Below are 1153433 nucleotides of genomic sequence, written 5' to 3' on the forward strand. Positions count from 1 at the left end.
CAAGTCATTTTAGGCACATTTTTGAACACTCCTTACCCACATTTCAGTTACCCACATTTCACTGAGCTCAATGGGAGCTATCTGCTAGAAAATTCTTGAAAATTCACTTTTCTACACATAGAATATCTCTTAAACTCATGTCCTTCATCCATTGTGAAATTGGTCCAATGCTTTCTTTCTTGGAAGATAAGAAAATAGAAGTATTTCTGGATAGGAAGTTGTTTTGTCCAATGGCTTTTTTTGCGTAACCTGTGGTTCCGCATGAGTTTCTATTCATCCATTAAGTCCTTGATGACAGGGTGTTAATTTTTCACTGTACATTTGCTTTTGGAGCAGAAAGTTACAAGGTGGTTGTTGTATTTCCTTGGGACTTTGACTCATATTTGATGCTGTCACTGAAGAGTGATTTTAGAAGAAGCTACATGATAAGAGGTACTATCTTTCAGCTGATATGTTAAATTGAGGTCGCTTCTGTCAATGGCCCTCTTAAAAATCACCTCTGTGTCTTGTCAGACATTCCATTTCCCAGTGAAATTAATTCTAAAAATCAAGGACTGTGTCTGAGATATTACAAAGCCCGTAATAGTGGCTCTGTTTGCCCCATCATCTTTGGCACTACTGGTATTTCACTTACTATTTTTGTCAGGACTTATATTAGAAAACTCAATTTTCCTCTGTTCTGTATCACAAAGCAGCATATGTCACCCTAACTCTACTGAGCAGAGTAAGATTACTACATGGAATCTTATATCATCCTGTGATATATATGTACACACAAGATTACTCAGAAAATAACTTGTCACTTTTGTAGACGCTTCATGGTTGCTGGAAAGAACACTCCATGCTGAAGGTCACATGTGTATATACACTGATTTAACAGCTCTGTTCACCCTTTGTAGAACAGTGCTGCTAGCAGAATGACAAGAGACCAGTAAAGCTTCATACTTCCAAAGAAAACTTTCTGAACCCCTCTGTTTAAAGGGCTGAAGTTCATTATACTGGAAATAAAACTTATTCACTACATTGTTTTGTAAAAGTAAAAGCACTTTCAACTCCATTTCACCTTGGACTCTATTATAATTGACTCCAAATATGTGACAAATGTTGCTGTACAGAATACCTTATTGATTTCAGCATTAGATTTGACTTTCAGAGTGTTAATTAATTGATTTGAATAATGTTGGGGATTTTTTTTTTAAATTATTGATAAACAGTTTGGGTAGTTCAGTGTCTCTTTTACCTGAGATGTTATAAAGCACGGCTTCTTTCAGATTCCTTGTGGAGTGAAATCTTACAACCCATTCACAAGAACAGGACTTTGGAAAGCTGGTTGTGGTGCATCTCTCTCCTCCATACTTTGTTTACTGTCCAAAGGCAAGAAGACCTTCCTTCTGTTGGTCTCAGGAAAAGCCACGTTGATTTTGCCATATTGAAACCTATTGAAATGTGAGATTTACTATTAGTGTCCTGTGCCTCTGAGCTGTCTCCCAAAAGTCTTTCTCTTGGTGTTCTGACTTACTGTGTGTCTAGAACTAAAGTTGGTTTTGCCTATGTGATGCTGGTTGTCTTAAAACATTATACAAAACCACTCAGTTTCTTTTACTTCTGTGGAATGTATTGGATAAGAAGCAAAACCATTTGACATTCTTATTTTGTCCACAAAAATTATGTTCTGAGTGATTTATTTGACCTCTAACAGACCCACACTCAGTTTCTTTCACAAGGTTCTGATCTGGCTTTGTGTTAATTGATTTTGTTCATGGTTCCAGCGATATCTTACAACAGAAGAATGTTAAATGTGGCCCAGCATTGTTGTGTTCTTTGTAGGCCATGGAAGACACCTGAAACACTAAGCTCTAAAATCATTAGTTATAGATATAGGCAAAGGTGGAAGTCACTCACTGTCAAATTTCTCTCCCTGTCCTATTTCCTAAAGAAAGAAATTATAAAGCAGTGTAACATTTATGAAGTCTAGTGACAATGCTTATTTTTATATATAAATTAGACAGTACTTGTTGCATTTTGGAAATGCAATGGAAAAATTTCAGTGAGCAAAGTTTCTGACTTGTTTAATAAAAATGGAGGTCTCTTTCTGAATTATGTAACAACAACAACAAAATCCAGAAACATCATTGTGTTCACTGTCAGTATCTCTGTGTGGAATTACTTCTTGATTTTTAAATGGCAGCAGAGTCTCTTAGAACTTTTACAACAAGCAAGCTGGAACCTAAATTAATATTCTACCTCTTTCATATAAATTTTAGCAATTATATAAAATAAATAGATAGACACCTTCTGATATTTATTCAAGTCCTGAATGTTGAATTGAAATGCAGAACTTCCTAGTTATGTCAAATGCTGTCATGAAGAGTTCACTTGAAAGCAATTCAGCCATTACAGAGGAGTGTATGGCTTAGTCAGCTTATTTTTCTTTCATTTTACTTGAGTTGTAATGTGAAATTGCTTTAAAAGCTTTGTTTCTTTTTAAAATGTTTTGTGGGCTTTTTTTCTCCACAGAAATTTTAGTTGTCATATTTAATTTAGGAGTCTTTCCTTAATGAAATTTGTATTTATAAAAATTGACAAAATGCTGTGTTTATTCTCGGGTCAGATATAGCATAGACAAGAATGTAGTGCTGTGGCTAGCTGGGCATGGTAATTTGGGTCAAGCTGCAGTTTTGGGCACCACAATATAGAAAGGTGTTAGGTAGTGAGGAAAAGAGGGCCATGAGATGCTATGGGGGGAAGCAGTGTGAGGAGTGGCTGGGGGTAGTTGGTCTGTTCAGCCTCAGAGGACACTGAGGGAAGACCTCAGTGCAGTTACAGCTTCCTCCTGAGGGGAAGCAGAGGGGCAGGTACCAATCTCTTCACTTTTGTGACCAGTGACAGGAGTCGAGGAAATGGCCTGAAGCTGAGTCAGGAGAGGTTTAGGCTGGGTATCAGGAAAAGGTTCTTTACCCAGACAGTGGTTGGGCACTGAACAGCTCCCCAGGGAAGGGGTCACAGCACCAGCCTGACAGAGCTCAAGAAGCATTTGGACAATGCTCTCAGGCTCATGGTGTGACTCTTGGGGATGTCCTGTGTAAGGCCAGGAGTTGCACTCAGTGATCCCTGTCAATCCCTTCCAACTCAGCATATTCTATGATTCTATAAATTAAAGTCATCCCTACAGCCCTTGGTAATAGCAGCGCTGTGTCCGGTGCTCTGCGTTGTGCAGGTGCTCTCAAAGCATCTCCTGGAAAAGTCAGCTGAGACATCCAGCTTTGCGTTGAAGGAAAGGAAGAACATCTGCTTGTTTCTTCTACTTGCAGAGGTTTGGGGGCAGCAGGCTGTGGTGAGGGATAGGAACAACCCTCTGTAAATAATTGATAACTGAGACATTCTTCTGCAACCATGCATGTGAACCATTACCTGAACTTCCATTTCACTTGTTCAGTGGAACTTCAGGTCTTACTTTGAAGTAGAAGAACAACTTCCAGCATTACAGATGTGCTCATTTTGTTCTGCAACTTTCCAGCATGGCTTGTGATGCAAATTGCCAACACCAGTGTAATAGGAATGAAAAGCATTTTTGCTGTGAATTAATAATACTGAACACTTCTGCTTCATTTTAAATAGCTGAAAATTATGTAGAGCTATGAGCTATATGTACACAGCCTGATTTTCTATAGCAGACATAATTTTGTTTGTTTTTAAGGCAGTATTTACAAGTAATTATTGTTCTACTTTTTGAAATGTTAGCTTCTGCATAAGAACTGCGCTACCCACTTTTTTGTTTTTAATTGTAGCATAATGTTTTCTGCCAAAACCTGCAATTTTGGTTTGAGCTAAAAGGGCATAGTTGAACTCCTGTTTGAGTCTGTGCTGAGCTTGTGTAAATGCTGAAGAAGTGTGGGTAGGCCTGCTACCCAGAAGGTGGGTAAAGGGACAGACACACTCTTCAGCTGGAGGTTGGCACAGCTCTTGGAGAACATTCGATTGCTAAGTGTGTGGTGTGGTGCAAAATCAGGCACTGTAGCCCCAGCCAAGACAGGCATGGTTTAAGTTAAGCTTTGACCTTGTCCTGGGGAAATGAGTACTCACATATTCTCACTTTCCTGCTCTAATGCAAAGGGAGTAATTTCAGCCAAGCAATGACAACATGCAGCTCTAGGGCAGTGACACTGCCTAAGGCAATGTTAGGGCAGTAACTGCTCCAGACAGTTGCTAAAAATCTAGTTTTCATTTGTTAGTTTTAAATACAAAAAATATACACGTTACCATAAAAATATACATGTAAACTCCTAGAAACTCAAAGAAGCGGATGTAAACTACACAGGTGCTAACCAGATTAGATGTAGCACAAGAATGCCATAATATTCATGCATAATACTTCAAAATAGTATTCATTAATCCCATTCAAGTCACAAAGAGATTTGTGGGGAAGAAAAGGTACTATATTACAAAGATTAAGCCCCACTGTCTAAATCACCTTGAACATTGAAAAGCATAAATGTCATGGAAAGTCAATAATATTTGGCTCCTGGGTGAACCATGTTATTTTGAATGTCATGCTCTGTACTAAATTGTGACTCATTTTGTGTATGTTACTGTTTGGTGGTGTTTTTTTGTTTTGTTTTTTTTTTTTTTTTTTTTTTTTTTTTAAATTATCTACATTAGGCAATTGTGAATTAGCCTGTGAAAGGAACAGTCACTTCCTGGCCATCCATTTCTGATTTTTTGATTCTTGAGTATTGATACCCCTACAAAGGGTCTAAGAAGAATAAACTAAAGATGACTGAAATGCCTAGTAAAGATCTGTAGCAAAGAAACCAAAGTATCAAATGCTGTGTGAATTCTCAGACAGAAGTGTGATGTAGAGAGGCAGATACACTCACAGCTCTTAAGTGTAGTTTGGGTGTGAAAGAGGGTTTCTGCATGTACTTCAAATTTTCCAGAAAAATATTTCACTGAAGTTGTATTTATGCTAAAATAAACATCTTTAATTTATTGAGGTGAAAACTGTAGTGTTTTCCAGTTGTTTCTCTCTGTAAACTGTGCTTAAGTGTCCTCCATGTAACACAGATGGTTTTGATTGTCAAATAGTTGTTAACTTTGAATTCCATGTTGTTTTCTAGAGGAAGGTTGTTTTTTCTGGCTCTCTCAGAACAACTTCAGATTGAATATATGCTGGTCTCTAGGCTTACTTCATATTAGTCATGTACTCAGTGGCTTATCAAGTGGCAATCAATGGCTTAGACTAACACATACTGAAAGCAGTAGGAGGTATTCTGTTGTTTAATAGGAGCTGGACTTCTGAAAGAAAAAAAATCATCCTCTGAGATGAAATTCGAGTTTCCTTTGTGCAATTTTAAGTATATTTCCTGACTTTTTTTATGAACCTGAGAGAGATTTTAGAGAAGCTTCTTTAAGTCTACAAGAGAAGTTGAATAAGTAGAAATACCTTGTCTTGTTTCTGTTCTAGCCAGATAAATGCTTCATTATAGTGTCCTCCTATATGACACCATTGAAAAGATCTGGCAGTTAATAGCTCTGTTTCGATAATTGTGTGCTTTGGCTTCAAATAGCATTCCATGTGGAAAATCTGCACAGCAGGTGTCTGCTCAGGATATTCAGAATTCTTCCTTCCTCTGCTGCCACATCAGACACAGGAAACATCGTAAGGATTTTGTAGTTCCACTGGGCTGTTTTCCATTTTAAGTGCGTCTATTTTGCATTCAATCAATTGTTCCTCAGCTTTATTAAATTAATGAGGTTCTACAAAAATGCAAGCAGGGGCACTGTGTGAACCACAGGCTTGGTAGCATCTCTCAGTCCTTGAAGAAGTTGTGGAGGAAGTCATGTTGAAAGCTACTTCCCAGCTATTTGAAGAGCAGGAAGATAACTGAGAACAGCCCTGATTTACCAGGTTAAATGATGCCTGACCAATTGATTGCTTTCTGGAAGGAAATGAATGCTCTGTTGCAAAGGAATAGCTGTGAATGTTGTTTACCTTGACAAGGCTTCTGATGTGATCTCCCACACAATCTTTGGGGCTAAGTTGGTGAGACCTGAATTGGGTAGTTTTGAAAAATTGGACTATTTGCTCAAAGAGGCTGCTGTATGGTTTGGACTAAAACTGGCAGGTTATCTTCCTCAGCAATCAGTATTGGGGCTGATTCTGTTCAACATCTTCAAAGGTTTATAGAATTACAGAATCATTTAGTTTGGGAAAGACTTGTAAGATCATCATATCCCACAATTAAACCAGCACTGCCAAGTCCACCACTGAACCATGTTCCTAAGCACCACTTCTACATGTCTTTGAATACTTCTAGGGATGGTGACTTAACCCCTTCCCCAGGGCAGCCTGTTCTAATACATCAGCCTAAAGGTGCAATGTGCACCCTCAGCAAGTTCATGAATAATGCAAAATTGTGTGTGTGGAAGGAGAGCAGTTGGTATGTTAGACTGGGGCAGAGCTTCCATACAGAGTGACCTCAACAAATGGTAGGAATGGGCTGGTAGATTCCTCATAATGTTCCCAATACAAAGGCAGTGTTCTGCCAGGACAAATTAGTGCAGGCTGGGGGCCACCTGTCTAGAAAGTGATGCTGCAGAGAGACCTGGGGGTGTCCCAGTAGGCAGTGGGGTGATCATGAGTCAGCAGGAACATGCTCAGGGCAATGAAAGCCAATTGCATACTGGGCACCCTTGTCAAGTCTGTAGCCAGCAGGTCACGTTGTTATTCCCCTCTGCTCATTACTTATAATACCCCATGTAGAGAACTATGTTCAATTTAGACCTCCTGGGCAAGAGAGAGAGAGGAATAAACTGGAGCAGTCCAGCAGGGAGTAAGATGGTTAGAGAGCTGCAGCATAGGAAAATAGGGGTAGCACAAGGAAAAGTTGGGAGCACTGTGGTTGTTTATGCTGGACAAATTAAGATTAAGGGAGGATCTAACTGCAGTCTTCCACTACCTCTAGGAGAGATAGAGAGAGAATAGAATTAGGAATGCACAGAAGAAGGGCCAGGTGTAATGGATACAAGTTTCTGCATAGGAATTCAAAGGCATTAGTCAAATTTTGTAGATATGATGTAGTTTTAATTTGCAGGGAGTGGACAGTATTTAAGTACTGGAATAGATTATCTGGAGAGGTTGTGGAGTCCCCATCCTTGCAGATACTGTAATTTGTTAAGTCCTTGGGCAACTCAGTTTCACTTTGGAATTCACCATGTTTTGAGGAAGAGGTTGGTCTTCAGAGGTCTTTTTCAAACTGACTATTCCATAATTATCCCATTCTATAGCAAGTCTTTACCTCTGGACATGACATCCTCCTGAAATGCAGGACAGGTAAAATGGAGATGGGAAAGAAGTATGAGGTTTTTAAATTATTCTGTGCACTTTCACAGAAGATATTTTAAATCTTAGGCTAGTCCTTGAGTCATCTTTCCTCCTGATTTCTACGGATGTATCTATCCTTAGAAGTGTCACAGAGCTCAGGTTGTGCCTGAATAACAGCATGGTCTCACATGGAAGTCTGAGCTGGCTTTGGACTTGACCATACTTCTGCCTTGATAATGTATAAAAGTCGCTGGTTTGTTTTCCTCTGCCATTCTTTCCCTATTTAGGCTGCAAACCTTTTGGCTCAGGAAGTGAATTTTAACTAGCTGTTTAGCATACAGCACACCAGGGCCTCATATTGGGTAAGCCTCTAAGTAAAACAGCATCCGAAAGTGAACAATACTGTAAAAATGCAAAATGTTATAGCTGGAATTTCTGTCTGACTACATTGGTTGTTTAACACTGAGAGAAAATGAAAGTCCTTACTGTTGTATTGCTCCCAGAGAGAGACTTAAATTAACTTGTATTATAAATGGAAGTGCTAGCAATGGTGACTGGAAACTGGGATTGAATTAGAGTAATGTGGAGTAGAGAGGCTGGAGAGCCTTGTTACAGTTAATGGGGCAAGACAGGGGAGAAGAATCTATATTTGCTCATAAGACTCTGCTTGTATTTTGGCTCCCTTCCCTTCCCTCCTCCCAAAATAAAAATAAAACCACAGGGCTCTATTTGAGACTGAAATCCTAGTGTTACTTGGTGGAAGATTTTCTGTGCCTTCTGTAGTGTTAATTCCTGAAGAGTACTGTAAACCTTTGACTTCCAATTAATGTTGATGTAAAGTGCTCACAGGATTTATGAGCCATAATTAAGAAAAATAACTGATGTGGACTGTTGCTATAGTCTGTTGAGATACTTTTGCAGCCAACTTTGCTGCCACTAGAATTGTTTCTGGCAAAGTACTGCAGCTTCCTTTGCTTCCTTTTCCAAAACAAGGAAATGGCTGATCATGTTTCCCTGCAGCTTCTTACAAAGGCAGCTGGAGCAACTGTTGAAAGGAAGAGTTCAGAAACCAGTGAACAGTTCTAGTTGTGTTGCCAACCATGAGGCTATAGCAGAGCAACCATAATGCCCACTCCATGGGCAGGTGAACTCGTGGGAGGGCTGTTTTTACTTTCTTCTGATCTGTGCAACTGTGAGTACCATCAGGACATGATGGGGTGCTTCAGCAGTGTTAAATGCCTGAAGAGCCTGTCTTGGGTCCTGCACACAATACTTGCCTCAGCAATATCTGACCATTGGGTAAGGGAAGTGTGAACTGTTTGCTGATTTTTTTACTTTCCCAAACTGAAAGCTGACATCTGAGACAGCTCAGGATGGGCTGAAACTTTTAAAAGTATTAGTTCCCAGCAATTCTTTTTCAGAATTCACCCTTCTCATTAAAAAACCAACAAGGATTCTTACCTACTGAGAGTATAAGCTATGATTTAAATTACTCTGGAGATGATATTTCTAAAAAAATACTATTTTTGGGTTTATATTAACTTATCCTTTGCTCAGTTTTGCTCTGATAGAACTCCTATGAACATACAACAGGTATGTTGAAACTCGGAAAGCTTTACATTTTATTTTGTTACTCCCCCTGCTTGTCTCATATTCCTTATGAAGTTACAGGATGTGATCTCTAAGTTTTATATAAATGTGATCTATAAGTGATGTGTTATTATATGCAACTAATATGGTAATGTTGGTCTTACATGGGACTTGATGACAGGAGATATGGGTTTTTTCAGCTTTGTTATCTTTGGGGCCTCCAGAAGTTCACTGGATTTTGGTGTCTCATTGTACCTATCCACCTAAGTGGGCCCTGTCAAGTGCAACAGAGACTCAGTATTTATGGTGAACTTGTAATGGACTGTTGTGTGAAAGTTAATTATATGATTTTGTAAGTCTCAACCCAAAATTTAGAGCTCACCTGGGCGGCACATGTCTGGTGCAAGCATTGCTTCTTCTCAGCTCTGTTGTTTGGAGGCTGGCTTAAAGTGTGTGCAAGGGAGGAGAGCCAGCAATGATGCCTGAAGTCTATAAAGAGTCTGCACAGTGCAGCTTGTGTCTTTATGTGCAGCCTCATTGTTGTCCATAGTTATAGTGGTTGTGTGATGGTCAGTATCAGAGTAGAGCTTCAGAAGAGGAATTTACATCCTTCTGAAATTAATTGGCTAGAATTGAGTATCTTGACTAAATATGTAGGTGAGGAAAGGTCTCTTCCAATAGCAAATTTTCTGACATAAAATTCTTGATCTGTGATAATCCTGGGAAAAGATGATTTATGGTGTAATCCTGCACACAAAATAGATTAATAGATGGCCAGCAGAAACATGATGACTATGTCAAAGATTACAGTCCTATTAGATTAAAGCTTTTTTTGGATGGTTTATTTTGTTGTAGATTATGATAACTGTTGTGCTTGGTGACACCTGACAAGTAGCTGAGTAAAGAGAGACCATTCTAAAGCATAATCTATATTCTTTAATTTTTTGTCGAAACACATTTGTGATCATAGACTTGATTGTTTTGTTTTCTGAAAAGGAATTATCTTTGCACATAATTCTGTAAAATTCTGTTTGACTTCTATTACTTCTATATTTTTATATGATTAAGAGAGGGAGATAAAGTGATAAAAGAGCCAGAAAAACCTGTTGAACTGTACTGATCTCAAACTGTGTGCTGGAGTCACAGGTCCATTTGACTGCAGTATGAAGAATTCTGATTCCTGAATACATTTTCTTTGGTCTGATGATTTTTAAATAAGTCTTTAAAATTTCTATATTTTTAAGGATTTAGTAATTTTCTTTAAATTATGTAGGGCTAATGTATTGACTTGTAGCATAGAGAAGGCTGAATAAAATTTTTTCCTTAGGCTTATGGTTCTGATACCTAGAAGCCTGTCCTTCCAGCTGATTAAAATTTGCAATGATAAAAATTTGATTTGAGAATGGATACTAGCCTTAGTGTCCTTTACATACTCACACTCTACAAGGATAACATCTGACTCCTGTTTTTTGCAAGTGATCTAATTAATTTCAGTGGAACGTGTCACAAAAATCAAGAATTTTTATGGGTTTGGGGACTTTTAAATTGATTCCAAATTAGACAGTTAGATGAATTCTGTTCTAAGTTTTGACATTAAAAGGCATAGCTCTGTGCTGCTAACTAGCTGCTGTGTTTCACTCCATTGTTTGTGATTCCTCTGTCTCCCTTTAATTATTTGATTAACTGGGAGGTAATACTGGTGTCTGTCAAGGGCTTTGAAATCCACATATGAATGGTGGTGTAAAATTGAAAAGCCATTCTTTGTAAATGCCATAAAAACAGGCATTGCTTTGGATGTGGCCTTTGGAGTTATCATCAGTCATTCCCTTATCATTACTTGGTTTTATGAAAAATAAATAAAACAATGGGGTATGACTGTGCTCATTAAAAACATATTTTATTATTAGGCATCTTGTGAAGAACATACTGTAATATCAATTTTTGGCATCAGCAGTTTGGGAAAAGGGAGCATCAAGGTGCATGAAAACCAATATGCACCAATGGTATAGTCATTGATTTTCATAGGACTGTGGGAGTCAAAAATGGAAGTTGATATTGCAGTGATGACCTGGGTAATTGACCATTTAAGTGATTCAGGAGTAGTCCTGTAGGTAAGGGAAGTGATGCCCTTCTTTGCTGCCTGTTCCATATTAATGAGTTTTGTACTTAGTCTTTTCTGCTTGTTTCATTCAGAGTGGAGCTCTAAGTACCTTATCTTGTCTTGAGAGTACTTGGCACCTTGCAGGATCAGGAACTGTGCTTGCTGAAGCTTGCTGCATTTAATTCAATTGTATCATTTTATTCACTGTTACTCACTCCATCTGTCCCAAAGGGAACATAGAGAAAGGAAAAGAGAAAGGAAAGAGTGCCAGTAGACTATGATAGCAGAAAGAAGGAACTAATTTTAAACTGCTTTGAAACATTTTTTTCTGTAAGCAATGTTGTCCTCCCAAGTGACAAAGTGCTTAATATAGAGGAGAACTGCAATAAACTTTGGTTTCCTTCCAACAGCACAACATAGTGTATTGATAACACCTGCTTATAAGCACTGTCTAAAATGTTTTTTTTAGCCTAGGGAAATAAAATTGTCAAGTGGATAGGATGCAAAAAAACACAGAAATCCATGTTATGGTCATAAGTTACAGTCAGGATCATACAGAGGGTCAATAAAAGACTTCAGAGATAGTTAAGTAAAAGGAAAATCAGCCATTACAATCCAGTAGGTTGTTTATGATCATTGCCTTTAACTAGAGATTAAATCTTCTAATGATATTGTCAGCCTTAGTATGTAAATCTCATATATAGAAATCTATACCATCTTTATCACATTATGCTCATTTAACCTTTAAAAATATTTCTAAGTGGAACTTTATTGTAAGTGCAGCACATATTTTGTGTTATTGGTTTCCACCCTGCAGCATGCTGCTTGTTGTGCAGATCAATATTGTCTTGTGAGCAATACTGTGTATTCCCTCATCTACCTATATGTAAAAAGAGGATTTTTTTTTTTTTTTTTAGATTAGTATCCCTTTGCTCCTGTGGAACTGTGCAAATGTATTTAGTTACACAAACAAATATTGAAATGGCTTCCAAGAGATCAGTTCAGGAAATGTCAGAACGGATGTTACCTGTTCCAAAACAGGAACACGCAGCCTCGATGTGAAGGGCTCCCATCTCACAGTGGCTGAAATTAGGAGTTAAGCCACTGTGTGGTGTTGTACATGAAGCAGTGTTTCTTCTCTTCTTCCTATGCCTTGACATGTATGTGTCAGGACCAGCCTGATGGCCTGGGTGAAAGGAAGATCCAGGCTCCAGTGTGTCATTGGTGGTTCTCTGTCAGCCCAGATTGAAGCAGAAGAGTATTTTTGAAGCAGATCTCCCAGTTGATAACACTTACTATGCATTTCTTTCCATCATAGAGTAGTTGCAGTTTGCATGACCTAAATTGCTTTCAGAGGGAACTAAACCAGAAGATTTGCTGTGGGTATGTACCAAATTATCATTATCCCTCATGATGATGACTGAAACCATGAATTGTCCTCAGCACCTTGAAGTTCTCTAGTACGAATCGAACACACACTGTGAAAAACCTTCTGGACATTTGGCACTTTGTGCTGCAGCCAGCAAGCACCTCCTGTGTGCTCAGTTGGTCAGAGCATGGTGCTAAGAATGCCAGGGTTGTGGGATTGTGAATGACCCTGTGTGGGTCATTCATATGAGAGAGGGACTCGAAGATCCTTGTGGGGCCCTTCCAACTCAGACAATTCTGTGATAAAGTCTGACATGAAAGGTATGCTTGATGTTTGACTGCTGTTGATCACCTTGACATTTGCTCCATTTTTTTTTCTTTTCTGGGACTACTCCTTCTTCAATATTGCTTTTCTTTTTTTTTTTCCTTTATAAGCATTTTCTTGTCTTGCAGTCTCTCTTTGCTGAACCTTGGTCTCTTACACCATATCTCTCCTTTTTCCCAGCTTATTATTTTGGTCCACTCATGTCTTGCTGCTTCAGACTCCCAGAAGGTCCAACAAGGTACATGCTGAGGCCCCAGCAATATGGTTATTTTTATACCTTACATTGCATGAAAATGTGTTTCTTCTTTCTTGACCTGTAGAATAATGAAAAATCAATTCTAATAAGTTATTTATCAAGCTGGCTTGTAATGATAAAGTAGAACAGAAACCAAGTAATTTTAAATTATTTTAAAAATTTAGGCTAAAACTATTTTCTTTTGAAAATACATCTTAAAAAAACCATATGTAAAACATGAGTATATAATAAGTTATGTTTTTAGTAAAATATACCTCTAGTTACTTTTCAGTTATTTTTATTCCATAGAGGCTTATTATATTGCCAATATTTTCAGTTGTCAAACCACTGCAGTCACTAAGTGTTTTAAACCATTGGTTGCTGAGGCTAGAATACAGGTTTAGTTTAGAGGTGGTTTTTTTTTGTTTTTGTTTTGACTTTGTTTGTTTGTTTTGGTGTTTTTGTTTTTGTTTGTTTGGGGTTTTTTTACAAATACAAAAATTCTGCCTTATTTTGGACTTTTCAAATAGTTCAGTTCAATAATTATTTAACATCAAGCTGAGAACTTGACCTGTGCTGAAAGAGCAGATAAAGTTGGTTTTCTCTCAAACTGTTGATAGGATGATCAGATCTACTAATTAAACACTTGGTGACAATGGGAATAAGAGAAAATCAGATTAGTTTGCTAATTTTAGATTAGGAAAGCCTTCCCTATCAATTAGGAAGTTTTGCAGAGAAAATATTAGTTGACATTTTTCTTCAGGTATACAGCAGACTGAAGATTTTTATTTTTCATAAAATAGCTTCAAATGCTGTGTTACACATTTGGGATGAATCAGAATTTATAATCCTAATTAATTTTGACAGAAGTTACAAAGAGGCAGACATTTAACAAACAAGATAGATGCTATTCACAGGAGTCTGACTCTTAAGACCCCAAAGAGTCCAAACAATTGTGTATTACTCAAATAAGTTCTTAATTTATTTTTGTCAGTAAAGAGAAAATAACAATGCATACCAACAATGAAAATTAACTAAGTAAAGAATACAATTGCAAAACAAAAGCAATGATTATTTAAGGTTTTCTACATGGTAATTCAAATTATCATTAAATCTGTGGCATTCAGCATAACTGCAAATTGTCAGTAGTTCAAAGGCAACAGCATAGCTTTCTTTACTTTTCAGACAGTCTCACTATTCAAAGATAGAAATTTCTGTGACAAGATGGGAAACAGGAGAAAGATTCAGTGGCAGTGGCCTGATGATTACGTTTCCAGTAATTCCTTAGTGGCACAAGGAATTACTCAGCAGTTAAAGCTGAATTGAAATGTTCTTCCCTATATTGAAATGCTAAGTTACTCTGCAGAAATCCCATCCCCTGCAGCTTTGTGTTCAGTTGCATGGTGTTTGACCAGCCTGTGACTATGGATGGTCTCTTGCTTTTTTTTGGTATTTCTTTCTTCTTACTCCTGGTAACACCTTCACTGTATTTTTAACTGTAAGTACATAAAATAAACTGACCACTGTAAGGAAATTGAGCCAACAAAAGCAGCTCACCTTTGGGTATGAACAACAATGAAGAAACAACAACAAAAGCCCTCAGGAGATCATTAATTTGGACTGAAAATGCTGAGCTGTGTTTTTAATTGAAGCAGTTTTAAATTTTGTGCTGTTACTTCAGATTGTTTCACAATGGATTTAAATGGTTTGTGATGAATAAAATATTGATTGGTAGTTTTGGATGACAGATGCTTCTAAATCTGAACAAACATAACTAATATGAAATTCAAATTCTGATCAAACAAAAAATTAATAGGAATCTATTATTTTCTTGCTTTTAATAAGCACAGATGTCTTGCCAGTGGCTCAGGCACTTTCAAGCATCACTGCATCACTTTTTGTGGGCTCAGACATGAAGGTATAGAGCTCTTTCTATGTATGTGCCTTGCATGCAGAATCAAACTGATGGATATTCAAGCATAACTGATGTTGTCTTTCTTGAATGGAGACTGTGGTCCTCATGTAAAAATCCTGAAACCCTGTGCTTTTCAGGTACAGTATGTATTTAGTAATTTAGGACCAGAAGGGTCCTGCCTCATCAGTGAAACCTGTCCTGGTCTTGCAGGCAGTTTGAACATAGAATCCCATTAACAGGCTGATGCAGTTCTGGGCCTCTTACTGACTGACAATGGTTAAAAAAAGATAAAATTGCTGATATTTGTTTTATCTTCTGCCAGGTTGCTGAAGATAACCAATGCCCTAGTCTAAATGAACTATCACTTTAGTCAACAATGAAGTGTATGAACACAAGAATTGCCATGTATGTCAAAATATGTCTCTAGTCTGGTATCCCAGGTGTGACAATGGCCTGTTGCACAGTGAGATTTGAGGAACCCTTTTCTAAAATCACACAGTGACCTTCCTCTGGGAGAGGCATTTTTGTAAGGGCTGTCAGTGAGAAATCCACCCAAATACGAAGTTAAATTTTTTTTTTTTTTGCTCCTGCTATAAAAAATGGTGTGTTCATCCTGTTTATATAAACATTTAGGATTTGCTTTTAATACCTGATGGTGATGAATTTCAGAGGTTAACTGACAAATTTTTGTATTTAAAATCCTTCTGCCATTTACCTTCACTACTTCCCTGAGTGAAGGTATACCAAACCTTGGCTGACAGTGGCTATACCATTGATTATATATGTCCATCATATGTCTTTTCTTGTTGAGATCTTGCTGAAGCATTTATTTTCAAAGATAATAGAGGAAAGGAAGATTCTCAGAACTAAATGCACTATTTCAGCTGAAGACATACTAATAACTAAAATAATGCTAAAATATATTTTTTACATCAATCCATTACAAAAAATAATCTGAGAATCTCAAGAAATCATGTTTTCCCCTCCTTCTCCCATAATCCTACGCATTGTTTGCCTTTTTATTTGCAGTTGTGTGTTGATCAGAAGCTTTTGTATTCAATCTGTTTACAGTAGTGCTCCTGTCTCTTTCCTGAAAGCTTCTAATTAATTTAGAATTTATCTGTGCATAATTAATTCAGACAGGATTAATATATAGTGAACCGTGTCTGGATTAAAACCCTCACGTGTTGGATTGCTGAGTGGACTGGTAAAAGCACGCAATGCCTTTCAGTTCTAAGGCATTTTATATGGTAATGAAAAAAAAAGTTTCACCAATGGGAACAAAAGTTGTGGTCATATCTTCTTGGCAAGTTTTTCATAATTGATATGTTTTTTGGAAATCTTCACCAAGAGTCCAAGGCTGGCATGAACCAGAGCCTGTGCAGGTGTCTTTGAGTGGTGGGCTGGGAGTGAGGAAGCTGACACTGATGCTTGCTCTGCATTCTTGATTCTCAGAAGGCCCTGGGGAAGGGCAGAGAAGTATTTTATTTTTTTTTTTGTCAGCCAGGGACTTAAAGATATTTCTGTCCTTCCCAAAGAGATGTCCTGATGGTGTTTTCATAGAAATTGTAGAATCCTAGAATGGTTTGTGTTGGAAGGAATGGTAAAGATCATCTCTTTCTGACCCATGGGCAGGGACTCCTTCCACTAGACTGAGTTGCTCAGAGCCTCATCCTCCCTGGTTGCCTTGAACATTTTCAGGGGTGGGGTGTTCTCTGGGCAACCTGCACCAGTGTCTCACCACCATCACAGTAAAGACTTCTTTCCTAATACCTAATCTAAACTTTATCTCTTTCTGCTCAAGGCCATTTCTCCTGCCCTTGTCAAAAGTACTTCTCCAGCTCTGTTAAAAGCCCCCCTTGGGTACTGGAAGGTGCTGTAAGGTCTCCTTGGAACCTTATCTTCTCCAGGCTGAACAACCCCAACTTTCTCAGCCTGTCTTCACAGCAGAGGTGCTCCAGCCCTCTGAACATCTTCATTGCCCTCCTCTGGATAGGCTCCAGTAGGTCCAGGGATGCTCCTTGGATCAATGAGTCAGACAAAAATGTTATGTCATTCCTTTAACAACCTGAGCAAACTCAGCTAAAGATGGGCTGGTGACTGCAGCCATGGCCAAAGGATCCAGCAGGGATATTACATCCTGATTAGGAAGCAACAGTGCCTGAGAATTGTAGCTTCATTAGCTGCAATTAGCATGAATAAGCAACATGCTGAGATATGTTCAGGATGAGAAATATCTGAAGAAAATTACATCCCTTTTCCTCAAAACTTAAAATGGGCATAAAAATGTATGCCTGTGCAGGAGCAATACAGTGTATAGTCTATTACCTGGTTGAGTCCTGATGTGCATATAGATAGGAAAATCTCATTTCATGGCAAGAATGTACACAGTGTGTTCAAAGAGTGAAAGGATACAATACACTGGGTACACAAATTAACAATGTATGAGTAGTTACATGTCATTTTACAGTGATACAGAGAGTAGATATGCAGTAGATTGATATATCTGGTATATGCACATTTATATTAGATACAGGGATAAAATTAAAAAATATTTTTGCCTAGTAGTATACATCTGACATCTTATTAATTGCACACATTTTATCTAAACAGCTGGATGATGTGATGGAAAAAAAGAATTTATTGTTTCCAGAACTTTCAAGTGCACAGCAATTAAAAAATCTGAGAGTTTATGATATACTCTCTGTGGTTATAAAAGAATCTTCACCTAATGCATGAGTCAACATGTCATGACAGGTCTTACCACAGATCCTCAATTGTTACTTACAAATTCAGCATTCATCCCCAGTGTTCCCTCCTTGTAGGGAGGGAAGTGGGTCCATGCAAGGCTCACCTGAGATGCACTGGAACAACATGGCTCTGTCTTGTACTGAGTTGTTCTGTACTCTGGCCCTGATCACCACTATCAATGTCTGTCTTACTTGGAGGAGCTGCAGAGGACCAGGGCTCTTCTCTGTTTAATGCTGCACAAGGTTGAGAGCAAAGTGTCTGGCTTCTACAGTCTAAGGTTGAAGTGGAGAAACATAAAAACATCCAAAAGAAATGACCATTCCACATGTAGAGGATGCATGTGCATGTATCCAGGTGCACATTTTTGCTAGAGTAAGTAAAAAAACCAACCATTTAGCTTAATTACGTGTTAGCTCACTTCATCTAGGCATCTTGGCAGAGGTGGATAATGATAAAAATCTCTGTATCAGGTAAATAAATTCTAAAGTGCTAAACCACTGATACTGAAAGAGACCTGCTGAGGTTAGGAGTGTCATTCCCTTGTCCCAGTCTTTAGGTTTGAGTCCACAGAGGGACCTGGCTAAACTGGTAGTCCTCATACAGCACAAACTGGGATTTGTTCTTTCAGTGCTCGTAACATCAGGTACCCCGTTCAACTTCTGTAGTATTTTCATAATTAATTATTTACATATTAATTATGTAAAGCACAGGTGCCCAAACTGGTAATTTTTCATGACACTGAAAGACTGATTTACTATACTGAATAAGCAAAATCCAGCCCTCTTTCTGTTTTTCTCCTCCTCACATTGTTTCTGTAGCTGATGCATTATCAGCCAGCTAGTACAGTTTTGTTTGTCTTGTTTTTTGCCAGTTTGTCTTCAGATTAGGTCACAGCACAGCAAATGCTGCAGCTACAGTTTCTAGTGAGATATTTTAAAATTCTAATGCAGTCTTGCTGCTGCTCAATATGTCTGCAAACTGTCAGATTGTTCATAGCCTTCACATCACTCAGTGGTCCTCTGCGTAAAGACATGTTGCAGCCCTTGAGCAGCTTTCTTGCTTTCAGACTACTCATTTCTGCTGATAAACATTCTGCATAGAACTCAGAATTCACCAGCATTTTTAGAAGAAGAAAATAAAAATATTGTGGGAAATTTATTTTTATATCTATTTTGTTTATTACATCCTCTTTTGTGATTATAAATTACAGAATCTACTATTCCTTATATCAAGGAATGGGTATTTTAATAAGGGTCCACCTGCAGTTCATGGTAAAACTCTTTTAATTTTAAATGCATTTTCAGGTGGGTTTTTTTGTTTGGTTGGGTTTTGTTGGTTTGTTTGGTTTTGGTTTTGTGGGTTTTTGTTTGCTTGTTTGTTTGGTTGGTTGGTTGGTTTGTTTTTGTGGAACATGAATTATTTATTACTTTTGTCTTCTCCTTATGGAGTGTGAAGATCTCAAGATCTTATGGAGCTGTATTTCCACAGTGTACCTCCAACAAAGCTGCTTTTGATTTCAGTAGGTGTCATTACAACAAGAATTGTCCCTCTGATTTTAAAAATGCTGAAAATAATTTGCTTTTATTCAGAGATTTGAAAGTGAGAATTCAAGAGAATGCTACAAATTGACCTAAGAAGAATGCCAGTACCAGATGCAGTCATAATGTGAAAGAAGGGGTGCTGCTGGATGCATCTGACCAGTATGATGTGCTCCTCCTGGTCCACTGCTTTCTTGGCACCCACAGTATCTTCATGAAGTGTAGGGACAGAGAATGGAGTGAAGCACCATGCCCTGACTTTCCTCCACAGCCACTCTCACAACAGCAAGAAGATCCTTCCTTTAGGGTCAGATTCTGACATATTAGAAATAATCATTCCACCCCTGCTCCTTTCTGTTTTATTTCTTGCAGCTATTTCTACTCTATTTTTCTAGACAATGCTGTGTTCTTGCAGATGGATGTTCCACTTGTGATTTTAGTTTCCTTTGTCCTTTGAGCAGCATCAATAAGTATTTTGAGTTATTAAGTGACAATAAATAATAACAGCCTCTTGGCTAGGGAAAGACACAGCCAGTGTCTTAAGCATAGTTATGCTTAAGTCACCAGAATTTGAAAGGGAGTAGAAGTATAATATTCCTGCATGTTCCTGCATGTTTTCATGTTCCTGCTTGAGAACAGATTGACTGGTGAGGGAGATGTAACCTTTTGTGTTGGAATAGATTTGATTCAAATGTGTTCAGGCATCAGTGTCAATCCATCTTGAGTTTTCTTACGGCTAGTAGTTGTTGAAGTACATATTTTAAATCAGGGGATCTCACTAAAACATGGTTTATTTTGATTGTAGTTTATAACTGGAAGTCTTTGTCTGAGAAAAACTGGATTTTCTAACACTTTTTCTGCAATTGCTTAAACTAGACAACCTTTTGAATATACAAGAAATAATTGTTGAAATTGTAAATGTTCTCAATGTCCTTAAAAACTATTGAAAAAAAATTTCTAATTTATTTATTTATTTATTTGTAAAGGAGAGTTTCTACTGCAAGAAGCCGAAGGCAGATATCTCAGCCTCCCTAAGAATCCTTATCACCTCCCACGTATTTTAAGAGCATACTTTTAGATATAACACTCAGATCCTTATGTTAGATCCATTTTTCAGACTCACAGAAATCAGATACATCATGATGCTTTCAGAATGTAAATATTTAATACAGACTTTTTGCAGGAGATGGAACCATATTGATCCCGTGTTCCTAATCTTTACAACTTTGTCATTTGTCTGACTGAAATTTCTGGGGTTTGATGTGCTCTTTCCATTTCTGCTGAACTACTTGACAAAACCCCAACCATTAGGACTTTATTGTAATTCAGCTTCTCAGCTTTATTGGAACAATGTGTTTTGATTCATTATTGAAATAGGCTGCACTTCATAAATAAACTGTAAGCTGAGAGTCCAAGTGTGAATGAAAAATTCTGAATTTTATACTCAGAAGGTGTAATTGAAACAACAAAGCAGATATTTTTCGGAAGGAGTACTTATTAAACAGAGTAAAATCAAAGCTTCCAACACTACTTCTATGTTGAGATTGTAAGTTAGGATAATAAAAGTTTTACTAAAGGGAATTAATTAAATGAAGTTATATGCAGACTATAAGTAACAGAACATTCACTATGACTGTGATGAGAGGGTGCTTGATTTTAGTAGTATCTGCTCTCTTTTTATGAAATTAATTATATATGTTTTCCATGGCTTAGAGCTAGAATTTTAATAAGTAGCAACTACACCTTAATTCTATTCAGATTGATATTAATTATATGATAGAGACCATAATTTATGGTATTATCTGTTGGTGACAAGGCCCAATCAACCTGGAATAGACTTTGCACCTTATTGTAATGCAAAGGGGCAAGTAGGTGCCATGTAATGTTTTAGGGGAATAGGTAATATAGAGAAGATTGATATGAGCAAAAACTCTAACACTGAAGTTGTCATCTTGCATGAGGCTAAAACTGAATGTTTAGAAACCTAATAGTTTGCAGCTCCTTTTTCCTGGTGAACATTAATAGAATTTTACCATTGCTGTGCATTAGGAAGAGTTCGATAAATTTTAACCTAAATTGCTGCTGAAAATGTCTAGTAACTAATAATAATCTATCCAGCAGATACAGATTTCTTTGTACAGTTCTGTTTTTGCCATTATATCTTTAATCCTATTTGTCCAGAGCACATACTCCAGTCTACCCTCACAATTTCTGAGACATTAAATTATGTCATTTTCCTAAATTCCTCTGTCAGTAGATGATGATTTCTTACAATTCAGCAATCTTCCACCACTTCCTTCACTGAAATAACACATTCCTTAAGAGGGAGACTTCAAGCTTGGTGCTTTTGCAAGTTTCTTGGGCCACAGATGTTCACATGGCTGATTTACTTATTATCTTGCAAAAGTCAATTAAAGGTCATGACATTAATACCATTTGGACAAGATTCTGGTAGTTGTCTGGCTAGTTTGACAATGCCATCATGTCAGCCATTGAATTTCACATGCCTTTGTTGTTATTTAGTTACTATTGCTTTGTATCTGAGTGTACAAAGGGAGAGAAAGGTGTGCTTGCTGTGCTCTCTTTTATAGTTTAGCTACTTTGCATTTTAAAAGTTAAACTGATGACACAAACAAAGCAGAGAGATATAAATAGAACACTTTCTCTAAATATCTAGTAACAGATGGTTGGAGAAAAATAAAGGAAACGGGGCAAATACTGGATAATCTTTCCCTGGTGCCATCCAGCCTTTCTGTAAATTGCAACTCATGGACTTTCAGACGTGGCTGGATGTTCCATCTGTATCATGATTCTCAAATGCCTTAATGTGCCATTACGTGTCTCTACTCTCTCTTTATACTTCTGCTTCTACAGCATCTCATGTGGAGTGTAATTATACTAAGAAGTGTTCCTTTTAAAATGTTTTAGCCCTTTTGCATGCCAAATTCATGAGCTACTTTCTCCCTACCAATTATTTCATAGAATTATATTGTACTCCTCTTTAGTCATGCTTCAGCCAAGCTCAAGAATCTGACTAGACTCTTCATATACATACCAGTGTTGCTCATACTTTCAATCATCCTTGCACCTTCCCTTTTTCAGGTTCTGTTACACCCTTTGTGAAATGCAAGATCAGCACTGCACACAGAATTTCACAGAATCATAGAATGGTTTGGGTTGGAAAGGACTTTATCCACCACCCCCTGCCATGAGCAGGGACACCTTTCACTAGAACAGGTTGATCAGAGCCCCACCCAACCTGGCCTTGAACACTGCCAAGGATGGGGAATCCACAATTTCTCTGGGAAAGTATAAACACAACACTGATAGCTGTGTTTGCATCTAAGCTCAATTTATTTTTTTAAAAAATGTGCCCGTACTAGGGGAAAATAATGTTTTCATATCTTGTCATGACATTTACAAGGTCTTTACAGGGCATTTACCTTACAATCAGCTGTGCAGTTCATCCAGCAAGATGAGAATTTACCCTTTTAATCTCATCCAATGCACCCTTTCCTACTTTTAAGGATTTTCAGAACACCGAAGTGGTGAAATTCTCTTCCCTGGATACAATGGGTTCTATAGGAGATACTTCTTTGATCTGTACTTTCTTTAGCCCTTTCACTTCTGAGTTCCACAGCTGCCTCTGGCTGCTTCTTTGGTGTCACTGCTGCTCCCTAGGTTGTGTATGCAAAAGTCCTCCCCAGATTATACATGCCAGTACCTGCCATGTATATGCCATATTCTGGTCTATGCAGTATGTGTGTATATATATATATATATATATATATAGATATAAACTACAATTGAGATGATATTTTCTTCTGCCTTAGACACATCTTCAAGTGAAGATGTCAAAAACCCCCAGGTCTCTGCAGCTACAGTAATAAACATACTAAATAAATTGCTAAATACACATTAAGGTTAATAACAAGCACTTCCTATCATAGTATTGGATTCATGGTTTTATGCACAGGAAGTCTTTTGTACTCATGACATGAAAAAAAGTTATTATTGATAGTTGCAACATCTGCTTAAAAAAACTACAAAATATTCCATGACTAACAAACTTGTACCTAAGATATATTTTTCTCCTCGTAATCTTAGACCTGTATGTACAACATGTAAGGAGTTTTGAGAATAATAAATGAAAGTTGCTGTAGAAATAATACAAGAGTGGTTAAGAATGACTTTTAAATGGTTCGGTGAAGTAGATACTGGAAAAGCAATCTAAATTCTATCAGACAAGGTAATGGAGGGTAAAGAAGCTGGCAAGTAGAGTGACTGGAAAACTAAATGATAATATAAGCCTAAAGCATAGAAGAGCTTTGAAAATCTGTATGCAAATGGTCCAGGAGACCAAGGAATACAAGAAGGACTGTAGCTTTAAAGGAGTTAAAGGAGTACCTGGTTGAAAAGGGGTAGAGAAAAAGTTGAGCCAAAGGTATTGCTCAGTACTTGTGCTCTTTTGGGGGCTAAATTCACATTTGTGGTGTTCTGGTTTAAAATAAAGCCCATGCACATGTAAAATATAGCTGGTAATGGCCATCTGGTGAACCTCTTGGCTCTGAACCAGGGTCAGCTGTACCTCAGCCATTCTCTAGAAATCCTTGTTCTACTCATGCTTTAAAAAGCGCACAGGGATCTGCAGCCACCAGAGGCATTCTCTTCCAAGTGCTGGCAATTCACCTTATGGAATGTTTCCTGATACCTCACCTTAACATTGCTTTCTGCATTTCAGACCCTTTACTTCCAGCCATCTCCTGAGCTGATGAGAATGAGATCTTGCTGCCCTATTAGCTTGAATCTCAAACTTCAGTTCTCTGCTCCCCAAATCATCCCTAATGTCTGTGTGATATGCTTGGGCTGTAGTCTGGAGAGATCAGATCACCTCTGGAGACAGGGAACATGTGTCATCAACAAAACAGGAGATGCTGCATTTCTTTCTAGTGTAGTTTACACAGAAATACTTGCATATTGACCTGATAGCTACATGTAGTTACTTCTTTAGCTGGATATCTAGTACCCAATTACAAATGATTGCACCATATTAATCCTGGAAGAAATGCCTGGCTTTAAAAGGAGAATGCTTCTTAGAGAAATCCATGGGAATACAACCTGGGGGGGAAACATTCATGGCTGGTGAATTCTAATTTGAAAATTTTTCATCAAAAGTGTTGTGACAATAGAGTGATTACTGATATTTTTTTGAGAAATGCATACTAAAAACAGCAGAGAGACAAATTTAGTTCTCATATGAAACAATTGCTGAGAAAGGTGTTCCCAGTGCTTTTCTAGAACTAGACAAGTATTCCCAGGTTTCTTTAGCAATAAAAAGTGCTCTGATCAGAAGGCTCAGCACCACAGTCCAGCCACATGACAAGGTATCCTGAGTGAGTGAATCAGTGTATCACATGCCTATCACAGGAGGGTCCTGTGGGAGTTTCAGAGCTTTGGTGTGTATTGATGGCCTTGCTGCTGTTGAATATAGTAAAATAACAGATGCTATGTTGAAATTTTGTGTAAGGAGAGGACTATTTTTAAGTATCTTATCCAGCATGGCTCCTTGAGGATTTGGAAAGAAGGATGTTCAGACAACATGCCAGATGAATGCCCTTTTTGGATTGGTCAGTCCTACAGCTGCATTCAGTCTATAACCAAGCCTATATTCAACACATATGCTGTTTGGCACAATTAGCTCTGTTGACTTCAAAAGGGGTAAGAATTTGATGTAATTTTCTCTGGTTTTAGCCAGTTGGGTAGTGCCACATATTATTTAGTTTTGATTAGCTTTGTGAATGCACAGAGCTAGTACATGTTAAACACTAAAATTAATCATACAGCAGTGCCAGTTACCAACTCTCAGCATTCTGATGAGAAGAGCAGCCAGAAGTGCAGGTGTGCAGATGAGGAATGTTGTAGCATTAGGAGCCAAACCTTTCTGCCTCTTACACCTGCACATGTTTGGAAAATAAATAGAGCCAATGAAAGCTCTTCTAAAATAATATTGTCCAGGGATTCCCTACCCAAACCCTTGTGACTCACATATATTAAAGAAGCAGATGCTATTCTGAGAAGTGTAAAGCATGTTATTGCACAGAAGGTGATGTGATCTACTTATGCTCATCAGAACAGCAGGAGGTATTTGATTACCTGCAGAGTCTGGCCCTGACTCAGTAGACTGGTGTATTGTTATCTAAAAAGCCTCCTCTTGCTCCCTATTAAACCAATGACAGTGTTCTCATCTTGTTATCATTAGTGGGTCAACTCTTGGCAATATTCGATTGGCAAGATGAGATTTTATTCACATTCATGATCTTTCAACTCAAATCTTTGCAAATATCTTCTTTCTTGTTTATTTGTTTTAAGAGAGACACGTAAACTTTCCACCTGTCTTCTGTCTTTTTTTTTTATCGTTTTGTAGGTTCATTTATTTAACACTCAGAATTAGAGGGTCAAACTAACTACAGAAGTAAGGGGTGTATTCATTGATTCAGTGATAAATGCCTCCTTCACAATCTGCATGGCAATATCTGGTTTTTGTAAGAAAACTTACTCTGAAAACTGTTGCTCAACTTTTGAAAATGTTGATTCAGAATGTTTTAGAAATTGGCTCAAGGGAGTTTGTGGAAACAATAAATCCCATGGGATAATATTCTCTGAAAGTTGCACAGGCCCTCATGAAAGTTCTGCTGCTGAAAAGCAAGGTCCTCTTGTAATACAGGAAGCACAGATGCCTAATATGTATCTTCTGGAAGTCTGGAGGAGGTAAGAAGATAAAGAACGGTACAGAACATTCATAATCAGTAAACCTTTTATGAGGAAAAGTCAGATCCTGACTTGCCACTCCAGGAAGCTCCCTAAGGAAAAAACAAACATGGATGTGAATCTCTGCCTGGTGTCCAGTGAGATGTCTCAGGGAGGAGTTGGTACAGTCTCTGCTGGAGTTTCAGCTGGCTAAGTCAGCATAAGCCCAGCAGCCTGGGTCACAGCTAGAGCCAGCACACCTGAGCTTAAGCAGAGCTGGTTGGGTTGTCTCTTTCAACCCCATGTGTAAGTCTAGTTTAATGAGTCTAGGTTAATTACAAGATGACAATGATGGGGAATACTGGCAGGATTCTTTAATAAAAAAATAAACCCATGAAGAGAAAGAGTTAAACTTTTAGGAGAGATTGTAAGGATATCTAACTAACTGGAAATAATGGAACCTAGTGGAAAAAGAAGTTAGGGAACATATCTTACTTGCATTGTGGCTCTAATGGAAACTTTCTTGCAACATTTTCTTCCACTTGAGCTTATGTAAGGCTTACATCCACCTGAAAAAGATCCCTGTGTGTTTGGTTTGCATGTCAGTAAGGCTATCTAAGGGTTAACCCCAACATTTATAGTAGGAGAAGCAGGAAGTGGATGGCTGTAGCTGTTAAGACATTATTTAAGTTGATGTTTATGTCAGAGGGGGTAAACTTCTGAATGGCCAGAGGCTGCTTTTATTCTCTGGTAGGTGTTTGGTGGCCAGAAGGAGCAGCAGTATTTCTGTTGCATTGCATGACCTGTCCTAGATTAGCATCTTCTGCAGAACCCATACACTGAAATATCCTTTAATTTGGCTAGTCTGTTGACCTGATGGCATACTTGGGATCCAGGTGTCTCTAAGGTGTCATCCCTCTGGGACCTAAAAACCTTAGATGACTAAGTGGCCTCTCCCTTTGACTGTGCTGCAAATGGGTTTCCAACCTGGCTTAGGGGTCACAGCATGAATAAGGCTAATAAGGTAAATAAATAAGGTAAATAAAAGGTCCAGATGACCAATATGACAGCTTACATTGAGGCATCAGTAGTATGGGAAATACAACCATGAAGTGAATCCTTCTCTGAAATGGTAATGCTTAGTGGATGCAATGGGCATGAAGTGAATAGTCGCACCATTTTAACCCTTTTAAAAAACTCATTGAAATGTTTTATTTCAAGGCATGCAAAGGAAGATTCCTAGTGAAATCAGTGGATCCATTTGCGTGACTTAAGTTAAATCAGTTAAATATCTGTTGAAGGTCTCTGCTGATTTGTGAGCCTTGGTAAGGATCTTCCTTTGCTGGTGTTTTTTTTTTTTTTTTTTTATTTTAATTTTTTTTCAAATTGCAAAATCAATAATGTATTCAATATATTCTCCATAATTTATAACCTAACAGTGACAAGCACTGTATCAAATGCTGCTGTGGTGACTGATTAAACTAATGAAGTCCAGGAGCCATATGCCATACTCCACAGCTGGATGAAGAATTAGACTGGTTTTGGAGATGGAAGGATACTTGGGCATGCACCTGATTCACAGTAATACTCATATCCCTAGGGATAACTACTAATACAGCTGAGGTGGAAAAACTAGGAAATTAGGGTGCTTTGAAAATGAAGTGGTAGAAATAAACTAGAGATGTGAAAAATTTTGTAGCAAGATATCTGCAACTGAATCTCTTCACCAATATTTTCTGCTGAAAACAGAAACCCCATGAGAAGTCTTTTTTTTTTTTTTTTAATTTTTTTCTCCCAGATCAGAAGATTTGTATCCTTTCATGCAGTTCTATGCAGGCTGAAACTACAAGAGCTGGAACTATTGCTGGAAAATTGCAGGAACAATGATTTATTCCTGTATCAAAAACTGAACACGGGAAAACATATAAACACTGCACTATAGGCACAAAGGGTGATTATTTTTGCCACATAAAACAGTTTTAAAATTCATGGGGAAAAGTAATTTTTGACAGTATGGTGTAGGTGGTTTAAGTCTTATAAAAATAGCTATGGATGGTTTATTTGCTTTTCAGACTGCTATTTTTACTCTGCCATTCAGGTATTTTTAATGGCTTTTCTTGAATAAGACTTACAGTAGTTAAGTTTATAGATGGATAAATTTATATGATTACAGCAGACTGAAACTGCAGAATCTTTACAATAGCAGAAACAAATCTGTGGGCTTACTGTATTTTTCTTGAGCAAGTTGTCTTTGAAGAAAAGATATGATCATTCTGTTTGATTGGTTTTTTTTTTAACACTATTTTAAGTATTTTGGTGGATAAATGTGCTACTTCTCTGGCTAGACTCTGAATCATATATGAAATTAGAGTGAGGTGTGGGACTTCAGCTGTAGTGTTGTCACTAAAATCAATATGAAAGTCATTCTCTGTTTCTTTGTCAATTTTTACAGTTTGGGTGATGCAAATTCAGATTTCAAATACTCTTTCATGAGCCCTAGGCAGATTTGTTTTGTTAGGTGTTTCAAATGTAATTTTCCTCAGATTATGTGTTCTGTCTTTTATAGTTCAGGGATACAGAATTATCAACCGAAGATGGAAAAAAAGAATTCTAGTTTAAGTTCCTTTTTCATAAAAATTACTTCTCAAGGCGAGGCTGGATGTGCTTTGAGCAATCTGATCTAGTGGAAGGTTCCCTGCCCATGGCATCTAGTCAAAACTAGATGATCTTTAAGATCCCTTCCAACCCAAAGCTTTCTATCATTCTGTGATTCTAAGTTTCATTTCAAAAGCAGAAGGAATCATCTCAAGTCCAGTAATGTGATAAACATCAAATGCTTTTGCAAGTTTAGTCAGGCAGAAGATGGTGAGAACATCATGCTAGACCCTTCTGCCACAGCACTGTGAAAGAAAAACTAAAATGTTGAAAAATCATGAGGATGTCTTAAATAATGTAAAATTAAAATTAATTTTCAATCCTTCTTTCTTTGTTTTCCAGTATCCTGAGTGTAGAGAATTAATTTATTCTGTGTTTTCAGTCTTTCTTTAAAGACATGAGGACTGTCACACTTGCTAAAGCCAGCACTGAGACTTTTATGTAATCTCCTGATCTTACAGCTGGAGCTCTATGAAAAATATTGTGACTCTATAAGCTGTTGTATAAACTTTATGTATTAGAATCACTGGATGGTTTGGGTTGGAAGGGACCTTAAACATCATCCAGTTCCACCCCCTTTCATGGGCAGGGAACCTTCCACCACGTTACTCAGAGCCCCATTTAGGCTGGTCTTGAACACTTCTAGGGATGGAGAGTCCACCGCCCCTCTGGGCAAGTGAATTGTTTCCTATGGACACACATTTGCTCTTCCTTGCCTCTCACATGGTGCTTATTGCCAGGTTCAAAGTGAACAATGTACCAGGCATATGGAAAAAACACAGATGTTTGCCAGACTTCCCTGTTCTTGATAATTCTGAAGAAAACTGAAACAGCCACTAATGCCAAATTTCTAAATGCAAATTCATTTTCTAATGCATATGGGCTCATAGCTCCAATTGATCTTCCTAGAAATTAGGAACCAAGAGCATTGAAAATGTCTACCTGCATTTTTAGACATTCAGACTCTTTCAAGATTCTGGATGAAGGAAACTTCACAGTAGGCCACAAATGTTTGGGACTGGAGAGAAAATATTACATAGAAAACAAAAAAGATAGAGAAATACTTTACCTTTTCATCTTTTGTGTTTATATGAGGTACCAATGGTAGGATTTATAGAGGGCTGTTCAAAAGAGTATGATATTTATGTACCAGTTTGTTTTTTCTCAGGTTAATTGGGTCATCCTGTATTCACAGGACAATGACAAAAGGTACCTTTTCTTTGGGAAAAGTAGTATAGTGTCTTGATATAAGTAACTTGGCTTGGTGCATAAAATAAGATTTTTAAGATGTTAAAAATATGGCAGGGTTTTGTTTAACTGGCTCAAACGCAGAGCAAGAGGGACTTTAAGGAAATGAATTCTTAAGTGGAGAAATGGAATCGATAAGGGGTGCCTTGGAAAGTGTGAAGTGCTTTGTATTTCTCCAGTTCGTGATTCCAAAGCCCTCCAGCCTTTTACTTACATAAAACATCTCCCTCCAGCTGTTTTGCTTTTCAAAAACAATAGTTTGTAGGAGAGGAATTGGCACCAGTTGTCTATTATGTTTCTATTACTTTAGTTTTCACGATTACTCATACGGCTTTTTTTTTTTGAAAATGATCTCCAAAATGTGTGGCAGTCAGGTTCCCTGGCATCTGATAGTACACATTTTTCACAGTGCTACGTTATTTCAGTAACTTCCTTTTTTGGGGAAAGACTTATCTCTATCTATTCACTGAGACCATGCAAATTTTTACAGCAAGCAAACAAGGAAAAAAAAGGAGATGAAAAAGAATAAGCCAGCTCAGACCAAAAAAAAGTACCACCTAAACAAAATTCATGTACAGTTCTGTTAATTATTTAAAGAAGACACTCCTGAAGGTTGTTACTTTAAGTAAATCTAGTTCACAGCTTAAAAATAGTGTGGTTTTCTATGATGTTTTAGCTGAATATGTCTTCTGCAGAAAACCCTCTCATTTTTCTTGGTTTGGCTTTGAACCAGCCAGTGCTGTATCTGCAGACCTCAGCCATGAGACAAAATTTAGTACACTCCCTGGAAAACTCAGAGCAAAAGCCTTCCCCATCCCTTGGAATAGGCACGCAAGACCACACAGTTAGGTCCCAGTCCCACACCCACTTAAACTTGCATGCTTGCAGTAGAAAGGATTTGCTCTATGGTCAAAACATCTTAACCATAAACTGGAGCCTACTCACATCTGCATTCCTTGCTAAGCTCTTTCCATGAAGAGTTCAATGGGACTGAGGTAGCTGTAAACATGTCATACTGATTTCCCACTAAACATCTACCAGATGGGAACATCTCCTTCTAGAAAAATGGTGCCTTTATGTGGTCTCCAAATCTTACAGCTGGAGCTCTGGATACTTTGCAAAAGACTAAAACTGATTTAGAATGGTTTGGCTTTAGGTGAGCTTAATATTTATTTTTCTCACACCATTTTCTCAGAAATGCAGCTGTATTAGCAAACTGTTTAATAAAATGACACTGATAAAAGTACTGTTAAGAGTAGATCAGGATTTAAGTTGTTGGTAGGACATTACCATGATATTTGAAATAAAAGGAACTTAATAGACAAATATGAAGATGAATCTAAACCTAAGGATTACATCCTTCACATCACATTGCGATTATCTAAATACCCAAATATTTCTCAGCTTTCCATATTTTGCCAAATAGGGTCCATGAAATTTTAGGGCAGAAAACACATGAGTGAAAGCTATTCTGGGAAAAGCAAGTTCCCACAGTCTAGCTGGCCACATAAACCAAAAATATTTTGCTCTCTTGTGAGCTCTTAAGGTGTAGACAACTCCCATGTTTTCAGAACTCTGCTCATTAATTGTTGATGAGAAATTATGAAGGTTGCAGACAGATAATCTTACAATAGCCACCACAACATAACACCTCACCTTTTCTGTTTCAGACTAAGCCACTTTGTGGCATAGCAAATATGTACAGGTTAACTAGGTTTTTTCTTTTGATTGATGGAAGATAAAACCTAAGGACATCAAGACAGCTTGTATTAATTGTCAGCCTGTTTTCTCAGTGACAGTGATTGTACAACTTGTTTTCTCTTTTATTTTATGAGCTAGAACTAAACAAGATTATAATGTATATTTACCTACTCACTAGTAAAAGTGCTGAGCTGCTCAATTACTTTGAATGAATCAGTGACTGCCTACTTACAGGCTACTGGCCAAGGGGTGGTTGTGTCAGTTTTTTCTGTGTACATGCTGTTTGCTAACTTGATACTGGTAAAATTGGAAGCTATTTAGTTTTTCCTTAAATCACTTAAAGCTCTTCCAAATTTTTTCTCCTAAGTGCATGCCAGCTAGTACACCCATACCTGGAGAGAGCTCTCTGTAATAATCAGAGATAATACACTATACTGAAATCCACTCTTTTATATTGTTCAAATTTGAACAGGATAATTGAACATGTACTTTGTAGCTTAGTCAGTTCTTCATAGAACAAAGGCAGTTACTCACTTTTTTTTACTTCACAACTTCCCACAGCAGTAGAGGTTTTTTTTTTTCTTTGTGGCAAGGAATGCTACCTATTAATTAAGCTTTCTTCTGTGGGCATCTGGACTGGCTGCTGACAGCAATGTATCAATTGCTGAATTGATAATAATGAGAATAAAACAACCTGACACCTGCTTTGTTTTTTATTCTGTCAACTACTGAGCACTACTGAACAACTACTGAGATAAGTGTTAAGACACATAGATTTGCTGACTAAAGAAAGATTTTTTTTGGTAGTTGCAGTATACAAATAAAAATTATTTTCGAACCTCAGAGGCATAGCTTAATAAAAGCTCTGCTGTTTGGCATAAGGGTATGGCATTAGATATAATAATTTTCATTAAGAAAAGAGGAAAGCATTTGGGTTTTGTTAATTGAGTAATGAGGAAATAAAGCTTTGCTGTTTATTAAGTTGTTATCTAATGATATGGTCAGGGTGAATCATAAGATGTTTTGGAGTTGGGCATTTTGATGAATGTGTGAGATTAAGTTGCTTTCATGCACGAGATTTTGTCAAAAAACCTGCAGGTCCCAGTGCTTTTAGTGACGTGATCAACATAAACACAATGTAACTGGAAATTGTTTTGTATCTAATGAATAGAATAAGGTATCCTAAATGCATCTTGATACATTAATTTAATTCAATCTTTAAAAGAGGAGTACCTTTAAAAGTGGAGAACAATATTCGAGGAGCATGCTTAAGTGGGTAATTCTTCTGAGATTTTCTACCATATTGTACATCTGCAGTCATCTTGATTTATCAAGCTAAGGCAGCTGTGAGGATGAGACATGTAACAAATTGTTATCAATATTTTTATTTGCAAACAAAAGGAGTATTAGTATTGCATCTTGGTTTCTGCCTGAGCAGAATTTGAAGCTTTCTGTAATATTTCCAGTATTCGATCAGAAATTGATGTGGTAAAAATAAAGTGGGTTAACTGAAGCCTTTTAATCTAATATGACAGTCAGTAAAAATGTAAGAAAATGTTATTAGCATAGCACTAATAATTTTGCCATTAACAGGAAGAAACTTGCCTTGGATTTTTGAGCCATTTCTATTTTGGGACTAGAGGAGCTTATAGGTTTGTGATACTCAGTAATTTATCTTTTTGTCTGCCCCTGTGTATTTGCTGAGCCAGAGTTTAGAAGAGACATAAAAGATTGCAGACATTTAGGGAAGCCTCTTTGTTTTAGGAATTCTTAAACTAAATCTAAACCATCCTCTTGGCAACTCTTAAGAAGCTCCAGTTAAAGAAGATTTGAAACCGGGAGAGCTCCTCACTTATCAGGGTTGGTCTCTTACATTGCTTAGCTTGCTTGGGTTTCTAGACAAAAGGATATTTGCATGTCTGTCAGTTAGCTTCCTTCCTTTATTAGCAACCTTGATGCTAACAAACCCATAAAAATCAGTAGCACTTCTCTTGTGTTTGCATTTCACCTAGAATAGTCACAGCAGAATAAGAAGTAATTAAGTATTCTGTTCATGCTTTGGACTAGAAGTGTGTTGTTTTGATTGTCCTTTGCATAACCAAACATTATGGATGGAAGCTGGATCAACCTTTGTTTCTCTTTTTGTACAGTACCTACCTAAGACAATTGGGCTCTGACCTGTGACGCAGTCACCTGACTTTGGACAAAATAAAGACATCATTATATCTCTTAGGTGACTTAGCTACAGGACTTTGAATACATTAATGGGAGTTATATAATGAAGCTTCTTTTCCCGTTTTGCAAATCTTAGCATTTTCATCCAATCTGCTCCTTACTGGTATTTTGAAACTCTACTGTCATTAAGTGTGCACCACAGTGAAATAATACCATATCGGTATTGTTTCTACAGCATCCCTTGTCTAGAGATACATTTTATTATTGTGAATTACTGATATATTTAATATGAAGTATTTATTAGATTGCAGTATTCAGAAAGTATGTATTAATCTGGTTGGTATAAACCCAGCTTCAACAGCCATTGATGAAGCCAGGCAAAAGTGTTTCACTAAGTGACAGAGACAAGAGATGATGCAAAGACTTCATTGTGTTGCCCACAGATCTGTCTTGGTTATGATAATCTCTAAGGAAAGGAAAATGGAGAAGTTACTTTTGGTTCCATTAAATCCTTGACCTCTTAAAAGCCTGCTACTAAGGGATTCAATTAGTGACAAGTATAGTTGTAGGTTGAGTGATGCATCCCCATGTATTCAAGTCTCACAATTCATACATAAGAATTAAATCAATTTCTCTCAGCTTTAGCATTCTTTAGGTAAAATATTTAATTGACTTGCCTAAGAATAAAAGGCTTGATTAGTCCTTTTCAGTCAGTGATTCATTGGGCTGTGGTATTGTCCATCCACCTTGGTCAGAGTCTTCTGAGCCCTTAAGACAATTTCAACTAAATTGGCAAACTGGGGGTGATTGCAAAAATAAATGGCAAGATTTGTGACTGGACAGACAAGGAGAACTTTATTGATGGGTTTGCTAGGTTCCTGTGAAAATCATGGAAAAGATATTCTGACAGTGGGGAAAGACTTGAGCAGAACTTGCAGTTGACCATAAGGTGCAAGGCTGGAAGAAACCAGGCTTCATTAGTTCTGCAACAACTGCTTGGTTTTCTTTTCCTTTTTTAGTCTCATTATTGGAAGTGTCAGTAACTGACAGATACAGAGAGCTTGACTTTTAGGAATGTGGATGTTACCATCTCTTTGCTGCTGCTCTTGGGAGCCCAACCTGTCAAACACAGTGGTTAATGCAAAATGGATGAGCATGACAAAATCCAGCCACATTTATTCAGATGAAATATTAGGTTTTGCATGCCAGTTTTAACATGTAGGGACTTGGGCCCTTCCATCTCTTCTGAATACTTTTAGGTTATTCTACAAACTGTTGGTAATATCCACAGTTATACAGGAGACAGGCCATGATGTAAGAATCAAAATTATTGTATTCCTAATAATGGGGAAATGACCCCTTCATGGTGGTTGATACACTTGTGGTTGGTCAATGTTTTCTTAATAATTCTGCATTGCATTCTTTCTCTTGTTCCTCTTTGTCCAGAGGTGCAAAAGATGGAAGGTGACTGAGTAGGGACCTGTTATTCCAACAGGAATCACTTTCTGCTGGTGTGTCTTCTGTGAACTGTTGAATCTGCCCAACTTCTGTGTCCCTAAAGAACATGCCCAAACAGCAGTGATTCAAGCAAGTGTTGGACTACAGCTGTCATTGAGACCAGTTTACAAGAGTCAAGAGGGTTTTGTCTGGAAAATTAACTTTCTGCTCGCTTAAACCCAGGTGGTTTTTGCTTTACAAGGGTAATGTTTCAGAGGGATAAGATCCTATGGGAAAACTAAATAGGTGCAAAGTCAGTCTTGTCTCATGCTCCTGTTTCACCTTCCTTAGCTCCCTGTAGCTTCTCCTAGGCCTTCTGAGCTTTTGATATTGTCTCCAGAATCAAGATATGAGACCAAAAATTAACTAATTAACTTTCTCTTTACACAAGATGTACTTCAGAAATAAATTTAATCCATGGCCCTTCAGGAGTCCCAGAGGCAGCTACTGGATAAGGGGCAGTATCTTCTTTTGGTTCAGACACTGTGTGGGAGGAACAAGGGGTAAGGCTGGAAGTTGTTTTGAGATTGTGGGGCTGTGCTTGGAACTCTGAAAGAGGATTTTATTGGGAGCTGAAGAAAAAGCACATGTGATTTTTAAAAAAATACTGTTTTAACTTTTATTCTGCATTTCTTTTGAAATGGAGAGTCATCCTGAATTTGAAACTGCCTTTTAGTTCGAGCTCTTAGAGTAATAACAGGGCAGGTTACCATAGGTCTCCTAGCACTGAAGGTATGCAGCTAATACACAGTCATATAGCTTGCTGAAAGTAGTTTTTACACAAATTTGGTATAATCAGGTCACTTTAGGTCACTGTGGTAGTCATCACAGGCCTGTAAATGGTACAGTTAAACCAGTGGATACTATTTTTTCTATTAATCTTCCTAGAAAAGCCTTTGTAATCCTAATTTTCTAGGCCATTAGGGTAAAGGCAGATTACAGCTAAAGCTGGTTTATTAACTTTACTCACCTTGGGTTTAGCCAGCCCAGATCTCCTTTGTTGGGTGCCTCTACCTGGAGTCATTAGTTTTGTCGATGGTCTTCCAAACTTGTTTTTTTACATTTAGGCCTGAGTATCCTTATCTTACTGTGAAGTTAGATTGAGCTTCAGAGTTGGCCCTCAACTGAGCAGCAGGTTGCACCAGGACTTTTCCAGAGGTCCCTGCCAACCTCAGTTATTCTGGGTTTTTAACTTGTGCCCTCTTCACAGCATGTGAAGCAAACTGCTTCACAAGTCCCAATTTATTCACAGTTACACAGCACACTGCAGTGAAGCAGCAAGAGCACCCAAACTGTGGTGGCTGAATCTTCTTCCGCCACTTCACCTGTCAGTTGAGTGATGCCACCCTGCACAGGTCCAATCATTGTCCCTCCTGGCTGTGCCCATGCCAGGAGAGCATTTCTTGGGGCTGCCATGGAACAATCCCAAATTGCAAGGCAAATGTCCCCACAGTGGGCAACAACGGATTAGCAGCTGGCTCTGGACCAGCCTGGTGCCTCCTACGAGCTGAGGACCAGAAGAATGGACAGGATCCTTTTCCCCGTGGAAGCGCTTGTCTTAATGATAGAAATCGTATTTTTGCACTGGCTTGATTTGCTCCTCAGCTCTCAGCTTCTGACCACAGACCTCCTCTGACTCTTTCACTGCAGCCTCCCGGGATGGACGGCCAAGCCAAGGCCATCCATCCCTCGTGTCCAGAGAGGCAGCGGTGGCTGCTCGCCCTCCGCGCCCCTCGGGCTGCAGCGCACCCGCGCCGAGCGTCTGCGTGAATCTTGCTGGGGCGCTCCCGGGAAGCCTCTCCCTGGAGCTTTTGGTGAAAGTTCACAAGCAGCGGGGCTCCGCCGCCGCCGAGAGACCCGTCCCGGCCGCGGCTCCCGCGGGGCGCGAGTGCCCGTGTCCGTGAGTGCCGGAGTCCGCCCGGCGTTTCGGCGCGGACCAGCAGATGGCGGCGCCGCCCCGGCTGGGCGCGCAGCCCCGCGCACGGCGCTGCCGCTGAGCCCCGCTCCGGTTACAGCCCTCCCCCGCCCCCGCCCTCCGCCGCGGTGTCTCCCTCCCTCCCCGCCACCTCCCCGCCTGTCACTACCACGCCGGAGAGCCACCATGGCGCACGGCGGGCCACGCGTGTCCGCCGCTGCCGCTCCGCGCGGGGCTGCCCGGCTGCCGCCGCCGCCGCTGCTGCTGCTGCTGCTGCTGCTGCCGCCGCTACTGGGCGCCGCCGCCGCGCCGCGCTGCGCGGAGCCCTGCGGCCGCCCGCGCCCCGTAGCCCTGACCCGCGGGGCGCGCAGCCCGCCGGAGCCGCGGCGCGGCGGCGGGGCGGCGGCGGAGAACAGCCGCTCCAGGAGAGCATCCTTGGCGGCCGGCCGGGAGCAGGTCTCCCTCATCAGCACCTCCTTCGTGCTGAAAGGGGACGCGTCTCACAACCAGGCGATGGTGCACTGGACGGGCGAGAACAGCAGCGTGAGTACAAGGGACAGTGCGGGCGGGGTTTGGGGTCCTTGCCCTTGCCGTTGCTTTGCTCTTCCAACTTGCGGGGAGCAACCTGCGCTCCGCCGGCCTCAGTGCGGCCGGACCGCGCTGCTCCCGCCTCCCGCTGGCCGGCCCGGGGCGGGGGAGTCCCCGCGGGCAGCGCTCGGGGTGGTGCGGACGGTGAGGTGCCGCCGGGAGGCGAAGCGCCGCCGTGGTCGGGCCGACCCCGCGTACCCCTCGCCACTTCCCCAGAAGTTTGGAAAGTTTGCGAGCGCGCATCTTGCAGAGGCGCCGGGTGCGCGGTGTGCGCCGCGCTGCGAGGAGGAGGAGGAGGAGGAGGAGGAGGAGGAGGGCGGTTTAGCTCCGGACCGGCGAGGCGGTGTCCGTGTGCGGTCGGCGTGCCCCCGGGTCTGTGCCGGGGTATCCGGGTAAAGGAGACGCACGGACGAACTGCGGTGGGGGGATTATCTCCTCCAGCTCCGCATGAAGTCCCAGATTAAATTGTCGAGGCTTAATCGATTCACCGCGATTCAGTCATCCCCATGTAATCTCCCCCGCGCCGCGCTCTGCCTCCTCAAGCGCCGGGGAAAGAAAAACCCGAAACAAACGGAAAATGAAATAAAACGTATCTCTGGGCTAGAGGTGATGCGAGCAGCAGGAGTTAGAGAGCGGGACGGCCCCGCCGGGCGCCGCAGGTGCGTAGGGACGTCCCGCAAAGGTCCGGAATAGCAGCAGCTCTCCAAGGGGGCTTTTACAGCCACATCGGTGCATAAAAACCTTGCGCTGGGACCAGTGATACTGCATTAGAGCATTAGTGTTCACAACTTTTCACAGTTAAAGCTATGTGTCTTGCCTTTATTATCTGTTTTAGACAGCAACTCTTACGGTGGATGCCACTAATATTTTTCAAACTAATTTTCAGTTTCAGCTAGTCTTCACTTCTTTATGTATTAATCCATTAATGGTTGTGCATTCGCACGGGCGGTTTCAGGGATTTGCAGCTTCTAATTTATTCTTCATTGAAACATTATATCATAACAGTGAGTGTCACGGGTAAATATTACATAGCACCTTGCACTGTCTGTGTAAGTTCATAGTCAGGAAAATATCGTTGTGAAAGCTTAAGATGAACTTTCTCCTGGAGGATTTTAGTGTTTCTGGAAAACTCACGAGCATTTTAACTACATTCAGCTAAGTTCTGACTCTGCTTGAACTTTGTGAATTTAGTATAAAGTTTACTTAAACTTGGCTCAGTTCAGAGTGTGTGCGTTATACTTCCCACAAGTGTGTGAGTTATCATCCTTTCTCTAGGACCTGAAGTTCTGGGTTTTTGCCTGTTTTGCTAGGGAGCCAGCCAGGATGTGGAGCTGCTAAGACTCCACTGATGAGGATGCAGTGATTCCCTGGAGCATGCTGAGCGCTTATGTTAATGCTCTTGTATAATCGGGTGTCAGAGTTGAAGTCAGCATCATAAAGCTCGACACTTTCAAAGGCATTTTTTGATTTGCTCAGGAAGGAAGTGTAAGATGATGGTCATTTTCTGTGAAAAGAAAATGTTGCAAATCAGCAGCATCAGCTATTCTGATTCTGTCCTTCCTCCATTTCTCTGCTATTAGACGGCTGCCGCTTTTTGTGGACAGTGCTTGCAGGCTGTTAGGACAGCTTCCTTGAAGAATTCAGTATTAAAAAGTTGGCATAAGTTCATTTTTTGACATAGAAGGCAAGTAACAGCTTTCATGCAAAGCATTCTGCACTCTAAAATGAATATAGTAGAACCTTGCTAATCCGCAGTTATGACTAGCGGTCTCGCCTCGCCTCTCTGCAAAGATTTAATAACAGATGCTGCAGTGAGGGCTTGTATTGCTAAAATGTTATTATTTTTTCACAGTAAGCTACAGCTCCCTTACTAGAATACTACCACATAGTCTCTTCAAAAGCAAAGATAAATGGCAACTGTCAGAAGAAATGAAAGTGGTTACAGTCTTCGCTGCAACTTAGCTCTTTTTTTGTTTGCTTAGTTGCTATCTACTAATTCAGTATTGCAGAAGGACACACTCATCATGAATGCCTGCAGACGGTCTGTACATTATTTATACATTCAATAAAGAATACTTTTGCAAAGTTCGTTACAAAGTATGATGCTTGCTCTGCCTGCCATCAGCTGATTACTGTCAAGCAAGATAGTGTTTGAACAAGTGACTTGTTAATGAAAGACTTTGCTGCCTTAAACCCAAATGAAAGCAGCCAGTCTTTGCACTGGATGTTTTACAATATGACTGTCAGCATTTTTTTTAGCTTCCTTTCTTGTTAGTTAGCTTTGTTTTATTGCATGCTTCCAGAAGAAGGGCTGATTTTAACAAAGGCTTCCAGAAAAAAATGATTTGTAGAGACAGTTCATAGAATACTTTTTCTTTATTATTATTTCTTTTTTAAGGAGTGGAAGAAATATATTAAGCTCAAAGGAAACAGGATGGCCTCCAGAGGATTGGAGAGAATTTTGCTGCATGTCTATATGTTATATTCAAACAATTGAAAATAAGCACCTGATCCCAAACATATTTAAAGTAGTCTTGAATGTCTATTTCTTTAAGTAGATATGTATGAATTTATTTATATTACTCTGGGTTGTTTGCAGGTAGGAACACTATGATCCAGTGCTTCTCAAACCTGCCACCTTATCCTGTGTTCTTAAATCTGTGGCAAGGCTTTCCTTGTCTTGGAAGCACAGGCTTGATTCTCGAAGCTCTGTTCTGTCCCAGGTGCATTGCAGCGATGGGAAGGGCTGTCATTCCTGCAGTGGGGCTTTGGATCAGGTCCTTTGAACCTCAGGAAGCACTCAGCAATCTGAAAGAGTCACCACACACATTTGGCACCTCACTGGAGGTACTCAGCACTTTGTAAACCAAGGAGCTAAACTAGTTTCTTTACCCTTTACAGCTGTGGATGAAAATTTGACAGTGATGAGGTCCAGATGACCACATATCCTCTTAAACACCTGACCTAGTAAAATAAATGAAGAAGAAATATGCAATAGGATTATTCCTTTGAGCTCCATGATGAAGAGATAAATAACTGTAAAAGCAGAGGGGCAGCTGCATCACTCAGGGATGTTCACCTGCACGAACAGTTTATTGAAAGTGCTGCCATGGAGTACTTGTGTGTGGATCAAGGGCAAATGCATAAATGTGAGAGGGGCAGAGGTTAGGTTGGTGTGCACATGGAGTTTTAAAAAAATAATTTGCATTGTGTAAATCATCCTGTGCTACAGTACTAGGAACATAAAATTTTTGGTTGCATGAGATTTCTTGAGAGAAACTAGGGAGGCTATAAATTAAATTGATCCTCTCTCTTCCTTCTTTTCTGTACTGTAGAAGTCTAATGTTTACTTATTATCCTCTTGTAATGCTGTTAGTTTGGTGAGTTAGAGAAATTGTGGCTTTGATGGTAAAGCAGAGGATGTTGTTGCATGGATTGTAAAGTGGGCTTGAATCACTGGGAAGATCAGGGTACAATTCCTTGCTTTGTCAAGAGAGAGTTGTACCAGGAGATAGGCAAATTGCTTCTGCCTTTGTGTCCTCGTTACTTTATTTTGTAGTCTAATAATTATTTACAAATCCTATGAACAAGAAGCATGTCCCCAACCTTTCTTTGCAGCGGGATGTAAAGTCAAAACCATCACTGATGATGTAGGTCTTGCAAAGCCAGTACTTGTCACAGCAAGAATGTATCTGGTTAGTGAATTCCTGCAATTAGTATTTCTGCTCTCCGTCCCCTCTGCCCACAGAAAGCTGTTGTGTGGTCTTACTTTCAAACAAAGGCTCATGCAAGTGGAACTAATTTTCCTGCCAGTCTTAAAATATCATAAACCGAAGACATGGCAGGTGGGTGGTGCAACAGACCATTTACTGTGGGAAGGGCAAGTAATTGCCATCCATGTAACTGATAAATATCACAGAAAATTGGGACATATACAGGTAGCATGCTAAAACAATAGACCTTAGTGTGTTAAGCTAAATATGCATGTGCTCAGATTTGCTAATAATATGCAAGCCTTTCTGATTTGGGGGAAAAGTAGTCAACTTATGACAGCTTTTAAAAATCCTACTTTTCCTTTGAAGAGACCTTAATCATCCCAGGAGCTTTTTTTTTTTTTTGGTGCTAGATAAGCAACTTTGTTTGCAAAACTATATTCTTTTTGACTCTCTTGAAGAATTCCCATTCTGAATTCATACTAGCCAATTTAAAAAAAAAAAAAAAAAATCAAAGCCAAAGCAGAAATAGGGGGAGAATGAGACTTGTATTTACAATTGATTTTGATTCAGGGGCTGCTCTTCATGCTGTGTGCAGACTGCTAAAGTAGTGCGAGCAGGACTTTGGCCAGCTGCTTCCAAGTCTGCAGTTTCATGGTGCTGGTATTTAATTTTTTTGTTTGTTGTCAAAATATTAGGTCCATGCAGGCATTTATTTGTCCAGTAACTTGATGTCATGATCCCCCATAAACATATTTGTTATGGAAAATAAATATAAATATGCACATAAATTTTTTTGAGTCCTAAAATACAGTGGCTTACCAAAAAGAAAGATTTATTCCATGTCTACAGATATTGCTACCCACAAAAACTTTAGCTGATACGGACTTGTTTATATTTGATATACAGATACTTTGTTTAATTTAGAAACTTACTCTTTCTGATACAGTTTCAAAATTATGATTTGTGGAGGCAAGTGATCTCTACATGTATTCTTCTGGCAAATATTTTATTTAATTGGTTTTCTGTTTTGTTCAGTTGCAATCAGTTGTGAGGAAAACTATAAAAAGCATTGAGTTCAACGTTACTGTAGCAGGACCTGTAATAGTAAATGTAGTTATCTATGCAAACATGGGCTAAAGTCCATTTCTGGTAAGGTTCGGGTGGTGTTTCTGCAGAGCAGTCAGACTACATTTTATGAAACAAAAGGGAGCATGAGGTCAAAAATCCTGACAGCTCAGACCTTTGATAAATGGCAGATATATTGCAAAGTGAAAAGTAGATTTCCCATAGGGAGGGTTTTTCTTAAAATTCCTGGAGATGATAGTGTGATTATAAAAACAAACAGAAACCAAACCCAATAATCATATTTGAATGGAACAGCAGAATCCCACATGGAAAGCAGAAAGATTTTAATCTGATTGAAGTAACTCAGGAGTTTAAAGTTTCTTTTTCCTTTTTCTTTTTTATTGGTATAAAGTTTCTGGCTTACTTCATCTATTTGCTTCTACCAGCCTCTGTTTTCCCTCTTTTACCAGGCTTACATCTGGCTGTAAGTCATATTGCTGCCTGCTGAGCTCTATCCACATGTCAGCAAATTTCAACTGCTGAAGGAAAGATAGCACCTCTTCTCATCCCCTAAGTAGACACTTAAAATTGATATAAACTTTGATTAGTTAATGTGTATTTCAAACATGCTTCCAAGTCCTCCTTCATGAACCTGCAGCCATACCTGGTTTTACCTGGTTTGCTGGTTTGACTGGCATTACCTGGCTTGCTTAGGAACAAGCTGTTATAGCAAAACTACTGTGCTGACACTGGGACAGGCTCAGTTTAAATCTAAGAGGGAAAATTGGCAATGTACATTCTAGAGAGAGACCAGATTGAAATCCTCCCTCTGATACTGCTGATGTATTACACGTGCATGATAAACAAAGCAATCATAAGGGATGTGTTTAGGCTGGGGATAGCAGTTCACATATCCCTGTGGGAACATAATGAGTTCTTCCCAAGCTGATGGTCTTAGAAATCTACTGATATACATCTCTGGAGAAAGAATTGAGGACATCCCTTTTGACTTTATTAAAATTCAATAAGAGTAGAAGATCCTTTTTTAAAGAATGGAAAGGGGAAATTATGAGCTTTTCATAAAAACAGTAATATTTCTGCTAAAATGGCAAGCTCTGTAAGGTATGGACCACCTTATGAATTTAAAACATGAAACTGCCCAGGTTACAGAAGCTTTTATGCCATGTCCTTTGTTTGTCCAAATATAATATTTTATGGTTGTGTCAGTTAAGACCAAAGGTTGTTCACATAAAGGAGAGAGAATCGGCAGTACAATCAAGTACTTCTGTTGTTCTGAAAACTCAACTTCATTTATGCAAAAGCAGAAAGTATAGGTTGAAACTATTCTGCAGTATATGACTTCTTGCTGTACCTCAGAATGAAACTTGATAACCTGCAACATCTTCAGAATTTTTATTCTCAAAGTCTCACATTCCGTACCAAACATTCCCATCCTCAACCCCCTGTCCCAGTAATAATAATTTAAAACTCCAACAAATCACCAATGACAAAACCACTTTTAAAGAAATAATGTGTAGGATCCTTTGCTATGCTTTACTTCTTTGGGAAGGAGGAAATTCTCCACTGCAAGAGTGGTGAGACACTGTAAAGAGTTGCCTGGTGAAGCTGTGGATGTTCTACTCCTGGAGCTGTCCAAAGCCTGGATGGATGGGGCTTTGAGATACCTGATCTAGGGGAAGGTTTCCTGCCTCTGACAGGGGGGTTGGAACGAGATGAACTTTATGGTCCCTTCCAGACAAAACCATTCTGATTCTATGATTCAGCCATTAAGTCTAAGCTTGGACTTCTGCAGTAGGAAGGAGATGGGGATGGTCTCTGGATTGACTCCTGACAATGTTAACAGACATGCTTGAGAAAGCTGGGTACATCTGCTGGACTTGCTGACTTTAGTGTGATGAGTAGAGAAGTGCTGGGCTAATGAATCCTGCTGGGTGTCACCAGCCCTGGGTGAGGCTGTTGTGGAAAGAGGAGAGATGCTGAGGTGCTGCTGCCTGGCAGGACTGAGAGCCCTGGCAGAGCTGGTGATGCTCTGTGCAGCCCCATCACCACTTCTGTGAGCTCTAAGCAAGAATTGAGGTGCAGTTGATGCCTGGGGGAAATTTAAGGCTTGGCCAGACACAGAGCATGAGGTTCCAACAGCTGTTGGATTAAATTGAAGCTGAGTAGAAGTGCTAAAGAACTTCTGCCAGTTACCTCACCAGTATCTTCTGAAATACCACTTCCTTAAATAGGTGATTTTGCAGTTTCCTACCTGCAAGGTGAGAATAATAGTACTTCTCCATCTCTTAGGATGGCTTTTGCCTTAAAATCAGCTTTGCACTTTGATATTAAAGTAATGGTTATAACCATAACACTTAAAAGAGGCAGGACTATCACATCTATGATTTCTTTGTTCCTTTGGCAGTAAAGCCCTGGAATTAGAGAAGAAAGGACTCTCACAAGTCATGCAAACTTGTCTGCTTGTTCTGATGTTTGTTTTGATCAGGGCTCCTTTTAATGTGTAGTCCAGTTTAATTTAAATGCCTAGACTCTGGCACTTCAAGATCATTGAACAGTCTTAAGATTCTGTGACTAAAAACAGTATCAGTGAAACTTAACCTGTATTTAATATGATTTTTCTGCCTTTGTTTGGCAGTTTATTCAAACAACTATGTTTCTTTCTCAGTCTTCATACTTTTTCTGCTCTTGTAGACTAATAATAGACTCTGTAGACTCTGAATAATATTTTTTTTACCTTTTAAGTTTTCTTTTGTAGCTCACTTTTGCTAGCTCTTTAATTGCACCATCTGGATAGGACAGTACCTAGATATAATAGTACCTATTGTGTATCTGACAGGCACATTTTTAGAAATGTACTTGCACACAGAGATTATTGTTAATTTCTGGCATCCTTCTAATCATCGTCACGATTAAAAGAAAATCACAGAACAGTAAATAGTTTTATGTTTGTTTTTTTTTTTTTTAAGGGAAGTCATAAAAACACTTAATTTGTTCATTAGCAAAAAAAGCTGTTTTTTGTGGTTTTGGTGCAATAACATTATTAAATATTTATTCTAGTAGATGAACTAGATGTATTTAATTTTTTTTCCCCATTCACTTTATGAACTTTGTTTCTTTGTCACTGGAGGCATGGTAAAGCTGCATGAGTGTTGCAGCATTGTATTTGGGAGCACCAACCCCTGTGATGTGTCCTTGCTCCTGTGGAGCAGTAGGCCCCATGTTTACTGGCCAGTGTGTTAAGTTTTAGCAGATGGCAAGCTACACTCTGTGAAAACACCTTTTTTTTTTATCATAGTAACTGTCTGTGGTCTGATCCCTGGACTGAAAGTGCCCTGGGAAAGAGCAATCTTCCCCCTGCATCTGTATGACCAATATGTGTACTGGTGTTCTGCTCTGAGTTGGTAACATTTAGGTGCTGTGTAATGCCAATAAAATGCCAATAAATACTGATGATGATGATGATGATGATTGAGAATCGAGCTGTTCCACCTGTAAATTTTACCAATGTGTAGCTTGGCCTCCTTAATTGAGCTATGGTGGAGAAATGTTGCTTTTGTCAGGTGGTGAAGAAGAGCCTGTTTATGATTAATGCATTCCCATGCTTCCCTCCACCAACAATTGTCACTGCAAGACAGGTGCCCAAGGGAATGGAGCTGGAGGCTGAGAGGAGTATGCTGGAATCACTCTTTGAGCTTTCAGCACTGTTTCACAGTGGTAAATGTGACTGATTCTGAAGAAATTGTTGTTTCTTCATTGAAAACACAATTGTATCAGTGGTAGTAGGTTGCCATAAAATCCTCAAGGGGTACAATAAGGTATTTTTCCTGTGTTTGCTCGCAGAAAGATACCTTGTAACTTGGTCTTTTCAGAGGATTGGAACTATTTGTGAAGTCTGACACATCTAAATCTGCAGCAGCACTCATTAAGTCTTGCCATTTATGGAGAGCAGAATACACTTCTCTCAGCTCTTGTTTCATGCTCCCAGCAATTGTTTTGGGTGTTCAGCCAAAGGAGGCAACAGTGTTAACATAGGTAGAAATAAGAGTATAACCCTGAGGGAACTCGTGAGCCCCTTTAGTATGGGCAGCTCTATTCTATGCATGGCTTTTGAAGGGCTCCATGGATGAGATATAAAACCAGAAATAAGCCAAACAAAAGCAGCATGGGCCAGGAACAGGTGGATTAGTGGATTTCCTTCTCAGTGCAGAGATCTTTACTTCCATTACCACCACCAGTGGATGGGGGTCCAAATGGATGTCATGCACATATGCAGTGCTCTAACAATCAGCCTGGTACAGAGCTCATGAGGTGAATTCTGGGAAGATTTGTGGCAGCAAATGCCTGGAGATTCCCACAGACCTGGCTGGTGATGCTAGAGCACATTGGACTGCTGGAGCAGTTGGATGTCATAGAAAGACTGATGCTCTCATGCCCACATCACCTCAACCTGCAGTGATTTTCCCAGTGGAAAAGGAAGTCAAAATCAGATTATTAGGATCTGCAATGCATGTGTGTGTTTGTAGTTACAAGCTCTAATCTGGATGATTTTTAACTAAAGAAACCCCAGTATCCTACTCCATGGCAGGTTGGAATCAGTAAACTTCTATCTGTAAGTTCCCAGCTAGTTTTGAGAGGGTTCCCTCTGTGCTCTTTCTGAGCACTTTGTGGGGCCCTGTTGAGAGCAGTGAGGGTTCACATTAGATGTGGCTGCCATGCACTGCTCTGCACATGTGCTAAGTGAACTCCATTCCTTCTGGGCCTCTCTCATTTCACTCTTGTAAGCTGCACTGATTTAATTGCTGTGCATAGGGCTTTGGAATCTTCAGTATTGTTGTATTTTATGAAGTCAGAGCATAGAAAAAGCTTTCTTCTCCCAAGCACAGATGCCTCCTTAGAGGCAGTAGGACTTCATCAAAGTTGCAGCTTTTGATGTAAAAGGCCATTTCTTATTTTGCTAATTTATTTGGCTTTTAATCAGTGGTTTCCTGTGTTTCCCTGCCTGTTACCCAACCACAAAATGGCTAGTATGTGGAAAGGTCTCAGCTGCCTTGAGAGCAGTCTTGAAACATGTTCTTTGCCCTGAGTGAGAAGTACAAGCTGAACAGAAAGTATGCAAAACATTTATGCTGAGAGCTGTGTCCTGAGCACCAGTGACAGATTACAGGGGACTGACAGTGAACTCTCTGGTTGCCCTGAAATGTATTGGTGCTTGGGGTAGAAAATGGGGAAGCTGTTACTATTAGTGGTTCTGATTACATGCAAGAGAGAAGAGGATGTGTGGATAGAGCAAAAGTGTCCATATTTTTTGAGCAAGCAGCCCACTATCAATGTACTAAACTTCTCTCAGGTCACAGATACTATTATTTAACACTGACTAAAACCACTGTAAAGAAGAGGAGCAAAAAAAATGTTGCATCTTAGCTGAACAGCATTTTTGTAGCTCTGTAAAACCTACTTTCTGATTCACTGATTAAGTTGTTGGTTCCTGTCAGCTTCTGTGAAGTAAGATGCAGAACACATTCCCTGCATATAGGCTGAATCAGGCACCTTTGCAAAATTCTAGGATGTATCTCAGTGAACACGTTTTCAGTTCATAATGAAATACGTATGTTCATCTTCCTGCAGCATCTCTCAAGGGCTACTGGGCAGAGCAATGAGGGCTACTACCAAGATCTTCTTTTCCTTCCTTCCTTCCTTCCTTCCTTCCTTCCTTCCTTCCTTCCTTCCTTCCTTCCTTCCTTCCTTCCTTCCTTCCTTCCTTCCTTCCTTCCTTCCTTCCTTCCTTCCTTCCTTCCTTCCTTCCTTCCTTCCTTCTCTTCCTTCCTTCCTTCCTTCCTTCCTCTCTCTCTTCCTCTCTTCCTCTCTTCCTTCCTTCTCTTCCTTCTCTTCCTTCCTTCTCTTCCTTCTCTTCCCTCCCTCTCTTCCGACTGCTTTAAACCACATGGTTTTTTTATAAAGTGGGCTTCATCTAGAAGGCTTTGAGCCTTTTAATAATCTCATTGCTCCTGGAAAACCCTATGAGAGAATTTTTAAAATTTATTATATAAGCACCTTGTGCCCTCTGTTCCATTTCTTGATTTAAAAACCCTTGGTAGGGAGATGACTGATATCAGATTATCCATATGAGAACTGGGTTGTTAGCTGGTAAATTATCAATATAATTTTTTTTTTGTGGTTTAGTTAACTGCAGAAAGGCACTTCTAATACTGACATGAACTGCTACAACATAAGAATTGAATAAAAGACAAGTTTCTTCGTCAGTGGGGGGACTTGGTTTAGTTTGATCAGTCTGCAAGCACATAGGAATGTTCAGGGTGCTTTTGTGTGTGTTACTGAGGCAGCAAGAGATGCTTTATGAACACTGGAGCTGCATGAAAAGAAGTGCCTCCACTTCCTGTTTTAGTCAATGTCCATCTATTCGGAGGGATTACATCTTAGCTCTAATGTTCCTAACTGTGAAGAGACCGTTCCTGAAGATGGGAATGTAAAGCTACAGAAGGATGTAATTTTTATCTTGTTTGCAGAAACTGCCAGCAAGTCTAGTTATTGCATTGCTGTACTTTGTGAAGTACATCAAGGCTTCCCTGAGGGAGCAGAGCTCAGCCCAGTGTGATGTTTCACAGGGGTCGGTGGCTCAGAAGTTGAACCCATTGAGATGAGAGCACTGAAATTCCCATTTAGGCATAGACTGTGCCAGGGAATAATATAAAGAGTTCATAGTCTTTGATCCACAGTCTGTTTTATGTGGATGGTTTGCACAAAATGGGCAAGCTTTTTATTTTTTGTAGCCACTAAATAGATTTGTATTTATTAAGTGAACCTGATTGTCACAGTCACTATCAGTGAGTCAGAAACTTTGCTCCCATTCAGGCAAGTTCTGCAGCTGTCCATTGTTACTGTTACTTCCTCATCTGCTTTTTATTTTTTTTTTATGTCTCATTCCTCCTTCCTCCTTCCTTTGTCTCTGTATGTCCCCTTTGTTATTCTCCCTTCATTCCCTTCTCAGTATTAAATCACCTTTCTCACCCCTGAGGGCCTGAATAGCATCACCTTCCCCATTCCATCTGAAAAAAAAAAGATCTTGAAGGATATGGTTATTTATGATACTGACATGTCATCAGTTTGGGAGTTGTCTTTCCCATGAAAATTGATGTTCACACTTGGTCACATGTGTGTAGAACTGGACACACTGCATGGCATTGCTTAAGGAAATCTTGTGTTCATGGCAGGACCTGTAGCTCTAGAGCATAGCAATAGCAGATGTTTAAAAAACAATGTTTCCCAAAACACATCATCTTACTTGAAACTGGCCCAGGAGTGGTATATTTCACCTAATGCCCCAAACTGAAAGCTGTGAAGAGATCCCTTAAACTTACCTAGGGTTAGTTTTGGACTGGGGACATACTATGAAGTACACTGCTTCTGTGTTAAGCTTCCAGGTGAGTTTAAATAATCATAATTAGAAAAGAAATACTCAAAATTCTATTTCCAGTTCTGTGATCTGCACATGCCATCTAATAAGAATTTGAAATGACTTGGTTGATCATCCAGGAGTAATTGAAAAATAATCATAATCTATTCAGTGTTAGATTTAATATATAAAAGAGGTACTGTGAGCAAAACACAGCTTCTGAAATGTCAGTTGCTGTGGATTTTATTGTCTGGGTTAAGTTTAAATATTGGTGCATGTCATTCTCATACTTGGGTGATGTCATTCTGAGGTGGGACTTTGCCAAGTATGCCTCATTATTATTTTTTGCAGCTGATAGGCAATGAACTCTTTTTCCTTTAAATGAAATTAAATATTTACAAGCTGTTACTTATTGCAGGAATTTAAATGAATGAAGCTTCTTTTGAAAACAAACACAATCTGAGGAAAGCAGGGACAGCAAATGAGTTTGAAGCTGTCACAGGAGGCAACTTTGAATCTCATATATCCAAGCTGTCACTTCATCAGAGCCCTCAAAACATGGGAGTCAAAAGCAGAAACATGTAAGGTCTTGGTTTCTGGCATAGCTTATTTCTCTGATGCAAGTGCACTTGCTGAGTAGTCACTGAAGTTCATGGACTGAAAGAAGATGAACAGATTTAGAGGGCTTTTATCTAACAAGAAATTGATACTGTCTTATGGGAATGACTTCTAAGAAGAACATGAGAATGTCTGCACTAGGCTAGACCTGTGGATATTTAGGGAGGAGCATCAGACTCAGATGAAAATTTTGTGATCCTTCACCAGACAGCTTTTCTGGCCAACAGCACTGTGTGGCTCAGAGGTAACTGTAAAAGCTTCTCAAGCTTTTACAAGGTGCAAGAAGCACCTTGTTTGTAAACATGAAATGAGAGGGAAGATGAGCTCATGTACTTGATAGTACTGGATTTCTATTATCCTTTCCATAAACATAAATGAGTTAAAATTTTGGGGTATATTCTCTGAGTAATTTAGATTTTGTGGATTTGTCTTTACATTTTAGAATTTTAAAACCATTTATTGATTCTCATTGATTTAAATAGTATTTAAATTCAGAAAAATTATATGAAGTAACAAGTAGCTCTATCAACACAATGTACAAATGATGTGATTTTTTTCTATTGTAAGTTTCTCACCAATTTGGGTACTTTAAAGAGTGTTATTTATCTTGAGTGAATGTTGTTTCTGGAAAGAAAGATGCATGGCAAAAGCAGTTTTAGATGTCTTTCTGTTTCTATGGAATATATTAAAGAGTCCTTTTAGATCTGTGGATGATGGTGCTGTCATATGCAAAAAAGTACAAAGTATCCCAAATGTTTTCCTTGGTTATTTGAAGTTGAATAAATGTTCATTAAATGGACAACCTCTTCTAAGCCAGGATTAATTTTAAATTCAAGCCATTATTCCTTTGGTAAATAACCAATACTTTGTAAGTTCTTATCAACAAGTGAGTCTCATTTTTAATTTATGGAAGCTTACCTGAGAGTATTCAAGTGTCTCACCCTTTCCATGTATGAAAATATGCCTTTGATGTCTCAGCATTTGATTTTAAAATAGCTGATCTTCTGGTATGCTGTATAATAAAGTTGTTTTGATACATACAAGAAATTCTGCTTGTTTGTTCCAAGTTTGCATGGCACAGTTAAGCTAGGTTTTTGTTCTGTAAGAATTGCTGATTCTTTTGAAATGGAAATCAATCCTTTTCTCTTAAGTTGCTTAAAAGGTTTATTAAACAGGCATGATCAAGTTTCTTAGATTTTTAGAAGTGCTGAAGGTGAATTTTGAAAATTTTGCTCATTATTATTTACAAATAGCTCATCATTTTTAGAGATTACTAGTGCTCTCTTTCAATTTTAAAAATTGTTTTGAAGGACATAGTAAAAACATTCAATTATAGTGTTCTATCTATAGACTCTCTGGGAACCCGGGCTGTGATTGTATTTCTCATCTATGCATGAAGCATCACCATTTCATTGACTTAAAATTTCATCCATTATGGAACAATCCTTAGCTTTAATTTGTCTTACAGGTAATGGAATGTTAGCAGTAATGGGAAGAAAGAGGTGCAAGAGCCCACAAAATGGACAAAAGTAAACAGAAACAAGTAATAACCCAAGAATTGTATTTTAATTGTTGAATTCCACACTGTTCTTTCTTACTGTTTTTCCTCTTCATTTTATTTTCTCTAAAAGTCTATATTATTGCATTTACCTAGAAGAAACAAACCTCTTAGCATGAGATGAGGGTTGCTGGTTTTTGCTTTTCTTTGTCTTCTTACTCTCTCTTCCTCCCATACCTTCCTTTCTATGGATTGGTTAATTTAATCTTTCTAGCTGCTGCATGTTCAGCATCACTAGGGTCAGCGTGTTACATATGGAAGACACATCAGCTGAAGGAAACTAATATCCCAATCAACTTACTACCAGTGCAGATAGAGGGAAACCAGCTGGCATCAGTGAATTGATTTCTGCATCAATCTCCTTGCTCAGGCAATCAATTCAGCAGAGAGAAACGAGACCTGAGTCCTCATCACTTCCCTGCAGCAGAAGGCTCCCTGTAGTGGAGTTTCATTGTCCTGGGCTCTCTGCTGCACTCACTGAGCTGTGAGAGCAGGGGTTCTCCATATGGTGTCACTGAGCCCAAAGGCTGTGCAAGGCCACAGCAGCTTCAGTGTGTTTTGGGTCAGATCCTTGGGCTAATGCTGCAACCACAGTAGTCACCCTGTTAGTTAACAGCTATTTAATCTCCCAAGGCATTAGGTGGCTCTCATCTCTCTTTGCTAACAGCATGAGGCTCATCCTGACAACAAAAGCAGCACCACTTCTATTTGTAATTTTTTGTAGTTTCTGAATCACATGCTAATAATTCTGAGGAATGACACAGAAGTAGGCATCATTATTATATCTACATGAGGAAAAAATGCTTTTCTTCTTTCACTTTTTTTTTTTTTTTTTGGTTGAAGGAACAGTGATGCAGCAAACCAAGTCTGTTCAGTAGTAAAAATTTTCAGGGCAGTATAGTGTGTAACTTAGGTAATTGCTTAAATAGTCAAGTTAAAGAGAAAATAATTAGAAGGCTAATTTGGATTCATCCTTCCCTATTACCACTTAAAGATGTTGACTATAGAGTTCTGTTACTGCTTCATTTAGCTTGACTATTGCAGTGAACTAACTCCTTGCATATCAGGATGTCCTTTTTCAGAGGTGAGGTGTTGCAGGATCAGAGCATGTGGCACTTGTGGCATTCTTGGTACCACAGGATTGGGAGCAAATAGGCTGACATTGGTTTACACAGTGGAACAGACTTGCTCTGCTTTGGTCCCAAAGGTGTCATTGATTCTATTTGCAGTACATGGTCAAATATTTGTCCATGGTATCAGAGAGGTTAACAAAAGGTTGTTGTGGGGCCGTGTTTGTCACAAATAGTGACAATAGGACAGTATAATGTCAGCATGTCGTGGTGCAAATGTCATCATTTTGGGATGTGACAAATTGTCCCCAAGGACAGACTCTTTAAGAGATCCTAACAGATGTTGGAAAAATGAGTAAGTTTAGATTGATTTTATTTGTGTCATATTCAGGAACAATCAGAAGTTTAGAAAGCAAAGCTTGCAGCAATTTGTATCACTTTTCATTCTTGAAGGGTCTTTGCTAATGTCACAAACTTTGGTCATTATATACATGATGCTTCCTTAGCAGGCAAATTTGTTGATCCATCATGCTTCAAGGCAGCTCCAGAGATGACAATTTTTCAGTAATAAATATGGACTGTTCTCCATTTATAGCAGACTGGATTTTCCTATTTTAACCACAAAATAGTAAGAGAATTTGGACAGTTTCTAATCTGTCAAAATTTAAGTGCAACAGGAAGTAAGATAATTTTGTTTGTATTTGTTCTGTCCTTCATTCAAACCTTGTTAGAGGCAACTGTGAAGCATACTAAGCAGTGCTGCTTATAATTTATCTTCAAGGCAAATTCAGCTGGGATGGCTATGCTGTGTTAACACAACTAAACCCAACCACATGTAATATTTGATATTGCAGTATATTCCTGGGCCCCTCCTGTGTATGCCTGACACATCCTGTGAGAAACTGGAGGAGAAAATGTTCAGTAGTTTCCAGAAGACGTTTTAAATAAAATTAACACATACAACTTGCACTGAAATCAGGGCCTTTGAGAATGCTGATTGGGTTTCTTAAATATGAAGGAGATAATTCTGGTGAGAATGGAAGGCTGCAGCTTTTTCTGTGGAAATAGTAGATTTCCTCTTGTGTAGAAATAGACCAGGTAGAAAATTTGTTTGTCCAAGCAAAAAACAATTGAATCATACATTTGCTCTTTAGGTGAGGTATTTCTGGATTTAGTTATGAAATGTAGTCTTAGACAGGCCTAGTCATTCTTTAGGGTGGTGGCAGCATGCAAGGTCGATTCTGTCAAACCTGGGTCAGAAAATCAACATGTAACAGCACTAGCAGGCTGTGTCTTGGCTCCTCTTGCTGAACAATTTGTGCTCATTCTAAACTGGACTTCAGATCTTGTATGAAACTACCTCCCCATGGGTCCTTGTATGAAACTACCTTCCCATGGGTCCTGGTTCCATCTTGGAGGGGGCACGGCTGGGATACAGAGGTTATTCTATACCACCTCTTGTCATTGCTGGGGTGGGGAAAAAGGGAATCCCTTCTGGGGAGGAGAGATTCCTTCTGTTCAAGAAACATAGTGGAGGGATCCATCTGATATTGTCTATTATTGAGAGTTTTTATGTGTGAATAATTTATTTTCTTGTACCTTTTGTTACTAATATAGTTGCTGTTATTGTTATTTTTTTTTTTCTCATTGCTATTTCCAGAAAATTGTTCTTACCTCAATGTCTGCCTCCATTTGGAGGGGGAAGGGGAGGGGCATGTGGTTTTAGAGGAGTACTGAAGTGGAGAATACCATTCCTAAACCACAACAGCCTTATTTGGCAACAAAAAGGATTGTCATGCTTTCACCTCAGCTGGCAACCAGCCCCCACACAGCCCTCAATCACTCACCCACCAGTGGGACTGGGGGAGAGTTGGAAGGGTAAAAGCTAAAAAAGTCGTGGGTTGAAGATAAAGACAGTTTTATAGGGAAAGCAAGATCCACACACCCACACAAAGAAAACAAAAAAATTAGTCCCCTGCTTCCCATGTGCAGGCAGGTGTTCAGCCATCTCCAGGACAGCAGGACCTACCATGGTAACAGTGACTTGCGAAGACAAATGCCACCACTCCTAATATCCCGCCCCTTCCTCCTTCTTCACCTCATTTTATATACTGAGCATGATGTCACATCGTTTGGAATATCCCATTAGTCAGTTTGGGTCACCTGTCCTGGCTGTGTCTCCTCCCAGCCTCCCATTCACCTCCAACTTCCCACCCAGAGTGGAGGGTGAAGAAGCAGAGAAGACCTTGGCTCTGTGTAAGCTCTGCTCAGCAATAACCAAAACATCTCTATGTTATCAACCCTGTGTTCAGCACAAATCCACAACACAGCCCCACACCTGCCACTGGGAAGAAAATGACCCCAGCCAAAACCAGCACACGCTAGATATGAAAGATCTATTGAAATTTGTGCTTTCCAAGTCTGCATATTCTCAACTTTCTTTTCACACAGAAACACGTTTTATGTTAAATACTTACTCTGCCTATGTAGTTCGTCGATTTAAAGTTTGACCTGCTGTTCTTTGAAAACACAGATTGATGTAAGTAAGACATAGTATATTCTCTTAATTGAGGCTAGGATGGGCAGTCCTTGGACAACTCCTCCCCAGGAGCTGGGGAAGCCTGTCCACTCATGTTGGCTTTAACTTTGATGCTATTGTCAAGAGAACTGTGCTCCTGTGAACTTTCTTGCTGTACTTGGCCAGTACTGAGCTAATTCTCTGAGATTACACCTGGCTGTAACTTCCTGTTGAGGAAGAGAAATTGAATAAAGAAAAAACATAGTGTTTGATGGATATGAACAGTGTTGAACAAACTTTAAACAGCTTTCTAATCAAGATATTTGGACATTGGGCTCTTTTTTCAAGCTATTTGGTCCAGAGCTGATGCACGGCCAATCTTTCTCCTCAGTAAGGTCCTAAAGTAGGAAATTTTTGCTCTGATTGCCAACAGTGTAAGCCTTTGTTTCTGTAGTTTCTGTCTCAAAACCAGACTTGAGGTGAGTTGTGATTCCTCTACAGAGGACTGCCTGGTTGCACTTTGATGTGTTCCTGCAGAAATGGCAAACAAAGTGGGTCCAGTTGTTTTTGAATCTCTTGGGCTTAAGAACCAGTTTTGGTTTGCAGGGCTGCCAGAGGCTTTCTGTTCAACCTTGAGCAGGTAACTTGACTCTTTCTATATCTAAATGTCAAATGTGGAGTCTTGTTCCGCCTTTTTGTTATAAGGGCAACATCAAAGATCATTAAGTTTTTGGATATTTTGGAAATTTATCATGTTTCCATAGGTAAATAGAAGGGAAATAGTGGCAATCTACACAGGGAAGTTATTTTTCTGATGTTAGTCTGATATAAGGGAATCTCATTTTACAGTCCCTTATCCAGAGCTTTTATGTGACTTTACATCCTCCATGGTATTGCTTTTTAAATGCTGTACTGTACAAACAGTAGAGCATTGTGAATGGTTTTTCATTTTCATATATTTTTAACATCTTATACTTGCATTAGTGAAAAATCCTTCTTATTAAGCCACTTTTAATGTTGATACATATTATTTTCTCTCATAATAACATATATTGTAAAAATTCTTGGGAAATTTGGACTTCCCTTATTAAGGAAAGGTTAGGTATTTTAAAAATTATTTTTCTCAGCTATATGTTTTTTTAAATTTTAGCTTGGTAACAGTTATAAATTTATTAGAATCTTTGCATACATAATAACTAGAAATGTGTCTGGCATTAGTTCTGTAAAAACAATCTGGATGTTCTCTGATCTGGATCTCCAGAGTCATAAAATATATATGGCACTTTATTAAGTTTTATAATGCTCATTACTTCACTGTTGTACCTGTTGGGTAGAAAATCACTGAAGCGAATGAAGAGTATTGCTCTTTGAGCAGCAGAAATATTGGAAGTGCTTTCACATGGCCCCTTCTAGAGATGAGTTTCACTGCAGGGTTCAGCAAAGAAATAATTAGTATTTAAACTGTTGGTGAAAGAATATGACTTCTTCTCACAAAGAAGAATTACAGATCAGTGAAGTGCTGCAGAAGTTTTATTTGAGCTAAAATAATTGCCACATGAGATCTTCAAGTTACAATGAGGGATATCTGTGGTCTAGGAGAGTGAGCTTATAACTTATTATAGTAGGACCTTGTTTTAATTCCTGAATCTTTCACATGGCTATCATTGCAATTTGGGGTAATGCTTTTGTTCCCGTTCCACTTCCTAGAGCTTTATTAGTCATGTAATCTGTGTGTCTTTAATATTAACTGGTCCTTCGTATTTAGTTACTTTCAGGGTCAACTGCTGAGATGCTTAGACAAAAAATTTAACCTTCATGATTTGTAATCCTTGTAACTCTATTCTGGAAGGCCTGAGGGGTCTACATGTGTAGTACAACATTGACCATTGTACTTTAGCAATGAGGTTAAATATTTAGATAATGCTAGCCAACCTTCTGCCTATAGCTATAGCCTTCATAAACTTCAATAATTGTCTTGACAGCTTTTATTTTTGAAAGGGATTTTAATTTATGTTCTGTGGTAGATGTATTTATTTAATGAGGATTGCATTAGCATTGCTAATGGTCATAATACATTTAGTTTCAAAAGATACTTGCTTTGAAATTTACTGCAAAATAGTGTAAGTGCAACCATTTTCATGGGAGTTTCTGGGAGAAAGTCATGTTGGTAATTTAATTTTAGAATATGTCATTGTAGCATTCCACTTTCATTACTGAAGAGCCAGTTATTTGTTCTCAGGAGAGCTGTATAGGGCATGAAACAGCCCTGAGAGCATGGTGGTGCAAAGCCATCAGAGAAGATAAAGTTTGTGGAGGGTGTATAATCCCAGTGCAGTTCTGTGTGATGAGAGCTTGCACTCTAGGTCTTGGACGTAAGCAGTTCCTGAGTGTCAAACATGGCATGCTGGTCCCATTTATGTGAGTAGCTGAGGTTCACTTCTCTGTTGGTGGGTTTAAATGCTTTGCAGTATGTTGAGTTTGCATTTTCCCTCTTAAAACAAACCCTTCAAACCCAAGGTTATTTTTAAGTGTGCTGGTGTTTGGTGCAGCTCTACAGCCGCTGTGCTGACACACCTAAGATAGATCTGACACAGGCAAGGGGCAGAGAAAATGTGGCCAAAGCAGTGTGGGAACATGAATGTTGGGAGAGTAGCTTCACTGCTGAATCAGTGTGTTGTGAAGCAGATTCCTTGATGTACAGTTTGCTACCTGTTTGTCTGGGTAGCAGTGCTGCGTTTAGCAGCTACAGGGTATTTCCAGACTTATACAAACACTCCCAGCTGGTTCCAATGTAGTTGTTTGTGGAGAACTGAATTGGAGAGAATTTATTGTGATAACAAGAACCTGGACTGCTGAGTTAGACTATTTGCTTTAATGTCTGATTTAAATCTGCTTTGCTTCAGTTTGCTTCTTTCCCTATCCACTCCATATGGAGAAAAGTTTATTTCCTGTCTGTTTTCATCAAGCTGTAATATCTCTGAAAGCCTTTATTAGACTTCTTCTGTGTACGGTGTTCTTTAGATTTAATACCCTCAACTTTTTCATCCTTTCCTTGTGGCTTGCTTGGTGCTGCTTTTCTGGACTGCTCATCATTTTTACAGTGCTCTTCCAGGCTCTTTCCAGTTAATCAGCATTAGTCCTGTGATGCTCTGGCAGGAACACACTCTTCCAACTGTGGTCTTTTAGGTAGCTTTGTTCATTTTATTGGTAAACTCCATATTTAATTCTTTTTCTTGCTGAATAAAATAATGTATAAGGAAATGAATCTTTCAGAAAAATAGGACTTTTTGTATTTCTGTGGCTTTTACTTCTCATGGTAGCTCTGCTTTGAATTAGTGCATCTACTTCAAGTTTTGCATAGTGTCATTGGGTTTTGCATGCTGTTGCCTGGATGTTCTTTCTTTCTGACATATGGGCACACAGCATATGTCCTCCCACATCTCCTTTCATATCTACCTCACTTTACTTTTACTGCTGGGCAGTCTCCTGGTCTCCTGTAATCTGTTTTTTGGTTTGGTTTTTTTTTTTTGGGTTTTTTTTTTTCTTTATTTCTTCTATTTAGTCTTCGGGCACTGCTGGAATTTTCTTTCTATCCCCCTCTACATCTTTAATTTTTCAACCTACATGAGTTTCGTAATACATATCTGGATTATAGACTTTTTTTTGGTAAATTTTGTATAAGCAATGTACACAAGTAAAAACAAGCTCTGTTAAAATTAGAAGCTCTGTGTGCATGCAGATATACTTATTTATGTCTCACTTGAATTACTTTGTAGATTAACCTCTGCTTTATTTTCTTCACAGAAAATCATTGAAATGTTTACAAATAATGACCTCTGTTGCTTTGGTTGAATGTTCCCTTTTCTCTGTCACTTTTCCCATGTGGCCAGTGTGAAATCTGTGCTTCTCAAACAGTACCTTGTGCATCCCTTAGATCTTGGTTTTGCAGTAGGGCATATAGATGCTATGGTAAAGCAGGTAATAATATTCAGCAGATGTTAATGCATTAAACATAGGAGTTCAGAGGCAGGATTCTCACTTTTACTATTATTACTGCACAGCTTTTAAGTGTCCCTGCATCTTCCTAGGCAGATATCTGGAATTTATTGAGTGAAGTAAATTCCTTCTGGGTGTTTACAAGAAAAAGTGACAAATGTGATTTGATAACACTGATGATTGGAAAATTCCCTTTCTGCTGATGAATTCAAAACATCTTCTGAGAGCAATATGAAATTGTTACCAAGACCAGACACAGAATTAAAGTAAAACCAAACGTTGGTTGAACCCTCATAGCAGCAGAATTTCTTGCAGAGACATTCAGAGAACAGAAGGAAAAAAAACCCCAGAATATTAAACTTTACATCTATAAGAAATAAACTGATTTTTCAGATAAATAGAAGTGCATAACTTGCTGAACAGAACAAAGAAGCAGCATTGCTAGTGCTTCTACCAAGCCATTGCTACTGACAGGGCAAAGAAATTGTTGAGGAAAGTCTATTGAAGTGAAACATGGGACAGCAGTGAGGAAAGTGTGTCTGCTCTGCTCGCAGGAGTGCTGTGGGAATTTCACACAACATTAGGTGAAGTTTCTGGTGCAGTTCATGTGTAGCAAAATGCCTCACTGTCTTGCATGTTCTACATTGGAAACTGAGGATGTTTCACAGGCTGCTACTGGCATCAGTTTAGGTACAAGATGACTGAAAACTGCAGGGCTTGCCATGAATTGTGAGGAAACTGAAATGCTGAAGGCATAGAACTGTGTGTTTCCCAAATATTTTTTCAGAGGTCAGTGCAGCTTTATCAGCAGTTGTGTATGCTGTCCTGGGGGACCTGTGTTGTGAAGAAGCTGTTTGAGTTGTAATATGAGAATTACCTCTGGTAGGGTCCAAGACTTCATTAGCTAAGGACAGTACAAAGCCAGAGTGCTAAAGGAAGGCTTAGCATCCCAGAAGCAAGAGGTCTTGGATCTTCAAAAGATATTGTAAAAGACTTGGCATTAGGTAGTTTCACTGAATATTAAATATTAAATATTAAATGCTCTGTATTTGACATTTTTACTGCTTGGACTGTTTTTTAATGCAGTCAGGAAGTTTTTGGAGCTCATGGTGTTCTTGTTGTAGGAAGAAACAAAGGTGAAATTTGTACATGCCTAACAGAGGCTCTGAAAATAATTTGGGACCTGGAAACAAGGAGCAAAGAAGATTGGGCCAGTGAGAGTTCCTATTGCAATTTAAAGTCTGCTGCCTCTCTTGGGAGTCAGGAAGTTTAGCTCTGAGAAGGAGTGTGGGCTCATGTTGGATGGGTGGGTGCATTTAGAGATGTGGGAGTTTTGTGATGGGGAGTAGTGATACTGTTGTCTTCAGACTCAGTTTCCCACTTTGGGTCTACTACAGCCGGGTAGGATTTTTCAACCCTGAAATCAGTCTCTTTTGATTTGGATAATCTACATTTTATTTTGATCTTGATGCTCTTAATCTCTCCAGATAAAACTTCAGGGAAAAAGCAGTTTCTTATCATGCATTTCTGTGGCACAAAGTGCAGAGGAATCCTAAATTTGACCAAGTTTTGAAGTTTTATAATGTGGAAAGTGGAGTTCACCAAAAGCAGAGTCAATGCCCATTATTTTGCCTGCAGAACTGTAGCAGATCTTTAGAAAAAGTTTACAGAGGGAGCATTGGCTCCACTTGTCTAATAATCTATGCTTCAGTAGTTTGTGATCCCACATATGTTCTGCTTCAGGCTACATAATTAGTGTTGCCAGTGGTTATCTCTTTCTGTGTAATAACTCCTATCTGTCCTGGGCTGCAGGATGAAAAGCTTCTGTTGCTTCTAAGGGTTGCTGTGCATCCTCATGCCACTGTATATACAGTATGTAATCAGTAATAGTCTCTCTGGATTTTCTTGCTCTTCCTTTTCTGTGCCAGTGAGCATCTTTCAGGCTTTGAGAGAGAGACAGTGAGTGGGTGATACGTTTCACTGGGGAATGAGGACTGCTAAGAGCAGGTCATACCATGGTATTTTGTTAACTTGGGCAGACAAGACTTCCTTTCACCAGGGACCACATTTTAAACCTCTAGGGTGAGAAAAAATGCCTGTGACTTTGCTTTCTGAGTGAGAGACATGTCACACAGGGCCATGCAGCATGTAGAGCTTTACAGGAATATTTAGCCATTTTTCTGTATCAGCACACATGAGATCAGCCTTTAGAGTTTCTGGTAGTGATGGCAGCTTGTGTAAAGATGGAACTCTCTGTGTCTGGACAGCACCAGTGGCTTGGAGTGGGCACAGGTTTAACTCTATGCTCCCAGTTTTCTTGGGAGAAATGCCACAGCATCCAGTTATGGGAGAAATGGAGAAATGTCACAGCATCCAGTTATGACTAAGGAGTAGAGAATAAAAGTAGGGAGCAGGAGACCATTGCCACAATTTCTAATTGTAAATACTGCTTCAGTTAGTCATTACTCTGTACTGAATCTAAGTCAATAAGGAATAAGCAATGAGGAATAGGCAGAAGTTATGAGTGAGATGTACAGCGTAACTGAGTTCCAAAATGTTTACAGAATCACACTTTGATTCTTAAACAATTGCTTAAACAGATAGTTTATTGATAGAAGGACACTTCTTGCATTTGAAAATGATTTACAGTTTATACAGTAATTGAAGTGGCAGTCACTTCATCACACTTAAGTTTATTGATTCCATTAGTACATTGACCTTCTTTCTGCTGAATCACCAGTTTGAATGTCTGTGCTGTGTGGGATAAATGAAAAGATGTCATTTTTCCTAACTATGCAGGATCCAGTTTTCTGCAATAAATAAGGAAATGGAAACAAGGAAACCAGTGGAAAATTAAACATTACAGGAGAAACAATGTTTTGAATCTCTCTAATATTTGATGAATTTTTTTTTTGAAGTAACTTTGTATCTATCACAGGATGTGTTTTTGCAGGTCAGTCATGGGTGCTGAGTTAGCTTACTCTGTTACAGTGGCCAGCATCTGTATTCTGGCAGCTCAAATACACAGAATTCCAGAAGAATATGAAAACTATCATATGAATGGAGAACAAGGCCAGTTGGAAAATTATTTCTGTGTGATTCCACTTTGTATATTCTACATGTTAAATAACAGTTTCCATACTTTTATTTTTCCCCAGAAAGATTGCTCATAGTTGGGTGACACTCAAAGCTGCAAAAATAAAATTGGAGAGCATTGGCACATGTGAGCTGGAATACAGAAATCACAGAAAGATAGAAATTGCAAAAAGACAGAAATCCTTCTTTGCTTATGTTCTGCTGGGGCAGCAGCTCCCTCCTCCTCTGGCCTCTTTAAGAGCAAGCTGCCTTCTGCACTCTTGTTCAATCTTATCTCTCCTTTGGGAAGATAGTGGTTTTCTGCACCAAACTGCCTGTAAGAGCAGGAATTGCTACCTTGCCAGAAGCAGGGGATTCTTTGTCAGTCCTCCTTGGGCTCCTGGCCTTGTTCAGCTTCTGGCAGTTCCCTGGGACAGAGTGCTGTGAAAGCTGCTGCTGCTCTGCCATGACACTAAGTGCCCATCCAGCCCCAGCACAGCACTAAGGAGGGAACATTTTGGCTTGTGCTGTGTGTCCCTTAGATTTGATAGGTTTTCTCTTTCTCCCCTTAATCACTGATGAAAGTCAGCCAGACTGAAAGGACATGTTTTGCTCTTTGTAGCTGGGAAACAGAACAAAACAAGGTAAAGATTTGGCCCTTGGGATAACTGAAATGAGAATAACCCATCATTCTGTGTCTGTTGGAAGGATAGGTAATATTTTTACCATTGATAGTATATGCTGGGCTAATGGATTTAAAGCTTCAAAAGCTCCTGTAGGATATTATGGCCATTTAATAATGCAATTTTGAAAAATAAAAGACTTTGATTACAACCAAGTCTCCATATAACACTGTCAAGCTAATGTTCAATGTCTCTTAGTGCTGCTTAGTTATGGTAGAAGAGATATTTAGCAAAGTCATCTTAGGAGCACAGTATTTTTAACAGTATGGTTTGTGCCTGGGTTACCACAAAGTGGGTTTTGACATCATTCCAAGAGCACCTTTTCATTGGACTTGGCCCAGGCATGCTGTGCTTTCACTGGAATAAGCCTGGAAAAGCTAAAGGGGAGAAAAAGAAATTGGGAGCTGTCATGCTCTTTCCAAAATTTTTTTTCAAGCAGATTTGTTTTCATCCTATTGTATCCTATTGCAAGAGAGAAACTTTTGGATGCAGAGTCTGATTCAAAGGGATCACATATTCTTGCCTTTATTAAATTGTGATGTGAGTTGAGCCATATGGCACAGAAGTGGAAAAGGGAGACTGTGAAGGGTTTTCTCCAGGGATCCAACTTTTTTCTGACTGCAGTAGATTTATTGCCATTTTATGGTGCAGGCATGCTCAGGTGCTGTGCTGAGAAGTGCAATACAGGAATCTGAACTGAACTGAATTAATTTCTTCTGTATGACAACAAAGTCTCTGGCCATATTTTGAGGTTGGCTATATTAGTGTTGTTGCTCAGAAGTTTACAAGCTTTCTAACAGCCAAGTGGAAAGGGCATTTCTCATTATTGTACTGATGCATGAGACATTAAATGCTTGATGTTGTGTTCACAAATGAGTGTACAGATTTTTGGCAAAACCTTAGAGTCAGATTCAGTCATGCAGATTAAGGTCATATTGCAGTATCTCCAAGGGGGTTATATACACCCAGGTTGAACCACTGGGTCTTTCATGTGAAATAAGGAGTTGGTTTTTGGTAAATGATACCACTGACATAATATTTTATCAGACCTTTCTTTCTTTTTTTTTTTAATCCATTTGAATAAACAAGAAAACAGGATCTAATTTAATTTCTCTTCCTGCTCCCTGTAAAAATCTGTTTTACTCACAAATTAGAATTTCTGAAAATTTTATCAAGCAAATACTTTCCATCTGACAAGGCTGAAACTACAAAGTTGCCAGGAAACCAAAAATCTCGTGAGATGTTAATTAGAGAAGATGGTCTGGCTTTTGCTTTAGCCATCTAACTCCATTTTTCTATTTTTGCATCATTTCTAAAGCTCAATAACTATTTTCGATTCAGTAGCCAGCTGATTGTCTTTTCTTTAATATTGCATAGCATGAATGAAAAAAGAATTTATTTGCAAAAGTATAATGCAATAGTTGTCTGTGCTGCCTATGAAAATGCGATATATTTTTCAGATTTTATGTGGCCTGTGCTTAAATGAGAAAAGGTGGATTAGTAACCAAAAGAGTGGCCAAGAACATATAAACTGCGAGAAAACTTTTCATAGGCTCATTGTTTTCCTTTTATTAGAATGATGATGAGGAACCAATATGAATACTTAGAATACAGAAAGGTTGTGCTTCCCACCTTCTGATTTAAGGAGATGCATGAGAATGAAATCAAAGCAGATATGCCTGTAATTTACTGTGTTGTGTGCATTCAGCAAACTTGCTCTTTGACAAGTATCCAGCTCTGTTCAGTGCCAGCTACTTCCTCACCAAGTAATAGATGAGGCTGGAAGGAGCTGCTCAGCATATTCTGGTTGAGTTTTGCTGCCGGGTAAAGAGGTTTAAGGGGGCCAGATGCAGAATAAGCAAGATGAGGCAGGATGCTATAGGAGCATGGATGCTGCTTCAGCTCCTTATTGTAGGCTTTACTTATACTTTTTTTTCTTGAAGGATCATTGGTTGAAGTGCATAATAGGTGATATTAAAGCAGTGGATTTATTGTCTACAGTTGTTTTGTGTATACTTGTGTCAAATGAAGTGATCTACCATCTCCCTGGCTAAGGATTGCAGGACTTTTGAGAACAGGTGATTTTTTAGATAGATCTATCTTGTCTTTGTTGCTAGCCTGAATATTAGTTACCTTTTCTTGACATTTAGTTTGCACTGTAGCAGCCTCTCACCTTGTAAAATTTATAAACAATTGCTTTCAAAAATCCCGAACAACAAATTAAGAAGAAAATATGAATTTAAACTGAAGCTTCTTAAGTTCTGGTATCACAAGGACTGACCACATTAATTGATCCACAGTGTTGGATGTATTAGGACTGCATCTTCTTCAAAGAAAATTAAACCAGATATTAGGGATGAGTTTTTACCATCCTGTGGAAATACTGCAGGATAGTGTGAGTTTAGACTATGCCATAAAGTGTATCCATTTTTCCTGGAAGTATTTATATGTAATTTTTTGAGAATTTTGGTTAGAAGCTTGACTTTATTGGAATCCTTTAAGTCACAGTAATAGAGATTGCTTTGTGTTTGATGATGGATGTCATAGTCTTGGATCAACAGGAGCCAGATCAAAGTGACCAATCCTGGGATCTTGAGCTTCTGCTTTGACTCTGTAAAGTGAGAGCAGCAATGGTTCCTTATGTACATATAGTTACCCTGAAAATTAATTTATTAACCACCAGCTGCTGCTGGTGGTGGTGTGGGTATTGAGTATAATTGCATACACATTATATCTATGGAATACACAGTAATATTTTTGAGGTTTTCTAAAGTTTGGTACATTGTAGTACACTGAGATGAGGTCAAAAGTGGAATCAGAAGTTCTTGTTTTCCTTGAAGACTACTCAGTTGTTGTGACTCTTCTTTGGAACCTGAGATTCTGTTCTTTCCAATCATGGTCCGAGTTAAAACAAAAGCAAAATAATGTTTTGCATTGTCTTCCAATAGGCATTGGACATGCATTGGATATGTGCATGTGCCTTGATTATGTTATAAAATCATGTAATAGCAATAGCTCTGGTTTGTGTTAGAGAGCTGAGTCCTGCAGTGTGCTGGACGCTCTTGCCAGTTCTCACTGTCCTTGCCTTGGAGTGTTCAGTATGCCCCTTAGGACTGTGTAACCAAGCAGAAACACAATGCATCCACAGTATTTATGTTTTCATTCTACTGTTTTTCTTTCTCTCTTAACTGTTTTCTTTGTCAGGCTTTGGGCTCTGAATATTCTCAGTTCCATGGATTGTTAACAAAGTTTTCCACTACCTGTCTAGTTTGTATTCCCTAATGGGAACCCTCTATGTAAGAGTAGAAACCTTCAATCTGCGAAGATCTGGTGAGCCAAGAAGACTTTTTTCAGCCAAATGAATTTTTAACGGTGTATTGATTCAGTGTTTAGCTGCTTACATGTCAGAGTGTATGAAAGTCACCCTTTGTCCCATCACTAATGCATTTCCTTTGAGCAGTCACTCTTTGTGCATCGTTTTGGTTTTCATTTTTTAAATTCAGGACTTTGAAATGCTCTGGTGCTGCTTTGTTACCTTTTCTTGAGTAAGAGTGGATGTGTTGGCAGCCAGGGAATTGGTGAGGAGCTGGGAGTGCGGACTTTGGCATGCTGGTGCTGGTTGTCTGCTGATCTGTTACTGCTGCTCCTTCCCAGAGTGTCTAAGCATCCCAGCCAAGGAGCTGAACACCTTTGTTTTGTGTGTTCAATACACATAGCACAAAATGGCCTTGGAGAACACTTTACAAATTTGTATGAATAAAATTAAATCTCTAAAATTCATGCTCCAGGTATTTAGATGAACTTGGCTGTTGATTTGTTTCCAGAAGGGATATTCTGCTTTTTTCACTCTTACAAAGACCAAGGGCCTATCTCTTCCAGTAACAAAAAGAAGATAACAAAACCAAGTGTTTTAGAAGTGATTAATTATAATGATATATTTACAGCTATTTAATTATTTCAAATATTTAAGATTTTTGGATACCCATTGTGAGTGTTTTTTTTAAAGGATCATTTGAAAGGACTGAGAACACAATACTTTCTGAAAATCAGATCTGCTTAAGGTTTCCTAAAGTGGAGATGAGTGCAAGTCAGTTCACCAGTCATTTTTGAAAATCTGCATCTCTCTAATATTGAGGAGCCTAATGAAGGTTCCTGTTTGGAAACAATGATGCCTTTTTTTTTTCCTTGCTTCATTTAATCACTCTGTGCAGGGAACTAAAGAGATGTACTTCATCATATTCTTGTCAGAGTTAATACTTTTGAAAGATTCTGAATGCTTCCCAAATTACAACTCTCAAGTATTACTTTACAAATTGTTGTGGCCCCTGGTGGACACATACTTTGCCTATCTGTATCTCCCTAAAATGAGCATGATGGTATTATTTGGTATTAATATTTTTTTCCTGTGGAGAATGGAAACCAGTTGACGGAGATAGGGAATTTTCATGAGCTCCCCCTTTTCAGGTTTTGAAGCTTAAGGGTTCCCTGTGCCACACTGCTAGCCCCTTAAGCTGAAATTTTAAGCTATTTCCATCTCTTGTTTTGATGCCTGCTTTGTAAAATATTCCTATTAACATCACATTTGTGTCCTGCATTATATCTGGTGCTGCTGTGTAGCTGAGAGATGCAGGCATTTCAACCCAGAGTGAGTTTGTGGCTTGTATTCATATTCAAATTTTGGTATCATCGATCTATGAAATTATTCATCAGATTCCTGTGTGAATGCTTTTAATGGTTTAATATGTTCAGCTGATAACAAACTGCATGCTCAAACCTAATGTTGCTCTTTTTAGACTTGATTAGACTCTATCCTTGATTGTGATTTAATGGCTGTTCACAAGCTTGTTCGCTCTTGCTGTTGCATATTAAGTACCAAAGTATCCAGCCAGGTCTGCCAAAGTCTTTCAAGAGACCATGGTTTCTCAAGGAGATGAAAAGCCCTAAGTAGGCTAACGTTTTGATTCAGGATTTGGATTGTTCTTGATCACCAAAGATTTTGTCCATAAATCCCTCTGGAAATGTTTGAAGTGTTCAAAGACTTGTCTCAGTGCTTAATTTTACTCTCCTAAAATGCTATCTAAACAATCAAACAAAATCCTTTTAAAAGCAATTAGTACAAGCAATAGCAGTCAAAACAATTCCAAATACAAGTTTTATTCACTTCCTTTTCCCAAATGCCTATCTGAGCTATTGTGCCAGAAAAAGCAGTGTATGATTAGAAGTCAGCTCCTTCTCATATGCTTTGTGGATCATCTCTAACATCTCATAGTTGTGTATCATGGATACTTGCATGGCCCTGGTTACCAGAATCTTTACCTTTTAGCAACTCAGATGTTTGATGTACTGACCTGGTGCCCCTCTGGCACTCTACAAGCACCATATCCTATTAATATGCATGGAATCGGCCTAACACTGGCCCTGGGAAGAATACATGTCTTTTTAGATCAGCTGGGTGTGGTACTATAAGGCATCTGAAATTTCACTAAATACTTATTTTAATTCCAGTTTAAATGCCTGGAACTCTTCTGGCTCCATCTATGCACAGTTAGCTCACATCTGGCTGCACACCTGTGCCTGGAAAAGATACCAAGCCACCAGCCTTTCATTAGGCAGAGATATGTACTTAGAAATTAAATACAAAGTTTTGTACATGAAGGAATGATTTTGCAGTAATAAGTAATGTGGTAAATACCAGTTATAATGGAAAAGCCATAGGAAAGATGCAATTTCAAACCCTTGTGAGGTGCTATTGACTTTTGAGATTAATCTTACGTGGAGGCAAGTTCTTCTATCCTTCTTTAAAATGCTTCCAAAGAGTAAAACCTTCAGCATTCCTGTTCCCATCCAAGTGGCTCTTTTCTGCTTGTATTCAATCCCATGCCTTCGTCACTGCCTACTGAAGGTCTTTCATTTTTCTGTGGGGAAATAATCACCAGCTGAAGTGGATCAAGAATTACTTTTACATGGATCATACTCAGCAACAAGTTTAATTACAGTTGAAGTGGCAGATATTCCCCTTGTGACACATCCTCCCTTTATTGGCACCAGAAGGAACATTTAGCAGTGGAGGAACTTCTAACTTCCAGGAGAATATTGTGCATTTCTGCTGCTCAGACCAAGTAGCTCTTAGAGCTGCCCATTTCAGCTTCCTTTCAGGAGAGGAGCAATATATATCTTGTATTTTATTGTGTACCCAGCACAAGGATGGGATATGGAATTTTGAAATCAGCAAAATATTCTTCATACTTTAATTACATGATAGTATTTTATTAATGCAGCAACTCTGAATTTTGCTAAGATGTAGTGTAGACATTTACATTTTTTATTTTTCAAATCCCAGATATGTCAGGAACATGGTTTTGTTCCTACTTAATAATCCACTAAATGCAAATATTTGATCTCTTTAAACAAGCTAAATATTTTTCACTTGAGCTTGATGAAGCTGATTAAGAAATATCTGCAATAAGTTGTTTTAGTTCCAGTGTAAACTATTGCTTTAATAAAATAAATTACCACCTCATGGGAGTGTAAAGAGAAACAGTGGAACATACTGAGAGCAAGGTATTCAGAAGGCACTTTGTAGTGGCTTGACTCTGCTCTGTGAATTTTATCCTTCACTTCAAACAGAGGAAGGTGAGGGAAGTACCCAGTGTCCATCTTGCACAGAGTATGCATAAACATTTTTCTTCTGTGTTCTTTCTAAAATGTTTGTTCAGCATTGCTATGAAATCCTAGTTGTCTTGCTAAAATTAAAAGTCTTCTGCCAAAGGCAAGGACAGGTTAAACTAAGTGAGCTGAAAAACATCTGTTAAACTCACTGGCAGTACTTTATTGTCTGTGTCTTGTTAGCTTTTTGTTGGATTTGGCTCAGTTCCTTGAGAAACAATCCCATCTCTTGAAGAAATAAACCTCATGTTACCACCTTAAAATAATATGAAAAGTACTTGATTCTTCTTGCTAAATTCCTCCCATCTTGTCTTTTTAAAGCTGTGTTGTTTGACCTTTTTAATGTCAGATTCTTTCAGTACTGAACCCGATACCTGTAGTATTTTACGTTGCTATGCCCTAAAAACTCAAGCATATCATAGAGCTTGCCAGAAGCCATTCTAGCAAAACACTACCAGATCATGAAATATTTTTAATTAACATGCACATACTTATGAGAAATAGGCAGTATTGAAGACTGTTCAGCCAAACTAAGCATTGTGCTGTTGTTTTTATCCACAGATCTTTCCTCCTTTCCCTGAATCTCTGTTGAATGATGGCATTAAACTGCAGGTCCTTCAGAGGGTGATGGCTTTGGGTAGTTTGCCATGGGGATGGGCCCCACCCTGCTTTCTGGAGCCTGGGAAATATTAGACCGTGCTAGGGAAACAATGTGGATCCAATTTGGAGTCTGAGAAGCGGGGATGTTCTGTGGCATATCAGAAATTCACAGCTTTTAACTCACTTTCTCAGGCCTGCTCTTGCCAGCGTCCTTGAGAGCACGGCGATCCAACCTGACCCACAGCAGCACGACCTCAGCTAAACACCCTGGAGTGGGGGTGGGCAGAGCTATGCTCTTCCCTTTGAGTTTTCCGTGGTTTGGCAATAGATGGAGCCTAGCTCGGTGTGGGTGCTGATTCTCACATGCATACTGTGCGTTCCGGAAGGGAAGGCACCAGGGCTTCCCTCATGCTCCAGGTGGCTCTGGCCTCCTGGACAGCAGGACAGGCTTGTCAGGCAGCAGCACTTCACAAGCTTAGGAACCAGCAGCTGTTCACAGCCACCTCCTTTGTAGAGAACCCAGATTGCAGGTTTATTAGTTTTTGTTAATGTCCTTCTGGATGGTGATGAAATACAGAGTGAAAAATAAACTAAATGGTAACTGCACTTTCTTTTCTTTTGGATTCTGGTGTTGGATGCATCCTGTAATGTCATTTGCACACCGTAGAAGTGTGGGGTGAATAAAGTGTCCACTGAAAGGTCATTGCTGGAGAAACTGGATGCAATTGCCTCTGGGAACTGGATGTATTCATTTCAGGACCCTGCTTTATTAAGCTTCCATAGAGAAGGCAAAAGAGCTTTCTGTGCATGATTCTTTTCATACAGATTGTGAACACCTCTCTTCAGGTCTGTCTGTTCTTTAGTTCTGTGCTAGCTCACAGATAACAGCATTTGCACGCTGAGAAGGCTTTGGTTAGGCAGAGGCCTAAATGAGGTCCTCTGGTTCCATGTCCAGTCCTTAAGCCTGACTGTCTTAGCAGACTTAAATAAATCAGTTAGGCCAACATTTTTTGAATGTTGATATCTGAAGTTAGACATCCAAATTTGTAGTTAAGCATAAAGTAGGACTGCTCTGATTTTTATAGATGCTAACTCCCACTGTGTCTTTATGTGTTATATTGTGTGGGGGTTTGCAGCATTACTGAAAAACTAAATGAGGATTTAGGAGTGTAACATAAGTCAGCCAAGTTTGAGAATGTCAGCCTTGACGTTCACACTGGAATTTTTTGCTCCTCTGTTCAGCTAACCCAAAAGGCTTACCTTGCTGAAGAGGAATGCAGAAAGACTAATGGACAGTGTGTTTTGATCAATGAGTAACTGATATTTTCTAGTTTATAAATAAAGACAGTATTATTACAATATAAGGAGGGAGATTTCTTCAAACCTGTTGCCCAAACATAATGCAGTTGTCATGTGCAAATGTAGCAATCTAATACATTTCTGAATATCAAGACTGTGCTGTTAAACACAGCCTGGTTTGATCCACCCTCTACCAAAGCAGATGAACTGCAGTTTCTTAATGAGTAGTTAGACAGCTTCTTAGAGACATGTGCAATGTCATACTGATGAGATAAAGGCTTCTTTGTGGTACTCTGGATTCATGAGTATGCTGGCTTGATGGGCTGGAGCAGAATGTTGGAGCATTTGATTGAAAAAAACCATAATTTCCACTGTTTTGGTAAAGTTTTGGGGCCACATTCCAATCTCATTTTCTTGACAAACCTCTGGCATAGAGAACAGAAGAGCTTACAGCTACACTGGGATCTAAATTCCTTTTCATCACATGGGGACCAAAGTGTAGAACTCTCCTTTTAAATTCTTCTGGTCAGGGTTTACAGTGGCAAGGCCATGTTAATTTTGCTGTATATTAATATAAAGGGGGTGAGTTCTGTGGCACACTTTAAAGTACTAGATCTGATGGTAACATGTAAAGTTGTACCTTTCAGCTTGTTGTAGTTATGCTCCAGAGTGTGCATCTTAAAATAGAAGTTCCCAGTGAATATAGTATTGTTTGCAGGCAGAAATGTCCAATTCTAGCATCCCTCTCCCTTCCGTTTCGTGAGGGCTGTCACAACTCTGCCCCTTTTGGGGGCAGACCACAGTCTGATGCCAGTTTGTGTGGAACATGTATCAAAGCCTACTTTTGTCCTGCTGAATTCAATGGGAATTTTGTCTTTAGATGTAGTGGCAGCCTGACTGGATTTCTTCTGTTATAATTTATTCTTTAGGGAGTTTATGTCCAAAAGTACTGACTGCCTCTTGCTGTCAGTGACTTAAACATGAGCTGACTGCTCACTACTCTTGGAAGGTGTGGTTCTTCACTGCAGAAGATTCCAGTTTAAACAGACAGACATAATTGCTCAGAAACAAATTTTTTCTCTGCTTTGATGCAGAGGTGTGACAGTGCTTTTCCTGTAGCTGGGTAAACCCTGAAAGTTTTGTCTATTTTGACTATCATGGTACAATTTTTCCTTTAATGGGTGGAGAACAAAAACAGAGACAGTATCATTCTGATTGCCAGAAAAACATTCTTCAAGAAAATGGTCTTATCACATACTTGATCAATCTTTTAAAATCCAGCTGTTGAGCAGAATCAGCACAGACAATTTTGTTTTTCATAGTTTTAAATAATGTACCAGAAAGGACTTTGACTGGTTAGAAATGCACTGTCTGTGTTGTTTTTTCATTCTGAAGCGATGGAGCTGCTTTGCTCCAATTTGGATTCAAGTGTCTTGTGCAGCACAGGGCTGTGTGCAGTACACAACTGCTGGAATTGTTTCTTTTTTTAACTTAAGTGATTGGCAGCCACTTGGATGAGTCACAATTATGAGCCTAATTTTAGCTGGTATGTATGTGTTGGGAGAAGCTACTGGAGACAGTTGCATCTGAAGGGTTGAGAGGGGTGAAGTCAATTAATTTTGGGGCTTCTTAGAAATCAGCTTTTGTGTCTGAATTCTGTTTCTTCTCTTTTGGTTCTGTACAGTCATATTATATGACCTTTCTGGTGGAATACACCTAATTCCTTCACCTTCTAAGAATTTATCAGAAGGAGACAATTTAGAGTGACAACATCAATACTTTGATTGATGTTTGTTTGGTATGTGTTTGACTTGTGTTTGTGTTTTGAACATAATGAAGTGCAGGGTTTAAGCTGCCTGTAGTGTCCTATTTATTAATTTGTCCATATGCAGCCTCTGCTGGTTTCCTCCAGCTGACCTGGGAAATAGCATCCAGGCAGGTGTATGGAGTTTGAGAGGAGTTTAGTATATGCAGTCAGAGCCCTTCAGTCATGAGGGCTGCATTTTCTGGCTGCCAGCACTTAAACACTGTTTAACAGCTGCCGCTGTTAGTTTAAGGCAGTTCTGTTGAATTCTGCATTTTGCTCTTTTGGTCCACCTGTATCAAAGTAATGCAACTTCTGGTAGGACCTGGTTCCTATTGTGGCAGTCTGTCAGGAAAGCAATGTGCACAGTGATCCCTGCCTTTAAATGCTGTGTATGTAAGAAAAAAAAGGTGTGTGCTTTTCATGGCACCTTGCTGTTTCCTAATGCATTAGTCCTGTTTACTGTGAGGCAAAGGTGTCAGACTGGGTTGTGCAAGGAGATGGAAGCCAAGTTGTCATTTAGTGCCTGTTCTGAAAGCATTAGCAGTACCCAGGTCCCTCCTCTGCTTTGTGTTCTGCTCAGCCTCTGTGTGTGCCTAGGTAGTAAACTACCATATGTTGTTTATAGAGAATGCAGAGGCAGTGTATTGTTCTCCACTTAATCAGGGGGTTCCTAATCGGGAAATTGCCCAGAGAACTAATAAAGCCAAATGCACTCAATAACTACTGTTTAAGAGACACAGTAATTCTGCTTAGCAGGAACATCCTCAGGTGATTTACAGGTACCTGGCCATGTCCCATTTTTAACTTGAATGTGGCCTCATTTCTCCTGGGAGAGCTTTTAACGTTTGTCTGAGTTATGATGCAGGGAGTTGTACAAACAAGTTGTCTCACTGACTGATCAGTATTGAAACTCTATCTTTTCTAGACCAGGTGAGCAGAGTGTCCTCACAGTTGGTTCTGTGGCTGGGCAGCAAGCTGGGCTCTTGCCCTGGGCAGAGACACTTCTTTCATTGCTCTGGGGAGTCTCAGGCTGTGGGCTGCTGGTAGTGATGTGATGGTCCTGCTTCAGCTTTACTGATGCTGAGCATAAACATGTCCTGACCCGGGACACGTGTTCCTGATTTGTGCTGCTTCTTGTATAGTCGTGGCAAACTATTTGTTCAGCTGTGCAGCAGCTAAATCTGCAGCACAGCTAAATCTGCATACTGATCTGGCTGAAAAATAACTTACAGAAAGGGGGGAGGAGAGAAGAGAGGTGTCTCATCCAAATGGTTTTCTTGCCTGGTTCACAATGTGGCTACACAAACAGCTGTACAAGCACAAAGAAGGGAGTGGTGGGAATAAGTGGGTGAGGTCAGGGAGAAAGGAGGCTATTTAAGCCAGTACTGCTGCCAAAACATTACTTGCCAAATTACTTTTCAGCTCCTCTGTTTTCTTGAACATTTCCTCACATCTGTTCTGTCACAGTAAACTCTTGTGGATGTTACTGCTTCTGCATAATAACAGCTGTACTGGTTCAGACAAAGACTTCATCTAACCCAATATCCTGTCTCCAACAGTGGCCACAGTAAGTAGACCCAGGGGCAAGAAGGGGACAAGCCTGTCTGATGTTTCCATGAATGTTCTCTCAGCTTCAGATATTTAGCTCAGGGGATTTCTTGAACCTGATATGGTTCATTTACAGTAACTGTCAGTGGATCTCTTATGTACCTGCCCAATTCATGTTGACCACCATGTAAAGTCATGGTTTTTATGACATCTTTTGGAAGGGAGTCCCACAGGTTTCCTGCTTGGAAGTGTAACCATGAAGTTCATAGGCAGGACAGACCTATAGTTTTTATTAATATGTCTTAGAAATAATGTTGATTCACCTGTGCAACAGAAAAACTATTTGAGAAAAGACTTCCCTGAAAAATTGGAAGAATCATGGGGTTGGTAGCACCTGCTTACTCCTGCTCAGTGATGGTGAAATGTTTTGGTTGTCTCAGTCCAGTATGGGAAAGAGAGATGTGAAAAGAAGCTAAAGATGCTTTCCATAAGCTAGTGAAGGGTAATTAAGTTCTCGGTGTGCTAAGCCAAGATGACTGAAAAGGAGAATCAGGATGTGCATTACTGCTCTCTTCTGCTCTGAGATGAATGAGTTGAGTTTATATCTAAAAACACACCAGTCAGTGGAAAAACATACAGCCAGCATCAATTCTGTGAGCAAATGAAATGTTTTAACATTTTGATGCTTGTCTAATTCCATTTAGAATCATAATAGATTATGAAGTGGATAACTCTGAATGCCATCATTCTCTGTGTACATCTGTGCTTTGTGACCAAGTCAGTGAATTGCAGTGCTGCTTGGGAAGGGTGGAACCACTGAGAGAAGACTGAGATGACAAACTTGGGCAAATTTTAAATTTTTTTGGGGATGTGTTTGCTGGAGATTGTAATTCTTCCTAGAACATGCATACTCATTTACCAGGATGAGAAGGAAAATTATCCATCTTTTTTCCCCTGGTGTTCATCGTGTTTCTCACAGTGACCAGGCCAGGGATGCAGTCCTGGTTGCTGCAATGCTGCCTAAGCCACCTGAGTTGCTTTGTCAGTGATGAACACAGGGACAAAGAATGAAATTTCCTGGTATCTATTTGCACAGTAAGATCTTTCTATGAATGGAATGTACATTCCTTTCTCCTGTCCCCTTGGGATGTGATTCCCCCTCTGTAAGGTGTTCACCATTTATGTAAATGATTGTGATTGCCAAACTAATCAAACCAAGGACAAAAGCTATCACAAGCACTCATCTAGCATCTAGCTCCCACATTAGCTTCTACTTCATTAAAATATATATGACCCAATTCAAGAGCTAATTTGGACAAAACCATTAGGCTTCTGTCCTCATCACTGGTAGAAGTCTGAGGTTCATTTTCACACATGAGTGAGCAGTTGCAGCTTTAAGATGCATGAAGGTTATTGCTGTGTATGTGATGCACATGAAAGGGAGAGGGAAAGCAGCAGACAGTGGTCATACTCTTTATATCTGTGACTGCGTCATTTTAAAAGGTCTTATTTGTGCTCCACCTGTGGAATTCTAGACAGGATATAAAAATATATGGCCAAGTTAAACACAGGAAAGGAAAATCAAGCCTCTGAGAAGGGAGAGTGATAAGATGATCATATTGCATTGTGATTGTTGCGTACCTAATACAAAAATTGGTTGTGATCTCAGTGGAGTCCCTGGTGGAAGATGGGTGGTTGGATCTCCAGAGGTGTTTGGACCAGGTACAGAGAATCTCTACAGACTCTGCAAAGTTGTTTGGTTTGGTTTGGATTTTTAGTTGTGTTGGTTTTTTTTGGTTTGTTTTTTTTTCATATTAGGTAGCTGTTTTAAATGCCTGCACTTAAGCCCTTAGCAGAGAGAGGTTGTGAAAGTACCTTGAAAGTCCACAGATTCAGAATCTCATGATATTTTTTAATCCAGCAAATCCAAGTAATTTATCCCCATAATATCCTAGTCTTGGGAAGGATGCCGTGCCTAGATTGCGTCACTAATATCTGCCGGCATGTGTGGCTGGCAGGGGTTGCTTTCCTGGAGCCACTATCTGGGGTATCAAATTGCTCTCCAGACTGATGGATGAGTCACCAGAATCTCTGTTTTGTTTGTGGGTTTTATCAGAGCTCATCAGGTAGCCGTCAGTATGATTGACTAACTCTGTGCCAAGTGTCAGGCAAAAGGAGCTGAAGTGAAGTAACACAAGTGACAGCTGAAGAATAAGCAACAATCTGTCTCTTCAAATGAGTTGTTCTGTTGGCAATTTGACAAATTGTACGGTGTAACTGAAAGTTCTAGTTAATGTGTTGCATTACTTTATTTCAAAATATTCTGTTATGAATTGCTTACATTTAAATTCTGGCAGATAGAATGCTTAATGAAATCAGTACAAATACAGTAGAACTGACATGAAAATACTGAGACAGTGCATGACTTCTGAGATTTATTCCCAAATATACTTGCAAAGTCCTGCTTCAGCATTTTTAAAAATAATTTGACAATTTTGTCTTCTACCAAATAAAATGTTATGGGATAGTTCTCGAATATAAATGGACAAGAGGGAGAAAGGGTGGGATTAGAAACAATTTGTTTCCCTATAGAAAACCTCCTGCAAACTTTGCTCAGCAGATTTATTTGGGTGCCACACAACTGTTTGATCTAATTTATTTCCCCTGCATGGGTAATTAATGTTTTTTCCCATTCTTAAAAAATCTGACTTCCTTTTTTTAATTTAGTTTCATCAGAATTACTCTGATTCCATGATATTAGGTTGAAATTTTAATGGGACATGTGACTATGGAGTATCTTGTGAAATCCAGTTTTGTTGTACAAATATGTCAGGAAGGTTAAAAGAATTTTATCCCAAACCTTTGTTTTTCCTGTCTGGTAATGCTTTGGGAAAGCTCACAGCTCTTGTGAATGTCAGTGATCACCCATAGTTTTTTTTTGAAATTACTCTCATTGTATAAGAAAGTGTGAATCATGGTGGATTGAGCACTAGCTGTGTTATGACCATGTTTTAAGGTCTTATAATTTATTTCTCACAGACTGTCCAGTCTGTGTTGTTTTTACATGGCCAGCTTGTAAAAACCTTTACTGGAAAAATTTAAGTGTGATTTTAAACAATTCCAGATTTACTGATATATGTCTCTATGGGGATATCTGTATTCTACAGTGCTTTTTTTTTTAATTCCTTTTTTTTTTCCTTGACTGACAAACCAAATTTGTGACTAAATTGAAATAATCCCCTCTGATTCCAGAGGAAGCATCCCCACATGAAGAGCTGCTTGCAAGAAATCAAGTGGTCGTATATTAAAAACTTGCTGTGAAAGGATTTTATATGTCTTTGTTTTATTTTGTATTGGAAAGGACTGGGAGTGTACTTTGTCAGCTACCATGCTCGGCTGAGAGTGCTGAGTCTATCACTTGAACATTGAAAATGTTCATTAAATTGCTGATACTCCATTTTGGGCTAAGATTGTTTGGAGGTTTGCATCAGTTTGCAGTATCTAGGTGCTTTAGGTTGCCTGTCATTCTTGTTAGTTGTATACAGTGTGAAACACACTGCTGCTCTTGGCAGGTTGCAGCTTAGGCACCATTTGCATGGCAGCAGATTTCTGGTTTGTCTTCCTCACTGCTACCTGCTCATGCTGTGCTGAAGAGTTACCCAGGAGTCTCCGCAAGAGCAAGAGCAGACAGCAGGAACAGGTTTTCATAACTATCACTTCTTATATGGGACCTTGCAGACAGCAGAGGTATTTTTTTGCACACAGAATTGCCTGAGTTATAATCTTCCTCCTGATACTGCATGGTTGCAGGGAAGAAGCACAGAGTGCAGTTATCATCATTATGTTGGGGTTTGGGACTAATGCAGAAGACAAGGGAAATCTACTTCCTAGTTCCCCTGCTGAAAGCAAGGCAGCATCTTCTCTGTGTCAGTCTGGTGGGACTGGTACTCTCCCTGCTGATGCAAAGGCTCTTCCTGATGTTTTGGTATGGTTTAAGCACAATTGGTATCAAAATGTGTGACTCTCTTCTAGTGTAGTGAGATGATAAGTTTCTTCCTCAAAATGTGTGATACTGGAGTTCAGATAGTGGCTAGGTGGTCATGGCCTAGCGTGGATGAGAAGGAGGAGTAACCTTTTAAATAGAAGATTACCAACAAGTTATTGCAGAGAATATAACCACTACTTGCCCTGAAGATATTCATCTCTTCTCTAATAGCTGAATTTGCAATGACATTTTAATGCCTGTGGAAACTAGAGTCACAGGAACCTTTTCTTTCAGATACCAGCTTTGTACCTCAGCCTTTCAAAGGCAGAAGCTGGTGCAGTGTGTGCTGGAAGCAGCCAGGCTGAGCTAAGTCTGACAGCCCCTGCTGCAGCTGCAGCCAGGATGGTCAGTGTCTGCCTGACTGTTGGCCTTCACTGCATCCTCTGCCTTGGGACTACCTGCTCTGCTGCTGGGGAGGCAATTTCAGAGAGGGGAGGAAGAAAACGGAGAGCTCTAAAACTTCCCTCTCCCCTAGTCAGCCTGTTTCTGTGCAGGGCTCTCCTCTGATAAGAGGATTGGTTTTTTGGAGGACATGTACCTGCCAGCATCATTCCAGAAGGACATGACAATGCTTTTGAGATCCATCACAGAGAGCTGTAGGTTGAATCTCTTGGCAAGAGTTTAAAAAAGAAAAAAAAGACAATTGTACTAACCCATGCTTCTCTATCCCACTTTAAAAGAACTTGGATGTTGGCATTTTCTCTTCCATTTTCATGAGGTTGAACACTAACCCAGAGGTGATGATGGTAATGATTGATGGGTTTACCTTTGTTATGGAGTGAGTGTTGTATTATCCTTTTGTTCCATGACTTATGATTAAAAGTAAAACTGCTGACAGTTCTGAGAATGCAGGGGAGGTTTGGCTAACATACATATCAAAATTTTAAAAAATTAGCCTGAAATAAAATTGCATTCTTTATTAGTGAAAATATTTCTTTCAGCCTAGATTTCCAGGGCTGATAATAAAATTATGTTATCTAAATTTAAACAACTATATTTAAAATATTTTATTACTTTGTTGGCTGCCTTTTTTATTATATATCCACAACTTTTGAAACAGAGGTCATCTTCTTAAAGAATCCCACCATTGCCTTAGTTTGAAAATTAGCTTCTTGAAATATCAGTTGTACATTTCTTGCATTTAATAAATTAATATATTGAAGAAGCTAGAAATTGATAATTCAGTAACTGTGAACCAAACATCCTAGTATGTCAGATGAAGCATCAAGAAAAATCTATTTCAGCAGCATTTCTTAGCAGTGAACTAGCTGCTTAGGAACAAAGGAGAGCACACATATGCAAACCCCTCTCTCTAAATGTTTTCAGATATGACGTGACTGAAACACAAATGTCCTGTGCAGTACATCTCTGTATAATCATAGGATTTGTTGTGTGTGAAATGCAATTTGCATTTCACTCCTGGAAGAAGGTTATATACATTTGTTTGTATTATGTATGTCTGAGTGAGAGATATGGATCCCACTAGTAAGAATCACATTGTAAAATCTACATGCAGAGAAGAGAATGTGTATTTAAACACTAAAACTATGCTGAGTACTGGCAACAGTCCAGAATCAAAACTGTTATGGTTTGTATGTGTCTGCCTGTTTCCTTCTTCTTAAAGATTCTTAAGTCTTTGCTTGAGAGCAGGCTCCTCCAGATAGTTCATAGAGAGTGCTGCCAAACACTTCTCATATAGAGGCCACACAAAGCAAAACAAGCCTTACTATGAACTGCATGAGAATGAAAATATATGTTTATTTTGAGGTGTGGACAATAGAATATAATGACAATAGAATATAATGACCTTTAGCTTTCTGTTGTTCCATTTGGATTTTAAGCATGCAAGCACCAGGCCATTGCTTGCCATTGTAAATGTCTACAAAATAATGATTGTGCTGGGCAGTAGTGAAATTATTGCACTTTTGTTGGCATATTTCTTTAATAATCTGCAATTTGGATTTGCAATTTGGATTCTCCAGGCCAGGTTTTGTGTTCTTCTAGGTAAGTCTCAGACCTCTGATCTTTGGCAAATGTTGACTGTGATTTGTGTAGTGTGCTGAGATTAAGGTCATGCCAGTGCTCTTTTTCTAGTGGCTTCAGTAGAGTTCCTTCCCATTTACATCTGAATGACTAAGATCAGAGTCAGGTAATTGGTGTTTGGAGCCTTATTTTTTTTTCTTTCTGTATGAAAATCCATCTAATGATATTCATCTGCTTGATGAGTTTTGAGGAAACCAAATTAAATATTACTTTGTGCTATTGAAGTCTTTCCTATATTTGGTAAGTTTTATTTTGAAAATAAAATCATGCAAGCTAATTTTAATGCATTTTGCAAAACTCTGCTTGTGATCTATGGTTTGTGTTACTCGTATATTCTATTCTAGCCTGAGATATCCCAGATAGTCCTGGGAGATGTTATTAAAGTAGAAAAATCTCTTTTCCTCTTTCTGTGAATCTGTAAAAACTATTACCACCACCACAAATCTACACAGATGAAGGAAGCAAAGCAAGTTAAACTTCAGACAGATTATTGTCCCTCTTCAGCCAAATATTTCAGCATGCATTTGACTACAGACATGGCTTTAATCCATTTTTAGTCAACAAGTCACTTCAGCACATGACTAAGTCCCACTGCCTTCCCATGAGAGGTGAGCGTGGGTGTGTGTTCCTTGCTGGCTTGGAATCTCTTCCAGTGTAACTGCAGGAGTCTGATGGTGTCGTGTGTGTGACATTTGTGCCATGGCAGTTAGGTGTGAGGCCACAGACTAAGTGTGAATCATCAACATCACCACAGCAACACAGTTCTGAATACTCAAAACCTTCTCTCTTGTGAGACACAATCTCTTGCTACAAGGCCTTGGGAGAGTGTTAAGGTGATTTTTATTGGAGCAAGCTGAGCAGGAGGCTTGCATGTGTTGAAGTTCAGCCACCAACCCTGCTTTGCTTTGCACAGGACATCTCAGTAACTTCAAGTTCTGTAGTTGCCTTCTGGACACTGCCCCAGCACTCTCAAGCACTTGTGTAAACTGGGGTCATCCCCATGCTGATCATGCAAGGAGGAGAGCACTGGAGGCCCTGCTGCTCCCTGTATTGCTTCTGCCTGCAATCCAGAAAGGATCAGATTTGGTTAAACTCACAAACAGTTGTGTATCAGCAGAAAGTGCATCTAACTGCACCACGTAGGGCCATACATGAAATTGAATTATTTAATATTCCAGATTGTCAACTGGTGAGATGCAGTGCCTGAATTAATTACAACGATGTAAACATGCCAAGGGGAGGACCCATCCTTCTTCCATTTGGGGAGTTTGCTCACTGAAGCAGACATCTGAAGTGTTGTTTTGGGCTTTTTTTTTAAATAGAAGCATAAATTGATTATTTTGAGAGAATGCAAATGTTCAGAATGAACCATGTTTTTACCTGTTTTGGGATTTGAATGATTGTTCCAGAAACTGAGGCTGGTATCACTTCTAGTCTCCAGCAGGATTTGCAGTTTTGTAGAATGAATCTGATGTTGTCCTGCTCTCACAAGCAGGGGTACAAATGTTTCTGTGAGGACTTAAAGAGAAAAGATACTTTTTCAACCTTTCCATCTGTTTTTTAACTTGATGCTTTAAAATTATTTAAAAACCATGATGAGTGAAATGTTTTAGAAGGATTTTTGGCTTCAGTATGCTTGATATGAATGAAGGAACTTGAGGCTGAATTTAAAGCAAGAGTCAGAAGAGTGGTTACGATGAGGTGACCATCATGGGAGTCCTTTTTTGCCCCTATAGTATTTATTTTTATAAAAAAGCTCTTGATGGTGGCAAAGAAGAGACTCACGCCTGCTTGTGAGCAGAAAGGCATTGCAGGCATAGCAATGTTGGGTACCCATTTGAAGAGCTGGCCGATATTTCATTTGTTGTGATAGTTTGAGGTTTTTTTTCTCTTCCTGAAAAACAGCAGGAGGCAGAGAATATTAAAAACTATAGTGAAAAGACAGAATTATAGAATTGTAAAATGGTTTGGGTTGGAAGAGATTTTAAAGACCATCTCTTGTTACAACTCTCCTCCTACAGACACGTACACCTTCCACTAGACCAGATTGCCCAAAGCACCATCCAGCCTGGCAGTACTTGTATAGTGTGTTAAGCACATATTAGCTCTGAGCTTTAGTTCTGGGAACTCTTAAGGTTTGCTTACTGACTATATTTATAGTTGATATTTTGAATTTTTAAGTTCTACACTGGATGTGTTACACTGTGTGATGCTCATTATGATGAAATATTTGTAAAATCTGCTACCTATCATACTTAGTTTTTATCAGTTAAAGAAAAAGATAGCACTAGTTCCTGAGAACACTTTGTTTTGTGTTAATGGATGAGATAAAAAGGGTAGAAAAGTGTGTATGGTATGAGTCTGTTAACACATGAATGCACAGGAGATTTTGGAAACATGTAAGAGGACATTTTCCCCAGGTAATATGTACTCTCTAGATTGTTGCATTGCAAAGCAGGTGATGTGTTAAGTGTACAGCTCAAGAGACACACTTGCAGTGTAGTTTTTGATCCCTTGAACTGGTCACAACCCTCATGACTTCTCAGTCTTGAAGAAAAAGGTTACTTTTTTTTATCCTGAATTTACCATTACATATGTAGTTCAGCAATATTTAAATACTACATAAACTTGCACAGCTTTCATTTCTCTTTTGATGCACAGATTATAGTAATTTTTGGAGACAGAATAGTCCTTTCCAATCACAATATAAGAGCTGCTGATTAGTTCACATTATTTCCTGAAATGTTTACATTTCTAGGTATATTCCTGGAGGGGAGGCAAATGTAACATAACATTATGGTTTTCTTTTCCATCCATGTGATTAATTTTTTTCTCATGATCTGGATCAACCTAAGATTTATCTGTTTCAATTTATCAGGTCATAATGGCCTTCTCTCCAGATGTAATATATTGAGCTCAACAGACAGCAGCCTTTTAACATTTCTGTCTTTTAAATTGCTATTTATGTGGAGAAGATGAGTCAGTGGAATCAGCTGGAATCACATTTTCCCAAGTCTTCAGAATAGAAGACACAGAGGGAAAATAAACTTCTGAGTGCCTTCTGGGTCTAACTGGCAGAGGTGGATTATTCTCTGCCTGCACTAATATATCATAAGTTATTATTTGTGATCCACAAGCTAATAAATTGTACTGTGTGCTAGCAGGGAGTGTAAAATATGACCTCGAGAATTTGATATCCTTTTGTATTGGGGGCCAGATAAGACATGGATTCTTTATTTACCATGAAGATTCAGAAATAGTTTCATATTTAGTGGCAGCTATTGATTTACAAGGATTTGGAAAAAGGAGTTCTTTTGCTCATGCGTGAAGTCACAGCAAACAAAATTTTCAAATCCCAGACATGTCTAAAGGCATATCCCTAAATCAGCATAAATTGTTAGTCTTTGGATTTCTTGTATTGCTCTGTCTTTCCTGGAGAGGAATCAGAGTTGATGGACTTTAGCTCCCCCTTGTACATGGAAAGGCACTCAGACATGTCACTCCTGCATCAGCCTGGCCCATGAAAACCTCCCAACCCCAAATCTGGGATGTGTAGCCCATCTCATAGATGAGATTTCATCACTCCCTCTTAAATAACCAAGTGACCTAATCTGTATCACTGCTAAGCACTCATACCTTCTAATAACTTTATTTAAAGTTTCATGGTGTTCATCATTTGGAAACAAGTTACTTTGATAATTTTTTTCCAGCTTTAGGATGAAGTTTTCAGTATTCCAGTCTTTATTTTAATGATTTAATCATAGGCTTCAGTGCTGTTTTCTGGACTAGTCTTTTAGGTGCATCATCTCTTTGGCTGCTCTTATCTTCACTCCTTCCTTCTCCTGTCCCTCTCATCTGCAATCCCCTGAGCAGTTACAGCTGCTGTTCTTGCACTGCTCTGGGTCAGCTGTCATGGATTCTGCCGAGGGAACACAAAACCATCATTCCTTTCCACCAGGATATTATCCATTCTCTCATCCACAGCTGCCTCGAAGAGCAGGGATGATCTGAGCAGCCGTGTGTGGGTGCAGTTAAAGTGTCTGTCAGTGTTTGCCAGAGTTCTGGCAGCTCCAGGCTATTGTGGCTCTGCCCGTGTTCAGAGGTTGAGGAATTGCAGTAATGCTCATTTTGCAGCTTCACAATGCAGCAATGTCTTTGCTGGATGCTTCTGTTCATGACCAGTTGATTGCTTGCATGCCAACAGTGCTTCTGATACTCTGGAGATTTCTGCTTGCAAGGACACCTTTCCATAGACAACATCATCCATTCAGTCTTTTAAGGCAGAGAGCACAGGCTTTTTATATGTAAATTTGTTAATGAGGAATTTATATTGTACAAGTAATAGTGCAGTGATTCATTGAAGCAGATTTTATTTGGTTTTTGTATGTACTAATGTTATTTATTGTCTTTTTGTCTTTTTATACATTCATATGCAAGGTGACAAAGTAAGTTGAAAAAATGAATTTATATAAAGTATTAATTGTTTGAGCAAGTAATTTAGAGGACTAACTCATTCCCAAAAAAGGAATATTTGAAATACATTAAAGAAATTCTGTGCAAACTTTGCAAAACAAACTGTTGAATGTCTTTCAGTGAGTGTTAATGTTTTCTCCAGCTTTGCTCAACTCATTGAAAGGATCTGCTTTGTGATGTACCTGAACTATATATACCTCACTGGGAATTTAATCCAATTGTAAGAGACATTTGTATTTATTAGGTAGCCTGGTGTGTTCTTAGAAAGAAAACTTCAAGATGTTTGAGAAGGATTTGTTATGTAGTGAGTGAGTACATGATTTGTATACTGCAGAAGGGGGAGAACTGATTTACCTTGTGATGTCTTGCCTATAAAAAAACTTGCAATACGTTAACAAACTTGGGATATTGTTGCTACACATACTGGAGGAAAGCCAAGCTACTCCTATTTGGATTCAAGTCTAGTAAGTAATTTTTGATTATTTCAATTAAAATATTCAGTTCATGTAATTACATAATGCTTTGATAACACAGAGGCTTGTCCTGCGCACCTGCAATGTCAACTTCACATAATAGCTACTATTTGGGAGGAACATAATAGCAAGAAGTAGAATAAAAAAAAAACCAAAAAACTTGTTGGTTTCATCTCTTGGTTACACCAGGAGTTTTACAGCATTCTTGTTCTCTAATACATGTTTCATGTATTCTGCCAACACCCTCAAATAAACATAACATTTTTGAAGAATAAATGATCAATTTCTACTTAAATAGCTCTTCAGGACATCTATTGTCTGGTTCCATACTGGGGTTCTGGCTGAACTTAATGCAAGGCTGTAGCTGTTCCCCACAGCAATTCAGGACAGTGGTTTCTGGCATTTGGGATGTGGTACCATCCAAATGCAAAGGCATATGGCTAAAAATGAAACAATATTTGTAAAACTAGTTTCAGAGCATAAGCATGAGTTCTCTTATTTCTTTTTTGTTCATAAACATGGAGGTCTCTCAGTGATGCCTGTTGATTCAGAATAACCCTATTCTTCAATGGACAGAATTCTGTAATTACCATAATGCCCCTGCTGGGTTTGCTGACAGGGCTGGTGTGTCTGGAAGGGCTGTGCCTGGAATTGCAGCTGCTTCTGTCTTGGGCAAAGAAGAAAGGAATTGTATTTCTTAGTGGAGATAGTGCATGGCTGTTCTTTAAAGGGGGAATTTTTTAGTGAGTCATAGATATTAATGTAGATACAAGCTTCTGATAGAGTACTACCCAATCAGACAGCCAGGCTTTTGCTTTCCAAGCTTAAGAGACTTGCATTGTTGGACTGTAAATATAAAGCTGTAATCAATAGGCTGATCAGTTTTCTGCAAGCAAAGACAGCAATAGTGTATGCAATAATCACTTTGTGTATATGTACCTTGTTGAAATGATTAGAAAAATGACGGCATCAGCCTTTTTATTGCAGCTGCTGGATTAGTTAGGGCTTTGGTTTGCAGTATTATCTCAGAGATAGCAAGGAGATAAAGCAGCTGTTAGGGAAGCTTTGCTTGTTTCCATTTACAAGGAGCTTGCACCTGTACTTGTTTGTTTTCCAGTGTGTGGGAAAAAATGCTGAGAGCATAAAGCCACTAAGTGGCCAGAAATGATACTAGTCCATTACAATTTTCATGGTTCATATTTTTTACTGTGCTATGCATAATTAATCCAAGCCACCCATGGAAACACACATAAACCACGTGCCTCCCCTATAATAGAGTATGGAAATACTACTGTTCCCTTAGTCTCTTGTGAGTGATGTATTCTTCCTGATTATGTAGCCTTCTTCCATGTTTAACAGTCCTTCCTTAAATGTGATCCCAGCTCAGCAGGATCCTCTCTAGAAGTACAGCTTTGTGTGTAGGAGAAGCTGCTGAGTCAGGCTGTGATTTCTGTTTCATCTTCCCAGGTGCATAGATTTCTACTGCTTATTGATCAAAGGCAGTAGAAATAATTATACCCATGCCAGGACTAAGACATACAGATATCATGCAACCCTTCCTTTCTTTGGTTGTATATGATTTGAAAGGTAGACTTTAAAGTTTGTTTGGTTTTCAGGTGGGTGGGGTTTTTTCAGAATTGCTGCTTAAATCCTCCTGGGCTTTGAAGTACACAGTTTGATTTTCAAAGCACTGAAAACGGAGTCACCTGACATCAGACACTAAATACTTTCAAAGATCTATAGATGAAGACTTAGAAACCCAATTTAGTTTCCACTGAGGTATGAGTCTTAATATGTTTATTAAGCTTTATTAAAAAAAAAAAAAGACTCTCAGTATTCATTCCCATCAAGGCTCTTATTTCTCCGCATTCATGAGGATTCAAACATGCTTTTTTCCTCTTGTGGGGATGATTTTTATCAATGGTTTACCTAGAGAAAGGTTTCCCCAAAATAAAGTTTATGTTTGGAGTTAAATATCAGTCTTTGGCAAATTTCTTTTGACAGGGACTTTAATATTTGGCATCCAGCCATTGAAAATACTTGGTCCTTGCTGCTTCTCTGAAAGCTGCATTGTTTCTCAAGAGCAGAGCTATCCTGCAAGACTATGGAAAATGAGGGGATTGTAGAGGCAGCCTGGTTAAAGGATTTGCAAATTTAAGACAAGGCTTTAAAATATTTTTGAAATTAAAAAGAAGCATTCATGTACTGCAGAGATGTGTTTGTGTAGGTTCCTATTTGCCATGTGTGTATCATCACAGTCATCTGCCTTGTCCCAAACATAGACAGATAGAACTGTATCAGATCTGTACAGAAACAATAGGCCACTGTTAAATCTGCTTCAATAAAAATGTCCTGCTGTTGATAATATTAATTAAAACTAGGAGGCTTCCTTTAACATTACAACACTCTGAGGAAGAAAGGTGATTTTAAAAATAGCTTGAACCTAACCTTTCATAGCTCAGCACCAAGATCCTAAGCTGTATTAGGCTTAACAGGGCAAATACATGGTCTGAAAAATTGTTGTGTTCCTTGTTGATGGCTGCTTTCTCCATTGCTTGCAACTTTTAAGTGATCCACAACTGCTCCATGTAAAAATCAATACAGTAATCCTGTCTGCAGGTCCCAAGGTGTTACAGCAGTGACAATTATGCTTTGACAATAGACTCCTTGTGTGTGTGGTATGGCTTCATTACAGTGAATAACTTTAAATATACTGCCAGGTTTCTGATGCTACTCTGATCAGGGCTGAGCTGAGGTGGAGATCTTAAATCAGGACAGCTCTATCGAAGCAGTCCAAGCAAAGGGGTATTAATGGTGGCAGCTAGCGTGGTATTGAAAATCCATTTGCTTGGTGCAGCACCTATTGCTTGGTGCAGCACCTATTGCTTGGTGCAGCAGAGATGTCACAAAAGTTTGTCTTCAAATGAGTGGGGGCATTATGATTTGTTTAAGGCGGCCAGGAGAGATGGTTAAAGAAAATTACGCACCCTGCATTTCAGGGGAACAGGAAGATTTCATATTACTTTGTGCTGCCTTTGTTGCTTTTTTAAAATTGTAGACATTTGCAAAGATTACTTTAATGTGTACATAGCTATAGAGAAACTTGTAGTTTATGCAAAGAAGGAGTCTAACTTGCACATTTATCTGAGATACGGAAGATTTTTAAAGCCATTAAGGAAATAAAAACATAATGATAGAAATACGCCCATATGGACATGAAATTATTGTATTTGGTCTTCTGTTTACAGCCTTTGGAGTTGTAGTGTTTTGCTGTCTTTAATATAAAGATGTGGCCACTGACTCAGGTGGTCAGAGTTGGAAGTTACTTAAATCAGAATTCAGTATTGCCTGTTGAGACTTCCAGTTGTAGGGGACTGTACTTTCATCGATCAGATCAAGATGGATGGCTGCAAAATTGGATCTTCAGCCTCACTGAGCCACACTGGAGTGTGAAGGATGCAGGCAGAGGAATTATGCTCTGACTTGGCCATACAGCTCCAGCTGTAGCCCAAGGGCTGCTGCTGCTGTTCCAGCAGTGTCTCTTTTGGCCAAACTGCCCCACCCTTGAGGAATTGAAGATAAAGGAATGTGTGTTCTAGTATTAAAAAAAAAAAAAAGTGTTTCTAGCTGTCAGTAGAGTGTGTGTAGCAGGCCTTTTCTGCTCTAACTTCAGGTTCACATGGGAATTAAAAAGGTCAATCTCTTGTAAAGTAACTGACAAGACAAAGTTAAGTTGCTCAAACAGATATCCCTCTGTTTCTCTGAAGCATAATCTGTCAATCAGTTCTCACCCTCTTTCTTTGCTGTCATGAGATGATGGAAAATTAATTGTGTGTCTGAACATCAAACTTCTAAGTGCATCTATGTGCTCCTCTACAAAAATGTGTTTCAAATGGCTTGGCAATTATAATTCTAGTGAACAATGTCCTTCGCTCTTCACCTGTGATCGTTTTGAGTCTTTAGGCAATCATGAAGAAGAATTTAACCTGGTTTTAAAAATAATTTAAAATTTTTAGAAACTGATGATTATTAACAGAGAAAGATGACTCCTAAGTGGTCTTATCTGCAGAAAATGCAACCATCTCCCTAAGAACTGAAATCTCTTTGTTGCACGGATTTCTCTAGCAAGCTGTCCTTATCAATGGGGAGGAATTTTCCATGGAATTGATTCCCTTGACAGTGTGGCAGCAGTGCTTAAAATAAGTCAAAATACAGTATTTCTGACCATTTTTGAAAGGGCAGCAGGCTCCTGTGAGTTTGTGTGCCTAGCTGCAGCAAATGGGGGTCTTGGCTGCCTGTGCATTTGCTGTAGGATTGACCTGCAGAGCCACATGAAAGGGTACAGATGTAGTATCATGGGAAAGTGAGCCTTAAAAATCCCATTCTTTATTGCTTAAACTGATTAGAAAGACCAGCACCTTTTGCAGGGCATTTGTAAATCCTAGTTCTGTTAAGATAAATATCTAGGTCAGAAGCTAGAGGTGCCATCACCTGTTATTTCAAAGGTATGGTATGTTTGAAAACTCTTTAATAAAGTTGGATTGCTATAAGGAATATAGTGGGTTTCTAAAGGCCTCATTGAATTTAACCTGTAAAACTCGACTTCCAGCAGGTTAGCTGAGGATTGTCAGCTGATGCTTTCATCTTGGCTTAGCCAGACATGAAAATTTTGAGAAAAAGCAAAGAAAAAATTCAGTGTTCTCTTTATCCTATTCACATGCTTTTGGAGCTCTTCTCATTTAGTTCACTTCCTTCATTATGTTGCAAAATCGAGCTTACCTGTCTGTCATTGAGCAGTGCAGGGCACGTGGCCCTGTGTCCCCATTCTGCTGCTGGTGGGCGTAGCAGTGAGCACCGTGCTGACAGGCTGTGGCTGCTGGCACTGGGGACACCCAGCAGAGCAGGAGCTGCCAGCACAGCCAGGAGTTGTGTTCACTCCATGGGGCTGAGCCTGGATGCAGCAGCTCTGCCTGGGTTGTGCAGAAACAGGACACCCAGTGTGTGCTGGTTAGGGCAGAGAATCTGTTATTCTGTCATTATATGAAATGAGCATCTTTGTCCTCCAGGACTTTTTGGGACTGTATGTACTTTGCTGGTGACATTCCTTTTTTTTTTTATGTTATGAAGTGGTACTTGTTACTTTGGAAGTCAATTTAGAGAATCAGCTGACTGTGACCTCTGCAGAAGATGCATCCTGCTGATATCAAAACACATGAATTCTTGTTTAGATTTTTTTTTTTCTCTGACTTCAAGAAAAGAAGATTTTTAAGAGCATCTAGTTACTTAAGTATTCAGACAGAGGCCTCATGAAATTTTAAAAACAAACCTGTTCTTAGCCTGCAGTTACTGCAGGTGCTTAAATGCCTTTAAAATTTGCCCCTGGCTTCTCTACTCTAAATATTGCTTGAGTAAAATGAAAATAGAACCAGGATTAGTTCACTAATAGAAAGTGTGTGGCAGGTGTGCAGAGTGTTGAGGATAAAAACTAACTTTCAAGATATCAAGGAATCCAAGATATCCAAGAAATGTGAAATTCTCACAATGTGAGAATAAAACCAAAACGAAACAACAGGTCTGACATGGTGCAGGTAGTAGAAAGAAGAGGTTTTTTCACATACACTCTTAAGAAACAACACCCCCTTAATGGCAGAACTCTGGGGTCCTTCTTTTCAGAAAGCAGACTGACAGTGTTTGTAGGTTAAGTGAAATGAATTAGAGAATGAGTAATTGTGTTTGCATGTAACTTTGTTAGGATAATATCCTGTCCATCAGACCTGTCATATCAGACATATTTAATCTTTGTGAGGCATGGAATGTTATATTGTGTTTGACACCTTCCAAAGGAAGAAGGACGAGAGCCTGTAATTGGAATGCTGCCATTGGATAATAATGAGGAGCACTTCTCATCTTCAAAGGGCTTTCAGTCTCCCTAGCTAATCCACACGTCTGCTGAGTTGGGAAGGTAAGTTTGATCCCTGTTTTACACATGGGGAAGATAAGATGGAAGGAGTCACTGTATTAGAACTTGAAGTGCCTAGGTGCTAGTCATCCTGTGTAATATCAAAATTAATTTTATTTGTGAACTCAAATGAAGTAAATGTGTTATTTAGATTTGGATTACGTGGACTACATTGATCATCCTGACATTTGACCTTTGAAATATAAAGCTGGTCTCAGCTGTACCAATGTAACAAGTGTTCTCTAGTATTCATATTACTGTTGAGTTCAACAATCTTTACAAGCAAAATGTGCAGACTTTCTGAATGTTTGCACTTGAAAGTGAAGATCTCTCTCTGAAAGCCTTCTGGATATAAAATCTGTTTTGTAATTCTGGAATTTCAGACTCTGAAAATTGTGAGAGGTTTGCCCATTGCACAGGCAAACCTTTCACTAGAGTGGGGAGCTTCCTGAGCAATTTTAGTTGTTGGATTGATAAGGCAGTTTGAGTTTATAGGTTATTCAAATGGTAAAACAAACTCAGTTGCTGAAATGGAATCTTCTCCCAAAAAAGATTCCTTTTGGTGTTAAACCACTAGTGGTTTAAAAGCCACATTTTCTTTTTAATTCTTTCCCTTACATGTAGAGTTACTTATGGTTCCTTAAAATGGAAAATGTTTTGAATTAATTTTGCCCACTACAGTTCATGCTTTGTATTACAATTTTTTTACATAAAAAAGAGGTGGATCAGTTATCACACATATTATTTTCCTGTGGCACATTCTGTTGTCCGAACAGCTAGTGAGCATGAAATAAACATTAGAGATATTTACAGAAAGTTATCATGAAAAATAAATACTTGACTATTTTCTCCTCCTCATTTTTAATTTAGTAAAACCTCCCTAATTTTATTGTACAGATAAGCCATAAACAAAAATGTTATTGTCCCTTACTGGACCCGAGTGGATTAACTTAATGTAGCTGGTGACCAGACATGGAAATATTCTGACTGATGACACTAGTAATTCCTACCTACCTGGAGAATGCTTCACATATACAAAACCCACAAGCAAAATTTGCAACATTGAAAAACCTCATTAGTAAAACCCAAACCACTGCCTTTTCCTTTTTGTGATCATCTTCCTTCTTCATGTAACCATCTCTTTTATTTTCTTTACCTTATTTCTGCAGAAATTCCTACATGCACTTGTTAGTTCCCAAATAAAGGAAAACATTTTAGTCTTTACCTGAGTTCTATTGGCTGAAATGACAGCAGTGTTAAAAATCAATGTTTAGAAACTGGATCATTACTGAGGTTTCCCCTTGAACACTTCATAGACACAGAAAACTCAGGAAAACAGCCTGAGTACACTGCATTGTGATTGATTTCAAGTACATCTGATGGAGTATAATTATCTACCCATTCATTTCTCTTCATTCTCCTCTCTACATGCTTCCTCTTTTGGGATCAGATAATCAGTAGCAATAATGAAAAGGAGTAAAAATAAAAAACCCAAAAACCAACCCCAAAACCAAACCAAACCAAACCAAAAAACCCAACGCAACCTCCCCCCCGCCCCCCCCCCCCCCCCAAAATCCTCATAATCCTCATAGAACCAGTGCCCATAAGGTTTGGCTCCAAAACTAAATAGCAGTAGCTTTATATTTAATTTTTTAATTCCCCTATTCCACTATAATATCATCAGAATCTCTGGGAAAGCCCTGACTCCACTTTAGGTTAACTTAATAAAAATGCACACTTGGGTTTATATTAATGGTTATGCTGTTAGTGGCATTGAGAGTAAATTTTCAAGCATGTCAACATCACCATCAACACCTTCTCCCTCTTAATTTCTTTTGTAATGTGGCAAGAAAATCAGTACTTTGAGAGTTTAGGATCCTGACATTTCTGGGTGGGTGCTTGTTTGTTTGTTTTGTTTTCTTGTGGTTTTTTTTCCCTTAATTTTTTCATTTATGAAAACATTTTTGGCACTCAAAATGGAATCTCCAGTTCCAAGTCAGAATGTATGAATCTTTGAACAGAGCATTAATTGTGGAATATGCTCTGATACCTACTCAATATAAAACCAGATTATTGAATTGATATTAGTAAATTTCCTTCAATAGGAGTCCAAATTAAAAGAAATTGAGACTTTTCTCATATTCTTAAGCTTGTAAATTTACATAATCACAAATTCTACTAGGCACTCTTTATATGAGAAGAAATTGTTCTTTTATGATTACCTACCATGGGCCACAAATCTGTTTAAAAAATCACGCCCGGCTTAGAATGTTATTCTAGAAATTATTTATGGGTTGGTAATCTTGCTTTCAGGCACAAGCAAATATTTTAAGGCAAAGTTTTGGTTTTCTAAAAAATATATTATAATACTGTCATCTTACTTATGTATAGGTACAACATACCTGAAAATTGCTGTTGCTGCACTGAAAGAATCTGTTGTCATGAATGCAGGAAATTTTGGTTCCTCATGTACTCCTTGCTGTAACTGCTCTCATACCATTGAGAATATTGTTTGGGCACTGGGATTTCTTGACATTTTTTGCTCTAATGTTGGATGTTACTTTTGAGCTCTCTTTAGTTCTAAATTGCTCTCTCAAATAATGCTGTTGTTGGTACATTCTTGGGTTCTATAGTTGCAACTTGTCAATATTTTAAGTATTAAGTTTACCAGTGAAAAACTGTCTTTCTTTTTTTTTATTCCAGACCCATAAACTCAATTTTGAAATGTGAGAATTAAGTTATGTTCCTTCTTTTTCTCTGTGTGTGCTTAAATCTATTTCCAGTAAGAGATAAGCTGCTTGTGGCAGGAGGTTCATTGACTGTTATCAGAAAAGAAAAATCTACTTTTTTTAGATTATGCCTTCAGTGATCTCACTCACTGAAGGTGATGGAACTGTGCAGTGAGAGCAAGGTTATGAGGAATGAAAGTAGTAATATTTTGTTTTGTTTAAGTGTCTTGCAAGGAGCAGATACTGTGGAAAAGAAGGTGTCATTCTATTTTGAAGCTCTTCAGAACAAAACAGTACTTTCAAGTATCTGAAGAGTCACATCTGCTGTCATTTTTACAGGGAGATCATTGTACACTTTCTAGCTGTTCAAATGGTTTCTCCTTTAGCACTAAATTTTGGGGGTACCTAAATCCTTCCCTTCTTTCCTCTTTACTTTTCACCTAGTTAGTAATGAACTGCATTGATGTTTCCTCCTCTCTTCTGCAGCTCATAGGTTTTGCTTCCTTTGCAATTTGATTGTAGGTAAGGTCCTCCAGCACTGAGGACATTTTGATACCCTCTGTGAGATCTCTCCAGTTTAAAACACCTTTTAAATAATACAACAGATAGAAGTGCTGGTTGGGCATCCAGAACTGTGTTAATACAGCCTGTTAAGAAGTGGCTTAAATGTTTTCAGCTGTGTTAATACCTTGATACAGGTAAATTTGACCAGTAAAATATTTGCAAATATTTTCTTGTTCTGAATTACACAAACCTTTCCACATTTTCTTCCTATTGTTTTTTTACTTCCTTTAGGGATTGCTATTTACTTTTGCCATTTTGGATGGATTGTTATATCTGTTTATAAAAAGCATAAGATAAATTTATGGTAGAGAAGGGCCTATCCACATTGAGACCTTCAGAGATAGTGAAGTTTTAGAGAAAACAGCAATGAAATGTTTTCTGAAGAGAATTATAATTGCATTAATTAATTACTTAATTATATCAATTTTAGAATACAAGCTGACATTGTGTGTCTTTCATTGTCTCAAAATGTGTTTTCATTTCAATTAAGCAAGATAGCATAAGGCATAACTCCTCTCCAGTTGAAAATAAAGGAAAACATTTGAGTCTGCTCAAAAATGTGTAGATTGTGTGTTTGATATCTGCCTTCTTCTTGTATTCCCTTGCTTCTTGTATTTCAGGGAAGTTCAGATGTATTGGTATAGTCCATGAAAAATGTTCAGCAAGGAAAATCTGTGGAATTTGACTCTGAGTTGAAGATAAAATTCCACACACAATTCTATTCCTATATTTAATGAGATTCCAGCCTATTTTTTATTTTATTTTATCATTATTAGTAAATAAATTATTAAAGTATAGAGGATTAAATTGCCTTGCTTTAGCTTATTAAAAAAGAGAAAACAACAAACCACAAACCAAAAAATTCACTGTATGTCAGAAATAAACCTGGCATTGGAGAAGAGACTTTGAGGTGTGGTTCACAAAGTTGAAATTTTGGGCCATGATAAACCCCTTTAGTTACATATTTATAATCAAACAGCCAGTTGAATTCTTGGGAGAAAGATTCTTATAACAAATGCAACAGCTGATGTTGCATGGTGTGATTAATTCACAGGTTTGTTCCAATTGCATATTAAAACACAGGAACAAACACTTCTGATTTCATCTGTTTCCAAGCACAAAATTACACACTGTTCCTCATTAATAACATTCTTTTCAAAATGTTAAAAATAGTACAAGGATGAAGACAAAGCCTGGACTATCTCTAGTAATGATATCCTGGAGCATTAGAAATTCTACAAACTTCTGATCTTGATGTGAAAGTAGTGAGCAAATGAAAACTGTCTGTGTGCCAAGAAGGCAGTGACGTCTTCCTGAATACTCTTCTGTACTTTTTTGTTTTGGTGGATTTGGATCTATACCATGGTGGTTTAACTCTTGTCCAACATAATACATTAGTTTCTAATTACCCTGCTTTTCAAAGCAATACAGTTCTCCAGGCTGCTTTTAGAGGTGATGGTTAACATAGATAATTATATAGATATAATAATAATAACATAGATCATTATATTAACATAGATTATGAATCACAATAGTTGTTTGTTACTGGATATACACAAGCTGTACTGTTCATAGAGAGGTAAGCCTACCTTGTGCCTATGAAACTTGAGAGACTGAGACTTATTTCTTTATCTTCCACAAATTTCCTGTGCTATTATGGGCAAGTTTTTAGCCTCATAAAAGTACCTGGGTCCTATCATTTACTTCTTCTACTGCTTACTTTCCCTCTTACCTTTTTTTTTTTTCCTTATTTTTTAGTTGTAAATACCTTAATAGTCCTTTATATGGACAGTATGAGTGTTAGAAAGTATCTCTGTTCCAATATTTTTAATGGTCTGGCCATTAGAAGACCTTCTACCAAAGTAAGAGGTGCCTGTTTCATTGTAGGACCAGAATCTACTGGATAAGTGTTTTCTCCTTTGTATTAATAAATAGAATTTTGAGTAACTGAGAGTTGTGAATGACAGTAAATGCAAGTACATGCATAACTGAATTCAGAATTAACTCCTTTGCCTGGAAGCTTTGCATTTTCCTTGTTGCTTTCAGTTATTTAAACTTCTCAAATGAAACTTGTTCTGTGACACTTCTGAAAAGAGGAAGAGGAATTGGTTTGAACAAAAGTCTGTGCCATTGGGATGGAGTGCTCTCCTCAGAGTCCTTGAGAAAATGGTTTTGGGAAATCTACCTTTTGATAGAGCCAAGAAGAAACCATAGAGGGGCTATAACAACAACGATAATATCAGAAGCAAACAGAAGGACATTTTTGGAAAGTAATACAGGAGGACTGAAGAGCAAGATACTGGAGCAGCCTGTCAGAACAATCATTCTCTTGCTGCCATTATGATGGTATGTACTAGACAGAGAGGTGAAAGACTAAAACTGAGTCACCTCAGTTTTAGAGACAAAAAGGTGCAAATCTCTCTGGCAGGGACATCATAGCTGATATTTATAAATTGATGCTTTCAGCTCTGAATACTGCAGAGCTGTCAGGGCAGTTGGCTGGCTGAGACTACCAAGACAGATCTTTGTAGGGGAAATATATGTGGTTCTTATAGATGGGAAAGTGCTACTAAGAAAAATGCCTTCAAAAATGTAGCATCCCTGCTACAAAGCCACTATGATTGTCACTAGTTTTAGATTGCTCAAAATTCCTGGATTTCCTCTTCAGTTCCTTTTTCAGTGCTTTGTTTTTTCCCTTTTTCTAGCCAGGCTGTTTACATTTCATTGCTGTGTCTGGCTTGTAGGCTATTTAGTCTCTATAAAAGACCTGTAGTAGAAAAAGGTCTAATAATGTGAGATGCTCAGTTCTTGTTAGTGCAGCTGCCAGTGGTGCTAAGGGAATTCTGCATGGGTGGCTGTAGGTGTGAATTGAAAAAAATGGGGAGGTGTTGAAGAAATTGAAGGTGTTGTGAATGGGAATGGAAAAATTGGATTGTTGAACATTTCTTGTCCTGCAGCAAAAAACAATTATTGATGAAAGATTTACTCTGCAAAAAATCTGTTTTGAGCTTTGTGCACACGAGTGTTTCCATTTGATGTGCAGATTTAAATGTTGTGGAGAATGCAGTCTCTTTTAGAAAGTATCCACTGATGATAATGGCACTAATCTGGAATTTGTTTCTATTTCCTGTGAGTTTGGCAGAACTGGCTAGAAAAGCACTGAGCATCCTTTGCTATTCTCACAATGAAGAGGGCTGATCTTTCACACTGTGCTTTGGGTTCCTCCAACTCTGCCGAATAGATTATCTGTTGCTTTTTCAGGAAGAAGTTACAATAATTGTATTGATTGTCTTTCATTTGACTCTTGACTGAGAGGAATAAAAAGCTTCACGATTATTGATTTAGTTTGCACTCAAGTATGTTACTTTTGTTTTCACTTCCCACAGGACCTAATCCCAAGGCCATTTATGCAGTTGTGTAAGGCCTTAATGCAGTAGAGGCAATGCAGCTTGAATCAGCAGACATCCTGTGTGCCTGTCTCCTTGCTCAGGCATTTATAGCATCTCAAAATATACCTAAAATTGATTAAGAGAAGTTGAAACAGATGGATTTGTTTATTCTTTTTATGAACTTGTCTTTTCTCTTATGCACCCAAATGACTTCTAGGTAGATCTTTGTTTTATCTACCTACCAGAGGGGCAGGAACTCAGGGCTAGAGATTTTCAAGTGCCAAGTCTACCCTGATCTTATTGCTCCTAAAATGTGTATCTGTCATTGTAGAAATGGTCAGTGCATTGTGCTTTGGAACACACACTAGAAGGACTTGGGCAATGTTTTCACAGTCAGCACTGAAATTTTAGTGTTTAAATATTATTTTCTGCTCCTTACACCCAATTCTGCATCCTCAAACAAAGCAGAGCTCAGAAAATACTGATCCCAATAATTCTGTAGGAAAAGCAGTTGAACTCCATGCAAGCTAGAAAGGAGATGCCCAGCTCAGAGGCTGGAATTGAGAATCATTTTTTCAGTCTCTCAGTGCTTCAGTGTTTGTCCAAAATTGTCTCGTGTAAATGTTTTGAATTTTATGCTTAGTACTGATTTCTCCAATTCTCTTATTTGGAAAAATCATTAACACATCTTCTTTATCTGGCAGCTTATGCACTGTGCCTATATAAATGTAGTGCCAGTATGTGCTTTACTAAAATCACACAATCCTGTAATGATGCAAATTTGACTCAGGCTTCTTGGACACCTTTCTTCCATCACTTTCAAGCTTTTTCACAGGAGTTACATTGGTGCTATACCCCTCTGCCACTTCATTTTCTTAATGTTGCAAGTAAGATTTTCCTAAACACTAGGAAATCCTTTAGGGCAAAAGGTGTGTGTGTTCAAAATTGTTTTATTATATTAATTCAGATTCCACTCCAATCTGAAATACTGCCTTATGCACATCAAAATTTTAGGAAGACGATTAAACATATTTAAACCCAAGTCAGATATGGTCACATGAACAAAATCCTTTCTCCCAGGATGGTTGGTACCTAATAACAGAGTCAGGTTTTCTAGTCTTAGTTTTCACTTAGTGTATGTCCTTGGCAAGTCTTTTCTGTCTTGTCTTCATTTAAAGAGAAGGAGGCAGAGATCCATTGTACAATCCTTTGTCATCTTTTGATGAAAAATGCCATTCTATTTCCAACTTTTTGTTGTTTTTGTTACCATTCAAGTGTAGTTGTTAGTATTGTGTTTCCTTGAGAACATTAAACCCTCTCTAACCTGTGCTTTTTTCCTCCAAAAAATTGTGTGTATTTACCTTACGTCCATGAACCTCCTGGTATTTTGGAAAGCTTGGAGGATAGCATGTTCTCTGTTTTACAGATATAACCATGAGGAATCTGTAAGGAACAAGATTCTTTTTGGATAATACACATCTTGCTCAGTGGTTATGTTCCTGTCTCCCAGCAGCTTTAATCGCTGGACAACTTTGCTACCCTTTGTAAGAGAGAGAGGGAGAGGAAAAAGCCCATCTGCTGCTTGTGGTTGCTAGGGAGTCACATGCTGCCCTCAGGTTAGATTGAGCCACTTTCTCTCACATTTGTCTTGGTTTGGACCACTGTTCTGTACCAAGCTGAAGTTAATTTAGCTCTTGGTTTTTAACTCCCCTGCCCAGTAGGATGGCAGCTGGACAATTCAGGGTGGGCTGCATGAATTTAAATTTATAAAATCTTAATACACACATGCAGAAAGGGAGAGCAAGTGTAGATTTTGTGAAGTGTTGCTCTTCTACTTTGCTTGTTGACTGAGGTATGCAGTGTGGATGAGAAAGAAAACTGCTTTTACTGAAGAATTCTCTCACCCGAGACACTGGCAGAATACTGAGGTTTATAGAAATCTGTTCATTATGGCTCTGTGGGGAATTTCCAAATGTATTAGCATTTTTAGGTCCTCTTATCAGCACTTCAAAGATAAAGTGGCGTGAGATGAACGGTTCTCCCTTTGTGTGCTGGGTTTTACATACACAGTGCACCCAAAATAGGTAGGAAAATCTAAAAGGGATTTATAAGCAGATGTTAAAAAATGCAGTGAATGATTTTTTTGGAGGGTTTTTAATTATGATTTGTCAGAAGGCTTCTCATAGGAGCATAACCACAAGGCACATATTCACTGATGATTTATTTAAAGAAAAAAAGAAGAGAAGGAAGGGCAAGCTGGGTAGTGTTTTTGTGAGGTACTGCTGTTGGGGGCTCTGTGTGTCTCCATAATGTTTATCTCCCTGCTCACTGTCGTCATGGAAGCTCAGAACCAACTGGAAGATCCTGCTCTGCATGGGACTGGATTACTGACCCTAACACATGGAAAATTGAATGTATTAAGAAGCAGCCGCATTTTCAACCCAAAGGACTTCACAAGGAATTTGAAACAAAAGGCCAGAGACCTCTGAGGAGATTTTCATCCCAGGGGGGAGTCTCATTTTTAAAAAAAACAAATTAGCATCACCATAGAGAAGCAGCTTCCAACGACCAAAAATTAGAATACAAAATGAAAGATTTTTTCATTCTCCGAGGTGTCACTTTCTATCTTTTTTTGCCAGCTGAAGGAGCTCTCTTGTCTTAAATGTAGCTGAGGTGAGCTAAGCTCTGACCTCAATGCAGTCAGTTGCACTCATATTGGAAGTGGGAAAACTAGTGACATCAGAATGTCTTGCCAATCCATGGGTGAAAGATAAAAGAGACTCATTCTTTTATAGAGAATGTTAACAACATTCTGTTAACAACAGCACTCTCTTTATTTGTCTGTATATAAACTCACTAAGGTCCAGGAAAGAAGAAATCTACAGGAATTAATCTAGCAGGGACTGTTAGGTGGGTATTTTCCCTCCTTATCCTCCTTGTGGCAAATATCACAAATGCCTAATAAAAGACAGAATTCTGAAAAGATCTGTGAAAGAGAGCTCCTGAGCTGCAAAAGCTTGGCTTGCATGTACTACCAAGTGGAAAATGTGGATATCCTTCAGAACAGGGATAGCCAGGAGCTTTGGGAAAAGGGCTTAAAGTTTGCCTTTGGAAGTGCAAAGGATGGAATTGCCAGATGTAAGGCATAGGCAATGACCACGTGTCTCCTGAATTGCAGTTTGCTGCTCAGCTGCACAGATTTGTGTTGCAACAACTTTCTGTTGAGGTGCACGGAGAGGTTAATGGCAGATTTGTGTCTGTGTGTGTGAAATGGAGGGCACAGCACAAACCTGAGGGGCTTGTTTTGCCATTTTGCCCCCTGAGGCAGTGGCAGGATAGCTTCTGCCAAGGAATTCTGTGGGGACTGTGTATTGAATTAATGCAAAATGTGTTTCACCTCCCTTTTTCCATGACAGATGCTGTCCCCTGAGTTGATGGTATATGTTTTGAACTCCTCTAAGGAGCTGTTTTAGCCTTGTCATAAATGGTAGATATTTATAAGCGAACAAGCTTATACTGACGAGTATTTTCACCTTCGGCCTGGCTCTCTAAATGTAATAATACTGTGCAGATTTTTCCCTGAAGGGTGCTTGTGTAGCCTGTCACTTTAGAGGATGTGCATTAAGCCTGAAACAACACAAAGAATAAGCAGATTTTAATGATAGCTGTTGTCATATGAGATTTTGCAAGTGAAGCATGAATTTTTGGTGCAACCAAATCAAGACCAGACCCAGCAGTAGTCACTGTTTTCTGATTCTTTGCTGTAGAAAAATACTGAAAATATCTACAGCTCTTGGTTTTTTTATGCAAAACACTTTATAATTATTAAACAACTAGTTCTCACAAAGTACACACTCAAAGCCAAATTTGTCAGAAGGCCTCCTCAACTCTCAGATTGTTTCTTAGTTTCTGTCATCCCAGAGTTACTCATGCAGTGCTCTGTGTTGATTTGGTTTTGATGGGATAGTACTGTAGTATAGTAATAAAATAGATAACTGCAAAATTTACTTTAAAATATCATGTGCTACAGCATCCTTCAGTATACTTGTGTACAAGTCTATATGTGGGCATGTGTCTCTGTACAATTCACAGTGAACTGACACAGCAGTTTCACCACCAAAAGCTGTGGGTTTAGACACTCTGTAGGACATACTGAAATCTTTTATTGTAAAGGTGGCAGCAAAATATCCTGTTTTGGCTCTGTACACAGAACACTTAAAGGTCACAGTTGTCAGAAATAGCAACTTTATTTTTGCAACATAAGTGAAGTGTTTTGTACTGGTTTAGGCATTTTACTCTGAGTGAGTTTTGGTGTTTCTAAAGTGACTTTGCACTGTTCAAATTCAGTGAGTGTTGGGTGACACACTGCACCCAATGGGGGCTCAGGCAGAGCAGCACCAAACACTCTGGTGTGATTTTGATAAAGAAAGATGCTGAATCACTGTCTACTCTGAAGAAATCTCTTCCAGCAGCACAGTTAAGATAAAAGGAGAGTAGCTTCTCAACTGTGATACTTAGCATTTATTAGTATGAGCATGTAGTAATGGTAGGAAGTGGGATAACCAAACATTGCACAGGGTAACATTGGATGGAGTAAAGGTAAATCATGGTAGGGGAAAAAAAGGAACAGAGATCTTTTCTCCAGTGCCAAAGGTATATGGGAACATGGCAGGGGGGAGGGGGTGAGAAAGGATACAACCCCCCCCAAAAAAAACCCAAACCAAATCCAGAAACCAACAAACAAATAAAAAAAAAAAAAAAAAACCAAGAAAGCAGCATAACTCAAAACACCAAACCCACACTATGATTAATATGGCAAAAAAGCAGAGATGCTGGCATGCTTGTGTGTGAATGAGGAGAAGCCAGTGGTGACAAATGGACCCACGACAGCCCCCAAAACAGTTGCAGCTGATTAGAAGCATGACAGACGAGCAACTGTCATGCCAATGAAATATTACAGACTGGAAATGAACTTACAGCTGGTTGGGGTGACACCCCTGGTACTTCACTTTTATCACTACAGCTCCAGGCTCCTACTCTTTACCCAGTCAATGAGTCTATCTCCCTGCATGCATCCCATTTAATTAAGTTCACTTTAAATCAAAATGGGGCTCAATTCCAGCAAATATGTGTTTTCTTAGGTGGTGAGGTGTGGAGTAGACTCTAACTGTTCTCCTGGAGCACAGCTGAGATTGGGTAGGTTATCACTGGTACAAGAGTGCTGCTGATCAGGTAATAGCTGGGAAGGTTTGGAGACCACTAGCTGTCAAAAAAGTCTGCTATCACTCTACTTTCTGCTCTTCATTTATCTCGTCCTTCTTTCCCATGCTCCTTTTCCTCTAGCACTGCACAGAAATCTTGTTAATATTTTGTTCAGCTACCAGCTAGCAGAATGAGGTTGCAAATAAGGGAAATACTTCTGAAGTAGCTGTATCCTTAAAAATATATGCCTATATACTTCAAATGCTGAGCTTTGGTATAACATGTGTAAAATATATTTGCAGATCATTTAGTTCAAGCCATGGTGTGAAAGGTAAGTCTAATTGACTGCTGGGAAATAAGAAGTGTAGCCTCTCATTTTCTGCCTTCAGTGCTGAGCTATTCATGGAATCTGCAACTTTTTAAAAATTTTTTTAGTCTCTATTATTTTCCATTATTCTCTAGATTTAGCAGCTTCTAAATCCAAAGGAATACTCTGGATTTAAAATATTGCCTCCAGGAACAGAAAATCTGTTTTCCTGTAGGATGGATGTTTTGCTCTTGAGTCTATTAATTATGGCCTTTTCTTTCAACAGGAATAATTGTGTTATTAATAGTCTTTTCATGAACAGAAGAAAGGCCTCTTTGGAAGGAGAATGCTTTTGCTTCACAAAAGGTTTCTGATAGCCTTAAGGTGGATTTATCTGGTAGAGCCTTGCCTAACCTTCATATTAAACAGACAGAAACAGTTTAGGGAATTTGGGGATGTGAAGCAAATTAGAAAATAAATTAAAAGCATTATAGCTCAATAGTATAAATTAATGCAGCTGCTGTAAGCTTCATCCTGAGAGAGTTGTCAATATCTGCAAAGCTCCTGCTATGGGGAAGAAAATTAATGTGTATTTTAACATTTGTGTTTTGCCCCACAAGAAGCAATTTGAAAGAGTCCCCTGTAGCTTTGATGGTTTTCCTTATCTTAACTCTTTCCACACCAGTGCCCTGGGTATCCCAGGGGACTGCAGAGGGAAGGGGCTGATAGCCCATCCCAGGCAAAGCATGTTGAGAGTAAAAGCTGTGCAAAACAGCTGCTGATGGCAACACTGATGCTCAGGCTTCCCTCTGCAGATGCTTCTCTGTGCAGGTTGTGGCAGGCTTAGTCCAGCAATTTCCCCATCTTGCAAATCATTATTTGTCGAGTCTGATGATTCTGCAGAGTAAAAATCTCTTCTGTTCTGCTAAGGTTTTATCAGTGCTGGTAGGAGAAGGGCACTAACCTCCCTCCCCCTCCTGCATCCCAGCCCTCTGCAGTGCCATTCTCTAGCAACTCTTTGTGTCTGCTCTTCCCAACAGAGATTTTACTGTTGTGGTTTTCCTCCCCACCTTCTGGGGACACCGGGTGGAGGCTCTGCCAAGAGATCAGAGAGGGCAGTGGTGTGCCTTTTTTTACTTACAGGACAGAATGAGGAGTGCTGGTCATCCTAAGCCTGCATAAGACAAACCTCAAAGCAGAAAAGAGCAATATAGCAGGAATTCTCTCTTCAGCATGGATGGAGTCATTCAGAGTGCTTACCTGAGAATTGAGGAGAATAGAAAATACATGCTCAATTGCTGATTGTAAAGATGATTTGTGTGGTGTTTATTTGGTCTGGTCCTCTTAATATGAACCGAAACTGAAAACTGGCTGTATTTATACTCTTGTACTGGGCATTCTTAGTCAGATCTGGTCCATAGTGCTCCAAGAGCTGTGCAAACACATAGTGGTAAATGAGAAATTATGTTTCAATCAAAATAAGATGTTTCAAAACTCGTGAAGGGATGGAAAGTTGAGATGACAGCCATGATGTGGCCCCATGGTTGGCTAGGCAAAAATCAGTCCCTAAGGGTAAACAGAAGGAGGTAGTGCCTGGCCACAGTTAACTGCTAACCTCTAAGAGAAATAGATTTGACAGAGGAACCTTTTGAGGTGGTGCTGAGACAGCATTTCTAGGGCTGGATGTGCCAGACTGGTAGGTGACAGGACAAAAGGCTATTTGAGGTTGCTGTTACTGGTGTGTTCAAGCATACTGGAGTGAGACAAGGTGTGGAAATGTAGGCAGTGCAAAAGCTTTCTGCAGAGGCCAAGGAAGATGTCCTTGAATGAAAGCCAGTGGAGGGAGTTCAGTGGTAAGAATGATGTGTCAGAGCTTTATGATGGTCCTCATGGGGATGAGCTCAGTGCCATGAAAATGTTGAGTTTGCATGCTGGGTGCATGCTCCTCCTCTGTGATGAGAAGGAGAAGGCAGTCTGTGGCAAAATATGTCAGTAACAGATCTGGAGAAAATTTCATACATTTATCTCATTTGCTGATATCTGTGAGGAGATATCCTAGAGACACCACATTCCATGGTTGCAGATAACATAGAAGATGTTTTTCTGAATTTTAGCTTGCAGAGACTTTTTAGGGGTTTTTGTGTCCCTTAATTTTTAACAAAAAAGAATGACTTTTGTCTTTAATACATGCTGCTAGTCTTTGAGTTCTAGTCCTAGCACTGTGAAATAGATTATATTCTGGTGAAACATGACTTGCTTCCAGAGCAAACAAGGAAATTCATATCTTGAAAATCCGACCTTTGCTTAATTTATTCCTACTTCTCTCTGTGTTTCTCCTGTAATTTTCTTTTTATTTAAACCACGAGAAAGTGTGAATATTGGCTTTGTCTTTCTGCCTTCTTGGAGGCACTCAGTGAACTTTAGATGACTTGTAACTTTCTGTGTAAGGAGAAGGATGTGCAAGGAAGACAAGGAATTGCACATATGTGGAGAAAGATGAAATAGAGTATTTGGAACAATGTTGGACTGAAAAATTCATGTTAAATGAAAGCTCACCTAGGCATAACTTTGCATCTGGTATGCAGCCTAAACTTCTTGCTGCCTCTACCCTAAACTAGAGAAATGCTGTCTGGGCAATTTGTGTGAGCTCCAAACAGTATGAATGGAGTAAGGAAGCCTCACACGTGACAGCAGGTGGTAATATCTTTATCCTGCTGCACCTGAAACCCTGACATTCCCCCTGTAATGCTTCTGAAAATGCAGGTCAATTAATAGGAGTAGAGTTCTCATTTTTGATCCTGTATTTAATTCCCTGAAGCTATTATTGCCTTGAAGGAGTGGGGAAAAAGTGGAGAAGATAATTATACTTGACCTTGTGCTATGGACTTGTGCAAACTCCTGGATTAGCAATGAACACTGTCAAAGCTAGGTTAGGAAGCAGTGGGGAATATTACTCTTTGTAAAGCTTGTTGCTGAGTATGCAAGTGACCAAAATTGAAATGGAGAGGACAAGAGGGAAGCAGAAAACAAATATTGAGGCCAACTCTGAAAGTGCAGTGCTGTCAGGAGTTAATGCCTTTTTCTTTCTTGCTGTCCGAACATCAGTGATAATCAGACAAAACAGTACTTACGTAGAGAAACAATTAAGTTGGGCCTGCACAACCCAAGTGATTAAAAAAAATAGGAATTACACTACAGGAATGTGTTAGAACAGAACCTGTGATGGCTAAGCAGCAGCTGTGCATCAAATAGATGGAGCAGAGAACTGATTCTTATCACCTCTGCTTTTCTTTACCACGTACCACTGCACTTTCTCTCACATTATCCTACTATTAGCATTACCAGCTTCTATTCTGGTAAGGATTGCAATGTCTTGAATAAGCCTTTTTTGGGAACCACCTGGCCTCAGATGTCAAAGAACAGCTGTAGATAGAGCTGGCTTCTAATGTAGCTAAAGTTCACATCTCTCTGTAAAATAAAACAGAGCAGTGCCGACATTGATGCTGACATAGCAACACTGAGCCTTGGGGAGTTCCACTTCTTTTGGTTTTCTTTGCCTTCAGCCTCTTCCTCCACAAAGGATTCCCAGCCAAATCCTGTTCACCTTGCTTGTGTGAAAATAGTTTTTGTTATCAGTAGAATTATTCACTTGCATTTTTAGACCATACAACCTGTGCACTCAATGTAGACATTGTTTATCAAATAAGGATGAAAGGAAAAGAAGGTGATATGAAACCCTGCATAGATTTAAAAATTTTGCTATGATTTATATTTTGCTAAATACTTTTTTTTGTTTGTCTGTGTACTTGTGGCACATGCAATCCAAAATCAAAAGCAGTTCAGCAAATTGAAACACACCAGAAAACACTTCAAAGAGTTGGGCTGGATTCTGTTCTCGTTTCTTGTAGTGTAAATCTGGTGCGATGTGGACATCTTAGAGATTTATACAGCTGTCACAAACTGTACCCAACCTAGGAAATGAAAGTGATTATTGTTTTCAAGACTGGACTGTGTGCAGGAGGGAGAATTTGAGAACTTGACATGATTTATGAAAATGTAGTAATTTTCTGAATTCCTAGGACTTAGCAGTAGCATTACAGCTCAGCTGGAGCTTAATGTGAAGTTAGAAAATTTCAAAGGCAGCGTTAACAGCCAGACTGCTTCCAAGAGTGGGCACGTGGTTGTTGCATTCCCTGTGCATGGCTCCACGGAAAGGAGAGCAGTGCCATGACCCTTTCCTTTCTTTCCTGCCCCTGGGGCTTGGCACAGTGAGTGATGCTGATCTGACCCAACCCACTGCAGAAGGATGCAGAGCAGAACATAAAAAGATATGTTGTCTCCATATCCTCTCCTGCTTGCTTTTGAGAATCAAATAGAATCTGGAAATGACCTGTCTTGCTGCTCATCCCTTTCTACTTCCATTTCAGTAAGTAAAAGTACCTGTGACTGCTGTGTACTGTGGAGCAAGCAGAATTGTATTTGTGTTATTGCTTTAATAATGGGCTCTGCTGTCAAAACAGAGCAAATGGGGACTGAGCAAAGAGAGAGGAAAGTAATCCCCTGTTTATACCAAATCATTTTCCATAGCCCTCTCTGAAAGGAACAAAGAGAGAGTAAAGTCAAGGGAAGAGGGTGCTGCAAAAACATGTTTTGATTACTTTATGAAGTATCTGTTAACATTTGTCTTTAAAATTCACTAAGCTTCATTGATTAACACTGCACTTAACATGGGCATTTTCCTCCAGTGCAGCTAGATTTTCCTATCCCTGACCTCTTTCCTTTGTTTGTTCTTTTATTTTTCAAGTGAATTTTTGATAACAAATGGCAAAACAAAATGTGATTCACTGTTTTAAGTGCTCTCTACTTTTCTGTAGTCTTTGGCCATTGAAGTAATTGCTTGTAGAAAACAAGTACATTCATGTTATGAAAATCACTCCCTGTAAGTATAGTGCACATCCAAACTCATATCCTTAGCCTGATCAGATATATTTTTTAGATAAAGTGCCCTTGCATATAGTCTCACATTTAACAAAGTGTCTTGACCAATAAATATTCCAGTGAACATTAAATGGAATAGGTATTGGGCTGGATGAGTTTAAATATTTTGTACTTCCTCCGTGGAGTCCCTGAAAGTTAATCCAAACCCTGCTTCCCTTGGGCTGCCAAGTAATGAGGAACAGAAAAAATGGGAAAAAAAAAGAAGAAAAAATCTTCAGCAAACTGCAGGGTAAAAGGCTATTACAGGATGAATTAAGTACTAAAAGGAGAGGTTAAAAACACTGCCCAGCCATACTGTAGGTTTATACCAGGATTACTTAATGAAAGCACACTGAGAGGAGCATGTATGGAAGTGTCATGTAAATGTAAATTATGTTATTATCATCCTACATCTGAAGACATAACAGTGCTTCAGATTAACGTTTATATACAAGATATATTTTGATTAAGTACTGCATAGGTGAATTATCTGAATTCAGGGGGCTTGGGTGATGTGCTGTAACTCCTGGGCCAGATGCAGAGCTGAGATTAACTTTGAGTAACCTCAGAGCAGGGGACTGTGGTGTCCGGTGGATCTGAGAGCAGAGCTGGGATTGGAGTTTCCATACATTAAATATCCATCAGGATAAAATTGCAGATCCCACACCATGTTCTGGTCAGTTAAGACTGAAAATAATCTTCAACTGTTGGGGATTTTTTTCATTCTTTTCTGTTTCAGTTGTTCTGGCATCTCTATGGGGACTTTTTTTACTGTGAGATCTCTCTGTGTGTCTGTGGTGCTGTGGTTAGGCAGCAGTCAGTGTTCAAGATGTATTCATGAGCTACTTGGTGCTGAGAAGCCAGGTTTCACACTTGTTCACTCTTTCAAAAAGAAACAGGTTGTGATTCTGAATTACCTTCTGTAGGCTTTTATCTTCTGGAGACTTTGTCATCCATGAATTTATTTAGAATTGACTTCGTTCCCCAGGCCATAATTCGCTTTGTGAGTGACTGTCCAGGAGTCCTGCATGAAGGCAAGGGAAGGATAGGTACTGCCTTAGCTATTTCATGTTCTTTTGCTGGTATCTAACCAATGACTTTCTGGGTTTGGGCTTTCTGGAACTGAGTCTCATTTTTCTTTGCACCATGGTTCTTCAGAAGATTCAAACTCACCACAGGTGTTGTTAACCAGTAAATCAGCTGAGCCATGGTGACTTCCTGTGAGTGTGTGTTCATGAGGCTCATCCCTTAACTGTGCCCTGACTGCTCACAGAGATCTCCTGTGAGATGGCAGTGATTTGACTGGCTGCACTAGCTTGCTATCTGCTCTCCTTGTTTTTCACTGGTGTTTTAGTAATCCTAAATCAGAAAAATGATTGAAGTTTTCATTCATGCTAGTCTTTAAGAAAGCTTATTTTTTATTCATCTTAAAATTCAGTTTACTGTCTTTTCCCCCCCCTCTTCTTTTAAATCAGGATGTGTATTACTTGATAATTTGTATTCTTGGGCAACAAAGGCCAGCCAGTGCCTCATTGCATGTTGTGCCCTCTGGTTTGAATAGTAACAGCACATTTTCATGCTGAGTTTAGATGAATTGGCTCCTGCCTCTGTGTGCTGGGTAATGTCCTTTCATATTCTTGGCATTGGTAATGAATAGGATTTTGAACACTGCTGTAGATGTTAAGGCTTATTGTAGGAAAAATGCTCACAAAAACTCTAAGCTTCTAATAAGTGCCAAATGCCAAAAAGGGTATCAGAATTATGGTACTAATTCAGTTGCTATTGGTTGCTTACTTGATCTGTAATTGCCTGTACATGCACTTAAACTCATTTGCTCATAGGTGATTTCACTTTACAGTTCTCAGGGTTTTTTTCCTGTCCTTTTGTCCATACATAAGAGAACTTTGTCAATCTGTTTGCTAATAGGTATGCATTCATTTTAAAAATCTCAAATATCTTCTTGAACCTTGGTAGTATTCTGGAATCTTAATTATAAGAAGTTTGACCTGGTTTTTATTGGAAAAAAAAATAGCACTTTTACTGATACCATGGTTTGCTATAGGGTGAAAAAACCCCATCAAGACCTATAACCAAAAAGCTGATAAACTCCCAAAACCCCAAGACCCTACTAAAATGTCTTTTGCCTGAAGATGGTCAGAGTATTTGCCACTGTGTGATTTATTGTTTGGAAGACCAGAAACTGTGAAAACTGTCCACTTCTTATTTAACAGAGTGTATTTCTGAATAGTAACAAAAATTATAAACAACTAACAAACAACAAATTGTCATTTTTGAGGAATTACTATGATTTTAAAATCCTATTTGATTTTACAGCAGAGTAATACTATTGAAAAGCTGGATTTAACACAGACAGTAAAGAAGGATTCTGGATGTTGAGGGTTTTTTTATTTTTATTGTGAGTTTGGGTTTTATTCCCAAGAGAGATGTTTATTTCAGCTGTGGATTTAATCCTTCCTTCAAAGAGAACTGGAGAATAAAGTGAGTGCCAGAGCAGCACTGTGGGTTCCTACTGTACTTTTGTTCTTTGCTACTGCACTGCTAAACAAGTTTCTGTTAATGTGGTGGTGCAGGTGAAAATGCAGGAACTTCATTAATGGTCCTGCTGATGAAGTGTGGGCCAGAATAAAATCCAGTTCCTCCTCTGTTCAGAGTTAGATTTGCAGGATGAGCAGGGCCAGAAAGCAGCATGCCCTGCTCATGTTATTCCACTGAACAGATTTCCCTGAGACTCTACAGGGGCAGTAGAGTAAAACAAAAATAGCAATAAAAATGTGAAATCTTTATGCAGTCACATTTCTGAGTAAAACCAAACATCTGAGACCTTCCAAGTGAGACTTTGCAGGCAAATTACAATGGGTCATCTGTACTGGAGCCAAAATACACTGAGGAAAACGACTGGAGAATGACACATTAACAAGGAAAAGGTAAGGAAATGAACACATCGTTTTCCCTTGCAGTCTGTGTAATTCAGCAAAGTGTCAGAGAAGGGGCTCAGACTCTGACACAGTCATCTGTGCCTGATTTGGTACCTCCTTAACTCTAGCATGCATAAAATGGATGGTCTTGTGGTCAACAACCTCTCTAGGTCTTAGGAGTAAATCTGAATGAATAATAATGATTCTTCCAATTTCCTAGTTAGAATGAATTTTAAAAAGTGGTAACCAAATTAAATGTTTTAAACCAGTTTAAAGCCATTGATTTTTTTTTCTTCCTGCCAATTGTTCCCCAGCTCTCATGTGAGAGTAAATTCAGAGCTATATATGTACTGTTGCAATGGATAGTTTTAAAAGACAGGCAGTGAAAAGAAAGTCCTGTCCAATTAAAGAAGTAGAACGCTCATTGATGAATTACAGTAGATGCTAAAGGAAAACTTGGTTTTGTTCTGCTTTTCATGATCTCTCTGGTAGAGCTGTTTCCTAAACAATATTTTGCATAAACCAATTTAACTCATGTTAAAGAGTGCCTCAACATGTTTTTCAAGGGACATGAAGAAATAAAACCTTTTTCAACAATTGGAGTGCATCTAACAATTCACTGTTCCTAAGTATCACAATACAGAGGAAAATGAAAAATAGAAAATCACAGTCAGGTGAAGATGGTAACAACAGAAATTCTTTAAAAACCAGTGCTTCTGGTCTCTTGGTAATGCAATCAGTATATTCTCTAAAAGATTTAAGCCAGTAAGAGTTTCTTTAAATAGTAGAGTAGATTTGAAATTCCCTTTTATACCTGGGTAGAGCAACATTAAATCAAGAGGCAGCATCATCAAACTTGCTTTGACTGATGAAAGAAAAGGGGTATTGGTTTTTTTTTTTTCTCCAAGAGATCTTGCTAGCTGAAAGTCATTTGTGACAAAAATCAGATTTTGTATCCCTATTAGCTCCCTAGGGAGATCTGTGCAGTTCTAACCAGTGCTTTGCTTTTCTCCCTAAAAATCACCAAAATCTTTACTGTTTTTCACTCAGTCATGTATACTTTGCTTATTTCCCAGGGCACACTTCAGATGATGCATAAAACTGAGGTCATGAGCACTGGTGGTAATTAAAGATCCGTGGTATGTATGTTCTAGGTTGTTAACTTGGGTATCTGGGCAAAATTCCAGCTTGGGTAATTATGTGCTGTCTCACTGACTTCTGTCATCAGCTACCACTGATGGCAAAGTATTGCATTCAAGTCCTGTCCTACAGGAGTGTGTGATGTTATTGTGTGTTGGTGTATGAGATCCTCAACATGAGCTGGCCATGTGCTCTCACAGCCCAGAAAGTCAAAGTTGTCCTGGGCTGCATCCAAGGCAGTGTGGGCAGCAGGGCCAGGGAGGGGATTCTGCCCCTCTGCTCTGCTCTCCTGAGACCCCACCTGCAGGGCTCCCTCCAGCTCTGGGGCCTCCAGCGCAGGAAGAACATGGACCTGCTGGAGCAACTCCAAAGGAAGCCACGAGAAGGCTGGAGCATCTCTGCTGTGAAGACAGGCTGAGAGTGTTGGGTTGTTCAGCCTAGAGAAGAGAAGCAAGTCTCCAGGAAGACTTTCCAGTACCTAAAGGGGGCTACAAGAGAGGTATAGAAGGACTTTTGACATGGGCGTGTAGTGACAGGACAAGGGCAAATGGCTTTTAGCTGGAAGAGGGCAGGTTTAGGTTAGATATTAGGAGGAAATTCTTTACAGTGAAGGTGATGAGACACTGGAGCAGGTTGCTCAGAGAAATTGTTGAAGCCACATCCCTGAGAGTGTTCAGGGCCAGGCTGGATGGGGCTTTGAGCAACCTGCTTTGCACTGGAAGTTGTCCCTGCCCATGACAGGGGAGCTGGAGCTAGATGACCTTGAAGGTCCCTTCCAGCCAAAAATATTCTATGATTTTGTGGTTCTATAGGTTGCTCAGTCTCCTGGGCATGTGTTCTAGGAACAAACTTACTCTTTGAAAAATCACTAATGACTTTATATGTCTGTCTTGTTGCCTCATAAAAACATCCTCATCACTTACTAAAAGACAAGTCTTTCAGTATTCCTTGTGAAATTGAGCGTGTGAAATCATCTGTTATTTTGGAAAAAATAAGCTTTCATCAGAAATTCAACAATTTCGGAGCAGGTTTTGTTGACTCCTTTTTCCCCCAAATATTTCCTGCTCTCCCCACAGTAACATTGAATTTATGAGAATACATGTATCTTAGTGTCAGAGAAGAGTCAAGGAGAACTGCAGTTCATGCTATCTTTATGGAAAAGAAGTCAGTTAGTAGAAGAGAATTCTTATTGCTATTGTCTTAATGTATTTGTATATTCATAAATATTGACATTATGTTCCACTATCCTATCTGTATGTTAGTTGAAAGCTTTTGAATATCTAAATCATTAAAGCTGTAATAGATTCTAGTTCAAGGAAAATAATGCCACTTTTTATTCCATCAGATGCTTTGTGAGAACTGTATTTTTTTTTGTTCATGCTCTGCTGGCAATTACTGCTAAGTAGCAAATTCCTGAAGATATTGGAGGTGCAGTTCTAACAGCATCTTATGCTGCTTAGAACAGAGGGCTAAATATAGCTCTGGTCATTTTTATTTTTAAATTTGAGTTTTATCATAAGAATACACTTCAGTTAAGTATCCCAAGGGACTACTGTGATGAAGTTAATATAGCAGAGATTTTATGTTGTAACATCACCTGCAGCAAACTGTGCTGTAACCAAAAACATTCTGCCATTATGGAAATAACCTCCTCAGGAATCTTTTTTTCTTTTTTTTAATTTTTTTAATAACAGGAATGGAACTCCATAATGAAAATTTCAAAAAAAATCAGAGGCTAGATATTAGTGGGATTATATATATATATATATATATATATATATATATATATATATATATATATATATATGTATGTATATATATATATGTATGTATATGTGTGTATATGTGTATATATATATATATATATATATATATATATATGTATGTGTAAAATACCTCAGAGAATAGGATACCCACAGACAGCCTCACCATCTGTAAGTCTGTTGCTGGGACTGTTGACTGCTTACACAGACTTTCCTTTCTGGTCTTGGAGACAATCATAGCAGTTAGTGTCATGGATTCTGAGATGTCAAAAAAAGCAGATTTTTTTTTTCCTTTTTTCCCCTTTTTTCTGCTTCATTTTTTCCTGTTAAAGAGGAGATAAAAATGGAGAGGATACAATATGTCATCAGATATGATTGGAAACTCTCTTTCCTATTGAGGTGCGACTAGCAGCAGTTCAGGAGAATTCTTGATCCTTTGCTTATGTTCTATAAAGAACATAAAAATATCATTAGATATTAGTATAAACTTTCCATGAAAGCCATTGTAGTTAAGCACTACAACAGTTGTCCAGACATGTTGTGGGATCCTCACTGTTTCACTTGGTACAACCCACGACAGCCTGTTCTGACTTGGTAGTTGACCCTGCTTTCATCAGGGCATTGGATTGTATGACCCCCAGAAATCCTTTCCTTTATATTTTAGGATTCTAAATATGCATCTGGATGTTTGGTTGTTACTTTAGTACTTGTTTTTCCACTGGCTTCACTAAATTATAACTAAAAGATCTGTCCATGTGGCATTATAGCAGGTGGAGATGTTAATTTTAACTTCAGTTGGAATTAGTACATGTTCCAAGTCTCGGTAGTCCTGTTCTATTGCCCATTAAATCAGACCTTATGACTCTTACTCATTTCTCTAATTTCTCTAATCCATTTATATATGTGACATCTATAATAGTGTGTGGGAGGCAGTTCCACAGTATTACTGTATGAAAGAAACATTATTTTGTAGCCTTAAAGTTTAGCTGCTGTTTTATTTGCATTCTTTCCCATTGGCTTCCCTCTGAGGCTTGATACAAGTTTGTCAGGCCATTTATATGAAGCAGAAACAGTAAGAAAAACATCTTGAATAAAAAAGCTTAGTACATAGCACTGGATTGGGAACTGTCAACCATGACAGAAGATGAAAGTGTTGAAATTTAAATAAGCATCCCGGGCAGTGTATTTCTACCTCATCCTCAACACTAATTTGCTGAGGCTGTGATGTCAAGACATTCTGCAGACAGAAGTTTCAGCCTTTGCTCAGAGGAGAATTGGTGTGCAATGGATTATTTCTCAGAACTCACTGACTAGCAGTGAGGGCTTGGCTGGTTGATGAACATCCTTCCATCCAGCTGAGGAGCAGCCTGCTAGTCTTGTTGCTTCTGAGAGAAGTCAGATTTGAGCTTGTGACCTGGAGGTGAAAAGCTCTGTATCCCATTAGCTTTTCTCTGGGGTATGTTCAGTCTTTCCATTTTTAAGTGTTTAAGGTTTGCTGGATTTTCTCTGATGGCTGCATTTGGCAGCAGTGAACCGTTGATAAGAAGTGAGATCAGACCTGTTCCCCTGAGGTTTCCTCCCTCACCCTCTCGACTTGTAGCTCAACAGTTTGGATACTGAAGAAATCAGTTATTTACCTACATAAATGTATAGTAGTTGAGCAGGAAAATGTCCTCACATCTCTCTAAGAGTCTTTAGCTCCAAATCATGCAAGACACTGCTTGAAATGGCTGGAAATATGCATGACTGCAGCAAGACAAAAATGGTAATGGCTTTGTAACCAAGTCAAGCTGGGTGTTGGAACCTTCTCAAACTTGCCTGTAAGGCGATTTGCTGGGGGGAATGGGATCCATCATGTGTGTACCTACTTCCCAGACTGCTCTTTAAAGCACTAAGCCAATGGCAGGACCTCCCTGGGAGATGGGAGAATGTGGCATCTCTGTGTCTATGCAAGAGACAATTGAAACAAATAAAAATGTTGGCCATAATAAGAAAATATGGACTGTACCATGAGCCTAATTGTTTATTCCTGGAGGGTTTATAGTAGAGGGAATTATTTTGGACATTTCTGTCTTGAATGAATTGTGAAAGTGAGTCATCCTACTTGAAAGAACATAAGATAAAAAATGAACAGTGATATGGATACTTTTTAAACAAACCTGGTTAAATTTTTCTCAGGTGCTTCTCAGTACAGCCATATTCAGCAGCCTGTTATAAAGAAACCAAGGAAGATGTCTCGTGCTATGTATGGAGAATCGATTTGAGCACATAACCTGGAATGTGGGAATCTGCCACTACAGCTGATATACCACCACTGAAGCTGGGTGACATTCCTTGTGGAGCCTGACAGAAGGCTTCAGTGCAATGCAGCTCTGCCAGCTGTCTCTCTTCCGTGGAGTGTAGCACAGCCCATTTAGATTCAATTTTGTTTTTATTCTTTGATGAGTGTTTAATAACCATTTCCAAATCTCTGCACAGTTGGGAAGTGACGTTGTCAACAACAGGTGCAGTCAGCTGAAACTATGTGGTAATGCTTGTTGTAACAGCCCTGGGAAGATGTAAAGCAGAAAAGTTTTACTTCCATCAGAGCAGAGTTAGCTAAATGGAATTGAGTTATCCCAGGATAAAATAACTACCCTCTTCCTTTGTCTCACTTTCCATCATGAGAAGAATGGGATGGGATTTTTTGTTAGGGATAAAAATTCATATATTGTCATCCCAGCTTTGAGATCAGCTTGCTGGATGACATTTGAAAAATCACATGGACAAAATTTCGACTTTATTTTTCTACAGCCAGGTGCTTATATAAGCCACCTAGTTTCTTAATGCAAACCCACAACTCTGCTTTTCATTCTGGACACCCAACATTCCCAGCAGTTGCTATTTCTGTAATTAACTGTATGTTCATACAGACGTTCGTGACTGAATGTTTCAGCTTTATGTTTGCTGTAGGAACTCTCTGGGTTTCCAGGAAAATTAGTGGAACTTAGTGGAACATAGAAGCATGCAGTATCTTCTGAAATCTTTTATTTCTTAGGTTTTTTTTCCTGGTTAAATTTCAGACAATGATTCATACATCCTTGCATTGTTTTGTGGCTTTTAATCAATTAGAGTTGGGTCCTGCAAGATCCTGAACATCGTTGGCTCTGATGGATATTAATAGCTGATCATGAAGATCACCTGGTGCAAGAAGGAACCTTAATATTTGCAATTGCTCTGAGATCTTTGCTTTGAGATGCTTTTCAAGTGTTCAGGCTTATTAAGCTGTATCCTAATGGTAGGAAGACACTTCTCTGTCAGTGGGGATGAGCTGTTTGTGGCAGTGTTCTTTTATTCACTATATGTTTTACTGCATTTTCTTTGATCTTTTCCACTGACTGTTTCATATAAATGTTTTGGCGAACTCTGTGAGTGCTCAAAAGCCTTCTTTCTTGCAACACTCCACTCTTCTGTTTTCTTTTTCAGATACTCCACCTTTTTGCTTTGCTTCTTCAATGCAGCAAAACAGCAGGCACAGAAATCTCTGTCCTTCAAAGCAAAAGGATTACAGGGGTTAGATGTTGCAAAAGTGTGTATGGAATGAATGATTTCCATTAGAAAATCAGTTTGTTGACTAAGGGAAAGTAGCTGGGAAGAAAGGGAAGAAAAAGATTTAATTGAAATTATTGTTCCCTATTAAGTCTTTGTTAGTGTGAACGGCTGATGTCTGTGGGAACTCTCTAAACTCCTTGCCCTAACCATGAATCCCCTCTTCATTGCATTAACTCCCTGTTTGCCAGTAGAGGGGTTGCCTCAGTAGATGGCAGTCTCTTTCCTCAGTCAGCACAGAGGCTGTGAGCTGGAGCTGCAGGGCACTCCCCTCTTTGGGAGAAGACACAAAGGCCACACCCCGGTGACTGGGCTCAGTCAGGACTGTGCACAGATTCCATGGAAATATGTGTGTTCCACCCCAGTGGCCTATAGCTCCCATTAATTGTATCTCATCTTTCCAAGTGAACAGCTGCTCTTTTTTATTGCACCATAAAGTTTGGAAGCAACAGGGACAGGAGATCCAAGCTCTGTCTCACTAACAGTAGCTTTGCATGGCTGTTGAGCTTTGGAGCTGCTGTTCATTCACACAGAGGAAATGGAAGGTGTGTCAATCCCAAACACATTTAGCAATGTGCTTGTCCAAAATGATGAGAAAAAGCCCAAGGATGAAAGTAATATGAGTGAAACCCTAAGGACAAATGATGTATGAGGAGGTGTACTGCTCCGAAGCAAAGCTTCTCACACAGAGACAGATTGGAAGAGAAACTATTTTTTATTTCACTCACATTATGATAGTTGCAGCAAAAATGGCACCGTTTTTAGTATATCAGAAAAAATAATTTACTTTGTAATTGTTAGTAATACTTAATTAAATGTTAATATTTTATTAAAATATTTTAGGAAGAAATGAAATCTGATATGCATTCCTTGGTAAAATATTAAAAACTTTCAGTACTAAATTAAGGAATTATTTTAAAAAAGTCATTCATGAGAGTTAAAAAGAATATAAAATATACCTTGAAGTTGAGAAATTTTGGCTTCTGGGAGAGATTCGCCATGATTTTACTTAAATCCAAGAGAAATTCCTGTGACTTTAGACTATGCTTTTGGTTTTCTTTATGTTGGCTTTACAAGGCAACTCAGCTTCCAGTCCCAGACACCATCATACAATTGCAGAAACCCAATCCTGGAGTTTCCAGTTGAGAGTCAAATAGTAGGATAGATTTGTAGATAAAAACTCTGGTGGTTGTTTGGTGGTGGTTTTGTTTTTTTGTTTTGTTTTTTTTTTAAACTTTTTTTCTCATCAACAAGTACAATGTCCAGAGCACCAACGTGTCTGTGAGACAGCAAACCCATTACTAATTGGGCAGCTGCCTTTTACATCAGTTGGAGTCTGTTAGACCTCTCCAGCTTTCAGTCCCATGCACTGTGAGCTGCAGCAGTCAGGCTTGGAGGGCACAAATACATAAATGATCCTTGTCTCTCTTCCATTAGTACAGAAGGACATACAGGCCTGAATGGATTAGTTACACTCCAAAATGTCCTGGCTTATTATAATTTTTGCCCTTTGAGCTTGAAAAATAATTTAAAAACGTTACCAACTAAACAATCCTTCTAATTTTGGAGCCTCTGAATACATTTTAGTTAATTATTTTGCACCCTGCATTTTGACATACTGTATGCTGTCATAGTGTTACTACAACACCTGCTTCAAATTCTTCTCTCTCCTACCTGTCAGTGCATCACTTCATGCTCCACTAAGTGGTGGGAATAGCAAACCCATCTGTTCATTACTCATGTAGCCATTGTGTGACATATGAATGAAACATCTCATGTCTGAAAGAGTCATTGTCAACAGAGTCCAGCTGCTCTGGCTGTGTTCTGCTCAGAGTTTAGAGTCCAGTTGCTTCCTGCAGTTGTGCTTAGTCTCAGCTCAGTACTATGCAAGCAAATGTCTAATCTGTTACTTAAAATCCTCTGTTTATTCACCTTCTCCCCCTTGAAGTGTACTTTGGGGCTGAGATCCTTGCTAGGAAATTAACTGTGGCATGAGGTCATCCTTTGATTTTATCCTTGTAGGCACCGATAAGTGAATAATGTATGTGTGTATGCTTACAAATGAGGGAAAGAGATGAACTTGTTATGTGCTACAGGAAGTTAATGAATGTTTTAAAAAGCCTGTTTTTCCTCCCACAGTATCTTTACTGAAATAAATTCCATTTGCATCAAAAGTTTTCTTGACCAGCTCTAGAGTTCCATTTCCATCAAAGCTATTTGTACCATTCAGTGGTTTGGCAGAAGGAATTGTTCCTTGGGAAGCCATCATTGTCAGTGCTACAGATCAGATGGCAATGGCTTCTAAAATAGCAGGTTAATATCCCTGTCTGACAGGATTAAATGCCTAACAGTGATTCTTGCTTTTACAGCTATCAGGGTAAGTGATGCCATATGCAATGATAAAGATGTGACATTGTTCAGCTTGTCTTTTGGAGAAAGATTAAATGACATGCTTAAATCCTTTGTGGCCTCACAGTCTGCAGTGCAACAGAAAAGCTAAACTGTGTGTGAGGAACAATGGCTAAGTTACCTACCTAGAACTTTTTTTCACTTACAAGTTGCAGGAATAAGGAACAGCCCACACTACTGTCATTTGTGACTTAACAAAGTGAAAATTGTAAAATCTGTCTCTGGTGCAAAGTTCTCCACACTCCTCATGAAGGCACTCCTCTCTTTGGGGTGGAAAAATGTGGATGACAGTGCCTTCAGTAAAACCTGAGCCTGCATCATCCCTCTAGACCTTAGGGTGGGACTCTGCTTTTAAATTTAAATATCTGAATAGAGTGGTCTATCTGTGAAGGAAGCAGTAGGCAAAAATTCTTTTACCAAGTCAGTAAAGATCTCATTGTAGCAGTGTAAAGTTATTCAGCCTGTGAAGTAACACAGTCTAGGGCTGTTCAGCATTCTGTGCTGGTTGCTGACATCAGATTTAAAAGCAGGTTTGGAGTGGTAGTTTGGTCTGCTTCTATAGTTTTTTGTTTCTAGCATAGAATTAATCATTCATAATAAAATATTGCAGAAGATAGTGTTGGGAAAGAGAAATCTCAAGTGCCAAAATTGTCATCAAAACTCCAAGGTCAGGATTAGCTGTACAGTATATTTGGAGAAAGCCTTGGAAGGGTAGACCACTGCTGGTGGGTGCTTGGGAGCCTTACCCACCATGGTGATAGTCCCATTGATGTGGATTCTGTTGCAGGTGTTTGAGGAGCTTCTCTTCATGCTTAAATTTTTCTCCAGTATGTGGGTAGGAAGAAATTACTTTAACTTTGGTGTCTTTTGGTTATTAGTCTGTAGTTCCTTAGTGTTCTTTTGAGAATCACGTATTATTTCACATATACAAATGACATCATTAACCAAATATATTAGGAATTGGAGATTTTTTTGATTCAGTTTTAATATAAGATTATGTGTTTCTTTTAAAATGAGAAGTAACTGTCTGGCATAAACCTTCTTTATCAAGAGCAGAACCTGTGATTCTTCAGTCTCTCTGTTGTCTGGCTTTAAGAGATCCCCTAATGGTAAATTAACCCTTATATAATCAGGCAGCTAACAATTTTCAGCAGGATAAAATATAGCCTGCAGGATTGCATTATGTACAGTTTCCAGCCTTGTAGGACATGAGCACTTTTGGGTCAGCCCTAATGCTAAAAAACGACTCAAAGTTCAGAAAGCTGGAAACCTGATGGTGTTTGCTTTGCTTAATAAAGCAAACTGTAAGTCAAACATTTAATCACAGCACTCTGGTAACAGGGGCCCTGTTTTAATACAGCTCTTTTATTGGCCTCTTTGTACTTCAGGAATAATAAAAGGCGATCCTGATGGATAAGGTGTTTTCAGTGCAAGTCTCATGTGGAACTTTTATTTCCAGACACAAGCCTTGTATAACAATATGAATCACTGATGTGAGAGCTGTTCTGATCTATGGTGGTTTTTCCAGTAGGGAAATAACCTGCTGGGTTTATTAATGTTTGTCTAATTTACATCATTAGAGTAATTTTTTAAATAGCTCTGACTGTTTGCTTTATTGTTGGCACGTGTGTAGGGAGGAAGGATGCCAGAGTGAGAGGCTGCTCATTTCTGAGTGGGGTGGGAAGCTCAGCCTCACATCCTCCTGGGTGCTCCCTGAGCAGGGAAAATCTTGGAGGCTTCAAGCTCTGAAGGCCTGCACACTCCCACAGATGTTCATGTTTCAATGTGGTTTTCCTGGTTCAACAGACATTTGTGGCATCAGGAGAAGAGCAGGGGCAGGAGAGGCAGGAGAATGGGGCTTGTGTGCTCAGCAGGAAGACAGCATAACACCCATTTGAGATTCAAGATTTTAAAGGGGAGTTGGTGACATTCCTCTTACAGGTGTTGCACATATCAGCTGGCATAGGGGGATTTTTGCAGCTCTTTGAGTGCTGGTCATTGGCAGTGCCTGCAGAGCTCAGCAGGATTGTTCTTGTACTGCTGTGTTGCAGAGGGGGCTCAGCAATGGCCCTGGGGAATGCTATGGTCTTTCTGAAAGGCTTGCCCAGCTCCCACCCTCTCCTCTCAGAGGTGGATTGCAAGAGACAGTACCATGTCTGTTACTAACACTGTTAGCAGTAATACAGTTTTTTTTTTTCCTTTTTTTGCTGAAAAAACTTTATTTGCAGCTCAGACTGAAATTCTGGGGTTTTTTTTCCATCCTTGTTTATTCTCAAAGGGAGATAAAGGAAAGAAAAGGAAATAGTATAGTTGGACTCTAGCAAACTGAGTAGTCATCTTATTCTTAGTGAAAATCTGGAATCTCTCTTTGGTTTGCTAGTTACTCTGGATTTACTGCAAAGAGATAAGAATTTGATAAAGCTGCTGTAATTTTTGTGAACTGTTTGTGCTTGGTATCTGTCTCTCTATCTACACATACATAGGCAATATGTGGACAGTTGTCTGTACTTCACTAAATTTGTACTTTATGGTTGTAGTGGCAGAACTAATTCACTTCATCATTTCTGTGACTAAATCCTCTTAACCTGAGTGGGAAAACTTGAATGAATTCTCCAGTCTGAGCTGTAATGCCTGTTGGGTTTGCCTCCAAGAAGCAGTGAGGTGTTCTGCCCCATAGTGCACCTAGCCAGGCAGGTAAAGCAGAAGCTGAGAGTTGGAAAAACCCTGATCATTTGTTTCTGAGTTCTTTTTAAGCTTCTGAGTTAAATTTAACTCTCTCACTCGTACAGTGTTATACAGATTGCTTGAAGAATTGTGTTTGAATGAGTGACTCTCTTTGTGTAAATACATTGCACAATTTAAGGTTTTGAGGTTATTTAGATTTTGGATAAAAAGGAACTCTGAAGAAGCTGTTTAATCAGGTACACTGGCTATACTTAGTTCTGTATTTGTAGACTGTAAGGAAGAAGTTATAGGCAACATATTTTCTTCTTTTTCCTGGGTAGGAAATTTTTTTCTTCACTTTGTGTGGACAGCTGCTGAGCTGCAGGTAAAAAATGTTATAGTTTATGGGACTGCCAGCTGGAGCCAATTAAAATCTAATGGACCAGAGTTAGCACTAAAATATCTTATTCTGCCCTAGCAATGTAGAGGTTTGTTCTGCTGCTTACATGTGATTTAAAAGGTTTACAGTCTTGTTAAGGAATAAATTTGCTTGCCATTTTGCAAACCAAATCATGTTTGAATTTAAAATCTGACACAGAAATATTATCATTTGGGTTCTTTAATGAGGTCATGGTTCTACTAAACATGAAGAGTTGTGATGGAGGGACTGTCCTTGCCTGACGTTCTCTCCTAAATATATGAGATGGAAGCAGAGAGCTGAAAGACTTGCTCTGGTCACACCAAGGGTCTGCTACATACCTAGGAAAAAATGTGGGTCTTAAAATAATTTGTGTTAGTTCTGACTGCCTCAAGCAAAAGAAGCCTAGGAAAAGATGAGGAGATTGAGTTACAGTGCTGGAGAGCAAAAATCATCATTATTGAGAGTAACACGGGCAAAAGGAGACATGGATCAGTTGTGCCAGAGGGACAGAACAGAGAGTTAGAGCTCAGCAAAAAGAATGGAGTTTTTGAAATAGAATTCAGTTCATTTGAACAGGAAGGAGTTGTTGCTTGTTCTTGAGAGTATGATTCAGACTAGGTTCTTTGTGCAAACCTGAATGCTTAAAAGGTATTTTTTGCCTGTTCAAAATGAAGTATTTTCAGAAATTGAATTGAAACTTTTTCACTTATTTTAGAAGGTGAGGATTTTTTTTTTTTTCAAAACATACAAAATTCACCAACAGTGTGTGAAAAATGGCTCATATTGGCAAACTTTCCATCTCAGAAACCTTTCAATTTCTTTACTTAGTGGTAGTTTACATTAATTTAATTTCATGTTTTCAGTGAGAACATTTCATCCAAGGTTTGTGTGATAAGCAGGAACTCAATTGCATGAGATTGCTTCTCCATGTTGTAAAAGATTGCTCAGGGCACAAAAGATACCCTGACAACAAGAACATTGGCAATCCTGTAGATGCATGAAAAAGGAAAGAGATTATTCTTGGGGTCTAATCCTGGAGCATGTTGTCCCATGGTTTCTACAAATAAACAGTCTGTGCATTTAAAAGAATGAGAAATCTGAATAGTAGGCATTTGAAAGTGTCCAATTTCTCTGGTTTTCTATTCATGGGACAGATCTAAGCTGCTTTTAAGCATTTAGTCACTTATTCAAGGATTCATGTATTCAAAGATTGGTCAACCGTTGCCACTTTTAATCCTGAACTAACCATTTTAAACTCAGAAATGGGTTATTCCATGCCTGTGTTTTTCTGTGCTGCAGGTGGACAAGCTGCTCTAGAGGGCAGAGAAAAGAGGATTGGGAGGAAAATAAAAGAGCATGAGAAAAAAATGAGTTTACAGACAATTGTGTGGAAAAACTTGTCTTTGGATGAAGTGCTTCAAAATGTCCAAAGAGAGTCACAAAACCTAGAGTGCATCTAGTGTAACAGTATCTACAAACAGTGCTGTTTGTCTTGCTTTTACTTGTCACAGTGTTTCACTGCTTCCTGGGTGACCACTCTGCTTATGGATGAAATACCTTCTGCTCCTGTTGGCATACAGGCAGTTTCTTGATGTCTTGATGGAATGCCAGCCTTGGATAGGTTTGCATTGAGGAGCATTTATTGTTAGACCACTGTGAGGTGAGGATGTGGAGCTCCAAGAAAACTTTCCTTAGTGGAATGAGACTGGGGCCAGGCCTAATTCAGTCTTAATTTTCACTTTTTCCATAGTTTTCCTTTTTTTGTGTACCATTTCTAGTTATTTTTGAGACAATAAGTTAATTAGAATACAAACAATTTCTTAGAGCTTTACACAGTTAAAACTAGGTGGTTTTACTCCTTATGATATGTTCAGTTCCCCTCAATACTGAAACCAAGGATTCCAGGAGAGGAGATCACACAGGTACAGTTTGGTTCTCAGGCACAGGATTGAGACACTGTCACAAAACCATTGAAAATACTCCATAGATGCTATTACTGTGCCTCTATCAAAGCCAGAGCACTTCCTTCTCTGAACTTGTCAGTGTCACTTAAAATAGACATTAGAATTTGAAGAGACATAAAACTTCATAACATTAATAACAGCTTCATAAGGTTAAAGAGAAATATATAACCTAATTGGGGACTGAATGTAGACTTTTGTGGCTGCTCTTCAGACAGGAGATTTATTAGAAACACTGTAGTGTTCTAATTCGTAACTTATCTCTTTCCCTCAGTTCACAGTAAGGTTCTCCATTCGCCTCTCTCTTGAAATTGAATCTTTTTAGGTACCATTTTTTTAGTGAACGTTGTGGAGGAAAAGGAAGAAGAAACCAATCCAAAGCAGAATATGGATGATTCATAGTAAGAACTACTGAGGCTGTAAAAAACCCTGGTAGGGATTCTGACGAGTTGGCATATCTCCTTCCACATCGATAAATTTGTCCCTGGTGAAGCTGTTTATTCCTTTGCAGTTGTATGATTTATGCTGGACCTTTTGTACTGCTTATGTGGACCTATAGCTCATCCTCAAACAGTAGAAGATGAACTCTGACTAATAGATCCCAGTGACTGTCCTACAATTTATGCAGGATCAGTGTTTTAAAAGGGTAGTGTGCATGATTTAAGTAGGATTTGAGTATATAGCCATGGTTTGTCCTTTGCTGTCAGCAAAGCCATCCTAAGTTCATTTCTTTAAAGAAGCTCCAGGCCAAATGTCAGGAAAAATTAAATCAAGCAGTGATGTAGTCCCATAGGGAAAATGTATTTCAATTGTGAGGTATTCATGGGTATAATATGTCATCCTGTAGTCTGTGACTGTTGGGTGCACTTAGAGGCAATGTGGCTTGGTAATTGCTACTTGTTAAGAAATTTGGGTATGATAAAAAATGACCTGCCAGGGAGAGAGACAGTTTTGTTAATTTTATTTATGAGACTTTCATCAAAATTGGAATGATGTGTGTATGTAGCAGAAAATCCTCTTTGTAGCAGCATCTTTTATTAAAGAACATAGTTTTTGTCTTCCAGCAAGGAGATACCATAATCTTTTAGAGCTTTGGTTTCTGCACTCTGAGAAACAATTTGGACACAAGCTCCTTATTTTGCTCAACCAACATTCTGATACGCAATTTGCCCTTCCTGAGGGCAAGTGCAAGCAAATTTTCCATCCCCCCAACAGATGTGGGATAAAGCTTGGGTTGTTGGATCAGCCTGAATCCAAACCTGGAAAGAATTAATTCTATCTTCTGTAGTTTTGTAGAAAGTTTCTTCTTTTTTCCTGGCATATTCTAAATAAACCAAGCCAGAACCTACAGTTCAGATTATTTTTGATATGGATACCTGACCCAGGAGCAAGACTGAGGAGATCATAGTTGGAGGCCTGGTGAGCTGAGATGGAGCCACAAGCTGCCATGAGACACTTCCCTGCCCGTGCAGCTGTATCAGCTTATTCCCAGCTTTTCTGGGGGCATAGGGGCTTGCAGTGGCTTTCTAGATCATCCTTAATTGCAGATAGGTAACTCTGAAATATCAGTAACCATAAGCAGTCATGTGTAGCACTGAAGGATCTATGTCATTCTTAGCCCTGTTATTTGATTACTGTGAAGCATTGCATGTGGAGCACACATATAATTTAGAATCTTTTCAGATGCAAATGCATGTTTAAATCAGAAGAAGCTGATGCACATTTGACAGCAGCATCCTTCCAGAATGAAAAGTTTTATCACCTTTTAGATCCTTACAGAACAATAGACCTAATCTCTCAGCTGGATAAAATCATTGTATTGCTTTGGTCTTTAGCAACTCTCTGACATTAATGATCTAACCCAGTATTGCTCCTATATCTGAGGAAAAGGATGATGAAGACATATTTCACAGATTTATTTTAAGGATGTGAGAAGTGGAAGAGGCCAGATTCTGCTTCAGCTTGTGTCACCCAAAGTCCAGAAGAGGTGAATTAAAGACCCAAAGTAATTTTAATCAGAGCACTTGTGTTATTCCACAGTAACACTTTCCTAGCCAGCAGCCTAAAACCAATGACAGAAAATGAATGAATCACAAGAATTTCTGAATACTTTCATTGTGCTCTAACACAATGCATGAGATGTTCTGGGTAAGGAAATAGATTGCACAGAGTTTTGAATAGGAAAAAATCCTCATGTAATTAACCCTTTCGAGTCTGCTGCAGGCAGGAAAATTAAAGATGGGCTATTATCAGACAGTTTCATCTGGCCATTGCATGTCTGGCAATCCAGTCCTTTTAGGGAACATTTTATTAGTCATGGCCTATTTAAAAAATAGGTATTTTCATATCAGACTCAGCTTTATTGCATTTTTTTTTTGTTCTTGGTTTTTTTTTGTTGTTGTTCTTTGGATTTTGGTGGGGGTTTTTTTGGTTTTGTTTTTTTTTTTTTTTTGGTGTGTGTGTGTGGATTTGTTGAATTAAAAAACCCCTCTAAAGGAAGACAAAGTTTTTGCTGCATTCTTTAGTATTCATGTGCCTTAGAAGAATCATGAATTACTTTAGTTCTCTTAGAACTAAAAGTAGTTCTCAGAACTATTTCAGGATACATTTAACCAATGCCTCTTCACTGGAAAGGAACTTGGTTCACAGATCAAAGTGCATCTTTTCCATAATAGTGAGCAAAAGATTTTAATCAAGCAGCCCATATGACCATAAGGAGATGATGTCTTTCCCTGAGGAGTCAAGGCTGATTGTGAATTCATTGAATCTTTCTAGAGTGCATTTCATTACAGTGGCTTTCCTGTGTTGTATTGCTAGAATTTGTTGTATTGCTTGAATTTAGGACTTTTTCTCAGGTTGTTTCAGTGTCCAGCCTCAGTGATGTTGTGCCACCCACAGACATCTGTTTTAACTGTTTAGATTTCTGATAAAGCTGTTACATAAGCCATCGATTATAGGATGGTTTTTGTGTTACTACATGTTTGTAGGTTAGTTTCTTATATAAACACTTTTCTAAACATTGGTACTGTCTGTTTAGACCAATACCTAATGTTCACAGCTCTTGGGTTGAGTAAGCATTCATTACCATCCTTTCTTCCCCAGGGTCTCCTTTGTTCTGTTTCATAGCAGTTTTCCTGCCTTTGATATTGCTGCTTGCAGTATTTTTCTCCTTTGTTTTGTCTCCTTTCCAGTTATTTACCCCTTCCTTCTCTGGAACCAATATTACTAATTTTTTTCTAGATTATTGATTTTCTCAACTGTTTTTCCTAGTTCCCTCTTTTTATTTTTAATTTTTAATATGTTCTCTCTTGTTTTGTTTATGGAGATGTTCTTGCCTCCATCTTAATTATCTTTCATACAGGTAGTTAAAATATACTTCCCCTTTTACCTTCATTATATTGGACATGAGATTGTGCTCACAGTAGCTGTTACCTCTTGTACAGTTGATCAGCAACACCTGCAGGTATTTCCTTCCTTTTTAGAGACTCCTTCATTGCCTAGTGACCCTGGCTGAGGCTCCTGAGAGATGGAAGCTCCCACTGGAGCTATGAGAAAAGGTTTGTTAAGAGGCAAAGAGAGAGTATTTTCTAATTGGTAAATGAAGTAATCTCTGCTGGAGAAGATGGAAGACAATGCAGTTGTTAGTAATTGTGATTCCTAACTGTTCTCCTTTGACAAAGCAATTCATGGAGATGTTGGAAAGGATGTTCTAGGGAGGAGAGCACAGCCCAGAGCCCGCCTGTGCTGCAGATGGCAGGGGGACTGAACCAGCTCCTCTCCCATCAGGGAGACTGAGCTGTCCAGGCCTGCAGCTTTCTATTTCTTTGCATTTAGCCTTTGAAAAGTGTGGTTACATTTTTCAGACTCATTTGTGGAGTTTGGTGCATAATGATAGATGTGCTTTTTTACAGAAGCCATTTGTAGCACAATGGTTGTGTTACACTGTTATTTCTAAAGACTTCAGGGATTCTTTTCGGGCCATATGACTCACAACTTTGAAGTCACTGAGCAAAGGGTCAAGCCCTTCCTCACTCAATAGATGCTTTCAGCTCCAAGTGCTACTAGTACATTCAGGGCTAGAACTCTTGTTATTGAAACAGCTGTAGCTTCCAAATGTCGTGAAGCTGCACTAACGCTTCATTTCCTGCAGTGAATCATTTTACTTATGAAAGTATAAAAGCCAGGGACATTTAGGGGAAAAAAAAAAAGACAGAAATAGAAAGAAATAAACCTTCTGTGCTCTGAAATGGAGCTGTTTTTTTCCGCCATTGGATAAGTTTGTCCTATCACAGCAGTAAAATGCAATGATATGGAATAATTATATGCTCCTAAGCCTTTCCAATTGATCTACTGTTGTGAAAATATATTCAGTAAATTCACCTAAGTGACTTTGGACAGCAAAACACAAGGACATTATGAATAAAAGAAACACTAATTTGGCTGATACAATGGAGTATTGTGACCACAGGAACATCATTGTCAACCTCTATTCTAGATTAGAGTAGGTTTGTTGTCAGAAAAATCAGTGTGTGGTTCAGAAGGTGACCTCAGTGATTGCTTGTGGGCTTCCATATTTATTCCCTCCCTCTACTTTCTGTTCTTAAAATTTCATTTTGATTGGAAAATAGAGCTCACTTATTCCTGATACTGATAGCAGGAAAATGATTTTATTAATTAAGTAATCAATTAAATCAAGAATTTATTTATGCTTTTGGCAATTTTTCTGGGTGAGGAAACAGGAAAAATAAAGCCTAGATTTCTTCTCCTGATTGGCTTTCTGATACTGCTCATATTTAAAGTATAATTTAGTTTAAAAAATACTCATATTTAAGGGAGGAGATAAAAAGAAGAACGTACCATTATTAGTGATTTGCATCTATCAGCAACTGCATTTTGAAGAAGCACTGTATTAGCACTGTGAACAATGAAAACAGAAAAATGCTATGTCATAGATAAGAAGGATACTCATTACTATTCTCCTGTTTTCCTGGAAGTATTCATCTTCTGCATTTGTCAGCCATACTTTAAAATATGAGGTAAAAATTGTTTAAATGTTTGTCAAATGGGGATGTAGGAGTTAGGAAACGCTGTAATGAGAAGTTATTTCAATACATGAGATAATATATATGCTTTGTAATATACACAGTTTGATATTATTAAGACATTACTGCAGAATTAACAGATTTCAAAGGACACTATGTAACAGCCAATGAATATGATATATTGCAAATAAGGTCATCTTGTTATACAGCTAGAGGTAATAAATTTATAGTGCTCATGATTGTTTTTCTGTATACATTTATCCTTCAGTGGCATTTGAATGTTTTTCTTTGTGTCTTAAAACAGCAGAAGAACTTAGAGTCAAACATCTGAAGCAATGAAAATAGAAGGAAAATTAAGAAAAGAAAGGAGGCAAAGTGCATTTCAGAGGCTAAGTAGTAGAGGAGAATATGCCTTCAAAAATATATGTTTATATACTTTAATTTCAAGAGTATAATTTTAACAAGACACTGTAACTTGCCCAGATACAGAGCTGTTTTAACAAAGAGAAAAGCAACCCTTTCATGCTCTGAGTTTTTGTGCTATTAAAAGTTTGAAAATTTCAATAGAAAGTTTTACATTTTAAGGTTTTAATTAAGTATTTGAATTTTAAATGCCATTTTCATCTGCCTCCTACTTTTTGATTTGACTACAAGAAATGAAAGGATCTGTGAAAAGAAGGAAAAAACCCAACTACAGAAAAAAACTAAAAAAGGAGACCATAAGTTTTTTCAAAGCAAGTAACAAAATCTCCCAACCTCTCTTCCAAAATGTTGGTATTTTTCCCCCCTCTTTTTAATATGAAGAAGTCAATTTTTGTCTACAAACACCTACTTTGAAAAAGTAAAACCTGACTAGTTTTATTTGTTAAATTATTATGGTAGAAGTGAGCTCTTAGAAGGTTTTTGAATGGTGTGACAACTATAATTACCCACAGAGGGAATAATTTTTGAGAGTAGAGGGATCTTCAATCCTGTTGTCAAAGACATGGCAAGAACGTTTGGCTAGAAACCAAAGCATGACAAATTCAGGCAGAAGGTAAAAGCACAGGTTTTTAACTTGTGTGTGTGTGTGTGTGTGTGTGTGTGTGTGTGTGTGTGTGTGTTTTATCTAGATGAACTTCTGCAGAGCTAATATTTGAAGTAGCTGAAAAAGTGGGGAGATGGGAGAACAATTTTTCTTACTTTTTCTTGGCTCTGTATCACTTTGAATGCAGTGACAAGAACCAGGGTAGTGTGACAGATTTGTAGACTAGGATATGTAGTTCCCATTCACTAAATAACACAGATCATGGCTGTCCAGAGGATGAAGCAAAGTAATTTCAGGTTTGCAGTGTAAAGCAGGGAGATTGAGACAACAACATTTGACCAAGGCAGGGGACTTTTTTATGCCATGGTCAGCTGCAGTTGGCTCCAGCTGCTGCTTTGCCCAAACTTGTGCCTGGGTGATGGAGCAGGCAGAGCAACATGCTGTCTGCTGGGTTCCAAGTCTTTCCAAGGACAGGGGAAGGGCTGTTGAGTAGAGCTGAGGCTGTGACTCTGTGCCTGCCCAAGACTTGCTCTTGGGAGGAGACAGGAGACAGTTTAGTGAATTTTTTGCAATCCCAGTGGATGAGCAGGAAGCAGTATCAGGTTAACTTGCATGCTCCAAAAGAATTCATGAGTTGAATTGTGATAGATCAGAGGGTTTTGCAGGATTAGTCAGCATTAGTACTGGGCCATTAGGAGTTAAATTGTTTTCCCAGAGTCTCAGAAAGGAGTGGAACTGGAGCCAGCATTTGAAGCCAGGATTTGAAGCCAGGTCCTGTGGATGGACAATGATGCTCGGCTCTTTTTTCATGGGGTACAGAGCAGCTGGGTAGAGACATTTGTAATATATAAATTCAGAATATCTCCACAATTAAATTGTAGCATCAATCCTTCTCCAGTTGCATTTGAGACCTCTTTGGGCTAAGGAAGTAAGACGTTAGTAGGTTTTATATTTTCTAAATTGATATTGTAATCATGTTTTCACTATTTACAATTTTCCCCCTGAAACACCAACATTTGATATGCTTCCTCCATCTGTCTCTGTCCAGATTTGAATGGCTTGTGAGGTAAATTTAATCTCTCTGTTGCACCATTACATTCAACAGCTCCTCAGAATTTCCATCCTGAGCTGTGTTATGGAGGTCTTTGTAACTCATCCGTGTACTGGTGAAATTTGGACTTAAATGACTGAGATGTGAGTGGTTTCTGCCCTGTTGCTTATAGGTAATTAAAATAAATTGGTAAGGAATGTATCTTTAAGTTTGAGGAAGACCTAATGTTTAGACAGAGAATTGCTTAGGAGGTTGTCTTTTTGCTGCTTACACTTAGGTGACACCTGCCTCATTAGTGCAGATTGCAATTATTGTTAATTAGTCCATGCAAAACAAACCAAGGAGATTGCCTAATTCTTTTCTAAATCTCACCTTTTTTAAACTGGTGTTATTCCGGCTTCTGTTATAGGGTTACTGTAGATTTACACCTAATGAGTACCATGACATCCTGAATAATGCTCTCCAAGTCAAATGTGTTTCTTGTTTGGGAAAACCTGAACTCTCTAATCTTCAGTTGCACTGAGTAGTATCTCAGGTCAAACAAAGGTATAGCTCATTCCCTTGTGTACTTCAGGCACCTCTGTTTTACTCCAGGCATTTACTGCTGTAAGCACTCTATGCCCAGAGGGTGCAGATTTACACAGCTGTGTGCCCTCTTCGATGCAATTCACTTAAGCTATTTGCTGCACTGACACACAGAGGTAAAGTGTTGACCCAGGGCTTGTGGCAGCATGATGTCTGAACTCTGGCTGGCACCTTACTCAAGGTATCCTCACTTGGAATAACTTCCAACTTTTGCTATGATCGACCTTATTTGTCCATCTCATTAGTCTTTTGAAATCTAGGTATGCACAGTGTGTGCCTTAAGGACATTGAATCAGCTTTTGAAGTCACAGCTTAGCAATCCTGCCTTGTGTGTTCCGTGTGTTCCTTGGCATTATTAGTCCCTTGCTCTAACCAGCTGAGCTAGCTCACCAGGAATGAGTAGAACAGAGGTAAAGGATATGAAGACAAACAAACAACTATGGTAGTTTAAAATGTTTTGAAATCAATTGCTCCCTGCATTAGGTATAGCTGGGAGAGATCTGTGGTGTGCTGAGATGGGCAGAACCTGGACACATTGATGCAGACTGCACAGTATCTTGTACTGTGCCTGACATCCAAGAGGCAATGGAGGACCATTAGAAATTAAAATCAGAAATTAAAAGTATAAGTAAAACTCTTTATATGCTTCCATCCACAATATAGAAGGAAGACACCTAAAGGGAAATCTATTGCTTTTTACCAGAAGGATTTTAAATGAAAATAGCAGTAATGAGGAATAAACTCCAAACATTTGTTGTGCTGAAGCAGGGGCCAGCCTGTAGCATTTGTGCCATTCTGCTGCAGCCAGTGTCTGTTTCACTGCTCTGGAGGGTCCTGCAGGCTTTGGAGGTTGATTGCCAGCAGTCCCATTCTGAAACTGCATTTCTTCAGTTGCTTTGTGCTGCTTGATGTTTGCTTACAAAATAAATCTCCCACATTTAATGCTGGGTGAAATGTTGACTCATCTGAAATCATTTGAGCCAGGATTTCAAGCCAGGTCTTTCAAGCGTTTATGCTTTCTTCTGCTCTGGGAAGGACTAGGGATACTTCCAAGCCTCTGTACAAGAGCTGAAGATGAGCCCTCCCTTTCCACTCCAATTCCATGGGATGGTTATTTAGGAATAGTCCTGATATTGTCAGAAATATTTACTGTATATGCTTTTGATCTTATGGAAGCATAAATAATAATTTTTTTCCTTTTTCACTTGTCAGTCAGTTGTGTGCACATACTGTAATCCAATACTCAGAGAAGTAGGAAGTCTCCAAAGTGCTTTTGGCTTTTCAAGAATTTTAAGCATTGCAAATAAAGTAACTTTTGGCAGATGTCTAGTATGAGGGGTATGAGTAGAAAATAACAGTCATTATGTATCTACTGTCATTGTTTCTGTGTTTGTTCAGAGCTTGGCAGTAAGTAATGTTCTGGGTTTTTGGGTGGATATTTTGTTTATGGTACAGGCAAGAGTTGCAAAAGCACACTTGTTTGTTTCAAGTTTCAGAGGAGAGGTAGGAAAGGATACTTGTTGAAAAATGAGATTAAAAATGTGTATAGGCTGGGACCACAAACCTTCTTGCTTAGACTGGTGCAGCTGTTGCCTTGTGGGACTTGTAAGCACATGCACATCTCTTGGATCCATGACATTGCACTTGTGTACAAAACTGGGAAAGGGAAAGGGCTGCTGCCTTTGGTGGTGGTCTTCCAGATTTGCTGAAGTATTGATAAGTTTGTTTGCCAGGGTCCTTTTATTGAGCTCACTGAATTAATGTGCAGAATACAATGGGCTACATACTTCCTTTGTGCTTGAACTGGTCTATTTTTTGAGGGAACATAAACTAGGAGCTGAATTAAAACAACCAAACCTCTGAAGAGCTATTCAGTATCTTCAATTAAATTCAGTGGCCTGCCTTATGCTGCATATTTTTTCAGTCAAATGAGTGGCATCCTTGCACAATATTTAACAGGTAGAGCTGTGTGAAACGACATGATTCCTTAAAGCATAAAGCAGAGAAGCAGAAAACTGGTGGTGATGTATCAGTTCAGCTGTGTTCTCTCTGTACAGGCTGAGAAAGTTATTACGTGGCCTCCTGGTGAGAGAAGTTATCATTAAAATAGTTAAATTCAATATGGCTCAAATCAAAATAGAGATTTTATGCAGTAGTCACAGAGGGTCTTTGCTGCTGCTATAAGTGTTTATGACTAAATAGCTTTTTATTTTAGATGACAACAAATCCAACAGTTCGGGCCAAAAAAAAAAACCGAAATAGAAATACAAAACCTCTGGATATGGTGTATTAATATTGACCAATATCTTATATTTAAGTAACTCAATTACAGCTTGTGTGTGTATCAACAGACTGGTGCCAAAAACCCCAAAGCTGCACAAGCTTATCATGGTTTCTTACTTGGATTGTTTTCCCTGTTTATCTTGAAAGCTGACCTATTTTTGTCATCGATATCTCTGTATTACCAAAATATTTTAGATAACAAGTTCTAACTCAATTTGTGGAACTTGACTGTATTTCTTGGTTTTCTTGGTTTTGCCACTTTGTGTGAAGCTTAAACTGAAAAAATGAATTAAAGGGTATTAACTGTCCCTTAATATTAATCCTGCGTATGGATATTACTGGGGAGTCCAGTGACAGCTGTGGCTCTAGGGACTTTTGGTGGAATAGAAAATTGAAACCAAGAGATCTGTAATTTGGTTTAGCCTGAGGCAGTAAGCACTAGTATTTCTGAGGTCTGCTGGAGTGCTGCAGGAAATTGGAACTGGGCTCAGTGCAGCATTGAAGGTGATGGGTGTCATTGTCCAAATCTTTCTTGCACTCATAGGAGAGGTTTGAAAGAACCCAGAGACAAGTAAAGAACATGCCAATGGAGCAGTCATGGGAAGATGCTGCTTTCTTTCTATGCACTTTTAGCTGGTCCTATGTAATTTGTTGGTATCACTATTTTGATATGGTGGAGCCACTCATTCAACTTTATTCAGCTTTTTACAGGTATTTTATGTCCAAATGTGTGCTTTCTGTCGGTGACAAATGCAACAGTTTAGGAGCCTAAAGGAAGAGGTAGCAGGAAGTGGAGGAGTTAGGTAAAGAAAATACAAGAATTTGTCTTCAGTGCAGAAAGAAAAAACCAATAATTTCTTGATCATTGCATTTTTGTAACTGATTTGACACAGGTCATTGGTGACTGGAGCCTACTAAAGCAATGTGGTCACTTCACACAGGCAATCAATATATAAATACAAGACATGTAAGAGAGACATGGTTTTCTTGGCTCCTTGGCTGTTTTTTGCCAAGTGCAATATGTAGTGGTCTGCGAGTGCCCTCCTTGCCATTCATTCAGTGTGTGTGGATGGTGAGTGATACTGAGAGGTAAAAACAAACTGTGTAATTCCTCTCCTTACACAGTTCTTTCTCATCTATTTTTCTTTTATTAATTCTCCTTTCACTGTTATATGACATCAAGGAATGGCATTCACATTTCTGGGAGTTTGGTTAAAAAGGTTGGGAGTTAGCATGGGGAATATGCAGACAGATGTGTTTGTGGCAGATATTTCTTCTTCTGCTGGTGAGTTTGGCTCCTGAGCTTTTGTATATATCAGAAATATAAACTTGATCTGACTTTGCAAAGAGCCCCTAGCTGTTGAGCAGCTGACTTAAAACCTCAGGACAGAAGTCTTCTTGGTTTCCTATCAGCTACAACTTTGAAATGTAAATTAGGTCATATTGATTTTGTGGATTTGTGGGAATGTGTTCATACCTACATACTTCCTTCAACCTCCCTGCCCTCCCCCAAGTATTTTAGAATTCTCTTTTCTGTAATTTTCCTTTCCTTCTGTTTTGTCCAAGGCCACCAGGCCACTTCAATACATACAGGATGCTATGGAATAAAAATCTGTGTAGAGGTAACACCTGTAACTGGCAGTCAGCCCTTTGCCAGCTGTGTGGGCAGAGGTACAGACCATTTGAAGGCATTCTAGTTTGAAGAGAAAGCCAGTTTCAGAGGAAAGATTATGTTTTAGAAATAAAACTCAACTTTCAAGGACTGGGTCACAGGTTGGATACCATTTGGATTTTTCTTCACCTTATTTTTTCTAAAATATTCTAGTTTTAGGTCAAAACCATGCTTCTTGCAGAAATCCAGCAACTTCAAAGTCATTCTGCTGACAAAAGTTTCACAGCTTGGGCTGAAGTTACTGATATGATGGAAACTGCTGTGGGCTTTGAGACCTCATGGGGTGTTCTAGCCAAAATCTCTTGTCCATTAAAAATTGAAGCTAAGAGCTGAAAGCAAACCATAGGAAAGAATATGTAATGTTTTTAAAAGACTATGGTTTTAAAATTAATGTATTTAATTCTGTCTTCTCAATGTTAAAAAATGTCATGCAGCATTCAGAACAACCCATTTTACTATATCTGTAATTTGATTTTTTTTATACTGGTGGCATCTACCTGTTCCACCATCAATTAATACCTTGTCTGTTCCAGAAATGAACCAAGAAACCATTGTGATTGAAAAGATTCACAGTCTAAACATACAAGTATTAGCAGTAGACAAAAGAAGCATTAGTATCTTCTTGTGTAAATGGGGTAAATGCACTGGGAAATTCAGTAATTTGGGTTTACATAATCTGCTTCTACTCAAGACCTGGATCCCTAGTAACAGAGCCCACATTTTGCAAAATCTCTGAAGATATGAATCTGTTTTATATGACTGGGTGTGCCACTGAACAGGCCAGAATTATTTAAGAATCACGTAGAAGGTGGCCTCCCCAGTGGAAGTCTCCCTGCAATGTAATTTAACTGTGGGTCTTCTAAGCCCCATTTCACTGGAAGAGAACTGATAGAGAAGTGAAACACGTTTTCTATGGCATTCCCAAAGCCAGATATCCCAAAGAGGAGTTATAAGGCTAATGCAAGATTTTCCTTGCTTTCACAGAATTCACCTGCTCAGCTTTCACCACTGAGATATGAGCAGAATCACAGTCTTCATTACTGAATGTCACTGATTAGTTAAAAGGCAGCTATGTGAGTCTAATTTATGCTTATATGTGATCAAAGCAACTATAAAATTCCACCACTATGCTGTATTAAAAAAGAAAAAAAAATTAAAAGATGTTGTATCTGTTAGTACTGAGTTTATCCAGGTTCAGGCTTTAATGAATTTGAAGTTTGAGTCCTATCTGGCCTTTTAGTTCTATGTAGAGCTAAACCATATAATATTGTAATATAATAAATACAACATTACTTTACCTTGGGATTTTTTTTTTTTTTGTATTTATTCTTATCTGCTTGCAAAAATCAATACTTTTTTTTTCCTGTGAGGTCTGTAATTGATCTGATCAAAATGATATAAAATCTGATCTCAGATTTTTATACAGCAGCTTCTGCTTCCTAATATTTCACTGAGTTGGTTTTGAGGCAAAATAAATTTACCTTTTTGAGAGCAGTTTTCCTTTTTTGTCAATCATCTTTGACTATATAGCAGGAATTGTCTGAATGCTGTTTTTTGCACTAAATGTTTAGTTCATTTTATTTCTTATTATAAAAGCACTTTCAGTAACAGGATTGGCCTTTATTTCAACAGTACAAAAATGTTCTGTATCATTATCAAAGTAACCACCTGGAGTGCTGTAAGTAATGCACATACATGGAACAAAACTGTGTTTTGTTACAAATTTTCAAATGCAAAGTAGCTGCATGTCAATTTAAAGTAACTTTTAATTCAGTAGAATTTCTCAAGATTTATACATGGGTAATTGAGAACAAAATGCAGCTTCATGTATACATCTAATATTGGAGCAGCATTGCAGGAGAAGTAAATTTAAACTTTATTGCTGTCTAATAAATTATCTGGTAAGCACTATAATTAAACTACAAACCAGTTCATTAGTTGCAGGCGACATCACTAAATTGGGCCTAATAGAAGCTATGTAGTTGCAGAATGTGAGTGTCTGATTGTGAATATTATTGCTGTGACAGTAACAGTTAATTCAAATAATGATGGAACTTTAATGAATGAGGTTGTGTGACAGAATTAGCAAAAGCAGATTTGCTGAATAATTGGTTCTTTCTTGGTACAGTAAGTCATTGATTTCTAGTCTCTTTCTTTTCCTCCTTCCTCTTACAGTTGTTATCATCAGCCTGGTCATATGTGCACAATGTCCTGAGACCTCAGCTACAGCTGCAGCAACAGTCTGGCACCTATCAGAACAGAGCAGGCCTGGCAGAAGAAATGCCAGACCAAATCCAGCACCAAGCCTGCAGGCGTGTGGTGCCAGGGGGGCAGGTTGTGAAAGAAAGGGAGGGAAAGCTCTCAGGGGTGAGGAACAACCCCCCTGCTCTGCTCAGCCAGAGCTGGCACAACAATGGGGGTTATGCTGCAAAGCTCTTCGACCTGTTCTTCATTGTTTTAAGAAATGAAGTTGCAGCCTAATGTAGTGCTTTCCAAGTGAAAAGTGATGTGTCTGCACTGCTGATCTGATGTATTTGTTTTCTTTGTTCACTTTTCCTTGATTTGATCTGTTGCTATTTTGCTTACAGATCAAATACATTATCCTTTTCTCTTAGAGTGTGGGTACTCATCCATTTATATATACATGAGCCATGGCAGAGTGTGTGCTTGCATAGGAGCTCGAGAATGTATACATCTATACATAGCACATGCTGCAGTGTTTGCAAAGCTATAATGTCACAGTTTTCCAGCAAATGCTTTCTGGGTGTGTAGAATCCTCTAATACATAATCCTGTTTAATGCATTTTTTTAATAGTACCAGACTATGACTTGTACTGCCAGATTTAAATTGAAAGTAGTTACTGTAATAGCCATATTAAGGAAAAATGAAAAATATGAACTAAACCACTGGAGGCAGTTGGTTAAGATGTGGCTTGATAGGCAGGTGTCCAAAGATCAGATGTAGCTCTAGACTCTGTATTAGAATGAGTCAATTTTCTCGTACATTTCATCTTTTCTTAACATTTCTCAGAAAGTTTAGATTTGGAGTTATATTTAGTCCCTCAAGGGCCCTGCTTTGATTTTGTTTTCGCATGCTGCAGGCTTTGATTGGACCTGTGTGTTAAGTTGCCATCACTTGGAGGAAGTGTTACACAGACTCATCAGTACTCATCTTGCCGTGCCCTGACTCCCTGACGTGTTTGCAGCAGGCGGGTGGAATGACAGCTCCCTGCTGCTGCTGCCACTGCAGCCTGTGCACTCCTCTCACACACAGAGTCTGGGTTTTAATGCCATATAACTGTGTTTAAGTGTTCAGAAATGTGGGACATCTACTTTGCAAACTCTGACAGTGCTGAAACAAGGCTCCTAAATAATTTGTGAAAATAACATTCTCCATAGGTCTCCACACATTGGAGTGACAGGTACAGGCTGTGCAGGCACAAAGAAAGCTGTTCCTTTTCTATGTGCTCTGTGTCATATCCTCACCAATATTATATGCTCTGGAATCACAGATGATTCCACATAGATTATAGAATTCCTCTAATTTTGGGTTAACCTTTTGGCTTCTAAATTCATAGAATAATGAAATATTGACCCAACAAGGGATGTAAGTGTCCACAGAGCTGGAGGAGAGGTAGAAATGATTTAGGTAATACACACATTTTTGGTTCCTCTGGTGGTAGCATGCAAAATTTTTATTGGATTCTGGAGAATCCAATAAAAATTAATTAATTAATTAAAATTAATTAATTAATCTGCTGTCTATAGGATTCTTGCAGATGCTTTACAAATACTTTTGTACTCCAAGGGCTCTGGACTGACCTTCTGTCAAAATCCAGGAGGTGTTCTCCTGTTTTTTCTGATAAAGCAGACAGTCTTGTTTTGGTATCCTGTCAACTGGGATCAAAAGTAGCATAATGAAATTTGTGCTGCTGTATTATAATATTTAGTGATTACATTTTAAATAATTTTCAAATGGTAAACTCAGTTGCAGTTCATCACTATGGCCCCTAAAAATATAGGATTAGGTACAACAGTGTAAAAGCTCAAAACTTTGTTTAAATATTATAAAATCTGAAGACTTTCTACATCTGTAACTTTATGCTTTGATTCTGCAAAGAATTGGGCATATGCTATTTACATTGTGTGCAGACTTCTGTCATTTTTCCTTTCCATCTGAGTAAGGTTTTTAAATGACAATGATTTTTGTTTTGTAATAATTTGTAATTTACCAAAGACAATCTGACATTTACCCTTTGGCAGCATTTGGATGCTACTAGAGAGCTTCAGCTTTGACTCTGGCCATTTGTGTTGATAAAGCATCAGTTACTGTTTAAACAGGTGCTCAATAGAAAACAGTTTTCATCTACTTCCTTATGGACCTTTTTTTACCAGTGCTCACTGCAGCATCCTGTTGAGGAGTGCTGCCAGGAACCACTGCCACTGTGTTTTGATAGTCTGCATACAAGCATTATACAGGTCTTCATACCAAATTCTCTTCATGTTCCTAGTTTTGCAGCTAATAAAATAAATGAGCAGGTGTTCCCATTTCTTTTGAAGGTCATGGATTTTTCTACATTTTCTCTAAGTTTAGTCTTTTCCTTCTGGAACAATAATAGATGTAAATTCACTAATGAGAAGATACCTGAATGAGGTTGTGGTCAGGCGGGGACTGGTCCCTTCTCCCAGGCAGCAAGTGAGAGGACAAGAAGAAATGGCCTCAAATTGCACAAGGGAGGTTTAGGTTAGATACTAGGAAAAGCTTTTTTGCAAAAGGGTTGTCAAGCATTGGGACAGGGAGTTCAAAGAAGTGGTGAAATCACTATCCCTGGAGGGATTTAAAAAACATGCACAACTGGGGCTTTGGGACATAGTTTAGTGGTGTTTCAGCACCTGGATTAATTGTTGGACTTGATAATATTAAAGGTCTTTTCCAACCTAAATGATTCAGTGATTCTATGAAATCACAGAATGGCATTATATATACATGGTTATATACATGGTTATATAAAAACTTTACAGCAATCCATTAATGGTAGTTCCTGAAGGATATTTGAATTTAATTCAACATTTCCTTTCTAGATTAGCTCTTATCTCCTATATCAGTATAATGAAGGTTTACCTATAAATTGTATATAAAATAATATCATATAAAGAATAATGTATATAGTTGCTGTTTGAATCTTTGATAATTACTATCACTGGTAATCCTTAAAGATCCAAAAAGCTATATGAAACAGGTATTTTAGAGCTCTACTATCCAACATACTCTAACTATAGTCTGAAATTTACCTTATTTAGAATGAGGAAAAAGACACAGATGTGTTTAAATGGATTCATAGTCTTCCATGCACAACAGTTTATTTCTTAAAAAACAGTTACATCAGTTTAATTTGCATTTGAATGTTTACTTATGAGAATTAAACCTATCTGACTCAGATATATTTTTTAAGGGCAACTGGATGGTGTTCAATGATGCAGTTTGAAATTGCATTGTATATGGTACAGACACAACTGAGTGTGGAATGACTAATTGGAAGTTAAATTGATTTAAACCACCCCTAGGGATGCTTCATATAAGTATCCACACAGAATGGTTGGTAAGTGCTAACTTCTTAAGGGATTGTAACTCCATGACTCTCAGCAACTGCTGGTATCTTCAGGAGAAACTTAGGGCTTAGACTTGTAATCAGTTTATTAAAGCTTAATAAATGACCTTGCATCAGCTGAGGTACAAGATTGAAAGCCCAACAACATAATCTACCTTAAATCTCAGTGTAAGAGGTTTGAGCTCCATGGGATCACCTGGCTGTGGGCTGAGAGTGCATCAGAGTTGTGGGAAAGGGAATTTGAGATGATAATGAAGTGTGTTGGGATAAGTGTTTGTGTTTTTCCTGGTGCATTGAAACACCTCAGTAGATTACAGCCACCAGTATGCAAATGAAGCATCTTTAGTAAGATTCTTCCAGTGGTACTGCTCAAGGCCTGTAAATTAATTACAAAGGTTTTTATTAGAATTTTCCTTGAAGATTCCAGTAAGCTTGTGTTTAGATGTTTAAATTATATACCTTACTGTTTTTCAAAAATCTTGAGCTTCAAAATCATTGCAAGTTGCTAAAGGTTCAGCACTTTGAAAACCAAGCCATGTGTTTAGGCTTTTAATAAAATAGGTGGGCCTGGTTTGAGCACCCTCAGGATATGATCCATAGTCTATTACATTAAGAAGAAGCCTTCAGTTTATCTTAAAGATATTAACTCAAACTATAATCGATTCTGATTACTGCATATTTAAAAATGATTTATTTTAAAGACTGTCTCATTCTGCAATGGATGGATTTCTGGAGAGATATTCATGTACAGTGATCACATCTGTGTAGCTGTACAAAACAAACCAGTGACTTGACTTAGAAAGAATAGTTCAGGGACTGAAGTCTGTACAATACAGGTCAGCAGGTGAAAATGCAGACTCTGTGTAATTGGTAGTGGGTTTGTTATTCACAGGTGTAATGTTTCCTCTGAATTGTTCTAAAAGATAAAAGATGTTGAAAGCCAGTATTTTGTCTTGGATTCCTCTCTGTGAGGTGAAACAATGCTCCAAGCTCACCTGCTTCCCAGCAGTGTCAAAAAGGAGCCTGAAGTATGTTCCTTCACTAGTGCTTGATTTAAAAAAGGAAAAAAAATCAGGATGTCAAGACTGTGGGCATTGTCCCATTGACTTGAATCCAGTCATTTCAGTAATTACAACCCAAGCTGCTGTAGAGTACTGGTATTTTCCCTGTTGGATGGGTGGTAGGTCATAGGCATTAAGACCTGAGTATAGTTCTTCTTGCACAAGCATTTATCTTGCCTTACAAAGATGTGGCAATGATGCTACACCAGCTGCAGGAGCCAAACCCAACTCTTTTCTGCTGAACACCCTTCAGGTGAGCTCAGAGGGTCGTGGTTGGGCATGCTTTATTGCACCTGCTTTTCTGATAGCCCAAGGACAGCAGGCTGTCACTCTGCCATCTCTGTCCATCTGGATCTCTGGTGTCCTGACTGTCTGAGTGATTGGGGACGCAAGTAAGTACAAATCTAAAGCACGCTTTTGAGGTTTCATTAATTTAGGACAACACTCAGGTTTTCTGTTTCTTTGATTAAACTTCTTTCCAAGTTTAAGTACTATGTGTTTTTAAAATTAAGATGTATAAAATCAAGATGAAGTAGTAAGCTGGAATGATATTTTTTAGAAAATTAACCAAGTTAGAATCTTACTGTCATCTAGTACATTTTTTATTAATCTATTGAAATTTTCAAATTGGATATGATCAATTAATGAGATTGTATTTGATGCAAATTTCAATTCATTGTTACTGTAATCACAATCATGTACATTGTAATAACATCTGTACTGAGCTAGTTCAAAAGGAACTCTGCCATAAATTGCAGTGATGAGCACAGTTGGGAAGAGTCTTGGAATGAGTCAGAATTGTGTTTTTAATACTGAAAGATTTCTATGGTACTGTAGTGATCTGTAAACACTGAGGTTGAAACAGTAGCTCATTAATGAAAACCATGCTGTCTTATGAACAACAGTATAGATAACAACCTCAGACTGGATAAAGGATAGGTTTTGATTTCAGTCTTTGTTTCTTTCCAGATTTCACTTTTTTCCATTAATTATTGAGCAGAAATATTAGACTGAGAAAACTTCATTGTTTTCTTCACCTTTTCCAGAGCGGAATATAATCTCAGGAAAAGAAATCCACATAAACAATATAAGACATTTCTTATTCTGAGGTTAACAAATAAGGAAGAGTTGACAGAATATTAAAGAACTAGTAGTTTCTTATCAATCCCTTACTCAGTTTCTGTTCTCTTTTCAGATATACAAATAATTTTTACTTGAGGAGCCACCGTATGTATTTCACCTCTAGCTCACATCTTCTCTGGCCTTACTTTAGAAGACAAAAATGTGCTTGCCTTTTCTTTTTGTTGTAACCAGTTTTTCTCCTCTTTCAAGGGATATGTTTTTTATATTAGCCTTACAATCTGTAGGAGAAAGGGTCCAAGACACTACTTGAAAGTACAGGTTAAAGTGTATGTGCTGCAAATGTCATTATGACATTTTGTGACTGTTTGTTGATAGACAGTCTCTTTGTCATCCTTCTGAAAGGCTGATGGGCTTATTTGGATATTATTTGAAATTAAATTGAGGTGGGAGGAAAAACCAATGTAAGTGTTTGTACTGGAAGTGTAAAGGAACTCTTTCAGGACCCCACCTATGAATAACAGTGTCAGCAATGGAAAGAAAAATAGGACTGCTTCTGATGTGTTTCATTTCACCATTTATTGTCCTGGATTGCCAGCAGCAAACTAGAGACTGGAAGCTTCAGTGGCACTGTACGGTGCTGTGGCTCTCCTGACAAGCCTTTCCCAATGTTATCCAGGTATGAAAAAGCCTTTGAACCCTTTCATAGATGTGGCTGAGTGTGACCTTTTCTGGTAATTCTTTTCTGTGTTTGCTTACTCAGAAAGAGGGGCAACTGCCTCTTTTCTAGAAGCCAAGGTCTGACAGTGGGTAGTTTTAGTAGCTGTCTTTCATCATTCTGCTTGGAGGAAGAGGTCAGGACACTTCACAATGATGAAGACTGATGTATCACGGACAGGGTCAGAAGCAGAATTTGCTTTATTCTCCTAGAATTACATTAACTCTTAAAGAGATGGATTTTGCTCCAACTTATATTCTGTAGGCAATATCTTCACTGATTTTTGTGAAACAGTTTACAGATAAAACATCTACTGTCAAGCTGAACAGTTCATCTTAATCATTGCTTATTTAAATCTGTTTGTTCCCACCTATCATGACTTTGTGAACAGCTGTCTTGCATTTTCCTTCTTCAGAGCTTTAGTTTTCTCTTTAGTCTGCTTTAGTCACTGAGTTTCATAAAATGTTCTTCTTGTAGCCAAGTTAGGAATTATAAAATTCCACTGCATAAAGTTTCCTCCATGGCATAATGTGTCCATTTATATTGGCAAATTCAGTTGTGTGAAATACTGGCATGGAGTCTGTTCTAAATCTGTCACTGATAGGAGCTTTGTGAACAGGCTCTTACTGAATCCTCAGCAGAGAGAAGTTGGCAAGGTCAGGATCACATAGTGACCATGGTAGACCAAACGCTTGGCTGAACCTGGATTTTGCTAGGAATTGTCAAGGTTTCAGAAGATTACTGCCATATGATTGCTAAGCAGTGACCTCTCTTACTGCATCATTTTTTTCAAGTCCCTTTGAAGCCAGTGCCTTGAAGAGATGAGTCCTGTAGTGCCCATATGCAAGAGCAGGTTGAAACATTGCTGCTCCAAATACAGAACGGCTGATGTTGCTACAGCTTTCTCTACCAGTGCCATGGCTATTGAGTCCTTGTTGGTCTTTAATGTTGTCATGTTTGATAAAAGTAATTACCTCTGCTCTGATTTAATATCTTGACCCAGTTCTGACAATCTTGGAATCATCTATCACACAGGAGTTTCCCTGCTCCTTCTCTTGACAGGTTATGTGCTTTTGTTTCGGACAGAGTTGATCTCTCCTCTGTTGCAAATGCACAGCCACTTTCCAGACAGTATATCTTGTGAAAAAGATTTATTAATTCCAAAAGTCCCTTTCCTTAGTGATTCTCTTAACCAATTTGTACTAGCACCATCTTTCTTATCCATTTCCTTCTGGAAAGTTCATAAACCAGCAGTGTAGTTAAATGTGAATTGACAATGAATGCATAGAAAGGTGAGTCCATGCAGGTCCAGAGGTCCTAGTGGTGGCACAGTGTTCTTGTTGCAAAGATTTTGTTGTTGTTGAAATCCAGTAAATGAAACTTTCAAAAGGAGTGTGGCTCCTACTTAGAACAGTTTAATCTTCTGTTTCCTCTAATAGAACAATGAAAGAGTATCGAAAACTTGCTTGTTATGATCATACTCCGTTCATAATGAACTGCAGTGCAGCAAATTTTGTGGGTCCATCTGAGGTGGGAATTTTCATGACTTCTGATCATGTTTTTATTGGAGATTCTTTCCCAGGGATTCAGAAATTATTCTTAATCCCTAGGGAAATGTAGGATTACATTTTCAAAACTGTCAATATAGTCTGCTCCCATTGGTTGCAGTCAAGGGTAGTTTTACTTCTGACTTCAGTGATAGAATTATGTTCCTACTCTACATGGTTTTAACAGTCAAATTCCCTAGTTATTTTAAATTTGGATGTACTTATTCCTGACAATTGTACTTTGCTTAATAAAATTCCTTCTTGACTTGGTTCTTGACCATATCCCGTGACCAGTATAACTTTGCTAACAAGGAATTATAAACTTGTAGGTGGTTTCATCTGACCCAACTTCCCATGGTAGTGCCTTTATATTCTCACTGTTACTATTTGATAACCATTTTGTCTTCCTTGAGCAAAGACTTTTTGAAACATTTCAAGCCTTATAGAAAATTCAGTGGGAAGGGATTTGAAAAAGGTTTCTTCTTGAACATCCCATTATCCAAAGAATACATGAAGGGAATAGTTATGGTACCATGAGGCTTCATATAAGAGTAATTGATTGGAAGGTAGTATTTTAACGTAGAAATTAGTGCTCTCTAAGAGACTTTGCTGAGAATCACCTTGCACTGAATACACCATTAGGTGAGATCATCATTTAGGTGGTCACAGAAATGACAGGGAATATCTGTCTATTTCCTTGTTATTCTCTCCATCCTCTGCCATTCTTTTCCTCTTGGTCTTCCCATTCAAATTCACCATGCAGAACAGCTGCCCTGGGCCAGCTCCTGCTGAGACAGGCTGGTGGGAGAGCACAGATTTTTGTTGCTTTTCTGTGCTAAGTTGTGGGTTAGTGTTGCACATAATAAACCCTGACAAAAAAGAAAAAAAAAGAAAAAAAAATGTAAAAAGTACTAAAACTGAAACAGAGCCTGAGTGCTTTTGGGGAGGGTGAGATGGTGTTCTGGGAAAATGCAATTGCTGTGTATTGCATCTGTGCCGGCATCTGAGAGGAACGGTTATTAGAGCAGGACCCAGAGCATCACACCTGCAGTCCAGTCTCTGTGGGATCAGTAATTACATGTTAATTAACAAGTCTGGAATGAGTGAGAGTTTGCATGTCAGCAGATAATCTGTATAGTGACTAATAAACTGCAGAATGTTTTCAATTAGCAGGCTTGAAAAGGAAATCCCAGTGAGTGTTTTGCTTGGTTGGGAAAGGACGGAATGAATGCACTCTGTTGTTAGTTACCCTCCAAAGAGGAAAGTGGCAGATTTAAAAACTACATCGTAAAGATTAAGATCTGAGAACAGAAATGCTTAAATTACTTGCTACTACTGTGCATTGATGAAATCATACAGAGTAAACTTCAGTGAAATGAAATTTTTCACTTGATTAAATAAGAGCAAACATGGGAAAAGTCCATTCTTGCATAGATTCCTTCAAGCTTTAAGGTATAAAATGTATTTTTATTGCAAGTTTTTTAATGGACTGAAGTAGGGACAACTCCAGAACCTGTTCACCAGAGAAACAAATGTTGCATTCTTTCTTTGGCCCGAATTCTGGGAATCATTGACTATATTCCACCTCTCTTAGGCTTTTCATTGTGATCTCAAGGTGTTAGATTCCTTCCATTATATGTTTACATAGTAATGTAAGGAGAACTTATTTCTTGGTGACCTGGCTTTTCTGTTTTCACTTGACTTTATTTCTGTTCTGTCCATGTTTGCACTCAGAGGCAGCATTTTAAAATGTAATTTCCAAAAGTGTTGGAGCAATTTTATAATTTTTAATTTTTTTTTTCCCTAGGATGATATTACAAGAGCAGGCAATTTGGGACCCTGCTTTTTAATTAGCTACAAGTAAGGAGAGGTTATACAAGGAAGAACGATGAAAAATTTTTTTGGGTGTTACAGTTTATAGAAGTTAAGTATAAAACTTTTTCATGAAGCACCTCAAGATATATAGTACATAATTTTGAACAACTTTCTAGCACTGCTGATGGATCAGAACCATTCAAATCAACCTGAAGTCATTGTTTTTAAGTTAATTCTTGATAAGTGAGTTAGAAGATGTATATAGTCATGGCCATCATGTATTTAGAATTACTGTTATGGAGATACGCTCAAAATATGGATGCTTTTTGGCCTTGTGAATATCCAGAGCTACCTGTCTCTGGCTCTGTGTTGTGCGGATGCTTTTAATGTTTTGTGCCAGAGAGGATGCTTTTGAGAAAGGAAAGCTGATACAGATCTGCTTTGTACACTCTTCAACTGCATGGCTCATCTTCAGCTCCTCCCAAGCAGGATTGGAGCTGTGTGGAGCCCTGGCTGTGCTGAGTTACAGAAGCAGGATTACAAACTCCACTCCTGTGCTATTGCCACATCATATATCTCTGATAATGAAAGTTTTGCAGTAAGAGATTTTTTTTTTAAATCTTGGAATAAGTGCAGCTTTGATATGAATGTCAACAGTTGGAGGTTTTCTTCTTAATAATCATCAGTCTTCAGGTTGGCAGTGAACTGTTGGCCTGTCTGAAGTACAGAGCATAGAATCCCCCTTTACATCCTGCGTGGCACATCTTACCCCATTTAACCACTCAACTAGTTGCGTTCAAGGCATGAGTTGCCCTTTTTGGACCTTCTGTCAACATCAGTTTCCCTCCCTCATCCCCATGTTTCAGATTGCTGCTGCCACTTAAAGGGAAGCAAGGCAAAGGCACATGGAAAGGTGCAAGATCTTTTCACATGTTGAGATGTAGCAGTGCTGGGTCAGTTACTTGAAAAGTCCGGAAGCCGTGAGAAGTTTTCCCCAATTTCTCCTTTATGTTTTCCTGCAGATCCCTTCCTGGCTGCTACACTGAACTGATATTGGATACAAGAGATCTCAATACAATCTAAGGGATCATTTCCTTCATTAGCTTTTAATTAAATTGTATGGCTCTCTGTAGGACCTGTTAGGAAATCAAACTGGATTTGGCCAAGCCCTTTGTAAGGCAGGCACGCAGGTTTTCTGCCATTTCAGATAAACTACGATCCCTGACTTCAAGACTTTTTAGTTCTTACCGGGGCTTATCAGTGCTCACTTCCATCAAGTGCATGGTGGTAGGTTATTTGTAATCAAATTAATCTAGTTCACAGTCTTCCCCTCCTCCCTTCCTCTTTCCCCTTCCTTCCCTTCCGTATTTCTGAAGGATACCTGACCTTGCATCTCACTCACATCAGCTTGCAGATTTTTTATTTTTCTCATCATGTTAATCTGGGGTTGGTTGGAACACAAGACATGGGTTATGTTTTTCACTCTGAAGACAGCATGCATCTAGAATTATGTCCTCACATATAACTGAAGTTGCAGCTGTTGTTCCAGCCACCCCTTTTCACACTGTCAGGGAAGAGGTACTGTGAAAGATTACTAGCACTTCAAATCAGCAGTTGGTGTCTCTAACACTTGCAGACCTTCACATGTATTAATGTGACATTTGTGTTTACAAACACTGAGGTTGAAGTTTAGGTTCCTTTGGATACAAGATGTTATTATGGTCATCTTGTGTTGATCCCTTGGGTTTTCCACCAATCTGACAGTTGTCCATAACTCACTGCCCAGAATGTTTGTAAAGGGATAGCAAGTTATAGTTTTCCTCCCTTACATGATTTATTCCAGATTAAATTGATCTAATTTAATTATTTTTAAATTTAAATTTCTCTCCTAATTAGGGTACAGGTAGAAATTATGTACTTACTTGGGACTCTTCTTAGAAGTTTGCACTTTGACTGGTTATACTATACAAAATGCTTAAATAAAAATATCAGTGAAACAATAACAGCAGGACAGGACTTTTCAATTGCTATGAAATAAAACCACATGGAAGTGGAGTGGAAAAGACTTGACTTAGGTTTTCAGATGTTCAGCCAACCTCATGGAAGTCATTTAACCCTCTGTACCTGTTTGTCTCTTGTTTGCCTTCACCCATATGATTTACAGTTTCTAGAAATTCCTCTTACAAGTGTCTCTAAAATGCTCTGAGACACCTGGATGCCAAAGAACTATAAATATTAGCAACTAGTCATCCACTCTTATTGCTGTCTGAACTGGGGTCACTACCATACTTTAAAAACAGGCTTTCAAACCATGCAGTCTCAAATTAGAAGTAGTTTTAAAAAGCTGATGCTTTTCCCATGGTCTGTAAAATCAGCTAATCCCAAAGAAAAGCTGATGTCCTTAATTCATCTTGCTTTAATTTCTGCAATGTTAATGCCTCTTGTCCAGGCTGTCAGCGTGGCTCCGCAGTGAATCCGTCTGTATCCTGTTTGCAGGGGCTGCTGGAAGTGCCGTGGGATTCCTGAGCTGAGGGGCCTGGCCAAAATCCCGTCCTGCTGTCCGCTGTGGGAGAGTGCATTACCCCACCAGGCAGGGGGCCATGCTGAACCTGCTGGGTTTTTAACTAGGCATCACGAGTCAGACACTTTGCTGTTAAAAGTGCAGGGTTTGGGCTATTTAATTATTTGTTAGCCGTAAGAATCTGAGGACTCACGAACCGTCTCTTTTGAGGAATGCAGTGATTTCATCAGATAAATGTTTAAAGCAGGGCTAAGATAGCAGACAACCACAGCAGAAAAATATTTTTTCCTTTGAGATAACCTCTTAAATATATACATATTTAAAACCATTTTATCTTTTCTGTCTAAGCACCCCTTCTGTCAGCAGCAGACAGAATTAAAAAGAGAAAACCCTCAGTGGATGCCTTTCTTTTTTTTGGTGAAATGTGTCGGATGATAAGCAAAATGTAACTGGGTATTTATTCTACTTTTCATGTGCCCTGCAAACTGTGGAAGGCAGCAAGAGATAGATAGAGCAGCAACAGCCTGATAAGCCTGGCTTTTCCCTTCTTGCTGCTTGCTATTTACTTTACTTCCTATGAGGGAACACTGGGCTAGAGACCAAATGTCTTTACTCATCTGGGAGATTTTAAAGCTGCTGGGAATAGACTGGTGCAAAAAGCAACTCCTTGATTACAAGATTTGTAGGTAAATGTTACCCTTGCAATAATCATCATTTCCCCTTCATCTCCTCCACAGCACATTCTGTTCTAGCAGTCCTTAACAAACAATAATAGCAAAAATAAGCCATATTTTTTTTTACACTGGTTATTTTCTCTCTCCTTACTGAAAAGGACACATAATGGAATGAATCTGGTTTCCCATCTGTTGCTAGGTGCAATTCAAAGTGGCAGTTTTGACCTATAAAGATTTGGCTGTTTTGCGTCATGCGTACCCTAGAGACAGCCTCTCCCCTTTAATTTCTCTGTGTCTCCATTTTCCATCTGTGAAAAATCAGGATAACACCACTTTTCTACTTCACAGGGATTTTACAAGGACACATTTATTAGCAGGCACAGAGCATAGGCTTTGTATTAGACATCATGCAAAAAATCTATGTCTAAAAACTTGCTGCCACCCTCAGTCCCACAGAACCCAAATTGACTGACCTTCATTATGTGACAGAAGGTGATTTGTTGTCCTAGGCTGCATTATATATGTTCATCTTTGAATCTTGTCATTTTTAAACACATCCATTATAAGATACTTGCAAGTCATCCAGCTGAGTTTGGTCTTTCCCATTAAATAGGTGGGACATCCCATGGGTAGGAAATTAACCTATTATTAGCTTATCATTAAGTGTGTTTATATGTTGCACTTGTGGGTCCCAAATAAAGAAAAGGCCAGTGGAAACCACAAACTATTGGGCTGGAGGAGGTGTGTGTAAGATACCTATTTGGGAATGTTTCCTCAGAGCATGTATCTCCAGAGCTGTGGTTGCCTGCTATATTAGAAGGGAAGTAGTTCTTCAGTCAGCTCCATAAATCAGTAGTTCTCAGGTGCATTTTTGCAGTCACATGCAGGTCAGGTTTAAGCAGTTCAACATGCCTGTTTGAGAGAAGACATCTCCAGGGCATGTTGGTTGATCAAAGTGATATTTTAGACTTGTACTAAATTATGGACTTAGTACTGCAAGAGTTAGTTCAGGGGGTGGGTAGGGGTGTTGTGAGGAGCAGTGGCTTTACAGCAGCAATCCTTCAGTGCAGACTCAAGGTATTTCATACACCTCCTATTTCCAATGAGATTGTAGGAATGACAAAATTCAAGCTCAGCAGTGATAGTAGTTCTCTGACTGAACAGCAGACAGGGCAGCAGCTTTCCTTGTGGATGATTACAAGACATGGTCCATCAGCTAGATGGACTGTCTTGCTCATTTATGTGGGCTCTGTGCCTGCCAGCTCTTTATAACCCTTAGTAAAATCTTTGGAGTCTTACTTCCAGGTTGTGCTAAGCATGGCTGGCACATATGATGTTAGCCCCCAGTGGGGATATTGGTAGCTATTCCCAGTCTCACAGTGACAGAAAAGATGCAGGCTGTGCCAAAGTACCACATGGGAAACTGTTACAGGGTCTATTAAAGATCATTGCAGTGTTTTAAGTTTTTCACCGTATTGCATCCAATATTGCTCTATTTTTTCATAATATTATCTTTGTAACAGTAATGAAAATTGACCTTGTTTAATAAGAAACTCTTTATTAAAACTCCATTGCATTATGTGTGTTTGCATACACAGGCTTTGCAGAAGATCCAAAGTCTTCTGCAGAGAGCTCTAACAGCTTAAGAACAGGAACTGCCACTTTACCTCTCCAACTCCCCTTAACTGTATTCTTTGCAGTTATAATAAATGTAGAATTTTATCCTTTTTAGGTTTAGCTACCTTTTAAGAATCTGATTGAGAGAATTTAGAATAAACAGACAAAAGGAAACTGCAGCGGAGATTTCTTTAACCTGTGTTTGGGAACATGTTACCCTAAGTGCAAATAAGTGGTTAATTAAAATTTAGCTTAAAATGTATTCACTGTAGTTCACTAAACAAAACAGAAGCCCCTTCATGTGAACATTAATGATGTGGAAGCCAAAGTTTTGCGGTTTGGCGGTGACACAGCTTTTGAGAACTGGAAAAGAATATCAGTGAAAGATAGAGACAGGGCCTCATCCTGCAAGGCTTTACTGATTTGATGGCTCTTCTTATTTCCTTAGGGCATGTTTGCCTGTAGCACTGCATTCCAGTGGAAAGGCTCTTAATTTTGCTCAAAGGATGGGGTCAGGAGGAGGTGACATCTCCCTGCGTATAAGGGAGCAGGCAGGTCGAGCCTCCTCCTGCTCCTCCTGCTGCGGCGAGGGCCAGCGCCTCGGCAGCACCATGTGAGCTATCTCACAGCACCTCGTTAGCATGGGATGATGGCTTTATTGGAGGAGCAAGTCATAAAAAAGTTTCCTTCGGTTAAAAATGAGCAGTTTTATTTTAGTGTGATGACAGCCTCATACTGAGGATTGAATTTTTGCATTTCAGCTAGTTTTGTGTGTGTGTGCAGGCAAGGGAAGGGAGCAGTGGACACACATAGCTAAAAAGTGGGGGGTGAAATCCAAAGAAGAAAAACTAGCAGTGATTTTTGTATTTTTATTTTTTAAACTTCTGAGGTATTCATGGTCCTGTCAGCTGAATGAATTTCTCTTTGAGTAGCAAACTGCTTATGTGGAAGTCCTGGCTCTGAATCTCACTTAAAAGAGATCATTTGCAGCTATGGGTGAGATAACTACCAAGGATGAAGGTTTCAGATGTAGTTTTTTTTACTGCTAGTTGTAAAGCAAACATTTAATTGAGGTATTGTGCCGTTCTGTATCTTGTCATCATGGAGACACAGTCTACAGAAAGATTCAGTGTTACCTGCTCCAGGGAAAAAAGCTCCTGTAGGAAAATGTGTCAAAAAAACCTCCCACATAATGTAATCCCAGTGTTTAAAAATCCGTGCTCACCTTTCATGTGAACATCTCAAAGTGCTTTTCAGGTGGAGAAACTGGAACCCAAATTAATGACACAGTACTTCTGGCACCCTATTAATAGATATTTATTTCATTTTTCTTTTGCATGGTGTTACCCAGGAAGGCCAAGCCTGGTTTTTGTTAAGGGTTCACACCAGAGAAATGCCCTCACCCTGCCCTGCTCTGGAGGTCCCCAGGTGCTACTGCAGGGCAAAGAAAGCATGCCAGCAGTCATGGGCCAGGGCAAGGGCACAGCCAACAAAACCCAGGCTCCAGGGCAAGTTTACCTGGACCCTCGATGAGATTGCTCCCTAGTGTTGGTTTTCATCACTGATATGAAGTCCAAGGAAAATGGCACGGAGAAGGAGCCAAGTATTGCTGAAAACAGGGTCAGCAGGATTGTTACATTTAGGACACTACGTGCCTAGCTCACCCCAAAATACACGTGAATATCTGCTGTCTGTCACGAGCTAATATGACTGTCACTGCATAAACTCAGACATGCACCAGATTATGGAAGTTCTTCAATAGGAGGAGGAGGACAGGCCTCTCCGCCTGCCAGGGCAGCGCGGTCCGCCGGAGCCGGGACGGGACCCGGCCCGACCTCCGGGCAGCGGCTCGTGGTTCGCGCGCTGGCCGCCAGCAGAGGGCGCCGGCAGACGCCAGTCCCGATCGGCGCCTCCCCGGAGCCCGAAGGAGCCCGCGCCCATCCCAAAGAAACCCGCGCCCATCCCAAAGAAACCCTCCCCGATCCCAAAGGAGCCCGCCCCGATCCCAAAGGAGTCCGTGCCTATCGAAACTCGACGCCAGCAATGTGTTGCTTTTGCTGCCACGGTGCTTCACCCAGCAAGCGCTTAGGGCTGCTGGAGCTGCCCGCAGGCAGATTTCGTTCTCGGCACGCACTGTAGACCTCGTGCTTCAGGTCGGGAGGTCTGCATCTAACTCCACTGGCAAGCACAGCGGTAGTGCTTGGGATAGAGGATTTTCTGCTGAAATAGCAAGTAATAGATGCAGATAATGAGTTGGGATATGCATGCATCTGTATTTTGAGTATCCATATGTAATATCCGTATTTAGAGAGTGGCTGGGGAAGGGGACAAAGTGTTACAGATCTTGTACAGTTCAACCGCCTTGATTGGAGATGAACCTAACTGGAAATACTCCATTTCTGCCCTCAGTGATTAAGGTTTTAGGTGCAGCTATTCTCTATGATGCCCCTACTTGCCTGGATGGTGTGATGTACAACTTATATACAGATATACTACCTGCAAGGGAGGAACTAATTTAAAAATTATCTAATTTAAGAGGTGTTTAGTGTTGTGGGAAGATGAGTAAATAAACCGATCGATTGTATAGTCTGTAATTCTCATGTGAGATGCTGTGACCTTGGGGCTCTGGCCCATTCTCTATCATATGTATTTATCTCTCTCCTATATATTTAATATATTTTTTCATGTGATGGCTCCATTTACCTCCCATTCTTTGTAAAATAACTAACACAGTAGTACCCAGGTTATTATCATGTCATATCATACCCAGAAGCCCTGGTATTATCATGTAATGAATAACAGTAATGTCATTTCCATCTTTAAAGCCTGTCCTGACCTCATCATGTTCTTTTATAAATATCGATCTTTTAAATGGGGTTTATTGTTACTCTTCAGAAAAACTGAAAGAGGACCATCAGCTTGCCACAGAGAATGCTGAATCCTAGAGCACACAGATCAGTTATGATCATTTTGGGGTGTTTTGATGCCTTTGTATTCTTCAGGGTAAAGTGCTATATATTCTTAGTGCTGCTGACCTGATTTTAATCCTAGCTAATGTCTTGCAGCCACAGAATGGAATATATTGAGTAGAATAATGAATTCAGTCTTACAGAGTGATGCTATAAGAGCAGTTTAAAAAAGGTCAAAGATGGAATTTATTTTCTCTGTATTGTTGGAACTCCTGTGTTTGAGTGTTTAGAAACTTAATATGCCTTTCTAGCAAGTGAATAAATCAGAGAGATGCTAGAGCCTTACATTGGCAGTTCCTGAGTAGCTTCTCCTTGGAGGTAAATCAGTGAGAGGTAAAAGGTGTTGAATGTCTTCACCTCTTTGTGGCTATAGAACGACAGATCAGAGCAGGATAGAATAGAATCCATCCATGAATTTAGTCACCACAAATGGTTTTCAGTCAACACACAGTTTCTGCACATACTATAATAATAAAGAACAGGGGTGGCAGTATCAGAGGTCATAAGGAAAAGCTAAAGTGTGTTAAATGTTCATATCTATCAATCCTGTTCTTTTTAGGAGGGATGGAAAACAGCTCAAGCAATCATGATGCCTGTCCCAAATTACTCTGTGCATGCTATGGGAAGTCTCTAGGGATAGTATTTGATTCTGAACATACTATCTTTTCTCATCAGTCATCAAATTGGTTGGCATTGCATGTTGTTATCAACCTATTACCCAGTTTTTTTGTGAAACACACAGAATCTTCTCAACAAGATAAAGCTCTGGATGCAAATCTCCATGGGTCACAAGGAAAACTTCTTGAACAAAGCAAAATTCATATGCTGGTTTTCTTCTGATGATGTTCTGAGCCCTTTACATTTAATAAATGAACATAGCAGCAGTTGTAATCAAAATGAGAGTAAAGGAGTGCCTAAAGACATGAAAATATTTCATGAAACCTATTCATGAAAGTGAGGATTTTTTAGATTGCTCCTCAGAACTGTAAGATCCACTTATTTATTTACTTTATTTACTTATTGTGAGCACTTATATGTGATTCCTGTAACTTGACACGTGAAGCTTGGGCATGTGAAGGTGTTCTTACAGGAGAAAGGAAAAGGCTTCCTAGAGAATACAGTGCTGCTTCTTAAAAGGATTATTGGTGATTATAATTATTTTTTGAGAAATGGTTTCGACTCTACAGAAGTACTTAATCATTTGTGGATTTAAATAGAATGCTGATGACTGAAGATAAGTATTTTTATTATCTTGGAGACTGGAAAGACTATAGGCTTAATACTATCTGTCAGATTTCCATTGACTAAGGTGGTATAGGACAAAAAAATTTCTCAGTTTAAGGGGGAAACCACTTTGGCTTTTTGTCTAGTTCTTATGATGTTTAACTTACTAGACATACATTTGCTTTTTGTTTTGTAAATGTATATTTATCTTGTACTGTTTTTTGATCAAACTAAATAGACCTTTAGTTTTATCTGCTCTTCTCTCGAAGTTGAAGAGGAAGCTTATTTTAAAGACAGAATCTTAAAAAAAGTATCAAAATAGAAGTATCAGAAATACTTAAATTACACAAAATTTTAGAAAACCTTCGTTCTTTATTTTTTAGAGATTATGTCTTAATTCTAAAATTATGGCACTCACCCCTTCTGAATATAGACAGAGACAACATAGACACAGGGAAACACAGACAAGGAAGACAGAGAAATAATTCCATGTATTCAGTAAGTTTTTACACTGAAACATATGATTCTTCTGCTGTTCAGTTTTCTTCAGATAGTTTAGAGCATATATTAATGTTCAGTGGAGTCACGTGTATGTAAGCCCTCAACATTTGAAAACAAACTTTCTTATAATCTGTACAGAGTATTTTAAAAAGGACCAATTTTTCTTCCTTGCTGTTCAGTAGAAGTGGCTGTTTGCAACAGGACAACAGCATTTCTAGCAGAATTTGCCAGATGTGTAGTAATGCCTTTGTTTCAATTTGAGAAGGCTTTAAAAATGGCATTTCTAATTCACTATATTTTGATATTCAGTAATAATTCAAAAGATTCTGGATTAGAATTATTGCCTTTAATAAATGTATTTTAAATTCAATAGGATTAAAATGTTTTTTTTTTTTTTCTGTCTAGCTCCAAGTTGCCCATCAAGGCATATTTTTGGCTAGCCCCACATTCTTCCCCATGTAAAGTCACAGGGGTCAGCAGAGTTAATATATGCAAATGTTTTTGCCCAATGTCATTTTTGGTAATTTATGCTTAATTGCTCCACATAATTACAAAGAGTACTTTATTGGTAGTTTATGAGAAATAATCTCAATGAACCATTGCTAACACCATGGCTCCACAAATGAAACATTTCATCACAGTCTGCTAGTTCTGGTACCAATTTCTGTGTTAAATAAATGAAAGGTGACATGAGTGGTTCAGCCTGCAAAAAAGAGTAACTTCCCTCATACCACATGAAGATTTCTTGCTCCTTTCCTGCCATGAGTGTAAGGGCTTCTGTACAAGCCACTTCTGCAGTCTGAGAACCTGTTCAGTTAGGCTGGTGTATTCCTGCTTGGTATCTTGGGCTATGGATGGGTAATAATAATGGCACAGTGCTGACCACGGGTGTTATAATTGTATTGGAGAGTCTGCTGCTTACAAGTTCCATTTGTCCAGTGCCTGTTTTGCAGGGGGTTGTGTGTTTTAACCTGGGAAACAGCATCTATTATAAAAGATTAGGCTGGCTTAAATTGATACTGCAACTCAGAACACTAAGCAGAATGACGCCACTAGTATAGCAACGCTGTGAAGGATGGAGGAGGAATGATGAGGAGGACTCTGCTGATATCAGAAGGCTAATTAATTACTTTATTATACTATATTATTCTATACATCTAAAACTGAATCTGCCAAGCACTCAACCATGCATACAATTTCTCACACTGCACTGAATTTCATGACTGTCACCTGACAGTCCCAACACACACACACACACACACACACACACAGACACACATGGATGGCCCTGACAGGCCAAGGAAACAAAACACCATCACTTTGGGTAAACAATCTCCATATTGCATTCTACTTTTGTACAAACACAGGCACAGCAAATGATAAGAATTGTTTTCCTTTCTCTGAGGTTCAGAGAATGTAAATCCCAGAAATATTCTTGGGAAGAATTGTGCTTTGTTTTTCTCTGTGAAGATAAATGTGTGGCTACACACTAGCAGCTGTGGAGTAACTCATATCTATTTTGTAAGTTATTTAGATGTATTTCTAGATATAAAATAATACAGGTGTATAAATAAATCTGTCTATTAGTACATAAACTTGCAGTAGATATGTATTCTCTTTTCTTCAGCTAGTCACAATATTTTCCTTTTTTTCTCTGTATGGCATGAAGATTTCCGAGGTTTCTTTTAAGCTATTTTCTTAAATATTTTATTTCATTAGTATTATGTAAATACTAGGAATCTGGGGCAAGATTCTGGTCTGCTTTCATTTGCCAAGGTGTGGAGGAACTGCTCAGCTGAACTATTTTAGACTTGTGTGGCAAGGGAGGTCACGGTCTGGTCCCTACCAGAAAACGTGAATTGCAGTCTCCCACTTGATTCATGTGCATTGCTCTCATTATCCTTAATGGATGTTTTGGACATATATTAGGGGAATGGGCCCTATTAGGAACTGTCTAAGGACTGAAATGAAAATGATAATCACTTTCTCTTGGATGAGGTATTGTATTTATTCTATGGGATTTTAAAGGCTATTTTAGTGTTTAAATTATCTGGTGCATTGTAGAATGGTTTAGATAGGTTTTGCTTAATTGACAGTGGTGGGTATGTTTTAGGAAATTATTATACACACTGGGACTTCAATTTTGCTGTGAATTATATTATTTTTGGAGATGTAAATTGCAGTCTCTCCCAGGAGACAGAAATAATGTGCTGCTTATTTGATTTTTAGCAATAATTAAAATGATGTGTTAAATTAGGCGCAGGTATTGTCATAGAACAGGACAAATCTACTTGTGTGGGGGAGTTCAGAATCCTTGACAAAGCCATGATGTTTTTGTAGTAAAATAAACTGTGTACCTTGTGGTTTGTATCCTAGAAATTGTCCTTCTACATGTATATCATCACACAAGAAGGCCAAGTAGTCTGGCAGAGAGACAAGGCAACAGAGCTCTTTGCTGAGATGGAGGGTGGATGCACTCCAAATGGGAATTAAACTAATTGAAGTGGACTGGAGCTATTGCCTTGCCTGACACTTAGCTGACACAGAAGACTGTAATTTTGAATGCTGTTGATCCTTTAATTTTCATCCCTTGCCATTCAGATCAGACAAGGCTGTGACTGAAGCAGTAAGGGCTTCGAGGGAGGATTCACTGCCAGCTGCACAGTGCAGAGATCTGCAGGTTTCATCTTCCTTCCCAGTTCACCAGGCTTTGTGCTAGGGCTGTAGGAGGGAACAAGGTAAAAGAAAAATAATTTTGTCTCCTTGTTATTTGGATTTCATGGCTCCCTACCAGCAGCCCCAATTTAGTTAAGGTTGTTTTTCTCCCCCCAAGAGAAGAGAAATAAGGAACATTTGTTACAGCTGATGGGAAGCAAATTGAGTGCAGTGGAGTGGGTGATCTTTATTGAGAACTAGGTGGCAATGTCACATATCACCCTGTGTGCAGAACCTGCAAACATAAAGATGCTCTTTCCTTCCTAACCAGAGCAGGGGGAATCACACTAGATGGATGGAGTGAATGTGTGAGGGCTTGGAGAGTTCTTTTATGCTGTAATTGAGAAGAATCTTAGATAAACTGGTAATCTCCAAGGGACAGCAAAGAAAGTTTTATCAGCCAGTTGACAGCTTTGTTAAGAGAAAGAAAAAGACTTAAGTGTGAGTACTATCAGTGCAGAGTAAGTTGTTTCTAAAGAGGGCTATATGTGTCTGTGCACGTCCTGCAATGCTCTAAGCACAAGGTGTTCTTCTGAAACACAGGTGTGGGATTTGGAATAGCCTTCATATCATTTCCTAAATTCCAGCACAGCCAAACCTATCATATCAGGGATCTATGGAATTAAGTCTTAAATTAGTTTCTGTTGTACAGCATTGTCTGCAGATGCTCTATTTATAGTGAAATGCTTTGCAATTTAACCATGCCACTTAATGAGGTCATCCAGTGCTTTGAGACCACTTATTATTCAGATACTGCAAGGAACACTAAGAATGACTGAATTTTTTCCCTTTTTTGTCCTGGGCCTTAGCAAAGAAGGCTTTTATTTAACTTTATTACTAATCACTTATGTATTTTTAAAACATGTAAATGACAATGTGTACTTACAAGTTAGGATGTTAAAATTCAGCTGTGCTCGGAACCTACAGTCTCTGGGGTCTCACATTAAATTTCTCAGTGTTTGTGAAGTATAAGTTAGCAATGTGGTATTCAAATTTTGTTGAATTAAGGACTATTAACCTAGGCATCTCTCTAAGAAAACTCTGATTGCAACTGTCAACCAAACACAGGAAGAATGCAAAACTTGCAGTGTTGCATCAAAAGAACTGTAGAGACTCCTGTGGTCTCTACTGCTAGGAAGTACTTGATTTTTCCAAAAACAGGAATAGAAAGTGGCCAGTAATGTGTAACTGCCAAATAAATATAAATTTCAGCATTACTGAGCCTTATCATATGCAGACTGAAAAAAAGTAAGTAGTATTATGTTCAAAACATTATTTATAATGTTTATGTATTGATTGGCTATTCTCTCAACCATTGTTTTTATTGACTTTGTGTTCATTGCTGTTCATCATAGTACTTATTCCTTTTCTCATTCCTTTTCTTTTTAATACTTAAAGGCGAAAGTGTCATTTCATCTCAATAACAATAGGACTTGATGATTTTCACACTCAAAAAAATAAAAAAGCTGGAGAGGTTCCACAAATCTTCCACTTTCTCAATTCATATTTTTCTCTGTCACTTTTCCCGGCTTCCTGTGCTTTCATCTTGATGACTACTTCCTTGGCAAATCACAAAGTCTTCTTGCTGTCAGAGAAACTCCTTATTTCTTCTATCCTTTGGAGCAATTTTTTCACATCTCTCCAGCTCATCAATTCCCATTATTGACAGTCCTCTGTGCTTCACATTTTGTCTAAGAGTGTATTTTTCTCCCTTTTCTCTGTACCTTCATTTCTGTGTCATTCTGCTCTGTATTGGTATTGCAGTCATTAAGTATATATTTTCAAGGTTAAAAAAAAAAGGAAAAAAGGGTAAATTTTGTTTGAAAAACTCAAAGTAAGATGAAATTTTATAATATTTCCTTTGTTCTGTCAATTCCCGAGGCTGCTCCCTGCAAAAATGTTCTGTAAATATTCCCTATCAGTTCCCAGCTCTGTCATGCAAAGTTGCATCTTGATGTTGGTTTATCTGTGTTGCTTATGGCTGTGTAGAAAAAGAGGGCGAGCAGCATTATTTTCCTACTGTTTCTGTTGGACCAAATGAAAATCGTTCCTTCTCAAAACCTCAGGCAAATATTATGCAGCCATTTGCTGTGTGGTACATGTAAAGAAAAGTCATCAAATGAAAATATCTTGACCATGAAATATTGGTACCATTTTTCTAGAGCTGAAACTGTAGGAGAGAATCACAGAATCATTTAGTATGGAAAAGATGTCTGAGATCATAGAGTCCAGCCTTTGACTGATCTCCACCTTGTTAGCTGCATGCCATGTCCAGTTGTTTCTTGGACACCCCCAGGGACAGTGACTCCACCACCTCCCTGGACAGTCCATTCCAATGTTTAGCAATCCTTTCCATGAAGAATTTCCTCATGCTGCCCAGTCTGAACATCTCCTGGCACAGCTTGAGGCTATAACCTCTTGTCCTGTCAGTAGTTGCCTGGGAGAAGAGACCAATTCTCACCTGGCTACAGTCTCCTTTCAAGTAGTTGTAAAGAGCAAAAAGGTCTCCCCTGAGCCTCCATTTCCACCAGAATGCTTTCCAGCCACTCTGCCCCAGCCTGTAGCACTGCCTGGGGTTGTTATGACCCAAGCACAGTACCCAGCACTTGGCCTTGTTGAGCCTCCTGCCATTGACTTCAGCCCACAGATCCCTCTGCAGAGCCTTCCTGTCCTCGAGCAGATCAACATTTTTGCCCAACTTGGTGTAGTCCATAAATTTGCTGAGGGTACACTCAAATCCCCTCATCCAGTTCATCAGAGCAGGACTGGGTCCTACACTGATCTCTGGGGAACACAACCAGTGATAGGATGCTCACTGGATATTTTCCAAAAAACAAATGTAGAGCTGAAGGGAAATTTGAGCCGGAATAAATCCTGATGATGTTTTTACCATAATGAGAAGTGTTTTGTACAGTGGAACAGAAAATGGCCAAAGTAGCCAGAGACCAGGGTCTGCCCCAACCACACCTAAGCTTGCTGTGTCTGTTAGCTCCCTCATCTGTCCTAAGTGCTCTGTAAATAAGAGCATTACTTGTCTGTTGCCCCAGATGGCTTTGTGTTAAGGAGCTGTGCTGTCCTGTGGGCAGGCTGCATTTCAGACAGTCTTAGCACAGAGGAACTGTCTGGTCTTGGGAGTGATGTTTTCCTCTGCTTTTGAGTGCATCATATGTTTTTCACAACAGAATTTCTCAGTCTGAATGTGATGCCATGGCACGTGGATCAATAGTGTTCCTCTGTGGCAAGGTGTACTGAATGCCAAATGTCTTTGGCCGTCTGTTATTCTGAGACAAGTTAGCAGAGCCAAGAAGCCTGCACCACCACTTTCATTAGGGGTAATTATCCCTGAGCAGCTGGGATAGGGGCTGGAGCCTGAATGGTAATTAGCTGCCATTGCTAGGAGATGCATTTGCAGGTTTCTGTACCATTTTACTCTCTGTTTAAAGAACAGACAGGGAATTGTGATAAATCTTCAGCCCTTGCTGTTGGAGAAGAGCTGCCTGCCTACAGATCAGCTTTAATTAGGATGTTCTTTGCATGCCTATCCATGTGGTCTCACTAAAGTGAGATATTATCCTGCACTTGGATAGTTTGGGTCTTTGCAGCAGCATGAACATTTTCCTATATGTTTTCTCAACAGATTTGCTGCTGTATCAGGTTTTTTTAATTTTGTACTAAAGTGACAACTACTGCAAATCTGTTTCAGTTTTGTCAGAGGCAGAGGTAAGCATGTATGTCACCTGTGAACAGAATGAACACACTGGAAGAACCAAACACAAACATCAGTCCAATGTAAGATCGATGTGTCTCTATCCATCAGTATTTTCAAAATGTACATTTTCAACAGAAGTTTTGTGCTAGACTTAAACAGAAGAATAACTTTAGAAAAACATTTTCTTCCCCACAACTATATTTAGTATTATGTTTTGGTATCAGTAAATAGCACTGAAAGAATTTGACAAGTAATATGTCCTTCCTGCAATATCTTTTCATGATACGTGAGAATTTTTAGAGAGATGGGAAAGAATTTGTAAAGCTTTTTTCATGCAGAATAAATCTGCTCGACACTTGATGACCTCTGCTTTGTTCTTTGATAATAACAATAGTCATCCCTATCTACCAATGTTCATCTTCAAAACTTTTTACAAGTGTTAGTTAATGAACTTTTGGACACTATTTAACAAATAAAAAGAGGAGGTGCATGATGGAAAACTGAAGGAAAGATGTTAGGCAATACATACTTGTCCTGTATTGTATTATTTTTCTGTGTAGGCAACACTTCCTGTTAGACTGGAAGGAAAGAAAGCAACTGAAGGATTGTTTCTGTGCTTCACTAAGGACCCCTGAAGAATTGTGGCCGTGAGAATAAGGGCATTCAGCGTGACATTGCTAGATGCTGGGTATGGTAGGATTTGTCCTAAATGTACACTTGTGTTTTCTGGTTGCCAAATTTAATTTTCCAAGACTGGCATTTTTAGTGTACTATGCAATTGTTGATTTCTCTTAACATTGCATATGAGAATAAATAATAACAATCTCTGTTTATTACAGATTTTTCTGTATACCCTTAGAAATACCTTTTATCCTGCAACTTCAAACATTTGAGTTAAGGTTTTTCTGCTTTCTGTGGGAAATCTAAGGCCAGGTTCATTTCCTCCTCCAGTTATAGCAGAATTTCAGTATACAGTATTTATGACAGTATTGAGAATCAGTGATGCATTGCATTGGTGGGCATGGAGAGGACTTCAGCAGAGACTGAAGTATTTGAGGGGATAGACACAGGTTTGATTTTTGCTCTATGTCTTGAAGTGTGTTTTTCAGCTTTCTGAAAGCCTTTGTGGAAGTCTGCTGATCTCTGGAGGGGAGGCTGTGCTTGTCTATCTGTTAATCAGCAGCCGCAGAATTCATTGCCAGGGACATTTCTTCCTTTGATATTTTTGCTCTGCAAACCACAAAGTCCAGCAGTTCATGTTCTGCTGTAAATGTGCTTTGTTAGTGCTGGTATTACTCTGGCTGCTGCCAATTTGTATAGAAAAGGATGTGGTATGAAGGCTTGGTTATAGTGAAACCTAAAAGAGGAGAGCTCAGAGGATGAAGCAGAGACTTCCTGACTTTAAAATAATGATCCATTTATGAATAACAACATCTCTTCACATACCTTCCCTTGCAGCAAATCTTCTCCCTGCCTTCTTGCCTTTTTTTGGCTGGTCTTGGTGTCCAGAAGCTTACTGCTTGTAGGTTGTGTGAAGTTACAACTTAATAATTGAAATTTCCCTATTGTCGGCTACATATAGGCCCCCTGGTGCCTTGTTAAGTGCTCTGTTACCAGTGAATGTTCTTAATTATGTTAGGGAAGATGTTGTTCAAGTCACAAGTCATTTACTCAAGGTTTGGGCCCAGCAGGTTAAACATTTTCAAATTAATTTCAGTTGCTAAACAGAAACAACTTAGATCTCCTGAATGCTGATAACTTGCACTTTCTACTGAATTCTGTGGGAGATTACTTTCTGTATTTTAAAATCAGGCTAATTGCTGGTGATAGGCTGGTTCTAGTCTCTCACTTTAGAATATGCTGAGTATGATTTTGCTAGAGAGAGGTGTCTATAAAGTCTCTGATTTGCATATTTAGAAGGGACATTATTATGTGCCATTGAAAACAGTCACATATAAAGTTCTAGGAACAACTTCTGATCATAGATGACTAAACAGAAAGCTTTGTTGTTCTTTATCTTACCAGTTTTACATGAAGTAAAACAGTAAAGCTGTCTAAAAATTTTGATCATTCCTTTGTGCATGCAGATATGTACTATAGCAAATGCTCTAAGCATTGTAGATACTAAAGGTATTTGTAGGTGAATTTTTTTTTTAGATCATTTTATCTAAGGACAATCTGTTTTTATGGATCTTCACTTATATGTAATTTTTTTTCCCTTTTGTTGGAAGTCATAGAATCTTTCTAATTTCCTTGATGTCGTTATCATAATCAGCTTTGTCCTTTGCCCTTTTTAATTAATGAATGAAAGCCACTAGAAACTCAGACTCAGAAAAATTGGTACAGGACTGTGTGTAGCATGTAGGCCAGGGCAGACTTATATCTGGACAAAACTAGATGCTGACAAATAATAGGGGAAAGTGCTCCCCTGCCTCCCATACTCAGTTGTAAATAAATCAATAAATAATGCTAGCAAACAAGTAAACTAAAAGCCTCTGAACAGATATAGATCTTAAGCCAAGCTTAAATAATTTAGTGAATTTTTAGTAGAGAAGAGCATCACTATGTCTTGCTGACCAAGAAGGGAATGTAAGGGTGGGAGTTTGTCCTGAACACGGCCTCAGTTTATGATGGAAACGTGCAACAATTATGATTATACCTGAATGTCCATAATCATAATTTCAACACATTTTGTTAGCAAAAGCATAACTTTTATTAAATGTTGTCATGAGTTTATGTAGCAAACTTCAGCCTGGGCATATTATTATTTTTGTCCCTGGGATTGTGGATTCCTCTTGAAGTACATGCAGTTTTGGTTTTTATTCCCTGTTATGAATAAAAAGAGTTTTGTTTTTATTCCCTCTTGCTGTTGATAACCTGTTCATCTTTGGGAAAGCATATTAGCTATTTTAATCTGAGCTAGTAGTGGTCAATATCAATACTTTCTAGTGCTGTACTTCAGTTTCCATCTGTGACTTTTTAAGTATAGAACTTCTGACTTCCAGCAAAGTGATCTTAATCATAGGAAGCATTGAGCTCCCAGAAAAACTGTCGCCATAGAATTTAATATTATAAATAGCTATAATGCTATACTTGTTAAGATTACTTTGGGAAAATACCACTTCAACACACATCCACATCCACCCACAGTGAAAAAGATTATGTTTTTTTCTTTTTAGCTAGGTAAAGCCAAAAAATTACTGTCAAATACTGTTCAGGTTGTTCTGTCTGGGTTTATGAAGTAAAAGCTGTTTATATGTAAGTGAATTTATAATAAAAATTTGGATTTTCATCAGTGAGTCTTACTTTAAATATTGTACATGGAGGGCAGGGATGGGAAACATCAGACCCTGTGAAATATATAAGAAATAGAGCCCCTGACTGACCTCTCCTGCAAACAAGTGGGAGAGATGAGAGGCATCTGACAAGAAAGCTGTATGTGGATGGAGTGCTTAGTCACTGGGAGGTGGGTGGCTCTAAAAATGGGCTTGTGAGACTGGTGGTGTGTATTGAGATCATACAGGTTGTATGACAACCGGGTGTTGGTGGAAACTCAGGGGCTGCTATTGGAAGAACACATAAATAATGGGGATTTGGGCTACTTTGGACAGAAAAGCAAGTGCTTAGGAAAAAAGGGTCCTGAGTGCTTGAGGAGTGTAAGATACAGCTGGATTTGGAGGAACATGAGACTGATAAGTCAGCAGCAGGCCCTTGAGCTGATGACTGTGCTGCCACAGCCCTCCAGTCTCTGCTAGTAAGTACAAGGCAGCTGGAGGAGAGGTCTCTGCCCTTTCTCCAGAGGTGGCTGTGGCTTGAAGCTCTGGCTGTTCACTTGCTGTGTTCAGCAGGACTTGAGCTATTGGTCAGAAGTGGTCTGAAGTGTGGTGAGGACTTCTCTTCTGGTGAGTGGGCAGTACACCAGATTTCCCCAAGTGAGTGGGCCAAAGGACAGAGCTCCTGCTTCAGTACCTACAGGCACTTGGATACGTGGTTAAAATGAAAAAAATACCTCAGTAGAGCTGAAAGGAAAGGCAAAAGCTGCAGTCATTGTGGATGTAGTGGTTAAAACGCTTATGAAGGTGGAAACTGATTGCTTGATCCTTGTAATAGGGACTTCAGCCTCTTAATTTTTAACATATGGGACACTCTCCTTATTGCCCTTTCCTCTGAGAACAGAGAGATAATGTGTCTCAGTCAGGTTCTTCTGCCCTGCCATCCTCCCAGCTCAATATAGATAAGAACTTCTTTCTTTTTCCCCAGCCGCTGCTGAAATCTGTTTTATAAATAATCCCCCAAATGTTTTTCTTCCATCTGAAGTTCTGTTTGCTTCTGAGCAGCCTGCCATGATGGAGTTATTCCTGTGTGCCAGATGCCTTCCCCAGTTGTTTTGTCCCCAAGGAATTCCCACTCTTCCCTCTTGCATGGGATATGAAGTTGTGCCTCTGCCTTTCCTAAGTGACCTACATCAAAAGGGACAGAGTTGACAAGAGTTATGGTGGCTTTCTCTGCAGCATATTTGTCCAACTTGCCTGCTGATCTACACATGGTTTCCTCTTTTGCCAGTCTTTTTTTAGTCACTTCAGTGGGACAGTGTCTCCTATAATATTCGTACATTGATATCAAAGGGTTTATTGGAATTCAAGAAGCAGCAGTTGCTGCTATGTATCAGCAGTAATTAACATTCTTTAACTCCTCATCCATAACAATACAACATCAAAGACCTTGAAGATAAAGGAGCAGTAGCATCTAATGGTGCAGAGACTCTTCTCACCAGTTCATATATCTGCATTTGAAAGCAAAACTAGAAGTGCTATTATTTTTATTACTTAACAGAAATCCAAATACTTTAGCCCATCACATGTGCAGGTTTGTATATCTCCCCACTTGTATGAGGAAGAGGAAAGAGATCATGGGTAGATTGTAAAAAGCTTCTTGAAGTCTTCCATGGGTTGAGGCTCTGGGGTTATTCTGCCAGTTCTTCATATCTGATACCCCACTGCTGTGAATGAAACGTGCTGGGGAGTTACCATACTTTCCTCCCTGCATCCCCGTGTCATGGTTCATCTCCTTCCTTTCAGAGAAACCTGAGATAGTTTTTGTTGTATGAACTCCTCCATGTTTTTAATCACCAAGAACAATCTAATTATCTTCCACAGAGCAACAACACACACCTGGTGGCCATTACCTGAATAACTGGAGATATGAGATCTGTGCTGTATCTGCATGGTGCTCCCCCCAAAAAATCCTCTAATGTACTATGCAAACTCCCCTGGACTGGGGTCACCTTCCTGAGAGCACAGTCCTGCAAAACCTGCAAACAGAGGCAAAATTGTTAGCTAGAGCAGTAGTAGCTAGATCAGTAGGCTGAACTGCTATTGAACTATTCCAGGCTCAGCAGCATTGCTTTCCTTTGGTAGATATATTGATGAGCCAACACTAATTCCTCAGGCTGTTTATGTTGTCAGAAGACTTATCTAATGCTTTTTTACTCTCTTCTGGAGGCTGAGAGAATACTAAACTGCACTTTTCTTTCCAAGTTAGTATTACACTGAAAGACATGTATTCAGCTCGTTTCAGCTGCTCTCCTTGTGTTTCAATCTCCCCAGCTGTCCTTACTGATCACTTGCACTAGTTTCCCTTGCTCAGCCTTTATCTTTGTCCACCTGGCATCTAAAATTGGTGGAAACAGCAGTCTCAGCTGGAGCTTTTTAGCTTAAAAATGTGCTTCTGGGTTTACTGCAACAATATCCTGGGGGACATGGCTTGATTAGGCTACATGGAACTTCTGTGAACCACCAAAGGAAGCATTTAATCACTTAGTAAACAAGCTAAAAAGTCTGAGAATGAAAGGTGACTGCTTTGGAGGGACATTGGATGGGATCACCTTCAACATCCCCCAAAAGTAAGTTTGCTCTGTCAATGTGCTATGAAGTGATGTGGTCAGCAAGGGTGAGCTTTATTTTTAGTACAGCAGTATTAGAAATACTGTTTCCAAAGTATGTGTGTATATACAGTGAGCAGAGACTTCTCATTCCATTGCAAGTAAATTTTTTCTTGTTGCAAAGGCTGGTGATGAATTATGACTACTCCTTAATTTTTTGGATAAGTAAAGGCAAAAAGTATCCATTCATAGTTCAGGAGTTTTATCTCAGGCATGGAATTGCTTCAGGACCTTGTATCAGACCACACTGGGGTTCTGCAGCATCTCAGAATGCTCAGCCTCTCCATGTGTCTGTGTACCAGATACCAGCAGGTATCAGGACAGCATCTTGTGTAGGCTGCTCTACCAATTGCTGCTGGTTACTCTTCTGCATCAGCCACTTCTCAGTTCCTTGGCACCACTTGACTCTGCAGTTCAATCTCTGGTGTTTGTTGACTTCATATTATTGTTATATGTCAGCTGGTTGGGGACTTGCCTTGTAAATGATCTTTCTCATCTGATCCTCGTGATGCCAGTAACTAACATATGCATATGTTGCATAACACTTGCATATGGACCTTTTAGGGTTTTTTTATCCACTTCCCTAGCAGTTGTTCCTTGAATTGTTACATCTGGTGTGAAGTAGTTGCCCTGAGGCTAAGAATTAGAGCTGATATCTTTAGGAAAAACCCAGATTTGGAATCTACTTTATAGGTCTGCACACAACACAGTCTGCAGGTTTGTGCAGTGTGTTTGCGTTGCTCACAAGTACATTAGGAAGCTCCCTTAGGAATTGTTTGCAAACTGACTTTCCACAGACAATGTCTTATGTTTTACATCTGGGCACAGAACTCTGGCTGGGATGCCCTTGCCAGGCCTGGCACAGCTGGCTTCACTTCACTTGAGCTGTCTCTAAAGACAACTGGCACGAGGAAAACTGCATGAATGTATTAGCAGTGCATACAAATAGGCATTCTGAATTACTCCTCCTGTCTGCCTTCTGGCTTGCCATCCCTTTCAGTGTTTCAGAAAGCCAGTCTTAAATGCCTTCTCTCCTCCCTGGGAGAGCTGTAAGCTTGCACAGCTATCTCTAAGACTCACTGAGAAACCACAAGCAACAGGTTTTGGTATTGCTATTGAAAATCCTGACAGGTGCAATGCAGCTTTTTCCTTAGCATTTTCATATGTAGAAACAACAACTCCAAAATCTGAGAATAGAGATGCTTGCTTTGATCAATATGATCAGTAAGTTTGCTCTCATGAAAATGCTTTTGCTGCTGTTGGCAGCACTTGGGATTATTTTGAAAGAGCAGAATTTTTGGATGCAAAAATCTACAATTTCAGACATAGTTAGGATAGAACTATTTGTCATCTACTGTAATAGATAGCCTTTGACTTGTTATCCAGCTTTAACACTAAGATGCAGACCTGGAAGGTTTTTTGGCTGAGTAGGTATGGTTTTACCTGGCAAATGCAGCTGGCTTGCTGTTCTAGTTCACCCAGAAGTGATGCAGCAGATAATACTAGTTATCACAGCCAATATGGCAGGGACAAGGTAAAGAATTTCAGGATGTAAAAGAAATAAGAGGGAAGAATCATATTTTTTTTATAAAACATTTTAAAATATTTTATTAAAAAATGTGATCTCTCTATGTTGCGGAGGTGAAAATGTGATCTGTCTGTATTGCAGAGATGAAAAGGCAAAGGGCCAAATCATCTTGGTGCTCATGGTAGTACGGTTTTGTGACAGAATAACAGTATTTCCTTATTATATAGAGAGGTCACAGCCCAGCTGCATCCTTATTATACTATCTATAACCATATAGAATTGGAAATGCTGGACTTTTGGTTCGGGAATGAGCAAAATAAATAAACCAGGAAAGGCAAGGACAGAACTATGTGTGTCGGTGGTAGCTGCATCAATAGCAGTAATAACAATTGCCCAGGGCACTTGTCATGTCAGGCAGATGAGATGCATAAAGCAGTTTTGTAACAAGAGACACATCACCTTCTACACTCCTAAAAACAAACCAGCCATGGATGGAGTGTTATAGGGTAAAACTGCACCATATGCTTGTGGGTTGTACTGAACCCCAGTGCAGAAAACGAGAAAATCAGAAGAGTTTCTGCACCTCAGCAAAGGCAAAGTAGGTGTTTGGAGAGAAGGCTGATGGAGGTAACAAAATCACTGCAATATTCTGTCAGGTGCCATCATAATGTGGCTTGGTGCCCAGCCTGAATGAGCTTCCTGGCCCCATGTCCTCACACATAACTGTGGTTCCTGCTGCTTCAGGACCCAGCTTGTCTGCACAGCCTGCCAGCATCTCACTGCAGCAGTGGGCAGAGGTTGGCAGGCAGAGGCTTTCCACAGAACAATTTAGCCTTGAAAAGCTTCATCCTGCCTGCAGTAGTTCAGCTTTGGAGGGCAGAAGGTCTCTGGTTCAGGATGCATTGCCAGTGCACATGGCCTTGCACTTAGCTTAGCTTCCTGTTTGTGAGGAAAGCATCCTGCAAGCCTCATCTGTTCAGAGAAAATAAAAGCCCAAATGTGAGCATGGTTTCAGCAGTGCACATCTTGATGCAGTCCCTCTCCTCCTAAGCTCAGAAGCTGGTCCCACTTTGTGGGGTTAGCACTGGGGAAAATGTGGGCAGTAGGAATTAGCAGAGGCCCAAACCACACCAATTGCATAGAAACTCTCCCTTGATGTAGTTTGCCAACATCTTCCCTAGGGGAACTGGCTCATGTGTTGAGAAAAACACATTGTTGTCCATACCCAATGATTTACAGTCTCTTGAAATGTTCTCTCTAAAGAGATCTTTCATGCAAGCAGAGGCCAGTGACTTGAAGCTGTCACAAGCTATGGGAGCACAGGACAGAGGTCCAAAGAGCCTGCTTGTTTACAGACACAAAGGAGCTGTTCAGGATTTTTTCTTTGGTTGGTTGTTTTGGTTTTTTTTTAACTCATCACATGCTGTAGGTCCTAAATATATTTTTATTCCTTAGAACAATAGACTTCAAACATTATTTCTTAGTCTTGCATGGCCTGGAGTTCTTAGATACTTTTACAGAGTAATTAGGTAGTTAAGGCACTTTTAAAGCATGTGTAGAATTGAAAAGATTTTTGGTTTTTGCTTTTTACTTGTAAGGCTTTTATATATATGTGTGTGTGTGTGTGTGTGTATATACACACAGAGGAAGAATCACTTAAAATTTCTGATTGCATTTTATTGACATGGAACTGTAATATTTGCAAGAACTTAGGTGAAATGGGAAGCTTTGAGAGGTTTTTTGGAAGTCTGAAAAAGAGCTGCTATTATTTTTCCCTGGTTGGCTGAGCACAGTGTTTCCTGCACATGCAATGAGACCTCCTCCTCCTGTTGGTTTTATTTTAGAAACTCTGTGCACTCAGCCTCTACACAGGGAATGGAGATCTTGACTCCTTTGAATGAGAAGTATTGAAATCATACAAACAGCTCGTGCACATTGATTGCTCCTATCATCCCAATTGGCCCAGGAGAGACAGCTTTTCCTGCTGGCCTTCAGTGCTTCTCATTTCAGCTGTGAAGTAAGATGCTCTGATGGGAATATCTGTAATGCAAGTTCCTCTCAAGTTCTTATCAACAGGGATCAAGGTTATTGGCATCCACTGCCTTTGAGATAGAAAACAAATCTTATGATCTGGAACTCAAGGAAAATGTTTCTTGGTTTTTGCTTGAGAGCACTAATCCCTCTTTTTAATTGGGAGGCAAAACTTTAACAGGAGGATTTTATTAGGCTTCATGTTCCATGAAGTAAAAGAGCAATTTCTACAGCAGCAGCTTTGTATTCCAGTGGTAGGGAAAGAAATCTCTGAAATGGGCATAAAGGTTGGATAGAGATCCAGTTCAAGTGTGTTAAATATCTTTTATGAAAATGTTGCTATGTTGTTGGTTTTGTGGTTTTTTTCTTAGGTTTTTGTTATTGTTGTTTTTTTGTTTTGTTTTGACTGTACCTTTTCGGGGGGGGGGGGGGGGGGGGAAGCAATATACCTGATATGAGTTTAAGGGCTGTTTATTCCCTCTTGCTGGCTTCTTCATGTTTTTACTTAAAGCCATAGAGCTTTCATATTCTGAGTGTATCTGGAGAAACTGCTGTGCAGATTTTTTTCTTGTACAGAAGACCCATACCTCTTGAGGATTTTCATGGACAAAGAAGTTCAGTTGCTGGAAATGAAAGATAGTCATTGCAAGGACAAACCAGCGTAACTTTGTCATCTTACTGCCAAGGAGAACACTCTATTTCGGGTTGGATTAGTCTCAGTCTGCAGGTTGGAAGGGTTGACATGAACTTCTCAGAGTCCATGCTGTCAATAAGTATCTTGCTAAGGCTGGCCTTGTTTTTCCCCAATCTCCCTTCTTAATGCAGTTGTAGTGGATTCTTAACTTTAGAGCTTGCAATCTTTCTGCCAAGTTTGCTGCAAAAGTGGTGAGCTTTCAGCTGTGAAATTCTGAGTGAGGGGTACTGCAGAGACACAAAACCCTGAGGTAATTTCTCCTCATTTTTCTTCTTCGCCTGAAAAAAACGGATGGAAGTCTTATCTCATATTTCTAATGACTTGTCCAGATTCTGCATCTCCCACTACACCTTGCAATACAGAGTAAGCAGCTGGGACTGATTTTACTGTAGTAGGACATATCGGTGCTTCCAGGGAAAAGGAGAATCTTTAACTTACTTAAATTCCTCAGCAGCTCTATTCAAGTAATTCAAGACCTAGCACATCTCCTGTACATCTGATAGCTGAACCATGTGTCAGAGAAGCACAATTAAATGTAATAAAATGTAGATTTGAATCATAGTTTGGCCTGAATGTAACCCTGAAGTATGTGCCTTATAGTAATATTTACAATAGATATAAATCATTGCAATTAGTAATAAAACTAATGAGACAGAAGCAAAATAGTAACCTTATTAAAATTCTCATTTCAGTAATGGAATGTGACTCAGACATTTGAAGTAAAAATGGATGCACGCTGATTAAATTTGAAAAATATTCTTTGAATCTTTTCCTTAAAAAGATTCTTATTGCTTGATTGGTCTCTAAGCTTTGCATTTACTTATAGTGAAAATGCAGAGTTCTGTTAAAGTAAATGGAAGTCATTCCTGGAAATGTTCAAGGTCAGTTTGGATGGGGCTCTGGGCAACCTGTTGTAGTGGGAGTCGGAATGAGATGACCTTTAAGATCCCTTCCAGCCCAAACCAGCCTGTGATTCTGTGATCAGGAGAAAGAATAGCTGGAAGGTCTAATCTTGCTGGAACAACTTTGATTATCATTTATCTCTGGGGGTAGGTGTCGTGCAAGTTAGATGCCATTGCATAGCCTAAAGTCCTTAGGGATTAGGAATATTTGTGGGAATCCTAAAACTTGTGATCATGTTGTCAGATTTATTCAGACATCAGGTGTGGTAAATATGTAGTGATCAAAATACTGGGTTTTTAATTACTTATCCTATTTTTATAATCAAAACAGCACTAGAAAATGAAAGCTCCTAATTTCTTATTGCTCTTACAATTTTCTGACAACTCAGACAGTAAAAGGGCAAATCCTTCTCACCACATCTGAACCAAGAAATGTATATTTTAAAATGGATTCTGAGTACTTTCTGCAGCTTTCTATGTTCTCCTGCCAGGAATCCTGGGTTCTGATAATGATTATTATCAAGTTGCAGTCATGTTAGCCATAATGATAATAAAAGATACTTGGTGCTCTAAGAAAATACCATAAGCAAGAGAATAGAAAATTATTTCAGTGCTGTCTTGGGTTTTGCAAGCTTAACAATGTGATGTGTCTCATGGCTGCAATTTTTGCAAAAACACTTTTTCTCACAGATTCTTTCTCAGCTTTTGATTTTAGAGAGTCTCTCTGTCTTTTTTCCCCTCTTCATTTCAGACTTTCTTAATTGCTACAAAACCTAGCTCACAAAAGTCTCATCTGAATGCCTCATGCAAGACCTTCTTGGCAGTAGCTGAAATGTCTGCCCTGGTTTTGGGGGTTTTGTTTGTTTGTTTATTTTAAAGACCTTACTATATTAATTAAAGGCTTCCTTCTGTTATTATTTTAAGGGTTGCATACAAAGAAATTAATCAGCTTCTCTCTGTCAGCTGTAAACCTGTCTTTTCTCTTATTGAAAACATTTTCTGTAGCAGGAAATTCTGCTGTTGCCTGATCCTGTCAGCTGTCCACATTTGGTAAGCATGGAGAAGTACAGCTGGCAAAATTCTAGGTTAACTGGGATTTTTTAACCACTTCCTTCTACTCTTTGCTATGAAGAATCTCCATTATCCCTTGATTTTGGTGAGATTCTCTCTAGCTCCCCATTCTGGTCATTGGAGAATGGACTCCCCATTAGAGTCTTGGAGAATTTTTTTGTACAGGTTTGCACTTTCTTTGGCTGGTCAAAATTCTGAGAAGGCCTGGTGAATGCTGCTTTTTTGTGTCACATCTGGACTCAATATTTGATTTTGAGATTAGTCTTCTAGAAGAGTGCTTTGTTTTGTTCAGACCATTAGCATGCTGGAGTAATTGCTTATAGAATGAGGAAGAAGCCTGTCATCAGTCTTTGGGTGCTCCTGTCTCATTTGCCAATTGGATCCATAGATGTTTCTTATTCTCCATGTGCATTTACAAGTGGTGGCTTCCCTGGGCCTGTGAATGCAGTGAGCAAGAGCTGCTGTGCCTTTGGTGCCTTTTTCATAGCCAGTATGGAAAGGTGGCCTTGGCACTTCAGCAGAAGTTGCTGTATCTGAAAAAGGACACTTTTTTGACCAAGCAAAGACTGAGTGATTCCAAGTTATTTCTGCATATGTGAAATGAATTTCTTTTCCATGCCGCCTCAGTTCATGGGTTAGGCACTCTGGCTCTAGGGTCCTCTAGTATTGGTAAATCTGCTATATATACTCTTTATATGAGCTTGTCTAGACTTATCTTTGGGGTGGGGATCTTCTGGGCTTGGTGTTTGTGCAGCATCTTGCACTGTTGGTTTAATAAGAGACCTATTGTGCAGTATCATCATGAAAGCTAATGGTCTGGTAAAGCTCAGGAGACAGCTTAAACCAAGCTTGTACCAAACTTTAGTAGGTTCACTGTCTTCTCAGGAAATCTTTCCTTTTAAATAATTCCACTTAAATCAGGAGCAGAATGTACAGAACAGCTACAGAGGAGATGCAGCTCTCCATACTCTGTTGGTCTTTTCACCAGACTAACCATGCTGACTGTCTTGCCTGCCATTCCTATTTATTTTCACATGCTTTCAGAATGCTTTCATCCTCTCTCACAAATTGAAATTCAGTTATTTTAATTTTTTTTTTTTTTTTTTTTTTTGTCACAACACTTCTGAACATCCAGCATGTTGTTAGAGCCTCATCATTGTTTTCTTGGATGGGATTTTCATTGCTAACTGGGAATTGGACAGGAGAAATGGTATAATTTTCTTGCCTCTCTTGCTAGTGGTTTGGAAGAGAAATTTCTGACACATTGAGCACAGGACACACCTGTATATGCATCTGTCACACGAGAAGGGGCATTTTCCTTGATCCTCAGTGTGGGGAGGGTCTTTCAGTCTTTAGTGTTTGGTTTGTCAGTGCCCCAGGAAAGATGAGTCCCTTGTGGCCAACCATTCTGTTTCTACAAGGGCTGAGCTCGCTGCTGGAGCAGAGGGGGTTTGACTGATTTAGGGGCACTCCAACAGCAAAAGGGAGACCCCCTCAGTGGGTCCTCCACCTTATTTGGCTGTTGCCCACTGCTGGCAACTACTGATGCCCATGAAGGACTCACACCAACAGTTGATGGAATAACCTTTATAAATATAAAATTGTCACAGGTTAAGCTTCAAGAATTGCTGGTGATAGTATCTGAATGCAAAAGCATTTTCAAAGTAATACACAGGCAAACTCTAGTCCCCATTAAGAGTATTCTGCATCCACAGAGTAGGGTTCTTAACCAATAGATGTCCCTGTGAGGGAGAGTTCAGCCCATCAGCTGATCCCAGCAGTTATGATGGAGTCTTCCCTGACTTTTCCCCATTCTCAACTTACTTTTGTACTATTTTTTTGTTTAGGTGGAGCTCAAGTGACTCTAGTCATGCATACCTTTGTTACTGCTTGGTGTAAAGTTCTCTCACTTTGCTCCTAAGGTCAACAGTCAATAAATTCAGAGTGTATACTCAGTGTGAGGTGGTTTGTACCTTGGAGATGAGTAACTTTGGGATGGACATGTGTGTTAATATTACACTTAGGTTTTAATGAACCAAGTTCATCTGAGGAGAGCAATTTCAGCCCTGACTTGCTGGCTCAGCAGCAGGACATCTTCCCCTGGCTGACAGGCATTGTGTGATTATTTGCTACCATCGAGTTCCCCTCCCTGCAAGGATTTCAAAAGAGCCTGGCAGTGGTGCTTCTGCTCTGCTCCAGCCTGCATTCATCCTCCTTAGCAGGTGCTATGGTTGCAGGTTCTGTGTATGGGGAAGCATCGTGGCAGAGGTTTTGAGCTGCCAAATGCATTCCATCCAGGGAGCAGCAGCTGCATTTTATCCTATAATTTCTGTAGTGTTGTAACTTTTGTTAGGATGTGAATACAACTTCTCAGTTTCTTCTAATTTTACCCCAAGCCATCTTTCCATACTCTCCCACTTGAGTTCCATATAAATTTGGTCCTATTACTGCAAGCTTTTGTTGCTTGATAGCTCCTGCAAGTCATTCCCTCATGGGAAATATTTTGGCACTTTAAATTTTATTTACATCTGGATATTGTGCCTGCAGACTTACCAAAGTAAGATGCTGACTGATTAAAAGTAGTCTTTTTGTATTCCTGTTAAAGACTTCACCATCTGTGAACTGTAATCAGACTTCTTACTAATTAGATGCAACAAAACTGCATAATGCCAATTGTGAGGAAAAAATTATTAGAAATACAATGTACCATATGACTGATTTGTTTCTTTAAGTGCTTAACTGTAAATAAAATGTTCCTTTAATGTCCCAAACATCCAGTTTCCCAGGCTTTAAAAATTCCTTTCAGCCATTCATGATACTATGTTGGTTGCTATAGTGATACCAATTTCCTGTCTCAAATTATTGTACTTCAGAGGTACATGAGGCCTTTTAATCTTCTTTACCCATTTCCCCTATATCTCTCTTTGATTTTACAGATGCTCTTACTCAAGGACTGGAATTCCTATAATGCTGTTCTAATTTTTCCACTATGTGATGGAAACCAGAATAAATATATGCCTTTCCCCCATAGGACTAATGAAGATTCCTGCTGCCTTATTGGTGCCCTCACTGAATATTGCTCTATATCAAAGCCTTACAAAATTTATATTAATTCTTTTTATGGATCACTAAGCTAGGGAAGCACAGGCTCTTCACCTTGACCAAATGAAGAACAGCTGCACTCAACCAAGTGAAATTTAAACACTTAGGAAAACCAGCTTGTCAGCCATGATGCTACTGAAAACCAGTATGAGAAGTCCAGTTGGGCCAGGCTTCCATAAGGTAACTTAATGGGGGCTGAGACAGTTTGCTGTTCCTGTGATACATGTAATAGAAAGAAATCCTGAAACAGTGTTAGCTGATCAATATTCCCTTTATCTACCTATGACAAAGTTTGTGTGATGGTTGAATTTTCTGTAAGGTTTAGGGTCTTTTGGGGGGTTGTCACTGTGCTGCTCTATGTTGCTTCCCCTTCTCGGTGTACATCCCTGTGAGGGCTGCTCTGATCGGGGATGGGTGTCCATTTGACCTATTAGTCTTTTATTGCAGCATTCTTGTTGGTTATGACACCTCAGGCCCTCTAAATTTTGTTCTTCCCACGGTATGCCATGGCCACTGTAACCTTGATCACAAGTGTATGCAGAATTTGGTACATTTTGTGAGATATGGAGCCCCAAGTAGGCAGAGTTCAAAGGTGTGTATTGCTAAATGCCTTTCTGGCCAGGAATCACTTGTACAGATGAATGATGCTGTTTCTGATATAGATCACATCCTGAAAAATCTGTGGGACCGAGTAGAGACTGCTGGAGTTTCTAAGCAGCAGAAAAAAAGTCATTACTGCATAGATTCCAGATGAGATTAATGGATATCCAAATGAACAAAACCATGTGGGGAAGGTGTGCATAGAAAACATTCAGGAAAGTCAGGAAGAGATCCATGTGGCTGGGAAGCAAGTGGTGTATTTGTATTTTAGGAGGTAATACATGATAAACTGAAGGAGAAACAGGAAATGAACAAGATGGATGTGTGTGGATTCTAGGATGAATGATGATCTCCCAGAATTAAGCAGGTTGGCAATGGTGATTGTATAACTGAAGGAATGTATAATAAGCTCTTTATGAATGTCTTTCTCATTTGTATATATGCTATTCTACCCCTTTTCTTTCTAATTTAGGCTCTCTTCTGATTTTTGTCCCTTGAGTGGCTCTCAAGTGTGGTGGATTTCTGCTGTTTGTTCAGCAACATTCCTACTCTTCTGAATTCTGTCCCATGTGCATTTAGGATAATCTTGGTTTGCATTTCCCCTTGCCTGCTTGTTTAGCTTTTTCCCCTAGGCCATTAGTTCAGTTCGTTTTCTTGTGGGGAAAAAAAATTCTTTCTGTGGTAAAAGTAATTAAGTCTCCTATGCTAAAACACTCTCCTCCAGGATACTCCAGATTTATTCTATTATGATTCCCTTGAAATCCATGTTTAATGTTTTGGATTGGTTATAGGAAAAACTTGACTTCTCCCGCTCCTTTTCCTTAGGAAGGAAGTTTCTGTGGCTGAGCTGGTTGGCAGCAGGTGGGTCCCAAAACAGTACCTGCACCACACCATTAACAGTTATTTGCTGTGGCTCCAGAAGCTTAGCCTGTGGTGTTGTCTTCTTTTTATTTGTGTTACAGTTCTCGGTTAGCAGCTGCTCACATCGCTGTCTTTTTCAGCTGCCTGTGTGTGGGCATAAAATCCATACAAGGATCACTGTCCTGTGGTTGTAATAGCAGAAAATAGATGTATTTTAATATCTCAAAAGATCTTTAGATCTTTTCAAAGAGAAGTGAACTGTGATTGTGCAGGGTGAAAAGGGTCTTGTGCTTTTTAACTTCTATATGATGACACAAGGGACAACTGCATTTCTTTCTTCTTTTTCTGCTCTTTTTATTGATGCTGGGAATTCAAGGCTTGTTTGGCTCAGGGGAATCCAAAGGATTTATCTTTTCTCTCTCTTTTGTACTTGTTTGACTTTTTGCCAATGATTGGTTTAAAAGTATTTCTATTAGCTTTTTAACATTAATTGAATGATGGGGCTGTTTCTCTGCCTCAGCTGCAAGTGTGCGCTGTAACCACCTCTCCAAAACTGGAAGAATATTGTAAAACAAAGTATAAAGAGCAGGTCAACCAGGGTCTGAAAATTTGTAAGCTTTTATATTTTTCTTTCTTTTTAAGTTTGATCTGGATTAAAAATTATGTAGAGTAAGCATTTCCCTAGTTGCAGGAAAGATAGTGAGTCAGGTCCAAAGTCAAGCCAGGAGATCTAAGTAGGGTTCAGGAACATCAGAGACTGGGATGGGGAGCAGGCACAGCCATGACACAGCTCAGGGCAGGACTCTGGCAGAGCTGAAATGAAGATGGCAGGCTCTGCACTAGGAAGTGCATGGACTGGGCTCCAAGGTGAGACTGACCATGGCAAATAAAGCCTGGTGGTGGTTCTCAGGACGGACAAATACAACTTGCTGAAAGCATTTACTGGGAGAGTCTTATGGCCAAAGTCACTGTGACAAGCTAGAAGTGCCCAGTAGAGCTGAAAGGTGGATGATGCTGGCTGTGTTGAGAACGAGCATGAGAATCTCGTGCTGGCTTTAAAGTGGAGCAATTATAAGGAAACATGTAGAGGAGATAATGTCATTGCAGCATCAAGCTGGACAAAGCCACCAGGAACCTGTGATTCCAGTCCATGCTCTTTTGTAACAAGACTTCTTGTACAGTAGAGGAAGAGGGAAGAGGACAAGTACAATTCTTAGAACAGATGAAAAAGATGATAATTGCAACAGATTTACTCCGAAAATAATCAATGGACTTAGATGACACTTGCTACAAAAGCCTATCCTTCAAAAATATTTTTGTGCTTTTGATCTGTGAAAGCATCTGCAGGGGATACTCAGGTCATGTTCATATCAAAATACCTGGTTTCAGACAGAAATCTTCAGACTGTGGTAGTATCATTTTGGTAAAAGATATGGATGTAAAAAGAGATGACAGTGGAGAACCAAGGTCAAAAATCAGACTCTTAATATTATTTGACTAATATTTGGTTTCCCAAGGCATTTGTCTTTTAAGTAGAAGACTCTTGTGGTAGGGGTATTTTCTACACAATGCAATTGGCCTTCTGCCAACAGATGAGGGCTCCAGATGGATACTAATGAAAGAAATATTAATGCACTGTAGCATGTCAATTATCTTGAAAAGGTCTCCAGCAACCATTTATCACTTAAATTTCACATCTTATAGCTTGGTACCAAATTGTGTTACATGTTAGAATAGTTCTGCCAAATTTGATCCATCATTAACTTTCATTTGTTGATAATTTGAACATGAATTTTTATTTAAGTTATGCATCTTTGTCAACTTGATGGAAACATCCAGAGTTATCATGCTGTCATAGATAAGTAATGCTGTTTCCCAGCATCAGAGAAGGGACTGACATTTGACTGTATTCTGAAAGGACTTTAAGGGTATAATGTCCTGGCAAAAATCCTGAGGCCAGGGGCTTTTTGTTGTATTTGAGAGGAATGGGGTAGAGAGGGAAGGAGAGAGAAAAAAGGACACAAGGAGACAAATACTTTTATGACTTAAGTTGTTCACTCAGTTGCTGAATCATGCCCTGAAACTTATGGGTTTGGTTTTTTTTTTTTAATCTTATCAGAATGGCGGCTTTCATTGCCAGGGTTACCAGGCTACCAAGCAAGACAGAACAGTTATAAAGCAGAAAGGTAACAGCAGAGTAAACATTATTTATCTATGTGGGTTTTCTGGATTGGGTGATGTGTCTCAGGTGCAAGAAAGCCAATGAACCCATTGCAGAGGATGTGATGCAGTTACACATTTAAGCAATAAGGAATATTAACATCAGTGGTCTCTGACTTCAGATGAAGGCAACAACCCAGAGAGTCAACACAGAAACATCTCTCCCCATTACATTGGGGAAAATCCTTTGGCTGAAGGACAGTGTTGGACCTGTGCAGGATGAGATGGCTACCCTTGCCTCCTAGTGTGAGACAGCATGTGGTAGGCTGTGGACATTTGGATCTTTTTGTGTAATATTTCTGTGCAATACAGAGCACTGCAAAGTTCATCAGCTAATTTTGCCTACACCAGGCATGTCTCATCTGCTTGCCTTTCGAAAATAAAATACTGAGCAGGTTAGATTTGTGCTGTTTTATTAAAGCTCTTAAAATTCTTGGTGGCACGCAGAATTCTGGCCAAGAAAAATCTTGGAGAAGGTTACATAGTAGTTTTTAATCACTGCTTAGATTACTTCTCTAATGTGCTCAGATACTGTTTTCAGGAGTGTGGGCTCTGTTGAATAAACAGAATGGAAATCAAAGTGCCTAAGCAGCCAGCAAATAATTTAACAAGCTTTTAATTTATATCAGATGATATAAATTAAATAATATATTTATGATTTAATATATCAATGTATATTTATATACAACATCAATATATATCAGATGATATAAATTAAAATCAGCAAGAAAGGGATGACAGAGGGTTAAACAGAGCCTGTAGCTGAATGCAGCACCTTGGAAATGGAAGCAAATTTTTGGAATTAGGAATATACATGTTTGGGTTTTTTTTTCTGGAATTGCTGTGTCAGATCAGTATTGTTGCCTGTGTCTAAATGGATAATGGAAATGAATTCTTCATGCAAAGCTCAGGATTGCTGCGTGTGTTGTATTTGTGCCTGTGTATGATCTAATTTTCTCTTCTGAGAAATTGTAGCACTTTAAAGGCCTCAGGTGGCCTTTCTCATCACTTGGTGTAGTGATTAGATCCTTGCATTGTAAGTCAAGAGATCATGCTTGTAGTCATTTCTCTATTACCCAGAGTATTGGGAGGTTGGTGTAGGCCTTGGATGATATGTGTCATCCAGAATAAGCTGGGAGTGAAGTTTAAAGGCCCTTGAACCACTGTTCTAAGCCCCCAGGATTTTGGAAAGGCTAATTAGCTCAAGTTGTGAACATGAAATACCTCAGCTCTGCTTCTAGACAAAACCTATGTGAGAAGCTGCAAAAATGAGTGGTTGCTGCATCTGAGCTAATAAACCTTAGTTTAGTGTGCTCTGTGTGGAGCTGCATCCATAACCCAGGACAGTTAATTGGCAGCTTAGTCTGACTGTGGCTGGGCACAAGGGACAGAGCTGTCAGCATTTTGCACATTTGTCACGTGGACCTGGCTTTGCAGTGACCAGCAGCTGTTTGTCACTGTGTGAGTTGTTCTGGCCCCTCTGCAGCAGCCCTTGTGGGTAGGGTTGGGTTTTGCTTGAGTGTGTGAAGTCCTGGTGTGTGACAAAAACCCTTGTGTTTTGAGTGAAGTTACATTTCTCAGGCACCAGACTGAATGAAAACCTGACTGTTTTTCAGGGGGTTCTGGTGATGTCTCTTTAGGGAATTGTGGTACTTCATGGGGGAGCTCTTTTCTGCTTCCCCCAGCTTCTAAAGCCAAAGGCAGTGTTGTTAGGGCAGGCTGGGTTCAGAGGGAGCACTGCTGAGACATAGGGTCAGTTATGTGGCTGTCACAAATGCACAAATATCAGGTCCCTTCCATTACCTCGTGTTAACATCCCCTGAACACTTTATACATCTAGTTTTAATTTTTTGTTTCTTTAAAAGTACCATGATTCCTTAGTGGTACATGAAGAAAATCACTAAAGTTTGCTTGTTTTGCAGCAGGTTGAATAGTGCTCTGACAATTAGAACGCTTCTTTATCTAACAGTAGGTCAAAGATATCTGATACATTCTTTCTTAGTGTAAGAAAACTTTCAAATTTTCCTAATAGTTTGTTTTTGTCTGGTTTGTGTCTACATTATTCTAGAGTTTACAGTTTTTTAATGTATTTGTATATATGTGGTACATCTTTTTGAGTATCTTGATATTTATAGTTTATTACTTCTCGGTGTTAGTATCTCATCTGCTTAATCACCTAATCTCATTTACATAATAGCATTTAGAGTTGTGCTTCTTGTTTAGGTTTGTTGGGGAAAAAACCAAACATGGGCCATCAGAAGAATAATAACACACCAATCCTGGTAAAAATGTCCCCCCCCCCCCTGAAAAAATGTAAAAGAAGAAAAATAAGCATTGACTATGTATTACAAGTCTCTGCAATTGTAGGTATTGTCTAAAGAAGGGGATGCTCCTTTAGTTCATGTATGTCTTTGAAACAGGGAAGATTTGAGTCTGGCAGTCACAGGAGCAATTTTTAGAATTTTTTTTTCGTAGTGATGATGCATATATTTCATTTAAAGTAAGTAGGGAAGATTTTGGTGAAGCTTGTTTGCTTGCTAGCAAAAAACTGTGTGAAAAAACAAAAAATGTGAAAAACTTCATAGTAGGAGTAAGTCTTTATATTAACAAGCTGCTTAGCTCACCAGTGCATTAATGTGACTTGGTCACCCTCCTTCTTGCTGTACCATGGAAAGCATGTGGATGCAGAAACTTCTTGTTGGGGGAGAAGTCATGGGCAGTCACCTTAGCAGTGAGATGTAGGGGAATTGTTGTGAAATTGATTTTACTCAAAATACTCTGTATAAAGGAATAACTTAAATTTCAGTTGTTATAAACTTTCTGCTTGTTGCCAGTGTTAATAGATTTTGCAACGAAATTGATCCTCAGGGAAAGCAAGAGTGACAACAATCTCAGTTACACCAAACTTTTGCTTCCTTTATCCCCTGTGGAGCTTCTGCTGTCTCCCATTACACACATACATGGTTCATAGAAGTTTGTTATTGATTCAGTGTTGCTTTCCCTGCCCAGGAGGCTTTTAGAAAAAAGAAATTTAAATGTTAGGGATCTTTGTTATCAGCATATAGTACCATTGAATTGGTTTCAGGAATGAGATCCCAGACTGACAGTGTCTCTGTTTATCACGATGGTATTTGCAGGGTGCCCCAATGAAGGAAGGAAAGATGCATCTGACTCTATCTTATCAGAAGGCTAATTAATTACTCTATTATACTGTATTATTCTATACCATATTACATCTATATTACATTACATCTGAACTGAATCTGCCAAGCACTCAACTTGGCACACAACACTCTGAATCTCGTGACTGTCAGCTGACAGTCACAACACACACACACACACTCTTAGCTCTGACAGGCCAAGGAAACAAAACCCCATCATTTTGGGTAAACAGTCTCCATATTGCATTCTACTTTTGCACAACACAGGCACAGAAAATAAGATAAGAATTGTTTTTCCTTTCTCTGAGGTTCAGAGAATGTGAATCCCAGAAATATTCTTGGGAAGAATTGTGTCTTGCTTTTCTCTGGGAAGAGAAATGTGGCTTCATTCTACTGAATGGCAAATAACCTGGATGGCTCTGAAATACACCTGCATTTTGCAGCACTGTGTGGCCCAGTCAGGTCTGGTCAGAATTACACCTGTACAGCTCTGCTCAGCCAAGGATGGCTGGGGAGCAATTCACCCACATCTGGGGCTGTGCAGTGTGGATGAGCTGCTGTGAGGCTGTTTCTTTGTGCCCGTGTCCACTTTAGGTAAGAGAAATCTGACTGCTGGAGTTGCAGAGCAGTGAATGAGCTCTGACAGCCTTCACATCCTCGTGACTGAGGTTGTCTTGGTGCACAGCTGTGGGGAAGGTTTTCCTGCAGGCTCTGGGCATGGCTGTGTGTGCTCTCTTCCCTCTGGTCCTGGGCTCTGTGATCCCACAGGCAGGAAGGTGCTGGTTCTCATGCTGTTCTTCTGTCCTCCCCAGGAGACTGTTGCTTCTCCCAGGCTGGCGTGAATCAGAAATAAGAGTCCAGCTCCATGATTGTTAATCCCAGACCAGGTGCTCCTTTATCATCCAGCAGACCAAGTGTGATCTGGAGCACTGCTGTCAAATTAGCCAGGCAGCACAGCGTGAAATCCGTGCTGGCTCTGTGCCTGATGCTGGAAGACAGATGTTACCTGATCCATGGGGGTGATTGGAGTGGTGCAGGAGGATAATTCCTGAGCCAACATAAAGCTTGACAATAGCAAATTAACTTTTCAGCATTTGCTTGTCAGATTTGAACTGTCAGGCTGAGTTAATACTGAAGCAGTGCTTTGGTGTTTTTTTGGGAGCCCGAGGGGTAGCTCTGCAGTGGAGTCAACAGCCTCACTCCAATTCAACAGCTATTTATGTAAATCTGCTGGTGAAATGTTGAAAGAAAATGAGTGGTTGTGTTTCCTCAACTGCTTTGGAAACCTTACTGTGAGAGAGGCTTAAATGCAGTGAGCGCTGCAGCTCCTCCTAACCAGCAATCAGATTCTGCTCATCTTAGTTTCAGATGTAAAATGAGCAGTCTGAGCCTGGCTACCTGTGTGCTGCCTGGGTGCAATGGCACTAAATGAAACCAACTGCAGACCAAGCACAATCAGGCATAGTGCTGAATACTTTTTATTTCTTATCTCTAAGTTTTTAAGGACATTTAACTATTATTTTGGGTTCTTCCTATTTTTTTTTTTTTTTCTACAGCAGGACCAGGAGATTAAAGTAAAATGAGTTTTTCCTTTGCATTAGTAGCAACATGATTTGCTGTTTTAATGGTGATGTTTGTGGTCTAGCAGTGTGTTAGATATATAGGTTTCTCTGTGTTTCTGTGAAAGAAAGGAATGCTTTGAAATAAGTCTTTCCACCAAAAGAAAAAAATATCAGAGGTGCATAATATACCAATTTATGAGGAAAAACTCATTGTAAATTCATGCAACTTATTTGTGCAATTTTAAGAGCTGTTTAGTAGTTTACAGCTAGTTACTACTCTCACTTTGAAATCCTGATCAGCTGCCATGGAGCATTGTTTCAACAGATGATAATTTTGCAGTCTGAAGAAGAAGTTGCTGAAAAGTCTTCTTTTGATGTTCTTACTGGTGCAGATAATTTGTGTAAATTTGAAGACTTATTCTTTGCAAAATTAGTTCATTTTCCAGAATTAAACTACACCAACTATCAGAGCATTGTTTTAAGGAAATACATGGGTCTTAAAAGGTTAATAGAGGAAGGCTTCCTTTTAATGGTGCTATTTACTATTGCAAAGTTATCCTAGGGGGAGAATTCTTGCTTTAACATATCTGGCCTTGTCCTGTTGGAAACAGGCTATTGTTCACCTTTTTCTAATGTGCTTTGTAGTTACCAGATGTTACAACAGTAAAATAAATAATATTATTTAGGTTTATTTTAAAATATAGTCTATAGGTAACCTGAATGTTGTTTTAAAGATTTTATTTTCAAGCCGTTAACATTTTCTGTTTGAAGTGAAATTATTTGATTCAGCAAAAGAGATGCATCTTTAGCAAGGTATAGGGGTTTTTTTATATATTCATGTATGATCTAAGAGGACCTATTCTGATGTATCACAATGGACTGTGTAAGTGGTCACATTCATGTGACAGGAGATATTCATACAACACTGACTGAATCTGTAGAGAATGAAAACAATAAGAATCGGACCAGACAATTCTGATTTTGTGGAAAGGATTTTTTCTGAACTGCAAGTCATATCTTTCACACTGACACATTCTTGAAAGCAGAATTTCATTGGTCATGAACAGACAGCCATCCTTGTGGCATGAGAGTTAGATGCTGAAATGAAGTGTTTGGTTTTGTTGTTTTTTTTATTTATTTTTTTTTTAAATACAAGGCTATGACACCACTGATACTTACAGAAACAATATTACAGCTTATCCAATTATATGTTAGTACTATAAATAGATTTGAAATATTGGGGCCTTCCAAGGTGCTACAGGTACCTAGGAGATCAAAACAGAAATTCTTGTGTTGTACAAACCGAATTTTACTCCAGCATCAATAGAATGGCACTATTCTTTATTACAATAAAATTCAGTCACATTCAAAGAATTTACTCTTACAGGAGAATTATCAGAATTTAAAAATAAACTAATAAACCTCCACTTTTTGGAATGCATTTTTCTTTAATTCTAAATTGCAGCTGATCAATGGCATTCTCTATCCCATTGTATGAATGGAATAAAAGTTGGGCTGGAACAAGTTGCTGCTTTCTAGGTCAGCAACACAGTTGTCCTTTAGAAAATGAGTGTTAGAAAGTTGAGGCCTTTTTTGATGAATACTTGGTATGTGCCTTGCTGAATCATGGTTTCTGTGCTGGAATTACAGGCTTGGCTCCTCCTAACTGAGTCCCATTTGGGCTGTCTCAGAGTGTTGGCTGGCAGGGATTTAGATCCTGGGAATCCTGCACACTTAGAGCTTTTTTAGTTGAGGGAATGTCTTGTGCAGTAGGGAGCTGTGTGAACTTGTCCCTTCCGTGGGACAACTGATATATTAAACTTCTCTTTTTAAATAGAAGTCTGTGTTTCCATGTTTCCTAAGGTCATGATTTCTGTCCCTTTCCAGCAGCCTGCAGAGGGCGGTGGGGAAGGGTCATTTGAAGTTTATGATGAGTATTTGAGAAAGTCACCATTCAGGCTTGGAAAACATTGCTCACACAACTGAACAAGTCCATGCTTGTTGCAATGAGCTGTGGCCACTTGCTGCAGCTGCACTGTTTTTATTTTTTTTCCTTAAGTATGGGTCTTTCTGCTCTGAAAGGTTCTGAGTTCTTTTCTGTGTGTTTGTATACAGTTTAACAATAAAAAGTACTTTTGCAGTGGCTTTTTAATTTTTTTTTTCTTTTAATTAGCAGCACTGATTAAGACAGCAGTTGACAATTTGGCCATTAGCCTCCATTGTGGTTTTCACAATACACCATTATTTTCATTCTTCTTCATAGTGGGCTACTAGCCTGGAACGCTTCCAGTTCTGCTGCAGTGACAGGATGGGCTTAACAGAAAGCTCTGGGCTCAAAAAAAAAAAAGTGACTCATCTCCCCTTGCTCATCTGCTCATGTACATCTTATTAAAAATAAGTTTGTGTGATCATTTTCTTACTAATGTCAGGTAGAGATTCAGTCTTCTCTTTGCAGTCTGTTAAATTTTTCATTGAAACCAATGTGTTCAAAGGAGTTATGCTATCTTAGAGGCAAGTGAGTGCTCAGGGCAGATCCTGTCACCCACGGCAGCCCCGCTGCCCGTTCTGGCTGCTGCACCTCATTGCAGGAGAGATGTGAAAGAAATGCTTTGCAGCTACAGCCCTGGTCGCTCTGGGAAACCAGTCACCCTAGCTAAAAATAGGCTCCTCTAAGTTTGCAGCTTTGCTTGTGAATGCACAGCCAAGGGAAGCTGATTTGTGTAATAAATGATTTCCATGGACTGGGAACCAGAGCTAGTTGGGAAGAGACAGGCAGGAGAAAGAGTTGACAAAATGTAGTAGTTTTAATCCTAGCTTTGGCTGTATATGGAGTGCTTGATATTTCATCCTGTAATTTTGCTTAGCACTGTGCATTTCCTGAAGATCTCAGTCAATGTCAGAGTTTGATCCCACTGACTGCTTTACTTACATGAGAAAAAGCATTTGTCTTGGAGACTGCAAAGTTTTAGCAAATCAAGGACTGTGTGAGGAAAACAAAGAATTATTGTATCTATTCTCTGGTCATGGGGAGTTAAGTGAAGGAGACTTCCTTGAGGCTAAAAATTCACCATCAGAGGAGCTTGATCTGAATTGTCTGTGTTCAGGATGTGTGCCTCCAGAGCAGTTTCCCTCTTCTCCTTATTTCTGTTTGGCTTGGCCTCACCTCTCCCTCTGCAGAGCTCTCTGTCACCCCTCTCCTTTTCAGTTGTGCAGCTGAACTGAGCTTGCCCTGCTGCTGGGGCTGATTCCTCTGCTGTAGGGTGAAGCTGTAGGCATCAGTGTTTCATTTGGTACTGTAAATGACTCATTTTATCAGCTATGGAAGATTTTCAGCTAGCTAGTTTGTGATACAAGAAGAAAAATAAAAATGAGGGTTGGGAAGTGCAATAGATAAAGTCTTAAGTGGTCACAATTTAAACCTTAAATTGCCAATTGCATGACTGGCTAGAGAAAGGAAATGTGAGGAGAAAAAGAAGGCAGTAAACACGATGATTAAATGGATCTTACTCAGAGTAAATTATAGCATTCCCAAATGAAAGTCTTCTCCTTTACAGAGAAATCATTAAGTGTTAAACTCACACTATTATTTGCGTTTCATTGGGTAGACTTGCATGTGCAGAAATATCCATTTTAATTAGTGTTGAAAAGAAGTCTCGTGTACAGAGCACTGCCTGGTAGGTATTTTTATACTCTCTCTCCGTGAACTCATTTTATATGATGATGATTTCTTCTAATTTTTAATTAACATGTCTAAGTTAGAGTTGGGGAAAATGATCAGTGTTTCATTAACTGCCTCACACTTGGAGATCTATGCAAACTTAATTGATGTGGTTGCTACAGGGTACTTTGTCAGATGAGCCATCCTGCCACTACTTTTGTCCCCTTGCTTTTCAGTTCTGTGAATTTGAGTGAAAGGCATACTGCAACAGCATATAGTTTTACCTCCAAAGTGACAGTGTATGATGTGGTGTTATATTTCAGTGCAGTATTTCACCAAGAATATTTTGAAATATTTTGTAGACTGTGTATTGGAAGATCTGGTATATAGTGCCCCCCCTTAGCAAAGAGTGTATATAACAGTGTTTTGGAAAAGCACTGAGAGTTTTTCTTGTTCCTTCTCTGGGGAAAATTATTAGCCCAACTCTGAGCATCACAATTTAAAATAGACTTGCTCATGTATAACAAACACCCCTGAATTAATAATGTTTAATATCACAAAATATTAAAGCTTGTTGTTGTTATTTATTGATTTATTTAGCCATGTATATGAATGAGCTATAGTATCTCATTAGAAAAAAAACCATTGAAATATGTGAAGGCTGCATGGTCTGGTGGTAAAGGAGGTGTCCTTGGCTCTGGTCCCAGCTCTGCCACCAACCTGTCCAATGACTGGCACCAAATCAGAGAATCTCAGAAGGAGTAAGGTTGGATGGGACCCCAGTGGGATCATCTGATCCAACCTCAACTCAGTACAGTTATTGGCATACTAGAGAAAATAATTTTTGTGGAAGAAGAGGCTGTTATTAACCATACTCCTTAGTAAGTGAGTATGTTCCTACTTAGTACTATTCAATGGGTTTAGGTTATTGTAGCTGTAGTGTTACTGTTGCCATAATGTGATTGTATAGGAAAACAGCAAAAGCAAAGAAGAGCTGAAACCCAGTGATGTACTTTGTACTGTGAACATGAATTATGCCTAGAGACTGAGTTAGAGATTGTTAAGTCTGAGTAGCAATGCTGTCTGAACTTGCTATATCTAAGAAAACCAATACATTTTACTGTGTGCTTATCATAGTGGTAACAGCTAACTGCAGCAGCAGGGAGAAAGTTGGTAAATTATAAATTATTCAAATATTTTTTATGAAGTCATTATTAAAAGGATAGAAATTTTTTTTTCCTTACAAAGTGAGGAAAGTGGTTATTATATTAAAATATACTTGGCTTCCTGTAAAGTTTTTGACTTAGAAATTTGATCAACAGAACTCTTAAAATATTATATTCACATACTATTTTAAGGCACATGAGATTCATTTTAAGCCATCCATGTGGCATGGAATTGCAGAGTAATTGAGGTTGGGAGGAACATCTGGAGGTCATCTGGCCCACCTTCTTGCTCAAGGTAGGGCTCATATCAAAAGTGAGGTGAAGCTGTTAAGGGTCTGTCTTGTTCAGGTATAATTTGAGAACACCAAGGTTAGAGATTTGTCAGCCTCACTGGGTGACCTAGTCCCTAACTACTCTCAGGATGCAATTATTTTTCTTTTTATATCCCCATGGAATTTACCCTCCAGCTTGTGGTTTTATTTTTCTTGTTCTCAGACCCTGGAAGAGTCTGTCTCGCTCTTCTTTTTAGGTAGTGGAAGGTGCTGCCTTAGTGCTCTCTTCACTGGAAAAATGGAGCTATCTTACTTTTCCTTTTCTGACATGTGCTTCAGCTCTCTCATCATGGTCCTCTACTGGAGTTGACAACTCCAGGCTGTCAGTCTGTTGCAGCAGGATCCCAAAGAGGGACACAGTATTCTGGATTGTGTGTGTTGCTTTTGTAGGGAATTACTGAATGATAAATACCAATGAGAGGATCCCCACACCTACCTGGATGTGAGGGGACATAGTTTATATGCCAGATTTGTCATGAGAATCTGAATGCAACCAGGAAGGATGAGTTACTTAGATCTTTGCCTTTGCACATTGTATTCCATTTCTGAGGAGAAAAAACAACCAAAACAGGTAGGGAAGAAACCCAGTTTGAAAGAAGAGTGTGCTCAGTTTTAGTGCTGATATTAAGTACAAATTCTAAAGCTTCATTTTCCTGGAGACATGACGAGGAAGCAAGTTGCAGAGAGATGAGTGAGAGTGTCTTTTGGCACATTGCTCACCGGAACACTGGAGCCACTTTAGTGCTAAGCATGATGTAATGCAGGGAACAGTTTCCGTTTTAACTGTTTCCAGTTCTGCAATTAGGAATGCAATGCATTGCGTTATGAGAATAAAATTTATTTTTCCTGGTAGGCTTTTTAGTGTTGGGTAAATATGACAGTTGAAACACATGGTGTTTCCTTAAAAGCTGTGAATTCAAATGATGGCTTAGTGTTGAAAAAAGGATATTGGGTGTTTACGATCCAAGGCAGGTCTGTCAGCTACAGAAGTCAGAGCATGTTTTCCACAAGCTGGAATAGTCCATTTGGGGCAAGTGCCAGGAAAGGGAAAATCTCCCTTGAGGAAGCAGTGGGGACATAATTCACAATTTTGTGAAAACTCATTAACTTAGTTTCTAAGCATTCATTCTGAATCCAGTGCCAGTCAGTATTTCCATATTTTCAATCACCAATATGGATAGTGACATGAATTTGCTGATAAGTTTGTAGATAGCACACAAATTGCTAAAATAATGAATGTTGTTGCAAACATAATCTGAAATGGTTGATTAGATGAAATTTCAAAAATTCACTTTTATGGAGACGGATGGAGAGCTGTACATGCAAAGATATAAGGCTTTCAGGATGGAAGGCTGCTTTGGGAATTAGCAACCCTCAAGTCAATGTAAGGTTTTTGGGGGTAGCTTCCTCAATGAGTAAATCAACTGAAGTAATGGGAAAGAGAGCTCAAGAGGTTTGTTCTTGATGCTGATATTTTCCTATATATGTATTTGTGAACTGAACCTGGAAGATCTTGCTTTCATTTTTTTTCTCCTTGTCTCCAGCTGCAGACTCTTTTCTTGACAAACTTGCTTGCCCTTCTGCAGAAAATCAGTTGAATTCTGCTGGCAATTAGCCCAGGGAAGCACAGACTAGTTAGAATAATTATTGCTGGAGGTGTAGGTTTAGGTCTACAAAGCCTAAGGCTGAGCAAGAGGAGACAGATTAAAACCAGCTCTTCGGAGTCTGAGAGATGAATAATGTCTGGGCTTAGAAATTTCTGGAATTCTCAAGGAGAACCTGGTGGAGTAGTTGAAAAAATGCTGATTATTTTTGTATGTATATGCATTCATTTAGTCTCTCCTCTGCATGGCCTGATTTTATTAGGCATTCTTGCCAAGTGAGCTTTTACTTTTAAGAAAAGAAGAACAAACTGTTTTAAGTTAGTTTTCCAATAGCAGCACTATGCTGGCTTATCCCAGAATCACTGTTCCTGGAAACCTGTGGTGAGGTTCCTGTAAAGCTCTTTGTGGGCTGGCCATAAAGGGTATATCAAGAACAAGTAAGAATATAACTTGGCTTTGCCTTTGGTAGCTGCTGCTGCTCAGATCTGGTACTGTCACCTCAGAAATGTTCTCAGTTCTGGAGAATATATTCTGAAGATAAGGGGTGAGGGGTAGGAGTAGGGAGATGGCCCAAAAAAAATCATCCAGATGCTGAAAAGTAATCTTTATGAGGTGAATTGCAGGGAGGCCAGTCATTAATCTTATCCAAGAGAAAAGGTCAAAAAGCAATGTGATTACTGTGTGTAAGTACTTATTTATGGAAAATATATTTGTCAGAAGAGGTCTTTTAATCTTCTATAAAAGCACATGACATGATCCTGTAGATAAATATCAAAGGTAGATAAATTTACTCAAGGAATAAGTCATCATTACTTGCTTGGCTGCATAAATAAGTGTGGAACTCATTGCTAGAAGAAGAGGTAGGAGCAGTATATTTTTTAAAGTGTAGATAGCTGCATTTTGTGTGATGTGCTTTAAGTATGTTTCTGATTTGTATGGATTTGGGTCTGGAAGTGTAGGAGGAGAGGAGAATGGACAGAGAGGACCAGGTGATCCTTTCTAGCTTTGGATTTAGCATCTGAGATGCCTTCAGCTTACTTCTTTCACTGGAGGCTTATTTGTGTTTCTAATGGCTGCAGAACTAAAGCAACATGATAATTACCTGACACCACAGAATATCAGTCTACAGGAGGTCACAAAAGATCCCTTTTTCTCCTGCACATGTTCTCTGCTCCTGTTGCAGTTGCACCTACCCATGTCCACCCCTCAACAAACTTTTGTTCCTTCAGGGACCTGAGGACAGCCACAGCCTGGGAGGAGGCAGTGCCTGAGGTAATGCACACAAAGATCTGGATTTCTGGCTTACCACCTCTTCTTAAAGGGAGCTTTTTTAGGAAATGTGATTGTGTTTCGTGCTTTTTGAGGGCCATTTCCACTGTTCAGAATTGTTCCTGCCTCATTGCTTTGAGAGACCATCTTCTCCTTAAGCCTGAGTCAAGGCAATCTTGATTATGGGAATTTTGTCCCTGTCTTCCCATCCCATTGTAAGAGCAAAATATCAAATTAATCAGTTGGAACAAATCAGAATGATTCTGACACATAAACCTTCTGGAACAATCACCGTATCTTACACAAAATACAAACAGTTTTAGGGTAAGTTAAACTACAGGTACATCTTAGGAGCTAGAACCTACAGTTTAGAGAATCTAGAAGCTAACCTACAACATGCCTTACAGGCTCTCTGAGATGTACAGAAATCCTTCATTTTGCAGGAAAAAGGAACCACTGCCAGGAAGCAAAAATACTTTTTTTGTTCAGGAAAGCATTACCTTCCCTGCCACCCTAGTAACACTTTGTAGCCTTTATCCTCTTGGATTCATTATGAATTTAGCCTGAAAACATTTGGCTTTGTGATCATTATCTCCCATTACCTGCTATGAGGACTGTTACATTTCACTGTATTGAGCACTATTGGAATTAAGGTTATAGTTGCAGAAATATCTATTTCTACAGATTTCTAGCTCAATTCTAAGCAGGAAACATTTAGCTCCAGGCAGTTATTTAATTTTTTATTTCTGTCTTATTCCTTTGGTGTTGAAAATAAAATTTTCATAATCTTTGAAACGAAAATAAACAAACTGTCATGGAAGCTTGCCAATTCCCACCTTCCCCCTCCTTTTGTCCATCCTTCTACCTCTCTTCTAGCTGCAGTGGGATGGACCCTTTTCTCTGGTCTATCAGTGTGAAATAACCATGAGAGTCACTGCAGAGCTGAAAGGTAATTAATAATTAAAGACAGATCCAGAGAAATGTATCTATAATGCATTGATTTGTGGGGGGAGGAGTAGATAAGTTGCTTTCTTCTTTTTAAGTAAAAGAAAGAATTGGCAACTAGTCTTCATTTTGGACACAAATCCATTTTGCAAAATTCAGATTACACTTCCTTTTATCTATCCATAATGCTGTTTCTGGGCCTGGGGAGTTGTGACTGAAGTTTGCAGATCTGTCTGTCTGTCATGCACAGCCACAGACAGTTAGTATTCTGTGCTCTGAGAAAATAAAAAAAATAAAAATAAAAAGAAGGGAAGGAGGGCCAACCAGGTACCAGGATGCTAAAACCAAAACAAAAACTTGCCTGAGCTGTGATCAGAGACCCTGCATGTTTCTCTAAGGTATTTTTCTTAAGGCACTGAGGAGTAAAAAATTCTTAGGGACTGACAGATCTCCAAATAGCTTAACTCACTGAGAAAATAGGCACTGCTTTAGTTAAAATAGAAACCAAGAAACTGAATTTATGTGTTTGAGTATCTGTTTCCCTCTTCCTGGCTGATACATTTCTCTGATAGCACATTTACTGCCTGTTTATTTTATTCATGGAGGACTTGCATTATTTTCAGAAATGGGATAATTTCTACTTCTTCACTGTAGTCTCCTGACCTTTATGTTCATAAACTGGATCTCCTCTTTCTTTTGGGAAATTTTTTTTTGGATCATCATCTATTGGTAAGTTAGTTAATAAGCCCAGCTGGGTAAGAGGTGTACATATTATGCCTTCTTCCTGAGAAGTGCACTTCAGGCTGTTTGTGTTGTGATTTGGGGAAGGGATAGATAAACTAAAAAAAAAAAAAAAAAAAAAAAGAAAAAAATTCAGGTAAATTGCTGTCAATTTGTTGTCACAGAGATTAAAGGATTCTTTCACCTTCTCCAGACCAGGGAATATTGAGGGGACTTGATTACTTTCCCTGCTGATATGGAATCAATGCCCCAGAAATTGCTTAGGTGTCTGTGGGTAGTGCTCTGAGCTGGGCAGTTTGTGAACATGGGTAGAAAATTCCTGGACTGAGCTAAAATCTCCCAGCACTGAACTTTAACATTTGTAATTTCTCTCTTCACAGAGCAGTAATAAGGATACTCTCTTAATGAACTAATATGATTGTTATCCTTGCTCATTTTAAGTCTCAGAAAGCTTGACCCACTTTGCTCTGTGTTTTTCATGTATCATGCACAAACATTTTTGTTGGGGTACCATTCATACAATTGACGATTAAAAGTCAAATTTTAGCTTAAACAAACTTTAGTTTCCTTATTTTTTACACTGTGTTTCCTGAAGAAATGTCACTGGTCTTCTATTTGGAAAAAGACAATTCATGGAAGAATTGGCAGGGAAGATATAAGATTTTTTTTTGATTATTTTTTTTCCCCCCCTAAACTTGGTCAGTTTTGACATGCTTCTGTCTTCAGGAGGTGGCTGAGTAGTCTTGAACAGATGTTTTATTCATTTTACTGTGTCTACAAAATAATCTTCTGCAGCTATTTCTTGGGCTGCATTGAAAGCTTCTTTTTCTTTCTATTTACTTCTGAAAAATACAGGCCTACTGCCTTGTCTAAGAGCATGATGGGCTTGGGAGAGGTTTGAAAATAATTCCTACTGATGAAAAGCTATTTCTTCTTCCAAAGTGGGGAAATTAAAGGAATTGAATGTTGTTTTCGACATATGGGTGATGCATTTTTTCCTGTGGCCTCTAATCTTATAAAATTATTGCAAAATATAGTATTAAAAAAATAACAATGTGTGTAGTTGATCAGGGATTGACATAATAGGTCTGAGGTGATTTCCAGTAGTTACTTTTGCTTGCTTTCTCTTGTACATTGGGAGTGAACTTCAAGAAGTGTCTATTTAGAGATAGCTCTGGCAGTGTAAGTTCACACTGTTTGGTGGAAAAGCTTGCATCTTTAAGTTTAGCTCTGGGTATTCTCTTGCAGTGGTCTCATGACCATTTTAACTTGACATTTAAAGTCAGAAATTTGTGCAATTACATGCATTTAATGGAAAATACAATGTGCTTGTTTTTCCTGTGCACAGAATGTGTGAGACTTGCAAATACAGTTTCATCAAAACTGGATTCTTCTCTTCATGTAAGAGATTTCAAGATCTGATTTATTTTTCCTGTGTTTAGAATGGGCTTAATCCAGATTCTAATTGGTTCAGACTTTGGGTCAGACTCTGAGTAAATGCATGGGTATGGAAGGGGGAGGGAGGAAGCAATGAAAACATCCATTTGCTAGACAGCATTGAGCTGAAAATCTGCCATTGGTTTTGGACTGTAGCTTCTGAGCTCTGGCTATCACTGCCTTTCTGTCATGGCATCACTTACACCCCTATCTTGAGGAAAAACAATTTGCAAGAATTTAAAGGTTCCGATTTTTTTCTTTGTTTTGGGATAAGTTGATTTCCATAAGAAAAAGACTGTTGACTGGTAAACAGAGAAGACTATTCTCTTAAGTTTCAGAAATAAAATATAAATAGAGACAGACATTTGTAATTCAAATATAGAACAAACTCATTAGGAAAAATGATTGGAAAATAAATAGCAGGTCCAGAAAGATGCTCAGTATAATGGAGGACAACAGTAAATGTCATGTACACTTTATAAAAGTTTTAACTGTCTGAGAGTATAAAGTTCTATTGTAAAGAACCTTGGAATTAATTATATCATAGTCATACCTATCATTTTGAAGAAATTAAATACGTGGTTTTTTAGTAGTTGAAAAATTTAGTCTGCTGCACCTTCTGAGTTGATATATATAATTTTACAAATTTCTTCAACTCTTTCCTTTGTTTTTCTAGGAGGTAAGGGAAAAATTTTTTTTTCCATATTAAAGATGTTGCCTCTTTGGCACAGTTTCTCTTACATGTCAGGACATTGGTGTTACAGAGGCATGTAACTACTGCAGACCTCCTGGCTCCATGTGTGGGTGTGTTGTTGTTGTTGTTGTGTGTTGTGGGTAGGAGTGATGAGGGAAAGGGTCTTGGGACCCTGAAAGCTTTTGGGAGGTGTGGGAGTTGGGTCTAGGAACATCATGGATCAGAAAAGAAGATCCTTGGGGTTAGGCATATGAAATTTAGATGTGTCTATTGATCCTGCTTCTCAGTTTGTTCTCACTTTATATGATGTTTTCTGCTCTGCCTGGACTTCTCCTGCAGCTTATTTAGACAGGGGTTCATCCAATCTTTCTGAGAGGGTCAAGCTGGAAGTGTAGGTCCTAAGTATGATAAATCACTAGGAAACACAGTACTTCCAAAGAATTGTTACATCTAGATGGGCAAAACTGATCTCTAGAGGTATCTCTCTCTTTTCCTGTCCTAAAGTTGGGATAAACCAGGGCGATCTGTCTCCATTTCTCAACTGTAAAAGAAATATTATATTAAGGGGGTGCCAAAAGCCTGAAATTACCACATTTCTACAGAAAAGAGCCATGAGAAGGTGTAAGTGTAGAGGTAACTGTTCAGAAGAGTTCTAGGCATGAATTTAAAATATTTTCCTTCCACTTCTTGTGCTGCTTAACTATTGGATCTATCCTTAAATCCATGAAGACAGAAAACAGTAGTGCTCATAACATGAAGAAAGAAGTACTTAGCATATTTCTAAAATAATCCATGATCATGGGGAGAGACCAACCATGAAAAACATCAGTCTTTAAGGGGGAGAATTTCACATTAAGGGTTTGTGACTGAAACTGCTTTGCAGCTCTAGCTACAGCCAATTAAACGCTGACATGCAAAAACTGTCTCTAAAGAATCTGTTGAATACCTAAGCCTTTACTGGAGTAAAATAAAGAAATATAGATCTCATTTATCAGGGCCTACAATCTTTCCCTGCTTGTATCTACTTGATCTGAGGGTCATTTAAAATGTATTAGAGGTTTAAGATTGGAATGCGCAGCTAATTTGAAACCTGGCTCTAAGATGACTGATTATGTTATTATACTTCATAGTGGTTAAACTAAAGCACAGTGTCTGTATGACAAGAGGGATCCAAAATGATGTGGTGAAAGAGCTGTTCCTTTTCAGAGATAATGCTATATAATTCCACTTAGCTTTTTTATGTCCCCACGGCTCTTAAAGTAATGGACACCTAGGGCAGAGGCTGGGTGAGGAAACACAAAAAGCTGGCAAAAACTCAGTGCTCACAGATTGGAAATCTCCTGGTTTGGCTTCAGACTGAATGTGGAGAACTTTCCAGCACTCCCTCAGTTGCTTCCAATGTTTTCTTTGACGTATTTGGCCCCTGACCAATTTTCCCAACTGCTCCCAAGCCCTCTCTAATAGTCTCCTAACCCACTTGGATGTTCCCTCTGCTCCTTTACACCCTTTCCATTGGCACGGATATGAAGTTCTGCTGCTTCAGGAATAATGCTGAAGATAAATGTGCTTTCATCCTTCTTCTCAAAGGGGTTCATTCCCAGTATTTTACAGTAGCTGAATTCTGTTAATGCCATTTGAGGTGTTCCAAATTTATTGTGAATGGGGCCACGGGGAGCAGGCAGGCTTGGCGTTTGAGTGGGAATAGTTCCCTCTCACATTACGCTAGGGGCAGTGTGTTGGTACTTCTGAAATTAATTATTTTAGCAAGATAAGTAAGATGAAACAGTTAAAATGAAAGGCAGTCCTAGAGAGACCGACTTCCACCCAGGAAGAGTGGGTGGCATTGGGCCTTGTCTATCCCTGTGTGAAACTGCAGGGAGTATGGTCCTTGTTTGGAGAGGCACCAGGCACTCCTCACTTGAAAGGTGATCAAGCTGGGGGACTAGGGGGCTTTTGTTAAACAGTATCTGGAGTATCAGCCCAGATCTGTTTTGGGTTATTCCTGTTTTACTAGGACACACGAATGTTTTTTTTTTTCTTTCCATTTAAACCTCTTTACTTTTTTTTTTTTTTGTGTGTCATTTTCCAGCCTGATTTTGACTTTAGAATAAGCAAATTATCCCTGACCATGTAAATGCTGATTAGTACAACAGACACGGTCACATCACAAAAGGTGTGAAACAAGTTTTTTATCTGCCTCTGGTTTGTCTCTGGTCTTCTGACTGAAATATTAATCAGCATCACTCTTTCACTGTAATAGAACTGCCTCAGTCTTTAGCATGTTTGTCCTGGCAGAACTCCTTTCAGGCAGTAGTGTGCCTACGTTCCACTCTCTAGACCATGTTCCTATGTTTATCTTTCTCATTCATACAGAACAAACTCAGGCACCTACAATACCCAGTTAAAATAAATTTTAGTCCTTATTCATGATGAAGGAGGATATTAAACAGTGTGGTTCTTTGACTGATCTTCATGAAGTATCAAAGTCCCTGCTTCCATGTACAGTGGTTATAAAGCCTTTTTATGATAGACAGTTAGGTCTCATTTGAACACCATTAGCCATTTCAGAGATAATTAAATGTTATTTTGAGGTCATTGGAGGTTGATGAAACCTCTGGTAAAAATGATGCTATTTGGTACAATGATACTTAATCCTGTGGTTCTGGTGAAGACAGAGCAGCTGTGAGGGAGAGTAACCAAGATGAACACATCTGCCAAAAGCCCTGCGTCAAAGGAATGCTCTGCCCAGCTTGTGGTATCCTCCTCTTTTGCTATTTCCATATGTCTTGCATAATAATTTCATTTTTTAAATAAAAAGCATAGTTATTTTTATATGTAAATGTTTTTCTTTTTTTTAAAAAAAAGCTCTGGCCTTGAGAAAGCATTTAGTGATGCAGATTAGAAGCTCAGTTTCAATTTTCATAATTTACTATTGGGCTGTAACACTAAATGAGAGACTGGGAATATTTCACAAACTTCACTTAAAATCTCATTTTTCTTTTCTGGTAGTGAATGGCTATATAATAGTGATGATAGAGGTAAACAGCTTATTTATAACATTGCATTCCTGAAATATTTGGAAGAGACTAAAGATGCTTTACATATGCCATCTTTCGATGTTAGCTCTGCTTCCTCTTGAATTTTCATGGGAATGAAAAAGAATATTCACATAATAAGTTTGGTTCTGCAGGAAGGATTGCTAATTCAATTTAGAATACATTAGTAGGGAAGATAAGCAAAGCTAGTCTGTATTTAAAAAAGAATCACAATTAGGGGACTAGAGAGACAGGAAAAAATATCCTTGCTTCATGCTTTAGAAATTTATTCTCTTGGCATGTTTGCAAATGTGGTTTTAAGAACTTATCAAATGCTATGTTAAATATTTAAACCTAAAAATTCCTCTGGTTGTGTAGTAAAAGGCAATGACAGAAAACCGGAGATTTTTGTGTCAGAGGTGACATTGTTTGGGGCTGTTTGAAAAAGAACAGGAAGTTTAATTAAACAACTAGTTAAAATGTTAGGCAGTTTCCAAAGCTGCAGATTTGATTCTAATAATTCAGACTGAGCTCCCTCCTGTTTGCTTGAGCAAGCTCTGCATCTGCAGCATACCCAGAAATCTTGGACTTGCACCTAATGGTTCTAGAAAGGAGCAGCAATGTGAATATGCTGAAGTAGCAGCAGTCCACATTGGCTGACCAGTTCTGCATAAGCTTTGATTTTTGGGGACTGATCATCAGCAGTTACATAATAATAGTCTCTGTTCTTGTGTGGGTGGGTCAGGCAGTACCACAGAGAAACCTGTGCTTATCCAGCAGCCAGTTGCTAACAACTGCACTGGCAGGTCAGCTGCCTGAGTTGCAAATTACTGAAGATAGGAAAATATATTTGGGAAGCATCTTTATTTATATGCCTTCCCCATTCTTATATTTTTTGTAGTTTTTTTGTTTATTGCTGTTCTAGATGCATCTGTGCCATGGACTTGTGGTATAAACGGATATGGCTACTTCAGCTATATGGCTATCTACTTCTCTGTTAAATTTGATTGAAATCAGTCAGTGGATTTAGAATTAATAAGTAGGGATGAGGAGCCAAACCCATACATATAGAGTGTCATACATAAGGAGTGGCATCACAGAAACATAATTTTCTTAGGAGCTTGCATTGAAAATCTGGCATGAGCTGGTAAAGGTTGGTGGTGATGGTGTTGAAGACTTGTGTTCTTTGCTTGAGCTGTAGGCTCCTGAAGGCAGTAGGTTGTCTTTTTGTCCTGTGTTTGTACAGAGCTAACAGAGAATAATCCTGTTCTGTGCTAGACAGTGGATTAAATCTATTTGATATCTTAAAGTTACTTTTCTGTATGAATGTTTTCAGGGTCAATGTGTGAAGTACTATGTTTTAAAATGGTTTTGAATCTGGAAGCAATCACAACCACTGCTTTTAAGACTATGCACTTATTCAGCCCTTGTGGATGGAAATACCTCTTAGAGAACAGGAATTGAGTCATTATTGTGTCTTACTTTGAATTATGAATTAATTCACTGTATGGAATTATTACTAACGTTTAATACAAGTGCACTGGTATAGTCAGTGACTTCATACACAGTAAGTCCTCTCGTCTCCCAATACAATTTAGTTGGAAGAAATAGAAATCTAATTCTTTCAGTATTTCATATTAAATCATGTATTGCTTTTATGAACTTTATTACCAGAGAGGAGTAGAAGCTTATACAGTGAATTCTTAATAGCTTAAGTAATGGTTTAAATGTTTGCTTTTTTACCTTTTATCATAGTGCTGCAACAGAGTCAACCTAAATGCCCTTCTTCTGTTTAGTTTTCCTAGCATAATCAAATTATGATGTAGTTATGTTAGTCTATATAATAGCCTTGTAGTAATGTACCTTCATATTAATAATTTCCTGAATTTTATTTTTCTCTTAAGAGTCTTTGTTTTAAATAAGAGATGTGAAAATTAACTTTGCTCTTAGCATGATGATTGCAGAGCCTGCTGCTGCAAAAGTGGAAATGGCTTGAGGGATTTGAGCAGTAGGTGATTGCCTATAATTTGTTAGGGAGCTTTTTGATTATTAGGTGTCAAAAAAGTTTTGGAATTACAGGGAGTAGTAGTGAAAAATTAATAGGATGTGCCTAGAACTTCTTGATCTCCCCAAAATAGTTGTGGTGTACAGTGGAATAGTAAAATAGCTGAAAAGGTGAGTGAGGCTCTGTTCTTGAGCAAAACAGCAGTTATGTTCCAGTCATACAGGGTATTAAGTGGCTCTCATAAACACTTCTTTGGATTTCAGTGGGTTCATTCACATGAATTAAATTAAGCAGATGCTAAAAGGTATGCAGAAACTTGAATCTGTCTGAGGAGTTTATTTTCCTGTTAGCTCTGGCTGCCCAGAAGTACTTACAGCATGCTGTCACTGTCTAAAAACTTGAGAAAAGGCAAAAACTCACAATCATACTTGTAACTGTGCATTTGAAAGTATGAGATTATTGCTATTAAACTTCTAAATAGATTAAAAAAATCCTAAAACCTAAAATCACAAATTTCAGGGGTCAAATAAAACTTTATCTGTAACAATCTGCATGTAGATAGAAAAAGAGAGATCTTTGTTAAGAATCGTCCATGAAAAAAAAGCATCATGGAGGGAGCATGGGGAAAAAATAAAATAGTTTTCCAAATGTTGATGTTTATCAAAAAAGGACCTTAGCAAATCCTCCACAGAAAGATAAAATATAAGCACCAGGAAAGGTGATTGATCTAGAATTCATTCCTTTTTCCCTTCTCAGCCCTCTTAGCTGACATGGTGATGAAAAGAGAGGATTAAAATGGGCTTCTTAAAGCCAAAATTTTATTAGGAAATTATTAAAAGCACATTGTGTCTTGTAAAGTGAAGTTGTGCTCTTTTCAGCCCAGCCTTGCTGCAAATCATTTTCAGAGGAGAGCAACAGGAAAGGAAAGGGGATAAACATAGATCATTCTAACTTTCATTATTCACTGGTAATAATATCTGTGGAATTTTCCATTTGTTTTCCTGATCTGTCATTCACTGAAAACCCAGTGCACCTATGAAGACAGGTCTATATCCAGAAAGGATTTTGGATCAAACTGCTTCAACTCCTTTATTTGGAGAACAGTTTGTGACTACTGAGAATTCACACAAGCAGAAACGAAGTTATGGAAGCAGGGGAATGATGTGGGAGAATCAAAGTTCCATCTCTGCACCCCACTGTCTCTTTCCCCACCAAAAAAGGAGGGGGAGGATGAGGTAGAGAAATTTCTGAAGGCCCAACACAGAGAAATTGACTGAAGCTAGTTATTTCTTCCATGGAAAAATAACTTGTAATGCACATTGCATTTGATTCTTAGAATTCATAAGGGATTTATCTTCCATACCATGGCACATAGAGAGAAATACTGGCTTTATTGAGAGGCCTTTACCAAAGGCTTGGGTAAAGAAGCAGATAATAGAGTATCAATTTTGTGATAAAAGCTGAAAGTTTTCACTTTCTTTTTTCCCTCTCAGTATTTTTGTCCAGAAGCACCATCAGGTATTCATAGGTTCCTAAGCACACAACAGTAATCACTGTTGTCACCTCCATTGTCATACTCTGGGAGGGAACTCAAAGAATTGTGGGTGAATTTAAGTTTAAATGGTTTTAAATGGTTTCACAAGTCTCTGGAAGTCTGAATGGAGTGGAGATTTCTAGATAATCCTACAAATCCAATTTAAAGTAGAAAATCTGATAAATTTTTATTCTCCTTCATTGCCTACATTTATTTTAGCTGTAAAATAATAACAGAAAAAAGTTAAATCTGTTGTAGCTGTCCATGACTGATGGTAGTATGAGCTGGTTGAGAATCATATCCTTGATCATTGCTCAGTTGCTGCTGTGCCTCTCCCCACCACAGGCCACCCAAGCACTTTCACCAGGAGAGCCATGTGTATGAACCACTGGCTTCAATCCAGCCTGTAAAATGCTCATAATTATGAAGTCTCCTTAAGATTAAATCAGTGAAACAGGCTTCTGCTCTTAAAAATGATGGGTAGAATCCAGAGGTCCTGAAGACCTTTATGCTTTCATTGTGAAATAATTCCTTCTGTTCTTTGGATCTATCTATTAATTTAGAAAAACTGCCTTTATGGTCAGCCTGCATCCTGTTTTCAGGATTACCTGAAAAGATGCCCACAGGCTAAAGGACTGTGCTGTGAAATCTGTTAAATAGCTGGCCTCCATTATTCAAATACTAAGATGAAATCCACTGGCAAAGCTGACATGATGGTCAGCCCCTCAGCAACTTCATTCTTCTTCAGTCGTGACAGGAATCTGCTAATGTTGTTTGAGAGTTCAGAGATGGCTTCTTATGGCTTTGTTTTTCCTAAGTCATTCTCTCCACTTCCAAAGTGCAAAATAGGGTATTTAAATTTTTACATGAGTTTACCAGTCAGATTGGAAAGTAATGACATCTCTTTTTCAGAGCTCTGACTCAGTTTAAAGCAGCAATCCTGCAGCATCAAGAAGATGTTTTACTGCTTATGGCTGCCCCCCACTGCAGTTTGCAGTTACCTGAAAGCCATTCAGTTGAAGTGTGTGGAACAGCAGTGCCTTTCTGGTTTGGTGTGTGCATGCCCAGATGAACTGCAGCTAGCCAGCAGTACCATGAGCCTGGCTGTCTTTAACATTCCTGACAGGTGCTGGGTTACAAAAAAATGGCTTTTCTGGAAGGTTCCTTGTTGGTGCACCCATACAGGTTATGCTCAAAGCAGGTAAACTGAGGGTGACCCCATAGGATTTTCTCTGTGTGATTTTAATCTGTTTAATTCAGGAATGGAACACTGGGCTTAGCCTGTGGCAGGATGGCTCCAATACACTTTGCTGAAAATTTTCTGAATGTTAAAATTTCTAATTCTAGGATGTACAGGGATGAAGAAAGTTGGTTGACCAGATTCAAGATTCAGCCTCCATTTCTGCATAAATGGAAGGAAAGAAAGTATAATCTCTTGTATTTTTAGGGATTTTCTTTTTTATTTTCATGTACCAAGTATGCATTCTTGTATCTCTTGAAAAAAGAGACATCTCTTAAAAAAAGAAATTCCAGATCAGTTTTTGTGACTTCAGAGGGATTATACTTGTTTGGAGAGGCACAGTCTGAAACTTTTCCCTTAATAATTGGAGCCAATAGATGCTCCCTGTAGTGAAGTTTCTTTCTTTTTCTTCTTAACTGCAAGCACCAGAAAAAGCTGTCGTTAAGACACTGATGATACAATAAATAGCTGACCTGGTAGAACGTGCTTGGGCTGTAGCCAGGAATCTCATCCACAGATACACTCTCCTTTGGGAAATGGTTCTTTCCCTTTGCTTTGTAGGACTTGTAGTAACCTATTTTTTTTTTCTTTTTTTAAGCCAAACTTTTATTTTTATAAATAATCAAATTTTAAATAAAGGGATCTGGTAGATTGTGGCTCTTTTGAGAATAGGAGTGAATAATACTTGTGAATTATGGATTGTTTCCACTTTTGCTTATATCAATATACATCCAGGAATATTTGTTGGGAGTTTATTAGGTTTGGCTAACCCTGGGTGAGACTGGTATTATACCTCAATAAAACACTGTAAAACACTGCATTATTTCCATGTAATAACATCCTCAGTCTGTAATTCTGTTCTCTCACAATCTCCAGCATACAAGGAGTGCAGCATAAATGTATCATTGGCATATTTAATTATCTGAATAATCAAAGTGAACACCTACAGTTGCTGTTTGCTGTAGATTGCTCTGCTCTGACCACCAGATGAAGTGCCAGTTAAATAACAGCTTGCCCCAAACTGTTGGAGACTGGTGTTGACCCCACATTAAAGAAAGCCTCCAGCTGTGCAGGGGACCAGCCTGTTCTGCCTCTCTGGGCTTGCCATGGGCATGTGGCTCTAAGAGCCACTAATATGGACTGGCAGCAAATGAAAGAAACCTGTAAAAGATCCAAACATAAACCATTGTATTGAGCTTGTACACTAGTTGTGGACTGGTGCTTCACATTATTTGACCAGTGAATTTGTCACATGTTGAGATGATGGAAAATATTTCCTGCAGACTATTTTCATAGGATGAAGGTGTTTTGTGGATAAAATTTACTTGTGTGTTTTGTTGCTTGTTGCTGATGTAGATGAGTAATTTATTGAGCACAGAGCTAGTTCATGAAGGGGAAAAAGTGATTCTTCAAGAAATGAAAAGTGATAGCTATGACAGTTGCATTGCTGATCTTGTAAGGAAGACCAGAGCTCTTTTTTTCCCTGATTTTTTTAATTTGGATAATCAAAGTTAATCACCATTGTTTAACACTTTGGATTAAAAAAATAATTGTGTCTATAGAGTTGCCTCCTAAATTTAATCTAGCAACCAGGTTGGTTTTTCCTAATCCGAAAGCCATAAAGAATGCTTGAGGAATGTGATGTGGTGGTGGTATTTATGTGACAATTCCAACTCCACTACTTATGTGAAATGGGCAATCTTTCACAGTCACCAGGTTTACAGAAAACCTCAAGTGCTGAAATCACTCTTCCCAGAAAGAAGTGAAAAATCCAGGCTCAAAAGCAAAACTCTTAAGAGTCAAGAATGAGGCCAAATGCATTTCAGGTTTTCAGAAGCCTCACTTTCGTTTTTCCCAAAATCATGCGGCTCATGTCTGTTTCTGTTTCTCATGTCAGTTTACATATTTAAATCTATTTATTCTCATTTTCTTTTAGGTGATCCTGATCCTTACCAAATACTATCATACTGACATGGGGAAAGTTCTGGAGAGCTCTTTGTGGAGGTAAGTCCTCTGCTTTTTCTATAATCTTCCCTCCTGCCGTTCTTAGAAAAGATTCATCCCTTCCTCTTCCAGACTGCTGCTGGGTTGTGTTGGTAACTAATTGATGCTGATTGATGTTGTAAGATTATCCAGATTGTCTTCAGCTCCTACTCCTTCTTTTCCTTGAATGCATTTCCTGTTGTTGAATTAAAGTTTGTAATGAGTTTTAACAGTAGAAACAAAGAATGATGGAGAATATAAGGTAACCTTTTGATGCTATTTTGCAAGTTGCCATGTTTTTCCCTTTCCTAGAAATTCTGCATCAAACTTACTCAAAAAGTTTGAAATGCTTACTGTGTTGGGATGTCCTTTGGGAATTCTTGCTGCTTGAGTAGTGTACTGAGGTTAGTAAATAATCCTGCTTTGGAAGTAGTTAGGATTGTCTGGATGAAGTATACCAGCAGGGAAGGTTATATTATGTTTTATGACAACTGGGAATAAATAGTAATCCAAATAAATTTCTTAACTGATTCTCATTCTCATAATACTTGTGAATTAAGATACCAATATGCTTGTTGCCTGTGTGTGTACAGATTGCACAAAACTTTCCACAATGAATTTTTGCTAGACCCATCATATACATTTGAAAAGTGAAGTATTTCACTGTTATCAATAAATGTGATGCTGTGCCAGTATTTGCTCTGCTAGTTTTGCTGGTTATCTCTAGCAGTGGAAATAAATGACAGGATAGTTAAATTCACATGTAGCTCATAAGCTTTGGGTCTAGAAACAAATAGTTTATCTAAAACCTCATGGCTTAGGTACTTACAAACGTCATGCTGTCCCAAGAGTTTGTATGGGGGACTCGCCCTTCAGCTGTGAGTGTAAGGACCTTTACAGAGACAATCCAAGAAAAGGACTGGGTAAGGGAATAGGGAGTGGGAAAAGTCTGTTTCCAGGACATGCTGCAAAACAGCCTTGTTACTTATTTTGAAAGAGGTGGCATTGCTTTAACTGTGCGGGGTTTCTCAGTGACAGTGCTTCTGCAATAACTTGTCAGAGTAGTGTCTGAGTACCAGTGTCTGAGTACTGCTCAGTCTGGCCAGGGCTAGTGGTCCATGAAGAATAAGGGTATTCCTAGTTCTAAGAAGGAGGTATTCAGGAAAGAGAATAAAATCAAATGGAGACTGCTTAGCATTGGCTCAAGATTAGCCTTTTTAGGGCTGGGACAGTTCATTTGTAACTATCCTTTAAACTTACACAATGAAAAATTTATTGCACGTTTGTTTCTGTTTTAATTTTTGTCCAACATCTTGTGCAAATAAGACAACCAAATGACAGTTTGGATACTCCCAACTGCGTAAGCACACACTGCTTTCCTGTTACTTGTCAGTGGCCCATACAACATATGCAATGTATTTCCAGTTTTCCAATTCATACTTCAGAGTATCTGTCATAGTCTTTTAAGCATTTTCAGTTGGATTCTTCAAAATAAACTCTTTGGTCTTTTAAAATAAACAAAAAACAGGCTTCAGATAATGTTTCTTTCTTTGGAGAACATAAACACTTAAAACAAGGTCATCCAGTCCTTGCTGGCAGCTGGTGTAAAGAACTGGTGTGAACTGCATTCAAATAAAATTGATACTAGCGTGCATCATCTGGAAGTCGTGCCTTTTACTTACAAGGAACAGATGTACCAGATGCTTTGGTACTGGCACAGGTCAGGTCCTGCCCCAAGGGCTGGGCACAGATGTCTCCAGGGCTCTCTCTCAGTGGTGTCAGGCTTTGGGGATGTGCTGAGTGTCCAGGACTCCCCTTTAGTGCAGCAGGGATGGGGCCTTGGGAGACTCTCCTTGGGTATGTCTTGCAATTTCACAGGACACAGCCCAGCCAAGGTCTGGGCATCAGTGTGCCTTGGGCTGCCCACTCTGTCAAGAGCACCCTTGGGAGCTCACTCCTTGATGTGATGATGCCAGAACCTGCTGAGCCAGGGATGCAGATGGAGGCTGGGGCTTGACCAGACAGGTGGGATGGGTTCTGAGTCACCTGGTCTAGTGGAAGGTTCCCTGCCCATGGCAGTGGGGTTGGAACTAGATGGTCTTTCAGGTCCCTTCCAACCCAAACCAAACCATTCCATGATTCCGTGGTTTCTAAAACCAGGGGTGAAAAGCTGAAAGGGAGTGAGTGCTTAAGATGAGTACTTGGGCCAGGGGTTGCTACCTGGGTCTTGCATGCCTAGATGTGTTCTGGGCTCACCTCCTTCCTCCACCTCTGCCCTCTGTGACACAGTAGAGACACAGCTGTCAAACTGGAAGAGTTACAAAGTGCTTGGATCTGGAAAAGCAAATCAGACCAACTATTGCAAAAGCATCAAATAGTGCTTCTCTCTGTTGAGATGTAACTCACTATTTGTACTAAATAACTGAATGAAGCTGAGGTCCCTTTACAGTCAAGGGACTTCTGTGTTTCTCCCTGTGTAAAATGACTGGAGCTCCACCAGTTTTCACCCATGTTTGCAGATGGAACTGGGGTGTATTCACATTGGCAGCCTGCCCAGAATGCATAGTGTACATATTTTTCACCTTTTTTGTTTAATTCTCTTTTGAATTCTTCTTACATGTATCAAACAAATACGTGTAAAACAGGTGTGAAAAATGATAGAGGGGTTTATTTGTTAGCAGAGAAATGCCATTAATCTGCTTCTGTGCCTTAGTGGTAATAGACCCTCTCCAGTTATTTCCTGAAATGGCCCAATGTTTTTGTTCCTATGTTGCTTGGCTGGGTAATACCAGAAATCATATTGTCTAAGTCACTATGTGACTTAGTCACCAAATGAAAAAAAACTAGTTTTATGAACTGATCAGTTCTGACTAGGGTAAGTTATTAATGTTAATATCCCAATATCTCTTTCTGGTGAGTAAATATTAACCTACCTTGGTGTTTATCAGTTATTTTGTTACTTGAAACTGTGTCTTTCCTTTTCTAAAACATGTTTCCACTTCATCTCTTTCCTTTTCTCCCATCACTCAAAATAATTTTTTCCCCTTGTTTAGTGGAACAAAGAATAAGAAAAGATGATGTAGTGTTCCTTGTTTGTTCTTGGTGACCTTGGAGCTGCAGTCAGACTTTTAGAGTGATGGAAATGGTGGTGGAAAACACCAGTCAGAGGTACATTCCTACTTAGGGGAACTCTGTGAGAAGAAAATGTGTGGGTGGATCTTGGTGATGCAGTTTTGTACCTCTGCAGAGCGTTGCCAGTTTGTGTAGGTAACTTATGCCTGCCCACATAAGTCAGGTTACAGGCTTGGGAGACCTAAATTTGAGTTATCTTAGAATTCTTCCTTGTAGAAAAAATAGGGAAAATAGTGCTGTGCAATTAAATTATTAACAGGGTTTTTACTTGTAACAGCTGTGTCTGGTTGCACTGAAGAGGTGAAGATAAAATGCTGATGGAAGTATGCAGTTAAAAAGTACCAGACTGTGCTTCTTTAGTTAGCTATTTCTGATGCTTTCCTAATTGGCTTATTAAGTAATTGTCAAGGTATAAATTGTATAATTATTTTACTCAAAATAAGGTAGGGAAATAAATAGATATAACATTGGTTGCCTCTTGAATATAAACTAAAATAACTTTTTGAGAAGGAGCAGAGTATTGTTTTCAGGTCTACTTTTAGAGTTTCCAAACTGTGTTACATATTGAGAATACAGGTTGGTTGTCATGTTAGAGCTCATTAGCATACTGAAAAACCTGAGAATTCAAATACTAAAATTATTGCAACAAGTTGTGCATGCATAGAAGATACTTTACGTACTAGAGCTCTTTGTGTCAGAGTTCACACACATATTTATCCAGCATATTTACAGTATGAAGGAGCAGAAACCAACCAACCATTTAGGTTGAGTGTGTGTTTTCATATGCTTTATGGGCCCATTTGTGCACAAATATGTAGGTGCACATATTTTACAACCTCAGATAACTACTTGCATCTGTTGAATGCCTGCAACTTTAGATATAAACTATTTGTAAAATTTAATACTTAACTTTGAATTAGTAATCACTATAAAATTAATGATAATACTTATCTGAGTTAATTATTCCTAATAATATTGGAAAAATAGATGATTATTATTATTATTAAATTTTATCCATGGAACAACTGGGATGGTAATACTGCTGGAGGCTGTGCAGTGGTGACTCAGCACTATATGGCCATAGAATTACCTTCCAAGCCTGTGCTTAGACTGGCTCAGAGTCCTATTACTGGTAGGCATACAGCCTTCCCTTTCTTAGCTTGATCTAAGCAATGAATAATAGATGCTGCTGATGATTGCTAATAACGTTTTGATTGCATATTATCAAGCTGTAATGACAGAGTAATGCTAAAGTGGCTTGCTGTGTAATTGCCATTGTTCCCAATGGCATCACCATGTTGTTACTGCTTCACCACAGCAAAACAAACGGCATTGCTTGATGTTAACTGCACTGTTGGATCCTCTTAGCTCTGCCTGCTGAGTGCTAGGTAGCCCTAGATGTTGGTAGCCCTAGATGAATGCTAGGTAGCCCTGTTTTCAGAGATGTTGGGTTGTTTTGCCCCGTGTTATCACTAAAGAAATACTCAATGAAGAAACAGACTTCCCCACCTCCTTAAATAATTTTGGATGTCCCAGTGGAGCCTTCTGGGAGTCCTTACTCCAAAAGCAGCTTGAGGGGGAAGAAAAGTTGAGTTGCTGATGTTGAAAGTCTAGATCAGTGGTGGCAGGTAGAGGTGAGAACAGTCTAGGGAGCCTCACAGACAGCATCGTGCTTGCCAAATCCCAAGGAGCCAGGAATATCCTGGCTGTGGTGGCACAGCTTTTTCTGTCTGCCCCACAACAAGCCACCTATTCAAGGACAAGGCTCACTTGTGCAAGGCTGCTGGCTATCAGGAGTTATTGGGGCACAGTGACTGCAGGGGGCTTTGAACATTTACGGAGTGCAGGCCTACACTAAAGCAAAAATCCAGACTACAAAGAGCTGGAGATTCTTTTAAGGTGGATAGAGTGAACAGCATAAGGCTCAGGAAAGTAAAATTTCCAGATGGCTCACAGAATGTGTGAAAATGAATATGGACATTTGCTTCCAAAATCTTTGGACTTGTAGGTGAAACTCATTTCAGCTGTTTCCTGAAATTAATTTTAAAAGGAAAACAAAACCCCCCAATATACAGTTCAGTGCCCCAGTGAAATTTTTGGTATGAAGTGCTGCTTAATAAATGAGCAACTGTATTCTACAACAACTTGCACTTCCAGATGGCCTTATATTGTGGCTCTGCTTTGAAAAGTGACTTTGTAGAAATGGCCCCAAGGGATGGAGTTACTGAGTCTGTGATTTTCATATCAAATTTTCTCCTTCCAAGTTAAAAATAAAAAGAAATGGCTTTCTAATTATTAGCCCAGTGAACTCAGCTTGGGATCTAATGTCTAGCTGTGCTTCTCTAGCTAATGCATCATCATGAGTAATGCAAGTTCTGCAATCAAAATAGAGTGTTCTCAATTATACCTGTGCAGCTCTCTTGTGCTCGTATTATATCCTTATTTACACCTGTTCCACTGAGCAAAGGTTTTGGGCAGCATTGAAGAGGCAGTCTTACAATTAGAATTTTCTTTCTCTTACTGAACAACAGATTTTTTTATGCTCTCTTTGATCATATTTCCATATTCATGTAATAGTATTACAAAGACTTTCATTGTCTTTGCAGCAACTTGCATTGTATTCCGAATACTCAACTGTGTGCCATTATGAATTGAATTGTGCAGGAAAATCTTTATTTTAAATTTATTTTGGAAATATAAAATGTGCTGTAAAACCACAGTTAAAAGCTGGATATAGTGGGTTTCAGCATTTCAGCAATGTTTTATTATGGTTGTCATAAGGAAAAATATGTAGAAGGTAAAGGAAATTAAATAAACGTATCTTGACAAACCTTGGAATGTGCAAGGAATTGAAGAGATGATTATTGATGTTTTTAATGGGTAGGGGAGTTGATTCAGGAGCACAGAGGGTGCTGCTGTTGCTGTGTGTGCCCTAATGGACCCATGACCTACTCTGACTTCCTGAGCCCAGGCCCAGCACAATGGGTTGGCAGTAACTTTGTTGGTGCCTTGGTGTTGCACTCATTCTGCCATGTTTTGGCTGTAGCTTTTTTTGGCCGTTCAACAGAGGAATGAAATTTGGCTGTGGACATTTGTCACTGTTCTCTGAGTTGTGACCTGTAGACTCCTCTGAAGGAGATGTCTTCTAAAAGGCTTCCCAGTACATGGGATTTAGCTGAAGCAGGTAATTTTTGGTTTGTGTTGCCATATTAGCATTTAAAAATTATTTTGATGTCTTTGTATGTATGAAGGTCCGAACTGAAAAAAATATATCCTACAAGCAAGTAAAAGCTACCAAGTAAGTCTATCCAAATTTCTTTACTGAATATCTGTTGGTCACAGATGAGAGTGCTGTGTCACAACTACTTTTCCATGTCTTCAAAAACTTGGAATAATGATGATGATTTTCAATGTTAACATGTTTCTGCACTAGCTTGTGATCACATAGAGAATATATGACATGCAAATTAAGATCCAGTTAGAAAGCTGTGATTTATGTAGTTAGGAAAGGGCTCTTGCAGTACACTTGTGCTTATTGAAGCTGATTGCAGCATGGCTGCTGAACATGTTAAATACATCTTGGAGCATGAGAATTTTGCTGCTTTACAGGTTGATCCCCCCCCCCCCCCCCCCCGCCCAGTTAATCCTCCTTCTGGAAAATTAATTAAGTCACTGCAAGATATAACTCATAATGAGTGAGTCAATTTATTGAGAAAGAATAACCATTTATTTTAAATAGCTTAAGAATCCTTTTTTCTCTTGTTTGAGTAACTTGAGCCCAAGTAATAGAATTTCTGACTCCTTTAACTAGTGCAGCAGACTTTGTGGGAATTATACCACAGGTTCTTGTTTTAAGTAGACTCTGCTTGGCCAAGACTGATGGTAACAGAATTGATCTTTCCTTCCCAAGACCCCTGCAGGTTGGTAGCAGTAGGATGCTTAGGAAAGTTGCTTCGCTGGTGTTTCCTCAGTTTTGTCATGGTATTTTATTGAATAAGCCTCCCTACAAGAAATGATCCTCTTTCTTGCCAGCCTCAGCAGACAGTTTAAGGTGAGAAACAGGAAATGCTGTCTTTCTATGTGTTAGTCATCCATGGGGCTTGTGATTTCTTTTGCCCTCCCTCCCTGCATAAAAGAGGGAAGTTTTGCCCATGATCCACGCTTCTATGTGAGCAAACTGAGAACAGCAATCTTGGGGCTTTTATTGTGGCATGATTCCTCTGTCCTAAATTCATATGAAAAAAGTTGAGCCACCGATTTTTTCGTGATCAGAGGTGCTTGCTGGATTATCATCCATTAACTCCCACTGTCAGCAGGCTGGCACAGCAGGGAGGTGCAGGGCAGATGGAATGACACCATCTCTTTCTCTCTCTCTCTGTGTCTCTCTATATACCTATATATATATGTATCAATGTTTCCACACTGTGAAATGAAATAAATGAGAAACCACAATCAGCGCAGCTAGTTTCATTGCTCATTGCATTTTCATGATGATGAATAGGTGTAAAACCTGGGATAGGATAGTTCTTAAAATCTGAAGAGGGTGAAGTCTTGGTGTCAGGGAGCTTGTGATAAGGTACATGTGACATTCCACTCAGCAGTCAGTGATGGTGCTGTTCCACCTTCATTCCACCAGCCTATTGTGACCTTTTTTGAGAACCTGCCATTACTCTTCTTTCCTCACTTGGTCTTTTGTTTCGTGGAAATACAGGTAATTTGGAGAACTGATTGTGGGATTCCTAATAGTGCTGGGGCTGTAATACTGCATTAATACTAGGAAGGAGCTGTAATGATTATGGCTGTTTATTGTTTGTGTCCTTAAAGCTTTTGGCTTGAGCCTGAGAAGGGCAGGAGTCTATCAAAGAGCATGGACACACCATGAGGCTCACCTGAAAATACCTATATTTTCCCTATGAGGCAGCTGATGGCACAGTGCCTTTTCATAGCTGACCTTTGAAAATACCGTTTTGCATCCCCCTGTTGCATCTCTTAGAGTTGAGCACCTTGTGCACTGATGTGGTGTGTGGAATGTGAGCAGCTTCACTTGCTTCTGCAGTACATGCAGTCTGCTCCAGAGCATCCACTGTGAACTGATTGCAAATTAATTTGGTTGTTGGGACTGAATAAATGAACAGCTGCATGGTTAATTATGCAGAATGGTATAGAAAACTGTAGTGTTAATGTTTTATACCCTCATTATCTCTGCAGTGTGGAATATATTTTTCAGTGTGAAAACAACAAAGGCAATATTTCCCACATAATTTATTTATTAAGATCATCGTATTGTTAGGCAGCTTTCTCTGATTTAATTTCGTAAGAATCGGGAAAATTAAAAACTCAATACAGGCCAGTTTCTAAAATGTAAATATAATCTTACATGCTGAAGAATTTGAGAGTGGGATAGATGACAAAAATGAAATACATTTTACAGTAAGATTTAGATGTCTTGACTTTTTTTTTTTTTGGGCTTTCTGAAATACAGAATGTTAGTTGAGGGCTTTTCTCACTCTCCCTGCAGCCTCTCATTGAAAAGATGACTTATAATATGTCAATTAGTCAATTGCATCTTTGTTCCAGCTAATTTTTTTAAAATTATTTTGGGGAGGTTTATCTGTAACCCCTCCTGCTTCTGCTCCCCATATTTGTCCCTTGGTGTATTTTCCTTCTATTGCATATGGAACAGGGATAGCAAGTTACTATGTTTTAACAAATACCTATTCTTGAGCTGACCTTCAAAAAGAATATTTCACTTTCTCACTGATTTTTCTCTCCTAGTGGCCTTTTTTGGCTAGCCCTTACTCTCCCTCTGTCACAGGACTGGTTTGTCTCTTCTGGGCCTGATTGCTTCAGTCCAGACTGGAGAAGCTGCTTTTTAGATAAGGTGTGAAGTAAGTTTTGGTATTTTGGCCTAATATATCAGCTCAAAACTTGTTTTTTTGAGGCTGTTTCAGAGATGATATCCTTCTGATGGCAGGGCTTTCTCTTCCTACTTGCTTTGACAGACTGTAGATATGTCAGTGACCTGTGAATACATTTTATCCCAACTTTCTATCATAGGATCTGTAATTGTCATTTTGGGCAGGAGTGGGGCAATACTTGTTATCACCTATTTGTTGAAAAGCATCTGTGTGAGTAAAAAATTCTTTCTTTTTTTTTTTTTTTTTCCCAAATCTGGTATGTACTTTCTTGACCAAATGGATACAATTTTTCTTGAAGAGCCTGCATGCAGCTCAAATTACTCCCCTTGATAAAAAGGCATCACAGTATCAGTGAAATACAACCACCCCTGGGCAAAAGCTAAGGAAACAAGTAAAGAGACATGTGGTAAAACATTCTTAATAACAAAAACACTTAACAATTGGGTTCAGAATCATCTATGTCATTAAGCCTTTTGATAGTCTGCCTTCCAAGCTTTCCTTTCTGGCAGGAAGGGGATGTATGGTTCTGCTTTCTGTATGATTTAGAATAGTTTTCTGTAATGCTGATCTTTCCTTAGGATTGTTGGCTGTTCTGAAGACTTCAGTGTAAAATTATTTTAAATTTTACTCTCCTCCAAGAATTTGGAAACTTATCATTGTTTTATCTTAATTCTTACCATATGCTGTCCAGTCCCTTATTTTGCAATGTCTCTTTGAGATAGAATGTAGAAATCAAGTTGTGCTGTTCTGAAACACACTGACTACAGTTTGAGATTTCTCTCCCTTCACCCTACTCCTATGCAGTTTCTATGATAAATATTGATCTCTCACGTTTCATTAATTTTTCATTTTCTTCTGCCTGACAGGCAAAATTAGAAAAATAATAGTATTTTACTTTTTATCCCCATTTAAAAATATTTGAAAGCAAAATATACATGTGATGGAGTTTTGTATATATGATGATTTCAGGTGCGTAATACTTAAGCTCTTGGTGCTATTTTGGTGCAGTTTTCAGTAAAATTCAGACTTCTCAGTGCTAGTGGGGAGGATGCACCAGTAAAAGATTAAACCTCTGCACTGTGAAAGTGCAGCACATTCTGGCACAGTGTGGAAGCCTACCGTGAAAACTCCCATGCCTCTGCTTTCCATGTGGCCTCAGAGGAATATACAAATCTGTTGGTATTCCAGAGTGGAAAGCATCCAAGAATTATCTTTAAATAAAACTGAAGAAGGAAGTGAAGTTAATTATGTAAAGACCAGAAAAGTATGTTACAAATATGCTTCATGAAACACCAAGACCTATCACAGCATTACCTTAACAGGTCCAATTAGAGGAGCTCTCTTAATGTGCCCAGGTATGAGAAAAGCAGGGTTGGAGTTCCTAGATCTTCAAAGTGATAATAGGACTTAGCTTCTCAAAAGCCTTGTAAACATTTGCAAGGTACATCAAGAAATAAATATGAGTGAATATTGAAATATAAAATTATATTTGATTTCCATGCTGGTACATCCAAATGCTTGAGTTCTTATAGTTTTGGTTTGTTTTTAAATTCATGTTTGGAATAGATACACAGTGCTGTTATTATAATAAGGATCATTATTTATTTTTTTCTTTAGCATGTTTTTTAGAGCTGGGAATTAGGATGTAAGTTTTCTGATACCCAGTTGGTCACTTATACCGCTGCTTTACTGGCAAGTTTCTACTGTATTGCATCCCTGCAGAGAATGATTTAATTGCAAGGGAGCACAATGGAAATCAAGTTCAACCCCTGCTCAAAGCAGGAGTGGCTGCAGAAGGTAATCAGGTCACTCATGGCCTCATCCTGCCTAGGTCTGAAAAATGTCCATGTCAGAAATCTCACAGTTTTACTGGGCAATGCTTTGCTGCTGTCATTGTGAGGGGTTATGTCAGCTGGCATTTCCCATCTTGCAGCTTGTGCTTGCCATCTATTGCCTTTTCACTGTCTACTCTGACCCTGTCTTATTCAAAACTTCCCTTTAGAAGCTGAGTGAAATGAGATTCTCCATTAGCCTCATTTCCTAGAATGACCTAACCCAGCTCCCTCAGCCATTCTTTGTATGTCATGTGCTCCAGTACCCAGCACTTAATGACCCTCCATTGGACTGGCTTCACATTGCTGAGCTCTTTGTGAAGTGACACAGATTTTTTTATTATTATTATTTTTTATTATTATTATTGTTATTATTTTTCATTCCATTTGCAGAAGTGGGATTGTCTGTTTTCTGGAGGTTCCTTTCTGCTGCTCTCACAGTATAAAATAGACTGTATATGGTGAATTGTTTAGAATAGTTACCTTATTTATCTGAATGCAAAAATCAGTGTGAAATGCTGAAATTATTAGCAGGGGAAATTCAATTCTTTAGAAATTGCTTAGACACCCAAGTCACTTCATTACCTGTACAGAAAGATAACATTGGTCTTGTTTGCACTGAACCGCTCAGTGTAAGAACGGTGGGGTTGCCAGCATTAACTTTTTGTCCTCACTTTTGTTATGCACTATGAATTCTTGATAGGTTTTGATTTAGTTGCTGGTACATTATTTATGACATCTCTTGGCTGCAGCTGCTGTAATCCACAAACCAAAGCCAAGCCTATTATTTCTAGTAATAGAATTGTATTTTGTTGTAGAGCAACTCCCAGGTAATTAGGCAGGATGTGCTGTAATTGGTTGTAACATAGGCTCTTCTAAATAAAGCATTAGTCAGACTGAATGGCAGATTAAAGTATTTTTTTTCTTTTGATGATTTGTCTACCACAGGTAAACATTAATGTGACCACAAACTTTAGGTTTTGCCAGAAAAGGAAGGAGAATTTTTGTTTTAATGATCCTTCACTTGAAGAGTGTTCTGTCCATTGAGAATATTGAAAAGTGCAAAGCCGAATTTTTTGAGGGCTTTTGGGATGTAGGTAAATCTAAAGTCTTATTCAAAGAGTGGACTAGCAGTTTTTATTGCTATTGGATTTGGGTTTTGGACAATTTTGAATCATCTTTAGCTTGATCTATACTTTTGTATATGTATATTGTTAATTGAAAGTGCTTCAAGGGTCGATGTAGACACCTGAAATCTCTGGAGTAAATCTGCTGATTGCTTTAAAAGATGATGATAAGCGAGAAGTAATTGTAAGAGGTGCAGTTTGGTGGATTTCTTGTCTCTTGGCATCTTCCCATCACAGCTGGATTCTTTTGTGGACTATGTGATGAATTCAAGTTAGCTGGAAATAATTCAAAGAAATGGAATGAAATTCAACATTAACTTTGAAAGTCCAAATATACAGTAGCCTCCCCAGAACCTTTGAGAAGCTGATGGATTTACTTCAATTTATGTAACAAAATAGTGAAGCAATCTTTGTCATGAGAACATTCAGAACAGGGGATGGGAAACAAAAGGGAGTCAGGTTGGACTTTTTCTGTTGAAAGTTGTTCCCTTGAACATGTTGTTTTCCCATAGTGTTTTGTTAAGAGAGGAATGAAAGAACAAAGGGTCAAAACTTTTATGCGTTATGATTCTGTCTTTTTTTGAATCAATATGTTCCATTTGGCTGGATAATGGGGAATGGTGTTTATGAAAAGGCTCTAGTCTGTTCTCTTGTGGGTAGTGAAGCAAAGTGAGTGACTGTGTTGCACATTACAAAGAAAATGTTGGGATGACACTGAGGCAGAGCCTAGACCACACAGGGTTTGTTCCAGTTTTCTTTTCAAAACTCCACACTGTGTTATAAATTCACAGTTTAATTTTCCTTTGCACTCCGTCTGTAAAATTCCCATGGGAAGTAGCAGCTGTTGGTGTTGCTGTGCTCACAGTGAGCAGGATTTCCCCTTCAGCAAGTCACAGGTTGATTACTGGAAAACAGCCTCTCCAGAAGAAGTGAACTGTGTGGTCTTACCCTTGGGGCCAAGCTAACCTGCATGGCCCTCCATCTTCTGTCCTGGAAAACAAACTGTGTTTTAGGGTACAAATGCATGGGGGACATGAGATTAAAGTGGCTGAATTGGCATAAAACACTCCAGCACCTTTGGAAGCACTGGGGCTCTATTGATTTGTATGGGTTACAAGTCCTAAAATTGTTAGTTACAGGTCCTAAAATTGTAATCTACAATCTACCAATTGTAGATTCCTTAGACTGAACATCTGTGCTGTGCATTTCTTTTGTTATTTCTTCTGGAAGTAGTAATCATCTGTTCCTATTCCTTTTTCCCTCTTCTTGGTGGCCTCTGAGGAGGCATTTTTTGGATCACTGGAGTATATGTTCCACAGATGAAGTCCTGCAGCAGAAAAAGGGTTAAACTCGAGCTCAACAGCAGGAATTTTCTCATCTTGACAAATTTGTTTAGCAATTTTGTTTTTTTGCATCATAAAGAATTTTCAGCTAGGCAGAAATTGGGTGATTTTCCTCGGGGTGGGAGAAAGGCAATATTGCATATGTATATGTTAGATTAATCCGAGTGAAAACTGTAGACTGGAAAGGCCTTGGGCTTCCTCTATGCATCTGACAAAGAATGCATCAGTTTGGACCTCAAAACGGAGAGAAGTGGTGTGTTAGAACTGAGTCTGCTGATCCCCTTGTTCTCATCTCCCTGATCTATTCATTGCTCTGTCACAAGCAAGGATCTTTGTTGAGCCTCACACCTTATTACTCATTTTGTCACTTAGTGTAATGGGCAGAAGGAGGCACATTGGAGGCCAAGTGGCTTGAGTAGGTTCTTGGCTCCTGGTTTCCTTCTGCATTTGATAGGAAATGGCAAGAGTCCCAGTGCTGAACTCAGTCTCTCTCTCCCATTAAGTTAACCAGGCTTAACTCAGTCCTACCTGGACAGCTGAATGGCAGCAGGACAGTCAGCTGCAGAAAGGCAATAGTTTCTTTCAGTTTGCTCAAAACACCTCAGCTTAGCTCCATATTGGAAACAAGCAAATGGATCAGTCCCACCTCTGCTGAAAGATCTGAATATCCAAACGTAAGTGTAAGAAAACTGCCTCCAGTTGTGTGGGGCCACTGCTCAGAATTTGGTCAGTGGTAGGGTGCACATGAGGTGTGGCTTCTGATGGTCTCATTTATTCTCAAATCAGCATGTGATTCACCAAGAGTATTGGGAGACTCACCAAAGCTGTTAGCATGTGTGTTAAGCTGGTCACTGTCTTTGCTCAAGTGCTAAATAAATTAGCGAAACATTTCTATAAATGACAAGTACATCAGGGCATGTAGCAAAAGGGGGATAGAGTCATGGGAGCATTTGGAAGCTGGAGACAATGGCCTGATGTGAGGGATGCACAGCCTTCAGATGTCCAGCTTACCAAAGGGAAGTAAAGGGCTGTTTAAATCTAACATTCAGTTTACAGGAGGGCTTGCTGTTTGCTCTGTTCAGCAAGCAGAATCTGTAGCCAGCAGAATTCAGGAAAGTGATGGATATATTTATTAATTTGTTTTTTCTTGCTGGTATTCCCCATCTTAGGTGGTTTGACCAAAAACACCTTTCTGACTTGTTGCTCCTTAGCCAGATTTCTCTGTAAATTATGTTTTGGTGAGTTTCTTTAAAAAAGAAAGGGAGGTAGTAATTGCTCAGTTGGATAGGTGTGTTCATTTGCCAGTTGTTTTTCTACAGGTTGGGTGAAGGACCAAAGAGTAGTAGGCAAGTAAGATAATAAGTACATGGAAGACATTATCACAGCTCTTTTCAAAAAGCTTTATAACATTCTGACTTGACAATAATGCTTTTTAAAAAAACATTACTTAGTTTATAAATGTAATCCCATTTATAAATTAATAGTACCTAACACCAACTGTGCATTGGGAGAGTTGGTAATCCCCATCTGATTGCTCACAGCCAAGTTTTTAAAGTGGTCAAAAGCCCTGAGAGAGCCAATGATGATTTATGTTCCAGTAGGGAGCTGCTGCAGAAGGACCAGGAAACTGATGCAGCTGTGAAATATGTTCTTCTCTTGGGATGTGGGTGATTCAGACTGGAGCTTTGGCCATCAACACAATGTTCAGTTTTATCTCCTTAAATGTTTAGTGTCATAAATAGTAAGTTTTGAAACTGCAAAATGTTGTTTCTCAATTATTTTAAAGACTGTGTGAAGTCAGAAGGCATCCTTACCTTTGTGCAATAGGGAGGGAAGGAGGAAGGCATCCAGACTCCTGCCTGGGAGTTCACTGAGAGCCTGATTAACTCAACTGTCTCAGCAAAGTGTGTACAGACCAGGGCTGTGTGCCCTCTCAGAATTTTGCATTTCCTTCTGAGAGCAGAGGCAAGGCTATCATTCCTGTTTTCTTTACACCTCATCCATGTATCCTGTCACTTTGAATGGGAAAGTTTTTCCCAGTGAGCATTAATTAAAAGGAAACAAGGTAGTTCAGATTGAAAGGTTATCAGCAAAAGCTGCATGAATGAAAATGTTAAATGAGTGAATCTTTCGTGTGTCTTCTGTGTCAGTTCTGCTTAGAGAAACAATTCTGAAAAAGAGACAAAATACCCAATGCCTTAGATTGGTAGGATTTAACAATTCGAAATACTCAAATTACCCATGTACTCATTAGGAAAAGGGGTCAGTACTCAGAGGGAGAATGGATGATTTGCTGATGTATAGTTATTGAATCCTGTAAATGAGGGTTTTGTTTAGCTTTAAATGGAGATGTTATGCAATGGTGTCAGACAGCTTGGATGTGGGGCATTTCTCTCACTGAAGATTGTATGGTTTTGGTAGATTTTAATGGTCAATTTGCATGGCATCTGTACTGGATAAGCAGTCTTGTATGATTTGAAAAATTGTTCAAGTTTTGTTCTGAATTGCTCTATTAAATTTAGATGGATTGAACATTATTATGATTTAAAATAAATGGGTAGGAAAGGGAAAAATAAATTAAGATGAAATCTCAGTTGGAGAATATGGTTTTGCAAACGCCTCCTATAAATACCTTGTGCATGCAGAGGAAGCTGTTGTGGGGGTTATTGTTTTTTAGGAACTTTTTCCCTTACATATTCCCTTTGCCATTAATTTTTTCGTCCTGCTTTTTTCTATCAGATGACGAGTGAGGGAAAGTGACATTAAACTCATTGAGTATGGTAAGAGTCAGGATGATGTAGTGCAAAGCAATATTAAAGTTGTTCTCAGCTACAAATTCATCATTTTCTGCCCTGTATTCTTTGGTTTGGGATAAGAAAGTTCTTACAAGTCAGTTCTAAGCACCTTTAGAAGGAAGATTAGAAGTAAAAAGATTCTTCAAATGACATAACCTCCATTTATATCCTGGGGAAGTTATATGAAAAGGAGACTCTCTCCCTGGAAAGCTTTTGCAATGTGAGAATTGAATTTAACAGGCTAAGCTTTCTGTGATAATAATTGCACAGCTAAGGATGATGCAAATTTAATGGCTCTAATCAGATGAGGTGAAAGAAAGCAAATATTAGGTTTATGCTTTAATTTGTGATTTGCTCTACTATTGATTCTTCCATGCAAGAAGAAAGCTGAGTTGTGTGTGCTGTTCTTTTTTCTTTCCTTTTATTTTTTTTTTTCACCTTTGGAAAATATTAGTCACATTGAGTAGTCTTCATGAACATAAATTGATTCCATCTTAAAATGATACATTTTGCATGTTTTAAGTAAATATAGTTTCCTGAAAATAATTCAGAAAATGGAAATGACCATAGTTCACAACAGCACTGAGCTGGGCAGTCTTTTGTCTTTTCCAGTTGCTCATAGCAAACTGAACTGCCAGAAAGGGACAGAAGTCTGTACTGGAGTTACAGAGAACCACATAATAACTGAGGGTGGAAGGAATCTCTCAAGATCATCTGGTCCAAGGTCCTTGTAACAGCACTGTCAACCCAGGACTGTGCTTAGCTGGTTTTTGAGCAGCTTCAAGGATGGAGACTCTAAACCTGTCTGGGCCAGGAACCTGTGCCAGTGTTTGACCCTCTTCACATTCAAAGGCGTTTTTTAGGTATTTACATGGAATTTCCTGTGTCCCATCATTGCACACCACAGAAAAAAGTCTCTCAGCATCCTTAAACCTCCCCATTATGTATTTATGCATATGAATAAGGGGCCCCTGAGTATTTTCTTCTGAGCACTCCCAGCTCTCTGTCTCTCCGTGAGGGATGAAGGAGAGGTAAAGGTACTTGTAGCTCCCTGGCTCCTGCTTTTAGCCTCTCGAGAAGATTGGGGGAAATTCATTCTTGCATTAACACTCCTGCTGGCATTTTGAAAAATGTTGGAGCACCTTTTTCAAACTTCCCCCCCCACAACTACAGGTTTTGAGGAAACACCTGCTCCACTTTATCTTGTAAGGTTTAGATTTTGTGGACTCTACAGTTTCTGATCCTTGAAGAGGAGTCATTTCACTTCTTTGCTTGCCCTTGTTTCTCTTTGGTGCATTTCTTACACTTCCCTTGTGTCCTTGTTGGAGTTAAGTACAGCAGTGTTGAACATGTTAAAGGTAAAGGCACTGTGAGGGGGCTAGTACAGTGATATAGTGGTGATTTCTAAGCCTTTAGGAAAAACCTGTTCCTGTTCTAAATATTTCTGGGGTTGTGTTTTTTTGAATCACTGCTGAATGGCAGGTTGGTGTTTTCATGGTACTCTGGGTCATATAACTCAAGTACCTTCATGGTTTGTTCAAAAGCCTTCATTTTGTATGTCATGCCAGAACTTCCCTTTTTAATGACCAGTCACTCAGCATCATGAGGTTCATCTACAAACTTTCATATTTACTGTCTTGATATTTACTTGTCTTGGTTTTACTCCTTTGAATGATATAGTGCTATCAGCATACTTTTGTCACCATCTGCCTCATTTCTATAATTATGATAGGTTAAATAGGACTGATAAAGAACCTTGTGGGTCTCCTTGAGGACTTTTCTCAATAGCAAAAAATTAATCAAACCTAATGTTTCCTGATTTTAGAACAATTATTTCTCCAAATGAAGACCTCTCCTCCTATCCTCTAGCAATACAGCTTCTTGAGCACATTTTGTAGGGGATCTTTTTCAGAAAGACTTGGAGAAGACAATTTGGTTCAGTTTTAATTTTATGTATTCATTGATTCTGTCAAAAAAGTGAGGACATTAATGGGTCATGCATTCCCTTCCCAAAGTAATGTGGACTCTCACTCAGTACCTTTTATTTCTCTGTGTGTCAAATTACAGAGATGGAATGATTTTTACTATTTTACAGACTTTAATGCCCTGAAGTGCCTCTCTGAATTGCTCTTGGAGACCTTAAGAAATTGGAACCTGTATTGCAATGTTCATTTTTCTAATACAAACATTATTTTAAATGAGAAGATACTTTGCAATTAATGGCTTAGTGATTTCATCCTTGAGTTCCTTTAGAACATTTGGATGAATACCATCTGGTCTGGGCAGATGAGTAGCATTGATTTGTGTAAAATTTCTTTCACTGACACTTCAATATGAGACATTTCTTAATACAATGACAGCGAAGAGGAGCTCTGACATGAGAACCTTTCAAAGAAGCTTTGGGATGAGAAGAGATGCAAAGCATTAGTTTGCTTTCTCTGCTGTGGCTTTGTCTCTGGATGCTCTTTTCTCACCTTACTCATGTATTGGTTCCACAGATTGCTGTGGCAGACTTCACATCTTTTGGGATGTTGACAGAAGGTGTATTGTTACACTTTTGCAAGGTGTGTTTCAAAGGTTTTTGTTTTGGCCTATTGCATTATAGGGTTATCCTTCTGAGGATGTTTTTCCTCATTATCTTCAGCAGGTCAAATTCAGCTCATTAAATTTGTGTGTCTTTCTTTGAGTTATGCTTCTTTTCAATCCTGCCTTTTGTTATATTTCATCCACTCTAGGTGGTATGAACCTGCACTAAAATTCAGCCTTATGCCTTTGGAAAGATGTTTCTAAAATTTTACCTTTTGCATTCATTCCTTTAATTTTTTGGGGTCTTTTTTCTCTCTTTTTTTTTTTTTTTTTTAAACTAAGTTTCCTCCCTTTAGTGCACAACCCTTTCCTTGTAGATATTTTGGCTTCCTTACTTATGCACAGATGTTGAATCTACGTCCGTGCTGCTCACGGTTGCAGTGACTCACTGACAGCCCTGCTGAGACCCAGTGAAGAGTTGCTTCCCCTCAGAGTTTCCTGGATAGCTGCTCATGAAGCTGCTCTGAAAATTTGCTCTTGGCACGGTGCCCTGCTACAACATTTAAGCAATCTACACGGGGTCGTTGAAATCTCCCATTAGTTCTGTGTTTCCTGGTCTGGTGCTGGCTGAGTTTGTGGAGCAGATCTCCCAGCTCCCATCAGGCCAGCCCAGTGGTGATATGCTAAATGCTGCCTGCTGTGCTCCCAGCCCTCTGTGGGATCACCTTCCAGTCCATGGGGATGCCATGTTACTTCCTACACTTAACTCATTTATTAGATTTAGCTTTCAGATTTTTCTGATGGATAGTACCCTTGCTAGTTATTCTGGTTTTTTTTTTTTTTTCTGTATTCCCCCTTTGTTTCTGTAATATCTAACATTTATATGTAGAAGGACATTGTTTTATTTATCCTTTGGTATGCTTTTCTACTTCTTTCATGCTTGTTTAAATGGGAGGTTTTTTTTCATCTGACTGCTTACAATGACCTGCAGTTTCAGTTTTAACGATCTCTCTCCTGTTCTTTGTTTAACATACGGTGTTTGCCTTCCTTCTTCAAAAGTTGCATGTCAAAATATGAGTTCTTCTGTGCTTTTGAAAATTCTTTTGCTACATGTCTTTTCTTAATTTGCTTTCTCATAATGTGGCAATCGATGTTATTGACTTCAAATGTAAGTAAGAAAGTAAATGGAATTTTCAGCATTATTATTTCTGTTTAAAAAAATAGAAAGCAAGTAATGCTAAATAACATCACATATATACAATGTCTGTACTATCAATATATTTTTGGGAGTTCTTTTATTTTCCTCTTTTCCTATGACTGTGAGTTTACACACTGGAAATGCCAAAAATGAGGCAGAACTGTTTCTTTTTAGGGAAGAGGGTCATTAACTCAAAAGAATAAAAGAATTTTTGTCTTTCTCCCTCACTCCAGTGGCTTCCCTGGGAAAATTCTCATTAAAGAGTGAGGAAGCCTTTGTAAAATCTGTGGCCATGTGTTTTTTGTACATTTGTCATCTGGCTGCCTTTTTTTTTTTTTTTTTTTTTTTGGTTTTACATATTTGCTATAAAACTAAGTTGAAACTAACCAGCATGCTTTGACTTTTCTGATGAATCAAAACAGAGATAGCACACATGAATAAAACAGGCTTTGCATGTCTGCAGCAGCTTCCCACACTGCATCCACCAGGCAGCCAACACTTTCCTCTGGCTTTGCAATTAAACCTCAGTGCTTGGCTGTCATTTGCACCATTTAAAATAAAACTGCTGTTTAATGCTTCGTGGACATTACCTCCAGAACATCATTATTTGGTTTTTTTAGTGGCTAGAAACAGTTCAGTCATCTGGATTTTAGTTTCTCTCACTACTGCTTGTGCCTGTAGTAGATCCTGCCTGACAGTGATTTGAGCAGTGATGTTTGGGAGTCCCTTTTCACTGTCTGTGCCTCTTGCTTATGCCTTCCCCTTTACAGGAAAACATCTGTCATCTGTGAAGAGATCTCTCTTCATCCTCTGCCACCAGTTTTTTCAGGGTGTTTTAAAATAAAAGCAGAAATGTTAGTAACAGGAGACCAGCATGTCTAAGAAAAATGATCAAGAATTGTATTTATTAAGGTCAATTATGGATTACATTTCCTAGGAATTTCATTAGGTTTCCCCACCCTGCCAAATATGATTTCATATATTTTTAAGATAAGAACTTTAGTTTGTTTTTGCAGTAGTAAAGCTCTGCCTATGACCTTCCTGTACAACACAAGATCCTTTCCTTGGTAAGGAGCCTGTTACAAGAACAAGTCTTTATATCAGAGCTGCCCAGAGAAAAAAAGAGGAAGCCTTGTCCTCTTGTCCCTGCATTTCTTTTCTGTGGTCTATTCTATGTCTGAGAAAAAGGAGAGCGTAGTAGGAGGGGAAAACCTGTAAAAAAGAAAAAGATGTGGAAGAAACTCCTAGGGGAGTATTTCATACTTTCGCCCTTTTGCAGAAAAAACTAATGTGCAAATAAATGCTGCATAAAATGATTAATGCTTGTATTAAAAACTATTAATGATTAAACTCTTAATCATTACTTTGTCAGCCTGTGTGGGTCAACTTGAATGTTTAGGGGTATATCATTGCAGTGGAGCCTTAATCCTGGCAAGCTCAAACCTGGAGCTGTGTGCTAAGTGTAGCAGTGAGAAGGAAGCAGGCATTGAGTGACTCATAGTGCTCAAATGATGAAAATTTATGTCAGTGCTGTTTCTTTGATAAGGTGCTAAATAAAATCATTATCTTTTATTATTAGCAAAGCAGTCTTTATAAAAATAGGACTTAACCCTGTTATCCTGGACACATTTCAACTTCTACATGCACATTTTTGGACTTTGTAGAGGTATTGCTCTCAAGTAATGGGGATGTGATACTCTGTATTTGTGTGTTTAGGCATACATGTAGCCCACTGAGGAGAAATCCACTGTCCTCTCTAGCAGAGCAAGTACTGGAGAGCTCTAAACTCTAACAAGAAAAAGACATAATAAAACAGAATAAAAGCAATGGCTGGGAATTGAAGCAAAACAAATTCAAATTAGAATTCAGGAACACATTTTTAATTAGAAGCATAATTGCATACTGAAACAAACCAGTCAGAGTAAGTGATAGATTCTGCTGGGGCTGGGTGGTTTTTAGAAAGATGTGCATTGGTCAGAAGAGTTGCTGTCCTCTCTCATAGCTGTATTGAGCAAAATGTGCTGGCCAGTTTTATTCAGCAGGTCAGGCTGGAAGCTCTAATGCATGCTCCAGATTAAAACCAAGTGAATTGAAAAACTTATAGTATTGCTGTGAAGCATATGTATTTAAAACTGGAAAACAGCCAACTTAGTAAAATGTGGAGGGGAAAGTGTTTAAGGAAGGCACATATTAAATTCCTAGTTTAAATTTCTAATTTCTAGCTCTGTATTATGATTTTTTCCCCTTCTCATGGGCATGTACTTTACATTCAATTTCTTGTCAATACATGTAGGAAAACTTTACAAGTTAGGATCTATCTGGATTTTATAATGAACTTTAGTCATTGGTTTAACTGGGGGAAACTGAGATACTTTCATCTTCCAATGAAGAGGAAAAAGCAGCAATTTAAAACAGAATTTCTCTTCATTCCTGTTTTTGGCACATTTGACCCTTTTAACATGTAGACATAGGAATAATTTTCTCAGTGCTTTTTCTGTTGTGCTGTGGGGACTGTATTATTCTATTTATTATTAGTTTGTGGTTTCTATGTCAATTAGAAGTGGGGAGTGAAAAACTGGACTTTCTATCAAACTCTGTATATGTGGGAGGTATGAAGAGAAGTAGGGTTTGAACTGGCATTTTAAACTGGTTTTCAGTTCCTTCTTGTGCCACTCGCTGTTGTGCCCTGGCAGTCAGGGAATACTGGCATTCCCTGGGGAGGGAGGAGAAATCCTGCCTTGCTTTTACTTGGATATGATCAACTTTCAGCAGTTACAGGATCTCAGCCACCCCAAGCTGCTCTTCTTAGTCTCAAAGTTTGCTTTTGAGTGCATTTCCTTAAGGCTATAGAAAGACATTATATAGCTCTTACAATTGTATGCAATATCTCTGCAATAGTATGCTAGATTTTATATTTGTGATATTCTAAGAGACTAAGAAATGTAGAAGATTTTTTGGAGAGCAACTGTCTGTTTCTTTTTTCATTTTCTTTTTCTTTTTTTCCCCTGTGGTGTGCAAATTAAACAGGAAGTAAAAATACTCATTCAGCTGCTTTCTCAAATTTTAAATAGGTTTAGATATTCCCATGAAGTCATCAGCCACCTAGTTACTACAGAAAAATGTGTTCCTAAATGTAACAGGTTTCAGATTTCTGGCTGAGTTCCTCTTTGCCCCACAAACTACAGACAGCTGAAGCGAAACAGAAATAATCATTCCCTGGAAGTGCCTTTACTGTGTTTGGCAAGTGGACCACAGTTACTTAAATGCTTTTTAGGTTTGTCTCTGTATTTTTGTCAAGACTGTACACAATATTAAGGAGGTTATAAATTTTAAATTGCCCTTTTTGCTACTTTTCTTACAGTCGTGAGTAATTTGGAGTTGAGGAACTTATTAGCAAGGGCTTGAATCCATTTATTCTGCCAAGCAGAAACTATCTAAAATATTTAGCAGTGCTACTAGAAACAAAAAGGAAAACAAGGAAAATATAGATACTTAAGTTTTAATAAGCAGAATTGTAACTAACTCAATTTCCCTCTTTTCCTTGTAGTTTTATTTTTTAAAGGGAGATCTCTTCTAAATTCACCAAGTGACTGTGAGCCCCAGATATTCCCATTAACTTAAATGCCTAAATTAAGTAGGTAGTTGCCTGAGGACATATGTGTTGCTAATGGAGATGAGTATGGGTCTCCAGAGGATGATTGGGAAGATAGGGGTGCTGACCTGACCACGGCAGTTGCCTTTGTCGGCCCACTGATTTCTGTAAGGTGGATGTTAAGTGGGATGAATCTGGATCATAAGAGTCCCATTGGGAAAGATGGAGGGTTCAGCAGGTAGCAGCTCTCTCCAGTTCCCTTGGTGTGGATCTAATAAACATTTAGGGGAAAAGAGGGAACAAAAATGCAGCACAAACAATTTTGGGTAGGTGGGATTGGTGAAGTTCAGCTTGGGGCCTTGTTGAGCAAGAACCTGTAATGAAGGTGGGAGGAATGCAGTAGGAGAATGACTGAGTCACAGAATGAGGAAAACAGGAGCAGATGAAATTGATATTTTCCAAACACCATTCAGATGATGCTTGTGTCTGGTTCACTTCTGTCACTCAGTCCATTCAGACAATTCTGGAGTAGGGAAAGATTGCTGCTCTTGTGTTGTATACCCAGAGGTCTTCCTAGGTAGGTGATGATGGCCATAGCTTTAGTGGTTTGGATGGAATAGGGATGTTGCTGCCATCACTTCCTGCCTTGTTCAGTGAGTTGCTAAACTTTTCCTTCTGAGAAGTATCCAAGAGAAATGGATGCTACAGTCCTCCTCAACTAATTCCTGGCTGGCTTGGTTAAGAGATGAGCAGGGAGATTCTCTTTTCTTACGTAAAGAAACAGCTTAGTGTGGCATCTTCATTTGCTGGTTGAACAGATTGGCAGCAGGGGTATCTGGACTGATTTCAGAAAAAAAATAATTAACACATTTGAAAATAAAAGTAGGAAGGTAGCATAACATACAATTTAACCTTTATTGAAAAGTGGGATTTAATCAACAAGAGATGAAAAACTATAGCCCTCCATTGCATGACTTAAATAATATTTTATATTTTCATGGCAGGGATATAATTACATTGATTAATTGCATAAGATATTACTGTGGAATATAACTTGACTGATACAGGCATATCTGTATATTTATACTACTGAAAATATGATTAAATACACATCTTTACTTGGAGAAAGCATCATGATTGTTCTAAAATGCAACCTTCTGTAAATTAATTAATTATATAAACTGTACAGTTTGCAAACTTTGTGTTTAGTTTCTGACAATGTGATAATTTCCTTGTTATCCTTAGAGTGTAAAATGACTTAATTGCTAATTAAAATGTTAATTCCACCTGAAGAAATCAATTACCTGAGTAGTTCTAGTAAATGTGCTCTGTTCTGTACAGAGCAGAGCGAAACTTTCATTTTTAAACTGTTGGTCATTTAAGTACTCTGTTCCTGCACTTCATCATTTGGATTGTGCTTAGGGGAGGAACTTAGGAAATGTATTTTCCTTTTGTGACTTTAGTACATAAAATACTCTGAGTGGCATGCTGAGAACCTTCAGGGCAAAGGGATTTCTTCTGTGTCCCAAAAATGGAGGTGCACATTCAAGGCTTTCCTGAGGCAAACTAGAAACCTTAGGAAGGGTAGAGGTGAGCTCTATCAGCTGACAAGTTTTCCTGGCAGGGTGACTAAAACAATGTCTTAATGAAGTCCTGATCTGCAACTTTGAAATTTCATCATTAAAAGGGGCATATTTACATATTTTTAATTAGTGTGTGTATATTGCAAGTATGTTCCTGAAGTTTAACTTTTGGACCTTCAGTATAATGTTGTATTCTTGTTGTTTCCCTGCTGTTGTTTTCATCTATAGGGAAAGAAAACAAAAGAAAATAATCTCAAACAAAAAAAAAAATCCCCAACCAACTAAAAGCTCCTTCTATCTTTCCTTATTTTCTGGGAATATGATTACCTTTATATACCTTGATATTGGTCTATCCATTTATTTAAATGTGTTTTTTGGGTGTGTGTGTGCATGTGACTACATAGAGAGGCTGAGAGAGGCATGAATTCTGAGCTGTACATTTCATTGGAAAAACCAAAGTGATACAAGAGCAATTACTGTCAGCATCCTCTCATGTCTGTGTTTAGAGTCATAGTTCTGCATCTGGATATCATAGCGACTTTTTGATGGGAAAAACAGTGTGACTTAATTCTTTCTGAATTCGTTGATTTGAAAACACTGAGAGTCCTGTGGGTTTCAAATGCAAACAACATATATTAACCACACAGCTGAGGACAGAATGTAATTAAATTTTTTTTTTTTTAATAAAGAGCTAAATTAAAAATAAAACAGTTGTGCTTTAGCATTTTGGAAAACACTTGAGGTAGAGGCCAAGCTTGCTCACTAAGTAATAAAAAAATTTAAAAATTATTCTTGTAGCTATAAATTTAAAATAAACCTTGTGCTTTGCTTTATGTACCTCCTCTTCTAGAGTGGCAGAAAATATACCTAGCATTATGTCATTGCAGCATGCAACATTAATAGTTTGGTATTACTAGAAAATATTTTCTTATTACATGAAACTTTTGTGAAGTGTTTGGATTTGAAATCACTGATGCTTGGTTTTCAATGTATTGCCTTTGAGAAGATCTTCCAAAAGAAGCAGGATGTGGGAAGGAATTGGTGTAAACCTGACCAGCTATTAATTTCTTAATAAACCAGCTGTTTATCATTAGAGTTCATTTCTCCAGTCTTTGGTAGTTTGTAAAGTGTGGCTGTCAAGAATATGAATCTAGTATCAGAAGGAATTGCACTTTTCATGAAGTCTCCTACATATCATTGTCTGATATACATCCTGTTACTCCACTTGACTTTCTTTCCTTTGAGAGGAGACAGTTTTGCCTTCATAACAACTATTTTCTCTCAGCAAGCACACCTTCAATTAAGAGAATATTTATATCTTAAAAAAATCCCAAAGCAACGAAACAGCCCAAATAGAGTTTGAATAAGCATTAGCAGCTGTGCAACATTTCCATTTTGGCCTATTAGAATACGCAGTGCATTCTCTGGCACTGCAGGCAGGAGACTATAATACATAAATGAGCTTTGAAGAGCAGTAGCAGTCAACCCTTTCAAAGAGAAGTTGATTGTATATTCCCTGATAATGTACCATGACTAAGAACATCAAAACCTATTACTTGTTGCTGCCTGGACTGGTGGAAAATATTTTAGGAATGGTAAAGTCTGTGAATGATAGGTCAATGGGCCTATTAGTGGGGTTTTGTGCTAGCTCCCACTTCAGAGACACTGACTGATATTCCTTCTTCAGCCTTGCCTACAGGAAACTTAATTAAAAAATGAGAGCTTGTTGTATTGCCTCAAGATTTCAAATCCAAAAAGCAGAAAATATACTCAGAGGGATTTGAAAGGATATGCTGATATGTCTGCCACAGAAATGTCTGGGTTTGATGTCTTCTCTGAAAAGTAAAATTCATTCTTGCAATACCCCTCAGGCTTTTGAACTCTTAAGCCATTGTTCAAGATGAGATTATTTGAACAAATGACCCATATCTCTCTAGGCCCTTCCTACAGGGGTGATAACATTGGAGATTCTTTTCCTTTGTCTTGGATTTGTTTCAAGTTTATATAGAGAGCTTTGGTGGTCAAAAAGAGGTTCACTGTATTTTATATACAATATACCAGGTGCTTTTTGTAAACCCTTTTGAAGGGGAAGATCTAGCCCAAATCAGGATTGCAGCAGGAATTGCCCACTTGCATGGAATCTGATGTCACCTTGGTTGAGCAGGCCAGAGGTAGGATTCTCACCTTTATAAATAGAGATTAGAATGAAACCTGAGCTCTGAGAATGAGAAGTCACCAGAGGCTAACTGTGTTACCTGGCTAAGTTGCAGAACTGATATATATAGAGGAATGAAATTTCTGAATTTCTTTCTCTGTTCAATACCAGAAGTGCATGTACAATTCTCAAATTTCTCTTCTTATTGCTGCCTTTCCTTGGAAAGAATTGTGTCCCTGAAGAAGCATGTTTGAAACTGTCAGTGCTCCATTTCCCCAAGCCAATCTTGGGGACCTGCACCTCCTACCAGATGAGAGAGAGACTTCTCTGTCCACATGCCAGAGAGCACAGTGGAGGCAGCAGGGGCCAGCATGAAGCTGAGCTAAAGGTGTCTCCCTGGCCCAATGCAGGTGCTTTAAGGGGAGATGGCCCAGAAGTTCTACATCAGATGAATCTGAATTCCCTTTGTAGGCAGTAGAAACAGATTTGTTTGTTTGTGGTCTAGCCTCTGAGGCCTAATTACCCACAGTTTAAAGTTCACAGGGAGGGGTAAGAGAGCTGTAGAAGCAGGATCATAGAATCACAGGTGTGTTGGCTGGAAATGACTGTTGGAGGTTGTGGTGCAGCCTCCTGTGTTCTTTACACTGGGCAATTTCACCATCAGCAGCTGTGCAAACTGAGGTGAGGGATTATTGCTGATGCATCTTTGGGTTGGGTATTTACCTTATACATATGAATATGTTTTAACAATTACTTCTTTTGGTACTGTTTCTCCTTGTAATAAAGGAGAAACCTTTGTAACCCTTACAAAGTGTGTATGAGAGGGATCAAACCACTGAGGTGTACTCATATAAGTAAGAACCATTGGATGTTTGCATCCTTCCACCTTAGTGTCTTAATCTAAACCACCTTAGTGCCCTAAACAAGAATTTCACAACTTGGCTCCAAGCATTTGACTTTGAATGCAACTGGATTTTGGGAGCGGTCTTTTTTTTGGACAATGGCAAAATTTCATTAATGTTAGGCGAAGACAGGCTGGTTTTAGTTTGGCCATATAAGTGCATATATGAAGTGATGATGGAAATAATGTGGAAGGGCAAATCAGATTTGCATTTTCATGGGGCACTCCAGAATTTATTCATTTCAGACACATACATACCTTACTATTATTTTGAAGATAGATTGTAGCTGGGAACTCCATCTTACTGTGTTTCAGAAATATCTTATGGCATCTAAAGGATAAATATTTAAGAAAAACCTTGTGCTTTTGAAACATGAATCATAGTGTTGGGAAGTAAGGGCCACCTTTTCTCTTCAGAACAGGTTCAGTGAAGGTGATGGTAGGAGCTGTTTCTCAGCTCCATGCTGTGGAAGGTCCATCTTTAGCAGAGAGAGGGTGCAGCCTATTGGATCACTACTGCCTAGTGTGTCATTGACAATTAGTGCTAATTGTGTCAGTAGCTTTTGTGACTCTAACTTTTTCAAACCTTTCATATTGCGTTCCTGGATCTTGCTGTAGTATTTATTGTTACCCACAGTCTGTAAGAAGGCAATTGTAGAGCAGGTGCCAAATTAGATGGTTTAATATATTACCTTGTTAAAAAGTGATGGGTGCGACTTAGGAATACCTGTGTGAAAATAAACACATCCAGGAATAATAATTTGGTTTTCTCATTGTTAGTTGTGGGCTTTTGCACACAGGTGAGATAGACAGGTATTAACAAGCCCATCTGCTCTTCCAGCTTTTGTTCACCAACTAAAATAAGCCAATCTTATAAGCCAGTTGAGTCCATGCCTTTAAAGTTGTGCATGTCTCCATCAGCTTTTATGAGTTTTACTTCAATTTCTGTTTTATAAGGGTTCATCTGGGCATGGTGTAAGGGTTGGGTGTTTGTGGTTTTGTACTTACTGCAGTTAGGGACTAGGGCTGAGAAGTTAAAGGACAGCAAACTGAGATCCCAGACTGGGAGGTGCAGCTGTTAGTCTTCAGATTCTTATAGTTCAAGATTTTTCCTGAGTATTGGAGGGATCCCCTCATTGACAGGAGCACTCAGCTGAGTGCTCTGGCATATTGCCATTTACTAAATTTGATGTGAGTCTAATCTGCAGAGTAATACTGATTTCTCAAGTAAATGTTTTAAAGCTGCAGAATGTTCTCACACTGAAAGAAACCCCAGGGAATCATCCATTTCCTCTTTCCTGCTACAACAGAGGAGATTGTTTCTGCCTCTTTCTTTCCATGGTATTTTTTACAAGAGTATCTCTTGTCCCAAGCCATGCAGTAACCTAGGTCTCTGGCACTGCCAGTCAGAAGTGACCCAGGAACTCAGGGTACAAGTTGTAAGCAGAATGAAATATTTCCTACCCTTGGTAATACAGTACTGGATGGAAAGAAAAGTGCTTTGCTTTAGAAAGTTGAACTTCTATGCTCTATAGATTAACATGCTGTGTATTCAGAACTTTATATATTCTGGCTTTATGTCCTCTATAGAATGAAGTGCAAAATTCTTATTCCATAAAAAGTTGTTACAGTAAGAAGTGAATAGCCTGTTTAGTTCATCATTGAGAAAAGGCATCATAGAAATATAAATACCCATTGGTATAATTGGTATAATTTAAAAATTGATTAAAGAACTATAAAGCTGGTGAAGGTTTTGTTTGAACATGTTTTTCACAGAAGTTCCTGTAGTGCTTGTTCTTTCTGAGCAGTGATTTATCCAAGATGAAGAATTTACCTGAGATCCAAAAGCAATTTGTGAGCATCCTTTCTTATTCCTAAAAGTCAGCAACCTGATACCATGGCCTTAAAAATGTGGTGTTTAAGAACTGAGGCATGTTCAGAACATGAGCTTGAACCCAGAGAAGTGCTCCACTATTTTCAGGTTTGACAACCTCTAAAATTCTGGGGTTTTGCCTTGGTTAAGTCTTCTGTTCTTAGACTTGAATACTGCTTTTGTGTTGGGGCAAAAGCAAGTTAAAAGAAATTTATTACTGAAATAAGAGAAGAAAATTAAATTCTTCTGGCTGCCACAAAAGAGTTATGGACAAAGAACACACAGACAATAATTACTTTTAAAGCCTCCCTGGAAAATATAAAATCTCTTGCTATTAGTTAAACTGCCTCTAAAATCAAAGAAGTCATGTGCAGGGCCTGCACAATTTATTTGTGTGTGTCCATGTGTGATTCTTTGAAGCCTTTTCATTTCAAGTCCACATTTGCAATATTCTTTCCTTTCATTCCATTAAAGAACTTCTAATGCCTGTTTTGACACACAGAATCCAGAATTCCACTATCTGGTTTGTTTATTTTTCACTTGACTATTATGTTTTATTATAAAAATTGCATGGATATCTTGGTTAGCTAAATATATGTGTTGATTGATAAATTTACAGTGGGAGCATGTAAATTAATACAAGCATTTCTTCCTTTGCAGAGGCTTTTCTGGTTGCTTGCAGTCTATTTGTGCTTTCCTTGGTAATTCCCAGAGATGGGATTTGAGGAAGGAAATGGAGCAAATCTAGATTCAGAGTTTGCTTTTGGATCTCTTCTCTCTAGAGGATGAGAACAAATCAGTGAATTTAATTAGGCACTCAGATGTGATGAAAATTTGGATATTAATCATCAGTGGGAACCTGTGTTCCATGCTCATTAAATAGCAAATTTTGGTGAGTGCTTCCAATTCCCTTATGAGTTACCAGAATTGCATGTATACACCAAGAAATGTCAGGTCATAATGCAAATTTTCTTGGAAGCTGAGCACTGCATATTGTATTAGTTATCAATAAAATCTCAGATTCCACTTTTACTCATGTAACTTCAACATCATAAATATGTAAAATTACTTTATCATATGCAATACAGCATTCTCATAACTTTTGTTAATGGAAGTCTGGACTATTTAGAAAGACCAGTTGTTAGAGTCAACGTGAGAATTAGACTGAGAATCACATTTCAAGAGTGGGGAATAATAATTCAAGTGGCATTAGAAATAAGTGAACTCTTCTGACTTACTAGTGAAGTATATATTTTTAAAATTAATTGTATTTGCATACAAGAATAGAACATGTAGAAGTAAATACTTGGGGCCATAGATGACTTCAGGCAATTTAAATTCTGTACATCCAGAAACAGGCTTCAGTTACTGAACTGTGAATTATTTTTGCTTATCTTCTTGAATTTTTTTTCTTTAGGGCTGGTATTTTTAAGGTTTTTTTTTTTTTTTTTTTCTACTCTAGCAATGATCTAGCAATGAACTGACATCTTTTTTTGCATTGCTCTACATAAAGGAAAAATAGAGAGCCAGGATTTTTTTGGTTATTACCTGTCTGAAAAGAAAGGCCACTTAAAAGAAAAAAAAAATCTGAAGTCTCAGGATGATACTCAGATTTGTCATGAGATTTCACAGTATGAAAAAAAAGGATAGTTCCCATGGCTAGACCTGTATCTTGCCTGTTCCTAGAACAGGTTCCCTTCTCTCTCTGATGCCCTGCAGCTGGGGCCATCAAGGTGTGTTGAGTTCGGGGGTAGGTATTTCCTGTGCCAGTGGGCTCTCTTACAGCAGGGCTGTAGGAGGACACCTGCAATCCAGCTACAGCTTGTGCTCCAGCTTGCTCTACCTGCTGCCATCCTCCTTGCTGACTGTCCCACAGATGGAGACAGCACTTGTAACTTTTAGGCCACGAGGGCTCCCATGGATGGTGGCACCAAGAACTTCTGTGGGAATGCAGTGCCCAGGTGGGGGCTCTTCCACCTCGCAGGGTGTCAGAGCTTTTCATACTCAGCACAGGCAAGTGGAGCTCCCTCAAGCTGTTTTTGGTTCATGCTATAGGAAGCTGATGGAAAAATGATTCAAGAGCCCTGTGTAGCATCAGAAGGAAATAAAGCAAACAATAAAACAAGAACATGAGGGATTTTAGGGCAATCGATATAGAGCACTTAGGAGCAAAGCAAATCCTACAGTGAGTTTAAATTGCCTTCTCAAACCACTTTAAATATGGAAAAGCAGCATCTATACTAAGCCAAAGAAGGTAACTGAAGTTGTGTGACATATGAAATTATTGAGTGCTGAGCTAAAGCTGAATTTTTAGAATACAAGTATGAACTCACAAACACCTATGTTTTAAAACATGCAAAAAATCCCTAGATTGAGAAGAAGCAGACTGAGATTGAAATCATGCTGCTGGATTCCCTGAAAACTGTAAGGATCACATGGGTAGGGTTTTGCTCAGGCAGATCTGGGGCAGGATCTTGTTTTCCTTCATTCACCTGGCAAGTCTGATGTTCCAGATTGAGTACAGGGCACTTCCCCATCACAGCTGGTATCTGCATGCAAATACTACCTGCAGTCCCAAATGCAGAACCCAGAAAAATTATAAACCCCAGTATTTTTAGCTGTATTCCCGTTCACTGTAGAAGTTTAAGTCCATGTTTATAAAGGTGAATTGTTCCAAATGTTAAAAAAAGGTTAAGTTTAAACAGCATATGCCAGTTTTAATACATATTCTTTACCAGCTAATATTACTTCAAAACTTAATTTATATACATATATGTAAGTTCTTTTTCTATTCATAGAACAAAAATTGTTTAAAATTAATTTGTATTTAAAGATGAAATACTATATTTGTACTTAATTGTGTATTAGAGCATTATGTATTAATACAATGTATGTTATTAATTAAGAAAGATGCCTCAGAAGAGATTTTACTTCTCATTGTTTGTTACTGATCTTATGCAGTGGTACTTGAATATTCTTACTTCCCAATGATGAATGGGAAGAGGTGGAATGAAATAGCATTCATTCACTAGCAGCACTTTCTAATAGTTTGCATCTTTTGGCTCTTTTGATTTAAAAAACAATGCTTGTTGAAGAAATATTAGCTCTATTTTTATGTCTGTTGTGGGTGATGAGCAGCTCTCCTTCTGAGACTGGTCCGACAGTTGCAAAACTGTCTAAACATTCTTATACAAATACATTTAATATTAGATTTTATACAGTCTGACTAACAAAATCCAAATGGGAGTAGGCTATACAAGATATCCTTCTAAATCCTGTTCTCTTGTGCAGTTTCCTACTGATCGATGTAATTATTAAATGTAATTACTTGCTCAGTTTGCATTCTTTCCTAAATGCCATCTTTCTGTTTACTTGGCTTGTAGGCAGGGGAGGGCTTGGGGAGACTGTGACCTTATTTATTCCAACCTTATAATAACAAATTTTAGTTTCCTTGTGTACATCAGCAAATCTATGCTCCATGCATTAAAAGAAAATATGAAACCTCTTTTTCTCGTGGAGTTGTTTCGGTTGAGTCTAGATTTAAAAACTGAGATCATCTGCCCTGTAAACCCATTTGTCTGTAATTTACTCACTACAAAAGGCTGTTATTTTCTTGTCCTTCCTGTGCTGACTGACTGGCTTGAATTTCAAGAGTAAATGAATTTGTGTGCAATGGTTTATTCCATTCTGGCTTTAAGGCTTAATGAGACTGTAATGCATCCAGACTGAGGTTTCTGTTTGATCTCATAATAGTAGGAAATGGACAAGTAGATTGGACAAATCATTAGAGATTGCCCATGCATTTGTTCCTCCCTGCCCTGACAGAATGGCCGTTGAAGGCATGGGTTGGAGTTGGGCATGGTAAAGCCAGAAGGGCTCTATTGTCTATTTTTTGTAATGTCACTGGCAAAAAATACTCAGCTGCTTATGGAGAAGGCTGGGCATCTTTCATGTCTCCTGTAGAAGCTGAAAATGGAAAGGTCAGTGCTGTTTGAAAGAGCAGGATGATTTTATTGGGAACTTCCTCCTCCTGTGACCTGCTCTGCAGGTGTGACAGCTGAACCTAATGCCAGTCAGGGAGTTGGACACCTGCAGTTATGCCCCATGGGAATTAAAAGCCCAGAGCATTGTGATGGAACTGGTGGCAAACTTGTGTTGCAAAAGAGCTCACCTTTAGTGTAGTGACTCTGGTGCTCTCTGAATTCATTCCTGAGACTCAGTCCTTTCGTTCTCTCAGGAGTTGGAGTGAATTACCTGTTCTGAAAGAAAAGTCTGAAATGAACTTCCTTTAGGAAAATTGCAAAATTAAATTAAACTTTAAAGAAACCACGGAATGCCTTTTGAATATTTAACACAAACCTTGACTTTTTTTTCTTCCTTTCACTTGACCTGCCTTGGGACAGAATCAGATATGAGGGCTGGAAATGCAGAATGGGAGAGCAGCCCTGAGGTAGAAGTTGGGTTTTTGGATGGTGGCCCATCTTTGGAGAAAGCCAAACTGGAAAAATTGCAGAGGTGCTAAAGGCTCTGAGCCCACTAAGCTTGAAAAGCTGCTGACCTGAAAAGGTAATATGAAATATGTTGTAAAACTTCTGGATGGTGGAATAACATATGAGGTAAAACGAGAAACAATGTTGGCCTTGATCATCATCTGGATATTCTGAGGGTTTTTTGTTGGTTTGTTTTCTTGTTTTCCTTCATGTTAAATAGGACTTAAAGAATCTGCAATGTATGGGAGCTGCAAATTCTCACCATGTGTTGCTGCTAAGTATAAGGATACATGGTATGTGCAACAAGTTCTGATTATTTATTTACTTTGCAAAGCACTGGTGTGAGTTGGCTGCTTGCTTTGCTTTTCCTTCTACCTTAGTGAAGGCTGTCAGCCTGTGGCAGGAGAGATATTAAAGCCATTGCCGACAACAGCAGGATGATGGACACAGAACCTACCTGAAACAGAGGTCCTAAACAGAGGCTCCTCCCAGGAGCCTGAAGTTTCCAGCCTAACTTGCCTGCCCAGTTCACTTTCCACAGCCCCTGTCAGCAGCACTTAACTGTGGTGCTGATAAGTACTTTAAAATGTCAGGGATGTTGTCTAGACCCAAATACAGATGGTGTAGCATTAGATTTGATCTTGGGAATATACATTCTCTTAGAAACTGTTCTGATATTAAAAATAATCTTTCTTGCACCAACAATTGGCTGGCAGCTCTATAGACACTTTACAGTAACAACACAGATGACTTTATTTGCTTTTTGAAGGTTTTGCTGCCCGAGTCGATGCTCCTTCTCTGCCTTTTCCCACCTGTTTTTTTTTTTTTCCTGAAACAGGACTAGATCAAGGCCCAGTGAGTTTTAAAAGAAATCTTATGTGTTTTGAGGACAAAACAGATAAGGAAATCAGGTGTCTTTTTCTGCCATACAAACATTTGTTGGCTGAAAGAAACTGTGTGTGAGGCATATTCAAGCACTTAGAGAGAAAAGAATGGCCATGGCAGCTGGGTTGTGTTTTCTAACAATGATAAAGATAAAAACATTCTGGTGTGTTTTTGAACCTGAGAAAATTATTTACTTGAGGAAAAGAAAGGCATATTCTGGTGTAAATGAAGGAAGCCATATGCACGCTACACCTAAATTCTAGTGCAATGATTTCAGGAAGTTGAGGAGCTGGGAGTGTTCTCCTTGCTACACCTTGCTCCCCAGGGACATGTGGAGCTGGGCCTCACAGCCCAGGGAGGCTCTTGGGGATCTTAATGCCTTGTGATGTCTTTTTTTTAAACGGCTCTCAAGCTTAGGTCATCTGCTTTTCAGTAGCAAGTACTTAGCAATAGGATACCTCCTTTTGTTGAAACTTTTTGGTGTTTGAAACACCAGGGTTACTTCATGTTCAGACTGTGTTATGCCCACCTTGGTGGCATGGTGAAAATATTAGGAGATGACAAATGGATGATACAACACTGTGGACAGATGAGGGACTGCGGCTACGACTTGTGGTCATCCAGTCATAATGGAGAACATCAATAACAGATGCTGTATAATTTTTTAGTGCAAATGCAATGAAGAATATCTCCCTGTAATTTAGAGTATTCAAATCCTGTTGAGTAAGAAGATGATTCTGGAAGCCACCGAATAATTAGCTATGTGTTGTGTCTGTGACTCTTGCTCATAATGGTGGTTTATTCGTCTTAGAAACAAGGCACAAATTTTCTTTGTTGTTTCTTTTGAAAGATTACTTTGCATGTGATGGCTAAGATCTTTTTTTTTTTGCCTGGAATTTTCACTGAGGGTTTTTTTTTTGGTGTATCACAGGATTGTGTCTAGCCCTGAATAGTGAAGATTAATCAGGTAAGAACAAAATGCAGTCTTTGTGCCATGTATTCTGGAACACAGAATAGATGGGGAATCTGGTTGAGGCATAAATCCTGTTTCTAGCCCTGCTATAAGCTTCATGCATGGTGCTCTCAGAGATTTTTCTAAGAGCTTTTTCTAGGCATCTATGGGGCATCTTGGTGACAGGTTTTGTGCATTTAGGAAACATGAGGCTTCAGGGTCAATTGTGGCTCTGGGAATGTGCCTCCCTGGGTTGGGTACTCAGCTTCCTTCACAGACAGACACATCTACTGTGTTTCTCAAATCCCATGCAAAATGCACAATGCAATCCTATCTTTCTGGAGGTTTAGTCTTGGTTTCTAATTGTCATAATCTCAGTGCAATTACAATCTCAACCAGGGCTACTTGAAACCTATTTTCACGTTATATCTTGGCATGCTGACAATCACTGTGAAAACTATGGAACATACAGGCTTTACTTCACAGGGTTTCAGACCCAAAGAAATCACTAGAGAATTTAGTTCTTATTTTCTTCAGAGAAAATTATAGACTTTTTTTTTTTTTAACTCAAATATCCCTTTATTCAGATTAAAGCTCTTTTGTCTTCTGGAGATTATTCCAGAGAGCAGGAGAGATGACAAAACCTCCCAGTACCTGATACTCTTGGAATGACAGAGACTTTATTAGGTATGATTACATGAGTTCATCAGAAAAGAAAGCTCATAGCACCATTTTCCTAGTTTCAAGTTTTGATTGTGTTTAATCTTTAAAAAGTAGAATAAGCTAAATAGTCCTTTCTCTTCTGCCTTTGGAGTAGGTCTAGTTAGCTGTGTGAAGGGGAGAAGGCTTCCAAAGTGACCTCAGTGGGTGATTTTGGAAGCCCTAGAATATGGTATTTAAGTAAAATCATCTTCTTAATGGAGAAGAGAATTAAATCTGACTCTTTGCAGAGAAAGGAAACTGTGAGTGAAGGCAAGAACCTGTGAATAAAGAGAAATAAGCAGACGAAGGGTTTGGAGTCTTTTATAGTCTTTCGTCCTCTGGAAGTCAAAGCATGATTTTTCCTGTTCAGTCCAAAGTGTGCTTACTGCAGAGAATTTTTGCAGGGAAAAAAAGGAAGAGAAATATATTCTAGAAGGATGGAATAATTTTCCTTTAAAGACTTCAAGCAATGCAGAATCCCCTGGTAAAATATTTCAATTTGATTTTCCTGGCTATGAAAGTAATCAAAAGCTTCTTTCAAGGTTTAACTTGCTAATGAGATCCAGTGACTGGAAGTTAGTTATGCCATTGTCTGCATGATTAACTATTTCCATCCTGTTATCAGTTAGCTTTTCGTGTGAAAATACCTGTGTGGTGATGAAGTCAGCCTATAACCTTCTCTTTGATGATCTGAGTATGTTGCACTTCTTAAGTCTCAGATCATAAATCATGTTTTCTAGACTGGAGTAATTTTTGTGGTCCTCCTTTTAATGTTTTCCAGTATTTCCACATGTTTCTTAAATTGTGGATGTTATGCTGGTATTCTGTCTGAGGGCTCACAAATAATATAAAATGGGGGTGATTTCTGTTTGTCTAATCTTTATATAGTTATTTTTTCCCCTCAAGAATTTAATAGATGCTTTTCACTAAGAAAGTATTTCAAGAGGTTTTTCTGAAATTCTCATTCTTCTTTTCTTTAGGCTTATTTTCTTTTTTTTAAATCTCACTTCCACCGAAACTGTTCTCCAAGTTCCCGAAGTGGGTGGTTCTCATGGCAGTGACCAACTGATAACCTTCAGCCATGCAACTCTGGAAGGGTCTATTTCTTTTCTGTAATTCTGTAGGAAGCATAGGCTCTTAATTTGAAAACTTTGACAAATTTCTAAACTAAATTCCTTAAGTCGGCAAGTCAAGTACAATTCTAGACTTCCCATTCAGCACATAAAAACTTCATTCTGAATTCCCTTTGCATTGTCTTGCATTTGGCTGTATTAAAATGAATTTTGTTAGGTTCTCCATGTAGGGAGGAGACCAGCTTATTTCTCAGGCACCCCATTTTCTTTCCTAACCCTGAGAAGCTGTCTCACCTACCACTGTGAACAGAGGACATTTTATATTTTTTATAAAAATAACATCAGATAAAGAATGAATTCCTTGTCATTGCATTAGAGGAGGAGTTGTTGGTATCAAGAACATTTTGAGACCTCTGATTATACTACAGTTGAATCCAACTGAAGTACACTCTGTTAATTCCACGTCATCATTTTTTAATTGAGTTGTCATGTTGTACTAAGTCAAATGCCATGGAGAAATCAAGGGCACTATAGCATACAATTGCCTTTGTCAAGCAGACCTGTTATCTCTTCATGAGAAGACAATAGGTTTGTTTTACAAGACCAGCCTTCCATTAAACTAACTGATTGACATTAATTAGATTTTTAGCCTCTAATTCTTTGTTGATGAAATTTCAAATTAATCACTCCTTTTACTGAATGCTAAATAACTGTTCTAGAGGTCTGTGGCCCGTCTCTTTTATCCTTGTTTAAATATTAGGTCTCCTTTGGCAGTTCTTTTTCTTTGGAATGTCCCAATTTTTCAAAGGTTTGTTTAAAAATAATATTAGAAATTCAGGGAAGCTCCTCAGCATGCCCTTTTAGCACTCAGGGGTATGTGTTATCCAGGCTTTTGATTTGAACATTGTTTAATTTTAGCAGATATTGCTTAACATCCTTCTTTATCACATATGGCAGACTTCCTGTTCCATCCACAACATTGCATGAGGTGAATGCATCCTCCTGCTTCATTCTGAATACAGAACAGGGGGGAAAGTAGAACATTTCTGTCTACTTTTTGTACTTTACATCATCTTTTGCAGTTTTGCCACTCACTTCTTGCAGATCTGCTGTATCTTTCTTGGCATTATTTTTTTTCTGCTCTTTCCCTTACCTTTTTTCAGCCTTATATATCCACATGCTCACTTTTATTCTCATATGTATTTTATATGTTCTAGTTTCTTTTCTATTTTCATTGCGAATTCCATGTCACATTTTAGGCATGAAACTTTCATGGCTTGGTTTTTGTTTGAGTAATGATGACTTCTTGAGAATTTAGAAACTTTTACTTGTACAGACATCTTTGTATTTTGTTAAAACTTACACTTAATATTTTTGTTTGTTTTCAGTTTTGATGCCAACTACTGTTTTAAATTTTGGAGAAGTGATTCTTTGGGGTTTTCCAATTTCCTGTAAAATACGTGCTTTGAATTTTAAAATAGACTTTTGTTTTATGAAAACGATTTGCTCAAGGTAAGCACAGTGAAGTCATCATCATGAGTATTGCAGTCTGATGTTGAGCATATTTTTTAAAAGTGTTTCTCATTCAGATATGTGAAACAGATTGTGGGTGAAGGTTTTGAGGTTCTTATGCGTTGGTTTTGTGAATGTATGAAGTCGAATATTTGTCTTTGCAAGGACTTCCTTTACTTTTCTCAGCAGAGCTGAACAAATCAGCTGGTGCAGAGCCCATGGAAAGCTGAGCTGCTGTGCCAGCACAGAGACTCAGTGCCATTGGCAAATTTCTGCAGCCAGCATCTGCAAATATGACATACTTTTAACAATGCTCAGTGGTATTTGCACAGTAGTACAGTGAGAACCTTTCATTCAGACCCTGTGGTATGGGAGCTGTTCTGCCACGTGCTACATCTCCTGCTTGCTGTCCCTTCTGTGTTACAACTGCAGCAGTATTACTGTGACTCCTTACTCCCCCAGTGTTTGAGGAGGTGTGGGTTTGGGTTTTATTAAACTGTATTGGTTCCCTATGGCATCTTCCATGTGCTGTTCTGGCACCCACTCAAAAACACGCTTTCCTGCCCTCAAGGACACTTTCCTGCCCTCAAATGTGTTTGGTGTTTTGGCAACAAAGAGCTTTGTAACCCCACAGATTTACATGTACAGTTAGGAAAATCTGCAGGAGGAAAGCAACCCCCCAGAAGTGGTTGATGCCCAGAGTGAACCCAAGACAGGCGGTTTGGCCATCCTGGAACAGGCTTTGTTCATGATGGGCTCTGGTGGCTCTTCTCTCCATCTCCTCTACTGTTCAGTGAGCTCACGTAGGCTCAGGGTGATGCCATGGGGACTAAGGGCTGTGGGCAGGAGGTTTTCTGAGACTGATGAGGAAATCTCCTCCGACAAAGAATATCAGTTGAGATTTTTTTTTTAGGAAGCAGAGAGAAGCGTAAAAACAAGGGCTGATAGTTGAAAGTAGAGGGCACAGGGTCTCTCATGTGCACATGAAAGCTCATCTTGCAAATACTCCTGTAACTTCCCAGCAGGGTTTTTTCCAGTATCTGAGTGCACATCTTTAATATCCATTTCAATTAGACGTGTCTCATGTGTCTGTATGTTGCTGTTAGCCCCAAGAGAGGGATTGGGGTTAAAATCTAGAATTTGAAATGCAGAGACTTAAGACACTGCAGACTTGATGTCCTGAGCATAATTGCAACTTTCAGAATTGGACGTGTTTAGCACAGCATTTTTTATACATATCATGCATCTCTTCAGATTTTGAGTCTAAGTCCTGTGCTTTATTCCCTTGCTCATTAGTGCTCTGCAAATCTCAGAGCATCCTCATCTGCTTTGACTGCTGTGGTAAAGATAACTTTATTATGAATACAATTAAGAATGTTCTTTATGGTTTATTTGACCCTTTTTAATCACTTTAATCACTTTGCTGGCTGCTTTGTTTTGTAGCTGCCACTGAGTGTGTGAAGACTAAATAACCTTGTACTTCAATCACATCTTCAATGTTTGTGTCTCTAATAGAAAAGTGATTGATCAACTAACTGATAAAACCCAGCTAGGAATTCCCTAAAGTGCTTGTTGGCACCAAAGAGGTGAGGAAAAATGGAAAACCTATTTATTCTAATTAACTCAGTAAGAAACAAATTTAGAAAACAATGCCTGCATCAGTGGTGTGGAAACCTACAGATACAGGCAAAAAAGCTCTATATAGTGTTTCTCATTTTATTAAGAGTAGGTTTCTGATTTGCCAGAGAGGGTCATTTTTGCTCTATAAGTAAGGCAGAAGAAAAAAATTAAAACTAGATTCCTGGAAGCTTGAATGTAAAATGTACTCACCAGTTGTCTATGTTCTTGCAGCCCCAAGCACAGAATATGTCCTGTGCTGTTTCATTTCTTTCCTCAAGGGATATATTTGAAGTAAGCCTGACACTCAAAGTCAGTGGTAAAATTCAACACCTGAGACATGGGCGCAAAATGGAAAGGAGCTACGAGACATCAGACTGCATGATTCTAAATCTGATTGATTTTTATCTCCTTCCTTTTCTGGTAGAGTTCAGGAGAAACTTTTGCCCCTACCTCCTGTATTCTCTGTGAAAATGACAAAAGGGTTGTGTTGGACTGTAAGTGCTTTGGTGTTGGAGTGCTTGTGCGTGGATGGATAATTGAGTCACTTTCTACAACTCTTTGTGCAACTCTTAATACGTTGCATTTTTATTCCTTGGGTTAAATCTAGTCCTGTGGCTAAGCTTTTCTAAAGAAAAGCCCAAAACAAAGCATCACCACTATCACCAAGGAACATAAAACACCCTAAATCTAACAGCAGCAACAAAGAAACCCAAAACAAATCAAGCTCCTCTATCTTCAGTAATTTCTTTTCGTTGTTAGAAGTGCAAACCAGCAACTCTCCTTCTCTGGTTTTTAAAGCCTTGCTGCAAGAATAGTCATTAAAAGGTGTAAATATTTATTTCACTGAGATGCCAAAATTAAAAAAAAAAAAATCAAATTATACTTGCATGGATACCAGCTCTTTGAAGTTTAGTTAATTGTTTCATTTCCTAGATTAGGATGTGGAATAATTAACTAAATAATATGCTTGATTTTCCAACTCGGACAGCTTCCTCATGTACCTAAGCTTCGCAGTATTGCCTCTCCATCTGCCACATTTTCTGTTTTCCCTATAGCCTTTCCTGACAGGATTTAGAATGTCCTTCTCCATTTTCAGTGCAAAAGTTTATCCATGTTGCTATTTAAATCTTCAAAGCCATCAAAGTTATTCAAACATATTTCAAAATAAAATATGGAAGTAAATGCAGACCAAATCATTTTAGTTCCCTGTAAAATTTTATTTTTCATTGTGCTACAAGACTTTCCCATAAATTGCAGTAAATCCCTGACTCTTATCTTTGAATTGAGGCCTTTTTCCCATAGCAAGTGGTGCTTGCATGCAGGAAGGGGATTCTCCATGTGCAGGGCTGGGGAGGGTGGCAGTGGACACTCACAAACTGGAGTTGCCATTCACTTCTACCCTAAACAAAATTATTGTTATCCCCCTTTGGCATCTTTAGCAGATGTACTTCATAGATGTGCTTATATAACATAGATGTGCTTATATAAGGGGAACGTAGACATTTTTTTCCTAGAAATCTCTGATTTTCCTCTCCTTTATGTAGAGGGCTGCTGCTGTTACTGCCTGTACTGGATTGAGTGTCAAAGACGGTTATTCAATTTACCTGCTGCCCATCTGAAAATGCTTTAATGGCTCTCTGGTCTGCTTTGCAAATGCCTGGCTTTTGGAAAAAAAGGAGAGTTGAACTGCTTTGAGTAATCTTTACTTAAGAAAAGAGGAAAATCCTAATTAAATTTAAAAAAAAAATTACCAAACCGTTTTGAATTTTCTACAAGAAGCATTTCTATATTTTATAGCTATATTACAAGTATGAAACAGGATTAGGTTTAATACAGAGAGACTGTGATCTTATCAAAGAGTTTGCCTCATTATGCTTCTGTGTACCATGAGTCATAAATTGTCAAGTGGGTCTATTGTGTCGTGGAAGGTACAAGTTCAGTTCAGGATGCCTTAGCTCAAATTGCTGCAGACTGAATGGTTCTGGTTCAAGGGTCTGATAAGCTCCTCAAGTCTGAATGTTCTAGCTCGAGATATTTATATCCCCCGCCTGTATGAAGGTCTGGGTAGTTTGTTTGTTCTGCAAAAAGAACAGCTTGAGAGTGCTTTTCTTCTTTTCTACTTACTCTATAATGTGCTAGTGGTTTTTGGGGTTTTTTTGAATTATAATTATTTCTCTAGGTTTTTCTTACTTTGTGCACTCACAATACTGTTAAATAAGCAAGTCACACATTCATGACTTCAGTAGGGGTGGAAAAAAACATACACAAACATCAAGAAGCTGAAACTAATTGAATATCCAACTCTAATTTGACCCAAGTTGTCTCTGCAGTCAGATAATGTGTCGCTTTGTAGCATTGACTGCTTAGCATATAATTAAATCTGTAGTAATTCTAAATTAATTCTAAATCAATAGCTGTAAAAAGTTAAGATTGTCAGATACATCATACATTTGTCACAGGCTTTGAGAGCAATATAAATACTAGTCAGTTTGTGAAATGTTTATATTCTTTAAAGTTAATACTGCAGACTTAGGGCCTTTAAAATGGCATTCATTTCTTACAACTGAAAACCTCTCTGATATGAATATTTAATGTAGGAAATTTTATTTGATGTTTGGAATGCATTATGAATAGCTGATTATTTTAAGAAGAAAATTCCAAGTGATGCTCAGGTTAACCTTGAAAAGTTGGTGAGATGTGTGGAGAGTCAGGTGAATGCCAGTCCTCTGGGGGTTGTGAGATAGGAGCTCCTGCCCTGAGTTCAGAGTGTTTGCAGCTCACAGAAGACCTTTAACTCCTGGTGCAGAAAACATTGTCCATTTACACACCCAAAGAAAACTTTGGTTTTTTTGGAAAGCCCCTTGTAAGGCAGCAGTAATGGTGAAAGAGGAAAATGCTCTTCTGCATGAAAACTTTGCCTAATGGAAAACCTCATCAAATATATGTCTCCTACAGCTCAGCATTTACTGCCTTATTTGGGCATTTTGTCTAGCATTGTTTACATGTTTTCATGGAATTAAGTTTACTGAATAAAGCTGACACATTTTCTTTCTTATTAGCTTTCTGATGCTGCTTTCCCTTCTTCCTCCCTATTCCATTAATAAAAAGAAATTCATGTTCTTGGGATTCAGACCCTAAAGGATGAAGTCAGTGTCATATCCTTGCCCATTATCATTATGTATGCCCATATATAGATATAGATTTTTATTATGACTAAATCTTTCTGATGTTCCGGCATTGTCACTGAGAGCTTTTGCTTTAAAAGGAAGTAAAAGTAAAGGTGAAAATAGAAAGACAAAAGTTGGGCTTTGTCCTTTGATGTCTTACAAATAGGAAGAATGTATCTGGAAAATGACTGCCTTCTGAGGCCTCCCTCTGATACAACTAATCTTTTAAAATTGATGCTGATACTCACTTTTTTTCAAATCTGAGAATAAAACCTGTTCTTACAGTGACCTGTGATCTGCTTCTGTTTTTCTCTTCTCTTTTCTCTGCCTCCCCCCCTTCACAGAAAGTCTGCTTATAGTGAAAAAAAGGTCAACGTGCTATACACAGCTAGTTTTTGAAAAAAATGTAGTAAAAATGAACAAACTTGCTTAAAGCTGCTTTATTTCTCTGTTAATGCCATGCCAGCAACTTAGTTGCAGGTCCTTGTGTCGATGAGAGTCATGCATTATTTTTTATCTTGGGTTTATGGGTTGGAAACATATGAATGATCTACTGAATGCACACATATTATCTGTGACAAAATATCAATTGAACACAGATTAAGTGGAAATTTGTATATCTGAATTCTAGCACAATTCTGAAGCATACACAATTGTGTGCAAAAATGAGCTCCAAGTGGTGGCTGCTATTGATTTTGATTCCTTTGAGGTTTGTCTGCGTGATTTTGCAGCATTTCAGATGACAAAGTTAGTTGGTGTTTAATGTAGCTGATGAAGGGATCAGCAAGGATCATGGCAGACAGATCAAGGACTAAGCAATACAAAGCAACATGGCAACCATGCAAGGACTAAAAATACCCTCCAGCATAGTCCACAATCTGCATGAGTGTGTTGGTGAATAATTCCCTTTTACTGTATTAAATCTAAACAATCTTCTATAAGTAAGCCAAGCATTTAATGGAAAACTTTGCATTTTAAAGTGCAGACAAGGCAGAAAGATGTTTTGTATTCAACAGAATTTAACACCCCCTATTTCCCAAAAATTCTGCTCATTTAACTCTTAGGATGTCATCCCTGTTTCTATGAGAGCAGGGAGTCCTGAAGGAGGCCTGTGAGCAGTGTGAGCATGGTGGTCTTGCAAAGCAAATGTGTTGAAGCTTGTGGAGCTGTTTTCCTTTTCCCTCACAGTTATGAATGCAGTGGCCACTTGAGCCACACAGACAGACTCTGCAATTTCTTAATGGACCAGTCTAAGAGACAATACTGAGAGAACTCATGCTCTGTGGAATTGCTGTGAAGGCAGAGTACAAATGGTTGGGTAGACGTGGTTGGGTGTCAGTGGCTGGAAGTATCCCTGGGAGGGGGAGATGAAATGCTATAGGGCAGTATGTTCATTGAGGTAGGCTCCCACTTGGAGCCTTCCACAGGAAAAACAAACAAACAAAAAAACTCGAAGGAATAAAACCAAACAAACAGAAACAAAAAATGTGTGTTTTGCATAGCTCAGAAGTAGCTGCCTTTGGTAGCAGCTGTTGAAGCAAGCAAAGCCTGAGGGAGATGGGAAGATGGTGGTGATGAATTCCAGGAGGAAATTGCCTATGAGTGGAGCTGGGCATGTGAGAGCACAGTATCACCTAGGTTAGGAATAGATACTTTTACATTCCATAGCTTTGCAAAAATGGTTTTGTTTCAGGAGTACCCATGCATGCTGTCAGCTCTGCAGGGAGGCAGACTTCAGTTAGAAAATTCAGCCAGATGTTAAGTTGAACAAAGGCAGATTATGACCTTGACTTGTTTTCAGATGGATGTTTTGGCGTGTTATTTATTGTGTTATTTAGGTGAGGTTCCAGATGATTGGGAGCTGGCCAATGTGAGGCCCATTCACAAAAAGAGTGGGAAGGAGGATCCTAGTTAGGCCTGTTAGCCTGACCCCAGTACCTGGTTATGGTTATGGAACATTACTGTGCTATTCATGAGTTCTTCTTTGCTGATGAAATACTGAGGAAGATAACCTGCAAAGAGCCAGGAAGGTTGAAGTCTGCTCTATGCACATCCAGGATTACTCACTGGCATAGGAATCTGCTGCCCCTGCTATGAGCATATCTTTTGGAAAACTCTCCACCTTTTTTTATAACCTACTTTGTTATCATCCTCTTCTCTGCATGTGAATTTTGCTGTACTGCCTCAGTGAAAGCTCATCTTGCAAATCACGGTTTTCAAGAGGATTTATCTTTTCTTTAAAGACAAAGGCTTGGCTCAAACAGTTGTATCCCAAGTACTTCATTCCCAACTCTGCCAATTATTTGCTTTGATTTAAGACAAGACTCTTTATCCATTTTTTGGAAGCAGAGGTAATATTTTTCTCTAGAGAGGAGTTTAAAGTTTTTTATTGTTTAAAGATACTGTGCTAGTAGGCCCACACTATATCATAATATTTTATTCATGAGCTGGACAAAGTGAATGCAGCTTATAGTATACTGAGAGCATGAGGTATTGCTTGGGAGACAGCTTAAATTTACCAAGTGGTGAAAATCTGGTGCACAACTGAATATCTCTAGCATTTCAGAAATAGATATCTGAAATATATTGATCATCTTCCTTAAACAAGATTTCATCGTAGTTTTCTTTTATGTTGGTTTATTTTTGGTTTTGGTTTGGTTTCTTTTTATTTTTTAGTAGAAGTATGGACAGGTTCTTTACATCCTAGTGGTACATGCAAAGAACTTGGCTCCTATGGAATGGTGGTTAAATATTCTCTGAATTTTCCTGTGAGATGTCAACCGCCTTTTTTCAGGCTTTTCTCACCATTCTTAAAATATAAAAAGCCCTTTGGTTCCACCAGCCTTCACTATCCACATTTGGCTGCTTACCCGACCTGGCATGCCAAAGTCAGTTTGCTGATTTCAGCTCTTTAAGAAACTGGTGAAAGAGCTAAGCTGTATTTTTGCCTCAGAACATATAAGAGAAATAATGATTTATTGTATTTATTTCCAAGTTGAAGTACAGTGCAACAGGCTTGTTTTCATCTTGTTTTCTTCTGGTCTAAAGCACACACTAAAATGTGTGTGCGCTTGCAACGCAGAGAGAAAATTATTCCCATTAAGTGGTGTGACTGGCTACTTGCATGTGTGTAATACTGAGGAAATGCTTCTAAAATTAACTGCTTAAATGTAAAAGGAAAGCCACTGTCATGCCATAAGGTTCCTGTAGGAATCCATTCTCCCTGATCTGAAATGTGGAAAGAATGTTATTGCTCTATAACTGCTGCTGCTTCTACCTCACAGAGTGTTTCTCTTTTTTGATGAAAGCATTTTTTTGAAGATTGTGAAAATATAAAATCAGAAAGGAAGGTCACTTGCTTGTCTGGATGTTTTTAAAGGGATATTTATCCTGTGTTGCGCTGTAAATTAACTGAAACAAAGCTGTGTTATAAGTGAACAGACTTCTGTGGTAAATCAGTCAAGAAATATGTTGTTTTCTATGCATTATTCTAAATGATGTGTTCTATTCAATCCCATCGTCTCCTATTCTAGCCTGTTCTTTTTTTCTTTTTAATGATACTACATTCCTTAGATGATAAGAGTGAGTTTAAATGCAGCAAACAATGTGGTAGGAACAGTGCAAAGCTGCTGCTGGGCCAGTTGCTCTGTGCCAGCTCAGGGCTGAACTACTCTGAACTGAACAGCCTCTGTTCTCAAGTTCTCCATGAACAAAACTGAGAAATGTTTTAATTGTTGACCCTCAGAGTGAGAAAGCTCATCCATTAACTTATAATGTCTTGTACTATACTGTGTTTATTGATTCATGGGGCCAGAAGTGTGGATAATAACGAACTGATGTGCTTTAACAGCAAATTACTATAATAATCATGATTGTTTGATGGCACCCCTTCCTCTTTTCATTCTCTTCGGCAGCACTGTCTCATCTTCTATACTTTTGCTGCATAGGATCATCTGTCCTCCTTTGTAGTGTCTAATGCCAAATTTTAATTCTTCATTAGACAGTCAAAGAATTTTGTGTGCACCAGGACAAACCAGGTTTTCATAGCGATGTATCTGCAGTTCTTCTCTGGGTCAAGTTCAACAGCAAAACAAAATACCTCCTGGATACCTCATTTTAAAAGTTGTTTTATATCTTCAAAGTAGAAGAAATACTGTTTGTCTAAGAAATGAACAGCTGGTGTGGACTGTTAAACTGCCTCTCTTTTATTTACATCTTAGCTCCTGATTTTGGTCTTGGCAAATTCAGAGCTCTGCAGGGGAAACTTCATAAATGCCCAACAAATCTTCAGTAAATTAGGCTGTAAGGAACATCAAAGTAGTGTTCAATCTCATTATCTAGAAAAGGCATGGCTTGCTGCAGAATTTAATGGTGATTGTTGAATTAGATAATGGGTTTTATGCTGGTTACTATAATCTCTGGTGATGTAGGTGGATAAGCTATTATTCAACATGCAGCTTATAGAGATAGTAGATAGCTCAAACTTGGCGTGGAGAAGTGCTGAAGGTATTTGAGGGGGAGAGGGGAAAGAACCTATTGATTAGTGAATACTTATGTTTGATGCATTTAATCTTTCTTGTCATGTACATGGTATTAAATGGATCTGGCAGCTTTTACTTTGTAGGAAAAATGTTTAAAGAGAAGGATGCCCAATTCATTTAAGTATGAGGGGTCTAAACTCCCACTAACAGGATGTACAAATGCATGTGAACTAAAACCTTGAACACAAACACAACAGTGAGTGACTGCAGCTGCTGTAGGTGACTAAGCCACAGTAGAAAACTTCTGTAACTTTTTTTTTAATAATTTCTATTGTTTTGCCTCTTTACGACTGCTGATTAAACCAGGTTTTAAGGGTATTTTTTTCCTGGTGTAGACAAATGCTTCTTTGTCTGGATTTGAAGCCAAGGCATTGGAGTGTCCTTCATATCAATAATATTTTAAAAACCACAAATTTTTCTCTTCATTCCCTGACCTCTACAAGAAAAGATAAGGCAAAAAGCATCCATAGATGTGATAGGTTAAAGCAGACCTGTAAAGTAATTGAAAAGGTGATTTACTCACACTTTCAAAGAAAACATGAGTTTCTATATGTATAGTTTTAGGCAAAGTTTGATGAGTGATTTTGAAAACTGAACATTGGTGTCAGGATAAGCTAATGAAGAATTTAATTCAGACAGTAAAGAATGAATTTGAATTACCAAATTTCTGCTGATTATTCCAGCATTATACAATAGGTTTCTCTGCAGCGAAGAGAATGAAATCAGCATGTCTTGTTCAAGTATGACCATTTATTACTTCTGGTGCACATGGTTCATGTCAGGCTCTGGAAACTCTAGATGGCCATTGTGTGCCCATGGAGATGGATAATAAAGCTAAGCAGAGGTGAAATATGTTCCATCACCTGCTGGGCTCTAGTGCAATCTCACCAGCACAGTATGGATTATGTTTCTAGTGCTGTGTGTAGCATGATTATGAATTGATTTATCATGCGCCTGTGTCACTTCTTGGTTTCAATACATCACTCCAGATACAAAGATGGTCTGATATGGCTTCTGGATCAGTTTTTTTGCAGTTATTGTATTGGCTCTTGAGTTATGCAGTGTATTGGAGGTGATCTTCATTTTCCATGCATTTCTGCAAAAGAAGAGAATATTTTAGGACAGCTGCACTACCTGTTAAATTCCTTGATTGCAGATGTGAAGTAGTTTTACAGACAGCAGAGAAGGAAGTTCTACTAGTGGAAGTATTCTGATTCCTTCTTTTAAAGCTTTAGTTAACTAAAGCTGTAATTGTCTGTGCTTGGTCTCTACCCAAAAGAGTGAGGCTTTAGTTGGGGTGAGGGGGATTTTTATCTACTTTCTAAATGCAAGCCAAAATGCTTTAGTCATTACACAGAAACATTAGAAAATGTAACAATTCAATTGTGGCTTCTGTCATCATGCAGAATTAGAAAAAAATTGAAAAGGCTATATAAAAAAGGGTGAAATCTAGAATTTGGGGTTGAAAAATCCTTTCCTTGGAAGAATAATGGTATATTAATTACGTTCAGCAGTGGAAAAATGTTCACTTTTATGTTGACTCATACAGCTGGCTTTAACCTCACTTCAGTGTTCCTCATGAAATCTGGCATGTGCACGTGCTTGAATATCATTCTCTGTGAGATATTGTGAATGTTTTGTGATGTACTTACTCCTGGTCTTTTTTTTTTTATGCATATAGAGGGTGCTTTCCTTAGATCAGGGGAAGAAAAATAAAAATTAAAACTTTTCCTTGGCTGTTTGCCTGAGTACAGGGCAATGACTTACTGTGTGTCTAGTTTTCCATGTCTTCTGTTCAGGATTGTGCTCAGGTGCACTTAGAAATATTCTTCATGGCCCTATGGCAGCAGGCTTTCATTGTATAAGGGTGATCCCTGAAGATCAGGTTGGAAGGCAGGCTCTGATCATCTCAGCTCCTGCAGAGTCTAAAGAAGGGACTGTCCAGGGAGATTTGAATAACCTCTTTAGAACTAGAAAACATTAAGTCTGAAGATCACCTCTAGTATGGCAGGCTTCTGGAGCTTTTCAAAATGGCCAGAATGTAGTGGGTTTTTACAGTTAGTTCACTGAGGGCAACTACCTTCTGATTGTCTCAGTAATTTGCCTAATGGACAAAATTGAGACTAAAAATTATCCAAAAGAAGATCAAAATCAAAACATGCTTTGCATTAGCCCAGTATGTGTTTTCCTAACACAAAGCTTTGATTTTGGTGAGGTTTGGGATGTTGTTTGCTTTGATTCTGCAGTTTGAGTTCAGTTTGAGAATAGTCAATTATTGACCAAATGCTTGAGAGAATTTAGACTTAACTTAGGAAGCCAAGGGATCATAAATAATAGCAGCCTAGTTTCTTCAAGCTTTTCACAAAATTTTTCAAAAGATGTAATTGAAATCTTCATTATATTATCATTGTTCTCAAAGTAATAATTTCCATTTTTAGTACTAGCCTGCAATTTTTACACTGTAACATTATGCTCCGGGTAGTATTTGGGAAATGTTTTTAATTGGAGGAACTTGGAGCATTTCAGGAAGTATTAATAATCCCTGTTACTGCCCTCCTAAAGGAAATATTTGTAGCCCCATTTTTCATATAAAAGAAGATAAAGACATTGAGTCATTTGCCCTGGGTTACAGACCAGCCAGTGGCAGAGTGAAAGTGTAACCTCTGAGTCCTGATCTCTAAGAACTGAAATCAATCAAACACAGGCAAATGTTTTTCACTGCATGGCATTCCTTTTTATGAGCAAGGGGAATAGGTGGGGAATAGAAGGGTAGTTTTTATGGGTGCTTATGGAATTATGTACAAATGTTCTTTGACTCTTTCTCATAACTTTTTCTTGTGTTTCTTTTTGGAAGAGTAGAAATCATATTTGCAACAGTGCTAAGTAGGAATGCTTGTATTCAGTATGGTATTACAAAAACCAGGAGTACATGCAGTGCTTTTGTGAGCATTTGAATTGTAGATTAATTTTTAACTGTTCAGTTGCAATGGTATCAAGCACTACCAAACAGGGCTCACATAAGTGATATGGAAATATAGAACAATGAAATTTTTGTGTCTGTGAGGGGATTCAAATCATTAGACTGTGTAGAATAAAGCATGTTTGAACAGATATCAGCCATATGAGAATGGACACTTTTGAGTCAAGTTTATTCCGTGAATATAAACATTCTTTATTTACATAACCAAAATTATGCTACTATAGTGTTTCTTTCTGTGAGAAATTATCTGTACTTAGAGCTATAAAAATATGCAAGTTTAAATTACTGTTACAATTTTAGTAATTAACATTCTGTTGTAAATCAAGTGTATAGCTTAGTTTGATGTCTTTATATCAGTTTCTTAAATAACAGCTTATAAATTAAGCTTCATATCAGAAGAAAAGAAACTCTATATTAAAAAGGAAATAGCTATAATGAAGAGATTATGTGTCTGAAGTTTCCTTTTTCATTTAGTACAGGCCATCTTATTCTCAATTTTTACTCAAATAAAAAGATGATTACATTCTTTCCCATGGTCTGTGCTATATTAAAATAATACTGATGGCTTTTTGTATTTTAGAAGATAACCCCACTGATTGTTGGATCTTCTGCCTTCACTGTTGAAGGAAGGGAGTCTGATGCTGTAATGTTTTCTGACTAAATTGTTCACAAGTTCATGGCATTACATTTTATAGTGATATAGCAGGAAACAAAGACTATCTTACAGCCCCTGTTGAGAAAATAGCCTTCTCTTCTCTTCAGGTCCTCAGACCTGTGGTAGCATCAATCTTTTTTCTGCTGCTAGTGATTTTGGAAAAATTACTTTGCACTACTGTGAAGCTTTGTAAAAGAAAAAAATACTGATTTAAAAATAAGTGTAATAATAAAAATATACTTAGTGATGACTTTGGTCTATTTATGTAGGGTTGGGTACCTTAATGAAATGAACCTATTAAACATACCATAAGTGGTTCTGAGCTGATGAAAAATGAGTGGTTGGTATTACAATTTTCAAATCAGTATTCTGTCTGCAGTGCTGCATGAAATTTTATAGATTGAATGTATTCTGAGCAAAGCTGTCAGATCTACTTCAGGAGAAGTAATTAATGCTAGTTGCAAGGCATGCTGTTGTCATGACAAAATCCAAACATTCAATTGAACACACCTGTCCTCCTGATCACTGATCTTTGTGTATCACTTGGAGACTGTTGCACATTTGTGGCCCACATCTCAATGGCAGCTGTTTTTTAATGGGAAAAAGAACAAAACATTAAAAAAAAACCCCACCACTTTTAGAGGTATACTTGGGAAGAAAAGTCAGCTGTTTAAGAGCAACAGATAAAGACTGTGGGTAAGCAGAAGGGGAGAATGTGAAAGGGCAAATTTTTCAACAGTGCCATTATACTGTCAGGTAACCAAATTACTTTGTCTTGCTGATAAGAGAATCTGTGTGTTGATCTTCAAGCAGCAGATAGTTACTAGGGGACCAATGATGCAGTTAGTCCAGTGTATAACATCTGAGTACCAAATGATTAGAGGAAAGTGCAGAACAGGTTGAGAGGTTTCTGTGGTATCTGAACTGGCTGAGACACTGAAGAATTGGGTTCAGTAAGATTTTCAAAATGTGATGGAAAACTTGCCAGTAACTCTAGAAATTCCTATTTCTCTAAATATCATTCCATGAGCTAAATATCATTCTTCTCTACTTGATTTCTTTATGATGTGACAGAGAATTCTATGCATCAGTTGCTCAAAAAAGATTATTTTGCTTGATTAGGTTTGATTTGATACATTCTTAGTTTCATTCAGAATACCTTTGTCATGGTACTGCATTAAATAAAAGTATTATAACAGCCCTCTGTAGCATGTGCTTTCATTATACAGCATGCTTATCATGTTTCCTCAATTTTTATCTTTGTAAAATAATCTTTCAGCCTTTTAAGTCACTCTTTTTGAGGGAATACTGGTATCACTGTATATATTTCTGTGCCCAGACCCCTTTTAGATCTTTAATAAATGGATTTAGCACTTTGGATTAAGCATAAAGCAGACTTATTCAGCTAGAAATGGATTTAGACTTGTACTTTTATGTTTTGCTGAACCTTGGCCTAAAAGAATACATTGGTTAATTCAGAAGTCTTTCTTAATTAGGATGCAGACACTGGTGAATGAATATTAATTCCTTATTAGCTATTTTTGGAATAGGTTAATAAAATTACTGAGCATTTAGTGAAGGACTGTTTTTAACATTTTTACTCTTGTGCACTGCTATATAAGTTTGTGAAGATTTTTTTAGGTCCTAAATTTTCCTTTGCTCCATAATGGCTCTGCACCACATTTCAGAAACACATTTGCATTTACCGTAGAACCCAAATAACACAGTGCTAAATTTTGGCATATAAAGGGTTCACGAGAATAAATCCACCACTTATCAAAGTCTAGAAAATAAACCTGGAATGACCTTTAACTTTAATGTCATAATCATGACTTTATAGCATAGAACACCATATAGGATTTCAGGTGAAATCACTGAATTTATTTTAAAACAGTTATAGGACATCGGAACAAATCTGTTCCCTTTGATTCCAACAAGCCACATGCTGTAGCAGCTTTGTTAATCTTCCAATATATGTAAGGCACACCACAGTTTAAATCTTTGTGAGGGATAGGTACACATACACAAACAATAAAATGATTGTATGAATTAGGTGAAAAAATTTTATAACATGGATTTGTTAGGATTAGCTTCTTTCAAGTCCTGAGCTGTGGGAGTGCAGTGGGAAATGTAATATGGTTTGGCTGATGAGTCTCCTTCTCTCCCCCACCCCCTGCCCTTTTTCTTCTGTTTCCAGCCCGTAACCTGAAGCTTTCCCAAATCCACGTTCAATCCACAGGGATAAGGCTTTGGAACTCAGTTCCCTTCCAGTGAAATGTGCCTGGGCTGGGCACTGACATCTGTGGCCGTGACCTTCCTGTGAACCCTCCAGCAAGTCTATTGCTGTTTTTCTGCATTTCATACAATATACAGGGCAAAGATTCACTAATTGCATTTACTGGACTGTGCTACCTTTAAAACATTGCTTTTACAATGTCCTTTCCCCTCAATCACTGGTGGTTTTTGCCTTTTCTGCAGTATCTGGAGAGGATCAAACTGATAGTTGCAAACAAAATATGAGATTTTGAAATCTAGATATTTGGAATATTGCTCATCTTTAATGGTGAGAATAAGTATATTATTGAGAAATATTAAAGGCAGCCAGAGTGCTATTGATGTCACAGCTGGAAAATGATTATTCTATCATAAGAACATTTAATTTCCAAAAATTAAATTATGCATATTTTCCAGATTTGTAATAAAATAATTAGTGCCTGCACTTTCTCATTATTGACTGATTTATCCAATTTCTTTGTGTGAAAGGGGCTTTGTCATTGAGTGAGGAGTCATAATATAGTCAAGTTTTACACATTTTATTGTCTCGACTTCAGCTCCAAGAATTACATGTGTACTTGGGAAATGAATTCACAGTACCACAGAGGCTGGCAAGTTTCCAGATTTTAATTGCTTACCAGTGAGGCTCAGGGCAGACTGTTCTACCTAGGGTGGAAAAATGAAAAAGAAACAAACCTCAGTTGTGCTAAAGAAAATGGAAATTATCATCTTGAGAAGAGTACTCACTGATATGTGAAAAAAAGAACTTCATCAAAGTTGCATATTGAGCTCAGTGGCTGAACTAACAAAATTGGAAAGCTAAGGAAAGCTGGAGCTGTCATGGTATTTAGCTAAGTCCTGCTTTTTTTGGAACTGAAATCTTTTAGGCAGACTGAAGCACCTGATAGGAAAAAGGAACTTTAGATCAAAATGCATGGGAAATGTTTACAGGAGGGATAGGCTGAAGAGCTCAGCTGTAGCAAACCAAAGTACCCTGAGCACATCTGCTATGGAAAGGTGCTGCATGAGGAGCTCAAGTGATGAGATCCTGGTAGTGAAAGACAACACATCTGGATTCTGATCTCTGGCTCCACAAGAGGCTCCACTCAAGATGCTATTTCTGGTGTGCTCTGTCTGGAATAGGGAATAGTTTTTCACCTTTTGCCTAAAGATCTTTCTTTTTCAAAGAAGCATTTTCCATTGTATAGCTTCCTGCCATTGCTTTCATTTCTCCATCTTGTAAGTGTGCAAGCGTCATGATGCCAAAAAACTGGTGAGAATAATAGAGTGAAGGAGTGCTGAAAGGTAACTATATCTGAAGTGAAATAGTAACTGTAAGTGTAACAAAATCTTTGCAATTTACAGCCATCAAGCTGTCTAGATATTGTCTATAGGCGTTATCTATTTAATACAGCATGGGTACTTTGAGAAGGAGAATGATGTGTTTCACTTGCTGACCCTAGTGCAGCAGCTATATAAGACTGCAAAAGGGGAAAAAGAAGAAAAGAGGACACTGTTGGATAGGCTCAAGCCTGAGCTCGGGTTGGCAGATTGATTCTGATGTGAAATCAGTTTTGTGTTTGCTACAAAATGAGTAGAGAACTAGTGGAACTTTACTAGGAAGACTTTATTGTATTGTGCAGGAATAAGTGAAAAACAACATGCTTGAATTTGGATATGAGCAGCTTGGCATACTGTGGAGGAGGTGAGATGTGGTAGCCAACAGCTGTGGGCTGGATTGGTGTGGCTGTGCAGGTGTGTGTCTCTGTTCCAGTATTGATACTTGGGGTGGGGGCAGCCTGGCATCTGATTGTCTTCTAATGGGACTTTGAGTCTCAACTGCATTGCTTCTCCTGAGTTTTTTTTTCATAACTATTAATTGGCTTATACTAAAATTAGAGCAACCTTTGTGTTTTCCATTGTTCTTTCCATTGCCAGCCTGGAAAAGACAGGAATGTCAGTTTAGCTGCAGGAAATGCATTTCCATGCAGTACAACATGGACTCTAAAATATATTCACCAAACAAGAGGAAACTTACATGACTTAAGTTCTCTTTATCTGTCAACAATTACATGCTCCAATGGATCTTGTTTAATCTCAAGATACTAATAATAGGCATGCTAGGAAGAGTTCTAGTTATATTTGTCAGATCCAAAACTTTTTAAGCTTGCTATTCATTCACTAATGTTCACACTCACCAATGTTCATGCTTGTTAAATGTAGCACTCATTAAAAATATATAATCCATATTCATCATTTTAGTTATCCATCACTAAATCAGATTAATAGATCACCATGCAATTTTACATTCTTTTTACAACTTAATGGAAATGATCCATTACTCAAATATTGAGCATTGTTCATCTGCATTCTTTGTATTTTTTTTCCTCCAGTTGAGTCACCCATTAATGAGTGATAAAATGCAAAAGGTTGACAAATGAGTTTGGATATCTTCAAATTGTTTTTGCCAAGACCCCTTGTAGGGTTTGGTCAGCTTTCTGAGTCATTACTCTCTGCTTCTGGCTTCTTGTGCATCCTCAGGTGGGGTACTCCTGTTTTGGCAATGCCACTGAAAGATGGCATCTCTGAGTGGATTAATGGATTCCCTTATTATGTTTGATGACTTTTCATATTTCTCATTTTAATTCATTTTTAAAAAATGGACTCATGTCTGGGTAGCTTCTTTCCCATGACAGGAGGTCTGTTTTAATCAGAACACTTATATAAAAAGGATTTTTTAGGGTAAGTACTGCATTTTTTTTGCCAGTACTGCTATCTAAATAGATGCATCTTCGTGCTTTTTAAAATTCTGTGTTTCTGGGGTAGGCAGGATATTTTGTGCCTTTGTATTCCAGTCTGTGATTTCTAAGTACACTAAGGAGACAAAAGATAATGACATCATACTTAACTTCAATATTAATCACGACAATAACTAACTACAAGCACATCCCTCCCAGATCTGTTTCATCTGGATTTAGCTCAAGCAAAGCCTTCACTTTAAGGGATGTCTCCCTCAGGATTTCCTTACCTGTCTCTGTTATTAATTCTAATTGGTTTTGTCTTGAGCAACACTTCCAGAGGAGGTGGCTGCTGAAAACCAGTATGTAGCAGTTGGTCCTGATACTGCAGCCTCTGTCTCTCAGACCTGTCACCATGAGCCTTGTGAATAGGGTCTGAAAGCTTCTGAAAGTGTTAGCAGCTTCTCAACCACTGTCAGTGCTAAATGATGCAATTGCAGGAGAAACTCTTGGCAATATGTTCTGCTATTCTAAGCCAGCAGTCAGCTAGCAGATACACAGTGTGCCTCAGTTTCTGGACAGTTCATGTCACTCAGTACTCAGAGATGAGTGATACTAACCAGGCTTAAGAGTTGCATGAGAGTTGCTAAGGGAGAGGGGTGGAAGAGAGGTAAAGCTGGTTTTGGTCATTGCAGAAAAAGATTTCTTTCCAACACCTTTGAAAGATTGTACAGCTCATGGTGAGTTTTCTCTCTGTAATGTTTTTTATGTGTGTATATAATTCCTTTGGAGAGGGACTGACAGGTAGAACACATGAAATATTCTTTAAAAAAAGACAGTTTAGTAAATCCAGCACATCACCTTTTGTCTTCCTTTATCCCCAGTTTTGCCTCAGAGCTGCTTGTTGAGGCTGCAGTTGGTAGGAATGCTGGGCAGGTGATGCACTGGGGGGGCAGTAGGAAACATTGTTTGTTTCTGGCCTTCCCTGGCTCAGCCAGTGCCCAGGAGGGCTCCCAGAAGCAGTGTGCTGCCCTCTTGAACCTGTTCCTTGCTGGGCTGGTGGCCTTGAAAGGCTGTGCATTGAGGCAGGTCTTTCCTGAACCTGCTCTTTTCCTCCCAGTTTTCATTCTTCTTCCTTACATTGTTTTCCATGTCTGTTCTCTGCTTTTTCTCCCACGCTGCCTCCTGAGGTCTGCTGTTAAGGAGAATGGGTGCAAGCTGGGCTTGCTCTCTATGAAGTGTTTTCAGAGAAGAAACTTGTAAGAGGCTGAAAGGTGAGAATTTTTTTTCTTTTTCCCCAGTAAATACTTGGGAAAAAAAACAGATTTGGCAAGGAAATAAAACTTCAGAAGTGATACTAGAAGTAAAAGTGAAATTTTTTCACAGTGTAGGAAACATATCATGCAATGTGTGTTTTAATTACAGGAAAACAATCAAAGAAACCTGTGAAAGATGCAATTTTTGTGATTTGATGATAGCAGCTTTGTGAATTGCTGAGAGAGAAGTGTTGCCATGCTGTGAAATCATCAGATTCCCCCATGCTTGCCCTATATCTGTAAGGCAAAACAAACTCCACTTTATGTGTTTATCTAAAGCTTAATTGCTGCTGCTGTAAGCTTCTTCACCAAGCAAGTCTGGATCTAAGTTACTGATCACTCAAGAGATAAGTACTTTATTAAAATAAACAATGGTAGATCCTATATCAATACTTTAAACAATGCAAAATGTGTTCCATACACATCCTTTCCTAATCATGCATTTCACAGCAGATTTTTTGTGTACAGATCCACTGCTGCAGGTTTTTTCACATGTAGTACAACAACATTCAGTTTCACCTGTGTGTGTTTCCAGCTCAGGAAAAGTGACCAGATAAGGTGTACAGATAGATAGGGTGTGAGCTTTGTCCCACAGCTAAAACATGATCAACCAAGTTGTACTGACCTTTCTAAGTATTTGAATAGGCTTTTAGCTTATGAACATTTTCTTCTAATGTTCAGTGATTTGCTAAGATTAATATTTGCATTTCCTGTTCCTGTCTCTCTGCCTTTGTATTTCCTTCCCAAATATACTTTTCGTGTGTGTCCTCGTGTCCTTTTCTGTCTTTTTTTCCTGTCCCTTCTAACTTGAATTCCTTTGATATTTTTTTAGCATCAAATAACTTCACCTGCATCCTTACCATGATTCTAAAAAGCATTTCAGGGCAGTCCTCCAATGAGATCCCCTAATGTTAGAAATTAAACAAAGCAACAGAAAAAAGAGCCCAGCTTAATGAATCTTGCTACACTTCAGTATTTAGCCAATATGTTTTGTTGGGGCTCTGTGTGCTTTGTTCATACAGTAGACGAACTTCCTTGGAGAGCATAAAGGCTGAAAAGAACCACTGGAGAAAGCAGTTGGTTAAAGGGGTTGCTATCACATGCAAGCACAGCATGTTGGACAAAAAAACCCAAACTACTAGAAAAGATTTTTTTTTTGTGTGTGTGGTTTTTTGGTTTTGTTTTTTTTTTTTTTTTTTAGTATCGTGTAAATGGCAGTAGGGGGTCTTCAGGAGGGATGTGAGCAATGAGAAATCTGAAGATGAATCATTTGCTTAACAGAGCTTCTCATGTGTAAAAGGGGCATTGGAAGGAGGGGTGGGAAGTCATGCTGTCAGTGCCAGTGGAGGAAAGAGGCAGGGGAGCAACTTTATGAGAGATCAGGACAGTTTCATGGACTTTGTGTTTCTAGTTCAATGGAGCTCCAAACTGGAACAAAGCATTTTGGATGACAATCTGGCCTCTTCTAAAGATGAAGGGGTTGTATCCTCCTTAAATATTTAAAGAACACAGGGAGCACTTTGAAAAGACTAAAGTGTCAAACTAGGCAATTAAAAGAGAAAGGTTCTGCTGAGACCTTGTTTCTGAAGATGTAGTGATGAGGTAAAAAAAGTAGTCCAAATGCTTAGTACACAGAAGACAGCAGGCTGTAATTGCTTAAGTAAATGTGTGTTGTAAAAAAGAAAGTGTGCAATGCAAAAAAGGCTGGTGTTCCCCATTTGCTGTTGAGAACCTGAGCGCAATTGTGCCTGTTTGCAGTAGAAATCCATGCATTTGCATGGGAGTCTATAATACCCCTCTGTACTGCTGGAATTTGGAGCCTTCTGGTATCATCCATCCATGGAAGATTTCAAGGCTAGGTTGGATGGGGATTTGAGCAGCATGGTGAAGTGGAAGATGTCCCTTCCCAGGGCAGAGGGTTTGGAACTGGATGTTCTTTAAGGACCCTTCTAACTAATACCATTCTATGAATCTATCTTCCTTCTACTTGAAGTTATTTTATTCATCTTGTAGTTGGGAACTGATGGGATATCCCAAGATACAGATGGTTTTGTAGACATTTAAAAAAGAATGGATTTTTCATGACTGAAAATCTCTCCAGAGAAGTTATTTGTAAGATTTATCAATTAGCAAGAATCCCACCACCCCAATCCCTGCTGCCACCAGGAATTTAATCCTGAATTGGGGGAATCTTTGATATTGCTAGTAGTACCTGTAATGTGCTTTAGAGAAGCATAAATGGGAAAGGCCCAGGTCGTTCCATAGTGGATATTCACAACTGAAGGAATCCTAGGAAAATAATTGGCTTCAGAAGACTTTTGATTTGTGATTAATTATTCACAACACAATTTCTCCTGCCTGTCTTGATCGTATACTTTAATCTCTTCAATTTGTCTGGCTTTCATTGGTTTTATTTGTAAGTTCATTAAAATTAATCTTTCTGAAAAAGAAGTCTGACTTTGAATATAATGTTGCTTATGCAATGAATGTGGGCATTTTGCTTTGTTACATGCATATGTATTTTATGGAGCTGCATATGAAAGGGTGGTCATGTGGGCTAGATGAATGTGAAATCAGTTATCTGAGCATAATATGTTACACAGCCTCTGTTCTAGAGGATAGAGCATCTGCATGGACATGTGCCACACAGCAGCTCTGGATTCACACTGCTGTATGTTTTTTGAAAAAGATAAGAAACACCCCTACAAATGCTTTGAAATTATTTTCAAGTGGACAGCAGATGCAAGGCTTGGGGTATTGTGCTTGTATGCTGGGTTGGGTTTCTTAGTCCTCATTATGTATCTTAAGGCTGGAGTTGCACAGGCAGGTTAATGATCAGAAACTCCTCTGGTACAGAAAGGGCAGCTCCTTTCCCTCTCCTACCCCAAACAAAGGCCACCTATCCCCTGTCAAGGGCTGATATTGGTGTGGCTGCAGGGAGAGAGGGCAGGGCGTGCCCTGGCTGACAGCCTTGGGCACAGGAGGAGGTGACAGCCAGGTGTTTTTGCAGCACTTTCTGGCTCTGTCTCACTCCTCTTGCCTGGGGTTTTGCTATGAATGGGGGAGCCATGGCCTGTGGCAGGGGAGCAGGGCTAGGGACAGCCTGTGCATCTACTGAAGGCAGCAGCAAGCAGTTATAGAAAAGCAGGAGAGCAGGGTGGTTTGTCAAAGTTGACTGGAAGAGCGGAGAACAACAGCGTGGGACAGCATTAATGCTAACCAAGTTAGGTGCTCATAAAGATTGGTGTGTCATTTGCTACAGTGGTGTTTTAAGGTGTTGATTGACAGAAAAAAGTGGTGAAATAATGCTTTAGCAAATTTGATAATCTCATTCCTACATCATCTCTGGTATATTTGGCTGTAAAGTGGTGCAGGATCCCCTCTGATTTGGGTCTCTGTTTGTTTGAATTGGATGTGCTTTCTTTTGATCTCTTTAGAAGCGTTTCTGTACTCCTCAGCAGATACCTTCTTGATCAGGTAATAGCATTTCATCTGAGCTTTTTTCAAAATTATAATGATGCTCTGCTAGTTCCTATTCCAGAAGGAGTGAGTATCACTTTGCTTTAGTCTTTATGAAATTATTACTTGGATTTTGTCCTCTGTATAGTTTTAAACAGGCTTCACAGCTCAGCTGAATACAATTGAATTTACTTAGCCCTCTTTTGTGAAAGAATAATAAGCCTGAATTGATATTTCTTTATTAGCCCTGCCTAGTCTTTGCTGGTAAAAGTCACTTTGAAATGAATCCAGCCAAGGTTGCTATAGTGCTAGAGATACTCATTAGGTATTTCTGCCCATAAGACTGTTCCAGATGTGCCCCTGGGTTTTACTGCTGCTATTTGGAATGATTAGTAGCAGATGGGAGGAGTTTGGGGATTAAATCCTCAAAATAGCAGATTTCCAGTTTTGCAATTGGCCAGTTTGGACCAGAAGCCAGTGAAAATAGAGTTTAAGTGCCATTTAAATCTGAGCTGAGATTTGAGGCCTTTTCCCAAAAGTGCTGTTCATCAATTTTTGCTGATAAATATCAGTTGGAGTTTTACATGTAGAATGTAGCACATACATTCCTTCTCTTCCTGAAGTTAGTGTCAAAGTTTGTAGCACTTAGAGGCCAAGGAGGAAACCCAAACCTTAAACCCTCTAGAATTAGCCCAATATCTAATTCAGTGTTAATTCTTGGTAATTGCAAATACCACCACAATCATATGGGACCACAGATAAATCCCAAAATCTATTTAATTTAAGATTTTGATTTGATTGCTTAAATACTGACTGTATTTGGAACACTGGCAGATTATTCCTAGTATTTTTGCTCTAGCAGGAGTAGAATTATTACTTTTTCAGAGGTTTGGCTTAACTCTTAAATTTTTAGCCTCCAAAAGCTTAGCTGAGCTAAAGTTTCAGAAAAGAGACATGCAACCATCAGGTAGTGAATTAATTTGTTACAAAGTATAGTTATCAATGCCATTATCCATTAGCATATTTCAAATGTCGTGTTTTGTGAATATTTAACTTCAGTCATACTTGCTTTGACAACTGCCTTCATGGACAAACTTTTAAGTTGGTATATTCAGATTTTCATAAATTTGAGGGGTTTTAATTTTTTGGGGTTTTTTGTGGATATATATCAGACAAGGAGATTGCTTTAGAAGACTGCAGTAGCCTCTGTCTGGACAGCTGAATCTGCTTTGTGTGTGACTATGTTTGCAGCATTTCCTTCTAATGGCATATTTGAAAAAAGATAGATACTGAAAATTCTTGACTATCCAAACATTAATTTTGCTGACACTTCAGCCTTTAGATAGTGGGTGGTAGAAGAATGGTGGCTGTTACTTTTCTGGTCGATGGCTTTGTGTCCACAAACACGCTGCCTGTGAATTGCCTCTCACCATGTGTCCCAACCAATCCAACCCATATCATCTCCTTCCAAATGGGCTGAAATTGGGCAGTCAAATGGAAACTCCTATTCACAGTTTGTGATGAAAAAAACTAATGAAATGCTCCATTAATCATTTGCTTTGCCCTTCATTCGCACTGCAGTGAAGACTGAGAAGCAACATTAGCCCACCTGAAAGGCTTTGAAGATTGATCTTGAATAGGATAAGACCATCAGAGATATGATACAGGATTACTAAAGGCTTAAATAAATAACACGTCTTAATGTTGTGTTAACATAACAATCAGTCGTACATAATACTTCTAGGTATTGTATTTAAATTTCATTATTGAAATGCCTCATTGCTGGGAGTTTTGTGTGCTTGCTGAGAAACTTGGTAAGGCTGCTTGTTTTGGCTATTCTGGATTTTATTTCACTACTTGTAATGCTGTGAATGTTAATAGTGCTAAGTGAGGCAGGAATTACTGTTAATACCTGTGAAATAAAAACACTGCTGCTTTGTGAAGAGTTTCCTCAGTCAGTGTTAGCAGCACTTTCTCTTTATGCCGGATGATCCCAGGTTGAAATCCTCCTTGGACACATGGAGATCAATTCTCTCAATGCCTTTACATGGGGTCTGGTGTTTTGTGTGCGATGTTGAGCCATATCCATGCTTGAAGTGCAAATTCTGAAATTACAGGCATGATCTGTGGACACTGTAGAGGAATTTTGAGTACAGTGTAATTTTTTTTTCTCTTTTGGTATGCTTCTTTTACAACCCTTAAAATTAGGAGAGAGAACCTACGGAAACATGGATTGGTATTCAAAGGACTTTGCATTATAAGTGTCTCCATTAAGTAAATAAATGTAGGAGTCATAGCAAAGTAGTTTGTTGTTTAGCTGTATAAAACACCAGTGATTTGTGCTTATTGAATTTTAAAGCAGCACAAAAAAGTTAGAGCAAAATTTAGGAAATAGCTATGCAGTTCTTGTTCACTGTTACAAAAAGTTGAGTGATGCATACAAATAGCACTAATTAATTTTTCAGTGGGGAACCAACACTTTTTGCATACTGATTTTACCAGTGCTGGCATGGAATTGGTTACACTATTGCTGTACTGGGATCAAGTGGTGCTGCTGCAGGGGATTAAGTGTGTAGAAAGGTGTTGTGCAATCAGCACTGCTTGGGTCCATGGTCTCATTGACTGAAAGCATTACAAGAGGGAGAACGTATCATTCTGGTTTTACCAGTTACTTACTTTGAAAATGTATGAAATTGAAATGCAATTTTCTGACTTTTTACTTCAGGTAAATTAGGCCATGATCAGTCTGTAACAAATGGAAGGATTACCATGGTGCTTGAGTCAGGCTTGATGGCAAGCTCTAGGCAACACTAGTCTTTAAATGAGCTGAACTTGTTCCTTGTCAAGCAATATTTGTCAGTAGAGCAGGTTTAATTTGAGACTTTTAATAACAATAAGACTGTGGGTTTATAGAATGTTGTTTAAAGATCTGTGGAGTCTTTTTTTTTTTAGTAATGAACAAGGCCAAATATTTTTTTTTGTTTTACCATGTTGCAATATTCAAGATAATAAGCCTTTAAAAAATTTGAAAATCTGCAGATGTTAATGCTATTCCTTTACATTCAACTTTTTCACAGGCAGTGAAAAGAAACATTTGTGAAACTTCTGTACAGGAGGAAGCTGAATGGAGAGAGTAGGAACAGGGAGAGTAAATTTTGTGGAATGCTTTTACAACAGAAAAATGGTTAGAATAACAAATGAGTCATGATAGCTAAAACTTTAGGCCATGGAGGCAATGCCTCTGCATATCTGTGTGGTCTTAGCCCATTTTCTGCTTTGGACGAAGAAGCAAAGAAGGTGGAAATGCAGTTTGTGTCAGAGAGTATAAATGGTTGGTGCAGGACTTCTCATGGTCACAGTCACTTTGCACTTCCCTTTGATGTGGTTCAACACACCTTTTGTAGGGCAAAAGTACAGTCTGCAGAATTAACAGATGAGCTTCCTGCCTTGCACCAAAGAATATATTTCAGTGGCTTTTGTATTGAAAAAAATGGAACTAATTTAGAGTGGGTGGCTTTATGAATTGACCATATCATGCTCAAATCTTTGCAAAATGTCTAAATTACAGTCCATGGCTTGGCTGCAGACTCTGGGATGACTAGTCCAGACCTCAAATAACTAGAAAATTGTTTTTTTCCCCCTGCCTATGTCAGAGCCCTTTACTCTTCAAACTGTAACTCATGTTTCATAGAAAGGGCTACTTGCTGTTGGTATATACCACTGCAGACATTTGGCTCAAAGACTTGAGGATATTGAACAGTTCAACCACAGAATGCAACAACAGCACTATAAAATTTTGGGTACAAGAGAATTTTTATAAATTTCACTGTCCATTAGAGCATGGTACAGTAACAATGTTAACATTTTTACCAGTCTCTAAAGGAGCAGTGATTTCTAGCTCCCACCCTTTCTCTATGTCTTCTTTAGAAAGTTCCTTTAACCAGCTGATACAGAATGCTTTGGAATATTTTGAAAATTTCTTTTGCAATTGTCTCTGGCAACAGCAATTCCTCCTGCCAGGCAAAGGGCTTGAACATTGTCACCAAGCTAATGTATTTGGAACATTTGTGAGTACAGTGCTTCTGTAAAGCTCTGGAAGCCTCAGGGTATTTAATTTCACAGCTCCGGTGCTCTAATGCATATCTGGAGCCATTTTAATAGGGAAAGACCTTTCTCCAGCTGGAAAATTTGAGCCAATCTGAGGATTATTGAAGTGTTTCTAATGATTTTTCAGCCCTACTTACTTTGTAACAAGACACCCAACTAACAGGCTTACTGGATAATATTGGATTTCTTGTTCTGCTCTAGCAAATGTTGGGTGTGTTACATGATTAAATGACTCATTCACTCTTTACTCAGAGTGCAAACTACAAACTGCTCTGTGCTGGTGGGGCACTTCCTCCTGATGTAAATAAAGACTGGGGGAAGAGCAAGATTCAAGTCCCACCTTGAAGAGACAACAAAACATTATTGTTGCTTTTTGATTGGACTGCTTTAATATTAGAATGATACTAACAGTGTAGCACAGTTTTTATCTGAAGGAGGAAAGGGAAAGCACTCCAGAAAACCCAAACAAAAATTCATTGTCAGATGATAAGGATGGGCTAAGGTAACACTGTTGAAAGTGATATTTTGTGGTTAATGCTAGAGCCTTAATAGCGATATTGAACTTAAATTAATCTCAAGAATTCATATCAGTTTTATAAATACAATTTTATTTTCTCCCAAAGCTTTTGGTGAAGGTTATTATTACAGTCCGGTAAAGGGGTGTACCATTTGTGAGAGAGAGGCAGGTCTTGTCATTTCTCACTGTACCAGGCATGAAAGTATGCAGAGCAAAAGATTTATTACAAAAGAAGTGAATGTGGCAGGAAGCTGGTGGTTGCCCAGCTTCCCGCCCCTCCCTGATGGAGCCGTATTGGTATTTTTATGCCCCAGTACATTTTCTGATAGTAGGTTTTACACCTCCCCCACTCATGAAATCCTGCTGCTACCTGACAGGGTGTTCTATATGCTGCACAGATGAGTCTTTGTATAGAATGAATCCCTCTAATGCCTTTTGTGGCCAGCTTTTCCCCTCCTTTCACAACATGTCTTCTTTTATTGAGGATGGCTCTGATTCAGACTGTCTGATCTGTTCCTTTCAGACTTTTGTCACTTAGATTCTTCTCCCCAGTGTCTTGTGGCAGATGATTACTAAGGTTATTCTTCCTTCTTTTTTTTTTCTTTTATTTTTTTTAATTGTAACCTAAGCTTTGTAGCTTGAATTTCTCTGTGAAGTGTAGTAGAATATCTGAAATACCTGTCCCACCATGTCTCTGTATTTCTAAACCATTAACAATTTTGTTACTGCTTCTGTTCCTCTTAGCTTTAGGTATATATTATTATTAATTTTAAAAATATGTTTTAGCTTTCTTTTGGTATTGGCCATTTTTAGATTCAATCTGTGACTTCTTTTAGGTGTCTCTATCCCATTGTAAATAATCCCTTGCCAGAAGGAATTATTCTTGAAAGGTGTAATCTCACCTTTCCTGCCAGGTATAAACAAAGCATTTTCACTCCCTCGCCTCTGGGCTTTATCTTTACAACCCGTTCATCGTTTTGCTTGCCTACTTCAGATTTTCTCTTAATTTATTAATGCCCTTTTTGTAATAAGTGCCCAAACTGGCATGCAGTACTTTAAAGCACTGGTATTAAATAATTTATTTTCTATGAATAATTCAGTCCATACTCTGTAATGAACGATCCTGCCTCCACAGAAGCATCCATTGTTCATAAGCATGTGCCAAATTGTTTGTGCAAACAAATGTCAGGTGATGTGATCCTGAAGCCTTCAGCTGTTTGATTTTGGTGGTATAAGACTATTAACATAAGGTCTTGTCTTAGCACAGTCTTCCTTAATTAAATGGGGGCCCTTCATTAAAGGGCTTACATCTTAGGAGGACTTAAACCTGCTCTGAATATTGGTAGTGTTACAGGTTCAGCTCATCAGCTCAATTTTTATCAATGAAATCTATGCTCTTAGACCATCACAAATGTGAGATGAGATTTTTGTCTCCCTTTTAGATAGGTTTATTCCATGGCCCTGAGTACAGCTCTTACTGCTCACAAGTTTTCAGCACATATCTCTGTATTCCTGCTTGTGTGTCTAAACTTAGTTTACCTTCAGTGTGTTCCTACACAGCTTCAGCTAAATTGAAATAAATACATGGCTTAAGCTGGAATGAGAGCAGGTACAAACACCCTGCAGAAGTGCAATGCAGTTATGCAGTCTGGTCCTGTCCTTGTGCCTGGATTCCAAGGGTGAAATTTGTCAGTGTAGGAAAATATAATTATAGAATGTCATTCAGTTCAAAGAAACCAAGTTAGGCCTGCTAAAACACACAAATACAGGTTAATACCAGAATCCTTCATCTCTTCCAAAACTCATAATAGTAATTGTGTTCCAAGAACTAAACCAAAAGCAACATGTAACAGCATAAGCACAGTCTTTTGCAGATCATCAAGAGTAAAATTTGAAGTGGTTTCATTCATGATTATATCATTTTTTAAATCCAAGATTTAAAAGTTATGTATCTGGGACCTCATCATTTGTCAGTGAAGGATAACAATGAAAGATAACAGTGCATTACACTTTCAGTTATTAATCTGCTTGCCAGAGTCTGTAGGACTGGAGACATGGAATTTTGACAGGGACATTGAATCTTGTTACAAGAATATTCTAGGAAAGTATCACTTAAAATTATTTAACGAGCAATTTGTTATTTTGACTTCCTATTCAATAGCATAATTGCCTACACTGTAAGGGGTTGTGTCAAGACCATCATCCTCTTCTCTGCTCTGCTGTCTGCCTCAGGTTGGGGCATACAGATAATGCAGTGGCACAGATTCACAGTCATACTGGCATTCCATGTTAGTTTAGTTCTATGTTCATTTGTATTTTTTTTAATTCAGGCACTCTTAAGAGATTTAAATATTAAAATATGCATTCAAAACCGTCCCACAGCGTGTAAGATTTCTGATTTTAGACATAGAGAATCTCTAATACTATATTCTGCGGGGAAAAAGCAGCAGACTTTGGTCCTGAATGTTAGATTTCAACTAGGTAAACCACTTGTATTCCTCTATCTGCAAATTGAAGCATCACTCTGGTCTTGCTTGCTACCACTGATTTTAGGATTTCTCAACTAAGGAGCCTATCTTATCATGGATTTAAAAAGTAGTAGAAAAATTCTATCCCATCCCTCATGAACTGTTATAGGAAATGGTATTTCTTTGACTGATGGGCTGATTTTGACTTGTAATAAAAAAATGGATTGCAGCCATAAGTATGAACTCTCTATTTCCAATTCCCATAAGTGCTCTTCATTGTATATTAAGGACATGAGATCTGAAAGTAGATTTAGGAAGGAGGGCTATAATTCAGAATTAATAGAGTATCTGGAGTTATATCAAAGTATTTGATTGGCCAGTGTACAACATTACTTCTTAAGAGTTCATTTAAAACACATTGCTTCAAAATAACCATATGTCCATCACATTTAATTCCTTTTATGACAGCAATAAAGTGAGTACAAATAATTTTTTGTGGAATTGATTGTCAGCAAAGGTTAAACATCCCAAGAAGTACTTTGTGACTCAATTATTGTGCCTGAAAGAGGTGTGGATAGCTTAAAACTTTTTAAAAGTGTTGACAAGTACACAAAAGTCTGCTCTCATCTGTAAAGATGAAAAACCATATCAACAAGGGGAGGTGGGATGGAGCATAAAGAGCTATTCACGTTTGGAACAAGGAATAACTGAGAGCTGTTCTGCAAACAGTTTCTGGGAAACTTTAGGTCAGTGAAATGAAGAGCAAGCACATCAACACTGAATTTTAGCACAAAAGTCTATCTTGACTTTATCATGATTTAGCAATTAGAGATAAGCACAGAAAGTTGCACAAGAAAAAAGGAGAAGCTTTAAAGGATTCAGAGATGTCAGAAGGAAAACAGAGAGCAACATAAAAAACCCCAAAAGACTACTTTAAAGATTTGCTTTAGCATATACATGATGGCATGCAACTCCCAGCACACTAGAATTCAGCTTTTTTTTTTTAATTTTTTTGTGTTTGGTGATGATAAAAATAGTTATAGCTAACTCATAGATTTGTGAGGAGCCAAACTGGTATAAGTGACAGCAAACTGGCTATTGTACTTGTGGCAAAGTTATTTTCTATTTTTTGCCATTGGGCCCAATTCTGTAGTCCCTGTGGAGTGTAACTGATTCAGTGTCATTTGGGGAGTCTTTCAAGGGCAGTTGAACATGGACTTTCAAATGTGAAATGGAATTAACGCAAGATTTTTTCCTCTAATTAGAGATAGTATTTACCTAATACCCCATGATTATCTTTTAAAGGCCTATGGACATAAGGATTATTCTCAGAACAAGGTCTTAGAAATTTTGTACCAATTACATTAATAATGAATTGACAATAAAAAATAGTAGGAAAACACATATACCCTTTTTTTCCCCTGAAAAATAATATATTCTAAAAGCTAAGCAAATTGAATCCTCCACATTAGATGGTTGTTAAGAACCCAGCTCAGGAAAGGGGTCAGAAGAGCTTAGGCATGATCTCCATAGTTTTCAGTGTTTTTAAATTCAAAATCAAACAGACAACAAAACCCATTGAATCCTCCTGAAATTGTGTACCCTGAAGGCACTGATGGGCTTCGGTGGCCATGTCCAAGCTCTTTGGGGATCATCATAGCCTGAGCCACACCATGGGTGCAGCTGTCTCCAGCTCTGCTACCACACCAGGTACACCTGTCTGGCCATGTGCTCCATGGTCTGGACTCTGACATGAGCTTGATGTAGCTGGACCTGGCTCATCCCCAGGACATTGCCTTACCCTCTGGACTCATGGTTGGACCATCTCCAGCCTGCCCAGCTCTCCTCACTTGATGTGCTGCAATTAAACTGGTCAGTGAGGTTCTTGCCCTGGTGACCTTGGCATTTGGAGACCAGTCACCCCTTGTTCCACCTTGACAAATCAAGGATAATTCCATCTATTTTACAACAGGAAAAATTACCTGTGCATGAATTCAAACACCACAGCCCAGTGTTTCAGTAGTTGCTTTAGGTTCATTCCATCATAAATCCTGATGAGAGAGGAAAGGAGACAAAATGCACAAGTGTTATGCTCTGTTGCCTGCTTCTGAGAAACAATTTAAAAGGAATGTCCTGCATGAAAAGCCACTTTTCCTTGTCCTGGTAAAAAAACTCCCTGCTGGGAAAAGTGATGTGTGTCCTGTTGATTTTTGGAACACAAATGTGAGACCAAGGAGTGATCAACCCATCCAGGGAGAGAGAATTGGGGTTGAAGTCTTTCAGAAGATCATAGTCACAGACTTATTTTCCAATACTGAAACTGCAGTAAGTACAAAATTGTATCTGTTATGTATACATACTGCCAGGGAGACTTGAAATTTTCTCCTTACAGAGTATTTTGCCTCTACAAATTACCTGGATGGATGAAGGGAGAGCTGTTGATAATGTGTACATTGAGTTCAGCAAGGCTTTTGACACTGTCTCTTATGAAGTCCTTATAGGCAAACTCAAGAAGTGTGGGCAGGGTGACTGTACAGTGGGATGGTTTGAAAACTGGCTGAGTGGTAATCCCAAAGGGTTGTGATCAGTGGCACAGGGTCTAGATGTCCCCCAGGGTTCTCTACTGGGCCCAGTATTTTTAACTTGTTTGTCAATGCTGGAGGGGCAGATGTTTCCTCAGCAAGTTTGCTGAGGACACCAGGCTGGGAGGAGTGGCTGGTACCCCAGAGGGCTGTGCAGCCCTTCACAGGGACCTTGGTGGGCTTCAGAGATGGCTGAGAGGAACATTCTGAAATTCAACAAGGACAAATGCTGGGTCCTGCACCTGGGGATGAATAACCCCAGGCCCAGGCTGAAGGCCTGCTGGGAGGCATCTCTACCAAGAAGGTCCTCGGGTTCATGGTGGACAAGTTTTTCATGAGCCAGAAGTGCCCTTGTGGCCAAGGCAGCCAATGGAATCCTTGCTTTTACTCTTTATTCTTATATTCCTGATAAAAAACCATGTGAAATTGGACCCCCATGACACTCGCACAAGATGTGGTAAAGCTTTTCAGGGAGATGTGGCAACTCTTCCAGGCTGAATGTAGCTGCTGAACAACCTTGTGGTAGCAGCATAACTTAATCAGTATCTTCTCTCAGCTGTCTCATTGGTTCTCCATGTGTGAGAACAGTAATAGTTCTACAGCCCTAGTAATAACAATCATTGTTACTTTTCTAATGGAATTGTTTTACAGTTTGACTGGTTTTCCGTTTTTAGTCATAGCTGGGCACACCCTCATAAGCACAGTAATGCCCACCATGCAAGGGCAGGAATAAGTGGCTGGGACTGAGGAAGATCAGTTAAGCTGCTGTAGTCAGTACTGCTAGTGCAGTAGCTGACTACAGCAATTGCAGCCTAGCTCCCATAGGTTCAGCCCCTGTCACTTGTGCTTATAGAAATCTGAATCGTTGTGTACAGCTCAGGAATAATTCCTGTTGTAGACTTTGGAGTATTTGAGGTGAGTGCTTGGCATTTTTAAACTGAAATTCCTGACCTCTTTTTGGTTTACTTATGTTTAAATGACCCCCTGAGTTGACACTGACTTACTTCCTCTACCATGTGAAGACTGAGATGCGTCTGTAATTACTGGCTCACACAAATGTTTTGGAGGATCTGAGCTGTTGTAAACAATTGCATTAGATGAGCACTTTCCCAGCATGTGAAACCATGTGTAGTCACTTATCACAGCCTGCTCTCATTTCTCCACCTTGGAAGAACTGAGTTCTTGCAGATTACTGCTGCCTAACAATTCTCAGTCATCCTTTAGCTCCTTTGTCCCAGCTCCAGAGGGGCCATGATCCATAGTGTAAGATTACATTCGTATTCATGTACTGAATGTATGAAATGTGTAACCCGAAGTGAAATTGAAAAGAGGAATATGAATTTTGAAAAAGGGGAAAAAACCTTTCACAGTCATTTAATCTCTTTTGAACTTCATCATTATAAAAGACTACCTAGAAGAATATGTTTCTTTTATTAACCTGAAAACCATATTACTTGAACCTTTTATTAATAGTCATCCTTTTGCTTTCACTGGGGCTACTTAAGAGAGTGACGTGAGTCAGTGTACTGTTGGTTAAATATTGCTGTATGTAATGCTTTAAACTGTATTTCCGAGGTGTTTTCCTTTTCATCTGACTTGGGCTGTTTTCTTTTGCATCTGACTTGGGCTGCCTCATGAACATTTTTTTTTTCCTTTTTAATTAGAAATAAGCATTTAATGTGATTTTCTGAAACAGCTATGGAAGCTTGTCATGTGACTGTGACTGACCTATAAGCAGGCTTGAGACCACAGTCTGAAAGTATGAGAGTATGTAAATAACTTTCCATGTTTTGTTCAGAAACTCAAGGTGGGATTACTTATAGTAAATATCTGAATATTGTTCTATGGTTTGCTTTATGATCTAAAAAAGTTAAGAAGCAATATCTCAGATATCTTCACCAAAGAAAAAATGCATTTATAGTCTCAAGTGAGTTCAGTTTGTTTGTTAATATAGAGTTTTTCCATCACTTGCTTGCTGTCCAGCGTGGGCAGAGGCTCTATCAGCCAGAAACAATTAGCTCTTGCCATTGCTAATTCAGCATATTTGTATTTGGAGCTGGATAATGCTTCGGTTCTCCTTTCTGCAATTTCTTTTAAATGTAAAAATCGGATGGAATAAACTTATTCTAGAGATGTCTGGGCCTTAAGGGACCCAGCCAATTCTTCATTATCACATGCTCTTACATTACCCTTAATGCCAATGAAATACATCTGTCAAGGCTTATCTTTCATTCTCTTTTAAATATACAGTTACACTTCAAAACATAGCACCGAGAGTTTCTCATGAGTCTGACTGGAGTGTGATGGCTCCCTGTTGGCTCATGCAGGAGATGGTAATGGAAATCTTCACACTTTTGTCTTGGGCTTGGGCCAGGGCCTCCAGCCACAGCAGCCACGGACTGAGGCAGTGCATACTGCCCAGTGAGTTAAACAAGCACTTTAAAACTAAATAAGACTCTTTCCAAGACTTAATAAAATCTGGAATTGTTCCTAAATAAACATTAAAAAATTTGAAAGGGACATAGTCCCAAGATGTACTTTATATTTACGAGCCACAGATTTCCATATGGGCCAGAAATAGATTTTGATTAAAGAAATGGCAGCAGTTCAGCTGGTGGTGTTATGAAATACATTGGTGGCATGTAAGCAAATAAATATGATTAATAAGTGGTTTAGTTGCTACATAGTGTCCTTCAAGGCTTTAAATCAGTTATTGACAGAAATGTTTCATGCCTTCAGGATATTTTATCCTTCAGCTGGAAATGTATTTATTTGTGATCTAGTAATTAGGTATGCTGAAGTTGTCACATGTATTTTGTCATTTTGAGGGGACATAATGTATGTGTGAAGGAAAACACTTGTTATGTTGTAGTAGAGAGGTAGACAAATTCTTTAACTCTTATTTCTATAAAAATATTTTATGGGGCTTACAGCTGAAAGCCAGTCTCCATTGCTACTATGGAGTGATAGTTCCTCTGTAATAAACTTATGATGTTGTCACAGGATGAAATAGATGTGGGCACACAGTTGTGTTGTTGATATTTGATTCTGTGTTTTTTCAAAGACTCCCAGCATGAATTTCAGGCTATATTGAATTTCTTTGCAGATTGTATGAGAGTAAGTTGATTCCACATCGTACAAAAAAACCCAAAAAGCACCTTTGAAGGAGAAAAGAGAGTGACTGAATATCAAGCACAGAAAGGTTTATAGCAAACAGTAAAAGGAAGACAAGCAAGAAAAAAAAATTAAGATAGGGAGCTTGTGATAGTCACTCCATCAAACACTGGACCAGACTTGTTTCCTCCAGCGTGCCTGCTCAGTCTGTGCTGTTTCAGGCTACTGAATCCTGTACTCTGTCAAACTCCCAAGGTCTTTGGTTCATCTGTTCTTTTTTTTTTTTGGTTGCCATTCACAGTAAAGAAATCTTCTCCAGAGGACCATTGTGATAAATGAATAAAAACAGGGGCATCCATCTTAGTTATAATTATGACCTTGCAACTTTTAAGGAGTATTGGAGAGATTTCATGCCCTAAAATTCCCCAGGTGCTGGTTTTTCGTACTAACAGTGTTATAAATGAAACTGGCAATGAACTGCTCATATCAGAAGGTCAGAGAATCATCTAATACTACTCAAGTGTGGAAAAAAGTATACTCTAATGTAGATGATGTTAGCATTTTACTAGTTTATATTTGTAAACATGGCATTGGATGCCCAATATCCTCTGTGGATTATCATTTAATCTAAATATAAGGGGGAGAAAAAGTCTTCCCTCATATTTCTGTCTTTATATTAGTCATGGTTAATAGTGTCACCCAATATTGGAAGGCTGACTAGGGCTGTGCAATATTGAAAGAGACTGTATCCCTTTATGGTGCCTGGGCATGCAGAAAATTTTGCTTTAGAATTGTGTGATGCTGTATCTACAGCAGGAGGCATTTCTACAGGGAAGTTACATCCTTCTTGCTGGGCAGGAGCAGCCAAAGGGCAGCCTTAGGTCCAGCTGCATCCCCAGCACATTTCAGTGTCTCCAGTGCCTTGAGGGGTGCCTCTGAGTGGTGTTTCTGGGAGCTCCTGTTCCAGTGCATGCTCCAGCCTGTATGTATCCCTGTGCAGCCTGGCAGTCCCCTGTGGCCCTGGCACACGTGCAAGAAACCTTCCTGTGGTACCTCTTAACTGACCACTAAGTTTATTTGCCAAAAATGTAGCTGAATTTCAACAGTAGGAGAGGTTCAGGCTGTCCATATAGGAAATGGGGAAGGATGATGCAAGCCTGAGAACAGGAATAGCCTGGGCACCTCTAGTGGGGCCAGAGGCTTTAATGAAATAGGAACAACAATAACAAAAAAGGAATTGGTCCAGGCCTTGGAGTATAGAGGAAATACACAAAGGTTCAAGCTAGGCTATTGCTTTTCCTCTTTTATTTTTTTTTTTTTTTTTTTTTTTTAATTTTCATCAAGATGTCTCCTGTGGATATCCATATCCACCCCTCTCCACTTCTCTGCCTTTGTAGCTTCTCCCCAGGTGTATTGTCTCCAATAGTTCTTCTCTGTATTCTTCAGTGGAGCTGCCTCTATTATTTGAACTACTTCTGGTCAAATATATTTGTCCAGATAAGGGAATTACTTCATGCCTCAAACCCTAAAGAAGTAATAAAAAAGGAGTACTGGAGAGGGAAATCAATCTTTTCCCTTACTCATCATATCTCCTAACTCTTCTCCAAGTCATCTTTTCTTTGTTGGCATAGTCCTATATTGGACTAACTGCCAGCAAGAAAAAAAAAAAAAGGAAAGCAGGAAAAATCCCCTAAATTAAAAAATCCAAGCAGAACAACACACAAAACCTTCCTGTTACTGATAAAAGCATCTCCAAATATATGGCATGAGTCTGCCTAAACAGTGCAAATATCGGGTACTAGCGCAAGAGTGAGAAAGCAAAATGTGGTAGCAGCTGTATCTTGCACTGAAGGAACCAGAGGTCACATCACCTACCTTCCCTGCAGTCATTCCAGTAGCAGTAGGGCTGGCTTGGCTAATCTGGCAACAGTTCCTAAGTGTGCAAGGATACAAGGACAGAGAAGAGAAACTTAATAAGAAAACACATCTCTTAAATGAGCTGGGACTGCTGAAAGTAAAGGAGTTTTTTGTGAAAAAAATCTCTTATTATCTCTGCATCAGGTACAAAAATTGACCTGGAGCACTTTCTTTTAGAAACGTTTTCCACTGTTAGCATAAGCAAAGCAAACAGCACAGAAGTCGGGCTACAAATGTGCATTGGCAGTATATGCAAATGCTCTAAAAAGAGGTTTCCATTTATTTATATACACATTCCCACTGTGGTGGGAATTGAAACTAATAACATCTCAGTTGTGTAGTTGTTTTCTAGGTGAATGAAAAGCATCAAAAGTAGGAACTTGATAATATATACATGAGTGTTTCAGATGGGGCAATTTTGAATTGGTTTTAGGTCTTGTATTCTAGAAGGTGCTTTGCAAATGAAGACACTTGCTCTGTTCTCTAAAGAACTGTCATGCTAAATGAGGCTCTGTTTATTGAGATGTTGTAATTTCTGTACTAGAATATGGGGTGTTCCTTTTCCAGGTACTTGAAAGCTTTTTCTCTAGGAAAGGGTGTCCATTACTCAGGTTAGCTGTCCCATTTCCAGCAATGTTTTCTCAATCTGAGAACAAGTCTTGAATTTTCAGGACAGAAAAAAAGAAGGATTGATGCAGCTCAAGCAAGACAAGAAGGAATTAAAGCTTGGCTGCTTTGAAAGATGGATGCCTCCCAGCAGGAGCTCAGAGAAGAATTGCCTGTAAGAATAGAAACTGGGGATAGGTTGCTGGGAAACAGATTAATGAGCTGGAAGATAAATTTGAGAGGAGAAATTAAACAGCAGATAGACCCTGCTTTTGGTGTCACAAAGACTGATGTCCAGTTCCATGTAAGAGAAGAAGCTGGGAGTAAAACTGCCATGTTAGACCCTCTGGTTTCCAGACCAAAATGTTTCTGTGATCCCCTCTGTTGGTGAGGCAAGTTGGGGTCTGTTGCCCTGCACGTGTATACTCCTGCCTGCTCACAGGGGCTTCAAGAGCTGCTGTATTGCTTGGGCAGTGGCTCTGATAGAATGACATGGGAGAAAGGCCAAACTGGCCCCCAAAATTTCCAAGGGTGCTCTGTTAAATCACATTTGTGTGCATGGACCTTACTTCTCTTGAGCAGAGGAGAAACCGTAATGTTTTCTGACATGTTTTTGAGGAGGGAAAAATGCTTTCTAACTTGATTTAATAGTTTGTCTCTAAAAATGAACAAAAGACCTAAGTGATTGCCTTTGAAAACAGATTATTAAGGTGCCTGATGTGCATTCATTGGTACAGAATCAATTTATCATCATTTTACAGTCTACACATTTGCGTCTAAGGCTGAGTCAGCTTTAGATCACTAGGGACACCTTTTACTGTCACAAAAGTCCTTTGTATTTGGTAGAATAATGGTGCTTGTATGTCATTATGAACGAGCCAGTGATGGAGCTTGTAAGCGAGAAGGAACATTTTGGATATGCATGGGAGACCTGCTGCAGATTCTCAGAGAAAAGAAGAACATATCCCATTCAGAGAGACAACAGTGGAAAGAGCAGATTATGGAAATGGGTCATGCTCTGCAACAAACTGCAGTGCCTGAGGGAGTATCCAAGAAGCGTCTAAGAGCTGGAAATGTAATGACAAGGTTATGGATGAAGCAGCTCTGTTCATCCGTTGGAGCAGAAAGCAAATACATCACTTTTCCAGAGCAAGTGAAGACAGGTGCAACAGGAACTGAAGGGAATTACAAGTTACACACTGTGTAAGGCTCTCTCTCCTGTGCTAAGACCATAGTGTTGAGTCCATTTCCCACAATATAAATTGAATGGAGTTTTTGGGTAAAATCTTAAAGGTCTGGATAATGCTTTCAGTTAAAATTAGCCTCATCCTGTTAAGCTTGACACAAATTTAGCCTCATCCTGTTTAGCTTGGTAGAGTAACTTGGAGTTTTTAATGAGGCAATGAAGCAAAGTCTGGCCCCAGTGGATTTAACGCATTTGAATGCTGGAGAGTGTGAAATGATGCTCTTGTTAGAGCTTGAGAACAAGAATGTTAACAGGAAAGAGGTTGTCCCTCTAAGTTTATACAATTGCATTAAATTGCATTTTCTAAAATTTTGGTCTTTAAAGCGTGCTAAGACTAGCACAGGACTGAATTTCATAGGCAACCCATCTGAAAATAGGTTGAGATGACTGTGTACAGAATAGTCTTACTGGGTTTTGGCATAAATTAGATTACATTGATATCACTGTTTCAGTGTCTAGCCTACAGGAGGCTAGAGGTGGAAATATTATGAAAAGTCTGACAACAGTTAAGTTGTCAAGTATTTAGGCCATATGGATCCAGTAGCCAAGGAAAAACAAAACAAAGAGAGGGAAGCAACACCTGAAGTATAGCATTTTTAGACAACTTGAAATATTTTACTGCTCTATTTGCACATCTAAGTGAGAGAAGGAGGGAAAATATGGGGAGTTAATTTTATTTATTGATCCTACGTATATAAAAAAGTAATTTTAGGTTTTTGTGATGCTTTGCCACTTGTCAAAAACTGTAGATGAGCCCTGATTGTTCTCCTTGTTCTGATGGTTGATCTACACCACAATAGCAGCCAAAGCTGGGTGATGCAAAAAAAGATTGGCTTTGAAAACAGAAAGGCAAAACCATCTTTGGTATTTCAGCTCTCCCAGCCTACTTCTGGAGTACAGCAAAAGACTGAAGATAGCATCCATTTTTACAGGGATGCTTTCAGATTTCTACATTCTCATAATGTCTGCTAAGTTATGACAGTCATATGCCTGGTGAAGCATCTGGTTAATCTTTAATTCTGTAGTGAATAAATTCTCCTGCCTTTAGCACTGATGTGAAATAATGGATCTGACCTTTAATTTCAGACCCTTGTCTTGTGGGATAAAGAGAAGCATAAAGCTTTTTTCACAGCTCCAGGAGGTTCCCAGTTTAATATTGGAAGATGTATAGTAGGATCTCATGTCTCCTTATCAGTGGCCAGTTTTAGGGATTTTAGTAGAAGTATTTAGAACAATAACAAGAGTTCCCCTTTGCAGAAACTTTTGTGTATAATCCTGATAAAACTTTTCAACAGAGGCTCCTTATAAAGTGTCTCAAGGCCTATTATTAGGGAGGTACCTGTCTGAAGTCTGGTAACTGCACCACTTTTTCCAGACTATACCAAATGTAAAAGTCCAAAGAACCCTGCTGCTCTTCAACTGTTTCTGATTCTATTTTTTTTTTAAATTAATAAAATGATTAAAAAAATATTCACCTTGGATTAGATATAAATGAGAAGTTAAGAATAATGTAAATTTACAGACATAATTCAGAGTTCTGAGTTCCCAGATCTCTTATTATGAAGATTAAATTCCCCTAGTGCCATACCAGGAAGTAAGGTATTAGAAAAAACTTGAAGAATATGAGATAAATGCTCAAAGGAAGTACCACTGTACTAGGACAGTAAGAGGAAGCACTATCAAAGGATAAGAAACACAGCCTATAAACTTGCTTTTGAACCTCTAATTATCTTAACAAGCTTCCAAAAATGTGAGGCGTTAAGAAACTTTTTCAAAAACTTCAAACTGCAGAGAATTTAAATATAAACTTGTGCCTCCATTGTACTGTTAGGCAAGAAAGCTTTTAGTCCTACTAATCTGTATAGGTAGAATTTTTAAAAATTTTCTCATAATTAGTTTTTAATTTTAAAAATTAAAAAGTTTTAAAGATTTTCTCATCTGATTCAGATTTTCTCATTGCCAGTTTCACGTTTTTACTGTTGTGTAGCTTATTACCTGTTAAAAATGTAGTCATTTTCAGTAATGCTGATACTGGTAATGTAATCTCAAGTGTAGCCTAATGTACTGATAAAATATCTTCATCTCTACATCTCTGCTGTTAAGAAGTCACATTGCAGTTATGTCTCTACCTTCTAGTGTTTGTGGAGGCTTCTTTTGTTTTCTGAAATCACTATTAGGGATCAAATTAAAGAAGAACTGACAGTGCCCAACCCTGATTCTGTATTTCAAACACAGTGGTTTTGGGAAAAGACCACTTTCTTTCACTTGTGTTTTTAGCAGTAGCTTCCCTTATTTGATGTCACAAAATATACCCTTCAATTAATTATACTTGAGGTTTTTTTTAGTTGGCTAGATGTATAAAAAATATAACTACCATATATATATAAATATATATATTTCCTATTCTATTGGAGTTTGCTGTAGAAGGTGATCATAATTGCAAAAGTGTCATTGCTTTGAAGGATGCCAAAAGGTCACGTTTGTGAAAACATATAGGAGCCAACAGAGAAAGTTATCTCAAAATATTTCGTTTTCTTTTCTTCTGTTTTAAATGGCTGCTAAATAGAATTTTCAGTTTCAACTTTAGGAAAAGGTGTGAGAAGTGGAAATTTGTGAAGAAAATAAAGCCTTAGAGGATTTCTTCCCTGGAAAGCTGTTTTAGTATGTGTAATCCATGAACATGGATAGAGGTGTATGATCCTCTTTCATAATCCTCCAAAAGTCCATTAGGAATGGAAGTTTAAAGACCACAGTTATAATAATTTAGTAAGAAACATTGATATTTCCCATTATTTTGAATGTAATTTCAAAAGAATTCCTATCAGTCAGTATATTGGTAAAGCTTTGATAATTGATTAATTTTTTTTAAATTACACTTCATCTCGTTTAAGGACATTCCCATTTGTTTGACTGCCGAAACGGTGGGAGATGCAGTTCTTAAAATGCCTTGAAGTCTATAATGTATCTGTCTTTTTTAGAAGCTAAAAGAGATTTCTCATTAGTTTCAATAGGAATCAGGTTGATGTAAAAATTAGTTTGCTTTAAGGCTAATTTCCACTTTCTTTTAAGTAGCACATATCATGAGCTGAACATTTTTTTCATATCTCTCTCTCATTAAAAACCTCACATTGTTTGGAGAGAGAAGCTCTAATCATTGTGTGGTTGGAAGACAGGAATTCTGCTTTTCAGCTCTTAGAAAGAAAAATTTCTGTCTGAAGAGACTCATTTGTCACTTATGATGACATTTCAACTTTGTCACATTCAACAGTTTCAGTTAATATTGTTCATTCTATTGAATTTGTATTTCTTTTCAATAAAGGAAGGATAACTATGGGATGCATAAAAAGATGAGCTAGAACACAAAAAACTGAGAGAACAGCTCTAGAGTGTTAGGGGAGGACTGGGGTAGACATTTAGAATTTTGGGTCCTTTTAAAAATATATAAACAGGTTACTGTTTTCTGACTTTATAGTTTCTGAATGGGAAAATGATTGTTCCCTACAGGAGAACTTGCCTTAATCTAATTTGCACATGGGTTTAGAGTCACAACGCTCAAGTTTTAAATGAGTACATAAATTGAACTAAAATCATATCTGTCTTTTAAACAATGAAAATATAAATCAAATTCACTCTGCCTTGAGAGAAGAGAAAAGTCCACGAAATGTGTGTGGTCAAAAGTCTGTGCAACAGACAAGAGGCAGGGGTCAGGATTTTAAGGAATAAATGTTTATAATCCCAGATGAGAAAAGGTTTTAGAAAATAATTTCACAGTCCTTGGATTGTCACTCAGAGAAGAATTACTTTCTTATGGACATATCTTTAGTTGTAATTCAGTTAAATATGTGTATGTACACTAGTAATAATTTAACAAATTCCTTCTGTTGTGTCTCACTATGATGAAGAAAGGCTTTAATTCATCAGTAAACTCTCTGTTTTCCCACCTCCATTGGTTCTTCCAGCTGTCTGCTATAGATGCCATAAAATGATAAAAGGATTAAGGTTTTAAGCCATCTGTTGATGTAAGTCTTGCTAGAATTTGAAGTCCTAATTACACATCTCAGTGTAGCACACATTTTCAAGGCTCCCTTTATTCCATTATCAATGTCCCCCTGGTAGGATCTTTTAAGGCACAGTTTTACTCTTTTCTCCATTTGACAGATCAAGCAAGAGTTCAGTACTTTGGTTATTTGGCAACCAAATTTATATAGTATTTTCATTGACATGTCCTTACAAATAGTGGAATATTTCTCCTATCCTTTTAGTTTTAGTTGTGAAGTATATTCATTTATTTCATATTTTAGATTCATTAACAGCATTTTAGGTAATCTGTCTTTATACTAAAACATCTAAGCTTCTGAATATTTTACTGCACCCCTTTGGGATCTCAGCATGATTCACTGCAAGGTCCGTAGAGCTTGTGCAGTACAGTGTGATGGAAATGAAATGAGAGTTAAGCTTCTTACACTGCACTTTTTACAGTTGCTTTAATACACAAAATGCTCTCAGTATAACTGAATCAGGCAGCTCACAAGTGGCTGAGAACTGTAATTGTAAAATTATCCAGTCCTTCAACATGGATCTTCATTGCAACAGCTTCTGAGTGAGAAAGTGTCTGTGGAAGGACCCTGGAAAGTTTGTGAATGTGTACCATGTTCCTGTGGCTCACTGTCAACACTTAGGCACAGCTCCCACCTGACTTTCAGAATAGTGAAATATCTCATGGGTTGTGGTGATGTAGAAAGACATTGCAGGCACAGGAAGTTTCTTAACATGAAGTACTCCAAGCTATTTTTTTTTTTTTTTTCCACTCCAGCTAATGAATTAAGAAAAGTAGGAATAAGTAGGCAATATTGGCCCAAACCTGCTTTTTGGCAGAGAACTTTTGCCCTAAGATACACATTCATAATAGAAGTGAGATTGACCTGCATGAAATTCAACATCAGCTGAAATTTCTGAAGTTGAGAACATGTTGTGGGTAAAACCCAGATACAGACGAGTTTCTGGAGGACCTTTAAAAAAGAAATGGCTGATAGATTTTCCTTGCTTTACTACACCTAGTGCACCATGTAATGTCAGTTGCTATATTCTGTACCTTGGCTCCATATGACTTTTTCTTAAAACTCATAAAGTCCTAACCTGAAGCACCTGAAGTCAATCAACAGTGAATTTTCATCTCTTCTTTTAAAATCCAAGTGAAACCATTATGCTGTTAGTCACATGAAACTCTTCCCACCTTTATTAATGAACTTCAGCCAGGTTTTTGGTTTTGGAAGGCTGACTTTTTCTTACCTAAGTTGTTCTCATCTGTTCAGTATCTTTTTCTACCCTAAGGATTTGAATCAGAAGCCCCTCTTTTCATTTTCAGCTTTAGAATATAATTCATTCCAAATTAATGAAAGTGCTGTAATTAGGAAAACAGGGTTTGGGGCTGGGATTTACATTAGGTGACTGCTCCAGGTGACTGTCAAAAAAAATCCATAGGTTTTGAAATCTCTTTATTTTGTGAAGGGGAAAAAAGTTTAAAGCACACCTGCTCAACTCTTAAAGAGTAAGTCACTTCAGGACTTTCTCTAGGCTTAACACCCAAAAAGGAGGACCCCTGCATAGGGTCTGTTAATAGTAGGAGTTTAATATAACACTGACATTTCAGAAAACATGTTATAGAAAGCAATATTGGAAAAATAAATGTCTTTTTAATTTGTGCATTTTTCCAGTTTCTAGCTCAGCTGATTCTGTGCCCTATGATGTTTGTTTCTTAAGCTCCCTTTTATAGCTGGAGAATTTGTGTTCATTCATTAACAGTAACCTGGGATAGGGCTTGGTATCTGCTTTCTTGGCCTTGAGTTTGCTTTTCTTTTGAATAACTCTACTTTTTAAGGATTTGCACATAATCTGATCAATTTCAGTAGATTGCAAGATCACTAGCAAGGGCATTGGCCACATCCTCTGTCTCATAATAAATTTGGAGTTTAACAAACTCTAAGCAGCTTTTCTCTTCAAAACTTGTATTCTTTTTTCTTTGCTCAGGATGTTCTGATTTTGTCTAAGAAAGAGCAGAACAACTGCTGCTGTGATCAGGGCAAGGGTCCTGCCAGCCCAGTTTTCTTTCTCCAGGAAAGATCAGTACCTTCTGGAGAAATAGAAAAGATGTCACATTGAAAAGAATCTTTAGAATAGATTAATTTGTTGAATTTGTTCTAGCCACTGATCCAACCAATATAATTCTCCCTTAGCAAATAGTACTCTCATATGTGAAATGGACTTTTTCATGGTTTTAGCAGCCTTGCACAGTCAATAGCTGTTTTATGTGCAAGTGTAATAGGTACTTATTAATTTTCTTGCTGGACTTATATGCATTTCTGTATGAAATATAAAATTTTGATAAAAATGCAAATAGCACCTACACACTCCTCTGTTCATGGTTTTTAATTTATTAGACTAGTGTACAATAAATCTTAATCTACTCTGTGTGCTACATACAGAAAATATTCTCCAGCTGTTGAAAACAAGTGTAAATAATGTCAGAGAAAGCAGAAGCTGACATGGATTAAGTGACCTTTCTAATAAAAGGAGCAATAACTGTAAATTAAAGTTTCAATTACCCAACATACCTATGGATCAATATTTACAGATGTGTCTTATGCTGAGGCAATGAATACTGATGGAAAGGACCTGCATACAAAAAGATTTTATTTTTAAGTATCTTCCTTCAGCCTCTGGGATTTTTTTTTTTTTTTACCTGTAGCTTCTTCTATAAAATTATCTTTCTGTCCCCCAAACTAGAGTTTCTTTTCCTTATTTTCATTTCTTTGGATATGCCTTGACCTCTCTGGTTATTATCCTTCCTGCTGCCCTCCCCACTGCTCACTTTCTTTTTCCCTGGATCTCTTTGCTGGCAAAACTAATGTCATCCATTTATATGCTGCTCTCTGATGCTGTTTACATTTCTGAATTTCTCACCTTCTATTTCCTTAGCATGCTCGTCATATTCAATCATTTATTTTTGGGTTGGTTATTTTTTTTATCCAGTCTGAACTTTGATCTTTTATTTACACCTGGATGATTTTCCCCATTCAGGGGGGAAATAAACTCTCTTCTACCCTTTCTGAGAATTCATCTCCTATGTGTGATTGATTCTGATAGGTCATACAAATGATTTTAGGTCTTCTTAAAATGATTTACAGTTTAAGATAAAGTTGTCTTCAGCTCTGAGATGTCTTATGTGCCTGTCTTGTGTGTGCTTATAGCTGCCTTGGGGCAGCATTCCTGTCTTCTTTCTTTGGCATGCAGCTCTGAGCATGTTCCTGTCACTAAACAAGTCATGTTATTACTGACTAATAGTTGGGGTGTTACACTTCTCTGTTTTCTTAATTTGAACCTTTGTGGAACATGATTCCCCTTTTTAACCATTGAAAACCTACCTTACAACTTCTTTTATTCTCAGTCCAATGGAAACAAACAGGGTATTTGCTCAGCAGAAGCATCTTAGTAAAGTGTACTGTTGGCACGACTCCTAAATCTTGATTTAGAAGATTTTAAAACAGAAATTTTGAATGATTTATAAATGAAATGCAGGGACTGATGTGTTGTGTTTGCTTCAGAGATTGACTGACATGTAATCTAAAATTTCTTCACAGTGGTGTAATTACTACTTTTGACTTTAATGGGAAATTCAGGTCTCCTCTATCAATTTGATTAATAGGGTAAAACAACTTGTGACATTAAAAAGGTTAAATGTTGATAAAGATTGGAGTTTCCTAAGAAATTGAAAATATATTCTAGTTGTTGCTGAAGAGTTACAAAGTCTGGTCACTTGAAAATGTTAGCATGATTTTTAATGTTAGAACTTCAATAATACTTGTCATCTGAATATTTGCGCTTTTCTTCATTCCATAAAACTTTATGCTGAAATCTTAATCTCTGCAGGGATGAAAAACTTTGTTACATAAACTAATTGGTTTTGAAAAAAGGAAAAGAGCATAAATTGACAGATGAATAAGCAGAAATGCCACTCTTTGAAATAAACAACGTAGAAAAATTCTCCAAAAATTACATCTGCAACAAAAACATGAAAAAAAGTGTGTTGGCTTTTTAACATTTAATTTTCTTTTTGTGTAATATTTCAGTATGTGGCATTTTGAATAATTTTTACAAGTGTGGTAACACAAAATATTGTCCATTTATAATCAAGCACACTATTTTCTGTACAGGTAAAGTAAGAATGCAATTAGAGAGTGAGTAGTGGCCATATGTAATTAATTAATTTAATATTCTTTTGGTTGTGTTGTATAGTAGAACTATAATCTGAGAAAAATAGTTCTGTTAGCTGTAAAAATAATGTTGATTTCCACATGCCAAGTCAATACCTGTTAGTTAATATTTCTTGGGATACATTGACATGAGGTGCTTCTCTCTGGAGACAGAGTCCTCTCTGCCAGAGTGTGTAGGTGTGTGCAAGTGTTATGTGTGTGTGTCTGTGTGCAACTCTGGTTTTGTGTTCTCATTGGGTCATGTGGAGTTTTGGAAAAACCAAAGTTTTACCCCCATTTACAGCTGAAAAGCTGGAGAATGGAGAAATTAAACAATTTGGGACTACAGAACTATGCTCTAGTGGCAGAACTAGGACCTGCTGAACCCAAAACTTTCCTCCATAGCAGGAGGAAAAATGCTGTCATTTTTCCAGCTCTCCACTTTTAGAGGACTAATCTTGTCCATGACACACACCACAGGGTTATTAAGATTCATATCACAAAATACTTCAGCAAACCTTTTAGCAAACACCATTGTCCTCAGTTCTGCCATCTTGCCTCCCATCTCTTCAAGGACTTGATTAATCTAAGCCTCTCTTTAAAATTAGTATTCCTTACAGATTTTGTGTTTTTAATTGCCCTTGGTTTAGGGAAGATTGGCTTGTTGTTTCAGTAATCATGTAAATTCTTAATGGAAAATAAGGAGCCTCAAATGGCATAGATTATGTGTTTTATCATCCATTTTCTTCAAATAAATTGACAGTTTCAGACCCTTAAATACTTACAGCCCTACTCTCTGTTAAGACTGTGAGCAGGCCCAAAGGGATTGATGACTATTTTTGAATACTAAAATATTGCACAGAATGAAAACAGAAAATGTAACAATCCCCATACTGTTATTAAAATGTTGATGCACCAGAGACATTCAACATTGTGGCTAAAAAGGGCTTTGAGAGAAAAGGAGGATAGGAACAGCTATGAATGAAGCTTTAAAAGGAGAAAAAGCATGACCTGAAAAGAGTAGATTTAACATATGTCTTGCAGAATGAAAATTTCATCCCTCCCCTTCTCCCCATTGGTATTTTGCTCACATGTTTTTAGAAATAAGCAGTGACAAGTTATCACTTTACACTAATTAACATTTTCTCTATAGAAGACATTAAAGTTTCTGCATTCTTGAAGAAATCTAAATTGCATGGTAAAATATTAAAATGGTGTTTTTAAAATTCTGTCATTGTCTTCTGCTTGTGACAAATGAGAACCCATTTGCTTCTGTATTTTCACTCACTGGCTGTCCGTTCCCATTCCTGGCAAACTTAGAGGGCTTTCATGTGATGTTTTGAATATGGACTAGTCATATCAGCCCCTGAATCGAAAATATTTTCTAAGGTCGAAGCAAAGATGTTGCATTCATTTAAATAATTTTTTTTCTGTCTGTAAAATCACAATTCAATGTCCCCTGAAGTGGATTCTCATCTTCTTGGTCCTGTATAAGAATTTCTGAGACCACTAAGTCTAGAATCTGTACCCAGACAAAATCCATTTTTCAGAGGAGCTGTCAGTGATTTGACTGATGCCATGTGTATGTTCATTTCCACATGCTCTCTGTACTTATGTCCTGAAATACAAAAGTTTTCTTCATTATGTAGATAAAATCAGGAACAGAGATAGGTGGAAATATATTGCTTTTCTTGGTGTATATTATTCTAGTATAATGAATATTTATTTTTGAGTTCACCGTACTAGCAGCTAGTGATAAAAAAGTAAAAAATAAAGTTGAGCACAAGTATGCTTTAGCATAGCAGTGAATGAGGTTCTACTACTGTATCTCTATATCTAAATGATTTCTTCTTCCTATTTCTATTCTTGATGTTCTGCATTTTAATGTCCAGATGAACCAGTTTTATGGTTGAGAGGTTATTTTCTAAAGCAAATGATGAATGTAGCTTTACACAAGAATTTTAATGCAACAGATGCATTCACTTATAGAATAACATCAAAGACTCTTTGACAGCAAATGAAAATATATTAGTTTGTCATTAAAGGAATTTTGAATTTCTTACTAACTTAGATAAATGCAACAAAATATATTTTTGACATCTCATTATTTAAGTTGATTCCAGTGGAGTCATACATTGTTAAACATTATAAAACATAACATTAAGATCCTTGACTGGAAAATACCATACAGAACAAGCTGGAATTGATTTGATTTGTGGGGGTTTTTGCACCTTCATTTTACATGTGGTCCCCAAGAACCAGGGAATTTGAGTGTTGATTTTAAAGAGATGGTCTGTTTACAAGGATGGTAATACCAAAACTGTCTGACAGACAAGAAATAATAAGGTAAACAGAGAGCACTTTTAGCAGGAAAAAAAGAGCAGTGGGAATGACTTGCCTGTCCCAGAACCCCATTTATTCACATACTGTGTTTTTACACCTATGAATTTGACTAACTTTTATTTTACCTTCACCTATTACTGTATTCTTGAAACAGTTTTACATCTATGCTGATGATTTCAACTTGCACCTTTCCAGTCACTTCTCTGTCTACCCAGTAGTTTCATCAGAATGATCAGAGAGTAATTAGTTCTTCTTGGGGTCTCCTTGCAAAAGATGTGCAGGGTTTATTCTGAGACTAGTACAATCAAATATTTCATGCCAATTTCTGTTTGTGAAGATAAAGGGCAACAGTTTGAACTGTTCTATGTGAGTATATGAGCACACTGACAATATGTGGCTATTAATATTTCACATTTTAGCTTCTTGCTAAAGGTAAACTGAGAATAGGTCCAGCTCCAGACAATGCTGCTTGTACTCCTCATGATCAGATATTTCTAGGCTCATTTTTGTTTTAAATCACAAGAACCCAATATCTGTTCCTTAATAATTGCTGGTAATGTTATCCCCTGAAAATCTTTTCCCTTATTCATAAAAATTGGTTATGGAAGAGGTTGGTACATTCTCTCTTTCCTAGGTTGCCCATACCACTGGGCATGATTGCTTGAACAGGTTCCTGAAGATCTGGCAGATTGGTGTGTGATGGATGTTGACTCCTGGGAGCTGGCTTTCTTCAGGGACAGCTCAGGGTAATCAAAGCTTAAGACTTCAGGACCACATTGTACAAATGCATCTCTACTTTTTACTTTTGGAGAGGGGGAGCACTCCAGGACATGATGGATGGACATGATACCTGACTTCAAACTAGTCAAAGATGGATCAGAAACTTCATCTTAATCCTGATCATACTGACCAGAAGAATCCCTTTTGTCTTCCCCACATCCCTGACCTGGGGCCTTTGACAGGGCTGCTTCTTGTCCTTTATGAAGCCCTCCCTTTGTGATGCATGACCCAAATGTCATGAAGCTGATACTTACCCAGGTCCTTAGTGAGTGTTTCTGTGCTCCCATTTCTAGGGGATTTCCATTTGCTCACTGTGCCTATGGCAATGCAATGCAAACACCTGAGCCAAGCTGGCTTCCTACAGACAGGTGCATTTATTACAGGAATGAGTCAAACCTCCCACAGTGACTGATTATTTGGGGCCTTGCCCTTTTGGGGAGTGTCCCAGTCCCCTTCTTTGCCTTAGATGATAATTGACTCATTGAAAGGTTCTACTCTCATGATAGACTAGGGACTCTTTCAGAGGTGATAAAAGCAATTACTGATGGTGGCATTGATTATTTTTTTTTCCCATTAAAACCTTGAGAGATGGATAATGTGGCTAAGGAGGAGATTTGTGTGTGTAGATACATTTTTCTTTCATTAGGAATATGTGGGGGACAAATTGCAAAAGATGGTGTTGAAATGTTGTTTGATAGGATTCAGTCTTTTCAGTCCAGGCAAGACTGGATGCTGCTCCAAGTACCTTGCTGAATCTTTCCAAGATGACATAATGTTCAGCTTGTCTTACTCATTATGTGAAAAATCAGAAAATGTGCAAAATTACTGAAATATCCATTGTTGAAACAGAGTGTAACTCAGGGCCATGAGTAAAATGCAGATCAGTCCAAACTATGTAGAAGTACTAAATTTATTTTTATTCTTGTACAGTTAACCCTCATTATAGTTAACAATGTGTGCAGGAGCATGGATGCAGTTCCCTATAACACAATTCAATGATTGTATAGCTGATGTTATCCTATATATATATATATATATATATATATATATATATATATATATAAAAATGTTTCTAGAAATTAGAAAAATGAAAACATTTAAAATGGCTCAGTCAAAAAATTGACCAAAACAAATAAATCAAGCAAAGTCGAAGTGCATAAGGCTGCAGAAAGACAGGATGGACACTACTATAGCAGTGACAAGTTTATGGCAAGAGAGATAATGAGCAGGAAGAAATGAGGCAGCTAAATGATAAGGTGGGGAAAAGTAGATGTGGAAAGACTGATTCAAAAAAAGTATGCTGTTTGGCAAGAGAGGAATTACATGATGGTCTATGAAATTAGAGAGTAAAGAAAGATAAGATGAAGTGAAATTGGATTTAATGAGGTAGAAGAAAGGTGATTAGGGACAGAAAAAAATAGAATTTAGTGATGAGAAAATCCTATTAAATTATCCAATAAATCTTCTTTCCACTCAAGCATTTCCCTTTCTCCTCCTTCTCTCAGGATAATTTCCAGGATGGTTGTATCAATATCTAACCATAGAGTAAATGCCCTTTTCACCATCTCTCCATTGAACCAAGAAAATGATATAAGTGTGCTCCTGGCATGTAGTCATAGTCTCCAGGCTTGTAGTTGACCTAGTGTGTTAGCTCTTTTCCAAGACCATGGTTAAGAAAATGGTATCACTTTTTCAAGGGCTCTTTTGTTTAGGGTGGGCTTTGGTTGGCATTATATCCATTCATTATATGGGATACTTTGTATGCTATAACCACCTTTCCCTTTTTTAATAATCTCCAGTGCATTAGTTAAATCTCTGGAATTTGTGCCATTTGCTTCTTTTTAGTATTGTTTAGTTCTCTATTACAGCTTTTTAAAATCCAAGTATTGCAGATAGGAGCAGCAATACATGGAGCTCATGTGTCATGGTTTTACCCAGGCAGCAGCCAAGTACTGCACTGCTGATTTCTCACACCTTCCACCTTCCCCTCCCATGGAAGGATGGGGAGGACAATCGGAGAAAAAAACAAAACAAGTAAAACCTGTGGTTTGAGATAAGAATTTATAATCGAAATAAAATCTTTATAATTGAAATAAAATCTAATAATGATAATTATAATGAAAAGGTGAACAACAAAAAGAGAGAGAAATAAATCCCATGAAGAACAAGTACTGCACACTGCAGCTGCTCACCATCTGCTGCCAACTGCCCAGTGAGTCCCTCAGCAGTGCCTGGCACCTCCAAGCCAACTCCCTGGTTATTTCCTGAGCATGAAGCTCTATGTGTGGGATATCCCTTTGGGCTTTACAGGTTGGGTGTCTGGCTATGCTCCCTGCTGGCACCCTCCTGCTGCAGCTCCTCACTGGCAGACATGAGCCACTGAAGAGTCCTTGACGTAGGGTGAGCACTGCTGAGCAGCAGCCAAAACATCAGAGTGTGATCAACACTATTCTCATCCCAAATCCAAAACACAGCCCTGAGCCATCTTCCAAGGAGAAAATTAACACTACCCCAGCCAAAAACAGGACAGTACAGCAGGTAGTGTTCCATTAATTTAACTGAATTATTTTCAGAAGATAAAGTTCACAGATTTTAGGCAGTTTCCTTGTTTGGGTATTTTTTTTTTTTTTGTTGTTTATGGGGTTTTTTTGCTTTTCCTTTTTTTTTTTTTTTTTTAAATGGATAAAGGGGAAAATTCAAAACTTCATGCCTCCTAAAACAATCCATTAAAACAACAATTGCCGCTATTGCATTCTTAATGTGTCACCTTTCTGCCTTGGTGTCATGTCACTGGGACCTTGTTTGGTGTTGAAATTTGAACTGTTTTTGAAATTTGATCTCTTTGGACAGTAGAATGGAAATTACAGAAAAATTACTTTTTGCCACAAAAAGTGGTTTAACAAAACAATCCCAGACAATTCACAGTTTGCTGTTCTGAAAAAGGGCTCTTTTCAAGTCCGTGAGCTAGTAGAGTTGGAGGACCTCTCTGAAAAAGCAGAACAACTAAACTGCAAAGTAATTAAAAGTACTTTTACTTGCACATAGAAAGCTTTCCTGTGCAGGTATGGTAGATCTGATGCCCCAGCTAAGCTTCAGTCTTTAAATGCTGTGTTTTACAGAGTGGAAGGTAACTGAATTGAGCAGGACTTTTGGAGATCTGATGTTTTAGTGATGACTAGTCACCTGTTCTTAAGTTTTTTGCTCTTTCTTTTCTTTGAAGACTATTTTACAGAAAAAGGAATAAATAGAAGAACTAAAGTTAATGCAGTTGTCATAAAAAAACCCCAAACTGGTTTAGTCAAATCATAAAACTACGGGAAGTGTACTGTTATGCTTTTCCTAAAAACTGGGAATGCAGAGTGGAAATGAGTCTACCACCTCTGTGTCTTTCATGGGAAAACATTCTGAGTGCTGCACTTTCACAAGTCTATTTGTTCAGCTTGAAGTACATTTCAAAACTGTTCTGGTCAATTAGATAAGGCTGATGGTTGCTCAGCAAAGTTCTTAATTTTTAGTGCTGTGAAGTTGCAAGGAAGTTCCCTTAAGTGGTATTCCCCTTGACATAGAAGGTGCTGAAATCCAACCTGAGCAAGCTGATTTCCTTTCCTGTAGTCTCTGGCTGATCACCCTGTCTCCATGAATTTGTGTTAAATACCCATTGTTAGCTAAAGCTGCAGCTGGCAGTATTTTAGTGATACAGAATTGTTACCCTCTCCAAACAAAGCCTGTGTACCAGGGTTTTAGAAATCTGTGCAAACATGAGAGTAAGAGCATTCCTAATGACTATGAAAAAGAGAAAAATGCTGAAGTAATCACAAAATTTAACAAGCAAAAGAAGTATATACTTTTAGCTCTGTGCTGTATCTGTTTCTTAAATACTTATTATTAACAGTAAGGACTCTGCATATTAATCCTAAAACCTCTCTTTCCAGGGTGGATGATGCACACAGCTGTTTTTCCACCCATATCAGTACAGTCTGTGTTTTAGTGATGGACCAAACACCCATTCTTTTACTAGTGATTCTTGCATCAGGCTCTGAGCAGGTTCCTGCTGTGTGCACCAGAGTCAAATTGTTTGTGAAGTGAAATTTGAAAGGAAGACAGCATGAAAGAATTTCATAAGGAATATAAAATAAAACAAGATAGCTGTTGAAAGCTACAGGAAGCTTGAACTGGCAAGAAAAGAGGAAGTATTCTAAATTTATAATGAAAATTAATTATGCATTCATTGCATTTGAAGAGGTCAGACATGATGAATTTAAATAGTACATGAGAATGAAGGCCATCTTTTATATTAAAGGCAGTACAGCAGGGTGATGTGAGGAGAGGGAAAGAAATAAAGGAAGCAAATGGGGAAAATTGCAAGAATGAGGCAGTAAGGAACAAGAACATTTAATCAAACAGATCTGCTTTGTGACTAAATTGATTCATGATTTTCAGACAATTCAAAATAATGATAATTTATTAGCCATAAAATTATACTGAGAAATGCTTAAAGCTGTTGGAAAAGTTAATAATATAAGAAATTTCAAAGTGGATTCTCTCCATCTTGCAAAAACCTTTAAAACTTATACAGAGTGGAGTAATTTTTTCTTAAAATTTTATTCCTTTCTTATATATAGTTGCTATATACGCTTCTTGTTCTTATGGGGGGAATGCTAAATTTTTTTCTGGTTTTTTGCTATTTCCTGTCACATCTATCATGTTTCCCCTACCCCATTTCATTTGTGAATGTAGTATCCAAGCAGAGGGATTCAACAGAAGCCTGAGTAAAAGCTGTGTGGGCTGACTGGCTGTAGAGCTAAATCACAGGATGTTGCTCCACTTTCTGGGTTACTGGAGCAGAGAGCTATTCTTAGCAGAGATAGACTGTGCTGAATAACATGGGCAAAAATTCAGCAGGACCTTTCTGCTTAACACTGCTTAATGCATGTATTCTGGGATGTATGAAGATACCACATTGCTCAGCCACCTTTCTGTTAGATAGTCAGATAATTTGGAGCTGGGGACCGTATAATTTTCATATGAACTTGGATAGTATTTATATTGATAGCTAAACACTGCTGTCAGACCCAATGGTTTAGTTTGAGCAAGGTATTGCTATGGAGCTTGAGCATACATAAATAGTTTGTATTTTGGAGTGTGACTGGGAAGCCAGAATCTTTCTCTGGTTTCTCTGGCAAAGGCATGCCTTTAATCATGGAAATTCCAGGTGAAATGAGTCCTTTAAGAGTTTAATTTCTATGGCCCTGAGCTAATCATCATTAATGGCAAATGAAATCAGACAGGCTTGGTGGCTAAGAAGGGTGAAAAGATTTTGGAACAGAAAATAGTAAATTGCCATCTGAGTCTTTTACATAACACAGAAGAGTTTTTCCCAGGGGGTGGTTTCATGTACCTTGTTGTCCATGGGGTGCAAGGTTACCAGAGCAGAAAAGTGTGCTGGGTAATTCCCTTATGGCAGTTGTTATGATTCACTGGTTTTAATAGTATCCCCAGCTTTACTTAAGGGAATTCTCCAGGCAAGCTCCTAAAGCATCACATGGAACGTAATAGCTTTATTGTATTTATTTTTTTATCACAGGCATATTCTTCATTTACTTATCGTCTGCACTGAAAATGGCACCATAATTCCTCTAGCCACAATTAGATAACCACAGTTAGTTTTAATCAATACTTATTCTTCTGAAGAATATTATACTGACATTGTGGAGTATATCTCTCTCTGTCCTGACAAATACAATTACCACCGGAACAGCAGTCTAAAGTCCCCCTAATTAATGTAATTGGTTATTTCCAATTAAATATTTAACACATGTGTGCTGTCTTCATAATTGAGACTCCTAGAAGTTCAGTGTGATTATCTATTAATGACTAGTTATTGCACTGTGTTTGGTGAAAATCCTAACAATGCTGGTGGTGGGCTTTTAGTGAATAGGATTTTTGACACTTTTTAAGGTGTGTTGGGTTTTCATGTTTTAGTTCCTTTTCCCTTGTGTTTTCCTTATTCTTCACCCTAGAAATGAGTGTAGTTGTATGATGGTTTTATGATATTTCTTCTTACCCTCACCTCGCCTGGGGTTACTGTGCATTTGCCCCATGAACAAACTTTGGGGCACTGAGTCACCAAATTGGAGATAATTCTCTCTCTTCTCCATGAAACTCACAAGTATTAGATACTTCTGGGAAAAGCTTGTAGACGTCCATGAGAAAGACAGACTAGCAAGAACATGTTGGGCTATCAGCCCACCAGATCAAGCAGAAGGAGCAATAGATAAAACATGGCAATCACCTCCTGCTTTCAAATTACCATTTTAATGATCTCATACCAGTCATTACTTAAATTTTTCTTTAAATTTAAAATTAAAATTGTATGCTTTTAAAACTTTGGAATATTAAAGCGTTTCAACATAATTTCTCTCGTTTCACTACCTCTGTCCTGAACCAAAAAGGCACAGCAGGGAAAAATCCTTCCCTGCTAGGATCCAGTCCTCATCAGTTTTCCTCATCAGTTAGGTCGACAGCAGGTTTAGCGCATTTATTAATTATGATTGCAATTTGTTAGAACAAACAATATTCCAACCCTTTAGGAGGTCTACCTAGATTATAAATAAATAAAAACCCTGGAAAAATTCTTCAAGGAGAGAGGTAAGCAAAGAAAAAGAAGGGATTCTACTCTTGCACAACTCGAGTTAAGTGGTGAGTTACCAATATGTTAATGGTCTAAAAGTGTGTGTGTATATATATGTGTATATATATATATGTGTGTATATATATATATGTGTGTATATATATATATATATATATATGTATATGTATATATGTATGTATGTATATTTGCTTGCTAGAGGCTCATCAAAACAAAATGTGTCATGAACTTGTATATGAATCTCCTTGTGAAAATCTATCTTCAGGACTGGCAGTTGTTCTCCTTCTTGTGAGTCTGGTTGTATTTCCGGCTTTGGGGCACCTTGATTTTATCTACTACTCAGCAGATAAAATTCTGCAACAACAGTGATTACTGTGTATTCTGGGTTGGCACATGCCCCTCTTCTTTTTCAAGAGAATGGATGCTTGCCAGGTCCTTAAAGGGATCTCTGGAGGTCATCGATCTAGTCAAACTCCCTACTCAAGAAATTCAACCACCTTCAAAATTACCATCCAACCAAATTAGGCAAAAGAGAAGGTTATTTTTCAGACATCATTTTCCATGTGGCATTTGTTACCTAGCAGACTACTTCTTGAGCAGAGCCCAAATACTAATCCTGGGGCATAGTTGTTGTAAACTGCTACAAGAGCTGCTCTTTGTGTGCCTACAGGTACAAGCGATTTAGATGAATGTCAGCTGTCATGGTCAACTACTGTATTTAGAAAATCTAAACCATTTTGTGTTAGAGGCAGGCAGTGTGGTAATTTAGTTGGGTAGCACTAAGATTATTGATTTCAGATTTTGAGAGGCTTGTTAAATATATTGTGAAGGCCAGTATTCATTCATTTATTTTTTTATGAATGGCTATCAACACTGAAACCTCAAAAGCTGAGTGTACTGTAGTGATATGAATAAACCTCATGCTAATGTCTTCAAAAGGAGCAAATAGCTGTTTATAACAAGCAAAGTTATATTTCCTGTGCTGACCTGGCTCATGTCTCCCTATTTACCCACACTTATGATTTTCATGATTTCCAGTTTTCTATACCTCAGCCAGTGAACAGGGCTGTAGTCTCTCCCTTCCCTGGTACAAAACCAGTATTAGCAGTTGTGTCTTGTGTCACTGTCTTGGGATCAGTATTTCTGAATTTTCTCCTATGGCAGGGATTTACATCCAATAATTTACATGCCTCTATCCATTATTGTACATTTGTCCGTGAGAAGCAGAAAGTAATATAATGCAATCAAATAATCTGCTCATTACTGGCACTGGAACTTCAGCAATGAAAATGTTTTTCATAACTGACTTGGATAACACTTTTTGAAAGAAGTGTAAGAGCTCTTCTGCTGTGAACTGGACTCACTTCTTTGTTACACTGATGATAAAAAGGGTTCTTTGGTTGCACTTCTGGGGCAGTTCCAGTGAAAATCAGGGATCTAGTCCAGCTAAACACATTGTAAAACAGAGCTGGATTTGAGTCATTAACATGTTTTTCTTCAGATGTAAGATTTGGTTTCACCAATGTGCTGCTATAGTGGCTTGCTTTTGTAACTACATTTGTCTTTTGAAGTTGCAAATATGACAAAGATGTGTTGTCAAGGTATGTCAGACCCACAGAAGTCTATTAAATAATCAGGAGAAGGATATTGTGGGCTGTGAGAGTGTCTGTGACCCAGAAAGTGGCACAGAAGTGCATTTACTCTGTGTGCTGATGACACACTCGCTTTGTTTTTTCAAGAACTCAGTTATTCCTTTTCCCACTCTTTTATGTTTGTTGGACAAGTGCCACATAGTTCATGATCAGCAGAAAACTGAGGTCACACCATTAACATTTTTTGGCACTCATAGCTAGACATTTTTCCCGTTTTAGGAGAACACAACTTTGAAATAAATACATTTTAAAACCTGAAAGCTAATTGTAGTACCTTGTAGATCAATGAGTTGGTTTTCCAAAAAATGGTGCTGCCTGACAATACCTGTTGGCAACTTTTCAGTCATTCTGAAAATCAAAGCATTTGATTAGGTACAACAGTGTAAATTCTACTGTCTGACTTAAGCGTTCTGTGTTACTTGGCTCAGTCTTTTTCCAAATTTTTAATGGGCTTGTAGTGTTTTTTCCTTGACAAAGAAGCTAACAGCCAAAGAAAACAGAATTGAAAGAGGCTCAGATTGTGGACATTTAATATCTGAGCTGTTCATCTTTGTACATCTGGGAAGTTGCTGCTTTGATCCCAAGGTCTGTGGGATCAGTTGTAAGGCTGATACTTATGGCACTGTTTTAAAGCCCTAAATGCTTTGTGCAGCCACTCCTGGTTTTTCAGTAAGATCTATTCTCTTTCTGAATATTTCTATCAAAATTCCTGAAGGGTCAGATGGTGCAGGATTCACTTGATGATTGACTTTCAGGTTGAGCTTGGACTTAGTAATTTGGGATTTCAGTTCTGGTTTAGCTGTGACCATGTGTGGCTTTATCCCACCCCCAATTTCTCCCTCTCTGGCCTCTTCTTGCTTTCCAAGGGACTTGTACTGACTTGAAATGGGAAGGAGATTGCTCCACAGTTGGGTGATTGCAGCTTTTATTTTGGGTGTGCAGGCCAGGTGTGACCCTTTCCAGTTATAAATGATTGCTCCCCTCTGTCACTGACCCCTCACATGGGCTGTGCTTCAGGATGTGCCTCAGTCTGTACCAGGAGCTGCTCACTTTCATTATGCCTCAAAGCAGAAAAGCAGCATTTCAGCTGCTGTCTGCCCCTGGCTTCAGACAGTACGGCTCAAGGAAGGTTTCACAGGATTCTTCTGTGCACAGCTGTATTTAATGAATATCTCCTGAGGATTTTTGAACAACACTATATCTAAAATTACCTAAATTCAGTCTTTACAAATGATTTTGTGAACATTTCATAGCCATGCCCAAACTATTCTCCATGTTTTGTGCAAACAAGGAGAAATCATTTCAAAGGAAACATTGTATGCCATTATGGATGACATCCTGCTGCTCCCAACCATTTTTTTGTTTGCCTTTTTTTTTTTTCCTCTCTGCTCCATCATATATTAATTCTGTGTCTTCCTCCTTCAGAGACAGATGGTGAGCTGGTGGTACTAATGAGCTCCCTGCTGCCCAGGGAAGGCGGATTGAAATGCTTTGTGTTCTGAGAACTAACAGGCTGAGCACCCTCAGTGAGGATGTAACACATGTGATGAAAGGTTTGATGCACAAATACTGTAGCAGACTTTTTTTCATGGGCACCTATGAACCATGTTTCCCCAAGAGAAAAATTTCCCAAAACAGCCTTCCTAATAGTCCAATCCTTACTGTGTTTATTGGAATATTGCTCTGAATGGTACACTAATCTCTCTCTTTTATGGAGATGGAGAGAGCATTAGGTTGTGGACACATGGCAATTGAATGCCCTGCTTCTCTGGCATGAGCACACTGAGAAATAAAAACAAAGAGCACCTGCTGTTCCTCAGAATGAGTCTTTGAACATTTTAAAAACTTTCTTGGCAGAAAGCCATTCTCTTCTAGGCTGACTTTAAAAGGAATGCAATTAATTATAGGAGCCACAGACCTCTAAGGTAACAAAATGTAATTATCCAGAGATTCATGATGGATTCTGTTATGTCTTGTAACAGTATTGTCAGAAGTGACTTGTACTGAGGATGCAATTAAAGACAGATCCAGTTGGCTGGGAAGTCTAATGGCTGTAGTCATGTGAGCAATTCAAGTCTGCCTGCAAATTTGGGAATGGTAGTTATGTGGATTCAGCATGTTCATGATGAGTATTTAAAAACCTAATGAATTAGGATTCTGAGAACTTTTTCAATAAATTCATTAAATGTGCTCTCTCCATCAGAGACCAGAAAGATGGACCCTTTCCCCGTACTCAGCAGAAAAATTTCAGTGAGACAGCATTTCTAATTGAGCGAATTTGAAACATTCAGTTTTTTGTATTTAAAACCAAATGCATATTAATATCAGAGTACCTTTCTTTTTATATGAGATGTCTCCTCAAGAGACATTTTGCAACTAAAATTGAGAACATTAAAAAAAAAAAATCAAGGCTTTCTTTTAAATTACTACGTAGAGATAGATCACATATGTTGAGGGGATGGATAGTAAACCTAGTAAACCTGAGCAACTATTATAGCTGATAAAGAGGTGTGTGACACTTATCAAAGCAGGTGCTTTGATATCTGTTGATTCAGGATAGTACCCAGTCCACATTTAAGTTAATTACTGTATACTAGCAAGTAACAGATGTGCTACAGATGGCTAGGGTGATTAAAATAAAAAAGCTCATAAATTAAGATTTTACAGGTTTGGAAGCTAACAATAAATGCATGAGTTAAAAAGGACTATATTAAAACTAAAATATTTTAGTAATTGTACTAAAACTATATTCATTTATTTCTTATCAGTCAGTTGCTGTGAATAGGATTAAAACAGAATACTGAGTTACACACTCATTCCCATTTGACTTTACTTCTACTCTGCCAACAGTCACTCTGGGATAAAGTGTGTACTCTCCTCCTGGCTCTGTGCTTTCCCCAGCTTTCATTAAGTGCATAAAATGAGGGTCAGTCTGAACATGGCTTGTGGTCTTTTTTCTTTTTTCTTTTTTTTAATGTACATTTACATTTATGGAAATAAAGCTTTTACAGGCCTGTACTGGTTTCTCCAAGAATCCTTTTACCAAAATTTCCAGTTTGTGGCTGGGAGTTCTGTGGAGCCACGCATATACAAACACCTATCTCAGAAGTTGAACCAAGGGTTCCCACAGGACTAGTGGATATATTGATAAAGTCTTTTGGTTTGTTGTTCTTTTACCCTTATTTTCATCCTAAGTCAAACCATAGCAATATGGAGTCTCAAAGATTTTATGACAAGAAAATGGTTTCCTGCCCAGCTGTGAAGGGAGGAATCATTGTAAGGTGAGAAAAAAGAAATGTCAGTAGAGGAAATGATACAATCTCAGTAATACCAGAGTGTATGGATAGACTTACCCAAATTCCAAATAAATAATAAAAATGTGTAACACCACATACATATTTATGTGTGTGTAGATACATATATATGATATTTTATTTGCCAAAAGGTCTTGATCTGAGCATTGTTGTGTCATGTGAGAAGATTAGCATAAGATGCACTGCAGATACATTTCCTTCTCTCATGTATTAAATTTGCTTCATATTAATGCTTTCTATTAGTTTTGACTTTTGAATGTGGCAGAATATTATAAACTATAATGAAATACTGTTCAGACATGTTTTGGGTTTGCCTTGTCACAGACACACCCTTAAAGAATTAGACAGGAAGAAATAATGTTGCTTTTACCTGGATTTGCATTGTGAAGCACCTTCTTAGAAATCACTTTTAAATTTCTGTCATGTCATATGAAAAAGTCCTTTCCATTTAATTGTGAGACAAGAGACAAATACCCCCCCCCCCCTCACTCAGACATAAGCTGAAGAAGTATTTAGAATTGATTAAACTTTCTCATTTTAGCATGTGCTTCTGGCTCTGGGGAAACCTGGGAAATTCTCTCTCAGCAAAGATAAATTGAGAGGAAATGCCTTTTCAGTGCTGAATAAACCACCTCTGCTTTAAGTATGGAGAAGCTTGGCTATTTTGCATCCAATGAAACCTAAACGTGTTGATATCAGAGGCTGTTTCCTTTTGTTAAACTATAGTTTTGTTGTCATACTATACTGGCTGTCATTGTTAAATTTACTCTGCCAAAATCCTCTGCAACTCATTGTTTCCCATGCTATATGGATTCAGCTCTTCATGTCTGTCTTCATATTAGGCTATTCTGTTATGTTTTAGGATAAAATTTACCTGTTTTCTTTTATTTTTTCAAAATGTCTTGCTATTTCTTCTTTTACCCATCCTACAGGCATTGATATAGACAAATTATTGTGGGCAGTTCTTTTGAATTTAGCACAAGAAAAGTGATGTATTTGGAATGTGAGCAGTGGAAGTCTATCACAAGTACATACTCTACTGCATCCAGATCATGTTCAAAACTGGCTTCTGAATGTCCAACACTGTAATTCTTTTGGCCAGGGACACAAGGCAGTCGTGCATATGGATCTGGATTTCTCTGCAGTCCCAAATCTGAAATCTCCTGACTTTGCACTATAAGGGATTATACCTGTTACAAATGACAACTCTATAATCCTCTCTCAGATTTCTCCACCAAACATAGTTCTAGTCACAAGACCTACTCAAGTTAGTGTCTAAAAGCAATATTTTATCCCCTACTGCTGTAGTTTTAAATTTTTCTTTCTGTGGGTAGCATGGAAAGGACTACAGTAAATTATCTCCTTTGCTGTTGTATACCACATCTCATTTGTAAGTACTGGAATTATGATGTGAATTGTTAATATTTCAGTGCTGAGCCTCGAAGTTGATGGAAATCTGGCATGTAGGATGATGGGATTATCAGTGTGAGTTCAGTTAAAGGCATCTACATTTTATTGCTTTAATTGGTCACTTTCCATAAAGTAATTTTAGAGTATCCAGTTCTTGATTTTTGTCCAAACATTTTGATGGTCTCATGGAAAGCAAACCAGTATCTAGGGGTGAATAGTAGAATGAAGCTGCTACTTAGAAGGTGAAGAGGTGATCTAAAGACCTATTCACAGTCAGCTTCACTGGAAAAACAGAAAAGTGAGTTGAAGGAGATTCTCCTGACAACTCTGTGTTTGGAGTCAATCCATCTTTATTACTGATCTGCTGGATGGAATAGACAGTGTATATATTTTATCTGTATATCTTGCAATCTGAAACGTTTCTTAGTGTTGTTGGAAGACAGAACTGGGATTCAATATGATGTTGGCAAACTGAGGAAATGATGGGAAAACCAGAGGAGATTAATTAATAGGTCTAAGGGCAAACTTTTCCACTTCAGCAGGAATTGACAGCTTCACAGGTGCCAATTAACTGGAAATTTTACAGAAATAAAGCTTGAGTTTAAAATTAACCACAAACTGAACATCAGTGCTGTCTTTGTGATGCAGAAAAGTCAAACCTCACACTGAAATATATGTATATTTTATGTATGAAAGACACAGATTAGTCCTTCTGGTCAATTTGGTATCAGATGGGAGTGAGCCTAAAGAGAAGCGGGGGTGAAGGAAGATCTAACAACTGACCTGTGACAAAGACCAGAAGAATGTGGGGGTTTTACTTTAAAGAATAGCAGTCAGCAGGTAATGTGTTAATCGAATATAGTAAAAAATACCAGCAAAGAGGAGGCAGACTCTAAATGCATAATGCTAGATGGTGAATAGCAAGCTTAAGTGTCAGCAAAGAAAACACAAGTTAGAAAATAGGAAAAACTTAACAGTGTTATACTGTTTGGATTCTTTTCCTGAGAGAGTTTTTACATCTTCATTACTGGAGGTTAATAAATGTGCAAACAAACATCTGTTAGGGATAAAGTATAATTTACCTGCCCTGGCAGTGATGGAAATTAAGTAGGCATCTTTTGAAGAAACTTGCAGCCCTGATGTCTGGATTTCTCTGTGGATTTTTTTGTTTGTTTGCTGTGATTCTAATGGAAAATTGATATTATCAGAAAAGAAATTTTGGGCTTTGGGACTACTTGCTGCTTTGTGTACTTAAAGCCTGAAAAATGTCACCTACAGGTAATATTGCTTAAATTTACATTGTTAGAGTTTCTTATGTTAGGCAGATCCATACTGTTACATTGATCAATAATTATTAAATGTACCTGTAGTAGGGTAAAGTCAGATGTTCTTATCCTTCCAGTATGTGGTAAATTGTCTCTTCCTTCTGAAAAGCTTCCTTTATGACCATGCCTAAAATAAACACTTTTATCTGCTCTGACGTCTTGGTGGTAAATGAAACATATTTTGAAAGTTAATAGACTCCAGTGGCACATTGCCCTGTGTGGCATTAGGGCTTGTTACCACCTTCCATAGCAATGGTGCAATAAAGCAAAATTTGCCTCTATTCCTTGGGTTTCATTGTTACTCTATGCTGTTCTGTGTGGCATGATACTGTCATTTAAAGTGGCATAAACTCAGATTGAAAAGCATTGAGATGCCTCTATCACAGAGAGGAATAGCCTACAGCAGGAGCTGACTGGAATTTGAGAGAGGCAAAAGATTCAGTTTCTTGTATCCCTGTAATTGCCTTTGCCAAGGTGGAGGTGGGCAAGGCAGAGCAGGCAGGGTGCCCTGGGGTGTTTGAGGTGGATGGGATGCCTGAAGGAATCCTTTCTAGAGATGAGTGGTTCACCAGTAATCCAGCAGTTGGCAGCTGTTCTGCCTGCCACCAGGATGTTTCATTTTTCATTTTTCATAGAGGAAACATGTTTTTAATCCTGAGAGGTGCCTCTGTCAATGTGGATTACAGGTATGCAGGAAATGTGTCTTTAGATCTACTGTTCAGTAATGGAAGGATTGAGGACTGAAACACTTTTGCTGAGTTGAAAGTTATTTTTACAGTACTTGTATACAAAAAATTAATACTGTATACAAAGATTTAATATTTTTAGGCACTGTGGCAAGAAATTGGAATTTTCTAATTATGACTTATGCTCAAATCAAGAAGGTTCCTTTAGCTTTTTCATGCTTTGCATATGTTCACATTTCTGCCCTAATGCATTTTCAGTTCTGTTATCTGAAATATCTTTCAGATCTGGAAGAAGGAACAATTTCTATCAGGCTTGTTTGTTCCAAGCTGCAGCATTTCCTCGTGGGTTTATGCTGTCAAATACAGAAAACAGCCCTGTTTGCTCTCCTGGATTCTCATGAAAAGTTCATAGAATCATAGAATGGCTTGGGTTGAACGGACCTTAAAAATAATCTAGTTCCCAACCCTGTGCCATGGGCCAAGTTGTAAATGAATTTGCTGTTGTACACAGATGTCAGCTCCATAATAAAGGCAGAACACTGGAATCAGATCCCTTTATTGCTTGATTCAATATCCATTTAAAAAAGAAAAGAAAATCCATTGATGTCTTTGCTATTAGGAGTAGCCCACTGTTACTGGAGGATGTGAGTAGTGTCCATGGCAATAGCTGCAGGGCTTTAGCTGGAGGTTGGTTTATATGACTGTCACGTGGTACAGCCCTTTCCACCTGCACACATTTTCAGACAAATATGAACACTCACCAAATGTAGGTGAAGAAGAGGAGCTAAGAAATGTTTGTGCTACTGACTGATGACATTTTGACATTTCCATAGTGAAATCAAATCTTTATGAAAGCTGAATTATTCCAAAACACATTAACCGAGTAATTCCATAGTTGATACTGAAACAGGGATGTTTTCTAGTGGCAAAACACTGCCAGAAAGGAAGATGTGCAGACCAGCTAAAGAAGCATTGTTCTGTGAATAGGTTTGTTGGGACAGGTATGGTAATTGTTCTGCATCTCCATGCAGCAGAGATCACTTTTGTTTTACAGTTCTGTTCAGTCAAATTACCTCTTATACTTCTGTTCAGTCACTATTAGTTCCAAAGAGAGGAGCAGTGTGTCTGGGGAGTGCTCAGGCAAGAGAGCATCATTGAATGCATATGCAGTACACAAAGAATAATTGAGAGACTTGTTCAAGGTTATGAAGTTCTGTTACAAGTGGTTCATGAAGTGAACAAAAAAACTCTCTTGAACTGCTCCCCCTGCACACTTCTGTTGAGATGGTCTCAAGTTGGGGAGGAGAAACAGTGATTTTGATTATGGAAATAACTTTTGCTTTGGATGGGAACATGTTCTCAACTGAAATGATTTTTAACCACTTGGATTAGCAGATTTCAAGATGAAATCATGTATTTCTTAATGCTTGTCTGTAGTGAAGGGCAGTAGGAAATTAACATTTACTTTATGAAGGACCCCTTTAAGAATGAATTGTTAAGTAAGAAAGTGTTGTTGTTCTGCATCAGCAGGGATAGTGGCAGAGAAATGGAGGAATAATGCTGGAATAGTTACTAGCCTCTGGATGAGCAGGTGGTTTTCCTCATGAGCACAAGGTGACCAGGAGCTCTGGCTCCTGTGAAAAACCTCCACAACTGAGAAGGGCAGCTGTCATTAGATCTTGTCTTCTGCGAGTTCTTCCAAGCTCCTGGGTGTATCTGGGAGCTTCAGTGTGGCATATTAGCAGAATCAGCCCTGATAGGAATTGTTACCATGAACTTCATGGCATGTAGACCCAATTCCATTTTTCATATCACTCTTTTTCGAAATTGACTGTTGTTCTCTAGGAGCAGACTGGACCCAGTGTAGGTCCTCTGCTTCGATCTGCAGGTTTTTATTCTGAGGTTAGGAGCTGGCATTGTTTTGTTCTGTGGAGGCAATTTGGTGGACAGCATGGTAACAGTACTCACACAGTGAGGATTAACTGGCAAGCCAATACCATCATGGAATCAGAGAAGGTGCAACCCAGGGGAAGATTGTGGAAATTAATTTTCCCTCAGAACTCTTCTCTGTATTTGAGTGTGTTTGAGGTTGCTGTTGAGTTTGGTTTCAAACAGGAAGCATATGGCAGCAGGCTGGGGAGCCAAGTCTTGTGCTAGGATACAGGATATCAAATAAGCCACATGCCTAATTGAATCTCTTGTTCTGCTTGAGTCAAGCAACAGAATATTGTTTTCTGTGAATATTAGCTCATATTTGAGAATTAATTTATTTCAGTCCTGTCTAGACATGTCTTTTGTTCATCTTCTACAAAGACTTCAGCAAATGGCAAAAGGATTTTCCAAATCAATAGATTTTTACTATGCATTAGAGAATTCTTGAGGATGGCAGTCAGAATTTGTAATCACAAATGCTAAAGGCAGAACTCTGGTTCTCTACATGTCAGGTTGATCAGGCAAAACTAAATTTACCTGACCTCTGCCAGGGCATAAGGTAACATTTCATTTTTTTTCAAACAAGATACAGGTCAAGAATTACTTTACAAATATTCTGAAGCAACTATCATTGATACTTTGTAAACAGTGATTTGTCTGAAAAACATATTAACAGTGTTCTGTGGTATACTGGTGTATTGAGATGAATTTAGTGTTCATATACGTAGAAATCACAGAGCTTGATTCCAAGTGATTTGCTTAGGTAGGTGCCTTTTTAAAGGGGGTCTTAAAGGATGAACTGGTTTTTGGCTCCTAGCACCTCTTCCCTTCCTGTATGCATCTTTGCAGAATATTTACGTTTTTCAGGAAGTGCAAATTGTTTCACCATTCTCAGTTTCACCTTTTCTCAGTTATAATGGAAACTAGGGTGGTAAGAGTGGCAAGTGAGGTCTGCAAGCCCATGGGCCAGTGCTTCACAGCTGAGCTGTGGAACTGCACTGCAGGTGTGTTGTTTTCAATTGGCAGTGTATGGTGATATTTGAAATATTCTGACAGAGAGCCCCTTATTTAACATTTTTGGAATCAGCTGCCTGCAGATATTATACCTGATATTTAAGGAATTTGTCTTCTCTTTTCTGAGACAGGACAGTAAATAGACACCAAGTGTTCTTAGACTAAAAGAGAAGATAATAGAAAATTCCAAGGCACATGCAAATAGGCCTTCTCGACTTTGTCCAAGGATGCCTGACATTGCTATCAGTGCTGTTAGTGATGCTGTACTGGCAATTTAGATTAAATCTGTGCCTAGCATGTCTAGTTTTCAAAGTAAGGACAAATGCATTTCTCTCTCCTTTCTCTGCTACACACTGAGTCTTGTGTAATCACTACGAAGAGATAAGAATGAAATGGGAAGAAAAAGTAGCAAAAAACAATGCTACTGTCATGGGGAAGGCACAGAAAAGGCAGGTAGAAAAGAAAGATTGTATATGCAATTAGTGCTGTGATAATACTTGGAAATGCAGTTACTAAAGGTCAACCATCTCCAAAGGCAAATTTTGCTTTCCTGCCCATAGACTTTGAAGTGGAAGTAGGGGTAGGGTGGGCAGCAGAGGATGACAGATCATGTTTCCCTCCTCAGGACCTTAGGTCTTCTAATGATGAGGTCACATAATCTTTAGTAATTGTATGCCTTGCAGTTTTGCTTTTTCACTACAAGGCATGGAAGATGCTTCTCTCTTCCTATTTCATTATACTCTGCCTTTGTTTTTCTGCTGCTCAAGGGATTGAGGAACAGCAGAACTAATTCCCTCCCACATTCTTTTCCTTTTGACACATTTACTAAAAAAGACAAGGTATTTTTTTCCCCAAATCTGTACCTAAAGATTTGAAGAGACAATCACAAAGCAGAAAACTAAAGCCTGGAAAATCTACCTACTATATGCATAACCCAATCTGTATTTTCTTTAAGACATTTCATTAAAAATCTTACATAAACATTCTTCTTTTCTCTCCTTTTATACTTGACAGAATGTGTGTAAAGATGTGAGAGCCTGAATATTGTGTTACTTATTGTTATTTAGTAAAGGCAGAGAGCTGAAATGAAAAGTAATCCAAACCTCATAATAATAAGTAGGCATGACTCATGGATTACTTCTAAAGTATTTGTTCCATTAATCCAACTCTACTGTGTGGTTTGAAAGTAATTACATTTTGAATATCAGCGTGAATAACTTAAAGATTTGGGGTCACTTGAGGTTTCTTATCAATTATCAGCTAATACTCCTTACTTGTAATTTGCATTTTTAACAGAATAAGTGACTCAAAGCTATTTCTTATTTTACTTATTTTTATAATTATTTACAACTTCCTTTGATTGTATGGTAATACCCTTCAGATTTACATCCTTTAGTGTCTTAGAGGCTGCAAGTATCAGTTTGTTCAATTTTAATGCTTTATTGAGACAAATCCAAATGTTTCTCTGACCTTTTGTAATATTTGAGGGAATAGGAAGCATCTGAAGCTCAGTTGTTTAAATGCATGTTTATTTATCTATGTAAAATATGCAAAATATTAGAAAAATCTGAGACAGATCCAAAAACTACAACAAAGAAAATAATTATCAACTTTAAGTGCTAATCAAAATGCTATCCACACAGAGCTGCTGATAGCCCATATGTGGCCAATGCAAATAGGGACGTGATGTGACTGTTGCTTGTTATGCTAGATTAGTCAGTTCCTGAAGACACAGTACTGATATGGAGGACAATTTCTGTGGGATTTGATGGGTCATCTGATTAACATATTTTGTATTATTCTTACTAATCTCATGCAGTAGAAGAGATGAATTTCTTAGCAGGTAAATAAAGAGAGTGTAACTATATTCACATGCAGAATATTCTTATAATATATTTTTACAATATATTCTTATTCTCCTTTTGGAAGGGGGCCAAAAGGATCATCAAGTTCAACTCTTAGGTGAGTGGCCCATACAGGGGTCGAAGCCACAACTTTGGCATCATTAGGACTCTGCTCTAAATTGGAACAAAATATCACTTTTCTTTCTGAGACAATTATACAGTTATGCAGCAACGCAAATATTTAGGAAACACAAAAGAAAAATATTGCCATATGTAATTTTTTAATGTAATAATGCTAATGAAGAAGGGAAAGCATTAGCACTTGAAAATATTTCCATCCTCCTTCACACTCCTTTTTGTTACTCTGAAGTGCAGGAATGCTGGCTCATGTTAGTGACAGAGGGAAAAATTGAGTTCTATACATTGTACATCCTGATGAAAGAGCAAACACCTTTGAGGCTGCTTCTCAAACTTGCCCAGAGCTTGCTCAGTGAGAAGTAAGAAAAAGCTTTTTAAGTTCTGTAACTGCTTCTGGAAAGTATTTTGCATCTGTCTTCATCTCATGTGACGTGGCCTATCTTGGTCTCAAAAAATAATTTTCCTCTGTTGAAAAAAACCAAAACCAAACCAATAAAAAAACCACAGCGTAGTTTAAGAATGGTTTTACTTGTCTTTAACTATAAAGTGGAAGAATGAAATTTGTCTCTTTCTTTAAGTACGTTGCAGATGACCCTACTGTCCAAACTCATTTATTATTGTTTTAAGATCTTTTCAAACTTGAGATGTGCTGACATCCTGTCTTTAATGCTCTTGTAAATTCTGAAGTAAACAAATTTCAAAGACACTTGACTGTTACTGTAAAGACAAGGTCAAAGAGTTGAATGACACATTCTCCTCGTACAATAAGAATACCTATCAATCAGTTTTACTAGCAAATTCTTAATAAAGAAGAGAGATCAGAACATGACAAAAGTGTATATTGGAAAATATATGTGCATGATGTCCATTTTGGTATCCTTGGAATAGTAGCTAATGATGAACAACCATTACATACAACCTAGAAATATTGTCCTGCAGGACACAGTATTCTGCAGTTTATTACTTCTGAAAATTAGAAATAGCAAAAATCTATTACGTTAAAGTGGTCTCAACTTTTTAAGTAACTAAACTTAAATGTGTACTGAACACATTTAAGTACTAAAAGAAGCAAGAAAGTTAAATTTAATTTAAGAATTATGTTTTAGTGGTGATAATTCATGGATGGTAATTTACAGACATTAAAAAATTATTTATTTCAACTATTGCATTCACTGACGATGCATTTGGCAAATACAGGCTCAGAAGTTAGGTAATTTTTGTCTTTCAATATACTGACAGATTTTGGCATTTTTTAGCATGCCCTGTTGTGTCACAATCTTTCATTTTCCTATATTTTCAGTAGAACTTTTTCTACAGGGTTAGATGTTAGACATGGGGTAATAAATGGCAATGTTAAATACAGCCAGTCTCCCACTTTAATAGAGGACACAGTCTAAAGTTAGACAGATGGCTCTGGAAGAAAGAAATCCCCTTTACCTACCAAGTAAATATATAGAAACAACAAAATTGTGACTTAATGTCTCATTGTTATTAGCAAGAATATTAAAAATCAGAAAAAATATAAAATGCCTGTAATGATAAAGCACTTCAGGTGATTCAGCAATCAAGGAATTATGTGTCTTTAAGATATATATATGATTATAATGAGTATTTGTCTCAGTAAAAAGAAAGCAATTCATACCTGGAGATCCAGTCTGATCCAGTCTGCATTCAAGATACATTTACATATAAATTTACACATATTTATATTACACTTAAATTTATACATATTTATATATGTAAATATGTATATCATGTGGGGAATTTGGCAGTGGTGGGTTAATGGTTCATTGGTTGATAATCTTAGAGATCCTTTCCAACTTAAATGATTCTATGATTTTATGAGAGGAGGAGCAGATAGCACTCTGTGGTTTTCCATGAGATTTTCCACAAATGTAGGGCAGTAGGCACTGAGTGACTCCTTCTGACCACCTTACTGTTGTTTTTCTCAATGATAACTGGAATCTGGATTTCTTTGAAAAAACTCTCCTGGAGTGGAAATTATTTGGAAATAAGAACAGCAAATGTATCTTAATCTCTTCCCAAATGCTGGCATGTTGGGTTTTAATTTGCTGGTGTAAAATCAAGCTGGTTTCCAAGTAATGTGTAAAAGGTATTTAATAAAACATGTTTGGTGGGACTAGTGGCTAGAATTTGGAATCTGTGCATTTATTTGTAGAGTAGTTGTGTCATGCTGAACTTTCCCTCTGAACTGTAGGCTTGACCGCCTATACCAAAAGGTTTGCCAAAGCTTTCATAGGTTAAATTCCCTGAAGTGGGGGTTTAGAGTGGAACCAACAACAGAAAAGGATAAGAAAAAGCTTTCCTTGGGCAAATCTGTTTTTTTCTCTTTATTTTTGCTTGACTGCTTTGGGCAGTTGAATGAGCTAGCTAGCTCAGAGACTGAGCTATATGACTGCAAAATGACATTTAGATAAAATGCTTTTGTGCCACTTCAAATGTAGAGTTTGGGATACAACTATAATTTCAGACTTCACATCCAAAGATTATGCAAGCTCTGTGTTGTAAGCACTTTTCTTGTCAGTAAATGTGAAGGTTTCTTTTGTTGGCTTAATCCACAGTGCTGCCAGTTAGGAACTTCTTTGGAACAAGCACACTCCAAGCACAATTCAGTTCCACTGAACTTAAAGCAAAATAACAAAGCTTTTGGTTTTGGTTTGTGAAATTGCGGATTCCCCAGTAAATATGCAGTGAATTCCTCCTATGACTTGGTGATGCTTTAGCTGTGTTGGTTGTAAACAGAAAATTGCTTTTGATGCACAGGATCTTCAGCAAAGTCAAATAATCTAATTTAACTTTCAGTAACTGCAGAATCACAAGTTGAGTGACGTTGGAAAGGAGCTCTTTGACATCATTGAATCCAGCCCCCTTGATCAAAGCACAGTTATCTAGATCTTGTCCAGTTGACTTTTGAGTATCTCTAAGGATGGAGATGCCACAAGTTCCCTGGGCAGCCTGTTGCACTGTTCAGCCACCCTACAGAGAAAAAAAAAAAAAAGAAAAAAAAATTCTTATGTTGAAACGGAGTTTAATGTATTTCAGTTTGTGTCCATTGCCTCTTAGCTTGTCACTGAGCACTGCCAAGAAGAGTCTGGCTCCATCTTTATACACTCACATCAGTTATTTATATACATTGATAAGGTCTCTCCTGAGCCTTCTCCAGGCTGACCAGCCACAGTTCTCTCAGCCTTGCTCTTTGTGATAGCTGCTCCAGTCTCCAATCATCTCTGTGCCTTTTTGCTGGGTGTACTCCAGTATGTCTGCGCCTCTCCTTCTGAGGGGCCACATCACTGCAGCTGTATCTCAGCACTGCTGAGTGGGAAGGTTTCACCTCCCTTGGCTGGCTGAAAATGCTCTTCCTGATTCAGCTTGAGACACTGTCCTCTGCCTTTGCTGCAATGGCACTTTGTTAGCTTAGGTCTGATGTCCACCAGGACCCCCAGGGCTTTTTCTGCCAAGCTGCCTTCCAGCCTGCTGCCCTCTAGTGCATACTGATGCATGGGGTTATTTCTTCCCAGATGTAGTACTTTCTACCTCTCTTTGTTGTGCTTCATGAGATTCCTGTTTGCTTGTGTCTCCACAAGATGTATAAATGATATATCAGCCACTCCTCACATTTTTGTTTTATCTATAAACTTGCTGCCATCATCATGGATCTCTTTCCATCTTTTTGGACACTGTGAAATTTGCTGGCCTCCATCTGCAGCTGTTCTCTTGGTGACCTCAAACACCACAAGGCTCGTGCAAGGAAGGAGCCCATCCCCTGCTGTCCCAGCCTCAGTGAGAAAGCCCAGACACCCCAACAGCCTCAGAGCTACATCTGCTACTGGCACCTCCATCTGATCTTGAGTAGTAGGTGACAGGGGAAGCAGGAGAACAGGTAATAACTTTCATTTCTACAAAAGACCTCCTTTTTAGACACTAGGTCAGTTTTTTTCTCTTCCTAGTCTCCTTTAATGTCAGACAAGAATGTGATTGAAGTTTTCAGCTCCTTCAGTGCTTTGAGTTATTTTGGATGCTGAGAACTATTCTTATTCTGTAGGGGTTGTTTTAACTTGCATTTGAAATTACATGTCAATAATTTACAGTGGACCAGGCTTCTGTTAGGGGCAGTTAGTCACCACCAAGTGAATGGATGTATTAGCACGTCACCCTGGTATATATCAACCTCCTCTCCCATAAAGCACAGTGGCAGCTGTAAATACACTCTTAGTGCAGTTTTCTTTTGAGAAAATAGATCTAGCAAGGCATGTATTCAGAAGATCCCTTCTACCAAGGATTGTTGCCTTACTGTTTTGTTTTTGGAATGTTCATTAACATGGTGTGGAAGCGCCATAGATCCATGTGGAGGTGTTAATGGCCATAAAATTGGCTGCTTCCTGTACTTGTTGCTATGAAGTGTGATCTTAATTTGGAAACTCCTGTGTAAATGTGTGTATTTGTCTTAGGATCCTGTTTCCTAGCAAGCCGTGACACAGTGCAAAATGTGCTGCATTTGCTGTGGCTGGCCCTCTTAACCTGTCAGCATAATTTATAGGAACACTTCCCGACACCTTCTGCTGCTAATGGTCTCTCAGAGTCCTGCAGAAAAGGCTAGTTCTGCCTCCTAATTTTAAGAGCCATGATGGTGGCACTGCTTGTCTCTTTTCTGGATCTATTTTGGATTTATGTCTGGCCAAGGGTTTGAAAGAGCTGCTATTAAAGCAGAAACATCTGCTGGGGCTTTATGTGTTGCTGGCTTGCCAAGTTCAACAGCAGGCCAAACTACTGCTGATGGGCTCAGCCCTCCACAGGTGTCACTGCAGTCACAGGAGAATGACTGTAAGAGAAATTTGGGCTGCTGAAAGCTCGAAACAGAATAAATAAATAAATAAATAAATAAAACCCCTTCAGCAACTGTAGAATGCTGTTTGAGATTATGATTGGGGTCATTAACAAATAGCAGAAGCAAACCTTGCTGAAGTGGTTGTGAGTACTGGAATTCCCAGGTGTCCCTGGCTGCTGCAGCACCCTGAGAGGGGAGGAATGCCTCCTCCCATTCCTACCTGCTCCCCATCGTGTTCTGCATGCTGCCAGCTCAGGCAGCACAGACACTTAGTGATTTTAAACCTGTTAGGAAAACCTGATTTTGTTTAACCATCTGAATGTTTTCATGATTCAGACACATCATGGCAATTGTTTGTGGGCAGACATGGATGAGGCAGATGATTATTTTGACATGGACTGTTTTTGAAGGAGAGAGATTCAAAACAATGCTTTAAAATTCCTTGTAAAGGTTAATTCTGATGCAATTTTATTAACTTGAAATAATCACTCCTTTGACACTGGGAACATGGGAAGTCACATCTTGGATGAACTTGAGCTGCCTCCATCTCAGATGTGTACTTGCAGTTTCAGAGAAGCATTCCAGAAAACTCACAATGGGCAACAGTGGGTCTCTGATAACATTTCCAGAGTCTATTTTTCTGTATTTACTTGTTTAGGATTTTTATTTTTTTAAAAATGTCCAGTTACTCCCTTAGTTTTGCCAAGCATTTGGATTCAGGTGCAGAATACCACACTCAAATTACTGACAAAACATTGACTTAATTTACCTTTTTACAAAGTGCTACACCTGGCCATATAGTTCATTTTCCCTCTCACCTCCCCCACATCAATCATAAATAGAGATCAGCACATCAGCAGCAAAAGCTAAAACTGCTACAAATGGAGTTAAAGAAGAGCTTGTGCTTACTGAAGAGTGAGTAGAACACTGTTATAGTTGGCAGAGCCCATTGCTAGAGAAATAGATAATTGCATGTGAATGTGCATATGCAATTTATTAAATTATTATAAGTTCTTTTTTATTTTAATAAATGTTCCCATTTCAACCAGTTCTATCCAGTGATTACAAGAAAATTTGCTGTTCTGGTCAGAAAGCACCAGGCCAAATTCTCTCATATATCCCAACATGTTTCTTTCCTTCCAAGAAGCTGCCTGACTGAGAATAAAGTTGTTTCAGAAATATTTCAGCTGTGTTCAGTGGTTTAAATAAAAAGCCTGGGCTATGGGAAATGCCTAGCATTTTTCCATGGTGGAAAATTTTAATGTTCCTTGCAAACCTCAAGAAAATATTCTTGAACCATCTCCTTTCCCCAAAGAACACAAGTATGTGAGATAAGAAATAATTCCTTTGTAATTACTCATTTCCCTTCACAACACTCATAAAGAAGAAATCATACTGGAAGTGATATATGTATGTTTCCACTTCTGGCAATATAGTTAGTAAGCATAATTTTGGAAAATCGCATTTTAGCAACAAAGACTTCTTTTTCCTAAACTAAAAAATCCCAAACAAAAAATACCCCACCAAAACTAAACCCAACCTAATTTTTTTCCAAAGATGATTGTCTAAATAGGTGAAAGGAAGCTAGTATTAAGTAGTAAGTATTAATTTTGAAGGTAGTAATTGAATAGTTCATTGAATATTTAATGAAATAGTTAAGTCTCTCAATAGCAAACCTCCCAAATGCTCCATAATACACTCCATTCCTTGCTAATGCAGTGCTGGACTTGCAGCTGCTGAAACTGAATCTACACAGGGCTGTTTCTTATGAGAAATGCCTGCATACTAACTGTGAGTTACACAACACATTGAATTCAGTAAAGAAAGTGTGGTAAGAAATTGATCTCCCTATTTCCCAAAATTTCATTTTTGTTTTTTACTCCCTCATGTAGGTCGCTGGAACTGTTTGTGGGAAGGAACTGTAAACAGCATTACTGAAATGATCAAAAAAGCAGGAGTTCAACACTGTTAATTTGACTGTGAATTGTTTCAATAAGTTTGTTTTTAACAGGAACAAATGACTGGGATTGAATGATTGTGGGGGAATTTTTAGTTTGCCTCCAAGCAAATTAAAAATTCCCTATGCCCCTTGAGGGCAGCGTGATCCAGCGCATGCCCCAGCTCTTCCATGGCTGCAAAGCTAAGGAAGAAATAACCCAGAGCTTTTACTTTTTGCAAAAGTAAGACATAACCCTGTCTTGCTGGCGGTGTCTTGTCTGCTTTGTCACTGTGACACTGCTTGTTTCATGCTTGAGTGGATTCATCACATGTATCTGTGTAGTGCAAGCGTGGCTACAGGCTGTACCTTCTGAGACGTACTGTCAGCAAGTGCTGTTGTTGGTGATGGAATTAATGCACCAAGGCAGTAGTTTCAGAAGAGGTGTCTAACCTAAACTAACACTTTCTGAGAGGATAGGAGATTGCTGCAGCTAATAGAAGCTAATGTGATGTTTTGTCAGCCTGTAGAATATAAAAGCTAATTGTTGCAGCTGTGCAGCAAAGTAATGAGGAGCTTGAAAATGTAACTGATAAGGAGAGTGATTATAGGCTAATGAGCAGGATGTTTGTGGTATATTGAAGGACTAATGAAGGGCTGCAAAAGATAACTGTGATGCTATACAGCGAGATATGCAGAGTAGGAATGTTTAAATACAGCACAGAAAGATATGTAGTAGATACTAAAGACACAATGCTGCTAACTCTTGGAGTTTGAGCATGTGTGTGTGTGTGCATTGTGCAGATGAAGCAATTAACCAAAACCAGTACCTGATAAATGCATGACAGAAGATACTAGTAAGGGGAAAAAATGGTACTGTACATAAATACATATTGTATAATTCACGGATCTCCATCAAGTAACACCCCCATCTGTACAAAGAGCTCTGTTTATCACCATCCATGTTCTCTCATAAGGAAATGTGAATGGTTCCTGTATGTGTACGAAGCATTGGGTCAGACTTGGTACTGTGTGGTGTCAGAGGAACCGGCTGCGTGCATTGCGAAATAAGGTCACGTCTTATTCGTTGCTCTGACATTAATAGCCAGAGCTCCTGAGGAGAGATCTGACTCCCTAAAGTCACTTGCCATGGTAATCCTGGCTTTTATTGTTCCCTACAGAGGACTGGTTTTCCTTCTGCTGTGGCCAGTTGAATTGGATATGTTCAATGCTTTGAATAGAACCCCAGTTCTAGAATATGCAATGTTTATGATCCTCCTTGAGTCTTCGCTTGACACAAATGCAGTCTTTTGGGTTCTTTAAATTTTTTTCCCTGTGGAATTTTTTAGGTCAGCAATTTACAGTCATTAATACCTGTAATTATTGGAAGGAGTCTCTATAACTGTATGAATGCAAAGTTGCACCCTGTACACAGCAGGGCATTACAGAGCAGGTTGCTACAACTAAAAAGACAGTTGGGATTGCCAACAGCTCTTAAAAAATCTGTGTTATCAGATATAGGATCAATATGTGAAATCAATAATTTATAAGTGAAAACAGGATATGTTTTGGGAAAAATGGGTAAACCCTCTATTGCCTAAATATGAAGTTGCTAAAATATTTTATGTTGCCTCTAGCCTATGCCATTGATTCTTTAGTGTAAGACTGGATTAAGGAAGAAGCATATTTTTGGTTTTGGGAGGAAAAATGTGTAATTTCCAAAAGGCTCAATTTTCTGGAAAGTAGAGTGAGAGGTATTTCCCAAAATTACTCCAGCAAAGCTGATAGCTGATTATTAAACTGTTAATTGGATTGTTGGGTGTTAATTGGGTTGCTAGGAGTCCTATACTTCTACAATCTTTGAAGAAACTTTCATCCACATGAATTCCTCAATATATGAATTGGGTGTTGGAATTCAATGTTACAATGTGTTTGTTCTCCAAAGAAAGGCTTTGGGGCTTTTGAGGTTTTTGGTTTTGTTTGAAAGGATTTTATGAGGCTAACCAAAGCCTCTGCAATTTCCACATTGGACATGTAAAAACCTTTGAAGGCTTCTGTGCTGTTTAAGTGAAGATGATGAGTTAATTTTCCACTTCTTTAATGATGTTCCTCTTGTTTCTTCCCTTTCAGTAGGCTTGTCCTGGTATTTGTTACTGGAACCTGTGATGTATCTGTTTTAGATACTCCATCAGCCAGTTCTTCATTACTCTGCTGTAGTTATCTATTTTCCTTACATACATTTGAGGTGTAGTCTACAGTGGTGTCTCTATTATTCAGGTGAGGGACCAGAGTACAAAGGAAATCCTACTGTTATATGTAAGTCTGTCACAGAGCAAGAATCTAAAAGAATTTCTCCTGTATTTTAAAAGTTCATGCTGTAAATCTTGGACTGTTCTGCTGACTGAAAGGAGGGGAAGGTGGGAAGACAACATTTGCAATAGAGTCTGGAGAAAATTAAGTGGGAAGCAGTCAAGTGAGTTTTATGTACAGATCCACTCTTCCTTGATTCTCTAATGTGCATCTCAATTGAATCTTTTTTTCAGCAATTTCCCAGTTATCTAAACCAGCAGATCTTTTGTATTCTTTTCATTCAAAGACTTTTTTTTTTAGTTTCACCAGTTATGTGGTCCAAGAGTCATTTGAAACCTCTTCATTGTTGTCTTCCAGGATTTTAAGTTAATGGAGCTCGTCCAATATGACTCATTTGACTAGAATGAATCTTGAGTTAGTCTTCAAGAAGAAAAAGTAGAGGAAATCTGATGAACATGTGTGTTAAGTGTTCCAACCATTCTCTTTCAAGTGTGTCTCTTCAATTCATTAAAAAAAAAAAAGGAAGGAAGCATTTTTTTTGCAGTTGATACATTCTTTGAGTATTACATCTGATATGGGAATGCAGTTTTCATCTCTAAGAATCTTCATTAACATTTTACTATATTAATTTTTAATTTTTCTTATATATTTTTAAATATCTACTTGTAAATAAAACCTGGAAAACCAACTAACAATGAACAATGTTGAATCATAGGTGTGAATCACCGGGGGAGAGCTTTATAATGATAGTGAAGTTCAGAAAGGCAAACATTTGGTTCATGTCTCTTTCAGTGTCTGCTAAATTTTTTCTTCTTCTTCCTCAAAATTTTTGTTGGGAGATATCCAGATCCATTGTTTAGGTACAGCTCCAATTTATGTTAGACATGGGTTTATTTTACCTCAATCTAAAAAAATTACATTTTTGAGGATGAGACCTAAATTTGCACAGAGCTTAGGGGCTTCGGGAGTTGTACTTCATGAGGGTACATTTCTATACCACTTGGACATTTTCCCACCTATTTTTTTGAGCTCACAATATTAAGCTAAAAATTATGTCTGTGCTGTAATATCATTGTCTGATTTTGAGGACTCTTATCTGAACATGCTGTTCTTACAGTGAGAACTGATTTTTTCCATAGAGGGGAGAAAAAAAAAAGAAGACTAACACATATTTCAGCAGAATTATGTACATGACTTCAAAAAAGCCACAAACAGTCTGGCTCAGATTGTGTGATGTCTGTATCAGTATGTGAGTAATCACGTTGTCCCATCCAATGGTTTTGTCACCTGAGTACTGGAAGATGTTTATCCTGTGAATCCTCCGCTGAGTTTTTCTCAATGAAGAAACATCCTTGTAATCTGTAGCCTGCAGTGCACAGGTGGATACCCAGCAGCAGGAAGCAGCCTGAGTATAGCTTGCTGTTTCCCCTGCAATGTGTTACATAAAGCCAAAATTCTAATTAACTGTGTCCAGATCACTTAGAACTGCAGGTCAGACCCTTCTTTACAAAGGCAGTATGTACTTGTCTTGCTCCAGTTTTTGGAGTTCTGCTGTTGTGCTGCCACTTCAAATTAACCATGGTATAGGAAGAAGTTTTACTCTTCTCATCAGGTACATGTGTATCTTCTTTCCATTATAACTTGAAGTAGCTTTTTATGATTTTTAGGGAGGAAAGAGAATATGTTTATCCTGATAAAAAAAGATTACTCATGTGGGGTTTTTCCATCTCCTTAACACTCTTGACAGAGCATGAGTGGGGTTCCTAACATGAAAAAAAAGTCTCAAAGAGACTCGAAAACCATAAAGGGCTCCTCCTCTCCTTAATTTTATACAAGTACAAATATATGTTGAAATATATATTGAAATAGGCGTGCACTGGTGTAGAATTCATCCTCCCCAGCTGTCTGTAGCTTAGTAGTGCAATTAAAGGATATTCTGTTCTTGCTGCCTGCTTCAAAATGTTAGTTCTTTATATATGCAGAGTCAGGAACTTTGAAGTTATATTTTAAGTGAAAAAGTTGAGGTGACCTGTTTTCTCTGGATTATAGTAGAATTGGAAAACCAATTATTTTGCACAGTGCCTCCCTTGAATGATGTCCTTGGACTATGTCCTCTTGTGCATGAATGTCTCAAAGAATAGCTGACATTCCTGGGCTCTCTCAAGTCTGGGCTATAGGAAAAAAGATTTGGAAGTCTTTGGAAGTCTGACTCAATAGATCCACAGATCTTCTTCCAATCATGTTCTTCCTGTTTAGGCATGGTGTACTTTTCAGGAGATACAGTTGCTTATTTTCTCAGGCTGGAACTGGATAATTTTTTTCCCTTGAGATTGCTAATTTTTACCTGAAATTTTTTTTTTTTTTACTGTATAGTTTTATTACAGTTGTCTGAAAATACTGTAGTTATCTTAGTGTTCTCATCTTGTTAAAACCTTGTTCATTTTTTGCATTGCTCTCTAAAAGTCATGAGAATTAGAAGGGAAAGTTTTGGACTAGAACTTTTTATCTTGGAACTTACTTATCTTTCTTGGGCTTCCTGCCTGTACTCTTTTCACTCATTGACGGAGTTGCCATGGTGTCCTTCGCATGGTGTCACTCTCCAGTGGTCCCATTGTACTAATCCTGGAACTGCCTCTTCAAAGTAAATTGAATCATCTTTAAGGTTCAGAGAATTATTTCAGGATGTTATTACTGGGCTAGCCACTGACCTGATATTCTTCCCTCAAAGAGAATAGACTAGGTTATGTTTCTATTATACATACTTGTTCTGCACGGTTTCAGTACATCTGTCTGAAGTTGATATTTTAAGTCTTTGCTTTAATTTCTTTCTGTCAAATACCACTGGCAAATTAGGTTTAGCACTTTATTCCCCTTAGAATTTTAATTTGAACACCCAGTTGTACACTGTAGTTTTATGTGTTTGATATCTACATATTTATTTGTCAAAATGGAATTGCTATGATTCAGTTAATTCTCTAATGCATTGCTGTATATCTGCAGAGAAAGCAACATTGTGGGGGGAAAAATCCTGGATAAATTCTAGTCAGATAACTCTATGTAATGGTTAAACTCTCAGCTTTAGGCTGGAGGATGGCCTGAGTGTCATAGTGTTATGACCAGATGGGTTTTTTTAACTGGTGGAGAAGGAAGAAAAACAAGGTAAACATGCACCTTTCTAGGTATTCCTTAGGACCTGCTACAGGCATATCACTGTTTTGTGATGTCTTTGGCATCACTGGTGCCAAAGACATAGAAAGCTACCCCAGGGCAGCAGCTGAAAGTTCCTGTATCTTGTGGAAAGCTGAATTGGTGAAAGCACAGAAGGCACCTCTGGCTTCATACAACATGCCCTCCAACTTCAGTGACATTCTGGGTGGCACTGGGACATATGTGTGATGCTCATGGCCTTCTGCGGGCACCAGCCCTTCAGGGAATAACCTGCCTCACGTGGCTTGGAGGAGACCTCAGGCAGTGGGCTACTTCTCAATGTGTGCACACTCAGCCAGAGATTTGGTTCTTCACTGTTCTCTCTCGTTGTACTCAGTCATGCTCCCACAAACTTCAGCAGTGACTGCCCTGGGTGAGGGGCATGAGGCAGCAGAGCCTGCTAAAGAGCAATGAATGTGGTAGAAAGGGACTGTAGGGCAGAAATCACTGCAAAGGCAGTGCAATGTCACACTGGGAGGGAGAGCCTTGTCTCAGTTCTCTTGGACATGAGAGCTTTTGAGTGCTCCCAGCTGTTAGAATGATGCAAAGTTAGGGCAGGGTACTTTCAGCCCTGTTTGTTATTCCAGAGAGAGAAAAGGGTGTATAGAGTGGAAGTTCTCACATCAACTCTCTGTCCTTGGGAGTGCTTCTTGGTGAAGAAGGGACAGGTGCCTTAGATGTGTCTGAATCCCTTTCCAAATGCAAAATGAATAACTGTAAATATGGAGAGCACATATGGTACAATGTGATCCTAAACAGAACAAGCAAGGTTTCATCCAAAATGATTTAAATTTGGGTGTGACTTGCTTTGAGTTTCTCTAACTTTTCTTTATATTAACATTTTACTTGTCTATTCTTTTTATGATTGAAATTGGCAATGCAGCTGCAGAGCATAGATGCCATTTTTCACTGCCGGCTTTCCAGAAATATGGAAAAAATTCTGCAGAGCGCCCACATTTGAAATACTCTTGGAGATGTCTGTGTGATGTACTGACGGCCAAATACTGACTTTCCTTTTTTTAATTCAAAATTTAGTGATCCTCTGAAAAAGAGCTGGAGGAGTGGATGGGATACCTTTATTCAATACTAATTATGCTAGAGGTCTAATGTGAATCTTCCAGATCTTGGACCAAATTGTTCTCTTATGCAACAGCAAGCTCTGAAGTCAACTCTTCTTTTTCTGCATAGCTGAGGAGATGCTGTTGCCAATGAGCCTGTACTCTTCATAGCTCTTTTTTCCCACTTTGTGGGTAGTGATGGAAAGGTGTACATGTCAAGCTTCTGTCACTGCACAGAAAAAAATAAACTAGCACTGCAGAGAACTTCAAAGTACAGACAGAACTAGCCAGATTTTTCAAACCTAGAATTTAGTTTTCTTCATAGTAGTGGATTTCTTTTAGTAGCTAATGAACACTGAAAAGAGCAAAAGGATGGCAGAGAAGCATTGAAAATGGACAGTTGGTGCACAGCGAGGGGTTTTCTTTGCAGGGTTTCAATGCTGAAGCCTTTAAAAAAGAGCACTTACAGATGTTTGATTTCTTTCAGGTCTTCAGATTTTGGGACATTATACACAAAGTTGAATCTGCAGCCTGGGATTGCCACTGTTATTGACAATTTCTACATTTGTTCCACCAACAAAAAGAAGGTATGTGGCAAAGAACCATTTTTGTAGTGCAGATGAGATTCTGCAGCAATGTAAAGAGTGTTTTACAGGTTTTCACAATGTAGGAAACTGATTTTCGAGATGGTGAAGATCCCCTTTGGTGCATTTGTGACATACAGAAGTGGGATGTTATTGTTCCTGAATAGTAACACCAGAAAAAAAATTACCTTGATGAACATGGAAACCTTATGAGATCATTGATTTATATTACTCCTGGAAACCAATCTTTCATTGTGTTTTCCATGCAAATGAAAAAGGAAGTTTTGTAGGTTTTCACACATCCCTATGGATTCTGGGACTAACATTCAAACTCTTCACCTTTTAATGCACAAGGTTCTTTGCATGTTCCTTAATATAAAGTATAGGGATTGGGCAGGCTGTCATTGATAATGATGTTTATCCCATGTAGAACCTTAATTAAATAAATTTTAAAAACCCCTCTCCTTGAAGCTTTCTTAAGAAATGTTCCTGCATCATTACAAAGAAACAAAACACTTTTCCTGGAACCTGAAAAGGTTAAGTGGGCTTTATAAGTGAGAGCAAAATTGACCCACTGTGTGTATTTACAATGGATGTTATATTAGAAGCAAAGGAACAATGATTATGGGGAAAAAATCACAGTAACAGCCCTTCTATGTCTTCAGAGTGCCTGTGATTTAAATGGCAAGAATTGTGAAGTACAATGTAAAACATAAGTACAGCGGGCCTTTCATGAAATAAGAATTTTCTCTTGATAAGGGCCTTTTAAATGCAGTGTAATACAGAAACACTGATTTCCAGTAGAGGCCTCTGATTTGAAGAGCAATGTTTGTTGTGTTTGTCTGTCTGTTTTGCCTAATCAAAAATCAGTGGAACTTTATAAGGCTGCCTCGATGATTAAGTACAAATTGTATTTCCCTTGAAATTGTAGCTGGAATTTTGTGCCCAAAATGTGCTATCTCTGAGATTGGTAATATATTTTTAATCTGCTGCAAAGCCAGAAAGTATTATTTTGTTTCTTGAGGTGGAACTGCCAATAGGCACAAAGTTTTTTCAGATTCTGTATCTCAGATATATGATCTACTGGTGGTTTCAAGTCCAAAAAAATAAAACCAAAAATCTTTACCCATCTCAGTTTCTGGAATAAAAGCTTGAAGAATGAGATGGATGAGAGCCCTGTGGAGGATCTTTCCCAGCTCAATCAGCTACAATATCAAAGCCTGCCCAAGCACCAGGGTTCAGTGACAATATGATTGTGCCAGTTGTGTGAGAAAATAAAGAGCGGTAAGATCACTGCTTTATTTCAGGCCTGAAGGACAGACCAGTGTTCACAAGAACCCTCATCTTAATCCTGTCTAAGAAAAATCTATATTCTACCGAATTTCACAAGTTGAAGTTCTTAGAGATACAAACCCCACTTAGTAAACTAATATGATATTGAAAGCCAACTGATACAGAAAGTCCCTTTGAGTCAATATAAATGCACTATTTTTCTGTGAATATTTGCTTCTATGAAGGTGTTGTTTTAGTATACAAACAACAAAAACAGCAGAGCAGAAAGGATTTCTAGGGCCTTTAAATGATGCCAGAGGGAGATATATTAATACATGGAAATATACATACATGCCTATGTGGTACAAAAATGGTGAAAACAGTGGGGTTGCATCTTTTAGCCAACTGCTTCAGGCTGTTCTTGGAGGTTTTGCAGTCACCTGTGGAAGGTAAGAGGGAAGTCTTCATGTTTTAAGAGCTTCGTGTTGTAAGTCTGTTGTGATGGCAAATTTTAGGTGCTGGACCTTTGATTAAGGCATTAAGAGCAAGACTAAGTTGATCTCACACAGGTTATTTGGGATGATGGAGGAACATATTTCCCTGTCTGTCTCTTTCAGCACAGTTGCACTGGGGGGAATAGAATATTGAGAACTCTGACTCCCTTTTTCATAGCTGAGCAGAAGCTTCAGGGTTTTACTTGTTTTTGATGTTACTTCAGATCATTATGGTGTGAGTTTTCTTCAACCAGTTCACATCTTTTAAAATGCTCTGAAAATGGAAACTGGAGTGCTGACTGCATATACTGGAACTGAGTGTGCACTTTAAATTCAAAGCATAAGTAGTCCCATGCTACCACTTAGTATTTAGTGACTGGGAAAATACATGAAAGCAGAGATAAAATACATTTATAGGGATTTTTAGTACTTCACATAGTAAAAAGTGTTCTATGATTTCATTTTATTTAGCCATTGTAGTCCTCATCTGTGGAAGAACAGATACTACCCATTTAAAGCTCATCATTCCCACCTCAGTGTCATCAGAGCATTAACCACATCTGATTTAAGTTCTTTAGAATTAGGTATCTGGTCAAGCTGACTCCCTGGATAATAAGAAAAAACCAAAACCAAAACCAACCAACCAAGCAACCAACCAAAAAAACCCAAAAAACGTAACAATTAAAACCCCCAAACCAAAAAACCCAAACTAACAAACACACAAAAAAACCCACAGAAAAACCCCAAAGGAGAAATATGGGTATCTCCAGGCAGTTCATACTGTTAAAATCATAGTTCTTTGTGAGTATTCAATGAGAATAAGGAGGTCTCTGTAACTGACTTTGTGACTTTTGTGGGGTTGAACAGAATCAAACTGTGGCTTCCTACAGACACACAAAGACACACAAAGAGATGGGTCATGGTTTAACCCCAGCTGGCAATTAAGTACCACAGTGCTGTTGGCTCATTTCATCCACCAGTTCCCTCAGGGCCTGTGGATTCCTCTTATCAAGTCCCATGGACCTGTGCACCTTCAGGTTCCTTAGATGGTCTCAAACCTGTTCTCCTCTACCATGGCAAGTTCTTCATTATCCCAGTCCCAGCCTTTGCCTTCTTTGATTTTGGTGGTGTGACTAGAGCTCTCATGGGCCAAGAAAGAAACACGAAGTGGGAGATTGTTTGTTTGTTTGTTTTGAAATGCAATTAAATGAAATATCTGCTAGAAGGCTCCAGTCTTGTTCTTGGGCTGACATAATTTTTACAGTTCATAGCTTCCAGTATACCAGCTCCTGGAGTGGCTTGGACTTTCACTCAACTTGCTTCCACTCTGTGAGTTGCAATCATACCAGAGAGAGCAATGGAATTCTAAGAGAGCTTTGTACAGTAAATGTGAAATTGTTCTGGAAATTTTCTGTGAATTACTCTAATTTTCATTTTCTTAAGATGTATTGAAAATAATGCAGTTGATGAAGAAGTGCATTAGCAAAAAAGTACAACAGCATCTTTTCAGTATAGTACTATATGGAAAAAGGATTGTATAAAAAACCCCACAAAGTTATAAGGTGAAATATAGGAATGTTGGGGACTGAATAAGCTGGAGGAAGTATGGAAATAATCTATAAACCCCAGTATATTAATTCAAAAAGTGGCACATTCCATTTTGCTTTGGAAATGTGCCACAGCCTTCTATAAACAAGTTGTGGTGAGTACTGTTCATAGGCCTAAGTTAAGAATCTGGAAGGAGTTGTATCAAGATCATGCCTACACAATCTTTTGACAGTTGGGGTAAATTCATTCACTCTGAGTATTTTTCTGGCTGAAGGCAGCAGAACTCAAATGCAGAAATTGCGTTGCTGCAGTTACCAGAAAACTCAAGCTATGAAACCCAGTTTTGACAAGAAATGATGGCAAATCTCTGAGGGCAGAGCTTTAGAGGGCTTTGTTTGTTGCTCTGAATGGACCTTTCTGATGAAATGATGGGATGGAGGTGTGAACTGTGGCTGTATTATTTGTGAGGCAGAGTTGAATTGCAGTCAGCAGCTGCACAAGTAGAAAACATTTTGACCTACCTGCAAATGACTAAGTAGGATCATAGATCATCACCCTAAATGCCATGAAACAGAAGAGTAATAGGCAAGGTCACACTCTAATTAAGAGTTTATGCTTCCTCAGAATGCACTGATACTTGGTTTGCATTCTGTCTAGTTTTAGTGTAGTACAAACCCGCAGCTAAAGACACTGATGTGGTTTTGGAAAGCTGTAGACTAGTGAAGGGGAGTTCTGCTATGTAAGCTCTCTGATGCTAACTTCTCCATTTGAAGCACTTTTTCATTGATCTGTGTTATAAAATAACCTTTCCCTATGCAGTCTTGAAGGGTTCTGCAGTGATAAGGGATGTCCCTGCACTTTAAACAACAGAATTTATGTAATTAGTTCTTTTTCAGTAATTAGCACATGCTGATAGTATCAAATGGTGCAGGAAATCCATCATGTACTATGTGCAGGAAATAATTTGCTTTCTTTCTCTGTTTTCCAAACCAACATTTTAATTGTGACTTGGAAGTGTGATGTGTGTGGTTTATAGAGTATGGGATTAAGGCTTCCATAATGTCAATCTGGAATCAGGTGAACAAAGTAAATTCTTTCTACAGAACAAAAAAGTTAGCAGAATTTAATTTCACTAAGCTAAATTATCAATAAAATATTTAAATTTTTTGGGGCATATATGCTGTTGGATGTAGAAATTGCAGATTTGATTTTATGTAGTGTTGCTGGGGAGGAATGAACACACTGATTTTTTTCCCTCACATTCAGTGCATATTTTAATTTTAACTCATGCTAATGTAATTGGTGCATCCATCCTTCCGTTTATATGCTTTTGGAAAACATGCAGCTAAGCAGTTTATATTCAGGCTTTTGATATTAGGAGAAAATAAGTATTGATTGTGATACACTAACTTATTAGTTAAATGAGTTGAACACTTACATTTCCCAGCTGTCACAATAACCAATAGCATGTTTTTTCCAAACTGAAAGAAAAGGTGACAAATATATTCTTGCTTGCCAAACAAGGCAGAACACTTAAGATAGTAATAAGGATATAGGCTTTTTTATACACTATTTTAATTTCTGATAATTTAAATAGTATGAGTTACACTTTACAGAAGAGTATTTGCCAGAACTACAAAAGCACTTCCCAAAATGCAGTTGTTTTGAGCAACGTTTGTAAGCATTTACAGGTAAATACAGCCCTACATAATTTTGACATTTGTCTTTCAGAGCAGAACAATTGGTTGTGGAATTTGTCAAAGTGCAGTATGGCTACATTCACTTGTAAGGAATAATTCTTCTCAAGTATCAGTTTCCTTAGAGACCCTTCCAGAACATCTGCAAATATAGAGAGCAGAATTATCTTACCCTTTTACTAGTAGTCAGGTAAGGGATATTCCTTTCAATAAGATGAGTAGTTACTTGAGGAACATTTCCCTGTGAAATTACAGAATAGGAGTTTGTATGTTGAGACCTCTACCATGATGTGTTCTTGCCTTATAAGCAGTGTCACCATTCCATTTTATTCCAGTGATGCACCATCAGAGCACTAATGTGACCTGACTGCATCATCTTGCTTAAGGCTTAAGTCCAGGACTGTTCAGTTTGTCTTCAGGTATTCTAGATACTACCAGAAATATGCCAAATAATTGACGTTTTTTTTCCCCCACCCACACTTTGCTAGTTGGTAGATTGCTGTGAGAGGCAGTCCTGGGCAGAAATCCCAGCTTTTATTCACACACAATTGATGAGCAGTTGCTTCGTTGACAACCAGGAAGCTGCTAAATGCAAGTGGAACTCAATAGGTTAAAACAGTCAGAGCTTTCATTGAGCTGTTAGCTGAAGTCACAGTCCACAGCAGAGGTTCATCCAGCACTACCAAGCCCATGACATATATAGGGAGGATTTGATGGATGCTGTTTGATGGGGTGTGACTATGTATATGTGGAAAAAATAGGATAAAGCTTTGAGAAACAGAGTGGAACTGTTGAAAATTAAAGCTGTGGATGAAACAATGGCTTGGGATCTGGCTATTAAAGAAGTATTTGAGTTATTTACTGGCTAAATGGAGGGTAGGAGCCATAGCTTTCCAGCTGGACTGATTTCTGCTATGGTTGAGAAAACAGGGCTTTTTCACAATTTGTATGTAAACAGGGCTGCATAAAAAAATGTGTAACTCCTGTGTCATTGTCATATTCTAACTCCTTGTAACCCTTTCAATAAGTGGAAGGTAGGAGCAGTGTTACTGCTTTATTTGAGAATACTCGTTGTCCTAACCTGGAGATAATGAATGCATTTTCCTACAGTGTGATAGAGAAAGGTTTAGTTTTGTTTCCATCAAAACTCTTTCTGTGCATTTCTCCATCCTGTTCTTGTATGTGCAGAGCTAGAAGGAATCCCCAGATCTTGTTCATCATGGTTTGATCCTATTGATCTTGTTGATCATCACAGGTTTGTCTTTGAATACCCTTTTGAATGCATGTCTACTAAAACATTGATCCATGCAAGCTGAAGGTGCCTCTGAAATTTTTGTGTCAATTCTACTCTCTTGGAACCAATAAATATTCTACAGTCCAGTACCTGAAGTACACTGTCTTTAAAGGCTGCAATTGATATTAAAAAAAAAGAAAGAAAACAACCCACAAAAATCAGGCAAGCCAACAAACCTGACTAACAATAGAAGTGACCAGCAGAATGCCATGACCAGCATGTAGGTTTCCCACAGTATGTAGGTATGTAGGATAATTGCTCATCAAGGTAGGAGGTGTGTGAGCTAAATGTCTGCATGCTTGAACATTCTTGTTACTATTCTATCCTAGAATTCATTTGATGCTTAGAGATCTCAATTTAAGTTTTTGAGACTGACCTTCCACTGTGATTTTGTAGCCTAATGTGCAACTTTTGCAATCTTTTGTGCTCAGGCATACAATTATTCTGAGGAAAAATAGGCCTGTCTTTACAGTGTGCTCATTATAGATGCTTTTGTTCTGTTTTTATGAATATCCTGTCTAAAACTCATTAGTCATAAAAGCACACCAACAACTACCAAAAAGACATAATGTTAAATTAAGTTTACTGTAGTGAAGCCAAAAATAAAATGACTAGTTGGTGGGAGTACAACATAAAAAAGATTTATGTGAAAATGGAAAAGACCTCCGAGCAACTGTTAAGAGACCATTGTGCATATGATTCAGCACTTGAGAGACATCTATTTCCCTCACAGAGATTCTGGAAAGAGAAGGATTCCAAGCATCGTATTTTCAGCAAGGTTTTATTTGCTATTATGATGAGCAGGGGTCATTGCTTGGAGAAATAGGAGCAGTCAATCAAGAGCATGCAGTAGAAAGCAGGTCTGAAGCTGCCCTCAGCACCTGGGGGAGGGTGTGCTGCTCTGGGGTGGCTGGTCAGAGGAAATGGAAATGCAAAATATTCTACTCCAGGGGGGTTTAAGATCTGAGATTTTGATTTTCTATGTCTAAAAATAAGGGTAATTTTGCAAACTTTAGACTTGGTTGTTATTTCAAGCTCATTATTTTAAAATGTAGATACTGAGGCCCAATTCTAAATTTGAGCCATATGCCAGAGAAAAATATAGAGGGGGTGGGAGGTGTGGATTTGCTGTGCAGGACACCAGGCAAGTTGTGTGTTTCCCTTGTCCAGCGTGCCCATGTCCTCATTGACCTGAAAGCAGTTTTGAAATCCCTCTCTTCTTGAGATAACAACTAAGGCAAAAAACAAACTGAAATAATCAACCATAACTATCTGCAGTAGATCTCTAGACCTGAGTGAGACCTGAATGAGGCTTTTCTCCATCATAGCAGAGACTTTAATGTGTCCTAGCAAAAGCTACAAAATTAGCTTAATTATGAGGATCATGCACATCTTTTTTTTAAGACTATACATTTCCTAGCAAATATCATCCTGTAAGATTTTCTGATGTAATATGGAACTTGCAGAATTCAATATAATAAGGAGGCAAATCATAGTATATGGGATAGTGTCCAAAGGAGAAAGTGTCCATATGAAGAGAGAGTAGAAAGTTACTCAATCTGCCTGAATTCTGTCACAGGTAAAACAAAAAAAGAAGATGTGCTGCTGAATCTTAGCAAGATGAAACAGGAGAAAAGAGAGAATAGATAACTAAAAAGAGGAAATGGTAACAGATTAGCAACAAGTCTCTTACTTGACTCAATATGTATTTAGTTGGTCACCAAATCTGCTTGGATGAAATGGGTACAAGTAAGTCTATAGAACAGAGTCAGGTTCTTATTGAACTGGCATAGGCAAGATGGCATAGACAAGGTTTTAAATAATTTAGATTATTTATAAAAATTTAAATTAATTGTCCTGTATATTGAGATTACTTTTGTCTAATTATTTACTGAGCATCCCAACATGCCAAAAGGCTGTACCATGTTCCCCATGTTGCAGAAGGGAAGAAATTTGGAACTCATTCATCTTGATTCAGAGTCTAACAGCAGGAACCAGGAGGTCCGTGCTAAGGAGACGATGTGAAAACTGCTAAATTGTATTTGACAAGAGATGAGTACCATTCAGGAGGTCTGCAAGGACTGTGAGCAGTAGGTGTATTCCCTAGACAGCCCCAAGAAAATAGTGGTGTAGAGTGTTTGAAGCATATCCATCATGCTTGCTGATGGATCGTCTGCAGCTTCTGGAGCCCTGTGTGTTTCCTTCTCATTTCCCCAGGGATGGAACAGTGGAGGAGTCCCAACATCCACACCTCTCACTATGCCAGCATTGAGCAATCTACTGATGTGTCAAATCCTGCTTCTCTTCACCACCACTGTTCAGCTTTCCTTGTGCTGACCACACAGGCTTCCCTGGCTCTCTCAGTAGCAGAGATGCAGCAGGACTTTTATCCCCAGGGTTGGCATGGAAGCACAGTGGAAATGAGCAGGTTTTAAATGGTGCCCATGGCCATTTTGCAGGGCTGGCAGTGTGCTCAGCCCCCTGAGAATCCCTGGGGCTGCTGCCCTCCTGATCTGCCAGGAATAAAACTGATGTTAAACCAATCAACTTCTACAATCAGCCTGTCATGCCACAAGCAGGAATTCTGAGCTATTGTGGAAATTAAGTATTCCAGTGACTTTGTTTATTCCACTCTCTTTTTGGCATTTGCTAGAAGGGATGAATGTAGCTGTTTGCTTACCTGTTTCTAATTCTGAAATGAGTCCTGACTCCCAGCAGACCCAGCACCCTGCAGCAGCTGCAAATGTCTACTGAAAAAGCAGGACCTGTGTGGCAAATAAGTTCTAATGCAGCCTGCACCCATGTGTTTGAGCACAGTCAGCAAAAATTCTTGCAAAAATAAAACAGGATTTTAATTTTTTTTTTTCCTTCACACTATGTGTTTCTGTCAGAGAAAGATTCTTCTTCCTGGAAACTGGAATCTCATATTCAACTAAGCCACCTCTGAAGCCTTCTTGATGTGGTCTCTTTGAGGCTTGTACTAGAGACAGATTCTTTCCATCTGTGGGGGTAATGCACTAGGTTGCTGCCATCCCTTCATAGCAGAAGATTGCTATGAAATGAATGGTGGGTTCTCCTGAATAATGCCTGTTTGGTTTTGAGGAGGGGTTTTCTTCAATTTTGTTTAATCTTGTGACTAGCAGGTATTTCTTTCTTTGCTGTTCTTTAGGTGGGTTTTTTTGTAACCTTTTGTCACCTCTTTCTGCTTTTCCATTTCCTAATCTCTTTCCAAAACTCTTTCTACTTTTCTTTTTTTCCATTTTTGAGCATTACTTCTTCCTACAGCTTACACATAAATTGTGGACCAAATTAAAGCGTCTTCTTTCATGGTTACAATTACTGAAGAAAAATATTATTTAGAAGAATGCAGCTAATGATCTATGTTTCTATTCAAAAATCACAGTATTCTTGGAATAATAATAATAAATCTTCTGGCACATCCTCAACTATCATTCATTAAACAAATCTCTTCAACAGTGATGGTTGGATGATTCAGTCAGGGAGCTGTTAGCCAGGAGACCTGACATCAGTTTCTATGACCTTGAGTAAGCCTGAGCCTCCTTGAAGCCTGACTTCCTATTGCCTCATACCTTGTAATTGCATTTGCCTGGTGCAAAACCACTGTGACATGACATGATTTGACACCCTACCTTGAGATCAGTTTGCAAGGTAAGGTTTTGCACCAAGTACAGAATTAGTCTGGCTTAGTTTCTTTTTTTATAAACCTAAGATCATAACACTGAAGTCTCTAGATCACCTATGATCCCTAAATAAGTGCTAAGTATTTTTATGAACCCATTTCAAGACAAATACACATTTAACAGGTATTTTTGGTGCCACACTCCTGCAGTATTCAACAGCATTTTAAGATTTGCAGCATGCTGGAAATAATTTTTATAAATATGCTCCTGTATTTTTTAAGATGGTTCAGCTTTTATCAGTCATGGCTGGTTCAGTACATAGGTAATAATTTGAATATGATGGTAATACCTTTATTCTCACTGAAATGAGAAAAGTCAGCTTTTTGCCCAAATAGAACAGGATTAATTTTTGCTGCAATTTACAGATATATTATTTTATTCTCAGTCCTCTAAACAAAATTAGCAATCTGGGTCTTAAATTGGCTTTCAGATTTGACTAAGATGTTCTCATTCTTTTAGAAGGCACAAATCTGTGCCAGGAGGGTGTGGGATGGAAGTGTGTCAGGTAGCACTGGGGGATTGTGGGTGTTTATCTTGAAAAATCAGTGCCAAAACCAGACGACTGCAAGTTGCATAAAAGCTGTGCTTTCAGTGTAACTATGACTACAGGAATCAGCCTGAGATCCATGGGAATAATCAAACATCTCATATCAATTTAGGATAGTAAATGCACTAGAGTAGTTTTTTAGTGCTAATCTATGTCCTGGTTTTTTTATTTAGCCATACTCATGAACAAATTTTTTTACAGATTGCATCACTCTGTGTTTAAATCCTTTTACAGTTTGTTAGGGATGCAGTGCTGGCAAGCATAAATTAGTGGGGTTTGGCTAAAGGTTCCAGTCTGTCCATGAGAAAAAGTGTCTCACACTTTGTTCTTTCTGTGGGCTCCAGGAAAGGCAATGGTTCTCTTACCTGTTGCTGCTGAGGAGTTCAGAAATGCTTCTCTGCTCTGCAAAGTGCTGTAGCACAGGAGCAGGAAGTCTGGGTCTGGATCTATCTTATTCTTTTTACATATTTACTATGTAAGTCTCAGGGATACAGGATTTGTGCTGGCCTTTGGGATTGCAAAGCAAAGGCTCCTCAGAAACTCTTATGTGCTGTATATTATTGCAAGGCCCAGCTGTAACTTTTCACTTGACTTAGGCTGACAAAGTCTATAAAAGTGTCTGTTCTGGACTAAAAATTCCATTCAGGAGGTACTAATGTATTGCTTGGTATATTGCAGGACCATATTAAAACCACTTGTGTGCTGTACTCTGCCATAAGATCTCAGAATTTTATGTGCATGTGGATGCCTTGGCGTCTCCTCTTAATAACTTTGGGAATTCCGGAGAGGTTGTAAGAGTTCCCTTTTACAGATGTGGAAACAGAAAGATGTAAATTACTTGCATGGGAAAGAAATTAGAGAAATTTAAGAATAAGCCACAATTCTAAGCCAGCCTCTCAGCTTGAAGACTAGTCTTGAAAACTACTCTTTTCCATCACAACAAAGCATTTGATTAATTAAATAATATAACTTATTACCAGCTTACAGGGGAGTTTGGGCTTGTGGAAGGTCTATCAATACCATAAATATCAGTAGTCAAAAATAGATGAAAGTATATTTTGATGACCAAAAAAAAAAAAAAGAAAGTTTGTTATTTCCACAATCAAAGACTAAAATTTAGGAAATATTTTTAATGGTAAGATCATAATTAGCTTTAAGAGGGATCAAGCAGATTTTTACACTTTGTGTTGTTTTTTTAAAAAAAGATTAAATATGTGAATACACATAATTTGATTAAATATTCATCTATATGTTATCTAAAATAAATATGTCTAAGACAAAAGATGTGACTTCCGAGCCAAATTTCTTATCTTTGTAGAAGCTACTCCATGAAGATAATGAAAGTTTTAAAGCTTTTCTAAAGTGTTTGGTGCAATTTGAAGTACATATTTAAAAAGTTATATTCAGAAATGAAGAAGGGAGTTGAATTCACACCTAGGACCTTAATTCTAAATACTCAGTTGGAAAACATTGCCTCTGTGTTTCTGCACAGTTCACAGAATTCACACTTCTTACACTTCTAAATTTTTATTAACACTTCTTTAAGCCATTTACCATTTTCACATGGCTGTATTAGGATAAAATCAGAAATTTTTACCAAGACTGAAAAGTTCTGAAAAAAAAATATATATCTTGACTTCCAAATTAAAATAAAATGCTTGCAAAAGTGTTGATGGTGCTAAGATAAGGAAAACCAATGAGATAAAGTGGAATATTTTGTTTAGGTTGTCACCCTTTTAAATGTAGTGCTTTAAAGTGATGTCAAGGTTTGCTTATAAAAATAGTAAATTTTCCTAATTAAAATTAGCATTTGGCTTGGGAAACTAGTCAGAATTAAAATGTGCATTGTAAACATTGCCTTTGCTACTTCAGCATTTTCTGGCCAAAATTTATTTTTTTCTAAAAGTGCTTTGACATTTTAATAGCCTGGTAAGTGCCAGAAGCTCACACATTTTTTACTCTGATAGCTGGTAAATTTTTGACTTGCATAATATTTATAACTCTGAGTTTACTTCCAAGCTACAAGGGATACTGCTTTGCTTATGTATTTTTGCTGGTTTTTGATTGATCAGTAAGGGCATTATCCTCTTCTCCTGTTTTTTTAAACCAAGATTTTAAGAGGCAAATTCATTAGGCTGATGCTCTCAGTCTACAGGTGACACTGCTCTGGTTTTCTATCTTGTGTTCAGTGGTCCATGATTTAGGTAATTGCCAGGTGTTTATCTCTCTTGAACATTTTGATAGCACGCTGTGTTTTGTTTGTGGTGTTTTGTTAGCATCTCTCTTGTCTGCTCTCTGACTAAAGAAACTACTGCAGCTTGCCAGTGTTTGAGGTTGGACACTTTTCTGCTCCTTAACACTGCTCTGTCACCTGCCACAGCATTTAGGCCATGTTCAGAATATCACCCAGGAAAAAAAAGAGACAAAGTCTAAGTCTCTAAGTGTTCATGATAGCAATAAGTTTATTTAAAAATCAACAAATGGTGTAGAGGCAGAATGCCAGAGTCCCCCTTCCTGCCTTCCTGCAGCTTCAGCTAACAAAATTACCCCAGAGAGCATTACAGCTGTAAATTGGCAGTGACTTCTATTGTGGCTTTTACCAGAAATCTCCAAAAAAGGTCTGTTCTCAAGGTTGCAGGCATTTTTGGTAGATCTCAGGAAAATTAAGAATAATGTAAGAATGCACAGTAAATTTTCAGTTTACTTTTAAATCCAGTAAATATATGTTGATTGCTGCACACTAAGATGATTGAAGTTTCCAGCTTATTTTCATTTCTTAAGGAATTGTAAACATCAGGAGGAAACCTTCAATTTAGGCTTGCCCAGCTCTGTGGCAGTATGTTATATGGTAATCAGATGTACTCCAGTTTGATGACCTCTCATCTCGGGTTGTTGTTTAGCAGTGCACAGTGCTGCAATCTGGCCTTTCATGTGTTTTGAGTATTGATTTTTCAGATAGCAAGGATTGGAAGAGTAACCTGGGGAGGTATGGCATCACTCTGACCTGTTTGCTTTTATTCCTTGTGACTCTAGTCAGCTTCTGGGAGCCGTGGGTTGATGGAAATGGCACATCTCTCCCCACTTTCTTTTTGTGAAAACTCCAAAAAAAGTTTCCCTAGTGTCTCTTCCTCAGTCTTTCCATTCCAGCTTATTTTCATTCCAATTCTCTTTTAGACCTCCCACCCTTCCAGTTGCAGATTGACCCAGAGGAGGCTTTTCCTGGCACACCAGGAGCAGCAGCAGCATTCAGCTCAGCCTGTATGGCTGGGCAGCCTTGCATGGACACTGCTAACTACTGCAGCACTAAAAGCTGAGGGAGTTGTACCTCAGATAAAAAATTACACATCAGATGCAGTTTTAGTCAAGAATCACCTCAAACTCTGCTTTCAGAGTGTCTTATCTCCTTCCTTTGTTCAAAAAAATATCCTGGCATTATTTTGTTCAAACCTCTATGTAAACTCCTTCCCTATCTAAAGCTCCAGGGTGTGAATCCCCAGTTCACACTGGGGTACCATAAAATCACAGAATTATTTACATTGGAAAAGACCTTTAAGGTTATCAAGACCAACCATAAGCCTAACGCTGCCAGTGCCTCCACTAACTCATGTCCCAAGTGCCAGGGACATGACTCCCATGAAGGGGTCCTGAGGGCAGGACCAGGCACTTTCACATTGCTAAACCACATAGAGTTCCCTTGGCCCATCAATCCAGACTGTCCAGATTACTCTGCAGAGCCTTCCAGACCTCTGGCAGATCAACATTCCAGCCCAGCTTGGTGTTATCTGTGAACTTACTGAAAGTGCACTCTTTTGCCAAGACGAGTTGGATCAGGTGATTCTAGAGGTCCTGGCCAACCTCGTATTCTATGATTCTGTGATCCCCCATCCAGATCACTGATGAAGATGTTAATGATCTGGATGATGGGAGTGAGTGCACCATGGTGATGGGTGGCTTCCAAATGAAATAAGAGTGATGATGGCTGCTGTGAGACTAGTTCTGTGTGAAGAACCCATTATCTGGATGAAATGCTCTTCCTGCCTAGGGAATGAGAGTACGAGCAGTGGTGTCACAAGGGGCTGAGCTGGTGGCTGCTGTCAGTACTTGAAGGTCCTGAAACAATGTCACCAGACCTCTTTGTAATCTTGGATATACTTTCTCAATCTAAAAATCTCTTCCTAAATGGAGTTGTCTTATGGGAATGAGGTTACTTACTGACCATTTCAGAATACAGTCTATTGTCAATGTTTATTCATCACATGTAATGGTGGGTATGCAATATTTATAGTCTTTCCATAAGGACTGCTGTTGGGAATAGCAGAGTCACAACTGATTACCTCAGCTGCTGCCTATGGAAGCCAGCTGAATTATCATGCCTTGGTTGCAATAATCTAGCCCTGTGTCAGAAGTATATTACCCAGTAAACACACTGCAGTGGATGCCTTTTTGCAGAGACCTCACTCATTTCAGAAGTCTCAGGAGAAAAAATTTCTGTGGCTGATTCACTGAACAAAAGAGAAGCTGTTTATTATCTGAAGTAACAGGACAGCATATGTTTCACTGCACTGTGGCTGGCAGCCTAGAGCCTTGAAAAATATGTTCCTGTCTTCAGGGGAGCAGAGACATCAACTTTGTGCATCTCAAGAGGTGTTAAAGCAACATCTGATGAGTCAAATTGCAATCAAATGAACCTTGCTAGGGAAGAGCAGGCAACCTAGTCAAGGTTTTGGCAACTGCCATTTTATCTTTTCCTTTTATATTCAAAGAAAATCTACTGTGATTTCTTTTAAATTTTCTTGAACTTTACAATAAAGAAAGATTTCCTGAGCTATTCTCTCTGTCACCCTAACTTCAACTACCTTGAAATTTTTATCTCAGAAATGAAAAAAAATTAAAGTACAGTTTGTATTTCAGCTTCTATTCCCATTTGTATTTTAGCTTCTATTCCCTTACCTATTAAAAATTATTGAATCTGTCATCTAAGACTTCCTGAGTTAGTCACATGTGGAAATGATCTTTATTCTGGAAGAATAAATTGCAAATTTTCCTTTTTAGCATTTTTGGAAACACTTTGACTGCCAAACAATTATCTTGAAATGTCAATTCTGCAGATTTATGTAGTCCTCAATTTGTTGTGTTTGTGTTCAGATATGTCATTCCATCTGTCTCCACAATTATAAGATAGGTGGCCATTTAGGCACTTTAAAGTTTGTATTTTCTGGTAGAAGACATCAATGATGCCCACATTTTTAGCACACTCACACTAGTAAACAAGGAAAATATGGTTATCATTAAAGGCTTTTTGCACCCAACAGCTTGCAAAGCCTTTGAAAAATAGTCCTTGTACAAGATAAAGATGAAAGGTGTGTGAAAAGGTTTTCAAAGTCTGTATGTTTCTAGAAGGTCAGGCAAAGAGGAGGGACTTCATTTGCTGCTGATGAAATCAGCCCCAACAAAAGAAGTAACAGTCAAGTCTGTGGAGGCGTTACATGCTTTCGTTGGATCTGTAATTCCATTATGCTGAGTAAAAGGAGTTCCACAGAAGAGCCTGAAGCACTGATTCTTTGAAAGAACAGGGAAAGAGAAACCATAATCTGCCCAGATCTGTCTGGCTGAGGATGGAAGGACAACTTACTCCAGCTGGAAGTTGTGGGTGGTTCCACAACATCTAACTATGGATGATGCACTCAAAGAGCCTCAGGTGGGACCATGACACATAAATTAACAGAGAAATCCATGACCATATCAAAGACTCAAACTGTTCTGATCTTCTGGAGTAATTAACAGTTTCATCACTTCACCTTGTCCACCTAGTACAGTTGTAAACCAACCAGTCCTTACCATGGTGCCATGCCTGACATATCCAATTGCAAAGGGTAGATAACTTGGAGACTTGATCTTTACATTTTGCTTGTTCTCAGTCAAAACTGTTGTGCTTGGTTTCCTACCCTACCCTTTGCATTAATTTTGAATTACTGGTTCTATTTGCTGAACAGGCTGTAAGCAAATGGGGAGACATGCCTTGGGTGTAAGGTCTCTCATTTCTGTTTATTTTTTACCTCTGAATTCCTCTTTCCTCACAGAAATTGCCTTTATAATGGAAATTAGAGAGGATCTAAGTAAATCCTTTCATCTTCTCTCTGGTTGCCACGTTAAGGAATTATCACCAAAAGTAGAAACACTGACCTTCTCCTTATTCAGAAATTATAGAGAAAATTAATTCAACCAGTAAAGATTATTTCAGTACATGTAGGACAAAACTACTTTGTTGTGCTTTACCTATTACATCCTAGGGGAATTGTCATGTTAGGATGGCTAATAATTGCCTTGCTGAATGATCTTTTATTTCGTTGGCAAACCTCATGCTGTTGCATGTTTATTGCAGGGTAACAGAGAGATTAATTCACATGTCATTGAATTCTTTTGCCATCTTTATATTCATGTTCTCAGAACCAGTGGTTTCACTGGTTCATGGGTGATAGTGATTAGTAGATGAAATAGCATAAACAAATCTTTTCAATATTCTTACTCCTTTATTTTTTTGATTTCTCCATGGCTGTGAGCAACATGGAAGAGCATGGCAGGAAGTGTGTTGCTCCCAGTGGTGCTAGAGGATCTAACCTAAGTTTGATAAAATGTAAATTAGCTGAATTTACTCTTGAGGGTATAAGTGAAGGGGCATTTATCAAAATATTGTACAAAATTTCTACTATGTTTCTTGTGCCACCTCATTTGTCATCAGCTTTTTTGGAGCATCAACCTTTAGTCTGGCATTAGAACCTTTAGTCTGGCATTAGAACTGGAGTGTTGAAAATAGTTCTTAATTGTTCTATGCACTATGACTTTATTTATTAGCAGATTATATTCTTATGACACAGGTTATAGTTGGAGGTACATGATATACAACATAAATATAGTAAGAAGTCACTAAAGCTCATCCTTGATTAAGATTTGATTTTACTCTCCTCTTAACTAGGATTGACTGGATCACAGGCCATTTCATTTAAGAGGCTGTATGTGAGAGCTTTGTTGATTTTTAATTTTCCTGCATTGATTTTCAGCATCCAGAGAGCACTTGTTCTCTAATGGCTCTCTGTGTTGGTGTTTGCTTGCAAATTGAAGTAAAAGATAAATGGCTTTCAGGGTAATACCTCTCCAAGGGCTTCCACTTGAGGGCTGGTGGCTGTTAGCAGAGCTGCATTATTTTAGAAAAGTTCTGTGCTCAAACAAAAGCATTCTTGAGCCTCTTAAGTGTGGTAAAATTGTTTTAAGTCTGGTGTGACAACCGTGTCTAGATGATCTATAAATCATTGCAAGGAATAGCCTATTTGTCCACATTTTTCTAAGTAATATTCTCTGCACTTTTTTTTTTTTAATAGGAATTTAAATGTGTTTCTTACTCATGTTTTTCCCACAGCAAACAGTTGATTTTTCAGTAAAAGAGAGGAATAAGTGTTGCTGGTATTTGCTTGGTTTTTAACAAGTATTTGTGCTAAAATGCAGTGCTAAGTTGAAAGTTTTGGCCTGCCTATTGAGCAACAATAATTTTGAAATGGCTATAAATTGACTTTTCAATATCTTTGCTTGCTTAGCAATGTTAACCTCATCAATAGCATAAGTTACTTTATATTTGTATATTTCAAGCCTTGTACCCCGTCGCTGTGATACATCATTGCATTGAGTAATAATGTTCTGTCTTATAACCACTGCTAATGAAAGGGTCCTACCCCTTGCCCATTGCCTCCTCAGACCAAGCTTTAGTATTTAGAAAATACATATCCTTATTCTAGGCTTGTGTTAGAAAGCCATGGAAAAAGAATTTTGAGGAGCACCAGGGAGATGATCCAATGGCAGATCCATCATCCTCACTAGAAATGACTGCTATTTATTGCCTCAGAAAGTCCTGTTTTGGTGTCAGGTAGCTTAGTACATACAGCTTGTACACAGAGACTGCAGTATGTGCTGTCCTGCAAATTTCAAAATGGGGATAATAAAATTTTGTAAGAGAGTTTTTAGCTGTTAAACATATACTTCTTATATAGAATCCATGCATGTCTTCTTAATTAGGGTTTGGCTCTTAAGTGTCCTGTACAATCAGTGAGGACTTGGATTAAGGGACTTGTAATACATATTTGTTACTCTGTGTTTTTCATGCTACTTGTCAAGCTTAATTCAAGCAGCTTCAGCAACGATCTAAAGTAAGATTCATATTCAAATGTCTTGATCAGGAAACAGCTTGAGACAGCTTAACAAACTAGTCCATTAGTATATGGGCCTGAGAAATTAAAGACTCAGTCTGGAACAGAGAAGCTACAAATCCTGGGCTCTTTTCCCTGCTCTGCTGCTGTGTTATTTTGTATCTCTAAGATGAGTGTTGGAACAGCCTCAGCAGTCCCCTCGCCCTGTGGAGCATGGGTCACAGTTTCATCTAAAACATGGATTTCAGCTTGGTTTCTGTGCTCTGCTGCAGCTGGAGTTTCATCTGGTCATGTTTGGCACTAAGCAAGTGGATGGTGCTATTGACTTCAGTGCAGTGCTTAAGGTTAAGCATTTGCACAATTGCATTTGGGAGCTGGGGAATAAGATGGAATGTGCAAAAATTAGTCTTTAGTAGAGGAGTGGGACAGGAACCTCTCCATAGCTTAATTTATAAATGAGAAGAGTAGCTTTTTTTTCCCAAGCAAATCAAGTGTCTGTTTTACAGCAAAATGCAATTTATCTGAAGCCTTCTCTGAGCTCCTTTTTTTTAAAGTTATAAATTGCTGATGGCTGTGTGTGTCACAGGGCACGCAGAAATCTTTTGCTGGAGGCTTTGTTTCAAGCTTGTGGGGCTTTTCCTTCTCAGTAGTCAGACACATTACATCAGACATGCTTTTGTTTTGTTTCTTCAATGCAGCTTTCAGGGTGACCTCTGCAGAGATAAAAGGACTAAAACCACTGTGGTTTTTCCTGGAGGAACACCTTCCACAGTTCATTGCCTTGACAGCAACTGCACACTTCCAAAAAGAAACCAAACCCCAGACCAAGAGCAGACCTGGTAGAGCCACTGCCTTTCTGTTCCCTCTTGCTTGTGAACCAGAGCAATGTTAAATCTTGAAATACAGCAGTATATGTAATGACCACAGTAATGACTGGGAGAAAGCACTGTCCTGTTATTCCTTGAGGAATTAAAGGAGTATCACATTGCTGCTACGTTCCTGGTTGGCCCTTCATTGGAGGTTCTTCTGGAAGAGCTGGAAATTTGGGCTACATCTTCACTGCATGGTTCAGTGCTGTTTAAACTCAGGCAAATGTCATGTGAAGGGGTTTGAAATTCTGCCAATAGTAAGAGTTGGATTTAAGCTACTGTTATGGAAAGCACCACCAAAACAGGGAAGACGTCCAGGTTTAGACCATGCAGAGGTGACACAGCAGCTGGTTTGTATTGCAGGGATACATATGTGCTGGGGATCTGTCCCAGAGCCTCATTTCCCAGTGTGTGAGTTTAAATATGATTTTAGGCCAACAACACTCCCTCTCCCTCCCTCCCAAAAAGGGAGTGCAGCAGGTTGGCCTTCAAGGAGTTCTGACAAAGGCAAAGTTATAATCCCCAAATGATTGAAGGGGAAAGACAGCCAAGGGGTTTAAGTGACATGAGTCCTGATGATTTTTCTGTTTGTCTTTCAAATAGAATCTGATGCAGCAGCCTTCCTGCAGGAGAGGCTTTTCAGCCAGGACCCTGTGGAGGAGGCTGGGTGCTCTGCTCATGCTCTAGGAGCTCCTGCTCTGTAGGGATATAGCAGTTTTTGATGAGAGTGTAGGGTTGGGTGTGTTTACCTTAGTGGAGCTGTCAATGGCTAATTTGAAAGTCAGGGAGTAGAGAAATGAAGCCTCCATCTCTTGTGGAAGTGGAAAATAATCTCTGTTGTGAAGGTGACTCGGTTTCCTCTCATTGCAGTAGAAAGTAGGAGATTTTGTAAGTGGTATTAGACCATATCACAATCCATAAATCAATCCATGTTCTTGGAAATGGAGTGTGGGATGTGAGGGGTGTGCATGTGTGTGTTAATCAGCAATGGAAGCCCTAGAGCATTTAATGGGAAACAGCTAAAAGTGATATCAGGGAATAGTCCTGGAATAAGACTCAAATGAATAAAACTGTGAATATTTTTCATGATACTTGTTTTTAATCAGATGCCTAGCAAGGGAGTTGAAGGAGGGCACTGGAGTGGTTTGAAGCTGAAAATCAAGCATTTTTATGGAAATAGACTCATTAAAACTGCCTGTTACAGAAGGGCAACTTTTTTTCTGTGAACATGATATTTGTTCAATAATTGAAATATGTTCCTAAAAAGGAGCTATTCTTTTCAGTTTTCTTTTTTTTTTTTTTTTTTTGGTTATGTGATTAATGAATGCCATTTATAGGTAGACTAGATACCTTGCCCCAGAATACCTCTAACATATCTACCTGCTTTTTACTGAACTGGTAAAAACCCAACCTGCAAAATAAAGCTTTATTTCATTACCTATAGATAAATTACTAATTTGGATCAGTAAGTAGTGATGTGGTTCTACATCACAGCATGCATTATCTGATGTTGATGAAGTAAACTGAAGTAGCTTGAAGTTATTTCCATTATTTAAAATACTTCATATGATCCAGTACCTATTTTTACAATACCTTTTAAAAATATTTAAAGCAGTTCTTTCACTGGTCAGCTTGAGCAGGGGTCTGGTGTGGAGACCTCCCAAGGTCTGCTGGGTTTCAGGGATGACTGAGTGCCCCACACATTCAGAATTCAGTTTCATGTGTCTTCCAGTCAGAGTATGATTTAATTCACGTGTATTTATTTTTAAGTTGTTTAACTTAAATTCTAAACTGCATAGGACTCTTTCTCATACAAGATGAGCAGTGTGAGTCAGCCCATTTATATATATGTATAATCTGGTTTTATATTGCAGAGTCAAAGACACCATGAGAAAGGAAAATGCTGTGCAACCTGCAGTATAAATCCTTAAAATAGATCTCTGAGTCTTGAAGTCACCAATTTCACACAGCTCACTGTAGAAAAATGTGTTGCTTCAATCCAGTTGGCCAGAATACCCATTTTAAATATTTATTTATAATTTCCTTGACATCCTTTCCCTTTTGTAGGTACTTGAACTAGACCTTTCAAGGTTGTAGCATTTCCTTCCTCCTCCTTCTCTGATGGGAGAAAAAGATTGTTCCTGTCATGCCTCTGGAGCCTAAGTGAGACAAGAATCAGTGCCTTGTTAGGCTGAGAGCATCCTGATTTCTCCAGGGATGGAAAGCCATGCTGTTGTAAGCAAGATGACCCAAGTTCACTTGGTTTGGTTGCATTATGTATATTGATATTGGTTCTTTTGTCACTTGGCTGACTTTTTACCTAACAATCTTCCTGTTTTGAAGTCTAGCAGCATGCTGGAGACAGCTGAATCTGAGAGGCACTGGTGATGTACTGTGTGGGAGTTAAGGGTGCCTGAAGCTGTGGTTTGCAATTCAGTAAATGCTGTGGCAGATGCCTTTAGTTATGGCTTCCCTTTAGGCAAAGGGTTTGCCAGCTCCTTTTGTAGCAAGTTCACTGGCAAAAGAGAAGGACACAGTGTGCACAGGGAGTATTCACCAGAGCCACCCACTCTTCTGCAGATTTTTTTTCTTTTTCTATACATTGCATTATTTTCTGTTTATTAATTTTTTTTTCACCTTTTCAATCTAGTTTTGTTTACAATGTGTCTATATAGGTAAACTGTTTTACACCTTTCACTTCAAGTGAAGTTAGACAAATTTGTGTAACTCATGGCCAAATTGCATATGAGTTGCTGGAATGTAATTTTTCATGGAAAAAGATACAGAGAAAGATAGACACCATTGAGGTGGGTCACACTTTGTGTGTGACAGCATCAGGGATTGCTTTAGAGTGCTGCTTGCCAGCCAATTAACTGGCAGTGTTCTCAATGTGTAGTTTCCTAGGCATATATCCTCTGTTAGTATGTGAGCTTCTGGGATTTTATAGGACTTTTTGTTTGTGAAGTCTTTTTAAAACCAACAATCTATGAGAATCTGCACCATGCCTGTAGATAAAGCATGTTCTGTACAGAACATCTGGTGACCCCTTTCAGCTCTCCCCATAAACTGTAGAGCACCTATTGGTGGCCTTTTTGTTGGCATTTTCATCAGGTTTCTGAAGAGGCAACATTGCTGGCTCGATCAATACAACTCAGTTAGATTTACTGATGACACAATTCTCTTTTCCCAAGACAAACAGCTGTAATTGCTCAGCTTTCTTTATTTTCTAGCAGCTATATCCAACCACACCTGTCAGTTTGCATGTGGCACAGGAAAGGATTCAGATAACTTCAGATCTCTTCTGTGTCCCCCACTGTTGTGGGCTGGTGGACTTTCTCTGGCAGAAAAGCAGAAATCATGGTTTTTAGGATCGGAGCCTGTCATTGCAGACTTCAGAGCAGTGACCATAATGTGAAACAAATGTTTTGAGATTTTCAGAGGGCACATTCTTAAAGCTGAGTATGCTACTTTAAAAAAGAGAAGAACTGTCTCAACATAGCATACCAAACCTACAAATCAATAACAATTCCTAATAATGAAATTATTATAGTGTGTATAACTGACCTAATATCACTGATTTTAGTTTTGTTTCTAAATACAAACATAGTTTTTGTTTTTTTGAAGACTGTGCTTGGAACTGCAAGTTCCATTATGTATTATTACCTCTATAAATGTGTACCTGCTCTTTTCTTGTACATTGACAGACATGTAAGACTCAAGTTTCGGGAATTTTAAGTCTCCAGTGCACGTTAAAACTCTGGGCTCAGTGTGAGTGTAGGGCCTCCTGAGCAAACTTCATGCCAGTCAAGAGAAAGCAGTAGTTAATCAAGCCTATCTGGATATCTGCAAACCTCTGTGCTCCATGCTGATGGGCAAGTCTCTCAAAATGCCTTTTTCTCTCTGGGTTGGTAAAGCAGTTATTTTTCTCTTTGAAAATGCAGGTCTTCTGCTACTTGGGAAATATGTGCTAAATAACACAAAATAGTTAGATGAGACCTACCATTCCTGTAATCACATTTTCCCCAGGCTTGCTCTTGCTTTTTAGTAATCTATTTACTGCTATAAGAATGCTGCAATTACTGGACCCAGGCGTACTTGCTGAAGGACTTTCTAAGTAGCTCTGTTAGAGATATGTTATTCTTCAATTTGGCTTCCTGCTAAGGAATTACAACCATTCTCTCCCTGTTTCTTTTCTTCTGGTACACAGGTTCTCTACTGACATGAACAAAATTTCATTGATAATAGCACTTGATTTTGAGCCCTTTTTCCTCTATACCTTCTCCCAATGATATTGCTACAAGAAACTCTTCTCATCAGCTCGCATGATATGTTTTGGTAAATATAATGTCTTGACCATCCCTCTTGCTGGGAGTGCAAGCCTGATATTGAGGGAAAATCCATGCAAAAAGAAGAGAAGGATTCAGTGAGGGTGAACAGAAGGAATTGACTTATCTTATGTCTTTTTTTCCTAAAGAATTTTGATACTCAAGGGCTTGGGGGTCTGTTGTCCTGAAACTGATTTACTGACTTGAAACTGTGAGGAGAAGCTACAAGCACACAACTGTGGCAATGCAAAATAGAGGCAGCAGGGAAAACAGGGCTGGTTTTACACTGCAAGCAGAAAGGATTTGAGGAACCTAATACAAGGGTTAGCAAATGCACTTGAGGGTAGGAGCAGCCTGAGTTTCCTAATGAGTATTTTATTGTATTTCAGGCAACCATTTCACCAAAATTATCATCTTTGTTTTCTTTGAAAACAGACTGACCTGCAGCTGAACTGTGCTGAGAAGTTTTAACAGAATTATACCAGCTATTAATAGTTAGCAAAACCCTGTGCTAGACTCACAGCTGGTATAACCTGATGCAATTACATTGTGTTCAGGGGACCTCTGCTTGTCACATCAGCCCGAGGGTCTGCTGTTCAGGGTTTTTCTGAGGCTGATGGGCAGCATGTGACTGCTGCTTTTCTTACGTGCTGTGCTGTTTGGCTTACTGTGAGGTGGGGAAAATATCCAGGTTTAGTCTTAGAGATTCCTTGCTCAGACTTTGAAGAGACCTTTTAACACCTCTGATGTTTCCCAGCTCTCAAAGAGTGCACCATGCCAAGGTTCTCCTAGCTGGGATTAGCCATCACTGTTATGGAACCTCCTTAATGTAGGCAAAAACACGTGTGAGATTTTATTTCGTAGTACAGTGCAAAAGTGCTTAAAGGAGGTCCAATTTTCAAGGAGAAACTGTGTTGTCAAAGGTATTCCCATGTGAGCAGTATCTGCATTGCAGTCTTAGCCACTGGTTTGCAAAGAGGTGGAAGTAAGGATGATGAAATTGGTGGGCTCATCTTTTCCTGGTTTTCTGATCCTTAGGAAAACTGTAAATAAGAAAAACTATAACTAAAGCTTTGTCCTTTATACAGATTCATCTCCTCTAGATGTTGGTTGGTTTTTCAATATCAGATAAAAGTTTTAATTAATAGCTTAATCTCTTAATCTCTTTCAGCAGTTCTCTTGTAGTGCTCTTAAATTACACAATTCCTAGGAGATGGGTGCTATTAAAGTCAAGAGGAATCCAAAAGAATGCTAAACTGGTTTTGTCCAGAGCTGCTTAATCTGGTAATTGTTTACAGTAATGCAATGTCTGTGATGAAATGAGGTTTTTCCCTAGTAATTTTGACACCATGACATAATAGCTCTATAATATAGGTGCTGTTTAGTAGCTCTTGCTTACTCCTATGTCTTCAAAACAAGTAAAGGTAAATTAATATATGGTGAAGACATTTGAAACATCTTTCCTTATTTTGATGTTTAAACAGATACTTTTTTTCATATGATTACTGCTTGCCATTTTCCAAAGCAAGGGATTGTCTCCAAGTGAATGTGCTGGGATGAGATATCAAATCCACTGTGTCTTTGCTCCCTAGGTAGCCTGATACAGCTTGAGGGAAGGGCAGCCAAATGTTAAATTGTATATCTCAGGCCATAGATTCTAACTTCAGAGAGAGCATTAAAACAGTGAAAACAATTAGCACCCTTCCTTGGGCTCATATCTTTCCATGGGGGAAAATAAACACCCCTCAAAAATCCCCCATTGTTCTCCCCCATTGTAATGCTTCTATTTTTATTTTTTTCTTGTACCTCCTTTAAATTCATAATGACCTAAGTTTATTCTCTCTCCCTCTATAAAGTATTTCTTATGATCAAAGGTTCATACACATCCTTTATATGTAAGATGTATGGATTTGAGTTTCTAGCCTGTTTTAATATGATTTAGCAGGTGGAAGAGGGAGCAGAATTTCTCTCAGGTGGGCAGGTACTCCTTGGTGTAGCAGCAGCAGGTGAACTGCTGGCCTCTAGTGGTAAATCGGAAGTAATTGGAGAGTCTGAGTATCCCCTGCTCAAAGATTATGTTTTCTGATATTATGTCATGTAAATTGCACCAAGATTTAATGTATAACTGAGACCATGGCTGTGATTTAGTTTCAGTTACATGAATTATTTAGTATGATTCAGATAATCTTGAAATTAAATACTTTTCATTTTAACTAAGTGAAAGAAAACTCAACCTGTGTGTGAGCACTGGAAGAATAAGATTTGTGTATTAAGGGCCAAGGGTCATTTTAAGGGAACAAGCAGTCTGTTTTATAACAGATATATAGTCTGTCAATCTGGTTGTGACAGACAAATGGATGTCATTGTAAAACATAATCACCTGAAGTTAATTATTTATTTTCCAAGTGAATCCATAAAGAGATACAGCTCTCCCTGGGATATATGGGCAGCTAATGAGGAAAATAATATAAAGACCAGTTTGGTGGCCTACAGGTAACTGCTGTGTTCCAGGGCTGATCTCTGCCCACCCGGGACAGCAGAAGCCACATCGGAGGCAAATGCAACATTCTCATTTCTAATACATCACTGAACTGTGCTTCAGTCCAGCAAGTGTTGCAGTGCTGCTCGAGAAATGAAATTTATTTGTTGTCACAGGGAAATCACAGCCAAAACGTGCTGCATCTATCCAGAAGTCTCCAGGAGAAATGTTCATTATGGCAATACCTTAGAGGGATTCAAAGAAAGGAGGAAAATGCAAACCTTTAGGAACAGTTGAGAGGAGAAAAGCCTCCTTTATCAACCCAAGAAACAATTACTGTGAGAAGTGAGACATTTAGTCTAACTAATTTGTGTGTTGCCAGATGCTTTTACATTGCTTTATTTTCTTTGATTAATGTGTCTGAATTAAAACCTGCCCATTGCTCAACTTGTATTTATACTAGACATAGTTACTCTCAGCTTAGTGCAGTCTTTTTTTTAAAGGCCAAAAATAATGGCCCTGAGTCCTAATCACAGAAACTGGTGTAATTCAGAGGTTGAAGCAAAAGATCTGTGCCAAGATAAAACGAGAATGGAATTTGATTTCCTTGCTCTGAATGGGGAGAGACTTTGGCATTGAGGTTCAGCTACTGTTTTCTGGTCAGCCCAGACTAACTACCATTTCTGCACAGATATTCCCTTCTGTAAGACCTCCTTCATCCTCACCCCTTTTTCCTCTGAAGTGACAGAAAGGATCTGCTTACGCTTATGTGCACCACAATAACAGTATTTCCCAAATGTTCCCTGGCAGGACATTTTGTAGTGACTAATAGTTTCTCTTTGTGTATCTATTTGCTCCCTTTCCCCCTGACCCATCCCCCCTTCTCTCCCCAGGACCAAGGCTGTAGAACCCAGCTTCTTCCTGCCTGCCTGCAGGCTGGCTGGTGGCATTGGGGTTGTTAGGACCTGAATGAGGAAAGAAATTTTAAAAGCCATAAATTGCAAGAAGAGCAGCCAGGTGTTGTTTACTCAGTAGAGCCTCCCTGAAGTTTTTAGCACTGTAGAGATTTTCATGTTTAAGATTTGTCTCTGAAAGTGTCAATATTTCAGTGGTTCCAGAGTCTTTTGGAGCTTTTCCCTGGGTGTCCCCACCTTGGAAGAATGTATTGCTTTACTGTAACTGCTGGAAATCAGGCTTTGTGTTTGGTTCTTAGTACTGTTCCCCTCATTCACAGGGAGCACTGGCTTGGAAGAAAAGACTGATGCCCCTTCTGGCATTCATAATAGGATTTGCTTCCATTTACAGGGCCTTAACATTACTTACTCAGCTGTGCAGGGGTTGATGTCAGTGAATAGCTGCCTGAGTCATTTTTGAGTTATTTAACATGTTGAAAATAAGCCTGAAGCTGTCAGACAAGTAACATCTACATAGGCTTTTTCTAGCTGCAGCCATTCTCAATTTCTGTGCTATATTAGAGCTAAGCTAATAATAGTACTTTGGGTGATAGTTTGATGGGAAGCTTTGTTAATGCACTTGTGAGGACTGAAGAGACCAGTTAAGTCAGTGCTAGAAGTGTGAGAGAGAGGCAATGAAGCTAAACTGGAGATTGAAGGAATAGATGGAGCAGCTAGTTGTTTTGCTAAAGCAGACAAAATATCTGTGCAGGCCTTTGCAGCACATTAACTAGAGAGTAGGTACAATAGCTATGTTGTCATGGTTAGGGCTTTTCTTTCTTTTTGTTTGTTAAAAGTGAGGCTAATTTTATAAATACGTGAACAGGTATTCATTTCCTTGTTGCATGTTTGTAGTCATTCCCACACTGAATGTTTTTTTCTGCACTAGCCTGTAATTCAGCCCAAGCCAATTAGGAAGAAGGTGAGTGGTACATCTTTTTTGAGCTGTCAGCAGATGATGTACAGAAGGCACCCAGGTCTGCAGTACTGTGCAGCAAAGTGCAGCCATCTGCAAGATCATTTGGTGACTGGAAGGTCAAGAGAAGAGTGGTGGCAGTGAGAGCTGCATCTGAGGAGAGCAGGGGATGCTGGTGAGGATGCTGTTGGGACAGGGTTTTGTGTCAGATGCATCTGTGTCTGGTGGGCCAGACCCCTGTTTGGTAGCATTGATAGAGTCAGTGGAACATTTTGACTTGCTGGCTTTGAGATTTTTCTCTCAAGTGACACTTCTGTGGGCTTAGAGGTGTGAATTAGCTGACATCCACCACTGTCTAATCTGAGTAAGACATCCTGGTTAGGGAAGTAAGATTAAAATATCCAATAATAAACACAGTAGTCACTGCAAGACTGTAACCTTATAGAAATCATAGATATTTTCCATTTAAATTAAGTTCAGAAAAACATATGTTTTCTTAAAATTAATGGTTTTATACTTGTATCAATAAGGTGGTGATAACTACAGTATAATATTTGTTTGCTTCAGTGGCTGTGTGTTTCCTTCTGTGTGGGAGGAGTTGTAGGGTGAGATCTAAGCATATCCTGCCAGAGCTATTTTGTTTACTTCCTTGGATTGTCTTACCCTTTTCTCTCTCCCTGTGGAATAACTGTAATGTATTAGATAAATTCTGTTCATTTTATAAAATTGTATAGATAAGCTTGAAAACTATTCTAAAAAAATAATAGATTCTGTGGATTGGGTTTTATTTCCTTTGTTCATATTGAATAAGGCTCTAGAGGAAGAATTATATGGCGTTGTTTGATGTTAGTAATAGTGGCAGAAGACAGCTTCATCTATTTGAGTACAATTTCCTTCTCTAAGTCTGTGAAAGCATCAAGGACAGCACAAAGGAACAGGACAGGGGAAGAGTAGGAAACATGCTGAAAAAGGTGGTGAAACATGAGAATACAGTAAAATAAAGAAACTAAGCTTGGGGACAGCCTTTTGTTGCTTTCTCCATAAATACTCACCTTTAAGGGGTGAGCCAGCATGTGAAGTCCAGTGGCAGGAAAACCACTGCACATGTACTTGCTGCTGATTGCCACTTTTAGCTTGTCTTTATTACTTCCCAGCAGAGAATTTTGGTACAATTTTCAGACATTATGTAGGGGAACTGCCAGCCAGCCAGGTATAGCAGGCTGCTCTGGGGCTGTCCAGGGATGCAAGGCTGCTGCAGAACACAGCCTGTGGGAAGCTTTCTTCTGTCTTCCCCTACATGGCTCAGTGTGGCAACTTTGTGATGGGAACCACAGCACATTTGACTTTCAGTTGCATGTGTTCTTTTGATTGCAGAAAGCTGGTCAGTGTAGGGTCACAAAAATTCCTGTAAATTACCTCCATGGAGAGTTGTGGAGGCCACCAGTGCATGTTACACTGTGGGAGATACTGTCTGTAATCTGTGTATAATATACAAAGGGAGCAGAGCCAGATCTTCCCACTTAGGAATGGCAATTTTATGTCCAGATTGAACCCTGCTTTGGGTGTAAGGAAGATAATGGGGTCAATGTTTTGTGTATCCCCCTTTTTTCCAAGTGTGCAGTTTGCTATCAGCATACATCAGCAAACGTGTTCCTTTCTTGTATTCCCTTTGTTATTTCTTGGCATGCTTTGCTTTTTCCCCCATCTCCTCCTACCTCAACCAAGTGATAAACCTTGAAAGCAAACATGCAAGAATAAACAGATTGTCCACTCTCTGTATCCCTAACAGACAATGCAGACTTTGAAATGCTTTTTGTTTCGGGTAGAAATGTCAAAATAATCAGAGGCTGGAAAGCTACTGCTTTGCATTAAGGGAGAATGTTGACACCATTTTCACTAGCATCAAGCCCCTTAATGAGCAATTGTTAAGGAAGAGAGGACAATACAATACAAGTAATTGTATTTCTCTTTGGGATTACCCTGTCAGCTACAGTTCTTTTAAGAAAAGCAGAATAGTATTTTTATGCTAATTAGAAATGTAATATATATTGAGGACTGAGACTCTCTTTTTATTCCTGGAATATGAAGCTTCCAATCATCCTGCAAAATTGAATGACCATTTCTGCCACTGTGTGTTGAGAGCACGCTTGCAGATGTGATGTGGGGCTGTTAATGAGTCAATGGTAGATCACTGCCCTAACCTTGTCTTGGTTTCTGAGGCATTTATAGATGAAGTGTGAATATCTTTGGATGGTGTAATTGGATAGGGTGCCTCTTCTTGAGATTTTTAAAACTCACTTTGTCTCTTGCCTGGTACAGATATGCTTGCAGGGACAACAGAACAGGCACATTTTTAGCAGTTAAAGCATTGAGAAATGGAAACCAAGGGAAGTAGTCCTGCTTTGTGGGATTTGAGCATGTAAAGGCTGTTAATACCAATGGTGCTAATGCTTTTAAATTCTGCTAGTATTTAAATGTAAAAAAAAAATATGCAAGTTCGTGCAAAATATGCATCTTTTTTTTTGCCAGGATTGTCTGAATACTGACATATTGCTGTTCTAGATTTTACTGAAATTACTTTCGCTTTTATGAAGAAATAGAGCAATCACAAGCTTTATTAAATGGAGGACATCACTCACTGGTTTCTGTACTGTGTAGCTGTGATGCTTTGTGCTTTCTCTGGTGATTCCACTGTCACTGTTTCAGGTGCAAAGGCTGCTCATGTGGGATCTGTAAACAAAGTAAAGCATTTATTTTTTAAATACAAAGAGCTTTATAAGATAGTTCTGTATAAGAATTGGTTTAATACTGGGCCAAAGTCAAAAGAGAATGCCAAAGTTCAAGTTAAGGTTCCTAAAGAATGCAAAATTTGGCAGGGGGAACTAGCTTAAAGATCTCTTTCTTTCCCTGATAAAAAATTTGTGAATTAAGTATTTAGAAGCAATATTTGTTCTTATAATGGGGTTTTTTTGTCACTGTTAGTATAGAAGCAGCTTTTTATGTTCAACCAGTGCTGATATTTTAAGGAACACAAATATAATGTCAAGGGGCTGAATTAAAAACTCAAACATTACTTTCTCTGTATTCTCTCATTATTCTTCATCTACTTCCTAAGTGATACTTCCTTCTTATACAGTGACTTTAAAGTACTATCAACTTGTCAAAATATGAAAAGTGATTTGCTTATACACATCTGAAATATTTACTTTTTTTGTTATAAAAGATTTTGAATTTATTTTGCTTTGTATTTATATTATTGCTGAGGGCCTAATTCTAACTGCTATCATTTTAACTGGGTTTATAGTTTCATTGGAGCCTTACCTCTAAAAATTAGATTTAAACTTCATATTAGATTTAAACCTCATATCAGTAATAAGGACTGGCTTGTTTGCTCCTGAATGCTTTGATTTTATGTCCTCATCTCTAGAAGGTCGCAAGTTCTGGCTGTCCCTGAGATTTCAAACAAAATGAGATCCTTTAGATGCATTTTGTGTTGCAGCCTAACAAATAATATTTGGTTATGTACTTAATGAAAAAGATTGCTGGTGGATGCTCTTGTGCTACTTTTAGTTGTTATCTGTGCCCATTGATCCATGGCAGTGGTTTAATTACACAAAAAATGAATGTCGATGGATGGAGAAAGAAATAAATCTTTTAAATCTGTGCAGCATAGTTCACTGAAATTACTGATTTTACTGCACTTCCTCAGACTGCCTTTAAGAAAGGTTGAAATGGAGCTATAATGTACTGTGTGTCTGCATCCTTCAGCACCGTGTTTAACCTGTCTCTCACTGCTTTTTAAATGAAGGCCTGGAACAATAAGCTGATTTATAGAGGACAGGTTTGTAGACTTCAGATGATCTGTCTTTATGTGATATCTCATGTTTATATTGGGTTGATTTGCTGTGGATTTATTTTAGCCACACTTAGAATGGCAAGAATTAACTATGAAAGGGTAGAAAGCAAACTTAACTCTTACCCAGATAACATATCAAAAAGAGCTATTGACTGAGCTTAGCTTTGTCTCTTAGCTGCCAAAATGGCAACATTTTAGTTGAGTGGAAAATACAGACTTCATTCTGTTTCGCTGCAAGGAAGTGTGTTCTGGAGAATTTTTTTGAATATAACATATTGTTCAGCCATCATGAGCTGTGTACAGGTCAGCATCTGTTAATGCTCTCTGAAAATAACACAGTAGTTGTATGAACTGGTTGTTGCTAATCTCTGTTCTCAGTCTAAAAATTGTTTAAGATTTTTGGCTGCATTTTCTGGCAGTCTACTGAATTGCTGGGTGAAAATACAGTACTTTAGAACAATTCAAATTTCTTTAACTCTGTTTTGTAAGTGAATTTCCCAAAGGGTTTGATAAAACCTTTAATTACAGAGCAGCCATGGACTAAATATCCATAGGACAATGCAGGTACCATTTAAAGCTCAGCTACATCACCTTTATGGCAATCATGCTTAATGTCAACTAATGAGTGTGGAGCTGATGAGAGAGTAGATATTGGCAGGATAACACACACGTTGCTGCAACTACAAAAGGTCATTGGATTTTTAAGCTTTCAGTTAGCAAACAGCGACTTAAATGGGCAGGAACTAGGACCAGTATTTCAGCCATGGTCACAGTAAAGACACTTAAATAAATAAATAAAAGCAGTGAAAATCTGACAGCTTCCACCTCCATGGCAGCAGGAAGAAAGCAGATCTGACCTTGGTGGTTCTTACCTACCTTCTCTGCATTGAGTGCAAGGCAAGCACTGCTCCAAATGGTTCATGTTTGTTCCCAACCCACGCACTCATCAACTTCAGACATTGAATCACACATTAAACTATCCCTTCATTTCAAACAAAACCCCAAATTTTTCTATGAAGTAGTAATCAAACCATTTAGAGACTTTTTTTTTATCTGCCTCTCTCTTAGTGTTATGGTGCTCACTTTTGAAACTGAGACTAAGTGATTTCCCTGAAATCAGACAGAGGCTACGATGTGGGAAAGGAAATTATAATTTGAGTCTCCTGGCACTGGTTTGATATTTTGTCCCTTGGGATATGTATTTTATATGAGTGGTGTAGTCACAGTAATGAATATTGCTCATCTTGGCTCCAGCTAAACCATTTATTATATTAAAATCTGCATACTGTATTATCCTCTAGTTGAACTCAAGGGTTGGTATATAACAATCCAGTGTTTATGGCTCATTTAATATTGCATTTTTAAACAGTTTTTGATACTTCTTTGTTCTTTATTAAGAATTGCTGCAAGGGCTGACTGTCCTAACTGAGCAAGTGTATTGCACAAAGAAGTAGCTTGCAAAATATTAAAGAAAAGATGTATGTGGAAAAAGGAAAAGTTGTTTGTTTAACTGTACTTCTGGTTCCTCATGATTTATGAAAAGGAGAAATTCTTCAACTGTATATAATTTCTCTTTTAAAGAATGGCCTTTCCCCCTCATAATTCTTCAATCCTGTGACTTGTAAAAAGAACACATAAAAGGACTGCTGCTGTAGTTTTGTAGTCTTGTGTAGTGTTGGCCAGACCCAGAAATTATACAAATGTCGGTAATAATTACTAGTAATCTAGTGGGGAGGAAGGTCTCACTTCCTTTCACTGTAGCAATCTAAAAACACAGGCATTTAGTACATTTTAGCTGTCAAATTAATAAAAAGCCAATGACATCTCACCAGGAAAAGTCATAAAACTGGAGTGAGAGATGAAATATATCATTGATTGGCTATAGCAAGATTTGTTTAGAGTCTGAGGAAATGTACCCCGAGAGGCAGATTTTTAGAAATAGCCAGTAAAGGTTTAGAATTTGGCCTTTCATTGTCATTATTGACTTCCTCTTTGTGTGTGTTTGCTGTTAAAACCTTAAGCATCTAATCCTGTGTTAAGTTTGTATTTCTAAATCAATACTAGAAAAAGAAACTTTTGTTTGAAGAGTTTTTTCTATCTCTGACACAACAAATGAAAACTATTAATGAGGAAATCCTAATTTCCATCTAGATTTCTGCTATGCATTATAAAATGACTTGAAACTATAGATAGATGTTATTGGTTGCTCAGTCGTTCATGTCTTCTGGTATGAACTGCTGTTATTATTGCTGTTAAGAATATGTTGGATGCGTGGCTGGGGTCTGTTGCTGTTGGTACCACTCTTTGCACCAGGGGAATTGTTGAGCATCTCCCAAAGCAATAAGATGTGACTTCTGAACCTGTGGAACTGTGATGCAGGCTGTAAATTGGTGTAATGAGAGTGCAACAGTACAGAAAAATGGGTGAACTGGAGGGGTCCTTTCTGCAAGACCAAAGGATGCCTTGAGATGAACATAGTGAGCTGGAGATATCTCTTCTAACTTGGAGTTTGTTAATAGCTGATCTCCTTACAATCCAGATCTTTTGTCTTTGAAAAAGCTATGTTCTTTCTCAATTGTGTGTGCACTGTTAACCTTCAGGAAGAAATTAAATTCAGAATAGTATACACACATGACAGATTTGAGCTCCATCTCTGCTGAAGTGTCTTTTCACTTCTACTAATAATAACTTGGTTGAGGTTATTTTGGAAAATGTAATAGAAAATACTCAACTAGGTGTGTGACACCATTTTAGATAGTTTTCAATGTCCATGGCCATTTCCTATTGGTTACTTGGGCATAAAAGTGTTTGCAGTGTGTTGCCTCAGATGGGCTCTACTGAAGTACAGTAGGGGTCTTTTTCAAGACAGCAGCTGTATTAATATGAGGCAGGTTTTCCTGTAGACATAGGAAACAGGGGACAGTAACAGTTTTGTGTCCAATGTTACTCAAATAAAGATGGAAAAAATGAATAGGCAGAGAGTCTCCTGATAAAGGTAATTATGTAGATTAAAACCACTTGCAGGTCATTTTGAACAAACAGTTTGTGGTGGGCATTGTTTTAGTAGGGTATAATGAGAAAAGTGGAAGTTCTGACAGGAAATGAGGATCAATAAGGTATGATTGAAGTAACTAAATTCCTTTAGAATTAGCCGTGAATAAAAGTTGCAGTGTGATTAATAAAGAAAGGAAGTATTTACTAAGTTAAATTTTTATATTATTAATGAATAGGATGTACTGAAAATTATTGATGTGTTTGTAGAACTTGAGCATCTTTCTCAGCTGCAAGCCAATACATGCTTTCTGAAATATATAATCAGTGATCTATTTCAGTGTGGTACCACTCAGATTCAGCAGCAGGTGTGAATATCATCTCCCTTCTGAAGCAAGTTAATTGTCATTTGTTCAATTTAACACAGGTATTTTCTGCTAAAGGGGAAATGTCAGTGTGCTACCTGCTGGATGAGGATATTTAAATTCCATGGCTCTTTTAGTAAAGCTGGAATTTTTTTGCATTCATTGAGAATGCGACCTGCTGAAATCTGTAATTGTTAGGCATGTTCTTTAGCTGTCAGCTGTCACTCTGTTGTAGAAGCTTCATTGTCCCTATATGTGACTTAGAAACCTTCTGGGGTGAGCAGAATTGCTGTGTTAAAGTATTATTAATAAAAATGTAAGTAGCAAAAGACACATTATCCAGGGAAACTCAGATCTGCAGAATGTGCAGATCTAGATGGTGAACCTTTGTGAGGAGCAGTGGCAATAGAAAGTTGGGTATCGAGACAAGCAACAGTGGCTTTTGACTCTTAAAAGTGTCACAGATGGCAGGGAGGCAAATTAACAATTCTTTGAGAAAACATTTGTGTGTGTTACCAGGCTTTTGACAGATGGGTTTCTGCAGTAAGGCCTGCAAGCTCTAGTTTCCACTGCTGCTGTTGACTTATGAATTCAGGGGAGTTAGTGTTGGATCAATAGGGATTTCTGAAGCCTTCAAGGCTTGTGCAGGGAGGTGAGTGAGTGAGTGATATCCTTGGATATTCCAGAGGTTACTTGGTAATGAGTCAGGCAAAGATATGAGTTTCTGCAACAGTGATATGAAAGAATGAACTTTTTAACTTGAAAGATATTAATTTTTCTCTCTTCAAGAAATGTGCACATGATTGATATTCAAGTTGGTTAAGTTTTGTAAATGGATCAGCAGTTTCTGTGGTGGAGACTGACCACTGGACATGCTGATTATAAAAGCAGAGTTTTGTTATTCCTCCTAAGAGCCTCAAACAAAATCCCTTTCTCGCAGTTTTCCTTGAGGTGGCTGAGCCTATTGGTGATGCCCCTCTGGATCTGCAGGAGCAGCATCTCATGGATCTGTCCTGTGACACAAACTTTGAACCACCTGGGCTCCTGGAGTGAGGAAGGAGTAAAGGCCTTAAGAAACAAATTGCTATTGATTGGTTACAAAATAAATCAGAATGGATCTAAATCTAAATATTTGATAAAAGCTAGAGAGTCAGACTAGGGCAGGGTTGTGGTGTATACTGATATTGTAATGTCTTAAGCTTCTTTTATCAGATGTCTTCAAGTATCTTCTAAAAGGGAAAATAAAAGGGCTGGATTAAACTGACCTCAGATCTGCTACACAAAGTCATATTTAACACAGAGGAAAAGCAGGTCTTAAAGAGAATTAAAAGTGTTTATCTGGGTGGTTGTGGAAATTCTTGTCATTTTGGATAAGAGCCAATGTGCAAAAATGAAGAAATAGGAAGCAATGAAAAGGCTGAGTGCAAAGAGGCTTCAGCCAGAGGGTGGCTGGGCACTGGAAGCAGCTCCTCAGAGCAGTGGTCACAGCACCAAGGCTGACAGAGTTCAGGAAGTGTTTGTGCAATTCTTTGGGCACACTGAGTAACTCTTGGGGATGGTGCTGTGCAGGGCCAGGAGGTGGACTCAATGATCCTTGTGAATCTCTTTCAACTCAGGATAGTCTATTATTCCATAAGAAAAAAACACTGGGATTTATTGGTGTCAGAGATTTCAGTAAAAGGCATGTGTCACTTCAGCAGGCATGGAGAGGATTCCATGGAGAGGTATTTGGTGGGCATTTCCTGTAGGATTTGAAGTAGTAGAGCAAATACAAGCCACCTGATAGGAGTTTCAATGTGAAGGAAAAAATATTTTAAAATCCTTTTGCTGAGGCAAGAAGAGCAAATGGGGGGCACAGGAAAGTGGTCAGTGTGCCACCCTAGCTGTCCATGGTCTGTGGCAGGTACCACTGTATCCCTTTTCTAGATCACATCTAAGAGGCCAGAACCTCTCATTCATCAAATAAGTAACCCAATATTACCCTTTGAAAAATCTTCCCCAAAGTTTCAGCAGCACAAGATGGGAAGGCAGATCTATTGGACAGCAGTGATTTTGTGCATTAGTGAATGACTGTGTTGAATTTGGGAATCCCCAATGTTAAATTATAACTGAACCCTTAGTGCATCTGGACCACTGTATAAATCTGCTCCAAAATACAAATGCATTAATTCTAATCTTAATAAAAGCAGCAGCTGCAGATGGCATTAAGATCTTAATGGAAAAAGCTTAAAGAATCACTGTAGGTGAATTTTCATATTTTAAAATTATTGAATATTTAAGTAAGCTTCCAAAGATTCTTAATTCTTCTTATTGCACTAGATCATTCAGCAGAATGTTTAATGCCAGGGAAGTAATGCTTTTGACAGGCTAAAGGAGAGAGGAGAAACTTAAAATTCCTTCAGACTAAGAAGAAAGACAATTCATTGCTGGTAGTACTTTAGGAAATGTTAGGAAGAGCCTGTCAGGTGCATGGGTGAGAGCATCTTCTGGGCATACTGATAGACAAGGCTAATAAAGCCAGGGCTAAAGAACATGAAAGAATGAGTGTTTGACAGGAAGCCATAAGGAAAAAAAAAATCATCTCTGTATTTAAAAATGAGCAGAACTGCAATTGAAAGGAGGTGGAAAAAAGCAAGGCTAGATGTGTAAAGAGCAGAAGCAGAGTACTGGTGCTATTTGCACAGGAAACTGAGGCTGGTGAGCTGGGGTAAGATTCTGTCCCAGTTACTAAATCTCATGTGAACATGGACAAGACAAAACCATGAATTTAAAAATTGTTTTGTTTTCACTGCTACAACATCAGGTCTTCTTATTTCAGTTGTCATCTCTCATATCCTAACATACATACAGCATTGAAATTGAACATTTCTCTTTCATTGCATCTTTTCCTTGTTTAAGTAAGAACAGTTTGCTCTTGCTGAACAGATTGAGCTTGGAGGCCTTACATGGTAAAACTGGCTTTTCAGCTCTTAGAGCATTTCTATGCCTTATTTTTTCCTTACAGATTTGTGGCATTACAAAATTTTACATTTGAGAAAATTTTTTTGCAAACTACTCTGCCCTACATACCTAATACTCTGTACTGATTTTTTTTTCTGTATGATCACTGATGGTGACAAATTTCTGGGAGATTAGGAACCCTGAATGCTGCTTCACTTATATAAGCTCTAATTGGAGCAGCTGGCTACTTCTTGAGTTGCTTACAAAATATGTAATTGTAATTGTGGGTGAGGTTGGCTAGTTGAAGGCTGTTTTGCTGGCTTCCTGCTGGAGATCATAGCATTCTTCACTTCTTAGCCTGTGGGAGCAAAGCTAAGCAATGAGAGCTTTAGAAAGTCCCACCCTACAATTACAACCAAAAATAATTTTCTAGCAAGTGGTTGTCACTACTTCCTTTTATTTTAAAGCTGAGCCACCTGCTGGGAGTTTGATTTTCTAGGACTCTGAAGATGATTTGAAGGCGGGGGAATTCAACCTAAAAATTATTTAGAGGAGCTCTTCAATGCCTTACAAAGACACAGTTGTAGGCCTGTCATTTCTGGGCATTCAGGACTAAGAAATAGGTATTGGATCCTTTGGAAAGGGAGTATTTGCTTCTAAACATATGCCTGTGTGCTTTGTACATGTTCATAAAAACTCAGAAACTGTCAATTTTTGCCCTTCTTAGATTGATTTAGAAGTGTGTATTGAAGAATCTGGATTACTCTCTTTTCATCATCCTTATTACCTTATTTTTAAAGATGTAGCACCCAAAGGACTACAATTCTTTAAGACTATGGTTAGCTAAAATATTAAAAATCTTTCAGTTAGTTGATAAAACAGTGAGACTGTTGGTATTAGCAAATGAATCTCTTTCAGCAGACCTGCAGAAAAGCTGGATTTTCAGAAGGAATCTGAGGAGCTGCTTTGTAAATAGAGCAGCAAATGTGGGACCCTGTTGTGCTCAGCACTTGCACCAGAGTCAATCCTGATCAACTCCTCTAAAGTTACCAAATCCATGCTAACTTCATGGTGAGAGCAGAATATAAGCTGTGGTTTCCCCTGGCTTGCTTTACTCCTGGGTGAATTACCAAGGTTCAGCACTCAGGCAGTTGCTGACTTGTGACCCCCAGCAGTGCATCTCCCCTTGCTGCACCCTGGCTGCAGCATTGCAGGAGGCTGATGGAATTGTCACTTGGGAAGGAGGTACCCGAATTTCTGTGTGTAAAAACAACTGATTTTTTTCCTTCTGGGAGACTGAACTTGTTGGTTGCTTTTGCTTTTCAGAGTCTACATGAAAGTGTGCAGAAGAGGTTCTTTTCTGTATTTGATGTAAACAATCTGGGAATACAGTATTTTGGCTTTTCAGAGTGGGTGTTGTTGGTCCTGCAGAGCAAATGGATGGGGATTTCTGCAGTGCTCTGCTAATGCTCTGCTGGAAAAGTAAATTGAAAACCAGAAACATTGCTGATCCTTTCTAAGTTCTTCCACAATGATTTAGTATTCCCTCATTTGTTCTGAAGTGTGATTTTTGCATTTATTTTACTTTGAGCCTCCAGTGACACCCATCAAGCCTGATTATACAAAGGGTTTGCAGTCAGACACTACTCAAGAAGGAAGGATATAAACATTACTGCTTGCCTCATAAAGAAGCATATTAATCTCACTCTGCCAGGCCTTTGTGAACCTTTGCAGTGGATAAATGATACTACAGTTCTTCAAGCATGTAGGGAAGGCAAAGCTGGTTACTTGACTTGTGCTGTCAGCTATCATTGGAAACATGAAGTCTGTGTTTCTACAACTGCTGACAGTTTGTTGAAGTAGTGAATAAAAATATGCATTCTTAGTCAAATTGTGCTGCCTAACCAGAATATGCTGTTAGCCTGATATCATATTTTTGGGTGAATTGTACTATATTTGATTGAATAATTCTATTGTGAGTTTAGTATTTCATCTTTCTGTCTGTATTTTCAAGGCAATAAATAAATTCATGAGATCATTTTGACATTATCTTACAATAAATATCTGTGGTAATTCCTGGATAAGACATAAGAATTATTTTGTTATTTTTATCAATCTATACTTACATATATTCCTTGTTATAATATGTTAGTCATATTATTAAAAACTTACAGTTGTACTCCTAAGACTATAATTTCAAGAAATGTCCTTTCTGCTAGTCATTGTTCAATGGTTCTTTGAAAGGTAAATTTAAAAAAGGATTCTATTATTGTATTCTTGAGGTCATAAATAGAATCATAAATAAAACACAATAATGCAAACTCTAATTCATATTTCTGTGTAATTATAGAAAGCACAAGTGGCTATTTGTCCTCTGTAATTTTCTGGCTGCATTTCCTGTAAATGCCAGCTCCACCATTTTTTCTATATATTTTCATTTTGTTAGCAGAAGGAAAATGTCATTTCCCAGTAGACAGAATCAGAATCCTCTGTAAATAGAGTAAAATCAGAAATGTAAAATGTCAGCAACTGTTTTCATTTAAAGAAGGCCATTTTCTTTGTGTGTTTCCATGCAGTGAATAGGGAAAAGAAGGTTTTTTTTCCACCAGTATTGCCAATAAAGATGATATTTCAAGCAGCATTTTTAATTTGTCCTTCTCCAGTGGCTGACAATGAATTATTAACAGTTTTTAAGAGCGATGCTGCCAGTTCACAGTGTGTCTGTAATCTGGGGTTGAGTCCTATCCTCCTTGAAGGAACAATACTTTGTTCTGTGAATTCAGTGCAATTTCAGCTGGGGTCACATGGCCTTCAAGAAATACCTGTAGTGGGCTGAGATGGTATCATCCCTGAATTGCTCAACCCTTCCATTAGAAGTTTTGCCAGAAGACAGCTGAGGTAGCAGAACAAATCATCCAAGTGCTTTTCAGCATCTCTTGTGCAAAATAACCATCTCTGTTTAATCAAGGCTCAGTAGCTATCCAAGTCAAGCCACCCAAGTCTGTGCTGAGGAAGAGGGATCCTTATACAATCAATTCCTCAATCAACAGCAGGAGGGGTGGACTTCAGCCAAGAATTAGCCTGCACCTTATATGAGGAAAAAGCTTAAGGCTTGTAGAAACATGGAGCCATTGGAGCTGCCAGCTTTCAGCTTTTTCTTGGTTTATTTTAATCATAAAGAAAAAAGCTTGGGAGGCTGAGATTAGTACATTGGGCTCCAGCTTAATTCCAAAAACTGCATAGCTATATTTGATTTACCTTCCTAACCTCAGTCTAAGTCTTGCCTTGTGGAAGGGTCCTGGCCTTTGGAGGGTGCATTTCCTTCCATCTAGCATGTGAATAGCCCAGTGGGAACCTTCACTCACTGTAGAAGGACCACAAACCATGGCATACACATAGGTTAAGTATTACCCTTGGATGTCTACAGCTGGGAGGGATGAGTTTGGTGCTAACACCTCAAAGGCACAATCACGTCTCGTGTCTGACAAAGTCATGTAAGTTGTCTCTAACCCTGTGTATTAGGCTGTAGGGCATTAATTTGTGTTTATTGTGGTCTAAGACTGTATGCACTAATGGTTGCCATGGGCCAGGTAATATTTGTTAGCTGAATAAACTATAATAACTGGATTTGGAATCTAATCCCTGGCTGAATGTGTGCGTGGACTATTGTTATTGCACTTCTTTATTAGAGTATTTGTGTGCTAAGAAACCAACATTAATAGATAGGAATCTAAGGTAGATAGATTTGATCTGCTTAGTTTAATATCCTGTCTCAAAGAGAAATTTGTTTAGGATAACAATGTCTCATAACAAGGAGTGAAGAGGAAAGAGTTAATGTTTCCTTTTTTTAAGGTATACCACTAGTCACTTGTGTGGAATGACTCTTCTGTCATGAGACAGAGAGCTAAAGTTCCCTCTCAATATAACTCATTATTTTTGATACATTAATTATGAATCTTCTTGTTTATTTCCCTTCTGGGATAAACACTCTCAATGTTTTCAAATCCAACTTCAAAGGAAGAAGCTCTGTTTACAAAGAATTCCTAAAAACATGGTTAATCTTAAAAGCATGTTCCAAATACAAAGTCTTTGTTATCATAGTGATGTTATATTTATTAAAGCAGCATAGAAAAGGATGGAGTCAGAAAATAATGCCCTCTCTGTCCATTGGCCTGACACAATTGTCTTTACACTACTAGCTGGAGTTAGTAGAGAAAATTTCTTGCTCTGTTTTGGAGGATAAGGACAGTACAACCTAGTTCTTATAAAATCTGCAAATTGTGTATTTGAGGTTTTGAATGAAAGCTGCCCAGTTCCACAGCAGTGACTTAGAAATGGGTAACAAAGGGAAGCATAAACCAGGCAGTGCAGTCATTGGAGGAACAGAGATAATCTACATATTTATGTGAATAAATAAGAACAACTACTACTTTTTGTTGTTTCAGTTGCTTCTTCCAATTATAGCATCCCTTTTTATCTGTCTTAATGTTTTTCTTAATTAATACTGGTGAAGTCATACTCATCTATGTTGTCTAGACATTTTTATATGTAAACATATTAATTATTTAAAAACTCATGTTTCTTACTACCCCAGCATACTCTGAAATGGCCTGAATACTCATAGTATCATTGGCCTGAGGCTGTATTTTCTGTACTGAAGACCTGTAAGGTAGATATGGGTTCAGGCATTGGAATGAACTGCCCAAAGAGATGGTGTTTAGGAAACTTCCCTGTCCAACCATCCAGGAGCCACTCTGACAGTCACACCCACACCACCTGAGCTGGGACCAAGGCCACCCCACAGCTATACCCTCCACACTCACCCAGCCAGACCTGGACTCCTACAGCATGGTCTCAGATGTCTCAATTGTTAAAATAACTTAATCTTGGTGCAATAACAAGATAATCTCTCCAGCTGGTGCCTCCAAGGAGGGATCTTGAACAAAGACCTCTCACAGTCTAAGCACAAAGTGTCTGGGAGTCCTTGGCTCCTGCCCTAAGTGTCCTGTCCTCTGGCTGGTGCCACAGGTCCCTGAGCCCTTTGTTTTTCAAAGGGTGGCATTTCGTGGCCTTTTGCCTGGGGCTCAACCTGCAGCTCCCACTGCAGCTGCTCACTGAGCTACCTGCACTGAATGAGCTCCTCAGCAGTGGAATCACCCTCCCTGGAGCTGCTCAAGGGAGGGCTGGATGTGACAGTGCCATGGCCGAGTGCACAAGGTGCTGATCAAAGGTTGTACTCGATGGTCTTGAAGGTCTTTCCCACCTTAATGGTTCTGTGATACTGTGAATTGGAGGACTGGAGTTAGAACCCAAGTTTCCTGTGTCATGAGCAGTGAGAGCTGTGTGATCTTGACTGTAGATGAAGGGGTGTGTTTATATATATATATATATATATATATATATATATATATATATATATATATATATATATATATATAAAACTAGAACACAAAAAGTTTCTGTAAAGACTTTTTCACATCTCAAAGCTTTAACATTTCAATTAGAAGTTGCTTATGCCAATGGCAGCCTTTCAGAGCAGTTTTGTTATTTCCTCGAGCACTAGCTCTCAATTTATTATTGCAGATGAAAAAGAACATTCAGGAGCATTAAAATGCATGTCAGGATGTTCTTCAAACCAAAAGATTGGTTTTGTTTGCCATTGCACAGGCACAATGATATTATGAAAGGACCAAGACATTAGGGTAATTTTAAATTAGGTTTTACAGCTTTATATATTTCTTACATAGTGATAGATGACTTGTTTTACAATACAAATAAGGTATTTGGAATTAGTTGAGGAATATAAAGGTAAATATAAACTTGCTGATTCCTTGCACAATTGTAGTCTAACAATTATTACATCCTGGAAAATTATTAGATGTAAGTACATCTCAAAACTTATTTTTTAATTTTGGGAGATAGATCTGAACTGTCTGAGTACTTGATGAAGCATATTTTATATAAAAATGAAAAAACCAAGTTTGATGGGATTAGGTTTTTTTTCCATGTATCAGCATTCATTAAAAAAAAAAAAGGCCTTCTGATTGTCAATTTCTGTGTAATGAAGTCTTAGTCAAAATGTGGTAGCTGTTAAGAAAAGACAGCTCAGAAAGAGGCAACTCATGCCTAGCCCAGGGGCAAGTCAAAAGTTGTTAATACCTCTGTCTATAAATTGCTTAATTGTTGTGTTTCAAGGAGTCAGGAGATGCTGTGGGGGGATGTTAATAGCTGATGTTTTGCTGCCATCCCATAACTGCATACAGGACAGACTGCACATACCTTGTCTGAGGAGTCTTTACATAGTCAAGAGGGCAAAGGACTCAATTTTTACTGTGTCGAGTATAAACTCCCACCTTAATGTGCAAGGGGTTGCTTTTGCTACTGGTAGAATAACAATAGAGGTTGCTTGAATTTTTTATTAGGGCAGAGAAATTCAGGTTGAATGGGTGCAAATTAGACCCTGTTCAAACTTAGGTTCTGTAAATACAATTCAATTCTTAATATGTGTTTTGTAGACTTTTCATCATGGTTATATTTATTAATACTCTCTTGCTGCAAGAAAATAATTATTGAAGGATTATTAGAGGGCTTTCTTGTCTGTCAGGGAAAATAAAAGCATATTCAAAATAATTTTGATGTGAAAGTACAAAATATGTGTCCTTCATTTTATACATAAGAGCAGAATAATTGCCAATTTTGCATGTTCCCTAATTAATTCCAATTTAACAAATATTCATTTACTAAATCATGCACCCCCTTGCTTATTGATATTGTGAATAGGTGTGTGAAATATGTGTTTTAATTTGTACAATTATTGTACAATTGTACAAATTATTTAATCCATAGCCATTAGGAGGTTGTCCATTATTTGGGAAAGAAACCTTGGCAGTCTGCATCCATATTGGTTCACATGTTTGGGCCCAGGATTTGGGATGACAGAGGTGATGTCTGGCTGCCATTTAAATTGAAGGCTTGGTGTTACATTTTTTCATTTGAATATGAGCAATAATTGCTATTAAGATCCCAAGGACAACAAAACAACTTTTCAAGGGTTCTAGCTCCTGTTAGTGTTGGAGAAATAATTTCAGCTCCAAAGGTTTTCCTTGGTTGTCTGAGATTTTGTAACAGTTCTCTCAACTGCTCATTTACTTAGTGTTTGTAAAGATACTAAAGCTGTGTGGAAATACTTATTAAATTAAGTAACACTGATAGTAGGAGAATTCAGTTTTAAGTTTTTTAATAAAGAATGTATTTGACATACTTCAGTATGATAGTAGTTAAGATATCTATGGATGTAATTCTCAGCTTTTTTTATTTTTATTTTTAATATTCTCCTAAGACTTCTCCACTCTTAACCAGCAGCTACAAGAATTGAAACCTTGGTAATAATTTTTGTAATTTTCATACAGGGAGAAAACAGAGGGGTTTTGTTTGTTTGTTTGTTTGTTTAAGAAAAAGAAGAAAGGCAACAGTGATTGGTTCAGCTTAGAGCAGTTTTCTCCACAGCTAGGCAATTTTAAAGTGTCTGAGTCAGTTTCTTTTAGTAAAGGCCAGGTGAAGAGAGACCAGACCAATAGTGCAGTCTGAATATGAAAAGCCTAAACCTGGCTTAAGCAGACAGTACTTGTTAACCCACAACAGGTTGCTGTTTTCTGTTACTCTACTCACAAATCTGTGTATATGAAGTATTGATTCCTTCATCAAAATTCTCTGTAAGAAGAACAAATACCTTTAAATCTTGATAATATTTGGCTACTTTTGTTTCCCCTTTCTGGTTTGTTTACATTTCCATTTTGGTTGCATTACCTTGTACTTGAGATGATGCACTTGAAGGCCTTCTTTTTGCTGAACTTGGTCAACAAGATATTTGAGATTGCAGTAGATGTTTGTTGTATTTTAGTGCATTTTGCTGACCATATTCTGCTATTCATTCTACTCTAGAAGTAAATGCAGGCATGGTTCCATGAAATCACTATTTGGCAGCAAGGGCTAGCGACAAGACCAACCTCCCAACCAAGTCTTCTGAGCATCTCCTTGCTGATGGCTGATGCAGACCTGTGAGTTAGAAAGAGCTGTGTCTGTTGTGAGAGGAGTTTGACTGAGGGGTGGCTTTTGGAGCTGGGAGCTGAAATGGGCAGTGTGCTGCCTGCTGCTTTCACACATCCAAAGGTGTTATATCGCAGACCGTAAATGTGACCATTGACTGTACATCACGATTCTGTCATGTCAGTGCAGCTGGAAGAACATTTTTCTGCCATTAAACCAAACAGCTCAACTCTTTTCAGACAGCAGCACACACATAACAGTTTCAGATCGTTCATCCTTCTAGGGTTTGATATACTGTGAAAGGAAATGCCAGAATTTATGCACATGGCCACGCTGCTGACAGATTCCTCAGGATACTTTGAAGAAATCTGACAGCTCCAATTTAAGTTTACTAATGTGATAAAGTGTTTTTTAAAGGGTATAAACATTTTATATGGGAAGCTGCAGTCTTGCCAGTGAAAGTGTTTGGCTTTACAAAAGCATAAAGAAAACAAATGCCCCTCCATAAAATAACATGGCTTTACAGTAATATCGTTAGAGAAATTTATATAGTTAAATCTGCAGAAAGAAGTAAAGGATTCCATAGGCCATTGGGTTTCTGGGGCAAAATCTTGAAAGATCATAAATGTTTTCACAGAAGTAAGGTTACATTGTGAGATTAAAAACTCAAAAAATATAACTTCTGGTTTTCTTTTTTTCTTTTTTTTTTTTTTTTTAAATTTGATCCTCTAAATTTGACTTCATTCTTTATGGAAACACCTTTATGAAAGCAAATCAAGTTATTTCCTCTTTTTAAATAATACTCCTTCACTGATATGAAAGTTTGGACTAATTTCCTTAATGCTTTTAACCTAGCATGGGTGAAATAGATTCTGAACTTGAGCTTGTGAAGAACTTAATTGCTGTTCAGGATAATTGCTAGTTTTCTGCTATACTGTACTGCATAATGTTCTTTTTGCAGTAAAATCACATCTTAGAGTGAGAACACTTAAACAGCAATTACTCTGACTTTATAGCCATCAAAGGAAGGTAAGCACCTTGTTGTTCCTCACTTCAGAGTTGCACAGAGAAGATAATCAATTGGTTTGATTGTGTCAGGTGTAAATTTGAAACGAGAAGGACAGTGGAATAAATTTCAACTGTGTGCATTGAGTCAAGGGTTCCTCCTACCATCATTTTTGCTCACAGGGAACATCTGAAGTGACAGTAGGGGAGATATTAAAATGTATTGCCAAAGGCTATTGGTAATTACCTAGGAGGGAAAAGGAATTTAGGGATGAAATAGCTCTGCCTTGTACCAGTTGATAAAATCTGATGTGCCATGAGAGCACTAGAATGTAAAGATGTGTGATCTGTGAAACTACCCAGAAAGCTCAAGATTCATAGCTAATCATTAGAAACATATTAAACAATAAAAATAATAAATAAAATGTATATTGAGGAGTTTCTGAATATTGGAAATATGTCAGAGATGTTTTTGAGGAACCAACTAATATTTGAAAGAGAAGGATTTGTTTGATTCTGTGTCTGGGTTTTCTGGTGGACCTACTTTCCTTCTTCTACAGCTGTTTTGTGTGTTTCAGTGCTGGCACATGAGTCTGTGGATGCTTAACATTTGCAGTGGTTTAAAGATGGATTAAGAAATTCATGGAAGAAAAGCATGCTTATGCTCTTAAACATAAAGCTGCCACTCTTGTTTTGAAAAGTACTGAACTGTGAATCGTTGGAAGATTGCAGTGTAGAAAAACTGTAGGGCAAAAAGTGTGGAGCAGAGATTACCTTTTCTATAGTAGGTTTTTCAGAATCTATTCCTCTCCTGTCATGGGGAAGTGACATTAATGTGAACCCTCTGTCATCACTAGTGTGGTTAATCATATGAATATCTGAAGAGCATAAAATTGCAAAAGCCCTGTTAAGCATCTGCATCTTCCTCTGGCCAGTGCTTCCTGTGACTATATTATTTTTAAAAAATATTAAATGCTAAATTCACCCAGTATATTTTAAAGTTTAATATTGTTCTCTGAATAGATTACTATTGAATATTTGCTCTTCTATAACTGACTATTCTTAATTTAAAACTGCTTCAGTAGTATGATGTGTATCACATAATAAATTATCCTGTTCAGAAGGAGATTTACAAGAATATATCTGGATGCTCCTGGAATGCTTCAAGGTACTCTTTCTCAACCTTCAAATGGAATTCCCTTATAGCTTTTTCATGTGATGTTTGCTGTATATTGTCTTTGTTAAATGATGGATTCAATGGATGAACATGATATTGGGTGCTAAACTTTCTCATCACTTTCTAAATCTTCTCATTTCTTTCAGCAGATAGGTGTGGACACGCTCTTCTCTGTGACTGTGACACCCCTCTCTCCCAGCTGCTCATTCCTTTGTTGCCTCTCACAGCACACTCATCATTTTTGCTTAAGCCTAGTTCAAAATTTAGCACCTAAGTACTATTTTGATGGAATCAAAGTGCAGGAGAATAATCCTGAGAATGTCACTGAGTGAGCTGCAAATCCTGGAGGTCCAGCTCTTTTCACTAGGGGAGTTGAGGTGCCTTTTACTGCCACGAGAGCCCAGAGGTGGCTCAGGCTCAGCTGAGCTGGGTGTCCTGGCTCGTGCCTGGTGCCAGAGGCTGTGTGGATCATGCAGCTGCACTGACTGCTCAATGTCCCAAGCAAATACTGTAGCAGGTGTGCTTAGCACATGTCTAACAGGTAGTGACAGTGCTGCAAAGCTGTGGCTGCTAGAGCTGTTACAAATGGAGGTTATTCCTGTATGCCTGTGGGTAAGTGATAAGAGCATCTGTCAGGGCAACGTAATACCAGCATCACAGGACTGCTTTGAACTAGAGGGAATCCAGACCAGAGCTTGTGATTTTCAGAGAAATCTCCATTCCTCTAGGAGGGTTTCTACTTTCTACTCAGTGATCAGTAGATATAAAGGTACTTCTAAACCAAATTCAGGATTTTGCCCTCCCAGATGATTTCTGGAAGAGGGGATGTAGAGACAGGTCCTATCACTGGCCCTTGCCTCTCTAAATCTCTTCTTGCTGACCCAATGAACAAGTATTAGTGTATGTCCTTGGCCAATTTGGCTTTAAGCTGGTAAACTATATCTTTAACCTTGAGTGTAGCTGATCATATAGTGCAGTAAATAACAATTCCAATACACCTTCCTCCAGCTTAAAAACCTGTGTCACTTATGTCCATACAAAGTGGAATACTTAATTTGAGAGGAAGATGACAATTCCAGTCTTTCAGTATCGAGCTTTTGCTTTTGCTCAGTGTACAATCTCTAGGAGGAGGTGGTATTTTTCACCATTTTATGTCATTTACATGGGGTGCACTCTTGATCCTCTGCCTATTTCAGTGTACCAACAGGAATTGTATTCCTCTCTATAAGCCTCAGTCTTTACATTCAGAATAGGGAGTGGATTAAAAGAAGAAATAATAATAACAATCATTAAAAAGTACCAAAAATTTAACACAGACCCAAGGGAAACCAAGTATAAGCAAGTTTACCTTTTTTACCCCTGCAATCAATATGTCTGTACTGGCATGATAGGCAAGAGTTTCTTTTCATCATGCTTCTGCTTACAGAAGGGAGCCCTGTCAGACCAGTTGGTTAGACAAACTTTTATGCATCTAAAATAGCAGGGTTGTTTACTCTGCTTTGGCAAGTAGGTGTCTTGACTTCCCCTGTGGATGTGACCAGAGGAGAGTGTTGATAATTATGCAGAAATCCAATACAGGTTTTCATTCCCTCCTGCATTTCTAGCCTTTTCTCTCCTGCATTCCCAAACCTTTTCTATAAGGAAACTAAATTCAGCTGTGGAAGTTTTAGAAGTAATTACACTGAAAATGCCATGTAGTGGGAAGAAGATTTGAAAACATGGTTCAATATTTTGTTTTAAATGGATTTATAATTACATAAGGGAATTCTTTCCTTCCCCAGTCCTGAATGGGACAGGAGGAGAAGAATGACAGCATGCGTGGGAGTATTGATTTTAAATAACTAGACTATTAAATGATAGCAAAAAATGTATCACTCAGTAGATACCTCTAAGGATGAAATCACTTTCATCTGTCACTGTGCAATGGAAATAAGTTTTAGACTTCAGCTTTTGATATAGATTTTATGGACTTTTTTTGCCTGTGTAATTGGATTAGAATTGCTGCACTTGTAACCTTTTTAGTGACTACCATTCAAGTATTGACACACGTATGTGTTTTATCAGTATCGCTCTTGTGGCTCAAAGGCTTGGTCTACAAATGAGTATCTGTCTCTCAAGATGTGTCTCTCAATTACTGCAAACTTCTAGAAAACATCTAATTTATAATAATATTGATTTTCATTTTTTTTCCCTAACTTGAATGTAGCAACATCTCTTCAGGCTGACAGTGCTGGCTGTAGCAAAAACCCTTTGTTTGAGTTCAGATGGAGCCATAGTTCCGTTTCCCTGGATGATACTTTAATCATGTTAATCTCTCTGCAAAGTGTTTTATGACTGTTAGTAGAGTTGAGAGGCATTAAGTTGCCTGTAATAGCTGTATCTAGTGAAAAATGAAGAAATTTGCTTAATAAAGCTACTTTCAAATTTATGTTGCATTAATATCATTAATACACAAAAGGTTTAAAAAAGTGGGTATGGCTTGGTATTGGCTTTTTAAATTTAAATTTACCTTTAATGAGAAAGTGGGAAAATGCTTGGGGAAGTGATTTTGTTAAGGACAGTTTCTAATCCTTTTTTTTTCCTTAAATATTTGAAAATAAGGGAATCCTGTCTTAGAAACTTTTTGTTCATCAACTTCTAAATTTTTCAAATTTGGAAATTCTGTAATTTGTTATTAGGAATAGCATCACAGAGATACAAAGCCCATTGGAACTGGAGAGCAGACACATATTTCATCTGGAAACATGTTGAGAGATAGTCTGAATTTTCATGTGGCTGCAGTATGTATTTAAGTTCCAAAAGCAAATGCAAACCTTTATAAGAGTAATGTTGATCCAAAGTTAGCCTTTGTGATCTCAGAGTAATTTCTCTATGCACAACATGTAATAATCAGAATTTTTTTCTTTTTTTCTTTTTCTTTTTTTCTTTTTCTTTTTTTCTTTTTCTTTTTTTTTTTTTTTGTGTGCAGAAAACCATATAGGTGTCCTGTATTACAAGCATCAGAACTTACATTATGTACAATGCCAACAATATGAATGTGTTAACTTGAAGAACAATTTTTATTCTAAATTTTTATTTGAATTTTATTCTAATTTTATTTTACTTTTAAATCAAACTTGCTTTCCAGCCATAGGGAGTTTTTTATGTTTTGCTGAAAATACCTGAGCTCAGCTGGGGAAACCATATCCATGTGAGCAGTCCTGTTAACATCAACATTTATCCTGTTAACATCAACATTTAGGGTTAATTATGCTACAGAATAACTGAACAGTGGTACAGACTCATTCTCGGGGGGTTCTTTAGGGGTGGGACTCTTTGATTTTCCCCTCTTTGCTCCATCCTCTGCTCTTTCCAGTGGCTTTTGATGGCTGGTTGGTTTGGTTTGTGGTGGGGGAGAGATGGTTTTCAGCCTTTCTTTAACCTCTAAATATGTTTCCTTTTTCTATAAATGGAGCTTTACACACATGAATAATCTTTTTTTTATTCAGTGGGGAGTAACTGTAGTTTTAAACTGCAGATCGTCTTCATTCTCTGGAGCAGGGATTACTTCTCATGAAGTGCAGAGCATATTCTCAGCACTCAAAACAAGTAAACTACAGATAAAATGTGAGGGTTAGATTGATAAGTGTGCAGAAAAGTACAGAAATTTCTTTTAGTGAAACACACCACTGCTTTCTCTGTCATGCTTGAATACTCAAAACAGGCTAAGTAAACCTGTCTTAAACTTTCCAAAGTATTTTCTTTTGGAAGGAAGACCAGGCAGGATAAAGATCTTACCAGATGTACACTTTGAGGAGGTATATATGATGGAAAAGGCCCAGATAGAAGTAAAAGAGATGCTCTTCCGACCCGACCTTTAATATCCATCCCCAGATGATGTTCTGTGAACAGCTCTAGTGGGTTTTACTTTAAAAATCTTGGTTTCCCCTAGTACCTGGCATGCTGAGGCTCCCTGCAGTCCACATTCTCCTGGCTGATACATTTCTGATAAAAGAGGCTTTGGATAAAAATAAGCTGGCAGAAATTCTGGCGGCGGTGCTAGCAATCTGTATTTGCAATGGGAGAGTCAGGTTGTGCTTTTCTAGCAGAGAGCAGAGGTCATTCACCTGGGAAATGTGGATGAAGTGTGGCTGCATTTGTCCTTTTTGTCTGTTTATCAGCATGTCTAAGGTGTGCATCTCTCTCACGAGGATGAATCCATGTTGTGCACAAACCAGAAATGATCTCTCAGTGAATCAAAGACAGGCTATCTCCAGAATAACCACAGTCTTTATACCCTAAAAATGCTTTTTTGAAACAAGGCAAGGAGGCAATAAACAGATGTTTTGTGCATCCTGATTGTTGTTCAGGGGGAGGTTTAGTGCCCTGAACTTTCAGCTGCTGCTTTGGAACCCTGTGGATACAAACTTGCTTGGATTTTTTAAAGCGCGTGGTGATGGTGGGAACAAGCACCACCCACCTCTCTTTTCCTCTCCTTCCTGGTAGCATTCCTAGACTATATACACCTGCAAACTTGGCACTATTGGCTGAAGAAGCTCATGTTAATCATTTAGGACATTCATGGGATTTTAAATCTTTCTCTTGAATTTGTTTTCAGGTTACAGAAGGTTGCAAGAGGCAGATTGGGAGTTCAGCAGCAGATGATGCTGCTGCAAAAGGGGCCGAGGACATTAAACGGGGATAAAGAGAAAAATAAGCTGCAAGTCCCTTTTGAAAGCTTTTGAAGCCATAATCCATCTGTACTGTAGGTTTTCTGTGGTCTTTAGGAACCCATGTCAAGGCAGCTTTATTGGCTTCAGTTACTGGTGATGGCATAAGGCTAAATTAAAAATAGTGTGAAGTTGTAGTAACTCTAGTAGCAGAAAAGGTTGAAGCCACAGGGGTGAACAGCAGCTAACATATCAAAGTGTAAAGTATGTTTTATCTCAGTTCTCAGTCCTTTTGTAAGATATTAATGGTTTATTTGAAATGCAAATGAGAAAGGATGAAATTTTATTGCAAAACCATATTCCACATCAAACTTTGATGTCTCATTATACAGAAAGCGCTTCTAAATTTTTGTGTAGTTTTAAAAATCATCTCAACATATTTTTAAAGTGCCTGCATTAAAAAAAAAAGATTTGGTAAGCAAACAGCAGTTGCTGTTTTAAGTGCACATTCCTATTCTCCAAAGCATCAAGCAGGGGAATCATTAAGTCTCCTTTGTTTAAACCAAGTTGAAGGAGAGGGTGGAAGGTGAGTAAAGACATTGTGGTAATTTTCTCAGAGACTATTTTATACAGCCCTTTTGTACCACCTGACTGGGAATCAATAGTACTTTATTGGAAAACAAGCAAGCAAAATGAAAACCCAGGACAGCTCTTGAGTACAGCTGCTGTCATTGCCATTAGGAAACAAAATCTTCCTCTAGCTTTCAACATTTGCACAAAATGTCAATGATGCTGTTGGAATTTTACCTTAAATTTGAGTTCTTTTCAGGACGTTTCTAAGATGTTGGTTTGGGGTTTTTTGGTGGTTTTTTTTTTGTTTTTTTTTTTTTTTTTTTTTTTTTGTTTTTTGTTTTTTTTTGCAGAAAGCATTGAGTGCTATTTTGTGGAATATAAATCCTGTATTCTTGGATGTGCTGTACCAATAGAGTAACTTCTACTGGGAAAGACTGAACTTTTCTTTTCTTTCCTTTCTTTTTTTTAAGTCAGCTCCATGTTTTGCTTTCTTCCCTCTTTTCTTCTTTTGCTTCCATCCCCAACGTCACTTCTCTGCAATGACATAAATAGGAATGAAATTTCAAAGAAGTGGAGGAGGGAATTCTTAACTGACATTGTCTCAGAGAAACTCGATCGATTTGGTTTGCACTTTGAGTGTCTTACTTGTATGCCCTCTTGAAATCTGACCATGGAACCAACTCAACAAAGTAGCAGAGAATCCAACTCTATAATTGAAGCTGGAAGCTGTCAGATGAAATGGAAGTTTTTTCCTAAGAAGAGAAGGAAAAAATGATTTGACAATTCTTCAGAAAAATGTGATGAAACTGTGAGAATTATGAACAGAACAACATTGATTTTGAAATATTGTCATCAAGATAAACGTTGTTGATGCATTCTGGTAGTCCTCTGCTTCTTTTATTTGGTAATGATCACTTTACAGCTGGCTTCAGGTCTGGGAGGAAAATGCCCTAAAATAATTATTGATATTTTTTTCTTTCTTAGGCTTTTTTGTTACCTTTTTTTAAATTTTTTTTTCTTTCTTTTAATAATATATTAAGAAAGATGAATGGATGGAATTGTAAAAATGAAAGATAGTTGATTGGGTAGGATTCCTCTGGCCTAAGGTGTAGATGTCAATATCTCAGTTAACTGTAATTGGTGGAAGAAACTGCATTTTTAGAATGTAGTTCAATTCATAGAATGCCTGTCTGAATTTTTGCCTTAAAGTGCCTATTTCTCTTCGTTACATAGAGAAGCTTGGGTAACTATTTCAGATCTAGATATTCATGCAGATGTTTAAATTTAGAAATTAATTTTATGCTCTAACTTGACAACACCCAGTCAAAAATAGATGTTGGCATCAGTGTAGACAGCTACATTCAGACTTCTATGTGCAACAGCTGCCAAGGAATAAAAAAATATTCAAAAGTTGTGACAATGAAGAAGAGGGAAATGCTGAGAACACTATGACTATGATTTTATTAAACACCCAAAAAAAATCAGTGCTTTGCCCTCACCTGAGATTCTGTATTTGGTTCCAATTGCTGCATCAGAAAGACACTGGAGAGAGACAGAGAAGAGTTTAGAGGGAAGATGAGGATTAGGTGTTTATGGAGAAAATTTATCATATGAAGAGCCTGAAATGCCTTAGACTATTTAAGGAGTGATGAAAAAGAGGGAAACAGTAAAATTAGCCAAAGTAATAATTACAGTAAAGAAAATCAGGACATGAATTTGTATTTTATTTTTAAAGCTTGAATAGAAGAACAAGACAACACTGATTGAAACTGGAAGGGGAAAATAAAAAAAGGACTCGAGAAAACGTTTACTCACACATTGTATAATTAGCCCATGCAGTCATTTCCTTAAGATGGTATTGAGACTAGTGTTTTACCAGCCTTGGAAGAAATAACTGGAAATATATAAATGGGAACAAGTGAAGCATCTACAGGTATGATAATGTGCAACATCCCCCCTCGAAAACAAGAGTAGCTTTGTGTATTTTTAAAGTAATTTCAGAACTCCTGGACCAGCATGGCTTTGGGATGATTTCAGATTTCACCACTTTTGAGCCAAGTATAAAGTAAATGGTTTGGAGGAACTTTTTTCCAAAAGTTAATTTGTTTATGCAAAATAGATGTGCTGTTTGAAATCATGAGATTGGATCTTGCTTGGTTATCATCTGCTCTCATTTATTCAACTTTATGCAAAATCCATTGTGGCCCTCTGTCAGAATGAAGGCGTATTTTTGTTTGTGATATATGAAGAGCAAAATAGCAGTGATATTTCAAAAAGAGTGGGCTAAATCAGTTCCAGTATATTGTCTGACTGGGAGATGAGCTCAAAGGAATCTCAAAGCAATTCAAGCAGGTTGCAGCCTTTAAATGCTAATTGGGTTTGTCTGCAATGTTATTGATAGAGCCTCTAAGGAAGAGAATGAGAATTCATTATTCTTATACAGATAACCAAAGGAAGAGGAAGTGAATTAAAGGGAGATGTACTTTTTCTTCCTGAATTCCAGATCTATCAAACCAATTTCACTCACTTCAATCTTGTGTCTTGTGGCCAATGTAATGTTTTAGATTTAGTTCTGTTTATAGGTCATTAAATATCTGTTGCAAATATCAGTGAGGTTTTTTTTTTTTTTACTTCAGCAGCTAGCAAATATTAGAGCTCCTGTTATTGCTCCAGCTGTGGGATGAAATGTGGCAATGCAGTCTGCTTCTGTGCCAGCTTTGGTCTGTTACACAGGGTTTTGAATAGATATTAGGGGGGGGAAATAATGAAAAGGGTTTAAAGCATTGGAACAGACTGCTTAGGGGAAGTGTTGGAGTCATGATTCCTGAAAGTGCTAATGAAGCCTGTGGCTATGCCACTTGATAATCTGTTCAGTGGTGAATGGTGGTGGTGCTACATTGATGCCTGGACTTGTTGATCTGAAAGGTCTTTTCCAACCTCAACAATTCCATGGTACTCTGATTGTATGAAGTCCTATTTCTCTGAGTTAAAAACTCAGTTTTCTGAAAGCCCAAGGATTGTTTTAACTAGGACGTGCAATTGAGGGGCTCCTTGAACCCTTTTAAGTTCCTTTGTGCTTTTTTTTTGACCAAGGAGATCTGGAATTGCAGTCCTTGCCTCATTGCCCCCTCCTCTTGGTGGCATTGCATTCTGCTGTGTGATTCCCTGTTTCTCACTTAAGCTGGGATGGGGTTTGGGCTGTAGAGGATTGGTGTGGAGAGAGAACAGAACAGCTTTCTGCATTCATTTGTGGTTCATGGGGATAAAGAATGTAGAGACTATTGCCAAATGGGTATGACAAATTTGTATGAGGTAGAGCTCTGATTAGAGGTGGTGGAAAGCACCTAGAAAGGAACTGCCTGGAATTAAACTATGGTGGTTTTTTGCTTCCTAATCAGGAATGACATTCTGGCTGTGTGCATGTCTCTCCCCTATCTCAGAGCAGTTTACTGTGGTCCAACCCTTACCATTATTGCCGACTGAAAATTTCCAAGAAGCTGCTTCTGCTGTGAGTGCCAAATTGGGTTAGAATAGGACTTAGAATGAGCAAGAGGGAGTTTAAAGCTGGGAGCCATGGGGCCGTATTCATTAGTGCATACCAGCTGCTCTGTTTTGATGTGAAGGGTATAAAAACATCATCAAATCAGGAGATTAAACTGTTTATGGCTGCATTCTCTTACTTTCAAAGAGACTGCCATACTGGTGAATCCCTGTAATTTTGAGACTGGTTTGAAAAAAGACCATTCATCTTTTAGATTTATTTTGTCTAACCCTGGGAAAATGGATGTCCTTGAGAGGACTATTATTTTTCACAGACTTGAAGTAAAATCTGGAGAGCACCTGTAAAGTCTGTGTTGGATACTGTATATATGTACCATGGGTAACTGTGCCCCCAAGCATCTTAGGAACCATTTGTTGGAATTAATTTTGTCGTTCCCCCCCTCCCCCCCTCAATGATCTTTCTATTCACTTGTGGGTTGTTTTTTTTTAACAAATTTAAAACAGAGACTTAGCAAATTATCAGATACTCACTGATGAAGTGTGTTAATTTTTTTAAGCATTCTTTTTTTTACTGTGTCATAAGCAATATAGTTATGCTGTCCTAAACCAACTCTAAAAGGATTTTCTTGTAGTTGGGCAAAATTTAATGATCTTCTCCAGGGCACTGTGGACCAGAGCCCATAGGTATTTCTTGGCATACTCTCTTAAGCTTAAATTTAAAACAGAAGAAGTAGAAGAAAAGTTATAGTAGTACAGATTTTTTTTTTTTTGCCTGAAATGATTCTGGTTTCCTCCTTGTCACAGCCCCTCCCAGCTGCTTTTCTGGGGTCTCCCCAGCAATTCTGTGCATATTCCTTTCTTGTATGTTTTCATACTGTTGATAAAAGGTGTACTGGTGCCTTCCATTGAAAATCCATCCAGCACAATGGCTCTTTATCTCTGTTCATTACAAACCTGTCATTTGGGGCCTTGAGTTAAATTCCTTAAATTCTTTTGTGGGGTGGATGCACAGGAAATAAAGCCTGGATTTGCAAGGGTCCTGAAGAGGTCTTGTTTCTGAGGACTTCCATGGCTTGTAAGGCTGGTTATCTCCCCTGAAAATCAGTCCTTGTCTTTCCAGGCCATAATGCATATCTGTTAAACTTAGTGGGAATTTCTGCTTGAAGTTTTTTAACCGTCTTGCCACCAGGTCCATATAAGGCGGAAATAATAATAATAATAATAATAATAATAAGAAGAAGAAGAAGAGGAAGAAGAATATTAAGAAAAACATTCTCTTAACTTATCCATTCTCACAGCAATATGTATTTAATGTACTTTCAGCTATTATGCTCCATTGTGAAGTACTAAACCTATGTAATTATTAAATGAAGAATGATAGTTTAGGGTAACAAAATGCAAAAAAAAATTAAGTGTATCTGCATTCACATCCCAAGAGGTGGATATTTAAATATAATTGCTATGTAAGATGTGATATTTATTTTCTAGCTGACAAATGAAAGAAGAGTGGATACATATTTAAACTGAACTTGGTTAGTGCAAGCATTGAGCTCAAACTGCCAGGTTCATTGCAGCTCTTTGTGTTACAGTTTCTGAGGAGAAAGTGTGCTTACATGAAGGAAGAGAGAAAGATGGTTATAGGGTAGGATCACAACTCTGTATGAAACCAAGCTCTCTAACTAATCAGGATACTTGACCAGGTTTTTTCTGTACCAAAGTATAGGCACATATTAATAGTGGATCAATTCTGTCCAACAGGCAATCAGAAGTCATCTTTAATCACTGTGTTTGTATGTATATAAATCTATGAAATATTTAAAAGTTACATCTGTAGCAGAAGAAATGTTCCAGAGTGAAGACTGAGGAGACATATATTTCATAAAAAAACAACCCTGTGTATTAACCTGTGCTTTGCCATAGGTGTGCTGAGAGGAAAATGTGCTGTGGCAAATGTAAAGAACAAGGAGATGCTGAGTAGTCTGCTTCTCTTCAATTGTTAGTGCTCCTCTTTGTACCACAGTGACTGGCAGGGTGGGCTGTACAGCCAGCAGAGCATCTGCCTCTCTTTTTTCAAATGCTTGTTACTAATTGCTCTAGAACTGAGCCCTGGCACAGAGTTTTTCAGAGGGGTTTTTGGCCCACTTAATATTGAAGCTTTTGGATACTATCTGCCTGCTTCATGGATGTGTTTTAGAGTTCCTTTGGTCCAGTTCACCAGCCACTGGACTTACAGAGCACACAAAATGCATTTCTTTTTTTCTTCTTTTTGATGCTGTTTTAAATAGTAAATGATATTAATGAAGATTCAATGAGAAAGCAGAATATTTCTGTATCTTCTTAGTGCCCAGTGTGCCAAGAGGTGCAAACTGAATGAGAGTCTCTTTTAATGTGAACTTAAGGTAAAATGAAACATATTTCTGTTGTCACCAGTGGAGTACCAGTGATTGTAGCTCTAAATTTGTATTCATTTCCTTTAAAAAAATAACATCAATAGTATAAAAAAAAAAAAATCATCTTGGGAGTGAAAGTATCATAAAAAAACTTTGCTTTCTTTAATAATTAGGTCTCAAGAATCAGCAGAAATAATTATAGATATGTTTATGGTGGCATTAATGAAAATTTCAGAAGTATTTTTTACTCTCATTGAAATAGAAGACCAAAGCTTTCCTTTACCACCTTTGGCTTTGTCTGCAAGGGAGATAATTTTTTTTCATTGCTTTCCAAAGGGAGACATCACAAACTGGCAACATTAGGATAGAGGTTCATTAAATGAGAATATGATGGTGTTTCAAGGCGTTCAGAATTAGCTGTGCACGCATAAAGTGACTATCTGCTCTCTGTTAGGAACCATATACTGCAATTAATTGTGTGGCCTTTGAGAATATTTTCAGCCATCTGGATGTCTACTAAATGGTGGAAGAGCTTTATATCTTCAGGTTAAAAAAAATAAAGGTAAACTTGATCTTAGTATCATTTAGGGCTTTAGCAGCTGTTTCTAGAACTAATAGTCCACAAACATCAGAAATCTCTGTATCAGATGTTAAAGGTTGGAACATATCTGGGTTGTTGTTTGCAGTATAAATATTATTCATCCTGTCCTAAAATAAATGTCTAAGATCACTGGTAAAATTGCCCTTTCAAGGTGTTTGCCTCTGTGCCACAACATTAGAGAGAAACGGGTTTTTTTTGTCTGTCTAGATTGCTGAGGTAAAATCAGGTTAGTTCCAATGTAACTACCAAATTGCAGTTTATTTTTAAAAAAAGAAAATAAAACAAATAAAAGGTAGTGTGAAGTGGCAATGAATATCTCATAGCAGGTATAAGTCAAGCAGAAATCTTTTAAATCACCCTGACTTTGGAATTACTGCTGCACAGGGAAGGGGCAGAGGAACAGGTGTTTGGAAATAGTTAAATTAGACAAACAGCTATAACTAGAATGCTACATTCTTAGGTATGTTTGGTTTCTTTCACTTGCTTCATTTAGGTCTGGACCCCAGTGAGCCATGCAGGAGGGACTATCTTGGCTGTGTAAATTGAACCAGTTTTTAGACTGATTTTTTACAGCTCCTCAAGCGTAGATGCTGATGATTCTGTGCTGCAGGGGTAATTACCATTTTCTCACCTTAAGAGAACTTTCTCTAAATAAATTAGAACACTTCTATATCCATGCTTTTTTCTCAGTGATCTACCATATCCCCAGTGCATTTTAATTGTTTATTAACCAGATGCTACCTAGATTAGAAAGGAAAAGGTAATCTACCATACAACGTGACCCAATATTGGCTTAAAAATGAACTAAATTCATTCCAAACCATGGCAAACAGCATAGGCTTGTCCCTTGAGCTTTGCATGGAAAATTTCACACAGAGCTTATAAATGTCATCTCTGCGTCCCTATGCAGTTTGTACACATGCTGGCTTGTATAATGAGGTGTCTTGTCAATCTTGGACAAAGTTGAGATAGTGTTCTAGGGACAAACTGCAGCAATTTCCTTCCTTCCCTTTTTTCTTTTTCTTTCTTTTTTTTTTTTTTTCCCTTATCATAGCATTAATGAGAAATCAAATAAATAGTTCAATAGAAATTCTGGAATAAGATCTGGCTCCCTTCTGCATAGATCTCTTATGTGTTTAAGATTTCATGAAGCTTTAAGGTCACGTGAATAAAACTGCAGACCCTGATTAAGGTTTATAAAGAAGTTTAGGGACCAGAGGAAGCAGGCAGACTTCTTGTAGAATTTGCATAAATGTTTAAACAACTTAGTCATTAAAACCAAAATTTAGCTTAATGATTGTGGGCACTGCTGGAGCTCATTTTAAGCACATATTTGTATTTGAGTGCTTTCAGTATCTTCATAAATCTGACTACAAGAGCTAAAACCTGCAATAAATGTATAGTTTTTGAGATTTTTAAATTAAATTATTTTCATTTACAGTCCATAGGTGCATGCAAACCACTGGAAATGCTTAGGAACTAATGATTGCTAGGTCAGGAACCAAGACTCACATGTTTACTTGTGTTAAAATTTTAAATTCCTGTGGTACCATATGAAGTATTTCAACTTTATGCCACAGAAGCTACAGGAAAAGACCCAGTCCCCACCTGAGTAGTGTGCAACATATCCAAAAAATTCAAATGAAATATAACTACTATAGGTTTTGTGTGAGGACAGTACTACTAATAACATAATAATAACATAATACAGACCCGAGACACCCACTTGGAATTTGTGTGCCATTTAAAAAAAATGCATGTACCCTTTGTGCCTGTGTTCTTGTTAAATCTAGCTGCATGAACTGAACTTTTTTGTTCTTATTGCCCAGTGTTACTCCTAATGTTTCAGATATTTCCTTTGATCTTTCCTCCTCTCTCTTACAAAGCAAGTAAGGTCTTGTTGTCTTCAGGATCAAACCAACACGATGGAGAGGGCTCTAATTTGGTGAAGAGCATTCACTTTTTCTCAACAAAGATAGATAGAAAATAGGATGATAGTTGTTATTTTTAAAGCTGCAGTATGTATATATCAGGCTGAAGTATTCTGTGATTTTATGAATGTTAAGTATTGTAAAGCAATGGTTTTTTTTCCTGGTGAAGTTCTTGTCAACATGCTTTTGTGATGTTATAAGCTTGTGTGTTTTTTTCTGTGGAAAACCTAACATGGGTTTCTTTTCAATTTTTTTTTTCACAAAGGTGTTCAATTATTTATATGCTACTTTGCTTCCCTTCATAAAGCTACTCAGTGAACAGATTATGAAGGCTTTTGAGTTTGTGGAACAGAATTCTGTTCAGTTTTTCTGTTCTTTTATCTCAAACCTCTCTTCTCTCTCTTCTGTCCTTACTACTGCTGCTTCTCCTGTGTGGTGCTCACATCTTTCTGACCATCATTTTCTGTCCTCTGCTATTTCTCCTCTTTTCTGTTCTCAAAATTTCTTCTAATCTTTCACAGTCTAATAATGGTTTTCACATTTAATTTTGAAGAATTTACAAAAAAAACAGCAAATTTTCACCCACAGAAATGGAGAAAGGTAGAAGTAAAATTTTTGTTCTTCATATAACATAATTCCAGATATTCATTCCCTCTTGACCCCTGTGCTGAGTAGCTGGACATTCAGTTGTATTCTCTCTTTAGAACTGGTGTTTCTTTGCTGCTGGTAGTTTTAAGCAAAGTTTCTTTATTTTCTTGGCAGAAATGTGCAGCATGAAATACTTCAATTCATACATTTCTGTATTATTTTTTTTCTTTCTACAGTTTGACAGAATAACACTCAGGAATTTCCAATGAAGAAATTAAATGTCTTAGAAGGCTCTGCTAACCTCAAAATTAATGAAGTAAAACCATTGATTTTACTGGGGATAGTGCCATGCCAATTAACAAATAAATTACTTTGTTATATAGATAATCTGAGGATGGTGAGAAGATCTGAAAGAAAAACACAAGTTGGTAATTTCTTTCTCATATCAGGGTGTTTACCAGTACCTACTAATCAGCACATGAAATTTTTATCCTACTGCAGTACATTGATGCAGACACTATGTTGAAATATTTATAATTGTGACTTAATTTTTGTTAAAATATGAACATCAGGAAGATTCTATTTGTGGCTTTCTAGAATCTATGTGATCTTGATATTTAGAAACTATTTGATTCTAAAATGTACACATTCATGAATGAGAATTCCCTTTTAAATGTGTTAAATGAACATGAGACTCTCTACTATATCTGAGTGTGTAAGAGATAATTTCAATAAGGTGCCATTGATATTCTGTTGGCTTTTATTAGTGATCCATAGGAAAGGTTCACAACAACATCACATATTAGCAAATGGGTTTGCTTTGGTTTTCCTTGTATCGAGAAAATCACAGTTTGATCTAAACCCCATAAATTGTTGACAAGTTTTCACTGTTCTTATGAGAGTTAATTAATCAAGACTAATCTTGTCAGACCAGTGTTACTGGTTAGAATATTTTCTGAGTGTGATGGTTTGTTGGGTTTTTTCCCCCCAAAGACATTTGCAAAATAAGATTGGCTAGTTGGAATTGGGAGCAGATTTCTCAGCAGCCACAGAATGGTGAAAGTTGAGCTAAAAGTAGGAAAAAGGAATCTACAATAATGGTTTGACAATGTAATATATTGAACAGAATTGAATCATTTGAGAGGAGAGTCATGACATAACAGTGCCTCCAAAATGCAGATGCAGGATAGAAAAGTGCCTTAGAGGAAAGCTGAGTGTGAACCTGGATAATCCAATGTCATCTTCTAATCCAGAAGCTCTAAAATTGCTGACTTGAAATTTTATTTAATAAGGTAGATATTTTACTAAATAAACCTGTTACTTAAGTGAGAGTTTAGTTGGATTAAGCATGTATACAGTTGAGATTTCTAACAAATTAATGAGATCAATTTGAAATTGATTCAAGTTAAACCAGTTCAATTTCTCATGCCAATTGAATTTCAGATGGGTCACCTACTGGAACAAGGGATTAGGACAGAGTTTTTACACGAAGAGAATTTCCAGATAGTTGGCAGTTCAGAAAATCAAGCTTCATGTTGGTGGTTAAATCAAAGGTACAAACTTTGTTCTCTTTTTCTCTCTTCATCTTAGTGACTTGCCCAGGGTCATTCTGTGAGTCAATGTCTGAGCTGGAAATAAAACTGAAGAATTATTACTCCCAGTCACAGGCACTAACCACAAGACAATCTTTCTCCTCATTTCCCTTTTAATGGACTACACTTGCATTGAGCATTCCACACCAGTCAACAGGGGAAAATTATTGGCTATAGTTAGACAAGCGTACTAAAGAGTACCTTGGAGTTTATGGATGAAAACAACTATAAAAATGCTCAGTTTTATTATTATTATTTATTGTTTGCAAACATGGAGATTCAATAAAAGTTTACAGATAAAGGAGGCCCAGTGCAGGACTTAAGTTTCCCATTATTTCTCTTTTGTTCAGAAAGCAATATGCATTAAATATTTACTTGAAAGAGGTTGTTGGCAAGATTTTTTTTACAATTTTTTTTGGAAAAAAATAATAAAATATGGAAGAAATCATTATGAAAAATAATCTTAAATTATCCTGTTTCCATTCTTAGCTTCTCCTCTTCACCTAGTAATTGTTACATTGTTCTCTGCTAACAATATAAAACAGGACCTTTTAGTGAAATTAAGAATACCTGTAGTCTTGAAAAATCTGTGAAGGGTTTTCTTTCATTGCCAGATCATTTTCTTTTGTCAGAATGCCAGCTCAGTTCTCCACACTGAGGTTAGTTCCCCAGTTTTTTAGCTGATTTGCCTTCCTGTTGTTGCAAATCAGTAGGAATGAGTGGTCCAAATGAGCTGTATTATCAAGTACCACTCAACATGGGCAACTCATAAAAAGTAATGGCCATGGTTTTCTTTTGGGCATTCCATTATTTTAAATGTGAATCATATTTGACAGCAAACATTTACACTGTGAGTTGAAATTATTGGGAATGAAGAAGAAAAGCTAAGGTTACTAGTTTATGTTCCTCAGAGTCTTGCTGCACAAGTTCAGCAAGGATGTCAGAGCATGGCCAGCACACTGGGCACACACACAACAGGTGAGACAGAAGAAAAGAGCCATCTGCTTGAAGGCATAGTCACAAAATAAATGGGTCTGCATACCTGGAGGAACCTGGCACAGGTTTAGGGCTGCAGCAAAAGCAGCTGAACACCAGGCAGCAAAGCAGTGCTTGGTTTGCATATCAGCTGCCAGTCCTGCAAAGGAGCTGCAGAGGAGGAGGGGAGAGGGAGAGGGAGAGGAGAATAACCTTCAGGAGGTGTGTGATAATGGGGCTTGAGGGCAGCTCATCATGCTCAGGAATTACAAAAGAGTTCCATGAGGAGGGGACCTACCCCCATGCATTCAGGGCGGTAGAAGAGCCCAGAAGTTATTAGAGATGTGACAGAGAACATCTATTAAGTTGCAAAACAAGGTGGCAGTGGTATAAAATACTTACTGATGCTTCCAAGGGCCACATGTCCCTGCAGAAGCCAGTGTGTATCTTTTGATTCAGAATCTCAGTGCCTTTGTGGAAGCATCTATGAGTGAGCCCAGGGTGGTGAAAAGGGAAGTTAGTGCTGATAACAAAGATGCTGGTGCTGCTAAGAGGTAAATAAATTAGCATGAACAAGCAGTCCAGCAGTGCCACTGCAAAAATGAGACAGGTACTGTTGAATGCTCCACTATGCTATTCCTGCAAAATGGGGCCAAAATTGCAGTTTTGTGAAGAATTGTACAAGTGTGTTTCTTGCCTGGAACTATGTGGACCTTCTTGTCTTCCATCATTTCCACCCTCTGTTTTTTTTCAACTTTAAGGATTGTCTTCTCTTTCTGTTTATTTATTTATTGCAAAAGGATTAAAAGTATAATTGAGCTCAGCTGGCCAAGAAACAGGAATTTTAAAGCCTTCTACTCTTGGGACATTAGTGTGACTCCTATACTTAAGTTTTGTTTATTCTTAAATGCTAAATCCCAGTAGAATGAGGAAAAAAGCAAGCCTCAGAACCTAACACAGACAACAGACAACAAGTAGCAGAGTCCAATAGCAAATTTCAGGCTTCACTTGTCTTGACTACAAATTAATTCTGCATTCTAGCTGTGCTCTCTGGTTCATTAACATTCCAGTTTCTTTTGTGTTTTCTGAGCATTGCATTTAACTCTAACACATCCCTGTTTCTTTCTGCATAACCTCATTCCACCACAACATTCCAGGAGCAGGCACCAGACTTAAAGAACTGCAGGTTTTTTTTCTCCCTTCTATTGCTTATCTTCCAATATATTTCTCACCAAAGGAGTAAGGGAGTTTTGCCATCACCTTCCATAAAGCAGTATTTCACCAATCCTGAGTTAAAAATAAGGATAAAGAGTGTAAGTAAAAAATAGCTTTTCCCCCCCTCTACTACATTAAAAAAATATTTTATTTTATTTGCAAGTCATTTGATTATTTCTCTTAAAAGTCATTAATATTGATATGGTACTCTCTAGTTTCAGTGAAGAGATCTAACCTATTAAATAGACACAAGGGGTGAGGAAAAGCCTTCAGGATGGCAGCAAAACCAAGCTTGTTTTGCAAGATTCACCCTTTCCACCCCTTAGAAAGGCTTAGTTCATAACAAGTAATCTGAAAATAACATGAAGAATTTTTTTAATGTGAAAATGAGTACAGTAAAATTTATTGAATGTGAAACCATCATGCACACTTTAAATATAAAGTACAAATTATGTAAAATGTTGAGCTTTGGTTTTGCAAGCTGATCAGCTGGAGTTATAGAAATCTCCTAATCTCCAGGTTCATGAGGTTTTATGCATCCCTCTAAAGCATTAAATCACAGCTGGAAACAGATGAGGATGATCTGTGGCACTTTGTGTAGCAATTTCAAAAAAAAAAAAAAAAAAACATTTAACATTTGCAGTGATGAGATGAGTACATTTATTTAATAGATTTCTGGTTTTTCCTTGGACACATGGTGTTCCACAAATGAAATGTGTGTCTGATTGCAATATAAAGTGTGATCCAGGTTTTGTGTGTGGAGAGGGTTTTTTGGTTATCCTTTAATAAAAGGCAAGGGCTGCAGGGTAATTCTTCCACTCTGTTCTCCTGCATGCACCTCAGTCACAAATGTGTAACAGGAATGTGGTGTTTCCTTTGCAAGTTGCTCCACAGCCAAATGTCAGGGGACTCAGACCTGACTTCAGAGCCCTGCTCTGGGCATTTTCTGTTTTCATTGGGTGGCTGTAAAATGTACAATGCATAAACTAAACAGGGTGCATAACCCAGTTTCTCCCACTTCCCACTGAGTACTCTGAGTATGAGGCCACAGAAACAGCTCACTCTGCCTGCAAATACTCTGCTCTAATGTGCAGCCATGAAACATCTTCACCAGACTCTCCTGTAGGCTATGGACAGGCACTCTAAGTTGTGCTCCTCCCAGTAAATTCTAGATGCTTAATTGAAATGCCCTGAGGTGTTCAGGTTCTTACCTCAATAATGAATGGAAAGAGAGAAGCAGTTGTTCACTGTTGTAATAAGTCAGCCAAGATTCCATTTTCTTCATGCAGAAAAAGTAAATCTTTATTGCATAGGTCATATTTTAGAGGATTATCAGAAGGCACTGTGTCAGATCTTACTTATTGACAATATACTCACACTTAGTTCATTGGTCAGTACATGGTATTTTGCGTATAAACTTCTGTATTTTTAGTTAGTCTCCATAGTTTTTCTTCTGATTCTCATGAGACAGATCCCTTATTATTAAGGATTCTATTACTAGGTTGGTTTTCACCTAGAAATAGTTTGTTGTGTTAATGAACTCTCACACTCAAGATTGCTTTGCTTGGGAACTTGCAAGCTGCTGTTAGCTTAGCTGAACTAGCAGGGCCTAATCCATATTTTATAAGACTTTTCTTTTATAACATCTTTTACCTGTCTGCAGCAGTTCACCAAACATATTTACAGGTAATTTGCCCATGGAATGTAAACACCCATCTATTCTCTCTCAACCTAGAGAGATATGCAGTGAATTCTCTCCAAATTTAGGAAAGCACTTGAAATTAGATGGAAGAAGACTTGCCTCTCTGAGGTGCCTGACAGGTTGAGTTTTTTTCTACCCAAGGAAAGATTCTGACCCCACCTCTTCCATTCCTGGCTATATGTGTTATCCTGCAGGGCACAGCGTAAGTTGTTCTTGTCACCCACAGCTGGACGTGGCTTTTAGGTATAAGTCCTTCCTCTGGCACCTGGATCTCAAGTGGAGGGAGCCACAAAGCCCTTCCTCAGATACCTGAGCTTCAGAATATGGCAAGAATTTTTAGGCAACCCTCTTATCAGGCTGTAGCTCCTTGTTAGCTTTGGAGCTTCCTAGGTAGTTTTTTGGTTCATATTTTGATGCTGGTATTTTTAATTATTTATTTTTATGTGGGGATACAGAGATCTTGGTTATCAAAAAAACAAGTGTATGTTCCTGCCTCTGTCTCTGAACTGCCTTATGTCTCAGCCTTTGCTGGATTAGGCAGGTTTCTGACACATCCCAGACCCCGTCAGGTCTTTGGCTCCGTTAAAGCTGTTCTCTCTCCTACTCTGCAGGATAATGGGTAACACTCTTTTCACTCCTCCTTCCTGTTTTGGATGAAGGGAGTGAGGGCTGATTGCACCCACAGGAGATTACTAAGCACTTCTGGCAGCTTGGTATTAATGTACCCATCACAGCATCAAATCCTCGTGTTGAGAAAAGGAAATGCATCTTCCTAAAGCGCTTAGCCGGGAAAACACAATTTTGTCACGAATAGGGACATTTCTGCTAAAAATATAATCTCCTTTGCCTGGTTTTACACTAAAGACAGTCACCTAGTAGCTTTTATTTGCAGTTGTAAGTCTGTAGTAGACTGTGTGACTTAAGCATGTTATGTATCAATTCAATACATTAGTCATGGTCAATAGAAAATAAGCCAGATCTTTGCATATATAAAAATGTTACTCAAGTGAGCAGAAAGGTCATGCCTTCATGGTCTTTTTTTCTCCCAGTGTAGACATTGAAGACTAAGGGAAATGCCAGTTGTGGATAAGCAGTTATGCCATTTCATAGTGTGTCACTCGTGTGCCGGGGTTGGGGCAGGAACAGGTGAGAGGCAGGATCACAGAAAGGCAAAGAAGGCTTCAACCAAAACAACCACGCGGTTTTTATAGAGAGGTACGATAGATTCTATTCCATTGGCTAACTAACAGAAACATCTTTCTCACACACTGTCCTTGAGAGGAATATAAAAATAAAGTAGAAAAACAGCACCTGCAAATTGTTTATAGTCAACAGGTTATCACATCTTTCCAGCTCCCTAAAACTTCTCACAAGCCACGGTGAGAAACGCTTGCCGTTTCTCTCTCCCTGTCCCATGGCATCCCCAACAGTGTTAAAATTTTCAGGGTCAGTCTAATTGAGCAAGTTCTCCAGAATTATTTTTTTTCTTCACCTGAAGATGTGATGGGAATTTAATAGGAAAAGAAGTTGAAGGAGGGTTTTGGTCAATGTAGTATGAGATGCCTTCAGTAAATTGCAGTAGAGTGTGTTAAACATTCTCTGTCAAGCAGGCAGTCAGGGCTTGCTGAGCAAGGAGATCCTAAGGTGGGAAATTGAAAACTGTTTCTTCTTGTGATGTCCCTAGTTTTGTGTCTTAAACATGTAAGGAATGGATGTTTTGGGTGTTTTGCTTTGTTTTTAAGTAATATGGAAGAACATTTTTTAGTAACAAAACCACATTTTATAGTAACAAAATTCTGCTGACATCAGTTTAGTACATTAGGAGATCTTTTAAATAAAGCAAGGTGAGCACTGTCTCTCTCTTAAGTGGTTACAGCTAATGCAAAGCATCACCTGAGCTGCCTCTTACCTCTGTTCAAAGCCATGGTGTGATAACAGCTGTTGGGTCTCCTGTAGGGCAGAAAATACACGTGCTTCCTTGTCTTTTGTACTTGGGCTTCAAAGACTGTCCTGAGTTTTGTGAAAACTACAGTAATTTAAAACTCAGTAAAATCAATCCATTAATGAATTCAAAAATTATTTGCTACGGCATGCTGAAACCTGTGTCACTGAACACTGAGTAGGTTTTTGAGTGTTATGTTTGTATTATACTTAAATAAGTGATATATTTGAATAAGGTCATTTTCTCCCAACTCTTGAAATGTCACATCTATATTTTTAAGAAGAAAATATTCTGATATTAGCAAGCCTAGGTATTTTAGGTTGCATGGAATTTGAATCAAATAAGCTTTTAAAAGTGTTATTTATTTTAAATTAATAGCTTATACATTCATTCTACTCAGGACTTCAGCTATTCAGTGAGATTTTTTAAATGCTTTACTTCAATTACTGGAAAAATACTGGAAGTAGTCAGTCTAGGTACCTGTAAGCACCTAGAAAAATAAAGAAGATAAAGGATGGTAAACATACATTTGCCAAGAACAAAATGTGTCAAACCAATTTGATGTTCATCTTGTGTAGAATAAAAGGCCTTGTGGGTAAAGAACAGGCAGTAGGTGTCATGTTTTGACTTCAACAGAAGAAATTATTGTAGTTGGGTAAAAAACTGTTGAAAAAGCTATATTAGGGGAATGTTATTAATATTTCACTGTCAAAAAAAAAGCCTTTGTGTCAAGAATGTGCTTATTAAATCTATAGATGACACCAACCTGAGGAGTACTGTAAGCATTTGGAAAATAGTGAAGCAGAAGATCAGGAAAAAAGCGTGTGATTAAATGTGATTAAACAGAGAGAGGTACCTGGAAAATGTAATGATTTTGCAATAAGTGGGAAAGTCTCAGTTTTGCTAAAGTTTAAAATAAATTGTTGCTGAGCACAAAGCATGGAATTTGCTATTTTTCTTGATGATTGCAATTGAAAAATATTTCATTTTCTGCCTCCATTTTATCCCCTGAGGTGTTATATTTCCATCTAATGTAGTGGGTGAAAGAGTCCATGCAAATAAAAAGGGACATAATATTTGTTTCAAAAGTTGTAGATTTTTATATTAAACTTTACAGCTATTTCGTATCACAGCTGCCTAAAACTTACATTTCAGCATTGCAGCTGCTCTACCCAACCATAAGCCTATTCTTGTTCTGACTCATGTTCTATCATTTAAGTGTGAATGCTAGAATTTGTTTGATCATTTGGAAATATCAGAATCAAAATGCTGTGATGAGGCAACTTTTTCCTCTATGTAACAATGAGAAAACAAATATTCTTGGTAATATTAGTGTAGCATCATATTTGAATATTGTTCTTAGAAGGATTTTGTCCCTTTCAGTTACTTTGTTTTTATACCATATATTGCTTCTGATAGAAGTATTTTAACATCCATATATATGTCCCAATACAATACCTTGACCTACATCCCTATATGCATGTTAATTTTATTTGAGAGCCTTACATTTTTCAAAATCGTTTCCTTAAACCTTCTTTTAGAAAGCTGCTATTAGTTTAAGAAAATAATTTACTTATATTCACAAAAGAAATACAAGACTGGAACTCAAATCCCCATTCCCTTAATAGCATAGTGTTAACTTTATTAAAGAAATTGTGCACTGTGGAGTTAAGCAAAGGCTTACAAACAATTTATTTATGTCATATCAAAATTATTAGTCCTAAGTGATCAAGTGTCAGAAAAATAAATGCTTTCAAAGTTGGTTTAACTTAAAAATAGCTGTGGAGAATATTTTTTAATAGTTTAGTTATCATGTTAGCATTTCATTTGTGGTGCTTCTAGACAATCAGTTTTTAAGATTAATCCCATTAATAAGTTTTAACATTTATTTCTTATTTTGATTTCACTGAAATCATTATATTTTCTTCAATAAGATGAACATTTAATGTGCTTTTGGCATGAATTAATTTTTAATAAACCATTCATAAGTTAGATCTGTATGGATTTCTTTCCCCTGAAAAATCAACCCTCTTCCAGCAAGGAGTTTTTAATGGATTCTGACATTTGAATTTATTGTAGTGTTTTCAACATTATTCATAATAAGAAGAAAGGAAAATTTCTGGTTAGTCAGGCTGTAGATGATATATCTTTTTCCCATTTGATGCACTTATTAGACAGTATAAAAATTCTGTTGGTAGTGAAGCTGGGATATTATACCATGTGTTCTAATTTCCTAGCAGAAATTAGTAAAATTGGACATTTCACCTACTTATCCACCGTAAAAATGTTTGTGTCCTACTCAGTTCACTCTTTAACTGCTTGATGAGTCTTGGTGATAGTTTTTCCATTGATGCTTCAAAGATCTGAGTTGCAGAATTGACATGGTCCAAGTATGGAAACAGGAATTCCAATTAGAACTTGAAAAGCTGCCTTGGTAAACCACAGCCTTTGGCTTCTCTGTGCTTTCCAAGACTTACAAAAGAGACAAATATATTGGCAGTTGATCAATGTTTTGTTGCACTGACCATAAAGCTGCAAAAAGTTGGGCAAGCTTTTGGAATATTGTCTTCCAAACAGAACTGGGTAAACTTTAAAGACAATGGTTATCTAATATTTAGTTATGTTGATGCCAGTTATACCATTTGAGAGAAGATAATCTGCTACTTGCTGATGGACTGGAGAAGGCTCAGATGTGGACTGGAGAAGGCTCAGATGTTCTGTCCAAGGAGAAGGAGGTCAAGACTACAGGAATGTAAACTATCCTTTTGAAAGAAAGATACTTCTGTGCTAAATTCAGGGAATCTGTCAGTGAGCTGTATCTGCTCACAAGTACTCGACACTGGTACCAGAGGTATTTAGTTCTCCAGCTGGTTACTGCCCCTAACTGAAGTCAGTGACTTTCTCCATTCAATGGAAGTTGGAGTTGTAGCTCTGTAACCTTTTGCACGTAGTCTTTTGTTTCTCCTCCTTACTGACAGGAAAACATAAAGTCCTTGAGTGGAAGGCTTCTCTTGGATCTTTTTGTGCAGCTGGGGTTCTGTTTCAATTTGAAGTTTATGCAAGTCTTGTTGGTGTTTGCTTAAAACTTACAGAAAAATTAGTTTGCTTTGAATGTTAGATTCTGATGAGTTTTAGACTGTTAGGAGACAAGTGGGTATAAAACCAGTTGGTTGAGATCTGCCTTAAGGGAAGAGCTGCCATTGGTTCTGCTTCTACACAAATAATTTGAATGGTGTTTGTGGGGCACTGAGGTTTCTCTGGCACAGAATCAAGTCATCAACTTGACTCCAACTGTGCTCCCAGATCCCATGAGTTGGCTGGGGCCACTGCCACCTTCTACCTGGAGCTCTGAGTGTGACCCACAGCATCAGGCTATCCATAAACAAGCATTTATCTACTTTTCTATTCCCAAGATCTCTTATTTTTCCCACAAATAACTGTGTGTTATTAATGAAAGGGTGGTGAACATGACATAACTTCAGCATTTTAAACAAACTTTAGTATTTTAGGGGAACTGCAGTGTAGGCATTTCTCTTTTCTGTAAAACAGATGTGGTCGTTTCTTCTTCCATTAAATTATGGAGACATGGTTTTTCTTAGTTTTAAACTTTTCCTGTGATCAGAGGTGTTGCTCTGTGCCTCAGAACAGAACAGGATATGTTCCCATGCTATTGTTCATTTTGGTAGTGTTTTGGAGGTGTTCTCAGCCTAATCCATTGATTTAACAGGAAACTTTATTTTTGTTGGATTGGAGCGAATTATCTTCTTTTTTTAGAATAGACTTCCATGAGGAATGGATGAAACAGCCTAAAGAACATGTAATTGTACTGGACTTATAAATTGTGTAGCTATTTATATGTTGTGGTTACTTCCAGAAAACTTGTCAGCTTTTTGCTTCAAGGGTTTACAGTTCAAATAAGCCTGTAAACATGCAAATGTTAGCAAGATAAGCCCTTGCTAACACTAAAGACCAATTGATCAGCTGGAATGACAAAGGAGGGCATGCAGGGCTAAACCAAAGTCTGGAGAGGATTCTTATTGCTTTATTCATTTTCTTTGCTGCTAAATCCCACATGTATAAGAGGAACACCCACAGGCATTCCCATTTTATATGGTTCTATAATAACAATGATCATGTCTTTTGCAAGCATCTTTTCTAAGCTTTGTACCTTATAATAAAGTAGTTTCTATTATTTTCTAACTTAGCTACAGTACATTTCTATGTTTATGTTGCCTATTTTCCTTGCTGCACCTGTACTATTTCTATCCATCCTAAAATAAGGAATAATGAATAGCTTCCATATTCTTTTGTTTTGATAAGTGTAATCTTCTAGTTTTGATTGTAGTGAGGTTTTTTGTTTGTTTGTTTTTTCTTTTAAAATTTAAAGCAATCTAGCATAGAGGATGATTATGGTGATCCGAAATTTGTGATATGCTAAATGTAGTGCAGTTTGTGTCACTGTTTGGAAGCAAATTAAAAGTATGATCAAAAGATACCATTAAAAAATATTTTTGTTGGGAAGGAATTATCTTCTTTTTTGACATTTAACTACTTCTCAGGCTATGGTTTCTGAATGTGATCACTGCTTACTATGTATGGGTGCATTGAGATAGGCATTTTTATGTAATAGGAAATTAATATAGTAATTGTCTTATAGTGAATATAAGGAGTGAGTAAGCATTCTTGCAGTGATATTTTCAGGCACACAGAGTACGTCAGTACTTTTAAGTGCATGGCCTCAATCAGTGTTTTTCTAGTGAGGTGAGTTCAGTTTTGCTGACATAAATAAATTCAATACACTGGGGTGAAACAGAAAATACTGTTCTAAAGGGATTTGCTAAGTATTAAGATTGACTTTTAGAGTATCTGTGCATAATGATTGATGTTTTTAAATATTGTCAATAATAGTAATTTGGACAAACCACATAATGTGTTGAACCTTATTAAGTGCACTCTAGGAAGATGGCAGTAGTCTTTCAGCTGCAGTTTGGAGGGGACTTGTGAAGATATTTATGTCCTGTGTTAGTGGAATATTTGCTTAGGAGGTGAAAGAGACTGGTTCAGTGCTGTCATCATCATGACGGATTCTGACTGTCCTGTCCTGCTGAAACTGTTGCCTTGTGCCCTGTAAGGCACAAGAAGTGAGAAAGGAAGAATACAGAGGAGGGATGTGGATTCCTATGATTCAGCTTCTGCACTAAGCAAAGACTGCTATAAAATACAGGAGTGCTGTTGTAAGAAGGGTTGCAAGGCTTCATAATCCCTGTTCCTCCCTGCTGCACCCTCCTGAGAGGTAATTTCATATCTAGAGCTGCTTTGATAGGAGACATAGATTTGAAAATTTTTGTTTACAGGCAGAGGAAAACGATTGAATTCAAACTTCTACTCTGCCACTACTGCGTTTTGTGCAGGTCATTATGCTGGTGGTAAATGTTTCTCATACTTTGAGAAACCCTGCCAGACTGAGGCTCTGTAGGCATATAGGCAAGAAATACTCCAGGGTTTTTTTTAAACTTGCTGGCCTTCAGTGACATGATAGTTTTTAAGCCAAACCTTGTTGAAAAGGGCAAACATAATGCCATCTGTAAAAGAAGGGAAGGAGGAAGAATCTTGGCATTACAAGTTTGGAAATTTAACTAATTTTTTTTAGAAAAGCATTGGAAGAAATAAATTATTTTATTAGCAACTGAAAGATTATAATTATGCATAATAACTGTAATCAAGAAACCAAGGTTAATCAAGAAAAGAAAAAAGTGTTGTAAATTCACTTCTCTATTCTGACAGCTTAAGAGTTTTGATAGATAGGAGAGAAGCTGTAGAGGTCTATATAGTTATGCATTAGAAAATCTGTCAGAACAGACAGATATATAAAATGGGATTTTTTAGGAGCCCAATTGGTATTCTATGTTTTCATTAAATACTTTGAATGAAGGACAGAGACTGCTTATTCATTCTTCAGGTCATGACAAAAACATTATAAAACATACAAGGATGTTTAGAAGACAAAGTCTGAATCCTGTGAATATAAAATTGTTTTAGCCATTTTGTTACTGAAACACTATGGGAAAAATAAAATAAGCTTAGCTGTGTAGAAAGGACACATTTGAGCTTCTATATTTAGACTGGAATAATTAACTGTACAAGCAGAGGGTGGGTAATGATTCCATAGGACTCAGCCATACAAGAAGTGTGAGCTAATAGTCAATTTTTACTTGAACTTAAGTAAACAATCTCTTGTCAGTGGTGTCAAAAACCATCTGGAGTGTGTGACAGGAACACAGGAATATTGTGTTAAACATCAGAAGGAATTCTTTAGTCCTTGATTCTCCTAAGGTCAAAAAGGATATGGACTAATTTAGGAGAGCACGGCAAAAAAACAAGAGCCCTCAGAAGTCTGTTAATAAAAAACAAAACCCTAAGAAGAAAAGGTTGAAGGAACTGGATTTTATATATATATATATATATATATATATATATAAAAGTATGTATATATATGATGCAGAGAGGGTAGGACTACGATGTTATGATACAGCTTTCAAATATATAAAAGGCTGTTGCAAAGAGGTAGAGAATGCATCCTTGGTCTTTTACAGAGAGATCAGTGAGAAAAAGGCTTGAATTGCAGCAAGGAAGATTTAGGTTATATATCAGAAAAAACTTCTAGCAATAAGGAGGGTGAAGCCTTGAAACAGGTAGCCTAGAGATAAAGTGAGGCTTCCACTGTTTGAGGTTTCAAGAACAAGTGTCTGTACTTGGTGTTGAGGAAATACAGAGGGAGCAGGGAGAGCTCTTTGACCTAAGGTAATAGATGCATATGCATTTAGTAACATCTAGTATCTTTATGTTGGATTCTTGGAAACAACATATTTGTATTTGAACAGTTGTTGTATGTTACTGGTACATGAAAATATGAGGATGTAATGTAGTTAAATATGCATTGAACTTGGAAGAGGAGCAAACTTCATTCCTGGGTCTCTCATTCTTATGAGCAAAACCATTTCTATTCTATCAAAGTTTGAATAGAGAACAAATTTTCTTACAGATTATTATCCTCTGAAAATGCTGTTTCAGCACTCAGCAGCTCAGAGCACAACACTTCCCCTGGAGAGTTGTAGTTCAATCCTAACCCAGTCCTAGTGGCCCTGCTGGGCTCCTGCTTCTTGGCCAGGGCTGTTTACTGACTGATTTTGCAGGACCTGACAGCAGAGGTCCTCCATATTTCAGCCTTGTTATTGTCTTGTTTCTATGTCACATCATTTCTTCAGTGGCATTTTTCTTGAAATTCCTTTTTAATTTTTTTATTTTTATTTTTATGTTACCCTGGTTGGGATGGTTTCAGAAGCTGGTCTTTAACATCAGGTCCAAAGCCATCTCAGCTTCATTCTGCTTTTGTTGGGAAAAGAGATCTTTTCTGGTTTTGTTTTTAAACAGCAAAGGACTTTACTTCAGGTCAGACTGTTTATCTGAAAGGCACTTCACAGATAAAAAGAAGAATTGCTCTATTTATCTTGCAGTAACAGCAATATTCAGCAAATAATGCTGCCCTCTCCCTTGGCTCTGGTGCCTGGGACACAAACAAACCCTCTGTAGAAAGCAGCCCATATTGCTATAGACTCTCAATGTAAGCACTGTCTATTAAAGAACTTCTACATGGCCAAATTCTTCTGGTTTTCCTCCCTTAGGAGGAAAAAAGGCCCAGCTGTTTTTCAGTGAAATAGGTTCTCAGTCCCAACAGATGGGAAGAGCTGCCATCTCTCTTCTCCTGAAGTGGAAAAAGGACATTCAGCAGCTCTTGGAACTGGGTGCAAAAATCAATAGCTCCTATGTTGTTAAAGCCATTCAAATCTGTAGTTTCAGCATATTTGTAAAACAGCTTAAAGCAGTGAATAAAAAAAGAAAAAGACATCACAGTAGGAAAACCTCACTAATTTCAGTATTAGCCAGAATATTTGCTATTAGCCTACTTAAGTATTAGTATAGAACCAAACTCTCAGGTTTTTTCCTCCTAATCCAAAACAGACTTAATTTTAAAACCCAGAAGGAACTTCTCACATTTCTTATCTTCTAAATACATACTTACTTCAAAATTCAATTTGTCACCAGCTTAGCTAGTGCTGTGTGCATCACAAGCTGTGAAGGAATTGCTGGTACAACCCGGGTTGTTCAGAAGTGACTCAAAGGCAAGAAAGAGCTGAATGGGTGCTGCTTCACTGACTTCCTGATTTTGAATGGATCTGTAGGATGTAGTTGAGCCTCTCCTGCAGTATCCTCCAGTGGTAACATTTCAAGAACTGGAATTAGTCTAGGATAAATACACCAAGACTTTGGAAAATACAAACTTTCATTGCTCAGGCAAGGTGAGAGCACCTGGTCACAATCAGCAAGAAGGTATTGCCTGATGGTCAGAGGAAACCTCCTGTGTCTCAGTGTGTGCTCATTTCCTCTGGTTATGTCAGTGTAAATATTCTGGCTGATAAGATCTCCCTGAGCCTTCTTCCCTCCAGACTAGTTTGTTCTGTTTATAGCATCATTCTAACACTGTGTCACACTAAATTTTACTATATTCATGAAAACTCATTAATGTTTCTGTTATATGTCAGATTATTTACAGACCTGAAAGAAGTTGCACTTCTAAAAACCCATTGAAAGCAGGTGTTTTGGCATCTTAGTTAAATCAGGGTTGAGTACTATGTGTTTGAATAAATATAAAATTATTTCATGCGTGACACTGTATTTCTGGTTGTGACAAACTTCTGAGCAGTTCAGCTTGGCTTTGATCTCCCATATCGAGTTAAGGACCAGTAAAGGCCTGTGAAAATTCTCAGAAGGAGAATGTCATCTACAGTGATATTTTGCAATCATATTTATAATGCAAATTTCACTAAATTTGTGTACTTCAGGATTAGCAGGGATGATCTTTCTTTGTTCAGACAGATTTATCCTATGCTACAGGGAAATCCCTTTATCTTATCACAGGCTTTCTTCTGTGGTAACAAGGTATTATCAGTCTCATTACAGTGACATCAGATTTTGTTTTCTACTGGAGAACAAATGCAGTTGCAGTAGCAGACCTCATTCAGTGCATTGTTTCAAGGCAAAACCTTGAGATATTCTCCTTATATGAGAAACCTGGAATCCTTAGATCTCATAATTGCTTAGGTTTAGTGGAAGTTGTGTTAAAATTCAGTAGTGTTAATAAAAATGGTCAATTGGTTAAAGAATTCACTCTTGTAGCTATGACATCTCAAGAATTGCACCTTTTTCTTGTGACTTTAAAGATTAAAGGTGACTTGTTAGAAGTCAATTTCACAGAAAGCTTTGAAGAAAATCCTGGTCCACTATTCAAAGAAGACACAAAGCTGTAATTTTTTCTTGATGAAGTCCACCACTGTGAGATTTGACACTCAAATCCCCATTGTATTTTGTACATACATGATGGATTGCTGATAGTAAGTGCTGCTTTCTCATCTGGCTCTATGTGTGTTTACATGAGAGTACTTCAGAGAACATCTCTATCCATTTTTGTTGTCAGTGTTCTCAGAATAAGTAACAGAAGGTCTTCTAAAAGCTTTATTGTATAAATTAAATTCTAGAGAAAAGATTATTTTTGTGGCTTTTTACTTGAGAAAAATGTATTTTTTTTTAAGCTGGCAGTAGTATTTAGAAATATGCATCCATACTCTTCTCATAATTTTATAAAATTTTCCTCAATGTAGATTTTCTTCTCTTCTTTAATACTTTTTAATAAACATGCAGAATTCAGTTCTCAGTACTTGATATGTGGTGATTAAACATAAAAAATAACTGAATGTAGCTTAGTTAGATTCTTCATAAGATCATTAAGAATCTTTTTCTGCAGAGTGGACAAAATCTGATTCTGCTTATCATGAATTTGCCTTACATTAGCAATGTTACTGGTGAGAATCAATCTCTTCAACTGAAGAATTTTTTACTTTGGCTTCTGCATCTTGTTCCTTTTAAAAAATGAAAAAGTAAGTTTAAAAAGACAGTTCTCTGAGACCAGTGTGGTTAATGATCCTTTTGTGGCATGTACTTAAAAATGCCAGAGTGTGGTATTGTGCTTTTGGCTTATATTAATGTTTTCTTCTTTCAGACATATTGACAGGTATTTTATTTCCTCTCCTCTCTTAACAACTCTTTCCTACTGGCAGAAGGTCCAGCTTCAATTAAAAGGAGTTGGAGAGAAGTCAAAAGAGTTACAATTCTTTATGGGCATGAGAATAACACAGCATTTATGGCATCACATCTGCAAAAGATGTGCAGGAATTTGGACGTTATGTGGTTTGATTTCTTGGAGTCTGGATCCATGATGATAGGTTAATATATCAGGTTAATATCCTGTTATTAACCTTTATATCTTTAGCTGGATTCAAGTCATATCATACTGAACATTGACCATTTTTACAGATTGATTAGAAAAATGGAAAAATGTATCACTATGCTGGGGGGAGTTTTACACTTGACTGTTGATCGATTTTCTCTTGGGAATTTGATAAGAAAAGAGGGGTGAGAGAAGGTGAAAGAAGACAGATGGGAACAGCAGGAAGAGTCAGAACCTGAGCATAGCCAAATCATTCATCAGGAAAATAAGAACTGAATGGGAAACTGGGTGGTAGATGTGTGACAGCTGCAGCTCTGAGACTGTGGGAGACGCAGAGAGGAGGCAAGATGCTAGAGATGTGCCATGTGTGTGCTTGGAAAGTCCAACACAAGAAGGCAGTTGAGGATGAAGTGCTTCTGTCCTGTCAGGTTAATGCTCTCCACTGTATTTTCAAGTGGATTCTGTGAGTTGTTATTGGAATTTCTAAGCATTTGCCCTCATTCACAGATGCAGTTATCCATCCTGGTGATGGCTTCTCAACAAAGAGCAGTGCTCTAAAACCTTATTTAATGCCAACAATTAAGGGTTGTACCCAATTTGCCCTTCTCCTCAAACCAAATAATTTTTTTTTCTTTCAAATCCAGGAGAGATTTTCATATCTTTATGTCATTTAACTAAGACAGTCAGACAAGAGAGGTACCTAGACTGAATGCCAGCATTTTTTCTTTATCTGTAGAGGTAGTCTTCTCAAATGAGTAAAATCACCAGTAATCTCCAGTAGTATTTAATGGATTTTTCATTTAGATGACTTTTTCCAGTTACCTGTGGTTCACCTTGCAGCTCATGAGTTCATACAGGGCTGGATCCTTCTCCAGCATAGTAAAGAAATCCAAATTGTGACAAATTAGGTGACTTTTTTACGGAAAGCTGCATATTTGGGGGAGTTTTGCGTATATATGTTTTAAAGAATTTTAAGTACTGCAAGTACTTTTGTTTTTCAAAAGAAATACTAAGATTTCATGTGACTGTGGTGTGACTACAATTTATGTATATGGTAAGAGGAGGTATTTTTCCAGAAATGCTCAGCCAGGCAATTTAAACTTCATACTGCATGCAAATTTTAATGGGCTGTGACATTCACCTCTTGAGGCACCTGTTTTGAAACGATAGATTTATTCTATAATGTGGAAAATACTGTAGACTAGCTGAATAAATAGCTGAACTTTTGAATAGTGAGTGGTATCACATGGTCCTAACTGTGCTGATTCCAGGCTAGGAGTGGTGATGATCCTTTCCATTAGAAATCTGTGAGTTGGTGATTCCCCAAGTAATAAAAAGAGCTCTGGGAAAACTAAGTTAATGCTTATGTCTCAAATTCTTATTAAAATTAAATTGGCAAAGTTAGACCAAAAAATGTCAGTAAACTTTGTTAGCAGAATTAAAACCTCCTTCAGTAGATCTGGAAAAATAGAGAACTTGAAAATCAAGAACTTTTGTTGATATCTTGGCAGCTACATCTGGCTTGTCCTATGCTTTGCATCAGAAACTGAATCAGCAGTTGGAACATGATCTTTGTAACATCATTTGAAGCCGTCTGTGTCACCACTACTGGACATTTTCCTAAACTTTGTGTCCAGTTCTTTAGAGCTGACTGAACATTGTGCTTTCAGTTTCAGTTCTTTAGTTCTAATGGTGGAACTATTTTCTCCCTTACTCTTCATTTGTTTTTTTATCAGATTTTACCAACTCTGTCTTAAATAGGTGGCTGAAAATTTGTCTGAATTACCACTTTTAGAAAGTTTCCTCTTCTGGGTATTTTCTGAGGGAAGAATGAGACTTGATAGTGTAACAGCATGGCTGTCACTCTCACCCCTAGATGTTTCACCTGATCTCCTCCTCTGGGCTTAACTTTCCTTTTTCTTTCCTTATTCTAGAATAGGCCTGTCAATTCATTCAGTTTTAGTCATTTTCTGCTATTCATTTGTGTTTCTTCAAATTGATCACCCAAAGCAGGGATATTTCTCCTGCATACTATTGTAATACAGTTGTGAATTATTAGTTGCCTGCTAATTTGTAAATGGTTTTGAACACCAGTCTTTACTGTCAACCCAATCTAATGCTTTTCACACCTTTGGGAGGATTTTTTTTCATTGGTAAAGGTTAAGAAAAGTGATATTAAGTGAATGGTAAGAGCAGAATATCCCTGGAGATAATAGACGTAAAGGAAATTTCATACGAGAGTACTTGTGTCTCAGAGAAAAGGCTATTCAAGGAATGAAGTTAAGTGACATCCACTCAATAAAGACATCAAGAGAAAGGGAGGGGGGTTCCCTACCATTTTCATGCTGTGTATTTAAAAAAAACCAACCTTATGAACTGTAACAGAATTCTCTCTTCTTTTTCTTGGAGGAAGACAGCTTTTGACCACTAGAATTCACCAAGTTATCAAGTCACACTCAAACCACTTCGGGGTAGAGGCAGCTACTCATGGTCAGTGATGAGTAAGAGACCTAGAATGAAAGAATTATAGAACCATTAGGGTTGGAAAAGTTCTTTAAAATCATCCATAAACCATCCATAAACCCACCTTTATCCAGTTAAAAACCTACCACTGCCAAGTTCACCGCTCAACCAAGTCCCTAAGCATCACATCTACACATTCAAATGTTTCCAGGGACAGTGATTCCCCCACTTCCCTGGGCCACATGTTCCAATGCTTGATAACCCTTTTAGAGAAGAAACTTTTCATAATGTCTGAGCTAAACCTTCCCTGGTACATTTTGAGGCCATGTCCTCTTCTTCTGTCCCTTGTTACCTGGGGGAAGAGACTGATGATCACTGCCCTGGTCCTGCTGGCCACACTAGTCCTGCTCCAGGCCAGGTGCCATTGGCCATCTTGACCACCTGGGCACAGCTGGCTCATGTTCAGCCACTCTCAACCAGAACCCCCAGGTCCTTTTCTGCTGGGCTTTTCCAGCCACTCTGCCCCGGCCTTGGGTCGGTGCTGCCTGGGGTTGTTGTGACCCAAGGACAGGAGCCAACACTTGGCCCTGTTGAACCTCCTAAAATTGGCCTTGGCCCATCAGTCCAGATCCTTCAAACTTGAAACAGTTTGGAGGAAGCACCAAACTGCTGTTGTGCTGCCTGGGGTTGTTGTGACCCAAGGACAGGAGCCAACACTTGGCCCTGTTGAACCTCCTAAATTGGCCTTGGCCCATCAGTCCAGATCCTTCAAACTTGAAACAGTTTGGAGGAAGCACCAAACTGCTGTTGTGCTGCTTTGTAAGGGAAGTGCATAAATTAATAAATCTTAGGCCTGAAGGTCAATTGAACTTCTCTGTAGAATACAGATCACAGAACTGACATCAGTGTGACGAGCTGAAGAGAGCTTGTCTGAAGTCTGTAGGCAAAACAAACTGTTTGCAAGATGCTTTGAGTATTATTAAAATATTAGATTATTAAATCAGAAAATTCTTACAAAAATGTCTGATTCATGAGGCGCATAATATCTAAAATGTAAAAGTACTTTTCATAGTACATAAAAGGGTTATAAGACATCTGCTATAGCATGAAACAATAATAATAGCAGCTATTCTTCAGTAAGGGACATTTCCTGCTCATTGTAGGCATTTTGTTTAGGTTTTAAAATAATTAATTTTAATGTTTAAATATAATTTTATTATAGAGATTTCAGTAACTCAGCATATCTAAAATCTTAATGGAAAAAAAAAGTCAGTGATAACCAAACAAGAAAGTACTTATTAAAGTGATTTCCTGGTATTGCTAGGCTGCTATGTCTGGAAATTGTCTGTTTGGGGACAAAATCAAGTACTAAGCTATACATCTGTACCAAGACATTTTGTGTTTTGTTTGTTTGCTATTTGAATTTGTACCAAATCAGCGCTGCTCCCTCTCAGTGCCTGACAACTTCTCATTTATTCTTTTTCCCCTTCATCATTGCAGTGCATAGCATTGACACTCCTTTAGAGAGTAACCTGTAACTTTATGCAAAAGCTTTCTTTCCAACTGCTTGTCATTCTTGACAAGGCTGAGGAGTCTATTTCTACCTAATTGTGGTTGGTTTTAGAAATAGTCTCTGTCATTTTTACACAACAGTAGAACCCAAAATACCTTCATGTTGTGGATTATATTGTAAACAAGCAGGTGAATTATGAAGTTGTGTTGCTGTGTATTTGTCAGTGAGATATTCAAAATACAGCTCAGAAATAGTCCCTTTGCAACTCTGTTGTTCTTCAAGGGGAAATATTTCTGTGAGAAATACTGTCAATATGTTTGCTGAAGTATATAATTCCTGATTCCCAAGTTCTTACTTTCAGCTGGGCTCAGGGTTTTATTCATCGTGACTCACTTGGGAGGTTTAAATAATCATGGGCTCATCTCCCCACCTGTCCTGTCTTGCCCTTTCCTCAGACTAATCAGTGACTCAGATGTTTTGATTTCCTTGAATTTTGTCATCATGGTGACTCCTCTGGAGACAGCGCTGAGTTCAGATAATCCATTTCAATTCTGAGCTCCAGACAAGTGCAGAGGAAGACAGCAGGGAGTGATAGAAAATGGCCTTTGGAGGAACTGAAAATAAGCAGTAAATTTTTAAAGAAGAAGTGGGGAACACACAGGAAAAGAAATAGCAGCAAAAATATTTCCAGAAGTAGGACACCTTTTCAAGTCCTGGCCTGAGACATAGTGGGTCATATTATGTTGTCCTAAATTCTTGCTGCACCTTTCAAAGAGACACTGCGTACATGGCTTCAAAAAAGGCACTGCAGTGTTAGGTAGGTAAATTCTTAATTAGAGTGATTTCTTTTTGATAAGCAAACATCCATTGCTACCAGATTAGTGACATTTCACTGGAAAGCTCATGAATTCAGTACAATCAAAGCTGCAAACTAGGATATTTTCCTCTACTCAGCTTATTAGTGCACCATAGTTTGCACCAGTTGATATTTTCACAGTGATTTCTAAAGAAATATAGTGATTTAGCCAGTTGGCACTTCTGACTTCTCAAGATTGCACTTGTATCTTCTAGCAGTGTACAGTATACATAATTTATAAAATCAAAATTTCAGGAATGTGCTCAGCCCTGCAGTAGGCAGTTGTAGGATGGTGTTGCAAGGTGAGCTCAGATGACATGTCACCTCCAATTTTCTTCAAGATCTGAGATGGTTTTACACCGTGTGGGTTGGTGTTTTGGGTTTTGTTTGTTTATTTTTGTTGGTTTTTTGTTTTTGTTTGGGTGTGGGTTTTTTTTTTTTGGGGGGGGGAATAAAGTTTGGCAGTTGTGTTGGCTTTTTTTTTTCTTCCCAAGATTAATTGGATAAATCACAAGGAAAAGTTGTCTAAGATCACCCAGAAAAGTTCATAGTTCAGTGTCTAATTTTCCTAGGCTTTTTAGTATCTGCTCTAAGTATCTAATTTCATGGTGACAAGAACATACATAAATCCCTTAAGAAAAAACTACTGCAATTTGGAAAGTTACAGTGACCAAATGGTAACTTTTAACATTAAACAGAGGTGCAGAGGCTTTCCAACACTTTTATTTCAGGAGGATGTAACTGGTAATAGGGAAAAGATTGCTCAGTACTCAAAGTGATAAAAGCAGGTGTAAGACATAGCAAAGTGCCTTTCAACCAGTTACATAGTGGAGGATCTCTGAAATACAGACTCTGCCTTCCCTCTAGGATTACCACTACAGCAGTGCCTTGAAGAAAGCAAAAATTTATTATGATGTTTTGATTTTAAACTGAAGAAGTTACTTAGTGGTAGAGTACATATATATAATGTACTTCATACATAAACACAGTGGACATATACAAATGCTTCCAACCATGAAAAACTCAGCTATGACAGGCTTTGTACTCAAAGCTTCAGAAGCATGAAAATAATTAAGAGTAAACATCATCTTTTGGTGATCAAGGTGATGGGACCCATCATAGTTTTGGGTGTTTCGTGTATTTGTGAACATGGAAACATCATATGTTTATTTCCAGTTTCATTTTTGACACAGAGACCCAACTCCTTATTGTAGCTGGTTTCTTCTGTACTGAGAGGGGCAAAAATTATGTGTGTTTGTCTGAGAGCCTGATCAGCCACTGTTGAGGTCAATATCAAATTGCTTGCTCAAAGAAACTGTTGTCATTACAGTTTTTCCTATTGAGTGCTGTAAATTCTGGACCAGTCCAGTGAAAATGGGAGCAGGTCCCTGGCAGAAGAAAAGCAAAAAGAGGAAAAGCAATTTTCATTTTAATTTAAATGAGTTTTGAATGCCATAAAAGGGCAGTGAGGCATCCTCACCCTCATTCCCTCAAAGCCTTTTGAGGGAATGAAGCCTTTTGAGGAATGAGCCTTTTGTATCCCCGCAGGTCTGAAGGTGACCTGGGAGAGGATTTGCAACACTGCTGTACATCATCAGTTGTTCTTTGAATATCCAGCTCCAGGAATGGAGCCCACAATCCCACCTTCCAGCATGTGCTCTTTATAAAACAGATGAGGACTGTCAGGTGTGCAAGATGTGAAATATGCTGGACTGTCTGGCCAGCTCAAAGCAGGAGCCAGTTGCCTGGGGCTGCAGGACATTTTACAAAGGTATAGCAGCAGCTGCAGACTGTCAGCAGTGTCATGAGGAAGTAAGGAGAGAGAGTGAGATCCCTGAAGAAACATGGTTTGGGGGAAGAGAAAGAGAGATCTTCAGCCATCTGCAGCTTAAATAGCTCTGATCCTGGTCCCTCAGAGCCAGCTCTTCCAAATCAGACAGATCCCAGTTCCTCCATTCTGCTGTTAGCCTTTCACACACAAGCCCCTCCAGCCACTGCTGCCCTTGAAATGCTGATAACCTGCTCCTGCCCCTTTTGCACTTCCCAGCCCGTGGTGGTGCCACTGCAAAACTGAATTGTGCTTAATGCCATTGAAGCCTGGAAATGTCTTAGAGCCATTTGTCAGGAAAATGTGAACAAAGACAGCATGCAAAAATGTGTCTGTGGCCTGCCTGGAGGGTTCCTGGGATAGACATTTGTCTGTCAGGAGAGAGCACAGCTCAGAAATCCTGCTGCTACTTCTGACTGACTCTGCTTTATGCATTTTATATTCCTATTCTTCTACAATAGTAAATGAATAGTTTTCAGGTGAAGATGTAGTGTTGGGTCTTGCACTTCCCAGGCAGAGTGTTCGGCCATCACATGCTATTAGGAAAATGTGAGCAATGCTCCTGTCTTCTGCTTTTAGTTTTCCATCTTTTTGAGTTTCTTGCTGTCCATGCTTGGGAGCATGGGCTGAGTACAACTCCCACATTAGCAGACACAAATTTTAGACCCATAGATGTCTGGCTTTGTGATTTTGAGCTAGAGCTGGCATGCACTTACAGACAGAGCTGAGGAAAGTCCTCAAGTGTGCAACAGCAAACTCAAAACATCCCAGGATTTTTTTTTTCCAGGAGAAAGCAGAAGATCTCAGGAACCATTAAATATGGGAGGTGTTACAGTGAAAATTATTTTGTAGCTCTCATGTTTGGACTCTGCTTAAATTTTGACTGATTTGAGTTTTGGGTGCCTGGGTACTTTTTAACCTCCCTAAATATGGACAGATGAAATGTTTCTGAGGAAACTATCATTAGTACTTTTACATTGCAATAGAATGTTTTATGTTAGAAATTCCTTCTCATATCTGCAAATGAATTGGTTTTTTTACTTTTGATTTCATTAATAGTGAATTAGAATCGAAAGGAGTTAATGGTCTAAAGATGTAATGGACACTGAATTTTGAAAATTAGTGAGTATACAAATTCAATTTCTTATGAAAGAAAAGATAATGCAACTCAAAATGTATTCTAGGTCTTTATTTGACAAATGTAGATTCCTACTGAATTAAAGGCTTCCTAGACTTCTAATAAATATTATTTGATAAATTTAAACAATGCTGGAGATTCATACGGTAATGTACAATTACAAATACAATAAACTTTAAATCTCATTATGTTGGTCTTTAGAAATCCTTTCTGAGAAGAAAGTAGCTGATAATTATAATGCAAATTGTGGTGTGCAAACTAAATATTATCTAATAAGGTGCTATTTTGTTTAGATTTTATGATTCTTGTTTCCACAGATAGGTAAGTCTACTGAATTCATTTTAAAAATAAATAGTGTTATTGAGTTTTTGTGCCTATTGTAGTTTAGGTTAAAGAGCTAAGTCTTTTGATTGTTTGTTTGTTTTTAATTTGTTGTTTATTATGATATCATTTAGATGTGGAAATGCAGGAGAGTGCTGTCCTGCACTCTTTCCTCCTGCTTTGAAATCTTTATTTTTTGCGGTGATTGCTTACTCTGGAGAAGTGGGAGGAAAGGTGATTTGAACTGGTATGATGTGGCTTTCTGGGTTCTCTGGCACCTCCTGTGGCCTTCATTTCATTAGATCACTCATGACTTTCCTCTTGAGCTGTTGTCCCATCTCTTGCCAAGCTGCTGGTGCTCACAACTGCTCTGACATCCCCTCGTGACAGCGCAGTTTCAGAATTGTAACTTTTCCTTGGCATGTGCAGCACAGAATGGAACTGTCTTCATGTCCAGGGTGGATCCCCATGGCAACAGCAATGTGCTTGTGGGCAGGTTAATTGCAGACAGGTTGGTAAATGAAGAGCTCCAGGAGCTGTGTGGTAACTAATGCCATCTACCTGTGCCTGTCAAGGAGGAGATGCTTAGCTTGGGAGAGGATATAATTCCCTATGGTTTTGAATTATGCAGCCCATGAAGCAACACTTCTTGTAACACTCAGGGCAGAGGAAATTTTATCAGTGTTATTTCAATCAGATTTGGACTAAGGCCACAGTACAAGATGCTGCCCCACTGACCTGTGGTCCTACAGGCCTGGAGGCAGTGGTGCCCTTGAAGCACCTCACAGGATATTTTCCTTGGCCAGCTTGGGAACCTGACAGCAAAAGTTTTTCAATTCTCACTCAATATTTATTGTGAAAGTTCCCTCTGATTTCATTAGTGCAGTAATGTAATGTCAAAATTTATGACTATTCTCAAAGATAGATAGACAGGGAGGCAACAGCCCGAGGTTTATGCACGGCCAATGCATTATCCCTTCCTCCCTGGCTGACCCCATCACAAGGAGACTGCAAGGAACTGGGACACAGAGTGAAAAGTTTCAGACCAAATCCTTAGAGACTTACTAGAATCCATGTTATTAGTATCTGACAACAGATATGAGAAAGTGTAATCTTCGTTTTAGCCCTGCAAAGGTATCAATGCATGATGAATATATTGAGAGAAAACTCTGAAACCCCTTGGAGGGAAATCTACAGCTGTCATCTTCAAGCTGTAACTAAACTTTTCAAGGACAAAAGGGATTGAACTGTCAGATGAAGTTTAATAAATGCAGCTTTCAGTTAGTTACTTTTTCCATTTTTACTTGTTGAGTCTCAGATGATGTCTTGAGTTAAAATGGACCCATAAGGATTGTCGAGTCCAACTCCCTACTCCTTGCAGGACTACCTGTATCCAAAGTGTTTGCTACACTGCTCACCACAGTGAATTTCTGCAGTTCTTTTGTGGAAGCACAAACAAATTCAGTGATTTTTTTTTTGTTTTGTTTTATAGTGTAAAGTGTAGGTAAAATCCTTAGCCATGTAGAAAATAAAACAGAAGGGTTTTTGAGGCAGGAGGCAGCCTGGGAATGTATTCAGATAAGGCCCTGGGATACTGTTCCACCATTTAGTCTCAGCATGGATGATACCAGAGAGGAGTGTATATTGCAGGGTTGTACACATTGCTGCCCACCTTTTATCAGGCTGTGATTTTATTTACAAAGAAATGTGGAAAGCAAAGCAAATAGAGTTGAGACAACAAAATGTGTACTGAACTCAGGAATGCTTTTATCCATTCTCTTTTTATTTCTTTACCCACTTTGATTTTATGCCTTTCAGAATGGCATCCATCTGTCTGTAGGAAGTGCATTACTGTTTCTTTCTGACACTGTGCAAGTGATAAATACTAACAATATTTCCTCTGACCTGCAATGAGAGTCAAGAACATTTAGAGAAATGTACTTAGCGAAGCAGAAAAGGCCTCATATGATGATTGGAATTTTAGCCTTTGGAGGACTGTAATCACAATTTGCAAATGCATTTGCAAATTTCCTTGTGAAATAATTGAGAGGATGCAGAATGTTAAATTGGATGTACAGAAATGTTTGATTTTTCTTTTTTTGGTTTCTGTGGTTTTTTTTGTTTTTTTGTTTTTTTTTTTACAAAGAAATCTGTTTTATGAAGATCATCTTTTAAATATATCTACTATTAAATGAGATGTCACGGTGGTTATTTCTTAGTCCAGGCTTAGATCATTCCAGTGATGGATGCAGAATAATTAGATATCCTATTTCTTGTCTGATGGAGCCTTGTGGATGGGATAGCTGTTTATCAGCAGGGATAGCCTGTAAAATGTTTGAAGGACATGACAGAGGTCACTTTCTAAAAAATCTGTCTACATTCTGTCAATATTTTTGTGTATCCACTTAGTTTATGCTGCAGCATTTGAGTTTGCTTTGCCTTAAATTTTTTTAAAAATAAAGAAAAAATAAAAAAAGTAATATAATTAATAAGAGGTAGATATAAGGGGTTTTTTCCTAATTTAATTTTATTTTCCCAATGTCATGTAGAAGACCACAGAAATATCCATGACCTGGGGGGGCAGTCACTATTTTACTGCAAAAATCTACATTAGTCCTGTTGCAGATAAGTGTCTTGGCAGGCTGGTCTCATCCCTTGTGAATGGACTCATTCTGATCATTGGGGGGACAAGGGGGTGAACAGTAATAAATAGAGCATCTGCATGTGAATAAAACCTGTGAATGGAATAATACCATTCCCCAGCTTTAATCTGGTACCTGGAGAACAAATGTAAACGCTGTGTTGAAACAACCTGGGCAGGGCACGCCATGGGTTACTGCTTGGTGTGGATAATGCAGATGCAGTATTGAAGTAATGCTTTCAGACAGCTAAACCAGTATGTAAAAAAATTGTGTATGCTCTGTCTAACAGTAATTTTATTTCCAAAAGCCTTGAAAGTTTCCTTGGGGGGACAGGAAATGTCCAGTGGGGAAAAAAAGCACTATAGCTGTATGCTGTTATGATAATAGGGAGTGACTTCAAAGGCAGGGACCCTCGTCAGTAGGTTTGACCCAAAGCTCCACTTACCCTTAGTCAGGTTTAGTCTCCAGACTTATATATAAAGGCTAGAAAAGCACATATATTTATGCAAAAGACATGAACATTGGCTGCTAAGTAAATGTCTGGCCTGCTGCCATCTTTGGGAAATCTACTACAATAGCGTATGTTGGCGAGAAAACATGTTTATGTAAATGACCAATTTGTCGACAAGGAATGCTGAGTGGGATTTGTCTCTCTGAGCATGCCTGAGGTTAGGAGACTGGAAGATTAGCCTCGTCAATAGTAATTACCCTGTCTTCTTCCAGCCCTTGCAGGGAAAGAATGATACCCTGAGCTCTTCACTGCTCACTACCTGCTGCCATGTGATAATTGCTTTGGCTCAATCAAACCTTAATTAAAATGTTATTGATAATTTGTCTGGAAAAGCAACACTTGCTCACATTTCTTAATGGGAGGTCAAATCATGTCATCCTTTACCTTAATCAGCTAAAAGTTCAACAGAAATGAATTTAAATTTACTGTGGTCTTTTTGCTTTCCTGTGGAGGTGTTGTTCAGTGACAAAGGGTACAGGACAATATACAAGGACATGCAGGGATGGCATGGAGAAAAGATGTGTATGTATACAAATAACACTTTACAAGCAGGATAACATAACAGTTGATTAGCAGCTATTGCTGAGATCAGCTAGCTCAGTGATTTTAATTCTTTTACATGGCTTTCATTAATTGCTCTTATTTTTTGGTTCTGAAGTGTAACAATTAACAACTCTTGTGTAGTGTTCCACTAGGAAAAGAAACCCCATCCATACAGTAAAACTCAAAACTACTCAACTTACCTGAGTTTGCACAAAATACGTATTTCAAGGGATTTTAAAGAAAAATCACTGAGGTTGACTTCATTCAGGTTGCTTCATGAACAAAGGTTTTCGAAATCATAGCATGATCCTAATGTATCATCCTCTGTTTGGACCTTACAATTTGTAGAGTTGATTAAATAATGTGTTGTGTTTCAGGTTCATTTGATTTACTGAAAATTGTAGCTAAAATTGGTGTTGGCAAAGTAGATAAATTTCATAAGATTTCAAATTTCGTCACCATGTTTGACCCTAACAACCATTTGCATGTTTTTAAATCAGTAGTAGATGCATGTAGATGTTATAGATGCAAGTAGCAGTAGAAATCCTACTGCTTTCCACCCTGGCAGCTCTGAGTCCCATGTCAGAGGACATCAACATTTGGGTCAGCTCTGTACCTGAAGGGAACATACCTTGCAAAAAGATCAGTGTGTGCAATGGTGACAGTCTAAAACAAGGTTTTTGTAGTAGCTATTACTATTGCATAAAGTTTTTTGATTTCTGGTTGAAAAACACCCTTTGGAGAAAATATGTAATTGGCAATGCCCAGTCTATCTTTTGTGGACTCTTTCAGCAAATACATCATCAACTGTCTTTACTGGATATATTTTGGTAAACTGTGGCTAGTTTTTGTCCAGCATGTACAGGTCTTTGAATAAGCATCCTGCAAGTTTATAGGACATTGTCTGCACCTGCCTTTTCTGTGCATTTTCACATTAATTTGTAGATTTATGTAGTGTGGTATTTTTGTTCTGAAGCTAAAAACAAGCTTATTTTTTTAAATGGCCAAGAAAGAGCAGTAGCTTCATTATGATCTTGTTGGAACTGGTGAGTTTAGTTTTGTAAAAAGTGGAGAAGTAGTATCTGACTAGCAAAAATACTGATGCTGCAAGATAATATTGTAAGCACACTCTTAAATTTATTCTAATACTTGTACATGGAGGACTGATTCAGTTAACCACAGTTGTCCACAGGTACATCCTGATGTGTGTATTTTTTTTTTAATTTTTCTTTAAATTTTTTTTTAAAGGGCAAACGAGCACATTAACTTCAAATTAAGATTATTCAAAGCATATAAGCACTTTCAAAAGCTTAATGATTGTGCCCTGGAAAAGCATTGGCTAGGTTCTGGTCTGAGACACCATTATCAATCATTCATTCTGTATTGATTTTAGAACTTTTTCCAGCTGTTATTTTAGAAAGCGCAATTTTTTAATTTGTAGAGTGATTTTCATCTTAAGCCTACATCTTCACATCAAAGTCTTAACATTCTGCTTGGTTTCATGATTGAGGCAAATCTCTCTGGGAAATTTATCCCAGTATATATCTATCAGACTGGGTGGGGATTTTCTTTGCTCTCATAAGTAGATTATGTAAAAGGCCTAAATTGAGTCTCATTAGTGATGGGTATGGGAAGGCCAGTTTCCTCATTCTCTCTGCACCACTAATTAGCAAAAAAAAAAAAGCTCCAATATGCTTTTGTGATCTATTTTTTGTAGCTGACATAACTGAAAGACACTTTACACTTAAATGTTGCTCCCCATTATATCAGTGTGTTTTATAAATCACTTACACTTATCACTCCCCTTTATTTTTGTGATTTGTGATTTGAAAGGTGTTATCACCATCATCATCATCATCATCACAGAACAGTGCAATAGACAGGAAAGTAAAAAAGCTTCTTCATTGTGATTCCCTGGCAGAGTCAGCCCCAGAAAATAACAGCTCCTGGAGCAGGATGGGTGGTCACTGGGGTGCAGTTTGTACTGCTGAAATGTGCTGCCTTGCTGGGAAGAGAGGGAAGAAAGGGTTTAATAAGAATTGCTCAGTGGCCAGAGGCAGCTGCTTTAGGAAATGGGGCAGCATTTATTGCTACATGCATATAGCTGTTGTATTTTCTTGCCAAGGAAGTGACAGCATCAACATTCAGCCAGATTTCTATTTATTTGTATGCAGTTAAGGGGTCTATGCAATCTGTTTGGGGCTAAATCTCTGTGAACAGTGGCCATTTTTAGTTGCAAGACTGGTGCCTTCTCCATCATATTTCTGTAATTCCTCATGGCACTAGGCCTACTTTCCTGCTTTGGATCCACCTAGTAGATGACCAGTTTCTAGACATATTTTTTTGGAAGTGATTTTGTTTCAGCTATAGTGAGACCCACCTTTTAGGTAAGAAATCTCTTTGCATGTTAAACATAGTTTGTGACCCCAGTGAAATCCTGCTTCAGCATTTCTTCCGATATTCACTTCAGTATTGTCACTGATATTTGAAGAAATAGAGGAGTGAACACTAATGGTATAGCAAAGTCAGGCACTAGAAGTTGATTAAAAAATTATACATTTGTTTTTGTCCCTTCCTGTAATCTTCATTTTGAATATAGTGCATTTTAGTTTTTAATGACTTACATTTATAGTCTCACTAATATAAAGCAATTACTCCTCTTTGAAAGAAGCACTGTTGCATCTTCTCCTTTTCTCTTCTGAGGACTGTATCCTTGGTAGCTCATGTTCATTTGCTCTCTTGTCTGTTTTCAGACTTAAGCCCACTTAATGCCATCTAGCCAGTTTGCAAAAGTTTTTTCTCATTAGTTGTATGATCTAAACTATTTAACATTTGAAATGTGAAGCACATGTAGTGTGCCTTGGGCTCATCTGGTGTAATTTGTATTTCTTTGTGATCTTCTTTTTCCAGCTAAAACCAGATGAGGAGAAAACCTCAATGTTGTGTGTGTCATTGAACTGGAAAATGAAAATGGAATCCAGAACTGATGTCCTCTTTTAGCTTCAGCACAAATCAAGCCCAGGCTAAGATAAAAATGACCAACCCTAAAGGGTTGGGGGTTTTGCCATTAATACAATATCCTATTTATATCAACTACATTAGTTATAAAGAAAAATATATTATGTAAATGATAGCTTAGCATAAATGCTTTCCATTTAGCCTGTTACTTTGAGATTCTGTATTATTAGTCTGACGCTTTTGTGTCCTATCATAGTTTGACCAATGTGACATAAAAGTATTAGCAAATTTCTTGAAGCTGCATAATGTGTTCTTCTGTAGAAGATAAGCCTCTCAAGTGAGTACCATATTAATAGGGAAGATCTGAAGGAGAATATAAAGCTGTGCATGGTGTTTTGGATTCCAGTAGATGAAAAGACCTAAGCACTTTGTATAGAGAAATTTTATCATCAAAAAAAGTTATCCAGCTGAAATTATTCATAATACCCATATACCATGTAGCTGTAGTTGTCAGATAATACAGCAACTATCTAGTTCACTCCTTAACAAGCTTGGATGCCTGAGAAAATTCAAAATAAAGTAAATTTAATCAAGTGGAACCTCCTACCCTGGGAGGTTCTATAATTCTGTAGTTTAAAGTCAAAACTGTTGCCTAAAATTGCAATCCTGTGTTTGTGCCAGGACAGCTTCTCACACTGTGAGTCAAGGTCATCTGATCTGCCAAAGCTCTGTTACAGTCAAATTAATAATTTTCTTCATGACAGTATGAAATCTTAAACCAGGATTTGCAGGGAGAAATCAATCTATTTATTCAAGTACTAATCATATTTGTTTTTACCAGCTGCTCAGGCTTGGAAGTTGCCTTTATTGGTATTTGTGATACAGTGTTTGGCTTGCAGATGATGTATAGAAGTTTTTCAGTAATACCTGTTATACTTTATAGTCAGCTTTTTTGTGCTCCTTCTAACAGGCACATTCTTTCTAGTGAGTCAGAAATACAGATCTTCCAGTAGAAGGATTTTTACTGCAATGTACTCCTGCCTAAGCTCCTTACCTGTTGTACAACTGTGTACTGAAGAAATTTCAAAATTTCCCAAAACACTGAACAAGAAAGGAATGAAAAATTGTTGAAATAAAAGAGAGTAGTAGAAAGAAGGTGCAGAAACAGACAAGCTTTTCTTTTGCTCTTCTTGCAAAGGTGTTTTACATTCCTCCAAATATTTGTTTCTTTTTCAAACCTGGCCTGTAGTTGAAAGTTTTGTTTTATATAATTGATTTTTTTAGCAGGGAAACCCTAGGTAACATGGCTTATGTTTACTGGAGGACTCTGTTTGATAGTAAGGGCTGCTACAACAGTTTGAAGCATTCCAGCTGCCAGGTGGCTGGAAGGGTTTTCTAGAGAACCTTTTTTTTGAACCTGGACTCAGGTTCTCTCAGTCCTATTGTTATGGTTCATGAATTCTGAAACAAGCTTTGGTACACAAGGGCAATACTACTTAGTTTAAGGCACATACTAATTGAAGTTTTCATTTTCTATATACTAATATTTAAAGGAAAGAGTCACAGTGGTCCATTTCAGAATGGGTTGGGTCCTTCATGATTTTTGAAGTTTGTGGCAGTTGTTTGGTCATTTGGGAAATAAATGCTGTATTTACAAACTGAACCTGAAGAATTTGACTATGTTTGGCATGAAGTGATTCTGCCTTAGCAAGCAGAGTCATGTTATATCTTTGTGCCCTTCAAGAAAAGGCTGTAGTTTAACTGGGTTTTTAATTTAAGGGTATTCTTTTTATGTTAAGGATTTCTGACATTGGTTATTTACAAAAAACCCCAAATGCAAACCCAAATCTCAACACCAAATATCTCAGCAATATAAGGAGTTTTCTGAAAGTTTGATCATAGCATTATAGAATGGTTTGGGTTAGAAGGGACCCTTCAAACCATCTAATTTCAACCCCTCTACCATAGGCAGGGGCACCTTCCAGTAGACCAGGTGGCTCAAAGACCCATTCAAACCTGCTTTAAACACTTCCACCTATATTATTCCTTTTATAAGTTATTAACTTATCATAGCTACAAAGAAAAAAGCCTTTATATTAGGAATTAATTGATTTAAATAGTAAGTTCATTTTGAGTTTTAAAAGCTTCTTTAAATAATCACAGTAGAAATTGCAGAGTCACACTTTTTGATTTTTCTATTGCTCATAATTAGCCATAGAGAGGATAATTTTTAAGGTGACTAAATTACTTACAAGAATATGTATCAATGGAAAAGGTATGCTTAGATACCTTAGAAAAATATTATATCCTGTGCTTACTTTACTCTGTGACAATCATAAAGTTTAGAAATGCATAGGCTAAAGCATGCTGCAATCAAACCAAACACCCTGGTCCATTCAGTAATGATTTAGATAAAATCTTCATTTCTCAGAGCATAAGCATTGCTTTAAAAATATTAAAAATGGTTAGATGAAACCGCAAGTTCATGAAACTTGAACATTTTGTCCTCTCTATGAGATTTCCTGTAACACTCTGGCTGTTGTAAGCAGAACCAGAAGTAACAGGAATGTTTTAAACAGCCAGAGGAGTTGGAACATCCGTAAATAATCGAGAGGATGAAACTGACCTTGACTGAAGTTTGCGTTGTTATGTAGTCTGAAGTTAAACAGAATCTTATGTTTTGCTTTACTTGTATGTGAGCCTGATTCAAAGCTGAGTCTTCCCATATCCTCCAATGGGATTTGAATAGGTTTCAGATGAATCTCCTATGGCTCTTATGAAGGTTAATAAGTTAATGTTCATGCAGTGCATAGAAAATGTGAGGTAATCCCTACCCGGTGAATATATTGAATTTAGACACAGCTGTAGTCCCAAGTGTAGATGGACAGAAGGGAGGGTGAAAGGTTGAGGCAAGTTACATATCTACACAATGATGGCCCTGTCATGTGAAGCACAAATATACACTGCTGTTTCTAGTGGTAATTGAGAAGCACTGGCCTCCTCAGTCTTCCCTATCCAATAAATCTATCTTGTCTGAAATAAGCCTTCCAAAAAATTTAATGGGCAGCAGCCTCTAAGTAGACAACAGTTTCATGCTCCTTGTACAACATGAGTATGGTCTTCTATTCTTTAATAGGAATGAACTTCATCTTTGGTGAAGAAGTAACTCTCTTTGAAAAAATATATAGATAAGATATTCTTGGATTATGCTAAATATTAGAGATTCAAGGTGAATGCTTCAATTTTGGGGCTTTTTTTACCTGCATCTAGGCTAATGATGCTAGCATGTGGATTTTGTCTTACCTAAGCTATTCCAGACTTGCAAAAATTTTATTATTTGTCAAAAGACAAGCTGTGTGAGTAAGGTCACATCATGGAATGAGATAAGTTTGGGTAAGTTCTTTGAAAAGGCTGTTTACTTCCTAAGTCAAATAAAAGCAATCCCATTGCATTTGGGTTCCCAGTTGTAATATGCCACCTTTGAATCTGAAGGATTCCCTTTAGGGGAGGAAGCCAAGAAGGAAGGATGATGGAGATGGCAGATGGCTGGGCTTAGAGAATATTCAGAGGAAACTTGTGCTTTCACATGCTGATTTTGTGTTTAGAATAGTGAGACCTGTTAGTATTCTTGGCTGATAGAACAGTCCCTATGGGTATGTTAAAAGAGGAGAAAAGCATCACATTAATTTTCACTTAGTGAGTTCCTTTAAAGATGTTTGGCTTCTTGCTTTCTCTGACCCTTCCATGTAGAGAGTACCTTAAGAATATGTAGCATCAGAAAATTCGTTGTTTAAACAAATTATTAATATGCTTTTGCCTGGAAGCAGACATACTGTTAAATTTTTCACTAAGCCACGAAGTTCTTCATTTTTGTTGTGAATTTTTTTAAAAGAGAATGTTGTTTCCAAAGGGTTGTTTCCTTGTTTTATAACCTGACATTTCCTTGCCTCAGTTTTTCAGCAAAGTTACAATTGAGATCAAGGAGGGTAGTGAACTTTAGAAGTAAAAATCAGGGACAGCTGCAAGGTATGCTTTACAGCCAAAGAGGATCACTCATCATCTCTGCTTCTAAAAGCCATGGGGTAGCTTCTGTCCTATACATGTCTTTGAAGAAAAATGTAAAGATAGCCAAAGATGCTGAGAAGCAGTCTTTTAATCCTGCCTTTTCCACCAGCTATTGAACAGAAGAGCTTAGGGAATGTACTGAAGTGCTGCAATAAATAAACATTTTTGGCAGTGGATAAAGTCGACTGGACACATCTCCCTCCAGATATGAGTAATACAGGCCTGTGTGCAGCCAGGGGGGCCAGTTAAAAATGATCTGAGCTGTTTGGAGCCCCTGGAAGATATTAACAATTGCCTTTAATGCTTATGTAGCACTTTCCCAATATTTAACTGGATTACTGGAGGCTTGTAACTTAAAGGCTTCTGGTGGCTTAAAACACAAGAATAGCTGAAATCCATTGAAATAAAAAATGCCCACAAAGTAGCACAGTGCTCCCTGCCTCAGCCTCCAGCTCTGCATCAAGAACACGATAAAGAACAAATATAACCAGAGGGCAGAAAGCTCCTCCTCCCTTTGGACACATCTTAGGGCAAGAGCGCTCAAACAGGAGCAAAAGAAGAAATAGATCTTCTCAAACTTCAGCTTCACCCAATGTGATGGTGGTTACATACAGAGAGTCCAACAGGTCATATACTAAGCAATCAAAAAAAACCCCAGAGATGACATCATATTGATGATAGATAAAAATATCATAGCAATCATAGATATCTATCATAGCAATGATAGATAAAAAACTTTTTTAACATGATAATTAATTTAATTCAAGTTCTTTTTATTAAAAATGTAATCTGACCCTAACATGTTTATAAAAAGGGCAATAGGGAAGACATGAAACAAGGCTGAAATAAAGCCAGTCAATTTGAAAGGAGAAATATGTCATAGTCTGTAAAGCTGGGAAGAGCAGACAAAAAATTTCTTTTCTGTTAAGTGGAAGTGAAGAAGTTGGTAAAGGATTTTGGTGGTACAAAGTAAGAATCCTCTCCCTGGGTTCCCTGCACACTGATGGAGCTAAGAATTGTATAGTACAAAACACTGAGCAACAGATCCTAAATAAGCCTCCTGCTAATATGGGGTACAGACAAGATAGCAGGGGTTTAAAGCAAATCATATCAGACATCTTTCATAACACATTAATAGCAGTACATTATTGCCAGCAGATCCCATGGCAATAGAAAATAAAATGTACAGATAGCAAAACTATGGGATCGTGCTGCATGTGCTGTCAAAGGGATGATCCAAGTATTTGTGATTGCTAATAAAGTTCCCTAGTATTTCCTAATGATGGGCTTTTCAGTTGCTTATGGTTCTGGCTGGCTTTTGGTAAAATTTACACTGAATTTTTATTTTCCATATCTGCTACATGATTGTTTTAATATTAGGTAGTAAACGGTCTTTGAAGGTTAGATATCAATCTTTTGCCAGGGAGTGAAGAAGGTATGTGGGGCTATATGCACGAACAAAGGAACACATGCTCAAAGACTAATTTGAGATGAATGCCTGAGATGCTGAGCCAAGGCTTCACAAGAAACTTCAGTGTAAGTTTTGGCAATTACAGCTCCAGCATTTCTGGTCCATATCTCTGGGATAGGAGCCCTTGAATGTTAGGAGCTGAGTAACACATCTGTGAAAACGAGAGGGATTTTACTGTGAACAAAGAAGTTGGAGCCCAGTTTCAGTGACCTTACTTGTTGTGTACATTAGCATCTAGCTGCAGGAGTAAACCTCCTAGATTCATTGGATCTGCTCATACAGCAAGAGGTCTCTCACTGTGAGTGAATGCAGAGAAGGGATTCTCTAGCACTAGACCAGACGGAAGATCTGGCAATAAGAAAAATTAATGTTTTCATTATTTCTTTCTGATTTTGAGTTCCAGCAAGTTCTGGTTAATATAGCAGGAAATCACAGAAATATGGAGGGAATAAATACTGAGGTAGCACATCGAGATTTGGCTTCTTTTGGTAATGTAATGGATAATAATTACAATGAATATGTCTATATTATGGTGCTAAGAGCGCACTGCAAATACAGCCACACATAAACCATGTGAGCAGGTATGGGCATGGCTGACCAAACAAATAGAATTGTGCTCAGTCAACCTGGTTAAATGGTGACACATTATGTGTCTCTTTCCAGCAAGGCATGATGTGTGGTTTCATCATACACATGTAATGTTTTACATGGGCTGGTAGTCAACATAGAAGTGCTTTTGGTAGAGAAAATCAAGAAGTTCTGTTGTAAATACTAAGGAAAATATATTGTATCTTTATTTCTTTTTGCTTTTCTGTCAGATGAAATATATTACATTTAATAACCATAAAATTGGTATCAAATCAAATGTGCATTGAAATTTTATTTTAATTTTAGCCCTCACTATTCGATTCTATGCAACTTGATTTCTTAGCTTTTCTTCCAAGCATGAAGACAGAAGGTTATACTTTGTTTTCAGCAGCAGTCTTGAGTGGCTTAATTCATATGTTTGGAACATATATGTATAGATCTCTGTAAGCACAAAACTCTAACCTATGCCCATAGTGGTGATAAAAATTCAGTTGCTGCTTCAGTAAACCTGTACATGAGATGCAGTCCATGTCTGCATCTTGCATGTGTAATTATGCATGCAACTTCTTAAAAATTAAGTCATTCATTATGGTTACTCTGTCACTGACAAAATGGTCATTCATCTTAATGTTTCAAGAGCCTGCTTGACAGTATGTTCATTAGTATAATAGAGTTAGCAAGTTTATGATTACAGAAACTCCTCAATCCCCAGGGAGTTGGGAGAGCTGATAAATTGTAGATAATGCAGGCAACGCTGGAAGCATGAGCACCTGAGTCTTTCTGGGCTGAATTCCACTGCTGGAAGCTTATCTGTCCTTTGGAGAACTGCCATTTGCTTAGTTTTGGGGTTTGTAGATTTTTGACATTACAAAAGTGCAGAAAAATAATATTTCCATGCCACAGTCCATAATCAAACTGAGAAAAAGGCTGGAATTCTCTTGGGTTCTCTTTTTACCTAGAGGACTTTTATTAAAAGGACTAAGATGGCCAACATTTTTGAAGAGTCTTTTTTTTACTGAAAAACTTTCCTATGCCATAAATCAGCAATCTTCAAGACCTGAATTTTTTTAATTTTCTAAGCAAAGTAATTTGGCTCAAACATCACACAGAGATATTTTCACACTGCTGAGAGAACCTTGAAATATTTTTGATTTGAATCATACTATACATTCAAGATGCAAATATTCTTCTTTTTTAATATGTAGGGTACTGAATTCAATGCTGAAGTTCCTCATATTGAAAATATTTATAATAGTGTTATGATTGAGTCCTTACAGTCAGGTATCTTAGCAGCCTCTCTGTATTGCTGCTGTGTATCGGGATAATAGACTGCAGATTTATTTTACCAGTGATTTTTCAGTCTGTTTATGAATATTTTGAAGCATTTTGCTTGCTATGCAGTCCAATTGTTTTCTTCTGAACTAGTTATTATACAAATCCAATGTGAAGTTCACTCTCTGCAAGATTTTTAATTGATGCTATTTCTCAGTTTGTGTGGTGTCAGATATGTTACTGAGTGTGGTCTTTGAAGAAAACTATATTAGAACATAATTAGAAATTAATAAGAGAAACAAAAAGTGTACAAATGCCCAGTGACTTGGTGGAGGGTGTGCCAAAATTATACTTTTTGTGACTTTTTCTAGTAAAAGTTTGTAGTCAATGGTGGAATCTCCTAGCAGATCTCACTGGGAAGAGGTTGGGAGTCCATATTGCACCAAGAGTATGAGGTTGGCTGTCCATTGCCAATTCCTTTTTCCATTGCTACTAAAAAATGGTGTTAAAATTAAAGGATGATCTCAGTTGGTTGCAGATTGATCTCAAGCCCTATGAAGAGCTTGTCAAATGATGAGTTTTTCTTTGGAATTTTGGTGGAAAAAATGTGGCTTAAGAGTTTTAAATCTGTTTCAGATACAGCCTTCAGGAAAACATCATGCTTCTCTTCCATCCTCCTAATACCTGCTGAGATGGAACCTTATTTTTATTTCTTCTGTGGTTCTTTTTCTGCCACCTTGATTAAAATGATGAAGTAGCAGTGAATTCTTTCAGAATGTATCTGCACAATGTTTGGTAGTAATCATGTAATCTGCCTGATTCCACAGGCTGATTACAAAAGCAGGTGCTCTGACTGATTACATGAAACAGCTTCCCTTCTGCAAATAACTGTCATTAAGGAGCAAATTGTGCAAATTGTGCTCCATGCTAGTTTAATTCCAAAGTCATTCCATTAAAATTAATGGAACATTTTTGGATTTCAACCAAAAATGAAAGGAAGCAATAAGTTGTTTAGTGAACAGTTCAGATGGAGAACTGACAGCCATACATATTTGTGATCTTGTATTTTTTTTTCCTCTAGCTGTTGTCCTGAAGCCAGAGAGAATTTTTTGGTTGCACAGAGTTCATTTTCTGAGACACAGACTAAAGAGAGGAGCTATGTAAAGCGGAAATTTTATTTGTTTGCTTTAAAGAGTGGGTATTTCAATTCTGGTATAAACAAAGTATTTCACTTTGTTGATGTAATTGATGGCACTGAAAAATTGCTTGAAAATTGGCTTCAGGCAAAAAATACAGCCCATGGACCTGGGAGTACTTTGGGAGCCAAATTTATTTGCCTCTGCAGTTCCTAATGTGGTTAATGCTCCTTCTTGACAGCTGATGACCTTTCTTCAGCTGAAATATGATTCCATCAATGCAGAAATAAATGGAGGCTACTTGGATATTAATGGTGTCCCAATATCTTCTGGTAAAACCTGAAGTATTCATACCACCCTCCCCCCCCAGGGTGGATTTGTTTGACATGATGTTGAGTAGGATGGTGTTAGAATGACTCCCCCCAGTCCCTCCTGATCTTTGGACTGTTCTGCTTTTTTGACTTAACTACATTTTACAGCAAAAGGGGACGTGCAGTGAACCCTATATAGGAAATAAAGTTGCCCCATTTTGAAGGTTTAGATCATCGTGATTTTCTATATTGCAAGTATAGGCAGCATAATATTAAAGAGGTAATTAAATCTGGGGGAAATCCAGCAACCCAGCAAAATTATGCTAGTGTGAAAGTGATGCTAGAAATTTACATTAATATCACATGCAGTTTCAGCAGTGTTTCTCCCATGAGAGACTGTTGTAGTGGCCTTTTCTAGACTTAAAAGGTATGAAACTGTGAGGCTTTTATAGTTAGGAAAAATACAGCAATTGCTCTGCCTTTTTATGGTAAATGGCTGCTTGAAATTTTTTGGTGTCAATAGTTTAATGCATAACTGATTCAGCTGTTTACATGTGTGTTGCAGACTGCCTTTTAGATCAGTTCCTCCAACAAATGAAAGCCTCATAATATCTGTATTTGAGCACTATCAGGTGCTCAGAGTTAATACTAAGACACACAGCAAAACTTTCCATAATTTTTTATAGGGTTTTATTGTCTTTTTTTATGTCACAGAGAGATAAAAGGTTTTTCAGTTACCTGGCCTTCTGAAGCATGCCCTGCATTTGAGCAGGAGCACAGCTTAATGCTATCACATCCCCAGTTCACTGCACTGAGACCAACACTGTCATGCTTTGAGCACAGCTGAGTGTGTTCTGTTGTCTAATCTGTAAGTTCACAACCTGCTGTACAAGTGATGGCTTATCAAAACTTGATTAAGAGGTAGAAGCTGGAGAGGAAGGATAGGAATCTCAAGTGTTACAGCTTTTGAACTCCCCTGAAACTCCTGGTGGCAAATATCTGATAGCAGAGGGTTGCTATCACAAAGCCTTGGACAGGTCCCTAAAGGGCAGTGGTGCACATCTGGGTCAGCTGTGTATCAGTAGTGATACCTGCCTCTCAATCAAACTTATCTCTGAAGTTTCACAGGTACACACCAACTTCACAAAGCTCACTAAGCTAGAATGTGCCATGCACAGAGCTCAGTAAAAAGTTGACTGTCTTGATCATGCTGTGTTGGAAAGTTACTGATGGAGGATCTGTAAAGGTGGGGGTGTGAAAGGAAGAGAAAAACACTTTAATAAATCTGCTTGACTCTAATGAATGTTGATTGACTGTGTAACTTTTAGGTAGGTTTGAGTTGGAGTAAATGTCAAATATAATTCAGTTCACCCAGCAGTGTTGAAAGGACTGTTACTTTCCTTGGAGAAAACCTGACAGCCCAACTTTCTTAAAGGGCTTTTCTGTCTTGCTCATTCTTTCTCTCTTCTTAATGAAGCCTTTCACAGTTGACACTTCCCTAACAAAAGGTAACGCAGGTCGTTCTATTAAACAGAATATTCTTCCATCAGCAACATCACAGCTGTAATCTGAGATCAGAAACTGTTACTTTTTTATCTGATAGAAAGGATGACTTGCTACTCATAAGATTAATATGGTGTTCTGAGGTAATGTCTCTATGCTACAGGTGCTAGGTATTAATGACACACATTGAGAACAGGCATTTAGCTGCCATAAAATGTATACATGTATGAAACTAAGAAATGTGTATTCTTATATTGAGTATCAAGTTTATGTATTAAGTTCTTGAGTGAAACAGGAAATGCACTGCATTAATACCCGGTTCTGCAACAGACTTCACAGTTATGCAACGATTTTGGGAACAGATTTGGGGGATGGTAGGCAAGGACAGAAAGGATCAAAATTACTTAGTGCCTAAGATTAAGACCAGATTCTTAAGGGCTTAGAGTAACAAGTTTTGACATAATTGGAAAATTCATGGTGTCACAAAAGGAATTGCTTTATTCCAGTGTTTTTCCATGTCTTTGTTTACATACTGTAGTAAGAGGTTTCTTTAAAGCCGATCTTTGTTTTTCTCCATCAGTTCACAAAATGGAGAGTAATGGTAATATTTTTCCTTTGTCCTTTAGTCTGTTTGCTTTTTTACAGTAGAAATGATAGAATCTCTTTGCTTCTCTGTGTTCACATTTCTGAGCTCTGTGGCTTGTAAAGAGCTATAGAAGTATTCAGAAGTCCTTCAGATATGACTGTGGTATTTTAGCCTCCTGGGACAGGATTACAGAATCACAGAATGGGTCAGCTTGGAAGGGACCACACTGGGTAAACCTCCCTGCTCAAGCAGGGCCATCCCAGAGAACATGGAACAGGTTTGTGTCCCGACAGTTCTTAAATATCCCCAGTGAGGGAGACTCCACACACTCTCTGGACAGTTCCAGTGCTTGCTCATCCAAACAGTAAAGAAGTTCTTCCCATTATTCAGGTGGAATTTCTTGTGCATGAGTTTCTCCCCACTGCCTCCTGACCTAGTGGTTGGCACTGCTGAGCAGAGTCTGGCTCCATTCTCTTGACACCTTCCCTTCAAATACTTAAATACAGGATCACACTGCTTTTAATTGTGGCTATTTCTGAGCAGACAGCTGATATGTTTGATAATCAAAGTTAGAAGGAGCAGGACTGTCAGGTTTGTACCTAACAGGCAAGGACCAAGCCAAGTGGGATTGAAAAAAGATGAGTATCCCTCCAGGGGAAATCAAGACTGGTGCAAGAGCAGGGAGAGAAAGGAAGAGCAGCAGCAGAAAGTTGTAGGAACTGCAGATTGCTTTTGACAAGGAAGAGTTTTTGATTCAGGAAGCAATGTCATGTCAATAATTCAGTTGTGTTGGATCAAGGCACCTGAAGTGCTGCTCCTTGTTGAATGCTGGGATATGTGTTAATTCAACACTGTAATGAGAATAAAGAAATAAATGTGTCTGGATAGCAGGGAACTGAGTTGAATTACTAAGAGAAGTACATTCATTACTATTGAAATGGAAAATGGTTTGTCCCTGTAAAATGTAGCAAGTTCTGCTGTAAATGTAATTAAATAATCAGACTGAGAGTAAAGAGATGATGAACAAAGAGTAATGTACCTGAATTGTTCTCACATAAGACTGTATCTATAATAATTACTGAAAGCAAGGCAAATGGAGGTCCAGTTTGGTCAAAATTGAGTTGTTTATGTATAAGTATGAATTGGGAAGAAGAATTTTGTCTGTTACTGACATGGTCTTTTTTATGCATCTCTCAAGGTGATAAAAAATAATTTTGGTAGCCCAGTAAGATACATTTTCACATTTTCCAATAATTCCTTAATTGCAGCTGTTTGTGACTGAGGAGTAGCTAGTGATGTGGTGTGAGTAATGCTGGTATTCCCAGTGATTATTCAGAAGGCAGCATGACTTTTGAGATTTCCTGCAGTTTTTGTCTGCATGGATTGTACCAAAGCCACATTTTAATGGCTTTTTAATATTTTTCAAGCAGCCAAACACTGTTCTTCAAAGGTTCTTAAAATTACTCTAGTAAATACATTTGCTCTGTAAATAGAAAGAAAATAATTTAAATCTTAGGATTATTTGACATATTTATCTGCAGTGGTATACATTTACTCTTGTATTGGAACACACTAGAACTGCTTTGATGCAAGACTCATACTTGATTTTCATACATTTTATCCATTTGTATTTTTACAAGATTAAAGTTTAAGGTTGGAAATCTATGTTACATACATATTGTTTTCCAAACTGCTATTCAGAATTTAAAGGATAGTGGGAAGAAAAAATATTCTAATCGTTCAGCAGTAGTTGTAAAATCTGTATTTATTTATTTATTTATTTATTTCCAGTGGGGCTCCATGAGTATTGTAGTTCTGCTTTCCTTTTACTCCCTAACTCAATGAGGAAGGCTGTCCTTGCAGAATACAAACCTTTCTTGGGGTTTGGTGTAAGGGAATGCTAACAACTGCCAGCAACCTCCAAGCCTTCTCTGCCATCTGCCATCTGCCACAGGCACTTATGGCCTTGTATTCTGCAGACTACACAACTGTGTTTATTTTAATAAAACATCAGATCAAGAATGTACACAAAGGTTTCCTTGAAAAATGTTTTTAAGACTCTTTCTGTTATCAGACTGTATCTAGTCTGTATTCCATTAATTCCAATAAACTGACACAGAACTCAGCATCCAGAAGCACTGGATGGAGTGCTGATGGAGTGACCTTAACTTTTGATTCCTTTTATTGAGCAGTTCAAGTACAGTCCATTCATATGTTGTATATAATGGTGAGTGCTGTGATTCAGGTCTTTCTTCAGAGTGGTGAGAATCTGATCAGTGGTAATTACTAGAGCTAGAAATAGGTATATTGGCAAACTTTCAGGTCAGAACAGGTAGGGTGGGGGAAATGCAGTGCTAGAACAAGTGTTAACTTCTCACACTGAACTGAATACTTCTTGATAATATGAAAGTCACAGAGTGCTGGTGTGCTGTGGAGGATAAACCAGCTCAAAGGCCTGAATTCTCACACCTCTGAAAAACAAGATGCTCGTCACAAATTGGTTTAGTTCAACAGATGGTCATGGCAGACCTGATTTTGCAGCCTTGACTTACATAAGGAATGATTAGTTATTTCTCTAAAATCCCTCCTTTATTAAAGTGAAGGACTGTATAGACCTCCCACACTGTTTTTTTGAAAGGTCAAAATACATCTGGACTTCATTGTTTTAGCCACAACTTTTACACTGGCAAATGTGATTAAAACAGATATTATAGCAAGAAATTTTATTTCTGAGGGTAAAGATTTGCATCTGTCAGACTGAGCTTACACAGGTTTAACAGTCTTCATACTTGCCTCTGTAATTTCTACAGGGAACTATGAAGTTGAATGAGTAGAAGATTCACTTATTTATGGCAAATCTGCTTTTGAGACTTCTTTGAACAGTACAGATGTTTATTTTTCTTCACAATAGTTTTGGTTTTCTTGTTCAGTGGTTACTATTTTGATCTACACTATGTACATTGGAACAAAATTTTTGCATTAAGTGGTCAAAATGCCAGCAGAGAAAAATGAGAAAAATCCCAGAGAGGATGAAACCTGTGTAGTTATTTTTTTGAGAAATATAAGTAGGGATATTCTGTACTATTTATAGCAAAGGACAGTTCAATATTAAGGCATATTTTTATTCCATCACATTAATCCTGCAATGCACATAAGCATTTACCTACATTATGTTGATGGATATTATAAAGCACAGAGAGGTGAGGTAAACACTCCCCCAAGCCTTAGACTGAATTGCTGAGAGAATATCAAATACAGCCTGGCTCTCTAATGCCTTGTTTTGCTGCCTGTCCATCGCAGCACATCTTTGTTGGGCTCCAAGAATCATACCCTGGTGAATCTTCTTTAAGCTACCAATAAAGCAGTTTATCATAATATTCTGGTCTATGACCAGGGCAGGGCTCTTTACTGCTCCTTTTCTAGAGTGTAGACTTCAGCAGAGAGGTTGCAGAGTCTCATCTCAACATACAGTAGAGTTGGCATAGATTTAGGGTCTTGTGTTGAGAGGGAAGGCTTTGTGAGAATGTAATTTTATTACAAATCTGCTGTTGAGGAAAAGCTGTGTGGTGTTTGCTGCTGTGATGTGTGTTTGCAGAGTGCAGTGTGCTTTGGGAAACAGTTATTGTACCTTGTCAGCTTCCATTATGTTACACCATCCACAACAAATTGGTTTTTACTGTAACTACATTGCAAAAAGTACCCTGAAACTTTTGAAGGTGTTTTTTCCCCCTTATATTTAGCATAGTGAGTATGGATTAACAAAGGTCACAGTTGGCTGTTTTGATTAAAAATAGTGGAGGATTTGGGAATAGATTAAAATAAATCTTAAATCATTCCTAAATTCTGAAGACAAGTGTAGGCAGAATATTGACATGAAGCCAAACCATTTTTGATGGGAAGGTATAATATCACAGGATCACCCATTGCTGTCGAGCTACATAATGGGAACTACAGACAATCAATGCTTCCCTGGGAGGCCCAGATATGCTAAAGATACAGGGCAGCAAGAAATCACTTTAACTGCAACTTTTGATGGAGATGCATATTTAAATTACCTATAACCTACACTGCTCCTTCTCCTTCTTCTTCTCCTTCTCCTTCAGTAATAGTTTGTCAACTTTCAGTTTCACATGAATAATGGAGAGAAATCAAAAGATGTACCTGGGGGTTGGAGGAGCAAAATATATAAATTCCCAGCCTGAGCATGGTAAATCTTGGACACTAGTGACAATACAAACTTGAAATCGTGATCTGGATCTCATGAATGTTTCCCAAGCTCTGCAGACATGTAAAGACTGTTCATTTCACTGGTAGAAACCAGAGATAACCAACTTCTGGGTAATAAGTTATAGTGTGAATGTGGGGCTAGCCTGCAGAATTTAGCTTTTGCCTGTTTCTGAAAAGTGTCTCAATATATAAGACAGACTTTTTTTTTTTTTTTTTTTTTTTCGGTAGGAAGTTACTTCATTCTAGAACAAGGCTTAGTTGGAAACCAAATCTGCAGTACCTTGAACCTTGTGGTCCCAGTTTCCTGCAAAGTATCTTTCTGCAGTAGATGTAGGTTGCATGCTCTAAAAGAATCTATGGCCTAAATCTGAATTCACAAATTGAATTCTCAAAACTGAAAGACTGAATATATGCACCCACTGTAAATTTGAATGTGGATAAGAAAGAAGTAAACAATTGTTTTGTACTAGAAAAATACTGGCATCATGCTGTAGCTGCCCTACCTTGTTGGATCTCTGTAGAATCCTGTGCCCTGCTCAGCAGAGGGACCTGACAGCCCCTCAATGTCACTGAGAGAGAGAGAGAGAGAGAGATGGAAACCAGATGAACACATCTTAGCTGAGGTTTGACAGGTTGGGTATTTTGTTATTGAGAGTTTGCAAGAATTTAGCATTCTGCAGAAATTATATAGGCCACTCCAAAAACATAACTTCAGCTTCTTGTTTCATCCTGTTTCAACTAGCTGTTGGCAATCTGACATTTCTCTGTCACAGCATGTTTTCCAGGGGAACAGTTCAGCTTCTCAATTGCTTGCAGTGATTATTGTCTGTTAGCATGGTGCCACTTCAGGTTCTTGGGGCATGAACCTGTGTTGTTCTCTTTTGCTTTCTCCTTGTCTGCAGCTACTCTAATAGCCCAGATCACAGTGAGCCTTTCATTAATACCCACAGCCATGGCTGTTTGTAAAGTCATTTGTAGCTCGGGGATACTGAAAACTCTTCCTAGTGATAAACCTTGGAAAAGATGCTCAGAATAGGAGGCCAAGCAGACCCAGGCTTCTCTGTAGGCATAGATTTAAATTCTCTAAAAATTGTGGGAAGCATAAACCATGCTGCAGCTGGGAATTTCTGATGCTGAGCAGTTTTCAAATCACACCACTAGTACAGTGAATGAAATTAGTGGAGCTGCTTTCTGCATATGACAGAGGAAGTGATAGTGTGTAGCTTATTTGAATTAATTTGCCATAAATAATTATTGTTTCTTTAAAAATCATGAAGTTCTCATTTGGGGTTAAATAAAAATGCTTCAAAAAACACTCAGCTGCTTTTAGCACTGGGTGTGACCAGTCTGGTTTTTGCAGCTGTATTTGTTTACTTTTATCATTATTGCACCTACAGGCAAAGGTATGATTGAGCTCGGCACTGTCCAGATGGGAAACAGGGAGAGAGTCTTGCCCTGGGCAACTTGTAATCAGGCTGCCAGAAAAATGGATGTGCTGAAGCCCTTTGAAAACCTAGCTGGGACTACAGGCGTGCTGAGCACATTTTAGATGGTGGGGTCTTCTTGCTGCTTTGTTTATGAATGCTAGCCTTGGTGTTATTTCTGCATGCCAAATCACCACCTGGATTTATACACTTAAAACTCAGAGAAATTTTTGTTATTTTCCCTGAAACATTTTTATTAGGATCCTTTGTGTAAAAATACAATGTATTGTTTAGTTATCCAAGGCAAATTATTTCACAGATCATGAAGGTCTGTTTGGAGGCAGTTAGGGAAAACTAGCCATCCCCCTGGGCAATCTTGCTTCTTGAATGAGGCTTATTTTTCCTCTTGGTTTTTGGGAGAGGTTGGTTTGGTGAGATGTTGGGGTTTTTTTCATTTTGGGGGAGGAAGACAGGTTGAGGGGTTTTTTGTGGTTTTGTTTTTTTTTTTTTTTTTTTTGTAAATATGCCATCTTTGATACCTTTGGAGTTCTATAAGCCCTTTTATTTTCAGTAACAATAAATAAGTTATAGTCTATTTTTCTACAAACTTTTTCTTGTCCACTTATTAATTCTCTCAAAGAAATGCCTAGGAACAAGCTGATGAAGCGAGATAGATTTGAGTGTGAGACACTGTCAGGCAAGAGAGTAAATAAGTTTTTTTCCCTCCTTTTTTTCTCTTGCATGTCGCCGAACTGTTTAACTTGCAATAAATTATCAAGAAATGTTAGTAAATTAGTATGCCCCCTGGGACAGGCTGCTGATTATTTTGTGATTTCTATTTACTTTTCTGGAATGGACTGCAGTCTCTCAGATGAGTGCTTCTTTCAGGAAACTCACTTGAAAAAATGACAAAAGGCCATTTTTTTCTGGATAGAGATTGTACTGGGAGTTTTTAATTAACTTTTAATTATGTGAAAGAGGCTCTTTATATTACCCAGTGTTTCATTTTTTATGTCTCATCCTTTATGGCTTGCTCACACTGGCCTCCTCCCAGTTCGTTGTGTTGTATTATGGTGATTTGATGCTGCTTACAAGTTTTTAGGAGCATTATCTCAATTGCAATCCATAAAAAAGTCTGTAAGTATTCTTACATTTTTTAGCAATGTCTAGCTGTGGTCCTAGGCTGCAGTGGCTTAAAGCATAAGAGGTGAAGAACAAGATGTGCTGGACAGTTATACTGGCAAGGATTTTATAAAAATAAGAAAGTACAATGTAATTTAGAGGGCTAATACCAACAGGGAAAAAAACCCAACAACCACAACAAAAAAGTTTTAAACAAAACAACAAAAAACTGCCACCCAAAATGGCAAGAAAAGCCACTAAAACCAATTTTTTTTTAATGGCGTTAGGCAAATTAAGTTCTTGCTGGGCTTTGACCCTTTCAGTTTTCTCCTTTCTTAACCTCGTGATGACCTTCTTCCAAATGCCATAAATGCTTCTCCAAGAACAGCAAATTTATAATTTTGTGATCACAGCAGTCTCCCAGCTCCTAAACAGGAGGTCCAGCAGGGCATGTTCCCTTGCTGGGTCCCTCTCAGCTGTGTTGGGAAGTTATCACACTGCAGACACCCATCTTTTAGCACCACTCTAAGGACACCTATTTTTATTCCCATCTCATTGGTATTGATGGGAAATGTAGAGAAACTGTGATAAATGTAGAGTCTCATAAGACATTTGTGTTACAGCCTCAAGAACCACTGCAAAAATCTTGTAAGGGCAAAAGCAGTGATAAGGCTGATGTTTTGTTTGGATGCTGCTTTAGATGGCATCAGTCCCAGGGTCTGCAAAATGATCACTTTGCAGAGTTCTATCTGACTGGGATCAGAACTGTAACTTCAAGACTAACCTTCGTGTCATGTTTTTAGAGCTCTGTGTAGTTGCTTGTCTTAGAAAGGAAAATAACAATATTGCCTGGATTTTCTTTTTCTGTATTGGTTACAATTTGTAGCTGAATCTCTAGAAATGTTCTTGGCAGGAGAGAAAGCTCCTGAAATCTTCCTAGCTGTTTGCTGTCTCTAAACACACTTCTAGGAGCCAAGCTCCTCAACTTTCTATTTCCAGTAAAATATTATGTTAAAACCAAACAAAATACCAAGCAAACAAATGCCTGTTTTAATTACAAGCTTTTAAGGAGGATTAAATGTTAGTAAAAGGAGAAAAGGGTATTAGTAGAAATGTTTGTTCATTCATTTATTAATGTATTCACTTTCAAACTTCTCATTAAAATGTAGTGGAAAAGAGTCAAAATAACATTCTTAGGAACAAAGGTAGAAACAATAACACCTGCCCCTAAATTTTTCCAATGTAGCAAATGAGCAAGAGCATGTTATTTCTGTTTCTGAGCTGGTTTGGGTGATGTGCAGCCTTTTCTCTCTCATATGTGTGAGAATATGTACAGAATTGCCTAAGGTTTAGTAATAATAGCATTCACCTGGGATGAGGCCAGGACTTGTTCCTGCAATCACACATGTGAGTGCTCTAAAAACTAATGAACAAAGACAGTATCTCTGCCCCAACAAATATTTTCTAATGATGTGCATAAGGGGGAGCATCTCCAGAGGGAGCTGTTCTCTCCCCCCAAGTCCCTCATGGGCCTTAGGAATCATACTTGTAAATCTGATGTAAGCTTTCAGCAATACATTTCAGTTATGGAAAAAAAAAATATGCTTTTCAATAGAAAAAATATTTTAAACATCCTCTTCCAAAAGTACCAGTCAACACCACTCCCAAGTACACCCAGAGAAAACTAGGACAGCAGCTACCAGGTATGTGTATTTACTGAAATCCTACCTCAATATCAAATGGGTATTTTATAACTGCAAAAAATCTAAGCCCCAGTGGAGAAAGGTTTATTATCTGCAGAGCTGCTACAATCAGGCACAGCAGTACTGTATGCTTCTGAATATAAAAGCTCTATTCTTCAGTGAAGTCCTTTTTCTATTAATGAGATTCACCCTAATGGGACCAAAAATTACTTTAAAAGACATTTTCTTTCTGCTTTTCAAAGGTTTTTTTCCAGTCCATTTGGACTGGATATCAAAGATAAGGGGAAATATTTCAATAGCAGGGCTTTTATAATTAAGCTTTGTAGCCTACATAATGGAGATATGGCCAAATTCAAGTGAAAAATAATTACTGTTTTTCCAGCATTTGCCTCTGCTGCTCTCCATTTTTTCTGTTTCCCATTTTCTCCTTGAAACCCACATAATATGTTGTGACTTAAGTATGAAAGACTTTCTCAGAGCAGCTCTTTCCCCCCAGGTTTCTGTTTTCCCTCCTGGTATAGGGGAGAAGACCTGTTCAATCTTTAACTATACCCAGACCTCCTTTCAGTGCCTACACTTTTCAAAAGGGATCAGGAGCTTCCTGAAGGATAAGGACTTCAACAGCTCATTTCCTAGTGCCAGATACCCCTTTAGGTATGGAAATGGGTAAAAGCAAAGAACATGAGAGACCCGTGATATACATCTGAAGCATTTTGTGGATGATGCTAAGACAGACATGATGTTTATTGTTTTCCAGTCTTCAGGAGCTCCCAGTCACTGAGCCTTTTCAGAGCTCTCAGTGATTAGAGTCAGCAGCTTCAGCAGCTTTGGAAGTGGCCCACCTGGTTGCTTGATCTTGTTTGTGTTTGCAAATGTGTATATTCACACGCACACACACATACATACACACACACACACACATTTCTTACCTACAATTTTGGAAAATGGTACTTATTCTTCATAACTTGTGGCAGAGTCATTAATTACCTTGATCTCCATAAGAAATGCTCTATAAAACTGGGAGAGAGATGAATAGATGTGCTTGAAGTTGATGCTTCAGCTGGTGTTAGGAATGTCTTGGGTGCATTATGGGAAGGCCTTTGCCTGTGAAAACACCTGATGAGTATTTGGGATTGGAGGGGAAAAATTTTGCAAAGCGAGATTCCCAGAGCAATGTTTTGAGAGCTCATTTTTGTAGTCTTCCCAGAAAATTCTTATACAGCATTATTACAGAGATGAGATTCATAGTAAAGGACCAAAAGTCATACCTTTAGTATTTTTAAGACAGAAGAGTGTTTATCTATTACAGATGATGATGAAGTCCTGGTCAATCCTATATGAGTGATAATTTTAGCCCCCACAACTGCCTTTTTTCCTTCATGTTTTCCCCCTGTCACTAATTACCATCCGCGTAATTTCTCTTTGAGCTTAGTGCAGATTTTGCTGTTGACAAATTAATGGCTGGTGGCTAGGAACTGTTTGAGCTGTTTCTTCATTAATTTAGAACAAATCACATACTGCAGTCATTTGTTGTGCATCCATTATCCTGTTTGGAAAGCATTGTTTTATATTTCTGCTCTGTGGTGTATTGAGGCAGAAAATATTTGCAGTTTAGTTGGAGGTCTACAAAATAAGCTCTTGAATTAGATTAATCTGTGAATGCCTAAGCTAAAAAGGTCAGTGTGTGCCTGTTTTTTCCAGTAAATACTAATGTTTGTGGAAATATTGGTGGGAAAGAGTGAAACTTGCCCATTTCTGCTTTTAATACTACTCCTTTTTTTTTTTTTCTTTCTCTCTGAGACACAAAAAATGTTCTTGTTTCATGGGCAATATAAAACCAGGTTAGGGAACATTCCCCTGCTGTGACAAGAATTGGTGCTATGACTTTCCCAGTGCTATTTCCCTCTCAAACTGCTGATTTAGAGCATACTGGAAAAGAGCATCTGATTTAGATCTTGGTACACTGGAGTGCATTGATTTAAACCCAAACTTTTGAATATGTGAACAAACCAATATGGGGGCCACCCCTCAAAGCATCTCAACATTAAGTTCTGCCCACTTTGGATGTAGGAATCTACAAGGGGTACATCAAATGATCACTTTTGCTGAAGAATTAGCACTAGCCAGGCTAACATTGGACTTTGCAAGAAGATCAAAGGACCCTTCTGTTTTTACTGTGACCTTTGGCATATTCATGCCTTTCTCAGTATATTGTAGAAATTCCTAATTTGCTCTAATGTGTGCCAGTGTTTTTGAATTCCCAGGCTGGCAGCATGAGGTACTGCTCTGAAATGTTTTTGAAGAGAGCATTTCTCAAGAAAATTTGCACTGTCATGGTAGTCAAGGGGCAATGATGTTTTGGTTCTAGCAGGTTACAGATGCATGAGGTTTGTTCCTGTGGAGGAATTGGGATCAGCTTGTGTATCCTTACCCTTCTCTAAGTGAAGAGACTGATGAATTGAGTTGTAACTGGTGTCCCCTAGAGACTTGGCATCATCAGCCCCTTTGAGGTGTTTAGTTCAAAAGATCTGGCTGATTTAGGTAGATACAGGTTGCCAGCAGGGCAGAATTGTAGTCTGTTCATCAACATCACTCAGAACATGCATAGCTGTTTCTCTGCAGGCATTCATTATTATGATATGTAAGCACCCTTAAACTTGATTTCACTATGGTGAATGCCATAAAGGAAAGCCAACTATTTCAAAACTATTTTCTTTTATGATCTGATTATATTATTTCAGGCTTGCTTAGGTGCAGTGAAAGCCAGCTGGGTTCTGTCCAGTTACTCTGAGCACATTTTCCTGGTAGGGTGCTAACTCTGATGTTCACTCCCTCTTCAGTATGTCTTATATATTACCAACTACTCCAGTTGCTAACCAGCTTATTTTAAGATCCTGACCTCTAAATATTCATTCCACATCCTAAAGTGCCTAATGTGTTGCTGATACTAGACAAAAAAATTGCACCTTCTGTTGTGATATTCCAAATGATTAATGAGCTGACCACAACCCAGGGGAGAAGAAACTGTGATACATGCTTTCCATTAACTCCACCAGGATTGCTTCAGATGGGCTTTGATTGTGTCCTGAGGTAGCAAATAATCCTCAGGAATCATCTTTAATATTCCCATTTTCCCCTCCCTTATGGTGGTTCTCCTAGAGACTAGCTGCTGTTTTGAAATGCTTCTGTGTAACAGCTTAAAAGGGACTCTTCAAGAGAAAGTAACAATTCTAGAGGAAGCTGTGAATTTTGACATAAAAAGTAAAATACTGTTCTGGGGTGTATGTAAATTCCTTTCTATGTATTTCGCCCAATTCAGTTGGACACAGAAGCAAACTTATTAGATCCACTTATAACTTAACATTTGTGAGGAGTGATTATGTAATGTAATCTTCAGGGAAAATCTGCAAGATTAAGCTGCTATCTGGGAGACATTTTATTTTACTCTGTGCTTGGAATGACCTTGGGCTGATTTTTTAGGTATTGTTTTTCACCACTCTGAGAGTAAAGGGACTATATTTCACTCTCACTTAGATACTCTTGAGTTATCAGGTCTCTCATACCATCCAAAATAAAAATCATAACCCTTTGCAGTCCACTTTGTGTGTTTTAGGAATGCTGCCTGAGAAGCAACATCTCATTTACAAGTGGGACCAGAAGCTTTAGTAATCTTACTCTCAGCCAAGTGTATCTAATAATACATGAATAACATAAATTGTAAACCAAAGACAAATAGAAGAGTTAATTAGTCTTAAAAATGTTGAAGGTGTGACTGCAGGGCTGTGAAGCTCTTTGAATATTGCCCTGAGATTGGCAGTGCTGGCTCAAAGGCCACTTCCCATCAGAGCTGTGATGGTGTCACCACCCACAGAGGTGTCTGTGGTGGTGTCACCAGGAGATGCCCTGTGCTCAGCAGCCTTGTCTCCAGTTTAGCTGAGCACCTTCATCTGGACATTAGCACTGCATGTTCTTCAGGGCTTTAAGGTGAAGGAGGGCAGATTTAGGTTGGAAGAAGTTCTTTACTGGGAGGGTGATGAGATGCTGGACACATGTTGTTCAGAGTAGTTGTTGATGACCCCTCCCTGGAAAGTGTTCTGTGAAATTATTTGACCTCAGTAGGGATGGCTTATATGTTCACATAATAATGGCTTACATGTTCACATCACTGAGGGGTTTTTCCCTGGAGTGGATCCAGCATTCTTTAGGATTGTATCCCCTGTGTCCAGTGGGAGTTCAGCCTACTGGGGATGGCTGAGAAAGGATAGGTTCTTCCTGGCCATGCTTGGCTTCTCAGTGCATGTTTACTGGGTGCTTAAATGAAGAGTCTCTGTATTTTTTTTTCATTTCTTACTCTGCCCAGGGGAGGTTTCTTCCTTCAGGGTCAGCATGGAGTGCTGAGGAGTGTCTTGATTTCCTACCTTATGGAGGATTATAGAATTAACAAATAGTGTCTCATCTCTCACCACTTACTGCAGAAGTCTCCTATAGCAAGTCAGATACTGTGAGTGTAAAAATTTATTAATCATGGGCATTTTTACTTTTTTTTTTTTCCTTTTTAATACTAGGGAAATAGAAAGGAAAATAAAAGCTACAATTAAAATTAAGATCAGTTGCTGCAGTTGAAAGAGACAGCACAATTGTAATATGTTAGAAAATTGCCTTGTTTTAGAGAAAGTGCTGATTAAGATCAAATTTGTCTTGAGTTTAAATTTTGATTGGACGTAAACTGAGGGGAGGGGGGTTATATTTCAGACACAGTGCAAATGATGCATGTTAATATCCTCTGTTTATTGCCACTTGAAATTGCAGCATAGCTTTGAATTGCTGCCAAATCTACTGTTAAGACTCCCAAGTAATCACTATGATTATTCCAAATCTTCATGGTAACAGTGAAAGAAAAAGTCTGATACGCAAAGAACTGTAGCCTAAGCCATCAGAATCTTTTCATTCTTTGGGGCTCAGATTGTGATTCCACTCATAGTAGGAATGGTTAGACAGGCATATTGGCCAATCAGTCTTGAAAGAGAGATTAAACAAATGGAGTTAATTATGTTATTTTCAGATTTGTTTGGTTTTTCTGTTAACTCCTGCCTCACTGACTTTCCCTGTAATGAGGAAAAGCATGACTTTTATTTAGTTTTGGAATGGTTTAATTCCTACATTGGCATGGTGTGGTATTTTTCTTTTTTATTGGATTTTTTCCTTTTCCCTTTTGTTCATCTGTAACAGATACTACTTTTACTCTTTGTCTTTACAGTCCATATGGCTGTTTATCTCCTTGAAATATTTTTTTTTTTTTTTACTTCTGTGTAGCTACTGGCAGTTGTAGACTTTCATAAGACCTGAATGTATACACATGTTATTGTGGTTTATTTAGCTGGATGGAGATTAAGTACGGATGTCTGAGATAAACAACATAATATAAAGCTACAATTGAAAAAAAAAATATTAGAAGAATCTCACAGGAGTGAGAAATGATATGGAAAATGTTTCTAAGGAGCTCAAGTTTATCTGTGCTTAAAATCTGTTCTGGTTTTTAAATACACAGTTATTCAAGGAAGGAGTTTATTTTGAGATAAAGCCATCGCTGCTAGTTGGCTCTCTAGATAGTATGTCCCAGTTGCATCCCTTCATCAGTTGCTTGCAGGAGGGTTTTGCTACTTGTTTCACTTACAAAGTAAATAAAACTTCTTATGGAAAGCGTCTAATGTGGATACAATATTTACTCTGGAGCATTTTCCTAAATAACTAGTGTTAGCCAGCAGGCAAGTCTGAGCGCCTGGTGTGTTAGCTGTAGGAGGAAATCTCTGTGTCTGACACATAATGGTCAGTTTAAACTATTGAAATATAAATCACAACACTAAGTGAATTTCAAAAATATTTATTTAAATGAATTATGATGTGTGTGAATAAAAGAATAGTTAGCAACCCTGCCATATATGCTTGCAAGTCTACAATCTTTAGGCTATTTTTTAAAATAGATTTAACTCCAAAAGATACATAATATTTTTGAAGGACAGCATTAGCAAATATCACAGTATGTTTGTGTTACATTATAACAAGCATTTTTCTTATGATTTCAGTGCTGTTGAATCCACATCAGGAAACTTAGCCATGCATGTATTTAAGCCTCAGTAACAGTGAAAACCACTCCCGATTTTATAAATCTCATTCCTTTATTATTTTGAAGACATAATTTTGATATTTTTGGAAGTGTAAGATTTATAAGGTCAGAAAAAAAAAAAGCAAGACAGTATTTCTGTAGTGCAGAGATTTCTGCTGTGTACAAGTGCAGTTCATGCCTTTTCTGGGGACCAGAAGGCATGAACTCCATGTTCTGGTCACGAACCAACAGGAATGAGCACTATGTACCTCACTCAGCAGGAAAATAGTTTGAATTTATTTATTTCCAAGAGAAAACAGATATTTTAAGCCTAAGTCACAGACGGGAGTCTGGCAAGAAAGTACAGATGTCTGTGCTTGGCATGAACACTTCTTCACTCCCCCTTGAGATGCAGGCACAGGGACAGGGCAGCACATGACAGCCACGTTCAATTTCAGGTTCATGCCATGCCTGCTGCAGAAAACCTAATAAATGAGTGTGTTACAAGAATCTCTCAATGCTGTATCTAGGCCACCAGCAGCCACTGGTGGAGTGTAGATAGTAATGAATTAATGTTTGAAGGAACAGAAAGCTCAAGAGACAGAAAGCCATTGGATACAGTAGAAATAAGAGAAGGCATTTGTGAAGGTGTCATTTACAGAGGCTTTCCAATAAAAATGTCATTTTCTTTCTCTTGGGTAAATTATATCATTAAAAATTACCAGATTTTAACAATGTAATGGGTTATTATTTTGCTCTTCTTACTGACCTAGTCACGCAGCTAATGGAATAGATTTGCTTTAATATATGCTTTAGTGTGGGATTTTAGCATGGACCATGAACCCTGAAGTATCTGCAGTTGTCTCTCTTGTTCAACAATGTACTCCAATAAGTGCCCTATTTGAGGTATATGAAAGCCCTCGAAATTAGTGCCACTGTGTATGTGCTTCAGGGAAAAGTGCACATGCTTAAGTTGCTTGTCAAATTGGAGCACCTATAAATGTTGAATTTATAGTTTTCCCCCCAAGACCAATTGCAGTAAAAGCTCAGCCCAGCTGTCATATCTGTATAATTCATTAGAAGTTTCAAAATTTTAACTTCAGCTCTGCTCTAAAAAAGTGACTACATTAAAACTGTACTGTTTTTGTTAATCTCTCTCCTTCTTTGTATTCACATTATTGTAATTCTGTTTGCATAACTCATTGCCATTTATCTCTGTAAGCAACTTACAGTCACTGTATCACAGTGATCAGTATTCTGTGGTGTTTTCTGCACCATTGGCTGAATATCCGAAATACATTTTGAATTAAGGATTTTTTAAATTGTTTTTGAAGTGTGAGCTAGAGAGAGCCCAGCTGGACTTTGAAAATCCAGTTTGTTTGCAGGCTATCAGTTGAGAAAGGCAGATTTTTGAATGCCAACTGGACTTTTCTGATCTGGAAAAACTAACAAAATGGATCCTCACATTGGCAGTTTTAGAACCATGATGTTATAGCAAAAGCTGAAGAAGTTGAAATGAGTAAAATTCTAACTAAATTATGTGGGGAGAATTTCTTGGTTGCTTAAAGCTTAACACAAAGATCACACAGCGAGACAGCTCAAGATATTATCTTGATTCAAGGCTTTGTTTGGGCCTGAGAATGAAAATGCAGATAATTTGTTGGCATAATCTTCTGCATCACAGTGAATTACTTTTTATTCAAAGTATGTTAGGAAGAGGAGAATGGTAAAACAATGGAGAGATATTATAAAGTTATTTCTCCCCAGTCATTCTTCTGCTATTGCAATGATTATTTTTACATTTAGTAGCCTCACTAGATATAGAGATGTATTTATATGGACATGTTAAAATAAGTCATTACTGGTAGTATTTTTCTTTTATTTTTTCATTAGTCTGGGGATTTTATCATGTGGCCTCATAAACCTTGTACAAGCACCAAAACCCAAGGCAGTCATTCTGAGCAGAGATGAGAAGCATTATCAGTTTGGTGTGGATTCCAAAGTCATAGAAAGTAACATTCACAGGTTTGGTCAGGGAAGATTAATAAAATCTTGTGATCCTTATCTCTTGGTGATTTGAGTTTCTTGTCTACAGAATTTTGATATATAGGTAAGGTGTGTACAAAATCTGACATTAACACAAAAAAAAATAAGGCTCTGTTTTCTGTTACAGAGAAATGAGGCTTCTGAAAGTATGTTGTTGTTTTTGTCTTTTAGATAATTCTTGTAAGTTCTTCCCATAATGACCGTGACCAAAGCCTTTTCATAAGCACAGATGAAGGAGCCACTTTCCAGAAACAACCCATTGCTTTCTTTGTGGAAACTCTCCTTTTTCACCCAAAAGAAGAAGATAAAGTACTTGCTTATACTAAGGAAGGCAAGGTAAGGCTTGAAGATACAGCTTTTCTTTGAAATTTAGGAGTTGCTCTATTAAATAAAGTAATTCTGACATGCTGATTAGTGTTGGGTTTTATGAAATAACAATTGCCCAGAAGGGAATCATATCATGTTTTTCAGATTTATTTAAATATTTATTTTATTGATGTCCAAATCTTTGTGGTTATGGTAGTTTCAATCCTTGTATATTCAGTTGATATTGATATTGGGAATATTTATCCTTCTGCATAATACAGTTAAAAAATAATGAAACATGCTCCTCCCTGGAAAGTGACCATAAACAATTTATAGTACAGTAGCAAGTTAATGAAGTTGAAATATTGCCTCTAAAGGCTGTTCACAAAATATAAAATAAACTCTCAAAACAAACTGCACACTCATATAGCAGAATAGGATTTGTGGAATCAGTGATTCTGTAGAAATGTACAATAATTATCTCCCTTTTAGTGGCTTTATACCACTTTCAGATTCAGGAGCTGTTCATGTTTGTTAATTTTTACCGTCTTTCAGATTTCTTATGGTTAAACTGTGAAGTCAGTTTTCTGGGTGGGTTGGGCTGAGCCCTGATGAGTGTTCACACCATCTCTAAGTGTGTAGCTCATCTCTTTTTCACAGTGCCAAAACTGCAGCTGCAAACTCACTGTCATTCCAGTCCTGGTAGCAGCCTTGACTCGCCTCTACCATTACTCCTGTTTTAAACTTAAATTGGTAAACTCTTGTCCATTTTACCCTCATCATGCCTCACAGAAATTGATTATTTAGGTGGTGAGATTAGTCAGAGAAGTTGCACATACTGCAGCCAAATACTGCACTGATTGCAGTGATGTTTTACCAAGTCACCCTTTTGGACATGTTTTTGAATATATAAGTTAACAGCTGATCCCAAACCAATTCATGTTTACAGGGGTTTGCAAATAAGGGTAGAGCTAGAATAAAAAACATAGCAAACCAAAATAAGTCACAAATTACACCAAATATTTACTTTGCTTTGGTTTGAAATCCTAGCACAATTACAAATAATTTCAATGCATGTTATGTAAATAAAATACATCTGGGAAGTAATAAAGCCTTTGTTATGAAGTAATAAAAAGCCTTTGTTATGAATTTTTTTTTTAGTTGAATTTTGTTCCTGACAGTAGATATAATTATTGAATTTCTTATATTTACAGAGTGATAGAATAATGAACTGTAAGAGCCCAAAGTGTATGAACATGTCCAGCCCACTACAAGTGGGTAGAAGTATTTGTCAGAAGAGAGCAGGAGGAAGAACAAAGTGAAACAGTTGGTTTGTGTTTTGATCAATTAAGCTTGTTAGGAAGATTTTCAGGCATTTTATAATTGGATAAACTCCCAAAAGGAGTGATGCTACTATTTGCCATGCTTAAAATGTGACTGGACATTAAAGAAAAAAAAATGATAACTATAAAAATTATTCAGTAAGGAATAGTTCTGCAGGAATAGCTGGAAGGGTTAGATAATCTGATGGACTTTCTCAGGCTTTTAATGACACAAAAAAGTCAACCATAAAGGCTTCCTTGACAAGTCCTACCTCTTTACCTTGTCTGTGTAGGAATGAAGGATACCTTTGACTATAACTGGGTCAGTAGTAACCTGCTTCTGTTTTGTATGAAATCTGATCTATTTGGTCTAGAAGGGAGAGAAAGATAAAGTGATGTTTGCAGAGAAGGAGTTGAAAATCAGAATTGCAACTTGACACAAGAAAAGGTCACTGTACTAAAATCAATGATCTTGAGAGATAGTGTTGATCTGAAATTGCCCTGAGGAGTCAGGACACTCTAGGTTTTTGAGTTAAGTAACTTTACCTGCTCTAAAAAAAAGTAGTATCAGAATGTAATATAAACTAAAAATCTAAAATGGAGAAACCATTAGCTTCTGTTACTCAAGTAATTTCTTACAAAGGCACTTTGTAAGAGACTGCAAGGACACTGCAAGGAATACAAGGAATCAGGTCCTTCATAAATAGCAGTCAGCAAGGCTTCTTTGTCTGCTGGAGCATCTTGGCCTTTTTCACGACTTTTGATTCGATTTAGGGCTTATTTCATATTGCAAAATATGTTATTCTTTCATTCAGAACCCTAGATTCTGTTTAAATAAATCTCTAGCCTCTAGCTGACACCATAAATGAATGCAAATCCAGTCAATGTGGTTGGATTAATCCATTTACTGCCTCAAATCTATACACTCTTTTTCTGGCAACCCCTCAGTTATAATGAATAACAATCATCTATTTGCTGAGCCTACATAAATGCTTCTAGATTTTTTAAAAAAATGTCAAGGATGCAATAGATTTTAATTGTTCATTTGGAATCAGAAAGGATGAAATAATGGCGAAACAGAAAAATATTTTCAATATTTATTATAAAGCTTTTCCACACAATTATTGCACAAGTGAGCATAAGCAAAATTATAAGACCTATTAGATCTGTTTGCTTCAGCCAGAGAATTTAGCTGTCTACTAAAATAACTGTTTTCACATCCTATCTAATCTCATTTAATAGTTTTATCATTAGTGCCTGTTGAAAAAAAATATGTATCACTTGGGTTTTTTTATTGCAGAAAGATCAATGTGTGTGTAAGTTAGTTAGATGTTATTTTTTATCTATTTCATATACTGTGTCAGTTAAAATTTCATTTGAATTTGAATATGCCTTATTAGTCCTACTTCACTCTCCCTAACAGTAAGATTGCAGGGGCTTCTTGCCTCTGCAGGAAGCCAAACTGTACACTCATGAGCTCCCAGACTTTGATCTTAGATGTGTGTGTGTGAGCTGGTAGTTTGAGTTTGGGGAAGTGGGGGTGGATTTGGTTTGGCCTTTGGCTTCTCTTGTACAGGTGCCACTGTTCAAAGAGCAAGAATCTTTCATTTTCTACTCAAATTCATTGATGACAAAAATATATCCCTTTGTTCATGTGCCAGTGTTGTCCTTTAGCCTAAACAGTTCTGTTCCCTCTTGCTGGGAATATTCTTGGCTGTCTTTGCAGCTTAGACAACAGGGTAAGGATAGCGCATTAAATGATCATCTCTCCCAGATTTGAGCAGTCCACTGAGGGAGGTTACTCAGTGAGCAGAGACTGTTTAGAAAAATGGTAAACCCAATGCTTATCTTCTCTGCAATGCCTGTGGTCACAGGTGTTTGAAGAAGTAAGCACTCAGGTTTTTCACCATGCTCAGTCCAGTCCATTCGCTGCCACATCCATCCCCCCAAGAAGGTTGCTCAGAGCAGGATGTTCTGGAACACCCTGGCTGCAGCAAATCCTAAGCCACATAAAATTAATAGCAGAAATTTAGCAGGCAAATCAGGAGCCTGGCTCTGCAGCCCCATCATTTAGCTCTGAGGATGAAGAATTTTTGATCCTCAATAATTTCTCTCAGTGCATTGACTGGGTCAATAAGCAGTCTGAGTCCTCATGGAAGTTTCCTACTCTGTGGTCTGTCTACTTTAATCAAGTGTGCAATGGAAGCAAGCCCAGTTATTGTGAAGTGCAGAGTAACTGGGAAATTCTATCTCTAATTCAAACTTCAGTAAATTTACCCATAGAGTTTATGCTACCTTACCTCAACCTTTATCTTTACATATTAATATTGCTGTTTTTCTATAATAGAACATAACACACAACTGTGGGGGCTTTTTATCTCTTGTCATTGTACCTACCATTTTAAAACATAAACATTCCTGACTACTCTTTATAAGATACTTTCCCCCAGACTACTCAGTTACTGAATTGGTGAATTCTACATCTGAGAACAGTTTTACTTGCCTTTTTATCCTCCTTATTAGAGATATCAAGAGAAACCCCATCTTATGTAAATTGGATCAAATAAGAAATGCATGCAGACAGCAGGGGGCTTTAAATCTGTCTTTTAGAAGTCTGATAGAAACTTCCTATTTTAACTAGAGGAAACACATTTTGAAGGCAAATGCTAAAGGAAGGAGATTTGTTAAGAGCTATTTTAGATCCCACATTATTCTGAGGGAGAACATCTTTCATCTGCACTTTTGATATCCATCCATATCATTAGCATTTGTTTTTTTGCCAGAGGGGAACTGTTCATGGAGAAGGTGGAGCTGGAATCCTTCTCCTCCAGGCCATCTTGTGCCTCTGTGCTGAAGGCCCACTTCTCATGGGTTACAAATTAGTGTCTGTGGAGCAACCCCATAGATCCATCTCTCATCAAATCCATGAAGCATTTCTATAATATATTTTGGCCCTATTTTAGCAGTTTTAAATCCATTGTCTTTCTGGCTGAAGTTCTTTTGATGGCATTAAGGCTTGAAGCATTAAGGAAACATTTGTGCTTCTTTGGCCAATGAAAGGGAAGAAGGAGAAGTGCCCTTTTACCATCCCTTTTGTGTAACCACGCTGAGGTAAAAAAAAAATCTTACTCCAAATGAATTGTGTTTTCACAGTAAACAAAAAGTCATTGTTGCAGCATTTTCTTTATTATAGATGATATTTTAAAAGAATTTCTTTTTGAAAGGCTGTTACTCTGGAAAACAAGGGAGTGAGCTCTTGGTAATGTGTTTTTGGGCTTGTTTCATTTTTTTTCCTTTAATTTGTGTACAATTTGTCTTTCTAATAGTGATACAGGGCCTGTCTTTGAAGATGTACAGTATTATCAGTTTCCTGTAATCTAATTTTTCACCTTCTTTTCTCCTCTTCTAGATTTATGTATCTATTGACTTGGGGAAAAAATGGAATCTTCTGCAGGAACGAGTTTCTAAAGATCATTTTTTTTGGTAAGAACTCTGTTATTTTTGACATAATAAAATGAGCATCAAAAGTATTTCATTCTAATCCAGAAGGTGTTTACAGAGGTATGGATGGGGACTGTGTGAGCCTTGGCATCCTTTGCAGATGATGGCCATGTTTCTGCATCCTCTGTTGCAAAGTCATCCTCATGGCAGGGATCATACTGAGCATCAGCACATGGAAGGGTCGTAGGTCTGAATCTATGGGGCCCAAGATTTAAAGAAAGATGCAATGATGAATGAAATTGCTCTCCATTTTACTGGTGAAATTGATCTTTAGAAAGGAGAGGAGTCTTTTTGCAGAGAGAGATCTATAAAATTTTTTTAAGAGAGTCTGGATCATGCCTACTAACTGGAGTCATATACACAGTTGCACTACTAAGGAAACGTCATGTGACTTCATTGAGAACATATATATCTAATTATTTCATTTGCAGCTCAAGTATTGTGCAGGTATCTCACATTGTACATGTGTCTCACAAAGTATTTAAGAAGTGATTTAAACAGGTTGACAAAATGTTTGAAAAGTTATTTGTTATTGTCCTTATTTTAACAAATAAAACTATCTTGAAAATGGTATATCTTCTTTAAAACCAAAATTAAATTTTTGATCATGTTTTAATTAATTTTATTTTTTAAATTGGTTAGTTTCACACTCCCACCTTTCACATTTAATTTCAGTGTGTAAGTATGTATTTTTTTATTACAGGTTTAAGTCATACTACACTAAACACTTGTGTTCCCTGAATGGCTATAAATTTCTAAGTGGACTCTGATCCTCGTCAGTTGTGCAAAGTATAATTTTCCATATGTCTGTGGAAACATATCTGGCTTTCAGTGGTAATTCTGTGGTGTGCTGGAGGTGATGCCAGTTTTCCTATAGATGCCTGATCTTGGTTCCATCTGTGACCCTCCCACTTTTTCATGTAGTAGTTTCACTCTTGTGTTGAAATAAATACTCATCCTGGTCCCACTTGGGGTAAGGTAAAACAAAGCAACAGAACAAGACCTGCACAAACTGATTACAAAGCACACAGAGGTGTTGTGGTGCCTACAGATACATGGCCACTGCCAAAGCATAATTTGGTGAGCCAAGGGCATGCTGCACGTGTGCTGCTGCTGCTGCTGCTGCTGCTGCAGCCAGGCAGGGGGAAGGTTGAGTCTGGGGCAGAGACACAGGGACAGTTCAAACCCCATCTGAAAGAGCTGGGAGCACGAGACCTAACCTGCCCTGCTGCCCTGTTGGGCTCATTAGCCCTGGGCACAACACACACAAGCTTTTTCACACTTCCAAGGGCCTCATTTTCAATCTGCAGCCTACTTACTGCCCATAATTTTAGAAAAGTAGCCTATGGTTGGATTGTAGAACATTCATCTGATTTATTCCAGTTTGCCTCAACTTCATCTGCTGAAACAGTTGAGTTGAGCAGACACTTTCTGCTAACTTGCTCCTGCAAAGTATAGATTTGGACAGCTATTGAACAGCTTATTTCTGCACAGCAGATGGAGTTTCATAGGCCATACACTTTGCAGGTCTTTTAAGTACCCTGTGGAAAGGTATGATTGTTTTTAAGTAGCACTGTGTGTCAGAAATGTCATATCTGCCTTATAACCAATTCTTCCCCAGCGAGATTATATGGGATGTAAATCATGAGGGCATGTGGTTATGTCTTTAATAAAAATATTTTAAAATGCATGAAGTCTGGAAACTATCCAAGTCACTAATAGGTAAGAAATAAGAGTGGGAGCCTCTCTCTGACTGGCTTTTTTACTGGAGTTTTTGCTTATCTGGCACTTAGCACTCTTAAGTTATGAAAAATGCAGAAAGTCACTGAAATGTGTCTCAGTTCTGCTCCAACCCAAATAATTGGTCACTGTTTTCTGTATGAAAGGATTTAAGCCCACAGGGACATGTTTAATACTAAGTCTGTATTTTGCTGTGTTTCAGAATCCTTATATCATTTGATAGGAATGACTCCAATGTAGTACTTCAAAGCCATGGTTGTTCATAAATGTCATATTCCTCACAAATAAGAATTATAAATTTGAAGAGTCTGTACATTTATAACCAGTAGAAATATTTTCTAGGGGGTTGTTTTCCTCTTTTCTATATCACCAGAGTGATTTCTCTCAAAAACTGTATCAACCAGCAACAGCAAGGGTTTGGAAGCAGATGTTCAGTGCATCACTACCAAATTATCCTTCTCATAAACTTACACAGAATAAAGATCTATATTTTACTTCTATTTCATGTGGAAATTTGCAATGTATAAAGAGTGAGCTGTGAGTGGAGAGTTGGACATGATGACTTTCCAGTGGGAGTTTGTCTGTCATGTGAGACTTTCCAGTATTTTATGACCTTTGTCACCCAAATTATCTGAGTGATAGATAGAAACAAATGTTTGTGTCATTTTCAACAGATGTAAGCATTGGGCTTTATAAGAGTTTGACTGTAAGGACAAGTCTAGTGTTGTTTTCCTGTCAGTGTACATCTGATGTGTTAAAAATATTGTGCCAAACTAATTGTACATCTCATGATAAATGAGGGCATGTCTCTTGCTGATCGTGGCTGGCTGTGCCAAGAACATTTCACTGGGCAGATCTTTAGCAGATGTTTCTTCTTTGATTCCAATTTGATCTTTGCCACTGAGGTTAATAATAGAGCCTAAGATTTTTATTTCAGTCTGGTAACTACAAATATTATCAGTCATAATATTTTCCTGTGTTTTGTAGAAACCATTTTTTCTGTGCCTCCAGAAGCAGCCAGATCTTCATGTATTTCCCAAATAAGCTTTTCTTCTTGTTTTCAAAAAAAATTTAAAATCTAAATACAATTAATTTGAGAGAATGTGTTATGTATTTATACTGAGGGAAGGTCAGTAAAGACTGAGTATTCTAAATATGTTCAGATGCATATTATGGATTTATAAGCAATATACTAATAACACCTTCAAGGGTTTATTTGCTTCCCAAGAGCTCTTGATCCTTCCTTAAATATCCTTTTAGATTTTATGTGTGGAATTTCATCTTTCATTATAGTGGAAGTAATGAAAATATTAGTGGCATCAGTGGAAAGTGTATACAACCATCTCTAATTCGGGAGCACTGAATATTTTCTTTCTTCTCTGATACAGTGTGATCATTTCTCACACCATCCTAGCTGATTTTCCTGTTTGTTTCATTTATTCTTTTGGAAAAGAAAGTTGGATAAGCCTTTATAAGAGCTTGTCTTCTCCTCGCACTTTAGGAGGCAAAGGAGGTTTACCAGAGAGCTGGGTGATGCCCCAGGCCTGTCAGTGTATAAGAGTCATTTGGGCAATGCCATCAACCACTTTCTTTTAATTTTGGTCAGTGTTAGATACTGTGGGCAGTGGGACAGTAGGGTTACTGTTGGTACCTTCCAACTGCAATAGTTTATTCTACCCCATTCTAAAACCAAAAGAGCTATAAAGCAAAAGCATGAAAGGCAGATTTGAAATTAACAAAAAATACTAAGTCACACTGTAATTTAAAAAAAAAATATCAACATATAGAAAATAAATATTTTATTTCTGTATAAATGCTAATTAGCCATTTAAAAAAAATTTTGAGCAACTTCTTTTTCTTAAAATTAAGAGGCTTAACTTGCTTTGACCAGTTTTACTTCTGCCTACAAACTGCACTTGCCCCAGTGTGATGATTTCTGTTTAGGAGATGTTACAGCACCCATCCTTTATAAGTGCTTTTTTTTCAGTTCTTGGTGCATTTGTAGGATGGATGCAAAGATATGAGCTATTCCAGCCAAACAGCAAACACTCACCCATTAGATGGTATGTAACTGCTTCTGTGTATGAAGCCCATTTTAAAAAGTGCTGCATTTTTATGTGGCAATCCTTGAGAAGAAGAAAGAGTAGTGGAGTTTGGGATTCCTCTAGCTCTGCTGCTATTCTTCTCAGTCCCCAAGGCTTATGCAACATTGAGAAATCCTTTTGATTTCTCAAAATAGGTCTTAGCAAAGAATAGATTGTGAATCATCTGTCTACACCAGCACAAATATACCCTGGGATGGTAAGAAATGAATTGGTAATTACCAGAGAATTAGGCTCAACACATTTCTTTTATGACTATCTAGAGCCTTTGGAATTCTTTATCCTTGACTCACTTGGATATTTGGATCCTATGCTATGGGGCTCTGTTGCTCTTATTTTTAGCTACAGGTCTTCCATTTCCTTGAGAGGTAAGAACATAAAAATAAAAAATGATGGGTTTATTTTGATCAGCAGTTGTTCTTCAGGGACAAAGTTGTGTTCTCATCATGAAATTCCATACAAATTCTCAGTCACAGCTGTACCCATTTGTGTCAAATGTAGTGGGTGCTTGGCTATTCAAGTGTCAGGTGAAAGAGAGGTTTCAGCCACGTTATGTCCTGAAGGAGAGAAATGCAAAGAGGATTTCATTGAGCCTTTGTCATTGAATTTTTCACTTGTGTGTAAAGCTAAGAATCTGTATGGGCAGCTATTCCTATGTTTGACTTAATCACTTGGAAAAGGTTTTGTTTCTGTGTGATGAAGTGTGTGACTGGTTCCTGTGGCAAGGTTTGATAGCAGGAGTTCAGGGCTGCTGTGGGATGAGATCAGGAGCTGCCCTCGTGTCAGACAGAGCCAGTTCTGGCCAGCTCCAAGGAAAACCCTCTACTGGCCAAAGTAAGCCTGTGAGAGATGCTGGTGGTGCCTCTGTGATAAAAGATAAAAGAAAGGGTAAAAGTGCCCAACAGGTGTGAGGGAAAGGGGTGAGAATATGTGAGAGGAACAGCCCTGCAGACACCAAGGTGAGTGCAGAAGGAGGGGGAAGAGGTGCTCCAGGTGCCAGGGCAGAGACACCGCTGCAGCCTGTGCTGAAGGCCATGGTGAGGCATTATTCTACCCTGTTATTCATTAGCAATAAATTAAATGAATCTTCCCCAAGTCAAGTCTGTGATAGTAATTTGTGAGTGAGCTCCCTGTCTTTATCTCCATTTTTGAACTTTCCATTATGTTTTTTCTCTCTGTCCTGCTAAGATGGGGCAGGGAGAGAGTAGCTCGTGAGCACCTTGTGGCCAGCCAAGGTGAACCCAAGCCAGGGAAAAGCCACAGTAGCTCACAGTAGAAGCTGGGACAAACATGGCAGGAAAAACATCGTTGTTAAAAAGCATTTAGGCATAGGAAATAAACAATAACAGAACATGTTGGCTGTGTAAGGCATTGACTGAATCTTTAAGGTTGTATCTTTTGAAGTGGATGGGAAGGCAGCAAGGCCTGAAACACAAATCAGTCATAAGCAGATTTGGTTTTAGGTTGTATGACTCAAATCATAGCTTCTTCTAATAACCAGCTTGCCAAGAGTCAATGCCATTTTAAACTACTTAGTGAAAACATTTCTATATTTGTGATCTGCTTTCTAAGCAGGGCAGTGCCCTTAAGCCAATTCCTAGAAATCAGTCAGTATCAATGGGGAATGTGTTACTTTTTGGATAAACTTTATATTCAGAGATTATGAGAGGGGCAGATTAAGGAACCCAGCAAGTTTTCAGATGGCCTTTGATTGGAGGCTCCTGCACATCAGCAAGTGTATTTGTCTGGATTTGGTTTTGTTTTCAGATGTCCTGTTTGTCTCTTCATTAATATTCACCCAAATGAACTGCATCAAATGTTTAACAATGAAGGGATCCACTGGAGGTAGGGAAGATATTTGTCCAGAGCAGGCCATATTTGATTAGTGTCTGCAGACAATTGTTCTCCTACAAAATGAGCCTGAACTACTGGAAACAGAGGGTTTCCTGCTTGGAGTAAAATTGAATCATAATTATCATAGAAGGGACTGATGCTTATGATCGAGATTTTGAGATGTGTACTATTACATGCCAGTGGTAATTAACTGAATAATGGTATTCATGATAATATTAATGAATATTGCATACTGAAATTTCAGAAGACTATTGTTGTTTTCCTGATGCTGCACTGCACTAGAGGAAGAAAATATTGGGGCATTTAGGGAAAAAGAGAGGTAGCTATATAAAATAAAAGACTTTATTAAAATAATACCAAAAGTCTCTCATAAAACTTTTAACAGAAAATTCTAAATTCTTAGCATTTCAGTATAGTTATTTAAAACTACAAAATATCTAATGGTTGTACCATGAAATATATATTTATGCACCTACTAAGACAAACGCAAAGAACTTTGCAGTCACCTCCTTTGCACCATTTTCATGCTGATATAATGCTGTTCAGGTCAGTGAAATTACCTGGTGAAGCACTAATGCAAAAATTATGGAGAACTGGGTCATACAATAGCTAATCTTTTGGGAGAACTTCTATAAAGTGCAAAAAACTCATATGCATAAGAAAACTAATCCCTCAAAAAAATTTCTGAAATTACATTCTGCAGAACTATTCTTCCCAAGAGGCCCAACATGGTGTCAGATAAGCACAAGGGAGATAATGGGAGTTTATGTTCACAGGAAAGGGAAGAAGCATATTGAGGCTGCTTTTATTTACACCACCCTGCAGTCAAGTTGGAATATTTTAATTCTGAAGTGCTGTATCCACCCTGTTATGTGATCTGAAGTGTTGGTGTGCTGCACTTGCTTTATCCCACATGGTACACTTGGTCAAGAAAAACTTCTTTTCCTAGAGGAAGACATGTCTGTTCTGAAAGTTAGTCTGAATTTCATTGGGAAACTCAGCAGTTGAATGTAAAACATTAAAAAGTCAACCAGAAAGCCCTGAGTTTACCTAAGTAAAACTACTGAACAAACAAGTAGCCCTAGACTGCTGAGGTGAGAACATTTTAATTGGCAAGTACTCTGAGAAGAATGGGGGAATTTTAACCAAACCATAAGTAACCACTACTGAAATTGAGAAAAACAGATAGTTCATAAGAAAATGCTTGTTCTATTTGGAGGGAAAAAATATTAGAATTTATTCTGAAATATCAGCCAAAAAGAAAGAAGCTGTCAGATTATCAGGGTCCATTGCATCTGTGCTTTATAAGACAGAAGAGGTCCTATCCCAAAGCCAGCTGGGGAACAGTAAGCTGTCCTTGTGAATGGAGGTGTGGACACAGTGCTCACACTGGTACTGTGCACTTATGTTGTGGTAGTAGTAAGTTTATAAATGAAATTGCAAAAAACCCCTGACTTTGTCTTACATTTCTCCCTCAAAATGAAAAAGTATGCAGCTGAGATTTCCTTTTCAGAGGACAAATAAGGTTTGTGTTCCTGTATGCATCTTGTTTGCCTGGTATTTTCAGGAGCTCAGCAGAGGGCCCTGCTCTGTGTTTAGCCTGCAGAGCATCACACAACTTTTCCTCTGGTGCATGATTTAAGCACAAGTGAAATAACAATATTATCTTTTAAGTACTGTTGACAGAAGAGTCCTCTGAAATGAGATTAGTTTGTTCTTCAGGGACAGAGCTTGAAATTCTCTATATTAGTTATACTCTCTTCTGGAGATTTTCTTAGCAGCTGTAAGAGATTTGGTCTTTTTTCAATAAAAGAAGAAAGGACTGTTCCTAAGTGATTGTAAAGCTGGGTAAAGGGACGTTGGAGTTCAGAAACTCTGGCCTGTATCTGACATTCAAAAGTAGACTTTGAGGGTGTAACATCTTCATTGAGTAAATAGTGTCTGCTGCTAGAGTTCATCAGTACAGTTAGAGTAGTGAAAAACCCAAATAATATTTTTGAAATATTCTGTGTAATTTATATGTAATTAAATAATTATAATTAATAAAAGTCTAAAGGAAAAAAGCAGTCTGGGGAGGAAAGTTTCATCCTGCACTGTTCATTAAAACAGATGAGTTACATCTTCTTTCACTGAAAAATTACACTGGAAAAAAGATTTGAGTCTACATGTGTCAGCTGCCACTGTTAGGAGGAGCATGATAGAAGTGAGATCATTGTAATTCTGAGCTGCTGAAATAAAGATGAGAAGGTAAAGATATTGACAAATACCTCAAACTTTTATGCTTATGAAATCATGTGTGATAAATTATAGATACAAGAAGTCATTTCAGAAGTACCCAAAAAACTTTCTTTGCATTATTGATGTGTTTTAGCATGTCGGGCTCAGGCTCAGAAAATTCGACCCAAAAGTTGCTCTGGTTCAGCTGCCTGAGGTCCAACACTAAAAGTAAAATATTCAGCAAACATTTTCTTCCCTCAAATTGCTGACTACAGAGTTATAACAGGTTTGATTTTGTATTGTGGCTATCTAGAAACATAGATAACAGCACACACAGCACAAAAGTTTACAAGTCCCTTCCCTCTGCTCATATATGTTTCCAACAGACCTCAGTGGATCTAAAATCTTCTCTAACCTAACGTATTGCCTTCAAAATGCTCAAAGAGTTTGTGTTTGAGAGATCAAATTCTTAATAAATACAAGATTTTTCCATGCATTTGCTAAAAAAAAAACCTCACTAGGTTTCTCTGACATCTTATAGCTTGGAGGGGGCTCATCTCTCCCCTTCCCTTTCCTCCTTTGGACTGATCATTTATCTTGAGAGGGAAAAACAGCATATGTGATTATTTCTGGTTGTTATGCAGCAGTGGAAATCATCCAGGTTCTTCCCCCTGGCCTGTGTTCCCAAGGAGCCACCAATTACTGAGTCTGAGTTTTCACCACTCCTCATAAATCACTGCTACTAAAATCATTAAACAATGATGTAATTTCAGTCCAAAGTACAGCTCTATTGCATTTGATTGTTAATAATTTTATCAAAATGATAATTTTCTCTTAAGTATCTTAATGGACCTTTTTAATATCTGCATCCAGCTGCACTTTATCACTCAGTGGATCTCCTTTGCATGTCTTCAGCTCACTTTTTCTGACTCGATGGCTCTTGCCCTGCCAGTGAAGGGCCTTGAGAAGAGTGATGTGTCTGTGGGAGTGGGGCTGGATTCTGCTTCCCGTTGTGACAGCCCAGCTGCCAGCCCAAAGCTGTCTCTGCAGAATCTGCCTGACTAATGACAATAGAAGGGCCAGAAAAAAGCACAGTTGGGGCTGCCATTCCCAGGCTGGGATGGAAGCCCTGAGGGCAGAAAACTCATCTTTTGGCTGAGCATATTTGACATGAGAGATATTGGGAGAAAATCATCCTGTATTCCCATTACACCTTTACAAAGTTAAACTGTGCCTTGATCAACTCTGACTGAATTTCCTTCTCAAGATATTTTTCTCAAAATTATACTTCCCTTTCTTTGTCAAAGCAGAATGTACTCTTCTCCTGAATATGCTAACCAAAGATATATCAATTTGTTACGGAAACCATGTGTCAGGTTTAAGATATCTCTAATAAGAAAGGAATCTAACTCTTTTTTGCATTAAATCTGCTTTATAGTCTCAAATGTTAAACATAATTGTAAAAAGATGCTATAGCCCTTGCCAATGCATGTGAGTGTCTGAATATTTGTGTGTGTATGTGTATATCAATTTATGATTCTGAAGGTTTTTTCCTAGTTTCATGCATATTTCTATTCTTTTTTTTTTCAATTGATTCTATTTGTATGCATTTTTTAGTAGAAGATATTCCAAAGAAATTTAAGGAAAACATAATGTAAAGTAGGAAAAAAAAAAAAAGTCCTTTATAGATGTTAGTAATAGGACATTATAAATGGGGTTTATTTTATTCCCAGCTAGAATTCTAAAGCTGGTTGGTATGTTCTCCTCTTTTTACTTCCATCCACATGATTACTATTCTGTAGCTGGCTCTACATAACTTGATTATATTATGTTCTCAGGGCTGTTGCTGGAGTTGACGGGGACCTTGATTTAGTTCATATGGAAATCCAGGACCCCAGTGGAGGTATGCAAATGAAAATGTTATCAATTGATACACTGGTATATAGTTATTTCTCTTTGGTTTAGAGGTACTTTTTGGACTGTTTTTAAAACTAGTCAGAAGAGAAAATGTGCAAGTCAGATTCTTTCTCTGTTTACTTGTAGTCAGCAAAACTGTCCAGTTATATAAAAATTTAGTGTAATTTAAAATCTACTTGTTTTTCGCTATAAGAGGAATTGATGTCAAGATGCTAAGCTCTGTTGATAATGTCCATTAATAGTGCAATTTATCCTGGCATTTGAACATTGAACAGTTTTTCCTGATTTGCAAACAAAACTGGCAATGCAGTGTTAGTGCTGGGTAAGTGTCTGTTAATGTGAATCATTGCACTTGTCAGGTCTAGTGCAACAGCCACCATCTCTCAGAATTTCCTCATGTTATAGTATCCAGTATAGTCTGAAACTTCAAAAGGAAAATAAATGGAAAAGCAGATTAGTAGTCAGAGTGTGCTTAAAGAGTCACCATGATTCCAAAAGCCTGTATAGTTTTTGTTACCTATCATACTCTTGAAAGATAATTTAATTCCTTGAAGCTGATCATCTAAGTTCCTGTGAAGTCTAAAAGTGAGCCATAGAGAATGCACAGTTGGACTTGCTCTGTTCCCATAGCTTTTCTTAATTATAGCCCTATTAAAAAATCAAAGTTGTTATGTTAAAAGCTGAATGAAAAAAAGTAAAAATCTTTTAGCAGTGAGATTTATGAGACATGGTGACAGCTCCATCAGCTGTTTTCTTTAGAGGCAATGTAAGATGATTCTTCAGGGCCTGAATATAAAGGGGATTTTGGTTGGTGATGGATTTTGGGTGGTTTTGGGGCTTTTTTTGTTTGGTTGGTTTTGGTTTAGGGTGGCTTTTTTTGGGGGGGAGTGTGGTTAGTTGGTTGGTTTGATTTGTTGGTTGGTTGGTTATTGGGGTTTTTTTGGTTGGTTGTTTGCTTGCTTTTTTTTTCTTTTTTTTTTTGTTTGTTCAGTTTTGGTGGGGTTTTGTTTGGTCTGTCTGTTTTTTTTTTTTTTTTTTTTTTGTGGAGTTTTTTCTTTATTATTATTATTTAAAAAATAGCAGAGATAGAAAAACTCTCATGAAATATCTCCTGGCAAGATTCTCAGCAAACTGACTTTGTGCAATTAGGGTCAATACATGCATAGCCATTGATTTTAGTGGAAATAGCATCTTTGCACTACCTATATGACAAAGAACTGTAATTTTTGTGTTGTGAACTGTGAGCACCTGCAAGACTTTAGATGGTCCATTGCTGCACCAAGTGTCCTTGTGGTGATGATTTGGACATAAGCTGGAAAACTTGGATTGGCTCTAACTACCTCTTAAACAGATCCAGATTTTAAAACAAATAATTGTATCCAGTATACTAGTTTGTCCTTCTCTAAAAAAAAATCATTAAATATGGGATGCATTTAATGACTCACACTGCAAAAGTATAGTGAAGGACATGGGAATACATTATTTGCTCTCTCATGCTGTACCTGGAGCATGGGTAGCATTAGTGATCTGGGCACAAGATTGTGTAAATGAGATTTTCCTCACTGTGCTTGGGCAAGTCACTCGACTGCTTTGTGCTCAGAAACTTGTGACAAAGGATGAGCTGTACAAGAGCTTAGGGAAGGTCTTTAAGAGTCCCAGGGAAGGTCTTGAAGTCACAGCTGGTATAAGATAGTGATTGTTGGCTCTGCTGTCTCTGATAAGAGAAGATTGTATCAAAGATGCAGTGGTGCTGTTCTAAGAATCCAGGGAGAGAAGCTAGTCCTTGCTAACTGGAGAGAAAGAGGAAGGCCATAGCCTCCTCTGATTATAAATCAGTCTAAGCTTTTTCAGCAAGGTATTAACTCTGAATATAGAAATTCTGCCCCAACAGACCAGTTCCAATAGTGTGCTAATAGTGTGTCTGAACATTCTTATAGAGCTTTGAAAATAGGCTTTAAAATTCTGCACGCTGTCTATTAAATGGAGCCTGATTCTTTTCTCATTCATCACAATTTTATGCTGGGGTTGATCTATTGATTTCAGTTATGTTGTGTCAGGCTGCCATATCTCCAAGTGAATAATTCAGCTCTGTGCATAGGTTAAGTGAGAAAAGAGGCTCCTTCTATTATCCCCACCCATGAATGGCTCATTCATCTAACCCCTAATCTCTCTGGACCAGCAAAATTTGGATAATAACAGGCTGCCTCCAGGGAACGATCTGAACTGTAAGCAGTTAATATATTCTCAGTATGTTGGAGATTGAAAAAGTCTTATAGGAGAGTTTAATATAATAATTCTACAACTAACTCACCTGGCAAATGCAGCCTTTTTCCTACATGAATAGCATTTAGTACTGCTTGCTTCTTTTTCCCTTGATAGCCCTGTCATATGTTTCTGTCTCTCTTCCCTCAGGTTATCGCTACATCACTTGCCAGATTCAAAATTGTTCTGATAAGACAATGACAGTCCCATTTGCTGGCAGCACTGATCGGGATTCCCTGACTGTGCAGGATGACTACATATTTCTTCAGGTATATAAGTACTTCATATTTCTCTGCCAATTTTGGGAGAGACAGCTCATTTTGGAATTCAAAAATAAAGTTCTAAACAGTGCAGCAGCATGGTAAGGAGCAGGGAGGAATTAATGAATGATGATTTATGATTTTTTACATGGAAAATAGCATTTCTTTTTCAGTCCAAACAAAAAAGAAATTTTAAAAAAAGCATCTTTTGTTTGTGCAACCAGTTGCCCTTTAACTATATGAAAATTTTCAAGTGGATTGATTTACTTTTTTTAAATACTCTTGTGTGTTAGGTGAATTGCAAACCTTGTGTTCCTGTGATTACAAACTCTTCTAGGTCCTTTCCAGGACAAAACACAGAAATGTTCCCTGGGAAGAACATCCAAGGACAACCACTGACAGAGTAGTTGCACAGCTTCTTCACATGGATTCTCCTCTGAAGAGGTTTTGCCCGAAAAGAGCTGCTAACATGGCTGTGCTTAGGAAGCAAAATGGCCAAAACTGGGGAGCTTGGAGCAAATTAACATGGAATCATAGGATGATTTAGTTTGGAAAACACCCTTAAAATATAGTCCAGCCACAAACCTAACCCTGCCAAGTCCATCACTAAACCATGTCCCCAAGCACCACGTCTACAGCTCATGGTGGTCCAAATTACATTGGGGTTATTTCATTCCCAAATTACAAGACCTGCCTGCAGAAATATGGGCTGGAACTTTGTCAGCCGTGTGGCAGCAGTACAGCTCAGGCACACTTGTAAGTATTGTTTGAAGTGCTTGGCACTGGTTGTGGTTAGATCCTCTCAGAGCTGCAAACTTCTCAAGGAGCAGTTATGTCCTTTTGTTTTATTAGATTTTACTAGGGAAGTTGCTTGTGCTTTCCTTAGTGCTCAGCTATCATTTTTCTCTTTGATGAGATTTTTTTGCTGCAAGGCTTATCTGTTTACTGACTTTTGCAGGAAAGCTATCTTTTGGCAATGGATACCCCTCCCCACCAGTGCCTCACTGTGCATCAGATTGGTTCTTTTCCAGCTTTCCCCCCTTGAGCCTGTTTCTTCTGCAAGGACCTGTAAATTAGCAGGGTCACAAAGGATCTGTTCTCCACTTGTTGAGTATAGTGGTTTTGAGGGCCTGTGTGGCTTAGAAGAATTAACACCCAAAAAAAACTAAATAAAAACTCCAAAAAACTCCAATCAAAAAAACCCCAAAAAACTCAAAAAAATTCCAACAAAAACCCATGCACCAACCAAAAGGAAAAAAAAAAAAAAAAAAACCCAAAAAATCCCAACCAAAAAAAAAAAAAAAAAGACAAAACAACCCCAAAGCTAAAACCCAAACAATGGCATTAGGAAAGAACTTTTTGACTAAAGTAGCCTTTTTCAGATAAGATCTAGCACTCATGGCACACATTTTGCTCAAAGCTGTTATCATCTGTGGCTCTCCCAGTCACAATCTAAAAATCCATTTCATAGTGTGTAGATGCTGAGAACTGCTTCTCACCATACAAACTTCCCAACTACTGTGCTCAGCAAAACACTGGCTGCCTCCTCACCAAGCATTTTGCTTTGCTGGATGCCATGTACATTGGCATCCTGAGCTGTTCCTCCCTTTCATGACAGACTTGAGAAGACACAAAATGGAAGTGCAAGGTGTAAATGTACACATAAGTAATAGACAGTTGCTCCTCAATGATGCCTTTGGTAATTTGGTCTCTCTAGATCTGAGACATGTCAGTGGCAGTAGATGAGATGTTCATGTGTTCCACATAAAGGGGAAACATCTCTAGTGGTTTTCCTTTGGGCTTTTCTGCAGTAAACCACAGTATGTAGTGTATGTCTTACTGCTAAATTGGTTTGCAGTGAGCCATGTCTGTATTACTGGAGGATAGAAGGTGACCCTGGGACCTGTAGTCACATCTGAAGCACAGCACCCCAGAGTTGTGAGGGACAGCAGCATTTACCTGTTCCAGTGGAACCACACCTCAGCTGCACATCTGAGAAACAGCATACTTTTGAAACCCTGTGGAAATTCTTTTATCACTACACAAAAGTACAGTTTTATAAGTTATAATCAGACCAAGGACTCCTGATGATATCACAGCAATGCCTGTCAGAAAGACAATGGGACAGAATCTTCTGTGCAAAAAGACAGGAGAGTTTGAGACTGTCTCCCTGCCCCTGGCATTGTTCATATTCCCTGAGCTGTACAGATGTGAATCACAGTGTTGCAGTCTGCACTGGCCCAAATCTATTTTGGAGATTTTTACCATCTTAGAGGAAGATCTCAGCCACATTTCCTTAGTATGTCTATAGCCACAAAGATCAGAAACTTTCTAATACTCACTTTTTCTCCCTATTTGCACTGACAGTCAGACAGTTTCAGAGGTGATTTTAGGAGGATTAAAGTTTCTACACTGTTCCTAAGCACAGACCAGCCTTTAATACCAGTGAGGCTTGACATGACTATGTGCTTCAAGTCCAATTTTCCTCAGCCTTTCATCATCTCCAGTCATTTGAATGAATGATGTTTAAACATGCATTTTAAAAAAGCCTGTGAACAGATGGGTAAGACTGCCATTTAGCACTAGTTAAGCAAAGGATGAGGTTTTTGGTTTGATCCATCATAATTTAACAAATCACATTCCTAAAGGCATCACATTCTTTATATCATAAAAAAATGCATACAATATTAAATACTTTGTTACCTTTAAAATAGTCAGGCATGTTGACCTACTGTCATATATCAAATTTATTTTTACCAAGCCAAATCAAGTTTTCATGTTTCAGGATAGGCTGTCTTTCGAATCATATTCCCTTTTTGAACACAAAAATTTAGGAGGAAAATAGTGGGATTGGGGTAGTATTTTTAATGGATTTCCCAAGTCCAAGAAAGAAGATGACTCTCAATGTGAAAAAAAGTGAAATATCACCAAAGGCTGAGTTTTATTTACTGATATCATCTGCTGGTGCCCAAAGGTTTAGTTGGAATTATGGCAATTTATATACCAGCACATTGGAGTTACATTTCTGATTAGAAAATCCAGGAGAGGTTGCAAATTGACAATTTTCACTGATGTTTCTTTGGAATATTCCTTTTGGTACTTTGGAACATTGCATTAAAAGTAATGACTACATATTTCAGTTACAGCTTAAATGCAAAACAGTCTTCCATCCCAGGTTCTTTAGATTTAACATAAGCTGTCACAGAGTTCTGTTTCTCCTTTCTGTAGACAACATCAGCAAACAGGACCAAGTATTACGTGTCGTACCGTCGAAATGGCTTCGTTCAGATGAAGTTGCCAAAATATGCATTGCCAAAAGTAAGTGTGCATGCTTTTCTTTCTCTTTCTTGCATTTGTCATCTCCTCTTTCTACCTAAACTAGTTTTGTTCTGCTCTTTTTCAAACCTCGTTATTCTGAGTTCAAAATTTCTCCTTGTAAGGATTTTTGAAACCTTATTTTTATTTTGAATACTACTTTTATTTTTATTCCATTAATGTAGTACTCATAAACCATAGAGGGGAATAATAAACAACAGCTTATTTGTCATCAGTTATTGCAACATTTTTTGAGCTTTGCTTCCATGAGGCAGTGCTATACCCCAATGGCAATGGAAAGATACAGAGCAAGTGTTCTTTCAAGAATCAATTACATTTTAATTCCACGTGGTGTTGTCTGGTATAAGCATGAATACTAATGTAAGAGAATTTTGCTTCTTGGTGTTTCTCTATTTCATTAAAGAATCCCAGTTCTGACTTTGACTGCTCAATGAAATTGCAAGACTTGGTGAGAGGCTCCTTCAGTCTACCATATCTTCCTAGTGACAGGGTTTCTGTATTTCCATAGCAAATCAGCAATTAAGCACAGAAATTTAAATATGGTCTAACTGAAGCAGGTGAATTTTTTGTGCTCCACACAGTGTATTTACTAACTTTTCAGTTGGAAGGCTTCTGCAGTTCTGAAGAAAAATAACTTGGAAGTTTGAAAGATCCAGCTGCATAAAACCCTCAGTAACAAGCTCTGACCTTACAGTTCACCCTGCTCCCAGCAGGAGGCTGATCTGGAGGTCTCATGAGGTTCCTGCTTTTTCATGTGATTCTCTGTGATTCTACCACTTACTTAGCAGAGAACTTGTTTTCTTTGCATGCCTGGAATTGTAGTAGTTTAATTAATTGCTCATCTGAGGATGGACATTATAATACAATTTATTTCCTTTTGGTGTTATTGTTATAAAGCAAACATTCTAATATTAGATTTTTTTCATCTTAGATTTTTTATATGCCAGTATAAATGGTAGTCTGAAGTAATTTTGAATTACTTCAGATTACCAGAATCTCAGATCAAATCCTCAGGTATTAGTTGAGCAAAAATCGGAAACTTGGATATGTTCCTAGTAACACTACAGAAATATCTGTCTCTCTGTCTCTCTATGTCTCTATCTTGTCAAGTAATGTATAGTCAAAGACAGGTATATAGACCCACAGTAACACAAAGTTATTTCTGTGTTTTTCAGGCCTTCAAGGCAGCCTTTATGCTTTCTTGGGGGAATTTGTAGTCAGGAAAACAGCAGGAGAATACCCAGGTTTTGAAGGTTAAAATATGCCAAACATGGAAACCTCAAGGGACTGCAGCCCATTGAACCCTGCACTGGGACACAAATAAGCAATTAAGGAGCAAGGCAGGGAAGCAGAGTGTAAACAAGGAGCTTCTGACACATTCATAAAGTGTCAGCCACAATTCCCTGGCATTTCTGTCATATGGAGTCTGGATTGTTGAAATAGTGCTGCATGCTCAATTCTTTGCCTTGGAAAATATGGCTTTTGTTTGTTTTTCTTTTTTGTTTTCTTAGTAAGTGGATTACCCTAGGCCTGACTGAATAAATAAATTAGAAGTTAATTGTTTCATTTTGGATAGAGTCTATAGCTACCTAGGAACAGTTGACTATGTCATTTTGAAAGGGATGTTTTTCTGCTCTTCCTAGTTCAAGCAATACCCAAGAAGAGGAATAAAGTAAATATTATCACTTCAGCATTTTGACAATGCTTCCAGGAAATGTTTCTTTGGTATCTGCATAAAACAGAGTTGAAAATTTCAGGAAGAGGGCCTGGAAGCCAGACATACATTTAGAATAGTGGTGAATATGAAAGATTTTAACCTTTTCTGAGAAAGACTTTTTAAAGTGATTTGGTACCTTCACATTACAACAGAAATTTTACATATTGAAGTAAATAAGAACACAACTCTTAAATTTTTCACAGTGCTATATTTCACTGAGAATTATCCAAATGCAGTAGAATTGGAACTTTGTAAAGACACAGGATATCAGCAAAGACACTGGCACATTAAATGTACATTTAGAACATGTGGCTTCTTTTATGGTGGTAGGAGATAAACAGAATGGGTGAATTTACAATGGATGTTTTTTAAGATTGATTTAAACCAATAGATTTTTGAAAGATCTGAGTTTCAGAGAGTTTTAAATATTAGACTTTGCCTAACCAGGAGATGAAGCATGACTATAACAGGCTATATTTAATTTTTCTCAAAAGCATGAAATAAGGTGTCAAAAAAATCTCTTTCCAAGTGGTCTCTGTACAGACTTTTTGAGCATTGATTGTATACAGGGAAGGAAAACTGCTGTAGACTGGTCAAGGTTGTGTCTAACAACATCAGGAGAGCTGTGCCAAAATGCAGCCTCTAGCCTTATGGAACTGGGCTGTGTTCTCCAGATGTTATTCTTTTGCTGCATAGATTCCTTTCATGATGATTTTACATGTAGAGGTAGAATGAGCAGTTTCAGACTGAAAAGTTAGAAAATGTTTTTGATGTCTCATTATTCTTTCAATATGAAAAGGTTGGAAATCTTCAAAGAAGTTATTATCTTTATTTAATATTGTTTGCATTTGCATTTGTGTTTGTGTTTGTCCAAATGCACCCCCAAAGAGAAACCTAGAAATGAATAGTGTGTCTTTGGACATATCTGCAATCCTCCTTACCTGTGAATAAAAGGCTGCTAAAAGCACCTTCCAGCCAAGCTTTACCTCTGTTAAGTTTCTGGGCTCCAGCTCCCCAGTGCCACTGAGACCACCTCTTTGTAACACATCATAGCTCTGTGTGTGTACAGACAGCTGAGCCATTGGGGGCCATCTGAATTCAGATAATTTTTTTAACCTTTCTTCTGTGCTGTTGAGAGATCTTTTTCTTTTTTTAACACTGTGTTTGATACTGACATTGCATGGAATCCCACAGCTGTCTCTTGCATTTGACAAGTGCTGGCTGCTGCCAGGAAAGGTGGTAGCAAAGGCTGGTGAGACCATATCAAAAGTTGCTTGTATGCTCCCCAAAACAGAAGAGGAATTTTCAAACTACTGTTTTCAAACTGTTGTTTTAAAATTAAACTGGTTTTTATACTGTATTCCATTTTACCAAGATAGCTTGATCTGTGCTACTAAAACTAGATCAGAAGTTAGGAACTCGTAGGAAGTGAATTCCAAAACCAAGCCAAGAGCAGCAGGACAGCATTTGTGTGTCAGCTTGGCTGGTTAGGCATCCAGGAGTGTCCCAGGGGAATCCAGCAATCTGCCCTGGGCTGTTTTCAGCCTGGAGCAGAGGTTTAGCTGCCACTGCTGGAAGGGTGAGTCTGCCCAGGGGCACAGGCTAAAGCCCCATCCAGACTGTCAGCACACTTGTATTGCACAATTCCTGCATCTCTGATTGCCCTCTCCTTGAGAAGTGCAATTTGAGGAGGGAGAGAGGGAGCAGTACTTTGGGTCTGATCCTTGTTCAGGTATTTGAGCCATGCTCTGATGTGGGTAACAATAAAACTGGGAACTAGTTCATTCTGAGAGTTTAAGCAAAAAACATTGTTAACAAAATTTTTGACAAAGCCAAGGAAACTGCAACAAATTATGGCAATTTTACTATTGCAATTTGGAATAATTTAATTATTCTGAGTCCTCTTCCCATCTCTCTTAAATAAATTCCATCAATAATGATCTCCCTTTAGGAACTGATACAAGGCATTGATTGATCCTGCATTCATTCATGCCTCCTACAAAAATGTAATGATGCAAGAGCTCTATTGTTTGTTGTATCCTGCTGCAATTCAGAAAGTTTAGTTCTGAAAATATATGGCATGGAAAAAGCTTTTTTCATCTTTTTAATCTCAGTATCTATTTCCTATCTTGTGAAATAGGCAATAATGTAAAATTTTTCAGGTAACCAGGATAAATGGAAGTATAGGGGAAGAGTGAACAAAAACAGAAGAAGAAAAAATCCAATTGCCTTAGAAATAGGTTGAAGTCTGTACTTTATTCATGGCAATATGAATCTCCTATAGATACCTTTTATGACTTCCATGTATTCTTGTGGTTTGATTATCACCTAATAACCTCAAAGCATGTCCACATCTTTCTGGCCTCAGTCTGAATACACATCACTGTTTTAAGCATAGACATCTGAAATTGTCTGTATCATTCAATAATAGATCTAATACAATCCTTAAATGGGTCTATCTATTGACAGCAGAAAAGGTAGAAGATTCCTGCAACCCTTTTGTGTGATGTTCTCTAAGGATTTGGCTGTCTGATGGTTGCATTGCAAACTGCTGAGTCTATGACAGCTCATTTAGCAAGGCTTTTAGTCTCCCAATATTTTTTGTTCTACTTGGGAAGCCCCTTCATCACCTCTGCCACTCACCACCCTGGCAGGCTTTGGCTGAGGTTATTCCCCTGTACCAGTCAGAAGAGCAGTTTTTAGTGGCAGTTCCATTCTTCTGAAAGTCCACTGGAATGACTGTTGAGCAAAGAACAAGAGGGAAGAAAGTAGAAATGCAGGTGGCAGTGGCATTTGATGCAGGGGAAATATTCCTTCCCCAGGCAGTGTCGCCACAGCAGCCAGCGAACCTGAGCTATAGCAGTTGTCTGACTTGCTGGCTGTACAAATCCATCTGAGGAGGATTCAAGGAACTGTTCTTTTCTTCACTGTGCAACTTATTGATTTCTCTCCATGAACTTCTTTTACTCAGCCAGGCAAGGAAGATTAGGAGGATTATCTTTGGGACATGTGCCATCCAGTTACCTTGATTGTGCTTGAGAGATTACAGGAGTATAAATGTGGTACATCTGGAGGTCAAGACTGAGACTACAGAGCCTTGAGTCCTTACATCTATTCTGCTACTGGTACATTGACTCCTCACCATTCTCTGTTTAATACATTGCTTATTTCATGTTAACATTTTGCTCAACCACAGCATCAAAAGATTGCAAAGGGGCAGAATTCTGGCATCTGACCAAAAGTTGTTAGATTTAAACCTCAAGAATTTTGTGATACTTTCTATGTTATCAGCACGTTGTAGACATAGGAGCACTGGCAGGCTGTACAGTCTTTGTCATCCTTTCTAGCCTTCTGTCTTCAGGCTGTAATTGTACTTATTTGTGTCATAGAGTTTCTTATCACAGTTAGTAATATGGTAAACCATACTGAGCATTTCTCGAATATAAAATTCTGTAAAGTATTTGCAGACTTACAGGCTGGTCAGTTACTGAATGTAGATGGAATGTGTTTGTATACAATGAAAACAACTCATTTCTCTTCCCTTCCTCCTTTAAAACTCTTTTCTTCTTTCCTGCTATCCACAACTGCCCCATATCCCAACTCTGTTTAATAACTTTAGGCTTTTTGGACCAACTTTTGATTGGGTGTTGATTCAGCTCAGATTTGACTACATTAAAAACAGGTAATTAATTATGGAAAGACTGTTGGTATCTCTGTGTTAGAGGTAAAGAAATAATTTTTAAGCAGTGTTTTCAGGAAGAAATATTTGATTGTGTCTGTATACTTGATGGAAGAGTTCTTGGGTGCCTATGCTCCAGGTCGTGGCTGAACATGCACAGTTCTTTCAATGCCTTGTGTACACCCTCAGACTCATTGATTTAACAGACCGTGTCTGTTCCATGTGATATGGAGTTTCTTTGAAGTGGTGCTCATCTTTTGGCAGAAGTTGGCCTTCTGCAAATGCCTAATTATTTTGGGTATCACTTTGAAACTCTTTTTGTGTTATTTGTTTGGTAATTATGTTCTCTGCTATTGATGTAGTGCAAACATAGCAGCTTACAAGTCCTGAGAGAGCAGGAGTGACATGACCTGTCACTGGATGCCTAACATAATTATGCCAAATTTTAACATGAAGTCTTTGATCAGGATTCATTTAGCATTTTTTGTAGAAAAAGTAATTCTGATTCAACAGATCTCCAGCTGTCCTCAATTCTAATTCTGTGGGCTGGTTCACTGCTTTGGACCTTTGAGTAGTTTCACAGATTTTTAGTGATAAATATACATATTTCTGTGCATAGTGTGGTCTAACATGTCCCATTGAAGAGGGAAGGATGAGGGAAAATTGTGACAAAGGAATTTGCAAAATACAGTGCACAAGAAGCACCTTAGTAAACAAAACAGAGAAATCTCGTGGGGGCTTAGAGGTTTTTAAAAAAAAAAAAAAAACAACACAAAGTTTTGGACAATGCAGCTCATAGAACCTCAGAACTGTGCAAAACCTTACAACCTAAGAAGAGATAAAGGGAGAATACTGGTATTTGGGAATTAGAGTCTATGGCTGACACTAACTGACATTTGCAAGCTTTGCAAAAGCAAAGAGAAAGAGGAAAGTGAAAATGGCAAGAGCACAGATACTTGAGTCAGTAAGAAATAGAGCAGAGGAGGCATAGGAGACTTTAGGGGACAAAAGTAAAGTAGTAGAGATAAGAGAAGGGATGCCCATGGGGAAATGAACATACCACAGGGGAAACATTGTGGTTGCTATGGCAAATTGGGGAGAAGGTTCTGCCTTGGGACATCTGGAAAGGCTTGGATTCTCATTTCAGCATGGAAGTGGAAGAAAACCACAAGATCTTAAATACCAAATGTATATGAAAATGCAGCCTGGAGATACCAAAAATCTGAATAGAGACAATAAGGAATGTTCCAAACTCTGAAGATCTCTTACATCAGTAAAGAAGGTCTTTATAAATTAATTTGGATAAATTGTGTGTGAATGGTATAATTAGAGAAAGATGAGATGATCAGTGGCACTTTGAGCAGCTTGCAGAATGTAGACAGGGAAAGCAGCAGGTCCAGCAAAAGGCAATTGCCGTAGTCCAAGCGTGAAATCATAAAAGAATAAATGCTTTCCTTAAAGGATCTGCTGAGGTTACAGCCTAAGGTTGTAACTGTGTCCATGAATTAGATAAAGCAGTAAAAATGTGCATTCTCTCCATCAAGGTTCTTTTTTCCTCAGACATCCCTTCTAGTTAACTCTTAGGTGACAGACAGTTTGTATTGCCTATCAATATTTGCTGATGTCCCCTCTCCATGTGCTTCTCACCTCAGTGGGGGGTAGCTGGGATGAAGGAATGGAACCCATCCACTGTATTTGCCAGTCAATTTCTTCTTTTTAAATCCTCATTTCAGTATAGGAATAGTAGAAGAGTGACATGACAATTTATCTTTGTTTTAACTAGATTTTCAGCAGTTTGTGTCATCCGGGATTTTGAAAGATAAGTTGAAAAATTGGGCATGAAATTTGCAGTTTTCCTCACGTTGTCAATTACTTTTCCCAGAAGATTGTATCAAAAAGCAGGAAATGCTGCCCAGGATTGTTGCAAGGTAGTATAACTGAAGGACTGCCTTGTTTCTTGAGAGAAAAGAAATCACTGTGAAAGGAAAATAGCTGTAAGGCTGAACTGGAAATCTGAAAGCATAAATTCTGAAAGGAAGGAACAAAGTTCAAGGCAGTGCAAGGGTAATTTCACTTGCTAAGACCAGGGTCTGTTAAACTCTTGCCTCAGCAAAGTTGCCAACCAGCAGCCTGAGAGGACAAACATCTTTATTAGTAGCAGCCACTGCCAAGAGGAAGGTGAACTCTGATTTGCTGAGTAAACTTTTGCATCCAACCTCTCCAACCCCACAGTCTGCTCAGAGTCAATCTCCCTGTCCTTGTGCACTGCACATTTTGGCTCTTTGCATGTTGCTTCTGATGGCTCAGCTGCTCCTACCCCACCCTGGGATGGGAGACCCAGAGCTGAGCCTGTCCTCAGCTCCTGCCTCTGCCACCAAGGGCCACCCAAGCAACCACTGCCACCTCACCAGGGAAAGCATGGAGGGGGACAGCATTGGGGCAGGGAAGGTCTTGCCTACATTCCCTGGAGGTTTGCATTTCTGTGGCACTGTATAAATGTTTTATTGTAATAATGTAGTCATTAATTTTGCAGAAAGCTCCTGGCTTTGTGGATGATAAAGCGATTTCTAGAGGTTTTCACATTAAAAAAATTGTTTCTTTATTTTTTTTGACTCTGCTTTGCTTTCATCCTTCTTATTAGATAGTCATGGGAACTTCCATGTAGTATAATGTGAGCTACCAATCCTCATGTTGCCCTGGTTTAAGGCAGGAAATTAAATATTCTATACATTAAAGATGTATAGACTTTTAATAGAATCTGTTGTGATCAGTTGATGTGTTTTTCTGGCATTTCTGGCAGACTCTCTGCTTTGGAGTAATTTGTCAGTACCAAAAAAAATAAAAGAAAAAAAAGAACCATTCCTGGGATGCTTAGACAAAATCTACTTTACTACAAAGTTCAAATGAGAGTCTTTGGAAACAGCATTGAGCTGTCATTGATAGGAAACTTCACATAGATTCCTTTGTGTTGAGATGTGTCACATATGCAAAAATACTTTAACGAAACTATTAGTATTTAATAACCCTCCTCTGTTCATATTAAAAATCTTTCCTTTGCATTATTTTAATTTTTTTGCATTATTTATCTGTACAAGTAGTTTTTTAATCTGAGTGTCTCAGTCACTGTGCATATTGCCTACAGTGTGACTGCCGTGCTTTGCTGAGTACTCAGTGTTCCTCTGTTACTCATTCTTTCTTCAGTCCTAACTGGATTTTTATGAACTTGGTTTGTCTCCCTGAGTTCTACAAAGTTGTTTTCTTGATTTCTTTTTGTTTTTTAGCGAATTCATCCTAAATTCATATTGTCTTGACATTCTGGTAACTTTATTTAATATTCACTCTATTGCCTTAGTATTTTTCCAGTAATAAGGTGACCAGAACTGAATGCAGTATCCCAGTTAAGGTCCAAGGTCATGAAGAGTTTACAAGCTTCCAGTCTCTGTGACTTGATGTCATTTCTTACAAAGCCCCAACATCTGCCTTTGTGCTCCCAAACCATGTTGCCAACTCATGTCCCTTTATTCTCTTTCCTAAGCTTAGTTCAGTGTTGCTACTTCCTGATTTATTTCTTCTGTTTAATATTAGTGTGAAATTATTTTCCCCAGCTGTGCATGGTTTTTTTGTCTGAGACATTTGGAATGAAGAAGCTGGGAAAACTGAAAGCAAGCTGTAGCAATATCCATGCCTGAAATTCTTGGGAAATGAAAGCAGAATGTTGACTCTACTGTTATTACTGTGGAATATTTAAGTGGTTGTGTAGACACAGATAGACAAATTGTTGTAATCTACTATAATGCACATGAACTGTGTGCATGATAAGTACTATATCCTATGTGAACTGCTGGACAATGTATCTGATCCTCTTTATGCTATGCTATTTTTTTACCTAATTTCCATTTCTCTATTACTTGAAGATTATTTTTCTAGATTAACTTTGTTAATGTTGTTTCGTTATTTCATTGACTCTTATCCAGATTTTAGAAAGTCAGCCACTTGTTTTTTTTTCCTTTCCCTATTTTTCCTTTCAAGAAATCATTTCCTGCCAAAGTCAAAGCAGAATACAGATATTGCACCGTCATTATTTTTTTCTTCACTAAGGTGGTTTGCACTGAAAAGGCAGTGAGGAACCACTTTGGAGCACTGGGATAGGCATGCTGATTAGTATTATTTTGGGAGGTTATTCTTTTAAACATTCAGATGTTTCGCCTCCCCCCAGTATTAAACTCTCCTGACCAACTCACTGTTTGTAAAATAGGAATTATGTAAAAAAATTAGTCATTATGTATCTTATTTTCCTACAGGATTTACAGATAATCAGTACAGATGAAAACCAGGTGTTTGTGGCTGTACAGGAGTGGTACCAGACAGACACATACAACCTGTACCAGTCTGACCCACAAGGTGTTTACTACTCCATCTTGCTGGAGAATGTCCGGAGCACGAAGCAGCCAGAAGAGAATGTCCTGATAGATATTCTGGAGGTAGGTCTTTATATTTCCCATTATGTGTAGTCTGTGGGGAGGACTTCCTTTTTATTTTGAGTAGAAATAATTTTAAGTAATGTATATTCACAGTTATATTTAAATAGAAAGTCTATTATTTCTGTCTTATTTGTAGCACATTGTTACTACTTACATGTTTCCCTCTTGCCCTACTAATGTGTTGCATACTCTAATTAGATTCTTGGGTTGGGGTTCTATGGATATGCAAATCCAAAACTAAGGGTTTTTTTAAGATATTGAAAAGTGAATCTGGCAGCACAATTTATTAATGAAGAAGGTATGCAGCTGTCTATGTACAGCTTTTTTTTTCTAGGTGACTCAGTGGTGCTTTTCCTGACTTAAGAGCAGGACACCTTTTAGCCAGTAGGGTTTTAAGTAGTAATCCTGCAAGCCTTGTGCTTGGTTGTGTCAGCTCTGAAAGGCTAAGAGCCAACAAAATTAGATATTGGACAACAAATTCACTTGTTTTCAGTACATGTCTTGTGCCAACAGCATTTTCTATGAGACCAACTGGGCTGTAAACAAATCTATCTTGTATTTTAACATCAGCGCACTTGGCAAAATAAAAGTCTATAGTGTTTTGGAAGAGTATCAGAGGCTGTTATCAATTCCACTCCTGTTTGGGGAATGGAATTTCAGTGTAACGAATTTCAATGTAATAAGGTGTACATTTGCTCTGGTTCTGTTCTTTCTGGCCATCATCAGAACATTAAACTGGCTTTGGTCTGACTCAGTTTGTTCCATTACACGTAATTTGCCTGGTGTTAATTTAAAAAAAAAAACCACAAAAACTTTAAAGGCGCACCAGACTTCTTTGGCAAAGGTTTGTAGTAATTCTGGATACAAGGCACACACTGACAAACTGTTAAATGGCTGTAATTAGACTCTTCTTGCTGGGGGAAAATGATAGTGTTTTCTTCCTCCTTATCTCCTCCATCTTTCTTTAGCTTTTTCTTTCTAAATGGCTGTGGTAAAACAAAAAGGCCTCTCATTACCAGTGATTATTTTCTAGACTCTGCCTTTTTAGAAATGAGCCTTCCTAATGAGTGAAGCTACATTGTTGAAGCCACGTTCTCACAGAGTAATTTATTGATAGCATTAATTTGCAGCGTTTTATTCTTGGGCACCTCTGTGACCAAGCAAAGCTAAAAGGCAGTCAGGTGCAATCTCTACTCCTTGCATCACCTGTAGCATGTAATTTCAGATAAGTTGTACAAGATGCTACCCCTGGCTATCCTTTGGTCTACAAGAATTATTAACTTAATTCAGTTACACTGGTTGTTTAATAATTTCCCAATGTTACCGAGGGCATATTGGATAATGCAATTGTAGTTTATTGTGTGCTGGATCAATTTATAGGGTTACATTAAAAAGGAAATGTACACATGATAGGGACAATACACGTGGAGACATACAATTCAACTTTTTTAAGCTATTTTTGAAATTGAGTTGCTTTATAGGAGAGCACTGATGGCTTCTAGATAGCTTGCATGATTAATAATTAGTGCTCATCTTGTTTACTAGAATGGGATGAAGTGCTCATGATGTGTGGGTTGTTTACTCAGTATAAAATTGCTAATAAATAAAACACATATTGCAGCCTTTGAGGATGGGATTTTTTTAAAAAATCTAATCTAAGTTTTCTTTTTCGGGCATTTTAATCCAAGTATCCCATCTTGGGAAGGGGAACCTTCAGTGTAGCACAGAGGCAATCCTCAGTTGGGGAAGGTTTCTCTTTCTGCCAGTGTGTAATTCTCCTTAAAATTTGTACTGTTCATCTTTGTTATCTTCTGACTGCACTTAATCTTTTACTTTTACATCTGTCATAAAATTTTTAATAGGTATCTGCCTGTCTGTATTAATTTTCTTTTCTATGCTTTATCTTTTTTTTTTGCACCATATTTCTTCTCATGTTGCACATGTAAAAGGGAACAATTTACAAATACTTGTTCAAGGAGGGGAGGAGAAAAAAATACTGAATGACTGTCCAAAAGGAGCACGGCCTTGAATAATGTGACTGTATACAAGGAGCATGTCCTTGAAATTATGTCAAGTGCTGCCAGTGTGAAGGAGTCACAAATTTGACATAGGCATACTTGCAGAATGGGCAGACTAGTGCAATACCTCTGCGTTGGTTCCTGCTGTGACTCCTCACGTAGATAAGAGCTACAAGAGTTGCAGTACACTTTCTTCATGCCTTTTTTTCCCCAAACAAAAATGTGCATATATTTAAATTTTAGTCACAAACATATATAATGTAGCAGTAATTTCTACATTTCAGTGACTGCTGCTAATAAACACTGTGGGACCATCTGAACTGTGCTTCTTGCTACCAACTAAACAGAATATTGTTGGGATGGAATATCAGAAATGTAACCAGGAGCAATTAATAAGTCACAGTAGAAAGTCTCAGAAAATAATTTTAAAAGGTACAAAATGCTTTTCTAAGAGTACTGGGGAACAGCTATCCCCTGAACTGTTTAATAAAATAGGTACTCTGAGAACTGAGCTCGAAGTTCAAAACAATCAGCAGAAAGGTGCTTTGAATTTCCTCATGTTCAGCTGCCTTGAGTGGCTCCTGGACTGTTCATCAGAGTAACTGAGCACTGCACAATGTTGAAGTGTCTTCTTTCCCATAGCAACTTACTATTAATGTGAATCTTTCCTTTCTTGATAGAAAGATACTTATCTTGCAATTTTAGGTTAGGGAACTAAGTCAAGGAGTAGAATGTACAGAAGAATTTGGGTGCCTTGGCATCACAGTCTAATCCAGGAGCTTGATTAGACACACTTCATTTCCAGTATTTCCAGTCAGGTGTGTATTTGTATAGGCCACAGGACAAATGGAATGGAAAATGCTACAGCAGGGGTGGGTTGTTTTAAAGATGCCATTTTTTACACACCATAATTTTGTGTTAGTTATTGGGCTTTAGGCTAATGCACCACTCCGAACATGATATTTCTGAACTTGCTCTGAAGATAGATGCCTGAAACCTATTTATTATTTCAAGCAGGGTTTATGCCTTTCATTCAAAGTGCAGCTGCTGCGAAGGGCTGGTTGGCTTTTATCTTTTAAAGCAGCAGTGAGGGAAGTTAACTGAGACACTGGAAGAAATGCTTTCATAACCTTTCAATGTTTGATAGATTCAAACACTTCTGTCCCATATTCTAGAGAGGAGAAGTTACCCTAGAGCTTCGGTAGATTAGAGATGGGAGTGGCAATGGAGAAAAATTTTACCCTGACTCCTATTTGATGATTATATGGAATTATTAAACTTTCATTAAATGAGTGGGTGGGGAAGGGGAAGAGAGGAGAAACAAAAATAATCATGATGCAGCACTGGTTTTGCCAACTAAAAAAGAAGAGGGAAACCTCAGTTGCAGTCTCTGATCTAATTATTATTTAAATATTTAATATTGTGTTCACTGGGAGGGAGACATGCACTGAAATTTTACCCCAAGTCTGCCTTCCCATGTAAATATTTGAACTGCCAGGCTTTTCATGGCTGAACTGTTTCTTGAAGGTAGACTATGAAAAAAATCCCCAGCAAGACTAAAATGCTTTGAAAGTAAAGAAAACAGGTTCATAATTTCTTTTCTTCCTTTCCTTTTCTCACCTGCACTGCAAATAGTTGACTTTTATGGTATGTTTGACTTGGAGGTGGCTCTGAACTTTCAGCATCCTGGATAATTAACCCAATCACATATGCATAAAATTTAAGAAAGAAGGAGCTTGTGAGAGAGTAGAGTATTTAAATATTTATACAAATTTTTTTTCATATATAAACTTATATATATTTCCAAGTTGTAGGCTGTTACCGTAACCAGCAGAACATTCTTTTTCTCTGTAGGTTTGGATCAGTTTCTTCCTGTATTTATAAACAGTGTGTATCAAATCTGAAGCCTGCTGGTAGGGATGCCTTCTTTTCAGCTTCAATGCAGACTTCTGCTAAACAAACATTAAATGAAGTTAAGAACTGGCAGTTGGAAAAATAAAGGAATAGTAAATATTTAAAATGAAAAATAAAAGTTCAGAAGTGCATCATGTTATCAGGAGGTAAATATTCCTGATCGTTCAAAGAGCTGGTTGTCTTGAACATTTATTTGTAATGAATGGTTCATTTTTGTTAAGCCAGCACCCAAGGAGATGAGCAAGAAGAACTGTGCTTGAAATGCATATCAGTTTATATATGTTGTCCAGAATTTTTCAAAAATTCAGGAAGTCTCATAAATAATGGCAAGGGAACCAAGAGCACTCTTGAGGAAACCTTCACTTTTATTAGAAGACCTTATCTCATGCCCATGGGTGGAATATACATTAATATGTTAATAATTTAAATGTTAGGGTTAGAACCAAACATATTAAGTTATAATTACTGTCAGGTTGCTTCTAAAATTATACCCATTCACTCTGACACTTTGAGTTGTAGTAATTTTCTAATGCAGGTTGTTTTGAAATAAAATAACAGCCCAAGAGAAGAGGGTCAGGTTTTGTTATTATTTTTTCTCCAGAGGTTAAACTGGTGAAGGGTGGAGTGTGGAAGCATTTCAGATGCTTGAGAGGGTGATTCAGTCCTCTATGTGTCTTCCTCAGATGATCTGCCTGTATTTATTTCCTGCAAAGGACTAGAGTGCTCCCAAATCAGTGTTATTTTAAAGGATATAACACTGTGTTCTGTTATTGTAACCTATTTGTGTGATATAGGCACAGAAATTCAGGTTAAAAGTTAGATGGTTGTTAAAAATTGCTTACATCATTTGTAGAATAGCATTTTAAAGATGCCCATATTTAAAGAAAATGCAGAGGGGAAATTTTATTGGTGAGCCCATGCTATCATAATTTTTATATTTTGCTATAAAAACTATTGGGTTTTGCTATATTGAACATGTATTTTAATTAGCCTTCTGACATGGAGAGAACTGCAGATGCTTTTAAAATACATTTAGAAATAAAAATCAATTTGTTATTGTCCTTGCATTCTGCCTTTCTCCCTTTCCTCTTATATTTTTGCCATCCTCATATTTTTCTTTAAGGTATCATCCACTTTCCTTTCAGTTCCCAGGAGAAACTACCTGAGATACACAGTTCAGAGCCACAAAAGAGCAGCTAATCAGGGATAATCCTTGTTGAAAAAAATGTGTATGTGCTGGATATTAACTTTTCTTCTCTGTGCTTCAGGTCAGAGGTGTAAAAGGAGTCTTTTTGGCCAACCAGAAAATTGATGGGAAAGTTACAACGCTGATAACCTACAACAAAGGCCGTGACTGGGATTTTCTAAACCCTCCAGACGTCGATATGAACGGCAAGCCCACCAACTGCAAACCTGTAAGTGGCTCTTTTTGGAGTATCCTCCCTCTAAAGTGTGCAAGACTTACCTGCATGCTAGGATGTGCAGAAGTTCCAACAGCCCAAGATCTTTGTGCTGAGTTTAGCAGCCAAACTAGCAGGCAAGTGGCCTTGCATTGCATGAGCTGGGGTTCCATAGGCTCTTAGTCTCATCATGTAGAATGAGTAGTCAGGGCTTTCTGTGTACTGCATTTCATATTTGAGATCACTTTGACACAAAGAGGGCACATTTCTTGTGTGTCAACCACACAACCCAGCTCAGAATAATCATGGAGTCATTTGTGTCTGGATATATGGGGCACATCATGAGTCAAACAGAGATTACCAATAATTTTTCTCTCTCCATTTCTTCCTATTTTTGTTTTATAATAAACCAAGGTTCCCTGTTAAAGGGAACTCCTGACAGCTGCTTGAAAATGAATACCATGGTAACTTGCATAAAATAATCCTTTCTTTTTGTTTTATTATTTCTGTTTGTTTAGATGTCCCACGTGCCCATAGTATTTTATTATTTGCAAGGCTGCACTGAAAGTCTTATATTTTTCCCACTGACTCTCTGCTCCTGGGGACTCAAAGCTCTGCATTGGTGAGCAAAATAAATGTTTGCAGTCCTGCCACTGCCAGAGCTTTACTCCCTCTCCCTATGGCAGAAGTGGAGGGCTGGAGCTGCTGGTTCCCTTTTGGAGAGTTCAAGGCTGTGCTGCAGGGTTCCAGCCTGCAGGGTGTGGTGCAGATCAATCTGAGATGAGTGGGACAATGGCAGTGGCAGCAGCTCCCAGGCAAAGCTGGCAGCTGGCTCCTGGTAAAGCTCCTGGTCACATTGCTGTGAACTATATGACCTTTGAGTGCCCTGCACAAAGGGCAAGAAGCAGTAAGTTGCTTAGCAAGGAGACATGATGTGTCCTAAAGCCACTATGCTATTTTTCATACCACTTTTTTACTAAAAAAGGCATTTCAGCCCAAACAGTTGTTTCTAATAATAATTTTACCATTTACCTGGGACCAGCAAAAATGCAATGCTTGCTGCTATTAACATTTTTTAGCAATTCTGTCAGAATGGGGGTCTATATAATAATGCTGACTTCCTTGAGTTTGGAAATCTTTTTGTTGAGACAGTGATACACTGTGCAGACATCACCAGAGACTCTTGATATAAAGTGTAGACAGATACTTCTGACTGGAACTTGGCTCCATGGGAAGCAGCCATTCTTTTTCTTTATGAAGACATACATCGCTGAAGCTGCTCCCTGTCTGGGCTTTCATTTATTCTAGGAGCATAACTGGTAGCAGTGATTTTTAAAACCTGTTCTCTGCTTCTTCCCCCACAAGCCTGATTGTTACCTCCACCTGCACCTGCGGTGGGCAGACAACCCCTATGTGTCAGGCACCGTGCACACCAAGGACACTGCACCAGGGCTCATCATGGGGGCAGGTGAGTGCGTGGCATCGCTTTTGAGACCTGAAATGTGGCAGGGGTTCTTTGTAGATCTAGTCTTTGGATTTGTAAGAATACCATGCTGCAAAGATTGCCAAAATAAGGCTTTCCTGCAGAATAGTCCTTTATAGAATTTTTGATCAAGCAATTAAATGTTTGAGTTAATGGAAAGCTCAGAGTTGTGTCTTCTCAGACAGATCTGTATCATCACCTGGGTACATCATGCTCTGCTCTGCTGTGCAGTACCTCCTTCACCATTAATGTGAAGTGGAGATGTGGTGGTGGCTGAAGGACATGTCCTGCATTCTTTTTCTCTGGAAGTGATGTGCAGGCCCTCCAGCATCATGAATAACCCAGAAAAACTGATGGAAACAGTGGTCAATCCTTTGTTCATAAAGCCTGGATACAGATAATTTGTCTTGTAATTTTTATTAACTCCTTTCTGCCTAAAGAGAGAGGAATTGAAAGAGGCTGTGTTGGGAACAATGCTGGTTGTGGCTTCTCCATTATAACTTACATATGGAGTTATGTCACTATGAAGTGGAATTTAATAAAGGAAATTCCATTGCAGTGTTGAGCACTCATCAAGAAAAATATTCACATAACTCAGTTTTGCTTTGTATCTTTATAATCCATCTATTCATTTTATTTAATCTTCTGTTTCTTTGTTTCAAAATTGTCTAAATGTAATGATACTAAGAGCTTTTTAAAATCCTATTATTTTATTCTTATGTTATGGATAATGTTTAGGTGAAATGCACACATGTAGGCTTCTCTTTTCATGAAAGTGCGTCTGCTTTTAATGAATAATGGCTTCTACTTTATCTTACACTAGTCTCTGACAAACAGCTTACTAAGTTGAAAGTTTCCTGAGAATGTCAAGGTGAGAATGTTTGGTGCTTAAAGAGAATGACAGCTGCCAGCACTGGTAGTTTTTTAATATAACGGAAGACTTCAAGTTTTTCTGTAATGTAAAGTGAGTTCAAAAGTATTTTACTGGAGACAGATCTACCTGGTAAAATGCTGCTATGTTTTTATTGGTACAAATGAGACTAAGAATTTGTGGAATGCCCTTGTAGATAGATTCCTAATATGTGTTCAGGTCAAACTTTATTAATTCAAATGTTTAAAAAAATATCTTCCATTTCAAATGTCTTCTTTTTTCACAAAAGCACTCAAAATGTGGGTACTTAATTTTAGCCTCATCATATCATGCTTAAATGCCTTACAGTAGCAAATTAATCAGTGAGATTTAATTAGTCCATTATTCCCATTTCATTTTTCTTTCTCTTTGCACTGTAATGCGATGTGTTGAACAGATATTTGTTGAGAAGTTGGGTTGTGTTCTTTTGTTTGGGGTTTATAGATTTTTTTAAGGGCACTGTTCTCTGAGACCACAGTAGGGAGGACAGGTTGTAGAAGAGTATTTTGCCCTTAATTCCTTTCTAGAATGGGGTGACATGTATCACTGTGACATTGTCTTACTCTGATGGGTAGAGAACTTGTCAGCAGCTTTCCTCAACATGATCAGGAGGGAGTGGTTTTGATAGCATCCTGATATCATGAAGAACTGAACTAGTATGTCAAATTTGACTTGCCTGTGAAACAACCAGTAAAATAATGGGAATATAGAAGGCACCCTTGCTCAGTTGCTGTTAGCACCCTGGGAGGGGTGATTTGAAAGTAGGAAAAATTTGAGTGCAAGAGAGTGCAGTGTGTCCATTTTTTGGTAGAAGAAAAATTTCTGTGGCTGAAAAGAAAGCAAAGGGATCTGTTTTGGAGCCTTAAAAATACTACAGAGCAACTGAATCCCCTTGCCAAAAGATGACCTGAATCAACTCTGATTTTGACTTGCATTTGCATTATTTGGATGCCCAGGTCATCTGGACTCAGTGCATGTGTCCGGTCTTATCTGGCAAACCTGATACCCTTGTAATAAACTTACACCTTTTTATCAGAAATGCTTTACATAGAGTGAGCTTGAATTTCCTTTTGCCTGATCCTTGAAACTGATAATCCTACATGTTGGTTCAGAATCTTCAGTAAACATAAGTATTAGGTTCTTAGTAGATCCAGGAATCAGATTATTTGGGCCACATCACACACTATTGGAATTTTACTGTTAGATTTAGGGAGATCACTTCTTTTGGAAATGACTGAAGATGATAAGATCCGTGAATGTCAGTTATCACAGCATGTCTAGGAATCATCAGTGCCTTGTGCTGTAAAAAGCAAAATTATTCTTGGTGTGAAATAGGTAAATAATTGCCAGCACAGAGAGGGAGTTATTAATACTCTGGCAAAATACTGTACAGTGACATTATTATACGACTGTGTACAATTCTGATAATCCATTTTCAGGACCAGTGAGCAGGTGCTAAGAAGGTCTCTTTGGCAGTTGATGGAAATAGAGAATATTTACAAGAAAACCCCCATTAGCTGAAAAACTAAAGAACAATAAAGATTTTTTTTTTCCTAGCAGTGTAACCATGGGGTAGAAACAAACAAGTGATGCAAACAAGTTGACAAGAACTGGAAAAATGGTTCCTAAGCATAAGAACCCTATTGATCAAAAAGGAAAAAAAATCCCTTTAAAAAGTGGATTTTGGCTTCTGCCTGGGAAGCTTATACAACACAGCTGCTTTTGGTAATGGAAAAGCTATTCTATGACTTTAGTACTGTGTTGATATGGAAAATGCTGGAAAAACAGAGATCAGAGACTACTGAGAATTGTTTTAATTTTAAAAAAGGAATAATTAACTGGTGAACTGCATTTAACACCTAAAAAAATTGGGAAAATTTACCATCTTTAATAAAATGGTAAAATTGCGTCCTTTTAAACTCATGTTTGCAAATAAAAACCCCACTCTGTTAAACTTGCATAAATAGTTCTCAGGAACTCATATTTTTAACCTATGTCTATATAAAAATATTTCAGACAGAATATTAAATTTTGTAGCTCCATACGAAAGTGGTATTTTAAATAACTGCTTTGCTCTCTTTAAGAAATGCAATAGGATTTTGCATTTACATTTGATTTTTGTGCATTTTAATCTTGGCAATGACTTCTATTTCTCTCAGCATCAGCTATGAAATGTGTGTCAATTGATGTGTAAATTTTTACTATAAACTTGCTAAGGACTTTTCTATGAAAAATGTTTAGAGAAGTGTAGCTTTTTCAGGTGCTAGTTTACAATAATTGCCTGCTTACCTTCCAATCCAGATGGCAAATCAAGCCAGCAGTAAATTCTGCACATTCACACAAACTGAGGAAGTGCTGGAGAAGTTCTGTTTACTTTTTGTCATATCAGGGCCAAATATAATTGCGTACATTGTGGTGAATTTCTATCATTTTTCACAGAAGTAGCACACTAGGATGCCTCTATCAAAAAGGATAAGGGAACAGGGAGATGATTGAGCATTTTCCAGTACATTTTGGAGTGAACATCCTGAAATTCCTTTAAATTTTTGTTACATTCCTCAATTCTGATTCCCCCCCAATCCCTCATCTGAACACATCTTCAGCTTGCCAGGCAAAACTGTGTGTCTGGGAGATTTAAATACAATTTGGTTGTATGTTTGTTCTATACTGTGACTATGAGATTGCAAACCATGAAATTTTAACTTACTGTGCATGGCCCAAGTATTAATTACCAGGAATCCAGGCAAGGCACATCTCTCTTTTTGGACTAGGTGTCCAAATTTAAATGATTGGAAAAGATTTTCCATATTAGAAGGATTATCTAAGCATTGCACATGGAGATTATTTCTTCTTACTGTAAACATGTCCTAAGTCACATATAAAAATAAGGGTAAACACAGTGATAACTAGCACTTGAAACATGTAAATTGATGGTAAATTTTTAATGAAGTAATCTTCCATATTTTTTGTGATCCAGTAAGAACCTGCCAAAATGCCCAACTCTCTTGAGATCTGTATTGAGAGCTATGTTTTTCACAGCTATACCACCTTTCCAGAGAACTTTTCTGGCCACCACACATCACTGAAAAACATTGATTTCTTTTACATCCCTGTGCTACCAGCTGCTAAACTGCCATGTGCAGAGCTACAGAAAGATTGGAGAAAAGCTATGCTGGACAGTAGTTAGTGCCCCTGTATTCTAGGTTTTGGTACTGCCACCCTGCAAGGATGGAACACTTGATTTTATGAGGTTACTTAAAATCAGCCTTTACTCAGGACAAGTGAAAAAGCAAAAGAAGATTTCATGTATCCCAAAACACAGCTTAAAAAGGCTTCTAAGAGTGCAAGTAACGGAAATGAAAAACTACTGTTCTAAATCAAAAACTGGAAAAGGCAGGCCAAAATATTTCCTTTTGCTCCCTAAATAGAAGCAGTGTCAGAACATAACAGCAGAGCAAAACTGACTCAGGCAGAGTCCATCTAGCAGAGTGTCCTGGCTGTGTTGGTGGCAAAAGCCTTAGAAGGAGTGTTTAAGGACAATTGAGGTGTGTATCATCCCCCAGGCATTGGAGAAGACACACTAATGAGTCATTTATTTACAAAAAGAAAACAAAATATTGTAAGACAAATATGAGAAATTTCTGTATTACAAACAAAACTTGCTGAAACTGGATGGCAAACACTCTGTGTCATGTGTCAGAGGAGTTTTCAGGGCACTCAGATCAGAAGTCATGTTAGAATGGTACCATTTATAGCTGTGGCTAATAAAACCTTGGCATGGTGTAAGTCCAGCCAGCAACTAAGCATCACAAAGCTCCTTGCTTACTTCCCCTCCAGGAGGATGGGGGGAAGAGAATTAGGAGGGTAAAAGTGAGGAAACTCATGGATTGAGATAGGAGCAGCTTAAATAACTGAAATAAATAATAATAATAAATTGAAATTAAAAGAAAAATGAGTGAGACAGAAATGAAATCCAGGAAAGAGAAGTGATGTAAATGAAAACAGTTGCTCACCTGGTGCCCAGCCTGTTGCTGAGCAATGCCCCTGCACCAACCTCTCCCCCAGTTTATTGCTGAACATGCTGACACATGGCCTGGAATATCCCCAGGCCAGCTGGGCTCATTTGTCCTAGCTGTGCCCATTTCCAGCTCCTTGGGCATCCTCTGCCTCCTCACTGCTGGAGTGAGGTGAGGAGCAGAAGAGGCCTTGGCCCTGTGTAAGCACTGTAGTATTGAAAACACCTTTGTATTGTCATCAACACCTTCTCAGTACAGGTCCAAAACACAGCCCTGTACCAGGTGCTGTGAAGAAAATGAACTCTACCACAGCCCAAAACAGCAGAAGCCTGCAGCTGAGTTCCCATTCCAGTTGCAGTTACTTTTTCAGGGTGAACCTGAGTTGCCTTCAGTGTATGAGATTACATTTACTTGTTCCCCCAGATGGATTTGGAGATCTAACACAGACACACTACCATGACAGAAAAGTTTTTTTGCTGTGGTGGCACACCTGAGGAGTTACTGCAGGTATTTACAGCTGAAAAGGAAGCACAGATTTTGGTGTGGCCCACCAGGCAAAGTAGCACACTGATATTTGGGGGTTTGGTACAGGCAAACACTTCAGGACATGGTGGGAATTGTACTTAAACATTGTTGTCTTCCAGTCTTGGGCTGGGCACAATTGTTTCTTTCTCACCTTCTTGTGTCACTTGGTCACAACAATAACAGTTGTGCTCACCTGTTGTTGGGTGCCACACTTACTGCAAATATGTTTTATAATTCTCCTCAGATATGCCATGGAAAGGTTCAGAATTTCTCAGTTCTACTTTGAGTGCTGCTGTGGCATTGCAGTTGTTTGTTTGCAGTGTTATTAATGTCAGGATTTTTTTGCATTTCATTTGATGTGAATTGGAGCTGTTGGGAAGGAGTTTATGGGGTGCCATTACACGTACTGTGGGAAGTTAGCTGGCTTATCCAGTAACACAACACTCTGCAAGGTAGCTAGAGCCTAAAACTATGCACTTTATTTTAAATCTCAAAAAGAACAAAATGCTCCAAATCTTTGAAGTTTTTTTTTATTAGCAGATTGAAAAATAAAGTTAAAACAATGTAACTTTTTAGCTAGAGAAAACTCCTAACTCTTGTTTCACGTATGTTAAATTGAAAGGTTTGCTAATAAAAGTGGGGGGCGTTCTCTTGGATCTTTGAAGGACTTGGTTTTATTCCAGTTCTCCTTTTTCAGGCTAACAGCTTTCAGAGAGTCTTTTCTGTGGCTTATAAAACTTATGCATCATTATGTGTTCCTGTGGAAGTTTCCTTCTGTCTGTCACATGTCAGGTTTGGCTGCATGGGTGCTTCCCTCTGCACTTTGCAGGAGCCTGCCTGTCTCCCGTGGTGCTGTAGCTTTCCTTCTTTTGGCCTTGCCTGCTTTTTCTTTCTCAATCCACTGATGCTCTTTTTCAGCAGGCCATGGTCTATGGTACCCACAGAGAAAACTCCAACTTCACTGAGAAGTTTTATCCTTCCTTACAGAAAAGTGTTTTATGTGGGGTTTTTTTTTCTGCTTGAAGACTTCATTTTATGACGTTTGCAAAATTATGTCATGTAATTGTTGTCCCCAAAAGTCTGGTAGTGAAAGTTACAGCCTTCATTAACGACACAATTAAACATTGTGTCAACAATCAGCAGGTCCTGCATGCACCACTTCTGGGCTTCCACCCTTGGCCCATGGATGGACTCTTTTCAAAGGTCAAACATCACTGAAGTCCTTTTTCCCAAAGCAGTGTCCCAGATTCTGTTCCTGTTGGCATCAGCTGTGGTTTAGGCAGAATGAAAAGTCTCTGGAATTATAACTGAGCCCACCAAGTCCTTTTTGTCTTTTACCAAGAAAAGACAGTAAAGGTAAAATCAAAACTAGAAGTCATGTCTGTCTTTTAACAGAGCTGCAAGTACATTGCTGTTGCTAATGTCATGACTAAATCAGCTGGATAGAAAAGGCTTTTTAATGAAGCACAGGTAGATGCTGTTTAGTTTACAGACTAATTTTCCATTAGCAAGGCAATTTACCACTGAATTCTTTAAAGTCCAGATCCCTAGCAATGCTCAAAATAAAGACCTACTCATGCAAGTAGAATTCAGTAAGTGGTAAAAAGAGGTAGAATAAACAGCATTTATTCAGGGGCAAAACTAACACTGCATTCATTAAAGTTATTTGTGTTAAGAAGAGTGTAGACTGACAGCAGTATGTTAGATTCTAGCAAGCAAATAAATATTTCTGTTTTCAGCTGTCCTATAGAAAACATTCTGTGATTAACTTCAGGAGCACAAGATTATGTCCATTTGCAGGTGATATAGCAGTGAAAAGTATAACAGAGGAAAGTAAGAATAGCAAAAGAAATGTATTTTGTATATGCAGTTTATCAAATCTTCCTTCCCTTCCTTCAGCCCTGAGAAGGTGATTTCTCATTCATATCTCCTTCTAGTGATCAGATTAATCTTAAAGCTGTATTTGGGGAGAAAATATAACTGAATTAATGTGTGCAGCTTTCCTTTTGGAACTATTTCATTTGGTTGTATTCTTGGGAGGTCTAGGTTAGATATCAGGAAAAGGTTTTTCACCCAGAAGGTGATTGAGCTTTGGAACAGGCTCCCCAGGGAAAGGGTCACAGCATCAAGCCTGCATGAGTTCAAGAAGCATTTGGACAATGCTCTCAGGTACATGGTGTGATTCTTGGGGTGTCCTGTGCAGGGCCAGGAGTTGGATCCAATGATCTTGATGGGTCCTTTCCAACTCAACATATTCTATGGTTCTATGAGCAACTAAGTCTTTGCTGAATTATAGGATAAATGAGAGAATGTGCAGTGTCTTGGAAAGATGAAAACCCAGGAAAAGCCCAAGAATGGGAAGTGGCATCTTCTGAACCGTTAGATGTAATTTAAAGGAATTAAGTGACTCCTCCTATAAATCCCCTGATTCAATATAAGTATTCCAGTCCTGTCTGGGATGGATTTAGGATTAAATGAGGTAGAGTTATCTTATTAAAGAGTGGGTGCAAATGCACCCTTGATGTCTAAATAGTGTGTATTTTAGGTAGTGGGTGCTGTCATTCCTCTTGGGAACCTTTCAGCACCAGTAAGCACACTCTGAATAAACAGCTCTGGTTTAGTGGTTAAAAACTAGCTATTTATATAACACACAAGTGAAATTTCATAGTGCTGTTCTAATCTCAAGTGTTTTCTTTCATCATCTCTTCTGCTTAAGAGGATCTGATAATTTTCATCTTATTTCTACTGTGAAAACATTCAAACCATATATTTAAATCTAAATCCCCAGGAGGATATCATTGAGAAGGAATATTGTGCCATGAATGATTCTCCCCTAGAACATTAAGCTGGTGATGGTTTAATAATTTGCTATTTGAAGTACTGCATGTTCAAAGATGGAGATCTCTGTATTTGGGACTGCATCTGCTATCATCTTCCCCAAGTTTAACACTTCTGTTAACTTTGAATTCAGTGAACTGAATTCTCCTCAGTGCTATTTGTCAATATATTCAGTAACTTTCTGCTTAATATATAGGAAAATCAAAGAATTCTGCTTTCAATTCTTTTGTATTTACTCTTTCTCAAAAAGCCCTGTCCCCTCTTTTCATGCTGCATATTTCACCAGATTCTAGTCTAGCTACCACTTCATCAAATTTTAAAGATAAAATATTTCATTTTAATAGTTTGATTTCAATGTGAATAACTTTACAGAATATTATTAAGATTAAAGCTGCTGAGTATATAGGTGTGTTTCATACTGACATCTTAAATACATATTGTTTCCTACTGAATTTTCAGCATGCAGCAACAAAACTACAATATTGGTCTGACTTTTGCCTTTTGGTATTAGAATCAAGCCTCATTGCTTCCACCTATGGACAGCCTAGCAATGGAAAGAAAGACTTTGAGATTATGTACATATGTGTTTTTAAAGGATTTTGCTGGTTCTACCAGAAATTAAGTAAGCTTATTCTACTGTGTTTAGTTCTTGCTCTGACCTGGAAACTTCTTACTCAGACTGGCATCAACCTCTCTAGATCCAATCTCTCTTGCTCATGTGGATGCAATCCTTGTTTTCTCCTCTTTTGTGGCAGGTAACCTGGGGTCCCAGCTGGTTGAGTATAAAGAAGAGATGTACATAACATCTGACTGTGGCAACACGTGGCGGCAGGTAGGAGGCATAAATCATCAAAGGGACCTGGAAATAATTGTAATGTACCAAATGTGGTGAATTATGTAATGCTAACTAATCTTTAGATACTCACTCTTTTGAAGGAGGTGGTATTATTATCTCCAGTTTGCTTGGAAACTAAGAGATTAAGAAGGTGATTTCTGATCAGGCTGTCAGGTTCTGCTGAAGCTCAAATATTTTGGTCTCTTTAAAGATCCTGTAAGTATCTTATGCAAAAAACATAACGTCTGTTTAGGTTTTTAATAATTTAAGTAATCTTCCTATGCTAATGATGAAGTGGACTTTGACAAGATCTTGCAGTACAAACATTCTGAGGTAAGAGACATAGCTTAGGTACAAGGGCAAAAATTCTTCTTCTTCATAGTCTGAAAGCTGTTACTAAATCATAAACTTTTTCTTCATTGAAACTGAGACAGTGAAAAGATATTTTCCAAAAATAATAAAAATTTTTAAGTCTTTTGGCATGATTTAGTAAATTCAGGGACTACAAATACCAAAGTGTTAAAAAGAGAACAGTGATATCATAATGCTACTTGAATTCTGGATGGCTTTTTCTTCCACTGGCTAGTGTCAGTTCAAGCATTTCACCTTCCTCATGTATTGTTTCCTAAGCTTCTCTTTCTCAGTGTGATGGGTTTGCCCTGGCTGGGTACCAGGTGCCCACCAATCTCTCTCTGCCACTGCTCTCCTCAGCTGGACAGGGGAGGGAGAATATAACAAAGAGCTCACGGGTTGAAATAAGAACAGAGAGAAGCTGGTCACCAATTACCATCACAGGCAAAACAGACCCAGCCTAGGGGGTATTTCTTTGATTGCCAATTAGTAGCAGAGTAGGATAGTGAGAAATAAACCCAAATCTTACAACAGCTTCCCCCTACCTCTTCCTTCATCATGGGCTCTACTCACTAGTTCTCCACCTCCTCACCCTGAGCCACACAGGGGATGTGGAATGGGGGCTGTGGTCAGGTCAATACACATATCTCTGCTGCTCTTTCCTCCTCGCAGGGAAGACTCCTCGCACTCTTCCCCTGCTCCAGTGTGGGGTCCCTCCCACAGAAGACAGCTTTCAATGAACTTCTCCAACATGAGTCCTTTCCATGGGCTGTAGTTCCCCATGAGTTCTCCAGTGTGGGTGCTTCCCATGGGCTGCAGCCCCTCAGGAGCTGCTCCAGCCTGGGTCCCCTCTGGGATCATAAGTCCTACCAGAAAACCTGCTCCAACATTGGCTTTCTGTGGAGCCAGAGCCTCCTTCAGGCATCCACCTGCTCCACTTGGGGTCCTCCACAGGCTGCAGGTGGATCTCTGCTCCATCCTGGACCTCCATGGGCTGCAGGGGCACAGCTGCCTCACCATGGGCTGCTCTAGGGGCTGCAGGGGAACCTCTTCTCTGGCACTTGGAGCACCTCCTGCCCCTCCTTCTGCACTGACCTTGGTGTCTGCAGGGCTGTTCCCCTCTCATATCCCCTCTCATAACCTCTTCACTCCTGCTGTAGTTGCTGTTGTGCACTTCTTGAATACATAATCCCAAAAGTGCTACTGCTGTTGCTGATTGACTCAACCTTGACCAGTGGCATGTCCATCTTGAAGCTGGCTGGTGTTGGCTGTAGGATGTGGGAAAGTTTCTCTAGAAGTGTCTCAAAGAAGCCATGCCAGTGCAGTAACCTGCTACCAAAACCTTGCTGTGCAAACCCAATGCACTCAGCACAGGGGCATTTTCTTTCTCTATATATGTATATAGCAACAATATCATATAGATTCTACTTATAATAGATATCCAGGATAAAAAAAAGCACCCTCAAAGGACCAAAATGTTTCCAAAAAATAATTTACTTTCGGTTAAAGTAGTGTTGTAGTATTCAGGTGAAATAAAATTTTGGTTTTTTTTTAGAACCATTAAGTGTGAAAATGTTCTCAGTAGTGTTACTGACTGAGCTTGGGGAATTTGAGGTTAAAAGAGAAAAATACAGACTTTCCATTAGTACTCCACAGAGTACTTTGAAAAGAATTGGGTTATTTTTGTAATGATAATGTCCTTTGATGTATATAAGATAAAATTTTATACCAAATTCCATCTTGAAATCTAGCTTACAATAAATAGGTGAGTAAATGCAAAAGCCTTCCAGGATTTACAGTGGGTACTATGTTGTTTAATACTTCTTAGAGTTTTATAGTTTATCTGGGGTGAAAAATAAGAAGAAAAGAGGAATCAGATCAAATTAATATTTTCACTGCTTTTTATTTGTAGAGACACACAGGTAAATGATATGTGTTGCAACTTGACCCTAAGGTGCCTAATTATGCTGTAAAATCAACCACAAACCAATCCCTCATTGTAGCAGTCAAAATGGCAAACAACATTGCTAGCTTTTTTTTTAATTGAAACTCCCATGAAGCCCTTGAAAGAGCTTACTAAATTCTAATATTTGTGATCAGAATGAAACTGTAGAATATTTTATGTATTTCATGGCCTCACTGTGCACAATTAAACAATTCTTCCAGAGGACAGCAGCACATTTCCTTTCTCTGCTGGAGCTCTTAACACAAAAGAGAAGGCTTTAGTCAGGTGATACAGGAATTTAGATAATTCAGTAAATTGCAGGTCTTGTGAGCTGGTGAAATCCTGTGCTTTGGCACGACACTTTGTCTGAGTTTAAGTCTCTGCCTTGGAGACTTTGTGGTTGTCATTAATGAGGGCCTGGCACCTTTCTCACAAGCTCACATGATGTTGCTGAGCTGTGTACAGAGGAGAAGAGGAGCAGCCTGTGCTTGTGTATAGAGAGAGAGAATGAAGAAATGCAAATATGAGAGACTTTGGGGAAAATGTAGTGCAAGGAATTAATTAAACTTTTATTGACATAATAGTAGTATTTGTTCATAGGACTGTGGATTATAGGACTTTGGAGAAGGTCAAAGATCCTGTAATTCAATGGTGTGCTCTGAGACAGCACCAAACCTTCCATAGCTTGCATTTGATGTGGTCATATAAGGGTTCAGGAAGACTTACCTATAAACACAGCCAGAGTTCATAGACAGAAATGAATGCTTAAATAAGAGGTTTTGAAATTAAGTAAATTCTGGTGATAAATAGAAATATCCAGAAAAAAAAAAATCAGAAGGTTGGTGTTGGACCTCTGTGTTGGACAAGTCAATATTTGTGTTTAGATTACATAGGCCTGTGATAGAGGTACAGTGTCAAACATGCTTGAGACCCCTGCCCTGCTGCTGCAAGGACCAAAGCAGAGTGGTAAATTATGTCTGTGCAAACCCCTATAGTACAGTAGGCTGGGTGATCCTCTGGCATGGACTGAGCTCTGCAGTGTCTGCACCCTCACTTTTATGTCTTTGCCCAGGTGCTGCTTCAGGGCTCCCCTGGTTGGCCAGGTAATGAGGATACATTTATTTTTGTATTTCATCTGTGGTTTTGTGGTAGTTGCTGCATCCTGCCTGTGTCAGCTCACACAAGAAGCAAAACCAAGAATTTGTATTATAAATTATAATTTATATATAATAATACCACTTATTACCATATTATATTATATATATTAATACCACTTTATATATAACAATACCACTTGTGCTACTTCCAGTTGTTCTTGCACCTTTCTGGTGCATAGCTGAGCTGCTTGTTGGTATATCTTGAAACCATCACTTTTTGTTTGAAGGAAACTGAAATTGTGGCTATGTACTGTACAACATTGCCCTGTAAATAGCAGTAGTGCTTAGGGGCTGATTGGCAAGCAGCTTAAATACCCATGCCATGAACTGGACTGTAGAAGAAAGGAATCTCACATTGACATTATCATGAAATATGTGGGCTTAGAATCAAAGAATCATTAAAGTTAGAAAAGACACTTAAGATCACTAAGTCCAGCCGTTAACTTAAGTGCCAAGTGGACCATGAAGATGTAGCCTAAGGTGAACCCATGTTTGTTTGAAAGATTTCTCTGTCTATTATACCAGGAGAACAATATAATTAAATGTGTTAATGAACATGAAATATTAGGATACTCTGTTAAGTGCTAAGGATTGCCTTATGTATACATATGAGTAGTTTTATTTTATTATAATACTGATTTCTGTTCACAAGTTTGGTTGCCATTGTTATGTTAACAGCATCTGTTACAACACTGTACTTGAAATACAGCAAAGTATTTATTCAGCAAAGAGTAAGAGAAAGGTCTGGATTTCAAAGAAAATGGTGTAAATAAAAGGAAGAAGCCAGTAATAATAAACCTTTCACATTTGATCTGCTACCAGAGCAGCTCTTGCAGCAACAAAATGTTCAGCGAAGTTAATGAGGTTGCAGAGAAAGCCTTTTGGATACCTAGGAACTAAATCTAGATCTCTGGAGCTTCAGTTTGGTGGTTTTTTGTTGGAATATTATTTATCTGTGTCAAATTCTTGTGTATCAACCCATCTTGGAAAACCTTCAGTTAAGTGAGAATACATGTTTTCCTGCAGGCATCTTAGGAGATAGATGGTAACACTTCTAAGCACAACAAAATAGGATGTAATTCAACCCTTTCAACCCTGAGAATGTCCAACTGGCTCATTCTGTGTAGAAAAGCTTCTGTTTCCAGATTTAAATTTAGTACTGGATATCACTTGATGAAATAAAAAAGTAATCTCAGGAATTTTTGTTTATTCTTGCTACTTCTGTAATGCAAAGTAAATTGTATGGCATCTATTTCTCTAGGACCACTTAAATATGCTCTCACTGATTTTATGGAGCTGTCTCAATTTCTTCCAACAGATATTCTGGCCTGAAATAGCTGCTGAAGTGTTGGGACAGAAGTAGGAAGAAAAGCATTTACAGCAAAAGGAAGAAGGTAGAATAGGAGCTGATATTGTGATTATAAAGCACAAAACGTGCACAAAAAATTACAGAAATAGGTTATAAAAATCTTTTTCTGTAGTGGCTGGCTAGTAGTAAGGATCAGAATAGATTTATTGCCTGCTTTATTTAGTGGAGAGATGTATATCAGAGTGGCCTGCTGTGAACTCACATATCTCATCTTCATAGGTCTGAACTTCATCTCTCACACTGGGACCACCTTTGCCTCGATCATTTGCAAACTGTTTTTCTGGGTGTTTTTACCAGAAAGTAGAGATAAATATTTACTTTTGTGATAAACAGGCATGAAACTGTTCATTATTTTTAATGTATTGAAGACGAAGAATTGTTTTCATAGGGCTTTCATACATTTTGTTTATAAAAAGTTTGAAGTGTGTGCAAGAAGAGCATGAAATAACAACTTCATTAATATGCCTGTAACATGTCCTCTGTGCTTTATAGTGTGTTAAGCAGGGTTATTAAAATGCTATGTGAAGACCTACCATGGTGCTTTTCTGGGAAAGGCTGATTTGCATTAAGTGGTGCAGGTATCAGCTTCCTTTATCTTTGGTGCTGAAGCTATGGGAGACTTGGTGTCCCAGCACATCCTGTTGCCTTTTGGTTTGAGGGAAAGGTCAAACAAAGTTTAGAGGAGGATCAAAACTCTGCTTGCTTATCTGACTCCAGCTGATCTCATCCTTTTGAAGTGCATCTAAAATTAATGTCTGTCCTTTACTGAGTTCTCTTCTAAAATACACAGCTGGGGGAATGAGTAGGTTGGACTATCAATGCCTCATATCAGGGTTTTGCCTGTAAACTGGCAAAACTCAAAAGCTGATCAGACACTTGAAGCCCTAGGATTCCCATTAAATATGTTCTTACTAGATGAGAGGAAGACTGAGTTCTCAACCCAAATTAAATACTTCCTATTTTTGAAGTAATTGTGATTGTGCTGTAAGATATTTTCACCCCAGCTCCAGCTCAGTCTTTCTGAAAAATCCTCTAAATGTAGTACTTAGTTTTGCCAAAAAAAGAAAATAATTTAATATTGTCAGTATTTTTTTTCTTCTACAAAGCAAAGTAAAGCTAACCTTTATTGTTTTCACCATTGCTTTGTCAAAACATAGGGGAGACTGCATGCTCATCTATAAAGGCTAAGTGTGTATAATTCTCATGTATCACTTAGTTTTGTGTTTAATGAACTACAGAGGTTAATAACAATATAAATCCTGTCTTAAAACAGATTTTAGATGTAAAACGGGAAAGGTGCTTTTATTTTAGCACTGCTGATAACCTCTAGATAAGGAATTTAAACAATTTGTGATGTTTTTTATCCTTCATACCATTAAATCAATACTACATGTATATTGGTTCCAAACTCACAGTGGTCTCCATGGGACATCACATAATGTTTGAACTTAAACTCTCTGACACTGGAAATTCAGAAAACATGCTTGAACCAATTATTTCACATTCTGTAGGTTCTGGGGAATACGTGAGAAAGTCACAGACAGCAGTACTTTTCCTTTTTTTTTCCTTAGATTTAGACTACAAAGCATTTTATTCTGCAGGATACACAGAATATGGCAAACACCAAAGTAAGGTGATGGGTCACTTGGTGATATATAACAGGAAGGAATGTAGAATGCATGCTATGAGAACTATAAGCTTGGGCTAAAATCACTTTAGGCAGTTTAATCTGACTGTGATTTGAACCTGAACATTTTCTGATTCACCTACTTAACTTTCTTTTCTTTTACAGCTGGGAGAAATATAAGACTTGATGTGATTTTTATGTTCTTTTCAGTTTGAAGTGTGGACATTATAAAACATAAGTCTCTTAATTCTTGTTTGCTTGTTCATTTTTCTTCAGGTGCTTTGTACATTTGCTTAGCTGGCCTTTCTTTGTCTGACTTGTAGGTCTTTGAAGAAGAGCACCACATCTTGTACTTGGACCACGGTGGAGTTATTGTGGCTATCAAAGACACCTCTATTCCTCTGAAAATACTCAAGTAATTCTACATTCAATTAGAGTAGAGCTGTTGTGTATTCAAGACCTCAGGCAAAGTTCAGAGTTTAAGATAAACATTTCATTGTGATCATGTATGAAGCACAGGTGGAGTCAACTTAATTTAACATTCATTGAGTCAACGAAAAAGCAGTTGGATGTTTACTTTAAGATTACTTCATGGTGCTGAAGATACCATGGCATCATGCATTAATCATAATAAAATTTTCTTGCATCAGTGTAGGCATTTTTTGCTTAAAAGACTGTTCTGGAAGTCTGCAGCAGAAGCTGTGTTCAGCATAATTGTTTATCTGCTACTGGCTGGCACCAGCAGTGCATGTCAGTGATGCTCAGCCTGTGCTGCATATGTGGCTTAGGTGGGCAGTCAGGAGAGTTCATTGGTACTGTAAAGTCTCTGTCCTCTCCAAGGGCCATTGGGAAATTGGAGAATAGCCCTGAGTTTCTCTGGCAAGAGCAATTTATGGTAGAGCTTGGGAGCCAACAGGTGAAAGACTTATTTGAGCTAATGTGCTGTGTAATTTGGTGTGCCAGAATCACAGCTCATCTGAGATATTCGTGCACAAAGTAACTGCAGTGTGCATAGATCTTCTCATAGGTGACAGTGCAGCAAATGGCCTTCTCAGCCTGTTTGGTAGGAAAGGTTTGTTGCAAAGCAGTTTGGTATAGAATTATCAAGGTTTAGACTGCATGATAGTGCAGCAAAACATGGTAACCTTGTGTAATGGCACACAGAACTATAATCTTCATTATAAAAAAACTGTAAGACATCTTTATCTCTTGTGAATTGACTCATTTTGCAGAACTGTGTTATATACAAGAATAGGAACTAGGCTCTGTACCAGGTTATCTGGACTGAAAGCCATCATTAATCTACTGTCCAAAAAGCCTGAAGGAAATGTACAGAATAAAAGAGACTTTGACTTATAAGTTTTGGGATGCACATTTGAAATATGTTTTGGGATGCACATTTGAAATATGTTTTGCTGATTCATCAGTATCTTTTGCAAATGTTTAAGTTGCAACCGTGAAGGGGCACCCTCATACTGGTGCCTGGAGTTAGTGCAGCTCCCATGTTTTAGCAGTTGGCCTCTCATGTTTCACTGGCCTCTGCTCAACAGGGCTACAGCTCAGAGACTACTAGAAAGAATGAAATGTGAATTAATTAGCTGTTGAATCTTCAAGGTACAAGATAATTTGTTGACAGAGCTCAGTTTTTAATCGACCTGAGGAATTTTATTTAGTGGAAAATTTATTACACCTTCTCATAAAAATGTGAATCCCTGGATAAGTTGCTGAGAAGAAGATCACACTAATATAATGCACTGTCTAGGCACACTATTTTGTGATTGAAAATCCTAAGTTTTAGTAGTGAGGGGATTTTTAAAGTGCATTCTGCTGTATATACCAATAGTTGTAAATTAAAGCTTTTTCTGCTTCTTTACAGGTTCAGCATAGATGAAGGCCAGACCTGGAGCACACATAATTTTACCAGCACTTCTGTCTTTGTAGATGGACTACTTAGTGAACCTGGAGATGAGACACTGGTCATGACGTAAGGTTTTGGTTTCACCTCTGTTTTCAGGGCTCTCTCTGTGTGTGCATTTGCATAGATTTTCACCTGTGCATGTTTGAGATGGTCCTTGAGTCACTGGCTTTTGCTTCTCGCAGTCACATAGACACTTACAATCATGTCTGAGCCTCCCTGGTATGTAACCTGTCTTTGAAATCATCTGCCTGCAGTATTTCAGATTTTAAAAATTATGTTCAAATTAAATCTTGCAAAGTTACCACTGGTGAGAGTGGAATAATAGGACTGCTTTATAATTCTGAAAGATGCAGGGGAAAAAAATAACCATTTCCTCTTGGGCTTTTTTTTTGTTTTCTGCAGATTTTTAGTCAGACATCAAAAATGTTAAACATCTATTGTCTTCACTGTATAAATAACTATAGTGTTGTCTTAGTAAATAGCACTGCAGTACTTGATGTAAGCAAGCACTGTGCTATCAAATATTTGTTTTTATTCTGTGCAGTGACAGAGGCAATTGCTGTGAATAGAGTTAAAAATAAGCAAATTCTGCAACTCAGAATTGTTTAGCCTGTTCGTCTTTTTCCAAAGGATCAGGGACATCTGGATCTGAGCTGCACATTTTGCTCCATCTCTAGGATAAATGCTAGTATTTTAGAGTGTCTGAGAGTAAAAAACACCTGTCCAGTAAGGGAGAAAAGCATGTGCTGCCTGCAGCCAGAGAGGGGAGTGCACTCAGGGCAGTGCACACAGGTTGTTGTGTGTGCTCCTATTGCAACAGTTTGTGTGATTCTTTATATGGAGCTCAGTGTGCTTGTGACAAGCTCTTTCTCCCAGGAATTACAAATAGAGCTGCCTTTGACATGTACCAGTGGCATTTTCGCCAGGGAAAAATAAATTAATAGCCCAGTGTATAGAGGACCCTCAGCAAAGCAGAAATCCTACCCAATGTACTTCCAAGGGTTGTGCCAAGTTCGTAGCACCGTGCAGACATGGGGTTTGGGCTGTTGGTTGTTTCTCTCTTTCTTCACTGCCCCATTTATCCTCCATTATGCATCTATAACCTGAGAAGAACAGTATTATCCCATCATCTTCCTCTTCTCTCAAATACAGGTTTATTTATGATATAATATATGTCACATGGAAACACTTATGCCTCTGAATGAGGGATTTCCATTTATTTCAATAAAAGTAGATGGATCAAAAGCTTATCCCAAACTGTACTTACTGGCAGGTGAAATGATGAGTGGTGACTGTATGCTCTGGGCTTGGGTTTTTTTCCTTATTAAGTACCATTAAAAACAGTGATTCTGTGAAGATGTGCTTAAATATCTGGCTGAATGGGCTGAAGAGCTCTGGAAAAACATGATGCCTTTCTAAAATCATCTATCTAAAATACACAGAGCTGCAGCTTGATTTGGTACATGAGCCCAAACTGACAACAAAAGCATCATGTGTCTTGTATATTTCTAAGGGCACAGCGAGAGTCTGACTCTAGTGTGTAATGCCAGGCTTGTAGCATCTTACTTTTTAGCTAGTTTTACTGAGCATGGAGGGCATCAAACATTTAATAGCACAAACTGGCCCTGAAGATACATGCAAATTTCCTACCAGATTCTAAAGACAATGAGAGGAATAAACCTGCAGTATGTGTTTCATTGTTGCCATTGTATCAACTTCCTCATCACTCCCACTGCCTTTGACTGTTTTACCTTCAGGGTGATGTTGTCTGCCCAGTGGTGCTCTGACTGACTTTGTGTCAAGACCGTTTGTGGTTCTGTCTCGCTTAGTTCACTTTTTCTGAAAACCTATTCTTGTACTAAGTTATTGTGCCTGACTTAATCTACAGTGATTTGTTGCTTTTGAGAAATACACATTCTGTGGAAAAAAACCCAAAAAATCAACTATGCCATCTTTTCATTTTGTTAGATAGAATTTTCTTCCACGTAGAACATGATAAGATGAACTTGTAAATGGTAATGGCAATAAATTAATAGTATCTTTCACTTTGAGGAATCCCCAAATCCTTTGCCAAGGACCTAGTCTGATATATTTTCCTAGTAAGGGAATTTGATTTTTTTTTCCTTTGGTATGGAATGTGCTTGAAAAAAGACTTCAAATAAAGAGTGTGATGTCAAAATCTGCATAAATTAGTAGAGATAGCATAATTCTGAAGTGGGAAGGTAATAGCTGAAAAAATGTGCAGCAAAATTAAGGAATAGATAGTATTTAATTTAAAGCTTCTAGAATAAACTCATTAAAGAGTCAAAGAATATTTTACGTGTCCTGAAATTGACTGTTAAAGTAAAATCCTGGTTCCACTGAAGTCAGTCTGTGTGTAAGAGACTTCTCATTCTCCAGCATGGTGTCTGGGGTATTGCCTGGACTTGTAAGTGGCTTGCATATGAATTCCAGTTCTGTCCTAATTTATCCAGAATCATAAAATCACAGAATGGTTTGGGTTGGAAGGGACTTTCAAGACATTTAGAGAGACTCCTCCTCTCATGGGAAGGGACACCTGCTAGAAAAAGTTGCTCAAAGCCCCATCCAGCCTGGCCTTGAACATTTCCAGGGATGGAGTATCCACTGCTTCTCTGGACATGGTCCAAAGCCTCCACATCCTTCTTGTGTTGGGGACCCCAGAGCTGGATGCAGCACTGTGGGTGGGGTCTCATGAGAGTGGACAGAGTGGCAGAATCCTCTCTCTTGCCTTGTGGCATGCAGTGCTTTGGATGCATTCCAGGATGAATTTGGCGTTCTGGCTGTGAGCACACGCTGCTGGCTCATATTGAACTTCTTGTCAACCAACACCCCCTACTCCTTCTCATCAGGGCTGTTTTTAATTCATTCTTCCACCCAGCCTGTCTTTGTGCTTGGGATTGACTCAAACCAGGTGCAGGACCTTGCACTTGGCCTTGTTGAACTTCATGAGGTTCACACAGGCCCACCTCTCGAGCCTTCAAGGTGCCTCTGGATGGCATCCCTTCCCTCCTGTGTGCCAGCCACACCACGCAGTTTGGTGTCCTTGGCAGATTTTCTGAGGGAGGACTTGATCCCACTGTCCATGTTCCAGCAAAGGTGTTAAACAGCACTAATCCCAATACTGACCCCTCAGGAATGTCACTCATGGCTGTTTTCCATGATGAAAATGGAAAATGAAGGGGTCTAGTAAGCTTTACTGAAGAAGCAGGAAAATGTGAACCTGGTTGCCTCAGTTCTTCATTTCAGAAAGTTTTGTGTTTTCTCCAAAACCGAGAGGAAAGCCAAATCTTGACTTGTCAAAAGTTTTCATAAAACTCAGTTGTCATCTGCCAGTCAACATTAATCTAAATCATTCATCGAAATCCCCTGCAGTATTCAAGATATGTACATACAAATGCTAAGGAAAAAATATTTTTTCCATTGTGCTCTGCAAAAGACCTAGTTAAGATTATTAGGAGTTTTAGTGGTAAAGTATTTCAAAACTTTAGGAAACTCATTCTGTCTAGATTTCCATTTCTAAAGAGACCTAGTTAGGAATTTAGGAAAGAAAAGCAATAAAGTATTCATAAATTTTAGGAAACTTGATCTGTGTAAAAATCGACTTCAAAATGAAGACCTCAAATCCAGTATTTATTGCTAAATGAATAAGTAAGATTTGCTAAGAAATTTTCTCAACTAGTATATTTTCATCATGGACTAGTAGGTTTTATTTTGTTCTAAATTTGTAAGAATGAAAGTTACTGCAACCCACTTGAACAATACTGAACAATATTTTATGCTGAAAAAAATTACTTGCTAATACTGGATTGAGTAATGGCCTAAATCAGTGCAAAAGGAAGAATTTTTGTGTGTCTGAAATATTGATGTTCCTCTCCAGAGGAAATAGTTAATGTAATGAAAGTTTCAAATCTGTTGAAAATGCTTCTAAATCACATCTCAGCTTCTGGGAGTGCTTCCCAAACCAGGTTATTTAGATTGCAGTGTAAACCCAGTAGGCACAATAACATATGGTACCACAGACCATAGCCCCTTTTAAAAGGCCTATAAGAGGTTACATAAAAGAAGTGCTTTTTTTATGTCAGGCAGAATCAAAATCTTCCTTGTGAGTAATTGTATTTTTTCCAGAGGGCTATTTTTTCTTGTATTGTCTCATAGAATAACAACTTTGGGTGCTGCTGGGAACTTTATGGCATTTCTGAACTCCTGCATACATGCTTTGCTGTCTTGAATGTCCATTGTGTTCCTTTTGGGATCCTGGGTGATCATGGAAACAGTCTAATTTTAACTTACTCAAAAAACAGGTGAATATTAATAGGTGTTAGATATTAGGTGGAGTTGTCTGGATTTTTGTGACTGTTGATCCTACTAGGAATGTCAACCTCACCTTTAACAACATCAATAGCAGTCAACATTACGTGTACTTTGTGGAGCTTATTGTCACACATGGCAGGACTTTGCTTTTCCTGTCCTCTTTGAGTATCTTACTAGGTGAAGGTACTTCTCTGTGTTTTGAATTCTTCTCTACTGCCTTCCTCATACTGCCACACTTATAAAAGGTAGATAAAGCCTCATTATGATGGAGAATAGCTGATTTCTGAAGGCAAATTCTACATTTTCTTCTCAGCTAGTTAATGTCTTGAATCAGAATCATTGCTCAGTTATGAAATGGTTCTTCTGCTCTCTGCATGATGAGAGTAGACAGAGGAAATGTGGTGAAAAAAGTATTGGGAAAGCAAACAGCTTCTTCTATTCCAATCTAATCTAGATATCAGCTAATGCAGATGTACAGATCTCTGTTTAGCAGCAAGCCTAATGCTTTTGCTGTCATCTCTGTGGACACAGATGTTAGCAGAGCAAGCCAAAGCATTGCAGTGTCGCCACCAGCTTGTGACTTTGGAGTCAAGACCTGGTACTGCCCCAGTCTCTCACTCTGCTCAAAAGAAGTTTAGTGGGTAAAGTTTGTTCTTTAAATTTCTTTCCTTACAGTTTCATATTGTAGACAGAATTACAGGAACAGGATGCTTTCAGTGTCACTTTAAAGCCCATATTTAATACATTTTTAGGACAGATCTGTTAATATATTTGAGTAAGAGGAACTGAAAAGTTAGGAATCCGTGTTCTGTAAGAATCTGTTATCACCTTGTTCCTATTTAAAGGAGGAGAGGACAGAAAATGGTGATGTGACTTTTTCATTCAGAATAGGCTTTGTGTAATTTTAAGCCCTTGTCACAGAGAGAGCCTGAAGCTTTGATCCTCTAACTCTGCTTCCCTTTTGGTTTCTATTTCAAATAAATAACAAACTTAGACAACAACTAAACTTTTTGAACACTTTATTTACTTTCGGCTGGGGCCTTGAACTATATTTTGCTCTCAAAATGAAGGAACCACAATTCAGATGACTGTAGTCTATTAACTCTAGCTCTGCTAGGTGAAGTCTGAATTAAGAATTTCTAATTGTGATGAGACTTGGTTTTTAAATATATGAGTAGGAAAGAGAGTATTGGCTAAAGAATTGTAAAATCTCGCAAGCATCCCATATTAGTTTGATCTTTAAGTAAGATGAAAACAGAGAATTGAATTATATAAAAGCTATCCTCTACAGTGTCATGTTTTTCTTTAAACAATTTTGTTCACTGTCCACCTTGTATTTACTTCTGCAAAAGACATTAGGCTAGGCACTGAATCTGCAATGTTTTCCAAACAGCATATGTGTTAAAAGGTTGTTCTTGGACAGGAATTTATCAAATAGATGGGAAAAAAATGTTGGATGTAACTCACAAATATCATGAAGCCACTGAACTCCTGGATGAAGTGGGAACACCCTCATTCTGCTTCTCCCCAGCACTTCTCAGAACCTAAGCATTCATTTCCGTTCTTTTTCCCCAAAAGAGCTAAAACCAAGATGTTTTGGCATTAAAGAATGAATGGCAATTATTAGCTTATGGGAACAGGAAACAATGAAAAAACATATTTTGGTTCAATTTCAACTAAATTGTTTCCTCCCTTCATTTTTCACTTTGGCAGCCAAAAAAAAAAAAAAAAAAAAACAAACCCAACCAAAACCCAGAAAAACCAGCCCAACCCAGAAACCCTACTCTTCTCTTCAGTGTATTAAGTATATGCATGTGTTTGTAGTTTAAGGCATTTAAATCATAAATGTCTCAGCATATTTGCACATGATCTCCTGTATACACAAGCACTTTCTGTGTGCAGTTGCTTTATGTAGGCAGGTGTCTACTTTTGCACATGGAAGCATTCATCATTTCTGTAGTTGCAATTTAGGAAGGCCACTGAAATGTGACCTCTGTTATGTTCTTTTGGAGAATTAGAAAAATATGCTGAATTATAATCTTGATGGGTAACAGACTGCAGCTTGAATCTCGCATTACTTTCATCCATTTTACCAGAAGGAACCCTCTGACTTATCTAGGTTTTTGTTGATTTTACAACGGTGTAATGGAAGCAAAGACAACTGTTGGAAGGAAATCTTATCTAATAAAGATTCACTTGTCATTTTCTCCTTTGAAAATAGTAGGCTTTAAATGTCACTGTAGGACATATTCATGGCTATCTCTGCCCACACATATCCCCTAGGAAAATCTTTCAATAATAATATTATTCCTGTGAGTTAACAAGAGCACTACCTGTTGGCAGTGCCTATACTGAAGTACTTCCTTCCCTGCCACCATCTCATCACTTTACTCCTCAGCTAGGTAATTTCTACACAGATTTTGGCATGTCTTGCTGTATGGTCAAAGACACTGTAATAATATGAACCACAACAGGCAGAACAAAAAGAAGATTGTCACATTTATTTGCTTTTTCAGGGAAATTCTCATCATTTGTAGTAAAGGTCTACGTGAAGCTCTCTACGTTAAGGACTCAGCTCTTTGAACTTTCCATAAATTGACAAGAGACTTCTAGCAAATCCTTTTATGTAGACAATAACTGGGAAAGATGCTGGTTTTTTAATGTAAATGGTCTTTGATATCTAGTGAACTGTAAGGTAGATTGAATATTTAATCTGAAATTGCAATTGTCATATAAAAATTAGCAGAGAGATCTGAGAGTTAAAAAAAACATAAAACATGAGAATTAAAAAATATACAAAACAATAAGTTCACTGACCATTCTATTTCATTCTCATATGATTTACTGCTGGAAAGGAGACTTCATTTTTGGAACAAGGTATAAATATAATTTTTGACAAAGCTCTGTGACTGCTTCCATTTAAAAGGAGAGACAAAGAATTGTTAAAACAATTAACTAGCATCTCTTATAGTATGGTTTCCTTTCACAGCTTGACCATATACTCACTGTTAGCTACTGAGGTTTAGATCTGTAAAGAATTTTGGGTATATGCTTGGACAGCTTTGCTTAGGTGCTCTCCAGAGGAATTTAGGCATATTATCCAAGAGAGAGCCCTTGGGATTGTCCATCTCACCTGTATGTGGGGCCCTCAACTGACCCTGATTCAAATCCTAGGTTTTACTGTCAGTAGCTCTATACTTTTGAAGTCTCTTTCAAAAAAACTAGAGGCCACCCCCAAGTGGCATATGAAGTTAGCAGAGTATTCCAACAGGGCAGCTCATCACTGTGCAGACACTCTGCTGCAGTGTCCTGTTCTGAACATCACAGCTGATGGCAAACTCGTACAGACGAGAGCAAAAGCCAGTGCAGCACTTGGAGATTAAGGCAGTGAGTCTAGAATGAAAGAGGCTTCTGATTTCAAACAAAGCAACTGTGCATCACACAATTGGCATCGCTAGTCCTCAGTACAACTGCAAAACTTGCACAGTTTTAGTTGCTACATTAAACATCTGAATAAATTCCCCATGTGACCTTTGTGACCTTGGTGGGAAAATCCTGCAGGATCACTCCCACCACTCTGAGGTCTTTGAGTGTTCTCAGGTATTCATGACTAAAGCAAAACACACAGACAGGAGATGACACAGCTACTACTGCTCACCTGAGCAAGGAGTCTCTATTGAATAGGTCCTGTCTATTGAACAAGAATTTACTAGAAAAGATTATTATTGCATATAATTTCTGTTAAATTAGCTCTGCCTGACTATGAGCTTTATCAGGAACAGAAAAAACCAGCAATCCTCCAGCAAATAGCTTAAATGAGTTAGCTTAAAAACTGCATTAAACTGTCTTATCTATCAAATGATGCAATCAAATTAAAAAATTATGTGCTCATAAATGAACTAGGAAGAAATGTACAAAGTTGTTATGGCAACTGAAACACTGAAGTTAAAATTATGGATCCTAAATCCTTGCAAATAAAAGTAAATTAATTTCCAAGGTAATTGGAATTTTTTCCAAAAATTATTTATCACAGCATAATCTTTTATAGTTTCAACAGAATTGATTTGATGGCTTTCTAATGAAATATAGTTAATCAAGAGGAAGATTTTAGTAGCTTATGAATTGCTATCATCTTGATATATAACTTCTAGTCATCAGTTATACTTGCTGCACCATTCCAGTTTTTTTCATTCATATGATTTTATTCATCATATATGTTATATATTTTGCACCTGAGCAATTATATTGTGATTGCTGTTATGTATTGCTTTATTGTAGCTCATATTTTTGTCTAATCCATTGAATCCTACTTAATACCTCCCTTAGTTACTTTGAGAAATACTTTTTTATTCTAGTTATCTTTAGCAGTACATTTAAATATGCTCATGTGAGGTGTCTGAAACACATGCTACTGCAGCAACAGCATTGATAATCATTAGGACTTCTTTTTCAAACAGTTTGCTAAAGTGGATGTGTGTAAAATGCTTCATTCCTTGGAAAATTTACCCTAGGAATTACAAAGCTGTATGTCTGCATTTTTAATGGAGTTTGTGACTGTACTGGGACACTTTCTTAAATCTTTGGGATTTTATTTAAGCCAGAGAATGCTGGGAACACTGGTGTCATTACTGTGCTCTGTGAGAACATGGTCTTCAGTCTGTAGAATCAGAGCAGCCATAATGGAAATGAGTTTTGGAGGTTTTTGTTGGTTTCCTTTTTTTTTCCATGAGGCTGGACCAACATGCAGAAATATTATTTCAGTCTTCTGCTAAAAATCCACATATGAGAATGTTACAGTTCACCCCCTGAAACAGTGACTTTGCTGTTTGCACATATGGTTTGTACATAGCTGCCATGTTTTCCCAGTAGAATTTGCATAATTTCCAGAGGAATTTCTACAGTTTTTCTATTATTATAGGGTGTGGAACTGGGCAATATTTATCTAAGCTCTGTCTATAACCCTGATATTTTCTAATTTCTCACTCTAGTGAGGCAGAATTAACAACTTCAACATTTTGAATCATTACTTTTACAGAATTCTAGAGTCATAAAATCGTTGAGGTCAGAAGTGACCTCTGGAGATGATCTGGTCAAACCCCTTTGCTCACACACACCCACCCAGAGCCAATGACACAGAGCTATTCCCAGATGGCTTTTGAATATCTCCAAGGGTGGAGACTCACAACCTCTCTGGGGCCCTGTAACAGTGCACCCTCACAGCAGAAATGTTGATTCCTGATGTTCAGAGAAGATTTCCTGTGTTTCACTTGGAACAGGACTGTTGCCTCTGGTCCTGTCACTGGGCACCACTGAAGACCTGGCTCCAATCCTAGCAAAGAATCCTCTTTGTACCTTCCCTCCAGATATTAACAGACATTTATTTCCCCTGAGCCTTCTCTTCTTTGGGCTGAACAGTCCCACTTCTCTCAGCCTCTCCTCTTACAAGAGCTGCTCCAGCCCCTTCATCCCTTCACAGCCTTTTGCTGGACTCCCTCCTGTCATTCCATTTCTCTCTTGTACAGGGGAGCCCAGAACTGGACCCAGTACTTCACATGAAAACTCACCAGTATTGAGGAGAAGGAATTAGAGAATATTGTGGCATTATCTTTTAAATTTATCCTTGTCCTTTGTCTTTCTTGCCCCTCCTCCAGGTCTCTTTGAAGAGAGCACTTTACTCTGCAACAAGACTGCAAACATTTTGTTGTACTTCTCAGCTTTATCTATTCCAGTTCAAAACCCAATTCTTTCAATCATTCTTCATTGGTTACATGTTCTAAGCGGCTTATAAATCATTTTCCCCCTTTTCAGATTCATTTTTAGTGGGTCTGTAAATATGCATATAAAATCCAAAATTAGACACAATATTCTTCCAGAGGCTTTACCACTGCCAAGTTTATCAAAATAATTACCTCCATGTCTTCTGTTTTTGAGTTCTGAATACAACCTAGAATTAGTCTTTCCTATTTTGCAGCAGCACTTCATTCTTGTTTTAATTCCACAGAATTACCCAAGTCTTTTATTTGATATTTGAATAATATTTCCCATTTTGGTTTCCACCTTTGATATGGGTTTGGGTTTCTTTTTTCCCCAAGGAGAACTTTTTGCTTGGTTTTGGAGTATGTCATCATATTGATTTCTGAACATTGCTTCCATCAACATCCACTCCCTTCTTTGTGTGTTACCTGCAAAATTTTTTGTCTTTCTTTTTTGACCACAATTGTTAATGAAAATATTGGCTGTGGACCCATCATATCTTTGTGGTACATCTCTCAAAATATTCTTTTTTTGATAACTACCTTTTGAAAATGGATTCTTCTAATTCAATATGTATTTCCATTCCTCTTCACAGTGATTTTATCTGCACTGTTTTCTTTCTTACATTGAGACTATGTCAGGTAGAAATGTGTAACAGTTTTAACAAAGGTCAAAATGTGCTACATGTTTTTCTTTCCTTTATCCACTAAGCCAGTTACCCTGTAAAAGGAGAAAATTACATTAGTTTGACATGATTTGGTTTTGATAAATCCGTAGTAGCTGTTTGTTATCATTTTAATTATCTCCAAGGTCCTTAGAAGTGGATAGCTCAATAATTTGTTTGGTATCTCTGTGGATATCAAAATTAATTCTCTAACTCTCTGAGCTCTGTTTTGCTCTTTTATATCTCTGGTTCTATATACACACATAAATGTGTATGTGTGGTTGTGTGTACATATTTATACGTATAAGCAACATCTTTCCTTTGCCATAGTTCTTTGGAATCACCCTCATGAGATTCCAAAGATCATTAATAATAGTTCAGAGATTATGTTTTAAGGAGAATGTCATTATTCTGTTCTGCCTTGAGCTCAAAACACCATCTCCTTTCTTCCTCTTTCCTTGACTAATCTACCTGAGATAGCTAACACAAATGGAGAAAATTTCATTTGTTCTGTAGAAAATACTTTTCTTGAGGCAGGAGTGATGCTTTAACAGGACTTGGCTACTCGCATTTGAATGTATATTTTTATGAATGAGTTAATAAAAGAAATGTAGTAAAGTTGTGAAGTTTTGTGATGTCTGGAGCAGCAGTCACTGAAGTAGGTAGTTGCATAAGCACACAGTGAAGCATGCCTTATGTTAGTACCTTGTATGAAGAAATAAAGATTTTAGAAAAAAGGTACAGGTATTTTGCATACAAAAGGCACATCATGTCTGTCAGCAAACCCAGTCATATTGAAACAGGCACTGTGGAAAAAGCAAGAGACCACCTAAGTAGACACTTTATTGAGTATGTAACTCCCAGTGAATAAGATTATATGGTGACAGCTGCTCGTAGGATCCAGCTGAACCAGAAAAAAGAACCAAACCCTTAGGCTCAATGAGAGAAATGGGACCACACACCTATGTGCACATACAGCCAGAGGACTGAGCCATGTTTTTTAGTTTGTGTGCACTGCTTCTACTTCTGAGCCATAAGTACATTAAGAAAGAAAGGAATTAGATGATCCAAGTCCTTTAATCTCAAAGCCTTACAAGAAAAGAGTAAGAAATACAAACTAAATGCACATGTTTGTGTTTAATTAACTGCACTGCTTGATGTGTGGTTTCATGTGAGCATGGGTTGTCCAGTCATTATAATGGGAGCAGTGTGAGCAATAACCTATTGATATCTACATCTCTATGCTGTGGAGGAGAAGCAAAGAAAGCAGAAAGGAAAGGGGGAAATCATTGTACATCTTTGGTCTCTGTGAACTATTTTTCAGCCTTTTTGGTAGATTTCAGAGTTGTAAGCCATTTAGCAGGGAGCATGCTTTGTGTATTGCCTCTGTGCTGTAGAGAATCAATCACTTCTGGTCTACTCCAGTTCCAATCTGAACCTGGAATTCAGGACAAGAGAAATGACTGGGCACTGTAGGATGCTTTTAGTAAAACTGTACCATTCCTGCTGTGCCTGGATTTGGACAAAACTGAGGGCAAAACAAAAGGAATTAATTACTTTGGACAACGATACTAAAGCTTGGAATATGAACTCTGTGCAGTATGAACTGCACAGAAATTGTTGGCTTCAGAATTAACCTTAAATTCTTTGGCAAGTAAGTCACATAAGCCTGATACAAACCACAAATACATTCTACTTTTGCCCAAAAAGAGTCTTTATCCTTTCTAATTTGTTGTTGGATGTCATATGTACCCATTTTGTTTTGGAAATAAAGATTCTGACTTAAAAAATGTTGTCTGCTTTGAAAGTGCATCTGGTTTTTTAAAGCAATGAGATTTCCTTTTTTTTTTTCTTCCCCCCCCCCAATTATACCATTTGTGGATGTTTTTGTTATGCATTGAACTATCTGAAATGAATAAGAGACTCTGAGTTCTCCAGCACACTGTGAGGATGTAGTGTATTTCTTAGAAATTAATAAAATTTCATGATAATGCTGTGAGTTTAACAATAGCACATTGCCATCTGAAAACTGTAGAAATTAACACAAAATCCCACAAGGAAAACAACTGAAGAAATTGCAAATGGCAAGGAATGAGCGACAGAGCTGGAAACTGACTCTGGAGATCTGAGTTTCTGCTCCCTGATCTTAGCTTCCTGTCAAAATCTAAGAGCTCTGTCTGTTTCACATAGCAAGATAATAGACAAAAAAAAATTATTCAAAATTAGAAAATATTATTCCCTATCAAATTTTTTGATAGTTTGCTAGGGAAAAAACCTTTAACATATGAGTTATATGTCTTCATTTAAAGTTTCAAACAATTGACAAATGTTTCCTAACTAGACTCATTGTACATAGAAGAGGAATAAAAGTGGAAGAAAAATTAACCTGGGACCTTTTATCAGAGAACTGTGACTGTGGATAGGAAAAGATACGACTGAAATTTTGAATCTCAGCTGTATGGTATTTCTTTGCAGTATATTTCCTTTTGGTCTTTTGTTCAGAGTCTTTGGACATATCAGCTACCGTTCGGACTGGGAACTGGTGAAGGTGGACTTCAGACCATCCTTCCCCAGGGAGTGCACTGATGAAGACTATGAGTCTTGGGAGCTCACAAATCTGCAGGTATTCATGGTTTTATGTTAACTGACAAAATTTTTCCATAGCTTTCAGATTCATATAGAGTTGTGTGCTGAGAAAATGTTTCCAAATTGAATTTGGATGCTGCACCCCCAGCTTAGTCGCCTTATGCTGATTTTGCTGGAGCTTAAAGTCAGAGAGGATTTTGTGTTCCCTTTGGTTGTGTGATCTGTGTCCCAAAAAAGGCAGAAGTATATTTGGGGGGCTGCCATAATGATAGGTGGTCCTGCTGGGTTGGGAAGCAAGTCCCATAAAGTGAAGTGTGTAATATTGATTGAAATAATTTCAACATGCAGTCCTGTTCTGCCAACTTCCTGACCACATACCATACTCATATATAAATTGCCATAAGTAAAGTCCATTCCAGAAGTAATTTAGGATCTCAGTGGACCAATCATGTAATGGAGTTCAGTTGTTTTGGGCAATACCCTTTCTGCAATACTGCACTAAGGCTGTGCTAATCATGATGCTCTGGCCAAATCCACTTTCCGGAAGCTAAATTCTCTGTACAATGTACTGATTAAAGAGACCAATATGTGGTGGGATTTTTATTAAATGGAACACATCATATTTATTCATAATCATTCTGATTTTTATGTCTTGCTTCTTCCACCAGGGTTGGTGTATTTTTTTGCATACTATTCAGTGTTACTCCAGCTCTTATTTCCTAGTTCTCATGCCTAATTTTACATCTCCTGTTTGGGACTGCTGTGTGTATACAGAGAATGTTACACAGATCTGAGCCTAAAGAGTAACGGTATCTTGGGGTATTGGCACTGAAATATCTTTCAGAAATTAGAAACTACTGAAATGACTTTGACAGAGTACTTGCAGCTGCCCATTTACCAGTGGAGTGTGTATGGAGAGAGTTCATTCTGTGTCCTCGTAACTGGTGCTTCAAATGGACAGCCAACCTGAGATATGATGATTTAGAGAAATTCAGCTATCTGCATCCAGATGAAATTTTTAAATGGCCATTCTGTGCTTTGCATACAGGTTGGACACTCATGAAACATAAATTACATTTGCATTTTCATGTGCATCTTCAGATTTGTGTCCTAGAAATATAGCCTATGTTACAGCTCTGTAATGACCTCTTAGTGTACAGCAGTGGGCTGTATAAAAGCAGAAGGCTTTTTTATACCTATATATCAGAGGATCAGAGGAGGACTATAAGATTTATAGTCTTGGCAGAAAGACCAGCCTCTCTCAGGAAAATACAAGGTCTGTTTGTGGAGGTTCTGTTGCAATAAGTCCAGTGGTTTGATATTCAGGGTGATCGTTGCATCATGGGCCAGCAGAGAAGCTTTCGGAAGAGGAAGATTTCATCATGGTGCATTAAAGGGAAAAGTTTCACATCAGCTCTCACATCCAAAGTTTGTGAATGTGTGAACACTGATTTCTTATGGTGAGTCTGTCTGTGGGCCTTTTGACTTATTTCTAATAAATATTTACATAGAGTTTGAGATGGGTTTATTTTCCTCCTTTTGCCCCTGTTCCCATAGCCATGTATAAGCAAATGAAAAACCTGTTATTGAATAACGGGTTTCTTTTACATTTGCATTTGTTTAAAAATGTTGCCATGTTTAAGTATTTCTTTCACCTGACTGAACAGATCATGCTGTTTTTCTCTATTGATCAAGACTTGAAAAATGACCATTGAATTAATTTTAAAGGCAAAATAAAATAAAATAAAAGATAAGATATAGTTGGTCTGAGTGTCAAAGGAAACCTTTAAAAAAATCGTTTTTTACCAAGGGAGGTAATTTTGCAGAACTGACAAAGTAATTGCAACCCGTTTTTCCCCCAAGTGTACACAAATCCCACTGAAATTAGAACAGAATTGGCTTCATCAACTTGTATGTTCATCTAGTAGAATAACACTGAAAAAAATATATTGACTTTGAAAAATGTAGTCTCATTCACCCCAAACTGGATTACAGAGTGAAGTAGTTACATGTTTGTTGTTGATGTTTTTCAGTGATTACGGGTTTGAGCGCTCTGCACCTTTGAAGCTGGACTCGAGCAAATGCTTTGCTGACTTTTGGTTTAACCCAGAAGCACCTCCTGAAGACTGTGTGTTGGGGCAGGCATACACCAGCAGCACTGGGTAAGCTGATTTTGCATTTCATGGTCTTGATGAGGCTTCCAGAGAGGGGTAGAATATTTCAATCAGCAGCCTCAAATGTGGTTTGAAAGAAATCCATATTTAAATACTTAAATGGAGTCCACAAGAGAGGTGGAGAGGGACTTTACACAAGAATACCTGGTGACAAGACAAGGGGGAATGGCCTTAAACTGAAGGAGTGAAGGTTTGATAATAGGAAAAAATTCTTTGCTGCAAGAGTGGTGAGACACTAGCACAGGTTGCCCAGAGAAGCTGTGGATTCCTCATCGCTGGAAGTGTTGAAGGCCAGGTTGGATGGGGCTTTGAGAAATCTGATCTAGTGGAAGGTGTCTCTGTCCATGACAGAAAGGTTAATAGAAATAATCTTTAAGGTCTCTTCCAACCCGAACCAGTCTATGATTCTATGAAATGTAAATTAGACAAACTGTAAAAACAAGGAAATGGAAAAGTTCTGATTCTGACACAGAGCATGAGCAGAAAGTTCCTACAGACTAATGAAAGGAAAATATTTCCTTGTGTGTTCACAGCAGTTTAAAGACTAATCCATTAGAGAAGAGGGTGAGCTGTCTTTTCAAAATTTTAATTTTTTTTGGTAATATTTTGTATCTATTATTACACTTCTGATAGGAATGTTCATGAACCTTTTAGCTCATTTCTTGGGCTCAGAGTAATTTTCAGTTTGGATCCAATGAATTACTCTGAAGAACTGACAGCATCTCCCAGAATTTCCAAGTTTCTCACTTCCGTAAGGGTAAGGAGTTCTGTGGGGAATAGATTCTTTTCCTGACCATATGGGACACTCAGAATCAAAGGAAAGCTTTAGTAAGTATAAACAATACTGCATAGAATATACACTACAATGTAGTCTGACGTCTGTGCTGAGAATAACTTGCAGCTGGCATCTATTCTGGCTTATCATAACACCATCACAGTCGGTTGTGGAGATGAGAACCAAATGCTGAAATGTCCAATCTGGCAATAGAATCACAGTCTCTGTGTATATTTACCTTAGAGAGGAAAATGCTGCCTTTTGGGTTGCGGCTGACAGCTGGGATATACAGAGTGGGAATTCAAAAGAATGAAATGTAACTCTGATTGTAAAGGATGTTTAAAAATAACATACCTGTGTGAAAGTGATCTGTAAATAATTACTGTACACATCCAACCATTTCATTATTAGCACTTTAAAAGTGTGAGTCCTTTCACTCTTTTATATGGTTGTATTAAACAAATGCTTTAAATGTTTTAAGAAACAAATAGATTTGGAAGCAGCAGTTAAGCTGTTAGTTCTGGGTTAATGTAAAAGCTGTTTGGTCTAATTTCTTCCTGATCTTTGGGATTTGAACCAAGCCCTCTAGAGTATTGAGAACTTGGATGCCAGAAAAGGGGATGACAGAAAGGACAGCAGACTGTCTAGGTCCCTGAGGGCGAGTCAGGCATGTTTCTAAGTTGGAAAACACAGACTCTTCCAATGCATGCAAGCGAAATCTCATCCATGCTCCACACCCTCTTTCTTCAGCAGTAAAGGCAATGAAAGTACCCCCAATGAAAGTAGTTGCATTGTTAGTTGGTTTTGATCATTTGCAATCTTCTCTTTCTCTGCATAGGAAAATGCAGTAGCCTCAATCACACATGCATTTGGTGCCTTTTCTTGCATTCTTTTGCTGACATCCAATTCACTGTGCCCATTGTTTACTGTTTTTGCAGGTACAGGAAAGTTGTTTCTAATGTGTGTGAAGGTGGAGTAGACCTGCAGCAGAACTTAGCACACCATATGTGTCCATTGATTGCTCCCAAAGGACTTCAGATCAGCATCAGAGAAGAAAGTCTGGCTGTAAGGCCTGGGGAAGACATCACCTTCATTGTCCAGCAAGAGCAGGTAGTAATAAACATTGGCTGCATGGAAGTTAAATAACTTTTTAGGGTTAGTTTCATTTCTACCTGTTTTGCTGCTGAATGAAGATTAATTTGTGCTTGAGACAAAGATTAACAGCTTTCTAAATACTGAAACTTGTTTTCAAGTGAGTAAGATAAGCCAGTAAACTCAGTGAACCTCCAAATTCTACCCTCAGAACAGGATTTGTCTCCTCAGCAGAAAAGGCACTGGTTTCTTGGAAAGTCAGAGTAACTGGATTACCAAAGTCTTCTTGGACTGAAAATTTCAAGTGCTGTATCAGAGAGGAACAAAAATGGAGAAAACATTTAATACTTGGGTTTAGGTGTTTTTGAGAATCAGCCTTTCAAAAGGAATGAGGCAAAGCCTTACAGAAATCAGCAAATAGCTCAGCATAAGAATATTTTTATATATTAGTTGTGTTTCCAAAGATACAGGTTTTTTTTTCTGTTTATTGAGAGACAATTCCCTAAGGCTCTGACCAACAGCAGTGAGTAACTCTTGGATGAATTGTTTGCCATGGGTTTGTTTTCTCATGCTTGTTTTTTAGCATTAAGCTATAACTGCTCTGCTCAGGTTACCAGAGTATTGTAATCCTGGCTAACCCCACTGGTTTGCAAGAACTTGAAGAAAGTTCACACATTTTGGCAAACCTGTGCTGTATAAATCGAGCACTCGGGATTTATTTCTGTAATAGAATCAAGAAGGTTACGTGCAGAACACTGGGCTGCTTAATGCTTTGCAGGCTCTGTCCCAGTGCATGCAGTGCCCCAACAGTTTGTGTGGCAAGTCCTGCTGCCTTCTCTTTTTAGAGTTTGTTTGGAAATGTTTATTGTGAGCCTAGAGCATTTGGTTACAATTTGGACTCTACTGATTTTGATTGGCAGTTTGACTTTCTTCCTACTGAAGCTTTAATGAATCTCTGTGGCAATATGAAAAACATTTAAAATTATTCAAAAATATCCAGAAATAAGGCATCTTGAAGAGAATCCCTTGCTGTGTCTTTTGGTGAAGTCTTTGCTCCATACATCAAAGAGGAAGACAGATTTAGAAGAAATATAGCAGTTTGGTGCCCTCTATGGCTAAGAATAATATTTAAAATCAAACGTTCTGAGCACTGCTTAGGACTTAATCTTTATGACAAAGTCTAATGAGAATTCATAACAATTACTGAGTTTAAAAATCAGCTCTACTACAACAAACCAAGATATACTACTTTGTCTGGTGAACAAAATTATTTTGCTAGTTTCTGTGAAGGCTTGTTGGTAGGTACAGGAATACCAAATATCAGAGAGGAAGGAAGCAGGCTTCTGGTACATTTGGGCAGTTTGCGACTGTCCTTAGAAATAATAACAAATAAATAGGTCATAATTTTTCCTAAATGGTCATATTTTTTCCCAAATTTTGTTGGCTGAATATATGAATAAATAATGTCATTACAATCTCCTATTTTTTATGAAAGTGGATGCCCCAGTTCCATATAGATTTATCTGCCTTTTCCCTTCGTTACTGTTTTGCTGTCTCTCCATACTCTGTCTTCACTGGTCAGGAAATAGAAATACCATGGTGTTGTGAAGAAAGCGCCCTCATCTTTACACTAGGGAAGTTATTAGAATAAAATGTTAAGAGAACCTTCCTCTACTGTCTTTCAGTGCTGGTTTCTTTCTCACCTGGAAAAAATATGCATGTACACTTGTTAGTATTAGATAGAGTGAAAAAGAATTGTATGCAAGCTAATGTCATCTAAAGAGATTCCACTTACTAACACATTGCTGGCAAGGAGATAACTGTTCTGCTTTAAACTTTAATAACATATTATCTCCTCTGCAAAATTCTACTCTTCTGTTGTCAAAAGAAAGATGTTATTTGGGAAAAAAAGCTATTCACAGTGAAGAAGCTTTCACAGTGCTTTATGTGTCTTGAAATATTGTGCTTAGGTATTTGATAATCCTACAGGTTCCTTATTATGGGTATTTTTTGACTTTATAAGCGATGGTGTTTCATGTGATAAAACATGGAAGAAAATCATCCCCACTGCAAAATAATAAAAGGAGGAAATAATAGTATGTTTTCCTTCCTTTTGTAATGGCAGGGTATGTAGTTCTAGGCATGGTACCTCCTTTGATTTTCAAAGAATCATAGAAATATAGACTGACAGTTGGAAGGGACCTCAAGGATCATCTGGTCCAACCTCTCCTGTAAAAAGCATAGGGCTGGACTAGATGCCTGGCACCTGTCCTGCTAAATCTTTGGAATGGAATGGAATGGAATGGAATGGAATGGAATGGAATAGAATAGAATAGAATAGAATAGAATAGAATAGAATAGAATAGAATAGAATAGAATAGAATAGAATAGAATAGAATAGAATTCTGGATAATGCACCAGTTTCCTGGGGAGATTATTACAATCACTGATCATTGTCATCATGAAAATAATTACATTAGTGCTGCCTTTTAGGATTAAATTTTGAAATAAAGCAATTTCAGAGAGTGGCTTTTGGACAGATGAAGTGATTTTTGAATACTTTAATACTTTTCTGCTTTGATGACCTTTCAAGTCACTTGACCAGCATACGGGTGTATACGTTCATTTCCTAGAGGAAAGGTAGTTTTGGAAATCTATACTTGTGTTTCCACAACAAAGAGGCTTTTCTATGAAGCCTGGCCCTGAAGCCAGCCATGATCTCTGGGAAGCAAACAGGAACATCCACACTGCTGGAGGTTAAGGAGTCAGAGCCCCTTTCTCAGGCAGTGCTGTCAGTAGTATTGAGAAAGTGTTGCTGCTCACAGCTAAAACAAATTTTCCTTTGACTGCATCCAGATGACCAGTCCATGTGGCACAGGCCTGATTTCTCTCTTGAGCAGCTCTGCCATGACCACATGAGTGATGGGCATGTTTGTCCTCTGACAGTGGTATCAGCCTTGTGGTACTTTAGGCCTGAATTTAGGAACACAGTGTCACTTAAAAGAACACTTAACAGAAGTATTATGAATTATAAATTCCATGAGCTATTTGACATGACAGAATTGTTTGATTGGACTTTTAAACCATTTCCCAAACTCAGCTTTATTAAGCATGCATCTCATTTTGCACCAGAGCATGTTAGTTCTTGGTATGTTGTTAGCTCAGTGTAACACTCTACAACTGTGTGAAGATCCCAGCTTGGGTCTTAAGGGCCACATGGTTGACAGTGAGAAGGTATGGTTGGAAAGTGCTGTGAAGAACGTCTAAGTCAATTAATTTTACTTTATAGTTACAAAGGCTAGAAGCTTGTGTGATGAGTAGGAAATTGCTAAAATAGCAATCTTCAGTTGCTTACAATCACAAGAGCATTACTTTTGAACCTGGGGCTGCCATGCACCTTTATTTTACATCATGTCCAGCTGCATTAAGAGAAGAGTGATGGTTTCTGTGCCCTACAACTTGGTTAGTGGTCTGGGGTATATAATTTTAAGGCAGCACCTTGCTCTGTAAACATGGTATTTTCTCTGTTAGTGCACACAGCATCTGTTGCACTAATGTAATTGCCATGGTTTTACTGCAGCTGTTGCAGTTGGGTCAAGATGTCTGGCTGGGGCTGAAAACGCTGTTGTGATTCCATAAAAGGTTATGAACATGTGTCCTGTCTATTTTGGTTGTGGCCATTGCAGATATCTTTGATGTATTTTCCTTTTAGGGTGATGTATTGAGTACCAAATACCAGGTAGATCTTGGGGATGGCTTTAAGGCGATATACGTGAACCTGACGATGACTGGAGAGCCCATCCGTCACCGCTACGAGAATCCCGGGATTTACCGCGTCTCCGTGAAGGCTGAGAACGTGGCTGGGCATGACGAGGCTGTGGTGTTCGTCCAAGTCAACTGTATATCAGCTCTTTGGTTTTCTTACTTTGGCCACTGTGTACAAACCTCATGTCAGCTTTGAAGGAGAAAAGAAAATTGCTAGGCGCAATTAGGAAAGACCGTATTTTTTCAATATCCTCATGCAGCTCTGCAGTGTTGTGTGCTGTTAATGCTGAGGCTTGTAAACCTAATCCAGTAGGAGGTCAGAAGTAGTTTTGTTTGGATTTGGCAGAAGGATGGTTTATTAATCTTTTAAATAACAAGCATGTCTCAGTATGAATTTCAGGATTGATCCATCTTCCTGATTCAACACCCCTTGTCAGCCTTAGCAGCTAAAATTTAATACTTTGAGCTATGTCTTTGTAGAGCTTCCAGGTGCAAGTTAACAAACATGAGTTCTAGTATGATTTTAAAAATTAGTCAAAATCTCAGTGGTTCTAAATCTAATTTTTAGGTAGTTAATTCTCACAGAGTTTTAAATGGTGCTGGGATATAATTTCCTGTTTGCAGGCAGTATTACTTGACTTGTGCTTCTCTTCCTCTCCTTAATTAAGACTGAAAAAACCCAATCAAACAGATATAAAATAAAGGATAGCATGGCCCAGGGAATATCATGCACCATTGCAAGCTTAATGTACCTCAGTCATCTCATAACTGAGATGAAGAAGGAAACTCAAAAGTGGAACTGATTTCTCCTCTTCCTTTGAGGTTCAAGACAGCTATTGCCTGTTTTCAGATGCGTCAAAAAAATTCAGAAACAAGTTACATCAAAGGGAAAGATACTCATCTTGCATTCTCCAGGTGTCTGTTTCCCTCTGTTGTGAGTGGTGTGTCTTCCATCCTAATCCCAAAGCAACGGAAATCACTGGAGCCATATACCAGGTGGTGCACAGAGCCATCTGCTTTATGTCAGCTTGTCTAGTGACTGCTGATATTTTTGTATTTTGCTAGTGTGTCCTTGAGTTCAGAGTTTCCAGTTCTTCTTTGAGTAGCAGACAAAGCCAAACACATTTGTGATAAAGACCAGTCTCCTGATAATATCAAGCAGAAAGAATCAGAATCAAATTGTACAACTCAGTTTCATTATCTGTTTCTTTGTTGTGTTTGTTTTTTAAATCATTTGACAACTCCAGAGAGCTCAGATAAATTACTTAGGGCTTCACTGTTACATTTGAGAAGCTTCTAGGTGCTGAGAAGTGGAGTAGGCAAGGAAATAGTAGATGTATACAAGCAATGAACAGGAAAAAACTGTGTGATGTTCTTCTCTCCAAGAATAACTTCTAACCCTTCAGAGAATGACAAGCAGTAGCAAGGCCTGATGGAAAGCAGAAGACTTTCTCAAAGTGTGCTTTTAACATGCCCTATGTTAGAATAAACAGTAAAACTGAAAGATGTTGAAATCTCTTTTATGCAGCAGATTTTAAAATTGCAGAAAGCAGAGTTGTTTTACACAAGTGAATGACTGGTGCATTAGGGGGACTTTGGTGCTGAAGTGCAGAGGCAGCAGGGCACTGAGGCAGATGTGACCCCTTCCTAAGCCTGCCCCTGGATGCTGCTCAAAGACTGGCAGAGTCATGGAAGTGTGTTACACAGCCTGCTTAAGTAAATGCTTTCCACGTCATTTGCTCTGTTTAATTTTTTAAGGTAAATTGCATGATTTGAGGAAATTAGTTGGCACTAATTAAACTGCAATTTCTACATTCTAGTGAGACACTGATAGCCATTAAGGGACATATTTCACTGTGGAATACCATGAAAACAGGGATCTCTGTAGAATTCTTCTTTCAGGAGTCAGCAGTCTCCAACTGATGTATAATTCCCAGGGAATTTTTTCAGAGGCAAATGGTAGAGGAAATAACTTCACTTTTGCCACATTGCTATGGGATACTCTGTATTGCAGGACAATTACAAGAAATTTTTCTGTCATACAAATCATACTTTCTGATCCAGATTAAACAATCTACAACTTTCTAATGAACTGCAAGAGAAATTAGAAATTAGAATTAGCATAAATGTGAGTAGGCAACTGTAGAGACCCAAGAACTCAGAATAAAAAGAACTAAAGAACTGCATACATACAATAATACACGTGCTGCCCACATTTTATTTTTCATGGAACCATGACCTGTATAGTGTGGAACTTTGGAAACTATGGAATTCTTAACTTAGTTAAATATAAATCATGTAACTTCAGTCTTAATTGTAAACACCTAAGGGTGCTGTGCAGCTTGTTCAAATGCATTATGGAATTGTGTAACAGAGACAAGCAGAAGCATTTGCAGTAATTATTCTCATCTCTTTAATATATAGAAACAGTAAACTTGAAATTGCAGTCATCATTCAAGTACCAAACAATTTGGCCTCTAAAAATTTTGGAAAAGAAAGTAATCTTCTTCAGGAACAAAGCCATATCTCAAAGTAATCAGTTTCCTCTGTGAAAGCACAAATTTATGGCAGAAGCAAAAATGTTTCTCAGATCGTTCAAGAAGGAAAATCTGTTTCTAGGAGGAACAAATTTAATGAAATTCCTAACATTTCTGAATTTTCTTCAAGACACTGTCACCGGAGAAGAATTTTTACTCCTCTGGAAGCTACTGAAGAAATTTTGTTTGTTAAAGCACCCTAACATTTTTTGAATTCATGTAGGTGGTAAAAGAGTTATTGGAGAAAATGCAGAGTAAAATAGAGCCTTACATTTGGATGAAGCACCACACAGACCAAGTGAAGTGAGGTGGAAAAGGGCTTTGGACAACTTGCTCTCAGAAGTTCAGTCAGTTTAGTCAAAGTGAAATTAGAAGTGAACCAGCAATGATTCAGTCCCTGGTACAAAATATGAGGAATGCTTTAGAGCAGTTTTAATTACCATTAAGTTTGCACTGAGATGAAAAACCTTTGAATGAGTTAAAAGATATTTAGAATGGAACAGAAATGGATGGGTTAGTATTCATTCTGTGTAATGAATGAATGTTGATCTGTACAGTGGTTTCGTATCCCAGGTAGTTGGTGCAGGTGAAGTTAAGAAATTCTGTTTACCATATTGTGTACTGTTAAAAAGCTTTTACCTTCAGACATTCTGATAAAGATATACTGGGAAACCTCTGAGGGAAAGATTTTCTTTCAACACAGTTATTGTACTGTGAAACAGCACAAGACTAATAAACATAACACAAGCAGATAAAACTGTTGTAATGATGCATTTCTTTTAAACAAATAGTAATGTTTATGGTTCTAGTAGTTCAGAAAGGAATAAACTTACTCTAAGGCACATTTTGGAGTCCAGAGGTTATCTATTTTGATTTGCAAATAAATGCTCCCCTGATGTACAGATCTATTTTAAAGCATGAATTAATGAGATTTTTTGCGTGAGCTTAACAGCTGATATTTTATAATGAAAATGAGTAGTCAGCAGCATTCTTTTTCAGTTTTCTGATTTTCCCTTAGCAATTTGAGACTTGTTAGATTTCTATTCATTTGATCTTTTGTTACTGAGTTTAAAAAAAGAAAAAAAATTAGAGCTGAGATTGCCTTTTCCAGTTTTTAACTGGAGTATTTGCTTATGTGTTCTCGAATTGGACATGAATGAAAAGAATGGCCATGGGAGAAGCCCAATTTGTTGATCTGTCTTATTGCTTTAAGATTTGGTTTGAGGGGTTTTGGGATCATCTGGGGGATGTTTTTTTCCAATGAGGTCTTTCCAATTATGTCCATAGCTTTCAACATGGATGTAAAAAAGGGAGGAAAGGAGGGAGGGAAAAATAAATTCAGGACCTTATGGTGAACAGGTGGGAGGCTTCTGGGGAAGGACATGTTAATAAACTGATGGATTCTTGTTCAATGATATTTTTTGAACTTTGTTCAGCTCCACTGCAGGCTTTAAATTTAGAAGTGGTTCCAGTCATTGGGAGAAACCAGGAGGTGAACCTGACAGCCATCATCCTGCCTAAGAACCCTAATTTGACAGTTTTCTACTGGTGGATAGGAAACAATCTTCAGGTACACAAATGGTTCTGATTATTTCAAGAGATTATTTCAAACTCTTTCCAATAAAGGTTGTCCCTTTCTTTCAATTTCTAAACTGTTTGCTTGTGGGGGGAAAACAACAATTTCTTCTACTTCATTACCTGTAAAAAAACCCCCAGTTTTAGAGGGGAATGGATTTGGGATCATAACTGGTGAATGATTAAACTTAGATTTATGCACTTCCAAGCTAATAACATGAGCGATGTAAATTGAAGTGTTGAACAAATATAGATATATAAGTTGTTTGGGTTTTTTTCATTGTATAGATAAATGTATTATGTGAATCTAAAATAACTGTCATATCAAAAATAAATGTGTTATCTTAAAGGATATCAAAACATTGAGAGCATTCAAACAATCTAGAGTTATTCATTTGGTGAACAAAATCCATATAAACACGTCCTAGAGCATTAAATATCCAAGTATTTCTGTAGGGGAATATTTATTATATAGCTGGGTAATTTATTTTAAGTTAATTTTTCCAATAACAGATAAGATATTTTCTTTATGAGGCAGACTAAGTGTGACAGAGGAATGCTTCAAATAAGTGCAGTGAACTTTCTTCTTGTGAATGTGCTGTCTACCCTAATCCCAGCCTGTATCTGTTCATCATTATTGACTTTGCCATTGCAAGAAGAGGCACTGAAGGGTATTGTCATTCATAAGGATGTGGTAAAGGAGCAGGGTATCTCAGCTCCACCTTAGAGGTGACTGTGGGCTGGTGTTCTAAGCTGACAGCATTAATCCTTTTGACCCTGACATACTCTAGATTTTTTGAGGCAAATGAGTTGCTTCATATAATCTTGTAGAGGTTGTTGAGTCTCACTCAGACTCCATTAATTTTAGTGGGATATGACTGAAAATCTAATGCTTGACTGATTATTCTAAAAGAAATGTTTTCCTCATCTGGCTGCTATTCTGATTGTATAGAATCTTTTTAGGGAAAGAAAAATTCTATATTGAAAATTGTTATTGATCAATCTGATAAAATACTGAAAAATATAAATTTGATGTGAAATTTTTTTGGTGTTGTTTTTAACAACAGTCTCTTCCAGCACTGTTCTCATGGTTCTTGCTGAAATTCTGTTTTAAATGTTCTTTGTTTTTTTAAAGCCACTGCTTACATTGGAAAGTTTTCTGGTGACAAAGTTTGCTGAGACAGGGGATGTCAGAGTTACAGTACAAGTTTCCTGTGGGAGCTCTATGCTTCAGGACTCAAAAGTTGTCCATGTTTTTGGTGAGACATTAGTCTTTTTCCTTTTGTTGTTTCATAAATATTTTTATTGTACCTCTATAACCAGCCCTACCACAAGTGAACCTGTTGTAAAATTAAATCTAATGCCAGATTTAATTGTAAAGATTAGAGGCATGAACAGTCACTAAATAACTCCACAAAACTGAACAGTGGGATTCTTTGGGAAGTTAAAACATTTTGTTTCCTTTGCTTATTTTAAATGTTACTCTGGTTCCCAGATGCTGTATGTGTTTAAATGGTATTTTGGTCTGTGACTAGAAACTTTCCCAAAATTTGTAAGTAAAGTAGTCTAAATACCTCTGAAAAAAAAAAAAAATGCTCTCAGCATTGAAAACCATGTCAAATAATTGCCTTTCATCACAATATGTCACTGTTACCTTGATGTCAATCTGAGATTTTGGATCAAATGTAGCTCTGCTGTAATTATTAAATAACCCTTCAGCTCTTGTTCCATACTGTGTCCTGGTGTGGCTTTTTTGTGTTTTATAATGTGGTGACAAGGCAGAATATACTGTGAAAAATGCAGTGCTGGGAAATTATTTACATTTGTATTTGTGCTGTCACAGGTGGGAATTTTGATAAGTATAAAAGCTTTTATTTTAATGCAGAGCTAAAAGCCTTCAGATATTATGCAATACAAGATGTGATACATCTCTGTTCTCTGAAGAAGATTCTGTTTTTTTTGTTTTTAGTATACTTACTAATTTGAAATAATGGCAAAACCCCCACTTATGCTAAATGGAGCTTTTATGAACCTTCTCATTTTCAAAGATAAATAGATATAATATTTATATTACCATTTATGAATGCATCAGCTTTTTAAGAAATCTTTAGAAGTATAACCTTCTTAGTGTGACTGCATCAATGGCTCTATCATTCCAGTTCTTCTTGTGCCAGTCCTGATATCAAGAGCATGAAAGTACTGGCCATCAGGAAAATAAAGAAACTTTTGAAAAAGAAAGCCATATTAAAATAAAATTCTGTTGGAAATACTGAGGGGAAGCAGGTCTGACTTGTGCATTCCAGAGGTTCTCTATCCCTGCTTTGCATTGTTCCCTAAGTTTTCATCCAAGGATCCTGTAGGGAGAAAGGGAAGATTTCAGGGACTTTTTTCTGAGGATCATCCCATTTCTAGTATTTCAGATATTTTTGACAATATCCAGAGAAATATTGTGGGTGTACCTTTGCTTTTTTTTTTCTTCAAAGAAGGAAGTAGTTAGCCTTTGTAATATAATTTCTATTCTTATTTTCATATCTAATTTATGGAGTAAGGTATTCATTTTACACAGAAAACAGAAACATCTCGTGGAAAAACCCCACATACTTATGATTCAGTGAGAATAAAATCCATTGGTACATTATGATTTCAAATAAAAGAAACCAATGACTTCTTTTTAATACTCCCTTATTGAGCTAGGGGAAAATTGTTGGGAACATTATGACCCCAGAGCATGTATGTAAATCTGCTTTGTTTCCTTTTCTTCCTCCTTTCTTTTTCTTTGGGCACAATTTTGGTGATGTTGATGAAAAAACAGAAAGAATTGAACACCTGACAACAGAGAGCAGCAGGGGTCCTAGATACTGCAGTGCTGCACGGCACAAAGTGCTAAACAGAGACTTTCAGTGCTATCAAACCCTTTTTGCAATCTAGTTTATTTCTTGCTATTTCTTTTTGTTTTTCTAGATCATTTTCATGTTCTTCCTCTGAAGTTTTCTAAGGACCTGGACATGTACAACCCCGACATACCAGAGTGGAGGGAAGACATTGGGCGGGTGGTGACGCGACTTCTTGCGAAGGTGCTCCTTCAGATTGGTCATAAAATGTTCCCTCACCAGCTGTAAAGCTTGAAGGTTGAGTTAATACCTTCTCATTTAGAAGGTATTTTGAAATGGAGGCAGAGAAAAATAATAAAGTAAACCTCATGAGCCACATTTCATGCAAGTTTGAGCCTAGTGTCACTTTTAAGTGGAAGCTGTCGATGATGATGTTGTAACACAGACAGTTTAGGACTAACATAGCCTAATTGGCAATTAATGCTAAATATTGCTCTCTGGGATTAGGGATAGACATATTAGCAAACACTGCTGACTCCAAAGCAGGAAGAGTTAAGTAGCTTAAGTGTGATAGATTCAGAAGCTAAGCAATGTGTGATATAAAAGATATTATCTTTGTGTAAAGACAGAGCAGAAAGAAAGAATTTCCTATGCTTGTTCTGTAACTTTGGAAATTATGTATCATACATAGGCACACAAATTGTACAGTTATTTTTCAGAGCATGTTCACAAAAGAAATCTGGATTTGGAACAGCTGAATCCTGTAGGTTAAATCAAATACAAACTATGCCATAGTGCTGTGGCAATAGATCACCTCATGGAAACTTTGGGCTTGAGAGCTCTTCAGGCACACACCCTGCCAGCAACTGAGGGTGCACACACTGGCTTTCATGAGGGCAGTAGCACTTAGGTGCAGCTTGATATTGTTTATAAAATATTTGAAGTTTAAATCATTTTACTCATCCTGGATTTGCAGTCGTGCAAATCAGGTTCTAAACTTTTTGGCTTTATAGAGTTTCTCACTTTTTTTTCTTTGAGATTCTTATCAAATGTCAAATTAATTTCCTGCTTTTATCGACTTCAACTCTTTCCATAATGAGTTCCACTAGTGCCAGTCAAAAAATATTTTATTCCCTATAAAATAAATCTTGCATTTGAATAATTACTAAAACATTTGTCAAAGTATACGAACAATTTAATGGAGTTTCAGAATCTGTTTGAGGAAGGCCAAGGAAAGTGCCCAGGGTATGGTCACTAAAATTGTGTGCCTGCATTGTACAAACATGGAGAAATTTGGGACTAAAAGACAAATTTGCACAAACTATTTTACAAATAGATGCACTTGACTTTCAGCAGGGGAATGAAGGTATTCATTACAATTTCAGGAGCTGAACCTGAGTGCTCTTAGTCTCACATTGAAGGACTTCTCTCTGTCCATTAAGCACCTTCCTAAGCAACCTTCAGAAGCTAAAGTTAGCTGTAATGAATATGCACTTCTAAGTCTACACTGTTTCTGAATGGCCCACAAAGGATCCTAAACCACTAGGGATTTTTTTTGTATGTTACCTCAGAAGTGCTTGGCCATTGCAGGATTGTATAAACCTAAAAACCTCTTCATTTTGCTTCTTTTCTTGATGCCACTGAATTACTTTAATGTGATAACAACACTTAGGTCTTCCAATATAAACAGAGAAATTCACATTTCAGTACATTTATGTTTGACTTTGTTCATATTTCAGCTTCTAGTGGAATTCCCTTTAGAAATTAAGGATCTGAACAATGAAGTCTAAAAGCCATATGTGGAGTTACATATGTATTTTATATAAAACACAAAGTGTGTCTGTGTTGTCTTCACAGGAGACCAGTATACCTGAAGAAACACTCATGACAGTTGTGAAACCTGGTCTGCCCACAGCTGCTGACTTGCATGTGCTACTACCAGCAAATCAACCAAAAAAGAAGAGAAGCATAACAAGTGATAAGGTAACCAGAGCAATGCACATCTGCCCAGGACAGCCTTCATTCTGTTTTGCAATAAATGGCTGTACTCTCATTGCCTTTATGTGAAATTAAGAGGTGATCCCTGCCTGTGTAAAGATCTCACTCCCATCTGACAAGATACATGTGAATGCTACAGCAGCTATGTCTGCTGTGTTTGATAGTGTCCAGACCAGCATAATCTACTTCTTTCTGGTATTAGTGTGTTTCTAAAGAATATTTAATATTGGTCTGTCTTTTAAACAGATGCATGTCATTCTGTGACGATCCAGTAGAGCAAAGTCTCTGCACTGTCTTCAGAAGGAAATTAGATTTCAGGTCCAAACAAACACAGAACCTTTGTCATTGACCCATAATGTAAAGAACATCAAGCAAGTATTTTCTGCCTTTGTAAGAAAATGTCATTTTCAATTGGTACAAAACAAATTTAGTGAACATAGGATTGAAAATTGGACATTAGTTTCTTCCTACTTGTTCTCAAACAATGTTTCCTCTATAGTGAAAGACTTCATGCCAGTTGGAAACCAGAAGACTGTTTGGCACTTACAATTTATTATATTTGTCTTTTTGCTGTGATAGAGAAGAAACAGATCCTAGCTCTGTGCCTGTACCTTGCAGTTCATGTCCTTCCAGTTACAAAGAATCAGTGTAAGGTATCCTTAACTTAGAAGGGCGTTTTGCAGCTTTTTAAGACAAGGTCACAGTCTCCGAAGAGCTGGAGAAGTAGGTAAGACAAAGCTCTTCATATTAACATAAACCAAATAGATTGTGTTTGGAGTTCATGAGATATACTTTGGAAGGTCCAATGTGAACAGGTGTCTATCATTACAATGTGTGAGTTCACAAAGCTTTCTACTTTTTTGGCAGACACCTTTACTGTTCTCCTATGTAATCACAGTGAGAATTCCTGGGAGTCTGAATTCCTGATTATGTTGCAGGAAATAGTTAATTTTTGCAGGTTGTTTCTTTTGTAGAGACCCATTCATGAGCTAAGGCTTTTATTACCTTATTACTGCTTCAAAATTATTTGAAAATTTACATTTCTTGAGGAAGCAAGGTAAAGTTTCTAAGGAAATTCCTTATTCTGAGCCTGTGGGGAATTGATATGTTCAGTAATTTAAGGAAACTAATGGTGGTAGATTCTTTTGGTTGTACAAACATTTTACTTCAGTGCAAAGTGTTATGTATATTAGTTCCCTTTAAATCTCAATTTCTGTATTAGTGCTGTGCTTCAAGACAGCTTAAAGAGTATCAGTTACAATCAATTCTGTCTCAAGGTTTTTCTCATGTTTGTGTATGAAACATCATGTGAGTTACTTTAAAGCATAAAGAGGAGCAATCCCATGATGCAAGTGATTTGGACAAGCTTCCATTCAGTGGGGCTATAGGGATGTCCCAGTAGTGTAGCAGCACACAGTTTTGTAATTAGTTCTCCAGTAACATCTTGCAAAGGTTTTCTAGAACTAGAGTAGCAAGGGAAGGGGAAAGGATTGTATAATCTGGAGAATATGTGTACATTTCTGACATTGTTAGGATGAACCAGGTCAGACCCATGGCTGGAGCAGGAACAAGGGAGACAGGAGCAGTTACAGCAGCCTTTTCTGTGCTGTGATGGTAAGTCAGGTACACCAGTCTCACATCTCAACAATGATTGCTTTGTAGAATACAGTGCTGTAGAGATGTACAGCCAATCTTCTTGTGACAGTTGCCTACATTTCTGGTTTTATATTATTGCTAATGGACATTCTTTTAGCTATTGATCTGTGCATATAAATTTGTTGCTTTAGGCTTGAATGGTAAAAATTTTTATAAAATGTGTTATATCAGAATCAATTGTGACTTGGGAAATATCCTGAAAATATACCCTGTATGAATAAACTTTTTCTTGCTGGTAAGTCAGCAAGAAAATACTCATGCTGTCATATGTTTAAAAATTCCTTACATTCCCTTCTGTTACTAGAAGAGAATCTTGAAGATTTTTATCATGAATCAGTAGAAAGATATGCTTTGTCATGCTGCACAAGCCAGTTCTCAAAGTCAGAGTTGTGCTACTTTTGTGAGGACCCAGCAATTCAGAATGTTTTCTGCACATTTGGAGGAGGTGTCCCTGATACCCTTAACTTAGGCATAGTCATAAAATGTCATTTCTTAAAGAGAACCTCTTTGTTCTTGGCTGAAAACCTTTTAGATTTGGGAATATTACATTATTTCAGAAAGATTCAAGGCAATAATTTCTTGCTCAGGCAGGGAACAGCTGCTTGCTGGAGTTTTTATGGGTGCTTTACATGGAGTGTTGAGATGTGATACTGTTTATTGTGTTAATCATGTAGAATATAAATTATTACTGATAAAAGCCATCAATAACAAAGATGGTAAGTAAGCTATTAGTGCAGTAGGAGGAACCCTTTGGAAACTCTGAAATTTTATTTCACTCTGACAAGAGCCCTTTTTGTTTCAAATACATGCAGGGAGAAATAAAAGCTGACTGTGATTTAACCTGCTTTCAAGAACAGAGAAATTTCAAAAGTATTCCATTCTAATTTTTGACTCGAGAGGAGACTTGGTTGCTTAATTTATGCACATCTACTGCATGTCTAATGTCAGGTGGGATGAGTCCAGTTGAAAGAGTCAATTAAAATGTAATTAAACTATAATCTGGAAGGCAGGGGCTCTGAGGAAGATTTCCATCCAGACAAACTACTTCACAAAAATTCCCAGTGAGTTGCTTTGGCAAAAAGGGAAAGTCAGAACCCAAGATGTAGAAGTGGGTAAGAGTCTGAACAGACTCATTATTTTTCATTCTTTTGCATTCTTATAATGCAGGAGCCATTGTGTTCACATGTTCAAATATTGTCATTGTAAAGGATGCAGAACAAAAAGATGGAAAATTCAAATGCTGGTATATGAACCTTAAGTTAGGAAGTCTAGAGAGGAGCTCAGTAAATACCATGGGGCAGAAAAAACCCAACCCATGAGCACTGAAAAAAACATGAGTCTGTCAGTGAAATAAGTAAGCCAGAACCTTTGGCTGGATTCACATGAGATTCAATTTTTTGACCCGAGGACCTGAGGACATGTTGTTCATATAGGTTTGGGTATGAATCCAGCAGTGGGGAGTTAAATAACAAACAAGTCTTAATCACTTAAGCAAAAACCACACCAAATGTTGGGTTCCTTACGAACCTGCCGGGAAAATATGAGGAATCAGAAGTTATGGAGCTCAGACATTTCATTTACTGTCTGTAATTCAGTTAACCTAAAGTAGTTGTCTCTCTGGCACTGTACACCATGAAGTCAGCAATGACCCTGGATTGATACAAAGAAGCTTTATTTCTTGATCATAGCAGCATCACTTTAAAGCCTCCTAATCCTAAGGAGGAGTTGCTCCCAACTCCTAAGTGGAGTTGTCATCTCCATTTTCTTTTCAAGCTTTAGACAACAAGATAAATACTTAAGAGCTATCTGCTGTAATTGTCTTGTGAAATAACTGAAGCCATGCTCACTTCACCCTTATGTTGAGTCATTCCCACATAAAAAAAATTTAATAAAGTCAGTGGAATAGCTTCAGAAGTTAGAGATTCCTCAAAAAGAATGATGATATTTGAACTTTTGTGTGGTGTCTGTCCATAGTATGAGAGGGACTACAGGGATTTTTATCCATTATACTTGAAAAGCTTGTCAAAGATGAGCACCATAATTGATCATATCGTAAAAGGAGTTACTTGTGAAAGTTTCATGGATGTAAAGCAAATTTCTAATTTGGCATCCTCTGGGAAGTCATGTCCCAAATTATAAGGCATAGAGTATAAAACTAGCTTTGATCTTTTAGAAAATTGACCATGTTAAAGACACAAGCAAGTAGAAAGTATAATTCAGACGATTTGTCATCTGGGGTTAGGATGTGAGGGTATATTTAATGGTTCTGCTCCGTAAAAATATGAAAGACCATATTTCACTTTGCTCTATCCACTGGAGGAAAATGGGAGGAATACTGATTTTTATTCCACATGAATGAATGTATCTATTTCTATGGAATATTGTTAAAAATTAGCTATAAATAGAATTCATTCCATTATAGGTAAGGAGGTAAGGTAAATTATGACATGCAGTTCATTTTTAAATAGTAGTTAATTTTCATGGCAAAAAATCCAACATGACATCACAGGTTTGCTTTTGATAGGTCAGAAGAATTGAGGCTTTTAATATGGATTATGCATTGTGTGAGATATGACCCAGGTAAACCCAATAGCACGTGCAAATTGCTTGCTGTCTGTCTCATAGTGGGTAAATGTAAAGACTTGGGTAATCAAAAAGAAAGATTTTGCTATAAGATTGTGATGTTTTCAGCTTTTATGTCTTCTGGAGTTTTGCTTGATTTTTCAATATTGAATTTCTTTTAGATTTCAGCTCATCGTTGACAAGTGCTTTCACCATTTAAAGAACCAGAGGTTTTCCTTTTTAAAACATTGAGTGTCTCAAAGTGGAACACAGCACAAGACATCTGACATTCTCTCTGTTGTATTTGCAGAGAATAGCAGCTATAAAGCAGGCCCTGAATGCACACAACATCAGCTTCTTTCTGAGGGGAGGATACTGGGTCTTAGTGACTTTAGCTGACTCCAGTTCAGGTAAATATATTAAAAAACCTATCAACAGACCAACTTTTGGATGCCTGGTCAAGATCTAATAATTTAAGGAGAAAAACTTTCTATCAACATGTATTTGTACAAATAACACATATGTATATATTTACTTGGTACTTGTTACATATAAATAAACAGATATGCATATATAATTATTTATATATATATATGTTTTTATATATAGTTATGTATATATTTTTTATATATATATATATACATACATACACATTTTCATTTGGTCATTATTAACAATCACAACCAAATAAATTTTTTTGATGTTTCCATTTTGTCATACCTCACGACTCGTATCACGTGCTTCTTGCTTTTTCTGTGTAGCCACAACATAAATACCTCCATTGTACAAAATAGTGCTCTGAAGGAAGAGCCAATTAGGCTTCAAAAACTCATCTGGGGATCTAAAAGCACGTTAGGTTGCACTGGCTGCTAAGAAAGCAGAGCTTCTTTGCCCTCATATCAGCCATTAACTCTGCTGCTGTGACTGCATGAGTCCAACACAAGGCTTGCTGCATCTCTGCCATGGATCTCTGATCTTCTGATCAACTAAAGGGAAGGTTGCTGTAGGGTCCCCACATTACTAATCCTGTCCTGAGATAAACTGTGTTTTTTCTTTGTTTAAAACAAATGGAAATGGGGTGGTGGCAAGAGGAATTGGCATTTCCTGCCTCCCTGGATTCACTGTTGATGGAAAGTGGTTGAAGAAAGTCTGTGTGTATTTTAAACAGGGAGATGTTAAAATTTTTTAACCATAAAGACCAGCTATGACTTGAATCTTTTATGAGAATGTCCTGTAATTTTTGTTTGTGCATTATCTCCCATAATATATCCTTCTTTATTAATTTCAGTGTGTTGTGGGAGAACAGCTTTAGCCAGCCACTATCAATTTTTGTAAATTATCGTGTGATATTTTATCTGTCATGTCTCTGTTGAAAACAAAGCTCTTTTATCTAGTTTCTATGAGGAATTGTGCTATAGTCTCACTGTGGTACCTTGTCTGGTGTAAAGGGTTGACATTTGTTTGCCAGCACAAAAGGGATTGAAAGAAATCCGTGTTCATTCCAGCCTTTACCAATGCATTACCTTGGTGAGTTCATTTGTTGTTCAGAGCCTTAGTTTCTCCATCTGTGAAATTAATACAGCCCTGCTTTTGCAAAGCAAATACTTAGGATGTCTGATCATTTACTATGATAACTTTTGTTTCCCTGAAAAGAACCCAAACAAGCACTGAGTACACAAATAGTTAAATCTTCAGGATCTTGAGTTTTGCTGTTTGTTGCTTTCTATTTTTTAAATGGGTCCTCTGTTCTTCAGTAACAAGTCACCAACTAATTCTGTGGTTTTGCCTTTCTGAAGAAGCCAGATGGAGTGAAAAGAAGAGGTTGCAAAAACAACAACCAATGTTTTTGACCTGGCAATTAAATAGAAAAGAATGCTCAAGATCGTGAATGATGTGGAAGGGGACATGTAAAGCTGTTCTTTTATTTTGTGTTTCAGACTCTCAGAGGATTGGAGGAGGCAGTGGCTACTGGGCTATTGTGGTTCTCTTTGTTGTTTGTCTAGTTGCAGTTGGAGCTTTCATCCTCTACAAGTTCAAAAGGCAAGTAAACCTTAATCAATAGATGCATTTTAATAATTAGATTCATCCATAGATTAGCAAGACAGAGTTTGTAATTTATAAAGAAGATTTCTTGAAGAATTGCAAGAAGTACACCACTTTCAAAATCATATTTTTCTGAACTTTTCAGACATCAAGGTACTGAACTGTTGCTTGTTTCACTTGCTGTGATCCAAGATAAATATCAACAATATAGGGACTATGGAGAGTTTGTTCAGTTTGTCTAAATAATCCCATCAAGAATCATAGCTGAACTAAAATATCCTTCCTGATTAATTCCCTTCTCATTACTCCTAACAGTTATGAATAAGCTAAAACTATTGGGACAGGGAGTGCATCTGCAATGCTGATTTGCTTAAAAAAGTAGTTTTATCAAAGCATGTAATGCTCTGGGGCTTCTCTTTGCACACATTACATTTTAATTGCTGAGGCAATGCCATGGAAAATGACTGACAGAAAGAAATTAGTGTAAACTTGGCACTAGAGTGTATGGAGGGAAGAAATATTTCTGCAAAAAATATTTCTTCTGTGGAGGAAATTCCCAAAACTGAGCAATGCCAGCCTTGGACGGTCTGATATATCTTTAGTCTGTGATTAATTTTAATCTGAGCTGCTGTGCAATTTAAATAATTTGTTCTTGTTCATGGGTCAGTGTTATCCTTGTCTATCCTGCTGGCATTTCTGTATCTGTGGGGCATTCAGAAGCTGCTGGATTTGAGCATACTGGAAACCAGCCTGCATCTTCATCATCATCATCAATAACTCCTGTTGTCCTTCCTCAGTGAGGATTCACACTGATTTGCCTCATTTTTTAGGGGGTGTTTTTTATTTAACATAAATACAAGTTTATAAAACTTGTTTATAAAACAAGTTTATAAAACTATCAGCATTAAGTTTGTGACAGCAGTAAATGAAGCTAGCATTAAGTAAGAGTTTGTTTATCTAAAGGTTTTTTATGTCAATAGAGAAAAACCCATTTTTCTTCAAGATCCTGAGTTTTTTAGAGTTCATAGTGACTGATTGCTTCAAAAGACAAAGCACAGAATACTGTATCAGACTGTCTACAATGAAATAAAAATCCATTTTGTTCTTTAAGGTGCCTGAAGCAATGAAAAAACATAAAAATGGTTGATGTGATGTAATTATATTATTTCAATAGCAATACAATGGAGGCTTTTCTGTTTGTGTTTTGATCATAAAGCTTCCTTGTGATATCTTTTAAAAGCTATCTGATTTATATTTTTTATTAGCTCTTAAATGAGAGCAATTAAATAACAGTCACAATTACTGCATGGTAGAAGAAGTATAAAATATTCAAGAAAGGAATAGAAACATATTCCTCCTTGAGTTCTTTCTAAAATGCTCTCTGAACCATTGCTTTATAAGTAGAGCTTTTATTAAGGAGAAAAATAGAGTACAATTTCCAAATTGTGATCTTTAATGTCTCTTGCACTTTTGTATGTGATTCGTGAAAATCATTTGCATTTTCATTTGGGGGCTGGTGGTAATTTAAATGCAAGTGAGAATTATTGTGAGATAAACTCAAAAGTTTGCCAGTAGCCTAAAAACTGCTGTTGGCATTGATGAATGACCATGCAGTAGTTTTCAATTTCAGTCTGTCTCTTATCTGTTTCTGAGATATTTGAACAAATGCTTTTTAAATAATACTGCTAAGCTTTTCAAAATTGACAATTTTTTGGTTGCATCTTTCTTTTGCAATTTCTTCTTCAAAGAATATTAAGCACCTAATCAGTGCTATGTTTCAAAAATCACTTTTTCCTCATGGGCTCCCTGTGAACTCTTGTCCCACCAAAATCTTTAATCCTTTTTAAAAAGTCTTCCCTGTGTTGTTGGAGATGGTTGGTGCATTGCTGGATCCCCGTGGAGTACTTGTTGGGAGTACAGTCCCTTTTAAGTCAGCACAGTGAGTATCTAAGTTTACAAACTGGTCCACAGGGACTGAGGCTATGAAATGAGTGTCCTTTATAGATATAAAAGTTGCAAGTTTCAATACATTAACGAGACTTTTTGCTATGATATGTCTGGGTATTAAAAATTAATTTGCTGAAAGAATGCCATAGGCAATAAAAAATGTTCAATTTTAGGTGATAATTTCAGAATTACTGTGGCCTATGGTAACTCAGATAACTTGGGGAAATAGAAATATTATTTAATTCCACAGAGAAATTACAGATGTGTAAAGTGTTGAAATGATAATACTGTCCATAATTATGATGTATGATTTACAAACCTAAGGAGGAGATGGAAGACATTTGGTGGTGCTTTCCCTTCATTCATGTAGATTAATAGAAGGGTTAAAACTCTTTTTTCCCTACCTCAGTGAAAGTTTTTTTGGATCCTAGTTTTATCACTACACTGAATGGGTCTACAGGACCTGCAGCTGGCATTGGAGCACAGGCAGAGCAGGTGGTTTGCAGGAGACTGCATGAACACGTCTTGGGCTGCTTTCTTTCTCTTCGCTGGCTCAAAGTTTGATATCTGCAAAGATGCAGGATGGAAAAACTGGCTTGCAAAATAAGATGGTAGCTGGATTGGCAGGGAGGTTACAGCTTCATAAACGAGAGCATGTCATTTATTTGCAGTGACAGAGTTCAGGACTTGTGATGAAAAAAGCAGAGAAAATATCAGGCTTTTGTGCTTTTGTGCAGACCGACAGCTTTGATAGAAAATGGCACAACATGGCCAAACTGCCCCATGGATTCTGAGTGCTGAAACATCTTGTCCCCAAGCATGGTCACGTGCCCAAATTATTCCTGAAGTCTGTAATTTTATGATCTGCTGGATAACCAGAGCTGTTATAGCTGTCTAGCTAATGATTGGATGACTGCAGGTGACATTTATATGCCCTAATCCCAAATACTTAAGCATTGACTAGGAAGACTGCTGCCCTCTGTTTTTACATGCTGTAAAATTGCAAGTGTTTATCCTTTCATGTCCTTATTCCTGAAATTCATGCACCCCCCCCTTTATCTGATGGTTTCTTTGTGCATCCCACCACTTCCAGAAAAACAGGTGCTGGAGTCCCCAGAGCTCAGGAAGTGACTCCTGGCAATCCCAAGCCATGGTTCATTGTTTAAACAAAGGGGAAAAAAGGATGAATCCAAAAAGTTTTGAGAAACAGTGAGGTTTGATCCTTTGTGATCAGAGTAGATAAGGACTGCAGATTAGGGCTATTTTTACACCATATAGGGCGAGTAAATTTTAAATTATAAATGTGATGGGTTTTTAAAAACTAATTGCAATGGTGTTCAACAAATGAGCTGTTTGGTTTATCTGAGCTATTGGTTTAGATAGTTTAGGGGAGGAATTTTGAGCATGGCAACAAGGAGCAAGGGGTCATTCCTTGCAGGTGAACCAACCTTGCCTGTTGGTTCTGCAGAAGGAGCAGAGCTGTCAGCATGTTTGGGTGGTGGGCAAGCCACGAGTGAAGCACCTTTGCCCTGCTCTGCTCTGCTCTCACTTCCTGACTATGGAAAGCACCACAGAGTGGGTGCCTCAAGCAAACAACATGTTGCAATACTCACTAGTATGCTCCAGTTGTTTAGGCATCCAGGTAAAATGGACTGCAGCTGCTTCTTTTGCCCACAACAATATGAAGCAGCTGGAAAATAATTTTGAAAAATCCAGGGCTATTTCTTAATGTGCATCTGGGGTCTGCATATATTTTTTTATACCATGCCATCATTACTAGATTTGGTTCAGTAAAAACACATTTCTTCCGTTCCCTTTGAAACAATGTTTGTATTTTTTTGTGGTTTTCAAGCTGCCATCCAGAAAAGATTTCTTCATCCTCTCAGAAGAAGCTTTATGGTGTGGGATCCTGGGCAACAGTATAGAGAAGGGAAATAGCACTGTCTGCACCAGGCAAAGTGGAGGAAAGGAAAATTATATTTTGGCCACATCAAAGCTGCCATGTAATCATAATGCTACTAGCAGAAGATCTGAAATCATCATTTTCTTATTTTTCATTTCTGTATAATAGCAGGATATTAGAGTAGCCAAACCAGAGCAAATAGGTGGCTTTTGTGCTTATGTATTTTACCTGGCTAATTGCAGCAAATTTGATTTTCTGAAAGAGTATGAAAATCTTTACCTTTTAATTTGTATGCAAACTACTTTAGTACTTAAAGCTGCATGCATTGTTTTCACAAATCACCATGAATCGTCTTCACCCAGATTTATACCATTTTGTGTGTATTCCTTTTTTGTCTGCTACTATCAAGTACCAATTTTGGTAAATGAACCCCCTCTTGGGTCATTTCCACAATCTGGAGCAGAACTGTGTTATCTTTCTGCCTCATTGACTTACTATCTCATTTTCAGTCTCTGAAGAAAAGCTATCTTTTTTCCCCACCTTGCTTATACTACTTTTATGTTCCATGAGAGCAAGCTTAGTCCCAATCCATGCCTTTTAGTGATAAAAAAACAGGCACTAATTTAGTGTTCCATAATATTTTGTAAAAACATCCTCAGAAATCAAAGTAATAGCATGCAGAAAAGATTTCAGAAATGAAAGAGGCAAGTATATCAGGAGTGCCTTAAAGCACAAAGAAATCAGTCATCTGAACATTTATCCAAACATAATAGAGTCAACACCACAATGAAGTATTCTATTTAATGGATTATTATTTTTGTTATTTTTATTTAAGTTCCAAGAAAATGCTGCATTATTCCCTACTCTTTGCCATGTGAATATGTTCATATTTTTATACTAAACTGAATTTCAATCAAGCCTCTGCAAAATAAATGAAGTTTCATAAAGGCGAATGAATTTTTTTTTTCACAAAGAAGGAATTGAAGCCAAATAAACTAGAGCTTAAATGAGTAGGAATCAATATCACATCCCCCTCCTGCTGATCCTTCCTGCTGGACATTTTAAAGTGCTAACAGTTTGGGGTATGAATTGATTAGAATTTGTGAATAAAGGAAGGAAAACAAAGTACTTCCTGGAATATCTTCTAAAAGGTGTCGGACATGGAGAGCTTGGTGAAAATCATGTGCTGTGATGTTTAGTAGCAGTGTGCAGAATTACATCTCTAGCTCATACTTTTATGGTCCTCAAAGCAGGCATAATATTTCTTCTTTTTCATGATTGAAATAAAATGCTACAGGAAAAACAAAGGGAACTAAAAATGTAAACCATGGAGTGCTGTTCAGAAGAGGTAATTGTCTCCAGTGATGGATGTGAAGCACATGCATTTTGCAGATGAGTTAAACCCCCAAAGAAACTATTGCATGATCTTCTTGTCTGTTCTTCTAAATGTGCTTTCAATTTTCATATTGCTGATACAAATCTCTTGGGTCAAATTTCGTGTCTTGTCATGTTTTCACAGTAGTCTTTTATGTAGACCCAAGAATTCCAGCTCTGCCTGCTTCAGACAGTTACACTGGACTCAAAATTAACTGCTTCTTGAGAAAGAGCAAAGCACATCAGGGTACACTAGAGTTTTACTCTATGTATGTAGGGGTGGCAGCCTCCTTCCTGCATGTTCAAACAATAAGAAACAAATTTGCCAGAATCAGGCCCATCTTTAGTGAGGCTCCAGTATCCACATCCTATTTCATCCCCCAGTGTGGTCGTCCCTCGTAAACAGAATATCTGGCACATGTGCTAAAAATGCCTCTTGGAAAGGCTTGGACTATCATTTCCTTCAGGGTGGTTGAGTAAAGCTGAACCACTATGAAACACAGAGAGATCTCTGTAGTGTATAAAAGGTCTAATGCCCACAGTACGTGTCTTCTCAAGGCCTGTGATATTCTCCTTCCTCCAATCCATTCAATGTTACAGTCTTTTCCATGCAAGTGTGAGAAGCAAAGGAAAGTGTGGAAGTACTGAGTACCTCAGCTTTATACCTTCCCCAAAGGATCTGCACTTAGCAGAATTGGGCAGGAGAAGGCAAGCGAGAAATAACAGCTCACAATTTTTTTTTCTCCTTTTATTTCTTAACCATAAGGAAATGATCTTAGCAACCATACATTTAATGGTTGGTTGTGAATTTGAGAGATTTCTTCATTTTTCTTGAATATATTTACTAGTATATGTTCTGCTCATGGTTATCTCTAACTAGTAAGCCATGCAGGAGCTGTGAGTTGAAGCCTCAGGATTTACACTAAAGGACACACTTTGTTAACCTGGTTTCATAGGCAGTAGTCACACTAGCAGTTCTTCTCCCTTTACTTGACTGCAAAGGTCTGATGTTCCATATGGATTTGAGATGTTTAACATTTTTATGATGTCAAAATTGTTATGATAATGTCATTGATGCTTCTCCAATCTGTCAGAAATAGTTCAGAGAAGGTTATTATAATTATTGTAGAAACATATGTGCTAATTCTGCAGATGTGTTACAGAGACATTCTTCTGGGTTTGGTCTCCCTTAGGCTTTTGATGATGGACTGAAAGTGAGCAGTTTGACAGGTTTGATGCAGGTCTGATTGAGAGAATAGTTTTCCACATGACCAGTTTCATTACCAGAAACATTAAAAACAGTCTGGAGTTACTGGCCCTAGAGAAAAAAAAATCAAATTTAATTACCTCATGTATTTGTTTTGGTTCTGAGGAATGTCCTTCCCTCTTGCAAAATGGCTTTTTTTATCCATATAATGAAAGGAGAGTGATGCAGGGCTTGGCTTTATGTGTATGTTTTTGTTGGAGGAGCCATCAGACCTGTTGAAGTGATCACAATAACACAGCATTTTGTCATCAAACCTTCTTTCCTTCCTTGTCCTTCTCCTTTTGGTTTTGTACTGCTTGTAAATAATGGGATAAAACACCTCATTTTTATTTAGAGATATAATTGTGTGTATGTGTGTGTGTACATATACCTATACAGAAATGTGTGTTTGTGTAGATATCTAGGACTCAATTTATCTTTTGGATTGCTCAGATTCAAGGGACAAGATTATCTTCAGTTATCTTTAATTTATTAGTAAGTTCCATTTGTTTTCATTACTTTGATGCAATGGAAGTTTTTCAGAATCGTTTGTTGCAGCTACTTTTTTATCTCAAATTAAAATGGTGCCCCTTGCTAAAGCCACCCTCTTGTGAAATGGCATTTAAAATGGATCTTCTTCAAAAGCCTAGAGAAAATAGAATAATCTGTATATTTATCCAGCCTTTAAACTGCTGCTGTAATTTGGAGCAGGAGATGGTTGCTTTTAGAGAGATGCCTAAAAATTAGTGTCACTTTTTCTGTTCTCTCACTGTCTAAAGAGGCTCAACAGAAACCACAGCTGTTCAACCCTATTTTTTTTCTTTTCTTCTCATTGTTTTTCTTTTCTGCCCATTGTAATAATCTGGCTTTAAGCACAGAGTTTGACAGCCATGATCTGCTGTCATGCTGCTCAAGCTGTCAAGCAGCTTCTGGCACTGTAGGAAATGGAGCTTAGAGCCTGCAGCTCCCTAATCTGAAGTGTCTGCTTGATGCTTGGGAAAGGATGTCCTCATGTGCCTAGGCAGACTGCAGGTGAACACAGCTACAGCACAAAGGGTATGGCTCTTGAGGAATCTTTAAACCACAAAATCTGTAGCAAAGCTAGCAGTCTCTGATTTTCCCCTTTGAGTTGACCAAGTCTAATTTAAATTAATCTAGTTAAGAACCCCTTACCATTATTAAGTCTTAAGCTTCCCAGTCTCAGCCGGGATGATTATTTAATAAAATGCTTTTTGTTTCTCTAGATTCCAGTCAGAGTGAGTGAATTATTGTCTCTTGTGGAATTATTCTAATTCATCAATTCCCAGTCCAAACTTTATACTCTGTCTCCTCCAGTGCTGCCTGCCAAACCTAACCAGCCTCCCCTGTCTTGTGCTCTTACTGATGCCTGTTTATGTTCTTACTCCTTCCCCCTTGGTCCTGGCCTCCTGGCTCTTCAGTCTCTGCTCCTTTCCATTGCCTGTCTCCTGGACTTCTCTTGACTTTTTCTCCCTGACCCTGATAGACTATGAGTGCCATCTGATGCTATGACACTTCAGTGTCAGCCCACATGCTCAGGGAGATGTGATGATGATTGCAGCCCAGCTTAATGTATGTGAAGGCACCTGAGACCAAGAATGAACACCCACTGGGCCCTTTTATTGCTTGAATTCTTAAAATAAGTTTTCTGTGGCTTTAGTAATTTTTTTCAACATAGTTCATTATCTGCCAATCTTAGAAATGGATGCTTAAATATTATGTTAGTCTGGAGATCCTGATAAGGTGGTTATACAAAACCATGACAGAGAACAAAGAGTTGGTTAGTTTAGGTTATAATCACACAATTAAGGAAGGATGGGATTGGTGATGATTTTTTTTGTTCTGGAACAGCTTTGCCCTGCTGGAGCTCTGCTCTGATGCCTCTGTGTGTGTGACACAAAAGAATTCCATCCCAAATTTTTTTCTTCTTGTCCCATTTAGGAAACTGCCAGGCAGAAATGTCTACGCCCAGATGCACAATGAAAAAGAGCAGGAAATGACAAGCCCTGTTAATCACAGTGAGGACACCCAGAACATCATCCAGGGTGAGGAGTTTATTGATGATGATCTGGACTCTCAAACACTAGGTAACGCAAGAGGTAACTTCGTTTTTAGCTTATAAATTTTCATAAGTAGTTGATTTTAAAATGATGTTTCTTTTCATTTTAATTCTTTTTCATTTTCTGTTCAGTCTCAAAAAGATGCAAATGGTAATACCAGTAACAAGGGATTATCTCAATCACCTTTTGGCTTGCTTGAGATACAGACTAATGTATGGATGATGTGCTATACAGAGCATGAGTACAGACATAGTAGTTTAATGTCAGGAGACTGACTTGGACAATTTTAGAGATAAATTATATTTGGTAGAATGGGATATAACCTGCAACAGTTGAATTCACTCAATAATCCCATGAATTAGTGAAAAATTGAGTTCAGGCCAGAAGGAGTTGTAGAGTCAATGCTTCTGTGATTTCAGATGGATTGTATGGAGATCCATTGCTTTATTTGCCTTCACATTCCAATGGCATTTAAAGTTTCTGTTATTCGAAACGTTAAATTTATTAATGTATTAAAAGTATCATAAGTCTTCCTTAATTTAGCTGTTGATTTTCTAGTATTCATTAGGTGGTTATAAAGAACCCATGAGGGAAACTTTCTGTGAGTATCTCAGTGCAAATGATTTCAGTGTCAGGTGGAAGTGTATTTCCTGGCACCCTGTGGTTAGTTTTAATGCAACAGGGAGTTCTGATCTATAGTACATTGTCTTCAGACTGCTCTCAGGTCACAGTCTGAAAATTGTAGGACAGTGTAAACAACACCCAGTTCCATTTCTGGAAATTTGTGAAAATAAATCAGATGATCCAAAGCTTTTGGGATTTGTAGCAGTAGATTGATGGTAAGAAAGGCAATTGTAACATCTTTGTGAACCCCAAGGAAGAAGATGTCTTTTAGCTGCACCTGAGGTAGCCTGGGCAAGATAGAACCTGCACTGACGAGAGATTTCTTTATTTTGGGTTTCACCTTTTCTGTTTGTTGTCGATGTCTTTATTTTCATTTGCAGAACTGTGTGCTGCTTCTAGGTTCTTGGAGGTGTTAGCTTTGAACACAAGGGAAGAATCCAGCCTCTTGCTTTGCTTTGTGTATTTCTATCTCTTCTCTGGCAACCTTGTGTATGAGTATCACTGCTTTCATTCTAATTTTTCAAGAAGACCTTTGCTGCTCCCCTGACTTTACCGGAGTTAGTTCCAAAAGCAAACCTGGAAAAACAAAGTCTATGTTAAATTTGTTTGGTCATGTCGTCTCCAGGGTCTTTAGAGGAGAAGCTGAATGCTAACAAGGTCCTTGCAGACAGGCCTATTAAAGTGGAGCATTCAAACACCTCTAGTACAAAAGCATAATTTCTTTTAATGGTAGAAAATCCCTCGTGGCTTATTTAAAAGAAGGCAGCTTGGGATGCTCTAATAAAGAAATGCTACCCTGATTTGTAACACATATAGAATTAATCTCTGCTTGCCCTGCACTTGTTACTCAGAGAAAACAAAAATCTTCTGTCTGAGCAGAGCATTATTTTTCGGCTGAAGAGTACAAGATCATGATGTTCTGATGACATAAGAACATGAATGTGATTTTGAGGTGATTTGTGCTTCAGCCAAGCTGTCTGCAGCAGCAGACTTTCCAGGAGAGTGTAGAAAGCTCATTTTGGTGGTCATAATCATTTGTATTTTTCAGCTACTGTACAGCTTTTAGACAGAAGATGTTATTTAATACATAAAACTACACTCCTGCTTGCTCTACTGTTTTGTTATTTGCAATACTTTCCACTAGCTCCGGTATTGCTCAGTACTGCCAAGAAAATATTCCCATTAATGATACTCTATTTTATCTGGTTTAGACTATAAGACATGTTATAATCCCTGCTTTATATTAAATTCTGGTTTACTACATTATTTGCAGAAGGTTCCTTTGCTATGGAGATCCCTCCTAGTTCTGGTGAGCTTTCTCCCTCCCTCTTGGGAGATGTCAGTAGCTGCCCCCACTCCATGCGCAGCAGGGAGTTACAGGCCTGGGTTTCTGTTTGTTCTCTTCTCATAACTTTTGAATTTCCACAGTACAGTATTTCCAGACTCACCCATCCACTTTTTTTGTTTTCTATATATTTTATGTTGCCTACTTTATCGCAACCCCCACCTTGGGACTCCTCAACACCATTACCTTGCAGTGACTCCTTCTGGGAGAAGTGGCAACTTGAGCAGCTACAGAGTTCCCTTATTGCTGATGCCGGTCAGTGTCCAGTCCCAGGTCAGTGGCATGTCGAATGGACGCCTCAGGTTCCATTCTCCTCCCTCACCTGCACCCCTCGAGACAACTACACCTTTATAAGCCACAAAGAGAACCAACTTATGCTGTCACTGGGATAGAAACCCTAGGAATTCACCACAAATCCACCACCATGAGCAAAAGCTTTGTGCAAAAGTGTGCTGTAGGTACATGGAGCTGTTGCACCAACCTTCACCTGACCTGTTGTTTGATAAAGACACTCTTTTATGCAATTTACTTGTCTCTGCAATAAAAGGGGGATTTATTGTGGAGTACCTGAAATGCACTAATGTTGGCCTTTTGTTTCTGTATCTCCCTAGGCAATCACTCAGGCGTGGTTTTGAGCATCAACTCCAGAGAGATGCACAGTTACCTGGTTAGCTGATACTTGCAGCTGAACACAAAAACCGAAAGACTCTTCACTGTACCGTTTTATTTTTCCCTGGTGATGTCCCAAAATTGCAAACATGGCTGTAAATGCTGATGGAGAGGAGGTATCTTATCAGTCCTGTGGAAAAAAGCATCCATCATCAGTTACCAAGGGCGAAGGATAACGTGTCTTGTGTTCACTCTATGGCCTGGGAACTCATTTCGACTGAAACTCAAACTATGGTAGCAAATTTGTAGCCCTAGGCACCTTCAATGCCACCTTGTTTCTTTTCTGTATATGCTCTATTTCTTTATGTTTATTTTTAGAATGATTGACTGTAACTTTGTAATTATATTTTTAATTAAGGTTTTCAGTGGAAGGCTTTGAGTCTTCAGCCTGAAAAGGTGATTTTTACACAAGTGACTAGACCAGAAAAGATGGTTGATCACAATGACAATTTTTTTAGTAGGCCAAGTGTTTCTGTACTGGGAAAGGACTGAGGGAGAGACAAATGCACTCCTAGCTGAGACCAGCTCTTAACTTAAACATGTGTGAGACAATCTAACAAATTTAGGCTTAGGCCCTTCTGAGGATTAAAGGAAGTAAAATGTTAATTAGGATTTCTTGTAATGTACAATAATTCTCTTGTAAGTGTAGCAAGTCCTGAAAAACTATCAGCAGCAGTATCTCCCCCCATCCCATCACATGTGAAAGAAAAACACCAGCTTGATGCTCTTTCCAGACCAGGTGCCTTCACTCGCAGACAGTCATTTTAGTTGCTCTTTTTATTTTTTCCTGAGCGAGCCCCTCTAGGATAATGGCAGCTGCCAGATGAGTTCTCCTGTTAAACCCTAGGCTGGTGGCCTGTCTCTTTTTAAATTTCCAGAGAGTGTAAATACCTATTTTACACAGTTTTCTTTTTATGGTTATTTTTTTAACACTTCCTATAAGGGCAGCTGTGCCGGGTGGGTCAGAGTTCTGCTCTGGGAAGGGCTGGGTAGCACTGCCATCTCCTTCCCACGGCATACTTGCTTGGGATTTCCCCTGGCATTTGCCCTTGCTGGTGGGAGTGGGCAAACCCCAACCTGACCTTTTCCACTGGGGTTGGTTTGACAATCCAAAGGGTCATGGGGATGATGGGAATGGATTTAGGGCTTCCTGTTTCCTTCCCATCACCACAGGGGATCTCTCAGTCCCTACCACCACTGGCCCCTTTTTCTGCAGGGACAGCAGGGGAAGGGCTTCTGGAGGAGCTGCCTGCAGAAAGGTTTGTGAGTCAGGTCCTTGTTTCCTAATCCCAGTTTTTTCACTTGGGTCAGAGTTTCCTAGTCTTGACCTCTGCATGCTTAGGGAATGGCGATGCAGTGAATCCACACTCCTCCTGTCTTTTCTCTGCAGTTTATTTCAGCCATGTAGGAAAACAAGTGTGGTGTGGTGTGTTTAAATGTCTGGCATCCTGTGTGTCACAGCCTGTGTGTCACATCCTGTGTGTCACTGCCTGGGATTAGGATGCTTCTCTCAGAAACCTATATAATCTCTTCACTTTTTGCCTTTGATAGAGAATAAATAACTCTGTACTCACTGAATGTCATACTGATGCTAGCGACAGGCTTGCACACCACCTTGTTTAAGAAGGATGCAGACAGTGCATCATCTGGAAATGCAAACAGAAAATAATGAAGGTTACTCAAATAGAAAAGAACTGTCTTAAAATCAGTGTATGCATTGGAATCGTTCTTCCATGTAGCTGTGAATACAGAGCATATTATCATCAAATGCAGCGGATTGGGAGGTAGTAACTCAGTGCAGTACTGTAGGCTCTCATGAACCCCATAGGATGTATAAGTAAAGCACAAGAAAATCTAGATTATAAACTTACTGTAAGGAACTAGGTGGAGAAGTTAGAGTGAAGATTCTGAAAAGCACTTGCAAACTGCTCAGGAAAACAATTACAAAAATGGTTCTAAGATTTCTGCCTATTTAGTTGTATAGTGCCATGTAAACTTATTAACAGAGAAGCAATGCCCTGGCTGAATGTTGTATGCCAGACTATGGAAATCCAAGGTCTTAAATGTATCTGAGTCTTGAAGAGAAGTGCATATACAAAACATGCTGTGAATTGGAAACTCTTGGGATCATTGCACCAGGGGCCTTCTCTCCTCACCAGCTCTTCTTGCTTTTTCTAGTAGAAACGAGCTGGAGCAGAGAATAAAATAACATTGCAACTATCTTACATCATCCTGTGAAATAAATCTGAAATAGGTTGTTTGTATAGGGCAGGTGAGTGGTAAACCAGCTTCATAGACAAGGAAAGGGATGGAAGCTCCAGCTTGGGGTTGTTGTCACACAGTTGGAACTGGTCACGCAACTAATTTATGGTTGAACAGCTACTTTTATACATTTAATTCAGGATGATTTGTGTCTCTGATCACAGGAGTCTTTTGGAACTTAGATTATTTAACTGCTTGGTACTCTAATTAACACTTAGCACAGTGTAGTGCCTGTAATATTTTTTTCCAATGCTTATTAATTTGATTCATACAGCATTCCTGTGAGGTTGGTTTGTCATGTCTTAAAAACAGTTTCCTAAAGACATGTTGGTATTGCCATAACTGTATTAATAATACCCAGCAGATAATAAAGGAAGCCTTTGATTTCCTTGCAAGAATAATTTTTAAATGAATTATTTTAGAACTGAGAACTTTTTACCATTTTCTCATTCCTGGTGTCTTGGTTTACCTGTAAATGAAAAGACTCACTAGTGCTAGTTCTCAAATCTTTAGATACACATAAAGAATAAATACCTTTTTATTCTTTATGTGTATCTAAAATCCTGATACATGAATATTCAGAAACACAGAGCTGCTTCTATGCACAAGTGCTAGTCACACATGTGTCCATGCACACATGCAGTATTTGTACATATTTTAGTTATGTTTTTTAGTGGGAAGGGTGATGTGGTGGCTAAGAAACAGAGGATGACTGTCAGATACTTGGATTCTGTACCCAGACTTTGGGCAAGTTACTTCCCTCTGGTTTCCCCACCTGTAAAATGGGGCTGATAGTAATTACCTACCTCGCAGGGATATTGTGAGGCTAAATTCATTATTGCTTGTTAAGGATCATCCGAGCAAAAGAATTTTGTGACCACAAAGTAATGGTTTAACTTTCTTTGTTTCACTTGTAATTATCATTGTTCTTAAAAGTTCTCTACTGAAACCAGCTGCAATTATGTATAAATGTAAAAATGCATAATTCAAAAAAGGTGCATCACTGGTAAAAAAGAAAAAAAAAGGTAATTTTGTTTCAACACTGCTATTGGAACATACTGTTATGTGGTAGCACTGCAGCATTGGCTGTGAATTTGCTGTTGCACACTAGTATTGTGAACTCACTTCTCTGCATTGTTATTTGATTGAAAACCTTATAAAAATGGGTACAGTGATATTTATCAGCACTGATATTGAACTATACTGAATCTAAAAAACTGGCAGTGTACTGGCCTCATTGGCCTCTTTTGGCCTTCTTAAAATCTGATGTATTTGCAATTTCAATAACACTCTGTGCTTTTCAGACTGCTCCAAGCAGTATGATCTGAAGCATTCTAACAGAACCATCAAGATTTACAGCTGTTATCTTTGCTTTTCTTTTGACATTAAATGTTTTATGTGGCTTTGGAACAGCCCATCCATATAAAATACTCAGAAATGCTCAGAGGACATTTAGGGAAAATGCACACAGTGTTAATTAATTTTTCAATAATGTAAGCAATATAAACCAGTGTATATTTTTATACTCTGTTGAAGAGGGTGGTGGAAATGGCTGTGAAGAAACAGAAGGCCTGAGGCGAGATGTTGTTGTTATCCACAATTCACATCCAATTTCTTGGAACTCTTTTATGATCTTCTCATTGAATTAAATCCTTCTTGATACATTTTCTTCTTTCAATGACTGGTGTAATGAGGAGTAAGCTGTTTATTCATATAAAGTAGATGATTTGTTAACTGTCTTGTAGAGAAAGACAAAACATTGCTTTGCCATTAGTAGTTCCTAGTGCAAAGCAGGTTTCATCTGACATGATTATCGTGGTTAGCTGAGTTTTCAGTCCAATGAGACCTTCCCTTAGTGGGAAGACTCTACTACTGTATGCTGTATCTTTAATAGAGATTAATAGAATGGAAGTGCAGTCATTTCCATCCTCCTTACACACATACATGCTAAAAATAATGTGTGAGAAAAAGAAAGTCCTTATAAGAAATTAAATACATGCAGTAGCTTTTTGATGATGAACCAGAGGTTCTGATAAGTTTTGAATTTCTAGTGTTATTTCAAGTCAATATTTCTAAGTAGATAGAATCGATGACAATTTCAGTCATGGATTTTTTCTATGTTTCCTAATAAAATGTTTTGTAATTTTTTCATTAATGAGACTTCAGGGGAATAGAGAGACTAAACATTTTATTTCATTGCACAGTCCCTGCCAGTTGGAGTTATTGTAGTTGTTTTATTGTATATTGACTGATACCACTATATTGTTTCCATATTCATTTTTATTTCAGCATTTTAGATGAAAGTAAGTGCCCATTTCTCTCAAAATATTGGATTTCCACCAGGACAAAATTTATAAGCATTTGCCCTCATAAATCTTGATTTTTGAGATGCAAAATTTTGTTTTATCTTTTAAGTCCATCCAAAAAGCTGCTTCCTGGCTCATTTTCTCTGTTTTAGTCCCAGCTGCATACTTCTTCTACAACTTTCTTCAAGAGACTGGCACATAGCCAGTACTAGTCTGAGAAAACCTAAAACCTTCATTAGATTGGTATTTCATTGACTATAAGTAAGGTCTGCTCAGACAATTATATTAATGTTAAGTTTGTATTTTCATGTTCTGTATTTCCTGTCAGCTTCTTAGCATTTGCCCTCTCAGTGCCATTTAAATGCATTTTTATTCCTGTAATGGTTTTGACTTATTTTTAGGCTATAATCATCAAAGTGACAAATAACTCAGACCCCTGGTTAGCTTTTGCAATTAATAGCCTAACCCTGCAGTCTTTGGGAAATGTCAAGCTGTGCCCTCTCAAATTCATAATCTTCTGTCCCAAGCCAGCCCTTGTCCCCAGCTGATGACTTCAGCAACATTGCCTCCAGCTCTCTGTGCCCGCTCAGACTGGAGGGGGTGCAGAAGGGTTGCTCCTTGTTGAGACAGCCTAGAACAGCCCATTTCCCAAATCTGGATGGGAATGTCATGCAGAAAAGGTTCTTATTTGTTCCTTCTTTTCAAGTGTGTTGCATAAGCAGAGAGAGTGCAGGTTATTGGGGAAAGAAGAACCTGTAATGAGACTTCAGGCTGCTCTGGAGGGTAAAGAAAGCATCCTCTTGGAATATTTTTCCATTGAAATTGATATGTACAGCAAGTTAGCTTCATGATTTTTAATATGAGATCTCATTTCTGTAAATCTTCAGTCCCAGCTTTTTTCCTCCTGTTAAATGGAGTAGCAAATTACTTTAACTATGAATTGTGGAGCCATGTATGACTTCCATTCTTTTCGTACCTTTTTTTTTTTCATATGTGAAGCTTGTCAGCATTACTGTTTCCAGCTAGTTTATATGCTGGTAGCTGAGTTGATCTTCTGTAAGACAGTTTCTAACATAAGAAATACTGGAAGGCTTAGAAATATGTATTCTGCAATACAACAACATAGCTGTGTGAAAAAATCCTTATCAAAGAGCTGTTATGATTTGCATTAAATACTTTTTAGAAGTATCTCTAAAAATACATACTCTTATTTGCCAACTCTTTGCCTCCCTTCCAGATTGATTTTCTTTCAGAACATTTACTAGCCCTGACAGAGTGCTCTCTTTCCCTTACACAAGTAATTTTGCTTAATATTTTTTCTTTGCAACACTTGCATTTCACACAAGCTTTGTCTGTTTTGATCAGCCTTGATTTCTGAGTTTCTGTAAAATTTGCATCTTTACAATGATTACTTGCAACACAGTGGACACAAAGCCCTGTTAAGCAGCAATAATACAAGCAGCAGTACCTGACACTGCTTAAATAATATGCCTTTTTTGCACGTATTTTTAATGGTATAATGAGTATATTAATCACCAGGAAGGCCAGGCATTCCAAATAACTTTCTTAACATGTCTTAATATTTCTATGTTATTTGTTGCTAATTTTAGTCAGCTTTTGATACTTATATTTAGTTCTTACTGACAGTGTCTGCTCTTGCAGATCAAAGCGAATGAATTGGCTTATTCGCTTTTTAGAAAAAGTATTAATTCACACTGCTTATTGATTAAAGAGTTTAAAAATGAAATCTTTCTGAAATGGTGAAAGAGATACTTTTAATGAGGACAGCTCATACAGGAGAACAGCAGGCTTATATCCATGTGGCTTTTGAGATATTCTTGTTATGGGTTTTGGATAGAAAGGACTGTGCAGAGGAAGCGTGACCTCAAACAGCAGTAGCAGCCACGTTGGCAGCTTGTGAATGGTAAAACTAGTCCAAATATTGTAATGCACCACATCTATGCTTCAGGTTCACATTAGGGCCTCTAAATGGTGAAAATTACAGAATATCTTCAAAAACAAACTGCCCAGTGAATTGCCAAATTCATTGGCTCCATTTACTTGTAAATACACTCCTCTCTTTGGGGTTAATCTTCTGAGATGCTGAAGTAGCAAAGTAACTGTTCATGAAGTCACCTGCATTGTTTAATGCTTCCAAATCTTTGCAAGTAGCTTCTGAAACTACAAAAAAAAAAAAAAAAAAAAGAAAAAAAAAAAAAAAGGCCAAATTTCCACTCTTTTCTGTTTCTCCTCCTTTCCTCCCACCCCTGTTTTGTAGTCCTTTTGTTCTCTTTCATTATTGCTGCTGTTTATGGCTCTGCCTTGCCTGGCTTCTCCAGATGACAGTTTTCTACAGTTCACTTTTTCCTTCTTTGCTTTTTGTTCTCCTTTATGTTACTGTCGTGTTTCTATTTGGATATGCACCCTACTGTGTCCCAGCTGATAGCAAGAAGAATCACAGTCTTCCCCATCCCTGCCTCTCCTCTAAGCTCTGCTGTATTGTGTGAGTAGATGAGGTTCCCTGGGCTTTGTGTCACTGCAGTCCATCCTTCCTGGTTCTTTCCCACTTCAGTATCTTTAATCCTTTAAGCTTTAATTTTGGCTCTCATTTTTGCTGAACCTTTCTGGAAATCTTATCTTTTACTTTTCAAGAACTTCTCTAAGATGTTCATCCAACAGAGCATCTGCTTCTAGTTTGAGATGTGGATGAGTATTATACTGCCTGAAAGAATAAAAACCAGCATTTCCTCTCTCTCCAGTGTATATATTGGTTTTGCCATTGGTCTGTAGTAAAATTATGTATTTAATTGGCAAAGATGGTTATCTGTTATCTCCCAGATCTCTTCTCCTGCCTCCTTTTGGGTTAATGGCTGAGACATGGTGTTCCCATGAGTTTCCTGGAGCACAGCAAGGGCTGGCTTTCTTTGCCAGCCTTGCAGTCTGGCAGGTACAGAATTGCAGCAGGGGTAGAGCACCTTGCCAGACCACTGGGCTGCATTTGTATTTCAGTATGGGAAATACTGAGACCCAAGCTGAGACACAGCCTTTTAGAGAAATTGTTACAACCCAAAGCTGAAGAATAGGTGAAGTAAAGAGAATTCTTTGTTAATTGAGGGTCGGGAGCAATTTGGCTTGACAGGTTTATGGCTCTGTATGAAACCTTTCCTAGAGGGTGGGGAAAATGGCTTGGATTCAAGTTCCATAAAATACAAATTTAAGCAAAGTCACCAGATATATTTGGCAGAATGATCGTGCTGGAGGAGCTTGGAGAATGTAATGGGAGTAAGATCATTGAAAAGCCCAGCGGTACCTTGGCAGGGTACAGCCTGTCTTAGGGAATGTGAGAGAGATGTGGGAGGGAGGGGAGAACAGGACTAAATAGAACAAGGAAAAGCAGGGAGAAAGTCTGTGTTACCAGTGTGTATGGTTTTACCACGTTGTTGATTTTGTTTAGGTTAAGTCTTGAAGCTTACTTTGATTTGTAATGGCAACTATTTTGTTTTGTTGGTTGCATGAAGAGGCTTTAAACCGTGAGTCTAAATTGCAGCACAAGGAACATGCAAAATTATTACCATCTCTACATATAATTTAAGACAGATCTGACTTGCAGCAACATCCCATCTGAGGTGCATGGAAAAGATGTTGCTTTCAGAGATGAGATGCCTGTATGTGTGTTCCAGATGACTGGGGGTCATTTGCTAATGGTGCTCCTCCCTAGAACAGCACTGAGCTAGGAGACAAGGGAAAAGAATCATTTTATAGTCTGTCTCTTCCATTTCTACTGTTGAAATGTGATTTGCTAGAATGCCTGTATGAGTTGTAATTTTATAATGTTTAAAGAAGATGAATGGAGCTGGTGTAGTATTCCTGAGGGTAAACACCAGTGATTGGAGTTTACTGAACATGTGACTAGAAATTTTAATTTTCGGAACAGAGAGTTCCTCCATTTCATATACACACCAGGCCTTTGAGTACAGATCCTTTTTTTCATTTGTCGCTGACAGGCTGTGATTTATTTTCTCATGGGTGTAAAGTCATGGGTTGTGCTTGCTGCAGTGCAGAAGGCTCTGAAGGGAAAACATAATCAAATGGAGAAGTATACTTCAATTCTCCTCTCTTGATCCCAGTCTTCTCTGAGTTGTTTTTCTCTGATTGTCATTCTGTCAAAAAACTGGGTTGATGTTAAAAGGTGATTAACTAATTTTCGTCCTCTTCCGTGTGGCTGAGGAAAAATAAATACAAGAAGTTTGCAGAGGAATAGCAGATTGGAAGAGGGTGGGGAACTTGATCATCTGGCAGAGTGCTTTGGGAAGCTTCCACTTTTTTTGTTTTACCTCCCACTTATTTCAAGAAATATGTACAGCACCTGTGATTTATCTTTCCATTAAACTTTGATAGGTTTCTTTGTAGAAGGTGGTTTTAAAGAATACCCCCCTAGTGCATTGAAAGTGTGAATTTAGGAGGCATCAGGTATTGCCCTTCCTCACCTAAATGAAATTAACTTGTTGTATTAACTTGTTATATTTATGAAGCTGCACTAGGAATATTGCTTCATCCTAGATTGGAGGAATATTTGGAGAGATGAGAGTTGGAATGGGAGAATTTTCCTTTTTGAGAGCAAAAGATGGAAGCCAGCTTATTTACAGGGCATCTTTGGCTGTTCCAGCACAGGTGGGTGCAAAGTCTCTTAATCCAGGTGTAGACAGATAAATATAGATTTTGCTGACATTACCCATGAAAACAAAACAGGAAGAAATGGTAATTAAACCAAGCCTAAATCATATTTCGTGGTTAATTAGTGCTGCAGCTCTCGGTAAGTATATGAAAGGCTATGAAATAAAAACTAGACTTGACATATGTCTTGTGAAGATTCACAAAGCATGTCTCTCTACCCTGTTGTTAATGTGGAACATCATTTATTTGGCATTGCAGGGCCAAATTCTACCCTAATTTATGTCCATGCAGTTCCACTGACATTGTCAGTTCAGCTTTGTGTCACAGAAGGATTTCATCCACGGTGAATCTGGAAAGCAACTGCAGGTTAAAATCAGTCTTCTCAATGCACCTGTTACTCACAGGTTACTCATTGATTTTAGCCATAATTTTTATTCCCATTGCTAGCATGAGAATTCTTGGATAGATGTAAGCTAATTACAACTGAGGTAGAACTGAATTGTATGACTGCTTGGTCAGCAAATGCCTAATTTTTGACCAGGGGGTTATTCCACTCCATGTGAAGGTTCTTAGCAGTCATCAGTATGCTATAACCCCTACCTTTAACATACATGGCTACACAGCCCTCTCCTTCTGCCTTTGCACATTTGTGAAAACAGAACATGCCTTCTCCTAATTTTGTTTCAGGTGACCTTGACTTTAAGCAGGTTTCTTTGTATACAGTAACAGGGCTCAAGTGAAGAATGAAATAAATCCATAATTGGTGCGTTGTCAAAAATGGGGAAAAGTGTTATTTGTATATTTTTGTAAATATGTAACATTTAATGGCAGTTTTGTAGTGACGTGCTGTTTTTGAGAAAAGGAAACAAATATATGTTTGAATATGCTTGACGTAACACTTAACTGTGATTCAATTGCACAAGTAATAGCTTAATCAAAAAGTCTTGTGCAATATGTAGTGCACACACATAACCAAGTATCTGTTAGCAATCCACAAGCAAATTTTTGGCAACTTTTAACAATGGAGATGAACTGTGCAGTACAGATTATCACGGTCTCTTTCAGCTTCCAAACATGTAGCAGGCAAACTACTGTATACGTACCTGTGTACTCCACTGCATCCAAAGGTATGCATTTGTCCTGAGAACCTGCACTCCAGGTTGTTCTTTAATAAAATTTCCTTCTAAACTATTGATTGCTTTGTTTTTCTTTTGAAGCTTCTCATGGGGTTTTTTGGAAGGGAAACAGTTTAACCAGTCCCCAGGGTTTGTGTGTCTGTATTTAGCAGCAAGCGACTCAATTCTGCCCCACTGAGCTCAAAGGCTGCAGCAAACCTTCATTCTCCTCCTCTTTAGCCACTCCACTTCGTCCTCCTACACTGCAGCTCGACTCCATTCCTAGGGAAAGAGGGAAAAGTCCTTTTTCCTTTTCCCTGGGAGGTGTCTGCAGTGCAGCTGGCGGAGGGTGACATCCCGTGGTGAGACGGGAGCCATGCAGCGGCTGTTCCCTAAGCCAGAGAATCAGAGCCTGAGTGTTTCTGTCCTGCCACAGGATTCCGTAGGTCTCAGCCTTCATCTCCCTGTGGTAGAGCGCCATCAACAGAACAAAGGTGTGTGTGTGTTCTGCCCCTCCCGTGCCTTTATTCCAATCTCTTCTTTTCATTAATTGCCCTTCCTTTATCTCGCTCTTTTCCTAAGGAGTTGCCTGTGCTGAAGAAGCTGCATTCTCTTTGCAAACGGGGTCTGCAAGTCAAACTTAGCTCTTGAGCTGGATGTAGCTGTGTGTAAGGATCAGGCCTTGACTCAAAATAAAACTCAGCTACAAACTATATTCAATCATTTACAAAGCCAGGAAAACCAAAATCCTCAGCCTCGGGCCCATTGGACATGCACAGCTTCTACGTATAACATTTATTTCACTCTGCCTAAAGTCTTTGGAAATGAAATGCAAAATTATAGAGAGTATTTTTATAAAGTCTTGGCCTTAATGTCCTAAAGATTTTCTCCTACTGGTCCTGGCAAGTGCTCTCTGTCTTTGCAAAGGTCCCTGAATTGCTGAAGTCAGAAAATGCCTTGCATCTGTACAGACTGGGCATTCCTTCCTGCTTCAAAGTTTAGAGATGAGCTGCTTTTGCTGTAGCTCTTGTTTTCAGCCTGGAATAGTGGATGGTTTCCTGAGAGGTGCTTGCTGCTGTGTAGCTTGGTGCCTTCCCAAGGGAAGTCTGACACTGGTAGGATAAACACTTGCTGGCTCTTTTCACTGCCTGTTGCCCACAACAGGGAAGAACAGAGGTGTTGCTCATTGTTGTGGATGTGCAATGTGAAGTCTTATTAAACCTCACACTGGGATAAAGCAGCACCATGAATTATTACTTACCCATTTTTTAATTACCCATACACATTTTATAGACTGCAATGAAGTTTTAATAGGACCACAAATGGATTATTTATTCACAGAGTGGATATATTTTGAGGATCTAAAGATGGATAATTAAAAAGAAAAATAATTCAGACAGATGAAACTGAATTTTCTCAGTCTGCCCTAGTTCAGCACTTTCTCAGGGTGCCTGCTGAAGGAGCTGGCAGCTGGAGGAGCACTGTGGTGTGGGCAGTCTGGCCCTTCCCTGTGGCACACCATGCCAAACGTGAGGCTGGATGCAGGAATGAAGCTTGAGGCTTCCCCTGCTTGAACACTGCAATTTGTCATTTTAGGTTCACTAATCCTATACTGTGGCTAGCTGAGACTTTAACTGCAGTTTATCTCTACAAAAGAAGACTGTTGGATCTCAAATGACATCTCATTTTCCAAATTTAGTGCTCTGATATAAATAAAAGCAAAACTCAAAGAAATGCTAGTTATTTTTGATGATGTTCCAATAGTTCTTTCCAAGGAAAGCTCCTGATTTGGAAGGTCAGGAGTGAGAACAGACACAGCCAAGCTGTTCCCACAAATGAGACACCAAATTAAATTTGCTAATATCTAACCTAAAGGGCTACTTTACTTCAGAAACTGATTTCCATGGGAAAAAAAAAGAATAATTGCTTCACTTCTGTTTCCTTTGCTATTGTCATCAAAGTCATATTAATTGCTATACTATTTTGAAGCTTAACTGGTTTCAATATCATCATAAGTCATGTCTGTCTAATAAAACTTCTGAGGCATAAAAAACAAGCAATATTTTTTCCTGTTTTCCGTTAAGACACTGATTTCTTTTCAATTTTTTTTTTTTTTGGTGTGATTTATGCCTTGAAAGATGTTTTGCTTTCTTATGGATCCAGCTGCTGTGGAGAAAATGTACTGTCCTCTGACCTTCATGGTTTCAAAAGCTGAAGCAAAATAGTACAAATGCTGCACAGTGTATTTCAAAAGTGATAAAAGCATCCATTCCTGCCAGTACAGCATCATACCAAAACCTGACTTCAGAAAAAATTCAAAATCAGTGGTACATGCCAAAACCAAGCTAAAAAAATAAAAATTCTAAGGAAAAATTCAGTGAGAGCAATTAGCAATCTATTTTAAAATGTGTAATTAAACCAGGAATTAAGCTTATGTTCAGCTCAGGACCATGTAACTGCAACTCTTACAAAATCTAACATGAAAATTGTTCCCTTGTAATCAGATTAATGATGAGGAATACCGTTGATAAGATTTAAATTTTTTTGTTATCTAATAAATTGTGAAGGAATAATTTTGCATTACCTTATCTTAAAAGAGAGATTCTTGCTTTAGAAGTCATATTAAAAAGAATATGATACACAGCTTTATAGAAGGGAATGTTTTTGTAACTGCTGGTGTGAAAAAAGAAAAGCATTTTTCTGTGCAAGAGAACAGCTTCATTTATCAGTAGTAATATGTCAGGAGAGCAGGGGGAAGCACACAAGGACACTTAAAGAGAACACACTTCCAGCCTCCCTGGAGCTGGGCTTTTCTGTTTTGAAGCAGGGAGCTTTGTGTTTGATAGTTTTAAGTAATTATCTTCTGCCACGAATTTTGTTTATTGTTTATGGACCCATATAAGCTTTTAGCATCAATTAAATTCTGTGACAAGTACTGTAGCTGAATTGGGCAGTTGTTTTGAACCTGATAATTGATTTTCATACCCTCAGTGTTTGTAGTATTAGTGGCAGGGACTATTTTGTGTCCCCATTTTTATAACCTGTTAACACAGTCCCCTGTCAAGATTTTTTTTTTCCACATTAGAATGACCTTATTTTTTGTTTTTCTCTTGAAATTCACTGTAATATGAACAGGATTTTTCCTTGTCTGGAGAGATGCTTGTAACATCTCCCATAGAGTTTATCTATTTATGGCAGTCAGAGCCATTTGGATAATATTGTACAGATACACAGGCAGGTGACTGAGACACCAGCAATGCAGGTGGTTTTCTTTTTCTTTCCATTTGCTTCTGCAAGTCTTGTGAATCAGACAGACACCAGAGATACTTGCTGCCTTTTAGACCACAGGATTATGGCAGGTTTATTTTTTTTTTTCAATTTTTCCTGTTGTGTTTTTAGGTTAATTTTTGTTTGTTTTAATTTATTTTTGGTCTTTAATTGTTATTATGCAGTACACGGACCTACCTGTTAAAACTCCATTATAATCTTGGAGGCTGTAACTACAGAAAAAACCCAATTAACTACTTTAGAATATTGCTTCCCTCAGTTTGGGAAAATGAAATGTATATTCTGCTTAAGCTTTCTACTTTATAAATTTGGTAATAATTGTGGTGTAACAGGAGCAAGAGCAAAATCTAAGAAAAGCAGAAAGGAGTAATTACAGCTAAACACTTCTCAATCTCATCTGTCAGTCATCTGTAAGAAATTGCTACATTCATCTTTAAGTAGCCTGGTAATCAGCTCAGTTTAATTTTAATCCACTTTCATTTCTTAGAGGTAATTTTTAATGTTTTACATATTGCATAATTTATTAGTGGAGTTGACATCTAAGCAAACTGGTGCAGATGCAACAGGCAAGCAGGAAGTGCTGCTGTGAGCTCTAAATACATCAAATTCCACATTTCCATTGCCAAGAGAGTCCTTGGGCTGCATTCAAGTTGCAGGAGGTCACTGCTCAGATAAATGGGGATACAACTGATACCAAAAAATACTCATGATAATGTCCAGACATTTTTCAACTGACTGGCACAGGAGAATGAATGGTTGTCAGCTGAGTCTCTATTGTGAGAGCTGCTAAGGTGCCATCTCAGCACCTGAAGGTGCTTCTGGAACTGACAGACACCAAGAAACAACACTGCAACTCCTTTTTTTGACAGGTAACTTTATTAATAATGGTCTCGGATCTGTCGCACCTACCAGGTGCCAGTCTTTTTTCACACTTTGCAAGACTTTCTGAAGAATAAACTAGAAAGGCATAAAGTTAGTTGAAGCTACTAAGACACACATTTGAAAGTGGGTCTGTTTTGGACTTTTGTTCTTTTTGTTTTTTTTAACAGAAGTGTCCATGAATGTGTGTCAGAAAGAACTTAAATACACTGAGAAATACAGTAGAAAGGCTATATTTACAGTCAATTATAATGGGCACTGCCAACATATCCAATAACAAAAATAAAACAAAACCTTTTTCTCATGTTTCTATCATGCTTTTTTTCACAGAGATTTTTTTAAATATGATTTTGTTTTTTAAAAAATACAATAAGGAAATAATTACATTCTTAATATGAGAACATTATCATACAACACACATCCTTGGCCAATTAATTTGAAAGTGTCTAACAAAACTTGATACTAAATTAATATTCTCCATTTGAAAAATCAAATTGCCACAATCATCTCATTAAAAAAAAAAGCCCTTATCCCCTAAAGTTATGATCTGGGTTTTTTATAAAAAGAGCATCACCCATTAAAAAAAAAAAAACAAACAAAACAAACAATTTCAAAAAAGCACCTGGTACAGTAACAGGCATTTGGTGAAGAAGCATAAGTGTAACATTTTCTTAGAAGACCTAGAAATGGTTCAAAATACAAGAGTTATCCTTTAAAACAAAAGTCATGCTGCTCTATGGCTGAGTTTGCCTGGTGATCCTGGAATCTAAAAACAGTGAAAAATACAAGTTCTGTTGCTCTTTATAAAAAATTGTGCAGCAATAGTGCTATTCAAGGCAACAGAGTACATTTCACAGCACCGAGAGTGGTCTACAGAGAGGTTATTTCCCAAACTTTTTGGTTTTCCTCCTTTCAGAACCTTGGCTGTTCCACAGAATAGACTAAAGTGGTGGTGGTGGCTCTGTGGAGCCTTTGCTGGAGGAAGAGTGAAGGATGTTTAGGTCAGGGGGTGCAGCAGGCACCACAGGGGCCCAGAGTGCTGTAGGTGCTGGGGGAGACCTGCACCTGCAGCAGAGCTGAAGGAAGGCTGCACCACACCATTTCCATAGATTAAAACCTGTCCTTGCCAAGGAATTTATCTTTTTCTTTTTTTTTTTTTTTTTTTTTTTTTTTTACCATGGGATAAGGGGGTGGAAAGAGACAATGCCAATATAAGTGACCTGGCTTTTGACTACTCTGCATTATTTCATGTGGGACCACTTCTTAATGGCAACTGTTACATCACTGCTAACCTTGACTAGAAGCCTAATTTGCATTATAAATATGTACAGATATAAATTAAATATTTATTGAAATATACAAATAAATAACTTAATTTGAAATAAAAAGCCTAAATGAACTTACTTTTGCTTCCAATTTGTTTCTGCTATTATTTATGGGAATTTGATGCTGTTTAGTTCATAGTCACACAGTACAGAATGTGCCCTCAAGTTAGAGAGTTAATAAGTGACCTAAACTACTATTAAAAAATCGTGTTTTCAACGAAAACCACACTGACACTTGCTTTCCTACTGTATCTGCATTCCTGTGGCCCTTTGTACCAAGTACAGTCACAAGAAGCAAAGAGCCTTTTCTCATGCTGGGCCCCATTTCTACTCTGTGAAGGTCAGTGGTGTCCCTGGCCCTAAATGCATTTGGGAACAGGACACAGCCCCATCTCCTGTCAGCTGCCAGGTCTTTTTGACAGATCTGTGCCTTCAAATCCCACAGACTCCTGCAGGAAGTCCTCTGGCATCCAGCTCAGCTGAGAATCCCAGTGTACCCTCCAGGAGCTGCACACACCCATTCCTAAAGGTCAGAGATAATCTGCAGGCTTGGCCATAAAGGGATGGGATCCTTGGTAACTGCTGTCTTGCCAACTTCGGTGATTTTAATTGCAGTCTTAACTAATTATCAAGACTCCAGCCCTAACATCTGTGATTAAAACACTACTCATATTTTGAGGTAATTTTTAAAATTAATTTCCTACTCCTCACAGTTGAGGAGGGAAAAAATCTTGAGAGTATGATTGAAAGCTCTCCAAAGGCCTAAAAAAAACAAAAGAGAAAACTTAAAAGAAGCCATCTGATTTATACATTTTCCTCCCAACCCCCTTCTGATTTTTTAAAACCAATCTTGAGATTTTGAAGGGCTTCAGTGGCAATTTACTGCATGTAATTTCTCTGGAATGACATGGATGGAGACAAAGAAAAACAGATTTTTGTAATTTTACAGACTAAAATGCAAGATGCTGTTTCCTAGTAATGAGAAATGGACTCCTGTTTGAGAAAATCCCCAATTATTTGTTAAGCTGTTTATAAGAGAGTCTGAAAATTATTACCTTTTCAGTCATCTTCCTCAAAAATAATAGCTGAGGTCTGAAAACAGACAAAGGAAACTAAGTACAGCAGTGTTCTACACCTCAAGTTTAACAATACCATATTATAAAAAACAAAACAAGACTGACTGCATAAGTCATTCTGAGTTGCCATTATCTGTTGAGGACTAAGTTCAATTGTTTTCTTTTTCTTCTTTAAAATGTATAGAAAAGAAGCAGTATCTAAAAATACCTGTTTGCCTTTTAAAAAAATCAGGAACAAGTCACAGTTCAAGAACATGACCTTTGACAATGACTGGTGCTTCAGAACAGCAATAAAGAGAACCTACAAAACCACATCTGTCTCCAAGTTTGGCAGCTTTTTATCTCCCCATGACAAAAGCATCTGTCTGAAAAGTATCCCAAAAACGCTTCACCAATGAGTCCTTGTGGCCCTGCAGAGCTGCTGGGCTGAGCAGGCACTGCTGCTTCTGCCAGCACATTTCCTCAGGTTTGTTTTGCCATGTGAGCACCACCAGCAAAGCCTCTGCTGATGAGCCAGACCTGCTCTGGCAGAGTTCCAAAGGCAGTTTTAACCTGCAGGAGTCAGGATTTCACACCAGTCTTGAGCATTGCTGGTTCTTTGCTGCTTCAGCAAAGTAAACTTTCAACTGTGACTTTATACTCCTTTTTAGTTCCTATGGTTGGGTTTTTTTTTGGTTTTCGTTTTCTCTACCAGTGAAGTTGGAAACAAGGAGTTACAGCTAATAAAAATGGGCACACAGAGTTACACAGCAATACAGTAGAGGGAATACAGGCAAATTAGAGCCAAGCTACCATTAACTTAACAGAGTTATAAAACTTCTCATGTTTCATCACTTGATGTGACCTTCCAGGTGAGTCCTTTGCAGCCTAAGTCTTGGTCTGTAGTAGGTAAGGCCTTTATGGAAAGTGAGTGGCTTTCTTTTGTTTATGTTCCATTTTTCATCTCCCATTCCTGGAAAGGGGAAAAAAAAAAAGATACAGAAAATGTTAAAAGAAATCATGATATTTCACTGATGTCATCGTATCTGCTGAGGCACAACTGGGGTCAATAACAGTTTTTTCATTAACTTTGCTGGATTCAGCCCAAAAATTAATTAGGGAATGCTAACAACTATGTTCTGATAGTCTGTGCACAGCATCCACCCTCCCACAACTCTATACAGAACATATTTTCTAGTGCAGTGCAAATAAGCCATGCTTGTATTCTGCAGAGGGGACTTCTGGAGCAATTACCACCCCACGGCTGGTGTAAAGCACTCAGCTCCCCCTGAGTGAGGGAGAGGCTGATTTAAGCACACAAGGCTCTCTAAATGACTCCTTTGAGACAGCAGGAAGCCCTCAATATCTCTCAGAGCTGACACCAAGTTATTGCTTTACTGCTCTTCAATTTTTTTATTATAAGACTCATGGCAAACACATAAATTTGTGAATAAAAAGAGCAACTTAGCAGAGAGACTAACAGGCAGGGTTAAGAGAAACAAGTCAGTTTGCACTGCATTTGTCTCCCTTATAGATAACCAGCTATTGCCTGGCAAACTAAAGAAATTGCTTTGACCTTCTGTGCCTCAGTTTCCTCACCTGTTAGCTGAGGACAAGGAGACCATCCACAGCAAAACATGTAATCCACAATGCTTATGGTCATTTGTCTCAGAGCAAGGTATTGCCATTTCTTCTGCCACACAAGTGAAAATCATGAGATTGCTACAGCTGAACCCCAGGTCAGTAAAACTTGTGGCTATTGAATGTCACCTTCAGCATCTCCTGACAGTACACACCAGCAGAAGGGCCGAAGCAGGATGGGCTCACCTGAGGAGATGCACACTGTACCCCTCCCTGAATCCCACCCTTTCAGCCTCAGGAACTACTGAAGATCCACAGGAGGTGCCCTCTGGCTCCAGCAATCCCCTTGGAGCAACTGCCCGGCTGCTGCTCACCTGGCACTGGGGGCTGCAGATTCCTCTCTGACCCAGCAGAGAGAGACACTCTGCAGGCAGCCTGCTGACTTGGCTTCCAACCTGAATTCCTGAATTTAACACTCATTCCACAACATTTAAGAGCTCTGACTGAAATCCATTACTTATGAACATAAATAGCTGTTCCTGCTGCTGAAAGCAGTAAGAGCATTAGTTTGGCTCAACAGCTGTATGACCAGGACACCTCTTCAGCTGTTGTAAAATAACAGCAATGGTCAGAGTTGATGACTGATTTAGCCATGTAAGAAAAAAAACCAAACCCTTGGGTTAAAAGGTAGACAATAATTTACTCTGTTTCTAAACTTGTGTTTGTTTGTTTTTATTTAAATGGTACTTTCACTAAAATTCAGTGTATTTTAAATATTCAGTTTTCCTCTTCAAATTATGGTAATTCTAAAGTTAAAACACAGTACTGGTAGAAATTAGGTTACTTTAAAAACTCTATTAAATCTGTGTTCTCTACAGATATGCTACCAAAGCTATAAAGGAAGTCCTTGGCTAAGCAACTGGGAGGAGATTTTCTTTGAAGTGTTAAATAAGGCTTGAAAGCAGAAGCTTCTTTTGCAGGTGCAAAAGGAACTTTTTGTTTCTTTCCACTGCTCCTGCAGGTCCACACCAAGGAAAGAATGTCTCAGTCAACAGTGACAGCCTGACTGGGAGCTGGGAAACTGGGACAGCTCCTTTTCTTCTCCAGTTCTTGAACAAAGCAAGATGTAAGATGCTGACATTCACCAGCCCACTCATTTCAAAAACAAGTCAGAAATACTAATTTCAGTTTTCTTGCTGCACATAACAATTTGGCTTTAGAAACTTATTTGATATTTAAATTAATATTTTAAATGCTGAAATAATTGCTGTACAGCAAGGATATTTGAATCTTTTTACTTCTCAAGGACTACTGATGCACAATATTGTTTTCCATATTTTAATTGGAGTCTCCATTTCTTGCCAAGTACAGATTAGACAAAATTGCAATTAAAATGCCTTCTGGCTTCTTAAAAATATGCATAATTACTTTCTAAAAACAAAATTTAAAGATACTTGTAAAAAAGAAAAGTTAAAAATTCAAATGTATGTATGCATATGTATGTGTATGTATAATGTGTGTCCTGAACAGCCAAGCCCCAAATTGCTGCTCTTTCTTAACACTAGATCTGTCTTACTGCTTCTCTCTGTATTTCCTTCTAATGTTAGTGCATCTCAGAGGAGAAAGCTTTTTGTGGCAGAGCTTCCCAACCTGCTGTCCCAGCTGTGCAGGGCACAGAGCAGCAGCTGCCCCAGCGCAGGCGCAGCGCTGCTGCCCGGTGAGCCCACTGTGACACGAGGCTGGCTGTGACACAAGGCTGGCAGGTGACAGGCTCAGCATCCTCCATGCAAGGAAAAGGCCAAGAAGGGAGGCATGCAGTGCATTCAAATACACACCAGGGGGAAAAACCATATTCTGAGATTTTGAACGTTTATACATCTCCCTCATAGCGTTGGGAGATGTGCCAGCTGCTGGAGATGCGAGCGCAAGCACAGACGTGGGATCAGTTTCACTCCCACAAACTGCACTGACATCCACGCCTGGAGAGCCAAGTCCTGCTCTGGGACACTCACGTGTGACGCCCTTTCCTGAGCCACAGCTACAAGGCCTGGGCTCACTCACAACTGCAAAAGGCCAAAGAACTGAGAGCCAAATTCCACCCCCGCACACGTACAGCGACCCCCGAGCGTGGGGCGTGCTGCAGATGTGCACCTGATGGCAGCTGTGGCTGCCAATGGGCTGGGAACAGATTGGGTTGCACTATCTAATTCAGCAAAATTTCACTCTTAATATTTAGTGCATGAGGTTTTAGGGAAAAAGCTGTTAAAGCTGAATTGGATACTTTGAGTTGTTTTTCCCAGCATGGGAAAAATATGCTTAGTTGCTCCATATCCTTTTTGATTAGACTAATCCTATATCCAAGATTCCTCTGCCAAAAATTTTGACCAACTTATTGTGCCATCCAAAGCACACCAACACCAAACACAGCAGGGCTTTTCCTGTATGGTATGTGTTGAGCACAGAAAATGTACTACAGGAAGGTATTCTTGACACCAAAAATGTTTAGGTTTTTATAATGCCCTGGTTTCTCCAGCTGTAACAATTAGATGTCTGGATTTAATGTGCCTGTCCAGCACAAATCCATGCTCCCATTTGCAAGCACTGTGCTCTGCTAGACCACACTCCCTGAGTATGGCTGAGCTACCATTCACATCTAAGACAAAGTGTACAGTTAGAGATGATATCGTTATGGCACAAATTAGGCTGTAATTGGAAAACACAGATAAGCTTTAGAGCACATAAATCCTTCCTCAGGTTTGAAACACAATCTGCAGACTTCAAAGTTGATTAGAACTGAAACCTATTATGCTGAGTGTAATTATTCTTAGTTGGATTTAAATGAATCAGGCTAACTGGCAGCAAAAAGCAGTTGATGTCCATGCAAAGGGGGAGAAGAAGGGTGAGAAAGCTGTATCAATGGCGTATCAGGAAAAACAATTCTATTACGATAATTTAATAATAAAATAATTTTTGAGCTGCTGATTTTTCAGTATCTACTATATTTAGGTTCCAGGCTTATGCTCAGACACGGAAATGTATATTATCAATGAATACATGTAACAAAAGTTACTTGAAGAAATCAGAAATAGCATTCATGCATGACAAGTGTTTATGATTATTGCTGTTTATAATTACTGCTAGCAGTGAACTACTAAATAAACAAAAGCTTGGGCCCAACACTATTACTGCTACCCTTGGTTATGTGTTGCCCACATGTTTATGTTGCCAGAAAATTTAGCCCAAAAGACTGGTCATACAAATCCCATTTAAACTAAACCACAAAAATTAGAAAACTGTAACAACACAAGAGGACAGCAAATTTCAGCCTGGTACTTGCAAGACAAAATTCAGCTTTTACTTTAAATGTACATTGAGCAGTTACTTGCACAACACACTGTCATTTATTACGAAGTACATTCTGTTCTTGCAGTGGCTGGAAAAGATCAGACCCAATCCTGTGCCATTTCTAATCACTTACTGTAGCAGTGCTCTTTTAACCACTTCTCTGCCACACAGAGCAGTGGACACATGGACAGTGTACACCACAGACTACTTACCTTGCAAATTAAATCTAAAAAGCAACAGAGAAAAACACGGAATCAGAGTAGAGTCAAATCTGTCTCCCAAACTTACTTACCAACTCTTCTGCAGAAGGTTCCCCAAACCAGCAGTATTTATGCAGTAATGTGAATAATTTAGATATTCTCTTCTTAAGGCTAAATAAGACTTTGTAAGAAAGTATGAAAAAGCACAGAAGAAGATAATTAAGACACCAATGCTCTCACCTTTGCTTTTCGAAGGACATGGCCTCGACATGGAGAGCTGTTTGATGAGGGAGGTCTCTTCAGAGCTGCTGCACTGTTCACAGGGATGGAGCACTCAGTATCACTGGTATCACAGCTGGAGATTGGAGAGTTTTCCAAAGTTCGGTGCTTGAAAATTGGAGACTAATAAAGAGTGAAAAGCCTATATTGAGTTTCCTCCAAGTAGTCACACATGCAATATTTTCTACTTTAGATTCAGAACTGCAGAACTCTTCTCTAAAGAAACTATAGTCATAATAATGATGAATAAATGAAAAGGAGATTAAAATAAAAAAAACCCAAAACAATGTGCATGCGTGTTCTGTGATGAAAATTGAAGTTTCTTTTCTGTTAAACAACTATGGGTATGATTAAACAACTATGGATAATCCAGAGGAATTGATGTATCTCTCTGATCTATCTGCTGCTTCAGACACAGATCTGTAGCACAAGCTCCACCCTGAAGGTGTGACATGCAGCCCCTGCAGAGTGTGACACAAGTGACAAGCACCAGCACAAGCAGGGCTTCATCACTGCATGATGACTTGGTGCATTTAAATCTCCCTGGCCTGGAGCAATGTCTTGGTTCCTGCACTTATACAACCATTCAGGACAAGGTGTTGGCTTTTTGCACATTATCCTAACACATCCTGCCTGTGATTCCCATGTCTACCTGCTCCCTGCTGCTTCAGGAAATGTAAATAACACAGAAAGGCATTTAATTCTGCTCTTATTTCTCAGGCTTAAAAAACCATTATACAACTCTCAGTTCCTACTCATTTTTGCTGGAGCTGGGAAGGCTGAGCACTCCCAGCCCATGGTACTGGGGTTTGCATGTTCCATGGCTTTGCATACCTGTGGACTTGATGTTCCTGATTTGGGTTCAATAGCCAAGCCCAGTGTGATGCCACCAGCCAAGGCTTTCTTAAGGCTCTCCTTCACCTCAGTCAGCTCCAGCTCCAGATTTACACGCTCAGCCTCCTTCTGCTTACACTCCTCTTCCAGCTTCTTTAACTTGTCTTCAAGAATCACTTGGGTCTTCCTGCCTGTCATTCACAGCAATCTTATTATTTCAATAATAATAATCTTAAATTGACACTTAGAGAAATTATTTTCCTTCTAAACAGTAAGAAAACAAGGTCTCTACAAGGTATTGGTGACATGAAAAAAAAATTGGGTACTTTACATAAAACACTTTTTTCATGTAAAAAGTTTGGTAGCATAAATCAAATGCCTTCTATCAAGTGACATTCCTAGATATCTAATCTGGTTTCAAATCAGTATTGTTTTCTTTATTTTTCTGTATCATGAAAATATAATTAGCTAGTGCCAAAAATCTATTCCCATGTTCTGCTTATCTGAAGTTCTCACCAGCGTAATTCCTTAGGTATGTGTATCCATACACATGCATATATAAATTAAGGACATACACTTACACATATGTATTTTTATCTTATACATTTTGTATAAGATATAGAAGGCAATTACAGACATTACAGAGTATTGCTCAGCATTGAAACCTAACCTTGTTTAGGGTGACATTCAGCACAGAATACAAAGCTAAGGCTAATTCTCAGGTGAGGATTCAGCACAAAAAAGCACCTCCTACCAGCATTGACTTCAATGGCAGCACGCAGATCTTTTCTTTCTTTCCGGAGCTGCGCCAGCCTGTTCCGAAGGGCTTCTTTTTTCTTCAGCAGCTCCTCCTCTTTGCTTTGTAACTTCTTTGCATCTGCCTCCACACGATTCTTGCCATATTTGTACTGCTCTGCATCTGCATGTATCAGATTGTAGTTAATTAGGGCTCAAACTAACAGCACAACCCTGAACTGGTCCCTGAGACTAAACATGACACGAAGCATGTCATGGCTCCCCACAGCAGGGGTATTGCAACTGGATGATCTTCAAGGCTCCCTTCCAACCCAAACCATTCTATAATTCTATGGTTTGAGCAAAAGTTTTGGCCTTCCTCTTCCACTGGCTCTTTCTCAAGGCCCATGATTTCTGCCAAGTTCTGCAGCACAGCTACAACAATGATATGGGATAGAGTTTGTTCTTTATATTTACATGAGGAAAATGAGAAATACCAGTTACTTTATAGCACACTGGTTTTGAAAAATGACCTTGCCTTTCTCTATAGTTCAGAAGATGGAAAGGAGGCTCCTCTCTAGCTATGAACCCTTCATTTCTAATTGGACGGGTCAGAGAAAAAACACCTGCCTGGCCTTTTGCCTGGCTTTCATTCCTACTTCAAGTGCACATCTTTTCTCACCTTACATAAGAGAATAAAAAGATGTTCACACTTCTTTGACGCTTGGCAGCTTTCTTTTTCTTTTCTCATTTCCCATACAAATGCTTTCATTCTGTGGCTCACATATATTTGTGGTCTAATTCATATCACAGCACTCTCTATGGCTCTGCTCCAGTTGCAGGCTCAAAGAAGATAGGTCAGCTAAGAGATCGCTTTGTCACATATCTGAAGGAACACTATTATATGAAATCATTCCTGACAAAGAATTGTTAAGCCAGTTTTAGTCAGTTAGAAGCTATTTACTTTCGTCCTAAAGTCTAACACCAATTCCTCTTGCTGCCATTAAATCCATGGCTTCTTAAATAAGACTTCATTAGTAAGTCCACTTTTGAGCAATGCAATGTTGTTATGTCTATACCAGCTCCTCATCCTCCTTTTCCAACAGGAAGATAGAATTCCTCTCTGCTCCAAATGAGGAATCATTATCCTTCTTTTTTCCCTGCTGTCCTCATGACTTTGCAGCAGCCCTGGGGCCACGTTTCATATTCATCATTCTCCCATATGACAGGCACCCTTTTCTCGTGTGGTGTGGCTGGAGTTAAGTCACCAAGGTATCTCCTGGTGAGTCTTGGAATCTCCTCCTCAGCCTCTAGCTCACAAAAACCACACTGGTTCTGCACCTTGCCTGCTAAGACAGGAGCCCTTCTGGGCACCCTCCTGGCCCCACTCCCCAGCGAGGCAGCAGTGAGGACAGACACTTACTGGATGCAGTGCGCTTCACACAGGAAACCGTTTCAGATTTCTTCGGCTGGCTATTTAAAGTCCTTGCTTTTCCAGTGATCCCATTAGCAGTCACAGGAGGCTTCTTGCCTTTAAACTGTTTGAAAACAAAAGTACAGATGGGCTCCAGCTATTCCCGTGCCACTGGCATTACTTTCACCCTTTCATCAAGGGCAGAGCTTGACAGAAAGCTGCTTGCTACATCAGAGAGCCTTAACAGCGCACATTGATTGAGCCGGAGACGGCGCTTCCTCCAGAGATGCCTCTGGGAGCTGCCTGCTCAGCGGGAGCCGTGCCAGCAATCACAGGATAACAAGGGGATGAACTCCCTGTTTCTGGTGGCATCATGGTTTCCAAGGCATTTAGAACCCTGGCATTTACAGTATTAAGAAAGCCACTGCAAGGCAGAAAAAAAATGTGCCTTTGAAAAATGTTTTACAGTAAAGACTCTTGAAACACAACTTTTTCAGAGTTAATTTCACACAGTAAAACCCACCAGGACTCGCCACACAAAAATTCAACATTCTTTCTTTATATGACCTTGCAATCCTTGTGGATTTTATTTTTTGAAACAATATTATTATTACATATTTTTAAGTGCTAGGAGTTAACATATCGTTTTCCCCTTATACAACTTCTAGCTACTACTTAAAAGCTGTTCTTACTTAAAGAAACCCTCTCATAAGGGCCAGACAGGCTCACCAAGATTACCAGGAACAGAGCATCTCATGTTCAAGGCATTTCCATTTAGAGGACTCACAGCAATGAACTGAACTCTGGAAAGACAACCCTGTCCTGACCTACTCATAGTGCCTGCATGGAGGATGCTCCAGCCAAGGACAGGGCACATCTGTGCCATTCCCTGTTCTCCTGCTTCCAAAGGTTTGTGAGGACTAAATTGGGAGTACATCGAGAAGCTTGCTGCTGCAGTAATTTATTGCTTATGTCCACCTCCAATTATGCAACTGCACTGAATTCCAATATGCCAATATGAAGTTTTTGCAAGGGTTAAGTGAGTTAACACACAGTATGGTAGGTACCTTATACAAGGGAAACATTTATCTTAACTGTTCCATGTCAGATTAGATTGAAAACCACACATCACTGTGAGACATTCACACTGTGATACATTGGTTTAGGCCAGTGACCACCGTTCAGAGACCAGCTAAGGGCTCTGAGAAGGCTCCTGGCAGAGCTGTGAGCAAGGCTTGCTCTGCTCCCCTGCCGGGCAGTGCCCATCTGCTACAATGCTGAGCTCACAGGACTTCATCTGCTCTCTAGGTTCATGTTTGAGGTACAAAAGCTTGCAGCCACCCTTAGAAAGCAGCAGAGAAATAGCCTTATTGTTTTTATGGGGAAAAAAATAACAGGCAGTAATATAAAGATGGTATATATGAATATATACAACATAATTTACTAAATATATAACACCGAGTTATGATAAATATGCATATTCATCAAATATATAACCAAAGTATACATGACATATTGACTAGTACAATTCTAAAGAGCCAAATTTGCTGTCACAGTCAGGTCACATGTCACCTGTCTTTTTTGTTTATTTTTTTCTAAGACATCTCTGCCTGAGGAGCCAAAAGGCAGCTAGAGATGCATTTGGGTTTAGTGTGGAAGGTCACATTGGTTTTTTTCCTCATTATTCACTATCTGTAAACCATCAAGAACATGTTGGCAAAGCCTTTTTCATGTACCACTACTTCCACATTGGAATTGATACCTTTGCAAACCTGCTTCATTTGCAGTGGGCTCATAACTAAACTCCAGGCACGTCAGTGCCAACACTAAGGGACTCTAAGAGTCCCTTCAGAAAACAACCAGATAAACAGAACCAATAAAAAGCTTTGTTAAGTATTAAACAGTACAGTACCTGCGAGCCAGATCCCCTCCCCACAGCAGAGGTGTTAGTGACAGACTGAGCAGGAGACAGACTGGATGAGACAGGGTGTTTGTAATGGTTAGAGGAGAGTTTGTCAGTAGATAACCTATTGGCTTTCCTGTCAGCTGGCGGATAGCGCGCAAAGATTTTTGGAGACGGCAAGTTATCGTACAGGCCTGCGTTATCATAAAGCATTTCTTCTCCAATGTTCCTGCTACGAGAAGAAGGAAAGCCATCTTCTGGTTCCCACTGCAACACACACACCTTGGCAGTTAGTGAACAATGCACCATGCAGAACGTCCTAAGTGAAACTAAGACATTAGTTATGCTTGGGATTCCAGTAAGCCCCCAGTGCTTAGTGAGCATACACTTACCACTGACACTATCTAGAAAAGTGGGGGGAGGACACTGTGTGGAAAGCAACAGGGCTTTCACAGCCTCAGCCCTGAGTACAAGCAAACCTGCCACCCTTCAGCTGGCAGCTGGAGCACCAAGGGGGCAGAGGCAGACTGTGTTAGCAAGGGGATGCTTGCAGTTTGCACAGATGAATCCATGGGATTACATCTGGTACATGAGTTGTTAAAAGCAAAATGGCCTAGCAGTTATCAGAAGCCAAGTTTCTTCTATCTTGTTTTTTTAATTTCTTCAGGCTACATGTCTTTCCCATGAATATCAGCTGCTGGTATGCTAGCACATTTTATTTGATGGAGATTTATTATTCTGAGCTACAAGAACTAAAATAGCTTTTTTTTTTTTTTTTTTACCTTTAAAAAAAATAGAAAGCTCAACAATAGTACTCCAGTGGTTCATCCGATTAACCTTAAAAGAAACCAACCTGACTGCTAAATATCCTTTCTTAACCCATCCTGGCCATGGCAGTACACTACTCAAACAAAGGCATGAGCACATCCAAGAACTATGCCAAGACTTCTCTCCACACAAGTGGTCATGCACTGTTCCCAAGAGGGGATTTCTAAAATCTTTCAGGCATTACTGACATATTGGAGGACTGAATGTCCAGTCCATTTCACAGTTTGAAACTATTAATTTCTCTTGAGTTCGCCCTTAGTGGGACCTTCATACAATAGCCCAAATTAAGAGCTGACAGAGGCTGTAGCTCCCCTGCAAACCTTCCTGAGGACCCCATATTGCTATTGGTGAGCATCCACTAGATGTTAAATCCTCTCACACATCTGCCTTCGATCAGCTCTGCAATTTAAGAAGATGGAAGTGACCACTGTGGCTCTCCTTTGGGACGAGCAGCACCTGCAATCCTCAGGAACGCAGCCACAGGGACTGAGAAGTGTTTGGTACTGGTGTTTTTTTAAAAGACATCAAAAAGTGCCTGGTGTAACTGAGTCCTTAATTTTGCCCTTTCCAGTGTGATCTAAAAAAATACCTCCTCAAGTGAGTATTATATTCAAGGACTTGGCAACAAATCATCAACAGGCAACCGCTTTCTAAATGCACGTTGGCTCACATGCAGGTTAATGTAAACAATATGTCCCATGCCCTTATATTCTATAGGTGTGAGAGGAGTTTGCAACTCCCAATCAAAAAAACATGAGTTCATCTGGAAACTGCCCAGTGAGGATCTTTAGGTAACATAATTTTCAGACGTCCAGGCACTGAACACATGCAAAGCATTTGCTGTGCGCGCGCTGAGCTCTCACCGATCCGTTGATGCAGGGAACGTCATCGTAGTGAAGCGCCATCCCGCTCGGGCAGGCGTAGCCGTTGGCAGCGCTCCCGCGGTACGGACTCGCTGATACAACCCGCCTGTTCATGAAGCTGAATAATGCAAAGTGAAAACAATAAAAACCAGCACTTAAACCTAAGCCTAAGTGATGATACAGTGGTAAATTCCCCGTGCCTGATTATGCAGCCTGGAAGCACGGAGCTTCTCACTTTCTGCAGGGCAGTTTTTTTGCTACTCACACATTGCTGCCACAGCCAGTAACACAACATATGTTCCTGTTCTCCATTCCTGCAGTGGGGATATGGCTGTGTGAAGGCCAGGAGGGCAACAGCTGTAATTGCTCACTGGCATGTTTACACAGGAACCTGCTGGTCTCTGTTACACACCAGCCTGACAGGGCCCCAGAAACGCTCCCTTATTGTCTGCACTGGGGAGAAGCAGGTGTTTCTGTGTGCATGCATGCCAAGGGGCTGCAAACTTAGGAAATGAGAGAACTAAGAATAAAATACAGCAAAAATTTTAAAACACCCCAAAAATTTCAATGAAATCCAAATTAACATATCTATAAAAATTCCTGAATAATTACTTTCGCAAAACCTGGCAATTCTTCTCTGTATCAGGACTTTTGGCTGGCTATGGCACTATGCTTCCCAACTCTCTATGGTTAATTGTACATGCAAATATTCTATATGCTCATTCTCGCTCTGCTACACATGGTGGAACTGAGTCCTCTGGAAACTCCAAAAGGGATATACATATATAAAATATATTTTAATTTTTCCCCCCTTATCCTGTTCCAATCAACACTGTTGCTTAATAATAATAATGACTCCAAGGGTGAGTCTTCCTTTGTAGCAACTGCTGGAATTGAATAAGGTATAGAGTGAGATCCTAAATAATTCCATTCATACAGTTTCAGGTGTACATAAATGGGAAAACAATGTTTTCCATCCCAAACAATGGAACTATTCAGAGTCTGTGCTGACATTCATAAAATATGATAAAGCACTGCTAAAGCAGAGAGGGTCTTCTGTAGGGCTGGCAGGAGCTCAGGAATGCTGTGGTTTCAACAGTTGCTTTCTTTTGGCTTTGGAATAACATGGAGTCCATTGAGTTTCTCATCCAGAGGGAGAACTGGGGCTCACCTGAGCCACGGGAAACCTGGGCTCACAGGAGGGATGAACCTGTGCAGCCCATTGTGAACCCTTCAGGGCATGTGGGAACGGAAAAAATACTAGACAGAAGCTTTTCCTACTTCAAGCAAACTAACAGCAAAAAGCCCAGGAAAACCCTATGATAAAAATGTTTTTAACCTTATCATAACTCATACCTTGTTAGACATTATTAGAGGGCTGCATTTGTTTACTGTTCTTAAAGAAGAGCATTACACAAATGTTTCTGGTTGGTGTGAAGAACTGAGTTTGGAGTTGTTGCTCTGTTTCTTTCTAGTTAAGAGTCTCCAATTACAGCAATATACAATAACCATGTCTCAAAACTGGGATATTCATTAGTGGCATCTGATGCACCTGTAGTAACTATTTCTGCCACCAAAGGAAGGCAGCATTTATCTCAGTCGTTGCAAACAATTCATAATCATTAATTCAATAATCCTCATTAATCATGTTTTCAGGTGCATCCATGCAAGTTAATTGTATGCAGAAACTGCTAGAAGGAAAATGGAGAAACTTGTCTGGAAGCAAATTTCCTTAGCTTTTCCTCCATACCTAATGATTTAGGTGAAGGAAATTGATGGGACTGTTAATGAGGAGCTGATAGTTTTGCAAAGCATCGGTCTTAATAAGTGAATAACCAATAATCTAAAGTGACTGAGTGATAAACTAAGCTTTAATGATAACTGCATTTAATTTGGAATACTGATATTCATTCTATAAAGGGCAAATGTAGTAGTTCATTAACATTTAAGTACCACTGTAATTTCTCCTCATTTTCTAGCCGTAGTTGAAAATCAGCAGACAGCTACTCTGTTGCTTATCAGCAAGCCCTCACAGGCTCTTAAAGACACCCAATGAATTTTAATTAATTCTTAACAGAGAATTTCTGCTATTTTGCAAGTTGCTTGACATTGCTTTCTAACATGTGGTCTAGTTGCATATGTTTTTTCACTTGGCTCCAATTAGTACCACATTTGTGCAGAAAAGGAAAGCCATGCAGAATTCAGGGGGGAAAAGGTTACCATTCTATTTCTCTTAAACGTGGTTATTGCTAGATGCTGACTGAAGCAAAAATACATGTCAACACAGGAGAAACTTTCTGAGCCCTACTGACTTCTAAACAAATATTAACATAAGTCTGAATGCTAAGTGCATTTTAATTCTATCAAAATTATTTGGTTTTCACAAAGCTGGGCTTGTGTTAACACTGAGTCACTTTGATTTCCACCAGAAGTCATTCAAACTGGACTCTGATTGGAGCTGGGCATTTTCCCTTGTTAACTTCTCTCGGAAGCTTGCTAATGGCAATAGGATCTTCCTTTGGAAAACTCCAAAACTTTTTTCCTTTTTTTTTTCCCCCTTCATTTTCTATCTGTTCAAAGTCATGATGGGCAGATGGGGTGTAATTCTCTAATGTATTAAGTCACACAAATTCCAAATTAGTCTAGGGAGTGTCATCTTGCAGCGGGATGAGGGATGATGCCTTTGCCATCTGTCTTCCCAGGCCACCCACTTCCTGACCACGGGGAACAACTGCAGCAGGGCAGCCCCCTGTCCCCACTGTTTCTTCACTCCTGTTTCTAAAAACCTCATCTGGCCAAGGAAAAATGATGGTTTTTCCCACCAAGGACTGCTTTAGTGCCTCAAATTATTGGAACATGTAAGTCACTGTATCTGCTAAGTATGCATTTCTTCTTTTAGCACGGGATCAGTAATGGGGAATTCACTCTATTGATCTGCAATTTAAACAGTTTCCAGGCTGCATCCTCTAGGCACTTTCTCAATTTTCACCTCCCATATTAAACCCCAGAAATTAATTGAACGGGGGTGAGCCTGATGAAGTTTTTAATTAATCAGAAAGAACTTGAGAAGGAAACACTGATTATGTGACTGTCCAAAATTTAAATTTGCTATACACTGTGAGTGTGTATATATATATATATATATATATATATATATATGCAGCCTATAATATACAATATGCTGCAAATTTCTCTACATGTACAGCAAATACAGCCAATAAATGTGAATTATGTAGCTGCACATTTCAGAATATTTGTTCTTTTCCAGGAACAGCTCTAAGACCTTAGGTAAAACAGAAGATGAAAACATAGTGTTTGATAAGGGGACTTACTGAAAAAAATCAGTAAAGATTTGAGTAAAGCTGCATAGTGCCTTGCATCTCTTACAGAACTTAGCAGGACTCCAACACAATAATCACAAACACATCTAACATGCTGCAATGCTGAAGCACTTCAGGAGTTCAGTATGTGGCAAAGGGGGAGGTGGATTGTGATAAGCAGTGCTGGCAGTGGAGCTGACACATGGCTGTGAATTCCCAGAGCCCTGGGAGCAGCACTGGGAATGTGCTCACCAGAAGGTCTGCTTGGCAGCCTGGATGACGCTTGCCGTCATTTCCACGTCGATGTAGTCGTAGTGCAGAGCTCCAGGGTCTGTTGAAGACCCCGTTTCTGCCAGCAAAATTCCAATCCATCTGCCCATGTCTTCTGAGGAGGAGGCCTGTGAGGAGAGGGCAAGAACACAGGTCAGGTCTTTGCTCTGCCACTGGGCTGAGCATGATTGCAAACTGCACATTCTTCTTGGTTGACAAATTGCTACCACGTGGTATGAGAGGCTCTGGTTTCATTCTGCTGAACCCTTAAAAACCCCAGGATTTCATATTAAATCTGCTTTGCTAGAAGGAGGGCACTTTAACTAAGCCATGTGCTCATCAGCTATGATGTAATACAAAGTGGGCAATCCACTAAAAAGATGAAAAAATAATCATTTAAGGCCAGTGGATTTAGATTCAAGTAATGCTTATTTTAGACTTCAGAGTATTGAAAGCTTTAACATAATTATTTTCTTATGTTAGGCTGGAGGATTTTTGGATAGCATGACTCCTGAGAAGAAAGTGTTACTGTTAAACAGAAACAAGAGGGAAGAGGGAACAAAATAGTGAAGAGATTTTATTGTTTTATTGTTACTTTTTGAAAAATTTTGCTACATTTGTCTAAATGATGGCATTCATCTTCCTGATAATACAAGTAAAAGCATTAATACTATAAAAATAATTGAAGTTTTTTGCATATTTTGCTTCAAGTCACCAATTCAGAAGTAAATATTAGATAGAAATAGTGGGGGAAAGGCAACAATTTGTCATTAACAAATATAGTGGTTTCTAAATTTCTTATTTTTACATATTTCACTGCTTTCCACAGTTCCTTGAGCTGTTTTCTATTTTCAAATTATCTGAACTGCTGTTATATAACAGGCCTGGTTGCAAGGACAGCAGCCTTGATGTGTAGTCAGAAACCCAAATTAGTCAAAGTGCCTGTCCTGCCACTGAAAGCAGAAGGTTGCCTCCTGCTCATTAAACTTGCCATTAAGTGTCTTCTCATTTTAGGTTTTAAAAGATGATGAATAAAGTCCCCATAGAAAGCCTGACCCACCTAACACAGACAAAGGTGTGTGCATGTGAGGAGAGTCAAGAGACACACCGGGCTGCTGGCACACTGCATTTTCTGAAATGCAAATTGTATTAATACAGACACAGACTGAGCAAAAGGAGTTCCCATAAATAGCAGACAAACAAAAGTGAGGAGTTTTAGAGCTCTCATCAACCGTGATCCATTATTTAAATCTTGCTAAGTTATTTACCCAAAGTGATTACATCCCTGATACAAAAGTGTGCCTAGAGAAGGAGCAGGGATATTCTAGCACAAGATCAAGGGGAAGTCAGTGCAGATAAAATCATTTTACTGAGAAGATTTCTGAACTACATTTAATCTCAGTTCTTTGTCTACAACATTCACTACTTCTTTCCTCCTTTCAACATTTATTGTTCAGCTCTGCAATAATAATATTCCAAAGATTTGTTTTTGGATGGACAGACACAGTTTGTATGAAAGTGCTTCTCTAATTCACCTTGTGGGAGGGAGTTGCTAAAAGTCACAGCCACTGTACCTCAAGCACAGTGACCTCCTGCCCATTCTGGCACAAATTTTTTGTCTACAACATTTACTACTTCTTTCCTCCTTCCAACATTTATTGTTCAGCTCTGCAATATTGTTCCAAAGATTTTTTTTTTTTTGAATGGACAGACACAGGTTGTATGGAAGTGCTTCCCTAATTCACCTTGTGGGAGTTGCTAAAAGTCACAGCCTTTGTACCTCAAGCACAGCCACCTCCTGCCCGTTCCGGAGCAGGCGGAAGGTCAGGGGGTGCTTCGAATCCAGCCCCAGGATGACTTCACAGCCACGGAGGGGGATGGAAACAATGTGTGTCTTCAGATCTGTCCTGTCCTTGTGGAAAATGAGTTTATTGTCCTTCACTCGGCACCAGCGCTCGCGCCAGCGGTTATTAGAGAGCACGTTGAGATACCCTGCAATAAAATGAAATGTGAGATATTTTACTCCTCGCTTTTTCTGAAAAGGAAGAAAAAAAGAAACTCGCTTCTCAATGTACTGCTAGCCTTTAAATAACTTGTTCCTCTTCTAATAGAAAGTACAGATGAGTTTTAGGAAGACAAGTAAATGACCCTGCCCCACTCCTTTCACCGTGCCAATAACCAAGAAAAAGCATATAAATATGTGATCCAGCTCATGTGCAAATGGCTGTCCTGTGTCGGTCCCTGCAGCAGCTGCATGTGTAGGAGCACACAGGTCCCCAGGACTTCAGTAAGAACTGGAGAGGGACACTGATGAAAACAGTTACATACACAGCCAATGTGCTCACTCTGCCTCTCCGTGGGTAATGACTTTGGTAACTGTGCCTGACCAACTTTTTCTGGGAAAATCACAGCTCCTATTATGTAAGTATATATTGAGCTACCTTGTGTAACATCCAAAAGCAGTGTTTAAACGACCTAGGAAGTGTTGATGCTCTATGTTCTAATTACATTTAGAAAGAAGAATGCACATCTGGTTTGCAGCACTTGCAAACCAGAACTTAAAAGATTGTTACCTTTGCAAATATAAATAAAATTCATATTGAGTTAAAATTCAGGAAGTAATTATGATACAGTATCCTTACATATTAAAATGTCATTAAAAATTTTCTTCTAAAACCACCCACTTTTCTTACCATGCTCTTTATCAATATAGTGTCTAGGCATATAATATCATTAAACAAGCAGAGTTTTCTGGTTTTCCTTCTCTGTGCCATAGCAACAATCATTCCAGACTCAAACATTACAGTCAAAGTCCTTTCTTCCTGCCTTAGTACAGTTTGGAAATAGAAAAAAAAAAGTTTTACTTTTGCTTCCACATTACAAATGGTACATGAATTCAGCATGTTGCTGCTTCCAAACAGGCTATGAGGAGGGAAATAAATGGTATCTTGCTAAAGCCAGAAGTGAGGTTAAAAAGCTGTCTTCTATCTCAGACATGATTTTCATTTAATCCTGTTGGAGAGCTCTCTCTTTGGTTTTCATTAAAACTATGACTTATTATTCATTTTTCTAGGTTTTTCTTCCAACATTATGCTTCCAATGTCAAAGTGTGATCCAACAGGATATAGCAGATCAGGATTGTGCACATCTTGGAAGGTGCTATAAAAAATGAGGATGTGCATAATCCTCTGGTTTTGGCTCCTTGTGATAATCACACTCTTCAGCTCTCCTCCCTCCTCCTGTAACAAAAGCCTGTATCACTGTGCATTGCATTACAATCCCTAGAAATGAAAAAAACCTTCCCATGCAAGCCAGATACAGCTTGTTTTGGAGTGAGAGTCCTTTTTTTCAGACAATTTTTCCCCTCTGCTCCCAGGGCACCTCTCAGAAAAGCTCTTGCAAAACTTCCTGCTTCAGAGTAGAACTACACAGGATCCCACTTTTCTCCCCCCACATCTCTGCTTAAACCTTCACAAGCTGACATGACCAAAATGCCTCGAGTGTGTTCCCCTTTGGGGCATGAGCACTTCAGCCTAGGGCAGGCACTCCAGGAGCAGTGATGTTGTAGGCAAGAGCTCTGCCATGACTGCAAGTGCAGGTGAGTTTCAGTTTCTACACTAGCTGGGTGACACCTGCAGCCCTGCTGGGATTTTCACTTTCTTCATGGGAGGTAAAGCCTTCTAAAGTGTAAAAACCTTCAACTATGGAGCAGCCTCCCAGAGGGCACTGAACTGAGCCAAACTGCTGCTGGTGAGAAACTCCTTCTAGCCAAGACTTCCTGCAATGACCAAAGCCTAGACTTTTATATATTTTCTTTTAAAATCTGCAAGTGGTGTTGAGTAGAGCCAAATGCAGGCAAATAGTAATGGCTGAATCTGTATTTGTGTCCATATCCAAACTAATGATAGAAATATGAGGAATTAGATTGTACAGCAGTGGTTAACTTCTCACATACTGCAGAATAATCAATGGAGTATGAGAGCCCGGAAGTTTGAGCCCTTATGGAGGCCAGATGTTTTGGACAATGCATCTGGCTGGACACAGCTTTCCCCAGCTGCTCTTTTGGTCAATAAATCACATCTGTACTTAGCTGATGTATGTACATGCACTTACTTCATCAAAGTTTGCTGATGTGAATGATGCCCAAAGCGTGGCTTGAGAGCCACCTCCTGTAATCGATGAAGTTCTCTCTGGTGGTCCCTGGACCTGCTGCCATCACCTTGGGCAGCCATCTAACACACTTCATGCTCCAGTGAGCTCTGCCAGCTGCTCCCTAATCACAGACTTCTGGGTTTCCCTACGTTTTTCTAGTCAATTAAAGGGTAAAATCCAAACTCAGAATCTGCTGCAACTGTTTCAAAGCTTTCCAAGGACATTTATCTTTTGAAGGGACTGGGGGAAGGGTGAGTTCAATCTTATTGATGTGTAAGTGTTACCTAGTACTGGAGCACCAAGAGATAAACTGGAGAATGTAAGTACACTGCACTGTTTTAAAATAGCAGAGCTGTGAGGACATCAGCTAATTGCATTGCACAATGTCCTAAACTGTGAGCAAATCTTAACAGCTACAATACAAAGCATAAGTATTTTCTGCATGCCTTTTTATACACTTTTATGCACTACAGCTGTCATATGGAATGGGCAAAATTAAGAGTTAAAATAGCTTACTAGAAATTTGTTACTTCATTTTGTCCAATATGTACCACTTTAGGAACCCATAATTAAACTTAAACCATTTTGGTTGAGGCCAGTTGACTGCTGTCTGCTATTCCATAAAACCTTAACCACAATCTACTATAAAAGACCTGATCACTTTCCAAGAACCTTCCACTTTGTAGCCTCAATTTATTTCATAGTTCAGCCTATATTCATTTTATAACCATCTGTTTGAGAACAGCACTTGTTTCTTTATACTTCTTGTTCACATTTCTCTTCCTCCTCCCTTCTCCAAAGAGTAGTGATATCTGAGCCTGTGTTACCATTTTATTTAAAAAGTCAAATTATTTTAGTCTCTTTGCAAATGACAAGCTCTTGATTACTTCTCTTGCAGTCTGGGTGCATCCTTCCAATGCTGGGGGAAGAATTACTGCAGTAAAAGCAATCTTAGAGAAATTCCTAGGCTAGAATGCTATAAAATTTTAATAGCAACGTGCATTTAGGACTGAAGGAGAAAAACTCTTACCACATGTTGGAACATCTTCTTCAGCTGATGAGGTCTGTTCATCTGTTGATGGCTTTTTCTTTCCTAAACCAATGATCTTTGTTATTTTTTTCCCTGTTACTTTAGTCACAGTGCCCTTGGCTTCTGTTTTCGAACTTTTTTTCCTCTTCACTATTAAGAAAGCAGAAGTGTGTATTTAGTAGTGTGTGTACACCAACCAATAGAGAGAACCTGAATAAAAACAGAAGTTCAGACAAAAATATCCTGTGCAAGACATAAGGAAGAGCAAAGACAAACAATCACACAAAGTTGCAGATTTCAACTAGACAAATATATTCCCTAATAATCTCTGTGTTATAAAAATCATGGCATTCTGAAGGAAAATACAAACAAAAATCAATCTTCTAACTTTATTTAATCTAATCAAGCTTCAAGTCTCTTTCTACAGCAGTCTTCATCTAATTCAGGAGTATGACTGAAGTACCTGTATATAAATTTAGCTCACATACACAGCAATAAAAATCCAGTCTGACACTTCTTCAGTGTTTTCTTCAATGTTCCTGAACACTTTTCCCAAAACACTTCAAAAATTAAGTACACAAAAAAGACAGAATATGCTTGCTTAGTGAAATGACTTCTTCTGTGTACAATTAGGTTAAGAGATCTTATTACAATGGACATTTTAGAAAGACAAGATTTATGAACTAACTGATAAGAAATTAGTGGGATCAGTATGAATATGAAATAGCTATAAGCTGGCCATTTTTGTGAGCATTGGAAAGAAAAAGCTCTGCTGAAAAGAGCTATTTTGCTAACATCCAGTCCATGCTTTCAAACTTCATTTGATACGAGGAATATTACCCCTCTGAGAACTGAAGCAGGTTCAGCTGCTGAATGCAATATGGCAAGGACTATGGATATGGTGTTTAGAAGTGCCTACCTGATTAAAATCCTAATGTATTTTTTTTTAAGGAAGACTTTTTAAGACTAAACAGATTCAGAAAAAAAACAAGATTTTCTTTGCAAAAACAGAACAAATAAAATAAACTTCAAAAACTGCATTCAGTGGCCTAAACTGGATTCTAGCAACAGAGCAAAAGTCTCTGCTAACTGACAGGGCAGCAAAAATTCCATCAACTTGCCCTGGTATGTGATTTTAATGAACACTTAATTTTAAATAGTTACTAATTGAGCTGCTCTGTCTTTATCCCCAGCATATCTATTATTTTTGCAACAGGGAACACTTAGTGGTTATGGACTTGCACAAACTGAGGGAAAAATTGGACAAAATGTTCACATGAGAAATGACTGTGTGAGCTGATGAGCTGGGAAGAAGAATGCACAGCAAATAGAGAAGCAACTTGGGACTCACCATGGGATAATTTATCATTTAGTTTAATTGTTAGCAATCATGGAACATTATTTAGGAATTGTATCTGTAGCCAAGACTGTACAAATCTGCCAGTGCTGAGGGGGAAAGGCAGCTCTGCAAGTGCTGCCCCACAGCCAGCTCCAACACATCCAGGTCTAATTATCTTTTTCAAGGGAAGGGTGCTCACAACTTGCACTGCTCTCTCTAAACATGCACGAGGCTCCCTTGTTGGAGGGAGGAAGGCCACCCATCCCACCAGCTCATGAACCCCTTTCTGGGGCACAGCACCTGCTCTCACACAGGTTTCCATCCCACACAGCAGCAGCCAAAGGCTGACTGTGGCTACTGAGGGGCAGATGAAAAGTATTGAAAAAAGCCAGAGACAGAAAATCTCATTTCTCTGAGACAGAAGCCAAAAGGATTCATTCCCACAAGCACGAACAGACAGTGGAATAAGCCCATTCTAGTGTTTGTTTTCCTGTCCTGTCTTCCCCTTACATTGCTGAGTTTTTTTCCCTGCAGAACTGAGAGGCAGCAGAAATAAGGCCTTCATGACTCAATCTTTTTGAGTCTAAAGAATATACTAATTGCCCAATTGTGAGTGATTTTTTTCACAGAAGCCTTTTATTCTCATTTCCTTCCCCACAGCAAAGCAAGCAGCTGCTTTAGAGCAGAGCAGAGGCTGGTGGCTGGTGCCAGCTGGAGATGATCATTCACTGAAGCCTCCCTTCCCATGGACTCCCTTAAACACTTGCTATCCATTTTAAAAAGGCAAGGCATAACTTCACCAAGGACACCTCAGTCTTCCTGCAGTCATTAATGCCCATAATTTCTCTTACTATGTACTGAAAGTCAATTTTCAAAAGACACTGGTCTTTTAAATGACCCTCCTTGAGGCACCTAAGCTGGGCTGCTTTTCCAGCTGCATCATCACACCTTCTGCAGGGCACCTGGGCCACCAGGTATTTCTGGACATCGTGGCCAACACAGATGTTGGGTCACAGATGATTCTCCACAGATTTCAGAGTTTTAAGAAAGCTTAATAAAAGATTTTAAAATGTAAAAAAAAAAAAAAAAAAAAAAAAAGTAAAAATGTACCATGACTTTCAGGAGCCCACAAACCACGGCATTGACCCATACTGCTCAGAGACCTGTATGGCCAGGAAATGCTGAAAATGACCCAGGCAGGAGATAAGGGACAAGATCAAAAGGTGAGACAGTGCTGGAACCAAAGCCAATATTGACACTGTGCTCACTCAGCTCACGTTACCCTTCCCTAACAGCAGCAGGAAAATGCTTTATCTAACAGCAAGCTAAGCAAGGCACAGAATTTCTTCTGCTTTGTGGAGGAGGGAAGGGGATGGGGAAGAGACCATAAGGATTGAGTGTATTAGAAATAACTTTTCCAGAACTCCCTCTGGATTTGGGATTTACCTTTGTTAGTTTATAAGCACTACAGAAAATGCATTGCTCCAAAGAAGCATATGCAAAATTATGCACATATGTACTCAAAAACTCACTGATACTGCATGTCTGAACTTTTAATGTAAATAATCATATGTAATATGAGAGTTTATATATGAAGGTGTCTGTGCACACACACACATATAATAATACATATATATATATTTTATATATATATATATATGCATGGTTCTCTCCTTCCAGTATTTAATGATAGTTTATTTACTTAGAAGCTTTACACCACTATTTATATGTTGCCACTATACAGTTACTAAAAAACCTGTTATTTGCCTATAGTGGTTGCCCAAGTTCTGAAAACCTGTGCTTTTAAACACAGAAAAGGCCAAATCAAAATTTCTATATTCTGTTTCCTTATATTAATTATATTGATTTTTACCTGCACAATAACATCAAATACTGCTGCCAAAACTGAAGGAATTCTCCTTGACATAGCTCAGCTTTCAAGTTAGACTGAATCCTAATAAAACCATTCAAAAACTTTACTTTTTTGGAAAGGTAAAAGTGAGGTATTCCCCTTTCTCTCAGCAGACATTACTTACACCAGACATACCTTGTTCTTTACCATTGCACACAGTAGTGATCCCATTTTCCACAGCACCTTCCCCATCTGAGCTTGGCCTCTCAAATGACAACTTCTGCAGGGGCAAAGAGATCAGCTGACATACAATGTCTGCATCTTCATAAAATCAAATGTCATGAGTCCCTTCAAAAACAGACTTACTATGAAATAAAACACACTTTCAAGCTCTCATCTACTTGGAAGAGAATTAAGAGATAGTGAAAACTTCAGTTTTAGAGGCTTTAGAAAATCACAGAAACAAAAAAATAGTATATATTTGAAAGTGTATTAAAAATCAGTGAATATTAATAATTCACAATATGTATTTCTAGATTCTAAATGTTGCAATAAAGAATTACATGTACCAGATATGAGTAGGGTAAAAGCTGTATCTTTAAAAATGCTTCATACATACATTTGCAATTACAACTTATCAGAAAATAGTGTAATCCTACAAGGTCCTCCAGTATTTTCAATATGTGCAAGAAAGGCTTTTGAAATAAATTTTTAGCACTAACTATTCGGTGATGGTTAGGCATGAGGTCTGGATTGATGGAGACAGAGCTTATGACAGCCCAGTTTTGATGACCACATCACCCAGAAGTGGGGAAGCCATGAAGCAGATGTGTAGATTACCACAAGAAAGAATGAATGACCAGATAAACTACAACTTTTCATGGCATGCATTTTAGAAAAAAAACCCTATTTTTCAAAAATTTTAGGTTGCTTTTTCAACATTGTGCAGGTGTGTGCAAACATGCAAACACAACAGCTTCTGGCTGTGAAACCTGGAACAGTTCCCAGGACCAAAGCAACACCACCACAGGCAGTGGTGCAGTTCCACCACAGGGGTGGCACTTGCCATCAGGAACTGGGTGGTGAAGCCCCTGTCAGTGGGATTTTTTAGCAGAGGCTGCAGAGAGATTTGCTCATATGGATGCCTTAAAGGAACAGGGGCTTAAACTGGTGCTGGTAATGCACCAATCATTCACTGCAAAGCTGCTCACTTCCCTAGTTCCTGCTCTCACATCCTGCTGAGTCAAGGCAGTGGAGTAGCCAAGTACCACGTGTGAGTAGCCAAGTTTCTCTACCGAGACACGAATGCTTGGAAGAGTCTGCCAAAACAGTGACCTCAGCATGCCCAGGGAGCTCTTTGAGGACTCAATTCCCCAAAATAAGAGACTTTCCCTTAAAACCCTGCTCTAATCTTCATCTATTCTTCCTCAGGATCGACACCCCTGCTTGCTGTTTGCATTTGCTGCAGACCATCTCTGCATCTCAGCACATGTACCAGACCCATTAATCTGCACCCTGCTGTGGCTGGGGAGAAGCTGGACCCAAGCCAGCCTGCTCCTTGTTCATGGCCAAACAAACTGCCATGGCAGAAACCTCAACTCTGCAGGATGTGTGCACAAATCCAAACAGACCAACACAACACAGGCACTGTGTGCCTGAAACAGTGACACAAGGCAGCAAGGATTTACATCCAGTGTCTCTTTGAGTCATCATAAGGAATTTTGCAGTCACCATTTTGATAACTTTACCTTTTCCAGCTCCACTTTGTGTACTGGAGAACTAGACAACGGCCCATCAGAGTCTACAGCTCCTGTACAGTTGCTGCACACATCTTTTATAACCTTAGGAGACAAGGCAAAACTTATTAATTATTCACAAAACACAAATCAGAGAGATTAGAAATTATATACGGATGTGAAAGGAGGTGGGAAGGAGAACCACACTGACATTTACTAGGCTGGCAGGTGTCAGGCAGGCTGACACTACAACTTCTCCACGCTCCCTCCCTAAGTCATTTCATATATGACCTCAAGGAGACATCAAGTCTAGAGGTGGAAGGTTTCAGTTTCTAAGCAGACGATGCTCCAAGGCTCTCCTAAGAGAAGAAACCAATAGCACTGCTGATTTCCATGAGCTGATTTTGCAATATGAACTGAGCTGACACCACCAAACTAATTTCATTCCAATGATGAGAAAATGGGATCCAAGGTACCTCAAGCCAATAGACAAGAGTTTTGTATAATACACTACACAGATGCTCTTTTCTTGCTATCAGAGAACTAATGAAGCGCTGGTTAGCTTAGAGTTAACATTGCACAGTGGTATTTTTGGGCATCTTTGTATTATAACTGCAAATTAACTCAAGACTCAAAGGTCAAAGTAATTGTAAATATGTTTGTAGCAAACGGAAATGGCACTTTCTGTTCCAAAAATTTAAAGAAAAATCTTGAACCAGGAATTTGCTGGTATTTTGATGAAATTTGAAGAACTTAAAAACCTGAAATTACATAAATGTCAAAATTCACAATGAATAAAGATGCTTGATGATTCCCCATAGCCATAGCCAAGGGTTTTACCCCTTGTGAAGTTACACCAGCCCATTATCATCCTGAAACTGCTTGTGCTGATGAGAACAGGCTCTCGATCTGAGCTCATGCTGTGTTTCAAACTGAACAATTTTGATGAGGAAACTACTAAAAAGCAGAGGATGACACCAAACAGTCCTTTCCCAGCATTTAAGCTCTCTTTAAGGGTGAAGCTAAAACAAATCAAATGTTTATGGGCTTACAAAAACCCTTATGCTACTCAGGAGCACATCATAAATTATAGCCATTACACACTATAAAGAAAGGAAGAGCACCAGCCTCATTTTACAGAGGAAGAGCCCAGGAACAAAAGAATGATGTCAATGACACACAAAATGACCTAAGCAAAGCTGAGAGATGAACCTACATTTTTATTTCTGAGCTAGAATCTCAAAACACTTCAGCATCTTTTCCTGACTATCTGACCTACCCTACATTTCGTTCCAGAAACAAGACCAGCATTTCACGGCATCTGGCGTCCTTTGTAACACAAAAACGTAGATGGATCTGCAGCAGAGCACCTCTTAGAGTTAAAAAGAGCCCTGAACTCCCCAAAATCATAAGATTTTTTCATGTGTCTGGTTTTTTTTTCCAATCACTGGTCCTCAGTAGGGTGTAAATACACTGCCGTTTTCTTCCTAGGGAAATGTGACTGTACAGTTTCTGGGAACATTCATTTCTGTCTCCTGCATGACCCTGACTCAATGGCTTATGTTTTCAGCATCTGCTCACACCACACAGTTAGTTAATTTTGGCAAAGGCAGATTGTAATGGGAGTTACAGACAGAACAGAGGGAAATGATTTGGCAGCACTAACTCAATAGTATGTGCTAAGTCATGCACTCAAGTAAATCCGGTTCTTATCATACCCCACATATTTAAGGAGAAGCTGAAGTGCTTAATTGGGCTGTAATTAAATTTTGATTTAAAAAATGACACATTGTCAAAAGGGAGTTGTTGGCAGGATCTAGAGTAAATGCATATTCAAGGGTCCAACACTTCACTTGGGTTCAAAAGGTTCACTGGCAAAGACTTGCTCATCACCTTCTGTGTGCACTATAATTGTGTTCAATGCACAGCACAAAACTCATTCTCCTCCACCTCACCAGGATGAAATGTCTTTAACATATAATGGTTGCCTGGATGCATTCTCTGTAATTACGTTTGCAGACAGCTGCCATTAAAAATCTGGTTTTCACATGCATATAGCTTTAGCTCAAAATTTTAAGGATAAAACATTCCACCAGTATTGCCAACTTGCATAATTTCAATCACAAGACTCAAAAGTTCTTCTCAGCTTTTTCTGTGTTCCATCTTCTGGAGCCATACGAAAACAAAAGATTACCATTTTAATTAAAAAGTAATTGTGAGTGAGAGTAAGGAATGGAGTTCAGCAAACTTTTATCCATTGCAATGAAATGCCTAATAATATGAATAAATGTATCTCAGTAGCTCCAAAAACAGAAAGGGGGAATAAAGGAATCCCCAAAAGTGTTATTTTTAATAAAATGGCATCATGTGGAAGGGTGCACTGAGAATACCTTTTAATGGCAAGTATTCCATTATTAGCTTAAGTTTTCTCACACATTAGGGAAAGGAAATAACTCACTTTTTCTCACCACAAATGCCTTTGTACATTACATGTACACACACACACAGTGTGATCTGCCAGGAAAATCAAACTGACATCATAAACAGACTATCTATTCAAATATTTAAAATATATGAGCAAATGTAATCAGAAAACTGAAGACCCTGTATTTCTTTGGATAGCCTCAAAACCAAATGCATTTAAAATAATCTTTTGTTATTCCATTGCAAGAATCTGAAGTGCCACAATTACCATTACCATGTTACGATTAGCAGACCTGGAAAAAGCTTCTGCAACCTGAACTGTATTATTATTCCTTATTTATAGAATTATAGAATCATTTAGTTGGAAAAGACCCCTAAGATAGAGTCCAACTATTAACCCAGCAGTGCCAAATGCACCACTCAACCATGTCCCTAAGTGCCACATCTACACAGTATTTTAAATATCTCCAGGGACTGACTCCACCACTTTCCTTGGCAGCCTGTTCCTTTCAGTGAAGAAATTTTTCCTAATATCCAATCTAAACCTGCTCTGGAGAGACTTGAGATCGTTTTCTCTTTTCCTGCCATATGTTACCTGAGAGAAGAGGTTACAGCCTCCTTTCAGGGAGCAGTAGAGAACACAAAGGTCCCCCTGAACCTCCTTTTCTCCAGGTTAAACAGCCCTAGCTCCCTGAGCTGCTCCTCGTCCGACTTGGGCTTTAAACCTTGAATCCTCAGGTGGATCAGGATATAAATCAGAGTAGGGCATTGAGTGCAGTGACATAAGGCACAGAGGAGAAATATTTGTAGGTAGGAAGCTGGAAAGATTCCCTGCCCTGAGCCATGGGTGAAGTCAGTGGAATTTCTGCCACATGGTGTGTCTGGAATATTTCTTTCTTGAAAACTATCTTACTACAGAAGCACTAATATTTACTATAAAAGAGTTCATACCTGCATACACCTACACATTTCTATAATTCTTGTATCTTATTTTAAAAGACACACCAGGACCGGAGGCAAAATACTTGCCCAACATTTATTCTACATGTGAAGTCAGAAAAAGTAAATTAGATTCTTCTGGCTACTTTAAAGTTCCAAGCTCCAGATAAAAAGCCCTGCTTCTGTAATAAAACCAGGCTGCTTGTCAGCCAGTCCCTGCCACACAGAAACCAAACAAATTATGAGTAAAAGTACATTTGTAGACAGTCCCTTATGGCTGATCTCTTTGGGACCTGTTAAGGACTAAGACTCAAAGTTGTCCTGTGCTGGAGGAGCTCGCAGACCTCACTCCTGGTGGATACCAAGGATGAGCTCAAGCTACAGCCTCCCTACCACAGGGATCTGATTGCAGCATTTTGTATCATCTTGTGTTCTCATGGAACTCCCATGAGAAGCTCACACTTTTAATATGATCGAGTTCAAGACAGAAAGCTCACAGCCTGACTGCACATTTGCTTTATATACATAATCAGGGTAAAAATCCAGCCAGCCACCCACCCACTTGTCCCCCTCTGCCCACATGTTTTGCAAATACTGGAATTGCTGGGAATGGGATGGGCTGTGTCCCTTGGCTCTGCCACTTAACTCTGGAAATAGGAATATGGCAAAGCTGAAATCTGCTTAAGTACAACACAGCACAGGGAAAGGGTTTGGCTCCAGCTGTAAGTCAGTATTTCCCATTCCTGAAACACTCCTTTTTCACTGCTGGAAGAGTACTGCTTTTCTGGGACTCTCTGTCATTTTGGCATGACTAAATCCTCATTTTCTCCTTCTTGTGGACCGTTTCATACGTTAGTGTCAATACCCTCCTCCTTAGGAGAGCAACAAAACTCCTGTTAGTGTTTTGCAAAGAAGAAATGCCCCAAGGAGTTCACCTAGAGGAAAATCTTGGGCAGGAAAGGCAGAAATTATTCCCATCACAGCCTATGCTTTAAGTCTCAAAATGAAACTCCCTTTACCTTCTGTACTGGAAAGCATTATTTATCCCTTAGCCTAGAAAGATTAATCTTTCTGCCTCACTGCCATTTGTCTGAGCAAAGTGAGGATGAGATTCTGGCAGCCTAGCAGTCAGTAAGTCTGTCCTTAGTGCCTGTGCATCCCCTTAGAAACACTTTTCTGACTTACTCAGCCAAGACAAGCCCTGTATCATTTCTCCTGAGTTAGTACCATGAAGTCCATTGCCATTTATGGCTGCTGGACCAGGCAGAGCCCAGGGAGGAGGCACCCAGAGGCTGGGGAGGGTGGCAGGAGGCACTGCTGCTCCAAGGGCAGAGGTGCCCTGTGCCAGGGCAGCTGCATCCCCAGCCTGGGTGCTGAGGTGATGCACATGGCACTTTAGGCTGTGAGCCTGAGCTAGGTGTGATTTAAATGTTTTTCCATCCAAAGCTGTGGGTAGGAAAGAGGAAGAATCATATCTAGTGGTGAAAGTCCCAGCCCTCCTGGGTTCTGCTCTGACTGAGACAGCTTGCATTTGTGATTTTAGCCAGGAAACCCCCCAAAAAATTATCACTGAGAAAACAAGTAAATAGGATGTTTGTGGTTCTGTATTCATGGGTGGTTTGCTTGGGTTTTTTAACTTTACATATACATCTGGTTCTTTTAAATAATGTACTGTTTTCCATGGTGCTGGTCACACACACAAACACACAGACTCTGGCTCACAGCCAAGCTGGGATCCTCAGCTCTGCCCACTGGCAGAGTCCTGCAGGCTGGTCAAAACTCCCACGTGCAGTTTGGTCTGTCCCCTCTGCAGGTGATGCCCTAAATAGCTCTTATGCAGACTCACTGACCTTGCTGTGACTTGAACTGAGGTATTTTAAACCATCTGATTGAGATAACAGGGGTGTAATTCCTGAGAGGTTTCATTTAGTTTGCACAGCCTTCAGGGGTGGTGATGATGGGCAGTGGAGAAAGAACCTGGCCCGACTGCCTTGGGTCACAGTATATTCTTTAAGTTTCTTACAAATTAACAAACATTGCATGGAAATCACTAGTACTAAGTATACATCCCCAAAACCACTTTTTTTAGTCAGTTTTAGGGCTTGACCATTCAGCACTTGATTCTGCTCAGCTACAAAATGCAAATAATAACCTCTTTGGGGACTATTACATAAGCCAAGAAAGAAATGCTGGAAGTGTTGAAGATCTCTAGCTGGAGATTCCCATAGAAAGCAAAAGCAGCCACACACTGTTTACAGTTACAAGCTCAATTTTATGCTGATATAAACTGGCTAAAGAACAGCTCTGTCAGTAGTTTACTCTTCAGTAAAACTGTCCACATAAAGACTGGAGGCCAGAAGTTACTTGATTGCCTTCACTAAACTCAGGACAGTGAAAAAAAAGAGATGTTTTCATAGACTTCCATAAGAGATAACATGCAGTTAATCAGAGAGAAAAACTGGGTAGGTGAACCAGCTAAACAGCCCTACAAGGAATGCTGCAGAGCCTCTGGATGACTGGATACAGTCCCAACCATGATTTTATTCTCTCTTCAGGCAAAATATCCTCCTTATTATGACAAGTTCAGAACTGGCTGAGCATTGTCAAAATGATAGATGAAGCAATGCCTCCTTATGGCTGGAAGATTCACTGCTCAATTACAGACCCTCAGCTGGAGAGATTGCTGCACAGTGGCAGAGCACCACAAAATGAAGAGAAGTTAACTAAGGGTGCCTGATGTTAGGGAAAAATGAAAATCAAGGCCAGTACCCCAGAATGATAGATTACACCTCATGCATGATAAATCAGAAATACATTTTTGCAGGAGGAATGTTAGGAGGAAGAGAATGCCTTGGGACTGTGACCACTTCCTTCTTCTACCAGTTTTCTCCAACAAGTTACCTCAACTGAATTTCTTTGGCATCCATGCATTTCTAATACTGAGTGCAGTTTTCTGTGGCCTGGTCTGAGCCTTCTGCACCCAGAGCACATTCATCTGTACAAACAAAGCCACTCAACAAGCATCTTCTTGTAAGGTCATGGTCTTACTAGCCCTTTTATTTTTAATGCAGCATTTCCCAGGGATGCTGACAAATAAGTGTAGCTTTACCACTCTGTTGGATGTGCTGAGACAAACAGGAAAGTTTCAGACCTGACTTGACCACAAAATGGTGCACAGATGCACATATACTCAAGCACACATGGAAAAAGACCATTTTTGGGTCAGAGTGTGTGACTGCACACATTTTTTTCATGTACATTTTTGTGGGAACATTTTAGGACTCAAGTCTGGAAAATTCCACCACTTCTTGTTGCCCACCATATTACTGAGATGATCTCAGCTCTAGCCTGAATTTATACTAGCTTTGCTCCTTCCTCTGAAATCTTGACAGGCTCTTTGGCGACATCAGCTATCTGTTTTCATCAAGCATTTGTTAGCTGGTAAATCTGAAACTCCCTTTGTGGTTTCCAGTCTAGACTTCAATTTGCATTATGTTTATCAGTTGGGGCTTTTTTGGTGTCATCTTTACAAAAAAAAAAGGGTCTAAAGTATTCTACATCAATTTAGAATTTGTCTTCCAATAGATATTTTAAAATTATTTACTTGATAAACACATTCTGTACTGCTTATATACATGAATTGGAAAAAAAAATTATTTTGCTTTCAAAGGACAATCTGGTCTCCAAAAGTATTTTGAGCTTTTCAGGATCAAGTGTAAAGCTTTAATGTGACACTTAACATTTGAATTCATGCGAACCCATTGCTCCTGGGTGATAATCTGCCTCAAGTGGCACAAACTGGGGTAGTATCTTTGACCAAGAAGGCATCTTCTGCTCTAAAAATGAGGTTGTAGAGTTCTTTCTCATCAGCACTCTCTGGATCTGTCCATTTTATTAACTAAAGAAATCACATGTAAGGGACAGAGCACTGGGAAGGACCCTGGCCCTCTGACTGACAGGCTGGGAAAGCTAAAATCAATGTCCTACACAAAGCCACATGTGATTTTCAGAAGCTAATTTTGAGTAAGGCTTGAATGATCTAAACATAATTGCTTATCTAATATAAAAAAAAAAATCTTAAATATTGGTGTATTTAAAAAAATACAGAAAGAAATGCTTATTTTTTTTCTCCAAAGGCCATAGCTCTTTTGGAAAACACTGGAGCTCCTGCAAGAGCTGCACAGATCATTTCTGGTTAGCTGTGGGAAAGGCAATTTCTGCAGAAGCAAAGGGCTGAAGCAGCACTGAGGACTTGGAAGTTGAGTACAGTACCACTGCCATGTACTTGAAAGATTTAATGAATAGAGAGCTTTGCAGCATGAAGGAGCTAAATAAAGTGCTGTCAGACTGCCTCCAAATGCTTTGCAGACACACAGAATACACAACTGTGTGAACATGCAACTGCACAAAATCCCTCTTTTTCTTCTCATTCTGAAGCAGCAGGAATGCATCTGGGATATGGAAAAATCTAGTACTGCTCTGCCTGCCTGTGTGGGGAAGCTTTATATACAATTTAAAAAAATAAAACCATTTTTATGAAAGAACGTCTGATAGATGCCAGTGAATTCAGTATTACTAAATTCAGAACACAGGAAATAAGGGTGCAGTTCCTATGATCTAATTACAGCGGAATTCCCTTGGAAGGGAACATGACTTATGAACTTCTCTTCATTCCAATCAGTGGTTTTGAACTGCTAGCTGAACTAGAGGGACATTTGCATGACTTTAAAACTTAGGACAAGATACTGATGTTAGAAGAAGCCTAACAAATACATGGCTGGGATTAGTTGCCATTAAAATGACAACAGAGCATTTTCGAAGCTAGGATAAAAAGTCACAGTCAAAACCAAACATAAACCTCAAACCCCCAAAAGGTATATTCAAAAATTTCAAAATAGGAAATTACAGATAAATTTTCCATTTAGTCCATTAGCCCACAGCAGAATTTATACCACTTAAGCTGCATTTTATGTCTCCCTCTTCTGCAGAAAAACTATCTGCCATCAGGAAATTCCTATGTGTTTAATTCAATTGTATTTGGGGAAATACAATTTATTCTTAGAAAAATAATTACCATATAAGGTTAGATCAGAGCACAGCATGAAGGATGTCTGATGGGTCTGATGCATTCAGACTTATACATGTATTTAAAAGGCTGGATTTCAAGGTCTTAAAACAGTTGCTACTGCAACTGCAGTGATAGTTTCCCACACTACTTGACTGACCTCCACCTTTGAGACTGGCAAAGTCCAACACAAATACTAGTAATCTGGTTAGGATCTGTATCTGCAGCCCTTGCCTTGGGATTTTCCATGTTTGCAGACATTGAACAGAGAGGAATGGAAGATGACAAAATCCCATTTTCTCCAAAGTCTGCATTCGCAGGACAAACCACAACAGATGATATGTTGCTAAACCAGAATTAGGAAACTTGAATGGCCTTCAGGAAGCTGAAGGATTTTTCTCCATCCAGAGCAATTCAAACAGGCATCTCCTCAGAGAATCTGCTTTTTAAAAAGGTGACACCATGCCAAAAATAGTATCGGTGCCAGCTGCCTCCACCTGAGGGAATGTGAACCTTCCACACCTAAGGTGTGCCCTAACAACCAAATCTTTCTAGAAAATCAACCGGAGAAGAAGTTGGAAGGGAATTTGCCACCTCTCCTCTCTGTGCCAGATTATTGTGCTATCAGTAGTGAAAACCATCACAGCAGCAGCACTGGGTTAACCCTGAGGAATTGCTTCGAGGCCTGAACCTAAAGTTTTTATTTCTGCAGTCCCAAATTAGATGGGATGTAAGTGGTCTGGATTTGTGTGGAAGTTGTTGTCTGTGTCTCAGTTTGTACACAGCAACTGAGCAATGTGAACACTGGGGTAGGAAAACTCCTGGTCAGAAAAGCCCCCTTACCTTTAGCCACTGTTCTGCCTGCTCTTTGCTCTGCACTGCCAGAACCAGGGCATCTGCTCCTTGGTGAGAGATTTTCAGCTCATGCTTCTTCTTTTTGCTGTCTTTGGGAATATAGGTGATACTGCAGTCATTCAGGAACAGCTCCATCTGGGGCTGCTGGTCCTTGGAGCTTTTGTAACACTAAATAAACGTAAGGGAAGTTCCAGAGTTAGATATTATATTCCTGAATCTTGGGGGCAAACTCTTATCACGTAGAAATGCTAAATTTTTAATTCCTTAAAATTTTGAATATATTTGACACATACCAGCCTGAGCAAACTCATCCACTCTGTAAAGCAAAATTACTTCCAGATTGACAATTACAGATGCCTCTTATTGCAGGACAGGTACAACATATGGAGAGCATCAAGTGCATTGTCCTTATGACTCAACCTTGACCTTGGTCAGGTAGGAAGAGGGTGATTTAGGATATCTGTTCACATATAGCAGCAGAATAAACTTGTAACTTAACAACTTTAAATCCCAGATTTTAGCTTGCCCTCCAGTGACAGGCCAGCATATGAAGGCAAATCTACATCAGCGTCTACAAACTGCAACTGCAAGGACACTGGCACATGCCTTACTGACTTGTTCATTTTCTTGAGATAAGTAAAAAAAAACTTACACTTTTTCAGTTAATACAAACAGTCCCTGCACAAATTTCCATGCTACTTCATTTTGTAAGCTCCTGGCTACAATGATGTACTTACATTTCTTCCCTCATCAGTAAAGGCTGTCAAGGAACAGCCATTTCCTGCTGGGTCACTGATGGCCTGTTCTCTGCTGGAACTGGTGATCTGAAGACAGAGGGCTCCCTCTTTACATCACTTGTCCTACAGACCCAATCTCCATTCCCACCTTCCAACCCATCAGTACAGCTGAGGATCCCAAAGACTGCAGAGCAATGTGCAACTTTCCATACGAATGCACGGTTATTTTACATACTTATGTAAACTGTGCTTTCACTCATACAAATAAGCACTAAGGCTGAAAAGACATCTGGTAATAAAGGGGTCTCTGACAATCAGAAGACTAACTAGTATCTGCATACAAAGAACAGCTGGGCATTTATGTGAATAGAGAAAAGCACATGAACTTCTGCATGTCTGCAGCAGCATTCATGCCAGGATGCAACTGTCTGGAAGAAAATTGATAAAAGTATGCTATAAACACTCCAAGTTAGGCTGAGCAAATACAGCCAGCTCTAAACCACTCTGCAGATCACTGACAAGCCTTCCCTCTCCAAAGCCCACTACACCAAAGTTTCTCCAATTTGGTCACAGATTTTTCATTTGCAACATTTAAAAAATACTAAGCTTTCAAGCTATGAAATCTTGAAGATATACAACATTATTCACTTTAAGAACCAATAAACAGCTTGTAATTCCTTTTATATTAATCTAAATATTTTATTTAAAATTATACATTGCTAAAACTGAAGTATGTATATATTCTTTTAGTGAAAACTGAGACTTTACATGAAAAATAAGTCCCTAACGGACTTTAAGTGAAAAGTAATTCCCTACTAAAAGTTATTTCTAATGTCTAATTCTAATTAAAATATTTTTGTTTTATGATGACAGCTGCATTTGTGACTAATCCCTAAGAACACATATTTGTTTTACTTGCATATCTCATAAGTTAACTGTCCAAGTCCTCCTTCAAACAATAAACCAATCTTGTGTAACTTGGTCGTTAGACTCCTATTGTGACTTCTATTTTCTTAATCCCCATTATAGAATTACTGAAAGACGATCCCTATAAGGAAAAAAAAAAGCTTTTTTGGACCACACATGTGGGTAAAGGAAATGAAAATATAAAAAATAACATATTTCTATATGGAACAATAAATGTAATTGTAGAACAAATGCTGTATGACTTCAGGGAAAAATTTGTTTCTCTGTCTCTTCCCTTCCTTTCTTCAAGCTGTTATCAGATGGTCCTGAAATCTGATATGATACTGATATATGGTGAAAAAAAGTGCATTAAAGATAATGGCATTATAAGAACATAATAACAGCTAAATCAGAATGAACTTTTTTTTAACATTTAAATACAGGAGGATACAAAAATTAAAGCTACTACAAACTAGCAAATTCATTCCAACTGTATATTCAGAAACCTCTTACCTCCATGTCACATCCTGCTACTTTCTATACTGCCATAAGCAGAAATGCACTTGGAAAGTGAACACACCTAAACTACACTGTACCACTGCAGAGCAGAGAGGGTCTACAGATAATGTTCTATGACCCCTTAATCAGTTTTTAACATTTGGGATAGTGCAGTAATTGTTATGTAACTAGGTACAGTGGCTGGAAGGACGGTATCAGAAGGCAGGAGCACCGAGGACCCCAACTTAGTGATTAATGTAAGCATTAGTTTGCTCATAACAGCACACAGTAAATGCTTCCCTCAATTAAGTCCTCTTTTAATAAAACAAAAATACATCTGTGAGCGGGTAATTCATGGAATCTTTCACTGGTGCCTCCAATCAGAAAGAAGCATAACAGATTTGCTTAAGGAATAAATCCATCCACTTGTTTCTGTCCCTTTTATAATGCAGCTGTGCATCATGTGAAAACTGCATCATAATTACTGCAGAACAGATGGCAAAGGTTTAGTTTAAAGTGTGTACATTACCACAGCATATGCTGCCAAGTGAATTCTCAGTCCAACAAGGGACTTTTCTTTCCAGCAGTCTGATCCAACAGTTCACACACAGAGCTCCCTATGAGATTTTTTGTCCGCAGGGAATGAAAGACTGGATTTACAGTTTCAGCAACTATTTTTTTCCAAATTAAATATTTTAGAAGATAATGGGCCAGATGTTCTTTCCAATATGAGAGAACTGCTGGGGTTCAAGCTTAAGTGAAATAAAAATCAAAGTTCTAAGTGGTGAAATGATACACTTATAATTTCAGTGCTTTTCTGCTTCTTGGGTAAATCATGACCGAACTCTTTGGTAAGGTTACTGCAATCTTGGCCACTGTTTGCAGAATATATTCCAAAAATCAGATTCCTGTAAAAATAAATACATCATTTAAAAGGTATAATGAAAATATAGCTTGCTAAAAATAAGAATTACCAGTAGTTTGTTTTCTTTGATAACACACAGTAGTTTGGTCCATTGCCCAAATCGTTTTTTTCTAAGAAGGAAGGCACAGATTTTGGCATCCTTCACCAGATCCATAGAGGCTTCCTCAGAAGGCCACTGATGTCTCATTTTCTTCCCCTTTCCATCCTCCTCCTCTTCATCATAGGATTCGTAAGAGCTGCTCATGGCATCTGAGTCATAATCTTTAATAAAAGTGTAAAAGTGTTAGGTTAAAACACTTAGCCATGAAGCACACTGAAATAACTGAAAACCTCAAGAAGGTTCATTTTAAGTGAAAGCTTTTGAAAGTCAGCCATGAACAAGTTACTGTTTCAGTGCTCAGTAATACCAGTGCATTACGTTAATTAAACTTTAGATACTTTGCCAAGACCCATACAGACACCTTGTGAATTTTAATGAAACAGGAAGCTGGGAATACATAGCTAGAATTTTAGGTAGTGTTTCATCATCTTCAAAATATTATTTGACAGATAGCTTCATTTTCTGTAATTCTTTCACAGAGAACCATCTTCATCTTGCTTTAGTACATCAAATTGAGAAACAAACACCGCACATGGCAAAGGTCATAAGAATACATTATGGGGCAGGATCTACCCACCATAACATTTCATATAATTCCCAAATACAGACAAGTAAGTCATACACACACACACTCTTGTTTTCATCCACATGCAAGCACTTATTTACAAACCAATCAGAGGGACTTGGGAAGGTTAGAGATATTTCATTTTCATTACTATGTTCTGCAATTTTCTTCAGTGCTTGTTCACTTTTACAGGTAAGACACATGGTATGTAAGTCTCCTTGCTATTAATGACATTACAAAAATATTCCATGGGAATGTTTACTTTAAATAATTGTATCTATCCCAATAGATGCATTCTTGCACTTCTTCTACTTCAAGCACTTTTTTCTGTTGTCTTCTCCAACTCAAATACTCCAAGCAGCTAAGGTTATATCTTTGAATATACTTTGGTACCTGATTTGAATTACCACAGAAATGCATTTTGTGGACATTTTGCATGAGTGAAGATGTATTACTAATTGCACAATTGAATTTAAAAGCAAATTCATTAACAGTGAAGAGAGGAATTCTTTTACCACAATTTTTAAGATATGATAAAGTTCAGAACATAAGAATATATAATAAAATCTCAGCAAGTGAGATGCTAACAGAGCTTTAAATGTCTATATATATATATACACACTATATATATACTTAAATTATTGAATTATTATTGAACTTTTAAGGCTGATACCCTAAATAATTGTATGCATTTAAATGGTTAAGAACAATAAGAAATCAGCTTCATACTTGGTCTTGTTTTTCCCTAGGTGATATTTAGCAGTGCTATTAATATTTGCACTATTAATATTTTTCTGCCTGAGCACGGCTCTTGTTTAACAACAAAACCCACGTCAGGAGCTCACTGGGTTACAGGGTACAGCAGGACCACCCTGCAGCATTTCAAGGGAGGAAATGAAGAGAAGAGTGATTCTGCAGCTCTTCTAAGTCCATATGTTCTTTCATTTGCTTTCCAGCACATGAAACTCTTTCTTACCTTGAATTTCTTAGGTTAATTAAAAGCTGCTAGATAACATCAGTTTGTGCAGTATACAGATGAATAGTATGTTAGTTTTAAGGCGATTCCTATGCATGTTTTAAGAACAGAGAGATAATTTAAAATAATTAAAATGGCTATAAAACAGGGAAAGATATGCCTTTAATCTCTGGATCACAGAAAATAATGATTATTGATAAATCAACAAGTAATAAATTACTCCAGCCAATAAAAAAGAAGCAAAAAGATGGTACACAAATGACCCTGTGTAAAGGTCACAGCAGTCACTGCAGTGTTTCATCAGGGTGCTCTCAGCACAGCTCCACTGAAGTGCACAGCTCTTTGGGGAAGTATTTGGGTGTGAAAAAGAACATTTGGGTGTTGCAGAAGGACATTCTGGTAGACAGCCAGAGGTAGCCCTCTGCCTACTGCCCTGAATGAGTGGTCACAAAACTACTGCCATGGACATCACTCATGGCTTGTGGGAGCTGCTGTGACCAATTTATCCCTTTCCACAATGTGTCATCAGAAATGCTGCAAATCACATCTTTCCAACAGTTCCTTTTTTTTGTTGTTTTTCCTTTTTATTTGTCTATTTTAGTAAGCAATTCAGTGCAATAGAGGCACAGCAGGCAGATGTGCAGGTCAGTACCAGTTTCTGAGACCTCCACATTCACAGTGTGATCAGTTTAGAGGGGCTTACTCTGGGCAGTAGCTAACTCTGGACTCCTTGTCCAGTGTCCCCATTGTCTCATTGTCTGTGGTTCAAAGCAGTCTAAAAGATTAATGTCTAGTTTGGACCCTCTGTCTGCAATAGCTGCTGAAACCTGTTTATGTGCTCCTCACTTGAGTACTAAGTTTAGTTTTCTGTAAAAGGAGCCTGGTTTGAGCACACCAAAACAGTTCTGCAAACCAACCCAATGCACACCAAAACAGTTCTGCAAACCAAGCCAATGCACGCCAAAACAGTTCTGCAAACCAACCCAATGCACACCAAAACAGTTCTGCAAACCAAGCCAAGGCACACCAAAACAGTTCTGCAAACCAATCCAATGCACACCAAAACAGTTCTGCAAACCAACCCAATGCACACCAAAACAGTTCTGCAAACCAACCCAATGCACACCAAAACAGTTCTGCAAACCAAGCCAATGCATGGCCAGCAAGGATAACCAGAACTGGCCCAAACTGTCAAAGTGACTCTTATGACACATCACCACAGCACCAAGAGAGGTGGAGTATTTGAGACTGGAGAGATCTCAAATACTAAAAAAGCTGAAGGCCACAGGAATTACTAACTGCTCAGAAACTGCCTGGAAATATTCTGCCTGATTTACTCACTGGAAGTGATGTACTCAGGAGCCTTCCCAGGACTAAGTGGCACTGCCTCTTCATAATAGCCTTCGGGAAGGGAGGATGTTGGCAGTGGTGGAGGACCATTATCTGGTGGCTAAATGAACAAAAAAAAAGAAAAAGTGATGACAGACCAACAAGGTGTTAAATTAAACATGGACAGAACATCTGCTCATAAACAGTGCCAATGCAACCAGCTTCATAAACCCTGCTCTTGTGACTATTTCTTACATTGACTATCTCTAAAGGCAAGGCTCTGGAGGGCTCATTTAGATGCTCTGCAAGGTAGCATCTTTTAGATGAGAAGAAAGCCCAAATCTCAAGTTCCTCCCTCATATGTTATTATAATTAAACAATAATAAGTAAAGGTTGAGACTTGAAGCAGTAAAGCAACTTAACTATGCTTCATAACACGCTGATGCATTTTTAAATGTATCATTATTATCCAGACCTTTACCTCCACTCATGATAAGGAAACAAAACCTTCTTACACGTCCTCCAACTGAGTCCTTTGGAGATGACAAACACTGCAGAATCCTACTTGTCATTGCTAAGGATGGCAAGATCAATATTACAGCTACATTAAAACAATTTTTCTTTACAACAGCATTAATAGGTGGTAAAAATGCTGAAAAGATATAGTTCTCCATTTAAATCTAATGGGTCTATGTAAGAAAGAGATTTCTATGCATAGAACACTTTACGGTGTTAAGGTTAATTTATTAGCATTTTACACCTAAAATAATTCACATTAGGGCAGCAAACAGCAATTTGGTTGGACACTGTAGAAAAGTTAAACAGCATGGGCTGGCAGAGACTAAGGACAGAAAATTGAACCATCTTTTCATGACAGGTCAAATGTCATGAAAAGATGGTTCAATGGCAAATCAATTCTTAATATACATATTAATGTTTATAATGCTATTTCTACACAGTGAAAAGTGATCCACAAACCAGGAACAGTTTGAAAAATCAATAAACTATTACATGATAAAATAAATATGTCAAATAATAGGTCAAATTCTAAAATGCTTCCTTTAAATATAAACCTGTTTTTAATTTAAAAGTGACCAACTGGTGATATGTTGAAATAATAACAAAGTAAATTTAGTACTCTGTGACTTCTTCCATATGACTTTACTGTTCTATTTCCTTAACAAATACCAAAACAACTCTATTTTATGGAACCCATACATATTTGCCCCAGGTTTTTAGTTTCACATTTATGTGTTAGAGAAAATACTGAAGCCTTTTTTCAGCACCAGTGGTTTATTTCATGATTACAAAAATTTAACTTGCAAGCAGAGTTGCATTTTTGCAGTAAGAGTTTTTCAATTTTTTTTTTTTTTTTTATGGAATGACAGAGATGCAATGGTGTTTGTCTGCACTGGACTGATCCAGTGTAAATTAAAGGATTAAAGGGAGATACTGAAGTGAGAACCTGGTCAGATACAGAGGTACAGACACTTTTGGGCTGCACCTCAGGTGGGCTGACCAGTCTAGCAGAGCCTTCTTCCACATCACACAGATGAGGCCACAGGGACTGTGCTCCTCTTTTGCTACAGACCTGAAGTTACCTGGGAGGAGCCTGAGTTTTAATAACATGTGCCATTAACTGCAGTGAAATTACTTCTGTGGGCACTTTCAGGGCTGGATTCATCTTCGAATATTTCAAAGCCAGACATCTCCAAATCTCATTGCTGATTACACTCCTACACCAGACACCCAATTCTTGACACTATCACTGAGTCCCAGCCTTAGAGTGCTCTGTAGTCCAATTCCCATCAAGGAGGTTATTCCACCTTGCAGGTAAGTGCTTGTGCATTCCCAGAGTGCAGGAAGGCAAGGAGCTAGAGACTAACCCTGCCCTTCAGCTCATCCAGCATGGACTTACCTTTGCACACCAAGCAAAATGATAAACTTTTCACAAACAATGAACTGATTCACGACTGAACACAGAAATTCCTGGTCTGACTGAAATTTACACTAATATTACTTCTATTATCAAATGATACAGCCAACTTCTTATGTCACAATCAATTAACAAATTACAGTTGGCAATTACTGTTACCTATGATGTGAACTAAATGAGATTTCCTCACAGACCAGATTTCCTAAAAAAATTATCTGTCAAAGAAGCAAAATACAGAAAAAATATGACTTTCAGTATAGTGATCCCGTAATTTTGCTGGAAAAAAATCAAATTGACAACCTGCACATCATGACAAAATAAATGAGTCTTTCAAGGTTAGCTGCTGCTGCACAACAGCCATAAGGGACATTAAAAATTATTACATGTTCATTACTGTTGGAAAATTGACAGCAATTATGACTTGCTCTACACATATCACCTCTGTGTAGCCTGAAGTGCTACACACAAGAGGCAGAACTGCCTCCAAAGAGTTGATTTTCCCCCTTCACACAAGTGGGTAGAACCTTGTTCTCATTAACTGGGGTCACAGTTTGTTCCTGGGGCAGTATACATTCATACCACCCTTTTCATTAGACAAATTAATTTCTTGGTCTAGCCTTAAACCATTTTTTCCATCAGGTGCATACAATATATGAAATTCCTATCATTATTGAACCTTATTCACCCAGGAAATACATGTCCTGAGTCATTCCAATTCTGACTTGACACAGCACCAAGGTTTCAAAGCTGTATTTTATCCCGGGACAAATGAGAAGTTCCAATAAAGATCAGGAGGGGAAAAAAAATCCTTGTTTTTAGACAAAATGTTATTCAGAAAGAAAGAAAAAAGGAAATGAAACACAAATGGTGCTTGTCTGATTTCGACCCTGCTGGAGCACCAGTTACTTCATACAGCTGGGGCGGGCTGGGCTGTGCAGCCAAGGTCAACACAGATGGAATCCATTGCTGAATTAACTGGGCCCTCCTCTCTGAAATGCATTTTGCAGTGCTTGCCATACCAAAGTTGAAAACAATTATAAAAAATTATTTTTTTAAAAGGGAGAAACAGAAACATCCAGCATTAAATACTTTCTGATAAAAGTGGGGCTGCTTTAATATTAAAAAAACCCGCAATTGATTAAAATACAAAATAAAATCTCACTCAAATCTGTACCATAAACAACTACATCTTTTGGCACCTATGGAGTTTATGAGTTTGGCCACCAAGATATGTAAAAACATATATGTGTGCATTCTGGTATTAGTTACTTAAATTATAGTTCTTCAATGTTTTTACTATTGCTTGTTGCATTGTTTCATTCTTTCCACTCAGCAATTTTTAGTGGAAGAATTTTGATGAAGTTATGAATCATGAATGAAGTCTTTATTCAATAACTTTTCTATAGTTTACCTGAAAATATTAAAAGGCCATAAACCCCACAAAATTATTTACATATTCTGTAAAAAGTTTAAATAAAAAAAAGACCAGAACATGTGTAGCTTGAGTGGTATCAGGAGGAAAGACCTGGCAATCTGCAAGGAAGGCATCAGCATGAATTTCTCCTTTTTTATTTGTTTTGTTTTGTTCTGCTTTAATGAGAGGCAACAGAGAAAAAGCCTAGAGAATGTTGCCTCTCAAGATAAACCACCTCTCTCAGTCACAGGAATAAGAACAGAGAAAAGAAATTGACATTACTTTTATCTCCTTGGAGGAAAAGGGACAAAGATGTAATATGTTGTTGCCCAGAACAATAACAGCAATAATGAAACAGTACTGATGAAGATGTTTGTCAGGTCCTGGGTTTGAGACCAACTGAGAGCTGCTTTAATTGAAACCAAGAAGCAGATGAGGTAATCATTACACTACAGAGTTGAGATCTCTGATGGAATTAGAGACTGGATTGTGCACAGGATGCCCAATTCCAGCTGACAGGATTGGTTGTTAAGAGAAAGAAACAAAATGGTAAAATTTGTTATCCTACAGACTCTGAAACAGACTTGTATGGACATTTTAATTTAATGGCATATTATGATCTTCACCTGCCCACCTGTGTTCCACAGACCACAAATAAACTCTTTCTTCCTTTATCCTAACAGATACACTACTTTTCCCCCCTTTCTGTCCAAGGGTACTGAGCAAGGTAGTAACTTTTATCTTACAGATGGTCTATCTGATAATCTGGTGACAATATGGAAAGCGGTCTCCGTGACAAAGGAAAATAAATGTCAATGTACAGAGGCCTGAGGATGTAAAATCACCTCATACCCCAATGAAGACTTACACTCTGTAGAAAATAGAAAGAAACACCTTCCTTTATGCAATGATTTAGGATGTGGAGATTCCAGTGCAAAGCAGTGAGCTCAGCATAGCCTGTCAGTAACCCGTGCTGCAGGCAAACACTGCCAGCAACTCAAGTGCCACACTTAGAGCTGTGCTATTACAGCAAGCACCAGTTTGGATCCAGCTCATACACAGCCCCTCAGTGCTGAAGGCAGCAACACGAGAACAGGAAAGGGGTCACACACTGGGGATGTCCAAGAAAGCTGCTCAGGGGCCAGCAGGCAAATTTGGGCTGTCAGCAACAAACTTTGAGACAGGCACATGTCATTTGCTCTGGAGCAAGCTTAGACCTGACCTCTGCACAATCCCACTGCATCTTCAGCCTGGAGGCAGGGGGAGGAGTATGCACACATCTATGATCCCTAACTACACAGGTGCAGAATTGAATGTCCACAAAGCAAGATGAACCAACAAACTGGGTAAAACACAATTCACAAAATTACTGAGCATACATTTCAAGCAGGCTTTTTTGTAACACTGTAAGGGTTAGAAACTGGGCATTAGTACTTGCCAAGCACTTGGTATGACAGCCCTTAAATAAATTCAAAATTCTGCTAAAGAGAATTCACTATTTACTTTCAGCAGTTGAGGACCTGGATGGACCTTGGATTTCTTCTGGACAAAAGTGCTGACTTTGTGGCACATTAAGATCACTTTAAACTGTGCAATATTAGCCTGAGGGTATACAAGGAAAAGCTGAGAAACAGTCTTCATTTGACCTCTGCTTCTTATTCTAAGTTTATTATTTCTGAGTTTGTCAGTTGGAGACCACAAAACTGGGAGCCAAATAATGTGAAGGAAGTCTAACAACTTATCCTCCCAGCTTCTGAGCACAAAAGGCAACAAAACCAGACAGACAGCTGCAAAGCTCAACTTTTTGGAATGGAGTAACCCTGTCAGTCCCACCAGAAGGGGGGTAACAGGGCCACTTGATGGGCTGTTGGTGTAGTCCCACCTGATCATCTCTGACTGCAGATGCATTCATAGCACACACCTCTACAATGCCAGTGCTTCCAGGAAAAACCAGAAGGAATTCCCTGAGAAATCAACAACCAGGGTGTGACATGATGGGAGGCCCAGCAATATGAATCCCATTAAAAGCAGAACTGGTCACCCATGAGCTCCTGCAGTGCTGAACAGATGAGGGCAAGGGGCAAAGAAGTGGAAGTGATCACCAGGCAGAGGATGAGTGCAAGCTCAAGTGGAGCTTCTCCTTAGGGGCTGATCCTGAACAGGGATTTGAGCAGGTTTAAGGTTAAGAACAGAAGGCACACACTTGGCACCCTGTCCTCCAGGGAGTGGAGGAACATCTGACACAGCCTGAGAGCGTGTCTGCTGACTCGGGGGTGAATGCCTAATTAAAGGTATCACTGGAAAAGTGCTTAGACAGTGACTACAAACAGATCACAGCCTCAGAGAGCACAGCCTGATGATGGGAAAGAGATCTGAACAGGCATGCTCACATTAAGGAATGAATCAGGGCGTCCTATGGCTCCACAGTTTGATCTGAAGATTGTCTGGAGAGCATTTACACCTGTAGCTCACCAGGAGCTGAGCTACTGTTTCACAAGGTACATCACATCTGCTCAGGTACCTGAATAATCCCTTCAGCTAAGAAACAGGAAGGCAAAGATGACAATGAAGAGGACCAACAGTAACAGAACAACACAGTATATTGACAAAGTAGAAAACCAAAGAGTTGGTTCTTGCACCTCTGATGGCACTGTCAGTCTGTGCCCAGACACACAAATTGTCTCAGTTCTTGCTGCTGTATGTAATTACATACATATTATTTAAGATAGCAAATAAAACCAAAAAGACTGGAGCATGGAATGCACCACTGAAAGGACAGGTAGCTGGAAAGAGTTACACCCAAACTCTGTGGATAACTGGAGTGAAAATAAACTCCTGACTCAATGGAAGGAACAGAAGATCTAACAAAATAATTAGAAGTGAAAGCGAATGAGCCAGAAACAAAACCAAGGTATTTCTGTATCATTCATAATTTATAATAAAATATTATTACACAGCCAGTTGGAAGCATCACTCAGACAAAACAACAGACTTGAGTTATGTCAAGCAAAGGGTCTGTGTGTACCAAGAAATGAAATGGGCCTTAATTAATGCTAGGGAACACTTTCATACATATTACATGAGAAGGATTAATCTGAATTTTAAGCAACATGGGGCTCTCAGCCAGAGTTGTTTATTCTGACTGTGCTCAAAGAAGCGTCTGTACTCCCCAGAAAAGACAAAATCACCTTTCTCTTCCAGAAGTAAATAAACTCATCCAAGTATGTGACTTGACAGTCAGGACAAGGCAGTACAGTGATAAAAGTGTAGGCAATGCCATTTCCACTGGAACAATATTGTCTAAGGACCTGAGCACTGTATCAAATTAAAACAAGAGGAGACTTGGTCCTCACTGGCCTAATTCCTTCCCCATGTATTTGTGCAAAGAACATTAATGAGCATGATCAGGAAAGCAAAAAAAATTGGTCCCTATCAGCACAGGGATGGGATTTTATGGACAGGTATAGCATAGAAACAAGAAATTAAAAACCTGAGGTCAGAAGTGTGAACATTCTACAATAAATGGTGGAACAGTACCCTATGAAATCTGTGACATTAGTAACTTAATAATTTTCTTGTAAGAAGGTCAAAATCATCAGTATCTATTTAAAAAAAGACAAAAGGGCAAATATCTTCATAATGATCATAAAAAGAATCTGGTAAAGGAGCTCAATTCTACTCTAACTCATGCAGTTTAAATGTAAATTCCAACTAAAGGCAGCTGAGAACAGCTCATTCTGGCAGCTCAGACATGAGGAAAGTTTTGAAATACAGTCATGTGTATTGCTGTAAAGGTATACTATAAATTAACTAAGAAGGTAATTGCTTTAGCTAAAACTTTTCTGTGGTTCCATTTGGAAACATGAAATAAATCATCAACAATAATTCACCAGCCTCAACCATGGAAAACAGAAATGGCAACTAGAGTGTCCTGCAAGCATCAACAATAATTCACCAGCCTCAACTGTGGAAAACAGAAATGGCAACTAGAGTGTCCTGCAAGACATGGCAAACACAAAAAAGAGGTGGCATACGTTTCTTCATCCTTATTCCTTATGCAATGACATATTCTATTCCACAATCCCAGCGTGCCCAGGTGGCCAAGAAGGCCAATGGCACCTGGCCTGGATCAGCAACAGTGTGGCAGGACCAGGGCAGTGACTGTCACCCCGGTGAGGTCACACCTCAAATCCTTTTGGGCCCCTCACAACAAGACACTGAGGTGCTGGAGTGAGTCCAGAGAAGGGCAACAGAGCTGGGAAAGGGTCTGGAACACAAGTCTTAGAGGCTGAGGGAGCTGGGGGTGTTTAGCCTGGAGAAAAGGAGGCTCAGGAGAGACCCCATCCCTCACCTGAAAGGAGGCTGCAGCCAGGTGGGGTCAGTCTCTTCCCCCAAGTAACAAGCAACAGGACAAATGTCACAGTCTCAAGTCATGCCAGGGGAGGTTCAGATATTGGGAGGGATGTATTCACCAGAAGGGTGGTCAAGCACTGAACAGGCTGCCCAGGGAAGCAGTGAAGTCACCACCACTGGAGCTATTTAAATTCATGTAGATGTGGCACGTGGGGACACAGTTTAGTGGGAGCTTTAGGCAAACAGCTGGACTCAATGATCTGAAGGGTCTTTTCCAACCTCAATGATTCTAGGCTTATTCTATGTTCAGACTGCTGTTCTGGTCACCTATGATCAAAGTAGATGATCCTTACAGCAGGTGCCCAGGACAAATACTGACATCATTCACTAGCATTAAACCATAGCTCAAAATAAAACTGATAGAGCCTTTCTGATACACAGTGGAATGAAATGAAACCTGAGGGGAAATTTGATTGGGATTACAAAGGGTATCTGAAGCACACACAGTGTGGTGAGGGGAAAAGACCTACTTAAACACACAAAGACTGGCAACGAACACTGGGATGGTGGAACAACTTTAAAATTGAAATAGTGGGCTAAAGAAACCTAAATGCTAGTGAATAGATTTAAGCTGGTTTCTGAAAGGGTTAACATTTTATCATTGTCTGCAGTAAGAGTAACTGCACTGATAAATTAAAAAGGCCTTTTTACTTGTTCCTTCATTATGGAAGAACTTGCTCAGACCTGTTCAAACAGAAAGAATAGCCAGCTCTGAATGAAACAAATGAATATTTGTTAAATTTATTTTTGTGGCTTTCAACTCTACTTTTGACTCTGCTCCAGGAAGGAAAGAACATGAAAATTAATACTGTCTTTAAAATCATCATTTAAGAGAAACGGAGAATAATAACTGTTTATCAGTGTTAGAAAAAAAAAGGTAGATGAAACAGAGATTCCCAAATATCCACATGACACATGGACCTGTGCTTCTGTTATGGCACTTTTCTCAAGGCATACTTGAGAAAAAGCTCAAAAACTGGCACTTTTTTGTTTGCTATGCAAAGAATGATTAATATAATTAGTGATATATCACCTCAAGAATCCTATCGATTTCCAGGTGATTTTTCTTCTTCTCCAAGGACACTGACTCATTTCAGCATTTTACTAATAAATATCTCAGAGTTTACCTGACAGGCAGCCAGATAAAGGGAGGCTGTCAAATTATTTCCCCACAACAGGAAACCCATTTATATGAAACACTCCTACAGAGTGAATGTGCATTGTGCAGGAGTGGGGTGGAGGAAGATGACCCATTCTTTTGATTCATATCTGCAGGGTTCTGGAATTTTGCTGAACATTTGCTGCGGTTAAATAATTATTAAATTGTCAATATTCCAACAAAAACAAAACATACACTCGATTTCAATGTGAAAATCATGCAAAATAGCTAAGTGTGCTGCTTGTGTTTGATTTTGTTGGACAGCACAGTGCAATGAAATCACCAACTGTCAGAAGCAATATGACAACCAAATGCTTGGAGGCTAGAAGTATTCTGTCACTGTCATGCTGTGGATAATTGATGCCAGGAATCCTCAGGCACATCTGAGCAGCGGGACACACTGGACATTATCCCACTGCCCCAGTGGAAAATGTACTTCAAGGCAACTTGGTGATGGTGCAATGATGGGATCCCAGGTGTTAAACCACCAGCAGCACTTTGAAGCATGCACAGAGCCTTGGCTCTGTTATTCCTCCAGACCCACCATGGAGCACTGCTTCATGCCTGTGAGGAGCAGGGAAAAGCCAAAAAAGCAGCTGCTGATGGAGAGGTGGGTGAGGCAGGCTGAAGACAAGCCCTGGCAGTGAGCAGGTTCAGGAAGGGAGAACAGATAGGACTCCATCTCAAACACAGTGACCTCCTGCTCTGCAGCTGACCCAAACAAAGCTTCAGAGCTGGCACTGCATCTCTGCTGGCAAGCTCAGGGTAAGGCACCCAGACAAGTGGTGCCTCAGCTCTCTAGAGGGACTCAGCACTGCCCTTAAGCCTCACATCCTTTATCTGCAGCATTTAATTTGCCAGCCACCTAAAGGAGCTGCACACACAGACTAAAGCAGGAGGGGATTGGGGCTTTCTGTGCCTGACAGAAAGCCTGCTAGACCAGATGCAGCCAAAGAAATGTATACAAAAGAGAATTACTAAGAGACTGTGTAGTGATTTTCTTAATTTGAGTATACCTAAGGCCCAACCTTGTCCCTCAAGTCTGTCCCTTCAAAGCTTTACTGAGTCCAAGAAAACTCTCCAGGCTCTAATGTGTTTTAATAACTTGAGACTCCATTTAAACTATTAACAGTATGTCTCAATAAAATGAATTTTATACTCTTAGTTCATGGGCTGATGAATAACAAAACCGATAAAAGATCTGGCCTGAGCAAATATGCATGTCTATTTACAGATTTACAAAGGAAACCTTGCACAGCACCTGCCCACACATAATTCTGGCTCCTGGCACTACTTTAAGGAGTATTGAATTCCTTCCCACCCACACATCTTTACATAAGTAGAAACTTAAACACCAATTCAGACTAAACATTTTTGAATGCAGAAATCCTTGAGTGACATAAAGAGAAACAGTGGTGTAAATGAACCTTTAATTTTCATCACATTCAATAACTGATGGGCTAAACCCAGAGATTTTAAAACGGTGTACAGTTTATTTGAAGTTATTGATTCCCACCTCCAGTAAATTCCTATGCTCCCTCAGCACAATGTGTTTCCATTGGAGGCTGAGACCATCACTAGATGTTACTTAGCAAGTGGAAAAAACTTTCTGTCCTGAATAACTGTCAAAAAGAGAGAATGACTTGCAACTTGCCATGTGAAGAAGGGCAACCAGCAGCAGCATATTCCAGCCTCTGGTGGGCCCAGGGAATTCTTTCCACTCAGCTATGGAAACACAGACTATGAAAAGTGGCTAGGAAAGGCAGCTCAGTATTTATATCACTGTAATTATGTACAGTTTTCATAGAGTTTGGCATCAGCTAGAAATTTTTAGGACTCCATTGATTCAGGGTGCGTTGAAAATCACCATGCAAGAGCAGTAATGGATGAGAGAATTAGATCCTGGCCACTGGCACTAATGTCCAGTGCATGAAAAGAAAGATGACAGACTCTGAACATGTCAATAATAACAAGGGTTTAATAAAGAGACACCTAATAGTGAAAGGTTTCCAAGAAATGATCAATGATATAATGATCAATTCCATTATGTCAGTGAGACTTCAGGAGAAGAATTCAAAGTAAGACTGGGGTCTGAGCTTACCATAGTGTTCAAAGGACAAAAAACTGATGGTTTTGTCTTTTTGTTCAGATTGCTCCTGGTCTTTTGCAGAACAGCAGCAGTCTGTGATCATTTTCACAAATTACAATGTGCTACCATATTAAAATATCACCACTTGTAACCTGTATTTGGGTACTGCAAGACAATGAGAGGCTTGGGACACCTCCTGCTCATCTCATAGTGGCACTGAAAGGGAGGTGAAATCCACCACTGCCTGACAGCAGCAACAGAACTGCAGAAACACTGGCACAAAATCAGCTTCTAACACTATGGAAAAACTTGATGAATTCACTGAGGTGAAAACATCCACAGTGTTACAGGCAAATCACAAGGGAGGGCCATGTTCAAACTCCACTTTGCCAGGCTCAACATGGGAAGACCACACTGCAGCCAGCTGTAACCGTGTCAACTTCCATGGTAATTCCCACAGTATCTCAGAGAAATATTTTTGTTATTAAAAATCCAAAATTAACTACTGCAAAAACCAGTGCTGACCTCCTGGACCCAATTCATACTTCACACCATTTAACTTGCTGCAGCTGTACCAACTTTAGGGGAATTTACACATTAGTGTATGAGAAAGGAAAAGGAGATGGGTTGTTCTAAGAAAAACAATTTGAATCTTCAGAGCCAAACTGAACCCACACAAGTATAAAAGAATGAGGATCTTAGTTGGCTTCAGTTTATGAAACCTGAAGTACCTGAAGTCTACATTTCAAAGGCATGTTCATTTTGCATAATTTTCCTGCCTCTTCTGAGCCCTTTCCCTTGTAATTTATGCTGCATGTATTTTGAATTAAATAAAAATAATCAGTTTCTGGCACTGTTAACCATGAAATGGATTCTCTAAGTTTCACTGAATATTAACAACACTTCTTTTGCATCCATTAAATATATGCATAATTAATCTACTGTCACAAACCTAAAGCTGGCATTGCTTAGAAAGAAAGTAACATTAAGGTATTCCATACAATACATGTTTGCTGTGGGTTTTTTTTATTTTATTCTTCAGTCCATAGCATTTTACAAAGGGCTGGCCAGGAGTTCCATTTCATATATTAATTCTTATGTTCATAAGATGCTACTGGCTTATATTTCCCTCAGGCCCAGGCATAAATGTCATAACAAAATACCACACTAAAATGAGGCAGAACATCAGCCACCCAGTTACTCTGGCCCTGAAAGCTGCATCTGTGCTTCCTGATTCAATATGGGTCTCCATGGATGGCCCTTACTGCTGTGCACAAAATCTTCCACCCAAGAATAAGGAGATGGGTACTTCATCAGTACCAGTTATTCAACCTTCAACAGGCTAAACCACAATATGCTTACACTTCTCCAAAAAAATGTTGAAAATGTTTTCTTCACCATATCTACTGTAAAGTCACTGTGACAGAAGCACTGAAACTTGTTTACAGCTTTTTCTGTAACAAGACAGCTGCTCCCAACTGGAGGATGGAACTACAGATCTCAATCAGTATCTTTGCTATAAACACCTCAAAGAATCAGTGCATCTGCTTGATCTGAAGGGAATTTCCTACCCAGAGACTGGGCAGGAAAGGCACTAGAAACTTTATTCATAAAAAGAAAGTACTTTCCTTCATTCTAAAACTCTGCATCTTCATTTTTCAGCTACTGAAAGGAGTCTTCTCATTAGGCTTGCTCCAGGAAATGTTACCAACAAAAGTGTAAGAAACTGTTGGGGACCTGTGAGCTTGGCTAGGCCAACCTCCAACACAGGACAGGTCAACCTTTGAAATTAGGGTTATGCTGCTCAGACTTCTGCCTGAATTCTGAAAATCTCCAAGGACTGCTATTCCACAGCCTCTGCAGGTGACCTATTCCCAGGCTTACTTCACCACAGGGAATTTTATGATGTCTCTTCTGCAGGCTGAACTGAATTCCCTCAACCAAACCAGAAGTGAGAGGAATAATTATTTCCCTGGACCTGCAGGCTCTTCTCCCTTGTAACCATTTCTTTTAGGACTTACCATAAATACATTCTTTCTTGTATATATGTATATAACTAAATATAACACTCACCAGCCACTGCTGAGGTATTTCTGGCAGAGGCATTTGAGGAGGCGCAGGCAAACTGTTGGCAACTTCTTGCTTCTGGACATGTTCTTTTATTTCTAAACCTGTGGAAAAGCAACAAACATCACTTAATACCTTGGTGGATGCAAATGGAGTATTTTTTCCACATGTGGCTCCCATGTCTGACTGTCACACACTGAAATCTGGCATGCAGTTCTGATCACAGCCCACCTCCCAAGCGCAGTTACTGAGGCAGGACTGGAAGAATGCTGGGAATTCAGGAATTTAATCAAGCAGAACAAACACATACTTGCTCTATATGATAATGACATATATGCTGTTTGGATCAACAAATACCAGACATTGAAAAAAATTACAGGAAATCATTCTGAACTGCCCATCCATCTCAAACTCAAAGACTTAGACAACATTCAAACACACTGCCAGGTGCCTGCCAGATAAAAACATTTATTGGGGGAATATGCCACATTTGAAAACATCTCAGTGGCACCATACAGTGAATAAAACACAGCCTGTGGGCAGTACATGACCAGCTGCCTTTTTTCAATGGAGATGATCAACAGCTGTTCCTGTGGCACGTTTTGGATGGGCAAGGCTATCATGGAGAAACGAGCCCCAAACCATCTTTCATGCCAAAAGAATGGAGAAGAGGGTGGAAGAAGAGCCCTTGCCTGCCTGTTTTCTGGAAGTGATGGTGGCAGCTCCTTGGCCAAGCCCACAGTGCTGATGTTCCCTGGGACCCTGCTGCCAGCACCACCTCAGATCATGGAGCTGTGGTGTGAGTCTACATCCCAGGGAGCAGGATGCTGTGACACCCCAGCCTGGAGCACTGCTGAGGGACACTGCCCTGACCAATTCACCTTTAACAGAAATGCACACTGAGCATATTTTCCCACCATGTCCTTCTTACTAATTTTTTGGTTTAATAACCTTGTAGTTTTCCAGGTGAATTTGATAAGGGAAAAGAATGAATGTAAAAGCTTCTTTGAGGGTCCTTTGTGCCATTGTTGCATCTCCCTCACAGGAGAAACGAGGAAGGCCCAACTCACTCTGTGTTTTTGGCACAATAATTTGAATCACAGTTTAATTCCCTTCACAGAAACAGGATATTGTTTATTCTTCTAAATATCAAAAGAAGATTAGGGTGCATCTCCTCAATGTTCTGGCAAAAATTCAGTCCATGGCTTGGACTCTGTTTAACCCTGGAAGGAATTTAGTTCCTAGTGTTTAGCTGTGTTTTTAAAATATGTATTTACACAGTAAAATGGATGCCTTTCAGACAAGATCATATAATTCTCAAAAATGTAATCAATGATGAAACGTTTCTTTTCATAATACCCCAGTCCCACTGGCTGTGAAGTCATGAGTTGAAAAACAACACTGATATTTTAAACTGTCTCCAAAGACTACAGACTCTTCTTTCTTCCTACAAATTAAGAGAGTGATTAGTCTTGGGAAACATTCCTTTTTTTTTTTTTTCCAGTATAACTTTCACTCGTTGCAGTTTATATAGGATGAGTGGGGAGTCCATATTATGACTGCCATCCATGTCCAAGTCTCCCATGCTTCCCATAACAACCAGAAGTCATATATGAAGGGATTTTTACTGAAAAACCCCAAACTATTCCAAGTAAATACTATGGACTCTATAAAACTATTTCCCCCAGTTTTCATCTATGTGTATGTTAACAAGAACCTGCTCTAACATTTAATTTCTTCTACCATCTTGCACTGCAAAAGGAGGACAACAAATTTAGGGCATCAGGTCCTATTAAGGAAAACAGGCAGTGATGACAGTCATATTAAATTACTAAATCCAGCAACAGTTCTTACTCCAAAATAAACTCTTTGTGTCTTTGTTTTTTAGAAAAAAGTCTGGAGTTTTAGAATGAAATGCCAAGTGTTTTCTTCAGAACTACACTCCACTGGGCATGCCAAGGCTCAGGAAGAAAAATAAGGTTTATAGTTTTGCCAGCTATTCAGAGTAACTACTAGTTTGGATGCAGGGCAGGTTGAGGCCAAGCAGCTACGACCTGAAGAACACATCTGCCTGGCCCAGTTCTCTCTGCTTGATAGATATTAGATGAAGAAAACAGTGTGCATTTAGGGGAGATGGAACAAAACAAGGCAAAAGATTTCTAAAGAATTCCCCAAGTAAGAACTCACTCAGTTTGAAGTGTTTTACTGAAACCCAACCAGCCCATCACTATAATTTCCACACCTTTACAAAGAAAAACATAATTGTTCATTTCCAGACGTTCTAGCAAAGCCAGCCAGTTCCCAGTTTCCCAGATCCATCATCACCATTCCCCATTGATCTTACATGGTTTCTCCAGCAATCAAAAAATCCTGTTGGATTCACCCTGTGGATTTTTGCAAATGCAACTAAAGAGCTTGAACTCAGCATAGTCCTCAAGCCTCTTAAACTGTGCCAGCAACCCAAGAGCTCTCGTGGAGTTGTGTGGGTGGAGTAAAACAACAATCTGAAAAACAGACTCCAAATGATAGTTCATCTTAGTTACATAGTACTGAGGGTTTATGCACCTTTTATTGCTTTTAATTTTAATGAAGAGATGAATAGTTTCAAAGGGATGGGAGTACTGAATGTTATGGCTGATAAAAAAAGCAGCAGGGTCAGCTCCAGTAAAGTACATGACTCCCTGGGTAGTTTCACACACACTCAAGGCCAGGATGTGATGGCAGAGCTCCCAAGGAGGCAGTTCCTCTCCTTCCCTGCCTTGTTCCTGTCCCTGCACCAACCTCTCCTCTGAGCCAGCATAAGCATGTGTGTGGCCTCAGGTTGAACCAGACCAGGGAAGTGACACTGGTTAGGACCAAACCAGCAAAAAAAAGCAAATAATGTTTGTGGATCAGAAAGGAAGAGGTAACACATGAGTAGCCTGGGGAGAGAAACTGGATGCTTTGTTAGAGGCCATGCTGACTTAAATTCCACTCAATTACATAAACTAAAGTTTATAGATATATAAAGCATAGACCTATGATCTCTTGCTTAACTGAACTATGGGGGGGTTTCCTTAAGTCTGGTTTGAACCAGAGCAGATCTTTTAGCAAAATATTCCATCTTGATAAGATGCCAGCAATGGCATGCAGAACTTGCTAAGTTCTTCCATTAGTTCATAGCTTCAATGCTCAAAACGTGTTTTATTTCCACTCTGAAACAAACATTCAGCCATTGAACTTACTCTTGTGTAAGGCTAGGAGCTTGTTCTCAGTCACTCCTTTTCCACATAAAGATTAATTATGACACCTCATTTTGGTTAATTTGAATGCATATTTCTGGATCCTTTAATCACTTTTACAACTTACATTTGATCTCCTTGAACAAAGGCACTAGAGGTGAATAAAGTGTTCCAGTAACAACTGCACTGAGCAAAGCCCTACCACTTAATACATGGATCTCATAGGGATCTTGGTCATGGATGGATCCTGTAACTGGATGATATGGATCTTGTTACAGAGCCTAATAGGCTCTAAAACCTAAATTGTAGGTGCTGAATACTGGAAAGCTATGGCTCTGGGGTCTTCTTATCTGTCACCACATGTAGAGACAGAGACTGGACACACCCAGGAAGGTGCCCTGGCACACAGAAATTGATATTCACACAGCAAGACCTCTCACCCTCAAAGTGATTTTGAACTGTCTGTAAGGATCAGATCTTTGCCCAAGCAAACTCCCACATCATGCTTAGGAACTGATGGAGGACACAAGTCTGGTCAGGCCAAACTAATGCAAGGACCCCTCCACAATTTAACAGCATAAATAATTGAGCACTAGAGTCCAGAAACATAGCACTGTGAATGGAGGGTTTTCCTCCTGGAACACCATCCACAATCCCAAAAGAAAGAATGTGACAATCTTTCCCCATATTTTCAAAGATGGCAACAGAATGACACCTGACTAGAAAAAGTCAAATGTTTTTCTTAATAAATCTAGTTGTAAAGATTGCAAGAAGAACATGCAGTGTCAGCTCAGCACTGCTGAGGTTATTTTGAATACCAGTAAAATACAGCTGTTTCTAAACATAAATTGCAGGTTCACCCCTACACATGTTTGGGGAATTTGGTGTATTTTGATGAGCTTTTGGAGCATGAGGACTCCTTCCACAACATGAGAAATCGGTATCTACCTTGTTCTCTCAATGAAAGGTAGAAATAGTGGTGAATCTTTAAGAATGTCAAAATGGAAAAGAGGACAATCATTACTTTAAAGATCTCCTTGGACTTGAATCCTGCAGCAAAAACTATTTCTTTAATAGATGGGGGCAACACTGCATCAAACAAGACCACATGTTTCTAGCACCAGAGAAGAAACAAATGGAGAGAAATACAGCTGCTCACAATGTGGCACTTTTCTTCAACAAACTCTGGTATTTCTCAAAAATCTAAACTGGGGGCTTACACTGGCAGTACTTCTGTCAGATGTAGTGGAGACAGAGGCCTTAGGGCCCAGATGTCACTGCATACAGAAAAGTGTGGTAAAAAGTATATGGGTACTGTTAGAAAAAATAGTGAGGAATGTTCTTCACCAAAGCTCTGTGGAAAGGTTCCTGTACACAGTGAATCACTTATGTTGCACTCAGTTCCATAATCTTGATGGAGACAAGAAGTTGTGCAATAAAAATGGTTTTAGATAGGAGGAAAACAAGAAAGTGAGTCTAACTGCAAAATGCAATCCAAACATTCTGACAACCATTTCCTATCTCTGGCTTGGCACTCCTCTATCAGTTATGCACCAGACTCCACCTCAGTATCAGGCCTTTTGATGGATTTGGGTCATTTGACACAGATTAAACTGCTGTGGCCAGCACTCCCTGGCATCAAAACTCACAAACAGCATTACTGGCACAAATTAAATGAAACAGCCACTCTACCAGCAGAAGTGAAAACATTCTACCTAGGCAATAATTCTGTGGCTGGGTTCACCCAACATACTCCTAAGTGTGCCTTTTGCTGTATTTCACTGCTGGACACAAAGCAAAGCATTCAGGAAAGTTACACTTTGGCTTCACCCTGTCTTTCTGTCTTGCTTCAATTTAGGGCTTGTCTTCAGCTCTTAAAGTTATTTCACTGAGCACAGACTTATTCTGTGCATTCTGCAAGCGAGAAAACACACCCCAGCACTGACCTTTTGATGACTGTATCCTCAGGAGAATGTTAGTTATTACTGCCTTCTTCTCCCTGACAGTGGAAGTTAGATATTCATGGTCCAGAAGTTCAAGAAACAGGCGCAGCTCAACTATTAACTCTTCCATGGCTGAAAGACAAAAGAATAGAATTACTTTTTCTGAAAAGTCCCGTTGGAAAAAAAATTAATTCTCATTTATCTACATTCATAGTTATTTTGTAGTATTTCTTAAAAATGTATGGTCCTCCCTGATGAAAAGAGACTTTAACTTTATTATACATTAAAGAACCAACAGAATAATCCATTAGTGAGCACTGCTGGCATTTATAACATTTATTTCCAAACTGAAAGACATATCTTTTCACATGCCTCATGATGAAACCAGCACCAGACAAGTTACGTGCAGGAATGGTGACCCCTGGCTTTTCTATCTCTGCCACTATGGTTCCCCTCCCAGAAACAAACTGCAAAATTTTTAACAGCAGAACAAATTTAAGGCTTGGTAAAGCTTCCAGACACCACTGGTATTTTAATGAATCTTTCCTTCATCTTTTTTCTTCTGTTTGCTGTGGTAAGACCTGGTACTCTTTTCTTTGCAGTGATTTTTCTTTTTTATGATCTCCAAAGACAAGCTCTCAACCTCTCACATGTTTTCTTATCATCCCCAGATTACACGTGCTGCATTTCACATTTCATCCTATTCTGTTATTCCAGATCTCAAAGCTTTCCAACTCTAGAAAAAATTACATTCCTTCTCTCTATTCCCAGTGCTTCTCAATTTTTTTATCAATGAATTTCATAAGCACAGTTCTACTTTTTTCCTTTTGAGTTATCCCTAAAGTCTTGCATCATCCTAAGAACTGCAGCAGCTCAGACCATACAATGCCTTTGTTAGCCTGATCATATGATCTCTTCAGCAGGTTTCTGAGGAAACCCATGGCATTGAACCACATTTTCATGCTTCAGTTCTCTCATAATTCTGAGATTCTCTGGTCCCTTTGCTTAAGGGGATGTACTGTTTATAGTTTTGTATCTTCATTCCAAAATGTCTCCACTTAAATTTTTCTCTACTTAATCACATTTGCTTTTATAGTCATTTCCAGGCCTAACTGGGCAACTGCTGCTAAGCCCCCTCAGACCTCTAAAAGGTTCATTCTTTGCTGCTTACTCCCTTACCAGCTCTTCCCTACTCCTAAAACCTTTCTGATACAATTGTTTACCCAAGTGAACCTGGAATCCTTTCTTCCATTTCTGAGAACGTGTCAGGATGTTTAAACAACCTTTGTTTGAGGTTCATTTGCTTTATCCCACAGATGTCAGCTATACTCCTGCAAGGGACTCCTGGCCTATTTTTGTCTCCAAGAAATGCAGATTTTCCCATGCATTTGGAGACTGTACCAATGCTCTGACTGCTCTGGCAAGGCCAACAAACTCCTGGCAAGTGCAGAAGATGTGCCAGTCAGCAATACCAGGGCACCAAAACATCTTAACAAAGAAATCCCTGAAGAAGTATGCTTGGGCAAGTATTTTCACTGAATCATTTTGGCTGTAGAAGACTTTTAAGATAATCAAGTCCAACCACAGCACTGTCAAGTGCACCAGTAAACCATGTCCCTAAGCACCACATCCACATTAACCAAGGACAGTGACTTCACCACTTTCCTGGGCAGCCTGTTTCAATGTCTGACCATCTTTTCACAGAAGACATTTTTCAGAATATCCAACCTAAACATCCCCTGGTGCAAATTGAGGGCATTTCCTCTTGACCTGGGGTAGTAAAACACTGGCACCCACCTCGCTACAACCTCCTTTCAGGTAGTTGTAGGCAATGGCCAACCTGAATCCCATTTTCTCTAGTCTAAGCAATCTCAGCTCCCTTAGATATTGCTCCTTAAGACTCGTGCTCCAGACCCTCAACCCTTAATTTTCTCAATACAATTCCATCCTGCTAATTCTATCCTGCCCAAGTTCTTCTTGGAGATGATATTCTTTTATTCCACTGAGCAGTAGTACTGCCATTACACAAGCTGTCCACATATTCATGAACTATGCTTCCCAAAGATTTTCACAATATATTGGCAGAAAAAGGGTTTTTAAAATGACAGAAAACTGTCTGTGTTGCTTCAGAATGTAGCTCATGAAAAACAACCCATGGCTACAATGGTAATTTTTTTTGCCATCATATTTGAAGCTGTCTAAGCTCTCTAGAAATCTGTCAGAAATCCAAAGTATTTCACAACAACCCTATTACTTCCAGAGTTGTTCAAATTATGAAACAATATATACACAGCATACAGCTTTCTGAAGCACGAAGGCATAGGTTCAGATTTGCAAAGTGATCATGAGACTCTAGGAGAAATAAAAAGTCCATATGACCAAAAAAAAAAGTAATGCCCAAATAATCAGCTCTTATCTTTTTCTCAAACTATAAACTTTAGAGATAAAATGTATATTCCATTCTGTGTATAGTGGTCTCCAGCTTTTGAGAATGCTTTGAATATAAAATGCATTAATATTGTTCATTTTAGTTACAGAATATATGAATATTTTAATAGTTACTTGATATGATACATGCTTTCAAAAGCTATCATTATCATACAATCTAGGCAATCATTGTGAAACATAATCAGTATGCAGTGCAAGAAATGTGTATTTTTTCATGTAGCTCTACAGCCTTATTTATTGTTAGTAATTGCAATTACTGTTAGTAATTGCATATTTTACTGCACTAATATTTCTTTGCAATGCCACGGTTCCTGATTTCTTTAGGGCAAGGGACTGTAAACAGGCTGAAAGGGAGCTCTGCCTTCACCTCCTCACCAAAGAACACTGTATGCCACAGTCACCTTATTTCTCTGCTGAGAACCTCCACTTCTAGGAAGGGAAAAAAGGATGAAAGCATCAGATACCTTTGATATGCAAAGTGTACACGACTGTGTTAGGTTATTAAAAATTATCAGATCCTTCGTCTCAGGATCTTATAATCTAATATAAACAGATGGATTGCACAATGAGAAACAAAAACAGAGCAAGAGGGAGTTACCAGGGAAGGAGACAGGGAAGCAAGAGGACAAGAGATAGGAAACCACAACTGGAGAGACTTCTGGGAGCTGCACCAGCCCAGATCTCTCCTGATTGTGCCATATGTGGTACCAAATATGTGGCTTTTCTCTATGGCTTGGAGGAAATCTGCATTGCAGTCCCTGGTGACCCCTTCCCATTGACCTACAGTGACCAGCCCGCCAAAAGTACTGGTGTGAGAAATAGTAAAGGTAAGAAGACTTTCAGCAATTTATGTGCCCCAGCAGAGGATTTTAAAAACAAAGCTTTGGTTAGGATGGATAAGAGGATGGGAAGATGAACCTGATACCAGGGAGGCAATACCTGAAAACATGCCAAAGCACTGCCTCAGCAGTGACACGCACTGCGTGTGCCCTGGGCATGCTGTCCCGAGGCTCAGAGGTCCAGCAGTGCCAGGAACACAGAGCAAGGCCAGGTTGCTGCTCCTGCCTGGCCAGGCTCCCAGGTGTGTGACACTGACTTCAGGCAGGCAGCCAAAAATGCTAAGTCACAACTCTAGTGTGACAACAGAATGAAACTGTTGGCAGCTTTTAAAAAACGTGAGACGTGAACACTTAGACATTGTTTCTACCAGGACTAAATGAGGGATGTATTTTCTTTTGTGGGAGTTAACAGTATCATAAATATCAAAGAGAGAAGGAAGAAAGTTCTGAATTTCACTTCATATATGCAGTGATGTCAAACATCTGAAAAGAAAGAAGGGAAACACTGTTCCCAGCTAGCAAGGAAAACTCCACATATCCTAAGGCAAACTTTCCTCTGTTAGTACTTTTGCTGCTTAAGGAAAGAGCAGAAATACTGCCATGGAGTGTAATGAAATAAAGTACTGAAAACTCTTTTTTCCAAGATGAACTTGTATGTTCAGTGGAAGAAACAAGTTTCCCTGTTGTCAATCCTTGGCTGATTTTCTGGATTAAAAAGTCTTATTTTCTCCTTCCTAGAAATGTGGAGATGTGCTCACAAAAAGAAAAAAAAAATTGGAACTGAGTAACAGAAAATCTACATATTTTCAGTAAGCAATCATTATTTCTTAAATGGAGACTGAAAAAGTGCGGGTGATGCAAGCACCAAAGAAAAACATACTCCTCCAGTGAGAGATTACCCTTGGAAATCTGACATCACCACAAAGAAAGAATAACAATCAGAAGAAGGCTCTCAAAAAGGGGCCAATTTATTTGACTGTTTTGGCTGTATTCTCATTGCCAAAGGAATTACTGGTAAGTGGCAGGTGGTGAAAGGCAGGGTGGAGCCCAGGGATGGTAATCACAACAGTAAACTGATTTTAGCTGGACTGAGAAACAAAATCACATTCCACATTAAATGATGAGAAGTCCATTCTATGCTCAATAGGAATTATAGGCCCCTAATGGGCTGCTGTAATTGCCATGCACAAATAAAAAACAATGATAAATCCAGAAGGGTTTCCAAGACCAGCTCTCAAGAGTTTTAAAGTTTTTCAAATGGCAGCACATAAAAACTATATACACCAGCCAGCAACAGAATACACCAAGGCAAAAATAATCAGAAGAAGGCAATTACATCACACTGCAGATTTTGTTCCAAACCAGAACTAAAACCAAATGGGAATGAAAATGCATAATGATGCAATTATTCCAAATCTATGTTTACAGATACTAGCTTATAACCATTTTTAAAAAGAATATAGTTTTCACTTCCAGTTGATTTGAAAAAAATTGTAGGGACAGTTCTGTATCACACACATGATTTCAAGGTTGCTTAAACCAGAAGAAATGACAAGAATGAGCTCATTAGAAAAATGGTCAGATTCTTTTTGGTCAGTCCTAGCAATTACAGTATTTCTTAACCTTGTCATAGCACAAATGACCTGAAAGTGTTTTTCAATTGACTAATATACACAAGTGAACATTTAAAGAAAAAGAACTGCCAGTCCAGGAAGGAGGACAGGAAGTATGTTTATTAATTACTGTCTTGACCATATAGCACAAACCTCCCACAGAGAGTAACTTCACTTCCATGCTTGCATGTCTGTTATAAATGCATTTATGAAAATACATAAGTATGCAAATCTATCACAGCCACATGGATTTTAACTGAGCCTCAATTTTCTAGAAGATCCTATTGATCAGTTCCTTGAACATTGCTGAATGAAATTTCTCTGTGCTTATGTTTTTTGTTCTCTGTTTAGTTTGTCATTTCAGAAGTTGAAGCCTAGAACAGAGACCCACTACAAGAAATCACCTAATCTGACTTTTTACACAATACAGGTCAGAGATTTTCACCTTGCTGCCTCTCTGTTTGTGGAGAGAGGAGTATTTATGTGAAGTGCATCTTTCAGGAAAGCAAAAAATCTATGCCAGCATCTTGAGCCCTAGTTTCATGGGGTGTGATCCCACTTGACTCCCCCAAACAAATATGACTGGATTAATGGGTAATATTGAGGCCAACCTTCAACCTACATAAAAACTTCTTGAAACATAGAGACTCTCCCAATCCTTCAAAAAAACCTCCTTGGAATTTGGGTACACAAGCAACACAGTGGGAACCAGACATATGTTCTCATTTAAAATAAAAAGCAGAATGGGAACTTCAGGCTTTTATCCATTTCTCTTGAAATAGTGTCACCATCCTTAGTTTTGGACGCTGTAATTTGAATATTTTATTAAAAAGCTCAAACAGACTACTGCTGAGGAAAGTATGGCTGTTTTTTATAAAGCTATAAATATCAGGGACACTACACTGAATGCAGAGCCACAAGGAGACAAAAATCTTTATGAAGAAAAATACAGAATCACTTTGACACACTTTCACTCAATCCTATAATGCAGTTATAGATGCCCCGTATCCAGCAATTAATAAAAAAGCTCCTTTCATGACCATTTTATCATTATCCAGGGAAAGGTTTTCACACAGAAGAACACCAAATCTGAAAGCAGGCAGTAGAAGCATATTTAGCAGCAGGAGAAGTTTTTTAATTTTTTCAATATGCTACCAGAAACTAGCTGACATTCTGAAAATTGTATTGGAATCCCCTGCCCCATGAAATAAAGAGTCCTGCTGCTTGAGGAACTCCCAGTGAGGAGACAAGACTTCTCACTTGATGAGCTTTCTCTTGGCTGCACTCACCCTTCTCTGCTGCCCCAAAATGTACATAATGAGAGCCACAATGTACAAGGTGTGATGGATTCTACCTGATAAACATGCCAGATCCTGCTTCAGAAAATGAAGATGATCAGCTTGGGGACACATGGCATTAGAGCAAAGAATGGCACTGTGTTAAAAAGGGGTGAACCCTAAACAGTAAATGAAGCCCTAGAGAGGAAGAACTAGCATGAAGCAAGCAAAATGTATATAAGGATTTCTATTAGAGTGTTTTAGCATAAAAATAATTACACCCCTCTAAAAAATGGCAAAAAATCATATTTTGTTTAAAATTTGGCACTCCCCAGCCCGTCACAAAGATTCTCTCCAGACAGCTTGGGGCAAGAGAGGCAACAAAACAAATCTACTAAAAACTCCTCCTGTCTCATGCATATTTATGATCATCCTCAAGGGATCACTTCACCCACAACCCACATGTATTCCTCTTTCTCCTTCTTTTCTCTGCTTCAGCTCTCAAGGAAATGGCTTTTACAAAACCAGCTTTCCAAAAAAGCTATCAGTGCTCCAAATGCTACTGTTACAATACCTGGGTGATAAAACCAGAGGTGGGAAGGCATTAAGGAACGTTTGGACAAGAAGCAAGCTGCCAAAAATCCTGCTCCATCGCTGAATCCTACAGCCATGCCAAAATTCCTACAGCCATGCAATGAGTGACAGCAATGCTGGGGTGTAATCCATTAGCATAGGGTGGACAGATAAAGCATTTATTTTTTAGAGTGCAGACCAATGTTTGAGCAATGCCACAGGCTTTGGAGAGGAACCTCTGCTTTTAAGCAAATTCACAGACTCATAGAAAAAAAAAAAAAAACTAAAAATAAAACAGAGAAGGAAAAATGAAAAAAGGAGAAATAAAAAGGGGAAAAAATAAATAAGAAACAAAAGAAGGACCAAAAAAAGAAGAAAAAAATAATTAGTGTTCAAGGCATTTATTTTTATTGTGGTACCAATTATCTACATGGAACTCATAATATGCTAGCCAAAAAGAGAAAAAAAATGCTGATAACTAACTAAATAACTTACAGTGGACTTTTAAAAAGCTGTTCAAGACTTTATCTAAAAGTATGTTTTCCATATGAGATTTCTTTTGTTCCCAAAATAAATAAAACACCTTGTAAAGCACATGAACATGGATTTCACCCTCACTGGATGCCCAGCAGGCTGAGAAAGTCCCACTCTCCTGCTCTCTGTGGGCACTCAGGTTCAGTTTTATGTCTGGACTTCCATTATCCCTCTGCAGCAGGAAACTGGAATTTCTTGCATTTCACCACCTCCAAAAGTATCAGCTGCCATCGTCCCATCAGGACAAGACATTCCAGGTCCTGCCTGCTGGCTCCTGCATTATCTCACCTCCTCCCTCTCTCCAAACCACCAAAGATAAGCAGCCACTACAGAATTAATGAACAGGCTCCAAATCCACAAAAGAAAAGTGGTTCCCTCTGATGAAGACAGAAAATCTGTGGTAGGAGGTGAAAGTCTGTGCCTGTCTCCAAATCCCAGGGGAAATGGGGCTCAGATAAGGCTGAGACACACAGAAACAAGAGACCTGTGGCAGTAAAACCAAAGAGAAGCACTGCAGCACCCCCTGGGAGCTCTTCACTTGTGTCCCCAGCTGAACACAGACCCCTTCTTAGGGTAGAACTTCTTTCAAAGTTATGAATAATTACATATCCAGAAGAAATGTGAGACAAAAAATTAAGGAAGTTAATGGAAGGGAGAAACAGAATAGCAAAACAATGACAAAGAAACACAAATATGACAATGGTAGGAATTGTACATCATAATTTGGTATTTCTGCATTGAGCAACACAATTTTCTTATCCATGTCAAACAGCAAACTTTAAAATTGTTCAAGTCCAGAGTCTGTTCATGTCATCCATATGAGCAGTACAGCTGAAGAACAGTTTTCACTTTGTGAATTTGGAGCTCCAGACTTTCAGTGTGCAGCTAAATTAGAACCAGAAATGAGATAATACTGCATTTTATAAGAATAGATGTATAAGCTCTGGCATTTGGATGCGAAGATGGAAAAGAACTCCTTTTTTTCTGTCCTACAACACTTTTTATATGACAGTTCTCATTGCTGGGTTCATTATGCAATGAGTAACTTCTGCCATACATTGATTATTGTCTGATGCTTTCCCCAAGGAGAGAAGCATGTTCTGCTTTTTCTGTCAGGCTTTTGAAAATTTCTATTAATAGATGTACACATCGATACAGATGACACACATGATCCATAAATGCATGAAATATATTCTCTATTGAAAACAGGAAAATATGCCTTTCAACACTGGATTCAGCTAGCTGTGATAAAGCAGGAAAGCTGTAATTCTAAAATGGGGAATTTCAATTCCCACTACCCCTCAGGTTAATTCTCTGGAATACACCAATGCCACTCTGATTTTTCCTCCTTGGTTCTCCTTCATGGTAACTAGGAAGACAGGAAAAATCAAATAAACTTTTAATTTTATAGTTTCTGAAAATAAATAAAAAATAAATGTAAAAAAAAAATTGAACTCAGCTAGCCTGAGGCAAATTACTCCTTTCAGTTCCTGCCCTCAGCACACCTCTGCAGCATGCCAAGGAGACAGACCAAGGCTCCCCAGGGAACCCTGCCATGGCCAGCACAGAGAGTGCTGGGAGCCTGGATTCCATCCAGGTGCCTCTGGGCTTGGACAGAGGCTGCTACAAGGGAGGGCAACACCAAACACCCTGAGCACAGGGAAGGGACCAGCCAGGAGTGGGACCCACTCCTGCTATTGGAGCTCCACAGAGCAACCTTCAAGGCCCCTTCTTTGTCTCCATTGTTACTAACTGATCAAAGGTTATTCTCTAAAAGAAAGTCAGAAAGTACATTTCAGAAAACCTAGGTCCCTGAAACTAAGTTATATTTTCTTACAATAGGAGAATGAGAATTCAAACAAGTGCACTTTCATGTATTTGTTAGAAAAGGTGCTAAAGAATATACTAATAATGACTTGGTCCAAAAAGTCAACTGAAATGTTGCCACTTGAAGGACTGTACTGGAATTCAAAAAGCTATTTTGTCACAAAATCTCATTTTCTCACTTTAAAATATACAGAAACCTCATCATTTAAATATTCTAGCATGGAATGCTGGAAGTGACAGTGGGAATTTTAAATAATGGCAGCAGTACATGAGAGGCTTATTGCCCTGGCAGGACATGGGCAATACTACTGTGATGGGACCAGAAACTGAGCATGCTGAAGAGAGCAGCACAAACACTCTGGCACAATTTTTGTGACTAGACTGAGACCCCACAAATCTCATGTAAGAAGTTGCCACCGTGTCACCAACGTACCATGTGAAATACAGCAACTGGAAAGCTGAATTATTTTCAACATCCATGGTACTGATAGATGGGGATTTTCATCTGTGGGTACTGACCAGCCAGAAAAGAAGACAAAAAACAAAACAAAACAAAAAACAAAAATAAAACAAAAAAATTTCTCCTCGCAACAAAAAATGAAAGAAAAAAACCCTTTATTCACAACTTTGGGTCTTTATCTGGCATACTGCATGCAGTTTCACTAAAGCCCAACTAATTCACTGCAACCTAGGACATGCAGCAAATAGTTGCATTTTGCAGAGATTTATTTTAATTATGGCCATGCTCTAAATTTATCATGAAACCAGAAAACATATGTTTAAGAAACAGTAATAAACTGCTGTCAAAACCTTTCTCTCAGGCTGCTTCAGCCACCTTTCCCCTTCTATTCAATCAGCCCTGCACCTCTTTGGAATACAGACTGTGCTAGACAGACTTACCTACAAGGAAAATTTACCTCCATCATTTTCTGTTTTCTGGACATTATCTGTTTTTTTTACATCTGGTCACACCGCCCCATAAGTTCGGAACAGCCTCCCTTCTCCCTGCCAGGCAGCCTCCCTCCCTCCCTCCCATGAAATCCCTCTTTCTTTCAGCATTCCCTTCAGCAGTAATCCTCACATCCCCCTTGCACCATTGCACCACATCTCCTCATGCAGCTGGGTTTTTTATCTACCTTTGGGTCAGACCCTGCGAATGTTTTCCCATGGTAAAAAAAACCCTCTCAATCCTCCTGATCAGTTTCACTAACCAAAGCAGCAGGATGGGTTCAGAGAGAGACCAAAAAAAAGTGTTTTAGTTATTAACATGTAAAAGGCACTAACTTCATTCCAATGCAGAAGGAGCAAAGCAGACAAACAGTCAGATGTCTGTTCCTCCTGCCAGCAGTGGGAGAATGCAGCTCTGAGCATGGGAGACCAGGGCAGCTGCCAGAACATATCCTGGCACCAGCACGGGCAGTGCCTGGCCAGCTGTGCCAGCTCCGTCCTCCCCCTCACACCTGGCCCTTTCCAACACAGAGGTGGTATTTACAAAAAGCAATATTATTATTCCACAGTCCAAGAATAATTCTAAGCTCTGAGGATGTATGTCCAAAATGTTACCAGTGGCTCTCACTCACTCTGAGTCTGGCTGTGTTTCTTCAGGTCAAGGACATGATTTATTGTTTGTAAAAAGTGCTGGGACTGAACAGCACAAGCAACATCAGCTCCTCGCTGTTCCAGAATTTAAAAACTTCCTATTAGGCCTGAGGAGAGAAGAAGAAAAGCACTTTACCTACATCCTTAGCATATTCTCTCTATGATTGCCCACTTGTATCAGCTGACGGATACCATAAAGGTAAAAATGAACCACTGGGTTCAGATCAAAACCCTATATTCAAACTACAGCAAGCACAAATTACCTCTGAGCACACTTCAGCAGTATCACTTGGGCAGGGAAGTCACATTTTATGACTAAGAGGTTCACTGCATGTCCATTTGTCCTCACCAAACTTCTGTCACAGCTGAGGGGATGCCCTGATCAACATGAGCTTCACCAAGGCTGGGTGTGCCATCAATCCAATGCCTTGTTTGTCTGGATGAGATCCTGGATGGTTTCCTAGCCACATCTGCCAAAAGGTGTTCCCCAGCTTTTCCCATACTCCTGAGTAACAAAGAAGATGCACTGCCAAATGTCCTCCCACTGAGATCTCCAAGGCAGAACCCAGCACCCTCCCTCAAGATAAAAAGCAGAACAGCAACGATCAGAGTTTACAGCAAGTTTGCACATTTTCCTGAGTTTATGTGCTTTGTTTTTCCCAGACTCATAACCTAACTAAGAAACCACAGCCTGATGCATCTGCTGGTCTTGGTTATTATCAAAAATGTGCTGACTCTCTATGAAAGTTATCCCATTGCATCCCAGCACAAAGAGGCAGGGTCAGCCTCTGGGCCCCGTGGGGATCCCTCCCAGCCAGGCTGGCACTGACCAGCTGGGCTGGCTGGGCAGTGGCTGAGCCCTGCCCCTGCACAGACACAAAAGCTGTCCATGGCAAACATTTGCATCCTTGCCTCATCTCACCATCTGCTGCTGCTGCTCACTTGAAAATGATTACAGTGGCTGCTTGAACCAGAAGCTAATGCTACATCTGTCCTTAGATCATTACTGGACCACACATGCAACCCTCTTCACAACTCAGATGGGGTGACAGTGGCCTCCAATCTGACAGCATCTGTCCTCCATCATGAGAGACCAAACTGTACACCCTGAGACAAACTGGACTGAATCTTCCTCCTAGTCTGTGCTCTTTTACTTTTCCCTTCTCCTTCCCCCATACATTTTCATCAGAGTTAAAAAGTAAGTTGATAAAGTGTACACCTCTTTCAAAGAACATAAGAAGGTCTTTCCCAAGCAAAAGTACAGAAAACTCAGGACTGGTCTTGCTTGTATAAATTACATTTCCCTGTCCAGTTTCTAGGGGCTGTTCATGGCTGTTAAGGAAACAAGTGAAACTGCATTTTATCTTGATCATTTATTCCTTATAGTTTCCTATTTGCATTTGATTTACACTGCATGAAAAAAAGCAAAATGTGAGAAGAATCAAGCGTATTGAGGTTACAATTCTCATACTAATCTTACTTCTGTGGCCTTTACAAAGAGAAAGTCTCAGAGAGACATTTCCTATACATAAATTGCAACATACTGACTCTAGAGAAGAACTAATTCCACAGGCTCCAGGAGCAATAATCTGAGGTGGAAATCTTCTCTCTTCTTTTCCATGGAAGACACACTAAAAACTTCTTACAGGAACAGAATCATCAAATTGAGCATTTTAAAATGCTCCTAGTAAAATGCATTTTACCCTACATGTATTTTTCATCATTCAATTTAGAAATTATTTACAGTAAGAAAGCAAGCAGTCAAATCCACTTTAGCAGGTTTTGGGGGAATTCTAGCAAAATGTATGTATCTACAAAAAACCAAAGCCCAAACCATTCCCCTTCTGTTTAAAGCACTTTGAAAATGAAGTGAAGAAACTGCTAAGATGAATGTTTGCAGCCATTTTTTTCTTAAACTACAATTTGAGAAGCATGGCTATAGCTAATAAAGTTCTAAAACTAAAATAAAAAAGAAAAACCCCAAACCCAAACAACATCAGAAAGGATAAAACGTTCCATCATGTCCAAGTCCTTTCTAGATCTGTCCCCATATTTGTAGGGGCTCAGGATAGATGAGCAATAAAATAATGCTAGGCAACTTTGTTCACCTCCTAGAAGCAAAAAATTGACAGGCAACTGGCAAAAGGCAGAGAAGACCCTGAGAAAAACGTAAACTATTTAAATAAGCCCTTGTTTTGGAGCACTTGAGAATGGCAGAAAGGTGCTTCAAAAAGGCCAGGTGGTCCTGATGAAATGGAAGGAACATGAGAAGAAAAACAAGAGGAAGATGGGTCATTCACAATCCATGAACCTTTACAGCATTCTTTGAAGAAAAACAGAAAGGTTTATCTCAATTAAATAGCCTGTTTATAGGAAAAATGCAAATGTGTGCTTGGGGTAAGGCTTTTTGTCTTCTTTGCTTATTTAATCTGTTTTCTCATGATTACACTTTTTTTAAACCACAATTTTCGTTAAAAGAAATATGAGGAAAGGCAGAATCTGCTTACACTTCCTTCTCATTCCAGATGGCAAAGTGATGAAAACTGACTAACAGCTAAATCAAGAAATCATTATGATGAAGGCACAGATTCTAAAAACAGCCTTTGCAATTTTTCAAGTCAGAGAAACAGGAGAGCAAATATCTCCTAATTTTTAGAAAGCCATGCTCATTCCCAAGGCACTGGAGACTACTCCATTTTCCAACCATCCTTTTGGATTACGAAGCAGCACTCTGTGGTTTACAGATGGGAAACTGAGGCAGGCTTAGTACCACAAACACTGCCACAGAGCACAACTTGGCACTGCCACCAAGAGATGCAGCTATGGGCACCTTTCCCAAACCACAGCTTTTCCCAAACCCAGGCTGTCTTTCTGCCTCTTCTCTGGGCTGGCATGTGTGCTTGTGCAGCCACAGGATGGACTGAAGCAGGGCTCTGATAAAGTTTGAAGAGCAACACCCAGTCATGCTGGAGTAACTTTATGGTGGAACATGACCATAAACACACTTGCACCTACATTAATGCTCCATGAAGCTTGTAGGGCTGTAGTCACAAACTCAGGCTGTTTGGAAATTCCTTTTATCCTCGGATCAGACAATACTGGGGTAATGAAAGGATCATGCTGTCCTCTGTGTCCTGAGTGACAGACACATTGAGGGCTGGTGTCCCAACCACACTGCATGCTAGGGCAGCTCTGTGCACACCCTGGTACTTCCCTGATGGGGAGACCAGTGAAAAATGGGAAAAGTTTCTGCAGTTCTCTGAATCCACAGATTTGGTGTCAATGTAACTGCTGTGCTGCAACACCAAATTAGCCCTACAGACCAAATATATACATGTTGAATGTGTACAAACACTGAATGTTTGAGATGGAATCTCAGATCCAAAAAGCCTTTTCCAATCATTCCCATTAATGGTAAAGTTCTCCCAGTGTCAATGGCTGCTGAGATAATCTAACTCTTAGCACATCTGAAAATCCAAATCAAGCTGTGGCCCCTCCAGATAATGTGACTAATTTTATCCTTTTTTGACAGTGTTGTTTATTTTTGTCTTTGGCTTTGTAATGAAAATGTGGATCTAAATAACGTGACCTGAACACAGTGGAAAGTTCTTATTGAAGAAGAGAAATGTTTTGTTAAACCAAAAAAAGCCCAAACTCCTATATAGTAAATCATTAAATATTTGCATTAGAAAATCATTAAATAAACTGTTAAAACCATACAGAATTTACTATTATATAAACTTTTATAACATTAAATTTTATTAAGAAGTTTCAACCCAGCTGTGCAGGTTTCCCTGCCTTTGCAGGACAGTCCCAGCCCTGTGAATGGAGGCAGATCCCACTGGCAGGAGCTGCCTCTGCACAAGCCACAGCAGGGCCTGACCAGATGTGCAGATGTTAATAAATAATAATAACGATGATGATGATGATGGCAGAACCATGTAAGCATTCATGACTTTCTAGTTTCCAGCCTCTCCTCCATCTCCAATGCCAAAGCTGCTCAGATGGCTGGCGAGGAGTCAGGGGCTGAGAGCCATCCTGGCAGTGCTCATGGCCCCCGGGGCCCCTCACCTCATTATCCTGACATGGAGCTGAAGGATGCTGAGCCACTGCCAAGAAGGAGGTGCAGGCTCAGAGGGACACCCAGTCTCCCCAGCCCAAGGAGTCTGGCCTGGAAGGACAATCACAGGTCACCTTGGGCCCCAGACTCACATTCCTGGCTTGCACTAGCCTGCAGGCAAATGGATTACCTAGGCTCAGGAGTAGGGAGGAAGAGGACTGGACTGCAAGCCAAGCCAGAGATTATATGCAGCATGGATTAATTAGAACTACTTGGATTCCTTTTTTAACCTCTCATACTGAGAAAGAATAAATGCTTCAGAATAAAAATACTCAACCTCGCCAACACATCACCCCCACTGGTGGCTGCAGATGCCAGGGCACAGTCCTGTGTCACCCTCTGACACAATGACATTAGCAAAAAATTCTATCACAGGCTACAGTGAAACTGTATCCCACTATAACAACTCATCCTAAATGCCTGAAACAAGAAGAAATGGAGAAATAAAATGATAGGTGAAAATTATCGTCATATGCAAGCACACCGCGTGCACAGCTCTGAAATGTTCATTATTAAATTCCAATGGTCTCAGTTCCACAGCCCTGAGAGACTATATATTGAAATAATGAAAGAGCAAGGGTGGAAGGGGGCTTAGAATACAAGTCAGCAGGTGTAATTATTATTTGGAAAATTCTTAGGCACTTACTCTTCAGAGCACTGCATGAATATTCATTAAGCCTCCCAGCTTAGGAGGCTTCAGCTTTGAGTGTTGGTATCTTCCATTTATGGATTAAAAAAAAACAAGGCATAAAAGCCCAGTATCAAACATCTACACGGGACTTGAGGGTTGCTCTTTCTCCATAGTCTCATCAAGTCTTTTAACAATTATCTTTCTCTAAGGTTAAAAGAGCAACAACTAAGTGACTGTGGAGAAAAGCAATTGCCCAAGACCACTACAAAAATAAATGGCAAAAACAGAGGTGAATTCAGAACTCTGAAAACTCAGTCCAGTACCTTGCTCCTTTGGGAGCCCTACTTAAGTGTAGCAAATCGTGAGCTAATAATATCACTCTTTGGAGCTCTGGTAACAGTTTCCCAAGGCTTGCTCTGTGAGGCCACAGCTCAGTGATCCATGGAGCAGATCAATGGAGCAGTGCTGTCAGCAGGGCTTCAAATTAAAAGCTAGAAGAAAAGGGTTCATTGAGCTCTTGACATAAATTTTAGGTTCAGCAGCGGTGCCTTAAAAACACTGCTCTTTGGCAATCATCACAGTCAGGTGGCATTTTCCAGAATATATATCAACTTTGGAAAACATTTTGTCAGGGAGTGTCTTGCAAGCCCTGTATGTTCTGATTTGCAGAATTTGCAGCTGAGGATGAGCACAGCAAACACCTCCTGGCACATAAGTTAGACACGGGCACCTATGCAGGGGGAAGCTACAGAAGCCTCAGCCACACACCAGGGCAACAGTTTCGCCTCAAGAAGCTTCAATCCCATCTCAGAAACCTGTCTGGAGATAAAACAATCCTGGCTACAAAGCCTGCATGGAAAGCCTAGGAAGCAGACAGGTAATAGCTGTGCCCCAACACCTGTGCTCCTCCAGAAGGAGAGGGCTAGAAGAAAGATCCCAGAGGACTAAGCAGATGCGCTTCTGGTTCTTCATGGACCCATGAGGTTCACTGAAGGAAACAATACCTCCTCTGGGGCTTTTTATGGCCTTGTCATTGGAGATAAAAATAATATTGCTTATGTCTTTTATAACACATACAGGAAAGCAACAAAAGCATTCTTGTGTATGGCATCCAACTGTTAAGTGGTTTCTCAGCTACAGAAATATGAAAGCATGACAAGAAGTAAAATGTAAGCAGAGTATGATCCCAAAGGTCTGCCAGTAAGCAATCCAACCCTTCTGTCTAATTTGTTCAGTCATTTCTAACTTTCCCTGCATAAGACAATAAAGAATTCTTATTTATAGTATACACCTTGGAGTAAAGGACACAGGACAGGTCACTGGAGCCTTGGCAAGGTTTAATCTTCTAGGTGGTCTAAGTAATGGTGAAGTTTTTCCAAATTAACAAATAAACATCTATCTTCTTTCTCACTTAAACAATAGGAAGCTAAATAACATAAGAAGTTTGAAGACAGTAAACACAATTCAAAGAAAACAACTGATATAATACATTCCTATTATAGTAAAAACTTGAAAAATGCAACTGAGAAATATAAATAGAACATATCAACAAGGGTGCAAAGAATGTATCTTTTGCTAATAATTCTGCAGGGTAGGACACAGACCAGACAGGATTATCTGTTTCTCAGGGGTTAATGAGAAACTTCCCAGAAGTCTGGTTATACCAAGGTGACCAAAATGATGGGAAGGGGCATGCTTTTTTTGTGCATTTGCTAGAAAGCTGGAACTCTGGCAACAGTACACTCAGACTTGGACAGAGAGGAGAAAAGAGCTGCATCTGCTTTGGCAGGATCTTAGCAATATTTGATTCCATCATCACAAATTGTCCCTGGTTTTGCCCCTACACTGGAGCATGTCTCGGTGCCAGTGAATCAGCAGAAAGGTCAAGGGCAAAGCTGAGTTCAAGGAGTAGTCTGGGTCATAGTTTACTAGATTATTTTGGGTTTCACTTAATTGCATGAAATTCTTTTCTAATATACATGTTTTCCAAGGGCATTGAAGCTTAGTGTTTTCTTATAGGTTCAGCACCTCATAATGAGCCTCTCTGCTGCCTTTCAGCTTTGGACAGGCTGCAGCCTTATTTGTCTTCTCAAAATTTTATTTATTCTCTTTGCAAAATCTTATGTATTGTTGGACACTGGTGTTGAGATCAGCCTCCTTACAACACAAGTGTCTATACACAGCCCAAACCACTGTAGAGTTTACAGTCCAAACATTCACTCAGCACAAAATCCTCATTAGCTCTGTTTCATCTCTGTCTCCTACCCCCTATTTATTTTGGCATTGTACAAGAATATGCTGAATTCCTGAAAACAGAAGTCTCCTTTATAGGAGGATTTAGGTACATTAAAGCAGGTAAAGCATAATTTTGATGAACATTAATGTAATAGTCTGGTGGGAATACAGCTATCCAGCTGTGCTTTTCACAAAAAGATACTGAACTGTGTGCTAGAGCCACCAGCTTCACCATGGCAGCAAGAGAGGTGGAAGCAAAGGAGCTCCCATCCCAGAATTATGAATTTTCCCTGACTGTAACATCACATTGTTGTTAACTGAGCAGTTGTGAGAGCCTCCAGAGAAAGAAGTTTCTGGAACACACAGATCACTGCCAAGGGTCAGCTCTGATGGAGCTATGTCTTGGTGTGCTGACTAGATGGAGGAGGCTAAATGGCCATTTCCCCAGCAAGAACCAAATGCTACAATGAAGATCCAGTGCTTTTTTGCACCTCCTCAACCATTCCTCTCTCTTCTCCTCAAGACCAGGAGAAACTGCCACCCCAAGAGGCGAGATTTGCAATATGCCAAGCACAAACACCATGTGAGAGATCCTCTCTGAGAACCAAAGACTGTTCAGAAGTCTCAATCAAGAAGAAATGTAAGTGTCCCACCAACCTGAGGTACTGAGATAAGGTCCTCTCACTTATAGCCAGTGCTCCAGAGCCATTTTTTAATGCTTTAAAAGTACAAGAACATTTTATTACACCTCAGAATAACACAGTGTTTCATGTTAGAAAAAGATGCTCTGGAAACTTACCATGAAAATTACCGGCCAATATCCACTTCTTGGCAGCCTTGTGTATTTGGAGAGGTCTTTTATTTAGTTTAAAAAAAAATAAATTACTAAATAAACATACACGTTATTACTCACATCCAGGAGGAAGTGTGACTTTTCAGGAAAAATGAACTTTCTGCTCAGGCAGTTTCCAATAAGAGCTCAGAAGAATGAGTATAATACAAGTCAGATTTATTAGAAGTAAATTAAAATCATCTGTAAAAGGAAACTTCTTTTTTCCTCCTCTAAACTTTTGTTCTGAAGCAGAAATAAATTCCAATTCTATTCAAAATGAGGTAAATAAAAGCTTTTGTAACTTGCACTATCTTCTCAATTCTAGTATTTATGATGAACACAAGGTATTTATTTTTGGAGGGAAAAAATAAACATTCTGCTATTATTTTAGTCTAATTTGTGCCTTTTTAACAGCCATGCATTCATTCTTTTCAAATGTCTATTAATTTATGGCATTAGAATTCCTTAAAGTAATTTTGTTAATAGAAGGACATTTAAGTCTCTGTCTTTACATCATTACTTTACATACTTTCCTAAACATGAATTTTGTTGATTAATTCCTAAAATCCCCCGAAAGCTCAAATTTTTCAGCACTTTTAAGAGAACTGGCCCTTATTATCAGTTAAAATATCATTATATAGTAACCTGTTTGGAAACCAGAGCCTCTTCACTTAATCATAAACACTGCAGCTAAAATCTGACCTAAGTAATCTGCCAAATGCTGTGCAGGAGCTGGTGCCAGTTAGGATGACAATCTAATTCTCTCTTTTTCCAGAGCTGGATTTTTTCCAGGGGACGATTTTTTCTTTGAGTTATATTGTTTCTAACCTAATTTGGGGCATTTTGCCTTTGGCTTGGAACATTTTCTAAATAATACGAAAACACCAATTTGAACACAGTGTCAATGCCATAATGTACTACTTTTATATAGTTTCATATGAAAAACAATCCCTGTAACATCAGAGACAATTGTAACAAAAGAAACAGTCCCAAAACACCTTCTTGCTTTCAGGCATGTGGGAAATGTCACTCTAAGCAGACCTGCAGAACCTATAGCAAACACAAAGTTAACTTGGATCCTTTTCCTCTGGCACATCTGGCTAGAAAATGCAATTCCTTGCTCCTAACCCAGTGTAATTGCTGATGGCTGGGAAAGGGTGGAGCTGCTCTGTCCCCACTTTTTGCTGTGGGTTTCTGGCTTTTCCCCCATCAAGAACTAGACTCAGCAGTGCAGTGAACTTCAACTGAGTGCACAAGGAAGGATTCCTTTTCCTTGAGTAAGAGCCATCTCATCCTGCAGCTGCACAACTGCTAGACCTGGTGCATTCATCATGAATCCCACCAAGTCCCTGGTAAAACAATCCAGCCAGGTGCTGTCATCTGCAGTACTGCTGACTTTAATTTTAAAATTACTATGGAGCAACTCAGTTTCCAACTGCTTTTTGTTCTTCTTGCTAATGCCTTACTCTGAGGTTGAAAATGCAATCTTTCAATAGTCAGGTTTGATCACAAAATCCATTTATACGTTCAACAAGACACTCCTATTTCAAGAGAATGGTTTGTTAACATTAAGAAACAGAAAATTCAGAGCTGTCTCCATGAAAGTGACTTCTAGATTTTCATTAAATACTTCCTGCTGGTGATTTTATATTAGGCAACTCTCTCTGGGCACTACAGACCTGATGATGGCACAGGTCGCATTTCCTGAGGCACAAAAAAAACAACTCTGCTGGAAGCTGAGCCTCTCTCCTACAGACCCTTCTGAGCACTTCATGCACAAAGGCACAGCCATGCCTTGGAACCTCCCTTTGTGCTGCAGGGCCAGTGCTTGCTTTCTTTCTTTTTTTTTTTTTTTTGTCATGAAGTTGCTAAGGAAAATAAAGAAAAAATATTTCTCAAAGTGAAAAGCATTGTTTCAAAATAGTAAAAGAATTAGATCTGAGAGGTTTTGGGGGAGACTTGCTGCAGGGTAGATGACACCTGGGGAACCTTCATCCTTATCAGCTGTTAAGGTTTGCTCCTTACAAGATACCAAGCAAAATACACCAGTCACAGCCATAATAACCTGAATTCATGTGACTAGTCACTTTTTTGGGAACACACTCCTTCTGGACTCAGCTACTCAGAGATTCAGACTTTCTTTGGGGTCCTCAGAAGGCTGATACATGTTCTGGCAGGAAGGAATTCTTTCATCCAAACAGCAGGACACATACTGACAGATTCATTCCCATTCTTTTCTGTAATCACCCTGTCTGCTCCTCCTCACTCCAGGAGGCAGAGCTTGATGCTCTGCATGAAGGTTTTCCCCATCTCCTTCAGTCTTAGTGGCTGAAAAGTGACCTGAGACTCTGACATCCTTCTGGCACACAACCATAGAAGGGCTGGGGTTGGAAGAGACCTCTGGAGATCCTCTGGTCCAACTCCCCTGCTGAAGGAGCTTCACCTAGAGCAGGTTGCACAGGGCTGCATCCAGGCAGGTTGCGCCTATCTCAGAGAAGAGACCACAACCCACTTCAGTGCTCTTTCAGCCTCAAAGTAAAGAAGATTTCCCACACATTCAGATGGAATTTCCTGTGCTCAGTCTGTGCCTGTTGCCCCCATCCTGTCTCTGGGCCCATCTGAAAAGAGCCTGACCCCAGCATCATGACACCTGCCCTTAAGATATTTGTATGTACCTTTAAGATTCCCCTCAAGTATCCTCAAGGCTGAACAGCCCCAGCTCCCTCAGCCTTTCCTCAAAAGGGAAATACTCCATGCTCCAGGGAGATGATCTATGGCTGTAAAAGATCCCACCCTGTTGAATGACTTAAATTTCTAAAGACATTTAATTCTACATTTTTTTGCATCTCCAATGGCAAATGTGTGGGGTGTTTTTAAGCTTAATACATTTAAGTTCATTTAACTGAATTATAAAGAGAGAACTTTCTGCAGAAGACCCACATCTGCAGAACAAGTCTTTTGATGACAGTTACAACATACTGACAACACTTTTACTATTTTCAGTGTACTAATACCCAGAAGATTGCAAAATTGTGTGAAATGAACTGAGGCTTTACTATAGCTACAAAGACAGTACCACCACTTGCAGGACTGGATGCTCAGGCTGGTTTTTCCACATTTAATCTCATCTGCCTCGAGTATTTATCTTAATGTTAGGAGAGACACAGTTCTTACATCCCTTCCACTCTGGATCAAAGCTAAACTCATCTCAAGGTTTCATCCATACACAGACATTATAATTATACTGAAATTATTCTACTGTGTCTGAAATACATCTCAGTCATGAAAACTGAAGTCCTATTTCCAAAAGCCCAGTAGGCATAGCACAGTAATGTAAGGGAGAACTCCAAAAGATACTCTCTGCTAGAAGACCTCAGACAATGATTCAGAAAACTTTTTTTCTAGGTAAAAAAATTTTTTTACATCCTAGAAATGCAAAATTTGTTATTGATACACTTAATTATGCCCACTACATATATATTTTCTGCATCAGTTGCAGCAAAAGCATTTTATTATAGATGCATATTAATAGTTAGATAAGACTTCCAGCTCATTTCACACTAGCTAGAAACAGCCTCAGTCATGTTAATGACTTTGAGGTTGGCCAAATTTCAACTAATAGCCTAAAGATGAATAGATGTACACATCCAATTACTTTGTCCCTTCAAATGAACACTAACAGAATACTTATTTTTGTATTCAGAGAGGAAAAGGGAAAAAAAAAAATGAGCCAGATTGGCAGAAGCCATTTATTTGGTATCTGTCTGAACTAAACAGTAGATTTATCAGTTTAAAGAATAGTCTAAAAATTAGAATTGCCATGAAGTTGAACACCCATAAACTTGTAATCCTATTCCAAATTTCTAATATAATCTTTGAAATTACACGCTTGAGTCAACTATCAAATTTTAAAAGTCCAGGAAAGGCTTGGTGGTCAATCAAAAAGATATTTAGTAGAAGCAAGCTGTTATACAGCATAACAATCCTAACAAATGCCAATGATGACTGTGTGGCCCAACTTTCTTTTGCTTCAGCATCTACTAAAAAAGTACACAAACTATTTCACATTCTGCATTGAAACAGGGAAATAATTAATGAGTAAACAGCTTTTAAGAGAAAAAAAACCAATTTGGTAAATATGAAAAACCTGCAAAGACTGTTAATGATGTGACTGCTAGTTAAAAAACCTGCTGATTTTATGGCACTGAAAGTGGAGAAATCAAACCTAAAAATACAACAAAAAATGAACAGATTATGATCTACTAATATATATTTTAAATGACAAATTTTGAAGTAAATACAGCTTTCCTCAAACACTAATAGATAGTCTAAGATTGTTTGCTCTTCTGTTTTCCCTAACTTAATTTGTTTCAAATTCAAGAAAGTCTTGCTATTTCCAGATGTATTCCCTTCCTAATGCTCCAGTGAGAAACAAGCTACCTATCCTATGTGAAGAAACAGAAGAGTACAAAATGGTGAATAATTAATAATTTATCATCATAACTGGACTGAAGGCATTAACAATTTATGACAATATAAGAATATGCTGTTTCTGCTGTGCCTCAAACCAATGAGCAAACAGTGTTTGTCCCTAGAGTTCTGTTACTTCGAAAAAACAAAAATGAGAAACAACACCTCTGTAGTGCATAATTGCGCCCATGTGCATTCACTGCCCATGAAACATCTGCCTGAGGTCCCTCTGCCTCTGCTGTCCCTGGCAGATGGGACACCTGCCCTGCAGACCAGAGTTACAAGTGCATTTTAATCCCAGCAGCACATGGGAAGGTATATCCAACCCCAAAGGCATCCTGTACGTGTCCCAGTGGCACACATCTCAGACAGATACCACGTAAAAAGAAAATCAAAATCTCCAGGTTTTTGTTCAGTCTCAAGGTCTAGGAGAGCCAAAGAAGGATCATTTCTGTGTTGGTAGCCAAGGAGTGACCCTCAGTGACAAGAACTCAGTGTAACTCCAGCTCTGTAAGCTGATCCAAAGATGGGATAACCTTGCTGAGTTCCTGGTGGTTTTCAAGCTTCATTCCTCTGTAAATCAGGAACCAGTGTCTTCAATAATCAGATAAGGGAGGATGGAAATTTAGATTGCAACATTTTAGTCTCAGGTTCTTCACGCTCTTCCAGTACAACCTATGTTGACTTTATTTAAGGTCTCTCACAACTGTGCCATGCCTTGACACCTTCTTTTCACAAGTGTTGCAATATGGTGAAGTCTTCTGATTACTGATGGAAGTGGTCAGACTCCCAACATGCCTCTTCCAACCATCACATCAAAGACTTAACACAGCCTGATTCTCAGGAAGGACACCAGAGCCAAACCACTGAGAATGTAACTTCTCCACAAACAAAATGATCCAACAACTCCTGTTCAAACAGGCCCTCATGTGCCATGGGAGCTGACATAATGGAATAAATACACCAACACTGAAGACCCTGATTTTAACCATGTAGTGTTCTGTTAACTTGCATGGATTGACTCCTTATTTTACTCTGATTTACATCAGAGAAGATTCAGCCATATTCCTAAAATACTTAACACAATACTGTGGCAGCAAGAAACCAGTTCCTTAACCCTTTGCACTTATTCCTCATCCCAGTCCTTGTGGAAAAGTGCAGCATCAGTGACAAGATTCTATTTGTTCGGAACTGTTAAGGCTTACTGCCAAAAACCACACACATATTTTGCTAGGCAGCAAACATAATAGAAAAAACATGTTATTTATGCCAGAATCATGTTGCCCACATTAAACATTTTGACATGGTGGTTCATTGACATTTAAGTATTTAAGAAAGAGGGGTGAGATTTTTTTGATGTTATTACACTCTCATAATTTCCAGGTAGCACTAGGTACCTTCTTGGCCCTTATGTTAGACATAAAAATTCTATCCCTTACATGGTCTTTCTGTTACTTCCCTAAAAAACTAACCTTGATATTAGAAAACCAATATGTATTTATAACTGTTTTTTTAATTTCATAAGGAAAGAGACCAGAAATTTTTGCAATTATGTCTAAACAAGTTTATCTAAATAAATCTATTAACAAAACAGGGCAGTCCATTTCTTCATATCAAATCAAAACATCCATCTCCATGCAAATACAGAAAAAAGTCAGAAGGTTCCCCATGGATGACTCCTTCCTTATAAAGAATCTATCATCTGAAAGACAGAACCTACAGGAATCTCCGAGAGAGTGAACATCCTCTAACTATTCAAATAAAAATTAGAATCCCACTTTTTGCAACAAAGAAAAATTTATTACTTTTACCTCATTATTACTAAGACATTAGTATGGCTTTTTCAAAACATTCCAGGGGCCTTCCGAACTACAAAACCTGCCAAATTCTTTGACTCAGTTGCCATAAAACATTTCTAAATTGCTGGAACCAGACCCAAATTTTGTTTTATAAAAGTATAAAAAGGATATGAGTGAAACTGTGAGTTGATTCATTGTGAATGTAACATATGTTAAAGGGTTTCCGGGTCCTGTTACTCATTAGGAGAAAACAGCAATCCAGATATGCAGATACATTATGGTGGCTCCACAGATTTAGTCTCATCCTATTGTTTTTGGTGGTTTTCCCTTTCATCTAATCATCTGCATCTGGATTTTCCCTAAGCAAACCCATGTATTCCAAAACCAAGTAAATGAAAGCAGTTCCATCAATAAAAGTGTGTATTTTCTCTAGTAATATTAACCACACGCTTTTCTCTTTGTCAGTGGAGCAAATTGGACCACAGAGAAAACAAACCTTTGGAATTCTCAACAATTCAGCTATATTACTATGAAATCTGGAGTATTTTTATCATTTGAGAAGACAATAATGTAACTTACAATTTAATTTATACCTAGGTTGTACAAAGAGCTGGAAAAGATTCTCAAGGGGTTTTTTTTTTAATATTATCCAGAATTTTTCAGTTTCCTGTGACTTTTACAGCCTAGTAAATATTTACAGGCTGTTCAGTAGTTAATACCCTCCATATAATCAACCAAGCAACCACCATGATACTCATACTTAAATATTTGATAAAACATATCTTTTGCTTCAGGAACATCTGCAGCACTGCTCAGTGGACTAACCCAGTTCAGCAGTGGGATCACAGACACGTAAGATAACTCCTGCCTTTCCAGATGGGCTTTGCAAGAGCTTCTGGGAGCACATCTCCATAGGTTCATTGTCTGCCTGCAGGCACACAAAGGAAATTCTGGGAATGCACAGGTAGAGCCACAGCTCTGCAGCTCAGCCCCATCCTCGCTGGGAAGCAGCCAGAACAGCAGCCCCCATCCATGACCCCTCTCAGCTCTTCCCTTAGCTGCTCACATTGAGCTCCTTGACTACCCTGAGAACAGCTCCAACCTCTGTTCAGAGGGTTTTGGGAAGTGTGTTTGGGAAGTGAACCAGACAATACCTGGGCAAGTGTAGGAGTGAAGCCTGCAAAAGGATCAGCAGCTAATTCATGTTCATCTGCCCTTCCTGGAGTCTCAGCAGTCCCAGAGCTGCAGCTTAATGGAAGCTAACACATAGCTTAATATTTGTCTGGCACAGTTGGGGATTTTTTGGTTTTGGGTTTTCTTTGTTTTTTGGGAGGGGGCTGGGGATTGCTTGGTTTTGGGGGTTTTATTTTAGGTTTTTTTTTTAAACTAAAGGCTGGAATTACAGACAAGTATGAAACAAGCTGAATTCTTACTACAGCTTGTGATGTTGATGCAAAGTGCAACTGCATTTTCTGAATCTCAGGAAGAGCCTTTCAGAGAGTTCAAGATTGGGTAGTGCTGGGGGACTGAAAGCTGTTTTGACCTCATTTGTACAGAACAATATTTCCACGCTTTTACTGTCAGTTTCAAAAAAGTATGGGGCGGTTGTTTGTTGTTTGGGTTTTGGGGTTTTTTTTTTCTGGTTAGTATTTTTAACTTTCAAACAAAGCAGAAAGTGATCCATTGCTTTGGAGCACTGTGTGGGAGGGAGGAATTGCTCAAAAATATCCTAAGAGCCTCCTCAAAACAAACCCTGCAATCTCTTCTGCCCCACCACTTGTGGGTTTGTTTTTGCCAGCCCAGTGGCTTTTTAAAAATTATTTCTTAGTTTCTTTTTTTCCTATTTGACTAATGTAGAACAAACATTTACTCTCAAAGAGAAACATAAAGTCAGTGCATTCTTTGAATTGTTTTGCTGACTCCATTCCTTCCTCAACACAGTTTGTTTTTTAATGCTCACCACCCATATCAAGCTGCTTTTAGGCAGCAGCACAAGAACCTTCAGGATTTCACTAAATATTCAGTATTCCTGTCCTTAAGGAATGGTGGTGTCATATTTCAGCTTTTGCTTTGTATTTCCCATTGTCATGTGTCTCTGTGTGTTTTTTTAAGACACACAGAGACACATGATAATGGGAAATACAAAGCAAATATATTCTGCCTTTTTTTTAGGCAGAATATTCTTCTGTGGGGCTCAGAGTAGCAAAAATGTGCTTTTAGTGAACAGAAAAGGATGACAACAGGGAAAAATGAATGGAAGAACCGAAAATGTTCTAGGAAGTGGGGTGTGATTGTCACTCCAAATTCTCATTTCCAGCCTAAAATGTTTATAAAAAGTGGAATCTCAGCAATTATATCTGGGTGTTTTTGTTTTTGTAGCTAAGTGATTCTATTTGACACAGCTTGAAGGCAGTTACGTTTATACAAGTGCGTGGGTTTAAGATGGAGAACAGAAGTTTGCCAAAAGCAATTGAACCGTAAAAGTCACTGGAAGTTTTAATATTACACCAGAAGAGGAGAAACACAGATACTGGTGCTGTGCTCTAACCAGCCAGCTGAAAAAGAAAGCTGGGATTTTGCTGGTCATATTTTCTTAGAAATGGCATTTCCACAATACTTCAAAGAAAACCCTTTTTGTACTAAAGCCACTTCTAAAGCAGCAGCCATCAGAGGAAGCAGGAGGAGACAACAGAAGCAGGCGGGAGGAAGGACAGACCACAGTGCCAGAAGATGTCTGCTCTGTCAGAGCCTCTCCAACACTCCCTCCTTTAAACACTCAGATGGAGATTTTCCTCCTGAAGACTTTACTAAGGCAGAGCTGTACACCACCCTGCCTTTTGCAAGCCGTGTCCCTGGCGGGGCGGCTCTCAGGTGTGTGGAGCTTCCTCAGGACAGGGATGTGCTCTCATCAGGGAGTGAGAGGTGCCAGCAACCAAAAACTGAAAGGAAACAGAAAGCACCTCCCAGCCTGACAGGAGATGGTTTTCAAATTCTGGCCATTTGAGAAGCAAAGGGGAGGGAGAGAAAGGGAAGGTATTGCTGTTGAGGTGACAAAGCAGCCAATCCTGCAGCTGCTGAATAGGTGAAGGGTGAATAGGTGAAGGACATGGCAATTTTGCTATGACTGTAGAATTGAATTTCAACACAACAAAATTAGAAAAAGAACAGAGTAATTCCAAATATAAAGTTCTATGGAAGAGCAGCTTTGGATGAACATGAAACGGTGATTTGAGAAGAACTATTAATATGATAAGTGAAGCAATGGTATTTTAGCATTTAAAGCTTCCAAGTAACTATTTTCCATTAGTTATTTACTGTATGACCATCATACTGTATTTAAGACGGGGAAACAAACTGTCAGGTCACTGAAGAGAGCAGCCAGGAAATCCAAGCTACCCTCACAAAAACTGTCCTTTACTACTGTTTAAGCTTACTTTGTTAGACATCATTAAGCATTAGCATGAGGAAAGATCCATCTTTTCCATGGGAAAGGGTTAAAGAACATGGAGAATGCACACAACAGGAATAGTTTGTGCTCATTCAAAGAATACAGCTGAAAGCAACACGGAGGAAGTGATGCTGTTTATCATTCTCATCCTAGGTGAGACCAGCTATCTCATTCCTCAGGGAAATCAGTCAAACCTTTTACCCGGCAATCAAACACAACCTTCAAACATCAACCTTCCAACACACATTTTCAATCTTCTTTTTGAGTCTTAAGCCCATTTGCACTGGTTCTACCCACAGAAGACAGGGAGAACACAGTGTTCTTACTGCAGCCTTACCACACCTGAAGACTATTGTGATGCCTCTCTTCATTTTCCTCTCTGCTAAACAACTGAAATCCCTTCCCCAATCTCTCACAGGCTGCATCCTCAGAACTTCTGAATATTCCTTCTGCTTTTGTACTGAAATCTCTTTTGTATGTGATAGTCCAAATTATCCCTCAAGTACAGTGAGGCACTGCCTAGATGAGGCCCTCTCAAGGTTATTTGGGCCCCGAGGATTATCTGACATCTCTTGCAGACAACACTCCCAGTAAAGTGCTTGCCTGTTACCCTGGCAAAGACTTGCCATCAGTCCTTCAGCCTTGGCCAAGATGTGGCCATCACTTCTCACACCTTGGGAGTGTTTACAGTTAATTGATAATTGTATCTAATTACTTGATTATTGCTGTAGGTAATGCAACAACACATGTAAGGTTACCGCTTTCACCTTTAATTACTTCTATTGCTGAAACACGGGTCAGGGAGGCCAGGGATGACATTTTATAGTGGTACTGACCTTCAGCCTCTGCATAAGCAAAAAAAAAAAAAAAACCATTACTTAAAAACTCTTCAGGGTTTCATCACCAAATTTATCACACCAAAGATGAAAAACAAGCGAGGAACATTCACCCTAATTGCATAGAATAATAAACCTTTCTGTCATCTGGGCATGAGACAAGATGACAAAAAAGCTGCAAACATCCCAGCTGGTGGCAGTCTGAAGAAACTGCTTTGCTGCAGGTTGAGAGACCCCTTCCCACAAGCCAAGACACTGCAGAGGGCTTGCCAACTCTCCCTCACGTTCTAGCAGTCAGTTTAATGAAAATCAGAATGATGAGAAGGGAAGGATTTGCAAGCAGATGATACAAATGATGTGCTTAGGAGTCCAGGAACAACCCTCAGTTGCTCAAGCACTGTTTGAGTGACGGGGAGAAAAACATGACATAATCCAACACCTCCTGATATTACTGCACATCACTTTAATCAGAGAAAAAGCTGTGTCTGCCTGAAGTATTAGCAGTGACAACATATAGATAGTTCAGCTGACCTTATCCTTTCATGATTAAAAAAAGTTGTGATGAGGAAACACAGCTCTGCTAACATGACAAACTAGGAGGTTGTAAAGAAGTGGCCACAACAAAGCCTAATGAAGCAGGGTTACTGGCTCCTTTCTGTCAGCCCTGAATTGTTACATAAGTTCAGGAGGGAAACAAAAAGACGGAAGGAAGAGACACTATAGAGGCCCTTCACAATCAGCTCATCTCAACAGAATGACACAGATCTCTCAGGGTTTGGACACAGCCTGGCCAAGGATATCCCTCTCCCTCCTCCCCATGCATGGGAGCTGAACCAGTCTTATTCCATCTGCTGAGCCATTGTGCCTGGAAGAGCCAAGTTAATGCAAAAGATCCCTGGTTTTTGTTACTATGTGAATGCCAAGCAGTTCAGCAGCTGAATCATAAGTAGCTCAGCCATGCATGGGTAGAATTAACTTCAGCTGGCCAAGAAGCTGAAGTTAAGTCTTCCAGAGCTCTTAACCAAGGGTTTGACAGGCTTAGCAATAAAGAAGCCTGTGCAGAGCTTGTCCTAAGATCCTCCTTTTCTTTCTTCTTACTTTTCACAGAAAATGTGATACAATATAAAATTATATGATACAATTTTCAATATAAACAAAACACAATTTTCACAGAAAATAAGTGACCCTCATTAAAGTCTTAGATCTAACAATGTTGAGTCCTCCACTTAAATTTAAGCGGAAAAAAATCAAGTTCTTAAGGAATCTCTTTGATGCATGTCAAGGAGTAGCAGTTTAATTTAGAGAGTAGCTGTAACATATCATCCAAATAATAAAAAACCTGGAAAAATCAGGACAAAAGGTAATTCTAACATTGTTAAGAGTTTAAATTCCAAAGGTATTCATCCTACTTCTCTTTTTAGACTGACATGAGATAAAATCATATATTCTGTGAGAGGACAAGATGTATACTTGAATGTAAATAAAAAACTCCTGCTGATGCCCTCTCTGCTTCCCCAATTCCAAGATGCTTGCAGGGTGCTTTCATCTTAACTATTTCCTGATTAGAGAACTTGCTGTCCCTCAGGACAGGCTGGATGCTCTCCTTGAAACAAATTACCAACACTGAGAAAACAGTAACTGGAGAGTCACTTTCTGGGATACTGAGATGACTTTCAGTGCAGTCTGTACAAGTGAAAGTAGGTATTTCAAATCAGATGGTTACTTCTGGGTTTCCTTTTTCATCCCTGCCTTTCCTGAAAGCTGTGGTTTTACAAAAAGTTAAAGTTAACTCAGGCTGCTGCTGAGAGGGACTGATGTCACCCCTGATCCCTCATTTCCATGACCTCCTTTGGGCCAAAATTAGCATTTTTGGGCCACGTGTGAGCCAGGAGGGCATGGAGCCAGCTCACCACGTGCCAGTGAGAGCTTCTGTTGGTGTCTCTGCAGGGCAAGGGCAAGGAAGGGAGAATGAGCTGGGTCATACCATGTAACAGCAGCCTACATTTAGATTTAAAGTCACTGTGAAACAGCAGTGAAGGCTGGTTTTATTATCAGTGTGCTCAGCTTCTTGGAGCATGTGTGATTCAGACAGAGAAATTTGGGGCTGCATAAGAACACCAGAAGGAAAAAATGGTAATTATTAAAAACATATGCAAAATACTTCTGTGTATTACATGTGAAACAGACTCAGGCACTCTAACCTGCTGGGATTATCAGAGGCAATGTCACCAGCAGCCTAAATGTCATAATTATTTTCAAATGAAAGCAAAAGCTGCAAGTAGGCTCACCTTTAGCTTTCCCCCCCCGGGGCAGTGCATTCCTAGCAGGGATGTTATCCTGCAGCTCTGTGGAAAGCATTATCTTCTCTGGCAACAGTGCAGCACTGTGCTTTTAAAGACTACAAGGCAACCATGCAAGGAGTGGGAAAGTTCATTGTGAATAATTCTGCAAGAATTAAACAGTCCTGTAGTCTTTCTTGTGTTACATTAGGGACATTGTTTATTTTGCCTTCTGAAATTTGGTTTAAGGTCAATAAATACAACATCAGTAGAGACTATATTTGCTTACATAAATAATGATCCAATGGGCTATCATAACTACCATTTCCTTTTTATAGTTTTTGATTTGTGCTCCTACCTGATAATTAAATAGAAGAGAGTGCAACTGGAAAGGCAAAGGTTTTACCAGAGGAATGCACACAGTTCTCCAGATCTCACATTCCAATGGGAATTATTTAATTTTTTGATGCATTTTAACCCTCAGGACATTGCTCTCCAGGTGAAATTGAATACATTACAATTCCTACTACAGTCTCTTTTCCTAGAAAGTAGATTCAAGCATATTATTCAACCCTTACAGAAGCAGACTAGATACATACACTCACACTGTTAAATGATTTTAATAAAGATATTTATTGGAAAAATAGTTGACAAGTATTTTGATCTGTGCTGATGTGTGACAACCAAGAGGAGTGACCAATTTTAAAAATATCTTCTGGCAAGGTTTTGAAATCCACAAGCGGTATGGCAAATGAAAGCATTAAACAAAAAACAAACCAAAACCAAGCCCCCACCATCACCACAAAAAACCCAAAACAATAAATCCCCAACAGTCAAACAAAGAGAAAGAACCCAGACTCTTTAAGGATGGAGTATGGAAAGGCATTTGGGGATTCCAGTTCATGAGAAAAATGGAAATGCATCTGAAGCACAGGAAGAAATCTCTCCTGAAGGCTTTTACAATTCCCTTGCAATGGGTTAGTATTTCCACATATTGTATATATAATACATGTATTAATGCATGTATTGTATTTATATATGACCTATTGTCCAGAACACAGTTTAAGTTCCTGTATCTTTTCTACCCCACAACTCACACTCAGATAAACCAATTCAGCAGTGGAAGCACTACCTAGCTTACTTAGTGCTTCTATTTCTACAGCAAAATCCAGTGGCTCAGGAAAAGCTGAAAATCCTCACCAGGGCTCAGGAAAAGTGGGCAAGCTTCCCTAAACTAAGCAGAGAAGCCTCAGGTCCCCTGATGAGACCCAGGGGTGTGTGTCACACAGGACTCTCAGAGCCAGGGACGAGGCAGTCCAGGGAGACATAGATTTGAGTGTCCTTTCATGGCATGGCTTCTCTCAGACATCCTCCACTGACACAAGAACAACCAGTGCATACCTTTTTTATATTTATATATACATACACAGTGAGAGAGATAAATACAAGCATATTCTGCAGAATATCACAATAGCAACAAAAGGAGTGATGGGCACCAGCTAGTCATCTTGAAGGAAGCTGGGGTCAATTCTCCCCTGATCTGTTTGTGATCAGCAAATGAGGTTGCTTGAATTTAACAATTTGGAAGTTTCCACCATTTTGCAACTGAGAGCCTCTCTCAATTGTAGGCTTGTTGAACAATATGTGGTTTTATTCTAGAACTACACTTGCAATACATTTCACTAGATTAGGTCAGATCTGACTACTTTGCAGGGGAGAAGGCTAGTTACAAATTAGATTTAAGTCAAGAAATCCTACCCAATATTGTATTTATTAATACCCTAGTGAAGTGAAGAGGTATAAGCTCCTATGTGCTATATGGCTGCTAGGAGAAACCAATGTCTTCTAAATTGAGGTCAATAGTGAAAGAGAGGCATCTCCAGAGGGTTCTTCCTTGCACTTAAAATCCATAATCCCTGCCCAGTCCTTTACATTTTGTTGCATTTACAGTCTTTAACTGTCAAAGAAATCAGCAATTCTCTGGACAGAAAGGTAAGGAGAGCTGTGTAAATATATTTACAACTCATCTCCTCCTACCAACACCTGCAGCACCTTGTGGTATTTTGCTAGGGATCTTGGATACAGTTTTGAAGAAAGCATAGAAGTATTTACCAAGGCTCTCATTTAGCTCCATCTTGCCTCTCTGGTTAATATAAAAAGCTAACAAAAACTCCAGCTGCTCAATGTATCACAAGCCCTTGTAAAGAACACATAAATGGACACTTGCCTAAATCAAACAGCAACCACGTGGTGGTCTGCACTGAGTGAATGTGATGTGTTTATGAACAGCACTTTCTAAAATACACTCTACCTCTCCAACTTCTAATAATATTTAACTTATCTCTTTCTTTCAACAAAAACTATTTAGGTAAAACAATACAGGAATAATCATCCCGTTCCAAACACTAATGAATCTTTCTGGGAGGTCACCTACCATACAAGCAACACGTAGCCACCCAACAATTATTCAGCCTGCAGCAGTGATGAAGACCTACATTCCTTACAAAAATAGCTTAAGCTTATTATGAAGTCTTTGAACTATTTGTAAGACTTAAACAGCAACAAGAAGTCAGATAAAGGCTGATACCAGCAAACAAATATCAACAAGAAATAGAGAACATGGGTTGTGTGCACTGTCTGCATTCGGGGTAAATGAAGGTGCTTCACAAGGTGCTCTGCATCTTCAGAGCTCTGCAGCTCCACTGGGACTTTTGGCATGGAAATAGACATAATTAACTCTCTGAACTTTTCCACTGGCTTCAATGCAAGCACACGTGTGTAACAAACTCTGCCTGATTGCATCTCATGGGCAAACCCATTTTTACAGGTGTTTATTTCCCACTGGAGGCATTTGAGTGCTGTCGCAGGTTTACAGTTTCCAGTCATCTCTACCTAAATTTCTTCTACATTCTATGGAAATTATTGCTCTATTACACTACCTCAGAATGATAAATATATAAAATGTATTCAATATGTAATATGATAAGAGTATATAATAAAAAACCAAAACAACTGAGTTTGATTAAAAAGCAGCCTTTAAAGAGATTGCCTTACAATACAATATTTCTTATAGAGACTTCTGCTCTGAAGAAATCTCTATAAGAAACATTTCTCCATTATCTAAATCTATACTTCCTGGCCAAACCTGAAATATACTTATAAAAGAATCAGGTTTTGGAAATAAATCAAAGCCACTGGTCCTCTCTGGGCTTCCTATCAAAATCCCAAATTCCTGATATTGTTTGAATGTAAGATTCATCTTCAAACAGATTAGTAAATTATCAGTTAAACCAAAACACTTCAACTTCCCAGAAATCACCATCTCTAGTGTGCACCTCTTTCAAAGACACAAGGAAAAAAATTTCCCAAATTCTATCTGTAGTTTCCCATGTGATGACTTCCAAGCCACTACACAATCAGTTTCTTTTCCTGTCTTGAGAACATCTAATTTGTTGGCACTTTTATTTGTTGTTTTAAAACTTTAAGCAGTGGCAATAAAACTAATTATTTTTAGTTTAGTGAAGATTAAGAAATTCAGTTACTCAAATGCACAACATCTTAATTAGTTAGGCATGGAGAGCAGCAGCCTAAATGAAAAATTCACAGCTGAATGAACTCACATTTAGTATGCAAATAATTTTCTATGCGACCAAAATGGCAAACTACTCATAAATCAGAAATGAGCAATGCCCAGAAGAACACCACTAAGAATTTTACATCATAAACGTCATTTACTGAGAATCTGTCTCTGTCATCCTTCCTGCATTTCCAGTCTCTTTCCAAAGATGTTTTCCCTGAATATCATAAGCCCTCAAAGCTCTGAAAAAGCCATTCAGATGTTGGGACAGACCTTTTTGTAAGCAATAACTAAACCCAAAGTAGGAGTAGACTACCTGCAAATGCAAAGAATGATTATCTTGTTTTAATCCTCCAGAATAAATTCCTTTAATTCAGAAGAATTACTCATTTTATAGGGTTGAAAGGTGAGGCAGGCCATTTGAGCTTTAGCAGTGCCATTGCTCTGACTAAATGCCAGTGCTTACAAAGCAGTCATCTGTATCTCAGCTAGCTGCCCTAGGCTCAATGCAGTCACTGGAGAAATTCAGTCTTCTTAAAATAGATGTCTAGAATAGATCAGATTAATCACATCCTGGAGAAGCCAATTTGCATTCCCTGATTGTACAGAGGGTCTGCTGGGAAGGAGCTCAGCTGTAGACCTGCTCTGCCATGTGTGGCTCAAGTCAGGCAGAATGCATCCCACTCTAAGTGCCTATCAGCTTTCACATGCCTTTCATTTGGAAATCTGATCCCATCTTTACTAAAATGAAAGTGAAAAAGAGCTTTTTCATTACAGTAACATATTGATACATAGGTAGAAAGTTGTGTAGTGATATGTTATACTCACATATATTTACTTGTGCTAGTATTATTTATTATTTTCATGTCATCTTTTAACAGCGCTTAACCAGTTTTGCTGAGAACAGGAATGAGAGAAATATCTAGACATGCATTTTCTGAAGAACCTTTTAAGTGGCACCACAGAGCCACAGTGGAGATCCCACAGAGCCTCCTCAGTTTCAGACTCACTCAGCATTCACATGAGGCTGCTCTTAAAGCACCAGGGACAGGAAGCATTTGTGAACATACAATGACAGTTTCATATTCCCATTTTCTCAACAGATGGTCTGAGTGAGAGCTTTTCTTAGTGCTTTGCAAGTACCAATAGTTGAGTCCTAATTTAGATGTGAATAGATTAAAACAAACTGTTTATCCTCAGCTAAGAAGCACATTTCCAAATGCTAATCTTCACAATCAGTAAATGTAACATAACTTCATAAAAATACATTATTCTCATTTCACTTTAACTTTGGCTTCCTCCTGTCACAGACTCATCATGGTCTTTTTCTCCACACCAAAACATGAAAAACATAACAGATGAGATGTATAAACGAAATATTTCATCCCAGTGTCCTAAGAAAAGGAAGGGTGGAAAGAAAGCACTCTTGGCTCATAGCTGACACCCATCTATCAAGAACAGCAAACCTGACAGGCTGCCACAAACACAGTGAAAACGGTTTTAACAAACAGCAAGCCTATTCCCTCAAGTCCCACAGATAAGCAGGGCTTGCACTGCACTCAGTACCTTTGCTTTTCCTAACCTACTAACGCCAGTTCAGCCGTAGCAATTTATTTCCAGCCCCAGAGTACACTGAAAAACGCAGTTAAATATCCCTTTAGTACACCTCTGGATCCCACTACTGCTCTTCTACACCTGATTTAGATAAGCATCTTATTTCACCAATCTTATTACTATTTGCAGTCATTCACTTCTTTAATCAATGTCCAAGTTGGTTGTCTTCTGTTTCACTTTGCCTTTGGTTGTACATGTCAAGTTGCATTCTGTCTTTGAGGGACAGTGATTGAAAATAACCTGAAATGAAACCCCCTACATAACTTCTACCCATGGTCTTCTGATAAGAAAGGAGACCCAAACAAGTTCCCATCAGCAACACTCTGTATTGAGGGACTGAAAATCTCCATGATGGAGCACCCTGGTCTCATTTCTTACAATGGGGACACTTGCTCACCATTTGTCTTCTAAAGCAATCTGTCAGGATGCTGACCCTATCCGAAACTCATCACAAATGAAAATTAACAACAGACACAGGTACTCAATCAAAGAGTAAGGCAAGGCTAAAAAAAAGGATGGCAAAAGTCATATATAGAGGATAGGGTACCATTCAGATGTGGACCCAAAATATCTCCGGTGTGGGGCAGACTGCTATGTAAGAACAAACATAAGCATAAACAATAACTAATATGGTTGTTTTGGGGTGGGATATTTTCAAGTGAAGAGTGCAGACAAACCAGTTTAATGTTTTTCAAGTCCAGCAGATAAATTGTCATCTTTGGACTTGTAGCTAGATTAAGGTCATTCTATGTTGCTAAGTGCCCTGCAAGAGTAGATGCTGATAGATATCATTTGGAAAGGCAGCTATCAGTCACAATCAATACATCATTCTAAATCTTCCCTTCAGAAGTGACTATTTTTAATCTGGAAAATGACACCAATCTGACCTAAGAAGTAAAAATCCTGTAATAACTATGTGGCAAAAGAGGAGTGGCACATTTTTTATCCAGGATACACAGTTCTTGCATTGAGAGATTCTGAAAATGAAGGCACATATGAAGAGCGTAGGAGAAAACCCTCTGGAAGATAAAGAAGCTAGGGCAACAGGAAACTACCCAAATGAATCCACTTGCTTGTCTTAATAGACATTTTAAAGTTGTTTTGCTAGGTTAGTAATGCTATTTCTTAGCCTTCACACTGAGCAGAAGGGATGCAGCCCTCTGATCTTTAAATTAGAAATCATGCAACTTTATGCTGACAAAATGTTTAATCATCCAGGACACAAAGTCTACCACTGTCAGAATTTTAATTCAGTGACATAATTCCATGGTGTGATCAGATAAAGAAAGGAAAATAATGGGATTTTCAAAAACCCAGATTCTAGTAATCTTTTTTACTAGTAACAAGCTGGCAGACAAGCAGAATGTAAAACAAGATAATGGCAGCAGACAGTGAAAATTCTCAATTCTCTCCACTCAAAGGCTTCTCTGCTGGTGTTCAGTGTTTCCCAGCAGTCCTACTATTAGGGTCCCAGGTCCCTGATCTTTCTGGTATTAGTCAATTGTAGCAGTGTGAGATCTCAATGACAAAAATTCACTTGCCTACAGGCAGACAAAGAGTTATTGTAGACAAGAATGTTAATTCTGAAGCACAGGAAGGAAGAGGCATCAGCTGGTTATAACACCAAATTAAAAACGGAATAAAATTATTTAATTTTGTATTGGGTTTACTACAGTATAAATAATAATTCCAGAAGAAAATGCACTTTACATGTGAAATCAGCAACCAATGAACATTTATTTTTCCAGGTGGCCTTTATTAATTCTGTACTTAACAGTTTGAAATGGCATTTTCCCCTTCTGCTTTGGACAACTTCCACTGGTGTATGTGAAGTTTTCTCCTTACAAAAATCTCACCAGGAAGAAATTCTCACTTTAATAAAGAAACAGTGGCAAGAGGAGTTAAATATTTTCCTAGATAGGCTCACTTCAGATGGTCCAACAACTAGAATTTTGAAGAATTATGCCTCTAATAACAATTTCTTCAATCCAAGCAAAAACCTTCTTGCCATGCCCTTTGTCTGCTTTTATGTAGTTATGCCCTGGCAACTCTCATCACAAGGTGCACTTGCTCAGTATTACCTTCAAATCACCAAACTATACAAAAATGCTCTTTATTACTGATTATAACAAAACAGCCCAGTGAAGTGCTTTGGTACACACAGAGCCATGCCTCATTCCACCCCTCCTAGAGCTGGTAAGAGCCCTCTGGAATTTTACACATACTTTGTGTTCTGCATGCAGCTGAACTGAATAGGGGAAGGATTATCTTGGCATGAGCTGCAGTGATCCAGGATGGTCAGCTCTTACAGCTGACCCTGGTGAAGGCAATCAAAGAGAAGTGCAGGTACAAGTGGAGGGTCTCAGCACGTCCCAAGTCAGCGAGAAAACCTGCACAGCTTTTCTCTGCAGGCTCACTGGGAGGAGGGCACAGGCTGCAATTGCAATAGCAAACAGCAGAGCACTGAGTGGCACCACTCGTGCAAACAGGGTAAAACAGCAGGTGAGATGTTTGCTGCAGGCTGCTTGGCACAAGGGGCAGGTGAGGTAACCCCTGCAAAGCACAGTTCAAAGGTGCTGTGGCAAAAGGTCTTAGGAATGTAACACCTGGCATTGTGTCAGAAAGGTTTCCAGGTAAAAGCCTGTGTATCCCAGAATTTAGGAGTGTTCCTAAACTCATTGGCATTGCAAAAGATAAAAAGAAAGCTTAAAAAGCAGGGGTGGCAACACAAACAAATGGAAAAGATGCTAAAGGATTCTTACATGCTTCTCTCCCTTCCCTTTGCACCCTGAACATCTGCCATTTCCAGTTCCTACTGCTTGTCCAATTTCATGAAGTCATTAGATTTTAATGAGCTATTAACATATAAAGAGCTGCTTTAAGGTACCAAGTGCTTTATAAGTCACTGATGACAACTTGCTAGAAGGGCCCTGCTTCTTTTGCTCTCTGCACATGGCTCAAACTACAGCTTGGGAAAGGGCACATTGCTGCTGTGCTGGCTCCTTTGGTCCTGGCTGAGGATGGGCCATCCAAGTGATGCCTCCTGGCCAAGAACCGCTCCACAATCACACCATGGAGAGCAGCATCCTTTCATGTGTCTTTATTTTCACAGTATTTACATGTAGGTCTTGCTCTGGGTTGTTCAGATCCTATCTCACAGAGGGAAACACTTAGACCTTAGTAGGAAACAGCCCTTCCCTACAGCAAAGTGCAGGGAAAGGCCTGGACTCGCTCACAAATGCTGCTTCCAAGTTACCTCCCTGAAGCAGAACTTAACTGGTGTCAGTGCAAAGACTGAGACTACTTAAAGCACACTCAAACCAAGCTAAGGTTAGATCCCTATTTGGCAGGGTACTGTTTCTTTATTTGGTTGTTTTTCTTTAAAGCTGGTAGAAAACCCCACAACAGCTGGGTTTTTTGTAAGAGCTGGTATGTCAGGAAACCTAGCCCAAATGACCCCAAATCTTGAAGATGGATTTCACCCTTTGCTCCCATAAAGTACAATAAACTTCAGGGCAATCTGAGTTTGCACTTATATCCTCGAGCCTGTGGGTGTGCTGACCATAAACCAGACTGGAATTCCAAGTGCAAGAACAGCAGAGCCAGTTCCATAATGCCTTAAAAGACATTACTGTAGTAGAAAAAAAATTTTTGAAGGATTTAAAAAGGGTTGAGGAAGTCTAGAAATCCCCAAACATCACACCTCTTCAAAGAAACTTTTACTTTCCTCTGAATCTAATCAGTATTTTAGTCACTTCTTTGAGACAGTCACTTGGGCTTTCCACACACATACCTACTAGCCCTTGGGGTGTAGAGAGAGCTACTGTTTACAGACAAGCCTTCACTACAACTTATTTGTTACACTCAGACCACTTTTAAAAGTTACATAGTTGGACTATAAGCAAGAAGACATAAAAATGAGAGATCTGAAAAGAATGAGGTCAAAGGGGGGACAGCTCTCAGCAAGATTTTCCACATATGCAAAATCTAGACTTAGTGTTTTGCAAACAACAATAAAGAGGAAGATCCAAAGGGATGTGAAGGAAATTGCTGTGTTGAGAGGCTATGAGGCTCAGTCATTGCAGACAGACAGGAACAGTAGTCAACTGGAGACTAATGGAAACTTGAGTCAGACTAAAATTAATTGTTGCATTTTTTGGGGCTTGTTGAATACAGTTTGCTCTGAAATGATGCTCAGGATGTTGCTGTCACAAGGGGAAAGGTGTCTTGATGGCCACAAGCTGCAGGGGTAGAGACTAGTGCATGCTGAGTTGCACTCAATCCCACTGCCCCTGTCACTGACAAAAAGTTAAACAAGTCTGGTCCCAAAACCAGCCCCTGAGGGACAGCACTCGTCATTCATTTACTTAAAGTCTAGTGCTTGCATAAACACTTTTCTAGGCTCCAGGGAAAGAAGACCAAGAAGCTGAAAAAAGCAAACCAAGGGACAGCAGAAAGTCCCAGGGAAGATGAAAAGTTCACAAGCCACAGGAACAGACAAATTTTCCCAGAGAGGGAACAACTCTTCCTTTCCCCAGAGAACACTTGTTTTGTTTATCTGAGGTTTTTGGTGTGTGCTTTCAGCTGTCTACATGTTTGGGGGCTTGTTTTCATTGATTTCTAAAGTGAGAGACTTTTAGATTTTTTGACTTGGGTTTGTTTTTTTAAGGTCCCCAACTGTTTTTTTTTCCTTTTTAAATGAAAGCGTACTTGTTAAATATCCCTTTTTTCAGCAGAAATAGCTAACCTTGGAAATGGGATTGTTTTTGTAACCAGGTGGGGTCCCACCCATCTGCACTCAGCATTATTCATACTGGCCCTCATCCAGAATTTTCCCCAAGACTCCTGAAGGGTGGATTTCATTCCTGTTAAGCTCAAAACAAAAAGCTGTGGCCTGACCTAGCCCCTTGTCTCTTCTCAGCTCTCCTGGTTCTTCCTGAAGGACCCACCATGCACCCATCACTCCTCCTCTAAGGAGACTCTCAGCTGTTCATGGTGCTAATGACAAACACATGGTGCAGACAGAGGGCTCAGGCAAGGAGAAGAGTTGTGTATATTCTCAGAAGCTCTTCACTCTGAATACTTTTTCCTCCTTCCAAGAACCAGATCTTTTCATTTTCCAACAGGTATTCTTTTGATAATGCTGTGTATTAAAGCTTAGAATCACTGAGCTTCCTAACATTTTCAGACATTTACTTTCTGCAGCCTGATCTCTTACAGCCACTGACAAATCCAGTATTTCCCTCTCTTCCCTACCCTGGACTGCATTACACAAATAATCCCACTCTCCAAGGGGCAATTTCTTTCTGTTTGATCTATGCTAAGATGCAGCAGCAGAACAGCATCAGAGTGGCCCCTGTGCAGCTCAGCTCCCAACCCCCACTGCCCTGGTGACACCCAGCAGCCCTGCTCCTTAACTCATCCCTCTGCCTTTTGCATTACCTCCTATTTTAACTCCTGCCATTTTATTACTTCCTCATTACTGCCCACCTTGTTTTCAGGGCTGAAACCATGTCTTTTGTCTGGCCTCACCTGCAGCAGGCAGCCAGCTGGTTTGCTGCAACCTCCTGAAGCATGAGCCCCCAAACAATGACACAGGACTCAGCATCTCAGACCAATCCCTGCTGGCAGCTTTCCCTCTCCTCCTCATCCTGCTGCTGAAATAGGACTGCTCATGGCTTTGGACTCTTAAAACCTCTCTCCCAAGTGTTTGTGCATGAGGCCTGGCTGCTGGAACTAGAAGATGGAGAACAGACAGTACAGTTTTGGGCAGGCTCCTTGCCCCTCAGGTTCACTGGTCTGCAGGGCAGGGACCGAGCACTGCAGCCACTGCCCTGCCCAGTGCCAGTGCAGCAGCTGGGGCTATAAAACCTGTCAAAATGACACAGCAAACACTGAGGAAAAACACAAAAGTAATTATTTCCATAACCAGCTAGCCAGTTCACGTGATTTCTTTTTTCCTGACACAACAGATAACCTTTTGCAAAGTGTATTTCACATTTTATGTGCATTTTCCTTGCACCTGCTCATTTCATACGGCATTTCAAACTTCCTTGCCCAAATCTGGTACCAAGATGGCCTCTGCCAAGAACTGGCTGGTTAAAAACCACAGAAATTACAGATCACACCCTGCTGTTGGCCATCAACATTAGCAGTATGAAGCTCAACACCTTAATCTTTTACTCAAAATTCTAACAGTACATTTATTTATCTATTAGCCATTAGCCATTGTTCTCAAAAAACCTGTGTGACAAAGGCAGCTCTAACATATCACCTACACATCTTTACTTATCTATATACACGTACATCTTCATTTGTATATATCACATACACACACAAACATATCACCATGAAGGCAGCTAGAATTACACATACAGTAGCAATTCTGCCTGTCCCCATTGCTTCTTGCTCTCCCATCTACCTGTCAGCAAGGACTGTGCCTGCAAGCAAGTCAGGCACGAGGTGACAATCTGTCAAACTGTCACTGTACTGAGACAGGAAAGGAAAGCAAGAAAGTTTTGTCTATTGCAGATAGCAAGAAAAGGAGAGCGAAGGAATTTGAAAACGGCGGTGAACTTGGTATAACAATGAAAAATGTAAGAACACAAAATGTTTTAAATTTTAGTAAAACTCCATAATCAGACCAAGGTAAATAGGAAAAAGCAACCAACCAGCCAGAAAACAAACCAGCCAGGTGAGAGACCAGGGTGTTAATAATGTTTTGCATGCTGAAAAGGGAGATGCTGCAGCTGATCTGCTGACCTTGGCTGCTACATTATGAACTTGCCTCTGGAAGAGACCTAGAGTAGCCTGCAAAGGCACACATGATCCTACCAAAAAATAAATAAATAAATAAATAAATAAATATATATATATATATATATATATATAGCAAACCACTTAATCTGAGAAAGCTATGTTATTGCATGTAAGAATCAGAGAGGTCTGAAAACACTTATTTATTCTGTAACATCTACCTGTGTAGAAAACACCTGAATTAATCTAACTGCATAAATGACTTTGTAAAAAAAATGCTGAAGGCTAGAATGGGACTGAAGAGCATCTCCTGAGAAATGCTGAAGCTGCAATTCACATACTTGTGAATGAGTTGCCAGTGCCATTGAAATGTAGTGAAAATCTCTTCCACTGCTTTACAATCATCATCTTTTATTAACCAGCCCACGGCAAAACCAGGAATCTGCCTACAAAGCTGGCCCATATGGGAAAAACTCACTCCTGGTTGTTTTATTTTAAACAAACCCTACAGTAGCTCCCATTGTTTGTTTGTTTTTCCCCCCAGACTAGACAGCATGTGGCTTATGAGCCACACTGATAGATGTGATAAAGCTCCTGCCAGATCTGATTGATGATGGCACTAGGAAGTGCTGTGAAGGTCACGGTGTAATTCTCCCTTTGCAGCTGCTCCTGGCAAAAAATGGCACAGGAATATAAAATCTGGATCCGCTAACTGCTAATGACAGGGAAATTCCGTCCTCACCTTGCCTTCTCTCCTCCAGTTTCTAACAGGAATGCCATAAGCATGTGTAACTGATGAGAGACCAGATAAGTTTCAAAGACACACTTAAACATCCTTTAATGGACCCCAAAAAAAAAAAAAAAGATCTATCCACAGCAACTGGCCAAATATTGAGCCTTTACACTTTGAAGACAGTGCAGAGTAGTTTAGCATGAAAGCTACGCATGAAAGAGCTTTTAGTATTTGCTCTTCTGCAGAACTGAGATAACGTACCACTACATATTCCCTGTGAGGGAGTGCTATCTCTGATGATGTGAATATATGAGCTAAGCTCCTTTCCCAAAGTCTGTTCCTTCTATATGAACAAGGCAAGCATGCTCACTAGAAGTGGCTACTAGCAAGGCAGAGCATCAGTCAGTCAAGTGGGACACCAAAATCATCTTTTCCATAGATGTTGAGATGTCATGAGGACACCGATATGAGACTTTGGGGAATTCACAAGCATGATATAGTGACAGTCCCCTAATGAATAATATATATTCAGCATAAGTCATAGCAATTACCTCACATACAGTGTTGTATTTCTTGGGGGTAAGATGTTGTTATCTTTGAGACATCAGCTACATTACAGATTAAATTTGAAACCACTTGTGTACTCTTTTCTGGCACTCACTATTAATGGATGGAAATATTTTTATACAGCATTTTGTACTCGCAAAGATTTTGGCACAGTAAGGCCATTACCAACATCTGTCTTAGAGAAAGACAGTCTTTATCACTCAGCTCAAAACTAGATAACGGCAGAGAGATCTTGGCAGCAGGATTCCTCCAGATAGTTAAAAAACCACACTACTATGTCACCATAAGAGGAATAATACACTGATTTTTTTTTTTTCTTTTTCCAGTTGAGGAAAGAGATTTAGAAAAGATGGGTCTATCAGTTTGTTCCTTTTACTGCCAAACATACACAATCAATTTTTAAAACACCAATACAAATAAAAAACAGTATCTATACAAGATCCAACTGATAAAAAAATATTCTCAGGAGTTTCTTTCCTAGGTTTCTTGATGAACACTGGCAAAATATAAAAGTGATATTGATCTATCCTTTTCACACACTCCTGTATTCTCCAAGGCATACTCTAAGAGAGGTAACCACCAGCAGCTCATTTGGACATTGCTGTGTTAAGGGTGCTCAGCACCTCTGGCAGTCAAACCTTACTATGCACACTGACTCATGGTTGACTTTTTGCTAGGATGGCAAAGGGGAAACTGATGGCAGTGTTGCCATTCAGGTTTTAATTACTTGCCATATCTCTGGAAAATAGAGATTATGTCCCAAAAGACTGTTACCTGCTATGAGATATCCCCCACTGCACAAACCCAAGTTATGTTCCTGCAACCCTATTGATTACCATTACTCACAGCAGCATGTCTTTTATGACCTGGAGAGTAAAGAATTAACTTCTGATCACAGAGTCTCATCGAATGGTTTGGGTTGGGAGGGACCTTAAAGATCATCTAGTAGAGTAAGAGCAATTGAATCTACACAAAGTGTTTTAGAGCACTGATGCACTACAGAAGGCAGACCTTCCTGTGTGCATGGACAGGCTGGCGCAGTGAGACAGCTGTGCTGGTGTAACCCCTGCACCCTGAGCTCAGGGTCACTGCCATTGCAGCTACGTGCCTTCCTACCTGCTCATTCTGTGCTGACAGACTGCTCCAGGAGAGCAGACACTCCCCAAAAAGACATCTGGTATGGTCTTGGAAACTTAAATTGCTCTAAGGTCAGCTTGGGGTGCTTCATAGTAGGAAAACTAACTCCTAAAACTAATTCCTCCTAGACAACCCTTACAGATGGAGGAGTACATTCAAGATCTGGCTTTTTCAGTCCTTCACTAAAAGCTCAGAGTTCACAGTACCTGCAGTCCTCGGGCTGACTTCCACATTTCTATTAATTTTGTTGGGTTTGACTATTAGGAGTTCAGCTGTGAGCCTGAGAACACTTTACATTAGAAGTACATTGATCTGGAATAATACATCCTGAGTGTGTAACCCAGTCACCTGCCCAGCCCAGACAGTTTCTATACCAGATGAAACACTATTTGTCAATGAGGTGATGAGTCAGGGAAGACAGAACCATACCAGTAGCTAGGTGTCATTCACACTTAAAACCAGTTGAACTGCATAGCTGGAAGGCATGCATAATTTTTTTGAAAAATTGCCACAGTACGCTTTACTGTGACTAACCCATAACAGCACACAGCAGACTGTAGCTGTACAGGAGTTTAGAGGTGCAAGTCCTTGCATCCCACCCTCCCACTTCAGCAGGAGATCTGCAAATGAATACAAAGTACATCCCTTCCTCTTCCTCCTCCTCTTCCTCCTCAGGAAACAAAGAGCACAGCTTTGAACAAAGCAGTTAACCAGGCAGGCTCCTGGATACCACACTCCCCCTGACTGAGCTATCAGACACAAAACTTTAGAAAATGCACGGAAATTAAATCAGTAGACTCTAGATAGCATCAACCAACCCTGAACCACTGGCTCTTTGTCCTGAGGCAATGTCACAGGGGAGACTGCAGCAAGCAGCAGGGCAATACAATTCCTGGCCTTCCAGCAAGTTGTCTTTGCACCACTGAAAGGAATAGCACAATTCATCATACATGTACCAAATACAGCCTGTCCCACTGAGACTTCAATATTTGCTTTTGGGTTTTATGTCTCAGACAGTATCTCTTCAAATCTGAGAAACTTCAGGAGAGAAAAAGGACAATCATCCTTCACTAAGACTGAAAAATTTTAAAATTGTGTGATCTAGGTTGATCTATTGAAGTCTTGCATTTTACCCTGTCCTTGTTGGCACTGCTTCAATACTTCAGTTTCAACCCAACAGAAAACCCTTCATGTAAAAATCTATCCAAGCCACAGGAACACAACACAACACTTTGACTTTTGATGACAAATTTCCTAGGAAACACCAAACACGCCACATATCACCAAAGGCAGTGAGTATCTGCTCATTGTTCTGTTTGCCGGCTGTCACTGCAATCACTGGCTGACACACAAAGAAAACTGTAGATCCTTCTTTTCCAAATCCATTTCAAATTCTTCTTAAACCCATGTGGGGCCCTACAGCCCCAGAAAGACAGGATGCTCTCCCTCTTGCTCTAATGTAGTATTTGCTCTTCTTTTACACCAGTTCTAAAAGGAAAAATGGTTTGTTCAAAACAAGAAAGTAATTGTGCAGTTCTTCCCATGGAAACCACCAGGAGGCATACGGGATGACGGAAAGGCACCAAGTGCCCGTATCCGAGAGCACTGATGGATAGATCCATCTGGCTGCCAAGCTGCTCCCTTGTGCCCCTGCACCGACCATTCTCAGAAAGGAACACAAAAAAAGGTTCACAACACTATTGTTTTCATGAACGGAAAAGAGTGGCCCTGTAACACTTGGAGCAAACAGTAGCAGAACACCTGCAAGGGTGAGACACTAGTTATGGAATAATCATTAATTGTTATGGATACCTCTGAGAACTGAACCAAGCTGTGCCATGACATTTTTTTTCCCTATGGAACAAAACAAAGAGCTGCACAAAGAACAGCAGAATCAGTCGCCTTAAGAAGCCTTAGACTGAAGTACATGATTTAATTGCAGCTCTCTGGTTTTGAGATTTATCATTTCATAGTTGGACCTCAGCCGCAAACTTCAGTAATACAATAAACAGAACAGGCACAGGCACACCAAGTGTTTGCATCAAAATGATCATAAAGGATCCAGAGAGGAAATGAGGTAAATACTTCTCTGTCTTCACATGTTCCTTGTCTTGCCTTTCAGAGTGTGCATTTACTCAGCTGCACTATCCTTCAGGGCAGGTGAATGCCTGGGTTGCCGAGGGATGCCTGCCTGAATCCACTCACCTCCTGCCACTCCAGAGCTTTTAGCTTATGGAGCAACTCCGCTTTTGGCAGTTTATCTGGCTCTTTTGCCGCCCATTATTTTCCTACCGCCTAAATCTTTGGCACGTTTCCTCTAAGCCCTCCACACAAGGCACATACCGCGCGTAGGACCGACAAACTCGAGTTTCCAAAAAACCTCTCAGTGGAAGAAATCGAACCACGTCGCTGTGACCGGTCCCCCCAGCCTCCAATGGCAGGCTGCTCCTCAGCTCGAACCTCCGGGCAACAGGAAATCAAGGAGGGGGTCGGCCCGGGAAGCCGAGGGGATGGATCTGGAAAGATGGTTCTGTTCGCCTTTGCCCTGACTGACTCCAGGACTGTAACATGATGCAATCTCTCGGCTATGATGAAACAGATCAAACAGCCGAGCCTGCGGGGAGACCACCTCTGCCCACCTCACAAGGCAGAAAATAAGGAAGCTCGCAGCGGTACAAAGCAGCAGCGCGGCTGCGGGGCCGGTGCCTTTCCCGGGAAGGGATGCGAGTTTCGGGATGGCGGACAGAGGCTGCGCTCCGGAGGATCTCGGCCGGGTTCCTGCCCTTCCACAGCCCGGGCAGGGGCCGCCACCGCCCGATAACCAGGTTTCCTCCCCGCTCTTTCCATGTGCTGCTCCCAGCCAAGACAACGAGCGAGACTTTGGGGTTTTTACCTATTTTTTCAGCTTTTTTTTTCCCCCCCAGTAAACCCACAGCTTTCAGCACGGGGCTGCCGTGAGCAGCAGCGGAGCAGCGGCTGAAAAAGCCCATTTCTGAATCCAGCCCTCCCCCTCCTCCTTCTTCCCTCCCGTGCTCCCTCTCCTCCCGCGGAGCTCGGCAGGGATGCTGCCCGGGGCGGGCGGGGAGCGAGCGGAGCCGGAGCCCTCCTACCTTTGCGGCCGTCCTGCGGCGGCTGCCGGCACAAAGCGGCCGAACGCGGCTCCTCCCGCAGCCCCGCTCTGCCGCGGAGCGCAGCCAGCGCCGCGCCGGCAGGGGACGGCGGGGAGGGGACGGCGGGGAGGGGACGAGCGGGGCGGGAGCAGCCGCCCGCTCCCACCGCCCCCGGGCCGGGCCCGCCCCGCGGGGAGGGGACAGCGCCGAGGCGGAGCCAGCGGAACAAAGGCGGGGGGGGCGCGCAGCAGTCCCCGGGTGCCAGGCAGGTGTGCGCAGCAGCCCCAGGGTGCGGAGCAGGATGGGGCAGGTGTGCTCAGCAGCTCCCGGGTGCGGAGCAGGATGGGGCAGGTGTGCTCAGCAGCAGCGAGCAGCAGCCCCTGGGTGCGGGGCAGGATGGGGCAGGTGAGCCCAAGTGCTCCTTGCGAGGCAGATGCTGGCCGATCAAACCTGGGCTTCTTGCCCCAGAATAAAGCCTCCCAGGAGCTGGAGGCTTGTTCCCCGAGTAAGTGCGGGAATACTGAGATGTCACAGCGAAAGCCTCAGTGCAGCCCGTGCCCTCCCCATTCCTGCCCAGGATATGCTGTGACCTGAGCACTGAGCAGTGCAGGAATTTGGGGCATAACCAGCATGTCTCCATTTATCTAAAATTTAAGCTCTTTTGTTGAAATGGTGTAAAATCGTGCATAAACCCAACACCTGGGTCCGTCATCTTAGTTTAGCTTAATATAAACCAGATCTAAATCAAAGTGAGACTAAAGTTTATATCGATTGAACCTGCAGGCTTCAGTTTGTAACAAAATTGCTGAACCAGGGCAAGCTCAAAGCTGGGTAAACGTTCCAACTTTGAGAAATCCATTTATTTTCCTCCCTGTCCATACAGAAGCTGAAAATCTGAGGTCACAGAAGAATGTCACTAAAGGAAGAACATTAGTTAAGGCAAGTCTGTCTTTAGTCTAGCTGGGTGTCAGAACTCCTCCTATTCTTTAACTTCAGCTAGATGCACAAGTGTGCTCCTGTTGGAAATATTTGGGGAGCACTGGACATGCAAGTGCATAATTCTGTACAAGCTTGCAGCTTACTTCGTACCATAGAGTATGCAACTTGTTAAACACCTTAAATTTTGACTAATAGAATTTGGGTTGTTCTGGCCAGGTTTAATGTGCTCTTCTGTCCTGTTTCATCATCCTCAGTCATTCCAAGAAGGTCATACCAAAGGTAACAGGTTTGACCAGGGAAAATTCTGTTTAGTCAGCATGTACACTGTGTGGCCACTTAGGATATGCATGAGATCTCTGTACCCCAAAACAGGAGAGCTGAATTCACAGCCCAACCTTTACAACAAGTATTACTTAGCCTGAAATCTCACTTTCAGCTGTTCTCTTTCTTGTATGCCCTTGGGTACGGGCAGGGAAGGACTTGCCTGCTGGATGAGCTATTACAGCAGCAGCCTGCTCCTACCTGCCTTTTTGTATTCTGCTTGTTGAGAGTTGGCAGGGGGAGCCTTGGAGTACTTAGAAGTAGTGATTTTTCAGGCAATAGTAAAGTGCTTAGCTGGTCTTGAAAAAATTAAACCACAGCTTCTCTTCTCCATGGTTCAATTGCTTGCAGCTATTGCTCTCTTTGAGCTATTTAATTTGTATCATGACCTGTAAAATATGATCTCTAGGGAGAACAATCCAGTACTTTTCTGTAAAAGCACAGCCCTTGGCTGCTGTGGCACATGCAGTACCATTGATTTGTATGCTTGCAGTAAGCACTTCCTTTATTTGCTGGCTTTACTGACTCTAGGATTTTTTGGGTTTTTTATTATTTTTAATGCACACATCACACTAAATAACACTTCAGCCTCTGCCTGCCCTAAGACACTCTGTGGTCTGTAAACAGGGAGCTTGGTTCCAGCAACACTTCAGAGTATTTCTTCCACAGAAATGTCCTGAAGAAGTTAGGAAGCTGATAGCAGAGAAACACAGATGAGAGAGAGTCATCACAAGACCAGCAAAAAAATAAGCACTTTGTGCCCTCTGTCAGATATGAAAGTGAGATAAGGTTTTGTCCTTAGGCTGTTGAAGAGGGAGGTAAAGACTTAATGTCTTGTGGTGGTAACTTCATAGGGACTAAATAATGGGCCATCTATCATAAAGACAATCATCAGATGGCACAAGCTGTTCCTCATGGACAAGCTCTCAGGCTGAAGGGCTCAAAAGGCCTTTTTTCTTATTTGAATTTTTTGTTTTCACAATGCTACACTTCAAAATGGCATTGCTCCCCCACTTTTTCATTTGTACATATGCATTCTATAAGCTACTTCAGCTGCAAAATACAATTTAGTGATTCATTGAATTTCTTCCCCATGAATCTTTAATGACACTACTTAAATACAAATTCTATTTTATAGAATTAAAAAGAACAGCATATAACTCACCTAGAACACAATATCATCAAAATAAATCAAGTGATTCCTAAGGAATTGCTTGCAGGGAAACTGAAGTCACATCATTAATAGGAAGTCTGAGGTCCACAGTAACTGAACGTCATACTTTGCACCCAATAAACTTCCTAATCATCTTTTAACACAAAGCAGCAGAAAGCAAATCTGTGTAAATGTCCCTATTTGAAATACATGTCCTCCAGCTTGAAAAAGCACTTTTTAGCTTTAAAACCAAATATTCATGCAGTGTTCCAAACTGCCTTTATTCTCAATAATCCATTATAAAGTTCTACTCTATCAAGGGTAACGTCATTACTGTAGAAATAATCTTCACAAGCTTTAGGCAGGACTTGGTGAAGTTTAGTCATAGGGATCTCCAATCTTCCTATAATCTTCTTAGGACTGGTTATCACAAAAGAAAAGAAAATAATCAGAGAGAAGAAAAATAAAACAATCAAGTAGTCCCCGCAGTAAGGTATCCAAATAGACTTGTTTACAAAACTGGGACTTTAACCATCAGATAATCTGTAGTGTGTTGAAACAGAGAAGTCATGACAATGACAGACCATATTTATTATGTTTAGGATGTGCTTAAAAGAGTTATTTATGCATATTTTAAGTTTTGGGGTTTTTTTTTCCCCTTGGAAAATCAACATTGGATGAAATCTGAGAAACACAGGCATGAGAAAAAAAAATCTCCAAGCATTTGTTGAGATTTATGTCTTGTAAGGTACTCCAAGCAATTTGGATTTGGCTCACTTAAGTAATGTAAAAAGGCAGGAAAAAAGTACTTTAGGCATTTAGAAGTATGGGTCAGTTTTTAAAGATACACTCAATTCCACTTCAAATCTGCCTTGGACTGAGTCCATAACCTGACAACTCACTAGTTAAAGAGGCCCCAAAAACTCAGCAACATCCAATTGAGAAAACAAGTGTGAGAAAACCTATTGGATGCTCTAAGTGATGACTGGTATTCCCTGAAAGTCTGCTCAATACTTTTCAGTAAGACCCTGAAGGGTGCCTGTACAAGATTATGTTCTTTATTTCCAGTACCTTGAAGTGAAATCATAGCTGTAAGGAAAAGCCTGTGTGTTCTTGATATTGATATCAGAAAGACTGTAAAATAATTTGCCTCTTTGGATTGTTTTTTTCTTTTTCTTGGAAGGGGGGTTGAGCAGACAAAAAAAAGCCTAGAACTGGCAAAATGTTGCCTTCATGTGAGACCCCACACTGCCCTGTGTCAGGCAGGGGAGGTCAGGCTCCCTGGAGCAAGCATCAGCTGCCTCCTGATGTGTCCCACACTCTGCCCTCGTTTTGTATTGCCAGGATGGTCTCAGGGAAGAGTGAAAAGCAGGCAAAAGTACTGTGCAATCTGGGCTGCCAAGAGATGGAGTGACATTGCAGCAATTGCCACTCTCTTCAGTAAAACATATTGATGGCAGCATTTCAAAAGCAGGAGACAAGTTAGGCCTTTTTACAACAGAAATCTTCTGTTACTTTGAAACCATAATTTTTCAGTAAGGAAAACATCACTGTTTCTGAAATTGTCTCAGACACTCAAGGCATTTACAGCCTAGGAATAAATGTATTTTACAAATAGGAAAAAAGCCCTTGACAAAGATAGGGTCTTTTTCCCTTATCATATACTGTGATCCTATTACAGCAGAGTCTATTGTCATTAAGAACCTAATATCATCTTTTTGGTTTTTTTAAAAGAGTATCATGAGTTATTTCTTCTTGGCTCCCACATAATTTCCAGGTCCACCGGGGGAAAAAGTAATTATATTTTAGATACACTTGAAAAATTTGTTTCAGGGATCTTATAGTGCTGAGTACATATATGTCCCAAGAGGGCTTATACAGCAGAAATGCCATTCACCTTCGTGCAAAAAGCAAATTTGAAAAAGTGGGCATTACAGACGCTTCAAGAGCAGGGATTATGCTGCTTTTCTACGATGCACAGGCTTCTCCTTACTCTCCACACAGGTAGGTCATCTGTGAAACAAAACTATCTGCAAGTAAATTCACAGAGATGTAAATACCTTACATTAGCTTCTTGATTTCAAATCAGGACAAAGGAAGGAATATATAAAAAAGGAGAATATACATTTCACAGAACCTTATTGTGCAGGTAAAAATAGTTACTTTCCACTTATATTCTTCTGTTTGGACTAAACATAGGCAAACAATCCTTCCCTATGATTTCAGTTTTGGAAGAAATTCTGTATAACCTGACCTTTGCGCTCTGGTGCAGGTATGAACACCAATGATTTCAGTGGGATTAGCATTTAGTTACTGACATTTTCAAAATACTATGCTAACATCCTTTTATTAAATGCATATTAAACCCTCAGAATCACTGAAAAGTAGCTCTGCCTTTGGGTATTACTAACTTGAAAAAAAAAATCCTATTCTTGTAATTTTACTTCTTATAAATTTAGATTTTATATTAAAGTTGAATACAATAGGGGAAGATTTCCTCTAAGTCTTGCCTCTTGCCCCTGTTTTCTTTGAATTCAAGCAACATTGGGCCAAAAATGGAATCTAATTGAAAGATAAATTTTAGCTTCTATTCTTTATTTGTCTCCAATGCCATTTAAAATGGAGTAAATTATTTTAGTAGTCTTTGATTATTGTATTATTTTTATTGCACTATAAAAAAATCAGTTATCATACTGAAAAAAGAGATTAAGACAAAGAAATGCAATTTGAAGAATTTGATCCTTATACAGCAACTCATACAGTCTTCCTGGCACTTCCATCTGTCAAAAAATGATCGTCAGATGAAAAATGTCTAGTATAATATTGGGAAAAATTGGGGACCTCAAAGTGTTTATGCTCCACATCCATAACTTGAGAGAATTTTTTTTTTAAAGTCTGACTAGCAAAATTGTCAAGCGACATAAAGAGTTTTAACCCTGTTCCTCAAATGAATTATTCCAGGTCAGAGCACTGAAAGGAAGTTCAGACAGACCATTAACAACCTCAGCTGTTTAATTTGCTATCAATCACGGTGCTTTCTTAATTATCAGTTAATAGAAAAAAAATTATAGCAGTAGGAATAACAATGACTCATGTCAGAGTTCAGAACCATGTCCACTTGTATGGAAAAAAACCCCAGCAATTTGCAAGAGTGAGGTTAGGTCAAGCAAGGAATCAGCATAATGTAGGTTTGTAATAAATAAAAAGTCAAAGACATTCTCAGTTTTCTTCTTCCCCACCTTCACCCCCCCCAAAAAAAAAAAAAAAAAAAAGATATAGTTCTTGACATAACATTGCAAATAGGAAGCCTTTATTCTGTCAGACCATTCTGGAACACAAGGTACAATGGGCTGAGAGAAATTTGCAGAAGAACTATCACTGGCAAAGAAAGGTTTTAATCTCAAAAGAAATAAAACATATTGCAATATTTAGTGGAGAGACAAGATAGAAGATGTAACAAAAGAATGTATCATAGCAAATGGAAACACCAGATCACAGCAAATCATCCATGACACAAATGTAACCAGATTGAAAAGCAGAAATCAACGCTATCCAGACTTGTAACAAAAGGTAAATACATAATAGCTGGGACACTAATGCCCAAATTGGGATACATTTACCTCTGCGGGACACGATGCTTTTGCCTGGTTTTGGTTTCCTCCTGATCCCTCTGGAGCTGCTGGTCCAGACTGGCAGGGAAGGACTGGCTGGTCCCAACAGCCTGGGTGCTGCAGACGTCTGTTCAAGCATTACAAACATGGGACCTACCTACTCACCTGTGGGCACAGATGTCAAACACTGAGGGGAAGGAAGAAAATGTCCTAAATCATGAAAAGTAGCAGCATTTAGAACTATCTTCTCTGAGCTGTAACTCACAGAGATGGTGGTTGTGAGGAGGGAGTAACAAGCTGCTGCAATAACAAACTGCAATTTGCTGAGGGTGCTTCATCAGCTGTGAGTTAAACTACTGAGATCTTGCTTTTCATGGCCATGTACTTTTACTGAGTACCACCTTTTCTGATATGGCTTTTCACAGACTAGAAAAAGTGAGAAGGGATATAACGACTCAAAAAGCCTCAGCCAGCACCTCCTATGAGCCTTTAAGGATTTACCCATACCTCAGAGGCAGCTTGGATATGATGAGGGGATGCAAGCCTCAGTATAAATTTACATGTACAAGAGAGTCACATCTGTCATTCTGATATTAATAACAGACTTTTTTTTTTTGAGATACTCAAGATATATGAAAAATGGTAGCCACAGCTGTGACCTATCAAGTAATCACACTGGTCAAAGGTCAGTTGAGGTCTTAGGAAGCTTATAAAATGATCCTGTCCTTTTTCTCACACAAATCAAAGGGGCAGGAGTATATGAATTTAAGGACACTCTGAAGCTTATGCACCAGAGTTGAGTGCCAGACAGAAGTGCCTGGGATCTCATCCAGCTCATCTGCAAATAACAGAACAGCATTTTCCTGCAGATATGTGAAAAGGTTAGTAAAATAATTTGGTCTGTCTTAGTCACACATGGGAAATGTCAAATAGAAGGCTTCTCAAGATCAAAATGTGGAATGTAATACCAGGCATCTCTCTTGGTCTGAACCATATCTTTTGGCCCATGTAAAATTAGCCTTGTCTCAGAGGGTTATTAGATTCCAAGTACTATCTCACAACTATGTATTTTCTTGTTTCTGCAATTACAGGTTTCAGAGTTCTCCCCTAAACCATGAGGAAAAGAAACAGCAGAAGGTCAGACAAAAATGTCCAGCCTTTTCAGACAGCTATAATGGTAACCTGGCACGCCTGGTTTCCTAGCTGGAATTGTTGGTAAGATATTCCTTCAGCAACCACAAAACCCCACATATTCCTTTGTCTCAAAGACTGTGATGATGAAATGCTGTCTCTTTCATTGCTGAGTTTGAGACATGTCTTCTTTAAAATACATGAGGTGAGAATTAGGTCATACATAGGGCTGACATGAGCAGCTGAGACATCCAGCTCAGATCCAAGAATGAAAATGAAGTCTCTGACAGAATTCCCCTGCTTCTTGTATACATATCAAAATTAGTTTCTCCAAGAGCCATATTGATCCTTTTGAGCTGCATATCCATATCCATACTTACAAAAATGCTGAAAAGCAGCATGTCCTTGAAAACAAGACTATAGAACAGTAACATAACAACTCTAAAGAGCATTATCTGAAAAACAGCCTATGATTTGTTGAGACTCGGTTTTTTACTGCCAACACCAGACCACACTATCAGATGGAACATTCTGGCAAAGTCTTATCTCATTACTCTGAATGCCTTTTCCATTTCATAATCCTACATAAGATTAGCATATGGAACCCTATTAAAATAAACCTGAATATTTACTACCCACATGTCAGTCTATCCACATTTAATTAGACACTCAAAGTTCCTGAAAAAAACCAACATGCCTGAAATTCCAATTTGCAGCTTTTAAACAGGGAGAACATGATAGATTTTAGAAGCAGGAATCTTGTATTCTTTGGTATACCATGGTTTATGGAGTTTAGGTGATGTACAGACAATTTAGCAGTGAAATAAATTACAAGGCTACTCACTTTATGGTCCTTTTACACTGGTACATTTAGCTGGTGCCAGATCCTGCACACAATAATCATACTGTAAATGTGAATTTAGTTAGGCTGGAGAGCATAACTGAATAGGTCACTGCACCATATGACAGTAGATGCTTTAAATATAGGGTGATACACTGGCATGTATCACGTGAAATAACCAACAGCTTACTGAGCTGTGCCACCTTTGCACGGAACAGACATCTACAGACCATTTCAAACTTCATGGAAATGAAATAAGGACACACAGGAGTACTTGTTCATCTAAAGTCAGCAAAGGTTTTGTGCATGGAAGCCAAAATTCCTTTTTGGTTTTGGCTGGTAGTAGGAACGCCAGTTGATAAACTGACTGTCTTCTAAAACATTTTTGCGTGTTTGGCATTGAATGCATGCCTGTTTAGTGAACAGTATAATGAGCACAAAAAATGACTGTGTTAGGGAGTTTTGTGAGATCTGTGCAACTCAAAGTACTTTCCTGATTGCTTGAGAGTGATTTGGTAACATGGTCTAGGAACTGCCAGTGGTTTTAAGACTGGTATTCTACCAATTGGCAAACACTGGCTTATTTCCCTCAATAGACTGTAGGCATAGAATTAATTTCATCTAAGATTAGGTAGCCTGCAATGTTCACTTCTGCAGAGGCAATGCCTTCTTTATATTCAGTGGACAGGAATATGATTGGGGCAATTCATCTTGCATTTTGAACATCAGGATGTGAATGAAGCTTTTTTCCTCTTCACTGACCATAAAAGGAAGCACAGAATGATAAAAGCATTTGTCTGCAAACATAGAAAGAAGAAGGGGTACAACTCCTATCAGAGTTGGGCATTGTGGTAAGAACTGATGCTTGTGAGCTAAAAATTCTAGATGGGGGTATGTAAAGCAAGAGCTGTACCTGATTTAGCTCAGGTAGGACAAGGACCTTCAAGAGACCCTTTAAAGGCTTGACATTATTAGAGATGAACTGTCTCAAAACAGTGGAAATGGGTCAAACAGCTCACATGAGCTCACCATCCTCACTTGCCATCAGCCACACATCTGCTGGTGCATAAAACAATAGAGCAACACAGAGATGTTGATTGCCCAACTTTACAGTAACTTGATATTCAGAGGTACCCTCAATGCTCTCCTCAGTGAGCAAATTTAATGCAAATTAGGTATTATTTACATTAATATAACAGGAAGACCCTATCCAGAGCAGCAATATGATCTAAAAAATTATACACACATTAGCAAAGTCATTCAGTTATGTCTTTGTTTTAATGAACTTTTTTAAACATTTGTATCATCAGACAAAACATTTAGGTAATGAGAAAATATTTATTTCCAACAGCATGGACTTTGAAAGTTAGTTGGAAGAAGGCATGTTCAATGCTATGATTTTTCCAATGCTGGGTCAGTTGAAATAGTGTGTTGTAGTGCATATATTAACCAGTTACCTTAAGGAAATGCAAAAAGACATAGTGAACTAGGAGGTGAGTACAAACATCCAAGGCAGTAAAAATGCAGAATACTGACACATGGCTGAAAAATGTACTTTTTGTAATGCTCATTTAGTATCACAAAAAAACTAGCAACTCACTTTAAAACATTCTTTGTCAGCAACCACACCTCTGACCAAATGAAACTATTAAATTTAATACAGTCTTTCAGCTGGAAGAGATATTAAGGTCTAATACTTATATCAAATGCTTAGATTTTGTTAGCTTTGCTTCTTATTTAAGATAGTTTCAAGGTACTGCACCAGTATCACATAGTTTGTTGGTTTTTTTTTCAAATTGACTTGTACAGAAACATGCAAATAGTAATGCATGAGGGTTTTATGGATTTGATTCTAATTGTCTGTATTATTGATAGAGCACACCAAGCTTTTTTTGTTACATTTTATGCTGAACTGTTCCATTTCCACATTTCCCAAATGCCATCAGAGTTCTCATGGCTTACTGTGTAAAGCTGGAAAGTTGAGAAAGTAAGAATGCCTTCACTTAAGACATATAATAATGAAAATAATTCTTTTATAGATAGATATATCTATCTACATAGTAATTAAGATTACATGGTATTTTATCAGCATGAAATGTAAAAAAACCATTCTTCAAACACCCCAAGCTAATAGGAAAACACAGTCAACTAGCACAATACACTCTTCAACCAGTTTTGTATAAGGCTTCAGTTTTCCTGATGAATGGAACTAAATCTTAGTAGGTCTGTATACATTTTAGTAATTATAACCATTTTATGTCACAATATATTCTTAATAAAATAAAAACTCTGGTGTTGTAATTAAAGATAGCTAGTTACCTTCTAGACAAATATGATCTTTTAAAGAGTATGCTGTGTTTAAATATAAGAAGTTAAGGTGCTTCCATATTTCTGCTTTCATTCTTAAAAAGTACCACAGATAAACAATTGCTTGCGGATATGCTTTTCTTTGGCTTTTACCATATTTTTAATAGCGTCTGATCCCCCGCTGGAAAATTTCTTTAATAATTACTTACTTGGTTTTGTAAAAATTGCATTATAAAACTGAATGGAACAAAATGTTGGATGCATTTCCTGTGTACAGCTACACTTTTTTCTCTTCCTTTCAGAATTTCCATTTGCATCAAGCAACAAATGCAAGCAACAATAAATTTAAAGCTAGATTTTTTGCACATTGTAAACTGGGTAGGACCAGGAGTTACTGACAAAACCAGCTGGAAATGCAAGATTAGCAAATTCTCTGTATCCCAACATATTACCATCTAATCTGTCTTGTTTCCCCGACACATACTAACACAATGAAGCTGGACAATGGTTCAACAGCAAGTGCATGTGATAGTTCTGGCAAGACTATTTTTGTTTTGATTAAGCACATATTTTATCCGGGAGGGCTTAGAAAAGCAGGGCCTTTTTCTTCAGGTCATTCCGCTTCCAAAGTGCCAGACGATCAAATTCCTCAATACTCATTTTGAAGACTTCCTGGAACTCTTCAGGGGACAAATGCCTCTTGAAAATGAAAATACAAAAGATATCATTAAGCTTGTCTGTGCACAGGAATACTTCTTCCCTAAGTTTTAAAACACACCACAAAATAATGCATTAGGGTTTGCATTTAGATTCCAAAATGGTTTCTGGAAAAGACTGCATCAAAACCAAATGAGCTCAGAGTAGCTGGGAAATGAAACTGATGGCAGTAGTGACTTTTTTTAAAAAAGTAATCTTTTCAATACAGTTCTAGTTCTACACTTCTAACCAGAAGCTATGGTTTTTGGGAGAAAATATGTTTATCCAGTGTGCCTGATGACAGAGCACACCAAGACAAATTCGAGTTATTCCAGGACTTTAAAGAGATTGATAACAGTGTAATTTCAGAGTTGGATTTGTTTTGCCTTGATCTTTAATGAGAGCACTGGACACCACATTGGTCCACTAAGAGCAACCTTGTAACAAAGGAGAGAGCAAACTGCTAAATTCTAAAATCCAAAATGTGCTTATCCATGGGGAGAGGCTCTAGTCAGAAGTTCAGGTTGGATAAAGTAAGGGGTTTTTAAATGTCAAGAAATATGCTCCTATTTGATGTTTTCACGCTTTACTATAAAAAAAAAAAAAAAAAAGAGATGAGAAAAAGGGAAGAAATCCAACATAAAGAATTGGAAGGAGGTAGGATAACAATTCCCTAGCAATTATTAGCATCCACACAGAAAAGGTGGAAAAGGTAAATATGTGAACAAATTTGGAAGTAAAATTTCACTTTCCATTTATTAACAAAGACTTAATCTTTGAAATGTAATTTACTCAAGAAAACTAAAGAAATAGTTTGTAAGAAGTCATTATATATAAATACTTTGAACGGTTATCATGGGTTCTTGTTTCTTAAGAAAGGACAGACTTGGTTTCTTTAAACAGGACTTGTTTTTTTCCCTAGAGATTCCACATATTCAGAACAACAGTGACTAAGATCTTGGAACTGAGCCTTCACTTTTCATTTGACAAATGACAGCAACCCACCATAAGCACTGCTCATAGCATGGAACAAACACACCATGCATATTTAGCAAAGGAGATCATTTTTCGCATGAAAATGAGCAACATCTGACAATGTATTCTAGAAACAATCTCTCACTGACAGAATTTAATTCTATTGGGCTCAGAAAGAAAAAGTAACTTCTCTCTGCATTGGTTTTTTTTGGAATATTTTCTTGGTAATCCAGTAGACAAATGCAAGTAAGTTTAACTTTTGCAACTTCCCACAACATGGAACATGTCTGTAGGCTGTAAGATTGAAAAGGAAGTCTGGATAAGCAAAGTGTGCAATATTTTATTTTATTTTACTTTCTAGGTTGTGGATAAGACTTGAGACATCTCTTCACTCAGGAGAAAGCAGTGGCAAACCATAGATCTTACTCAGAAAATGAGAAAGCCTATATACCCTTGCAGGTAAAGCTACCTTGCCAATCTTCCAAAACCATAGAAAATCACAAAAAACTTTAAAAGGACTATGTTTTCACCATTTTTCTTTTCCTAAGGTAATTTACACCATGTATTATGAGAAACTGCTGTGGTCTCGTTGGATCTGTTCCAGTACTGAAGGCCAGTGGAGGAAAACTCAAGAAGCCCTAAATCACCCCTTTCCTCCAGAATGCCAAACATTTGCTACATCTGCCCCTCCTAATGAAGCTGCCACCCATCTCAGCACAAGCTGTGCAATTCCCCCTTCCCTCTCCCATGTTGTACTTTGCCATTTATCCTTTTGCTTTGCCCTCAGGCTTACTGAGCTTTCCATCCACATGCAGCCATCCAAGCCAGAATTAATTAGCTGTGCACTGTGCTCCTCTGCCTGTGCACACATGACATCACCTTCATTCTTTGCATACACTCATTTTCTATCTCTTATACCTAAGTTTTGTTTTATAACAGCACCATTTTTCCCTCCTCACAGAAGATCTCATTTGGTGCTGCCTGGTCCAAAACCAGGTGACAGCTTCCAGCCCAGGGACAAAGCAACTGAGATGGGGAAAGCATAAGCTCACTTATTTCCACATCCATTCAATTAGAGTGTTTCTTTGCTTCTGATTTTCTTCCACATATGCCCTCACCTCAAGGACTAACAAACTGACTTCCATCTTAGCAGTTTCTTATTCTATCAATGCTGTGCAATTCTGGTGCAAAAATAATTCAGGTAGAAGGGATCATTTTCCCTTAGGTCTGAACTCTCTCTGAGAATGCCAGTCTGTCCCCAGTGTAACCTATTTCCTGCTGCTGTCCCTGCATCTTAGAAGCTTTCACCATACCCTTCTTAAGCACCATGGACTCTAGATTTGGGACTGACCCTAGAAGCAGCAATGACTTAAGTTCTGTCTTCAAATTTGGAATAAAACCTTGGTCCCAGAAAGATGTCATCAAACTGGCAAAGCTTCAGATAAAAGCGACGAAAGTAATCATGGGTTGCAGTTTGATTTATGAGGAAACACTAAAAAGCCTAAGTATGTCTAAGCTCAGCCAAATGATGACTAAGGTAAAATATGGTAATATCTACTAATATTTGAAGGGTCTAAACACCAGGGGAATACACCAGTGTCAGAAGTTTATGGTCACACTTTTCTATGTATATGTGATGCTACATTTTGCCTCCACTATTGTTGGGACTTTCCTAACAGCTTTCCTTAAAGCTTTAAAACCTAGAGCTCTTTCCAAACCTAAAGGCAGAAAAAATGCACCAGTAAGAAATCCTGATTAATCTTTCTTCTCAGCTATTGGAATATTAATTTGCCTTAACCGAAGCGTTACCTTCTCTCATTAGTGAAACAAAAGAAGGGAAATTGAAAACTATGAGCAGGGAATATGAAAGATATTCACCTTGAGGTATGAGAGAATATGGGTGAAGCTATGCTGTACAAGGCCAACGAACATAATTTCTTTTTTCTTTTTTTCAGTAATGGATCAGCTTAAAATATCCAGCTATGTTACTAATGCATCACTGGGCTATTAAAGGAAGGAATGGCCAAACTTACTAGCAAAAGCAACATTCATTCCTTTTTTTTTTTTTTTTTACTAGAGTTGGCCTTGTTTACATAGGAAGTCTGGGTGTTTTACAGTGTGCTAGTAAGTGATTCCTAATTCCCTTTGTGACAGTTTGGCCATATTCAGGCAGCTTAACTCAATCTCCTTCTCTGCTCTGCATCAACAGCAAGGCTGGGCACGTTGCAGACACTGAGGAGAAAAGAGAGGACTTAGCAAGATCCTGTTCTGCCCACACTCTGAACTCACTGTATTTAAGTGAGGTCATTTTGGAAGCTACATAATGCTGTTAACATGATGCTACCTGAAAACCTTGCTGAAAGATACGGTAAGCAATTTAAAGATGATTCTTCACTGTGATGACTGCTATACTGGACCCATCAGAATATCAGATATAACTCTATCGAGTTAGGTGTGATATTGCTACAGTAGAAAGGACGATGGCATCATGTTGTTTTGATAACATTGTATTAATCTGAGGCTTTTATTAGGATACACAGAACTCAGCAAGGGCTGAGCTAAATCTCTCCACTGCACTGCAACCACTAGAACAGAAAATCCTCATCCTCTGTGAAACACAAACATGAAAATGAGCGGTACAGACATGACCTCACTTTTTACTCTCTCAGAACAGAAGTAATTAATTGCACATTCAAATACTTGCTCCACAGTGTTATCTCAGAAAGAAGTGGTGCTTTTCACTATAAATTAATGAGGCTTGTCTCTATTTCTGTGGTCTGCTAAAAAGCCAGTAATAATTCTAAATAGAGTTCTAATCTTTATTTAATTCAATGAGATTTCTTTTTCCCATAAATAATTTAGCTCTCAATGAAATTCAGAGATGCTTAAAACCAATACATAGTGTCATGGTTTCACTGCAGCTGGCAATCCACACAGCCATTCACTCATTCCCCTGTTAGTGGGATCAAGGAAAGAACTGGAAGGGTGAAAGCTGGAAAACTCATGTGTTGAGATAAAGACAGTTTAATAGGGAAAGAAAAAGACACACACACACAAGGAAAGCAAAGCAAGGAATTAATTCACTGCTTCCCATGGGCAGGCAGGTGCTCAGCCATCTCCAAGAGAGCAGGGCCCATCATGCATAGCAGTTACTTAGGAAGACAAAAACTCCAAATGTTCCCCCTTCCTTCCACCCCCACTTTATACACTGAGCATGATGTCACATGGTGTGCATTATCCCATTTGTCAGTTTGGGTCACCTGTCCTGGCTGTGTCTCCTCCCAGCCTCCCATTCACCTCCAACTTTCCAGCCAGAGTGGAGGGTGAAAAAGCAGAGAAGACCTTGGCTCTGTGTAAGCTCTGCTCAGCAATAACAAAAACATCTCTATGTTATCAACCCTGTGTTCAGCACAAATCCACAACACAGCCCCACACCTGCCACTGTGAAGAAAATGACCCCAGCCAAAACCAGCACTTAGGAATGTGGCATTAGTATGAAGAGTCACAGGAAGATAAAATTGCAGCTCACCTGCAGCCATCCTGCAGTACAAGGTGACCAGGGGGTGCTTCACAAGCATCCCTGTTCTGTGTCAGTAATTGGATGGGAGTCCTCATGTGCAAACCTGCTGATGTAGGAAGCTCAGAGGACATCCTACTTCCCCATGAAGTAAAAAAAAAAAATTGAACCAATGAAAGAACTCAGTGGATGGCAGCAGGTGATGAGGTGAAGATGAGAAAAATCAAGGTCCTAATGCCCAGAGGAATTTAAAACCTCAGTTTTGTTCTTTTGCTCTTTGTTTAGCTGCATTCATGGGAAATGACAGCTGAGCATCACACTACCTTTGCTTGAATCTGTGGTGACTCTTTCAGCCAGTCTCTCTGAGGCACTACTGTGCACTCTGTTTTATAAAGTGAAATTTTAAGTAGCTGTCTACTTCAATTCGTTTTTATTCAAAATCCTTGCAACACTTCCAACTTCTGATTCACGTAATCCAGAAATAAAAGCTACAGGATCTCCTCCAGAGATTTCAGCATGAGAAATACACAAAATAAACAGGGATTTATTGAGAAAGGTTTATTCACTGGTCAGTGAGCATTCATGTAAATAACCAAGCCTTAGCTCTTCAAGTTGGTGCACAAGCTTTTCCTACAGTAAGACTCAGGACTGTAGAAGTATTTCAACACTTAGAAGATAATAGCTTCTTCCCCTCTCCAGTTTTTCTCTTCTTCACTGCCCTTCTACTCCCTTCTCTCATGCCTCTCAAGGTTAGCCCAAATAAAACTCTCAGATGGCCAATCAAAATTTGCTGGAAATTTTTTTCTATTGACTTTTGAATCCTTATTTTGCTTTCACAAGGTTTGCACTCTTCACCCCTCTTTCTGTTTCACTGCTGGGGCTCAGCAGGCTTTTCAGAGTTTCTTCTAAGCCTGCTGCATGGCTAATTACAAAGCTGTAATTAGCCATGTGCCACATTCCCAAGGGAGTATTGAATGTTATGCTCATCTACAGCCTAATTAAGCTTCATGCTCAATAAATATTTGAAACTATTAAGTAATTATGTGACTGGGAAGGGAAAGTTAAGAAATGGAATGAATTGCACCTAATGAACTTTAAAAAGGTATCAAAAGATCACTAGGGCAGCTCTGCTGATCAGAGGATAAGGCAGCAGGCACCTGCAGTCACCCCAGAGAAGGGCAATTAGTGGCAACACGAAGAGTTAGAGCCCTTGTGCAGCCAAGCCTTGCAGGAGCTGCAGATCCCCCTCCACGCAGCAATGGGTGCCCAGAGGGGTTCCCAGGGAAAGCAGTGCAATAGGAGCAGGGAGCAAAGGAGTCTGAGACCCTTCCCCATGCCCATATCACCCCAAGCACCTCTACAAGGCTCCTGGATCTGGGGTTTTACCTCATGCAGTATTTCAGGGTACCATGAAGTCTCCCAGAGAAGCTGCACTCCACTCAGTACTACCACTGTAGGGTGCTGCCAATCTAACCTCCTGGGAAACATTACAAGGCACACAGAAAATCTGTAGGAGCACTGTGCAGCCAGGATTTTGCCCAGCTGAGTCATCCACAAAGGTACAGAAAGCTGGGACAGTGTGTTTCTCTCAGGTATATGAAGATATTATCTAAATAGCACACACAGAGAATATCTCTGATGATAATCTGTGCCACCATCCTATCATTCAAATGAGCTTTTTCATTACTGGCATTGACATAAGTCATTGCATCCAGCTGATGGCTGCTAAAAATTCTGTATAATTAAGAAAATAATTCATAAATAAATTAAAAAAAAACTTGGAATCCACAATAAATTGTGAAAATATAAAGAAGAAAATGAGTTTCAAAAATTTCATTTGTTTTAGGCACAAAACACCTTATTCTTAAAGCAGATTTTCCAGCTTCCCTTAGTTTGGACTTTAGTGCACCTGTAATATAAGTGTTCCATATCTAATCTCTGTTCCCTCCTACAGTGTTTCCACTCACACAGAAATTACTTTTCACATCATATCCCATCAATTCTAACGCGTATTTTCATTTTATAATGGCTCCTCCTGTAAAAGGCTTTGAAATCTGATATAAACATGCATCACTGATCACAACACAAGCACATGCCTAGAATGAGAAACACCACACATGTATTTTTCAAGTTAAACAGTGTGAAATAGTTCTGCTGAAGTCAGTGACCCACACTTTTTCACCCAGGTTATGAGCTTTATTGTGAAGTCAGCCTGTAACCTCAAACCCAGCCCCAAACTGCAAACTGTAAAACACACAGCAGTCCAGTCTTGCTCTCCTTTCCTCCATCTGAGCTCCAGAGGAGGTGGGACACACAGTGCTACTTGTATGAATGACATCCAGGAGCCTGGGCTCTTAAAAATTCAGCCTCAGTTACTGGAAACAAGTAAAATTGTTGAAGCCCTAATGGCTGGAACCCAGGGCGACTGTTGAATGAAAAGTAGTGGAAAAAATGTTATCCCTAAAGCAAATCCAGACAAGCAGTTCCAGGAGGAAAAGCATGTTTGACCTAAAGTGAGTGCTCTGTTCAAATAAGACCACACCCATGTTTAAATCTCTCATTTCTGTTTACAGGAGAACAAGGTGGCAAATGAAAGTTTGCTACTTGACATTCTAGAGCACTTTTTCCTTAGCAATAGTTAAACAAACAGTAAAACAAAGAAGGAACAGGCTCAAACAAAAAGTGGAATAATTTACTTTCTACTGCATTTGATAGGCATGAATGGATAATGCTTTTAAGCCTTGACATTCAACAGAAACTGCTAAAAAAAACTAAGATACATTAAGATAAGGAAATCAAATGAAAACACTAAAACATGGTTTCCAAATGGAAGATCCTAACTACATTGGCTTTCAAAACTACCAGCCTGTGACCACAAAAGAAATCTTATACTCTGTTATAAAAACAACTGCAGAAGGAAAAAAAAATATAAATCCATGCAGTTGGGCATGAACTACCAATATGAATGTGCAATGTGTGCACTGAACCACACTGTTGTGACTGAAGAACAGGCAAACAATATCCAATCTAAGATAAAAGTACCAAATGCATGCTTTTAGGAGCACAAGGCTCAAATGATCAAGGTATTCAAGTACTTAAAAGAGATTGCAAAATATTTGAAAGTGTCTGTAAGCCCAACTTCCTTTGAGAAGCATCAGGTAAGGAATGTGCCAATGTGTACCATGCACAGGTCATGTCTTAGTCTTGAAAACTCAGGATTTAAGTTGTCCAAAATGGGGAAGTTTGGTTCGGAACATTTAAAGTATAAGTGTTGCATTAAAAAAAAAAAAAAAAAGGATAAAAAGTTCAGAGATGATAGACCAAATTTGCTATATTTTTTCAAATGCTATTGCAGCAAAGTCACCAAATAATTCCATTTTGTAACTATACTATATCTAGGCAAATTAGAGACTCACAGAGGTCTTCAAAGCAGGGCCAAATTTAAAGACCATGAAGACTCTAAAGACAAAACAGACCATGTTCCTCAAGGCCTTTTCCAGCTGTGTTCTGTATGTCTTCAGGGGTAGAGACTCCACAGCCTCTTGGGCAACCTGTTCACTGCACCACTCTTCCAGTGAGGAACATTCCCCTTATACCCAATTGTAATTTTTCTTCCTGCCTCTTGGCTTTCCAGTGCCACCCTCTGGGAAGGGTATGATCTGCCCTAACCCCTTTACTACAAAGGTGAGCTGCTGGTTCATCTTCAGCTTGTTCTCCATCAGCATCACCAGGTACCTTTCCTCAGAGCTGCTCCCCCATCTTGTCCTGATGAATAGTGTTACTTGGTCTCAAGGGCAAGGATGTGGATTTATCTTCACTGAATTCCATGCTGTGTCTGTCAGTCACTCCTGCAGCCTGGCAGGTCCCTCTGAACGAGGCTCTGCTCACCTAAGCATCAGCTGCAGTTCCCTCAAGCTCATGTCACCTGCAGACATGGGGAGGGTGCAATTCCTCTTCTCTCCCCAGGTTGTATAATCCACCCATGTTAGTGCTTTGCTGTTCTGCAATGTTATGTGAGTGAACTTGTTCCTCACCATTTCCTGTTAGAATAGCTCATGGGAATGGTGCTCTGTTCATCTAACATTACAATAAACAGCACTGTGGTAGAGAGAAACTCCTAAAAAAATTCCTTGGCCAAATCCTTATCTACTGTAAATTCCTTGCATTTCTAATCAGCTAATAAAAAAGTGAGATCCAGGCTATTTATTCAAAAACCAATGTGCCAGTAAGATATTTAAAAATCAGCAGGCTGCTCATTATAACCAGTTCTTGGTGCTGCACATATTAGTTCACTGTTGGCATAAACATCTCCTTGGAAGAGCACAAGGAACTGGGTACTTCTGCCTCACTGCTGAGTTAAGACAAGCAAACAAAAACATGCTGAGTGTTTCTCTGCTTAGTTACGTGTACTTGAATGCATTTATTACCAGTTGAGCCATCCTAATCTCTAGATACCTCTTGGGCTTAGAAAAATACGCATTTTTACAGGAAAATATTTTTTATAATCCTTAAAATAAATTTTTTGCACAGCAGTGTAATCTAAAAAATACTCACAATGGGAGTGAAGTTAGGAAAACACAACCACCCATTTAAACCCCCACCCTCCTGTGGTCCTTGAACATTAGCCAAGGTTTTGTTGTAGCCTCCCTTAATTTGACCCCAGGAGCTAATATCATTGACTTGAGTTCACTTCTCCTGATTGGAACACTCAGTGGAGGAGACTTTGCTTGGAAGAGTGAATCACAGACAAACAAAAATGCCCCTTCCATGACATCTAGGATGGATCATTCAAAGTTCACAACAAACTGTTTCACAAAGAGGAGGCTGCTTCAAGTCAAATTGTGAGATGGCTCTTAAATAAATCTACCTCTTGCAAACTTGGTCAACCTTATTGCTCCTAAGTGGACCAGGAAATCAGAAACATAATGAGTAAGAGAGAGATGTTCTGCTGATACCAGACACAGTAAGACTGTTTCCAGGCTTGACAGCTGATATGAAGCACAGAAGCTTCAGGTCTCCTTTCACAGACAACACCTGTACCCTATCACACCCAGGAACTTGTTCTGCTTTGCAGCAGCAACAGCAAGCTGAGGCTTCAGCCCACACAAATAATCAGAATAAAACTGGTGTATTAGAACATGGATTTTTTTCTTAGGAGATTTTCCTAGATATATCACTCTACAGCTTGGATAACCATTTCTGTAGGTAAAATCCAGCCCTTTCACAAGTGACATTGGATGTGCAGGATGAAAACAGAACATCAGCTGGAAACCAATGCAGACTGCAAACAGCACTTGCCTCTTAGAGATCCCAAGCATTGAATCATACCATCTAGCAAGTGTAAAATGGATCTCAAGAAAGGGTGAAATATAACCCTAGTACATGCTTTCAGTATTCCCAGTGCTGTACTCAGAAGCTTGAAGGTACCAAGATATGTGAAGTGAGCCCTCTACTAACAGACAGTAGTCTGTATCCACATTTCTAAGCCTGGTCTGCTTCTGTGCAAACCTAAAAACCCACATATTCCTGGGCTCCCTGAGTCCTGGGTCCTGCTCAAGCCTGAAATCTGCTGAGTGTACAAGTCAATAATTAAGTTATTATCTTCTACTTCTGCCACAAAAGGGAAATAATGTTAGGCTGCTTTTCTATGCACAGCTACTTATTTGCAGGAATTCTGTAATACAAAAGAAAAGGTCAGGAATGAGGGGAAGAGGCTGACAGGGAAGGCAATGGTTTGTGCCTGTCACTCAACTCTGCATATGGTTTAAATGTGTAGATGAGCAACTGCCTCTGCTCTTACAGTAGTTACAGTGCTATTAAAACTCTGCTCATTTAATTGTTTAAAAAACTACCAATCCCTAATAAATGTAAGACAGTCTACAAAGGAGTCCTTCCTGCAGACACATGTGTTTAGCATAGTGCAGCAATCAGCAGGATTGGCTTGGTCCCCTCACTGCTCTTCTGGTGCAGGTTTGAAGCAGATCTTGTTTATTGTTCTTTTTTGCAAACCTCTGTGAGATCTTTGAAGTGGTTGGGCTCCTTGAGCCAACAGGCCCTGTGCTGCACCTGGTGTGAGGCAGACTGAACAGCTCCAAAGTTAAACAAACAGCAGTCCCAGCTGAGGATGGTGTATGAGTTACAGATAATGGCAGCCAGGGCAGGCATGATCCATCCAAAGCAAACTCTGTGTTGTCTTGACAAAGCAATTTAGAGCTGCATTTGCTATTCAGACCAGTCTGCTGTGTTTAAACAGAGACTCTATTCTTTAACACATACACAGATGTGTGTAAATATATACATATGAAAGAATCCTTTACAGGATATGTCCAGAGGAGCATGCCTCCAACTCCCTGCTCCTTTTTCCAGACTCATCATGCTTTTTAGTATTGCTATCATGTCTTGCTATAAACCAGACCTAAAACAGCACATAACTGAGGCTCTCTTTTCTTTACAATCAAATCAACACTACTTGTTGGGAAATGAAGTGACAAGCACATTCAACTATTCAAGAGCATAACACCAATGTCAAAACGTAGTCCATGTATGCAAATTTGGTCAATTATTGTTTTTAAAAACTGATCTTTAATGAGGAACTTTCTGCTCCTTCAGAGTTTTTCTTCATTTCTTGTTTCAAAAGTAAGTTTTCATTCTTCTTGTCATATTATCAAGTTCAGTATTATCAGTTATTATCAGTAAATTTATTAAAATATAAATCTCCCTAAAAGTTCAATATTGTTATTACATATTTTTTATTAAGCTATCTCTTCTTCTTAATAGTAGTTCACAGAAAGATAAGTTAGTTAAGATGTGTCTTTATTCAGATCAGTCAAAAAAATCAACCTTGGGAATTTTGCTTGAATGTTAACTTCAGGATTTGGAAACTCAGCTTTCTGTTATGATAAATTATATCTACTATATATCTATTATATATAAAAATTATTTCTACTATTATATCTATTTCTCTATCTCAAGCAAGATGTGGATGGTACAGCAAAGCTGTAGTAGAGTAACCACAGATCACACAGCCAAAGGAGGCTGAATAAGACAACGGACCAAACAGAGGTCCATGTGTTTTCAGGATAAATTGAGTCTTTTTGTAATATTTAGGTTATTCTATGAGGATGTTTATATATGAATTCACACCAAAACAAACCCCACATTTTCCCACTCCCCACCTGAACTTCCAACACCCTGTAAAATCATCCAAAACTGATGGGTTTCATCAGTATCTTTGTAAAACACCATTTGGTCAGACATTTGCCAGGTTTCTGGCAATTTTTTAGTTAAATTGCCTACATACTGACTTTTTGAGAAAAAAAATACAATACATAATGTCATTCTTCTCTTCTCTCTTCTTTGTTGCTATTACTGAGGCACAGGGTTATCCAGGATAGTAAGCAAACAGGAGAAGTGCTTGCAAAACTGTTGAGCAAACATTCCTACCTCCAGCCTGGTCCTGTCCACATCCTTGGGCAATTTCACACGAACTCGGTTTGTTACAATAAGTGTTTCATAGGGATAAATCTGTTAAAAAGACAAGAGCATATGAACTCCAGCTGAATCCAATTCTGAGGCATGGAAATGGTGGTATGAGGAACTTACTAAAAAACGGTACATACTTGCATCCTGATTTGACAAATATTTCACTGGGACAAAAATTAAAAAAAGGAAATAAAAGAAAGGAACCCATGTAACCTTGCTAGGAAGTGCTGAATCTGATTGTTCTTCCAGTGCTGGAAAAGCCCTTCTTACCTTGTATTCTGCAAAAGAATGAGAACAGGTTCACAGTTTAGAATTTATAGCCATTTTTTGGTGTCACCACAATGAACAACATTTAGGTACATCACAAATGTGCTATGCTACTACATTTCTCTCTTCTCAGTAGCTGTTGGATAACTGCATGCATAGTAAGAATTTGACCCCCATGCCCTGAATGCCTGTAACACTGTCTATTACCAAAGCAATTGTCCTGGAAATCAAAGGCTTATTACAGAAAATCCATCTCCCGATGCCATTGGGTTACACGGTGAGTATGGCTGGCAAAATTGGGTATCTCTTTTTACAGGAGGCTTATGTGCAGAGTTAAGGCAGTCTGTCATCCAAAACTCCTGCCCTTATTGTTCTTTACTGAAAATAGTTAAAATATATGGATTATTAAAGGCATGGCAGTTTGGAAACATAGATGAAAACCACTGAGATAATACGGTATTACAAGATGCTGACACCCTGCACTTGGGCTGACTGCAGTGGGAAAAACAACAGGGAAGAAGAGATGATTTGGGGATGTGGTAACAGTGACTCCTGCATCTACACTAGCACAAGGGAATTCAGGTCAGTGTATGACTATATATGATATAACTACACAATGTTATCTATTCACAATGGTGATTAAATGCAACCAGGAGAGCCAAAAGGTTTTCACAGACCTCTTTATGGTCTGAAATTAAATCAGAGACTGAGTCTACTTTTCCAAATCTGTACTTTAACCTATTCAAACATAGAGACAAAGATTTTTATCAACACAGAATCATGAAGTGAGGCATTAGAATAAGATTTTTAAAATGAGTTAAAGTGTCTTGGAAATAAAATTTTTCAGCTCCTTAGAAAATTCCAACCCAAGTTCCATATTAAGTGCACAGTCCACTTAAAACTGCAATAAAAGAAAATACTGCAAATAAATTTTGCATTTTGAACCCTGCACTTTTTAAGCACACTGCACCACAACCAAGAAGCACAATGGACTTTTTCCAACTAGACTTGAAGGAATGATTATCTTAAATTTCCTCCTGTCTTTGATATGAGACCAACACAACAAGGCCGTTGCCACATATCAAGGATTGTGCTGTTGACTCAGCCTGGTTGCACCACCCTATGATGCAAGACTTCTGTCAAGCCTTTAAGTTGGGGTAGGCAAAAAGAATATTCTCTGTGATAAACATGATACTGAGCTGTGTCTCTGGCTAGTCATTATTATGTGAACTACAGCAGGAGCTCAGAATAGTAACCTTTATGGCAATATGTTAATTAAAATCCTCCAAGGGTGAAAACACAAGGGGAAATGATATTGCAAAAAAGCTGTACCTTTCATCCCCCAGCTTGCATCCTGGTCCGTTTCATATTGGCCCATAGTTTCAGGCTGACAGAGAAAGAAAGAAGCAATGTAACAGCAAAATACACAAAAACCCCACTCTGAAGATTGTTGAGAGAAAAAAGAAACACATAGAACCAAAATGCAGATCCTTGCGTGAGAGAAAGAGAAATGTCTCATTCAAATTTGACCTAATTGCTCAAGTAAGCAAGGTAACACTGAAACTGTCCCATGTTACTGCCATCATCACTTCTGCTGCACTGCAACTTTCCTCCTTCTGCCTTCAGCTTCACACTGCTGAGGCCACTGACCAGGGAGTCAGTGTACTGCATGTACCATATATGTGCCTTGTTTGAACCACTGTCTTCTTCCTTTGCTGACAGATGTTATGATGAAAAACAGTACAGGAAATCAGAAAAGCACTATCATGTGATTTTTTTTTTCCCCCAAGTCTCATTTTTGCCTGCTAGGGTATCAATGGTGTGCACAGCTATGCCCACAATAACCTGCAAGGCTCCTTGTTGTTTGCTTTTGGGGTTTTATTTATGCAGCACTAGGATGGCTGATTAAAAACAACAAACCACAAAAGCTGGTATGAACCTACAATCCAAACAGAGGACATCCATTCTGAGAGGAATTTTGGCCTCAAGGATTTGACCATGAGCAACCTTTTCAACTCTCATACAGGTTTGGGATTCTTTCATGAGACAGATGCTGCCATCTGCTGCTTTCCCATCACACTGCAAGGCATCCTGAGTGCTTTGGCCTCGGGAAGCCTTGGGAAGGCTTTGGTGCCTCACCACCAGTGCTGTGGCTGGGCACTTGCTCACTTCAGGTTACTGGCAACACCTATTCTGAATAGTCAGAAAAACCTCTTGACTCATACGTGGGATAAGTTTTATATAGACCCTTTTAAATTTCTAAATATTATTTGACAAAATTTCAGTGTCATTCCTTTCTTCAGAGAAGAATTCAAGAAACCAGGTATGGAAGGAACACAGACATAATTAGTCCTGTAATATTAACTCAAAGGGATGGACATTTCAGCAGCTAAATGGAAAAATCCATTTAGCTACTCCTTGATAATTTCTATCTTGTAGTTCCTTCTAAATGACTCTCAGTTTGACTCTTGTCACTGGGGAAGTTTAATCCCCCTCCTATGATTTTCCAGGTTTCACATCTTCCTTTGGAGAAAGAAAGGAATTTGAACCAGGTCCTCTCCATGCAATTTGGACATAAATCAATTCTTCAAAAGGTAGGTGCACATGCATCTATGTATTGCTCATTACTATAAACCATAGTGGGTTTTCACCTAATAGTATGAGCCATGAACTGAGAATCCATAATGGTAGATGCCAGAGAGGCCACATTGTCAAAGCTTCCTTTTTATTAAAGATTATTAAAAATTGCAAAGAAGCATTAAAAAAAAATTCCTTGTCTGTTCTGATCATAATTTTGTTAGACAATTTTCCTTCTAGATTGCTGCTTGTCATTCAGTCTTCATTGATCCCTCCCTGCCCTAAAAGTGCAATGGCTGTGTGTGAATACACCCCACACAGACACACATTCATACTAGAAGAAACAGAACAGATGGTTCAAGGAATGCAATGGATGTGGGCTGTTCCACCTTTGCTCTGAGATCATTACTTGCCTAATTACAGGCCTGTCTCTATCATTAATTCAAGCTATCCTATGACTAATATGTGCAACCTGTACATTTTAGATCTTCGTTTGTTTTGGGAGGAGAATCAAGATTCCCAATGCTCACAATGCACACAATTAAAAGGAGAAGCCTCAGTCAGTCTCACTCTTGCAGAAAGACAAACTGTAACCCACTTAGGGAATGAATCTGTCAGACAGGGCTGACAGCCAAAACACCTTTGAAGTGTTATTACTGTGTAGATTTTCAACTAGTTACTGAGCTGTCTATTTATGAGACCTTATTCCCTAGAGAATGTATTTAAATGTGTACCTACCTGATGTAAGCCATTCTTTCCATAGCCAGGTAGAGAAGCAGACTTAGAATATGGAAATCCTGTAAAAGACATAATATACAGCTAAATCTTTCACAGCCTTCTAAACCAGGAAATCCAAGAAAACATCCAAAAACTGCAATTACAAGATTAATGCAAATATTCTATCAATGAAATGAGATGTAACTGACCTATGCTCATCTTTTCTCCATATTTCATGCACATGAACATGTGTAGCAATATCTAGAAACAGCAGCATGCCAGGGGCACAATGTGGAGAGAGTTGTGGGGCTCACATTATGGAAGCCCCATGCACCTACATGATGCAAAGCTTGTGAATTGAGAGATTGTGAACTCTCTGCCTTCCAGATTGGTGCTAAATCATAACTTGAACTTGGAATTAAAGGGATTTAGATCATCACTTCTGAATGTGCTAAATGAGTTCTGAGTTATGGTTTTGTTTCTTAAAAAAGATGGGTTGATACCCTACCACTTAAAAAAATAAAAACTTTTTTTTTCCCCTGTAAAACATCTATTGGAAAAAAGCAAAAATGAAGATACAGCAGTGGATAAAGTAAATCAGCCAGAGTATATACACCCAAGTGAAAGAAAGTTTTAAGATGGAGAAAACTGGCAAAGAGGTGTTACCATGAATAAATGATGTAATACAGTGATAAACTGAGTGTGGTCATTATGAGACAACTGAATTTTAGTATTAAGACTTTAATAAGAAAGTTCAAAAGTTAAACAATAGAAGAACAAACACATGCGTAATAAACATTCCTGATTCTAGTACAGGACATTATTTAAAACTGGTGCAAAGAGTTACAGAAGTCAGATAGCTCAAAGACCTGAACGTACAATACTTCTTTCTGTCAAAACTGTTAGCAGTCTGTGTCCAAGGAGGAATGCAGGAAGGGAATCCAGACCCCACTGGATTAATAAATACCCTAAGGAGATTATTAGGAATAAGCATGCAGAAAGAAAAAGCAGAAGATGGATCAGCAGAGAGCTCAAAATGTGCTGAGATAAACTGAAAACTGCCAGAAGTCAAGCTGAGTTAAACACTGAAAATGATATTAAAACAAATAGCAAAAGTTTCTCCAGCTATCCAAATAAAAAGAGAACAAGGCAAGAAGAAACGGTATCACTGGGAGTTGCACTGTGTCAGTACTCAGCACTCAGCAAAGGTGAAAGACAGCCCAGGTAGGGCTTGAGAACTGAAGGAGTATTTAATCCAGGGAACAGAAAGTGCAGTACTGAGCACGGATGAAAAGCTAAAGGAGTAAGGGTAGGCCAGTGAATCACTGCATGATGGAAAAAAATTTCAAAGCACTGAATGTACTTAAACAGGGAGCAACAGGCTCCCATTGAGTCGCAAACCAAATACCTCCTACCGTTAGAGAAGGGCAACTACAGATTTTATACTTAAGAGAGGAAAAAATAACAAATCATTATGTGAATGGTAGTGCCAGCAGAGAGCAACGAGTAAAATAATACCAGTGCAACAGAATGCCTGTATCTGCTACAAAGCTGTCACCTCTGCTCCTGCCTGGAAAAAGCTGCTATGTTGGACATCAGCGTGCAGATCAATCTTTTGGCCTTTTGGCTACAGAGAAGATGGGCGAGTGAGGTTTGTTCTGTCGCTACATAACCCTCGGTCACCGAGGAACATTGCCCCAAGGGGAAGAGGCATGGCAGCAGAGCCAGGCGGGCCCGGAGCCGTCCCGGAGCCGCCGGGCTGAGCCGCAGCCGCGGCGCCGGCGACACCGCGCGGCCGCCTGGAGAAGCGGAGCGCAGCGCTGAGCGCGAACACAGCGCTGAGAGCCGCTGATCCAGCTCCTCTCCTCTCCTCTGTGATTAGACACTGGCTGGACATCAGCTATCCTCGGCAGGGGTTGGCTCCTGCTTCGTCCGGTACGATATTCACTGCAGTCTGAAGCTGCATAGGTATGGCATAGGTGTGAAGCTGCCTCTCAGCACATCATGGACACATCAACAGCAAGGGTTACATTTACCATAATTCATGTAATAAATTACATGAATTATGGTAAATGATTAGCTATTACACATCTACATATACAGAAACAAGGCCCATTGTCACAGGTGGATGTAAGGAGATAAAGCTCCACTCTTTGCCTGTTGATTGTTCCAGCCTCACACTGATGTGCTGTTAGTTGTGTTCTTCTGGCATTTAAGCAATATAATGTGGCAAAATTTCTTCTAGAGCAAAACAACCCTTCTGCAGTTTGCTCAGAGGCTGGACAGAAAAATGAAGAGCTTTTTGCTCAGTATATCTGGAAACATCACTACCAATTCACAGCCTGCTAACTCCTTCCACTCTGCATGCAACCCCTTGGCACCAAACCTCTACCTAACAGGTTTCTTTTCTCTGATAGTCACTGACTGTGCCACAGGGATGGGCCTGAAAGCCGGAGTTCTCAAGCAGAAGTGCAAGAGGTAGAGATGCTACTCTTCTGTGGCCAATGGGAGGCACAAATGAATATTCAGAACTAAATAGGGAAACACTGAATAGAGAAGGAATTACTTAGGATGTCCACAGGTATTAAAACAGTCAGGTAAGTGAATAAAAGCATAAGGAAAGGAAAAGTGTAAATTTCAGGAAGATAAAACTTCCTCAATGTCATTTCTGTGTAGCTGCTAACTGGGTAATGGAGTAAACTGTCATACAGGACAGAGAAATGCTGATAAAAAGCAATGGAAAATGAAATATAGAACCTGTATTGGCATAAATGTGATATTGACCCTGACAGAGAGGTGTGAATTATCTACTGTATTTCTAGTTTTAATAGTTCCACATTCCCAAGATAATACAAAATACGAAAGAAGCACTAGTATAGCAGAGTGACAGATACAGCAACATTCTCAGGGGAAAAAATGAACACCATATATGTTCCTATATAACAGCTCTTGGTGTGCTACATACTTCTCCCTGATAAAATCTGCACTAAGGACTGGTCTCTCAAAACACATGTAGAAGAACATCAGATCTACTCCATAAAGCTTCCAGACATACCCCATGTGTGTATGACAATGAAAGGTTTCAAAGGTGTTCCTTCGTGGGCTATCATTTTCAGATGTTAAGTGTGTGAGGTGGTCAGACTTGGCTTCCCCTGCACAGGGAATCCTGCAGTACACCTTGAGCACGTTTGTGATTTCTAGTAAGGATTAAGTTATCAAATTCCTTTAAGCTTGACCAGTGAGACTGGTGATGACCTAAAATAAGTTTTCTTCTTTATCTTGTTTCAGCCTTGTGACAGACTTTGTAGCATCTGTTTTCCCTCTTCCTTGCATAGCTAAGCCATAATTTCCTTAATATAAGTTGATGGAGCCAACTATCACATTACCAAAATGCCCACAACACTGACATCCTAGCCCTGCTGCCAGACATGCCTTGCATTGGGTGCATTCTTTTGGAAAACTGCTTCCCCAGCTTGTTCACCCTGGATGACCTGCTACTGCAGCATGGGGTAAAGTGGAAGAGGCAAGGAGGAACATCCCAGTAATTTTTTAAAATTCATTAAACTTATTTTTTGTCATGTCTGTGACTTAAAAGAAAAATTCAGGCCCAATAGTAATGCTTCTGACTTGCTGAAATGTGTAATAAGAAACGTGTAGAACATGCTTTTGGTACTGACAGCTAGCATGGGCATATGGTCTCCAGGCCAGTATTCAGTTACAAAATCATTCCCTTTCCCACCTGGAATATTTCTGTGACCTTATAACTGTGAGTGATAACAAAAAAAAAAATTGCCTAAGTTAATCTCTGGAGCAAGGAAATCTTTATGAATATCATGGCAGAGAAGGAATGGGTCCATCAATATTCAAAATACATAGTTTGTGTCAAGAACTAATTAGCACAAATGAAAAATCTGCTTGATACTGTCATCCTATCTACTGAAAATAGGTATCATATAATAAATGGGCACTTTTATGAGGAGTGGGTTTTTGTGGTAAGAAATCTTTGCTCTCCAAAGAGACAACAGTTCATTTACATAGGCAATGCTGTGTCACTGACATATTTTATGAAAAATCCTTTTGCCAGGATCTTTTCTCCTGAGAAGCTGGGAGGCTTCAGCTTCTCCGTGTTTTTCTACTTTGGAATGTGATTTGGAGAATTGTTTACCCAGCATCTGAATTGTTTTTACTTGATGACCAATGACAGCCAGCTGTGTCGAGGCTGTGAGCAGTCACAAGATTTTATTATTCATTCCTTTCTTTGCTAGCCTTCTGATGTCTCCTTTCTCTTTCTTTAGTACAGTTTTAGTATACCATTTTCTTTCAATATAATATATATAATGAAATAGTAAATTAGCCTTCTGAAATGTGGAGTCAAGATTCACATCTTTTCCCTCGTTCTGGGAATTTGATCACCATCACAATCCTGCTCCTTTCACTAATACAAAACTACAAATAGTTTATATAAACCATAAAAAGTCTGGAGGCACTGAACACTCCCAAGCCACGGCACATCAGACAGAGGGGTGTAGTTATGGCAGAGATGGGGTACAAAGGCAGCCAGTGAGCAGTGGGGCTGGGTGCTGCCCAGCCAGGGAGCAGTGGGGCTGGCTGCAGCCCAGCCAGGGAGCAGTGGGGCTGGCTGCAGCCCAGCCAGGGAGCAGTGGGGCTGGGTGCTGCCCAGCCAGGGAGCAGTGGGGCTGGCTGCAGCCCAGCCAGGGAGCAGTGGGGCTGGCTGCAGCCCAGCCAGGGAGCAGTGGGGCTGGCTGCAGCCCAGCCAGGGAGCAGTGGGGCTGGCTGCAGCCCAGCCAGGGAGCAGTGAGGCTGGCTGGAGCCCAGCCAGGGAGCAGTGAGGCTGGCTGGAGCCCAGCCAGGGAGCAGTGGGGCTGGGTGCTGCCCAGCCAGGGAGCAGTGGGGCTGGCTGCAGCCCAGCCAGGGAGCAGTGGGGCTGGCTGCAGCCCAGCCAGGGAGCAGTGGGGCTGGCTGCAGCCCAGCCAGGGAGCAGTGGGGCTGGCTGCAGCAGAGCCAGGGAGCAGTGGGGCTGGGGGCAGCCCAGCCAGGGAGCAGTGGGGCTGGCTGCAGCCCAGCCAGGGAGCAGTGGGGCTGGGGGCAGCCCAGCCAGGGAGCAGTGGGGCTGGCTGCAGCCCAGCCAGGGAGCAGTGGGGCTGGCTGCAGCCCAGCCAGGGAGCAGTGGGGCTGGCTGCAGCAGGAGCCCTCGGTGCCCCGGCACTCACGGCAGTACGGCGCGGCCGTGCCCTCCTGCGGCCGGTCGCTGCCGGCGGTGAGCGACAGCGAGCGCGTCTCCGAATCCGGGGAGTTGGTTCTGGTCTCCAGATCCCCTTTCAGGATCAGCCAGCTGCTCTTCAGCTGCAGAGAGGAAAAGGCTGTTATAGGATACAGGATTTAACACCTGGAGGCAGTTCTCCTGCCTCGGCTGTCTCACATGCCCTGTGAACTGCCTGTCTGGTAATGCTCACTGCCGCTTGTACCATCCTTTATCAAATTACAAAAGCTGACTATATAGTGAATTAGGCATCACAGCTACCAGAAACCTTTAATTTTTAGCTGGGCTGAGGGCAGTTTCTCTCTTCATGAAGTTGCCCACTGTGCTCCACTTTAGAAGATGCCCTATGTCATTTTCTTATAATTAATCTGCTCTTGACATTTTTCTTCTAGGTTGATGTGCACCCTGTGTCTGCAGGATTAGCTGAATCACCAATGTAGATATTGAGACCCAGTGAAAATCCATAGTTTATTGCTCTCAATCTCAATATCCCTGCTTCTCTTTACTAAACCCTTTGGGCGAGAGATTAGGCTTTTCTAAGTCTTTTTGAAAAGACCTAAACGTAGTAATGATTATTTCAGTTATTTAAAAGAATACCTTTACATATGAATGTATTTTAAAAACCAGTTGCTTCAAGAATGATCAATACTTCCTTTTGTTCTTTCTGATCATTACCTTCTTATTGTCCTGATCCAAGCTTCCATCCTCCCCTTCTGATCTTCTTGCTGCTGTAAGATTAAATGAATTTAAAAAAATTGAACAGAATACATCTTATTTTTGGTCTTCTGTTTTGAATGTAGTTATGTTCTGAATATTTTTAAGAGGGAGAGTAAAATCAATTTAAAAAAATAGAGTTTGACAGAAAATTTAATGTATAGTAGAGCTATGGTTTCACATCATTAACTGAAATAATTTTGAAAGTATTAAAGTAATCCTCATCCTTCATGTATACAGTGAATTTAGAGAATCTATTCCAGCTGGATTTTGAACCTGCATTTTCAGGAAGAAATTACTTTTGGGGAATGATTGGTGGGAAAAAGAATTGTACATCTTAACTTAGGAACAAACTTCTACAGCCACCACTCACAGGGAAGCCACTTCCCCCTTCTGTGTAACAGTGACCATGAAAGTATGAGTAGTCACACAGATATTTTGTAGTCAGCACACCTGGATCTCTTGGAATCCCAAAGAGGCCAGACAATCATGGTAAAGAAAATTATGAACAAACTTGGCATAGCCTCTTTTTAAAATATGCATGAGAGATTGTGTAAGACTCTAAAATTCAAAATTCTGGACCAACCAATTTTTATGAATGTATTTTCCTCTTCTGCCCATATTGTCCTGTTAAAGAATGCTTCCCAAAAAAAGCTGCTGATGTTTTACCATTGGGTTATTTCCTTTTAAATTTCCAACTTGCTGAGAAGAAAACTGAAAACCTCAAAGCTCTTCATTAGATAATTCCCAACCCTTGAATGTGTTTTCCCTTCTCTTTTATTTCCCAGGGTATTGTTCCAGACACCGAGTTACACTCGAGAATCTTATAGAAATTTCACACAACTTGCCAAATTTAACACAATTTCAGGTAAGTTCTTAAAATTTGAGCCCTACTTGCCTTTGTATCCCTCTGGGTAGTTTGGGGAGAGTTTTAATGGTGCAGAACTGGAATAATGGAAGGACATAGCATAACTTTAGGCCCATAAGAAATAACTGTGACAAAGGGGTTGTCTGCAATGCCTGAGAAAAATGGCCCCGTGCAATGCGATGTAGACAGAAAATGTAATTATTATTAAGAAAAAGGGTACAATATTACAAAAGTTAAGGCTCAGATGAGATTTTTAGAGACAGAGATGGAGAGGAGATTAAATTGCACCATTAGAAGTGCTGGAAAAGTCCCAGCAAGTTGGGAAAAACTCTGCCCTCTCCAGTTCCCCAGCCATCATGTCTGCAGAGGATCTGGCCCATGTCTAAACAACACAGATGAAAGGCCACTACCAAAAACATTTCAGTGTTATTCTCATGCAATTTCTGGTGCCATTGCACAGCTCACATCCAGACCTTAACTGGATTTGCCGAGGAGGTGGTAGCTAAAAAATGAAAACTTGCCATAAGGAAAATATCTGTAGGTTGGAGGTGAAAGTCTGGAACTGTAGAGGGTTTGGCTGCTTCCCCCCATTTCAATTTCAATTCAATTCAAGTGTGGGGAAAAAAAGCTGGCTTACAAAATGTGAACAGCATTACAAAAAAGGTTTTCACAGTTATCTCACAGCATCCTGACACGGGTATTTCCCCACGATGGCAAGCTGCTTCTCTGAGGAATAAAATAGGAAGGAATATTTAAATATGACAGATGATGAAAAAAGCCCCTACACTGCAAGAAGGACCTAAACCTGGTTCACAGGTATTTTGGGAGCACACCCCAAAACTGTAATTCAAAAAGTTATTCTAGGTTTTGTGTACAGATCTTGCTCTCATTAAATCAGAAATCCTTATAGAGGATCTGATGAATTTTTGGAAATTTTAATTTTTGTTTCAAGACATTAACGTTTTCAAAGGAAAAACACCCCATGCTTGATTCAAGATTTCTAATCAGAAATTTCAAGAAAGTTCCACAAGACCTGACTTCAAAGAGATGTAGAGGATTTAGAGCCAAAATTGGTGAGGGCCATGAAGGCCAGCCCCTCCCAAGTTCCTGAGAAGGCTTCATATAACACATTGCTGGCAGATAAATCCAAGTGCCCTGAATTTCATCAGTACTGAGCATTAGCCTCACCACTACAAGGGATACTCTGTTCTGCCATGAATCCCAACGTGATTTCAAAACTTTTTTAGTAACTTTGAATGATGTTCAAATATTTCTAAAACACAAACACACACACACACACACAACCATGCAGGCTCCTACACTCTTCACTTTCCAGCCCCAGCTCTGAGCCTGATCTCTTGCATGTTCCATTCTTTCACCTTTTTCTCATTCTGAAGTTGGTTGTTTATAATAGAAACACAGAAGCTGAGCCTATAGCAAATCTGTTGGGTGCTGATGTAACTAAAACCTTTTAAACCAAATGTTTTGGAAGAGCTTCTTGCACTTCTTGTTTTAAAGAACATTTTTGTGCTTGTTTGTTCAAACTTGGTCTCTTCAACAAAGGAATGTTCCCTGGCTCCTTTTCAGTATGAATTAGTTCAGTGTCCCATTAGCTTGAGGAGCTGAATCATCAGCTGCTCGTGTGTTCATGCTTTAGCTGGGAGTCCTTCCAGAACAAAAAATAATTTTTTTTAGAATTTGATATTCATTTGTATTATTTTTATTGGAAGGAAAGTTTATTGATTTTTGTTGTTGTTGCTGTTTCTGAATTTTATGGGTTTTGGGGATTTTTTAGTTAGAGTCAATTATGTTTTGCCCTCTGGTAGAGAAAAAAAAATGTATTTCCAACACAATCTTTCAGAAAGTCTATAATCTAGAAAAAAAAGTTTAAAACATATATTCTTGTTAACCTATTGAGATTGCTGACTTCCTACTTTAACTCTCTGCTAACTTCAGTGATTACAGGGACAACTCCATACAGCAGTGCAAAACTGACATAATCCAGACTTCGACAGACAGCAAACTGATAAAAAAATGCCCAGCCTGCAAATATAAATTCTAAGCTGTTGCTTAGAATCCTCTTTGCAAACCAAAAGTATCTATAGAATTAAATTATACAGCAGGATACAGGATATCAGAGTCCTATCATCAGCTTCTGTAAATGAGTGAAACTATGCTGACTTACACTAGGTTATTGTTACTTTGCATTTCTTCATGATTTTTCCAAACACCATTATAATATTCAACTTTTTTAGTAGTCTGTCTTTTTTTTTTTTTTCTCAGCCTAAGAAGTTACATCTAATGATTGATATTGAGGAGCAGGCACAGAGGGGCAGGAGAGGGCAAACAGGGCGTGGAGCAGCAGTCAGGGCGTAGCACAGCACTTTATGTGGCATTCATTATCAGCTCTGAATCATCACAACATATCAAAATACCAGTATCCCAGTTCTGGAGAACTTACTGTATCCTTGGACATCACGTTATACCAAGTGCTATTTAATTTTCATGTCACTTTTTCTCCTTTTCTATTTGAGGCTATAGGGACATAATGAAATGCTACAGCAAACAGATTTGGGAGTGAATATACATTTTTTTGCAAAGATACATAGATAAAACTGCAACAGAGAAAAGCAGACTGTACCATGCTGTTTGTAGATAGGAGGTTTCCTATAGATGTTATCTTTTACGCCAGTGTCTGAGGAAGAGGAAAGAGAAAGGAAAGAATGAAAGAGTAAGCAAGCAGTTCAGACCAGACTGCTCTTGTCTCCTCTCAGCAACAGTAACAATGCAAAAGCTTCATCAAAGACTATGCATTCATTCAGTGGTTATTAAAAGAGAACGGAACTTCATCCAACATATGCTGAAAACCTTTATACCTACCTGTGCAACATAATCCCCCCAAGTCCCTAAAAATGCTGTAAGACAACTTGAGTGCCATCCATGTGGTGATATGTAGGTGGTTTCATCTGCACTACCAGAATATACTTCATAATCAGCAAAAAAGGAGCTGGCACGCTTGCCACTATTGAAAATTCATCTAGGAGTACAACAGACTACTACAACTGTCAACTTTCCTGTAGGAAAAGGGTTTTCTCCATTATTTATAAATAAAGTGTACATGCTCAGGTATGAAGGTTTATACTGTAAATACCACCAATTCTTTTAAGAAATCCTACAATTTGTCTTTACTTTGAATTGTATAGCTAACCTGGCCTTCCAGGAATTTTCTGGAAGCACTCAGAGCCACAGTCTAGGGTTCCCATATCACATTGTACAGATATCAGATTTACTCAGTACTGTGGACCTGAGCAGACACAATTCCTAATGGTGGTCTGTTTACAGAAACATTACCACAGAAGCTAAATGTGACTAAACAAAGGATTACAGTGAGGAGGTAGATGTGTTCAGCAGTCAAAAGCTAGATGGTGTGGATGTAAGTTTAATGTGCTTGTTGACTGAACTTGAAAACAGCACAGCACATATACAAAGATTCCACAGCGAGCCTCCTGCAGTTCTGAAGCCTTCTAGCTTCTTCTAAAGTTTATGTTACTATTACTTAAATTCAGATAATAGACTGATAAGAAAAAAACCTCCAAACAATAAAAACGCCTTCAGTCATTCCCCCTGCACACAAATTCAATACATCTATGCAGTTATGGCACTATAAATCATAGGATCTTAGAAACATTAAGGCTGTAAAAGACATCTAAGATCATCTAGTTCAGCCACTAACCCAGTGCTGCTGCAACTTTATACTGTTAGTAACAGTTTTCATTCTCTGTTCCTTCTGTAAAGCAATTTTTTTTTAACATATAGGTACATGAGCACACACTTTCTTTTATTTTTGAGATGAAGTTTAACAACAGATATTCACTTAGTAGCCATTTTCTCTTTCTGCACTTTGAAATTCACAAATCAGTGCCAAAAAAAACCCCCAAAATTACATTCAGAAGAGAACAAACAGGTGCTAGAAATTGAAGATCAAAAGCTAAGCAGTTAATGCCTACCTGGAATATGGAAATGCCTAGGAGCCTGCTGATAGACAGAAGGAGAAGATTTGCTGTCAGAGTACATGGATAAGCTTGGAGTGCTCCGACCACTTTCACTGCCTCCAAGGGGAAGAGCAAAGAAAGCAGATAAAAGAAAAATGGAAAGCAAAGTAGAGTATTTCAAGCATAAAAGCTTGTTTAGAATGACTTGTTAATCCAACAGTTTTAAATATATGGTTTTGTAAAACCCATTCTTTTTCAACATAGTATATTGGCTCAAACTCCTAACATCTCATCAAAAATTACTATCTGATAAATGTCAGATTAAGATGCCCTGCTTTGAAGTGAAAACTTCTCTTTTAATGATGCTTTAAAAAGAAAATCAAAGGATAAGAACATCCAGAATCTTTCAATACGTTTTGCACAGCCTTAATGGAATAATCTATTGATCAAGTGTTTTAAATGCTATGGCTGCTAGCCTGCCCCTGAAACTAGTAATATACAATTCAGTAGTGTTTAAATTATCTCAAAGCAGGACCAGACCAAAATATAAACATTATGGTTAAGTCAAAAAACCCTGCATATATCAGTGACAAAAAGAGATGCTGAAATTTGGCTTTCAATTGCAAACTTTTCCCACAGGTAACATGCCACAGCATTTTTATGCAAACAAGGTTGGATTATCAAGTCATGGATCTATAATGCCATAGTCACTTCACCAGATTTCAAGATATACATAGGATTTTTCCACTTGTTTTTTCAAATGCTTATTAGGTGCCATTCATCTCCTCTTGGCTTATTTCCCTGAAGCACACTCTATGGCATTATAGTGCTGCTTGGCAAACAAAAAAGTAAAGCTCTACTTTTTTGGGACTTGTAAAATCCTTTTAGTTTACAGCACTGTTAAGCAACTGGAAGCAAACATGACATTTATTCTTACATTAAATGATTGTTAATTTGCTGTTATTGTTTTAGTGTGGATGAAGCACAAATTTAATGGCTGGTAATAATGATGTTGTAGCAAGTTTCTCTGGGGTAAAGAAAGTGCAGCAGCTCAGGGTATTAGATCTGCAAGTGAGTTTTGCCTTCATGAAGGGGATGTTCCATAACCACAGAGCTGCTGGGTTCCCAGAGCTGTCAAGGCCATGCCTGTGGAGGTGGTCTCTGCTGACACACAGTGGGTCCATGGCCACCCCACTGCCACCAAAGCCAGCCTTGCCATGCACCACTGAGGTCAAGGGGACAGTGCCACCGAGCTCAGTGGGAGCAGAGACAGGACAGACGAGGTCAGAAGAGCGTGCTGTGTTATCTCATGACAATACACCAACTAATCCAAACTAAATTTTGTGTCTGCTGTGTTCACAGTAGACCAAAAATTAAAACTCAAAAGCTGTTCAGCTGTGACCACTCAGTGATTTCTTGTTGGAAAGGTGTAATCTGGGACATTGAGAGATTGAAATCCCAACTACAGGTGCTGAGAGCCTATGGTCCTTCCAAAATGTTATGAAAAAATTAAGGAGTTACTGAGAATCTGGTGCATCACCATGAGCTTGCAGGCAAGTAGTCCTCAGACAAGAAACCAGACAGTTATTCAGTTTCTTGACTCCCACTTTGCCCTTGGAAGGAAAAAAGTGGGGACAGGTTTTCACTCCACATTTATGAATTCCCCTCTTTCTTTGCTGCTTGCTGCCCAGATTCCTGCCTATCCCTATTAAATAGAAGAACCCTCAATGTCACTGGCAGATACTTACTAAAATAACATCCATTACACCTCCAAAATTCTTAAAAATTTTGTAATGTCCTTCACTCAAGTTAGATATTTTTATTGGAATTTTCTAATTTAAACAGAAAATGAAAGTTCTCAAGAAATTTCCACAGTAAACTGATTTCTCATTTACTTAAAAATTAGCATATTATTAGAATGCCTATTCATATATGATCTGCATGAATAATCACTTCATTGAGCAGTGACTCAAGGTGCTGGTATTGTACACACACAGAAAGTCATTCTTCAGACAGGGTAGAGTGTCAGCAAGGAATCAGGAGGAAGCATTAATTAAGAGGAATAAGCTTGTAGAAACACAAGATGTAAGTGCAAGTACCAGGGGACAGGGAATCTAAAAATTGCTCAGTGCAAAGATCATCTGTGTGGAGCAGTTTGCAAAGCCATCACTCTAACTTGCTCAAAATGGAAGAATTAAGGATGAAATTATGGAAAAGGTTCTTCTTAGACTCCACTCATACAAACTGATGCACATTTGAACTTTCATTCTGCCAATGATTCAGATAGACATGTGAGTAGCTGTATTTCACATTTTGCATACCAAAGTAAGTGTTTAATAATAAAGCAAACTGAAGACCCATGTAGAAAGTTAATGAGTAGGAACTACAGACAGCCACTTAAGCAAGGCTATAATTTCAATCTCTAAAATGAGACTTTGCCAATAAACTATCTCTTTCAAGGTTTGCTTAGTACAGACTGAAGAAGAACTTCAAATAAATTCTCAGAGAAAAGACAACTACCAGAGAGAGCAATTTTTCAAACTTTTGGGTTTGCCTTCTGCTGTAAGCAGCCACAGGCTGTGATCTTCCCTACTGATCAGTGAAGAGCAAAAAACCAGAATCTTGAACTCTTCCCTGGATGTTGTTTAACTTGGAAAGAATCTGGGAAGGCTTACTTTGAACGGGATTGTAAACCACAAAAACTTCCTTGTGTCTTCTGGTTGCTGACAGGGCAGGCTGTACTTTTAACCCTGTGTGTGTAGAGCCAACTGACCAGGGCTCAGTCCTTGCTCCATTTTCAAGAAAAAGTATAATATTGCTTATATCTCCCACTTAGTCAACTTTTATCTTATCTGTGAGAATGGGAAATTTTATAGTAAGTTACAGCAAGAGCTGTTTAAGTTCAGGACTAAAGAACAAACAGATGCCACTGGTTGAATGAGGGAGCCATCCAAGCCTACTCACAAAACTGGACCCTTTAATATCTCTGCCCAGAGTGCATTAAACTAAAAGAACTTTTCTGAAGTTTGATGACTAATTATTTTCAAGTGTTCAAAGCCAAAAAAAAAAGGGCTTTGGAAGCTGTGTTCCTGCACTACAAAGGCAAAATAATTTCCACTATGTTTTAAGCAAACATTTTTTCAGCAGGGCTCAGCACAGTCAAAGACTCCATCACCCCAAGAGGAACTACTACACCAAGCCCAGGTGCTTGGAATATCACACCTATCACTTGCAGTGGCATGGACTGTGAAGCTTTCTTGAAGTGAGGTTGTCACAGAACTTATTTTGAAGACAAAAAACCTTAAAAGAGCGCAACCAAATCATCTGCCTTCATGATAAATAACAGCTCATCCCATGACACTTCATGGGAGCTAGACTGCAGAACACTGATGGAAGAACAGGAACTTAGTAATCATATTTGTCACTGGAAAAAAATTATGAGCCCTGTCATTCTCAGGAAGAACATGATGCAACCTCAGTGAAATCAAAAGGAAGATTTTGCTTGTCTTAGTTTCCCTAGGGTAGTAATGTATCTGTCTACTGGAAGTGTAAAGAAATCTCTTTTATGTCATATGTGGAGTGCTGGTTTTAAAAATATTACTTCTAGTACAGTAAAGCAGTGAATTATATTTGGATCTTATAATTTTTTTTTTTTTTAAATAAGCAAGATTTCACTTTTTTAAAACTGAAGTGGCAACATCAAGATTGATCTGGATACAAACCAGCTATTGCTACATTCCCTCTCTTCCCACACTAACCACTTTGAAGAGAAAAAAGAGCACATCCACACCATCAAAAGGCTCCTTAAGATAAGGGAAAAACCACATTCTGGAACTCTGAATTTAGAGACCTTGAAGAGGATGAAGCGAATCTCTGGAATTATTCTGGACAGAGACATTAACTCAGTGTAAGTCAGTGAATAACCTATTCAACCCTGGCAGGGCCCAGGACTACCTACTTAGGAAAATTACAAAAAGGTTCACCTGCCTCAAAGGAACACTGTGAAGCATTGTAAGATACTGCCTGCAAAATATCTTAGCTCCTTGAGAAAAAAGTGCCTCAGAATTGCAAAATATTATAAATTTGATCACATTACTAATAATTATTTGGGCACAAGTAGGTACCACTTAATGATTCCTTCATCCAAACAGCAGCACTGAATAATTGCTGCTGCTCTGAGAAACAGCAGGTAGCACTGAGCAGAAACTCATTTGCACAGGAGTGCTGCCAAGCAGCTGCCAACAGGACTTTGAGGAAAGGCTTTCCATACACTGAAATCCTGTGCTGCAGCACACTAAAGAAGTTTCTCTTACTCAGTACATCAGGTTGGATAATACCATCCAAAATGAGAGGACAGATACAAAAACAGTTCAAGCAGTGCCTCAGAGAATACCAGGGATTGTGCCAGCCTTTCAAGAAATGTGTAGGAGGCTGACTGCTTCTGGTTGTGGAAAGGAGATTTGCAGGTAGCCTCTAAAAGAACAACAAACAGTTTAATCTCATCAGCTCTTTCCTCCAAAATTTACTCTCAAGGATCATATTTGGATGTCTCAAGCTTGATTCTGTTCCTGTTTATCCCAGTGAAATTCAACTGACTTTGGGCAGCATCAGGGCCCAAAAGAAGATCCATTAGTTATTATTCCAATGGCAATGGAATAATAACCTACTATTCACTTGAATGTGCAACTCTGTCTCCTGCAGAGGGTCATTCCCTTTTCTTTACTGGTTACAACCTCAAGAACAACAGTTTTACTTTCTTAAATCAGAGAGTATATGAGAGTCAAGGAACAGGCACTGAAAGTGTTTGCCATTCGTGTGGCCTCACAGTTCCTGTTGTTACTAGAGAAGACAGACTCAGGAGAAGACAAATGTGGTAGGTGAATGCCTTCTCTTTCAGACATTTACCAACTGACTAAAAAAAAGCCTTTGCCTCAAAGGTTCTTGGCATTCCTCAGCACTGTCTCATCCACAACATGGAGGCTGCTAGAAGTTACATCCACTGCAAAAAAACTAATGGTAAGGAGAACAGATTCAGTTACTGTTTTGTAAGATACAGCACAGACTAACTGAGAGTCAGTGCAGCTGCACTGATGTAACCAGCTATCATAATTTTTGGCAATGCTACAAATAATATGAAGAATATCTAAATGTTGGTTGGAAGGTTAGATAACTGATCATCCTATGTTGTATCAAATGTGTAAGCTTATTATACGATTTAGCATCACCAGAAAGGCTAAAGGTATTTTAAATATTTTCCTTCCTCAGTTTCATTATAAAAGCTAATTCCTTCCCTCTATCCCTTTGAAAGACACTGAACACTCACTGAAAAAGCAAAAATAAAACACCCCATACCCACTCAGTTTGTAAAACTTACACAGTACATCAAGGAAGCATTTGCACAAAATTAAGACAAATTGTATCCAAGTGGAAGCCATGCTTGCACAGACATAAAAGTGAAACACAGCTGAATAAATCTACATTATCACAGCACGGTTTTGCATTCCTGGACCTTACCTTTGAAGAAAGGGATGTAATGATGTCTGAATGTAGATGTAAGGCTTGGGTGTTGGGGCAGGGAGATGCAGCTACTGGTACCAAGACTGTGAGTACCAGCTGGGGGCAACAGAGAGTAAGTGAAAATAAACTATTTAGTTCACTTACTGAAAGCCACAAATTACAATGCCATCCTTTTTTTTTTCAGGAACATTTTCCTCCTGATGCTTAGAAAACATACAGTTTACATTTAAGTCTTCCTCTCTTTCTGGTTATTGCTAAAAACATGCCAGTGGCCACGCTGTGGGGTCGGCCAAGGGACAGGGCCTTTCTGCAGACAGCAAGGGCATCACCCAAACCGCTGTATCGCATCAGAAAATATTCCAGAAAAGGCACCACAAAAGGCATGGCTGCACTCAGGGGAAAACCTGCATATTAAAAAGCTGCAAGAGGGAATGAGAAATGCTCACAATGGGTCTCATGAAATGAAATGGGAAGAGCTTCTCTGTCTCTGGAGAGAACTGTGCCACGAGTGGGTCCAGTTCTCACTGTCGGAGCTGCACACTGCTAGGATTTACTTCACACTGCACAGGGCACTCTAGTGCATGGCTAATTTAAATACTTGAAGAAACATCCTGAAGTTATTTGAGCTCTGAAAGTTAGCTATGTGATTAAGTACCTTGAAAAATACTCTCAAGTCATCTCTGCTTTGCTGCAATAACATCCTGATACACAGTTTGGAGGATTAGTGGTAATTATTAAAAATGGTTATTATGAAGATTATCTTCTAAATTTTAAAGCATTCAATTTTTTTTTTTTTGGAATTCCTTTTGTCTTTCCTCCTTGCTTTAACATTGTGCTACTAAGATGAGGTGTGACAGCTACCAGACCTTCAGCAGAGATTATTGTCACTCTAATAGATTTTTTTATACTCCACCTCATTTCCATTTTGTCAAAGACTTTGTGTAGTACAAATATTCAAATCCTGTAAAAACTGTTTCTGTTACCTCTAAAATCTTCATTTTCCCTGGAAAGATTAAGAACTTGCATATTTCCAAACTAGTTTAGAATTATAATGTATCCCCTATGAAATTAAAAGACAACAAAAAAAAATACAAATGCTCTGTGTTCTTCACCTAAATGATGGAGTAGAGAAAAAATACGATTAATTTTGAGTAATATCACCAATTATTTCCAAGGATAAAACCCTGTACAGAGCCCAGATATGAATGGGGTTTTGTAAAGTATTCCCATGCAAAGGTCAAAAGGAGATGATCCCTCCTGTCTGTGGGTCAAGAGCACCAACACAGCTGCTACTACAGCCCAAAGCTGCAAAAAACTCTCTGTAAACTTCCCAACTAAAGCAACTTGGCCTTCAAAACTCAGCCATCAGAATTAGTCATTCCTCCAGCTCTTGCCCTGTGGAGAGGGGACACGAACCACAACCCTGTGGTACAAGAATGTAACACAAGGTCACTCGATCACCCTCTTGGCTTTGTGTGCACTCACTGCTACTGTGCCACCCCTTGGAAGAACTGTGGAATGAGTGTGCATCTTCAGGCAGGATGAGACCAGGATTAAGTCCCTTAAACCCTCCTATCTTGTGTCTACACAGAATCATTTTTTTGTAAATGCCTGGTTTTGTTTTCTTGGATGCACGTTCCTGAAGCATTTGTTTCCTTTCTCCCCATGGAACTGGCTTTTCACCATAAATAAATCCCTGCAATGAACTGCTATTCCACCTTAAACCCCTGACTGCTGAAGTCAATTCTACTTACAACATAGCACAAAGTAATGGAAAAATCTAGGGAATAAGTAAGGCTGATTTTGGATTACCTGGTCTGCTGTAATGCTGAGGAGAATGGGAGGTGGGGGTGTACCGACCATAGCCCAGGGAGCCAGCAGAGCTAGGACTTGATGTCCTGTACTGCTTGAAAGATCTGTCATCTTGGTCACCCTTAGAGGAAGAGAGAAATCACATGTTATTAGGGAAGAGAAGCAACTTCTCAAACAGGCAGAATATGCCATCTCATGTGTTTCTGTGCTGTGTTGATGGGAGTCAATGCTGTCCTAAGATTCCATGCAATCCTAATGAAATTAGGTGGCTTTCAGCACCTCCACCTGCAGAGTGACTGAAAGAGCTGTGCCAAGTACCAGAGAGGGGTCATGTTGCCAGGAAAGTCAGCACAGACATAAATTTAAAATTATAATTCATTTTGAAAAGAACTGTAAAAGTGTTGTTTCAGGACATTGTAATTTCCTGAACAAATGAAAGTGAGTGGATGATGAACTCAGGTCAGCACGACAACATTATGGTCACTTAGTACCCACATGAATAGATGCATAAAGGCAGCAGACAACACAAAAATCAGCATTTGCTGGTTTCACTACATCATGAAACTGACTGTGAATAAATTGCCCAGTGTGCCACACTGTAACATGGTCATTACCCTACAAAACCCAATATTAACACATCAGCATTAATACTGCACCATTGTGCAGAGCCATTCATACAATCCAATTCCCACTAAACCCTTGGCTTCAACCAGTCAAAACCATGTACACACCCTCCAAGCCTCTGATTTTCAACAGCTAGTTAAACTGCCACTGCAATTTGCAAGTAGGGTCTTCTCAACAGTAAAAGCACTGCTGAGTGAAATAGATGGGGAAGTGACTGTGTAAACTTGCTATAAAAGCAAACTCAAATTTCTTCTTTTTAAAGACACATGAGAATTGGCTTGAGTGAAGTTCATATTGGAACAAATCAATGTAACCTGCAGATGCTCTTTTATGAAAAGTCATACTTAAAAATTGCTTCCCCTCTCCTGTTCCAGTAGAAAAGCATGAAGATATCCTACACTGTATCGTCAGTCACTTATCATGAATATGGGGATGCCTTTAGGCATCTGTGTGATTCCCACTGGATCATTCATCATTTAAATAAACCATACATCCTATTAGCCCTACCATCATCTCCCAAATTCCTATCAGAACAACTTAATTATGTCCATACATTCATCTTTAGATGAATTTGGCTTCTCTGGGACTGCCCTTGACTCTACAAAGATGTACAATATTCTCACATTGCTCCGTCCCTTCAACATCACCCCAGACCTACCAGCTACATTTTCAAAAGTGGAAAATCAGTTTAGTATAGTGGCCAGCAGCATTATTGCTTTAACATCAAGTTCAGAAGCAGTTTTACAAAAAAGCAAAGAACAACTGAAGCCTTTCCAAGCGTGCAGTGTTCTGTAGGCACTCGGCCACCAATTCCTCTCAACATCCAGCTCAAGGTGTTTCCTTCCCACTCTAACCTTTGTGAAGAGAATTACAAGCAGTATTGCAATGGCTCTACAAAGTCTTGTAATGATATTTAAATACCATATGAGTGTCAGCTAATGCTCTGTGATGTGTCCAATTGTATGACACAGTGGAACTCTCCTCCAACAAAAAATCCCCGCAATAAAACAGAGACAGCAAGCACAGAGAAGCTGGATAACATAGGAGTATACACAAATCATGGCAGTCCCAACCTCCACACCAGTATCTCTTCTGGAACTTCACATTGGCAGTTTGGTGACTGAATTTAAAGGATATTGTTATAATCTTACTAAACATCAAGTTTTCATATTGTTTCAGACCTTACCTTTGTGTACCTTGTGCCTCTGCAAGGAACAATCAACCTAGTTCACATCACCAAACATTACATGAAACATGCTTTTATTTTTAAATTAGCAAAAAAATTACATCTATACTGGTTAGCTTCTCTGTTAACCAGTTCTTAAAGTCCTTAATTCTCCCTGATTACCAAAATTTTGCAGTGCATAAAATTGGGATAATGGAGAAAATAGCCAGACCCATGATATGAAATTGAGTTACTATCTGGGAAAATACATTAAATGCTTTCACTGCTTCCAAAGTGATGTTTCTTGAAACAATGACTAACTCAATGCACATCAAAATACACAGACCTAGAAGTTCAGGTATGTGCAAATGATTTAAAAATAGGTGCACACAAATAGTATAAGTAGTTTAACTATTTGTGGAATAAAAAAATGAGAAGAGTAAAAGAAGAGAAATCTATGCCGAGCCCTAATTTCAATGAGCTCACACTGGCAGCTTTAAATGTGAACATAAATCATATTTCCCAATATAATTTATTCAGTAGAGCTTGAAGAAGTGACCACCATACAACCTTTATTTTGGAAAGCAGAAACATGGATGACACTGGAGACAAATGCATACAGATGACAATCCAGAAGCAGAGCACATGTTGAAGACAAGTAACATTCTGAAAATCATAAATTATAAACCCCATGCACTGTAGAGGCAAGGGGCAAACCCCACATTTCAGACACTGCTGGTTATTAATATGACCAGGTTAATGCATCACAAAATGGGTCAGAAGAGGAGAACAAAGGCACTGGGGATTACCTCAGTAGGTGTTGGAGAGAGCAACTGAGGTGACTGCAAACAGCAACACACAACAAATTAGTGATACAAATTCATGCATGATGTTACTTGTGAGAAGAATTACTCTTAAAATATCACTATCCATGTATAACACATGATACAGTTAGGAAAAACACCTGTCAATTAAGTTAGGGCAATTTTTTTTACTATCTGTTTTGAATTAAGTACATAAGAACTAATATATAAATGACTTCATATTTGTCTTTGAGTGATTTCTCTACTACAGAATCCTAGGGTCTGGTGAGGCCAGTCCTGTGGCACAGAGAAGGGCAATAGGGAACTCCCAGTTAAAGCAATGCCTGAAACTACACACAAGCCCTAATTAAATCTGCATTGAAGGACCTCTAAAATCAGGACTAGAACTGACAGTTTTAAGGGTAAGAAAAATGCCTGCACTATTTATTTTCAATTAAACATCATGTAATTTGACAATCTGCTGCTCATTTTCCTTTCCAAATCAAACACTAAGTTTGGTTGGTTGAGCAAACAGACTGAAAGTCTTGCAGCTGCAGGTAGGAAGCCAGGATCCTGAAATTTGGAAGACAGGATTTCCTTTTTCTCCTGGTAATATCAAGGAAAATAAATAGGTGGAGCACCAGGAAATATGTTGGATTGCAGAAACAGTCCATGTTTGGTCTGTGCACCTCTGCCAATCCTGGATGTCACCAGGCACTTGAGGAGGGCCACTGCTACCAGAAGCACCAACAAATTTTGACATAAAAAGGAAGTGATTATGCTCCACAGGTTCAGGGTGAGGTAGCAGCTTTTGATTTTGTGAAATCAGAAACCTGAATACCATTTAAACCCTTTACCAAATACAATCTAATTATTTCTGAATACTTTACAATTGAGCTATCATGGTTCAGCACTGTGCAGAGAGGGCTTGGAAGAAAGCCTGCAAAACCTAACATATGCACTGCCCTTCACCTGACAGTGGTACTGAGACCTCAGTGGAACTGATTCAGTGTAAAAGGTGCAAGTGATAGCATGACTAGGGCTTTTATAAATATCATGACCATTAATTATAGCATTTATTTCTGCTCATTCACTGACATCTGGAGAGAACAGAGCAGACTTCCATGCTACACTGTATGTATATTGCTCATATCCAGCATATTGTAAAGATTTAATTTATAAAAATTTAGCTAAACCTATAAAAGCAATCGGAAAGTCAAATGAAATGCAGGTATGTTCAGAGAAGAAAAGCTAACTTGCATGACAGGAGTTATATACAGTTATGTTTCACAAAGCCCAGAATTAGTATTAGTTATTAGTATGTTAGTATTGTGTTAAATTAGATTTCATTAGCACAAACTGTATCATATTAGCTCTGCATATGAAAAGGCTGAAGTGCATGCATGATGTGAGGATGAAGTTAAGTAAGGAACAGTTGAAAGAAATTTGTACACAGGAAAGTGATACCATTGTTTTGTTACCAAAATAACATGGTACACTTTGATTAAAAAAAATCATGAAAGGCTTTGCTTCTCATTTTTGCATTATAATTAGCAATGGCTCTTGTTTCCTACCACATGTAGAACTACTCCCATGGAAAAGCATTTTAATTGCATGTCATCTCTTTAAAAAATGATCACAGAAAGGAATGTTTTAATTTCTACAAACTAAAAAAATGAAAATAACAGAAATTAACATCTTGGGTTTGGTTGTTGTTCCCTTTTTTTTGGAAATCATTGGGAATGAATGGATGACATGACTCAATTAAAATTAACTAGAGCTACAAATGTTCCAATTTTTTAAAAAAACGTTATGCACATGTGAATAGTCTTTGGCAACATGTTCAATGATGCACATAAAACCTGAAACTCAGAGTAAAAAAAAATACCCATGTTTCAGTACCTCCCCGTAACTATGCCTGTCATCTGAAGAGTAACTGATATATGGAGAATAGGAGATCATATCTGGGCGGTCAATGTTATAGATGGCTTTATTTTTAGGAAGAGCAGCCAAGTCCCTGTAGTCAAGAATTTCATCTCCAAGCTTTGCCTAAGAAAAGGAGGAAAGAAAGCAGTGAGAATAAGAAAGAATATGAGCAGGATGCAATCAGACAAGGAAAGATAAATGCAGGTAGAAAAGTCATAATCATAATAAACCACTTTTTAAATTTTGTTTGTGAACATTTAAATCTCTTGTATTTACTACACTATGCTAAATAATAATGCTGTTTTGTTTTATATACTGTTGCCTTCTACCTTGTCACTGGCATTTGGCTAACATGGCATCATTCCAATTCCCTGATTATACCCATTTACTCCTGGATGCACAAACAGATATAGGGGACAGATATTGCAGTCTTTATCAGACAAAACACACTGGATTTTGAAGTGGCTGTGGTGTGCAGAATTCCCCTGCTGTAAGCAGTAGTGAATAATCAAATATGTATTTCCAGCATACACTCTCCAGATGCTGAAAAGCATTAATCAGCTCTTTGATCTTCCCCATTCAGTTGTGTCCCACAGCTTCACCTCCTTGCCTATGTCTGAACAGCCCTTAATTATGGGTCACAAACCAGCAGGTGATGGATTTGCACCGTGTTGGAAGATCACAGATGCCACTCAAGTAAAGTTCAAATCCTCTCATGAGATTCACACAACCAACAGAGAGAAAGGACTGTGCTGGTCCCTGTTCTCCTACTACACATATTCCCAAGAGTAACTTATTACCAAGCTGCCACGTTTGCACAGTTTACCCTTAGGATAATTGCACCAAAATGTATCCAGCACATACTGTGTTGCAGATATGATGACAAGTTGGCCACACTGAGAGTGGAGAAATGGGCAGCATAATGGTCTCATTCCCACTTCTAGTTTTGCAGAAGGATAAACTTTGTTGGCAAAAAAAATGATGAGTGAATCTTGCTGTGCTCTGAAAATCTTAGTGTGATCAGCTATAAAACTGTAATAATGTTTTCCATATGCAAAAATACAAAAGTATCCAGGATTTATGTGTGCAGTAATTCTGTTTTTTCATAGCATGAGCTAAGAAAAGTTCAACAGATTTTTGTTTTCTATCAGATTAATAATCCAGGAAAAATTTAGTCTGACAATTTCCAGCTACCCCTTTTTCTAAAACAATGCATGAATTTGTGCAAGCATAAACGGCATGAAAAGAAGGAAGATTACTCTTAAACAGGAAAGTAGAACCAAGGTGCCATAACCATCACATATTCCCATCCTCAAAACTTAAGAAAAAATGTGTTTTAACCAAGAATGTGATTCTGCAGCCATCTACAGATCTCACTTTCATTGCAGCTCCTCTAAGAAGCTAAAGAGCAATTAAATATGCCCTTAATGAGGGTAAGTCACTCCCTGCTGAGAAAGCAGCAGAGAGCTCTGATGCAGAGACAGGTAATGCAAAGGTGAAGAATGTGTCTGACCCATCTGCCCCAGAAATACTTTGGGCAGCATTATATCTACAAGGAAGGCCAAAAAGGCTGTGATTTAAGATAAGGTATGCAGGTTTTTGGCCATTATTCTAGTGAATTCAAAGTAGTTCAGAATTGGGAATATTTAAATGTGAATTATAATAATTTTGGCTCTCCATCTAGATGTGCGACTTCCCATTAGATTTCAGATGTCAGAGGAGTAAAACTTAACTTGTTATGTAATTCCTTTCAGTTCAGATATAACAATGTGGGCAAATTTGGATGAAAAAACACCTTAGGGATACAGCTGCTTTCTAAACACTCAATTCTTCAAACATTGAGTCTACCCTGTATTTTTATTTTATTTGTTTCACCTACATTCAGTTATGTGAATGGAGTTCAAATCAGCTCAGGAAAGCTCAAATTACAGCTAAGAGGCTTCAAGCCATTTCTTCAGTAATTTGGTATTTAGGGTTCTGGTAAAACCATGCTCTAAGTATAGAGTATCTGTTTCATTTGGAATATGTAATTTTACAAACATATAATTGTGAATATGATCTGTATAAAAATATAGTGTGATTTCTATTCCCTGTATAAGAGCACACATAACACAGCTATGGAAACTAATGTAAGCCTTCCAGCTGGGTATATTAGGTTGGAGCACCTAATTCTGCCTTAATAAAATTAAGCAAAGTATAAAGCAGGACTTTTATTTAAACCTTTTTTAATGGCATAATTTAGAAATCAACAAATTTTTAATTAGGAACTCCGAAGGGCTTCCAGCACTAGGGCAAATTTCAGTCAGGATGTAATGAAGTCATCCCTACAGGTCATGAAAAGATGCCCATTGCCTTCAAAAGGCAATGTGCCCTTTCTCAGTGGAAGAAGACACTAAATTCTGTTATCAGTAGCTGAAGAACAAGTGGTATGGCTTTAGTGAACCATCTGGATGAGGCACGTTCACATTTATGTCAAAAAAACCCTTTTTTCACCTTTCCCTGTGTGACCACAGCACCGTGGCCCAGAAGCACAGCTGCCCTGCCATGGGGTGGTGCCCATGATGATGTTCAGCACTGCTCTGACTCAATGGCTTTGGAAGTGTAAGCACCACAAACTCACAGTTCCTAGGATGGAACTGTTTTCTCTAAACTCTTCTGTCCATGAAATACTCCACAGAGCTGGTAAGGTACAATTTTTTCTGCAACATTAATGACTGGATCTATGCTACTGCTGAAAACTGCTGCCCTCTGTGCACCATCCCACCCTGTTCTGCCTTCTACATTAGAAGTCATGGAGACAGCTTGGGGTGGTTTTTTTTTTGCTTCTTTGGTTGTCTGGAGGTTTTTCCTGAGTTATTGTTTAGCTCAGTCCAGCCTCAAATTTGACTGCATATCTCTGTGTACACACTAGTATTAAGAGCAAAGAGAGATGGAAAGGCATAGCCAGAGAGGGACAGGGCCACATGTGGGTGGGACCTTCCTTTCGGTGGCAGCAAGAATTTAGGTTTGGCAAAAACAGCCACAAAAGCACACAAGACAGATCTTGAGCATGTCTGTATGTCATAACACTCCTGTAACAGAAAACACATGTTAAAACAGACAGCCAAGGGACCATTGTGATAATACAGAAGTCAGAAACATATTTTTAATTCTTTTTACTTTCCTGTTTGTGAAAGCCAAAATAGGATTGATTCAATCAATCAAAATCAAGTTTTGACAATTAGGCAGTGAGAGATGGGACAGACAGAACAAGAACTTGCACTTCTCTGGGGAATCTTTTTTTCTGACTGACTCATATTGCTAGACAACTTTACTCTTTCCCAGTCTCAGCTGTATATTACAGTAAAAAACATCAGGGTTGTGTGCTAATTTAATGATAGCCTTTAAAACAAAGAAACAAAAACAGAAAAGGAGAATGGAGGTTCATCCTTGACTTTTAACAGCCAGTGAAGCATGTTTAAAGTTGTAACACAAACATCAATAAAAACAGTGCCATCCTGCAGTTAGATAAATGTCTCTAAAAACATATAAATCTTAGGAGAATTCTCATGCTTAAAAACACAATGAGATGGTGCAGGCCTGAAAAAAAGAGCTCATCCTGCCAAAGAAAGTGCTTACATGATAATAGGCTCCCAGCACAATGAACTGTCTTCACAATGACATTTCTTGGCTGGTAATGTACCATTGGTATTCAGCAGCACTCAGAATCACTGATAAGCACCTAGAGAAGGAGCACTTGCTCCACTGCAAGTTCAGTCTTACTCAGATAAAGCCCATATAACTTTTATTTGAGGAAAAAAAAACAAGTTTAGATCCAAAGCACTCTTTTGCTTGTCTCTATGTAGGAGATAAAAGCCCTTAATATTTGTATAATAACCTCTCTGGAAGTCAATTGCATCTCCAGCAAGTTTCTCACTACATGGCTCTGACTGATGAGGATGAACTGCATACCTGAAGGATAAATGGCTGGGAGAAAGAAAAGCCCTGGAAATGCTGAAGCCCTGCAAGAGATATCTGTATGGATCATAGCACACTTGCATTTTTTATCTATGGTAGCCTTGAGAACTTGGCCATGAACTCTAAACTACAGCAATTTTGATCTTGTATTGAAAAAAAAAAAGTCCTAAAAGTTTTTTATACTTGTTATTTTAAATTCTCTCCATGAGCTTTTCGGAGTGTTTTGTAAACCATAAACACATCAAAGGTCCTCTGAGCAAGGCACTGGCATTTGGCACGGGCAGAGTCCTGCAATCACACACATGAGAGTTTCCATAAGCAACCTGATGCAGGCTCAGGAGCTCAATTTAAACAAGTTGTGTTCAAATCCAAGCTTGTAATCTACCTGTGGGCTGTACTGTTTACTTAAACTTTTCTTTTCAGAAAGAACTGTGGTATTGTGCATGCTTTGGTATAAGCCAGCTCTAGCTGTAGTGTAAGTGCTACAAATACACCACAAAATATAGGAGGAAAATGCCAGAATTCTGTAACAGCAAATGCAATACTCAAATATTTTAAACTTGAGAAAATAATTCCATTTTAGAGGAATCACCAACTACGGGGGTTTAGAGACACTAACTTGTCACCGACATGTTTTAGGAAAAATCCTTTCCTTAGGATTTTTCCCTCCTGAGAAGCTGAGAGGCCTCAGGAACAAACTGTAAACAATTCTTATCTGCTGCTGTGGAATGCAACAGGGGGAATCTGTGATTGGTCTCATCTGGTTGTTTGGAATTAACGCCCAATCACAGTTCACCTGTCCAGACTGTCTCGGTGAGAGACAAGCCTTTGTTATTCCTTCCTTTCCTATTCTTAGCTTAGCCTTCTGATGAAATCTTTTCTCTCTGTTCTTTTAGTATAGTTTTAATATATTTTCTATCATAAAATAATAAACCTAGCTTGCTGATACATGGAGTCAACTTTCTCGTCTCTTCCCTCATCCTGGGACCCTTGTGGACAATACTACAAATGGTGACCCCGAGTGAAAAAAGGAGCACCACCACAGAAGGTGAACACCGAGGACAGAACTGACAGATGGTGCCTCGAGTGAAATCACCACAATTGGACCCTGAGTGAGGAAGAATTCTTCATTTGGCTGGCCGCAGAGAGAACCTTTTGAAAAGTCTCCGAGACAAGATGTCCAGAAGTCTTTGCAGCACAGAGCAGTCTGCTGAAGCCCAGAGGACACTGTCACAAGGTACTGTTTACACTTCCCTTCCTGAAAATGCTTCCCTTCTTACAAGGCAGATTCGGATGTGGACAAGGGTGCCTACGGAGGCAGAGGTTCCATTCTCTCCCTCAGAGGAGAAACTTATTGGCCTCTGGCAAAAATGGGGTCATGAGGACAGAATTCCTATGCTGAAGATACATTTCTATGAGTTTTTCAGGTGGGCAAAGCACCATGGCTTTTTCACTGATGTGCTGTATGCCCTTGATTCATACATATGGGAATGCATGGAATTCATTATCCGAGACCTTCTTTACCGGGGACTTGGATTTCCTCGGGTTTATCCGTCATTCAGAACTCTCTTCCCAGTTTTGAAACGGAAAGTGACTGCATATCAGTGGATTGCGGATTGCCGAGGTATGTCTCCCTTCTCGCTGGCGCTGGCAAGAGGGGAACCAGTGCAAATCCACAGCCTGCAGGTTCCCAGCCCCCCCGAATCGCGGCGGGGGGGCGAAGTTTTGCCCGCGACAGAAGAAAAGTTTTTTTCTGCGCCTTTGGAGCATGCTCCGACGGAACCCCCTCCCCCGCCTCGCTGCTCTCAGGGGGGAGGTGAGTTGGCTCCACCGCCCGAGCCGGAGCCGCGGGCCCCACCCCAACCCGCCCCGCAGGAGGTGCCAGTCCCCGCGGCCCCTCCCGCGGCACCGCCTCAGCCCGGACCGGACCCGTCGCCTCCAGCGGAGTTAGTCGGCGTTCCCGTGGTAGAAGCACCGCCTCCCGCGGCTTCGCCCGAGTTGCTAGGCGACACACTCGACAGCAATCGCCAAGAGCTCGCGACTGCGCTGCCGCTCCCGAAGCAAAGTGAGACAACAGTGCAGGCGGCACCAGTGGGCGCGGGCTCCGCGCCCCTGCCGCCCCCCGCGGCTGTCCCGCCGCCTCCCGTGTCGGCTCCGCCGGCTTTGCTGTCTGCGCCCGCGATGCAGCTTCCGGTACCCGGAGAAGACGCGGCTGCTGTCCCCAGCCCGGCGGGGGTCGATGCCGCGCCGCCCGCGCCGGTCGAATCCGCGTTCGACCCTCCAGCAGAGCCCGTGAGGGCTCCGAACGCGGCGGCTCCGCCTTCGCCTGCCACGCCAGTGGAGGAGGCTGAGGTTGAGAACCACCAAGCGGAACCATCATTGGAGCCGCCCGTGGCCCCGCCGCTCCCCGCGGCGGCCACCGCGGCGCCTGCGATCAGCCTGGATTCCCCCCCGAGCTTTTCGGGCTGTCCCGAGGCTGCCCCTGCGGGGGGAGCTGGGACAGGGGAAGGGGATGCCGGTCTGCCCCTCCGTGGGGGGGTTGTGGCTCGACAGCTGATTGCGGGCTCAGCCCGTCTGCCTGCTTTCAAACTCAGCGTTTTTCGCGGGCCGGTTCGGGTTTGGTTCGGAGGTTCCCGTTGGGGGTTGGAATGCCTGACTCCCCCTGCGCACCCCAGCACCGTGGGGGAGGTGGCTCCTGAGCCTTCTGCTTCTGGTCCCCAGCCCGCAGGGAGTGGGGGTGGTACCGAGGGGCAGAAAGGAGGAACACCTTTTGCATTTGCGTTGCAGAGGCAGGAGAAACAGTGGAAAGTGAGCGTCGCTCAATTGCTCTGGGGACAAAGCACCCCCAGATCTGGGGTGATGATCCCTGGGAAAGCTTCTCTTCCCCAGCTGCTGGTGTGCACCGGTTCAGAGGGGATGAAGCGTTCGGTCACTCGTGCTGCCCAGGCATTGGCAGCAGAGTGCCGGGTTGTGAGACCACAGAGCCCGCTCCGCGGGCCGGGTCTGGGCCGTTTGGCTCGGTTCCCTGGGCCAGGGCCTCCGCCCGGCCAGCGGCTGTTTGGTTCGGGGGCTTTGCTTCCCCTGTCAGGACCTGGGCCACCGTTCTGTAGGCCAGGTCTGGGGTCCCTGTTCCTTCCACGAGGGCCAGGGCCCCCGCAGAGCCTCAGTGGCTCCTCTCTGCTGCTGCTCTTTGGTCCAAAAAAAAAAAAAAAAAAAAAAAAAAAAAAAAAAAAAAAAAAAAAAAATTAAATAAAAAGAGTTGAAAGAGCTAGCAGCTCAAAAAGCGTTGAAAAGCCAAGCAAGCCTGTTTCAGGACCAAAAGGGACTTTCAGCGATGTCAGAGAGGAACATCTTCAGTTTGGACTTTCCCTGAAACTCAGCTGTTTGGACTTGAAGCAATGAACTTTCTTTTCATTGTTTTTGCATTTTCTTATATCTTAAGATTGTTTTGGTGTGTGATGTAATTTGATGTTTTGCAGGTGAAGAATTTCCCTGACGGTTCCACATCAGCACTGATTGATGTTTTGATTGGCAACATTAAGCCTCTCAGGTGCTTGTTCTTTCCTCTGCATGGCCCAGCAGATGAAATTGCAAACACTTTTCCTTTTAATTTATTTAAAATAAAAAGGGTGAGATGTCACCGACATGTTTTAGGAAAAATCCTTTCCTTAGGATTTTTCCCTCCTGAGAAGCTGAGAGGCCTCAGGAACAAACTGTAAACAATTCTTATCTGCTGCTGTGGAATGCAACAGGGGGAATCTGTGATTGGTCTCATCTGGTTGTTTGGAATTAACGCCCAATCACAGTTCACCTGTCCAGACTGTCTCGGTGAGAGACAAGCCTTTGTTATTCCTTCCTTTCCTATTCTTAGCTTAGCCTTCTGATGAAATCTTTTCTCTCTGTTCTTTTAGTATAGTTTTAATATATTTTCTATCATAAAATAATAAACCTAGCTTGCTGATACATGGAGTCAACTTTCTCGTCTCTTCCCTCATCCTGGGACCCTTGTGGACAATACTACACTAACTTTCCATATAATGTGCTAAATTGTAGGAGGAAGCACAAGGTTTTCCCATCCCACAGAACAAATTTCACTGGGAATACTCACATAGATCACACGGCTTGGGGAACCTGATGTACTTGAAGCAGGTACAGAAATAATACTCTCAGAGGAAGTCCTAGTTTCCTATGGCAGGAGAAGTGAAATGGATAGGAAATACAGGAGAGTCAAAGATAATATAACAGTTATTTCAAAGACATTTAATTTAATTCAATCTCTACCACTCAAAAATTACGTATTATAGCGAGTTCAAAACATGGAGTTTACAATAAAAGGACACTTGCAGACAATCAATTTAACCTTTTAAAAGTGCAGGAATTGTTTTACACATGGCTTTCTTATCCCTGCTCTTCAAAATAAAATGTCCCAGAGCATATCTGGGGTGCCAGGGCAGCCTTTGGGCACTATCAGAGACAGTTACAAGACAATAGAGTGGCAACATTTTTACTCCAAAGTTCTGCCATCAAACCATTTACATTGTGACTGAAACATGTCACACTGCCATGCCATTCACCCACAGTGAACACAACATGGAAAAGGACCTGGAGAATGATTATTTAAGACAGACAGTCTAATTAAACACATCTTCTGCATCATTAAAGCACTTTTCAGTTTTCCAGAACTTGTGTAAATGACATGAAAGTGTCACTGATACACTGATGTCATGTACAAACCATATTTCTCTTTCATGAGGTCCTTACAGGACACTCAAAGCAAAAGAGAAGAATAACTTTAGAAAATTATGCTATTCCAATGTTTTGAACCCTGTTAAAAGTCAAATGACAGTTTTGGATTAAGCTCAGGATTCCCAGATAGCTCAGGATTCCTCAGGGTTTATTTCTGTGTCCTGAGCATGGTCATGGGCATCTGGCCCAAGGCAGCCGTGCTGGAGCAGAGGGGTTGGACAAGATGACCTCCAGAGGTTCCCTTGGAGCTCTGAGTCTTTCCAAGGGCAGACAAGGGGTGAGCGCTGTTTTCCTGACACCCCCTTGGAAGAGGCCAATCACAGCTTTCCATTGGCACAAGGTCACTGGAGCCCCCAGCATGAGCCTTGCACATTTCCAGTAACCTCTCTGAACTGCCCAAGTGGAAACCAGTAACAGGTGGTGTTCTTCAAGGGTCCTCACAGGGAGCAGGAATGGTTAATATCTCCCTCCATGACCCAGACAGGGGGATTGAGCACATCCTTGGCAGACCTAGAGATGGCAGTGAGCCATGTGGTGGGGACAACACGCTAGAGGGAAGGGATGCCATCCACAGGGATCCTGATAAGCTTGGGAAGTGGGGCCATGCAAACCTCATGAAACTCAGCAAGGCCAAGTGCAAGGTCCTGCACCTGGGTCAGGGCACTCTCCAGTACCACCTCCACAAACTGGGCAGTGAAGGGAGGAGGAGTTGGAGGATACTGGTGGCTAAGGAATTGGATATGAGACAGCCCACATCTCACACATGCTCTTTATTCTCTTCATGATCCATTAACCCTTTTAGCATCCCCATCCACACCTGCTCCACATCATCTCCCAGCTTTTTCAATAAAACCTCACACTTTTGTTGACTCTATTGCCTGTTAGTCCATTTTCTGTACTACACATTTTTCTTCTTCTTCCACCTACCTCTTTTCCCTATATGCCTTTTTATAAACCTTACTTTCCCTTGCTGCTTTGATTTCTCCTTTTCCAGAGTCCTCCCTTCTGCTTAAAATCTCACTCTCCCATCATCTTTCTTTATGCTGTCACTCTCTTTCACAACTTCTTTTTCCCCTCCACTTCATCTTCAAAGTTTTGGAGCATGCTGCCACTTTCTCCTTTTGCCTTTGTCACCTACTTTAATTACATGCTGTTCATATATCTATATATAGGAAGATAACTTAAAAACAACAAACTGCAAGGTCGAACAGTAAATTTCTCAAGCAGTAGATCTCACTCCAGACTTTACAAGTTATGTTGGAAAGTTCATTATTACTCTCTTAAAAATGGCATCCTTCCTTCTGGTTTTATTTTTTCAATAATGAACATAAAGATCAGAAAATAGGAAAAACTCCAGGAAAAAGAAAAAACTGCTAGGCTCAGGAAAATTATTTGATATTCAAAAGTTGTCATAAACAACACCAAGCAATCACTTCTCAAACACAAAAACTACAGCCAAGATCCTTTAGAGCAAAGCCCAAACAAATTTTTTTTTTTCAAGCTGTAATTCAGTCAAAGTTGGACTTTCTGACACACCAGATTTAACAATCTTTTTATGGATGCTGCCTGCTGTTCTGACTTGTCCCATGTGCCTTCCTGCAAGCCCTGAACCAAAGCAGAACTTTTCTGAACAAGGGTACCAAGGGTACCACTTGGGGCATCAGAGAACATCAGAAGTGAAAAACCCACACTTGGCCTCTACATTAAATGAGATAGTTGTAACTCATTCCCACCACTTCAGAAGGATCATTAATTTTTCATGTCCTAGGGACAGCTTATTTATCTGCTCATCTTCTGCCAGAATTCCCCCTTTTCCCCTTGCACACAGAGAGGTGCACAATCATCCAACTTAAGGAGGTACTTAAAGCCAGAGACTAAATTAAATTGTGGCTGGCTTGACAACATTTTATAAACAAATAATGAAACAGAAACTCCAAGGATTTTTTTTTTTGGTAAAAACAAATCAAGTGAAAGTCCTCTGATCTTTTAAGTTCAGAGCCACATGAGAAGAGGTCATGAATTGATAACATCATAATCAGACAGAAGTTAAAAATTAACTTTTTTTTTCTTATGCATATTTTTACATTTTTACTTATTCAGATTATAATATATATAGAAAACTCTTAGGTCAACATTCTCCTTTATCTATAGCTTTAATCACTGATTAAAAGCAGAGTATTTATATTACATGATTACATTTCATTAGCCAGCTGGATTCCTATAATTTAAAATTTAAAATTGCAAATCCTTCCATCCATGCCTGCTGCTGCTGTTGCAAAACAAAAAAAAACAAAAAAAAAAAAAAAAAAACCACCAAACTAAAAAAAAACAACAAAAAACCCAAAAAACCGGATAGAGAATAATATGGCAATCAAGTAACATTGGGTAAAAAATACAGGTTTTTTACCTTGTTTTTTTCTTCAGCCTTTGCAGCCTGTCTACAAACTGGATGCCAAATGGATGTTCCTGCAAAGTAAATTTAAAGTTCTGCTTAATTCAGTTCCACAATAAGAACCTTCAAAAAGTTGAAAATAAGAATCTTATTAAACCCTCCCATAGGGTTTTATAAGATGTAGGTTGCTGACTACTTCCCCTGCTAGTGCAGGATACTTTCAGAGATCAAAGCCTCTCAATCCCTGTGAGCCTGATCACAGACATTTATAAGACTTCAGAAAGCTACATGTACCTCAATATGGCAGGTCAGCATCAAAATCTGAGTCCTAAGAAGCATTATATGGGATCTCTGGAGCTCCACCAGTCCAACCTGCTCAGGGAGGTCCCATTAGAGCAGGCAGGGCTGTGTCCAGCTGGGCTTTGCCTCTGTTCCATGGTAACTTTTTTCTTTAGATATAGTTGGCATATCCTACACTCCTGTAATACATATTCTTGTAGCAGTCAGGCTTGGCTCATAGACAGTAGCATGCCATGGTGGGATGGAATTGTACAAAGCACTGTGCCATGTAACCCCAGCTGAACATCCAGTCTGTCTATCATTTATTCACTGTTCCAATCTTGCACTTCTGTCATGTTTGTCTCTTGTAAATCAGCTAAGGAACTGCATAAACTCAGGGGAATGTCCATGTGGAGGAGGCAGGAGATACCAAATGAACCGATTCTCTCTTGCATACAGGTACTGAAACGAGGATCTTAACGAGACGCAAGTAAACCATGAGTGTGAGGCAGAAACTTGAATAGTTTTGCACTAGTCACAATCTTTCAAAAAGTTGAACGTGATGTTTGAAATAGTAGAAGGGGAATGTGCATAATGATATAAAATAAAATAGTTATTTGCAAGTCTTAATAGTAAGAAGAAACCTTTATGATTTTGCCAGTCTGAGTTCAGACACGCCACAGATTAAAGCTCCAGAGGTAAACAATGTGAGTGCACTACAACTTCTGCCTGACTAAACTGGAATCTGAGAACCTCTGCATAATAAATACTTAATGTTTGGACTGGGTGGGGAGTATCAAGAAGAGTTATTGGAAATGCTTTGTTTTCACAGCAGTTTGATAGTTTTCTAACTAGTGGATTTTGGAAACAAGATAGAAGCAGAGTCTATTTCCCAGAAGACAGATGGAGATCATTAGAATTTATTTCACAAAAATAACCCAGATGAACCCAGACTCTTGCAGTAAGAGTACCTATAAGAGAAGACTAGATAAATTATGTTTACTAAGTTACTGGGTTTTTCTGTTACTAAATGACAAAGAAACATTTTTATAGCACCTTTAAATTTAATGCTAAGTTCTCTTCAACTTACAAGTGGATTTGAGCTTCCCCATTTGTCCCATAAATTGCTTCAAATTATCCCAATGGATTTAAGAAGTATTTAGATTACTTTTTCTTTTTTTTTTTTTTTTTAAACTACCCCTGTCTATAGCCAAGCAACACTGTTTGGGAAGCTTTTTCACACTGAATAAAAAACGTCCTTTCACCCAAAAGCTGTGTGTTGGATGACCACTGAAGATTTCTGCTAAGGAACATACAACACCTAAAGTAACTTTACAGTAGTTTATTAAGTGGATGAAGAACATGTTATAAAACCCTGGGCTTCAACATTCTTTATAATTTAACAGTTTATGCAGTCCAAATAACTGATCATTGATCTTTCCTGGTGTAAATACCAGTTTCTAATGGAAACTGCTCTCCATGTGAAGACAAAAAGGGTATGACAGGAAGCTGGTGTAAACACTCCATGCATCAGAAAATACAGTAAAATGGATCCAAATTAAGAGAACCTGAGCATACCTTACTATTATCAGAACTAATTATCAGAACAAAACCTAACAAATATCCACCCTTATAACAAATGGAACTTAAAAAGAAGATTGACTTGCAAAAAAGTTTCAGAAGGTTTGAAATCTAGAAACAAATTTGTAGTCTGATGTACTTTTTTAAAGCATTGATTAATTATGGGGTTTTAGCACAGCTAAGACCCTTTTCAAGTGGAAGAACTGCAGTATTTTATGGCTCCTGAGGTAAAATTCATGAGCACAGACAAGTATCACTATGTCCTTTATTGAGCTAGTTCTTGTTACAAACCAAAGTGACAATAAAATTGTCCTTTAAAATAAAGTACTAAACCATAATTAGATCTTACTGAGACCACTGCTGTGTTCTAAATAAAGTCTAACTTTTCCAGTTTAAGGAAAAATTTCCAAGTACACTTCTAGAAAACCATGGACAATTGAGAAGCTGTAAACACAGATCTGGGCGGGCATGTGATTTTAGGATAATACACCAGCCGTGCAGTTCCCACATCCTACTGAGCTTCTCTTTTCCGTTTTCCTTTGAAAAGATATTGCCAGTCAAAGACATATACAAAAGCCTTTATTTTCTCTGGTGTTTTCCCCTGTATTTAACTCTATAAGCAGTTTTTGATCAGTTTAGCAGAGCTAGAAGTTGCTACATATGAAGGATTTCAGCTCATATTTATGTTAAATGACTTTTTTTCCCATTGCATACTAAAGTATTACACAAGTCATTCTGTAACACTGAATTTCTCCTGTGCAAGCCTATGGTGTGGGCAAGAGACCCAAGTGTAACTGTTTTATCTTTTTGTTTGTTTGATTTACCTTGCAGATACATTTCTTCTCCTTCTGCAAACATCTGATTGCACCTGACACATCGTGCGCAGGTTGGGTGATAATGCTTCTCTCCTGCCTGACCAGAAAGAAGGTACAGATGATTAATATTGATCAATTTTGCAGTTTTTCTTTCATTCTCTTGAATATGAGTAATTTAATTAGTTAATGACTATTAGTTCAACAGTCTCCTACAACCACAATGCTGATCTGTCATTCTAGACAATTCATGCTTTAAAATGTAATTATGGTCTTGCCTACACAAAGCAAAAAATGTTCATGTGCAAAAGTTAAGTCTCTGAATTTACAGGACAGAAACAAATTTATGCAATGAACACATTTTCCCTGTAAACCAAGTGCAGGATAGCTTAGGACTTACCTATATGGATTTACGAGGTCATAACCCTGAGCACAGATTTGCAGCTCATATGTTCATCATGCATCAACTGAATACATAATCTTAATGCTCAACAAATACCATTCTGTGCAAGGAATGTTTGCAGCTGCTTTGAAAGTGTCTTGCAGGTAAATTGTACAAAAGAGTTCCATGAGGAATGAGTGTAGCCTGCCTATAGGACAGTAAGTCCAGAGGAGGCACCTTTGGGTAATGTGCACCCACGCTCTCACACGGACACGCCAAAAATTTTGCCATCTGTTCAGAGATTAATCCATATAATTTAATACCACCATTTTCATTGACTGGAAAGAGAACAGGACTGAGCCCTCAATTTGCTCAGAACTGCTTGGTAACTTACCAATTTTCATATATTTAAATTCTCAATTACCTACAACATTGGCTTGAGCCAGTGACAAAAAGCACTCATGGAGCTGTGCTCTGCTGGGTGAGAAACATGGACCAGTCCCTCCAAACTGCACTCCCATTCCATCTTTCAGATGGCACTCACAAAACAGAGTTCAAAGTCTCAAAGACAGCTCTTGCACTTGTTCCCAGCATTCTTCACTCTTCAAAATCCCTATGGAACTGAAAGCCAGATCTTGGCATCTCCTGTCTCCTCTTTGACACCACATTCTTCCATGCTAGACAGAATTGCCCACAGTTTAAATGGCTTAAGTCAATGCCTTCTCCACCAGGAACAAAAACCAGGAGACCAAGTAACTCTACAGCTTAGAGCTAAAGTAAACTAGGTTTAACTTAAGATTAAGATAAACCTGACTTTATTAGAAATTCTCCTGAAGTTAAAAAAATGCAAATGTTGGTCCATGTAGAATATCTCATAACCTGCTCACCTGAAAAACACTGAAAGTGCTACTAGCACTGGGGATGCCTTTAAGAAACTGCTATCAACTATTTCCCCACTGCCTTCAGCATGTAAATAGGCTCTCACAGCACTGCAAATCCCCTTCTGTTAATCTAGAAATTTAGCCAAGTCAAAAAGGTGACTTTTCTAACTCTTATCCACTGAATTTCAAAGCTTTCAGAGGCATTTACATTGAAGAATGTAATCTGCGTGTGGGGGCTATTTTGCCATTTGCAGTACCAATCACAGGAATGCAGTAAATCTACATTAAAGAATCTCCTGTTCCACTGCATCTGTGTTAACTTGATTCACTCCTGAAAACTGCTGCAGCATTTCAGGTTGGCAATAAAGCCAACACTTCACATCAGAATTGCCATTTTGAAAACAGCTCTGCTCCAGCTCACTCTTTTTATGCTGTCATTTGTGCAGATTTCAGAGTGATTTTTGCAATTTTAGACATGGAAGATGGTCAATAATATCTGTGATAACACCTTTAAAGTACCAGACCACAAAGTATCAGCATTGAGCTTAAACTTCTGGTTTAAAATTGCTTGCCCTAGTGCAGGTGTTTAAGCACAGAAGAGTATTTAATTGTCACCAGACAAACTTATGTTTGGCATATCAAATTGAAAAGAAATACAATTTCCCTTGGAAGTGCACAAGCATTGCTAATGGAATGCATAACCTCAATAACTCAACTGATTTAGCAGAGACTATTATTCTTTAAGGGAATTAAATTACTTCTTTGCTAAAATAAACTGCCAGGACAGATTCTCAGATAACCTGGATGCATCACAGAACAAAGTCTATTTCCCCAAATTCAACAGCAGAACCAAAAATATAATTTTAGTTCACTTAGTAAATTCACTTGCATAGTCAGTAATATCAACTAGGTACAGGATGGCACAGAAAGACCTCTTTTATGACACAGACACAACTGTAAGAGAAAAATCAGGGGAGGAAAGTATAGTGATCCTTTTGCTGATGATCACACCAGGAGAACTCCAATGGATTTTGCATAAGTATCACTGAATTAAAATGGCACAAACTCAAAAATTTCCATATAAGTCTAAGTGCTGACAGTGACTTTTGTTGCCCCTTTTAAATTTTTTTTATTTTTTCCTTCTTCCAATCAAAGCACAGAAGACAAGACATAGCAGACACTTCAACACTTGGAAGTATTTAAATAAGACCACACCATATTTCTAAATGAGAGGTGCTAGCTGAACCTGAGGCTAGGCAGCTGATGCAGGAATTAACTAATACTAGTTATTAATATGTATATGCAGTTACCCTGATTAGATATCATAAACTATATTCAAACCTAGGACCTAAGTCTGAATCACAGAGTCCCTGGGGTAAATCCCAAGGAGGCTTTCACCAGTGCCCCTTTCTCCTGTCCTTTCAACTTCAGGGTCTTGGTCTCACAGATGAACAACTGGTTCCAGCAGAACCCAGCTATTTTATAAACTTAGGGCAACAAATATTGTATGTTTTTGGTTCAGTTGTAATAAAGGCCTAATCATTTTTTCTCTTCTTGCTTATATTGATGTGGGGTAGTTCAAGGCAGCAAACAAATTGCTAACCATATGGTTACTTCTTCTTTGCACAGTTTGAAAGCTTAGTTTGACAGATTGTTGTCTCAGTGTTTAATAAAACACCAACACACTCAGAGCACAGAAGAAGTAACATTCATCACTGAGACATCTCTTACAGTTCAAGTGATAGTTTCCAAAAAACCTCCTCAATATCCTACACTTGCTTCAAGACTGCACCAGGTCTTTGTGCCCAGGAATCCAGATGTGAAGATAGTATTATTGGGAAGCTGAACTTGAAGACTAATTTTCAGCTGAGATTACCTCAAACCTGAATAGCAAAGTGTGTCCTTAGTAATAATACAGTACATATACCAACAATTTAATTTTTCTTCAAGTGACCATGAACCAGCTTCCCACAATCACCAAGCTGCACTCTTAGAGCACAATTTAAATGGAGTCAAAACAGTCCTCAACACCCTGAGCCAAAGTATTATGAGTTACCTCTTTCCCTTTAGGTATTAGAGACTCCTTTGAATGTGAAGCCTCCCCTGCAGGAGGAGCCTTCTGGGCTGATCAACATGAGGAATGATGTTTACCTGGGCTGATCAACACGGACTTCCTGCAGTCCTTGCCCTGAGCACAGGGACCATCTCAGTGTTGCTACCTGTCCCACAGTACACTGACAAACTTCACTTCACTTAAAGCCAGACCAGAGAGCTCTGCAACAAAGTACATACAACCACCTTTTCTCATTTCTCATAACTTGAGGGCTCGAACTAAGTAAAAGGAGAATTAAGCTGATGTGACAAATGTGAATTGCATAGTTCAAAGCACAATTTGGAGACAGGAAGGGGTGTTACTCAAAAGTCTTCAGAACAGTATGATCACCAGGCCTGGAAAACATGAAGCACTAGCAAAACTAGAGTAGTTCATTCCAAAAGGAATAACCTTAAGTAGTTAAATTTGAGTTTTAAATTAGCTGTCATCACCCAGGAAAAGTATATTGCATTACTGCAGACAGCTCAGCAAAAACTCTGCTCATTTTCTGGCTATGGCTGCCATAAGTGATGAAGTGGTAGAATATATAAAAGATGATATGCACAATAACTGTAACTCTACCACAATGACATTGCTTGTCTGATGTCTCATGCTGTTTCTAGAAGTGTGACTGATATAATTTTTTACTGCAGCTGATGAGCGACAATTGACACACAAGAAACTGAGCTGCCTAAAGCTCAGAGTGTGAGCTGAGTCCTGGAAGGAAGACTCAAGATTTCTGATGTCTGATTCATCACTGAAGTCTAAGTACATCCTCATTGCATTACTCAATGAAATTAGTAAAGAGAAGACAGAAAGCACAGAAAATATTTCATATACTAGATAACTTACAACTATCTGATTCTTTTCCTGAGAATTAAAAGCTATCAGCAAACTTTTTCCTGTAAAAATGAAAAATAATAAAAATTAAAAAAATATCTCCTGTTATCAAAATGCATAGGTAGGGCTAATTGACATCTTTTATTGCAGGGAGCAAAGAGTTTGTGGAAGTGACAAAAGGTTAGACTGCTGCAATGATTCAATCATATCAAAACATATTTTCCATTTTGAGTGCATAATACAATATAGTTGCTATAATAGTTTCTCATTACCACTAAGTGCTGTCTATTGAAGCAGATCCAAATCCTGCCAACCTCATATTCTAAAATCCCCAAGACAAGTCCTAACTGTACCCTACCCTGAATAGAAATAATGAAAAACAGCTGACGGGTATGCCAAGGCATGATGCAGCTGCCTGACCCACAAACAAAGCCCACAGAAGACTGGTATAAAGCATTCTTAGTCAAAAGCTTTTCACATGGAACAAATTTGTTGGAGAGTTGTGTCATCACAAGCCAGCCACCTGTCCAAGCAAAGGGAAACAGAATAATAGAAGACATATGCCTTGACTTCTGCTGCTTTTTTAAGTGGAGGGAAGTTACTGTTTGTATGGGATGGGAAGGGGAAAAATACTTAGGCAATGCAGGGATGGGTGAAAGTGTAAAACTTTGATTACACAATAAATTATTCTGTTTTGTATATTTTGTCTCCATTTCCTGGGAATGTCCATTCACATGGACATTCTCATTTGTTCATTAAAGGACACTGATGTTCCTTCAGGTAAACTTCACAGTACAGGCAACAGAAATAGAATTCAGTTTAAAGCCAGGAAGTGTGCAAGTGATCACAGAATGATAGAGTAATTCATCTAATCCAGCCTCCTGCTCAAAGCAGGGCTGATATTCAATTCAGATCAGTCTGCCCAGGAATTTTGTCAGTTGAATACTGAAAACCTTCAAGGATGGACACTGCACAACCTCAGAGAATATTGCTCCAACAAACAGTAGTTATTCTTAGTTATTCATAGTGATTTTTTTTCCTTTTTATCCAGTCAGAACCTCCCTACTTTAAATTTATGGCATTGTTTCCTGCCCTCCCACCATGTGCCTCAGTAAGGTGCTTGTCTCCACATATTCAAGGGTCTCCTCATAGGTCTGGGAACACTACAGTTAGGTCCCATTAAAGCCATCACTTTCCTAGGCTGAACAAGTTCAGCTCCCTAAGCATCTCCTCAGGATATGTGCTTCAACCCCTCAACTATCACGCTTGTCCTCCACCAAAATCACATTGCTAGTTCTTGCACTCAGTGGAAGACTTCCTTAAACTCTGCTGGCTCTGTTCTGCTCCCATTATCTATCATTTCCTACTTGCTTCATTATCTGTCATTTTAAACTCAACACTGAGGAGCATGTACTTTCACTGGGAATATTTTTTTTTCAGAGTATATAAATAAAAAAGGGGGAAAATCACTGAACTCCTTTAATGGAAATTTAATTCATCCTGTTTATACTTCTTCATTCATTGCCCAAATGATTGTTTTTACTTAGATATTAGGCCATTATGTGAATGAATTGTGCTTTTTCTTAGGTGCCAGGAATCTACAGGAAACTGATAATGAAGCACAGATATAAAAAGGAACTCCACATATTTATCTTTATGAAATTTAATAAAGTTTTTGAATGAGATACAGCATTTTGTTGTTAAATAATCCAAACAGTCGCTGCATTGATTTATAAAGGCAAATTCCCAATTTCTCTAAGTAAATGCAGTTCCCTGACTTTGGCTGAGATAAGGTTTTAATTCCTGCTCCCAGAACTACATTAGATATCTAATAAATCTCTGACCTAACAGCACAGAACTGGCTTAGAAAATTTTCCTATCAAGTTATTCCACCAATTAGGCAAAGCCAATCAGGAGTTGCTCTTGCTTCTTGCCACATGTTAATATAACCCTCCTTCTCTTGGCCAGTGCTTCAACCCACATTGCAGAGTGTGCATTTAATCCAAAAGGCTGTGTAAAATCTAGGGCTCAGATGTTTGTCCTGTCTTTCTCTCAGGAGTACCACGAAGAAGGTGCACAGCACTGCACCATCAAGTGTAATCAATGGATGCACACACTGATAACTCTGCCACTGCATCCACAGGGACTATGCTGGCTTCCATAAACTGAATTCTAAGGGGTATATTCAAATTAGAGTGATGACATTCAGAACTGGGATATATATTGGAATATAACACTCTGCTCTGTGAACAGCTTTAAGTGGAATCACATAAAACCTCCACTCACGTTTCTAGCAGAGCCAGAGTTTAGCATATGCAACAGAAGGACTCGAAGAATTACTCAGTAATAGTTGTACACAGTAATGGCAGAGTCAGTAAACAGCTGTCATATCATCTACTGGGTTTGAAGGGACAGGCAACATTGTAAAGGCAGAGGTATTTGCCAAAATGTCTATTGTTTAAGTCATAACAACAGTGCTGAGCAGAAAAAAGTGTGAGAGCCAGAAGTTAAAGACAGAATTCTGTGGAGAAAAACTCTCACTAATTCTCTTAGTCACAGTGGACCTGACTCACCACTGACTCACTTCAACAGTGTGCCAGGGCAAATGAACCATTTTCATCAGGATTTACACCACTGTAAATGCAGTGTAATGTTTTATATCCATCATTCTCCTCATCTTCCCCATACTGGATTCATTTATCATCCTGCTGGATGCCAAGAAACAGTCACATGAAATGTTCACTACACACACCTGCAGCATTACCTACAGCTTCAGCAATCTGACATGTACAGTTATTTCATGTTGTCTTGGTTCTGGCTCATCCTGCTGTGCTTTACAGAGCCTTGAGAATTCCCACCCACATTTGAGTCATTTTAATTGCCTCCCACACACTCCTTTATTCTTCCAGGTAGAAGGTGCAAATCAAATGTTTCTGTACCAACAGAAACATTTATCTCAGAATGATAACAACTTACTACAAAACTGGACTTGCAGAAGAAGAAGTTTCTAATGGTTGTGGGAGAAAATAAAATAAAAGTAATTAAAAAACCATAAAGGGGATAATTGATAAAAAATAAATAATAGAAGGAAAACTAGCAATATTACAACTGTAATCTCATTCTGTGACTTCTCCAAACAAGTTCTGGCTCAGGAGCAAATTCAGCCCTGCCAAAATCAGATAAAATCTGGAAAAGGACAACAGTGCATTTTTTTCTACAGAATTTGGTAAATGCTCTTGTAAATCAAAATGGTCTGTCATACCTAAAACCACTGATTTTGCACTCAGTTGTTTCTGTTATGGAGTGAGTGATCTGCCTCTTTTGTCTTTTTCTTCTCAGCTTTGCAATTTTTCTTGCCACCCACTGAAACTGGAAGAGGCTTCTGTTTTCCATCTGCTCACCAAATCTCCTTTATTTCTTTTCCACTTTCCTTTCCCACTCCTTAAAACCCACCTAGGGGCCAAGACAAGCTGCAGCTGGCTCTCACTTATGCCAACTCTTGATAGGAGAGAGGAAGTGAGGAAGCAAAAAGATGACTTGCAGACATATTCCCCTTAGTTTTCAACTTTGCAGCTGTGTATTTAGCACACCTATTTCAGATGGGAAGAATGAAGCTCAACCAGCACTGAACAGCCCTGGAGAAACAACCCAAGTTATCAGAGGAAGCCAGCACAGCTCTTTTCAAGCTGCCTGTGGTGAGCTGGGCTGTAAACATCTAAGAACAGAAGCTGTCTCTCATTCTGTGCCTGAGTGAGGACTGCTGTTCTGGATCACTAGATTTACCTGGGAGTGGAAATGCTGCTGTCACATGCAGAACTAACATTACCAATCCTTCCTGAAAGTAGGTACTTTCTACTTTCAGACCTAATCTACATATTTCCAGTTCAATGTACCATTCAGCAGTTCTTACTATGGGGGTGGGGGGGAAGAAATGTGAAAAAGCACAAAAAATGCTGAAGGTTAGTCGGATGAAAAAAATCTTAAAGCTACAAGAAATGAGTCACAGGCTGCTCTCCTGCTTTTAGCTGACATGTTGGACTGTTTCCACATGGGCCAGAGCATCCTGGAGATACTTTATCAACAAAGGCAACTGTCCCTGAGTGCAGTCACTGCTGCACCACTGCCATGGTTACAGGACAGAGCTGGAGGCAGGGCTTGTGCTGCTGACTGGGTCAGGGGAGCTCCGGGGCTTTGCAGAGCTGGGCAACAGCAGCATTCCCCCAATGAGGGTCAGAGGACCACCAGGAATGAGAGAATACACGAAATAATTGGATGAGAGACTGAAGATATCCATGAGGTACAACATTTCACATTGAAAGAACACCCAAATGGCAAATGGCACTGGATGTTAATGAATCACCACAGCAACACATGGCTTAGGGAGGCAGGGCAGCTGCAGATGGTGCTGCTGGGGTCTGAGGCTCAGCAGTATCAGGGTGACTACTGGAATCACTCCTTTGATCCTTCAGTCAGTCAATGCAGATAATTTGAGACAGTTAACTGGTACTACATTTTTGTGTGAGGAAAGGCAATGGGCACCACAAGTCTGCCAGGCTCAGAAATCAAACTGTGCACTAAAACTAACATGTACAAACCCACACAAGCACAAATGCACAGCAGCACTACTGAGGACTTTCCCCACATATGTGGGAGGAATTCTCAACAGAAAAGCAAATACGCAGTTGAGAAAAGAAATAAAAAACCCTCACAAAACCTGGAACAGTCATTCTTTCTTCTCTATCAATCAGTTTCCCTCAAACCCTAAACTTTTCTATGTTATTCAGAAATAGTTTGCAGAACCCCTTCCTTTGGTAAAAATATAAGTCTTAAGCTATCATCAAATGGCACTCAGTGCTCTTCAATAAACCTAACAAATTATTTACAGGGTAAAAGCTATGCAATGAGTTTGGTGTAATGTACAGCTTTCTCCTGACACATTAACAATTTGTGAGTTTGTAGGAGTTCAGACAACAAAGACAGATAAGCATAGATCTGTATTTCTGGAGAGAAGAGGTGGCTAAAAACAGAAAGGCTGAAAGTGGGAGAAAGATGAGGTAAATTCATCCAGACCAATATAACTGTGCTATAGAAAAAGCTAAAAGATAAGGAAAAAAAGCATTTGCACTGCTATTTATCTGCTTGCTGATAGCATTTTTAATGATGCCTGTTTTAAAGCAGAAAGTCTAGGTCAACTGTCAACACTCACCCAGCCAAGTTCAGATACAATGCACTGATGATTAACCTGCCTTTGCAAGCCAGCAGCCCCAGATAAATGCAAGTGGCACCAAACCAGAGACCATTCCCAAGCTGCAGAATGCCTTGCATCTCAGCAAACATTATGCACTGAAAGGGCTAGTTAAGGTTTCCTACCTTGGATGGTCTCCTTTTGCAAAAGCTAATGCTGATTTATTTAGATTTGTCTTTCCAACAGTTTTCTTTCTTCTCTGTTGAAGGGAGAGAAGCGCAGAGAGCAGTTTCTAACGAAGGCAGCACTGACACTTGGATCCTTCTGCTGCTCTGACAGCCCTCCCGAGGCTGCCCATGCACAGGGAACCCTTCACTCCTACAGACAGAGCTGCCTTTATTGCATCTTTCACTATTAATGCCTACATAATAAGCTGCTCAAGCACCTTTCACACAACAGTAGGTCCTGTTGTTAATGAAACAGCAGGGCAACAGACATTGCAGAAGGAACCATTCTTCCACACTGCGGGCAGAAATCTGTACTCCCTGCTGTAAAGAATTAGTATCGTCTCTCTGCTACACTGAGACTCTTGCAAAGGGAAAGGCAATCGATTTACAAACTAGATAGGGCTGCAAACAAAATCAGCTCAACCCCAGGGCACGGCAAAACACAAACTATGAAAAAGAAGATTCATGTTTTAATTAGTAAGTCACTGTGACTTTGTCATAAGTGACATTTAACTGACATATAAATTATTGACATTTCTAGTCTCATTCCTGCCTAGTGCCCACTGCATTTGTTCCCTTATTTCAAAATAACATATGGTTGTGATTAACAGATTTTAAGAACATATATTGATTATTTTTTTCCAGACATTTACACATACATGTAAACAAGTAAAATGCTAACTCTCTCCTCCCCCACTTAACCTGAGTGCCATGCTGCTGTGTTAGGATGTCAGATACTAAAGATGGTTCCAACTGCTGTGATTTCCAACAGCACTTGTAAGCCACATTTACACCAGAGTCATGTAGCTGTGAATCATGGGACAGTTGTTGATAAAACTGAGTGCTGAAAATACCCCTGAGGGGTATTTTGGGCACTGATGGGACACAGTTGCCTATCCAAGCAAATATGACCCCCTCACAGCCTATACTGTGTTTGCCATTAAAACATCCCCAGAAGGTTACCTTTGGATATGGAGGCTTCCTCTAACAATGGAGGAAACCACCAGCTGAAAAAGCAGATGAAGTGAACCCCTCCCCACGAAGTAATGTCTCAATATCTCGCCATGAGCTGCCAATGTTAGAGAACTCACAGAAGAAAATCCCACCAGTGTGGGATACACCAGGAAAGCACTTTCTTTAGAGATGGCGGAAGGGGCTACTGCACTGCACAAGATAGAGCTGAGGCACTGTCTGGAGTACAGTGTTCATCCATGCTGAGAGAAGGTGGCTTCAGTCAGGAACCCACAGTGAGAAAGTCCAGCATCACCAGAAAAGCCTGGAGCTGACTTTACCAGCAGAGGAGAGCTGGGGTCACTCAGTTTTGTAAAATAAAAGTTGACAGGTACTAAAACTACTCTCTAGAAATTCTCCTTAGAGTTCATCAATTGGAGGGGAAAACAAAAAAAGATAAAAATCAATTTTATTGAAAGTATTTTTAACTCTTTTAATGCGGACCACTTTAAAATAGAGAGATGCTGGAATTGAGATGATGTTTGTAAGTATCAGATATTAAGGAAACCCAGAAAAGCCTCCCAGGAGAGCACAAGGAGGAGTCATTGGCTGTCACACAGCTTTGTCATGAACCTCAACAGCTTTCCAAACCTTTTACACAAACCTGCTGTGTGGGAAGGACCGAGAGACAGACTATACATCTCTGCCTCCCCCAGCAAAATGCAGCTAAAAGACTCATTAAAAATGAGGAAAGAAATGGACAGTGTTTTTGTGAATGAAAGGGGTTTAAAGCAGGCTCTGTATTATCATAAGATACACAGTAATTAAAAAAAAAAAAGAATTACATTTCTTTAGAATATGCTCATTAGCACAAGTTGAGATTTTAACTAATAAATTACTGCTTGTAATAGAAAAAAGGAGAAAAATATTTTTAGTGCTAAGTGAAGAGAAATGGATTGCAACATGACAAAAGGGAAATGGCTGGTCATAAAAAGCAATGGCTCTGTTATTTTAAGATGTGTGCTATTGCATGATGCTAACTATTGCAGGTTTGGCAGCAGAGATACAGCAAGAGTACTGAAGCAAACCCTTTCTCTCCCTAGAGGTTTTCAGTCACAGTGCATTTTAAGTCAAACTACAAAAGTAAACTCCAGCAACTTCCTGCTCCTCACTTGAGTTGACAGGTTTATCAATATATATGGTCAGGGATTAAAGAACACAACTTCTGGGAGGGGATTGATTTGCATTTAAGAGCATTCTGTATGCATCACAAACAAAGCAAATCTTGCCCATAAATGCACTGGTGGGTAGGGTTTAAAAAAAAATCAGCAAAACAATTTCTTTTAAAAGTAATAAAATTTATGATCTCCATAAAGGAACTGCTCAGCCCCTTTTATAGCTTTTCCAGTACAAGTTCCCTGGGAGAGTGAGTGCAAGCCAAGGTGGACTGGAGGGGAAGAAAGAAACGAGAAAGGAATTATAAACAAAGCTATCCTGTGTCTAAGCCCATTTACTACATCAAATTAATCTGGTCTTCAGAAAATGGGCTGAGAGAAGAATGTAGGTAACTAAATCATCATTGCATTTGGCTGAGGACCTACAAAACCAGCCATATTTTATAACTTATCAGTAACTCACACTAGTTGACACTCCCTTCCTTTCCGCTGAATAAACACTTAAAATGAACAAGTGCTGGAAAGGGAGACAATATAAAATCTGGTCACAGAATAACATTGGAAGCAGCTGTCCTCCTGACATTATCACAGCAATCAGAGATGGAAAAAATCCTATTAGGTCATATAGTCCCTCCCTTTGTCATTGCAGGACTGTTTCCTAACATAGATTTTCCAGTGCCTTGTCCAATCTTGTTAGAAGACTTTCAAAGTGATAGTTTCCAGCAGCTCCCTTGGGAGAGCATTCCCCTGCCTAATAAGTATTGCTGTCAAGATTTCCCCCCAGTTTAAGAGCAATTTGCCCTATTATTTCTGTGTTTCTCCAGATAATATTCAAGATGGTAAAAAGAAATACTGATGTTTTGAAAAACGTGTCAATATTCCAGACAACTCCACTAATAATAAATCCTACAACAAAGAACAGGCACTGCTACCCTGTATTTTCTCTGTCCTCCAGGCCATACACAAACATATCAATTAGCCTGATAGTGACAAACAGACATGGAGTTTGATACCAGAACCAGAGAGAGAGAGAAAAGATCAGCCCATTTCCAAGCCTTTAGAACAAGCCCATCTGCTGCACACAAACAGCAAATGCCATGTTAGCTATGGACACGCTCTCTGCATCCTTTCAAATCTGTTTGCTCAGACTGTGACTTTTTGTCTGGCTTCCTACTGAAACGAGGTGAGTGCATTGCCTCCTCACCCAACTGCTCTCCATGGTCCACACTCAATGGCTGTTTTAAGTGATCCTTTACAGAGCTCCAAAGAGTCATGGAAATCCAGGCTGATCCCCATGGGAGAAGGCTCACAGTGTGAGTCACTCCTTGTGAACAGGCAGCAGGAATGTACAGAAAGCTCTTGAGATGTGTCATGGAAACACAGAGGGGATGGGAGCAGATATCTGGGGAGATCTCATGGTAACAGGACCTATTGTGACAGCAGAATGCTAGGACATGTGACATGTAACATGTTCAAGCTTCCTGAGCTTTGTTGCCCACAAATCAACAAACTGTTTTGAACAATTCTATAGAAAAAAATTTACAGATCATAAAATTTCCAAGTTGTTCCAACAAGTGTCCAGACATTAAATGTCATTGTAATCATTCAGATCCCTTTCCTGCTCCATTCTAACCTCAACCTGTTTCCTGTTTCACAATGATACTATCTGTGCTCTTACAGATGCTGAAAGTCCTTTACTATCTGTGCTTTTACAGATGCTGAAAGTCCTTTCTCCTCATCTATTTTTTTTTTTTTAAGGTTTTGGTATCTTGCACCTGTTTTTTTTCCACAGTTAAATGCCACAGACCAATGAATGTTGCTCCCAGCCTGAACCAGTACCAAAGCAAGATGAGGATCAGTGGTACAGAGCTGTCCTTGGAGCAACACTGGGGAATGGAGAGGAGAGGGACACACACACTCTGACCAAAACCATCATGTGTAATCTGTCATGGTAGAATTCCTAAAATAGCTTTCAAAAATTATCTTTTCCCAAGTTTGTTACTGGCCCTTCTACCATCAAAACAAGGAACTGTCTTCCTGTTCAGTACACTCTCACCAAGCAGTCAGTAGAATCAACTACAGTCACATATGCTCCCAGGTCCCACAAATCACACTTGGTAATGTTACTTTGCAGATCTTTAAGGTTTTTTTTCATTTTAACACCCACAAAGACAGTAAGGACCCAGTTCTTAATCACAGCACACCACATGCTATCGTTTAACCATACTGCAGGTAAAATATTACCACATTAAAAGAGCATTCTTCCACATATTTCAAGGCAAGAACCAGGACAGTAAAACACAATATTGTGAAGCCAAGAGTCGGTACAGAAACTGGAGCTTCTCATATCTCAGTATTAATCACTCCTTGTAAACTGCTCTAAGTGCACTCCAAATTTGCCACAGCTTTAACTCTTCTCTCTGCATTCACCTCTCTTAATTACCTTCCCTTTCAAATCTCACCCTTTCACTCCCTTTAATTCAGTGTCAATGCTTGACACCTCTGAGAACATGTAACAGCTTCCATCATCACCTTTTACATTTTTGAAGCTTTTAAGATGTTTTCTTTTGTTTTGCCTCTTCCAGTCGAGACAAATGTGTGCAAAAAAGTAAGAAAACTGTCTGCATACTTTTTCAAATTCCCTTTTAGAAATCTTTTTTCAGAGAGGTCTGTAAAAACATTTGTTAATGGAAAAATCTCTCATGCCTATGTTAGCACCATATCATCCCATCCAATACAGATTCCCATCTAGTATGGATACTTGCTCATCAGTTCCTAACAAGTTATAACTGTTCTCCACCTGGACACTTAAGTCTTTCTGTGACTCCAAGCAGATCTTTCTCTGGTGGAAGCCCTTTGTGATTTCTCCAGGCTATCTAAACTGATGAAGAGAAAAGAGTGAACTGAGTAACTCTTCCTAACTCCAGTACTGCTTGGACTTCACAGGGAAAAGCAGAAAGAAAAAGCAGATAATCGATGACACTGGCAGGGTAACAAAAGACTTAAATCTAAGGATAAATTTTATTATGATCAAAGGAATATATTTATTTTGTGACACTGGGTCAGTTACATGGAAATTTTTGCATAATGCATAGACATAGCCCTACACTAAACAACTTCCTGCTTCTTAGAACAAGTGCAAAAAAATCTCTGCCACACAGTTCATTTCTTGTTGCAAAAGCACAGTTCAAATAATTCATTTTACTTATCAACAGCTTCATCCTATCTTTGGGGAACATAAAAGAGGATCAAAAAAAGCAGAAATTACAAATGAATTTAATGCAAGTTTAAAAATGTGCCTGATAATACATTCATTTATTACTTCTGCTGCCTGAACATTCTCTAGTACCATAAATACCCAGTTAGGGAGTTTGTGTATTACCAAACCATTAACAAAAGAAACAAAAAACCCCAACTACAGACAAAGTTCCTGGTATTCAATAAGATCAACATTAAGCTGTTGCATTAACACTCATTTGTGAGCACAGGACTAAACCAAAAAGAGTTTAGTACACTTTTGTACACTCTGAGACGTGCTTGAACAACAGGTTCTCCTTACCTCGAGCACTCTTCCTGTGATGTACTTTTCACAGCTGTCACACCTGATCCCAAACTTGGCGTGGTAGTCTGTTTCACAGTAGGGAACCCCATCCCTAGGGAAGAAGCACAGGCTGAGATGCTGCTTTATGTAAGCTTACAGCTCACTAAGAGATTATGCACCTAAAATTTGTCAATGTTTCAACACCTCACAGGCTATTTATGGGCCTTCCTGCCTCCCAGGTATCTCATAGTCATTAATATTTTAAAAAGCTGAATAGTAATGAGCAACTATTTTGGACCACTTTTCTCATTGATTGCTAAACTCAGCCATCAGCCCTGTAATAACACTCAGTCTCTGAGACCCTCACACCACCTGTTTAATCATGATACCCATTAACTTCTTTCATGTGTTTCCCCCTCTCTGGAAAGACAGTTATTTCTACATATTACTCTTCCCCTCTTATCATCTAATCCATCCAACTGATGTATCACCTGATATATGTGTTACCTAAGCCTTTAGCTGAGACTGCAGAGAGTAATATCTCAAATATCTTGTCTGTAAACCAAGTTTTGATAAACATTTAAATCTACTGGCACTCTTGACTGGACTTGCTTAAAAACAGTCACGGATCAAAGAACTTGGGAATTGCTCCACAGAAGCCAGCAATGACTAGAAGAATTCAGGCTGAGCAGCAGTGTGTTCATGCATGATGTAACCAGCTATTTCACCACCACCAGTGAGTTAAGATACAATTTAGAGATTTGAAGGAAAAAAAACCTGGAGTCTCAACCTTTATTTTCAAGCGCCAAGACCTGGACTATTGCCCTGACAAGAACCTGCTAATTTTACATTTTTACAAAATTGTACATGTAGGCTATTAAACTGATGAATGAAAACAAATTGCTCTAAGAAGAAATTGGAGACTCTTCTCATGCTTCAAAGTTCAAGTTAAACATAGTTAAATATGTTTTGTTTGTTATACTAAAACAGCCCATGATCAGACAGAGTTATTAGCAGAGGCATAATTTTATAAGACATTTCCCTGGAGAAACATAGATATTAATTTTATAGCCTGGAAGTTGGATTTCTTGGAGGCTAACCTAGAAGTTATCACAATAATTAATTGATTTAATTAAAGACAGGATGTTTCTTCCCTTGAGTTATTTGGTTTGGCATTTAGCCTTTTTAAAAAGATGATTTTGCAGTAATTATATCTTTACAATTTATGGGGGGGTATATTCAATAACAAGCAAAAAAAGCACTGTACTAAAATACAGTAGATTAGTCCAACATTGAGACAATGCAAAACCTTGTTTAAAAACACCCTTTTAATAAATATTGTTCTCCAGTGCAAGCTGTGAAATTAAATGTTGTATTTGTATTAATTGAAATCCAAATCCAAAAGAACTGTGAAAATCAGGGGGACATAGGCTCTGAAACTCCATCATGTCTAGGCACTGGTGACTGAGTTACTTTGCTGCTTAAGGAAATTTCAACATAACACACTTCTCTGAAGCAGAAATTAATCCCAGGTGCCTTGGCCAGTGAAGGGCCTGCACTTGTCAGTGCCTGATCAAAGTGCTGACACGGGACATGGTCTGGGCGTGTGCTTTGTGCTGCTTCTCAGCGCTGTCATCACATTCAGTCCAAATCTGACAGCAGGAGGGTCTGGAGCTACACAAAAATGGCATGTACATCCTTAATGAACTTCTGGCTAACATTTCTTCTTATGTAATGCATATAGAAAGAGCAGTACCTGCTTGTTTACATTACAGCATCACAGAGAGCAAAACCATAGGTAACTAAGGGCATACATTTGGGTCCTGGAAACACATTCCACCTGCTGCCTCTCTGTAGCATAGCTGCTTTGTCAAGTCCCATTCCAGGTAAATTGAAAAATGTTACTCCCACTTTTCTCCATTTCATTTTTAAAAATAAAATTTAGGTAATAATTTAGACAATAATATATAATATCTTATATATTTCTAAATATATATATAAAGGTAATGCAATATGCATTTATATATTGTATTAACTAATTATATTATTATTATATATATATATTTCTATATTATGCATTACCTTTAAACCTTAACAATGCAAATTAATGCAATGATAAATTAATGATTTGGCATTAAAAGAATGATCAAAAGAGGTCTACTTACTTGCTGATATACTCTGCATTCAGTAGCTTGCCACATGTATTGCACTTAAAACAGCCCAAATGCCAGTGTTTGTCCAAGGCGACCAAGGACTGACCATTTTTTATTTCTGAACCACAGCCCCCACAGTCTGCAAGAGAAAAACCCAAATGAGTGAATCATATTCTTTAGGTGGTCATGCAGCAGTTGGTTACAGCAGCTCAAGGATCCATCAGTGTCCCAGTAACAGCTCAGGAGGGCTCCACTGCCCACTCCACTGCTCACTGATGGATGGCAAGTGTTGCTGCCCTTAGAAAGCTCTGAAATTGCTACAAGACATGCATCATTCAAAGAAAAAAATCTGATGACTTCAGTTTCATAGTGACTTAGGCTTTATTTTAATTCATTTATACTGTGTTTAAAAAAAAATGAAGTTTTGCTGATTAATTTTTCAAGCACCACAAATCAGCCTGATAAAAGCAATAAAAAAGACAAAGAGTAAAACAAATAACTGATTCTTCACACTAGCCTTTGCCTTTGGATCTGCAAGCTCTACTGATTTCAAAATTGTTTTTGGAACCATGAAAAAAATCCAAGCTGAAATTCTGGTATGAAATGTCCTGTAACTAGTAAAAACACACCAATGCTTAACAGGTATTAGTGACATTTCAGTATGTGGAAGTGATGGCTGTCTATGTATTTATTCTCTATAAAAACTCACTTATATAAGTTTCAAGAGGTGCTAACAAAAAATACATGTAAAACATGCAATAACTGGTAACAGAGGTGGTCTATGTTGGTTAAACAGGCTGTGGGTGAACTAGCTATGCTCCCCAGAAAGAGTAACTGAGAACAAGACTGTCTAGGGGTTGGGTTGCCTTTCTTTTTAACAATGGAAGATTTTGACTAAGCTAGCAAAAGCCAAACCTACAATCAGTTTCAGCCTTTTTAGAGATGCTACGAGACATGGGATTGGGATCTGGTTCTCCAGAACCCAAATGAACCCTCTAACACCCTACAAGGTCCATCTCTCATTCTCTCTTCACTCTATAGATTTCCTGTCCGTGGATGATTTTCTTACTAAATGTTAAAATAGCAAAATATGGGGGGAAAAAAGGGTTAAATGGCAGTGATAAATTGATTCTAGCAATATCTCAGTAATCCTCTAAATCCTCCATAAAATATCTTTCATCTCATGTGGAAAAATACATAGTATTTTTAGGAATTCTTCAGGTATACCAATCATTTTCTAGAGAAAAGACAAAACCTGAAAGACACTTAATCATTCAGAAATGCCAGGAGAGAAAACAAACCCATAACAATGTCTTACATGGAAGACAAAGCTATGCAAAAGCATTAGAAAGATTTATCTAGTTATTAAGAAGGTACTCTCAACCTAGGATCTCATTAAAACATTTAAACAGTCTTCTTAAAAACTGTCTGATTTAACTGTATTTCATTGGTTACATGACCCTAATGAGACAGTGTTAGTGAAATTGTAAATGTTTCACTGCTGAGCACACAATGATAAAGCAGAGTTTGTATTTTCTTTTAGTGGATTTGGAATGTATTGAGGGAGCAATAACATGTCTCTTTAAAGTTACCCTCTAGAGCACCAATACCTGGAAACAAGCCTAGAACAAAAGCATGTGCACTACAGATCAGAACATTTGAGTTCTGCTAATAATAAAGAACATTTGGGTGTGTGCCTGGTTTTAGTCCCTGCAGTATTCTACAGTATCTGTTGTTCAACTGCAATCAGAAATTTGTTGTGATCTACTGGGAATTCATCTGGAAATCTAATTTAATCCAACTGCTTGAGGGCTTATTTCACAAACTGAACACAACATCATCTGCTCAAATGTCATTCACCTTTCATCTGGTTTAAGCTTGGGTGGGCAGAAATGCAGCATTTTGTGAGCTACTTTTTTTAATTCCCAACTGCTGTTTTCTCTGTAAAGTGCCAGATAATTACAAACAAATATTGTGGTTGCTATGCCAACAGTGCCTACTGATGCATGTCCTTGTCTTCCCATCTTGGATGCAGCATCCTTTGGTGACTCAACTAATTTCAAGCAATAACTCTGCAGAACACATCAATTTGCTGCTCCATGTTAATATTATTCCTTGAGTACTCTCTCAAAATCAACACTGCCACAAGGGGTTTTCAGAGCTATTGTTTTATAAAACAAAACAAAACAGAGAGGTAGGTACTTATATAATAAAAAATTCAAGGACTCAGGCAGGAAGCAAGTATTTTACATTCTTCATTTCTTCCAAATGGAATGCATGAAGGAGGTTAGGAGCAAAAGGGGAGGATGAAAATAGAAGGACTTGTCAGAGGAGGCAGTGCTGCTGGGAGCTGAGTGAGTCCCCAGGAGTTGTTGTGAATGCACTGCAGAGATAACGAGGCTGGGGAACAGCACACATGGTGCACATCAGACAGTTCTGAGACAGCAACAAACCCAATGTAACAGTGGGTCAATGTACTACTCCTTCCTTGGAAAAGTTTGCCTGAGGTCATGTTTTTGTGCACTACTACCAAGAGTTGCTCATTTAAAGCATTAAAGTCTTTTCCAAGAAAGTTCATGTCAGGAGATCCACCATTCACTGCTCTATGCAATGTGGGGAAAAGGTAAACTTCGATTTTCCAGGGTCAGGTTTTGCCACAGAGATGTGCTTGCTCCCAGTGCTGCTCCCCTCTGAGGCAAGTGGTTTGCTGATGTTTGCAGGTATCTGGGCTCTGGGAAGGCTCAGTGCAGACCCAAGAGAGCTGAAGAAATGCAATGACAAGAAAAACTCTCCACGGTGTGAGCGTGCACAGAGAAAGGGAATGTAAATACATTAAAGGATTCTGTACCACAGGTAATCAAATGAACTTGTCCTGTCAGTACTCAACCAGGCTAATAATGTCCATTATTAGTCAAAGGCACTTCTCACATATGACAAGGAGACAGCAAAGATGGCCAAGGAGGATCCATCTCCAGAATAAGTGACAAGAGAGAGCACCTAACAGAGAGGGCCAACCTATCCCCAAAAGAGAATGGCATTAGCAAGAGGAATCAATAGAGCATCTCACAGGGCATTCACAGCAGGCTTGGCTGACAAACTGTAGAAATGAGATGGTGAAAACTTCTGTGAAGAAATGTGGGGGGGGGGAAAGAAAAGAGAAAAAAAGGAGAGATTTCTCCCAGAAGTGGGCTAGATTTCTTATGCAGGAAGATGAGCACTCCATGGGGCACCTCCTCAGCCATGCTGAATTCAGCTTGATGTAACAGTCATTAAAAATTTTTCTGTCTTTGCTGTTTAATTGAATTGCTGCCACTGTTTAATTACATAAAATTAGTGGTGGAATCTTAAAGCATGGCAGCACTTTATGAGCAAAACAGCAGAGGAACAGAGTCCTGAGCAACACCATCCCTCTATGATTTACTGCAAAGAAGTTGGTGTGAAAAGACCACATTTCTTACCCATAGTGTTTGTATCTTCTGATAGTGCACAATAGTCTGAGGTCAGGGTGAATGCCCCCCATTGACACTTCACTCATTAAACCCCTTGCTGTGTAGTATTTAGCCATGCAGTCCTGCCACTGACATTTTCTGAAGCTGGAACTGGAACACTTAAAAATCATTAAATCTCACCCTGGCTTTTATTTCATTTGGACTTGGACTAAATCCTCAAAAATATTAGCATCTATATTATATTTTTCTCCAAATAATTTGATTTAGTTCATTTGAATAAAATCTTTGAGAGGTTCAATGTATTGTTAATCCTATAACAGCACCATCTGTGCCTCTTTTTAATACCAGCCTTTATTGAAAAATCACCCTATACATTTTCACGTGGCTACCTCAAATTTCATGACACCTCTTATGCAGCAGAGTGGCAGAAGTTCCAATTGTACACAGTGGTGTAAAATCATGTTCTTGAAACCTGTGCAGACTAAGAAGTACTGACTGAAAAGAGCAGAAATCTGTACTTACTTCTCAGGTTCTGTACAGGGAAGGAGCCTGTGCTGCTGGAAGGGGGCAGGGAACATTTCTGGCAGATGCATTCCTTCCCATTGAAAGTCACCCGGTCACCTGCAGGGAAAGGCAACCTGCAAGAGCAGAAACAAAAGCAAACTGGTTACAGTCTCATGCCTTTATCAAAGTTAAATATCTTCCCATAAAGGAACTGATTATACTCTGGCTTCTTTTTCTCTGCTTGCACAGTTCTCATTCAGTTTTCCAGCCACTTAGAGGCTTAAGTATCAAAGGGGCACATCAAGCAGACAACTTCAAATGCAGATGGTTACAGCTTCTTAGGAAAATAATTATACCTAAAGATACAAAAACACAGTGAGCACTCAAGTCCAAACTGTTGTGTATCTAAGAAATGTAGTATCAGCCAGAGTTCATCACGAACAGGATCAGTTACAGAATGAAAATAAAATTGGCATTACAGGGAGTTAAGTAGAGGCAAATGCAGCTGCTTTTATGTTGTTAAATAGCTGCATGAGAGCGATGACTTTTATATACTAAAAATCAGCACTTGTCCTCACAACTTTTATCATATCAAAGTCTTTCTCCTAATCTATGTGCTCAGAAAGCAAATGTTATTGAACTCTCAAAGGCAAAAAACCTGTCCCAGTTATAAAACCCACAGTGTCGACATTATTTGTTTTCCCTACCCAACAACAGCTCTCCTTACACTTAATTAAATCATTCCTTTTTATCAATGTTCTTAAAACAGAAGCTCTCTGCTGTGCACTTCCTTGTCTGGGCACAGAAACCACTGAGGCTTTTCCTCTAAGAGAACCAGATGGACAAATCACTTCATATGCAGCAAAGGATGGTGAGGATTTAGAAACACATTTCACTCCACCCAAAGCTCATGTCCAACTAAATCCCTATCCAAGCTATCAAAATATGGCTTAATGGGGCTCAAACATAACACACACCTTCTGCTTCATGGTGAAGTCCATCTGACCACACTATTTCATTAGCATTTCATTAAAACTCATGGCATTCTCCCACAAATTCTATCAAATTCATACCAATTGTGAGGTTGTCTCCACTACAAAAACGACACAGATATACTCTGCTAAACTTAAACGTTATTTTTCTCCCAAAACTGCCTAAGAGATGCTTATTCTACACTTGAATTACAATTAAAAGAAGGTTTTTTTTTTTTTAATTAGAAAAAGAACAGAAGCAATGCTGTTCTTTGTTTCTATATAATGTTACTAAAATATATTTGAAACCAGCTAAGTGCCATCCATTTTGGACCACTGGTGATAATTTAAAAAATCAGGAGGACACATGGAGTGTAAATATTATTATCTTTTTTGATATCTGATAATGAATTCTGCATTTCACCTTTTTTTTTCTCTTTCTCAAGTTTTTATAGTCAAAAAACTTCCTACCCTGTCACTCAAAGTTACAATAAGTAAAAATACTTTATGGAAATAGCATTTAATATTGCCTTACCCTCTGACCCAACGCAATGATCCTTTCACAATTCTGGTACAACAAGGTCCAACACCATGTTATTAGAGATTCAGGAGGCCTAAATTTCCATCTGTTTCAAAGAGGATTTTGTACCATGAATTTTACTCAATGACCTAACCAGAAGACAGCACTGTTTCTAGTGTGACAGGCAGGATGTGGTGGAGCTGCACTCCAGTGAGCAAACCTGTCATGCCTTGCAGCAGTGCAGCAGCAGTGAGCTTCTGTGTTACACATTCAAAAAAACTCCCAGCACTATCCTTTTAGGTCATAACTGTGGTCTGCAACAGATTTTGGTTTAAAGTTAGAGATACTTCTATGGAATAATAAAAGAGCTTTATGAACTCACAGAAGAGTTGAGGCTGGAAAGGACCTCTGAAGGTCATCTGGACCAACCCAAAGCTTATTCAAATGAACATACATACATACATTTGAGTAAAAATCAGTAAATGTGACAGACTTCTATACAGATAATAAAAATTCATTACTAATTACCAAAAACTGTCTCAAAAATGGAGTGAGACAATTCAAATGCTGTCCTAGTTTTCTACTGCAAATATGAAAGAAACCATTTAATCATGTTTTCATTTTAAAAAAAATTACAAAATCAAGCCTAGAACTTAGCACTTGTAATTGACCTGGAAACACACAAGCCAAGGGATTTCAACCATTCCAGAAGTGAGACAGGAACTTGTATCCAATCTCCTGTGTGTTTTCAGGAAGACATCTCATCTTGACTTACAGATACACACAGACTTATTATAACCACTGGTAATCTGCCCCAAATTAACCCCTCACAAAAGCAGCACCCTGCTGCACTGACACCATCACACAACCACCCTGGCATCTCTCACTCCTGTGCACAGCTGCACGCCCTGGGCAGGACAGTACCTTCAACTGTGTTTTGCCATGGGAACCAAGGCTGGGCTCAGCTCATGACCCAGCTGGGCTCTCATGAGATGTCTCAGTTGAACAGCAGGGTTTGCACCATGAATCATCCCAGGGATGGTGACACACTGCAGCTGTGAGCAATTCACTGCTCTGAAGAATGACTGTGTCTACTGAACAATCTTGTATGCAGCATATAAGGAGCAGCAGGGAGAGGTGAGGTATATCTTATAATTACATCTTCCTGACTCAGGGATATACCTAATAAAGATCCAGCTGATCTTCCAGTTGAGCACTGAAGACCCTCTCAAACAGATGCACCAAGCAGCAGCAAATAGAGAAGTAGGGAGTGCCCACTTTGAAGTGGCTCACCTCATCACTGTCTGAGCAATCAGACAATCTAAAAGGAAACAAGTTAAAACTAGAGGAGAAGAAGAGGAATATTCACTCCCATGGCACAAAGCCAAAACCAGGCAGATGACACCTCCAAACATGCCAAGGCTCACAGGCACCAGAGCAAGTCATAGAGCCTCCTCAGATGGCAGGGCACTTAGGGGGTTTCCTAGCCCATGAAAATACTGTACTTGGTTTATTTTCTCATGGTTCAGTAGCTAATCACTATGCCTTTCCATTCCAATGGGAGAAGGCAACAATTTTGATTCTGTATTGTTCTCCAAATATGCAAGACATCTTGTTCTAAAAAAAACCCCAAGGAAATATTCCTTGGAGCTGTCCACCCCAAGGTACAGACAGACATTTCCTCCCCTCACAGGTCTTCCAAACCTATAAGTAAGTTTCAAAGTTTGTTTCACAGTCTTGTTCACTGGGAATTCATACCCAACACATTTGTCAGTTTTCCTGTAGCTGCTGACCTCTCCCTTTCACAAGCAGCTCTGCTCAAGCATTTCAGTGCCAGTATGAGTGAAGGCACAACAGAAGGTGGTAACAGCCAATTAACAAGGTTTCAGTTTCTGAGCTCTCTAAGTTGTGAGCAGGCCTATATATAGAATTTTAGCCTAAGAGCAGCATATCTGCCTTCAAATACAATGATATCTCACCACCAGTCACCCACTGAACACTGCTAGGTATTGCAAAAACCAGGACAGGGTTTTAATTAGCTACTTATCCTTTAATAAATATTCAGTGAGATTTTCACAGTTGGATAATTATTTTTAAAATTAGAATTAAGAGCATTTTTAAAGCAGTCCTCTCAAATGACTTGGAGAATTTTAATACATCTATGATTCATTTCCCAACAAATTTTATTTTATCCACCTGCCTACAATATTTGCAAACCCAGAAAAACAATCTGGAGGTGACCAACAAAACTATATTGTAAAACACTGAATCACCATCAGCCTAATCCAGGGTAACTGTGTGCTGATACCAAAGGTCTTGTCTTTCTCTGCACCACCTCAATCTATGCAGCTGTGGGCAAGTCATCCAAGCTTTCTGAGAGGGACAAAATAATTTTTTTTTTTTCCCCCCCCACAGCAGATGGATGCCCATCTATTCTTTAAATTGCTGATCTGACTCTGTGGCTGAACAGTCAACTAAATTTGATATATGAAAATTAAGAGAAGCCTGTGGTCAGGCTGTTGAGAGAGCAAAGCTATTCATGCCAGTAGGTGGCTGCAGTTACATCAGGTCAGGTGTAATGTCAGACAGCGACCTAAGGACCAGCAGGATCAAATTCTGCTCTAACTTGGACCTGGTACAATCACACCCTTCAAGGTGCTCCACAAGGATGAATCCCTGTGGATTAAAATGATGATACAAAGTGGACATTGAGTGCTATTACCACCTACACAAATTTCAGTGAGGGAAAATGCTAAATCCTACAGGAGGTGAGGAACAGCTCCATGCACCAGTGCACCACAGGGGTAAATCAAGTGGAAAGCATAAGATGATGTGGGGTCCTAGTGGACACAAAGCTGGACATGAGTCAGCAGCGTGTCCCCACAGCAACTGGCCAGCCACCTCCTGGGAGGCAACTTTACTAATTACACCCATAAAATCAAATCCCTGTTTTTAGTACTCCGTGAACACACAGCCCACAAGTAACAGAAATTGTACTCTAGGTACCACATTAGACAGACCATACATCTTATATAGGCTTACTAAGTCTATAGGACTTGTTATCACACGAAGACATCTCCTGGAAATTCCATTTTCAAAGTATTATCACAGGTATGAGAACCCATTTCTTTCAGAAAGACTCAATGTCCTGCCCTTTCCCATCCTACAGAAGAGCCAAACTGTCCTGACTATGAAAGCCCTGTAAGAAGTATGTGCACAATTTTAATAAAATTAAGCTTCTATTGCTACAGCCAGCTTCAATTTTCCCCTTTCTATTTCACTTTTACAAACACACGAAGCTTTTGAAGGAAATGTCTTTGGCAGTCCTCTGGAGGACACAGCTCCTTCCAAATAATGAAGCTATAAGATTGCTCAGCCACTTCCTGGGAATTCAGAGTAAGCATTTAATCTGCAACAGTTTTCAATCTATGTTGTTATTCTTCCACTCATTCCTAGTTTTCGGCATTATCATCAGAAAACACCATAGCAGAAAAAAGGTTTCACTAGACTATGAACAGCACTGGAAGAAGGAGGGATTAAATCCTTAATCTTTACTCCAGCAGAGAAAACACGCAACTGAAACCTGATTTTTTTTTTTTTTTTAAGAGCTGCTTGGTTAACACAAGATAGAGAGAAACAATCAAATAGGATGGCACAATATATTGTACTTCTACCAATTTTTCTCTGAATACCAATTCATTTATTTTTTTAAGGCTTTAGCTTGTGGCAGCCCTGGGCAATAGCATCTGATTCCCAGGAGATGCCCAGGGATGAGATGGGTTCCTGACACTCCAGCTTTTTCACAGAGCAGGGCAGCAGGTTACAAATGCAGTGCAGAGGGTACAAGGAATAGAGCTCCCTGTGACACTGGGCCATGTGGCATCCAACAGTAGTAATATCAGGAGACAGCTGGGCTGGGATTGGTGACATTTTCCCACTGCTCCTGCTAGCTAGGTTTTCCCACTGCTGCTACCATACACTTCCCACATGTTTCTATTCAAACCTTATCTTCTCTGAAAATAAGGGTGAAAAAAAAGACTTGCTACTGACACTGGTTTACTATGCAATGTAGAAACAGTTCAGAAGTGTTACTTCAGCAGCTACAGAAATAGGGATTGCAGAAGTGCTCATTTAAAAGAATTTAAGGATCCTGCAGCATTCTGGAGAAATGTGTCATGAGTGCAAAATGCCTTCTGCTGCCAGTGTTTTCATGCTGAAGATGGTAAGAGCCTGGCTTGGTTTCCATGAGAGCAGGATCAGCCCCACTGGCAGGCAGTCACCACCTCTCAAATTGTCACCATTCTGGAGGTTAGATTTCTAACACAGCACCCACATTAAAGTCTGGCTCCAAAAGGTAATGCCAAATGCAGTTGGCATCCTCCACCAACTACTACTGACAGTGTGCCTTGGGGCAGTATTTAAGGTTTCTGCCCATCTGTAAAAAATGAGGGCACAAATGGTTCTCCTGACTCTTCCCACCAAGAGAAATATCAGGGTAGAGAGGTTTAAACCACCTCCCCCCCTCTTTTATCATTACTGTTTCTTAAAAAACAAACAAGCTCCTTCTTTTGGCTTAAACAACATGTCTTTACAGCCTACCAACCTTATTTTTACCGAGGATATCACTCAATAAAATAAATACTGATGATGTTTAGATAGGACACCCTTCCCCATGAAAAACACAGGCTATGTCTGGATTGCAATGACAGGGATAATTGAAGCTGATTTAAAGCATATAAACACATGACAGGATTCTTCTGCTGCTCTGCACCACAAATCAGTGTTACAACCCCCCTGGGAGACACTAATTGAACCCTGCTAGTCAGCAGGGCATTAGCTGGCTTTAATGAAGACAATATGAATTTGTGTGCCCTTCCAAGACAAGCAACAGAGGCAGATCTGGGTCTCTCTACTGAACGACTAGAAACAGCAAAATAGCATTTGTTACAACTATTTAGTTGTATTAAATATATAAATAAAATATACAGAAGCTTAGGGAACATCTCTGATTTTATTTTAGATATGATCTATTATTGTATCAGGAACTTCATTTTTAAAAGCCTTACCACACCTTCATCACACATTGTATTTGCAAGCATGAATAATTTCATAGTGCTGCAATTTAACTCACCTGAATTGGTAGATACTTAAAAATAAATTTTAGTCACAAGGAAAATTATTCCAAATTTCCAGGGAGACAAAATAAACTGTATCACCAAGCTCTAAGCTATGATTGACTAAATAAAGCAAGAGTTGGTGTTTCCAATGGCCTCAAACCCAAGGTAGGTAGTTTCTAAGTACACAGTTAAATACATTTAGGCTAAGCTCTAGTGGTGTGACTAAGGATACAAGCATGTTTAGCCAGAAAAATGGAATCAACCAGTTTTTTGATTTCTCTTAGCTGAAGGAGTACCTACTTTACAGAAGGTACAAGTGCTGAGAATAACAGTACCAAAAATTAGCTCTGCATATCTCTAGAAGAGCTGTGATACTGCCAGGCTGCAGGCCAATAGCATGTGCAGCCAGCAGTTAATTAATGAGATATATTTGAAGTCATTTTCCTTTACTATTAAAAGAAAAAAATAAAATACAAAAAGAATTTTAGGATATTTCTTATCTTAACTCTCCACATTTGTTTTAAGTATCCAAAAGGAAAAACTGCCTATGAAACAGATCAGAACTTAGAATTTAATATAATAAAGGCTTATCCATCTCAGAGTCTCCCCTCTATCACAGCTATTATTATTATTATTATTATTATTATTATTATTATTATTATTATTATTAGTGCAATTGCTTTATTTAATTGAGATTCTGTCAGGAGCCACAACTGCTCTGGAATTTGACGTCCTGCTCCTGCATCAGCACAGGAGGATCTCTGAGCCCATGGGCAGGGCAGGCTGGGCTGGCAGACAGCCACAGTGGCATGGCCATGCTGGTTTGGGACTGCACAGTCACCTGCACGAGGCACCAGCACACAGAGCATCTGAACTGTGCTGCACCAGTGCCTCCTTGGGCTCTGAAACCCTGTCAGAGGGGGGTCGCTTTTCTTGTACTCCTCAAAGCTCAAGTTTAGCCAGAGAAACTATGGCAGCATTTCCACTTGCTCCAAACTGCTCAAACAGTGTGTTTTCTGAAGGTTTAGTGCACTTGAAGCTTCTTCATGAAGACCTCAATAGCTATGTTTGTGCCATTTCTACACAAGAGGATTAAGATGCAGGTCAAAATGCCATCAGTCCCTTTGTATTGCTGAGTTTGGGACCCATGTGGGAAATGATCCCACTGAACTACACTGGGCTCTAGTAGTAGCCTGCTGAGGATTCAGCTACAGGCACTGGAATTCTTTGTACCTTCAGGCCAACAAATGACAAAATAGCAGACACCAGAGAAATTAAGCAACACTTGGGGCAAAAGATATGACAAGAAAGACAGTGAAAATTTCTAAAGTATCTTGAAAACATCACACATAAGATAACATAAAAAAGAAAAACACATTTGGAAAAAAGGGAGGCACTCAAAATTACAGATTTTTTTTTCTTTTTAATTCTACAATTTTTTAAGGAGTGAGTAAAGGAAAACCTTATCTCTAGGCAATAGGTTTGAAAGCCTGGCATTCAGGGCATTCTGGCAGCAGAAACACATCTTCATGTAGAAAACCTACCTGCAGACAGCACACACAAAACAGTCTGGGTGATAGGTTTTGCCCAGGGCTGAGACCACTTCTCCCTCAATGAATTCATCACAACTGAAGCATCGTGTGCCATAGAGCCTCTGGTAGTCCAAAGTACAGATGTAGTCTCCCTGTCTCACAAAAAATCCTCCTTGAGCCAGGTCACATCCACAAGCTGCAGAGAGAGAAAAGGCAGGCTCAGAGGACAAGAAACAAATGCTCTAAAATGAGGTTGATTTTTCACCTGTGATCTGAACTGTTCATAGTGGAGTACTTAAGCACTTCAGTGGATGGGCTTATGATCTCACAGCAGATGTGCATCTGAAAGACACTACCCTTACAGTAAATTACATCAGTCATGTATTTTGGACACTAATAGCCTGGACTTATTTAATGTAAATTCACAGTGCAGCAGCTGTGAGTAATGCAAAGTTAAAGTCTGTAGGAGTTGAGTTCGGGGTTATATACAATATCTAACATATGTAATAGGTTAAAGGAAATACATAAAGCACCAGTGTTGCAAAGAAACATCTCTGACAGATTACAGGTGTTTGATATTTCTCCTTGACACAAAAGGGTTAACTAGTGCTATCCCTAAACACGGGGTCTTATGCTCATGGCAACTGCTGCAAGTTCTCACAAGTTACATCAGTTTAAAGCAGCTCTCATGTTTACCTGATGAACACCACTCATCACATATGAACTGAAGGCACCTCCAGGTTCATCTGCTCCGGGCAAAAGTGAAGTTTTAAACCTAAATGTAAATTTCTATTTTTTAAATTAAACCTGTAGGAAAGTGATAAAGTTGATTTACCAAAGGCTTGTGAGACTGTTCAGGAGTTTTCTTCCGTGCACCAGGGGTGGAGCTAAGCTGGAATTTTGAGAAAGTGTAAGATGGGAAAGGAGAGATACAATGGTCTGGTGAAGTCACACAGAAAGAGCAGACATGTAGAACACGACCATCATCCACACTGACCGGGATCTTTGAAAACAGACCTGACTTGATTTAAAAGAGAACTGGACTTCAAAGTGGTGAGTCTGCTGCTATGTTGACTACTCCTTTAGTGCAAGTCACAGCACCACACTTGTTACTACATACTTCTGCTCCTGGGGATGTTCATGTGGGAATGTGTTCCCATCAGCAAATGGTGTTTACAGTCAAACGGTGCTGAACCACAGCAGTGTCACTACTCACATACAGCCCACAGAAAAAGAGTGGGAATGTTGCTTATTAAATTTGGGTTGCATGTACAAAACATTGCAGAGTTGCTCAGTGCCTTGGTCCCAAAATAGCAGAAGTATCCATGCTCCTAAAATTCCAGATTAAGATTTACACTCAGGTACCTGAGAGCCCACAGGCACTTTGGTTTCTAAATGTAAAGCCTGGCAACTCACACCCAAGGCTGTCTGCAGTGTCAGATTCAGTCATCTTGCACCTAAACTACAAGAAAAGAGTCCAGCAGAGGTGCTCAAGGCACACAGTAACACATACAGCACAGAAAACCCAAGAAAGCAGAAGATCCAGATCATTCATTCAAAATTACATCCAATCACCCTCCCTTTTTTATAGTCTTTGTTAATTGTAACACAGGAGGCCTGGGAATCAAGGCTCTCCTTCAACCTTCTGAGGGCTCATCCCTGTGTGGGATTTCAGTGCTCATCGTTCTCCCTGGAGATGGCCCTGACTGCTAAGAGAAAACAACAATCATGCTAGAACTGTATTAGTGCATGGTCGAGAACTGAAGAGCTATGGGTTCTAATCTTTCCTATAATTCAAACTAAATGCAATAATTCCAATTATTATTATTGCATGTGTCATGGACAACATGGATTAGATGATTTATATTTGAATACATTGTTCAAGTTCTCTATCTCACAGGCTTAACATATTTGCTTTAGCATTTCTCTTTCTCACCCATGCTCTCATTTTTATGAAGGACAGGCTTTTTGAACAGATTTTGAAAAATCTGGCACAACTTGCTGGATATCATGAGTTTCTTTCAGCCTATGTATTTCAGGTACCTACTGGTGTCACAGAGGCAGAGCTCAACTATGGATTCAGGATGATGCTGAGCAGCATGCTGAGCTGATACTGATGCCCCAGAGCAGTTCTAAACTGCATCATACAGTCTTTGAAGTGTAAAGTGGATCATAAGAGAAAAAAGTTAAAAGGACATAACTGCATTTCTGAAAAGAGGAGAGAGTGGTTATGTCCCTAAATCTGTTTCTTTATGCTGGTAGTGGCACACCTGACTGCAGTGCACCTGGACAAAGGCACCAAGAGCCACTTGGAGCTACTGGTTAACACATTCAGCTGTGCACCATCACAGAGGGACTTCCAGCTGGGCTTCCATAACCAGAGGAAGATGACTTGATAACGTAGCCACAAATTATTTGCCACTGCTCTGTTGTGCACTTTTGTCCCTGTTCACCTGCTAAAATGAGAGATGAGCACAAGCAAATCTATATTTATAGTCCAAATGGAAGCCAGGCAGGCTCTGTCTCACTGCAGCTAAGAGAGGCCTGGTGCAAGGTTTGGGGCACGTGGGGTCAGCAACAGTTGTGCCACTGGTATTTGGTGGCACTCTGTCTCACCCTGAGGGTAGTGGCCTCTCTCTGTTCTGTCACTAAAGCAGTCTGCACTAATGCACTTAATCCTGGCTTCTCAGGAAACCCTGCAGTGAAACTGCTCTCCTAAAGAGAGACACAAAAACAAGTCATTGGGACTTCAAAATAAAAGTGAGCTCAGCATCCTCTCAGCAGGTCCCTTCTGCACCCCCATCACTTCAGCCTTCCTCTATGCAAAGAGTGGCTGAATGAACACCACCACAGCTCTGCCCCACAGGCCAGACCTTGAGTCACAAACCCTTGCCTGCTCCTTCACTCTCTGAACCATCTGATCCAGCTTAACTCGACACCCAGCTGACCAGAGAAAAACATAAGGATTCCCGTTAAATACTGGCTTGGATATTAAAAATAGTCATGCTTTAAAGCTGAGAAGAGCAGCTCTGAAAAGAGACCCACTGGCCTTCCCTCAGGTGAGATGCTGTGCCCCTTGCTGGCTGCTTATGTGGACACACACACTGCCCATCTGAGATGATGCTGCAGAGACAAGAAACCAGGAAAGGAAAGCTGGAGAAAGTCTAGGGAGAATATCTGAAGGCAGCTACCAGATCTTACTCTCCTAGGACAGGAAATTAGCATTATGTCACATCCACTCCCACCTAGCATTTGTCTTCCAAAAGGAGTATCTGGAGGAAGGGTTATTTTTAACCTAGAAACAGTTTTCAACAGTTTCTGGAGTGTATCTTGGTGATGAGAAAAGCACTGAAAACAGTAATTATATTAATGAAGAGACTAACACAGAGTAATTCATCTTCTTGTCTCGGTACTACCTTGCATACAAGGCAAAGAAAACTGCCTTTTCCTGAGCAGTTGTGAGCTTTAGGAGGAATTTTAAAGTACTGAATAAGTGTTTGTCTCTTATTCTTATGATACTTAGAAGCAAGCCAGTACCTGGATGTGCTGTGGGACTTGAGAGGGACAATATCCACACCATTTTTAGGGAGGGTATCCCAGGATGGCTTCTCTTACAGCTGGATAATTCCACTTTTCAAGAGAGTTTGCCTGACACCAAAATACTTCTTATATAGATGTGAGGGGTTCCCCTACAGGTTTAGAAACTGAGTACTTTTTTCCCTAGCACAGTGTCTGCAACAGCACCTGAAGCACTGGAATTTATGCAGTGTGTAATGGTTTTAAGCTAAAATAGGTGCAATTCAGACAGGATAAATGGAAGACCTTTTTTCAAGTGAGGCTGGTGAGACACTGGAACAGGTTGTCTAGAGAGATGGTAGATGGTCCATCTCTGGAAACATTTAAAGTCAGGCTGGACAGAGCCCTGAGCAAACTGATTTGGCTGAAGATATTGCTGCTCATTCCAGGGGAGTTTGGACTAGATGACCTTTAAATGTCCCTTCCATTATGCTATGATTTTATAAAAATAAATAGCAGTAAATCAATTAATCAATGCACTTTAAGCACATTGCCATTCCCCTACTGTATGCCATCAGTACTCCATTTGCAGGGTACAAATATAAAATTCATCTGTTTTCAGTGCTGGCAAATGACTGAAATTAGATTAACTTTTTGGCTGCATGCTGGGTCTAAAACCCAGCTGTGTCCTGAGCTGCTTGGGGGATGCTACGCTCTCTGTGCTGCTGCACATTGCAGCAGGCTGCAGCAGCAGCAGCAGCCCAACAGTGCTGTTCTGCTGTCAATGTGCCAGACAATCAAGTGCTTTGCTTACATCCAACTGCACATATAAAGTCTATATTTTTCCCCCCATTTTTGCCTGATGTAAGTTAAATAAAATTTTTCTTCCTCAGCACTGTGGTTTTATGTCCACTTTGGTATTTTCCTCCATCCATGAGATGGATGCCGCTGGCTGACCACGATCCCAAGAATGACACTGCTGATATTACTCTCTTTTGGCAGCTAAATTGCATGTACTCATACACCACCAATGAAGTCTGGGATCCCATTCTCCAAAAGCCCATGATCATATGTGGAACATTTCTCCTGGCCACTATGCCTGTGAGAAGGAATCAGAACCACCTGGCAAACTTCCACTGCTACAGCGTTGACTGAGGTTCAGACTGAACTGCAATTAATCTGAAGCAGTCTAAGCTCATTTCCAGCAGATGGCTGTGACTCTGATACTCCTTCTTGCATGGTCTGGTGTGGTAAGTCCAAATAAGCTTTTCACAAAGCTTTTGGGGAAGTCTTTCCCAGCTCCAGGTTTGCTGGCCATACAAATACTGGCATGGGGATATCACCTCTTAGTTAATTCACAGCTCAACCTTCAGTCTATAGGTGAGCAGCACTAAGACAGAGGGAACCTTGCAATGGGGTATATAAACCATACAATTCAATCACTCTTCTATGCACAAGTGATCATATCAACTGTCTTTCCAAACACATCTGTGAAATCTTGAATACTCAAGCCTGTCAGTCATTGGCAGTGTATTAGCAGTAATATCTAAAATATCATCTATTATCTCAAGGACTTGAATGACACCTCATTTGTTTTACTATCCAGGGCAAACAAAAGCAGCATGCAACCCCAGAAAAGTCTTGGACAGACTGGTCTCTTTTCCAGCTTCTAACCAGGAAATGCAGGAAAGCAGACAGGTCTGATGGAAGGAAACCAGCAACTTTCGGGAGCAGAAAAGATACAGAGAACTGTGGGGATGCACCATATCCTGCAACACTTCACCATGCACGTGTAGCTCTGATAAAGCTATAAAGATTAGGGAGTTCAGCACCTACACAAGCTCCCTGGCTACACTGGCCATGATGCTCACAAATTAATTTGTGGAGTAAACACTTCAGTGCAGGAAAACCCTTTGAGATACAGAATTACTCTTATGAGACTGATGAAACATTAGACTGTACCAATTAAAATGAAGGAGAGTTTTAGGAAGTTTCTTGTGCACTGTGTACCTTGACTCTTATAATAAATGGGAACTACACATTGAGCAATTTTTTATTAGAAAGTTTATTTCCATTTTCCTTCTGGAGAGCATAGTTTCCCAATATCTCAGAGACAGTGCTGCTGCTCTATAAAAGCTCTCCCATAGTCTTAGAGATGAGCAAGGTCCTCATAGCATTAGGTATGTGGCTGTTTCAAACTGCCAAAATAATCCCCAGGAAAACTGGAAAAAATGTCTCATTTATACTAATTTCTTATTTTAAGGACTCAATCTGGTTATTTAAAATTTACAAGTATGCTGAAGAAATTTAAGAAACAGGGTAATGTACTTTAACCCATTTTGAACCTAATAACATCTTAAGTGTCTATCATAAAATATTGCTGTCATTAGCCAGACTAATTAAAACAGGTTTTTAAAAATAATAAAATACAATAAAAGCCACAACCCAAAAGAAACCCCCACATGCAAAGCAACAACACCAAATATTTTCAGATTTTTTTTAACAGTGCTTTGGGTGCCAGTTCCAGGTTTGCAAATGAAGTCCCTGCTCTATTCACAGATATGGCAGATGGCCTCGTGTTAATCAGTTGCAGCAAGTGGGAGGTGGAATAACACCACTGTGGCAGGGATGAATTTTAGGCACCAATTCTCTCTGGGTCTCAACACAGGCATCACATCACCTCAGTGCACTGAAATGCCCAGCAGCTACTCCAGAGTGCTGCTGTACCCCTGCTGTGTCCTGAAGGGAAAGAGCATCACACAGTCTGCAAATCCCCTGCAGGAAGGCATCCTGGCACTGACTCTTTTTTTTTTGCACAGGGAAAACCTTACCCCAAAAGAGAACCTGAGTAATTAAAAAGACTTATGGAATTTTTTAATAATAATAATTCTGTGACATTATCTAATGATCTAATGTGGGCTGAAACTATGTATGTTCAAAACTTCTTTATATGAACAGTATCTTTAGTGCCTGCAAAGCTTACATAGATTTGGAAATCTAATCCTCTAACGAGCACTTACCTTTCTACTATAACTTCTCATTTAAGTGCTCTAATGAGCACTTCTACTAGAACTATAATGGACTAGAAGGATGCAAATAAGGAGTAAATAAATTGGAAAACAGAGGAAACAGAGGTTTGGCTTCCTTTGGTGGGTGGTTAGCTACCTTCTATTGAATGTTTTTAAGATATTCCTTTACCAGTACTTGCAACCATGATTCCTCCCATTTCACCATTCTTTACTAATATTATGTATTTATTAAATTTGTGAAAGATACTCTTAAAAAAAGATTCATCAGACTCTGGTTGAAACAAATATGCCATGCTGCTAGAGTGCTGGTGTGATGGGTGTATGGCCAGGATGTGAGGGACTGCAGAAAGTTCTTAATTAATGCAAAGAAAGGTTGCAACAAGAATATGATTATAAAAAAAGGAAAATTATCCATTACTTTGTGATAATGCAAGTTAGCTAACTGACCAAGATTTGTTTGTGCTCTAATTATCGAGTTGTTTTTGGAAAATCAGTGATTAAAAATTTTAAAGTTCAGGTTTTAAAACCACGCCACAGAACCATTTGCCGATACATCAAATTACTTTTGCACCAGCAAAAGTGATCATTATTATCATCATCACAATTTCAGTGAAATAAAAAATTACAAGCTAACATGACATTGGTAAGGCAGCCCTAAACCTACCACACTCTGCAACCTTGGTGAGCATTACACTGGAAACAGATTATCCTGTTATACTGAGTTAATACGATCAGGGATTGCAAACTCCTGAAGGACTCAGGAAGTGTTGGACGCATTGTGAGAGTGCCTGATGAATAAGAGTCCCTACACTAATCCCCAGTGCCCATGACAGCAGAAATACCAGAAGTTGCTACTGCCTGGCAAAATCTGGGACTGGGAAATCTTACAAATGAGCTTCCCATAAGTGACTCCCATTTTGAAACGTGAAACCCCATAGCTATGCTCAAATGTGAGCCCCTCAGATTACTCAGTGTAGCTTAGAACTTATTTATACCCTAGCTGATGCATTTGATCTAACAAAGAAATAACTCCTATTGCCAAGTTCCTCTGTGTTTTTAATATTTTCACTGAATATTTTGTCTTAGCCCTTCTCATTAATAGGACTTCCCAATAAATGATATAACTCTGGGTTCTGTTGCATGTTCTACTGAGAAAATGGTATAAAAGTGATATATGCAGATCTGGGATTTTCACAATTCCCAGGACACTGCAGGGTCACAGAAACACTAATCCCCAGAACCACATACCCCATTATAAGGTGAAGATGTGCTAAATTCTAGCAGATTAATTTGAAAAAAAACATGGAAATTAATGGGAGAACAAGTATGCTTGCAACTGCAAGCTGTGCCAGCAGGGAAGGCTGCATGTGCTGCACCCATAACAGGACAGCAATCAGGAGAATTTTGATGAGGGGTAAAACAAGATCCATACAAGATACAATGCAGCAGGTATAGCACATAGGTCATGTTTTCACCTCTGTGGCTCAGACTGGAAGTTTATTTCCTTTCATCAAGACAGCCCAGGAAAGGACACAGATGTGAGTTATAGTTCCCACATGTGTACAAAGAACACTCTTTAGCAGGATGTAATGGGTTCTCCTGTTTAATTTGGTCACTGCAACTCAGCAAATATTAGGATACTATCAAAACCCAGAAAATTAAATACTAATAAAACAGGGTAATTTCTATCCTTAACAATGATCTAAGAGGCTACCCAAGATAATATAATTAGAGCACCTACCTCTTCCTATCTACAATTCTATGTTCACCTGTCTCTCTACTGGGTCTACTAAATCACAGCTGTAAACAAGCTCCAAGTTAATATTTGTCTAATACCATCCACTCCATTAAATGCAGTTCTGACCTAACAGACACCCTCAGAATAGTTTATACTCAACAATTTTTTTTTAAATTTGACAGTCTAAGTCATAAATATTTTATTACAATGCTTCTTATTACAGTCCTTGACATTTTTATTACAGTGTTAACAAATAAAAAAAGAATTAGCAAACATGGGAACCAAAGCCCTTGAAGTCTGATGAAACTTTGCCTTACTATATCAAAGATATCAGCTTCATTATAACAGTACTTCTATAAAACCTGATTAAAATGGGATATATTTTAAACTAAAAATTAGGTAAAAATTTGAAGTGAGGTTAGATGGCATGTTCCCTGCAGAATTTTATTAGCAGATTAGATGTGCAGCTGAACAGGAAATAACACATATGAATAGATATGAGTATAAACCTTATTTATAATGCCTATTTACCTCCCTAGGTCCTGCTACACTTTGATACTGAGCAAAACTAGCAGATGCTCCCAGTACTGCTGTTAATTTTTTTAACCTGGATGTGTCTCTTAGTCTTGAATAATAAAGGAGCTGTTCACCTTCTAAAAACTTTTAATTGTTTAGAATCATTATCTGGGGAATGCAAGAACTGGATGGGAATGAAAGAAGAACTGCATGGGAATTAGTGACTTTATACTAACCTTCCTTGGTTATGTAATTTAATTTGAATACAAAAGGCATCTATATAGTTGCTGTTGCCATTCTGAAATTCACAAGGTGGCCCAGCAAAGTTGTGGCTGCCCCACCCCTGGAAGTGCCCAAGGCTGGATGCAGCTTTGAGCATCCTGGTCTAGTTCAGGGTGCCCTTCCTCATGACAGGGGGGTTGGAACAAGGTGATCTTTAAGGTTCTTTCCAACCCAAACCATTCTATGAATAATCAGACAGCAGTATGGTAATACACAAAACTACCTTTCTACCCTAAAAAAAAAAGGGTAGAATTACAGAATTCAATTTATTCGACCCTCTGAAACCTTATAATTTATCCAAAACTATCAAAGAATTAGTTTCAAATTTCACACATATTCACAAAGGCGTAACTTCTTCCAGTGTAAGATCATCTGTCACTGATGAGGTCCATTCAAACAGACCTCAAATACCCCTAGACATCACACCATGGTCATTTGTCTTGCTTATCAGTTTGCATTTTCCACCACTGCACACCATAAATTCTGAGAGAGGAACCAAAATTTCCTGCAGCTTTATAAATATTGCATGTTTTCTGATGCAGGCTACAAGATGGTTTAATACAGAGGCAGTCAACCAAGCAGGCAGGCATCTTAGCAGGGCAATGCAGCCAGCCCACACATGGGATTATCTGTCCTGGACAGCCCTGCATGCTGGACACACAGCCTCGTTCCATGTGCTATCTTTGGTGCATGAGGTGAGACAGCACAAATTGCATTGCTGAGTAGCACCAAAATAAATGCACCACAGGGAGGAATCAACAATAAGATAAATACATTCCCAGAATCATCACCCTGTCCGTGCACAGCAGAGGTCATGGCACAAAACTCTCCTCTAAGGCTGAAAGCACATTGACTGATCAGAACTGAATACCTTTTTTTTTTCTAAATCCTAACACATCAACTGTATTCTTTCATCCATTAATTTAAAAATCAAAGTCACAATTGCCTAACCTGCTTTTTCTCCTTTTATGTAGCTAGTGAAATGTATATTCAGTGCTCTGCATGTTCCAAAGCTCTTCTCACATAACAATATGGCAAACCCATATTACAAAGCAACTTATGCTTCTTAAGTAACAAATAAAGCCCAGAAACAAAACAAAAACAGATACGAGAAGAATGCCAGAAAAATTGATGGAAACCCATGAAAGGTGATAAAAGAAATTAAGGCATTTAAATGAGAGAAAACCCTCAAACCAATCATGTGGGCAAACTTAGCAAAATGATCAGTAAGGAGGAGCCCAAGAGCCTTGACACCTAGCAGCAGTTTCACCACACCTCTGACACTCTCCTGTGCCAGCTGAGAGACTGACAGGTGGCTGACAGATGCTACCCTGCTACCTCGTTAACACTGTGATTTTTTCCTCATTTTATCCAAGATCTGCCAGAAGCAGAACAAACTCCTTCTTATCTCTTACAGACAGATAGGGGCAACGCATTTCTACAGTGCATTCATCATCTTCCTCTGCATGGGGGTGGGAAAAAACCCTCTGCACTGCCTAAATTTGGGTTCAGTGAATCAGTTCAGTGACCACATGCTGCATTTGCAGGTGACCTGGCATCATCTGAATGGAGATGGCCTATAAAACCAAAAATTGGATTTACAATTCTGTCTTACTCCCTCTGCAGAATTTGTCCTTTCTCCTAGCAAATCTATTAAAAATAAAGGGGCTTGGATTTCAGAAAGGTAACCATATGGAGTAAGTATCAGAATGTTACTGGTTCATGTAGGTGACAGGACTCCTGAATAACAGATCAGCTGCTCTTTTCCTGAGCTAGGTCTGAAAAACTGATTTAATAGTGAAATTTGCCATAAGAACAGCTGGCTTTAAAAGAACTTCTAAGATGAATGTATTGGCTGTGTTCTGCTTTAAATGCTAATCTCTTCTGAATAGATGACCAAAATATTTTTGCTGTTTAGGAAAGTGCAGTATGCTTATTTTGCTTGCTGTGCAATTTTGCAAAGAACACAATTACTGAGCTGAACATTTAATCCTGTCTGTCCAACTTATTAAAGATTGCCTCAGTTTTTTATAGTATGTAGTCAATCTCATTAGATTTTAAAAAATATCAGTATAGCTAACAGCTAGTGACAGTTTTCTTTCTACTATTTCCTCTAAAGGGGAGTAGAAGTAGTTCCAGTAACACATCCAGAACCAGAGACATGCTCATATTTCTAGACTGAGCTACAAGGATTGATAAATGTCATTTGAAGCACTGGTTAATAATGGAGTAAGCAGGTTGTTCAGTACACATCAGTTAACATTTATGTACCTGTACATTTAAAACAAATTAGATCTTAGCAGCTTCCAGACAGGTTTTTAAACAAGCATCTACAGAAGGGGTGTTGTATCAGATAATTCCCTTCTCCTGTGACCATCCATCCCTCTGCTATTCAAGTGACAATATTAGATCACCAGGCACCAACCTGGAGCAAACCAAGAAATTCCCCCCAAAAATGGAAAAGCACAGAGGGTCACACAGGAATTTAAAGATCACAGTCCAGCACAAGAGAACCTGGACAGATGTGGCCATGGTGCACCCTACAGCATGCATTAGAGAGCTGGGAGAGAGAAAACCTCTGAGTTTCTTTGCAAATGCTCATCCTCTCCTAGCCCTGCCCTGTCCTCCCAAAGTGCTCTTCCTCCTGACATCCCAGATCTATACTAAACTCCAATATGATTATAAACAGCTTTATATCCACTGAAAACATTCTCCAGTTTTGAGACTTAGGATGTTTATTACCTCACAGCAAGGAGTCAGGGATTTCACAGTAAATCATGTCAGGCATGGATTGGATTGTAAAATATGCTTGTGAAGTTTGCAGGATCATTAATCACACACCACTGCTAAAGCCCTACTCACAGAAGCAGCAGTCTCACTTACCTTTGCAAACAAAGCATTTAATATGGAAATATTTGTTCTGAACTCTCAAAACTTCCCCTTTGCATGGTTTTCCACAGGTATTGCAGAGAATTGCAGTACTGGATGGCTTCTCCAGCTGGCTATGTACAGCCTGTGGTTGTGAAACTGCAGGAGAAAACAAAAAGTAGAGCATTTTAAAGGCCATAGATGCATCTTCTCTAAGGTCTACAAGCAATGATAATTAACACCTAGGACAAATCAGCTCAAGCAGACTAAAATTTTAATTTCTGGGATTGGCCAGCACAGGAGAAAAGATCTGCCAAAAGGAGTTGAGCCAAGCCAAAGTTATTTCATAACTTTGAAAGCTTTTGACTGAATACACTTCAAACATAGATCAGGATTCCTTTTAGAAGAAAGAATCCACATGATCAAGCCTTGAGAGCCTCCTCCTGAATTTCAAAAACTGCTTTGTCATATTTCCCCTTCAAGAAATCAAAGAATATAGATAAAAGCTACATTTTTTATTCAAAATATCTTTAATAGTACTTGGTAACTCTTACACTGTGAGCTACTGGTCTTTAAAGTTCATAGTAAATGCTTTCTCTACTGATTTTAAGGCAGAAATACAGCTCTGTAAATGTTTTGAATACTTCTGAAACATTGACATCCCTGTAAATAGCACACATATCTGACCATTAACCAAAGTTTTCTGTCATTTTGTAAGGAAACCACAATTTCAAGAGGTTAGGTTAATCTAGGTTAGTGAAAATTAAGTGAATTAAAAATTTGCTGCCATCTTGTGATGTAAATTAGAAATTGCATTTATTGTGCTGTTGATAACATGAGCTAAGTTGGCATCTCAATGTGTTATGTGGAACAGGTGAGATGTGACCTTATTCTTGCAGGCTTGCTGCAGCACTTGCATCAATATTTTATCAGTGTCCTTAGGAGTCCAGAGAGGAAACATCAAGGCAGTTAATTATAAAGGAGCTGTACTGTAACTCAACACATCTGGCTTTTTCCCTGTGTGAAGAACTAATAACAGGAAAGCAATAAAGCATTTCAAGTAAATGACATATTTAATGACATTGTAATCTGGCATGCTTACTCAAAGGCTAGATTGCTTATTTCAAAATGATTTTGTTTCAATTTTAGCTACAAAATAAACTCACCAACCAATCAGTCAAGATGGAGCAACCTCTCCTACGCCAATATGCTTAAGAACAAAAGGCCTTTCCACATCCACTGAGTTGAAGGAGTTAGTAAGATGTTAAGCTTCCCCCCCCCACACTCTTCCAGGGCACTTGCTGCAAGCTTTACCCAAAACAGCACTTTCTACTCCTGCAACTGAAGTGGTCTGGGTTTTTTTTTTCACCCAGAAGATAACATGGGCTTGAGCTTCTCGTGACATTATTCACCACCCACAAGCATTCTGCCTTGTCTGCTAAAATTACACCTTCTGTGAGGGTCAAAAAGTCCTGCTCAAGGCATTGTGAACTTTGGAGCAATTACTGAAGGCCTGGTTATAATTAAGGACATCTCCAATAAAAACAATAGAAGCATGACAGGCAACTGGAAGTTTGCAGAAAGGCAGATGCTCAAACTTACACAGAGCAAGCAGTACAGATCATTCAGACTAATATGAGGGTCTGATTTATTCCTCAAAGAAAAACAGAGGAAACTCTGAACTTTGCAATACTCTACTTTTGACACAAGAATCTCTCTGTACTGTAACCTGCCCAAAACAAACGACCCACCCGGTAAAAGAATCAACCCTGTAAGAAACACAGAGTATTTTCCTGAGTTAGTTATGAGCTAAAAGTTAGTACCAGCTAAAAGTGCAAAAATAAATAAAGGTTTGCTCTCTCCAGATTTGCTAACAAGCATCAAATCTGTATCATATAACTCAGGAAAGACTTGACTTAAAAGGAGCTGACCATAACCAGAACATTTGGGCCTAAACAGTCACATTTGAAATATAAAATTCCGATTGGAACAATCAAACAACTGACTTTTCCTCACACTCAACTATTCCCCTGTTCCAGCCTTTCAGAACAGCATCTCTCCAGAGGCATCTGTGCCTGGCCAGAGCTGGAAGCTGCCAGCTCATGCTGTGGTGAGTCCCAGAGGGCAGAGAAACCCAGCTCAGGAATTCCAGCCCAGTGCAGAGCAGGGCCAGGAGGAAGCCAGAGCCCTGCAAGAGGCAGCCCACCCCTCCAAACATCCCCCTCCCTAAAGTGACAGCAGCTCCCACTTCCAGAGAAACACTGCTTTTCTCTTTGTTTCTTGCCCCTGGGAGTCCAAAGCTGCACTTCTTGCAAAGCAGCAGAACACTGAAAACTGTTGCAAAGTTGGGGTTCTTTTGGTTTCTAGCACTGGTTGCAAGCTGAAAACGTGAAAAAAACAGAAAAAAATTGTTTCCCATGATGTATTTGGTGCTCAGTGTCCAGAGTTACAGGGCAGGACTTCACACATTTCCTTTCCTTTGTGTCTTTAAATTAAGGTTTGGAATTAAAAACTCAGTAACTCAGCTATGAAAGAAATTTAAAAAGGAAACTATTTAGGTTTGGGTTTTTTAAAAATTCTTCTTTGAAATTTCTTCTGGATTTTTTCTATTAATTTTGAAGTAAAACAAAGCATATTTAAAATATACACTGCAGACAAAGAAGTAATTGTTTTTCTTTTCTGTCAGTTCAGAACTGAGCTACTAAGTATTTCACACAAAACCCCAGTGGGAATACAGTGCCTCTGAGATCATTACAAAGAGGTCCTTCTGAAGACAGTTTGAAACACTTACACTTCCCTCTAGCACCACAAAATCACATAATCAATCAAATATTAATTTGTATTTTAAGACATTGACACATAATATGGTTTAGGTTGAAATTTCAACTGCTGACAATTCTGAGAAACTAATTCCATTAGGGAACTTCACATTTTAACTTACGTTTCAAACCATATTTAAGGAGGTAAGCTTACATGGCAATTTTCAGCACTCTACCTTTATGCCTTTATGAATCAAAATCAGTCTTCAAAGCAGCAGAAGAAACAATCAACATATTTAATAAATGAAATAATGAATTACTGATGGAATGTAATGATCTGATACTACTCATCAGATCGTAACAAACTAAAGAGTTCATTAAAAATTAAATGCTTCCATTTTACCCCAGTTTGTAGAAATTTCCTTCTTAACTTTAAGCTACTTTTTCGAAACCAAAATACAGCTGAATACCTGATTCTCTAAATTTGCCTTTCTCCCAGACTACAGTCTGCTCCAGCAGAGGTATCCTCATTAATCCTTAAACCCTAAAAGGATCTGACTGCACTCACTTTTTGACCAGGACAAAAACTGGCAAGGAATGAAGGAGCACTTTCCACAGGACTTCTTTGTGCAAGACTTGTCTGCTGAGGACATCACTGCCAATATTCTTGCCAACTGTCCAGTGCTCACACATCTCTGATGTCAAGACTCAGCCTGTCCCCACCAGGCTACACAGCAGATAATTCTTCTTCTGGAACAAGTAGGGCACATTAACCAGCAAGTTTGCTGAAGAATTGTCAAATAAGATGAACTCCTCAGGCTCACTTCCATACTGCTTACTCCAGACGTGCACTTGCTGCATGTACCACAGGGAAGGAGGGACAGTGGCATTGCTTATTACTAAAGCTGCATTACACATCTTTTGGCTGCTGTAAAGGGATGCTTTCAGTGTGCTTACAATCCCTGCAGATTCACAGAATATCCTGAGTTGGAAAGGACTGACAAGGATCATCAAGTGCAACTCTTGGCCCTACACAGGACCCTCCCTAAGAATCACAATATTTGCCTGAGAGCTTTGCCAAACTTTACCCCTTCACATGAACATTACTTGCATTTGATGACCTCAAACTCATTTCTTCAGGGAAAATTTCAGATGAAATGTTTAAGCTTTTTATAAAGGTGAAAAAAAGGTTAGTATACAATGTATTGGTTTTCAACATGAAAAAGAAAGCAGAGCAGCTTGCTTTTGGGAGTATTTGGATCAAAGGCTGCAGCCTGACCTTGGTGAACACTGTGACAGGTACGCTGGATCCAAAATCCACAGTCTGTGGTAAAAAACCCATCCCTTTGACTAAGCCCAGCTCCTTTGTCATTGCTAGACTAAGCAGGATTTAACAGCTCTAGGGACTGGGATGAGGTGCCAGAGATCAGGAAAAGATTTGGGTGAGACAGGAACACTTTGGAAGCAGAGCAAGACAAGCTGATGGCAGTGACAGAAGGGAAAGGATTCAGAAGTACCTGGTCATGCTCTGCTCAGGAGCCTGGGATAGAAAATGTCACCTCCTCTCTGCTGCAAGCAAACTGCCAAGGGAAACCCAACTCTTGGCAAAAGAGCCAGTCTAGGACTGGCCTGTGCAGAAGACAATAAATACCTTTACTATCAGGCTCTCCAACAGCTAAATGAGAATCCTTCATGGCAGATTACAGACCTGATGAAGAAACATGTCCAGAAACTGCAGAACTTGACACAGCCCTAATGCTTTTTCCAGTTTGTTGTGTTTTGTTTCAACTCTGCACAGGAACCTACAGAAGCCATTTCCGAGCTTGGAAATCAAGAACTGAAAATTAAGAAGTGTAATGCTTAAGAATGCACATTTAATCTGGACTCAAACCTCAACTATAAAGACTTCCACCTTCTTTGTTTACTATACAGACATAATTAAGGCCACATAACTCATTTGTGTCACATTATTTAACTCTGTTCTAAAAAAGCAGTTTAATAGATTTACTGCTCTTGGTGATTAAAGAAGCCCAAAATGATGGAGGGCCAAATGACACAATTTGATAGTATAATCTCAGAATCCTTGAATGATTTGGGCTGGAAGGGACTTTAAAGGTCACCTAGTTCCAACCTTCCTGCATTGGCAGGGACACCTTTCTCTACACCACGTTGCTCAAAGCCCATCCAACCTGTCCTTCTGTGATGTTGACATTTTAAAGAGTGCTGTGATCTAAATAGAGATGTAATTTGAGTGGAGAGTCATGAGAAAATAAATTTTATTCCTAATATTTGCAATCCCCGCAAATGCAGGGAAGGTTCCTGGAAGGATAGTGCAGAAACTGAGCCTAAAGGCAACAATGAGAGGAAAAACAAAGGGCCTGGGGGGTGAGGGGGCACCTTCCCTGTCCTTTCTGTGGGTTGTTCTGGGACTTTTATTATTGTGTTCTGGAGGTTGGGATAAAAAAAGTGCAAGCCTTTCATCTCAGGCTCATACAAATAAAGTATCGTTGGCCTGCAACATCAACCCTCCATCAGCAGAAAAAATACAATTTTCTTTAGCAACTATCAGCACTACAGGCTCCTCTATAAATCCACCACCTTTTGCTTTGTGAGATGAAAACATATTTTTGAGTGGAAAAAATATTAGACATCAATATTTAAAAGTGTAATTATAAGCTCTTTAGTTCATAATAATGTTCATCTTTTTCAACAAAGGCAAAGGCCACATTCGAACTCTGAACCAAAACCACACAGCACTGGTAAAGGATGTTATTCTGCAAGAAGGAATTACCAGCAAATTATCTTTGCATTGACACTGAAAATTCATCTCTATAGCTACAAGTGGCTACTGAAAATAAACAAATATGGGACTCAAATTCCATTTACTCACTAAGTATTTGAGAAACAGGACAAAATTATTGATTGCTCTTATGCTGCATCAAGTGACTTGGGGAGGGTGAGGTTCACAGCAGCCCAGAGGGGAATTAAATTTGCAATCTTCCTGGAGCAGGATTAACGAAGACACACACAAGTACTGCTGGAATTAAAATTGAAGTTTAAATTGTTGTTTTAACAAACCCTTCTTGCAGCAACTGAGTCAAAACACCCAGGGCTGAATTTAAAAACATACGGATGTTTCTAAAGATCTGACAGATTTTTCTTAAAGGAAAGATGCCTCTAAATATCCCTGTGAAGCATTATTCCCACTGCAGACCTGGCCTCTGCTCTCTCCCTGTCTTGTGTCTGTGTTTAAAATCCAGTGACAAGGAGCTGTGCTGATGTGAGGATAACACAAAAATACATTATAGAGTAATACATGCAGTGATCAGAGAAATTCATGGGTGTCAGCTGTACATTCAATTTAGATAAAGGTTTGGTTTGGGTTTTTTCCCCCTAAGAACCAGTGATTCATTATGGAGCCTTCTGGGGGCCTGAGACCCCATTGGTCCTTTCCACAGAAAAGATGAGAAATTGTGTCATGGGAGCTCCACAAGCTCTTCCCATCCATCCTGCCACCCCCACTCAGCCAGAGCAACTCCCTGGCCCAGCCCTGCCTCAGGAGTGGACGTGTTAAATGTTCTGGAACAGAACATTAAGTAACTGGTGGTAACCTGGCTTATCCTGTTTCTCAATTAGTCCCTTGTGTTAAATGACTTTACAAATGTGTTTCCCTGCTTTATGGTGCCTTCTCAGTATGTCTCACGAGAAACCAGAAGATCAGCAGGACAAAGGGAAAGAAGTTTTCCTGTCCATGTCCATATTACATGGTCCCTCAAGCCCACCAGCTGGCCACACAGAGGGCTGAAGTGTCCCCAGGCCAGGACACAAACTCATTCCCTTTCCCAAGAGTGCTTCTCTGCACCAAGAGGGTCTGGGCACCACCCCAGAAGTGCTCACTGCTCTTTCCAAGACCTCTGTGGTGGCTCCCACAGCAAAGCACTGCTACTTCTCTCTTTTGTTCCTGTATTATAAGAAAAATATTCATCAAATTTGACAAATCTCTGTGTCAATATATCTCAATTTAATTCTTTCCAAAAATACAAAGTAAAATGCTCCAAGAACTGTGTTCCTTTTTGAATTGTGTACCTGCTTCTACTACATAAAAGCAACCACTCCTACAGTGCCTTTCCAAGGGACGCCTTTTCCAGCACTTCCTACTCATCCTCATCAAAACAGAAACCCACAACAGATACAGGGCAGGCACACAGCACAACTGAGCTGACATCTGCTTTTACCACCAATTACAGAGTTTCTGGGACCAGAGGCAAAAGAGAGGTGTTATCCAACAGGATGTGAATAAACCACGCACAACAGGTGCAACACAGCTCGAGTATTTACACGAGAGTTTAAAATCTCACCATATGCTCTGTGCTAAATTCATATGACATAAACAAACCTAGCATAAGCTAACCTCCTGCCCTCATTATTTTAACAAAATATTTACTGAATTCAAACACAGTTCATAAAAATCTCTGCTGAGTTTGAATAACTGCTACTGCAGTATTGTAAAGGCTATTTTTGACAGGTTTAGGCAGATTGCAATGAGATTGGATATAGAAACAATACTCCAAGATACCTGCATAAAGAAATAGGGGCTTTTTTCGCATTATAGTCTAATATAAACTCTGAAGTCAATTTCAATTTAAAAAACTGAGGAAAGTTTTCCAATTGAGCTGCCAGCAACTATCAGAATCATTATCATTTCCAAATCATCATTCATACAATTAAAAGAACACAAAGCACAATTTACAATAAACGTTTAACCATCTTTCACCACTCTGCTGTGTTTCCACCTAAACACCGAGTTGTTATTCTCCCTACAGCATCAGTGATTCAGCTACCACAGCCCCAGGTGAAAAACGAGCCATTTCAGGTCTAGGCTGACCAGAATGCGGAGTCACCACACTGTACCTGTATCTTCGGGCATTGCTGCCTTAATTCCCTCCCAGAGGGGCAGTTCCCGCAGGAGCGCTGCTGCTGCCGCGGGGAGCGGGATCCGCAGGAGCGCTGCCACCGCTGTGTCACCGCTGCCACCACTGTCACTGCCACCACCGCTGTGTCACCGCTGCCACCACTGTCACTGCCACCACCGCTGTGTCACGGCGGTCACCGCTGCCACCACTGTCACTGCCACCACCGCCACCCCCGGTGTCACCCAGCGCAGCCGGGGTCAGGTGGCGCCTGCCGCACCCCCGCACAGGCGGGAGCGGGGCCAACCTCGCCGTCACCGCCGGGCAAAAATAGCGACCTCCGAAGGCGAAATATTGTCACGTCCATGGGGGGTGGCACCACTGTCCCGGAGGGACCGGATGCGGGACGTGCCAGCGAGGGGTGAGTTTGTATCAGGTGATGCCACAGCCGCTTCAGGGCGGTGCTGGGCAGCTGGGGAGAAAGGCTAAAAGAACTAAAACCTGCAAACTCCTTGTCGTGAATTATAAATACAGGCTGAGATAGCAGGGAAACCCCTTTAGACACCCCAAAGACAGCGGTCCCTTCCCCCGGTGCAGGAGGGCACAGCCCTGATGGCAGAAGGAGATGATGAAAGCAGCGAGATGCTCCCACTGTGTGATACCTGGCAGCCAAAAATCTCCTCCCTGCTTGCTCATATGGAGTTGGAACGTGTAGCACTGGAATAAGAGTGATGTGTTGAGCTATTTAAAGCACTACATGGGAACAGAACGAGCACTTCTATAAGTACTCCGACTTCAGGAATCTATATGGTGAGGACACTGCTGCCCTGGGCCATGCCAGGCGTGGTCTATAACCTTAAATAGCCCTCAGCTGACATGGCCTGAGACCCAGAGCACAGATCTGAAGATCCCAGGTTCTATACACTGCACCAAAACTATGAACAACTCAATTTAAAAAAATCTGCTATATGCATTATCTTGCAGCAACTACCTTTTGACACGAAACTCTTATGTCAGCTTTTTATTTTGTTCAATATTGTTGTGCTGCCTGCGTGAAGCCAAATCCATCCTCACACTTTTTGGATCACCATCAGCCACCTTGGCTGAGCTCTCCAGACATTTGCAGGATTTGGCCTATTTAGTTTTTCCCAGCGGCTACTTCAGCTTGGCAGAAGCACAAAAGGCACTTTGGTAAATGGCAGCACTCTGAAGGCACGTAAATTAATAGGCAGGAAAAGTGAAAGGGCTTTCACTCTAACACAGCCTTTCCCTCTGTTTGCCAGGCTCCCAAGGCTAAACACTTGGTAACTTGCATTTTAACGTTGTATGATCACAATGCAGTCACACAGTGCACTGATTTGTATTTACACTTTGAGGTGTGATCCCTGAGCCGCCCCTGCAGTCTCACCACTTGGCTACAGCAAAGGAGGAGCTCAGAAAGAGGGGTTTCGTGGTGTTTCTGAGAAACTCCACCACCACTCATGGGCTTCACAGGCACAAAACACGAGGCCATTGCCCTTCATTAGCATGATGGGCTGACTCATGATGAGCATGACAAGGGACAGCAGCAGCACAGGCAGAGATCAGAGACCTCCTGCTGCAAATGATCCAAAAAACCATGTAGCTTTAACCTGATTTCTCAAATCAACACAGACCAAACACCTGTAACTTCACTGTTTTAACAGTAATAAAAGCACACTGCGCTTTCTACAGAAAAGGACAGGACACCTGGCTCCTCTTAAAATCTCAAGTGAAGTCCTGTTGGCCACAGCAGTGCTCTCACCCATCCTCTGTTCCAGGTTTGCTTTTTCCAACGTTACATCACCCAGGTGTCACCAACATCTTTGCAAACAGCAACCAGACAGCAATGAATTTAGGCCACTCTGAAATGGATGAGCTGGCTGCAAAATCTTTATAACCTGTGGTACCATGAATTATAAAGGACATCTTAAAAAGATTTCAAACCTGTTCCTAATTAACTCACACTTTTTTCCTGTACTCCCTGCCCTCTTCCCAAGTGTAAGCTGAAGTGAATGTCAGTAGTAACTGGACTGGTTATAATTCAGCTTTAGGTAGTTTCTGCAAGGAACAAGGAGTTAGACCTGATGATCCTCGTGGGTCCCTTTCAGTATGAGGTACTCCAATAGGATTCTAGGAATACGACTCCAGGAAGATGACAACACACAGTCTAACCCTGTTCTTCACTGCATTTCACTAGGCCCATATTGAGCTTTTTTCACAGTCTGTCTCTGAAAATGTTTTGGAACAATTACTTTATTAAATGGAGAAGAATGTAGAGTTTGTTCTTATAAAACATGGAAAAATATAGATGTATATTCTAACTAAGAATTTTTTAAAAAATCAGTATTATAACACCCCTGAGATTCAGGACTTTGCAATATACAGCAGGTATGTACCTGTAACCTTGCAGCACCTCCTAAGTTGCTTGGGATTGGCATATTGGTTACAATATTAGGTTGCCCTGTGTGGAGTCATAAGCTGGACTCAACAATCCCCATGGGTCCCTTGCAACACTGGAGCCTTCATGATCCTATAAAACTAAGTCCTTGGACTTTAAGTTGCTCAACAAGTTTCTACCCAATCGTATATATGTCTGTTTAATGGCAATTGAGGACTATAGAGTCCAGTCTAGACACAGATTAAGATATTAACTTCTCATAAATAATCACTAATTAATGAATTTTACTTTGAAAATGCTGGAAAATACAAGAAATCATATTTCACAGATTTTTCTCAGTACATTTTAAGATGTATTTTCTTCTAAGTTGCTAAAACTGATTGCAGTGCTGCTTCATGTTATTTTTGCTTCATGTTATTTTTGCTCTTTTGGTAGTTTTGATCCAGATTAGTGATAATTTGGATTTTCTACTGAGGATAATATGATCACAAACAAAGAGAAGCATTGCTCTTTTCTCTGTGGTGACCACTGACAGGACCCCAGGGAATGGCCTGAAGCTGTGTCAGGGGAGGTTTAGGTTGGATATCAGGAAAAGGTTCTTCCTCCAGAAGGTGGCTGGGCACTGGAACAGCTCCCCAGGGAAGGGGTCACAGCACCAGCCTGACAGAGCTCCAGAAGTGTTTGAACAACACTTCTGGGGCACATGGTGTGACTCCTGGGGATGGTGCTGTGCAGGGCTAAGACTTTCAACTTTGAGGATCCTTTCCAACTCAGGATACTTACTCTATTATATGAAAAACACAATAAAATTAAATATCCCTTTATATACAATGGTACAGATTTTGGTAATATTTTATCACTAGGACAAAAATAAAATTAGGTAACAGATGTTTCCCATGTCCCTAAGCATTCATGATAGAAACAAAAAAGGACAAACCCATGGCAGAAGTGAAAAAAGGGTAAATGAGTTGGGTAAATGGTGCCTCTACAACAAAACTAATGTCTTCTAACTTTCTGCCCAGCCTTTGTTGCATTAATCCCATTTCTGCTGGGAACGGACCTGCAAACTTACCCAACTCTGCCCCCAGTGAACTGCTGCACACCACAGAAACCTGCTCAGAGCCAGCCTGAGTTTAAACAGCTGGCTCTCAAACACCTCCATCCTCAAGGCCATGCATGAGATAACACTTCTCAATAACTGCACAGCAACAAGCCACGTGCAGTCACCTTTAATTGAAACACGCGCAAGCAGGGCAGAGACAGTGGGCTCTTGTACAAGGCACTGTAAGATCAAAACTTGACAGAAGTAAAGAACCTGCTCTAGCAGGGATCCTGGACTAGATGAACTCCAGAGGCCCCTTCCAACCTCAACCACTCGGTGATTCTGTGAATCCTGCATGTTTATGAAGCAGGAAAAATCAGACTAAGGATCCACTCTGAGCTCTGACAGGGAGCAGGAAGCTGTGTTTGCTCCAGAGGTAACTGGGTCATGAGTCCTGCTCTGCTCCTTGCTATCTCTTGGAAATAAAGAGCTTCTTCAGCCCTGAAATCCATGATGACAGCCCTTAACTGCTGGCCAGCAAGTTGGATGAACGAAAGCAGAACTTTCCACTCCCAGCTCCTTTTTCCAGGGGGGACCCCTCTATGGCAGACCTAGATCCAGACCAAGCTGGCATTAGCCCCCTGTGCTCCCCCAACTAGAATGGAAGCACCATCTAATATTCTTCAGAAAACTGTGCACCCAAAAGAGTGAGCAGAAATCAAACATAAACCCTACAAAGCCTAAGCAGAGATTTTATAATGGGAAACATGGAGTATCAAACCTAAAAACAGGGTGCAAGAAAATGCTTAGAGAACTGAAAAAACCAAACACTGCCCCATAATGAAGTCAGAGGTCATCCAAAATGCAAAAGTGACCCAGGTCAGAGGACAAAGGGATAGAGTCTGGTTAGCAGCAGAGAGACAGTGAGAGGCACAGCAATGGTCCTGCAGGTCACACACCTTCAGGAATGCACCTGCCAGCCCAGGACTCTGCTGACCTTATGAAACTCACAGGGACTGCCAGTAAAATGGAGCAGACCTCAGATAAGGAAAGATCTCCTGAAGTAGAGGTCGTAGGCTACAATTTAGCTCAGAGAAAACCTGTCATGTAATAAGGATAAGGCAAGCAATTAACAAAAGGTTAATAAAAGGTTTCTAAAAGGCACTACAAGGGACTTTTCACAGAAGGGACTTCAGAAAGCAGGAGAGAAACTGTACACCCACTGGTGAGCTAGGATAATGGGATGTATTGTATTAAGGGAAGGCATCCTGGCTGCAACAGAAAAGGTACTGTAACAAGAACCACCCAGGAAAAAAACCTCGAATTTTATGGGAGGGAAATCAAAGAAGCAGAACAAGGCAATAAACATCAGTTGGTGTGGCCAAAAATGGCAAATGGTAGGCATGAGAATTAGAAAAACTCATTTATATCTTTGAATACAGGAGGATTTAAACTACAGTGTGATTTTGGCATTTAGGAGATCATGAATGGTGCAAGAAAGATAGCACTGCAAAGATGCCAAGATAATTTTTGGTATTTCTTTTGGGACTAAATGAATGCATGGAGAAGGTTTTAAAGGAAAGATTCTCCTGTGTGGGATGATGCTACATGCACACAAAGAAAGGAAGAGATTACTACATTTCAATTTATCATTTGTTTATATATAAAATTATCATTTAAATTGTCTGGATTTTTATCAAAGGAAATTTCAAGTGCTTAAATAGAGAGTAAACAGAAGTATTACCTAAAGAATTAGACAGACTTAAAGGACCTTCATTGCACTGCTCTCTTCTGAAAAGTTACATAGACATTGCCATAGTTCTTACAAAATTATCAAATGATGATGGGGGTTGCGTGCTATCCAGAAAAAAAAAGATTCAACCTCTCATGTGTTTCAATTTGAATCAATAAATTTAACTTTGAAGGTTTCTTACCAAAAAAAAAAAAAAACACAGAAAAAAGGCACCCCCATCATGCCCCCCAAAATGGGGTATTCTGAGAGTTAAGAGGCTCGGATCTATGTCTAACAGAACTCATGTGCCTGAAATGGCCACGCACATCAGTCCAAAGCTGCAAGGCTGGAAACCCATCCTCAACACATCCAAAGGCAGAGCAAGCTGATTTTTCACTTCCCACTTCCCAGCTGTGGGAAAGCACCTCTGGCTTCCACGTGTCATGGAAACAGCTGTGAGTGCTAGTTTGTGCTCGTGTCCTTTGTGGGTGTGGGTACCAAGGGCTTTACTCAGTGTCACCCAGCAGATCTGAGCAGTTTCCATCTGAAGAGTTCCCTTCCTTGTTTTCCAAGACACAACTCTGTGACCATAGAGACCTCTCTGAATCCTTGTCACATTTGTTGGATATGCTCATCCCACAAGCCTGGCATGCCTTTCCACAAACCCTGCAGCTCAGTCCAGCTATGGTGATGGCACACCCAGGACAGTTTAGAGATGGCCATGCAGAGACAGAGTCCACCCTGTGCAAAAAAATCTGACTGTCATCTTCAGACTGGGGCCACCTGCCCAAGTGGCAAGGTGAGTTTTATACCAACAGATCCAACAGGGACCCATGGGTGCAAATTCCTCTTCCTCAGAGGCTCAAACAGCTGCAAGTCCAACCCTGGTGTTTGCACAGATAGCTCTGCTCAGGTTTGCAAAGGAGAGAGACACTGAAGATCATATTTAGGATCTGGAATTCAAATCCCAAGTGAAAAATCCTGAAGAAGCAATCTGCCCCAGAGGGGAGTGGGGATTTCAGACACATCTTCATCTGCAGCACTCTGGGTCCTGCTCACACACACAGCTCCCAGCACTTTAATCCTTGCCTTCATCCCACAGGGACCATGCCAGAGAACATTTTTCTGCCTGCTTTCCAAATCCCATTCTCTGTGAAGGGATGTAGCTGCAAAGCAGCAAGTCACATCCAAATCCTACTTAAATGCGTTCATTTTGGTTGATGATCACTGAGGAATTTGTCAACAATGTGCAGTGCTGTTTTGAAAGTAAAAAAGAAGCCACCACTGGAAATGTGATGCTGTTACACTTAACTCTGTTCCCAGTAAAGTCCACCAGTAAAACCATTATTGATCTGGCTGAAAGACTTTCATCAGCATTCATTTCCTTATTCTGTCAAGTTTTGATCTTAGCAGTTGGCTCATCACAAGCAGAAAGTTCAGCCTTTCCCCTGCTTGCCTGAGGTTACAATTTCCTATCAGTAACATACAAAATGCAATTATGTCTCTGAGCTCACTTTAATACCAAGAAAGAAAGCAGATTTTTTTTTTTCTTGGAGTGTGTCTAAATTAATGGATATTCTTTATTGCTCAGTTCCACCATAAGCGGCTCCAAAATCTAAAGAATCAACTAAAACAAAAATAAAATAAAAAAATCACTGGACTTTATTACTGTTCTGCACTTCCCTGGCTGCCTGATGATCACTTTCCAGCACCTCCACCAGTTACCCAAACCATATTCCTGTCAGTCCCCTCATCTTTAGGGCATTCTTTTTCGGAGAGCTGTGACCCAACACCAGGAACTGTGACTGTGGTGCTATTTCCTGCCCCCAGGTCTGCAGCACCTGCTGGGTGCACCCCTGCTCTGCATCACTCTTCACACTGGCATCTGCTCCATCTGCATCCTCCAAGGGGGGAGAGGGATAAGCACATTCCCTGGCTTGGGAATGAGCAAGTGTTTGCAACTGGGGAAAAACAGTGTACAAGGAATTTCCACGGCTCATTTGTCTTTCCATTCCCTGGTACAAACAGAGCAATACTAACAACAATGATGGCTGTTTGTTACAGCAACACCAAAAAGCAAAATAAAATAATACAGAAAGCAATAGTTCATTTTGCTAGCCAAGCCACAATATATCACCCCCAATCATTAATGAATAAAATTTACTAACTTTCCACTAGCACTATATGAAATATATTTCTAAAAGAATTACAATTAATCACTTAGGGATCTTTGCAAAGGCTTTTTCCTTTTTATGTTGTAGTCTACAGCATAAAAAATGTCTAAAATAGTTACTCTGAAATATAAAATTGAACTCCTGCTTTTATTTGCTCTGCTTAATTTGGCATTAGAAAGGGATTAGTTCTTGTTTTACTGCAATCATAAAGTTAATTAAGATATACCTAGACATTGATGGTACTGAAGTTCTGGTGCTAAAGTCACACTACCTCATACAGTGCAAATTAGTTATCTTTGGTGAATTTTTCACAGTGTAAGAATTTCTTCTTAGATTCAGTTACACCCATACAAATCTAATTCTGCTTCATCCCCATCAGACAAACCAGCACTGTTGCCTCCCTTTTCACATTCAGGCTACACAATTTCTGCAATCAATTATCTCCCAACACTGCATTCATAGCAGAAATGTGCTACATTCACACCAACACGACCCCAGAGCCTTCAGCTACAGCACTGCTTCTTGCACAGTTCTGCAACTAACAGTTCTATTATCAACAGGAACATTTTTGAGTATCTATACAACTTGCTTTTAGACTAAGTTTTGAGTTGCTTAATTTGCAAACCACCACCTCATTCAGACAGCAAGTGGGTTTCAGTTAAAAATAAATATTTTGTTCTGAAACTTTATATTCACCTTTTTCAGACAGAAGGGGAAGCAGCAACACCATCTGATAAAATCATGTCTTATGTGTAAAAAGAAAGATATTGTACAGCATTTTTCCCAGGTAATTTACAGAAATGCATTCCAGTGAAGGACAGATGAAAATCCAATGCCAAATTCCACACGAACCTCTCTCCCTTGATTTCAACAGGGTTGAAACACAAAGTGTCTTTATTGTGTCAAGTGAATAGCAGTGTGGTCAGGAGATCCTGAAGCACACTATTCCCCATCCAGCCACTGAAGCTGGTTAATGCCTCACACTCTACACAAAACATACAATTAATCTAAAATTGTAGCCAAGGCCTGGTGAACACGGAGAACCTTTATTCCCTCTGTCTCAAGAGAAGCCTTTATCTCTGTCCCTAACAGAGAAAAGCCTAGCAAGCCACTGCAATGTGGAGCTTGGCAGCCCCCTGGGCAGATGTAGGTCACTCCTCCTCCTCCCCCTCACAAGGGCAAGGAAACCAGGAGTTTCATCTGGCTGCAAGCTGCCCCAATTGCCAATAATCCCCCCAGTTTGGGTCTTTAATAACAACCTGCTAAGACAGCAGTGACGCAGCGCGCTGTCCCCTGACCTACATGCCACCGGAGCGAGACTTGGGCTGCTGGGCCATCACAGACACGGCTCTTCAAGGACCCAGCTCGGGCCATGACACGTTCCAGCACTCCCCTCCTTGCTGCCTGCCTGGCTCTGAGGCTGTTTGCCCTCATAGCACTCCCACCTCAAGCACTTCAGGCTCCCTTCCATCCCTCCACGGTTGCTCGTGTACAGGTTTGGTCTTCGCACCGACGGCTGCTCTTCGGGCTGTTGGCTTTGTGTAGAAGCAGGACAAATTGTGCATAGCCAAATCTGGAGGACCATGGGGTCCAGGGACATGTCCACACACAGCCAGCAAGGAGCCCAATAGGCACATGCAGCCCCACCAAACCCACACACAGTTTAAGAGCAGAGGACAAGCTATGGCCATGAAGTGATGGGCTCATCCAGAGCAGGACAATGCCCAATGACCAATTTACTTGCAACCATTTACTTCTAATTTAGCTCTAATTTCCCACAAATGCTCCTCCCTGACTACCCCTAGCATCTCATTTTCCCAACTTTAATCCTTCTCCTGGACATCTCCCTTCTCCTGGCCACACAGTTTCTTCAAATATTCCTTCCACCCTGTTGCTGGAGGAAGTGAGTCTCTCTTACTGTTTCCCAGGGCTGCGACACCTGGGAGCTCTGTTCACCCTTCCCCACTGCTGACCATCTACCAAAGGAGCATCAGAGCACAGTCTGGCACTGCTCTGCTCCCAGAGCAGAAAAAATAATGGTTTTAATTAAAGAGAAGCCCAATTTTAGTTTAATGCAACACACAGAAAGAACAAGTGATCCATGCTACCACAGCACATTTCCAGCATTTATTTCCAAACAAAGAGTCAGTCCAGATACTCCTGAAGTAAATGATGACTCAGATGGTAAATACCCTTTCTACCACATCCCACTTCTCTCTATCATTTGGAGTGACAGCCCTGCTCACACTGAATTAAAGAAGACAATTCTGCTTTGTAATGAATGAATCAACATTCCCTCCTGTATGACTTGTTTTTCTGCACTGCTAAGCACTATCATTATTGGACTTTAAAACTCCTTCATTTTAATAGTGTTTCTGTAGAAACAGGCCTGAATTTCAACAAGTTATTTTGCTTTTCGAGGTGCTCTCTTAAAATACAGATGTGATTGCAGCACTGAGTGAGGTACCTGAGAAAAACACAGCCTAATAAAGTTACACTGATCAAGCTGGAAGCAGTGAGTATTAATTTTATATTCAAAGCACAATATGCAACTCCATGAAAAGACTGATGGGTTCCTCAGGGTGTGAAAAATGATATGATGCAATTGAATTTTCTCAGCAATAGAGTTTCTTACATAAGAGCTAGGAAAAGGACATAGTAAGGGCTAACCTGTTAAATAAGCAGAGTACTAGGAACAATTCCTTAATGCAATCCAATCCCTACCACTGTAATAATTTTAGCTACAACTGTCACTGGGACTGTGGAAAATGTGACATCTTATGGAAATGCTTCTCTCTACTGACAACCAACTAGCTCACCCAACCAATGAGACCTTAGGTGCCAAAAGCAGAAAACTCTGAATTAGCCACCATGACTTGCAGAAATCCTTAATCTGACCTAGCTTCCAGATTCAAGTCATTCTGACAACATTTTTCATGCTGTCAATCACAAATCAGTTCCAACTCTTTGTGAGTCTATTAGTAACATTTGCTGTGTCACTCAGCATTAGAAATTCTGCTATCTCAATTTCAGTCCCTCTTCCAACGCTGAGCTGACATGGAGTTGAAAACTCAGGTGTGAATTTCAGTCTGGCACAGAACCACAAACTTCCACTTATGCTCCAAGCCATACAAGCTTGATGACCCCCAACATGTCACAGGTTCCCTGTCTGACACCCTGCTAGAGCCCAAGGCAGACAGGTTTTAATACCCTGCATTGCACCACTGAGTTGATAACAGCAATGCTTTTAGGCACATTCATATTTCCAGAGCACTGTGAGTAAGTCTAACACGACATCTTTTCCAATGGCAGCTGTACTCTTCAAAGGAACACGATTTCAGTTCTTCCCTCTATGTAAACATGAGCTTTATACAAACAGAGAGAACAGGTAACACTCCAGCCTTCCATTGTTTGCTAAAGCTTCCTGAAATGCTACTGCCAATAGCAATGCAAATTTTATCAGAAGAGTTAGTAACTCCCAAACAAAATCACTCACTGAGAACACTTTATATGAAACAATGTGCAAATATATTTTATTCAAAACAAAGATATAATATTTAATGGTTTAAGCATTTCTCTTGGGCAAAAATTAACAATATGTGGTATTGCATAATAAAAATGAAACATCTTTAATCTCTAGCTTTAAAATTAAGTACTGGAAGAAGAAATTCTCTTTCTGATTACTTTCAAAATGTTACAAACTCTTACTTCCAGATGCTGATTATGCAAGCTCAGGGTATAACCAAATACTAAATAAATGTGCAAACTGTATCTTTAATGTAGACTTATATCAAAACTTTACAGACTAAGTGAAAAACAAAGGAAGAAGAAGAAAAACAAAGAAAGAAGAACAAAGCTGCCTCTTTTAGGGGAAGATTTGTAAAACAATAGAAAACCCGTGCATACAAATACATTGCAACTGATGGCCAATACAGATGTGGTCCTGTGGAAAGAAAAGGACCAGGGGAAATGCAAACCCCAGCAACTACTACTTTTTTTTAATAAGAGAACAACAGCAGGTTTTCTAGAGTGGAGAAATAGCAGATCTCTGTCTTATCTTGGGCCCTGCTATTCACACAAAACAGGCCTTTCTTTGTATTATTTTCTGGAGAAAATGTAATTTTTCAAGGAATACCTGCTGTCAATTATTTGTCTTAACCAAAATAATCAAAAGTGCCCCAATGACTAGCTAACCATTTGAAAAAAAAAAAAGAGTAATACTGTGTCATTCTACAACTGTCATCTAAAACTACAGGATTTTGTTGGTAAATATTCTTTTTTCAAGATAGTGTCAAGGAGGTTTTCTATACACACAGCAATAATATTATCTTGATTTAGAAATACACCACTAACACGAGGCCATTCAGTATGGCTCTTCAGAAAACAGCTGAATCCCTGCACCTCTAATTCAAGAATATTTTCTGCTGCACTTGACAATTCGCTTCTTTTAAACTCTACTGAACTTTCTTTCCAACTGCAGGTCAAATCTGCCACATAATTCCTGCCTTCAGCCCCACTGCTGACAGTCTGCTAGGGTTATATCCATACAGGTGTAATCAACACTCATTTAAAAATTGGTTAGGTTAAATTTCAGCTGTGAGTTCCACTTAGCATCAGTAAGGGTAAATGAAAATTGCTGGAAGTCATCTTTTTGTCCTCCAGACAGCCCAAGTGCCCAACTCTCCAGCACGACAGCAGCAGCCCCCAAAGATGCTCCAGCAGACAGATTTCCCACTTCCATATTTGGTCTGTTAATAATTACCAGAAACTGGAAAAAGACAGAAAATAAACTCATTGTTATCCCTCTGAGATGGAGTTCTCCATTCATTTTGTATGTTCTCTTTCCAACCAGTGAGATTAGACTGGTACAAAGGTAGAATTATAACAATCACTTTAAAGTTAATTATTCTACTCACACATTTATTTTATGTAAAGCACAAATCCAAAACCTTTCAAACACACTCAGACCTACTCAAAAGCCTTAATACTTATATGTTAAACCTCAACTTTGGCACATTTCAATCCCTTTATTGGTTGTATGATTAGTTATGGACATAATTAGAAAATGTAATAAAATTTGCTTTTTTAAACTTTAAATTCCTCTATCTTAAATAAAAGCTTTTTTTTCTCATTATGTTTTGCTATCATTTTACAGACAGTTTTATACTACTGAGATTATACCTCTCCTATCTAGGAATTTCTTATATTTCTGACATTCACTCAAAAAGAAACTAACAGTCTCAAGATTCAACTTTAAATCAGAACACTATCTCAAAATTGTTCTAGCTGTACTAACAACATATTAAATTATAATGAGAAGCTGTATACTCTGCAGTGCAGCAAATCCACAGACTATTAGAAATTTATTCTCAGGTCAGCTGTACAAGAGATTAGATCTTTTAATTATCTGTCACAGAAGGGGAGTTAGGAGCCTCGAATCCATTCAGCTGTTCAGTTTGTGACCTGCAGAAATAAATCTGACCTCTTACAAAGCACATATAAGCACCACACCCACTCTGAGGCACAGCTATGGTTTTAAAATCCCCATGTAACTCTGGTATAACACTGTGCTTCAGAATAACTGAGCTTCCCCTGGAAATGTATGTGAGCCTGTGTTTTTTGGACGTGCTGCACAAGAGTCCCAGCAGCATTGTCTTGCTGTCCTGCTTTAGCTTTAAACGTAATTTTAATCATGCCAAAGTTAAGTTTAGCACTCCCACGTGCTATATTTAGAATCAGAATAATTTAGGTTGGAAGGCACCTCTGGAGGTCACTTAGTCCAGCCTCCTCCTCAGCACAGATCCCACTAGATCAGGTTGCCCAGGGCCTCGTCCTGTCCAAATCACAAACCTCCAAGGATGTAAGGCTGCCACTTTCCCTGCTCCAGTGCTTTACAGTCTTCCTGGGAATTTCGATTCCTCTTCTATTTAATCAGAACTTGCCATGTTGCAAGCTGCCATGGGGTTGAGCCCTGTCCTTCTGCCACACACCTCTGAGCAGAGCCTGGGTCCATCCTCTCTCCAGGCCAGCATGGGGACACTGATGCTCTCCCTCAGCCTCCCAAAGGAGCCTGGCTCCTGCAGACCCTCCTTGTACTCCAGCCTCTGCCCATCCAGCCTGTCCACAGCCCTGCTCCACTTCCTCCACTGCCAGGACCCTGCCATGACAGCAAAGCAGAGCTCTCTGAAATCCCTCTCTAACATAAACACCATCACAGCTGAGTGAGGACACAAATTTAAAGCGGGGTGATTAAAATGAGCCTTCCAAACCCATATTTTGTATCATTTGAAAGCTGACCCAGTGTCCAGTGCTCCTGAACACCTTTAACTCACAGCCAATCCAGGTTTTTTTTTTTCACACAGCCACCTTCCATCATAGTGCCATGTATCCTAAATAACAAACCAAAACTCTTCTATCTGGATCTGCCATAAAGGAGCTTGGAATGCCCTGAGGGGGGTGCCAATATTTCTCATCTGGACATATAGCTTTAGACCACTGGATTCTAGAATAATAGAAACTAATATTATACTCATGCTTAAATGGCTAAATAAATGCCTTTCTTTTAGATGTAAATGTCATCATTAATTTATTGTCCCACAGTGTTACCAGGCACAACAAATATGTAGATTTGCAGCAGCCTAACCCGAGGACTGACCCTACAGACCAAATACTGGATACACAGCGACATCAATGATCCCACCACCAAAAATTCACAGCAGAAGTAGAGCAGCAGTTTTTAAATCTATGCATGGAATAAACATATAAAGAAACCAAGGCAGCTTACAAAGTTACACATTTGACATTGCAATTCACCTTAGAAGTAGAGATTTTGTTGAGACAATAAATACCAATCCCACCTAACAATATATCCTCAGGATCACAGGCATTACTGCACAGGTATCCAGTTTCCAGCCTCTACACCCTGCCCAGGCTCCTTGCAATTTAAAGAACATGCAATGTGATTAACACTGCTAATCTGGCTGCACTGTGAATTTTGGCTGACTCTTCCATATGGGAGCTCTGGGAGTTTTGACTGCAATAGAAGAAGTATTGTTAAGCCCTCGAAGTTCTACCACAGCCTTGAAACACTTGTTGTTTTAAATTAAGTACCATCCCTCAGAGATATGTGACTGCACAGCAATCTGTTCTTTAGTTTTTTATTAGATTAATTTGGTTCTAGTTGTCATAGTTGCAGAAAAAGATTAGAAGTTTTTAACATTCTATAAAGTCTTCTCATCCCTTTCCAGTATGAACAACATAAATAAAATTCAAATGGTAAAAATGAGGCTCCAATTTCTGTTCCAGCTTATGATTATGGATGCCACTGCTTGTGATTTTTCCCTTAATGTTCTTGAGCACGAACATGGCCTAATTTATAGATCTCAGGAATATGCATAAGATTTTGGTTTCTGCTTGCATGCTCTCTAAATTTATACTATAGTATTTCTTAAAAAATATATGTTTTTATTTATTTTAAGTCCTAGAGATATACTATAATACCTTGCTTTGGAGAAAGAACACCAACCACATGAGTTTTGAAGGGACCTTCCCAGGGTGTTGGGAAGAGCTGATGGGACAGTTTCACTCACCAGTGTAGCCCCAAGGAATGGAAAAAACATTCAGGAAAAAAAAAAAAAAGAGAAAAAATAGTTCCACAATAAGTGATATTCCTCTTGGAAACAGCAGGAATGGCTCTTTGTCCCACTCCCTGATTTTATGGCTGTGGTGGGGGAAATGGGACCGTGGCGACAACACCCACAGCTGAGCACCTTGTACCCAACCAAGGCAGGGGCCAAAGGCAGCTCACCAACATGGCTGGTGCCAAGGGACCCAGAATTGGCCCCAAGCCCTCCAGCAGTCAGAGCAAATCCCGAGCTGCTGGATCCATCAGTGGATCTTTTGCTATAATACTTCACTTTCCAGCCCGTAGGCAACTGACAGAGCAGATGTCGCTGAAATGACTTAACGTATTAAGCTGCTATTTGTTTAATTCTGATGTGGAAAATGTGTCACACTCTAAATAGTTTAGTATGTTAATGTACCACTGCAGCAACCTACAGCAATCTTTATTCATTTTATTTTTGACTTATTGGCTATTATTTTACTTTAAATCATAATTAAAACCTGTTTTCTTGCTTCCTTTTAAGTGTACTTACTCTTAACTTCACCTCCAGTTTCCTCAAGCTGAACAAACAGAACTATTATCACAAATAAACATTTCATGTCCTAGGATATTTTATCTACAATTTATTTGCATTAAATTATATAAGACAGATGCAGATAAAACTTCCAGTATAATATATTCCATTAACAATCTGCAGCACAATAATTCATAAATGATGGGGCTCTGGGAGTTTAACTTTAGGGCATAATAGCTTGATTTCTGTGTCTGCATAAGAAAGCTGACCAAAGCTGTATTTGCAATGGGCCTCTGAATAATAGTATGAAAATCTGAGATCTAAATATTCTTATCTGAATCAAACTTTTTCAGAAAATATTCTTCAAAATTTTAATTCTCAGATCAGAGCAGATTTTAATAACTACAGAATGAAATTTTATTTCTTATATAAATACATAGTTCCTGATGCCTCAATGGCATGTACGTGGCAGTACAGCTAGTCTCAAACCTGAAGATTATTCATCTCAAAAACTTTTAAGGAATCAATCTTAGAATAATTTTTAAAACATTATGATGAGCAGTACAAATAAGGAATTCCAAGCTGTAAAGATGAGCGCTGCACCTTTCAAACTGAAGGAGCAATAGGAAGTCTACTGAACTTTCAGTGCATTCACAAGAGATGTGCAGAGCCTTATTAGCCTGACAAACTCTAAGCATGTATCAGTAAAAATAATCCTCTTGCATGTAGCTGCAGCCCTTTGATAAGTCAGCACCCCTTGCATTAGCACTTCTGGTTTCTTGAGGCATGAGTAAGACACATTTAGCTTGCCAGGGCCTTACCCTGGTGATTTGGGTTAGGCACTGTGACTGTGACAGGCCTTTCCTACAGGCACTGCAGGGCTGGCTGCTGCTTCAGCAGCAGGGTCATGTCAACAGCTCTGCAAAGAACCCTCATGAACCTCTTAAACTGTAATGTAAAATCAAAATTGTGGAGTGCACTTTTAAAAACACAGCTTCTGAAACATGTTTTTGTGCTTGTGAACCCAGTTAAAGGATAATGTTGTATGACACTGAGGAATTCCTGCAAAGAAACACTTGTCTGCACTTTTCTGTTCAGCAGGCTCATCTGACTTGGTGGGCAGACAGCCACTCCTCACTGGGACTGCAATGGCCCATTGCACAAGGGGTGCAGGCACAACCCACTGTGAGACACCTCTGGAACACAGGCCAGAGGTGTCAAAAGGGTTCTAACAACAAAAAAAGCTGGAAGGAGTGTGTTCAGCAACAGTTCTTCACAACCACCCTGTGCTGGTCCCCAGCAGGCACCTCCAGCGTGGCCTGTCTGCTCCACCTCTGCTTGGAATAGTTCCCATCATGCATACGCCTTTCCCCCAACAATGAAATTATACCAGCAGTGACACTCTTCTGCAATGATGGAATGATCAAAGCCTGCTGACAAAGAGATGAACACAGGAATCTGGTGCTTCCAAACAGAGCAACAGGACACAACCAACGCGGTGCACTCTGGCCAGATTTTTTTACGATGGCCTCAGTTGTCTCAATGTCTTTTGAAGAGGAGTGCCAGGTGTGGATTGGAGCAGGTAACCTTTATCTAGACAATCATACTCAGCAAAGAAGCTTGACTCAGTACCAGCCCCCAGAGCTGAAATAACCCTCACCCCAACAACTCAGCTTTCAGGTCGCTGGGGGATACAAAAGCTGACACGTGCTATCAGTGTGACCGGGAATGGATCACAAATATTGTCTAACCTACCTACTGAATCCATGTGATTGTAACTGATGAAAGCTGCAGAAATTGAAAAACTGGAAAGCTGTCTCAGACCCCAGCTTCCCTACCTAGCTGGGAAAGGGAGATGGGTGAGCACAGAGAAACCTGGAGCTTTTCCACTTTGCTGTGCTTATCCATAACAATGGATTCCTTTGGGGGAATATTAACTTAAGCCTGTCTCTAGGGGAGAAAGCTGCACGTTATCTCTTTGCCTCCTTATGCCACCTTTAAAGAGCTTTAAAGAACTGGCAAGTGACAGTGACAGCTGCTGGCAGGGGAGTGCTGGGACAAGCTGCACAGATTCCTTGGTGGGGCTGCACGCTCAAGGCTTGGGTGCCAGCACATGCTGCCTTTTCCTACCATGTAAAAATAAAAATTTTTTAAAAAAAAATTAAAAAAATAAATTCCAGGGTTAGGTTCTAAGGATTTTTTTTAAAGTATTTTACATGTGAAGTTTTTTCTGATGACATCAGCTGCAATCTTGGTTGTTTTTTGAAATGAAATCTCCTCATGGATATGATCCAGAGAGAAACAAAAATCAAGGGCAGGAATATTTAGGCTGCCGGGGCATGGAGTTAGCAGCAGGAAACTGGCTTTGTTACAGTTAGGTTTCTCAAGCCCAACTCTTCCCTCCCTTCTTGAGGCACTGGACAAGCTAGGGACCAGGTATTATTTTCAAAACTTAGGGGAAGATGGCAAACAAATTAACCTTTCAATTTCCACTCTTACATCTATAGACAAATGTCAGCCACTCATGCCAATGCCAAAAATAACCCAAAATGTATTAAGTCTTACACATGTAAAGTCAGAGTGACCTAACAGAAGGAACATTTAATTCAGACTTTGGTATTTCAGACTCTTCTTCTCTTGACTAATCCTACCCAACACAAGTCACAAATCTCTTCTCATTTCTGCGTGCACAAGCAAATCCCCTCCTCCTGTGAGAGCTCTGCAGTCAATTGACAAAAAACACTATTAGAAATCTAAACATATTTACAAAAAAAAGAGCACCAACATACCATAATGAAATTCTACCAAAAAGAAACTCTGACATCAGAGAACATCATACATCCTACCAAAAAAGGAAGGGGTTCCTGCAAAATATGGCAAAATTTTCCTAAAGATAAGATGTTATCTTTTAGTTTGAGATTAAAAATAGTATAACTGTTTACCTATGACACAAAGCCAGAGACAACATCTCCTCCCAATAGTTTACAAACTATATAAACTGCAGTCGGAAAAAAATACAGGGAATTTTAATATAACAGCAATTATTGTAATAATTACATTATTTGTATTTAAAAGTTTTCCAGTCATTTATTGCATTATTGCTTTCTTTAAGCCATACCATTTCAGGATGCTTACAAAGACGTATGCAATAAAAGTGGAAATAAATTGATGAAAAGAGATTTTAACACTGACAGTGAGATTCAAGAGCCATGTTGGGAGCAGCCTAGAGACAGGAAGGAGTGGAACACATAGGTGATTTGTTTATTTGTTTGTGATTTGTTTAAACCATTTTGTCCAATGGATTTGTGGATGTGCAGCTCCTACTGCCCACCCAAAGTGCTCACTCCCCACTGCTCCAGAGCTGCCAAGATGAAATGCCAGTTAGCCTATGACCAGTCTGGCTCTTTAGTAAGCATTCATTCTTCATGGTACCATAATATCAGTGCAGTGGAAATAATGTCCATGTAATACTTTTTTCCCACAACACAGTTACAATGATTTCCCTAGAAAATTTATAGGGGTTATCTAAATTTCAGTCCTTTGCCTTCCAGCACAGGAGACATGATCTGCCTTCCAGATCCACAGCCCAGAGCCACAAGGCAAGCTAAGGGTAGGAATCTCCCTTGAAAATGTCAAGGTTTGTTGTTTACCCACTGCTAAGGTCTCTCTAAGCAACAATGGATGTGCAACTCCTTAAAACAGATTCACAAGTTCACAAAGGGAAAAAAGAAAATTATTTTTTTATTACAAAAACATAAACCAGTACAGCATTTTCTAAGCATGCAGTGTAACTGGCACAGAAATGGACTATCAGGAGAAGTGATATGTTCAATACCTTTTATTGTCTTGAAAGAACACACTTCTGCTTTTGCAAGCAACTCACTATTGGGATATATGGGTGAAAACAACCACTTATACAGAAAAGTAGGAGAGGATTAGATGGTTTAGCAACTGAATTTGACCCATAATTTAGGCAGTGTTGTCTCAAAAATAGTTTATGCAAGTAACTAGAATTAAAGATGGAATGCAGAACTGAAATATTTGTGCTTTTTGATGCCCATGGTGCAAACAGCTATACTGAAAGCATCCATCACTGTAATAAATACATAATCAATGACCATACAAAACATATACGATGGCAAAATTACCAGGATGGAAAGTGGGACTGCCTGCAATATACAGGATTTCTATATATTTCCAAAAATACTATTTACCCTTGTATTTAGAAAGGGCCTGAGAAGCTTCATCTTTCTAATTCTTAGCAGGACAGGTAAATCGAGCATCCAACCAACATTATGGCAGCTTCTGACAGCTTCAGTTTAACAGCCAGGCTTCTCCTGCCAACTTAAATTTGCAGCTCGTGCTGCTTTCTAAAATAGGCACTACTATGGCACGCTTCTAGATCTGTGTAGACCTTATGTGCTTCAGAGACAAGACACAGAAAGCTCAGCCGAGCATTTCCTCAGAGCTGGCAGCACTCCCCTAACATCAATCTCATCAACTTCACAGGACACAGCCTGAGTTGTTCCCATCAAAAGTCAGCTTTGACCTTGGGAAAAAACTCAGGCATATCACAAGTTAAAATTACAGATCCATGGAAAGAAATGCAAAACGTGCCCATTGCTTCAGCAGCTTTTCTGAAAATGCATCACATGACTTCAGACCAGAAATTTGATTTAACCCCAAAGTTTAGCAGTAACAGAAGTTAAGGGTTCCCAGCACAACTGAGGCTTTAGTCTTAGGTCAAATCCTATTAATAATATAGACAACCAAATCTGCAGCAATGTCAGTGGGTGGCTCTGTTAAGATATAAATAGAACTTTGTTAAGCTGACTTTATGCATTTAATGAAATTTAGGCCACACTACCAAAAAGAAGCTAAAATTCATCATCTGAGGCGATGATCCCTTAGTACCATCTTGAAAAACACACAAGACCAAGATGGACTCAGCCACTGTCATCGTTAGCTCCCAGGTCAGGACAATGGGCACAGCTGGAAACAAGCCACTGGGCCACACAAGCACTCAATCCAAGCTGGACAGTCTAATGATCTGAACTAATGACAATAAATGTCAGCAAACTGAAACACATTCTATTGTGTTTTATCATTACTAAAAGTCCCATGGCTCATACAGACGTAAAGAAGATGCTAGAAAAGCTTTGGTTATGCTCTCACTGACAACACATTGAGGCAATCTGTGAGATGCTTGTCACCTCAGTTTGGTACCATGAAAACCTGTGGCTGTTAGAACAAAGATGCTGAAATGATTGCACCTAATTCTGTACAAAGACACATAAATAAATGCCCTAGTTTCAGAGATAAAACACTGCAGTTCACAGTGATGGGTGATGATAATTAAAACTTCCCAAAGTCTCAGCAGCGGAGAAGCCAGATTTTCACACCGAATTCCATGTCCCAGTTGAGAGGCTCTGCAGCTGCACATACATAACCCCAGGACAGGTCTGCATCTTTAGGCAATTGTTCAAGAGATGTGTGATACATAAACCCTGTTTCTCCACGGGGGCTGCTTCAGGAAAGCTTACCCGTGTTCATACACGCAGCTGACACTAACTTTTCTCCAATTTTCCAAGGCAGGAATGAGGCATCAAAACATGTCCAGGAAGATTGGTTGGTAAATGGCCACACAAAACATTCAAGATTAATCTGCCTGTGGATCTCTGTAGCAGCACAACAGATGCTCAGCAGTCATGGTTAAGGACAGTTTCAAATACCCACCAAAAACTTTGGACCAGATGCCCAGAGATCCAGCTGACTGCAAGCCCATCTTCAGTTTGGCAAATGCTGGAGCAACCTGGCCTATTAAATTTTGAAAATCTCAGAGGCTGGAGATTTCACAGCCCCTCTGCTACCCTTCTTGGCTCCCTCCTGGGTTCAAGCACTATCACTGGGATTTCACTTTTCCTTACAATCAGCATGAACTCCTCCTGCTACTCCTGACTGTTGCTTCTTGCCCTTTTTCTATGTCTTTATGAGAGAAGTTTGGCTTCATCTCCCCTTCACCCACCCATCAAGGGGGCTGAAAAACACAATTCAATTCCCCTCTGTCTTTTCTTTTCTTCTGCAGGTGGATCCAGAGCAGAGCTCTCCGTGCCCTCTCCCTGGCTGCCACACTCTCAAGAGAAGCACACAGCAGCTCTCCCCATCATGCTCACTGCACCAATCCTGGTAGGTCCACTCTGCTGACAAAGTGGGTGGGAACATCACAGCTCAGTTACACTATTAGTCATGGAAAGGTCAGTGCAAAACAACTCTCCTCCCTTATCACCAGTACTTACCCATCACCTGCACCCAGGAATGTTTCTGTCACTGCCTGAAGCCAGCAGCAGAGCACAGGGTTGAGTTTGGTCTGAGCAGGGCCGGAGCTGCCAAGCAAACCCAGGCTCAGAGCACAGGCAAAGCCCTGGCTTGGCAAGCCTGACTTACAGCCAGGTTGACAGACAGCAGAACAGAGAGCATATGTGCAAGTCACAGGGGTGAGGAGCCAGGGCTGGTGCCAGACACCCACGGCACAGACATACGCAGTCCCAGCTGCTCCCGTGTGTGCCCCAGCTAAGGCCTTGGGCTGCAAACCCTTTTCCATTCCCATCTTCCTCTCATCAAGGGCAATATTGGCAACACAGCCCTTTCTATGGTTTCCTTTGCTATCAGTACACAATTGTATAAGTGACCTTAAAGATTAGATCCTCTGCACCTGTGTTGCATCTAAAACTGTAACCAGGTGATTGCCTTCATGCTGCTGGTATTGCAAAGCCAAAGGAAACACCACAGAAAACCCTACAAGACCCCATAAAGCCAAACTTCCCAGCTGAACTCAGTCAAATATCCCCAGTGGGGCCTTACAAGGTAAAGAACAGAAAAGCCTATTTGAATTGCAGGTCCCAGATGAGTTTGCAATACCAACAGCAACAGGAAAAGAGAGGGGAAGAACTTGTAAACAGAGCAAGGCATATGAAGGTAACTGAGACAAAAACAAATAGGAAAGTGTAAAAGTATTTTTCGTGACTTCTAGGGCATTCACATTATTTTAAACTGCAAAATTTACAGCAGTCTAGGATTTATAAATGTACCTCAGTAAATTTTTCTTGACAGAGGTAAAAATAAGTCAAGGAAAAAACCAAAGTGGTCTCTGATCAAGAGCTCTCCAAATGAATCCTTGCATACAAGGCTGCCCATTCATTCAGTCCCACTCAGAGCTGCTCAGCAGAGAAGATCCCAGTATATATTTAGACATCAACTAGTAAACTGCCTTGTGAATCACTTCTGAAATTCCCTTTATCCTAAGTCACATACTCTATGTCATATAATCTCTAAGTCATATACTTAGGAGGAGAAGGAAGTATATGACCTATTTTTTAAAGTGACAAAAGCTTTTGCCTGACACTTCAGCAGAACAGGTTCTGTGGCTTGTTCTTCATATGATATGCATCAAACTTTAACTCTTACTTCACCATGAATTTTACCATGTAAGCAGTATGGCAGCAATTCAATCTTACTTTGCCACTGCCTGAAATAGACTTGAAGGAACACAACTACTGCATGCTTACACCATACCCAGCTATTTCACTCCATAAACCAGTACAGGTGAGGGATTTTTTCCCCCACTGAAGCACAAATGAACTTGGCAAAAGGGAAGAGGTAGAACCACATTTCATCCTCCTCTAAAGTATCACAGTGCCTCATGCTAGAAATGAACTGACAGAAGAGATACTTGAAAACTTCCCAAGGAACTGGATGCTGTATTTGTGAGCAGCTACTATGCAGTAACAACCAAGATTACACATTTGCTCTTCATATCCACCATGAGGAGCAACTGCAATCTGTTACTGTTTTACAATGACAGCATTACTTAGACCTAAAAATAACAGTTTCTAAGTTGGAAAAAACCAACTTGCAATTAAGAACATTAAAGTATTTTCAAAGCATCACTAGTGATCTCCTGCAATTTAGGAATTTGTATTTTTCATGGCCAACTGCATTTAGACTTTGTTTTCTTTTATCTACAGATCAAGAAACTTGTCCTATAAGATCAGGAGATTCTTCAAAATATAGTTAATGATCAATTTAACTAACGCCAGTAGAAGGATTTGATTTTAAAGAGAAAGAGAAAAAAAAATGGCTCCTAAAGCTACAGAAATATTCACTGAACAAAGTTTTTATTCATCTCACATTTCTTATCTGAAATGGAAAAATAAGTAACCACGCTTCATGCAAAACAATACTCCATCTAGATTTCAGAGCACGAACATCAACTAATAAGCTGTGAAAAAAAACATTCCAACCTTTCAGATGGGAACAGTTATGGACCTTGACACACTGCTAATGGATCTTGACACAGGGAATAATATAAATTCAGCAATGTTTGCCTTAAGGTTATATTTAAGGTTGCAGAGAGCAAGCCAGCAAATTGCCCAATAATCTCCAAGGCCCATGCACCACCCTCCACCTGATGCTGGGCCTGTGCAGAGACCCAGCTGTGCTGCCTGGGCCCCCTTTCATCCTGGCACTTACAGAGCTCTCTTTCTAACAGCCACATGCAGCACAAGCCCTTTTAGCACAACTATGTTTAATTCTTTATTGGGAGTGCTGGGTGCTTGGTTGGAAAACCCAAGGTCCAAAGGTGAGTTTATGGTACCAGCAAACCCCTACAGGACTGGAAGATGCAGCATGAGCTTCCAATTAACAGTAGTCAGGAAAGAGGAGTTTCCACTGCTAAAGCCATAATTTGTAGACAGGAATTGTTTTTCAAATTGAGCAGAACTAAAATTAGGATTTCTTCACTCCTCCTTGAATGTTGGCCATCCTATAGCACAGAAGAAGAGAGATAAAAGCAGCCATGCTTGTATTTTTCAATTTTCTCTACATTTCTTAGACCTCTGTGTTTTTATGTCAAAGATAATTCTTGGTGATTAACTGAATATGCAATAATGTGCTGAGGAACAAAAGTGAAAGCATACTGCTTGTACATTGTACTGCAGGGGCAGTCAGAAGGGAACAGATACCAGCCCAGAAGGGTGCTCAGTACTGGGCAGGTGCTGCACTGAAAACAGGCAAGTGAGCAAGAAGAAGGCCTCACTCAGAAAGCCAAATGTCTGGATTTTGTTAAGCAGAACTATCCACCTTTCCAGAGATGGGCTGCAGCACTCAGGCAGCATGTGAAGGCCACCAGGAGACAGGATGTCCTGCAGTCAGGAGTTACCAGCTGATGTGACCACCTGAAAATCTCTTCTAACCTACTTCACCCTCTCCTAACTGGGCTATATGTTTCCACCATCCAAGAACATGCTGCCATTTAAAAGATACATGCACTGAGCTGAAATAATTTTTTTAAGAGCTGTAAAGAATCCTCCAAAACCTTAACAAATCCCAAGACACAGTTTCCTGATTTTTACAGTCTAAGAAATTAAATAGTGTCTTTGCAATTCAGCCTCAGAGGAAGAAAATACCATCAGGCAATACAGGTCGTTGGGGTTTTTTCAGGGAAACCTGGCTAAAATGGCAATGAAATTAAGGAGCTCTACTCTTGTTTAATTATGAAACATGTAGGATTGCATTTTATAAGGTGAATACGTTCATTAGCAGGCAAACTCCAAAGCAAGCTGACCTTCTGGTGCTCCTGTCCAGTAATTCAATGCTCTTTTACCAGTGCTCAGAAAAAAGGGCTGAAAGAAAAATGCTGTATCTAAGTCTAAAATAGTCTGAAACAATCATAACTTTTGTCTCTAGGGAGGATTCTTATCAGCATAGTTGCATGTGAACTCTGAAAAGGAATTAATCATCTCCAAGCCGAGCTGGACCCTGTGTGACCAACCTGAGTAGCCTCTTTTGTAACCAGAGCCACTACATTCCTGCTCCATTTGGGCTGTGACACTCCATTAGCTGTTCTCTGATCCATGCAATCAAATTGCCCCTTTAATATAATAGTTTAAAGACTAAATAGCTGTGTGAATTTGTGTCATGACATTTAATTTAATCTAATCTAAGATAACTCACCTAGTATGTAATTAGCTCTGTGATTCTCTTTTTGCACTTAAATAATAGACATCATGTTACCCTATTTCTGGGAATTGAGGAGAACCTCATTTTCACAATCTCAAATATTTAACCTATTCTGTTCTTCTTGCTATGGTTTCAAGATAGCAAAGAACTTAATTATTAGACTGAAAACCATATTATAAATTGTTAAAAGTACCATTAGTATCCTAAAAGCACAACTATTTCATGAAATTCTCCTAGGTATAAAAAGAAGTGAATAGGCTTTTTCTTAGAAATAGTTTCAGCCAAGACCAATTGTAAGTATATAGAAGGCAGCTGAGGAAAATCATGTGTGGAAAAATCTAATTACAACACATGTAATGATGCATCTGAGCTGTGTCTTACTATACCAGATGATCATATGCTTTCTAGATTTAAAATTATAGCATGAGTATGCAGCCCATTCTTCAGGGCAATGGCTCAATGCATGTACTATTGAACCATTTAAAATTGTATTACCTTTATCAATATCTTACAAACTACATCACCTTTACCAAATAAAAGCATTTAGCTTATCTAATGCCAAATGTTATGGCTAAAGTGGCAAAGCAGTGTCACAGCACTGCCTGAAACCCTCTTGATGTGCTGCCTTGGTGCAAGAGAGGACACAGACTGAGCAAAAGTTTCTGGAGTAATAAGGCTGATCCACAACTGCTTGCTCCATCTCAAGAGTAAAAGAAATATTGGGGATTTGTCCTAGATTACCAAACCATGCAGCAATTCATTGGAGCTTGTGTGGGGCTGATTTTAACACCCCACTGCACCCTTGTTTTCTTTGCAGAACCAGAAATATATTTGTGTTAGAGTAAACAGCAAACTTTGAATTAAAGCCTTTCCATAGTAATTTTGGTGGAAATCTTTTGGGAACAGCAATTTTAAACAAACCGTGCCACTGAAATTGTTGTACAATACTTGACCCATCAATGTTAATGGAAAATTTCCATTGATTTCACTGAGTAGATATGGGCTCCTCACATTTAATTTATCATGAGAATTGATTGCAGGTTGTTTACATAGCCCACACAGACACAAAAAATCAAAATCTGGAAAGATCAAAGCTAACCCTATACTTAAAAGCAAAACTCCTAAAACTGCCAGTTATTCTTTCAAATGAGACCTAAGAACTCTCAGGGTTTTTTTCCACTCTCTTTTTTCCCAGGATGTTATTTTTATCTTGGCACTGATCTTTTTTGCTATTTAATTTACACCGTGTTTGGAGCAATTACTGAGATAGAATTGTGTCAAGTCTCCTCTGCACTAACTTTACTACTGGGTTTATAACTTCGGACTCTATTTATTGACATTTAAAATATTATAGAGAAAAAAATTTAGACTCTAATATTTCCTCTACCAGGCTCACTTCTACCGCCATAAAATTTAAACATTTCTCAGTACTTCACATTCTTCAGTTCAACATTACAGCCAGGCGACCGAGGAGAGGATTCCGTCCCGGCATTTCACCAGGGCCAAAGGAGATGTTACCATCCCTGTTAACTATCCCGATGCTCTTTAAAGACAGGAAACGGACTTGGGATTTCTATCGTAGTTCAAACACCCTGCAACACATGCTTTGCTCTCACCTGCACACCTGCCTTGGCCTGGGCACTTCCACAGAGAGGACCAGCACTACGTGTTTCACCCACAGACGTGAGGACGTGGACAATCAGCACCCATGAAAGCACTTACACCACCAACAAACATGAGGAAATGCCAGACTAGGCTTTCAGCTGCAATCTGCAGCAGGTGCCTGACCCCAGGTCACTCACTGTCCTAACCGGGAGCTCGTTCTCCTCTCTGTTTGCTCCCCTTTGGCTCGGTGCGAGGATGTGGTATGATTAAGCATGTTGACATACAGAGTCACCACATAATTGTAGCTATTCAGCCTCTCCCTGTTGTTGTGGTAGAGCGTATATTTAGCACTACAGTTACCCTCACAAACGAAATACACAGCCACCACCCACAGTCCCCTCTCCTCTGTGCACAACCCTGCATTTGCCTTAAGGACTGTAATATTTTGCAATCAGCTGTGCTCTGAAGTAACCACCCCCCGCCGACACACAACGCAAATGAATGCTGAATCGCTTAAAAAATACAGTTCCAAGTCAGTTCTCAAATCCTGCACGTATCACAAGATAAATTAGTTTTGTATTGCCCTAAGCAACTGGATTCCTCCGGGCGGCAATCCTAGCTTGGGCTCCGTGGCACATCCCTAATATCCACCTTCTCTACCACCACAATATCTCGGCCAGCAAAAAAGGCCGGCTTTTAATCCGAATATCCCCGTCTGAAAAGCTGTGTGCTTCCACCCGGGATGCCGGGGCGCCAGCTGATGCCGCCCGCACCGCACCTCGGCTGCGGCGCCGGCGAGACGCCCGAGCCGCTGGGTACCAGCAGGGGATGGACCCAGGGCGGCCCGGCCGCGGCCGCTCCAGCCCGTCCTGCGGGCTCCGGCCGGGGCTGCGGGGGACGCCCGGGGCGGGGGCGGCTCCGCCGGAGCCCCGCGCTGGGTCCCGCCGCCCGCTCCGCGCCGGGTCCGCAGCCCCTCCCGCCCGGCAGCGCCCGAGGCTCCGGCAGCGCCCGAGGCTGCGGCAGCTCCCCCCGCGACAGGCGCACACACAGATTCTCGTATTTTCGGGTAGCTTTAGGTGAGCAATTTTTATCTGGCTGCCGCTCCCCGCACCCCGTGCTGCAATGAGACGGACCCGAGCTGAGCAGCGGCAAAGATGCCCCGAAACATCGGGGGTCCCGACCACCCCCCCCACCGCCCGCCTACCTGTGCCGGTGCTCATGGCGCTCCCGCCGCCGCCGCTGCCGCCCGTCACCGCGCCCCGCTGGCGGCTCCGGCTCCAGCTCCGTCCCCGCCCGCCGCGCAGCGGGGCCGCGCCGCGCTCCGCCCCCGCCGCCAGGTGCCGGCACCCGCAGTCCCGCCGCGGCTCGGCTCGGCTCGGCTCGGCACGGCACGGCACCTTGGGAAGTGTAGGCAGCCCCGCGCCGCCGCCCGCGGACTACATCCCCCTCTGTGCCTTGCTGCGGCCGGGGGCGGCTCCGGCCTCGCCGCTGCTGCGGGCAGAGCTGCTGCAGCACCCCCGCCCCGCAGGAACTTCACCCCAGGTCTCGGCCGGAGCCGCAGCCCGCTCCCACCTGCCGGCAGCCACCGCTCCGTCCGGCCTCCCTCGCCCTGCGGCTGAGATCTTCCTCTGCATTTTCCTGTCCCGCGGGTGCTGGGCTCGTACAATGAGGTGCACAGGTGCTCCGGCGTGTCCCCGAAGCGCCCGGGCAGTGACCCTGAGGATGCTTGCGCTGTTGCCCAGCGCAGCCCAGACTCTCACGCAGCGCTGCACTGCACGGAAGGTGTTGGCAGCAGGTCTGGGCGTTCAGCAGGATAAAGCAGTGCTTTCTGGATCAGGTGAACTTTCACTCATCCTTTGGATTTGAAAGTACGAGAGCACACAATTACTATTAAAGCCATTTGTTTATTAAATACCGCTTTATTCAGTATTTCATCCATCTGAAAATCTATTTTATTTCTGTGAGAATTAATGGGATCTTTTCTTAAAAAACAAACATCTGTTTTGACAAATACAAAAGCAGCCAGCATGGTTGCATAAGCGTGCTGAACTGCACAGCTGCTCTGATGCTGATTTCAGACTGTGCTTGGGGTTACAGTAACAGCATGAGGAAATAGGGATGTGAAGACTTGCTTTGCGTTAGTATCAGTCTGCTCTGTTCCACTGACAGTTGCCTAAAAGTTATAACTTAATTAACAATTGTAAGCATAAAACCCACACAGCTTTCCCAGCCTACACCTGAAACTGAAGAGATGAGCTCTGTAGCAGTGCTTACACGTCACACTTTGATAGAGAATCGTGGTCCTTGGCCCCGTGTAAGAATGGCAGTACCTTATGGCTTTCATGTCATTTGTCTGATGTGCATGGGGAACCCCTGGACATAATCACTGCCATCAGGAAGAATGTGGACCTGCAATCTGAACAGCCACAGCATCAGACAATCCAAACAAGTAACATCCCATTCCTGACAGCACCATCAGTGGGTATCTGCTGAGGGGATTTCCTGAGCCAGATGTGTGTTCTTTGTTTAGAAGAACCTTCTGTGGATTTTCTTCTGTTGCCTTGTCCAGTTGTAGCTGGAACCCAGGCACGCTTCAAACAACTACAGCCTCCTGTGCAGGGAATTTCACAGCTGAACTGTCTGCTGTGAAGAAATATCTGCTGTTGTTTTGAACCTGCTGTTTGCTATTTTTACTTGATACCTGCTCATTCTTGTAATAGAAGAGATAGCAAACATACATTTCCCTGTTCACTTTCTCTGTGCCACTTAGGAGTTTACACTGCTCTATCAGATTCCAACCTTCACTCCTACTCCAGTTAGTCATTCCTTAAAATGGGTGACTTGTAACTTCAGTACCATGCTGCTGTTGCTTTCTGTCATTTGCTCTGGAGTTTTATTGTTTGATTACCAACTTTGGTTTTAATAATGAAGTGTCTTTGCATATAAGAGTCATCATGAGTTCAAGGCAATCTCTGAGTGATGTTAGTAACCCTGTGGCTATGCATAAGTGTTGCTTTAAAAGCTAAATTAGACAGAACTCTTGTCTTGGATGTGGTGGGTGTACAATCCATATTGGAGGTAATGAAGAGGAAACTGCCTTGGGCTTGAAGGCTGCTAAAAGACAGTTTGACCCTTCTGCTGGGTGGCAGTGCAAAAGGAGAATGCATGCTAAAGCCTTTCATCATTCATTGCAGTGAGAACCCCAGGGCCACAAGAGGTTTTTGGAAATTTTTCCTGCAAGTCATAGAGACAACTTAAAGGTTGACATTACTACACAAATGCTCAAAGTGCCCTCACAGTGCCAGATCTTAGGGAACACTGTGAGAAACAAGCCATGGACTTCACATTTTCCCTTGTTTAGGGTAATGCCACCTGCCACAAGCTTGATTAAAAGCTCCTGTGAACCCCTGGAAAAATCACGGTCTGCTTCTGGTAAGATCTCATTACTCCAACCAATGAATAAGGGAGTAGTCAGCACTTAAAAGGTCTACTGTCTAAAACAGACCTTCTCCAAGCTTATCCAGAAAAAAAACCTGCTTCAATGACTTTTGGAGATAGTTCAGTGTTATGGATGACACAGATGACACAAGCATTACTTGGGAAGAGGTCACAGTTCAGTGCATGATTGCTCTATGGCAAAAATAGTTGCCAGAGTTTATTCTGAGTTCTGTTGGATTTGATGTTATCCTTGCTCTCCAGAAAAAAAATTGTCTCCTTCTCTGAGAAGTTGGCCTGGAAAGAGTTGATAACAAAAGTGTGGTGAAATTGTTGGTTTCACAGTCAAAGTGAAACCATCCAGAGAGGGTTGCCAAGAAGGCTTATACTAAACAATTTAAACTGAGCACCAAGTCACAGAATAAATAGCTTAAATCTTTCAGAACAATGATCTGTCCTGAGAACGGGCAGATACACTCTTTGGGGCACTGTAATATTCAGCCTCTTGTTACCAATCTCAGGCTAGTGGGCAGTCATCTCTTGATTTTCATTTTTGAAAGCAATCAGCTTGTTCAGCCAGGATGAAGAAGGCTGAAAAGTCAGCCTTTGACCTGTCAGCACTTTGCACCACTTCTGTCATTACTGGAAATTCAATTGGCACCTGACTCCTGTCTCTTCCTTCATGTCCTCAGTGTCATCCTGAATTCTTCTAAGAGCATTGATTTTGAAAATGCTTGAAAAATGCTATGCAAGACAAGTTTACTTTCTAGCATAGAAGTGTTTTCTAAAATTTCTCCACTAGTATTATTTGGACAATGTTATGGAAGAACTTTGCATTTTACTGTCCATGTGCATTTAAACTCTGTGTCTTTCTTAAGTACATCTTTGTGTCGTGCTCTATTGTATTAGCTGTATCAGGACAATAAAATCTTCACTATCTACTGAATTTGTAAGCATCCCAGTTATCAGAAATGCATCCTCCTCACGAAGGGAATATATATTTATGTATCTCCCCTCAAGTAAGGGAACATATTTTCATGTAAAGAAAAAAAAAGAATGAGCACTGTAAAGGAAAAGAAAAAAATCAATGTCCTGTGTCCTCAGTTATAAAAGATCCAGCTGAAGCAAGAAAGAAAGGATTGTTTCTAATATTTCTGAAGTGCCAACTTCAGGGTGGTCATGGTCTTCCAGGACAATAAAATTATTACTTTTATTTGATGATTTGTCTGAAAGTTTTTAGATCATTGCCATATGAGAGGGGTCATATTTTAAAAGCACCCCAATGACGGAGGGTCCAGCAACAGAGAGAGAGGAACTAGAACTTCTGCACCAAGAATGAAGCAAAACCTTTATCTCTTCCAAAAAAACCCAACAAAACAAACAAACCCAAATAAACAAACCAACTGACCAACAGCAACAAACAAACAAAGCAAAACAAAGCAAAAAAACAACAACCTGTGAAAAAAGCCATTATCCATCCAGTTGCCAGAAGTGATTTACATGCTAATCCGGACTATAGAAAATGACAAATCCAAGCAGCTGTTTAACCTGGTTAAATTTTCCCTTGACTTTATGTTCAAGGCTGATACAGTATCACAAGATTTTCAGGTCAAATACCAACTTGGAGTGAAATTTAAAAGAGCAATTACTTCGTGCCAGCTAAGCTATTAGTTGTTGTAGCCCTTCTGAAGTTGTCCTAAATAGATATCTTATGGAAAAAAAGTCAGAAAAAAATTGCATAATTAGACCTGCTTTTGTGAATCTTACTCTGCAGCTCTGTATTTCATGCCATTAAGTTCTATTGTATAGTCCTGAAAACTGAATTTAAGCTCCTAAGAATCTACAGTAATTTTTACTTTTTAACCTGAAATCTACTTTATGAGCTGATTTTCAATCTGAGCTGCTGTCTTTTGACAGGTGTTAAATCTTCTGGAAGACAAAAGAAATCTTGCAATTTAATGTATTTTGAAGTGCTTATGTTTTAAATGACAAACTATCCTTCAATCGTGTTCTATAAATTTAGAGAAATATGTCATTTTCCTATTAATTCAAAAATAGAAATTCTTTTGTATGACAGAATATCAAGAACCTGACATGCTGTCATGACCCCTCTTTTGGTTTTTACTGGTTCTCTTTTGTGTGACAAAAGCTCCCTGTGTTAAAAACATTTCTACTTTAAATTTTCTGGTGTCATATACCTCTTAGGAATTCAGGGCTGGGCTACTTTGCCTGGGTTACAGTAACTAGACTTGAACTTCTGTAATTTTGTTACTAATTTCATATTTTGACATTAAAATTACTATATCACAGAATTACTGGTACTGGGGCAGTTGCCAAAATAAGCCACCTTTGTGTTTGCAACCAGTGACAGCAGTTACCTCTCCACCACCTTACTCTGTTTTATTGGAATGACATTGGTTGTAAATAAAATATAAGGCAAGTCTGAAGTTCCAGAAGAGTAACAAACTGGGATCTTAAAATGAGATTCTGGGTATGGGAATAAATTGCCAGCTACTCACTGAGCTAGGAGCACACATGTTTATAAATAATGAATTAGTGTGAAGCAGCAGTAATGAAATAATGACATGGCACTATCTTAAGATGTCTGAGTTGCACTATCAAGATGTCAGCAATAACTTTTATACAAAGCTCCTCTCACACCGTGGGAAGAATATAAGCCCTGCATCAGCAACTATAACTTAGATATCCATTACCCATTACAAACCTAAATGCATTATGATCAGAAGGTCAAATAAAACTCCCAGGCAAACTTTGAAAACAGCAAGCATGAAATAACATCAAAGGGAGCAATAGCTGAGGATGAAAGAAATCTTTGTCACAGTGAGACAATCAAAGACTGTTCTCTCATGTCAGCAGTCAGCTTTTGGAAAGTTGGTCAGAACAAATAAATTTTAGCATTGCAGGCTGCTGCACGTGGCAGGAAGTCTAGCAGGTAATGATGAACATGCATATAGAATTCATCCACAAGGATGACAAACTCCAAGGTCACAGCAATGAAATGGGCAGAAATACAAATGCAAAGGGTTTGGGGAAGAGCCAAAACAAAGCATGAATAATATAAAAGTCACTACACTTGCAAAAAAACATTGGCATAAATTAAATTTTAATTTGGGAATGGCAGGTGAAGCTTGCAAGGATCTCAGTGCCATGTCACACAGTGTGTGTAACCATGGATGTCAATACTTCCATCAGTAAACATGTAAATAATGTTGTACTTTCTGTAGTAAACAAGAAGGATAATGAGGTCCCTTTTGTTGCAAAGAGGTTAACACTTATGAAGTATATTGTGATCCCTTGCAAATGTGACTCCTTGGAAAACCACTCTTTATGTGAAGCTACAGCTTCTCCCTTGGAGTAGATGATATTACAATTCATGGCCCTGAGTCAATTTAACTCTGTTTTTCAGCCTAGGCTGATGTGTGCTGATTTCCCATTCCATATCCTACACTGCATAGCTAACACTGCTCATGTAAAAAAACCCAAACCATACAACTCAGCCTCATGCCAGCAGAATATAAACTCTTCTGAGGTGATAAAATTCTCGTGTAGCACTGTCTGTAAGTGAGGCTTTGCCTGGGAAGATGTGTGACAGTTTGCAGGAACTTTCAGCCCACTCTGGCAGTGAACATTCCTGAGACACCAGGACCTAGAAAAATGCAGCTGTGACTGATACTTCTCTCTGTGTCCTCAGCTGCAACAAAGCCATCCTGGACTAGCAGTGCTGCTTTCCAGGCTTCACTAGGGGAAGGTCTCACTCTGTGTAAAATGGCCTGGACCAAGCTTACCTAAATGAGAACTTAAAGTTTACGTGGGGATTATGGATGATGTATGCACAGATGTCAACTAGGATAAAAGAAGGAGTGGAAACATAATGTTTTTTCTTTTTTCAAACATGGGAAAAAGTGGAAAAAATGTCACTGAATATAATTAATGTACATTAAATATGCTGTGCATTTAATGGAGTGAATCCAAAATATGTTCATGCTTATTAAATTTTTTCTGTTTATCTGTATAGCCTTAAACTCAGGAACCTTTTAATACCATCCCCCCACACATTCACACCTTAACACCATTATTGTCTTTGGTGACCATTGCAAGTACAGTTGATTTAATCAAAAGTCCATAAATGGAATTGCAAGATGGTTCCAAGGCCAAATTCCAGACAGGAAGCATCTACAGTTTTCATGATTTTCAGATCTGTATTGACAAAAGTACCACTGTCTCGAATTTTCCCTGATAAATAGAAATCTTTCCTCATATTTCTCAAGACTGAGGGTTTACTATACCTTTTAAAGATTTTATTCTTCTTACTTAAACAGAAAATGTTGTGCTTGTTATGTTTATAAACACCTTTTAATATACTTAGTTCTGGTACCTGTGGCCAAATGTTCTAAAAAGATAAATATGAGAGGCAAGATGTAACTAGAAATTATAACTTAGATCTACAGACAAAGCTGCAAAAAATGGACGTATGAACCCTTCTTCAGGTCTCAACTAGAGGGCAGCAGTAATTTGGAAAACTTCCAATTATTTTGTTAGTTTTATGTGAAGACAGACTTTTATAGTTTTTTGTTGAAGTCAAAAGTATCACAATAGGATTTTCTCTACTGCAGACATTTTGGTGGCTGGAAATGCTAATCCCAAACTATAGGAAGACAGTATTTTTGGGCTACCTTGGTCAAAGGGAAAACTACTGGCAGTAAACCAAGTTGCACTTAGTGAATGGAACAGAGCTTATAGGATGATAAATTGAAATTCTGTGATTGTTTCTATCCTGATGGCTATCTGTTGGTTTTAGTCTTCCAGATATTCCTTCAGGCATGTTCTTCCACAGAGCATTCGGAGAACCAAAAGTAAGATTTCATTTCTACTGACTCCGCATCAAAACATCTTTTCTCCAATTTTTGAATGCCTAAGGAAGTAAAAATTTACTTTTTCAATGCCAAAACTAGCAGAGGGGATATCTGTATTCCACATATATTCAAGCTCCTATAAATAAATTTCCATGGCCCTGCACTTTTTAGCACTAAGCAGAATCACCAAACAGATGGGTAAAATTTCAGTTCTGCAAATTAAGTGTTTCAGTGTATGGTTGAGGATTGTAAGTGCTTCTTTCTTCAAAGTCTTTTTATCCATCCCAGAATGCTAGTAAAGAAAAGAGTTGAATATGTACATAGAAATATAAAAATACATTTCAAATAGTACACATTTATGCAAATCCTAGGAAGGGAGAAGGAATTGAAGCAGAACTAAATATTCATTGCTGCTGCTCCTCCCCCTTCTTTTTTAAGATCAAGAAGCTGTGGCTTTCTACTCCACTCCTCAGAATAAACACTTTTAGATACACTGACATAGTTTTCTCTGCTTTAAAGGACAGCAGAAAAGCTGTGACAACCTCAGCAAGAAATCTTATTCCAGGAAAAAGCCTTGAGTGGTGCCTTTTTCTAAATGCTTAATGTGGAGCTAGATGCTCTTGAAGGTCTCTTCCAACCTTGATGGATATGTGACCCTGTGAAAAGAGTCCTCTGAAAGAAAAGAGCTATCAAATCCATTTGAACAGCATAACAAATAATCTCCACAAAATATATGATTGTGATATATAATTATTTCCTGGCTACCTATAAGAAGGTTTCCACCTGTAAACTTCAAGCAGCTGAAAATAGTTAACCTTTAATTAAAAATCACTTCACCTAATTATAAAAGGAAGTACCTGTTTTTTCATTAATTCCCCTGTAATGCTGCAAAAGGTGAGGATTTAGCTTGTCAAGGGGAAAAAAAAAATTAAAAAAAGAGATTCTGTAGGAGTTTAAGTGTAAAGTGTCTGGAATGCTGAGGTGTTTTTTCTTTTTTTTCTCCTCCTTTTAATAATTAGAAGTTTTTAGATGAACAGAATTATTGTTTCCTTGTCAACTTATTTCCTAATTTCTTTGTACTGGGATGATTTAGAGGCTCTATTTGCCAAGTGGTTTGTTAATTCCAGTAGATAAGAGGAATTTAATCCCACTTGCAAGATGAAAGCAAAATAGGGAAAGCTCATTTCCTATGCTGAAGCTTGTGAATATAAACTCTCAGTCTGCTTGGTTAGGGGTGATTGAAAAGAAATGTGTTTTCTGTGCTGCACAGGACTCCAAAGTTTGTGCTTCATTTGGGGAGGCTGTTATTCCTGTGGGGCAGAAAATAAATCCTGCTCAGCTATAAAGTACAGAAATTAAATGATTAATCTAAGGATTAGTGATTCTAAGTGGTAAGTGATAATTACAATTTTTATTCTGAGCTGATGAGACTCTTCTAGAAGTTCTCTCCTGCTGTGGGAAGGCCTATGATCCATGCCATGGCTGAGATGGATTGTGAATCCAGTCATGACTGCCTCCCCTTTTGCCTGCTGAGATGTCAATATGGGCTTCCTTGGTTAGGAGAATGTTGGCTTTTTGGTCTGCAGATAAGTGTTTTCAAGAGAGTAGCAGTGGCACTTGGGAAATGCTGAACTTGAGAGGAAGCTCTGTCAGTACCATGGTCCTTCTTGGGCTTGGGAATAACAAGTTCAGTAACATCTATTATTAGCATTTTATTTTATATAATATTGATTAATTTGATATAATATTTCTTTTATATCGTGTTATATTAAATATATAATATGTATTTAATATTATATAATATAAATTTAATATGAATTTAGTATTATTACCACTAGCATGGTAATTGTAAGCAAACTTAGCCATTTTTTGGTGGGCTGTGTCAATAGCTCAGGAGCTGTGGAAGTGGTGGCACAGCTGGATGCTTTGACTCAGCATTTTCCTGCAGACGAGAAGGCGACAGCACTTCCGTACAGATGGGTGACAGTGTATTTTTCTCTTCATGGTTTTTGTTTTCCCTTTCTGAACCTGGCTATGGAGCTGGGATGGTGGTTTTTTCAAGACCTGGGGGAAGTAAAGCTATCTGGTTTTCAAGCAGGCAGATGCAAAGATGACAGGAGATCAGAAGAAAGCACTTTAGCTAGTTCTATATGCAGTTGCTGTGGAGAGATAACATGCTAATCAAAAGGAAACATATGGCCAAACCTATTTCTGTGGAAGTTGTGTGTAATCATAGCATGCACATAACACAACTAATATCCATGCATGCTGATAATCTGGCTAGAATTAATATAGTTGGGTAAGTTTGCTAAAATGTTACCGCTGTGAGTTAGTACTTCAAGCTGAATGTTTTTTACATCTAGGGGCTCAATTGATATTTCTTTTGAACTTTGCAACACAGATTGTATAATACTACATTTCTTTTGAGTGGGTGTACCTCAGTTAGTAGTTGAAAGATGAATCAGCAGATACTAATTTAGCCAAGACAGCAGTCAGTATCTTGTGTGATTTCAAATTTGCCATGCTAGATGTAACTAGAGGAGAATGCCAGTGTCAGCAAAACATGGAACCAACAGGATTTATGATGGGTTCTAGCAAGGGGCAATACACTTATTACCTTTTATTGGACTTGAGATGAAAGAAATCAGACAGGAATTTAGTAAAACACCAGTTTTACCACCTAAAACTGGTATTTCTGTCACTTATGAGTAAATAATCAAATAAGTTATGCCTCTCAATATTTTTACAAGTTTGAGTTACTTGTTTACAACTTGGAGTTACTTTGGCAGTGGATTGTTCCTTCATAGGTATTTCCCTGACTGTGATGGAATAATAGTTATACTGGAAGGTATAAGTCAGCCTTAAAATTAAAATGTGTTGTTTTCCCTGAAACAAGTTGCTGAAGTAAAAAAATGGTCAAACATGCAGCTGAAGAAGGGCAGACAAACAGGATGATGAAAAGCAATGCCTGAGAGAGACAATTAGAGGAAGTGTTTTGTGTCAACACCCAATGTCCTCCCCAGCCTCCTGTCAGCTTCTTTTAATAATTCTGAAGAGATCAGGGACAACCCAACACATACAGGATGATCAAGTCTTCATGTAATCTTATAATCTTATTAGTTAAAGAATTGACTACAAGAAACAACAACTTTGAAGCCTATTTTTAGCAACAGGAAACCAGAAACAGGTAGCACAATTCATTGTAATTACAATGTAGTATAAGGGATGTGATTACTAATGTGGAAACAAATCTGTGCTAGCTCTGTTTTTTTCCTGTTTGCTGCAATATATTGGTCTCTGGAGTTATTGCATGAGAGCAGCTGTCCAATAAGGTTATTCACCTAGAGTTCTGTAATGCAGATTAGTACTGTTCCAATGAGACAACAGGTAGTCCGAGGCCAAATTTTGATGTCATTACCTTAAAACTGAAAACTTTGTTTTTCTTCTTTCCACCTAAACTACATGTCCATATACATCACCAAGAATTGAAGTACTGGCTGTGGTGGGATGAAATACCACGGAGCATGACTTCAGAGTAAAAGGAAGCTGAAATTTCTGATCTAGTTGAAGATTGCAGGGAGGAGTTGGATAAGATAACTTTTAAAGGTCCCTCCTAACCCAAACTATTTTGTGATAGTATGCAAAAGGAAGCTGAGGAGCCTGGAGTTCAGTTGGTGCTCTTTTGTTGTGTTTCTTGAAGTGAGTTGCATCTCTCCTAATTTCAGTACTCTAAAAAAAAAGTCAGTTGTATCTTTTAAGATTTTAGGGACATACTAATCAGTGCTAGATTCTGCTATGACTGGGACTCAGATATAGGGACTGAAAGATTATTATCCATTGGGAAAAGTATAGGCTTAGATGACTCTTTGAGTTTTTTTTTTCAAAACTATTTTGAGTCATATAAAAAAAGAGGAATACCAGTGAAGACCTAATATAATAAAATGTAACCAAATATTATCTGTAAATATACATATAAAATAAATTTGATGAAAAGACTTAGACATTTATGAAACTCATAACAAATTAATCAGTAAAGTGGTGACAGAAATGTGATATTTCATGCTGTTGGCATAGTTACTACATAAATTAATTACTCCTTGAAGTGGTATGCTTTATGTACTGCATTATAGTGCAATATCAAATTGATTCCCTCTGGAATGATTGGTTGGTTGTGATTTACACAATCACTTGAGTACCTTCCAAATGCATAATTTCTGGGAAGATGGAGAGTTCCCAAGCACACTGCAGGAGCAGACTGCCCTATCAGTGTGAAGTAGCATTTCTAATTCCTGTTTATGTGGGATGATGGGAAGAAGGAAGGTAAATGAGAGCATGATTTATAATGAATACCTGATTTCTAATGTTTTAAAACAACCCTCAAGAGCATGTTCCTTGAGATGGGCTGGCAGGAGTCATAACTAAGGTCTCAGAGGCATCTGAAGGCTCTGGTTTTGGTACTCCTGCTGGTAAGAGCTGTAGGGTGGCAGCAGAGCAGTGGGGACAGCCCATCACCTTGAACCCATTGCTTTTGTGGATCATTTGGGACATGGCACATAGATCAGTCTTGTTACACAGAAGATAAACTCTGTGTGCATTCCACAACAGTCTTGCTCAACACCCCAAACTGATATTTAATGCTGCATAGTGCATCATAGATCTGCTAAATAATAGTCTTCTGCATTTAAGCCTGAGCATATTGGTGTAAATTTTTTGTCAAAAAATTTTTCATCAGTGTTTATTGCAGCTGTAATGATAGCAAGAAATCCAATTTTGCAGTCAAAAGCAAAAGGGTGACAAAGTCCTATACTTTATCTGAAGGACTATTTGTAACTTTTTTCTGAACAATGCTTTTTTTTAACCACAATGGCCTGGATGTCTCTCTTGGAGCTTTTAGCCACCCATGCAAAATGCCACAATGAATTATTGCTTTGAAATCTGGAGTGTGTGAATGAACCTACCAGCACACTGGATACATTTCTGCTTTGCATAATGAACTTTAGTAGCTCAACTCCTTTCTCAGGAATGTTTCTTTTTTTTAAAAAAAAGAAAAAAGTTTTGGAATTAACAGTATTGGTTAATAGACAACTTTCTGTACTGGCCACTTCCAAGCCAGGCTGTGCAATCAACAGGAAAGATAAGAAGGTCAAACAGGAAGAGCTGTGCTGGAGTCAGTTTTGAGCAGAGCTGAGGAAGGCAGAGATCTGCCTGCTCTTTACCAGCATGTTACAGTGGATCAGACCTGGAAAAGGTAGGGGAAGTCCTGGGCTCTGTGTCTACATCTCCTTCTTTTGCTCTACTTTAGGGACTTGTGGGCTGGTATTTGACAGTGTTATTGTCAATGTGTTGGAATTGCAGCCAGTTCAATGGGTAATTTTGGGAGTGTTCTGTTCTTTGGTGTGCCCATAATGAAATCACTGGAAAATATGTGCAAATGTGATCTGTCACAGTTATGAGAACCTGCTGGGATTTTCTGTGCTGCTCTGTTTCCCTCTTCTAGGTAGTGTGGTGTCAGCTGAGCTGTGATTCAGTAGCAACAGCTCCTACTTTATTCCTCTGCATTATCTGCCACAGGCCAAGTTCTGTCACATCTAGCACTCAGAATGAAGTACTGAGATTCACAGATGCCTTTTATAGTTTTCTAACAGTGATCTGATTTTTATTTTAAAGCATCTCTAGAGTTTATGCTTGTTTTTGAGCAGTTATGAAATTGTGGATTTTATTCTCCAATTTTCCATATCTAACCTTGGAAATGTTGGTGCTTTTAGAGCAGTATTGAGGATGGAAAATATATTTTAGTGCTTCTGAGACATAAAGAAAATTAATCATAGAGAGGGCTAAAGCTTTGAAAGGCATCTATTGGATCTCTGAAGCTTGCTTGGGCTTTTTTGTTTGTAGACCAGCTGGGAACAATGATACCTATTGCAACATTGTTTACTGAGAATTGCTAACTAAACTCAAGTAACTTCTGTGATAAAGGAGTCAATCTTCCATTTTTGGAAAGCACTCAGATGCCTAAGTTTGTTTACCCTGATTATAGATTTGCTTACCTTTATGTGGAATACATAAAAACTGCTGCCTATACAAAACCTAATATGGATTTTTTTTTCTTACATTCATGCCTCTGACTGAATTTCATAGAGATCAAGTCTGTGATTTACTCTCTAAGGCAAAAGTTTGTAATGATCTTGGCTTTAAGATGTTTGTAGCCTAATACAGAAGATGTGAAATGTTAATTGGAACTGGAAGGAGGGAATATAATAACTACTCTAGTGTCAATTTGGGAAAATCACCTAGATTAACTTAGGGCAGTACATTTGCAAGACAGGTCCTTAGTAAGTCATTAGTACATTTTCCTGAGGCTCCTAGAGGGAAGATGATGAATGAAAAAAATATTGTATTGCATACAGGTTTTAGGCAGCTAGTTTGAATAAAGCCCATGTTTGTATACCAGGTCCTAGTCTCAGAAATATATCTTTAGAGGGAGAGAGAAAATCTAGTTCAGTGAATGTTATTGGTTTTCTCCTTCAACACCCTTTAAAAGGGAATGAATTGATGTTCCTGTGATCCACAATGAGTCTTAAAATAATAAAAAAAAGACAGGGGAGAAAACAACCCTCAGCCTACATGGAAAATCTCAAGCTCTATGTTTTTCTTCTGATTAGCTGGGCTTTGAAAACACTCAGCAAAAAGGAAGCAACAACAGACAGGCACGATAAAGGAGGAAAAATAGTGTCTCATTTCCCCCCGATGTCCAACAGCTGTTGGATCCTGGCCTTTCCTGCCTGCTGTGCCCTGAGAAGGGACAGGGAAGGTGGAGTGACCTTCTCTGCCTCACAAGCCTGGACAGGGGTGTGGGGCAGCACACAGAGCCCTTGGACATTTCCAGTGTCCAGGGAGCTTGGGCCACGGGCAGGGGGAACACCAGAGCACCCAGGGCCACAGCCAGGGGGACACCAGAGCACCCAGGAGCACCCAAGGTGTTGAGCTGTCCAGCATCTGCTGCTCTTCCCTCTGCTGTCTCAGAAACTGAGCCTCCCCCTGAGCAGTGGGGAGAGCCACATCTTGGCTGCTTGGCTTTTATTTTGAGTAGAGGTTGGCTCTGGGTTCAGAAGAAAAGGAAGATCAGTACATTTTAAGGCTAAGATTCTGCACCAAATATGAATTTTTTGGTAAGCCTCAGAGAGCATAAGAAAAATAGTTTTACCTAAATTATAAATAAAATGCTTAGTCTGCACATAAATGTAGATTTTAAGAACTAGTTAGAGATGACAAACTTTTTATGGTGAGTGCTAGATCTTTACTCTTGAAGATCTTAATCTTGTATTTGTTGCTATCAACAAATGGTTAGTTGCTAATTTCCCATTATACTTACTAGCATGACAGGTTTATGAAGAAATATCTAATAATGAGAGTGACTCAAGCACTGAGGTTTAGCATTTTCTAAAGCTGTTTTATATTAGATGAATGTTTTTCTCTGGTTCTGTGCCATTAAATCTGCTCTAATTTGTGGTGGAACAATTTAATAATTGAGAAAGCATCAGCATAATAAATAGGATAATTTCACTGTATCTTTGCTTATGTGTCTTGGGGTACTTACATGATAGTTAAAGGCAAATAATAAAAGTACAGGGATTTAATGTAAATGTCTATGAAATCTTTGTCACTTGGGACCAAATTTGTGTCAGTTAGGATACATTTAGATGCCAGATAAACATTCAAAAGAGCCTAGGTAGACAAGGGGCCCAGCTCCAGGAAAGTTTACTATTTTGTTCTCAGTACTTACACAAAGCCACATGGGTTGACATTTGGTGGTAAGGCAAACAGTAAAAATGAAAAAAATCTGTAGAGAAGAACATGACTGCTAAAAATGTTTAAGGCTTGAGTTTTTCTTCTGTGGATCTTGGAAGAACCCAGAGAAATATACATATGGACATACCTGTTTTGCTTTTCTTTCACTCATACTGATTTTTTTCCCTTGGCTTAGGCTCTATGACTGAATCTTCTTAAACAGATTATATTCATTTTGATTTGTTCAGATGTCCTTCTTGCTCTTATAGCTCCAAGCTTTCTAAGTTCATTCACAGACCTGCATATATATTACTCTTACCAACAAAAGCTGATGCAGAAGAGATGAAAAATTTTATCACTATCTCTTCTCCAATTCAATTTAATTCTAATAATTCCAGTCACAGTATGTTTTCTTCCTAAATTTTGTGCAGGATATTTTTGCTTGTGGATAGGAGCTTATGGAAAAAAATGAATAATCTGAACACTGAATTTCATTTCTGGGATTAAGGATAATCCTGATCTAAAAATAACAACTGGCTTTGGATTCATAGAACAATGTAATTTAAACTTCCTTATGAACCAAATTATCATTAATACTGAAATATTTACATCTTCATCAACAGGACATACAATTATTTACAAAATATATGCAGAAAAGTATTTAATTTCTAAGTGTGAAACTTGGGATTCATTACATATAATCTTGGGACAGTAATGAAAAGAATGGTGTTAGCTACTGTCATTACTTCAAGGAAAAGATCAGCTACATAAATGGAAAAACAGATCCCTGGCAAAGTGAGTTTGGCCTTTGGCAGGCCTGTATTTTAATCATTTATAACTAGGTCATCAAATCTGACAGACAGTTTTTCAGTGTCAACCAAATATGATAATTCAACTGTTCTTTTGTGAGAGAAGGGATAAAAATTACTTGTGTTTGAGTTACCACCTGTATTTTGTAGGTGCATATATGAATTTTTACACATAGCTTTATACAGAGAACTATAATGCAGCACCAGAAGCATCTTTTGAAAGTCAGCTTCAGCACTCTGATAGGCACTTTTGAATAAATGGCAAAATGGGACAATGAAAACATTAAAGCAAAATCCAGCCTAGATTTCTTCATACTTCATTAACTTGTGGTAGATCTGGTTATGATTTAATTCTCTGAGCTGGTCATACAACCTGTAACTATACCTCATTAATTTTCTATAATTGCATAACTTGCCTAGGTCTATAAATAGTTCCCTGTTTTTTCAAGAAGTGCTCATTTGGGGCAAAGGTTTCAATGACTGTAAAGGAGGAGGAAAGTTGTGCAGACAGATCCTGCCTTGTCCTGTGTACCTGCTTACCCTGACAGGCTGCTGGCAGCTGTTGTGCTGCTCATGTTGGTACTTGGTTTGCTCAGGGTTAGGGGTCTACCATGTGAAACTTGGAGGGCAAGAAGTGTAGGAAGGCAGGGTTGTGAAGAAAAAAGCCAGAACCATGTGCTTTGGGACACCCCATTGCATGGTAAATGGACAAGTGAGACATTGCTTGACCAGACTGAAGGCAGATCATAAGTGGATCCTAGGTGACCAGGCACTAGTGTGAGGCTTTAGCAGAGCAGAAGTGCATCTTTCATCTACAGCTTCAGATTTAAATAATTTCTGCTGGAAAGCAGAAATTATGACATTTCCCAAAGATTACAATCATCATGAATGTAGCTCAGTAATGAGAATGGCTGGAGTAAACACAGAGGAATTCAGATTTAATGCAAAAGACAGGACTAAAGCAAAATCTATCCTGTGCCTTTATGAAATCACTTAGACACATGTGAAAGCCCACTGAGGAAAAGGGTGTAAATATCAGTGAGCATGTTCTGGCCACATGAGTCACATCCTTTGCAGATGCTTTGGCTGGTGGTCTGGCTGCATCTTCCTGACCCTGAAGTAGCTTGTGCCCAAGAAATGGGATTGCAGGATGTCTCACCTCACTGACTGTAGGGAGCACTGAAGCTTGCAGCCACTTGTTCTCTACTTCCATTTCTATTTCTTCTTCCTGATCATGCCAAATGGAGTCTTGCTACCAGACTCAGCCTCTGGCTTCAGTAGGGCTTCATTTTTCTGTTTGCTGCAAATACTTGGCTCTTTGGATGCCTGTCTTCCTGCACAGTGGGTTCCTGTGGAGGATTCATTCTTTAGCTGAATTTGTATAAACCTTCTTTGTTATTTGAATTCAGCATGCAGTACTTGTTCCATTCTTGTCACCTTTAGAAAATGATGTTTTTCCCCTGCAATTCCTCTGTCGATGTGAATGATGTTCTCCCTGGAAGAGAGAACATCATTCTGCTTTATGGCTGGCCAAGAACAAATAATTAGCAGTGGGCACAAGTACATTTCACTTCAGGCCTTGGATTGTTGCTGTTAGCCAAGTCTGTTGCTTTGTTCCTAAAGCAGTGATGCCACCTCATTGCAGGAGCTTTTTCTGGGATAAATTTGGGTGTTACACAATAGTTCCTCTGAAAAAAGCCTATAGCAAAATTCTTTAATCCATATTACAATTAAAAATAACTCCTTCAGGAGAGGCCTACCCCTTGAATATGTTAATATTTTCTGATGCTTTTTTTAAAAAATATTTTTTTTCCCCTTTCAGGTTGTTGATAATGTTAATTGTGTCACTGTGAGGACCTTCAAATTATGGAGAGTTTGGCAGGTGGCACATCTATGCTCAGCACTAACACCATTGTCCCTGCTCTGGAGGGAGAACAAGACAGGAACTTGGAGAGGGAAGAAACAGAGAAGGAAATGTGCAGGTGTGACTGCAAACATGTGGAGAACAATGCTGCCATCAGCACCCTCAGGGATGGAGTTGGGATGGACACTTTGCAAGAACAAATGGGTAAGACCTCAAACAATACATCCTGGTGCCTCTGCTCCTGGCTTCTCCTTGTGCTTGAATTAAGGAAATATTGTGGTTTTTAAATGGTGCACAAGATGAGAACTCTCCTGTGTTTTTCACAGAATCACAGAACGCAGATGGGCTTCTTTTGGAATACAAAAAGCAGCTATGTTTCCTCCATAGAAACACTGCATAGACTGGACTATTGAACATCCTACACTGAAATTCACTTGGGGCAGGCAAATAGATTAACTCTTAGTAAGATAAGAGGAGATGAAAATTATCAGAACCCTAGAGCCAGGGCACTGAAATATAAGTTCTTTTTCTAGCACTTTTTGTTATATCTGTCAGATTCAGAAGCTAAGTTTCTGTTTTAATTTTTTTAAGTTCATTTTTCATCTGAGGTGTAGTACTGCCTTTGTGCAAAAGAACATCTATTTTGTGGTCACTTGCTTGTGACCATGCAAGTCAGAAGGACCTTTTGGGTAGAGGAGGGGAGGGACATAGGTAGGTGGCAATGGCCAGGCTTTTAGTTTACAAGAGTGTTCTTAATGTGAAAATAATTCAAAAAATCATGGACAAAAACCTGTTCAATTTAAGAGTATATGTCCTGTGACTTGCACAAAATCTTTCTGTTCACAACTGCAACACTTCTGACATCAAAGACCAGATACAAGCATCCCAGGGCAGTATAAAGTTGCTCTTTAGCTTTCCAGGAAGTATGCAAGACATTCCACCAAGTAGGAGTTAATATTAAGTTTTTGAACCTAATTGTAGTACTTGAAAAAGTTTAAAAATACTATAAATACCGTTTGAATAACTCTTGCCCTTTCACTCAAATTTAACAGCAAACTATTATTTTAAATTAAACTGATGAGTAATTCAAATGCTTGCTGATAGCCTTTTCCTAAAAGTCACAGAAATGGATGTTAATGATAACTACCTCTCAAGAAAAGTTATAGTTTTTAATATCAAAATAATAGTGATAATAGTTCACATATCAAAAACATATGCTAATTTATTGTTCTTGTCAACTATTAAATGATTATAAAAATAATAACATGTCAAAGTTTTGACATCTTCTGTTTGTAATTATGACTAAAACCAGAAAAAGCAGAACTACAGGTAAGTCTGGTCCCAGAAGCTCTAGGGACTTAAATTTAGAATGTTTCCTAAACACAGTCAGCCTGCACTGTGGTGAGCTTACTATCAAATTTCTAGTTAAAAACAAACATCATATAATCTATATTAAGAAAATAAATAAAACCCCAACCCCAAAGTTTCTGTCAAACACTCAACAAAACTAAAGTGTTTGGGGATTTCAATATCTAGTTTGAGTATCTGCTAGTAATAGGCCTTTAAGACAATGTTTTTAGTGCTTCTTTTCTTTGTGAGGTGGGAAAACTCTTTTTTATGTATCCTTATTTATTTGCATGACTTTATTCATGCAACATTCATAGATGCACTTGAGGGAAGATGCAAAAGACTTGGAAATTACCATGCCCTGCTATATTACAGGGTTTATTTTAAAAGCAGAACTTCATAGGATAATGTCTTGGGATACATGAAAATTGCCTCAGAAATTTTCTAGAAAAAAAATCAAAGATCTACTTCTCTTTTATTCTCAGAAATATGAAGCCTTGTCTTCACTTCCCTTGCTCAGGAAGCCTTGAGAGAATGGAAATGGCTGTTTTATTAGCACAAAAATATATCATTCTCCAAAAGAGAGGAAGAAATATGGGTTAAAAGAAAAAAGGCAGATTACTATTAATACAAAACATACCTTATTTGTGATATTTTCCTAAAACTTCGAATCACTTGAGTTTACAGTACCCTCTCACAAGTATTACACACACATATAAGAGATGAAGAGTTATTTTTCTCCCTGTATTAATTGGTACAAGGCACAGCAATTTATACCACTGAAGCATTGGGAGCCATTTTTAATATAGGTGCAAGGGAAGAGAAACTTAGGTCTGACCCTTGCTCTCTCCCAAATGAGAATTCTGTTTCCTGAGAATCTTTCTTTCCACCAATTCCTCATCTTGAAATTTCACATCAAAATGATGCAGTAAATATTTAACTTCCCCTTCCAGCCCAGGAGGAAAGAAATATTCTGCGGATACTTTTTGTGGAGTTTGGGAATTAAATAGCAGGAAGGGGAAGAAATAGTTATTCTGTCTTAGAAATTATCTGATGCATCAAATGCTTTGAAAGCATGGGATATTTTGTTGGGGTTTTTTTTCAGGGTATTTTATATGACTTAGAAAAAGCACATAACCATTCCTTTCATTTATCATAACAGAGTGTTCTCCAAGTGAAAAATGCATGAATGTCAGTTCAAGGATTCTTCCCAGTCAGACAGAGAATTTTCCAACTGGTAAGGCATTTTTTCTCCCATCCTATCTTTATCCTACATTATGATTATTTTCTCACAGTTTACTTTTTATTTTTGAGACAACTCAACTATGTCAACATTTGCAGTCACCACTCCTGTAAATTTTACAATGTATTTCATGGCAGCTATGAAGTGACCAATTTATACATAAGATTTGTTGAGAATTTCTTACAAAAAGAGGAAGCAACTAATATAAAAGCAGAAATAATTTATGTACTGTATTATATGGGTTACAAAAAAAAAAAAAAAAGATAAGCAAATAAAAAGTTAAAAAAGTTAATAGCTTATTTTACATATGCCTCCTTCAAATGTCTAACCTTTAAAGTTTGTGGCCTTTCCCAGTATCTATTTTTATTGTTTTTTACACTGTATTTTCAGTGAAGTGTCAATTGAATGCATTTCTTCAGTGAGTGGGTTCAGTAGGCTTCACCTCTGGAGGGCTCATGGCAGGCCCTGTGAATTGAGGGTCTTGGCACATTTCCCTTCTTGTGCCATCAAAACCAGCACTGAGCTGTTCCCTGCTCTCAGCTTGACCTGACAAATCTCATCAGTGGCAGGCAGTCTTCCCCAGGCCCCTGGTTATTCCCCCTCAAATTATTTGTGCTTTATGTACCTGCTTGTCTTGTGGTATATAGAATTTGGGTTCTTTGTAACTGGAGTCAGGGCTCACAGAAGTAGACAGGAGATTATAATGGGGTTTTAGACCATATTTCATCTCTATAAGGCATTATTATAGGGGATTTTGACAGAACTAGCTGCATTTCTGTTTCAATTCAATGTAATAATTATTTCATTAGCATTAACTTTTATTGAAAGTTAGATTGTCTACTATTACATATATATATATATATTCTACCTCAGAAACAATTTGATTAAGTAAAATGTATGTACACATTTTTAAGTCAGTCTTCTCTTGTGCCAGTATGTTTTATGTTTTTATGTTTTCAGGTAAAATGAAAAGGTCAGTAATTCTACTCTAGGAGTGATCTGAACAAAATTCAGAGACTATTTTGTGTTCTTTCAACTAAAAATTGACTATATGACCACAGCTTAAAGGCCTTGTAATTCAGTAACACAGGTTTATATTTCTGAGCCACCCTTCTTGACCTTAAAGTAATGAGTAATTTATGCAAGTCATGGTAAAACTCCTGGAGACATGCATAGGAAGCCCTCTGAAAACAGATCAAGATACAGCATATTAGACTAGAATGTGAAAGCCATTTATTTTACCAGATTAAAATGTGAAATTCAGAGGAGGTGGAATATTTTAGTATGCACAACAGCCTCATATTGCTGGAAATGTGACCTATTTACATACTTTGCAATTGGAATTTTTCCTGACTGGGTATTATTGGCTTATATGTGCCCATCTGGGTGTCTGAAAATTTATGATTTACTATTATTGAGCTAAATTAACAAACTAATATGGAATAAAAGCAGCTTTATCAAAAATCCTTTTTATGTGAGAGAAGCTGGCTGGAGCTGTTCCCTTAGCTGTAATAAAAACTTCTCATAAACAGATGCCAAGAGCTTGGGAATAGGTATCTAGCTGATTTCAGATGTGCTGGGAAAATCATCTAAGTGAGCTTTCAGTTGGACCATTTAACTTGGTACTGTTTAACCAGCTTAGCTGAGAAACAGCTTTTACAATATTTGATTTAAAAAAGCCTTCTGAAGCAGAGGGGGTGACATATCAGATAGCCATGAATTTAAGATTAGCATGAAGGGTTGTAACATGCAGAACTATTTGTTGTTCAAGTTTGTTTTTTTTTTTTTTTTTTTTTTGGTATGGCAGTATCTATTTGCTTTGATTTCTGATATGCATGGAATATTTGGAAATCTGAGCAAGTTTCCAATGCCCAGAGCTGTCTAAATTGACAAATTACCAATCTATTTGCTTTTTTTTTTTTCTTCTACATCCATACATATCAGCTGTCTCTCAAAATTGTTTCATGCTAGGCTCCTATGTCTACAGGATAACAAAAATGTAAAAGAACATGCAGTAGATCAGGGTACTGTGTGCCTGACTCTGAAGCTGAAAAAGTATATCTTAGTGTGTATTCTAAGATTTTGAGGTTTTTTCTGGTTCTCCAAAGCTGATTCACAAAGCTTGTAGTACTGAAAACAGATATCCTCCTCCAGATATCTCCTTGAAGTTAACAATGGTGAAAAGAAAGAGTGGATGTCCTGATCCCAGGCTCCAAAGACAGCTCAGAGGGCAGCTCCGTCTTCTGGAAAATGACAGCAAGGAGGTGATGACTGTCTTCAGTGTAAGTCAATTGCTTGGAAATTGTTTAATGTATCCAGCTAATACCCCCTGTGCTACAGAAATAGTCTGCAAGGTGTTTGGGTCCTATTGCCATCTGCATGCTGGGTGTTTGAATTTCAGTAACCAGTTTCCTGTGGCCCAGAAACATTTAGGGGATTTAGAAAAATTGAATTATTGAAAAAGACTGGAACACCAAATTGATATAAAATAAATAAAAAAACCTCACCTAATAAGTAATTGAAGGAGTTTATTTTGAAAATTTTCTGCTTTCATTTACATCAAGGGAAATAGTGGGGCTTTGATTTATTTTAATTTGCCCTTGTATTGACTCATCACTACAGCTTCTAAACACCTGGAGTTATTTTGCATGCTAATTTCCTGGGAAGCTCACTGCTAAGCCACAGAGGAAGTCTGAAAGAGAATAGCCTAAGCATTGGACTTCCTAGGGCTAAATGGCCATAACTTTAAATAGCATACAATTGCTGGCCAAATTTAATTACTCTCTTAAATTTTTTTGTATATGGGAAACCTGTCCTCTATAACCAGTGAGGTTTACTTTCAATAAAAGTTAGTCTCATCCTTCCTCTTGAAGAAAAAAAAAATTATACCATTTAACCTCTGGTGTGTCTTTGTCTGTGCCATGGATTCATGAGCAAACCAAACTACTGAAATCTCAATTAGTTCTGTTTTTTTGACTAATACAGACACATGTGTCTACACTATTTTCTTTTCATGTGTTGTGACCACCCCACCACTAGCTGCTGACCTTGTGGCTGTGCAAACACTCTGTACTTCTGCTTCTCTGCTCTGGATTGTGTTTAGAGGGAGGAAGAGGAAAGTGATGGGATTGGGAGGAAAGGAAAAGAGCAAACAAATGGACTAGATTTGGGGCCTCACTAGAAACAGACTGGAAAAGGCTTTGAAGGAAACGAGATGGATAATGTTAAGTTTCGTTAGAATGTTGTTTTGATATTCAGCAGTGCATGAAGCCCCTGAGGCTGACATACTTTGGCATGTGTTGGCAATTTATTAATAGATTTCAGGCTCTCATTAATATGTAATCTGGTGTAGAAAGGTGCATATAGAAGATCAAAGCAGTGATGAGACATGCCTGATGAAGAAATCTAGGTTGGACTTTTATATTTTAATGTGTTCAGATTGTGTGAATTAAAAATATGGATGTTAAATAGAATTAATTCAGATGTTTTTAAAATTGTGCTGTAACAGTCATAAAATCAGTGAATGAGCTCCATTTTACTCACATTATAGAAAAGGTCTGAGGGACATTTTCCTCCCTGATGCCTTGAGTTAGAATCAATTTCCTGATCAGTCCTTCAATTTTTCGAGGTGTATTTCAATTTTAACATGATGGGAGTAAGGGTACAGTAGCATCATACCTGTTAGATATTAGTTTGATTTATTCTCCGAGATAGTGATTCAGGTACTTGTCTCATAAATGACACAGTTTTGTATTTCCCTGTAAGGCAGTAGCCAGCATCACTGGGGAGCCCTGTTTTTAAGCTAAAACTGGAGTACAACCAAATTCTATATTACCTCTCTCTGTCTTAGAATCCATCAAAATATGTTTTTCTTTCACTTATTTGAAGGTTTATGTAGTTGTTCCTTTTAGCATTTCTGGAATAACTTAAAATCCATCATCACCACTTACAACAATCATTGATTGTCTTTGTTAAAAGTGTAATTTAATGCTATTCTAGCAATGTGAACCAGTACAAATGAGGATTAAAAAAACTTACTGCATCTTTAAAAAGAAATATAATACTTCATTATATTTGTTTTAACCAAAAAAGAGTGAACTTGGAAATAATTATTCAATATCTTTTCTGGAAAAAAAAAACTGACTATACAGGGAAGCAGGTTCAAAGTTGCATCAAAGGAGCTGAATTTTTATGTGTGTACAGAGCTCTGAGGGTAATTACATCAGGAATTTGTAGAAACTAAAAATTTACAGTGATCCAGTGAAAAACTTCAAGTTAAAAAAGCCCCAAACTAGCTCCTTTCCACTATTTAATATTAATGCCCACACATCTGGCAAAGGCAGTTCCCAAGCTGTAAAGCACTCTGTGTGGAGAATATTCTTGGAAAGAACTACTATATAATTGCCTATATAGATATATTTGACTATGCATATGGTCATACATAGACATTTCTGAACTAGACAAACCTTCAGTCCCACTCAGTGTGATCTTTATTTCCTCTTTAAATTAACTTCACAAACTGTCAGTACAACTGCTAAGCAGGAGTCAGATTAAAATTTGGCTCCCTGTATGTTGTAGGTGTAAAGAACAGAACTCTTACAGATAAAATTCTGGATTCTTATTTTTTGAATCCTAAGTGTTACCTGGTGAGAAATTGTGCTTAAATCTGATGAAATGGTAATTAACGTATTTGTTTGGATTTTTAGGAGCTTTCTGCCAGACTCCTGTCTATTCACAGTGATCAAGATTTAATAGTGGTGACATTTAAAACTTTTGAAGAAATATGGAAGTTTCTAACCTACCACTCACTGGGTAAAGTTGTTTCACCATACCATAGTTCAGTATATTAATTTGTATTCAATTGCACACAACTTTGGGGAATTTGTTGAACGCAATTTTGCGATTTATACAGTGTGCATCAAGTAATAATGGACTAGTCTCTAACTCCCTGAAAGTTTGTATTTTTGTGTAATACTGTAAAATGGCAAATAAAACAAATTGGATTTTCCTTTTTCTAGGTTTTATAAATCATTGCATGGAGAATTTATTCCTAGACCAGTCTTTCTGGCTATATTCCCAAGAAGAGGAAGATACAGGCATTGAAGTCTGTATAAATGAAAAATCATTATATTTGATGTACAGAAGTCTGCTAGTACAGGAAGGTAAGTATAACTGTACATGCTAAGGATAAGTTCAGGGAAGAATCTTTATTTAAAATCTTCAAATCAGACATCAAGACCTATTCAAATACTTAATGGAGTTGAAGTTTAAATTTATTCTTTCCAAATGCACATTGTAGAGAGAAAAGAAAGAGCAAACACAGATTAGGTTCAGTGAGATCATGAAGGGATTGAAGAAATTCATGTGCAGCTGGTGCATAAATGGATACCAAAAGGATTAGGGAGTGATGGACATTCCAACTTACTTAATATTATTGCAGGTTCTGGAGATGCACAGGAGAAGGATTTTAAACAGTTACCAGTGCTTCTCCTAAACAGTATCACCTGCTGGTACTGCCAGAGACAGGATGACAGGATAGGTGGATGATTTGTTTCTGCAATAGGAATATGCAGAATTGCAGCAGAGGGCTCTGTGCTTAATCTCTGCTTTTTTTTTTTTCCCTACTGAAAGACACACTAGACAGAAATGTATGAATATCTGACAATCAGCAAGAAAATTCTTGACAAAGATCAGATTTGCAATTTCTAAATGAATATTACTGATGCTCTTGAAGCCAGTTTTAGGGCTTATATGACACTAAAATGTTACATAAAATGACATCTGCTCATCTGCTTTTATTTTAGGATCTTTTTTTGTTTTATATCCTGATAATACGGTAAGAAAGATGATGGTTACAGACAATGAAAAAACTTTTGAGACTGGGGCTTTTACTGAAGATGTGACAGGATCTGTGTATAGTGACATGCCCATGTGGTCTAATGCTTCCCTGGAGCCACTGGAGCCTTTCCATCAGTAGGTACCTGACTCTACCTATTCCAAATACATCTGATTCACATATGCACGTCTGCTTAGAGATGCCTCTACCTGGGGCAGGGAAAAATAGCAAGACTTTCTCAGTTTGGTTTGTTTTCCTGAAGTAGCAGTACTTTTACTACTAATATTAATGAAACCATAAACGGGTCTGAAGTGCATGGGCAGCGCTGAAATTGAAAGCTAATTGTGGGAGGGATACATCAGTTTTCATATATATTTTAAATATGACTCAACATTTAGTGAAGTGTTCTATGCACTAACTTAAATTTCTTTTCCTGCTTTCAGGTGGTTTCTTAAAGGGTATTCTAATCCTGTTGATTTTTCATATAAAAATGAATCTAAATCTATCCAAAAAGTTGGTAAGAAACTTCATTCAAACATCAACATTAGAACAACCCCAAACTTACTCCATGCTTTTGCTAGAACACTCTAAAAAGTTCAGTAAATTTTTGTCAATTGTATTAGAGTGGGGAAACAGCTTCCAAAATTAGTTTGCAGTAAAATTAGTGAGACTATAAATTTGTCTAAGGTTAAACTCTAAAAAGTCAAGCTCTAAAGTCTTGTCTTTCCCCTTTTTCCTCCAAAATACTACAGAAGGTAGTACGGAGTGACTAAGTTGAGAATGCCTCAGAAAATACACCAACGTAATTATGGATCTTTCACATGTGTGCTGCTTTTATTCATACTGCCAGAGAAATTAAACTTATACAGATGGTTTGAGGTTAGAGAGCAAATATAGCTTATTTTTTTCCATGATTTCAGTTTTAATATTGTACTGACTGGTATATACCCATATTTATCCCATAGGGATTGTTTCAATTGGTTCAAGTACTTTGCTCTGGCCCAAGTTCAGAGCCCTCTATAAGAGGGAAAGTAAAGACTTAAAACATTTCTTTTTGCTGCTCTATTATGAAGTCTGATAGAATTGTGAGAATATTTTAGGCTTTGCTTTCTAACAGGAAATGAGGATTTTTTTGCTATTTACAGATCTAATTATCAAACCAATGAAGTTTGGATGCTTTAAATCTTGTCACAGCAGATATTCAACTCACAGGTTCCAGGAACATTTTTGTTAAATATTTTCTGCTGAGTTGCTGTTCTATTAAGTGTATTTCTATTGTTAAATGACTTTATCTGCAAATATTAATTATCTCCTTATTTCACAGCAATGGGATCCTGTCTAGCTGTGATGAATTATGAAAGTATTGTGTCAGAAGAGCTGAGTTTCCAGGAAGGGGACAAAATTGAGATCCTTGGCTACTTCATTGAATGCATGGAATGGTTTCTTGGAAGACATGTGTTTACTGGCCAAATAGGTTTTGTAAAGACAGATCATGTTAAACTGGACTTATCTAGAAATAAGTGAGTAATACATAAATAAACTAGTCTTCTCAGCTTTGAAATGCTCAACATTAAATTTCGGGTGTGGTTTTGGTGTGAGGGTTTTTTTTTGTGTTTTTGGGTTTTTTGGAGGGGGTTTGTTTTGTTTTATTTTTTTGTTGATGTTGTTTTGTGTTGTTGTTTTAGTGTGAATTGTCATAGCATGTATCAGTCAAAACTGCAAAGGAATTGGAATATGAAGCCTGCTTAAATATTGTAAAATATTATAAGTCTGTAGCTGAGTTTCTTCCTGGGAAAAGAGGTTGATGCACTTTTATTGGTTCAGTTTCTATTCTTTGGCTCACAAGATCCAAGTAGCTTTACCCTTGCAGAACATTCTCTTGCTGGTCTCTCAAGATCTATGTTAAAGCACCCAAGTTCTGTTTTTTTCCCAGTACCCTCAGTTATATGCCTTAACTTGCTTCTAATGGGACCTTTGCAAACAGTTGCTAATGATGAAGACTGATGCCTCTAAAAGGATGTATTTCATCATGCATTGGCACCATGTAAATAGGCTGCTCTTATTAATATGCCTGAACAGTTTGCATGCTGAAACAAGAAGTTCCTAAATGCTGCTTGCAGGTCCATTTCATATGTAACTTAAAGTTTATATTAGAAAATCAATACCATGAAGTCCTTCAAGACTCATGCTTCTAACAAATACTCTCATAAAATGCTATCCAATGACGCTGACATAAAGCTTACTCTGATATGGCAGATACTGTTAGTTGTAAGCATAGTTACTATCAGTTTATATGCATATTTTATACATTGACTGAAGCTAATTTTGAATGCAGCACGACCAATAATGTAAAGATTGGATTCGTTTCTCTAACAAGCTCATATGTGACTGATGCAGTGAGCTCCTTAAGCCAAATCTATTTCAGGCACCTTCAAATTTACTCCTTTCCTTGCTAGATCACAAGATCTGGATTTTCTTGAAGAAGAAGAGCTATCTTTTTTTTCAAAAGAAAAAAATTTGGAAGAAGTAGTACATTTGTTGAAACAAACCTCCATCACAGATGTTTGTTCTGTGTACAGAGTAGGTAAGTATGAGTTTTACTCCTTTTTACTGTACAAGATACAGTAGTTCCTATACCCCTGTTATAAAATTATTGCTTCAATGATATCCCAGCATTTACACATATTTTAAAATATCTTAGTTATCAGTTGGATCTTTGATATGGCATGTACAAATCCTTTATATAATTTTTGCTATTTTTCTGCTGTTTCAAGGCTTTTTCCAGCAGAGCATTTGTAAACCTTTTGTCTTTTTTTGCTTTTTCCTGAGTGAATGTTAACAACAGGCTTTTAAAAACTCTCTTAAAGTGCTGTACAGATCTCCAGGATTTTACATGACTGAATTACAAATTATAATTTCACATGGCTGCATTGTTAAAAGCAGTATGTTCACCCAAACACTGCTGCCTTTTTGTCTTGGGAAAGGTAGCACAGCCTAATAGTTATTGATAGCTGATGCAAACACACACCTCTTCATGCTTGATTTAATTTTCAAAGGTATAGAAAAGCAGCAAAATCTAGTAATAGTAACATAATGTCTGATACAGCTGTTATTTCTCTGTGCTGTGCATAAGCAATTGGGGTAACTGGAGTTTCACCCTCAGACTTACTGTAAGGCAGGGTGATGTAATGATACCTTCTGATGGCAAACCTAGACAGAGACTAGATGGAGCTAAAGAATAAAGTACATGTCTATTAGGAGGCCTCAGCAGATTCACCTTGGGCAGCACAAGAGCCCAGCCAGGGTTACTCCCCAGGTGAACCCAAAATGGACAACCAGTCACGGGGTCTCACACTTTTATAAGTTTTGTTCTGGCATATTTGACTTAATTGTCCAATTACAGCTCCAGCCCATGAAGTCCCATCCTTCTTGTTTTCTTCTTCAGTCCACCATTGCTTATGCTCTTGGGCCTGAGATCTGGATTGGTTGTCCTTGGTCCCCAGCTAGAGAAGGAATTGTTTTGTCTCTCTACTGTCTGAAGAGAGCTTGCTATCCCTTAATATGAAGCCCAGACCCAAAGCAGTACAGAATCTGAAAAATATAAAAGCTAAAACCTGAGGCACCAGAAATAGTCTTTCTAAACTGAGGAGAGGCAGTGGTTTCTTATTCCACCACAGGCTGTTGGTGATGCATTTGCTTGTCCAATACCTAAGGAAGTTTTATCTCCATTAGTGCCATCCTGAGAGACAGGTCTGTAGGCTCCAGGTTGAAAGGAGCTGCTGTGTAGGTTGGAGTCAGGCACATTGGTTTAATTCTGCAAATCAGCAGGGTGTGTGTGTGTGAACAATAACTAAGGTGTGTCAGACCTGCCCTGGCAATGTGCAAAATGCCTGCACATCTGCCCTCCTGCGCTCTAATGAAAAGCCTGGGAACAAAAGCTCAAACCTCTAAGGTACTAAAGCATATCATGGGCTTAATGGACATACTGCTATTTTGCTGTTGCACATTTTTCACTACATCTCCTCCCTAGTCTTTGTAAGTATCACCTTCTTTTGCATCTTCCATCTTTACCACTTTTCTCTTAAACAGCTCAATTGATTCTCATAACTCAAGTTATCCAGAGCAATAATTTTCAATATTCACTTGATATTTTGTTGTGTGATGCGACTAAATGGATTTTTAATTCTTCTATCTACATCAATCTACTGAGAAGTATTTACTTATGAGCACTTCCCTGATTAAATATTTAGAGTATTAAGTTGCAACTACTGTAAACATCTGTGGCTTTCATCCACAAAGTCAGAAAAGCATTTATTAAAAGGACTGCCAGAAGTAAACAGTCAGGGAGAGGTCATTCTCAAAGGCTAGTAAAGTAGCTTTCCACCAGCTTAAATAGGTCTGTGAGCCTCTGCTTTTGTATCTATCTTTAATACCCTCAGTACCACTTCTATTGCATCAAGTGTATGAAAGGCAGTGAAAATATTCCTGAAATGCAGCATGAAAACTTATATGACTTAAGAAATATCCGCTACTCAAAATCGTAGTTCTTAAATGCTCTACAGCTGTGCTATGTTTAAATGTAAAGCTAGATCTATAGTTATAATGTCTACATAATTAGGCTAAAATTTAAAAATAGGAGTGATTTTTTTTTTTCACTCACCTGCTGTTAGAATGGCTAAAAAAGTCTGACACTCATCTACAGAAACAACCCTGAACTTCCCTTCTCATCTCTCTTCCCATTACCCTGGGAGTGACACTAAAAATACGAAGGGCTCCTTGCTACCTCATTTTACAAGCAGGCTGTGGAGAATGGTCGTATCTTTGCTGCCCACTTGTATTTTAATGCAGCAGAAATGCCACCCTCCTGCAGGACAGGTTGGCTTTTATTCTGACTGTCATGTGCTCCCCGCCTTACTGAGCAGAGGCAGCTACTTAATGATGGCCATGCAGAAGCAGTGAATTGTTTCAGCAGGAGGGTAAGTCCCTGTTAGTTTTGGGTCAGACTTAATATTTATTTTCTTCTAAATTTCCAGGATCTATCAAATTCTTCTGACTTAAAGAATTATCAACTAAACAGAACCTTATTTTAGGAGATTTGAAACTGAAAAATGACCAAGATAGTATAGCTAATATGCTTTTTTTTCTTACAGATGAATTAGAAGAACCTGAATTTCAGAAAGCACATGACTGTGGTAATACTTCATACACATACAATTTTTACATAAAATTAATGAGACTTCTTATATATTTGGTGTCTTTGCCCGCTATTCTCCTTCTAATGTCTCTTCACTTATTAATTTCCTTGTCTCATTGTTTGCTTTCTGAGATTTTGCTTTGACACCTTCTTACTAGTGTTTCTGTAAGACATTGTGGGTTTTCACTGATAGCAAATATCTTTCTTGGGACTTGCTATCCAGCTGTGAATTCTATGACTGACTTTCAGTGATGTGACACACATTCACCACCTCCCAGCCCCTCCACATTGTTTATCAAGGCAAAATACTGCTTATGGGGCACCTGGCAACTGCTGAGTTTGAATTCCAGCAGATTTTTTTTTTTTTTGGTTGGTTGGAAAACTTTGTCCCAGAAATAGATTTCCCAAAAGAGATATTTTGTTGAGAATGCAGAATTATTTCCCTTTGGCATTTTGTTGCTAAGCTGTCACTATCATTTCTCATATTGTACAACATTTTCCTAAACAACAATTTTTATATTTGTGATTCTGCTGCAGTTTCAGAATTGAGATTCTAAGGGAATTGAGCTCAACAAGCTCCTATTGATCTGCAGCTGTAAATTTAAGAACTGACTATGACTGAATACTCCACCCCTAATCCCTGTACTCCACCCCTAATCCCTGCCCTAGTAACTGGCCTGGAAAACAGTGGGAGGATTAAGAATTGATGGCATATCTGCCTTTATTATATTTGTAGGTATTCAAGGATATTGTCACTAGGAGAATTTAGATCAATGGCCACATCAGTTGCCACAAATTGGTGATTTTGTGAAAGATAATCTGTGCCAGCAGAGAATCAGGGCTGATATGTGATTGATAGAAGAAATCCTATTACACAAGACACAGGCCTGGCTGGCCAGGACAGGACAGGAGAACAAAACCTTTGCAGGCACCCCCAAGCACAGACTTGACCAGCTCAAATAGCACAGTCCTACTCCCTGCCCTGACTGACCTGCCTGATCCTGCTGTCAGGACACAGGCATACCCTTACTCTACATGAACATGAATGGTTTCCCATTTCCTTCACACCTTAAATCCAGCTATGTCCTGAGCCTGGGCCCCTTATCCAGCCTCCACTTCAGACCTGGATCTTCTTAGATTACCAGCTAGTCTGAATTGAATTTCTTTGTCAGGTCTCTTGCTCACATACACACGGAGGGAGCAGAGAATATACACTGACTGTACTTTCTGAGTATACACAGACAAAAGGCAGTTTGAATTAATGCTGGGCTTGAGTTGGATTAGCGTTGGATCAGGCCCAGGGCCTGGCTAGACAAGTGTACTGATCACTAACCTGCTTACATGTGACACATTCTGCTTATTACCACTCCTCCAGTCTCCCACACTTCTTCATCTTCCTTGCTATCTTTTTACACCTTTGGCTTTTCTCCTAGACATTCTGTTAAGAAATCATGCTATGTTTACATAATGTTTTCGTAACAGCATCTTCACTGACAAATGTTTTAGTTGGTCTATCAGAGGCCTTTGTGTGCATGCATGCAAGAAGTTGTGATCTGTAATTTATTTTTAAATTTCAGAAATTGCACCCTCACCTGCTAGCCCAGGATCCACTAGCAAGAATGGCAAGATAGAAGAATTGCTGAAGAACTTCAAGAATTTGGAGGCCACTCAAGCTGAAGAGCCAGCTGCTGAAGGGAAGGAATCTGCTGGCTCTTCAAAGACTGAAATATTTCCTCTACCTGAAGGGCCTTGCTTCCACATTTGTCAAGAAGATACTCAAGCATCTGACATCTTTGAATCATTGTTACTCTTCTTAAATAGGAAAGAGTATGAGAGCAACTTCAAAAGCCTGTATAATTTCTCTTATTCATTTATGAATAGTTTGTTTTATGGATTTTCAGAAGAAGAAGAACTGGTTAATTTTTTAAGATTAGCAAGGGAAGCAGCAAAGAAAGCAGGTCTGTCCTGGGCACTAGCAAGGCTATGCTTTCTCTTAGGCAGGCTCAGTGTCAAAAAGCTGAAGTTTTCCCAAGCTCGTGTGTATTTTGAGGAAGCATTGAGAGCAGTAGCTGGAGGGTTTAGTGATTTGTACTTTGTGATTGCTCTTTATACAAATCTAGCAGCCATCTACTTGACCCAGAAGAACAAAGAAAAGTGTACTCATATTTTTGACAAGGCTGCATCTCTTCTCATGGGAATTCCCAACTACATTTGCAGTGCTGACCTGGAGTCAGATATACTGAAGTATGCTCTGAAGAGGACAATTTTGAGCCAGAATAAACATGCAGAGGCAAGGGCATGCTATCTGCTGGCAAAACATTACAGTGCACGCAAACAGCACCAAGAGGCACTGCCATTCTTGGAAAGGTTTCAGCTCTTGCTCAATGACCTGGGTTTACAAAACAGTTTATCCAACAACTGTTACTTCAAACTGGCAGAGTCCTACCATGAAAAATGTTTGCCACACATTGTATTAAGTTGCATAAAGGTTACCTCTCCCCCGAGCTCCAGTACCTTAATGGATTCCCTGAAAAGGATTGATTTAGTCATCAAAAATGCTCCCAAACTATACGGCCTGAGAAAACGCAGACAGATATTCCCATCCCAAATTGCACCTTACCTCATACAAGCACTTTCTTCTGTCTTTACCAATGAGGAGGAAGGAATGTGCAGCACTATCTATCTCAGCTTAGCAAAGCTCTACAGACACCACAAACAGTATGGAAAAGCCATTGCTTACATGATGAAAGCACTGGACTCTGCTTCTGCTAAGCCAGAGGAAACAATCAACTATTTGGTTTCACTTGCTTGGCTATACATTCTTTACAAGCAGTATGATGTGGCTTTAGCCATTTTAAATGCTGTTGTAGGCTCTGCATGGAGCAGTCCTCAGCAGCTTGGCATTGCTTACAACATGCTTGCCATTGCTTTGAAAAGGACAAACAACACAAAAGAAGCTGCTGAGGGCTACTACAAAGCACTGTGTCTTTCAAAAGAGACTGAGATGACCCATAACCAAGCCATAGCCCTGGCTAATTTTGGGGCACTCTGCCTGCATGCAGCAGCCAGCAAGCTGGCAGAACATTATTTTATCAGGGCAGTTAAGCTATTCTCCAAGCTTCCAATTATGGACTGTGGTCAAGATTTTATCCAAGTCCTCCTTCAGCTGGGACGTTATTATGTTGGTGGAACCGAAAGAGAGAAAGGAAGGATTTACTATGAATGGGCTTTTTTAGTTGCAATGGAGACAAGTCATCTGGAGAGTAAGTATATCTTTTATAAGTCACAAAATGTACCCTGTTTGGGAATGTTAGTTATACATGTATGTTACATTGTATTTAGAAGATTCATATATTACTTTGCTGTTTTTCCTGCCATAATTGAGGCAGCTAATGCAGGTAAGGTGACTCCATTACTATTTTATTTTGGAAATGAAGTTTGAAGTAACCTCTAGCCTTTGTTAACTTTGGGGGTGAATGAAATGGCAGTGGGATGTTCTTGTAATGATTTCTATATTTTTCATCATCTGTGCTGTAATTTTTTGAAGCAGTGAAAATGAATAATTGTAAAATTAATTTTCATTTTAGAACAGAGATTCAAGTTTGTTTTTCCAACCTATTCTCCTAGGTCAGCTGCAAGCAATTAAACTGCTGTGTCATTTCTACAGTACAGTTTCTCCCAATAAGACTCAGTGTGTCATCTACAATGAATATCAACTATCTTTAGCCAGAAAGATGTCCAACAAAGTTCTGGAGGGACAAATTTTGGAAACCATTAGTCAGCTCTATTTGTCTTTAGGAACAGAAAGGTAAGACATGCTGAATGACTTTTCTTTCATTCTGATTTTAACTTTTTCATCCTGCAATAGATCTCAATTTTTCTGCAAAAGCTGAATATTAGTGATTTTTTTTCCCTCTCTCTCTGCTTTGGTAATACACTTTATCAGAATTCAAAAGTCCAGTGCTTACGGAGAATTTTCTTGTTTCTTTTTAAGTAACTATAATCTCTCAAGGGAGACAAGATGTTCTGCAGGGATTAGCACTACTTCAAAAACCAATTTATTTTAAAAATCTACATAAATACATTTTAAACCTATTGTATGTTATGCAGCACTTGATGATTGCTATATCAGGTGATTTGTTTTCAAGGATTTTTGCAAGACTTTTTTTTTTTTTAAGGCACCAAAAGAACATATTCTAAACAGGTCAGGCATTAAATTGCCTCTATGTAAGTGTTCCTCTTTGAGGAAGGGCTTTTTTCAAAACTTACATAAGTGCAAAGCCCAAGTGGAAACCTGCATAGTTTTGCTCTTCTGCAATTTCTGCTCTTATTATATATACTGCTCTTATTTTCCAAATACCAATTTTTTGCTCTGATCTATTGAAATAACAAACTGCACAAGTTATATTATAGTAGCAAGTGCTCAGGAAACTTGGTTTTCTCTAAGAATATTTGGAGTGTTTTTTAAGGCTGCTTTGTCTGTTTTTTTTTTTTTTTTCTTCTTACTGTATTTCAAGGAGTTACTTTTGATTCAGATATTTTCAAGCTTGCCTCAGTAAGGATGCAAAAAAAATTCTCAGTCATGGAAAGAGAACAGATGCCTATTTTAGCTTTAAGTGACTGTAGGCTGAGCATTTAATGTACTTAGTAGGTCACCCAATTTATTTTGCTTTGTTAGGGCTTTTTAATGTTATAGTTGGTGACCATCCTTTGGAGATACTGAAGACAAAGGAGTTAGTTAAGATTTCAAGCTGCCTGGAATTTGCAAAGAGACTTCACTAGCTGTAGAAGCTGCTGCTTTGTGTGCTTGTAGTAGATGGAATTTGTATATCCCAGGAGCCTGGCTCCCAGATGTTGACTGTATAACCTTAGCATGCCACCAGATAATAGCACAAACCCAAGATGGTGTTAGACCACAGTATCCCAGTATTCCTTGTGTTAGCTGCTCTGAGTAACAAGGAAACTCAGCTCTTCCAACACCACAACTGTGCAGGTCATTTTCCATTTTAATATGTTTGTGTCTTGTGCTCAGATGAAAATACATTGGGTCAAGGGGATGGAAGTCTAGCACAAAATGGAGAAATATTTAAGATTTCTGGGGTTTCTATGGCTGGTATAAAGCCCCACAGCATCAATAAATCTGGTAATTTAGTGCTTCTAGAACTGATCATGAGAATGGGACATTCTCCTCTGCCCTACTATTCTCCTCTGTCAGTTTCTTGGGTTTTTTTCAACAATTGCTGATTAGTCTCAATTGCACTTTAGTCAGATGTATAGATGATTTAAAAAAAAGGGTGAATTCTTTGACATTTTTAGTAAAAATCCATAAATGATAGAAGAGTTAAAGATGATGAAAGACTTTTCTACTTCTCACAAGTTTGAGGTAGAGCAATAAACCATCTTGAAATAATATAACAGGAAAAAATGTATGAATAACATAATATAATAATATATATACCATTATATATATATATATAACATATTTATAGAATATATAACAATATAATAATAATCTAACAGGAAATGTAGATGGAACAAAAGAAGAAAAAGAGTTTTTTAGTTACCAGTGTAATATGGCTGAGAAATTTTAATTGTGCCCTAAATAGGGGAAACAGAATGTCTTACAGCAACATTTCTTGTTATGAAGAAAACTATTTGCAATTCTGAAGAACCCTACTGTGATTAGTACTTTTCCCTATTACAGGGCCTACAGGTCAGCTCTGGAATATACCAAAAGAAGCCTTGGAATATTTATAGATCTCCAGAAAAAAGAGAAGGAGGCATATGCTTGGCTCCGGGCAGGAAAGATATATTATGTTCTGAGGCAGAATGAGCTTGTGGATCTTTATATTCAGGTACATTGTCAACACTGACAGGCATGCACATGGTATCAGTGTAGCACAGGTGGCATGGTAAGAGTAAATAATTAGATATAAAAATTCCATACATTTTGCCAGTTGATGTTCAGATCATTTAGTGCCACCATTCATGTAATGCTCAGCAGGGGAAGGGAAAGTCTCAGCATTTTCCTCTGCTAATCCATTTTAATCTGTTGCTTGATTCTGGAAGGATTTTGGGCAGTGACATTTCTTAGTTCATGTTAATTCTGTGTGTTCCTTCAACACCATTTACCAACTCTACAGCACCACAGCAATTATATGACACAGGCATGCTACATGCTGGTGGGTAACAGAGAATAATCACCTAAGAATGCTGGCTTGTGGGCCAGATTCCCAGGAAAACAGAGTAGCTTCTTTAGGAAGCATTTCCACAGCATCTGAATTTTTCCTGCTGTGGCCATGCCTTGCATGACCCAGGGCCAACTGGACCTGCTGTTGTGTTTTCACGTGTGAGAGCAGAGGCACGTGTCTTGCACGCCTCTGTGCTCAAGTAGAAAGGAGGACTTGTATTAACTGAATGCAATTTGAAAACTAAGGAAGACAAAGCCACAGCAGGATTTTTAGCCTTGCCTTATGTAAAAGGCACATTTTTCATTACTATTTTCTCTGTCAATAACTGAGGATCCTGGTATTCTTGCTTTGCGTGCTCTGTCGTTAAATCGTTTTTGCTAACAAGACATGTCTTTATCCATGAGAACAGAATAGTGGACCTGCATTTATTTATGGAAATCAGTTCACAGGTTTTTAAATCTGCAGTTAGCAATATCTTACTTGCAATTGGAATTTATTTATATATGTTTGATCTAATTCAAATTTACTATGTGGCAGCTATCAAATATACTTAAAATGTTCTGTGAACGTTCTTAGAATGTTATGTGCTGACAAAGATAGCAGGATACTATTGCCAGAAATAGGTAACCAGGTTTTTATTTCTTCTTTAGCACCTGCCACTGGCTTGTACAAAGACAGGGTACCAAAAAGGAGCATATTCACATCAAATATAGCCTTTCTCATCATTATAATAGGAAAGTGAAAATGATCTTTTCAAAATTACTAATACTTGATTATTATGATTTTCATGATTTTGATTATTATTACTATGATTTTTTTTTTAAACCATGGAGTAAACAAGATTTAATTTCTTTCTTTCCTTCCCCATTCCTCTTTTACTTTTCAGGTTGCTCAGGATGCTGCTCTTTGCACAGGAGATCCAAATTTAGGAATGGAATTGTTTGAAGCTGCTGGAGACATATTTTTCAATGGTACTTGGGAAAAGGAGAAAGCAGTGACTTTCTACAGGGTTCGTGCAGTTTTTCTGCTGCATTGATAGTTATGTACCTCCCACCATAGCAGGTATTCTATAAATGCTGAACCAAAAGCTGACCCTCTCAGCACACTGTTCCAGTGAGTACTTGTCATGGTGTTAGTAGATATCACCTGTTTCAAATCACTTCTGGTTGCAAGAGCTGTTCTAAGCAAAGAGCAAAACAAAACCAGAAATTACTTGATTTGGCATAAATGAGAGCCAGTCAGTGCACATCTTGGGGTTCAGCCATACCTAAGCTGCTGTTGTGTGTTTCAGGACAGGGCTCTTCCACTTGCTGTTCAGACTGGCAACAAAACCACTGAACTCAGATTATGCAATAAATTGGTGGAATTGCTGATGAATCTGAAGGCTTATGAGGAAAGTCTGGAATATGCAAGAGTAGCTCTCGTTCTCAGTGTAAAATTAGGTAAGAACAATTTCTATTATAGCTGAGTATAAGTGATACCTCTAAAAATACAACAGAACTCTAAATTTCAAGTTTTCTTCCCTTGCATTCAGTCGTTTCTTGCCAGGATTTCATAACACTACTATAATTGCTATTTTTTGCTTCTAATTGAAGAATGAGCAATTCATTGCTTACTCTTCAACTTAGGATCAAATGGAAAACATGTGGTAGAGCACAGAATCAAACCTGGAATTTTATGTCCAAACTGAGTGTGTTTCTAAGAGCTAAGATACAATATTCATGAATAAAATAGTCCTAAGAGGATTTTGAGAGTACTTTCAGATTTGCCCAAAGCTCTGATTGTGGGCCAACATAAGATGGAAAAATTGAAAATTATGGGTCTAGTTTACAAATGACTGTTCCTCAAATTTGGTAGCTGTTCAACTGATTAAGAACCTTCTTAACCCTCTGTACAAGCACAGACAGGTCATTTTGATCAGTCTGAAAATAATCTTTGTTGTAAATTTTTATGTAAAATATATTTTGGAATGGTCAAGGGAGTCTTTATTCCCATTAACTTTCTTTCATGATAATTCATTTGTATTCTTTGTAAGAATGCATATTGTGTATGTGTGTGTGTATATAATATAATACATACATGAGAGATGAATGTAGTTATTTCTTAAAATCCCAGGCACTGTCAAATCCTATGGGAGGAAGTTCAGAAATTCCATAGGATTTTTCTCAAGCAAATGTGTTTGTTTCTTTTTTTTTTTTTCAATAGAAGCTCAGAAAATTCAATATGATTTTTTTTTAAAAAGTAGTATAGATTTAAGTAGTCTATCTCTTTGTTCATATCCTGACTCCTATGTTATGTCCATAGGAAATCAGTTAAATGAAAGAATAGCTTACCATCGCCTGGCAGCCATCCATCACCATTTGGGTCACTGTGAACTAGCTGAACACTTCTATTTAAAGGCCTTGTCCCTCTGTTCCTCTCCTCTGGAGTTTGAGGAGGAAACACTCTATTATGTCAAGGTGTACTCAATCTTAGGAGATATTATATTCTATGACCTTAAGGTAAGAAATTTTAATAACTTGTGTAGCAAATTTTTATATTGAGTAATATTTCATAGAATCAGATTTTGCCATTTTCTGGTTTTGTGTGTTTGGAATGTAAAGTGGGAAAACCTCAAAAGCTCAGAATCTATATTATTTTTATTAGATACTTATAAACCTGAGGTCTGCAGTCCTCTTGCACTGCTTGTACTATCTTTGAGCCTCTTATTTCAGGACCCCTTTGATGCAGCTGGCTATTACCACTTGGCACTTGCTGCTGCCATGGACCTGGGCAATAAAAAAGCTCAACTGAAGATTTACACCAGACTTGCTGTGATCTACCACAACTTCCTCATGGATCGGGAAATGTCTCTCTTCTTCTACCAAAAGGCAAGAACCTTTGCAACAGAGCTGAATGTAAGGAGAATAAATTTAGCTCCTGATCAGTGTTACAAGAGTTCATAAGCGTTTTTGGAAAATGCAGCCTAACTACTGCAGAAGTACCTAAGGAAATACTGCACTGGCTTTGTAGGAGGATGCAGGCTGCATTCAATGACTCATTATCTGTGTGCTGTAAGGTGGAGCTCCTCATCCCAGACTAAATTAACAGTTTATATGGCAGTGAATTACATTTCATTGCCTTTAAGATACAGAGTCTTGTAGTTCTTAAGGATCCATCTGTGAACTAAAACCAAAACCCAACAGTATTTTTTTAAAAACTACAGTTTTCTTTGCTGTGTCTTTCTGCCTTGATGGATATTAGAAAATGATTAATGCATAGATGCAATGAAAAATATTTAATAAAGTGTTACAGCAGAAAACCCACTCAAAATGAATTGTGGTTTCCTTTGCCTGACTTAGCTTCATTACATTTTTTGACATCAAGTAAATCCATCTGCACAAGCATGTTAGGTGGGCTTGAGAATTGGTTTGACCCAGTTCCCCAGACACCACTCCTCATTTTCTGTCAATTTCATCTACTGCAGTACTTATGGGAACTAGCTTTATCTTCTAATTCAAGAAAACTTACATACATACTGTACTAACAACTAACTGGTTTGTAGAACTGAAGGCTCTCATAATGTGAGTATTGGTTTTGTGAATTTCAGTGGTCATGTGAAGGCCTTCCTCCCCTATTTTCAAAGACAATTTAAGTGCCCTTTTCAGAACTGTCACTATTGCCTGCAATGACTTATTACAGCTTTTCCTACTGTGTTACATAGAACTAAATATTTTTCAGAAAAACTTATTATTTCACTTTAGTTACAAAAGAAGTCCATTTTGAGATGATGCCTCTTTATTCTCTCAAGAACTCTCTACAGAAACTGCTGATTTATTTTATATTTAAGGGATACTACAAAGAAAGGAAGTATGGGTATTTTTTGGAAGTTGCATGTACAGTCTCAGAAACCAGATGGGGCTGTTGGCTACATATTATGTTTGTCTATATGACAAGTCTGGGGAAAGGTAAAAAACACACCTTTGTGGTTTTTTTTTCCAGAACTCTATAGCTATGTAATCTCATTGCCTTGTTTTTTTGCCTAAGAAGCTTTCTTTTCCTAAAATCTGTCATTCAGAGCATGCTCTGAATTCTTTCTATATGTACATTCAGGTATTTAATTTTTGTCATCTTTTTGACCTTTCGAATTTTGTCAGTTTTACTTATTTCCTACAGGGAGAGAATATATATGTGTGTATGTATCATATGTATATTAAATATTTATGTCTGTATATATAGATACTGTCCAGGGAAAGGGGAAGTGCATCTTTTTCTTTGGTCTTCCCATGGTCTGTATAACAGATAATTGCCATTATCATGATAACTGTGACCTTTTAATTACCTTGAAGCAGTGTGATGACATAGCTAGTCAAGCAAGGTGGCATTTGAGATTAAACACTTGTATTTGCTTTTTCTAGAAGGCTCTTTACACAAAGACCATTTTGTTTGCTTGTTTTCTCTTCTGACATAGTAAATTTGAAAGTTTTAGTGTAATGGTGTCTTAGGAATGACTTGATGACAGATTCATGCTGGTGTCGTACTGTCCCATTAAGCATGGGAAATTAATTATCCCACATGCTCCTGACCTGAAAACTCAACAGAAGGTCCTGTATGATCTCTTCAGAGCTGTGAAAATGTTAGATGCTGCTCTCTGTTCATTAGCTTGCTCTTCAGTGCTTGACATTCTATCTTCCATTTCATTTGGTTTTCAGACTGGCTAAATTTATAACCTCTTGCTGATTCTGATTGCTGCAATCATAGGCTGTCTCTATTCAGGGAAGGGAAGCTGCACTTTATCTGGAATTCAATTCTGCTGATAAGGCCTATCTTCTTTCTTGCACGGCTACTTCATCTTGTTGCTTTGATTCCACAGAATTTTTGCTTTCATAGCAATCTCTTTCTACATTATTAATTTACCCTTTACTGTTAAATTGTGCTTAAGCAGTACATGGAATTTCTTAACCATTTCCTTGAAACCAGTAGAGCAGTATATTAAAATGTATCTGGTTTCTGAAAAGGCGGGATCTGAATTCTCTCCTTGCTCTGGTGACATGGGAATTATGTTTTGCTACTGCATGTGGTTAAGTACATCACAGGCAGAGGATTTCGAACAACTGCATTTCTGTTATACATGTGTGGCATGTTTAATTTTTAAAAGCTGCTCCAAAACCTGTTTGATCTTTAAATACATCTTTTCCTCCAGGGAGCACAATATCATTTTATGATTCTGAGATAACGAATACAATTAATGCACTTGAACAGCAAATCTGGAATTTGAGTTCTGTGAGGAACTGCATTTGGATAGAAGGATTACACTGATAAGTCCTGTTCATCCAGTGAGGAGTGGTAGGATTCATCTTCCCTGCAGGAGACACCTGTTAAGTGGCTCTAGTCTCTTTAGCATCAGAGAGTGGTTCTGCAATGTGGAATTCCAGAGTTATGGGAGATGGATCTTACCTGATGAGCTTCCTGGTGCAAGTGTTTATTGAACAGAAATCTGCTTATTATAAAACTGTTTTCCCATAGCTGTTATGTAAAGGATCAGTTTTGGCCAGATAACCGGTAGAACATTCTTCCAGCTTAGTGAAGCAAATGGCTGAACAGCCTGGAGTCTAGATACCTCCTAGATAGGGTATAGGATCCTATCTCTGCAGAGTCTGTTTGTTAGAAAAGACAGTGAGGAATGGAATGTTTGAGTGATAAATGAAAAACAGACATAGGAAGTGCATGAAGATTTAGAGGGCTTCCACCCAGAATGAGTTATGTAGCTGATCAGTAGCAAATTTTGATACTCTTAATGAGCCAAAAAGTGCTGCTGAGATGTTAAAAGCTCTGCAGGAACTGACACACTGTAGGTATTTCTGCTTGATTTGAAATAACAATGTTCTGCTTCCTGAACTGGCACAAACTGGTGCCTGTGAGCAGCTCCATGTGTAGAACCTTTTCAGATTTAGAGCCAGATGCTTGTGGTGCTTTCTCATCCAGAAATGACATGTTCCCAAGGGTCACCCCTTCATTTTTAAAATGGGATTGCAGAGAAGGAAACTGTAGTGTTGGTACTATGGTACAGAGTACTTAATTACTGGAAAGGATGTCTTCCTGTAGAAGCTTGTGTTTCCAAAGAGGAAAACACAGAGTACTGTGCTCAGGCAGTGAGGGGCCTATCCTCTCCCTCTCTCCTGGTTCAATAAAAAGACACTCCAAACTCTGCATGTTCTGTGTGTGTCTCTGCACAGGAGGGCAGACCTGTCCCTTCACATGGATAAACAGTTCATTTTGGAGTAATAGATGTCAGGGCTACATGTCCCCATTTTTGCAACTTTGGCCTGCTTGGAGGAGTTGAGCCCCCTTCGCGTTTTCCCAGGACCCTGAAGCTCCAATTTGGTCTGAGCACTCCGCGCTTTGCGGCCCCAGCCCCAGCGCCGGCCAGCCGAGCGCCTCTGGCCACGGGGTGGCAATGTCTAGCTTCGCATCGGTGCCTTCCCGCCCGCCTGATAACAAAGGCATCCACGAACTTGGAAAAGCGTCCCACTTTCTCCGATACCCTTTCCATCCAGCTAAAATTTCTTAAAACAAACAAAAAAACAGCCCTAACAACCCCATGACTCACTCAAACCCTCTAGAAACGGATGAGCTAAAACTCTTCGAGACTCTTCACCAGGGCAAGCAAAACTTTCACCAGTCAGCATCTATTGCAAGGGAAATACACTCTAAGAAAGCAAAAGAGCATTTGCAGGGAGTAAAAAAAAAAAAATGGAAGCTAATAATTCCAAGCTACTTTGAAACGCCTTAAACTGACTTATCCACAATCTAGAGAAAGTTGGCTGCTCTGATGTTCTATGCAGATTTATTTTGTAACAGGCAAACTGCTGTGCAAGTGTCCCCATACTTTCTTCTCTACTGTGGTAGAGAAAAAACTTGCTAAATGAGGTTGGATGCTGGTACATGCTCAAAACTCCTGGTATTATTTTTAAGTAAGGCCAGTTGATAAGTAGATGTCAAAAGAGAAATGCTCCATGAATTCTTTGTATGAGCCTGGTGCTAAGGCAGTGACATTCAAAATACCTTACCTAAGGAACCAAGAACTTTTTCTTAAGCTCTACCAAAAATTTTGGTACATATTAGTATTATTGGTATAAGTAGCTGCTTTACCAGTTAATTCAAATTGCTTGGCTGGTGTTATTCTCTGCTGAGTGCTCAGGAAATATTCCTTTAAATATTTTGCTCCTTTTGCTGCCTTCATTTGGCCATTTCAGATAATGAAGGTAAGAGAAATGTTTAATTTCACAAATATCTGTCTAGCTCTGGCATTTTAATCACTGGGTGGCAGATTAAATTGCCTTTGCACTGACATACTAAAAGGATTGTATCTTTCCATGAAAGGCAAATTAAACACAATTACTCTGACTAACAATATTGTGTAAACTTGTATGCCATTTAGATGCTAAATTACTCTAGAGAGTTATGTGCTGGGAAACTCTCAAAAATTGTCAGCAGGTGTTTTTCCTGATGTAGCAGATGTACAAAATCTGTTCAAAATAGCCTTTCTTTGCCAAGTCAACAGAAGGAAATTTTACCATTGCATTGAAAATACCTAATTTTTTGGAAATTGGAATGAGCATAATAAATGGAGCATTTTTGCTTTTCTAACTATAACCCTGGTTCTTTCTGAATCTTTCCTGAAGTATATTTAACACTGTGAGCTGGTATTAGATACTTTTGTTCTATCAGTCAGGTTATACACTGACAGAGAGGGAAACTTCTCGGGATCCAATTCATTCCCAAGCTGGGGAAAGACTTTACAAAGAATCAGGGACCATTATCTTCCTGTTTGCATTTTGCTTAAAATGAAGACACATTTTTGTGTGCCTGCTTTTGCTAATATATGCCATGGGTGCATGTTTGAGGTTCAACACAGCTGTTTCTTTCTCTCCCTCAAGAAGATTTAACCTATTGCCAGTATAACAGTGTGGATTTTGTAATATCAAAAAGCAAGAGAGAAAGAGCAGATGCAAGTGGACACACAAGAAATGACTGAAACTGAATGTGAAGCCTAATGTTGGTTCCTTTTCTGGAGTTCTTGTGCACTTTGAACTTTGGTCATGAATGGGTGTGGGTGGGTTTTTAGGAGAATTGGGGACTTAGGTCTAGTGATACAGTAACCCCCTAAGTTATTTTCTATATTTTTCTGTAATTTCTCCTAGCAATTCTTATCCATATAAAAACATACAAAACCATCCAAATCCAGATACACTGTTCTTCAGTGGCAATGCAGCAAAGCATCTCTATTTCCTTAAAATTCAAGGGTAAATTAATCACTTTTAGTCTACAATCCTTTAAAAAGTATCTTTAGTCTTCAACAACCTGTTGTTTATTGAGGCAATTTCACTCCCAATTCACAGAATCACAGAATTGGTAGGATTGGAAGGGAGCTTTGGAGATCAGGAGTCCAACCCCTTGCCAGACAGGGTCACCCAGAGCAGGTTACACAGGAACATGTCTAGGTTTGGAATGTCTCCAGAAAGGGACACTCCATGACCTCCCTGGGCAGCTGTTCCAGGCCTCTGCCATCCTCAGTGTAAAGAAGTTCTCCCTCATGTTCTTGTGTTGTATTTCATGTTCATTGTTCTTCATCCTGTCACTGGGCACCACTGAAAAGAGTCTGGCACCATCCTCTTGGCACTTGCCTTTGAGATATTTATATGCATTGATCAGATCCCTTTTCAGTCTTCCATTCTTTAATTTAGACTTAAATTTTAGCATAAATGTAAAATGTGGTTAGGATTTGTCTTATGGTTTCAGAGTTGATATTCATATAATCACAGAATGGGTGAGGTTGGACATGGGGCATCTGGCTCAACCTCCCTGCACAAGCAGAGTCAGTTGAGAGCACATTGCACAGGATTGTGTCCAGACAGTTTTTGAATATCTCCAGTGAGGGAGACTCCACATCCTCCCTGAGCAACCTATTCCAGGGCTCTGTCACCTGCACAGTAAAGGAGCTTTTCCTCATATTAAGTGGAGCTTCCTGTAAAATTAGTACTAACCATCGAGAAACACCCAAATTGTAGACACAGAATAGTGAAATAAATGCATCCACACTATCCATGAAGCTATTCCCCAGAAATTATTTCTTCTTGACTTTTTAATTCTTGGCATAAATCTGTAGCTATTTCCTTGGTAGATTAAAGTGATATGCACTGCAAATTCCTTTAAATCTTGAATCTGTCTCATATTGGTCAAGACTTATGTTGTATAAAGACATAGTTAAAATCATGCATTCTGGTACTGATGAATTGAACTCAAGAGAAAACACTTATAAATTGCTTACTAAGTAATCTGAATACTGTTTTTCTTTTATGCTGTGCTGTAGGTCTGTCAATTATACACTGTGTAAAAGTTCTTTTTTCTGTTCTTCCTGCATACCAGAGATAACAGCAGTCTTACATGCAAACATACAGCTGAGTAAATAAGTTGTTCAGCAAGAAATAATGACAATTAGATGATTATTATTCTTTCTTTATTGTCCAAGATACCCTATTTATTTTAACTTATTGATAACTACAGGTTTCCTAAAAGTTTGAAATATTTGCAACTACAGGAAATTTCAAGAAAATTGAGGCATGTGTCAAGATGTATCTTAGCCTAAAAGTCTGTCCTTTACTAATGAATTTTAATTGAAGTCTTTGTTTCTGATACAATTTTTCTTCTTTCACAGTGGAATTTTTGTGTAGAATCACTTTGCTGTTAGGTATTTCCTTTTTCTGCCTACCAGTTGATCAATCTATAGCAAGTTGCATCTGTGACTTTCTGGGTCATTAAAAAGATGACACATTTTCTTACTAAATCAGAGAAAAGTTGTTCTTATTGCATCTTTTGCCAATTATGTTTGCTCTATTGCTTTCCTTTTTTAGACATTGTTTTTACTTTTATGCCTGCCAGGCTTTTCATTGCTCTTGCTGGTTCCTGGGTGTCTGCCACATACCAGTTAAAGTTGGAAAAAAATCAATCTTATTTCTAAGAATGAGTCTAGAGAAAAGTGTACTAATTGGTCAATGTTTATTTTAGACTGTGAAACGTCTGGTTACCTGTTCACTATTAAGATTTAGTGACCAGGAACACTGAGTTGCCAGGAAAGCCAGGGTTTTTTTTTAACACCATGTTTTCTCCTATTGAAAATTATTCCTGTCATAAGCTTTTAAAAAATTTTAACTTGCATAGGAAAGATGCTTTGAAGCATGCTACCAAAATTCTGTGCCTGCTGAGCAAGCTTCATCTACTTGAATCTTGCAGGGCTGAGCAGGCTCTGCCAGGTGCACACTCTGTGCCCTGAAAAGGGTGAAGCAAAGAAACCAACAAGACTTCCAAGGGAAAGTAAGAGAAAAGCTATGATGTATGAACAAGTATGAACAAGGCTTATCCTCTGCTCAAAATGAGGAAAAAATGCCATGGGAACTACTTTTGAAGACTACATAATGTCCAGTCTCCCACAGCCACAGCAATTATATGGATTCAGAATGCTTTGCTGCTTTTTGTTATACATATCCTTTCTGATTGGCAAGGGGTAAAATTTAAAAGCAGTGCACTGAGCACATTTCTCTATGGTCTTTTTCTTTGTTAATTTGCAAATATCTGCAGTTTAGCAAACTGCATTTTTAGTGCTCATCAACTTTATTTTAAAATCTATACCATGATTACCCAAATGTATTTGTTGATCTTTTCTGAACTGTGTTCTATTTAAATTTTTTTTTAAAAACTAATCCTGTATTAAATATGCTGGATATGGTTTATAGCAAGTTAAATCTAATATAAACTTTGAGCATTTAAAAATATTTATATTGCTGTCTTTGGACCTCTGTGTTCACAAGTTAAGGTTTTATTTTACTTAGTTGCTGAGACATGGAATTCTGATTTGGACAATAAGCCACATTCTCAGTTCACATAAATCAGCCAAGCTCCATTAAATTAAAGCTGTAGATCTGGGTCAAATTAAGAATTTGAGATTGGCTCAAGGTCTATATCTAGCACAACATTCCCTTGCCATGGGAGACAAAAGCTGAATGCTGAGGTCCTGCAGAAAGGCTCAAGTTGAATGGAATCATGGAAACAGTGAATGTGGGCTGAGAGAATGGACCTTCCTCCCATCTGGGAGCAGCTCTGGTGTGTGTTTTCCCGTGTGAGAGTCTGGAGAAGTGGGTTACGTGGGCAGGGATGAACAGCAGAGATTTCCTCATCGTTGTGTTTGCACTAAACCGTGAGGAGCACTTCTCCACAGGATGTAAAAGTTTTGGTATATTCCTACACATCCTTCTTGCTTGTCCTTTCAGTGACCTTCTCCTCTCCTTTACTGCTCTACAAAATATTAAAGGTTCTACTGGAAAGTGGGCTGCAGAGTGGGACACATTTTACAGGATTTGGTTTATAAGACCCATTAGAGAGGTCTGATTTTGGAAGAAGATCACAAGTGCATGCTTTAAAATGAGTCTCACACTTTCCCTATAGTTCAAGGCCTTACAGGATTTTTTTTCTCATCTGAAAAAAATCCATTATCCTTTATTGGCGAATTCAGATTTCTGTAACTAGAGTCTTCTCCCATTCCACAGTTCCTAAGCCAAGTTACTGACTGCTTTGTTTACACTTCCATGAGGCTAATATTTGGATGATTTCACTGGAATAGAAGTTTGACAATTTCTACTTGGACTCTTCCTTAATTTGTCATCTTGTGCATAAACCTTCCACAGTTAGTCTATCAGTTATACTGCACGAGAGACTATCAAAGAGAGGATAATTTTATTCTTCACTTAATTTTCAGTACTGGGGAGTCAGGAAATTTTAAAAAATAAGCCTTCAGTTTTCCTGAATTACAGGAAAATATAAGGGAAACTGAATGATTTTTATTTCTCAAAAGTTGCATCGAGCCATATTTTCCCTCATTCTTTGGTAATTTCAGAAATTTTAACTTAAAGCTGAAACACCTTAATGTAAAGGTTTTGATTAGGCAAGCACATGTATTTTCAATATCACTCAGGTAATTTAAAATACTCTGGAAAGATCTAACTTAATATGCATCTAGGCTTTAATTACAGTACCAATGCATGTGGGATATTCTCTACTATGATCAAAGTAGTTTGGAGAATTCCAACATAGCAGAACCAGTCTCATGATACTTGTAGATCCTCTTTTTTAGCATTATTTTTTATCTAATACTGTGTTACTACACTTCTTTTAATGACTTTACTCTGCAAAAAAATCAACCATAATCTCTAGAACAAATTATGCATCCAGTCCAGTTCTTTCCAGAAAACAAAAAAAAAGGAAAAAAAAAAAGAAAAAAAAAATCTGTGCATTGGGCAAGCACAAGATAGCAATGAATTTTTAATACCTTCACTGCATCTTCAAAATTTGTATTTTTGTCATGGTATTGATTAATTATGCCACAGCAACTAAAGATAAAGCCATTAAACTCACTCCTGACCTACTGGTAACACAGTTTAAGCAGAGACTCAAATTGGTAACTGAAGATGTGCATGCCAATAAGATACTATAATTCATTGGCTACATTTCCATAGGAAATCCTTGGTAATAAAAGTACACGAAAAGTAACTAAAGAGTTACAAAAAGATGGAAGATTACAGAATTAAAATTATGTATAATATGCCTGTTTCCATTTCTTAGGTACCTTTTTTACTTTACTGCAGATCAGAAATTCTTAAAGTTTTTATTTTTCTGCAAATGTACAATTCTGGTTAAGATTTTAGCCCTGTTTTTATTTTGCTTGAGTTGACTGAAAAGTTTATTTTCATACAATGCAAGGAAGATTGGGACACTATGGAAGATACAGGAAACAAACATCATCACTTGTTAGACCTCATGGAATAAAGCACGAAAGACAACCTTTGAGTTCCCCAGATCCATAGGTTCAGTGAGCTGGGTATAAATATCTCAGATACATTCACAATCTTGGCAAATGTCTGAATTCAGGCATAAGAAAAAATGATCTGTTGATTTTTACTATCATGTTTTGTTTCTGTGTCCTGTATTACAGGGTATGGTGGAATATTAATTTGAAATAATCCAAATCTTGAGGCAATACTTCTGAGTAAATGGTGGAAAACAAAATGGGTTAAATTCAGGTGTTTTGGTTTTTTTTTTTGGGGGGGGGAGGGGGTTTCAATTTTAAAGAACATCAGAAACCAGCCTTTCTTCCTTTCAAACTCTCAGTCTACTAAGGGGAAGTGTAGCTTTTTGCTGGGTGGAGTAAAGTGTAATTTTTCATTTGGTCCATACTCTTCTGCACATTAAAATCATGTTAATTCTTTAATCTTTCATGAATGAAAACAAAAAATAAAATAAAATAAAAATAAAATAAAATCTCTGGAATAAAGCACCATGCAAATAAATTTTCATTATTGTTGAGGCTTAAATCGTGACTTAGAAGGAGGTTTATGTATTTATAATGGAACTTATTAAAAGAAAAGATCTTGTAACAAATTTATTTCACACATCCTTTTCCAAAGAACATATAAATTTGGTTCAATCCCAAGAGCCTACTCTTTGATGGAATTGTTTATTAATATAGAGAGTCCAGCAGAAAAGCACAACATCTCTGCAGTTTAGATTTGACAACAATTTTGCAATTCTTGGATTGCCATTATCCTTATAGCTTGAGAAACCTGTAGCAGCAGAGGATCTCAGACTTAATAAAACAAAGGCATAATATCTGCCACTGGCATAAAACTGGCAATAGGGAGCCCCAAGATGATGGTAAAGTGTCCTTGAGCTCACACGTCAGAGCTTCCCAGGATAAGTGTTTTAATGGGACAGTGGATGAAGGTGAAGTCATAAATGACAAATTTTGTAAAACAGTGTCACTGCATACATCCTCTTTTACAGGAATACATGATGTAAATATGTGATTTATAAAGAGTTTGAAAACAAGCATCTGGGACTTCACACTATCAAATCAGAAAGGATTTCAAATATCTACCTTCTTTTGAATAAATCTGGATGTATATAATTTGCCTTTAATGGCAAACTGATAGGGGCTAAATGCACTACTGAGGGCAGGATCAGAATTCAAATCTCTTTGAGAAAGGAAACTTGTGTTAAAGGCCTGTATTATGGAAAATAGATGTGGAAGGGGAATAGCTGACTGGATGACAGGCGGATGGGGATTATGATGGGTGGCAAGTCAGACATTAACAAACATTTTGGCTGCAGTACAAAAATGGCAAGCTTCAAATCAGTAGAAGTGTCATGGACAACAGAGATAAATTTATTCTCTGTCCAGTGAGATCTTGGGACTGTATCTAGTTTAGGCACAACTCAACAGAAGAAACATGCTGACAAATTAGAGCACAAAGAGGAACAATAAAACCGATAAGAAGTTTAGAAAATATGAACTTTGTGGAAGGAGCAATGTTTGTTTAGTCTAGAACAGACTGAGGGCAGATATAACAGGCTTGACAATGTAAAAGCCTTTTACAAAGAGGATAGCTCTTCTCATCTGCAGGGGAAAGGAAAACAATTTATACTGTATATTTTCATTATAGAAGGAGTACTTCATTAAAATACCAAGATCTATCACATACAGAGGGTAACATTCATTGCACTTTTAAAAAACAAATTAGATAAATATTTTTTTAATATTTGGTGTCCTGGCTGTAGGTATTCTGCCTCAGGGCACCAGGGTTGCACGAGATCCCTAGGGATCCATCTGATCCTTTGCATTTGCATGCTTTCAGGATTTAATTTGACAAAACAGACCAGCTTTAGCTGGAGGGATCAAAAGCCTTCCATTTGTAAATGTCCCAGACTACAGTGGATAGAAGCCAAAGGAGATGGTGATTCAGACTCTTTCATGTCTAGTTGTCCAACCACTAACTAAAAATGCATTAGTTCACTTGGTTGTGCTCTGTAGGAATAAACCATGCATACATCACTAGAGCAAGAGATAGGGGAAACCTATTTTCTTTCAGATTTTTTAGGCTATAGCCATATCTTTGGCACTGTCAGTGCTAATGTGCTTCTAACCAGTGACAAAGCTGTAAGTGTCATGGGATTAAATCAGGTTGAAGAGATCAGGAGAGATTTTGAATGGTGGTTATACCAAAACACTGGATGGATGCTTAGTAAGGAATAACGTATCCTACAGTGACTGCATGGGCTTTAGTAAACCCAAGCTAAACAATAAAAAATCTTTTTGGAAGATTTAACTTTTCCATTGTATTATTCTTGTGCTCAGACAAGCTTAGTGCTTGTGAATGAAAGTAGATATGACAGCAAAAGAGGCAGACATAATTTCTTTATCTGTACAGGCACAGCACAGGCACAGCATGAAACACATGATGCTAAAAGGCTTTCTCAGTTTATGGGAGGATAGTTTAGTCTCCAGGCTGATGCAGAAACAGTTACTTACTAAGACTGATGATTCTGCTATGGATGGCTGTCCACTGGGAAATGAGATTGAGAGAGGAGTGTAGGCTAATGAACAGCTGTCACTAACATTTTGGACTATAAACCCATAATTTAGAACAGAAATGTTACATCAATCACATGTTACTGGTCTGCTCAAAAATTCATTTCCACTACTAAAACATTTTTATAGGCAGAATTGTTTCATATGCAGATTTTTATTTCAGCTGAATGTAAGACTCCCTAATGGTAACTGAAAAATTAAACTACTTGCAAAATTTTACAACGTTTATCAGGAAGAATCAGATGTGATAGTGGGTGAAGCATGACACAATATTTTCCAGTAATTCTTCTTGTCATTTGTTTCTTCTGGCTTGCATCGCTTTTCTGTCCACTGCCCTCAATGAAAATACTTTGAAGTACTATTGTGTGAGCTAGACAGATGAGTGGTCAGATATTCAGCACCTGACTCCAGATATTCCACCAGGACTCCAAACTCATGCTTATCAACTGCTTAAAGCAATCTGAAACCCATAGACACTTATAATTTTGGCCATTGGATTCTCCTGACTGATGTTCTTCCTTAGTTTCTATATCATGAATAGCTCAAACCTCAAATCTAAGTCCCATCAGAACCTGCTAACCAGATCTTCCTATGTTTATTCTGATTGACATCTCAATCCAGAAAGCAGTTTCAAACTTCCTTAATAAATAAGTCTTTTAAAATGAGTAATAGCAACAGGTTGCCCTCCCTAATCATCAGGCACTGTTAATTTTGGGGAGGAAGTAATAGAAAATGGAGGAAGTTGTAACAGAACCAAACAGGTCAGTAAGACTGTGGAATCACACAGGGCCACTCTGGCTTTGTGGCTTCCCACAAACTGATGGATACCATTACAGAATATCTTAGTATTTATCCAAAGGTCCCAGATAATCATATGTGGGCTTTGCAGTTCCAAACGCAGGTCCTTATTGGAATAAAAGTTTTATTTTTGGAAGAAGAAGTCCCACCTGTAAAACAGTGGGGCAATTTCAATATACCTGCTTTTGCTGGGTCTCAGTTGTGTGTGAAGCACAATGATCCCAGTGTTGGAAACTTCCATTACACATCCAATTGACTTTGTTGATTGTCCTATATTGGCCTTTGGGCACTGTGGTTTGAAGCTGATGAAAACTCAGGCAAGCACCCTGAAGACTAAAGCACAACTGCTTTTCCAGTGACTACAGTATTTCTCCAGCAACACTGTAAAAGTTATAAAGGTGCACACAACCATTCCATGGTATCAAATCAGTAATATGTGCAATAAATTATTTGTATCACTATGTGACTCCAAAAATCTAGATTAATGAGAGCCTTCTCATGGTTAATTGGCAGAGCTCATGCTACTGTGCTAATTTTGTCAGCTGAGAGATTTGTTGTAATTGATTTTGGTGTCCTATTTCAGGTATAGACCAAGAAATATACCCTAGAAAGCACACTATTTTCAGCCACTCAGTTTATCACTTTCATTGCCAAGGATAATATTTTCAAAATTGAAAAACATGCAGGCTTTCTTCTCATACTTGCTGAAAAAAAAATTTCCACTGCTGCACAAACACAAACACACCAGTGAGCACAAATCCTCAGTGAGGTAATGGCAAAGCTCAGAACCAAGTCTGCAAGAACTGAGACTTGCTTATGTGAACAAAAAAGGTTAAATTTATAGGCTGGGTGCTGACTGCTGTCTTCCACAGGTGTTAGACATAATTTAGCAATAGAATTTTTTTTAATGACAGCATACATTTTTTATTTCTCTTTGCTGTTATTTATAGAATATGCCTGTCACAAGACCTTGATCCTAATTGCTATCTTCTTGCTGAACTACTTTAATTTCAATGGATAGCCATATTTTTGCTTGAGACTAGTGGATTGAAAAGACAACTCTAAGGCTGTGGTTTCCAACCTTCATGTTTGCCCTAATGTGCCATAAGGCAGAATGTGGTCCTGGTTCTGTTATTAAGAGTAACCAGCCCATTACTATAAGCAGTACAGATTGGAAATTATTCTTAAAAAATTATTTTTTAAATTAAAAATTATTTTCCTTTTGGTGAAAAAGTAAAGTACATAAAATCTGGGAAAATGAAATATTTAGTATAATTTTTAAGCTTAGAAACGTGCAGAGTTTTTCTTCTTTTATAGGACCAGCAACTTAGTGAGGAAAGAAGAGTGAGATCAATAAGTTGTGTTTTTATTAAATTTTTAATTGAAAATTCAATAATTCCAAATGCACCTCAAGGCAAAATGGCTATTACCATGCATATAAAAGGAGATGACTTCAAGAATATTTTGTCTGTGGCTTTCATAAAAACGGATTTCTGAGGTAAATTTATCTCTCACTAATGGAAAATTTCTGTGGATTTATGAGCCATTTTGAGTTTTGAAATGATACCAGTGCTGATTGTATTTGTCCATGGAAAATCTTGACCTATGTCATGAGGCCCAAGGGAAAGCAAAACAAATCCCATTTTTCTGTAGGAGATAATTATGAAACTGGTCGGGAGAATAACAGCTTGTGTAAATGAGTTTCTAACCTCTCATATAAACAGCTTCTGGGATCTCTACCAGTGTTACCCAAAGTGTAACAGAGCAGACACCACAGAGAACATATCCTCAAAGCCTGTAAAGAGAACCAAAAATGGCTCCCAGAGGTCTGAAAAGAAATTCCTTCACACATATGTCTATATACTCTCATGTGTGTAGACAAAATTATCTCTGTAGAATGAAGACCATAATCCTCTTCCCTAAAATGTTATAGTCTAATACAAAAGGTGACAGAACTACTAAGAATTAGAAACAATAGCTAGTGATAGATGTAGGCCACAGAAAAAATCACACCATACTGAAGCTTCTAAATGAGTAAAAAACCACATAATTAAAAAAACCCAAGCAAACAAACCAAAATAAAACCCCATAAAATGGTCATGGTAAGTACCATGGAAGTAGCATGGAAACACAGCACTATTTCACAGAAATCTTCTGGCCACAGAAATTCAGTGTTCTTCTGTCTTTCCATTCAACGGTCTGGACATCTTTGACCCAAGTTATGCACAAATATTTTTTTCAGGAACTCTTCGGGGAGGAAGCCAAAGACTCTTTCCCTGTGACCTTACACAGTGATGTCCTAAAAATGCTTCCTGTGAACAAAGCTGTTACCCTATGGTTCTTTGGGAAATGTGATATCCTACATTGTAAGAGTCTGGGGTGTATTGCCATGTAACCCTGTCTGACTGGTTTTCTATCTGCAGGAAAACAAGACATATATTGACTTAGATGTTTGTTGAAGGTTATACCCTCCCAAGCCCAGCTGAGCCCTGCTTTGTCAGTCTCCGAGAAATGAAGGACATGTTTCCAGTGAGTTAGGGATAATGTAGTTCAAATTTTTTTTTAAGAAAATCTCTGCCTTCCTATGAAATCTACAGTGATATCACTGGAGTAAGTTATAATGAGACCAACATTGAAAAAAAATAGAAAACATACTGAAAAACAGCTGCTTGAGCTTATTTCAAACAACGTATACAATCAAAAAATGGTAACAATTTATCTGTCTATAGCATGTCAAATAATTTCTAGGTCAAAACCAAAATGAAAGACTAGAATTCCTACTACAGCAAATTTTTCCACTATGCCTCATTGTATCATGGTAATTTCTTTGAATTATTATTGCATAGAATATTCTCCTATCTATGAGGGTTTCAAACTCATCATTGAAGAGGCCTGACCCAATGCCAAATGGAAGCAGTGTAAAAAGTACAACAAACTTGAGTGAGTTCTTGAAAAAGGAAGTCTGTTGTGAACAAAGTTGCTTCCTTATGGTATGGCTTCCCTTGAACAGAAGCGCATTTCCACAATTTGAAGTTTTCATTAACCTCTGCAAGCCTTAATGAAGCAGACAAGCTGAAGGCCCTATATTACCTTCTTTGCTATGTGGCAAAGCATAGTTGCTAAATCTCATGTAATCTACTGATAACTACTTCCTGAAGGACTTTTTGTAACATTCTTGAAAGAAACAGTGAGAAAAGAAACAACAAATATTTAGAATCAAAATGTGTATCAATGGATATCACACTGAGGGTATTAAAGAGAAAGTTGGCAAAAATAATGCAAATCTTGCTTGTGTTTTCTAGAGGAGAGAGATCAGAACAGTTCAAGGTCCTTATTTTCATGTACATACACTGACATAATTTTAGGTTCTTCCTTTATGAAATTATACTTTCTTCCATCCCACAATCCGACTGGTATCATCAGTTTGATGCTGGTGCAGTGGAATGGAATTGATGACACAGAAGGATCCTTGCCCAACCCGAATGAGTCTGTGTAATCAATTTTTAGCTAACACATATTTTTCTGCCTCTCTGCTAATCCTTGCTATGCAGGATATGTTCCTTTCTTAAAGGAAGGGATATTCTTTACATTTTAAAAAATGCAACCCTTTGAATGCAAATAAAATGACTAATGCTTCTTAAGCTCACAGTGGTTCCATGCAGTAACTTAAATGAGAGGCTGTTAGTTCATCTGTGACTGAAAACCAAAACCAGACGGATTAGCTTGTTAGAGTTCTCACAACACATAGCTATGAGTTATGATCATGGTGGGGAATATATTTCTTTTTCAGTTGCCTTCTTTTAAGCTTCTCTTTCAGCTGTTTCATTATATTGGGATTTTAAAAAATGGTTGCATCTAATCTCTTTCTAAAAAGACTTACTGAAAAAGAGGGAAGGAGCAGATGTTATTTTCAAATGTGAAAATCTAGCTGAAAAGATGAAACACAAGTTTGCTAGTGACAATTCATAAACCCCACACGTTCTTCTACTCCCTCTGCTGTCTAAGGGAAGCCAAATTTGAAAAACAATTACAACACGAAAAAGAGATATTAGTCTTCTTTTAAAAGCATATCCTTCAAGTCTTTGAATGAATTTAGAATAAATGAATTAATGTAAAATGCCTGCTGGTCACTGTTCTCTGTGTGTACATGAAATGCCTAGTGAAACAAACTCATCAAAAGAATTTGGCATAAAGATATCAACAGTGTGGATGGTCATGGGCTCTTTTAGAGAACAGGCAGATCGATATCCAGCTTGGTCAGGACAGGACAACTGCATGCAAGCCAAGAAGCAAAGCTTTACATGTGTAAGGAAGTTTTCACAGGAAAATTATATGTATTGTATTTCAACTAATAAATGCACAGTTTTTTGTTGTAAAGAGCTTCTGCTGTGAGAGTTCTGGCAGCAGAAGTGGGCTTTGAGTCCTTCTCCTGTTGATGCTGGAGACAGCAGGAATACCTCCACTGCTATGAGAGAGTGGATATGCTGGATTGTCCAGCATGCTTTAGGAATGCTCTAGACTCCTCTCCAATTTCTTTGAATCTGGTAAGCAGTGTGGATGTTCAATGTCTGATAGAAATTCCTGAACATGTTAATCAAAACCCATCACAGCAACATCTTTTCACTGTACAACATTTCTCCACTGCAACTTCTGTGGTGACTGCCCTGTCCCAACCCTCAGCTGTCAATTGCCAGACCTGCTTTTTCTTTACTGGGACTACAAAGTAACTTCCCACTACCGAGCTCTGGAGCGTGAACTGAATCAAACTTCATTGGCAGTAGTATAAAATCTGGGTCTTGGATACATATCTAGAATCCACTATACCAGTTTTATCAGGGATGCAGATATCAATCTACAGGACTGAGATAAAAACCAGCCATTAGATAAGCACAAGTTTTGATTCTGACCAGCTTTGCTTTTATTTGAAATGAAATAATGCAGTCTGGATAGTGTCAGTTTGGAGGGCTATTCAGTCTCTTTACTTTATATAGCTTACCTGATTCCCATCTAAACACAGGAAAAGATTGAGGGTGCCTTCTGTGAAAGGTGAACTAAATCCTGTTCAAACTCTCAAATGAAACAAGACACAATGCATGTGATTCCTCTCCCCTAACTTCAAGGTCTGAATTCAACTTTCTAAGTATCAGTGCAGATTGTGATTTTTAGCACTTTAATATATTCAAGATGTTTGCAAGGCTGCCAGGAAAAATGGGGTGTATAAGAGAGCTATGGTCTTCTGCAGTGCCAGTGCCCTTTTGCAGGCCAGATAGAATGCAGCTCAGATGGCAATGGATCCATATGTGTGCAACTGGACTGAGCCATAAGTAGTTGCAAAGGACGTGTCTACATGTAACTCAAGTATCCAGGCTAATCTTAATATTAATGGCAATAAAATACACGGAATTATTTCTCTAATCTAAAAGTATACACCCACATTTGATGAAATTAATTGTATCTTGAATTCAAGGGAAGATATTTATGAAATGAACTAAATGTTCTGCTTGTCTTGAACTAAAGATTCTGCTGTTCTATAACTCAAAGTCCATAATAATAAAAAAGTTAAAGAGCCTCTGTCTTGTGTTTGATAACCAACACTGAGCTGAAGTTTACATTTTTCTGCCAGTGCCTCCAGGTTGATCCATAAGGATTTTCTCTCCTCAGAGAACTGCAATGGATCTCCAGATCATATAATTTTCTATATTTCCTGCAAATTTTGTCAAACTGTTTCATTGTAACCATAGACTTAGGCATCTAAGAAGGAGCACTCAGACTGAAGAGACAGACTTTCTAATACAACATCTAAGTTCCCCATACATTTTTACCTTTTCACTAGCTAACTCAGTTTGATCTATCTAGCTGAGTCTTGAAAGCTGTACTTGTATTCTGGAAGTTTTGTGTATTTTGGAAATTTTAGCCTGCCTGCATAGTAAAGAACCTACTTATCAGCCATTGATTTAAAGGTTTCTGAAATTGTGAGGCACTTTCAACTCAGACACTACACAAACTTAGGTTATCATCTCTCCAGATTTTGTAGAGTAATGCAGGCTCAGAGTGGCTAAAATCTGGATGGCAGCTGTGATCTCAAAGGACTGCTGGATGCTGCAGTGAAAAGCTGGTAGTGATCCAGTAGACAGCAGTCTTCCCACCAAGCGCCCAGTGTGCTTCAAGGAGGCCCTGTACTGCTGAGAAAAATAAGATAAACCTGACCCTTGGTGGTTTGTGGCCAATCAAAGATCTTATTGAACATTTCACAAGGGAAAAGACACTGACCTCAGTATCCTGGACAGGTTATATAACACTAGTAAAACCAAGTCCAGAACACCGTGGATCTAGTTTTGCACTCCTCACTCAGTGTTAAGTGCCAGGATTTCTCCTGATGCGCTCTGGATTCAAATGAGCTCTACAAACCAAAGCCGCATTGGACTTGGCCCCAAGTTCAGCTCCCTTCTAGACCTGCTGTCAGCTGTGCATTGGGAAATTCACCCACAGCAGATGGGCTTTTGTTCTGGTTTGGTTTTGATGCTGTCAGGTGAGTGGGCGTTATTTAAACTCCAAAGACCTAAGTGGAAATCAAAAAGCAACAAAAATCCCAAGTGATCCTGTCCATGAGCAGATGTTCCTAGACCACAGCCATCAAAAAGCATGTATAAGAAAACATTAACTACAATAGAAAAACAGATTGTTGGCACTTTGTGCATGTCAAGAAAAGAGAGTTACAAAAATGGGGAAAAAACATTTTGGTATTGCTAAATCATACTTATTTACTAAATATTGATACCAGATGACTTCCCATTTGTTGATAAAAACATTTCAATGTGATAAATGCTTTCATCTAAAGGTTTTTTTGAAACATATTATAAGATGAGGAACACTTAACAGGAGAAAAACAATAGGAAGGGCAGGTTGGTTTGTATAAGAACAAGTAAAATGCTGAGCACGATATGTAGGACAACCATCATTACAATTCACTGGGTTAGTTATACCCTGTGGATACAAAAGACAGGCTTGGTTGCATTCCCAATCCAAATACAGGTTGGAAGGAGAATGAATTGAGAGCAGCTCTGGGGGAAAAGATTTGGGGATGTTGATGGATGAAAAGGGACCTCTATAACTTGATAAATTATATAATTTATGTGAGCTAAGTTCATCACATCCAAATCAGATCTCTGGTGTAAGTGTCACCTCTTTAAACGTGGGATGTGAATGAGACGGGATGAATGGAAGAAACAAGGAGAGAGATTCTTCAAGAAGCTGGATGAGGGACAAAGGTAACATTAAACAAGGTAGTTCTGATGAGACAACCTCTCCAGAACTTGGGGAAGTCACTAGTGACAGGTTAGATGGAGAGCCAGGAGGAGCTCCTCTCACCCTCTGGGTGAGAACAGCACATAGCTCTTTTCATTGCTTTCAGGATGAGTTCTCCAGTCCTTATACTGCTGTATAAAATATGACTAAATCTTCATCTCCTTCAGATCTGCTGAAGAGAAGATTTAGGCCAATGTACAGTCAGGGATTATACACAGACACCTCAGTGCAGAAGCTATTTCAGCCCTGGGTTTGTTTCCCTGCAGTGACTCCCACCTGGCAATGTCATACTTGGCCTGTTTTGGGGATTTTCAGCCACCTGGTTGAGAGGAATTCCATCCTCCTTTAGTTTCTCATGTCTTTGTAGCACTGTGTAACACCAAACACCTCATCTACTGCCATGGAAAACTAAAGCTCATCATAATCCTACGAAGGGTGCAGTGCCTTCTTCCTTCTCTAAGGACAGCAGGAAGGGCTGGGGAGAGTGGGACTGGAACTTTGAGGCTCTCTGACCTGACTGAATGGCACTCCAATGGAGAAAAGTGCATTTGGGACCTGAGTGGTTCACTGCTGCTGTTCCTGAACACCAAGAAACTGGCAGAACCGTAAAAGAACTGTCTTTGCAACTCAACCTGCCAAAAATGTTCAGTGTTAAAAGATTTGTCTGTGGAAAAGCTTTACGAGTCTGTGCACCAATAGAGAGGGAATTTTTGAATCCCTGTTCTTCATTGCAACAACAAACATCACATTACTTGCTTATTTTCAGATTTAATCTCAACCGAAAATACTGATAGATTCATTTTGTTCTCTTCCATATGTAGTCACTGCTGTTTCCTAACAACTCTGAAATGCAGCTGCTTGTCAGTAAAGGATGAGAAAACAGGCATGCATGACTCCTTGACTAGTAAAATTTTCCAAAATCTGGGCCAGCAGCACACAGAAGTCCTGGGGATAGCAGTAATTATACATTCCCTTGGGTTCTTTGGAGTGGAGAGAAGACAAGCATCTCCTCTTTTTCCTCTCTTACATTAAAAAATATCCTTAAAACGTGTATGTTTCCAAATATATTTTATGCTCCAATTTCACTGTAGCAATATGATTCAGTAATTTCATTATGCAAATTCTTCTAATTTAGAGTGCCTATTATTTATTCTTCTTTTATCCAGTCATCACCAAAAAAAGCCATGATAGTTTTAGCTTATTTGGATGAAGCACACTGATAAAAGAGTTTGTGAGAATACTGATTAAACCCATTATTTTTTTCAGCATGAAACATTGTGGGAGATTTCCTGTACAAGGCAGCTCTTGGCTCCAAATGGAAGAAGAGTGTGAAGCAAACATGAAAAAGGTGCAGCTCCCATCTGTCTTTCAGTGGGGCTTTGATAACAATACACAGAATTTCAACAGGCCTCTATGTGGAGGGGGTGGCAAGCAGAAAGCTTTGTTGTGAGCACTGGTGAGTTTTCACAGATAGTCATCCACAGAGACAAACCAGAGAGAAGTGATTAATGAGCTGGTATAACATGATCTTGAGAAGTACTATAGTTTGGGCTACAATGTTTCTTCACACTGCACACATCTGTCACAAACAGGCTCATGAAATCATTTGCTGTTCCCTTTATCTAGAGAAACATTCTTTGTATGCTGACATCACGCCAAACGTGCCAGGGTAAGCAAATGCAGCCCTGTGGCAAACAGCTTGGACCAACAGTAACACCTGTCCTCTTCATTTGCTCTGGCCAACTATTTCACAGGGCTGAGCTAATAAAAATGCCCATAGCTTGGGTGACAAGGTATAACAACCACCTCTGCAATCAGCCCTTTCGCTCACAGCTATTCTGGCTCACGTGGTTGGGCTGAGAGCTCCAGTTTCCAACAGTAATGGCAGGATGTGAGAAAACTGCTGCTTCCAAATCAGCAGCACCATCTACCATGGAAGTGCCACTTTCCTTACTTTTTCCCAAGGACCTGTTTTAAGTCACCATAAATGAGAAGACACTGGCCCTTTGGACTGACCTTATCTTCTCCCCACTTGTCCTCATGCTCTCTTTATGGTTTCCCTCATCCTATCAATCTCCCTACCCTGGCTTTTGAGTTCTAGCTCCACTCTTTTGCCATCATTCTGTCTTCACAGGGAAAACTGAGGCTGCTTTATAATTTTCCTCATTGTGCTTATGTTGCTTTTTCTTTAATTCCTCAAAGTAGTTCTACTTACCTTTAAGTTTTAGACCTCTGACTTAACCCAAAATTTCCAACTCTTATAATTTTATGGCAAATCTTGAAATTTGTGGTATTTTTCTTCAAACATTAACTACAGCAGTAATTTGAGACTTTCCATTCCATAATAAAACAATTTTCCAGTTCTCATTTCACAGAGGAAAGCTCAAGAACACAACTCTCAGGCTCTCCCCCCCCCTGCCAAATGCAGGCTATTAATTTTTAAATTCATAACTAGGACAAGGCTCCGGAGTTTAAAAACTTGAGGTTGGAAAGGCTCCTCAACCCACCTTTTTTTAGCAATCTTCCTTTGGACTGATAGTTTAATTAGAAAAATTTGATGAGAAAAGCATCATATACTCTAGGCAAGTACCATTTTTATGGTAAATCTCCTAACCCTTTCCAAGTTAATTTGAACAATTTGTCCTTTTATGAATTAAAGAGAAGAAAGGTTTCTTCATAAATTTAAACTTTTAACTAGAATTTCTAGAATTAATTCTATATTTGTTTCTCTAATTAATTCTAAAATTCTGTTCAGTGTTCCAATCCCCATCCCTCTTGGCACCCACGCTGCAGACCCTCTCACAGAAAGACTGGCTGACATCCAGTGACATCCACACCATCCTTCCACAAAGCCAAGCCACCATAAAAAGATTCATAAAATCTGCAGGCCCCTGAACCTTGTTACTCTGCCAAAAAGGAAAAAAACAGTCACATAAAATAGGATGGTATCAAGGAAAAAAAAAAAAATTAGGGAAGAAATGGAAAACAGAAGAAGGTTGATTTTGGGATGTTTTAGAAAATATGCATAGTTATGTACCAAATAACTACTTGATTGATACTAATAATTATAGTACAAAGGGATCAAGTTGGGTCAATACATGGAATCTGCATTTCTAAAAGAGTAACTAATTTACTCTTTTAAAAAGGAGTACTTTCTTACTTGCTGAACATAATTTAATGTAATACAGTTAGTATAGCTCTATTCACAGTATATCCTCCTCTTGGCAGGATTCTCTAATCTTGCCAATCCTTCCAGGAGATAATATATGCCATCTGGAGGAAATGTTTCTCTTCCCCCACCCTCCCATCTGCTATATATTTCTCTTAGATCCCCCCACCCTCAGCACTTTATCCTCTGATCATCCCTAGACCTCAGACTCTAGCTTTACAACCATTTTCACTTTCAGTCTCACCGTATTTCTTTTTGGTTTTTGCCTTGTGGTTTTATCACACTACTGAAACTCGTAGTCTGCCATAGTCTTGCCATTAGGGATGAATACCCCTTCATCCCTAATTCCAATCTGTCTTTTTTCTTTAATCTTGAAAATGTGAATGGGCTCCCTGAACTCATTTAAGGACTTCTGCTATTCAATCATATACCCTTTAATCAGGCTGATTGCCTGCATTATGGTTACACAATCAGAAATAAAGTAGGCTGGGAGTCCAAGATTCTACCTTTCCAGAACAGGATTTGTTCTTTCTTGAGTAATTTCTGAACAAAAACTATATAAGCTTTCTTATAAACAAGGTCTTTAAAAATAGAGATTCCACATATTGTCCACAAATTCAGTTCCAGTTCGTTGCTATCTTTTTATTTAAAAATACTCTTTACACTGAAGACAATCTTTGCAGTACCAGTCCTAAAATTCCCTAGCAACATTTTGAGTCTTTTTCTTCTTGAGCTATCCCAGTGAATACAAATAACAGATTGTTACTCTCTTTCAGCAACCTTTTTAATATTTGAATACTCTTCTCATGTCCCTTTTCTGTCTTCTTTTGTCCTAGACTAAACAATTTCAGGTCTCTAAAGCTTAGCTTTAAGTCATATTTCTAAAGGTCTAATGATTTTACACTCTTGTGGATTTTCTCCAACTGATTCATGTACTACTTTTTAAGCAACAAATGCAAATCTAGGCACTGAATTCCAACTGAGACCTTACAAGCAGCAAAGAAAGAGGAAACAGGAGAGGTGAGGTGTTGGGGTCTCTCACAAGCTTGCAAACTTACATGGGAACTGTACTGAGCCAGTCAGTTTCACTACTGGATTGCTCGTTACTTGTGCTACGTGTAGCACTCTGTAGTTGCTCTTATTGAATTGCATCTTATTTACCAGAAACACTTCTCCATTTAAAGAAATAATTGTAAATTTCAATTTTGCTATTCCTTTGTCTTGCACTCAGCTGAAGGAACCATAACAACAGCATTCAGGATGTGTTCCTATGGAAACATCCAACATAATTTGTGATGGACTTTGAAGGACTGATTATTGGGACAGCAGAATTCCAAGAAGCTGTGCATTGTGAAGTTTTACCCAGATGTTAATTTCACTGTTTGCTTACAAAAATATGATCAAAGATATTAGTAATATTAGTATGTAATTTTATGACACCCACAGCTTTTATACAGTCTACAATACCTATTATTCTATTGTAGATTGAATGAAGCTTGTGAGACCAAGTATGTTCTTAATCACAATATCTGTTTATTACTTTATGGTCTTCTGAAGGCTTATAAGATGATTTTATTTTCACTGTACTGTGAACTGCTCTTCTAGGTTGATTTTGGCAGTTCATTAACAGCATCCTAAGGTCAAACATATTGGTCCAGCCAAGTAGAAAATCTCTAAAAGTAACTCCTTTAACTCATTCCTTAGAAATTAAGTCCCCTTTAATGCACTGTATCCTTTTTGATAAGCAGGATGTTGCAGGACATGTATATTCATAGGGATACATCACATCAGATGGGATTAAGTTATTTGAAGTTCTAGGCAGTTGCTAACAGCAAAACAGCACATGGAGCAGAAATAAGCAAAATCCCATTTACGTTTGTGCTTTCCTTCAACTCACAGTAACCATTTATGACAAGAATAAGGAGTTTCCATGACTCACAACCATTTCCATGTGGCTGCTGGTTCCACAAATTCGAATCACACACACACAAATCAATGAGCTAGAGCAGATGCAGCATAGGCCTGGCAACATCTTGTCTGAGGAGCCCACAAAAGTTTGACTTGAAGGAGATTCCTCTTTCTTTCAGATAGCCCTTCACGTACTAAACTGATAGTAGCTGGTGTCATCACTTTGCCTTTGGAGGCCAGCAGGAGATAAGGATCAATAAGTGAGTATTTTTAAAGAACTACAAACTTCAGTATTTTGCTGAGCAGTGACTCTACCTTAGGTCTGCTGAGCCCCCTCAAGCCCCCTCAGCAGCCACCCAGCTCTCACAGGGTAGCAAAGAGAGGGAGCTGCAAAGCAGGAAACCTGCATTCCTAGGTGGCTTTGATCTTTTCTGTCTTTTTGCTTCTGCAAAAAACCAAACGTTTCCAAAACTATAAAAGAAACTGAGTTTTCCAGGGTAAATAGAATATTTACCTGCAACACCGAAACACCAAAGCCAAGTCCTTGTTCTTGACCAGAAAGATCAGAGAATTGAAATAGTCTCCTACAGCTCAGGAAAAAAGCTTGAAATTTTGCTGCTTGGATTTCATGGAGGGAAAAAACAAAGGGGTCTTTTCTTTCCTTCTTTCCTTCTCCATTCTTCCCTGTTCAAACACATATTTTGACCTACCCTTGTCTCTTTATAAACACCCTCACACATCAAACAGCTCTTCAAAACACAAATCCTATTGCTTTCTTCCTCTGGACAACTTTCATTTTTATGAATCAGTATTTTCCAATAAAAAACCAGATTCTTATTTTGTTCCTAAGCACCTGCTTAAAAATACACTTATCTTTTGACTGCAGAACAACTTAACAATAAAATTTGAGATATGATTCCCCCTTCCACAACTACAAAAAAGCCTGTTAAGACTGTGGCAAAATTTATAGCTTATGATTTCTAGGCCAATTCTGTTATTAACAGTCTCAATTTCCTCTCCTTAAACATACTAACACAAACTCTTCTTTTGGCTGGGAAGTGAGTGAAGTGAGCAGGCTGTGGCATTTCCTTCAGATCATCAGGTCTCTGTGCCAAAAGCCTACCTTTTTTATCCTGCAACAAATGCAATGAGTTCAGAATAGCTGAATACATGTTAGAGAAGAAAAAGCTCTGGATTTTTTACTTAGATTTCAGTGTACTTTCAAAGCATTTCTTGAATAGACTTTTGGATTCATTAACATTTCCAAAGATTATTTATTGGCATCAGTTTCAGGCGGAACACAAAAAAGAAAAATGGCCTCTGCTTTTCAATTACTATTAGGGGATGGAGGAAAGAGCAAGAAATTTTCCTTAAAAGTATATTTCTAGGGCACAGCTTTCCTGGCTTATGCAGACAGCTGAGAAAGTTCTCACTTTGTTTGAACTGATGTGTTTGTGAAAGTCTTATTTCTCCTCCCACCTTTTCTTTTCTTCTGCAGTGTCCAGGCTAGAAAACAAACTGACAGATGTTCTCTTGGATCAGCTTGTAAGACTTGCAATGTCAGGAGTGCAAACAGACTTCTGCTGCTTAGTCCAGGAAATGAGATGCAGACAATCTGATAAATAAACAGTGTTTATTACTCCAGTTTAAAGTGTGCTTTAGATTTCTTTTCAAAATACTCCTACGAGGAAGTGAGGATGAATATTAAACATGTGCTCCTAATTTAGAGACCTAAATGGCAAGGTCAGAGGGTCTTTAACTTACACAATTTGTATAGTTAGGTTATAACAGCAGTGTTTCTGATCTTTACCCATATTAAAGAAACAACAATAAATTTGAATTACATAGAAATTCACTCCAAAGAAACTTATAAGACTTATGAATACACCAAGATTAATTAGAATAATAGGATTTAGGACTGTGTGTGAATTGGAATGCATTGTGACTTTTATAACTAAGAGACACATAAAGATTCACAGAGATGGCACATAATTACCCAGTATGGATCGGGACAAGACAGATTGGAAAATATTCTTCTACTTGAGCAGTTAAGTATGCATTTTAATGGTTATGGGCTCATAAATTTAGATTTAGATATCATTCAAATGGCACTTCCATTATCAGCAGCATCTAGATCCCCAGAAGAGCACTAGAGCATCATTTAACTTTTAATTCTGTGTAATGTCAAGTGCCACCCTATTTCTCTGGCATGGCTATGTGACCTACACAGCTCAGAAGAGCCCAGCATCCATGGCTCTGATGACACATATGCTGCCAGGCACAAGTAGGAACAGCCAAGGACCTGCCCTGCACGTGTGCCAGGAGATGCAAACAAGCAAGCACAAAAGGACAATTAACTTCATAAAAGGGCAACAAGATTTTCTTTCCTATTGTGAGAAAGAAAAGAGGGGAGTTCAGAATGCAGTAGGTGAGTTTTGGAGCTAACTGTTGATATTCTGTTAAGGACATGATGAGTGCATGCTCTGCTGTCCTTTGGGCTTGCAAAAACACAATCTGGCCCTCAAGAGAGAAAACAGACCCACTGAGTCACCAGTAACATTTGCTGTATTGCTTTGGATTTGTCTTGAGGCACCTCCCTTCCCTTCCAGCTCTGCAGTAAAGCCTCATTTCCACCAGACAGAGGTGATTCAGAACCCATGAAATGCTCATTTTTCCAAGTCATGGAGAACTGTTACTGAATGAGTTATCATTTAAACAGCTTTTAGTGCCACATTTGAATTCTGAATGAATTCAAATTCTAGTGAAAGGTGTTCAACAAGTGTCATTGAGCCAAGAAACTTTACTCACTGTTCCCAAGAGGAACACACCCAATACTTGTGAGTTTCATTTTTATTCCTAACCTTACTCTCTGCATCACTCTCTTTTTTTGGAATAATGAGTTTTGGGGAGGAAAGTATCCCATGCTATACCTATGCTTATCTGAGACAAATAATTTCATCTGTTCTATTTGGCTACAAGACATCAGTTAGCAGAAAACACCTTTCAGATTTATTTTATTTTTTTTTAATCATAAATGATCAAGATGCAGACTGATAAGCCAATTATGGAAGATTCTGTGAAACTCCTTACACTCATTTTATATGCCAAACTCTCTCCAATTAGGGTAGCTGTATTTACCTGTTGATATTCACCCTATTTTCTGATATTGTGTTTGCAGTCTCCAAGTGTGACTACAGAGATAACAACAGGAATCCAACAGAACTGTGAAATAGTCTGTAGTCCAACACTAGTAACACCTCACAGACTGTTTTGTATTTACTACTTTTTAATTTGAAACATTTTTCCAAACCTCTCCCATGTAACCGTCATTGTAAATAACAAAAATATTCACCTTACCTACACACAGTACTCCTGTTTCCTTCAGATCCATGTTTCCAAACAATTTTCGCAATTATTATTCTGTTTCCTTAAAGGGCAAGTACATCAAAACACCAACATTTTTCATATTTTAGATATTGCACTATAAAGTCATTTAGGTAAACCTTACCTTTTCAAGGTGTGGAAAAATGCATGCTACAGCAAAATCTTACAGTTTTCTTATCACAAGACTTGCCACATCTTTAGCTATGAGGTATACCTTCTTTTGTCATAAGTGAGACTGCTGCTGCTTGGAAAATCCAGGCTTAGACCAACTCTGCCCCTATAACAAAGGGAACAACAAAACACTAACTCTCTAACTGTAGTGGGGGGTTCTGGTTTCTGCCTACTGCATTCAAGAGGTCTTTAATTAGAACACAGTATGGTGATTCCAACCCTATGCCCTGATGCAGCTCAGTGAATTGTGCCTACCAAATCCTAGCTCACAGGATCCCATCAGAAGGCCTGAGACAGTGCCTTACAGAACTTCATGAGTTTTATCCCTTACAAGAAAAAGAGGGAAAAGGGAACTGCAGGCAGAAGTCAAGGCTGGATGTGTCATATCCAGCAAGTAAGACTTCCAAAGTTTGGTATAGCCTCTGTGTGAGCTATGTCAGACGTCCTTTTTCTGAAGTCAGCTTAACTTTTTTGAAAGCCAGCTCAACCCATAGTTGGATTAATTAATTTGAAAGTTATGTCTAGCAAAAGTTGTGATTACCTTAAAGCAAAAGTGAGAATTTTCTTGATAAAGATGGCATGCATGGGCAAGACTTACTCTGCATGTTATGAAGACAGACTGTGGAGGTGACTAGTTGAGAGCTCAACAGACACTCTTCCACCTGATAGTCTTACTCAATACGTTTAACAGTAGATTAAAACCCTCAAACCTCAAATACTGAGGCTTTGACAATACTTCCAAATACTATTATAGAGAAGCTGCCAAATCTTTTGTTGAAGCAAATGACGCTGGGGAGCCCAGCAGATCCCCTTTGGCAGCTGCCAAGTGTCTCGTACAACGTGCCATGCAGAACGGGTGGCTGCAAGGACTGTGTTCAGCTACTTGTGTCTCTGCTCCGACACCTGCAAAGAGAGATTCGTGCCTAAGAGCGTGTTTAACATTACAGCAGAGACCAAACTAAGAGAGGCCAAACTTGATTACCCTTCGGTGGCAGCGGCGACAAACGCCCTTATTAGTGCTGACATTAAAGACAAGCATGAGGGAAGGCAAAGCGGCTGCCGGCTTTCTGCCCCTGCACTCACAGAGCTCACAGCCGCCCAGAAGTAACAGATTCGCCTTTGTTTATGCCACGTCGGGCACCCACAGCCCCTGGTGTCCAGCGGGTGGCACAGCCCGCCTCACGCCGGGCTCTCCCCATTCGGGGCGGTGATTTACCAGCAGGCGGGAGGCTCTGCTCCGCGGCGCCCAGATGAGGGGAGCGGGCCCTCCCCGCTCCCTTCGTCCGTCCCGCCCGGGGTGGAGCCTGCCCGCCCGGGGCTGCCGGTGCTGCGGGAGGCGGAGGGCCCGTCCCTCATATAACCCTGCAGCGCTACCACCGCCTCCCGCTCCGCCTGCCCTCGGCGCTCCGTGCCATGGCTCGGCGCCTCAGCCCGGCCAGCTGAGTCCTGGGAGCCGCCGCGTCCTGCGGGGACCGAGCCGGCCGTGACTCCGCGGCCCTGTCTCCGGCCTGCTGCCCTCCGCCGTCCCGCTCGCCCCGCAGAAGCGCTGCCCGGGGCAGAAGGCACTGTCCTGCCCGAGTGTGCATAAAGCCCGCCTTCCCCTTCCCTCGCCGCGATCGCACCTTCCCGCCTCCTGTCTCGGGGCCGGCCGGGTTCGCACCCCGCGCTCCGCCGCCGCTGTCCCCGCCGAGGATGCGGGTGTCGCTGCTGAGCCCGCTGCTCCTGCTGTCCCTCAGCGCCGGCCCGCACGCCGCGGAGCTCCCGCTCGGCCGCGCCAAGTGCCCGGCCCGCTGCGATGTCTCCACGTGCCCCAGCCCCAGCTGCCCCAGCGGGTACGTCCCCGACCGCTGCGGCTGCTGCCTCATCTGCGCCGCGGGCGAGGGGGACTCCTGCGGCCGCAAGGAGGACCCGCCCTGCGGGGACAGCCTCGACTGCCGCTACCCCATGGGCAAGCGCTTCGCCAAGGGCGTCTGCCAGTGCAAGCTCAGCGCCCAGGTGTGCGGCAGCGACGGGCGGACCTACGACAACATCTGCCAGCTGAAGGCGGTGAGCCGCAAGGCGCTGCAGCACGGGCTGCCCGCCGTCGCCCAGGTCCAGAAGGGAGCCTGTGAATCGGGTAGGAGCATGGTGGGACCTGCCGCGGGGCGAGGGGTTGGAAACCTGGCTTTCAGGGTAAAGAAAGTCATAATTTTCAGTGGCCTGGGAAGACTGGGTGGCTCTAGGGACTCTAAAAACCTCCAAGGATGTGGCGCCTCACCTAGCTGCTAATGACACCTGTGGTATGCGGAATGGATGCTCAGGTGCTTTCTGACCAGCAGAACTCCTGGATGCTCAGGGTGGGCTTGGGCTGGGGTTTGGGAAGGGTTCCCCCAAACCAGCAGCACGGCTGTGGATGATGCCTCGCTGAGGTGCAGGTTGCCGCCGCAGTGCTCCCGGGACAAGAGGCGGGCGCGCTTGCCAGATGGGAGCGAGGTGGGGGGAGGTGGCTCGGCTGCCAGGCCAGGGCAGCGGTACAAGATTTTCTGGAGGCAGGGCAGCGGTACAAGCTTTTCTGGAGGCAGGGCAGATGCACCAGTCCGCTCCCGTCCGGCCTGTGCCACCTTCGCTCACGGCGCCGGCTGCGGTGTCGGCCGCGCTGTTGGGCGGCGGTGTTGGGTGGCATCCCCTGTGCAGGGCACAGCCCGCACGAACAGAGCGGGACCCGGGAGCACCTGAGCTCCGGGACTGTCCCTGGGCTGTTAACCGTATTTACCCGACGGGCGAATCAGAAAACGCCTCTAAATGCCCATCAGGGCAGAAAAAACACTGAGTATTAGATCAGCCACGTAAAATATAGTCTTTTGCCTGGTTTGCTTTCTTCACCAAAAGGTTTTGTAGTCTTGTAGAGCCCCAAGTAGGGAATACAAAAGCCTGAAAAGCTCCTTTATAGTGTAACATATTGATACTCAGGCTATCAAATGGTCTTATGGTTGTAGTAAAGTGTAGAGGCCTTTGCTCAGAGCCTGTGATCAGGATTGGTGATTTAACTTTGGAAAGTTTAGTACTCTCTTAAGCTAGTAATTTCCTTTTAGTATTAAAATGTGTCTCTTTATGGAAGTGTTAATGCTGGCAGTATCTTTCCACATACTTACTGATATATTATTTTAAGGGTTTGCTTCTGCTACGTTTCCCATAGAGTTCCTGAAAAGAGAGAAGTGCTACGCTTAATGGAGTTGTAAAACATGCATTAGTGTTTCCATTATGTCAGGTAAACCACTAACCATCCTATTTATTCATAGCAACTGGCCAAAATGATTGGAAGGTTCAGAAGGAATAAGGGTACTGTTGTAGCCTTTCTGTGAACATAGGGGGCCTTTCATATATATCCTGATCTTTGGAAAGGGTAAACCAGTTCAGAGTAGGAGGATATTCAAATGATATTCCTGGAGCTCCTCTCAGAGTATATCATCAGAGCCAAGAATTTTTTCAGATGCCAGCTTGAAGCTGCAGTGTTCCATCTCTCTAGTATTTTGTAGTTATAAATTGTTTTCTGCCTGTACCTTTTCACATCAGCAAATGTTAACTTTAGTACTCCTAAAACTTGGTTGAAACTGATCTATGTGAAATAATCAAAATGTTTAACCAAAATGAGTGAACTAGCCTGCATCTGAGAGCTTGCTGAGTGCTTGGCATTTGGTATATGTGACATTTTCTTTAAGGAATCCTCCTGCATCTAATGCTAATAGGCTTAGGAATTTAGAGCTGTGAGGCAGAAGAGATTTTTTTTTTTTTTCAAGAAACTATTTTAGTGTTCACTTTATTTTGGCTTCATTTTTTTTTTTTTTTGTCTCAGAAAACCTCAGCTTAGATGAAGCATCTGGTTTTCTGTTGAGATTTAATTTTTTTTGTTCAGTTCTACAGCTGCACAAACTGAAGCTCAAAGAAACCGAGTGTCTTGCCCAAGGTCAGGCTGAATTGGTAGTTGAGCCAGGAATAGAACTCAATTATGGTTTTTTTTTTGTTTTGTTTTTTTTTTTTTTTTTTTTAACAATAACGTGCAATGGCTGTAATGAGAGGCTTGGAAGAAAGTTGACAGTTTAGAATTGCTGTCACATTTCTCTTTCTCCTGTTTTTGCCTGGCCTCAGATGACTCAGAATTTGAAGGGATAAGCTAGTTATGAAGTAAATACAGTTTTACTTAACCATCCATATATCAAAATAAACTCAGATAACAGAAGGTTCACATAGTATGACTAAGTCCCTCTTTAGAACATCTACAGACCCTGAGTGGCTCCTGAAACATCTGCTCCTCTCCTTTTTCAGTTGCTTGTGTTGCTGCTGAGTTAGATTCTGGCTGTGATAAACCCATCCAGACTGAGAAACAGCTGTGGTTTCCTGGTGACAGCAGTCTGGTGAATAGGGATACATGAAACAAGGATGCAGGCAGGAAGAGAGGAATGAGGTGTCCAGAGTTACTGAGTGATAATCAAAAAGTTAGCAGAATTTAAAATGGTTTTTTTCTTGTTGAAGTCCTGGATTGGGTTGACAAGCACCACGCCAAATTGCAGGTTCTACACACAGTGGACTAAAGGGAGTGTGCTCTGCATGGAGATCCAGGAGCTCCATTAGTGATGCTCTGCAATGTACCAGTGACCAGGGGCTTCTGAGAGATACTAATGGGAGCAGTCTGCAGAAATCCTGAGCAAACCTAAACTCCCTGCTACAAATACTGGGGGTTTTTTAAACTTTTTTCAACAGTATATACCTTTATATATGGGAATATATTGCAAAACAGCTAGGTTTTTTCCTTGCCTTTTTTCACTTACTGTGATAACAAGCTATTACAAGCTAGCATGTAAGGAGTGGAAGAAATACTTATGGGGGATAACCTCTGTAATCAAAGATCTATTCTTACAGAGCCCTGTTTCTCAGGGCAGCAAGTGTAAGTTTTTAAGAATGCTGCATATTAATCTACTAAGATGTCAGACATCTCACTCAAAGGATTCACTTGGTCACCTGCCTTCTATAGTCAATCTACTTGTTTCTTGAACAAAGGACTGGTTTTGATCTCTCAGTACAGCTTAGTACAGTTAAATTCCCTGCAAGGTTATTTTGCAGATACCTTCTGTGAAGAGAGTTTATGTGTCAAAAGACTTGTATTTTCTTACCTAAGACATGGAAGCAAAAATATTTTTTTTTAAGTACAGATGCTTTTTTGTCAATGGAACTAGGAAAATTTAAAGATTAATTAGAAAACCTTTGAGGCTGGACTTGACACTCACCATTTGGTGTCCTCTGCACTGTTAACCTGAATTCACTCTCAGAAAGGAGTCGTGACTGACTCACCCAAGTCAGTCATATCTTTGCAAGATATGAGCCTAAAAGTTCATATTCTTAAGAGAATGTTTGAAACACAGTTAATTCATAAGTCATTGCACACAGGTGTTTGGAGTGTGCCTGTATGTAACCTTAAAGATACAGAGGAAGAACTAAGTGTATGATTGTTTGTTTTTATGAGAAGTTGGCCCAGTGAGGGATAGAAGTCTCCTGCTGGTGTCATTGCCATCAAAGCCTCAAAGCTGCCTGCAGCTGTATTTAAGGAAATGTACTGCAAGGTATTAGCTGGAAACACAAACTTTGGTCACATTCCTGTGCTGCTTGTTTTCCTTATGCCTGAGTTGCTTTGTGTTACTGCAGGTGAGGATGGATAGTGTACAGGATTTGGTATACAGTTCAGAGTAGAGCACTTCACTGCTTTGTAGGATAGGTGTCAGGAAAAGGATACTCTTGCTGTATCTCCTCATGAGGGTTGCTTGGAAGGGAGGGATACCAAGCATACAAAGTCAGTGTGGTGTCTGTGCTAGAAGGCTTGTGCCAGTCTGTCTCTGTCTGGCCCTTGTGATTGCTGCATTGCACAAGAAAGCCACTTTGGTGTTGGTTCACCAAATTGTTTTCATCTGTGCACGGTAGACATCCGTTGTATAAACAAGTTGCCTGAACCATAATGTGGCATTAAACTCACCAAGGCTTTATGGTCAGTGCACAGCTATGCAACTTGATCTTAATGCTGAATTCATCAGAAAAGCTGCCCATGAACCTATGTTTCCAGCAGATGTTTCTGTTTTTTAAGCAGAGACATTATAATCTTTTATTTATCTTTCATTTCTTTCCATGAAAGCACAGAAGGGACAGTGTTTATCCCTTGTGATCAGATCTGCCAGGTTGCAGTCCTCCTTTAGACATAATAATTTTGCTGAATGCACAGATCTTTTCTGAAGCTGGTTTTAAAAGGGGGATGGGGAAACAACCTTAAAAGAATGAGTTTTCCAGGCTCACAAATTCTTAATGAATATAAAATTGTGGATTTTAATACAATGTGTTGTCTTTAAGAAAGCAGTGAATGTGATTTGATTTAATTCTACAGGGACTAAGTTGGCAGATATTCAGAAATGTTCAGTCTTTTGCAAATGTAAATTGGTCTGGTTTTATTGTCTTCAGTGGGATTATAATGATTATTTCTGCTGATTTTTTTCCCAGTTCTCTTCATACTAGGTTAACTCTACAGATTTGTTGGCATTGTTCCTGGTTTACAGCAGTGTTAATGAGATTGGAGTGGATCTATTGTCTCTGCAAGAAAGTAAATAAACCACTATTAAGTGGACCCATAGCCTGTAGATGACCTCACTATCCAGGAAAAATCTTAAACTGATAATAAGGCTACTCCTACCCAAAAGGCACTCAGCTTTGGCCATTTAAATTCAGTGTAGTTGGAGCCCATAAAATTGGAAACATAAGATCATACTTTAGAAAACAGGCTGAAAATCTTTAGCTCCATGCACTTAAATTGAAATCTGAATTTTGTGTGTTCTGCAAGGGGAGCTGGAGACCTGAAGATCTAATCACTTAGTTGAAATTATAGGCTCAAAGTTCAAGGCTGCTGAAAATCTGGTTGATTTGTGGCTATGGAGCAGATTGGGGAGATCTAGTTTTTTTGGCTAAGAAATGCATAGACAGCTAAGGACTCCTACAGCATAAATTTGGTTTTGTTTCAAATGCAACCCGGTTGCAGCACCTTTGAATTCTTGGTTATGCAACACTTGGCTAATCGGATTAAAATATGGTTTTTTGCCAAGATAAATTAGATTTTGTTAGTGTGAGATGATTTTGAACACTCAGTAATAATGTGGAAAATAATGCATGTTATTGAGAGACCCTTGAAAAACTATGTGGCAAATCTCAGAGGATCAATGGGTCAAAATCTACAAAGGTGCTGTGGGCTCAGAGCTGTTACATGCTCAGGGCAGCAGAGATCTGAAGGCTATGTGGGACTCCAGAAAGCAGAAATATGGAGGGGGGAGATACATATTTAACTTTCTCTTTTGGTAAGGACAGTGGCAGTAGCTAGTGTCTACCAACTAATGCAAATTAAAGGATAGATTCTACCTCTACAGTTGTAACACTTGTATTCAGTGTGACATTATACAGTATACTCAGTGCTAGATGTTGCTTCCTTCTTTAGTTTCCCAGGCTTCAGTTCCTCCTATTTGAAGTATATTGAGGACTTCTGATGAAAACCATCAGCACTAAAATACTGTTAATAATAACCAACACTTCTGTTCCCTTAAATAGTACTGAATGAATGCAAGTGTGCAGTTACACCTTCCACATCTGTAGTTTGACTTCCTGGCACATCATATATATGATGTGTTTAAAGGTTCTCATCACTGCCAGCTTGCAGAAAATTATTCAAGAAAGATCAGCTTTGTAAGTCAGTTTTCACCAGTGTTTTGTCCCCACCAGACAAGAGAAAAAACAGCTCATCTCTGATCAGCCCAGATCTTCAGACACACCTTTCATACAAAGCCTGAGTGTCTGTTATTCTTGATCCTCCTTTGTTTTAGATTTCCCTTTAATATTGGTGCAGATTTAGATTTTCTTTCAGGTTTGATCATTCTTGTCTTCTAATCCCAGCAGGTAGGTTCTGGGCTTCTGCTCAGACAGAGAAATGTTTTTACTGTTGTATGAAAAGAAGATAAACATGGTTTCAGTTTTAGTCTCCTCTCTGTATTGCTGCATTTTATTTTCCTCACCTTTTTTCATGTTGCATTCACTACCTCTTTCAGATACTTTCTCTCTGCCTCCCCCAAATCCTACCTGGAAAGCCACTGCCACCCATGATGTTTGCCTGGTGGCTAGGCAGGAGTTAGGTTTTTGAACAAGCATCTTCCTGTGCTTGTGGCTGTCTACAGTGCTGTATCCATTTGGTCTGGGCAGAACAGTTGAGCACTTAGAAGATGCAAATGGATTTAGTTGCCCTGAGTCACACAGAGCTGTGCTGATTTACACCAACTGAAAGGCTGCATTCATCCCCAGGTTTTCCCCAGTTCTGTGCAGTTCATCAGCTGCCTTTCACTGAAGCATGGTCATGTCTATTAAGATAAATGTGATGGCAATGTTATATCCTGTCAGTGAGCACTTGCTGTGTAGGCAAGTGTTCAAAGTCATGTCAGTAGACTTCAAAGGATATACTGCATAATCAGGCAAGCTGCTTGGGAACTAAAGGTAAAATAACTCTTCAGTGGCCTTGTAAGCAAAATAAATAACAGTATATTGTGCTTACATTTGACTGTCCTCTGTGATTCCTGTTTGCTGTGTCTCTTTTAAACAAAGCACTAAAACAAGCACATTAAATTGGCTGGAGGAATTCTTCAGAGTGTGTGAGAATGTACATAGAAATAATAGACTGAACCTAGTCCTGCCAAGCTTTTCCATTTGTTTATTCAGTATCACATAAATCTAACTTGATAAATTTAAGCAGGGTTTCTTTTCATTCAGAACTAAATACCGTGCCCAGTAACAAGATAAAGAACTTGCAGACTTCTGTGAAGAAATTCCTAATCTTCTTGATCTGGTTTCTTCAACTCATTTGCACCCTTTGGTAGATCCCATAGTTAATTTTAAAGCTTCAGGCTGTGAACACGAAAGATTGCTATCTGAATTTGGTGATACATCCCCTATCATGTGCTTTGCATGTGTGGTGGTATGGCTCTGTGTATCAGGGACTGCAGAGAATATGACATTTAGCACAAGCAGTGCTATTCCTTTGGGATATTGTGATGCTAGAATCCGGGATGCTGTGGCATTAGAAGCCAAGATGCTGTGGGCTTTCCCTCTTCTTTAAGAGCTCAATTTTACAGTATTGTATCCACTCTTAATGAATGCTGTGTATAGTGCTGTTTAATGTGGTACCCTACAGGCTTTTGTCAGACATTTCAGTAATCTATTGCTAGGCCCAGCTGCATGTGATAGCTTAAATGTTAATTTGCAAAAAGTTTTAAGTGGAAAGGCTGTAAGTTAAAGCAGGTTTCTAATGTGTCTACTTAAAAAAAAATTAGAACTTAAGTTTGAATTGTGACTCCCAAATTCTGCAGCTGTGGCACTCAGCACTTGTCAGACCACATCTGGAATACTGCATCCAGTTTTGGATCTCTCAGTACACAAGAAAGGCATTGACAAACTTGAGTGTGTTCAGAAGGTCATGAGGATGTTTGGGCAGAGCTGAACATATCTCTTGTGAGGAGAAACTGAGGGTACTGGGCTTGTTCAGCCTCAGGAAGAGAAAGCTTCAGGGGGAGCTGAGAGCAGCCTCCCTGTGTTCCAGATCCATACAGAGGTGCATAATGGGAGGAGAGACAAGGGATATGAGTTGAAGCATGAGCTCAACAAGTTCAGACTTGATGTAAGAAAAACCTAAGCATCATGGGGGACAGTGAAGCAGTGGGATAAGTTTCCCAGGCAGTTTCTGGAATGTCCATCCTTGGAGTTTTGGACGTCCTGACTCTGTTTACCTTTGTAGCTGATGCAGCTTTGAGCAGGAGGTAGAACTAGATACCTCCTAAAGTCCTTTCCAGCCTGACCTGTCTGATGATCTGCTGTGTCTTGGATAATAACAAGTAGTTGTCCTCAGAAAAATGCTCATGACAGAGTTTATAGACTTCCAAAGAAAAGAACGTAGAGCTAAGTGAACCTGATGTTTAATTTTCTCAGGATCACACAGAATGCTAGGTAAGTTTTGAACAATCTTTATGACTTTGATATCTTTTCCAGTACTGCTTGAAAACTGTTCTAGTAGGAGAAACAGACCAAATCAGGTTCACCTTGCCTACTTGATAAAAAAATGTATTGTCTTATTAACATATCCAATTCTTTCTGCTAGTATAGGTCACCTACAGTCCAGCAGCCCAAGATACAAATTCAACTTCATAGCTGATGTGGTGGAAAAGATTGCACCTGCAGTTGTGCACATTGAACTTTTCCTCAGGTAACGCTTTCAATTGGTTTTAGTTACATTGTTTAACAAAGATCTACTGTGTAGTAACTTTCCTCTTGAATTTGAGATTCATAAAATATTCTAAAATATTACAGCAGACCCATTTCTCCAGAGAACCACCACTCATTTGTGTGTTTTGTTCCTGTTCAGTAGATCTATTCTAATGGGTTTACAGTACTATAAAATATATACTATCTACCCTAAAATAAGTCTATCTCATCTTTGGAGGTATCTTCAGCCTTCACTAAAATGTTCTGCTTTTTGGAGTGTATTTGTTATTTCAGTTTAAATACATACATACATACATATATATATATATATATACACATACATATATATGTACACACATATATATACATATTTATATTCGTGTGTGTGTATATTCAGACACTAAGCTGGAAAAAAATGGCTTGTTGTTACTTTTTCAGCTTTGAATGAGAGGTGATTTTATTTTTGCAGGAAGAACATTAAGAGGTAGAATGTTGAGGAGATGTAGCCTATCCAAACACAGAAATGACTCCTGATAGGAAAGAAATTTACTAAATTTTTTGACCAGAACCTCACCAATATTCAGGATGCTGAAGCTGGACCTGATACGGCAAGATCAACACTGAGTGTCAAAGCAACCTGAGAGGTTTAAATATGAGTCCTCGAACTCCCTGCTGTCAGAACAAATTACTGTAAATATTGCATGTAGTCCATTATGTGAATACCTTTCTTCCTAGAGTCCTCTCAAATTCCACAGATATAAGAATTTCTTTGAGAATTTTGTAGGCTTTTTTTTGTAGGCTTTATCTTGATTTTACAAAATCAAGATAGTCAAGTGTATCAGGAGACAGTTTTATGCACATGGTGATTGGTCCTTTGAGAGGATGTTACAGCTGAAGATCTTTAAGATCTTTGCATATGTAGTTAAGATTGTTTGTTCTTTCCCTACAAGTAAATGTTTGCCCAGCAGCTTTCTGGGTGCTTATTTTGATACTACTTTTTCCTGGGATTGGCTCCAATTGTTTACTGCTAAATAGTCCAGAATTTTCAAATAATATCCTAACCAGGACCATCTCTTGTAAGAAAGACTTTGTGGGCCTTTTCTTGTCTTCTGCTATGCAGAAGACCTTATGTTCCCGTGACATAAGGTCATGTATGGCAGTTGTTCATAGAGAAAATTTGTAATACCTTGAACTGTTTGTAAAATCTTTTACCTGTTGTTTCCCACCAAGTTTTATCCATTGTTAGTGTTTTTCATTTTTTCTTTCACATTCCTAGTAATTTTGGTTTCCAGACATGCTTTTTCCAGTCTGCACTTGGGCTTCATAATCCCCTTAGACCTCATCTCTTCCTTTATGCCTCTGTCCAGCTGCAAGGTTCCTTCTTCCCCTTTTCCCATTAGATGATCAGTTATTTTTTTAGCTTTATTATTTCCCTCTTTCAGTATGTAATCAATAACCGGTGGGATCAGATGGGCTCCTTCTCCTTCCTTTTTTGTCACCTACCCTCTGTGCAAGGAAGTTTATAAAGACAGAATTGGAAACCGAAGGGAAAGGATCCTGCTAATTCTCTGTAAACCTCAGTTCCTATCTCCCTGACTGACTAAAACCAGTCACAATTTTCAGGAAGGGATCCTTTCTCTTTAATTTTTAAAAAAAATTGATTCTCAGGGTGAAAGGTGGTAAGTGATGTCTAATATAATCTTTTCTTAAGTTGGCTTTGCTTATGACACTAAATTTCTTGCTTTTTGTACAGGCACCCTCTCTTTGGTCGAAATGTCCCCCTTTCCAGTGGATCTGGGTTTATTATGTCTGATTCTGGTTTAATTGTGACCAATGCCCACGTGGTGTCAAGCACAAATGCAATATCAGGGAGACAACAACTGAAGGTACAGCTCCAGAATGGAGATACTTATGAAGCAACCATCAAAGACATTGATAAGAAATCTGACATTGCAACAATAAAGATTCACCCTAAGGTGAGTGACAAAAACAGGAGAGTGCCTTCATTTGGGCAGTTTCAGTTTCACTTAGTACAAAATTATTTACTAGAATATGTTTAAGGATTCCTTAGAAACATCTGTGGAAAACAATGTACTGAAATACAGGTCTGGAAACTTTTCATATCTTGGAATTAAATTACTTTGTCTTCTGTGCTAGGAACTGTAAAAATTAATAGGAAAAAAAATCTTTTAATTCATTTCATTTGGGCAAAAACTCACTTAATATGTGGTAAAATCGTGCTATCTTAACCTAAATACCCAGGCTAACCTTTCTGAGCTTTGTGCCAGTATGTATGGACTGCAAGGTGGGCATAATGCAGAGAGAGTGGCAGGCTACAACTGGTTAACAGTTGGTTTGTATGCTGTTTCTAGGAGGAGGCAACAATCTGCTGGAAAACAAGGAAATTTTGATGCCCTTCTTTTCTCAGTGAAATTGCAAGGAGCTGCAGATAGCTGTTTGTTTTTGAAGATGGTATAAAGCAGCATAAGTTCTGGGTATAGGATAGCGAGTGGCTCTTTCATTAATGTAATGGAAAGTGTTTGTTCCTAACTTTTTGCTGGTTTTTGATCTTTGCAATCAGGTTATTTTCAAGTATGAACTAATGCTTATTTCTTTCTCTCTCTGTTTACTTAAGAAAAAACTACCAGTATTGTTACTGGGACACTCAGCTGATCTGAGGCCAGGAGAATTTGTGGTGGCAATTGGAAGCCCATTTGCCTTACAGAACACTGTGACCACAGGTATTGTCAGCACTGCTCAGCGAGATGGCAAAGAGCTGGGCCTGCGGGACTCGGACATGGATTACATCCAGACAGATGCCATTATTAATGTAAGCACGAGGTGTGGGATGGGTTCCACTTCACAGTCTGTCCCCACTGTGCAGCATGGAAGTGCCTGCTCTGAGAGATGAATACAACAGTTTTGTTTAACACCAGTGAAACTCTTTTTCAAAACTCTATGCAGTGTTGCAAGGTGTGTTCAGACAGTGTTGTGAAGGGAATGATAAATAAAATTCTCCCACTGAGGTTTTCTGTGAGGATGCTGCATAGGTCAGATGCTTTGAATTCTGTAAATCTCATGCAGCAACATGGTTGTATCGACCAGCAGTAAATTAAAACATTTCTCTCTCTGCCTGCTGAGTTGCTCTGGTCAAGAAAGCTGTAGAAGGGAGCCAAAATTTCTTTCATCTCCATCCATTAGAAGGAGATGGAGTAGTCAAATTGAGAGTATGTGCTTCAGTTTAATGACAGGACACCCAGGTAAGAACATAAGGAGAGGACTGGGGCTTTTTGTTGCTGTTCTTGTTTTTCCTTTGCACATCACATAATCAGAACAAGAATCAAGGTGGAAAATAACAGAAAGTTTAAGGTACGGTTTAGAGCTAAAGGTCCTAGCATTGCATGTTATATAGAAATACATTAAAGTAATGTTCCTTCAGAGCATCTTGGAGTGATCTAAAGAGCTTAAGTGAAGTGCTTGGGTGTGTGTTTAGTTTATACTGCTTCTAAAATGAGTGCTGCACACATATCTGAGGTGGAAAATGGCCTGAAATTTTATACCTTAAATCTGTTACACATTGAAAGGAAAATATTTTCAGGATTTTTTTGTTGGACTTTAATGTCACATTTGACATAACAAGAATTAATAGTGTTTTACACACACAGAGTGCTTCACAAATCGTTATTGTCACAGACTTGTTGAAAGAAATTGTGTAGGGAGGAAAAAGGAGGAAAATTATTTTTTGTGCTAAGATATGACATAAAAGTGAGCTTTTTCAAAAAGCTTTTGTGTGACACAGGAGCTGAACCTCTGTAGACATTTAATTGGAATTACACTCTTCAGCTGTGCAAGGAAAATTAGGAAAACTTAGGCAAGATGGGTTACTTGGGAGCACACATTGAATTGGTGGTGGAGACAGAATTGGAGCATGGGATTCTTGACTTCTTGCCTATACACATTTTTCAAGCTCAGACTCCTTCCTTGTGTATGTACTTAGACATTTGCTGCCTTCCAAAGCTAATGAGCAGGTTTAGACAAGGATAGCAGAGTGTGTCAGATAATGCTGGACCAAAGGAAGAGTGATAGCAGATGAGGTGAGGAAAATGACACTAAGTTTGAATTGCTTTGCCATCTGGGACCACAAAACATGAAGATGATCCCTGGCATAAGGATGCTTTGTGCTTAGCTAATGCACTCATTTTCTCCTGAGAAAGGGAGGAGTTTGAGAGTTGGTCTGTTCAGAGCATTCCTGTGGCTCAGCCAAGACTTTTCTGCAGGAATGTGCATGCAGCTGCCTTTTGAGGAATGCTGGGACAGCAGTAACATAGGGCAGTAGAAAACAGGGCCATAAGGTTCTAAATGGAGCTGTATTGCATGTGCTGAAGGTCTTTCACATCCTTCAAGCAGAAGACAAGTGAATGAAAGACTATGTGCTGAGCAAGGCTGAAAAATCATTATTTTGGTTTCTTTGTGCTAGTCAGACATAACAATCACGTGTGCAGCCTCTGGTCACTGGAGAGATAGAATATAAGGAACTTATCTATTTGTTTAATTTGAACTTTGAAGCTGTTTTATAAATTTTTATGTCTGTTTTATTCTCCAAAAAATCAATAAGGCTTGCCCAGTACTATCTAAGTGTAAACAGTTTGTGTCTTACTTCTCTGTCATACATCATTTAGCTTTTGTTTCTTTTGAGTGGTAAGTTGCTGCTCTTGGCTGTTTTGCAAACCTACTCTAAATCTCTGGCCTCACTCAAAAACAAATTGTTGAGCCAGCTTGAAGATGGACAAGCAACTTCCCCAACTCTCATTTCCTGTGGTCCTGTTGCATGTTTCCTTGAAAGGCCATTAGGTATTAGGTAATTTTGGGCTGTTCAGAGCTGCTCTGTGCCTTCCCTAGAGAGGCATATGTGTCTGTGGTTACTAAATCAATCCTTATGTAGTAGCTACCTCATAGCGATATGCTGCGATTAAATATGCAAACCACTGTATTCTGCTCCAGTGGAGAATGAGAGACTGACAGTGTTACAAACCAAAGTGATGAGTGAAACAAAAATTGTACAAGCACTTCACTGAAGTATAACTTTAAATAACTATTAATTATTTCAAAACCTTGTTCTGACAGGCTTTAGAAGAATCAAAATACTAGTTGTAGCTATTCAATGTCTTAGACTATTTGGAGTGGCTCCTAAGCTAATTCCTGTTTCTGAAAAAAAAAATGTAGTCATGAGAGGGATGGAAGAGTAGAATAAGACCTACTTGTAATCTTCTGTGATTGATATTGTGTCTGTCAGTACTGCATAAGAAATTACCTCCTCTCTTTCATTTACTTACAAAAACAGTACTGTTTGTAATGAGAATTGCATTTCCAACAGTGAAGTATTAATTTATTGTTCCCTTATGTCATTTTTACAGTATGGCAACTCTGGAGGACCTCTAGTTAATCTGGTAAGTCCATGTGACTTGGTTTGGTTGGTTGGTTTTGTTTCAATAGCTAGTTTCAAGTGGGAGAATGTTCTTTTGGAAAGATTCATAGGTCATTCCAGCTTCCATTCATTTAGCTAATGGTGGGCAGATAGCCTGTAGCTAATGCAGAATATGCAAATTAGGTCTCAGTTCACACACTATAGGAGAACATTTCCCCATTGAGCACAGAAAAATTTACTTTGCAGTGAGGAATATTGGATCTGGAGGGAGCAGATATACTCGTTAGTTCATGCTGTGAAATGTGGGATGCACAACAGAGATGGAACCTGGCAACCCCACACAACTCTTTGAAAGTAGATTGCTTTAAATCAGCACTGAAAGTTTTGCAGGGCAGTGGTTGTAGTGGTAGTAGTGACTCCACTGCCCACTTGGCAGAGGGAATGTCTTGCTGAGTGTTGGGATGGACCTTGGATGAACACACTGTACTGTAATCTCTCTGGCCATCACAGTTAAATGTGAAATGGATCATGAATCAAAGCCCAGATCCTCCCTTATAAGTAGTGTTTATTTCTTAAGCGATTACAACACTCTAAAATTTCTTACACCAGCTTTTAACATGAAATGCTAGGCAGAGAGCTGGATCCTGTATTTAGGAGCAAATTTAATTGGGTGTTGTCTCCCAACAGGATGGTGAAGTGATTGGGATAAACACCTTGAAGGTCACAGCTGGAATTTCTTTTGCTATTCCTTCAGATCGTATCACTCAGTTTCTCACAGAGTCACATGACAAACAAAGTAAAGGTAAGGTCTGCAAGAAACAGTGACATCTTCCAATTATTATCCTGATCCTGGTGAAGTGCCAAAAGACACAGGTGTGGGGTCCTATTACTGGAAGGAGGAGCATCCTTCTCCATTATAGAGCATCACAGACAGGGAAATAGAAAACAATCTCACAGAAGTGGGAGAGACTTTTTATTACTCACACCCCCAAAGAGCAGACAGTGTGTGTATAAATATGGGAAATAGGGCCTCTGAGAATAGTGAGGACACAGATGAATCATCACTGTCTCAAATTATCTTGAGAACAGATGATCACTTGTTTAAGGAGTTTTATTGTCCTCTTTTCATTTATTGTCCAAGCAAAAAGATTAAGGTATACTGTAGAAAATACCCTTTAAAAGCACCTGTCCACAGGTGGGGTGTAGTCCATAGAACCTGACCTATATTTTGTCATGGTCATGCATGTCAGTTTAATATAATCACATATTGTGACAGACTCTCAGGCCCTGGTGGAAGAAAGGCTGTTATTAATTTGTGAATAAATACGTGGGAAAATGGGATAGAGGCAGAAAGAAAGGTCTCTGCACTAGACAGCATATAAATCTAAATATATTGGCAATGACAACTGCAGTACTTTAGACTTTTTTTACATGCCTGCACCATATCTGTCACCCTGTTCTAGATGTCATACTATAGGCTGCACAGCCAAATCTGAACTAGTAATGCTGCATCCAGGCCAAACCTTCCTTACTCTCTCTCTTGCCAATTTATCTGTCCGCACCCTACTACTAATCTTTTACCATGAGTGTTGGCTGCTGCTGTTCTTCTCTTGAATCTTTTTGTTATTAATCTTGTCTTCTCCTGAGTTCATCCAGTTCCTGATGCCAGGGTTTTTTCCCTGCTTCACTGTCCTCTCAGATACTGTTATTTTGGAAACTTAGCTTAGTCAGTGGTTTTAGAGTGATGCATCTGCTTATGTGAGAGCATCAAAAACCTGATGGGTCCCCTCATCTGTGTTTTGCTGAATTCCACAAACCGTATTGTTTTCACTGTTGATTTGGGGAAGGAGGAAGGAGTAGTTGAAAAAAAGTTGCTAATTATATGCTGAGAAGTGCATTTTAAAGTAGCTGACATAATTTTGTTTCAGTCAACATGTCAAAAAGCTGTACTTATTTGCCCTGGTTACTAACTTATTGTTGGTGTCTAAAACAAACAGGTGTCCCATTAGTGATGTTACTCTTTAGAACCAAACTGCTCATCCCAGTCCAAGGAGGAGCAATGACTCAGCCTGCAGGCCTGGCCTAGAGGCATGAACTCAAGCCTTGTGCAGAACTCACTGTCTCTTGGTAACTGGGGTTGGAAAGTCAGTGAAGCTTAGAGATGTCACCGCTGAAATCAGTCACTTTGCTCCTTCAGTTACCTTTACCTCCACAGAATGATGAACTCAGCTATAGGCCCAGAGGCAGCTTTTCCCATGGAGGAGCTGTAGGAAAAAACTGTGAAAGATTCAAGTTTATACCGGGATTGTAAGATTTTTATTTTTAATCATATCACATAATTCCCTAATCGAAAAGATTTATACTTTCTCTTAGTGTCACTGTGACTGTCACTGCTCCAAAAACCCTGGGGCACAGGAAATTTTATTATTTAACAAATTTTTTTTGCTTTTGCTTCTCTGAAGTACATCTTATAATTTTGCTGTAGCAGAACAGTCATTTACACCCTTAATGCATAGAGAGTTTCTATGAGATATTTTCACCACATATTTGGGACTTAGTTTGTATTTTTTAGGCCTTCAGTAATAGTTCTCAGGTTTATTATATGGTCACTATTTTTTGGCATAATGAATTTATGTAAGCAGAATTTTAGGGATGTTTTTATCATGTTTTCTTTTCTTCCAGTTATGTTTCAGTAGTTTCAGTGGGATCCTCCCTTATGGTACAATTAGGTCATAGAAAGACATTTATAGGTATTACCATTTTGCTTTTAATATCATTTTGCCTGAAGATGATAACATTCCCTTAGAATACCACTCTTTCCAGATTTTTTCTAGCATAGTAGATACTCAGTTGTTTAATAGGCTGGACAGTAGTCCTTTGAATCTCAGTTGATCAGATAACTGTTTTATATAGAAGGCGTATATTTTTTTTAAATCTCATCTATTATATATAATTTCAAATATCTGCTCTGTTGAAGAGCAGGAGTGGAGAGTGGAGAAAAAATAGAGGATGTAATTTGAATGAAGAATTTGCACTGTTTGTTATCTGTACATTCTATATTACCTAATGCATTGGAGTATATAATAGCACCTAATGTATTTTTAACCAAAGATTTGCCACAGCCTTCACAGAGGTATTTGTCTGTTGAATGGTCTGAAAGCCTTTGCTAATTTTGGGGTTACCCAGTAATAAGGTTAATGTCCTTTTATAGTTAGCTAGTCTTAAATTGCTACATAAAGTTAAGTGTCTCTATCTGTATCTCAGTTTTAACCAGCTGAGTATTCTGTGTTTATGTCTAAAAGTTAACTACATACTTAAGCATTGATTGATTTTATTTTTTTAATTTTTTTTTAGGAATTTCTCCATTTCGGTCTTGGCTCTATCTATTCCTAGTTTAGAGTTGAGCAAAACAGTAAAACTAGGAAGCCTTTTAGATGCTTTAAGGTAGAAGTCAGTAAGTCAGCAATTTGAAAAAAATATTAAAGAGAAAATCCATCCTAAAAGATCAGCTTAGCCTCTAAAAGTGTCAGCGGAAAAGTGAATAAACCTTGTTTCAGATGGGCAAGGGGAAATGGGGGAGTTCTGCATTGGCCACACCTAACAACTCATTTACATAAATCCTCATTTTACATCCCCAGGACCTTGTATTAGTTGTGTTGAATCAATATTCTTACCTTTGTATTTGAATGACTATTACCCATAATAATTACCACAAATCATGAGCATAGGAGCCTTGCTGAGTGTAGGTTCAGACCACTGTTAAATTCAGCTATGCAGTTTATATGAAAGGGACACTGCACACAGTCCAGCATTATAGGCTTGCATGTTTTCTATTTGGCAGTAGAATATCTTTCTTAAATGCTTTCAGGGCTGTTCATATAATCTGCAGGATGTGCTAGGTGAAAAAGGAATTATCAGAAAAGTAGAAGTTGGTGCTTGAATAAGAACTGCAGGATCCATTTGTTCACTTGGAAGTCCTGGTGGTATCCTAGCCCCACTGAAATCAGCTGCATTGGGTATAATTTTGTACCACAGTTACTCAAGCCCATAGAAGTTTGAGTCTATGCCCCCTTAATTTGGATTTATCAGTTCTTTTTGCTACAGTTTGTAAGTCATAAACATTTCTGCCTTCACTTGGTGTTTCTCTGTCTGGTTTTTATCTCTATTGTTGATCAATAAATAAAGTTTAAGAGTAAGGCAAGTGCTTTCCTTATTGTGAAACAGAAATTTCTGGGAATAGTGAACTGCTTCTAGATACTTGGGGTCAGCTGCTTGTGACTTTCTATTAACAATAAGCAGATTTAAGTTCAAACTTGTGTTTGAGGTTGGTTTGCTTGGCTTTGTACCTCTGGAATCAGTGTTTAATCTGGCCTGGTATTTACAAAAATGAGATTTGAGTCTCTTCTGTGCTGTGCTCCAGCTTTAGGCCACAATGGTTTCACATTTGCTAAACCTGATTCTTCTAACATATGTTAACTACTGCTGGGTCTGCACCCTTGTGATGTTCTCCTTAGATTTATGCCATCACTTTATTCCAGTTCTCCTAAATATTTTTTCTTTCATCTCATAATTGCACAATTTGCCAGAATGACAGGTTTTGAGATTTTCTATTCACAGAGCAGATGTAATATGACAATGGTAGATGCAGGTGCCACATACTGTTCTGCATCACCGTGCCTATACTTTGGGAATGATAAAACTCTACTACTGGTTGTCTGTGCCTGTTCAGTCTCTGCTGATACTTCAAATAAGATGGACCATAAAATTCCCATTAATCACTGTTGAAAACTGTGGTTTTTGTTGAAGGTGTTTGACTTGGGTTAAATTCAATGGAATGGACTCTTGTTAAGCAAAAGGACTGATTTTTTTTTTTTTTTTTTTTTTTTTTTACTTATATTCTGACACACAAAATGTCTGGAGAGGGGAAAGAGAGTAGTGTATACTCTGCTGCTAAAGTAACCTATGGCTTGTAGTTTTTAGTTTTACTTTATGCAATAAATAGCATGCTACTCCTGTAGTATGAATTGCTGTTTGCAGTATGGCAAACCTACTGCAGAGAGAGGGCTGAAGGCCTTTTTGAAATTCAGTGCATGAACAGGAGTGAAGTAATACTTTGACTTGCCCAAAGTTGAAGGCAGAATTAGAATTTTGGTTAGGAGTAAGTCTGTAGTTGCAAGACTTATTTTTTTTCCCTAAAGCTTTATGTTTACATATATCTTTAGCCACTGGAGAAATAATTCCTTTTATCACTAGTGTAATTTCTCCTGTGATTTTTCATTCTTGCAGTTCTGTTTCTTCCAAGTCAATTTCTTTTGTCTTCTTTCATTTTCATTTTTCATCATGTAAACAATTCTAACTCAGGCTCCAGAGTATCTTCATGTTTCTGCAAATTTCTGCCTCACAGGTGATGAGCAGCATCAAAATGTTTAATGCAAATGGAAAACTTGTCATCACAGATGCTGTCACTGGTCTTATGAAGGGAATTTCATTATTTAACTGTCTACATTACATGGACAAGGGGATTGTTTTTAGGGGGGAGAATTATCATGTCTGAATATTTTTGAAAAATGAAAAATTACATTTCTGCCATGGGGAGTGGAGGAGCGCCATGAGCTAGTTCATGGTCATGCCCAAAGCTCTTCAGACTTCAAATCTGAGCAATTGGACTTCTTGATATTCTTACTATAGCAGATTTTGATCTTGCTAGTTTTACTTTAAAATAGAGGAGAGCCAAGCATTCCATGGCAAAGTAGGGTTGGCAGTTATGGATGCCAGATTTTTCAGAGTGTAGTAAATCCAATGTTTAGTAGTCAACATTTTCAGTGACTCCAATAGGAATACTTGGCATGTGTAATATTCAGAACTAAGTCCTTTACTTGGGAGTAATTTTCTTGGAAAGAATAAGAGCTAGAGAAGACTGTGTGCATCTCCTTTTTCCTCATATGAGAACCTGGAGAAACTCAAAGATCTTGTGAAGTCGTTGTTCTGGAACAAATAAGTGGAAATATTGTTTCATGCCGGATGTAACTGAGTACTGCAGCACTCACTGCAGGAAGTCATCAAACTGCATGTTTTTCATAAGCCAGCTGTGCAACATCTTGGCTTAGTAAAAGCCAACTTCAGAAATGTGGTGTTCTTCCTAAAGGAGTGATTTCTTACAATTTAAAATTCCACAGAGTCCTAGTGAATTAGAGAATAGTTTCTATTGGAAGGGACCTTTAAAGTTCATCTAGTCCAACCCCTCTCCAGTGATCAGGGACACCTTTCACTGCATCCAACCTGACCTTGAGTGTTGGCAGCTAGGGCATCTAACCACTTCTCTGGGCAGCATGTTCCAGTGTGTTACTACTCTTATAATAAAAAATTCTTCCTGATACCTACTGCCAATCTACCCTCTTTTAGTTTGAAGCCATTACCTTTTGTCCAGTCTTATAAGCCCTCTTTAAATACTAGAAGACCTCATTAAGGTGTCCCTGGAGCCTTCTTTTCTTTAGCTTGAACAACCCCAGCTCTGTCAGCCCATCTTCATAGCAGAGGTGCTCCAGCCCCCTGAGTATTTTTGTGATCATTTTGGCAAAGGTCTACATGTTTTTGTTTGGTTTTTTTTTTTAACTTGCTTTTTATTCTTTGGGGTGGGAATAACAAGCCATTTGCATTATAATCAGTGTGAACCTTTTGATTGCCCTTTCTCTGAAAAGTGGAAATTTAGATTTGTTTAGATTCTATTTCTGCATTTTAATGAGAACATCATATGATGAAATTGTCTTGACCAGTTTCAGATTAAATGGTAGTTGGTTATGAAATTTTCCATTTACTGAATTCTTGTGATACTAAATCACAATAATTTCCTGAATTTCCTGGAGGAAGAACTCTTACAGAGTGTAAATTAACTTTCCCTCTTACCTTTAGTTGCAGGGAGAGGGGTCGTCATTCTGTACACTAAAGCTAATTTAAAAATTAAAAAAAACCCCTTTAGTACAGATGTGTGTGATTTTGTTTAGTTTTGTTAAAATCTGATACATTCTGTTTTAATTTTCAGGTATTTTGGGTCATCAGAGCAGTTATTTTTGTCAGTGTTTACCTATATTTCTTAAATATCCTGTGTGTTCCTTTCAGATGGGAAGAAACGTTTCATTGGCATCAGAATGCTGACAATAACACCTGCGTAAGTATCTTAGAGAGGTAACTGCATGTTCATGCACACAAGATGGGGTCAGCAGTGCTTCAGAAATTCATTAATCTTTCTCTACAAATCTCCAGAGATCCAGAAGTGGGCATTGGCTTCCAGGAAATCTTCAGGCTTTTAAATGACATAGGTGAAATCTATGTTCTGAGACCTGCAAAATCTCTAAATAGTGATAGTAGTGGATGTCCTGCTGATGGCTGAGGGAAAATAGGAAGAGCCTAAACACAGACTTTGGTTCTTGACAAGGACACTTGGAGTTACGCCAGGTTTTCGGTGGCATTTAAACAAAATGGTGCTTTCAGGTGACTCTGAGTGCCAATGACAGATCAGCTGATGGAGGGTTTGGTGGTGTTTTATCAGTGCCAGTGGAGGCCATATGGTGTGACTTTGGTGCCTAATCATTAACTAGAAAGAGCTGCTAAAGTGCCAAACTAAAGCTTTGTCCCTCCATGTTAACAAAGCCAGAAATGGACACCCTCCTCTGGCTCTGTACTGCCTTTTCCCTCTTTGTGTCTTGCTGTTGCCCAGATATATTCTTGGATAATAAATGAGAGCTCTTGTGCTGATGTTCTTTCCCAGCAGTAGGCATGTTTCCAATGTGGCAGTAGACTGCAAAATTAAACAAGACAACTTCCAGCTGGGGTTGTAGTAAAGCCATCTTTTTTCCTTGAGTTACTCTTCTCCAGTCCTCCCTGAAGGGTCAGATCCTCAGCTGGAATGAATCAGTGTAATGGCATTAACATCACTGATGGAGAGACACTCAGGATGTTTCTCTGCATAATTGTGAACATGATGTGAGATTTTACTGCTGTTGGAGCATCTAAGTAAGCCATGTAAGATGTCTGCAGGCCTGTCTTCAGAAAAAGACCACTTCCCTTGTTTTGTTTGCTTTAATTGTTCATTTGTTAGCTTCCTCAGTACTAAATCAAATAAAGAGAAGCTGTGTAGCCATTTTGGCTTGTTTTCCTTCTATGGGACCCCAGTTTTTCATGGCAGACAGCCCAGTGATCCATTCTTGGCTTAAAATCTTTCTTTCTAGAAATGGTTTTTAACCCACATTGTACACAGACCTGAAATGATGTCATCATCTCTGAAATGAGGGGATGTTTGTAGAGGCTCTGTTTTGCAGGGGGTTCCTGTTTTCTTTCTTTAGAAAGTAATCCACAAAAATTTGAGGAAACTGAAGTTTCCAGCTCTGTCTTTTTTCTGGCGTTATCAAAAACTCTATTGTTCTAGATAAACACAAATTAAGAATGACTTGCAAAATAAAAGAAATTAGAAAAGTTAGCAAATTTCTGCCCTGTCACCAGCATTAATTCTTTGGGCAGAAAAACCTTTTGTCCCAGAGAGTGCTCCTGTTCTTGTGCTCTTGAACAAGGCCCTCTGTGCTACTGCTACAAAGAGCCAAAGAATCTCCTGCAGATTCTTGCGGGAGATTTGCGAGACTGTTAGGTTTAGCATGCTTTGCACAGGTGAGGATTTTACCTCTCTTAAAATCTATGCAATTGATTTTAATCCAAGTTCAAATCCCCTACATTTTCATCACAAAACAACAGGCAAATTATTAATTTGTCACAAAAAGTTTAAATAAGAATATTCATATGCTTTTGTAGTGAAATCAAATTCTGTATAACTTTGTTCTTCTTTTAGCTTGGTGGAGGAGCTGAAGCACAGTAATGCTGATTTTCCTGACGTCAGAAGTGGAATTTATGTACATGAAGTTGTTCCAAACTCACCTTCTCATAGGTAGGTAGAGGACATTATTTTCTTCACCACAAATAAACCTCCAGAGGGATAGTAGAAGGTAATATTAATTTTATATTCAAGTATTTCCTCATACCAGGCTTGATCTGTATTTAAACAATTAAAAATTGTGCCTTTAGGTTTAAAATATTTGTGCTAAGATTCTGCTCACCTCTGCAAAAATGAAGCATTTCAGAAATATTTAAATAATGGAATTGTTTATGTTGGAAATGACCCTTAAGATCAAAAAGTCAAACCTGGAACTGACAAGGCCACCAGTAAACTCTGTCCCTTAGTGACACTTCTACCCATCTGTTAAATTCCTCCAGGGATGGTGACACCACCACTTTGCTGGGCAACCTCTTGCAGTGTTTGAAAACCCTTTCTGTGAAGGAATTTTTCCTATTATCCAATCTAAACTTCCCCTTGGACAACTTAAGGTCATTTCTTCTTGTCCTGTCACTTGTAACTTGGTAAAAGAGACTGCCACCCACCTCACTACAACCTTTGATGACATTATGAAGCACTAACAGTGTGCAAATAAAAAGAACATCCCAAATACAATGAACTAATTTGAGGAGTTTTGTGAAGTATGTTGAGTATTAATAAACAGAAACTTGGATTAAGTTTAAGTAGGCAACAGCTAAGGCACCGTCAGAGCTGTTATCTGAGACAGTGCTTAATCTTAAAGGAAGAGGCTGTTCTACAGAACAGTTGCAAAATAAATAAAATATTTCTAAAAATTATTTTAGGAAGATCAAAAGCAAAAGTAATAAAAGCAGCTATTCAGGATTACATTTGAGCAGCAAGAGAGAAATAATTTCCCAGTACTTTAGCTAGTATACTTTACTTGTCTTGAAATTTTGCAGTTTTAATTTTCAATTCTTGAAATAAATACTGGTGGCATAAAAGCATGGTCTTGCAAATGGACTTAGAAAAAAAGGCTTTTATCTATTACGGATTCACTTTCTCATTTGTTGTACTTTTGTAAAAGACATGAGCAAATTGATTTTTTTTTTTCAAGAAAAAATCTTCAGTGAAATAACCTGAGCCTTATTTTGCATTTAGCAAGTGCCACCTGTTATTATTTCACAGTCAGGAGGCTGGAATTTCTCTTCAGTGGAGACTAAAACAAATCAAAATTTATTGCATTTGCAAAAGAGGTGGTACCCTTTGTACTTTTCCTCTGCATGGGATGCATCCTTAGTGCCTTTTTCTTGCCTTTGCAGAGGAGGGATCCAGGATGGAGATATCATTGTGAAAGTCAATGGGCGTCCTTTGGTGACTTCCAGTGACCTGCAGGAGGCTGTGATGAATGAATCACCTCTACTACTTGAAGTTCGAAGAGGAAATGATGACTTGCTATTTAACATTGAGCCTGAAGTTGTCATGTAAATAGAATTGAGGGAGCTCTCACCATAAGTAAACTCACTTATTCTGGAACACTAGATACCTCCTTTACAGCTACAGTAATTATACTTCCTGTTGACTAATGACAAGGTGGACTAACTTAATTGCCTGAGCCATTTCTGTACATAGTAGCTAGAATGACTTCAAGGATGCCATTTATAGAAGATTTAAATTTCAAAGAAACTTAAGGACTGTGTTCTGGGGAGGAGGAGAAAAACTGATTTTGGGTAGCTTGTAGAAATGGGTCCCACTTCCTGTAGATGCAGATGCAGAGCAGATTCAGTTCTGCATATGGAAAGATCCAAATACTACTGGAAGTAAAGAAGTATTTAAAAGAGAGAATTATTCTTAAACTACAATCATGGCTGCAGCAGACCCAAGTTATTGCAATGCAAAATTGAGCTCTTTTTTTTTTTCTTTTATGTAACTTTTTCAATGTGAACCTATTATTGGCAAAGCTTGTTCTTAGTGCTTCTGTGCTCCATGTCAATGCAGGTAGATGAAATCTGTAAATATTGAAAGGAGCAAAAATGGTGTCAGGCTATAGAGTGTTACACCTAGGTCATGCGATTTTTGGAATATAGTAAATGATTCTTATAGAATTAATGCCTTATATATAAATCAAAACGATGTGCTGAACAAAGTTAAGTTTGAGAAAGTGCACAATTTTTTAAGAATTTGATACAAACTTGTTTTGCATTTTTACTGGTAAGCTTTGCTGTAAAATTGTTACACTACTTTTGGCTTTGACTGTGTATGTTTCTACTGTAAGGAGATTAAAGTTTACACAAATAATCTGTTTATGTAAACCTCTTTTTAAAAAAATGTCTTCTCTGCTTCTTCTGTCTCACTGGAATCTGCTCTCCCAAGAGAAAATTTTCGTACAGAAAATTTGGCCCTGATGTTATGAAAACCCTTTGAATCCCTATGATATAATTATGCTGCCCTTATTTAGACTATGTTTAGAAATGCTTTGCACATAAGTAATTTATTTACGCTGTGTTTTTCCATATTTATGAGTTGTGCTTTGATGTCAGTTAGAGAGTATCAAGTTGGGGTCCTGTTGTCCTCAGTTCCCTCTGTATGTGATGAGAAGCAGAAGGGAAGCACACCAGTAACCCTGTTTTACAGCTAGAGCATGTGAAACGTCTGTGTAATAAACCCAGGAGAGAAATTGCTAAGAGCTAAACCCAGATCTCCTAGGTACCCCAAACCAAACAAGTATCTTAGTGAATATTTCTTCATTTCCCAAAGAGGCAGAGAAATGTTTCTATCTGGAGCACTTTCCACATCAAGCTGTGCTTTCCAGACCTGTTTCTCGTGTCTTTGTTACCCTGATGCAAAAAGGAATTAATCTTTGGGCAGTTCCCTTGAGGTTTGCCATCATGCCTAGACTTTCTGGTTATACCAAATCACTCATGTGTGACAAACCTTGCATCTTCAGGTTTATACAGTGCCGGACATGGAAAAGCACAATCTGTTCCCTCCTTGCTGGCTGACTGGGACTGCAGCTCTAAAGTTCAGAGGTGGATGGGGTACCTTCCTCTTAAATATGAACAGTCCTTCCATCACAGAAATGTGACATGCCTGTAATGATGGCTATGCCCCCCTGCTGTCCCTAAACAAAGAGCTGTTTTCAGAACACAGACAAAAGATGGTCAGTTGTACCTGTTGAATATTCCAGTTCCTTTATGTTAAGATACAGCCTTAGCATCCAGACTTGCAAAAAGCTTTCTTGTGTTCTGAACTTAGGGTAGCTGTGGCATGCAGAAGGATGCTCTCATGGCTATATTTATACCTATCCATCCGTGTATACCATGTTAATACCAACAGTTTACAGTTTGTGAGGCGGGTCTGTAACCATTGATTAATACAAAAGAAATTAAAGTATTTCTGAATTTGTTGCCAATTTTTCAGGTTTTGGCTAAGGAATTGTTTGCTAAAGAAGACCCTAGAGAGTGATTAGCTTCTTTTACTGCAAAATAAGCTTTTTGTTTTCCAGTCAACAAATTGCTGATTTTGAAATAAATTACATAAAAAACTCCTAATACAGCAAGATTGGATAGAGACTGGAAGTGACACAACAGTATTAAAAATTGAAGACCTTGTTGTTGGTGCTTGCCAAATGCCTTGGCCTTTTAATCAAGTCGCTGTGTGGGGAGAGAAAGGCTATTTCCTTATTCATCAAAAAATATTGCATTCTACCAGCAGTTCCTAGGTTTTGTAAACTGTCTCTGAAAACTTTGATGAACTCACACATCACATCCAGTGGTCTGCAAGGGCTGCTGCACTGTAACAGATCTCCCTCCAAGGTAACAAAGGTCAGCTGATGTTCTTTAGAAAGAAAGCACTGTCATTCCCTTTGGCTGCAGGAGCATCTGTGTCATTTCAGCTGTGGTGTGACCCTTATCTGCTGAAATAGGAGTAGACTTTATTAATTTCCACTTTTCCCCCTGACATCAGCCAGAACTGCAAAGGGTCATTACTCAAATATAGGATCAGTGTCTTCTGATGCCAGCAGTTAGCATCAAGTTTATGACCCAAACTTGATATCTCTGTTTCTTGGGTAAAAGGAAGTAAAATGGCAGGTGGTGTCTCTTTAAAACAAAATATTCTGACAGTCTTTCTGTTATAAGCAGTTGCTGGCTGTGTCTCTTAGGAAAAGAAAGTAAGTGATCTTGATTTCTCAAAAGAACTGGACTGGCAGCTACAACTTTTTCAAGTCAAAGTGGTCATTGACCTCATTATTTCTGCAAGGCCTAATCAGCAAAAAAAAAGGAAAGGGAGAGATCACCAGTTACTGTAAGAAACACATGAGTATTTCAGGACACTTCTATGCTGCAGCTCAGCAAAGTCATCTGTGGTTGCTGCTCAGCCCTACCCTAGCTAAGCCCTGTGGGGGAGCTCCCTCTCACCTGTCCTGCTTGTGTGTGCCCACTGGGAAGCTGAGCAAGGCAATGACAGATTTTCAGGCTCAATGTTTGGTACAAAACAGGAATGAGGACACACCATGCACAATAAAATTCATCCATAAATAGAGGTTTTGGCTGTTAGGAAGACCAGGTATGGGTGGAGCAGGAAACAAGAAAACAACCATATCCTGAGGAAAGAAAAAAGAAAAGAAAGTATGTCAGTTACTTTCTTTCCTATAAGTAGATGGGAATGACACTGGGCCAGACTGCTGTACAGCTGCCAACTACTTGAAGGCCCCTTTCTGCAGGGATGGCACCTTATAACTCTCAGTATGGGATTGTAATATCCCAGAACATCAGTGACTCTCCCCAAGAGGAAGCAGTAACGGGGAGAGAGCCTTTAGGCTGTAGTCAATGTGCCACACACTTTGTTATCTTCCCTGAGTCCCACAGAGCTTCTCCAATGCCTGGTTATTTATAGCTCTCTGTTCCCCCACTAAATGAGTGCTCTAACACATTTGTACCTCTGATACCAGCTAAAGAACATCACTGGGAGGAGAGAGAGAGGCACTTTGTGTATGCAAACAAGGAAAAACAAGGAAATCCAGCACCTGTCAAGGAACTGTACAGGACTCAAGATGTGCATGAGCCTCGGGGTTTGCCAAGCTTTCACACTTGGTCATGTGTAGCAGCAAGCTCATTATTTGTAGGCTGGGGCTACTGTGTTCTCCAGAGCACTCTCATGGTCCAGCAGTTGTATCTGCTGCCACTCCAGGAATTTTGGTCTGTGCAGATCTGAAAAGGCTTGTAAAGGCAGCAGAAATATGAATTACTGGGAACCCCAGTGTTCACACAGAAAATCAGTGCAAGTCAGGTCTCCTGCACAGCCTGCTCTCTGTGTGCTGTTGTGTACGTTCTGCACAACCACACCCCAGCCAACAGTCCCTTCTTTCTCTACAGGTCCTGGGGCTGCCTCTGCATCAGTTATTCTGTGCAAAGCTCTTCCCCACAGCATCTGCCACAGGGCTTTCACACCTCTGCATTTTGCCCTCTGCAGCAGCTGCTCTGTTTGCCCTTCTCCCTTTGCACAGCTATTCCATACTCCATATATCCCAGGGAGCAGCCTAACACTCTTTAAAGTTTGTTTGGACTGCTTGTTTCTTGCTTGAGGCTTTGTTGTTTTAGCAGAAATAAGGAAGAAGGAGGAATTTTTATTTCTTTCTTCCCAGGCTCTGGAGTCTGGAGTGCTGTACTGAGCATTTCAAGTCCATAGCAAAATACTCAGGCACTGGGTTGATGAGAAGCTTATTTAACCACAAGACACTGCAGGATATGGGAGATGCTGCCTCTGTTTAGGCACCACCAGGCAGGAACTGGTGTCTGTAGACATACAAGGCTGAGGGTGTACCCCAGTGTGTATGGGCAGTATGGGTGTGCTTTCTGTGCCCACATACAGGACTAAAGTCAGGATTGCTTTGAAGTAGGAAGAAAACTTAAAAAGGGAAGGAAAAGGGTGTTTAGCATATTTTTTAAATTTTATTCCCTTTATTTACTTGGCTAGCTGTAATCTTCATTTCATTGGACATGCCCAGGGAATGCCTCCAGGTCTGTGTTTATTCTGATCCTTATTCCAACAGTCACAGGTTACCTTTGCAACTTCGGTGTTCTGTAAATAGTAGATTCTTTTATCCAGGCTTTCCCTATGTTAATGTCAGCAGAACAGCTTCCTGGACCTTTGCTATAGGAGAATTTGCAGGTGATGCCATGGGCTGTAAGACGAGGCAGAAAAAACCTCTTTCACTTAAAGTGCAGTTGCTTAGGAGAACTTGTTGGTTGGTCCAATTCTCTATCTTCTGTCAAACATTAGAGAAAATACTTTATTGTATTTTTATACTCAAAAATGGAGATTATACTTACCAGCAGTGAACTAATGCTCAGGGAGAAGAGAGCATGGAAACAGGAGAGGAACTTCAGTCTGCAACAATCACAAACAACAATAAAAAAAGAGAATATATATTTGGGTTTTTCCTCTTTTGATTTTTATCCTCTGGGGAGAAAGATCAGACAGTGCTCCTCATCCCCCCTTCCTCTTCCCCTCCCTTTCTCTCTCCCCCAGAGACTGTGAGAATAAGTCAATATTAAACAGCATTTTCCCTATAAAGATCTCTGGAGAATAACAGAAGCAACTTCTTGCTCTTTCTTTGTTCAACAAACACCAGCCAGGCCTTCACAAACAGCCAACTGAAGCATAGTCAGGAAAAAACAAGTTCTTAAAGGCAGCAGTAGCCAAGGAAAATAACTGGGCAGTGTGAGGCTTTTGGTGACGCAGCTGCACAGCTGCTGAGTTCAATGACTCTCAGTTGCCTCCATCTGAAGTTGTGCTCCACTCTTAAAATGATTTTTACCTCCATTGCTATAAATAGCAGGGCAGGATGCTTTGCTGCTTGCAACCCCTGAAGCAGCTTGGGTAAAAAACAAAACCACAACCAAACCCTAAAAACTGAACCAACACACAACAGGAAAATAAAAAGCCTTCAAGTGTTTTCTGAGTAAGATCCTAAATGTCAAAGAGAGATCGTGAAGTTATAGAGTGCAGTGCTAATGCTTTTGATGATGATTTTGTGACATCTTTGTTGGTCAAGAGGATGTTCAGCACTACAAGGGTAGTGCCAACTACTCTGTTCTCCTTCTGTAGGAAGAAGTCCCCCTCAGGCTTGGTGTCACAGAGACTGCTGGTCATTTCATCTGAGCCACCTGTCTAGATGCCCCTTAGCATCAAGGGAAAGAAACAGTGGCTTTCCTCTTCTCAGAAAGTAGAGGTTCAAAAGTAGCCCAAAAGGTTGTATCCTAAAATACATATTTATAAATACATATATAAACACATATATTTACTATAAAGCTTCCTTCCTCTGAAGAGGTCTCAGATAACCCAAACTGATGTACATGACTGCACTGTACAAATCCCAAGTTAGATGAGATGACTTTCAGTGGATATAAATAACCTAATAATTTTAAGATGGATCCAGAATAATGAAGATTTCACCTGTAATTACTAGTTTAAGTTCAATCCTAGTTTTGAATGAGTGAAAAAAAAATCTCAGTTTTTTTCCTTGTCCAGAAGAAGTAAGCCATCAAGTTCTGTGACAAGGGGAGAAATGTACTTTCTGAGTGTAGTAATATGTGATAATTCATGGTATTGTGTAGGTTTATCTACAAGAGCAATGGAGTAGGTTTTTCTACTGAAGGTAGCAAAATATTGATTCCTGACTTGTTGGGATTTTAAGCTCACTCCCCCATGACATGCCCACCTACCTAAAGTTATCTGATCTGTGTTTGAAATGCAATGTTTACACTTGCCTTTCTAGTTGTTTTACCACCAAAGCTGTTTCTTTCCTGTCTATAAATCCAGATGCAAGGAACATAGGAAAATACACCTCAACCAGCAGAAATGCTCCCAAAACCCTTTTCTAGGTACATAAAAGTATCTGAGCTTGGAAGTCTGTCATGCTTGTAGTCCTTGTGGTTGGACACAGTGCTGTGTTTGCCCCTGCATGTCACCCACTGCCAGGTGTGCATCCTGCTGGAAAATGAGCTACTGCTCACATTAAGGGCATAAAGCTGCCAGTAGTGCCTCTGCAGAAAGACTTCAACATCTGAAATATGTTACTCCTCTGGGGTTAAATATTGCCATTCTGGCCCATAAGTCTTACAGTGACATTCCCCTTTTAGAGAAAAGCAGAGAAACTTTTGCAGCAGGTTAAGGGTGTTCTGATGTTTTTAAAAACTCTTTGCAGTTTCTCAGTGGTTTGAGATGTCAGATGTTATATGAAGAGGACAGTCAGTGGGCAAAATCTGAGAAAGTGGTGAGAGGTGCAATGATGAATATATACCATTGTTTTGCATGTTTTTTCCCCAGAATGTGTGTACACAAGCTCTCTGTGTGTACACATGCTCTCTGGTTTTGTTTTATTTTTGAAGTAAATTTTCTGAATGCTTCTGATAATTTTTAAAGAGAAGTTATGAGTTCTTGCTGATCAATGTTATGTGATCAATCTTATTGGTATAAGGCTAAGCCACCAAAACCAGGAACTGAACATTATATGGAAGAACTGCAGTGGTTTTTTTTTGGGGGGGGTTGGTTGTTTTGTTTTGAGGGTTTTTTGTGTGTTCTGTTTGGTTTTGCTTCACAGACATTTGTAGCATCAGCTGCAGAAAAAGACACATGAGTAAATTCTGGCAAATTGAAAAAGAGCAGCCTCTGAAAGCAGCCTGGCAAACTTCTTTGTATCACCACTACCTTCTGGAATAAAACAAGCTTTACTACAGCTTATTTATGCCATTTAAACAATTTAATGTTTGTGTTAAAAATAAAAATACTAATCTTTACACATTTTGCTCTGGTTGGCATTACAAATTTTCCTTTACCTAGAACAATATTTGAAAAACTTTTAAAATGATTTTGCTTTGAAACATGGTAGGTAATTAAATAAAATCAGTATTTTCTTAAGAGAGAGGTGAACCTTGTCTAAGGTAACTTTTTGAATGGGCAGTGTTTTCATAACACAACATTTATTTTACACATTACTGAGGAAATTTCACCCAGCAGAGAAAATTGCTAATGCTGACAACCCTAATGGCATGGAGTCAGATTCTGGGATGAAAGACTAAGACAGAAAGACCCTGTAAAATATACCTGGTAGTTCCTTTGTCAGCTAACAAAGGCCTGCCATAGAATTTGGGTGGGTTTCTGTAATTCTGCTGACTGCTGAAGGCCAGGCATACATTTGCTTCTTTATGTAACTGTGAGAGTTTGCAGCAATTGCTATTAATTACAACAGCTGGGCAGAAATTAGATCCCCCAGCTTGCTGATACCCACCTCCATCAGTTTGAAAACATAACTCTGCAGGTGATAAATCAGTATAAAATATAGTTTTCTTTTCTCCTGAAAACTGATTCCTGTTTACATTAACTTCTAATATTGCAAAAAAATTGCTGAAGTTATCATCTTGTTTAGGTCCATGAGATTTGGGGGGTAAATGCAAAGGGATGCTTAAGCTTGAGGTGGTCAGTGAGTAGAAAGTTATGCAGTTTAAAAAATCAGAGATTTTGACCAGCTCTTGGCACATTTTCATTTGTGTGTGCAGTGTGGGCTCACAGTGATAGATATACCCTCTGTGAAATCAAGCCTCTGTGGTCTTTTCTATTTTTAGAGAAAAACAAGAAAGGGGATGTCAAAGAGTGAAAAATGAGCTCCCCACCATCCTGCTTTCATTATTAGCATGGAGGAAAATGAAGGAAAAGAGAAAAGCAATGCTGGCCTGAAGCTCAGCTTGCTCTTGCTGTGGTTCAGAGTGGTTGGATGATACAGAGGTTTATTTAACTGTGACTTTACACAGTCCCATTCCCATGGGGTTTGAGGTCCAGGTTCTCCAGAAGATGTAGGTGGTATTTCATGAATACCTTATAGATTACATGATTCTCTGTGGGTGGTATTTTATTTCCTAGAGACTGGCCATAAGACAGAATTTATATGTGTGTGGCAGTATCTAACACCACAGCACTGGTTTGTGTCCTGATTTAGGGAAGAAAGCACCACAATGTAAACATCTTTACTGGAGGAAAGACTCCCCTCAGGTTCATCTCAATGCCTCTAATTACAGAGGCACATTTTGAGGTTCATTTATCTCCCTACAAACATATCAACAGCTCAGACAGAAAGAAAGTAAAATAAATTACATCACATAAACTGTCCAGAAGAAGGCAAGAAGAAGGAAATTTTTCAGATTTTTAATGGCAGCTGTATATAACTAATTTTAAAAATGTGGGTTTTGCTCCATATTAAGCATCTTTAGCTAAAATCACACCATTTTGAGAAACTACTTCATGTCCAGCATTTAAATTTATACAAAATAGGAAAGATCTGCATGACATTAAGGCTAGTGCTTAGTGATGTGTAGCAGCAGCTCATTTTCACTGATAATTCCCCCCCTCTAGTTGTGCCAACCTCAACAAATAGAAAGTCATATTGATAATAATGTACTACACAGGATAGATCTGGTTTAGATTGAAATTTTCCCCTAAAAACAGAAAAGAAAAACCAAGTCACTGTAGGTCACTTAACTTTTGGGTGTGTGCAGAGATTAGGAGAATTAGAGAAGGGGGTGTTAGTGGCATAGGAGGTGTTCTGGGTTAAACCCAAGACCTAATCCCATGACTCTATTTTGAAAAATCATTTTTCAGCTGCTATGGTAAATGTTTCTGAAAACAGAGATATTCATAGTCTGTTACTCTGCTCCTTTTTCATGCTAAGTCTCAATAGCCTTGGTAAACACTGAAACAGGAGAGTGACAATGGAAGGAAACTAAAATCCTGAAAGAGAAAACATTAATTATCTCTGAAGTTAATGCTCCTCTGCTCCTCAGTTCCAGGCACAGGAGCTTTGTCTGCTTAACAAATATTCTGTCTGTGGATCCAGTACAAATGCACCACAGAATCCCAGGGCCTGATCCTAAAATCTGGGGAAGAAAACATGATCTTGAAGTTGACCACATGATTAATATACTGGTGAACACTGAAATCTGGTCCACGCTGGAATTTTCATATTTCCAGTATTAAAATTTCCCTCCAAATCTCTGCAAGTGAGTAATCATGATTTGCCAGTCCAACCAGTGTTTCATCTGCCATAGGTAGCAAGTTCACAGCAGCCCTGATCTTATGAGAGATGAAGACACACTTCTAATGAGTTCCAGGTTATATACACAACAAAATATCCATGGTGCATTCATGTTGTGTGTGCATATGCAGTCTATGCAAAATAAGATACAAAAAGTAGAAATTAATATAAAAGAGAATATAAAAATTGTAGAAGTATTCACCAGGGAAATCAAAGATGAATTTTGTGGCTAGCAGAAATTAAAAAAATCTGACCAGGAATGAGAATCTCACAGGAATGAGAATCTTGTGGCAGGAAGAGGGCAAGGGAGGAGGTGGCTGTGGTAAATAAGGCCTGAATTTATACAGATAACAAGTTTTCTGAAACTTGAAAAGTAGTGGGGCTGCAGTTTAAATCTATTCCAGACTGTGATCTGTGGAGGACTGGTTCTTTAACTCCTCTTCTGCTTCAGTTCCTGCATCTAGCAGATGTAACTGGTAGCACTGCTAACACAAAGCATTCTGAAAACTCAGGAAAATAAGAATATGCTATCAAATTGCAAATTCTGTCTCTGTGTGATTTAAAATAACACAACTCAATGGGCCTGTGTGGTCTGCAAGAAGACAGATGTCTAAATGGACCCTGGCTCCTCTCTGATATTCAGTCTCTTCACTAAAACCTTAGCTCATGGCTGTGAACATGTGCTTTTATAGATGTCTGAATTCAGTGTCTGAGCAGGCTAAAGACAACATGGCCAGTTAGTCAGGGTGCTGTCTCTGAGCATCAGAAAGTTTCATTTGGACTGATTTTTCAGCTGACAGTTTATATTTTAATAATTTTTTAATCCTGATAAGTCACCACCTATTCTCTAACACATTTTTCTGGGTAAAGTCATACTCTCTTTCCCCTTTAACAGAAAGAGTCAGTGCTGGTGCTTTTTTGTTTTTGTTTTCTTTTTTATTTTTATATATGTTTTCTTTGTGTGTCAAGTCTCAACTAGAACATTCTCTTAGGGTATTAAGGTGTCTAATAAAAGACAGAATAGTAATTATGAAATTAAACTATCCCTTAGCTAATTTCTTCTTTGTCCTTCATAAGTTAGGGCTGCACTTCATACCATAGGAAAAACTCAAAGCTGATATGTCAAAACAAGATAAATCCTCCTTTCCAGAAGCTCTACCACTTGCTTTTACCTTCTGAGAGGAAGTGACTGGTGCTTGGGTCAAAACTCAGAGAAGTCAAAGCACAAGGATGCTCTCCAATTTTTATAGGGATTGGAGGAAAAAAACCCAAATGCTAAAATTGTGCCTGTGCTGACAGATCCTACCTGCACAACCACAGCAAACATTTGTCTGAAAGGGTCAGGTTCTTTTGGAGGCAGCCTCCATTATCACCCCCCCACAAATTAACTCAACATTACAAGTAGGAGCAGGAAAAATCCCCGTACACATCTTTGTGCATGAACAATGTGTTTGGTTCTGGAAGGTCTGAAATATCTGGGAGCTGTTGGGGAGTTTGAACATGAAAACCAGCTGAGGGTTTTGAGGTGTTCTAGAAGTGGCAAACTACAAGTTACCTGTCAGCCTCCTTGTAAATCTGCTAGAAAGCAGAATATGCACAGGCTGTCTGATTTTCCCTATTTTTAGGCATGGAATAATATAGTAGTAGGTAATTTTGAAGTAAGTCAAGTAATCTGTGCACTTTATACAGTATAAACTCATAAGGTAGCTATTTGGATACTGGCAAGGCTTCTGAGAAAGCCAGTTCTGAGGGAGAAATAGAAGACAAGATTTATTCCATATCCTTTGATACCTCAAGATGCAAGAAAGCATCCAGCCTTGCTGCTGCTAAGGCCTTCAGAAGACCCTTTAGGGATCATGCAAGAGCTGTGTGTTCTGTGCTTCACCACTAAGGTCAGGGTGTCAATTTAAATAACCTCTGTCTCTTTTATCCCTGTCTTTCTACTCCCAGCCTTTGCTGTTTGCCAAGTTGACTTTTCCAAAAAAGACAGCAGACAAGTTTTGCATATCAAGCAAAGAAAAGGAGGATTTATGAACAGAAAAATAAAAAAATGCTAATTTTTAACAAGAATAGCTACATTTTTATTATCCAAATGAAATATTCTAAATCCCAGGATGGAGATGTAGTGAGGCAAGATTTATTCATTAGCTTATCATGAAATGCAGGTAAATAAGAAAGCTTCTTTACATGACGAAAACCAGTATTTTCCTAAAAATAAGCTTTTACTTTTTGGGGAAAAAACCCATTATCTGATAAATATTGCTGGAGTTCATTTTCAGTTGTGACACTGAGAAGCAATATGAAAAAGGCAAGGAGCAAATCCAGACACCAGTCAATCCCCTCTATATTTTTTGCAAGTACAAACAAAGTACTAGTCTTGGTGGTAAGTTACAAGCTGTTAAGACCTGGTCTAAGATCAACAAACTCCTTTTGCATCTGTCATGAAATAGCTATAATTTTGTGTTAAGGGCTGCCCTGGATTTGAGCCAAGTGGCCAAGCTGAAAATATACTGCCAGTTTTAGGATCTGTATAAATTACTAAGGTGACTTCTTCTGAAGAAACAAAGCTAAAAGTGTTCAGATCCCTTTGAAAGACTGCAATAATCAAATTACTAATACATATCAGATATAAATATACCAAATCAAATGGAGGACAACCTTGTTCTGGCTTGGCCTCTCCTGTTCAATGCTATGCTATTCTATTTTATGTTTTTCTGTTCTGTCCTCACCTGACTTGACCTTACTGTGGTAATAAGTAAAAATGTGACTATGCAGTCACTGGGTGTTATTCTCTAATGCTCTTCTCAAGGAATGCATGCAGTTGGTAAAAATAATAGGATTATGTAATGGTCTGCACTTTTTAGCTAAAGAAAACAGAGTAAGTTTAACATCTAAGAAAATGTTGTCCTCATATCAGAGTTTTAGACCAGCTTAGGTGTACCCTGAATTTTAATCATAGATTCAAAGAATCACTAAGGTTGGAAAAGTCCTCGAAGATCATTGAGTCCAACCCTTAACCCAGCACTGCCAAGGCCATGAGTGTCACATCTACACTTTTGTTAAGTACCTCCAGGGATGGTGACTCCCTGGGTAGCCACTTCCAGTGCTTGATAACCCTTTCCATGATGAATTTTTTCCTAATATACAATCTGAACATCCTGTGGCATCACTTAAGGCTGTTTGCCCTTGTCCTGTTATCTGGGAGAAGGGGCTGAACCCCACTGGCTACAGCCTCCTTCCAGTGGTTTTAGTGAGCAATAGGGTCCCTCCTGAGCCTCCTTTTCTCCAGGCTGAAAGCCCCCAGCTCCCTCAGCTGCTCCTCATCAGAATTCTGCTCCAGACCCTTCCCCAGCCACATCGTCCTTCTCTGGCCACTCTCCAGCCCCTCAGTGTCTTTCTTGTTGTGAGGGGCCCAAAACAGAACACAGAGCTTGAGATGTGACCTCACCTGAGCTGACTGCAGGGGGCTAGCATTTACTAAAGAGTGAAGGCTTTTAGACTACAGGGCCAATGCTGCAGTTGAAGTGAGAAATATAAAGCCACAAGTAACTGCAGTTACTTGAAAGAGAAAACAGAGCCCACAGTCCCACAGAAACAGCCCAGATGTCATAGGACTTTTTTCTTAGGTTAATGGAGGGGTATCTCAAGAATGAAAATAATAACCTTCAATTCAAAATACCAGATCCAATGTATAATTAGAATGAGATGCAACAGCAAAAGCTTGTTGCAGTCTCTGAAACTGTAAGAGTTTGTCAGTCTACCTCTGATATACAAACACAGAACTAACAAAACCATATTTTCAATACTGATGCAGCAGTAAGATAAAATTTAATCACACCAAAGCCAGCTTCATAACATTTATTTTGGAGCTGGGTGTACTGATAGAAACACTCAACTTCAGTGTTGCCACTTGCCTCTTATAGCCTGGAGACACATTTTTTCATGCACAAATAATTCTTGTGACATCTCTTGCAACAGTATCTCATTGTTCAAACAGGAATTGAATATGAAACAGATATCTCTTTTTAACTCTACGAATTGTGGCAACTGTTTTGTTACAGCAGATATTTTGTTCCTCTGGGAGAATCTCCCAATTAGTGGTGGCCTTTTGTAAGAATGCCTTATAAAATATTTGGCTGAAAACTGAAAAAGTTACCCATAACATCATAGCCTTGAATCTTGAGCCTGTACTTACTTCTGCAATTAGATCAGATCTTTTTCCAGTTACTTTTCTGAATCCATTTATGGTGATACAGAAGGTAGTATGACCAATAATGGAAGTTTTAGAAGACTCCAATAGAATAACTTTAATCCAATTCTCAATAGCAAGTAATAAAATTCTATCCTTTAGTAAAGAGTTATCAGATCTCGCAAAATAACCTTTACAACCCTACTTTCCAGTTCCAAATAAAGTAGATGTAGTTCAGATAAGACTATTATTAGGATTTTCCTTTCTGGGGCATAAATGAATTCAAATTCCCTTTAGAAAACTAAACATTTACTGCTTCATGTTCCACAGTGAATTGGGTCCCCTTTCCTACTGTGGACTGGAAGTGCTTCAGAGCAACAACTGACTCCTCTCTCTGTGTGCTCAGCCCGTAGCCCAGCCACTACTGAGCTCTAAATAAGTGCATTGACTCACACACTCACTCTGGCTTAGCCTGGGTTTGTGGTTTGATGGATTTCCCAAAAAATTTAGTCTGAGATTTTTCTGCCTGCCTGGCACATGGCTTAGTGCACAAGCAAGAGTGCTGGAATACACTTTTTTAAACTACTCCCTCATCAACAGTAGAAGACTTCACCTGTGAAATTTTCTAACAGGCTGGAGTGCAACACTGGAGCCACAGAGGAGGTCAGTGAACGTGGGGCCATGGACTGAGCAATTCTGGGGTCAGTGCTATGGCTTGCATGGAAACCCTCACCTCCACCTCAGCTTCCCTGAGCTAATGAAGGCCTTATCCCAAAGTGGGCTCTGAGCAGTGCCTGTCAGACCAGCCCATCCTGCAGATGTGCTGCACTCAGCCATGTGCTTACTCATTAAGAGGAAGAAGGGACAGCAATTGCTTCACTTTTGCACTTACTGGAACTTGGACACTATGGAAAGGTTCAGGTTTTTTTGGTTGGTTTATTGGTTGTTTTTTCCATGTCTTCTATTTCTTCCTTTGCACACAGGGCAAGAATTTAGTTCCATTCAGACCAGTTGACCTTTAAGTTCTGAACAGATTCCTTTCATAAATTATAACAAATACATTGTCTAATTGTACAGGAAGTAAGAATTGGGAGAACTGGATTTTCTTACTCAGTGTTCTGTGAGTTCTGTATGATTCCTGCCCCAAGGAAAAAAAACAGAAACCAGACTGGATTATGAGCACTGGGGTCTGAGAAGCTATCTGAAATAAGTCTTAACTGAGATTAGATACAGGGGTCCAGTATTGCAATATTGAGATCCTTCTCAAGTGCCATCAATCCTGAGAAGCATCCCACCTTCAACCCACAGCTGCCTCTCTGCTCTATCCAATGTCAATGCAGCTGTGATAGGACTAGGACAAAAGGTCTCTGTGTAATTATCAGCTTTAGAGCTCTTTTCCTTCCACTCAACTTTATTTTTATTTGTCATTAGTTACTGGCCACTTTTAGAGAGCTTTCACTAAGAGCAGTGCAAGTGAGCCCTGAGTGGAAGAAAGTCTTAAATCAATGTGAAATGCTTTCAGAGAGAGGTGGTATATACATGTCCTTTCTTCTTTGTGGGTGGCTCCAGAGAATAATGAGCCTACTTTTTATACAGAGGCAAAAGGGCAAGGCAGGGGAAAAAGTTTGACCCAACTGTAAGCATCACTGTAAGCAGCTCAGGGGGAGGAGGGTAATGCAAACACAGCTCCACAAGATGGAAGGCACTTTATTGAAAGCAGCTGGCAAGCAGAGAAATGGGATATTTTGGCACCATCAGAAACTTTATCAAGACTTAGCCATGTAAGGTTGCATTGATTGTTATTTATAGCATCAGCTTAGAGGGGGTATGGAAATTATACCAGGAACCTCATTAGTATCAGCATGAGAGCTGTGTCCAATCTTTCTGCTCCAGTGATTGTATTCATTCCATAGCATGGAGCCAGGGAGAAATCTTCTCAGTGGCTTTCAGCCTGATTATGGAGGAAAAATGTAAAAATGGAGGGCAACTGAAATACTGACCAGGCAAGACTTTTCCTGTCTTCTTCTAGAGTCCCACAGGTATGCCACCACCCCACCTGGCTTCCTCTCCAGTGGAAAGCAGAGTTCTGTTTCCTGCACAAATTAAACCATTGGAAAACAGAAAGTTTCTAGAGATAAATCTTTAAAAATCTGTTCTTATTTTTATCAGAAAAGGGTGTATAATCGACTGAAACCATCAAAGAAAGACATATGCCATTCACAGATATGCAAGTTGTCTACTCTGTGGCAAAATCAGCCATCAATTGGTTTAAATTGTAAACATCTTATTAATTTGAGAATTTTTCAGTCTTCCAGGATCTTATTTTCTTTAATTATGTCACCTGATAGTGAGCCAAGTCAAAGAGATTGCTGATTGATTGTTTCAACCAAGATGCTGCCAGTTGCTAATACTGCCTGTATAATCCAAATACCACTACAGGTGTCACAGCTCTGATTTATTCCTAATTTGCAGGCAGTCTGTATGTGCTGCAGTCTCATTTTGAATATTTTTTATACTCACCTTTTTTGTTTCAAAAAGCCCTTTTTCATGCCCGAGCAGCTGGTGTGTCTGTCCCACTAGATCTTGTCAGGGAAAAGCTGAAAGAGGCTTTGCTTTCAAAGGCTTGGAAGGCCTGGAATGTATATTTGAGGGCTTTGTACTTAGCTGGTTTGCAGACTGTATCATCAGAGAATTGCAGAACGGGGCAGATGGAACTTGAGGAGTCTCAGTTTATATAAAGAGCAGAGCTGCAAAAATGTTATTGAAAAGAAAAATCATGGCTTGAAGTACAGAATTTTCCCTGTGTGCTTACTACTGCTTATTGTCTGCATTTAATAACATATCCAGATTTTTAAAATTCAGACTCACTTGCAATGTGCCCTTATTCTACTAGTTTTATATCAGGTAGATCAAGTGGAAAAAGACATGCTATAGCACTATATTTTGAAATTCTGCGTTCCTGTGGGAGTCTGTTAATTTTCAAACATTGCAGTTTGAAACTGAATGACTGGGATAGAAGTTAACAGTCTGATGCTTTTCAGTATTAAGCCTTAGCTGAATTGGATTTAAAGTTGTTGGATTTCTTATATCCAGGTTAATTTTGCATTCTGTACTGTCCTTAATGCTTTCATTTACTTATTGATAGTAAACTAAGTGATAAAGCACACGTGACATACAGCCCTGTCTGTAAGTTAAACACCTGATTTAACTCGTCTCTCCAATTTGGTGCAGGTATTCCTAATTACTTTAAATTTTTTCTTCTCTGCAAATTTAATTACTCAGGAAAACTTATCCTGACAGCCTCACTCATATCTGGAATTCTATTGTCTTCAATCAGTGCATCCATCCAAATTTTTTGTTTCAGACTAAATGACATTTTAGTACTTTTTCTTGTCTTCTGCTTTGGCTGTTACAGGAAAATCCAGAATGTCTGGGTTGTGAATATGTTATTTTCAGGTAAGATTTTTATTTGCAAATTTGTTTTCTCCTTCTTGATTAAGTTCTGATCTGATTTACCATTTGCAAAAATTCCCTTCAAGTCTTTATGAGGGCTAATTAGATCTACTACAACTTATGTACCTTTGAATTGGCACTTTGAAATTTATTCTTCTTAATTCTTTCCCATTGCTGTTAAAAATCAGGTGGACTATGATCATATATATATATATTTTTTCAAATGGTGTCTTTTTTCTCATTGCCACTGCAGAGATCCCTCTGCATCATTTATGTCCAGCACTGCTTCCTCTCCTGGACTTTATTACATTTGCAGACAAACTTGAGGATTCCTGGTAGGCACTTTTACTGAGAAATCACCTGCAATGTGCATTTTTCTCTAAATCTGAAAGAATGTCTTTTATTCCCTAGTAGTGTTTTATGGTGTTTCATTTAAGATTGGGCTTCTGCAGTCAGAAATGTCCAACCCCACAAAGACCTTTTAAACTTACTCTTTTGTAAGCTGTCAAGAAGTGACTGAAGTTGTGTAATCTTGCATTTTCTGGGCCACAACTGTTGAAAGAAGAATCAGGCTGCTATTCTCAAGTGACCTATTAAATAATGATAGAGGATTGCATGGTTTCTGGTGACTGCGCTAGAAGTGTAGCAGACAGACATTAAACATCCTGTGCCTCTCATTTGCATAAACATTGGTTTGGAAATCACTAGGGTCAGTAGTCTTCAAAATGCCCAGTAACCACCTGGCTACCATTAGGGATTAAACATGCAAGGCCAGCTTCAGGGCATGAGTGAGATGTGGGCTCAGGATCGTGCCCAGGCTGTGACCAACACCTGCCCATCACACAGCACTGGCTAAGGGCAGAGGGAGGGGAGCAGAATATCAAAAGGACCAATAACATGGATCAACAGCAGTGTTTTTGTGCCCTGCAAGTCATCACTCCTCCTGTTCCACAAAAACTTAGGTGGAACACACAACCATTACAGAGGTTTCTGCTTTCCTAGAAGAAAATTATTTCCTACATGAATGCTTCTAGAGCCTCTGTCACATATTTAGAATTGTTTAAGGACATTCCCTATGCCTAACTTTGGTACCTGTACCAAAGTTAGATAAAACAGCATTCTCCACTGGCTTCTTGGGAAATGAGAGCTTCCTAAGAAAGATTCCAGTGGCTGAGATATGAATACCTCCCTTTGTAACTGTTGTTGGGTACTCATACAAGAGTGACCAGGGAGAGAGCAGCATTATGTGTTAACCTCTGAGCTCTGAACTAGGAGTTAGAGATATGAAATAATTTTAAATGTTTGTAGAGATTCTCACAGAGATAATGACAATCAAGGAGAGAATTTGATAAAGTAGGAAGGGGAGAAAATGCTGCTAAGCAAATTGGAACTCTGGGTAATGTGGTGAAAAGAGACAGGCAGAAGAATAGAGGAGTGTCTGGCAAATGTTATATAACTGAAATTATTCTGGCCAGCTTTGGGTAGAGAAGAGCCAAAACCCAGAGCAGGGTCTGGTAAGGACCGCCCAGAACGAAGAATTGGAATGGAAAAAACTTGTGAAGCACTTTCCAACTGTCCCAAATTCCTTTGTCAGTGATGTGAAGTGCTCTTTACGAATTGCCTTGGATGGGGCTGGAGGTGGTGAGGTAGTGTCTAAGCTTCAGTTTGTACCTTGCAGCTTCCACTCATGAGCAAGATGAATTGGAGGAATGTGGAGTTCCCCAATACTTCTGCAGAGGGGAAAAAAGAAATTCCATTCAATTGCTGACTTTTCCTCCATTTGCCTACCAGCATTAAACCATTGTTAGAACACTCAGATCATTTTCTCCAGAATATATGCTCCCAGCAGAGCAGCTGTGGTGTTTCAGTGAAGCATCTAAAATTAAATCACATGAAGCCATCTAATTCCTTATTTTCCCATTCCAGTAAAGTCTGTTTTCTGGTTCAAAAACATCTTGAGTGCCCTCAGCTTTTTATGACCTACATTCCATGCATTAGATACTCTCACCCCACCCCCTCCACAAGTGACAGACACCCAAGGACAAAATGTCAATAATATTTTCCCAGAAATAGTGATGATGCATGTCTGAGTCAGGGAGAGAAAAACCATGGGTATAAAAACAATACAAGCACAGAAAGATGAAAATGATGCAAGAGAATCTGACAGATTTTTTTGTGTTGATAGTTTTTCATAAACACTCAGTATATTCAGTACTGAAGCGGTGTTATTTTCCTTTCAAAGTGCTGGAGGTGAAATAATTGTTGTTTCACCACTTTAAAGGTGTTAGACACTTTTTTTTCTTTCCTATAATTCTTTACTGTATAAAAGGGAAATTATTTTTAACTTGTATAACTCAAGTGTGTGATGATGCAATTCTAACTTTTTACCTGGATGCTTATTAATGACGTCTACTGGCATGACATATGTTAGATACATATTCCTTAAATATGTCTAAGTAGTATTATTTCTGAAGTTTTGAAGAAGAATGTTGAAGCACAGTGAGATCTGAAGACAATCCAGATCAACAAGAACAACCAACAATGTAGTAGGTTGAAGCTGATGGGAGCCCAAAAATACATAGCCTTCATGAATGTCTAAGCCTCCTTTTGTTTCTTGATCCATAAGGTTTCATACTTTGGAACATGTAACTTCTTGATAGTATGAGATTAAAGATTGTGATACAAATGGATTTGGTGGTAGTGGGTAAACTGTTGGTTTTCAGAACTAAAAGGCAGATCATAAAATGCATCCTAGAATGACTTGAGTTGGAAGGGACAGTAAAGATCTTCTATTTCCAACCCCCCTGCCACAGACAGTGATGCCTTTCACTAGACCAGGTTACTCAAAGCTCTAAAGTGTCCTTGAACACTTCTAGGGATGGGGCATCCACATCTTCTCTGAGCAATCTATCCCAGTGTCTCACCGCCCTCACAGAAAAGTTCTTCCAAACACCAGAGCTTAACCTCCTCTCCTGCCACCTGAAGCCATTCTCCCTGGTCTGTCACTGCAAGCTCCTGCAGCCTCTCTCAATCCTCCTTGTAGGCCCCCTTCAGGCACCAGAAGGCCACCATTAGCTCACCCTGATGCCTTCTCTTCTCCAGGCTGAACAATCCCAAATGTCTTAGCATTTCCTCATAGCCAACAGGTAAATAATGGACTTTAGATGGCACAGAAAGAGCAAATATCTGTTTAGCAAAGTATTCTGTACTTTTGACTAGCCAGTAATATCTTAAATAGGGTAGGAAAAGGGCAAATAATCAGTAATATGTAGCCCTTGTATTATTCTACCAGGAAAATATTCCCATATGACTTAGGGAATTTGAGATTCAAGCTATATTCTTCTACCATTCAGTGATAACTGATGTGGTTGAGGGAATCCTAAGAGAAATTTAGTTTCTTGTTTCGTTTCTTGGCATTAGCAACACCTTGGTCATTAACTGGAAAATGTCAATGTGTGTGATAGTATTTGTCTCTGTAATCCCATTCACACTAAGGAGAAGTGAGTACAGACTGAGCTGAATTCTTCCACTTATCTTGGCAAATCACTTGCACAGATTTCATCAGAATATGCTGGGTGGCTTCAGTGGCTGGATGAAAAAGTATTAATTTGGAATCACAACGTGCAACAGTCCAGCCAGTGCTTTTCCATGACTCTTTTATACAGAGCCTTTACGTCTCCATTTCTGTATCCAAAAAAACAGTGTTCTGATTTTGTAATGTGTTTTGTAAACATTCTGCTTGTTGTCACACTATAAATTGTTTTTCTCTTTTGAGGGTAAGATTTTGGTGTCTGGCTGTTTCAAATAGGCCAAGTAAATTGAGATACCAAATTTTGTTACATACACAGACAAGAAATTTAATTATATGGACCTAGCCCATAGGTTGTTTTCCTGAAAGAACTTTGATGCACCAGCATTTTTAATTCATTGACCCTCTGAGTGCAAAGAATAGGTGTGTATGAAAGTACATGGGCTCCCTTTGAAGAGCAGGGGGAAAACTGAACATCCTGGAAAATACATAACACATGCATTAAGCAAGGAGAAGCTTAAAGCTAACCAATAGAAAAAGAATGGGGTTTTTATGTGTTATGAATACTATCCCTCTCCAGAGCATAGACTCTGGACTCAAGCCTACAGAATGATGTATCCATACATTTTAGAGTTTAGAGGGTCTTCTGTGGCTAGAGATTTACATCTGGTTTTTGAAAGAATAATGCTTCATGGTTTCCTTTAAAAACAGTACTCCTCAAGACAAAAGTGATTCCCTTGTTTTGGGAGTCTTATGCTTTAAGCTCTTCCCAGGCAAGGAGCTGGGCCAGGCGGGCACTGAATGAGGGGCATTCAGCTGTGCTTTCATGCCAGATAGCAGAGCTCTGGCCTCCTGGGATGGGGAGAACTGGAGCTCTCCCTCTCCACTAAGCCAACAGGAATCCAAGGTCCAAGAGGGAACAAAGCCAGAAGGAATATGCAACTTGTGGCTGGTGTGGAGGAGGGAGAATTGTGTTTTGGTCCACTCAGCACAGATAAAATCTGTACTGAAATTTTTTTTAAGAGAATATGGGAGGAAAGCTTATACTACATACACAAACAGTGTTCTTTGTTCTTCAAGATTAGCAATCTCTCTAAAGTGTACCTCTGGGCAAAGCTGGAGGAATGGCTCCTGCCTGTGTCCCAGATAGGCACAGGGCAGGAAGCATCCAGCCTGAGACATCTGGGCATTGGTACCTTTGTTCTACCAAAGTCCTCTGTTCAGAGCCTAAGTTCCTCACTGGCTGTAGCTGTCAGAGACCAAAATCTGCTCTAATTAAACCAGGGACTGAATCCAGACCTCCTCAGTCTGGCCTCACTGCAAATCCAGTAAGTTATATCTCAAAGCCACTGCTTTAAGATGCAGCCTGAGGACTCCTAAGTTTGGGAACCATTTTTTCTTCTGAAAATTGATCTCCCCAGATCTCCTCTATTTCAGAAAGGTGAAAAGATTTTCTAAGAAAATCCTAAACCAGCAGTGCTTGATCAGAATTCTAACAAGTCACCTCTCTGTCAACCTTGCTTTAGGAAGCCCTGGAGAGTACAGACAAAATATACCATGCTTTAGCTCAAGTAAGCTTCAACCTTTCTGCTGTAAGAAAAAGGAAGAATTTAATGTTATGGAGTTGAGTTTTCAGTGTTTGATGCTGAGAGAAATGGGAAGCTTTGCTGGCCCTGGTGTGACACAGAGTGACTGTACAAAGTCAGAGGCCAAACTAAACTATGGAAAAAACTGTGACTGACTCTTCCTAACCTCAACAGTAGGTGAAATAGAACTGCAATGGCACCTTAGGTTTTTCCAACCACAAACAAATATCTGTGCTTTTTTGGTTCAGTATACCAAATTCAGCAAAAGTATCCAGAATGGTTCGTAATTTTCTTCTTTGGTTTCAAAAATAAAGAACTGAACACTGAACTGAACTATGGGTCATATAAATTCTGGTATGCAGAATAAAATTTCTTAGATCAGGAACTAAAATAAGGAGGTCTCATGTGACAAAAAAGAAAGTATACAAGGAAAATTTCATATTTTAGGAAATTTTATGTGGCAGCACATGATGAATCTTTTAAAATGCCGCAGGCAAATCTAGAAACTAAAATCAGGCACGGAAATCTTAAGAAACCAATCTTTGAGCACAAGCATTTGCCTTCCATTGATATCAAGTAGCATTTTACACAAACCCACTGTATCATCATTGTACTAAATAAATTAACAAAAATCTGCCTATTTGTTGTTTTTCTACCAAATAATGATTTTTTGGCTATGAAGCATTCAAATTCTTTTATTGTGTTTTAGGCCATGTCCTAGCTGGAGATTACTGTAATTATGAGTTAGGTGACCAGATTGTGCAAATGCTCTTTGTCAAGTTCAGTGCAACATCAGTCAGATCTGAGCATTTTCAGCAAAACCTCTCCAGAATTCACACTGAATATGGAAGAGATATTTTCAGGCTTCATTTAGAGATGATGGAGAAATTGGTACAGTTAAACCACCAGAGGAAATCAAATTTCTGGTTTAGATGGCAGCGTCATCTTAAACCACGGCACCCATTTCTGACCAGGCCTGATTTCATATTTCTTTTAAAAGAAATAGAGGAATTCATCATATATCATTGCTGAGCACAGCAGGATGCTGTCGAGCAGTTAAATAATTTATAGTAGAAATACATGGACATAATTTATAGAGACCAGCTGTGAAGAAGAAAAATGATTCTGCATCACCAATGGGTTTCACAGCCACTATCTGGCAGCAGCAAGGGATGAGGCTTAGGAAGCTGGGTATCAATTGCAGGTTAAAAAAAGTATGTTATGACTCTCAACTTGTCACTTCATGTCTCGCCTTGTCCAACGTGTTCCTATGACTGCATTGATTCTTCTGGGCCTCTTATCCCAAGTAATTCATCCAGGCTCACTTTCCATCCTCCAGAAAAGATTTAAATCTTCGTTCACTCATTTTCAGTGTCCTTCCCTTCACTGGTCTGTCTTTGCCTCCTCTCCAATTCTTAGTAGACCATTTCTCCTCTGTGCTTCCTCCCATCCAAGTTCATGTTTCAGTTTGGTTTTTATTGCCTAGTTTCTACACCAAGAAATCTGTCCCCAAAGAGAAGAAATCTGGAATGTGCCCTATTTCCAGTGAGACCAGCACTGCAGGAGATGTGAGAAGATGAAGACTGTTCACTGAGGACAGAACTGGTGCTGTTTAGCTTTTAAAACAGAAGCTGTTTCTGCTGAGCCCATTTAATCTATGATATCATAGAAGTTTATCTTGTAAAACTTTGCCTAGATTTGGTGGAAAGAAGTGAAAGTGTGCTTCATGTAAGAAAGTATAACTTTCACTCTGTTTCCAAGGTGTCTTGTAGCATACTCTTCCAGCTTCTCCAAGAAAATCTCTGTGTACTTTTAACATTGCTAAAGATATTTAATTTTTTCAGTTTTGTTCTTGAAGAAAGCTGGACAGTTGTGCAGTTTTGGCTGACACTTGGCAGTAAAATTCAGCCTAAGGCTGTATTTTCTGAGCTACATGTAAAACTGCAGCCCAAACCATTCAGGTCTGGCAAAGCTATATGTTGTTAAGTACACAGCCTTGTAAGTGGAAGTGTTAGTAATGTTTAATAGTAGGCAGTGCTACCAACTCCACCTCTAGGATATCTTAAATCTACTATTAGGTCTATAAATAAGACCACGCTAAAAGTAATATTAAAACAGTGACAAACATGTTTTTATCAAACTTGAAGTGTCATGAAAGGTTTTACAGCCTTAAGCTGATATATAAATGCAGGTTCTGATCTCGCAGTATATCCTAAGTGGAGGCAGAAGTCAACACTTTTCAGTTGTGGTGTCAGCATTCCCACAAGACCGTGTTGGCTGGGCTTCACTGCCTTGATCTGCTACATAAAATTTCTGTGGGGGTTCCTGTGCTCTGCAGTTCATGACCTGAAATCTCTGCTCCCACTGAAGTCAAGTTTCCCTGAGAGAGTATTGAGCAAGAGCTAGATAAGGACCTCTGTGTGTAGAAACGTTTTTGCAGTAATGCTGCCTCTGAGGTGTAGTTTGCTGTGTTTTTATGAAGAGGGAGTGCACACATGGCAGGGGGAGTAGGCAAGCAGTGTAATAATTAACATCTAGCAGACCTAAATTCTTTCTAGGTTGCTGGAAAGCAGCTGTTAAAAGGATTAAAACAAAGAAGAAGAGAGCACTGTTGTTTCAGACCAAGAGGTGAACTAATGTCTTCCAAAGTTTATGTAGAATTTGAGGTAGGCAAGAAAATGGAGAGTGGAATGAAATGTCAGGGATCCAAATGGGTTTTGTTGGCAGAGAAAGTTGCTTTATTTTTTTGTAGCCCTCCTTTTTTTGCATTTCTCAGGGGTTTGGGGGGGAGGAGCAATGGAAAAACCTGATGGGGCAAACAGAGTTAAATCTTGAAATGCCCATAATTGTAATCCAACTCTCATAGCTACACCACCTTCCTCTTTACACTTCATGATCAGTAAAGATACCCTTCCACCTCTCTGTGCCCCAGGCCCAAAGAAACCACATAAAGTTGTTTTACCAATTTCAGCTAATCCCCAACCATCTCATTAGGAATTCCTAATGTCTTGTCTTTTCTCATGTACATTTTCCCTTTCCACCTAATATTCTTGTGTACCAATTTTGGTTGCTTTAAATGAATTTATTTTGTCTACTCAGGCTCCTGTATTGCTTTTGTTATGTTCCTGCACAGACACAGCTGTAAGCACCAGCCACAAGGTCACAGCAGAAGAATCAGTTTATTGGATCAAAGTGTGTCTGATGAGATTTTGAGCATGAGATGCCCTAGAGGGAGATGGAAAGTAGAGGTTAGAAACTGAGACTGCTGCTCTTGACTTCTTGCCAGTGTTGGGGGTTAATTACAGAATCAAAGTCAGAAAATTAACAAACTCCCCAGCCTCAAGCTTTGCTGATAATTAATTTCCTTCCTGAAGAAGTTGTAGACTGTATTTTACACCACCTAAAAAAGTCTCTCAGTGTGCTTATCTGTGCAACAATGCTCACAGGGACAGAGGGAAGAAGAAATGAACACCATTAAATAAAAGGTTTGCTAGATAATTTTTTGCTACTCTTACTTATATTCCTTATTATATTTAAGAAATTATGAGAGATTTCTAATTGCACTTGGTGTAAATAATTTCTGCTCCTTGATTGCTCTTCAGGTGTTGTTTTGTGGGGTGATGGGTTGTTTGCCTCAGAGGAGGCTTTGCCTCCTCTAGATTCAGAATTCTTGCCTCTATGAATCAGATTTTCAGTTGCCTCCACTCCTCTTATCAGTAAAGACAAAGGTGGAAAGAAATCAAGGAGAAATTAATTTTCAGCAATGGAGAAGCTTAACTACCCCTCTGGCTGATGATTACAGAGTGAGACCTCTGAGGACAAACCTTATTTTAAAAAAAGATTTTGAAAAAGACCAGGATTTAGTCCTTAGAACACAATAGAACTGTATTGAACACATCAGGGATGATTGTACTAAACCAATTCCCCCACAGAATGCCAACTTTCCTGAAGGTATTTAGCAGATAAATAACAATAGAAATGAACTTTTTTTCTATTAATGCAGATTAATGGAGCCCATGCTTATGGATTCTTGAGGAAAATGAATAAAGACAATTTCATGCTGGCTCCTCGGCATAATGATAAAACAGAAGGTCTCTGAAAAGGGATATGACTATTCCTGAAATCCAGAGTAGCCTCTTCAACCTGTCAGACCTATTTTCCCTATTCTTGCTGTGCTGGGAATGCTCATTCTTAACACTCCCTGGGCTTTGTGCTCTCCTCGAAGCGACATCTCTGGTTAAATGGAGTGGCAGGATTAATACACAGTTGGCATTCAGAATATTTGCTGAATCTGGACTTTATAATAGCATGGCATGGAATCTCATTTCAGAAATGAATTAAAAAGGAGTAGGATAACTACGCTTTCAAGTAGGCTGGCAAGCAGACAGGGGACCATAAATCAAGGTTAATGATAATGGCTGTGTTCCAGTTTGGAAGGGAAGATGAACATAAGAAGAATTACAAGAATTGGTGCTAGGCCCAGCTTTACTAAAAGCCATTATTTATCATGTTAATGGAAACTAAGAAACACTGAAGTCAGACTTTGCCAAAATCTACAGGAGAGGGAGAAGACATCTTGCCTAGCTTCATCTCTCTGAGTCCTACTTGCTGAGAATGTATTAGTTTTCTAAATTTTCCTGGGGAAAAAAAAAAAGAAGCTAACAACATACCTCAAAAAGAGACAAAGTTAAGAGGAAGGATGTACTGTCTAGAAGATTCAGGAAAAGTCCAGATGACCATAGTAGTCACATTACTGAAGTACTTTCAATGATGAATAAATGCTATTAAATATGGAAAAAGATTAAATTATGTTCTCCGCCAGATTTTCTTTGGAATGAGATATATAGCTGGAGAAAGATGTTTTGAAATCTTGGTGTCAATAAAGAAGTTTTAACACAAATCAAGAAGTAAGAAAACATCTTTTAACTTTGAAGAGTTCCAGAATCAAATGGCTTCATGGGTAAATTTCAGATAGGTATTGAATAATTTAATTAAAATGAAGAAAGGCATATTGAATTTGAAGAGTTAACAGTATTGAATGAGAAATCAATGAGTTAGTATAAAAAAAAAAAAATTGGAAGATCAAAAAAGGGTTTTTTTGCCAAATTATGACTAAGAGAGAGAAGAAAACCTGTTAAAAGCATTTATTAAAGATGGAAACAGCAAGAGGAGTGATAGCCCAAGGGGCATTAAAACTATTGCTTGATGCTAAATGCATTTAGACTCAGAATTTGGTTTTGCCAGACGAAGATGGAAACCAAATAACATCAGAGTTATGCTTTTGAAGTTGTTGGTTTGTTTATTTTTAACTGGTTTTACAAAACAATGAGTGCACACTGTGGAGTGTGTTCCTATGCTACCAATGCTGTGGGGAAATCAGAAATGAAGTGAAATACAAATGTGTCCCACTAAATTGAGAATAAAAGATTTTCTATCAATGTTACTATTAAGTTTTGATCACACCCAAGGAAAAATGAATGAGACAGAAGAAGCAATGAAATCAACAGCCTAATTGGGGGTTGGGTTGTTTCCCTGAAAGCTGCAAACACACTCTTCTAATTTTGCTGCATTTAGGAGTTATGCATCCTATTTCTACAGTATCCATAGTAATTGGACAAGATATATAAACAGGCCTTACAGCAAGGACTGGAACATGAGTCTGCCCTCATAAAGGAATACTTTAAACTGAAAATAGAAGGATTATCTCTTGGCCTAGTGAATCTTTTATAACTCCAGTGAAAGCTGGCTGTCTAGAAGGGTGCATGAAGTCATCCTCCAACACTTCAATGTTTAGACCCCATTCCTAGGACATGTAAATTTGATATTCCTTAGGCTAAGAAAACAACTAGAAATAGGTGTTTCACAGGCTGCATCAGCGCTCTGCCCGCTGCATTAAGAAATGATGAAAAAACACTACAACTGCCAAAACCTTTGCCGCTGTTTCCATGAAGAATCTTACTCAGTAGACAAGCTGAAAAAGCCTGTAATATATAAGAGAGGTAGGAGAATAGTCAGTCTTCTGATGATGTGCTGGGCTTTTCTCTGTTGTCAGTGCTAGAGCTTGTGTGGCTGGTGCTGGCTGGGTGCATAAGTTGCTGGTGAAAATGAGGACACTGAGGGGCTACCATTTTGCAGTTACACAGCCCAGGTCACACATCTGACTTTTTATTGTCCTTTCTGAGAAACAATGTGCTGACAGCAGCATCTGCCTAGGAATTTGCTGGAAAAGAATGGTCACACAGACAATAAAATCTCCAGAGCTGATCTTCAGGAAGCAGGAGTGGAGGATTGGTGTCCCTGCAGGCTGCCTATTTGCACTACATCACCTGTGTTATTAATCCTGAAAACCTTGTCACTGTCTGGAACCTATTTGCTTTGACTACGTTCAGGATTTCTGGACCCCATTTCTACCTGGCCCAAAGCAATTCCCCACACTGCAGGTAGTCCATTAAACACCACACAATTCCTGTTTAGGGTTTAAAAAAAATAGTCTTTTGCTTTTTGCAGTGCTATTTGGATTTTTATTGACTGACTGTAGTAGACTATTATGTCACTTGCTCTGTAAAAATGCACAAGCCATGAATGACATCAGTGTCAGAGATAAAAAGGAAAGGCCAGGGTCTGCAAAGGAGCTTAAGGTACTCAAATCTAAAACCTAGATCCTTGGATTTGTTCATACCTTTCACAGAAATGGAATTCCCATCAGTGAACATGTCTAGATGTCTACATTTCTGGTGTTGGAAATATGGATTTCTTTCAAAATCCTGATAGCAGATCAGTATTTAAGTCCTCTCAGGGTTCCTAGCTCCAAATATTTTGTCAGTCTTCCTCATGACATCCCTGTCCCCTGGGGCACACTCTCAGGATGTGTTCCAGTTCTGCCTGGAGAAAAGCTGGGAGAACAAGGTAAAATCTCTTGTCTTGGACAATGCAATGTTGAAGAGACTCCGTGCATGAAATTTTTTCCCTTGTCTAGCTTGGCCCAGACGTTTTTCCTGGAATTGTTTTTTCCTATAGGTCAGGGAAGCCTCTCCTGTCTGTAGCTCCCCTCAGCCTTTAGTGAGCACCTTCCACAGAAGAATAAGTGCATGTCTGAGTGCCCACTGCTCTGTCAGGAGGGGATCCAAACCAAGGGGTTGTTGGTGCTCAGGCTGACTTTTGTTCTCTTGAGGTTTTCCAATGGATAATTTCACTGTGCAGAAGCTGCTGAATAATCACTGGGTGGTGCAGGAAAATGGTGAAGTCTCTCAATTTTCACTGGTAAGGTACTGTGCCCAGTTTATGGGCAATACAAACCTGGCTCTTCTGCCTGCATGGGTGCTGCAATTGTGTTGATGTTTGGTAGTGAGAGAGATTTTTATCTTCACTTTGTGAGAAAACTGCTGGGCTAAGATGGGGCCTCACTCAAGGCAAAAGTCATCCTGGGTCTTAAGAAAGGGTAACAAACCCTTGCATTTTCAGGGATGTGACAAGCAATCCATAGAACAGTGGTGGAATGGAAAGCAGAAGATCTGGCTTAGGTTCTCCAAAATTTGGGAAGTTTTAGATCATGGCTCACTTTAGCAGGAGCCCCTAACCACCTGCACAGTATCTTGTGGTGCAGAAAAATACTGATCTCTCAGCAGGCTCAAATAGGCCATGGCTTTAGGGATCACAAAAAATGGATGCCTGGGTGGTAAACACATGAAAACCATCTGGAACGTCATCAAAAGAGTTTTCTTGTTTCTTAACTAGGTATACTGTTACCTGCATCACAGGTCAGTCCAAGATGTATGTTTAAAGAGCTCTTAAAAGGCTCAGATTGCACTTGATAGCTTCAAAACACAGCAAGCAGCCCTGCCATTGTCTGCAGGGTGTGTTCAAAGTGGGGCTGAAGAACTGGGAATCGAAACAGCATTCTTGGGGTGGGTGGATCCCTTGTCACCAGCTTTTGGCAAGGTAGCTGCTGTGTCAAGGCTGTGCCTGCCTTCAAGTCTGCATTTTGAGACAGTGTGCTCTTGTCTCAGATCTGCAGATATCCCTGATGTTCCATGTCCTTACTAATGGTAAAAAATATCTGTGTCTTTTATTTCTATTAAAAACCTGCTGTCTAGCTCAAACCAGATCCTTGAGTTTTTGAACACGCTCTAGTATCTACCTGGACTACTGCTAAAATGAAAACCCATTTGCTTCTCTTTAAGTAAAGCACTCAAATATGGTCTCTGCAAAATGCAATTTCCATCTAATGCTGGAACTAGACCTCATGAAATAAGATGCTGAGAAAGATTTACGAGTCACTGAAGCTCAAGCTAATGTGCTGATAGCTGTGGAATTTCAGATGTTTAAATAAAAAGTACTCACAGCTGCAGCAGGAGTTTCCTAATTTGCCAAAAACCCTTAGAAAATAACCCTCCAAAATGGTAAGTACAGGTTTACACTAAATATGCACACCTAATTTCTATACATTTTTAAATGGTCCTTGCAAACAATTTAAAATCATAGCAGAATCATCTTTCTCTGTAAAAATACTTCTGAGGGTGAAACAAGCAAGCAAGAGGGAGACAAACCTTTCTGTCAGCTCTGCCCCTGGGAAGTCTCCTAAATGCACACACCTGATGGCACCTACTCTGCAGAATAGCTGCTAAAACCTCCCGAGCCCTCTGGGAAGGCTCTCACTGACTTACCCTCCACTGAGACTTTCCTTGGCTATAAGCACAGCATAAAGAGCATAACAGACCAGCTCCTGCCTTGAATAATCATTTAGAAGATTCAGGATGTTAAGTGAATGTTTTACTTAGCTAAAGGCTGCAACACCAATTTCATTATTAAAAATAATGGAGGATTTGATGCAATGGAAAGCTGATTTACAAATATGTCATATGCCAAATCCAACTTTCAGGTTTCTTGGTTCGCTTAATGTTATTTCAAGATGTCAAATGGACCATACATTACATTTTCTGCAGGAAAGATAGACTGCAATCCGCTTTTATATGTTTCACCCTTTTAGTAAGCATTCAGAAGAAGGATAAAAGCCATTTGAGAAGACAAGGCAGTGCCTATAATCATGTAGCTGGGATTGTTTAAGAGTATTATTATTTTTCCAGTGTATATATATGTTGGCATAGTGCTGTTTTGGATACAGTTATGACTGTATATTAATAAAAACTTTTCTACCAGTATAATTCCTTGCCTGGCCAAAATCAGCTACACAAGTATAAGCACATGTATTTAAGCACAACTGTGTTTATACCATTACCAGCTCCAGTTGAAGCCTCTTGTACAGGCAAACCCAAGCCCTTCAACTCTTCAGAATACACCAAAATGGCACCAGCCTTGATGTTTAGAGGTTTGACCCTCTTTTGTAAACAAATTATAAATCACTTTACTCCTTTGTGTTTGGGGAATAGTCCTTAAGTGAACATGTTTAAAGAGATGTTGTGCTTCCAACTGAGGCATTGGAAACATTTGATTTTTTTTTTTCTGCAGTGTCTTTTAAAAGCCAGTTGTGTCAAGCATGCCAAGTGTTTGATGTTGGTTTGCTGACAGGAGAGCTTAGAAATGTATTGTTTGGGCTGATTTTGGATAACACAAATGTTTCCATGCTTTGATGAATCCTTGATGTTGTAGTGCTTTAGAGGAAAGATGACAACAACATCAAACTTCAGTCAAGGCCCTTCTATTATATTTCAGTTGTATATAGTCAGAAATCCATCTTCAGGGTAATCATAGACTCCTAGAATGGTTTGGGTTGGACTGCACCTCAAAGATTTTCTAGCTCCAATCCCTTGCCGTGGATAGGGATGCCTCCTGCTAGATCAGGCTACTCAGAGCCCCATCCAGCCAGGTCATGAGCACATCCAGGGATGGAGAGCCCACAGCCTCTCTGGGCGACCTGTTCCAGTGTCTCACCACCCTCACAGTGAAGAATTCCTTCCTTTTATCCAATCCAATGTCATCTTATTGCAAAAGTTCCCATAACTTCTCAGTGATTTCTCATGGGCAGCTCCTCAGAGCACCAATTCCTTCTTCACAGCACAGCCAACAAAATAACTCCAACTCCCTCCTCAACCAGCTAACCCACTCTTTTGTAGCACTTGTCTTCTTACTGGACACAGCTGTGGCCTATTAAGGGCAGGTCTGTTCCTAATCTTGGTGATTAGTACAGCTGCAACTCCTCAGGTGTGAGATTACCTTCTGCACTATTTTCTTACATTCTATCCCCCCAATCCCATCCCATCCCATCCCCTTTTCTGTTTAAAGCCATCCCAATTGTCTTATCTCTACATGCCCTTGCCACAAGCCCCTCTCCAGCTCTCCTTTATCCCCTTGAGGCACTGGAAGCTGCCCTAAGGTCTCCCTGGAGCCTTCCCCTCTCTGGGCTGAACAATTCCAGCTCTCTCAGACTGTCTTCACAGGAGACATGCTCCAGCCCTCTGATCACAACCTGGATGTGCACTGGCTCTGGCACACCTGGGCTCTTGGTGAGCATGTCCTATGAGAGAGCATTGTAACCCCAGAGCTACTTCTGCACTAACAACAGGAGTTATCTTCTGGAGTTAATTTAGGACCAGAAGTGACAGTTTCATGCCCAAATTATTAAAAATACACAGGGAAGAGATGCAAGACAGACATTTCTTTTCTGAACTATCTGTGGATTGAGCTGGTTGCCTGTCCATCCATGACATTATTTTCAACTCAGATAATCCATTATTAGTTAGGGGAAGCTGGCTGTGAATGCATTTAGTGGTGAAGAAATACATATTTTAAAGCAGTGGGAATTTCACTCGAAATAGAAAATGATCTTACTTCTGCTCTCTGAAGTGGACATAAGTTAGCTGTAAATCCAATTAATTGTTTTTTAATTTGTTGGTCGTTGGAGAAGGTAGTGCTTTTCAAGGCTTGACCCACAGTTCATTGAAGTCTGCAGATGCTGATCTGCTGTTTTTCATGGGCTGTTTTTCCAGCCTCTGTATTTGCAATGCCTCAGCTTCCATGATTCATTAGATTGCTCAGACTTCACACTCTGAGATAGCCTGAATGTGTGATATCAGTTTAAGGAGAATAAAAATCACTGGAGAATTGTTCCAAGGACATTTGGGACCACCTAGCACTGAATGAGGTTATGAATTTTCAGTTCATCTTTCTGCAGCCAGTCAGTGCGTGTCATTCCGAGGAGACACAGCTGAGTTAGGATGATTTCCAGCTCACTGTAGGTTTTTGGGAATTTGCTGCAACAAATGAATACTCAGTCTCTCCTAGGAGAAGGAACCTACTAGACATCACTGGGTGTGTGAAACAAATATCTTCCAAGGGATCAGCAACATCAGATGCTGATAAAACAGGACACACGCAGTTCAGAACAGGCAGTAAATTTTATACTTAGTAAAATGAATGTCTTTGCAAAAGTGAATTCAACATTTAATCAAAGCTTGTGGTCACAAGAAAGTTGTCCATTTTGTTTTCCCTTATTCCTTCTTTTTTTTTTTTTTGTGTGAGTTGATTTTATTGTCTTTGATATTTCCTAGAAACTCGTCTCATTTTTTGCTATTTTAAAGAGATATGCTGCTGCAAAAGTATTGCTGTGCAAAATGCTCCAGTGTCAAACCTCTCATTGTTTTCAATGTTTTAAAAATAGTTCTGTATTTAAATATTCTCTAACATTGAAGAGAATAACTGAGCCATTTTCTTTATGGTGCATATTGAACCATATGTATGTCACACAGTGCTGTATGGGACTTCATATTTTATTCATTAATTTAGTTTGAGAGAGTAGCTGTTTGATGTGCAGCTATTTCAAGCCAATTCTACTTTCAAAAATCCCTCTAATCAAATTGGATAATCTCCTGATATAAATATTTAATTTTAAAAATCCTCATACTTGTGATAATATTTTTTCTGTATTGTAGCTTTCAAACTTCAATGCACGAAGAAACTGAAGTTGCTCTCATTATAAACACAAAGACATTAACATTTATCTCTACCTTCTAGTCAGCTTGTGTAAACATACTTCAGTATAATTAACTAATTTAATGTTTGGGACTGAGTTTGGACATATGACAATGCTGTGTCTGCTCCTGTCTGTAGCTCTTGCTAGAGTAGCTAATCCAAGGCACAAATTGCAGATTCCATAATGAATTTAGCACACTTTGGCCATAGCAAGCAGGGAAGGGTGGCATTGCCTGTCTCTGAGGGGATGGGGTGCAGCCTCTGGGGACCCCAGCTGTGCAGGCATCACCCTGTTAGCTCAGGACATCACCCTTGTGTCCAGGACAGTGCTGGAGATGGCCAGGGTTGGGCTGGCACCACAGGGGGAGCTCGTGGTGGGTGACAGGGTGCCAGTGTCACAGCCAGGCTCCAGCAGCCAATATCTGCAGTCCCCACGCACAGCCTGGCCTGGCAGCTGCACCAGGGACACTGGGGCCAGCTGTCATCCCATCCAGGGGCCTCATCTGGACCTGTGTCCTCAGCACAGACACTTTTCAAAGGCTCAACTCAGAGATGGCATCTAAAGGATACGTGGAGGGAAAGAAGGCTGAGGCAGAACTGGCCTTTTAGGTCATATCCTAATGATTACAAATTGAGCTAAAAATTGAGAGAATTGGGTGATTTCCTCTTTTCTTTTTTTTTTTTTTTTTTCTTCCTCTTTTTTTTTTTTTTTTTCCAAATTATTTTGGGGATTTTGCATTATTCCTGCAGCCTAGGAGGGCTCCTGGCTGGGCTTTGCCTCATGCCATTGCGTTGAGGCAAGCATGGATGTGCAAGTGGGAGGCTTTACAGAGAAAGTGAGCTACCAGTCAAATGTAGCTTCTTCCAGGATTTACAGCAGCTAAATCTGAATTTTCCACATCACACTTAAAAACTTAGATTACTATTCAATTACAGCTGACTTTTGGAGTTAGCCTTTAACCCCTCTGCCTGTCTTTTTCCCTCTATTGAGGATATATACCTCCCTCCTTGTACCTCAAAGAAGGGTTAAATATGTCTTATATTACCTCATCCCTTCCATCTTTCCACCAGTAGATGATTGCTCCTGGGAGAAGTACTTAGGATTTTGTGTGGTCCAGTTTTGGAAGACTTTGGACACAAGAAACAGCCTCTTTCCTTATGGCATGGCTTCACATCCTGCTTTGTTTGAGTGGTGTAAATTGTATTCCAGTTTAGATTTTCCCTTTTCCTAACTTCATCCTGTGAGAGCCCATTTAATTAAACCTAGCAACTAAGCCAATTCTCATTCAGCCAAATTGGTGTTGGCTTAGTCTCCCTCCCCTTGAGCTTGGAAAAGCACCATGCATGTGGCAGAGTGCTAAAGCAAAGAAATTTCCCCTAACAGTGTCCAGTGGGTCTGCTGAGACCTGACCCCTCACACCTTGGCATGAGCCTGAGGGAAAGTGAACAGCCTGGCCCCACATCTCCACTGCCCATCCAGATTTTCCATCAGTTTGATTTCCTTTTTCTACAACCTGCTAAAATTGTTGATTTTTCTATTTAAAATAAAATAAACCCCTCTATTTTTCAGTCCATTGTTATTTACCACAAGTGGGACTGAATCATGTTTCTGCACTTCCCCTCCCTTTTTCACTTCCAGGATCCAGGCTACTGGCAAATTTGAAATGCTCTATAGCAGACAGCAGGGCACAATGAACATATACTGAGCATTTTGAAGAAATTTAGCCTTTATTAGAAGATGGAAACACTTTTGTTTCTAATGTGCTATTAGGGAATTACAAATCTTTCAAGAAAATCCAAATAGTCAGGATAAAAAATTCCAACAGCCTAATACCCCTAGTAACATCCAGACCTGGCATTTAAATTAAGGATCTCTTTCTTTCAAGGAGTGATCCATGGTCACAAAACAACATTTAATGCCATTTGCACACTTAGAAAATCCACTCCTTCTGCTCTAGCAAAGATTCATGTACCCTTTTCTCCTACCCTTCCCCAAAGCAGGCAAAGGGCTGCTTAAGAACTGACACTTTGTAAGAGAAGTTGTTTAACAGGAGTTGGGCGAGTTTGGATTTTTTCCAGAGCAATTCCTAGTGCAGCAGCTGTGAGGGTCCTGTCAAAACATCAGCCTAAATCATTTACTTGCTGTCCTTTGCCATTCCTCTATTTGTGAGCAAACTAAAAATAGAGATGAATTATGGGGCTCCAAGTAACTACATTGAGTGTAGCATTTGAGATGAGCTTGTGTATTTAACAAGAAATGTTTTATAATTGAAACAGAAATAGCAGGAGCTAAATATAGCCTTCTAAATTAATTTGGACTCTGGAGTTGGCAGTTTTGTCTTTGTGGTATTTGTATGATTTCCTTATTTGAACCAACATGAAGAGGTTTTGTTTTTTATTTTTCAGACTGCAAATATTTAGATGACCCAACATTTTTGGTACACATCAGCATGGAATATCTGGCAAGTACAAGCTGAATTTTAAAATCAGATTTTTTTTCCCTTAGACAAAGTTCCTGTGGTGAGATGAAACTGGGCAGTAGTGAACCCCTCAAAGGGTGACAGAGGGAAAAAAATTACGTTTTTTGCCAAATCTATCATTTCTGTTTAATTTTGATTAACAAGCCTGGGGTGGTGATTATTTCACTCTATTTGTAGAGAGACATGAGTTACTTCCTCCCACGCTGATGCCAAGCCAGAAGTGCTCAGAGACAACTGTGCACAGTTTATTGCTGCCATGCCAAGCTAGAACATCCTCTTCTGTGATTTCCCCCTTGAAAAGCTCCTGAAGAAAGCACTGCACCACACTGTGGATGGTCTCTAAATTCTCCTGGGCAGGTGGGAAGCTGTCTCCTTCCTGTAGGGCAGATGTTGCCAGTCAGTAAAAAGCAAAAGCACATCGGGTTGTCATTGCCCGTGGGTACCTGGCTGCTGTGGGCAGTACAGGGTGTGGCAGGAAAGAAACTGGGGTAATAAAAAGCAGAACACCAGGGTTTCTTAGTCCTTAATTGCCCAGTAAATGGGCAGTAAAACATCATGAGTAGTCCTCTCACCCAGCTGTAGCTGCCTACAAGGCAGGAGCTGGCTTGGAGCTAGCATAGGATTAGTGCTGCCCATTGGAAGTGTGTCACTCCAGTGGATACCGGAAAAGCCTTGGTGCAGTTCAGAGGCAGAGAATGCTATTCAAAGAACAAAATTACCCAGAAAAACTTGAAGATCAATGTGGGCTAATAAATAACTTGAAAGTGTTCCTGTAGAAGAGATTTTATACAACTTTTTCTTTCCATAACCAACTATTTGACTAAAGATACCAACAGTGCTTCAGTTCAATCTCAATAGAAATAAACAAAATATATTTTTCATTAAAAACAGCAATTACTGGATAACAGGATATAACTTCCCACCACATCCTGCTGCAGGCCTTTTGAAAATGCACCAGCATCCCAGTGGCAGAAGGGACATTGTGGACTGAGCTCTCTGATGACAGAGCTTTCCAATAACAGCAAGGCTCATCTTCACCTCTCCATCAGGGCTGCCAGGGGGTGAGTTCAGAATTAAGTCAGGAGGGGCAAAGACATCACTGCATCATCTTTCAGCCCTTCAAAAAACAAAGAGCACATACTTGGCAGCACTCTAATTTCTATGGTTACTTATGAATAACAGCACAGCTGGGGAACTGTTGCTACAACCCACTAGCAGAGATCATTTGAGAGGTCACACTTAAGCAGATCCATTTAAAAAAAACAGTTTTTTTGAGAGATAATAAACTCAAGGAGTGTAGGTTGTGCTCTTTATGTTGCTATCAAGCAGACTATCCTGCTAGTCATAAATTTGCACTCATTGTTCTCAAAGCAACAGGAGGAAGGATGGCTCTTTATTTAAGACACCAACTAGGACTGATGATTTCTGGACAAAATCTTGACCAGGAACATGATTCACTTGGATTTTTTCAGTCACAGATGTTGATGTCTCCCATGCTGCTGCAGGCCAGTGCTTCTTGCAGCTTGGAGAGGCTTTCTGGCTGGGGAGACCTGCATCAGGGCTTCACTTTCTACCAAGGGGACAGTAACACAATTTTCCAGCAAAGTCCAGAAAAAATAATTTAGCAACCCTGAATCAGAATGATTTGGGAGCTCTGACACAGACTTCCTGCACAACCTGGGTGAAGTGGCTGGTTTGTGCTTTCAGTTTTAATCTTTATTTTGTTTCTTAGTTATCAGGGCAACAGTCATGGAGCCCTGGTAACTTCATTGCAATAAAATATATCTTTAATTGGTGGAACAGACTTTAAAAGCTTTTTGGCCAAGGAAAGGTTATTGCTTTGTGTTTCACAGTGTCCCAGTCAGGAGGGGAGTGAAGGCAAAATTCACTCTTATTTTGTCTGCCATGCACTTACTGTGGTCTCCTCTGAAGCAAATTAATTCCTGAATAGCTGGAATTCCTGAATAGTTGAGTATTTATTTTACTTTCACAAATTCAAAAAGGCAGCATGTCAGCAGGGAATGGAAACCTGTTATTTTACATGTTTATGGGTAGAATTTTAAAGCACACTATTACAATATAAAATAATTATTAAACTTAGAATCAGAGAATCATAAATCATAGAATGGTTTGGTTTGGGAGGGACCTTAAAGATTTTCTTGTCCCACCCCCCACCATGGGCAGGGATGTCACCCACTGGATGAGGTCCCTGCATTAGTGCACTGAGCCTGTGAGTGGGCCCACAGAAATGCACTGCTGCATAATGCAAATGTTGTGTTTTGACATTTTATTCAATGTAAGGCAGGATTAGTATCAGAAAAGACAAATGAAATGCATGCAAGTCCTTTTCCAAGACTCTTCTTTTTACACACTGTCCCTACAAGCACTGGAATAAGCACATCATCCCAAATAAAGCCCCTGACATCAGTAGAGCTTCACCTGGGACAGATTTGGCTTACTTTTGCTAATTGCATCATTACCTCAAGCTACACTGAACAATTCATTAGTGGCAGACAGCTGAATTTCTAAACGTGTGTGTAACCTAACTCTAACCAACAGCACAGTAGAAACTACTCTCAGTAGCTCCTCTGGGCAACCAAGGACACCACGAAATTGAATAAATAAATATAAACAAAGAATGTTTTTCAATCTGCTTCCCATCTGGAGTACTGGCTATTTTTCCAGCTCTTCAGCTGAGGCACCTTTGCACTCTAAGACTATCCTTTACGTTTTGCCATCTCTGATGACCTCAGTGAATTTAAGAGTGTTTCTATAGATTAGAAATTTCCCCTTCCAGCACTTCTAAAGAATAAGTCAATCTGCCATGGGTTGCTAAATTTTGAAAATTCCTGCTTAATTTTTTTTTAATGTGTGTTATTGTCTAAGGGAAAGGTCAAAGTATGATTTTGAATTTTATTCATTCTTCCTAAATCTTTCTTGCCTATTTTCACCTACGTGTTAAATTCCTACAAATACTGAGGCATTGCTAGGCATGGCTCCTGGCTGAGTGGGGCTGAGCTGCCAGAGCAGTGGCAGGGCTGGGGTGACAGGGACAGCCTGGAGGACAGCTGAGCTCAGTGACAGAGCTTGCCCTGTGCCTGCTGGCCTGGGTGCCTTTCTGAACCTGCTTAATTTACCAGCAGAGGCTTAACCTCAGGGTCTGCCATGGCACCTTTCACTGGCAGGTACAAGCTGTGGTCCTTCTCTTTTGTCTCTGACAGCACTTAAAGAGGAACAGCATTGCTTCATCCCTCTTGTGTTAGACTCTGCATAAACAGGATGCTTCCTACAGGACTTGCAGTTGGACTGATGTGTCTAATACCCAGTGTAGGACTTAAATAAATATACCCCATCCAAACAATCTTAGTTGTTGGCTAAAGTTTCATTTCTTGAGACACAGAAAGTTACTTAATCTAAAATGTCATGGTTCTTGTCCTCCTTCTCCCTCTCTTACTCATGGTCATGCTTCTCAATAACAGTGCTTCAGGAGGAGAGGGACCACCACTCCATCAGTGGGATACCCTCCTTTCTCCCTGTGATGGCTGGAAATGGCAGGGGCTGTATGTAGGTACTCTCAGGCTTGTTTCTGGATCTCACCAGACCTGGTTGGGTACAACTGCACCAGATCTGGGGACATGTGAAATAGACCTACAGGTATGTGCCCTGACAAATATTCCAGTCTGGAAACAAATAACTCTTTAGTGTCTGCAGAAAATGTGGTTTGTCTCACCCCACCACAGAGCTCTGAAACAGCTGCTGTGAACTGTACCCTGCAAGACCCTGCTTCTACTCAGTGATTTTAAGGGCATTCTGGATGATCACCTCAGCTGCACCTTCAATAGATATTTAAGGCAGGAGAGGCTGGTTCAGACACCAATCCCCTGCTGAGTGTAGGTCTGGGTGGGGGTTGCTTGGCTCATCACTTGATGAACTATCACAGATACTATCTACAGAGCAAAAACCTGAGATCAAACTTTCTGTTTCTCCTACATGTCTCTTTCCACCCCTGTGTATTCAGCACCCTTTGGCCAATGTCCAGCCTGCAGACTGAGCCCTAAGTTTTCCTCACAGCCTGCCTGACTTTTATTTTAGGAAGACCTATGAGTTCCAGTCCCAGAATCAGCATTTTCAAGTTGTTCAAGAGCTGAGGTTGTGCCCAGAGAAGTTCACTGGGGACTGCCTTTGTGAATGTTCCTGGTAGATGCTGACTAATGTGCACCTGCTGCTCAAACAGGTCCCTGCCAGCATCCTGGCTGTGGGCTGGTTTTCTGTTGTCTCAGAAGTGCTGACTCATCAGAGCCTCTCCCATTATATGCTGGAGCAGTCTCCCCCTTTGTCCTGGAGTTTCTCCAGGCCTTATCACCTCTAATAGCACAGGATTTCCAGGAAAACAAATCATCCTTCATGAATGACCTCATAAGACAAGCATTTAATTGTCCTCCACCTCTGGTGAGCTACAAAAGCTCCATGTAAAGGAAGGAGCTGAATCATCTTTTTCACAAATGTTTAACTTGACCCAGCCTATAAAATAGCATAAGAGTAAAAAAAGATTTTTATAAACATACTGTACATGTCCAATTTGTTCTGCTTTAGCAAAATGTAACTAAGAAGCAGAGAGGTGTTGACCAGTACTTGGTAGAAAGCTTGTTCCTTATCTATCTATCTATCCATCTATCTATCTATCTATCTATCTATCTATCTATCTATCTATCTATCTATCTATCTATCTATCTATCTATCTATCCATCCATCCATCTATCTATCCATCCATCCATCCATCTATCTATCTATCCATCCATCTATCTATCTATCTATCTATCTATCTATCTATCTATCTATGCTCAGTGTGTTCGTGTTTCTTTATATCTACAAGGATGATCAAGCAATTAACTTTGGGGATAAAGAAAAGTCCATTAAGGCCTAAATTAAGGAGACAGCACTCTAAAATTTAGTTGAGACCATGAGCAAGTAAGTTTGAAGGCAGCTACTGCACAGCCAAGTGCTGTAAATCCCGAGCAAAAATCCCTAACAAACTCTCTGGTGCAACTTTATCACCAAATGTTGCGTCTTCATTTAATTTGTGGAGTAAATTACAAGTAGAAATTTATTTGTCTCTTCATTTCTCTACTTCTTTATTTCTTTACTTTAGCTCTCTAAAGAATAAGATTGCTTGTGCAAAAGAAACAACAGCAGTGGCAGTTTCTCAGTTCCTGTGATTCCAGGATAAAGACAAAAAACAACCTCTGATGCTTCACCTCCTGCCTGTCCATCCAAACCAGCTGCTACAAGTCCAGCCCTTTTAATCCTTACCAGCATTTAATACCTCTTTGCTAATTTAAGCTCTCAAGCAGCGATTAAGGTGATTAATGAAATGGACAACCCAATATCAGACTAGATTTCCTTTTGAGCCCAGAAAGTGTCCAGTGTGGTGAATATAAACTTATCATATAAACTGTCAGCTGCAGAAACTGCTGAGGCTCTGGTCAGAAGCCCTGGTCACTGAGGATGTGGTGCAGCTGACCACACTCCTCCTCCTCAGCTTCAGCCAAGGACATCACAGAAGTTTTGGGGCTGGGAACAGAAGGAGCTGGGAACCATGTACCAAACCTAAACTTCTGCTGCTGAGCTTTGCTTTGTTCTGACACCTCAGGATGCATCCAGGCCTGGTTTCCACTTGCTTCATTCAGGAGTGAGTGGTGAAGGTACTCCCCAGGGAAGTGCAGGTCTTGCAGAGAAGGGAGCTTGGTGCTGCCCTTGCCTCCTCTGGAGCAGTCACCTCCTTGCTGGCAGCATGGCTCTAAAGGCTCAGCCTTCCCCACAGAGGGGGGCTGTGGATTTTGCACTGTCCTGGGTGTTCATCACCATCCTGAATTGGGTCAGGAGCTGCAGAGAGGAGCAGGGCTCCAGATGCACCTGCCTGCAGCGTGCCTCCTGTCACCAAATCCTGCACCTCTCTTGTTCACAATATAAACACCTGCTTTTACTTGTGCTTTTGCATTTTCAACCCATAGCTATGCCCTGCAGTTTTGAGTTATGTGATTTCAGAGAGTTTGTTTAGCACTTCAAAAATAAAGTGAAAATGAATATTGGTACACTTTAGAGGTGCACTGGACAGTTTGGACAGCCAACCATTTGCTGTCCCACTTTAAGCAGATTTCTTGCTATAATTATTTAATGAAAATAAGTTTAATTTGTTGTGTGAAATAGCTAAAGATTTTAGGGACCATTTAACAATCATGTACAATCCAAGCAGATAAGTAGAACAGAAACACAGCTTTTCAAATCTCAAGGAATCATAGCATGCAACAATGGTAATTTGACACAGAGCTTACACAATACATTTCATTTGTTCTTAACTGAACAATAATTGAAAACTGACATAGCCCCTTAAATAAACCAGTGACAGCTGGGAAAATCAGCAGATTGGCCCTTTGTGCCTGTTTATGGTAGATTTTGGCAGCAAGATAGTTGATGCAGTCTCTATAGGACACAGCTATTATATCTTCCAGATGTGCTTGACCTTTATCTTGGATAAAAAAGCATCTTGCCATAGAAAGTATCAATTTTTGTACTCTTAGCCCAAGTCATCAGCTCCTTTAAGATGCTGAGAAACCCCTCTTGTGATGGTAATGCTTCCACTGCCATTCTGTAAAACATCTAACTTGTGAGTGCCTGGATTTTTCAAATATGAGTGCATATTTTAGATCAATGAGCCTGTAGAACTTCCAATATGAGGAAGATCTGTAACAGGATAAGGATCTGTAGCAGGTTGCTCAGTGCTTGCAGAAGGGCATTTGGGACATCCTTCCTTTGCTAGCTGCTCACAGTGGGTGGAAGTAGAAAGAAAAATGGCAATGGCTTCTTCACAGGTTGCATTATTGTTTATTTATTTATGTGTACAGGGTGGTGCTGCCATTGTCTTTAGTGCTTTTAGGCACATCAAACACAGTACCCAAGGAAGACTAAACTGCAGACAGCTCAATGCTCACCTGCCAGGCACTGGGGACGGGCACAGGCCACCTCACACCCTCTGACTCCAGGGGACAATGTTGGCACTCCTGGGGGAATGTTAATTGTCCCGCTGGCAAAACCCCAGGGCCAGGAAAGGAAAAAAAGGCCTCTGGCTGTAAATGCCCTTGAGTCAAAGGAGAATTTGAAGTATGTTAATTTGATTCAAATTTTGTGTCAAAAACTGCAGCAGCACTCAGAGTGGCACAAGAAGTGAGGGAATGTCAGACATCAGTGCTCATGGGGAGGAGAATAGGGGACATAGTGGAGCAGAGGAAAATAGGGGAAACAGGTTGTGGGAAAAGAGGGAACCTGTGGGAGCCCTGGGCTTGGCTTGGAGGCACAGAGCAGAGGCTGAGAACATCACATCATCTTGAAAAGAGGGCTTGTTTTGATGGAAAATAAAGCAAGATGATGTCAAGTGTGTTATACTTGCTGTCACATACTCAGACCTCTGGGCTAGTAGTTGAAGAGTGGGACCACCTGCCTGCCAATGGTTTTGTGGCATCTGCTAACCCTATGGTGACTGAATTTCTTGCTTTTCTATTTCATACAGGTCAGGCATGGGAACTCCTGAAACAGAACATGGGTTCAGTACAGGAATCCAGGCTGACACACTCAGAGGGATCTCTGTTCTGGTCAGTGCATGTCAGAAAACCTCAGTGCAGCATTGCAAACCTTCTGTGATGCCCTTTCATCATCACATGATGTGATTTCTTGGTCCCCTGTGACTAGGCAGGCTCATAGGTGTGCTTGTCCCCTGCCCTGAGGCTTAGTGCTCCCACCCCATTATGTGACTTTGCATGCAAATGCCTTGTATTGGGAAATGGGGTGTGACAGGATGGATTAAGGTTCCAGCAGAAGAAATCTTGCTGCAAGAAAGACTAGAGCCAAGCTGCATGGGCCTGTGGCTCACCAAATGGGCTACTGACAATGATGGACACAGCTCTGCCCTCTACATTGCTGTGGGACAGGAAGATGAGCTTACAGAAAGATGGGACTATGCAAGTGATGAAGGGAAGAGGGAAGAGAGGGGCTGAACAGCATTCTCTCCTGTCCACATTTCACCTGGAGTAAAACCTTTGAGGTCCTGTGACACAACAGTAAGGCAGTTTTGAAGGAGTAGGAGGATTCTGCAATGCAGTTTCTAGAATAGCATGTAGCACTGTTTCTGCAGCTGATCTTCTGAGGAATTTTTGTGGGAAATCAAAAAAAAAACCCAAAAAAAACAACACAGTAACTGCTCAAATTGGACCTAAATTGAGCACAGATCAAAACTCTTGATTTTCAGCCTTTTTGTCTGTCTTCTAGCTCTGCTACTGAGTCAATATTGCCAGCTGGCAAGAGATGGATGGCATTTTTTGAGATGTTGTTTCCTGGAGATGGGAATATTTTTAAGAGAGGTGGTAGGCAAGGCAGGACTTTGCTTCATCATACTGGTGTAATGTTGTTGGAGGACATTGCTTAGTTTTACAAAGTGGCAGCTCTAAACAGAGCTCTCTTCCTGTGTTCTGCAGAGCTTCCTGAAAAGGACATATTCCACCTATGAATCCCTGCTGAGGAAGATGTCATGGTACACATGCCAACTCATCCACATTTGGGCCTTAAATAATTTCACAGCATCTTTAAATCTTGAGGCAAAACAAGGGAGACAGTAAAGCAATATGGTAGAATGTATTTCATCAAAATAATCAAAATGTTGAAATAGCAAAAAGATAAAAAATGAATTTGACTGGTAGGAGGAGGAAACAGCTGCATCAGTTGTTACTTTGCTGTGTAAACAATTGAAAGCAATTATAAATATGCTTCTGGTCACACTGTGTTGTAAATAAAAAGGTCTTTCACATACACTGTTCCTCTGCTTTCAGCTAAGTCCTGCTGTTGAGGCACGGGCTGTCTTGGCAGTTTGGGGAGCTGTGTTGGTGGAGTCACACAGATGCTTCAGCTGGAGCCTGTGCAGATGCTCTGCTTGTCTGCACTGCTGGGGCAGGGCAGGTGCTGCCAAACCCCAGGGCTGGGGAGCTGGGTTCAGGCCATGCCTTACACCTGGGCTTGGTGCCAGGCTGGAGCACAGCCCATCCTCTCAGTGTTCCCCTGGTGACTTCCAGAATGCTGCTCAGGTTTGACCCATACCTGTGATCTTTGACAGAATTAATCAGTTTAGCTCAGACACCTGATGACATTTCAAGACAAAGCAGCAAGACATTTCCCAAACTGCAAGTCCAGGTGACTGACCAGCATGGCCTGTCCTATGCTGTGGCCCAGCTAGGGGACTGCCAGCTGCTTCTTCTCTCAGCTTCATGAGCTGAAACTCCCTGGCTCAAAGACCACTGCTTGCTGCTGGCTATTCACAATTGGGTTTGGGTTTTTTTGGTGTGGATTAACCCCTGACTTACTTGCTGTGCCATGGACACAGACCCCAATCTGCATGAGACATGGCAGAGTTTGCAGAGATCACAAATTCAAGGAATAGGTTTAGGCAGAGTTTGGCTTTGAGGGGTGGAAACAGTACAATGAAATAATTTAAAACACATTTTATTGCCTCAGTAATCAGAGAGGGTGTATGTGTTGACATGGAGTTTGCATGAAACCTTCAAGCTTTTCTAACCATTTATAGTTTACATAGCTATATGTTCATCCACAGACAATCTATAGCTCTCAATAGCCCCATAGCAACCACAGATCAACAAATGATTTCCCTGGGCTCTTAGGCATACCACTGCCATTAGGTCCTCTGATTTTTAATTAAGAGGAAATGTCTCTAAACATCTTGAGGTAATTAAAGTGGTAATATCTTCTGTAAGATGCATTTGATAAAATAACAGAAATTCCCCTCTGTGACTCAAAAATATAGCTGCAACTTCAGTACAAAAATTAGATTTACCAATTTTTTTTGTAGGAACTTAAAATGTAAAGTATGCTCACAGTTCTGCTGTAATTCTTGAATGTAATAAGAGAATTCCCTCTCCCACATTTTACAGTGTAACTCTTGCTATAATGATCTTATTAACTTTTATTATGATTCTAATTAATATGCCATATTACAAATAGCTCATTATTATCTCTTTGCCATTCATTACACTTTCATAAGGAGATGATTACTATGAAAATGTTATGACTCTTAAAAAATATACATGCTAACCTACATTGAGACATTAGTTTTGGCTGAATTCTGGCAGAAAGAAGTAGCACCCAAAAAGAGAATGATTTGCATAAGCCTGCTTATAATTGTTTATTTTTGCTTTTGAGCACACTCATGTGGGTTGAGTTTTGTAAATAAGTGTGTGTCTGTGTGTGTATGAAATCTGTATCTGGAAATGTTGCAACATGTTGCAGTGAACCACTGCATTTTAGAAGTTTTTAGAAAATAATATTATTCCAGGTGTTGCCTAGATACATGTGGAAGCAAAAAAATAACTGAACAAAAATTTCAACAGATGTAATTACTTAAAGCAGTGGTTTAAGGAGAGATTTCCAATGTGTGTAAGAGCTCACTATCAACCAGCCTTGTTCTTGTGTCCAAACTATCTCAAAACTTTAAAACTCTTTTGAGTTCTCTGTAAAAACTATTGACTTCCCTCTCAAACAGCCAAACATACTTATAGAAGTATGTACTCACTATTTCTTTTTCTCTGTCCTTGGAAAATGCACCTCTGTCCTTATCATTTCCATGCCAATATGAGACATTTTTTGCACTTTCTCTCAGCACAGGACTTGGCACTGCCCCTCGCTTTCTTTGTCTCTCCACTGACTTCACTCCTACTTTAAGTGTAAAGCCTTGGTCTTCACTCTCAGAACTCATCAGAGTGCAATCCCAATTTTGAACTCTTTCATTTGCTAATAGGATATTTACTCCAGACTCCATGGTGCCATTCTGGATGCTGAGCACTGGCTACCATTTTTCAAGTAAAACTTCTTTTCCTAAGTAGGAGGGCCTCAGAAAATTTTGGCTAAAAAAGGGAAACGGAGCATTGAGATTGCTGCACATAGTGCTATCCAGTACTGACATATTGATTTGTTCAAAGTGCATAATCTCTTGTCTTCTCTCTAAATTGCAGTGTTTTGGAGAACTGTTTGTGTACAGCACTTAGGACGGTGGGACCCCGGGCTGTGATCTCCTCTCTAATTCATTACAAGTCCACCAAGAATCTACAAAAATATGTGATGAAAAAGTATGAGATTTCTAACACAAGATCTATGCCTGCCTGTTCCAAGAAGTTAATTACAATTTAACATTGGATCTGTATTGAAGAAAATGAGAGACTTCAGGACTAACACAGCTACTAATAATCTTGTCTTGAAGAACAGCACTTGACCATTTGACTCTTGAGTTGTTTCAGTTCCTATGATGTGGGAACATCTATGAGTGAGTCTTTATTGGACCTGCTAATTGTTTATCTTGGTTGCATCCCTGAATGGGAATTTGAATACACATGAGGGAATGTCTCTGCTAGTTCAGAGGTGAAATGATGGTTCTGAGAAGTGGTGAGACACACCTCACTACTAAGGATGATGCCACCATATTCCTCCCCACTAAAACAAGCTGTAATCAATCATGTTGAAGACTGACCTTGTAAGGAATGTGCCTTTCTGTAGAAGTTTTTTGCTCTCTACCTAATTAAAGCAAAATTCAGTATGAGCCTTTTGACTCTGAGATTTCTTTGGTCAAAATGAAAAAAAAAAAAAAACCAAGAAAAGATTTTTTTTTTTTCTTTAAACACCTAAAATCCTGTCTTGTGAGATTAGGGGGTGAATCAAGATTTGAATAATATTATTGTGGGAGAAGTCAAGAAAACAGAAAGATGACTCAAACCGTTTACTGCCAGAACTATTTCTTAACACAGAGGAAAATCATATCTGGTTGCATATGGAATCCTCCCACAATGAACAGAGAGCCTGGCAACAGAAATAAATCTGCAAATACTCCATCTCTTGTTGTTGAACACTCCTCACAACTGAAGTGTAATAAGAAGACACCAGAAGTTTGGACACTGAAGGAGGAGAAATCATAACATTGCTAAGCAATTCTGTGCCTAATGCCTTTCTTATTGTCAAAACAGACAAGCGGGTCATTAGAATGGTAAAATTTTCTTTAATACTCCCTCCCCATCAAAAGAACCAAAATTAAACCCAAAGCAAAAAGTGATTCAAACAGATAGAGGGGAAAATCCCTGAAGACATGGTCTCTCTGTAACCACCATGGGTTGTGCAGGCTAAGAACCTGATCCTTCTGCACCAGTAGGATACAGCAGGACAGCCCTGCACCACCTCCCGAGGATCACCTGGTGACAGCCACAGGGAACAGAGCCCAGCAGGGAGAGCAGAGAGTGGCTCTGGCTGGGTCTGTGCCCTTGGATGAACAGCACCAAGTGCAGCTGATGGCTGGGAAAAAAAACAGGGTTTGCATCTGCCCTAGAGCATGGTGCAACCAGGCAAATATTTATGTATTGAGCAAAGAACTGGGCTGCTGCTTGCTGAGTGTCTGAGGCACTGGTGTGTTTGTCCCACTGCCCCACACTTCTGGCTGAGGAGTCACCCACAGATTTAGGACTGGAACAGGATATGCAGTTCTGCAGGGCTGGAAGACATCCCTTTAATAAGAGTTTGTAAGGAGATCAAAACAAGCACAGAAACCCAATTCCATCCTATATGTGTCAAAAATAAATTTACAGCTGGGAATACTCCCCAGGAGATATGTTTTTCCTGGCTTCTCCCTCACACTAGTGAAACACAGCCAGTGCTCAGTTCTGGACTTTGCAAACACTCATCATTGATAAACTGGATGGAAAAAGCCAAGTGTTTGTGTGGGCTTAGAAAAAAAATCATTATTTAATGACACTCAGACAAGTATGTTTTTGAAGGGCAGTTCATATGGCACCAGCTGTTCTGATTTAAAGGGTCTTGGTACAGCATGTAACAAAACCATAGACCAGGCTTTGGTCATCCCAAAGAACGTGTACATGCACAAACCTTCCTTCAAAGGTTTAAAAAACCTTAAACCTCTCCCCAGTGATCAGACACAAATTATATTTGTTTTGACTTACACCATTTTGTTCCACTTTGGAAGAGCCTATAATACTGCAATTGCTCCAAATTTTAAGCTCCTCTTTGACATGCTAAACACTGAGTTTGTTCAGTTTCCTGTTGTACCACACCTTTCTCTGGCTTTGGATTCAGTATTTTTGCTCCTTTCTGTTACTTTGTACCCTGTAAGGAAAGCAGGAGTTTGGCATATGGTTTCTGCAAGCACAGAGGAATACTCACACACAATTCAGTTTCCATTTTCCAGGCAGGCTGGCATTTGGAGCTGACCTTTTTAACATGAGAACTGGACAAGAATCAATTCTCTGATCATATTAAGGCTACAATGATCTTGCATTTTCTTACTCTTCCTGTGACACTCCTGGGTCATTTTAAAAAATTTCAATCCTCTCCCAAATACATCAGAGAGAAAAGCACTCACCTTCCCTCAGCTCTGTCTGGCCTAGATGACAAAATCTCTCTTTACCTTTTCTGAAGGAGATTTTGCACACTTGGGTCAGCAAAACCAATCTGGTTTAAACTTATTAAGCATTTCAGATTATATCTGTTTTCTCCTAATTTACCAGTCCACCAATTCTACACATTTTAATAGAAGAGATTTTAAAATTATTTTCAGCTTGCTGAGGAAAATAATAAGCAGTGGCAGGTCTAGGATTATCCTTAGCAACATCCCTAAAGCACAGAGAATGATTTCTCCACTGATGGCTTCCTGAGTGTGTTTGCTGAGAGACAGAATGCTGATTTTCTTCATCTCAGTGTCATGAGACACTAAATATGGTGTGTTAGGGGTAAATGTCTATGTTGTATGTCACATATATGCAAAAATCAGAGTTTGAGAATACCTGGAATTAGATCAGGTTTGTCTGACAGAATGTATTTTCTGTAAAACTTCTGATTGGTTTTTTTTTTGTATTGCTATATGGTAATTATTTTATTAACTTAATCCCCCTTTAGGTTTTCCTAAAGTTCCTTTTAGTTTGTTTTTCATGGAATCAAGTTTGTCACTTTTTGTCCTTTTAAAATATTAGTAGAACAGCTAACTACAGCCTGGTGGAATTTCTTTGATACTCTTAAATATAAGATAAATGAGTGAACTTAGGCCAGTCAAGTCTTCAGCACCTTTTGTTACATGGCTCTGCTGATTTTAGTGCTTACCACAGCATGTCTTGCTTAACAGCTTTCTGGGTTACTGAGGGATTGGAAAGTATTTCATCACATCTCAGTGATAAGAACACATAAATACAATGCAGAATCACTTGTTGAATATTTCTTCTGTCTCTATATAAACCATTTGATTGGAGCTCATATTTTTGCCATAGCAAATTATCTCTGCCTATATATTTTTGTTCTGATTCTTACATCTTACGAAAAAACCCCAAAACACTGTTAGAAGAGTCTTCATTCTCAGGCCATGGTTGCTCTTTGCTTGTGGACAGCTGCCCCAAAAGCCCTGTGGAGTGGTGAGGAGGTGGTAAGGGCAGTATGTGCTCTACAATACAATGGCAGTATGGTGGCTTTCCTCTGGATGCCCAGGAAGCTGTCCTGGCCCATGGATCACATGTGGAAAGCATGAGTCATGCCCCAGTCACAGCCACAGGATAAACTCCAGATCCATGCTGGTCCTTCCAGGTTGTTTTTTAACTCCTGGCTATCACTCCATGGCAAATATGCTGCCCTTCTAAAAAACCTGACCTTATGAATTGAAGCATTTTTTCTATCCAAGAAGAACATGTAATTTAAAAATATCCTTTGTTTAAAACAAGGAATAACAATGAATATTTTACAAGTTGACAAAAATAAGTATTTAGCAAAGCTCTGAGTAGAGAGATGACAAGTGAAATGAGTTGGGAAGGGCAGGAGGATGGAAGAACATGGGCAGGTGAAGGCAGCTAATGCCCAGTGATGCTGGGTTCTTGGAGACTGAGGCAAATCTCAGCAGATGCTCTACACTAAGACTGACCAAACAAAAAATGTCAAAATGTGGAAATTGCCTTCAGGAAATACACTGGGAATTTTTCTAGCCATGCACTTACTAGTCTATTATTTGACAAACGCACTGAAGAAACTCCTGGTGGAACTTGAGTTTTTTCAAGAGGGACTAATGCTGAGGCAATGCTGAACAACCACAACCAGGCTGCAAACACTTGAGAACAAAACAAGGCGAGGTAGTCAGCAGAACTGCTGTTCTCAGCATTTACCTCTCTCTTTGCGTTGAAAGGAACTGATGTGAAATTCTCTGCTGTACATTAACCTGTGACTTGCTTGGAGAAGAAGGAAGCTTTGTGCTCCTGTTGCCAGTGCCAGTGCTGTGTGCAGCCTGCTGTGATCCAGCTGACCCCACCTGGCTGCAGCGTGTGGCTCAGATTAGACCATCACATGGATGTCTCATGCAGCAGCTCCCCTCGCCCTGCCGGGCTCCTCAGGCCACTGAACCGAGCTAAAATGATCTCACTGTGATCTCAGGCTAATGAGGATTGGGAATAACAAAACCCTTGGGGCCTGTGGAGGCGTGGTGCTAGCAGAGGACACCCTGTGATGTCCATATGGCTGGAACAGAGACAGACTGCTCACGCTGGTAGCACGGGCTGGTGTGAAATCACCACTTGTGTTTGAAAACACATTAAGTCAGTAAAGAAAAATTATGAACAAAGGCAAACAGAAGAGGAACTTGCATCCCTGCAGAATGTGTGATAAATCATTAATTACAGTGGGAAGGAGGCTTTCAGGCACAAAGAGCAGCATATGGGTCTACTCATTCCTGCAGAAAACAAGCACCTCTGGATCCAGAGAACTGCAGATGTAAAGCATGACAGGGCTTCCACCTGACCACAAAGCCCTCCTCCTGAAACTACCACTCCTTAAAAGGTGACATGAAATATTAATGTATTTATCTTGCCACATCAGCAAGGGAGGCCTGTGCATTCAGTGTTCTAGCACACATAAACAATTTCAGTCTTTCTGTTAAAACCTTTTTGCTTTGAGTCACACCAGCAGAAGTATCTTACCACAGAAGACGTACCTGGTTTGAAATACCCTGTGCAGGCAGGTGGTTTGACAGTCCCAAAGCAGAAAACTGCCACTGTCCAGGAGAGGAGCAGGGCACAGGGCACTGGGGAAGCAGTCTTAGGGCTCACTCAGACTAACCTGGATTCAGCTTTCTGGTGCCTTCATGTGGCAGCTTAAAAGGATGGATCCCCAAGGCCAAATTATTTTGGACTGAAGCTATTTGACTGAATTTGACCCAGCTCCCCAACCAAGATAAAATGACACATCCAACTTTATTTGGCAATTGAAATGGGAGGGAAATGACTTCTCTGTTCTGCCAGAGGTCTCTTTTATTTAATGTTCTACAAAGAGGAAGAAACTGCATATAATAATGACATCTTGTGGTAGTTGTTGAATTATTGCTCTATGATTTAGTAGATAATTGGATGCCAAATTTCATGACATCCCTCTCTTTCCATGCTGCAGCTCTGCAAGTTCAAAGTTACAAATTTTCCTGCTCTGAGAAGCTGGATGTAGAAGATCTCTGGAATCTTTGGCTGTTGACTTCAGAGGAAATTCTTCTCATTCAATTACACAGATCTGGCTAAAAATACAAATCAGAAATTCATAGTCAAACCTGATCACAGTTACCTGGCATTCATGCAGGAAATACTACTTTTGAAAATGTTGAGTGCAGAGTGGCTCTGCCCATAGAATGAGCCTGCCTTTGCTGCACCATGGCTTTGTACTGGTGTCAGAGTAAAGAGTGACAGCCTTTGCTGCAGCATGCAAAGCCTGACAGCTGCTGAACACCTGCACTGAGCTTGCAAACAGCCCTGGTGAGCAGCCACCAGCACCCGGTGGCTGGGGATGCAGGATTTTTTAATGAGTAAATACCCAAGACCTCAAAGTGCCTCCACTTATTTCAGCTTTGGTGCTCAGGTCTGTAACTCCTGCCATCAACCAGGTGTCCAAGGGTCCCATGAAGCTCTAAGCTTACTGCAGGCCGTGTGACATTTCATATTTAGGGTCCATAACTGTGCTTTTTGACTGAGAACCCCACTTTGCCTGCCCATAATCATGTCTTTGCTGGTGCAGCCTCTGCTGTGCTTGCTCTAGTTGAAGTTAAAAGCTTTTCAGAACAAACAGCACTTTTTCCTGCCAGTTTGTACAGTCCTTATCATCAGAGAGAGGCACAGCTTGTATCAGGGAGTTTGGCTGTTGCCAGAATAGTCACAATAAAGAAGATTAGCAGGAAGGGCTTAGGGATATATTTTTACAGGGCATCTGTTTATCTTGTCATGTGTTTGGTGAGTATCCTCGTGGTTCACCAGGTCCCCAAGTCTCTGCTACTGTGACACACTTTTGCTGTGGTTTCCTTTATTGGGATGAAGCTGGCTTAAGCTATATGCCAAACACCTTTGTGCTTTCTTTCTTCTGGGCTACCAAGACCTCATAAACACACTTACAGTTTATATACAAGATTTACACACAGCTGTTTCCCAGCTGTGGAGAAGGAGGCAAGACTGAGTCACTTATGGAGAGCTCAGAGGTGATGGTGAAATCACACACATGTAGGGCAGCAAAATAATGCTGCTGATCAGCATTGAGAGTGCAGAATGAGGACTGACAGATCAATGCTACTACACTTAATGCAGCACGGCATCTCTTCTCCCTTTGCCTTTTTCACTGCCAGAGTTCCTGGTGTTCACACTGGATACTGGGCATTACAAGCTCTGCCTCTTTCCTTCTGGGACAGCTGTTGGATTCCCCATTGATATGGAAAATTCCTAAAGATAATCATGAGACCCCATGACTCTGTAACACCTAACGATAGGTGTTTAGCTGTTTAACTGATCTATTTTTTCTTCCATAGGATGATGCCACCTATTGGACTTTATTAAAAGAGGCAAAACAGTTCAAAGAAAATAAACACTTTATACTGGGTTGGTTTTTTTAAAGCAAAGAAGGTTAAACTTCCCTAGAGTTCAACTGCAAGAAAAAGAGCTTCTATTAGGACATCCTGAGTTAAGGTACCTCATTAGAAAGGAAGAAAGAACAGAGGCAGAAAACCCACAGGCAACACTGACTATCTCTGGTGAAGAAAAAGAAATTAAGGAGAAAAAATACAGTTTAATAGGATAGCTTTCATAAACAGCCACAGAATTGCGGACTTTTTGTTTGGCTTTTTTGTTTTTAAACTGAAGTGTGTTGAGGGTGATCATTTTTAATTGACCTTGAACTTGATGTGGTAAAATTATTAACATTTCAGACCGCTGTCAGTCTGGCAAAGAAGTTATCTTTACTAAAAGAACACTCCTTTCAGCTAAAAGCTAACAGTGTGATTGTTTCCAATTTCCCACTTCTGAGCTAAGACAACACAAGGTGTGCCACTAATCAGAGCCATCTTCCCACACTGCCACGCCATTGTTTGGCTCCTCAGAACTGGGGCAGCCAGCAAGCTCCCAGAGGCATCCTGTGCCTCCAAGGACAGACACCTGCCTTTGCTGACATTGAAACCATTGCTTGTCCTGACCTCTTCCTTTCTGGTCTTCTGAAAGGCTATACTGGTTGGTTCTCTGCAATCTGAGGACAGGGGAGCAGAGGGAAAGATGCTGCAATGTTTTCTCACTATAATCATAGTTAATACAGTTTTTGTCCAGCCTGTCCTAATTTTTTTTTGCCTTTATCAGCTTATTCATAATCCTTGGTGGCAAATTCTTTTTAATGATTTATCTTCTGTAATATGAAAGTAACAACAAGAGAGTGATTGGAAAAATCTTTTTAATATAAATTTGCAAAGCAGTGATTAAAATAGATCTTAATTTTTTTAAAATTTGAGTAAATATGTATAGTGTGCAGACATGTTGCTCTTGATCTTGTCATTATTATGTTAACAGTCCCTCAGATCAAGTTGGACTTGATTTCAAAGTTATTTTCAAACTTGGCACCTTCCATTTTCAGTGCTCATATGGTCTCATTTCCTCCTGATGTTTGTCACAAGGTATCCATCCCAGGCCCATCCAGACTCTAAAAAGCTGTTTGGTTTACAGTCTTGACCTCAGCCTGCCTATAACAGGTTTATTCATGCAAAATTCTGCCCACCACGAAGGTCTGTTCAGAGCTTTGTTGCCTTGAAGGATGTCTCCCCACATATTTTTATATAACTGCAAAATAATAATAAAAAAGGATTAATGCACAGAGAAGAGACAAAACTTCTGCAAGATAAATTATTAAGTTAATTTAATGGCTGAAATGAGATTTTGATTGAATTTCTAGATAACAAATGTGAATAATTACGTACAGGCAAGAACAAACAGAACAGTAAGAACAACATTCCAAAGTACTGTAAACATCAGATTTCTGTGTAAAATCATTTAGACCATCCTTGAATAAAAGCAGGAAATCAGAAACCTTTATTATCTCTGGTTTTCAACTTGACAGGAGTTGTACTATCAAAGGCAGAACTTTGGAAAGAAGATTATATTAAGCCAATCTTTGTTCTGTCCAAACCTGAGGGCTGTATCTGAAAGCACTCATGGATGGCTGTTATCTTTGTTCGAATACACTTCTGGAAAGTAACAGAACTTCTTTCCCTGTGTGAACTGTTTGATTTGAGCATAAGAAATTCTTCCCTCAAGAGCAGATTGCTTATTTGTCATTTTACTAATTTGCAATTTTTTTGTGAAAGAGTTAAAAAGAAGCAAATTTTGCAAAAGTAGAATTTTAACAATATTTGTTAATTCATAATTAACAAAAGCTTAAAACTTTAAATTACTTTATAGAAAAACCAGGAAAGAAAAAACATATTATCAGCAGTAAGAGAGCACAGTGTAACAAAATAATAGTGTAGTATAAAAGCAGTCAGTGAGGTAAATGAAATGCCATTTTTGTTCACCAAAAGATGCTGTGGCCCTAAATATCTGTGATGATTTAAATAAATATTGAAATAGACTATATTTATTTTAAATATATTTTACCTTAATTACATGGGCTAATGTTAACAACTTATTCCATTCGAATTTTGATTAAATATTGTCTAACAAGTTTTAATTAATCCTGAAATAAATGTGGCAATACCTTAGCAGACTTAGGCTGAGATTGTCAAAGTTCTTTTTAAAGAGAATCTGAATTCTTCTTTAGGGCTTAAAGCTGCCTATAAAAACATTTGAAACTTTTCCTCAGCTCCAACTATGATCTGTGGGTTATGGTGCAAGGCACTCCACTGCAGCACAACACAACTTATCCTGAATTAAATTCACCTTTTTGTTATACTTGGGTAATCTATTCTTTAAAATACTGTAATTTTTACTAAAATGTTTTTATTGGTTCTTAGAAGGTGCAAAGACAGCAATGAATAGAGGATTAAACATAGACAGCCAGGAGACAATGATCTTTAACAAGTATTTTGAGTGAGGGATTGGCAGCCTTTTTTGAATTTCAGTTGAAAATATTTACACAAGTTGAAAACCACAGACTTACAGACAATTCAGAAAACCTTCCTAAATTCTGTAGAACATGGGTTGAATAGCACTGAATAAAATTATTTTCTCAATGATTCAGTGAATTAATAAAAAATTAAGTACATGAGGAAGTGTTTAGATTCCTACATGCATTTCTCACATATTATACTCCTAATATTAATATCTAATATTAATAGGTTTCTATGGCTTCTGCATTTGTGAGAGCTAAGAGGTACCCAATGAGGAGCCAGCCAAATCCATCATGACAGCTTTATCAGCTACTGATAAGAAATCTCCAGGTGACTGCTGGAAAGGGGATACTATTCTAGGAATGGATCACTGTGTAGTTGTACCATATTTTATTTTTCTGCCTATAGCATCTGCTCACAGCTTTTTCTAGAGACAAAAAAATGTGTAAAAATGGGCTTTTGGCCAATACAGATACTCTTAACATTCTAACAAACTATGTTCCTTCTCTGAAGAGTTACCTTTGGAGCTTCCCTCCCATGACCTCTTGAATTCATTTACTCCACAAAAAAAAAAAAACAAACCTACAGAAATGGAAACAAAGTTTCCAGTGATGATTACAGCCCTCTTGGAGATGGCTGGATAGGTAGAGACAGCCTTTCCTGCCTCATTTGTAGAGACTGCTAACAAAGTAATCATTGTGTTAGGTCAGCTTAGAAACATCTGTTCTGCCCTCTGTATTTCTGGATCACCATGGGAACAAGGGGCAACTTCAGGAAAGAATCCACATGAAATACTGAAAACCACGGAGTCAGATGCAGCATTCCTGTCAAACATCCTGGCAGGCTCCCCAGGCTCCAGGGATTGTCTGCAGCATCCATCCACACCAACCCAAACTACTGTACTGTGACACTGGTCTCTGCAGAATAGTTATCCCACAGCTCGGCCCCGATGAGTAGGTTTGGCTCAGTAAGCAAGAATTTTGGTTTGCTGAGATTTTGGAATAAAGACAGATCTTGAAATATGTCCAAAAAAAAAAAAAAAAATGCAGGGAGGGACCAGGAGCTGTTGTAGCCAACTCCATGGTGCACCCACATCCCAAGTCCTACTTGTAAGTCTGGTTATGCCATTTCAGAAAGGATATGGCAGAAGCAGAAAATACACAGAGAAGGAAAACAAGATCTGTCAGAGGAATGAAAAGGCTCCCATAAGTGGTAAATAGATATGGACTGGGACTAGGAAGTATTTTCTAGCAGTACTCATAATTAAATTGTAGAAATGATGGTGTGATATAAGCCAAATGACAGCTGATCTTGAAAATGGATGGGAAAAAATGGAGAATAGCCACATATGTGGCTACTAAACAGAATGATACAAACAGAACCTATGGCATGAGGCATTTCTTAAACTGTCAACAGCTGAGACATCAGGAAAAGAACACCTCACTATTTCATCTGTTTCCCAGTGTTCTCTTTGGCCATCCATCCCTGTCAGCCACACAGTATTCTGTGAACTGAATCCAATATGGCCCTCCTTATGCTCTTAACTCTAGCTTTGTATAACTACACCAAAACATTTCTCTCAGCCCTTTTCCAGTTCAGTGCACAGATGCCCACAACAGCAAACTACAGCAATATTGTACAAGTTTCCCATTGAAGCTTATCTCCAGTAAATGAAAAACTTCATTTTCTGCTGACATCAATTTAACTCTGGTAGTATGTTCCACTGAAAAATTGTCTTTCTTTTCTTTTGTACCTATGAAATGTCTTGAATATGTTAAGGCTAATTACAGGCAATAATCTTCCTCATGATTAAAGTTAAAAATTTACAATGGGTTTTCTTACCTCTCCACTTGCTTTACCAATGGTAGAATTGAGAATGAAGTCAGAAGGAGCAAAGACATCAACCAGGGCAACTGCATCATCTTTCAACTGTTTAAAACCAAAAGACATACATTTGACAACTTCTGTAATTGTCTATGGCTGAACTACAGAGCAGCATAAAAATTATTTTCATAAAGTACCAGCTTTGATAATTTAAGAGAAATCTACAATAAGTAGCCTAGTTTTATTTTGATTTTTTTCAATCCCAGGGTAACTGCCAAAAGAGACTGTATTTCCTCCTTTACCAAGAGGGTTTTAAACACATTTTAATCAATATGGTGCTATTCACATGTATAAACACATATATTTTGGGACTTTAAAATATAAGGACCAGATTCTTCTTTGAATTTTTGCTGACCTGCAAAGAATATGTTGCAGATTGGAAAGCTTTTGTGCTAAGAAAAAAGAAAAAAAATCACAAACTAACCCAACAATGAAATAAAAAGAACTGGATTGAAACATTTCACTGAAGATTGTAAGGCCACAAATGCTATGGTGTTATTTGGTAGGATATACTGTTTTCCATTTATTGATAAATAAATTAAGACTAGATTCAGGGTCAATGAGTTGCTACACTTCACAGAAAATTATTCAGAAACCATTACTGTAATATCCTGCTAACTTACCCCATGAAGTACAGAATAATCTGATGACTATAAGCCGTGTATCTCTTTTTTAGTGTTTATATACTATATATTTAATCACAATAAACAGGCTTACCCTGTAACAGAGCTTCAGAATAGCATCCTGAATAAATTTCCCAGGTTGTTCACCTGAAGCATAGCCACCTTAAAAATATTCACAAAGAAGCTTATACCAGTTAAGTTTACACTGATAAAAAATTTTGCCAAGTTCATGAGTTCAGTAGTCAAGACTAAGTAGCTGCACCTGTGTAATTGAAGTGACAGTCTTTCATTAATGAGCTGACTGCAAAACTTAGTCTAAGCTATTGCCTTTTGCAGCAAGGAGCTACATTACAGCATCTTGCTGCCTATCCCTCATCCTCTCACACAAGCACTGGATCACAGCAAAACCTCTTATCTCCATCATCTCTGAGGTAAGAGAGACTTTTGGGTTAATTTTTCACTAAAGATTCCTACTCCTGAAAATCTGAATGATTGTTTTGTATTAAACAAGCAGTAAGAAAATGCTGTAACATAAATCATCACTAGGATTCTCTGCCCCATCCAGGAAATACTTTTTGTACTTTTTATAAAAGTGACATACACAGCACATTCAGGGAGCTGACCTCACCTTGGTAGAGCACAGCCAGGTGTTTACTCAAGGACCAGAGCCCATAGAGAGCACTGAGATCCCTCAGCACTGGCTGCAGAGCTGCTGGGACGCTGGCATCATGGCTGTAGTCATGGTAGCGCTGTAAGGCTGTGTGCTCAATGAAAGCCAGAGCCAGAGAGCGACAGTAGTACACCTGAGGAGACAGGGAAGGACAGCACTGAGAACAAAACACAAAGAAACAGTCCTCAGCCTGTGCAGAATCACATTGGTCTGGTGAAGTTAGTGGAGTTCTGCTGACTCAGTTTGATGATCTAGTGGGAGAAATTCTAGCAGTAGGAGAAAACACGTTCCACAATGTCTGTGCAAAGGTTAGTTGTGGAATGTCTCATGAAATGCCTATTAGAAGTAAGGTTGAGTGCCCATTACCAGTGTAATTTGGCTGTTGCACCCAGGCTTTATGGGATCAAGAAGCTACATCAGAGAGAAGAAAATGTAAAACCAGGTCTGCTGATTTTAGGATTGTTAAGAAACCTACATGAATCTAGAAGGAAAAAGATAGGTTTATATTTATTTAATATGATCCAGAGTTTTATAAAGAGGATAAAAATCTTCCTATTGAAAAATTATTACAGTCCCTTCAAATAATAAACAAAAATCTGATCGTGTCAGCATGAGTGGATTTTGTTGATGGATTGCAATAGATTGCAGTATGTCTTGAAGGAACTATGCAATTAGTCCTTGCCAACTATCTGATGAGAAAGACAAGTCACCAGTTACTGTTAATGCAAAGTGATTGTATGTACTAACATAGGAACACCTGTCTACATTTATGTACTGCACATATTTGCTATATGTGCTGCCATGGAATAGATTGCTGACTGACAACATTCTAGCTGGTGAACAGCAGGGGAATATGAAGCCATTGCTGTTCTAGCTGACTTGCTGCAATGATGTAAGTCATGTTTGTTTTAAGTTTGTTTTGTTAAGGTTTGGGTGTTTAATTTTTTTCATGTAGAATTAGTTGATTAGTTTTAATTATTTTATTTTAAATATACTTGAAATATCCTTGCATTTAGATCCACTGCAGCCTGTAAAGAAAGGGTATTCCAAAGATCACTGTCTCTCTCAACAGCAGCTGCCCAGTGGCACACCTATGTCCAAGCTCAGATATATTATAAACAGCAAAATACACATCCTCTAGTCTCTGCAGCATTAAGGAGGACTGCCCCCTTACTAGACGTTTTTTTGAGATGTGCTAACTCCCTAGTCAGAACAAAATGCATTTTAACATCCCAAATGAAACATTAAGAATTGTTTTCCTGTTGCTCTCCCCTATAATTCTATTTTCCTCTTTCCCATTGCTTGCACTTCTGTAGCTGTGCTCAAACCAAAATAACCTCTAGGGATAGGCTAGGAATCTCTTCCAGATCCCCCATAACATGAACAAATATTTTGTATTAGTCAACCACTCGGCTGACAGAAAAGTGTTTCTTCATGCCCAGAAAGTTTTAAATCAAATATGTATATGTCTTCAAAGCATAGCTTGTAAATAATTTTCAAATGTTTTTGAGGCATGACATTTAAAATAAAAAGTCCTGCTGTCCTGAGGATGAATTGTAGGGAGAAAAGAAAAACTAATGACCTTAAGTATACCAATGCCTACCTCAAAAGCAGTTGTGTGCCTGAACCTCTTTGAATTTTAAATATAACAGAAAAGACAGTCTTCATACTTCTGAGCTCACCATTCTCTCTATTGCACTGGCCCCTGCACCAGCTTCACCAAAACCTGGGTAACTGACAATCAGCCTGGAGTTTCTGGCAATTCCCATTGATTTGAGCCTGAAGAATTTCTCTAATAAGCTGCTTCTAGGGTAAAAGCAGGAAAGATTTTCTCCCCTCTACCAGTGGTTTCACACAGATTATCCCATTGAAGCCAGGCTGGGTCTAATGTTGACTATTCCTTCCTGCTGTTTTTTAGCTTTACAGATAAAGTAAATGACACCAACCACCTTCAGGGAATTGACCTTTCTCAGTGACAAATGACAAGCGCTCATTCTTTGGATGTGAGCCAATTTTTCTTATGAAGGTAGTAGAGGAATCTGGTGAGCTTGGGGATAAATACTGAAATTTGGAGTTAAGCCATTCCTAGCTGTTAAAACTCTCTGGTGGGAGAGTGGATCTGCTATATGTAAATTGTCAATGTTTCCTTTTCAGGTTCCAATGCCGTCAGTCTGGTATCTTTCATGAGTACTTTGCACTATAGGAATTAGAGATGAAAAAGACCTATTAGGTCATCTAGTTTACCTGCCTGCCAGAGCAAGATTCTTTCCTACATTATGTATTTGGCCAAGTGCAGATGGAGAAGTAATAATCAGATGCTGCAGTGTATTTAATACTAACAGATTTAGTCTTCAGAAGTTGTGCTATCAAAATTGCAGACATCAAACAGCACATGCCTGCAACTTTTCTGAAGGGAAATATATCCTGAATATATCCTGGAAGACTTCTGCTGATGGTGACTGTCCTCATGCTATCATGTTCTATGCAATGCACACAGTCAGGTACTAAGTTTTATTAGTTATTTGACTTGCTGCATTATGGTTCAGGAAATGGTACTTTATGATAAAAGAAGATAAAACTAACAGAAACTGAAAGACCTGGATGAAAAGAAATGAATAAAATACAAAAGATTATTAAGTATTACCTGACAGTTGTTTTTTGCCTCAAAATCACTTTGTCCGGCCTGCTTCTCCTTATTCATTTTTAGGTCACTCTCTCGGAGCAAGTAGCAAACCAGCCATTTATAAGCTGCTGAAGGAACTATGAAAAAGAAAAAAGCAAAATTCTTAACATTCACAGTTATGATGCAAGAAGTCACATGAAAATTCTACTGCAGTCCCAGATTTTGTTACTTGAGATGGAAATTGAAACCATTAATTAAGCAATCCATTGACATGTTACTTTTTCCATTAATGTAGACACAATAAATATCTGGGGAGAACAGTCAGATTTTGAGGGTACACTGAAGACATAATCATGTCTGGCCATACAGTACTTCAAACTGACCCCAAGCTGGAAGACAAGGTGTATCCACAGCTCAGTTTAGACTTCTTACTTGAATAAATATATATTTTTTTTCATATGAAGACTGAGGCCTGCAAGGTACAAAGTCTCTTCTGAGAATACAAGAACAGAAGACAGTCCAGAATTACAGGAAGCATGTGACTTGCAACATTCACTGGTGGCTGAATGTAATCACATTTAAATTAGCTTTGTACATAATTCTGTCCTATTTCTAAGAGCAGCCTAGAACTATTAAAGTAAAACGTTATTCAGCATGAAGTCCTTGCATGAATCCAGCTTGCTTGTTTCTTAGCTAAAGATTTCATGTAGAGGATACCTTAGGGTATAGGGAGTGTTCACATGCTGCCTAAATTAAGGCATTTAGATTAACAGTCCAGTTTCTAACAGAATGGATCAAGAAACAGATTCAGACGTTTTTTAAACTATGGTCTTGTTCAGTAGGTATTGCATGAGAGGAGAGAACATGAGCTGTTCCCTCGTTATGTGTTGGTATACTTTTTAACTTTTGTGTCCAAGGGCCAATCTGGGCTCAGTGATACAAAAATGGGAACAGCATCTAATATCATACTTGACTTGATTATAGCAGAGTAAAGCAGGAAAACTACAGGGAACTGTTTTTCCACCATTACTAATTTTTCTCTATACAACAAAAAGCATCTGTCAAAAGCAGATGAACTTCACGCCTTTTCAACATGCTTGTATGGTTTTCTAAAATAAGCTAATTTAGTGATAGAAGGTAATGGCAATCAATCCCCTTAGAACTGGAAAACACTGTTTTCCAGGTCCAAGGGGATTGATTGCCATTACCTTCTATCACAGTGGTAAAAAACCTTAACTTACCTTTTTACCAGTGGTAGAAAACCCTTGCCATTACCTTCTAATACAGTGGTGAAAAACCCTAACTTAGAGATGCTATTTTAAGGGAAGAAAAGAGAAAAAATAATATTTGATGGTATCCTCCATTCCAGAAATGAATTTGGGGAAAACAGAATGTATTTTGAAATGCAAACTATGTTCTTGGTAAATAAAAATTCATGTAATACAAAAAATGTCAGCAAATATGACAAATATCTAATAAGCAGCAAAGGTTGAATCTCAAACCTCTGGATCCTTTCCACTGGAAAGGAATTTAAAATTCTAGAATCAGTTTAATGACAGCAGAAGCCTACCTGAGGAGTCCATGCAATCTTCAACACTAATGGCTGTGAATTTCCAGCCAAGAATATGATGGTAGTCTTGCAAAAAGTTTATTGTTCCCAAAGGGGATTCAAAAGGAGCTTTATCTGAAATACCAGAGAAAATAAAAATGATTTATGAGAAAAGAAATCAGACTTTTTGGAACAAAAAGCCTATTACAAAGCCATGCATACACTTGACAGGCCAGATGCAATTAGACCATAATACTTATTTTATGATGGCCTAGTCCAGCCAAAAGAGGACTGGTAGACAAGTGTGGAAAAACCTGACATCACTGCCTATAATTATTCCCCATAAGATTCAACTCCAACTGCTGAGTTTTCCAGCTCTGTAAGATGCTAGTGAAACTCATTGCTGGAAAACTGAAACAAAATCTGGAGAACTACAAGATGTGGTGATGGATATTGCTACCAAGTCAGGTGATATGAAGTGTTCCAAGTACAATAAACAGACTTATGATGACTTTACCAATACAGAATCATAGAATGGTTTGGGCTGGAAGGGACCTTCAACATCATCTTGTTCTAACCCTCCCATCCTGGATAAGAACACCTTCCACTAGACCAGGTTGCTCCAAGCCCTATCCTATGGGACATCCACAACTTCTCTAGCCAACCTGTGCCAGTGTCTCATCACCCTTGCAGAGAAGAACTTCTTCCTAAGATCTAATCTAAATCTCTCATCTTCTAGTTTAAAACCATTCCCCTTTGGCCCATGACTATCTGCCCATGCAGATAGCTCTTCAGACCTGGATGCAGTGCTGAGCTAATTCAGCTGAACTAAACTGCACTTCTCAGAGTAAGATATGGCTTAACCTGATTAGGGATGGCAAAACATCTAGCCAGCTGCTGCAAGATAGGAGAAAGAATATTTCTTGCAGCAAATACTTCTGTATTGTGAATGTACCATATGATGGAGTCTGAAGCACATTATTTATGCTCCACAAAATTATTAAATGACTGTCAATTACTTTCAGTATGAAATTACCTTCTAATTCCACTAGCTACACACTGTTGGGTCCAGTAAGATTCCACAATGAAAACATACCTCTTATGCAATTCATCCAGCTCATTAAGTAGTTGCTGGTTTGCTGAAGCAGGACATTGTTATCTCCCTCATATGTGCAGTTTGGATCATTGTCATTTCGGATTTCACCCAGACGACTCACTTAAGAACAAGTGCACAGTTTAATATAATTCAACATATTAGTAGAAGCTAAGAGAGATTAAATAATTATTCTGTGACAAAATGCTGTCTATTCCTGTATGTAAAACTACTGTTACAAACAGATGAGCTTGAAAATTCACTGATTACCTTGTACAGTAAACATTTTAGAAAAGTGTTGCATTAAACTTACAAGAGAAATTTTCATCTATAAAGTCTGCATCTCTATATTTGAAACTGAGACTGAATTACTTGTACAGTCTTTCCAAATGCTGGCGCAGATCCTATATGGGTTTAGGGAGGTTTTCTTATTACTTCAGGTATGAAATAAAACTTAAAAATATGGATATGAGGATAAAATGCTTTCTAAACACATTGGTAAAATTCAGAAATCATAGCACAACAGCAGTCAAAGAACACATCAAAATAACCATTCTCTTTCAGATCAGCGCATGCCGTGTCTGTAACTTACTGGCAAGGTAACCATGCCCTCCACAAGCTTCTCGGCACTCCTGGGCTGCCTGCTGAGCAGTCCAAGAGGCCAGTGATTTGCTGGCAGCAGATAAAGCATGAATCTCACGTCCCAAATCAGCCTTTGTGAAAAACAAATTATAAATGAGGAATAACTTTTATAGAAATTAAGCTGGTGACCAGCTAAAGCCATAGATACATGTACTGCTTTGTAACGAACAGTAACTGGCAATACAGACATAAAACTCTCTGAGATCTATATAAGTGCAAAGCATATTCTTTGGTGCCACAGAAAAACCCTGCCACAACTGAGGAACTTTCAGCACCAACTTTCCTATATGAGACAGCAATAATTTGTGTCAGGTAATGGGTACATGGGTGCATCTTAATTCAGCTGTACCAGCAGGCAAGGCACTGAGTGAGCTAATTCACCACCTGCCAAGCTTTCCCTCCCAAAAATGGAGAAGCAGGTGGTTGAGGGTGGCCTGTCCAGAAAAGGCTTCTATTCCCTCCGTGACATAAGCAGTATCTCTCTCCCCAGCCAGCAATAGGGTAGTTATAATGTTTTGTCCCTTACACAGTACTCACTGATCTTTTAAGCATCAGTTTTGCAAAGAGGAGGAAAATTTTTATGTGCACCCTCAGAGACTCAAAGAGAATCACAGTAACCTGCATTTACACTAACTTTATTGACCTTCTGAAAATGCATTTGGAATTCTGGTTTCATTTGGAGACAGGGGCTTGATACAACCAAAGCTTATTTAAGAGCACCTCCCTGACTGATGTTGTTTAAGATCTCCTGTAGAACAAAAGGAATCCATAAGAATTACATTGTTAAAATTGTCAACAATGAGATTCTTTTCTAACATGATTTTTTCCATGATATCCACTGTTTCCCCTAAGATTTGTGACTGCACCAAAGAACTCCAGAGATGAAGTATCAGGTAAAAACCTGATATCAAACCTGAATCAAATAGATTATTCTGCGTTTTGTGAAAAGAGGAGAAATTAAAATACCCTACCATTAGTAAAAGTTATTCTGTGAGCTTTAGTTCAGCTGAAAAAAGCTTGAAGACTTAAAAAAGACCTGAACAATACACAGCCAGTATGTAGGCCTTAAAATTTTTATTGCCAAAAATTATAAAATTAAATAAAATTTATATGCTGTAAAAATACAATACTGCAGTTAATTTGATAAGAATCAGTCCTTGCACAGAGACTCATAGATTAAACTATTTCCTCTGTAAAGGGATGACTTCCAGTGGGCTGACTGTGGAAGTAAAATTCAGTGCTAAGGCTCAGAAGTCAACTTTTTTCACTAAAAATATTTATTTTAAGGCGTGAATTGAATTTCAAACTCAAGTCAGACTCAGAGAGTTTGTGCAGGAATTAAGATATTTTCAGAAAATCTTTGATATATGCTCCCTGTAGAATCATTTACAACAGTTATAAGCTGAATTTACACCATCATACTATATTTATGATAAAAAATTCTGCAAGAGAACACAACCTTCAATCCCACAGAAATCAATAAAATGTTAATCACTTCATCAAAACTAATCTGAATGCTATTCTAATGCAACTTCAATCAGTACTTTGAATGCCCCATATTTCTGAGACATTGCTCTATCATTCCTGATAGTAAGAGAGCATAAGACTTCTAAATTGGTCTTCCATTTAACAGTTTCCAGTTTATTACAGTAAGAACTCAGTGAAGAGAAAATATGTAAACATCTCACCTGTCTCTGACTCCTTTGCTTTGTCAAAACACCTGCAAAAAACTCTACAAAGTTCCCAAACAGGGACTTTGAGAAATAATCTAAGGCATATGCAGCAGCCAGATACGGTAAAAGACGCCATTGCTGGAAAAAAAAAGAATTAAATTGATTTGTTTACAAATTGATATATGCTTTTAATAGTTATTATATTGAACCTACTTGTCAATTTTTACTGTGTTCAAAATGGAAAACTGCTTAATGGAGAAGAGAACAATAACCACCTATAATATAATTTAATTACATTTAATTATTTTATAGGTAGTTATTGTTCTCTTTATACAAGTTATGGTTATATTGTTTTAGTTCTCACATTTCATGAATTGGTGATAAGCACTCTTTTAAACCACGGAAAAAGTGCACTGAGGCTTTGGGGACCAAAGACATATTTTTGCCATGTGTTTATAAAATGTCTGGCATGCCAGGGTCAGTCACAATTCATAAGTTTCCTCAGTACAATCATGACAGATGTTGGAACCATTTCATGGGGCTCATGAAGGAAAAGAAAAACTGCTTGAAAGTCTTTGTGGTAAAGGAAGAAGGGAATGAAAATTTCAGCAAGCAGAACCCACAGAACAAGCCAAAACTGGGAAAAACTGAGAGACTAAAAGAACAGTGGAAAGCAGATCCTGCCTAATTCAGAAACGGTGGAAGGAAGGCACCTTCCACCAGCTTGTAGAAACTCAAGAAATCTTTCAACATAGCAAGATAAGTGTCAACCTGAAAAAAGGCACTCACAGTGCAAGGACCAACTGGGCAGGATTGTTTTCAGCACTTCTTATGTAATAACCTCTGTCATTCATCAGATCTGAGTTTTCCCCTTTTCCCAGTTATTCTACATACAGTTTTTCTATTCTTTTCAGAGCAAAAAGTGTTTCTCACCGGCATCAATTGCAGGTAAACCTTGGTTATAATCCTCTTAAATCACTACTAGCTTGAGAGTTTTCCACAGTGAATGTCATTGAGTTCTATACTTTTAAAGCATACAGGCTACAAATAAGAAACTTAGCATAGCAACAAGAGAAGCACTGATACTTTGAAACAAATGCTACTTTCTACATCTGCAGTACTTTTGCATGTGTATGGAAGACAGTCTTTCTCTTACAAGGTTACTATTTTAGAAGACAAATGCTTCCAGTTACTTCAGAGAAACATGATTTTTTTTGGTTTTGCTCTTCCAAGAACTTGTTCTAAAAGCCTGGTCATGCCAGGAGAAGGTTTTGAGTTGGAATGAACCCCCACAGCTGTACTAGAATGATGCTTCAGGTGATACAGACAACTTTAATTTCACTGTGGCCTGTAGTAGCTCTGAATGTGGGTTTCATTATACACAATTCTGTAGATTGAATTCCAAAGTATTTACCTGTGTTTGGTATTCAAGGACAGGTATTTCTTCATCCTCAGTTGGTCCAAACTGACAGCGAGCTGCTGAGAAGCGAATGGCTATGGCCAAGGCAAGCTTTAAGTTGGTTGTGGAAAGTCCTGTGATCACAATTCTGCCGCTGGACAAGGATCCCAGAGCTGCACTGAAACGTTCTTTAGCCTCCTGAATGAACAGAATGCACAGAATGAATGCTGAGGCTAATATTTCATTTTACCCCCACAAAGATGCATCTTGGTAGCATGAGCAGATGCAATTTTGACAATTTTGTCTCAACTCATTCAGATGAGGCATTCAGGTGAGACTCAGAATAGTCTTGCCTGAACACAGTCAAACTCTAAACTCTTTGGGATCAGTGGGGTCATGCAAAAAACACAAAGTTCAGTAAAGTCAGCAAGGTGAGTTGAGACATCTCTGAAAGGCAATTAAAAAACCAACATTCACACCTCACGCAAAATGCCACCAGCCTTCTTAATTTCAGGTATCCAGTACTTCCTGCCATAAAAGGCCCGTTGCTCTGACTCTCAACCTAATTGTACCTTTGTATATTTAGTGAAACAAGATCTTGTTTCGTACCTTGATAGAACTTGAGTACTTCCCCTCAGCTGTGACATCTCCAGCTATATTCAGGATGTTTTCTTTTGGTATCCTGACATTGTGGAACATGGCAAATCTGTTTAAACAAATATACAAACAATACAAAATCTATGTCTACATATTACAGAAAACAAGGTCAAAAGAAAGAAGGGATTGCAAAATTATCTCAGGTATGTCAGTGAACTGAAAACAGAGCCCATCAGGCCAGGTAGGCAATTTTAGGGAAGTATGCCTGGGACAACAAAGAGTTTCAGACTCAGAGCAGTACAATAAATTCAAGAAGAGAAATTATTTGTTATAACTCCTCTGAGTTTTGGTTTTTTGTTTTAAAAAGATGATGTTTACAAAACCAAAAAAACCCCCCGCTTCATTGAATCTAGGAGACCATTTTAGCAGCTTTGTAAGGAAAGAAGTAAAAAAGAATGGAAGGATAAGTAATGTATTCTGGTTGAGGGAAGGGACAAGTAAAGTTACTTATTAGAGACCTTGTACCCAGGCAGTTTGACAGGTACTTTCACTGACACCTCAGAAAGCTGAAATGAATTCTCAGGCTGCATGACTTAGGTTGCCTAGGTTGGAATCTCAGCAGTTAAAAGGCTTGGGAAGATGAATAAATTCCTTCTGCCACCTAGAACAGGACTGGGCCATTCTCATTGCAAATAATTCCCTGCCTCAAACAATTCTGCAGAACTGTATTCTTAACTGAGGTGTTGTTTATTCCAGCCTGGAGACTGCTTTGGAATAGAGACACTATTTATTTTTATGAGTCTAAAATATAGACCTGTGAGGATCACTCATTCTATTGCAATAAAAATAAGGACATAGCTGAAATAGTGCTCTGAGAAGGAACTGAAAGGAAAATTTTCCTTTGTTTAAACTCAAATTAGGAATTCTATTCCCTGAAATGTGGCATCTTAGAAAAGGAAGAGCAGCATAACCCCTTCTAAACTGCAGCACTCTAGCAGCAATAAAGATGGAAATTCTTAAGACAGGGAGAATGTCCTGAGTATTCATATTCTTCAGGAAGAAAGTGATTGAATTGTTTCACCCAAATGGGCAACACAATTTGGCACAACAGCAGCAGTATCACCCCACTCATTAACATCTCACTATCTAATAGAACTTGAAAAGCTGTATTTGTAATCAAAGAAAATTCCTTTTTCCTGCCAATAAAGGCTGATCTATTTAATATGGCTCACGAGAGCCAGGTTTTTCACATTAATAAATTACATAAGGGCTGCATTGCTGCACGTGCTTTTAAATTATGAGTTGTTTCCAAGGAAACATATCTGAATACTGAATTTATTCAGCCTTAGAGATACACAGTATTTTCAGACTTAGACACAGAGGAAGGCATGCTATCCTAACCAAGAACCAGCTGCCTCAACAACTCCAATAAATGCTTTGTTAAATGCCAATTTCAGTGGGACTACACTAAGTAATAGAAGCAAATTCAGATTTTCCAAAAATCTGATTTCCCTCTACGTTACTATTTTTTTCATATCACTGAAAATAAAAAATATCTTTCTAGTAAGATCTTTTGGCTTAATTCACATTCTCTGCTTCCTATATCCCAAACAGAATCACAACTAAAACTGTACAACAACTGATATTTTTAAGCAATAGCATGCATCTTAGAAAGAACTAGAGCTTTTAAATTATTATTACTCATTACTTTAATTACAGAAGTGTGTGTGTGGCAAGGTTTAGGTTTCTAGTTTACACTCTTTCTTCACAGCTACTGTCCATCCACAGAATTCCAAGAAGGTGCTTCCTCCTAGGACCTTACAATGCAAGCATAAGGCAGGAAGGTACAAATATGTTCAAATGGTGAAGCAGACACTAATTACTGAAGAATATTTTCCTGACAGGATGCCTGCCAGTCACAGCACACCAGCAGTTCATGATTTTTTACAAGCCATTAGGTCAAATGAGAATTTTAAAAATCAGAGTGATGAAAGTAAGAGAGCTCCATGGATGTTTATAAGGATCCCTCCCAAGAAGGAAGCTATTCAATGGATGATAAAAACTGGAATTATAAGCCAGACTAAAGGAAGAGCTGACCTAACTCTAAGAGATGATACAATCTTTGGGGCACATATTAGGATCATATTTCAAAGGGCTCCAGTTCTTAGGTTTTCTCTCTGCAAATACATATCTGGAACATGCTTAGCCTCCTATGTGATGAATGGTAAGATTTCATGGCAGCATTGACAGAGTCATTAGGCTGGAAAACACCTCCAATACCAGAGTCCAACCATTACCCCAGAAGCACCATGTTCACCACTAAACCATGTCCCCAAGTGTGACATCCACACATCTTCTGAACACTTCCAGGGATGATGATTCCACCCCTTCTCCCTGGGCAGCCTGTCTCAATGTCTTAAAATCTTCCAGTGAAGAAATTTTTTCTCAGTACCTAACCTAAACCTTGCCTGGTACCACTTGAGGACACTTCCCTTTGTTCTGTCATTTGTTACTTGGGAGACAATGACAATGAATAAAATGGCAAATTATCCTCTGTTATGTGTTATGTTTTACACTGCAGTGTGTATTCACTAAGCAAAGTTGTGCAGTTGTAGAAATTTTTTTATATTGACCTGTGCTTGAGACTCATAAAAAGCAAATTGAAAGCTACTACTTTATAAACCTATATACCAATTGCCTACTTTCAGGAATTGCAAGCCTACTCATCATGAACATGTGACAGATGTGTGCTGAACAAAACAGCTCCCAAAATAACCTGAACAATTTTACCCACTTTCACTTGCTGTAATACAATCCCAAACAGTTAAATCAAAGGGAAGTCTTCTGTTGGAAAGAGTGAAAAAATTTCAAGAAAGTTTTATTAAAATCTGACACAAATATAAGGAAGCAATTCTGTACCACATAAAAAGATGACCTAAAATTATTATGATTAAAAAGTTCAAGCACACCCTTCTTTAATAACTTCACTTACAGCTAGTGAACCAGAATATTGAATTTCCTATCATTATATGGTAGCCTATTTTCTTAAAATCAAAATGAATTCAAGTAACAGGTGTTTGAAGTTTAGATTTTTTCCCCTTGATATTATCCATTACAGATATATTATATAAAAATATGTGGATATGCATATCAGATGGCAAAGACTTTAAGAAGCAAAGCAGAGCATCAGAACTAGCAATTAAAAATTCAACAGAAAATTTCCATGTGTAAAGGAATAAGATATTTTGCCTATAAGCACAAGTGTTGAAAATAAAAGCAGAACCTCACAGGACTGGTGGGTTAAGCAACCTTGTGAGATTGCTGCCAACTGCTGTTATGCTCCTTCTCCAAGAACTTTGCTATTGGGAATTGTTAGACATACTGGCCAATTGGAACTTGATATTGGAACATATTAAAAATAAACAGTAAGATTTAATGAAGTCAATGATCACGTTTTTAATGGTTATTAGCCTAGAAAGCACAGACTTGGCCCACATCTGTCAACGCATTTAGGGGAAAAATCTCCTTAAAGAACTGAAGAAGTATCTTACAATAATGGAACTGTATACACAGTCATGGGGATATCATGTACCAGCAAGTTTGGAAAATGGCTAAATTTCACACTCTGATGACAAGACCAGAGGTTTAAAAGCTGCCCTACTTAGGGCCTCTTCAGCACAGCAGATAGCGTGACTGAGATTAAGGCCTCTCAGAAAGACAGACAGACAACTGTCACTTTAAATAGATATCACAGGCCTCTACAGCAATGTGCAATTTTGCATCATGTAGACACGTTTTTTACCACAGAGAAAAAAAACCTGTATCACATAGATTTCTACCAAGAGCAGCTGAGCAAAGTGCCATTCCAATAGTAGCATTCTTGTTTGGGTTCCTTGGCCAGTAGTTTAGGGAACATTTCAAACTAAGTTAATCTCACTGACTTTAAATCACGCAATAGTAATTCATCTGGTGTGCAGTAAATGCTGATAAAAGAGGAGAAGCTGGAAAAGCTACAAGCTCCTTTTGCCAGCACTAAAGTAATAAACTGTTACCTATAGTACAAATAGCTCAAACATGCTTTGGTGAACTTCAGACTCACTAAAATGCTTTTTCTGCCAGCTTTTGTTACTGACTACCTTAGAGATGGTGCAATCATCTCTAATACCAGAGTTCCAGCTAGAAACAGAAAGCAGGTGAATGGTATTGGAAGGCTGTGAGTCAATTGATATCAGGGCTGTTAATGGGGTACATTAAACCTTGGGAAGAATAACACTTCAGAGGCTTGATGAAAAACTTGCACAAGGAAAGAAAACTGCCACATATTCTAGACTGATGCTCACAGAAAGGTTAGAGCTGAAAAGAGTAACAGTGAAACTGGGGAAAATTGCATGGCAGTATTTTAGTTTTATTTTCTACAATCAAGGCTCTAATGTCAGAATGCAGCTCTGTACAGTAATGCTCAATAACAATTATAAATTAACATAGTTTATAGGTGTCCTAATCCTAACCTAATGGACTTCACAGGCACACAAAGACCCACTCACACTAAAGTTCTTACAGTTCAAGTGTCAGTGTTGTGAGGAGCTCTGGATGTGCAGACTCCTGCAGCTGTTGAGAGCTGACAGAGCTCTGCTAAGGAACAAAAATGGCTGGTTGAAGTTCACTGCAGATGTGAGGCTGTGTTTTTGTGCTTCAAAAAACAAATGTGTGACCAGATTTAAATCTACCTTTGCCCATTTTCACCCACATCAAGTGCCTTTCAGTGTGAAGTAGCTATTGCTGAAGAATTTTGAGGCACAGGAACATGACAAAAATGAGGGGATAAGGCAGCACTCTGCAGCAATGTGACCACAGCCTAGTAACAGGGTATGTACCCACAGTGTCCAACCCTGACTGCAGAAACTGCATGAGGGGGGCAAAGCAGGGAAATGTCAATGATTCTGCTGCAAAAAGCACAGCTTTAACTTAAACTGTAAACATGTAAGATGTGTTTGCAAAATACCTAGTTTTAACTGTGGCAGTGGCACTTTTCACAAGGACTAAAATGTTCATGGTGTATTCAGATAACGTAAATACAGGCACAAGCATTTTAACTTTTTTTTTCATCTATAGCCACTTCATTGCTATTGCTATTACAATTGTTTGATACTAAGGTTAGAGGCTGTAAGTCAGTAAAAAATATTAAGTAAGCCCAAGCTTGTTTATTTGGGAAGAAGGACTGATTTTTAGACTTGATTTCTTTTATCTCTGTTCTTTTTCCTGTACTGCAACAGCCACTTCTAAGGCCTTGCAGTGAACCAGACCTGACAAATTATCTGACTGAAGACTACAAAAATTGGTAGGGTTTTTTTTCATTAGTTTTCATGCAGTTCCAGTTCCCCTACAGCTACATAAATGTTCATCACAGCAGAAAGAAAAAGGCAGTGTGGAAGTAGAAGCAAATAAACAAAGAAGCTGACTATGGATATTATCTTCACTGAACTACTGTTTCAGATTGAAAGATGAAGTTCTAAAGACTATTTAGGCTTCAACTATGTATTATAGCTCCCATCTTCCTGGTGAAATAACTGCAACAGTTGTAAAATCTAAATGAGCATTATGAGGATAAATAGTAGAAGACAAAAAGGACTAGACTGATTGTTCTGTCAAATTAGCAATAGCAGCATCATAATGTATTATTGGTAGTGATGCTGAAATAGTAATGAAGAAACAAAGAATGAATTAACCATTTAAATGCAATTTGTAAAGGCTTGTGATGTATCCCATCTTTGTCAATATACAAGGAATTACAGTGAGGGCTTTCTGAGCTACCTCTTCCCTGAAGGATCCTTTTACACAATTTATTGTTTTCTGTCCAAAAAATCCCACTTACCCATTTCTTCTTGGGCATTCTGTTTTGTTTTCAGTATCCAGAACACTGAATCTGGCCTCACTGATTACTAGAGAACATGCTGAACATCTTAGTGTGTTGTATGTGTGCAAAGATTGACTACATATTAATTGTACACGAAAGGCTGTTAAACAGCTAATAAACCCCACTGGTTTTCCCAAGCCCACAATTATCAATAGATCCAGTTAGCAACTCTTCCTCTAGAAAGACCCTTTCCTCCCCTACAAAGGCTTAAGATAAAATGACAGTTTCATTTCTCTAGTTCTTCCCTTACAAAGGGTTTTACCTGCTCAACAAACTGTATACATGTTTTTATCAGTGGACACAGCTGAATGAGCTCAGAACATGTTTTACAAAGACCGGCATGGGAAGCACCATTTCAGAAATACAATTATAGCTGATTTTCACTCTTCCCCATGCAGATACAGTTGGGCATCATTTCCATTTCTGGAGAGGGGAAAGCAGAAATCTCCTACTTGTTACAATTGGACATGAAACTGGTTCCCCACCAATTCAGTGTCAATAATTTACTGATGTGCACTGAAGTAATGGGCAATTTGGGCAATGTACCAGTAGCTAAGGTACATTCTTCTCCACCTCCACCTGCCCCCCCCACAAAAAAAAAAAAAAAAAAACCCAGCAAAAAAAACCCCCACACCAAAGGAAGGAAGGAAACAGAAATGCACATCAACACATAGCCCAGCTCTTGCTTTATATGTGTCTCATTCCCTCACTCCTTATGCCTGCCACGCATTTTACTGAAAAGCCCCTGAAATCCCAAATACTCAGGGATCTTTTCATTAGCTTTTTTGTTTTCCTCAGCTACTACCATTTTGGGTCCTCAGTGAGCAGCATATTTCAAAGACTGCCAGAGCACTAGCAACAGGTGGACATTTTAATATTATAAAATAAAGACTGAAGCATTTGCATCCCCTGGTGGCAGTCTGATTTAACTTTGGTAACAAAACACAAACCCAGTCTAAACTCTCCATAAGAAAAAACAGAGTTCTATTTTTACCCCTTAATGCATTGATTACACAAATTATTGTAAATTTCCTAGAGAAAGAAGAATATTTTAAAATACTTTACAATGATTTTGTCTTTTTTTTGTCAGGGCAGCTAAAGTTACAAAGACCTGCAAACACCATGAGATTTTTGGACATTCAAATTATGAAACTATGAGAATTACCTGGAAAGATAATTTTAGAAATGGATTTACACTGCAAAAATTCCCACATTAGTTCTGAAATTCCCTCTCTTAGTAAAAACATAATACTCTGCATCAGTAGGAAACCAGCTTTCAGCCAAACAACCCAAGAGATCAATTGTTTTTCAAAGCCAGAATGGACAACTACAATCAACTACTCTGTTTTCTTACATAGCATAAACCAATAGCATTTTCTAAGGAGGCTCTGGAATTTCTTCCCCACGACCTTCATTAATGTTCAGGAACTTTACTCTCTGTATCCATTTTGAAAATTATTAGCATAAATTTCTTGAAGCGCAGAAATAAAAGCAAACATCTCTGTCAGAGATGTCAGACTCTGACCCCCACTGTAACTACATACCCTGAGTGTAACTACATGGAAAGAGAGCTGATTTACTAAGTGTTCATGGTAGCTGAACCAGACTTCACATTCAAAATAACCTGGCAGTGCATGTAGTGGAGACTAACACAAGCCCATGCTTTCTCTGAGATAAATGAAGATGTAGGATTGCTAAACAGCCAAGGAGAACACCGTGACAAGGCCATATCTGGTGAAATATCACCCTCTGTATCCTGGCATTTTGCAGATCATGCAACTAAGAGTCCATTTTCCAGAGTGGCATGGCTTGTTGTCTCTGCAAAGAAATGCAGAACTTCCTCTCCAGTCCCCATCCAGACCTTCATGTACCTCTGAGAGCTGACATCTCCAAGCCCTGATGCTTCTGACATCTCAGTGAGAGCAGGAAGTTTTGCAGGACAAAACTTGGTTCCCTGGTTCTTGAGAACAATGTTGGCCTGCCTGCAATCTTAGACCTCTCGAAAGGAAAAAAACAGCTGAAGTAGTTCAGGAACAGAGGGCCCTGGACATTTTAGCTAAATGAGGGGTATCTATGGGTAATCTTGGGCTCCCTCACACTTCTTTCTTAATCTGCAAGTGCTGTCTTAAGGTTTCTAATGCAGGGACCATCTTAATGCATATTTAAGAGATCTATATCCATGATTGGGGCTCTTTGGGACCTACTGTTTGAAGTGCAGTAATAATTTTCTTAAAACAACGTATACAAAGTAAACAGGAATGCCCTATGACAGCTTTAAATGACATATGATGTCAACTAAGATAAGGGACTTCATCTGACATTAAGATACGAAGTCACTGGAATCTCACATAAAGATTATTTTATGTATTATAATTTCAAATTATTCAGTTATTACCTGTATTTTAATAAATACTCTATTTTCCAGTAGATAATGGAGAAATGGATTTAAAATTATGTACATTTAAAGTCACATAACAAGCATACTCTACATTCCCATGTTGCACATAAATCTATATTGCAATATAAGAATGAACAGCAGAATTTAAATACTTCTATAGAAATATGTTGTTGAGTAACATTTAGATTACTCAGGCCCAGGCTGCTGTGCCATCTGGTGGCCACTACTCTGTAATGCAGAAGCAGAAAAAAATACCCACCAAACCTTGAACATCCCTCTTTTCCAAGTCTTTCTAAGAGTTTTCCTCCGTAAATTAATTTTGGGTTATTTGAGGTTTTTAAAATTTATTTCTTCTGTGTCTTCAGGAAACAGAGAATCAATGATAATGAGCAAAATAACCATAAAATTCCTACAACGTTCTGAAAGACAGACAATGCCATAATATTTGAAAGCAGGATACTTTCAGATGTCTATACTGTGTTTACTGCAATGATCTGTTTTGAAGGACTATACATAAACCTGTAACAAACTGAATCAACAGAAAGAAGTAAATTTGAGACATAAGGAAGTGAAACCTTTCTCTACCATTTAAAGCTTAGTGTCTTTACACAGAGCTATGTAACTAATCTGACTGTTTTAATGCAGAAATCCACCTTTGTTTCCTCACTGTATCTCCCCATCAAAGACCTTTGGCTATTAAAGTAGACACAGAGAGGCCCTTGGAGTCCATGACTAAGAAATGGAGCCAGGTACATTTTTATTTCAACTGTACACACATGATATAGAAGAAAATAACTAGCCTTCTCTTTCTTGGCTGCAGTCAAGAAATTCCATGGTTTAAACAAGATACATAGTTTCTCTTTGGTCTCATTTATCTTAATCTTTACTGAAAATAAATCTTGTCTGGGGACCACCACTAGCCTTCCTGCGGGCTGGAAATCAACAGAAAAAATAATTGAAGTCTTACATCCAGATTGGTGCAGAAGCTGGTAAGTTCTTTACTCAGAACTTACTATATTTTTTTCCATTATTATTGTTGAAGAGTCTGTAACTATAAGACTGCCTGGGGATATTCACAGAATACCAGGAGCAATTCACATTTTAAAGAGTGAGAAAGGCTGTTTATTCAGGTAGAAAATACTGGAAATCAAGATCTTTCAGTCAGGGTTTTTTTTAGAAATATCAACAATTTTAAACCACTAGTGAACACTTCAGGAGTAAAGACAGAACAGATACAGGGGGATCTTCGCACCACTACAGTGTGACACAACCTAGAATGTTTTCTCTTTCAAATGTATTGACTTACCCATTATCCAACCCATTCAGCCCAAGTTTCTTTCCTATGTCTCCTACCATCACACCTGGCATTGGTAGGAGAGTTTTTGTATCTCGAATCTGTACAGAAGTGAAGCAAAACATTTCAGTAACAGAGCAATGAAAGTTAAAGGCTGAATTTTTAAAAGGTTGAAAATATTCCCAACTTGTACTCTGAAATTAATGATAAAGACACCTCTCTGTTTTTTTCAAGCACATAATCCTGCATATAACTTGTACTTATGCACCCTCTTATTCAGGACATAGATATTTTAATGAAAATTACTTTGGAAGATGACACTAATTACATCACTGTACTAAATATCACTTAACACTGATGAATGCTCTCACCAGACTAGCACTGAAACCTTCTTCAGGTGTACACAAAGCAGAAACCATTGGAATTTTTATGTAACAATCAGCTTTGAGATATTACAATTCTGTAACAAACTTTGTTCAGTCTGCAACTAGTCTAGTACATTTTACCATGTATGAGTTTTGTATTGCACCGACATATTTTCTGATGCCTTTAATTTTATAAAATGATTTCTCTGGTAGAAGTTTGCAGATTTAATGCAGATCAGCCTGAAGCATTGGCAGACATAAATCATCCTAAGTCCTGCGCAAGACTTTCAGGACTTCATATGACACAGGTGAGTTCTATCTATACAAGTACCAATATCATCTGGAGACTTATCATCTGGAGCTCTTTTCTATTTTCTGAAGTTCTTGCAGAAAACTGACAGTATAAAACCAGCTCTACAACCTTCATAAAATCAGCTAATATTTTAAAAAAGTATCCTGGTTACTATTCCAGTAAAATGTGAAGGTATTAAATAAATAATCTGCTGGTCAGGTATAAATAACAACATTACAAAGTCTTTAATTTGAACCCACTTTTCCCCAAAAGAATAAAATGATTAACAATATTGCTATCCTACCTGTACAATAAAGGGATGTAATCCTTGGCACTGTCCATCGGGAGTATAGAGCTGGGCATACAAAACTGCATGAGTAGCATGTTTCCCCATATTACCAACCCAGAACTTTGCAGCTTCAAAATCAGGTGTATTGATGACAAACTCCTGTAACCAGGAAATAAAAATAAAGTTATTTAAATAATAAAAATAAAGTCACAGATTTTTTTTTCATCACCCTGGTGAAAAACATTCAGAATACATTCAAAAATATTCAGAAAACATTCATTAATTGCCAGGATTTATTCTATACTGCACCCCAGCACCTGAAATCTCTCTTACTGTGTTCAACTTTAGAGAGAACACATGTAGTAAGGAAAAAAATTAGAGTTCAAAAAGTTCATTATCTCATTGTAAAGACTGAAACTCAGCTTTTTAAATTGCTCATTTAAGCAGTAAAAAAAGAAATGCAGATTAATGGACTAGGAAGCATTTCCTAGATCTTAGGTTAAACTGAGCTGCAAGTTCAAGTAAAGAACTGAGAGAGTTGTTTCAGCTGTGAGAACTAAAGCCTATGCAGGGACCAACTCCTTCTCACCCAGTTCTGTATGGAAAGGAAGCCTGGCTGACAGTGTGCAGCAAAGACTTACCTGAGTGTTGGGATCAAATGTGGCTGTAGTCCGTAAGCCTTTGGTGTTAGATCCGTGGCTGAGCTCAGTCAGAGCAAAACATCCAAAAATCTAAATTAGGAGACAGAGGGCACAGTTCAGGACCACTTTATAATATTAATTGAAACAGCAAGACTTTCAAATTATTTCAAATATTCAGCTATTGGAGAGTAACTTGGCAAAAAAAAAAAAAAAACAAACAAAAACCAACAAAAAACCAAACAAACCATAACAAAACAGGAAGTGAAAGAGCAACAAAAGAAGCACAAGGCTCAGTTAAAGTGCAAACACAATATTTATCTTGCAAAATCAGAGGGTCTGGCCAGACAGTGAATGCTGCCCACATGGACTAGACTGGAGAAAATATTTAGAATTTCTTCTGTATCAGACAGGCTGCATTTATTCTGCAGAGTGCTTGGTCCCAAGTCCCCACTGAACTAACTCCATGTGGTGTTTCTTTGGCATTAACACATTTTTATTTTCCATTTTATAGCATTAGAATGGAATTTTTATGGCAACACATCAAGGTTAAGTGTATGCTAGCAGGATACTCTTAAATGACTCTGGAGAGAGCCTGAACTGTTGTAATGTCATCTATACTGACTTTAGGGAAAAGTTCCCAAATTTTGTCTGCTTGTTAACTTGGACAGTCTAAAACATATCCAGGAAATGATTTATGAGCTAGTAGTGAGGAGAGTCAGAGCTCAATGCTTGAATCTGCTCCATGGCCATCTGCTCCGTTCTTTTGCTATTTAGAGGTACCTAGGTAAGTAAAGAGATCAGAAATAACACTAAAACTGCAAATAGTGCAAACACAGTTCTAATAGTGTCCATTTCTCACAAATTAATAGAAAAAAATTACCTCCATGCTATAAGCTTGTTTCAAAATGTGTGCAAGTCTCTTAGAAGCACTCATAACTGAACCTGCAAATGTCTGTAAAAGAGAATAATGAATGAAATCTGTGACCTGTAATGAAAAGCACAAATTGCACATGACTTTTAATAGAGATGTCCAGTAAAGAGACCAGGCAAAGTGGGCTGCACAGTAAACTATAATTAGACTATAGCTGGGGGAGGGAAGTCAGGATTTGATCTTGTCAAGGCCCCTTTACAGATGACTGAACTTGTCCCAGCTCTAACCTGTTCAAGCCTTCATTGCAATTGCTTAGAAATACTTTCCACTTGTAGTAAGTGATATTCCCTTGAACAAAGGAAAACTTAAAGACTATTTTAGTTCATTATACTGCAAACAGATTGGGAACTGAAAGTAGCTGCTTCAGGATCAAACAAGAATGCTGATTTGAAAGCTACCTTCAGTTTTCCTACATGGATATTCACACAACAAAACTCTAATTCCTAGATGCTTCCCAGCTTTGTGAATTGTAATAATTAATTAATTTATTCAACTGATAATATTTGACCATCTATGTTGAGCATTCTTTGTGAGAGACCCATCTGGGAAACAACTGATTAACAGAATTCAGCCACTGATGCCAGTGAGAAATTTTAAACTGCTTTCCATCCCTTCTGGATCCATGCCCTTCATTAAGACACTGGGGCTCAAGCAGGTAAGTTTCTGATACCTGCAAACATACAGCCACCAACAACCAAGTTCTTTGGCTACTCTAGAGAGGAAGCAGAGAAGTAAACAAAAGAAGACATCAAAATTTTTTTCTTTATCTCTGTCTGTACTGTTTCATCTTTAGTTTCCTGGTGGGATTCCAGTGGAGATAGGGGTTTAACAACAAAGATTACCCACAGCTCTCTGACTGTTCTAAACAGTCAAAACTTAATACCATTCTTGAAAAGAATGGACGAGGAAAAGATCAAATTTTAATAAAATAGGCATAAAGAAACAAAATTATGGTATTATAAGTTACTTAAATTAAAACATACACCACTATAACCACTGAACTGTACTTACACCAGAATGTAAGAAAAACTTGAGACATAGAGACCAATCATACATCCCTATACAGAGCACCATATTAAAGAGCCTTAATGGGTTCTCCATCATCTCTTGCTGAGTGAGAAACTCATACTCGAAGAGCCTTTTACAGCGCAAGAAGGTCAGCTCCTGATACTTCTCACGGCACAAATCTTCTCCAGGATGATGTGCAAAGAGAGGATCATTTTCCAGAGCAGAGAAGATTCTGTTCTTGGAGGGGAAAAAACTGAAATGAGAATATTGACCTAAAATCATTAATGAAACCTGTTAACTTCCTTCTAGAGTAACACTGGGTCTCAAACTACAATTGTTTGCTGGAAAGTATAAACTTAAAAAGCAAAAATTCCAGAGAATTAAGAAATATATTTAAATTATCTGTCATATATACAGCTCATGCAGCTAAATTTTATGATATCTCCTTCACCATGAAGTGATTCACTCTGAATCTACAAAAACAGTATGGTAAAACTTACTTGCTTTGTGTAGCAGCTTCACTATCTCAATACATGAAGCTGCTGGCAGAATCTAAGGGACAAAGGTCCCTCAGTCTGAGGATAAAGGTAAAACTCCAGGGCTTACATTCACTTAGAAATATGCCATGATGGTAAAACCATTAAGCTACCAAACTGCTCTGTTCCCAGATGAAAGCAAAAAAAGGCTCCATTTAATGGAACCACCATAAGCAGCCCTCCAATGTGGGAATGTGCATCTTTTCATATTGTAATTTGGATCCTTTTTGTACTAGGTAATATATTATGGCTTTTTTTTTTTAATCCCAGAGCTTCTTAATTGTCTTTCACATGAGAAGGAAGAAACCCAGACTTCCTGTGCTTTCCTTTGAAAGGCAGTCATTCCCTTTCTCTGTGTAAACAACTCTACATGCCCACAAGGCTTTGAAACTCCTTCAGACACAGAACATTGGAGGCTTTTTCTCTGCTCTAACACACACCAGTCAGATGCAAAACCAGGCCTTTTTGATTTCTCTGATCTACCTGCTAGGATTTTTATAATTATGGTGAAGATTCAAGATTACTTAAATCTATGTAAATCTACACCACATTTAGAAAGCTAGCTCTTTCTCCTCCTACATCTCCAAGTCATGCATTTCCACACCATCTCTTGTGCTGCAGTTAATCTCTTTTCTTGGTAGGGTTAGCTTTCAGCAAGGTTCACATGCTAATCTCCAACTGCAATGCCACATAAGCATTAATGCAAGCACAGAACATAGGAAAGTAGGTCAAAGACAGAAATACTGTTTGACAGTGGCTTGAACTTAGCTCTGCATAAAGTGCCTTGCAAAATCTATGATTTAATGCAAACAGTAAAGAAATATGGTAGAATATAGTTATTTCTCAGTTTGAACTGAACATTCAAGTTCTGAAATGTAGCACCTGCTGGTCTCCCCTGTACTGATGTTCAGTAATTAAATGAGTCTTATGACATAGCAGAATAGATTGCTTAAAAATTCAGCTCTCTTCTGAAAATTGGCTGTGCAAATCACATGTCTTCATGCTCCATATTTACAGAGCATTATTAACTATACTCCCTTTAAAAAAAACATACTTAATTCTACTGATATCTCCACAATGAAAACATGCTTACAATTCTTGCCAAGTTTACCTTCAGCTGGATGATATCTTCACCATCTATGAACACTGCCATCTCCTTCCAGTTGAAGGAAGCCTTCTTACGATATCTGGAAAGTGGGCCTTGAGGGAAATCTGCTAGCAAATTATCCCAGGAATTTCGGTTGCCAGTCATTTCTTTCTGATTCATTGTTAGCTAAACTGCAGTAAACAAGAAAAGAAGCACCACAGATATGTGTTTTTTAGTTATAAAAAGAAATTTAAAAGTTGTTTAATTAAATCCATGGATTTGTTTAAATGTATGAGTACAGCACTGCAGAGGCAACTAAAATCTTGCCCTTCCCTTTTTCTAATTCAACTGACTTGATACAAAGAAAAAGAAAAAATGCCTTTGACCCAATGTAAATGAATTACATTGTCTTTGTTACTAAAATATGAGCTAAATATGAAACAGGGACACCACTGGTTGTCACCTTATTGTGTACAAAGAAAGGGGGTGATAAAAGACCCAGGCGAGAAAATACCATGTCTTAAACAAGAAATGAAGTAAGGCCCCACGAAGTCTGCTGGCAATTTCGTGTGCATCTATGGGTCAGGCAAGAGCACTACAAAACTGCACAGACCCTGCAGGATTTCCCTGTCAGGAGGTACAAATGAACTGGTTCAGGAGAGAAGAATTGTGCCTTTCATTAGAACCTGGCCCAAAGAAATAGAGGCTGAGCCTCTGCTGCTTCCATAAGCTGGTGTTGGAGAGCCCTCTGCTGCTCACGGCACACCCAGCGATGCCGGGCACCACACACGGCAGAGATCTCTGCTGTGCCTGGAGGGAGCAGAAACCATCGGACAGGGCAGCAGAAGCTGGTCCCAGAACCAGAGACTGGTTGAAAGAAGCAACTCAAAGGTATGGGTAGGACATCCCGGCCCAGGGCTGGCCAAGGGCTCACTACAGACTTGAAACATAGTAAAGTACAGAAACTACTTCATCAGTCTGCTTTTTCAACCGCTTTTTTCCCCCCTCCACCACCTTGATATATCTCCTTGATACCTCTCTTTCAACCTTAGTCTTTTATGGAGGTCATGCTCTAGTTCTGAACAGTACAAACATAGTAGAAGGGACCAGCGGGATAGTATTTCTGCATGTGACTTCCAAATCAGTTCTAAGAAGCTCCAGTACTGCACAATAGGTTTGGAAAGAGAGAAAATAAAAAAAAGGACATTGAGGAAGTTCAATCTCCAGCCAAATGAACAGATACTACACTTGTAATTGGAAAACAGGTAAATCATGGAGCAGTTGGAGGCTTTTCACTCATAAAAGAGAAAAAATTACATTGTAATATTGCAGCTATTGCATCTAACTTTATATACATTGCAAATCAGCGATATTACCCAAATGAGAAAACCTAAGAGTTCATTTTAAAAAGCGTTCTGTACTTAAAATATATTATAAATTTTCCAACTTCATGCAATGTTTTAATATAATTTGGCTCCAAGTCAACAGTTTCAAAACTAATTAAGAAATCAAAACAGGTGGTAGCAATAGGAAAGTAACAACCGGCTGTCCCAAAGAATAACTTCAGCGTTAATTTCAGCCTTGCTCTGAAAGTTTGAAACGCGTGTAAAAAGTAAAAACCACAATTTATTTTCAATTTAAAAAGTAAAAACCACAAATTATTTTCAATTTGCAAAGAACTGCTGCAGTTTCACTGCAAAATGTTGAGCTGGAAACCTTTTTCCATGGAAAGTGCTCCTGCTCGTAATTAAAATTCATACCCAAGCACCAAAAACGGGTCACAAATCACGAGCGCAAAGGTCAGTTTGCAGGGTACTATCCTCAACTATCTCGTGTAATAATGACATATTTTAGACACTTGGTAGCTGTGAAGAATAATGATACTGTACCGTTATGGCCAAGAGATGACATAACCAGTGTTTAATTTTCTATTATATTCTATTTATATACTTTATGTATATATATATATATATATTTTTTCTATTTATATTCAATTTCCGAGCAATCTACTGCTGGCAGGGCCCAGAGCAGGACACCCCCGGACAGGGCAGAGCCCAGAGCAGGAACCGCTTCTGTCGAGTTCGCCGCACGGCCGCTACTCGAGCGGCCCGAATTCACGGCGGGGTATTGCTTCTGCTCAGACAGGGTAAAACCAGACTACATAATGTGCTGTTATTTGCTAAAAAAGGTGTACCGAGATATCTCTCTGATGGGCCGGGCTGACTGCCCGGTGTCAGTCAGCCGTCCCGGTCTGGAGTTTGCTCTCCGGAGCGTTTTCACGCAGCTGTTCTGCGCCCGCTGTCACAGCGGCACAGACCTTCCCCAAACAGAGTAGCACATGCCGTGACGACCCTCCAGCCTCACGCCCTGCTGGGAGCTGGCGGCTCCCCGCGCTTTCAGCCGCAGGACGGCACCACAGCGTCTCTGGCAGCACTTGGAGCCTCAGAGCCGCAGGCGGGGGCCAGGGGACCCGGTACGTACCTGCGGCCGGCGCCGTCTCCGCCTTGGGAACTGACGAGAGCAGCCCGCGACGCGCTCCGCCTCCTGGCGCGGCGGCAGCGGGCGGTGAATGGGGCCGGTGGGGACGGCGGCCGTGCGGGACCCCGGCGGCACCGCGCTGCCCCACGGCTTCTGGGCGGCCGTGCGCGTGTGGCTGGAGAAGCCGCAGGTGGCCAACAGGCGACTGAGCGGCGCCGCCGTCCAGGCGGAGGGGACGGTGCCGCTCGGCGAGGGCGGGGAGATATCGCCGTCCATCGTCACCGCGGGGACAGGCGGGGACGACGGCGGGCAGGAGGGGCGAGCGGCGGGGGCCGCGGAGCTGGGCCGGCTCTGGAGGGAGGTGCGGGGCCAGCTGGCTCTGCCGCCGCCCCTCACGGCCTGGGGCGGGCCCGGCGAGCTCCGCGCCGTGCTGAGGACGCTGCTGCCCCGGGGCCGCCCCGCCGCGCCCCCGGCCCGGGAGCTGGCGGTGCAAGGTGAGCGGGGCCGGCGCTGGGGGCGGCGGGAGGCCGGGCCCGGAGCGCGGCTGTGAGGGGCCGGGGCACTCTCGCACCTGTCCCCTCAGGGATTGTCTCGCAGATGAGAGAAACGCCCTTTTTTCTCCCCTGTTTGTGGCAACGAGGAGGGACTTTTGTCCCGATCGTGTGCTTAGGCTTCATTTTTGCCTTTCGTTGTTGCGCCAGGAAGCATTGAAGTTTCAGCAGTTGAAATACAAATTACAGAGGCCAGGGAGCTGTGACACTCAGGGGCTCCTGCCGTGAGTAAGCTGCCCACGCTCGTAGCGCGGACCTAATGACAGCTTTGCCAGGACTGACTGTAGTGTTGGGAAATGCGGAATTACTGAGCAGGGTAGGCAGCTGTGGCACCTGCCTGGCCAAGTAGAAGTGTCTGTATCGACTTTCTTCATGTTTAGTATTGCTTAATGTGAAAAATGCGTATTTTATGATTAGTTTTTCGCAAATATTAAAATGAATATTATATGTGTTATGTTAGAAAGTTATGCCGTATTAATTTTTTGTAGTGTGTTAAGTATAGTTTTAAGTTATAGCATAATGTTAAAATAGAAACTATGCTATGTAAGATACTTTTCTTTAAATAAAGGATTTGCAGTGAAATAGCAGCCATAAGACACTTAAATCTTTCAGAGAAAGAGAATTTATTGCTCTCTTATCAGAAGAAACGAACTTCTTCCCACCTTGCTCAACCATGAAGACACCGTTAAGATTAAGAGGAAAAAGTTGATGCTGACCAGACAGAATCCTCTGTTTGAATGGAATTTATGCATCATGTATGCTGTGTATAAATATGCAACAAATTATTGTTTTTAAGAATTGATCCTCTGTTAACAAGTGTCCTTTTTTGGGCTTATGTTGCCCAGAAAAAGGTACCCAGATGTCTGTAACTCTTTGTTTCTGTTGTCTCATATTGTCCTAATCCAAATTAACCAAATTATTATTACTCTAATTATATTGCTATTTTTATAACCATTTAATTACTATTAAACTTTTAAAATTTTAAAAGCAAGTGATTAGCATTTTTCGCATTAAGAAAGAATCTCAACTTGGTTTTTTGTTTGATTTTTTTAAATTGTTGTTTTTGTGTGTGTGTGGTTTTTTGTTTCTTGTTTTGCTTTGCTGTGTTTTTTTATACTGTGTGATGGTAATATGCTCCAATAAATCCTGCTAATATAAATAAACTTGCATAGGGTAGAACTTGACACCCTTTTTAAGATAAATTTTGGAAAAATGTTGATATTAATTAAATTCTAGTAGTAATGTTTTGGAAAGAATCAGAATTCCAGAAACTGCTCGACTTACAATTCAAAGACATAGTCATTTGTGGGCCACACTTGGGATGTTCATGAGGCCTTTGATTCTTACCTGATGCCTTCAGAAAATTGGTGCCTTTAAAAAAAAAAATTTATGTTGCAGTTTTGATTTATTTTTTCTTTTGATGCTAAGAGAAGATGCTTCTGAGCTGCATCTATAAAGTGTATCTCTAAGAAAAAGCCCAGGAGATTTTTTTTTAAGTTATTTTTTTTACAGTTAAAAATATTAGAAGTGGAATTGCTAAGGATGGGACGAGATAGAATTAATTAGTAAGAGAGTAAATATCAAGTCTTGCTTTCTTGTCTAACTCAGAAAATTTTGGAGTCCATTGAAAATTGATTATGTAGCCAGTGTAGCGTTTTTACTTGCAAGAACATTTGTTTTGATGGTAATTAAAAAAACATTTTAAAAACTGAGAATTTAAGAAATTATTCTGAAGAAGTCGCCATATGGTAAGCCATATCTCAAAAGATTTTTTAATTTTTAGCAGAAGTAATTTTGCATATACACCTGCTTCCCAGGACTCTGGATTTGCTGTGGGATATTTGTATACTAGAAAAATCTTATTGTTTAGTTTTTACTTTATTAAAATAGGTGTGATGAAAAATGAATACTCCTGGTCAGCCCTAAATTTTTTGGAAGCATCATGCCATAGAATGCTAAATTTGGAGAATTGAAATCATCCAGTAGTTTCAGATGTCAGGAACACCAAGAAACAGATCTATTCCTGGCATTGTGCTCCTTTCTCTGTTGTCTTAGATCTTGCCTCGCTGGTTTGCAGGCAGAAGTTCATTTTGGTGCTAACCAGGGTGGGTTGCACCGTGGAATAATAACCCCTTATTTGCAGCTAGAGCCAAATTTGCAAGAATACAGACATTACAGACAATAATAATAAACCCTTATTTTATCTTTTCAGATGTTTACAATGGAACTGTGACCTTTCTGCCTTTGGAGGAAAACAGTGAAGGGAAATACCTGGTTAAAAAGTGCAATATTTATCAAATTCAACTTAAACACATAAAAGATGAGGAATGGTAAGTGTGGGAGTGAGAGAGGAAGCAAACAGTAAGTTATTGCAAGAGTCACACAATGGTTTAATATTGGTATGTAGGCAATTTAGATTTTATAGTTTTCTGCTTGATTAGTTAATTACAGTAGTGGTGTGATAGGAGTGCACAGTTCTCTAAAAAGAAACATCTACAATACCCAGAATAACATAAAACAAATCTGTTTCACCTTTGAATGTGAGCATTGACTGTAGCCATGTGTGGTCTAGAAAAAATATGCCTCTTCTGATCAGGAGGATGTAGCAGTGCCTGTGAGAATGGGTCTGTGGGTGTTAGTGAGGATGAGGATCAAACCAGAGTTGCTGTAAATGCCTGAGCTTTAGTCATTGAAATGTAGACCATTCAGTTTGGTCCTGAGCATCTGGGGATACTCTAATAAAATCTGAATAAAGTTAGAGATGATGAAATAATGAGTTGTGACAATGGATTTATTTTTCTTTTAATTTGCCTGTTATTTTTCAGGAATTTGAAAAGTTGACTTTCACTGTTTAGTGTTTGGCTATCTTGTGAGATCAGGTTGCTCATCATCTCTGAGTCCTCATTTATTGTGTTAAATGAAGCATGGACTCTTTTGTACTGTATTTGAATTGAGAGATAGTGAGTTAACAAAATTCAGGGAAAACTGTTCCATTATTCAGTAATTTCACTGGTTTATTTTACCATTGTGTTTCGCTACATATTTACTTATTCTCCAGTCTAGTTTTAGATCTCTGATCTGCTGGTTTTCTCCACTTCATCCTTGTTTTCTCTTTCTATTTATACTAAGTTAGTTTGTTTCTTTGTCTGTTTTTAAGGTCTGTATCTGTTGTAGCTCCATTTCCAGAAGATTGGTTTTCAGATGGAATTGTGTACCCCAAACTAGCATGGCTTGGAAATGAACTTTTGTCCAAACTGGCTAAATGGTCTGTGGAGCAAAAGCCCAGTGAGTTTAAAAGTACACTCTCACTCATTTCAGTAGCAAAATACAGCAAGGTTTATCAGGACCTCAAAGAAAAGTACAAAGAGATGGTAAAGGTAAGCTTAAGCAATAAATGCAGTAATGTTACCTGTGGTATCCACATGCTCTCTGAACAGAGAGAAACTGTGAGACGAGCAGAGAAGAAGGAAAACACTATTCTTATCTTGCTTGCTGTGCCTGTGTTGTGCTAAAGTAGAATGCAATATGGAGATTGTTTACCCAAAGTGAAGTTGTTTTGTTCCCTTGGCCTATCAGGGCCAAGAAGTGTGTGTGTGTGGGACTGTCACAGGACAGTCACGAGAGAAGGACAGATGAGTGCTGTTCTGTGCAGTTGTGAGCAAGAGTGAGTGCCTGGCAGATTCTCTTTAGATACAATGTACATAGTATAATAAAGTAATTCATTAGCCTTCTGATGATGGAGTCAGATGCATCATTTTCTCTCCCCTCACCAATGTCGGAGTTGCCATTGATTTACAATAGTTATCCTTCCTTTTTTTTTTCTTTTACTTTGTGTAATGAAGCTGCTTCTTTCAATAAATTAACATTTTTTTAAATAAAAGAGGCAATTGAATTATAATGCATGTTTTTTGGTTTTGTGTTTTGGGGTTTTTTTGGCATATATAGAGAATAGAATAGTTCAGTACTTGGAAGAACTTAATTGTAAAAGCAGGATCTAGAGCCAAATTCCCAATAAATATTTGGAGGAATTAGGCATTTTGCAGGATGTATCACTTGTGATAAAAAGGAAGCAGTAGGTCAATGGAATAAATAGTCATCCACATTTTATAAGGCATAAATAAAACACCTCCTTCTCCAAAACCTTTGGATACCATGTTAATATGTGTTTGAATTAGAGGAGCAGCGTTGTAATTTTTTTTTTCTTATCCTGGAGATCCTGAAGAGCAGCTGAGTGCTGTATGAAATAATGTCTGTATTCTTGCAAACTTGGCTTTAGCTGCAAACAAAAAAATTGGTAAATGCTTTTGTAAAACATAGAGTGAAAATGCTGAAATGTTTTACTGTTAATATTTCTGTACTAACTGGAAGATACATAGGAGAGGAGAATTAGAGTTTTGGGTAAGGCAACGAATCAGTCTTTAGTTCTGCAGTAGAATTGCTGCCGTTGAGCATTTTAGTTTTTGTTTCAATTCTTCATTTACAAAGTAACACTTAGGGATAATACTTGCACTTTCTGTCTTCCTACTTCAGATTTTGATTCTTCATGTTCTATTGTACCAGGATAATTCGAGGTCTGTCCCTTGTGAAAAGGAATTTACAAATGTTCATGTTCTCAGTGTTGTAGAGGTATAGATAAGATTTTTTTTTTTTTTCTTGTGAGAAAGTTAAGCAAAAGATACATGGTTGGTTACAGAACAGATGCAGCTGTTTACTTGTGACCTGCGCATGTGGAGCCAAAATGTTCTTAGAAACTTTATTGTTTGGTTGAAATCAAACAGTCTTTATATTCTGTGGGTGTATTTAAATGAGATTAAAATTCAAAATCTGTGAAGTCCAGAAACCTACTAAAGTGAATAAGTATCCAAATTGCTGTGTCTGAGCATTTTTGAGGTTGTTTCAGATTATGCAGAAAATAAATTTTTATCTATTTTTTCGTTCAATTTTTTTTTTTCCTGAAGGTGTGGCCTGAAGTGACAGATCCTGAGAAATTTGTTTATGAAGATGTTGCTATTGCCACTTACTTGCTGGTAGGGAACTTCTTTACCTAAAAATATGCTGTAAGGTTATATTTTCTGATAATAGAACCTCTCTAAAGAAGATCATTTTAGAGATAAACAAAAACTTCTTTGTGCAAATATGATGAAGATTTGCAGTCTTCTCTCACAGTAAATTTATCATCTACATACACAAGATTTATTTATTTCTAAGTGAAAAAGCCAAAAGTATTAATGTAGAAGTGATAAGATGGATCAATTCGAGATTAGGATTGATTGTTTTATAAAGTTTTCTATTACTTGTTCATTTTATACTATGAACAAATAAAAAACTTAAAGTTTTTCACAGCTATGCCTTTTCTTGATAAAATTTCAGCTCAAATCCCATTTTCAAGTGTAATAAGGTCAACTGCAGATTCTAGAAGTGCAGATAAATGTTTGGTGAAGTTTTCTCAAGCATCTATCTACTTAAGATTCTATGAAAATTCTGCCACCCGCAGTTCTTAGAAACTTTAGGTTTTTAAAAGGCAGGCACATATTTTTGTTTTCTATCCAGGGTGTGGTAAGAGCATGTCTACATTGAACTATACTTGTAGCATCTTACCTAAAACAGTATTTCTGAGTAAGTTAGTTTATTTCCAATACTCATTGAGGACTAATTTATTTGTTAGTTAATGTTTAACCCCTTAGAACCTTGGATACTGGCTTATGGAAATAGCAATGTAATGGACTCCTCTTTACCATTTTTACCACCATCTTAATAGTCAGTGTTGAAAATTAGAAATTTAGTTGTAGCCACAGTAAAATTCTGCAGTGATAACATTTTTGTGCATGTGAATGTTGGTTTACAGTGATTATGTTTTGACTAATATAGAAGTAGTTTTCAGAAAGTTATTTAAGTCATTCAATATGCAGCTTATCTAAATGAAAACTTAAAGTATGGTATTAATAACCTAACCTGCTGCAAAGTGTTCAGGTATCTATTTGATGGTGTATGAAAGTCATTGTTAAGAAGTACATTACACAGATTATTTTCTAAGAAAAAGTGGGTCCAGTGTTAAGTTTTTATGGGTTAATGGCATCTGCACGTGACCTCATTTTATTTTCCAATCATACTGAGATCATCCACTATCCAGGGGCATGGCCAAGGGCATAGCTGTTGTGTTGTGAAAAACTCTGAAGGAATTGGAGGATAGGTAGGACCTGTGAAGGAGGTAATTTGGGATTTCTGGGATACTGCCTGGAGTGCCAAAGTGCAATGATTGGTAAATCTGAAAACATAATCCATGAGACTTGCAGTCTATGTTTATCTTCAGCTTCTTTCCTTCTAGCAAAACTGACAATGTTACAAATACTGATTTTCATAGTTAAATACTCTTAAAGATTTTTGGTAGTCTGGTTTTATAGGGAAAAATCAGATGCAGAGTTATGAATGTGTGGTCTCTAACTTCTCATTGAAGGAAAAAGAGTTGGAAAATGGTAAAGGTTAATCCATGCTCTGCAGAGAAAGAGCCACTTATTAATTATGGATTATATTATATATCTGTCTAAAAGTACCTACTTATGTACAGATCAGGGACAAGAATTTGACTAAAAGCTTTGGGGTCCCTCAGCTGGTGTAGAATTTGGGGCAGTTAACTTGCTAGGTAACACTGTTGCTTTGTTCAGTAAAAGGGATGTTACATGTGCCAGTATATCACCAAGTGATTGCAAAGAATATTTTGGGGTTTATTTTCAGCTCTCTGCCAGCTTTCTTTAATGCAGTGGATATAAATGCATCTGTGGTGTTCTTGCAGAGACACTGATGAAATTTACTTGGTACTTCCCTTGCTTTCCACTGTTCTTCTCTTGCACCCATTGTTTTAACAACTTATTTACATTTATATTCATTCTAGCCCAGAGTTGTAAAGCCCTGATTAATTTCAACTCCTGATTACTCAAAACAGAGTGGAGGATGTGCTTAGCACTTAGAAAACTATTGACATTTTGCAAAATAAATTTTTGTTTTACTCTATAAACAGTGGATTTCTGTTATTTTTTTTGGTTTGTTTTTTTTTTTTAGGTTTTCCTTTTTTTTCTCTAAATTTATTTTACCTGTGAGTGCAGTGAACGTTTTCTGTCAAATCTGCATTTCCAGGTTTCCTCTTTCATCCCCAATAACATTTGATAAGGTTTCTTATAGGGAAACTTGAGAGCAGAAGTCTAATATGTTTTGTTTTCTTGTCTTAGATTCTTTGGGAAGAAGAGAGAAAAGAAAAAGGGTTGACCAAGAAACAGTCATTTGTAGATCTTGGATGTGGAAATGGTTTGCTGGTTCATATTCTAAACAATGAAGGGGTAAATAGAATGCTTTTTTAAAATATTTATTAAAAACTAATGTCAGTATTCTTGTTATGCTTTCCTTTTTTCTGGCATGCAAATAGCCAAAATAAATTAATTCATGTTACTAAAACAGGATTTTGTCACTCTGGTTACTAACGGAAAATCCTACCAGAGGATTAGACCATTCATTTATTTCTCTTAATTAGTGTATTTAATTTAAATTCAGGGCTATTTTTTCTCAGGTAAGAAACTAAGAGGAAAAAGAAAAGGTAATGGAGTACTTTAGTTATGCAAAAAGGAATGTGGAATTTTGACATAGGTTCTCTCTCACAAGATGTGTTCATGAACTTAATTTATCCAAACTGAATTCTACTTGTGGTGCCATAAAATGTTTTTCTATATCTTTGAAAGCAGTCCTGAGATTTCTTAATTAAAAATGCCTAACAGCATACTGTACTTTTTGGAGTAAAAATGTGGCAACAGCATAATTCCGTTTGTTGAGGCACAGTTTCTGAAATAGCAATGAAAGAACAGTGAAACTAAACAAAACCCATTGAAGTTGGGTCTGTCTGATTCAGAAAATTGCATTTTCCACTTTTGGGAGAACATGGAGAAATGTGTAGAGGAAATTAATATCTCTTATTAGATAAAGAGATGTCTCTGGAGGAGTAGGGAAATGTTCCAAGTTCTCCTAGCACAACGTTTCTATTCTTGTGTGGCCAGAAAACTTTTGTATAACATAAGCTGCTGTTTTCTGTGTGGATTTTTCAATCAATCAGTCAGTCATTCATTCAGTGCTGACAAACATCGACTGTCAAAAAAATCATGTATGAGAGTTTTATGAGACTTTTTCTAGAAACTGATTTTTCTTAGTTCTGCACAAGATTCTTGAATTTCAAATATTATGCATTCTTCATTTTTTGCTTTAGTTTCCAGTCTATTTCCTCTTTCCTTTAATTCAGACAAGGGAAAAAATGTTTGGGTTTCAGTAGCTGAAAGGTGGTTCTCCACTAAGGATTGCTTAGAGTAACATTTTTCTTTGAGCCCTGTGGGTGCTGCAGTAGTACTCAACTTGTGAAAGGTTTAGATATTTTAAAAACAAACAAAACAAAAATCAACACCTCTGTTTTTACATTTGTAGAGATACAGATTTTCAAGAGCAGTCTCAGTGGGTGTGCCCAGGTAGAATTTTGAATCAGATATATTCTTAAGGTTTCCTAGTTATTCCCTTCATATTTCAAAGGGAAGAAAGGGAATAAAAGTATTCAGCTGAAATGGCAAAGTTAGTTTTTGTTATGTGTCTAAATTTTAACATGAATGAAATAATTGAAGTTAGTATGTACATTTACTAAACCTATTAGAAATTTCTGAAAAAAGTAGTACTTAAATTGAATATTTTTGTTCAAATATTTCAGCATCCAGGACGAGGAATTGATGTGAGGAGAAGAAAAATATGGGACATGTATGGACCAGAGACACACTTAGAGGTATTATGCAAATGTATGTCAGTCTTACTGATCTGTACATTTATTCATTTGTTCTTTGTTTCAGGATGTATTGATGCAAGTGTAAGGAAGCATACTGGATTGCACTCAGTTGTCTAAAGGGACCCATGGGTTTGTTATGCTGCTACCCATATCCCTTGGGGGTGAAGGAAGTTGTAAATGGAATTATGAGAAAAATATTGTATTGTACCCTTGCATGTTTGTAACTTGCTTGTTTCTCAGCCAAGAACCACTGGCATGATTTCTTACTGGATGTACAGACATGCACACCATGAAACAAGCTTTCTTTTTTACCAGATGATCAGTATTAAGCAGCTTTATTTGCACCACTAGTTCATAAAAGATAATAAAGCCACTCATTTGTGATAAATACATTAAAGTGATTCTGACCTTCTAATGCTATGTTCTGTTTTGGGGACAAAATTTTTGTTGAACCTCAAAGGAGCCAACCTAAATAATTGCAATAAAAGCCTTCAAAAATGAACAGGAAAATGATCTGCAAAAGGGCTTATATTTCAAGTTTCATGTTATCATTTTTATCAACAATTTGAGCACAGGAACATTCACTTTGATTCTGATACTGATTAAATCTAATAATCTGATACTCATTAAAGCGTGGTGCCAATGAGCAGTTGCCCTTGGGATGTGAGGTGTTCCTGATTTTTTGTTCTTCAGGTCTAAAATTTCTTACTCTTTTCTGTTAAAATTATCAGCTCCCAATATAGTAAAATAATTTTCTACCTGTGATTATTTTCTAGTAGTGTTGTTTAAAGTTCATTCAACAGATTATGAATTGTTCATTCAACAATGAGGATGCTAACTCATTAAATTAGGAAAGAACCTCTGTTTTCATAGATGGGAGGTCACAGATTTCAGTGTTGTGTAGCCTTCTCTTTGCCACCCTGCCATTTTGGGTACAAGTTGCCAAAACTGCCATATTCCTTTACTGCTGTCTGCAAGCAGATCTCGCTGAAAAGCTTCAACAACCCAAAACATCAAGCTGTGGTGTTTCATCATTCCTGTTGTACTGAATTAAGTACAACAGGAATGATCAGTACATCTGCTCATGATGAACAGCATTGTCTCTTTATCTTTGTGTTACATGTTCCTTTTTCTGCCCAGAAAGAAACAATAAAATATATGCTGAAGAAAGTGGTGATTGATGCTGAAAGGAGTTAGACTATGAGCAGGAAGGGTGAAATGATTTTGCAAGGCTCCTATAGCCACAGAAGAAAAAAGAACCTGCTCACAGCCTGTTGTTACCCCTGAAGCTAATTTTGTTTTGATCTTTGCTTTCAGCACAAGTTGCAGGGTAGATGTTGCCACCTGTGCGGTTCAGTACAGTTCTAACAACCTAAGTGGATGTAATAGGTGGCACTCTGTGCTTCCAAACTGCTGTCAGACACGGTGAATACAAATTTGATTAGGGGTGACTGTCAAAATGGGCAGTGGGGCACTGATAATTCATGTTATGCCTAAATTGAATGATCAAAACTGAAATGTGGAGTATGAGCAATGTGTTTAATGAACCTTAAGACAACACTTACCAAAGGCTTGGTAATTTAACATCCAGTAATCTGCCAAAAAAACTTGTTACATTCATTATCTAGAAATGTTTATACATATCTAAAAATGAGCTGTAGTATTTAAAGTGAACAATTTTAACAGAACAATCAGCATATTGATCCTTAAGAGGGATTTTGAAAGTAACCTAGATAGTCTGAAATTCCCTAATTAGTGGTTTTGTTATATTTTATTCTTTAATTCCTATACAGATACTGCTTTGCATGTACATGTGAATTTTAAGCTCTTAAAACATATCTTTTCTATATAAAAAGAGATTATGGATGTCATTTACAGAACTTTTCCTAAAGGACTGTTGAAATTCGAAACTAAAACTTTTTTCAAATTTGCCCAATAATTATTTTAATTAATATACACATTTTCAGGGAAGAGTGTCCACTTGCATGGTGTTAACATCTTTCAGTACTTTCTCTGCTGAACTTAGGTCAAAGTGAGAAAACTTATTTGTGAGACACAAACATTATAGCCACTGTAGAACATTTGAATTAGCCTGCATGAAGAATTCATCCTCTAGGTTTTATTTGGGATTTCTTTTGTTTGTTATTGTGTTATTATATGTGAATGATAGCATGTGAAGAGTGGTGTTCTGTATACTAGGGTTTGATTTGGGCAGCATCTGTGAAGGAGGAGAAAATAACAATAAAGCTGTGTTCTGATTAATTGCTGTGTGAGTCCTGCAGGCTGCAAGACAGAAAATTGAGTGCCCTTCTGAAAAACTGAGCTCAGGCATACAAGTGACAGAAGGAGATTGTCAAGAAATCATAATTTAGTGTATGATATTTTTTTATATATATTTAAATGCTAGATATCTTCATCAGAGTTGTTATTCCACTGTTTTTCTGACCCATGTTTTGTGGGTGTTTGTTGCATAATTACTTCTCTGTAGCTATAAAAAATTGCTGAGGAAAACGTTGGTGTGTGTGGTGCTCACTCACCTTGTATTTGTCAGCTGGTATTACTTTATATTATTGCTTAGTGCTTTAAATAAAATGCTTTAAAAAAAACTGTAATAGGATTCACTAGCTGTGTTGTTCTGTTTTTTAGGAAGCTACGATCATTCCAGGTGACAGTCATCTCTTTCCAGACACTGACTGGCTCATAGGAAACCATTCAGATGAATTAACGCCGTGGATACCTGTAATTGCAGCTAGGTATTTTTGCAGAGGGAGGGGAGTGGGATGGAAGGAATTAAAAAAAAAAAACAGGCAGAAAAAACCCAAACACTGCAACCCCCCCCAGTAATTGCCTATATAGACTGTCAGCTTTGGTTCTACACCTGTTGTTCTTTTAAGACTGGCTGCTTTTGATGCAAGTTGATTATTTTTACAAAGTGTTTCTGTGGAGAAGTGCAGATGCAGTATTTACTTTCTCATAGAATTCAGTGCAGCATTTTGCTTTTGAAATTCTAAAACCAAAACTGTTTTTTATTCCTTATATGTGAAGCTGTTGATTGTTTTTTTGTTGTGTTTTTTTTTTCTTTTAAATATAAGCTAATGGTTCTGCCTTCTCTTGTGCTGTTTTGCTCTTTACAACCAGCAAAAGTAATTTTGTTTTACTTCTGCAAACTAAGTTGGCAAAGTAGATTGCTGCATCAAATACTTTGTGAAATGGTATTTGTGACTAAATTAATCTTTTGTTGTAAGAGTAAGTTATAAATATTATTGCATGAAGTTCTGTAGCTTAATAAAAATTCCATTGTTGCTTTTATCTGATAGGTTGTTTGTTAAATTTTTGTGTTTTTCTGAAATAACTTACTGTTCAGCAGTTTGTTATCTTTCTTGTAGGTCTTCCTATTCATGTTGTTACTTCGTGCTGCCGTGCTGCTTCTTTGATTTCCATGGAAAATACAGCCGAAGACAAAGCAAGAAAACTCAGTACAGAGAATATCTTGATTTTGTTGCCCAAGTGGGATTTGTATGTGGCTTTCATGTGGAAGAAGATTGCCTTAGAATTCCATCAACAAAAAGGGTAATTTTGGCCTCTTTAGGGCTTTTGTCTTTTATTTTTTTTTAATCTGTTCTGTTTGAAGTGTATGGATGTTTGTTCATTGTTATAAGACTATAGTCAACTTCATTACTTGATACAGTATGCTCTGAAAAGAGATTAAAAATATTCATTGTTTTCTTGGGAGTTCTACTCTTAATGTTATAGGTATAGTCCCTATTAAAAAAAAACCAGGGAAAAATGAAATGTTTCATGATTTTCTCTTATGTCACTCTATTTGATGGAGAAATTAAAAAACCTTATTTTTTGCCTTAATTTTTCTAGCTGCCTGTCTTACTTTTTTGTACTTAATTTTGCTGTTTTTCTTGTCCAGTGAAATTTAAAGTGAAATGTTCTGAGTGGGAAGAGGTGTCCAGCTTTAAATAATCTGAGGGTCAGGAGCAATATTTTTGCTGTGTGATTGTATAGCATGATGGATTATGATTTGTTTACTGGATTGCTTCTGGGGCACCAATATTCAAAGTCTGGAATTAAACACCCCTAAGGTGTTACAGAGCATTGAGTTGATACTGGATTTTATTGCAGTTAGTGAGAAACCTGCATAAACATGTGGGGATTGTGGGGCTGGGTGTAAGTACAGGACTCTGATAGTGATTTACTTGTTTCTGCCAAAATAGGTCAGCTTTATTGGGAAAAGCAGGACCTATCCAGCTGCAGAACGTGCTCTGATTGACAAGCAGATAACAGAGTTTATTAACAGTCGTCGGACCTGTGCTGTGGCCACGTGTGATAGAAGGGTTGGATTTAACCATGAAGATCCCTGTGGTGGTCTGTGCAAAGAAGCAGGCTCAGAACCTCCTGAAGATGAGACTGAGACAGCTGGTACAATTTGGATGCCTGGATTTCAACCCAGAGAAAAAGTAGAACAAGTCAGAAATTGTGCTTCCCTCCCTCGGGACTTTGTAGATGAAGTGGTTCTCAGTGTGGCAAACTTGCTGTTAAATGCAGCCCCTGAAAAATCATGTTCTGATAAACAGGGTGGAAATATGAATACCTGGTATCAAGGAGGTGAGGTTATCTTTCCTTGACACTATCTTTAGCTGATAGAACATATATTTTCCAGCAAATTTACAAGTTTGTGAACAGATTTTTAGGAAACACTGAGAACAATACATCGCAATCAAAGGTGTTTTTTTTCCCCATTATGTTTTATTGCACATAGAAGAATATTTTGAAGTTGATGTAAGTTTTTTTCCTGGTTTACACTTAAATGCGATTATAGAATCGATTTTTAATTAACCAAACCCAAATAAATCCACAACTCTGCCCTATCTGGGGAGAATAATATGGTTTAGAATATTAACATAATAGTTATAATTCTGTAAGAGTTTATAAGAAGTCCTTTGAAGTGTCATTAGATTACAACATGATTAGGAATTTTTAGTTTAGTTTTAGGAACAAAAAGAATGTTAAGCTGCTATTAATTGAATAAACAGTCAGTTATCACTACTACCATCTTTCCATTTTATTCCATCTGTTTTTATCATTTACTCACTGTAGTTTGTCATATGTTACTGACTGAGTCTTCTAACTACATGCTTTTAAACAATGCTTGTTGCAATGAGGGTTACATGCTACTGTATAAAAAGCAGAGCAAATAAAAAGTGTGTCTTACTGTGGAAATTCTGACCTGAGTCCTGTAAAATGAAAGCTGCTGTTTTACAATATGCAAATAAAATATGTACCATACATCATATTGTGAGAAAAAAGTTGTTGGAGTCCTGGTAGATAATTCTGACATTCTGCTCATAATCATTACCTTATATAGAAGATGAATTGTGTTAAGGTTTTATATAGAAAAGTTTTTAATAATTCTATAATTTTTTTATTGCAGAAAGCCTTTCCTTGAGAGAAGTAGCGGAACACTTGGATAAAGAGATTTTAAAAAAGCTGAAAAGTGAATATGGAGGCCTGCAGACGCTACTCAAGAACAATCATCAAGTATTTGAAGGTAGAGGAGTTTTGAGTTTTGTTTTTATTTTCTCCTTAATTATTGATTTTATCTCCTCTCTATGCAGTTAAAATTAACTGAAAAATTACTATGGTGGTGGTTTTTAAACTGCTTTTTGTATCTTTGTGGAAAACTGAATATTGTTTATGTGCCCATTGCTCCAAGATATTATTAGTAAAGCTCTTATGAATTGAGATTGATAAGGCATCTATCAGCAAAATGTTCTACACTGACTGTATCTGAAAAGACCAGCCTTTAATTTAAGTGGCTGATTTAATGCTATTCTTTGACCTTTTATTTTTGTTTCTTCCTATGAAGTACTGATGGTTTTGAGGCTGTCAAATGCAGAGCAATTTTACTAAAGCATTTAACTGAGGCTTAGTCTGCACCAAGCCCCAAAGTGTAAATGCTGACATGAAACAAAATTAGCCTCCTTAAGAACCTATAATTGTGAGGCTTGATGTGTTTGTAAAGCTTGTGTCTGTGTAGCTTGTGGTAGCATGGCAGAAAGAACTCGGTACAAGTGTCCATGGCTGGCTGGGTTTGTTTATACCAGTTTTTCGGGTTTGGGGTTTTTTTTCCCTGTTGTAATGTGTGGTGACAGTGTGCTTTGTTTAATTTGTGCTTTGGGGCTTTTTTGTGGGTGTGAAGATTGCAAAACTAAAATGTAGCTTTGCAGTAATATGAGATCTTCAAGGTTTTATCAGTATTAAAGCTGTTTCAAATTTCAAAATGTGTTATGTAATGTTATGAAATACTGATCAACTAATCCATGGCAAATAATCCTGAGTATGCAGCCTGTTTGTTGCCAGTGGTCAACTTAAGCAAGTTTAGCATCCACTGAAGATTTGTGTACACTTGGCTGATAAAATCCTCCTGAATAACCATCCATTAAAAAGAGTTGGTCATGTGGAGATTTTTATGTGTCTGAATTTGGTTTCCTATCATTAAGAGTAGCTGAAATAGGTTTTGCAGTGTGTTACATTGTAAATGGAATGAGCATTTTAAATTGGCTTGGAGGCTGTGTGCACATTACCTATGATGAAAAGACAGATTAAGTCAGACCATCTCAGTAATTTATGTCATGGCCTGGGGAGAGACCATGTGATTCCTCCCTTAGTAGCATGTCACCATAACAAGAAACTTCTGGTGGTCTCCAGGGATATTGCTCCTGCCCAGGAGGACAGAGAAGAACATAGCTACAGCTCTTTTGAAATCTTTACTGATTTTTTTTTTTCTTTTAAAACATGGAAGTGGATGGATGTACACACACACACCAAACAGAAAGTGGGTCTTAGAGTAACTGATCAGTGTCAGTTTCTTTAGATCAGGTATCTTGTCCAATACAAGACAAATTTTCCCTAGGATACCAATGTTTGATAATAAATAGCTGTTAATTTTTCTTCCTCTTTTGTGAGGGATTTTAAAGCTCAGCTGAAATTGCTTCTTGATTGGCTTAGTATGAGTTCAGATCTGTATATCGCAGGGAAACCTGGAGACATTAATTCATCCAGGGCAGACTGTGGGATATTCAGCTTTCACTGGACTTGTTACTTTTTGAAAAGCAATAATCAGAATGTAGAGTGATACTGGTTATCTATCCCAAGCTACAATTGTCTGAGACATAAGGTGTGATTGAAGCAGAATATGAAAGTAGAGCTTGGAAACTTAAATGTGGCAGATTCTTCCCTCTTCATTTTCACTGTTGTTTGTCTGTTTTTTCTTCCTCTCTGGCTAATTTCCTTTCATCTGTTTTGTTTACTCGTTTAAGGAGTTGACAGAGATTCAGAAGTGTGTGCATGTGCAATTTGTGGTCCTAACACAGCAAATGAATTTGAAAAGCCCAAAGTGCTGAATCCTTATTAACCAATGATAATTCAGTGTTGGTTCACATGAAGGATTAGACTTGTCATGTCCTTGGTGCAGTATGTTTTTGGGTCAGTGAACTGTGAAAATAGTAGAAGACACTTGCTGGTAATCACATTTTAGATGTGGAATCATCAAGTTACAAACATGGGTAGAATTACAGTTCTTGAAGTTGAAACTTCTTAGAACTTGCAGTCTAAGTTCAGATGATTTTAGTCTGAATGATCCCAACTGCTATATTTAAAATGAACTAACAAACCTCTACAAAGATGATGCAAAGGTGCCTCAAACTATTCAGCATGCCAGTGAAACATCTCTCAGGGAAATCAAGTCTTCTTTGTACTGTGTCTGCATTGTCTTGGTTTGTTGTATACTTCCTTCTGTTTCTCTACAAATGGCTCAGATGGTTTTGCCTGAGTGATCCATTTGTAGAATGTTTTTTATTCACAGAATGTCACTACAATTTTTTCCAGTGTAATTGTCATGGTTGTCTATTAACAGCTGGATTTTTGTTTGTTTTTAAATCTTAGTTCTGGATGGGAGAGTTCATATTCGTGACTGGAGAAAAAAGAAACCACCAAGTAAAACTAAACCTGAAGTGAAACGCCGCCTTTCAGCTGAAGCATTCAAAACACGCCTCTGTTGGTTTTTCATTCATCATCCTGATGGTTGTTCTTTACCTTCTGAAGCTTGCCCATATGCCCATGGGACTGAGGAGCTAAGGCAGTCTCAGATGATTAAAAAGAAAAAACATATACAATAATAAAATGTTGCAACTTTTGTTTAGGTTTATGTACATAAGAGAATCTATGATTGATTTTGGGACTGCCTTATGTGTGAACATCTGCACAATATGGAGGGATTTTCCTCATTTCTGTGCATCTTATTTTGCAGTTGGTTTACAAGTTCTCCTGTATTTCTAATTCTTTATTTTTTTTATTAACAGGTAATAGGTATAGTAAAGTACATATATATTTTTGGATTTGTCACAGCTTGTCTAGTATGCATTTGTATAAGTAGAAAAGTTTAAAAACTTAATTTCCTGGGAAACTCCTCATGATCCTTTATTAGAGCAAAAGTACATGATGCAGCATTTTCAAACCCTGAAAATTAGCCTGTTTTGTTCCACATTTTCAAAGAGTGTTAAGTAAACATCTCTGTCCAGCCATGCCACTCTGGCAGCCACACCTGCAGCACCTGGGCTGGGGCTGAAGCCCCTTCGCAGCAGGCAGCTCCAGTGAGCCCAGGGTTGCCCTGCTTGTCTCCCTATGCCCCCCACACTCATACAGTCAGACAAGGTTCCTTCACTCCTTGGCCCCAGGCTTGCCACAGCACAGTCTCACATGTCTCAATCCTTAAAATAATTTAAACTTGGTGTAACAACAAAATAACAGCTCAAGCTTCTGCCTCTGATGAGGGACCTTGTACAAAGGAACTCCTGGGCTTTTATACTCTTATAGGCCCAGCACACAAAGTCTGGGGGTCCTCAGCTCCTGCCTCCTCTCTGAGTGTCCAGTGCTGCCACAGGTCCCCAGGCCCTTTCCTATGCAAAGGTGGCATTTCTCAGCCTCTTGCCTGGGGCTCCCACCACTCAGAGCTCAACCTGCAGCTCACACTGCAGCTTCTCACCTTGCTACCTGCATTGAATGTGTTCCTCAACAGGAGGATTTGTGGTTTTTTTATAACTCATAGTGGCTCTTGGGAGTCTTGGAGTCAGAAATGAGAGATATTTCACTCCTTCCTGGCTTGATAGCTTTCTTTCCATGTTACTGTGCAGTAATACTATAGAATACCCTTCATAGTCCTTTCCTTGCATTTTATTTTGAGTCAAAGTAATTGGTTTGCAAGAAAAACTTTCTGGGAAATGACTGTAGAAGCCTTCAGATGTAGGTGTAGGTTTTTAGGGGTTTGTAGGCCACACTTTCATAGATTCATAGAAGGAGTTGTGTTGGAAGCAACATTAAAGATCATCTAGTTCCATCTTCCCTGCCATGGGCAGGGACAGATTCCTCAAAGCCTCATCCAACCTTGCCTTTTCTTATTTACTCCTTACTCAAAATAAGGAGTAAAAGTAGAAAATCTGTTTAATAATATTAGGATTATGAGGTTTCTGAGTAACTTTTAGCACCTTTGGTAGACTGTTGTTTTCTTGAAAAGGTGAAAAGATTTAACTTTTAAATGCATATCTTGAGAAGAATAATGAAGCTAATGGAGGGTGTAGAGAATGTGTCCTGTGAGGAGCAACTCAGGAAACTGGGGCTTGTTAGCCTGGTGAAAAAGAAGCTCAGAGGGCTCTTATTACTCTCTACAGCCTCCAAGGAGGTTCTAGCCAGGTGGGGATCATTCTCCCAAGTGACAGGTTAAAGGAAAATTACTTCAATTTGCACCAGGGGTGGTTTAGATTGGATAAGGATTGGATTAGGAAAAATATCTTCACCAAAGGCCTTGTCAGGCATTGCAACAGGCTGCCCAGGGAAAGGGTAGAATCACTCTACCATGCCTGGATGTGTAAAAGACATTTAGGTGTGGCATTTAGGGACAGGGTGGTGAAATTGACAGTGCTGGGTAAATCTTTGGAGTCAATGGCCTTAAAGATCTTTCCCAATTCTATGATTCTATCAACTTACCAGTGAACCTAATTACTACTCAGTGGCAGTCATTGAACTGGTGTCATAGTTCGTACTTGTTAAGTACTTGTAAAGTTCAATATGTGCTGTACAAGTTGTGACAAGGACTTGTGTTCTGGCCCAGTTTGTACATTGATGGTGTGGAAACTGCTCTGATCTACTGAGACAAGACTTAGATTGCAAAAACCTACTGAAGAAAGGGGAAGATGAAGATTACAGAAGAAAGTTACTAAAGAAGAAATGTGGAGGTGGGAGCAATGACACAGAAAGTGAGTACAGGTGAGATCTAGGGGTAAGAGTGAATAAGCCATGTGAGGACTCTGTAAGAGCTCAGGGAATCTGGAGAAGAAAGGAAGGAAACAATTGAATACAAAGCAGAGGAAAAATGAAAAATGGCACTGGAAACACTTTTCAAAACAGTTCCATGCATCCTAACTTCAAGCAGCAGGGTGCAGTTCGTTGCATGAAGATGAAACAGGCTCCAAATCTATTGGCAGGATAGGACCAAAGAACTGACTTAAAGTGTTGCACGTTCTCCTTTCTTCCTTTGCATTTTTCTTCTGATCTTGAAAGAAGCAGCACTTGCTAGATCACAATGACCCTGATAAATGGAGCAGCATCTTGCTCATGGATCATGTACCGCATTATCCAATGTGCTAATTAGTTCAGATACCTCGCCTAGCAGTGCCAGATGTTGTGGGCTCTGAGCCTTTCCCATAGCTCTGGATCTGGCTTGCACTGTTGTGTTGGGTATCACATCCTGAGTTCAGCTCTTATCAGTGCTGTCTTACAGACAGTACAGAATTTGTGCATTTCAGAAAAAAAAAAATGTATCCTGAGGTGAATTTCTTACTAAGGGGCGTGTGGGATGCTGTTCAGTGAAGGTAACTGGACTAAGGGAAAGAATAGAATAACTCAGGGAAACTGCAACTGCCATGAAAAGGACAGCACAGAAAGGGAACACAGCTGATGGAGTAGTGACTGTTGTAAGAATCAGAAAAGTTTTTTGCCTATTGAGAGGGAAGGAGTTGAGAAAGAGGAAATTGTGTGAACTTGAACGTAATCAAAGGATGAGGTTGCCTGAGTTAGCCTTTGTTTGGCTGTGTGCAGAGTAAGAAGAATCTCAAGATGCTTATTGTGGTAAACACACTGGTATGTTTGTTGAAGAGGAGGCTCCTGTAAAATTAAGTTTATGCTGTCTCCAGATGGAGATTGTTTCCAAATGTTGCAAAGAGGAAAAACAGATTTTGGGTTATTTTCCAGTCATAAGTGTCTACCCTGACAGTTCACCTTGGGGTAGGATGTAATTACTTGAAAAGGGTGATTTCCTGAGCTTGCATGTGAAGCCTTTTAGGTATGCTTGGAGGAAGTCAGGGTTAAGAAGCTGGAAAAAAAATTGGTTTTGAGGGTTTTTTTCCTTCTTTACACTAAAAGGGGGATGAAATCTGTGCTTGACTCATTGAAGTTGCAAATATACCCATGCTAAGACTAGTGAATTAGTTTTAAAACTACTTTTTTCATTTGTGCAATGCTATGATAACTAAAATAGCTGCTGTTGCACACTGCCTCCTCTGTATAGGCTTTGTTTCTGAACTCACCAGCATTCAGCTCTGTCACAGATGTGTGAGGGCTGTTCCCCTCCATGTGTGGCATCCCTGCAGGTGGAGAGCCAGCCAGCAAATCTCCTGGAATTACAAAAACTTCCCTGTTGTTTGCAGAAATGGTAAGAGAACATTTTTGCATCCAAATGCCAACCTTATATAATTCTACATTTGTATGTGAAAGTAACTGCTGAAAGCATAAACTGGTTCTGTTTTATGTAAATTCTCTATCTTAATGCTTCCTGTGTAATCCACAGCCTTAAAATGGCATTAATCCAGCTTTGGCAATGGATGAAATACGATATGGAGTAAGAATCAACTCAACTCTATAAAAAACTCTTGCTCCACAAGGACTTCAAGCATAAAGTTTCAATTGTTCTTGTGATGCTGTCATTATACTCCTTAGTTTTTACCATCACTACCCACTAGTTAATTCAGCTTTATTTGAAGCCTATTTTATAGGGGTTAAATAAATACTTGCTGTGTAGACATCTCATGGGAATGAGAGTATAAAGAGAAGTTAGATGTCAGATTGCAATCAAAAATTCTGGGATTTGGAGATTTTGTCTCTCCATCTGTAGATAAACTATGGTTTCATTAAGGCTGAAGAAATATTCTAAATGAAATAACAAAGAAATATGTGTTTGCCTTCGCCCTTAAACATCAGTAAAGGATTGTATTTATTTGCTCATCCCTAAACTGACAGCAAATTCCAAGACTATATTGTTACTTATGGGTTATATATGTATAGCCTCAGAACAGCTGATTTTTTAATACACCTCAACCAGAAAGTTTTCTCTGTGTGTATTATTTGGGTTGTCTGTTTACAATATTACTGTCAGTACTTCAATTATTAGCCCAGATTTAGAGTAATTTCTAGAGGAGGTCTTACAGCTTGCTGACAGTAAATACAGCTTTCTAGCTATGCTTTGTAATATAATTATGCTGCTTCTTATGGGTTTTGGGGCTTTTTGTTCAGATTTTAAGTTTTAAATACTAGTTTGAATAGACTGTACTTGTTAAACTTCATGAGGTTTGCCCAGGCTCAGCTCTCAAGCCTGGTATATCTCCCTTTACTCTTTATCTTTGGAGATCTTACCATATTTTTATGAGCTGTTCTTGCTTATTTGTATAAAATAGGCATGAGTGAGTGATCAATAGCCTTGCTTAGGACATAGTAATGGGAGATATTTGAGAATCAACAGAGATGAAATATAAAATCTGTAACAATCCTAACAAGTCACAGCTAAAACAAATAATGAGACAGGTATCCACTAAAATGTATAAATATTTGGCATCAACTGATGTCAGACAATATGTTTTGTTATTGCTCATTGCTTCTGTTTATTTAACTGAAAGTGTATTTTCATACAAAAATTGTGGTTAATTGGGAACTCACGCAGAATGTAGTGCAGACACATTAGCACAAGAAACAGTTTCCACAATCAAGATTTTCTGCTGCTGTGTTGTGCAGGAACTGTGAGTAGCATCTTTCAGTTTTTCTCTGAGGCATTGGCACATTTCTCTTGTGGGAGCCTGGTGCAGCAGGTCTGTGCCCCCGTGGCAGTGGTTTCCTGGTGGGCTCTGTGTGCTGGCAGCAGGTTTCAGTGAACACACAACCTGAGCCTGTGTGTTAGTGCTCATTTTCCATCCCAGAAACGCTGCTCTAGGCCAGTTCTAACTGGGTGCTTTTATACTACTAGATGAAAACTGCTTAGCAATTGCAGCACAGCTCCTCTCTTCCCTCTGCAATTTTGTTGTAACAGGTTTTAGCAGCTCTAAATAGGTGAGTGTAGCTTCAGCTGCCTCTGTGGCAGGGGCATGGCAGCAAATTTTTGTTCTGAGATCAGTGGATCCACCTGCATTAATTTCTCTGTGAGCCCTCCTGTGCTTGGCTCAGAGCTTGCATCCAGCCTTGCTCAGGTGTGGGGGGCTGTGGGGGGATGCCCAGGGAGCAGCACTTGCTGCTGAAGCTGGATGCTCCTGTCACACTGTGCAAACACTCTCCTTCAAGCTGCCAGTCAGGCTTGTTGTCTGACAGCTGGCCAGACACTGCACACAAAATCCAAACAGTCTTCTCCTGGAAAGCCTGCCCTGAATAAACAAAAAGGGAAGTGTCCTAACTGTTTATTTATATTATGAGTGGGGTGTACACAGAGATACAACTGTTGTGAAATTAGAGCCTTTTTGCTTTGCTTTGCTTTTTTGTTTCGCATTAGAAATTTTTATTCCAGTGGAAAAAAAATGGAGCTGGGAGAGGAAGGGAAAATTGCTTGCCCTTTTCTCAGGTACAAAATATTGAGAGAGCAGACGTTTTTCAAGATGTCTGTCTTTTGTCAGTACATCATGTTTTTTTCCTTCCTTTGACTGTGTAGCCTTCCTAGGAGCAATGCTTTTACTTTCCACCAGCATGGTGTATCTTCAATGGCCTTTGGTGCATTGTGAGAAAATCCATCTAGTACAGTCATTGTTATCTCTGTTTTGCTGTGGAACAGTATAGACATAGTAATTTTAGGTGTGTTTTTTTGGTTTTGTTTGTTTATTTGTTTGGCCTTTTGTTTTGTTTTCTTTTTATTTAATGTTTGTTTTGGCAAATTATTTCAGTGACTTGAAATCCCATAGTGAACACATCACCTCTGAGCTGTGATCTGACAGTTCTGTGAATATAATTACAGAGTTTAGCCCAGCAGCCATATTCCTTCTTGTATCTGGAATCGAAGCAGATGGAGAATGTTTTCAAGTGAGAGGAGTCTTCTCTTTGAAAAGCTTCAATGATCAGAATTTTGCACTTTTTTCTTTTTTTTTTTTTTTTTTTTTTTTTTTTTTTACTCTGATGTCTCTTCGGAGAGTCTAATCTCAATTTTAACAGTAAAAATATAGCAGAACAATTTTATTAGTGGCCCGTGGAAGTAGCTGGGAGTGAGGACAGGATCACTTGAGTTGAATATTTTCCTGTTACAGAGCAAGCTGATGCTGTGCTGCTTTCCAGCGTGACCAGCAGGTGGGGAAAGGGACAAGGCGGCAGAGGCAGCGCAGCAGGAGCTGCCAATCCCGGGTCCAGCGGCGCCGGGGCTGCTTCTCCAGCTGCCAAACTGCGCTGCTTGGCTGCCTTGCATTTCCTTAGATGATGTAGACAATTGGGTGCTGAATCTTTCTTTCGAATTCTTCTTGTATTTCTCCCTTTAAAAGATAACCTGCATTTTCTTCCCTCTAGGATCTCCTGAATAAACATGAGCATCTGAAGTGTATTACCAAGTGAAGTAACTCCACCACAAGTGGCATTATTTTCATAATTGCCCTAATCACATGAAAGAGACCAGTCAAGTCATTTTTCGTCAAGCTGAGATGCAAATTATTATTAAGAAGGTGGGTATTTAATGTTGCATCTTTTTTTTCTCCCCTCCCTCTGAAACATTGCCGTACTTTTTAAAAATGTCTGTGGTGTTCTAGGTGTTGAAGTAGGTGGAAAATAATGGTACTTTTTGCCAGCTTTCCTCTTCTGGTGAGCTTGTAATTCCTGAATGCCTTCTGATAAACAGCTGTCAAAATCTTTATTTTTAAAGGCTTCTTGGAATCCCTGTGACTGTAGTGGCCAAAAAAAATCACGTAAATGCTTTGCACTGGTACAAATGTATGTCCATGGGGGTCCCTATGTGGAGAAGTGTCTTTATGGTGCAATTAAATGCCTTTGTGAACTCCTTTTTATTTTCTTTTTTTTTGTTTCCTTGCTGTGCCAGCTTTTGGAGGTAAAATTATCATTATGATAGGAAAAGGTGTTTTAAAGATGCTTTTGAACCTTTTGCCATCAAAAGAATACTATAAAACTAAATGAATAACCAACTTCAAGTGTCTCAGTAAATATAATAATAATAAATGTACCTTATGTGCATTGAACAAGAAAGGACAATCAGCAAGATGCCAGCTGAACACAGCCAGTGACACTTTTAAAATGTGTCTCAGGCAGGTAATTACTTGTAGCTCAAGTTCCCAAATAAAAAAGCTTGTCATCTTTCTTGCTCTTTGCCACCAGATATTTAGCATCAATTTGCATCTGACACAGGGTGTCAGATTGCAAAGCTGATTTGTGTGGTGTCTCAGTCACTGAAGCACTCTCTCTGTTTAAACATTGATGCTTTCCTCAGAAAATATTTATTCTTTGGATTAAGGAGGGTCCTTCCGTTTGAACTACCGTGTGTTTTTTATCTCATTTTTATTGATGATACTGTGTCATATTGCAATGCTGCTAAAGCTTAGGAAATGTCCATAAAAAGACTCAGCAGCATTAGTTTGAAGAGTAAAGTAAAAGAAAATGAGTAGTGTTGGTGTTGGCTACTGTAAGAACAGCCAACCAAGCAGTAGCAACCCCTCTCCTGGGCAAATGGAGAAGGAACTTCCCTGGACAGCAATTTAGCAAGAGTGACTTTTAGGTAGAGAGATTCTAACTTTAATAATAATAAGAAATACACTAAGCCATATAAATGGCATTTGAGGTTCATAAAAGAAAGTGCCAATGCTGATCTATCCCATACCATTGTCAGCCTGGAGGCAGGTCCATGGAGCCATACCAGTGCATCACAGCTGGACTTGGAGACTTCGATCACAGAGCAGAGGTACCTCTGCAGCTGCTCAGGAAGCCCCACCACTCCTATGCCTCCTTTATTTGCAACCAGATTCTGGTGTTAGGGAAAAAGGGAAAATCACCTCTCTTCTTCTCCTCCAAAAAAAGGACTCTTTATTAAGGCCCTGAAAAGGCCATGAGTTATTTTCTGTTAACTTTTTTGAGGTACAGGACCAAGCCTTGATCAGTTTCAGGTTCCTTTGAACACCTTTGCTGCCATTACTCATTCATCACAGCACTGCATCTCTGTACTTAGTAGATTATGGACTTAATTTTGGAAAATCCAGATGTGTTTTGTAATTTTGTCAACAGGCAATCAGCTTTGGCTGCAAATACTGTTCCTAAATGTGTGCCCTGATGGGAAATGGCTTTTTATGTGTGTTTTCTCCTTTGACTTGTCAAAGCTTAATCAGTGGTCGATTCTTATGAATAGGGCACTGATGTTTCTGATGAAAGAAACAGGTTATGCTCCAGCTGCTTCTTTGAAGTACTTTACTCTCTGGATTATTGTCAGACCTTCTGTAGGGTCAGGAGAAGTTTTGCTGCTCTTTGCACAGTAACTGATTTCTGCCAAGCACTGTGACATGTTACAGAGAGCCGTGTTTACATCTGTGGAGAGTCAGATGGTGAATCAACTGTATGTTCTTGACAGAGAAACATATATGGTTGTGTTTCCTTCTACAAGTGGGTGTTGAAGAGAAAAGGAGGTAAAATAAATCCCAGTAGGTGAGCACAACCAATGGTTTTTAGAGAGGATGAAAAGCAGGACAGCACTTGTGTTCCTTGGGTGCTTCTGAAAGAAATAATTGCTGCCTGCATTGCATAGTATATGTCCACAAGATCAGTCCTGGTTGTTGGCTGTCTGACACTGAAAATAGACTGTACCTTTTGTTACTGAGTGTGTCAACCATTTCTGCATTTTCCCTGAACAAGTAGGAGGTGTTTAGGCAGAGTTGAGATCTATGTATGCTCAGTTCTTTTTAAGGCTTTTTTTTAGCATAAGTCAGGTAGCTTTGAGCAATTCTCCTTTGACTCATTAGCTGTCAAAAGCAAATGGAAGGCATAAAACTGTTTCTTTCAGAGAAGAGGAGTGTAGCTGCAATACAATCTTCCTCCATATGGAAGCATCCTTCACATCAACCCAGGCTTATGCATGAGCAAGCCCTGACACATAGCATGACATATCCACCTTGAGCCCTGGGGGCAATTTTGGGCACCACAATACAAAAAAGACAATAAATTATCAGAGTGTCCAAAGGAGGGCAACCAAGATGATGAAGGGCCTTGAGGGGAAGCCATGTGAGGAGTGGCTGAGGTCACTTGGTCTGTTCAGCCAGGAGGAGAGGAGACCTCACCGCAGTTACCACTTCCTCATGAGGAGAAGAGGAAGGACAGACACTGATCTCTGCTCTGTGATGACAGTGACAGGACCCCTGGGAATAGCCTGAAGATGTGTCAGGGAAGGTTCAGGTAGAATATTAGAAAAAGCTTTTGGCTCAGAGGGTGACTGGGGAGTGGAACAGGCTCCCCAGAGAAGTGGTCACAGCACTGAGCCTGACAGAGTTCAAGAAGAGTTTGGTCAATACTCCTGGGCATATGGAATGATTCTTGGGGATGGAACTGTGCAGGGCCAGGAGTACAACTTGATGATCCTTGTGGGTCCCTTCCAACTCAGCTTATTCTGTGATATTTATAATAAGACAGGAAAATACATTAAGAATAATAAAGTTGTGTAAACATGATGTGCTATGCTGGTTTCAGCTGGGCTAATTTTTAATTTAATTGTAAAAGACATTTGAGATTCAACCGTGCTAAATAATAAAACATTCTGTTTTATATACACAGATGATGGTCCTTATGTTTTATATATATATGCTTTATTATACACAATGCAGTGATATGTATATTGGGAAAGAGGAAATCAATCTGTGTTTGAGCTTTGGTGTAGTAAGTCCTAAGGTGGCTCTATAGCCAGCAGTAGGCCAGTGTTGTACTACTTGTTACATTGCTTGAATGAAATTATTTTGATGCAGAAGTTTGGAGATAAAAAAGACAGTCTCTGGCTGGCAGGAGGTGGTTCCTGGAGGAAAAAAAATGAAGGGGAGAGACACAATTACAATTCAAAATTGTCTTGATTAGTTGCATGAGTGATTTGAAATCAGTGAGATGAAATTTAGTTAAATTCAGGTGCTCAATACATGGGAGTAGATGTGTGTTTGTAGGCAGGCAGGGAGCATTAAAAATACAACATGTTGAGTTACTGACTGGGTGATGATCTTATAATAGATCACAAACTAAATAAGGATCTGCAAGAGAGGGATAAATCTAATTTTGGGATTTATGAACAAGAAGATGAGGGACAGGAAGCAGGAGGTGAAGCCACAGGTGAAATAGAAAGTCTGGTTCTGTACACCATGATTTAAAAAAGAAGGCTGCAGGAGATTCATAAAAATTATTAGATATTTAAAGATCAAAGGGCATGATCTTCAGGTGATATAAATCACTTCACGCTCAAAACCTCCCAAAGAACTGAACTGATTCACACCAGCTGAGGAGCTGATTAAATTACTTATTTTTTAAATTTTCTTTTTAATCTAACCTTAACAGTAGCAATTTACATTAAGTTCTCAGTGACATCAGGTTTCCCTCAGGGCTTACAGGAAAGAATTATTTGAGTGCCATAATTTAACTCTCTCTTCTTTCATTTTTATTTTAAACTGTGCTATAGATTTTTTCACTTTCTATTTTATCATTATTTAAAAATGAGCACAGTTAAAATGGAAAAGGGAAATAATTTTTAAATACAAGACACAATTAACCTCTGAACCTTACTGTCTCTTGATATCACTGCTGCCAGAAGCTTAATAGGATCAAAAGAAGGGTAATAGATAATGAGAAAATCTCCTGATGTATCAGAGGAGATTAAAATAAAAAAGACTGTAGGAAGGAAAAAAGCACAAAAGGCGATGTGCTTTAAGAAAGAAGGCACCCTTCATATATCTGAATGGAGGAAGCTGGTTTCTCAAACCTCGTGTGCTCCTTTGGTTGCCCTTAGTGGGCTTGTCTGACTTTGAAAGATCTCCTGTTAACCCTTGTCAGATGGAGAATGAGTCTCCTAATGGTGCTTTTCCCTAATCTGAATTCTGTGCTCCTGCAGCTAACCCCTGTAAAGGTGACTTGAAAGGGCTATTAAAAAAAACACCAGCAAAGGAAAGCTTCAATTTTAATCTGTGTATTCATGTCTGTCTGCTGAACATGGTCTGTTGTTTCAACATTCTTTATGTAGCTATGTGTTTAATTTCCCTTAGAGGCTGAATTGAGGAAAGGTTTCTCCAAGGTTTTATCTAGGAAAAGGTGGACATCAATAAAGAAAATAAAAAAAGAAGAATGCAAAAGCATTGCTTGGGTACTTAGGTACAAAATTATAAATGACAATGCCTAGCTACAGCTAAAACTAGTAGGGAATATTAAGGATGGTAAGAAATATCTTTTGTAAGATTCAAAAATTATGCCAGTTACTGATGGAAATTAAGAACAAGAAGTGTTGGTTAAAAAGAGCCTAATGATAGACAGTGGGGAGAAAACTGAAATTCTCAAGACCTTTTTTTCTCCCTATTCACAGGCAAACTTGCTCCCAGGCTTGCCTATATTCTGCCATAGTTTGCCATAAGGAGATGGTAACCAAGAGGTGGGAGCAACAGGTTAGAGGCTGGTCAGAAAAGCTGATTTTCTAGAAATCTGTGAAGGTTTTTAGGATTCACCTGAGGGTGCTGGTGTGGTGGCTATGAAGCTGCTGTCTGTCATTTATCAAAACTCAGGGAAAACAAGACAGACAGGAAAACAAAATTTGGAACTACTGCCCTGCATTCTTAATGGATGGCTTTCTCAGCAAGGTTTTGTGGATCCTCAATGGAGCTGATTTAATACCATGATTAAATTTTTGTAGTTCTCTTTTCCCCTCAAGCCTACATGTTGCTCTCAGGAATTGCCAGTGACTCATTTCTAATAGCTTAATGCTGTTGGAGCAACATTCCAGTGACAAGATATGTAAGCTTCAGCTGATTTCTCCTAGGAAATGTTATCTTCTGAAAGGAGAAACTACTTTTTCACCCTTACTGGCTCTTTACAGTGATCCTTCTTAGATCCTTCCTTGGAATAAACAAATTATGTAAGAATTAAATAGACCAAAATGGAATACTGAGAGGATTTTTACTTCTGTATTTTTTAAGGTGCAAGTTAAACATCAGATGTGGGATGATTCTGATGTAATCTCAGCTTAATAGAAGTGAGAAGCAGTAAACTGAGTTGGATTTTTTGGTTGAATTTATAGATCCTATGCACATTTTAAAATTTTTGTAGCTTCTTTCACACTTTCTAACCTGAAAAGCCTTTCCAAGCCATTTCAACAGCATCACAAAATATTTTTGAATCATCTTGCAATTATTTGAGCGATATGTTCATGCTTCTTCTAGGTTATGGGAAAATCATGTCTGTCAAATCCCTGCTTTTTGGAATTTCCTCCTTTCCTGTGAGACTGAGCCAAAAAGGTGTGATTTCAATGATTTATGATAATGGAGAATCTGGCCCAATCTGTTTTTCTTATACACAGAATAGAGTTTGTGTGTCATTTATGCTGTGGTCTTTTCTTAAAGCTCTTTGCAAATAAGTGTCCCAAGGCAGAGAAAAGAATGGGTTAAGCTGAAGGGACCCATCTGTTTCAATTTCAAGTGTTACTTTAAAGGTTTGAAAACTTTGTAAATGTCATGGTTTTCTTTTTGTGGCCCTTAGCTCAATGGGAGATGTCATCAGATGACAATGAGCTTCAAGCTGGTTTCCTATTACTTTTGGCAGGTTGTTCATTAAGCTATAATGAATTGATAGAACCGAGGGCTGTAAAAGGTCTGTGACTTTCTTCCAAAGATGTACTCTGTCTTGATTTGAAGGTCTTGGGGCTTCATCACTCTTGCAGTTGAAAATTAGTTGAGTTTCCAATTTGAATGTGTTCAACTTGACCTGTATTCCCTTGCTTCCTTGTTTTCCTGGAATGACTCAGCACCCTTGTAGGTCTCTTTTTGAAAAGGTAGGCAGTATGGCTTAAATTTATTTATGGTTGTATATTCAGTTTTGTGCCATGACTTTCCAGGACTGGAAGCATCATTTCCATTTCAGTGCTATCAATAAATGCACTGAAGTTTTCTCAGGTTCATGTACTGAAGGAATATAATAACCTTCTTTGTGTCTGTATTATTGAGACTAATGATAATTCTCTTTATCATTTGTTTGTCCATTTTAACTCCAGATTCATTTGAAGTCACTGCTTTGCCAATACACCCTTCACTCTGCAGGCAGGATTTGCACTTTTCTTTCTATGGGTATAATGTAAATGTGATTTTATTAAAATATTTTGTGGGCTTAATTGTTTCATGTGCTGAATTACTTCAGATCATTCTATATAACTCTTCCATCTTTGCTCTTTATCATCCCGCCTGTTTTTGTCAGCTGTAATTGTTCTAAGATTGCATTAGCCTCATTTCAAAATCGTTTATGAAGATGTTATATATTCCAAAATCCAGTGCCAATCCTGAGGGATCATATTTAAATTACTTGAGTTCCATCTTGTTTTCCCTTTCATGACTATTTCTAGGGGTTCGTGGGCCCCTTTTAGTTCACTTATTATGTGCTTTATTAATAAAGCATAGTGTTGATTTTTAGATCAGATGATCAGTTGGTTATGCATAAGTCAAATGCCTTATAAAAGTTTAAATATATCCTCACAGATATCTTTTTTTAAAGAAAATTTTGACCTTATCACATAAGTAAATAAGAATTGGTCCATAAGATCTGCTTTCTATAAAAACATCATCCCTGGCTGTAATTTTATACCAACATTGGACTTAAATGAGAATTTTTCCATGTTAAATTAACTGGCTTGTAATCATGCTGAGTGTCTTACCTGCTTTTCCTAAATGTATGGGCACCAATTAGCAATCTTCTGAATTTGTTAAAAATATGCAGCAGAGGCAGTTACCTTGTTAGGAAACTGTAGCCTGTCACTGAAGTGTAAGAAAAATTTTGAGTGTGTTGTCAAAATATTTTATCATTTAAAAAGGCTAATCTGGAGAAATTATTTTTGTCACAAGAGACCTTTTTTACTTTAATACTGTTTTCAGTGGAAGAAAAAATAAAATGAAGTACTATTAGTTAATAGTTAATGTGTTTGCTTGATATGAGCTTAATCAAAGCATCTCCTTCACTCAATGAAATCCTTTGTCTCATGCAAATAAAGCAAATTAAATATAATTTATATCAAATCACTAGTTGAAGTGCCATGACAAAACAGGAAGCAGGAGGATGATATAATAATTGGTTTTGTCCACATTTTCATGCCCCTCAGAAGTCAAATCAACCTGTGTATGATTGAAATTCAGAGCATGTGTCCTTGGTTCAAGGACAGATTGAGCATCTGGTAAGAGTGGCAAGCTCATTCTTTTTATTTGCAGAAAATAAAGCTGAATCTACTTTAACCAGATAGTGGCAGGGAAATTCAGCACCTTATGGGTGAGAAGAAAGAGACAGAAGAGAGACATCATCAGAGGTGGCTGAGAGGCAGCCTGGAGCTGAGTGGAAATGCACATTCCCCTGAGACAGCTGTAATTGAGCTGCAGCTGTCACACAGGTGAAGGAATTATCTAAACCAAGAGATCTGGTGCCTTATCAAGATAAAATAGAGCACCAATGGGAAATCCTTGAACAAACATGAGATGAGGAAAAGGAAGAGCATGGCAGAAGTGTGCATGGAGAAGATGAATCCAGAGCTCCTCCAGATCTGGAAAGGTGAGAGTATAAATCACATTTCATTTTGGGGTAACACAAAATTATTCTGGCTAAAATTCTTGATGGAAGCTTCCCAGCAAGAAGAGAAACAGCCATACCCAGGTCACCTGTGTTCACCAGAACAAGGGGAAAGCTCTGATGGTGGTAGGCTGTGTACTTTGAATGCCAGGTTATGGACAAGTGTATGTAGATGTCATTTTGGCATCAGGAAATGGAGTTCCCCAAGGCAGAGAGCCCTCAGCAGAGAAGAAGGAATGATCAAAGTTTGTGCTATGTAATATTACTCTACATTTTACTTATTGTCTGTTTTGCTGTATGTTCCAGAAGCAAGTAGACACACTTCTGTATGCCAATAATTACAATGTTTTTGATGATAAATTCTTCAAGAGCAACCTTGTTCAACTTGAGAAATGCATACAGTTTTTCATCATCTATTAAAATATCCTGTTTCACTCATATGCACCTGTTTACTTTTGGAACAATGTGGTGAAGAAGCAATCTTCAGAGCTGTTGTGACAGTAGGGGAGTACCTTAATTTATTGCTAGTTGAGGCTGGCAGATAACTCCTTCTTCACAGGGAGCAAAGGAAAAACAGGAAAGGATGTGCATTTAGATGCTTCCAGAGCTAATCTTCTAAAACTTGAAGCATTAAAGCAATTAAACTCACTTCAGTCTTGTTTGATCACAATTGAAATAACTCTGAGATAATTAAAAGGAGAATATTTTTTTTCAACCTGAAGCATTGATAGAGCAGTACTTAAAAAAAGAAAGAGTATCAAGCAGAGGACATGAGCAGCAGCATCAGTCAGAACAAGGTATTTTTTCTCAGAATTTTGTTATATTTCCTCTACACTGCTTATTAGATAGCAATGAATATGTTATAAAGGTTATCATGGTATCCATGTGCACTAATACTGAATGTTTGATCTCATTTAATTGCCATCAGATGACATTGTGTCTAGAACTGCTTCTGAGTTAACTGTGCAGAGTGAGATGAGAGGATGTCACAGATATCTAGCAAGGTCAAATACACCCACAATTTAATAAAGATCAGTACAGCTCTGTGAGCAGATTCTAGTTTACGTTTTTGTGCCATTATTTCATTGCAAAATGACCCCATATACTACATTATGTTTACCTAATTAACAACAGGAGAAAAAAAGTCATCACTATGCAATATACTTGTGGAACTAAGGTAGTAGAAAAAGAAGCAAAAAAACCTTTGTCTCTAATTTACTTTAATCCAAAATTTATTTTGTTTCCTTATGTTTCCAGCTTGCATTTTGGATTCAAATGACAGCACAAATAATGCAAGGACAATAAGCTTTGTACATCAGAAATGTAAAAAAAAATTTTGAAGTCATATAAGAAGTTTCCAACAAACATTTGAAACTAATTTTGTTTGGTGCTCTTATTTCTGCCTTCCCAGTTTGGGACACAAGACAAAGGCCCTTTGAAGTCCATTTCAAAATAAGATTTGCAGTGCTTAGTTTGGTATCTAAGAGCCATAGGCTTTGATAGAAAACCCAGCTTCAACAAATGACATTTGCTTCCCTAATAAATGATGTGCTTTCATTATTTGCAGAATTTCTCTCCTTAAGTTCTTTGAACAGTTGTGCTGATAAATTTAATGTATTACTCCCTAGAAGCTTTGGATATTCTTATGCAATGAAATAATTTTAACAGATGGTTAGTGTATAACCCCAGAATTCCAGAGGATGTCAGCAAGATGTGCTTGACTAGGTTTATCCTTGAGGAATCAGATATTGCCAGGTGAGAAATGGGTCTGTGTACTCTACCCAGTTCTGGATGTTTCTCTCAAAAGTTTATGTATGTCCAGGATTCTTATGCAGTACCAGAAATATTTCGAGTCATTGCTATATTGTGAATTGAGTTAATTTTTTCACTGGAAGTTATTATTTTATGTGTTCTTCTTCAAGGACATTGTATTTTTAATCCTGCATGTTTTGCAAGTAAAAAGGAAATCTGCAATGTTAATGATATTTGCAGATAACATGAAATTTGAAAGAGACAGAGAAATAGTCAAACAGGAGAATGAGAGCCATTCAGAATGCCTGCAGAAGACAGAAAGGAGTTAATTCTATTTGGTCAAACTCAAGAGAAAAAATAAATAGACCAAACAATGAAAAAGTCAGTGGTAGGGAGAAAGTTTATACTAAACACTGGATGGCAGACTTACAAGTCCAGATATTTTATGATTAAATTTCTCTAATGGTTTTTGTAGCAGTACTCATCCAAATTCAAAATAGTAGAGAAGTTGTCCTCACAGTAGATTGTTATAACACCATGACATTATTTTAGAGATTTTACAGCTGAGAAGCTGGTACACGTGTAGATGTATCCTTCACAGAGCAGAGCCTTCTCAAGAGAAGCAATTTTCTGATTAAACCAGACAAGCTCAAGAGGCATTCACCAAGTGAAGCCATGGAAGTTCTTCCAGACTGAAGGCAGAGAGGTCCTCTTTGCACATCAGGAAAAGAAATTGTGCTACTTTAGTGCTGATATGAATTTTAACACTAGAACAGTTCATTTTAGCTAAAAAGAAAGAAATAAATGGAGTTTACAGAGAGTTTACATTATGGGCAGAAAGGCCCTTTTTTTTGTGACCTTTTGGGGCCAGAAAACTTTGGGGTTCAGTTCTGGACATGACAATATCAAAAATAGGTAGACTGTTTTTCAGTAACTAAGGCAAAATAAAAAAAGTCTGGAATTAGCAAAAGAGATGAAGAATATTTATGCTAAGAATACTTTGTGATAATTAGCACTTAAAGTAAAGATATGTTTCAAATTGTTAACACCCAGCATCCTCTATTCAATGTTGGTTTATATATTTCAAATAATATTTTATTATTTAGTGTTATTCATTTTCAGTAGAAGGATTGCCTTAGCATCCAAGGTAGCCAAGATTTCTGCTGCAAAGTTTTCAGGAAAGGCATTTACCCATGGAGGAGACAATGGCTTTTTGTCTAGAGCACTTTTAGGGTTCATGGATGTGACCCAACCTGGTATGCTCATTCTGCAGCAGAAACTTGAATCAAAATTTGCTTTGTTCAGTAAGTGGGATGTCTGAATCATCTGTCTACAGGTGATCTTTCAGACCTTCTTCTTGGCATTTTTCTACTTTATATTAAAAATGTACAGTTCATTTTCAATATTGTTTTACCTCTGTGGAATTAGAAAGGAAATCATCTACTGTTCTTTTTTCCTCCACAAGATCTAATTTTGATTTGCTCTATTTTAGATCTGCTTGTAAGAAATCTCACAAAAGAATGTTTAAAACTTAAAAAAAAAGAAAAAGAAAAATAAAAGACCTGACTGCTGGTTAATATTTTATTATTCATTCCCACTTTCTTCTGCTTGCTGGGAGCATTTTTTCACTGCAGAGGACAGGATCTAATACTTCCCTGACATGCCATGCTCCCCCTTGCTCCCTCTCCTTTGCAAGAGCATTGAGCTGCACTTCTGACCATGGTTTAGGACTAGACTATTGCTGTGCCTCATAGTGATATGCAGAGAAATGTGTGAAACAGGCTGTGTTGTGCCCCAGGCACTGCTCAGGAACACAAACTGCACTATCCCAGAGCAGCCCCATAACACATCTTCCTTCCCCAGAAGCTGGTCCCTTTCCTCCAGGAACCTGTCTCAGCAAGGAGAGTCCTGGGCAGTGCTCCTGCAAGCACTGCTTGTGTTGTGCAGGGACAGTCATTATTGTCTGTTTGCTTCCTCAATCAGCATTTCAAAATCTTTTGTTGCTTTAAAGACAGGCAAAGGAATAGGATAAAAATCTTCAGCAGATGGCTGCCTCACAGATGAGAAGGTGCTGCCTTTTCTCACTTTGTGATTTGTTGAAGCTTCCTACTCTTGCTGTTTTAATTTCACTTTGTTGGCTTGTTCCCAGTGAAACTGTTTTCCCCATATGTGAATATCCTTTTTTTCTAATCGGAGGCAAATGTCCTTGGATGTAAAGTGCTCCTTTCTTTTTGTCTTGTGATCAATAACACTTGTTTTATTCTATCAAGCATATCTTTGTATGTGGTCCAACAATGGGCCAATGTAAAAGCATCATGGTATTTGACCACTTTTTCTTGTGTGTAAATGGATGCTCAAGGATTTTTCTTTGCATCTAAGGCAAATGGTAAGTTTAGGTCGCATCTCTTGGCTTTCCAAGATCTCAAGATAATGTATTCCCATATTCCTGAGATTATTTTTCACCTGTTTTTCTACACAACTTGGCTATTGCCACATGATGGGTATGCAGCGCAGTGCACAGCCTACTTATTTGTACAAATAAAGGGAAAAAAATTGAAATTTATCACATTGTATATAGAATGAGGGAAAACACAGAGAAAGTAAACACTGGTTTGCCACAGATATTTATCTTTTTCGGGACTGAACTTCTAGATCACCTCTTGCCTTGTAAAAAGGGATTAGTACAGTGAAAAATCCCCAAGGAGAGGCAGGCTGGCTATGTTTGTTTTACTCAATAAGTTTGCAAGGGCCTTGAGAGTGGCTTTGATGGAAAATGACATGGCACCTTCTCACCTATTTTATAACCTGGACATTTTCTGTGAGATTTGTAGTTAGCATAGGACAAAGCTGCACTAGGGAAGCCAAAGGTTTAGCAATATCAGCAAACATGGCAAACTTGGTCTGGCTTTTATTTTTTTATTATTGTAGGTGAAGCCTCAAACCCAACTGAATTAACTTAGACCAGATGGAGTGTGGTTTAAAAGTACTGAAGATGTCAGGACAGAAACCAATAAATTCATTCACATTTTAACTTGGCTTAAGTCCTGCTTAAGTTCTCCTTAAGTCTTGTTTCTCCTTCCACAAGGAGAAAAGATCTCTTAGAATAGCTATTAACCCTCCCCTTGGGGAAATTCCCAGAATTTTAGGGCTGGGTCCAGCTCCTTCCTGGACTGAATAATTTGAAAGAAATATTTGAACCCACATCTGCTTCCAATTCAGAGGAAGGAGATGAAGAGTTCTTTGTCTGAAGGTCATGGTTTGGAGTCATTCTACTTTGTATTAAACAAAAATCCAATGACATGAAAAGGTGAGAAAAGAAGAGAACAGACAGTATTTGCAAGCAGGGTGGTGAGCCTTCTTAGTGGTGGATCTGCAGCTGATGCACAGTGACTGATCCTGTCTGTGTTTGCAGTCATTTGTGATACATAGCAAATCAATAATAAAGATGATTTGTGCTCCTCCTTTTGCTGATGTACCATCCTAAAATATGTGAGTTTGGGAGCTTACAGCTGGGTGATTGTGGAACTGGTTGTCAACATGAATGTTCTCTTTTCGATAGAAATGGATGTGGGAAATGGAACCCTTCCTGAAGCCATGCCCTATTGATATTGGTGTCTTGTGATCAGGAGTTTATTTTGCTGTGTCACTGTGCATATCTGTCTGAATCCTTATCTAGAGGAAAAAATATATATCTCCACATTTATATATAAATAATCAAGGAATAGATTTTCTGACTTCACCGACCTCTGCACATTAGCTGATATTTCTGAAATTATTCTTTCTTTCGTTTCATTGAACAACTTCTGCAGACATTTAATGTGGAGAAAACAAAGAGGTTGAGAGATGTGTTTTCTTTTTCTCATTAATTCTGTTAGATGCATAAGGACTGTAGAGTAATTAACATATTGATTTAGAGTAAATATAAATTAGCCTCATAATTTCTCACGTGAAAGCTTGGGGAATAAAAGCTTGATAATAGTGCTAGAAAAACGTTTTGATTTTCTGTGGATGTAAATTTTATGGTCAAGGAATGGGAAGGAAAGGAGGGTTATACATCAAGCATTGACATTTTCTTTCATCTAACAGATTTCATCTTTCTAGCTTTCAACATCAAGAGCTAAAGACAGACCCTAATGACTGTGATTAAGATATGCCCTCTTACATCAGGGCTCAACGTTATGCCTGGTTATTTGAAGGGGAATAATAAAAACCACATAGCTGTATTTTACTTGGCTAGAGCTCTCCTTGTATTAACCAACACACTGCAGAAAAGTATGGGATGATGAAGTTTTATATGAGGACTTTTAAACATAAAATGAGTGTAAATTACTGAAATTTTATGGGTCACTTATTCAACTACTGTAGTGTTATTCTGGCTAGATCAAACATTTGGCTAGTAGACTAGAATTATTTTTTTTTTTTTAGATGAAAGAAATCAATAAGAAATAGTATTGTCCTCAGACCTGTAGCCAGCATGACCTCTGTCTCTTGTAGATTCATCTGTTCAGCTATAAAAGAGTCATGGGGCTAGGTTCTGAGCCTACAGAAAATCTATTTGCTTCAGTGCAATCAAGAAGGAACAGTAATATATTACTAGTAGTAATATTTTACTAGTGTATTCAATCACCATCTGTTAATTAAAATGAGACTTATGGGGACCTATACCTGGAAGATTAGATCATAAAATCTGGTCTCTAAATAGTGCAGCTTTGACTGAGTTAAATATTTAAATATTTTAAATATCTCAGTCAAAGCTGCAGTTAGGATGGAATTCTCTTGGGAAAAAAATGCTCAGCCTTGCTCATTGGTGATTTCCAGCATCTAAGTATCTTTTCAAGATGTAAGTCTGAGAACATTACAGTGTTAACTAATAGCAGATCTTTTGACCAGAATTTAAGAAGTTAAGAATTTAAAGAACTGCCTTCCTCAGACTGTGGTTCTAGTGGATTCTTGGAAAAGGAGAGCAGTAAGCAGGGCAGGTATTTCCCTGTTCTGTCCTGCATCTTGCACACATCCTAACATGTCCCAAAGCCATGTATTTCTAGCAGTTAGTACCTTTATCTGCTCTGTAGTGGATACAGAGCTTATGGAGACTGCAAAGCACTTTGTGTGGATTTACAGCAGAAAAACAACACAATCTTCATTTCTGTTCATCTTCCTTCAAAGAAAGATACTCCATTCGTTTTCTTGCTTCTCTCTCTCAGCACCTGCCACCTTCCTCATTAGATATTCAGGTGAAGTGATGGGAAAGACTTTGGCTTAGATATTTCTGCTTCCTTCTGCCAGGAAGAAATTCACTGAATCACGTCCCAGATCGTGTTGAATTTGAATATCACCCGTAACAGACAGATGAGCAGAGCCTTATCGCAGCACTGCTCCTGCCTGGGGTGCTGATGAGGTGATGGGACTGTGACAGTGACTCTTCTGGGACTGCATTATCCAGGTGCAGAGCATCCATGTGTCCTAAGTGTGATGGAATGAAAAATCCAGAGGGAATTTGTATTGCAGATCGTGTAAACAGGCAATTCCAAGGCCATAAAAAATAAAATTATCGATGGTACAGCACTTGGAGACTTAAAATACAGGGTACAGCTTGTGTCTATCCACTCTGAAACTTCTCATGTACTTCATAGAGTCAAAAAAGTGAGTGTGCTCCAGTGCATGCAGATGAAGCCACGTAAATCTCTGCCCTCACAGACAAAACTGTAGTCCTGCAGTCCAAGCTAAAGCCATATATTTAAAATAAGTGAAGGTTCTCTTCTTGTCCTAACCTTTTTCCTGATACACTTTGGTGAAGTTAAATACAGCTCGGTAGCCAAATGAAATAAATTTTTTGTGAGAGTGAATAAGGATGTATGGAGAGAAAAATATTTTTATTTGTCTATTCAAGTCTTGTATAAACTCTCCTAAAGTTGAATTAAATTAAATGTCAAAGCCAATTCACTTGTGATCAGAAACTCTACATTTTGAAGGAAGTTCATGTCAGGATAAACCTCCTTTCAAAATATTCTTACAGGCCTAGTACAAAGGTCCAAGTTGATTCCCCTTCTCCTGGACTTATTCCAGTTTGAATGAACAGGACCTGGTAGCTGCTCTCTAACTACTCCCAGGCAGTCTGTCCTAGCAGGCAAACTCTGTGAAAATGTCACAGCTAATCATAATATTTAAAATCACTGGCACTATTAAACATGCAGTGTTTGTTAAGGAACATTAAAGAACAGCAATAAATGGTTTTATGTGTAATTTGAGATCTGGCTGTACCAGAAACAAAATATTTATCACATCAAGAGCTTTTAATGATTGAATATATACCAGAAGAAAACATGCATTAATGGAAATAATTTGTTGGTCAGATGTGAAAGCTGGGACTAGCCTTAGGTCTGTTCACTGTTGGAGATCAGGATCTTTCAGTGCTTTTTTACCTTTTCCTGCTCTCCCAGACTCCTATCCAGACTGTTTTCCCAAGGTCTGTCAGTGCAACCCTTGTCTTTGTGCTTGTAAACAGCCCTTGGTTGCCCAAAGAAATCCAGCATCTTTCCTGCTGGATTTCTCCCCAGACAGTGATGCAATGAAAATGTTGTGTAAAGGTGGCTCTCCAAGCCCCTCCTGTGGGGCACAGGATGAAGCACAGTGGCAAACTGGCTGCCCTGGTAGTGCTGGCTCCCCCTCACTTCTACCTTCTGCTGAGAGGCTGAAAAGCATCTTGGAGTATGTTGCTAAGAGCAGTTTTTTATTTCTTCAAAAGAACCTAATGAAAATGGGTGACCAGGTTCATTAGACTGGACAGTGTTCTAGGGATTCACCAGGGTTAATTGCTGTTTGTAGTGATTAGCATAAGAGCTAGCTCCCCTAAATTCCTTTTGCAAGGAATGGGGAGCAGTAAGCACTTTACAGGGAAGGTTCTGCAGATGAAAAGGAATGTATTCCAGAATTGCCTGATTTTCTCCATTAACTCTGAATTAATCACGTGGTGCCTGGCTCAGGGGTTGCTGTATCACAGGGGACAGCAGACCATGCCTCTATATCTTCTTTAGAGAAACAACTACCACAGATTTCCTTCCCTCTAGATACATTCACAGGGTAGGAAAAACTAAAATCACGAAGGATGGAAGTGAGTGATGTTCTCATGCAATGAATATGCTTGCAAAGTCCTCTACACACTCACCAATATCCAGAGCACATCTATTCAGTTTAAGTTGTATAAACAAAAGGACTGAATCTAGCAAAAATTAGTCATAACACTGTTTTGTTTCTTGCTATGAATTCTATAAAAGTCACAGCAGTTTTAGAATTTAAACACTGTTTTTATTTCAAACCCACTGATGCATCACTAATTCCTGCACAGAGTAAGCATTTCATCATGAGACATTGTAGGATAGTTTTGCAAGTTAAAGCAAGCTGCCCACTAATGTGATCTGTGACTAGATCACAATTCATTTGGGATTGGGAGATGATACTGAGATCCATTTTTCAGGACCTACCTGTATTTTTCCATACTGCAGTGAGCACGGCTTTTTGAATAACCTTTTTCCTTTTAGCAGCCCAAAACATAATAAGGAACTATCCAGCTTGTGAGAAGTGCTTCATTTTTTTCTTTTCATTAGGATAAATATTTGTAGAAATTTTTCTTCCATGCACATTATAAATACTGATCAAGTGTTTATATGTCTGAAAATCCTACAAATAAAGGTCTCAAAGGAATATAATATGGGAAATATGCACTTACTGATTATTATCTCTGTGTGTTTTTTCAAGTTAATCTCTAAAAACAGGTTAGTTTGTTACACAGGCTGTTTATAATGCATATTTTTCTTGGCATTCTATCTACATGTGTGTGAATATTTATATGTGTGTGTAGCTATGGGTAGTTTACTTAGAAATGCATTGCAAATTAGTTATTCTTAACTTCCCTGTAGCTACTGGCTGACTTTCAAGCAATCACAGGACAATCCATCATAAAAATTCTTGATTTATATTCTGATTATAGGAACATTGATGCCATTTGAATACATTTGCTGTATGCATTATGCATACAGAAGTATGCATATTATGAAATACATTTATCTATTTTCTCTACTTGTGATTTTTTTTTGCATGCTAGTCCAGGTTTCTGTAAGCAGCTTTTCAAGGGGAAGTTTTGAGCACCCAAATGAAATTAATCTGATTTTATCTTTTTATTTGTGCTGAGCAGAGACCAAAGTATTTGCTGTGTGCCTTGTGAGATGACTTTTTAGCAGACTAAATGATGACCAGCATTAGACTATTACAGCTGTCCAGGAAACAAGGCAAATAACCTTATAAACCAAATAAAGGTAATAACCAGGAGCCCATTACTTACTGCACCAGAAGTGAAACTCTTTGGGGAGCTACAGCATTTCAGCAGGGGGGTCCTTCTGCCACAGCTGCTGTGAAGTTTGTGTGTGGCTGCTCTCAGAGAACAGGGATCCCCTCTCCCTCTGGGGCTTTGCTAAGGCCTGAAAAATCAACATGGATACTGAAATGGAAGTGAAGACATCTCCTCCCTTCCACTCCCCCCAGCAAGGAAACACACACAGCAAAGAGTTTGCATTCTGCTCCTCTTACAGGAAGTGTACACAAGCACAAAGTTTCTGTATAATTCTGTTTTCTGCACTGGAAACAGAAGGTGTGACACGTGTTTGCTCTGTTTCACTGGTGTGTGATGTCAGGCTGTGGAAAATCAGATTCAAAAATGTACTTGGGCAGCATGAACCACCTCCTGTCTCACACAATAGAGAGCCCAGTGCACAGGCAGAAGGGAGGAGCACAGTGACCATGCTGTGAAAGCAGCCTGAACAGAAGAGAACCAGCTGAAAATACGACCTTTTCTCAGCTGCAGGCTGTTGTCATGAGTGACAAAAGCAAATATGACTAGCTCCTGTGTCTGGCTGGTAGCAAACAACACTGCAGCCTGACAGAAGCATTAAGAATTGCTGTTTCCCTCAGCATGGGAAAGATGGGGCTGATATTGATGTGAGCTGGTACCCACAGCCTGAGCCAAAGGCCTGGGATGTTCCAGGCCTTTGGCTCAGGCTGTGGGTACCAGCAAGTTATGTGGTGCCTTGTTCCAGGCAAGTTATGTGTGATGCTGGTGGGACCTCAGAGCAAGGATGTGTCACAGCTACAGAGAAAAAGAAACTTGGGCCCATAAAGGGAGAAAATCTGTTCAGCTGCCTTCAAAAATGCACTGAAGAGGTGAGATTGAACCAGTTGCCTACCAGTGCTGATGGAGGAAGCCCTGGCTTGCCACTTAATTTTCATCTTTTCAGTCCTATGGCACTAAGAAATGTAAGCTGACAGCACAATACAGAGTTCTCAGAGGCTTAATGTGTTAGTGTCAAATGAAACAAAACCTGAGCTTAGCTTTTTAAAGGACTTTTTATGTTACAGATAGGAATTGAAAGGCTTTTATAAATCAGCTCTGTAGCTTTGGGAAAGGAAAGGGGGAGATGAGCATCAGGAAGAAATAGTGATGGACTAATTAAATGGATTAATGGCTAGCAACAATAGAATTGTGCATTTGCCTACATAATTAGTACCTGCTTGGGTTTCAGAAACTCAAGGTAATTGAAGCTGCAGATCATGCAGTAAGCTGAGGAGGATAAAAAATAAATTTCTAAGACCTAAAAAACTTGAAACTGTGATGATAATTACTAAATTCTAGGTTTGCTGGTTCCTTTGTTTCCACTTCCTGGGCTGTGTCACTTAATGTTGTATAAATTAATATTAATTTAGCCAGAAAAAGTAAATTCTCATATAGAAAAAATCTTTTGATTGGTGTGATGGAGAGGGGTTGAGGTTTGGCTGACTGAGCCTTTTAAGTAAATCTTTTCTTCCTGCAAGGAGGAAGGAAAGTAGGAAAAAGATCAGGCAGAGGAGTTAGGTAGCTGGGCTTGCATCTTTGAACACAGGTGGCAGCTCTGCTTCAGTCCAGGGTGGAGGTCTTGGCTGCTGCCAGTAACCTTCAGCTGCATGCTGCTGGTGCCTGAAGTCTCCTGCTCAAGGTATTTGTGGAGTTGCTGCCTTTAATTTTAATAAAAGAGGAGAATATTATTTGTATAGCAGTTTTGCAGAATCAGTTTTGAGCGACCCCATCACACAAGTGGCTGAGCAGGCAGAGGTGAGCACAGAGCTTCCTGGAGCAGCAGAGCAGCAGCAACACCTCGGGGCAAAGATCTCCATCCAGCATGGCTGGACCTAGGGAAAACTCATTCCTGCTACCTTGCAATGAGGACCATGGTGAAAATCAAGGAAAAACCTCAGGAGAGCAGGGAAAAATGTTGCCTGTTCAGATCTGAGATAGATGTTCATGTCACAGGACTATCTATGAACTATTCTAGAGCAAAGAAAGTGTCTCTTGGTAGTGTTGTTTAATTGGTGGTCACATTGCAGTAGGTAGCTTGGCTTTAGAAAAGCAGACTTCTTCCAAGCCAAAACAGTTTTGTTAAAAAATCCCCAGGCAGTAATAGTAGTGACAGCACAGTCTGAACCACTTCCTATGGGTATCTTCTGTGCCATCAATCTTCTCATGAGCAGTTGGTGGTTTCACCAAGGTGCTTGTCCTGGCACAGGCTTGACAAGTCACCCTGTGGGGAAACTGAGATTTCATAAAGGCTCCTACATCTTGGTGCCTGATTATACACAGTACAAGCGTGTGCTGAGCAGATGGCTTTCCAAACCTCTTTGATTTGAAGAGCTGAGCCTGTCTTTCTGAGGATGCACTCTTGAGTAGTATTTATATGGCTTCAGAAAACACCAGGAAAACTTTTCAATTATACTATTGCTTCTAAAGTACTTATGTGCTTACAAAATGGTCAGCTGTACTGGTGACCTCCACTTAAGTCCAGTTCTCTGGCTGCATGCATATAGTATGTGTGGGAGAAAATTCCATTTCATTTCAGTGTCACTCAGTTTTTCATAGTTTTTCTGGTAAAATTTTGTAGAATTTTGTTTGGATATTCTGTAGAGGTTGCTATCTGGCTTAAGTAGTTAACAGATGATGCCATTTATGAAATTCACAAAAGCTTAACTTGGGAAAATACCACAATGAATAAAACTCCCCTTTATTGCATTTAATTTCCATTTGATATTTACTTTTCTTTCTTTAACATTTATTTATCCTCAAGTCCGGGACTTCATGGCTGGTTTACACTTAATTAAATACTTAAGCAGAAATCAGTATGAGGGTGTCTTACAAGTCTGGTTCTTACATAACTTTGTTAACTGTCAAACAATGTGAAATGTTGCAATAGGACACTATAATTTAGCAGATAATGAAGGAGTTAGGATAGCACATGCAGCTTGCTTTTTCTTATGAGTACTTGCATGTGATGTTTTCTGAGGGCTTGTTAGCATCAGACCCCCAGCCTCCACTGGCACTTAATACTGATTAAATTAACAAGTGTTTAGTCCTTCTGTGAGCACCTACACTCAAAATAAAGTAGCCTTTGGTCAGCTTACCAGGAAGGTTAATTATGCTAAATTGAAATAACATTTTAATTCCAATTAAAGTGCAGGGTTCCAGCCACAGGAGTTTAATGTGTGATCACTTTACTGCTGTAGGTGTGCACTGTACCCAGATGTTACTGCTCGGTAAGGTGGAATTTAAAAACCAGAGGCAGCTGTCTGTGTGCACACCCTAAGAGACAAACAGTGGGTAAAAGGGGTAAATTATCTTCCATTTTCTGGGTGGCAGAAAGATGTACAAACACAGCTGCAAGTGTTTTAAAGCTTGGCTCTAAATTCGCAGCATCTCACCCCTTGTATCTCACCTGTGTGTTGAGGGCCTTCACTAATTCAGACTGACTTTCTTTATTGCTCCCAAACAGATGAACTTTCAGACTTTTCACTTTCATCGTCTGTTAATTTGTTTGTTTTCTTTGTAAGAAAATGTTATTTCTAATAACTCCTGTTGGTTATTTCCCCTAACAAGCAACTGTCATTCCATAGCTGAAAGGGACAGGCTGTCCCAGGAGAATGCATCTCCCCTTGAATTTCTGTATTCAGAGCTCTGTCTACACTGTCACTGAGAAAGCCTGGAATTGCTTAGGAGCTAAAATTGGAGAGAAGCAGTCCCAAAACAGAGCAGTGGAGCTGGCAACAATTCTACTGACAACAGTTGAACCACCGGCTCCATTTTTAGCATAGCAGGAGCCCCATCTGTTTCCAATATTAAAGTATACACAGATAAAATGCTGCTCTAGCAAACGGGATGTAAAGATGGTGTGGCCACAGTTTGCAAATATGCATTTCTTTATCAAGACTGACAAAAATTGTATTTTGAAACATGAGTACTCCACAAGTCCTTATTTTAGTTCTGGAACTTCATGTTGCTGTATGTCATGGTCACTTTTTATTTGAGTCCCCATGTGTGCCATGGTAGCTGTGAAATGAGCAGGCACCTGATTCTTTCAAGGCTGTTTGGTTGGTGCAGTAAAACCTTTCAAGTCTCTTTAGTAAATAAATTTCTCTAAGAGCATCTCTGTAAATTACGTCTTTTATTACCAAACATCAAAGTCTTTTAGCTCCATGGGCAAGCAAGGGGCAACCACAGCTGGCTTCTGATGTCAGCACAAAATGCGATCCATGGCAGTGTCTTCAGCTAAATCTAGAGAACATTTTATCCTCATTCCTTCACTCCCATGCAGGATGAATCAGTGCTACCTCAGTTAAAGGTAGTGGAGTTACAGTAGCAGAAAATAATTTTTAAGGTGGTGGTGAAGTGCTAAAGTATATGTTGTGTTTGAGATGCATTTGAGATGCAATGCAGAAATACAGTGACTCATGCAGTTGTCTTGACCATACAAAATATTTCCATAAACCAGCTAATTTTGGTCATTCCTTAAATACTTTTTTGTTTCAAGCAAAATAGATATTTCAAGCTTCCTATCTTTTGCTCTAGAGAAGAACTGTTTATAATTTGAGCTTCCCAGGTATAACTGGAGAAAAAACCACAACTATTTTTTCAGAGGATTCTTATGTAATAAGGCACCTGACTTACACAAAATATAATTGTTCATTGGCAACTAGTCAGAAATACACAGAACACTGGAAAGCTGCAAGAACAACATCAACAAAAAAAGCAATGATAAAAGCAGAATGAACCATCATAAACCACACAGTTAAAGGAAAAACAGGAACATAAAGAAACAGAAAGGAGCCAAAGCAAACCAGAAACAAACCTAGAGAGACAGATAAGATGTTAGCAAAGTTGTAAATGGCTTGAAAGTTGGGATGAATTCTAGGAAAGTGCATGTAAATTAATTTTACTTGTTTGTTCTTGTTTTACCTTTCCTTCTGTAGGCAACACTTCTACTGAGCAATGCCTTGGCTTAACCAGTCATTCTAATTGTCTAGCACCATACACAGACATCCCATCAAAATGCAAATCCAGAGTTTTGCAGCTGCTTGGGCCCCAGCCCTGTCATCACTCAGACTGCACAAGCCAGACAGAACCAGAACTGGCTTCCCACTGGGTTATTCCCTTCAGCTGACCTGCTTGTAGCATGGTTGGACTCAGCCATCTCCACCAGCCTTGTTCTGGGGAGTCTGGGTTGTTTCAGAGGTGGTGGGACCCCAGCCAGGGAGAGATGCAAGCTCTGAGAAGGCTCTTTGTCCCTGTGGAAGGCAAAGGTGATCAGGCAGCACTGGGGTAATCTGGTTTTCCTGTTCAGACATGAAGTCCACTGTGCTTTGGATCAGCTCTAGAACTTGATCTCAGGAAGACAGTAATTCTTCTAGTCCATGATACTAAATTTCAGGTTTAAACTCCAGTAATAAATGTTTACTGTCATCCCTCCCCCTTCCCCCCCCTCCTTTTTTTTTTTTTTTAATTTCTTGGCAGTCTCATGAGAGATCTCCTTTTTCTGTACCTGAGTCTTAAAATACAAAAACCACCAAGGACTTTCTGAGGTGTTGGATCATAATGAAAGGGATTATTATGGGCTGCTGCTGTTGTTTCTCTGTTAATAAAGAATTAGCTATTTGAAGCAAAGGACATTGTCTGGAGTTCTACTATGCAACAAAGTTATCAAGGAGAAATAATGTGGCAGACAATGATTATTTCATAACTCATACAGAAAGCTATGATTAAATCTCATGATAGGATTTATTGAATTTTGAGAAGAAAAAAGCTAAGGCAAGATAGTAGAATAAGAAGTACTGAATGGATGATGATTTACAGACAATAAGAAACTGCATCTGTGCTTCTGCCTCAGGTGTCAGACTTGGTCATCTCACAGATATGCACTCTTCAGTGTCATTAAAGGGAAAATTAAAAGCCATTTCCAGTTTTTTCAGTATGGTGGCATTGCATTTAAAGAAGCTTATGACTCACGCTGTGTTTACTTCATCAGGGAGCCTGACATTTAGAAGGATGTATTTAGTAAGAGTGGTTGTATAGAGGAAGAAAATGAGTTTCTCTTAACTACACTTATATGTTAAGCACTAGCAATATGCTTAGATCCGCATTAGAGATGAGGCCTAATTTTCTTCTCAGTCATGCCTGTGTTAATTAGCAGTAATTCCAGTGCAGCAGCAAAGTGACTTGGTAAAGTGACAGCAAGTGTGAGCTTTTCCTTGATATGTTGCTGCTGTTGGCAATGGATGAGTTTTGATACATTTATTTACATTAAACAGAACCCAAATGCATTAGACACACCAATGAAATGCTTTATTTAGCACTGGACAATTGTAGCTTTTGTGTTAATTTTTCATTTATTACAAAGCTAAAGTAAACATCTGTGGAGACACTAATTAGGAAACCCAATTTCAGTCATATTTTTGTGGCTTGGCAGTAAGCATTGTTAGCCTTGACTTTTTCAGTTGCACATGAGGCTGACATTTTCCTACAGCAAAGGGGACATTTGCTTCTCCTTTTTAAAGATTTGACTGGTACTTTTCTCAAGAATTATTCTTCTTTGGTTATTACCAGTGAGGGCTGCAAGACCAATTTGTTTCAGAAGCTTAAAAATTCCTGTTTATGCAAGAGAGACACATCTTTTGAGCACAGAAGGGCTATGAGTGCCAAAGTGGGAATGGACAAAGCCTACTTTTCTAAGAGTATCATGTTTTCCCGTTTGTCACATCGTGCAACAGGAAGAAAACATTTTCCCCCTGATTTAGCTGTGTGATTTATTACACTTTCAGCTCTTGTAGCAATTTTCTAGTTGGTCTTCTTAGTGATTCTGAGACATTATTCACTGATTCAGGGGAAGGAAATCTCCAGAATGGCCTCTGCTGCCTGGAGTAAGACCAAACCATTGATGAGAAGGGCTGTATTTCTGGGATCTCTAAATGCAACTGCAGCTTTTAGTGCTGCAGTTATACCCAAGGCTAAGCCACAACAACTTCACGACAGACTCACATGTAAATTGTGTCATATATGTTTTGCCTTTTTCTTTTTTGGGTGAAATTTTCTACTTTCTGAAGAAAATGTGGAATTTTTTTAAATCCATAGTGGAAAAGAAAACATATACTTTAACCAGCTTGGGTTAAATTTACTGATAGATGAAAATATATCTTTCTACCATGCAGGTGCTGTTGGAGAGTTGAAAAATAGCAGCCATGTCAAAAGAAACAGCAGCACAGCAGAAACCTTTTGCAGCAATATCTGCTTTCATTTCTTTCAGCCACAACTTCTAGAAACCCAAAACTGAGAGGATTTCTTGGTGGTTCCTACCCACACAATCCTTGTAAACCTGCCTGCCTCTTTCAAGCTCAAGTATCTTCAGGCCTCAGAAAATATCTTCAGGAAAACTACAGAGTCCTGCCCAAATTGTTAAGTCCTAATGGATTCACTGGCTCAGAAGAAAGGAGAATCCTCCAACTTATTCACAGGAACTGTTTTTAATGACCTCGTTAAAAAAAAAATAAACAATGCTCTGAGATGCAGCTCCTTTGCTGGAACCTTTGATGATCACATCATTTTACCCCATGTTTTACTTCAGTTTTGTACAAAGAGTTATTAAATTATCTAAGAACCAGTTTCTGCAGTCTTTAGATTTCCGTGAGTCATTTTGATTTTGGGCTTCCCAGTGATGATTCTTTACTTTATGAGATCATGATTTCTGCAGGGTCTGTTGTGCATGTTTGCAATTTCTTAATATGCATAAAGATGGTGGGGTCCTTCTCATTTGGATAAATTAAAATAGTCAAAGGATGTTTCATACCATCCCTATGTACTGAGATGGCTGCTCTAGGACTAGCTTGAAGTTCAGGACAGACTGCAGTGCAGCCCCAAGTCTTGCCTCTGTAAACCTCAACCTGGTTGCCTTTCAGGTTCTGTCTGGAACAAGAGTTAGTCAAGAATGAAACTGTTGTCACCTGAGGTATACCAGACACTGCAAAGAAACAATCAGAGTTTGGAAAACATCATGGAGTGGAGCTGGGATACAGCTGGGAGAGGCACATGGGAGAGTAGGTGAGTTAGTTTGATGGTAAAAATTTAACACTGGAATTAAGGATGAAGGAGAATGGAGTTTTGAACTAGCTAGAAACAGCCTTGGTACATGAAGACATATTTTAAAAATGGAGAGCAGACTGGTGTTTGTGTGCCTGTGACAGCCTGTGAATCTGACTGCACGCCTGCTTTTCCTACACAGTGTAGATGAAGCCATGCTGTCTGCACGAGAGGTTATTCCAGGATAGCTCCTCAGAGATTCAGAGATACCTCCATGCATCTATTCTGTGCAGATCCAGCTTTGGAAATATCTCTTGCTGTAACCATATTTTTCAGGATATTTTTTTTTTCAGTGGAATGTGTTCTGCCTGCTGGCTCAGTGCTGGCAGTGTTGCTTGTTTCTTTGCTCTGCCATATCGTGGTTCCAGCAGAAGGAAAAAGCACCACAAAAGTTAGCAGCAACAAATGGCTCAGTGATGGAATGGCAAGTACAAGAGCCATTCCCATTTGGGCTGTCAAGCACAGACCATGGATCACACAGCTTAGCATTTCCTATTTTTTATAGCTATTTGCAGTGTAGGTCAGAGAATCAAATGTTTGCCTGTCAAAATTAATGCCTTAATTAGAAAAGCATGCCCCATTTGCTTTTTTGGGTTAAATTGCAAGGAAACCTGCAGTAAAGATTTAAGTCTGATTCCTCCTTTCTGGTGCTAGCAGCTAAATTAATGCAGTGTAGCCTGGCAATATTTAGGAGTTACTGAGAGAAGTGGAGGTGGTAAAAATGAATCTGTAAGGTACAGAGAAAATAACCCAGGCTGAACAAGACTTATTGGGTAGCAGTGGGAGGACAGGTGGTGGACACTGCCTTTGGTTGTTTTGGGATTCTTTTTAAGGGGAATGTAACATCAGATCAGTCTGCAAATACACAAAATACAAATTGAAAAATTCATTTTACTGAATAAAATATAACTATTGACAGGGACTGCAAAACCAGGGAAAAGTACAAAGCCATAACTCTTCCTAAATAGCTTTCACTTTTTAAGATTTAGGGATAGCTTATCTTGTCCTTGAATTTCAGGGTGATAATTCATTCCTTTCCCCAGATCCTTTTCTTCTGGGTTTGCATAACAACTATAGTCCTTTCCTTCTGTACCACCTCAACATACTAGTTACCTTATACAGAAATAGCTGTTACAGTTCTGACCAGGCTGCCTTAGAAATAGTCACTGCCTCTTCAGGATTAGACTTTAAATCCTTTTTTCTGGGTGAAGAGAAAAAAAAAAAACCCTTTTAAGGAAAGAATGTATTGCTAGTGTTCTTGGAATCTGAGCAGTCTAAAAAACCTTTCAAATTTCTTCTTGAGGAGGCTGTGGCCAGTTCAAGAAGTGGAAAAGCCCATTACCCTAAACACCTGAAAGCTGAAAGCAAGGCTCCCTGGAGCAATCTGGCTTGGAAGAGGAACTGCAACTCTGCAGAAGCAGTGGCAGGTTTGGATGAGAGTCTCCAGCTGCCCCCCATCTTTGCCTACAAGGACACTTGTTCCATCCCTTGTTAAGAAGTCATCCTTCTCCCCTCATTTCCATTTTGAACTAAGTTTCTGTCTTTTCCTGTACTGCATTAAAAAAAAAAAAAAACAAACCCTACAAACAAACAACTCTCTGCAATTATTGGTAAATTTATAAACCTCCAAACCCATCAGTTAAAGGAGGAAAGGGGGAGATCTGAGGAGCTGGTGACCTCTGGTAGGAAGGTGGGGTGAGAACGGTGGGAGGGGCTGGGGCTGGAAATTCCCTGGCCTGGGTGGGTGCTTTTGATTTTGGTTTAACTGAACCTGATGGGTTTGACTGAATCAGGTTAGGGAGCTGTCAGCTGAGCAGTTTGCAGTGAGTGATTTGAAAGTGTGCCACAGTTTCCCAGGGAGGTGGTGGTGGTGAGAAGCCATTGTTGAGCTGGGGGATGTAACCTTTTCACCCAGCTGAGCTCCAGCCAGGGCAGGGGGTAACCAGATCCTTCAGCAGAAATAAAACTTGACAGAAATCTCTCATAGATAGCTGGGAAGAAGAGAGGGTGAGAAAACACAGGTTTGGTATTAAATGCTAAAATTTCAGCATAGTGAAATTTGAAAATGAGTGGGGATTTAATAGCACAAAGATTTTTGTACCCATATGTTTCTGGGAATTATTGAAAATTTGGTTTTTTTCAGCCTCTCTAAACAAGCCCTGTGCAGCTTCCCGCCAGAATCCTCTTCTCTCTGTATTTTACTTCACTCAGTTCCTGGGTGCTCCTGCCCCACTCAGAGCTCCTTGTCAGCCACCAGTGCTGGAACCTCCTCAGCAGGGCATCATTTCCCCTTGTCAGGGGGTGTTTTGTTCCTTCCTTGGGAAGAGGCACAGCAAGGGTTAAGCTGCAGCCTCTGTCATCCACTCAGTTGGGCTGAGAGCAATGCACACCATCAAAATTAAAGTCAGAAAGGAATCTGAAGAGCAAGGAGTATGTTCATATAGTTCCTTCTTTTAAGAAGTTCACCCATTTTTCTAGGGCTGATTTATTGCTTTTCAACCCATTGAACCATGCTATAACCTGAATTCAGCATGAATTTATGAGGATGGGAACATGCTTGCTTCAGTTTTCAAGATTTCAAACATCAGTGCCTCAGTATTTTTTAATATTAAAAAAGCTTTATGATATAGTATTACATCTATCTATAATGTAACTATATAATAGAGTTTAAACACAATCTACTTTATAATTTAATGCTTCAAAATTATTTTTTAATTTTGTGTAGGAAAATTAGTTGTGTACATATGTAAACTGAGATAATTGCTTCAAATGATTAAATTAGCTTTTGAGAGGTGTGCTTTTATTTATGCTTTTATCATAATTACATTAAAGTGTCAATGTGAGCTACCTTGAATTAAAAATTCTAGATCATTGTTTAAGTAATTTGTAAGTAATTTTTTTAGAGAAAGCTATAAGAGGTTATCTATGTTGCTTCAGCATGCAGCAAGAGATGAGAAGTAAATTTCAGATGTATTTATTAGTTTAAAAAAAAAAAAAAGTTGATTTCCTATGTTGATTGCAAACATTCTTCCTGTTACCTGGAAAAGCCACATGATAAAAATTGTACTAAATTGGAGGTTGCTGTGCCATTAATGTTTGCAAGCTATTTCATGGTACTCTTGAACAACTCTGATACTTATATTGACAATATAAAACACACATTTAAATACATTTCCATTAAACACAGGTAGAGTCATAATTTGAGTCATCTGTCCTTTACCACTTCTAATTAATAAAGCTGGGAAACTTTCTCTGCTTCTTGCCCATGCTTTGCTGTCGTGGGGGGAGAAAACAGGAGACTATTTTCTTTCTGACAGAGCTAAGAGGTTGTGACTGCCAGGCCAGTGTACAACTGAGCCATGTGTTTCAGCTCCTGAAAAAGGCCAGGTTTGATGGGTACAGGGGCAGGCAGGGGAACCTGCTCTGTCTGGCACTGCCAGCAGCTCGTGTTGGCTTTACCAGCCTGCCCAATTATCTGCATTTAGGGCACACCTGCCCTGCTCCTGCCATCAAAGCCAGAGCCTGTCTGGGGCTGTCACTGCCAGGAAATCTGGGCAGCCTGGGCAGCCCCAGCCTCACTGCTCACCCAGTGCAGGGCCCTTGTTTGCACTGAATGTGTCAGCAGAGCTGAGCTGGGATAAATTAGTGCTTCTGCTCTGACAAATTGTTAAAAGCATTTCACTCACACACAGACAGTCACACGTGTGCTTTAGAGAACTGTACTGACAATTTTGAGTTTAGTAGTTGATGAATTAGGGGGCAAGAAATAAAAAGAGTCCCTAGCATGGTCTTTTTTCCAATGGTGCACTCTGGTGTAATAACTACTCTTGTGGTAGTTATTTTTAATTGTAAGGTATCTAAGTGTGAGTTATTTTAGGACCACTAAATAATATTAGCTAAACCTTAGCAAGCTGAACTCCTGATATGTTATCTTGCTTTTATTTTCCCCTGAACCTAATTCTGCAGTGTTATCTCAGCAGTCCAATACCTGAGTGAGGCTCCTCTTTTTTTTCCAAGTGGTGCCTTTCTGATGTTGTGACAAGTAATCTGTGGAAAATGTGGAACTGATAAAAGAAAAAGAAATTGTTTACAGGTAAGCCTGCTTCATCCTTGCTCTTTTACCAGAACAAACAAAATTGCTTTGTGAGCTTGAGCAAGGATATTTGTTTTTCAGTTCCTGAAAAGTAGATATAAAACAAAAGTAGGACTCACTGAAATAAACTCACATTGCTACAAGAGAAATGGGATATGTACTATAACATCATATACCTCTTCACTAGCAGCAACTGTTAATTAATCCCTCAGAGCCAAGGAGTCTGATGAAGACCTTTGGATTTGGCATGCTGCTAATAAGAAAGGCACAACACATGTCTGTATTCCATGGTTTGGTTCCAGATTTCCTGTCCTAGTCTGTTGCCTGGATAGCTTCCCAAATCTTCCTTTTCCAGCCAAATTTAGGAAAAAATAATTAACGAGCAACATTTCACATAATCTAAATTTTCAAATGTTCAGATGTTTCCAATCCATCTGCTAGTCCAGGTCCTTTTACAGAAGTAGTGTGAACAGTTTAAGGAAAATTGTCCTTAGCCTGTACCATCTGGAGGTAACTGTCTCAAGGCCGAGCCACATGGATAGGTCAGGTATTTCTTGCTCGCCTACTTCTGTTCAAAGACAGCCCAGCTAAAAGAGCCCTGAAATGGTTTGGATTAGCTGAGCTCCCTGTGCACAGGAGATGAATAACAATTAAACGACACTTAATAGATTTGGGTTGCAATTAAAACCACACTTGACTGTGACTATGTGGCTGTGTCTTAAAAACTAACCAGCAAAGCTTAGCTTAAGTAGCTGAGCCCTCAGATGCTTTGGGGGTGATGTGGTTTTCTGGGTCTGGTAGACATTAGTGTTGCAGCTGGACATTGGAAAAGCTCTCATTTCCTGTCAAGTGCTGTCCCAGCCACATTCATCCACCACTGCCTGCTGGCTCTTCACCTTTCTAAAGGCATCTTGAACAAAAATTTTAATTTGTCACTGTGTTCTTGGGGCAGTGGAAGTTACAATCTATTGCTTAGGACTTGTATCAGAGCATGACAGGCTTGTACAGAGCTGAAAGAAACACTGTCCCTAATGATGCACTGATGCTCATGTGCTGTTGGAGGTGGTGTTTTTTCCAGCCCCATTTCTTACCCTGTGACTTCCACCACAAACACCCTTCATTTACCAAGCAAACAGTTCCTAGGCTTCCAAAGCCTGTTGCCTTGTTTTCATTTTATCTGCTGCTTTGTCCTTCTTCACCTCTCTGGGGACTGATGTGAGTTGTCACAGCAAAGGTCACCTTATTTTTGATTTTGCTGCATGATTGTCAGTGAGGAGAACCCTTACTGGAGATCCCTGTTGGGGAATTTAGCAGGGATCTCCATCAGGAGCCTGCTGTGAGCTGGAGTGGCTGGCCCAGGGCAGGACCTGGCAAAGGAGCATTGCCAGCCTTCTTTTAGGCTGACACATATTGTTTTGCCCAAGACACCACAGGATGATCATTTCTATGGCTTGGGGTTTTTTTTTTTGTGTTGTTTCCTTTAGCTGATTTATTCTAGAAATTTCATCCATTCAAAAGAAAAAAAAATGGACAAAAAGAATTCCTTTGAAGCTAACCAATGGTATTGTAGTTCTAACAAAAAGTGACTTTGGTGGACTGTTGAAAGCAAATAATTTATTCATTGAATTTAGAGCTTTCATGTTTCCTAGTTGCCAGCAAACAGATGATGACAATAAAATCCAGAAATGTGTATGTCACTCATATGCAAATCAGTAGAAGAGTATTTGCATGGATAAACAACAGCTCACAGATTAATCTGGCCATTAACTTTATGGTGCAGGTCTATATGTATGTTTCATAGCCTCAGTAATTGTGGTTTGTACTACAGAGATAGGTACCTCACATTATTTTCATGAAGGGATAAGTGTTAGTTTTAGGAGCAGGACCAGTCAAACTTAGTTAGAAGAAGAAATTTGCTGAAAAAACAGTAATTGCTGAAAAACATTCACGTGCCAAAATTGCTTTTTGAACTGTGTCTAAAATAATGTGCCTCATTTAAGATTTAAGTGATGTGGAGTATTAAATTCTTAACTTCTATCAAAATTACTTCAGCACCTGGTATAAATGCAGTGTTTAACACTGCTCTTAACAATCAGAGAAGTGTGTTCTTACTGGTGGCATGGTTGATGGGGCTTCTATTTCTGAGACTTTTGAAGAACTGTTGGGATAAAAGCTGTGGGGAATGATTTAAATGTGGATGATCTTGCTTTAGCACAGAGGGTTGGACTTGGGAGGTCCCTGTTTTCTGGGGGTCCCTCTGCAGCCAGTAGAATTGTCTCCAGTGCCTCAAGTGATGGACAGCCTGGAAGTGAAGGACCAAGCAAACCATGCTGAAATTATTAGCAGCCAAATCAGCCTGCAGGGTCCAGTTTGGCATAGGATCTGCAGGATGACTGCAGATTACTCAGCCAGAACAAAAGCTGGGCCCCACTCCAGGGAATTCAGTCTTATTCTCATGTCCTTTGCAAAGCTCTTGATGAACAATTCAACCCTTAAAAAAAAAAAAAAAGAAAGTCATCTTGACCAATAAAATAGGAAGAGGATGTGTTTTGCATGTAAAGTAATAACTGATTGTACATTATTCTTTGAAGGCAAATTGCTATCAAATAAATAACTACTGCTCTTTTAATAACTATTTTTCTTATGCTGCTGTTATGTACATTTAATACCAATCTATTATGCTATGAAATATGCTTATGGAGCTAAATATGTTGACCAGAATTTTTCAAAAGAGCAATTTTCTACAGAGTACTTAAAAAATTCATCCTGAAGTAATTTTAGTGCTCCTGGCTTGGAAGAAGGGACAGACTTTTTATTTGATAGAAGATTAATGTGTAGTTGGAAGAGAGTGTTATATTTGGATCATTCTTCACAAGCAAAAGGCTGAGTTTGTTTCACAGTGATTGCCTTTGTTTGATAAATAGTTTTTGGTTGAAATGGAATACCTAAACATTTAGGGACATAAATAACTCAGTCATGGTAATGACTTGTAGACAGTGATATATCAATGCCATTATGGAAATTTGTGTTCAGCACCATAAACAAAAGCTAAACCATAGAAAATCGGAGGATGCTTTTATATAAGGACTCCAAGAAGTAAAAGTTTTTCTGTGTATGCTGCAGATTAGCCCAGATTTTCTAAAGTGAGGTATAATGAACAAAAGTTGTTCTGCAAATATGTGTAGTCAGTCAGTGCAGACCTGGTCTAAGGCTGCTCTGAGTATTGCTGCAAGAGTACAGAATAGAGATCTCTAGTCTTTAATACATAAACAATATCAGACTGGCTAAAACTGCCCCAGGTAAATATGGCAATAGGTGATATCAGCTTAGTGCAAAAGGTCCCTTGAGCATCTTGTGCTTCAAGCTGACCTGGGCTGGCTTTGAGCAGGTGAAGCAAAACCATGGACAAAACTAGCACAGAGGTGGACTCAGGCATCTGCCAAAGAGTGGTGCTGCTCTCAGGCTGGGGAGGTGGGAAGGAGCTGGAACTCCTTTGTGAGCAATGTGCAGCCAGCCAGAGATGACCCTGTTCGGTGATCCTGCTTTTCCACATTTGTTAACTTCTGGTCCTGGATTTTGTTAGAAATTTTAGGATGGGTTGTGTTTATTTGTTTATGTTGTGGGTGGAAATGTATGTAATGTCTTTAAACATGTGTTACCATCTGGAGCCAGGGATGGGAGCCATAAAACACAGCCAGCTCTCTCAAAAACTCCACCCAGGGCTTTTCAAATCACATCAAGACTTACTGATTTATAGGATACACAATTGCTGAATATTGTGAAGCACATGGAGCCTGACAAATGATGAACTTTAGAGGAGATTTTATAGCTTCTCCAGGGACTCTGAAAATAAAATGCCCTCTCTACCCTGCTCAGCTATGGCATGCACTGTGTTCAGACAAGTATTGCTGACTGAGTTGACTTCCAAACATTATTGTTATGCTTGTGATGTACTTTCGCATTTCCAAAAGCCACTGAGGATTCTTTTTCTTGTCAGCAGAACTTCTCCACTTCTCAATCAAAATTAACAGGGAACCTTACTGACATAAATGTCCTCCTGAAGAAAGAATTTCCCCTTTCTGTCTGAGAATACTCTTGTCAGAGTATATGAAGCACTTAAAGAAAAAAATCACAACTCTTCTATTAAAAAGGAAAGCTACAAGACATTAGAAAAAAATAAACATTTCTTTCAGCTTCTTTTAAAAATGATGCCTGCATTGCTCACCGGGTAGAGTACACATTGTTTGGAGCATCCAAAAGCCAGAGAAAAGATAAAGAATATATTTTAGAATAGTACATTGCTCAAATAACACTGCCTGAAATGAGTCACTGTGGTGGCTTTTGACATACCAGAGCTCAAGCAGTTTACATGGAAGACTAGATCTCTTCAGGTTCATAGGTCTATTTTTGTGTGAAGCAGAGGAATATATCTTTGCTTTTCTGTAAAAATAATTTTTAACTTCAGATGATTGCTAATTTATTAATTTGTCTTCTTACCTTTTCTCTCCAGTGAAAGCAGTGTGTGTTCACATTCCAAATATAACCAGCCAGGTGCTGGAGGAGGCTCTGGAGATATATGTACACAGCATTCCTCAGGAACTTCTGGTCTTTTTCCTCATGTGCCTTTAATTTTGTTCTCCTTCAAAGTAATGAGCAGCTTTGAGCTCAAACAGCCAATTTCATTTGCTCTCCCTGCCTACACTGTTTGCACAAAACTTCTTTTCTTTTTTCCCCACACTTGTGATAACCTTAACCCTGCATGAGTATAGACAACTGTGAAAAAGCTGTTTCTAAGAAAAAATAATTAAATAACTAAAACTCTAGCTAAAAAATTCTGACTAATGTTTATTTATTGCACATTTCCTCCCTGCAAGGGAGCAGAATGATGGTGTCAGCCAGAGAAAGCACACCGTGGGGATGGGGACTGGGATGTGACAGGTCTTGGTGGAAATACATGTTACAAAGAAATTTACCATCCTTCTCTTCCCTGTCACATGGCAGCCTCTGTTTGCCTCTAGGATTCCTGCCAAAGCCTGTGCAGCAGCAGAGCCTGAGTTATGTGAACATGAGTGTGAGCAGTCATGGTAGAGATGGGAGGGCAAAGTCACAGCCCTCCTACCATGCCTGGGGTTCCACACCACAGGGTTTGGAGACAGCTGGTTCTCAGCCAGTACAAATCAAATATAAACCTCTAAATGGCCCTGAGGCTAGCTCAGGTGGTTTGAGCATGAAGGTCATGATGCCAAGGTCATGGGTTTAATCCCTGTGCAGGCCAATTACTTTAGAGTTGGGCTTGATGATCTTTGTGGGTCCCATTCAACTCAGAATATTCTATGTTTCTGTGAATTTTCAATGTCTGCACCTGAATCAGGCTTGACAGCATTTAAATGTAATTTTACTTATATTACTAAATATGATTTTTTCATTAACCATATTTAAATTTCCATATTAATTGAGTATATAAATATTTTCAATGTGGCAGTCCTTGCAAGACCTCACAGAAAAGGGCAATTTATTTTTATTTTACAGCTGGACAGTCAAAGCCAAGAGGCTGTTGTCCCAGTGACAGAGGATGCCTCTGTGGTCTTCCACATCCATTGAGCTTGTTGAACCATCTGGATGCAAGGCAACCTCAGATTAGAAATGCTGAATTATCCAGGGGGATTTAGCCTTTCAGCAAGGAGGAGCCTTTTCAGCACAACATCAGACTGGTGTCTTCAGCTGAGTTCAAGCATGAGCTGTGTTTGTGTGCAGGGCCCCTCTGTTACCATTGTTAAACTTTTTGTGCCCAGACTGAAAATCTGTGTAATCCCAGGCTCCTCCAGATCCCAGCTAGGGAATTGACCTTAATCACCAAGAGAAGCTGTGCCTGCATCTGCATTACTCACTGTCTGTGTCTGCTGTGGTCTAAAATGTAGGTAGTGCAGAGCTGGGACAGTCTTGTTCTGTGCACTGCAGAAAAGGAAACCCAGCCTCACCAGGGGACTCCCAGAGCTGCTGTGCTGGATGGACCAGGCAGAGATGCTGGATCTCTTGGAACAGCATACAGCTCAGAGATGAAGGCAAAAATCTACACTTTGATTGCTTTTAACATTATTTTTTACATTTAGATTATTTTTCAGGAGTGAGAGGTGACCCATTCTGAGCAAGGAAAGCCATAATTTATTTTCTAGGATAACTCCCTTTTGGTTTCAAAGGAGAGTGAGGCCTAACACTCAATGATATAGCAAGGCTGTAGGAATAAAAGCAGGAGCTACCAAAGATGAAAAGTGGTGAAGAGAAAACAAAGTGAAGCCTACCAGACCTCAGCTAAAATATTTAAGTATAAGTTCCAGCAAACTACCAAGAGATGAAATGCAGCAGATCATTGCACAGGAGAACTCTACTAAATGAAATGTTACAGTGCAGCAGTCAAAAACACGTGGGGTGAGAGCTGAGCAGAAGTGAAAGGAATTTTCCTCTGTGCCTGCTGCCCATGGTGGAGATTATTGCTGCATGTAACCACACAAGGGCAACTGAGCAACGAGGGCCACAGCTCCTGTGCAAGCAACTACAGAGTGCAAGGGACACAATTCTGAAAACTTTCTTGTTCAGCAGTGGTGGCTGCCAAAGGGAGATTCTCCTCCAGGATGAAGAACAGACCTTCACTCCTAGTCCAGGGCAGTGGCAGAGAGCCCAGCAGGGACATCACCGTGCCTGCCTTTGGAGCAGCCCCATCAGCTCCAGGCCTTTCTTAGTCAGAAACCTCCATGTCCATTCACAGGAAGGTCTGATACAAACGTTCTGCATGGCTGCTCCCCTGCTCTTACTCTGTCCTCTTGAGTACAGGGGTTTATTTCTGAGGTTAATGACAACTGATGGTGGGATTTCAACACATGCAAGGCAGCAGCTAGTGCTGATTTAGGTGGTGAGGTGCTGACAGCTGGGCACCCACAGCAGCGTGGCTGTCAGGATGGGCTCTTCTAAACCCAAAGCAGGAGGTGATTTTGAAGAATCCTATTATATTCACTTTTCCATTGAACTGGCATCTGTCTACCCTTGGTATATCTAGAAATGCTATGCTGCTACACACCCTTTCTATGTTTCCCTTTTCTACTTTGCATTTTTCAGACCTAAAAGAAGCAGCCACTTTCTACAAGTGGTCTGAGCACCAGAAGCAGAGGCATGAGTTATGCAGGGGAGGGAGGATGAAATTTTTCTCCATAGGTTAATCACAGGTTTTAAAGATTCCTTGTTCTCAAGAATGACAATCTCTGTATAAAAATGTGTTTTCATTAATGCATTTCTAAAAATGTCATGAAATATAATTACATCCCATTTGCTGTAATCATTTAAATGGTGAAAACAGCCATTGTGTCTCACCTATCAAGACAAGGTGCTTGATATTGCTTTCCTTAGCCAACAGGCAGTTTGGTTTTTTCCCCCATTGCTCTTGCTGCAGAGATCTGATCATATTCCTGACGGATTTAAACCAGCAGGTGTGTGGTCTGGTTGTTCAATTCACACTCTGGTATTTATAGTTTCTGTTAGATTAATAATGAATCTTTGAAGAAGCCCATCTGTTAAGCAGCACAGCCACAACTTTGAAGACTTTAATTTCTCTTGAATTGCAGTATTCTCAGCTGCACAATGAAAGTCATCTTTTGATCAGTCCACATCATTATAATTTCTCTGCCAAGCTTATTGTACTTACAAATGTTCTAATTCATATGCTTGTGGTGCTTAGGACCCTCATTACAGAGTAACCAGTGTGGGAGCATCTCAGATTCACATTCAAGTTCCAAAGAGGTGCAAGAGAATGAGTGAAAGTCCCCTCTTGTTTTTAGCCTGTTGCCTCATCCAGCTGGCAGGAGGGCCACCTGACAGATTTTTGCTAAGTCTGAGGAAAATGAGACATGAAGTGTTTCACAAGGATGTACAAACATGCCAACATAAAAAATTACAGAATTGCTGAGGCTGGAAGGGTGAGGGTGCATTGCTGGCTCATGGTCAACTTGGTGCCCAGCAGCCCCTCTGCTCTGACCCTTCTCTGCAGAACTTTTCCCTCTGGTTGGCCTCCAGCCTGCTTTGGTACAAGGGGCTATTTCTCCCCAGGCAGAGGATTCTTTATTTCTCTTTATTAAATGTCATGAGATTTCTCCTGGCACATTTCTTCAGCCCCCTGAGCTCCCTTTGAAAGGCAGCACAAACCAAATGAGTGGGACCCAGCTTTCCTCCAGGCCTGTACCCCACAGGAGTCTGACAAGCAGCTCCCTGAATGGGTCAAAATGAGGGCCAGCTGCCAGTCTTTCTTCTAGGTGTACAAAGTCTTGGCTGCATGAGAAGTTCAGATTCAGCACTAGTTAGAAGTTCCCAAAATGCAACACAGCAGCTCCAGGCAATATCAGCCACAAGAGAGGTCTCAAAAAGGAATTTTGTTGCTGTTGTCATTGGATCCTCTACAGTCCTGACTGGTTTGTGCTGTCTCTTTTCAAGCAAAAGCCAAACAATTCAAAGTGTGAAGAACTTCTGACTCATGAGGTGAAGTCTGACTTCGGGCCAGGAGAAGAAACTGGGGAAAGTCTTATGTGGGCGTCTGTGCTTCCTTTCCTGGAGGAAAATTTGGGTTATGTGCACTATGTTGTAAAAGTGGAATCATCAAATAGGAAAATGGGCTTAGTTAGCATTCACATTGCTTTGACCATGCAGAGGTAAAGAGCAGGAAAAAAATCACTTGAGCACTTAGAGGAAGTCCATACATTTCCACATGACATTTGTTTTTTATATTTTCTGACATAAATTAAAAGAATAATAAGCCTCAAGTAAAGGAGATGGAAACATTTTGGTGCATTCTACATTAGCTGTCTTAGTCAATTAGCAAGGTATTTATAGTTGTTCTGCTAAAAAAAAATTACTTATTTTGACTTTTTTTTGTGTTTTGTTTTATTGATACAAAAAGCCCAGAAATCAATTATTTCTAAGCTTCTTACTTTTCTTCAAAAGCTTGGGATGGATGAAAAAGAGATTTAGATATTAATGAAAATATCACAGTGATTTATTTTGTTTTACATGGAAATATTAAAAGCTCATGTGATATAGATCTAACTCACTTTAGGAGGGCCTAAATTTTACTGTGATGAGCACAATGAAAATACAAGACTTGGAAGGACAAAAGAAAATATGGATTTTCTCAGATAAAAATTGTCATGTTTCTAGTACAACTGAAGAGGACATGCAAGATGTGTGTTAGCTGCTGAGTGTGATCAGCCTGCTAAAGAAAACTGGCAAGTGAAGCACAGGAATGACAGCACCAGAGCTGGAAAAGAGATTTCTTCTCTGCTGTGCTCCTTGCCAATGCAGAAGTGCTGGATTTCACTTTCAGACCATTTGCTGTATTTTACAGGCTAATTTTTACTGAATATTCTATTGCTTCTATTGACTGACTAATGCCCATGTCACCATGACTTTTTTCCTGAAAAATAATCTCTGTGTTTCTTTTCTTCTGTTACTTATGGTTGTACCATTGATGATTCATCTCCTTTGTTTAAATAGTTTAAGTCAACCCAGCTTTGCAGAGCCATTTATTTAGGGAGTTCTCTAGCAAATGAATTAAGCATGGCTCTGCAGGTGATCCTTTTCACTGGTGTGAATTAGGGAAATCCCTCAAATCCCTCAGATTTCATCTCTGCTGAGTTAAATGCTAACATTTTTCTTTCTTGTTATTTCAAAATTCCTTTTCAAACAGCTCATTTGAAAAATAATTTGAAATGTAGGATTTCTCTATGTGCACATGAAAGATGTAATCTGTCCTGACAATACCCACAAAAAAAGTTACACAAAGTTAAACAAGTTTCTGTAATTGTATATTTTATACAGGTTTACCCAAGATACTCCAGAAACACAAAGTCATTTTGCATATCTTTTGTTGTATTTTTTATTCTTTATAAGCCCTTTCCAAGTGATACTTCTAAGAGTCTTTCCCCAATAATCATGAACATCAATACATATATTTTTTATCTTTCTAACCCTCTAAAATACGGTATTTTATCTCCCTTATGTTCTCATTCACCTTTCGATATATAAATTGACTTCCACAGACATTTGGATGCACGTGCACTGCTGACAATCTACCAGCCCAGCACCTTTTCTTATTCTGACACTAGAAATCCTGTTGTTGTGTTGTGATATTCTCTTTTCCTTATTTTCTATTCTGTCTGTTGCAGTCATTTTCCCTTATCTACCAAGAAGGAGATATTTCTATTTACCTTATCTTTTATTAACTTGAATTTCCTATTATACTCTGTATCCTGGTGGGAGGGCAGGGATTGGATATTTGATCACTGAGATTCCCTGACTTTTGCTCTAGGAAAAGAGAAACAGAGACACCAATAGAGAACCCAGAGCCTAAAATCAGCTCTTTGGAGAGATGGGCCAAATTCTTGTTAAGGAATATCTGGCTAGGAACTCAACCTGTCAGGGACTTAGTTACCATACACAGGCTGAAAAGTGAATGTCTGGGGAGTCTCTGTGCCTCACACTGCAGAGCACTTGGCCCTGGGGTAACTTTGTGAATAGTGCTTGGCAGCCTGGGGCACTCAGAGCACTGCCCACTGCACTCATGGGGTGTGGGAGCTCTGGGGCTCGAGGGCCAAATGCTGCAGGAAGGAGAGATCAGCAGGGCTGAGACACCCTGCAGTCTCTGGTCTGGACAAGTCCTGCAAGGAAAACAAAGAGTCTTTGTCCCGTTATTTATTGCCCTCAGAGGCAAAATAGTTCTTCTAGAAGTATTTTAAATATCTTTATGATATAATTTGCCTAGTTCCATTGATCAGTTTAGACAACAAAAAAAGAAAAGTGTCAAATGTTTGCTGAGAACAAGCTGTCTCCAAGTGTCACAACAGAAACCCAACAATGTGCTTTAGCAGAGCTTGTGCTACAATCTCACCTCAAAGACAGACTTGAAGGCCAACATTGCAGCTTTCTCAAGAGCAGGGGAAATGCAAGTTAAAAAGAGATGGGGTCATTTTCAGAGAGGAGCTGCTTCTCTGGGCTATTTTTAGTCATAGTTCTCATTTCCAGGGAACTGTGTTCTTTATGAAATGGGCTCCCCTCAGCAATATGTGGCTTGTATGTGTTGAGGCTGGTGCTTGGACCCACACAGCCAGAGAGATCTGCCCTGGTTTTTGGTGAGAGACCAGCTTGGATCTCTGCTCTGAATTTCCACTGCTATTTAAGAGAACAGGGACAGCAATGCTCAAAATTGACATGAAGTTCTCATAAAATATAAAACCAGGTGTCAGATGCGAAAATTGTGCATTTTGCCATCCCTTCTTTGCTGCCATAATTTAAGGGTTTATTTTGGAGTGCTATGCTTCTATGGATATTGGATTTTGCTATGGATAGTGTTGCTGTCAGCCATTCAGGCATTTTTTCCCCAAAAAATAGTATCTCAGGTCTGAGGGCTGAATGGATGGATGGATGGACTTAAACAATTTAATTAAACCTCTTTCTGACGTTGGTGTTTGAAACTCTGCAGCATTCTGCAGCTAAACCATTAATATTATAATGTTTATAATTGATTGAGCATCAAAAGTGTCTTTGGGAACATAAAAGGAGCAAAAGCCATGTGGTCTATGTACCTGAAAGTTTGTAATTGGATCCAACCAGACACAGATTACACTTGTGACTACTAAAGAAACAAAGAGCAGCAGCCAGGTCTTAGGATGGCAGAAGCCACTGCAAATTCATAAAACCATCAATTACACTATTTCCCTGAAAACCTGACTCATTTTTACCTTCTGACAATGTCAAGGGACAATGCTGATAGCAAAGCAAAAAGAACTTTCTGCCTTGATAACTTCTCTTTCCAATTGACTGATGTTTTCATATTGTCAGGGAATTTTTTTTGTAAAATAGTCCAAAGTTCAGCAAATGTGAAACTCATTTCAGCTCCACCGCCTTCATTAGGAAAAGGCAAAGATCAAATTGATGGAGATGAAGGATTGATTCTAGGCAACCACTATGAAATTGTAATTTGAAAAGTGGGCAATCTTGGGCAGCGCATTGTGCTTTATTTCTCTTGTGTACACTTAATCAATAAGATGAAATAATTAATTGTATTTTTTTTGCCAGCTTCCTATAATTCCCTTTTAGTAGGGCTTAAGGAACTACTCTTTCAGGAACAGTTTTTCTCCTACTTTATACAATTTGTTTTAAACCTCAACTTGTGCTGGGACACACCAATTTGCAGTGAAACTTGATGCCAGCACCCTGTGAAAAAGGCTGTAACCTGGGTGTTTGCTACCACACCGAATCCCTGCGCTCAGGGGGGTTGGCTGAAAACCTTCAATTAACATAACAGCATACAGATGGCCTTCCATAAGAGCAATGAGAGGGTTTGTGATTCAAAAGCAATTTATGTCTGAAACTGTTGTCCTTGGCAACACACCTACACACTTTGTCTGCGGAATGTGCTACTGTTTTGTCTGCCGGAAGGAAAAAAAGAATATTTAATGAAAACAGAAGAATAAATATGTTATTATGAAGGAGAAGGGGAAGAATCTAGATTAACACAGCATTTCTCTGTTTTCATTAATCCTGATCAAGACTTATCACAGAAGGATCTGCTATGTTTTAACTCTGCATAGATGTTCTGTCTTGAGAAAAGAGGATTAAAAAAAATAGGTCTTTAAATAACATGCCCACAGGAACACGCCTTGAGGTGTTTCTAGATATCCTTTACCTCTTTTAAGATGGAAATTTAGAGCCTCTTTCCTCAGTTTATAATTGCAGAACTGTCAATTTTCCTTTACAAACCAGAGGACAAAACACTGAAAGTCATATAAAAATTCATGAAAGAAAAAGAAAAAAGAGCACAATAGTGGCTAGGAAAGGTTATTACTGGAGCTGTTTGATAAAGAAATGCTCATTGTGTTTTTTTACCTGGAAATGCCACTGCTTCTAGACTGGCCCGTCCATAAATATTTACCATGTGCTCCAGGCAGCCGTGCAATGGCTCTGTCCCGAAGCCTGACTCCATTACCCACACTCTGCACATAAACTACTGCTGCTTCTAGGCTTTTAAAATGCCTCAAAAACTTTCCAGCAGCCCCAAACCAGAAAGATAAATAGAATCTGTCTTTGTATTCTGTTTTTTCCCTACCCCTTCCCCATCACTCGTTCCCTCTTCTCCCACCTGAGCGATTTCAGAGGTTTCAGGCTCACATTTCTGACTGGCTTTGTACAACCATTTGTTTCTGGGCATGCAAAATGAGAAAAATGTTCTGAAAGCACATGAATCCCATGACCTAGGCCATTCCTTGAGGATCTCCAGAAGCCCTGCATGTGCAGAGTGATTCCTCTCACTGGACCTCCAGGTGCTTGGGAGGCCAGAGGAGATTTTCCTTTCCTGATTAGACAAAGCTTGGGCGCAGAGAGGAGGACCTACATGGGAAACCCATGGATTGGTTGCTTTGTGAAGAGCACTTCTGTGACCTCTGAAAATAAAGTTCAGCAGCTAGGGAGGAACAGGAGAAATACTTATTTATAATGTGGGAGGCATCATAGAGTCCCAGCATTTTTTAAAGGAAGATTTTTCTTCTGGGCCTGGACAATGTTTTTAAGAAGACCCTAAGTAAGATACATGGTTTAAGGTACTTCTGAAATTACCTTTTTCTGGGACTGAAATTGCAACAGAACCAGGAAAAGGAAATCACGTCACCAACTCCATTGCCACAGTCATACCATATAGTTTCTGTTAGGCATTTTTGTGTTTGTTGGGCTACAACTACAAATTTCTAACATATCAGGGATTATTCTGCACCAATTCTATCCTCAAATTAATTCATATCTTGTTCCTTTTGCACCAATCACACCAGACTCTCCGTGTTCTAGCAGTTAGGAAACTTCATCTTATTTTCAGCATAAATATGTTCACAATGTATTTATCTGTTTATTCCTCTGTCAGTATTAGCCTTTAGCAGAAACAGTTCTTCTCCTCCTGTATTTTTGTAGGATGACCACACCCAGCTTTCACCTTTTATGTTTTGAGAGTGAACAGACACATCTCTGCGGTTTCCTTTCATGACTCTCTTTACTCCTGAATTTTTAGTAGCTTGTTTTCACACTAGTCCAGGTTGACAGAGAAACAATAATCCCACTTGTAAATACTGTGTTGAATGACAATCTTGCACATTCAGCTGCTTAAATTCTGCTATAAAAAGTAGGAAGAAAAAGTACCTGAAAACTGCTTAGCTACCAGAGATCTCAAAGACAGAGGGCCCCCTTTAATTTATACTGGGAAGTACAGAGGAGCAGCAGATCAGAAAGTCTGGAAACCTTGCTAATAAAGACAGGTTTTGGAAAATCCATGCCTTGATTATGGTCTGAGCAATTTTACAGTCTAGTTAAAGAATTTTTAAAGGAAATATTGTAGAATTCACTTTCAATCAACCAATCATTCAAAAAGTAATCACCACTCTGAAGTCATCATCAAATAAGTGTTGAACATTTAGAAAGGGACAACTAGCAACTAAAGATTGAGGAAACATTAAATCCAAACTACATCAGAGGAAAATTAATCAGAGAAAAATGGAATAAAATTTTAGTCTAAACTTTTAAAATGCTTTAGAAATTGTACGACTTACAGTGAATTTTCACTAAAATTTAAATTAAGACCAGCCTACTGAAGAATTAAGTTTCCAGGTTTCATTTTAGATTTTTGTTTTTCCCTTTCCCCTCACTGAATTTCCCTATTAAAATGAAGATAGTTAAAAGAGAAACTCAAGATTAGAAACAAAAATCTTTCATCCCTTCAACCTCCGAATTTGGGTCTGAAAGGTTGTTGATCAGAAACTATGAAAAATCTGGGGCTTTTTTTATTAATTCATTAACTTTATTTAAGCTTGTGAGTTATCTGCAGTTATTATTGTAAGGAGTTGTAGCAAGAAGGGGAAAAAACCTCAACTTTTATTTTCTCCAGCATACTGGAGCAAAACACTAATGCATACATTATAGGTCAACTTCAGATGTCATACATTAATGACATTTAATTAATTTCAGCTTCTTTTTTTCTTTTTATTAGTTTTCATTAAACTTCCAGAAGCTCAATCTTTCATTTCCTCGTGAAGGCCAAGACAGTATAAATTTTTTTAGTCTTCTGGGAGCTCCATTAAAATCATTTTTATCACTGTGAAATTTTAACCAAATCTTGCAGTGAAAGAATAATCTTAAAGAAATCTTCCTCATTTTCCTAAACAGCATTCCTATGGGATAACAGGCTCTAGGAAAAGGTTTCCAAAAATGGCCCATCACATTTCTTGCAGATGTGGTGTGAAATACAAGTGCAGTGGAAGCAGGGGGCCAGTCTGGCCTGGATCAGCTGGGTGCAGGGTGCAAGGCAAAGGGGTGGCCACAGGAACAGGGGCAGGACTTGGTGCAATAGGACAGAAATGGGTGTCCCTGTGGTCCTGGGAGGAGCAAACCATTCCCTGAGCAGTGGGAGACTTTTGGAGCACTTTCAGGGTCCTTGGGAAAAGAAGCCCAGGAGCTTTTCAGCATCTGCCTCAGGAGCCTGAGCAGCCTTTCCTGGCAAGGCTGAGCCTTTGAGAGTGTCTGCAGAGACTCTCAGATCCACCCTCTGGAGACAGAGCCACTGCAAACACTGAGCCTGGGGCAGGGCATCTGTGAGAGAACCTGGGGGAGCTGAAAGTGGGTGGGGTCTCCCAGAGTGATCCCTAAACCAGCCTTGGTCACAGCAGCATCTTCCCCTGTCTCCCTGAGGAAAGGCTGCAGCTGTCTGTGCTTTCAGCCTGGGATAGCTGAAATGGGAGTGTTCACTGAAAACTCTTTTTTGCTGACTTTTTGTTGCCACAGCTACTTTGTCTTTGTTGCCCATCTAGCCCCCACTTGTTATTTGGGAGAGAAGAAAGACTATTTTTGTTCTCTGTCTCTCCCAGTGCATATACCCCTGAGGCTGACAATGCTGCAATAATGTCTGCATCTATCCTCCATGCTTTTGTTTCAAAAACATCTGCATTTTTCTCTTGTTCTGTGTAATCCTGCATCTCCTTCCTTTCCTCTTGAACGTTTCCTCTGATAATTCCTGCTTACAGATGTAGGTATAACCTGCATCATTCATTATAGCAGAAACTACAGAATCTCAGAAGAAATCCTCATTGCTGTATGATTTGGCAATGGTAGCTGTAGCAGCACAGTAACATTTCCAGAGCATCTTTTTGGTGGTGAAATATTTTAGAGATTCAGCTCACAATAAAAACCCAGCTCTCTGAAGCCTTTTGTGTTCCTGAATATTAGCTGGAATCTTTCTAATGCTTTATCCCTCAAAACCTTCTGGGTCTGTGAGCTCCTTCAAGAAAAGTTGAAGTAGCCTTGATTATTTTATACTGAGAAAATGAGCTATTTTGTAGGAGGAATATTTTAATTCAGGTGGTAGTAAGGTCTTGTGCAGATTCCTTTTTTCCCTGCTTTGGTAGCATTTTAACATTTCAAAATAATCTACAGAATGGTTTTCTTTCAGGTTGTGCTTGTTCTCTCTTATATTTTATTGTTTAGAGATTTTAAAATTATTTTACTCTGTTTTTTTTTTTTCCTCCCATGTTAGAATAAGTCACCTGTTCTAACAAACAGTGAGACAAATGATCTTTGAAGTACCATGCCCACATCTATCAGTGGGAGGTGCAAAACGTCAAAAGCTTTCTAAAGCTTTTGAAACTTATAATTCAAAGACTACACTCTACCTACGTACCAAGAGCCTGCCACATCTAGCAGCTCTGTCACTGCCACCACCCTCAAGTGACACAGTGGCACAGACTGACCTAATCCCCATTTGCATCCACAGTCAAGTCTGACTATTTGGAGGTGAGTTCTTTACATGTAATTCCTTCTGTTGGGCCAAAGGAATGCTGCCTGCTTAAGAAACACATAAGAAGAAAGTTTTAGTGTGAGAATATCCTTTTGGGGTTTTTGAAATGTTTAAACTTTTCCTCTGTTGGAGTGAGTAGTCTCCTGACCAGCTGCCTTTACAAAAGTGAGCAAATGTCAGTTTGGAGCTGTAAAGTAACATCTACTGCTAGGCAATGAAAAAGAAATTCAGCAGAGCAAATGAACCTCTGTTATTTACCTGAAGCAGCTTGATATAAGCTATTGTTTATGATTTTTGCATCTAAGTCAAGTCTCAAGGCACTTTCAGAATGTTTGAAATGTTCTTATTTTGCCTGGGCAGTAGTTTCTGATCATGCTTTCCAAATGCAAAGGAAAGCATGAGCTGTATCAGTTTCAGTTTAAGTAACATGCTTATCAAATGTCACTCATGTCTTTGTATTACTTTGAGCTGTTACACTGCATCTGATATTAGAAATGCACTGATGTAAAATCTCCCCCTCCTATTTCCTGCAAGTCAGAGGATTTTTAAAGTTATCTGCATAAATGCATTTATTACCACTCTTAACCTTTAAATAAGACTCCCATTACTGCCATCAGTCATCTATTGGGCTTTCCTGTCCCACTAGAGCTTGTTACCTGTTCCTCCATCTTTCACATCCTCCTCCTTCTCTGTGCAGAGCTGAAAACCCAGCACTGCACCCAGGGCTCAGCCAGCAGAGGTTGCCTGGGCAACCAAGATACAGGATTTGGACATGTGGATAGTGAGAGAAGGAGAAGAAAACCTCTAAAAGGAAGAAAAAAAAAATCCAGAATACTCTTTATGAATATTTTTTCATTTGTAAAAACGTTGTAAATATTCCAGGGTAGCTTTGTACCAGTGCTTGAGGAGTAAGCCTCATCTCCCTCCAGTGAGAGTTTACAGGAGCTCAGGCAGCAGTTTAGCAAAGGGGAGGTTAATATGATCACAGCCTAGAATTATCCAGAGAGAAAGAAATATTCCTGATACAATAAGACTTTCTATTTTAGAAGAAAAGTTATATCAGTATCTGACAGCCAGATCTAGCTGAAGCTAAATACATTCAGACAAGAAATAATGTATGTGTCTTTAATAATATGTGTCTTTATTCAGGATAACAGTTAAACTTAGAAGAAACTCACCTCAGTATTTTTTTCTCTCTCTAACTTGATAATTGTTTCTTTCTAAAAAATATTCTCCAGTTTCTAGATAGACTATGGATTTCACAAATATATCCCTCAGTATGCCATCAGACTGCTGTCTTCTCCAGCTCAAATTTTTTGTAATGGATTAAAGTCTATAGGAAGGAAACAGAGAAAAAAAAGCATAATTTAAAAAGGTACAACTTACTTGTTATGATGACTAAATATTAATATGTTGGATTGGATCAGGCTCAAGCCAGTCTAATGGTTTTAATTTTCTACGCCCTGAAGGAGATTTTTCAGAGTGACATTTCAGCTTTTTCTGTGACAGCCCAAGCTGCAGTGGGGCTGGTGACGTGGTTGGCATGGGATGGGTGTCTCCCAGTGGTCAGGGAGATGAGACATGGGCAGCTTTAGGGTGAGCCTGGTCACTCAGCTCCCACACAGGGGCTGCTCACGACCGTAGGGGAGGCCACTCTTTGGGTTAATTCTCCTGTTACTCCAGGTATGACAGAGATGTTGCCAACCCATGGCACCCACCTGTCCCCTCCCTCCTTGGCCACTCAGATGGACAATTGCCAGTGGGGCAGATAAGACAAATACAGGCTGTACTGCCATGGTTTAACTGGGAGGTGGATGCTCCCCTGAGAACACTGGAGCCCCACACTCTCTTTCCCTGGGTGCCACACAAGCTCCTGGAAACAACCCTGGCAGTGAAGAAGCCACACTACAGCAGGCAGTGCATTTGTGGTGGTGTCCCCCACCTAAGAGGGGCTGGTGACATGGTTGACCCAGGCTGGCTGTCAGGAAGATTTTGGATGGTTCTTAGGGTGGCTCTGGGGGAGCCCAGGGAGGCAGGGCCTTCATGGGGCTGATTGTTCCATTTGTTTTCACCTCAGCTCTTGATCAGAATGAAAGGAGTTCCCAGCACAGACTGTTCCCTGCCTTGAGGCTGGGCAGTGTCAGGATTTCCTCCTTGGACATTTTCCTAAGGGCTACAGAAAGACACAGCCTTGGCTGAAGAGAGCTCTGCAGCACCCCCTGCTCTGCACCACATCATGGTCCAACAGCAGCAGGACAGTCCCTGCAGTCTCAGGCAAAGCTCACTCCACACAACTCCCCTTCTCTGTAAAGTTTACCTCAAAATAAGTTTTCTGATTTGTGATCCCATTGGCTGGTTTGTGATGTCTTTTATTTTTTTGGAAAATCTTTTGGGAACAAAAGATTTAGGATTGCATCAGCCTCAATTTCTTAGAAATCCATGCAAAGAAATTCGCTGAATATAAAGCATCATATCCAAGATTAAAGGCTGCAGGGATGCATATGTAAACCACTCTCTCCCTTATTTGAACAATGTAGCAAATTTATATGATGAAGGAGAGAGCAGTTATTTCATCTGAACCCAAATGGCTTGTGGAAGCTTATGAGAATCCTTTTCTCATGTAAACTCCAAAACTCTGATGATGGTCTGTGGAGAATTCAGGAATGAACAAATCTTAGGTTTAGCATCTGAAGTCAGTCTCTGAGCACAGCAGAAAAGCTGAAGGACTTGCTTTGATTTATGGACATCAAATGTCATCCTTGATAAAGAATTTCACTGATAGGGCTGAGATCAGTGTCTCCTTAACACAACAGTGTCAGAAAAGCCCTCAGGTGAAACAGCTGAAATCACCTTCTTTATGAGTGTGCAATACTTAGACTGAAGAAATTTTTGTTGCTGTTCTGGCAGGACTGCTAATGTCACAAGCAGCTGAACCACTTGCTACTCTAGCAAAATAAGCTTTTTTTTAAAGGATGGACAAATGCAATGCACAGGGAACTTGTGTGTGTGTGAGGACCCATGCCCTAAAGGATAACAAACAAGCTGCAGTGGCAGCCAGCTGACCTACATTTACACCTGGAGATGTAAAGCTGGCCCAGATGGACTGCTGGTCAAACAGACCATGCATTTCAAATTATAAACCACTGCAGCAGCACAGGGATTCCTGCTGCCCTGTCTAAGGACCAAGCCAGGTCAATAGAGCATGATGAGCCACTGCTGGCAGGAAAGCACAGCTCAGAGTGACTCCTGAACCCTCTGCACAGCTCAGAGTGACTCCTGAATGCTCAGCACAGCTCAGAGTGACTCCTGAACGCTCAGCACAGCTCAGAGTGACTCCTGTCTCCTCACACACTGAGGGGAAGCAGCCTCTGGGTGTGCACAGACAAACCCAGCCCTGGTGCCAGCAGAACCTGGGGTGGCAGCAGGGCTGAGCTGGACAAGCTCAGGGGCTCTGGTGCAAGGAACAAGGCCACAGCACTGCCAGTGCCACTGTTCCCTTGATGCCACCAAGCCTGTGGCATCCCAGCTCCCACAGTGAGTGACACCAAGCATAAATGCAGCTTGCCCCCCCAGCATGGATAGCCTTCAACAAAAGCAAAAGGCAGTGCATTGTGGGGTCACTGGGCTGTAGAGAGGGGAGAGTGGGGAACCTTTCTCAGCCTTTCCCAGGCACAGTGGTGATGCTTGCATCAGCACCAGGAGAGAGTCACACACACCCAGGTCCAGATTTTAGCCCCCACCAAACCAATTAGCTGTTTTGAGATCAGCACCCCACTGGTCCCCACTGATCTCTGCCTGTTGGCATAAATCAGCCCTAAAAACCAGGCTTCTGGGTATTTTGCTGAGTCTCCCAAATAGATTGACTGGGTTTGAGCACAGCCTTCCCCACCCCTCTGAGGAGCTGTGTGCTTGTATGACAGGTAATAAGCACATGAGCAATTACTGCTGCAGTGGCAAAGGAAAGGAAAATTGAAAGTTGCTACAAGACAAAAATGCTTATCCTAAACCCACCTATTAAAGATAAAGCATAAGCATAATTAAGCCACCTTGCTTTTAGATAAATTGTTTCACACCAGTATTTTGTGGTTTTCTAGGACAAAACCAGAGCAAGGAAAACAGCTCTGCTGTGCTCAGTAAATGTATGCAAATAATCACAGCACGAAACTGTTATTGATAAGGACTAGTTAGAGAGAGATCTCTCAGAGTCCCCAGATTCCTCAGCTTTTTCTTTTTATTTCTTTTCCCTTTTAGAGTTAAGAAAATCTTTTTTCAAAACTTCACACATACAAGGCTTTTCCTGGGATCAGCTGGTGTGTTTCCACAGCATTCAGGGAAAGCCTGAAACATTTCTGTACGTGCAGGATCTTCATGGAATTTCTGTGACCCTGATGCTAAGTGTGATACCTCTGAGTTCAAGCTGGCATCCAACAGAAACTTGCTAACAAGAGTTATGGTTTCATGGATCATATTTTTGTCCTTCCACCCACATACAGCCTTGTATCACAAAAGGACAGTAAGAAGCTCAATAAATATTTAATTCATTAAATTAAACTTTGATGGCCAACATATTAAATAATGGCAAAATGATGAGGTTTGGTTTGAAGCCTGGGCAAGAATATTTATTATGAACTGCTGTGATGGAACTGCTTGAGGAAATTCCTGTTACTGGCACAGATTCTGGAAGAAGGAAAAATAATTCATGTGTTCACTGCTTCTTTCCTGAGACCAGACCATTTTCCTTCCATGCTTAGTTTCAAACTTAATCATTAATAAAGGTCAGAGCATTTATTCATTACTGTCCCTTCTCAGTCCAGCAAGACGCTTTCAAGTCTTACTCCTCATAGAGAGCAAAGCTTTATGGCCAGAGATAAACACTTTTTTACTTCTGGTAAATAAATAAAGACTTTTCTATTAATTCAAGGAAGTTAGACTAGAGAAACTTTTACCAGGGTAAAAAACTAAAACTTCTAAGCCACTTCTTAAAAGTGACTTTTAAGATGCTCTGGACAAATGTTAGCATTTTACCCTGATCTTCACCTGCAGTGATTTATAAGAATCTGGGAAGGTGACAGATCAACTCCCACAGACCCAAGCAGCCTGTCTGACATCGTTTTTCTTAGCAGCATCTTGGAAGTCTACCATCTCTTCTAAGAATAAATTCCCTGTGCCAAATTACATCTTCCCTAGGACTTGTACTGATCATCTGGATTTATGAAACATTGCAGAAGTCTCTGAGGGGAAACTAAAGCAACAAGTGGATAATCGCTCTGTAGTCCAGCCTGAAAACATAACATCAGATAGAATATTTGTTCAAAAATATTTTCTAAAATCAGCTGAAAGGAGAACTTGTGTGTGCTGGAAGCATTTTACATATTAGCACTAGATTGCTGGCTGCAATGACACAAAACTCCTTTTTTTACACAGTTTTAAGTGCCTTGTATTAAAGATCCATGAAGTAGCAACTTAAGTTGATTACATGATCTTTCCAAGGAATTTTCCCCCCGCTTTAGTTACAGATGTGGAGGACAATGTTTTGCCTTGCCCTAATGCTCCATGTGAGAGCTTATTCTAGCCTAGAGTGCCATTAATTGCTGCATTTGAATGATGCCTTTATCCAAAGAGCAATGTCCAGCTGAGCACACTTGGCTGGCCATGTCTCATCACACCTATGAAATGGTGATGGCAGGGAAAGGCACCACTTGCCTTTTTGTGCTGAGCATGTTATTAGCTAAAGGTTAAGGGGGCAAAAAATCAGAGTTTATGTGTAGCAATGAGTTCTTCTGTGCACTCTGGCCATTTGCTACTGTCAGAGCAGGAGTCCAGGCTGCCCTGGGGTCTGGCAGCTTTGCAGCAGGTTAGGGGCAGAGGTAGGCTGCTGTTCTTACTGAAGATTCTTGCCCAGAAAGCAATCAAAAGAATTTCCTTCTCCTGTGTTCCCTTCCTGCATCTCCTTACCTCATAATAATCAGAAAAAAAAACTGTGTGGGAGGCAAACTTGTGTTTTTCTCTTGTATGTAGGGAGCCAGAAATATACACACAAGCCTGCTTCGTCACCTAAGATTCCATCAGAGGTATGAGCCATGTGTCATTGGTATCATTTCTGACAGAAACACCCTAGGAAGGTCCCAAACACTGGCTGCCCACTCAGATCAGGGTGCTACAACAGCTCTGCTGAAAGGGAGGACAGGAGATCTGGAGAGATCCTGTCACCTATCCATCTGCTGTGATAGTGGGTGTGGAAACCAGGGAGACCAAGAGCAGTGCAATTCATTCTGTGTAGAAACGGGATGTGCAAAAAGCTTTTTTTTTAAAAAAATGGATCTCTTGAAGTAGCATTAGTAGAGTCTAACTTTGGTAGCATCAAAAAAATTGAAAAATTTCTATTTCTGGTTTTATTTAAGTAATGAAATGTAGCTTGGAAAGATTTTTGGATTGTTTGGCTTGAGAAGCACATCCCATATCTTGTAATAAACCACCAGCACAAGAAGCTGGCCTCCACATGCAGGCACACACAGAGGTACCAAAGTTTGCTGCTGCAGTGGGCTTAGAGTTGAAGCTCTTTGGAGTGTATATTTCAAGTACAGATACAATCTAGATATATATGTACTGTCTGTGAACTCAACCTCCCCCTACAATAGGTTCTGCTTTATGCCAGAAATTCAGTGAAAGAACACATTGAAAAATGCTTGTGCTCAAAAATATCATTTGTTGGACAACTTTGTTGCTGTTCTGCTAGGAGAGAACCCTTACCTTCCCAATTTGGACAGCAGGAACAATCTCATTATTAAAAAAATGAAAAAACTTGAATTTTTAGTAGCAGCCTGTCCTTAGAAACTGTACTTTCCTTCCCACCTCCCATCCTCTTTTGTTATCTCAGGCATTCTTAATCCAGCAAGGCAGGAGTCATGCTCCTCCCCTTCTACATTCACTGACTGGGTGGATGCCTTTGTCATTTGGTTTCATCAAGCTCAATTTTGCCCTGTGAAAGTTTCAGGGAAATAACCAAAAAGTAGAAGAGAGAATACCCATGGGGTTTCTCTTTTCTTTCCCTTCTGATGACAGCTCTCAGTACTAAAGATTTTGCTTTCAATTAAGTCTGATGAATCAGCATTCAGGTGGCTGTAAAATGCTGCCACTTTCTTCTCCCCTTTCTAAGTCTTTGGGAATTCACAACAACTCTTCCTACAGACAAACTGCTTTTGATGCAAGGCTTATCATCTTCCCTTTCCATTCCAGGATAGTCTGGGCTGGGGCAATGTCATCTCCACAGTTACTCACTATTCAACGAGAAAAATCTTTTCCTCTTCTGAAAATGTTCAGCCAAGAGGGACATTGGCCAAAGAATGGAAAATTTGTACTAAAATCTAGTTCATTTTTTATGGACAGATCTAGATAGATCCAGGGAAAAAAAAAAGAAAAAGAAAAGGCAAATTTAGAGAATTCAAACATGATGAAAATTTTTTGCAGATTTACTACAACCTAAAAACCAGACCAAAATTATACATCAGGCAGATCTTTAAAGAAATAAGTAAATCACCTGTATTTTATAAAGGTAAAGTGGTTATTTCATCAGAAACTAAATCTGAGAGAGGAAAAATACATAAAGGAGGGAGGAAGCTACAAAAAAGGGAGGGAAAAATCTTCAAAGGAAGGAGGGAAGAAGCTGCAAAGGAGGGGGTAAAAAAACAAAATAAAAGTAAAGCTGAAATGTATTACAAAGGAAAGATAAATACTATTGTGAAAGAAAAGGAAAAGGGAGGAAAAAAGAGAAAAGAAAATGACAAAAGCTGAATCTCCAGCACATATATTTTCCAGACAGAAATGACAATTGCTGAGGAGAGCAGAGGAAAATAGATGGAGAGAGGAAAGTAAAATTAAACCAAGCAGAGATAAGGACAAGAAATATAAAAATTGCATTTCATTCTTACTCCCTAAATTAATGTGTTTAGGAACAGCTCACTGTACAAATGCTCTGTTCCTTGCCATAATCATTTATTGATGTTGACCCACTGCACATTACTTGATAAGACACAACACCACTCCCTGTCCACCCCCTCTCCTTGTTAAGGTACTTTTAATATTGATGGACTAGGTATTCTGTGTAGATTAATGAAGTCCATGTAGGAAGTGTATATTAATTTGACAGGCTACTCAGACACATCACAAGTCGATGGGAAGGAAGCCTTTGCAAGACAAAAATGTAGTTTTCATTTCTGGTGTCTTATATTTTTTGCTGAACCTTTTAATATGGGAAGGCTTGTTGAACTCAAATTCCATTTATAAACTTTAAAAACTTCTAATGTTCTTAGAAGTAGCAAGATACTCTAAAAGTGTTCCACAGTCAGATACATTTTCAAAAGTATTTTGAAGATAACTGTTACATAATGTGGAGTCTGACTAGCATTCCTTTGTTCATGAAGCTTTAATTCAAATAAGCTGTCTTGTTAACCTTAATAAGTATATTTGAAGGGCTCACCAGCTTCAGTTGGAGGTACATTAATCCTGCTGTAAGTGCCTAGAAGGGCACATCAGGTACATCATATACTCAAAGAAATGGTCAGAGTAACATTATGTAGATAGTGGAGTCAAACACTCAGTAGAACAAAATTACCTCTGCATTCTCAGTTCAGGCCTTGGTGAATAGCTTTTCTTTAATGAGTCTTAGTCAGATAAAACACATAAAGGTACTTTACCCCCAGATTACTTCTCGAATCTGGACAGAAGACAGTGCTTGTCAGTAAGCTTCAGTTTTTCTTGTGGGTCCCTTCCAACTCAGCATATTCTCTGAGTCTGCATAAGGAAGTAAAAGAAGCATTTTGGAAAAAACCCAAAGCCCAAAACCCAGCAAAGCCCCCAAACTATATTTCCTTGTACATCTCCTGCAGTAATCTCATCCTCTTATTTCCCAGTTTACTGACGGAGAGCACAGGCCCCAAATGTAAAGGCAAGCTTAAGGCAAAAGGCAGGACAGACTTGCTCAGCATATCTAAGAGCAACTGCTGAGGACAAGTTTAGTTTTCTGGCTTTTCCTTAGCTGCATTTTGGTTATATATGAATAACATTTGAATTTTATTCAAAAGAATAACATTCCTCTCATGTATTTCTCCATCTAACAAATGAGCAGAGCAGTAGAGAGGAGTCAGGAGAAATGACCCATGTATGTGCTTAATAGAGCATGATGTGGGTAAAAGGATGATTTGTTTCATCATGTAATTATCCATGTATCATAAACCATGGACTCATGGGATGAAGATAACCAGAATAAGTGGCACAGCAAATTAAGTGTTGGATTTTCATAATCATTGAATACTTCGCATCATTCTGTTTTAATAGAGGTTGATTTTTGTTTTTAAAAAGAAATAAAATGTAAAAAATTTAAAAAATGAAATCGACCTTCACCTCAGTCATCACAGAATGCAGTCTATACAATTACTGATTTGGTAGCTTATCTGGGGATCATCTCTGGAGAGACAATATGACACAGCACCAGACTCCTGACAATAGAGTGAGAAGAGACAAGAAGCCTGCAGCCTTTGAGAGAGAGAGAGCATGGTTTCACAGCCCAAATTTACTCATGTCTGAGCTTCTCTTGATGGTTTCAGCCTTACCTCTGCACTGTACCATCAGTCTTACTTCCCTCCCTGGGGGCAGTTTGCATATCAAACTCCATTCTTTATTTTTTAGCTGTAGTTTTGGGGTTTTTTGAATCCTTTTTTTTTTTCCTTGACTTGATGTCACTACATATCATCTTTTTTTCAGGAATTTTGACCTCCCCTCTGAGTTCAAGTCCTGCTTTCTCATTTTGGATTCCCACAAGGTATGACTTACCATTTTTCCTAGGTTTACTACCCGGACACATACAAATCTTTATAAACCCCTGAGCTCTCCAGTCACTCTGCAACCTCATCCTTTGGTTTCTCACTCTCCACCCCAAGAGTAGGAATGGCCCTTCATGGCCCTGACAGCCTCACCCAGGACCTCTCCCCAGCCCCTGACCATGGGCTCAGGGATCTCATTTAGGCTTAGACTTGGCCCTGACCTGAGTTATGCTGTAGGTGTATCTGTCTTTAGTGCTAGGTTTGGCCCTATCTCCAGGATGGCACACTGAATTATGTTGAAGGTTTGGGTCCAGCTCCAACCTTGCTGCTCCCAAATATCCAACAGAAGCTCTTATACTCTGGACAAAATCCAACCTGGTTGCACTTCTGCCTCAGCAATGATGACCTAGAAACTGTTGGAAGTCAAATAATTGGGGGAGTACAGTGAATGTGTTACAACCAAATGGCAGAAATGAGCTTTTGTAAATGCTAAAAGCTGACTTCACATGCAAGTCATGCATTAAATCACATTTCAATTCCTAATGGTGAAATCCGTTACAAAATTTCATGACTTTTTTTGTATTGCTAGAACAAAGTACTATTTTTTACTTTATTGATCTAAGAATAACAGGGACTCATTTGATATTAATCTACCAGTATCAAGGTGCTTCAAATTAGTTACAGGAGTTGTAGTGTTTCATTGTAAGATAGTTCTGAAAGAATAGCAAAAAACCCCAGATTTAATGAGTCAATGAATGTGTTATTGACTTCTAAACCACTTTACAAACTATTAATATTAGCCCTAGAGACAATTCATTTCTATAATTACCACAAAACTACCTGAGCTGGTCTTCATAGTTGTCAGTTTTCAGATCAGGTTGACTTGTCAGCTTCAAGATTTTTCTGCTTTGGGTCAGTAATTGGGTCATGTGAATTTTTAGGTTGTATTTCTTGGTTTTAACTAGCTTGTGCCAAAATGCTGCCAACACTGAAATATTAGAAACATATAAAGCCATTTTGAGGAACCTGTTGTTATGGTTGAGGATATAGGAATTAAAATATAAAATAATCTGGCACAATAAACTGTGCACCTCTGGAATGTGAGTAGATTATAATGACTGTCAGATTAACATGAACTTTCTTTAAGTGATGATGTCCTGACAGCTGCTATTTTAGAGGAAAGTCAAGGAGTAAGGAAAGAGTCTTAAAGCAGGACTGTGATGTGACACATAAGTTTTTTCTTAGATATAGGATTCAATGATTTCTTTCAATTTAAACTACTGAATTGCTACACTTTTGTTCCTTAATCTATTTTGCTGAAAAAAACAGTTTTTATCACTTTTTAACTGATCACAGTTTTTATCACTTCATTAAATCAGTATTTCTTGTATGCTCAGTTCCATTAATAGGAACTTTAAAAGCTTCAGCTAATTTCCAAAACCTTTGTGTATAGATAGGGCAGCTAACAAACCATGCAAAATTCACTCCTGAAATCAATGATAAAGCCAGAGAACGACAAGCATGTGGTTTGTTGCTATGACTTCCAGCTGAATAGTAACTTCCATCTCTAATTCAGCAACACTCAATGATATGATATTGGCTTTTGTTGACAGAGGCTTTTATCCATAAGTCACTATATAGAGTATGACTGCTTTTTGCTTTTGCCTGGCAGGTTTTGGCAGTTATGCTCTTCAAATCATAATTAAGGAGCTTAAGACAATCATTGTGAATCTAATGTAATGGACTTTGTAATAGCTACAAAAATTTGAATAATGGACCATGTCTTTACATAATTTCGAGCAATAAATAACATAACATGGTTCTTCAATTTGACTGTGGGTGCAGCTAATGTTCCATCTCTTCTTGGAGCTAATACTGAATGCAGATCCTGGTGTAACAAGTAACAAAAAACACTGGCACTATTCACCTAAACAATTTACAAAGCTACTCTACTTCTGAATTGAAAAAGTACAATTATGGAATGAAAGCTCTAAGTCATCTGGAGAAACAAACTACAGTTTGAGTCTTATAGTCAAGCTCAAACAGTGCTTTGGGAAATGATTGATGTTATCTATTATTTGGAAAAAACCATAATTATTTGCACTATATTTCTTACATGTCTGTAAAGCATGCTTTCAGGCTACTGTGACTAACAATGCAAAAGAAAAATTTTCTCCTAATTAACCATCCTCTTGTTGCCTCTTTAGGGAGAAGCTTATTTTAAAACACCTAGAGTTTTTCATAAGATGTGGAATAATATTTGGTACACATTGGTTCATGTACTAGCACTTCAGAATGCACCAAAAAGTATATGTTTCTGTACAGCATCTGGAGTGGTGGGCTTGGCTCCTGGAATACCACTTTTGTTTCTCTAGTGATAAATTCACTACACCCCCAAACACACATCAGGGTTTTCTCGAGGCTAGAATTACTCCATTAGGCTGTGAATCATGCTTGAGCTCCATTTGCCTTGCCAGACAACACAGTGTGAGTGGTGTTTGAAGGATGTGTGGGAACAGGCAAGGGTGGGGATGTGCCTGGAGTGGGTATGAGAGCAGCTGGAAGCAACTGAAATCACCTCTTTCAAAGACCATAATTTGCACCTGAAGAGGAACAGGTTATTAAATCACAGGACTGGTGAGCACAACATGCTTCTCAAATTCTCTGTGTGGAGAGCAAGAAGCTGGAGTGCAAATTCAGGAGGAAAAGAACAAAAGCCCAACCACTTGTTGTTTTTCTGCACATCTACTGATACAGAGGAGTGTGACACAGAAAACTGCAAACCTCTTAAGCAAAAGGGACAGAAGGAGGAGTGGGTGTCCCTAGCTTTGTCTATGCTCAGCTGCTTGGGTCACTCTCTTTTCTAAACTAGTGGTTAAGGTTTATTATATTGAGCACTCTGTAAATCTGCCTTTCAGCTGGCTAGTGAAGTATTTAGACTGCATGAAGTGATTAGCTAGATAAGGGGAGATGAGAATTTTTGTATAAATTGGATGTAAAGTGGATACATCAACTAAGCAGGATCAGGAACACCTTGTTCTGAGCAGGGATGTTCATCAGGATGAGAGAGCACAGAAAAAGGTCTCCGTGATGCAGCCTGAAACCCAGCTGTGCTAGCGTGAGACCTGCCTCCCTGCAAAGAGGTGGCCTGGCTTCTGTGCTTGTGACAATGCCATTTTAAATTGCTCTCCCCTACAAGGCACCCTGTAGACTTTTCCCACAGGGTAAGAGACAGAGATGAAATTTAAGTGGCCTGATGATGGATGATTTGTCTCCCCTGAGTGCCCGGCTGTGCCGGTGAGCCGAGTGCTTCCAGCACTTGCCATGGGAACAGCAAGGAACACAGGGATCAGCAAAGGGTGTTTCATACAGATACACTGGAATGAGCATTTTGATCACTGCATGCCTGCTGGAAGTGAATTCTCTCAAGATGGCTAATAAATACTTCCTGCAGCACTATGTTTTGGGGGAAATTTGCTTTTGCTTTGCTGGACTCGTGATATGTTGGGCACTTGGCCCTGCACGGGAGCAGAAGGCAGCTTCCACAGTTGAGTCCTACCACCCCCAGCTTCTGCTGACTTTTTGGGACATAAAGGTCTTGAATACAGTGCCCTGCAGGAACTGCATTCTCTCCCATTAAGAAGGAGCAGTTATTAATTAATGATTTGAGAGGAAAAGAAATTAGGAGGTTGAAGTCTCCAGTTGGCAAGAGGTTTGCATACAAATCTTCTTCTTCCCTCAGGAACAATTAAATGAAATCCGTTATATTTGCATATAAAGTAGCTTATTTTTTTCCCTCATCTGAAAATAAGTATTAAGAGACTCTTTCTCCTCACAAGAATTCACATGAGAATTATTTAATTGGAAATATTAAATCTGTTTTTTTTCTAAAACCAAATAGAAAATGAGATTTTTAAATAATACTCATAAATGGGAACTTGAATAGCTTGGTAATCTGTAAAGAAGTTGCATTTAATACTTTAATGAATTTATAATTTTTGGGAAGTTTGTGCTCATTAATCTAAAAATGAGTTTCAGTATTTTAAAGGATTTTTTTTTAACTAGTCTAGAGAAATGATAAAGAAATCCTCCTACAGAATATGGCCAGTTTTCCAAATTCATATTCCTGAGGATTTTTCGTGACATACTTTTTGTTAAATGTGTATTTCCAGACTACCATCATAAGTTAAGGTTCAATGTTGAGATGATCCATAAAATAAAAATAAATAAATAAATCTCCTTAATTTACTTGGTAGTTGTATAAGTAGTTTCATGCCTGTTTCTGCATACTCTGATCATGCTAAACAGCAGCTCTGCTTCACCTCACCTGCATTGCACATCTCTTCTAGCTGGATTTGAAACCTCTTTTTCATGGTGATACACAGGAGTGACTCCAGAGCTCCTGAGATTAACATGGCATGTAGTTAACACTGACTTTGATTAGTGGATCTGTGACTGATGATCCATTGGCCAAAGGAGTACTTCCTAGATCAGGAATTTTCAGGACTAAAAGTATGATCTGCTACTGGAAGTTGAACTCTACAGCAGGAATCAATGGGCAATTCTTTACCCATGTGGCATGAGGCTGCTTTAAAGCATGTTCATTGTACCATGGGGTTTGCCCATGACCAGGAGCACTGCTGGGTAACTCAGGAGTCCTGGTGAGGAGGGCAGGAAAGCCTTGAAGCCCATGGTTTTATCAGCCAGACCCTGGATCCTGCAGGGAAATAGGGATGAGGCCAGCAGGACCCCGAGGCCAGAGGGGTTCTGCTGGCCTCATCCCTATTTCCCTGCAGGATCCTCTCCTGGCACTATGAGCTGCCTGTGGCATTTTGGCAGCTCCCTGCTTACAAACTAAGGTCCTGGGATTCTCAAAGCTCCCCTCTTGCAGGGCATCTCAAGGGCACCAGAGCTGGAACAAAATAGATGCCCCAAGTTGTACTTTCCCAGAGTGCTGCTCTGAAACAGTTCTTTTATGCCTTTACTAATAGACATTGCTTTGTCTATAGTTTTGATCATCACTATTTGAATTTTAAAGTTAGAGACCATATGTCAGAATTTTTGTGTGCAGCCTACTGCTTTTCTTTCCAAGTGTGAAGTTATGGTGCTGCTCTGCTTTCAGGCTTGGTAGGGTTTGTTTTTTACTTTTGGTTTTTATTTTATTTTATTATATTTTCTTGTAAAAACTGAGGAGAACTTGGAATTAAAAGAGCAGCTGGAGATATATTTTGTCCATGTGTTTACTTGCATCAAACCTGACTTGTTATGAAAGAAAGCAATGGCTTCCTCTGCTCAAGAAACTGCCAGCAAAGATTTTAGATGAATCTTTGTCATAGGTGAATGAGCAGTGGAAATGTGTGTTTTTCAAATCTAAGCAGGAATCCACCATTTGAAGTTCAGAACTCAGCAGCATTAGGTTCTCTTTATTCTAAATGACTATTGCAGAGGGAGAATAAGGTACAGGAGCAGAGCAGCAGCACTGGCAGGTTGATGCCTGAACTTCTGCTCAGAAATGTTATACAGACAGAAATCCCACTTCCAGCTTCCAAAAGCCTGGCATTTTATTAAGATTGTGCATGATGTGCCAATTTCTCCCCCCACTTCTCTTGATTTTAATAAAGAGAAGATACCCACATGCTATCTCAGAAACTACTCCCTCTTTTAGCAATAACACTCCCAGCTCATTGATTAGCTCCACTCAAATCTGATAGCAGAGTGGGAAAGTAAAAAATATCTTTTCAGGTCTGCCTGAAGCCCCCTCCCTATGCAGACCTGAGGCTGTTGGCTCCATGCTTGCCAGGGATGCCAACAGCAGCCAGCTGGCCCAGAGCACACCTCTGGCTCCAGTGGCACTGGCGTGTGCCTGAGCCTTCCTGCAGAGGCAGCTGAGGACATGGAGGGGAGCTGAGGTTACTGCAGGGGAGGAGGGAGGGGTGGGTATGGAGCTGGGGAATTGTGCTGCAGCTTCAAGAAATCAGTCTTCATTAGCCCTGCTGCAAAGGCTTGGAGTGATTCTTCTCTATCTCTCAGGAGACAATCTTAATCATCTGGGACAGAGGCGTTCGGTGCCTTTGTCCTGATTGCCCCTCCAGAGCTGGTTCCTTTTGGCTGGGTAATCCACTAATCAGTGCAGAAGCACCAGGGGCTTGCTAGGGAATGTTGGGAATGCACCATCCATAGCTGCCATGATCTTTGGCCCACTGAGAATTGAATTATTTTATGACTACTTTTAAAAGGAAAGAGGCAGTTAAAGGTTAACAGTTCAGCACTGGTGGTGAACAACTCGTAATAGAACCACTGAAGGGTTTGGGTTTAAAGGGACCTTAATGATCTTCTTGTTCCATGCCCTCTGCCATGGACAGGGGCACCTTCCACTAGAACAGGCTGCTCTGAGCCACAACCAGCCTGGCTTTGAACACTCCCAGGGATGGGGCAGCCACATCAGCTGGTTCCAGTGCCTCATCAGCCTCACAGTGAAGAATATCTTCCTGTGGCATTCACATTCTCTGAAAAAAATCCCTTTGCCCAGGGTTTTTCTCCTGGGAAGGTGAAAGGCAGAGAGAGAGGCCTCAGAGAAAAGGAAAACAATTCTTATCTCATTTGCTACCCCTGTGTTTTTCTCATGTGGAGTATGTTTGGAGATTGTTTACCCACAGGTGATTGTTTAATTGGACTCTGCTGTGAGTTGTTTTCACTCTTTGGCCAATCAGTGCCAAGCTGTTTCAGAACTCTGGAAAGAGTCATGAATTTTCATTGTTATCTTTTTAGCATTCAGTAAGTATCTTTTCTGTATTCTCTAGTATAGATAGTATTCTTTAATATAATATAGTATAATAAAGTAATAAATTAGCCTTCTGATAAGATGGAGTCAGAAGCATCATTCTCTCCCCTTGTCAGTGAACCTGCATTTACATTATCTTCTTACTATCTAATCTCAGTTTATCTTTCAGGGTTTTCTCCTTGTCCTATCACTACATGCTGTTGTAAAAAGTCCTTCTTCTTGAAAAACCACTCCTCATGATGTTGCTTTCTCTACTTTTATGTTGCGAGTTGCATGCTTTTAAAATAAAGTAAGCAGGAAGATAAGTGAATTCAGAAAAAAAAAAAAAGTTGGAAAAATAATCTTTTTCTCTTCCACCCAGGAAAAAAATCATACCCAGGGGATACTTTGGATCAGTGTTGAAGGACAGCTATCCTAGGCCCATTGCTTGGGCAAACATTTGGGTTCTCTGAGGAGCACCCCAGGCATTGCTAGTTCCTCTAGCACTGCAAATCTTGGCTCAGCAAAGCATCCCTGCTAAAAACTGCTCAATTTTCTGACTTTTCTCTTTTAGTTTTGTCAAAACCAGGCATTCTTACAGGGATAATTTGATCCTTCAAAAATCAAGGGATCTCGCTGAAACAGTATGTTGTTAACATATTATCAGTCAAATCCAGATGACATAAGATTTTTTGCAAAATGCTGTTGTCAAGCCAAACAGACTTTTCATTCTTATTTGAAATTAATTGGAGCCTCTGCCTTACTTTGATTTTTTAAATGCCTGCAGCAGGGGAGATTCAGTTACTCTCAGAGCTCTTGCCCTATAAAAACATCTCTGTTAGGACAGTAGGCATCTAGATGTAAAATATGTGTTTTGTGTAATATTTACATACAGTGTAGTGAGACATTTGTCTGGTTTAAGTTACAGCCAAATAAGCACTTTCAGCGTTTCTTTGTGTGCAGGTAAACTCATATTAATTCCAAGACAGAAAAACAGAATTAATATTCTGGTAATTGTCTATTTCCAATTAAAAGATCATTGTGCAATGAATAATAACAGAAAAGAGCCAAGACTTTCAAATGTTTGGGGCTGAGTGCCTTGAATTAATATTTATGAACAAAAAAACCATTCTGACTTTGTAAGAGTGCTGTACACTCAGCAGCATCTTCTGCAATTGACAAAAAGCATGGATGAAGCAGAGAGTAAATTGTCCTTTCTGCATTTTGATTAAGGACAGACCTTGCTGCCTTGTTAAGTGCACGAAGCTGCAGCTTTTGGATCAGTTCTGAGTCAAAATTTCCTTGGTTAATGATGAGAGTTTACAGTAATAACCAGTTTTAAGAAGCACATGTACTTAGCACTTTGAAAAGCACTCAGCAGCTTCTCCTGAAATCCTGGTGTCTGAAATATTAGTTTAGGTTTGGTGGGGTTTTGTGCTGTTCTTGGTGGTGTTTTTTTTTTTCTTTTCTGTCTGGGGCTTTTCTTTTCTTTTCTTTTCTTTTCTTTTCTTTTCTTTTCTTTTCTTTTCTTTTCTTTTCTTTTCTTTTCTTTTCTTTTCTTTTCTTTTCTTTTCTTTTCTTTTCTTTTCTTTTCTTTTCTTTTCTTTTCTTTTCTTTTCTTTTCTTTTCTTTTCTTTTCTTTTCTCTCTGAGGCCGACTTGTCTGGGTGTGAAGACTTTGTTTGGAACTCTCTGATGGTTTTGCCTGTCTGAAAATTGTGGGAATAAAAAAAAAAAAAAGGTTTCAAATTTCTGTCATCCCTTTCCCTTAGTAGAATCTTTAGTTTTCCCAAGGGCTATGAATTACCTTTTAGCACTTAAAAGCAGTTGCTCTTTTAAGAGATACTAGATCTTCCCTCTGTGTGTGCTGTCCAAGCACTTTTTGGGAACTTGATTAACCACTACATCTTTGGCAGTACAAGAGGAGAAGACAGTGGTGCTGTCAGTGCTGCATCCAGATTTGTGCTGCCCCACAAATGGTGTCTAGGAGGTGTGGGATGCAGCAGAGAAAATTGTGAGGAGCTTGGCCCTGCTCACTGAGGCTCCTGGCTTTCTTCAGAACTGTGTTCTGATGCCTGAGAAGATGCATGCATATCCTGGTATTGAGGGCTGGCACTTCAGTGTGTCTGCTTGGTGCTGTCATCTGTCGCCCTTTTCTACCTGCAGATGGGCTCTTCAATGACATTCTCAGCTTTGAAAAACTGCCCAGTTTTGGCCATTTTCCTATTGCAGCTGTAGGTGCTACTCTTATAAAAAATGCAGTAAAAATGTTCTATATCTTGTCTATTAATGACTAATAAAAGTGTATTTGAGCAATGGCTAATAAACCCCCCTACTTCACACCCTTCAGAGTAGGCAGTTAGAGAAAGTACCAGACCAGAATCAGGGCCCTGCACTCCCCCTGTGCTGTGTATCTCCTCCCTGGGACTCTGGACCTCTGTCCACAGTAATCCCACAGTGATGGGATGAAGATGTTTTATAGTATTCAGAAAGGTGTGGTTTGCATTTTTTATCCACTCTTAACTGTGAATGTCTACCAAGTAATAAGTAATAAAATAAAAACTTTAGATGGAAAGATGAGTCATGGTATCAGCTGGAGCTAAATCTGGAGGGAGGGTTTCCTAGTGCAAGTGGTCAATACATATCAATATTTTCTGACTTTTAGTCATTATTCCCTGACTTTAATTCTGTCTTAGATTTGTTAAGTAATATTCTGCTTTGCACAGGAATTTCAGAACTGATTGTACCCAAGGGATATGCAATCTAACACTCAGGTGGAGGCAGTATCAGCTATTTCAGTAGAAGGTGTAATACTCAACCATTTGAAGAAAACAGGTAAAAATATGTCATTTTAAACCTTTGTATATAACAGAGATTGGTCTATAGGCTTGTATATGACATTCCAATTTGTCAATTCACTTGGGATAATTCTGAGAAGTGTTATTATAAATACACATGTCCAATTCTTTCCAGTAAAAAAGAAGTTTTGCCTGCTTATGTTTTGGCTCTTCCCTGCAAGGACTGTTTTGTCCCAGACAGATGAGTGGTTACATTTCCTTAAAGGAAATTATCTGTTTTCTCTTGGATCAAAAGTTTACTTCCTCCCTCTTTGCATTCATTTCTCAGATATATCTGAAATAGTAATTTTAAAAAAATTAGAGCAACTCCTTCCACCCATCCAGTTGTCAGAAGTCAGCAAAAATCAGCCCCTGGCATCCACAGTGGGCCAAGGGGAGTTTTGGGAAAGCTGTAAAAGTTCAGCAATCCAACACTAGTGAAAATTACTCTGTATTTCAACATCTCTGTTCTTAGTGTGTGCCAATCTCCAAACAGATTCCTCTGCAGATTGCAAGAACAGGTTTTTGTTAGACCACAGGGGAAATTTTTTTAAAACTCTCTCAAAATATTGCCAGGTTTAAAGTCTGATGAAAAACTTGACCTGCTCTATTAACTGTTTTCCAGAACTCCATTTTCTTTCAGAAATGCTCTCCTTCCTCATCTCTCTGTCCCTTCCTGAGCCCCTGGTGTGTGCCAATGACATCGAGCTGTGTGGGGTAGTTGACACTGGAGGGAAGGGATGCCATCCTGAGGGGCCTGGGTGAACCTCATGGAGTTCAAGGCCCAGTTCAAGGTTCTGAGAAAGTAGAAGCCCTGAGGGGAAGGACCTGGGGGTGCTGGTGGTCGAGAAGTTCAACAGGAGCTGACAATGCGCACTTGCAGCCCAAAAAAGCAAACGTCTCCTGGGCTCTATCCAATGTGGTCAGCAGCACAAGGGTTTTTCTTCCCCTCTACTCCACTGTTGTGACACCCCACCCAGCTCTGGGGTCCCCAGCACAGGAAGGACATGGGCCTGCTGGAGAGAGTCCAGAGGAGGGAGGCAAAGGTGCTCCAAGTGCATTGAAATTGGAGAGGGAAGTTCCTCTTTCAAAGAAAAGCTTTAACTCACATCTAATACACCTGACAAGGACTGCAAATGGGTCACAGGTTTCCTGAATCACACTTAGTGCCAGCTCAGCATTTTACTGGGGCAGTGAATTTTCTGGTCCTCTGAATTGCATAGTATGATGGGATGTGAATCTCTGGATGGACAAAGACCAGAGACAGCCTTGGACTATGTGCATATTTCTCTTTGTTTTGAAATGTCATGTGTGCAAAAAGTATTTGATTACTGATGGGTTTTAAAACTTTTATGGCTTCTGCTCCATGATCTAAGGTATGCTTTTTTCTCTTTCCAACTTGTCATATTGAGATATTCCTAAAAATATCAAAGGCAAACATTAAATTGATGTCCTTTTTGCTATTCCATTTTGAATATATACCTTTCATTATTCTCTTCCATGTAACAGTCCCCTGTCCAGGTACATCTCAGAATCACAGAACCATTTAGGTTAGGAAGGATCTTTAAGATCATTGAGTCCAGTCATTAAACCAGCACTGCCAAGTCCACCACTAAACCCTGTCCCCAAGTGCCACATCTACATTTGTAAATCCCTCCAGGAATGGTGACTCAACCACTTTCCTGGACAGCTTGTTCCAATCCTTGACAGCCCTTTCCATGAGGAATTTTTTTCTAGTACACAGTCTAAACCTCTCCTGGCACAGCTTGAGGCCGTTTCCTTTTGTCCTATTTCCAGTTACCTGGGAGAGGGGCCCAAAACTGAACACAATACTTGAGGTGTGGACTCAGCAGTGCCCAGTGTCACTGCCCAGGTCCTGCTGGCCACACAGTTTCTGATACACGCCAGGTGCCACTGCCCTTCTTGGCCACCTGGGCACACCTGGCTCACGGTCAGCCACTCTCAGCCACCACCCCCAGGTCCTTTTCTGCTGGGCAGCTTTCCAGCCACTCTGCTCCAGCCTGTGGCACTGCAGGGGCTGTTGTGCCCCAGGGGCAGGACTCTGTTCTTCACATTGTTGTAGCTCATAACCTCGTGGCATCTTTGCTGTCCTCCTAGGTTACCCCTGCTTTCAAAAGTGATAAACTTTTTTCCCTGAGTTCCAGCTAAAGCTCTCTGCTCAGCCAGGCTGGTTTTCCTCCCTGCTGGTTCATTGTTTAGGACATGGGAGCAGCCTGTTCCTGCACCTTTAGGATTTCCTTCATGTAGATTGTTTTGCTTTCTCACTGCTGCCTGCTCGTCTCAGCCATAGTTTGCCTTCATACAGGCACTGATTTGATGGGCAGACTTTACCTCAAGAACTGCAGTTTAGCAGCCCTGTTTTGATGCCACATGATTTCCCTTCATGTCTGTCTTAAAGAGCTCCAAGTCTCTCACTCCTGTCTCTGTGACATGAGGTTTTGCAGCACTTCACAAAGAAGCACAGGGGTAGAGGGACCTGCAGCCTGAGTCAGATCGTGCTGTGACCTGTGGAGTGGGCAGTGCTGCCTGAAAGTCTGCAGTCTAACATTTAGTGCTGCAGTTCAGTTTGGGGACATGAAACAAAGGAGGAAAGTGATAAAGTGGGAAGAGCAGTCTGCAAATTTCACTGCTCAGGCCTCCTGGCTTGCTAGCTTATGCCACACATAAATGTACAACAAACATTTATTGTAGCATATTAGTGTGTTTGCCTGTTTCAGCTCCATGAAATTATTTGATTTTTTTTTTCTATGCCTGCACATTATTAGTTAAATGGGAAGCTCAGCTGGATTTCATCACCAGAGCATCCTGGTGAAGGTACTATAATTGAATCTCCACTTAAAGCTTAGTTATACAGTCAACAAGACTATACCAAATTTTGACACAGAGCTGAAAAGCTAAAAGCTTTTTCTTTCTGATTAATGTCCTGATTAATTTATTGATCTTTTTCTATTCAGATCTCTATAAGTAAATATATGATTTTCTGAGTAGCTGAGGCCTTACCCTGGGACCCCCTGAGCAGCTGATATTCCAGGGGAGATGCACCCCTACAGAGCTGCACTGCAGCTGGCTTGTTGGTGTTCTGCAAGTGGTGCCCTGTTCACTAAACTGTGACAGAACAAGACCTCATGTCTCTATAAAGGATGGGTTTTTTGCTGCCTGTATATCTAGGACAAACATAGATAATGAGCTAGAGACTGCTTAAAATTGTCCAACTTTCTTATCAGTAAAAAGATTTATTTAAAATAAAAACCCCAAACATGCATTAATAATGGAGAAGAAATTGAAGAAATCTTAGTGTTCTTTGGATAAATGCATAATGGAAACACCTAGGCATTGATAGGAAAGTTCATGTTATATTCACAGAGAGATGGGATGAACTGGGGCCCCTTTAAGCATTGGAAACACTGCTTTGGTACTGAGCATTTAAGCTTTCTGAAAACATAGTTTTGCTTGGGGTATTTCCTTATATTAAAAATCTTCACAGAGCAAATCTTTGTCTCTTAAAAAAAGGCCTAAAGCCATAAGCCCTGTTTTCTCTTATATAAATGAAATTAAATATTAGGGAAGACTGAATATTGAAACTAGTTTATCTATCTTAGATTTGCTCCAGGATATAAAACCAGCATTTTGCTCTGCATGATCTCTCCTTGCACCACATCACAAGACTTCAGTCTTTCTTAGGGAGATAACATCCTGCCCATGCAATAATTTCTAGGCTATCAGGATAACTACACTGGTTAGTGCAAATCATATCTGAGGGTCAAGGTCACTTCCAGTTTGGGTGTTTCCTGCTAAAATGCATTATTCTGTTTTAATGTGGTTGGGTGCCTGTCAGTATTTTTTCGAGTACTGACTATTCTGATGCATCTGGTTGATGTATTCTTCACTGGGGTCTTAGGATGAGGAAAGAGACAAGAATCTTGACTCTGTGTTTCAGAAGGCTTGGTTTATTATTTTATTCTATATATTATGTTAAAATTATATTAAAAGAATAGAAGAAAGGATTTCATCAGAAGGCTTAGCTAAGAATAGAAAAGGAATGAATAACAAAGGCTTGTCTCTGACCGAGACAGTCTGGACATGCTGTGATTGGCCATTAATTAGAAACAACCAGATAAGACCAATCACAGATCCACCTGGTGCATTCCACAGCAGCAGATGAGAATTGTTTGCATTTTGTTCTTGAGGCCTCTCAGCTTCTCAGGAGGGAAAAATCTTAAGGAAAGGATTTTTCATAGAACACATCGGTGACATCTGGTGTAAGTGAAAGTTACATGGAAAGATTCTGCTGGAGCCATGGATTTTCAGAGTGTTGGCTCAGTCAGAATAAGTGATCTGGCTGATGGGGCAATTTTTCTGGGTGTGTCAATCACAAATGAGAAGGGATACTGCAGCTGGAATGCAGAGTGCCAAGGGAAAACCCCAGCAGGAGTTACTGACACCAACTTTGTGTCTGAAACCAATGTGCTGGGCAGCTGCCTCTGGATAGCACAGCACAGTGTCCTTGGCAAGACCACAGCACCTCTCCAGGTGTGAGTTGCAGCACACATAGGATGGAAGTGCAAAATCCTACTGAAGGATGAATCCTACTGAATCCTTCTGAAGGATGGTGGTTTATGCCTGTTTTCTGTGGAGGCTGATGACCAAAAGCAGTGGTAGAGGACCATGCTGGGGCTGCATCCCACACTGACTGAAACTTAGTGTTGCCTTATTTCCAGCAGTTCTGCTGGGAGCTGCTTTCATTAGATGCTCAGGGCAAAATCTGTCTTGTCCTCAGAATCATTAAGATTGAAAAATGACCTCTAAGACCATTGAGACCATAAAAAGACAGGAAAGAAGCCATGACAAGACTGCAGCATATTCATTGCTTGTCTTACTCCTCCTACATGGAGCTGTTCAAGTGAAAAACTCCCACTGCTTTTTGTAGTGAAGTTTGCTACTTTCAACTCTGCTCTGCAGGGCTGGAAGTCACACTTGCCTCAGGTTAGGCAGGAGGGTGCTCAGGCTGTTGTAGTGATGGCTTCAGGCAGCTTAAGGCTCTCATGCTTTGTGAGTCACTGCTAAAGGCTATAAATTGGAAATAATATAAAGTAAATGTATGAATCTAACAAACCACAAAGTGTGGGCATAGTATGACTCAGTCCAGTCTCCCCTTCCCCAATTTTATAATTTCTCTTGTTTCTATATTACATTTGATCTCTGAAACACTGGGGACAAGCCAGGGTCTGATGCTTTGTTGAGGTGTTCTTGTTTCTCAAGACATTTTTTTTAATAACATAAAGTTGGAAAAGATCTGACTGAACTGCTGGTGGAAAATATGACAAAAACAGATCTAAAAGTAGGATGGCAAGAGAGAAAAAGGGGTGAGGGGAGGAGTGGGAATGTTCATATTACAGATACCTCAAGATTTTAAGTGAAACCAGAATTCCTGAGTTGGGAAGAAGAGTGAAATCCATCTCATTCTCATGTTTGCAGCTGTGGATCTCTAATCAGTGATATGGAGAAGGAAGGGAAAAAGAAGCTGCAGATTTCAGGCTGTTTGCATCTTGACCAAGCTGGGATACAACCAGTGAGTGGTGATGGATGGGAAGGGACAGTCTTGTACAGAAAAGCCCAGGAAAGTGCAGAGTGTGCTGGGACTTGTCCTGCAGCAGAACTGCAGGGTGTCAGTCATCCAGCAGGACTAAGTTTGAGATCAACTTTCAATTATTTTTTGGTTTGGGGGTTTTTGGTGTGGGGTTTTTTTGGTGGTTTTGTTGGTTTTTTAATGGTTGTTGTGTTTTTTGGATACTTTGTTTGTTAGTTTTGGCAGGCAGGAGTTTGTCTCTGAAGTTCTTTGGTGGTTTGTATTCAAACTTTCAATTTTGCTAGTTGTCTGTCAGGAAACCTTGCCTCAATGTCCTATTCCTCTGCAAACTGAGAAGATATTTGGAAGGTTATAAGAATCTTCAAAAGATTCTTGCATCCCATGTGTTGTGCTGGAAACTCTTTATACCACTCTAAATGTGACAGTGTCTGGTTAGATGGAAGTGTTGATGGAGAAACTGAGTAGACTCAGAATTTAGTGAAACTTCAGTATTTTGAAGAGGCTTCTTACAAAAAGCCACAAACACTGAGCTGTTTTTCATTATGTTGTTTCACAAATCAAGCAGTCTTGCACGTGGCCATCCATATGGACTGTAAATAGAAGAGACTTTGGATATACAACAAAAGATATCCTTCAAAAAAATATTTTCCACTTCTCTTCTATAAGGTGTCTTCATCTGGATGAAAAGGTGAGGAGTGTGAAGGGGGGCATGATGTGACCTCTGCCAGAGGAGAAGGTCAGGGCTCAGGAGGGAAGGACTTCAAACCTGAATTCACACAGAATCCTGGCTGGAATCCTGGCTGAATTTTTCCCAACTGGCAAATTCTGAACTTTCACAGGAAAGGTCAAGATAATTTAGCAGGAAAAAAAGCTGCTGCCAAACTCTAATGAGTTTCTTATATTTTCCCATGTGGGAATAACTCTGAACTATCTAGATAAGTTTAACATGATGCAATGCCAACAAAATGAACAGTTACCCTGGGATGAGTTCATCCTTGGCATGACTGCTCATTGAGCTGCTTTTGCACCAGGGATTGGTTTCACTCAGCTTTCTTTTCAGGTACTTTTCTGAACTCTAACAAGATGAGACATTGGAATAAAATAGTAATTTTACATCAAAAATATTAATAAAGCAGATATTTCAGATACTTCACTTGCAAATAATTCATTGCACTAAATTAGTTTTTTCTAATCAATTAGGAGTCTGCCAGGTACCAGCAAATGGTAATTTAACAGCAGGAACAATTTAATGTCTTTTTAGAGAGGATGAGAACGAATTTATTTAAAATTGTTCCTCCAACCCACAGGTCCCAGCCTGAATACTTCCCTTCTATGACACAAAGGCTTTTTTCCACCAGTTTTCCTATTTGGTACAGGGGTGTATTGCCTTAGTGTTACTCTGAGCCTAGTTATTTTATTTGCTGTTGGGGAAGCAAGCAAAACATACCATTATATGATTTATGTGTACCAAGGACAAACTGAAAGTGTGCAGAGACATATGAGTGCATCTATTGCTGGCACGGGGATTAACAGGGTGGTACAGACCTCTTTTACAATCAGTACAGAGACACAGGGCACCAGAGTGACCCAGAATGTCCACATGGTGACCCAGGCCCTTCTACAGGCACATACAGTCCTTGATAAATGCTGCTTGTTACTCTCCAATGGATAATTCTTTGGTCTAACCCAATTTGTTTGTTCTCATAGGCTCAGACCTGCCTATAAGTAGCTAACAGAAAGCACTAGGTACAAATTAGACCTGAACTCTTACTATTCTCTGGTATTTGGATGCTTAATGTTGTGTTTTTGCAGCAGCACATAGTACAAATAGAAGAGATGCCTTGTTAGTCTATGTCATTTCTGGTGGTGGAGTTAGGGCTGGCCACTTTTTGCTTGATGAATTTGGAGCTCAAAATCCTTTCCATGAGGGGGAGGATTACAGCTGTGCCTGATCACCAGGTTGTAGGCTGGATTTGTGCAGTGGCAACATTCCCCTTCAGCCTCTGATACCAGACCTGGTGCCTGCCCTTGGGAATGCAGCAGGGGAAGCCTGGCTGCAATGTTGGGTTGTAGGAAAGTCACTTCTGACTTAACTGAAGCATCTGAAAGGGTAAAGCAGACAAATCTGTCTCTAGGATGTCATGTCTTGGTGTGCTGTGTGTTGTGATGATCCTATCTGAATAGCATGCTAAGAATCACATTTTAATGTCTAAAACCTGTAACCTAAAACTTTGACTTCACGGCAAATGTCAAAGAGCTCTCTCACAGTCCTCTCTGCACATTTTTGGGTGCATGCTGGAGACAATGAGATGGGATGCTGGAAACCATAAATGCACCCCTGACTCTGGTAGCTGCACTGCCAGGGGCTTTGGTTTTCTCTGCCTGGGTGCTCTGACCAAGGTCCTGTTCCAGATGCACATTGGTTCCAAGAGTGTCCAAGAACATGCTTTAGTAGTGCAGTAGGGAAACCAAAAGGCAAATGCTTCTGCCTTGGCACCCCCATCACAGAATGCAAAGCTGGAATCTGGCAAAGCCCAATCTGGCAGCCTTCAGTAGATTAAAGGAACAAGGCTCAAAAGAAAAAGGCATTGGACCTCAGGCAAAGGCAAATACATGCCATGTAATTGTCATTACTGCTTTTCAGTATGATTGCAAAAAATTGAACAGCCTGAGGTTGTCGCATTCAGTGCCCTAATTGGTTCCATATTTCACTGGGTAAAATCTGAAATACTCTTGTTTTATGGAATTCAAGATTTCTCAGTATCTGTTTCCACAAACTCTGCATTGGTTTTACTCTCTGGTTGCAGTTTGGTGTGCACAGCTGGCTGTCTCAGGTCAGCTTAAAGGGGAATAACTGAGGTACAACCTCTAAGAGAGACAGACCATGCCTGAGGCAAGTCTGTTTCCTTCCATGGGAAACTTCATCAAAGTCTTAAGGAAAGGGAGGGCTGCCTTTCTCCTTTGCTTTAAGTTAAACAAACAAAGTGATTTTTGAAAATGCACTGTTTTAATAGTTGCTCTCATATTTAAGAAATAGCCATAGAGGCTACTATTAGTATTTTGGTATTATATATTAGTACTATATACTCAGTACTATTTGGTGCCAAATGCACACTAAGCACTATACAAAGCTTCCAAACAAAGACAGCCTCTAGTATAATCCAAAGGCTTTGTACAGGAAATTTCCTGTTAACTAAACACACATTTTTCTCACTAATTCAACTGAAACAACTGACAGACATGAAGTTGAAGGATAAACAGGTGTTTTGCAGATAAAGGATGTGAGGATTTTTAAGGCCATGAATCAAGGCCCAGGGAAGTTAGTGGGAGGCTCCAACAAACCAATATTTTAGAAGTTAGGTTGCAAAGACAGTAAATTAGCAAAAAGATACTTTTGATTATGGCTGAGAACAGAAATTTGTAAGATATTCAATTACCTGTACACCTGGAAAAGGAAGAAAAGACTTTTTCTTGGAAAGACATAAAGTGCTCTGCAAGGCACTGAAGAAGCTGTTCCCAGAGCACTGCTCAGGGATGCTCTCTCCAGTGCTGCCTTTCCTTTAATACAGAGTTCATTACCTTCTTTGATGTGTTACAAAGAACTGAAAAACGGGGGGTTTGTCGTGGGTTCTTTGTTTGTTTGTTTTAAACCCCTAGCAGAAGAGCAGGTGTGTGTCCTGGCTTCCTGGGCAGCCCATCTCTCCTCTTCCCGCCGGAGTGGGAATGACCTGCCCGGCAGTTCCTCATCCACCTAGCGAGTCCCTCTAGTGGTGCCATCCCGCAAATTTTCCTCCTACATGCCCAAATAAATGGAGAATAAAAGCAAATCTAACCGAACAAATATTTTAATGCAGCCTTCCATTAGTGAGAATAGTACAGCGTTGAGAAGTGCCCATTTGTTTGGTCTAAGCAGCATCATGCAGCTGGAAAATCATGTACCATGGGAAATGCTGTGCCTTCAGCTTAACTGGAGCTGAAACTGTTTTCAGGGACAGCAGAGCGGGGTCCTCAATTTTCAAGCAATTGTGAAACAAGCTAAAAATACAATATGTTTTTCAGCCTGCGAAGTTTTATGCTTGGCTCTTTTTAGAAAGATAATTTAGGAAGGTTTCTTTGAGCAAATTAAATGTATTTCCATGGTGACCTTGCAAGGGACAAGCTCAGTATTATCAGTGTGCATATTGCAAATAGGAAGTCAGAGTTGGGGCCACCGTGTTCACAAATAGGGAATGATATTTCTGCTTTTTTGAGACAATATAATGTTGGGAAGAAAATAAAAGTGAGAGGTTGGAAATGAAATGAAAGCTGCTGAGAGTGAAATTAAAGAATTGAGAGGTGCAGGATGGTTCTTGAAGCAAGCAGACCTGCATGTGAAATGCTCAATGCAGCATTGTCTTCATTTTAATTCTTCGTGGCTTTGAGGCGAGGTTTATTGTTGTTGTTTTGTTGGACTTTTTTTAAGGCATGTATTTAGGTAAAGAGGAGAAACCACATTTGTTAGTAGAGGCTTTTTAAGCTTTCAGGGTTCAGAGCAGTCAGAGCAGATCTGCAGAATGCTTTAGCTGGCTCCAGAGCCTGGAGCGGCGAGGCACGGTGCGAAGGCGGCAGCAGTCCGGCAGTGACCCGAGTGACAGGGGACAGATGATGGCTGTCCTCTGTCCTGGCCAGCTGTGGGGCCAGGACAGCTCTGCACAGCTGCTGATGGAACACTGCTCACAGCCAGGAAAATCCAAGACTGGTGGCAAAGGGCGTAGCAGGAGCCCAGCACTGCTGCAGCAGCCAGGGCTGTGCTGGAAGTGCGGCAAGCAGGGCTGGTGCAGCTGCAGGTAAATGTGGGTGATCCCACTTTGTTCACTTCCCTTTGGAGCCAGGGAGGGATTGTCCATTCTGCACTGCTCTGCCTGGATCCTCAGGCACCTGAGGTAATGGACTGTGTTTCCCATTTCACACATCGCCAAGGAGCCACTGGGTAAAAGCACCTGATATTTCTCCTGGGTTAGGCACTTATCTGATCAAAATTCAGCTTTATCTGGGAATTCATTACCTCAGTTAGTCTTAGGAATTGAGAGATTCATGTGGAGAAATCAAATTAATTTCCTTTCTTCCACCAGATTGTCAATCAAGGTATGAGAAGGAAAATGGTATAATTTTTCACTTTTTTCCCTAATACCCTGAGGTTAGAGGAGATTAAATATACTTTAACCCTGCACCCCCATGAAATGCTCTGCAGAGATACCTGACTAAAGTCTGGTGAATGACAAATAAGTGAGTCTGCAGGGAAGTTTGGCTTTTATTAGATTTTTTTCTAATCATATCTTGCTTTCAAGAGAAAGACCATTGGGAAGCCTAGAAAGGCAGTGGGCTAGAATAATAACCAAAAAAAGATCTGGAGTCACAAATTATTCCTTTAATTTCAAAGCATAAAGTGGAAAGCCATGATTGCTTGATGTTTGTGTTTATGCCTCTCCATGCAGAAGAGTGCTGACCATGGATGGAAGGTTAGGGAATCAATACTGAGAACTGAAGTAGCTTTTAGATGCTCAGCTCCTGCTGTGCTTGGTCTAATTTGCAGTTTGTTTTAATCCCATTTTAAATGGTGCTGGAGGGGTCTGTTTTATCTCAGCAAGAAATCCAGGGAAGCTGGTAGTTGAAAATAATGGATCATCAGGAAACAAATGTGGGGATAATGTGTGCAGGGAAAACTTCAGCCATGAAACTTGTTTTGGAGGAGTGCAAGCCCACATCTCTGCTCATTTTTTACAATTAGAAATGAAACCCAAAACTATTATAGGAAATAATTCATGACAGTGCAGTGGTTCCATTTTTTTTTTTTTTTTTTGTCTGAAATCCCCAAAAGAGCTACTATTAATTTGCTTTAGCTGGCAGATTTATTTAATGCCCAAACTTTCAGAAGAGGTCATCTGGGGAGATCGTGCTTCTCCCCTACATGCAAGGATCTCCCCTACATGCTGGATCTCACCTTTCACAGCACTTTGAGAAGACAGTCCAGCAGAGATGTCTAACTATAAAACATTCCTATTCCATCCCAAAACCCCACAGCAGTTACTGTGTGTTCCTTTGACAAATTGATGCTTGCAGCAAAATGCAGCAAAAGAGGTGAATGTTGAGCAGGAATCCCAGAGGGGAGGGAATGGCCCTCACCCTTCAGAGAGGAGAAGGTTTTAGTCAGTGAAATGCCCTCTCATGCTGCTCCTTGGCAGCCCTGTTTGTAGGGATTCAGCAAAGACTGGGAAAATGTCAGCCAGTGAAATGGAAAGTGAACTGAGAAAGCTCCTGCTGCCTGACTCCATTCATTGCTATAGCAATAATTCCCCATGAAAGTGGAGCAAAGAAATGTTTTAGATGATAATGCACTTTTAAAATGCAATATTCCTAGCAAGAAAACTCTCTCTCATTTTAACCCACGAATCTGTGAAATCCTTTAATGACACTGATAAGCTGCTTTGGCTTCCTAAAGGATTTCTCAGGTGGGAATGAATTTAGCAACTCCTACCTTGCAGTTACTGGTAAGAATCTAGATGTATGAGTCCTTAAACAAGAGAAGTTTTAAGAACACACTTTGATATGAGCACATCCTCTGTCTTCTCTTATTTCTTCAGATTTACAGCTCCCTCAATATGGTAGAGATACAAATGCAACTCAAAGTTGCTGGCTGTCCTTTGGATGCTAATTCCCTTTTGCATTTTCAAAGTCCACTCCAAAGTGTTAAGGCAGGAGAAACATTCCCACAGGACTTATCCCAGCCAGAGCTATCCCATGACAGGGCCGAGTAAAAAGAGATTTCCTGAAATACTTTTTTTTTGCTGTTGGCAGAGTGCAGCTACCTTCTTACAATAGCTGATGCTTTATGTCCATATATCCACCTCCAGCCAATCCATCTCCAGCCAATCCAACTCCAGCCAACCCACCTCCAGCCAACCCATCTCTGTTCCTGCACAAAGACAGGGCACAAGAGCTCTTTCCTGCCTGAAGGAGGTGAGGGCACTGGAGGGGGTGACGTGCTGTGGTGTCCTTGCAAGTGGCACAGGCTGAGGATGAACAGCAGAAGGTTTGCTGGATTATGTCCCTCTGACCCACCCAGAGAGAGTCCCTGGGCACAGCAGGGGCTGCTTGCCTCCCCTCTGCAAGGCTGTTGTGCTTCCATGCATTTTCTTCTACATATTTGAAAAACACAGTCCAAGGAACCAGTGGTTAATTTGGATTGCAGGTACATTTGTTGTGTGAGTTGCTGAGGTGCTAACCATGCCTTCTGTGATTCCAAACCTGCCAACCAACTGTGTACTTTTACTTAAATTGCCTTTGACTGGGAGAATTCAGGTACCTTGCAAAAGGAAAAACATAAAACAGTTCTGTTCTGTTACAGGCTGGTATTCTGGAATTAGCCTGCTTTTTTTTTAAGTAATTAAACAGAATCTTAGGATGCATTTAATTTTGAAGTACATTAATTTGCTCTAAGTATTTAGAGTAGCCTTATTTCTGCACCTACTTCATCAAAAAACCCCAGAAAGTTCTGCTCTGCACAACCCAAATTAGGCTAGTTTTAGATTTAGATTTGTAAGGGAGAAAATCTAGGGCTTTTCAATCTTTCATAGAATACAATGAAAAAGAAATTGTTTTAATTTTTTGTGGCCAGCTAAAAGAGAATAGAGAGAACAATTCCCTTTGGTTTAAAATTAAAAGTTAGAGGGATTTTCTTTTCTTCTGTTCAAAATGGGGAAACTGTTGACTAAAGGGGCCAAGTAAAAGTTTAGTTCCCCTGGAAAAAAAATTTTTATTTATTTTGGGGAAATTCTTATAATTATTTCTTAAAATAATTGCATGATATAATAATTTCAAAAGTAAATGTTGGGAATATATTTGAGTTTTCCCCTGGATTTCCCTTTGAACTGAAACCAATTGTTTCATCCAAATGCCCAAACACTTTCATTTCTCTTGAGTCAGGATTTCTCAGAGAAAGAGCTGTCTGGGAAAAGCCTTCCTGAAGCCCAAGAGAATGGGAATTCTCAGGGGTGATGCCCACCTGGAGGCTGCCAGGAAGGACCGTGTATGTCCAACATATATGCAAATGTATATGGCAAAGTATGAAGGTCCTATGGCACAGGGAGAAGAATCTGGAAGCAGGGAGGTTTTTTTCTTGAAGTCAAAAAATCCAACCTAATAGGATATCATATATCTTATAACACTATATAATAACACTATATATTAGGATAGGATATATAATAAAAATTCCAGTAATAACAGGATTATTCCAATAGTATAGGATATCTGATATCAGAACATTCCCAGCCTGGGAAATATGAAGCCATGGATTGCAAGGTAATGAAATAATTATTTCCAGATCTCTGGTCACTTCTGATCATCTCTTTTTCTTCTCTGTCAGTACTGTGATTTGTAAGGAGTATAAAGAGAGTGCGAGAGATTGCAACATCTGAGTCAGCTCAGCTCAGGCACTGCAACGTGATCCAGCCAGAAAGAGCAAAGCTAAAGGTCACCTGTACCCTTCTGCATGTTCAGCTCTTCAGGTTTTTGCCTTTGTGAGTCACTGGCTGTTCCAAACTTCAGACTGAATAAAGCAAAATCATGATGCCAGCTGCCAGTTTGATTAGACCAGTTTCTCGAATAAGGGAAAATATTCCTAAATGGACAAATCAAGTGTCTTGCCATGGGCAGGGATAGGTTTCATAAAGAGATGGTGGGAAGAATGGTAGCAAAAGAATTGTCAGCTTAGCACACAGGAGTATTAGCTGTATTTTGTCAGAATAGCCAGCATCCTGCAGGAGCCCCTTCCTTTCCCTGGTCCTTGGGGTGAGAGGCCAACAGTGGCCGCACACTTGGAGAAGGCATTCCAGGTGGAAGAGGTTATCACTCTCAGTCATGAGCATGATCATTGCCCAGTGCAGCCTCAGACAGACTTTTTCCTCATTGCAGAAATACTTGAAGAAGACAAAGGCCAGTACAAGCATGAAAACCCACCTAGTGGCACTAAGCCTTTCAGTAGTGGAATGTGCACGCAGGATCTCTTTGATGTCCAGCACCAGGGTCCTTGGCAGCTTCTAGAAACAGCTGCCACACCAGAGTCTCGCAGAAACAGACAATTCACTGTAGCTATGTCAAATGGCACCCACCTTCTCACAGCTGAGGGCTGCAGGGCAAACAGAGGGACTTGGGATCCATGCATAACCAGAGGAGCTCTGTTGCTGTGGCTTCTAGGGCATCTCCTTGAACTCCCTGGGTAATTCAAGTGTTGAGTGGGATAAGCCCCTCCTCCTCATTGCAGGGCTTTCACCCTAAGGTGTAACCTGTAAGCCAAGGGAAGGGAATCACCAGCAGCTAAAGCCATGAGATTTACACACCTTGCCTCCCAGATTGCTCTCCAGAAGGTCACCCTCCACTAGGATGCCCTAGCCACCATTTGTGTGCATGAGCAGGTCTTTCATGCTTTTTGGTGGTTTCGTACCACAGCAGGACAGGCCAGGTGAGCAGTTTTTGAGGGCTGTGTGTAACCCTCTTAATCTGTGCTGGAAGTGGGAACATTGGATGAGCTGCTTTAGAATGCTTTCTGTTAAGTATGTAGCCAGCCTTTACAAGTAGGGCATACACGGCCCATATTTCCAGCCATTTAATTAATCAGTGCAATTGAGACAGGTAATAAAAAGTCCTCTATTCAACCTTAAACTGGCACATAATTTTATCTGTCAACACTCTGTAGAACAGAAGGTTGTTTCTGAAAATCCTGGCTCTAAAAGTTACTGAGCTACTTACGAAAAAGCACTTAACTGCCAGTGAGTCAGCATTCAGAGGTCTGAAACTCATTTCCAGGAATTGTGTGATTTACAAGGCTTGACTTTCAAACTTGGTCACTGACACAGCAAGAGAAGTAATAAAAACATTCAGAAATAAAACACCGGCATGCCTTTCAAATGCAAAGCACAATAAGAAAACTGTCAGTCTCTTGAGACATATCTGCACCTGTCATTTAAAATTAGAGGGTAGTGGAGAAATACTCTGTCTCAGTAATTTTCTCTTTGGAGTCACAGTTTCTTGACTGATTTTGAGTTCAAAGATACCACTGAAACAGAAAAAAGAAGCATTCTTTAAATTTCATTGTACAAATGAATGAAGGCAATTGCTGTTCTTTTGAATCCCTTAAATGTGGAATGACAGTGTTTGGTATATTACCAGCATCATAACAGCTGATGGTATCTGCTTCAGGCTGTGCTGTTTGAGCAGAGATAACAGACCCCTGGCAGCAGAAGTTTCACTATTAATATTTATTGTTGATATTCCAGTGAAGCTCAGGAAAACTTTGACCAGATGCATTTCCAAAGATGATTTCCAAATATTACCAATGCTGTTCATGTGGAAGTAAGAAAATTTGCAGGTCCTATTTAGGGAATGAGATGAATAATTCATTTAGATGGTTAAGACAAGGGAAGTGACCATTCCTAGGTGACCATCAACCACTAAGCAGGATTGGTAACAATCTCTTAGGGAGAATAACTTTTGTTCCTGGCAGAGCTTTCAGCAGCTCTTGGAAATAAGTTGCTATCTCATTTTCTTAATTTCCTGGCTCTGTGTCCTACTTTTCAGACAGATCATTTTCCTTTTCATTAGGGGTGTTATGGTAAAGGTGTAATTCGTACGTCTAGGAGCTAAAGCAGTCACAGGGTTATTAATCATGGAGGCAGTGTAACCTTGTGAGACCCCATGGCTGGAAGGGGAGTCCATCCTCCTGACTGAAAGACAAGGCAAGGCAGAGGCTGGGGCTGCAGTTTGCTGGGAGGCAGAGCATCCACCCCTTGCACCAGTCTTGGCTAACCACATGATATTGTTCCCCTTTGTGTGGTTTGTTTCTAATTGGGGTGAGGCACATGCCAGCAAAGAATTAAACAAATTTGTGGCAAGCCTTGTATTGTTTCTTTAGGAGGTTTTTTAGCAGGTTTTTTTTTAGTGCTTTTATTTGTTATTTAACTATTTTGCTGCAGAATTTACTGTCCATTTAACTGTAACTGGTAAATGCTGCTGAAGAATATGCAAATTCATAGACAGTACTAGTAGCTCTAATATGTGTTGACTTTTTCCTCTTTCTTATGGAAAAATTCATTACCTTGAAAATTCCCAGTGTCATTGTATGCAGTATCTTGTATTCCTATCAACCCTTTTTCTGACCTGGTTATGCCATGGGGACAACCTGGTTTTATCTCATTAGAGCAGATGATTTCTCCATGTTTGTGGATACAGGTAAAGCCCCCATAATGATTGTCTTAAATGTCTACCAGTTTCTATTTACTTAAGTAGATGTTTAGGCTGATATATGTGATTTGCATAGACTTGAAAACTTGCCTGAAAACAAACTTTTTTATGTCTTTGACAGAAATTGGAGGTTTGCAGTGAGAAAGTGGTCCTTCCCTTGTAGAACTATCTATTCTTTGTTTCCTTCTTGTTCATAAATTCTTTACATATTTCTCTTGTTTATTCAATGCAAACTCAATTATATTTGACAAATTAAAAGCCCTGTCTGTGTAAGGTATGAGAACTTATGAAATAATTCGGAACAATTCGCTTGGGTTTTATCAGAACAGAAGAGGAGCTGTTTTCCAAGGTCAGTAAATAAAGAGGAATAGTTCAGTGGTAGTATGCCACTGCAGTTTTATTTAAAACTGCAGTATCCCAAGCCAAATATTTATGTTCCATCTGGAAGCCAACAGGTGACCTGCCTAGGTTTTTCTGCACAGATGGTATAAAACTCTCTAAGTGTTTTATGGGTGGGAAAAAAAGAACCTTACCATGTAGAAATTAGGAAATTCTCAAAGTGGTAAAATTGTGTATTGTGGTAGCAACATCCTAACTAAGGTAAAAAGAGTTCAGAAATGTTCAGGGGCACTACTCTATGGGAAGAGTGTGGCACCAGCCAGAGGTCTGACAGAGCTCCACACTTGCTTGTTTTCCAGAGCAAACTGCTATTCATCATTATAATTTTGAATTTAATTGACTTCTAGGGCTTTTCCTGGGCTGAGGTAGGAGGCAAAGAAAAATGCATTTGAAATCAACAAGTATTAAAAGTTACTTAGTCTGAACTCGATGTACAGATGGGAGTTAGGTATGAAGGATCCCTATTTTTCCACACTGGTTTTCTGATTGTCTGGTTAGATCTCAACAGTATGGTGCAGAGTGGGCTGCTTACAAGTAACAACATGGAATGCCACATATAAAGAAGTGGTGAAAATATTATCTCTCTGAAGCATATTGCATTGGAAATACAACAAAATAGGCCAAGAAAATACTCTCATGTGTAAGCAGACAAATGTATACTCATAGGTATAATGATCTTCATCACATATGTTCTTAAAATCCCAAATAGTCAAATGATAATCAGCAAAAATCACCAGCCTGCTGTGTCAGGCCTCTGTGCCTTTACACATTTGGAGAAAAGCATGTTATTTCAATAGACATTGCATAGAGTTAATAAAGCACTTGGAAAAGGCAGCTGTAAATCATTTCTTCTCCTGGCCTCAATAGACTATTTATGTTTTATCAGGAGATGAGAATTTGAGTAGATGTGATTACCTGAGTTCAAAGAAGAAAACATTTTAACCAGGACACCTTTCCATCTACTTTTGTTTTGGTGAGGGTTATTTGTGTTCTTATTAAATCATCTAATAGCAATCGAGTGAGGAAAGACAGGAGGGTAAACAGCTGAAAATTAGACCAGAAAGCATTAAGAAAGATGTCCTTATGGTGTTTTGAATACTGCAGAATTTGGCTTTAATGTTGCAGCAATTGGGAGGTACTTGCCTGTACAAAATCAGAGTCCAGCTGCCTTCACTGCAGTCTGTGTGGGCAGCCACTGAGCCACACACCTTCAATCCTGGAAGGATTCACTCCCAGACAAGAAGAAAAAAGGTGAAAATCAGATATGAGAACTGCTTCACCAGGGACTCTGGGAGCTCTGGATTGAAAGAGGTGTCACTGCATGGAGGTATTGCCATGTTTTGCTCCTGTGCTGGGGGGAGAGAGATGCTGTTGCAGTGCTTGATCCTTGCTTTTCTTTTTTATTTCAGAATTTTTCCAGCGAGAGATTGTCCCATCTTCTCACCTAAAAAAAAAGCCTTTCTACATGAACAATATTTTTAAGTAATGCTCTGAAAAGACACATGGCATCCTTTTGTTTTATTTAAGTCTCATTATAGTGTTGGATATTTTGGTGTTGTTTTTTCCCAGCATGTCTATCCAATGCATAAATAACTTCCTGTGGTGAAGCAGCTCTCTTGTTAACAATGGATCATATGGAATATGAGTTAAACACCAGTACAAATGATTATGTATTTTAGCAGTTCTGCAGGGCTGCTTGTTTCTAATCTTTCCCTTTTACATTATGGGACTTACTGTTACAACAAATCATCAGAATTGTTCTTGAAATGGGAATGGTAGCCATCAACCAGATGCTCAATTGCACACCAGAGAGTTACTGAGGAACAGGCACAAAAGGCACAGCAGCTCAGAGAGGTGACTACTCTCAGAGCTAAGGAAAACCACCATGGCTGCAAATCATTGAAATACTAAAAAAAACAGTTAAAAGATTTTGTATAAAAAATATTTTAGAAAACACTAAATAATTGTGTTGAGTTCTTGATATAAAAAGGAAAAATTAAAAAACCTCCAAAACTTCCATGAAATACAGTTTATTGTGACTGTCCCAGTTGTCTCTCATAAATGTTATGATCCCATTTCTCACTTTTTATGCTCATTGGGGCTCTAAAGAGACCAGGGAGCAACAGGCCATTTTGAATTGCTGTCATGGAGGGCATACATTGCTTAATTCCTAAAACAAAGGTGTTGCATAGCATGCTCTAAATGTCATTGCTGCCACTTAGAAACTGAGGTGATTTGCATTCCTTTTAATAAATTAGGGATTTAATTACATTATAAATGTAACCTGTAATTGAAGCACCTGCTCCCAGTGGGCATAACTCCATGATGATTGTGCATGAGCTACCTAGAAGTAGATGCATGCTGCTGCAGGAGTGGGTATCTCACTAATTGGCACTTAAAAATTATTTTGAGTACTTTTGCATCTTAATGGATCTTCCCCCAGGTTATCTCTTAGGACGATGCTTGTTTTGCTGTAGTGTGCTGCCTTTTGTTCTTGTCCTCCACTTGTGGACATTTGTGTGCCTGCTCTTTTCTCTTTGAGAGCTTTTATTTTGCATGCCCTGATACCCAGTGCTATCTCACAGTGTATAAAGGGAGATACAAGTCCCAAGTCCAAGGGTAGGTCATGCCAGTGGTGGTACTCTCTGCTTCTAAACCTATTTAACTGTCTGAATACAGCACAGATTTTTTAATATCTATCGTGTTACTGAAGCTATTACTTGAGCTCTGACACCTCGCTTTGCTCTGTGTGGTAACTCATGAACCAAATGTAGAAGAGCAGTTCTCTTCTGAGGATGCCACATAAAACTTCATTGTATGCTGAAGTCCCATATCAGTCTGACGGTTAAAGATTAAAAAGCTTTAAATAAATTTATTTAGCATAGCCCCTTGGATAAGGTCTAGTCTGAGCAGTTATTTTCTTCTTATCTCTGATTTGTTTTCACATCAGTAAGAAATTTTACTTTTTTGTTATTTTCCTTATGTTACTTCATTATGTTTCTTGTCAATTTAACTCTCAAGGTGGCTGCATTAATGCATTTAAATAACACCTGCCTGTGTTTCATACATCTAGAGAGTGTTGTGAAATCATTGCATTTAACTGTTGATGCTGTTTGATTGCAGATCATTAAGGGGTTGGCCAGATCAGATACAAACGACAATAATTTGTGCCAGATGATTGAAGAGCAGCTTTGCAGTTTTCTTCCCTGATTCATGTTTCCAAGACTATCCCTGGATTTACCTCTGTGCTTCTGACCAGTTTTCCTGTCAGCTTCCAAGGGAAGATGCAAACCTGGTGCTCAAACCTGAGCAAACAAGGCATGCTCACAGCAGTCAGGAGCTTGGGGCCAATCCCTGCAGCAGCTGGGCAGTTTGGCTGCTGAAGAAGTGAGGAAAGCCCTGAGGAACAGCAAAGCATATGAAGAATTGTTCAGATTTTAGGCAGTTGTAAAGGTTCATTCTTGCTCCCAAATAGTACAAAAAATTTCAGCAGCACATGGAATTCTGCAATCCATGGCCTGCAGTAATTTACTCCTGTCAAGAGACAGTGCCAGGCACCACAGAGAGGACCCAGGAAATAAAAGACAAAAAGACTGTTTGTGTACTGCTTACAGTTTAGTTTCTTCCCAACTCCCTTAGGATCTTTTCCTTTATAATTATTAAGCTCTCACTTCATTTCTAGTGTACATTTCCTGCATGCTTTTGAACTTGGTCTTTGTTCTGCCTGACACTGGCTGAACACACAGTATTGGGGATGTATTCCTTGGGGTTTAATTTACTCTCACCATGCTTGCACTTGTTCTCATACTAGAAGAAAGATGATCAGGCATTTGCCATCTAAAAAAAAGTCTGATATTTAAATTCAAAACAATGCAGTTTGTGGGATTAGGACTGATAATGTAAATTAGAGCTGTGTGACCTTAGAAAAGTCTTATCTCCTACAGAAAACTTGAACAAGAAAGAAGCACAAATTATAACCATTTCTGGCTACTCTCTGTATTCTACAGTCATGAGAACCTTCTCCGTTTCTCTGGGAGACATCCAAAGATTAATTCAGACACCTCTATATCTATGTAGCTGATAGACCATAATATTCTTCCCTCCTCAAACCTCTCATTTTGAAAGATGAAGCCTGAATTTTATATCTGAGATAAGCAGCCTATTTAATTAGTTTGGGACTCTACTGCGTGTGGGTGGATGAATTCTATTTGTTTTGCTGAAGTACAGCAGTTCCTTTTCACATGAGCTGAGAATGCAATGCCATTAATTTTTCTTCCTATAAATTGTGCCACTAAATACCTCGTTAAGTTCGTTAGGAGAATAAATGAAGATGCATGGCAATATCCTTTCTGGAGGAGAAACTGCACCAAAACAGTCTGGCTGCAAAATGTATGTTTGTAAACACTGGATCACATTCTCAACCGTGCAGTTTCATTGACTTTGATTAACAAAGATCTGGTCTATCAGTTTTCTCTCAGATAAATACAAATGTACTCTTCCTTGTGTCTCAAATGGCTCTCCCAGATACCAAATGCAGGGAGGGGGACAGCTGAATCAAGGTTTCCTGGCAAAGACCTCTAATGGAGGCTCTGCTATTTTCAAAAATATTAAAGAATAAACAGTGCATGTGGGGCTGTGAAAAAGGGGCAACTATCTTCATGTGGGGAATTACCTGCAAACTTCCAGGGTTTGCTAGAGATGAGGGCAGAACCTGCTGCAGGGCTGTGGAATATCACTGTAAGTCTTTCTCACTCCTTATCTGCTGCTACCAATTACTTAACCTTGCCTTGATAAAATTACCCCAGTACTGTTGGGTCAGGAGAGGGGCTTTCTTTTTGGGTGGGCCTGCTGTAGGGTCTGGTAATGCTCAAAATGTGGCGGTTTTTTCTTGATGGTCCCTGTGGACATTCAGTGGAAAACAAATTTCTCCTCTTCTGCACCACCAGCCCAATGTAGGTATTGCTGCTCTTAGCACCATTTTCATCTGTCAGACATTGCATATCTCTGGTTATCCACATTAGATTTTCTGTTAAACCCCTGTGCTGACAGAGAATAGCAGTACAGAATTCAGCACAGCTGTGAGGCCACAGTGTAATGTGCATTTGGAAGACAGACGTGAGCTGCAAGGTAGGAAGCTCCCAATAAATACTGCAGGGATAAATAAGCAATCTGTACATCTGTGGTGGGAAAGGAGAAGCTGTCACCTGATGCTGGCCATGGGAAGCTCAGGGATAGCCATGATACTTCAGGCTGCTGGCAGGATGCCTTCTCTCAGCTGATGTCCCCCTAAGGTATCTGGCAGGGGCACCTTGGGCTTTTTGTGGGGTAAAAAAAAGAGACTAAATCATCATGCTCTACTTGATTCCCTATTGATGTGCTCCATGTGTTTTTGCTGCTTGACATATGGCTTTATTATGAGACTCACCTTCAGTTTGGGAAGTGTCCTTTTGCTGCCTGGGACTTGTTGCATGCCCCTCTGCCATCTGGACCTGTGACAGTGAAAATCCTGTTGGCCTGGACTATGTTCAGTGTTGGTGAAAAACCTCAGAGCTGAAGTTGGTCTGTTTCATCAGTAAAAGCCAAAACAAATGTTCTTATGGGAGAGGTGAATTACTGCTTTGCTGAGAGGTCACAGTGGTTTCCTCATGATAATTTTTGTTTTTTTACGGAAAATAAGAATCTTCAAAGCTGTGTTACACCTGATTTCTGTAAAGACTGATTGAATGTACTTTGCTTTCCCAAAAGAACTTTTGATAGACTTCTCTTTGTTCTCCACTTTAATTCAAATGAAAAGAAGACATTTACTTAGGCTAATTAATTTATTTGTGTTAATGAATTTTACTGACTCATCCTTCCATGTTGCACTGAAATTTGAGGTGTGCTGCAAATCAGGCATGGTTTAGGATACCAACAAGGAAAAAGTATTTGGGGGCTGTGGGTTGGTTTTATGTCTACCATAAATAAAGGCACTTAGAAAACTGAAAGCATTGCCTGGAGGTCCCTGGTTAGAGAAAAGCCTTTATTTTCAGCCTGAGATGTGGCACAGCTGTGTTTGTGGCACTGGCTATTTACAGCCACTTAAACTCAAAGACAGATTTATAAATAGTTTACAGAAATATTGCTTCTGTTGAACAAAGTAATTTTTTGTTTTTTTCCAGAAGTGATGTTATAAGACACTGAAGACTGGGAAAATTGTTCATAAAATGTCAGAAAGAAGGAGTGGAGGAAAACTGTAAGAGAAATTCAGGCAGCCATGAGGAGATGTGTGAGGACATCCAGCCAGGATGTGGAATTTGGTTACCCTTGAGCATCTGTTAGACTAGACCAGCAGGACAACAACCTGTCCTTGATTCAGGAGGTCAGAAGGAGGGCAACAGATGAATAGTTTGGTTGTCCTGGGGTGAAAACAATTTCTTTGGAGCTTCCCCAAAACTCTGCCATTGGCAGAAGAGTTTTTGAGCATGGCTAAGGCAAAATGCCCAAGATTGGCATGAAAAGCTTAAGCACACCAGGAGAATCATCAGCTGCTTCTCTCCTAGAATTGAGACAGCTTGAAGGGCTGCAAGAGGGTTTGGTGGGCTCTTCATGTCATTTCTCCCTCTCTCAGGTACCAAGTCATAGGTAAGTGATGTTTCCTTGAAGATCCAGTCAATGCAGACATGAGTCTTGGGAAGCTGATGAGAAAAAAGCCCCAAATCAAAGCATCTACTGCTCTCAGTGTGCATTTGTGTTGGTCATTTTACCTTTTTGGCCCACATGTCTTGGTACCAGACCATGATAAGCCCTGCTTGCTCCTGGCAGGTGTCTGCAGTGATTGGATGGAGGCTGGAGCTTGGTTCTGGGACCAGCAATTTGCCTGCAGGTGACAAGTCACAGAGGGCAGCTCTCCTGCACCTTTCCTCCAGGTACACTTTATAACTGAAGAGTGGGAAAGGTTTGGGATATGTGAAAAGGAGGAAAATGTACATATGAAGGAAAGGAGGAGCCACAAGAGAGCCAGAGGATGGATCCTCTGTATGAAGGAAAGAAGGAGCCACAGGAGAGCCAGAGGATGGATCTCTGTATGAAGGAAAGGAGGAGCCACAGGAGAGCCAGAGGATGGATCCTTGTCTATGAAGGTTTCTCTTGGTTATTGCCTCCTGATGCTCTGCTGTCCTGGCAGGGGAAATACCACGGTGAAAAAAGAAAAACCATGATTTCTGTAAGGATGTCCATTCTGAGAAGAACAAAAAATTCTCAAACATGGACAGTCTAGGAGGATAGTCTCTTTTCCTTCCCACCTTTAACATGGGGGATGCTGAGAAAATGTGAATAGCAGCATGAGCCTGCAAAACCGTGCCAGATGTACAGCAGAGTTTAAACCCAACTGTTGACAACAAAGCCAAACAGCACAAACCAAATGATGCTTGCTAGCATCCTACACTCTGGGCAGGTTTCCAGGCTGGGTGGGAAGGGAGCTGGAAAATTGCCAGGCAAGTACAAAGTGCAGACGTGCCAACAAGAATCTCAGGACTTTGCTTTCCTGCAAGGAACTTACAGGGTCTCCAACAGGCACTCAGGAGGTGCTGCATTCACCAGCTGCTGCAAAGCCCCTCTCTCTGTGCATACACTCAGATATTGGCAGCAAACAATGGTTTCTTTCTGCTGGGGGTGACCAAACCTGAAGGTTTTTCAAAGCTCTCCACTTTCTAACAGGATCTAAAAGTGAATTCCTTCCTCTGGTCCTCCTTCCTGGGTTACCTTTCCAGAACAGGGGCAGGTTCTTTCTGACAAAGGAAGTCCTGCTTTGTGGTTTTTTGCTCTTTTAAAAACTGATTAAAATACTTTGTGGAGGTGGGTCCTCTCAGGTGGAAAGGGCATCTCTCTTCATCAGGTAGTTTGGTTAAACTGAGCATCATTGTTTGGGTGAGTCTGCCTGAATGCTCATTTGGGGATGTAAACCAGCAGCTTTTGTTTCCAAATTGCTTTGTATTTTGTGGAATTGCTTCCATCTGTGAGGCTATCAAATAGCATCAAATTAAAATGGTGGCATTTTGCATTTTTTTTGGCCAAATGTCAAGGTTTAAGCTATTAGGCAGTAAGCTCAGGTCCAGAATGAAACTTTAAGCACTCATCTCTTCCCCTGATACATAATAATACAGTCCTAATTTTATCTGTATCTAGAATTTTCACTTTCTCTTTAATCATATTTCTTGCAAACTTCCACGCTTTTCCACCAAATGAGTATGTTTTCAGCTTCTTTTTTTTGTTGTTGTTCTTGGCTTTTTTTTCATTCTTGGCTTTTTTTCCCCCCCAGTTACTTCAGTAGAAAAATTGGCATAAAAACTGTGTTTGGCTAAATCTGTTGCAGGGAAAGAAATCAGTCTGTTACTACCTCTAGAAATCAAAGTCATGCTAGGTTATCTTCTGAATATAGCTGGCAGAATTTCAAACTTTTCTTGCCAGGAGATGTAGTATTTGAACTTAGTCATTTTCTGGGAATGTCACTTTTTCCTTACACTGCAAAGCATGTGAGTGCATTCATATTTATGGAACAAATCAGTGGTTTGCTTGAGTATTGATTAGCTAACTTCAGAATTTGCTTTAGAGAGATAAAATGTGCTGTCGGCACTTGAGGTTCAACAGTGCAATTAATACATATTTAAGGTTTTGCCTGATTTTTGAAATCATCTTGTTTGTTTGAATATTTAGTGAATTGCTAAGGTTTTGTTTGTGTAAATTCCTCAGAGAAAATGCTTATGATGGTTCAAACTGTATAAATAGAGGGTTACTGAATGTTTTCTCCTTCGAAGCAGCTCAAGGCCTTTGACACATCTGCTTTGTGACTTGGAGGCTTGATTGCCTTAGTGTCCCACAGCCTTTGGGTCCTCAGCATGGAACTGCTTTAATTTTATTGCTATATTCAAGCATATGGAAATGAAGGATGAAAGTAGCACTTCAGCTCCATAGTTCTGATTTTTTCCCAGATTTTTCATATGATGGAAAGTGAGTACATTTCCAAAACACAAACTTGAAGCTTAGGAAGCAAAACCAGCATAGGGGACTGCTGTATACATATTCTGTGAATGCTTGAACCATGCAGGGATTGAATGAGTCTGTTCACAGCCACTGTGGGGTTACTTTTCCATGGGTTTTTGCTCAGACAACCATGCAAAGGCAGGAATTGTTACTGATGTTTGGAAAGGTGAGAACTCTTGTCCATGTGTTGGTAGCTACTTGTGCAGGTGTGAATCCCAACCACTTCTATCATATGATAAATGCAAACATTTATCACAGGACAAACTCAATTTAAATTACCCAGAGTTTGCATGAACTTACTTGTTCTCTAGATGAAGACACAGTTGTTTCCCAATTAAAATATAGATCTAAGTTTCATCTGAAGGAATATAAGGGCATGATTTTGCTTATGTGTTTGCTTACATTGTGGTAGTAAATACAGCCATGGATTATGTGCAATATAAGGTGAGCAGGCTGGTTTGAAAATAAAAAGGATTATGTAAAAATTGCCATTAGATGAGGTGGTCTGCTTTTTATCAGTCTGAGAATATTAGGAGCTAAATTACTGCAGGAGCAGAGCCTCATTTCACTTGCACAGGTGGCTGAGAAACAGTTGGATCACGGCCTGGTATGTACAAGTTAATCAGCTGGAACAGGGGGGTTTATCACTCCCTTCCAAAAAGGGGATCTGTGTCATCAGTTGTCTGTTGGAGAGTGCCATCAAACACCATGTGCTAGCAAAGTCATCAGGCTGTTCAAACTTGATCAGTGCTTGGCTGCCGCAGACTTTCTTTTAATCAGAGAGGCATAATTGTAGCTTCTCCACAGGCAGAAGGAAGTCTGGGCTCTGAAGTTGCTTTCTGGGTGTTTGCATTTATCTCATGCTCCTCCAGCTCTTGTCAATGGAGATGTGGGCGTGGAGAACCAGCAGGTTGAAAAATTCAAAGACATTTCAGCACAGCTTCAGGTATCTCTTCCTAGCTATGTTGAAGATGTGGTCCTCTGGACATAAAAGAAAAATATAGCCTAAATCTCTTTCTGTAGTCATTAAACAAAAGGTACCTTCACCTCTATTGATGTAAATATCTGCTCCTCAAGGATGTTGGTTTAAATACAAGGCACACAAAATCTGGGGTTTTGTAAGGGATTTTAAGCCCACAAACGAAAGTCTTTGCTAAATCTCTAAATCTTTCCTAAATTAAGGAAAAATGGCAGGTGCCCCTAAATCATCTCTAGGACACTCTAAGTGCAAGGACAGTGACATGCAAGCAATGAATGCTCTTTAGATACCAAGTGTGTTTGTATAACTGTACAAATTTGGCTAGCAGATGGAAACACATTGAATTTCAATACAAGCCAGATCTTCAAAATCACTGTTTGTTACCAAATTGAAGGATGGATTATGATGGATTAGGAGCCTCTGTGAGGAACCCCTTGTTCAAGCTGGCAAGCAGCTGCTCACCTAAGTAGCTGTAATGATTTCAGAGTACAGGCTTTCTCCCCAGTGCAAGGCAAGTGCAAAACCTGGTCCAAATCATTAGTTATAAATCAATGTGCAGGTAAGAATATTTTCTCTGAGGACTGGCAGATGATAAGAGTTATCAGTAGTTGCATGCATGTGCTTAACCCGTGATTAGAGAAGGGTTATATGAAGTGGCAATGGGATCTGTTGAGATTTTACTCTGTTTAAAACAAACTAAAACCATGCACATATAAAGCTACCACAGCCCAGCTGATGCATGGTAAATCTTTAACCTTTTCCTAGCATGAAAGAGTCTTTTTAAAGGCAAATCCCTCTTCAGAAAGTGGAGGAATTTCAGGCAGAAAAGCACAGAGCCTGGTACAATAAATAGCTTCAGAGTGGGAGGACATGTAAGAAGTGTGCCTGGGATGCAAAAAGACATCTAGAAACCTGGAGAAATCCTTTCAAGAGCTGTTGGGAAAGAACAGGAGAAAGTCCAAGTGATTTAGGGTCATCACAAACTACAGTAGTACTATTTTCTCAGTTCCTGGAACACATGGTATTCTCTGAAAAATCCTGTGTTTTGTGGGCTGCTGTTGAAGGGCAGAGCAGAGCTGAGTCCATCCCTGTGTTCTTCTTCATCAGTAGAGGCCATGAAAAGATTGCAGAAGTTGTCCTTGAACAGTCACTTGCTGTTAAAATCCTTTTTAGATAAATTTAGGGAAAAACTGAGAAGTGATATATATTAGCCTAGCTAAAGTTTGGTTCTGTCTTTGTTTCAGGCCAAGGTTTTTTGCATATTCAGGTATCTTTTAACTCCTGTCATGGTGACTTATGTGAAAGTTAACAGTTAAAAAGCCATCCATGCGAGGGGGTTATGCAAGGGTCTCTCAGGTCACTCTGTTCCTTGAAAGTTTGAGACTCCATTGGACTAAATTTAAAACATGAAGAGACAAACTGAAAAACATTGTGTAAGAGATGCCTATTTTAAAACCTCTGAATGCCATCCAGGCCTTCAGTAATAATAATACATAATAATAGTTATTATGTAGTGAATGCTCAAAACTTTTGGAGGGATATCAAAGGAAGCATCTGTAGAAAACAAAAACATCAGTCTGAGATGCTGTGGATCTTTTCACAACCCTATATTTTGCTTATGTTTTTTCTAGGTTGTGTTTTCCTTTGTCTCTCATTTCTTAGGAAGCCCTTGGCTATTTCTGGGACTCCTGAACTCACTGCTATTCCAGTCAAAGCTCACTGCAGGTGATTCATTCCCTGGGGAGTTGTGCATTCACTGCTTTGCAGACATTGACACTGGCACAACTCTGTGAAACAGCTTCTGTAGATAAAGGCACAGTAAGAGGTGGGAGAGGAGGGGAAGAGCAGGTTAGCAAAGAGATATGGCCAAAAAGTTTTGAAACACTTAGAAATAACATTTTGGAGATAATCTCAGGCCTCCAGCAATCCCTTATACACATTCAGAGTTGATAGCTCTTTGTCTCAACCCTTATTTTCAGACATCTCTTTAGTCTTAAGGCTCATCCAAGGATTTGACAATGCAAAATTATCATATCAAAATTATGATAAAATTATTTTACATTTTTGCTTGGAACTGATGAAATCACATGACTTTTAGGTTTGCTTTTAAAAATCCGCTGGGTTTTTTTCCCTGTTTCCCCTTTCAGTAAGGTTTGGTGGATACATGTGTATGAATATGCCTTTGGGTTTCTCATGCTCCTTACCTGAAGGGGGTTGGCTTCATTAACAGTCATTGCTTTCTACAAGGAAGGCTTATGTTTGTCCTTGCTTTTTTTTTTTCCTAATAGTGATCCCAAAGAGTACTTGTAGCAAAAAGGTCAGATACACAGAATCACACAATAATTTAGGTCAGAAGGGACATGTGTAGCTGTCTACTCCAACACCCTGCTCAGAGCAGAAGCCTGGCTTCAGAGATCAGTGAGCTAATGGTTTCATATTGCTGACTTTTGAGTATTTCCAAGGCTGGATAATCCATAGACTCAGTGCTTGTTTTCACCCTTTATTTCCTTCCTTGTAAGTTTTCTCTCCAAGCATCTAGCTGGAGTTTCCCTTGGTTTTTTTGCACCTTGTCACAGTTTCCTCATGTCCTGCTGTTATACATCTTGGCAAGAGCCTGGCTCTGCCTTTTGGTTACCTCCTTCTTAGACAGCTGAGCCCAGCAGCCAGGGCTGCTCCTGCCATGCTGAGGAGGGGGAGCTGCCCCAGCCTTGTCTCACACATTGCACTCCAGCCCCAGGCTGCCTGCAGGGGAGGCTGCTCAGGTTTGTGCAGCTTCCAACTGTACTGGGAACCCAGAGCTGGACACATGTGGCATCTGCATCATCTGAAATAATCCCTTAGACCAGGATTTTTCTCCTGGGAAGGTGAAAGGCCTCAGAGAAAAGGAAAACAATTCTTATCTCATTTGTTTCTCCTGTGTTGTGCTCAAGTGGAATGTGTTTGGAGATTGTTTACCCACAGGTGATTGTTCCATTGGACTCCAGTGTGAGTTGTTTTGACTCTTTGGCCAATCAAGGCCAAGCTGTGTTGGGACTCTGGAAAGAGTCACGAATTTCATTATGATCTTTTTACAGAAAGTATCCTTTCTACATTCTTTAGTATAGTGTGGTATAGTATTCTTTAATATAATATAGTATAAAAAGTCATAAATAATCCTTCTAAAAACATGGAGTCAGATGCATCATCCCTGCCTTCATTGGGGTGTCCCTGCAAATACGATAGGCACAGACTGCCAGATGTGGCCTGATCAATGCCAAACGTGCAGCAGTAACAAACTTTTTCCTTTAAGATTGTTGCATGATCCAAAACATGATTCTGTAAAAAAATAAGCAAATGGAATCCTTTTAATTACTTTTTGAACAAAACATACCCATGAGGTTTCTAAGGAAAAAAAAAATACTAGCTTTATTTACTGGCTTCCATAATTTCTTCTTTCATAACAGGAACTTTATTCTGTGACTAAAAACTAGTTGGAAGTGGAGATTATGATCAAAATAATTTAGGATTTGTACTTTGCCAACAAAATTGAACACCGAAGTAGGAAGCATTGCAATGGATGTGGAAAAAGGTAAGTTTGCATGCTTGACATTATCACTGATTTTACAGCATGGTCTCTAAATTCAGGCATTTATGAATTGGAGACAAAGTAGGTGGGTTCTTTTCTGACTTCATCATGGGAATATTAGAGTTCACTGCCAGTGTTTTCCACCAAAGGCTAATGTAACCATTAACTCTTGAAATTACCAACCTTTATGAGCAAATTGCCAGCCAGTGTAAGGATCAGAGCCATTATTTAAGGGGTGTTGGTTTATTGCCTCCCTTCAGTGAGGCAGAAGTGAAGGTATGTCCAAGAGCTGTCACCTGTGATGTTCCTAGATCTTTCTAAGGACAGTAAATCTCACAAATCTCCTGCTGTCAATCACTTCAAATTTGGAAGCCTAAAACTAGGTGTGTAATTCCACAGGCTTGAGGTCTGCAAGTGCAGGAAAGAGTCAGAGGAGTAACTACCATAGCCACAGCTGTCAGTGTTGATTGATGGGATTGCCTTGGATCCAGCTGTCCCTATTAAAAGAGACATTATTTAAAAATATGGGCTGATAAAATGCACACTAATTTGAACTTCCCAGAGAGTCATCATGTATGCAGTGGGGTGGGGAAATTCAGTGCACAACGATGGTCTGCAAATCTCTCCCTACCTTCAGCAATGTTTTCTGGTTCTCTGTATTGCAGCACACACTTATCTTTTCTTCCTGAATGTTTCCCAGTGCTTTTACAGCTACATCAAGCCTTATGCCTCTGCACAGGCATGCAAAGGCTGAATGCTGCACACCAGGACTCACAGGAAAGGATTTCTGAGCAAACTGTGTGACAGGCAGAAATACATCTCTGCTGCACTTGCTGCTCCTGTGGAGCACACTGCAAAGCCTGTAGGTACAATGCAAAGTTGTGAGAGCTTCTGTTTTGATCCTCATGTATCAGAAAAAAAAATTACATGTGAGGAGAACTTTGCTATGATAGAAATGGTTTCAATTTTTGTAGTAAAAGAAGAAAGTTCACAAGGGGAATTCCAGATTCAAATTAATTTAAATCTGATCATGAAAGGCTCATGGAGGGCATCTGATCTCACAGGGGGGTCCCAGGGGAAAGGCATGGCAGAGTCACCATCTTGTTTTCATGTTCAGTTTGAGAGACATCACTGGAAATTACCCTTGTCAGTCTGATAGGATTCCTGTGGCTAACAAAAAGGGGAACAATTCAATACTATAAAGTATTTATACATCCCCAAGGCACATTTACAGATGTCCTTGGCAACATCAATTTCCAGCCTGTTAATAGCTTTAAAAGCTAAAAGCAAAACTGTAGACCTTTTCTGGGCACTAAAAAGCAGAAAATGCTGACAGACAAGTGGTGAGTAGGCAGATCCCTCTCAGCCCACCTCTGATAACAATCAAGGTGCTGTACTGTGCATTAGCTTCAGGGAATGGATTAGCCCTTTTGGCAGCCCACTATAAAGCACTTTGCAGTAATCTCATTTTCAGATCTCAAAGGCATGAATCATCCAGGTCAAGTTTAAATAGAGCTTTGAGAGCCAGATTCCTATCTTGCTCATGCCACCATGAAGAGAGAGCTGTTGCTGTTAGGGCCAATGTTGTTACACAAATTTGTACAATCAGAACTGGGCCCTAAGGGTGAAAAATTGGTATGCTAACAAAAATTAGCTGAGGGAGGAAGTATGGCTTTCTATATAACAATAAAGAAACAACTAGTTCTAATACCAAACGAGGAAGTTTATTGCAATAAAGTATTTCAATTTCAACTAAATATTTAAGGCCTTTGCTGAAGAGGTTCCTATCTCTCCATTGGGCCTCTTGTCTGACCAACTGCAAGCATTCCACTGGCAGACATGAACGTCCCATCACATAAAACCATGACCACCTGGCCTGGTGGGCATGGTTTTATGAGGTCTCTTACTTCTGCCCACCCCCTGTTAGTATGCAGAAGAGGTGGCAGGTAGGAAAGGTGGCAGACAGTGGGCGGCTACATTGCTTTATCCAGGAAATGTCTTCCTCTCAAGTGGCTTCTGAGGGACCCCAGAAAGGGCTGAAGTGATGCTGGGGAGCTGTTCTTGGGGGCCCATATTAGCCTTGTAGGGATCATCTTTGGCATTTTCCTCATTTGTCAGCTCTCTGAGTACACTGCAGGCTGCATCTTCAGGAGGCATACACTCTCCAGTTTTGCATCATTTAAATAAGATCTCTTACATTGAGCTGCTTCTCAGACACAAATATTTAGGGTGAGAGACCTCAGCCTCTTCAGACCTGCTCTAAGTGGCAGGGCACATGTTAATGCATTTTTGAGGCAGCTGACCCTGTGGCCTCTCCCTTCTCATCTCTACCTTTCTATTTAAATTGTTTGCACTTTCCCCATTTGCCAGTACCTGGCAAGCAGAACAGTTTTATTCCACTGCTAATGCAAGGATTTCCTGAAGAGTTGCACAAAGCTTTTCCTCTGCAAACTGCTCATTTAATCTGTCCACCCTTTTCTGCAAGTTTGCTTTGGAGAGAACATGCTTAAAATCTGCCTGGATCTCAAGAGCTTCAAATGCAGAGGATGTAACCAGCATCCAGAAATCTGTGAAGGAACTAGACAGTGCTCTGTCCAGTGACCTGGAACAGAATCAGCAAGGCTCAGAGGAGATTGCAGAGGTCAGGTACTCTCTGCCCTGTCTTGCAGCAAGCTCAGCTCTTCCTATAACATTTCTGACAAATCTACCCTATCCTTAAAAAGTCTTCAGAGGGAGATTCTTCCACCTCCTGAAGCAAACAGCTCTTGTATGCACTTCTTCTCAGCTGCCCACTGACAGGCAACAGCCCAGAGAAGCTGGACAGGTCTGAACCCTTGGGATCCACAATGTGACTCCTCTTGCCATGAAGACAGTTTTTGTCTCCACTGGAACATTCTTTTTGTAAGATATATGGGTCTGGGTTCAAATGTCAAGTATAACCCCTGAACTGGGCTGCAGTAGGAAGAGGGTGCCCCAGTGATTCTGAGCCCAAAACACTTGCAAGGCAAACTAATGGAAGGTGAATTTTTGCAAATACCAGTCAAGATCAGACTTCCAGGACTGTTAGACATCTGGCTGCCTGGTGGGAGCCTGTCAGTCCTGTGAAATGCATCTTTTAGGCTCTGCCACAGGCAGTGCAGGCAAGGTGGTGGAAGGGCAGGGACATTTACCTTGCAAGGCTGGATCAAACCAGTGTGTTCCTGCTAAAAATGCAAATTAATGCATATTCACAGAATCATAGAGTCATTAAGGTCCAAAAAGACTTCCAAAATCATCAAGCCCAACCTTCACGTAGAGGGGAATAGGTCCTATTAAAAATTGCTAACCAGCCTTTGAGGAAGCTGCCCTCCCACCATGTGTTTATCAGATTTGCTAATCCTTTCCCCTCAAATGGTCCGACAGGTGCTTTTGCATGGATTTGCTGGGTCACAGCATAGAGGCCAGATTCTTTTAGGTCATTTGTCAAGAGCATTTCTGTTTGTGTTTTCTTGTAGAAGGCCCCTGTGTTGACAGACTCTCATCTGGAAGATTGCCAGACAAGAGCCTTTCTGCAGGTGGATTTTTTAGGAAATGATGTAAGAAATGGGGGTAAGTACTGATCTTTGTATGTGTAGACAGTTTTGTGACAGTATACCCCTTCTCACCTGCAATATAATCTGCTTTCATTATGGTTAACACTGTTCTGCTGAAGAAAGAAGCTGCCTACCCCCAGACATTTTGGGGAGCAGCTCATCAAGTGGGTTCATAGCTCTGAGGTTCACCCCCAAGAACTTCAGAGAAGTTAGGCCTTTTTAGTTTGTCTGTTTTACAGCCACAACACAAATATTTACATTCTACACATTCTCTGATGCTTCTGTCAATGTCTCCACAGTGACTGACAATGTTTTTTGCAAAAGTTAAAAGGAGAGCTATAGCAAAAGCTTTTACCTCTGGTAATAAACACTGCTGCAAGCAGCACTGCTACTCAGCTGCCATTCAAGCCCAGGGTTATGAGGAGTGTTTGCAGAAAAATGCACCCAGAATGTGAATGCACTTTCTTTTCTGCTTACACTTTGTTCCCTCTCTCAACACTTGGAATTTAAATGCTTCAGTCAGAAGTTCTTTGTTTTGTTGGAAAATTTTCATCTTCCCCCAGAAGGCTGCATCATCTACAAAACCACAAGTGCTGTCTTTACAAAAGGTGGAAGGCAAAGCTATTCTGTCTGATGCTTGGGGTAGAGGAAGCACAGACAAAAGCTGCTCAATTACAAAAAACGAATTGAATGTGAAGGCAGGAGACATCTTAGCAGAGTGCAGACATCTCAGGATGGAGACAGGATGCTCTTTACCGTGCAATTGTCGCAAGATGTTCCCTCTCCAAAGACGTTGAGAGACAGAGAGGCAGCTGTTGGGCAGGCTCATCTTCATCCTCACCACCTTCATCCCCAGCAACAGAAAACGTGCTCTTAAAATACACACATTCACCAGTTCTTCAGCAGAGGATGTCTGTGCTCATTTATCTAAGATCTCCACCCAGGAGTACCTGGGTGGTGGTTGTTGGCTGTTCATATGAAATCTTGTACTCATTAAAGGGGCACAGAAGCAAATGGATCAAGAGAAAACACTGAGAAGGTAAGATCAAGAAAATATCCAGAACAGGTGTGGGTGGGACACGAAAATGACTGCAAGCACTCAGGGTAGATTTCAGAACCCCAGCTAAATAAGTCAGTGGCAAGTTGGTGCCTCTGCCTGAATGAGGTGTTAAAAGCCTGTTAAAGTTATTGGAGGGAAGAGGGCTGTGCAGCTGGACAAACAGAGGGTTGAGGGAAAGCATTTGCTCTGGAGCTTCTCTGCCACAAAAAGGCTGATGGGTCACAGTCTAAGCCACTTCACCTGGTGGCTGATTTTTTTGCCATGTGTTTCATTCTCCTCTTCCCCTTCTCAGTTTCCATTTGATATGGTTTAAAAAGTACATAGCTGAAATGGATTGGAGGCCTACAAAGACAGCTTATGCCACCAGTTGACTACACTGCTACATCACCAACCTTTAAGAGTTTGCAGACTATGTGTCCTCTTTACTTAAAATATGTGAGTCATGTTTTGAGGCAAAGATGTTTTCCATACACAGCATTACACTGGAAGAATTTGCTTTTCACCAGCCTGTTTGGTTACTTGCCTGTAACTGAGCATACACACTTGTATTTTGTAACTCATTGTACCTCACCTCTCAATGTGACCCCTAACGAGAAACACTGCTTAGGCATTTAGGATGAGGAGAATGGATCCACCCAGTACCCAAAATTAGGCCTGTATTAGGTGAATACTTGCTTTGCTTACCAGAAACAGTGTGTTACAGAGTCCTGGAAGATGTGTCCCTCTCTGGGAAATGCTCTCAAAGTAATTGCAACAGTCTTTTATACATCCCACGATCATTGTTTTCTTTCAGTGTTCTCTGTCCTAAACAACTGCATTTCTTTCAACTTCCCCTGAGAAGCCATTCTTCCTTGGGCTCTGATTATCCTTGTCACTCTCTGATGTGTTTTCCAGGGCTCCCATCTTTCTCTAATTATCATATTCTGGATGAGAGGCAGGATTACTGCTGAGACTATACCAAAGCTGGAGGGAAGGTGAGGATTTCTTCGCATCTTGCATAAAACCCACCTGCTTCTAAATGTCAGAAGGAGGTAGGTAGAAACAATGCAGGTGTGTGACACTGCAAACCCTTCAATTTGCAGATCTGAACCTTTTCTCCAAAACTTAATTTCATCCAGTGGTTTTCCATCTTCTATTTGTGCAGCTGACTATTCCTACCTTTTCACCTGTCCTTGCCAAAGCACATCCTATTTATTTCAGACTCCATCTGATGAATTTTAATTCTACACCTGTAGAGCTTGAAACTCACATTAAACTTCAGATTGTACACAAATTTCATAAGGAGCACTCCCAGCTCTTGTATGAGTCATAAATGGAAATACTGAGAAATGCCAGAAATGGGACAGATTTTTGCAGGAAGCCATAGGACATCCTTCTAGTTTGACAGTGAACACTGATAGCTCTTGGCATTAGGTTTTCAGGCAATTGTATATAGCTTCTAACAAATTTCAGCTAGAGCAGTCATTTAGAAAAAAAACCTCTGGGAGGGTATTCAAGCTACTTCAAATCCCTTAATGTTAGATGGCAAAATGCCTCCTGTTCACCCACGTGCTGCTCAGGAGAGGAGTCAGGGACTTTTTACTATTAATGGCAGAACTAGCTTAGGAAACTGGGCCTGGGACCCCTCATCTACAGGACATTCCTCAAGCTGATTTAAACAAAAAGTCAAATTAGTAGGTTTTCATGGTCTTTAAGTTAAAAATACATCATATCACATCTATTTCTTTTAAGTGTTTTGGATCTATTTTAGCATAAAATGCATTGTTTGACATCTGTTGGCCTTGAGATATTCATGCTGATGTTCCTGGCTTTTTAGGGGCTGGTAAAATAGTTTTTTGTTGCTGTATTTTGAGTGTTAGAGCTAGCCTGACAAGGTTAACATTCTGGCATTTCTGCCTTCCTACTCCACCTACTTTTTAAAAAATGGATACGCAAAATCCTCTTTCCAAGGTTTCTGTTTTCACCTGTCCCCCATAATTCTCAACAGCAATACTTGTGAACTGCTTGAGATTGCACCACTCAATTCTTGATGCATGTCAGAGTGAGTTCCACTGGGTCAGTCTGAGCCAGGAAATGCTATTTAGAGAAATGTAGTATAATTTAGGCAGCAAATAAGCCTGGAGTTCATCTACTTCAATCTCAGCTCACTGGGACAACTGGAATTTACCTAAGTATTTTCTGAGTTTTTTTGGATTTTTTTTTTGGGTTTTTATTTTTACTATCTTATCCAAGCTCAAGCATTCTCCTTTTCATTACTAAGGTTAATACTTGTAGTCACTTGATTACAGGGAAAACTAAACAAGACAGAATACCAGAAAGCTGTGCAGTGGCTTTCCAGTCTCACAGAGTGATGAACCAGGTCCTTTCATCATCTTTTGAAACCTGTATTCATTGAATATTTCCCTGTTTCTGTCTGCTTATTTTTCAAAGAAGGAGATCAAGTAGCTTCTGGGTTTGCTTTGGGTTTTTATGGCCAGGTTTTGGTAGCAGGGGAGATACAGGGGTGGCTTTTGTGAGAAGCTGCCAGAAGCTTTCCCCATGACCAACAGAGAAGAGTGACCCACGTTGGGTCCAAGAGGGAAGAGTGTCCCAAAATGCAGCAGTTTGGGAAGGACTGATGCCCTGGTGAGGGACTCATGTTGGAGATGTTCATGGAGGACTCTCTCCCATGGGAGGGACCCCAGGGTGGAGCAGGGGCACAACTCCTCTCCCTGAGCAGCAGGAACAACGTGTGATGAGCTGACCATAATCCCCCTTCCCTGTCTCTGTGCACTTTTGGGGGGAGGATGTAGATTATTCTGGGCTGAGAGGAAGATTTTTTTTTTTAAGGTTTTATTTCTCATTATAGTGCTCTAGTTTTGTTAATAATACATTCAATTAATATCACTAATTCAAGTCTGCTCTGCCTGTGATGGTATTTGGTGAGTGATCTCTGCCAGTCCTTATCTCAACCTATGAAACTTTCATTTTTATTTTCTCTCCCTCATAGGGTTGCAGAGGGGAGGGATAGAGGGACTTTGGTGTGTGCCTGGAACCCAGGCAGGGTTAACACCCCACACATCTACATCATCTCACAATTCTCCTGACTCACTTTGCTCCTCACTGACTTGAACTAGCAAAATAATCTTTTCATGTCATTCACAGATTAAAAGTGTTTAGAAGTGCAGTTAAACTATTTTTAATAGTTGTCATTCCTGTTTCACTCCATATTTGTTTCTTGAAGGAAAAATTATTGAACAATTAGCATTCTCTCCAATGCAAAGACAGCTGCCACTTCACTTATATACTTCATTTGGAACCTTACTGCTTCTTCTTGCTAAATTTTCCCTTTCTACATTGCTACTCAATGGAGTTCCCAAAAATGTGTTAAAAACGTGCCTCTCAAAAAAAAGTCTGGTCATAAAACTCAAGTAATTTTTAACTGGGGTAGCTTTAAAACTAGAAATAGCTTTCAATACTTATCTATATTTGGTTTTGCTCCACTACTAGCTCTTAATCTGTTTAAATCTACAACACAGAGGTCATTTTCCCAGAATTACTAATCCCTGTTTCTCCCTCTCATCAGAAAAGAGTTATTTCCAGGTCTATCACCTTCTGACACAGCCACTATAATAGCAAATCTTATTTGTATTAACCTCTTGAATATGGTAGAAGAGAGTGTTACAGTGTAGGGTTTGCAAGCTCTTTCTCAGGTTTATTCTCTTTCAGAAAGAAATCGATATCATTCCTAATGATTTGATTTTGAATGAAGTCTCTGGGCATTATCTTTATTAATGGAACATATTATCACTGGCATTGATTTCTGCCTGGGAAAGGAGGCTGGCACACAGTCTGCACTGCTCTGGGTGTCTCCTGGGAATGGCAGCACTCTGACCTGTAGGCAGCTGATGCACACATCCCAAGGAGTGAGTTAACACTTCTGCTGCTGAGGAGCTGGACCAGCTGACATGAGCCACTGGCAAAAGTCTCAGGGCTGGATTTTCAAGTGCATTTATGTAAGTGTTTGTGCAATGTTGATATTTTCTCAGTTGTGGTTTCTAAAACTCAGAGAATGTGTCCAGGCTAATCACCGTGATGAGCAAGTGAGTTTAAAGTAAACCAGCATGCAAAGATAGGATTTTGAGTCCTGAAAGTAATAGAGCTGTGTTAGAATTGCACTGTACTGGGCTAAATTCCACTATTACTCTACAAGGCAGTTTCCCTGTGTGAGTCTTTGCTGACAGGGTTGTGTCTGCTGAAGCTGTAGATGGCTGAGAGCAGGGCTGAGATCTCTGCTCTGCTCTACTGCCCACTGTGAGCTCATGGAGTCAGAGGGGCCAGATCATGATTACAGATATCTCAGTTTATGAAAGCTGGGGACTTTCAAAATAGCTGTTGATGAAAACACAGAGTTGATTTCTGTTTTTTGTCAATGAGCCTTCACTTGTGGCTAAAAATTTCTTTAAAAGTGCTGCATCTTGGGCAGTATTATTAAAAAAGAACAAGAATTAGGACTTGACACACCTCTGAAATACTGAGTGTTTGCAAAGGCATCAAAGAACTCTGCCCATTGAGGAGCTGTGGCATGTTTGTGTGCTTCAAATGCCTCTTACTTCAGCATAATCATGTGTTCAGTGATACATTTTCATGTCTCACAGAATAAACACAAAAGCTTTTCCATTTAAACAAATAGCTTTCTGTTACATGGGCATTCAAAGTAATTTACCTGTACATCTATAAAGCAAGTGCAATAAATACATTTGTCTTGTATTTGGATTCAGCTCCACAGAATAATTTTCTCTTTTCAGCTAAGCGAAAATATGGAAGATGACTAAAAGTGAATGTTGCAATATTGCATTGTGCCAAATTCATTCAACTCAATTTTCTAAGGGAAAATATTGTGACATCAATATTCAGCTCCATGCCTTGGAGTGCTATCCTTGGAGGGCTATTCTATACAAGTCATGTATAGAATTGTATTTTTTTTTCTTGTAAGAGATGAAAATGCAGTTACAGTCAAATCTTAATAATTCTTCATGAAAATACTTTTTTTCCCCTCCTCTTTCTTATTTTTCCTTCTTACTTCTTTCTTCCTTCATCCTTCTCTCTTATTGCTTCTCTTTCATAGCTTCTTTTTTCCTTTTTTTTTTTCTTAAACCAAATGTAAGCATGAGCATTATAACTGCCAGTAAAACATGGAATAAAAGGAAGGAAATTCAGAGAATATTCAATTATCAAATGGTCACGTATGTCAAAAACCAACAGGGAACACTTCATTTTGGAAAACACACACAGAGACAGGAGAGTGAGTGGGTGGCTTTAAAGTGATGACACTTTGCTTGTGAAATAAATGCACGAAACTGTGCATAGATTTAAACAAGTAAAAGCTTCATGAATTTGATCTATACTGCAGGACTGTTTTTTCCTCTACTCACTCACTGCTTCCTAGAAGTCAAAAGAGCCAAATTTTTTACTACAAGGCTTCATCTACTCCAATTTTTAAAGTGAATAAAAGCATTGAAAAAAGCAGCATGAAGCAAGTCTTAAGGCATTAGAACCCAATATTCATTAGTGTTGAAGAAACCCCAGTTACAGAAATCCTTAGCTGGGTGAACAAACCTGAATGCACTGCCATGGCCATGCTTGTGCAATGAGCACTCAATGCAGCTCTGCATGAAAGCAAGCCCAATGCTTTATTCAAAACTCTGCAAATCAAATCAATTGATTGTAGGTTATCCCAAAAATGTCTGAGAATATAGTCCAGTTTGGAATAAGCAGCTGTAACAATCTTAAGGCTTCAGGAACTCAGTTGGAATGCCAAGCTCCCATCAAATGTATAATTAGGGAAAGAAAGTTGAATCTTTGCAAAAATATCTTACAAACTGTATTGTGGCTGTGAAAAAAAAATTGGCTCTGTCAGGTATTTAGACTATGAGGAAAGTGGGCCAATTTCTGCAGTTGAAGAAGCTCTTAGAAAGCTCTTTAAAAATGAGGCCAAATTCTTCTGCTACAAAGCAAGTGCAATGCTCACAGTTTTTAGAGTGCTGCTCATGTTGTGCAGTTGGAGAAGAAAGTGACATGATCAAAAAAAAAAAAGAAATAGATCAGGTTTTTTGTCTAATAGTACTGGAACACCAACTAGTGCTCATGTGTGAGTGTGCAATGGTGCAAACTTTTAAGCTATTCAACTGACTATTCAATATAACTTTTAGTACTTAACAGTGTTTTATTTCAGACTTCACCTTTCTACCTTATGCCGTGCCATGCCTCAAGTTTCACAGAGATGGCAATGAAGTTTTGGAGGAAGAGGAATCTAGCTCTGTGATTGCAGCTTCTGCTTTCCAAAACATAAGAGATTTTGCCTTGAAATAAGGCAAAGGTGCACAGTATCTGCACAAAGATTTCCAACTTTCTTGTAAAGAAACTCTTACATGTTTTCAGAGGTGATTTTAATGATAGAAAATGGTTCTGAATTTGTGTGAAATGTTTTTTATTCCATGTAGCTGCAGTGTAGATTGTGTATGTTACCATTCAAGGTATACATTCACCCTTATTCTGAAAGAATGGACATCTCTAGAATTTTTTTCCCTCTCAGGAGTACTAGGCTTTTCATTATTGTTTGGATTTGGATATTAATCCTAAAGCATTTTCCTAGCTAACACCCTTCTGGAGTTTCTAATCTGTTGTTGGATTGCTGTGATACTTTTTATTTGCCTGTGTCAGAAACTTCTCATTTGAATGGCTTGTCTTCAGTCAGCTCTGGTTGCTGGCACTGGTGACATCCTTGGTGAGTGCTGAGAATGCCACATAAAAACATTTTGGGAAAATTGACAGTCGTGAAAGACAGACATTTTTGTTGTTTTATAAAATGGAAATTTTTTTATTTTTTAATTTCAAAACAAAACAAAAACAAATTAATAGAAACCCAGCCCCCACCCCTCTCCTCAAAAAACCCAAACCCAAATAATTATATTGGAATAACTGCAATAATGTATTTTAATATAATAATTTCATAAATAAACTAAAATGTGTAGTAATTTGTTTTCCAATGTACGTATAAAAAAAAGGTTTTTTTAGAGACATTGATATAGGTTATTACAAATGAGATGCTGGGAGAAGCTTCAATCAGATAAATTTGCCAGGCAGGTGAAGTGTCCACCTCCTGTGTTGCTGATGTTCAATAACATGCTTCTCCACCTATATCTCATCTACATAAGCTGCTATTTAGGAGTAGCTATTGCCTTTAAAATTAAGGAATTTTGTCTTTATTAACAACTATCAAATTTAAGCATGTCCTTGTTAGTCACTGAAACATCAAACTTTTGACTTAGCAATGTGTAACAATAACTCAGACAAAAGCAGACCTGAACAAGATTAAATGGAACAGGATTAGCTCAGGTATTTCTGAATCCCAGAACATTTGTACCAGGGTTGTTTTAACATCCATCACCAACAGTTAAGTGCATGCCTCAGTCCTGATGTAGTTTATCTCCTCAGCAGTCTGCCCTGCTACTCACATCTGATTTTTATGTTTGCTTTTTGTAAGGGTTTACCTCCAGTCCAAGGTCTTGCCCTTACCTTCAAGAGACTCCAGGCAGCATTCATCAGACCAGCTGTAGACTCCTACATCTGAGTGAGTCATCACAGGCCCACTGTAGTGTCAGAGAAGAGAAATAGGTGCCTGGTGACAGAAATCTCATCCTGAGGTCAGTGCCTAAAATAGAGCAGGAAAATCTTGCCCAGCAGTGCTTATTTCTTTCTGTGGACTATATTTGGGTAAGACGAATTCCACCCACGCACAACTGAACTTCTGCAGCAGAGGGAAAAAGTGGTCTGCAGACTCTTAATGCTGGCTGGATTATTACAGAGGACACCCTACTGCAAATATTTCCCCTGCTGGGGCTGACTAAGTGAGCAGACAAGTGACGACCACGTTGCAAGACCTAATGAATGCTGGAGGAGGTGCTGGCTACAGGGAGAGCTGGGTGTGAATGTACAGGACGTGGCAATGCAGAGGGAGATATGAGCCCAACTGCTCTTCCCAATTAGGTAATCTGCCAGGCAGCTCTTACTTTATCTAGGCATGAATGTTCTCCTGTTCAATGTAAAGGCTATATTTAATAAGGCTGTGACATCGGCATCCTACTCCTTTTCTCAGAACAATTAAAATATTTCATATTAAATCTGTGCATATGTTGTTCCTGCTTATCTCTGAGATCACTTAGTACTCCATATAATCTGAAAATAACTGCTTGGGACATTGCAGCTGCTGATTTTCATGGTACAGAGTCCTGCTGGGGATAGAGAATTTTCACATGACATCTTCTGTATTTAGGATTTGGTTCTCTATCAAGTGTTTTCTGATTTCTGTGGCAACCAAGATGTGCTCAATGATAATTTTTTTCTATACTATCACTTGTCAAGAAGAGATGGATGTTCCTGGGTCTCCTCAGAGGAATTTTAAAAGCCAATACATAGGGAATTTCCTTTCTTACCTAAACAGCTTCTGGCTACAAAATGGAGTATTACTATTTTTTGCACATCAGCTAGGGGCCTTTCATAAAAGTATGCTGCTATTTGTGAAAACATATCTGTCACTTTAATAATTAGGCAGATATCAGCTTTCACTCAGTGGATCAGAAAAAATGTACTGATTTTCTAATGCTATATTGCTTTGCAGACTGATTGAAACAATGTAGTGGACTCTCAGCTTTCTGATTTCATTATCATTAATGCAATTTCCTTTTCAGGTTTTTTTTTCCTAAAAGCTATTGGTGCTTACAAGTTTATTATGGTTTTGCAATTCATGCCAATGCTAGGATTTGCATGACTTTTCACCATCACACCATTCTACAAGGTTTTGGATGAGAGTCATGAGAATTAGTAGATGGTTAACTGATCATAATCAAGTTTTCAGTGATTTAACTAAGTCTCTTCTAATTCACAGTGGCAACACTGGACACAAATGTTACTGACCTAAAAAAATTATCTTGACCTGTGTTACAAGTGAGTGGTTTTGGCCACTTAAAGGATCACCATCAAGGCAATTGACAAAAAATAGGTTTTAATAAGAATTTATGAAAGTACAACCTCAACAGACCTCAATGACAAGGTTCACTCTGATACTCTGTATAGATGAAGCATGGATAGGAAAATCAGACTGGAAAAAATTTGTGATTATTTACATTGAGACCAGGATGGGAAAGAGTAAGAGTGCAAAGGATACTGATACATAAAGGTGCAAGAGTCAGAGAGGTATAGATCTTTATTTGTGCACAGAGATACCTATCAAAAACTCACCTCAAGTTTGGTGAAATACATCAAATCCCTTTGTGTTTCTCATCAGGCAGGGCTTGCACCATGAGGAACGTCCTGTGGGGTATCAGCCTAAATCTTGTCATCAGCAATGGTGTTTCAAATATTGCCAGCTGAAGGGTTTGTGAGCTCCAAGAGGTGTCCCAGGCTGAGGGAGGAGCCTGTGGTCCAGGAGAGCTCAAAGGGGCTCACTTAGGCCAGCTCTTTATAGGGTCTCAAGAAGATTGGTCTCAGTCATCTGTAAAATCTCTGTCCTCAGACTGGTAATTAGTTGAGTCTACAAGAGGCTTGAAATTTGTTTCCAAAACCCCAGCAGCAATGGTGAAATGGATAGAAAAGCCTGGACACAAAAGCAAACCAAGCAGAAAGATCTCACTTCTACCTCTTCACAAAAGAGCTTTCTAGGCTTGCCCACCTTTTGATGGGAAAAGGGCCATTGTAGAGCAGGCACCCAACATTTGTTGAAATTTGACTTGCATCCAACTCTCCGTCTGCCATTCCATCTTCCAAACCCATCTTGGGTTTATGAACATTTTGAATACTATTTTAGGACATCTCATGTCTTCCACATACAACTCAGAGTTCAGCCACCTGACTACACACTCAGCTCTCTTCTCAGGACCCTCCCTCGTGGGTTCCTGACTAGTGATAGTAGTCTCAGCAAAATTAGTGGCTTGTAAGTTAGTCAAGAGTTTGTGTGTAAGAAAGACAGCTCCATCACCATGGTGTCTCCACCCTATGATGTCTTTATCTGTGAAGACATGGAATGGCAGAATCTACTCAGATAAAACTTGCAAGTTTTCTTGCTTGAAAATAACAAAAGTTTTCAATTTTTTTTCTAAATTTCAGTGAGCACACAAACTTCCATCAGGTGCATCTCTTCTTACTGCTGAGCTTCAATCAAAGACATTCTAGATGTCCAACAAATAAAGCACTAAGCTGAGTTTAGTGTCTAATAGGAGAGAATTTTCCTGGCAAGTACAAAGTGTCACTGCCTTCAGTCATGCTAGCTTTCAGTAATGGAGACAGGTAAACTAATCCTTTCTTTCCAGCCAGACTACTCTGAAAATAGGCCAGGTCCCACTGGGAACAAAAGATGCTCCTAGACAATCTGTAATTAGACAACTTCAACTTCTCTACACAAATGTCTCATTAAAGTTCCACTTTGATCAAGCCTGCTGATGCATAATACAGACACCTCAGCTGAAAGCTGTGTTTTCTATGATTCCTTCTCTGAAGCAAATATTGCAGAGACTGATTATCTCTTTAATCTAAACTTATAGCCATTCTTCTTCGTTGATAACCCAGTCAAATGCCTATTGCAGCTAACAGAATATTCTCTAGTAATTGAGAAGGATCCAATAATTTGGATTAGGACCTGCAAAAAGAACCCTCCCAACACTTAGTTCATTCATCTCAGATGTAGGCATAGCTTGCAGTGCCCAGTTGATTTCAGTCAAAGTTTATATTTATCTGCTGAGGTTAAGTCTGATATTTCAGAAATTAATGTCAAAGGGATGAAGCATGGGAGAAAGATGAGTAAACATGGTAATTTGGTTAATTTGTTTTCTAATTTATTCACAGAGTTCTGAATTATCTGCCTTTTTGTAATACAGCTGTCTTCAAGTGAATGTCAAATTATCTCTTCTGAAATGAAGATTATACTGATTACGCACTAAAATCTTAATTTTTGACACTGATTCCTGATATTTCACTTCCCATCCCATATAAACCTGTCCACTGAAAGCAATATTGGTTTCTACTGGGCACAAGATCACAAGGTAGCCCTGGTTAACTTGCTGCTTCTGTGTGATTCACTGTGAGATTGCAAAATCAATTTTCCCCTTTTAAGACTAATGGTGTCAACTCTTGGCAGTAGCTTATATCTAGACTGTGTTTCTTTCAGCAGAAAAAGGGAGGCAGAATAGTGATATTCCTCCCTGAATTTTGGTTAAATAACCAGCAATGCTAGAGAAATTTTGTTTTTCAATAGAGAACTCCTTGAAGGCCAATGATACACAGTTAAGTGAGGTATGGCTTGCTCACTATAATTTTTCCTAGCTGATTCAGCACCTCTTTGGAAAGAATCTTGACCTTATTAAAATGAACTGGGAGAAATGGGAGAGAAAAGTGAAGCCGAAAATCTGAAGTTTTACTTTAAGATATTCACAGAGAAAACATATGATTTTGATGTCATTAAGGTAATCAAAATAAATTTTAAGAAAAGAGTTGCATCTGCTGTTGAAGAGGAACAGAGAAAAGTCCATGTATATGAAACTTTCTTTAGCATAGGAAACAATTCAATATTTTATTTTTAATACAGTTATTTCCACACTATCTCTAGCTTTTTGTCTTCTAGGGATTTGCCAGAGAGTTTTGATGTTCAGGCTTGTTTTGAAGCTCTCTGTACTGCAGTTTTCTTTTACAGATCCTGGGGACTGACAGATGCTCTGATTCTTCTTGGTGCAGTGCCAGCAGTGGCAGCAGGTAGGGAACTGCCCTGCATGCTGCCAGCCCAGATGGCATGTCCACACATTAATTGGTTCTCAAGAGTCAGTCCTCCTGAGTCCACCCTTTTGCTGCTTTTATTGACTACTGCCTTGTCTCATTAATCAATGTTTGCTTCAGCAAACTTCTGTAAAGCCAGTCTGCAGACCTGTAGCAAGTAAAACTAGAGATATGGCTTTGTGTGGCATTGGAGTTCAAAACTTAATGGTCTGCAAAATAAGGATGACTTCCTAACTTTTACAGCTAGCACACTGGAGACTGAGCTGCTGTCTCAGAAAGTGATCCCAGGGCACTGAGGAACTGGAACCTGAATAACTGATGGAAAACCCTGAGTCTCTCCTCCCAGGCATGTTCTCTCTCTCCATCCTCACTCTGCGCATAGAGTTCCTGGCATAATATCTTCATTTGAAGTTGGGAAACATGTCCCTTTCCTCTAGAAATAGGGGTGGAGAGGAGCAATGTTGGTCATTTCACTTTCTTCAGGCAAAAGTAGGAAGAGCTATGAAAAAAAAAATCAGATTTATCAGTTGATTTTCAGTGACAATTTTTACTTTAAAGCCATCCAAGCTAGAATGCAATTCTCACTATCTGCTTTAAACTGTAAAGCACCTGCTAGAAGTCTTTCAAATACTCTGGGCTTTTATTTTTCTTTATGCTTATTGATTATCTCAAGACACACATATCTCTCCACCACAATTTCTCTTATATCTTTCTAAAGAAGCCATTTTTAATGTTTGCAAACATTGATCCTGGCTGACAGCAGACAGGGATACGCCCAGGAGGGGGATGAATGGGATGGAAACAGGCTCTCCCTCCTCTCCAACATCCAGCTGCAGCACTGCTGTGAGGGCAGTAAGAATGCAAAGTGCAGCACCATGGTTTGTTTCTCTCTGCCTCCTTTGCCCTAGAAGGTGCCTAGAAGGTCCCTCTCCCACAGGGCTGTTTCTCTCCTGCTGCAGTGCTTGTCTGCTGTGCTGCTCCTTCTGTGACTGGGGAAAATCACTGTTAGAAATCACCTGGTCTAGATTACTTTCCCTATAAACTCCAGATTCTGTACATTCTGTACTCTTCCTCCTTTCCTGTGTTGGAAGAGTGTTATGTGGAAGGAGCTGGTCACTGTGAGTGCTCTTGTTTTTGGGGTGTTGGAAGAAAGATTACAGCTTTGAATAAAAGGATAGTGTCTGCAGGTGACTTGATCGTGGAGTCTTCCTTTCCCCTTCATTATTAAAAATTGTTTTTATCTTCTCAGAAAAAAGAAAAAGAGATGGAGACAAGAGGGATCCTTTGCCAGGTCCTCACAGTTCTGCTGGTGAGCTTTCTTTCTATTGAACACTGTTTTTCTATTAATTCACAGAGTCTCTATTCTTCTTTCAAGAACATTTCCCTGACAGAGGTTCGGTACCCCAATAGCTCTTCAGAGAACTGCTCACGTACCTCTTAAAAAGGTAGCCCTGAGAATTCCCTTTGATATTGCACGTCAAGAGAAGCCTGCTGTGGTCTCAGGGTTTGTTTGAACTTCTGAAGAAGAACATGGAGCAGAGAAGAGAGTTTGCCCTAGCTAAATCGAGAGGAGACTCCATCAGTCCACCAGTGTTGTTTCTACAACCTCTGTGTGATACATCACCATGTGAACAGTGGCTGTTTGCCACCTTCAGAGCCATAATACTGGCTCAGCTCTGTCTCAGCTCAGTTACTTCCAGAGCAGGGCTGGGTCGTATCCAGGGAGCTTTGGTCCCCAGACAGTTGTATCATGTCTATACCCACCAAAGTTGTCCATCTTTACACCTGAATTGTTCTGAGCTGTTCACGTGGAATCTGCTTTGTGTGTAAAAATATTTTTGAATCTCAGGCATCTTCTGCACAACTAATAGCAGATCTAAGTGTGATGACTGTATCACCTGGGAAAGCCAGCTCTGGAGAGGAGGTATCTGATGTTTGCACATCTGGTGTTTGGTCAGGGAGGTTCCCTCTTCTGCTCTCAGTGCCAGAAGGAGAGGTGAGGTAAGAGGTGAGACATATGCCCAGAGTAGCCCTGAGCCATTCTCACCCTCAGTTGCAGTTTGGCCCTTTGGTCTTGCTGGTGGAAGCCAGAGCAGCATTTGAGAGCTCTGAGCTGAAAATGAGAGCAGGTCTAATAAGGAACACAGAAACCACCCCAGTGAATGTCCACACTGGGATTACAGGGCCTTCCATGCACAGGGCCATTTAAACCCAAGGTATTGCTCTGTAAACTTCATTTGATCCCATCCTTAAATGTTTAGGTAACTGTTTGCTTAAACCTACTCCTTCCCCTCTACATTATGACCTCAGTAGGTAAAACCTTTTACTAAAAAAGGTCTCTCAGGTACATATATCCCCTTTGACATGAAGACATACTCTTGCTAAAAACAAATGGAAAACCTTACTTGAATAAAGGAATTTGGGATTTTGCCTCTCTGAGCTGTGCATGTGCAAGCTCACCAATGTGGGACACCCTGGAGAGATTTTCAGCAAGAAAGGAACTTGTCTGCAGCTCAGAGCCCTGTGGGAGCCTGAGACTTGGCTTCTGCTCATGTCCAGCTCAACAAACTTACACCTCAGTAGATATAGCATGGGTTCTGTGTGTCAGGGTGACTGTTTATATGCCATGTATAGCATACTGAAAATGTCCATCCAATAAAAGTACAATTTTTATAAGTTACAGTGAAATAAGAAAATCTTGTGGTATTGGGATATCCAGAAACAAAAATACCTCCATAATCCATTAAAAATGAAGTCAAATCAGGTACAGAGCACAATTATTTTTGTCACTCTGAGTTTCAATACTCATTACCTTTCTTTCTTAAAAGGGAGAATTGTGCCCATACACTGCAGAATTTCACATTATGTGTTTTCCCCTGTACTAATGTTGTATCCACATTCTTGTTCAGCTCTGAGCAAGTGCTGGTAGACATTTAAAGAGGAGCCCTGGAGGGTTATTCACATTACCATTAAAAAAAGAATAGGATTTTCTATCTTCACAGTTTCTCTGTCCTCTAGCAAGACCTTTTGCTGGAAATTAAGGGACATCTCCTGTAGTTCTCAAAGCAGTAGCACAGTCTCTCTGGAGACAGATCTTAGGAAATAAAAAAAGCCACAGAGAAGATCATGGGACAGAAAGGGCAAAAATGGAGTGGAAGAGGGAGAGAACTTAGCAGCAAGACCATACATCTGCTCAGCTGGGACGAGTGCAGGGTTGAATGAAGAACATCTGAGAGAGAAAAGAAATGACTGTCAAGGTAAACATGTGTTTTGATGTTTTGCCAAAGGAGTGGGTGTTTACAACACACTAAGGAGGGTGTAGGTGATTTTGTGGGTGGTCCTAGGAAATGAAAGAGAGCCTGGGGATGGTGGTGAGAGGAGTGGATGTTCAGGAGGTTTGAGACTTTATTGCAATCTGGGTAAAAAAAACCACCAGAAATCTGAACAAGAATTTGTTCAGACTTCTTAAGGATAAGTCCCACTTGCCACTGTGATGGTAGACAACATGATAGAAAAGTCTTTGGGGATTCATTTGTAAGGAAGGAGCTACCTGGATGTTTTAGCAATGTAAAGAGACCTGAAATTAAAGCCATTTGAGGGATGGAGAATTTCCAGTTCTGTGTGGATTTTTTAAAAAATTGTTAATTAACCTCACTTGAAAATCTCAAATTCTCATTTCTGGCTTGAGTTTTCCAAACTTAACTTTCAGGTGCCAGCCACTGAATAGTACTGTGCTTTTTAGCTGATGCCTTACAGATCTTACAAGTACCTTTATGTGGGCTTGGGTAATATTTTTTTGTTTGGTTGGAGTGGTTTGGTTTTGATATATTAATCTCATGTGGTGGACATAAAAAAAAAATTTCCTTCCTCAGTTAATTTGTTTTTGTTTTGGAAAACATTTGGATTATCTTTTTCCCCTAGAAAAGCTCCTAAAACACTTTCATGTTTCTCAAAAGTGGACAGATCCTTTGTATAAAGTGGGGTGAGGTAAAGGGAAGCTGATTGTTTCTTAACTAATTAAAACACTTGAGAGCAGGTGCTGTAAAAATTGGGGCTGAGTTTGACCTGTTCTCACTCTTTTGCTTCTACCTCCTATTTTTACAATCTGCACCTGATATGAGATACATAATGTAAATTTGAATAAATAAGAGTTCAATTCTCATCTCATATTATAGTTCATGAACAAAATACAGGTCACAATACGAAAATGAAAACTCCCAAAATCCTGATTTAATGTGGATAGCTTTTGTACTTCAGGACAAAGCTTGGCAAGTTGAGCATATTTATTTGCTGAAAGCCATCTGCTGAAAAAGATTGGATGTCGAACAGTAATTCTAGGTTATTACTGCAGTTCTGCAAAGGAAGGAAGTGGGAATTGACTGCTTCTTTTTCAGCTCCTCTGGACTAAATGAGAATGACAAGCACTGGGAAAAGAGACATGATTTCAAACTCTGGGTGCTCTCTCATGGGAAAGAAGCAGAAATAATTGATGTCTACCAGTAAAGTACTCATTAGGATGGACATGTGTGGTGGGGAACTTATGGCTGAACAACACGATTGATTTCAGTCAGAATTTTTTCTCTCAGTGTACAAAAATATCAGTAGTGAACAAAATAGATCTGCAGTGAAGGCAGCAGCACAGGCCACTCCTTAGGAGAGACAACTTTCCACACAAGTTTTCTTGACAAGTTGCCAGAGTTATTTCTGTGGTCCCTGGCTTGTCCTTCACTGGGACAAGGCTGTTCACAGAGGTGAAGGTAGGAATACAATCCTCTTTTGTGTTGTTCTTTAAAAGTGTGCCTGTGTCTCTGGCTATTGCCCTGAGCCAGCCTTGATTACCTTTTGTGTTCTTTTGTTTTGCCTCCAGCTCTCTGAGGGTAAACACAACTTAATGGGCAGTGTGGTTACTGCTCCACTGCAGAGCAAGGCAGAAAATAGGAATATATATTTACATAAATGTACAGACCCTCTTACTCTACACTGTGAGGGGCTGCATGGGCTGGGAACCAGGACAGACCCCGGGGACAGGCTGGCCCCAGCCCCCAGCAGCCAAACCCCAGCAAGGGATGGGTCCTTGGGCCTTCACAGCATCTTTCCAAATGATGGAAGGGCACACCATCACCTAATGGCAAGCCAGTATAACTGGCTTTAAAGCAGGAGGTTTATTCCTGCTTTAGGTCAAGGACACAAGGACAAAAAGTCAAACTTAATAGGGCCCTTGGCTGCAGTTCCAGGGGGGCAGCTCTTGGCAAGCAGAGATTTCCTCAACAAAACACCATCTTGGTTTGTAAACCACAGAATTTGGTGTCTGATGTCCAAAATGAATCAGTCTCTTCCCAAGTGTCTCCATAAAGCTGCTTTTTCAGTCGCTTCCCATCAAGCCAAACAAATCCCTAATTTACTCGATTTATTTTCCAGTGCTTCCTATTAACCAGACAAGAGGCCATAGGGACAGGGCTGGCCTTGACACACCTGCTCTGCACCCAGAAGGCAGGTGTGTTACCTTACCTGTGAGCACAGAGCCCGGGACAGCTCTGGTGTGTTACCTGTGAGCACAGAGCCCAGGGCAGCTCTGGTGTGTCACCTGTGAGCACAGAGCCCAGGGCTGCCCTGGTGTGTTACCTGTGAGCACAGAGCCCAGGGCAGCTCTGGTGTGTTACCTGTGAGCACAGAGCCCAGGGCAGCTCTGGTGTGTTACCTGTGAGCACAGAGCCCAGGGCTGCCCTGGTGTGTTACCTGTGAGCACACAGCCCAGGGCAGCTCTGGTGTGTTACCTGTGAGCACAGAGCCCAGGGCAGCTCTGGTGTGTTACCTGTGAGCACAGAGCCCAGGACAGCTCTGGTGTGTTACCTGTGAGCACAGAGCCCAGGACAGCTCTGGTGTGTTACCTGTGAGCACAGAGCCCAGGGCTGTCCTGGTGTGTTACCTGTGAGCACACAGCCCAGGGCTGCCCTGGTGTGTTACCTTACCTG

The 1153433-nt window shown here is 39.0% G+C and overlaps 7 protein-coding genes and 1 long non-coding RNA gene across 27 annotated transcripts; 5 read left to right on the forward strand and 3 right to left on the reverse strand.

Moving 5' to 3' along the window:
• The first annotated feature begins 37497 nt into the window (after positions 1 to 37497).
• On the forward strand, positions 37498 to 571240 carry SORCS2 (sortilin related VPS10 domain containing receptor 2). 2 transcript variants are annotated; one of them, XM_059845225.1, is made up of 28 exons: positions 37498 to 37628; positions 211057 to 211124; positions 335180 to 335279; positions 458449 to 458613; positions 463315 to 463388; positions 473158 to 473222; positions 475649 to 475767; positions 478987 to 479076; positions 488792 to 488971; positions 494172 to 494318; positions 495669 to 495771; positions 504831 to 504907; positions 511683 to 511774; positions 513236 to 513343; positions 526530 to 526650; positions 527940 to 528073; positions 528647 to 528775; positions 530501 to 530672; positions 534367 to 534553; positions 538393 to 538526; positions 539667 to 539790; positions 541493 to 541605; positions 543220 to 543345; positions 547889 to 547988; positions 549516 to 549618; positions 558051 to 558196; positions 560332 to 560411; positions 560750 to 571240. In XM_059845225.1, the coding sequence occupies exons 1-28, from the start codon at positions 37599 to 37601 to the stop codon at positions 560771 to 560773; spliced, it is 3111 nt and encodes a 1036-aa protein (XP_059701208.1). In that variant the 5' UTR covers positions 37498 to 37598; the 3' UTR covers positions 560774 to 571240. The 2 variants fall into 2 exon arrangements, with proteins under 2 accessions (XP_059701208.1, XP_059701209.1); XM_059845226.1 differs by lacking the exon at positions 560332 to 560411.
• A 5225-nt stretch (positions 571241 to 576465) lies between these two features.
• On the reverse strand, positions 576466 to 685929 carry AFAP1 (actin filament associated protein 1). Of its 2 annotated transcripts, XM_059845227.1 has the most exons (18): positions 685808 to 685929; positions 636957 to 637085; positions 631796 to 631893; positions 618724 to 618832; positions 615791 to 616002; positions 612664 to 612843; positions 603405 to 603497; positions 601852 to 601936; positions 598466 to 598615; positions 595064 to 595275; positions 593266 to 593411; positions 589694 to 589811; positions 588012 to 588269; positions 586109 to 586223; positions 584705 to 584869; positions 583951 to 584141; positions 583078 to 583239; positions 576466 to 578684 (listed from the first exon to the last, which is right to left on the reverse strand). In XM_059845227.1, exons 2-18 carry the CDS (start codon positions 637081 to 637083, stop codon positions 578658 to 578660), a joined length of 2448 nt encoding a protein of 815 aa, XP_059701210.1. In that variant the 5' UTR covers positions 637084 to 637085; positions 685808 to 685929; the 3' UTR covers positions 576466 to 578657. The 2 variants fall into 2 exon arrangements, with proteins under 2 accessions (XP_059701210.1, XP_059701211.1); XM_059845228.1 differs by lacking the exon at positions 588012 to 588269.
• Positions 685930 to 695062: 9133 nt separating this feature from the next.
• Positions 695063 to 826378, reverse strand: ABLIM2 (actin binding LIM protein family member 2). Of its 12 annotated transcripts, XM_059845230.1 has the most exons (22): positions 826280 to 826378; positions 790295 to 790438; positions 778343 to 778526; positions 770209 to 770324; positions 766250 to 766376; positions 764103 to 764196; positions 748823 to 748910; positions 746154 to 746212; positions 743109 to 743186; positions 735020 to 735166; positions 733124 to 733156; positions 730526 to 730646; positions 728711 to 728809; positions 723212 to 723313; positions 721846 to 721899; positions 718298 to 718350; positions 717573 to 717705; positions 712363 to 712421; positions 710380 to 710434; positions 708994 to 709058; positions 708742 to 708822; positions 695063 to 696809 (listed from the first exon to the last, which is right to left on the reverse strand). In XM_059845230.1, the coding sequence occupies exons 1-22, from the start codon at positions 826293 to 826295 to the stop codon at positions 696696 to 696698; spliced, it is 2022 nt and encodes a 673-aa protein (XP_059701213.1). In that variant the 5' UTR covers positions 826296 to 826378; the 3' UTR covers positions 695063 to 696695. The 12 variants fall into 12 exon arrangements, with proteins under 12 accessions (XP_059701213.1, XP_059701214.1, XP_059701215.1 ...); XM_059845231.1 differs by lacking the exon at positions 733124 to 733156; XM_059845232.1 differs by lacking the exon at positions 728711 to 728809.
• A 12156-nt stretch (positions 826379 to 838534) lies between these two features.
• SH3TC1 (SH3 domain and tetratricopeptide repeats 1) lies at positions 838535 to 866968 on the forward strand. 3 transcript variants are annotated; one of them, XM_059845242.1, is made up of 18 exons: positions 838535 to 838632; positions 843804 to 844049; positions 846355 to 846429; positions 848590 to 848717; positions 851142 to 851247; positions 851454 to 851597; positions 852240 to 852408; positions 852715 to 852788; positions 853596 to 853791; positions 854728 to 854855; positions 857422 to 857463; positions 859043 to 860728; positions 861093 to 861273; positions 863170 to 863320; positions 864543 to 864665; positions 864948 to 865098; positions 865961 to 866157; positions 866371 to 866968. In XM_059845242.1, the coding sequence occupies exons 2-18, from the start codon at positions 843848 to 843850 to the stop codon at positions 866599 to 866601; spliced, it is 3984 nt and encodes a 1327-aa protein (XP_059701225.1). In that variant the 5' UTR covers positions 838535 to 838632; positions 843804 to 843847; the 3' UTR covers positions 866602 to 866968. The 3 variants fall into 3 exon arrangements, 2 of the variants coding, with proteins under 2 accessions (XP_059701225.1, XP_059701226.1); XR_009486310.1 differs by lacking the exon at positions 866371 to 866968 and having other exon boundaries at positions 864543 to 864627; positions 865961 to 866095; XM_059845243.1 differs by lacking the exons at positions 838535 to 838632; positions 843804 to 844049; positions 846355 to 846429; ... (1 more) ...; positions 851142 to 851247; positions 851454 to 851597 and having other exon boundaries at positions 852244 to 852412.
• Positions 866969 to 897219: 30251 nt separating this feature from the next.
• HTRA3 (HtrA serine peptidase 3) lies at positions 897220 to 922706 on the forward strand. The gene is made up of 9 exons (XM_059845245.1): positions 897220 to 897964; positions 906049 to 906148; positions 907901 to 908123; positions 908783 to 908977; positions 911562 to 911594; positions 912260 to 912374; positions 918689 to 918737; positions 920409 to 920504; positions 921731 to 922706. The coding sequence occupies exons 1-9, from the start codon at positions 897541 to 897543 to the stop codon at positions 921894 to 921896; spliced, it is 1401 nt and encodes a 466-aa protein (XP_059701228.1). The 5' UTR covers positions 897220 to 897540; the 3' UTR covers positions 921897 to 922706.
• Positions 922707 to 977461: 54755 nt separating this feature from the next.
• ACOX3 (acyl-CoA oxidase 3, pristanoyl) lies at positions 977462 to 1009256 on the reverse strand. 4 transcript variants are annotated; one of them, XM_059845246.1, is made up of 18 exons: positions 1009116 to 1009256; positions 1006659 to 1006825; positions 1005015 to 1005248; positions 1003953 to 1004024; positions 1003073 to 1003162; positions 1002447 to 1002590; positions 1001498 to 1001586; positions 991892 to 991988; positions 991298 to 991480; positions 989899 to 990021; positions 988161 to 988281; positions 987572 to 987691; positions 986497 to 986610; positions 984948 to 985063; positions 982262 to 982436; positions 981728 to 981795; positions 980969 to 981055; positions 977462 to 977861 (listed from the first exon to the last, which is right to left on the reverse strand). In XM_059845246.1, the coding sequence occupies exons 2-18, from the start codon at positions 1006812 to 1006814 to the stop codon at positions 977742 to 977744; spliced, it is 2109 nt and encodes a 702-aa protein (XP_059701229.1). In that variant the 5' UTR covers positions 1006815 to 1006825; positions 1009116 to 1009256; the 3' UTR covers positions 977462 to 977741. The 4 variants fall into 4 exon arrangements, 3 of the variants coding, with proteins under 3 accessions (XP_059701229.1, XP_059701230.1, XP_059701231.1); XM_059845247.1 differs by lacking the exon at positions 1009116 to 1009256 and adding an exon at positions 1008829 to 1009103; XM_059845248.1 differs by lacking the exon at positions 1009116 to 1009256 and having other exon boundaries at positions 1005015 to 1005243; positions 1006659 to 1006798.
• On the forward strand, positions 1009204 to 1026867 carry TRMT44 (tRNA methyltransferase 44 homolog). The gene is made up of 11 exons (XM_059845249.1): positions 1009204 to 1009606; positions 1011876 to 1011993; positions 1012821 to 1013040; positions 1014622 to 1014690; positions 1016887 to 1016994; positions 1018395 to 1018466; positions 1021113 to 1021219; positions 1021853 to 1022036; positions 1022690 to 1023080; positions 1023907 to 1024023; positions 1026420 to 1026867. Exons 1-11 carry the CDS (start codon positions 1009204 to 1009206, stop codon positions 1026650 to 1026652), a joined length of 2022 nt encoding a protein of 673 aa, XP_059701232.1. The 3' UTR covers positions 1026653 to 1026867.
• A 1139-nt stretch (positions 1026868 to 1028006) lies between these two features.
• LOC132326695 (uncharacterized) lies at positions 1028007 to 1042716 on the forward strand. 2 transcript variants are annotated; one of them, XR_009486312.1, is made up of 3 exons: positions 1028007 to 1030239; positions 1033332 to 1033483; positions 1041236 to 1042716. It is a non-coding gene; the product is annotated as an uncharacterized LOC132326695 (long non-coding RNA). The 2 variants fall into 2 exon arrangements; XR_009486313.1 differs by lacking the exon at positions 1041236 to 1042716 and adding an exon at positions 1034667 to 1041211.
• The last annotated feature ends 110717 nt before the right edge of the window (positions 1042717 to 1153433 follow it).

This window comes from Haemorhous mexicanus, chromosome 4 (assembly GCF_027477595.1).
Source record: "Haemorhous mexicanus isolate bHaeMex1 chromosome 4, bHaeMex1.pri, whole genome shotgun sequence".
Taxonomy (NCBI): domain Eukaryota; kingdom Metazoa; phylum Chordata; class Aves; order Passeriformes; family Fringillidae; genus Haemorhous; species Haemorhous mexicanus.

What these genes read in the sequence shown, in the direction of transcription:
- AFAP1 (XM_059845227.1), bottom strand. Translation starts at nt 637,083, where the DNA reads ATGGAAGAGTTAATAGTTGAGCTGCGCCTGTTTCTTGAACTTCTGGAC. An exon ending in AAATACCTCAGCAGTGGCTG is followed by an intron (nt 618,833 to 631,795) that starts GTGAGTGTTATA and finishes TTGTTCATTTAG; the next exon opens with CCACCAGATAATGGTCCTCC. An exon ending in CAGGAACATCAAGTCCACAG is followed by an intron (nt 583,240 to 583,950) that starts GTATGCAAAGCC and finishes ACTCTTTATTAG; the next exon opens with TCTCCAATTTTCAAGCACCG.
- ACOX3 (XM_059845246.1), bottom strand. Translation starts at nt 1,006,814, where the DNA reads ATGAATCAGAAAGAAATGACTGGCAACCGAAATTCCTGGGATAATTTG. An exon ending in CTGGATGAATTGCATAAGAG is followed by an intron (nt 986,611 to 987,571) that starts GTATGTTTTCAT and finishes CTGGTATTTCAG; the next exon opens with ATAAAGCTCCTTTTGAATCC. An exon ending in AGGCAAAAAACAACTGTCAG is followed by an intron (nt 982,437 to 984,947) that starts GTAATACTTAAT and finishes CTGTCTCCTCAG; the next exon opens with GTGTACTACTGTCGCTCTCT.
- ABLIM2 (XM_059845230.1), bottom strand. An exon ending in TCACAGGAAGAGTGCTCGAG is followed by an intron (nt 748,911 to 764,102) that starts GTAAGGAGAACC and finishes CTTTCTGGTCAG; the next exon opens with GCAGGAGAGAAGCATTATCA. An exon ending in AGGCTGAAGAAAAAAACAAG is followed by an intron (nt 743,187 to 746,153) that starts GTAAAAAACCTG and finishes CTCCTGCCATAG; the next exon opens with GAAACTAGGACTTCCTCTGA.
- SORCS2 (XM_059845225.1), top strand. Translation starts at nt 37,599, where the DNA reads ATGGTGCACTGGACGGGCGAGAACAGCAGC. An exon ending in AGCCCACCAACTGCAAACCT is followed by an intron (nt 494,319 to 495,668) that starts GTAAGTGGCTCT and finishes TTCCCCCACAAG; the next exon opens with CCTGATTGTTACCTCCACCT. An exon ending in TTTAGCTGACTCCAGTTCAG is followed by an intron (nt 547,989 to 549,515) that starts GTAAATATATTA and finishes TTTGTGTTTCAG; the next exon opens with ACTCTCAGAGGATTGGAGGA.
- HTRA3 (XM_059845245.1), top strand. Translation starts at nt 897,541, where the DNA reads ATGCGGGTGTCGCTGCTGAGCCCGCTGCTCCTGCTGTCCCTCAGCGCC. An exon ending in AGACAGATGCCATTATTAAT is followed by an intron (nt 908,978 to 911,561) that starts GTAAGCACGAGG and finishes TCATTTTTACAG; the next exon opens with TATGGCAACTCTGGAGGACC. An exon ending in ATGCTGACAATAACACCTGC is followed by an intron (nt 918,738 to 920,408) that starts GTAAGTATCTTA and finishes TTCTTCTTTTAG; the next exon opens with CTTGGTGGAGGAGCTGAAGC.
- SH3TC1 (XM_059845242.1), top strand. Translation starts at nt 843,848, where the DNA reads ATGGAGAGTTTGGCAGGTGGCACATCTATGCTCAGCACTAACACCATT. An exon ending in CTGGACTTATCTAGAAATAA is followed by an intron (nt 853,792 to 854,727) that starts GTGAGTAATACA and finishes TTTCCTTGCTAG; the next exon opens with ATCACAAGATCTGGATTTTC. An exon ending in TTGTCTTTAGGAACAGAAAG is followed by an intron (nt 861,274 to 863,169) that starts GTAAGACATGCT and finishes TCCCTATTACAG; the next exon opens with GGCCTACAGGTCAGCTCTGG.
- TRMT44 (XM_059845249.1), top strand. Translation starts at nt 1,009,204, where the DNA reads ATGGGGCCGGTGGGGACGGCGGCCGTGCGGGACCCCGGCGGCACCGCG. An exon ending in CTATTGCCACTTACTTGCTG is followed by an intron (nt 1,014,691 to 1,016,886) that starts GTAGGGAACTTC and finishes TTCTTGTCTTAG; the next exon opens with ATTCTTTGGGAAGAAGAGAG. An exon ending in CAATCATCAAGTATTTGAAG is followed by an intron (nt 1,024,024 to 1,026,419) that starts GTAGAGGAGTTT and finishes TTTAAATCTTAG; the next exon opens with TTCTGGATGGGAGAGTTCAT.